Source organism: Melospiza melodia, chromosome 2, assembly GCF_035770615.1.
Source record: "Melospiza melodia melodia isolate bMelMel2 chromosome 2, bMelMel2.pri, whole genome shotgun sequence".
Taxonomy (NCBI): Eukaryota; Metazoa; Chordata; class Aves; order Passeriformes; family Passerellidae; genus Melospiza; species Melospiza melodia.
The window spans coordinates 109,816,415-110,745,377 of NC_086195.1; the positions used below are offsets into that span (position 1 = coordinate 109,816,415).

The 928,963-nt window shown below is 37.9% G+C and overlaps 4 protein-coding genes and 1 non-coding gene across 6 annotated transcripts; 2 read left to right on the forward strand and 3 right to left on the reverse strand.

Moving 5' to 3' along the window:
* The first annotated feature begins 91,093 nt into the window (after nt 1-91,093).
* On the forward strand, nt 91,094-819,048 carry GPC6 (glypican 6). Its single transcript, XM_063149536.1, has 10 exons — nt 91,094-91,487; nt 316,562-316,720; nt 489,367-489,758; nt 618,285-618,450; nt 747,672-747,802; nt 755,768-755,911; nt 760,176-760,205; nt 804,832-804,968; nt 813,852-814,027; nt 814,461-819,048. Exons 1-10 carry the CDS (start codon nt 91,094-91,096, stop codon nt 814,661-814,663), a joined length of 1,932 nt encoding a protein of 643 aa, XP_063005606.1. The 3' UTR covers nt 814,664-819,048.
* A 19,636-nt stretch (nt 819,049-838,684) lies between these two features.
* Nucleotides 838,685-857,072, reverse strand: DCT (dopachrome tautomerase). The gene is made up of 8 exons (XM_063150496.1): nt 856,571-857,072; nt 848,330-848,629; nt 846,824-846,924; nt 845,593-845,759; nt 843,769-843,948; nt 843,529-843,664; nt 841,871-842,072; nt 838,685-839,306 (listed from the first exon to the last, which is right to left on the reverse strand). The coding sequence occupies exons 1-8, from the start codon at nt 856,869-856,871 to the stop codon at nt 839,125-839,127; spliced, it is 1,569 nt and encodes a 522-aa protein (XP_063006566.1). The 5' UTR covers nt 856,872-857,072; the 3' UTR covers nt 838,685-839,124.
* A 10,708-nt stretch (nt 857,073-867,780) lies between these two features.
* Nucleotides 867,781-867,853, reverse strand: TRNAF-GAA (transfer RNA phenylalanine (anticodon GAA)). Its single transcript has one exon. It is a non-coding gene; the product is annotated as a tRNA-Phe (tRNA).
* Nucleotides 867,854-872,417: 4,564 nt separating this feature from the next.
* Nucleotides 872,418-885,912, reverse strand: TGDS (TDP-glucose 4,6-dehydratase). 2 transcript variants are annotated; one of them, XM_063149538.1, is made up of 12 exons: nt 885,821-885,912; nt 884,355-884,421; nt 883,891-883,959; nt 882,159-882,249; nt 881,081-881,223; nt 879,482-879,580; nt 878,595-878,654; nt 876,949-876,992; nt 876,512-876,677; nt 875,894-875,952; nt 873,870-873,967; nt 872,418-873,498 (listed from the first exon to the last, which is right to left on the reverse strand). In XM_063149538.1, exons 1-12 carry the CDS (start codon nt 885,895-885,897, stop codon nt 873,398-873,400), a joined length of 1,074 nt encoding a protein of 357 aa, XP_063005608.1. In that variant the 5' UTR covers nt 885,898-885,912; the 3' UTR covers nt 872,418-873,397. The 2 variants fall into 2 exon arrangements, with proteins under 2 accessions (XP_063005608.1, XP_063005609.1); XM_063149539.1 differs by lacking the exon at nt 885,821-885,912 and adding an exon at nt 884,849-885,026.
* A 479-nt stretch (nt 885,913-886,391) lies between these two features.
* Nucleotides 886,392-912,232, forward strand: GPR180 (G protein-coupled receptor 180). The gene is made up of 9 exons (XM_063149540.1): nt 886,392-886,539; nt 888,976-889,134; nt 892,108-892,302; nt 895,687-895,867; nt 896,077-896,126; nt 899,679-899,836; nt 906,046-906,237; nt 906,582-906,659; nt 908,328-912,232. The coding sequence occupies exons 1-9, from the start codon at nt 886,392-886,394 to the stop codon at nt 908,484-908,486; spliced, it is 1,320 nt and encodes a 439-aa protein (XP_063005610.1). The 3' UTR covers nt 908,487-912,232.
* Nucleotides 912,233-928,963: the final 16,731 nt, after the last annotated feature.

The following is a 928,963-nucleotide window of genomic DNA, read 5'->3' on the forward strand; positions in this document are numbered from 1 at the left end:
ACTGAATTATGATGACATAGTATTTGCAAAATAGATCTTTGTATTTTTTAGTATGTTGTTTCACTAAAGACACACCAGCTTTTTTGGCATGAAATGGAAAATAAGAATTCCAATGTGCATTTTAAACATCTGTCATGGTAGGCAATCACTGGAAGGGAAACATTCTCTAAAAACATGTAAGATGCAAAATTAGAACTCTCAAACTTGTTTCTTTTGAAATAAGATGGTTATAGTTTTGTAATGTTTTCTGTTGCAATCAGTAAAATTCCTCAGTTTTACTGTGCATCAATAACAGGGAAAGGAAAAAGTAAAACAAATGCAGATTTATTTCATTAGGACATGTAATTATGATAGCCCGGTTAATCTAGTACCAGACAGAATGGCTGAAAACGCTGGTACACCAACCAAAGTGAATGATACCTAACTTGGTCATTATAGAAATAACCCCAGCAAAAGCCAAAGAAAAAGTCTTATAAATCTTTATATGTACAGGCTGGATTTTGCCTGGTAACCCAAAATCCTTATGGATCCAGCCCTGACAGGGATCCTCTCACACTGAAACTACCTAAAGTTGAAAAGTTTAAAACAGTTTTGGTTTTATTTTTCAAAATTGTAACATATTTTAAAAAATAAATTAATGTTTTGCTTACAGCATGCTTTTTTTTTTTTTTGTTTATAGTGTCTGACAGTCTTCCCTCAGTCATTTCATTTTCTATTTTGATATTTATAACCACACTCTCACTGTCCTCATCCTTTTATTCCCATTTCTGTCAATCTGCTCTCTACACACATAAGTGCATCATCACCTATTTACACTGAGTGAAATAACCAGCATGGTGGGCCTTGGGCCTGTCAATAATTCATATTGCACAGCAAAAAGGATTTGATAAATACTTGTGATCTCTGTAAATCACCTTGAAAACTGATTATATCTAGGATGATAGAGATCAGAATGACCTGTGAAACTGCATTTGGGGACAGAAAGGGGGAAAGAGTTTTCCTAGTGTGAAGGACAAACCCATATTTTTAAAATTTCCTTTGTAGAAATGTTGTGCAACTTCACCTGGTATGGCTTTTTTCCAATCACTTCCACTAACTAAGATTTTATTACTTCTAAGTTATCTAGTAAAAAAACCCCCAAAAACGAACAAAAATCCTAACCAGCAAACAAACAAGCAAAACCCAACAATGCTATAATACAGAAAATAATTTCAGATGGTTTTTTTCACCTGTGATTTTGTTGCTGTATATGTTCATCTTAATTTTTTCTAGTTGTGTTTGCTTTATTTCACAGAACTTTGACAAGGCTGTATGTAATGAATCAGTGTCTCCTGTTCAATATCGAATGCTTCTGAAAATTGCTTCTTTTCCTTAATTTGTTGAATCCATTAGCTAATTTTCCTAACAGAAATTGATCAGTGTCATGTAGAATGTGCTGAAGACAAAGAATTCTTGAGTGGAATACATACAAGGTACTCCTTTTCCACTGAAACATCAGAAGGTTGTAGCAGACATTCAATGGGAAAAACTCTAAAGAAGCAGAATTAATGGAGGTGTGATCTTTGTGATCTATTATGATCTTCTAAAAACCCAAAAAATTATGTGTTATAAAGTAACAAATGCAGTCAACACTATTGATGGTAATCACAAAAGTAAAGCTAAAAGTTAACTGTGTGATGGGACATTTTTTAAAATTTGCTTCTCTGATTCAAGGTTGAGATAATTTGGCACATGACCCTTGTTATTTGTATCTTAATTACCTCTGCCTATGTTATAGTTATAAAAGCTTTGTTCTACAAAATTTTCATTCAGTTCATCCCCAAATTCCATCTCTTTCAAGCTAACAGTAGCCACATCTACACTACTACAAAAGACATCTTTTCTCTGGTTCCTGAGTCTTGCTTCCTCCAATGCCCAAGCCATACCCCAGACACACATTAGGACAAGTTATTAGAGTGTAAAACCCTTCTCCTGTACTCCCAGTTACACAAAAGTGGACCTTTGGAGCACAGGAGGCATCATCTGTTGAAAGAGTACAGTCCTTGTCTAGGCACAAAGCTTGGGAATGCAACAACAGCAAGGCTGGTGACAGCCACAGAAAGCTAATCACAATGACCATCACTGAAAAAAGCCAAAGGTTTCTTTTTATCTCTGTGCACAAACTTTGAGTCTACTGTAAGAGAAAGTGAGAGCAGGAGCACTTCAGAACTCCAGATTTCATTACCTTTGCTCTGAAAACAAGTAATGGATATAGGGTAGCAAAGAGCAGAAGTCAATCTGTGCTACAATGCAGTCAAAAATGGTAGTCCAAGGGCTGTCTTGGACAAATAATTTAGACTGCTTCAAAAATTTCTGTGGTGTTTCTGCAGTACAGATTTCCCTTGGGAAGGTCTTCCATATGTATAAAAGTGGAAAATATTCAGGTGCTTTTCATCAAGTAAGAAAACATTTAAAAGAGGACATGTTGTATCAATGTCATAACTATAGCCCTAACTTTGCTGTAATGAGATTAGTTGAAAAATAATTGTGTCCAGGCCTAAATTTGTCCTATTCAATGAAGCACAGCTATCATAATTTTTTTTCCTAATGTTTATCTGCTGTTTAACAACAGACGCCAAAACTCTTCTGTTACTTTTTTGTTCTAATACTCTTTTGATTTAATGACATGGCATCCAAGGGTATGGATTATCCCTCAGGTCAGTTGGGGTCAGCTGTCCCAGCCGTTTTCCCATCCATTTTCTTGTGAGCCCCCGGCCTTCTCGCTGGCATGGCTGCATGGGAAGCAGAAAGGGCCATGACTCTGTACAAGCAGTGCTCAGCAACAGCTGGAGCAGAACTGGCTTATCAACACTTTTTTCAACATAAATCCAAAACAAAGCCCCACACAAGCTACTGTGAAGAAAACTGCCTCTTGCCAAATTAGAGCTTCGGAGCCAGCACCAGCACACCACTGCACCGCAGGGACAAATATAATGCTGCATTAGCAGAATACAATTTTTGAGTGTACACCACGCTTAGGGACTGTTGTCATAATCTACCATTAGCTAAGTATTTCAGACTTATTAACTTTGTTAATCTTCAAACCTGGTTAAGGAAACCTAACAAGAGCATCCTTTTAATCTGTTATAACTGATAATCTTGGAGAGTTTTTTATATGTCATTAACATATGTAGATATGTTAGAAAATCCTGACATGAATTTTACAGCAAAAACAATGAAACTAATTGTTTCATTCTTGCTTTTTTTGAAATAATAAAATTATAGCTGAGAATATTAATTCCCCAATTCATAAACTTTTGCTTTCCAACACACCAACCCATATTTTGGAACATGTAAGTATATAAAAACTGAGCTACACTGTCTCAGTATAATGCAATTCTGGGAAGTCATCCAGATTTGGGAATACTGTTTTACTACTAGCACATAAAAAATGGACAGATAACTCATCTCATAGTCAACTAAGAAAAGAATATAACCAAGTAGTTTGAAGATGAGATTTTGTGTTTTATATAAACATTGCAAGAGACTTTCCTATTTCCTTACTAATAGCACCAAAGTTTGTATTCTCTGAAAGACCCTTTTCCATTTACAGTTGATTTATTAATGGGCAATACAGTTCAAACAGCCTTTTATACAGCCAAGATTTCTTCTACACAGATATTAAAATTTGTGGACAGAAGAAGCACAAGACAGAGTGGTGCTGTCCACAGTTTCAAATTTGCCATAGCAAAGCTGCAATTAAACAATGTCTCATTACTTGCAAAATCTTTCCAGTCTAACAGTCTTTCTGCTTCGGTAGTTTACTGATTTCCTCTTCCAGGAATCCAAAGATTATTTGAAAAGAAGGAGACAGACAATTTGTCTTTGCAGGAGGAGTAGATTAGGGAAACAGTTTACAAAGGATGAACTCTGGAAGTGGCCGATTTGAGCGTCTAAAATAATATTGAAAATTGCCTTCCAGTGATGTTTATGTTCTCTGGCTTCAAGAACATGCAGGGCAAGATGATGAGTGTCAGCAAATAAACATGACAACTCCAAGAGGGAGTCATGAAATGGCAGTAAAAACACTTGGCAACAGTAACCAGAAATGCCAGAACTTCCAAATCATAGATTTGTAACAACTGAGGGAGTAGCAAGATAACGAATGTGCAGCCATTCTTTCACACATCTGTAGCAGGTTACTTGGCATGGGAAATAAGCTGCAAGTGAGGTTATCTTGTTATTGAGCATTCTGCCTTTCGAATATTTGTGTTTGTATGATACCCAGAACACAGTCCTACTTTTCAGGTTGCGTTACCATTCATGGAGCTTTTATCAATGAATCACCTTAAATAATATTCTTAGCTTAAATACAATATACAGTGAATGAAAATGGTGCCTTAAAATCTTCTGTTCAGCCCTTAAGCTATTTCTTGCAACTGAAAGGGTCATTTCAAGAGTAAGGTTCATTATTATACAGGAAGACAATAACTTAATCTTCTCAAGTGCAATTTGCTCTGTGGAGATCACCCCTGTCAGAAGACGAAGTGCACCACATGGTTTTTATTATTTTTGCTAGAAATTGAATGATAAAATCCAGACTTTAATCCAGAGAATAAAGTCCTCCAAACCCATTAAGGGACAAAAGTCACAAGCGGTCTATACCTAGGCATTTTGGAACAATATGCTGAACATAATACACATGTGCACACACAAAATTCAAAACTCAGTAATCTCCAATAAAGACAAAACCTAAAGTGTTTTTTGGAGAGTTTAATAGAATAGAAAAGAAAAAAAAGTTGGATGAACTTGATTCAAAACATCATTCATTTCTTGTCACGGAGTTTAAATTAAATTCAAATCAATTTCTGATCTCATCTTCCCATCACATTCTGTGAGGGCATTTTTAACCTGAGGCTAAAATTGATGGAACCAACAATTTGTAGAACAACTTGCGTTACCTTTAAGAAGGCTCATGCATATCAAATCAATCAAAAGATAAAGGTCTGGGGACAGACACAGGAGAAAATGGTAATAAGGCTGTGTATTGTCTATTCTTCAGTAATGTAGTTTTTATGAAACATTTCATCTCCCAGAAATAAATGTCATTTAAAATATTGAAATGACGGACAAGTAATGAGGAACTGTGCCCTGGGAATATGACTAAAGCAAGAGGTGAGATGGGGCAAGACAAAGAGAGGAAGAAAAGAGAAGAGAGGGAGAGAGGAAAGGAAGCGTGGGAAGGGAGGAGTGGAGAAGGAAGAAGAAGGGAAGGAGTAAGAAAGGGAAGGATTCTTTCTAGTTCTGCTTTCTAATTCAGTTTCTAATTCTGCACATTACAGTGTGCATCTAATAATGTTGTTCCATGTATTGTTTGAGACTACAGAAGACACCGACCTCATTAGAGAGGAAAATCAGGAATAAGACATCTGTATGGTGCATTTCAAGGTTAAGAAATCAGTAGCAGATGCTATACAGGATAACATGGATGGAATATCATTTTAGCAATATAATTCAAACTGCAGATATCATAGTCAAATGGGAAGTTAAGAATGCCTGTTACAATTTGAAAGGGACAGATAAAAGCTAAATCCAAAGACTTTATTTCCACATTAATTCCTGAGGAGTTATCTATATACTGCAGCAGCTGTGTATGAATACAGGATCCGGAATCCTATGTTATGAATCATTGAATGTTCTGATAGGCAAGGTAGAGGGGTGACTAATTATATACAAATGCCTTTTTTTTAATTACAAACTTAGAAAACGCATTTCTTAGTGAAAATAGATGTTGTCATGTGGAAGATATTTACATCACTAAAGACAATTTATAGTGAAAGCTACAGTACAGAAGGAAAGCATGACAAGGTATGTGTATCTCAGAAATGCACTGCAGAATCAAATAAAGAAGGTAGTAACTGAACTGAATTTGTTAATGGTAAAGAATATAAGTGACATCCCAGGTGCTATTTTACATCAGGACTCTTCTTTCCTTCTCTCCTCTAAACTTTTCTTTAAAAACATTCATATTTCCATTTCAAGATGCCAAAAAAGGAGTTCCAAACTTTTCTTCTCAAAAGGACTTCAAGATGAAATTACAATAGTCAAGATTTTGAATTTGTGTAGACTAATCAATGTTTCTGAAATAAACAACATTTTTGTGTACTGTGTACTTTCCTCTTCTTCAGGAATGTTGTTTTTGTTAAATAAAATGTTTTTATGTTAAATTTATCTTCCAGAAATGCCATTTACAGTAATAAAATGGTAAATGGGCAGAGAGAAACTGTTCTCTTTAAATGGGCAATATGGCAAATGCAAAAGGGAAAAGATCTCTTTTGGAAATTTGGTTGATTTACAGTGCCTGAGTATCTGACCCAATATAGAAATTTTTGTTTCTTTGATTTTGCATTTACTTTTGCCATGAATAAGAAAACATATGGGAAAAAAATTGGAAGTCACCCAGACTCTTGTTCTCTCCAGATCTTTCTCAGGAATGCAGAAGGAAAAGAGAAAGAAATGGTTTGCTAGAAATAAGGAAATAATTTACAAACAAAAGAGCCAAAACCACCATTCCCATGAAACTCTCCTGCAGAAGTTTGGCCTGGACACAAACTTCTGGGTAATTTGAGATTTAACAATAACTTCAGTAACACAGAAGTAAACATCAAAGTCTACTTGAGGCTATAGTGTTAATCATGCTACCAATCTCATTTATATTTTTCTCTTGAAAAAGCTTTAATGGGAATGAAGTTGTTACATACTAAGAGACATTTTAGGCAAAAAGATTAAATTCAAAATCAGCTGAGCTTACTCAAAATCACAAAAAATGCTTTTCTCTTTTCTGAAAGAAGATGGATTCAATGGGTGTACTCTTCCCAAGTTTTGCAAAGTTTTGCAATAACTAGTGGTAGAGGACAGAAGACAATGTGGCTATGAGCAGAAAGGTCTTACACAGAAAAAACCCACAGTAGAAGCACTGTTCTGGCACAACCTGTAAAACCAAACTCTAAATCAAGTAGAGAGAACTATATTTTGAAAGTACTTAAAATTACCTAATAACTATGAAAAATATGAAAATTTATCTCATTCAGATTTTCAGATTTTACACAGGATTTACCTGAGCTAAATTTGGGGTTCAGCCTCAAAATCAAGACTTAAAGATATGATTTGCAACTGAGTTGCATATTTACTCTTTTCTGTCCAGTAGAACCAGTAGATTTCTTTGCAGGCCATTGGTAAAAATGCTCCTTATTGAATCATTCTTTTTCTGCTTATAAGAATGGGCCAAGGTGATGAAAACTTTATGCAGTTCATTTCATCATCCTAAATTAGGTACTAACATATTCGAAGAGCAGATGTTAATGTGAGCCATGGCTATTCTGATAATCTAACTCATCTGCCTAGGTTTTTCATCAAGTCAATATGGAGAAAAAGTAGCTTTGATGTTTGAATTTTTTGAGTAATCTAAATTAGATTGCTTAAATGAATCATCTGGGCAAACACCTCTAAGACATTAAAATTAAGAAATCCCAGAAGTTTTTAAATCGCAAACTGAAATAACTTTTTTTGGGGAAAAATGTTTGCTTCTTTATGATTGTTAAAGAGATTCTTTCATATTACTTAGGAGTTAAACCATCCGTGAGGGACAAGTTACTCCTTCATCAAGATCTGCATCACGGTTTCTTCTTGATACTGCAAGTCCTTTGTTGTGGGAAATATAGTTATGCTGCTTCAGTGCATGGCATGTAAAGGATACTCCATTAATTCCATTGGTCTACAGACTGCTAGTTATGTCATCACCTAAAAAAAATCTATGCGTGAGTTTACTTGAGCACTTATAATGCCTGCAGCAATGCGAGAATTTTAAAGCAGACCAGGCTATGTCTCAGGGTAGACAGTCAGTGTTGTTACCTAGGGCAGAACCTTCAACCTTCGACTTCAACCTCTGACCTCAGCGCAGTCAGAACCATTTTGCCTGTATGTAGCCTACTGGAATTAATCCATTTGTTAGCAAAGCAACTGACAGTTCAGAATTCTTCTGCTAACCTGGAGTTGCTCTGAAACTTTTTTAAGATTTTCAGCAATTTGCATGAAATCTGATTTGTCTTATTTGCCTTTTGAGAGACTAGAGGCATAAGCCAAAGAGGAGTCAATGTCTCGTTTTGGCCTTATGCTTCTGCAGCTGTTTTCTGTACGTGCTGCAACATGAAAGGGAATAAAATTAAAATCTCCCATGTTTCTCAAAGATTCTTTTTACATGGAAGATGAAATCACACTCACAGAGGTCAGAAAAGATCTCCAGACATCATGTAGTCCAACCAGTTACTCAGAGCATATCCAGCAGGCCATGTCCAGTTGATTTTTAAATATATCTGAAGATGCAGGTTCCACAGTCTCTCTAGGAAGACTGGGACAGTGCTTGACCACCTTTATGGTGTTTTTTCTTACATAGAAAGATTTTATTTCATTTTCTTATCCTATTTTCCAGCTTGTGTATGTTTTCTCTTGCTTTCCATACGCACAGCTGAAAAGTTTGACTCTTGTCTTCTTTAGTTTCCTGCTGAGGTGCTTGTAGGTTTGCCCTGCCTTGTAGGTCTTCCCTAGTTTGTAGGTCTGCCTTCTCCAGGATCAACAATCCCCATTTTTTCTGCATTTCCCCTCATGCTGTATGGATCAACCTACTCAATAATCTTGGTATCTCCCTGACGATGTTACTACAAAATGTCTTCACTTTATGTCTTGGTCTCTTCTGTGTATGTTCTTAATTCAAACAAAAAAATATTCAGTCTTTTAATCTAAGTCTTGGATTGTTTGCCAGGAAGACATTCTGCTCACCACTCCTTCTAACAGAAAAGGGGCTAAGCATGCTTGATTATTATACAATGAGCACATGTCACAGAAACTCTTGAAGAAATTGTCCCACAAAGTATTTTGAAAAATTATGCTGAATTAGTAACTACTTGGAATATTGTATACTTTTATTCTTCTGGTTGTTACATAGATAGAGCAGAATTAATTATTCACTACAAACATACGTATATAAACAACTTTAATTTGAATTTTCCTTTAATTTCATTTCAAGTAAGCTACAATAGCCCAGACTCCTTGGAGCCAAAGTTTAATGAAGTGCTATAGCTTAAGCTAGTTTCATTATTTCTATATTTAGTTTCAGTATTAAACACTGAAGTAATGGGGTTTTTTAATAGCATCATATCTTAACTATTACTAAATAAATTATTTGTACTAGTCTATACAGAATGCAAAACAGAAAACAAATTTTAAAAGTTCCCTTTTACCAATCAGAATTTGTTTTAAGTTCCACATTTCTTAAAATCAAGAGTTCTCCCATTCTGTAAGATTTCTGGATTGTGGATGTTTGGTGTATTTAAGAAGGTATAAGACTTCATAAATTTTAGAATGGAATCATACAATCATAGAATGATTTGTGTTGGGAGAGAACTTAAATAATGTCTGCTTCAAACTCTCTACTATGAGCAGGGACATCTTTGAGCAACGTGGTCTAGTGGAAGGTGTCCCTGACCATGGCAGAATGGCAAAAAGAATGTTAAGGCCACTTCTAATCCAGGCCATTCTGTGATCTCTTGTTCTTGTGATAATTTAAGTGAACCATATACTTACTCAGTTAAAAAATCAGTCTGGTCATCTAGTCTTCCTGTAGGGTTTGCATAACTTTCCTGTGAACAAAATCACAGTTATCCATTACTCCAGAAAAATGCAGCAAGGAATCAAGGCACTTATAAAATAATTTATTCTTTGGGTTTTTTTAAAATCATATCTCAAAATCACAATAATTTGACTCAAAATCATAATAATTTACAGTTTCTGTTTTCGTATTTAACTGACTCTACGTCTGTAACTGTTTCCTCCATTAAAGTAAAATTTAAAAATATAAAACCCCCTACATTTTGGTAAAATCTGCAAGCAGTTCTATATCCCAGGTGATACTGCAATTTGAACAGTGGTTATAATGCAAACCACTAAGTATTGACTCTGAATTAAGTATTGTATGGATAGTGCTAACTATATCATCTATCATATCAGAATATCTGCAAAGAGCTCAAACAACTGTAGAAAATGCAAAAGTTTGATTTAGATCTTAATATTAGCTGAGAGTACAAAGTTTTACTCTTCAGTAATAGGTAATCAAAATGTTTTATCAACAAAACAAAGTATGAAAAAGTTCAACAAAGCTAACAACATTTTTTGCACCTGATTTCTACCACAAACATTTGTATATTTGATTGAGGTTTGTGTAATCTGTAATGGCAAAATTTCTTTTTTCCTACGTTACATTCTTTAGTGGACAGAAACTCAAGGCACTGCCAGGTGATAACTTAGTCATTTTGTGCAAAGGAAATGTCTGTCCAGTCATTTCAGATAGCTCAGCTGAGAAACATCCCGTCTTATTTTGGGCAGATACTCAAAATGCTCCTTCTTTAGCTTGATGATGATTCTTTCCAAGTCTATGCCTGAAGGGAACACAAACCTTATGCTAAGAGAAAATACTGCCTTTGCCTCTTCTGCAGCTCTCTGGACAGAAACAGGGGAGCCTAGAACACTAAAGGTGCATTGGTATGATCTGTAGGCAAGACTTGGCCAAGACAGCTCAAGAGAGTTCAGTTTCTAGAAAATTAATTAGAAAACCACTATGAAATGAAAAAATAAAATATAATCTAAGTTTAGTGTTCTGGCACACAAGCTTGATGAACTTGAATATTAAAGGACAACTCAACTTCTCTTCAAAAAGTTTTTTCAAGAATGTAGTTCATATAGGAAAATAATGCATCTTCAAACTGGCTGATAAGGTCAAAATTAAAAAGCTCTAACTCAAAGACAAGTATTTTACAAGACCAAGAAGTTAAAGAAGGCATAATAAATAATGAAAACATTTAGTCACACAGAAGTTTCAGAGCAGTAATTCTCAGACATGAGTCAGAAATCCCCTGGAGAGAAGCAAACTTAATTTTTTAAGTCACCTGTTTCTTCATCTCAGACTTTGAGAGGACAGGTCATTAAGTACAAAAGGAAGATGTTGCATTGCAGTTATTCCATAGGGATTATATTGCAGCTACTCCCACCAGAGAAACAGCTAAAACTAGTTGCACAGTGCTGAAGTTCAATATTTAAGTGTTGAAGACCTTAGTTAATTGAAGTCAATGAGGAAGGTGAATGCCAAATATTGAGTTAATGGTTCATGGTTGAATATATATATTTAATTAAATAAATCATGCTCTATATATCGTACCTATTAAAACTATGATAACTGTAGCTATGAAGGTGCTTAAATAATTTATATTCATACTGAAATTATAATTTATATATCTAATTACTAATAAAGGATAGCCAAAAATCATTTGATTAATAAAACTGCTTTATTTATGAAAAACTTCTTGTGTCCTTTTCTCTGCCACTCTGTTTCAGACATTTCATGGAATTTCAATGCTCTTTCTTTTATTGACAAATGTATTTTGAGATGAAATAATAAAAAGTAAAGTAATGTATTTAAAATTGCTAGTATTCTATGGACTATTTACTTGACTGTAATATATCTATGCCAACTTTATTTAATATAATGTAAGATTACTTTTTTCATTCTGCAGAAACTGCCATCATATTATTTTCAGGGAAAATATAAGTCAAGAGAGATTAATACTAAGCAGGCAATTTGTAAAAAGTAATTAGACAAAAGAAGTAGTTGTTTGGGTTTTATTGCCATTTCTTTTTCCATGAATATCTGTGTTTTTCAGAGCATTCTATCTTATTACTCAATGTGTTTGCCCTTGCATTTCTCAGTCTTAGAGTGAAGCAAACAAATAGGACTGAAATCTTTTATTTGAGCTGCTGTCATGTGATAGTCTACTGTAGACTGCAAATAGCACTGGTTAAAATCCCACTTTTGTGGGTGGAACAAGAAGGCAGTTTGCAGAATTATCACATAGACATACTCTCTTCCCCTTCCTGGGGTTTGCACAAGACTCTCCAAGTAAACGTCTCTTATTGGAATATTGAAAGCTTGCAAAATAAATCTCTCCGTAACTGAACATAAACTCAAAGTTCATGATTTCAAATTAAATTAATTCAAATTAGTTCTAGGCTAATTAATTCAAATAAATATTAGTGTCTATGGTTTCCAGCTGAACAGGCCTTTTCAAGAATTTGAGCCTTAGTGGCTAGGTTTTGGCAGAAGAGTCAATAATAGAGGCTTGCTTTAATATAATGCAAGCAGTTCATATAACACTGCATCCTTTCATCCATTTTAATCACATACTAATCTCAGTTTTATGATTATATACAACCATATGTGCTGAAACAAGTCTTATTGATTAAAACTTGTTCTATTTACATAAATTCAGTTTCAACTGTAATTCAGAAGTTTTCCTCCTGCAGCTGTTTTCAGAAAACATATATGAAGTTGTCTGACAAATAGCTGATAAGGAAATAGAAAGCCAATACAGAACTATCAATTTGATTGAAATATTAAAACCCATAAAAAATCATTATGGGTTCTTCATACATTTTCCCATTGTGAGTACTGTAAGCATCCAAGAAAACCTATCATTCAATCAAATATTTGAAGACTGTTATAGTTACCTTTCCTCTCCTGGTGTGTTTCCTTCTCTTCAAGTATTAGCAGTTCTTCAATTATTGCAAACAGCGTTCATGGCAATGAGTGATCTGAACCTTTAATTGTAACTCTGACTGCCCTTCTTACAAGCTATCATTGTTACATCTACTGAAAAGGACTTGCAGTTTCATGCAGGATGAGTCTAAGACATTGATTTATCTTTTAAAAGCAAAACTCTAACAATCTAAGGCATTCAAAAGCAGAAATATCAGTGAAGTCTGCCTTTCCTGTCTGGGAAAAAAACAAAAAGGGAGACATCACTCACATTCCTTTTTAGGGCAGACAAGAAGGCAGATTCACTTGAAAACCTGGAATGGCTATGGGCTAAATTCTCCAGGAAACCTTGGTGAGGCACATGAAGAACAAGGTATCAGGAACAATGAGCAAACCATGCCTAAGTGTCTGTTTGTCAGGAGTGGGACCAGTAAAAACTCTGTACCTTGTACGACTCCCCTGCAAACAAGGTGAAAATGCCTGCTTGAGAGTCTTCTGAGGGCTAAGGTGACAGCCAATTGCCTTTTATTCTATGTGAAATAATTTAACTTTCAGTGTAATATCATATGTTGCCATAAGAGAGAGAGAAAACAGAAACCTGATTTTCAATTTTTTTTCTGGTTTGCAAGACCAATAACAACAGAGGTCGTATTTAAGCTGTTTGAGATTGTATATGGGAAGATCCCAATCCCTTATATTGATCACTGCACTGATACAATGAAGTTCTCCCTTTTAAAACCTGCTAAAAGTTCAGGAGCTATTTCAGATTCAGGAACAAAGTCCTATCAAAAACTTTTTCAAGCTAAAAAATGATAAAATATAAAAGCTTGATTTCCCTCTCTTCTTTCCTGAAGTAGATAATAAAGCTGAAAGAAAAGCCTATCTTTTTTCTGCTTCATGTTACTAAGTCCCCTACAATATGCTAGTCTTGATGAAAACCTCTTATGCAGAAACATTTTGTGGAAAAATGCAAAAGAAAGTCCTTTTCATCATCTTTCAAGATAAAGCATGAGTTTGAACTAGAATTAAAATGGAGAAAATTCTTATCTGTGGGCATCATTAACTTCTTGATTTCACCATTAGTCCCTGTACTTTATAGGTTTCAATACAGCAGGAATTCCTGACACATTTTGTCTGATCTTCAGAGCTACTGCAAAAGCAGAAGCAGTGTTTCAGAAAGTTCCACTTTGTTCTGTGAATGAGCCTTTTGAGATAACTTTGGAACAGGTGATCAGAACATGGGACAATTAAATTCTGTTCATTGTATGCCTTGGGTAATTAAAAAAAAAAATTTAAATATTAGTAAGGAAAGACAGTCTTACCTGAGAAGGTATTTTTCTAAAGGACTTTCGGAATAACATCAAATGGGACAATTGGACAATTTGGACATCTGAAGATGTGTCAATACCTCAGCTCATTTCAAGAACCTCCTCACCTCCAGAATTAAGCAATCTAGGAGAAATCTCTTTCATACTTATGCTTTCTAAGGAGCTGTGCTAAAATGTGTATACTTTATGTAATAATTTATCAAATTCTATATAGAATCTGCATAATGCATTAAAGGAAAACACATTTTTAAAATCATATTTAACTCAGCAATGCACTCATGTATAGACCTAATTTTTAAAAAAGTGGCATTACATATAGACATGATCTTCTACCCGTATATTTGATTTTTTGGCACTTTATTCATCTAAGTGCCAAAAATATTTAGTTTGATTATACATTTCAGTGTATTTCAGGTGTCAACAATGTCTTGTAGCAACTCCACTGGTAGGCTTTCCCTTCTGCACATTTTTAGGTTGGAAAATAAAGTTGAATTACTTCATGCAGACAGAACATCTCAAGTTAAACACTAGAGGCAAATTAATATCTGCAGGTTTCCTGTATCTCGTATCTTCCTATGAGGTGTTTCCTGCCTTCAGACTCTGCTTGGTATGTGGTGCTCTGAGCATCTGACACATCCTTCTATGACATTTTCTGAGGCAGTTGAACATCAGCAGCACCTCTTATAGGGACTGCTACCATTCTCATCTCTCCAGGGCCAAGCAGAGCCTCTGGTGCACAGGGAGTCACTGGGGTCCTTGGCCTGACATTGCTCCCATTGTTCCTCCACTCCTCACCAGGCCTTGGTGGCTGTGCTGATACAATTGTCCAAGCAGAATTCAAATTCTAAAGCTTGGGAAATTGCTTGGTCACATTGGAGGAAGAGGGCACTCGGGGTACTGAGGATATTCTTGGGAGGCTTGGGAGCAGGAAGGGCTGGTGCTTCAGCCCTTCAGAGGTAGGAGCAACTCCCATGAAGAAATGTCTAGCTCAATTTAGAAAGGAACTAAAAGGGAAAGGACTGAGGTAAAGTTCTCCGAAGCAAGGGACTCAGGGAATGAGGATGGCTTCCTGGGGCACATGATGAAGGTGACAGAGATTGCCACAGCTGGCCCAGCTGTCTGCAAGGAGCCACTTACCTCTTCTTGACCCCAGACCTCTGTCTGAAAAAGGGAAACAATAATATTGCACTATAATATTTGAAAAATGTAAAATATTTAATAGATACTTGGAAATAATGCTGCTACTGTAACAAAATAAGAAAATGCTTCTAATGGTGAACAGTGTTCCCTTATCTAGGTTGTCAAACCTATTTAGGTCTCAGGTACACTAAGTCCTGTGTCTCCATGTTTGGTTTCCATGTGAAAAACAGCATGAGGCGGTGGGGTTTTGGTTAATATATATGACCACTTAGAATGTCCATGGATTTGGAACTGGGAAGAGGACTCCACAGAGAATTTGCAATGTTCTATTCAGGAGCTTAGAACACTCTTGTACACAGAGTAGGTAATAATATGGGTCAGCTTTGAGCTATTTTGGGGAGAAAGTTTCAGTCACAGTAAGGCTGAGTTCCACAATTTACTTTTTTCCCCCCAGATAGTGCAAAAGAAAGGATAAGAAGCAAGATAACACAAATCTTGAAACACCAAGACTTTCAAAGGAACTATGACAATTGTGATGTGTACTGAGAACACACAGATTTATTTCAATTACTCACTTCTGGTATGTTGAAAGAAAGTATTTCCTGTCAGGAAAGGTCAAACAACTTTTTATTGAGAACTACAGAAGGCAAATACAAAAAAAACCAAAAATTGCCTAGGAAAGTATTGTATCAGAGTGTTCCTCTACTCACAGTAATTAGAAAAGCAGTGCAGGAGCCAAGGAGAAAGCACCTGGTTTTAGGGGGAAAAACAAACAAACAAACAAACAAACAAACAAATGCTTTCTTTTCATAATTAAACAATTAAATAATAATAACTATTCCATTAAAAATATCATGTTACCAGTGGATATTTCCCACAAATTACACTGAGATTTATGAGAAGCAGCTGATGTCTATATTAATATAGCAAATACCAACTCAATGACAGAGAAATTCCTTCTTTGCATCTCGTAGTAGTACTGTATATTGTGACATCTGAAAGAAATATCATAAATGGAATTAGTCACTAACTTTCATGTGAAATTTTTCAATTTAGAAAGCCATGATTTATTGAAACAATCTCTTAGTAAAATTGTCACTGGATTTTCTGGGTAAAAATAAATTTATGACTGTTAAAGTTTTATTGCTTTTTAAAATCTATTTTCTGGTCTTCAGAAGAAAATTACTTTTAATATTAAAACATAAATGAATTTATGAAATGAGAAATAAAAGCCAAAACTGAGAAGAAATGTTTTAGAAATAACTGAAGTAGAATGCTTTGATTAATATTTACAGATGTTTTTCTTTCTTGCACTTTCATTATGACATATTTCTCATATATTCAGCATTTATTTCCAACTCAGAAAAAAGCAGTTTGGTTCTTTAAAAGTGGATAACTAATGTCATTATAGATGCTCTAATATTTTTCCAGATATTTACATGGGGCTAGAATCATTTAAGGAGAGGAGCAGCAGATGAGTACTTGAAAGAGCTCTGCAAGTCTACATTTATGAAACTGAATCCTGCTTTTTGAGACACTGTAAAACAAAATTACTTTATGAACATATGTAAACACCTCTTCACATTCAGCTATGCTACTTCTCCTGACTTTTGTTTGCTTCTTCTCAGAAACCAAGTGCAAAGCTCCACTCTCCTTAAGTGTAATGCTAAATAAGCAAGGGAATTTGCATAAAGATTACCTACTTCTACTCTGATCAAGTTAAAAGAATGTTTCAAGTTAAAAGAATTGTTTTTAAATACTTCATAGTATTGACACCAGGTTTTGATGGGTAGGCCATGCAGATGGAAACTTTAACATCACAGTGTTATCCTTTACAAAGTAAGAGGAAAAATCATCAGGAATTAAGGAGAAAAGCCAAATGCTTCTGAAGAGTGTTGCTCTGAATTTAGAGGTCATATTTATCCATAATTTGATACTATTAAGTATCAAATTTGAATACACAAGGAAATCAACTAGTGGACCTCTCTTTTTTGTTTGTAGGAAGAAAAAGCAGTAAAAATATTTGCACTAAATCAAGTAAAAAAGCCGCATAACAAAAAAAAAAAACTGGCATTTTTGTACTTAGTGGTTTGTGTTCTCATCCTCAGTCCATAAATGTTTTCCTTATGAGTATCTAAAATTAAAATTAGAACAGTTTAAAAAATATTTTATACTTATATCAATGCCTGCTACAAATCAAGACTGCCTGAGACCAATATTCATATTTCAGCAAAGTAGAACAAAGTAGAACAAAACAGAAATACTACATTAACTGTAGAAATTTTTTTTTGTTTTATTTTTAAACCTACTTTGTTTCCAGTAGCTTATCTTTTTAAGGATTTATTTAACCTCAATTTTAACTCTTTCTTGGATATATATGTGTCCCAAATATAGATATGAATGCGCATATTCTGAATCAGCAAAACATCGACTGCCAGTGCAATCACAAAGAGTTAGAAGACTATCCTCACATTAACTGGATCACTCAGGAGAATAATGTAATTGCAGAAACCAGCATTATAATTCCTCAGAGCTAGAGAAAATATGAAAATCATGAACAAAATTTGAAAACCATGAACAAAATATGAAGAATTTGTTAATTTTTTCTTCCCATTCCTCAGAAAAAAAAAATTATGCAGCTTTATTTTTTCTCTTGAACAGTTTGTGAACATCCAGTGAATTATGCACTAAAAAATAAAGTGCATCCTCCACATTTATTTCACTCAAATTAATGATTGCTCGTAACCCAAATCCCGACTTTAATATATATTTATCTTCATTTTACATAGAATAGCAGCTTGATGATGTAGTTTTTAATCTCTTTCATAGGCCAGCCCACAGTTCTGTCTCTCAGCTTTTAGCAGCTTTGGACAACTTTGTAGGGCTTATTTCTCTTGCAAGCTGTACAATGTTTATATATTCAGATACCTTCACTAGTTCAGAACTAATAACAAAATGAAACATGTATTTCCAAACAAATAAACTTTTTTTTTGTAAATGTAATGCCTTTTCAGTCAGAAAAGCAAAGTTCCAAGCCTACTTGCATTTATGACAAGTTTGACAGAAATAAAAATAACAAAAAATCCTGACTGTGTTTAATAAAAGGGTAAATGCTTGAGAATATGCACCAATATATCTATAATGACAAACAAATGCTTCTAAAAATTTACTGGAACTGAAATAACTTGTTGAAGAACTTGAAGGTCAGTTTGAGACCAGGGACTTAGTAAATGAAAGCAGTCACATCGCCCACAGAGTTGCCCTGTCATATGTGGTACGACGCTCCAGCACTCAAACCCTTCTTTTCTAACAGAATGCATCCTTGATTTGTCAGGAATGTGACACACTCTATTAGAAGAGGATACTGGTAAGTGTCTTCACAGAACAAGTTCTGCTGAGCAGCCTGCAGAAGTGTCACATTTTGTTAGAATGGCTGCCCTGTCCTTACATCTCATTATGTGTAGAACACTATACTGGAGGGTATCCCTTAATGAAATTAATGCTGAAAATGAAACCGAACCTGAGACGATTGCATGACAATGACACAATACATCTGCCCATTTTAGAACATGTTACAAGGTGAAGGTACATCTCTCATTATTTCAACTGGCTTCATTGTATTATAAGTGCGTTTGATGTACTTGCAAATCACTTGAAATGGCTGCAGAAGGAATATTTTACTTTTGTTGTTGAATTTTCATAAACATGTTTGAATTTACTATTCTCCTTTCCCTCTCATTTCTCTGTCTTTTTAACCTTCTATTGTGATTTTTTAGACAAAGGCTTCTTGCCTATGCTGGCATGAATAACCTGAGTCTAAAATGAACTCACTGCTACCTCTCACAATATATTAAAAGGTAACAACAGAAAACAAAGGAGAATATAATGCAAAATATAGGAGGCTCCATAATACAGTTCCAGTCACACTAAAGTTGTTCTACCTGAATATTCTACGTGGCTGTTTCAGAGTTTTTAATTCTTGAAAGAAGGATCTGTCACAGAGATCCCTGCTAGATCATATCTGAGGCAATATTCAGGCTGGCTTTAGTTATGTCAGTGGGTTACTAGAGCTCTGGAACAAACCTACCCTCATCAACAACTGCTGCTCTTTGCAGTATTTAGGCAAGGAATTGTCCTCCAGCGCCTTTAATGCAACAGAGCGATCCTGGGGCAGTTCAAGGGAATCCATTAGTTACACGAAATTGGCTGATTTGTACAGTCTTCCTAAATGACAACTCCTAATGCCCTTGGATTAAAACACAGTGCAAAAAGAACCTTTGGTTTGTCTTGAGAGAGAATTTCTTGTGTTCCTGTGAAACCCAAATTCACCCAAATAATGTCCTCTTTCGTCTACCCCACACTCAAGTTGAAAGATTGTAAAGGAGGGGCAAGCATAGAGAAGATTTCCTGTAGAAGATGCAGCATTCAAATGCTAAGCAGAAGAGATTTGCAGCATAAAAGGGATCTTCAGATCACAGTGTAGTGCTTAAAACATTTTGCCAGCCTGTGGACTCCTGGATTATGCTCCGTGTTTTGTGTTCTACATTTAAGAGTCATTGATTTTCAAACACCCATAGTTTAAAGGAGTGCCTCCCATCTGGGTTTGCAGCCATTAGGATAGTTCATAACACTTTGGGGCCTTTAGTTATGAAGAGGGGCAGTGAAGTATTCTGGCACTGTTGTTAAATAACAATATAGGTTCTTTAGGTTTTAAACTTGGATCCTACATGGCTCAGTCCTACTGAGATAATAATTTATGATAGTCATAATCTTTGTTATCATCATGAAATTCATTTCATTTTCCCCTAAGCTCAGCACTCATGATTATAACTTTTATAAAGTAATTTTAGTCAGTGTTCTGCAGGACCTTGATTCACAAGGGCATACAGGGATGGGAAAAAGGATGTAATATAACACATAAAAATTCTAGCTATATTTTCCTTGGTTGTTTAGCTTACTTCATTTTCTACTCAGTCAAGATACGTATTTTACTGGATATTTTCTCTCTCCTTGTCTTACACAACATGGGAGGAAAGTAATTTCACAGTGTACAGCATATTTTCATCTGTTGTTTCTCAGGTAGTGAATGAAGTTATGCATACTTGCCTTGAATAATTCAGTATGCTCCTCACAGTCCTGTAGACAAATCAGAGGAGGTGAAGGAGTCTGCAGAGAGACGTGCAACTGTTGATGAGTTGCTATCATCTGAGCAGAGGTTATGAACAAAACAGAGCCTCTAGTAAACTAAACATGTAAAAATAGTGCAGAAATGCAAGATCTTTCCTATAAAAGCTATACATCAAGGGATTCACAATATGAAAATTTCATGATGCAATTCTCTCAACAGAAATGTCATAAGAGATTAGAAGATAGCACTACAGAAACACTACACTACAAATGTTAGACCAGTGCCCCTCAAGCACAGCCTTTCTTAATCAGAAAGTTAACTACTGTTCTAAAAATACAAAAAACTATCTTGTGCAATGTTGGAAAAATGGTTTTTATCTACATGATATGAAAAAAGTAAAGTTAGCATGGGATGCTCAAATTTTGTTTTTGCATTTTTCCATTTCAATTGTTTCATTGCCTGTATGTGAACACAAACTGCTTAGTGAACCACTTGCTTGGATCCTACAGATCACTGATAATACAGAGACTATGAGCTGAGAAATAGCCTTGGATGTGGCTACTCCTGCACCTCCTTTGATTAGTCCTACTCAGATGAAGTCTCACAAGCGAACCTAGAGGAATTATTCTGGTTTTTGCTAGAGGCTGTCTAATGAAGCAAGGGACCGAGATCAGCGTTCTGCTGAGTTGTTATTGTATACTGCTCATCTTCACACAGATACACAAATACACATGCAGGTGTTTCACGATGTTTTCTCTGGAGGTTTGATGGAAGCTGATCAGTTAAGTAGGTGCTCTTTGTGACTTGGTGCTAAGACATTAATGGTCTCTTTGAAGGTACTAAGGGTTTCAAAGATGTAAAATGCATCCATGTCATATCAAACCTGATCCCATGTTTAGAAGTGCATTTCTGCAACTATGAAATCCTTGATTTTTCTTACAGACTTCATGGAAACTGAACTGTATTCCTATATCAAAGTAAGGAGGACTAGCAAAAAGATTGACATTCATGTGAATTCATAAGTACTGGAAACTAATAATAATTTCATTCTACACTCACTATATTATGAGATGGACTTTTGTACTGTTTAAACCATTGTGCAAGAAATAGCTTGACATGAGGGAAATATTTCCTGTTAAAATCCCCATAGACCTCATTATACAGATGAAGTGATTACAATTCTAAAAAAAGAATGAAAAATTAGTCTGAAAACAAACATGAATATCACATGGGATTTGGCCTCATGTTTTAGGGCTTCTTTTTAATGTTTTTGTTTCATTGTATTTTGACATTTTTGTTAAGTGGGCATCACTAAAAGTTTATTTGTGGTGCCAGAGAAAACTTGGAAAACAGCAGAAGGGATGGGAGAAGTGTTGTAGAACTCAATAAGTTGAACTGATGTTTTGGGAGAAAGTGGATTTTCATATTGCTCTTCGGTGAAACTTTAAATTGGTAATTCTATAAAAAATGATCCTTACTGCAGTCACATTATCAAAATATGAGGGGAAAAAAAACAAAATAAATGTCCTACAGGATTTTCCAAACACAAAACTTGATCTCAGGTGGTAAGGGAAAATTATTTATAAGATTTTTATTTCTGTCTGTGACTTTGGTTATGAAGTCTTGGACGATTGGCTCTAGGTGACCCTGATTGAGCTCAGAGGTTACACAAGATCACCTTCAGAGGCCCCTTGCAACCTCAATATTTCTGTGATTCTGTGGTTGAGAACATTAACCACATTTGTGCTTGACACAAGTCAATGAAGTATAGATTTTTTTATTATTATCATTTCTCTTTAGTTAACTGTAAGGACAATTCAGAGGAAAGTCAAATTTGTGTCATTCACTCTTTTTGCTCCGAAAAATGCGAGTAGCAGGGACATGTAATGGGACTCGTTAGGAAGATGTATTTCAATTCCATAAGAAATGGAGTTTGGTATGACACAAAAAATGTTTTCACCTCAGCAAAATAGTGAAGTATTGTTCAATGAAGTGAAATGACTATGAAGTCCAGAATTTCCCTGTCAAGTTTCCTTGCTTCAAACCCTTATAAGGACTTTTACATAAAGTGATTCCTGAACTGCTGCAATGTAGGAAAGAGAAAAAACAGTCTTACAGTCCCTTCATAAGATCTTTAGAAGGCAACCAAAACCTTCATTTGCCTTCATCTATGTTAGTAGATTAGCAGGTCAAATGGATTCACATACTGTTATCATAATGATTTTTCAAGATTTTTTCATAGTGAATATATTTATATAAATACATGCACAAAGATAAATATATATAAGCATTTAATGACCATGTGAAAAAGGTAAAAACATTTTGACATAAATTATAAACTATGAGAATATTTTGTTCATTTTCAAATGCTTTTTATTCATTTAATTTGAAATTCTGTTTATTATACTGCATTACACTCACTTGTCTATGAATGAACATTTTATTATGCTTAGTCATATCTATATCCAAATGTATTTTATTTCCTATCAACATTAATTGTCTTTAATCAGTATGGAACATCATTACAAATAAAATCAATTTGTATTAACATATTAGGAATATATTCTGTGTAATGCAGTAGCATATTCATGCACAGCATCGCCAGCCTGTTGAAGGAGGTGATTGTCCCAATCTACTTTGCCCTGGTACAGCCGCACCTTGAATATTGTTTTGGGCACCATTATGTTAAAAAGACATTTAGGTCTTGGATAGTGTCCAAAGGAGGGCCATGAGGATGAAGGGCCTGGAGGGGAAGCCATATGAGGAGCAGCTGAGGCCACTTGGTGTTTTCAGCCAGGAGGAGACTGAGGGGAGACCCCATTGCAGTTACAGCTTCCTCATGAGGGGAAGGGAAGGGGCAGACACTGATCTCTTCTCTGTGGTGACCGGTGACAGGGAATGGCCGGGAGCTGTGTCAGGGGAGGTTTGGGTTGGATATTAGAAAAAGGTTCTGCCCCCAGAGGGTGTTTGGGCACTGGAACAGCTCCCCAGGGCAGTGCTCACAGCACCAGCCTGACAGAGCTCAAGAGGTGTTTGGAAAATGCTCTCAGGCACATGGTGTGATTCCTGGGATGCCCTGTGGAGGGCCAGGAGTTGGACTCAATGATACTTGTGGGTCCCTTAGAATTCAGGAGATTCTGTTAGTTATGATATTAACTCCAAAATACAAATATTTAAAGATTTCATGTAAATTCAAACCATATATTTTTAGGGTCGAATTCAGTTGACCAAACAGACTTCAAGTGCCGTTTGAACTTCTTTGGGATAGTCCTCCTAGACACTTTAAAAGCACATGAGCTATCCATAGATCTCATATCAGCTGACCCTGTGTAGATAGCTGAGAGGCATGTGAATACTCAAAATGGTACTTGGTGCCTGTGTACAGGCACTCAAATCTTAACCTAAAGTTATTGTTCACTCAAGCATCTGCCTTTCTATTACACAGGGAGATGGTATCACTTCATCAGTTGGATCATTCTGTAGACTAGTGGCTGTAAAGCAGTTGAAAAGACATTGATGACTGAAAACATTTGAAATACCATACTTTATTCTATTCATCCTTTATGGGACTTCTGTAGACCTTGTGTAAGGTTTGTCAGTGTGTCTGACATATCAAAAGGCACTGAGAGCCTTTGAATGGGCATCTGAATCAAAACTAAAATCTTCTAAAAATACAGTGCTATCTTGGACACTAGCTTGCAAATGGACAACTAAATGCAGGTGTCTAAATCTTTGCAGCATGTCCACATTGAGAGTTATCTTATTTTCTCCATAAAGGTGAACACAAACCAGCTGGTTTAAAATTCAACACATTACATTTAATGTCCCTACAGTGCACAATGCTTGTGTTACTGTTGTGCAGTCATTGGCTAGCAAGTCCCTATGAACTGAAATCAGAGCATCAGCTCACACTACACAAAATCATCCTTAAGACAAAAATTTTAGTAGAATGAAAAAATAAAACATAATCAAAACTGTTATTAAAACCACCTCTTTTGCAGAAAAAAAGCTTCATTTTAATGCAATCTAAATTGAGATACTGTTAATTACAGATCCAAGATTACAAGAACCATTAAACATGGAGACCTTCTCAATTACTTTACAATAAACTTCTCAATCACTTTGCCTAGAACTCCTTATTTATATCTCATGGCATTTGTGCTTAACAACATCTTGTATCTGTTGGATTAAAAGCAAAAATACTTCTTTCCTTTTTTATTTAAAATTATCAAAAAATGAAATTTATTTTATCAATTCATCTTTTTAATTTCTTGTTCAATTTGAAATGGATAGGAAAGTGAATCTTTTATTCATTATGCTAGATAGTCACCACTTTATATGCACCACAACAACTAAAGTACAGTAAGTACCTGCAGCTGTTTTGTAGCAGATGGTTATAGTCAGCATCTGATTTTTTTTAATGCTAGCAAGTGCACAGCACTTGATTCAATGGCCCAATTAAAAAAAAAAACAAAAACCCAAAACCCCACAGACCATTCTAGAAGATACATTTTATCTTTTCTCTTCTTTCTCCTTATAATTGCCCTATAGTTTCATTATATTGCTTCCTCATCTTAGTTAAAATTTTTTGGCATTGATATTTTTCAAGACTCTTGCTTGATAGTTTTTAAATTAGCATTGTATGTGCCTCCTGCAGACATCCTCTCCTCTGAAGGGAACTTATGCTGATATTCTTAAGACTTCATTTCACAGCTTGAAAAAACTTACAGATGTTTCAATCTTGTTTGGAGAAGAGCTGGGAATCTGGAAGATAATAATTATGTTAGATTTTTTTCCAAGCACATTAAAAATTTAAAAATTATCTCTTTTCACTGAAACACTGGGAGATTAGCAAGCTACCTTATTCAGCTTCAACCCCATTCCACTTGGAAGGAAGGTGAGACAGATTATGAGAGGTTGCTCTACAGCCTTCTTAAAAAATAGTCTGTAGTCAGCGGTAGATCAGTAATGAGAATTAAAGCTGATCAAAACTATATTGTCCTCATAACTGATTTTTTAAAAAAAATGTATACACAACTGCCTACAAAATTGTGTGTCTTAATTTTATCTTAGTTTCAACAACATTTTTTATAATAATTTTAAAGATTTCTGAGTTATTCCTCCCTCTCCCATCTAGTAGCTGAACTAACCTAACACAGGGAGAAGTCAAAATAGGGATTCGATTATGGAAGCTGCCATAATAAATTTGAGCTACTTTAAAAGTAGCATAATAAAAGTAGCTACTTTTAAAAAGAGTTGTCTTACTATCACTTGGGAAAATGTGGTGCTTCTTTGAATTGGATTTCTGAGAAAATGTCCTCCAGAGGTCCTTTCCAAGTAAACAATCTTATGAATCTGTGATTCTAAATCCTGTTTTATCTTTCAAGGAGTTTGTGGCTTAATTGAACACAAATCACAAGGGCCCATCCAGGAAATAAAGTAAGGATCAGAGCAAAACAAGATGAATTACATCATGCAATGGTCCTCACATGCAAGTCAGGGAGAAGGATTACAAGGAAAGTGAGCTATAAGACTAATTTGTTCAGCTGGAAAATTATATCAATAACTGTTTCCTGCTTAATTCAGGGCTTATGCACAGTTGAAAGGAGGCCACACTTGAGTGAAAAGTCTTGTGACAGGACTACTGAGAGCTGTCAGGCTTGTTGCTTCACTGAAAATCCACTGAAAGTCAAGCCTACTACTTCCAAATACGTAAGGACCCTGGCAGACACCACTGCATTGGCTGGCCTTAGTACAGGTTTTTAGCACCTTCTTTAGTGTTGTGTGGATTAGAAACTGGGCATAATAAAGGCAGGTTTTTTTTCCCTTTTCTTCATAGCATTCTTTTGTCTTTAATGAAAAGTGGACACTTCAAAAATCCTTCAGACCCAGAAAGTAAGACATAAGCTTAAGTTTAATCTGCCCTTGGAAATTCAAAATATGATGACTGTAATAGAAATATTCTTTTCCTTTAAAGCACCTATCATTTTTATGCTGTTCTAATGTACAGAACATAGTTTACTATCTTGCACAACAATAATAAACCCCATTGATCTGCTTGAGTTATATCTTCCCATCACTGTCTAGTTAAGAGTAAACTAAATCATTTCATTCAGTAGGAGCAGACTTACTTGAACATGGTTCTCTGAAATTGTTATGGGTGCTTGAGTCATAATGATTAGATGACCTACCTACACTCTAATAATGAACAGACTATGGAAAGTAGTACAGCATCTTAAATTGAGGATATAAATCTATTTCTATTACTACTGTCTTCCTCAACACTAATGGAAAGTTCAGTTTTTTATGGCAGCTTAAATAAGAACTGGAAAATGATGGAGCAGGCAGGATTAATTGAATGCCCAGGAGATATGGCTCTTGCTTGTCTACCTGCTCCTGTTGGTCTCCTGGACTCACCTTACAGTACATCTGTGCACTCACCCTGTATTTAAATTGCATATTTGTGGTAGATTTGGATTAAGGTTTTTATGCCTTTTTTGACAAGATTAATTTTCTACAAATATCAGGGCCCATTCTTTTGTTAACATTACATGCTTGTGTGTAAAACTCAAACTTTCCATAAAGAATACTTCCTCACTCTGTAACTGACAAATCTGCAGTCAGACCAAAAGTTTTGTTTCTGAAAAAAAACGTTGTGGTGGTTCTGTGTCCACTACAAAACTGCGTTTCAAACTTTTTCTTTAACCCCTCAGGTGCATAAAGTCTCATCAAAACTTAATTTTCCTATATGTATACTGAATAATATCCCATCTGATGTGCATATAAATTAACTCTGAAGGAAAAGTCCAATTTTTGAAGATTAAAAGAAACAACTATATTCAATGCTTCCAGTTTACTGTTTTATAGAAGCTTTTCTGACTTCCCCCCATCCTCCCCGGGTTAAATTGGCTTTGGTAATAATAAAGGTCTTTGTTGCCTTATTAAACTCTTTTGTTGTAGTATATTGACTTAAGGTTTCACACCAACAGCCAAGGTAAAAGTTAATTACTATTCAGAACCTTTAATTGCAAGCTACAGTTCAAATACTTCAGGACAAGGTAAAGCAAATAACACTTGTCACCTGTAATTACAGCCAGTTTTCACCACCCTGTCTTAAAGGCACTGAGCTGCTGCTTTCTTAAGAGGTCACTGTAGATAAATGACAGAAAAGATAAATGACCAAAAACATCACACTTCTCAAGCATTCAAATTATACTTCACTTTGACAAATCTTTACTTATCTGCAATTATGCTTGTGTTCACCATTAAAATTAAGACCAAAAAAATCTTTTCTATTTTTCTGTTGCTGTGCATTCCACAAAGTCCCAAAATAATTCATTTTTGCTTACTGTGTAATACTCATATACCTCACCAAGGTCTGAGTTTTGGAATAATTTGGTGGTTGTGATTTTGTTTTTAACAAACCGCCGTAAAGATCTAGTGGGTAAAGTACACACTTATAAGAAAAACACACAAGAGAAAAATAAACAGAAAGCTGTATAAAATGAAATGGTCAAAGGGAGACTGGCATAGTTTCTTGAATTCACAGATACTTCTTTTTCTCCTATGCAGCTAATGTGAAAAACATAAGCAAGTAAATGGAAGAAGAAAATTTACATCAAGCTGTTTCTTAATTGAGCTCTAATGGATCCCCTTTGAGACTCAACATAACAGAGAAATTCATATGCATTCTGATTTGCATCTGTGCATTGAATTGGCTCACAGGTGTTTACCTTTGCTGTCTAGCAAAAACAGTTTTTAGTACTGGCTTGCAATCTAAATCTTCCTCTCATCTCTTCTAAGCAACACAGTCCAAAGCTTCAAAAATAAGTTTGTTGATTACTCTCAATGAAAAACATTTCATTTTAATATCTACCTAAGAACTACAGTTTTAAACGGTACTTTGTGAGTTTCCTCAAAAAGTATCTATAATGTATAGGTAAGCTGGATAGTTAAGAGTAGAAAACAGAAAACAAACAAAAAAATCTCTGCTAAACAGTCTCTACCATCAACAACAAATTTAGCTGCTTATTAGTGATTATAAAGTGTCTCTGGCAGAATTGAGTGCGTGGTTTCAAGGCCAGTGTCAAGTGAAATAGAGAACATTGTAAATTCACATTTGCAGTATATTTGTAGCTTTGTTGCATGTGCGTTTCCATTACACACACAGCAATATAAATGGTTCTTGAAATAGATTGATCTGAAAAATGTTCATCCTGCTGAGAGACGAAATACTGCAAAAGGGATAGGTAGAGCTGACATTGCCATTGAAACCACTCTGTGTCTGAAGAGAATACTTTTGTGTGCTGAACTTCCCTCACCAAATGACCACAAACTACACGAACTGGCTGCAGTAATTGGCACCTCCCCATGAGGCTCTGGGTTGGCTTTGTTCAGATCATTTAAGGTACGGTCTGCTAGGACAAGCTCTTAAATGCTGCTGTACATAAAAGGAAACCTACCCAGCTTTTGGACAGGTCAGTGCTTGTTTCCCTGGGTCATTTCCTTCCCTTGAACTTTCACTGGCCCCCACTGCTCAGCTGTCCTGAGAGAGGAGTTAGTTGTAAGCCAGTTTAGAAGGAGTAGCAGGACATACTGACAGCTTTAGAACCAAAATGTCCTCTTCTTATATGAGGTCTTTTGAGTGCCTTTCTTCAAACTTCATCATCTAACTTTATTTTGAGATGATTTATTTATCTGAGATATTCAAATCTATGGTTAATACTTTGTTTGAAAGGAACTAATTTCAGTCAATTAAGTAATTCCAATGAAAGTCTTTTTGATGCAAATACAAATTGAATGTTCCAAAGAATTGTTATACCTAAATTCATTTCATAAACGTAGGACTAACAGTGATTTGGAGTTGTGGAGATCATCAAATTTTTCTGTATATATATAATCTTAAATATGTCATATCTGTAGATTCCTTTGATTTTCTCAAAATTTTCCATTAAAAAAAAGGAATATTGTGCAAAAATTGTATGTACTAAGATTCTTGGGAAAGAACGCACGTGAAAGTTTGGAGAGAAAGGGAATATCTATTTACCTAGGCATTTCAACTGTATCTTTGTTAGAGATGCAGAAGATGCTTACATGTCAAGCAGGAAGTATTTAAGTTATTCAGTTTATTGAAAGAGTTTTATTCTAATGGATTGTCAAAAGCAAATAATAATGTGTTTTAACTGCAGTGGACAACTAGCATATTTTCCTTAGAGGTCTGGAGAGTTCAAGTATTGAATCCCATTAATAGTTTTCATTTAAGTAAAAAGAAAATCACAAAAAATGGAGATGAAAGCCAGAAGTTTGAAACTAAATTATGTGACTGCAAGAATTTTGAGAGCTTGTTTTTAACACAAATAAGTGAAGACGCTGAATGTGTTACTCCCAAGTCCTGGCAGTAATCAAAGTAGAAAGTGTTTCAGGTGCTACTAAGAATGTATTATAATGCCTCTGCCAATTTAATCAGATAAAAGATATCAGATTCAGTGTTTTCTTCATGACTAAAGTACATAAAAAAGACAACTTTCACTTTCAGTAATGTGTGCAGCAAACATGTTTTTAGAGATCTGAAAGTATCTTGTTTCTCTTTCATCTTCCTCACTTTTTATATAGAGACAATCATGCATAAATCATCCAAAGACTTGTACATAGATTAAGAGAATGAAGAGAAAATGCTTGAAAAATAACAGGATTTAGGATGGCAAACTAGTCTCAGACTAGGTCTCAGTTTTTTCATCCTGTGAGTTTCTATGCTTCGCCTTTGCTGTGTGAGACTCTTCAGCGCCCACAGCAGATTAAAGTTTATGTGGTGGTGATTGCACACCAAATGTGGGCAGAGGAGAGATATCCACAAATCTGAGCTGGTGCCTTCAGTGACTGGCTTGGTTACACCGAGTGCTTTGTCAGCAGAGCCCCCAGTGTGCACGCAGAGCATGGCAGCAGAAAGTGCTTTTCTGCCATCATGGGATCGCTAATCCTCTCAATGACATAAACTAAGTATGACAACGACTCTGTCAGCATAAATGTCTCTGCAAAAGGTATTTTTCTAACATAACAGTGTCAGTAAGGGGTGAGATTTTTTCACACCCTCAGCTATGAAAACTCCACTGATTAAAATTTTGAGCGTTATTTTGACAGAGATGGAAGACTAAGAAATCAACCTTAAAATGTCTAAGAACGCTTTCCCCCTTGCATCTGCCCAGAGAAAAAGCTGAGATGGCATGAGCAGGATTTGTGAGCCACAGAAGGATCAAGATGAATTTTTTGTGGGGCTATAAAATAATATGGTTGTGTCACCCTCATTTGAAGATGATGTCAAGGAGTTTGGGGAGAATTAAGTAATTTTTGGGGACTGTAGTGATGTTAATCTGTGATGTAATTATCAAGATACCCCTTTCTGTACCGTGATATACTGGAAAGATGTTTTTAGGGAATTGCCATATAATGTAAGCTCTTTTCCATTGCTTCCTATAGGACATTACTGGGCCAATTGCCATTGTTCTGACTGTCTGTAACAGTAGTACAAACGGAATATATTATGAATAATAAGAATAAATTATTATAATGAATAAGATATTATAATATTTCATATCTTTCCATTCTGAGTTACCAAAAGTGTACTTTATTTTCTACATGACAATATGGGCAAATATTGTGCATTAACCTGCATACAGGTACATAGAAACCTAGACACACTACACACTTCTATATTATATACAGTATATGTGAAGACATATATATATATATATATGTGTGTGTGTATATATATATATGTCTACATCACACCTCAAGATGCTAAGATTTAGATGAATTTTTAGACTAATCTGGGTAAGCATAAAATGCAATTTTTCTGGAAAAACCCTGATGTTCTGCTCCCTAATGTGACAGATTCTGATTCCATTAGAGATAGGAATCAGGTCTGATCCACAAAATTTGTGCATGTCAGTTAGTGAAGTGTTTATTTATAATTACCATTTTATTCAGATATACAGCCTTGTACCAATATATTCAAGAAAGTACAATTTCTTCACAAACAGCTTCTTCTTGAATGCTACATTCAATTTTAAACCTATAAAGTATCCTGATAAGATACAATTGAGAGATATCTCTGCCTAAATAAGGGGCAAACAAGTCCACATGCTGAAGCTAAAATTATGGATTTTATTTAACATTAAATGTGAGGTGGAGAGATAGAAAGAAATATAAAAGTAGTAAAAAAGTAGTATAAAAGGGGTAAGTGGGGAGAAAGACAGAGAGACGGGGGAGCGAAAGAGAAGATGGTTAGCCATTCTTCATCCTGGGCTCCCTGGTAGCAGTGGTCCAAAGGTTGTTCAAAACTTTTCACTATTTATATATTTTTCAAAACAACAGAATTAATGGCCAAACATTTATCTTATTCTATTGGCTGAATTATTCCTTCACTTTTACTGCTCATTCATCCCCATGCTCAATTTTTCTCTTCTTGTGAGTCAGTGGGTTTCTGAGTCAGTGGGTCTGTGCTTGGCAGTCGTGATCTACTCCTGGTGAATTACCTTTTACCCAGCCTGAGCTCTGTGTCTTTACATATCCCTGGAATAATTCTAGCAAAGTTCAAGCATTTTGCCCTCATTGTCTGCAATTACAGTTCACATTTAATGATTCTATTAAAAGGCATTGCTTTACTCATAGCATTCACCCAGATTTTCAATTTTCTGCCTGTTTGCCTTTGACTTTAGGTGCTTTGTATAAACTATTTGTATTTATTTAACTTGGCATGGCTGTTTTATCTGTAATATATATACACTTAATTACTGCAATTAGGTGACTGAACTTATGAACCTGAATGTATCACATAGGTAGTAAGTAATAGATTTTCTGGCTTGAGTGCTTCCTTCTTTATGTATTTTCTTCCAGACTAGGCATATTTATTGCCTGAGTAGCTGTTATAGTCATTGTTATTCTCTTGAGAGTCTTCTGACACAACTGCCACAGGTTAACTCACATGCAGATCTGGTTTCTGATGCCTGTTCACTAAACACACTTCATTTCAGACAGTGTCTAGTAGTATAGAAGTTGTTTTTACATTCAGACCATACAACCACCTGTCCTCTCCTTGCTGCTCCTCTCTGGGTCAATGTCTCTTATATTGCAGGTTACAGAGCTAGAGGTTTTCCAAAGTAGAACAGGAAAGCTCGGTCTTCAAAATACTCTAATTCTTAGGAAACTGCCTTAGGAGAGGAAAGAAGAGACTGAGACTCCTCCAGGGAAAGCTGATATACAAATGTGGAAACGTAGAATCTTCGTGAGTTATTTCAGACACTTAATCATTCTCTAGAGCATGAATAATAGAGAATAGACTAGACTAGACTAAGCTAGAATGGAAGTAGAACAGATTGGGTTGGAAGGAACCTTTAGATCCTCTAATTTAACACCCCTACCATGGTAAGGGACACCTTCCACTAGATTAAGTTGTTCAAAGCCCCATCCAAGCTGGCCTTGATCGCTGCCAGGGATGGGGCATCCACAGCTTCTCTGAGCAATCTGTTCCCGTGCTTCATCACCCTTATACTTAACCTGGGATAAGCCAGTCCTTTCTGCTGGGTGTGGAAGGTCCTTCCTCAGCTGGAGGATTTGCAGCATTCTCCAGAGGAAGCTACATGATCTCTCCCCAGCCTAAAGATGACAGTCTAAATACCAAACCTCTGAGGTCTAAATCATCACCTAGTGACAGATTCCTCATGAATGTGTCTAGTTAGATAAATGAATCTCACCTTTGGCTGATAGAATATACAGTAGACTGTCATTTAATGAGGCACTTAACTGTACTATCCATCCAGCTAAACTAATATATTGTTGTCAAGAAATTATTGCCTTTAACGAAAAAATGTGTGGTCTTGAATAAAATATGTAGAAGTCTTTAGTAAAGTTTTTATTTTACTGCTGCAAATATTCAATGTGTAACTTCTCTTACAATTTTTTTCATGTTTTATTTCTAGATAAAAAATGAGGCTTTTTTAGTTCTCTATACTTAAATAGTGTATTAATTTAAATAATATTGCTTTTATTGGTAATATATATTATGGAGTGCTTATCAGCACTCTTAAATTAGCAAAGGCTTATTACTTACAAATTTCAAATCTTTCTTCAGGGATGTATAGGTGCTTTCTTTTCATTAGGTTTATCAATGATTTTAACATCAATAAAATCTCAAATGAACCAAGATGTACACTAAGTTGCTCTGGCCTGCATTTCAGGTTCAGATTTGAAATTACAGAAAAAGACAACAGGGGCTGACTTAGATATTTTAGAACCTGGGGACAAAAGGAAAAGGGAGGGGCTGTCCTTAGGTCAGCTGCTCCTGTTGTTTGAAGTCTGAGGAAATTCCAGCTACAGCTTTAAAGCTCATGAGCACAAAGAGTATATACTGTGCATTATTCATCCTCAGAAACAGAGCTGAACAAAAGTGCCCTCCTGAAGAGCTCCTCACATGAGAATGCATAATTTATATTTGCACAGCACAGTACAATGCCAGGCAGAGGCTGTGTCCCAGCTGGTTCTGGAATGGAGGCACCTTTGTGCTGTGCCTGTGCCTGCCAGGGGTTACCTTATTGTACTTATGCTGCTTCCAAGGTCTAACGTAGCATAAATCTGCATTCAGAGTATGGCACTGCACTGTGCAGTCAGATTGCATCATTTAGAGCTAGCTGAGGTGTTCATAACTCTGGGTATTACTTCTTCTAAGCTTGTCTTTAAAGCCCTGGAAGCTTGGACTGAAGTCAATTCATCTGGGATACTTGACACCTCTATTGGCTGCAATGACAATGTTATGCCATAGTGTGAGAGTATTGCTGAATGCAATTTCTTCCTAGAAAGTAGAAATGTCAGTTCTGTGGATGGACATTGCTCTCGGTTCCCTAATGTGCCACTTTAAGGAGAACCTTGAAAATCAAGGACTGTTAGTGCAAGTGAGGTTTCCATACTGTGCAATAAGAATTTGAAAAGAAAGCCTTATCTAATAGCTTCCCTATGAATACAATCAAGTAGATTTTTATTTATGCTTCAGTAATTTCACAAGAATATGTAGATTGTTTCTTTTTCATGTGCCTGTAGCTGTAAGATCACCATTCCATCAGCACATTTTTTATTATATTTATTAGACCTTATTAGACTCCATTATCTGTCTGTTCTGACCAGTTACAATGCCAGCCTTGCACGGGTGTTTTGATTTGTATCTTCTAATCACGGTTGTCTAGGTGGTGTCCTTGTTAAAATTTCTGTATGTGAGATACTTTTGTCAGTATTTTCTTGAATTACAACAGTACAATTTCACAATTAACTTTCAATACTCTGTCTCTCATTTCTTATAACAATTACTTAAATAAATATTTCATTTCTCAAGTTAACTGTGGGATTAAGATGTATTTTCATCCTGACAGAGCATTGTTCTCATTCCACTAGTGTTGGAAACATTGTTCATAACTTTTTGCTCCAGCAACTGGAATTTCTATGCATAATCTAAAAATGTGGTACTGATAATCTATGTAATAGATTTTTGCATGCATTGTTTCAGGCAATAAATAGGTTTGGCAGCTATTGAAACCTTTATAAAAGTTTTCCAATTGTTTCTTGGAATGCCATGCAGTATCACTTTTAAATTACTGTTTTTCAGGAACCTGAATCTCTTTCAATATGCCTAAACATCAACAACTACTATCACCTGAGGTTATGTGAAACATGTGCACAGAGCTGACCGACAAATGTGAAGGTGGAGGATGTGTGCAGGCCTGTGCCTCTGGAGTGGCAGCCACAGGCTGGGCATCATGATCCCTGATTAAAAAAATAACATGTCTCAAAGCACCTGAAGCAATCCCTAGCTGCTGTTTTACCATGCACTTAAAATATCTGAATAACTGTAGTTTCAAAACAAGATTTAAGAGCTAAAATCCTTTAAAATTATATAATATTTTTATAATTATATAAAATTATATAAAATTATCTAAATACATTTAAAAGCATTACCATTAAAGAAATTTTATGGCCACTTACCATGAAACACTTCTCTTTATTTTTTTTTCCCTAGGGATTTCATTCAAATATGCAGGGCAATGTGTAGTAGGGTCTTGTGCAAGTATATTCATTGGCCACTTAATGGAAAAATACGCACAGATTATTTTTGCACTAAAAAATGTACACATCTGAAAAAAAAAGTACACACCTTTGAAAATTAGAGATAAGAACTATGTATCAAACAATAACCAAATAAGCCCATGCAACTCTACTTGTTCAGGGACAACTAAGAACAAAATTTTTCATGTAAATGTTAGCTGCAAGTTGATGAGATGTGTTATGGATTAAGTAATTATAATTAACTTTTTCCAACAATTATAAGTCCTCAGAACAACAAAAAAAAATTCTTTACTACAATAAATTCAGTATTTGATCTCGATGTCCTAATTCTGTACTGAATTAAATTTATCGCTCACTTAGCACTTCTTAAATGAACCCTTTATACCTGCAACAATGGTCTGTAATTAAACTATTCCATGATCTCCATTATCTGCCTTACAGAAAGGTTCAGGAGAGTAATTAACACTCCTCACAACAGCAAAAACAGTTATTATTCAACAATAAAATAAGCACATGGAAACAATTGTAAATTAATAGGTTTAGAAATTAATAGGTGTGTAACATGAAGACCAGTAAAAATTAGCAGCTGTTTGAGAATTTACTGTAAAAACACTGCAGTATTTTTACATTTCTAATACCAAAGGTAGACTTAATTAGCAAAGGTGATCCTAATAGCAAATTCAGACCTAATAGAAAAGGGTCTTAAGTAGCTAGGCAAAAACTGCAGACTTAAAATTTAAACACAAAGCTGAATATCTGGTTTGATAGCATTATTCCAGCTGTTTTATTTGTTAATACAAATGAAAATTTTGAATGGCTTCTATTTATATACTGAGATGTATCTCAGTAGTTATGTCAGATTTATAATATTTTTCAACCAGCGTGTAAACAGAAGTGTAGGTAAAACAAATATATCAGAGAGCCCAAATTTTTACTTGACATGTCTAATTTCTATGATAAAATTTAATTTTTCTAGGTTTTTGCATAAGGTCATAGCATTTTTTATCAAAATTGTTTGGGTGAGGTTTTTTGTCTGAGTTCTTTGCTTGGCTTTTCTTAGAGATCTCGTCGAATGAGGGCAGAAGGTAAGCACTGCCTGTGACAGTGGTCACAAGGGTCTTCAGGGTGAAGAGAGAGGCGAGAATGTTGACTCCATGCTCAGAAGGCTTGATTTATTATTTTATGATATATATACTACATTTTAACTATACTAAAAAGAATAGAAGGAAAGTTCTCAGAAGGCTAGCTAAGCTAAGAATAGAAAAGAATGAATAACAAACATCTGGGCCCCAGCAGAGAGCGAGACCCAGCTCTGCCGTGAGTGGTCAGTAAATCCAAACATCCACAGGAGACCAATCGTGGATCCACCCGTTGCATTCCACAGCAGCAGATAACCATTGGTTACACTTTGTTGCCGAAACTTCTCAGCTTCAGCAGGAAAAATCCTAACGAAAGGATTTTAATGAAAAGATGTCTGTGACAACTGCCTACTTACTGTAGTTAAGTGCCCTTCCTGTGCTTTAGTGCTACCCTGAGCTCATTGCCCCTGACATGAACACAAGCCATCGTTTCATTAATGGCCTTATTGGGAAAAGGCCAAGGCTGGCATCACAGGGATGAATCTGCACAGGGGCTCTAGAGCTCCATTCCCTTCTAGAGGTCAGGCTGACTGTGCTCAAAACCAGTGCTGATGTGGTGCAGCTGCCTTATCTTTCTACAAATGACTGGGAGAGGACTTTGGGTGGCAGAAGGAGCTCACGGAGGCCCCGCTGGAGGGCTCTACCCCACGGAACCGAAGCTTCCCCTCTGCTCAGACCCACCTTATATGAAGATCTTCAAGCCACAAAAGTATAAGTAAAATAATAATCAGTTTGTTACAAAGTGAAAAAATACATTTTTTGAAGTTTTTAAAATCAAAGTTCAAAAAGCAAGATAGAAGAATCTGTGTCCAGTCTTTCTCCTTCTTCTTCTTGGCCTCCATCTTCTGCTGTGATCTTAGCACTTTTAGATTAGTTTAGAATAAAAGCTCACTGTCTAACATAAGTGATAAGTATTAAAAAGTTATTGTAAATAATGTACATGTAGTTTTTAGTATAAAAGATAACACCACCCTGAGAATGGCCAGAGTGCCTCTGTCTGACCGGCTGAGTAGACCTCAACCAGCCAAAAGAAAGAATTTTATAGATAAGAAATAATAAACAACCTTAAGAATGAAAACTGAAGAGTTCTGACTCCTTCTTCAACTGCCAAGCTAAGAAAAGAAACTTTCTGATGCATCTCAAAGTCACTCTAACCAGCTAAAGCCCCGAGACACAGTGACTGCAGGGCTAGTCTGACCATGGGGACAATCAGTGGTCCTGCTCTGCTCTTTTTGCTCACATACTGCTGGGCACTCTCCCCCCTAGCAATAGCCCACTGCTCTGTCCACCTTTTTTTGGATTTGGCACAAAATCAGGGAGTATCACACACAGAATCACACAGAATTTCTAGATTGGAAGAGACCTTTAAGATCATCGAGTCCAACCCATGTTCTAATACCTCAACTAGATCATGGCACCAAGAGTGGAGGCACTAACATTCAGAGCAGCCATTATTTCTGCTCTCACTACTCCTCTCCTGGGTTGGGAAGTTTTCCTTGCACAGGTGAAGAAGGGCAAGGGCTTAAATACAGGTCTTGAACAACAAAATGAGGAGTGCTCATTGGACTACCTGGCAGGTAGCTAAATCGCTTGTCCAAAACTGCAGACCACCATTTCTCTCCCTAATGATTTACCAGAACTACTACTTTTTCTTTTTACCCTTTATTAAAGATCTGTACTTGTTTTCACATCTCAGGATAAAACAATCTGTTACTGTTGTTGGTATGTTGTTGTCATCTTCTGGCATTCAAAAATCATTCTGAATCACAAGGTAAAAGCAGCTCTGTTAGTTCTGCTTTTGCCTTCAGTCCTCTTGATTTATGTATTAAAGCTTTCCTATCCAATACTATTTAATTTAACGTTTTCTTGCCTCTTTTTGGTTAGAAGCTCACATTCTTAGGTAATAATACAAAAGTGAGAACATAGGAAATGAAAATAATTGATTTTATGATATCTGGTAAGTCTGAGTAATGCCTTCAAGGATTTTGTTGGTGACATTTTGGAAAAATCCTTTACCCAGAATTATACAATGCTTCCTCATCTCCTCTATGTCATATTGTGTACATTAATTTTATTTTGTATGAAAAAAAGGTTTTAGTTGAAGTACTTCTCTCTCCTACACGCTGGCATTCAGCTCACACAGGGGTTGATATTGTAAATCATTCCATATTTCTCTGAAATAGTTTGAAGCCAAATCAGCTGAGCAGACAATATTTATGTAGACCAGCTGATGATGCTGGTACAAGGGAATTATTTTTGCTTTCAACCTCACCTCAAGCATGAGTTAGCAGCAGCTTTGCCAGTCAAGGCAAATGTCTTAGAATAAGGTGTAAAACTGGCAGTTTGTACAACAAAAGTTGCATTTTAAATGTCTATCTGTAAGCAAGAGAAGACACACATAGAAATTAGATGTGAGATAGGTTCCATTACATTTTTAAGCACACAATGTATCAGTTTTATTTCCCTGGAGCAGTATAAAAAGAAAACATTAAATGGTTTTAAAACTTGGGCAAATATTCTAGATATAATTACTCAACTTTGTGAACACCATTATTATCCATTATGAATATGGTATCCTGAACAAAGCATTCAGTCTCTTTTTGTTGGTTTGGTTTGGATTATTTTTTTTACAAGAAAGGCATACATTTAACACATAGGTTCATGTTGTTCTATTTGTGCTTTTATGAAGAAATAAATAGATAAAAAAATCAATCACAAAGAACTAGGAAAATTAATAGTGTCAACAGCATGTCTCCTACAACATCTAGAAACTTCTTCCTTACTTAAATTTTATTTTAGCAGTAATTTTACTCAGTGTCCTGGGATGCTTTGAGAGATCTGTGTTTGAATGTTCAGGGCAAACAAGAGACTCAGAGGTTCACAACAAGTCCACACATAGTAGGGACAGGACTGAGAACAGAGGAATTCCCCATTATGATTCACAGGTGCACCCATTTCTGCAATGCCCCTGTTACATATGGGGTGTTCTCCGTTGCATAATCCAAAGCATATGAATATCAGGATTATATATAAAATGCTATTTTTTATTTTAATTTATAGAATTTTACTTTTTCCTATTCTGTATTTTAAACTCTATTTGGTTTAAAAGCAAGGTAATACTAATACAGAAGTGCAATTGGGAAATTATGGGAATATTTATTTCATTTGATTAATACTTGAACTCTTTTTCTCCTTAATACAAGTTCAGCCAAAGATTAGGCTCTAATGAGTGCAATCTGATTTAAATATGAATGAGAAAGTTTTTGGCACTGTAACTTTAAAAAATATAATCTGTGTGACCAATATTCCTAATTTTCTTTGATCTCTTTAATTTATTTTTATTACCAGAGAAGTTGCTTTGTTACAATAAAAGAAGTTTAGGGATAATTTAATCTCTTCTTTTACCTGAATATCTGTAATGATTTACTTCCTTGAAAAACAGTGGATGACAGTAGATACAAATGAAAGCCATTAATCTCTGTATAATGCATGCCAAGTTTGGACTGTATCCAGGACATATCTCACTTAATGTACTGGTCAAGACAAAAATCTTTGAAAATTACTTTTACTGACTTTTGAATACAATAAAACAAGAAGCAGCTGTCTCATTTCTACAAGTCACCAGAGAAGATGTGCCTTTCCAAAATCTTTATGCCTAAATTCAGGTTTAAGCTTTATATGTCAATGTCTTTCCACTTTACCCTAATGATCTTGCTATCATAAAAAATGGATAGGTGAACAGTTAACATTAGTAGCAACCAAGATCAAAACATGTATGTCAGATGCAGAAATGTTCATTGTTGCAAATAATCATCATCTGGATGATTTAATTGAGACTCCTCTATTTCCTGCATGCTACACAAGGCTATTGAATAGGCCTGCACCTGAAGAGGGTGTTTGTAGGGAGTTTGGAATTAGGATTTTTCATTTTTCTTCTTGGTTGTTTTGTTTGTTTGCTTTTGACTGGGATGGGCACTTTTTTTTTTTTTTAGATTTAAAAAAAAAAAATTCACTAATTCCTTTAAAACTCTATAGATCAATGTAAGTTATCTGTTGGCAAATATCTCACGTTTATCTTATAGATAACTGATTTTTGTTATCTAATAGATACCTGATTAATTATTAAGGTCCCATGACAAAAATGATCAAGTGTTTCTGACATTAGACATTGCATCTTTGCCTTTGACTTTGTGCATGGACACTCACACTTCCATGTGCTGTTCCACACATGCTTTATGCTGTCTGCCTAAGAACAAATGTGGGAGGGCAATATATGGGCTTTGGTCGAGTGCAGTGCTAATGCAGCTGGACTTCTTTCTTCTGGTGTATGGGGTAGGTCTTTCAAGCTGGGTTAGGTCTGTTTTGTTGGGTTTTGTTTGGTTTTTTCCTTTTTTTTTTTTGGTTTGGTGGGGATTTTGATTCGTGTTTATTTATAAAACTAAAATGGCCGTGGGGTTTTGTTCTTATTCCATTTGAAGCAGTCTAACTTGGACTTACAGCAGAAAATTTATACCTACATGTACTACTTTTCTTTCCTACCTACTGTTTTTTTGCTTTCTCCTTTCAAGTGTACTCCTGACAGCCTTACAGCTGATTTTTCAGTGAGAAAAGGCCATAATGCCTTTCCACAAATTTTTTCCAGGACTCTGATCATTTTTTTGAATGTGAAGTAGTCCCAGAATTTCTGTGAATCAATATGCTTAGTTCCTCCATTAGCGTCACTTATTTCCTAAATTCACTGAAATCTGACCACTTCAAACCAAAAGAATTTGGTAACATTTACAGAACTCATTTTTTATTCATATAATTAATTTAAATTGGATTTTTAAGGTTATTCTCTATTAAATCCTTACAAGGATATCCAGATCAGTATAAACTTAGCACTGTTGATTTCTAATGACTTAACAATGAAATCTGCCAGCTGTCAGAAATTTGAATAGCCAAGGCTATTCAATATTAACACCATTATCAGTTTCATTTGTTCTCCAACACTGTGTTTAGGAAGTTAAATTCCTCTGTAATGATACTGTTCCCAATTCACCATCTGTTGAATGATGATAGGTCTTTAAACACTCACAGCAAAAATTAATATTGAAGTCTTCTATGGTGATTAAAAAATTGCTGTTTTTTGAGACATCAGCCATACTGTTTCATAAACATGTCTTTAGAAAGATAAGAGTGAGAAAACAGCCTAAAACCTTTGAGAAGATTGTAAATAAATCAGACACTGCTGCAGAAAATGTAAATCAGGAAACGCTGGTTAAAAAAGCCAAAAGACACAGCCTAAAAATAAGGAAACTTATTAGGATTGCCCAAAATCCCAGTAACAGAAAAGTACGAATCAAATTCTTGTAACAGCAAGTTGGATACTTCAGCTTAAATATGTTGGAAAGAAAATGAGAGACAGCACACATTCTTAAATTAGCTAAGAGACACTGAGGACCTTCAGGAAGTACTTCAAGGATTATCTGCTTTTGCATTTTCTTGCCTTAGAGTTGCTTTGGTAATATTTTCTTTAACATAATGGTATTTTTTATTTTTAATCCCTGTCAGGCAAAGACCAATTTTTTTGAGATCTGACAACATCATATGGGTAAAGAATGCTGGCTGGGTAAGCAGGGAACTCATTCTCCAGCTGAGGACTGATACACTGCTCAAGGGTCTTTGCCTAATTAATTTCTTTATGTGCTCTCAGGCTTATATGAGATAGGAGGGTTCTAGAGACCTGGCACATCGGCCTCCAGTTACTAAGGATCATTTTGGAATGGGACTTCCCGAATGTCCAAGATGTGGAGGGCTTTTAAATGTTGCTTTGACAGACAAAAGGAGTCTCAAAATGACCGGGATGTACAGAGTTCAATAGACATGAACAGACTCACAAACAAAACAGTAAAATTTCCTTCACTATTTTTTATTCTTTTGTCCTCAAAAGATTGTCCACTATTCTCATATTCTGTGTGCTGATGCTTCTAAGGCAAGTAGGATTCTTGCCTTAGAGGTGTTTCTGATAAAATGTTTAACCGAGGCATCAATGGGAATGAGTGATAAAAGAACATCTATATTTTCAAGAGCTAAATTTTTTGAGATCAAAATTCCTGAAACAAGCTAATTTGTCTTCAAAATATGCATAAAACATAAGCCTGTACTATTTTCAGGATTCACCCTCTGTGTCAGACATAGATTTCCTAACCTGCTGTGATAAAGCAATTACCTCAGGCTTTGAAGTCAGCTATGAGCAACTTTTTAAGGATTCCATAGTCTGGTGGAGACATCTGGCTGGAAAACAAAAATTAGTGCAAATTTATTGCATTAACCTAAGAAATATTTGGACCAACAGTCTCAACAGAACAACTGATATGCTTTGAGACTGAAAATATATTTCAGAAAATAGAATGTCTATAAATACAGTGGTTATTTAGACCCAAAAAATAAATGAAGTTATTTACTTCTTTTGAATTGTCTAAACCACCTTCTATTAGGCAATGATACCACCAAGAATAACTCTTCAGTAAAATGTAAATACTATTTTTTCAATTTGTCTTTTACCTGTTGCATTTGTTCTGACAGATGGAGTTAATTTTCCCCATAGCAGCCCACATCCTGCTGTGCTTTGGAGGGGTAGATGGGAAGGTGTTGGCAGCACACACCGGTGTTTTGGCTCTGGCTGAGCAGAGCTTGCACAGCATCAAGGCTGTACCTCCAACCTCACTCTCTCACTCCAGCAGCCTGGGAGCGGGCAAGATCTTAGGAGGGGACGCAGCCAGGATATCTGATCCCAGCTGGCCAAAGAGTTATTCCATACCATATGGTGTCTGCTCAGCAATAAAAACTAGGAGAAGAGAAATTGGGAAGCAAGGGAGCAGCATTTGCTATTATGACAATTGATTTACAGGACAAATATTATGTGCACAGAAGTCCTACTTCCAGGGAAGTGCCTGGACATTACTTGCTGTTGGGAAGTAGAGAATAAATAGTTTGAGTTTTCTTTGCCTTCACACACAGCCTTTTTTTTTTTCTTTATTTTTCTGCCTTTAACTTGAACCACGAGGTTTTTTTCCATGTTTTCTCCTCCCCTCTGCCCTGATGAGGAAGGCAATGACAGCACAAGTTAGTGGTCCAGCCAAAATCAACATATCACAGTCCCTTTTGGCTCACAAAGAGGGACATGAGGAATTTGAGATAAGGTAGAAGTAAAGGCTGGACTGTGGGTTTTGAAATGGAAGGGTTTTGTGGCAGGGTTTTGGTAGCAGGGTGGTTTCTGTGAGAAGCTGCTTGAAGCTTCCCCTACGTTTAAAAGAACCAACATCAACCAGACAGACCCACTGCCGGCCAAGGCTGAGCCCATCAGAGATGCTGGGATGACAAATCAATGAAGGGGAAAAACCCCTGTGCAATTCAGCCAAAGGAGTGAGAACATGTAAGAGCAATGTTCTGCAGACACCAAGGTCAGAGAAAGAGGTTGGGCAGGAGGTGCTCCAGGTACCTGAGCCGATTCCCCCACAGCCCATGGTGAAGCAGCTGTGCCCCAGCAGCCCATTTCATTATCATACTCTGATTTAATTGACAGTAAATTAAACAAATTTCTCCAAGTAAAGTCTTCTTTGTCTGTGCCAGTAACTGGTGAGTGATCTCTCCCCGTCCTTATCTCAATCCATGAGCTCTGTGTTGTTTCCTTTCCCTTTTCCAGTTGAGAAGGGGAATGATAGAGCTGCTTTGGTGAGCGCCTGGCATCCAGACACCTGAAATTGTTCTTCCTTTGTATTTATTAAAACTAGAACAAATATATTCATAACAACATGAAAATCCCCCTGGTTCAATGATTTTCAGATACACTAGGTGGGATACATTATAAACTTCATTTGGTTTTGTCTAGAAATTACCTAAAAGCAAGATAACACTAATGTGGAAGTTTAATTAAATTACAAGATATTTGGATGAACTCTCTGTGCCTCGCTTATGAAGTTAAGCTTTCATATAGAGCTTAAAATAAATAAACCTCCATTTTCTGAGGGTTAAAACTCACTGAGACAGATTTCACCTTTACTGATTAATTTGATATTTGTAAATTTTTCCAATTTTTCTTTTACATTTCTATTAACATTTTGTCATAATGCTTAAAACAACGAATCTTGATTTCTTTCTTTCAAAGAAAATTAAGAGTCAGATGATGCCATCTGTGGTAGGTAATTTTCATAATCTGCAACTAATTTCTTTTTTGCTAAAAAATATTACAACCTATGCAAAAGCATTAAAAAACTCCCCCAAAATACCAAACTCCCCATAAACCCAAAACAAAACAAAAATGAAACCCACAATTATTTTCTTAATATACTTTTATGAAAAATATACACTTTTATGGAAAGTATGTACAATATATTGTATAAGCAAATAGCAAATACACTTTTATGGAAAACTGAAAGGTTTTCCCATCTTCACTAACTAAGAAATCAACCATTTTGTCTGAGCAAATGTATGGGAAAGATGAGATTGTATATGCAACCTGAAAGATTTCCTCTTTACCTTCAGATTTTAAAACTTCTTCAATCCTTGCTTAATACTAAAAATTTACCCTTTTAACAGTCATTTTCCATATATTTTTAACTTGACCCATTTTTTTTCCCACCATGAATGAATCCTAAAATAAATGTTACTATTTTTTCTTTTAAGTCATCTAACCTATTTCCCTTCTAAAGTTTCTACTGACACTCAGTGATTGTGACAGGACTATACTAGAGCCTTCAAAGAGATTATTTCCTTTGGGTGGTTACCTCTTCAGAAGCAGAATAGCTTAATCTTTAATTTAGTGATTAACTAAAGGTTAAAGGTTGATTTAAAGTCTTGGAGTTGGTTCTATTTCCACCAAAAAAAATGTTCTAAGGAACAATCATTATTAAATTACATGGTTTTCACAGTTTTGATGGAAAGTATTTTTTCTTATGGCAAAAAAATCTAGTAATTTAATTAAACTATAATATTCATAAGGTGCTTGTTAAAAATCTATATTTGGTGTGACATGCCAGTTATGTGATACTGCTATATTGTGTGTGCTTGTTTCTTTCAGATAAAAACTATTCAATGGACTTCTCTAGTGGAACTTTAGATAATCTATTTTTCCTTCAATTTGCATTTACACAGTCTCTGCTGGCAGAGAGAGGAGTTGATATGCAATTAGCTGCTCACTTAGAGCACCTTTGAACTTATCACCTTGCTATCTTAAGGAAAACAACATGATAATAAAAAAGTGTCATTTTCTTCATGCTGTGCATAACTGGTAGTTACAAGAGAGGTGCACAGGCTAACAACTCTGAAAGAATCCTTATTTTCTGAAGTGAATCTGTTGACCTTGAAATATGGTGAACTACTTCTAAAAAGCATTATGAACATTTAAAATAAATGTTAATCACTTCTGAAAAATCTGTGTCTTATTTTTAAGTGACTAATGAGTTTCCTTGAAATTAAAACTTTTAGCTCTCTGTATCTTTAATTTTTAACTGTGTATACTGCATCAGCTTTGGGTCTAAGTGATTCAAATGCTACTACCAGGCTGAAAAATACAATCTAATATAATTTGATCTTTTAAAAGCACTATTCATTTTTAGATTAAAAAGAGTTATGTATTTTCATCAATTGTAGAGGCAGAATATTATAAACTTCTGACATTTGTAAAGTATTCCTCTGATTATTGGGAAGACAAGAAATAAAAAAAAAGTGACAAAGTACTTTGGGGCTAAAGAATTGACACCTGGCTTGAACTAAAACCATAGGTTCTGACTTAGCAGTAATTTTTAATGAGAAATTGTATCTAAGTACTCTGCTTTTAGACTTGACGAAAAAAAAAAAAAAAGAAAAAGAAGATAACCTCGACAAGGAAATGGACTTAAGATGGTTTAGTAATACAAGCTTGCTTACATGGCTAGCATGAAAATCCTTTTGCTAACACAAGAGAGAAGGGAATGGGCTAAGATTGTTGATAGTTTTCCAGTGTAAACTGATTATTTTCCTCCCTTAAATGTTTTTTTCCCTTAATTTCCCTAAATTTGAATGATTCTCTCCAGTAAAAAGTTGGCACCTTTTTACACCAAAAGAATGAAAATGTACAGTGATGATACAAGCAACTTTTACTGTCGGACCAGGAGGTAATATCTCACAGAACAAGAGGTGAAGAGAGAAAAGCTTGAAGTGTATGTAAAGACTGGAATCTGGGGAAGGTTTTTGACAAATCTTACATATTTTACTGTGTGCTCACTTTTGTTAAAAGGCAAGTCTTCAGGGAATATCTCAATAGTGCTAACAAAGTCCTGTCCCTTGTATAATCGATTGAGAGAAAGGCAGGATCCTTCTTTGAACCATCCTCTGTAAGAACCCAACTTTATAGACTAAATTAGCAGCTGAGAAGCCTTTGACTCTCTTCATTGACTACTAAGGAAGAAATGAAGATCAGTGTCTCTAGGCACAAATTAATCCTTAAGAAGACCTTTCCCTTAATTGAGCCGTGACTCTAGAGGATGTCACATCGTGGGATGGTTCTGTGTGACAGCTGGTTCTAGGGACAGAGCTGCAGAGGGAGGGGGCACAGGGAAAAGGTAGCAGGCTGTATCATGGACTGAAAGAAAATTTCAAAATTATGAGAACAGAGTGCTTTGGAACACGGGACTCATTCAAAAGCACAGGAGTTTTCTTGCTTCAAATTGTCAAGCCTTTCTGCTTGTTTATTCCAGTTGTGTAGAGAGAAACAGGACTGTGAGCATATTTTTTCTAAATAACCAGTATTGTACTGAAAAAATACACAGCTTCCACTTCCAGAGGATCCAATCAAATGTAAATTAATTGCATATGCTTATGGCAAATATTTTCAAGACAGCTGATAATCTAAATCTAATTTCTGTTCAACATGATTCTATGAACTTGGAACTGCATTGAGTGTTTTCCTTCACGATTGGAAAGATTGAAAAGCTCTGCTTTGGATGTTGTTTTCTTCTGAGGCAGTTGGAATAAGATGCATTTCTAGTCAGTGATACAGGTATTTGGAGCTGCACTGAATATGCATTCAATCACATAGAGAAATGAAGGCTGCTTTCAGATGGAAGGGATTTTTCTCCAGTGTCACTCAATTCTGCATTTATATGAAAATGCAGGGGTGAATGTATGATGTCTATAAGCAGTCTTAATAATCATTGTCTCTGACACAAAGATTTTTATACATATTTTTTCCTGCTAGTATATCCTGTCAAGACACTCACTAATTACTTTGAGAAAATAAGCATTTCACTAACAGCAAGGTCACTTGCATAGAATTTTTCCCATTTGGTTATATCTATGCTCATGCAGGCAAGTTATAATACATGACAAATTCCCCAGGTCACTGTGTCCATGATTCACCAAAACAGCTGTCCTGTGGAACTCTAGCATTACTGGCAAAATTTGGGAAGTTTTGCTTGCCAGACAGACCCCCTAACCAGATAGGTTATATTCATGTGTCCCACTACATCGGGCTACGGCTTCCAGCCACCTGCTGTGGAAAGCAGAAGCAACATGTCAAGCCTGCAGCAGTCAAGCTTTAAGCTCTTGGTTCTGTATCAGCCAGGACTCCCTGCTGCCCAGAAGTGAGCTTCTCTTTCTGACTGGAAACAGGATTGCATTCCGACATCCTGAAGAGCTCCTATTGCACAGTTTTGCTCGGCTCTATTAGCAAGGTCATTTTGTGCCAACAGAATAAACTCTTGCAATATAAATACATTATATTCTATTGAGAACACATATATAGCTATTTAAACTCTTAATTGCACAGGAAATAATATACTTTACAAAATTATGATCCTGTTGATATCATCTAATAAAATACCAAGTAAATCATACTTCAGTCTTAAGACATGTAAAGAATATAATTAATAGTGCTAAAAGTTAATTACAATTATTTCATTGGTGTAGGACCTCTTGTATTATGCAGCTCTTTATGTTCCTCAATTTATTTATAATAGGATGTTTGCACCTTTACCAGTAGGAGAACATTGTAGTAAGCAACAAAATCATGTTTTTAAAAGGAAAATTTTTTGTCAGGAATACTAAGATAGGCATCATTCTGTTCTAACACAATTCTTTAAATGATGTGTGTGTGTATTTTTGTGTGTGTATGTGGGTCTGTGTGTGTGATTGTGTTATTTAACCCAACAATAAACATATTCTTATAAAGAATCTCAAGGGACAACTTCAGTTATTAGTAATGCTTATATTATATGACAGTGTAGTGAACATTATTAATGTCTCAATTTGACTTGAGTTGATCTGTTAATCTGAGGGTGTAACCATGGATAATACTGGGAAGGCTTGCATGTCAAAAAATAGTCTTTCTCTAAAGAGATAATGCTCATGAGTAACTCACATCAATTAATTGAAATGAAACAATGACATTTTCTCTGTTTATTAATGAGCATTGATTTGTTTAGTGGCTTCAGACATCTAATGCCCAGTTTCTAAGTAATTAAACAGCATTTGAATAAAGGAAATAATTTTTAGACTATGAAAAGAAAAACAATGGACTAAATTCTCTGCATATATTTGCATGGCTGTAACTTGGAAAAAATAAGACAATATAGTTAGGAGTAATGTATACGGAAAGGAGGAATATAATGTGTTATATGATTCTTGGGTATTTTATCAGCTATTGCCCTAAGTCAAAACAAGAGCTGTGAAAATGAACATATTAAAAGTAAAAGTCTGTCCCATTTGTAAATTCCTATGTTAACATTTATGTTAGAGACAATCACTTTATTTCTCAATAATAAATTTTAACAAACTTTAAAAAGGCTATATATCAAAGCTCTTTCTGGACTATCTTTGCTTTTCACTGCAGCCATAAAGCGCACTTTTTAAGAATTTATCAGCAGAAAAGAAAATAAATATAATAAAACCTGAGCATGTCTCAGTGGAGATGAGTAAGTTAAGTTAATACAACAAACATTACACTGAACTAAGCACAAATTGAAGTCTTTGAATGCTGGAAACACTTGAAAATATGCATGAGGCACTTATGAGTCTCCACTGAACTACCTCCATATTTAAATCTCTTTAAGTCCCCATGATAATGGTGGAGTCATGGTCTCCCAAATGCGGGCAGCACCAATTCACACACTAAGGAGAGGTATTTCTCTTTTTCATTCTAGTTGGCACAAAGCTGGGTGGTAACCAACAAATGGCTAACTTACCTAGCATCAAAACCTTACATTATTTTATACTTCAACAAACAAATTCATCAGCATTTATTGGTTGCAGGGTACGTAACTGAGTACTCAAACCCCTATTTGCCAGCTGTATCTCTCATTCCTCATGCAAATTAGTCCTCACATGCATTTCTTTCTTCCATTTGAGTCTGGGGTCCATTTTGAGATGGCAGTCAATAAGTCAGTGGCTGCAAACCCACCCTTCCAAGTTTACCTTTTCCCTAGTTCTGCCCTGCAGTGCCCCACACACTCCTGGTGTCTCACCCAGACATCTTGGGATTGCCTTCACTCTTCCTTAAAACCAAAGATTAGCCGAGCAGTTGTTTTATCATAAGTGCTCATCTATAGCTACTGATTAACAACTAAAAACAACCTGCAAAGTTTGATCCAAACCTTAAGGGGCTCAAATCTTGGGGGCTTAGTATCAGAAATGCTCCCTTTGGTACTGCTGCTGGGTATCAATTCTCATACAATTGAAATCAAAACAATCAGGACTGTTGCTCACCTGAAGATAAACCCCTTGCAAGCAACCATTGCAATGAACATTGAATAGGTCCTTATAAGTGGAGGCAATGAAATGGCACAAATCTCTCTGTTCTCATCTCTGTGATTCAACTCATCCCATATAAGTGTCAAAACCAGAATAATTCTTCCTAAAAGTGTTCAGCTTGAACTTAGACATCCAAAATTAAGAAGTATATATCTTACCCTGTGTGAGTTTGAAACAAATTCTGTTTAGACTGTTCCTCTTGCTGAGTATCCAACAGCAAGGAAGTTTTTTCAGTAGTGAAACATTTTGTCCTAGTGGGTAGGATACATCTCACTTAAGTTTAGACAACCTCAATTGAAGTAGTTTGCAATGCTTACTTAAGAGTTAATAGAGATAAATAGGCATCTTGAATCAGACTCATTGCCTATGAAGACAGTCTGGACAAATAATCAAATGTAGACATCCTAATTCACTTATTTGGATTTGAAATGCATTCCTGATTGCAGATACAATGTTTGCAGCGACAAACAAAGGCATCTCTCTTTTCTTTTTCTCTCTCCTCACAAATTCTTATTCCTCACTATATTATGAAGATACTTTGCAGTCCTATTAAGAGTGATTAAATACTTGCTTAAGTAGATAATCAATGTCTACTGAGACAAATTACCTTATTAAAGAGAAACCTAATTTTAACCATCTCCAAAAATTGGGGCATAGTATAGAATAAAAACCCAGGGCAGCCATCAAGGTCACGGTCAGAATGAAATGCATCAGTTCAAGCATAAGCAGAAATAACTACAAACAAACAGCCCAAGTAAAAGTAAAAAACACAGGCATGGGGGTAATTTATGCCTCAACACAGGCAGAGCAAGACTATGTTTTATGAATCTCTTGCTTAACTTTAAGTGACCTCTTTGCTCTGCAATTAAATTATCCAGAAAGGAAGAACATTTAATTCATTATAAGAGGGAATGAGGTTTTTTTGCTATGCTAATGACAAGGCTTGTACTGAGACATAATCAGTTACTTCAGTTGACTGCTTAAATTCCAAGTATTTTCTTTCTCTCTGACTAATGGAAGTTACATTTTTTTCTTTTTTTATGTCTTCATTCATCATCTGATATGTTTCCTTAATGATGCCAAATTCATATGGCATTTTGCTCCCTCTGGCATACAGGTGGGTCCCAAAGAAAACTTTTTAATGAACCCTATTTTGTGCTTAAAAAGCAAACACCAAATAATGGGTAAGAATTTGTGTACCATGACACTGGACAAATCAAGACATTTTCTTTGTTCATAATCCTTTTGTGCATTAATAATACCTTGATAAAGGCTGGGTGTAGGGACTAACTTGAAAGTCACAGCTGCCCAGACAGTATCTTCCTTGATGCTAGTGGTGCAAAGGAAAGGAGTGGATCACAGAGGATGCACCAGAAATTCAACTCTCAGCTGATCAGCTGGGGGTCGTTGGCAGGTCTGTGCCTCTTAGCCTGTCTGAGCCCCCTCAAAGGATGAGAACTTCTGCAGAGAGAAGATACAAGATCATAGAATTATATAGATTCATACAATCATAGAATCTTGAAAGCAACCTCCAAGAGTGAGTCCAACTGTTAACACTGCCAAGTTTACCCTTAAACACTGTCTCTAAATGCCACATCTCCACATATTTTAAATACCTCCAGGGATGGTGACTTCCCTGGGCAACCTGTTCCAATGCTTGACAAACCTTTCAGAGAAGAAGTTTCTCCTAATATCCAATGTACTTCAGTCCTGGTGCAACCTGGGGCTGTTTCCTCTCATTCTATCACTTGGGAATTGGGAGAAGAGACTGACACCCATATCACTATGACTTCCTTTCAGGCTGTTGTAAAGAGCAATAAGGTCTCTCCTGAGCCTCTTTTCTCCAGGGAGTTTTAGGAATTGATCACAACTCTGCGTTCAGTACCTTAAAATTTCCCTTCCCCAAATTCAGATCTCCTATGCACCTCACAGCCGTCTAACTTCTACATCTGCAAATGGGTGAGGCAGCAAATGAAGAAACAAAAAATCAGGAAAGGTATTTGTGTTTTTCCACCCAAACACAACCTGTGATTCTCATGTCTTTAAAGCTTTCCATAGAGAGTGTTCAGATGCAGCTGGAGAAGGGAACACATCTCCCAGGACCAGATTACATCAGTGCTAAACAACTGGCTTCCATAGGCTACCTGCAAACTGATACTGCTTAAAATTTAGAAATAAGAAGGCTGTTTTTCTTAAGACAAGGGATGGCATTCAAGATCAAAAAATTTAGTCCACAGCTTCCTCACATATTTTGGCATAGATCCCCACAGCCTCTGACACTTTAAAGTGAACTAAGTAAGGCAATGTTACAAAAATACAGCTTCTGTCTCTGATATTTGTATAATCGATGTCATTCTAGAACATAGGTAGAAACTTTTAAAGGCTGACAGATAGAATAGATACAATATTTTGCACCTGTCTGCTGCTTCTACAACTTATTCCTATAGGGAGATGTATCCTACCCATGCCTCCATCTGCAGAACTACCACTTTTACACTGACTTCTGTGATAGATAACTGATAACTGGCAGATCCATTTTCCTTCGATTGCATGTACAGGTGGGACAGAAACTTTTCTGTTGTAGGCTTAATGCTTGGAATAATAATCTTTTATTTGAAGTTTTACAGAATAATATGGCTAGATGTGCACTAGACTACTGATATTTTCTACTCCTTCTCTCTCACACACAGTATCTCCCTAATGTATCTCTTTTTTTGTAGTATATTTCAGTTGTGTTGTTGAGAGGATGCATTCTGTGTCTGCTTTTATTAGGCAGAGGATGGGAGAGGAGGAAAAGACACTATTTCTACAACAAACAGGCGCAGAGAATGATTTTTCATGAAGTTATCAAAAGGAAACCTTTGAACAGATTTTGGTATCATTTATGAGTAAAAGCATGTTGAGCAATAGACAGCTGTGATCTGTTGTCCAACAAGTGAACAAGACGGAGGCAGACGGCAGTGCATTAACTCCGACGCGTTTGTTCCAAGGCGCCCGGTGCCGGCTGCGCTCGCCAGAACCCCCCGGCGTTACCTTCCCTCTCCTTCATTGCCACATGCCACCTAGCGACTCATGGCCGAACCACAGCTCCAAAGCCGTGAGCAGAGAAGCACAGCGTGCCGCGGGGACACCTGCGTGTTTCTGAGCGCTTAAGGACGCGAAACTGGCCACGGAAACAGCGGAATGCAGAGCATGAAGCACAGCTTCACTCTGAGAGAATTTCACTCCCAGACTCCCAAGGACAAAGAAGCAAAACAAAGAATCCGGTGTACCTGAATGACGCAAGTTTTTGTCTTTCAGTACTTCTGGGTGTGGAGCATTAAAACAGAGATAAGGGGATTCAGCCATTAAAATAACAACAACAAAAGCAAGACAGCATATCTGCTAAAACAACAAGGAATAAATTCAATCAATGTCTAAAACTAACAAACGTTCTCTTCTGACTTAGACTTCTTAAACATTTTAGTTAACTTTCTTCTTAATCTCCATCTACTTTAAACACTTAAAATTCATGGTTTTAGTCATATGATTTGTGGGGGTTTGTTTTATTTTTACATTCTCAGAGAACACAAAAAGTGGTGAAGAGCACCTCTTCCTGACTGCAATCTAAGGCCATGTTACAGACATGTTTCACTTTTTGAACTCTTTATCATATTTCTTACAAAGAATAGTGAGAATATGTTTTTTCTTGAGTAAAATTAGAGATGTTTAAATAGTTGTTTTAACACCTTTACCAGTAACAGCAGCCCTGGAAACTCACTTAATGATTTCATTGTAACAGCTTTAAAATCAAAACTCTTGTGCTTGAGCAGGTAGTTCTAAGAAGAGATGCAATGATCTCTGGATTCTTCCTGCTTAGGAAATAAAAAAACCCAAACAAAATAACACTATAGGGTACTAGTGATGCTTATCAAAATACCGTGTCTGCTTTCTCTCAAGTGTATTTTGATTGAACACTGTCTGAGAGGTTCTTCATTACACAGGCAGTCCAGACATTAGAGATTCAGCATGACTTTATGTAATGCAGATCAGAAAGCATTTGATGGCAACTTAATATTTGAAATGCAATGAATAATTCACTATGTGGATCCAGAACACCATTTTCTAACTTGCTACATTAATAAGATTAAACTGCAAAGAATTATCATCTCAAGACAGAGCAGTATACCAGACCAAATCAAAATGACATTTATCATACACGACTGTTAAAAGATCTTGTAAATGAAAACTGCAATATATTCTCCTTTGAGGGCATGTTACTGTGTGACTGGTTACATAATATTATGCCATGTCTGTGTATAATATTTTTTTCATCTGAAAACTCCTGGCCTGCTACCCTAGAAGAAACTTCCCTAATCAGCATCAGGGAAGCTGAGGTCAAAAGAAACAAAGAATCTAAATTATTTCCCTCTTGCCTGATTCACCTGCAACTGTATAATATACTAACCAGCCTGTATTATAACAAGATTTAGAAATTCAAATCTGAAATATGTTTTCCTGCTCTGTGGATTTTTTTAAAGGTTCATACATACCATGACTCCACAGTTTTAATGATACAAGGTATTTCCTTGCAAAGCAGTTGAATGTTTACAAATGTTCCAGGCAGCATTCCACGAACAGCAGCATCCATAACCCTATGTCCTGTCAGGAGCAAGTGTAACTGCATTTTAGAATTTGACCACTTGGTCTTATTTGCACTAGATAGGACCTACCAAAATTCCTTTTGTTACAGTATTTAAGCTCAAGTCTTCCTCATCTATGAAGTCTAAGGTTTACAAATGTACCTAACATGTTATTCTGAGAGTAAATAAAAATTTCTCAAATATCTGAAGAGAAAGCAAGTTTCTAATGCTGAAAACAAACCTGGACTAATGCTACAGACCTAGGCTGGTGCTTTATCAGTATTGACAAAAGAAAGAGTTGGGGAGAAGGAAGTTTTGCGAAAACTTAGGCACTGATGGCAAACATTTAAAATGTTCGTTTAATTCAGAGGCTAAATATTCTCCTACAACTGTTGGTTCTCCTTCAGTCTGTCATGGGTATCAGCCTTGATAAATGGGATGATAGGAGTGATTCATCCTTCCTAATTCTGTGCTCTACAGCTGACCTCAGCCTCTCCTGAGAGTTCCTAGAGTCTGCTGAATTTACTGGCATAACCTATGGTCCATAACTAAAATTTTGAAATAATTTTTTACTGCGACTTAAATATGTTATATATGTGTGTCTCAGTGACGTGATATCAGAGAGGATAATGAGGGCAACAAACACAGCTTTGTGAAGGGAATCTGCCTTTGAAAGGCTGTTTGTTCATTTGGTGTTTAAAAACCATCTGTTTTACAGGAGAAGGCAGCAGCACACAGTGTAATACACCACAGGCTGTCAGTTCTGTATTTACTAGACAAGGACAGTGCCAGTCTAATTTTAATGATAAGCTATTCTTGTTGAAGTTAGACAGAATGGCTTCCTCCAGCTTCTTTGCAGGTGTGGCAGTTTGGAGAAAATCTCCCAGGGTCTGACAAACTAAGAGAGTTGTTAATATCTTCCAGAAACCCCACAGAGAAAAAGAAGGAGAAAGAGGAGAAGGAGAGAGAGGAAGAGAGAGCCTTTCTGCTTTCATTACCAGCTGTGGCAGGAAAATAGGATCCTGAGCTCCTTGAAGCCTATTTACCTAAACATTGGAGAGTTTTTCCATAAACAAACTGTGGCAACTCTTTCTTGGGATCTGTTACTTTTTGGTTCATGGCAGCAGCATTGTGTCTCGCTTAGGCCCTCAGAGGGATGACAGGTAATAATCCCTGTAACAATGTGAAACTGCATGTCAAAGCTATCACTTTATTTGCCTAAAAGGCAAAGTTCAGACCTTTTTACAAATAGGTTAACTGCATGATTCAGGCCACCAATTTTTCCTGAATCCTAAAGAAGAATTGCATATTGTCTACGTTGGAAAGCACAAGAGGCTGGGGACAAAACTCAAGCACTCGCTCACATAATCAAACCACTCTACTAGCTCATTATTCAACTTTCAAACTGTACCAACCAGCTTTTTTCCAAGATTAAACCTGAGCAGGAGGAGGAATGTAGTCAAGTCCCAAAAACATAAGGACAAATCTACACTAGGGTCACTTTCTTCCTCTCTTAAATCCTCCAACACAACCCAAGGACACCTCGCAGTCTCAAACATGCCTGAAAGCCCTTATCCCTTCCCCAAGGCATGCAACCAACACCTTTAGTTTCTCACTAGGACACCACTCTGCATCACAGAGCTGCATCACAGCCCTACATTAATTCAGACACTCCTGGTGGAAACAGAGGTGGGCAGGGCGGACTGTAGGTGTTGACCTCATGTAAACCCTGCCCCTATAGGGCAGTCCAGTCTTCCCTTTCATAACACTACCCATGTCCAGGACATTTAAAACAAATTAATCATGTTGTACTTAAGGAAAATTATCTTGCTTGAGCAACGTTGCAGTTCAGTGATGGAAGTGGAGGAGGCTAAATCGCTTTTCAGCTTCTGGCGTTTAGGGTAGAACTGGCAAGCTCAAAGCAAGTTCTCATGAAGTCTAAAACAGCCTGGGAGCACAAAATACATGATTCATACTGAGTAAACAGCATCAGAGCAGTGTGGCAGTGTGAAGAAGGCACATCCTAAAGATCTAAACTTTGTTCAGGTAGCAAGCAGTCACGAGTTACATAAGACTTGTATGTGAAATTTTACCAGGCTGTGTGCTAAAGAAAGTATGAATTGGAAACGTGTGTTGTATACAATATAAAGAGTGTTAAATTAACTACTTCTAGGCTGACTCATTGTTAATACTCAATGTTATATCACTACTACATATCACTGTACATACACATTAATAATCTAACAGTGAACAAAATAATATATGGCAGTTAAGAACTTTAAATGAAATCAACATAACTCAATGCCATGAATATGAGTGTTTTGTTTTTTAAATACAGTAGTTTAATGCAGTTCAGGCAGAGAAAATTGAACAGTAAAACATGGCAGGGAAATAGTGTATTAATTCTGCATTTACATCTATGATGCTTACTATATCAAAACAGTAGATTTCAAAGCACAGTAAAGGGCTGATATAAACGAACAAGTTGTGGTGCAACAGTTTCACCCATCTCACCTGATTTGTGGCAGTTGCTTGTATAGAGGCTCTTAGCTTATGCTGAAGAAACTCTAGCTAGCTTAGCCTTGTCTCATTAACTTTGTACACAGTAGGAATTTTTTCATGTATCTGAACTTTCCTGTGACACCTAACTTTCAGGTTAATGCACAGCACTGAAATATCACAGCCAGATAGTTACAAAAGCTTACCCAGATTTGAAAACATGGACATTATTTTAACTTATACTGATGGAAAAGAGATGTTTAAGTAGAGGATATAATCAAACCATAAGACAAAGAAAGTGGAAAAAAAAGAAGTGAAAACATGCTGCACATATTTTACTAAACCAAGGGATATCGTGGTAAGAGCAGTGCTCTCTAACACTGTTAAAATTCCTTCACCTTATGAAGCCGTCTTCAAGGAGACAACAGTCTCTTTTTCTATTTTTGGCCAAATTACTGCATGTGAATATTTCTAATATGTGGCACCTTCCTCTTAGTCCCTCAATCAAGATGCAAACCATCTTCAGATCATATTTTGAAAGAATATTTTCTCTGAAATAATCCTTAACTGGTATTTATTAACTACCCAGAGAAGTTTTGAATTTTTGCAACAAATCTAAACTATTAAAACAATGTGATTTAGAACTAAGCAAACTATATTTTAAATATGCAATATTTAAACTACTTCATGTTATGATATAAAAAAAAATTTAGAAGACAGCAGTACTTCAGTGTTACCTCTGTAGAACATTTCTGTAGCTGTTCCTTTAAGTAAAATGGACATGGACCAAATGAAAATATTTATGTCTAAGCAGAACCTCGCAAAAATATTTTATATATGACTAGGAAAGGAAAAATGAGCAGGGCTTGGAAGAATAACAGCAACAAGAGATATCACTATCAGAAATAAAATTAAATGTAGACAGGAACATCAAACAAGAATGTTGTATTATAAATAACCATGTCCCTAACTGAATTCATAAATCAGACTTTACTTATCTTTAATCTCTCTCTTGAGCATTGTAGATGTAGCATCAGCTGCCTAACTACAGCCCTGACTGGCATTTGATCCCTGGGACAGTCTGGTCAGCCTTGAAGCAGTGCATTCTTCCTCGCATTAATCCACGCCCAGGACCAGACTGAGGCTTCATTTCTACTCTAAGCCATATCTCTTCCCAGGCTGCTTTCAAATGACTTTCCCAGTTCACCTCGAGAGAAATTTTGAGGCTGTGCATTGTGCAGGGCTCCTCGGCAATTGTCATGCAGCCAGCGCAGCCCACCCTGGCACCGGCCCATTAAGGCTCCAGTCGTGCCTCCAAGGTCTGCCCCTGTCGGCATTTCATCTTCAGCTCCCACTTCAGCCCAACTGCCTCTGCCAGTGCCATGAGCCTTGAAGGTCACTTGGTCAATAAAAAGATCAAAAGTGAATAATGAAGCCTAAATGCACAAAAAAAATGCAGCAGAAGAAAGCAATACAATTGTATGGCAGGAAATAACTGAGACAACTTTTGCCAGAGAAGTGGTTATAATGTCAGTTATTGCTAATAAATAGACAACTGCCTTTATTACTTACAGATTTCTTATGCATAATGTTTCTTAGCTGTGCTTTCCTTATCCATCAGCAAAAGAAAACAAGTAAACATCTTGATTTAATTTTTATCTCTTGCTTCCATTAACGATCTTTCTTTTTGCCTTGAAAATGGCAGTATTGGCCAAAAATATTCATTCTAAGTTCTCTTGCAAAATCCCTGCTTCTCTGAATTCCTTACATGACTGCCCATTCTTAGCCCAAATATGAACTATTTGTCTTTCAGAGAAACTATATATGTACATTGAATTTTATTTTGTGGTATCCTGAATACCTAGCCATCCATGCATTCAGGCAACCCCCATTAAACTGTACAAAACATCTCTGTTTCTTAACATTGTTAGGAATGTTTGTTTCAAGTTGCCTACGACTGTTAATTATTGCTGAAATACAACTAATTAAAAAATGAATGATAGAAATAAAGGAAAGCTGGTGCACAATAGAACTGAAGAAAAATCAAACCCAAAGATTTGTCTCCTATTGTGTATTACCTATTTTTAAAACGACACTGACATGCCTTCTTTACATTAAAAAAAGGCTTTGGTGCAAAGTTATCTGAACTAATTGCACCACAACTTTAATAATACTACACCTATAAATAACCACATTAAAATTACATTAAATTAAATGCGAAAAAAAGTTCTGATTTATTCGGTCTCTAAGTGGTGAACTGCTATAAAGTCATAGAATAGAAACAATGATTAAGCTAATAAGTAAAATTGAAGTATGGAACGGAGAGAAATATAAGATGAGAGAAAGGATTAAATATCTACATGTAGGTTCCTTAGTTCTTAATTTAAATTCATGTATGCACAGATTTATGACAATGATTGCCCCCAGTATAACAAAAAATCTGAGTGCAAAAGTTATGCACCTCTATCCTATTTTAAACACTCCTCTCTAGTCCTGCCCAATCTGCAAAGTCATTGGAATGAAAGCTGAAGAAATACAAGGAACTCCTGGAGCAGGAGGCCACAAAGGTGCTGAGAGGTCTGGAGCATCTCTCCTATGGGGAGACACTGCTGAATCTGGGCCTGCTTAGTCTAGAGAAGAGAAGACTGAGAGGAAATGTCATCAATGCGCATGAATACCTCAAAGGTGTGCGCCAAGAGGATGGTGCCAGACTCTTTACAGTGGTGCCCAGAGACAGGAAAAGGAGCAATGGCCATGAACTAAAACAGAGGAAGTTTCTCCTCAAGTGAGGAAGAACTTCTTTACACTGAGGGTGGCAGAGCACTGGAACAGGCTGCCAAGGGGGGGTCACAGACACCCTCTCTGAACACAGTCAAAACCCACCTGGATATGTCCCAGTGTATCCTGCTCTAGGTGACCCTGCCTTGGTAGTCTTGGGACTGGTCTAGATGATCTCCAGAGGTCCCTCTCAACCCTAAAAATTTGTGCTTTTGTGATTCTGTGAATGAGGCAACAGAAGGTAATAAATATTAAATCAAAGTGTCAGGTTTTGAGGAATGTTTTCAGCAGAAGTCATATAAAGAGCGTGACATGTCAATGGAAGAATTTCAGAAACAAATGTAAAGAAGAGTGGCAGTTTAGCCATCAAACCTTATAATGTTGTGGATTGAAGAAAAAGGGATATACATCAAGACTTAAAATCTCTTAGTTTTGTCAAACCAAGTGCAAATGAGAAAAAGAGAAACCATAGTAGACACGTACTTCAGCTACATGTATCAAGAAAGAAATCCAGCATCAGGATTCCCCAGTGGATTATCACATTTTATGACACTTGGAGATTATATGACTTTTGGGGATTCTATTTAATCTTATTCTGAAGTTAACTTAGCCATTTCCTTTCCTAAATGAAGATGTACCTGCATTTTGTGTATCTTCCCCATAACAGAAGACAAAGATGCACTTTCCCGGTGCATTTCATTATTATTAACAAATATATTTGTGATCAGTTTGTGGTTAACAAACATATTCAGTGATCAGTTTTCTGCATTTTTTCCTAAAGCAATGTAGTGAAAAAGGCTGCTGGCAATTAAAGTACTTCATCATTAGTAGTTGGTTCTAAATAAATGAGCACAGGAATAAGCTCTTGATGCAACTGAATATTTAGGGATGGACAAACTCAAAGTGAAGTGGAAGAACTGTTTCACAAAGCTACGTGTCCATTAAGGACACTTTGACAGCAAGAATGTGGATATTTGCTAAATATGAAAAATGAATTTTCACTTGTGGCACATTCTGTGCAACAGATGACTTGGTCCTGAAAGACTGAGTATTATGTCAGTGAAAATAAAGCAGACTGTCTATCTGCAGCTATATTCCTATCTTGTTCAAAATATTTTTCTGCCTAAACAAAAGTAGAATTTTTTTTAAATTTTGTTTTATTAGTGGAAAGTCTTGAATTGCTATTTGAGACAACAAGCATCAAGAATATTTGAGCCAAACAAATTGCTATATCAGAGAACTGCAAGAGTTAATCCCATAATGAAAAAGTGTGTATAGGATTAAAGCAAGATTGCACCAAGTTATTTGACAAGTGAACAAGAGTCAACTCCTGCACTTGGAACTCGAGTAATGTATCTTCTGTCTGGGCCTTAACATCCATGACTGCTGAGTGCTCATTCAGAAAATTCACGTCAAAAGACTAATTCAGTCCTCTTACAGTCACTTTTGATGGATGAATAGGTTTCATTCTGACACAGCCATTAAAATCAACTTGGAAAATTTAAAAAAAATAGTGCTTTTGACTGTCATATAGACAGTTCTCTGATAGCTCCAATTCCAATTTGCAAACATCTTTATTGCAGACCTTGAGTTTCCTTGCCATTTTATTTTCAAGATTAATTAACAAACAGACATAATGAATGCATAATTAACAGATGCATTTGCTTTTATGTTACTGTAGATATGAAACTTGAGGAGAAAACCATAAGCTTATTGTAAATGTTATGGAACAAAAGGGTAAGCACATACTTAAATGTCAAAAAATTATTCTCAGTGTGTCTCAAGGCAGTTTTAAATGCCTGGTTTTGTTAATGTGATTAATGTGCTACCTTTGAAAAAATATTCACAGACAAAAAGTCTGGCAATAAATTTGGTTACAAGTATCTAGAAATATTTCTGGTTCTGTTCTTGATTTCCATTATCTATAGTCCCTGACAAAATATTTGCCCTTTAGAAGTTCCAAAATGCAGATTCTGTGGTTTCCTCAGTGTTTAAATTGGGACATTTTCATATTGTAAAGTATATCTCTTAAATGAAAATGAAAGCCCACGCAGTCTGTGTACTAAACAGATGGAAAATGTTTTCCTTCACATCTAGCACTCGCAATTGTACCTTAGCGTGCTTGTGCTGCATTACGGGAGCATTTCACTGAGGGACCATTACAACTGCAGCCTTCTGGACTCTCTACCTGGTGCTTATCTGCCCTACAGTGCAGGTGAAAGCATTTCTGCCATGACCACACAGAAAGGAGCTCTAACAAAAAAGCAAAAAGGGGTACATCTTGTGGAGGGACAGTTTTCCTATTTTTATTTCCTGACGAAAAACGATAATTACATTTTTTGCAATTGCATTGCATTAGTCACTGTTGTTTATCTTCGATCCTAACGCATTTTTGCATAATGCTACCAAGGCTAGCATTCTTATTTTGGTGAAGTAATGCAAAATTTGGGGAACTGTTCCCTGTTTGAATTCAAGATCAGTTTCCAAATTATGCAGTTCATCAGGAAAATTACAGGTTTAAATCTTATCCAACAGTGTGCTTTGAGAAACTCCAAGGTGATAAAGATATATTCTCTTCTATCATGAAGAGTTTCAAGACATTCAAATTTAAACACTTAGCACCAAGAATTTATTTTTCCAAAATGAAATATTTAGACAGTATTCTAAATGAGGGAGATAGAAAATAACATTTCTGAAATAGCAAATTAATATGGTGATACATGACCAATGTCAGTGCTCAGTATTTAATTCGGCAAGGAGTGACACTTTGGAGTAGTCAAAATAATTCACTAATTTAGACTGATTTAAATAAAAAACATTAAAAGATCTATTTTCAGAATGAATTGTTCTGTCTTCAAACCAATATATGTCATATTTTAAATTAAGAGTTTTAACATACTGTTTCCTTTGAATATTTATCTCCATTAAAACCAGAAAGAGCTCAATAACTTGAAAATTAAACTAATGTTCTCATATGACAAAAAGAAAGTGTAGATTAGTCAGATTATCATAGTTATTAGTCAGATTAGCATAGTTAACATGTTTCAAAAAGAAAAGGGAGGAAACACAGCAGTTTGACACATGAGAAATGCATTTCCCAGAGCTATTTGGAGAAAAATTTAGTATGAAACAAACATTTAAAAAATCCTGTCTTATTTATCTTAGATATTATATTTTCACTGTCACAGCACACTGTTGCAATCAGAAAATTTCCATTCACATTTTTTAAATACTGGTAATTGTAAAATTAGTATTTTTATAGTTATATACTTGGACAGAAACCTGATATTTAAAATAATATTTTTAATAATACAGTCCAATTCTAGGATCAAAGATTAAGGCAGACATAACTAAAATAATCCTTCATTTTCTTATTCTTTGCTCTCCCAATAAATATTCTGCTACTGCTACCTCAGAATAAATGTCATTTGGTTACAATGAAGAGAGAAGGACTGCAGGAGCACTAGTCACTAGTATATTATCTACAACTGAAATATTTGCCACAACTGGTTGTGTTGAAAGAGCAGATATTTATCAGCATTTTAGGAGACAAATCCCAACATTAAACAAACTTGAGTACAGGTCTTCATTACAACAAGAAAGGCTTGGCCATGACCTGGGACTGTACATTTACTGTAGACAGGTAATTGGTTATTCCTGGGAGGTGTAATCTGGAAACTTAGAAACACACTATACCTCTGTGTGGCAATTAATTCAGCTAGAGTCTTGTTAAATTGATGTGCTGCTCTTTCCTGAGTACTGCTGATACTGACTGCTTTGAATTTTTCTAAGGAAAAGACAAAGGACCACTTATATTTAACCACCTATGGAAATGAACAGTGTGAAATCATGAAATTAATTGCTGAATTGCTATGTTTCACTTCTTAGATTTCAACAGCACCTTCCCTTGAAGATACCATGAGCTATGTAAGAATTTGTAGCTATCATCAACAGATCTTATTCCCATAAAAGCAGAGCTATTTCCCATTATGATTTCCTCCTGGAAATACTCCCTGCAGGAGGATAAACATATGGTAAATGTGAAAAAGTTAATTGCCTATATATTGGCTGTAAAAGTTAATTAGCTGTATAGTCTTCCATATATTGGTATTTTAACAATTTACCTTCAGATGTCAAAACTGATGCTTTCATTTTCCTGGGTCTGTTACCTCAAAATTAGCTTTCAAGAAAGTTCAATGCAATAAACAGATCTTTCTGTCCAGAGACTGCATGCACCTTACAGAGTAGTTACACTCTTTTTGTCAGTCATCCCAGTGAAAAGAAGTTCATCCTTAGGATTCTTGCCATGTGATTGTGTACAGTCACTCAAAAGCTAACATGAAAAAAATATTTTTTAAGCCAAGTCAGTTGCCTGAAGAAATTGCTTGTCTGGCCATATAACCATAATAGCTCAGGAAAAAAAGGGACAAAAATAGTGTCAGACATCATTTGTGTGGTCCTAATCCGCCAAGAAGCCACATCTTAGTTCTCATATTCTGTTGTTATGACTACCTGCACTCAAGTTTAAATTAGTCTTGTATCCAGGCTTTGAGCAAATGCCAAAACATGGAGTGTGTGAGAGAGAGGAGAGTTTCAGCTCCAAAGACCCCTTAGGACACTGCATCAAAGACCAAACTGAGACAGGCAGGCCACAGCCACATCCACTTTCCCCAGTTCTCATGCTGTCTACTGATACAACACACAGCTAATATCAGGCAGAAAACTATCATTCTTCTTCATTAGAGGCCCAGTAGGACAAACCAGATTTTTGAAATTCTGGATGGCTGAACAGAAACTTTCTGTAGCTCCATGCCCTTTAGTTATGCTACTGGGAAGGGTTGCTTATGCAGGAGGATGTGGATCCTACTGAATATGCCAGATACTTGAAAATGAGATGCTAAATCATCCAACACTGTACCTTCTACTGGGTTTAGGCCCTACCATTGTCCAAGTTTTGATACAAAGTTGGTGCTTTTAAGTTTGGCACCATTCTGAATGTCACACTGATCAAAATTCTGGGCAATGCCAACAAACATTGTCAGGACAGAACTTATAACTTAGCCCTTCATCATCTGTGGCACCTATGTTTTAAACCATTCCTTCATGTCTTTTATGGGCTGCTCCAGCTAGCTGTTTCCAAGACAAAACTGCTGTAGGGACAGATAGAATCAAGAGGTCTGGAAGCAAGACAGTCTGCATCACTTGGCTCTGATGTTCTCTTTAAATATTATAATAACTTATTATAACAGAATAATAATCAATTGTTTCTCTTTTACTTACTGGAGCCTCTGGAAATCTCAGTGAGACCCATGAGATCTTTAATTAGCAAGAAATGGACAGCCTGGAGGAAGCCTGGTAAAATTAGGTCTATAGGAAGGTTCTTTACTTATCTCTCTTTTGGGAAAAGCAAAGGTAGAAAAGGGGACTGCAATGAAAAAAAAGAAATTATTTTTGGATTTACAGTGTTTTTCATGTTAAAACCTTACATTAGTTATGAATTTCATGTACTCATGCAACTTACATGTGGAAGTTCACATTTCCTTTGTGGCTAAGGGCTTAGTCAATGTCAGAACATGCTCCATATCACCACTTACTCCTTTTGATGTCAGCTAACTAATTATTTCAGATGGAATAAAAAACACTGTAAGGTACAAGTTCTTAATTTGGACTTGACCTCAACTTTAATCAAAGGTGAAACTTCATTTGTAATAAAATTCGTTAGAGTTAGTAGGAATTTTCTTCATAATTTCTTCAACGTCATATGTATTTTTTTATATTATTGATAAATGTTTCTGCAGTTCCTTTCCAAATGAAAATATCATCCCATCAGAATCTGAAAACTCAAAGACTGAACATCTTTTCGATTCCATTAGATGCCTTAGTTATCATGAAACTGAGAAAAATAAATGACTATCAGTAAATGACTATCACTGACTACCCATCTCTTAACACCACTGCCTCTAGTCTGACTTAACTGGCTAGCAATTGCATTATGAGTGCTTTCTGCAGATTTTAATTCCTTCTTTCTATGCAGATTATTCCCAAAGAAACAGTAAAATTTTCTAAAGCACGTTAACTGTTTATTTCTGCATATTTGAAACAATTCTCATTAGATCTTATACTCAATTCCAGTAAGCTTTTAAGGAATTTACATAGCCGAGAAAATTTTCCTTTTTTACTGCTCCATTGGCAAATCTGAAGTAGTGTAAAATGATCCTGTGATAGTCAAACAAAGCACTGACCTATTTGTTCCATATTTGCTTGTCCTTGACAAAGACGTGCTGGACTAAAAACAGGTGAGTCAGAAGACAAATCTGGACCAGCATCAACAAAGGCTTATTCTTCTTAAACCAGTATAAGGCAAATTTAATGCCCAGGTGCAAAATAAAGAGTTGGCCACCTCTACAAGCACTTACAGCTGGGCACTACTTTGTCTACATCTGAGGGTTTCACCATCAAGTTGGCTTTGCAGCAGCAGCACTTTAGATTCCTGCAAGAAGATGAAGATCCCTGCAAGCCCGATGAAGAAGCTGTGCATGAAACACATTTTGTACACAGACCTTACCAAAGGCGAATTATTTCCTTAAAAAAATTCTAAGGATGAATATACCCACTAGCTTAGCAAACTGATGTAGGTGATGTCCTCCTTGAAAATAAGGAGTGATAAATCCACATCTTAAAGCTACTATTAAAGCATCAAGAGAGAAACTATTTTCCATTCTATACAATGAGGCTAAGGCAGTATAGAATATAAAGTAGAGGAGGCTGTGGCAGTTGAGGAATATTAAGTTCCAGGGGCCAGAAAACAAGGGATGTTTCTTCACATCTTCACTGTGAGATGATGCTCTGATTTCATTTTATCTGAGCGGGGAATAGACTCCGGGTTTTTTTATTTTATGGTTAAATGGTTTAATTATTTTGTGAGTAAAAGTCTTGAAATTTGGAAAGTGTGTCACTGCTATGTTCTCCTGATCCTTCATCAGCTCACTGGAGTGTTTCAGTCTTCCAACAAGAAGTCTAGCTAGGACCTTTACAAAAAACTGATTAAAAAACTAAACCAAAACAAAAAATCCAACCAACAACCAAAAATGCAAGTCCCTACACGCTGAGATGCTGTATGTAAACAGAAAGCCTCTACCTTTCAGTCAAAGCTACTTGTCCTACAGATGGGCTGAGGGAGCCTGTCTTTCTCTTATTAATTGCTCCTCACAAACACACTTGGAGGAGCCTCCAAAACATGAAAAGCCACAGTGGTTAGATTATCCTGTATTTGTATGCATCAATGTTTCTTTTAAGAAACAGGGGCTGGTTCTATTTTTCCCATGAGTGATGTAAAAGATCTTGCAGGATTGCCAAGTCAATCTGGCAATCTCCAACATGAAGGAAAGCTCTCCTTCTACTGCCTGGATGAAGTCCTCAGGCACTGTCAGCAGCGATTTGTGACTGATGTCAGGATCTCAAGAGAAGATTTTTAGCACCTCACAGGAGAAGATCAATTTTATCAATGTATCCTCAGCTGGTACACATTTACAGAGGGCTACTGAGCCTCATTACCAAATCAGGCAGGTAAACAGGGTAGGAAGCCTCAAGATGATCTAAAAGCCCACTATCAAAAATCTTAGAGGACACTGGACTGGGCAGAATGGGAGAGAGATGCAGATCAGAAATGCTGCCTGAAGAAACCAGAAACTGTGTTGTAAGGGAGTTGTTAGTAAGCATTTATACATTCTTTTGTTTTCCTGGAACATAACTGAAGTTAGTAACATTAGATACAGCTGGTCTAGTGCTTGGACACTTTGACACTTTGAACTTCAGAAAGCTGCCACTGGGCTCTGGGTCTGGTATTTATTTCCATGCCTCTAGGTCCGAGTATAATGGAGCTATTAATTCCTGCTGGTTTTGCACATTATGGATAAAAATGATCTTATTATAAACTGCAATTTTTTTGGCTTAGCTGTCTTTCCAGAGTGGAGGCTAATCTTTGCTTTTGATAGGCTTTCCCTGTTTATACTTCTACATGCTTTGTGAGTTGGACAGTATGACTGTAGAGTACTTGAGTTATTGAAAGGCAGTCAAATACTCTCATCCCAAGTCATCCAGCTGTAAATCTGAAAATATAACTTGTATTTATGTTGAGAAACACTTGCATATTCTTACATCTGAGAGTTTTAATTGCTGTAGTATTATTACTTGCCATGTCGCCTTTTTGACTCCTATTTGTTGTTTTATTGGTAGACAGTAGTGAAATGGTTAGCAGCATTGAACAGAAGTTCCTAATGCTTGCATCCCATAATCACAAAAGGAAACCTATTTAGATGTAATTCTCTTCTTTATTCTCATTTTTCCTATTGTGTCTTTCAAAGCAGCCATGTTTTCCAAAGACATATGTAAATATAATGGTAGTAATATTGATCCCCTGTTCCAAATTCTTCAGTATCATCCTAAGAAATATGTTTAAGTAGGAAAAGATCTCTGCCGCCCCCAATTTGATTTGAGCAGGTAGTCTGGAATCCTTTTGCAGTCCAAAATGGAAAAATAATAACATCTGAAATAGCAACACTTCATGGATGTCTAAATAAAACACTCTTGTTCTATAAATAGAATGTGCACATGCAGACTTCACAAAAAAATAAAGAAAAACATGATTTCAATTCTTGTTAGGTTGACAAACTAAAAATAAGTCACTCTCAAGCTAAAATTGCTTAAGTATTAGTTAGGGGTAAAATCAATGCCAGACTGAGAGTAGCAAAACCCCAGAAACTCAGAACTAATTTGTTTTCCAGAGTTCAGGGAAATGGAAAACTGGAATAAGGTGCACCTTATCATAGGTACAAATTTGTTTTTAATTTTTTTATTATTTTCTTTTTACTGAGATGTGCGACTTTTCCACTCTATATTAAACCTGCTAACTTTAGAAGCTTGCAGAATTATTACAGCATACTAAACTTTTAAAAAAAATTATTAATACTTTTTGAAGTAACTTTTTGGACAGGAAAGGACACTGATACCACTAGGGCTCTATTTGGAAATATAAAACTGTCAGATATAGGAAGGAACAACTTTCTTGCTGGTGTACTTCTTTATCATTCCTTCTATTTATAGCTTGGTGAAAAACTCATTCTATTTGCTCAGAGAAAAATGAAAATAAAATTCTTGAGTTAGATCTATGAGATTACACATTTGACATGAAGGCGGTCAAGCTGTGTTTTGCACTTTTCTTGTTGAAGAGTTTTGGCAGGTCTCACAGTTAGGATCAACAATTTTTCTAAAACCAGCTACTGGCGCTGAGACTGAATTTCACAATTCATTGGGGCCCACTGCTGATGCAAGTTCGTGTGGCTCATTGATTGTTCCCTGCGTTAAACATACTTGGTCACGCTGGTTTTTTCCCAGCCTTCAAATCATGATGGGATGTATTTCCTCCTGTATATTTAATCTTTTTTATTTTATGAGTTATGATGAGTAGGGAATTTGTAAAACTAAAATAATAGACATAAGAAATCTGGAAGATAATTTTGATTTGGAAGGCCAATCATATGGTCATTTCTATTTTCAATAATGTGCCTTAATTTTGAGGTTTTGATTCAAATCTCGAAAGGAATGAAGATTTTGTACTGGTTTTCTCATTTCAGAAGGAGATTCAGTTTATAAGAAGGTCAAGATTCAGCAGCCAAGACCATTACTCTTTACACAATTTAAAGCATATGCATAAAAATTCATAGTTGATTAAAATGTTATCTCCCGGTTTTTCTGCGCTTCCTCCTAAAGGCAATGAATGAGAAAATAAGCTGACAAACTTTTGTGAATATTTCCTGATGAGTTTGTTTTGTTAAACCATAAAATTATTTAAATATAGATATTTTTTTCATGTTTTTCTTTGGAAAGGATGATATTACTACATAGTGAACTCAGAATTCAGATGACTTCTAGCTGCTGCACAGATTTGGTTTATTTTATTTAAAGATCAAATTGTGCTTATCCTTTGGAAGATGGGTATTGTCAAAGAAATTCCAGTTATTCAAAATCAATTCCAAAGAGGAGAAAAAGAAAGATTCAAAATTAGGTTAAGATTACTTTTCTATGTGGTGTATGTACTATCACAGCATATTACTAGAAAAAAAGGATCTAATTTTTTAGTATAGAGTGAATGTTTTTAATGATGTTTTCTGCTTTCTAAAGATAGAATCAAGCTAATCAGCTTGCTGAAGTTTAATTTATAATCTGGTGCTGTCCATTTTGCATATTTGGATACTATTTGCATAAACAATGTAGCTCCTATTATCAGCTTTTCCCAAAAGATTACAAAAATACTAATTAATCCAATTTACATGAGGATAGAGATAGTGACCTGAACATATTTTCTTTTTTTTTTTCTTTTTTTAACCAGAGTAAAAAGCATTTTTCTTTTTTTTTTTTTTTTTAAGATTCACACTTTACCCTTACAGAATTGTGTTCTAATAAGCATTGTTGTTTGAAGTTTTCAAAGACAGGGCTCAATTCCCTCAAAATAGATTATTCTGTGATTATATTCCCTGGATATTGACTGATATGAGGCACCCATTCAGATGAAAATGAAATCTGGAGTCCTGAGCACTCTCAACACTATAAATAGCCTCCTTTTGGTCTTATATTCTCACATGCTCATAAATGAAAAATTTGTGGAACAGGTTAACCCCGCTGCTGTGTTTGCCTTTGAAAACTGAATATCTCTCTCTCTTTTTTTTTTTTAATTTTTTTTTTCTTCTGGATATCTCTATATTCATGTTTTTAAAAAAGGAAGTGCAAGGCTATATTAAAATTTGTGTGAGTGAAAAAGCAGGGTTTGATAGATTTAAATCCCTGGGTGATTGACAGGTACCATCTTTGCATTCAGCATCACTGCAGTCAGTGAGCTGGAGGGTTCCAGAGAGAGTGAAAACAAAGATCATACCCTAAGGATTGCTTCTCCCAGTACTAGCAATAATAACCCTGAATTTTGTCCTCAGGCAGCACACATGAAAACAAAAACAAAAATAAAAAGAAGTACATAAATTATTTACAACTATTAAACATTAAAACAGCAAAGGTTTTTTTTTCAGGGGATTTGATGTGTCAATAAAATAACAAAAAAAGGAATAACAGCCTACTCTTCTGTATTCTCCCATTGGCATCCAAATTGAAGGGAAAATGGCAAGGACAGAATTTCTATAGATTGTCTGTGTGAGGTTACTTGAGTTAAAAATGTGGGTGCAAATTAATATAACTCAATCCTTCTGTTACGTGTGGTGCAACCTTTTCCCATTGGTACACAGGTCACATTGTCTTGAGAGTTTATGGGATCTCTCTCTGCTTTCCCAGGTATAATAGAATGGCTATGTCTGAATAAGTAACTTTTCCTGGTTCTTGGCGATGTCTGCATCTCACAGACATGAAGCAACTGGCAATTTTATCGTGCTGCAGAGATGGAACAGTTGTGCACAGGGCCAAGCTGCATCCAGCACTGTTTGCAGTGGCTCCAGGCATACATCCCTTAGTATGAAGTCTCCTGGTTTTGCCTCTCTGGACAAGATCTCACAGTTCTGTTATTTTTGGGTCAGACCTTCTGTACTGTCTCTTGTACTGCACTGTACATCCTTGTGGTTACTGTGGTGGGCTGGGGCTGGCCCCTGAGATTCTGCAAGGATGCTGGAGCAGACTGATGGGACAACTTTCCTAAAGTCAGCAGAAACAAGATTTTCTACGGATGTGAAAAGAAGGAAAACATGCATGTCTACCTTATCTTTCCTTAAAGGGAACTTATTTTTTTAGACAATGTAATTTTTTGCCCAGTCTAGTTCATATGGCATTCTGGACAATTAAGCATGAATCATCTCAGTCTTTGACTTTTTCCTTGCCTTTAAAAATATCAAAAGTGTTTTTCTGTACAGCTTTTTTCAACCTGCAGTTTAAAATTCCTGTTGCTTTTCTTGAAAACTCTGTGGGTTCTCTCCAACATCATGTACAGAACCATGGCATTTCAGTCTTGGTCCTTCAGAGGTGCTGCACTCTTCTACGTGTTTCTTCTCCCCTTGCTCCAAATTTTCTCAGACTGCTTGCTTTTGGTGGAATTTTTCAGAAGGAAAGTGAGGAGACAAGTTTTCAGCAGGAACAAGTTGCTGAATAAATAGGTATGCTGCATTGTTTCTGACGGACTAATACTCAGAGGGGTAGGACGTGATGGAAGAATGATCAGGTTTTGGCAATTATGTGGCAAATAAACTGATTTTCTAGTTAATAATTTTTCCATGTGGAATTGTGGAATAGCTCCATGTTTATAAAGAAGCAATTATCTTGTCTTATTGGTGTAATTTACTAATGATTTTTCATTTAGTTTAATGTTGAATGAAAAAAGCTAAAATTGCTTTGGTTTAGAATAGAGATCATTTTATTGGAATAAAATTGCAGCATGGATTTGAAGATGTCCTAATATTGGCTTTATTAATAAGCAACGCCTTTTCATGCAGCAGATATATTTTACATTCATCTGTTGTGTAAAGACTTATCTCTGGAGAATTGTCTGAGCTTGCTTATTGGTCTGCCACTTTTCTCGTGTCTGAAGTGGTGTCCTGATTTCAGCCAAGGACAGAGGGAATTTTTTGCAGTACCTGTGAGGGGGCAGAGGCTGGAGATGTGTGGGAATGACTGATACCCTACTGTTATTTGGTATCACCTCATGTCCTTGCCAGAGGCTGGGGAAAGGCACTCTCTCTCCCTTCCAAGAAGAGCATTCCTTCCTGGTGAAGGAAGGGGGGTGAACAGTGGTGGGATAACACTGGTCCTGACTGGAGGGTGCTGTGGCTGTGGTAGGGTTGAGCTCCACACTCTCTCTTTTGCACACATTTGTTATCAATATTGCTGCTGTTACTGTTTGCTTTCCTATCTTATAGCTGTTTCCAGTAAACTCTTCTTATTTCAACCTGTGATCTTTGCATTTTGTGTTTCCAGCAGCAGAGGGAGCAAGTGGTGGCATGGGGAATTTTTTTAGCAGGACTACTAAATTGGAGAACGCCATTCCTAACCCACAAGTACCTCTGTGAAGCTTCAGCCTGGACTACAAGGACAAAAGACCAAAGCATTTGAAGCCAGAATAATGTTAATAGTATATTGTCAAATATGCTATTTGACAACAGGGCAGGGCAGAATAAGGGCAACAGGGCAGAATAAAATTCATCTTCAGTTAGATTAATCTTTTCCTGTTACCTTTTACTGTGGTTCTAGTCATGGCTAAGTTTATTAAAAATTTGATTTTTTGGCCCTTTTCTGCATTATATGCTAAAATAAAGCACCAAAAGGAAGAATCCTACATTTGTCATGACTTTTAAATAATATTATTTGAAAAAAGAAACAACCAACCAAGGAAAAAAACCCAAAACAATGGAAATATCAAACCAAATCACAGTCCCATGACTCCCTTGAGGAACTACGAATGTATTAGTCCTGTAGTTTCAGGTTGGTTTTTCAAAAGCTAAATTATGATGCTTTTTGAGTTTTGTCCTGTTTTGAGCCTTAAGCTGCTGCAAGAGAGTACATAGCAGCCCAGTAACCAAAGCAGGTTAGACCTTCAGTCAGTTCTCTAAAAGTCTCCCTGACAATCCTGATGTTGCCAGACATTCCAGGGAATTTGTCATTACCCATGCTGGTTGGACTGCAAATGCCTCAAGAGCACAAACCCATCAAGCCAGCAAATAATGCTCTGCTTTTGAGTGTGGACAGTGGAGTCACGAGCATCCCTGAGCAGTGGTTGCAAGGAGAATTTCTAGAAGGCTTTGAGATACTGAAGTTCCAAGGATGAAACAGGAACTATGTGTCTGAAAGCCAGAAAAAGTTATTTGAATGAGAAGCATGGTCAAAACTAATAAAACAAGAACAACAGTGTTAATTTCATATTTTATACTGCCTTAATTTTTATTTCATTTGCTCAAAAGAAGAATAAAAGAACAAGTGAGAAAATTCAAATGAATTATATTAAACTTGAAGGCTGTTTAGACCATGAGAAATAATGTACATGTAAACTTTTCAAACACATCTACTAAGTATTTTTCAAGAGAAAAAGACAAAAGCAATACAAAATTAATTTTTTTAGCAGTCTTCTAGTCTAAAAAACATGAGGCACCCATTACTACCTTATTTCCTTATTTGTGTGATAATTTCATGCATGCCCTGTGTGGCTTGTACATATACATTTACTTGGAATTTAGGCAGAAATTGCGTTGTAAACTTGTTGACAAGTTATTTCCTTGGTGTGTGTTTATGACTTGGTGTGTGTTGGGGAGGCTGCAAGAGTGAACCTTAAGCTTTAAAAAAATCATTGGTATGTTTGATTTGCAAAGTTTGAGAGGCTTTATTTGGTGTAAAGAGATGATTTAATAATGTATGTTTGCAATTATAAGCATGAAAAACATAGCTTGGTGTTTCCAGGTTTCCTTTCTGTCTCAATGACAAATAAAGTCCTTGGTTTTACTCATTACAGATCCTGTGTATTTTCACAGAATTTGCATTATGCAAGTAGGTCACCAACAACCTCAAAGTTACTGTGCTGTTTGAATCCTGTTGTGTGAACACAAAATGGAAATTCATTTGAAGAGATGTGATTTCCTAAAGGGATTTGGAAAAAATAATGAAATTATGCCAAAGTTTTGTGCTGTACTGCATCCTTTTTTGATTCTTTCTCTCCCTTACTGAAATAAGCTTGAATGGTCAACATGGTAAATTATCTGAATCAGCTAATATTAAATTTCTGTTAATTAATCTACTTCATAACTTTACCTACTGATTTTATTAAGCTCAGTTCATATTTTTCATTCTTGCTTGATTAACAATTCTATCTCCCCATTTACTAGATGAACTCTGAATCTTCAGTAAAAGGAAGTATTTCAAAGTATCCTGGTTTTATCTTTTAAATCCCCCCAGTCTATTTAACTGAACCCACAACGTATTTTATGTCAATAAGTGATAGTCTTTACAACCTCACAGTACAGTCAAGGATAAAAAGTTACATGGATATGAAATAAATTGATTTGAAATATTGTTCTGTTATGGCAAGAACGAGTTACTGGTGTTTCTCTCAAGGGTTTGCTTCTGTGTGTTTTCTTATGCTACCAATGTATTTTTAGATTATGTACTGCCCAGTGAGTTGTTTTCTGTTATCTTCTTATTACTGACTGAAACACAACAAGTGCTGAGTTAAAATCTTATTATATCAGACTGCATCAGATAAGTGAATAGTGTCTTTGTTGGTTTTTTTACTGATCACATATTTGAACCCAAAATTGTAAGAACAGGATAAAGAAATCCCAGCCTCTAAAGGTATTGAATATTATCTGGAAAAATTGTTGTCTCAAAAATCAGAGAACCTGAAGCTGATCAGGTGGTTCAAGTCTGTCTCTTCTCAGCAGACAAAAGGGAAGTGTTGCTATTTAGGACAATAAGGAGTAGGCGTGGAAAGATGCATAACAAGTTTTCTGATTTGGGATTGCTGATCTCTCTAAAAAATCCTTCCTGTGCATTTTTAATGTACTGATTATCACACTCTTCTTCAGCTGCTGGATTGCATTGCAAAACCATATTTCATAAACTGATCAATATGATAAAATCTGTTTTGTAAAGCATAAGTATTCTATCTTTTGACCTATTTTAACTATTACCTTTAACTCTGGAAAGGTTAGTGTGTCAATATGTGACACATTCTAATAACCTGGTACTGCAAGCTGCAGCCTCTGAGGTTACAGCAGGGACAGATGGTAAATCATCTGAATCAGCTTGGGGGGGAAAGTTTAGGGAGGGAGTGGATCTGTGTCAAGAGGATGCTCCCTTTGCCAAACCACTGAGGGGAGGAGAAGAAAACGTAATACAGAGCTGGGTGGGAAGAGGAATTGTTCCCTCTCCCATTATAAAGGCCACTGGGTGTCATGTTTTGCTGCTGCTTGTCATTTGTTGACAGAAGAGGAGCTCAGACTTGCTGGCTGTGTGTGGAAATCCAGATTACTTTAATTAGGATACATTCTCTTCAGTGGGGCATATGCATGAATCTGCATTTTCATTCAAGTTTTCCGGGGTAGGAAAATGTGATGCAGGGCCACCACCTGCTATCTTCATAGCCCTTTTCCTTGTTCTTACATTGTTGCATTTCCATCACTTCTGTTTTCCAAAGCATGACCGAAGTTTGTTTTGTGACATTATGGAACTGCAGAAAGACATCAGTTGGGAGAGCAACCTACGCTGGTGATCCACAAAGTGGGAAGAGCAGGAAAGTGGATGGGGTAGAAGTAATGAAAACACCTTTGATTAATCTTCACCTTGAGGCAGAGTGAGATATATGATTACATCCTCAGGAAAGATGAAAAAAAGGCATTTAAGAAAGATTTAAATATCTAAAAAGCCATACCTAGCAGAATATGTCCAAATTGTTTAAAATGTACACAGTATGAAGTAAATAAAAACCACCTCTTGTAGAAGCCTTTAAAAAGTGGGACATATCCCCAAACAACCATACTATGTCTGCCACATTAAAGTATGAGAAAGGAAAATGAACCCTTGTTCTGCATTGTCGTTTTCTGTTTCTCCCGGCTGATTTATGACCGGAGATAGCTCAGGGACGCCACTTGTTGGTTTCTTGGCTGTTTAGGTGGCCTGGAAAGGCCCAGGGTGGTCTTGGACAGCCTGGTGCTTCAAAGGACGAGAAGAGACTTCAGATCTTTTCTCGGTCTCGGTGTTTATTAATTGTTTATCTAAAAGATTTTCTTTCGGCCCAACAGAGGTCTGCACAGCAAGCCAGCCATGAGCACACTGCGAGCCCCCGGGGCGGTCACTTATCTTTATACCCGAAGTTACGTGTACAATATTTATAATTTTTCCCCAATACCTTCTACCCTTATTAACCGGTGCACTTCTAGTAATGACCAATCCCAAAGTGCCACCATCACCACAGAAGATGGAGGCCAAGAAGAAGAAGAAGAAGGACAGGACACGCCCCAATTCCTCCATCTTACTTCTTTAGACCCCCCTGTACAGAAATCCTAAACTCTGTGTTTCACACTCTAATTAACTTATCCCTTCACCATTTACCCAGTGAAATCCTCCCATCCTCATACAGGTGTCGTCTCCTGTGTAGGATCAAAGTCCTGCCACCAGACACTTCTGGCAACATTCCAGGACTCCCGAGCCCCCCAAGGGTGGTCTCGGCCACTCTGCACCTCCATCCTGAGGTGCTGAGATCCCACACTGCATAACAATCATTTTGTCATTGAAGAGGCACAAAAACAATTCCAAGAGTTCTCTGCTGCTGGAGTAATGTTTTCGGTCACTGATGCTCTCACCTGCTTGCTGTGAGCATGTCAGAAGGCTTCACTGCATCAGGGAGCAAGAAGGGGTGTACATCCACCCTGATAGAGCACGTGTATATGAGAAATTCTGTTTTCTATCTGTAAAGAGGGCTACTATCACTGGCAGCTTCTGCCACAGCTCAGTTATCTGCAAATAAAGGCTTTAAAAAGGTGAAAGCAGGAAGAGTGTTGCCAATATAAAATTTACATTCTGTGTTTCCTGTATCACAGAGATGGGATGTAACCATTGACACTTGTTCCTGTGTTGGAGCTCTGAATGATTTTTAAGTTGGGATTTGGTGTACTAAACCACCTCAGATGAGTAATAAAATAGAGATGATTTAATACTATGTAATTTGTTGGCTGCTTTAAATAGGTAAATATTTGTCAGTAAAACTGTCCTTTTCCAGCATCTGCAGAAATATGCTGTGACTCAAATGGCATTATTCTACCACCCACAGAAGGTTTTTTCTCAGAGATCACAGAGATTAAGATGATAAAAACATTCTAGTAATAAATATGTCAGAGGAATATTTCTATTGCATGGATGCTAAAAGTTGAATCAAAAGAACATCTACCTTAAGCACTTCTTTTTTTTCTTTGTTTTTTTATGAAGGTCTGTAAAGAAAAGGATTGATTCATCCTGTATAGTATTACTTCTGAGGAATAAATATTTTTCTCCATTTTCCTCCTGTAATCCGAGGTTTTGATCTCTTGCTGTGAATATTCATTTTATATATTTTCAATTGTAATAGTGAAATGAATATTGTTATTAGTCTGTCAACATTTCATTTCATCAGCTTACTTCTTAGTGAGAAGTAGCATCTTGGACGAATTTAAGACAGTTAGTTTTAAAAGGATTTTTTCTTCCTGAAAAGAAAAGCTATTTTTTTAAGCTGACGTTGATTAAACTCTCTACCTTATGTTTTGTGGCATTCACAGAATACCATCTATAAGAAAACCAGAAAAGGAGATAACTCTGATATGAATGAAGGGTGGTCCCCCAGGAGGAATATTAGTTCCACATAGATTACATGCAGTCTTTTCCTTCAAAAGTACAAGATGGGAAAAAAGATACTGGGAGCTTTATACAATGAAAGACTTATCAGTTTGTATTTTGTGGGATGACTTAGGTGAAAATATCTGTCTTCACTCATCAGCTAAAATCACTAACATTCTGGATTTGACCAGTTGGAGATTAAGATGTATTTTGTGACTAAATAGATAAAGTGAAGTGGAAATGTATGGGGTCACATTGTGGGGTTATAGATTATGTCACTAAATTTTGTAAGCAATCATTTAAACTGAGGTCTCTGTCTTCCTCTTTAGATATTTTGTAAGCATCATCCTCTCCTATTGAGCCTAAACATCCTGGTTCCTTTGGAAAGTAACTATCCTGTAAAATTCCCAGGTGTTAATTCTTTAGCCAAGATTTGCTAGCTGCAGAACATCTCAGCCACTGCTAAACTAATACCTTCATAAATATTTCCCTGGTACAGGGCCGACGGTTATTTTACACAGAGATTATTTTTGCAGTGATCTCTGTCAGGAGAGATAGGGTCTGATTAACACTGGTCACCTTTGCCAGCTGGATCTTTAATCACAGACTCTGCAATAAACAGAGAAATGTAATCAATAAAATTGCAGATACTATGAAGAAATATAGGTGGGGACTAAAAGTCTATTGATAAAATCTGGTGATTATTTCTCATCAAGACTTTAGGCTGTTATCTTCTTTGCCTGTAACACTACCTGGAAGAACTGAATAGGCAATTATTAATAAACATTGCACAGAAAAAAACCTAATAGATCCTCTAAGCTATGTTTTTCTAAAATTTACTTTTATTTGCTTGATTTATCTTTTTTCTGTATTTATTTCTTCTGCTTCTTACCATGGGTTCATTTGGTCGACAAATGAGTTATGCACACTACTTTGAAATTTGCACCATTCTTTACTATAACTTTATTGTAACTTAACATTTCAGGTAACCACATAACTTAAGGCCTTTCTAGAAAGTGATCAATTGCTTTCATTTAACAAAGATATTGTATATTTGTTTTGCTTTCCAATTAATAAATAATAATTTTTATCCTGTTATTATACATAAACCTTATATAAAACCACAATTTCCCACAATTTATAAAATCATCCAACTTCCCTATGTTTTCTTAAGCCTAAAATTTCTTTTTCTTCCCACATGTTTTTAAGTCTTTGAGAAAAGAAACACCAATCCCAAACAAGAACAACAACAAAATCAAATAAAACTCCTATGTACTAAATGTGGTAAATGAGATTTTGACTTACAACTCTTTTGTTTCTTTTCATAGAAGTTGCATGCAATGTCAAGGAATTTCAGAGGAAGAAAAATGGATACATGCCTTAAGTTTGACTTCTTTATTAGCCAAAAATTTAGTAATAAATCTCTCTATGCAAAAAAATGCCCAAACTCAAATCATAATTCAAAGTTAATATTACAAATTTAATTTAATGCATCATGTATAGAATACATGTTTGAAAACTCTAAACCTAAAGGACAATTTTAAAGAAGTAATTTTATCATTCAAATCACCCTTGAAACCAAGGAATGGCACCATTTCTCTTGATGATTTTGAACATATTTTCTTCATTTCTTTATCAAATAGAACAAAAATATGATAATTATGTATATAATTTCATAAATTCATGGTAAACTGTCATTCTTTTCTGAAAACAATTTATCATTGATAATCTAAGCTAGCAATTTGAGCATAAACTTCTTAGGCCTGAGCATAGTTTCTAAAGGACAGTTACAGGCATATTTGCAGTATTCATGGCACTATTCATTACTTAGTCATTAATTATCTTTAAAACAATATCCTATATATGTCAATGTTCAGAAACCTGACACTATCTCTGCAGGTGAAAAGCAGAATTCTTTCTTGTGTTATCTGTGCTTGCTTCCACATATACTTTAAAAAATATGAAGTAAGTTGTGGTTTTCAAATTCAGATGATCTGCCACTTTTATGAGATCACATAAACATATTTCTAGAAGCTCTGCAAATGTATTTCAGGGATGAATTCAGGATAACAATGGAGTTAGTGAGTGAAATCTTTCTTACCCACCACAGCAGAAAATGTACACTGCATGGTATTCATCATGCTCATTTTCACTCCAGTAATCGCCCTGTATTTCAAAATGCCAGTGTAACTTTATTACCAATTGACAAAAAAAAAAAAAAAAAAAAGAAAAGAGAAGATCTTGTGGTGGACAGATAGCATAAGGGTATGGAAATGTGCTCTTCAGCTAAATACTTGCATGTGCCTTACACGTCCCCGGTGTTTTGACTTATGTTATTAAGTCTCTTGCTTAATCCCTGCATTTTTGCAAGATGCGCGTGGTTTGGAATTCAAGTGGTGTTCAGACTTGTAGATTACAGATATAATGCAGCGAAGCTCTCCCCTAAGCTTCTCTGACAAGATGGTATGAAGCTTTTAGGTTGCATGCAGATGTAGTCCTTGAGTTGATGCACAGGGGGAAATTACCAGGACAGACAGGATACAGACAAACACAACTTCAGGGGCTCCTCAAAGTTGGTGGCTGCAGCCCTGGGGATAAGGGGCATGACACTTCTTCCCTACCAGAAACAAGGGCTGGACTGGTTTGGAACACTGGTTTCAAATAAACCCTACTTTGGAACACTAGTTTTTTCACTGAAAGAGTGCACAGACTCATTAGGAAGGGGAACGTGCAAGTTCTACTGATAACAAGGAATCTTCGTGCATTTTCCTTCATTTTCATTTTTCACATATTTTGTGTGGTTAGATACAGAAGGTGCATTAGCCCATTCTATACATGTCAATTGTTCTAGTTGTTACTATCCATTGTCTGGCAATTTGTTTTTGCCTGTTATTACTTATCTGAGTTTTCCCTGGCTATTGATCTGGAATTTTTCAGCAGCTGGAGTCATAAGAGTTCAGTAAATCTAAACTGAAATCCACACAAAAGGACCCTGCATGTGGGTGGTTTACGTACACCCAAATGCAATATACTGCACATGGCTAGGCTAACTATGCAACATTTAGCATATTCATTTAAACATATGCAATTTACATACATCTAGTAAATTACAAGCAGGGACAGTATCTGTGAGGAAATCAATTGCCATAGTTCTACTGAGATTAGAGTATTTTGATTTTTTTTTTTTTAACTCATGATTTCTGGAAGAGTTTTGCTTGGTTTTTCAAGCTTTGCTTGTTTGGTTTTTTTTAAACTTTGCATTTAAAAAAAAGATACATGACATAGGAAAAGCATCATAAGATTATTCTGTAACACTTCTCTGGAAATAAAAAATTTACAAAAGGATCTGCATAGTGTACATGCCAAGATACCAAGGCTCACTTAAACTGACATTAAGATATCTGTCGTTTCTAGGGAGGTCTCCAAAGCCACTCTTCACAATTATGAGTTTTATCAGCTGTGTATTTTGCAAATATTTATGGTGGTAGGATTTATACTCATTTTAACTTGAAAGCAAGCAGCAGGAAGCCTTTTTAAGTAGACAGAAGAGAATACTTATTAAGGAAGCATAAGAAGGATATGAGCTAAAGCTTTTATATTGAATCAAGAAGAGTCAAATCACTACCTGTGCACTGAAAGAAAATAGGATCAAATAAAAAAGTCAGGAAAGGAAAAAAAATACAGAAGACTGGATTCTAGGTGTAGACATCACAGCACTGTTCTTCTGCTCAACCTCAAAAAAGTATGCACCAGTTTCAGTCGTTCCAAACCGGTTTCATTGTTCCAGTTTCACAAGCCACAAGAAGGGAGCCATTGCTGTTCATACTTCTGACTCGTATAGGCAACAGCTATCCTATGGAAGAACAAAGAAATATGGACCTGGGTGCCAAGCTCTTTTCAGAAATTTTCAGAATTTTTTTTCTTTGTACAACTTTATTTCTCACCCAGGAATTAGAATATCACATTGAGGACCTAGAGTTATAGAATATTATATGTTACGAGGGACTTCAAAAGTCACCTGGTCCCACCCCTACTGAAAACATCAATACTGAAGGGTAAGAATCCCATTTTTTTTTCCTAACAATAATGGAAAACAATACAAACAGGCTTAATGACTTTCTGCATATTCATCCATCTTCACACACAAAACTCCCACTGGAATTACAGATAACACAGAAAAATCTCTTCTACATTTTTTTTTCTGTTTATTCTTAAGGAATTGACACCTGACTTTCTGACTGCAGAGAAGCTTGTCTTCAAAGATTTGAGGCTGAAAGCAACTCCACAGCAGCAAATTTCCAGGCTCTCTCTTCAGCACCTTCTCTTTACTAGGGAATGAAGAGTGCAACCCTCTTGTCCTCACAAACACACAACCCTAAGACTTTATCAGATAATTGAAGTGTGTTAGTCAATTATCTGTGCCTTGTCAGGTTAGACAAATGGTCTTTCAAAAGTTGCCTGGAGGCAACTGGCCACCTGTGCTGCTGCCTTAGTGCCCACAGGGTCTTTGTTCCCCCAGTGATGCTCCTTAGGCATTGCTGGGGAACAAACCATAAGAAGTACGTAGATTGATGGCTCCTATACAAATATTCCTCCCTTTATCTGCTGGGTTCCCACAATCTCTCTACTGTGTTTTATCTGCTTAGGAACTGATGTATTTTTAAGGGTCACAATTTTGTACTTGCTGCAGAGGAAACTGCAGTGGGAAATCAAAGTGTCCCTTTTATTTTTTCCTTCTTGCTTTCTGCAAATAAACTCTTGCCCTTCCCACTCTTAGCACTTTTTAGAAATCTTAACATTAAGACTCTGAGCTCTGGGAAAAAAAAAAAGGTGGTGATATGGTTATACTAATGATAATTTTGCTGACAGAGGTGAAAATTATCAAAGGAAGATAAGATGTAGCATTTTGATGAAGGGTTCATGTGAGGATAATGAAAATAATCTCCAGAGAAAAAGGCATTCTCCTAAAACCTGTGAGTCTGGAAATAAAAATAAAGCATCTGAGTTCTTTAAAAAATGCACATTTTATAATTACAGCCAGCTACTGTCTGAAGATTGGAGGGAGGCTGAACACAATGTCTAAGTTTCACAGAAGAGTTAAAGGTAATGCTGGGAACTACAAAGCAGTGTTGAAGCAGTACAGGAAAAGCTAGCTGCCACTAAATTAACCAACAAAGAATTGAAGAAGGACAGATCAATACCCATAACTGATTTTTCTGTATCAGAACTGTAAATCAACAGAACTCCCTGAACATGAGCATTGTTAAGAGAATACAAACCTTTTCTTTGTAATATCTGCAAAAATTCTCTGAAGAAAGTGGGGCAAACTTTGCATGATTTTTTTTCTCTTTCTAAGATTGGATTTGCAGCTTGCTGAACAGCAACATAAGGTTATTTTTCTGAACAACTAACCTTAGGAGAAGCGATTCTTTTATTTAATTACATATGTGGGATTTAGTGTCCTGAGGACAGAAAAAAAACCCCAAAAAACTAAGACTTAGACACTGATATTATATAAAACCTTCTGAGTTTTGCCATTTAAAGGTCAAATAGACATGAGCTGTGTTGAATCAAGCTACAAAGTACTTCTGGGACTTAGGAAAGTTTCCCTTCCATGGAATACTACTCAGTAACAAGTCAGAGGGAGCTGAAAAGGAGGGATGATAGGAAAGAACTGTGCTTTCCCATGAAGCAAAACATACCTTCAGAAGGAAGTGACTGTTGAGCTAGGGATCGTGTAGAATACGGTAATTCCTGCGAACTGCCCTGACCGTGGGAAGTGGAAAAAAGGATAGGTTTTGACAACCTCTGTAACACTTGCAGGGTGTAGTTGGTAAACTGGAGGTTTATGAGGGATTTACAAGGCAGGCACATTCAGTGGAGCTCTGCACTGCTTCCTGCTGGAGGTCTGAATTCATTGAAGGCAATTTATGAATTGGTAATTTCCCCAGATCCAAAGATATAAGTATTTACTTTATATTTAGATTATCTTCTGTTCCAGGTATCTAAGATCAAAACCAAATGAAGAATGTAATGTTCGAATGGTTGCTTTGTCTCTGACCAGAGGGTAGAGCTAGCAGGCTGTTTCTTCTCCAACAGTGTCCCAAAGCACATGCCAATGAAAAGTACAGGAAAGGGAAAATTTCTACAGATAATCTCTCATCTTGGCCATTTGGTTGCTGAAGTTATTCCTGAGCCAGAAGTCAGCTGTGTATTTAGCAATTCTTAGGTGATTTTTTTTCCATTGCCTTGTCTAATCTCCCATGGACCCATGTAAATCTGTATTAAACATCCACAGGAGAGACCATAGTAGCAATTCTTTTACATGCTATACAATACTCTATTTTGATTCTGGCATTTTGTGCCCACAGCATGACAACAAGGTGATGACATAATTCCATTTAGAGTACCAAGGAAAGTGAAATTATATTGCTGTGCCTGAGGTGTATCTTCCTTTAATCCTCAGGTTTCTTGCCTGTCTTTACCTAAGGATGTGGCTTTTCTTCTCTCATAGCTTTTCAGAACACGTGTGTGTACAGCAATGAATGCACCATTGCAACCTCCTCCCACCATTCATTTGCTTATATTCCTAAAATATATTTTGGTTTAGAAAACTGAAAAACCCAAGAAGACTGACAAGGTAAGCATGCCAAGAAATAAAATTTACTCTCCAGTAAAACTGCAGCTATTATCATAATGCATATTCCAAGTCAAGTCTAAGATGTCCTGTATTTTTGCTGAATGTATCAGCTTGTGTGACTCGTTAGGCTCCCATTCATTATGGAAATAGACCAGTAAATTACAGCTTTTGCAAATGCAATCATTATAGCTGTAACTTACAAAATATATTAAGCCCTTTGATCTTTGTCAGAGAACATATCATATACTTTTAAACACATTGCTCGGAAATGGTAATTCAGGAACTATAAACCTTACATTCACAGCTTTAATGCGTATATTATGCTGTACATTTATATCAGAAATAATGTCCATATTCTGTCTATTGCAAATTATCGCTTAAAATTTCAGCTGAACTGCAAACTGATAAAATATGAAGGAAAATTGTCCCAAATGAATACCTATGGGTTTTTTGCATTACTCAAGACTGTGATCTAAATAAAGCTAAATTTTTTTCTAGTGATAAGGTGTTGGAAATTGAATATTTGACTCTGTGATTTTTCTTCAGTGTGTTCTCTGTAGTTCAGTATTTTATACATCCAGGTTTAGGCAGATTAAATGACACAACCTTAAATAAGTAGATGGAAAAATTTAAGAAAATTATTACAATGAACAACAGCCCTGGATTGTTTGCTGTAATCCTCACCTGAAAGGAGCAATGGTTCTGCCCAGATATTTTGACTTACCCATTCAGTTTTTGTGCATGAACTTCTACTATTTGTTCACAAAAGGTTTCATAAAATGAGCAGCTAATATAAAAAGTGGCTATTTTCCCAAAATAGCATAGCCTGCAGATTTCAAGAGCAACCACTACTGCTTATTGCTTATAATTAATATGACATCACTGATTACCACTTATAAACCTTTTTTATGGGAGCCTAAGCCTCCTATATTATGCATAACTGAGCATATGGAATCTTAGATCATTTTTTGCCTTCTGTCTCTAAAAATTTTCAGAAGAAAGAAAGCTAATCATATTTCATTATTCTGTGTATGTAGCAGGTCTGTTTTCTTGGCCAGGAATCTGAAAACGTTTTCTAAGAGGACTTACCTAGCAGCTGTGTTGACAATTCTATTTTTTAGTGCAACTTCTAGAGAAAGATGAGTTTTTCACACCTGTGCCTCTGGAGCTCACTTTTTGGAAACAACTGGGCTTTGCATTAATTTTGCAGCAAATACCATTCACTACAAAGAAAAAACCTAAAGTTTCACCTTCTAGCACAGACTGCTAAGGAAGAGCAGTCTGTGCTATACGGAGATAGTTTTACTATGAAAGCTCTGGACAGAACATGAAAAATCAGTTAAAAGGCACCTTTTGATGGTGCAATGTATGCCTTCATTGAACCGCTCTTTGAAAAGCTTTATTGGGACAAACTCATAGCTCAGTTTCCATCAAAGTGTTACCTCATTGCAATTAACCATTTCTGGACCTTTAAAGAACAATATCCACCTAGTGTAGACACTGTAAACCTAAAAAAAAGAACAAGTGCCTTCATATCTGTGCTCATGGTTTTACAGTAAAAGGAGCATGTTCAGATTTCCCTCTGGGTGTACAAAGCCCCGAGTGTGAGTGACTTGGTCCTCAATATCAAGGATGTGTTCTATACTCTAAATACTGCGGCAACCTGTGTGTGGATGGAACTTCTCCTAAAGTTAAGGCAAGATCCTAAAATCCCTCCCACCCTCAGAGCAGCTGCAGTGGTGCAGGGGCTGGTGGTGTGAACAGGGGCCACCATTTGCCTGCAGAAATAGCTGGAATGACAGAGCCACTTCACCAACAGAAATTCTATCAGACATCTGAGAATCTTACTGATTATTTCCTCAACCACTGAAACGTTCATGCTAGAAATCCATTATGTGAAAGCTGCAAATCTAGGGAGTGCATAGGTTCAACGGAGAATGGAGAAGTCAGCTTCTCTTTTTTGTGAAGCTGAGTTATGGAGCATTTTGACATTTGCCAAAGCTTTATTGTCAAGTCAGGTGAAAGATGCTTTTGTCTATGCAGTCCCCTTAATACCCACGACAACAAGGAGAGTTTTTTGATAACACCTGACAATAAATCAGTGTATCTTTCAAAGTAACATTATTTATCCTGTTTCTAAAGGGAAATAACTCAAAAACATGAAAAAAGGAGCAAAAATTCCTTGTACAATCTCAATCTCATGCCTATGTACTACGCACTATAATGTTTAAGATCTATAATCATGTTTTTCCACCATGTCCTTGAATTGTTCAGAGCTCAAGATGATAGCTGCTTTGCAAATGATGCAGCAATTCAATACTTATTTTTTTCCTTATTTTTTAGAGATTTCATAAGTCCTTTACATAAGTCCATGAAACTGTCTCAGCCACATGAGGTGGAGTATTCCAGTGGATGAAGGAAATAAAGCTAGCTGTTGCTCCACTTTCAATTGATGTTTTTATGATAATTGGGGGTGAATGATCAGTTTTAATTCATTTTTTATGGAAGTGTTTGGAAACAAAGGTTAAAAATCATGTCTTCTATATTCTTTGCAGATCTTTAGGATAAACTTTGCAAAAAAATCAGTTGGTAGAACTTGAAATGAATGAACACCTATTTGGAAGAACTTGAGGAAAAAAAAAAGCCCACTTGTGGTAACCGTGGCCAGCAGATGCATTGCAAAGTCTTCATTCTCAGCAGTCATCTATGTTACCACATTGAATGTGTTTGATGAAGGGGGCTCTCCAAGACAGCAAGATTGATTTTCCGTCTCACTGCCAAGTATAAAAACCATTAAAAATTTATTTTTAAGTGCTATTTTATCTTTCCAGAGAAATACAAAAGACACAGAAACTTTCCCTGGTGATCAAAATATTCCATATAACTAAAATAAAATGTTTCATTTTCATGCTTATACAAATGAATTGAGTTGTTGAAAAGTATTCATACCCAAAATTGTTGAAAAGTATTCTTACCCGAAATGTAGGAAAAGCCAGCGTTTTACCCAACAACTCAGCATTCTAAGCTCCTTCACTGATGCACACCAACTCAGGATCAAGTCCATCTCTTCCAGAGAATGCTTTAAGTTGGAAGACACTAATCACCATGTTAAGGAGAAGGAAGGAAAGCTTTGAAACAAAGTTAGAGTTCTTGCCATGAGTTGTGAAACACACCAGTTTTAATGGTTTTATTTCTATGGTTCACCTGGAAAAGGATGGGTATGATGTGGCCACCCCAAACAGCCTCCTAGAGCGAGTCCAGAAATAGGAGAGCTATTAGCTCATGCCTGTGATCTGCCTGGCAGAAGGTGTTATGTTTCTAAGCGATTGCTAAAGCCACTGGCTTAGAGTGCATTCCGACCTGGGCTTTCTTTGGAGCTCTTCCACTTGGTAGAAAATTAATTACATGCATATTGAGAACACACAATGATTCTCCCATGTGATGAGTAGGAGATTTGCTGAAGCCAAAGAAATACCTGTGTGTTTAAACGTGAGCTCCTGGGAGAGTCAGGCATTCCTTACACATTCAGGACTAACTACAACACCACTGGCTGTCTAGGCCACTTGCTTCTGAGGCAGGATTCAAAGGTGGAACTGAGCCTGACTTTCCCATAGCAAGTTTCCCATGTTATATAAAGGTTATATCATGCTGTCATTGTCTTATGTAAAAGTGCTAATTGTACTAACAATGGTATGAATTCAGCTGGTATTGGCAAAAAATGCATGGGTGAACATGCTCCATTTTTTCTTCTGGCAGATTAATATTTTTCTTACAAAACAACTACCTAGAGGCACCCCTAAATTTATCACAGGATCTCTTTTGCTCTTTTACAGTGATTTGTGCACTTCAGAACAGTTTGCTGATTTTCTTATTTGCATATTTGAATCTGTGTCAACTAACTTCCTGTGGGTTGGAGAAATGCTGAAGATTGGATTGTGGGGGAGTGTGTCATGCTCAATATATGGTAAACTAATGCTTGGCTTTGACCACAGCATAGAAGACAGTTGGAGCAATCCTGAAGAACTGAGGTATGTTTAACATTTGTAACACCCTTCTGATCCTCTCTTGGGGTGAACTGAGTCTATCTTCCATGTATCTTGCACACCCTGAGATCTTATAAACATATCTGTCAAAAATTTTCTGCACAGTAAATACACAAACCATGTCTAACTTTTCACTAATACGGGGCACTAACACGTACTAACAGCTTGTCATTTGTAGTGGGCAGGTTAAGACACTGAGCTCTCCATTTTGTAGGTTGTTATAGAGGGGTCCACTTGCATCCTGTCCTCTGGCAGAAGAGGCTGGGTGATAGCACTTGACACTGTTACAACACACCCAAACACTGCTTACCCACTGTGTGCACAAGCCGTGTCAGAGCAGCCTCATTCTGCTGGGGAATGGGAGGGAAAAGGAGAGAGAAGAAGAAGGAATGACAATGTGGGAGAGGTAAAACAGGAAGGGAGACTGGATGAACACAGAACACCAGGTATGACCAGGCTGCGTACACTGGCCCAGACCCAGAACTTACACTGCAGCTAATGTGACACCACAGGAGTGCTGGTACCTAAAAATTTCTGTAAAAATGTGAATTATGTATCTTGAATTATGATATGTCATGATACTGCTCTGTGGCTCCTCACTGATAAGTCAGTCTGCAAGATCATGGTCTTTTATTTCTTCTGTTGGGCCTTCTTCACTTCATCCTGTGTCTGACATCTCTCTCTACACTTTGGACAAGCTATCACACTTCTCTCATAAAAAACCACTGTGATATCTTTTAAAACTGTAAGTTTGGATTTTGCTATCAAATACTTTACAGAATATTTTTCTCTTTCCTTAAACCAAGAACAATTCACCTTGCAGGAATTTTCTTCACTTCCCCCATTCAGTTTTTTGCAGATGCTCATTTGCAGAAAAGAAATTTATGGTTTTGTTCCCCTGCTCTCCTCTCCTAGGTTGGCAGGAATTATCCAGGTCAAGGACTATCATTCTTGTTTTCTCATTCTTTGTGTGATGCACAGAAACATCTTTCCTTTGCTCTTTCCTTTAGAAAATGGACTAATCCTCATTCTAGCTTGTCAGCTCAGGTATTTATGTGTGCAACAAATAATAATGGGGAAAAAGTATTTAAGGGGCCCAGTCTAACCCTGGTACTACACAGAGCAACCTTGCAGAGGAGTAGTACCTTTCTGACGTCTTGCTAGCAGGCAATTTGTAATTTTGGGTTTAGGAGCAGCTGGATTTGTGGTGAGGAGGAAGTTTTCGGGGCTGTGGGTGCTTTTCCTTCCTTCTGCCAGCAAACAGCGATCCACGCCAGGATTTGCTTTCTGCTCCTGTATTCAGTATTTCGGCGATGCAATGTGCAGCACGTTTCTCTGTGTGTGTGTGTGTGTGTGTGTGTGCGTGTGTGCGTGTGTGCGTGTGTGTGTGTGCATGTGCGGCTCTCCCTCGCAGTGTCTTGTCTCCAGGATTTCTCCCTGCCTGGCTCCGGAGGCTGCTCCAGCGCTGCGCGGAGCAGAGGTTTCCCCGGCTCCCGTAAATACAGGCACACGCATCCAGTGCACCACACGCACGCACACCACACACACACACACACACAGAGGCACACAGGCACGCTCCGAGCCGCTGTCCAGTCCATCCCCACGCCGGCTGCTTTCCCCACGTCTCCATACAGCCCGGCAGAGGCGGCAGGCACAGCTCCGCGGCGGATCGCGCTGACGCTGCCCCGGGACTCCGCTCGCAGCAACGCGCCCGCGGTTTTAATCTCCATAAGCTACAGAAGCTACAGACAGATTTTTACCCTCTTTTTTACATTGCCTTTTTTCTTTTTTTTTTCTTTTGGTTGTGGGGATCTGCTTCAGGTTCTGGTTTGGCGTTTTTTTCCTTTTTTTTTTTTTTTTTTCTTTCGGCGTGGGGCGAGCGCTCCGCGTTTGGAGAAGGAGCCGGAGGGACGAGGCTACCGCTCTGCTGCCCCCGCCGTGCGCGCATGTGTGCGTGTGCGCGCCCATCTCCCCCCCGCCTCGCAAAAGTTTGCCTGGGCGGCCGGGGGGCTCCCGGGCCGCCGCCCCCGCAGCCGGGGGGCGCGGCGGAGGCGCGGCGGAGCGGCGGCGGCGGCGGCGGCGCGGGACTTGCGCGCGGCGCGGGAGTTGCGCTCCGCGCCATGCCGGCGGCGCGGGGAGCTGCGCGGCGCTGCGCCCTGGCGGGGCCGCCGCTGCCGGTGCCGCCGCCGCCGCTCCTGCTGCTGCTGCTGCTGCTGGTGGTGCTGCCGGTGCTGCCGGCCGCGGGGACCGAGGGCAAGGCGCGGAGCTGCGGCGAGGTGCGGCAGGCGTACAGCGCCAAGGGCTTCAGCCTGGCCAGCGTGCCCTACCAGGAGATCGCAGGTAAGGACGGGGCCGGGCGCGGCGGGGAGCGGGCAGGGGCGGCGGAGCGGGGCCGGTGCTGCTGCCGCCGCCGCCGGGCTGCGCGCACGCCCCACGGAGCGCGGCCGGGATCGCGGCGCTGTGTGCGCGGAGCGGAGCGGAGCGGCTCTGCCCGCCCGGGTGCAGCCGGGGGCTTCCCGGAGGACCGGGTGTGTGCGTGTAGATAAAGATTAAATGCACAAACTAAGGGGGTGGGGGGTAAGTAAAAAGGGGTGAGAATGACTGGGACGCAGGCAGGCTCAGCCGCGTTTCTGTTCGCTGGCCGAAACTTCTTGAGAGTTGCAGCCGGGCGGCGAGAGGCAGCGGGCAGCTCCGCAGTGGCGGCTGTCCCCGCTGCCGCCCTGTGCCGGGAGAAAACTTTGCCCTCTGCCCGCGGGCACAGGGCGCGATGGAGGCGGCAGCGGAGGAGGAGGGCGAGGAGGGCAGTCCTGCTCCCCCGCGCACCCTCCGCGGCCCCGGCCGGCAGAGTCGCCCCTTGGAGGCGCCGCCGCCGCCGCAGCGCGGATCGAGCAGAGGCACCGGCTGCCGGGGAGAGGCACCCACGCACCCGCACACACAGCCGCCCGGCAGCCTGCAACTTGGCTCTTCCGTCTGTTCAAACATGCCTACAACAGGTTACATCGCAATCCGCCTACGAAGGTGTTGGGAACAGTTTTTTGTTGTAATTCCATTTCCCTGCTTTTCCATACAACCTTATCAGTATTGCATCTTTAAGACTGAATGAATAAAAATACGTTTGGGGCTGGAATTCATTTAGCAATCGGAGAGCGCCACAAAAAGAGAGCTATTATACGTGAAGGTACGAGCCGGGGCTGCTTAAATCGGACTGCTTGAGCCCTCAAAAAAGGTTTATGCTTCGCCGCTGGCACTTAGCTGTTAGGTCCTGCTATTTGTAGAGTGAATTAGATGCTCCTCGGTTTGCTCGCTTCCTCTTGAAAGTTGGAAGCAGTAGATTTATCTTCTTGAGGTGAAAAAATGCCACAGTTATTCACTGTGTAACATTTAGCGCTTTACATGAGGAATGATGAATGTAGAAAATCTCAGGACAGCGAGGCTGTAGTTCACAAAGATACAGGGGAGGTTGTTCCGTGTTGCACCTTCATCCCTCAGGCTTACTGATTCTCTGGTCTTTCTGTGCTTTTTCCTGTAATTTATATTCAGGTTGCTCATCAGTTATATGAAATCATGAAATCTCTCCTGTGAGCCACAGATCCTTTGAATATGCAGTCATGCTTTCCCTTTGCTCTCTGTTACACCAGCTGCTTTCAGACAGAATGGTAGGATATCCTCTGTTACATTAAAAAAAGAAATTCTAGTACATTTCAGACTTCTAATAACTTTGGGTAAACACTTGTTGCTTTCAGCTCACTGAGAAGTTTTATTGTTTGATATATTTTCTGAATGTACAGTGCAAAGTCGAGAGCAAATTTTTAAGTAAGCCCAGCATTTACAAGTTTCTGTTGACATGGATCAGGGCAGAAAGACTCAGAGTAATTAAATATTTAATAGTAGTTCAATCCAAAATTACTCCACAGTTTCCCGCTAAGTTTTATAAGTAAATCTGCTTTTATGATTAAGTACATGATTTATGGGGGTGTGAGTTATTTTTTCTGAGCTTCCTGTTGAAGTAGTTTGATATTTTTGTGGTTTATATTCCTTTTTGCTCGTTGATGTATCAGCTTTTGAGCAGTTCTGTTTGTAGCTGTTCAAATGAGTTGTTGTAAGACTAGGGTTGCTTTAAAGTGTGTTTCTAAGTGTGTTGTTCTTGTACAGTGCTGCAAGGTGGGGTAATAGCTGTTCATACAGCATGGGCTCTTGTTAATGTTAAAGCTCTGTATTTGCTACCTGGTGTGGTGTTGGAAGTGTAGTTAAAGCAGTCCATTTACAGGTTTGAGAAGCTTTCTTCTTTTTTTTTTTTTTTTTTTTTTTTTCTCATTCAGTCTTTTTTCCATCATTCTGACTTGGTTAAGGAAGCAATTTGTTAGTGTTACAGAAGTGTAGTCTATCAAAGGCCTCATGTTTTAAGGAGTTCAAAGAACTTTATTACAGTGTTATTTCTGAACAAACATTGTGTTTTCAAAAGATTTTGCATCAATGTCTTGATAATGTGATGATAAATAGTAATACACTGCGTGCTTTGATTTAACAGTAGTCATGTTTTTTGTTGTAATTTGTTCAAAAGCTATTTTCTAGCTACGACTGTTGAAATGATAAACTGAAGACAGTGTGTATGTACTAAGGCAAAGTGTTTATGTACTGATGTAAAGAGCTGTTTAAATTATAGAGGCTATGGACATAGAGGGATCTCTCTGTTGGATGGAACTGCAATGCAAGAGACTTGTTAGATAACTTCTGTAGCGTTATTTATACTGTCACTCACTTTTGAACAGAGATGGTAGAAGTTACAGATGAAGAAAGTTGTCAGTTTTCGCTCTATAAGGAAGAGTTTTCCTACGGTATTTTGTTGCATGTGAAATATGTTGAAGTTGGCAGTAAAGTGACTAGAGTTGTTCACTGTATTTTTACAACAATGCTAAATTGTTCTATGTGATTGTATAGAACATATCTGTTATCACCCTTCTGTTTCTGACGTCTTGTCTAATAACCACATTCTGGTGCTGTGACCTTCACTGGAGTACAACACATAAAGTTGCTTTCTGACATAGCTTAGCAAAGTAAGTCCTCCATAAAGGAACTTTACCTCAGAACGGGGGGCAGAGGAAGAAAATTTGAAGTATACTTGGTATGCTGCTGTGGGCTTAATTCTGTGCATCAGTCACGTGCAGGGTGAGTAGCTGGAGCTCGCAGTGTGTGCTTGGCTGTCCTTGGCACGGGCTCCTCCCTGAGAGGAGCTGCTCTGGCTACTGTCTGAGTGGAGCGTCCTGTGGGTTAGAAAGAGTTCTGCTGTGAGACTCAGGTTGCCATGACCCAGCATTCATGAGTGTTTGGAGGAAACTTTGCAGGAAATGTGTTGCTCTAGGAAAGTCTGTAAATTTGAAAGTCAACACCCAAGAGAAAAGTCATAGAACATATCTTTTGGCAATACTTGTTTAACTCCAGCCATGCCTTCAGTAACTTACATTGTCTTAGAGGAAGTCATGAAAATGAAATGTCAAAATTGAGGTTGGGTTGTGCCCTTCCCTCAGAATTTTCTGAATGAAGTGAATGTCTGTTTAAAGTAGTGGTTATGTCTGCTTTGTGCCTTTCCACTTCCAAGGTGAAGGATGTGGGGTTTTGTGTGTTGTGGTTTTGCTTGGGATTTGGGTTTTTGTTTCGTTTGGGGGCTTTTTCCTATTTGCTGAACAATAGTTTATTTAGATAAAAACTAGAACTGTTCTGATAAAGCATCCAGCAGTAAAGATGTTGAATTCTAAATGCTTTGTAAGAGGCATGTGAACTTTGTTCTCCTGCACAGATAGATGATGGACGAGGTGAGATTCTGGCAGCACAGTCACCATAGTCAAAGTGAGAAATGAAAGCAGAAGCAAACCCTTCATTTTGAAGGTCAGGAGTCACTTGAAATTGTGCTTTGATGAATAGGCTTTATACTGGCATAATACAGAGGCGTTGACTGAAGCCAGCAAGCATACATAATACAGTTGCTTGTAGCTCCTAAGTGGTAAGAATAACAATGATAACAATAATAATAAGAAGAACAATAATAAATACCTCAGTAGTCATGCATGCAATGGAGCTATTAGTCCATGTCAGATGTCCCCAAGATATTCTTTCGGAATGTTTTGCTTTCGTACTCTAAAATGCAGTAATAGATTGACAGAATAGGGAAAATCCTCCTGACTGAGTCTGTATCCAAGTACTTGTTCATTAATACCTTCTTTTACTGTTTCTCTGCTGCTCTCACTGAGAGCTGTGAGAAGAAAGTGCCTGTAGACCAGGAGGTAGATGGGGATTCACAGACAGACACCTTGTGAGGTTGCCTCAGCAGTATTAAAAAAGAAATAGCCTTGCTAAAATAAATACCATATTCAGTGCAAATTTGTGAAATCTGTTTTGGGCCATTAGACATTAATTCACTCTTGATCTCCATGATGGCAGTGAAGATGGACATGGAATTTCATGTGAACTTTAAACTTCCTTTTTGTTTGAACATTGTTGTAGTTGTATCCTCCACATTGTGTGTGATCCCCTCTCACCTCTGTTTGCAGTTGCAGTAATTGCAGCATCAAGAGTCTCTCTGATCACCTCTCCTTGTGGCCTCCCTTATTTTCCAGTTGTGAGTGCATGGTGCATGCTAATAAATTGACATGTGCATGTGGGTGTTTGGAAGTGCAGCCTTCCTAAGACCTTTCTTTACTGTCACTTCTGTACATATTTATTGGTTTGTATGTGACTGATGCCATTTAGGGGAATGCAACTTATGTATGCCCATCTAAAACCTAAAGGTGATGCTTGTAAGATCGGGGCCTTTGCAAAGAAATAGCATGTTTTTAATGCTTATAAATAATTCAATTTTGAGTGAGAATTTTATATCTCAGCATCTGGAGTTTCCCAGTGTGACTTCATGCTAGAGTAATTTGGAAAGAGGGACTTCAAAATAGAAAAGGCAACGCTTTAATAATGAATGTAATTATGAACTTCAGTGTATAGTCTCTAATCATCTCTTTTATTTCTGTTGTCAGTCTGATTTATAATCAAAAACATGCCTAAAGTACAATATTTTCTACACTTCTAAGTGCTAATGTGTTAAACTGTTCTAAAGCTGTATTAGTACTTGTTTCATCATGTGCTGTTGTGAAATACTCTTGAGATTAGGTGGTGTTCAGACACCAGAGGTCAAGCACTATGTTAAAAGCTCGGGCCATTCTTTTTTATATTACTGCAATAAAGAATATATTCATTTCATTTATATTACCACTTGGCTCTCATAAAAGGTCAGTTTCAGCTGAATGTACAATTACTTGCAAATGGCAAATCTTATAACAAGCGATCAACAATAAAAGCTTTTCTGGGTAATTTGTCTTTAAAACTACTACCTGCCATTTCTTTTGAATGACTTGAGCATCTTGCAGTATCACTTGGAGATCTCTGCCTTATTCCCCACGATACATGTAAGAAAACTGTGCATACTAATCTTCCTTTCTGCTTAGTAAAGTAAAAATGCATAATTACATTAAAATTTCTAGTTGAAATAACAGGCTTGGTGCTTAAAACTCCATTATGGTATCAGAGTATCAGCACTCCCATTACTAGCAAAATGAAATTACTTTTCTAGTGAACTATGACTGTATGCCCCCTTTTGTACCTGGTTAATGGGCGCTCTCTCCCTGTGAAGGGAACCCGCATTCTCTGGTTTTGACTGTTCGTGCTACCAGCCATAATTATTTTAGCAGTTTAAATATGTGTAAAAGAATTAACACTTCTTCAGAAATTCCTAAGAACAGCATATAAAGGTTGGTTTTTAAAGGCAGAGTTGTTATTATGCTAAAGAGAGAGAATACATTATAAGATGCAAAAGGAATTTAAAATGTGTTGCAGATGGCAAGAAAACATATGCTGGTAAAATTCATAGCACTTTATTCCTCTGTATATAAAAATGGCCTAAAAACCTACTGAAATCAGAATTTGCTTTCTTCACTACCTATTGCTCTAGAGCTCCAGCACACATACTGAAAAATGAGCTCCCGTTAATAAGAACATTTCTAGCTGTTGGTGTAGGAGGCTGTCACAAAGACCATCAGCGCTCTCCGACGAGTTTCTTTTGGCTAACGTGACCTTTTCCTTCCAGCAAAGTGGAACAGCAGCACTTTATTCTGTTGAGCAGTTGTGGAACACAGGAGGCACGTGGCATTTGGAGGCAGGTGCTGCCAAAGATGTGCTGGAAGAGTTTCCCTCTGACTGCACAGGTGACAGCAATTTGTGTCCTACTGTGACATCCGCCCAGCAGAGCCAGTCTCTGTGGGCAGAGTCAGGGGTTGTGGGTTGTGCTGGGAGGGTTGCTGTCCCCTCCAGCCACTATGAAACCTGAATGTGCAGGGAGAGGCTCTGCAGCACAACCCCAGCTCTGAGATGGGATGGAGTCCTGGTCCTGATTTTCAGGGTTGGGCACAGGAACTGCTTTCAGTGCACCAGAAAGAAGCAGCCAGGGCTGATACTCCTAATGCAAACAGTAAATTGCTCTCCAGCTCACCTGGCCTGTGAGGTCTTTCACCTTGTGCTTCTAATGGCCTTTTAACAGTGTCTCCAGCTGAGCAGCAGATGTAAAGGGTACTGAGCATCTCTAGCTGTTTTTTTTTCCTCCTGAAAGAAGCATTTCTACAGATGCTTGACAAACAGTGGAGCCTTGAATCTGCTCACTGACCTGTTGGGTTTAAAATACCAGGGCAAACCTCCCCAAAATAAGTGGAAGTGTCGACTGCTTTTAGCAGGTGCTGTGGAGTGGCATTAAATAAGTTTGCTTACAGAGGAACACATAGTATCTCTGTGTGTGCATGTATGTGCATGCACAGGTAAAGTTACAGCTTTTACCTGGAGTGGCTTCAAAGACCCATTTAAGGACTGAAAGAGCTTGATAAGTTGCACGTTACCAGTACAGGTGCTTGCAAACCAGGTTGAAACTTTGTTTTATGGGCCCATCTGACCAACACCTGAATGCAAACATTAGGCACAATAAAAAACAACACAGGACTCACTTCATATATGTCAGAAAGACCAAAGGCTAAGTCAACCATGCTAATCCTACTGCTTGGGAAGTCCAGTTAGTTAAGCTTGATGCTTGATTAAGTGCTAGGTCTTATAACCTGCCTTGTAAGTCAAAAGCTAGACTTCTCTGTTGCCAGAAACAGTTTCTTTGCCAGTCTGTGCAGCTCTTGATGTGTTTATAATGGTAGCAACATACTTATCTGATGTTTTTAGCCCTGTCCCCTGGCTCATGTGTTGAATTTCTAACATGCTAGGGACTGCAGGATCATCTTTTTGGCATTTGTATGAGTTGGCCTTGAAGAGAAAACAGTGCATGGGGTGAGGCTTTCGTATATCTTGGTATCAGATTGTGATGTGCTATAGTGGGAGAATGTATGTAGATACTGCTGTAGCTGGAGAACTGTGGAGGTGTGGGGAAGTACTCCAGACCTGGCAAAATACAGTCTGTAAATGCCTCACTGTGGTTCTCATGTCAAATGGCTGTGGATGGCTTTTGAGTTATTGTTGGTATCCCTTATGACCTTGGAGTTTGTCTTTGAGAACAGTAATTAATACAGGCAACTAAAATGGCTTTCTTAAACAGGATTTATGTTTTGAGAAATGAAGCATAACAGTGGGGAATGGATCTTTATGTGCAGTATCCTACCAAAAGTACGACAGTGGTGCCTGATGGTCAGATGGCCAGGGAGGCTCTTGTCATACCCTGCGTACATTTCCTGTAAGTACTTTTCTGTTCAGGATTCAGGTTTCCCGTCTTCAGGAAATGTTTCTCTGAGATGCTGACCTGAACTGGAAAACTGATCTACTAGCAAATTCACCAAAAACCATCTTGAAGTTGCTCAAGATATTATGTGGAAATACTTGAAGTCATGATGAGAACATGGGGCTGACGATCTTTTGGTGTCCTTCAGGTGTCTTACAATTCTGTTGAAACTGCTAGGGAAAGTTTGTCCATCTTTTCGCATGTGTCACTGAAACACAGCGTGGCAGTAGTATAGTGCTCTTAGCAGTGTAGTTCAGAAGAAACTATTAGCAGCTGAACATTCTTGGCTGTTATCTCCACTTCTGTTCTTGCCTTTTTAACTGCATCACCATCAACTTTACAAGCCATACTAGCAAAGGCGTCTGTTTTCCAAAACTGATGGAGCTGAACACTTGCCTGGGATGAGGAAATGTACTTAGAGGATGTTACTGCCTTAGGGAAACTCTTGTTTGTTATCATGTCAGTGTGTAATAGTTAATGTGGTCAGTTTAGTGGGTGTCTGCTGATTTTATAGCATGTTGAATTTGCAGGTTAGGAGGCAAAGGGATTAGGTTGTTAGACCTCGTGTTTGTGTACTGTTATTTATTGCTGTTTTGATGTTTCAAATATTTTCTACACCTGAGGGTGACCATTCCCAACTCTGTGCACCTTTGACCTTACAGTTGTGCTCACAGTAGCACTGAAATAGAGATGGTTAAAAGCAGTGGCAAAATGCTTCTTTGTATGTCCTAAGTATCCAAGTGTCAGCTGTGAGACTTCAGATGTTGAACAATTTCTAAATGCCTTCCAGTTTCTAAGTAACCTTGTTTTTAAATAAGTGCTTGTGCTTAAGAAGCATAAAGAATGCAGTGACAAATCAAAGGCAAGGACTGATGAACATCAGTGTCCAGTGGCTCAACCTGATCTGTTTTCTGTCTGTTACAGAGGGAAAGGAGCTGTGAATACAAACAGCAACTTCATCTTCTTTAGTTACACAGAATTGATTCACAGAGTAAACACAAAATATGAATATTTAGTTCTCTGATATTAGCTTTTGGCTTTACAACTTTAACATATAAGTTAATACTGCATATAAGCAATTTAGGCTCCTTGGATGAGAATAGATATATATAATTTAATCTGTCAGCACTATCTTTGTTGTAGAGAAATATGGAAAATACCTATTGAACAGTTTCTCAGTCAGGTAATTTTTCCTTTAACCAGTTAGAGTCATTTTAGGTTACAGTACACATATCTGGTCCATTCTTTGCATAGCATGCATGTATTTAAAACTGTTTCCAAAATTTGATGTCAGCTCACAGTAAAACCTTCCTTAATAAAACAGTTTTTATTTTGTGAAGTAGTCTATCCTTGCCTAACAGTCCTGTTGCAAAATAAAACAGGGCGGACAGGTAACACAAATCAAAATTGCAAAGTCATGTTGACTTGACCTAGAGGTTTAGGTGGTTTTGAGCGGAAAATCAAAATCTAATTTAAAAATGAAAGTATTTAAAAGAATGGCACAGTGTATGTTTATTTATTGAATCAGTAACTAGCAGGAATAGTAGTCCTTGATCATTACTATTCCAAGAGATGTTTTTTGTGCTTACTGTGGCCAGGCAATAAGCACTGTTAATGGAATACCTGGAACATAGCTAATATTCACTGATTAAAGACAAACACCTGTCTTTGCCATGTAGCATGGCTGATGAAGTGGGAAGACTTCCAGAAAGGACTTCCTGAAACTGAATGCTGAAACAGTGATTAACTTGTTCTTAAAACTGATCTTCAGAAGTCCTGTACTGTTCTTTAAATGAGAACTCCAAAGCCTCTTTCTTCTTTCACTACTAAGAGAGCATACTAAAAGCTGTGTGTGAATTGATTGTAATCAGATTGGCTCTGAGGCAGTTGCACGCTTCTGTTTTTAGTTTTTTGAGTTAAAGACTCCCCCAAACCTTATTTTTGCCTATCTGCCTCCATTGAATGCAACTGGTGGAGGAATTTGATTGAGAATTAATTGGAGAGGGTTTTTTTACAAAAGTAAATAGAGCAGTAAATGATCAGAATTTAAAATTGCAATTTAATTGTGAGAAGCACTGAAGAAATGCAAGGAAGAAACAGTCCTATCTACAAAGAGGTTCCATTTTACATTTATGTCAGTATTTCTTCATGAGACTTACAAAATCATAATGTCATAGTTATGTACATACTGTTTAAACCTTTCTCTGTTACACAGACATCAAACATAAAACAAATAAATCTGCTGCCTAATTTTTTAGATGTCCCTCTAAAAGATGCCAGCTTCATATCCTGGTGAGATTCAGCAGTAATTGATGGATCGTTTGTGGATGCAACTTTGTACCTTGTTAATTAGCAATTTAGAGTTTGAGTTTGCTTTTAAAGCAACTCCAGCTGGACACTGTAAATCATTGTCTAAAGCATAGTCTATGCTCAGCACAGAAACTGGCCAAACCACAAACTCTTTCCACCTCGTATACCAAAATCTGGTTGCTGGCGAATACTTAAACACATAAATACAGGTCTGTGCTGAAGTAAAGCTTTTTGTATCTGATGAACATATTTAAATTGCTCCTTTCACAACAGACTAATTCTGTCTCTTCAGCCTAGAGGAATACACAATACATTAAAGTATTATGTCCACAGTGTGTGTATATATATATATATATATATATTTATAAACCCCTGTATCCAAACAGCTCCTTACATTCAAAAAGTCTGCTGAGATTGTATCACATTTTGGGCTATATGTAACACTATGGATAACGAGTGGATTACAAATTTGGATTATAAGTGAGGTCCAGTTGTCTTTTTAATAGTTGCATCGTTTTCCTGTCATTGTTAGTTTTTTTTCTTCCTTGAGTGTTCTAGAGTAATTTCCATTTTTCAGTGACAGGATGGTCACTGATGCCATTATCTCCATGCCTAATGGACTTCCGGCTAAATCTGATTTTCCTCCAAAGAGGAAATGCTACAGAAGTTCCCTGTCCTTTTCAACTGCAAGAAGAGCAAAAAGTCAACTTAAGATGAAGCAAATTCTACACTTAAGAATGGATTCATGAGGATTTTATTCTGTAATGCCAAACAAATCTGATATCAGTCCATAAACTTCAGCTGGGTTAAAGAATCATGTGTGTCATTTTGCTATTGATTTATAAACTTTTAGGTTATTTTTATAGTCCTTTCACCATCATTATTACATTTATTGTACAGCACAGACAATAAACCTTTCTAGAAAGAGTAATGGCATTGGAAAATTAGGATCATCATCATTTTAATGGCTGTTACCTAAGTGCTTATCTTTTTGTTCCATTCTGTGGCTTGCCTGATGCTTGGAACTGATCAACTTGTTGCATCCAGTGACTATTCAGACAAGCCATAAGAAAAGGACTGATGTAGCAAAATAAAACTTCTCAAAATAGATATTAAGGTTTCTATATCTTTATGTAAATCCAATATAGAGATATAGAGATACAGAGATACAAAATCTTAATCAGTTGAAATGGGCAAATATGACATGAGCCATTTAAAATTTTCAACAATAAACATTTTGGGAAGTTCGTACTAACAGCTAGCAGCCACGTTTTCTGATTAATACATATTTGTATTTTTGACACACTCATATGAAAGGCAAATTTGTAAACATTACCAATATTTATTCCACAAATATTTGTCTCATTTTTATTTCACCCTGCTGCGATCCGCAAGTGCTAATCATTGGAACCCTTTGGAGCAAAGGAACTTATCAAGTTGCATTAGATAGAACAGGAACAAAATATTCAAACAAATTTTTGTGGAAAAAGTGTCTTGGTTGATCTAATTTTACAAGTGAGCTGCAGGCATGTCTTTCAACAGTGAGGAGTTAATTTGCAAAGGCGAGTTATAGAATATATTCTGAACATTTTCACCGTTCCTTACAGGGAACTTCTCTCTTCTAAATCATTCTTTTCCATTCTGTCCACAACACTTCTTGTTTACGCTACACAGACACATACATACATCCCTATTTCAAAATAAGAAAAAAATAACAGATAATTCAGTTTCTAAAGTTTCTTGGCATTGCTGAAACACTTATTGCTTCCACAAAGAGTTAGGCCATCACTGTTTTTACTGATACAGTTCCTTATTTTAGGCAGCTGCCTGCCTTGCAAGATAATTCCTCATATGGGTGCTTAAGGCTACAGGATACAATGCATAAGGGAAGTTAGAATATTCACTGAATAATCAGCCAGTGAATGTGATGTAGGAGAAAAACCCTGTGTGTGCTGCTTGCTGATGAGTGAGAGAGTTGAGTCCTCCCTCCACCTTTTGAGACATCTTCAAGGCAGTTTTTTGGAAGGATGCATGTGATCCATTGGTTCTTTTTGAAGCAATTCCCCTGTGCATAAATAGTATCACATAATAACCAGAAATAACATGAGAGTGGAGATGGATGTTTAACAATATGCAGGAAGTGATAGGACAAGGGGCAGTGGCTTTAAGGTCAAAGAGGATAGGTTTAGATTAGATGCTGGGGAGAAACTTCTTAGTGTGAGAATGGTGAGGCACTGAAGAATGTTGCCCAGGAGTGTTACCTATGCTCCATCCCTGGAAGTGTTCATGGCCAGGCTATATGGGACTTGGAAGAACCTTGTTTAGTGAAAAGTGCCCCGACCCATGGCAGGGGGTTGGAACTTGGTAATTTTCAAGGTCCCTTCCAACCCAAACAATTCCATGGATCTATGATTCTGTGTTCATTGAGACAGAGAGGATGTTTAGTTTTGTGCCTGTTTTTTAGCACATCACTGTTAACTATTGGAAGGGCACATGATTATTGTTGAAGTTGAGTTTTGGGTAGGCTGTAGTTCCAAAAATGGTTTGATCATTCCTCAAACACGTGCATGAAAACAGAAAACATTATTGGAAGATGTTTTTATTTTCCTGTTCGTGGGAGTGGGTGGTGGTGCAGAACGGTTCCTTCTATACCCTGATGAGGGGTTCAACATTTTGTGTTCTATAAACATATATTTTTAAAGGAATATTTATATTTTAGGAGTAATGCTGTAAAAACAAACAAAAATGTCCCATGAAGGGTCAGCAAGAGAAATCTTGGTGTTGTCTGCTAAAGATGAAGCTGTTCTCCTAAGGTGTTCCATAAAGGTTAAGGTACAGGAGAGAGGTCTTGAACATCCCATGGGTTCTCTCTGTTTCCAGTACAAGTTTTATTTTCTTTATGAGCCTCGATATAAACTTGGTACTGGGAAAAGCTTTAAAACTTTCTCCTGGGGAAATTGTTTGACTTTTGGAACACCTTAGAAGGTTGCAAAGGTATATTGCTGGGCAACAGGCACAAAATAATTTAATATAAAACTGAGCTCTAGGTTGCTGTTGGAAACCACCAAGATAATAAGTCAGTTTTAGAAAAAAACAGGTTCATTATTTTTTAATTGGGCTGCTCATCAAAAATGCAAGAGGTGTTCCAAATATCATGAAGTTTAAAGAAATTAAGTTCTGATGAATTCCACACACATAACATGATTAATCTATCGATTATACACTGCTGACCCTCACAAGCAAGTTCTTCCTCCTTTTCAAATATCTTCTCAGGTGAAAAACAACACAAACATCAATTTAAGCAGTATATAAAAATGAAATGAAGTAAGTACTTAAAATGAAACTTTAACAACATCAAAGGCATATTGGCAAGATTATTTCAGGGAACAGTTAAAATAAATGAGAACAGCTTTCCTTTGTGATTAACACCATTATATTCTCATTCATTTATGACATTATATTAATTCAGGATATTATATTCATTCAAGACTTACACAGCAATTTTCAGAGGAGCAGTGTAACAACAAAATGAGAAAAGCAATAAAAGACACAGAACTAATAATACATTTGATATTGAGAGAAAGGAGGATGCAGAGTGGGTTGGGAAAATTGGGGCATATCTACATTCAGCGTGCTTCAGAACTCAGATGTAGGAAGATGTAGGAACTAAAGAAGCATTTCTTGTGCAGTTACATAGACATAACTGTGACAGAGGAGGTGGATATTTGGTGGAATGCTGATGAGTGGACTTACAAGGCTTTCTCAGATTGGTTTTTTACTTTCACTTTCAGTATAAATTCTCTCCTTGTCGCCATCAATTCCAAAAATAAAACAAGGATAAAAACTCTCTTTCTAAGAATTTTGTAGTCATTTTATAGGGACTTAGTGCTGAACTCAAAAGTGAGTGTGACACTTCTGTCACTTATCTGACTGTGAGAGTGACTAACAACTGCAGCAGTCTTGTGTGATGTCTCTCTGAAAGTCCCTTCCCTTAGTGTCCTGTCTTTCACTTCCTTTGGTCCTTCCCTGAACATCCCCTACGTTCTCAGCATCACTGCATCCCCCCTTTAGCACATCTCAAAGAGCTTGATAGAGTCTCAAAATGCTCTTGCCTCTGCAAACATCCTGTCAGCAGTCCTTCACCTCTGTACACAATTTCCATGTGCACAGCATGCTGGGGGAAGAGTTTCTTTCTTTGACTTCTTTTTTTGTTTCATATCAGATACAACATTTTCGTTAAGAAATCTTTCTTCTTGGGCACTCATGAGTAGCTGACTCAGTGTCCTCTAGTTTTCACTGACTAGGTTACTAGAATTCTTTTACCTTTATTGTTTCTTTGCTCCTTCTCAGGAGTTAGCATTTAATTTGTGTTGCTTTTATTATAAAGATAACTTGACAGTAGATTTCCAACAGTTTCACTCCATGTTACTTTTTCCCAGTTGCTTGATCATTTTGTTGGATTTTTTTTGGTGTATGTCCATGTCCTGGCCCTGCCTGCCCCCCCTCTCCCTTGCCCTCCTGCTTTTTTAAGATTGCTCTTACTATTGTGCTTCTGCAACTTCAGACTGTAATTTTTCCCACCAGTTACTGAAAAGAAGATATCATTTAGTGTGGTCTTCTTATATTTAGGATTTAGCCTCCTTTCAGTGAATTTTCTGTCAGCCTTTTCTTGGAGCACTTTCTGACTAAAGCCTGTCAAGACTGTTGGATTTTAGAAGGGCCAGGACTTCTTTATTTGCCCAGAATTCTATTTTCTATATTATTATTTTTGGAAAATCGTTTTCTTGAAAGTTAGGCCATATGTAAGAAACTCCTAGGGATATGGAGAGGAGTCCAGTGAGTTCAGTCTTTGAGAAGGAACAAAGCAGTGGGGAGAAAAAGTACACAACTTTGCCTCTGCAGAGCTATGTAAAAGTAAAGAAACACAGGCTGAGTTTTGCATTATCTGCTGGAACAAAAGACATAATAACTAAAGTAATATTTTGTAATTTTTATGGTTAAAAACTCTAATTTTACACTTCATCTGTAATTAGTATTTTATTCTTAGACCGTGGAAGTTAAACCCCATGGAATTCCTTTTTAAAAAAGGAAAACCAGTAGCTGTCCATCCATATTCCTGCCACAGCAGAGGTCCCAGGAGTTTTCTGCTAAAATTCTCATGTACTCACAAGAGCTGCAGAGGCATCCTTTGTGAGCCAGCTGATGGGGCATCTGTCTCTGTGAGAGCTTCAGGTAGGAGATAGCAACAGCTTCACAGTGGTCCCCTCGCTCTGCTGTGAGGTGAGTGATTAAAAAATCATGGAATGGTTTTCTGTTAAAAGGCATCACAAAAATCATCTACTTCCAGCCTGCCTTTTCTTGGACTGGGACACCTTCCAGTAGACCACATTGCTCAGAGCCCAAACTAAACTGGCCTTGAAGAGTTGGAGGGATGGGGCAGTCACGGCTTCTCTGGGTGACCTGTTCCACTGTCTCACCACCCTCACAATGAAGAATGTCTTCCTAATGCTAGATTAGATATTTCAGTTTAAAGCCATTCCCCCCTTGTCCTGTTGCTGCATGTCCTTGTAAAAAGTTCCTCTCCAGCTCTTCAGTAGGCTCTCTTTAGGTGCTGGAAGTCTGCTATAGGTTTTCCATGAGGGCTTCTCTTCTTCAGACTGAACAACCCCAAATCTCTCAGCCTGTCTCCACGGGAAGGTGCTCCAGCCCTGTGATTATTGCCATGGCTGTCCTCTGGATGTGCTCCAGCAAATCCATGCCCTTCAGATGAGTCATTTCTGTAATGAGCTTCCCCTGGCATCTCAGGTGGCTGCACTTCAGGCACCAGTGCCTTGCAGCCCTACAAATGATGTGGTGTGGCCCAGGGGGGTCAGGATGCCCTGCCTGACCTGACCTGCACCGAGGAACAGCACCTATTGCCTTGTAGAGTAATTTAGTAGTGTGGAGTAGAAAAAGGTATTGGATTGGTTTGGGTTTGGATGTAGGACATGACTTCAAATAAGGATGTTAGGAATGAGGAGGTTTATTGAACCTTCCTCACTTCTGGAGGAGGGAGAAATATTAATAGCAAACAGCAGTAGAGATGTATTTTTGCTTCTCAATCATCAGCACTTTGGGAAGAATACAGGCAAAGGACAAAACAAGAAAAAGCAGCCGCAAGATAGAAGCGGCGGGGTGTGCTGAAAAGCACTGCCTTTGCCCTTCTGCTGTAGTCAGACAAGTCAAAATCGGAATACAGGAATGAAAAATGCCAGTCCTCTAGACTGAAGCCTGAGAAAATTGCAGTAAATATAAGCTAATTCGAAGCAAAGCACTGCTTATCTACCATTTACCACGATGTTGACTCTTAAGATGAAAAGTGTGATAGTGTATTTGGGGAGTGGAAAATTAATTCTTTTTCATTAGCATGGCAATTTTTAATGTCATTATTTCATAATTACTCCACAAAGTTTAGAGTAGGGACATTTAGCATTGCCAGTAGCTTTTTCATCTTATCGAATAGCACTGAAAAGGAATCAACTTAATGAAATCCAAATACAAAATTAACATGAAATTGCCAAAGATTTGGCTTTTTTGTTTGTTATGTTTTGTTTTGATTTGGTTTATACAGATACACAGGCTTTGAGAAAAAGGTTTTTTAATTAAAAAAAAAATTTTAAAAGGTACAGTTTCAGAGTAATGCATGGAATAAGTTGCTGCTCCCTAACAGTTTGGAACACCAGAGGTAAATGCAACTTTAGCCTGAATCAGGACTGAGGAAGCACATAGTGTGTGGCGCCACAGGGCTCTCTGATATATTTAATGCTGCTTTAATCTCCTTTACTGGCCTGCACATGGCCAACAGGCACAAACTTGATTTGTTGACATTTTTTATGTTAACTGTGCTTTTAGTAGCAGTGAATAAATCCAAAATTAGGAAAGAAACACCAAAACAGGTTTTTTAACAGTGTAAATAAAATGTAATTTAACATAGTAGCATATTGTGACTGTAACCTGATGTAAAAAGTATTACATCAGCAAAATTTTTCATATGCTATATTCTTGGGTTAACATTACATGGTGGTAAGGACTCCAGGACTGAAATTGTGAAATATAAATTGCTCATGATCCTGTATGTAAATAGTGATGGTACTCCTTGCCACTGTTTTTACCCATGGCTAATTTGCATTTATAATCACTATATAAAAACCCCACATGGTCAAGATACAGCTAGTTTAGTAACTCAGGTAGGCAGAACAGCCTGGAGTTTTTTCTTTGGCATCATGCTGTAGAGCAAGAAAATAGTTTATTTAAAAATGAAAAATCCACTTACTTATTCTTTACAGAAAGTTGGTAGTTACCAGTGATGCAGATTCTGGACATAAATGAAACAAATGCACTTAATGAACCAGGTGTGGTGATGAGTGTTGCTTAAAACTTATTTCTTACACTATGACTCATGAGAAGATACTGGTAGAAAAGGTTTACTTTGAACAGAACCAGAGCTGGATGAAAAAACCAGGAGAGAGAAATCTGTGAATTGGGGCTGAGATGCTGGTTTGATAAAACCAGAGATACTTTGTATTTTTGTATGATGCTAGGGACAAGTCAAAGGGATGGATCAAAAAAAAAAAGTGCTTGAAAGCCCATTGGCGATAGGATCAAAAGGAAAGTAAATGGGAAATAAAGAGGAGAGTGAAGGAGAAGAGGTGCTCCATAACAGCGTGCAGCAGCCTGTGGAGGTGAAGGAAATGTCATGTGGCAGCTTCCCTTCAGATGTGAGTCTTTTATCTTTTTTTGCATTTTTTGCACATGAATTCTGTAGAATTTTATTTGCTTTCAAAATTTCACCAGGCACAAGTGGTTGTTGGAGTATTTCTGACAGTATTCCTACTGTTTGAACTTCATAGTTGTCATTAGTTCCTTCAATAAATATTCCCTGCTGTTGCTTTGATTTTCATAATTAGTCATTCTCAATCAAGTACATTTCTCAAGGACTGAAATTGTGAAATATAAATTCTTCATGATCCCATAATGAAGAGACAGTTTTAAAGGTTTTGATTCACAGTATATGTTTCAGCTAAGAAAAGAATGTGACTATGCGAGAAAGAACAAAGAGCCAGGCTCCAAGATACTTCCATTTTAGGATCATTCAGGGAATTTTTTTACATCTTCTTAAGATGTAAAGATATCCAAATACTTGAAAAACTTGGAATAGATTTATGAAAGACAGAAATCTGTATCTTAGGTGCGTGTTTATATATATATGTCCCTCTATCTATCTAGAGATGGTTAAAGCAATGCTGCTAATTTGCTGTCGTTTGTGAAACAATATTTTTTTACTATATATGAGACATCAGAAGGTCTCAGCATATGAAGTTATGTGTGATTCTAGCAAACAAAAAGAAAAGTGAAGTGAAAGGTGTTGTTCTACTCAGAAGTGAAGGCTACATTGCAAGTATTTTATTGCATGCAAATCCAGTAATACATTTACACAGAAATTATGAATATGCAGGTCTCCAAAAGGTGCTAGAAGGATTTTATGAAGGATTTAGATATTAAAATCTTAGAAAGCAGTTTGAGGCAGTGTCTTTTTAAGAACCCCAAGATCTCTGTAAAAACTCCATAAAAATCAGCTCCCCTGTCCCAGGCAGTTGTATTGGCTGTTTTCAGGCAGAAACTCTCTCATGGCGTGCTAGCCATGAGAGAGGAGTGCTGTTCTCCTGTGTACGTTCATTACCCAAAAAGAAGTGTTTGTCATTTTGAATCCAGCTGGATTTAGGCATCTGCTTAATCAGGTTTATGAGCCTGGTATTCTGGTGTGTGGATATCCTGCAGCTTCCCTTGGAAATATATAGATTTCTAGGGTCTTTATGTTTTCTTTTTTCTTGTTATAGTACATGACAAGGAAATAGACAATATGTGTCTATTTTTTTTTAATTTTTTCTGTTGTAGTAAACTTGTATTAAATGGAGAAGGGAAGACTTCTAATTAAGATGTTCTACATCATTCCCTGGAAGCATTCAGGGAACATCCCTGCATTAGCATTTTTGTATGAATTAGGTATATGCTTTTGAAGTAAAGCTCCCCATTGTCTCTGCTTGCTGTGCTTGGATTCAAATTATTAAGTGGTCTTGGAGAGCACAAGATGGACTTTTTGGGGGGTGACCAGACAATGTGCTCCAACCATTTCCAGATAATCAAATTCCTAATCCCAGATCAAAATAAATCCAAACCCTTTAATAAGTATAGTGTGGATGTCAGCTTCTCATCAGCCATGCATTACCCTAAGGAGTTTCTTCCACTGAACTGCTCTGCTTGCTTCTGTAGGTGCAAGCAGGAATTTCTTCAAAGCTTTCTCTCTTTTAGCTACAGGGTGAGTCTGGGTCCTCAGCAGAGAAGTCAGAATCACTCTGCTGCAGGAAGATGCCTAAATTTGAGGCACTCAAAGCTCATATTAGCTGTCTAAAAGTAGGTGATATAAGTACTGTTCATAGTGATTGTACCATAAAATAGAGCAAGGCAGTGCAGGCAGCAGCTGTGCAGCACCTCTTACTTCAATCTCCTCTGGTGAGTTATCCTCCCTTGGGCAGGATGTGATGGGATAGCACCCCATCTGTGCTAATCCAGCTCTTGACTGTTGTCTTAGAGAGATATGATAATATTACCAAAATGATGCACTAGAAAATAGGCAAAATCCTCCTTTTCCTTTTGGAACACACCCTTCCCCACACTTGTATTCAGCTGGTTGTAATCACTGGGTTAGTGCAAAACAAATACTTTGATCTTGTAGTAGGACTACTAAGTAAACCTGCTAAATTATTACTAGCATCTAACTCCCGTTTTCTAGCATGTTCTCTCAAAAGCTGTTTGGTAAATCTTGTCTCATTGTCAGTTAAGATATTGTTTCTCCCTCCCAGAAAACGGAGACATCTCAGTTCATTCAGAGAACACTTTATAAATACCTATTTCTTATGTCAAGACCATAGTAAATCAAGTATGGAATGGTGCAGACTTAAGTCATGTACTTTTTCCATTACTTTCTGATTCTCTCAGCATTTGTAGCACGTATTTCTACTTAAAACACCAAAAAATTCTAGCTTATATCTAAGATCAAGGAAAAAGCAAAAAGACAATATGCTAGCTTACTATTAGAAATTTAGAATTGTGCCATCAAACATTAAAAATCTAGATAATTACAATTGTTGCAGGAGCTTTGTTTGGCTACCTATGAGTAATAATAGTCCTAGAAGTATACTCATGCACAAATCCTCATACAGGATCACTTATTGTACTTAGACAATTAATTATTTTCTCTGTTGTATACTAGACCTCATTCAAATTCTGTTCTGAAGATAAGCTATAAATATTCTCATAGCCTCTTCTCTTACAGCTACTATGTCTAGAAACTTAATTAAATCTTTTTATTTTCATAATCTGTCCTGAGCTATTATTTTCCTTTTACATGTGAGAAAGAAATGCATTTTTAAATATTCAGATGCTCAACTTGTATTGTAAAAGTACTTAGCACTTTGTATTTTCAGAATATCACCGACTGGCTTTAGCTGCAGTCTCCAAGCAGATCTTCTGCGTAACAGGCTCTATTGTGTCTGGTTTTGGACACCAGGAAGTGATTAATGTAAATGGGGAATAATTTGTGAAAGTCTGGCTGAGATACAGGAACCTGTAGGAGGAAGAATGCTACTAAGCAGTTCTCCATGGAAATGCTCTTGCCATGATACTCATGAGATTCTCATTTTTGTAGCTGCAACTCTCATCTCTATTCACTAAGCACTTTCCAAGTTTGGCCAAAAAAAATTAAATAGCTTTTGTCCTACAGTGTGATCACTATCCACTCTTGCTCACACTAAACCTATTCCATCCACCATTGTGATGCAAATACATGCAGGACAGTAGGTATGGGGTTTTTTCTATGAATGTTTCCTTTCCTAACTTTCTTCATTATATTTAAACAAAACTCCTTAGATGCATATCAAAGTTACAGTGCAGGTGAATTTAGACTTTCTTATTGCCATGTCAGCTTTCTGTATAAAATTCACTCTGTATCTGTTTCCCTGTGGTCTTTGTTCTGCCCAAAATACATCTTGGTTCCTTTTAAAAAGTCCTTTTGTATTGTGATGAATTTTCCTGGTCTTCATACAGTAGCAGCTTAATGGTAGTAATATGGACAGGAAATATGATGGCATTAATTGAAAAATGTGAGATTAGATGCACACTGAAGTGTTCTGTGACTTGGTTGATAGGATTGGAGTTTCAAATAATACCCAAAACACCACCACTGGATACAGTATGACTCTCTGGCCCTAGCAAGGTTAGGAGGAACCCTAGAAGGACATTTACAGGGGGGGGAAAACCCCAAGCACCTGGTGTAGAGTTTGATTCTCTTGAGCATTGGACTTGGATTCAGGTCCATAAATTCATGAAGAGGATGGTTTGGGATTTGACTCACAGGTCCTCTTCTCCATGAAGCCTATTCTGCTGCAAGTGTTTGTCACTGAGGGCCCAAGAGACAACTGACAGTGTGAACACAGGGTTTGTATGTGGACTGAACTTGGCAGCAGAAAGACTGGGCAAGGCACGGTTGAAAAACGAATGTTTGGTTTATGTCTGAGCTCTTCTAGAGAGGGGAAAACCACAGTTTGTTCAGATCAAGTGGCAGCTGCTGAAGTACTGCTGTAAGTGTATTCAAGTGCCAGGTTCATATGGGACGCAGACTTATTTTAAACACTCCATGAAAATGAGAACAGTTCTTCAAAGTTGAAAGCTAAAGCGTTCATTTATTTTAAATGTTTCTCTTGGAAAGATTTAGTAGACTAGACTCTTGCTTTACTATTGAGTAGTTTATTATTATTTCTGTTTCCTTCTGAGGGTTTTTTTAGATATTGTACTGCAGAGTTCAGAACTTCCTTGAAAATTCCAAGAGAGGGAGAAGCTTGGCTTATCTCCTTCTCCTTGCTGTCTGGTGATGTTACAGCTGTGATTGAATTACATGAGATGAGCAATTGTCAAGGTTTAGGAGACATACATACCATATTGTGATCCCCCTTCACCTAATACCTTTGATTTAGTACAAAACTCTCCTGTATTACTGATTACCACTTTTCCCATTTCAGATATCTGCTTAGGAAGCTTTTTTCCTATTGTTTTTTCATTTTTTTAAAGTTTTTGTTTTCAGTGTTCTTGGGAACACTTTTCATTATAGTGAAGTTTGCAGCACGGAATGCAGCTTCTATCCATAGTACCGTGACCTTGCACGTACTGTCAGTAACAGGTGTCAGTCACTGGCAACAGATGCTCCTCCTTCATAATTTTACCTATCTCCACAGAAACTGCTAGCTCAGATGGGTTTCCCAGAAGCAGAACTTTCGTGTTGAAGGCTTAATTTCAAATTATAATTCTAAAATGTGTGCGCTGCCCACATCTAATTCCATTTGTGCCTTCCCTGACTGCTGAAAAAATTTCATCTTCTCTCTTCTCCCTCCCCTGTCTTCTGACATAATTGTAGTAGCTGCTGCCCCAGTAGATTTCAAGGAGCATACTGGAGGCAAAAATGCAAACACACAAACAGAGCAAAACAAAATAAAAAACACCCTAATGTGTTTTTCCCTTTAGCTTCCATCCTTAATCCCCATAATCACATACAACTGAATATAGGTAGAGACATCCTGAAAAGGCAGAACTAAATCAGAACTAGATGGTTTACTCCAAGACATACATACAGCAGACAGTATTGCTAAAATAAAATATAAAGCTATCTGGTTTTTTATTTTATTATTTCAAGTTTCTTAACCTATTTAATGTTTTCAAAGATGAAGTTAACTCTTTGTGGTCTTCTCTATACCTTTGCCAGGTATACCATCCTGTTGAAATTGTGCAGATGTTTTGCATTGTAAGGTTACATAGTAAATAATTTTCTCTTTTGTTCATGTTTCTTTCTGCTTAATAATACCCAAAATTATTTATTTTTTAACAGCTATTGGCCATGAAGAGCAGTAATCAAAGGGTTTAGATTGACTGTTAATACTAATGAAAGTCACAGCAGTCCATGACTGTCTGTGGTTAGGACTGTCCTTTCTTGCCCTTTCTTGCATATGCAGTACTTTGCAAGCAGCTACTTTGAATTTCATCTGTAATTTCTTTGCCAAGTGATTGAGTATTGTAAGATCCTCATACAGCTCTTCAAAGGCAGTTTTATTTATTCCTGTTCTGGTTAATTCTTTGCTATCAGACTTTCTCTTCACGTACCATTCTCATTCCTCACCTGGTAAAAAAGAAAGTTCAGTGCCACAAGACCTGAGAGAAGTTCATGGGAATGCTTCCTTCTCTGTTGTGAATAGTGATCATTTAATTCCTAACATGCTTCCTGTCTGCTAGCCAGTTACCAGGTCAGAAATAAATCTTGCCTCACCTCCCAAAATACTCAGGTCTAAGGCTCTTTTAAGTATGCTATCGGAAATAAGGTTTTTGGAAATCCAACTCCTTTTTGCAAATTAGTTGTGTCATATACAAACTTTATTTACTCTTCCAGAGAAGTAGTAACTTGTGAGACAGGACTTATCCTCATGAATTCAACAATTTTCTGTTCATTTGGTTCATTAGGTAAACTTTGTTGGTATATCTGATACAGAGGTTGGGATTGCTCTTTTAGTATTTATTAAATTCTGAGGGAGATTAAAAAGCTGCCTCTCCTACATCTGCAGCCTTCCTTTGACACAGAGCTTGATTTTACTGACAAAACCAGTTGTGTTATGTGCTTTCACATGTTCTAGGCTAGTTTGGAGTGCAGTCCAAGTTATAGAAGGGAGAATCAGAGATGTCTGAAGAATTAGGAAACCATTGTTTTGTGGACTGAGCATTACCATAGGTCTCATTCTTCATTCAGAGGAAAGTTATGTCAAGCAGGAAGCTGAACTCATCTTAATCATGATTAGGCATAGGAAATGCAATTCTTTTTAGGAATGCCACAACCGTGCACTAATCACCATGACAAATAAAGAGAAACATAGTTTGTAGAAGACCAGTGGGAAGGACTTGTTGTAGATACATGGCTTAGCACAGGAGTAGGAGGTGAAATTGCCACCCTGTCTTCCAAGCATGTTCAAAGTAAAGCTTTTTTCCTTAGCATTGCCAATATTAAGTTTAGTCTTAGGGTTGCTTCTTTTATTTCAAACCAGAAAAGCTGAAAACTTGGAGCATTATTCTTATAGACCCATGAAGAGCAGAGTGAGCTTTCCAGAGAAACCACTGTAAGGAGGTTTGTTTGTCTAGAGAAGTATGACCACAGTCTTCAAACATCTTTTTAGAAGCTAGAAGCTTTCACCAAAAAAAATATGGGTTCACATTATTAATTCAGATGAGTACTTGCTATAACTAATTCAAGATTAATTTTCAAAGTAAATCCAAATAGTTTTTTTCCTTTCAGGTAAGCATCAGAGCTTTTGTAACAGCACCATCAATCTGAGGCAGAGGAGTCATGACTTCTATTTGGAGATCAATGGGAATGAATACACAGCTACCAGTGCTGCAATTTACTGTTCTGCTATTGGTCATACCAGGTAGAGGAAAATAGAAATTGTATATTATATAGAAAGTTTGTTTCGAATTTTCATACTAGAGTAGGAACTTGCTTTCCAAGCAAGATAAATCTTTCCAAGCTCATAACTGTGAAAAATTGCTCCACAGTTGATTTATGGACCACAGTGTGATGGAAGGTAGAAGTGTATAACTGTGCTTACTTGGAGATTTCCTTTCTTCAGCAACAAAAGTCCTCAGATAGAATATTCTAGAATTGCTGTGTAGAAATATAGAGATTTATGTTCTGAAGTAGAAGTATTTTCCTTTTTCCTCAGTTCTTTTGTTATTTAGTAACATTGAATTAACTTTGCTGTGAAAGTGCTGATACCACACAAAACTTGAGGGAGTGAGACATGGTATCATTTGTTTGATTTTACCCTCTTCTTGTAGGGACCAATCTGTATCAGTCTTAAGAGGCTTGTCAATTTCTAAGAAAGGGAAATTTCATTGTTTTTTTCTGACTTAAGGTTTCCATACTTTAACCAATTTATTAAAAAAACCTCAGAGGTATGTGAGGCCAATTCAATAGCCCTAAATCACTCTAATTCTTTCTAAGTGTCTGAAATGATGTCACTAAAAGACATATGTAAGTTTCAAATGTATGCAATTTGTATATCTGCTTTCTCTGTTTCTGGGAGAATTTTATGACAGTATCCAACTGTTGTGTGTTTGCTTTGTTGAGGTTTATATTACATGATTGGCAGGTATGGTATTTTTTCCCCTGGATTCCACTTTCCATCCTTACTCAATAATGCAGTATGTTAAGCTGGGGATTTTGTTACCAGCATTAATGGTAATCTGCTTTCAGTGTGTTTTTATGTGGCCACATCTGAAGTGCTGATAAAAAGTTACGAGTTCCACAAGATGAGGACATAAAAGATGCAAAATTCAATCCTCTACCTCCTAGTCTTTTAGCCACAATATTATCTGAATCAAGGACACTATCATTATGTGCCATAAGACCCAGTATTTTTAAAGAGTATTTCCCAAAGTAATTCTGACAGATTTGACAGATGTAATCTTTTTACCTTGTCATCACCTGCCTGGGGTTTTAAAATACTTATGTATGTCATAAGACATAGTAAAATAGCAAAAGGGAGACCCAGCACTGTAGGTACTACCACAACTACCATGGTGATCTGGACTCTAGGTGAGCGTTTCTCAGGACTACTGCAGAAAAAAAAACAGTTAAAAAGCCTACTAGTGATTACTGAGAAGCAATTGCTGTGCCTTAGTACAACAGGTATGTGTCCTAGCCTAACCCAGAAAGGTTTGTCATGAAGGAGTCCAGTTAAGGCAGCTTAAAATAGTCTTGGAGCAAGATGCTGTTTAAGTACTGTATAATTGGTACTTTACTTCACTACATAGTCCTCTATTTTATTTTGTAAATTATTTTATTTTGCTATAAATGCTAAATCCCAAATATACGGAGAACACTGCTAGGTGATTTTGTGGTCCTAAATCTTTTCCTCTAGCACCAACACTGAAATTCATCCTCCTTCCCCAACATTGTGATAGTGCTCCCCCTCTCCCCTTTGACAGTCAGCTGAACGCTCCTTCCCTCTCTGGAGGAAATCTCTCTCCTTGTTTTGTTTTTTTTGTTTGGTTGGTTTTTTTTTTTCCTGTCAGTATTAACACTTCCCCTGCAGTCTCTCCTTTCTTGGGCATCTTTTCTGCCTTCCAGTAAATATAACCTTGATTAGCATCCAGTCAGTTCATTTCCATTTCTCTCAGCTTAGTCCTCAGCAACTTCTTTAATACCAGCTCATGAAAACAGCTAATTGTGCCTTGTTCATAGTCTAAAATAATTCTAAAATCATTCTTCAGGCACTGTGGAACAGTTGCTCTCATATTCCCCATATTTGTGAGAGTAAAAGGGGTCATGGAGTGGGACCACATATCCCTAGTGGGTGGAATCTTCACACTCACCCCCAGTTTGTAGGGTCTTGGGACCACTAGACAGCCCTTGTATAAACACTTTGTATAAACCAAAATATCCTAGCCCTAGTCCTAGCAGCAGGACCACATAACTCTGTGATTAAAAATGCTCTGGACTGGTCACTGAAACTTAGGAATAGATATCTATAGGTTTGTATATGAATATATATATATATACACATATATGTATATACGTGTGTGTGTGTGTGTGTGTGTATGGATCTACATATACCTATATATCTAAGTGTGTGTAGAATCATAGAATCATACCTCTTCTATGAAGACAGGCTGAGCAAATTGGGGTTGTTTAACCTGAAGAGAAGGCTGTGGGAAGATCCTAAAGCAGTGTTCCATTACCTAAAAGGGAGCCACGGGAAAGCTGGAAAGGGACTTTTTACATGTAGTGATAGGGCAAGGGGAGTGGCTTTAAGCTGAAAATAGGTATATTTAGATCATATATCAGAAAGAAATTAATTTCTCTGAAGGTAGTGAGACACTGGAAATGGTTGCCCAGAGAAATTGTGGATGTCTTGTTGCCACCAAAAACTGGAAAACAGACTCTCCAACCAGGCTGCTAGGTCTGACATTACTTTATTCAGTACTGAGGTACATGGGGATCATTCCACCCAATGTGTACACCAGTTGTCTAAAGTTCTAATTACTTATGCATTTTAGCAAACAAAGGAATTTTTTCCCCACTGGAATTAGTATTCACTGCATAAAAATTACAAGTTCTCCTGGTACTTATTATTCTAGCTTCTATTGGTCAATAATTCTCTTAATTCTCATGCTAATTAGTTGGCAGGTTCAGTTTCTCTCTTCCTTTGGGTTGGTGGGTTTCTTGGATCAGTGGTCTGTGGGTTGGTGGTTGCAGATCCCCACTGCCAGAATTACCTTTTACCCACTTGGAGCTGATTTCAGACTAATTTCTTCCTTATTTTGGGATTCCTGCCAAATATCCTTGTTGCCCATAAATTCTCCATTCTTTGTGTCCATTATCAGAGTTGGATCCTTCTTCCTAAACTATGTTGCCCTCCTCCCCCAGCTCTCAGATCACTGGAGCATGTCAGGTCCTAAGCTCTAATTTGTAACACATGGGCATCACTTTGAGGTTGCTTTGTTAGCTGCCGTGGGTTTCATGGACTAAACCTTCTTGTTGCTTAGGTCCCAGCAGTTTCCCCCAGTTCTTTATGGGCTCTTTTTTAAAATAAATACAACTTGTTAGGCAGCACCATCCCTAGGGGTGGATAGAGATTTGTACAATCTGCTCTTGCGAAAGATGTCTCAGTCCATAGCAGGAGGGTCTTTAAGGTTCCATATAACCCAAACCATTCTTATGTGTCTGCCATATATACAACATCAAAAGGTAGTGTTTTCACCTGGGATGCCTCTGGCCACAGATCAGACACATTAGAAAGGACCTCACTCATCAGGCTGAGAAAATAAATGGCTAAAACCCCCTTTTTTAAGGTGAGAAACTTAAGAAACTAAGAAACTCCTCATCCTTTCCTTCTTTCTCCTAATGGAACTTTTTTTACAGAGCAGTCTTCTCTGCCTCTTTCTCTGATGCTGGTTCCTTGCAGTTTTCTTAGCAGGCAGTCAGAGTTCTGTGCTGATTCCTGAAAGCAGCAAAGGGTTTGCTGTGGGATCAAAACTGGCTCTTTCCCAAATTTCTTTAAGGGATGCAGGTGCACTGCTTCACTGACCATTACTGAAACCAAGTTAACTGTGGAGGATGGATCTTCTTCAGTAATGAAATTACCAATTTTCAAGTACATAAATTCTTTGAGAAGAAATGGTTTTTTACCTGCGGTGAACTTGTGAGCAGCAAAGTGCATACCTGAGATAGGGGCTGTGCAGGCAGAGGGAGTGCAGTGATGTGCTGTGCTCTCAGTGCAATGGTGTTTCATACACTGGAGCAGCAGCTGCTGACTGCACAAGAGTGTGAGGTTAAAAACTGAGTGAAATGTATGAGGTCAGGTAATGGGATGGAGATCAGAAAAATTTAATCTAGTTAGACCAGTTGCTTGCTAAAAGGCTGGACAGGATTTCAAATTCTTGAGGGGGTAGGGAGGGTGATGGAAGTTGTACACATCTCAGAATTTTATTAGCTTGTTTTAAATCTTCTGTCTGTCACACAATGGCTCAGCTTTTAAGTATGTTCTATATTTCTGTGCAACGTGCTGGAGAGATTTTCCTCCCCATTGACAAGAAACTGTTGTAAAATGCTTCTTCTTTCTTTCCTGTTTTTTTGCTGTGCTGATTCTTAAAATATCCCATTCTAAAAAAATATATTTTTTATTCCGTGGATGCCCTTGAAGTAGTCCATTGTGGGGCTGGACCCTTTTAAGTGTTTCAGTATGTGTACTGTGTTCTTTCATCAGGAATTTCTTCTTGTTTGTCAGGTCACCCAGCCAGTGTTTCCACTTTAAGAACTAAATAAAATGTCTTTAAAATATAAATTTGCAGAAATGGGACCTAAATACAGAATGATTCATTAATTAAATACAGAATTAAGACTGTGCTTAAGAAGAGCAATCTTTGTTGCCTGTTAAAGCCTCTCTAAAGATTTCATTGCTCTTGCTTTTTGTCAATGCAGACTCTCCCTCTCTGAATTGAAGCTTACCTGCAGATCCTTGATTTGAGTTTGATTACATGGAAGAAATTGTCTCCAAGTAAAAGCTACTGCTGTCCTGAGCTAGAATGTTCTGTTTACTCACTGAAGAAGTGAAAGGATTACTTTACTTTCTCCATAACGTTCTTGTAATGCTTCAGTGGCTGCTTACTTCAGAGTTGTGAATGAAGCAGTGCCTGATGGAGACGTTGTGTGCTTAGTTCATAACAGAACCATTGCTAAGACAATTTGTGAGGATTTTCCTGGGATTAATGGACTTAATAATATGACTTTCATTCACAGAAAAGTGAATTTTGTGCCTTTTTTTTGTATTAAAAATATGACTCAACAGAGGTTCTAAGCATTGGCATAATATGTGGGTTTGAGGTTTCTTTAGGTATTTAGGATTATATATCTTTAGCTTTTATGCACCTTAGGAAAAAAAAAATGTTAAAGCAATTGCAAAATCTCAGACTGGAAAATTAAAAAAAAATAATATAACTTCAAAACCAAGAAATTCTGAAGGTGTAAAAAATTATAAAATGTACATGAATGTAAAAGAAAAATAATCTTGATTAGCTATCAGTACTGCAGGTGTTGTATCTTTCCATATTTTATTTTTGAATATTGATAAGCCATTTAAGCAATTGGGAACCTTCACCTTCAGCCACTGTTTTGTTTCTGTATATTTCTTGGGAGTGGTTCAGTAAATTGGGCCATAAAAATTCACCCATTTTTGTCTGGCAACTCTTCAAAACCAGCAAGTCCACAATCACAAGACTGCACAAGGAAGACCCTTATCACTGAGTCCATCAAGTCAGTGTATGCCATAATAAGCTGCTTGGGAAACCCACCTTGCATCGACTCTGGTTTTATTTAGGTTAGAGAGATGCTGGTGCCATTCAGCTGATTGCAGGAGATGGAGGAGAATTGCATGGTATTGTAAAGGCTTCCATTTCAGCCCGAGGGTCTGTAAATGGCAACGTCAACAGACAAGCAATACTAAAACAAGGCAGAACTAGGCAAACTTCCTTCTCCACCAACAAAAACCATATAGGAACACAGATTTCTCACAAAATTGAAGTGATGATCTAATGGCAGTTTTTGCAACAAGATGTGATAAAACATACCCTAGGTCTACCTTTGGATCCCTTTCAAAACCCTTAGAGAATAGATGGAATTTCAACAGCATTTTCTGTGATTGCTCGCTGTGAGTGGACTGCACTGCTTTTAAATGGAAAAAAACTCTGTTGAAAGCGAAGGAAGCCAACCCACCTTGTCGTTGATCAGCATGGACTTTGATTTATTGATTAAATCAGCCACTTTTATATAACAGTGTTAATTAACTTCATGCATATTGCAAAATTCGAGCTCACGATAGGTTAACAGAGAAAACTCTAACCCCTCCTTTTGTTTACAATACCCGTGGTTGTTTATTGAAAACAGGACCAGCGTTCTCACTGTGATATGAAAAGTTCTCAAAATCTTCATATCTGTTCCCAGAGCAGCTATCTGTTCCCAGAGAGCCCAAGGACAGAATGTTTTGCCTGTTATGGGAAGACTGTCTGAGAATCTTATTGTTTATAGAAAAGGTGTCTGAGAACCTAGTTATTTACAAAATCAAGCCTGGGAACTGAACCAGGCTCTCCACAAAACTCTGTCCCTTCATATACATGTGTAGTTCCTAAAAAAAGAGATGTCTCTATATAAAGAAGTTTCTTGAAAAGGTTTTCAGGTGTGGAGAGGCTTTGAAGGAAATGGCTGATGAGCCATTATGGTGACCTAAAAGCTGTGCTTTCAGGATGGAGTTTTCAAAAACTCTTATTTGGAACCTCCATAAAATCTGTGGGAACAAAAGTAATTATCTTTTGAAAATCTGCCCTAAATATGTGAGGTTTCCATGTGCCATGGGAAAATGTGATTGGGCTGTCTTTTGCCCAAGAAAAGCCTGTGTGACCACTACTGATATGCCCTTACTCTTTCATGGGGCATTTCTGCATTCTGCAAGCAGTGCAGAAATGGAAATTGCCACAGCATCCGAGGACTGTCATAAAATTAAAAATTAGCAATTGAACTCATGTGGAATCAACTCAGTTTTCGGTTGTCTGCTTCTGTCTAACAAGCAAAGCGTGTTACTCCTTCATGAAAATGAATTTCTAATGTAATTGCTTTAATTAAATGGTACTAGATCACTAGCCATATAGAATAAAACCACTGCCATATTAGATATTCAGGGGCATACAGACATTCAGAAGAGCCCTGGGCAAAAGTTGAAGTTGTGGTCTTTTTTGAATTTGTATTTATTATTAGCATCATCACACAAAGCTCACTGTGCCTCCTCAAAATATTGCAAACTATCATTCCTTCTTCCTGAGCCTCATCTCTTGAGGAGCCCTGAGCTGTATTTATGATTATTTTTTTCTGGTTTGGTTGTTTTTATTTGGGGTATTTTTGCTCATTTGTGTTTTTTTTTTTTCTTATTATTTAAATTTCTCAGTATCCTTTTTCTAACTTGAAATGTTGTCATTGCTATAGAGACAGTGGAGTGCATAGTGGAATGGCCACTTTTGCTTGGATTTAATAATATCTGGGAGGACAGTGTGAGATCCATTTATAAATTATAGCAGCTTGAGAATCTTTGTGTATGATAGCTTGGGAAATAGAGCAGATGTATTGCCCAAGTTCAAGAGCACTTGATTAAAATACTATCAAGAGAAACATACTTACTAGAGTGCAGTAACTCTTCGTCAGTGCTTAAATTCCATTTTCCTGACTGCTGGATCCAACTGTTGTCTCTCATTTTCTATATGCATCATAAAAGCTTCATGAATGTGTTGCTGTTTCTCCCAGCTTGATAAAACCAGTGGTCAGTGACACCAGGTTTCATCAATTTCTAGATAATAAATGTATCACACAATGAGAGGAGCAGTCGGTACCTGTTACATAGATTTTGTAGTGGTGGCATCTTCCATCTTTACACTGTGCTTTCTGCTTATCTTTTAACTCCTTCTCATGCTGCTTGAGGTATTTTATCTCCTGCATTACATATTGGGTTTAAAATACTATATTGATAAATATTTAAATATTTTATAAACACAGAAGGCTTTCTAGTTAATATTGTTCTTGCTCTTTCTGCTATTTGACATAGATTATTTGCTCTTTCTAGACTGGAGAACACTCAGACTGAGGAGTAGACACATGGGCTCCAATCCTCAAGTGGGATCCACAAAGTGCAGAGGAGGTTCAGTGGATTTCAGTAAACCTGTTGTTTAATCACGGGGGAATGATGTTGGCTGTGGACTCCACATCAGCACCCATTTCTCACCTACCCTACCTTTCTAAGGTGAAATCAAGTATGCAGCAAGTTAACTACAGTATCCTACAGGCCTCAGTGCCTGTAAAAACCCTGCCTGCAGATCTCTCTTTCAAGTGCCACTGTCAGTGTCACTGCTTTTATTCCCAGCAAATATATATTTTATTCCAAGCCTCCTGTACTTTTCATGACTGCTAATTCTGTCTCTTTTATAATGTTGTTGCATTGTATATTTCTTTGCATAGCTTTTTTAAGGAGGCTGTAAATAAAGTTGCTTTTGCCACCATGAGAAGAATTTTAAAAACCCAAGAAACCAAAACACCCACAAATAAAAGGAAGATTTGGCTACTGAGTGCTGAGCATAGCCACTGATTAATATTTAAATGTCAAGTTAGAAACTTTGTTAGCAGCTCTTTATCTTGTATTGGAGAAAAGTATATATGTATATATATGTTGCAAGGGTGAGAGTGCAAGACAGCAGAGTTGCTTGGGGCAAACAGGAGTGGAGGGCTTTAAACCTTCCTCTGGGATCTGTCTAGTTCCTTATGCTAACCAATTACTGAATACATTCCATAAACAGTTATTGCAGAAGGAACTGGTGCATACTTCTCTCTCACACAGCTGCTCTACCCTCGAAGCTACAGAATCATGCTCTTTTTTTCTTTCTCCTCTTGACTAAGGGAAGGCTGGAGGGAGCTCTTTCCCAGCCAGAATAATGTACAGCCCATTTGTGAAGACACTTTCTGGGGAAATTAGATGTTGCAGATAAAGCTTCAGCTCTCCCACCTCAAAGAAGCAGTGAATCCATTAGACAAGTGTATGCAGAGGACCTGAAAACATCAGATGGATTTTTACCAGTGCTGCCTGAAGGAAAAGAGTGATCCCAAGTACTTTTTTAAAAGGAGTTTCTGCATCTTAGGAAAGTTGCTTTCATATCTCTGTAGTGATCTAGAGAGAGATAGCACTTAAGATATGTATGGGTCTCCTTTGCTAATTGCTGGCTACTTTTGGGCTGCTTCAGCACAGTTCTCTGAGGTTAATTGGATCCTCCATCAGCCTGGATTGAGTATCTACTTCTGTCATAATACAGTGTACAGTGTAAGGAGCTGTGCATCCCATGCCTGATTTCTCTCTCAGGTCACATAGCCTGATGCTTTGCATAACCTGCAGAGTAGTGGGAGACAGGGGCTTGAATTGCAGTTGCCAAAGAAAGGAGCTGAACTGTTATGTCTGAAAATATCCTGAGTATATCCTTGAATCAGAATATATCCACTGAATAAAGATTCTGAAATCTTTTTTCAAATGCTATTTTGGCTGAGATGTATATCCATCCATAGCAAACTTAAATCTTATTGATGATTGGGATACTCTTAGTTATTCTTTATGGATTACACCAAGACAGTCTGCTCTTGTATAATGCCTGCAGACTACAAATTGAAAATAGGCTCAGCTACATTCAGCTACTGAAAAAAATGGGGAACCAACACTTGTGTTAAATTTTAAAAGTGTTGGTTAACACTGTACTTCAGATGTGCTTGATCATGATCCAGTCGTAAAAATATCTAATGAATTCAGTTTTTCGTGGAAGGTAGGCAGGAGATTATGAACTTGATTTTTATGTTTCATTTTAGCTAAATGCTGGCTTCTTTGCATTTGCAAACCTGGAAAATATCTGTGGATGTATTAAAGGGACATTTTAGGCACATAGGAACTTTCAGGTAGTAGAAGTAGATCGCTTGAGTAAACTTTCATCTGAGTTCAGGTCTTGTGGATTACTTTCTTAACTAAAGGCAACTCTCTCTTTTACTGAGGCTGATTTAAGTGCTTGATATCCTTCTTCGCTTCTTTTAGGTTTTTTTTTCCATTTGGAGTGACAGGAATTAACCTTAAAGCATGCCTACAAATGAGTGAATTAATACCCAGACTATGCTAATGGTGTAGCATTTACTGCTGAACTAGGAAGGAGAATTAGGTACCTCAGTGTCTGGCTGTCTGTGATCTGGCAGCAGGCTTAATTGGACAGCAGCAGCTCCTTGAATTAACAAGTCCTGCTGGCAGCATGCACCTGATTCCCAGCATGAGCAGAGGGGATGCAAGGGAAAAGAGATCTGACCCCCCCCCCCCCCAAAAAAAAAAAAAAAAAAAGTTGCTGCAAAAATGAGACAAAATGAAGGTAGTTTTTTTTCCTTCTTTAATTTTTTCCCCCTTGATAATTATTAGGTAGTGATCAAACATGAACTATATTTCTGGAGTTGCTAGCTGAGAAATACTTTCTAGATTTTGAATTTTTTTGGCAGAAAGCTTGGAATTTGTATTTTTCTTGTGAAATCTTGGAACAGAACAGCCTTATTTATAGTAAACACTGACAGAACATTGGATATATAATGAACAATTATGCTACTTTGTGTAACAAATAACTTTTCATACCACTTTTCTAGTCAATGTATGGATTTTGACAGAGTATTTGGTGGTGTTTTTTGGAGTATTTTTCACACAGGCAAAGAGAAATTATGGCATAGATAATTATGCTAGACCATGTCAAACTAATCACTCAAGAGCTGTAAAAATGGTTTTGGTGGGGGAGTCCCTGTTCTTTAACCATTCTGTGTTTCTTTGGCTGTGGAATATAGGAAATGAAAATGATTTTCAGCCTTATGTCATTTTTATCTGCATCAAAAGCTGAATCATTCAATATGTTAGTTAGTTGCAGCTAAATGTGATGCTCATAATCTCCTTCCTGCATCTGTGTTTGTCTATGTGCGTGTGTATGTGTAGGACTTCTGAACCTGGTTAAATTGTAAATGTATTTAAATGTAGGACATAACCTTAAGAGTTGTCCATCCTTATAATATAGAAACTTAAAAAAATCTCTATTTCATCCATTTACTTTTCTCTTTTGTATTTTGGATTTTGTATGCTTTTGGTTTTCATTTAAACAGTTCCTTCTTTTTGTTTAATTTTTTTGCCATCATCAGCCTGGTATCTTGGCTGTCTAGTTAAAAGAGAAAAGGCTTAAAAAAACCAAAAATGAAGAGGACCAGTTTCATATGGATTTATGTCCCTTGGTTAATAATTGAATTATAGAGGTCTACTTTTATCTCTGAGTATGCATATATTCTGGTGATGGTATGCTGGCTGCCACACTTGACAGCAGAAGTGGGCTGATAAGATTGTTAGCGCCCTGCATGTTAATACAAGGATCCTGGTCTCTCTTCTCTCCAGCAGCTGCTGCTTTCAAAATTTATAAGAGTGTAACTATCTTTGAGATTTCTATCTCCTCAGTCACATTTAGTTGAAATCAGGCTACTTAGTTCAGAAATTACAAGGAGAGGACACACAGACTGTGTTATATTGTGGCTCAGTCTTGTTTCCATAGGAAACCAGGCTAAAAACAGCCTGAAAAAAGTCAGCTTTATCTTTTGCTAAAAAAAATCCCCTCCTAGTTTGAATGCTGTAGATCATAAGATAGTTGAGGATACTCAGGAGAAATTACTTTAAGGTAAATTAGTTTTATTGTATACTTAATCACACATCACCTTCTGTCAGAAAGAAGCTTTTCACCTGACCAAGAGTAGCTAGGAGTAATCCGGCTGTGGGGAGCCTTTCCTGCCCAAATCTTTCCATGCTGTCTCCCATGGATGAAGGCTGACATCTTGTTACATGCATCTATGAGGAGGAAAAGTAGATGAAGGAAGGGAGAAGAGGACTGCAGAAAGGTAAAACATTATTTCTGCCCTACCTGCTGTTGAAGACACAGATAAGTCTTTCTTCTTCCTGCACTCTGCCTCTGTTCAAAGCTCCATTTCTCTTCAGGTGTGCAGGGAGTGTTATTAAACTAATTGGAAGTACATGATGAAAGAAATCAAAGGTACAACCTTCGAGTTTTATACTGCAGCAAGAAGAAACCTTGGTTGTAGTATTTGATATGATACATATGTCAAAATAAAAGAAGGAATATTTGCCTAATCCTAAAACCTATCAAAACCCAGCATCCTACAGACATGCATGATTCGGGAAACAGGAACTTATAAGAATAGTTTGACCTCAAAATACAATTACATATAAACCAGTGTTGAATTGTTTAGTAACATGACTTTGGATATCTCACATCATATTTCCAGGAGAAAAAGCTTACCACTGTTTTAATGGTAGAAATGAAACTGAATTAAAAAGCAGTCAAAGTCTATTTGCCAAATACAAATAAATCAATAAATTAGAATAGCTTAACCTGAACACTGCAGAATTTGAAGACTTTTGGCTTGGCAGGATTGTTGGAAACTTGTCTAAGCACTAATTTCTTTTGGTTTTTTTCCTGGATACAACATCTTTTTCCTGGTCAGGTAGTGAATTATGGAGTCTTTGGGGTAAGTATTGGTCACTTAAGTCTCACAAAAATAACATACATTTTATGTCCAGTACATGTAACAGGCAAGCTGTACATAGACCAGCTTACTACCCACAAATACATGCAAACTAAAGGCTTGGTAAACTGAAAGCATCCCTGCATCTTTAGAAATTCAAATAATGATTGTTTATATAGTAATGCATTCAGAAGTATAAAGATCTGAAAATTACCTAGTACATTTAAGTGAAAACACTCTTAAATTGAATACAGCCACAGATAATCCACCTAATTGGCATTGGATGGACTGAATGCAGTTGGGTGTTTGAGGGTTAAGCATCAAGCCTCAAGTGAGTTGCAGTTACCTCAGCTCCTGTAGGCAGTGGAGAGAAAGGGGCATCTCCAGAGTGGCTCATCCTTTGCTGAGTGTGTGACTGGCATGAATGTAGGGAAAAGTGGAAAAGAGAGATAATTTTATACTGAAGGTAGCGAGAATTTTAGAAATTTGTCACTAGTCTTAAAGCAGATGTTTCACCTTTAGAGCTGGAATTCATACATGTGGTGAGTTTTGCTGTGATTTGTCTGCAGTGTGTCACATACAAGCACATTAAGATGTGTTTAGGCAGTGGCATAGGAACTGTGTCAGGTCAGGGTTTTCTTTTTTTCTGTAGTATTTTGCAAATGGACCAAGGTTATGATAAGATGCAGGTAGGATAGATCTTTCTCTCCAGGTTGCTCAGTGATGGTTTGATTGGCTTACTGAGTTCTAAAAAGCCTTTTTCTCTATTATTATTTAATCAAGCTTGGTACTAGCAAATATATTCAATAGCAGTTTTACCATCTGAGGAGCAGACTCTGATTGCTGATTCCCACAGTAACATATCGAAGAGATCAAGTTATGACAGACACCATTTTTATTTCATTGATTGAGGACAGTAATGAGGTCAAAATCATACATCTAAAACTGGTTCATTTAAGCCTCTAATGAGCTGTGTGATATGTAAGCTTTTTCCATGTCTTACAGTATAGACACTGTGCAGTAGGAAAAATGCAGATAAGCAAAACATCTGAAAGAAGTACATAATTTTTAAGGGCTATAGAAATTGTAATGTTTAGAATTTTTTAACCGTTCTAGTAAATCTGTGGTTGATGAAGGACTTGCAGTGCAGTGACACGAGGCTGCAATGTCACGCTGGCTTACAGCCAGAAATGATTTGCCACCATCACCCAAGGAAGGGAAGTGCACTCATGCAAGTGTTTATGGAGCTTGTTGGTGCCCACTGGTCACTCTGTATGGTCAGGGGTGTGCTGTTTGGAGACCTGGGAGGTGCTGATCAGGAAGCAATGCTGTTTAGATTGCAGTCTAATTTAAGATGTGATTAAAGAGGTAGGAGATGCTCCTAGGAGGACAGCTGAGGGCAGGAGGCTTCCAGCGAAACCAGGGAAACAAAGCTGTGAAAACTAACTCTGTGCAGAAGTATCACATGTGTGTTTTTATTCATTCACTTATCTGTGTGCCATTTTTAATTATTTTTTAAACTTTATTGTAAGATTACAGGCCCTTATTTATTTATCCATTAAGAGACAAGTGTATTCATTTACCAAATCAATATTTATATAATTTTTCAGGTATATAATTCAGCTTTTATGGGTTTGTATTCCTTTGGTGTGTAGTTTCTAATGGGTGTTATGCCAGTGATTGCTACTGAACTGAAATACATAAACTTTAGTATATTGCAGTAGAACTGCAGATATGTGTTCCTTCTTAAGAGCTTGTCTTGAAACAAAACCCTTCCCTTGGTTTGGTATCTTGTTTCTTGAATTTATGATGTGTAAAACAGTCTGTGAAATTAATCACAGCTAAAAAAATTGCAGTTCATCTGTATTGTGTAGGCTGAAACCTGCATTTATCCATGCAATGTAACAGCTACCCAGGAAGTCTGGTCTGCTAGTCCCAACATACTAATGGGTTCATTCCAATGTTGCAAATCCCATGAAGAACAAGACCAGAGATTAGTTTTGTTTAGCTCACGGTGTTTTATCTTAAAAGTAAGAAGATACTGAAAGATCAGTATCTTTCCAGTCTTAATAGTTACAATTATTTTTTAAAAAACCCAAACCAAAGCAAAACCAACCACCAAACCCACAGGCTTGAAATTTCTCCAAGTAGTAACACTGTCTATGTCACATCTGCCACTATTTGTTTATAAAATTATTTCACCACAGTATTTTATTCTTTATTCTCTTCCCTTCCTGTCACTTTTTTTCCTCTCTTCTAAGGAGATCTCAATCTCCTTATCCAAACTTTTTTTCTATCAGTTTGACCTGACATTTTTCTTTTTCTCGATAACTCAAATTTATACATTTCTTTAAAATGTGTTTCAGGTAGACATTCTTCAGGTAGACATGTTGTTTTCCTCTCAATGCCAGTTGTTGTGTGAAGAACAAATTTAAAACCATTTAAATTCATGTTGATAAATGAAGGTCAACAACTGTTTCCTTCACCTATTTCTGTTGGATGATGGACTGAAATGCAGAATATATTAACTGTTTCAGCACTGGGTTTCAAAACAATTACATTATGTTGCAATCCTGAAACCTGCTTTTTGCATTAAAAAAAAATTCCATTGAATCAATGCCAAGTTGACTGTATTTAACTCTCTGGAGAGGTCTTCTGAAGGCCTGTCTTGCAGTGTAGAGCCAGGCTGTCACTGCTGTTTGTGTTATACGTGCCTCACTGATTTCTGTGAGACCACAAGGCACTGGAAGATTTCTGTCCTTAGGCAGCATACCAGCCATTATTGCAGGACCATTCTGTTTATTTAAGACTCTTCCTGTGCTTTCTGTGTCCAAGTTACCAGCCTGACCTGCCACAGAGGCCAAACAGAAGCCATCCCCTCTCCTCAGCAGAGCCTGGATACAGGGCAAAAGAAAGGAAGCAGCCAGTACCATTGTGAGAGAAAGCTGCAAGACCAGAAAGAGCCTGGCATTTTTGTGGTGATGTTCTTTCCCCATCACCAATTTTTCTTTGTGAAAACTTGTTAATGTTGTAAGTTCATTTGCCTCTTTATCCTTGGCTCTCCATGTCTGAATGAGGAGAGGAAAAATTATGGCCATTTTGAGCCAAGCTCTCTCCAGGCCTGAGGAGAGGTCCAGGATGATTATGGATGAAGCCGGATGTGTTGGGTATGGATGAAGATAGCCTGAATGTTCCCACATTTGGGGGATCCACCACTTCTCTGGGTAACATGTTTGAGACTTCACCACCTCATTATCAATATATTTTTTTATTTTCTTCCATCTAGTCTGAAGCAACCTCTTTTAATTTAAAACCTTTGCTCCTTGTCCTGTTGTTGCAGGTCCTGTTAATGTCCTGATTAACCACAGTGGCTTTGAACGAGGGCACATTCAGGCACTGAGGGACTTCTTGGAGCATCTAGTTGTCAAATCCATTTCCACAGTGTGTGTCAGGAGAGAAATCTTCCAGAATAGTTTGTGTTTTGTTCAGAGGCAGTAGTGTTTTTCCTAGGGACCACAAAAAGCAGCTTTATTGACACATTTCAGTTTGCTGCTGCTCCAGAGTGTGAAGTGACAAGTTATCTGATGAGACCGGAGAAGAAATTTGTAAAGCTATTGCATAGCAAATCTTTTCTGCCTTTTCTGATCTGATTTCAGTCTGGAATGGAATATTGGAAAAGTTGTTGCATACTTAAACAACAGACCTCAACCAGATATAAGTTTAAAGATTTTTTTTTGTTGAAAATTTATTGCCAAAATTTGAAATTCTTGAAAATAAGGAATGCCATAGAAAATTTTGAGCAATACAAAGGCTGAAATTTCCCATCTCCATTAAATAGCTCCATGAATTTGCTTCTAGCAGTGTCTCTAGAAATAATGAGAAATAACACAGAAGATTAATGACAGTGCCATTATCATAGTGCTGATTATAATTGGATACACATTAGAATAGCTTCACATTGTGAATAGCTGTTCAGATTAGAATTATTATAGGTTTAGAGTTTTTTGAATTTTAAAAACGTTAACCATGCTAGTTAGTTGCTCTGTGTGATATATTTATCATAGGTTTACCAAGACTTTACAGAGAGAAGAGAAAAAAACCACGTTCTTCCTTTATTCAGACTGCTGTTATTTTGTTTTCTGTTTATACACTTATAAAAGTGTCAGAGTAGTATACCAATAAAAAAACCCTTTTGTATCATACATGTCAAAGACATTTGTAAAATCACTGCATGCCGAATCGCACTTAGTAACAATATCTACCAGCTGTAGCCAGATTATTACAAGACTTCTGTTAATGATTAGTTCACTTGCCAGCTCCTTTGAATTTGCTTTTAACATGTGGATATGCACATGTAAATTTGTATTAGTAAAATCTTTCTTGGTTTCTAAGAATTGCTGGAGAGGGACAGAGTAAGAGAGACAGGTGCTCTAATCTTGCACAGTTTGTATTTGAGAGTCACGTGTGTGATCCGGGATATAATTTTTTAATGTATTCAGCACAATACAGGGTAGATGTTTTTTAATAAACATGGAAATGCTTTTCTCAGATGTTTCCTTGCAGAATTTTAATTTAGTTGTTAGTGATTCCCTGAATCCTTTAGAAACCAGTATTTTTTAGCTACCATTAATCTCTACCACTCTGTCTTCAAACTCCTGTTTTCCAAGGGGAGTTCAGAAACACGGCAGAAAGTTTTAACAGCTTTATTGGAAAACTAGTACTAAACAATACCATAAATTTTACCTATCCCCACCAAAGTGATGCTTCTTATGAAAAACTATAATAAACTGGTAATTCTTTAGTGTAAAGACACCATTTTTCTCATGCAAACCTGCTTCTAAATGGAATTACAGTCCTTCAAAACATTTTTGTTAACAGTTTGTTGCTGTTCAGAGAAATATAGGGAATGCATATAAAGAGAATTTTAGACATTGGTAGAACACTGTATTACTAGGTCTTACCTCCTGAGTAAGCGTGTCCAGGATCTACCATAGTAGGAAGATTTTGAGGTCTCTTTTGTAAATATACTGCCATATTTTCAAAATAACAAGCACATTTTGCCCACTTACATTTTTTTTATCCTTCATGCTTACCCCATTGTCATGGCTTAGGAATGGCATTCCAAGACACAAGCTGCTCCTCCCCCACCCTCCTGTGGGAGACCAAAGGCAGAGATTATGGGCTGAGATAAGAGAAATTTACTGGAAGCAGCAATGAGATAAGAAAAAAACCAGTTACTGCAACAATAATATTGCCAAAGTTTACAAGGAGAGGTTGATTTACATGCAGAATTGCTCACCAAGCTGGGGACAATGAAAAATGGTGGACAGGCCCTACATGATCAATTGCAAGCCATGAAGATTCTTCCTTGAGGTGGAAGAGTGCTTTTCTCCTGCTCATGACACAGGATGCTGTCAGATATCACAGTATCTTGGCTGTGCCCAGAGTGCTCCGGGCTCCACCCCATCATGACCCTTCTCCCCGTCCTTGGCTGAAATGAAGACATCCATTCAACCCACGTGCTATCAGGCAAAAGTATTCCAAACAGGATCCATTATGAAAGAGTACAGACTCTTCAATTTGATTTCTGGTCCAGGTACTCGTAGATTTTTTTTTTTCTTTTTCTTCATGATCATGTTGCCATCTCCTAATCTTCTGGGCCAGATTTCATAATGAGCCACCTAAAAGGTGAGCATCCTCTCTAAAACAGTAGCTGAAGTGGAGAGGAAAAGATGGACATCTAGTGTGTGTGATTCATCCCACCTCAGATTTCAGTTTTAGTTCAGTATGAATCATGAGCTAAAGATACTCTCACTAAATGCAGAGAAACCCTTCATGACTGGCTGAGGTTAGACATCTTTTAGATGTCTGAGCTGGAGCAGTTATATATGATGGTCTGTGATCACTTGAACACAAAGACTTTTTCTTGCTTCTCTTGGTCACAAAGAGAGCTTGCTTGTGCAAGGCAATAAACCTGTGTAAAGTGTCCTGCCAAGCAAAGGAGTTATGCAAGAGCCAGAGCATCATAGCCTTTATTCTTGCATCTCTGTTCCCTCTTCACAAAGCCATGCGGCACCAGCAATGCTGGAATTAAGTGTCAGTCTACTGAAAACATTACTGTCGGATTTTGAAATAGCGCACCGCACTTCTAATAAAATAAATTTTTCTGTATATAGAGTTTCTCTCCAAGATTAGTCTTGGGATAAAGTGGTGGATTTAACCTAACATGACAGCCTGCAAAGGGATACATGGGGAGATAGAATGCTGCCATAATTCTGAATAACTGAATTTAATACAAAGAATCTGCATCTAGAACTCTCTCATGGTTTTCACAATTTTAGAAAATTTACAAAAATCAGCCTTACTGATGCCTCACATTGCAGAAACATTTATGAGTTTTCCCTAATGCTTTATATATTATTACCAGTTTTAACATCAGCAGATATCAAATAAGTTACGAATATTTTTTTTAAACTGTTGGAGAGCTCATTTTTGTATTTATAAGCCTGGCAGCTTGTTTAAACAGTGCCAGATGATTAACTAACTTCCCAATTATAATCAGCACTCAATAGTTAAATGCTGATACTAAATTGATAACCAGTTTTGATGTGAAATGACCTTGCAGGTTCTATACATAGAACAGTCTTCTTTGTACTTGATGGTGACATTTTAAAGTATTGCTGTTTTAGAATTTGCTATATTAGAAGCAAGAATTTTTATTTCAATATTGAAGCGTTCATTAGATATAGGAAGAATTTCCTGCAGAAATATAATATTGCAGATAAGATAAGTACTGTTGGATTTGAATAAAGAATATTATTCTTTTGGGCAATATTATGTCTAGGTTATCTAAAAGTTGTACACATACAAAGGAGTACATCTTAAATATCAGTTAGCCTTACAGCAGCTCATGATAATATTACAGCGACCTGAGGAGGTCACTGGGGTGAGAGAAGGATGAGAATCTTGTTTGATGATCAGAAGGCTGGATTTATTGATATATGATATATAATACATTATGACTATACTAAAAAGAATAAGAAGAGAAGTTGCAGAGGCTTGCTAAGCTAAGAATAGAATCAACAAGAATCTATAACAGAGTTCTGTGTCCAGGGACTCTGTCCCCAGCTTGCCCTGTGATTGGCTCTTAATTATAAACATGGAACATGAACCAATCACAGGTGCATCCTATTGCATGTCACAGCAGCTGATAACAATTGTTTACATTCTTCTTCTGGGGCCTTTGCTTCCCAGAAGATGCACAAATCCCAAAGAAAGGATTTCTGTGAAAAAATGTCTGCGACATGATAAGGTAACTTTAGAAATCAGCATTTACAAGAATGAACTTATTTCTTACATAGCAACCAAAAATAAGTCCTATCTAACTTGCAGTAAAAAGAAATAATGATATTCTGATCTTTCCCTTCAATCAGGCAAATGCTGTCATTCCCACATTAAAATGGTCTCTTATCTATACTATTTTCATTTTCCACTAGTTTGGAAATACTTGAAGACAAGCACATAGTTAAAAATACCTTGAATCTTTTGTGCCTGGATGATGGCAGGGGATCAAGACACCAAAGCTTCATGACACTTGCCTTTAAAGCGGGCTGTAGGAAAGGATGATGTCTCTGTAGCCATAGTCATTTTACTTTACTTGTGAAGTAAAGCACACAACCTTAAACCAGGGGCACTCAACCTTTCTAATTAGGCAGACAGTGCTTATTATGGGGCCCTAGGGACTTTGTTAAGAGGCACCCATTAGGTAAACAACATTAGTAGGAACTAGGACAGAAGAAGGCTAAAGAGCTGGAGATGTTCTGATGGCCATAAAACATGGTAAATTTTTGATTCAGTGTTTGCTTAAAGCCCTTTGGAGTAGGTGGTGTCAATTTTAGCTTGAAGTGTGACACCTGAGTAAAGTACTTCTTCTTACTTTCCATCACTTTGCAGGTGCCAGCATCTGCTGCCAGGCATTTTTATGTTGTGTCTTGTACTGTTCACTCATAGAATATCCTGAGCTGGAAGAGACCCACAAGGATCATCACAGTCCAACTCATGGCCTTGCACAAGACCACCCGTAAATCAACAGTGAAAAAAGTCATCAAACATTTTTATTATATGTTAAATATGTTGGCATGAGATTCAGTGTGAGCTTTGTGAGGTTAGTGGGATCTCTATCTTCTGGGCTTTCCTGGCTGTGCTGATCTCATGGTTATAATGTCTTCACTGCTATTGGTACAGGATCACCTGGAATAAAGGTAATGTGAGCATTCCTGTCCCGATTGTAAGGAGAGCAGTGTACACTGCGTACAAATGCTCTGTTCCCAGCCATGGCTTGTAGGGGGATAGGATATAAGAAAATAAAGATAGTGTAGAAAATAATCTTACCCTTAAAGAGTTGCAGCTGGGCCAGTTATCAAAGATTAGGAGCAGGCCTGACTTTACCAGGCCACAGCTGTAACCAATGAGAACCATAGTGCTATAAAAGAGTGGGGTGGCTGGCTGAGGAGGGAACTGGAGTCAGTTGGCTACTTTGTAAAGAAGTAAGAGTGTGTGATCTGAGGAGTAGCCTATGAGAAAACACCAAGAAGGTGTGAAACTTTTGAGATAAGGACACAACAGTATGGAACCCCTGTGATATGATGACAACAGTGGGTCATCAACTTGTCTTTCACTGTAGTGGGGACTGTTGTTTTGGTTGGCAGAGAGATGGTGTTCATAGGCGATGATCAAAAACTTCTGCGGTTTCTGTATGAGAAATTAGCTTTTTTAAATTTTTACACAAGTTTAGAATTTTCTATTTTAACTGACCTTTGCTATGTGCAATTAAAAAGCAGTGCTTGTAGCAGGGTATGTTTTTTTAAATTTCTTTTACAAGTCCTAGTTCTTTTTATGGTTAGAAAAGAGAACTGGTATGTTCTATGTGCTGTTTATCTTTTTTAATTTTTATAATTTTCATCTTAGATCATGTTCATACCCATAATATATATTATTCTGTATTGCTGTTTCATGGAAATATGGGAGTACTTGTACTTGGATTAATCAGCTACTCAGTCATCACTCATAATTATGCACAGTAAAATAACTTCATGCATTTGCTGTTGCTTTATTTTTTTTTTTTTAAATACATTTGAGCCCCGGGGTGAAGCCAGAGCCTCTGTAAAGATATGTTGCATGTCTGTTTAGAAAGAAGAATATTTAATGTCTATTTGGTTTTGGGTGTTTGGTTTTTTGGGTTTTTTTTGGTTTTTTTTTTTTTTTTTTGTTTGTTTTTTTTTTTTAGAGAGAAAAGTGTAAATATAACTGCAGATAGAACCACAAATCTGTTTGCCTAAAAAAGCTGTAGTATTGCATGTTTTGGATAATCCAGAGTGTCTGTCCAGGTGACTGAGAGTATTCTCAAGAGACCTGTTGGAAAAGGTTTAAAATCTAAAAAAAAAAGATTGCTGTATTGATACAGAAAAGCATAGAAACAGCCCTATAAGGGTAAGCACTGGACACCGACATTGGTGAAACTGCAGAGTGCTTGTTTGCACTTCGCTCTAAGTGGATAAGCAGCCAAGTTATTGGAAGTGTGATATGGAACTGAGAGATGTGGAGAAATATAAAACAGTAGGGGTTATTCAGCATTACTTTTGTGGAAGAACATTGCATCACAAAACTCCAGAAGTTTTTTGAAGGAATTAAAGGAGCATGCAGACAAGATTTTTGCGTTATTAGTAATGAACAAAGAGAAGTGTTCTATCACCCACAGGCAGGCCCATGGATATTGCTATGAGCTCTTCCAGAGCTAAGTAACTGAGTGATGAGCTTCACAGATGTGCTTTAAAAAAGGCAGTGTCTTTCACTACTCTGGGCATAGATAAACTGATTAAACAGGACTGTCAATGTACTGAGGTTTGCATCAACAATAACAGAGAGAAATGCAGGAGTAGAGTGGTCTTCATGAAAAAAATTATTTCAGAATAGGTTTTATTTCTAAAAGAATTATATACCAGTTACTTCTGGTAATATAATTCTCATTATTTGGAATGTAAAATGCTTGTATAGGTTGGTGGAGATAACTGTCCAAGGAGTGTTCTCTTCTTTTTTCATATGGTAGTTTACTGGCCATCCATGGTTTCAGATTATTGTGAGATTTAAATATAGCAGGTATTTTTGGTCCTGTAGTCAAAACAGCAGTGGCTTCAGTGTAGCTGAAGAGATTGATGAAGGAGGTCAGAGTTCTTATAGTACAGAGGTTTATGTGCAGGGCTCTTGTACCCTTCTTGTACTTGCGTGTGGGTGTCATGGAGAATGTTGCTGAAATGCCTTCTTCTTCAACTCGTGGCAGAGAAGCTTGTTGAAACAAATCCTTGGTGCCCACAAATACTCTGTTTCTCAGTGTTATGCCCTATGTTATTGTCAAGGTTGGACTTGAAGATCTAGGAGGGCTTTCCCAACCTTAATAATTCTGTAATTATATGATTCTGTGATTATGTCTGTGGTGCTTTATAAAAATAATAAAGCTTCAAATAAGCTGTTCCCCTTCCCCTCAGCCTCTCTGGGGAGAGAGGGACAGAGGCAAGAGACTATAGGTTGAGAACCTTTTTCTGAAAACAAACAGCAATGGGATGAGAAACACGCAGTACCAGCAATAATATTAATAACAAAAATATGCAAGAGAAGGTGCTTTACACACAAAAGGTGTTCACCACCTCCACTTAGTTATGTATGGCCACCAAGACAAAGACAAGGTGGTGTGCGCTCTCCATGGCTTGTGTTCCTCATCCCTGAGCCTGAGACAATAAACAATAATGATGAACAAACCTCCCAAAGGCCAGTTTGTCTATGCTGCACCACCCAATCCTGCAGTATTTGTCTTTCCCCCTCTCCACTCGGCTTGGGCTCTGCCAGGCTTGGGCTTGTCTCCAGCTCTCTCTGTTCCCTGTGTCTGTTTCCTGCGCTGATGCCCAGTGCTCCCCTGGGCTCAGCTGTGTTTGCCACAGAGAGCTGTGTTCTTTCTGACGAAAGTGAGAGGATGGGCAGCAGTGGGAGAAGGATGGAGTCTGCAGGGATGGTCCTGGCAACTCCTTGGAAGAGAATGGAATAAAATAGTGCTGGTTCCAGGGTGTGCTCACCTTTTCTTCCCTCTGAAGCTATACCTCAGGAATGAATGGGTGGTATAGAACAGCAATATAGCCACACCCACACCATTTTAGGCTGTGCCACTTCTCAGCAGGTACAAGCAAAACCAGGGTAGGTCAAATATCATCCCTGATTTGAGATTAATCTTGGCAAACCCGAATGCTTGTCCTTGATTTCCAGTACTCACCTGTAAAGCCTATCTGCATTAACCTTTATTCAAAAGTAGTACTCTTTCCTCATGTGTTTGTTCCTCCAGAACAGTACCTATCAGGAAAAAAATGGTGTTCTTTAAAGTGTCCTTTGCACTTCAAATCATGGTCTTCAAATTCATTACAAGATTTGTAAAATCTTTCATTCCAACATTAACTGCTTCATGGCTTCCTCTTTCTGATCTATTCTTTTTACATTTTTTGTATTTTCTTAGATTGTAGATTTTCGGAATGAAATAATATAAACAAAAGTTATAAATCAGAATATCCTAATAGTGAGATTTTGCTAAAACTTCTATTGCATATAAGGCATAATGGAGGAAAGACCATATTTTCATCAGTTAAGGAAAGGACTGTTGATTGATCTGTTGGCATCAAAGGCCAATATTTTCTTAAATATTCCTTTGTTTTATATGTGTACTTTTATAGTAATAAATAAATACATTCACTTTTGATAATATAAGAGAGAAAAAAGCCAAGGTAAAATTTTAAATTGGCTATTCTATGGTATACTGTCATGAATTAAGTTTCAACAAATCTCTGTGAGTGTTTTTACGTAGGCTTCCTGAAATGTACTCTAGTTATAGGCTGGTTTAGACTTTGCTGGGATTTTTTCTCATAAATACTGCTATTTATAGAAATTGTATTAGTGTATTGCTGTATTTTCATTTACATTTGACTTACTGGATTTACTCAAACTGACTAGGTACTTTGAACAAGTAATTAAACAGAATCCTCTGCTGTGTGCAATTTAAACAAAAAAATGTGAATTATTTCCAATCTTCTTATGTAAATGTGTGCAAGTATTATTTGTCAAAGCATAAATTGCAACTGTGAAAAAATATTTTTAAAAAATATTTCAATCCTGATACTATGTAGTGCGGGGATCAGGTATATATGGGAGAATATATGTCCATTTGTGTCCAGAACCCACGCATTACTGAGGAAACCATGGGCCGCTGTAACTACGTCCAGATATGGACAACACTGGACAAACCAGACCAGTGAAGAGCTTTTTTTATTTTTCTCAGCACATCAGTCTCAGGACATTGTTAGACAATGGAGACAGGATGTTAACAGCTCGCTGATCCACAGGGAATGCCAGGGAAGGTGGGGTAATACAGAATGACATAAAACCATCTCAGCCTAGATTTCAGCCAATCATACATAGAACAACACATATTGACAAGCATTCTATCCAATCTTATAAAACACACGTAATGGTAATTAAAACAAAGACTGGTTCATAGGAGACAAAGAACAGAGCTCTATTCATGCTAACCTTCTAAAGATATACATTAAATAACCTTGTTGCCATCCTTAAGCCAATTCTACAGAGGCCTATTGTTATTTGTCATGTATGCTATGCTGCTTGGGAAACTTTTCTGCTGTATCTGCAATGCTAACAAAACTTCAGTCTGAGGCCTATACTTTTTTAACCATTTCCTAAAAACCCTCTAACTTTATGGATTCCAACAATTCCCCCTCTCTATTTGACCCAGAAGCTTTCATTTTCTTGTCGCTTACTACTTGCGTTTCATAGCTCTATTGCAAAATTTCTGCTTATTATCTGTTGGAGACCTATTTGCGCTAAACTGAGGCATTGCTATATTACAGGACAGCAACTTAATGCTGTGAAGGCCCAATCCTTGAAAGAGAGATATGAATCACGTTTGGCAACAGTCACATGTGAGTCATTGTTCGAAAAACTCTGGTCGATTCCAAGGTCTTAATTCAAAACCTTTGTTCATGTCTATACCTTCGTCTACTGCTTTCGTGGGATTTCGTACACTCTCTGTGTTTCTACTTCCTAACTCCCCTGCTTGTATGACAAAAACTTCTCGGACTGTTTTATTCATCATTTGCTGTACACAACAAAGTATACAAGGTACCACTATCAATATCAGTATTAGAACACCTAATACATAAAAACCTATCTTGCAAAGTTGCCTTAGCCAAGGTGCAAAACTCCATTTTTGAAACAAATCATCCAGCCAGGAACCTCCATCTTCTTTAATTTGGGCTGTCAGATCTTTCAATTTTTGAATGCTTTTGTGAATGGATTCAGAATGATCAGACAAATTCATACAACACAATCCTTCAAATTCCTCACAACCATGCCCTTGTGCCAGTAAAAGAAAATCAATGGCTGCTCTGTTTTGAAGAGTAGCATGTCTAATACTATCAACATCGGTCAACATATCACTGATTGCGGAGGATGTGGCATTAGTTTCTTTGCTCAGCCAACATCCAACTCAATCTAATTGTCTCAATGCCACAGCTGAAGCCAATTGGGGTAAAAATATACCTGCTGAAACCCTTCTGGCGGCATTCCAAGGCATAAAATCACTCTGACAGTTCTCATCATAATGAGGAACAGCTCTTGTTTTCCTTTGTTTCTTTTTCATCACTGCTTTGGCAGTGGGGGCAATTATGGTGAGCATACCAATGCTACAAGGGCCACCTTCAAGGTGAGCTGGAATGCCTTGCCAAGCTCTGTCTCTGCAAATGAACCAATACCCTTTTGGCAATTGCCTTGGATATTGGTCCGTCTCCAGAAACACATCCCAACTGTTTGAAAAATTACACCAAAAACTCAAATTTTTATATGCAAAATAATGAGTAACACTGTACTTTGGGGGATCACCTGTTCGCCAGGCACGAGTCATGAAAGTAAAACAAAAATCCATGGTCAAAGAACCAAGGATTTCCAACTCTTGAGGTTCAGATGCTGCCCTGAGAAGTTTTTTGGACCAAACATTCCAATTTAATGAGGGATTGTTTTCATTGTTAATTCCACCTGGCCTACCATTGGATTGTTTTTTGACCAAAGGCAACTCTTTCACTGGCACAACAACCAGATAGGTTGAGAAAGGCTTTTCTGATTCCGAATTAGACAGACATATAGTATCCGATCTGGCAGCCTTGCTAAGGTTACCCAAACATTCGTTTTCGATTGTTCCACAGGCAAATCTGCACAACAAAAAACAATTAAAATCAAGCAAAACAAGTGTACCATTTGAACTTGCCCCATCTCTTTCATGAACTAAGTTCTGGCAGAATTCTTTCTACACAAAAGCAACAACCTAAACTTTTGCCAAAAAATTAACTCTGTTAAACAAACATTCAACATTCAATTGGCATACTCATAAATAACATTGACACAAAATCAGAGTTCATGGGTTTCACCGATGCACAAAGAACGTCAGGCACAAGAGGCGTCAGGTGAGACCCAGGATCCTTCCATTCGGTCCACGTCTGCGTACTTGCTTCCTCGGTTCTGGGCTCAACAACAGGATCTGGGGTGTGATATGGTTTGACGTTTTTGGCAGGAACCCACTTAATTCCAGCACCTGTGGAGACAGAAGCATACCCTTTCCCCAAATTATTAATCGAAATGAACCCTCCATCTGTCCTGAGTCAGGGTTTCTAATTAGAACAGGAGGATGTTCTCTCAGTTTTGCCTGTGTGTTATTTGAAAAGTGCCTAAAAATTGGTGGATCTGGTTCTGTACTTGAACTGTTTAGAAAATTAAAAACGTACAGAGCCTTATTCAGTCTCATCTGTGGGGTGATCTCCATTCCCCCTCTCTGTTGATCTAATATGCGTTTTAGGGTTTGATGTGTTCTTTCAATGATTGCAAACCCTCTAACTTTATGGATTCCATCATGTAGGTGTTATTGGTTTAAATGATGTTATCTCTGGAAGGTGAATGAGTAGAATGCAGCAAATCTTGTTTCAAGACTGATGCCTTATATTTAAATTTTTGTGGTACTTTCTGTTCAGTCATATCAAACCCAGATTTTTCTTGGTGATTTTACTGATTTTCCAGGAATTTAGATTACATTCTTTGAGAACCAATTATTCTAAAAGTATTGACCCATTGCACTGACCGATCCCATGGTGATCCTTCTACTTATTTTTACCTCAGACTCAATTTGACCTGAACAACACAAAACAGATTTTATAACATGATTAAGAGGAAATTGCATTGGGGAGGGGGAGGATTGTATTATCTGAAGTGGTAGCGGGGTAAATAAATACACTGCTGATACCTCCTGTTAACTTTAACTTCATGATTTGTGTGTTATGGCTTAAAAAAAAAAAAAATCACAAAAAATGCCCCTTAGCAGGGCCAGTTGAAAAAGCCTATAACTGCAAGTTCAGCTCAGTTACTTTCATTGTGAAGTACAGTAACAGTGGCTGTTGGTTGCAGTTAATGCTCTTAGGCAGCCAACACTGACCTGCCAGCATCTCTGTTGGTTTGATGTAAGGTTGAGAGCACAACTGTTATTTCCAGTAACTGGAGGGAAGTTAGAATTCATAATTTCAGTTCCTATGAACTATACAGAAGGACTTTAACCTCTCAAATCCCCTTTGTTTGGTTTGGTTGTATAAAAATAAGATAAACACTGATTTTCTTGAATTGCTTAGAGTTTTTGCAGGTTTTCCTTTTTCCCCAGCTGCAATGAAACACACTCGTTGGAATGGACATTTGACTTGTGCATGGGATTTCAAGCCATCATGCTTAGCAAAATGGTGCCCCAAAATGTAGGACCAGGATGATGTCTTGATGGCTGGTCCTTGAATTTGACGTGGCTTTGGCTTATAGAAGGTAGAGAAGCCCACTAGAGGGCTCACAGTGTTGAAGACACCCAGCTTTCCTTTCAAGTCAACAGCTTTCCTGTTCTTCCCCGCAGGATCTGACTGAGCTGGGAAGGAGCCCGCTAGCATCTGGAATATAGGCGTAGTGAGTACAAGTAGAGAGCTCTTAAAAATGTTTTAAAGAGTACTATTGACTACAAATCTCCAGTACTTTGGTGTGTGTGCCCAGCCTCTGCAGTACCCCTGTATGTTCTGCATGCACTGGTGCATTATGGCATTTTTCCCTTACCAGCAGCAGTTCAGTTTTCTGCTCTGCCTCCTAGCACAGGATTGAAGGTTCAATAAAGACTTTATTCAGCTTCTGAACAGAAATCTGAGTGTGAACCAGAGGTCCTGTCTTCTTATATAGAAAACACACTTTCAGGCAAGCCAGTTAGCACGGCCGGGAGCACTAATTGTGCCGCAATAAAGTTAACACACTGAATATGATTCATTTGGCTCCCATTTGAGATGCCCAGATGCTGGTTTAGCAGGTTATGTGTGTTCTACCTGTCTCAGCTGCACTGGAGTGGTTTGGATTGCTCTAAAACCTTACAACACAGCTCCAGAAGAGGCAGCTAAAGCATTTGCCTTTGGTCAGCTGGGTAACTCCTAGAGTTAGGTAACAAATTTCTAGACATTACGATTAGTAGAGTATCTATTGCAGTATGCAGACAGTTTTTAAGCAATGCTGAAGCAATTTCTTGTCATTTATTTCTACTCCTCTACTCCTGTCTGCCAAGAATAAATTATGCACATGCTTAATTCACAAGTATGTTTGGTATAATTCAGTCTTTGTTTATTATCAAAGCAAAATTGCTGCTTGTACAGTGAGAGGACTGGAGTTCTTTATCCCAGCTATGTGGGCTGTCTTCCCCAAAACCAGGATGAAGATAAGCAGTTCTTTGGAGAAGAACTGCTATCCTATTTCATTCAGGATGGATAAATGCTAAAGAGGTGCCGTGGGTTCATCAGGACTGACAATACCTTAACATCTTTGTATGGTGTATCAACACATTTTGGCCTTCTTGACAAAGAAAGAGTATCTTTTGTAGCCAGAAAAGCCTTACATATCCTTTGAATAACATTATATTGAAGCCAGTATTTGCCACAAAAATTCCAAGTCCCTCTGCTTCCATCTGAAAATTGACATGCAAGTGTTTGGAAAATCTATAGATGTTGATAAGTATCTAAATATTGATATATATAGATATAATCTAATACAGAAAGGCACTTCGCATATCAAAGTAAGACACAAAGAGCCATGATTAGTTTGTTCTGATTTATACTAATGATACTATTTTAATTTTTAATGCTTTTTCTTTGCAAGTGGCTACTTTGTACTTAGAAGGGAGCAAAACTTAAGTATCTTCTAAACGATTTCCACTTGAGAAAGAAAATGATTTCTAAGCTCTGAAAAAAGCATTTGGAAGCATATGAATGAAGAACTAGAATAAAGTCAGGATAATCCTCTGTCCTTTATTATGCTGAAGGTCAGATTAGAGGATCACTGAGATCTTTGTGGCTTTATAATCTATGATTAACATATTAATTTTTAACTGTGTGCTTTGTATCAGTTCTTTGCAACAATGCCCTTTTAAAAAAACCCAACTATTCCACCTAAATTAAACTTATTTAATAAATTTCTTAATTCATTAAATTGTTTCTTTAAACACAGTAAAAGTACTAAAACCTTAACACTTTTACTTCTTTTTATTTTTCTAAATAAAGTGAAAGTCAAGAAGACCGCCATTTAAAGAAATATACTTGAGTAAAAACATTCTGAAAGACTAAGAGAGTTCAGGGTGTCGGGAGTCAAGCTCCAGTCTGCAAAGCACTTCAACATCTGCCTAATTTTAACCTCTTGCTTTTGCTCCACTTGCTCCAAATGAAAACATGTGGCACTTAGGGATAGGTTAGTGATAGGCTTAGCAGTACTGGGTTAACCTTTGGATTCAGTGATCTTAAAGGTGTTTTTCAACTGAAATGATTCTATGACTGTATGACTAATTCTTCAGATGTGTGTTGGGGTTATTGCTTCCATTATGAAGTGCCTGTTCCACTTAAAATCAGTAAATTCTGGTGAAATACAGACATTCTGACAAACTTTGTCATATCTGCCATCACAGAATTCTCTCACAGTTTTGTTTCATTTCTATTGGTCTCCTTTCCTACCACGTCTTATCTTTCTCCCAGTTCTCACAGTACTTCATCCCTTCTGTCTTCACTTCCACTTGCCATACCCTTTTTCCTGAAACTTCATTTTCCTGCTTGCTTGTGGGATAGTTCTGCATGTGTGTACCATTTTGCTCTCTGCAAGACCAGCTCTAAATGTTGACTAAAAACCTGTTGACTAAAAGCTAAACCACTGGATAATGAGCAATAGAGTGAGCAGAATTTATATAAAAATGTAGGTGATTCCAGATGGCTGGATAATTTGAAAAACCACCCCGTGAGTGTCTTAAGACATTATGGTAATGAATAGTTTTTGAGTTTTTTGTGCAAACAAGTTCTGGGTTTTGAGCTGGTGAGCTGTATGGTTGTCACCTGAGATGCTGTTTAGGAATGTGCACAGACAGCAGTGGGGAGGGTGGAAGTGGCATAGAAACAGCGAGAGAGTTGGTCCTGCATGCCTCTACCTTTTGGCAAAATTGCACTTTTACAGTGGTGGTGTTGATTTGTGATTCTTAGCAAGTCTATGTTAGCAGTCCAAAAGTCTGTTCCGGAGTTAAGGTTGCCAAGGGCACTTTCAGCTCCTGTGTTCAATTACTTTAAACTCTCATACAATATAGTAGTGTATTTTCTAACACCAGAAAATGATGTATTAAAGTAATGTTGACTTCAGCTTATGAAGAGCACTTGTAGGTATGCCCCAAAGTAATCTAAGGCTGCCCTCCTGAATAGACAGGTGGTTACTGGGAAAAGCAATAGTTGTACAATAGTACACCTAAACAGCAGTGGAATTACTTGTGTTGTGTGTCAAGTTTTTCAGTTCAGCGTATGCATTGTTTGTTATCCAACTTCCATTCACCGCATTGAGTTCAAATGTACTGAAGAGTGGGGGATTGGTTGACGGAGCTTTTCAGTGTTGTGAATAAATTTGGAAGTCCGAGGCTTCAAGTTATTGCCGCTTAAATATGAGTGTCTGCAAGTGAACTCAGTGGGCAAGGGAGAATTGGACTTGGTTACCTCAGTTTAGGTGTTGAATACTATTTCAGCTGTCCTGCCATATCTGAAACAGAATGTAGGACTAGTGAATGTGACAAGGCCCAGAGGGATGTTGGAGCAGTGGGGCCATGCTTTCCCCTGTGTCTTCAAGAACATCTGGTGCATAATTTTTATCATAAGTTGTAGTTGAGGTAGCCCAGTGATGGGAATCTAATAAATACTAATGAAGCTTACAGGTCTTTGCAGAGCCTGTGTTTATCATCTCCATGCATGTCTTAAGGGTGCCACACAGCTTCTCAAATTATTTTAGATGCTTGTATTGAAGTATTTAATTCTGTCCATAACTGCTTATAGTGGTGGGAACTTGTGCATATTTGGACACCTAAAGGTATATCTATGAAGAACTACGTATGTCTCTGGCATTACTGGCATTACTAAGATTCCATATCACTGATAAAATGAGTGTGTCATGTATTCCATTCCATGGAATGGAAAACAAAGTAGTAACAGGAGTGACTGAGATCTCTGCAATAACATAGAAGGAGATAAAGAAAATATTATTGAGCAAAGAAGTTTGCAAGGGCTGTTTGATGAGTGTTAGATTTACAGGGAAACCATACTTAAGGGAGTCGCTTTCCTTTAGCTTATCCCTAATGCACTCCTCTTGATTTCACACAGTGATTTCTTTCCCCATGTTTTTTCTAAACTGTTCTTCAGCATCTGTAGTGGAATTGTCCTGACCCCATTATTAAAGAGGGCAGAATTGAGGTTAACATTGTTAAATATTCTTTCTTTGATTTTTCTAGAGGCTTCAGGATATTTTCGTTCAAATGTGACATTATCAGGTGACCCTGACTGTGCATGAGCTGGTGGGTTAACTTTAGCCAGAAGTCAGATGCCCACCCTGTTCTCTTGCCACAGAGTCCTTCTCCTGCAGCCTCTCAGATCTACACAGGCCTTGGGATCTACACCCAGTACGGTCAGAAATATTATATTCCTTTTTGTGCTGATGCAGGGAATATCTGTTCTTCCTTTTGTTCCCTGTAGTTGTTTGAAAATGGTTCTGATGGACAGAATTAAACCTTTTTTTGCTTACGCTTTTATGTCTGCTTAGTTTTTCACCTTCCTCTTTTGCGGTGAGCAAGTGGTGTGAGTATGTAGTGTTTGATGAACTAAAGAAAAGAGACAAGGAAAAATCTGAGGGAGATGAGGGGTGACATACTATGTGCAGGAATGGAAGGGAACGGGAAATTGTTGTGACAGGTACATCCCACATGTCCAGACTCACTCTCCTCTTCATCCTGTCCTGTGTTGTGCTGGCCATAACCATATCCCATGAAGCAATTGCTCTCTAGCAATTAGAATAAAAAGGGAAATTTGGGTTTCTTTGCTCTAATCACAGATCAACAAATGATTCTCACAAGAGATGCTGAAATGAAAAAAAGCAAAACGGACAAATAGTATTTCTAAATTTTATCCATTAACAGTGTCTTGTCTGTTTCTTAATATTTGTAGGTTTTTTTCAGCTAGAATTACCAAAAAGCAAAGGCCAGTTTTGATGGGCCGTAGAAACAGAGTATTTTTGAAATTCTACTTCTTCATCATGACAATAACCATATTGGATTTTAAGCCCTGCCTCACAACTTTGTGGGGAGTCCTAAGTCAGGTTCACATTGATAGAAGGGTGTGATGTTGCTTTATCAGTGTGGCAGTGGAAAATTATTATTAATGATCTCTTTTGAAAGTGCTTGTGTATAATTTAGGTGTGTTTCTTTAAAGCGTGTTCCTATATTTATGCAGTTTTTTTGTGGAAGGATTTTGTATTTATATGCAAAGTATCTTTTGAGAAAAAAATAAGACAAATCTGGATTTTTTAAATCGTCTGTTTAAAACTTTAAATTTCAGATTCTTGAATATATATGCAATACTGAGCACTAGAATAGTTCGCTTAGTTTGTTTAATCATCTTCTTTATTGCACTAAGTTGGCTTGCTAAGAACAATAGTTTATGTACATGGGGCAAAAGGGATAAAACCCTTCAATTTTAATCTGGAGGGGAAAAAAACCCCAAACCAACCATGTGAATCCACCTATAGTGTATTTTCTTGTTGTGCCTTAAAAGAAATATTTTCAATTGCATCTTGAAGTAGGGTGTTTCAGCATCAGTAATAGTTATTCATGCCAGGATACAGCCTATGGTCTCAAATGATAACTGGCATTTTCTCCATTCTCTCAAGACATAATACAGAGAACTTTGATCATTTACTTTTCACACAAGCAGGAATTTCCCATCAGTAGCTTTACAAGGTTACCTGTTTATAATCCCTCCTCACTTCTTGAACATAATTTTGCTCTTAATGATAATGCTGAATCTTCTTGTAAGGATTGTCTTCAGCTTTTGTTACAGGGGTTTTAAGTAGGGTAATAAAATCTGGTGATGTGGTCATTGTTGTATACTAAAAGCCTAGAGTACGATGACTTCTGCCAGAAGTAAAATTGGAAGCCTTATCAATGATGATGTTTTGTAAGATAAGATGGGTTTAATTATGTTTTATAAGCACAGATGAGGAAAAAGTGTACTTGTTAACTACCATTTCATTCCATTAATTTGCTACACTTCCTCCAGTGTACTGTATATGTTTCACAGGAAACTCTCCAAAGACAATAGTTTGAAATTAATTATTGTTATGACTTAGGCTTTTTGCTTTTTAAGAAATAGCACTTCAGAGAATCCTTGGACTTTCCAAGAGCACTGCACTGTGAGGCCCTATGATGCAGGGAGGTTTGCAGACTAGTAAAAATGCAGATGGTGCTTTTCCCTGTTTACACACCCTTTAGAAAGAAAAGATCAGTGAAACTATTGCTTAGCATCTGGTTGCTGGTTGTGTCCCATAGGGGTAATTCCTATTACTCCTTGTCAGCAAAGAACTACTTTGTTAAATTTGAATTTTTCTGAATTGGTGAAGCACTTTTTGGTTTACCTATTTTCCTTCCCCCTCCCTGAAAATGCTAGGTTCATTAGCTATTGTTCAGTGAATACCTTTGTTGCCTATTTCATATTCTACGTCGTAAATCTTGCAACAAAAGGTCTAAAATTTTCAGAAAACCTAAATATTTTTAGCAGAGATGAAAGTCTACTAGGAACTAGCAGTAAGTTAAAGCCTTGATTTTTCTTCTTATAATTTGATATGTGGGTTAAATTTTGAACTCTGTCTTCACAAAATATTCCCAGTGTATTAGTTTATAGAGCTCTTCAGATGAACACTCTTTGCCAGAAGTTCAGCTTCTGCTGGCTAAGCAGTATTGGTGGCAAAATAGCAGGAACCCAAGAAGAACTCTTCCCACTTTACTTTAGATGGCTACATCAGAGATGAAGTACCATTCACTGTTGCTCCAGTTGATCTCTGCTGATCTGGTCATCATTAGGATGGGATGCCTTTTTCCCTTCTGTGACAGGAAAAAGTGCCTGTGATTAATTCCTTAAAGGTAGATGTGTATGGCATAAATACTGGGACAGATAAATTCCCATTCCCATTCATGACACTTCATTATTGCTAAATTATATTTTGCATAAATAGAGGCAAATAGACATACCTAACCTATATCTTTGTGCAATTTAGGAAATATTTTTCTTCTTATTAAAAATTCTATTTAAAGATGAGTGCTTCTGAAAATCAGCTTTCATCTTGTTTATGGGAGCATTGATTGAGCTGAGCAGATTCTGCATTTAATGACAGAATAACAAAGTTGTAATATTTTAATTCCAACCTAAGCCTACTTTGTAAAATACTTTAAATATGATTGGAATGCAAAAGTAAGTTATTATTAAGTGAAATGGAAGTGTTTTAGTGACACAGAAGCACTAGGTAGTAAGCAACAGAGTATGGATAGGAAACTAAATCAAGATTCACACTCTTTTCCAGAATACACAAAAGATTACAAGCTCCTGATTTTCAAGAATGCATATATCAAGTTAAATGCAGTATAAATGTAAAAAAAATAGCAAAGTTTATATTACGTGCATCTTCTGAAAACTTATGGCCATGTGTCAAATATATGTGGAGAAAATGACATGTTTAGCTTTGAATATAAAAATTTAATTTTTATTTTAAATCACTTTTCTTTTTCCATATTTTTTGAGATAAAGAAGAGGTTTTTATATGGAATATTTGAAATTAGAATGTTTGAATCAAATGTAACAAATTCTGTGATTGCAGAAGGTAGTAATGATACTCTTCAAACAGGGACTATGAACCACAAACATGTTTCAAGAAAGCTCTTAAGCTTATTGGCAAAGCCATTCATGTAGATACCAGAAAGATCATGTTTTTAAAGTAGGTTTAGTAGACATGTCTAACAATTTGAAATTTCTTCAAGTTGTTGAGTTTAATTTTGTTTTCCAAGTTGACAAATTCCAAGAGCAGCAATTTTCAAAATGTCTTCTGACTAAGTGTGAAGCTATGGTAAAGCCTCATATATCAATAATTAAGAGTTCTTTACAGAATATTTCTAATCTATTGAGAATCATCAGAAACCCTTCTATGGGGAAAAAAGCCTCATAGCTTGTTGCTGATCTTCCTGGCTGTCCAGGATAAACAAGATATGAGCTGAAACCCATGGAAATTACCAGGATTCCCTTGTACCCCAACACCTTGGATTTGGCTTACTGCCTCTTGACTTATCAGAACTAGCTGCATGATTTAATTAAGGTTTATTCAATGGCAAGAGGCTTTTCTGTGCAATGAAGAGGAGGAAGTAGCAGCATTACTTCTTCAGCATGGCCTGCTTTCCTGTCCAAATCATACTGTGCTTTTCATCTTTCAGGAGCTATTTCCAAGCCAAGCAAAATGGTTGTAGTGCTGACGGAGGCATTGCTTTGCTCATCAGACTGGGATGTGTCAGCTTTTGGAAAAAGGAACAGATGAATGTGGAGTCTTACTGACTTTTCTACTTCATTTGAACATTCCTTGGCCTTCTGGTTGCCACATGACAAGCTTCTGGGTTGGGAAGGAGCTTAGGTATCTAAATCAAACCTAACATTATTGGTTCATGTTTGATTATGTCTCTTTTAACTCGCATAATAATACAACAGCACAGGTTGGAAGGGACCTCAAAAGACCATTTGCTGCAATTTTTAGCAGGATCACAGATTGCTCCACTTGATCTCTGTAGACCTGTAATACTGATCCTTATAATGAACACTCCTATTGACTGATTTTTAACTACCACTTGTTGAAAAGACTGAGACTGCTCTCTGGGGCAGCATCAAGGATCTTTTCACAGTCACAGAATCACAGAATAATGATTTTCCACATGAGCATGTCCCAACACAAGTTGGTAGCATTGTACAAGATGGTGTAGCAGCATGTGGCCATGCCACTATCAGTCTGAAGCCTTCATTGGGTCAGTGTGGTGCCCCAGCTGATAAGCTTTAGTTCTGCATTGCTGTTCTCCCCAGGCAGATTGTTGCAGTTGCAGCACTGTGGTGGTAAAACCATTCACCTGGCTTGAACTGGTTATTGCATCTTCCTTGATACTGGTACATTGTCTTTCTCTGTCTGTCCATCTGTCTATCTGCATGTTGTTCTTACTGCTGATGGATGTAATCATCTTCTAAGCCACTATTATTTTTATTAATAATTATGTACTATAAACTGGTAATTTGACATAAATTATAGCATATATAAATGACATAACTAAATTACATAAATTATGACACTCCAGGTCTTTGACAGACCTATATCTAGGATCCAGTTAACATGAGAAACATTTATAGTGCGTCCCAGAGAATTTTTCAGTTGATGTAAAAGACCAGAGAAATATTCATTGCAAACTGAAATTAAAAGACTGGTGCTCTCTGATGGAGAAAAAATTTATAGGGTATTAAATATATGTTTACTTGTAATTTTATTTCTTTATCGTGTCATTAATGAGGATACAAATAAAATTTTCTTCACGCAGTCTGGGATACTGAATAAAAAATGTACCTGCTTAGGGATCATTCTTACCCCTTCTTCCAACATCAATCAAAGGCTAAACATTTTTTATAGAATCAAATGTGCTTCCTAATAATCATTTGCATGTAACTGTTCACTTCTTCAGTTGATTTGTGTGAAGATTCAAACATGGATCTTGTTCATATATGCCCTGTTGATAAATTGGGTTAAGGATTGAAAGGAGCATGTGATCTCATTGGTAAAAGCTTGTTGGTTTTATTAACAGCTGAATACTTCCGCTGCTTCAGATGAATGCTGCCTTAATTCTCAGGCCATTTTACTGAAATGAATAGGCTTTCTTCCTGAAAGAAGATGACAAATATGGTAAAAAGCAGATCTTAATTTTCCCTGATAAGATGAAAATATATCATTTATTTTATACTTATTACTCTAATTCTCCAAATGTTTTGGGAAATAGCAATAAGCCATACATCCTCTAACAGATTTTACTGGAGTGTATATATGCTTTGCATGTATATTTGTGCAATTAGCTTTTGGCAGTGGGCAGTAAAATGGCTATTGCATACTCTCCTTTCCATATGCGTATGAATTTCAGAATTAAATTTAGCTTATTGCAGAGGAAATGTGCTGATCCACTGGCAGAAGAGTGTCATCTATACCAATGACTGTCAGCTCCTCAGCAGAGAAGGGTCAATGGTAGTGCTGGCGTGGTGGCAAGCAGCACCACTTGAGAGGCACAGAAACACTGGCAGGAGAAGAGGCCAGGCAACACAGAAATGGTATTTATTCCCAGAGAGAAAGATAATGGATTTTAGCATGGCTTTTTCATTATTATCTTTTCTCGTCTGAGGTCATGCATGAGAAGAAGAATTAAAACATACTCAACCTGAAGCAAAAGAAAAAGAGAGTCTACTTAGCTGGCACCAATCTGCAAAGGGACTAGAAAACGTCCTAGGACAGAGAAGAGAACGTGCTGGCATGTATGCATCCAGCCTCTGGTAGAATGAAGGTCTCTAGCTCAGTGGCACATATGAGAAGAGATTCACTTTCCCTCATACTGATTTAGCCTATACTGTGTAAGTCTTGACCTTCAAAAGCTTTTAATGCTTTTTTTCTGAATCTACTCCATTCTGTCTTTTGTCAGAGAAAAACATGCCAGTCAAAAGACACCTAATTTATGCAAGTAACTCCTGAAAAACTCTCCTCTCTTAGGAGTTCTCAAGGCACTAACCTTAGCTGCTGCTCCCACTGAATTCATGGAACTATAGTACTCTAAATCCCCCATCATCTTTCTCTCAGAGGAATAGGAAAATGTATCAGTTTTATTTGATGCTGTTCTAATTTTTAAGATACTTCTGTGGAAATTCCACCTTGGACGAAAGCTTACTGCGGTAATAAGCAAATGAAAGAAAGCACACCGGAAATGATGTGCATCTCCAATGAAGGGATAATAGCTTATCCCCATCCACAGGGGAATAATAGTTTATAAAACTTCCATAATAAACTTCGTAGTGATGTTACTTTTAAAATTATGAGTTGAACATTTGTGATGACAGTACTTGCAATATTTGTCAACAGAAATCCTGTTTTGATGCATCCAGACAGGCATGAGGTGGAATGGCTCACGGGATTAGAAATGGGATAAAGAACAGTAAGCTTTGCCTTTGTAATTCAGGAATGTTTTGTTATTAGTACTTCTTACTGGTATCATGTAATTTGGGGTTTCAGCTTATTTGCTGTGGAAGCTATTGTTTGTATCAAATGTTCATACTGCAGCTTGCAAGTTTCTCAGGCAGCTGAGATCATTAAATCACAGAAATCTAAAGCTCAAACTGTCTTGAAGAAATCACCTAATCACCCCTACTGAAAGCAGGATCGAGTACATCCATATGTGACAGATGCTGGTGTATATTCTGTTCCTAAAGTGAGAAAGCTTTTCCTGAGATATCAAACATAAATCTTCTTTGCTGCAATTTAAGATAATCTCTTGATATCTGCCATGGTCACAAGGAACAGATGATCATTTTGTTTTCTACTCCCCTCAAACACCTCTCCCCTTGCTCCTCCCTGCTGCCACTTCCTCTTGGCTGCACCTCATGGGCTTCATTTGGCTTTCCTTCATTAAAATTGCATGTTTTGGTCTTTAGCGTCTTCTTGTTTTCATTTGGGCTCTTCAATTTTTCTAGGCTAACTTGCCCCAAAACAGTGACACTTCTCTGGAAAAGGTCCACCAGTGATAAGTAGAAGACAGTCAATATTTCCAGTGTGTCATATGAAACACTTGTTAGTTAACAAAGCCAAAGTGACCCTGCTTTTGTTCTGCAGCAGTGACACGTACAGCTAGTGATGACTCATACCTTTAGGGAGCCATTTCAAATCCCCAGACCTTTCCTATCATTTGGTGTTATACTTGACACCTTGCCCCTAACCCCCCTTTTCTTTAGTATCACACTTGAGGCTGTGGCAGTAGGCTTCTCAGGCTCACCAGGTTCACGTGGCATTCTGGTTGTCTGGATGATTTTGCAGAGCCTTCCCCAGAGTCAGTGAGCACTGTAAGCCAAGTCTTTGCACCACTGCTGCATTGTCTTGGTTTGGAAAGACAGGAGTCTGCTAAGGAAGGCAGGAGCCTCCCCTGAAATGGAGAATGTAAACCCTCCCAACCCCTCTGAATTGCTATAAATTTTAAATTAAGAGGCTCTCGGGCAAAAATATGGGAGCAGGAAATAACAGTTCTTTAACAGGGAAAGGAAAAAAGTATAAGGGTAAAATAAACAATGCACTACACTATAACAACACTGACAGAGTCAGAACCCAAGCTGACACCCTGTGGGTCAGGGTGTTGGTGGCAGTCCAATTGGAAATGTGGCTGCAGTCCTCCTGAAGTATCAGGTGTGGTTCTGTAGGAGCAAAGAGGACCTGTAGAGAAGGATGTATTCTTCCTCTGAAGATCCAGTGGAAGAAGAGACAGCTGCTGTTCCTCTGGGGAATCCCGTGGAGAAGCCGTGCCGGTGTCTCAAAAACTTCTGGATTATATCTGGGTAGCAGTGCTTGGCTCCTCCCTCTGGGCGGAGCAGCTCACAATGGGATGTTATCAGTCATGCAGTGACACTAATAGTCTGTTATCAGCAATGTCCCCTCCCGAGGGAGGTGTGAATGTGGTCACTCAAAGAGAGAGATAAGGCAAACTGCCCACTTGGCAAAGGTAGTCTGCCATACAGATGGTAATGGAAAACATCTTGCAATCTTCCAACGTGCATGCAGCTGGGTCTAGGGATGGTTGCCCATTGTCCACAGCTCAATGAAGAAACACCAGCAACACTTTTTGTGTTGTTTTTCAACACCTTGTGGTCTGGGGCTACACCCACTTGTACCATGTAAACACTAGATCTGTTTGAGAGGTCCTGTGTTTTCTCCCTGGCTTCCAAGTGCTAGATCTTCTGGCCAAGCAGGGTAGGCTGCTCCTAATAGGTTTGTGTCATATCTGTGAGCCTTGTCTGATCTCTGGAGACTTAACATGTTGGGATACCTGGCCCTATTTAAAACGAATAATATTTGCCGTGAATGGACTTTTGTTTTCTCATGGTGTCAAAATTTACCTGTGTATATAATTTGAGACATTTGGCATGTTTTCTTATTTTCATCAAAAGTAGATAAAGTTGCCTTTGCTCCAGATTTCTTTTCTTACATGTTTTGTTAAGATCAACTGGTAAAGATTTTTCATTATGCCATTAATTTCTTAGAGTCACATTATTTAAAAATAAGTATTATTTGGCCTAGATACTAGAAACACACTTTATGTTTTATCTCCTCATCACTATACAGAAATCATTGTGCACAAAACATTTAAGTACCTTAACTGAATTATTGCTAGACTGCAAGGTCTTATGTACAGAGCAGTCACACAGAAGCAAAAATTGAAATAATTATACAAGATAAATTTTTATTTTTCTGACTTTAACTTTTCTTTACCTTGAAAAAGGATTAAATGCTTTCAGAAGAGATCCTTTCAAACTATGTATCATCCTTGTGTTGTAAAGACAGTCAGCAAAGTTGATAAGGATAATTTTAGAAGTGAAGCTGAGTGGCTCAGTTTTTGCTGCGAAAGAGATGTAACTTCAATAAATGAGAAAATTTATATGTGGCTTGTGGGAAGAACCTTTTGATTTAGTTGAGGCAGTTGTTGCTGATCTTACAGTTTAATTTCTTAATATAAATTGAAACATTTCCAGTAATTACATGTATGTTGATATTAAACCTTTCACTGAAGATAGTAATCACATTGATATAAATACATTGCACAAGGATAGTAAAACTTGAAGTAGCTTATTTTATGTTAATCCAAAATGAATAGCTAGAAATAAGTTGAAAACCACTTATTTTTTCAATGTTATTTGAAATAATAGGGATCGTTTGAACCTTTTTTATCAGTACGGCTCCAGAATACATGCATTAATTTTAAATCCCTTTGACGATGATTACCGCAGGAAATTAGCCTTTATTATTGCATTGGCCTTATGCAGCTGAATAAAGCTTGAAAAAACAAAGATCAAAAAAGAAAAAATGTACTTTTCCTACAACACTTTCACTGCCTTCTCCATTGTTTTTTGATGGAAGTCATTAGTTTACTTCTGGTGAAATTGCTTCCTTCTGACTGAGCTGTGTTGTTAAAGTATGTTTGGGATTAAATGAGCTAGCTATACATTGGGTAGTTACTGCTGAGTCTTAGAAGTTGGATTCTTTTAAATATTTGAATGAGATCCTATTACTGAACGTGAGAAAGCTTTGTCAAATGTTAAGAGTTACCATCCATATCAAGACTTTTTTACTTTCCCAAATCACTTTTGCTTCCAAGAGTTGAAACTCCATGTAAACTAAGAAAAAAAATAGCAGAGGGACATCTGAAGGTAAATTCATACTGTGCTTCTTGGTATGTTCTAAAGTGTGGCTGAATTTTATTTGCAGCGTCTTTACTGTTTCTCCTGAGAAATTTATGTTTACAGACATTTTAAAGCACCTGTACAGCAGACACAAACCAAAATATACTGTTGTCATTTAGCAAATGCTGAGGACCTTTCTACAATGTACTGGGGAAGTATTCATGGAAAAAAAAGAGCGAGAGAGACCAAATGTAGTTCAGTGGACGTTTTCTGGCTGCCTTGGTGGGCTCCAGCCCTGATTTGTATTCTGTGAGCTGTAGTGGAAAAGTGGAACTTATGACTGATTAAGTGGATTAATGTTGCTGTATTCAGAAGTTTCAAAAAATCATTTTGTCTGTGGAGACACTGGATTGCGCAGTCTGGCAGGTGGTGGTGGTGGTAGGGCAGAGAACCCTCTGGGATGCTCCATATTCAGACAGAGTGTTAAACAATATCACAGGCTGTCTTTGGGTTGCTGGGTCCCATCTCATCAGTCATTTGTTTTGACTTCTGTTATTTACTCATTTCCAGTGGTTGGCAAAATCCTTGCAAAATACTGAAAGTGGTACATGTGTGAGGAAAAATTAGCTTCATGTGATGCTTCTTAAAAAAAAATCAGTTATATCATGACCTTGAAGTCCTTTACATTGGTTGTAGTGCAGCAGTAGACATTCAGTTTTACAAAGAAAAAACCCATTTTTTAATTGCAAAGATAGTTGTGCATTTTAGATGTCGGTGCCTCAGTGTTACTTCCTTCATTGTGGTATTATGCCATATAGGTTATTCTTTCTTACTTACTTTGCTTGTGGTTTAGGTAGAAAGTTAAGTTTCTCTTTGCCATAACAGGAATATTTTAATTATGGGCCCTAAACATGTTAGCCCCTGGCAGGTATTGCAATTGGCTGGAAGGAATTTTTGAAGTGTTTAAAGTGAGGTGTTGTGAGTAGATGGGTTTGCAGTATCCCAGTTTCACTTTTAAGCTTGACTCCGAAATATACAAGGTTCAGTGTTTGTGCACAAGGATAAATGTTAGTTTACCTGTTCACAACCATTTGGTGATCTCTGATTCTGGGAGTTTGCCCCTACCTGTAGGACATTCCAGAGAAAACAGACTTTAACCAGTCTGCAATGGAAGGATCTGTCGTAAACTTCAATGCAAAATATTTCAGCTGAGTATAAGGAATAGCAATAATTTAGGCAAAAAGTGTTTTACAGTAAAGAAAAAACTGAACAGGGAGGTGGTGAAATCAACTTCAGTCTATTCCCTGGAGAATTTCAAGTCTGCTTCAAGTCTGCTGACTTGAAGCACTGAGCAATCTCATCCAGTTTTTCCATTAAGTGCTGTTTTCAGCAGGAGCTTGGGACTAATCCCCTCCAGAGGTCCCTCCCAGGCTCTGTCTCTCTGAGGCTCTTTGAAGGCAGCTAGCAGGAAGCCTCTAGAAAATGTAGTTGAAAATATGAAGGGGGTTTGCTCTGACTTTCTTTAACCTGCTTAGGGAGGACATAAAATAATTTATTACATCAAGGAACAGAAAGTGCAGATCATAATAAAACCAATAAATTATAAGAGAACAAACTAGTAGGGCTGATGAGTCAGATCTCATTGCAAATAAATCTAAGAGAAAAACATGTACAAGCGCTGGCAGTTCCCCCCAGAAATTGTATTTAAGGGAGAAGCACAAACCATTTCAATACTTGTGAAGCCTGGGAATCAGCTCCCATAAGCAAGCCGTGACTTCAGTGGCTTTTTTTTTCCTAAGGCCCAGGGGAAAAAAAAAAAAAGAAAAAAACCCAAAAAACCTCTGAAAGTGGAAACTAGGTCAAATTACCAAATTATTGTAGATGAAATAGCCCTAATAGGAAGGCTGACAAAACTGGAAGGGGCAAGACACAAAATTATGCATGACATAAGAAAAAGGACATAAAAGGCCTATGCCATAAAAGGCATAAGTACTAAGAAATTTTATGAAACATTAATAATCAGAGCAAGGTAAATAAAAAAGTTGATATGCTATCAAACGGTGAAGGAAATAAATTGAAAAATGGTATTAAGCCTGAAAAAATGTTCAATATCTTTCTCACTTTTCCTTAATTGGAGCTACTGTGCATTAATGCAACTACTAAGCCTATGAAAGGGCTAAGATGTGAGATTGGAATGCTAAAAGAGCTTCCTGAAGAATATATAGAACAATTACATATTTGAAAACAATCCAGGTTTAATGAAGTTTATTGTACAGTATTTAAGTAACTAGATGAAGCCTTCTCAAGATCCATTAGCAGTTCTCAGTTGTGAAGAATGGAGAAAGTTTCAGAAAATTCAAGAAGAGCTGACTCAGTGCCTGTATTTATAAAGGAGAGGAAGGAAGAGCTGTGGAATTACAGACCCATCAGCATAATTTAAATGTCATAAAAAAAAACCTCCAAACAACTGGAACAAATAAATCAAATTAACTGTAAGCACCTGCAGAACAGGGGGGAGATGAGTTACAGCCAAAATGAATTTATCGAGGAGAAATTGTGTAATACCAGTCCCATGTCCTTTTGTGACAGAATAACAGTTCTTGGGAAGGTGATGAACCAGGAGATGTCATCTGTCTTGATAAATAAATCTTCTGACATTATTTCACATGACATTTTCATAAGAAGGTGTAAAAAAAAAAATTACATTATATTATGTGATCATATAATTAGTAAGGAAGCTGTGCAGAGTGTATTGTTCCCTGTCAAGCTGATATGTGTCCTGTAGGAATATGCCCTCAGTCTTGTAGTATTGCACATTTTTAGTAATGGTATGGACAGCGAAATAAAGACTAATCCAATGAAATTTCTGCTAAAATCAGTGAGAGAGAAGGATAAGCTGAATCAGCAACATGGATGAGAATTCCAAAATGTATAAATTAAAAAAAAAAATCCACTTACACCACAATTCTATGATGATGAAGGCAAGTTCTTATTTTAAGTGAAAAAAATATCCTGATAGAAATATAAATACAAACATGTTTAGAATTGAACTTTCAATGATCTGGGTTTCTCTCTTAATGTCATTAATGTTATCTCCATTATTGCAATGATAACTCTTAAATTCATTTTTTAAAGAAAAGTTTGAAGTAATTGAATACTTTTACAGTACATAATTGATTATGAAGGTAAATAGGGGGAAATTACATATAGGTCCTCCAATGGCCCTAATTTTAATTTATTAGAAGGCATTGTTGAAAGAAAGGTGGAGTTTAAGCTTTTGAATTTTAGCAAAACATAATTTGCCTTTTGCAAAACTTAGAATCCAGTACATTTTCATCCTACCCTCATAAAATTTTGATTTTTAGGTTTTTTTAATCTTTCCCTTGCTCGTCTTGAACAATTATGCCTGGTTTATAGTTGTTGAGTTCAGACTACAGCATCACAATATTTTTAATAACTAACAAAAAAAGTTCAGCTGTCATAATTTTTTCAGTCAAGAGATTTCTAAAATATATTTCTGAGGACTGTTAAGGCCCCAGAAATTTTATCAAATCTTAATAGATACCCTAGAATATCTCTCTGGTGGATGCAAACCCAGATTTTTGGGCATAAATTTTCACCATTAGTAAAAGACTGTAATAATCTATACATCTTTACAGTCTTTTGCTAATTGAATAATTATTATTTCTGTTAAAATGATATTTCTGTATGTGTGGTTATTATAGACTCTATGGTTTACATTTTCCTACTTCTACACATATACTATCATTGCATTTTTTGTCTTATGTTCATACTATAGCCAGCTTGAGCAAAGTATATTTCCAAGAGATATATAAAATACAAAAAGGCAAAGTAAAAATTACATGTTAACCTTACCTGGACTGAAAAAGGTGCATCAAATAAAGTGATACAATTTGTTGGTGCTCTTAAATTTTATTGAGGCTTAGGTAACCTTACTCTAACATGAGTAAACTAAGAAAATTGTCAACCCAAGGATTCTGCAATCTCTGTCAAAATAAATGATAAATTTAGAAAAGAGGCATTCTCTCTGATTCATATTTGTTAGTTAACTACCATCATCTTCTTTGAGAGGAGACAAAGCATTCACTTCTAATTGCTCCATATTTGAAGCCAGGGCAGAGGAAAAAGGGTGAATCAAGGTGCTTCCCTCTTACTTCCTATTCCAGAATGTATGTACATGCAGACAGTTCAGCATTTTTAAAAATCTTTGAGCAGGATGTGCAGAGAACCAGGAAGGGAAACCAAAAGCTCACTGGTACAGTCAAGAAGAATTCTGTCAGGTTAGTGACATTCAGGTTAGATTCTGGAGCCTGGATTTACATCACCCAATTTTAGACATGAAGGTATCACACCTCATTTAAGTCAGGCTGGCCACTGTCTGTAAAAAATCTTTCAAAGGTGCTGTATAGAGACCAGTCACCTCCACACAAATACATAAAAATAATGCTGTTGCTCTACAATAAGAACTTAATCATTGACAGTTCCTTTGGAATTCATTTTAATAAAATTAATCATGAAGTACTCAGTTGGGATTAAAATGGATGAAGTACTTAAAGGATTTCAGTGTTAATTGACCGTTATATTGAAATGTCCCAACATGAATTTGGAGCATGGGAGCATCACAGTAAAGATGACCTGGTTGTAAGTTAGCTGTAGAGCTACAGAGATGCGAGCATGTGATTTAGATCTGGGGACGGTTCCACATCCTTACTGCACAAACTGAAATCCGCGTGTAACGTCCTTTGTGTTTTGCTTTGGAACTTAATTGACATGGCTTGATCAGTTAATGTAGATCTGTTGAAGTCAGAGAGTGCCTGTGCATAAAGAGATGGTGAGTTTGACCAGCAGGAGTGAGACATTTACAGTTAAATTGCCTACATTTTACAGAAGTTATCAACCATGGGCTTTTGAATGTTGCTTTGCTTTGAATAACTTTGTCTTGGAACTAAGCCACATAGGGTCAATATAGATATTTGAACTGTGGAAATTGTCTTTTTGATTCACGATCAGCTTCTTTCATACTGAGCACCTGTCAATGGGCAGTAGATTCAGATCATCTGAAATCAAAAGGAACTGTGGTGGTAGTAGCTGCAAGTGGTTATCTTTAGGGTTGTAGATTGGTTTTATATCTACCTCCTTCTTTTGATTATCTCATTCTCATATCTTAGTGAAAATATCTCTTGGATTGTGAAAATTTAAGGCTTTGTGAGTACAATTTTTCAATTTCTGTTTTGGAAAATCTTCAGTGAAGTTTGAGGTCTTCCTATGAAGTGACACTTTTTACTCTAAGGTAATTCATCTTCTGTCTTTTATGATTTCTAGAAAATTGGGGAATGTATGCAATTGTCTGAATTCTATCTGTTTTTATAGACTAGACAAAGGTAGATATACTTTGTGGAACAGAATACAGAACAAAGATTACTTACCTTAATCTGACTTGCATCTACCACATGTCACAGTGCAGTGCTCTACAGAGGCACCAGCTGGTATCCCAAAATGCATATTAACTGCAACAGCTAAAATAGCCACCATTCCTAACAGAGGTATTAAAAGAGAAATGTGTTTTCCAGAACTGAGGTTGAAAATGGGGGCGGAGGGGGAAATATAAAAATAGTAAACTCCAAAATTCATGCTTGGCAAGTCATTAAGGGGATTTTTGGAGGGTACTAGAGAAGCTAAAAGAAGAGGTTATCAGCTGTTTTGCCCAGAAAACAGAGAGAGATTATAATTGTTTTCTCTCCAGTATTTGAAAGGAAGTCTACAGTTTGTGTGTGAGTAAGAATATATGTGGTGCTCTGTGTTTTGGGGCTGAAGTAATGGAATCTTTTGCAATTTACAAAGTTGGAAAGTAGACCATACCCATAAAGCATCAGTGTTGCTTTGTTTTAAAATATTTTGCCTTTAATTTTGCAATTGTCAATCTTATGTGATTGACAGCTGCGAAGAAACCCGAGCAAAATTCAGCACTTGCAATGTTGTGATTAAAAACAAAATCAGAAGCTTTAGATTGCGCTTTTTAAAAATTTTCTCAGTTATCAAAATCCACAGGCAAAGCAGACTGAGCTGTCCATTTCTTTAAGAGATTAAACAATAAATACAAGTCTAGTCCAGGGTGACTAACTTGAGTTTAGAAATTTTAGACAATTAATTCAGGTCAGGTTTGGCATTCTGTGAAATATTATTTAGGAAAGCAGAGAGCACTATTTATAGTTTTCCAGATTCCCTGCTTTACTCATTTTGCCAAACTCCTTCTCTACTGTAACATGGAGCAATAAATGTTTCAGGTTAGACTTTATGAAGAAATGAAGCGTTAAATTGCATTATGTTTTGTATTATCTCTGTCTGCCACTAAACAATGCAGCATCAAATTGAGCTCATATGTACAACAGCTTTTACTAGAAAAAAACATCAGTTCTGATAAATTCATTCTGTAAATGGCAGGTTTTCTGCCTCATGCAGTCTCAAGTTGTTTTTTGCTGAACTTTGTGAGCGTGTTGCATGGGATTGTGAGCCCAAATTCATTAGTTTTTGAGCTCTGTTAAGACACTTCATTTAGTGCATCAAGCCAGTCAGTACTCCAGTTCCTGAGAGCTGCTTGAGATGGGGAGGGAGGATGCTGTGGTCCTGGTGAATCGTGCTTGCTGTAGCATTCCATTGAATGTCCTCTTATATTATGGGCCCTCACTGCTCATTTGTGCTGTGGGTGGCAAATATATATATATATACACACACACACTCTCAATACAGGCATCAGTGCTGCAGTGCTGACAGCTCCAGTGCTGGATGGCTGGGTGTCTGCTGCAGCCTTCATCTTGGGTCAGTAAAAGGGCTACAACCCACCATATCCTAAGGTATAAGGATAAGGAGATATGTGATTCTGAAAGTCAAAGCAGCTGAGCCAAGAGCAGGAATTTAAAATGCATTAGTTGGGCAATGCCAAGTCCCTGTTTGTTAAATTAAGTGGTCTTTCTTCTGAAGAAACTGGTCTATATCTGTCTGGTTGCATGCACATATGTGTTCAAGATGTATTAAGGATACACTCAATTGGCTTCATGTCCCATCTGGAAAAAAAATATTTACTGTGGAAAAAAAAGGTGTAAGGACCAGGCAGTTCAGTGCTTCCACTAAGCCCCTGCAAATGTCAGAGCAGTCCTGCAGCTGTTGTCTGGAGTTGCTCCTTTATCTGCCCCTAAGCAGGTCAGTCTCCCCAAACTGCAAGAAGAGCAGGATGTACTCTAGGCAAATAAATAAGAGGAGCTGGAATTAAACCCCTGACTGTGATGTACTGTTTAATATACACCCTGTCCATGGTGACTCACAAGTTAGAGATGACCAATTCCAGTCATCGCCGAGTACATTATTCTTCATTACCACCCATGTAAAGATTATTACAGTGTAAGTAAAAAGGAATTCTGGAAAGAAAAAGATGACTGAAACTTAGAATGGTAAGCACAGAGGTTTTTATGTTTCCTTGCTCTGTGACACTTTTCAGTGGCCCTTAGGACACTTTTTCTTCCATTAAGTAAATTGCTTGCAAAAATTTGCTACATCTTTCACCTCTGAAAATGAAGATGCAGGGCTCTGTATCTCAGTTGACAAAAATAAGGACCTTGAAAGCCTTTTCTTGACAAAATCCTTTCAACCTGTGGGAGAGGAAGAGATGAAAATAAATTACATTGGTCTTCTAAGAATTTTCCTTTTCACATGTCTTTCTGCTGGGCATGTAATTTCCACAACTTCTTTATACGTGTTCTAGAAACTTGTATTTTTTTCAGTTATTTCAGAAATTATTGGTAAAGAAGCCTATTAAGAGCAAAAATATTAGCCAGTCATTGTACAGATATTATTAGAAATTAAAAATTGGTTTTTATAAATAAAAACCCTGTAGCAAAATCATGCTCTAGAACCTGCAGTACTTGAGCAAAAACCTCTACTGATGGAAACAGTTTAACTATAAAACAGCTGTGTGCACTGATGGCTGAAGAAATTCCCATTTTAGTGTAATGGCTCATATTGTTGAAAAACTCCACTAAAGATGATGAAAAAAAGAACAGTAAATGTTTTTTTATTATAAAATATGATTAACTTTTCACATGATTGGGCCATATGAAAGAGATGGAAGAGGAAAAGGTAATTTAAAAAATAATTAAAATTGATATTCGCAGAAGGTTTATTACCTTGATTTTTAATAAGGTTTTCTACTAGCTGCTCTACTCCCTGCTGTTCCAGATTTTTCTGTTAGAAATCAGTCACAGATTTTAACAGTAATTCACCTGTCACCAGGAATTTTAATTGTCAGTATAATCATTTATTAAAAACCAGAGGTTGATCTGCCTTCTGCTATGCAGGGTGCATTTCCATAGATTCAAATTAAAGAGATCGTGCAAGCATATCTTATAGAATAGAAATAATACTGCAGGAAGAAAAGCTGCTGTGTATAGATAATTCTCTAGTGCAAGTAATGCTGAAGGTGGAGATACCAGTGAGGGGGTCTAGTACTATGGGCTATGGTATACACTGCCTTGGAGGAACTTCTTTTGTGCCACTGGGGATATCTGAAAAGTCTTTTCACTGGAGGAGACTCTGCACTAAGAAGAAAAGGGACTTTTAGAGAAACTGCCCTGTATCCCAGCTCTGCTCCAGGCAGAAATAGGGCAGGAGCTGGATGGGGACAGCTTCTGCTCTCCTGAAGTAGTTAATCTTTGGGTTTGGGATTTGAAATCCACAATCTGGTCTAAGAGATCGCATGGTTAAATGTATATAGATTGTCACCGATAAAGACTGGAACTGTTATTTTTTGCAGGGTTTGAAAATAAAAAGACCCATAATGAGTAGTAAATCAAGAAAATATGTTCTAGTAAATAAGAATTACTCTTTAATAGTTATAGTAGGTTAATATTTAGCAAATTCTGAATTAGTAAATTTAGTAGTAAATAGTAATTGAAGAGTAAATCAAGATCATTCATCTTTTAGTTTTTTTCTTTATTAATGGGAAAATACTGTTTCACCTTTTCCTATATGAATTAATATTTAAAATATAATTTTAGTATACCAAACCTGCATGTATAAAGGAACTTGAACTCTTAAGTCTTGCTAACACAGGCCATTCTCAACTTTACTTCAGGCACCTGCTTGGGTCACTGTCTCTAGAAGGGTACCTTGCTGTGAGCTCTCTGCCATTAGAGGAGAAAATCACAGCCTGAGATACTTTGAGAAAGACTTGCATATCCATCTTCACTGGCTCTAGAAGGAACTTCAGGTCTTTAATATTCAGACTTAGATGGCTCAGATTTTGTAAATGTTGGTCATTGTAGCCGCATTTGGGACTCTGGACTCTGTGGCTCTGTATGGAAATTTTGTTCTCTACATTTTCCACCTCTTTCCTATAGGTTCTTCTCTGTCGTGACAGGAACCAAAGAAGAGAGAATACAAGAATATATAGGTGAAATCTTATTTTCAAAACTGTGATCTTTGTACACAATGATGACATAATGAAAGCTATGCAAGTATTCTTGAGGGCAGAGTATCTCTTTGCTCACTAATGAATGGAGAAACCAGCATGCACATCCAGCCATACAAAGACTGAGGCTGACTCTGAAGCTTGTTAATTTTTGGAGATTGCTCATCCCTTTTTCATGTTCTCGTTACAGCAGCCTTACACTGGTCTGATTCTGCAAAATCAAGTGGAATCACTGAAGTTAAACTGCATCAGCACAGGTGCAATCCAACACAGTCCTTTGAAATCATACAAAGGTACTTAATTAAAAGAGATAATTTCATATTAAACATGAAAGTTATCAGGCATCATTATTTTGTACCAAGAGTGCCTTATCTTTTAGCATAATTCTCTGTACCTGTGGTGTTATAACTTTCTGTAGAAAAGGCTTCCTTTCATTGTGGACTTGGTGGAGTCCTTTTTAGAACCAGAAGTCTGCGCTGTAATAGAAGGGTGATATTGAATGCAAATGATTAAAGCACTCCTGGCAAGTTCACAAGAAATGTGTATGCAAAGGACAAATAATAACCACCAGTTAGGAGAGCTGTTAAAAACATCTTCCAGCAGGAACCTCTTTTTTGAGGTTTTCTTTCACCAGAGATCCCCCACCTCTAGCAGAGGGGATTATTTAGGCACTAAAATACAACTGCCCTTTGAAATAGAGTAAAACTCATCTGATGTCCTGAATTTACCAAGTTTTGTTTAGCAGGATATTTAAACTGCAGAGTTTAAAACATCCTTTCAGCAGAAGTTTGTGTTAGACTGGCAACATTGATCCCCACATAAAAAATGCTACCCTGCAGTGTGATGTCTGGAGCCTGAAGAATACAGAGTGAGTTCAAAAAGCCACTTCTCTCTTCACCTTTGGACACTAACCATGTTTTCCTCTCTGTTAGTGGTATTAGTGGACATTCGTTTTTGTTGTTGTTTTTTAATTATTTTATGCTTCAATAGATTTGTGTTGCAGTATACACTGAGGACAGGTTCACACACACACTTGGGTGACTTCCAGGAACTCAGAATTCACTTAAGCAACAAAATAATCTAGTTCTGATCAGGAAAACTATTTTATTCATGGAAGTGGTAGTTCGGTAAATTTTAAGAGGCAGCATTTATTAAATCTTCTCCCTTTCATACTCTGGGTTTAAATTAAAACCAAAGGATTCTATAATATGTTTTATTATTTGTATGGAGCATTGCTTCAGTTAAAATTAAAAGGAAATGCCATTAAATTAAGCAGCAGTCTAAGTCATTTTTATATGACTCCTAGCTCTTAATAAAAACATAACTGTTCGTGTAATTCACTATGATGTTGGATAGCAATAAAATGTCTTCCTCATTACAATCAATACCTATGAATAGCAAAGACCTGCAGCGTGCCGTGGCCTTTCTCAACAGGCAGCCTCACTTGGTGGTAAGGAAAATTGCTATCGTCTCATGTGAAACCATTTCAACATCACCCTGAGCAGTCTTTCATTGCCTGTTAACAAGCTGAGCTATTGCCAGGAAGTGTTTAAACTGACAAATGTTGTCAACGCTCTTCCCTTGCAAAGATTAATTTTTTTGGGGTGTGTAGTGTGTTAACATTAGTTTGATTTCTATCAAAACGTATGTTGATTATTTTATCTGAGGAAGCAGTCTGTTAGTTCAGGAGGACACAGAATGTTTCTCAGTAACAACAGGCAGGTATGGGCACACCAGTGATAAGTGGAAGCCCCTGTGTTTGTGTTTAAATTCATCATAAATTCAGGTATAAATTCGGAGCAGATACAAACGTTAGGGGCTGCATTGTGCAGCCCAGCCCTGTGCTCAGTAGTCACAAGTTGTTCTTGCAGTTTACAAGACTTTGCTATTATAGTGGCAACCCACATATATCAAATGTGGTGGAGTGACAAGCGTCTCGTAAAGGCCAGACGTGCTGACATTATACAGGCATTTATAGCCCTGTATGTACTTGCAGCTGCACAGAATGCATACTGATAATTGCATACATAAAACAGGACAAATGAAGGTGCACGGTATTTATAGAGGTTTGGTGTAAGGTGAATGGTCACATAAAGAAATTCAAGAAAAGGATCGTTGCATTACTCTGTGTTCTGGAAAGGAAAAAAATCAATCAAAAACTTGCTAACAGGAGAAAAATGAAACGTAGGCTCTTTGGAAACATACATCAGTTTTATGGTTTCAGAAACTGGGGTTATAATACAGATGCATTCTTTGTGCTGCAAAATCTACCAAATTCCAGAAATGGTCAAGCAGACTTTGCCCATCTGCCTCCCATTTTTGTGGATCTTTTACAGGCAGTTAGAGACAGTAAGAGGCAAAAAGAAATACTGAAGAAGGATGTAGGCTGGTGTGTGCTGCTGTAGGCACCTTCCTTCCTGTTTTATTTTATTGCAACCATAATTTATCACAAGGTAACCCCTTTCAACCCTCATGGCACAAAGCTGTGCTGTGCTTATCCTGCTGCCTCTTTTGCTGAGTGCTCTTCAGGTAGACCCAGTGGATACCTATTATTTTTTGAGTGTCATAGAACTGGTTGTGATTTGGCTTCTAAGTCTTACAGTCAAGATTTTACTTCTAGGTAAATCAAATGGAGTTGGATGTGAAGGGGAGGGATGATGCAATTAATTGTCCAGACATTCTAATTTCAACTGGCTTTCATGAAATAATTAGCAATTTCACAATATCTCTTGATTTTAGCTGGAACAGTTATTAGGCTCTTCAGATAGAATCTTCTATTTTCATGAAATCCAGAAGCAACAAAAAAACCCCCTTGAAATAAAGTAAGGATCTGTCCTTGAGTGTTACTTTTTAATTCTGCTTTCCAATATAAACTTAAGTTATAGCTTTTCTGCAACATGTAGTTAGTGTGTGGGGAAAAGTTACTTTTAAAATATTATATATTTATGCTTTTCTTTATGTTTTTCTTCATGCTCTAAGGAATGGTTGGAATACTACAGTGACTAAAAAGGAAGAAAAATAATTAATTAATAATTTTCTTATGCCAGCTGTGGCTTCAAATCCATATTTCTTGCTACTTTTCTCAAGATACCCAGACCTAGAAATAAGATTTCAGAGTAAGGAAAAAAGCAAAAAGATAAAGAAATACAGAATCTCACAAAGGGGGGGATTGTCTCCTTTTTTTACTTGAAAAATCTCATGGAATCAAAAGGAGGACTAAGCAATGCTCTACAGTGCCCTGAAAAACAGTCCTCCTCTATATCCTGGAGAGGGAGGATTTTGCATCAAAATCAGGCTCATGCTACAGTAAGTCTCAATGCAAGCACTGTATTAGTTGAGACGTGGGGAAAATGAGAGGAGGGAGCAGTCAAAAGGGAAACATACAGGAAACTCCCACTTAATTTAAGACACTTCCAAATAACCAAGTTCCTGAAATAATGTTTGAGACAACTCTGAAATTTCATGCATTCTCATTACATACTGCAAAAAAAAAAAAAAAAAGAAAGGTTTTTCAAGAATCTGTTCCTGATTTTCCCTTTCCACGTCTGCAAAATGTGGCGATTGTGGAATGTACTGCCCTCTAGATCGGGAGACCAAGTTCAATCGAGTGCTGTCACTGCATAATAACAATGTTCTTCTTCATCAAGTGTTTGTTATTTTGTGGGCCATAGGTTTCCTGTTTCCCCAAGCTGTGGGATTTAGCACAGTTCTGAGAATTTTATGCAAGAGCCAGTGGGTATGCTCCTGATACAGAGATATCAGAAGGTTTGACTAGCTATACTTTGTGCAGCTTGTGAGAAAAATTTGGTCATGCATAATTTAATTTCTAGCTCTTTACAGGCAGGACTTGAAAGATACTTTCCAAAATGCCAGGCTGGTTTGTTTTTTGGAAATAAAATATATTTTTGCTAGTTTATAATTTTTTATCTGAAGGTGTAAATGAGAAATGGCCCAAACCAAATGATAAAAAATAATGCCTATGGGTGCACCATGCAGATAGAATGTACAAAGTTAGTATATTCTAAAAAGTTTGCATACCAGTTGGGATGAGACCAATGTTTTTGTCATCTGGTCCTCATGACTGTTTAAGAAAAAATGCAGAAGGCATTTCTATGCAATATACCACAAAACAGTTTGAAAGCAGAAATCTTTTTGTTCATAATTACATAATTGTACTTCTGTTCCAAAATCTGTTTATCCGTACTCTGAAGTTTTGGAGTCTTGCTTGTTATAAGTTCTGGACTTCTAAACTTTACACTTACTTTGAGCAGATTTTAATTTTTGTAGAAGATTCTAAATGCTAAGCAAAAGCATTTTCACTGAGGATTGCATTTGCTGTAAAGGAACAGCAAATGGGTGTTAATACCAGTGAAAATATTTACACATGGAGAATTTTCTTGGGTTTTTTGTTAAGTTTGCATAATGTCTCTGGAACATTTCTCCCCTTATCTTCCTGCACCAATACTGCCAGAGCAGTAGGGATGCTGTATTAGCATTTGCATTGTGTTCATAAAATTATCATCAGATTACTTTTGTTCAAGTAAATCTCATATGATCTTTCTGAATAGTCGAAGAAATGAAATCAGCTGGCTGGCTGCAAAAGGGAGGGATTTGCTGGGAATCAGAGGGTGGCCCTAGCAGAAGAGTAGTGCTAGGGAGTTTGAATGCAGATCAAATACCAATCTCAAAAGTGTGGGGAACATGGACACACACAGAACAGGAGCTTCTGTCTTCTGAGAACTGGACTGAATCTCCATATTGAAGTCTTCTCTGCAAATTGTTTAAGAAATCTGTTTTAGATTTTTTTTTTTTTACTGCATGCAGGTGAAGCTTCATTCATAAAAAAAAGCACCCATTGTAGTTTCAAGTACTTTGTGGTCAGTCTTTGGTTTTTGCTGCTTTATGCATTAATCTGTAAGCAATGTAGCTGTCTAAAAAAGGGATATGCAAAAACTCCTATGGTTTGGAAGCAGATAGCTGAAACAATATACATTTATTTTCCTGCTTCAGTCATTTAGTATTGTTTGGAGAAATAACTCAACAGTGTGATTAAAAGAAAATATATGCACAGTTTAATGTGCGTAACCAAGGTAATGCTGAGGTCTGCTAGGAAGGAAGAGGATTTATTTTGGAGCCTGTTTATAAAAATGTGTATTAATTGGTATCTCAGGATTGTGTCTGAAATTCAGTTTCCTGTTTTGACTTCCAGTTTCACAGAATCTGCCTGTGTGAGAGCTGAATCTCTCAAAAATGCTGACATTAATTTTTAGGCTTTGAATCCAATTTTGAAGGAAGCTTTTACTGCAGGGAGTTGAATTAGGGCCTATAAACTGTACAGTCTGTGATGACACATGGAAAAGATGTGGTAACTTTTTATAATAAGGGCTTGTGTTTTCAAATAGTTGACACTTTTTGAAACTTTATAACTGTAGTTTCTCTTTCAGTTGTCCTCTGAATTTTTGCTGCCCCATGCATACTTTGCCTGGTTAAAAAGAATAATAATTCTGATCTTCTCTTTCCATCTGGAAATATTGAGTGGAAACATAAGGCCATTTTACTCATAGAAAAGTGTCCAGGCTTTCAGAACAGGTTTCAGGGAGAAGTTAAAGTTCCAGCCTTGCACTGACAGTTTGAATTTAGTGCTGTTAAAAGGCATGCTGTCCTGTTGCAGTGCATTTAAGGATGGTTGCAGTAATAAGTTCCAAAATGTCTGCTACTTTTCTGCTCATTTTCATTTAAGGAGTGTTTATCATGACTGAATCAAAATCTTTAGCTTGTGGATCTCAAGCAGACTTTTGCCCTTCCTATAATCTTCTGTTTAGCTCTGATAGTATATGTATTAGTTTAATAATTAGAATACAATCATGAGCAATAGTCATGCTGGAAATACTTGGTGGACTGTGCAACTACATGGCTTCTGAAATCGCTGTCTAAAATCAGAAATTCACATCTAGTGTTTTCAAGGTCAGCCATCTGAAGCAATTACATCATTTTGCATTGATGAAATACTGCATTAATAATATATATATGTTGATGAAGTGTTATTGACAGTCATTGGTAGCTTGCTTTTGCTGCTACTGCTAAAAACTTTGTATTTCTACAGACTTCTCATAGCACAGGTGAAGAGTTTTACATAAAAATTCAGTGATCACATAGCTGCTTGAAAATATGTTAACTAATGATTCAATTGTGTCTCATTTATAAAATATGTGAAGCCTTTTTTTTAAATGAGATTAAATTTTTTTGGGTGGGGGGATTTGTGGAAATGAATTCACAATACTCAGTTCACTAAACATACAGACACGTAAATATAATTTTATTTCAAGCACAAAATAAGTTGTCCACTTGGATGGGTCTTTAAATGACCAAGTCTGGTGGGAGATGACCCTGCCTCTGTGAGGGTGGTTGGAACTGGATGATCTTTAAGGTCCCTTCTAACCCAAACCATTTTATGATTCTGTGATTATCAAACCTGTGATTATAGAAATGCAGCGAACAGATCTTAATCCATCTGTTAAGAAAGAGATCCAAAACCAGCTCCTTGGACTGCTTTGGATTCCCCAGTGTAAAGCTCTGTTTAATAGTCGCTCAAAGACACATCTTCATCCCTCAGCCCCATTGCTGGAAGCTCTGAAGCTGATCTAGGTATTTGCTAAGTAGAGACTTTTTTTGTTGTACTTTGGATATTCTGAAATTGTGTGGAAGAGATAAAGCATTTGTTAACATGTCACAATACCCACTTAGAAATCTGCTAAGCAGTCCTGGATGAAAAGTCCTGGCAAGCATGCCTAGCTCAAATCTGTGTAAATTAAAAATGTTAAAAAAAAGTTGGTTTCCATGCTGTCTATTTTGCATGTTGTAAATGTTTCTAAAAACTGATCAGTAAGTGAAAGAAAAAAAAAAAAATTGTTTTCTGATTTCAGCATTAAAACTGAAAGATGTCTCTACGTCTGTTTACATTACATAGTGGATTATACATTCTATGTGCCATTGAAGTTCCTTTTGAGAGACAATTGCCTCCTAGTAGAAGTGTTAGTTTTATAGCTAATCTTTCTTGAATGTCACTAGGCATCTGGATAGATTTACTCGTTCTCCTTCAGTTCCTCCTGCCTTATTAACTTCTACTTTTGTTAGGACCTAGTTTTACTCTTCCTCCAACTGAAACAGACATTTCCTTAAGGGAGCAAAAATAACTGTGATGAGTGAGGTGGCAATTCCTGTGTTTGATGGTCACCTCTGAGGGAATGAGGTGGGCTCTTGCACTGCCCTCCTGTCTGGTGGCCTGCTGAAAAGTGTCTCCAGCCAATGTCTTCTATGTCCAGTTATGTCATCTCTGAGTCTATGTACTAAGAACTGGTGCAAGCATGCATGGGAAATAATGTGTGTAGTCATTACTGTGTCATGATAGTTCCTAGACCAATGGTAGCTATCCACTTGAGAGGACAAGCAGTTTATATCCTTGTCTATCTCTGCCCTATCTTTTCTAAATATACCATTCTGAATCCCAAAACCCAGTAATGAATCTAAAATCTAAGAGATAGCGCTAAGGTTCATAACACTTGAATGTGTGTCAACACAAAGTGTTGCAGTATGAAAACTGCAGTGTGAATATGTGAATTACCATAATTCAATCTTAAGGTGTCACAAATGTTTAGACATGAAGTGAAGCCATAGTTTAACATTAGTAAGTGAGTGAAGAAGAGGGCTACAGTTGTCTCAACAAGACCAATGAGGGAGAATAATGAGGAATGACAGCACTAAATGCAGTAAGATTCGGCTGGAAAGTGAAAGATTCTGTAATCTTTTGTTTCTACTGTGCCTGTGTGTCTTTTTGCCTTTTCTTCAGCCAGAGATGTAAAGCATGAGGATCCATGTAGTGCACTGTGCAGCCCTGGGGCCCATCTCATGAAGCAGATTAAGGAACCCCATTAGTGCTTGTTTGTCACATCATCCCATTGCTCAGCACTTGAGCCTGATTTAGTCCCTTTCCCTCTTCTGAGCTAGTTTGCAGCTCTGTCAATGAGCTGCACCTAGCTCCTGTGCTAGAGGGCTTTCTCCCCTCTGAGATATGTGCATCACATCAGGTGTCCATAGGCCAGGTGTTGAGTAGGTCATCCCGTGGATATTTATCCAATTTAAAAGTTAGATTGTAAATGTAACTAATTTTTTTTCGAAGAATGCTCTTGTGAACCCATTCCTGAGTAGCAGATGAGATTTTAGTTTGGGTTTGCTGAGGACAATTTGGTTATTACCTGTGGGGATTGCAGTCAAAGATCATGTCTGAATACAAGTTTGGGAAGATTCTTTTTTGTTTTTGCTATGCCAGGAAAGCTGGAAAATGAATGAGCTATCCTAGAACTAGATGGAAACATGATTGCTTTATATTTATACATGAAGAGAGCAAGAAAGGAATACTTCTGGTGATCTGAGGGGGAAAAAGTTCACCAAATTCTTAAAGTTACTTGGAATTCTCATGAATGCCATCAGGTGCCCAAGTTTTTAAATTGCATACCTTAGGAATCCAATAAATCATATTCCAGTAGTGCTTTCCATCTGTACTTTTCACTTTATGCTCTAAATAGAGGAATGAATTTGCACTTAAAGGAAGACTATAAACATTCTGATTGCCTGTAACAGGAGTGATAGATTTTATGTTGTATATCTTGTCAGAGAATTTTCATGGGGACCCTTCCCCTCCACAGTATTTTAGGATTTTATGGATTGATTACTAAAGCTAAAAAAAAATAAATCTGTTTCATGACCATTTCTGCTGCATCTTGCCCCTCTATCAAATTGATAAATGTACTTCAGGACTTCAGTGGAAGGAACTTGGAGATACATGAAAATGGACTGTTCAAACTCTTCCTTCCCTAGTGTAAAGTGTATGCAATTATTTTAATAAATTTTTGGTTTTTACCGTGAAAAGAGTTATGTTATAGAAAGGTGAATAAGCAGATGAAGCAGCACATAAAAGGGATAAAGAAAAAGAAGTTGCACCACAGAAGGGACAGGGTCAGAATCTGAGGGATGCACAGATTGCGTGTTTGGATGGGAAGGGCTACATCTCTTCAAAAGTTTGATGAAATAATCAGCAAAGTGAAGATATATCCTGAGTATAGAGAACCAGACACATCACTTAAGATAAATTATAGGCTTTATATCTGAGGATGGAATTATTCACAGATATAGAGAAAAGAAATAAAGATGTCACAAGCCAGAAAGTAAGAGTTCTCTTTTGAGCCATTATTATATCAAGTCAGCAGTTAAGACCTTCTTGAAATGTATTGGTGTTATGCTAAAGCAAAATTAGAGAAGAAGGAATAAAAGCTAAAAGGAGTGATCCCAAAAACTACAAATTATAAAGAAAAAAACTTGTGCCAGAAGCATTTGAAGATTAGGAGGATGAAAATTAATAATTGATTTTGCTTTTGTCTAAGAAAAGCCATAAACATTCTTTCTGAGAAAGTTGTGTCCATGGAATATATGGACAGTAGTTATGCTGAAGTAGGGAAGCTACAGACACTAAGAGTAATTAGAGAAAAATAAGAACTCAGAGATAACTGTTTGAAAATATTTAAGGTACTGGCATCAGCAAGTGTAGGTGGTTGATTATGACTTGTTTCTGTTGCAGTTTTTATCAAACTGAAATGACTGAGCATTTGGACAGATATGCTGTGCCTAAAGTTACCATGTTGGTCTTTTGTCTTCCAGTGCTGTGAGGAGGACTGAAAAACAGCCTATACAAGTCACAGTTGCCTTCATATAGATATTGCAGCTCCAGGATCCAGAGCAGTATTAGCTACACTACCACTACTACTGTTATTAATAATAATAATAATAGTGATGATGATAGTAACAATAACAAGAACAACTTTGTCAGCAGTAAGAACATGTGAGTGATAGCACTGGATGAATCTGAAGAGACATTTTACTATAATCCTGTACATCTGAGAGCCACCACTGTCAGTTGCTGAAGGAGGGGTAGAAGTTCTAGGGAGCATACAATGGTGTTTGTGTGCTTGCCCAGCCTCAAAGAGTTTATATGTCTTGGGATTTTGTTTTAAGTGTTTTATTAAGATTTCTTAAATTAATTTCTTCTGTGATTTAGGCAGCATTGCATTTCACATTTCAGTGAATTTGATGATGAGCATTTGATGACTGGACAAAACCAGTCATTTTTCTATGGAAATGATAGCTAAAAGTAGAATTTGACATATATTTCACTTGTGGTCCTCCCTAACTTCTTGCAGCCAAGAACTTTCTTTTAAAGATGTTGACCCAGTCCATTTGTCTTTGCAAAATTTCCTTGCATAAAGTATTGTTCTTTTTCACTTACTATGATTTACCATGTTCAGAAAAGGCAGGAAAAACAACAAGATTTGAAAGGGTGACAAAAGATAAGGGTATTGTGGCTTTGTTTTGTGAAAGATGAGAAAGTAAGAGATAGTTCTTAGGGAAAAGATTGTGTCACTGCATGTTCTTTTTTTATATCTTTGTAGCTTTGGACTTTAATAACTGTGGTTACATAGCTAAATACATGTCAGATTTCAAGGATTTGGTCTAAGAATCACTATTTTAGTGTCAGACTTTAAAACCTATTTAAAGCAGTTGAATGATGTAAGACACATCATACTGCTCTGGTCTGGAAATAGAGTGAATCTTTTTTTTAAGAGGTATTTTGACTGTGTTATTTTAAGTAGCTTTAGTTTTAGTTAGTTACTTTTATTTTTTAAAAATCTGTTAACGCTTAAGCTGAGTCATTTCTCAGGAGTGACTTTTCAAGTGTTTTTTTGAAAGCAAGCTCATTACTTTTTCTTAAACCAACTAACTTTCAATTCCATTCTACTGCCTAACATCTGTGATGCATCTAATGTCATTTCTGAGCACATGGTGCTTGAATATTATATAACAGCAATTTTTTCCTTCTATCTCATTTTGGTGGAGTTGATATCTCTCTCTCTCTTTTTTTTTTTTTTTTTTTTTTACAGGGAAGTTTTATGTATTTCATTGGAAGTGTTATATGGTAAAGACTTGGAGAGGTGAAGTGTGTCTTGTGCTTTTGGAACTCTGCTGGGCCATCTTTGCTGAATCATAACAAATATGTATCCAATGCTCCCTAAGTCAGGATATACTGGCAGTCCAAAATCATATCTTAAGAATTGCTTAGGATCTCCTGCACTTTGTCAGTTAATGTTGCAGTGAGCTAAATTTAAAGAAGCTAAGTCTATAAAACCAATCAATCCCTTTTGAGCAAGATGTGACAGAAGGAGCACTAATCCATGGCATTGATAGCAGATAGGCCTGTACTTGAGTGAAGTTACCAAATTCACTTCGGTATTGATAAATCTGGTCACGTTGATACTGAAATGTTTTTGAAGCCATACACTTCCAATTTTGACTTTGTTCCCTCTACTTCAAAGGACTAATATTGCTAATGCAGTTGGAAGTCTGGTTTGGTTTGGTTCAGTTTGGTTTGGTTTGGTATGAACTCTCATAAATACTAATTTGGTCGTGAAATAAGAGGGCTGACTTTAGCTGGGCTATATCCACATATACAACATTTGGCCTAAGTAAGCTGCTACAGGGAATCACTATGTTGAACAGTAAATGTGTTTGAAAAATACCTCTCTCCCACCAACGGTGAGACTGCCAGCTTTAATGTGTTACTGGGAATCAGAATGAGAGACACAAATGTAGTAGGACACAAACAGCTTGAAATGCTATGGGATTCGTTAGTTCTTAAAGAAACAAAAGCCCTCTTTTTGTAATTTCAGTGTAGGAATCTTTATTTTTGATAAAGAGTAATTGTAGATGTAAGGAGAATGTAAATATAGTGGGACTAAGAAAATATATAGGGACTAAAGATTAGTATATGAATAACATGACCTGCTTTATGCGATCATGAAAAATACAAGAGCCACATTCTTCACTCATTTGAATGCAAAACAAGCTATGTTGCTGGAAAAAATACATTGCCAATAGCAGAAATAAAAGTCAGCGCTGCAATGTAGCAGGCGCTGCAAATTCCTGGAGCTGTCGCAAACAAAGGATGGATAGTTTCTACCACATGTATAAGTTACTTGAAGAGCCTCTAGTAAATGTTTGTACATACAAGAATAATGGTATTTGGTTGCATTTATTTCCATGTCTCTTAAGGTCATCCTTTGGAGACACTGAATCATTTTCATTGAGTTCAGTCTGTTTTAGGGTATTTTTATGTTAGCTGCCAGACAACACTTAAAATTAATTTAAGGAAGTTGATAACATTTGGTTGTATTTTATTCACAGAATATGCTTGATTTATAACTAGCTGTTTTATTAACACCATGGCAGTTATAGCCTGCTTGCTTGGAGGGCTCTTGAGTTATATAAAGCAAATTATTTTACTTTGCTATATACAGAATCTGTAAAACTACTAACCTACAATTTGAGGAAATCCTTAATCACTTGGAAACTCCTTATAGGCAGCAGAGAACCTGCCAAAGCCTGTGAAGATTCTTACCACACATGGAAGTTTCTTCCTCAAGGCAGGCAACTTTCCAGTTTTGTGGAATGATCTGAAACTGTAATTCTGGTGGATTTTCTGTTTGCTTATGCCCTTTTTGCATTATTTTATAACCGGCAGGATTATAAACCAGGATGGTCTATAGGAAGGTATTAAGGCCCCTGGCTCATGTTCACAGATATTTTTCAAGATGACTAAAAATGCTTATTTTTTTCCCCTTTACTGCCATACCTAACACTCAGCTTTACTAATGTAAAGTGCTGTTATTTTTAACTTAGAAAATACACAGGGCTGTGAAGACCAGTGGAGTGGGAAGGTTTCCCTTTCTGCTGTTCCCTTCCAGCTGTGAGAGGAGTGCACAGCCAGGATGGTCCCTGCTTCAGCCATTTCCACACATGCCATTTGGAAGCATTCCCCATGCAAGCCTGAGTCCTGGTTTTTAACCCCCTGAAACACTGCTTTTTGGTGCTAAATTCTCAGGCTTTCTCTACTCTACTACTCTGTAATCACGGCTATTATTTGCAGTTCTCTATTTCTTTCATTAAAGAAACTTAGCTTTTCAATACAAAAGAAATCTTCTAAGTGGTGAGTTTAGTTGCTTCTGCAGATTTTCTGAAAAGCATAAAATCACATTATTAAAGTCACCCAGGTGTGAAAGTACTACATATTGCTTGTATTTTTATATCTCCATATTAAAACCGAAGATGAGCTTTGAGAAAATTGTCTGCCACCTTATTGTTCCTGTTGGAAATTGTAGAATGTGGCTTAAATATATGGGTATATATGGATGAAGCACTTAAAACACTGCAAATGGATCTAGACAAGCCAAATTATTTTGTCTTGCAGTCGTAAAAACTATCAAGTGCTATTAAAACCAATGATCTGAAAAAAAACCCCAAAAACCCAGATATGGGTCACGAGATAAGGCAGTGAAATTGTCTTTTGAGGTAACTTAGTTGCATTGTAATTTCCATCAAGAAAATGGAATGATTATTTGATTTCTGCATATTCAGGAGTTGGTAAATAGTTTAACATTTCTTTTCCTAGTGCCATGAAAGAATGAATACCTTTTTCAAAAATACTTTATGCATAGCCTCTTGTATGATTTTTTAAGATTTCTTTTTTCTGTACTAATGCTTACTTAAGAATAAATCAGAGCTTCTAATGAAAAGTGAAGTAGTTCTGCAATGGATTGCATGATAAAATAGTTCTGCAATGGTTTAATAACAAGAATAGAAAAAGAAGTTATTTTATTCTACTCTGAATGTGCTAAGAGAAAAGTCTATTTTTACAATACTGCTTATATTTTTACAATATCTGCATATATTCAGATTATCTGAATATCTAAAACACATATATTTCTGTGAATTGCTTTGTAGTTCAGTACAATTAGATGTTTCAAAATGAAAAGTACTGGTGTAAAATAATTACATAGACATGAGGATAAGCCAACCTCTAGAATTGCCTCAAACATTATGGTGCCTACAATTTATTTTCATGTTTGTGGAGCTGTGAGAGTCGCTGTAGGTTCATTGTTGGCCATGTGCTTAAATGTTGTTTCCAGTATTGCTGCTTTTTGATCTGACATATATAACACAATCTTAAAATCACTGTCAAGATACATTTCTACATGAGGGCACATTTAATACTTTGTGCATACCTTGTGCAGGAGATGGTATTTTCAGTAAGGTATTCAAGAAGGACATGTTTTGCATTGTCACTTGAAATATTCAAGTATCTTGTTTGCTAGTCATATCCTGCTGGAATTGTTTTGCACCCTTTTGTTCTTGGCATCTCAACTATATGCATTATGCAGCTCAGAGACCATAATGCAGCTTTTTGGGTTTTTTAAGTAACTTTGATTTTTTTTTTCTCTATATACACGTCATTTTGTGAGCATATCATAGTTGAATTCCTACAGGTTTTCTTCTCAAGTAATTTTAAAATTACTCAATCCTTTTTATGATCAAAAATATGAGAGACTATGAGAGATACTTGAAAATAATTTATTCCTTAGAAGAATTTTGAAGAAATACTATGAATTAATTTCACATCTGTTAAACATATTGTTCAAATGAGTAGCATGATAAAATCAGATTCATTGCTGACCTTGATGTGTGACTTTTATGTGAAAGGGCAGCAACCTGTCTCATGTGGAAAGCTAAAACAGGAAAGGCTATGCAATAGGGTGATTGAGAAAGGGGCACTATCTGCATGCTTTAGCCCAATGCAAACTTATTTCTGAAATTGGAAAAAAAAAAAAAAAAGTGAAAAAATATAAGTTAGTGTCCTGGCCAGGTTGTTCTCTGGTTCTTCAGTCCATTAACTTGCCTCCCACTACATGAATGAACCCATGGGCAGGGTGGCTTGCCACCTGCAGATCTCTGCCAGAAATGGATCTCAGCCTGCAGGATCCATTACCAGCAGCAGTAGCCTAGCACACTTGTTACTGCTTCCAACCAGAAGCTGTGTGCCCTTTCCAGCTGCTTTGTTTGGAATTACAGGTTTCAAGCTCAGTGCCATCCTCCCTAATTAGGAGGCCCTGAAGATCTTAGCCTGAGGGTTGTTCGAGCAAAAGCTATTCTCCAGCACAAACATATTTTTATCTCCAATACAAGTCTGCTTTCAGGGCCTAACTGCAGTTAGTTATTACAGTCATACACATTTAGCTTTGGGCAAACACTGTGAGCAGCATTTGTATTCAAGACAATAGGCACTCATCAGTGTAAATTCCTGCCTGCTATGCAAGGTGCATCTTTTTGATCTTTTAGAAAGAGCTGGAAAATAGGATGGTATTTGCAAGCGTCTTTCAGCAGAGCAATGTCAATAAAATAATCATGTTGAGGCCAGTGCGTGGAATCGACTTCTTGGAGGGGCCACGAGGATGGTTTTAGGTGCAGGAATGAGTTGTGCAGCTTTTGATTACCTAGTCCAAAACTCATAGATGAGAAATTGTGCAAAGGCTCAACACCTCCAGGATGCATCAGCCTCTCATTTGACATGGCAGATTGAAGGTTTTCCCACTTTTTTTTTTCTGTTTTTTTTTTTTTATTCAGTGTGTATGGAAACATTTTGTACATGCTTTGCCTTCAGCACACTAATAAATACATAAAGGCAAGAATGATATGCAATTGCACTGCTATGTTTGGTGCATGTTAACAAATGGGATGTGTAGTTTAATTTCTTACTAAAGCATTGTTTCACAGGCTGGCTCCCCACTAACACTTCCTGTGCAGAGTTTTGCAAATCTGCAGTGTTTAATGTATGTCTTCAGGTCACTGCTCCCTAGGCACACTACTTCCATAAATACATAGAATTCTTCTTATTATTAATCTATTGCATGTGTTTGTTGTTAACTTGAACACATTTTATTTGTGTTTTTTTGGTTTTGTTTGTTGTTTTTTTTAATACATCTGGAAAAAGCACTATGATGAGTATACATAAATCTTTTCTCCTTCCTAAACATCGCTACTTAGAATGCAGCCTTATTCAAAGTTTATTATTTTGAGAACCCTATAAAGGTGTCAGGATGTTTGTGAAGTACAAATGCAGGTGCTGTACTCAGAGGAATATTGCAGGATTGCCATGGTAAGCTGGTGGTTCATTTAAATCTGGTTTTAATATGAGAGAGAAGTAATCAAGAAGCAGAAATGACAAAGTAATCCAAATGAAAAAACAGGGCAAGGAAAAAAAGAAAAATACTTAATGGAATATATATTATCAGTGCTTCCTTTTTAGAAGGTGAGTGTGTCATATGTAGGAAGAAGAAAGCAGTAGATTGGTGAGTCCACTGCTAGAAATACAAAATACAGGTTTTTCTGATATCAAATTAGGATCTTCAGTTTTAATGACAGGAATCTTCTTTTTTATACCTTATGTAGGAATTTAGCACTGCTTACTTAAGCTGCAGGGAAGCTCTTAAAAATAAACCTTCTTTTATTTTCATGTTATTATATTTCTTGTAATTTTCAGTAAAATATTTTTCAGGAAAAGGCTTCTGTTCAGTGACCATAGAGGAGAGAAGCTGGTGATGATACAAAAGCTGCTGGACATAGATATTTAAAAAGATGAGATCTGATGATTGAGACTGTTTTGTTTTGTTTGTTTGTTTGGTTGGTTTTTTCAGTACAGCATATCTGTTTAGCTATAGGATGTATCCATTTTCTCTTTGAAATTTTCACATGTGAGTTCTGGAATAGAAAAGTTCATATTTTAATTTTGTTCCTATCTGTATTAGGCAAAGATAATGATTTAAAAATAGCAAAACCCAGGAGATATGTAGTTTTACAATGCTTGGAGATTTCAAAGCACAAGACAGTGGCATAAGAACATGTTCAGGTTCGTATCAGATTACACCTAATATTCAGCCAATTCATATATTGAATAAAGTGGATTAGATAGGGTATTGACAACCTAAGGAGGAGTCTAAGCTGGAAGTAACACTGCACAGAATTTTTTCCAGGGCTTCCTGAGCCATAATGGTAGTTTTGTATTGAATTATTCCGAACCAAGCTTTTTTCCCATTAATTTTTTCTGTCAATTTTAAAACATTGTAAGAATTTACAAGTACTTTCTCTCTTTAATTTGCTTTGTGATAAAAATCATGTTTGTTTTCCTTCCTTGCTTTTTCTGGGGTTATTTTTTTTGGTGGTTGGTTGTTTTGGTAGTAAGTCATTCCCTTACTCCCTGTATGGGGAAAAAAGAATGAACAGTCTGTATGTACCTTCTTCAAACTGCTTTGATTTTAAGAGACCTCTATTTTATCTCTCTCCTCCGATTATCTCTCATCCAGCTTGAAGCATCCTTGACTCTTTGGTAGTTCTAGGTACAGAAATATGTTAGTTAAAATTTAATAATCCAGAAAAGCAAAGTTGCATATCTTAAGCAACTGAATTAAAGAGATGTGTTGGCTTTTAGAGTTCTCTCAAGTGTTATTACCTGGTATTGCTCATTGGAAGTTTACTTAATACTGCACTGCTCATTTAAAAAGTGTATACATCTGTGAGTCTGCTCTTTATAGTTCTTCCTAGAAATACAGGTTTGATAATAAGGCACAGCAGATCTCTATGATTCAAATGTGGTCTTTGTGATAATTCAAAATTTAAAAAATATCAAAGAGTCCCTTAACTTTTCTCTTTGACGTGCACGTACCAAATAGGGCAGGATTACCTTACATACACTGAAGTTTATTAACTGACATGGTGTGCTATTAATAGTGACACTTCCAAACTTGATGTTACTGACAGGGGCTTTATTACTTGATTCAATTGTTCAGACTTCATGTTTTGGAAACATTTGTCGGATGGTTCCTGTTAAAGTGTAGATGGAAATTCACAATGGGAGTAGAAGGACTAAAAAGAAAAAGAACTTTATTGGATTTTAAGGTTTGGGGGTTTTTAACAATACAGAGTAAAGCAGAATTAGGGAGATTATGTTTGTTGGCAGATGTCATGCAGGATTTGCCATTTCCCAGTTCCTAGCTTTGTGCTGAATCTTGTTAAACAAATACTACTAAGCTCTCAGTTTCCAAATTTGAGCTGGATTTTAAATACAATGTTTCCTACTCTTTCTGTATATAATCTTACAGTTTTATGGATTCTGTGGAAACACAAACTATGGGAAGGTGAGAAACAGAGTTAGTCATTCCGCAGTTCCCGTCTTGCTGTGATTCCTTACCACAACACATCCTTCTTGGGTGTGCAGTGGGAGAAATGATGTTAGCACTTTCCTCCAGCTCTTTGGAGAATTTAGCAAGTTCCACACCTTCTCTGAATGACTGTGCTTTTATGCTAAGTATTGTGACATGTATAGTGGACAGACTATTTACTTAAAAAACAAAAAAAACCAACCAAGCTTTGGACCATGGCATTCTGTAATACTTCTGTTTGGAATGAAATCACCCAAAAGAACTGGTCTGGGTGGAAATGGGAAACTCTCCTTATTGCAAAAGTCTTTGGTATGGTCATCTTGGACAAGACTCCCCAGACCACTCTTCTGCTGGCTCATGGCACTACTTGGCAACCTCAGTGCATGCATGGTGCATTATCAGGGGCTATCTCAAATGGCAGAGAAAACATCTTCCAGCCATTGCAAAAGAATGTGCTAAAGACTGTCCTACCAGGACATTTCTGTGTCTGCAGCAGGTTCCTACAGGCTGTTTTCATGTGGCTTACCTACAGATGAATGGATTAATTCCCCAGTAGGATCCAACTGGGACACTATACTCAGGACATTAATCAAGACATTTAAGCTCACAAATTGAACAAAGTACCAAAGGAACTGCCTGGGGGAATCTCTACATCCCTTTAAAATTCCTCCATGGAGAGCTCACTTATCTGCAGTTCTTCAGTCACATAATTGATTGTGACAGAAGGTGGCTCGAAGATCAGTCAGTCTCTTAGCTTGAAGACAGTCCCTTGTCTCCAGCCAGTCCATTAGCTCACCTGTGTGCAAGACTGGTCTTGGAAATCCTGAGCTTCTCAGGGAATTCACTGCTGGGTGTGAATGAAGGCACAGCTATGATATCCAGCTGCAACAGTGGACAAACTTGAACTTCGTACTTGGGATTTAACTTCCATAGCTCGTGCCCCTGAGGAACAGGGAAGGTGGCTCAGCAGGAAGGGACATGGAAATGCAGCAGTCAGGGCTTTCTGCTCCTTCAAATCTCCTGCAAACTGTTTCCTAATAGCTGCAACCAAATGGTGGGTCCTTCTGCAAACCTAAAATACTTTCATTTCTTCTATTCTATTCACTAATGTGACAGTGTTTCTATTTTTAGTAGCTGTAAGAAGACTCAATATCCCATCAAAGTCTTTCCTCAGGACTAGCTGGTTTAAGGGAAAATTCTGAATTGCTCTTAATTGTAGAATGGCCATGGTTGAAAGGAACGTTAAAGATCATCTAGTTCCAATCTCCCTGTCATGGAAAGGAACACCTTTACTAATAGTTGCACTGGCATTATTGGAGGTCTATCTTCAGGTTTAGAGGATTAATTATATAATAGCTGGAAGTTCTTTTTGCTAAATGAAGTGAGTTTTGCCCGTTATCTGCCTAGTGGGTGAAGAAACCTGTGAGTATGAGAAACAGCAGTGAAGTCTTTTAGGGCTGTTACATCACTGAGAGCATGTCTCCTTGTTTATCTTGAAAATCAGCTTTGGAATAAAATGCCCATTCTTTATGCTGGTTTTGGCTGGGGTAGAATTATATTTCTTCACAGTAGCACAGATATGGGTCTATGTTTGGGTTTTGTTACTGAGACAGTGTAACAACGAAGTCAACAAAATAACAGTGGTGTATTTTATCTGTTGCTGAGCAGTGCTTACACGGAGCCAAAGCCTTTTCTGCCTCTCACCCCACCCTCACCAGTGAGCAGGCTGGGGGTGTGCGAGGAGCTGGGAAAGCTGACCCCAGCTGACACTGGGGATATTCCACACCATATGGCTCCCACCGTGCTCAGAATGTGTAGTTGTGGGAAGAAGGAGGAAAAGGGGGACATTTGGAGTGATGGCCTTTTCTCATCCTTTTAATCTGCTCCTTGTGATAGAGCCTGGCTTTCCTGGAGATGGCCAAACACCTGCCTGCCCCTGGGAATGGGTGAATGAATTCCTTGGTTTACTTTGTTTCTCTGCATGACTTCTGCTTTACCTGTTAAACTGTCTTTTATCTTAACCCATGAGTTCTCTCAAATTTACCCTTCTAATTCTCTCTCCCATCCTGACATGATGGCAGCATGGGATTTAGTTGCTGACTGGGGTTAAACCACAACATTATTTCAGGCAATTGCCTTCCTACTGAAATTTGACCCACATTTTTTATGGGATTTTATGAAAACCTACAAATTCCCATTTGCTCGAGTTTGCTGCTTAAAATTATGGTTCTTTAACTGTTAGACTGGTGACAAGATGCCGCGCATGGAATATTTGTTATCTCAAAAAATATCTTGCAAGCCTTGTATTCTTCTGGGACTGTGAGCTCCTATTTACTACACTGAGCTTCAGAAACAGGCTTGTAACATGCCACAGCTGAATTATCATCAGACAGGAATGCTGGTTAAGTGCATGCCTTCCTGTCAACAATTTTAGTTGACACAGTAGCTTTTTTAAAATCTGAACAAAATTTAAGTTTAACATAACCTGGAAAGTTGACCTCTTCCTAATTGGCTGATATGCCCGGGAAATGCTGTAGCTTGTATGCCAGAGAAAGAGCACAAAGTCTGCCAATGAATAGAAGCTGATAGGAATTACCACGTTTGCCTAGATTAAGAGTATGTCTCTGTAAGAGTGTGCCTGTTATATATTTAAGCAATTAGCTGTATTCCTAGTCCAAAGGCCTCTATAACTTTGTAAATTTTTTGTTTTGTTTTCCTTTGTGTTGTTTTGTGTGAGCAGTCTCCTTGTAATTTTTTTATTTTTATTTTTAAACAGATGATCCCAGTCTTGCTGCTGTGTCACTAATTAGTTTTGTTGCTGAAGTAGCATGATCTAAGATAAAACATTCTGTACTTGAAACAAGGACCTCTCATATATGCTTCACTATTACTAGGGACTTACTCCTGTACATTTTTAAAACCTGTACAAACCCTTCCCTCAATTGCCAAAGCCTTTTGAATTAGGGCAGAATATATTTACTGGCCTGTGAGGCTTTTTTAATGATTGATTTTCTTGTATAGGCACTTCTAATGACTGGCTGTGTAGCAATATTAAATCTTGGTGGCCCAGTTATGCAACATTTTATACAAAATGCTTCCAGTGTCCTACATTTCCTGACTTGGATAATAACGTCTCATAAGCAGTTTCAAGTTCACAGCCTGCAGCCAGAACTCCTTGCATTCATTTTTTTCTCTCCCCGTCCCCTATTCCATATGGTTGGGGTCCTCATGTGTCAGCCCTCCAACTCGCCACCACGTTTTATCCTGCTGAGGTGCAGCATCTCCTGATTTCTCACTTCTCCTTCCTCCATTCCCACCTTTCTCCCTCTTGGTGTTCCACCACCAAGGTGAGGAGCTCCATGTAAGCATCCTTCCCCCCAGTGCTGTTTAAACCCCTCCCCACCTCTTTTCAGGGGTCTTCTTTTCTCCCCTGTTGGGATGTCCATAAACTCAGATGTACCTCCATACAGCAGCTTTCCCTGATACAGATTCCTGAATTTGCCTCACTTGGGTCATGTGGAAGTCTCCCATTCCCCACGTCCTTAGTGATGGTGGCCATGCAGAGCAGTCTCTCAAGATTCATTCAACAAAAGGATAAAATGTTTCCTTTAGGCAACTCATTCTTTTCTGACACTCTTCCCCTCATTTTTCCACTGGGAAAGGGACGCCAAAGTCTGTGTTAGTGCCTTCTAGTTTTATCTAAGACAATTTTCCTTACTGAACAGAACTTTTTTCTCTAAACAACGATCATTAAAAATATTCCCATTATAGGCACAAAATTTGAGGTATAACATGAATCTGCAAAGTAAGTTCTTAAAAGTAATGAAAATTTTAGAAATATGAGCAAAAGTGAGGGTTTTATTTTCTGTCTGTGTATATGTTGGTTAAGCTGTTTTCACTGAATAAAATCATGAGAGTAATAATATTTGGATGAAATTGCAGTTGTTTTTTATAAAGAAATGGAGGAAATCTGGTCTGGATTGAACAGCCAGAAGAAGACACTGAGTAGATAAAACTGCATAAAGCAGAAATCCATATGGGGTGATAGAAATTGATCTGACACTTATTGCCAGAAACATAAACATGGAGATGCCTCCCACAAACACATCTATGCTCGCAAGTACACCAAAGCAAATATGTCAGCATATAGAACAGAAGAAACTTTGTTTTTTTAATTGATGATAAGGTAGTTGCTCAGAATACAGATTATCCTCAAGTGCAATAAAGACATTTTTTCAACCCTAATCTAATCTTGCATTGATGGCACTGGACAACTGTACTGCCTAATGGCAGCCGCTGCAGAAATGCTGAAGCTGGCAACATCTCACACCAGCTCTGGAGTCATGGGATATGACATACAACTAAGTAATTTAAAAGCAATGCAGCTGAATTTGTATGATGCCACATCCAGACAGTTTTCCTGCTGAGAAATCTTCTATTTTAGGTGTAATGTTACATTTTTGTTAGAACACGTGCACCATGCTGAGCTGCCTCGTGCAGACACAGGAGCTTGGTCAGCATTAGCTTCAGGACCTCAGTGATTTGCAGCGTGGTGGAAGGATGCCCTGTGGAGTCCCTTGTTTATACATTAGAGTGCTTTCTCTGACTCTTCCAAAAAAGATGTGTTTATTGAGTGTGCCACTGAGAAGTCAGTGTGATAATCCTTCCCTTTACTTTTGTGTTTATGATGAATTATAAGTTATCAATATTCTCAACAGTTAATTGCTGTTAAAAGTCTCTGAGTCATCTAAATCTGAAAAGAAACTTATTTCTATTCTCCAGCGGAACATTCATCTTTGCTGAACTGCATTTTGACAGGACCTCTGCAGTATTTTTCACTTTCACAGGACAGTGTCCCACAGGGAGACATCAGCAAGATAAATACTGTGCTGGGAAAAAAATAAAGCTAGATTGTTTCTCTTTATCCTTATATTAACCTTTGCATTTATCTTCTTCCTTCTAATTCTCTAATTCACATTTCTGTGCCTGTCATTAAGCATGCAGTGTACAGAAGCTTGCAACACAGAGAACTGGTATGTGAATTGAGTTGTGCAGAGAGCCAGGCTTTTGTGATGGGACACTGGTTCCTGAAGGACATAGTGATCTGTGCATTGTGTTTGTGTGTAATTCTGCTGTGACTAGACAGATGGGTGGCTGTAAATGAAGTATCTTCCTATTCCCTCTGAGATGTATGTGGTAATGTCCTTCTTTAGATGTTCTGTCATGGCAGTGCACACAATTAGCTACAGAATATTAGTTACTCTGCAGGATGCAAATCAACATCTTTCTGTGAGTGTGGTAAAGGCACAAACCTATCCAGTGCTATCAAGCTTGTATTAGTGATTTGGTTGTTCATCAGCTGAGTCGGGGGAAGAGAGTATAACAAATGGACAGCCCTATGTTTGTTTGTAATGAACCACAATTTAATGTTTTCATCTCCTTGCCCATTTAAATGCAAAAGAGCACATTTCACTTCGCAATATACCACATACACTGATGTACAACTCCAGTGAAATATCAGTTTCTTCCAAAGCTTCTCATTGAGATGTAATAGCATCACAGCAGAGAATGACATTGTGGTTAAACACCAGTAAGGATCTAAGTCAGAAATAAACTCTTCTCTAATGTTCTTTATGTAAAGAGAAATACATTCTCCTGTTAACTTTAATATTTTTTCAATCAGGAAGATTTCTATGAAATTCTTTGTGACCTTAGCTGCACCAATAGGAGTTTGACTGTTAGGAGGTACCTAGGCAGATTGTTTTAATTGAAATATAGCTGAGTTTGATTAAACACCTTAATCTGTTATGTGCATATAAAGAATGACCTGACCTCTGCCAAAGATCATCAACAGACTATGGATCTGTTACTTTGTTAGAGAGGAAGTTTTAACTCATTTATGTTGTTAAATCTGAATCAGAATTCCAATTTGAATGCCCAGGTGCATTGCATTCCTGAGAATTACACTCAACTGGGACTTGGAACCCAGGATACGACCTAATTTTGAAAGCACAGAAGGCCTTTGATGGCCTCTGTAAAATTCCTACTTTCTCACTCATTGTGAAAGTTTAGCAATTCTGTTCACACTTATTTTCATGTGAGCCGTGTTGTGGAAATATCTAGATCACTCTTCTTGCATCAATTCTGTCTTAAACTGTTAAGTCATCTCACATTTCTCAGACAAAATTAAATTAATAACCCTCTGGAGGAGCTAATTCATCTCCTGTTTATTGATTTTAAGGTAGCATAGGGATGACAAAAGTGTCTGAAAGCTTGTTGTATAAATTAGTGTTTATAATCCTTACCTTTGAATGCAGCAAAATCTTTAATGATAGCGGTCTTGTCTTCACACTCAACTTTCTGTTAGCATTTCATGCAACAGAAAAATGTGTTTATCCTTAAAGGCTTTTGGAAGGACTGTGTCACCTGCAATTTTTAAATCATAATACAAGTTTGTAACTTTCTTTGTTCAGACCCTTTTTTCACTGCATGTGGCAGCACCCATAAACAGACCTTCCTCTCACCCACTCCTAGATAAGACTTCAGAATATTTAGTTCTGCTTTAAGCTTTCTCCTGATGTATCATGAATCATGAAAATTTTGCATCCAAATATTGCAACTTATATTAAGCCCTAAAAAAGGACAATATTATGCTGTTAACAATCCACTTTTTTCTTGCTTCTACAAGAACTTGCTGATGAGTCTTGATGATGTTGTAAAAGTAGGAGACAGAAAATAAATTCAGAGTGTTTAAAATGAAAAGGCCTTTGCAAAATTGAATCTTCAGCATGTTATGCCAGGAAGGGTCTTGATCATTTACTCAGTACTTCTGGAAAACCAGAAAACTGCTCTTCATAAGAAAATCAGATAGAGGCCTTTTACAGCAATGCAAGACAAATTTTAAGACACTTCAGGGAGTCTAAGAGTGGATTAAGCAATTCATTTAAAGATCCCTAGTACACTCTCCTTTGTCGTTGGAAATTTTGATTGAGTTACTCCTAGTAGATTAAAGTCACTATGTTTTCTAAGCTTTTCTCTATTTTTTTTTACATTTACTAACAAATCTATCAGAGTTTTGAGGTTTTGGTTGGTTGATTGGTTTGGTCTGTTTGTTTCTTGTATGCCTATTTTGCAGTATACTTGCATTTGTTTTGGAAGAAGATTCTGTTCTGTGATTGTGGAGACAAGTAACCACGTTTTCAGAGGCAAAAGTGTTCTTTGAAATGATGAATTATCTTTTCTTCTACTTATAGTAATATTTGTGGTTGTCCAGTGGGTAAAGAAAGTTTTAACCTTATCCTACTTAGTTACATTCGTGCAACACTGTAAAATTTCGTTTAAGTTCCTTCTAAGATTCTTCAGTCAACAGAGTTCTTGAAAGGGAATAGAGCTCACCCTGGCCCCAAGCTTCTCCCAACATAGATAACACTGCAAGCAGTGAAGCAGTGTATTAACTTAAACCTTACCCATATTTTGTGTTGGATTTTCTTCTCAAAAAAACCAAAAAAATCCCCAAGCCAACAAAACAAAAACAGCAAGAAAAAAAACCCAAAAAACAAAAACAACAAAAAACCCCCAAAAACCAAAAAATGTACATTGAAATCTAAAAATTGCTTCCTTGTGCTATATTTTTTTTCCAGCTCTAGAAAGGTGTTTAAAGCAGAAATGCTGAAACAGAAGAACCTGCAAGAGTTCTCTTAAGGAATGAATTTTCTCTGCTCATAGCAGAAGTGGTTTCTCATGCAGTCTGTGCCGAAACTGATGCAAGTATGGCAAACTCAAATCTACACTAGTACGAGTAGAATATGTAAAGCTCTTGATTACTGCAAGGATCCACTGAATCTAGTCATTTAGTAGCACCTGAGTGTTCATTTTGCATGGGTGAAATCAGTGTGAAACACTACTTTTAAACAAACTGGGTCTATTTCCATTCAGTTTGAAGATGGGTAAATTGCCTCACATAATTTTTAAATATGTTGCTTCTAGTATAGATAGTGTACAGAAGCTTTGTCTAGGCATTACTAACCAGGCTAAAAGTAGCAAGTCATCCAGTGATTCTTCATTTAATTCTTTGAATGCACATAGACTTGGTAGTGAGTGTACCCTGCTGAATTTGTCAGTACAGCCTTCTCATTCATTTCTCTTGCCTGACAGCAACTTTATTCTCTTGCTTGGTCTTTGGCCAACTCAAATTAACTACTTAGACTGAGGCATCTATAACAAGGGTTGTGCCAGATCTGCATAGTATTGGCAAGTTTTTGGAGTCTGCCTTGTGCCCTAGAGGTCTAGCATGTTTAGCTGATTAGGAGTGACTGTTAGGAACCCCATTCCTGATCCCTACAACCATTTGCTCTGGCTGTATTTCAAAGAAAGCTCTTCCTCTGGCAAAAGAAAAGAAAAAAAGAAAAGAAAAAAAAGGTTTCAGTTGGAACAGCCACATGTCTCTTTCTTTGAGTGTCAGTATATTATGAATAGATGTATTTTATAAATAAAAAATCTGTTAAAGAACTATGGCAAGCTCAATTTTGTATCCAGATGACTGACTTACACTGTAGTCATGAAACATGATTTCTGAGCTTTGAAGTTCAAGTTATAGGTCACTTCCATTAGCAAATTCAGAACAAAAGTTTGACTAGCATTGGTTACTTCACAGAAAACTTTTTTAGTTATGACAGGCAGTCTGCTGGTCACTTCATCAGCTCCTCTGATGCTTTTCTACTGATGCCTTTGATAACAGCTAATCCAACAAAGGTTTAAAGCTGTTTTTAAAGTCAGCTTCTCTTTTTCTCAGAAATCACCAGATGCTGCTTTGATCCCCTTTTGCACCTCTTGTCTTTTACTCTTATTTAAAATTACTGTGTCTGTTTTGGAGTTTTTTAAACACGCTGGCATCTGCTCTTTTGTGGTTCATCAGAAAAACCTGCTCACAGTTTTATCTTCTTAAAAATAAATTCCATGTCTCCTACCAGCATTTCCCTTTCTTGATGCGAGAAGCTAGCTAGTAATTAGAGTCCCGAGGATCCTTTGTGTTAGAGGAGAAAATGACAATGAGGTTGAATCTCTCTTTGTACTTCCTTTGTGAAATAAATAGGGTTGTGTCAAAGTGCTGTTCCTGAAGCACAGTATGTAAGATGTGCTTTTATTCACGGATTCCATTCTTCCCCCTGGCTGCTTTGTTGCCTGCTGCCTCTGCTTCACTCTGCATTTTTTTAAAATCATCCTGTCTCAGAGATGGGGCAGGCCTTCAAACCATCCAGAAGAGCTGTTGAAGCACCATGTCCATCTCTGCCAGGCACCTGCCTTTGCTCAGGGAAGTGGCCTGGGTTTATCGTGCCCTGAATCTCCTGTTTCAGCATTCTCCTTCCAAGAACTGCTCAGGGCCTGTCCCAGCTGTCAGGGAAATGGAGCGTTGAGACCAGCTCTCCATTCCCAAATCATTTCACCAAAGCATAACCTACCTGAGAACCTATTTTGGGGTTGGGCAAGATGACCTGCAAAGGTCCCTTCCAACCTCAACTAATCTCTAACTAATTCTGGAATTGTGATCAAGCGCTGTAGAGAAGTGGGAAATGTGGCCCTCAGCTATCCCATAAAAAGTGGAATCAGATACACATCTCCAGACAAAGACCTACTGAAGATCCAATTGCTTTCAGCAAAACACTGCCTTCCTCCTTGTTGACAGCAGTGGAAGTGTCCCAGCTACCTCCCTGTCAGCACTTTGGGTTGTATGTCTCTCCCTTGATCTCCAGGTATAGATGTAGGTATTGGAGCAGTATATGCATGAATTTGGAGGGACATCTGATTTTAAGGGACATGCTTGAAGAATTCCAATTACATTATGAAGCAGTGGACCTAGGAACTGTCTATATTAATTTACATTCTCATCTGGTCCAATGACTAAATAAATAGATCTTCATCCCCTCCTTCATTCCTGAAGTTTTGTCTATTCATTTGTTTTCTTCTTCTGGTATTCTGCACATCTTCTGGTATTAAGAAATTGTCTTAGTTGGTCTGAGTATGGGAACAAAATAGAAAGCAAATACTAAGTAATCTGTAGAATGTTACAATAAAGAATGCTCTATCTTTGATGGACAGTTTAGAGTATAAAATTATATAGTTTAGATGAATATTTGTAGTATTAATTTTTTTTTTCATAAGACCCTATCTTGGTAATTTGAGAATAGAAAGCAGATTGTAAGTTATATAAACGTATTTTGAGGATTTTTCTGTATCTGTATGTAATATTTAAGTCTTGAAAGCAAAGCAAGGAAGAAAGAAATTTTGTTTTGCACTCCTAAGACACTTTTGCTATTTCAAAGCTTTTCCCAGTACTACAGCACTGGAGTATAACCAATATCTTTGTAGTGAAAGCAAGAATATAAAGATGAAGTTACATGTCTGAATCAGGGAGAACAGCAGAATCAACCTGTCTCAAACATCACACATGAGCTCTGTGACCAGCTGCTTACTGGCCGTAGATCTGTGTGTTGAACCCTTTCACAGGCCATTGTAACTTTGCTAAAAGCAACACCTCATCCCTCTGGAAAGTTTTGGTTCTGCAAGCCAAATGAGAACTGAATTTTGATTGAAAATTCTAACTGCTTTCATCTGGAATATCTTCCTTTGAAATGCCAGCCTAATTTATCGTAGAAAAATGGACATCCATGCTTTTATCTTTTGTTGCTTTTAAATACATTTTAAGGACAACTTTCACATGCTACTACCTGAAAGAATGACAAAACCAAAAGCTGCTTCTTCAAATTCCCTTTTGTATCTTCTCCCCAGTCTTTAACTGGTTTTTGTCAGTTGTTCTGTTTCCATGGAGCTGTATGAATTAGTAGATATCTGGGTAGGGAAACAAGAAAAGAGGTACAAAACCAGAGCACGAATCTTATCTGACATTTTCAGAAGAAAAACACTGTGTTTCCTTTCACTATCGGGAGTGTAAAAATGGGCACATCTTGAGTGTTTTGAAAGTTTCAGTTACTGTTCAGGCAGAAGGATCATTACCAGAGCACTTCAACACAGCTCTTTTCTCCCCATTGAATTGTAAGTGCTCAGCAGATTATGGCAGCTGAAACAGGGTCTAGATTTCATCCCTTTTGTTGAGAGCTAAATAGTTCCCTTTCAGGGAAAATAACTATACTTCTCTATATTTGTGATACTTTTATAATCTTTTTGTTGTTGAGGATACTGTGTGTCACACAAGTTTCCTTGTCATTCAGGTATGCTGTAGCATGATCACAGGGGAAGGATCCATCAATCAATCAGTCAATCAATCAATGCATCAATCAATCATTATAAGCCTATGCAGTGACTCATCAGTTAATCACTGTGCTTATTTAATTGCTACCTGCCCCTTGGCAGGTTAGTAAAAATGCCATTGTGGGCCCCATAAATTAAAAATAGTATTGTTCTAATATAACAGCAGTTCTGATTAATCATTCATAAATTCTTATTTATGTGATTATTCTTCTGACTGTTATGTAAATTATATTTAAACCCTAGGATCTATTTTTGGGAAACTTAATGACAAAGAAAGAACTTCAATTGAACCTGAGGTGAATTGAATTTCCAAAGAATAAAGAGACAAATATAAAAGGGACCATGATCCACATCCTATTCTTTTCTTCAAGTCCATGGACCATTACATAGTGAAAAGGTTAACAATTTACCTCTAGAATAGCAAGGTTCAGTTTTTTCTGCTTTAAAAATGCATTTGTTCTCTTCTCAAGTACTTGAAACTACACAAATGACTTTTATGTCCTTATAGCCCTCAAATAATACAGAAACATACACAGAAAGCAAAAGGGTGGGAGTTGTACCCATTAAAAATAATTCAAGACAGAAATACCTAACTAGAGATGACAAAGTAAGACTCTCTGTCTGTACATTTGTGCTTTTCAGTGATTTTCTGCTGATTCTAGTAGGAATTATCTCTTGTAGTAAGGTAGGGCTCTCCCTGCTACCCTGACACTTCCACCTACAGAAGATGCAAAGAAACATAGAGGTATTTTGTTGCTGACACATGTATAAAGGAGATATGCACAATCTCTCTGTATTTCTGGGATTTGGAATAATACCATCTGGAATGCTGGAAGGTACTGGATTTTATGCAGGGTGAAAACTGACCCAGGTCCTCTGTTCATGTGGACAGTGTGGATAATTTCTTCAGCAGTATTAAGGTGCCTTTCAGGCCAGGGCATGTCCCTTGACCCTGAATCCAGATCTGTAATATAACTTTGTCTTCCAATTCCATTCTCCTTTTCATTTATATTCCTCAAGGAAAAACGACCTAAGTTTTCCTAAAAAATGCATCAGTTGCTCAAAGTGGCATGTATTAGTTGCACTCCTTAGCTCTCATTAGTTCCAGGAGAATTGTATCAGAAATCCAGGTTGGTGGAAAGCACAAAGTGCTTTGTAAAAAGTGTTGAAATGACACACACAGTAAAGAAAAATAGCTGCTGGATATAGTGGCCTAAAATGAGTTGAACAAAGGAAGATTTCCATCCATTACTCAAATTTAGTTTTGCCAGCTCTCTCAGAGTGACTATCCACAGTATTTTCACTACATTAAAAGCAGTGAAGACCTGAACCCCAGGAATACACTTCTTCTAAGACCTGGCAAGTACTTTAAGTAATACAGTAAAATTAAATCTCTTCTGTGGAAATTACCGGACCTATAATGGGTACATGATTTTTATGAAGAGACTGCAAAATCTTAACTGCTTTTTCTGCTTTGCTATGATCAATGCATGCTGTTTTTCTTAAGTAAATGAGTAATATAACTATGTTATAGGAAAAAGACCCCAGATTTTCTCTTCTTGATTAAAAGCAGCACCTCACACTTGTTCTGCACTGCTCAAAGTGCAATTGCAGGTCCTTCATACACTCTTCTTTTGAATTAGAATCACTACATCCTTTTCCATTAGCAGCATGAGGATAGTGGGGTATTGGTTTTTCTTTCTATCAGCATTAGAGATAATATGTTCTCTTTTTTCCCAGCTGCAATTTAAAGGAAAAAAAATAGAGATATAATGTAATTACCAGCACTGGAGTCTTGCAAGGATACTGGGCCTTTATTTCCTTGAATTCTTCAGAAAAAGTGTTTTAGGACCACCTAATTGTAAGTAACCAAGACCACAGTTCCATATCTGACATGAAGGACTTTGCCTCTAGCAACACAGAACATCAGTATGGGCATTTCCTCAGAAATTACTCAAAATTTCCCCCTAATGACTAATTTTTTCTGTTGGTGTTGTTAGTTTGGAGGTTTTTTAATAGATTTTGTGATGTATGTAGAGCTTGTCAAAATATCTTAATGACCAACATATGTGCATTTTACAACACACTGTTTTACAGTCAGTAAAACAAGATCAGCCAGTACACATAATCCAGTCCGTACTCCTTACCACCATTAAGGAGTGTACTTACTCCTGGAGTGTGGAAAATTTAGGGCAATATTAATTTCTTTGTTCATGTGAGTTCATGTGATAGAAAGTAGAATGAAAATGGTATTTTAATTGCAAAGAGTTTTAAAGACATTCATGTTTGATAAACAGTTACAAAGTCAACAGAAAAGAACTGTAAGTGAGAAACAAATGTCCTATCACATTATAAAATAAAATGTGTCAGAGACTCTGTTTTAAAGCATACTGAGAAAAGCTATATCCATGCTCCAATGGCAAAGCTGATCAGCATCTACTAATTAAAAAAAAAATCCCGTGAAATTTGAATTTCATTACAAGTTTGGTATAGCAAGCCCTGTTACTCTTGTGCAAAAAGGAGTATTTCAAAGAGGAAGACAATAAAAAAAAACCAAAAACCACAATAATTACCAATAAAAAAAAAAAAAAAACAAAAAAAAAACCCAATAAAAACCAAACAAACCAAACCAACCAAACAAAAAAACCCAGCAAAAAAACCCAAAAAAACCCCAAAGGAAGTGAAAAAGGAAATTGAGTGGGCTTGCGTTCAGAATTCTTTTTATAACGTACATCAAATAGTTGACAAAATAGAATAAATAAAACATGGTTCATGTGTCAGTTCAATGAAATACCTTTGTAAATCCCTGAGATGGTGTGTTTAGGTGGAAGGAAGCTTATATTGTTGCGAAAATCATATACGTTAAAATCTTCCCATTTTTAACTATAAAGAAGTCTCATTTTTACCCACAAAAGGGACCACTGCTAATAGAATATTAATTTCAAAAAGCCTAAAAAATATGTTTATACACATACTAACTAATTAGAGGAAAACACAAAAGTTATTAGAAAGAACGTGTACTTACTTATAATTGATCTCATTGCCCTTAATATGCAGAGGATGTGGTGAAATCAATGATCTGCATGGGTAAATGAAACCAGCATCAACATGCTGACTTCATCAACATGACAGCAAAATCAACATCAGCAAGTCTTAGTGAAAGTTGATTTCTCAGGTTGTTTGCCATTTTAGAAATCATGCAATGTAGGATTTCCTTCTCTAAATTTCCTGTCAAGCTGTTCACTGTATAAAATAGAAAATTCCCAGTTAGTGAATGCCTGGAGAGAAGGAGGTGGGCATCTCCATTATTTTCCTGTGTGAAAATAATGACTGTGCGTGAGGAGGTTCCTTTCTTCATACAAGTAATCCATAATGATTTTAATCCTCTATTTATTCTACTTCCCTAACTATTGACTTCAGCTTAAGTTGGGCTTGGTTTGAGTTTACAGTAAGTCAGCTTCTATACATGTAAGGAAATAATAGCATACTCCTGTGTAATAACCATTTAAAACAGGAGTTCCATCATTTCTGTAAAACTGGTTTAAGACAGCTGTGGTAAGAATATTGTGTCTAATGAGATTAGAGGCTATATGATTGCCTTCAATATCTCTTGAGTTTTTGGCTAGTGCTCAGTGCATTGAGAGCCTGTTTGAAGTGATGTTCAAGTGCAGTAGATATCAGTACCCTTAAAAAATGGTCACATCATCTTTGACTTCAGAATTTAGAAGGATCAGATCCCTAGTTTATACTCAAAGTCCTTTTAAGAAGCTTGCATATATGAAAATGGAACAGAATAAGATAGTATTTCATCTAAATTTAATAGCTATTTTTGGCAGAAAATCACTGCAGCAATATGGTTATCTGGGCAAATTCTTGTCTGTTTGTATAGAATAAATTTAGATTATATTCCTCTTTGTGGGAATGTCAGGCTGAAAGCAGGTCAGAGCATATATTCACCGATGTAATTCTCAAATTTTCAGGATGTATGTAGGTGGCCTCCTATGAGGGTGACCAAAATTTAACAAGCTAATAACAGATGAATAGGAAAAGTGGCATTCAGCAGAAATGCAATTATATGTTGTGTAAAAATTTTAATAATCTCGAAAAAGAAGGCTGACAGCATGATGTTTTAGGGATAGTAATACCAAGTGCCTCCATATGCTTAGTTGAAGTAAGGGTTGTTGTTATTACGACATTGCTGACTTTCAATCAAACCATAACCTAGTTTTGGAGCATTACCACAGTGATGCCCCACAGAGGGATTTAACTGGAATAAAGATATATTAGGCCATTAATTGTTAGTGATTTAGTTGTAGTTGTGAAATATTACTTCACTGGATGAACAAAAGGAAAGGGCAAGTAATGAAAGATGGACTTTGATGAGAGGACCCACCTCCTCATTTAGTCAGCCAAGGGTTGTTATCCCTTTATTACCCTGTAACTTGAGGGCAAGTTCAGTGAACAACTGTGGAGACCATTAGGAGCTGTCATAGAGAATTTATTTGCCTCTGAATAGAAGGTGGGTGCAGTATGGTAGAGCCTGTGTGTTTCAAAGTGGGTAATTCTCCTTTTGCAAGCTTTATAATACTATGTTTATTGTTTCCTAGTACATCTCCCTAGACTGTTTTTTGTTGCCTTTGCTCCTCTTGTCAGGAATAAAATTTATAGAAGTGTGGCCCAGGAGAACCAATCTTATTTTGTGTAGTGACTATGCTAGCAGCCCACAGAGTCTTTCTGGAGACTTGCAGAAAACAGTAAAATCCACATCTCTTCAGAGGCTAAAGATCTGGTGACATTTTTTCTTCATTGCTATAAAATACAGGTAGCTGTGGTAAAATAGACTCTTTCTTCCAGTGTTTTAACTCCAAAGCAAATCTCATAAAAGTTTGTAAAAGTCAATTAGTCAGCTGAGTTGTTACATCCCAGTTTGTCAGTGCAAGCTTCTGACTTTGTAGGAAGCAGTTATTGCTTGTGCATTTCCTGAAGTGTAATAGACATCTTGAACACAAGAGAAAAGCTTGCTCCTTGCTTTGAATAATGCATTAAATGAACTTAGGAGGCATGAGAAGTTAGAAAAGAGACTGACAGCAATACATTCATCCAGTTGTGAATGCAGGAAACATTAATCCTGAAAGAACCAGCGCTGCTCAAAAAAGAGGAAACAAGAATTTTGCTCAGTGTTTGAAGGTAGATATGGGAAGGAGACGACAGGGCTATCCTTTTTTAGGAGACAGTTTATATCGGATGTGAAAGATATCTCTAAGTAAAGACACAATTTCTGAAGCTCATGTCACCAGTACTCTTATGTAATTCACATATCCTGTGGATGTGTTATGTTGCAAGAGTGTTTGTGAAATGTATTTTATTTATTCTAAGTGAAATTAATTCTTGAATTTTGATCTGCTTTATAGGCATGCAATTTCCTTACCAGAAAATGCAAATGCAAATGTCTCAGAGAAAGAAAATTAAAACTCATAGATGAATATGAAAGTATCTGAAAAAAAAAATATCTAGATACAAAGTCAGTGCGTTCAAATGGGCATCTAGGCCTAAGTCTGAGTTGTGTATTTCTCTTGATGCTACTTTGATTACCACTCAGTATTCTAAAAATATGGGATCTTACTGTGACATTGATACTATTTACTCAAATAAATATAAATTGACAGTTGCAGTACATTTGTGTGTATTTATACCATCTAACTCATTCTTCTTATTAATTTATCAGAAGGGGGTGTTTTAAATTAATATTTGTTTATTCACTATAAGGTTTACTCTCAGAATTCAAATACTGCTTTCTTTCCTAAAAGGTGTAGCATTGTTAAAATATTGCTGAATGACTCTCAATTCTCTAAAAACTCTAGCTGAGTAAGTCTCTGCTGGCATTCATCTGAAAAAAAAAAGTTTCCAGATACATGAAATGTTCTTCTTCATGGAAATATTTCCTGCCTAGCAATGCTTGTTATGACATGAACTCTTAATGAGCTTGGTATACCAAATCTTCTAGTCCAGTCAGAAATACACAGTCCCAAGTATTTTTTCATATGTTCAGCTGCATTCAATGAATTAAAAAGATTCTGGCACTAATTTTTTTCTTATTTAATTTATTAAGAAGAAAGAATTAATATGCACTTAATAATTTTATAAGTTCCAAGCCATTATCTCAAATATTTCTTTCAAACACTGGCTTTTAAGGCATACATTTCCATTCTGTTTTTCTTCTACCTTTACTTTCTTCTTTCATCTTCATGGTTTTAAACCATTTCTAGAGGCAGTGGCAGAGGTTCAGAGGTTTCTTGTGATGTTATTGATAGCCTTGAGGGCAGTGTATTGGAACAGCAATAGGAGTTATAGTCAAAGGCAGAATTATAACTATTTTAAAATTTAAATTACTTGATCCTCCAAAGGACAAGCAACAGTCATTTGCTAACCATGAGCTATCAGTGGAAAGGTTATTGTGGTGTTTTTTAATCTATCCCAAACTCTCTGTGGCAAAGAGTTGCCTAAAGGAATCTATGAAGCTGTTATGCTCTGTGCTCAGTTCTGGTGAAGAAGAGCAATTCCTTAGTGAGCAGTGTGCTCACCTGTGGGAAATGATCAAATCAGTAATGGGAGAAGAAAAGAGAAACCCCTGCACATATGATCAGGCATTATCTGACACTCCCAAGTCATCATGAGTATGGTAAAGTAAAGGTAAGCTCAGGCTTACCTTTGCCATACTCATTTGTTCAGCTGTTGTTGTTTGTCGTCTACATCTGCAAGGGTAAATGCACATGTTCCTGAAGCATTCCCAGCTCCTCAGAGGAGGGATGCAGGGTGGTCTGGGCTCCACTGAAGGCCAGTGATGATATTGTGTGAGACACTGCTTGGCTGTGGGGGCTGTCTGAGCCCTGCCTGGTGCCCCATGATCCTGATAGCATTACACTTACTCATGTGTTTATAAGTATGTGTGCATGGGGGAGGCAAAAGCTCTTTTCAGTTTAAAGTACTGTTTTGCATTACAGTGTTTTTATAGCAACATTTGGAAGGTACCATGCTAAAAGCCTGGCAGTCCTCTTGTTCCATATGTTGAGAGTAGAATCCAGTTGCTCATGTGCTACTCTGCACTGTGCATAACCCCTGCTGGAGGCACTGAGTTGCTTTCCTGGTACTTAAATGTTTTAAAGCAAACAGCAGTGGACTGCTGGCAGTCATGCTCATATTTCTCAGGTCAGCTTCTTCTTTACATACATTACATACACTCACTCCCACAGGGTGTGATTAGGGGCAGCAGGAGATGACATTTCCCCAGTGTAAGCAGTGCTGGAGCTGTTGGTGAAACTCATTGCCATCAGAACCAGCTGTTGGGGAAGATGAACAGGAAAGCCTTATAAATATGATTTTCTGGCAAAAGATTTTGAGAATATAGAAACTATAAGCGAGATTGAACTAAGCAACTGGAAAACAACAGTGTGGCCGGCTGAAGGTAATCCCATTTTGATGAAAAAAGACCCTCTGCTTGCAGACCCTCTACTAGCCTGGCAGAAGGGTTCCAAAGAGTAGTTTTTAGGATTTAAAATATAACAGAGTATGGTAATGTAATGATTCTTATAGGCTGTATGTAAATGCTATAAGTTTTGTATATTGTACTAGGTTGGTTAGTGACAATTAGAATATTCAACACAGAAGAAGATTTATTGTAACGGGAACCTCGCGCTCTCTTACCCCTTCTACTCTCTTATGCTTTTGCTCTTTTACCCTCTTACCCTCTTACCCTCTCATCCTCTCTACCCCTCTCTTCTCTCGGGCCTGCTCCGAGCTGTGGCTGGCAGCTCCCAGCAGGGCCCTGCACCCCGGCCCTTTGCAATAAACCACAAGTTCCACGACCTGGCTGCAGAGATCTCTCGTCTCCGTCTGTCCCAACCGTCCTACCCCCCGATGCTCCTACAACCAACAATCACAATTTTCCTACCACAGTGCTATTCCCCTGCTGCTGTCCCTGACCTTTGTTGTGAAACCCTCTGCTCCTGCCCTCACATCTTACGGAGCTGCTGGCACAACAGATGCATTACTTGCACAACTGGTTCCTGCAGCTTCGGTGGAAAAGGATGCCTTGAATGTGTTGGCATTGTCAAACTAATCAAATGCTTCTTTGTGAAGTGATGACATGATACTTGACTCTTAGGCTCTCTGGTGAAGCAAATCAAAGTGTTTCCTCCCTCCAAGGTGAACCCAGGTGCAGTTCAGGAGATTCTTCTTCCTGAGGACAAATCATTCCTCAGCCAGGACCATGCCAGGTTTGGTTCCCTCTGCCCTACACAGTCCTCTACACCATCCCAACGGGCCGTGTACTCTGAAACACGCCATATGTTCTGATGCCAAATCCTTCCTTCCCTCAGCAGCATGCTGTGTACACACCGTTCTGTGCTGACAGATTGCATGACAGCCTTCCTGTTATTTCAGGTATTCAAACTGAAACATCTTAAAGCCCCAACAATTATTTCTAAGAGGCAGAAAGATGGCATGAGCAAGTGGGACTGGGCTGCGGGCTGTCGTACTTCCAGCCCAACCAAGAAGTTTATACACTGCATGGCCTGGGGCACAGGGATGTTTAGCAGAATAGATGTAGTTTTGTTCCCATTTGGCAGATGCAATTAATCTATCTCCTGCAGGATATTTACTTGCACGGTGTAGCTCTGTTAGCAGCATGATGTGAAAAAGTGTATCAGAGGCGGAATAATAGCCTTACAGTGGCTCCTTTTTTTCAGCTGTCCACATTCCAGTGTAGGTGGCCAGTATGAGAAAGATCTTCTTAGACCTCCTCACCTCCTTATATCAGTGGGAAGAAGCAGGGCTTGCAATCAAGACCTGAAAGAATGGCTGCTTTGAAGTCATGCTGCTCACACATTACACCTTTTAACTGCCTGATTTTCACAGAATGGGTTGCTCTTGCATGTCCACAGGGCATACAAGGTCACTTTATGGTGCATCATAGCCCCATAGTGCACTCAGAGGGAAAACCACTCATTAAAAGATGAACACTGCCTGCTTTTTGGCACCTATTACTATCAAGATGTCTGAAATATGCAACGCACATTCTTAATGGGTACCGACAAAGTACTTTAAAGCACATTGATGTTTTAAATGTATATTTAGACTAATGAACAAGATGTAGCTGAAGATTAACCTTTTGAGTCTATCAAATCACTGGTATAGCCCCCACTGCTCCTGAATCCCAGAGTTTTCTTTCTTAATGTTTTATCCATACAGTGATACGTTAGGGAGATAGTGAGGGTACAGCTCTCTATGAAACATCCCAGATTGTAGAGAGAAAGAAGGGTAGTTTAGCTGGGTAAAAAAGAACTTTCATAGTAATGACATAAAGGACAGATAATTCAAATTACGATTTTGACCTCGGCAGTGACTTTGCAAGAATAGCATTGTAGGCCTCCATATTTCATGTGTCTTCCAAATTTTTCAGCTAAAACTTGCTTAGCTGGAGAATGAAGAAACCTTACTCTTCTAGACCTGACAGCCGTACTGGTGCTGCCCCAGCTCTGGTGTTCCAGCTGAGCTCTCTCTGGCAGAAGCCCCCTTAGCAGTAAGAGCACTTTACCACTTACTGCATACCACCCCTATTTACCACCACCCAGCCATGTGCAGCCTTCACCTAAATAAGGGTTTATTTTCTGCAGTTCCAGTAAAAGCTCACTGCAGGATTATGCTCATGCTCTCACTGCACTTGACGGATGGGCATGAGAACAAGAGGTTTTAGTCATGCCTTGAGTAGGACTAGCTGGCTCTGGGAAGGTACAGATAGAAGGGGAGATGATATTGATGGCAAGGCATGATGTGAGCTATCTGTCTGTGATTTTTCTGTCTCTGTGGGAGAGCCTGAGGGCACAATTTGTCCTGGCATGCAACCCACATGCGCACATTTTGTTAGAACAGAGAAAACAGAACTTCGATTGCTTGACGCTAAAAATGGAGAGATAGCCTGTTCAGTCTGAAGTACTGTTAGATGTATCAGTCCAAAGTAAGAGCTCCATGTTAGACTCATTTTGTCTAAACATGGGTGGGGGAAGAATTAGCTCCCCTAATTTCTTTTCCTGGTTGTTGAATGTTCGATTGTTCTTGCAAATTTCTAGACCCTGCTTTATGATACAGTTCACACCTTCCTGTAATGCTATGTGTTTGTAAACCAGGCCATGTTGGAACTTCCAGGCAACAGGTTCTAAATCCTTGGATCACCTGTTGTAAATGCATGATCACCCACCAAGATAACAGTTCAGGTTACTTGGAGATAAGCCTCGAAAATATGTGACTTTATTTTTAGCTTTCTCCTCTATCTATTGTCTTATTAGAACTTTTCATCACACACACCTAGTTTTAGGAATATTTTTGATATTCTCAAATGAAATTATATGCCCTAGGCCTGCTTAGTAATAGCTGACAGAGACAGGCATTTTTAACAGACAGACATTTTGTGCTTAAATGTAAACATTAAATTTTGTGTTTTCTTTATCACTGCAGAGGAAAAATAGCAGTGTTTTTAGAATAGGCGTTATTAAAACGTGCCCTGGGGACTCTCATGCTAAGGCTCGCTGAGGTGGATCATCTGTGCGTTTGAATTCTCAAAGATACAGAAGTAGGAGTCCTGTGACCTAGATGGATCCCTCTGAACATTAGTAAAATAACTCACAATATATGAATAACTGTTTTAACAGCATGGGGCTTTTACATTTTTTGTGATAGTAAAACATGAACATGTTAATTAAGTACCTAAACTCTCATATAAGTATATATGTGGTGTTCTTATCCATTTTTTTTTAAAGCAGGGAATGGGAAGGGCTTCAGCAGTATTGCATTCACTGGATATTTGGGAGTTACATTTACAATATTGATGTTTATTTCGAGTCTCTCACATGCTTAATGAATAGTTTTGCTTTATGCAAATTTTTCTCCTAATCACTTTCCTAATAAAATGCAGAAGATATATGGGGTTTCTTTTCAATCCCATTTGTGGGATTTATCTTGCATCTTTATAAGAACCAAAACAAGCCAGAGAGAAAAGGGCCTCAGAGCATGCAAATTTCATTGCAAGTAAATCCTACTGCAAACAATGTCAATGAAATTGAAACAAAAATCAATATGAAATTTGGATCTTTCAAATTCTTCTCTTGCATTTTGAAAAATTGTGGAAATCTGAAATTGCACTGAAGTTTTATAAAACAGTCTTACCAATACATCTTAATTCCACAAAATACATCTTTTTTAAAACTTACACATGTTGTTTAGTGATAAGTTTAGTGTAATTTCTAGATAAATGTCCTGTTTCAAGCTAGAAGTATTAGGCATTTTGTTCCTGATAGAAATGATCGTTTACTTTGCCAGAAATTGGTGTTTCTCATTTAGTCTCCTATCTTGTGCAAATCTGTGTGAAGTTATTTACAATATTCCATACTTCATTAACTGAAATGATTACCTGCAAGCTTCAACTATTTAGTCAACTTTCTGTTGCAGTACACTAATGAATAGATCTACTTAGCATATTGACATTAACTGTCTCTTTCAGAACAGTCTTTATTAAATACCACAAGATTTTAATTTATCTTTATTTCCTTGATAAGTGACAGTCTCACAAGATTATGATTTTTAATACTCTTTTGCATGCTAGGCCACATTTTGTTTGCATCTTTTTCTAAAAAGAAGCAGGCACTCTACTGTTGACTCTGTAATCTACAGTACAGTATATATTCACTGCAGAGGAATAAGAATTTTTTTCTTTGTGCTGAATAGATAGACAAAAAGGACTTCCATTGAAATAGGGGCCTCAATCCATGATAGTTGCATGAGTCAAAAAATGTGGGTTTGGTTTGGTTTTAGGTTTTTTGCAGCTGTGACCACGAGGACTGCTCTAATTTGTTCCAATGGCCTGTCTCAGGAGCTATGGACGCTTCTCCTTTGTAAGGATGTTGCCCTTATATTCCTTCCATTATTTGTGGCTTTATGGCATAACCAAATCTGTAGTGGATAATCTTTTTACAGAGCTATCTAAGTATCTGATCTGCACTCAGTGATTTGCTGCACTTAAGGTTTTCCCTAGGGATTTCTGTTTCTAAGGATCAGTTCCAGAAAAATGTCTTTAAGAGAGCATACAACTCCTCTCCCACTGTTGAAAACTGACAGGGAAAAAAAAGCCACTGTTCTTGTTAACCATCTCTTTTAGATAAGTATTTCTTCATTTGAATGTCACTTACTGTATTTTCCCAGGTGTATTTAAAAAACTCTCAAACTTACTTTGCCATTAGTTTTATTGTTTGTCTTATTAAATACAGTAATCTGTGACATCCATTTTCTGTGATCTTCATTGCTCTTGATAAATCCATATGTCTACACAGTTTTACTTTCTACTCCAGGGGTCATTAGGAATTTCAGTCAGCACAGTGATTTTAAGGTGAAGGAAATGGGAAGAGAGGTCAGTTGTTTCAGTGCTCAGCAGCAAAATCCTTGTTAAGGGAGGAACAGAGTAAGGTAAAAAAGCATGTGCAGTAGTTGCTGTCATCATACTCCCACCTTTCACTTTTTAAGTTAAGTGTTCATTTCAGATAAAATTTTCTCTCATTGGAACAGAACCTTCTCTTCCAATGGGAGCACCTCTGGATGTATATGCAGTTTGTTATCATTGACTTCTTAATGGTCACTCAAAAGCAGGCATCATCAGAAATCTTTAGATAGAAATTGCAAACTTTTTACCCAAATGATATGGAACTAATGTGTGATTTATTTTACCCAGAGCTCCGTTTTTTGGTTTACATTTTCTATTTAATGTGTCCTAACAGGGATGGATGAAGGGGGGGAACTGCATGAAAAATAACTGGACAGTTTAATATCTTGACCAGTTATTTCTTTCTTTACCTCATGCCACTATATGGCTGATCTGATCTGAGTCATGTGTTGAATTGATGGAAGGAGTTGCTCTAATATTTCTAAGGTGCAGCAGGAGAGGAACCTTAAAACCCACCTGGGATCCCACAGGGATGTATCATATATAGGAAGAGGCAGTAGGTTGAACCTTTCCTACTAACTCTGGTTCAATCTCGTTTGGGGCCTGAATTAGTCAGTAATGGGGCTCCCGTGCCTACGCCTTGCACTTGCTCACTCTGAGAGAACTTGTGGCAGAGCTCCTGCTGACAGGGGCCTTTGTTCTGCTGTCACTGAGATTGAAACCTGCCTATAAATGTGACAAATGTCTCCCAGGCGTCATTCCCCTGGCTTCAATAGAGTTACACAAGGGATGGTTTTGGACATTTTCAGCAGTACTTTGTGATTTTAGTACCTGTGCGCATACAGTTTGGAGCACGTATTTAATCTGCACAATCAATTTGATAGGTGTCCCAGAAAGTTAAGTCATCTTTTGTCAGAGTTATTGCTCTGTATATTCCACGGTTAAGAGACTGTTAAATCATTTTCTCTGAGAGCTTAACATTTTCCAAGTTTGAGACTTTGCTTCTTTCAAGGAAATATAATGTCTAGTCCAGTATTTGTAATTTTTTTTCCTTTTTTAAGCAAATTCTTGAGTAACTAAATAATGCTGTAGTTGGTTTAGGACCTAAGGCAAACACAGTTTATTAGGCCAGAGACCAAAAATGTGAAAGTTCTTTTTTTCTTTGAGTGCTGTATGTCAGGGTATTTGTTAGACTGTTGTCTGATATCCACCAGTCTTGAGACTAAACCCAATTTCCATATCAAGTCCTCTGTATGCAGCAAGAGCCAGGAGAGAGCTAACAATTAAGCAATTAAATGGGTGTTGAGAGTTCCTGTGACTGAGCTTTCTCCTTGCCCTCTCGTAGTTTGCAATATGAATATACTCAATTATTCAATCACGAAAGCTTTTAAGCTAACTGTGTCTGGATACAGTGGGCATTTTTATGTCAATGAAGCCAAGTCTCAGGGTCAGAAATTCTTTCAGTGTCCCCTTCTATCACTGAACAGAGCACTTCCTCAGCTCTGAAAAATAATTTCTGATACTTCTTAGTCTTCCTAAGGGCCGCAGCCAGGCTTGTGACACTCTGGAAATTCAGCCTGATTTATTAATGTAAAGATGACAGGCAGTAAAACAAGGTTCAGCACAGGTTTATTCACTGGTACTTTGCCCTTAAAACATTCAAACATTTGGTAGTATCCTGTATCATTCTGTTGCTGGCCCTTCAATGAGTGTGATGATTGCAGTTTGGGCTTAGGAGACACCACCGAGTCCTTTCTTACCTGGAAGCTGTTGGGCAGCCAGGGCTGCTTGGATTTGCCTTTACAGAAGATATTTGTCTTTATTTCCAGAAGCTTTCAATTTGGGAACACACCAAACAGTCCTAGTCTTAATATTCCCCACACAGCCATCTATATAGCAGATGCTTTTTTGTTGTGGTGTTTGTTTGTCTGGGTTTTTTTTTAATCTTTTCCTTTTCCCCAGGAAGTTTAGTAGGGAAAGAGCAGTAGTAGCTTTTAGGCTATTTTGTAGCCTTTTCATAAACGACCAGTGTGATTTCCAGGGTAGAGAAGGTGCTTAATGTGTTTTCAAGGTTATATGGGCCTGTAGAGTCACAGTGTGCCAACACTGCCGAACTCAGACTCACAAGATACAACACATATGAGGGCAACCTGTGCTGTAACACTTGGTTCTCTTCCTATCAGTGTTACAGCCTCTAAATCATTCTGAGCTAGCTTAAAAGTGGATATACTTCATCCAGGTACAGGTTGTGACAAGTCAAAAAATTTATTGCTTTCAGTGAATTTTTGTTGGAAAACTGCTAAGGAATGGTCCTAGAAGCACGATAAGGCACTTAATGCACCATATGCTTAAGAAGGCAAAGCTGATGGAGCAGAAATAAAAGTTTTGTGACCATTATTAGCAGCAGCAACGCTGACTGTTCATTAGGATTCTCCTGCTCACTGGTACACTGCATGGGAACAGTTTATTTTGTATTCTGGGTTTAATTACCGCATTAGACCTTAGACCTCTCAGCAAATGAAAGCTTCCTGCCATTCTGCCAGCTGATTTGATGGCAGTGATTGTTAACCTTGAAGGCACCTTAAATGACATTTGAATAGTGTTTATGGATTTATGCCGCTCATCGCGCTGTTTTGCTCGCTCTCCATTAAACCAAATGAGACACCTCCAGAAGCCTGTATTGATTCTTGACCACAGATCCTGGCTCTGCAGGATACCAGTCTATTCTTCAGAAAGGTCATGCTCTCTCAGAAGTCTTTTTTTGCAGAAAACACACATTGCACGGCAGCCAAGAGCTACGCAGATGACCACATAACCAAGTTTTAATGAAGGTTACTGTCCTTCTGCTCTTTCTACATCAATAGTGCAGCACCTTTTAAAAATGTATGCATACAGGATTTTTTTCAAATTCAGCTTTATTAGTCTAACAAGTAGCAGACATATTAAACCTGTTGTCATTTTGTACATGCTTCAGTGAGTTCTACATGAATTTTAAGAATAGAAACCTCTCACTTGAATTGAAGCTTTTTTTTCTGTTGCCCTTTAGCTCTGCCAGGCAGCACTTCCTCCTCTGTCTGTAATCTTTTCCTGTTTATGTTCTATTTCTTTGCCCTTGAAAGAAAATACTGGGAGAAGCCACTACTCTGATCACTTTTGACTCACCTTACAAAGCAGAAATGTACCTTTTTAGAATCTTCTGTGCTTTGGAGAGGTTTGAAGGCTTTTCTGCATTAAATGTGCCCTATAGACATTTACATCTAGACTTTCTTTACAATTAGGAGCTCCATGTTCAAATAAGTGGTTTGTGGAACATATTTTACCATACAGAAACACATAAAAGCAAACAAGCAGAAGAAAACAAGAAAACAGACAATAATATTAATGATTAATACCTTCCTGGATTTTTTTTTTTATTTCTCTGTATTCAAACTACAGGCGTTTCGGCTTTGTAGCCTCAGCTTTTTCTTCCTGTAAGAGGCACTGCATCACCCATTCAGACAGCTCCTAATATATCCCATCCAGTATAAATTTAACCTCTCATTTTCACAGAAAGACATGACTTTGAATTCCACTGTAAACTATCCTGCTGATGGACTTTTCAAAACACATTTTTGGTACATTTTTGGCTTTCTAGGCTATACATACCAGTCACAAAAAGAAACCCTTCACTTGTATGACAGATTCTGCTGCAGGTGTCTAGGTAGATGTCAAATCATGTGTCCAGTTCTGCGCCCCTCAAATCAGGAAGGACATTGAGGTGCTGGAGTGGGTCCAGAGAAGGGAAAAAAATCTGGTGAAGAGGGTAAGTCCTGTGAGGAGTGGCTGAGGGAGCTGGGGTTGTTTAGCCTGGAGAAAAGGAGGCTCAGGGGAGACCTTATGACATTCTACAACTGCCTGGTTGTAGCCAGGTGAGGTTCAGCCTCTTCTCCCAGGCAATCAGTGACAGGACAAGAGGACATAGACTCAAGCTGTGCTAGGGGAGGGTTATGTTGGACCTTAGGAAAACTTTATTCACAGAAAGGGTGATTGGGCACTGGAATGGGCTGCCCAGGGAACTGGTGGAGCCATTGTCCTTGAAAGTATTCAAGAAATGACTGGACATGGCACTTAATACCAAGATCTAGTTGGCAAGGGGGTGTTCAATCATAGGTTGGACTCGAAAATCTCAAAGTTCTTTTCCAGCCTAATTGATTCTGTGATTCTGTGGATATGTGATAATACCATTTGCTAAGTTATTTTATAATCCCTTTCCACTACACTAACATAATCTTTCAATATTCTGTCAAAACCAATTTAGTCTCCAAAAGAATATACTAGTCCTTAAATGACTTGTCCCAAATGACTATTGAAGTTGGTGATGCCGGTTTAACTATTTGCAGTTAATGGAATATTATCTAAGAGACTGGGAGTAGATGTTATTACAGGAACATGGTAGACTGATAACTTCCAAAGGCTGATGGGAAATTGACTAATTTTTGGTTACAACTCCAAGAAGAAAAAAAAAAAGTCACTGATTCTTAAAGCAGCAGCCACTGCTGCTTAAAATGGTATCAGAGGAGTAGCAGTTCTCAGGATGTTGAAGTTTGATATTCAGAATGACTGACTGCCAGCTCTTTACTTCTGTCAGTGCTTTTTACCATGCTTTATCAGTATTTTTAATCACTAGATTAATTATAATGCTAAGCAAATTTTGAACCACTATATTTTCTTACGGACGTACTAGTAGGTTTTATACAACTGCAGCAGTGGGCTGCAAGTTGGTCTGCTAAAATTTTCTTAAATCTACTTAAAATTGTTGCTAAAGCAGTATCTTGGAAAAGATCTTCTATTGATAGCAAGGCATGTTTAATGTAACATTTTAGAGTCACTGTAGGCATATTGCAGTTCCCTACTAGCAATCAGGGACCTCTGTGACCTTTTAGTAGTGTTTATCAAGCTTAGTCCTGAAGTTCTGGTGTAAAGCAGCCATCAAGAATGAAGGCAATGAACAGAAGTGTGAGATTGTTGATGCATAAAAAGAAAAATTTGTCTACTAGGCAAAAAGGAAACAGAAAAGCATTTTCTAGAACATGTTCAGGTTAGTTTTGTTATTTTGATGTTGTAGTCAAACAAAGGAACTTAAAAAAAATAGATGCTTCTACTCTGATAACACAAGTTCATGCAGTTTGATGGAACACAAATCAAGAATCTAGAAAGTTTCTAAAGTTATTTTTTTCTTTAAAAAGTTATTCCAAAAGAAATTATTTTTGAACTGCAGCCTTTATATTTTTCATCTGCTATCTGTATAAATATGTGTTCACTTGCTTTGAACCTAATGACATCATTTCCCTATTTATAATAATCTAATGTGATAAGTGTAGTGAATCATGAGTTATATTTCCCCAAGCTCTGGAGTCCTTTGTATGTAAACTGAAGCAGTTGCTGATATAAACAGAATAATCAAAGCTACTAATCTGAACATCAGGCCTGAATTAAGGCCATTAAGTAAAACAATAACATTAGAGAGCTGAACTATAATTTACTTTAAATTAAATTAAGTTGAAAATGTTGTTAGCATTATTATGATGTGAGAAATTAAATACTTCTACCTTCTAGATATGCACAAACGCTGATGAATTTTCCTGACTGTTTTTTATTGTTACTGTTCTAGGGAAAAATGCAGTGCAACACGGGTTTCAAAAAGTACACATTATAAGTAATCCCTGCCTATTAAATAAAATGGTTATAGAAAGATATAAAAAATGGGGAATAGTTATAGATCACAAGTTGCTTAAATTAAATATTTTTAGAGAAAAATGTGATTGTTTTCCTTTTCTACATAGTGCTACTAATTACAGTGTAAAGTTAACCAGATATGGTTAAAAAAGGTCCCAATTTTAAATTTTTTATAAAATTAGTTGATTAGAAAATTCTGAATTTACCTGTGAATGATAATTGAGAAAAAAAATAAAAATAAGTTGGTCATTCTTTCATACTTTGGTAAATTAAAATCTTCTTTCACTTTTAAACCGTAAAAATATAAATTAAGTCATTAAATAATTGTGAAATTTAGAAACATATTTCTCTTTTCTCCAGCAGTTATTATTCTAACCAAGAATTCCAAGCATTTTTCAACCACACTTTTCAGAATTTTCAAGAAACTTTTTGAAAATCTTAAGATTACTCAGATATTTGTGCATGTTCTTTTATACTTTGGGGTACAGGTAACCATCTAAATTTAACATTAGTGACTGGCTATTTGGAAAAAAACAAAGAAGAGAGAAAGAAGTATGATTTATATGTAGAATTCAGAATCAGCTGTTTTGCTTCTAATCTTTCCCAAATTGTCCCTAGGGGTAATGCCAGTGTAGACAACCTTTTCCACCATCACTTCTGTGCTTAGAAAAAACAGTGAGACCCTTTTGTGAAGAGGATTGGTGTTGCATTCACATTGCTGTACAATTATATTTCCTGAGCCTCGTACCTTCTCTCGATGGTCTTCCCATGGCAGATCTTCACAGCAGTGGTGTTGCTGCTTCTCGGTCAGGGCTCCTCTCCAGGCCCTCCCTGACCACCCCGCCCCCTTTTATCTCAGCTACCTCCATGGGCTACAGCTGCTGCCCAATCAAGGACATCACAGCTGCAGCCCATTTACAATGACTAGAACCAGGGCGGGGTCACTAATACAATAGAGAGATCTTCAACTGCCATACATACAATACATAAGTTAACTCAGGCCCCCAGATACACATTCACTCAGCCCCCTACATTTCCCCCTTTACTTTTACTTACTTTACAATTACAATATGTATATCTGTCCCAGCTCCCAGGCTGCCACAGCTCGCAGCTGTCTTTACTTCTCGAGTCCCAGCTCTCTGCTGTCCTTTCTTCTGTCCCAGCTCTCTGGCTGCCACAGCTCGCAGCTGTCCTATCTTCTGTCCCAGCTCTCAGCTGTCCTTTCTTCTGGAGTCCCAGCTCTCTGCTGTCCTATCTTCTGTCCCAGCTCTCTGGCTGCCACAGCTCGCAGCTGTCCTATCTTCTGTCCCAGCTCTCTGGCTGCCACAGCTTGCAGCTGTCCGGGGGATTCCATACCTTCTTTCCTTGGCTGCATGTTCGAATCACGTCGGGGTCACCAGAATGTTGCATTCACATTGCTGTACAATTATATTTCCTGAGCCTCGTACCTTCTCTCGATGGTCTTCCCATGGCAGATCTTCCCAGCAGTGGTGTTGCTGCTTCTCGGTCAGGGCTCCTCTCCAGGCCCTCCCTGACCACCCCGCCCCCTTTTATCTCAGCTACCTCCATGGGCTACAGCTGCTGCCCAATCAAGGACATCACAGCTGCAGCCCATTTACAATGACTAGAACCAGGGCGGGGTCACTAATACAATAGAGAGATCTTCAACTGCCATACATACAATACATAAGTTAACTCAGGCCCCCAGATACACATTCACTCAGCCCCCTACAGATTGGTCCTTCTGCTCAGAATTTGGCCATGATGCAGGGAAAATGTTTATGTGAGCTGGGGACAGAAATCTGTGGAGATCATGTTGAGACAAAGGGACTGTTCAGCTGCAATCACAGCCTGCTTCTGCTTTTCCTGGTTGCACAGTTGTTTGAGGCACCCAGTGGTTTATAAAATTCCTCTGGTGTCTCCTTGACTCTTCATAATCCTTTCCAAAAACATGTGCAGACCCACTTACACTGGAGAGATATTGAGAATTACAAAAATGTCCTTACTCAAAAAAAGCCACCTCTGTCGGTGGCACCTATGATAACACATAGAGGCTTGCACGTGGCTTGGTTAAATGACAAGTTAGATTGACAACAAAGGCACAGATTATTCTTCTGTTGCTACCCCTACTGCAGTCTACATTGAGAATCTGCTTCCAGTGTTACAAATAAAGCTAACATCACCAGATTAAAAGGTACAGATAATACTCAACTGGAAACACTGCACAAATATTCCTGGAAGTGCTGGGTTAGCAGTTAGACTTCATGATTTTGGAGGCCTTTTCCAACCTAAAATTATTATATATTTCTGTGATTCTATAACATAAATGTGGTGATTATATCCTGCCAGCAGATAAAGGCAAATTTGCAGAGTTGGGACAATAGCTCAGTATTAATAAATGCTTTACTTGAATCTCAGTAAGCATGTTTGCTCCTTTGTATAAGGAAGGCAATTATAACCAGTGAAGGAAGCATTGACCTGCAATTATGAAACTACCATGCATTGTATGTAATTAGTAATAAATGTAATAGTTAAAAATATATACATAAGGAAGAAAAAAGAAGGAGTAAAATGGAATAAGTGATGAGAATAATTAATAAAAGTATCTTCTTCTAATAATTAAGTATTTATGTATTGGTTATTACGGTATGAGTTTCTCAGAAGAAACTGAATTTTTCTGGCCAAATAGAAGTTAGTCTTCTGATAAAAAACAAAAAACACCACACCTTATGTCCTTATCTCAAAGAATATTTCATCTATTTATTTATTCTTTGCACTTTTTATCAGTCATTCAGATGAGAGAGGCACACAGGGTCATGATGCTCTGTGCATGCTGTTTCTATACACACCTTGCAGCCCAGAGGCACTGGAGTTTGTGTGCAGCACTTTGCAGTTCTGTAGGTTCAACTGGGGCATTTAGGAAAGCAGCTGGTGACATTTAGGAGGCAGAGTCTTTCTGGGACCAGCAGCTGGACGCCAGGAGGGTTTGCTTCCCTGGGACATGCATCAGACACACGTATGCAAGGAAGTGAACTGAACACTTGCTTAATACTGAAGAAAAAGAGTGACCCTTGAGGTCCAGGAGTGTTCAGCTTGTGGCTGACGCTGCTTTGGGCAGGTGGTTGGGCAAATGTTTGATGTTCCCTTCCAAACTAAATTATCATGGGATTCTATGAAAGGAAGTTAAATTTTGCTTTTGCACTGGTTTCTGATTACAGAATATCTAGGGTGGAGATGTTCTTGAGATTTGGGTATTAACATAGAGTTTGAATTCCTAGGGGAGACTGTCCTTCAAGCCTGCTTGTCTTATTTTAGTACTCATGTTTATGCATAAGTGAAATTAGTGACTCTGAGATTATGCACGAATTCTACATCACTCTTTTCCCCTCTGCTGGGATACTGAAATGAATGGTTTGTGCTTTTCCACTGAGAGCAGAATTATATGTTACAGTCCTTCCAGTCTCTGTTGGCAAGCCCACCCAGGCACTGCAAGAAACACAAGCAAGACCTGCCACTGGTCAGCAGTAATGGTTTCCTCTCACTGCTGCAGAAAGTTATCTCAGATAAACAGCTTGCTAACTCTATTTCTTTTAAGTGCCTGGAGGAGGATTGCCGTCATGCAGCTGAGAAACTTGCTGGAAGGGAGCGACAATATACTAAATTGAACTGTGCTCCTATCGTGAAAATACAGCCAATATGAGCACTCAGATATGCTTAGTTAATTAATCACTGCTTGATGAATGGCATCCTTCTGTTCATTTCTTTTTAGCTGAGCAATAACTTGGTCAAGAGTGGATTGATATTTTAAAACACACACACCTGAATTTTCTAATATCTGTAATTGACTTGTGGCTGAAGTGTAAACTTATTTCTGCTAAAAAAAGAAAAAAATCACTTCATATCACTTCAAATAATTGAGCCAATAAAGGCAGCGAGAACGCTGCAACTGTGAAAAAATGAAACAAAGGGTACTACATTGTGCAAGAGGGCAGTAAAATGTCAGCAGAAACAAATAGTTCATACTTAAGTATTTACAGAGCAGAGGTGTTTCACACTCCTGGTCTTTTCTGATGTCAGCAAGTCTGCCAAGATGTGCACAGAGGGGCTGGGTAGGAATTGCCATGCAGAGATCTCAGGAGGCCAAGAAGATAAGCTGGGTCATTTTAATGCCATGCCTGCTGTCTTCTGAGATTCTTTCTCACCTCTAGAGAATGGTGGGTTATGAAATAAGTAGTTTTCATCACTATTAAAAAAAAACAAATTTCTAAATGATGCTATGGAAATCTGTGTTTAGTAGTTAATTGATTGTATAGGGGGAATACCAAGGGAAAAAATCCCCTCTAAACAACTAGTTGTTATATTTGAGATTATACACCTTAGTGAAATCTTTCTCATAACTCAAGAGAAGAACTTAAAATATTTATTTATTTAAATAGACTCTGCTTTCAAATATTTTGGAGATTAAGATCCCTTTTTACTGAGAATTTTTATTTTCATAATGGTGCCAGAACTCTCTGTCCAGGTTTGTATGGCTTTACTTCTGTGGGGTAGAAGTTTAAGATACAAGTGCAATATGATTCTTTAATAATTTTATTTGCTGTTCTAGGAAATTTTATACAGGGATTTAAGACAGATATATTTATGAATTACATTGCTGTTTGAACACTCTTGCAAAAGTGCAGAAAGTTACATGCCCATTTTAGCAAATGATGACAATTATTATAGACACCTTGTTATTTATCAGACACTTTTGAGCTTATTTTTTTTATTCTAACAAGTAAGCATTCTCATAACTTTGGTGATAAAGAAATATCTTTTATTCATTTGAGAAAAATTGATTTGTTCTGGTGTGCTTCTGGGTTTTGCTATACCATAAAAACATATTGAAATAGAAAGCTATTTAATCACAGATAGTTTGGCTTTGTTACAGATATTATTAATTATCTTTTTGGGATGCTTAATTTAATTTTTTTTTAAATAAGCAGTTTGAGCTCAGTGAAAGAATTCATGAATATGGGTCAAAACTGGTAAGCAGTTTTCCCCAAGACATAAAAAAAAATAAAACCCCCTTATTTTGTAAAGACATCTCAAAGTTCCATATCAAAGTATTTTTAGCCACTAACAAACTAACTAGTTTACTTCATTAAAAATCTTTACACAAAACTTTTTAGGGGAATCAGTTACACCAGATGTTGATTGGAAAAGAAGAATGTAGAAAAGGATTTTAGCTGTGAAATTGAAGACAAAGCTATCATCATACTGCAATGAAAATTAAGCAGTGCTTGTTTTTTCCTAATTTTAGAATCACAATACTTAATACATTGGGCTCTTACTCAGAATGTTCAATTAGCAGATCTCAATGCATCTAGTGAGGATTTAATTGCAATTACATTATTCCATCAAAGACCTCTTAAAATAACCAAGTATTAAAAGCCTAAAAACACGAAAGAAATCAAGGAAATCTCTAATGAGACATTAGGTCTACATCCTGAAGGAATGTTCTGTCTTTTTAAAACCTCCTTTGTCAGTGTCTCCAGGCAAAGGCATGCACATCAAAAAAAAAAAAATCTGTGACCAGACATTTAGTCTTTAAGGCAGTAATCCGAAGTTACATATGTAAAAGTAACTGATGGCCCACATTGCACTGCTGAATATTCTCTCTGTACTAATTTCTAACACTGATTATTCATCTTATTTACCAGTTATGCTTGAAGCTTGCAAATAAAAGCTATTGTTTATCATACTGGTAATACAAGTATTATCCTTGACTGTGAGATCTCTCAGCACACAATGTTGGCAAAGGCATGAGAGCAGAGTGGGTCCAAGAGTACAACACATACAAAATATAGCTGCAGACTTAGAGGAACTTGTAAATTATGGTCCACTGAGAGAAGAGTTTAGTTAAGCAAACCTTATTTCTGTGTATAAATGTTGTTTGTAGACATCTTTCTTCCAGCTGCCTTATGAGGGACAAAAAGTAAAATCATGTCCACTGCTGTCATATTCTGGACTTTGGTAATGTTGAAGACTAGGGAAAATAAACTAATGGGAAAAAAATTATTTAAGCCTTACATTTATTTTTCTTTTAAGCCACACAAAGGCTAATTTACCTTTGTTCTTAAAGCTTTTTCAGAGTCATATCTTTAAGTAATATCAACACTGCACTGTTTAGCTGTTCAGAATAACTCTCTGATGCAATTACACCTCAGTTAGCTAATATATTCTTTTGCTTCACTACAAATAACAAAAAAAAATTTCAAAACAATATCTAGGCAGGGAGTCTTTCACAATACTCTTGAGATACTAGTAGCAACAGTATTTTTTGTGCTTGTTAGAAGCTTCAGCCACCTTCAGAAATCTAACTTGATGATGCCTTTGTTGCTTCATTGTAGTAAAATCTTGGTGGGTTTAAGGTGATAACCTGATTGTAGAGAATTCTGAAAGAAGGTTTATGCAGTCATACAGTTTTCACACTTGTGTCTGAAGCCCAGTTGCTAACTTCCACAAATTTAAAGTATAGCAGAAGTCTCACAGTCAAATTCACAAATATGGGAGGAAATTCAGTGGTAGACAATAAGGAGTAACCCAAAATTTATTACATTGGTGCAGTATTGAAGAGAATTCAGCTTGGCAGTGTCTGGCTGTGCAATTTTGCCAGCTCCACAGCACACCAGTGGGCAGAGAGAAGGTGAAGCTTGCTGTGCTGAAGGAGAAAAATGTTGCATTCTTGTTGTATTTCATAATTCTCAAATCCCATATTGCACCAAGCTGTTCTTCTCTGCCACACAGTCCTTCATGCATCTTCTCAGGGGCTCCTCCTGAGCTCTCGACCCACCCCTATTTATTCCAGTTACTTTCACGAGCCACAGCTGCTGCCCAACTAAGGACTTCACAGCTGTAGCTCGTTTGGAGTAACTCGGACCCACACAGATCTTACAATACATAGATCTTAACAGGGACTCTCTCCATAACAATACATATATTCAGGCCCCCACAGAAAAAGACAGATATTCTGTAGTTCCTTCAGCATGCGAACAACATGTGACTCTGCAGTGCTGTTTTTCCAGAGGTACCACAGAGGTGCACCTGGCTCCAGTATTTTTATGGAGTCTATCCATTGGAGTGTTAGCTATATCATGGGCATAGAACGCTCCCATTGAAGAGTGAAGTGGCAGAAGTTTATTAATTCAGCTGTGGGCGATTCAGAGAGATCAATAGGTTCCTGACCACATAATTGATTGTGGGAGCACCAAAACACTCTGCTCAAATACTTTTTTTGTTACCATCTGCCAATTTTAACAGCTTCTCTGTTCTAACTTCTCTAGTCAACTGAAAGCCTCTTTAAAAATAATGTATAGGTTACAATCTGTAGGTCTTCCACAGGTGATCACCATTTGAAATCAAGAGTAAGGCCAGAAATAAATTTCTTCCAAGTAAAAAAACAAGACTAATGAAGAAATGAGCAAGAAAAGAAAATTCTTTATTTTCCACAATATTTTATATGCAATAAAAACTGTGGTGTGGTTAGGGATTAAACAACCTTCATACCCAAATATATCCGCAATTGTTCTGATAGCTAGTTCATGTCATTCAACAGAAGTAAAAAGCCAGTGAAAAACTGCCTATGCCTCTGTCATTTATTGGAGATCTACCTATTGTGCTATTCATAAGGAAGCTTTATTATTGGTGAAAGAGGTAGTTCCATATTAGGGAGCTCATAGCCCGAAGACTTGGTGTAAAACTGTAATTAAAGTGAATTCTAAATGAAGTTCATTCAGCTTATTTCATACATTATGCCTATGATTGATTTTCACACTTGGGCTAATAGAACAGTTTTCATCAGTCCTGCTATTACATTACTGTTAGAGCATTCTTAGAGATTTTTTTTTCTGATACTAAGGATTTAATAGAATTTCTGAATCTCTTTTGTTGCTTGTAAATTTCACTTTAATTGGATCATGAGATCTCAATATTGAAAATTTAATCTTTTATTCTTTGGAATAGAACTGTTTTTTTTGTATTCCCACCTCCTCAGCTGACTGACCTCAAAAGGGTAATAAATGCTTTCATGATGGTAGATATTTCAAAAATTAAAAATGGCTTAAGTGCAGTCAGATGATTCACTTATGCTTTAAGAAGATTAAAAAAATTCTGTCTTTTTAAGTGAATTTGGAAGTCTGCATGTTTGTATCACAATTTATAATGAGAAGATATTTTGTCATGTTATTTAAGTGAACCCCAGACATTGAACAAATAGTATGTGTTTTTAACAGTTCTCTTGAAAACATGCTTTTTATTCTTTTAATAGCACGGATGAAACTGGTCCATATCAGAGAGATACTAGTTGAAAGAAAAATAAATTATTTCAACTGATTAAAACATTAGCAATGGTACATGAGATGTTATTGGCTCTGAAAAATCAACAGAGCTGACTGATCAATCATGTTTTATTGTCAGGTACATATGGAAGGGGAACCTGCATATTGGTTTACTGAAAAAATAGCAGGAAAAATCCTGCTGTTACATTGCTGTGTTATACGTAGTGTTCTTGTTAGGTGTCAGTCAGTGCTGATGTATTTTAATACAAACCATTAAAAGCAAGAGTTGTCAAAGAGTTGCACAGTAATTTATTCACTGAAATAATGTTGAAATACTATTTTGATTTTTTTTGAAGCATAGGCATCATGAAGCCAAGAGATTTAGAAGTGCTACCTGCAATGTCATCACAATCCAAAGCATAGCTGGAACACCCTGCATGGTGAAAAAACAGTGTCTCCTTTGGAATCACTTGATCTCTGTGGTTTATAAACCATGAAAGCTGAGAAATTGCTGAATGAGAGGGGAATGTGAGTAGGCATTGAAGATAAATTCTTCAAAGGGAATACAGACTATGGACTGGCTTGTCTAAAAAGTACAAATGATCACTGACAAAAAGATTTTCATATACTAAAGCAAAACATTTTTGTGTTTTGCTCTGATGACCCTGGCACAAATAAGAAGTTAAATACAAAACTAAAAAATATCATGGCTCATATGGTAATTTTTGCAAGACCTGAGGATAGGTTCTGGTTTTTTTTCAGATAAGTGGGGAGAAATGGTCTCAGTATGATTTTAAGATGAAGCTATGCAAATGCACTGGGAATATTTTGTATCATGTAAGTTATGTGCCTGGTGCAATAAACTAATAATCAGCTGTACATTTGCCAAAGGAAGTAGCATGACCTTTTCAAAAAGTATTAGGTTCTGCTCCCCAGCTTCTGAATCTCACAAGACCATCTTCATGTGTGTTTGTGAATGGTGTTAGAAGGTGTTTAAAATTACAAAGATGTCGTTTTGAAAAGTAAGGAAAGGAATTTAATCTTTTAATGTAAAAATTTACACCTACATGATGTAATGTGAAAGGAAATAGTGAAAGCAAAAAAGTCAATATATTTTTTTAGTGATTGTATGTCAAAACGAAATCATTTGGGTTCCTTGTCCAAGCTGTTACGTGATACAAGACAGCACAGCAGTTCAATGTGATCAGTAAAAGGGAGAACCTTTATCAGCCAGTTTTTTATTTTCTCTGAGTTCCCCCATAGCCATCTCTCAATTTCCACAGCTGTCTGCATCAGGAAGAGATCTTTGTTCTCTAGCCAAGGGATACAGGGAGCCTTTGTGTGCCCGCTGAGTTTGAGCAGGATGACTGTGTTGCTGGTGCAGAAGTGGCATCTGTGCCCTGTGTGCTTAGTTACAATGACTGCCTTGTGGATGGTTCTTGAAGTCCCTGAAATAAAGTGAATTCCTAATTGCAGCTCAGCAAAGTGCTGATTTCTTATTGGAATGGTCAGTGCTGCATTGCCTGCCTTGAGATGTGTCCTGAGAAGGTGGTAACCCATCAAAGTGCAGTGGATAGAGCAAAGGAGCCACATCTACAGTCCCAGTCATTTGTCCTCCAGGACTGGAGAAAGGGAGATCCCATCGACTTCACTGACAAAAGAGGATGTCAGTGAGAAAGTTAAAGATTAAAACAAAAAAAAATAAATCAAAGAGAGCATCACCACAAACTGAGAAAGGGCTTGCTTTTTGTTGCTCTTATAAACTGTAAAACTGTTTGGCGTAGGCCATTATGGATACCAAAACTGTGCAAGACTGCAAAGGCCAATTTCATTAAAAATCTAATTAGATGTATTCCATCAAGAGTTTCTGAATGCAGAGGTGTCATCCCAGAATTGGGAAACCTGTGTACTGCAGAAACATGAGGGCTGACTGTTACAGGTGGGTCTCTGTGTGCTTACCTGAGCCATATAGTTTGATTTTGGACATTGTTGGAAACAGTTTATAGGGCTAAAGAGAGTGGCTTGTGTTGCTATGCTCAACTGTGTCAAGGTTTTCTCCTGTGTCTTTTGGTTCTTCAGGTGGAAGTGACCTTTGTTACCTGTGTTTGCTTTTTGCTGAATTTAAGAGGGAGCTCCTTATCTACATGATCCAGAAGAAGATACCACAGTAATTATTTAGGAAGAAGGTCAGACCTGAGGGCTGTACTGAAAAGGCTACAGAATTTTGAAACTGTATTTCTTGGTTTTCTCTGGGAACAGAGGGCTGTTGAAATTAGTCAAACGAGATGTCCCTGTGGGTACTTAAATGAGGAGCAGACAGTGGAAAAGCAGCAATTGGTCAGTAACAACTCTAGTATACCCTTGGGCAACAAAAGTGAAAAATCTGCTTTCTGGAAGATATAAAATGTGTTTTAAGAAGAGAAAAGGTAAAGGGACATGAATTTTATAGAACATGGAGCAACTAGCAATCTCTTTCTTGGGACTGAATTTTGGGAAAAGATCTCTCTATATGTCTTTGCTTTAAATCAAGTACCTCAGTTATAATGTGGAAAATACAGGACATCCTTTAACTCAAAATGTCTGTTAACAAACTTTTAAATACATTCATTGTGGTAGCAGTTGAAGATTTAAATAATACTTAAAATTTTATTTAATATTCAGTATTGATTAAAATATAAAAGTGAAATAAGATTAGAGGGAAGGCCAGCTTGCAGTCATAGACCTTTAAAAGTATTTTTTTTCAACCCATCCCAAAAGATGAAAAAAGAGTAAGGCAAAGTACCTTATATTCATGAATTCTGAAGTATTCTGAATAATTATTTGTCAGAACACTATGGGAATAATGTATATGTACCACACACATGAAAATGAAGTGTCTTATTGAGGACCTAATTGCTTTGTATTTTTTCAGTAGAGGACATGTGCAGCTAACTTCAGAAAGGTTGGTAAAAAATCGTTTTCAAAGTTTTCCTCAGTAGTTAGGCATCTAGGTATGTTTTTATAGTTGCTGCTGCAGGACCAAAAAATAATCATAATCCTTTTAAGGCTCTTAAGTATTAGAGTACTTAATCATAAGTACTGTAGAGTATTATTGAGAGTTAAAGAAAGCCTGATATATGTGGAGAGTGATGTGTCAAAAATGGACAAAAATGAGAAAAAGAAACTTTCAGCATAGAATTTTAAAAACATATTTCATGCAATGAGGGTTCCTGAGAAAGTTGGTTCACTAAAAGATGATTACATCAAGCAACAGGATGGATAGATGCAATTAGCCATGGATCAAGGAGACAGTAAGTGAAGGTATATGTGTATTTTCCAGACCACAACAGTAAACATGGAGGGTACCTACTCTAAAAATCATAAACTGAGTCGGGCTGAAACAACTTTAATTTGCTGCCTCATCAGATGAGCTGCTGCTTTGCTTTTAATATTAAGGGGACGTAGCTGTAGCTTGCTTCAGTTAATGCAGATGTTCAGATAAGTTAATATAAGTACAGTGAAGACTTAATGAAATAATAAATTAATGTGCTTTTGAAGTAGTCATATATTGTTGTATTTAAAAGGAAAACATGGATATATAAAGAACAAGAGATTATAATGTAATTTTTATATAATTATACATTTGTATTTGCAATAAACCATTAAAAAAAAAAGCGGGGAGGAAAACAGGTTTCTGAGAATACAAATATAAGCCAGAAAGGCTCTTTGGAAACAATGGTGCCAATCTAGGAGATTTTTAATTTTTAATTTTTTTTTCCTTTGAAAGTCAAAAATGTACATTTGTAATTTAGAAAATAGAGAAAAAGAAAGATGCTCTCAGGCAATGGGTCATAGAACCAAATCCAGCTGTAAAGTACTTGCTATGCTGTCAAGTTTAACTGGTCATTGAAGCAATTTATCTAAGGTTGTTTTCGTGTTTCCATTTTACTTTATTTTGAGTAATACAATTTAAAATCCATCCAGATACTTTTTCCCTGACATCAGAGGAGGAAAGGCTAGGTAAACATTTCATATCCTAGAGGCTGGTATCATAAATTACAGGCTTTAGTAAGGCCCAATAAAACCCTTCATATTCAGACCCTGGTTCTGCATCTTCTTTCTAGCACTGCAATGTTGATGAGTTTGGAAAGTGCCTGCCTGAAAAAAGCATAGAAGTTAGGATATTTGTAATGTCTATTTGTTCTCATATCACATTAAATCCTCTCTTGATATCTCCCCAAACCATGATGTCCAAACTCTGTTTTATGAGGGCTCAGAAGGAGGAAGATGTGTGCTGGGATGCAGAAAATCTCACAGTGTCAATGCCTAAAGTGTGGGTATCATCTTTTGCCTTCTACCTTTGCTTTGGAGTTCTCATCTCTCTTAAATCCTGGCAGATTGGATAATTTAGGTCAAAATGCATTTAGTATTTCAAGGTAGTTAAGGAGGTTTCTTTCCTTTTTCAGCAAGTGTTTGTTCAAATGCTTGTTCAAAAATGTTGTTTTGTGGAAATTATTACCCACAGAACTCCCTTTTTTCCTTTTTTAAAACCCATTGGGAAACCTGACCTCATTCTCTTAGAGTATTTCATATACTAAATTTGTATCTGTATTTTCAGAGTGTTTAATAGCATGAACTGAGCATCACGATCCAATTTTATTTGGTGCTGTAAAAACACAGATGGAAAAAGCAGGTCCCCAAAATCTGCAAAAGACAACTACCAGATGGACAAATTTCAGCTGTGGAATACAAGGAATGAATTAGCCAATGCAAGTTCATCTTGCTGTCAGAGGTTTCAGTGCAGTCTTGGGTTAGACAGTGACTTCAAATAGAAGGTTGTTTCTAATCTGAAAGTGCACTTGGTAGGGTGAGGCCACTGAATCTGGGTGCAATTTCACTCTCAATGATTGTCCATCTGTGCAGTTTTAAGATTTCTTCTTTCTAAGTTTCTGTGGTCTTTCTAAATGTTTAAATGATTTCCCTGCTCAAGTTTTATATTCAGATTACAATGTGTCAAGAATTAGTAGCAAAAAGAAAGCTGCAGGTTGCCTGAGTATTCTGAAGGCAAAATGAGGTAGAAAATTAAAGATATTTATCTCCATTATTCTGTTTTAAACATATTATTAACAAATCCGAAGGTACAAAGAAATTGATAAGTTATTATTCAGACTGTGAGAGCAATATATATTTTAATAGGAAAGTAGCCTAGTGCTTGCATATTGTGATCCTCTCTGCTTTTTTTCTGGAATAAATGAGATTGTAACTGTTCTGTGCACATCCCTGCCCATTCCAAGCAGTTGCTAGATGCTGTGATGTGTTTTCATAGCAGACGGTACCAGTTGCTGCCAGGGGAGAGGTCACTAATAACCAAAGCAGATTTCCAGTGACAAGGAAACATGGATTGCCTCACAAGCTAAAACTATTAATGGCAGTAAGCCGTGAGTTTTTCAAATATCTGTAAATGATAGGTAAATTTTAAAGGAAAAAAGGAGAGATACAGTAAAAATTATATCTGTATATGTTATGTGTGGCATGACATTCTTGTATTCAATGCTGCTTCCCTTGCAAGCTTCCCTCGGTGAAGATCTTGTTATAATTTGGTTGGCAGCTTTTTCTCTGCTTCAGAAGGAAAGCTGTAGACTGTTTCTCTGCTCTTGGAATCTCTCAGTCATGCTTGCTGGGTGGGTTTACAAACATACTTCAGCAGCCAGCACACCAGACTGTTTCCATGTGCTGACTCCTCTGCTCTTCTTGCGGGACCCCCAGAGCCCACAAATGCCTCTGATCCTGCAGGGACCTCAGAGGGAGTTGGGTTTTACCAAGGAGTCTCCAGGACATGAAACCAGGTCTCTCAAATCTGCTCTCTTTTGCTTGCTTATTGGAAAAAGGCTCCCAATATTACCAGTTAGATTGTGCCTGGGCCAGTCTGACCCTCACTGCTGGGCCAAAGGCAGCAACTGCGGTGCATCACCCCAGAGATACCTTGGCTTGCTGGTGGTTGCAGCTGGGCACTGAACAAGTCCAGGCTTGTAAGGGACCCCGTTACCTCAGGAGGATAGCTTCAGGCGATGGTGAAGAGAAAAGGAGATGATTCTGCTGGAGGGTTTAATGTCCAGAGGTTTATTCCATGGTTACAGAGGTCTGAACGTGAGGACCTGCTCCAACAGAACCAAGACCGCATGGTCTGATCACCTTTTTAAGCTCAGGGACAGGGGGAGGGGAGGTACAGGTGAGCCACCAACCAGGTGAGAGGGGCAGGGTCTCAGGGGAAGATGACACCCAGACAGGCCAATGACCTCTGCGCATAGGGGCATCCTTTGAACTTGACCAACCACACGACGCCTTGCTGGAACGTTTAGCCTGATTGACAGGACTCACTCAGCATGGGGGCAAGGGGGAAGGGAGAGAGGTATAGGCACACTTGGGGAAATGACCTGGAAGGCCAAAATGGGACATTACAGCACACTACAACACTTGCTGATTCCTAGTATTAACTCAGTGATTGGTTCCTCAGTAAAAGAAGGATGCCAGTCATGTGGATTAGAAATGCTCTGAGCTCCCTGGGCTCAAAACCACCCACAACTTTTCTGTCTCTCTAAGGTGCATGCTGCCTATAAGGCAGAAACATAAACCATAGTAATAAATAACATGGAAAATATTTCCATGTTTTACCAAAGCATTAGTACTCATTTCTCTTCTTTCAGAGAATTAGAATTTCAGAGAATTGCTTAACCTACTTATTGTCAATTCAGCCATCTCAGCTGGCATCATCTTGTTAGTGTGCATTGCCTGCCCAGCTGCAAACAAGCTTTTTTTGGTCAAAACAGCTATGAGAATAACCCCTGAAAATTGTTTCAGCTCATATTGTACTGATTCAATTACTGCATATTGTGTTTTTAAATGTAATTTGTAAACCTCAGTTGTAATGTTCCATATTAATACTTTAAAAATACTCTAGATGAATTGTTTTTTGTCGAGGAACATTGGACTATCAGGTAATCCTGATGGATTAATGTGTTTGTTATAAGCGTAATGAGGCATATTTTACCTGAGAAGGTTTTAATTAGGAAAGCATCAGAGGTTTGTATAGCACAAAACCATTAATCTGAAAATGAAATCATAACAAAACCATATGAACACACCTCAGCAACCCAAATTTGCTGTAATTACAGAAAATTACATTGTCTGTTTAATACATAAATTGCAAGATAATGAAATTAGGGTCATCTGTTTGAGTAACAGTGATTGCTTTTGGGAAAAAAAAAAAGGACACTGGCACTCACATAATGGAGTGGAAAAGGGTTATGATAAAAGCTTATCGAAGAGTCTCTGCTGGTGCTTGTAAGCTGAAAAAGACAAACATGGTCTTGAAGAATATCTCTAGAAAGACATTAAATCAGAATAATTGTAGAATATACTGCAATGCTCACAGTATGTTAGATTGAAGAAGTTTTGGCAATTCTAAGACAAAGATGTTTTATAAATGGTCTCAAAGCTCATATTCTGAAAATGATTTTGCTTTATTCTAACTTTTTCAGTCATAAAATGTAGAAGAGAAAGGCAAAAATTTTGCTAATGGAAGGAGTGACTTAGTGACAAAAGTAGCTCTGCAAGTAACTGACTTTCAAAGAGAAAGGCTAAATGTGCTAATGATAACAGTTAAAAGTGTGTTTGTTCTGTAAACCCCATATTGTTTACTTATTTAATGAAAATCATGTCTTTGAATATCTAATTAGATTGCAAAATAATTACTGTTAAGTATAACCAAGAGAGTTCAAAAGACCTGAGATGATTTGTAGCTTTTTTTTTTTTTTTTTAATTATCAGGGCTTGACTATTCATTAAATTTTTTCTGTAGCTTCCACACATCTTGTAGAGGTTTTGGAAAAGTTGGTGCATTTTTCTGTGAAGCGTGGATCTTTGAAAAGTAATAAAATATTTTGTCACTTTTGCCAGGTACAGTGACCTAGGTAAGACAAATGATGCAGCAGGGGACCTCATGCAAGGTTTTGGGGCTGACTGTGATTCTGCTGCTGGGCCAGATTCTGAGTCACTATTTCCTTTCTGCACTAGCCCAGCGGTCAGTGCCCAAGTCCAGATGTTTTACAGCTTTAACTTACTGCTAACCTAAGCAGGCTTGTATTTTATTTTGGAGGATAAGAGTAAAATATAGTATCTGTCCCAGTGGACTGGCTATTATCAGCATTGTCTAAACTTGGCAGTTTATTGAAAAGCTTGGCATAAAGCAAAGACTTTTGCTAAGTTTTGACCACATTCAAGACAAATTGTCACTGAAGCTGTGTCAGCAGCTGTAATTCAGCTACACAGTAATGTGCTACATGTTTGAAATTACTAAATCTATAATACTGATTATCAGATTCCTTTTGTAAGTTGTAAAGGGACAGCATAATTAGATACACAGCAAGCAAATCCTTGAAAAGAATGAAAATGTCTTGAAAGGCCTGGGTTTCCTTTCATGTTACAGCAGATTGGTGGATCGCTTTCTCAAAGTAAATTTTGTTCATCAGAAAGAAAAAGAAGCAATTTGGTATCAGAATTCAATCTTTAGACTTAATTTTCCCCACTTTTAAAATGTGTGCGTATAAATATACACACACATATAATATACATTTCTTGCCCACTACATATATATACTTAGACATACTTTCCTAAATCAAAAAGTAAAACCCATTAAGTGGAAGGTGACATGTTTTGAGATTACAAAGGATTGATCAGAAGAAATACAAGCATGATATCAAGAGACATTAAGAACTATTCTAAACTATACAGTCTGGTTCTAAAGACATCACAGCAGCTACACAAACATAATTGTATTAAAATGCCTTGGCACAAAAATGCTATCTCAGCATATTACTTTCTGAAGACCTCTTGCCTTGTAATATTGTTACAGAACTGCCAATGCAGTAAGTTCTTTGAAAAATCATCCTTCAATATTTGTATGCCTCAGTGGTTCATATGCCAAATGAAATTACCATACATGCTGTAACAGAGCAGCAAATATTTTATTCATTGAAATTTTTATGACAGTACTGAACAGTATTTATTTTCAACTGCTAATTTTTTTTGCTTTCCCTTATTCCATTCAAACCAATCACTCAAGCTTATTTAACTTAGATAAAATGAACTAATGGAAAGGAAAGGTAAAATACTTAGGTATCTCTATAAAATTGTACATATGTTTAAAATGTATACATAAACATAGGTATAAAATTACACACATATACAATATATGTAAGATATCTCCACTAAATATGTTGGTCAGCCATGCAAATATTCAATTTCCTGGAACATCATAGCTGCTCTCCAGCTGCCAGTCCAGACAGCCTTGGTGCTCACATTACACCTCTATTGTATCTGTGGCTGGCTCAGGTGATACCCCAGGGCCTCTCAAGCACGACTACACGTCTGTATTTATATTATTTATAATCCAGCATTGGGGTTTGTAAGCTGGAGCTGAATTGCACCCAAGGTGGCAATATTTTGACATACATTATTAGTCTTTATCAGGAGCAGATCTGTGGTCAGGCTTTCTGCCTTGGTCAGAGATAAATATGGTTGATTTGGGGGTGCTCTGTGTTGTTTGTATTGGTTTTTTACATCATAATTTTTCTCACAGTGATAGGCATGATGGAAGAACTTAAGCAGATAAGGAAAAGGAATACAGTTACATCATGCTTGGGAAATCTAAGAAAATTGTCAGGCTGCTAAATTACAGAAATATTGGATGGACACAACTGCTTGGAAAAGGACTGAGATTTCTTGTACATTTTTTCAGGGTGCCTATTTAGGTCTATAACATTTTTAACTGGTTTAGATTATTTCATCCTGATGAGCTTCAACTTTATATATAAGCAGTAAAATTGCTTCAATTTTTCTACAAACCACAGCACCTGAGAGACAGAGATATTCAGCCTCAATATCATGATTTGGGAGGAATTTTGATTCTTCCACACATTAATGAAAATATTTAAGAACTCCAAACAATGCTGAAAATCGATCCAGAATATACAATTGCTACCTCTTTTTTTTTTTTTTGTCTGTTCAGGGAACTCACGGTGATTCATTTCTCCTGAGTACCAAAAAATGGGCCAGCTAAGGTCATACAGGAAAAGTTCAAACAGGTATTGGTAAGGAAGAGAGATAGAAGTGATATTTTAATTATGTGAGTTACCATGTGAATGCAAATTATTAGATTTTCTACAAATTTTTTTCCTTCCTTATAAGAAATTGTTTCAGTTTAGAGACAAGTTTAGGAGAAAAAGACTCTGGAATGAATGTTTCCTCTAAAAAAGGGTTCCAACAATCTCTTTTCACCAATAAGGAATGAATACTAGTGGATAAAAGTGAAAAAAAACCCCAATTGTTTATTGACAGATAGAGTACCCACACAGCATGGGAAAAAGGCAAATAAATGCTAATTATTGAACTGTCAGAACCCTCACACACACATGCCAGAAAAAACCCCAAAATGCCAGGGACAAATGGCTGCTGAAGAGCCCCAAAGCTCCCTCCACACCCACCTTAAAGATGCAGCAACCATTTTTGGGCATAAAGCAGACCATCAGGGCATACACTTTCATTAAATTTCCCCAAGACAGACATGTCATAAGTATTATAAGAAATCTTAAGTGCAGAGAGCTGCTTTAGAACTTCATCACGGGCATGTTTGTCCCTGGTGTGCCTTCGGGACAAAGTGTTAATCAAATGTATTAATGTTTATTGCTGCTTTCATTTTTTCCCTCCTTCTCTCATTTGCGTAAGATGTCTACTGCACACTTATTTAGTCTAGTTCCTCTAGGCTAGTGACACGTTAAAGTCACTACAGAAAGGTAATAAAACATATGGGTTGGCTCTGCATACTATTAAATAAATTGATTTTTTTTTTTCTTTCAAATTAACCAGAGGATATTTATTTCATTATCTTCTGTTAAAAGTTACATAAACAGATAGTCTCAGATCTACAAGATGGTCTGTCCCTTTTTTTCCTTAACTTTCTTTATTACAGTCTAGACTGAAATAAAGTAAATTTATTTGGAAAAAATTCTGTCTTGCTAGATGGTATCTCTCTGTGCCTCATCTTTAAATTAAAAATTTATTTTCTCTTTAGATTAAAAATTTATTTTCTATTCCAGTGTAATTCTAATGTTAACTTTTCCATTAGAAGTAGGATTTTAGGTTAATGTTAAAGCAGACAATACATCATGAATAATTTTAAAGCTGTTGGGTTGTCTTAATCTTGTCCTTAGCAATGAAGGGCTTAGCACAGGTTGTAAAACTTGACTAAGAAGCAGATGGACTCTTCATAAGGCACTGTGCATCATCTTGTGTCATCATGGCCTGAGCTGAATGAAATTGTGAACTACTTCATGGACTGCAAGCCATACAGTTGTATTTTTATTCTTACTCTTCCTTTCAATTCTATTTTCAGCCATCTGGAACTGTGTATAAGTTCATATCCATTCTGAGTTAAAATCTGACAGAAAGCAAGACTCTCCTAGGAGGAAAGTTTTGTGTACAAGGAGCTGTTCCTCAATTAGCCTTCTGTACAGCGGTTTCCTCCGCTAATTCATTAAGGGTTTGCATATGCAAATGTCAGCCTCCTGTAATGTCTACAAAAAAAGCTGTGCACAGGTCAACCAGGGATGCATGCTTAGCCTTTCCTGTCAGTCAAACATGGATAACTGGAATGTCCAGGTGCTTCATGGACACCAGTATTGGTTCATAACCTTTTCACAATGATGTAAGTTTGCCTTCACAACAGTAATTGAAAATATGTCCCAGGAACAATAGCTAAAAAAGAGCTGCAGATAAAAATAGCAACATTTTGGAGTTTCCTCTCAAACCAAAATATTCTCATGTCTTTAATCTTCTTTAAATGCCCTCCCCACTTTCTTCCTTCATGACAGTTTATGAAAGAGAGTCAGACAAGAAAAAAAAGTAAGGAATCAGAAAAAGTCTGTGTTAAAGGTCTTCAAATTGAAACTATTTGTGAATCTACATACAGAAAACTTCATAGCAAACATAAACACAGTCTAAAACACAGAACTGTATAATAGTTAATGTAACTGTAATAGATACTCAGGAGAAAGTCAGGAATTTATGGTCCATTTAAGGTCATTTTAGAGCATACCTTAATTAAAGGGAAGCAGCCAATTAGCTAAACAGCACATTTCTCTGAGCACTCCAGATTTGCCCAGTACACACCAAAATGTGATACTCATCATCATTCAGATTGTTGTCTTTGTTTATATTGTTGTATTCATGGACATGGTTAACAAAAAACTAAGAAAGACATTCTACTGACAAAATTATTTCTGGTTATTTCAGTGAGTAAAATATAATTAACAGGTCCAGCAATCTTTCTAAATGTAAGTATGTTCATATATGCAAAGACTATACATAGTGATTAAACTGCTTTATTTTATAGATAAAGATTATAGAGATTTTATACTAAATACACTAAGGTATTACCATTAGAAGAATGTAATGTGTGGAAAAAATGTCACAGAATGGTTCTGTGTATTATTAATAGTGGAATAAAAATATTCAGAATGACAGGACAAGGGTGAAAGATGGGAAAGCTGTGTGCAGTGTAGTAGGCAAAAAATGTGAGCTTTCGTAAATTTTTTTTTATTTTTTTCCCCTGATATTTTTCATTGAAGAGCAGTTCCAAAATGCCTGAAATATTGTCAAATGTAGCTCACAAGGTCTGAAAGGTTCACCACATGCTATATTTTTACATTATTTCTTGAAGCTTCAGAAAGCACTATGGATGCCTGTAGACAACCATCATTTAGCTCTCCTGGGAGAGTAGCAGGAGTAGATCACATGTAGTCATAATGATGCTTTGTTGCCAAAGGAAAGTACATAGTCTTTACAGTTTCCTGGATCTCAGCAGTAAAAATATCTGTCATGATCTGTGTCAGGCCTTTCACACTATCCTGATTGTTCCAGATGAACTGAGAAGATATTTGGATTTCATACTTTAACCAGGAGAGGCATTTTCAACTTTTTTTGCTAGCATCTTACTGATGTTATTTGTCTGCTCACCTGGGGAAGTTCTCAAGCCTGTCACTCATGAGACTCTACTTGGAAGGCATGATTAGATAGCCCCTAGAAATGAAAGATGTAAACAGTGTCATAAATGATTACTGTCTCTTGAGACATCCTCATTTTGCCAGAAGAGCAGAATGTTGCAGCTGGACAAGTGCAGCCGCATTCTTGATTTCAGCTGTGATGACTTGCAAATATAAGACATAGATAAACACGCTGTGTCCGGGGGGCACATAAATATGACCCAGTGATAATAAGCAGCAAATCTCATTCACTGTATCTCAGAAATAGTTCTTCTTTATAAAAATTCAAGGTGAGATAACAAGTGGCAAAATGCCTGTAGCATGCTTAAGGCTGGTACAGCTTTTTCTGTTTTTTCATTTGCTGGGTATCCTAACAGACACTCAGCAAATAAAAATTTACAGATTTGCTGTGTCTTCAGTCAAAGTTAGTGGTTATATGACCTGTTAGCTCTGATAGTTATTAATAGATACAATCTTTTTCTTTTTTCCCTTCACTTCTCAAAATTGTCACTTAAGTGGAGTACCGTTAGTTTTCTAAAATAATTGTAATTGTTAAAGATAAAGGATAAAGTCCTGGCCAAGAGAGTTATCTGTGTCTGCAGTGTACCTAGGATGTAAATTAGGTGGCTGAGTCTTCCTTTAAGGACAAAAGTACAGACTCTGAAGCAATTCATGGAGCAACGCTAGGTATTAAAAAAAACACATTACTTCTTTTTAGCAGCAAAGCTCAATGAAAAGTTATAGAATGCACCAAATGCACCAAAGAGAAAAATCATCCAAACTTTAGATTTCCTCAGCCTTATCACTCTAGGTGATTTGAAGTGTGGAGTTCTTTTTATCTTAGAGTTTGGTTTTACCCTTGTAGCTCAATGTATTCAGCAGGTTTTCAAGATTTCAGTGTTTCTAGCCAGGCCAAAGATTGTGGTAAGTTCAGCTGTTGTATTCAGCAGCTGAAATGAAATTTTTTTCATACAATCACAGAATGGATTGGAAGGGGCCTTGAAGATCCTGGAGTTCCAACCTCCTTGCTACGGGAAGTGACATCTTCTACTAGATGCAAGGTTGCTCAAGACCCCATCCAGACTAGGTTGACTACTTCCAGAGTTCTGGCATCCACAGCTTCTCTGGGAAACCCCTTTCAGTGCCTCACCCACCCTTACAGTAAAGAATTTCTGCCTGATATCTAATCTAAATCTACTCTCTTTCAGCTTAAAGCCATTTTCCCTTGTCCTTGTAAAAAGACCCTGTCCAGCTTTCCTGTAGGGGCCCTTTAGGAAGTGGAAGGCCACTAAAAGTCTCTGGGGAGGTTTATCTTCTCCTGTGTGATCAGCACCAACTCTCCCAGCCTGTCTTCATAGGACAGGTACTCCAGCCCTCTGATCACCTTTGTGACCTTCTCTGGACTCATTCCAAGAAATCCATGTCTTTCTTGTGTTAGGCAAATTTTGATACAACCCAGATAAAAATGGCAATGCAAGCAAATTTACACTTCTCAATAATATTCCTAGAAAATCTGACATACCAAAATGTTGACCAGGACAGATTCTGAAAACCAGCAGGAAGGACAGTTTTAGAGATAACAGTTTTAGAGAAAGTGTCTTTTGACAAAATAGGAGTAAGAATCAACTCAGCCTTAAACATAATTAACTTAAATCTGTAGGGAAAAAAAGGGGGGGTTCTAGAATTTATTTTGCACTTTCATGATGCATTGAAAAGCTTCAACTTGCTTTCCTGTAGAAATATACCTGAAAAGATGAGCAATAGAATGACAGTGCTGTTCAGATTTTTATAATTTTGGCTTCATAATAAGAGGGAAGAGTGTGAGTGTGTGAATCAGCACATGGAGGTAGCCAAGGCAACCACCAAGCCAGAGCTAAAATGTGAGGAGCAGATTTATTTCATTACCTTGGTAGCAATGCTGGGCAGCAGAGACACATGGGGACACAGGCTCTGTTAGGCTTAGTTCATCCCAGCACCAAGCACTGGGGAGAGGGAGACCTCACTGCCTGCCCCAAGATCACAAAAGGCTTCCACATGTCTATGAGAATGTGTCATTTCTCTACAAGAATTCTGCTCCTCAAAACAGGCAGAGGATATACCACATTAGCATAAAAAACTGAGTTTTCCCACACTGACATTTTTATTTATAGCAATTGTTAGCATTCCCAGCTGCAAGGTTAGTTTCAGTGAGATTATTCCCTTCTCCTTAGCAGTTTTAAACCTTTCCTCTCAACAATGAGGTTGAGCATCACAAAAATTTTGGATTTTCTGGTTTTATGTTTAGAATTGTAGTTGGATTTAACACTTCTGAATTTGATAGATTAATAGATGACACAGTCTTGAGGTTTTTTTTCCAGATCTACCCACCAGTTTAGGAGAGTTCCCACTGCTACTGTTCTGAGCTGCTTTGGGCAAAGATTAGTGATTGGAGTGCTAGTTTGTGAAACTTGAAGCAACCAGAACAATATCAAATTCACCTTTACTTTTTTCCTTAGGGCTTAAACTTCACATCCAGAAGTGGAAGTGGTATTGTCACTCTGCAAGCCTCAGTTATAATGTCACAAGGCCATTTAGTGGTGGGGACTCTATTTCCTAATATCTGGATCTTCTTATGGAAGCTAAAGCTTTATACTGGTTTTCACTCATACACAGAAATAAATGGCCAAACTATTTTTTTGAGTTGAGGACAGATACAAAGAGATCTAAGATCTACACATTTATACTATGCATATAAGTGATCTTGTCAAAGTTACAGATATCAAAAGGTTCCTGGAGTTATAATTTTTGTATATATGAGGGGAAATCACAGTAAATCCCTTACAGTTGTGTATGGAGAGAGAGGTCAAAAAAGACAGCATTATATACAAGAGAACAATTATTCAGGACACCATCAGTGCACAAAAATGAGCAAGGTGAAGCTATTTACACTCTGAAATCAAGTGTAAGTTTTTTACTTGGTAGCTTCCAACCCATCTCTTGAACTGAAATACTCAACAATATTGTGGGTCGCCATTTATTCTGTCTTCCTTTTGTTTTTTATTCTCTACTGAGAACAGAAAAGGACTATGGAACAGTTACTTTCATGACATTGAACAGTTGATTTTTGTTCCTTTTTCTACTGTATTGACCACTATAGTGGTATAAATAAAAATACTCTCCTCTAGAAAAGCCAGAATTTAAGAAAAAAGTAAAGCCCCTTTGTTCAAATGAATGATGAAAATGTCCTTTTTGTCTGGAGATTTTAATGGTAAATCTTCTTTCTCTGTTCTTTGACATTTAGCTGGTAAATTCAATATCTTTCATTAGGAAGAAGGTACTATTTCTGAAGAAGAATGTGACTCTTACTTTCTTTTGCCTTAAGATTTGGCACTAGCATTATTTATACTTTTATCCAATAAAGAGAAGCTTTCTGGAAAGTGATTCATGTTCTGTCTGTTTAAAGAATGCAGTGGCATATACTCCCCTCAGAGGGAAAAAAAAAGAAGGATTTTTAGGCTTTTTTCCTGCCATATCTCTCCTCTTTATATCATTTTAATGGTTTCTTCAGTTTTCATGAAACGGAGGCTTTATTGACTAGTCAGCCTAAAACACAGTGCTAAATATTATATATGAGCTAAATAAGTTGATTGTTATTTTGCCAACTAGATGTCTGAAAAATATGAAACTCCCCATTGTGATCGTCTAAGGAGAAATCTCATTTAGTCTCTGAACAATCTATTGCAATGCTACATTTTGGTTTTGTTTGCATTTATTGCCAGAAGTGAACTGAAGAAGTACAAAAAATATTAGGGGAGAAAAGGCAATATTTTAGGAAAATTAATTTATTGCTTTAATTTAAATAATAGTTCATTACTTCAATTTTTGGGTTTTTTTTTTTAGATGGACTTCCTCCTCCAAAACAGTGGGTTGCAGAGGCAAAATCCATTCTTCCTTTTTATATATGCTGATGGTATAGCAAGAGTTAATATTAGCTGTTTGCCTGCTGTTTTTCTTTTCCAAAAACACCAACAACACCCCTTGAACTTGCTAGTTCCTTGCAAATAGTAAGGAAATAACAGAAATCTCCAGACACACAAGCTAAGTCCAATGCTTGAGTTACCATATTTTTAGATTAACTGTAGTAGTCCTTAGGACAGCAAAGCAAAGGAAAGATTTTCTAGCTAAGGAGCAAAAACTCATGCTAAAAGGCTAAAGACTACTCCTCTAAATGAACTTACTTGCAGATGGAACTTAGGTGTTCCTTGTGTGCAGAAAAGTTTTTTAGGGTCTCCGTGGAAGAGTTACCAGCTGCAGGGTTCCAGTGTTGGTGAAGCTGGGCATTTAGTTTCTGTCTCCAGAATCAGACTACCATTCAACTGAAACAATTTTTTAAAACTTGAACCATTAAGAGAAATGTTTCCTTTTTAGGGAATTAAAATGCACAGTATCAAGTTTTGTATACAACTGAGTTGATTAATCTTTTCTTCAAAGAAAACTGCAAGGATTATATAATCATGTGACTGCAGATGCCAGTGGCTCTAAGGAAAACATTAAATACTATAAACCCACATGAATGGCTGCCCTACAGCAGAGACTGTGAGGCCTGAGTTACTCCAACTCAAAGCAGGAAACATCAATTGAAATAATTTTCTGAGTCAGAACATGCCTTATTCTGCTGAAGAAGGAAAATTCACAACCTTTTTCATTAAAATGGAGGAAAAGAGAAAACATTGTCATCTTATTGCAAAAGTTCCATACCTTCTTGGTGATTTCTTGAGGGTAGCTTCTCACAGCACTAACTCCTTCATCACAGTATAGCCAACAAACTGCAGCTCTCCCCTCCCACTCTTTTGTAGCACTCATCTTCGTTGGACAGAGCTGTGGCCTGTTAAGGACAGGTTTGTTTCTAATCTTTGGTGATTAGTACAGCTGCCACTCCTCAGGTGTGAGATTGCCTTCTGCACTATCTTTATTTTCTTACATTCTGTCCCTCCACGAGAAAAGGCCAAAGTTCACATGAATCCTAGAAGGTTCTTTAGGAAATCACAGAATATTTGAGGTTCAAAGGTGCCACTGGAGACCAACTACAACAACTCCACTTCTCAAACTAAGGTCAGCTACAGTGCATAACTCATGTTGAATTCTGAGGATCTCTGAAAACAGAGACTCCACAAACTCACTGAGTAACATGTGCCAGTGCTTTGTCACCCTCACAGTGACAAAGGCATTCCTAATGTTCAGAGAGAACTCCTATGTTTCACGTTTTTGCCCATTGCCTCTTATCCCATCATTGAGCGCCGCTGAGCAAAACCCGGCTCTCTCCTCTTTACACACTCCCTTCAAGTATTTCCATTCATTGATGAGATCCTCCTGAGCCTTCTCTTCTTCAACAGTCTCATCTCTTGCAGCTTTTACTTACATGAGAGATGCTCCAAAACCTTGGTCATTTTTGTGGCCATTTTTTGGCCTGACAGCTTTCAAGCTGCTAGTTTTTTCCAAGGATGTATGTACAGATAATTGTCAAAGCCACTCTATAAAGCATACCATAAGAGGAGTAAGGCAAATTAGAAATGCCTGCTTTTTCAAGAATCAAACTGTATCTTCATTAAGTTTTTATGTACAGATAGACTTTGCATGCTGTTAACCAGTCTTTTGTCACTTGGAAAGCCAAAAGAATTGCAAAGTGAAATTGGTGAGGGAATCTTTTTGTGTCTGAGAGGAAGCAAAGGAAGAGTTATTAATTCATAAAGAAGGCAGGGCCCAGACTTAGCATCTTTGAAGCTCTTTCAAACTATTTCTTAATTCCTTTTCAAGGAGTTTTGAGTTTTGAAATGAGCTGTGAAGGGTTCATGTATGGAGATGTCTAAGACTCATATAAAGAGTAATGTTCATAGCTTCTTGCATCTTTAAAGGGCCTTTTAAAGCCCTGGTTCTTGCTGAGTGTTTATTTAAAAAGGGCTTAAGATACTACTTTTTCCTGAGGTGACCACACAGGAGAAACACAACGAAGGTCTCAAAAGGTTAAAAAACCAAACTTTACTGGCAAACTTTAGAAGGTCAGGAAGTTTAAAGCAAAATTTAAAGCAAACATTCAGTCAAAACAATGCACTTCACAAAACATTGACTTAGCAAACTCTAACCCATCCAACCTTAAGAAGAAATCAGGAGCAGAAAAGAACAGAAATAGAGAAAGAGAGAAAAGCAAGATACAGCAACTGCCTCTTAGATCCTAGCATGGATAATGGAATCAGTGCTTGATTGTGGAAAATGAAGGATTTTTGGATGAAGCTTAACCAGATGTCTTGATGTCTTCTTGCGAATCCTATGTGTGCCACAAGAATGAACTAGAATGAATGTGTAGTAAAAGCTTTTAAAAACTCAACAGAAAGTACTTTGCTGTTCAAAACACCTTGTTGCAGTGCACTGAATTACTAATGTAAAAAAACAACCCACAATGCACTCGCACATGCACAGGAACTAATTTTCTTTGTCATTCACAGACCATTTGAACCACAGACCATTCCCCATCTTTTTAAAAGAGAAATGGACCAGGTGATGGATCATTTGTAGTAGCAGCTGCTTTGTAACTAAAACTGTACAAAGTGTTCAGATGGAGCTTTCAGGTTACAATTCAGTCAGTGCAAAAGCTGACTTCACAACATCTGGGCCACTGGTTGATTTCCTGCAATAGTAGTGGTGTACATTTGGGGATATGGTTTGTTTTCTTTGCAAATGTTGACACTGTTAAACTAATGATCTGAGCAAACTTAACACATTTATGTGTATGAGTAAATATGCACATGCACATGCATACAACAGATACGTGCAAATCAAACATGCTGTAGTGTTCATAAGGCACTCTAGTCTGCATTTCTTCAAGTGTTTTATCACAGAAATCTTGCTAAAGGAACTTTTGCTGGTGCATGTGAAAAAAAATCAATGTTTCCTCAAACAGCTGTTTCTATGTAAAATACATTAATGTAGTTAATTAGTATTGACCTTTTAGAATATTCATCATGCCACTGCTTTATTATCTTGAAAGTTCACTTTAAAGGAGGTATAGCTGGTCCTGCAGGGAGAGGCTGAAAGAAAACGCAGTTGAGTTTTAATTTTATGCTAAAGGAACTAGTTTCTGCTGGATAGCCTTAATTTGCATCACCATTATACATACCATATTTATTTCGTGCTGCTGTAAACTTTCTTAGACTTTATTATTCTTTAGGTGGTTACTGTAGTAGAACACGAAAGTTGCTTTTACTGAAATTGCTTAATAGTCATACTTCAGCATATTTTCATGCAAAACCAAATGTTTTCATCCAAATAAGCAAAACAATAAAGATTCCTCAAATACCATCACCTGTCCAGTGAAGAATAATCATCAGGGTTTTACTATTAAGGGTCTATTTAATACCTTAGGTGAATACTTTCTCAGGAGTGTTCAGTCACTTTGTATGAAGATGCATAAGGTTATTGTTGTTGCATACTTCAAGTTTCCCTGTTTTCTGTTAATATTTTTCTGGAGCTCTACTGCACAGGCTTCATCTGCTGTTTTAGAAAGAAAATTAACATGATTATCTAATAGTAAGCCTATCAATGATGCAGGTCATAGCCATGGATATTTTTGTTTTCCCCTAAAAAATCTTAAAAATCTTTGATAAACTGTTTCTATATCCAAGTTACAAACAAGAGGAGCAAACAAATGACTTAAAATCTACATGGATTCTTATATACATATTCTTCTTTTTCAGAGTTTTCAGAGTGCTTGCCACTGCATAGGAGGCTTGCATCTTGCAAAATGCTAGTCTGGATTTCTGCAGTTTTAAAATTAGTACTGCTGTATTTGGGTTATTCTGGTGCATCTTGCCTAGCTAGCTGGTGGCACTACTAAATTCTCCAGTTTACTAGTTACTAACTACCAAAGATAGGTTTTAGGGACAGTCACTTCAAAACAGTGGCCATCTCAGCAGGATTAATTCAATAGTTTGATATTTATGTATGGGGTCATGTAGTGAAATAAACACAGTTGTCTTGTTTTTATGTTAGTATCAAGTACATTTGATAATCTCCAAGCTACCATAAAAAATGCATCTGATTTTATGAATGCAATTTTTACACAGGCTGGAGAAGGAATTATTCATAAGTCAAAAGGCTTGTAGTGGGTCACGCAAGTGCAGGAAGCGACAGTGCTCTGCTGCACCAGTGTTTCCATCTCCGCGGCAGCAGCAGGACAAACTTCCTTTGGATGGGAGGGCTGTCTTAATCATCTCTGCCATAAGTCAAAGAGGTAAATAAATGTGGGAATTGGGAAGAAGTGAATGTGTATATAAATCCAGGAGAGCACACAGAGAAGTAGTCTATAAACCCAGTGTGTTTAAGTAGGAACAGATGCTCATTAAGGACATAGAGTGGGAAGGGAGGACAGCAGGATTCCTGAGGCTGCATCTGGGAGCTGGATATACAGAGAAATCTGTTAGATTGGGTGTTCATTCACTCATATAGCTTAAATATAGATTGCTGTAAACATTTGCAACTGTTTTGTATTTTACATTTGCTTTTAAGTTTATTTTTTATTCTACCCTAACTGAGTTAAAGAAAATATTCAGGTGTGTCAAAATGCTTCTGACTACTTTTAAGGGAGAAGGAAGTCTTGAACACAAAGCCTGGACTGCTGGAGACACATTTTATGATAACCTACCTTCGTAACAAGTTATTTTCAGGCTTGACACATAGGCATAACTTGTCCCAGTCTGTAAATTAACATCTCAGAAGCCAGGAAAGGGACTTTCTCTCTCGGAGATAGGTGACATTTGGGAAGGTTCTTCTAATGTGAAATTAATAGAAAGGTCACATGAATGTCCCAAACCGCAAAGGTCCTTACAGTTGTTCACACTTGAAAATAGAAATACAGCCCTTTACAAAATGTGTTTTCAAAACTTACCACAGAGGGGCCACACTTTGCCCCAAGCCTCTGCACGTTGCTGCTCTGCTGTACAAAACCATTTCAGCTGAATCACATGAGAGTAGAAGTGGGCAATTTGGCAGGTAAATGCAAGCATGCATGGAGATACCCATTCCCCTGAACTAGTTTGTTCTGCAGTGTGTGGTTTAGGATCCAGCATCAGGCATCAAATAAAGCAATATAAAAACTCCTAACCTGATTTTGCCACTGCTGTTTTGCTGTTTCTGCTGCTGCCATTCATACTGTCCAAGGATAATTAATCTCTTTGACGAAATGGAAGTGGTTTTTAGGGGGATGCAAATTCAATGCATCTTACTCAGCATTTGTTCTGTCATAAAGGTAAGCAATCTCTGACTGTATGTGAAGACTTTGCACTTCCCATGGGCAGTAAAGAAGTGAATTTTTAGCTAGTGTTGTGCTTCTTTCTGCACCTGATGATTAATGTGCTGGTAAAAACTTCATGCACACTTAATCATTCATAACCAAATATAACTGATTCTGTGCTGCTAAAAGCTTCAGCATTTATAATTAAATGACAACAGTGGAAAGAAACCAGCAAAATCTGGAACTAGACAGTTTGAAAGCTTAATAACAATGTTTAAATCTTTCTCCATATCACACAGTGGTATTTAAGGGCATTTCTTGGTGGGTTTTATAATGAGGGAGGGACAGCTCCTTCACAGTGTTTTCTTGGGTACACTCTGTTTCCTTGACTAGGGATTAGAAAATGGGGCAGTGCAGGAGCTGCCTAAACATCTTTACAGAAATATATATTTCAAAGTTTGTTTGAAGCCATGGGTATGAATTTTCAGCATGTGAGTTTGAAGAAAATGCTCAATAAGACAGCTTCTAGGCTGTGAAGATTGTAATGGGGAGGGGAGGGGCAGTCTTGAGATTCTACCTTCTCATCTAGGAACTGTATTTTACTGAATTATGATGTTTGTTCGTCAGAAATAAATTATTGCCAACATTACAGGACAGTCCTATCAGTTCTTCCTTCAGCTGCCTCGCCTTAAAAGAGAGGGAAATTTAATATCCCAGCATGGGAGAGGGGCCTTCAGACTCTGAAGGACTGGATAGAAGTATGTGCATGTTCTCAGGTCACAGCCTGAGTGCGAGCTCAGGTTAGAAAAAAGACAGTTCATGAGTTTTGGCTAAATTTAGATTGACTTTCCCTTTCTCATAAATTCAAGAATATAGATTCATTATTTTTCAAACTGTTTCTTCCTGTAACTTTTATGATTTAACATAACTTATCAAAAGTTGTTTATCTTAGATAAAAACTGAATATTATCTAAAACATATATATGTATTTAAGGTAATTTGCCTATGGATATAAACTGTTTCCTGAGAATGTTTGGCATTATACTTTTAGTATTTTCATGTAATCCAATAAAAGAAATGAATAAACCCACTTCTAAATTCGTGTATTTAAACAAGCTTTTTACTGTTCCACTCAGTTGGGAAGATGTCAAGCAGTCACAGAAGGGAATAAATTGCAAGATGTTTCCACCTTGTGGGGATATTTTTTTCCATTTTTTTGTGTTCCCCCAAAACAGGTGTAATAGATGGATCAGTGATCTAATTCATTAATTCCCTGAAGCTTGAAAGAGATATCTTAGGGCAAAAGAATGTGGAAGCTATCCAAAGCAATGCAGTATTCAATTATTTATTTGCCTCTGTCCTTAAAAACTGCTCCAGTTCCAGATCTTCCCATTTCTCTTACATAATTAATGGGGGTATAAAATACAGCTCGGAGGAACTTGGCTGAATTTGAAAGCACGTGTACTTTTTGTTCACCATAGAAAGTACATAGGTATATGCACACCAGCTTCTGCTTGTTTGGTCAGCAAATACTTGACCTATGTCATGTGTTTCACTGTGTCCTGGAAGTGAAGACACCTGTTTCACCAAACACATTTGTTGTAATTGCAATTTGCAGGAAAACATCTGCAGAGATGTATAAAATATATGTATAAATTTGCAACTGAGTGTATTTATATCTTATTTTTTTAGGCCTAAAGTGCTATTTTGACTTTGTCATACTGAGATAGACTTCAGAAGGTGACGTATTCCTATCAGTTTAGTCACCATAGGGAATGTTTTGCAAAAGGAACAGAAATCTTCACTCCAAAACACAGAATGGATGATGGCATGTTCTTGGAAAGTAAAAGGTTTATGTATATTCTGTCTAAAGAGAGTGTTGAACCTAAATCTTCCATTTAAGGGGTAGATTCTAAGGTGAGAACAGCCACTGCCTTCATCAGGTGCTTCTTGTCTTCTCTTTCTTGAAAGAAAAAATAAATCAAGAAATCAACTAATTGCCTCTAATGAGATGTGTAAAATCGTTGTGTGTGATTGCAGAAATCCCAAGTTGTTCTTCCCACCAGTTCAAAAATCCACAATAGATTCTAGATCCCATCTCTCTTCTGCTTTTGTTTTTGGTTTTTTTTTTTAAACTTGTCATAATCAACAATCAATAGATGCCTTTTTCCTAGACACTCTCTTTGTCCTTACCAATGGGAAAGCCCAGATCAGAATAGGGTAGCTACAAACTCATACCAGCCGTGCTCTGAACCAACTTGGCATCAGACTTGTACAATTAAAACACTCAAAATTCAGTGGCTAGACTTCTGAAAGCATGTATGTGCCAAAGATGATTTTAAATATCAGGTTTTGTATAGCTGAGGATGCAAATATAACAAATGTCAACTGAGGATATCGCTGTTTGATACCTGTAGAACTTAGGCTCCTAAAGACACAGGGGGACTTTAAAGGCATTGACTTGTGTATCCATTTAGGGCAGGTAATTGTAGATATTTGTTATATTATAATAAAAATAAGCCTGGTGTCAAGTAAGATTTTAAAAAGTATATCAAGGTTTTGAGGGCTTTGGTTTTTAGTTTTTCTGGGCTTTTTTTAAAGTTGATGTTGGAGACAGATAAATGTGATAAAGAATATTTAGAACACTGTTACTATATTAGTCATGGATGTCACATATATTATTACACATACTGAGAAAAAATGTGTGTGTTTATGAAATTAATTAACTGATTTGTAGACTAAGACTTCTCCAAGAAATATAAAAATCTAAGTTATATGGTTGGACACAGAATGCACTTTGTATTTGGATTCCCTGTGTAGTTTTAAGGCAGGTAAAATGCAATAAATATAGCATTTCACTACTGATGAAGTCTTCAGTTTCTGGAAATCACCCATCTCCAGTAGCTGCATACTGACCAGTGCAGCTGGGGACACTTGCATACACTGTTTGCCCCTACAAATATTTTAAAATGCAGTGCTTGTTTTTTTCTTCCATCTAGAACCCTGTGATATAAGAAAATGTGCCCATGGATAAATGCATTCTGTTTCAAAGCATCCCTCTCCCAGGCTTGCTAGACTGATCTGCATAACTCACAAGATTCTCTGCAAGGAGACAAATGCTCTATTGAGGTCACAAGGACTACTGTTTCCTTAAAATTCAGGTCCTGTTTTACACTCTTGATTTACTAATCTGAGCCTTTCAACAGGAGAAAATGGATGCAGAAATCATACTATTAAGTATGGTAAATATAGTAATTTATAGGACTCACGCCTTGCAAGTTTCCTATACAGAGGTTAACAAAATTACTTATTTCTCTGTGTCTGGGGCTGATTTAGTGCTAGAAACACCAAAGCAAATACAGTTTGCCCTTGAAAAGTGCCATGGTTAGGAATGTAAGGCAGTGTCTTTATTTTGAAAACTGCGTGAGCTCTGTGGATAACAGGTTTCTCAATTTGCACACATTAAGTAGACCTTTCATGTTGTTTTGAATGTTTAGTTTACAGTAACCCAGGTCATGACGTGTGACTCTGGGAGCAGAGTAAATGAAAGCACAACTTTTCCTTCCCGTTTGTGAGAAAAGAAAGAGTGGGGAGGAGGGTGCCTTAGCAGCTGTCATTGCCAAAGATTATTTAAAAGCTGTAAAAGCCTTCATTTGCCTTCAGGAGTTGTGACATATGGTCAGAAATGGTTTGAAGATTTATTGTCATCTTTGTTGGATGAGATTCAAAGTGTTCTTTAACAAGGATCTTGTCCCTCATCATCCTTGGAAAAATCCTTCAGAAATTGTAAAGCATATAGAAAGCAGACAGAGCATCAGAGGTTTTAATGATTTTTTTGGTTTTTTTTTCAGAAAAGGGATTAAGCAGGGTTTCCAGATGAAAGAAAGGGATTATTCATGGTAAAAATGAACCTTATTTTTGACTTGCAATCCATTTTCTTAAGTGAGACCATTTCATCGCATGCATTTATGACAGATTGTTCCCTACACAGTTAATTAAAATTTCAGGTGCAAACTGTGCACGCTACATGTCACAAAGCCATCTAGTTGTGATTTGAAAGCATAAAGCTTCTCCATGCAATTACAGCTGTCTATTTTGTCTGGACCTCCCTCCCCCAATAGTTAGCAGATGTGGATTTCACATTTTGAAGGCATGATGAGACCTTTCTGCCCATAAAAGCCTATCAAAACTTGTGAGGCCAAGAAAGCAACAGGAAGGTACCAAATGACAGGCTGCATGATCAAGCAGAGTAAAGGCTAATAGCAAAGGGAAGACAATTGCCTGAGCACAGAAATACTTAGAACCAAAAATAGCCCCAATTGCAGGTCTGCAAATGGTAATGGACAAATCATCTCTAACTTAATTTTCCAGGCTGAAGGTACGTGGAACAGTACTGTGCCTGCTCTCACTCCCACTGCCTGCTGCACCTGTGGGGATTTAGAATAAAGCCTGACACAATGAATATTGAAAGGCACATTGATCTCAAGGTATATGAGGTACCAGTGAGATATGGCAAAGGGCACCTTTCTCATCCCTCTCAAATTTTGCATAAGTCAGACTGATTTAAGCTTTAGCTGAATAAAATCCTCCAATCTTAGCAGGCTTGACAAGAATTTATTGTGTTCTGGCAAGAGAATAACATGGAAACATAATACTCCAATCATATTTTTAAAGGTAACTTCACAGTATGAAGTTATGGTGCTTGCATGGTAGAATTATAGTTACTTTCAGATTCAGTGTCCTTGGCTGTTTTCTGAATAACAATAATATATCACATAAGTGGGAAGTGACTGTTTACATATGTAAAACTTCTCACTGTCTCCTAAATCCAGGATGCTGCCACGTTTTTGCTCACAGTGGGAGGAGGTGAAAGGCACTGTGCAATCCTTTTACACTTTCATCATGTGTGAGGACCATGAGGAAAGTGATCTGGTAGTAGTGGCAGGCAGAGAAGCCGAGTAAATTCATTTTCACTGGGGCTTCTTGGAACACTTGGAAAAATGAAGATCAGTAAGGGGAAGACAGACTCGATCTGACTCTTGGACAGGGAGTTTTATCACTCCTTTGATTGTGTTGCTGTTGTCACTCATCCTTTTCGTAGGAGGGAAGGTGTGACTAACTTCTTGTCAGGCCCTTTGCTGTGTTTCCAGGTAGAGTGAAATCTCAGTCAGAATCACATAAAAATAAAACCACTAGTTTCATTTGCAATCCAGGACAAAAGAAAAAAAAAATTTGAACAAAAAATATTTCATCTAATCTTTTAGGTTCTGGCTACAAAAGTGATGACAAATTAGGTCTATCCAGAGCTGTCCTGTTGCAGGGGGCCATCACATCTCTATATTCAGTTCTCTACCTCAAGGTGTTGCTTCATGCAACATGCCCATGGGAACAAAGGTTGCCCTGTGCCACTCCTAATTCCATTTTTTCCATAGGTGCCTCTGCAGAAAGGAAAATGGTCCATAATTGTCCTGCTTTGGGGTTCTTCTGTGCTTTTACCTGTTTTAGTTTTTCTTCAAGTGCCCCAAACTTTCTAAAGAGCTTCATTCTTCCTGGCAGAAGCTATATTTTCCTGGCAGCAAGACCTTCCTAACCCTGAGACTGTATTTTTTTTAGTATTGATTTGCATAAAGTTGCAGAAATCTATACCAATATAGGGCTTCCCATCTGCTTGCACTATTATCAGGGAGTGGTAGGAATAACACAAATGTTCGAAACAGAGCTGCCAGACCTGCCTGAGATGCTCTCCTCTCTCACACTGGGGCTGCTGCAGTGCAGCAAGTTGAAACCAGGCTCCCAGGCATGGATGCCCCTGTGAAAAACACCCCATCCAAGGGTTCAGACTGACAAATGTGTTACTAGAGGAGCACAAATGCCGTGGGAGTGCCACCATTGAGGAGAATTCAAGCAGTCAAGCAGTATGGGTCCTGTTGTTGTACTCTTGATTGTGCTGGCAGGGAATTCCCTGCTGTCAGAGGCATGGCTATGCCAAATACCCGAGTGGCAAGGCCACTGGAGAGGGCTGTGTTCTAGCGCCCATCTCCACGTCAGAACCATGGGATGGAATTCAGGAAGGAGTACATAGTGACAGAGACGTTTGCTGCAGAGTGGGAGGGGAACCAGCCTTGATAAGGAACAGTATAAATCCTTTTCTTTCCACACCTACATCTTGAATAACTAGGATGAGTTATCCTAGGTGGTAGTGAAGCAGCCTTCACTGCTGCTTTTCTTTGACATCAGAAAGATGAATCAATGCAGGCCCATGTATGGTGCCTCAGAAATTGCTCCAACAGGATATGCCTCACGGTTTCTGAGATGCAGAACTAAGCCCTAACAGCTTTCTGAATCACTTGAGATTTGTTCCTTATTAGTGCTAATTTAAATTTTCGCGAGAACGTTGGTAGCAAGTCTGTCACAGGCAGAAAGTCATCCTTTTTATTTTTAAGGATGGAAGGATTAGACTTGGAAGGAAATCTTAGTCCTTTACATTTGATTTTTACATGAATCACTCAGGTACCACTCCATTATTTAAATTAACCTTGTTGCTACAGTTACACAGATATTCATGCTCTCTCATGGCTTTTAATTCCTAGTCTATCTTCAAACACCTATTTTTGAACACAGAGCCAAGGCATATATATGACCTATACCAGCTCAAATGTATTACTGGGAACTTCTAATAACCTGTCCCATGGATACTTATTGTCTCATTAAATAACTTATGAAAAGGAGTTTGAATTATCCACATTAAATGATAGCTAGGAGACCTGCATAATGAATTTATAAGTTTATCCTAATCAAATGCTGTTTTCCAGATATAATTTCTTGACTGAGCCTTGGGCTAAGGACAGCTCAGTAGGGGTCTAATTATAGTGATGCTTCTAGTATGAGAAATAGTTGCTTTCCCTTATGGGAAAGTTTCTGTAGACTAGTAGGTCAAGATAATGAAGCACTGTTTGTAAGTCTGGAAAACTGCAAGTAATAGCTGCTTTTCTTAGAAGCTGATGTAGATGGTTTTGAGGAAGTTTGTGAAATACTGTGAAATACTTGTCATTGCTTCCAGAAAGTAATTCCAGTGAGTAGGATGTACTTTATTTAATATACTGCATTAGAAATGTCAGCATGCATGAGAATAACAGATCATGTGGGTGAAGGAACTTATTGCTTCTAGGAGAAAATCAATATATAACCATTAAAATAAAGCCTCTTTTCAGTATAATGGGGGACAACATTTTCAAAGAACTGATAATATGCCTACAAAGAATATTCACTCCAAGAATAGGTGCTATAACTGATCTTGCCATTTATGCACCATAAAACCCTTTTGTCTCTTACATTTTGGGTTTACACAGTGAGCTGCAGGTCTGTAAATACAAATGAAAATGGAAAATTCATTGTACCTGTACAAAAATTCTCATTAATTCTATCATTGTGCATACATTTTAAGAATACTAGAGTTAGACTCTCTGAATCTGTGGCATTAGGCATTTTGAAGGAAGCTGCATTATGTGGGCTACAGAACATTGGAACAATCACGCTTTTGACTGAGGCCTTAACTCCTGCACAGCTATTAGCACCTTGCACACCAAGGTCAGGGAAGATTTCCTCTTCTTTCTCTGCTGTGAAGACATGTGGTCTCGGAAGAGGAAAAGGCGAGCAGATCTGTGTTGGAATCCTTAGGTATTGATTTGAGGCAGGGTTCTGCAAATATTTTGCATAGTTTTTGTTGCCACTGCATCTGTTCTGTTTTCAGTTCTAGTTTAGGGAATAGCTTAATATAGTGGTATCAGTGGAGCATTTCTTTCCCATTAAACACTGCCATAATTTGCAGAACAGAATGACGAGTTGATGAGAAAATACTGGTATGTGGTTTTCTAACATCAGCTATAGTTGATTATAGGTTTCTTAAGAAAATTAGGAAGTCAGTCAGAAATTTTGAAACAACAGCATGATCTTCCCAATATGTAAAAAAAGTGTCAGGGAATTTCTTTCCTTACTATTGATTTGGCTCTGAGTCTCCCATATTTTTTCTCACATTCCTTGTCATTGAGAACTATTTCTTACAATAGCTTTTAGATAAGATGTCTGACTCAATACTTCTAATTGTTAGAGAATGTTGGAGTAATGTTGACCTTTGTCTAACAAAACACTGCAAAATTGGACATTTGAGATATATAGGCTTCAGTTTCTTTTGCCTTCTTACCAGTAAGAACTGGAGTGTGTAAAGATAAAAAGGCTGATAGGACACAGGGCCATTAGCAGCTTGGAATGAAGGCTGTTTTCAGATCTCAATATATAACCTGAAGTGAATATGAGGAGAAGAAATGTAAAAATAGGAAACCACATAAATACACTACAAAATATTTTAATATACTTCCAGGATTCCTGTTTTACCGTAGGAGTTCTATGAATGGTCATTTTTGTTTCTGTTTGCTATCAATAAAAAATGTACTTGTAAGAGGCAGACAAAAACCTCGGGAAAAGGAAGGTGGAAACATGGAAAGTGAAGTCACTTATGTTATAGATGAGGATAAAATAAAGAGACACTTGATCTTTGTTTTGGTGTTTTTGATAGTCTTCCTAGGACTTCACTGCACAACTCTGAGGGTTTCTTTGCTGCAAGGTTTAGACCACATGCAATTTTGAAGAATTGATACAGCTCACTCCTCACTGGATTTGAATGCCAGCAAGAGCAGTGGTGACTTAGCATTTGACATTTGAGTTTAAAGAAATTTGAAGGTAATTAGTGTATGTTTTTCTCCTTGGTGCCCAGGCATATCTATGATGAGCTTTGGAGATGCTGAGTTTTGAAGCAAACCCATTTTCCTTCAACAGTATGAAAAACAAACTGATGTGTAGGTCTCTACAGTACAGGCAAGGTATGAGTAACCCTGTCAGATTTACTCTTGCAGCATTCAGCAGACTACTTAAGGAAAGATATTAATTCATTTTTAATGTTAGGAAAATACAGTCATTAAAAAGTAGATAACATAAAATGCCAGAAATGCTTTTAACATTACACGAAGTGCTCTACTTGCCTAAATAGCTTTCTACTTTTGGAGATCTAGATATGCTGTGGTATTAAATATTAAAATAGAGGTTGCTTTTTAAAATGCAGTGTTTCTTATCAGAAAAACAGTTTGAACAAGCAGTGCTGTTGTATAATGCATGATGTTGCTAATAAGAGAGTCTTGGAAAATAATTTTTCATGCTGTAAGACTGACTAGTGTTCTGAATAAGAAAGATTCTTTCTCTGTTCATGTTCCCTTAACATATATATGTAACAATGCTGTCAAGCTGCTGCAATTATAAATTTACAACACAGTTTGAGTCGCATGAGGTCCATTCTGGGCTTTGATCCTATTTTTGTTTATTTACTACTTATCAGCTCTGTTATCCAGCTATACATAACCTTGATTGGAAAGTCATTCTCAATGAGTTGTTATCAGCACTTCAGTGGTGGTTTGTATGAATGCGTTGCAAGGGCTCTGCAGTGTCTGTACTATGTCTGGTGTTATTTAATATTCATGGTATTGATTTGGATGAGACAATAGGAGCAATACTTATTCAGCTTTCCAGTGATACTAACCTGTACACAGTGGAACCTTCAACATGAAAGGAAAAGACTCTGAAATGTGAAAAGAAATGATTGGGGAGAAAATAGGGGGAATATAAATGAAAAGGAAATGTGGGAGAAAGAGCAGTGTAAGTATGGGCTAGGGAAAGGTTGATTATGTACCATTTTAAAGATTTTTTTTATATAATAAAAGTAGCAAAAGTCAAAATGGCATGATATTGGCAAAAAGAATCTCAAATTATATAGTGAGATGGATGCACAGAAGTACTTTTGGAAAGATACATATACATATACATATACGTATACATATACATATACATATACATATACATATACATATACATATACATATACATATACATATACATATACATATACATATACATATACATATACATATACATATATATATATCTCCCTTGTGCTGCGAGGCTGGGAAATTTTGTCCAGACTTGAATACAAGAAAGAGCAATTGGAGATAGACCATACAGAGCAAAAAGAATTATGACACCTCTGATAAAAGGTGAGAGAAACTTATGTTTCTCAGTTAAGAGAATAGTCTTCAAATATATAAAAAAGTATTTAATAAATTCAAATGAGTTCTCAAAGTTTACAAGAGGGAAATCAAATAGGCATTCAGAATCCCAAATTTTCTAATACTAGGGCAATTGAAGCATTGGAATAAGAATTCATGAGCAGATTAGACAAGAATCTTTCAATGAAGGCACAAACTCTGAGAAATGGGAGACAGATGAGAGTGATGTGTTTGGTTCTCAGAGAGAATTCAGTCACAAAGAGCACTTTTTGTCTCCCCCAGATACCATTCTTCTTCTTGCAAAAGACAGTAAGCCACAGTCTCACCTCAGGATGGACTTGGGATGGATTAGAGCGCCCAAACCTTTAACCTCATAAATCGGTGATATTTAAACTTTACTGTGAGTGTTTCATGGTAGAAGTATGTGTTAATTAGAACTAAGTAGTGTAGCCATGTAGGCTTTTTGGGTGGGACTGGGAATTTGTATCCAAATGGAGAGACTAACACACTTTTTAGCTATTCATGTATTCTTTTAAGCAAATTCCCAAGGCACTGTAAAATTTTCAGACCACATAATAAGGCATGTGAAGCAGATGGGAATAATGCATTTGTTACTGTGAAAGTCTATGTGAATTTTTTTTTTTATTTGTGTGGTTTGGTTTGCCTTAGTGACAGCACAGTAAGATGTTTGGAAAAGAAGTACAGTAACATTTTCACTCCACATTAACCAATAAAGGACCACTATTATAGAAAACTGAGAGGCTTCAAATAGCCATATGATAACATGGAGCTAAATGACTTGGGGGGAAGGGACATTAGGCTGAAAGGATCTGATTCTTTTTTTTTTTTTTTTTTTTGCCCTTGACTTGTCACTGACTGAGAGTAAAATTTTTTGCCTAGGCTAATTCTTTAGAAAGTAGTGCAAGGAGTGCATCTCACTGCATGTTTAGCAACATGACCACCCTTGTTCCACTGAATACTTTAGGGAACTATTATTATTTAATAACAAAAACAATGTAAGGCAGAAAAGGAAAGGCTGTAAGGTACAGTACACATGTAGTCTGGTTAAACATGAGGTCTTGCAGTGAAAGACTAGTCCTATTCATCCAGAATCTGGTTTTTGCTTATTCCCTTTAAAATATTAATATTCTTCACTTGCAGTGGTATTCACAGCAACAACAATAAAAAGGAACTGAATAAGAATTTTTTATAATACTGACTCTAGTAGTCTGCCTCTATTTCTTGTGCAATCCAAGTCCTGTTATCTTTCATCTCTTCTAGCATTATAAAAGCATTATAAAACTCTTTTTCTATATCTATTTCAATTGACATGCAAACTTAATGCTTTAACTGCTAACACTGGATATTGTGTGATAGCTCAAAGAAGCCAGACATATTATCCCCAGACCATTTTATACATACAGGTTTGTATTAACGTTTTGCATGCATTTGTGTTCTGAATCAGAAACGTTGATGCAGTAGTTTTATAATGTATTGGTTTTAAAGTTTGTAATTCATAGTAAATATAAACTTTGCAGTGATCCATTACTTGCAGGCATTGTGAGGAAAGAATTGCCTGCACATGAAAGGGATGAAAGCCCATGAGACAATTTTTAGTTAACAAAATTCCCTCAGTAGAATATTCAGGTAGAGTAGCTTTTCTGAATTATTTCAGTGGGCTAAGGCTTCCAACCTAATCAGTTTTCTGATTTAAGTGGCCCTCTTGGGAGCCTATTGTGAGTCAGTAAGGATTTCCAGATAGGACAACATGTAGGAATCAGAAATATTCTGGATTCTGGTGCATTCTTGACCAGTACCTTAGCTGTAAAGCATTAACTAAGGAATTAACTATTCCAGCAGAATATTAAAGCGTATAAGTTTGTATTAACCTTCTGTCAAAAGAATTCTAATTGGATCTGAACTATAATAAAAATAATCATATAAATAACTTGGCTTTTGTATAGCACACAGCATTTGGAGGAGAGAGAAGGAATTCCAGAAGAAAAAATTGCAATTATTCAGTCTGTTTTCTTTTTTTTCTTTCCAAAAATTAGTAATATTGGTACATGGGATGTGGATGAATGGAAAGCCTGAGATCTTTACTAATGCTTGACTGAATATTTACTACTACTAGTACATCAGCACAGGGAGAGCTAATATCCTACCTAGTCCAGTTTTCTGTGGCACCTTCAGGCTGCTCATGATTTTTCATGAAGAAGACAGGGGCTGACCTGCAAGTTCAATTTCAGCCTTTGATTAACCTTTCTGAGCTGAATGAAAACAAAATGGCTGAGGAGCCATATGTTCTCTAAGTAGGTGCATTAACACTGCATTCAATGCAACTGGTAATGAAACAAAAAGGTTTTCAGATCACATTCTTACTAAAGTCTTCAAAAACTGACAGATTTCTTAAGGGAAAATATATATATTTTCTAACATTTTGATACTGCTTTTAAAATTTGGATGGTACTGATACAAGGTTTTTGTACAAAAGGCTCACTGTTTCAGCCATTCATAATTCAAATTGCTCTCAAACTTTTTAATATATAATAAAATTTGTCTCAAGATTAATGTTTACTTTCTGTGATGACCACATACTATAGACTGTTTCAGCTCAGTGCTTTTGCATTCACATCAAGTGCCAGTTGTTTAAGCAGTCTTGTATCTTGCAGTCACCATGAATAACTTTGCACCTTAATTTGAGCAACTATATTTTTAATGTCCCAGCTTCAACTCCCAGCTTCCCTTTAAAGTCAAGGAAGAGGTATTTCCAGAGAGCAATTAATCTCATCCTGAGATAGGTATCTGTGGGAGTCAAACAAATTTCCATCTGGAGAAGTCTAGTTTTCTTCATTGTTGTATGTATCCAAACACCAAATGTGGATATTTAATGCCTAGATGTCCAAAATTAGAGAAGATAAAACTTAGCCCTTTAGACAATCTCTACTGCACTACTGCGCAGAGAAAAGTATTTATTTAACAGAAAAAGCCTTACCTGGAATTTCAACAGTTTTTCTTGTGGCTTCATTACTCATTGGTTTAATTTCTCATGAAATCATACCATTTTCTGAGAAGAACCTGCAGTATTCAACAGCTGAGAAACATGCTGATTTTCTGCTCTGAATTATTGGAAGTCGCTTATTCCCAAGATGATACTGTGTGCCTGTGTTGCTGAAAATTGTTCAGACATTTTTCATGGCCAATTTCCAAAGATGAGAAAGTCATATTTTTGTTTTGTATCAACAAAGGAAGTAGGATTTGATTTTCTACTCTTTCAATTGATAGTCATTTACATATGTGCCAAGAACAGAACTTTAGCAAGTCAAAATAGTTGGCTTTATGCTGCTCAGATCTGTCAAATCTCATGCACTGAACATGAGAGTCCTGCCCTTCTGTTTTGATTATTTTATTGGGCTTCTTTGCCACTACACCTGTACTTTTGCCATGTGGTGCCATGGTCTCTCTCCCACTCCACAAGTCCCTGCACAAATGCTGCACTTCCTGGTCAGGGATCTATTGAACAGCTGCAGATACAAAATGAGTCAATAGAGAAATAAATTATTATAGAGTACCATACTGCTGCCAGAGCATTTCATGTCGCCTAGTTTTGCTTTAAGGGACTGACAAAAAGGCATTTTCCCTTTTTAGAGCCCTGTGTGCAATAGTGTAGATGTTGTGATAACATAGAACATGAATAATTTGCTATAATATTGTAGGAGAAAGCTAAGAAAAATGTACATTTGTCTTTACTGCACAGATGAAAATGGCAACTAAAGGTAGAACAAAGGCTCTAGTGACTCAGATCCAAACAATTTACTGAGATTTTATGGCAATACAGATATAAAAAAAAAATGAAACAAAAGTCTTTGATTCTCTGTGAAACAGCACATTCACAGTGTTTTCTGATATCTAGGTAGCAGTATCTGGCTGAAAGAGGCAATGAGATGTATAAAAATACAGCAAAAAGAAATCGGTTAAGGAAAGAGAAACTGAGAGAAGCCCCTCAATCCAAAGCAAAACTACTGCTTAATCACCCAAGACCCAAAAGCAAAACTGTTCAAAAGAGAAATCAGGGAAGCCACTGCCTATCCCTTTCAAAGGGTGAGATCTACCCACAAGAAACATTTCTTTTCTTCTGTGCATGAAAAAGAAATAAATGGGATGTTCAAATAATGGAAGAATCTGCATATTCATCACTTATATGGAAATGAAATTTGCTATGCAGTCATGATAAGACCTGCATTTCAGTAGCATTGATAAGCGAATGTCAAAGCATACATTTTTAGGAGACAATCTGGTTACTTTGGCAACTCAAGCAGTATTAGTCACTTCTGATAAAGCATCCTTCTTTCATTACCACCTGTGGCCTTTGTCACTCTGTTTCCTAGTAACATCAACTTGTTTTGATAAAAAGTAATTAACATATTCAGTTGTAACAAGACTGTACATAAATTTGATCGTTCTTTATTTTTTCTTTTCAAGACAGCATAATGAAATTTAAAAGTAAGCTTTGTTTCTTTCTCTTTTTTCCTAACCAAGCTGAGCAAATTGCACTAAATTACTGAAGCATCTATATATTGAATCCCATTAAAATAATATAATTAGGTTTAAAAGTGCTAGTTAGTATTGCTGCTTTAGATCAGGGCATATTTGATTAACAAGGAGAAAAAATTGCCTTGAGTTATAATGAAATAAGAAATTATTATTATGTGTCTTTGAAAAAATTGCAACAATTCAGAGATTCAGTAAATATTTTAAAGTCTGTTCAAAATTAAATTTTGAGTGATTTCTGTTGAAAATTACTGTGATTTTGTTAACCACTTTTTCAAGTCCTGATAGTCCTAGGTCATGAAAAACACTAACTTTTAGAAACTTTTTTACAAAAAAATATTGTTCGATTTGATTCAGATGATGGCTCATGTTGACACACAGAAAAAAAAAAATACACATTACTGTGCATATAAGCATGCGCTAGGGATTCTGTTTTAAGATGTGAGGTTCTTTTCTTGCTGGTGAAAAAGTCAAGCCAGAGAAACTATACCTCTGGTGGCAGCAGCAATTCCCTGCATTAAATTAAAGAAGGCTTCAATATATTACAGAATTTTAGAATGGCTGAGGTTGGACAAAGTCCCCAAGGACCATCTAGTCCAACGTGTCTGCTTCCAAACAGTCAACAAGAACGAGTTGCCATGGATGGAGTTCAGCTGGGCTTTGGATAACGTCAAGGTTGGAGTCTCCAGAACCTCTCTGGGCGACTTCTTCCAATCACCCTTTTAGTAAAAGATTTTTTTACGATTTAAATAAAATGTGTCAGTTTTCTTTGCCTCTTGTTCTACAATTGGACACTACTGAAAAGTGTTTGGCTCAGTCTTCTTTACTCCTGTCAAATCCACACTGAGAGGATCACCCTGAACCTTCCTTCTGCCATTAAACAGTGGCTCTCTCAGCCTCTCCTCATATGACAGATGCTCCAGTCCCTTAGTCATCTTTGTGGGCGTTTGCTGTACTCCCTCTTGTGTTTCCATGTTCCTTTTGTACTGGATAACCAGAACTCAACACAGCACACCAGGTGTGGACTTACCAAAGCTCAGCAGAGGGCAAGGTAATTTTCCCTCAACTTGCTGGCAACACTCATAATAATGCTCTGGGAAGCTGTTGGGATTTTTTTTTTTTCTGCAGTGGCACACTACTGGTTCTTGTTCAACTTCTTGTCTGTCAGGTCCTTGTCTGAAAAGCTTCTGGCCAGTCAGCCCAAGTCCATGCTGGTGTGTGGAGTTATTTTTCCCCATATACAGGACTTTTATTTCCCTTTGATGAACTTCATGAGGTTTCTGTTAGTCCATTTCTTCATTCTTTTGAAGTCCCTCTGGATGGCAGCACAACCATCTGGTCTACCAGATAATCATCTTTGCTTCATGTAATCTGCAAATTTCCAAAGGGTGCAGTCTGTCCCATCATCCAGGTCATGTCTTTGCTGAAGTCAAGATAAAATGCTTCACTGTTCTTCCTTCATCCAGAGTTCTAGTACTTTCACTGTAGAAAGTTATTGGTTTGATCAAGCATGCTTTCCCCTCCATAAATCTATCCTGACTATACCCAGTCACCTTCTTGGTCTTCCTGTGTTTAGAAATGGCTTTCAAGATGATTTGCTTTATCACCTGCCCAGATACCCTGGTGATACTGGAAGTTCCCTGGGTCCTCCATCTTCTTCTTCCTGAAGATAAAAATGACATTTGCTTTCTTCCACACCTCAGAAACCCCCCTGTATTGCCCTAACCTTAAAAAGATATTTGAGAGAGTTTTTGAATGGTGGCAGCTATCTCCCTCTGCACTCATGGCTGCATCCCATCCATATAGGAATGGTCTCTGTCCATTCATTTTAAATGTTCCCTGGGTTGATCCTCCTCCACCAACCTTTCATCTTCCTTGTTCCAGTAGGTCTCAGGGTGGGGAATAATGAAGGCTGGTCTTGCCAAGATCACCTTGTCAGGGTTAGGAAGGTGTTGAACACCTCAGCCTTTGCCATGTCCTGTGTCATGAGGTGCCCATTCCCATTTGACAGCAGGCCCACACTTTTTCATTTGCTGTTGATAGACCTCTAGAAGTCCTTGTGGCCTTTCCTGCTCAGATTTGGCATCAGATGGGGTCTTGACTTTGCCAGGAAAATGTGCCTTTACTTGAAAGCAGCTAAAATCTTTAGAAGAAAAAAATTATACAAAATATGTTAGTGTATACGTGGGTGTATATTTATGAGTATTGATGTATGTATATGCCTAGGAACCTGTATATATGTACGTTGGTAAATTCTAGTGACTATTCGAATATTAAAATAAATGTTATCCAATTCCATATATATCACAGATTTCAGAGGGCTAAAAGAGACCCTAAAAATTATTGCAGATAAAAGAACTGAGTTTTGACTGGCCACCACATTTCTGGTGTAGCAAGTACTGCTCCATGTGCTTGAAAGGTGACCTTTTTGCCCTAGAAAAATATAGGTGTCGTGGAGGGACTTACCCATGGAATTGGTTCGAAATTTAGATAGGCATAATTCAATTTGTAATGTGGAAACAGCGACTCAACGACTAATTAGTCAACACCGTATACATTTAGGTACTATATTTATGGAACATGCAAAATAGAGAGTTTGTGTCCCTACATGAGTGTGATTTTGTACTCTAGAGTGCATAAGAATGTTGCTAGTATATATGCCATTGATTATAATCCAATACCACAGGCAAATAGTGCAGAGAGTTGAGAGGTTTCTTTTTTTGTTTTGTATTTTCAGATATATTGAAGGTTTTCAGTTTACCAGTGTTTCATTTTGAGAAAAGTGAGAAAACTTGAATATGTTTATTCATAAAATAAAGCACTCTATTAAAACACTGTCAAAATATTTACCATTTTATGGTATTGCATAATTCCTTTTGAAAGCTGTCATACACATTTGTTTTGCTTTTCCTTTTTTTTTTTTTTTTATAGACTTATTAGCTGCAGTCCTGCACATTGTGATCATGGCATCTTCTGATTGGTGTCTTTTATGAATACTCAATAATTTTATTTGACTGTCCAGAAATTTGTCAGTACATTCCCACTGAGATTGAGCACTTGCTGAATATCAATACTGATTGAGCTGGCATTTTTTGGTCTGTAACTGAATTACCAAAGACTGCAAATATTAAAAAAAAAAGAATCATGTGAATAGTCTACATGAAATTGAGTTTTCTGCTAATTTCTCTGTACTTGGAATGGGGTAGAATAAGAGTTCTTTTTGATACTGCCACTGAATACTGCTCGTTTTTTAAATACAATTTATTGCTACACTTCCATGATAAAATAGTTTTTAGAGGTCTGATTGTGAATTTTTGTGCCTTTGTTCTACTTTTTCTAATTACCCTGGGGAAAAAAAGTCTCTGTATTCTTTGGAAGAATGAAAGGAAACAGGTCATTTTATGTTATAAGAGCAAGGTAATTGCTTGCCATTATCACGTTTATTTCATATTGTTAATAATTGGAAACATAATGGTATTTGTAGTAACTATTAAGTTTCTCACAGAAGAAGACAAAGCCAGAAATATTTTTTCTAACTAGATATTTCTCACTTTGAACTATTGCTACAACTGAACTGCAAAGAAGTGTAATGCAATTTCTGAATTGTGTACAAATGTTACACATTATTTCCATAAAAGGCAACACTGCAATTTTAATTTTTCACAAGCTATTTCCTTCACTCATAAAATATAATGTAAATTTCTAGTCAAAATTTGTTAAAAACAGAAATACTGAAATAGCAAATCAGTCATAAATCTTTCATAACAATACAAAAAATGTATTATGAACTTTTTGTAGCTGAGACTTGATTGTTGTAGCTAGACTTTGAGAAGAGTATGAAGCCTTCATGACCCGAGAAAAGGATTAATTTAATCAAATAAATTGTTCATTAAAAGTTATTGCTAAACACTAGTGACACAATGAAGAATAATTCTTTTTATTCTTCGGGCCAAACTAAATTCAGTGTATTAATATTTGAATTTGAGATTCTGAATTAATTGAGTCATCATTAGGAAGGTTAATGGGGAAAACAATCTAAGACCTTGATCCTGGTAGCTTGTACTTAAAAATAGGTTCTTGAATCGTTTAAACTAGATTCTTCCCAGTCTAAGTCACTACAGGAGAGGTTTGTGAAAATTCAGAGTAATGTTTCAGCAGTGATAAACATGGGAACAACTTCTACAGAGCAATTGAATCCAGAATTTTTATGTTGTGGTTCAAGTATGACTGAGATCAGCAGAGATCCATACTGCCTGTGGAAGTGTTGACTTTGGGCCTGAAACAGTTAGGAATGATTCAAATGCGCACTAACATGTGTTCAAAAATAATATTTTTCTACTCTTTTCTATAACTGAGAGCTATGCTTCAGTTCATCTAATCTCTAATCCATTTAAATTACTAATTTTGTTTAAGTTGTCAGCTCCGTTTATGTAGGTAGGAGAGACAGTCAGGAACTTCTAAAAGCAAATAAGTTATCCCCATTAACTGCAGAGAAACGACAGTGATGGATGCACATATATATATAAATTGGGTAGAAGAGAAGCAAAAGATGCTGTATTGGGTTTGTATGGCCAGTTTTTGGTGGGGGGGGGGCTACAAGGGTGGGTTCTGTGAGAAGCTTCCCCTGTGTCTGGCAGAGCCAATGCCAGCCAGACATATAAAATGGTTACTATCTAACATATAATTATGGTTCAGGACTTATAATTGGAAGCCAAAATCAAACAAACTTGTCAACCTCAAGGAAGCCAATCTCAGGATTGAAAAGACTTTTCCTATTCCTTTAGACTGAGAGATATTTGGGAAATATTTTTCCAACAGCCAGTGTTTTGTGGCAATAAATTCAGGTGCACTTTTAATTCAGAAAATAAGTTACTTGGATAAGGTAGCAACTGCAGCAGTACTTCCCTTTCCAAAGAGTAAGAGGATGGGGGAAGAATTGAATATTTATGTATTTGAGGGGGAATGCTATTATTTTCCATAATTTAATATGTCAAAGTTACTAATTCCTATGTTTATCCGTTTGAAAATGATCATTTCTACGTGTGTTCCTATAGAGGGCTGATTAACTAAACTCATATGTTTCTAAGTCTTATTTCATTAAAAGGAATCCATTCAAATATCACTCTGTGTTGAAGCAGAGATTTGATTTAAAAGCTATGTGTGCTAACAGTGTTCAGGTTTTCAGCAGTAAAAATACCTGTTATCAAAAAAAATCTGCTTTGAAATGTTTTCCTTTCTCAGTAACAAAATTATTTTTTTTTATTGAATTTTTTTTAAATAAATGAAAGTATCTCATGGACAATATTTACATAAGGAGAGCTGAAGTCAGGGATGGCATGAAAATCACAAGAAAACAGCTGAATATAGTTAATGCAGCAACATTGCCTTGAGATTGGGAGGCTGTATTCAGGGGCAGCAGGGCATTAGGAAATCTGAACTATAAGTAGTTGTTTAGAAAGAATGAGGAGTCTGGTAGGTAAACAGATACTCAGCTTTATTCTCCTGTGTTCCTGGGAGTTGGTGTAGTGGAGCAGAGTACTCTGCTGGGATCAAGGAGAGATGACATGGCCACCATCAGTAAGATGAGATGCAGCTGACTTAAGACATTTCCTTTGTAAAGAAATCAGTCTTCCAGGCTAAGAAAATAATTTTGCAAATACTCTGTCACTGCAAGAACACAATGCTCCTGGCTCATCTGTGGGTATGGTCAAACTCTTTGATGGGCAATAAGCTCATTTATCTCTACTGACTGATAAACGGGGAGCACCAGCTTCAGGAGGCCCAAGTGATGAAAAAGAACAAAGAATGATTTTGGATGCCCCATCCCTGGCAGTGTTCAAGGCAGATCGGATGGGGCTTGGAGCAACCTGGTCTAGTGGACAGTGTCCCTGCCTATAGCTAGGAGTTTGGAACAGGACGATCTTTAAGGTCTCTCCCAACCCAAACCACTCAATGATTCTATGAATGAAACAGGAAATAAAAGATGAATAAATTTTTGTTTAGAATTAGGTATATTATTGTTTTTCTACTTCTGGGTTAGGTTCTGCTTTGGAATATTTCTCTACATACTTTTGAAAAACATGCCTAAGGAAAATGCAACCACAAGCGAGAAAGTTTGAATTGCAGTGGAGTGGTGCCAGAACACTGGTTCATGGCTAAATTACTTTCCTTTTTATATAATTTTACTGTTTTTCTTTTCTTGCGATGGCGGTAGAAGGAACTGCCTTAACTTTACATGCTAGCAGAAAGTACTGCTAAAAACCAATAGAAAATGTATACTCTCCTGCTTATATTTCCACAGTTACAGAGTAATGGGAGATGGCAACTGGAAAATTACTGTTTAGACGTGACCTTAAAAGGCTGAAACTTATGAATCTTGTGCTCTTTAACCTCGCTATGATTGACCAAAATAAATTTTAAAAAAAGGTAACAGAAGGCAGATAAAACTAAAGTGATTATCAGTCCTTTCAAATGAAGGGTGATGAAATTAAAATAAACCTAATTAATCTGCATTTTACTTATAGCATTATGTAGCAATAAGAATGCACACAATGATGATCTATAGATAAGATATTACTTTTCAGGAAAGAGTTTCTTAGAGGACAGTTATTAAATCTCTCTTCTCAACAGCTGTTAAAAAGACAAAACCTATGGGATTTTTAAGAATGCCCAGTCAAAAAGAAACATCACTATGCTAGTATCCAAACAAATGTTTTGCCTTCATCTTGAACATTTCATTCAATTCTGCTCATAAACTAAGTGAAAAAACCCAAAAAACCAAGCCACATAAAAAAAAAAAAACAAACTAAAAAACCCCAAAAACAAAACAAACCACCCCAACACCACCAAAAAAACTCAAAACCAAAACAACAAGAAAAATCCACCAAAAAAAAATCCCTAAAGATCTCGTAAGTGTGCAAAGGTTCTTGGAAAAAGATCATTAGAAATACAGACTTCCATGCAACCAGAATTATTAAATAGTGTAAGAGTATTCAACACTGAAAGGAAATGATTGGTTCAGGTCAAAGGAGATGCTGGAGATCTCTGTAACAGATGGAGAAAATAGCCAGGTCATTGTGGGTCATTGTTTTATTGTACAAGGAAAAGTTACTGACATTCAATTAAATTGTTGGGTATAAAGTTGGAGAGAAACACAAGTACATTTCTCACAGCTGGAAAAGTGTTGAAGAAAAGTATCGCTGCACATTTTCCCTGCTCTTATACTTCTCTAGGTAATCTGCTGTTTACTCCAATGGTCTAAGGCTCTGAAGGCTAAGTATCTCATAGTAGCTCATAGACAGCCTCCTGTCCATTTTTGTACTAGTCCTTCCAGGGCAGATTGGCTAAGTCTCTTCCCAGCCCTGTGTCGTGCTCCTGTGGCCCTAGCACACAATTCTTATTTTATGTCTGTGTGCATGCACTTTTTTTTAAAATAAGATTGTCTGAAATATCACAAAGACTGTTTTGTAACCTGCCAGAGCAGGCTCTTCAGGTACTAAGAGAGAATAAGGAGAATATGGGTTGCATGGCATCAGGTATGGACCATACCATAAGGAACACTGTGTCCACTTTTGGGATACCCAGTGCAAAATAGACATTGTCACGTTGACATGTCATCTACCAGGACCCTGAAGCCATCTTCAGAATTGCTGCAGTCGCATGTTGGTGTTGCACCCCAAGATGCACGAGCTTGTTATTTGTCTTTGTTGAATTTCATGGAGTTTATGATGGCCCTTTCTCCATCTCTCTTTCTGACTAGTAGCTCTGACCTCAAGCAATCACAGGTTTCCCCCACATGCCATTTGTTAATGTACTGGAGGTTTGTCATGAGCAATCACTCACATCACTGACAAAGATTCATTCATTCATTCACCTGAGTCATTAGCCTCAGAATCAACTCTTGAGAAACAATGCCCAAAATTGGTTGCCTGCTAGACTTTGAACTATTAGCTTTGATTCTAATTTGCACAGGCAGTTTTTCATCCACTTGCAGTTTATACTTGCAGCCCATCTTTACCTAGTTTGGCTACTAGGAGACTTTGTCAAAAGCTCTACTGAAATAAAAAAAACTTCTTCCAGTGCTTCCTCCTGAGCAGCTCCAGGATCTGCAGAGACTGTTAACTCCTCACAAAAAGCAATCAGGTTGGTCAAGTGCAGTTTGCTCTTTGTAGATCTGTGAGGGCTGCTCACAGTCACGTGTTGTCCTTAATGTGCTTGGAAATGGATCCACTGGGACTTATTCCATAAACTTCACAAGGCTTTCATATTTTCAGATTAAATGTAAATGAAAGTAAAAATTCTCTTCTGAAAACTCTTCTTTCATCCAGGTAGCACTGCTTCAGATTTATTCTAGCTTGTATTCATCTTTTTCTTTTTGTAAATAATGAATTATGCATGGAGTATTCCAGATAAGGTTAAATATTCTTCTTTACAAAGTTGCAGTAATACTTTTCCTCAATTCTGCAAATACCTAGTGTGACAAGTTATATATGCATGCTGTAGCCTTCATTATGAATTTTTCAGTTATCCTCTCTTCCACGAGTAAACCTATTTTGGTCATGTATTTTGCTATTCCTCTCAGTAACATTATTTCCTAATTGTGTTACCTTTCTTCCTAATTCTGTTATTCCTGAAGATTTACATCTCACTCTATAGTGTTCATATATTCCTGTCTTGTTTCTGGAAAAACATTCTTTAGTGTATTTCTGCTCTTATTGCCAAAATCACTATTTAAAATATTCTTAAGGAACTTATGAGTAACTTCCTTCTGGCAAAATATGTAGCTTTCCTCCCTTGAACTAAATTTGTCTTCATCTAAATTATTGTAGTAATAAATGTTAAACATCTTTATATAAACTAACAATTTTTAAAGTGTTACCATATCTAATGCTTAGGGAAGTCAGAAAAAAAATACATCTATATTTTCCACAATGTATTAGTATTTTCTACATAATTTATTTTCTAGATACAAACCCAGTCTGGCATCTATTCTTAGCCCATAAATTTTATCATATTTTTACTTGGAAGCATTCTTTTAAAATATTATTTCTTTCAAAAATCACTCTAAAACATACTTTTTTGATATTCATCCTCAAGGCATATACATTCTTATAAGGCTTTTTTCCTCTTCCTCATAGGTTTTATGATGTTTAGTCCTATGAGACGCTGTGCAAGATACTGATATTTCTTGCTAGATAAGTAAGAACATAACAAAGAAGCAAGATAGAGAATTACAAAGTTTCTTCCTGAAAAAAAACCTGGGATTGGATAGGAGAAGTCACTGGGATTGCTTGTCCTGGTGAACATCAGCAATGGGAGGCAAATCTGCTCACAGTCTACAGACAAGTCAGATCTGTTGGGGAACTTGGCTTGTTTTCACTTACCTTGAGAGGCTGAGAGAACTACTCTAACTTCGTTGAACCTGCCTGATGGATGCCCCTATTTGTCAGAGCCCAGAGGAGGTTTAGGGGATGGAGAGAGTGTGTGAATGTTGAGCTTTTCTTACTGATGCCTGCAGGTGTAGCACAGTCGTGTGCTGTGCTTGTAGCTACACAGATGCTGGGTACAAACTGTGGCTCTACCCAGTACCAAGATAGGACTGGTTTAACTGCCCTCACAGGTGGGATCACAGGGGTGAAGAGAGGTGCTATATTGCAGATCTCAGGTCTGTAGGGATGCCTGACATACCTCACTGAAGATCAACACCTGAAACTTAGCAGGATCTTGAGCCACACTTACCAAACTACCTGCATTACCTGGCATCCCATGGCTGTGGTAGCAAAAAGACAATGGTGCAGGTATACAAGCAATAGCATTTTGTCTTTAATTAATTCTGGATGAGTTTCACCATTTAGTTCAAAAGCTAAGACACATCATTTTGAAGATTTTGATTCTAAAGAACTCACCTGGCATTAAAATATTTACACTTTTATTTTCTGGAATTATTAATCAAGAATAACATGTAAGTGATAATAAACAGAAAATATGTTTGAGAATTGCCTTGACTTCACTTCCCAGATGCCATTTTTACATATAAAGAAATCCTGAAAAAAGATCAAAACATTTCCTTTAGGCTAAAACAATATTATCTTGCTAGCTTTTCTGACAAAATACTAGCTTATCAAATTTACATTCAAACAGTGTTCAGATCAGTGAAGTGGAAGTAAAAGTAACAGGGTTATTGGGTTCTTTTATAATTGTGTGAAAGGAGCAATCACGTCACTTTATGAACAGCAAGTTCTTAGGTCAGGGAGCATTCGGAGACAAGCCATAAAATAAAGAACAATATAGTGAGAATTTCAGTAAAATAGTAGAATCAGCACTTCTTACTCTGTTTAACTGGAAAAGGATGAGGCCTGCCTTGGGAGCTAATGCTTCTTAACAGTATTTGGGCAGAGAGCCAAGAGGAAAATGCATTTCAGAAAGAAAAAGACAGACCAGTAGCTGGCAGGATAGGTAATCATGGCAAGCCACCCTAAAGCACCTAAATCCAGGATTTTAAATTGAGCATGAATGAGACTTTCAAGTCCTTGTGGCTGAAACTGGAAAGCAGTAGTGTATTTATCAGATTATTAGTGAAACAGAAGCTTGAATTTTAGAGATTCACTTACTCTGCAATGAAAAATTGAATTTATGTAAGTAACCTAACTGGTTAAATAGAAGTGTTTTTATAAAAACGCTGGCCTTGATATCCAGTTAGATTTGCATGGGCTTTGCAAGATGTAACAGGAAGATATATTGCTTCAAAGATATGTCCATCCCTGTACAAAGTACAATGCATGAAGGATTCAGAAAATCTAATTTGTCAGCGTGTTCCTGCTTCATTTCATTGTGTAGTTTCTTTATTTGAAATGTATTATAAAGAGCAATCCATTAAAATAGCCTAAGTGTAAATGCAGATTAATAGCCCTTCATCATTTTTTTCCTCAAGTTGTTTTCAACTTTAATCCAAGATTATAAGTGCTTTCATAAAAAGCAGCAAACATAACTCTAGGCATACTTTAGAGATTTTTTTTTCTCAAATGTAACATAATTTTCCAGTTCAAACACATGTGAAGAGCTGTTGGAACAGAAATCTGTGTTCATGCTGCTACTGTAGTAGCAGTAAGTGCTCTTACGATACATAAATAGCAAAGGTAACACCTGAAAACTGCTGGTATTATGAAGAGTGATAATTGAGGAACAAGATAATATTAGAATATTTATTTCCTTTTAAGAAATATTTTCCATTGCTTTTGGCTCCCTAATAGTGTTGGACATTTATTAACTTTGACATCGAGACTAATTTTGGTTCTTTACATTTTGGTCTTTTCAAATAGATTATGTTTTGTTTGCGTTTAATCATATGCCCATAAGCAGCATAAGCAAGAAGAAATCTAAGCATTTCCAGTCTAAATCCATCCTTGGATGCTTTGGATGTTGAAAAGCATTTTAACTTTCATACCTTTCCGTCAACTAACAAGTCCTCCTCATCTGTTGCCCTTTTTAGAAAGAGAGTCTAACATGATTATAGAAGTACACGTTTTTACTGTTTTGATACAGAATATTTACCCCACCTTTCAAAAACAATGCATTTTTAAGATAAGACTTTTTAGGCATTTAGTTTGTATTAGTTTAGCTTAAAACCACGTTATTTTCTTCTACAGCAAAGTCGTAACAGTCCTTCAGTCTGCTACCAACAGTTCTGTTTTCAGGGAGAGATTCAGAAAAATCCTGAATGCCACATATCCTCCAAAGCAGCATGTTACCTCCTTAATACCTCAAACTGCATTGTGTCTTATGCACACTCTCCTTGAAGGAACAGTATCTGGATTTTACCGACTGTGATGTAATTTCTCATTTGGAGAGAGGAAAATAAAATCAGCAGCCAACATTGAAAATTTCACAGCATCTATAATTTTTCTTCTGCGTGAAGGTGGAGTTTTCCTTGTCATTGAAAGTGATCATGCAACCATAGCTGTCACAAAAAAATAGAAATAAATAGGCATATCTGTCATCAGTTGGTCTTCAGAGTTGAAAGATTCACAATACCCTAAATTACTAATGATGTTTTTAAATGTTATTATCGAGTTCTGATTTTAGAACTTGTCCTCTGTTTATTTAAATTCACATCCAAAGATAATGAAAAGTAATGCAAGCAGTGTTTCCTTATTTAATAACTTATTGTGGGTTTATTTTATTCTCTTATGATAGTAATTTTCATACTAAAGTGTATAATCTATTTTCATTTTTTTGCAACTTAGTATCCACCTTACTCAAATCTAAACGCAGGTCCTTTGATTTCGCTCATTTGGGTAAATCTGCACCAGCACAGGCAGAAGCTAACACTCAGCTGTATCAAATACATGGAGTAGATAATCGGGAAAGCAATAAATTTCTTATGGTTTCTCTCAGGAATGGTGCAGGCATTGCACTCTTTGTTTCTTCTACAAGTACCCAGACAAAAAGACTGAGCAAGTACCTAGAAATTTTCAAGTCAGGTACTGACTCTAATGTTAAAATAGATAATTATCCCAGGATTTTTGTCCTTCTGCCCTCACTAAAAACATACTGTGTATTTTCTAGAGAAATATTCTGAAGGATTGACATGATTTTTAAGCATGTTATCCTCATATTCACTTTTATTTGTCTCATGGCTTATAAAGACTAGCAAAGATTTGGACTGTTCTTCATTTTGGGAAAAGTATCAAAAGCTACTAATCCAGATCTTAGTAGAGGTCTTAAGGGATAAATGTACTTATCTCTCCTGATTTGTATCATAAGTATGCTATGGCCTTTCTGCTGAGATCAGCTACTTTACAGGTTCATCTTTCATTATCTTCCTAAGTAAACCATTAGTGAAGCAATTGATTATGAGATTGTATAAACAGCTAAATTTTGAACTTTTTTTGCTACCACTTCAGATGAGCTGTATTATGCTGCTAGAACAATTGTGAAAAAGAGCAGTTTAAACAGGGCTTAACTTTTTACCCACATTATTCAAAAGCAATATCAAAATGAGTTATGTGGCTTTATTGTTAATGTTTCTTTTGCTTTACAATTATTTTAAAGGATATTCAGTAGGCACAGAAATAGCATGCAAAAATATTCATGTATAAACAGTAGAAATTATTTTCACAGCAGTCTTTTGTATGCACCTGTAGGAGAAATAAAACAATACTTTCAGCATGAGAGAAAATTACAAGTATTGCCCATAAACACTTATTTAAACAAAAACTCTCATTTTATAAAATTGTCTCAATATTTTCTAATCATTAGCTTTTCTCCATAGGATTTCCTGTGTATTATAAACTCTGGTGCAGCATAAATGCTTGAATGCTGTCAATATCTGTCTTACAGAAGATATTTTATATATCTTACATGTCTTACATATGTCAAGCTATTCCACAGAACATAGTTTTAGGAGGAGAGAATGATAGAGAATCAACTTTTGGCATTAAATATCCTGTCTGGAATTCAACTCTCAAAACTTTGGGCAATAAACAGACATTAATGATTTCAGCAGTAATTTAGGTAATAGAAGGAGTTAGCTGATGGCAAAGAAATAAAATAGCCTAAGTTAAAGGACTCCATCCTAAAGTGATCATCAAGAATAGATTGCTGATGTAGGTGTTGGCATTGACAATTAACAATGTTTGTACCACTGAATATAGGCGAGATGTATCCAGAATGAATAATATGAGCACCAGAAGAATTTGGATGGGGTTCCCTCAGGCAGAGGTGGAGAACCAAACTTCTCTTTCATCTGGAGTAACTATCCAGTTAAATACTGACAAAGAAGCATCTCTTAAAGCACATATTCACTTTAGTCATTTAAGGGATGTTAGGGCAGGAATACTGAGCTTGTGAGCCCAGCAGTGGCTATCCCTGTGCCAGAAACCTGCCTGCCTGCTTTGCTCAGAGCCTGCAGTCCCAGTGTGCTCAGAATGGGAGGATGGAAACACACCTGTGGGACTTCAGAGCCCTGGGGAAGGCGTGTACTGCTGGTGTTAGGCAGCACTGCTCTCTGGGTTTTGAGGAGCTTAGTTTTCAATCTAGGTATTTCAGAAAGTGGCACCTGAATGCTTATGTCCATTTGGAACACTTATGTCCCCCTGAACTAAATCTGTTCTGGCTCTTTCCTAAATCAAGTGAGCACAAAAAGTCTTTGTTTGACATATTATTTGGGGTGGGATTTTTGCCATACCTTATTGCGTTCCAAAAAGATGATCATAAGAAATTATATTCTTTAGTCCCTATTAAAAAAGAACTGCTTTTATTTTGGTTTGCATTTTTTGTGTGTTTGTTTGTTTGGGCTTTTTTTTTGGGGGGGGAGGGAGGTTGGTGGTATTTTGGTTGTTGTTTCTTTGTTTGCTTCCTGTTGGTTTTTTGTTATTTTGGGCTTTGGGTTGGTTTTTTTTTTTTGGGGGGGGGGGTTGTTTTGTTGGATTTTTTGGTGGTTTTGGGGTTTTTTTTTGTTTGTTTTTGCTTTGGGTTTTTGTGGGGTTTTTTTGTTTTTTGTTTTTTTTTTTTGTTTGTTTTTGGTTTTTTTTTTAAGGAAGTCTATCCAGAGATTGTGAGTGTATTTGAATATGTCTTTAACAAAATATTCAACAGGACAGCTCTTTGCTTTGGTCACTAAAATCAACAATTGTAGTTTAGTCATTGAAATTGTGTTAATATACTTCCTATACTATAGACTTCTGTGTACTTCATGCAGTCACCTTTACGCTCAGAGTTCAGGAAACCTGGATACAAATGGGCTAATTTTGGATGGTGCACTTGAATTAGCCACTTGAAAGTAGGAACACATCAGCCTAATGCTTCTGATTGCACCTCTTATTCTTCAGTCCTCAGTGATGGTTTTGGAGAGGGTCTTGGGAGGCCGGGAGCTGTCACTTAACATTGGTCCCCTGTCTTGACATTTGCAGAATATTGTAACAGCCTCATTTCTTCCCTCAAATCATTTCATACTGAGTATTAAGAAGGATAGCAATTCTCCAGCTAATCCTGATCTCTGACATTAATTTTGTTCTCAGTTGCCAAGCCAAGGACTATTTTCCTTGGCTGCATTTTCTTTAGTCCTAGACCCTAGTAACCAATTACAATAAAAAAATAAGTAGGGGAAGGTGAATGATAAAGAACAAAATAGCACACAGAAAACTAATATCTAGTGGAGCAGTTCAGATGTCAATATTTGGTGCCATTATCTTCTCTCTCAGATCATTAAACAGCTGATGATACTGAAATGGAGCAAAGAACTGCTTTGACAGTATTTTGTCTGCAACTATTATGTTTCCCTTCCTAGACCATTTGCAGGAGCATTGGGTGGATTTCTTTCTTGCCCCAAGGAAAACTTCCTTTACAATTTAATAAACAGCTATTAAATGTCCAATGATTTTCAAACTTTCTGGATATTTATGGGCTGAGTCACTCTACTCAAAGCTTTACAAATGCACAGACATTTGGATGAAAGACAGCTAGCTTTTTTTTCCATTTTCCAGAGGAGACAGTATATAAGAAACAACAAATAAATATTGAATGAAGCATGTGAATTATAACATTAAACTGGGAAATGAGAAAACACTGAAGTAAAATGGTAACAAAGTAACAAGAAAGGTAACCCTCTGCCTATTAACTGCAATAGTACCATAACTAATGGAAACTCAGTCTGTAAAGTTGTGATCTGGTAAACAGAGTAACAACTTAATTTAATATGGGCTTTCAAAAGAAACCTGAGATATGCAAGAAAAAGATATTTGTTAAAGAAGGAGGAAGCACCTGGAAAGAACAATTATGCTGGGAATTTCAGTAAAATGCCAGTACCATTTCAGGCTGGATTTAAAACCAGTGCTGGAGTGCATTTTAGGTATGAAGCAAAGTTTTAGAATATAAGTTTGTACAGTGAAAAAATTATAGGATTCCTGACATGTAAATATGGTGTTGTCATCTAAATTTCTCAAACTGTCAGTGGGACTGCAGTGTTTGTGTCCTTCTCATTCTCATGTGTCCTTCCCATTTTCAGTGAATGAGTACAACTCCATCAAATTCTGCTCATCTCTTCTCTCTGTCCCATGTATCAGAAAATACTAGCTGGTTTGTTTCTAACAGGTCTTTTAGTCTAATGCAAGTTACAGGTGATGCACTAAACATTCTTCTAAGGCTTTGTGAATGTACCGAAATTATGAAATAAGCAAGAAATGAAATAATAATAAATGGACCAACTAGATAAAATTTGGAATAGACAAAATTCCTACCTAAATTCAAAATAACTAAATTAGATGATAAAAGTGCAGTTCCTTGCTTCAGAGCTGGTGAGCTGAAGAGACAAATATCAAGAGTCCCCCCCTCCATAAACCCCAGCTTCCTAGAAGGAACTTCAAAGGTTCATGTTCCCCATTTTCATCCTACAGAGTCCTATACTTATAAAACTGCACATCTAACCTTTTATGATTTCACAATTTGCACAGACAATCTATTCCTGTATTCAAATAGCTTTACTCTTAGAGAATGTTCATATTTCCTAACTACGTTTTACTTGCTGAAGTGTAGCACCGTTATTTCTTTTCTTATCCACTGAGGACATGGAAAGTAGCTTATTTCCTTTTTCCTTATAACTGCTTCCTAATATTGGAGATCATTCTTATATTCCAGCTTCAGTAATTTTTCTTCTATGAACAATAAATCTAGTTGTTTCTGTAGTTTATGATTATTAGACGTCTGGGAGCTGCCCTGTAGGATCTCTCTAAGTGGTCAATTTTTTTTTTTTTTAAATGCAAGGCCCAAAACTAGACTCAGTAGAGATAACAGGCTTTGCCAATCCAAAAGACTTATTCCATGTGGCTTGCAAAAATATTTCTCTTTATATGTCTCAGTATGATAGCCTTTTACCACTCAGCTGGCATTGACAGCTTACTGTCACCTGAGAATTCATTATATGCCTTAGATTTTTCCTTTTACAGCTGCCTCCCTGACACTTGTTTCCCATCTAGGGTTTTTGCAACGTTTTGTTCTTTTTGCCTCACTGGAGAATATTGCATAGGCATTTTTTTTTTTCATAATGAATGCCATCCTGTTTCATTCAGACCACTTTGTCAATCCTTTGGTTTTGTTTTCTAAAACATTTTTTCATTTTGATGCCTGTGAATTCAATAGTTATATTCTCTGCTCTGTCACTATGTTGTCAATTAAGTATGAGGCTATTGATGCAGTGCTGTATCTGTATCTGTTGACTGTCATATACCTTCCAGTCATACAATGAACTATTGATAACTGCTCCCTGAGTGCTGTTCTGAAAGTGATGTTGCAGGGGTCTCAGAATAGTATTGTCTGGAACATTATTTGCTTATCAAAATGTCTCTTGGAGCAATGTCAGAAATATTTTTTAAGGTAATGTATTTTCTGCTTTTTTATAAGGCCTTGTTCTTAGAAGGAAAATTGAATTGGATTTGTTCTTGGTAAATATATCTTGGCTGCTGTTCATCTTTGAGTTATCTTTCAATTTTATAAAATTTTTAATTTCGTCCAGTATTCTTTCAGGTACTGAACATAAGTTGAGTAGTTAGTTATAACTCCTTGTGTCTTCCTTTTGCCACTTTCTAGAGATTAAGCTTGTGCTTGACCTTTTTAAATCTTCTGAAATGTCCTTGTCCTCTCAAAATTCTGAAAGATAACTACAAATGCTTCTGACATTGTTGTAGTCAGTGTTTCATGTTCTCTGAGGCAAAGTTCCTGAGATCCAGTCAATTTGGCAACATCTAATTAAGCCAGATATTCCCTTCTCAGTTCTTTCTCTGTTCTCACCTGATTACTTGTCCCTCTGTTAAAAATGTTTGCTGCCTGCTACATGCCTGGTAAATGCAGGAACCCCTTCTGATTTCTGCAGTGCCGATGAGATAGGCTGGCACTCAGGAAATCAATACAGACTGATCTTCAGTGTTCTTGTATCTCCTTAATCCAAATCTGAGCCCCATGCTTCTCATGCTCAGATAGGACTAATCTCCCTCCAGAGAGCCATCAAAAATTTTTCTAAAAGCCGGCAGAAACTTCCTCAAGGTCTCTGATAAAGCAGCGTTGGTTTCATTTTGTTGAGTTTTTTTTTTTGTTGTTGTTGTTATTAGGTTTTTGGGAATTTTTGGTTGGTTGGGCTTTTTTACTGAAGTTCAGTCACTGAAATGAAGCATGTCTCTACATTTCTAAATTGTCATTAAAGGCAGGAGCAAGACTGTGATTCAAGCACCTCCTTGTAGGTACTCAATCCACCTGCCTAACATAAATACTCAGGTTTTTCTGACACATGCTACAAAATCCAGAACAGGAGAATTTGAGTGTCAGTTCAGTTCAGGTATCTGGTACCAGCTGAGCTGCCCTACTACATCCTGCTTGACTTCAGCTGCAAATTCAGAAGGTCACACATCTCCCCTATATCTTCTCTCTAATTTGATATGCCAGATATTCAGATATGGCAGGCACAACAAAATGTCTCAGATGAAGCCTGGCACCTACATTTAGGGAGCTGATTTCCATACACACACACACACACACATCCACACACACCCCCACCCCCCCTATAGCCTGTAAATTGGGTATCTGATGTACAACTTAAATCCCACTCTAGACTTCATAATAATATAATTATTAGTGGTTGGAAATAATCCTACTTCTCATGAAAAGTTGCTTGCATGTCTTTTCTTCAGAAACTGTTCTGTGATTGTATGTGTTTGATTATTTTCCTGTATTCCTTAGTACTATGGAAATTAAGTAAAACCACCCTGCCCCCAAGCTGTTTCTAAAACTTAATCTTCTTGCTGCTCTTTTGTACACTTAAGTCATAATCCTCTATTTGTGGTGCCTGAACTGGTTGCTGTGGAAATAATTACACTGTTACAAACCTGATTAAGAGTTCAGGTACAGATGCAGGTGGAGAAACAAACAAATTCTTGGAAATAAATATTCTAACTTAACATTAACATCCTTGGTAAGGATTACAATAGTAAAACAAAATGTTTTTAAAAAGGATATCTTTTTCAAATTTCTCCAAGATTTGGGACATTTTTTGCCCCCCCTCCCCCCATAATTTCATATAAGTATCTTTAATAAGATAAAAAGAAACAAAACAGAGAATATTTTTTATACAATGAAAAAAATGTTTCTAATATATATTCTGAAGAGGTAGAAAAAAAATCCCTGAGCTACGGTTGCTGCTGGCATGAATTATTTCTCTCCTCTTGCTGCAGATTAAAACATCCAAAAGTATTTTTCTCTTAATCCCTTTTTTCAGGTTAGTGGCTTTTTCTTTTTCTTTTTTGAGAAACCATATGGTTTTCTTCATGTGTGATAAGCCTAAAATTAATATGAAAAAAATTAAAAAAAGAAAGTAAAACTAGAACACTTGAATAGAAAACTGCAATAGGAGAAAAAAAAATCTTAATTAGCATCCCCACAACACTTTTTACTTTAGGTTAAAATGAATAATGTTGCTCATTCATCATCATATGTATATAATATTGGCAGGCCTATCTCTTGTATGCTGAGAGCACCACTGGATATTCAGTCACAGAGGTTTACACTAAAACACTTTGACAGCTTGCAGACATTTTAACCCAGAGACAAGTATCTCTGTGTGACCACTAATGATTCTGATGCATGGAAAAGCAGCAATTGAGCTGAAGCAGTAAGAGAAGTAGATAAAGCTACTAAATTAGAGCTAGCAATCAGATTCTTGAGAGCATTGCTTACAGTTTCTCTGTAGTAGGTACTCACTAATTGTGAAGCCTGAGATCAGACTCCCAAGAGCATATGATGTATTTGTACTTAAAAAGTAAATCATGTTGATGTCCTCTGCATTACTTTGACTAAATGGGTAAGTCAAGAGGAGATGGAGTCTGAGGTTTTGTTTGATCAGGTGAGCTTAGCAAACAAATGTTGGAGAATTAAAGCTTTCAGTAACAGTCTTTAACACTTAACTGAACTGGCTGATCAAGTGTAATTAACCTATCTTGTGTCATGGGTGGAATCCAGCTTTAAATACACTGCCTCCTCCAGCTGTAAAGGAATGTTACATTTGCTGTTTGAGAAGGAACCGTATTTGTCGGTTTCTCATGTTTCTCTTTGCTGATTTATGCTGATTTATGTCTGGAGATAGTTCAGGGATGTCACTTGTTTGGTTTCTCGGCTGTTTAGGTGGCCTGGAAAGGCTCAGAGTGGCCTTGGACAGCCCGGCGCTTCAAAGGACGAGGAGAGACTTCTGATCTTGTCTCGGTCTTGGTGTTTATTAATTGTTTATCTAAAAGATTTTCTTTCAGCCTGACAGAGGTCTGCACAGCAAGTCAGCCATGGGCACACTCTGCAACCTCCGGGGCGGTCACTTATTTTTATACTCGAAGTTACGTGTACAATATTTATAATTTTTCTCCAATACCTTCTACCCTTATTAACCGGTGCACTTTTAGTAAAGACCAATCCTAAAGTGCCACCATCACCACAGAAGATGGAGGCTAAGAAGAAGAAGAAGAAGGACAGGACACGCCCCAATTCCTCCATCTTACTTCTTTAGACCCCCCTGTACAGAAATCTTAAACCCTGTGTTTTACACCCTAATTAACTTATCTCTTCACCATTCACCCCAGTGAAATCCTCCCATCCTCATACAGGTGTCGTCTCCTGTGTAGGATCAAAGTCCAGCCACCAGACACTTCTGGCAACATTCCAGGACCTCTGAGCCCCCCCAAGGGTGGTCTCGGTCACTCTGCACCTTCATCCTGAGGTGCTGAGATCCCACACGTATTCAGCACACCATTGAACAGTGAAGGAGCCCTTTCCCGACATGGAGGAATTTACATTGCAGTCGGGTTAACTTGTTCCTGTTCCTTTCTTCCTTCCAGTTGTCAGTGTCTTTGCTCCTCTGTACCTCTGTTAGTCTCCTGCTTCTGTGTCAGTACAGCTTCAGCTCCAGCTGTAGGAGATGTTTTGCAGACATGCACAAAGAATGACTCCCAGGGATCCGAGAATACAAAGTGGAACATGAAGGCTGGAAAGAGACAGAATCTAAAAAATGTGGGAGAAAGGGGCTGTTGTGAATCATCTGTGTTTCATCTGTGCAAATTTATATTCTGGACCAGGCATTAAAGACAAACTTCTGAAAATCATAGCAGTTTAAGCTGTGCTAGGCTGCCTCCCCTGTTGCTGGTCACAGCACAAGGCTGTATTTCTAGTCTTAGAGTTTGTGTAGCAGCACCTAATCACTATAAATCTGCATCTTTCAGACTAAGCTGGCTTTAAAAATTTCTCCAAGTTTCTTTGTAAATTACAAGATTGGAAGATTTATTTAAGAGGAACAAACTTTAGCTTTCCTACCAGTGCATATAGCCAATGTAAAATTTCTAATACTCATGGAGCAATAGTGACCAATCTTCTTTCCTCAAATTTCAACAGATTTCTTTCATGAAGTCTGTGTGTAATGGACCAAGGAAGCCAAAATGTGGAACAAATTTCAGCTTATTGACTGCATTGGCAGTCAAGTAATATTGCCACACCTTTATTAGGAGCATGTTTGGCTGTGGAGCACTTACAGAGAAGTAATAATCTGAAGCTCCTTTTAATTTGGAAAGTGTAAAATACTGAATAAGTAGTAGATCTTGATTTCTCAGTTCCTGGTGCAACAACATGAAAAGATGAGGCCAAACCATCACATAGAAATAAATATACATATACATATACATATACATATACATATACATATACATATACATATACATATGCATATGCATATACATATACATATGCATATACATATACATATACATATGCATAGAATTAGTGTGGATAAAATATATTCTTTCTTAAGCTGTATACAAAATTTTCATTCAAGTTTAGGAAATGTTTGGTCGTTGCAACCAGCTTGTTCACATGCCTTAATTGCTCCCTTGGGATCTTGTCTGTAATTTGTAATTGCTGGCCCTGGTTGTCAGTGGTGCCTTTTAAATTTGTGACTTCTAACATAGCCAAGAGAAGATTCATCATTAACTTTCCCATAACTGCTTTCATTTTGATCCTTCTGTTTTTTTTTTTTTTTTTCTTTTTTCTTTCATTTAATTTTATCAAAGTCAAAATGAAACAAAACAGCTCATTATTGGTTAGCAAGAAGTGCAGTCCAGTAAGAGTGGATCTGTAGAGGTCAATAACTGCTGCTGAGGATCTGATATGCATTTTCAGGGTGTTTATTTCACTTGGGCTGTAATGGTTCTGTGGACTGTATTTGTCTTAGATACTTAAGGTAAGGTCTTGAAGTGCATCTTTTCACTTGCTGCAGTTATTTGGAAGGAAATGCAAATTGTGCCTGCTGTCTGATATATGACATAAACCAAAGCATCACATGTGCAGAGACTGCAATATTTTCTTCAAAGTTCTCCTTCCTGGTCCAAATGAAAATGCTAAAGTAGCACACCCAAGGATTCAACATGTATAGAACATCAACAAGGCAAAAATACCTGAGGGGAAAATGTTCTTTTTCTCAGAAGAAAAAAGGTGCCCTGATTGTTGATAAAAGCATAGCAACTCCAAAATGTGTTCAAGGTGCTGTTAAGCTCTGTGTAGAGTCATGCAACAGCACTGAAAAACTTGCTTAGCTCTGTACTTGGTGCAGGGTGTTTTGCTCCTCCTTGAGGATGCTAGGGAATGTTTGCTAGGCACCGCTGGAAAGCCATCTTTCAAGTTATGGTCATTAAGCAAATCATGTAGCTAGGGAACTCTGAATCTCCCAGATCTATTGAAACTGAATTCAGAGTACTCAGCTTGAAAGAGAGAAGGAGTTTGTGATGTACTTGACAAAAATGGTACAGTAATGTGACAAGCATGGAATGACCTGTCCACTGGTTTGATTTGCTGATAGTCTGCAATCTGGGTGCTTTCTGAGCAGGAAATTGCATCTGTGTCAATATGTTCTGCAGACATCTTATTTGTCCAATAACTCCTGAACCCTTATAGAATTTTTCCACTCAAATGAAACATACCAATGAGCCAAATACAGAATATCTGCTTTTTAAAGTCACTGCTTGATTTGATGCTTTCTGCTTTTTACAGCATAGGATATGCCTTCCCTAGCAAGTAGTACAGTGGGATGAAAGTGAATATGTAGAATGAAATTATTCATGCTGATGACCTGATAGCCTACAATATGCATTTGAAGGGATTTTACATCAAGCTAACTGCAGTCTAGTTATATGCACACCTGTTAGTGTTTGACTCATTTTAGGTGAGTATATGGAGTGCATCTTTCAGTTTATTTTCCTTTTGAAGGAATCTATTTAATGTGCATTGAAGCTCTTCTGTAGTGTGAACCAAAGAGGATATTTGGTTCAAGTGCTCTCCAGATCAAAACAAAACACTGATGTGGATTCACATTGCAAGAAGAGTTCCCTGCTCTTCTCTCTGCTATTCCTCGTCTTCCAGATCTGCCTTACAATTTCCTCAGTAATCTCTTTTCCTAGCTGAAGAGCCTTAGTTTTATCAATTTCCTCCTTGTATGAAAATATTCCATTCCTTTTAACATTTTTGTCACCTTCTTAAGTTTATTGTCTCTTTGGGAGCTGAACTGCAAAAGTCAAATCCTTCACCGCTACAAGACCTCTCTGACTGCAGCAGGGTTGAACAAGTGAATTTCTCTGCCCCACTTGTGGGACCCTGGAGTCAGTCCCTGGAAATGAAGGTTTATCCTGTTCTTGTTCCTTAGCTTGGTACCTGATCAGTGTGCAGTGGAAGTATCATTCAAATAGGGGGACAAAGTGGAGGAGAAGTGGAAGGATGCAATCAGGTTACTGGCAATTTGCAGGACTACAGAAGTAGCAAAATGACAAGGGGAAATTCAAGTACGTTAAAGGTAAGGGAAACGGAAAGGAGAGAGCAGGGAGGTCTAAAGATATTTCCTTCAGAATGTTGTAGACAAAACCAGTATTCTTCTGAAAAATATCTGTCAGGTTTACAAAATAGCATCCTGCTTGCACAGTTGATTCTGTTAGGTTTTGCCTATGTTCACTGCTTGCTTTGAGGCAGAGCTGAAGTTGTGGGCAGAGCTCACAGGTCATCCCCACGTGTTGCACATCAGAGAGCTGAGTCACAGAGCTATTTGTATTTTCAGAGAAAAGCAATAAAATCTTCAAACCATACTCCCTTCATAAAAGCCTGACTCAGGTGCAAGCCAAATAGAGTCTGCCCCTTTTTGGAGAGCAAGGGCTGTTCCCCATGACCAGTCCTTTGGATCACTCAGTTTCTGTGTCCTTGGTGCGAGCACTTAGTCCAGGGAACTGGATTTATCTCATCTGAGGTAAAACTCCTGTACCAGATACATCATTGCAGGGGCTGCAGTGCCATCTGTTTTGATTAGCTGATCCTGTTCTGTTGCTCCAGTTTACTTGTCAGCATGTATGTACCCTGCAAAAGCAACTGAGAATTAGCTGGAACGTCCAGTGCATCTAACATTTAGTGCAGAGCTCATTATGGTTTCACAAAGCATATGTGACATTTACTTTCCTTTGTTTGTATACAGCAAAAAAAGTGACTTTTAAAAGAGCATTAGACTCCTGTAAACAGGGTCTGGAAAGGCTCAAAAGCCACATCCTCAAATGTTAAGAAATGTCAGCATTATGGCTGCAGGAGTGCCCAGCAGTCACAGCTGCAAATCAAGTCGATTAGAGTAATATGACAGATATTAAGTGTTAATGCTCTTAAAACTCAGGTGCTGCATAGCTTTAAGAAAAAATGTAGTGTATAGTCTGGATGTTTTTCCTTTCTCTTTAGCAAAGTGCTAATTGCTGTTAGTTCTCTAGCACTTTCAGAGCAAGTCTGGTGTCAGGGAAGTGAGTATATACTGTGGCATAGGCATAAACAGATAGCTCTGTGAGTTTTATCTTCTTGGTCATGGGGTAATCTATACCAAACTGCAATCAGAGAATTTTTGAATTACAGCCAAGCTATTGCAGGAGTGAGAATAGCCCTAAATAAAAACCAAGTTGTGCTGCTGTGATCCTGTCTGCCCTCCTGATGGAATGGTGCACTAATGCTGTGAGGGCACTGCTGCTTGGTCATGGTTTGATGTTCTTCTGCCCCACCAGACACAGACGACACTGGCACTTCCCATCCTGAGCCTGTCATTTCTTTTACAGTGGAAAACCACCTTTTATCATGACTCCCAAAGTTTGCCCTTTGTGCCCATGTTTAAACATGTGATCTTCCTGTGGTATTTGTATTCTAGCTAAGATGACGGGAAGAGAAGAGAGAAACAGACAAGGAGCTGATGTTCTCAGATTCTCTATTATGTCCTGATATTTTTTCCAGCACTGATATTATCTGAATTAACAGTATCATCATGTCACTTTTTCAACCTTTTTACAGATAGGCCGCAGATACTGTGGAATCCTTAATTTTGCCTAGCAGTGAGATTAAGCACAGCAAAGTGAGCCAAGAGTGTTGGCTTGTAGTTCTCCTGTTGTCTGTAATTTGCAATTTGTATTAATGTTCCCAAGATGGACTTGCTGTAGTGGACATAAATTAAAAATATGCACGCACAAATTTATCTAAGTGTTATTTGGGTCTAATGGGATTTTTGGGGGTAGTAAAATGCAGTGTATGTCAGGTGATGAAGGGGCCTTCAATGAGAATTTTTAAACAGGAAAGAGAAACATAATGTGCTTTTTCAGAGACACTTCTAAAAAAGATGTTTAAATTAATCTTTTGTTTATGCAGTTTCAGAACAGAATTACAAATCAAATTGTTCTGAATACTTTTGTAAGTCAATTAGGAGACATCTAAATATTTTTTGTGTGGAGATGGAATTTCTGTGATCTCATTTTAATTTGCCATAGTAAATTGACTCTTTTTATTTGCTTCTGGTTTGCATAATAGTTACTTTTGCTCAAACTGTTATCATGCTCTAAAGGAGGGTTTGCAGATGGTATAAGCACTTTGATTTTTTTCATGACATATTGACTGAAATGCTTTCATAAGGTAGCTTAAAGATAACATTTTGGTAAGCACACTCATGCCAAAGTATCAGGGTGTTTTTTTAAGATGTAAAAATCTTAATTGCTCCTTCACTGTGAATGTTCAGCTATAATAATTTAAAAGAACCCCATATTTTGATTTTGTGTGATTCTTCCCATTTTAATCCCCTATGTGAACAAATTCAACAATCCATATTGAAAGGAAATCAACTTTGTGGGAAAATATATGCTATACCCATTCATCTAACAATACATAATCCAAGTGCCAGACAGTATTGTAGCAAGATGCTACAAGAAATTAACAAGAAATGCTTGGTATGTCAAGAATCATGCACATTTTCTTGTACAACTCTTTTCTATCTTTTGTTTTTTTTTTCTTGATGTTTTTCCTTATTTGTTAAAAAATATCTGATTAAAAAACCTCCTGTAACGTGAAATTCCCATTTAAATCTGCTTTGTTAAAGCGCATGCTTTTTTAATTACATGCCTCTGTTCTTCACAGTCTCCTGACAGTTTGACTTTCACATAAATCTCAAGCCATGCCACCCCAGTTTCATCAATGATGTCAGTCTTAAAGCCCAGCTGCTCTTCTGTCACTTTTGTTGAGTCTTTGCATGCCTCTGCAATGCACTGATTATGTTCCCACTGAAACACATCAAGAACAGCCATCTGCTTATGCAAACAAAACAGGAAAACCTCTCTCATCTTCTTGTCGCTTGAAGCAATCTACTACCACGTCTCTGCTTCCTTGTTTGTGCAAAAAAGTGAATTGAAAAGGAACAAAATATCCCCAAGTTGTTTCCTCAAAGTGTTTTCAAAGCTTGTCCATTCTTGATCCAAACTTTTCATGCTCTGAGTGTGGCCAGTCTGCCTCTCACCAGGGACTGTGCTGGCACTTGAACAGCAATTTATTATTCCCTATACAGTCCCAGAGTGACTCTGTAATTTGTGTGATACTAAATCAATCTCTTCATCTTCACAACAACTGTATATGCAAAAGTTTACCAACACACCCTGGTAGAGGTGATTTTGGCTTGCATTGTTTTTTCTGATACATGCCAATAAAATAAGTCATGTGTTTTAATACTGTAGATAGAATCACCTGTATCTGTGTTTAAAAGATTCTGTATCTCTCTGGTCAGTTTGGTGAAGAATTGCTATTGTCTGAGACTGGAAACCATCCCTAAAGCAGAAAATCAGAAGGTCAAGTTAGGCCCAAATACATTGCTATTCTGGAAAAGAGTGGTACCCCATATGTCAGGAGGTAGACCTCATTGTTTTCAGAAAAGTGACTATGGAACTTTTTTTAAAAGTGTGTGCAGGAAGAAAGAAGTGAGAAAATTTAGATTTGAGGGAGCAGTAGGAGTAGATAGATGTCTTAGAGAAGATCCACAGAGGCTCCAGCCATCCTGCTGCCATAGAGACATCCACAGCTGTCGCCACTTCAGGATACAGAATAGTGCATCCTTAGGGGCAGAGCCCCTCCTTAATGGACACGTGCTCTCTGTCCAAAAGTGGCACACAGAGGAGCAGCATTTGCTGTCACAGCATAAAAAAGTCCATGCAAGAGAGTTATGTGAAGATCAGAAATCCCTGTCTCAAGGGGGCCTGTGGGCAACAGCTGCCTTTTTTTTCCCAACACTTAAAATGGAAAAAATGTACTTGGAATAGTCAGGCTATCATCTTAGATAGACAGCTCAGGTATTTTGTGGGATAGGGCATGGCAAAAGAGAAGAGGGTGAGTGAGGGTATATCCCAATTTCACCTGCTAATAAGAACAAAAGTTCATATGTGATGAAGGAATTATCTCACTGTACAAAAAATACTTTAAAAACAAAATTCAGCATGTAATCAGTGCAAATCTTAGAGTGCCCACTGAAACTATTCTTTTAAAAAAAACAGTGTCGTTTCAAATACATATTTTTATTTTATCTACTTCTCAACATTATTCTTTCTTTCAGTTTCTGTTATTTTATGTAATCAATTATATTACATCTAATTATGTGTCAAGTGTAAGTACAAGTCATCAGAGGAGTAGACCTTTTAATTACAAAATAATTATGAAGTTATTGTGGTGTAAAATTACATTCATCCTCATTAAGAATACCACACAGGGTGTGCATAAGCAAAATTTCTTTTGAATTTCAGTATTTTCATAATTTCAAAATGTCAAGAATAATTAGCCTAAATTATATTTTTCATTTCCTTACATATACAGAATGCTTAAAAAATCTCAACATGACACTGTATAGCAGAGTTTCATTTTGATTTCCTACCAAGCAAAAAAATCCGCATGACACAAGAATCAGAATTTTTTGCTTTTTCAAACTCTTGGGTTTATATAATTTTTTTTAAATGGCTTTCAGGAGAGTCAAGTTTGCAGCAAAATTGAAGTATAGCTAGCACTCAAGATCATGAAATAGTGCCTGGCAGTTATAGCATTTTATTTAGAAAACCAGTGGCCCAGAGCTGCAGTACCCAGTGGAGAGCTGTGTGTCTGTTCTCTCAGCCCTGCTTTGAAATGCAGCCATTGCAGCCACGCTCTGCAATTCTCAGAGCAGCTACAACCAGGGATGTCCTCAGCAGCTTCAAAGAGCAGTTCCAAACCAGCCCACCAGCAGATGGGCTAGCTGACTTGATCTGCAGAGCATCCCAAACCCCTGCACTCACCATTTGTTTTGTTCCTACTGACTCCTATATTTCAGACCATGCTCACAGTTGACAAGAAATTTACAGGAAATGATTTGTGTTGATGAATGTTTCCTACTCTTAATACTTTTTTGCACATCCTTATTACATCTCCATTGTGGTGAATCAAGCAAACTTTTTTTAGTTAAAGATTTGAAAGCAAATTATTTGGGTGGAAATACCCATTTTGTAATACGTATGAATTTTGAAACATTGAGGGTTGTAGCTTTGTTCTAAATGTGGGAGCAGCAGGACTTGAAAGTTTAATGGTGATTACTGCCTTAAAAATCTATAATCTAAGTAATAACTTGAAGGGTTTCAAACTGAAATACAAATGGCCAAAAAAAAAAAAATAGCTGGAATAGTAATATTTTAATTGTTACACTAATTTAGCTGTGATGAAAATCTCAGTTTTTATTGATAGCGATTTTCAGAATAGTAGCCTTCAGCTATCATTTTGAAAGAATATTTTAGTACAAACTTCAAGGAGTAATCTCAGTCTCTGACTCTTTCAGAGGGAGATAACTTGTTTGGCATATTCTGCAAAGAGATAAAGCCCCTCATTAAGGAAAATAAACCAAATTACCATATTGCTATTTCTCTGTAACCCATACAAACCTTTCATATAGGACCTAGGGCAGATTACATTACCATTTGCTGATATGAAGAGAAGAGTTGCTAACAAATTTTTGGTCATTGGAAATTAGGAGATTTTTGGTTTTTTTAATGCATGTTTATGCGAATAAGATGCCTAAAAATGATCGCAATATTACTGTGGCTGAACAACTGTATTTCCAGTTTTTTGTGGCAAAGAATGAGAAATTAAATGTTCAAAAATGCCAAAGGTTCACTGAAAGAAACTGGATAACAATTTGTCCAACACCTGAATGAGGATTTCATGTATGATTACGATTATAATTGTTGTTGTCAAATATTTACTTCAGTAAAAGTAGGTATGTAGGTCAGTGAAAACTGCATGGCAGATTTGATCTAACCTGGGAATCACTCATGCTGTGCAAAAAAGCCCACCAGAGAAATAAAATGAATGAATGAAGAAAAACTATTTTTTCTCTTGCTTGGCAGCCAAATAAAGAAGTACAGTGTTTCTGCATTAAAGTATTGTCTTTGATATATTTCATATTCTGTAGACACTCTACAGTAAAAAATGTACCCTCTCAACAAATGGGTTTTTTCCATTTAAATGGAATCTAGACTAGTTGGGAACCTGCCCTGAAGGTTGCTGGTTAACATAGTGCTAATAAGAAGGGAACAATTTTGAATAACATGTTTTTCTCTTGAGAGAAAAGCTGGTTTTTTTCAGTGATCTCATAAGGGAAGTTTAAAGAACTATGAAAGAGAGAAAAAGTGAAATCAAATTCTTTAAATGAAAAAAAAAAAAAAAAAAAAAACCAAAGCAAAAAGCCTTTAACAAAAGTCTTCACAGTAGTTTGCTGGAGCTGTCAGTTGAGAACAGTAAAAGAAACCAATCATCTGCACTAATTGTTTTGCACTGCTTGAAAAATATATTATTTGGAGGAAAAAAGCCAAAACACACAAAATCAAAATAGTGAAAGATACATCTGGTACCTTGGGAAATTCTTTTTTCTGTAGAAAAAGTTGAAGATAAAGGATGTATTTTTTAATTAGCAAACACTTTTCTTGTTCTATTTTATCTGGGCTCCTTTTTAAATTTAAGGTAATTGAATCTTTCTGAAAAGAACCCAAACCTGAAAGCTTTAATCAGTCTGTTCAAAGGTAAGCCCAATGTCAGTAATGTGAAGCCTGGGTTTTGCTTACTTTAACCTGGCCTTCTGGCAGCTACAGTTGGTGAGATAAAGTGCTTATATAATTCAAATTCTGCAATTTAAGCTGAGTACTAAAATGCTACCAGTAGAATTTTCTTTTGGGTACAGAAAAATGTTCCTGGTAATGAGCAACCAAGACTTTTAAGATATAAATATACTTAATATAATTCAGTTTGTCTCTTGAGTACTTTTGAGTCTATAATACTATTACTCGATCTTTTTGATAGTCAAAATTCTGTTACTTGACTTCTGACAGTATCAGTATGGAAAAATGATTGGCAATGACCTTGAATCTGTCATGGAATTACAATTTTTTCTTTTAGTAATGAATGAAAAGCAAATAAAAGCAAGTATGTTTCAGTGTGCTTATTATTCCCCTGATTAGACCTAAAAATTTTTAATAGTTATAATGAGAAATTGATGATTTGCTGAACTTATTACCTTCTGCAAACAGTGCTTAATAGACCAGTTTTGCTTCAGTTTTCTGGCTCCTTCTACTAGGAAACTTACAGCTTTCAGGCTGCTTTAAAAACCTGGATGGTAGAATGATAGAATGACCAAAAACTTACATTTGAAACTCTACTTTATTTAGAGAATTAGAGAATAGACACATATACATGGTCAAAGACACACCAACACGCTGGCTCACACATATATGTATACATCCATGCTCCCTCCCCTCAAGAAAACACCTATTTCTGTGATCAAAGAGGAATTTAGCTTAAATCTATGATATCATCATCATGTTGAAAACTATAATAAAGGACTGCATGCAAAGGAAATAGAACTTGTAATATCTAGACTGGTTTGGATATTGATGAAAGCAAAATCCCCATTGTGCAGAAGAGCACTTATTGATGGGAAGAGTTAAATGACTGTGCAAATCTATTTCGTTTAGTTCAGCGTCCCCAAAGCAGGAAGATGCATGTAGAGAAACTCTTGGAAAAATTTGAAATAAAGGAAAATCATTACCATTACAATATCTTAAATCCCTGAAATCCATCTGAGGCACTGAGAATTGAGATGTACTGTACAGTTCAAAGATGCTATAAAGTTTGAACACCATTAGCTCAACTTCTGCCAAACACCTCCAAAGCCTAAAATTCCTCCTCTGTTTGTAACTATTAGCGTGGCAGACAATAATGTTCCATAAATAAGGACTGTTCTTTTGCAATGGGGAGTTAGTTGCATAGTACAATATCTTTATTAACTATATTTTTTAAAAGCTGAAAACACTGTGCAGGATCTCTTCATAAACCAGTCCAGGTTATGTATGGAGCTCAGGATGAAAACTAGATGAGAATTTCCTGACTATAAATCAAAACAATAAATCAAGTTGAAGTCTGCTATGTTTGTGTTAGTGGAGAATATACACATCAGAGGTAGAGAACCACCCATGTCAAAATGCATTTAAGACTGCCTGCACATTTCTTTTGGCTTCTCCTTGACCTCTTCATCCCACAAGTGATGTGAGTGTTAAAACAACAATAATTTGATGTTTAATTAACAACAGCAAATATGCAACTTTGTGGAATTCTGAAGAGTGGAGATCAGAGTCGAAAGCTTGCAACTAAACTTCAGTTCTCCAATTCCTGGACCAATGTCCTTTGTTCAAAGCATGAATGAAGCAAATTGGAGAAGCATTAGCTGTCTACAGGTCTAACCAACAAATAGGGAGAGTCCTCTTTTGGAGAGAGACACTGATTCTGCAAGAATAAGGACATCAGTACAGATAGTGATGTTTTTGACAATGCTGCTTCTTCACTATTTTAACTGCTGCTCCTGGCTATTTCACTGCCATTCATAAAAGGCTATGTTTATTTTCTTTATTTGTAACTGCATCTCTGCTGTGATTAAAAAAAATATCTCTGAGTTAATAACTTACACCCTTCAATACCCTGGAAGCAAGAAAGAGAAAGTTGTAGATACCTGATACTTATAGGCAAGTAGAAGGTACTTCTTGGATTTAGCGAGATGTACTGGTTTTGGCTGGAGTAGAGTTAATTTTCATCACCATGGCTGGTATAGGATTTATTTTTGCTGAACAGTGTTGGTAATGTAGAGATGTTTTTGTTATTGCTGAGCAGGGGTTACACAGCCAGGACAGGTGACTCAAACTGACCAAAGGGATATTCCAGACCATAGGACATCATGATCAGTACATAAAGTAGGGAGAAGAACAATTAATGGGAAGCATTTGGAGTGATGGAATTTTGTCTTCCCATGTTACAGGTGATGGCACCCTGCTTTTTTTGGAACAAATAAATTCCTTGTTTTTCTTTGCTTGCCTTCGTGGCTTTTGTTTTCCTATTTAACTGTCTTTATCGCAACCCGTGAGTTCTCTTGCTTTTACCTTCCTCTTGTCTCCCTGGTCCCACTGGTAGTGGAGCAAACAAGCAGCTGTGTGGGGCTTGGATGCTGCCCAGGGTTAAACCGTGACAAGAGGTTATTAAAGTATTTCTCTTGATTAAAAAAATGAGAATTTTGATGGACTAATCTCAACTGGCATGGCCATTATGATCTTCTGGAGAAGAGTATATATCTCATTTTTTTCTGGAAAATATATTTGCTGATTTATAATCAAATAGAAAAGAATCTGAGGGATCTGTTAGAAGTGTAGATGAAGATTAATATGGTAATCATACATGTATATTCTGCAACCTTATGAGAGACCAGGAAGGAAAGCATTGTTCAGATGTAGATCTGAGAGGCGAATTTTCAGTTTGTCGTTTGTTTTTTCCTGCATGTACTTAGAACTGGGTCAGGAAAAGAAAACAGTATTTTACAATTTTTAATAGTTTTTGTTTCTAATGCCTTCATATGAACCTAATGGCACTGTTTACTGGTGAGTTCTATATGCAATACAAAGTGCCAGATAGATGATTCAACTTCTAAGCCTGTGAACATTCTCTTTTACCTGAATAATTAAAGCACAAACCTGAGAGATGTAAAAATGTGCTTTCTATATTTATGCCACATAAAAGGTCACTTTTTTCTTAGTTAACTTTTTTAAGACAATGTAGAAGTGTGCTTTATAAAGAGAAAATACCATATTGCAAAAAAAAGTATTGAATATGTAGGTTCCCAGAGACTGTTTTTGCAGTTAAATAAATATCTTATTCTGTAATAACCAGTGCCACTTCCCAACTTATGTACTAAAAGGTGTAAAATCACAGTTTACTTTATTATCCAAAGAACTTTTTTCCCTCATCCAGTGGAGAGTGTTCAAAACTCTTTTATCAGATATGTCATGATTTCTTTGTAACTAGTAATCAATGATCAGGAACAACACTGTTACACAATACCTTTGGCTAGCATGGATGATATTTTATTTCTTGGCAGAAACAGAGGAAAAGATTTTAGAACATAACTGATAGCTATATAGAAGTAGTTTTAGAATCTGTATATGGATTTTAATTTTAAAATAATGTTGCAGTAATCTTAATATTTGAGAACTTTTTAATGAAAAGTACTAAATATTTGGAAGTTATTTATACAATTAGTCATACATTTTCAGAATATTCTGTAAAAAAAAAGTCCCTCTGTCACTTTGTTGTGTGTCTGTAAAGCTCCATCATCAACCCTCAAATCAAAGTCCTGATCTCTGACACCAGAGGGCCATTGGCTTTTGTTGGGATAGTACAAATTTGTGGATAAGAGCATTTAATTTTCAATCAAGAGCTATGTGCAGACTGCTCTGCACTGATCTCCCATAAGATAGGTTAATATAAAAAAAATACAGTTTTATTTCTATATTTAAACAATATTAACAGTGAGATGTACTTAAAAGCAATGAGGTAGACTCTTAATATATCATCATAGATATTATTTCAAAACAGGCCTTAAATTTAAGTGTTCATGGGGCTGTCTTTTTGTGTAATACTCTCAGTGAACATCTGTAATTTAACATATTTTGCATAAAGTAAGATGAAATTTTTAAGCTTTTTAAAATAAAATAAAATGTTCAATGGAAAAGAAATGGCCATGTACTAATAAATTACAAAATATAAATAATTTCAAATTGTTCAGAAAAGTTGCTGTAAGTTACACTGCAACTCTTATTTTTGATGTTGGGAGTTAGTGCCAAAGTACCATGGACTTTAATGGAAGCAAAGTTGGCGTCACATCTGTTAAGGAAATGCAAGCTAAAATAAATTAAACAATATCAGGAGATCTGACTTGGGAGTAGTGTTGCACCAAGCAGAAGAACTTTTCCTATTAAAAAAAAATCAAATCAAGGCAAACACAAAAATTTTGGGGTTGTGTAACATCAGAGAGGCAGTCTGTAAAACTGTCTTAACTGACTTATTTTGAATTTAAATTTAACAAAATTACTTTTAAAAATTTATTTGTAGTGAACCGTATAGCAGATGAGTCAAGACAAAATATTACTCTCAATTTTTTTACTATCCAAATATAATTTCACATACGTCTCAAGAAAGTTTTTTTATGTTTCCATTGGATTAGCACAGAGTAAATAGCATTTACCTTAAATTTATTTATTTAGGAGGAATGACTTCTTTAGCATTTTCCCACGTGTCTTGCTTTCTTTTCAGCATAGTCATTTATACAATTTATCCTATATTGTCAAAACAGTGAGCACATCCTTCAAGACCAAAACTTAAACATGTCAGAAGAGTGCTCTTTATTGCCACAAAGACGTTTGCCTTATGGTGGTGTCTCTTTTCTTTTTTGTCATCTACTGAATAACCAGGTTTTTGGTCTTCACTGTTTCTTTCTGCAGTGTTAGACGATGAGCCAGCTATGCACCACTGTGTCTAGGAAATGCCAGCAATTTACCCCTGATAGAACTTTCTGTTCTTCTGAGAATATCCAGGTTTGCATGTAAACAGTTATGAACTCAAAGCAGAACATATGTAGGTTTCTCTAAGCTGCCAGTACTTTGCATTTGTAGTGCAAATTTGCTCACATTTGATTTTCGACTTTTGTGATTCTATATTCTTATCATGCCAATATAAATAAATACATGAACAATCACCTAATTCCTGAGGAAGAGCAAATTCTCAGGAAAAAAATTCCTCATTCCTGTGTAACTCTGAAAACAAGTCCTGACTTTTCTGCTAAGCTTCATATCAAGGTTAACACAAATGAAAAATGTTGCCTACCTTCAAGATTTTTACAGAGCTGGTTGTCAAAATGACAACACCAACGTATTTTTTTCTCTGTAGTGACTGAGACATAATTTAGTAGTTAGACAGTAACTGGTGATCTAGCATGATTCCCAGTCCAGGAAAGGAATGTCAAGGAGGCTTTGGGAACTTCCTAAACTGCGTGGGGCTCCCCACAGTACTCTTGCACTACACCTGGGGAGATGCTTTCTCCTAACAGGCAGCACTTTAATGAGTTGGAGTATTTGTTGATTGAGAGTGTTCAAATAGAAAAAATGTAATCGAGTACCTCACAAATTGTATGGGCTCACAAACCATCATGAAATGAATTCATAACCTTCTCAAGTGCTGCATATTCAAGCTGGACAATGTAGGTTTCTTTTTAGATATGTTTTAAGAGAACATAGTCTCACATTAGCTTCCTTGTTGATAGCATGTTTTTTGTTTTAAAATTTTTTTTTAGTGTATTTAAATGCTCCGTTTTTTCCCCCTACCATTTCTTTCTGTCTGAATGCTTAGCAAAGTCCTCCTTCCAGTGAAGGAATTTGCAGTAAATACAAAGTAAATAGACTTTATTGTAATGCATTTAAGTGCCCAAAGGAAGTTATATTGAACAATTATGTGTTTTGGTTTTTTTTTTTATTTTTTATTTGAAAATTAAATATCATTTAAATACATATTTCAAAACACTACAAACAGAAAATATCTTCAACTTTCTTATTTTTTTTAAAATAACTTTGGACCAGTATTAGCTGGTACTTCTTGCACTTGTATTCTTGACAAAAATGCTTTGATATGAATCTTTGCACTTTGCTCTTGGAAGATGCAAGTCCTCATAAGTTTGTTGTTTAAGACACTATTTCCAAAAAAGGCCAATTAATCTTTTACCTAAACACTTCTGAGAATTACCTTAAATTAAATTGAAATCATCCAGGTCCTCTAATGTGTAGCGGATATGAAACTTTAGGTAGACAATATATGAAAACTTCTTTGCCAGTATGATGCACTCTTTTGTTTCAAGGACAGTGAGATAAAACAAAAACAATACAATAATTTTCAACATCAAAACAAGTTTCTGAATATTTATGAGACACATAACATGGATAGAGGTGAGCCCAGTAGACTACCACTTTAATAGACAGCTCATTTTAGTCAGATGTAAAAAAGTTAAAAAAGAATTGAAAGTGTTCAGATCTCCCTATTATTTAAATGTATTGCTTAGAATGAGTTGCAGACCAGTCCCAAGTGGATATACAAACTGTTGGCTGTTTTCTGAAAGAAAAATGGAAACAGTACTATGAGCCAGAAAGGCAGTTTTTCCAAGGTGGCATAAGGAGAAAAATGCATGTGGAAAATATTTGTGCAGAAGGGGTTTCATGAAGTTGCAGATCTTGAAAACTGGTAAGAGAAAAAGGTTTTCAATCTTGCAGATCTTTCAAGTTTTCCGTGAGTCCTGCCAATCATTGTATCTGAAGTCTGTTCTAAAGAATTGAACTGAAGAAACAGACCAGAAAACTCTTTTCTTTCTACTTTCATTAAATATTACTCAGTAAAAAAAAAACAACTTAGTGCACTGAGAAGGAAAATACCTCTTTATTTTTCGCCCATCAGTTCTTGGTTAAACTTAAAAGCATTTTAATTTAGTCTGTGAGTGAGGCATCCTAGGCAGCATTGTCCCCTGAAGGTTTCTGCAGCAACGTAGTACTGGAACCAGGATGACAGCTTGTAAATCTTTGCATCTTGTTAAGACACTGTCCTTACCATGGATTGACAATGAAAATTCCTGTCTTTATTTTAATTTCTTAGAAGCATAAGATTATGATTAAGGAAAAGCAATTTTAGTTTGCAGCAATACTTAAGTGTATTATTTTAAAATACTGTGTGTTGAACTGTAGTGTTTATACCCACAGCTTTTATGAAGACCTAGTTGCTTCAACTGTAATTTAACAGCTCAGTTGCTTGGGGAGTGTGTGGAGATACATTTGAGTTTTTTTGAGTATCTGCCTAAAATTCAGTTTTAATTCATATTTTTAAAATTTCAGCTTGCTACCATTAGGTAACTTAAAATTTCAAAACACTAATTATCCTTGAACTTAGCCCATGTGGCAGATTTCAGTGAGACTGAATAGTCAGTTTTGAAGATTGAAGGCATATGTGTGTAGGACAATATGATTAAGGAAGACTGTATATTAAGATTTTATTGTATTTTTGAAGTTCTGTGCATTTGGTTCTGTTATTGTGGTACAGATCAGATCTAAGTGCAACTGAAGGCACAAGCATCGGTCAGTAACGTCAAAATATCTGAATGAGATTGTTTAAATGAATTCTAAAAATGTGGGATGCTACAGATTACGTCTAGAAAAATATCACCACATTTTTTACTTTTCATTGTTTCAAAAAAGGCTTAATTTTGTATGAAGCGTTATCTGCTAGCTCTTCTTCAATGATTTCACTTCTCTTTTTCACACTCCATATGTCTGGTTTTTCACTCATATGCAGCTATACAAGCTTGCTGTTACCCTCTTTTGGCTGTGTTTTGGCATGGAAAAAAATGCTAATTGACATAACCTCTTAAAAGTTGCTGTAGAAGCAAGGGTTCTGTGGAAAAATACCAATGTATTGATTACATTCACAGCAAAGCTGCGCAACATTGAGCAAAATCTTGAAAGCGTAACTACCTGCTACAGAGTGTTTGTGGATGTGGGTGTTGCAGAGTGAACCTGCAGGAGGGACAACTGTCTTTTTCTGGAGATCTCCAACTCTGAAAAAGCTTCTTTAAGATGCAAACCCTTCATTCTGACACTGGATTGTGTTTCTTAAGCACCGTGTCTGAATCAGGAAGTTCTAGAAGACCAGGATATGTTCTGCTTGCCTGCCTGGCTTAACCAGAAAACTGCTAGCCAAATATACAGTCCCAAAGCATGTGGTATAGTCGAGCTCATACTCACATTACTCTACCTCTTTTGGAGCAGAAGCTGCCTACTTATCCCACACTTCATATTCCTTAACCTTCATTCTTCTGTGCTCCCATAAAAGGGTAACGCTGTGGCATTTATTCAGGTGACATTGTTTCAGTTCAAAGTATCTGAAATAATGTGAGGTTTTGTTCTGTCTAAATAATTAGTGTGATTTGCTTTCATATTCTACTTTAGTTGAGAGCTTATGAAAATTAAAATAGCAATGATATGGTTCTTTCTGGACAAATGTTACATTATTTATACCCTCATTATTAATACACTTTGACTGTCTCTCTCTTTTCATTTCCCTTTCTTTCAGTCCTCATTTCCTTCTCATATTTCAAAAGCACTAGACCTTTTTTTGACAATTTAATTACACTATCCAAAATCAAACTGAGACAATCTAAGGGTTGCAGTCCAATCCTGGATGAGCCTCATAGTTATGCAAACTTATGCATTAAGTGGGTAAGTAAAGAAAATTTTACAAGTTTGACTGCATTTTTTTAGAAGATTGTGGAAACATTCAGACTTGCAGAATGGCAATTTAGGCAGATCAGAAATGAAGATTATATTAGCTTGACTCTGTGAAACAAAATGGGTGAACTTTGTTCATTTCTGTGCTGCAGAAATAAAGCACAAAAACGATCATGCCATGCTACGGGAACATTTAATAAAGTAAGATGTAGTCACCTGGGGAATGTCATGATACCATTGTATTCCTTTGATCCATCCCACTTTCACCGGTGTGGATGTCGTTCCCTGTAGTACTTCTACTTTTCATCTAATTAATCTGTTCTGATGATGCAGCCCCTTGTAAAGGATATTCTGCAACATTCAGAGACCTAAATTTGCTCATAAAATAACTGACACAATTTCGGTTTGATCATTTTGTATTTTGAGTGTGTCTTGTCAAACAAGTCTTAGATGCTATCTCAACTCTGAATGATGTTTCAAATTAGCATTAAATCACTGCTTGCTGCTTCTCATTGCAGTCTGTACTCACTGATCTGCAGCTTGACATGAAGTATGCAGCATCTACCTTTAAAAATGCAGGGAGCTCAGTTCTTATCTTCACTCTAGAATTCTTTCCTGAAGGAGACAGATTGGTTAAAGCTTTAAACTGTTTTTTATTACTTATTTCGTCTTCATAGATCTACTATATTGCAAATCAACTTAGAATTATTGTGGGACCTTACAAGATTCTGTCTCTAGCATATGTGCCTTTATTAAGTCTTTATTATTATATGGCTACCATTTTTTAATCTCTTAAACAGAATTTTATGTTAGTGGTAATAGTAATCATAGTTTCAGATTGTTATAGGGATTTCAGCAGGAAGTTGGTCACACAGGATTTCTAGTTTCTTGCTCTGGAAGCTCTTGAGTATCGCTTGAATGAAGAAGACAGTGAAGGTGCTTAATTTGCTCTTTTCTTACATATCTTAGATATCAATACATTAAGGTTGTCTTGACTGAATTCATCATCTGATTATGAGTAAGTAGTCACACATTTATATGTTGTAATAGGCAAAGGTTGCATCAAGGACTATAATCATTTGATACATGAATCATACTACTTCATTGTATACCAAGTACAACTTTAACTATAACTAAGCAAGCACGTTTGATTCATTTTAGATCAGCTGTGGCCAAATCATGAGTGTGGAGCTCATGATCATACCCAAATTGTCCTGTGTTTTTGTAGCTGTATAAAAGGAAAATCAATAATTAGATAATCAATAAATGATGAGTAATAATGCAATTATACATTTAAACTCCAAATATCAATAAAAAATAATTTTTTCAGCAGCTTGTCCTAATGAATTTTAATGCTGGCAGGTTTTATGGATGAAGGACTTCAGATGTGTAAGTTATCACATAGAGTTTAGTGATACTTTCAGATGCAAAAATTATTGCAGAATTTATTACTGTCATCATCATCATCCTCATTTAAGAGTTTATGTTGGATGTTGTGGGTAGCTTTCATGTTTTAGGAAGTAATGTTATCTTGTGGTAGTTACTTTAAGAGTTGTCAGATACTAGTGAATTATTAAATGACAGCAAGGAGTAGCCTAGATAGCTGTTTTGTGACTTGCTTTTAATTAGTTTTTGTGTAGTTTTAGAACTCTGTCAGAGACTATGCAGCATTAATTTTGTATGACAACTCCATTAAGACAGAATTTAACTTTTGTGTTGGGTTTGCATGGCCAGGTTTTGGCAGCAGGGGTGCTCCAGGGGTGGTTTCTGTGAGAAGCTCCAGCAGCTTCCTCCATGTCCGACAGAGCCAATGGCAGCCGGCTCCAGGACAGCTCTGCAGGCCAAGGGGCAAGTCAGTCAGGAATGGTGGAGGCACCTCTGTGCTACCATTAAACAATGGGGGATAAAAGTTGTGCAGTTGTAATGCCAGAGAATAGCAGAGTGAGAACATGTGCTGGGAAGAACTCTGCAGACACCAAGGTCAGTGCAGAAGGAGGGGCAGGAGGTGCTGCAGGGGCCAGAGCTGAGATTGCCCTGCAGTCTGTGGTGCAGCCCATGGTGAGGCAGCTGGGACCCTGCAGCCCCTGAATGTACATGGGAGTACAGAGATGCACCCTCGGTTCATGGAGGAGACCCATGTGGAAGGCCCAAAAGATGCCCATGGCTGCCCAAAAGAAGGCTGTGAGCCCATGGGAGGTCCATGATGGAGCAGGGTCCTGGCAGGGATCTCTGGACCCATCTCCTTGCACTTCTGGGGTGAGGAGGTAGAGCTGGGAAAGAGGGAGAGGAAGGTGTTTTAAAGATATATTTTATTTCTCATTAGCCTGCTCTGATTTTGTTAGCAATAAATTCAGTTAATATCCCCAAACTGAGTCTGTTTTGCCCATATTGGCAATCAGTGAGTCCTGTCCTTATCTCAACTCATAAACTCTTCCTTGTCCACTTGCAGAGAGGAGTGATAGAGCAGCTTTGGTGGGTGTCTGGCATCCAGCCAGGGTAAATCAACCACAGCTCTAGATACTTTGTAACCATATTGTGAGGAAGGCTAAATCTATTTAAATGTGCTATATAGATTTTAAGAAGCACTCTGTTCTGTGAAAGGGGATTTAGAGTGTTCCTAAAGTGATGTTAAAAGAATGCTAGTAGTAATCTGATTCTCCCTTTAGGACATTAATCTTTTAACAGTAGTATCATCTAAGATTGGCATTGATAATTCAATCACTCAAGTAGTTGAATTTGCATTTGGCAGAAAATGGTTGGAAACATCTGCAACAAGTGCTCAAAACTACTGTTGCAGTTGAGCAACTGCTGTCACTGAATGGATGTAGAAAATAGCCAGAAACTTTAAAAGAATATTCATTAAACACAGTATTCATTAGGCAATTTGTGAGCTGCACCACATTAATTACACTGCTTAGAAATTGCCTTGAAATAGGGACATTTTTCCTTAGAAAACAGTAGACAATAAAAAAAAATTAGAAAAGCTTTGGTATTTTCTGTTTAATCAAGATGTAAAGGATTTCCTTTTCCTTTTTTGCACATGGCTTTTAGTGAAGTTAATAGCACCTGCATTATATTATTTCTCATTATAAACCTATAAATCTCCTTCAGAAACATAAAATGCTGTGAAAGCTGTCAACTGGTAGTATATTGTATTTATTAGGATCATGAATCCCTAATTTGTAATTTAGAAAAGTGCCAGCTCAGTGAAGAGGTTATTTACTGGCAGATGTGTATATTTTGTATATGACTTTTTCATAAACCATTCTGGCTTATTTGCTGATGACTTTTTTTGCAGAATGTGATTTGTTGCCTTATCTCATAAGCCCTCTATGAGCAGACTGATCTTGATATACTTTTTGTCACAGAAGCAGCCAAACCACTCCAGTTTTTCAGAGAATGACTTTCAACAGTTTAACAAGAAGAAAAAAATCTTTTTGTCACTCTGTGCTTTTAATTGCATGTATAGTGTTGTGCAAATGTTCATAACTTGTCCATACTATTTCTAGTTTGATTGTGTAAATCACCACTTCAGAGGAAAGTTCCATCTCCTGGGTCTCCTTATTGCCCATGAATCAAACCATGAAGGAGAAACTTTGCAGGTTGATGTTCAATTGTGACACAGTTCTGCAGTAACTTAAGGCACATGTACAAATCACAGTGAGTGGAGATATTTTAGATGGTTTGCACATTTTACCACATAACTGTTTTTTTTTTCTCCTTGGTAATTGCAGACATTACTTGCTGACATTTACTCTGTGAAGGCTGGGAAAGACAGTTTGATGTTTTTTCATCTGTAGTTTACTAGATGTATTCTTAAACTGAAACTTGTCAGTCATCTTTAATAACTCTATTTGCGATATACAAGGAAAATACAGTATATATTACTTACTTTTGATAATCAATGCAGACAGTGATAAGGAAAAGGATAATGTGAGTTTTATCAGGACATTTTCTATTTTAAATAATTGTAAGGACAGTAAAAGTCAATACTATTGCTGAAAATGTAAACTTTATAGACTTTAGAAATTATTAATAATTAATATTTAAAGAATAATATATTGCCTAGAACTATTTTCTTCTTTACAATTTTTTTGCCAAGGTGAAAAAACCTGAAATATTCCAGGCCCAAGATTTTAAGTATATATAAGTCCAACATAGCGCCAAAAATTGCTGTAATATATTTACTACTGCTGCTGCTGAGCCCAGGGTTGAAATATAGTTCATAGTTTATAAAAAAAAATCCCTAAATATTTTTCTTTCCTAAATATACATGATTCATATTGAAATAATGTGCGTGTTGACCTTTTATTTTGGAGATTTATTCTTGCTGTTTGTGGGGATTTCTATAGATAATCACAGTCACTCCCTATTAGGGGTGTAAATAGGCACCACTTTTGCCCAGATGGCACAATCACAGAGCCCCTTGGCAGGGACACAGGGCTCTATCCAAAGAGGAGGAGAAGGGAAGAAGAGAGTAAAGAAAGGCAAATTCAAGTGTTTTAATCCAAGGCACCCAGGGAAGGCAATGGACCCTTCCACAGGGAATGAGAAATCCTTACATCTACAACTTCAGAGATAATAACAAAACCTGGAATCATCATATCTATATCTGAAATGCTGGCTTGCATGGGTTTATGAATTTTTAGAGCTGTTTTTAACAGTTTTTTGGGATAAGTTGGGCAGTCATTTGACGTTCATACAGACATCCTCAGAGACTTCCTTATGTTTTTGCCTGTCATTACTGTTATACCCTAATTTGGCTCCATCCATGCAGCAGAGGACAGGGAATACTTTATTCTGAGTAGCTTCTGAGAGAAGGAGCTAAGACAGGAATGTACTCAAGGTGATCTGAATTCAGACAGATGCCTCAGAGTCTTATTTGTACTAAAGGCAAAAAGCACAAAGCACTTTGACATAGTGTTTGCTAACTTTCTTTCTGGCTCAATCTGCAATAGATCTGCAAAGAGTTTTCTCCAAGAGACAAGTACTCACTTTGGATAGTATCTGTCCATGTTATGTCAGCCAAAGTATACAGAGTAAATAGTAACAAAGAGTGCCAAATATTCTTTATAGGAAATATCCCATTTAATCATAATGAAGAAGAAGTATTAAGGTTCTTCAAGGCAAATATGATGCCTGTCATATCCTGAAGATGATGTTCTTTCAATAAATATTTTTTTTTAAGTTTGGTTGTTATTTCAGGAGTTTTGGGTTTCTTAAAGTGTGGCTTATAAAATAACCACAAAGTAACGGGAGGCTGGTCACTGCTGTAAGGTGCCAGTCAAAAGCTGTGATTGTACTAAAGAAATAGGCCCCCAAAAAAGGTACATTAAGAAGGTAAAAGGAATTCTCTAAAGAACTGATAGAAAAAGTCTAGCTTATTACTTTATTCTTCTATATTTAAATGCTTTGATTAAATCTGTAAAAGCGCACTGAAGACTTTTAATTTACACAGTCAAAAATGTCCATTCAAAAATGTGATTACATGAGAGAAGACTTCAGACACCTAAAGGGATTTCCTTTCAAGCTGAGCTTTAATCATAAAGGTCAAACCTTTAACATTAAAACACTTGAAGAGCAAGAAACATTCAGTTATTGATTTTGAAGACCCTGACCCTTACTAAGTATCACAGTCCATAGAGGGTACTGATAGAAGTACAATAAAAAAGAAGCTAAAAAGAAATTGCTCTGACTGGTTTTGTGTGTAAATGCAGGGGGGGAAAAGCAAAACAAAATCAAACCAAAACAATAACTCCCACATGAACAAAAAACAAAATGCCCACTCTGTAGGGCTAACAATAGATTAGATCTCAAACACTATTGGGAATAGTGGGAAAGGGAAATTGTTGTGGCTAGCTGCTATCCTCTAAAAAGCTTTCTTTTTCCTTTTGGCAGTGATTACTGTGGCTGGATGATATTATGAAAACATAGTTTCTGTTAATTGGGGTGAGCTTAAAATTTTTTCAGAGCAAACTGTTCTGCTGGAAAATATTGATTGAAAAAACACTATGATGTAGCAAACAGGTTTTTCTATTGCACTGCATTCATTATACTGCCTACATTCTCAAGCTTGCAGCCTCAGCAGTGCAGGATGCACCTGCCCTGTATCCTCCTTCAAGCTGGGAAGCCACTTAAAGTCAAGGACAGTGTCATGCCTGCTCTGCCAGCACCTCTGAAGCACCCCTCTCTAATTCATTGTTAGAATTATAGAATCATTATGTTGGAAAAGACCATGAAGAGGGACCAATTGATAACTCAGCGCTGCCAAGGCCACCAAAATCCATGTCCCTAAGAGCCACACCTGCACACCTTTTAAATATCTCCAGGAATGGCAATTCAAGCATTTCCAGGGACAGCCTGTTACAGGGCTTGACAACTTTCCATGAAGAAAATTTTCCTAATATCCATCTAAACCTACCCTGACACAACTTAAGGCCATTTCCTCTTGTCCTGATACTTGTTACCTAGGAGAAGGTACCAACCAACCTCCACTTTGTTATACCCTCCTTTCAGGCAGTCGTAGAGACTCTATCCTGAGCCTCCTTTTCTGCAGTCTAAACATCCCCAGCTCCCTCAGCCCCTCGTAGGACTTGTGCTTTAGACCTTTCACCAGTTCCATTGCCCTTCTCTGGACATGCTCCAGGATCTCAAAGTCTTTCTTGCAGTGAGGGGCCCAGGACTGGACACAGAACTCAAGGTGTGGCCCCACCAGGGCTGACTACAAGTGGACAATCCATGCCCTGGTCCTGATGGCCGCACTACTGCTGATATAGGCCAGGATGCCATTGGCCTTTTTGGCCATCTGGGCACTCGCTGGCTCATGTTCATCTGACTGTTGACCAGCACCCTCAGGTCCTTTTCCAATGGGCAGCTCTTTGGCCACTCTGCCCCCAGTCTGTAGCAGGGGGTGGGGCTGCTGGGACCCAGGTGCAGGACCTTTGCCTTGTTGGACCTCATGCCATTGGCGTTTCCCATCCATCCAGCCTGTCCAGATCCCACTCTAGAGCAGAAGGATCCTAAAATCAAGCAAAGCAACAGTCCTTTCTGTTGGGATCTTTTTATGAAAATGGGCTAAGAAATTAGCTCAAGCCCTCACCCAAAATTTTTAGGTGCATAAAAGGGGATTTTCCCTTTATGGCTGCAAGCTCCTCTAACCATATGTATCAGTGGCTAGGTTCTTTTTATTGAGGGATATAGCTATAGCCCTTGGATACAGATGGAGAGAGACAGAAACTTGAGAACTTGACCTGAACCAGCAGCTAAGAGAATTTCTGTCTCCTGTAATGTGGAAACCTCAGAGGTTATGAAAATTGGCAAGCTCTAAGACAGTACTGGGCCTGTAACAGGAAAGAAACCATGTAGTCCATGCTCAGGAATCCTTCAAAACTTTCCAAATTCTGCTGAAGAGTGACAGCGCTATTTTCTGAACCACCTTCAGTCCAAACCAATCCCAGGAAACTTTAGCTGCACACATACCAGCTGCCTCCCTCTTCAGAGGGTCCCCATGAGTCCAGCTTGTCTGAAAGAAGGGAGGACTTGGACACCCCCACCCAGGCTCTACAAGGTGTGATAGCAAGTTATTGAAACTGAGAATCTGAAAGCAGCAATGAGCAGGATTTCTAGAATGTCAGGCTTCACTGCTGAACCCTGAGATTCCTAAGGAAATATAATTTATTGAAAATGTTTCAGAATTTCTTGCATAGTCATAAAACATTTGCCTATCCATGGTTTTAATAATATAGAATTTCTGTTTGCATGATACAGTTGACAATATTCAGTGAGAAACCTTTGTTTCATATTGATAATTAGAATCTTTGCAATTCAGAGTATTTTCATGCATGCTTTAACACATGGTTATTTTCAGTTCCATGAAGTTAAATTTGTCACATAAGTGAATCAAAACAGTCTGAAAGTAGTTACGCAATAGGGAATAAAAAAATCCTTCATGAGAGGACTTCCCTCTGGCACAATCTCAGTGAATATCTGTACTGTATTTCTTCCTCCTGTGTCAGCTGGTATCCTCTGTTATTGAAGGAGAGTCATTTCAGCAGTGTTGATTTTCATTGGAGTGGGCAGAAATGGTCTGAATTCCTTACTTGCATAGGATTTACTGTGGGAAGTCATAGGACATCCTTTTCTGCACCTTTAGGAAAGACCTGAATACTTATTTCTGTAGTTCTGAGACTCTCCCACCTGGAAGAGAGGCCACATGCAGAAAAAGGCACCCACATACTGTGGTATCTTCTTCTCCTTGTCTGATCAGGAGGGGCATCTGGGGGAGTTTTTCCATGATCCCTGGAGTCAAGGCTCCCAAAGTCGCTGCAGAGCATGTTCAACTAGAGCCAATGAGCTATGAGGCCAAGCAGTAGATGGTTACCATCATCAGTGATAAATCACCTGATAACTCTCAGGTATTCATGCAGTCATCATTTAGGTCAGGAATTAGCTGATTTTCCTTGTTTCTTCATTGCCACCCTCCAGTTTGTCACGTTTTTCCTGTAGGGGTTTACACCTTCCCATATCAGTAGTTTTCTTCTTGAATCTCCCACAATTCTGTCTGTGCTTTGCTTCCAGAACCTTATTTGGCTGTAGCAGGGACTCTCTCATGTTGTAACAGCAATTGGATCTGCAGAACCAAGCTGGGGACAAGCAAACTTGCACCAAGTTTGGCTCACAGACCACAGAACTCCTGCAAGGGGGTAACTGGACATTAATTTTTGCAGCGTTTGACCTCTCTTGTATTGAGTGATTTCTCTGGCCATTATACCTGTTTATGTATTCTTAGCATGCTTCTCTGGGGGAAAACATAAAAGGAAAAAAATATTTCCCCCCCTCCTTTATTAAGTCACAGATACACAAACTTGGAGAAAGTTTTGCTTCTTGCCTTACGACTTTGGTCACAGTAAGGTTAATACTTAGGAACTGGTAGAGGCATTTTGCTGTTCACAGTGGTTGGCTCCAAACAGAAATTAAAGGACAAATGCCAGCATTTCTGGCCCTAAATTTCATGGGTAGACCTTGAGTCAGTATGATAACAGGACTCTCAGATCTTTACAAATTGTAGCCTCCCTTTTTGTACTGTCTTTTTCCTGAAGTAACTAAGAAAGAGATTAGGCTGAGAAATATTTCAATAAAGAGTTTATGGCAGAGGCACCAAAGTCTTAACCACTGGTTTATCCATTACAGCCTATAACTTATGACCAACTCAACATTATCATGTTTGTCTTCCTGAGCTGTTTCTGTGACTGGCATTGCAGGAAAGCATGTCATTATTAATCAGAAGACAAAAACGTACATTAATCTGCTTAATGGTAGCACAAAAAGGTTTCACTGGGCTGATTGAAGGCATCAATATAAGAGAATAACAGGAGAGCACTTTGATTAATGACTCTTAAACAGTTGTCATTAAGTTTAGTATTTTAGAAACATGGATTTTATGCATTACAATGTAGTGACTAGCAAGGGATCTGCACAGCTTTAAAATACACTTGACAATTCAATCAAATGTCATGACTGTATCCCATTCAGCTTTAACCTTTGATGTATGTATATTAGTAATGGTATTTTAAGGACTGGTTTGGGCAGTACAGCATACTCACTTAGTCCCAGGAAGTTAATCCAGCATGGTCTTCTACTGCAACAGTATTTCAGGGGGTATATGGCCTAAGTGGTGTAAATCTGTCTCTGATACACCACGTGCTACAGTCACATCTTTGTATTTCAGTTTTACATGAAGAATGCTGATTAAAATCTTTATAAATAAATGAATGTGTACAATCTCATCCTGCTATCTTAATCATTAAATTGTTCTGAGGGCTGATTAAATTTAAAGCTTGCCTTGCATTGTGTTTTATGGTCATGGTAAAGAAATGTGCCGCTTGTATTCTACTTCTCACTATAATGCTATATAAGATATTTCTGCTGTTATAGTAGGGAACATAATAAACAGCAAAAATCAATTCAGGGGGAGGGGGAGTTGGCTGCTGTTCCCAGGTGGGAGCATGCTTTGAAATCAGAAAATTGCAGCCATGTAGCCAGTGAGATGATGAAACTGTTGGTGCTGAATCACAGCCTTGCTGTTTGCTTTCCACAAGGCACTGAGCACAAAGCCAGTAATACACTCTCCAAGAGGTAACTAGACATTCCTCTCACAAACTGTGTTATCAAAAAACAATTTGTCTGACTGTGTATGCTTGGAAAATAAAATGATCCTGAGCATTGGAGCAGTGGTACTGCTTCTAGTAGTTTAGTTGGGAATGCTCAAGGGACTTCAGTTCTTTCCTTAGCATCTGTATAGTCTTAGTCTGAACAAGTTTGCCTTGGCCTCGGCTTCGGTAACTTATTACTGAAATCTTCCCAAGGACAACAGGGTCAGGGCTTCTTGTAAATGAATGTTCCCAGTGGGACCTGTAATGAAGAGACTGTTAACTAATTATCAGTCTGTTTGGAAGGCATTCATTTTTTAATTGACCTCAAAGAAATCAAGGAACAAAAGAAATCTGAGCAAAGATGGTTTGAGTTCCGAGGCAAACAACGAGTCAGTTTTATTCCTGGGGTAGTTGTACGGGTTTATTGGAGTCCACAAGACATAAAAGGTTTTCAAGTTCAATATTCCTTTGATTAAAATTAGGAGAGCTGTGTGTGATGGCACGATCTGTGTGTTACAGACAGGTTTCCCTCCCTTCCTCCAGCTGTCATTTTCTGTGCAAATATTGCTCCTGTCATCACTTGTCAGGCCAATATTACAATGGAATTAATTTAAAACATAATCTGTTTCCTTTTAGTTTGAGTAGGAAAGTTCAATCTGTGACTTGAATGTCAGGTGCAGTTTTACAGAGGCTGCTTGCAGGGCTGTTATACCCCACAGAGAAGATAATTACATAGTCAGAAGGAGCCTTAGGACTTTTTGGTTAGAGAACAGGGTTTTGTCCAACAAAGTTATATTTTAATTTGTGCTGTTTGAATTTGAATCTGGGCTGCCTGAAATGCAAAATTATATTTGAATTTTTGCTGCCTGAAATGCTAAAATTCATGTTTATAATTAATTTTTAACCGCTAAAAAAGTTAATGCCGAAAACATGATAGTGCTGTTTGGTTGTTTTTGTTTTTTTTTTTAATTAAAGACGATTATCAGTCAAATTCTTCTACAGCACTGTTTCCTCTTATCAGATGTGTGACAGAATGGTGTAAGTGTATTGGAGAAGTATATCTTTCACTAATAGAAAATTTATAATGTGATCATTAAGAGTTTACTATGCTCCTTAAAAACTTCAAAAAGTAGGCATTCAAAAACATCATCACCCATACTGAAAATGATCCAAATCTCAAAATAGTGGGCAAGGGTTAAAGTTGAATGAGGTTTTTCTTTTAACTCTATTTACCATCGGTTTAAAATAATCTTTTACAATAATAAAAAATACAGAAAATTGGGTGGAAAATGTTAACTTAGAAACAAAGTCAAGTTGTTCCAGTCCCTTATAATTTTGAGAGGTAGGAAGATATGAAGTAACTAATCACAGAACCACAGAAGAGCCCACTTTGAAAGGAATGCTGTCAGATCATCTGGTCTCAGGTACTGAGGGAAAGGGAGCCCCGATGGGGTTAACTCACACCCTGTCCAATCAAATCTTGGAAACCTCCAGCAATGAGGCATCCACCATGTCCCTGGGGAGGTTGTCCCAGTGACTAGACAGTCAGTTCTCACTTTAAGAAATTTCTTTCTTATGCCAAGATGAAACTTCTCCTGGTACAATTTGTATCTTTTGCTGCTTGTCTTCTCCATGTGGGTCCTTGTGAAGAAAGATGCTGCATCCTCTTTGTACCTTCCCTTTAACAACTATAGTACCTTGATTGGATCCCACCTGAGCCTTCTGTTTCTCCAGGGAAAAAAAACCTGACTCTTTTGTCTTTCCTTACACTCCAGTCTTTTGATAATCTTCCTGATGTTCCTTTGGACCCTCTCCAGTCTGCATCTTTCTTGTCTTGTGGGGGCCAGAACGGGGCACGGTTCTCCAGGTGCAGCATGACGAGCACTGAGTATAGTGGGATGATCATGTCTGTGCCTCTGCTAGAAGTGCCCCTGGGGATGCAGCCCAGTATCAGATTTACATCTGCTGCTGCAGGGCATTGTTGTCTCATGTTGGCTGGGTGTCCCCTAGGAGCCCCCATCCTTTTCAGCAAGGCAGCTCCCCAGCCACACAGGTGTCAGCATGTGCTGGGCTCTGTGGCTATTCTGTTCCAGCTGCACTACTTGATATTGTTTTTATTAAAGCTCATGCTGTTAATAAATTCCACTGCTTTCTCCACAAGTGGCTGAATATGAGCAGGTCTGAAGCGAGTATTTCAAGTTTCAAGAGCACAGCTAATGATAAGGCCAAATCACATCAATGTAACCTGCAAGATAAAGAATGTAGAGCTACCTTTTCTTCTTTTAGACTCTGTTGATGCATACAAACTGATCAACTTTGAAAGCACACCTTTAATTTATCCCTTTTATTTAATAATTTTTATTCATTTCTGGATTTATGAAGCAGGGTAGTGACTCTGCTTCTATTCTCCCCATCATACAGTTAGCCCTACCATTCTGTGAACAGACCACTATCAGGGCTTTAAATTTATGATTAGAATAAGAACTATAAAATTTTGACTGCCTGAGAAAGAATTGCTTCCAAAATTGCTAAACTTGCTACATGACCCATAAAAAGTTCTGCCTGATAATAAATATGTTATTTGATAATACTTCCATTTCTAATAATATAACCAAGGTGTTAAGGAAATCTGGTGGTTAAATTGTTGAGGGTAATGTTATATTCCATAGGGTTTACTGATCCTTCAGACTGTATCTTCTGCAAGTATTTACCACTCTCAGATCAGTTCTGGCATTTTGATACGCAGTAAAAGCATTTATTCAGCTTGAGAGCTGTAAGTTGCGATTTTTTAGAGACTTCTGAGTTTTGTAGCACATTTTAAGGACACCAAACAGTAATATATCTGAATATAAAACAAGTGCTTTATAAATTGCTTTATCACACTTCAAAGCAGCATTGCTAGCAGGATTGCCAAATTCAACTGCAAAACTTGCCAATTTGGATCATGTGAAGGCAGGTGTGAGATTACAGCTGTAATAAAACTGAAATTGAATACTGGTAGCTGAATTTGTAGTAGGCAATTGATTTGATTTATATAACATAAGCCACATGAGGAGAGATATGTAGGTCAGCATCTTCAGCTGGAAACAGTGGTTAGAAGAATTGTGGTAGGTGGCTGGAAATATTGAGTTAGTAGCTGTTCAGCCTGGTGCAGTGTAACTACAGTCGTGTCAAACTTGTTTGGGGAGACACCATTTGCAACAAGGAAAAGCTAGGCAGTTATAACCAATGCCACTTGTGCCACAAAAATTGGTGCTAAAATTAGCATAAGAACCTAGACCATATGGAGTTTCCCAAGGCAAGAACTGGTACATTAGTTATGAGCGCATTTTCAGCCTGCAAAATACTTGAGGTGTGTAAATACACAAATTAGTGATTAAACACTTCCTATGGTAATAGAACAATGTTTTACAAATGCAAATAGTAAATGATCCAATTCAAAAAATCAGAGGAAGCACAATCAAATTAGCCTGCAGAGTTATTTTCAATCCAAACAGCCTCTTAGGTCACAAAAGAAGAAAAAAAAAAATCCAAAATAAAGCACACACCTCTTAATTAAAAATATCCAAACTAGCAACAACAACAAAATGAAAAACCAATCAAAAAACCAACCAAACAAAAAACCCCAAAAACACAACCCCTCCCAGCAAAACACAACATAAAAATCCAACAAACAAACCCCCTACTTTAATGCTAAGAAAAGTGTGTCCATTTTTTAAATTTTTTTTTTACAAGGAGTGAACTAATGACTTGGCAATTCTAACATTCATTGGAGGTTTGATAATAACAAGCACAAAATAAGAATCATGCTTTTAAAAAGTAAAAAAAAAGATTAAGCCTACAGAAATTACTTTGTCAGAGCGTTTCCCTTTGCCATTCCCAGGAAAGCACATTAGCTTTTGTCCAAGTTATGAACTTCTGGAAACTGCAAACAGTCGTGGCCAGTATAAACATTGCAGGGCTTATGAGCAAAAATTTCTAAAAGCTTTATTTTTACAAAATTGGCTTGAACATCTTAGGCATACAAAGACTCTGCTGGTGTGAACCAATGAAAAATGCTTTTTCTTTTACTTTATCTGTAGTCTGACCTGATCCTCCAGTGCAGGAAAGAGAAGGAAGCAAAAATCCTGAAACAGAATATGAAAAGTAGCACAATATTTCCATTAGTATTTATTTCTACAGTAATGCAATTCTATGAACAGGGAGAAGAGAATTAGAAATGTGTTTTGAAAAAAAGTTCATTATTGGACAGCAAAGTTTTGTTACGAGGGTGGGTGGGTAGTATAGATGATTTAGAAGAAGACATTTTGTTGGGAGAAAAAGTCAATGAGGTAAGGTAGGAGTTGTGTTGCTGATAAATGTGAGGTTCTACAGTCAAGAGCCTCATGAATGAAAGAATAACCAGTGAACTAAAAGGAGGAAACTTAATGCAAATACATGTAAAAGAGAACAGTGCGCTAGGAATCTGAATGAGTTTGTAGTGGGCAAAGTGAGAAATAATTTTTGTAGCAAAGCAAAACTAAGACTCTAAATAAATCAGAGAAAGAAAAAATTACTATTTCTCCAAAAATGACCATTCAATAGAATTTATTTTGTCATAATACTCAGCATAATATAATGTCTTAAAAGATTTAGACTCATGGGTGTTACTTACTAAGCACATGATGATTACCATTAGGCCAGCTTGTAGCCTGACAATTCTGAGAAACAAACAGAGCCAGACAAAAAAGAATAAGAACTTCAGTTGAAGAGAGGAAAGAAAAGTGCATTTTATAAAAATTTTCGGTTGCAATCACACCAGAGGATATTATCATAATAAAAAGCATAAACTACCACTCTGACTGGAACTGGGAAAGTAGGTGTTTTTAATAAGGAAAAAAAACTGGATTTATTGAGGAAAGGGGGTAGCAGACATTATGGATGGGGTATTTTTTTATTTAATCAAGCACACAGCACTGCTTCTAATGATACAATATTTCAACTTTACTTGTCTTTCTGGCATCTAATAAAAACTCACATTACTGTTACTGAAATAACCTTTATTGTTTCTTATTATGGCACCTTCCTTACCTGTTGAATAGTTGCAGTTTAATGTGACAGAGATGTAGAGGGTAAGGCACACATTAGTCTGCCACTATCTTTTATGTTTGACAGCAGCTGGCTCACCAGTCCCTGTATGTGTTGTTTATGGCTTAGATGTGTGACTTTGAGGATGGAGAGGAATTAATTTCTCGTGGTGGGAGGGTGTAGCAGACTTGGGAAGCAATCCTTACAATATTTTGATGGTCATGGGATATAATTTTTTCCCAGTTTTACACAAAGTTTTATATCGTGGTTCATTTGGACATGACTGGGACTTGTAGGTAGTACTGCCAAACAGTAACTGATAATAATAAAATGATCCTTTCTGAAGATGTATAGCTATGAGCTTTTAAAAAGTCCTGAGACTGCTAAAAGAAAACTCATGGCATTATAATTCATATATTACAAACTCTTGCAGAAAAAACAAATTAAGATGGGGTGAGGAGTCAGGGTTGAGAAATGACTAAATTTCAAGTTAAAAGACTTCATTCGAGAACCAAAACATAAATTCGAATAAGGTGAGGGCAAACTCAAGACAGTGTTTATTCTAAGCATGTGCAAACCTGTTTTTGATGCTGTCTTCAGAATGATGCAGCAGCTAAATGTATTATACCCCTGGGAAGCATAAAACTTAGGGCCTGGTTCTCCTCACTACATAATAAGAATGGTGAAAAGCAGCCTTAAAGTAGGTATAAATTGCATTTTAGTCTTCTTTATGGCTCAGCAGTAGTAGAAAGGAGCCTCAATAGAAATGAGAATCAGGTCCCCAGTATTTATTTAACCCTTGGGGTTTGTATATCATTTTATTAGCACCTTTAAGAGATTTGCAGCGGGATTTTTAATCAGGATTCGGTGTACAGAAAGCTAAATGTTTTCATTGCCTTACAAGTAACTTTAATCATACAGGCAGATCATTCTCTTTATTTCTCAAGAGGAAATGGTAGAATTTTCTGCCTTTGTACAAACCAAGCTAAATGTTTCTGACACCCTTAGTACAGTGTCAATTGGAAATTCACATTTCATGTAATAACAGACCATTTTAATTTCATGAGCTGAAGAATTGGTTTCCACGTGCAAATTGTACTGAAGAAAGCAATATTGTCAGAAGAACTGGCAGAGTGCTTCAAGAGATAAATCTATTGAATTAAATAAGAGACTTTCATTACCTTTTACATTGCATTTCCATATAACATAAGGATTAATTAAACTATTCACTGCTTTCTCCTATTCAGCAGAGCACTTGCTCAGTCTGACAAGAAATGCTGCCCAAGAAAACCCAAACACAATCATTAAAATACACTTAAGAAGAGGGGAAGGAAGGGGAGAAGGGAACAATGTTTTGGTGCACTTGGGCAAGTGGACCTGTCTACAAAAATGTATAATTTCTGTTACTCAGGTTTTGACAACATAGTTTTTGTTTTGCAATTTTTGACAAATCCAGCAGCTTGTAATAGGTCATCTCACTAGATATTTCTCCAGGCGATTTGAATACAAACAGAACACAAGAAATTGTTTTTTTTAAATTTTAAGTATGCCTCAGTAAATGTGGAAGGTTTCTTCAGCATGGGAGAACACTTTTGGTGTGAGGCAATTTTACTTTTTGAAGTATAAAAGCAACTCTGCAAAGTGTGTCTTCTCTCCCCTGCGAGGAATACCCAGCCATAGCAAAGTTGTTGATACAAATTCAAGATGTTTCCTGTCAAGCTCTTTAGGTCAAGCCTTAAAGAGCTCCCTGGGCAGCCCACCAAAACTGAAAACCCTTTTTGTTTGTTTTTTGTTTTTTTGGTTCTGGCACATTTCTATCAGCTTTCAAATATTTCTAATTTCTTCTTTTATTGTGATTCCAGGGGAACATTTGAGAATCTGCCCTCAGGAATATACATGCTGCACCTCAGAAATGGAGGACAAGTTAAGCCAACAGAGCAAACTGGAGTTTGAAAACTTAGTGGAGGAGACAAGTCACTTTGTACGCACGACTTTCGTATCCCGGCACAAGAAGTTTGATGGTAGGCTGAATATAATTTACTTATTTTCAAGGTTATAGGATTTAAAAGCCATAATATCCGTAATAAATTCCAATGCTCTATTGTTTACAATTAGATACCACATTTGCAATTTTCAGTTTTGCTAAGGGTTAAAATACTGCTGGTATGCTTATCAGCCTTGTGAGTATTGCCTTTAATTACAATGACATCAAGAATCAGACTGTTAAGTGCCTGCAGGCTTGGCTAATGTTGAAAAAAGAGATTAGATATGCATAGAGAGGTTTATGATTTTTGTCTCCTAGTTTCAAATGCAAAATATAGGTTTGTAATTATGTTCACTGTTGTAAGATGAACAGTGGATCTCCCATGATTTTTGTTATTGTGGAGCAGGATTTGTGTACTCTGCCTTTTTTTCGCCTTAAGGTTGTTGTTTTTTTCCTGCATGATTTTCTTGTGATGTACAGAGTCTCAAAGAGGGCTTCTGGCTTCCAAACACTGAGGCCTCGAGATGTGTTTGAGAGAGATTATCATGCAAACCACTTAAGCAGTTGATTGAACACATCTTTTCTACCTAGAAAGAACAGAAAAGAACAGTTTGAGGGCTTAATTTCCTTTTGATCAGCCTTTATAAGATCTTTTCAAGATCAAGATTATGGTGTGACAATTTGCTAAGTGTTTGTCTGAACATTAAGCAGTTTTTATGGTTGTGTCCAAGTTTTCAAATATGGTTTTATCTAAATATGAAATCTGTATTTGTGTTGAAAGTGTCACCCTGAGCATTTCTGCATATGTGTAAGTTCAAAAGAGTCTGGCATTAAGAGGCGTAAATCAGCATTGCAAAGAGAATTGCAGAGCTGCATGTAGGTGGAAATCCTGCAAATAGGTGGATGAAGCTGGCTAACCTCAGGTAATGGATCATATGCATACATTCAGGAGAATTGTGGAAGTGTTATCTCTGAACTTGGAAGCTTGCTTCAAAACTCTTCAGTCCCATTCAGAAAGAAGTGAAGATGTCTCTAACTCCTTAGGGTAATTCTGTATTATTATCCAATTAAAGATTTTTTTTTCCTAATATCGATTCTCTCAATGTGACACAGAAGAAAAAATTAATTATAAAAAAAAAGCAATGGAAAAAGTGTAATAAGAAGATGAGCTGGTGGAAAATCTCTAGCAGATCAGATGCTAATGTAATTTAGAGAATGTCCTTGGAAGGTGGGGATGACTGTGCACTGCTCTGAATTATGATGGCTTCCCTTTTTAGTGTAAAAGCATAATTTTTTAAAGTAGTGGATTTAAAAAAAATTAGTTGTTTTCAAAGGATCTTAAAAAAAAAATAAATCTAGAATTTTTGTGTATTATTACAAGATGAGTGTGCAAGCAGAACAGACATTTCAAACCATCTAGAGCATGCACAGGGCTTTTTATTCCTGGAAGGAAACTGGGGTGATCACTGATGTTCAGTGACCATGCAACACAGTGAAAATGCTGGACTCATTGACCACAGAGCTCAGACTTTGCTAAATCTTTGTCAACTTCAAGCCTTTCTGTATTGCATTGAGTTTAAAGACATTACAGCTTTTTCAGTAATCTGAAGTTCTGTGTCTTAATACTGATGGTGAGGTATGGCTTAAAGTTCCTGATTGGGCGTAAATACTCCCGTCTGGGATCTGCTCCACAGAAAATTGGAATAAAAGACTAAGTTGTTTCTTCTATCTTATTATTGATGTTTTAAAGGGAATTTGCAATGTGATGTCTTATCAGAGAGCATTTGAACTTTGTGTATGCTTTCAGAATTTCAATGCTATTTTAAAGCTATTCAAAATTTGATCACTTGTATGGAAAAAATTGCTTCATTCCAGAAGGGCAAAGACATTAATGGAAAAATATATTCATCTAATAGATTTCCAGTGGAAAATCAGCTAGATTTCTTGCAGTTTAAAATGCTATGATGCTTTTCAGTATAAAGAAATAGCTAAGGTTCATGTTTTAACTGTTCAAGCATAACCCATTTTTTTGTTGGTTTTTAATTTGATACTGTGATTGCACAAAGGAATTCTGGTACACGATTCTGCCATTTAATGCTAGTACACCACAAATAGCAAAACAGATACAGCCAATTGTGATGATTTTATGGAAGTTTTGTGCAGTACCTGTATTTGTCAAGAGCAGCATATGTAAGCACTAAAAGAATATATGAATATCTAAGTAACGCTGAGATAGATATCAGTGTTGGTCCCTTGAGGAGTTAATTTCAACTACAGTTGCTGCCAAGCTCTTTTTTTGTTCAGACATTCATACAATTTTGAGAACTCTTGAAAGGACAGCAAAGCAATATCTTGTAGATTTTACTGGGTTTTTTTAATGCTGTACTAGGCGTCTTAGGGTAATACTAAGTTTTGCAACATAAGATTTTTCAGAGGTATGGGATCTCGTTGGAATTTTCATCTGACCTTCATAAGACTTATTTTTCTTAATTTTTTCTGCCCCACAACCATAGAGCTTAGATATGATAACTAAGCATAGATATGATGTTATGATTTCCATTTTGAGAGGCAATTTGAGATCTCTTTTCCTTTTCAGGATTTTTTCTCAGATTCCTATTCATGATCTAATCTAAAAGGCAATTCAATCTGCTGTAACTTGAACGTTGTCTCTTTAGCCTCTGATGAGACAAACATTTTTACACAGAATCACAGAATCTGAGCACGGCTAAGATGTGATGAGGGTGGCTTTATCAACCCTCCTGCTCCAAGCAGGTTCAGCTATCACAGGTTACTGTATGTGCAGCTGTAGTTTTAATATCTCTGTGGATAGAGACTGCACAGCATCTTCGAGCAACTTGTACCAGTGTTTGACCATCTTCACAATAAAGTGTTTTCTTGTGTTTACATGGAATCTCCTGTTTTGTTTTGTTTTGTTTTGTTTTTCTTAGTTTTTACCTACTGCTATCGCTGGGCTATATATCCCCCCACTAGATATTTATGCACATTGATGAGATCCTCTATGCCTTCTCCTCTCTGGGCTGAAGAGTCCCAACTCTCTCTGCCTCTGCTTTTAGATCGGGTAGTCCAGTCCCCTCCTCATCTTACTGCCCCTTGCTTGGATTGCACCACTGTGTCCATATCTCTCTTGTACTGGGGAATGCAGACCTGGGTGTAAATCTCCATGTGTGGCCTTATCAGCGCTGAGCTAAGATGACGATTCCCTTCCCTCTGCTTACTGGCTACCTATATAATTTCTCTGTCAGTTTTATATTTTGTTTCACCTGAAGTGTGGTACTTCCAAATCTATACAAGAAATAAATGTCTGTAATGGTTAAATGCAGTGGCAGCTAAAGATTAAATTTGTAACAGAGAACTTTGGAAATTACTAAACTATTTGGAACCATCTATGATCAGAAAAATTATACCTTTCTTTTAATTGCCTAACAGTTCTTGCATCCTTAAGCCCTTTATAATCTTTCATTTCTTATTCATTTGTACTCCACATTTCTAAAGAGTTGTCACTGTATTGGGACTTTTGACTGCTCCATTCTTCTAGACTCATTTATTCCTCACAGTATATGAAGTTCAAAGATGTCTCAGAATCAAAGATCTGACAATACAATTCTTCCTTCAGTTTCCATGTTCTAGACAAGTGGTGTACATTAGCATAAGTCACTACACAACATAATGCCAGCTGCCAGTTGTTTCTTGGCTGAGCTTTATGGGCAGATGTTTACATCTGTACTGCTATCATCTGCATATTTGTCATTGCATTGACATACTGGATGGTCATTTCAAGGAAAATCAGTATCTGGGATTTCACTAATACATGTGTGAGGATCCACAGAAACTTCTCCTAAGAATCTTACCAAATACATAAAGCCTTGAAATAAAAAAAGGTTCTTATGAAACAAGTGTTTGATGGTCCTGGCAGAGAGTGTTTCAGCAGTGGGACACACATACCCTTCCAAACACTAGGAGGAGAAACAAAAAGCCTTTCCAACAGATAGGAAAAACACAGGAAGTGAAGAATCCTAGCAGATACATTTTTTTTCTTACCTCAAGGCTTTGTGTAAGACTAACCCATATGAGTAGACATTTAATGATCAGCTGTTTCCTATTCCTAACAACAGACAAGTAATCATGCTCCACTTCTTGGACCTCCACTGTATACCTCAAAGCAGCTTAAAATATATTATGCTCCCAGTGTAGCTGTAATAGTATCATCTTATTATCACCAATTCCCTTGCATAGTGACATTGCTGAGCAGCTGTTTCACACACAAGCCAATTTCTTTTAAGTATTGCTCCATCAGCAATTGAAACCAGCCTGGCCGGAAGGTTTTGTCATGAATGTTAATGAGAACACAAGTAGCGGTTCTGTGACATTTTCTGACTAATCCTTTGAATAAGCATAGGGAAAAATATAACAAAGAGTTTTAATTTAAGCTAAGTAGATCAGAACTTGATAAAAGACACACTGTCTCCTCATTCTCATTAAAAATTACACTAGCAGTCTTAGCAGTGGTGTTAAAAATGAAGGAATGTCTAAGAATAGCTGTCATGGACTTGAATGGATATGGATAGCCTTCAGCAGAATGTGTGAGGCATGATGCCTTTTAAGGAAAATAACCTGAATAGCCTGAGGACCAATCTGCAGCTGCATTGATCTATCATACAGTGTCATCATTCCCTGTGCTCCTTTTATTTGCAGTCTAGGAGAACGGTGATCCATACCCATTAGTGCCGCTCATATATATCTTACAGTCATTACCAGCAGTAGTGGTGTAAATTACAGGGCAGCAAAGAAAGTTTCACAGATGATCTCCCATAATAATACCTAAAAGAATAGGTAACATCCCAGACACTCTGTATTCCCTTTTCTTGCACACCTTATGAAAGAACTTGGAGAAAAATAGCAGTTTTGAATCCTTCCTTGATACTAGAGCTGAAAAAAGTATGTTTTTTGAAGTCGGTTTCCAACAATGTTACAACTTTTCAAAGGGATTAACTATTATAGTCAGGTATAGCTGTCTCTAATTAAACCTGGCAAAAAAAAATAGCGTGAGAAGTGAAATAAAGGAGATTCTTGAAGTTGGAATACACTGAAGTTCAGTTTCATGGCCAGTGTAAGTCTCCTGCCCTTTGCTCTCTCCTCCTCCTACTCTTGCTGCCCAGCCTGCCAGCCTACCTTGAGCTATAGCTCATGCCTACAGGCTCACTCACCTCTGTGGATTTCTGCAGAGGACGGGGAATACAGCAACACAGAAGGACACTTGTACACTGATGCTGTTGTGGTCAGCAGATAAAGGATGGGATTCCAGCAGGATATTTTTTAATACTCTGCTTTCCATGCATCCAAAGTGAAAGGGCAGTGTTTCCGCATGAAGATTTTTGGCTTGGTTGTGTGGTTTCTGGAAGCAGGAAGTCATAAAGGACTGCCTTTTCAACAGACCTGTTTGGGAGCCAGGAGGCTTCTCTGGGGTGTGGGAAAGTCAAATAAATAAATACTTACATTATTCTAGTGCTGCCATGCCCAAGGCAGCATGCAGGCTACACCATACCAAAGCTGGATTACCAGATATTTTGGGACTTCCTTCTGGGCAAGATGGTTCTGGTTTGTTTGTTTGTTGGTTGGTTTTACTTTGTTTCTTTTACAATATTTCAGTGTTGCTTTGCAACATGTTTCACATCAAATGCAAAATCCACTGCAGGACAGGTGGATTTTTAAAATCCACAACTACTTGGCTTTAAGAGTGCTAGCAGGGCTACAGTTTACGTATAATTCATCTAGTGGTTTAACACACTGCCTAACTTCTGTGTTTGCCAAAATACATACCTTAGAGCAAATAGAAAGCTTAAAGAAATGCAACATCTGTTGACTTGTAGTATGTAATGGCTTGCAAGTCTTCATTGGACATCTGCTACAAGTTTCTAAGCAGCAAAGAGATTCTTAATAAGAGATGCCATACCTTAAATTTGACAGAAAACACAAATTTGAAAATAAAATATTCTACCCCTGATCCAAATCCTATCAGAGCTGATGATAGCCTAAGAGAAACCTCTATTGCATGCAAACAATTTTAGTCTCTAATCCTGTAAAATTTGCCCTGAGATTACTGTTTATCAATTTCACATATTATGTCAAAATTTGTGAACTACATTAAAGCAATTTTTTCATTCTTTTAATTAACCAAAAGAGGAGAAGTGATAAGCCTACAAAACTTGGATAAGAATGATTTGCCTAGTTATAAGAACAGTTTCCAGTCAGGGATGCTAATTCCTGTCTCCTGGCTAAGTCCAGTGCTGAAAGTCAACATTCTGATATTGTGTGTCTTCCACACACTCCCTGCAGTTGGAAATGCACTTTGAGCATTTGGATGGGCTCTGGTCTTCCTGAGTTTCATTTTCTAAATGCAGCTGGTCAGAAGAACAGTACTATTCTAATCAGCTGCATCAAATTTATGAACCTGCAAAGCAAAGAACAAGCTCTACCCTGAGCTGAAGTAGGTGGATTTCACCCACTCTCACGTAGATCTTGTTGGACAGCATGTTGTGTAGCCAAATCCAAACAGGCTTTTGGGTTCGGAGGGCAGATATATGGTGTTTTTGCCATGCAACAGAAAGCAGAATTTGCCTTGCTGATGGTTAGGTATCCATGATATAAAGTGTTCCTGTAGGTTCCCTCAGTAGTCAGCAGGGAATGAGGGGTGCAAGTCACATTAGTGTAAAGTCTACACTTCAAATAGGTCTGGAAAAATCTTTCCCTGGAGTACATATTTCTCTATATGGATTAGAAAGGGTATTTAGTTATGACATAGATGCCTATACTTTGGACTTACTTATACAATTGTTCAGATAAATTCCACCCCAAGGAACAGAATAAAGGAGTGAAACTTCTGAAATACTTCTGAGGCTCTCTTCGTGGTTTTTCTTTGCCTCTTTTGCAGAAGCCATCCTCTCTTTTTGTTTTGTTTTTGTTTTGGATTCTGTAGGGGAAAAAAACATTTAAAATACTGAGACAGGTAGGCACTATTGAGGTCAGTCATTGTCTTATGCTGGTTGAAAAAAAATACTATCCTGTTGAATTCAAATGGCATTTAATCTTCAGCAAAGCTCTGAACAGTGTATGGTTTTTAATATTTTATGATGAAAATTGTTCTCTAAGTGTCCAATCCTTTAAAATATCAACCCATAAGTGAAATTACTGATTTACAAATACTAAACCCCCTGTGATTAAAGATGCTTCAGATGCATGTGGACCCAGAATAGAATAGTGGACTCAGCCTCAAGTCCATAATACTGATGTCTTCTTGCAATTGTCCAACAGAGACTCTCTTACCCCTGTGTGATTCTTACTCTGATGGTAGCTGCTTATCTGACACACAGCAAGGACAAAACCATGCTGTGAGAATCAAAAATAGCCACTGTTCATAAAACCCAAGCTATGAAAAAATGCTATACATACATGTTGTCAGCACTGGATAATAGGAGCTGTAGCCTTATAATTTCTCATTTGTTGTCCTCAACCCTCATTAAATGCAGAAATACTATTTTTTAGATTAATCTCATGGCTGTTATAAAAAGGCATTGTTATCTTTTTGCTGACCTTCTTTTCCTAATTCTTTTGCCTGTGCATCCAAACAACTGGGAAATTAAAAGGAAACTCAGTGTAACATGAAAAGGTTCCTGTAATACTGAAAAATGATTTAATGACTCTCTGTCCCTGTTTCTCTGCTTACCTAAAAGACTTTCTAGAGTTTATTTTAAATTGTTTCCTTTTTTTTTCCTTTTACTTTTGTTTTATGTTTTATAAGAAAAAGATGGAGGTGGATCTTTTTCTGGGGGCAGTATCTGTGAGGACTGCCACTTTTTCTGGGAGGACAGTCACTTTCAGCAGTGGAATAGGGACAGAAGTGAGCTATATGCCTAAATGCCTGTGTGCCATAGGAATACTTCTAGAGATAACTTAAAAGCGGGCATATGAATGTCCACTTGTGCTGTACTTAGTGGCAACTATGAAAATTTCATATATAAATCGGAGCTACCAGAATTCAGGAAGGAGACAGGGAAGATGTGGCAAAGAGGTATTGCTCCTTAGGTCTTCCTTGCTTGCTTTTCATTAACTCTCATTCTATACCAATGGCTGAGAGGTAAAAATAAACATTTGCTGCCTAGACTCCCAGAGTGTCGTCTTGTCTGTGAGGGTGCTGCTGGAAAGTAGCAGCCCTTGTTCTCTGCATGGACAGCCCTGCTGGGTGCTGCTGAGGGCTGACAGAGCTGGTTAGTGCCACACCATAGTCACCGCCGAGCTGCTGTTAAATGTGACATCGCTGTAAGGAGTGTAGTTTCTGCTGGCCAGGCTACCACAGGTAAAATAAACACAGATCACAAAGGCACAAACCCCATTAGATAATCCATACTGCAGTGTTTCTTGCTTCTTTTACTGTGCATGAATGTTCAGGATTTGTTTCTGAAGACTTGGAATTTAAAACAATGCATGGCATCTATGTTATTGAAATATTCCAGTTTTCCTAAATACCTTCAAACTCTAAATTTCACTGATTCTCCACCATGGAGAATTAGTCTTCATAAAGAATATTTTTCTGAATATTTCTGATATAATTCCCGCTCATTCACTTCTTAAGATTTTTACATGAACAGGAATCTTCAGCTTCAACTTTCCCATCTTTTTAAAGTTATGCTGAAATGCTTTTGCTTAATGTGTTTATTGTCTATGCATCACATGTTTACTCTGGGATACATATATATTGGTTTTTAAGCTTTATCAGAAATAAAGCCTTTAATTTTTTTTGTAGTTGTAACCCATGTGCTTCATGCATTCAGAAGGACACAGCAGTAAAATGTCCAGTGTTTCAGCAGTAGCAGGAGATGAACTAGCACAGGCTGGTGGGGAGGGGGACAGAGAGAGAGGACCAAAAATACTGTGTCATGAGCTATCTGTTAAGCTGTGATCATGTAAAGGACAGTATAGGGCTTATAGGAACAGTCTGAGAGGAGTAACAATGCAGCTTCTGTGGAAGAGTCTTCACACTGGTGGAGAGACAGATGGTGGACACCATTGCTGCTTGAAGTCTGCTTTGAATCTCCCCCAAGACTCTTAATAAAAAGAAAACCAAACCTTAAGGCCTGTAATATATCTTCTTTAATATATGGCAGGTTCTTAATTTAACATTCCTAGGAGAAATTATTTACTGTAAATTGATATTTCTTTTGTGTTACTATAGAAACATCTAGAAGCCATTCACCATTCCTGAGTTAGGAAATCCATCAACTTGCAGCTAAAAGGCTGTCCTTAATCTTGAAGAGCTGTGCTCATAGTGAAAACATTAGAAATATGTAAAGCAGGAAGGAGGGGAAAACAACTCATTCCAGAAATGTAGGACTCCTTCAGTCAATGAAATCTCATCAAGATCATGTCCAGCAAAAGGCAGCAGCAGGTACTTGTTGAATGCTAACATCAGCGAGTGGGCACAAAGTATGTGAATTAATTTTTACCCTGATAAGAGCAACTGGTTTGCACAGGTGCTAAAACTGTGCTGAGGAAATCAATTCTGCTGTTATCTCCTTTTTCCTTTTTCTGACATTGAAGCAGTTTCACAGGGATATGCGACTTAAGGAAGGCATCAATTTATACAAGCTTGTTGTATAAAAGTTGAAACAAAGTTTGGTAGGTGGAAGACAAGGTGATTTCTGTGTGATGTGAACTAGTTTTTGGAGCATGTAAAATCTCTTAAGGGGAAAAAGACAGCAAGCTTTCAAAGCATAACAAGAAAAGAATGCATGTGAATGTATGCAGACTAGGAAATCACTGTAGCTACTAAGACTAAGCAAATATAGACAATCTGAGTTGTTTAATTTTCAAAGGCTGGAAATAATTTTTGGAGAAAACACCGTGTTTCAAGCACCACAAAGCAAGAAGCAATAATTGGAGCTGAAATATGTATTTCATGTCCACAAAATACTATACAGATTTACTTTGGAATTTCAGTAAAATCAAGTATTTTGAAAGATTTCAAATGAATGCTAAAGGTTATTTTCAGCTGAAAAACCTAATATGTTGCAATTAAAAATGAAGAAAAAAATTATTATCAAATATTTTCCAATAGTATATTTTGTGGTACAGTGAAGTTCTGTGAGTTTGTGGAAGAACATCAGCACTGCATTTTTTAATATTTACAAGTTTCTGATGTTAACACTTGGTCAGCTTTACAAGCAAATCTGAAATACTTCCAAGAAAGCAGTGCTTTTTTCAGTGTCTACTGTTGTATGCATCTCCATAACTTTCCTACAAGTAAATAAGAAATTAATTTAATATCTCATTAAATAACTTACAGGGGGAATCTTGTCCCACCTTCTAGAGTGCATAAGGAAGTTTCAGTACAGGCCATTAGCTGAAGATGCAGAGCCTCAGAAATCTCAGGATCATTTTTGGGTTCTACCCAAACACAGCTAGGTGGGATCTGCTGCCTAGTGAGCTACAGCTAGTGGGGAGCTACAGCTTTGAAATTACTCTGCTTCTTACTTCAGTGCCAAGTGACATCCTTTTCCTACATGTAGTCAATATTTGGAATTCAGCTACCTCTTTTCATACCAAAGAATACATGATATGTCGTTTTAAAAGGCCACTGTGTACTTGTAAGCATATTGGTATTCAGCTTCTAAAAGTTGTGATTTATTTATTCACACATTGAATTTTAAGTCTAAATAAAGGCATAGAGGCTGAACCATTCTAGTCTAATTGTATATCAATGAGAAGTTAAATATGAAGTGAACATTAAAGAAATTTAAATTAAGAATTTATACAGCTTAAATTAGAAATTACCCTACAAGAGACTTTTCTACCCCCACATTAGTAGCATCACACTCCTTGAGTAAATATGGGCATATCTTTAATATTTTTATCTGTTTCAGTGTCATGTAATCTCCATACAGATGGGATCACTGGATCAGGACCTGTCTGCATATCCTTGTATAGAAACTTCTTTTTATGCCAAAACAAAATATGATGAGAAAAAGAAATTTTAGAAAATGAAAGAGATGTAGAAAGAAGTTTCCAAATGGCTCATCAGCAATTCTCCTTGTAGCTGGAAGGAAGGTATTACTGGTCTCAGGACTCTGAGTGTACCTGAATTCTCTTTTTCTTTAATTTTACATAATTCTTTGAAAATAAAGAAATTTTACTGTTTGTTCAAAGTAATAATAACCAGTTCTAACAACAGAGCCAGAGAGAAAGTACTATACATGCCAGGATAATATCGTGCTCAACTGTTCAAAGGCACACTAAAAGCACAGTGATTTATTTGGATTTTCTGGCATCTTATATTCCCACATTCTCTTCCTTAATGTGACTGGCTTTTTGAACTGCTTTCTTTCACATGCATGGAAATCCACAGCTACATAAAACTAGAGAAATCCTTGTTCTGTTCTTAGCCCAAGGATAAGCCTGTGCTGGGCCTAAGTATACGCAGGCTTAATGCCAGGACTTTGCATGGAGATCAACTGCATTTTCAGCTAATGCTTGAAATAAAATGCAACAAGCCAAAGCAATGTTGTGCCCACCATTTACAAAAAAAAAGCCCTTTGAAATGAAAGTCCTTATCCTCACCTTCACCTGGGCTGTGCTTGTGATTTATGTAGCTGTGTTGCTGAGAGATGCATTTCTCAAGCGTGATCTGGTTTTCTACTTACGCATCAGTAAGTTACTTGCTGAAACTTTATCACTGTTGCAGTGCTGTGCCTAGGAGGAAATGGTTTTGTTCATCTGCTGCATGGAAGAAGAGCAATGCAGAGGAGGAAGGGAAGTTCAGAGGTGAGAAAAGGACAGATGAGACCTGACTATACTTTTATGGTGGCCTTAGTCCCATGAAAGGATGGGTGAATGTTGAAACCCAAAGGCCACCTCAGCAAAGGTCTCTCACGGAGCAATTCACAGGGCTTTACTGCTCTTGCAGCCTGGGGATTTATTTGTTTAAATTGTCAGGATCTGGTGAATTGTGTAAAGGTATGAGCAGGAGTAGGCGGCTGTTGCCTGAGGATTGTTTACCAGCAGGAGTTGTGGTTGTTATGGAATATTATCTAGGACATAAATCTGCCCCCCTCCTGGCACCTGCTTTTCCTCTTCAGCTCGGAAGAGACTGCAGAATGCAAGTATCTGTAATTAGGCCTTCAAATGCACAGCTTGAAAGGAAACAATCTTAGCACAGCATAAAGACAATAGCACTTCCCTGGTTTGACTAAAATTTCTGAATGTCTTAATCTCCTTAATTTGCATCTCTAATGATGCTTTTTGCAAATTCCCTAAATAGAAACTGTGTTAATATGCAGATTGACAATGCCCTTATTGATACTCTGTATTGTATTTATATATTTTTTTCTATTTTAAGAATAGCCAGGAAAGCTGTAATCCATATTTAATTTTGGAACAGCAGTGATGTGAGAGGCTTTTAGGTAATCTCTGAAATAAAAACATATACAACATTAGAGGGGGAAAGGACAGAACCAGTGACCATTTACAGGGATGATCTGTGCATCCCAAGTGCAGAGGTGTAGTTGTGCAAAACAAGGTATCCCTGGACAGAGGATTTGCAGTTCTCAGTCAGGTGATAATATTGCTTGTGAGTTTGTGCAGTGCGTTTAATTTTACATAAGGAGATAAATATTGATCTTTCATTTTAATTGTTGCATCATTACTAGACCTACAGGTGGTAAGATAATTTTCTGATGGCTAAAGGCTGCACAGATAAAGGGGAAAACTAGTAATCTTGTAACAAGTACATTTTTAGGTCAAAATATTAGAATTAATTTAAAATAAAAAAACTTCCAATGAAAAATTAAAATTACTTTTGCTTTCAAAGATTTATAAGTTACTGCCTGAAGATACTCTTCTTTGAGCTAATGACCTTTGTTTTCCTTGCCTAAACTTGTGTAGAGTTTCTGAAAATTCTATTTAACATCTCCTTTTGCTACTTAGACCTGATATTGTCCCTACTCAAAATTTTGTTCATTAATATGATAAGCATGTGTAGTGTGGTTATAGTTAAACTCCTGTTGTTCAAGACTTGCAGATGCTGAAGCTTAGGGTCAACCACAAGACCACCTTAGTTTTGTGATGTTCATGCATACCAAACTAAGCAACAAACCAACTAAGCTGGCTTAGCTTGTGAAATCAGCAAAAATGTGATGTGGCTCCTTCAGATAAAAGAAAGGGGCAGAAGAGATAAAAAGACAGTGGCGAAATTGGAGGGATCTGTCCATTAGTATGGCAAGTAACTCTTGGAGGTGGGAACAAAACACTGTCAAGGGAGTAACAAAACTAGGAGGTCAAAATTTTGAGAAGCAGGTAATCAATAGGTAGGTGGTTATGTGACATAGAAACAGCAGATTTCAAGCACCCAGGAGAGGGCCAGACACTACTCCCACAATGCCTTAGCACTTAGTCTGTTTAAAAGACTTCATTAGACTACCCAGAAAAACAGCACACTATCAAATTCTCTAATAGACCATCTGTGAACAAGTGCAGCAAGTTCTGCAACAGCTAAAAGGTTTCTTCTCAGCTTCTGTTTGCAAAACATGTGTGAGTTAATGGAGTATCACATTCACATGGTGCATTGACCTGGAGTCTCTTCAGGAAATAGATCTAGGTTTTATGTAGATGCACTGTGCTTTACAATGGGAACAGCCGCATTTTCTAATAAGGCAATAGTGTTATTTGTTATATTTATCATATTTGGTGTGCTATTACTATGCTGTTCCTTCTTGGAGGGCAGTTATCTTTCAAGTAAGTGTCATTTCTCTGTGTTTGCCAGCTTAAGTATCAAGTAAACCAGGGCCAGGGCAGCTCAAAGCTTGGAGTAATGATGCCAGTTTGTGTGACTAGGGGAAAGAAAATATTCTGATTTGTTTCCAAAGAGTTCAGTGTCATTTGGGGAGGAATTTAGAGATCAGTTTAGAAATGTCTAAACTTCCAAAGCCACATTCCTTGTGAAAGCATGCTTCTGAGATTATTCACACAGATAGTGAAGAAACAGAGCTATTTCTGATGCTGCTGTAACTCTATCTGTAATATTTTAACTGTTGAGTATAGAACATGCTTGTGGATTGTCAGGATTTCCTGTCAATGCCTTCATGTCTTCTTTGGTGAGATATGAAGAAAGGATGAAAACAGGTCTAGCAATTATAATTCAGTAGCTAAATAAATGTGGTCTGAAAATTGCTATCCCCTACCTATCCACTATCAAAGAAGACCATTATGACTTTTATATCCATTCTCTGAACAACAGGTTTTCCTTTCAACTCTGCATCCGCTTCAACCTTTCTGAAATTAGACTCAAAACACTTTGCTGAAAAGAAAACTTATAGTCAGATTTTGCAGAGCTGTGCTGCATGGTCATATTTTAACCAAATACATAATTTTCTTTAGTCACATAAGAAGACTTCATACAGATTATTCACAGAAGGATGAATATGCAAAAGATCATTTTCTCAGAATGACGGAGATGGAAATCATAGGTGTTAAATGAGAGCATAAATCACAGATCTCTAAATCTTTGAATGATGTGGATGCTAACTTTCAAACAGTGAAACCTACCCAGATCTTGAAAGATCTTTTGTATTTAAAAGTATCTCAGCCATACTTTTTCACTCCATTTATTTTCATTCTACTATTTATATTTTCTCTTACATTTTCAAAATAATCTAAATCAAGTTTAGTTAATTAAAGTCTTCTAACTTCTCTGTGAAATGAAAAAATTCTTACAATATATATTCTAACAATATATATTGTATATATATATTAATATAATTGGAGAGGTGATGAAGAAACTGAGGCACCTAGAGGCAATCTGACTTGCCTGATGTCACAAAATTTGGTAGTGACAAATTGCAAATGGAACAGTCTGTTTTTCATCTGCATTTTCTCAGGCCTTATACATACCCCACCCCAACCTTCTTGATGTTAATGGCATGAATTTTTTAGAGAAAGATATAGTTTCTCTTAGTTTTCATTGATCCAAGCTTTTGCTGTAAGCAAACACTTTTTTTTCTCTCATAAGTTTGAATTTCTTTCATAGGCACTTTTAATTACTTTTTAGTAAATTCCTTTCAGGTCAGATTTTTGCTGTAGAAATGTCCAGACCTATACACAATATTCAGTGAGTGCACCATGTTGCAATAAAATAGGTTTCTTGTGTACAATATCTTTTACTTTATGAAATGAAACTGATTTTTCTCCATGCTGCAACAGAGTTACACCTTCACATTACATTTAGGTAATTGTCCCAAAGGTATTCTTGTTGAATTTTTTCTCATTAGTCTTTAATGCATTCACTTGCATTTTTCCAGGTAGAACTACTTCACCAGTGACTGCCAGCTTTCATTTTCAGTCATTACAGGCTTTTTGTTTCCCCTCTATATAAGTTGTTGTAACACCTCCCATTCTGAAATAATCTTTACAAATTTAATTACTGTGCTGCTTAGTCCCTCATCCAGGTGATTATTAGATGATTCATTTGCAAAAAAACCCTGTATTCTTTATCTGACACAAGCTCTTTGGGATATACTACTAACATTTCTAATTAGGTTGCTGAAATTCTGCCATAACATCTTCTCATCATTGATCTTTCAAAACAATACTGCTCTCATATCAAATTTCTGCTCCTCAACTTCATGACAGCTTCCCACCAGCTGAAGTGGATCATTGAACCTCAGTTATTTATCAAACAAATCAGGCTTTTTTTTTCAGATCTGTTACCAAATTGCGGTAGACTTGCAGCCTTTTTTAGATTCAGTTCTCATGAAAACATTTAAGGCTGTCTGTCATTAAAAATGTTTCCATGAGTACCATTACTGCATTGACCACTCTGTTTTCTGGTTATTGAAGTGCCTAGTATATATATATCTAAAACAGTAAAAGGCTACTCAAGCTTGATTTCTTCTAACTTTCTCCAAAATGAATAAATAAATGCATTATTTCACTAGGAGTGGCTGGGTTTTGATTTTAGCCAGTGAATTCTGCCCCAGGCATCAAGACACAATTCTGTAGTGAGCTAACTGTAAATTAGGAATATTGAAGTAAGGCATATTTTTCAGCACTTCTTATCTGCCAGGCAGAACCTCCTGACTAGAAGTTCTGTAGGTAAGGACTTCAAATACAGTTTATCTTTTAGAAAATTTGCTCAGTTGACAAATTATATTTACCATATACAGAAGTGGAAAACCAATTTTATATCTAAGAACAGTGAAAAGTTCAGATCAGTGATACCTAATTATTACTCCTCTTAAGATTGTCTTTTTCATAAAGTCAAGAGAGAGCTGCCTTTTAAGCTGGAGAGAGATTTATGCTTCTATCTTCTGGTAGGTGCATGATTTCCAAGATCCGGCTTTGCCCATAAATTTCAGAGGTGGAAGAAGGGTATTGCTTATCAACACATGCACTTAGTAAAGAGATGATTCTGGCATTTATTCTTTCTCCCTCCTCTCCATCTATGACATGTTATTTGTCCTCTAGGAATGTGTTCCCATACCACAAGTACAGAAAAGTGGCAGCAGTTGCTTAATAATATTTTTGGAATTATAAGGACACTATCTGAGAGAACTAACTATTACATTAATTGTTTCGTTAATTTGATATAAACACTTGTGATTACATACTCAGAATGTCCACATACCTATATAAGACAAACAGACAAAGCAGCAAACAAAAATATTTACAGAAAGAATAGAAAAGCAAAAAACCAACCATTTCATCTCCTTAGTGAGACCAGAGGCAAAAGCACAGGTGTACCTAGCAAAGCACAGGTAACCTAGTCTTCTGGTCAGAAATGTTTAAGGAAAATAAATACAAACAGAAATATGGGAAAATGCATGTGTTCTATGTCTTCAACAGATGAAGATGATAGGAAATTTGTTTGCAGATACTAAAAAGACACCTAAACATCCATTTCCTCACTGACACATAAAATACACATTATTAGTTTGCTGGCTGGCCTAGCACCTGCCTGTTACAGCACTTAGCTCTGTTCTCTGAGGACTGATGGGAATCAGGTGTCATTTTCAGCCTTTTCTCTTTAAATGTCTGTGCAGAGAATACAAGGCTAAATGTTTTTCTATTCCTTGTACAGCTTGAAGATGGCTTATTAGTGAAATGATTGATTTATGCTTTGACCTTTAATGTTCGGTTACTGATCTGTTTCTCTTTGCTCTGAAAGACAGAAATGCATGTCTTATAAAGTAGCCCTGACACAATTTCAAAACACGCTATTTTAAATGGAAACAATGATACCTGGTATTTGAAAAGGCTCCATGAAGGATATCTTAATAAAAGTGATGGCATTAACAAAAATACAGCAGTAATTACTTGGGTATACCTTTATGTGACCTGGAAAACTGTCCCAGATGTAAATGTATTGTGTACAGCTCTGCAGTCTTGTAAGCATGAACAGTTGTTATCATTCACAGAAAATTGCAGTAAGAAATTATTTTAATCAGATGTCTTATAACAAATGTTTAGATTGTCTGAATTACTCTAAAAACACTTTCTGTCCTTATTACTGAGTAGTTTCAAGTTAGTTTTATTTAGTTTTAAGGCTTGATTTTAGAAGTAAAAAGACACTCCCAAAAAATGAGATGTGGAGATATTAAAGAATTTAGTATTTCTGTTGCTGCTTGTTAATTTGCAAGTATGATCTTGAGAGTCTTTTGCTGTCCCTAGAAACAGCACTCTGAAAAAAAAAGAAAAAGAATAAAAATCTAGGATGTCCTGAAGTGTAGCAGGTGTTGGCTGTGTCATTTCAACATCAGTTTGGGGTTCAACAGCCTTGCAGGACCGAGATTGTCAGTTTGCAGGTGTTAAATTTAAAAGACTGTGAGGCCAGCTGCATTCAGGCACCACAAGTGCTCACGGCAGGCATTCGAGGGCAAATCATGCTTGAGCAACCTGATTGCCTCTACAGCTAAATGACTGGCTCTGCAGATGAGAAAAGAGCCGTGGAGGTAATATACCTTGACTTTGGTAAGGTTTTTGACACCATCTCCCACAGTGTTCTCATTTGATAGCTGAGGAGACGCTGGCTGCCTAATCTGATTGCTCTGTGAGTAGAAAATCGTCCGGGCTATCAGGCTCAAAGGGCAGTGATCAGTGCCACGGTGGCCAGCAGGCAGCTCCTGAAGAGAGGGTACCCAGCGCACCAGGGGACCAGTGCTGGGGTCTTTACTGTTCATTTGCAGCCTAGGTGGTGACACAGAACAAACTTTACATGGCACAAAGTTAAGGGAAGTGGCTATCCTTAAGAATTTGTACTTTGGTCCAAAGGTTTATTATGGCAAACCTGTCCGTACTTTTCCCAGAAGTTCAAACACTGGCCTATCACTGTCTATTAATTAAGGTATTTATATTGGTTGCTTTTGTTCTCCTTTCCTGATGATTCTCTTTCTTCTTTACATGGGACTTAAATGTTAAAGGTTAGTGTTAAGACACAGTTATTAAAATTATTAGAGAGAAGTCTCTGCCCAAATTAAGGTACAGAAAAGACCATATGCTAAAGTCAATAGTACAGATTTTTTTAAAATGTAAATATGAGGTGGAGAGACAGATGGGGAAAAGGGAGATGAGACCTGAGAAAAATAAAAGGAGTGATAGAGAAACAGATCAAGTAGAAAAGTAAAATCACCACTCCATAAGTTCTGACAACATCCCATTGGTCCTTTTCTAGTCTTCTCAGTGGTTGCAGAATGGGCATGAAGTGATAGAAGGACCGTCCACCCCAGACCAGGTCCATAGGGTTTATGTTATGCTGAGGGAAGGTGGAAAATGTCCCCATGAGTCTTTTGAGCTGTGCTAGATGTTGCAGCCATGTCTTATGTCATTGCAGAGTCCATCATGGCCCATAATACCCCATCAGCTGAGATGAATACCCTCATCCTATATCTGAATGCCCCTTTACTTGGGAGGGGAGGAACCTGGGTCATTACTACAAGCAGTCAAATGTTTGAGTCATTAATCACTAGCAGTCCAGTCTCTCACAGTCACCCTTCTCACCTTTTCCATTTAGCTTAGTTCCTTGGCCTCTGTACCTTTGGTTCCTCTCCTTCTCTCTCCCTTTCTCCCACTCTTTCTCTCTCCCTCTCTCTCTTTCTTTTTTTCTGAATGGGGATCTCAGCCAGTGTGAGGACGGCTTCATCTGAGTAAATTGTCTCAACTCCCTTGATAGTCAGTGGAGAGAAATAGGAACTCTCGGGGTACAGCATATTTCCTAATTTAGAACAAGTTAGATTAATACATCTTACAGTTGTCTCTTTTCCTCTACTGACTGTGCAAGAAATGAAGATGAAGCCTATCAGATGCATGTCACAGGTATCTAAAGTTAGGTACAGTGATATCACAATATATCAGAATGATCACAACCAGAAAGAATGATGTTGCCACTATCCCATGATAATAGAAGCTATTTCTTCTTCATGTTTTAAGGACATGTCATTCCTTCCATGTTCAGAGTCCTCTACGTAAATTTCTGTGCAGGCTTATGTTTTTTCACGTTTTTGTTTTGTTGTGTTTTTTTTTTTTAATTTATGGACACAGAGTATTTCTCTGCTTCTATTTATGCATATATCAGGAGATTTCAGGCCCTAAAATTGCTTCTCATAGTAAAAAAAATTGTTGAAGGATGACAGTACTGGGTATCTCACTGTTGGATTTCCAGATGCAGATTTCACTTAACAGAAAGAGAATAGATTAAATACTAATTTTCTGGCTATTTTCCTACGGTCTTTTATATTCCAGTTAACACATTAGCCTCTGTTATGTTGAATACTATCAATGCTCCCCAGTCTGAGAGATATTTTAATGCATCTGGCTGGTACAAAATGCTTCTGCTGTGTTTTAAGTATAACATTATGCAGCCAATGAGATTTTAATGGCTCTTTATCGCAGCTGGACTCCAGTAATAAGTGCATCAAGACTTCAGACACATTCTCCTTATATGTGACTGAGGACAGTGAAGGAACCCAAATACATGGGACATATAATGAGATTATTTTGATCTACTATAGAATAACCAATGCCATAGCACTATTTTCAAACTCCTCAGATTTAAACTTGGCTCACTTCAGATTTTCATGCAGCAGAAAATTGATATTAGGCTAATTTTATAGATATAGCAGCAAACCTTCAAATTTTTTCTCTCCAAATATTCATGAAATCTCTGATCATTGAGCTTTTTCAATCACAAATGATAATGAAGCCATCTGCTTTAGAGAGGTAAGAGATCATCAGGTATCAGGTTTCCCATTCTTTCAGATTTCATTAAAACTATGATTTAAGAGGAGAAGTTGACCTAGACTTTGTTTATTAATTTGATGACTGACTGGTTTTTATTTTTTTTTTTTTGTAGATGTGTTTTCACCCTTTTAAAATCATCCTTACTGCACAAAATACAGCCCAGATGATTTGCATGCATGTGTGAGCACAAACTTAGGTCTGTTGTGAAATAACATTCAACAAATATGAACACATTTGTCTTTCATTTTCCTTGAAGAGTATGGAATTGAAAAAGTAAACCTAGAGCAATACTTGGCCGGCAAGTTATTGCATGTTTTAGATCATTGAAATAAAAGCCATTTTCAGTGACAGTGTAAACAAAGTTAAATGTGAAAGAGCAACTCTTAGCTCTTTTCACAACATATTTTACAAAACAACCTGATAAAAGCAGTTTTGTTCTACCTTTTATGAATTTCATGTAAGCAAAACATTCAGAGATGATTGCAAGTCACAGAAAATACAGGAAAATCTCTCAAAAAGGAAAATTTCTCATCTCTTTGGGTAAGCAGTAATAACTTTACTTCTAAGACAACACTGTTCTCAATGGCACATTCCCATTTAACTCATTGAGATATAGAACTAAAGGCTACAAGGCTATTTTGCATTTGGCTTCTTGGTAAAAAGTTTGAGTGTGAAAGTAGAAGGAATTTGATGTTGCTGTGGACTAATGCTGGATGCTATACTGGAGGTACTTGATATTTCTCTTTCTCAGAAACAAAGATGCAGGAGTGTATTTGGGATAGCCCCATGTTTTGGATGCTCAGGAAGTGTCTACATTCATATTCATATGACTTAGATTTTCACTAGAAAGAAAAATATCTCTTCACTTGATCCTTTTTGCAGCATGCATATATGAATTTGTGTTTCTATCTTCTGCATAGCAGTGTTGTCTGGAAGAATATTTTCTGGATTTTGTAGCTTGTGTTTTATTTTGTTTCTTTTCCCATGTACTTCTGTGCTTCTGTAAAATGCACAGAATAAGTCTCTTCAATGGTATTTTAATGTTTCTACTTTCAGTCAAATGTGATGCCCCCAAGCAATGCTGGTGGCAAGTATTGCAGAGCTTAAACATTACTGTTGTGGCTTCTCCAGCCCATTCTGTCAGGAACATTCCACTCTTCCTGAACAAGGAAGGGCCCTTTTTTTTTGTAAGGGTGGTCTGCCCTGTGGGAATGGCAGAACAATCCTGCACAAGCCTTGTGCTCCACAAGAGACACTGAATATTTTAAGTCCATACTATAACTGATGATAAGTGAGTATTTCATGAGAGGCAAGGTGGTCAGTCAATGTTTAAAGCACTGCCTTTATGATTTAAGTTAACCAAGCTTCTGCTTCCTTACCACTTTTAAAAGAGCTGGGGTGCTTTCTGTGAATAACACCCCAGTCTGAAGCCTTTTCCCTTCCCTTTCTGACTGTTATATATTGCTGTAGGTAGTTTGACTGGAAGTTAATGCTTAGCCACAGTAAGGTGCTCCTCTGCAGTACACAAAAACAGGAGGGTTAGCATATTTTTGAAAATGGTACTTTAATCTCTTACCTCTGGAAAGCATAATGTAAAAAACATGCTCTGTCCTGGCTGGAGCTATCCATGATCATTGTCCATAGTATGTATGGCATACAGTAGCAGTGTCATTCAGCAACCAATATTATGAAATCTCACAAAAAGTCAAATTCCCTTGAGGTGCCTGCACATCATATTTCCCCATTGTCGCTGCCATCTTTTCTGGAAAAATCCCTTCACTGGGATTTCTTCTCCTGGGAAGATGAGACGCCTCAGAAAAAAATGAAAACAATATTGTCTCATTTGCTTCTCCTGTGTTTTGCTGCTTTGGAATGTGGTTTGGACATTGTTTACCAACTGGTCATTGTTTGATTGTTTTCATGTGAATTGTTTTAACTTAATGCCCGATCATGGTCAAGCTGTGTCGGACTCTGACTAGAGAGTTTTTCATTAAAATCTTGTAAAGACTTCTGTAACTATCCTTTCTCTATTCTTAGTATAGTTTAGTATAGCATTCTTTAATATAATACAATAACATAAAATAATAAATTAACCTTCAAAGAACATGGAGATTCATCTTTCCTTCCTGACATAGGGGGCCCAGAAAATACCACACCCCATCCCTCTACATTACTCATAATCACTAGTGGCATGGAATGTGGGGGAAAATGAGCCAGTTTTTTTGGGAAATCCTTACTTCATTGATTTGGGAATTCGTTCCTGAACAACTGCAAGATTCTGTTAAAGTGACAGAATATTTGCAAGATTATTTGCATTTAGACCCTAAAGTAAAATTCTGTTTTGTTTTTTTAAATGAAAATTTGGATTTAGGAAAATACACTGTAATTAAATTGTCTTGTTATCTGCTGTTTGCTGTTATGCTAAATGGTAATCAAAGTTAATGAAATATGTTTAAACTATTTTATTGAGAAAAATGTTCCCACGGTTAGCTTTTATTCTTTCAGATTCTCAGGGTGTTATTTTCCCTCCAGACTGCACGCACTGAATTACAAAGGGGAAATTCACTCACCTTGCAATAGACATGGGTGCCATTTGAGATGTTTCAGCATTCCCAAGACACATGCAGAGGTTAGGCAAATATGATACAGTCGGAAGGAACAATCTCACATTGTTGAAAACAATAGCATACCTTTATATTTCAGCAACTGATTCATATGCTGAATGTCTGCTTAGGAGCAGCATTTTTTGATAAATATTCTTCATGCCATATGAAATGCCACCAGTTATTCCTCCTGGCCTTCAGATACCTCTTCCAAAGGACATGGTTGAGACAGAGGTCCCATGTAAGCCGCATTAACTCTGTGGGGACAACTTAAATGTGCTAAAAGACTTCAAATGGCACCAGAATCCTCTACATCAATAACTGAAGTGAGGATCAGCTTTTTCAAGTGCAGAGTAAGAGATATGGACTGAAAAACTAGGAATGATGGTTATCTTCAGCACAAATGGAAAAGGCAGTTTCTCTGTGCTCAAATGGCAAAAGAAAGGGCACATCAGCTCAAAACACAGCAGGCAGGGTTTTGAGTGTCCATGGAGTAGTCAGGTGTGCCACGTGGATTTACCAGCACATGGCACACTCAGCACAGCAGGAATGGATTGGTGTATGGAAGGTGTTTTGGATTGGTGAGTATGGAAGGTGTAAAAGTTTCAGCTGATGGCTGCAGAATAATTATACAAATACCAAGGAGTCCGTGCTGAGGAGCCTGCAGTGAATCCGAACTGGAGCTGTCTGAGCTGCATTCAAGAGCTGCAGCATCCAGGGACACTTGTCTGCATGCCTTTCTTCATGTCGTGGAAGATGGAGAGGTGGAAGTTAAATACTACTTTTAAACCTAGAGAGAGTAAAGTATGATCTCAGAGTCCAGAGCTGTGGAGGTCAGGAGAATTAATAACTTAGAGCAATAAGCAGTAGGGATAAGGTGGAGGGAAAGTAATGAGAAGAAGACAAATTGGATATTTTGAAATTTTTTTTCAGTAAATAAAATGGCAATAAAATAAATCTTCTTGAGAAGTTGGGGTTTCTCATCAGTGGGAAGCTAATTCATGCTTGATTATACCTGACATTTTTTCTTCCTGAGTTTTTTTGGGGGGAATTTTTGGTTTTTTTAAGCAGTGTTTATTTTCCTGCTCAGATTGGAAATAATGCATTTTCACTGATGTAAAAGCCAGAATCTGCACATAAATGGCAGTCTTTCAACATCACCACAGGAAAATTTCATTTTCTCAGTGAGGGATGATATTATTACATACACTTAATACTGAATGAAGTATAAACCAGAATATTTTATTTAAATGCAAATTTTGAAAAATGACTGGAAGAGTATCTCTGAGTTCATTTAGTATCACAATGTTGTTATTGGATAAAATGGATAAACACTTCACCAAACAATAATTCAGCTTCTCTCTACATCTATCTTTTAACATAAATTTTTTGAACCAGTCTAAAAGCTAAGCTGCTCAAAACATCTTTATTTATGAGAAGCAATTTTTAAACAGAACATAATTCTGTAAGTCCTTAATTTCATTTTGGATTCTCCTTGAGAAATAAAAGTATGAATTTTTGGTGCCCTTGTTATATGAGATATTTATCAAGGAAATTGACATTGGTATGTCTGCCAGTGTGATGCAAGGACATTGCTTGTCTTAATCCCAATTTCCCTCTAATTGATTATTACTACATATTTTCCTTGTTCTTGGTGCCTGATATTGTTTACTTTATGTGGGAGTTAATACGCTGAGCTAGAAAAGCTTTTTTGTTTGTTTCTTGTTTGATTTTGTGGGGTTTTTCATGCATTTTTATTTAAACAAAGAATAATTTTGACTTGTTGAACCCAAAAGATGACTCATCCAAAAGCAATAAAAAGGTAGTGCTCCACTCTCTTTCTAATTGTCTTTTACTTAAAAAAAAAAAAAAAAGATGCATCAGTAATAGCTTCTGGTATACTAAAATTAAAATAATGTACCAGACTCGTACTCTTTTTTTCTTTCAGTACTTTTTTCAGTACTCACAAAGCTGGTGAAGGGTCTGGAGCACAAAGCTTGTGAGGATTGGCTGAGGGAGCTGGGGGTGTTTAGCCTGGAGAGAAGGGGGCTGGGGAAGAGTCCCTCCCAATCTCTACAACTACCCGAAGAAAGGCTGTAACAAGGTGGGGTGGTCTCTTCTCCCAGGTGACAAGTGACAGGACAGGAAGAAATTACTTCAAGTTGTGTCAGGTATGTTTACATCAGATATTAGAAAACATTTCTTCATGAAAAGGATTGTCATGCCACGTGTCCAGTCTGCCCAGGGAAACACTGGAGTCACTGTCCCTGGAGATATTTATAAGATGTGCAGATGTGGCACTTAGGGACATGGCTTAGTGGTGAGCTTGGCAGTGCTGGGTTGATGGTTGGTCTCTGTTAAGGATCTTTTCCAAGCTAAATGATTCGGTGGTTCTGTTCTTAATTATGACACATATTCAGTGTGCTGCTCACAGTCATACCTAGTGTTTTCTATGTGTCACTTTTAAATTGGGATAATATTTAGTAACTTTATTAAACCCATGACACACCTGGGCTGAAAGAGACTGCTAAGTACTGTCAATGTTTTTTTTTTTTTTTGCTGTCTTTAATGATTCAAGAACCACTTTTTGGTACTAAAAAGAATGAAGTTGCTAAAATTTGATGCTTTACATCTGTAAACAGTAATTAAACATCTGTGAATAAGTGTACATTAACAGACTAGCATCAAATTTAAAAAAATAGAACAATGTCATTAAAGCACAAAGCACAGCGATGCACAACTATAAAATTCTTCATTGTTGTAAAATAACAATAACAAAAACCAGCTGCCTTTCAGAGGGATTAGTGTTTGTTGATGTCATTACAGCTTTCTCACTTTCTCTGTTTTGCAGAGGAATATGATGGTCTCCTCCCTTTAAGTCTTCATCTGGCACCAGTACAGGATCTACCATATGCCAAGTCTCATAAATGCACATCCTTTTAATGTAAAATCAATAAATCACTGGGTCTGCCACCCATTCCTGTGAGCAGACACACAGTTTGTTTAGAAAACAAAGCCTTCAGTAGATGGCTTTGAGAACCTTTGTAATCCTCCATTTCTTTTGAGCTCTTCAAGGATGGGTGGATCAGCATCTGGCTCCATTAGATATATGAGAGGGTCTATTCCTTATGCAAGTAAGATACATAAATATCTCTATCTAAATATTGGACCATGAAGGAAGTTCTATAAAACAAAATAAACCAACCAAACAAACAAAAATATAAAGCTAGACCAACAGTGTCTGTCATAATGAATACTGTGTGACAAATAGTCTTCTTTGTTCTAGCAGTCTTTTGGAGAACTACAGTGTATATATGATTATCTCCTGTTTGTATGTAATTTTTTCCTTTATTCCTTTAGAAAATCTAAATCAGTGGTTGGATCAAATAAAGAATGAATATGTTTAAATAGCAATATTTGCCTGACTATAATTTTCAAGTGTCAGATAATCCTGACACATTACATTTCTCAGAAACCTATTGCAACACAAGGAGCAAGGAGAAGCAAAAGGAAATAATTATGCTGTGAAAAGTTATAAAAATTGTCATTAATGCATCTCTTAGGCCTAAACAGTCTTTTTCCTGAGAATTTGAGTCCAATCTTTTTACAGTAAATAGGAGTCTATGCTTACGTCTTTGAATTATTTCTTGCTATGCAGGTATGGAGAGACAATATTAAGGATACCTGTGCTTAGAAAGGGACCTTTCAAATGCATGGGTTTTGCCTTCAGTTTATTAGGATACCACAGATTAATGTTTGAGCCAACTGTAAGCTGCTAACAGCATCCGTATTATAGAAAGTTCTGCAACTTATCGAAAAACTTCAAGCTTCATAAGCTCTACTTAGTGAGCTCCTGTTCTGTTATAAATTACCAACTCCAGTATTATTGCAAATCCACATAAACTCCCTGGTGATTACAGATTACAGTCACAAATCCAAAAGGTACAGCACAATATACTTTTCTTAGCTAAATTAATTATTTCAGTTCTGGGCAACTCAATACTGAGAACTGAACCACCAGCTGGCTAATATGTACAGTCAAAACATTTAGCAGCAGGTTTTTACATTAGTAACAGCAAGAATCCATTTCACAGAAGACAACAGAGAATAAATGATTCTCATTTTAAGAGTCCTTAAGGCTATAGTGCTTTATCCTCCTTAAATGTTCTGACTAACTAGCACCACATGATGTCATCAAGATTAATTTTATGTAGGTAGTTTCTTCTGCAGAAATACTGTAGAAATGTGTGCAAGACTATGGGAAGTAAGAAAGACGGAGGAGAGCAATTCATGCAAAATAAAATTTTGCAGCTTCATAACCAAGCCTTACAAGTCTTTGTTCTCTTTGGAGTGTGAAGAAATCTCCTTTTTCTAGTTGCTGATGTTGTGATTGTGAGCTGAGAGATGGAAGGAAGTAAATGCTTTCCTGTTCTCAGAAGTTTTCCATAATTTCAGCATAAAGGCTAGACTTTTTTAGAGAGGAATTTGCAAAGAAATTATGCAACTTTTTTTTTGGATGCATACAAGAACCAGTATGTTTAGGAATGTGCAGACTTCATTTTCTATTTAACTGGGCCATCAAAATATTTAGTAGTTGAGTTATGGTGGAACTTTTTGATTTTGTCCCATCCTCACCTCCCTGGAAAAAGCTTTTATCACATGATTTGAGGAAACTACATTAATTTTTAAAAAACCTTCTTTTTTAATGGCACCACCAGTAGTACTTTAGCTATCTGAACTTCCAATTAAGTCAAAGGAGGCACAAATTTATTATATAAGCATCAGTGTCCATTTTCATTGGAAAAGAAACCCTCCAGAGTAATCAAAACTTATCAGAATAGTAGGTATAACACAGGACTGTTCAGAGACATTGATGAGTCTGATTTGTTTCATGTTGGTCTGGTTCATGAGGTCACCAATCCAGGTTTGTTGCAATTGACAGGAATTGGTCCATTAATTGCAGTGGAAAGATAAGACACAGGACATTTTGGAGACCCACATTCTTCTGCTGTGACAGTTTGAGGCTAGGGAGATTACAGTAATGCATTTCAAATGACAGTAGTTGCCTGTGATAAAGAAATTGAACTGAGTACTTGCAATTTAGCCAAAATCATCAGTGGATGCTGTCATTTCTTCAGCTATACAGTGAGATAAACTAAGTAGCTCTCTGGATCCACTGCTTTGCTTGCCTGAGCATAACTTACCTAAACACACATAGAAATATTGGACAGTCATCCACCTGCCTGTGTCAAATTCTGTCTGAGATGGCCTGTGTGTTCCAGGATACATTCTCCGTTATCTCAATGGTTTTAGCAACTGGTTTTCAGCAGCTAAATTGAGACCCATAAACTTCCCAGATCTTCATTTAATATAACAGAAGGCTTCCACATTCCCAGACAATGTCACAGATGAGTTGCGGGTGTTTTGAATTAGACCTTTTATTAGACACTTGCTTTGGTGGCATCTACATGTACATTTTTCCTGTCTAAGGCTAATCTTCGTGTGGGTACCAAGAGATGTATTTAGTGATTTAATTTAATATATTCAGGACTCGATGTTCCCTAAAATTCAGTATAGTCAATGAGGAAAGTAAGATCTTCCAAAGAGAATGAATTTCCGACTAGAAAAATTAAATACATAGATTTTGCATGTTATGCAGGTAACCTGGAGCTAAGATGGGCAGAGTCAGTTGTCCAGTTGGAGTATTTGAAATTCCCTAGATTATCTGCCACATCATCATGGGACTGACAGATACACTGTACAGGTACACTGGAAATCTACAGTATTCTGACATGGTAGCTGGAAGCCAGGCATATCATCTTGAGGGATGTCAAGACATGAGAGACACTAGATAGACTATGTGCAGGCATTCTTTCCTCTTACAGGGACATATTTCCCCTTCCAACCCAAGCCTTTCCATCTGTAAAATTTTGTTGTACCCAGAGAGACACACCAAAGAATGATACACATTAATTATGAGTGTGAAGCAGTTATTTGCTGACTGACACACACAACATATAACTGAGACTAATGAGCTACTAGACTAGACATCAACACGATCCTGCATTGAAATACCCCAGGCTGGATATCCCAGCTGGGTGAACACTCAGCCTTTACATATGGGATAGGCTGATGCTAAGCATTGCTGAGTTACCATTTCTGCTTTTTGCCTTCATAATTTTGATTTGTTGTCCTCTTATTGCAAAAACTCCATACCTTCTTGGTGATTTCTCATGGGCCTCTCCTCACAGCACTGACAAGTTCTTCTTCTTCACAGCACAGCCAACAAACAGCAGCTCACTTCTCAACCAGCTAACCCACTCTTTCATGGTACTCATCTTCATTGGACACAGCTGTGGCCTGTTAAGGACAGGTTTGTTCCTAATCTTTGGTGATTAGTACAGCTGCAACTCCTCAGGGGTGAGACTGCCTTCTGCACTATCTTTATTTTCTTACATTCTATCCCCCCACACTGATTTATACCCTCTTATGTCAGATTTTATTGTTCTCAAGTCCTTCATCAGCTAAACAATTGCTTAGCGATTGGTCAGCTATCTCTAGTTTTGCTTTCCTTCTATTGCATGTTCTAGCTAATGAACCATCAGGCTCCATCAGGCTGGGACAAACCAGTCCTGTCTCATAGAGGGCAGACTGCCTGGGCTCAGGGTCACAGAAGTTAGTACAAGGTCTCCAGGAGAGTTGCCTTTTCCTAGGAAGCTAGCTGGAAGCTAGAAAGAATACCTCACTGCCTGAAATAATGCTGAGTTTTGGCAGCTAGGTACCCTACAGGTCAATATTCCTACGTATGCTAGTTCTTTGATTAGTGCAGTCCCAGACAAAGTTTTAGAACTTTGTCCAGCCTAAAACTTAAATTCTGAAATATTATGTTTGGAAGTCCTAATTTTGGAACAACATTGATAAATTAATTGTACAGTTATGCTTATTGAAAATAGTTGCAGGAATGAATAAAGAAAAAATGTCCTCTTTTGTTTTCTTGAAGAACACTGTATGTATTTTAAAATGAAAACATGTCACAGTGAGAAACACTGACAAAGAAGAAGATGAAAATATTTCTGCGTGACAAAAATGCACAGGCAAATCTAAAAAAAAATGTTCAAAGCAGTATTTTCAGAATGTAACTGGTACTTGACATGGCCAACAATCCTCTAACTATCCATGAAATATCTCTATAGATGTTTTTTTCTGCTTCGTCTGTTGAAAGAAGGGTCTGGGAATAGGTACCAAGTCCCAGTGATTATGATTACATTTTTACTGGGAGTAGCAATAATTAATATTGGTTTATTATTTTATAAACTTGACTGTACAATACCCAAATATATGCATATTAAAATACTAACAAATTAATTTTTTTCCACAATTAACCCACTAGCTATGAAATTGTGGTACATGGATGTATTAAATAAGTGTTTCACAGAAAATTAGAAGAGTCAGAATCTGATGGAAGCATTTATTAAAATATTTTTCTGGCCTACTGTTTGAATACACTGATGGCCTGGTTTTTATTTTCATCACTGGGAGAGGATGTTCTTTAATTCTATGAAGAGCAGAATGGAAATTCATGGAAATTTTGTATTTTGTCATGGTATTTTTGCCAGGATTATTTTTAATGTCATAATGATGTGGATAATATTATGATCTTTTTATTTATATTTTGTTCACCTCCATAGATGCAGAATATGTCATATAGACATCCAGATAGCTTTCAGAGTTGGGGAAATGACAATGCTTGAAGATGTTTTGATTTGTGCAGGGACAGAAACATCGAGGACAGGATGCTGTATTTCTTAAGCATGCACTTTTATCTCACAGGAATCAGTGGGCATTGGAAAGATGATTAAAGTATTGCTTGCATGCATTCCTTGAAGATGAAAGGTGTAGTTCTGGCCTAGTCTGTCCTCTCCTAGTCTAATCACATTTATAGTTTTCCCTCTATTTGGAAGCTGATTAGAAAAATATGTGCGGGGAGGATGTATCAGCTGAACAGTGTATTTTTTTCTGTAAATTTTTAATGAATTTGAAAATTAATAGCTTTAAAATGAAAATTTTGAATTAAATATCCTGAGAAGAATTTGGTTATTTTAAAATGCTTAAAATATTTTTTCTGAGAAACTACAAAGCACAAAATAATCTCAACTTAAAAGAAAAATATATCACTTTATTTTGGTTTATTTTTCTTTTTTTTCTGAGTCAAGTAATTTACTTTGCCTTAAATTCAAAGAATGTTTTTCTTTAGGTAAACCCTATATTTCTCACAAAATAAAGCTGAATCCAGTGCTTACATTTTGCCACTTTTAGCATGCTGAACTAGTTTGCCAATTTGATGGGTCAGTGTTCCAAATATGTCAGGGATTGAATCCCAAAGTCAATTTTCCAGATATTTGGGCAATAAGACATTGGAAGGAAATTCAGAGCTTCTCTGGGAATGGTAAAATAGTCTGAAAATTAGTGTTGCCATTGAATGTAAAATATTTTCGGATATTGAAATGGAAGACAAAGGTGAACACCAAGTGCAGAAAATCATAGTAGATGTTTAGAGCAAGAAAATATGTGAAAGAGTTGGAAAGAGACTGTGAAAGGATACTCTGTCTACCTCAAAACCTACATGGCCAACATTATTCTTACAGCCTTTCAAAGAAAGGAAGCTCAGAGCATTTACTCTCCTTAAACAGATTTGGTGTTTCATGCAAAATTTTTTTATGGGCAAACCCAGACCTTTCATACCAAGCCAAAAATAAATTGTGAGTATGGTGCAAAGGTTACCAGTTAACCAAATAATGGTTGCTCTTCCAGGTACAGCAAAGAACATTATCATGAAAAAATGACCCGATACTAATACAATTTAAAATGCTACACTCCCAGTATGAGTTCATTTGTAAATGTGCCTCTTTTCCCTGGGGTTATTCCCTTCCTCTGCTCCTCTGGTTCTGAGGGCAGTCAGCACTCATCTTCCTCAGGAGTGATATCAGCATTGCAGCTTTGTACTGCAGAAGGCCACTGCTGGTGCTGGGCAATGCTTCCTCCGTGCTCCTGCTTTTTCTTGGGAGGATATTTGCTTGCAAGTTTTCCTAAATCTTCTGTTGAGTTTGCTTGCTTTTTCTTCCTTCACTAGGTCCCAAGATAAATGCATAAGTACTCCTGACCTTTGCTTGTTGTTGCCTTGAACTGAAGTCAGCTTTACCCAGCTCCTGAGACTGAACCCCTGTAGTGACCAGTGACCAAACCATTGGTGATTTATTTGTGAGTCTAGGGCCTGTCTTGTCCTCCTCCTGTATCAGCACCTTCACAGTCTGTGCCACCATCCTGGGCTTGCACCACTCTAAATAATGCTTTATTCTAGAGTCAAAGATACTTTTTTTCTGTGCCATTTACATGTTAAAACCATGGATAATGTTAATTCAGTACAGAATTTACTGCTTGCTGTTACTGTCCTTTAATCACAGGTCTGTGTCTGTGTGTGTGTGTGTGTGTGTATGAGTCAACATTATGATAAATATTTCTGTGCCACCACAGATCTAAAGCTAGCTAGAGATAAACCAAAGCAAGGTCAAGGCTGGAAAGGTAATCCCCTATCAAATAGAATAATGTCACAATCACTTTGCTAAATGAAGAAATTAAAATGTTAATTGTAATCTAATCCCGGGCTTCTCAAAAAACAAGATAAGAGACTGTTGTCCAGTTTTGACTCCTCTAAAGAAGAATTTATCTCATTCTGATATTTTTGATCTCAGGACAGAGATGGGAAAAGATTTTTGAAAATTGCACTAATAAATGTCAAATTAGCAGATGCTCAATGGACAACTAACAGCAAATGTTGGAAAACGCTTTCAGAGATGCAGAGGTCTGTAGATCAAGGCAGTGAAGTCAGATCATGTAGTTAGATTGTTCTAAGGAAGATTTGAAGGAATATAACAATTTAGCACACCACTTATGTAAATATTGAAGATTTGTAGTGTGTCTTCTTTCTCCTTCATATGATTGGATGCAAGTCTGTTACATTATGAATATTCCATATTTTTATTGTCACATGTGATTATATGACATAATAAAATGATGGCCACTTGGCCTCATACAGAAAGCAAAAAACAAAATTGAAAATCTACAGATGTGGAGTGATTTTAAACATATCACATTGGTTTATAGAGAAAAGTTTTTTTCTTTAAAAAAAGGTATAAGTCAAAATGAAAAAAGCAAAGATTTATGCTATTGCACATATGGGATTTTTGTTCCTTTTCCATTGCTTAACTCAAGTTTTTCATTATATAGGTTCATATTTAGACAGTCTCACCTTTGGATAAGAGGAAGAAGAAGGCATGGATTTGATATTGAAGGAAGAAATTTCACAAACATAGAAAGTTTACAAAGTAAAATCCCTTAAGCCATTTCAAAGGGCCATAGTACCTTAAACTCCAAGAAGTTAAATCTTTCTGATAGTTTTGACCTTTTGGTTGTATTTCTCCAGAGTGTTGTCCCACAGTAATTTGTTTTAAGAAGGATAAAGAAAAACAGGAATCTCATGCAGTTCAATAAACACAGGTGTAAAGCCATGTGCCTGGGGAATAACAACACCATGGGCAGGTACAGCTGAGGAAGGACTGGATGGAAACCAACTTTGCAGAAAAGCACCTGGAACCGTAAGACATGAGCACACTGGAGCAAGTCCAGTGAATAGTTACTAAAATGATTTAAAGGCTGGTGCATTTGAGATATGTGAAGAAGCTGAGAGTGCTGGGACAGTTTTGGCATGGAGCAGAGATGGTTGGGTCCAGGGTGAGGATTGTATCAACTTGTACAAAGCTGAAGGGACGGTGCAAAGAGGATGTAGCCAAGTGTGATGGTGTGTTCACAGGGGTCTTGTGTTGAAGGAAGAGATGAGGATCTGACTCCATGTTTCAGAAGGCTTGATTTATTATTTTATGATATATATTACATTAAAACTATACTAAAAGAATAGAAGAAAAAGTTTCCTCAGAAGGCTAGCTAAGCTAAGAATAGAAAGAAAAGAATGATAAAAAAGGCAGCTGTCTTGGACTCTGTCTGAGCCAGTTGGGCTGTGATTGGCCATTAATTAGAAACATCCAAGATGAGCCAATCACAGATCCACCTGTTGCATCCCACAGCAGCAGATAATCAATGTTTACATTTTGTTCCTGAAGCCTCTCAACTTCTCAGGAGGAAAAATCCTAAGGAAAGGATTTTCATGAAAAGATGTCTGCGACAGCCAAGTTCCTCTTAGCAGCAGGACTAGAGGCAATGGGCACAAACTCAAAGAGAAGAGGTTCCCTCTGGGTGTCAGGAAACACTTTTTGTCTGTGAGGGTAACCAAGCACTGTCACTGGGTGCCCATGGATGTGGTAGAGTGTCCATGCCTGGAGACACTTAAAATTTGTCTGGACACAATCATGGGCAACCTGCTCTAGATGGCCCCACTTGAATAGGGAGGTTGGTCTAGCTGAGCTCGAGCAGTCCATTTAAACCTCAGCTATTCTCTGATGCTGTGATCATAGTGCCTTAATGTTGGTGATTTGTACAATTGTCTCTTGTGTCATGAGAGAAAATGGAGTAAAATTTCTGAAGAGTTTTAAAAAGGCTTTTTATTGGAAGTCTTTGCCAACTGTAGACACTTGAATAAAATTTCCACATCACAGCAAGAAACTGGAAAGTATTTTATTATGAAGGAACTTAAAATGTAAAGTACTATTATCTCCACCAATACTTTTTTTTTGGCTGCTGCTTGCTGAAATGTTCTGTGATAGCAAAGGTACAAAATGAAGTTGCTGTAAGAGATCCAGAATTCCAGGTACAGCTGCACGTAGATGGAAGTGTGTCGTTATCTGGTGATCTTTCAGTAGTTAGAAGACTGAGTACAACTTCCATCAGCACTTTCAATCTGGACAAATGGCTTCAGAAAATGCAGTTGTATGGACAGTAATGAAGATTTCTCAGCAGTATTTTGCACTACAATTGTAATTTTGTGCTGTTGTTTTCTATATAGCTGAGATTTTTGTCTGATTAATTTGAATGAAACAGCTGTTGCTGGGTCAGAACAAGCAAAGTCAGAAATTGAACCAGGTCCCTTCCATCACACTGTGAAATACAAGTATTCTCTTTCATCTTATAATTTAAATTCTTGTGAGAAAAGTTCCAGGCAAGCAAGGAATAGATGTACTTCCATAGAAGTACAAAGTAGGTACATTTAACTTTGAATATCATGCAGCAAAAATGCTTTTCAGTGTGTCTTTCAATTCATGCCAATTTGCATTAGAAAAGTGTCTAAGTAGTTAACTTATTTAAATAAGAGCTTTGAAGAGAGGCTCAAAATTCTGCATAAAAGATAGGTATTCAGTAGTGTTTACTGAATTAAAGAAAGTATCTTTCAAGAAGAAAATCTATTTCTTCACATATATGCCTGAAGATTTATTATGGAGACACTATGCTGAATGGTTGAATTTGAGTTGATAATTTACAAAGACAAACAGTATAAAAGTAATTTTTAAAAAGGCTGTATAACTAAGCATGTCAAAAGCAGCCCCGGAAGTATTTGGCTTTATATTTGTACCTGTGTTTATTCGTGGAAATGAAGGTTGCTGAGAAAGCACAAGATTTTAAATTTAGATTTTTAAATATTTTTTAAAAATTATTTTAAAGTTTATTTATTATTTATATGACCACTGTTGAAAGTGTCTCTTTGACACACCAACTTGTATTTCAAAAAGATAACTAGCAGAGCCCCATCACTGTATATTAGATATTTGTGTTAGTGCATCCACTTCAAATCTAAATACTATTTTGAAGAAAAGCTTGCACACTGTGAGTAGTTGATATACACGTTTGATTGTATCCTGTTGACCCCATTTTGATGGGACATTAACTTCCATTATGCAGTTCACTTGTGTTTCACCTGATATGTCAGCTGCAGTCTATAGTAAAGAGTCAAAGCTTCACAGAGTATTCAGATAATATAGCCAAGATTTGCTGGGAGATCAAGAAGAAGTATTTTCTCTGAACCACAAAACAGAATGGTTTTAGTGTAAATAAAGTTGTGCACAGAAGCATGAAATTGAGAAAGTTCTTGAAGCCTCTGGGAATGGAGGGAGCTAGTGCTTCTGCCACATTTGACACCCTTGGTTGGGTGATTTCTCTTCAAAATAGGGTGAAATAGGATAAGAAATCAAGAAGTGTCCATTATGCAGACCCTTTAATTTCTTAGAAGGTTGTAACATTGAGAGCCCGTAAAATGAATGACCCAAGGAAAAACTATTCTCTCAGTAAAATGTTACAGTGATATGAAGTGAGTGTATCAAGAACTTCACTGCAGTTTCGTTTTAGCTGGTAGATGTTTCATTATTTGTTTGGGGTTTTTTTAACAGAATATATTTTATTACTAGCAAAATTCTACATTATTATTACTGCTCTTCTGCTTTAATTCTCTAAGGCAGTGCAAAAGTAGTACTTATAAATTGTTTCACAGAGCTTTGAATGGATTCCTTGTTGACTAGGCGTGTCACTGCAGCTCAGCTAGAGCATGCAAGAAACTAATTAACCTATGTTTTCCAAAAGAGGCAATTTTAGACTGTCTGAACAAAATGTGTCTATTTAAAGTGATACAAGTTAGCAAAGGGGTGGGGTGTTAGTTGGAGAGAGCTCATTCAATTGTAGATTTAATCTCAAGAGGTGTTTGAGGTCCTAACTTGTCGTTCAGAATGGATAACCAAGAATTCTAGATTAATTAATTCATAATAAATGGGAAACTTTGAGATTCTGTTTCTTGTATTTTAATAAATTGAACTTATGTTCTTAATAGTTTTGTTTGGAAATCAGGATAAATGTAAATTTATTTGCTGGCCTTCTCTAGATGCTTTCTGCCTTTGTTTTGGAACATTTCACTTTTTGGCATCTAGCCATGCATGATTTTTGGGGCTTCTAAACTAAAAATTCTGTGATCATGTTGAAAATAAAAATGTAGATGGCTTAATTAAATAACCTATATATAGTCACCTAGTACCTAGGATACCTTTTAAAAGCTTTCAGCTACTACTTCAGAAAAGCACAGTCCCTGGTATAACCCATGACATCTCATGTCTTGACTGTCACAGAACATGCCAAATAACACTAGACATCTTTATTTAGTCACATGAATTGACACCAATGTTGTATTAGACTCGTGGAGAAGGATAGAGTTGCTTATGTACAGGGAATGATATTCTTTGGGTGAGACTTAGTTGCTAACTAGAATGCTCAAATTTAGTTGTGTACTGCGCAGGTGCTTGCAAGCAAGCCAAGTTCTGACTTCTCATCCTAGTCAGGAAACATCTTGCAAATATAGACCATAAATTTCAACAACCTATTTATTAGTATCAAATCAGTGTCCCTACTTGACGTCCCAGAAGGTAGCAGACACTGCTTTGGTAGCTGAACCAGCACCAGGAATTAGCCCTCAAGGCCCTGACTGAGTTGGCTAAGGACACCTTCTGGTTCCTGCACAGAGGTATTGGGTGTTGCTTAAGCCACTGTAGGCTTTCTGGGACATTCTGCCAGATAAAAGACAGCATTCATGTCGCTTCTGGAGTAGCAGCTGGAGGGCAGGTGGGATATGTAACTAAATTTCAAACGGTGCTGAATGTTTAGTTTCAGGCAACTTTATTAAAATTTTCATCCCTGTTGATGATAGTAGGAGCCAGGGCATGTAAGTAAGTGTGGGTACCTTTATGCGAGAGTTGGATTTCATCCTTCATGTCTGGGTTATTTTGCCCTATGAGACTGCCTATCCTGTAGCTGCCAGCCCAAAAGGACATGAATCTCTCAGAGATCTTGCATTGCTTCAATCAGGATCATGCCAATATCTCAGATAAAGGGACATATTGAAGGGCCTCAGACACTTTAGGCAACTGTGAGAAATTTTTAAATATATATGTCAATGAAGTGATAACATTTCAAGAGCTTCACAATCTGAAAGTGACCCTGAATTGAGGTGTAAAGGCAAGTAGTTTGTAAGTAGTAGTAAGTTTGTTAAGACCTCAGGGTATTTAAAAGCAGGAGGAGAAAAAAAAAATAAAATCAGTGTTACATACCTACACTTTAAAAATACCAATTACAGTTCTTAAAAGTGTTATCTTTTCAATAAATTAGATAGATCAGGCATCCCCTAAGTAGAATTTACTAAGATTTTCACAACAAAAATAGGCAAAACATCATACACAATTTATGTGAAATTCACATATTTGTTTACTGTGTAAACAAACCAAGATTCTATTATCCGAGCAATAATCAAATCAAAACACTAAAGACCCAAAAGGAAAGAGACTACTGTTCATTACAGAAATGTTACTATTTTAAAAGTTTAGTGATAATCTGGAGTACTTAAAGAGCACAAGCTGAGGAGTGGAAGGACAGGTAATTGTTTTCCCACCAAATGAGGGGTTCAATGCTGCCAGCTTCACTCTTGGCTGTATTTGCTGTAGCATTCTCTGTCACAGTACTTAAGGATATCTTCAATCTTCTCTGGGAACATATGAGAAATGAACTGTGGCTTTCTTAGAAGGTATTGGAAAGAAAAACACCAGTGGAAGGTATTGGAAAGCCCTGACACCAGTGATTTTTATAGAGAGAAGAAAAGAATTTTTGTTTGAACAAAATGTTGATACCTGTGTATACTATTTAGTGCACACGCTGTTTTTTCATGTTTCCTGATAGAGTTGGGCGTTTATAGTAGCATTGTCAGAGGCATGGTGTCGACTACCTGAGAATAATGTTTTTTCCTAGTCAGAGACTTTAAGAGTTGAAATAGAGTATTTGTGAAAGGAGAAAAAGAAAATCAGATGTTGATATGCGTAAAAATAGATTTGAGTATAAGGACATTTCTTTTTTTTGGGTTCAGAGGTCTATGTCTTTCACTTCACAAATACTTGCTGCCTGTAAGTATTTGTACCTGTCAAGATTCCAAGTCAGCATGAATTCTAACCTCAGATGTTGTTTTCCTTTTACTGCTACTTGGAAGAGTCTATGGTTTCATTACATTCCAGCACAGAGCTATTGGAATGTGTTTATAATCCATCCATTACTCCTAATTTCAAATTGCTGCCTAGTTCTCTGCAGTTAACCTGGCACAAAGTGCCTTAAGTTCTCAATAGTCCCTTCCCTTTGCCATATTTGTGGGCTTTGATTGACTGGCTAGGTGTTTTCCATGCTTCCATGTCCTGTTGGTTTTGTTCCTTTGAGTCTGTCATGATCTCACAGATGGACTCTGTAGTAATGATTTGGACTTGACATCTTTCCCATGTGTCCTGAGGTTTCTGGCACTCAGCATTTGGCTTGGTGCAAAAGCTCCTAAAGTTCCCAGCAGCAGCTCCTTCCATTGTATAGACAGGATTCAGCTATACTTAGCTCCTTATCTGTAGGTGACTTTAGACCCTGAGTGGCATTTGCAATAAACTGCCTGATCGACAAGCTGTGCATCTGTCTTTAGACAAAAAGTATCACTTTTATAATTAGACTACAACTTATTTTCATTCCTTATAGCAAAGTTTTAATTGTAAAAATGAGGAAAAATAAATCCTCTGTTTGACTACGGAGGGACTAAAATAAATCCACAGTGTTTGGCTCTGATCTGATAATTTTCCATTTGTGTTTTGTTTTCATTCCCTTAAATTGGCTCCTTTTAATACTGAATTAATGGGCTGTCTCTCCCTTGGTCCTAATTTCTGCATCAGAAATTCTGTTTCTAATGCCACACATTGTTGTATTTCCAAACTCCTGCTATTCTGGCAGATGTGATTTGATACCATGTGTGAAGGACTTGGATCAAAGTAGACTTTTATTTATAGAAGGCGGGGAGACTATATCCAGTGAGGCACAGAGGCTTATCCTTATTCATTTAGTTTTAGTTAAATAATTATGCTTTGATACACAGTCTTTAAGACTCTTTATTCTTAAGTGGGAATTTAGAAAATCATGCCTAAGCTAATTAAATGTACATTTTCTGCTTTTTCTTTGCCTGTTCTGCTTAGGAAGAACCTATAGCCACAGGAAGAACCTGTGGCTGGAGTCTCATTGTTTGGAGACTTCTTGCTATAGAAAGCCTGACTCCTCTGTCAGCTCACTTTCCACTACAGGGATTCTGAGGAAATAGAAGCATTGATTATACTAAGACTTCTCAATCTCTTTCATAGCAGGGGATGACTAAATAAAAGGGTATGTGAGCACCATGAGATGTCAAAAATGTGTAAGCCCTTCCAGAAGGTTTAACTCTGTGGTGGTGCAAGAGAGCTGCTGCTGAAAAGAGACTGGGGTGTCCTCTGCAAGCTCTGCACTGAGTGCCTTACATCTGTAGGTGCATGGAGATATCTATTGTTGGCTGTAAGGAACTTCAAAATGTCATCTCTAATCTTGCATGATTGTTTTGTTCTGCTCTGTGTTGCTTTGCTTTGAATGGTATTTTTTAAAGCAGTGCCTTAATCTGAATTGCTTTCAAGGTAGAGAGACACAGATGGCTGTGAACTGATCTTGTTAGACTTTGTTAAAATAAAATGACAGATGTACTTTAGAAATTGAATACAGGTGCTGCAAAGAGAAAGTTATTACTTTGTATCTGACTTTGTCTGGAGACAGCTGGTGCTACAACTTTTTGGGTTTTTTGATAATGGGAATTCAGACATTTTATTTCTTTTCATCTGATATGTCACTTTTAAAACATAGTTAAATGACTCTGAAGATGTTATCAACTGTAATAAATAAGAAAGGACTTGATTCTCAGAGTTGCCAACTATTGTAGATTCACAGAATCATAGCACGTTTTAGGTTGGAAGGAACCTGAAATACCATCTAGTTCTACTCACCCTGCCATGGATAGAGACACATTCCATTAGACCAGGTGGTTCAATGCTTCATCCAACTTGACCTTGAAAACTTCCACAACTCCCAGTGATTTCAGTATGTGTTTTGTTGGGTTTTTTAATTTTTTTTTTAATTGAGTACCTCAAACAAATAAAAAATAAAGTATAAGCATTTTGTTCCAAGTATTTTTCTATATTTGCACCTGAATCCAAACATAGTTACGCATAATGCCTATATATCTTTTGCAAAGGAGATTTTTTTTGAATATTGAAATACTGAAAATTAAATCCATCTGTACATCCTTCATGGTACTTCATATCATATCTTCAACTCCCATTTAACTTCTTACCCTGTACGGAGATAACTGCAAATAAATGCCTTTTATTAAATCAATTCAGGAAGATTTTGTGGAACTGTGTGCCCATATATCATCACAATTTAATAAGGAAAAAAAAGAAGAAGAAAATAGATGTCTTTTGTTAGATTGACTGACTTAGCTGAAATGGGGCACTCAAACATGTTTATGTGGGAATAAGAGAAAAGTGAAAAATTAGCTACCAGTTAGAAGCAGTTGTGTTTGGTTGTGTCATTCTGCTAATCAGTAAAGGAATTTGAGAGAAAAGGGTGTATGGCAGTTGATGAAAAAAGGGGAGGTTAATAAAGCAGAGGTGGGAAGATCATTATTCTGCATGGAGCTGACAGAAGCAGGTGGTGAATGCCTGTGTAACATTCAGGGCTAGTTGGCAGGGTGTCACTGGGAAAAATGGAATGTGCAATATCTTTATGCAGTCTATAACTTTTACTGTCCAGTATAAAAATGGGTTTTAGCTTCCAGGCTCATATGTTAAAGGTATTTTATAGATCTCACTTAGAGAAAGAGAGAACAGTGATAGACTGTTTCATGAAAAAATGGTTTCTGATGACAACTGGATGTTTCCATCCTCTACCAGTTGGCTTTTCTCTTTGAGATGTAGCACTCATTTGGTTTCAGCTGTGTGGCTTCTACAATGACATTCTGTGCGGTGACTGAATGTGTTACAATCTGGGATGAATGGCTCTAGGGCAGGTAGCTTTTGATAACTCAAGTGTCCAACTAAGTGTTAGCTTAGAATGTAAGTTGAAAACTTTTACTCCATAGTGGTCTCATGTCATTGATATTTGTTAGTTTTGTGCAATTATCCCTCTGATCCTGTTGCGTAAAGTTAAAAGATGCTTTCTAGTCCAGGAAAGGGAAGAGTGTAGGAAATTTTCTTGCAATGCATGAATCTCTTTTCTGGATCAGTTGGTACAGCTTAATTACTTTTTTAAAAATAGATTTCAGAGAAGAGTGATAGGTAACACTAAAAATGCTCAGTTAAATTTGGTAGGGATTTTTTTCCTGGAAGACGGTAGTAGTATGAGGCTGTATAGAATTAATGTATAACTTAGGTCTGTTCCAAGATACAAACCTGTTTTGCCAGGGAGTACTGGCTGAAGGTCATCTTGTAGTTATTAGAATCATGGAATCATAGAATGGCTTGAGTAAGAAAGGACCTTAAAGATGATCTAGTTCTAATTGCCCTGCCATGATCAAGGATGCTAAATCAGCATCAAAGCCCCATCCAACCTGGCCTTGAACGCCGTCAGGGATGGGGCATCCACAGTTTCTCTGGACAACGTGTTCCAGCTCCTCACCACCCTCACAGGAAAGAATAGCTCCCTGAAACATAATCTCAACATACAAATAAAGCCCTTTGCCTTTGGCCTGTCAGTACATGCCCTTGAAAAAAGTGCCCCTCCATCTGTAGACTCCCTTCAGGTACTGGAAGGCCACCTCAAAGTCTTCTCTTCACCAGGCTGAACAGTCAGCCTTTCCTCATAGGAGAGGTACTCCATCCCTCTGATTAACTTGACGGCCTCCCCTGGACTTGCTCCAACAGTTCCATGTCCTTCTTGTGCTGGGAGCCCAGAGCTGGATGCAGCCCTGCAGGTGGAGTCTCAGCAGAGCAGAGGGGCAGAATCCCTTCCCTGGCCCTGCAGCCCACACTGCTTTGGATAAAGCCCAGGACATGTTTGGCTCTCTGGGCTGTGAGTGCCCATGGCTGGCTCTTGTCCAGCCTCTCAGCCACCAGCACCCCCAAGTCCTTCTTGGCAGGGCTGCTCTGGATCCATTCGTCCCCAGCCTGTGCTGATAGCAGGGGTTGTCCCAATCCAGGTGCAGCACCTTGCCCTTGATCTTGTTAAACCTCCTGAGATTCCCATGGGCCCATTTCTTGACCTTGCCCAAGTCCCACTGGATGGCATCCAGTCCCTAAGGTATGGCAACTGCATTGATCAGTTCAGTGTCCTCTGCAACCTTGCTGAGGGTGCACTTGATCCCTTTGCCTTTGTCATTAATGATTAAATAACGCTGGTGTCAGCATGGACCCTGAGAGACACCACTTGTCACCAGTGTTCATCGAGACTCTGAGCCGTGACTGCCCTCTGAATGTGACTGTCCAACCAATTCCTTACCTAACTGCCCACCAATCAAAGCCACCTCTCTCCAATTTAGAGGGAAGGATGCTGTGGGGAACTGTGTCAAAGGCTTCACAGAAATCCAGGTAAATTACTTCTGTAGCGCTTCCCTTGTCCACTGATGCGATCACTCGATTATAGAAGGTCACTGGCTGGGTTAAGCAGGACTTGCCCTTGGAGAAGCCATGCTGCTGTCTCAAATCACCTCCCTGCCCCTCCATAGCTCCTAGCACAACTTCTGGGAGGATCTGTTTCATGACCTTCTCAAGCACAGAGGTGAGCCTGACAGGTCAATAATTCCCCAAATCCTCCTCTGAGTTCTAATGTTCTAATAAGGCAGTGTTTTCATAAAATCAAATGCTATTACATTTGAGGACCTAATTGTATGTCACTTTTTCTTGGTTTTGTTGATGTGGTTACTGGTACTGTAACTCTGTGCTCCAAGAGAGGCTTACAGGTGTTCAGCTGTGCACTGAAATTTAAGAAATATCGTATTAATGTTGCAGAAAGACCTCAGGGCATATACTTCACTAGTTAAAATGAAGGCATCTGAAATGATCAGTCCTCTTTGAAGCATAGCAGCTTAGTAATCATTAATGCACTAAAGTTTATTTAGAAGTTAGTATACAGAAATTGTAAAATTCTTATTTTGTGTTCTAAATTTTCTTGTATTTTTTAATTTGATTGAAATCAACATCAACTTAAATTTAAAAATTAAATACTCTTTGTGTGAAATGCTGAAAGCTTTGAAATAGTAGTAAAAAATATATTCTGGTTACTGAACTGTCTCTGATAATGATGCTGGCAGCTCTGGGTAAAATAATACTTTTGGGGTAGTGCTATGTCTCACTGGGTGTTTTAATTAACCACTAGAATTAGCAGAGCTCTTTGAAGCGCTGGTAATGCAATGCCTGTATTCATACAGCACAGTAGATAAAAAGATCCCAGAAGTTATCTTCAGTTTTCCACCTAGTAAGTGCTACAGATCAGGAAATACTATAATGGAAGGAAGCTTATCAAAAGCTTGCTATTTTTTCCTTTTTTTTTTTAATTCATGATGATGCATTGGTAGTACCCAAAATCTGTTATTGCTAGACAGAAATAAATGGGTTGTAACTTGCTATTTAGTTTAACTGTACTTTTCAATCCTGATTCATAGCTTTTATGCTGGGAATAATATTTCCAACTAGAATGAGGCAAAAGTTTGCTTTTAAGCCTGTTCATTAGTCACTTTGAATATTCTTTGTTCCAGTTTCTAAAATGATAGCATAAAATCTGTTTCCTGTAAGGTTTGCAAATATAAAAAACTAAATTTTTAGTAATCTCACGCTGTTCTTAGTATGTGTCTTGATTGCGCTGTGCCCAGCAGCTGATGACTTGTTCTTCTTTACAGTTGTTACCTTTCCTATTGCCCACAATTGCTTTGAAGAATTTAAGGGAATGAATATTAGTAACAAAAACATGAGAAGTAGTTTACTTGTTAAAAGTGACAGTTGAAAAACCCACCATTCATCTGAATTCTAAAATTACCAAAATTAATATTTCAATATGACAAATCTACTGTGGTGAAGGTTCTGGAAATTAAGAGAGGCAATGCAGTACTCAAAAGTTATCAAATGAATGAAGAGCTTCAAGGCAAGCTCAAGGAGGTTACAGAGAGATGCCTGTTCAGTAACTACATCTAGTACACTTCAAACTCTGGATTTCTGTAAATGATGAAAGTGGTGATAAAGGCCTGATATAGACCTTTGAAGTGATAATGATAATAACCTTTAAAATGTCATAGATAAATGGCTAGGAAAAAGGCAGGAAAAAAATACCTTGTATTTTTGAGTTTCTTCACTGCATTCTTATATATATATATATATATATATGTAAGATGATGGCTGGGAAAAATTTTCAGCAGTTGAACTGAAGGTCAACAGCACTGATTCATTCATTCTTGTTCCAGAAAAGCTTAGACAACTGGACAGGATTCACACCTTCCCTTCCCCCTTATCTGTTATAGTATGAGTTTAACACTGCATTCTTGCCTAAATAATTTCATTAAAAAACAAGAGATTCTGAAACCAGAGTAGTGTTGCCCATAGCATTGAGATTATGCCAATATCATTATAAAAGTTTATATTGGTGTCTTCATTTGTATAAACACAACTTTTCTTGTGAAGGAAGGTTCCTTAAATTCCTTAATAATGAAGGTCTCCTGAACCTGTGGTTTCAGGACTCACAAGGATACTCCTTCATACGCTTTGATCTGAAGTCCTCTGGAGTTACTGGAAGCCTTTATTGTAATTTCCATTTGCCTCATATGCTGTTATAAGCTCTTGTTTAAAGAAATTAGAGCAAACAGTTATTTTTCATTTTTTCAAGTGTGATGACTGTTGGCAAATTCAGTTTCAATAAAAAGGAAGACTGCTTTGGGAGAAAGATTTGGGAAAGCCGGGTGGACTTAAGTACTGGCAAGGGGAAGTGGGCTTGAACCTTATTATTTTCCTTCTTTAACTCTGCCAGGATCATTTACCCTCTACTGCTCTTGCCTTTCTAGAATATGATACCGTGACCAAAATGCCAAAAGGCTGTATGCATACTGTTCTAGACCATGACTGTTGGCAAATCTCTTTTGCTTTTGTGGAATTTGAAGATTGCTTTGGAGGCAAATGTGTCCTCAGTCATATTTTTCAAAGGGTTTTTCTATTTCTTTTTTACTTCGCCTTTTCCATTTACCTTTTTCTTCCTCAGCTCTGTTATGCAGAGCCAGGAAATTTTCTTTGGTCCATTCATATTTCATTAATTGTGACAGTGTGCCTCAGGAGACTGCATCACTCCAGGTAATTTCATCAGTGTCAAAATGGATGTTAGCCAGTGGCCTTGACACTGCAAGTTAATCTTTTATGAAAGATTTAAACAGACAACAATAAGGTGTGGGGTGGTACCTTTATACTTGACTGAGCAGAATTCAAATGTCAAAAGTATACAGCAGTCTCTGTAGTGGTTTTCAAATTTTATTGAATTTCATTTGCAACAAGAAACGTACTTTGAAAAATCAAAGCTGTACTGGTAATTTTCAATGAGTTGTCAAATATACATTTCAGAATCTCTCTTTCTCTCCTCTTGCTTGGATGTAATGAAATGCCATAAAGTCTGACAGTCACCCGTACATACCAATATATTAAGTGCCTGAAAAGTAAACCCACAAACTTATAATAAAAGTGCTGACTTTTATTTCTGAAAATGCTGTGTAGTAAGCACACAAATGCAGTATTTTATTTATAGAGTAAAAAAGCTTAACTTAATATTTGAAATGTGACAATACTGAAAACAATTCTGAGTCTTTACAGTATTTAGAATGAAATGTCATAAAATATTACTTGGCTTATGTCATTAATACAAAAGACTAAAAGACTTTTACAACTGAGATGCCTTGAGGTGTATTGCTGGAATTTTGTATGCTATTTTCCCCATTTTGTAATAAAAATGCATCCAAAATGTGCCTTACTATGTAGCATTTCAGAATATTTTCAGTAATCTGATTTTTTTGCATATCCTGATAATTCTTCAGAAAAACAGAGACAAGTGATCTCAAGTTGCATAAAAATATCTGAGGTTTTTTGCTACACTTTGGTAATTTTGTTTCTTTTATTAAGTTTGTTTTCTGTAATAATTTCCACAAAGTCCATTTATGATAAATGATCTGGGTGTGCAAATTAGGACTTACACAAGTTTATCTCATTACAGAACGAAACTACAATAATTTTTTTAAGAAACTCACTATACAATAGTTTGCTTCTTTGTAGGCATCAGTAAATGCTGGATGTGCAGCCCTACCTGATTAGGGCTGCAGATGCAAAAAAAAATGTTAATGTAGGTTCAAGATAAGATTTTGTTTAAGAAACAGATGTGGGTTTTCGGTCTCCTTACTAGGTTCTGTTCGTGTAACTTAACATTATATCAAGAACTGTCTAAGATTTAAAATAATAAACTATCAAATAATAGAAAAGCAGTCCAGATAAACATTAGCTATGTTATTTAGACAATTGGCTTCCAGGGGAATCTCAGAAAATGAGACAGAATGGTGACTGGAAGAGCACTTCATCCAAAGTATCATCTTTTGTATCTGCTGTCTTACTTTATGTTTTGCCAACTTGATTTACATACTTAAAAAGAATTTTTCTTTTCATCAGTTTTGATTGTGAGACTAACTTTAATACGGGGTCCCTGTTTTTCATGAGTTAATAAGCCTCCATCTGTTACAACTACTACTGTTACATTAGTTGGTTGCCATGGAAAAATTGTTCACAGTCTGTCTAGGCCTAAAGAGTGATATGTACCCATTGTTCATCTAACAGATCCCTTCTTTTAATCATTACCCATAGCACTCAATAATAAGAGCACTGGCATCTTGTGTTTGAATCTCAGTTTTAGTTATTTACACAGTAATTCTGTAGTCCCCTATTACACCTTCAAGTACAGTTATGCTACACTTATGTCTTTACTTTCATTACTGTAATGTAATCTTTAGATAATTATATCAGTGTTAAGGGGGTCAATGTACAGTAATGACCATCTCTTGTAAAAGAAGGGAGTTTTTCTTTTGATGGTCACAAAACCAGCAAGAGAGCTTTAAAGTATGCCATATCTATTTTTGAAAAGCAGTATGTATTTGTAGTTAATCCTTCCACCAAAGTGACATGTACCAGAAGTGTGCAAGGATACAGAATGTGACAATTCAGACAATTCAGAAACCCATGTCCAGCTCACCCACTGAGCTGTAGAGCCTGTTGACTGACAAATGAGTGACAGCAGTGAACAGAGAGCTTCTGTGTAATCAGGCCGTTGCTGGGGCATTCTTTTCCCTTGTAAGTCTGTTTTACTACTAGATTTGCAAAAGACTGGACAAAAGAAGATGCTATCACAAATCTTTCTTCCTTAGAATTATTTACTTCCAGATGTAGGCAGATGAACATTACTTGTTTGTGTGTGAAATGTGTGCATTTGCAGGCTGTTAGGTCATTTTCTGGGTGAAAGACATCCCAGTTAAACTTTTATCTGTGTAAGTTATATAAAGATGTATTAAAAATTACTTACAAATCATTGAAAACAAGAAAAAAAAAATCATTTCAAATGGTATGGCTATAACCTCTCACTATGAAGCTTCTGAGTCAGGTATTGCTGACGCCATGCAAATCACATTCTGCCTTCCCATGATGAGTTCCAGGCTCATCACAAGACAGCTGTAAAATGAGTTTTGTCTCTCCAATCCTCTCCTTTTGCACATTTCCTATATTGAGCTCTTAAATTTTCATTGTTGTGGTTTTTCCTTTTGACAAACTTATGTGTGAAAATAACACTTTATTCTCTCAGCTACTGCAATTATATTTACAATTTCTATGTATTTTAATGATGGAAAGAAAGACACAGCAAAACAGTGATTTTTCAAAGAATGGGAAAAATGAATGGGTGTTTCACTTGTTTCTAAGGGTGTAGAGAATTTAGTAGCAAGAATGGATATACTTCCACATGTGTTAAACACAAAGTCAGGGGAAGAAAAACCCAAAAACAAGAAAACAAAAAACTTAGAAAGAGAAATTTATCTGCCCAGGCTTGACAACATCCAAAGCATAGGTGTGTAAATATCAGCCAGTTCCCATGGTTTCTTTTAAAGTCAGCAGAGATGAACATTGCAGAGAGTAATTTATCTTACTCTTCTTAGATGCCTTTATTAGCATGAGATTAATTTCCCTTTGTTGTCAATTGTAAAGTGAGACTAGAATGACTTGTTGAGACTTAAAAGCCCAATGTAGAGATGTCTAAACTAGGGCTAACTAATCTGTCTCATAATTTAAAGCAGAAGGTAGTTTTAGACAGTTTAGTCTGAATTTCTACATATTGCATTTCACTCAGTAACTGAAACCACCAACTTCAGCTAAAGCTGACATAAAGCTGAGCCAATATTAAGGCCAGCTTTAGCTCATTTATTGCAAAGGGTCTTGTCATCATGTGCCAATCTGAATTCTAAAACCTGTGTTATAATGTGTGCTTCCACAGGAAATGCATGAGTGAACTCAGCCTTCTATTTTTCTGTCTCAAATCCTGAACTATGGTATAACCTGTCCCCTGTGCAAGTGATCCAGGTTTTTGATTGCAAGTGATGAATGCGGCCACTAACGCCCTCTTTAATTCTAGTTGTTTGTCTTGCCTACCTGTCACATGGTTCTAGATTTGAAATATTTGTTTGAAATCACTGTTCTGCTTCAAACAGCTTTTTGTCCATTGCATATGCAGCAGCTTTGTTCACTCCCAGCCAATACCTTTCAATATCCTCTCAATATAACATTTCCAGGTATTAGGTGTGAAAAAAATCCCTCTGAAAGCTATGGGTTTTAATCTGTCTTTGAGAATCTGGTGCTTGGTGTATCTTAAGTCTCATTTTCTCACCTTCAAAATATTGCAGTATTGAGAATCAGTTGATAACAAATGCAGCAGCTTAAATCCTGTCTTATTCATCTGTCTCATTACATTACACCTGTTAAAAATCTCTGTATTAGCTTTCTGTAAAATTTCTTACAGACATAAAAGTGGCTCTATTTTTCTCCATTACAAATGCTTCCACAATAGTGCTCCGGGTAGGCTGTGGCTCTCTGACCACTTTTTACCACATGGGACTACTTTCCATACAGGCATGTATGCATCAGACTGTTCTTTTAAATGTCCTCATTATCAGCTGGATTTAGTTTTTTGCAGCTGTAACTTTGACTGTAAAGTTAGCCTATGATCCAAATTTAGCAAATTGACAATATCCTGTCTTTCCAGTCATACATTTATGGAAGGTATGCTGGAGGTATGCTGGAGATTTTTAATGAGTTTTCAGCTGTCCAAGTACAAAGTGTCTGCTGTGAAGAAAGCCCTTGAAGTCTGTGATTTTAGTACTGAGAACACCTAAGATTTAATTTATGATGTAATAGTAAGCATTAATCAGACAAAATCACATGCCCTGTTTTGGGTTGGTTCTTAAAACACTTACAGTCTCAGTAAATCATGGGCTTTTTCTGATATCTGAGACAGGAAATTGAAAAGTATTAGTCTGTAGTATTATTGTCTCAAAATATAGAATAATTTAAAATATGCAACAGTTGCAATCTGAAGGTGTTTCCCAGCTGGACAGCTGATGAGCTTCCTATGTCTTTGGTTTTTGGTTTTGTTTTGTTTGTTTGTTTGTTTGTTTGTTTTTGTTTTTAATTTTTTAATTTCCTCTCATTGTCTGTCTTGGTTTTGTACTGGATTGCAAGTATGGCAACATATTTTTTTTCCTATCAAACAAGTTCAGTCAGTTTCTGACTCCTCCTCCAGAGTTTCACCACCAGATTGGGCACAAGCTGCCTGCAGGCATCTATGCAAATCTCAAAGACATTCTGGCTTTGCCTAACTAGGATTTCATGAACTAGATTACTTGCTCTTGTTCAGCCTCCTCTTCATCCTCTTGCTGAGCTTTCACAGAGCAGCATGGTCTTTCCCAGCCTCATCAGCCCTCACTGCCACACGTAGACAAAGGAATGCAGTGGTATTTACAGCCCTTTCACCCCTGGTTGCTATCCCACTTGATAAATATCAACAACTATACACACTTGGAGTCATGGAGTTCATCAGGGCTCAGATTTCTGCCAGACTTGAGCCCTGCAGATGGTATTTATGTGAGTATTTCAGGACACAGAGGGAAACATTTCATGAAAAACATTTCCTCCTCTTTAACCTTTACAGTATTTTAGTTACTGTTTTCCCTTCTTTCCTTTTACTCAAGCTCTGATCTATTTATTCTGACGTAAGATAAGAATTACATCTGTCAAAAAGCAATCACATTAGCAGCCTGTGACATGGAAGGAGAGGGGATTTCCTGTGGCACCTGTGGTAGTAGAAAGAAGACAGCAGCTTTTCCTTCCCCCCGGCAGTGGCTGGGGCACTGGTGGGAAAAGTAGATGAATAGCTATGGAGAAAAAACAGGGATCTACATATGACTAAATCAGAAATACAGATGTTTGAATCTACCAGATCTGTTTACCTTCAGAAGTCTAAGAAATCCAGACAGGCGCATATAAAGTGTCACAAAATCACAAATGTTGAGGGTAAGATGATGGTGGTCAATAACAGGTGGGGGGTAGCAAATAGCATAAATTCAGGAGATAGTTAACAGGAGGTTGGCTGTCTGCTGGTCTAGTTAGTTCTTATTTAGCTGAAATACAAGCAACTGCTACATGTAGGCAGTTATGTTTTCTTTGACACAGCAGTTCCCTTTTTACCTATCAGTGTATTCTGACTTCCTTTTTAACTTAATTCATTTGCTATTTATTTATTAATGCAAAAGTCATTGTGTTTCATGCTAACCAATAAGAATGGTAATACCAAAATATCCATGCAAATATACTTCCAGGTGATTCAGGGAGATTTGCTTATGTTTACAGCTAGTCAATATAAAAATACAAATGAGAGTATAGGTCTGTTTTTAGTTTGTGATATGAATGTTTTACATGTAAATGTGAAAACGCTTTAATAAAACTATAGCTGTGGACATTACTGGATTTTTATTTGGAATTAGGTTTTAGAATACCTAGCATTGGGGAGTGCTAAAGTTAAGGTCTACACACATGAATGATAATATAGCCTTTGCTTTTATGATCATATACATTTTTAACAGAAGCCTTCATTGAATGCCTTGTTCTCTCAGGCTGCATTGAAAAAAATGCTCTCTGTAGGATGTCTGATTCATTTATTTCTGGTTAGAAGATGTGTAACACTAGAGATAGAACTGATGACTGTGAAACTGGATGATACCATTATTAATGCAGCTATGTTAAAAGTAGTATCTCTATAAGTGGAAAAATTAGACAAGCTTTCAGGAAGATATGCCATTTTCCATTCTTAAATTGAAGCAGAAGATTTTAAAGTTGAATACTCCTGTTGAATTTATACCATTTGTACAACTTCTGAGAATATACAATTTCTCAGATATCTCTCAGACCATCTCTGTAGGAAGAGGAGGCCTGCAGAGCAGAGAGCCACAAGAGGTGGTAAACTAGCTGTCTCTTTGGGGAAAGAGAGAAAGAAAGATGAAAGCACGACAGAGTCTGGAGGGAAGCAAAAGGAAATTCCTGGAACCTACTCCTAAATTTCAAAAAGATATCTTTCATCTAAAGTGTGATGTTTCCATCTTTCTGGACACACCATGAAAAATATGGGATCAAATTTGAAGAACTGTTGTGTTTCCAGTTGTAAAGAAACACAATTAGAACTTCTCTCAATGACAATGTTATAAATTACTAAATTAACAAGTCAGGTCTCAAGTGACCAAAACTATTTACCCAAACCTAGTAGGCATCTTATTAAAACTTAATTTTCAAGCTGAAAAATGGCTTGAAAATTAACTAATTGAATCTTATGAATTTCTAGTTATGGAATTTTCATTCACCATATATTCACTATAGGTAACCCACCATGAAAACAGTCTTGAAGAAAATAATTTTACTTTCAATTCAAGCTTTGAATAATGTGTGTTAAATAAGGTATGGGGTCAAACAAACATGAAATAAAGAAAAGAACAAAAAATACTACCTTGAATAGCAATAAATACAATTAAAGATTTAGAGGAAGAAATGTAATGAGTCAAGTAACTAAAATATTCTGATGGATGTTTCAAAGAGGCTATAAAGTTGCATATGCATAGGCAATTTTTCTGACAAACTTCTGAGTGCTTGAATGCATAACTATGACATTCTGCTCACAAAGGGGTGTGCATACTGCAGATTAATAGAATCCTGCATATTTCTAACTTCTTAGAAAACAATCTGCCATCTGATCAGCTATAACTGTGTTGATAATGAATTAGGATCATCAGCATTTTTCCAACCAGTGCCACAAACTGCTTCAGCTTCAGGCAGTAGAGTAAGAAGTAGAGTTAGTAGACTATGCCTCATCTATGTACCAGCTGTATGGATAATGTGACATAAGGAATCCAAAGTATAAAGATAATAATGATATTTGAAGTTCAGTTACAATTTCCTTAAGGAAATGTACCTTACTGGTTAGGGGCCCTTCTCCCCATATAATGTTTTTATGCATTTCACAACTCTTGTCAATCAAAATCAGATACTTCCTTGTGTTTATCCTGTGTCCTGTGATGAACCTTCCTTGTGTTTAAAACCTGGTAGACTAAAAATCTCAGTCTAAAACTCTAATCTTTGACTCCTGATTACAAGTTGTATTAGAATGTTTCTTTCAAAAGTCTTGGAAAACTGGAAATTATTTTACATTATGTTTGGTACTGGCCAATTGTTCTGGGAAATCTCTTCTTCCCTCTTTAATTATATAATCCATCTCTCTCGCCCCTCTTAGTGGGTGAGATAAATGTAGATTCATCAGTATTTTATTTAGGATATTTTATGGAAGGAGAGAAGTCTCTTCCCACTCCCTTTAAATCCAATTTCTATTTCTTTTACATTGCTATATGTAAGCAGGAAATTTGTTAATCCATTTATTATTTTGTGTGCTATGTACCCTGTATGTTGAAATGTAAGTCACAATGCAATGAGAAAGAAACAGAGTTAGTTCAGAGAATTATTAAATATATCAATTTCTTAAAGTAATGTTCAAATCTTTGTCATATATGAGTTTCATCTCCTTCAGTGATCCAGTCTTGATTCAAACAATATTATAAAAAGGGGAAGTAACCAACAGGAACATTGTATTGAAACTTAATAAATAAATAAATAAAGTGACCATTATGTTGCAAATCCGCTCTTAAATATATTGTTATTTATTTCCTTAAGGCAATATAAAGATACTATTTTAAGACTGCTTAACGGACTCCTGAATCAGTCTGTTTCCATCAGCTTAGCAAAGTGCCACAAATCTCTAAAGTTTCTGAACTATGTCACAAGAGAGTTATCTCTGTTCTGGAATAGAGATGTGCTGCTAGCATCAGATGTGTAAGTTTTGGTAGAAAGAGCAGGGGTAACTATTACCTGTTACAGCACACTGTATCTACTAAAGTACCACAGAGCTTAAGCCCACAAAATTCAGTTAAATATCCAATCTGGCCTTTAGGTCTCTCTCTTGGCAATATCTGAGCCTTCAGTAGACCCCAAGACGTCAAATGCAGTGCAAATATTTGTCTAAAAAGCTGGATGTGACACTGTAAGTCTTGTGCAAGACATTAGTTGGATAGAAACACTTGGGAGACTAGGCAGCATGCCAAAGGAAGGAAACTGTGCAATCAGAACTGCATCAAAGGAAGATTTAGATGATATGTGGAAGATTTCATTGTAGCAAATATTGCCTTTTGAAGAAAAGCAGGGGGGAAAAGAAAATCAGGTTCTTTGCCTAGAGAGGGGAAGAGATTCCTTTCAGATCCCAAATTAGCAACCAGTATGATCTTGAATGTTTGGGGGGCATTTATGTGAAGTGTCAAGCATCTTAGTTATGATAAGCCAACAATACTGTATGGAAAAACTCTTCTCCTGGCAGTTGGTGGTAACAGCCACCTAATATTTCCCAAAAGAAGCTGAGGTGGCTTCATGATTCCCTCTGTGTAGCAAGATTCTGCAAATATAAATAAAAAAGGAATATAAGTTGCAGACATGCTAAATCTGCATGTTCTTTCCTGTCCTCCATGTTGCACTCATTTTCACATACCATGATGTTCTGCTGGATGAAATTAGTCTTGTTGGGGATCATAGTTACTCAATAAGAGAGGGAATTTTAAAAATGCTGCTCCAAATATGAAAGTAGCTCTTCAGGGAACTTGTGTGTGATGGACAATTAAGCAAAGAAGGTTACAAATGTGATTTAACACTGCTCTTCAGTACCCTTATGAACCATTCATGTTTTCATTTCATTTCAGAACTGTAAAGTTGGGTAAGCCTGATCAGGTTTCAGGAAGATTTCCAAAACCTTGATATTTATTGCTATGGTCTCTGAATCTAGGTGTAAATGTGCTAGTGTATGTTGGCTCATCCAGACTTTTGACAGTGTCTGGGATTAGTTCAGTTCCTCCTCCTGTGTGTATTCTGGCAATGCCAGCGGGCTGGGCAGCCATATGCTCCTATATTAATTTTGGCAAGGCTAGCATTGCTTCAGTGCAAATTCCACAACACATTCATAACAGAGACCCCACCGATGTCCCAGTGGTGCTGCTGATGACATTACTGTGAAATCCTAGAGGTAAGAAAATAGGGATTTTTTAAATGTTCTTGGAAGGGTGAGTATGGTTTGTTTTGTTTTGTTTTTTGCTAGTTATTTCTTCAGAAAACGAAAACTCAAAATCTTAGTTTTGCCTTTGGATATGAAGCATATGACAAGTCAGTGCAGCTGAAGTTATACCTTGGCTGTCTGAGCCAGTATATGCTAGTAAATTTCCTGGGGTTTAAGATAGAAAAGGCTTAAAGTTTTGCTGCTCATCCTTGTTCCTATTAAAGCTAAACCTCTTCTTTTCCTTAAATACCCTTTCACACAAAATAGGCTTCTGTCCATATGACTTTGCTAGCTGAACTGCGTTAACTGTTCACATAAAATGATACAAATAAATCTGGAAAAATAATTATTTTAACAGTATTTCACTGCTGTCTAAAGAGGTCAGATGGATCAAAATAAAATCTTGATTGATGAAAAACCACTATGTCTGATTCAGAAAGATTCCTTATCAAATAATTATGAAAATTTATACTTTTTGTAAAATAATAATGATTTCTGAAAGCAAGTTATACAGCAGAGTGGGGAAAAAGATAATGGATTAAACTGTTCTTGCAGATTTCTACTTTTACTGAACAATGCTGAACATAAAAACAAATTCAGATTGACTGTGGGAACTGTGGTTTATTACTTGGTCTCTAGGTGTTCATAGAAAGTGTTTAAGGGAGCACTTTGTTTTAAAGGTATTTCATTCTTTGCATAGCTTCTTGCAAGGTAGTTTTTATTTAAATAAGAACTGTCCATTTTATTTTATTGTACATGTAGTTAAGAAAAAGGAACATTTTAATGCCGTATGAAAAATAATGCTACTGAGAAGCTGAACATATACTTGAAGAAACTAGAAAAATCTAGTTACTGAAGCATAACAATTTTACTTCTTGGCTTAGCTTTTACTGGAATGTGGAGAAACCAGCAGCGTGTCTTAAAACGCTGTGGAGCAGTAAGAGATATCTTGGAAGTTACTCTTCTCTGCAGAATGCCACTCTTTGCCAGACTCATATAACGCTAATGTAAACATTTTCCTGGCTACCTGACTCACTTCCTTCTCAGCAATTGAAGGTACAGACTGTAGCAATCAACTTGGTCAGAACGACCACTGTGGAGAAGAGTAGACCATACTCTTTCTGTTGGAAGAAAATATTCAATTGCATGGTTTTGTATCCATGGAAATGAATATTTAAAGAATCTTTCTGAAGTTTCAGGAAGAAAAGAAATCCACACTGTATTTTTAATATGCTCGTAGTTTATTTCTTCAACACAAAACATTTGCTTTTAACTTATGCATAATACCATGCATGGAAATTCACTCATCAGTCCTCTATTGAAGTTGATCCAAATTGCTTAATTTGTAGAACAGCTCGGAGAGGAAAATCTACCTGACATTTGTCTCTGTAAATTAATGCAAGTTTTAGTGTAGTTAGATTAAATCCAGTTTCCATATATGCCTTAGAAACTAAGAGGAACTGTAGAACTGTATTTCCACAAGTGTAAAAATGTCAAAGCAAAAGTGTGCAATCATTCAGAGGAGAAGAATATATTGGTCTGACACCCATGAGAAATATCTGGGGTAAGAATATTCTATTGGCCTTCCTTTTCTGTTAGGATTTAGCACCACAGACTTCCAGCTGACATTTTCTTGTATTTCTTGTATTTTAAGCTCTTGCTATTAAATGGGTATTGGCTCAAAACCTCTTAGGAGTAAAGCTGTGAGAGTCATTGAATCTTCCATTTTGAGCACAACAGCTAGGGAAGTATGTTGAGTCTTGCTATCTTCCTCTATTGCATAACTCCACATTGAGTCATTTTTATTTTCCAGCAAGCAGCAATGACAAGGACTAATGAGAAATTCACCCAGATTTGTGTGCTACGCTGGGTGAATATTTGAAAGAAGAGGCTTTGGAACCAAAACTGCAATGGTCATTTCCTATTAAGCTTGAATTTTGATTTGTATTATGAAGTAAATCTTACCACTGAGCATTGAAAATGAGGTTGCACAGGAAAATATTTGCTAAGATATATGTCTGTTTTCACTAGTACTGAGAGAAAAATGAAGGTAAAACCCATTCTCTGTGGCTGGGTAGCCCTGTCCAATATAAATGAGTCTGCAATTTGCAAAGCCATGACACTGAGGAATAAGGAACTATAAAATGCCTTATCACAAACCAAATGGAGTTCATCTCAGAGAGGACAGACTCCACAGTATTTTGTGACTTTACAGGGTGGAAAGGCAATAGCTAGGTGACAGTTTCTTATCTGTGAGGTTATAGATTCAGAACAGAACAGTACACTCCAAATTGTGCTGAATATCTAGCGTGTAGTTTATGAAGAGTACAATTCCCCGCAGTCAGGTTTCTTGCAAGTCATTTAAGGTTATTGTTCAATTGCCTAATTTCTAATAGTGAAGCAATTTAAAAGGGAGTATATTAGGTGCAACATTCCCTTGACATTTTCTTTCTCCTTGATTCTGTCCTTATAATGCTACTGTTGATTGTTCCTTATCTGACATTTATTTTATTCCCTTTGATAGTTTTATAATTCTGTGAAGAAATTAACAGGTTAACAGGTTACCCCTCTTAGTTTCATGCAGTATTATGTTTTATTAGCAGCACTGCTTATTATTTGGATGAAAGATGTTTATCTTGTTTCCTGCCCAGAAAATAAGTGTTAGTTAAATGATGGAAACCCAGTGGGGGAAGCTAGTCTAATTCTCAAATGTTTATATTAATCTAAACAGGTAAATTTGCTTTACCACAGTGATGCATCCACAGCCTCAAGTCAGGAAGATATGAGACCTTTCTCTAATTAACAATGACCTTAAAAGTCTTTATGTTTAAAAATGGATTAAAGATAATGCACTGCTACACTCAGTAAGACAGATTCCGTTCACGGCAACTCAGAATAAAAATGGGGGTGATACATAATACATTTTTCTTTAGTTGTTTTAATAACAATGAACATAGAGCCTTCAAAACTTAATTGGGAGATCTAGAGGAGCACAAGCACATATTTATTTCCAGCAGCTTGACTAAATACTTTTTTTTTCTTGCTTTAAATGATCTATATGATTCCACATAGACTACCCTGTGAGCTTTCAATTTCAAACAAACAAAACTAAAAACCAAAACCAAACAAAAAACCCCAAAAAAACAAAACCAAAAAACTCCACAACCATTGGTTTTCTGTATTTAATTTTCCTATGGTTTAATCTTAACACTGACTTTTGGAAGTCATAATTTATATATAACTTCCAAACTTCAGAAGGCATAATTGTCTGTTGAAATACTATATGTTCCCAAGCATCTTATGTAGTTTGATTTCTCAAACCTTTTTAAGTCCCTGGAGGTCTTTTTGCTTGTGAGAGCAGTGAAATATCTGTTTTCTTCTATGCACAATAAGGAAGGGGAAGGGGAAAAGGAAGACAAAAGAAATGGAATAGAAGGGGGAAAGGGAAAGGGAATTTTCAAATAAATATATCCCACTATTTTATGTGTTTGGCATCTCATTTCTTTTCCCAAAACTATAAAATATTTGGAAACTCTCCATTCCTTCCATAAAAACTACCATAGGTACCTCTGTGTATTGTATTTTACAATTAAATGGCATCTTGATTCTTAAAATAAAGATTCTAAATATAATTTTGAGGAATGAATGATCAGTATCTGCATCCTTCCGATCTATATATTTTTTATCTATTTAGAAGGATAGGCATTAGCAGTCCCTTTATTGAAAATTTTATTTACTCTCCCTTAATGTATAGAACCCATTGCTCTACTGCACCATAGATGTATTTGAAATTAGCTTTTGAAATGAGCTGCTGTGCTTATTGACTGTAACATACAGATATTCTAGTACTTGAAACCAAGTTCAATAAAATATTTTTTATTTATGTTCTGTTTTCTCTTTTTCTTAATACATAAATACATCACTGAAAAGATTTGTTTTTCTCCAGTCACCCTAAAAGTATAGAAAGTTATGCTTCTTGTGTTTTCAAAAAGGAAGATGAGTTTTTGGAAGATTTATCGAGCAATTTTCTGAGCTCCAACTTCCTGAGAGGTTCAGTTGCTTTTGGTATTTTAGACACGTGGGAGAGCTACCAAGCACATACAGCAGCTTGAAGGAATCTCAGAGTGTCAGAGAGCAGAGAGCCTTCTTTCAACTGGCTCTCTAGTCTGAAACTGTTCAGTCTGCTTTAGTTTCTTACAGCCTGTGCAGAGCAGGATTTTACAGGCACGTGTCTCCTCCATATCTACACTGCATAAATATACCTCGATGTCTGATGGAGAAACAAAATGTTTTCCAGAGACTCTATACTCCTTCTACCTTTAAAAATTCTCAGAATATGTTTCAAACACAGAAAGGTATGATTGGTGATGCATAAATGTGTGGCAGCACCTTTTATACAGCAGTGAAGCTTAGCAGGAGTGAGGGTGTCGGAAGAGGGAACAAAAGCTGGCTGGGATGTAGGCAGGGTGTGGAAAATTTTCACACCTTCTCTTAGAGAAATTTCATTGTTAGAAAAATTTCTTCAAGTGCTGTTAAGCTAAAGAAAGAGTATAAAAGGAAACATGAAGCTGTAACACAGTAATTAAGGAAAGAATCTATAATAAAGGACTCTTAGTGGTGCTTGATGCAAGAATTAACTTTTGTATATTACATAAAAGAGTCGTGGCAGAAAATATAAAAGTCAATAACTAATTCTAACCAGTTTAAAAGAAAAATAAGTTCCCTGAAAGGTTTGCCAAGGATATATGTATATACTGGTGGAAGGAAATGAACAAAGAGTTTTTCTCGAAGTCCAGAGTACAGTATCCATGCAAATTCCATGCAAGAAAGGATAAGAAAGTACTGCAGAGGTACCCACTGCACAGTGTTTCTCACAACCTGGCTCAGACTGATCTTCAGCATGCTGGTTGGCCTGGATCTCCTTGTCTTTTAATGTTCTAATAGCATCAATTAAAGCTCATAAAATTGTCCTTAGGAAATAATAAATAATAGCATCTAATGTATAGGTACCAAAATCCTCTCTTAAGCTGTCATTTTACCATTGTTTTACAGGTAACATTTCCTGGAGCAGTTGACATATCTAAAAACCTATACCTAGAAACATGATTGCTTCTTTTATTTCCTTTTGTGGAAAGGTCTTCAAAAATGTTGAGATCAGGGGATTAAAAAGATAAACAACAACAAGAAAATATAAAAAGTAATTAAGAAATAGTGGAGTTGGACCATAATCCGGCAGTCAGATTTCCATGGCTACATAGATGTCCCTATAGAGATGCTGCTGTACAAATGGCAATTTGTCATGATACAACTGAAAAAGGCATCAGGGTATTTTTTAAATAAAATAAGTTTCTCCCTAATTAGACAAAGTGATTGAATGTAACAAAATGGGTCTTAATGCTGTTGAGATGACCATTACCAAAATTGAACGGAAATAATAAATGAAGATAATTCTATAAAACCTGAAATGTTGCCCCATTCTTTAAATAACTGAAGTCAGTCATACTGTGTATGGGAACAGGCTTAGTTCCTGTAAGAAGAAATTACTGATATTTAAACCAGATTAATTGCAGACTGGTGTACTTAGTAAATTACATTCATTTTGAATCTTATTGTCATCTTTATCTGGTCCCTCAAAGTACCTCTCAATCCACCATGTAGGAAAAAGATATTTTTCCACTGAATTTTGGGGCAAGGGATGTGCTTCTAAACTCCTCTTGCTCAGACAGTAGAGGGGGTTGAGGTCACTGTGGCTTGTGACTTATCTCCAGGGGAGAAAAAGGTATTGCAATAGCAGGAGGGTTTCAGCATGAAGGTTGCTTTGACAAGGAAAAAGCATAGATGGAGAGTTCTCTCAAATTCTTTCCAAGGAGTGGACAAGCAGAAGGGCTATGGTGGGCATCCTAAAAACACAGTTTATTTTTTAAAAACATCTTTTTTTTTGTACTAATAAATTCTGAAATAGCATTTGGATGACTTAGGTGTGACAAGAGTAATGTATTATAAAATGGAGTGTGTGATTCTGCATTGCTCAGTACCTTTTCCTAAACTGGGAGAAAATGAAACAGGAAAAAAAGAAAGGGGAAAAAAAGAGAAATACAAAATAAAGATAAGAAATAACCATGGAATGATCAGTTATCTTTTATCTTAAAACTGCAATTTTATTTGAGGAGTATCTGCTATACTGCAGTTAAATATATTTTTACATTTGCTTAAAATAAACACTAAATGTTGTTCCTGCTAGATGCATCCTTATGTGTAATGACACTGACAAGGATCTTGAGGTCAGCCTTGAAAATTAGTTACCAATGTAGGACTACAGAAGGAGTATTACTTGGTATTCAGCATCAGTGACATTGTGGGCAAAGTATTACATTCAGTTGTGGTGATGATGCTGTAAAAGCTGTTGATGGAGGTGAATTATGATAGGATTTAAAAGAATGGTTAAATTCAGATTTATCTCTCATATTATGAATTTAAAATAGCTCTCTGGTTTAACAAATAGAAAGTGAAGGGTGTCTCATTTTAAGGCTCCAAAAGAATTTGATCCAAATTATTTTGGGCAATAAACAGCTCTGTAATATAGCAGAAGTAAAAATAGCATGTACATGGAAACTGAAACTTTGATAAAAACTCAGTCTAGATAAAGGCAATATATTTTTACATGAAGTCTCTGGGAAAATGTGTTCAGTGATATTGTAGTTACACCATGACTTCAAATTCCAGCCACGACATTTCTCTCAGACACATACAATAACCCTAAGGAATGAAGCCCTTAATTCCTGAATTACTGCATGACTTTTTTATAGCCTGTGTTATGAAAAGACCAGATGACTGTAAGAGTTCCTCCTGGCCTTAAACCTCTGTGAAAGAGGACCGGCTGAAACCTCACTGAAAGGAGAGTTCACAGATTTTGGAACTAACATGGGAATCTAAACCCCATGAGAAAGACAAAAATTCACTTGTATTCACTTATTTCATCCCACATGCCTAAGCTTTTTAATTATAGCCCAAACACATACCAAAAATGACTACCTTTTGCTCATAAGCAGAGCTCAGCAGCTTGTAGTCATCTAATAAAATTTGCTTCTAGATCTGCCTTTATTACTTCTGCTAGCAAAAAACAAAAAAAATTATTCATATTAGTGAGAAAATATCACAATTATCAGATGTCAGATGGATTTGTGGGTTTTTTTGGTTGAATTAAATAATTTCCTGTTGAAAAATTCCTAGAAAGCTGAGCTATTTGAAGGTTTTGTCAGGAAGCTGAAGTTGTCCGGTCAAACTTGAACTTTTCAGAATGTGTTGCTGCTGTGTCTAGCCACAGTTTATATAGGAACAATTACTAATTTTTATTGTGTTGCTCATGATCCATCCAGCATGAATTTAAATACTGTAAATTAGTATTTCTTGCATAAAAAGAGACAAATTCAGTAGTTTATTTTCCTAATTTCTATATTTGAATAAACTAAATAAATACTTAAAGCATTAAGTGAGCCATATGAAGATGAGCTGTAGTTTCTCCAGTAGCAGCAGAAGTGCTGATGTAAACCAGGAAAGAGACTCCCATTTTATGCTAATGAAAATCACCTTGACAACTGAAGAAATCCTTTTATAAAAATAGAATTCATTTACATGTAATTAATCAAAATGTTATTTGAGAAGACCTAAATTCATTTCAAGGAAACATACAAGTGTTATTTCCTCTTTTAAAAGTATGTTTGAAGCATTGTATGAAATGCAAATTTTTTGCTAGTGATGCAGGTTTCAAAACTTCTTTTTTTGTAAGGAAATGAAAAGGCAGTGGGTCTTTTTTGCCAATGATATTTTAAAAATCTTGTTAATTAATAGTTATTTGCTCTCTTATGAAATACTTATAGCGTATTTAATGACAGAACCAGATACACAGGATCTTTCTAAAGATCGTGCTATTCGGGTGAGCATATCTTAAAATAAATTAAAATTGCTATTTATATCCTACAACAGGAATTGCAACCTGTGCCACTTATTTACTTTCTGCAAGGCCACAGTCCACAAGATTGAAAAATCTATTGAAAGTCACATGTGAGTGAACCCACTAGCCTTTAATGTGCAAGAATACTCATCAATTATTTCTTTATCCCTTCTTTGTTCTAGTTTTACCAACTAGGAGTGAGTGCTGTGTGAGAATTGTTATACACAGGATTACCTGTGTCAGTGGCTGAGCCCCTCAGAGTTTGTACTGCTATGTGACAGCCATGCAATGCACAGCCTTCTGTAGTTTTGCAGCTTTGCATGTTCAAAGTAATGTCTGCCCATCCCAGCTTAATTATTTGTGTGTTAATCCAAGAATTTTTCATGAAGCCTAATTAATTTTATGGTTGGATATAGAGCTAGTTGTTTTGTTGTATAAACAAGGCAGGCTTCACAGTGTCAGAAACAGTCTGAGAGTCTAAATCAGGTGTAATATAAACAAATAAGATGAGTCAAGAAAGTGGAACTAAAGCTTATTGGAGAGAATATAATTTCACATTCTCTTTAATGTGTCAAAAGCTTTGTTTTGTCAAAAGAAAGAGCTACATAGCCATCATAAATTGGGCATTCATGGAAGAATAGAAGTTGTTTTATACTCTTTTAGATCAAGCTTCTGCAGTACTTCCCACTGTTTCCCAACAACCCTCTGATCCATAATCAGGTGCAACATAAGAAGAGGATATTGTCTTTGCATTAAGTCACTTAGTAGATTTTTATTTCCACCCATAGAGGTTTTTTTTTGATGATAGACAGGGTCAACAGGTTCTAAAGAAGTGCAAATGAAGGAAAGGGACCTCCCAAGTATAGGAAGCAGAATTTAGGGAAACTGTTTTAAAAGTTTTCCCTTCTGTTCCTACACAACACTAGTGAGCTTTCAACAAAAACTAAACATATAAATATGAAAACTAAATGTAATCATCCATTGCACCTTCACTGAAATGTGGCTATTCCAGCAGCTTCTGTCATCAGTATGAAAAGATTGGCAGGAAATCAGCTGGATACCCCTTTGAGCTCCAACCAAGTATATTTGCAGTTACCAAAGGCTAAATTCCTATATTTGTCTATGATATAAAAGCTGATGCCTTTATATGAAAATGAAAATGAAAATATGTAGTGCAGTTTGATTTAAGCAAGCTTGGCCAGATCTGGGATTGTATTTCACACCTGAAATGAGACGTCCCCCACATCACCATCCTGGTGCTGCTTTCTGCATCTGACAGGTGTTTTATCACAACAGAGGAGCAGCCATACGGCTGAGCACAGAGGTCTGTCTAGCCCAGAATTTGTCTTGACAGTTGCCAGTAATGGATGATTACAAGTGTGGGACAAACAGTGATCACTCACCACCTTGTTTAGGTTTTAGCCCACCACAGAAAATAGCTGTACTGCAGACTAACATACTGCATTTTGACATATTTTAAAGCTAGTTCTTTAGAAACCACAGGTACCACTTCAGCTGTTCTCTTGAGCAGTAGGAATGCTGACAGCAGCTGTACACTGAAACCTGATCTAACCACTGTACATTCCCCTTATTTGGCAAAGTGTTAGCTGCTGGCATTTAGGGACTCCTCATTTCTATTTATTTTTTATATGGTCTTCTTTTGTAAGTGGGACTGAGTAATTTTCCCCCCACAGCTTCTAATGATAAACACCAGCTGTCAACAGTGAATGCAGTGACATGAGAAGCATACAATGATTTTCAAGACAAGGTCAAATGACAGGTAGTTAAATAATGTAGAAAGGATAATCTTCTGAACAAGCAAAAATCTGAGGCTAGGGCAGTTTTTTTTGCAAAATTTGCAATCACCAGATGGCAATGCAGAGGTCAAGCTCCCAGACAGAGTGTATCATGTAGCTGAATAAATAATTTGTGAATTAATGATACTCTATGAAAACTAATTTTTTCTATTGAGATACCTACCTGACCTTGTAATGTTGCTGTTAACACTCTTTAAATTGTTGCCTGAGTTGCTTTATAAGGTACTACTTGAAATCATATGCTGCTACTAAAGTAAAAAATTATATTGTTATACATGTATAAAAGTCAGATGATTTTGAAACCCAAGGCTTTGTTTTCTGTGCTGGTGTGTGTGCTTAAAAGTGTCTTGTGATGGGAACATGACAGAAAGCATATTCTTAAGAATTTAAGCAAAACTTAGCTGCTTCTGGGATTTTATCTGGCCAGTCTAGAGTTTTTCCTTGCATATTCCTTTTTCACTTATGCCTGGCTTCCTGTGTTTCATAGTGTCTCTTGAGAGGTATTCCTTTACATTGTCCAAAAGCCTACATTTAACTGGCTAATAAAATTAGCAAAAAGGTTTTATACTTTAGAGCCTAATTTCAATTTTCCCTTAAGCATGAGGTTCTTTAAATTTCTTTAAATTAAAAGCACCACACTTATAATGCAAAAGTTTAATTGAATTCAGTAAATACATTTTCATTATCCCTTTAGAGCAAAAACAAATTAATGTTTCTCTAAAGTGAACCTCTTATGTATGTTAAAAGACATGCAGCAAAGTGATAATCTAAAATCAGTGTGTAACCATAGAACCCACAGTGAGTTGTCACAGACATAATAATATAACACTAGAAGATTTTTTAATGGAAATGTCAAATACAATTGTAATAATAGGAAGTTAGCTCCCTATGACAATGTAGATATAATTTCATTTTTTGGTTGGGAGCTTAAAAGATTCCTTTCCATTTATATATTATATTTTAATAAAGGAAATTAAAGCATCAATCAAAATCTCTGCTGAAATCATGTTGAAGGTTTTGAGGACCTAGGCAATGTAGGAAAAATCACAGATAAGGCTGCCACAATATCCAGAGATTAAAAGCAGTGAAACAACCCCCAGGAATTGCTTGCCTTCCATGAATTGTCAGTTGATGATGAGAGATGAGGTGATAGGAAAGTGAAATATTTCTTCCCAGTGAGCTGAAGGTGTAATATTGACTTTGAAGGTGCAAAGATAACTTGATTAGACTGAATTTATTCTGAATTTGCTTTCTAGTTTTAAAGAGACAATCTCCCTTTGAGTCAATGGAATACTAGTAAGCAGAACTCATACATTATATTGTTTTCAACATCCAGATCATTCTTCAAAAGTAAGGAAGGATTTACAAATTAGTGCCACTACACTGATTTCAAAGAATACAAAAATTTCTTTGACCACCCTGACAGAGAAGATAGTTTTGAAGATGGGCTTCATAGCTGTCTTACTGTTCAGATAATAATCTTATGACCTTGCTTTTGAAAAGAAAGTGTGACAAAGCGGTGGAATTACTCTCAGTAGCCAAAGAATAAATGATGCTGCATTCTTTCTCTGCAGTCTCTTTGTACTAGCCATATTCCTTCTTTTAGACAGAAAGTGTAGATAAACCATAGGATTCGCATCCAGAAAAACAGGCAAAAAATGAAATTATTGAAATTTTCAAATTATTGAAATCTTGGAACATATAAAAATTGCTGGCTATGAAAGTCAAGTAGTTAGGTAATTTAGAGGAAACTTGTTGCAAAAAGGACATTTTACTCCAATTCTAAAACAAGTCTTTTGCAATACCAATGTTAGTAGCCACAACTTGTTCAAATGAAATTCATTATTATTTTCCTTTTTGTAACGTTCAAATAGGAAGAGCAAGATCCATCTCACTGAAATAACAAGTATGAATTATATTGCAATGTTATATACACCAAGAGAAGCATAGAGGGTGTCATCAGAGTCTAATATTATGATTTCTGGCATTTGAAAATGACCTCTAGTAGTTTAGCATGTGGTATTTTTATGAGCATTGCTAGCTGGAAGCAGATAAAATTTTAAATATATGTCTCTCTCTGCTGAAAAGGTTTGAGACTTTGAATGGGTTTTTACTTTATAATACGTACTTTTTTGTCACTGAACTTGTTCCACAATTCTTTTCAGCTGAAATTTCAAATAACCTGACAGTATAATAATATAGACATACATTCCCATTGCTACTATCAACACTTTTAAACGATCTGCTTATTAGCATAGATTGGAAGTTATTGAAAATCATGTAGTAATGAGAAGGGCGTTTTGTAAGCAATACTTCTCTTGGAATACTTTCCCTTTTATGGTCTTAGCTGCTGGCTGACACAGCTTGTCTGTTGCTGACAATCCTGAGATGGTAAAAAGCAACTGGGACAGGAACAAAGGGGTTCAACTTGTGAATTCTGTATCTTGATTTTCTGATTAGAAGACAGTTTTAAAAAACTATATTTCCTCCACTGTTACATCAAATACATGCAGATCACATTTTAAGATCTAATAGAGGAATCATTATCTAATTATCTAATAAGAAATCATTATCTTCTCATCTATTTATTTATTTTAATTCTATGTCTTCATATCTATTTTCCAACTGAAATTGGCAATGATTATTGAAAAAAGATGAACAGGATACAATTGTAGCCTCATTAGAAGTAAAATTCATAGAGAATTGAATTACTCTGTGCTTTTCCCCCAGTTACACATTTTGATGAACCTTATGGTCCTGAGACCTCAAATGATAGTCCCAAAGAATGAAGTCTTCTATTTAACTACAAAATGCTTATAGTACAGAAGAAAAAAAACACATGTAAAACACAGTGATTGAAATTACTGTCTCTCCTTTGCAGTACCTGCTAAGAGCAGTGAGACGAAGCAAAGGAAGGAAGGTTTAACCCAACATTGCATGTTGCTTAGTGTGGCTGTGGATAGTTAGAGCCTGATGGAATGCTTGCTTTCAGGAGCTGTTAGCTTCTGCAAACCTTCCTTGTATAGAATTGTGGTGAGGGGGACATTTACCTTCAAGTTTGCAAATTAAGATTAATGCGAGAAACATTTTAGCATTAGATTGCCATAGACATCTAATCAAGTAAGTCAGTGGGAAATGATCAAGAAAACATTTTGATCTGAGATGTCAGGAAATTCTTTCTATCTACTGCCTTAAAACTAAACACTGAATATTGTTATAGCCTTTCTGTTGCTCCAAAGCAGACTCTCTAATGCTGCCAATAGTGTCAGTCTTTCTCTCTTGACTCACTATCGGGCGTACGTGACCAGTTTTGAGTGACTACCATCAGTTATAGGAAAAGATTAATCTAAATCTCTGTTGTTCATCAATGTGCACCAATGCATTCTTTTGAATCTTGCATCTTGAAACATAGGAATGGTGTTTTCAAAAGAGTGATTTATATTCATGTATGACACTTTTACTTAAGATACTATTAAAATACTTTATGGCACTGTTTTTAATTATAGAGATTTTTCTCCCAACATTTTTAATAATTTTCCATTTTTAATTTATGATAATGTTCTCATTTGGCTTTCACTAAGATTCTTTCCAGATATATTTTTCTCAAGATTTGTTTTTCCTTTCATGGACCCACACATTAACTTTAGATTTAACGGTTCATTATCATGCTGGAAATTAAAGAAGTAGCCTTCCAATATGGTAGTAGAGGTTTTGCATCTCGTATAAGAAAAACATAAGAGCAAGAAAATGTCTTTACTGTTACATGATGAGTTAAATAGCTATATGAATTCCTGAATGTTTAAAGAATACAGAAAATTAAGGTCCTACTTGCAATACAAAAGATGAATCTACAAAGAGATAATTATCAGTTCAGAAAGACAAAATAACACACAGTTGTGAAATCAGCCTGATTAAAAAGGCTAAGAATAATTAAAATAAAAATAGTAGTTTCCTATAAAAAATGTCACATGAATAGTGAGTAGGTAGGCAAAAGTGTTCATTTCTAGATTTGCTTATTAAATAAAAATACTTTGCAAAATGAAATTTAGGAAGAGAAATATTTTTATGGCTTTTGTTTCTTTTAACTACTCCTTATGCAAATGAAACTGAATAAAAATTTACTTGAAAGCAACAGAAAACCAAAAACAAAGAAACATAAACAAACAAATGAAAACTTTAAAAAATCTAACAATCAAACAGTTTGTAAACAAAATCACAACACCATTTTGTAATCCTGTAATAAAGCAAAGATGAACAAACCTCGTGGCATTGTACTGAAGTTTCAGAGGAATTTTTAGTCCAGGCTAGAATACAGTTAAATATATTCTGGGAATTATGAGGAAAAGCCATTCTTTTACCATTTTCAGAATATGTCTCATAAATGCTCCATTTATGCTGATTTACAGGGTAGGATGTTTCAGGAGCAGCAGTCCTGTCCCACTGACATTTCATCTATCAGAAATGTTTGCACTATGTGGTGGAAGGGATGTGGTTTAGGCTGGATAAAAAATCACACTTTTTCCTATTTCCCACAGAGGAAACTGTACAGTCGATAGTTTCCATCTTCATTTTCTTCTGTGGTGAAATCCTGACTAAAATGTGGCTAGTATTTTACTTTATCTTTCACTCTGGGACTATCTGGAGTGTAGGAGATAGCACGGGAGGAGAAGTATGTAATTTTGTGGTAGTTATGATTCTGTATTTCAAGGTAGTCTTTAAGGAGACATGAAAGGATACAAGGAGGAAGTCTCAACTCATTTCATACACTGAACCCTGTATTCACAATTCTTCAGAAGCAAAAAATTTCTACTGCTTTTCTACCTTCAGCACCAAGTAGCTAAACTGGCTAAAATTTTAACTCACCTCTAACTGAATACAGTTTGGCAAGCTGCCTTTACCTCCTGTGCAGCCACATTTTTTTCTATGGTTTAAGTGTTTTTAGTTGTGCAGAGAGAACATTTATGCACAAAAATATCCTTGTAAAACAGGTAGTGTTCTATTTTTATTCCTTTAAGACATTCTAAATATAAATGCACAAAAAAATGGAAGTAAAAAGGCACAAGAAAATAGAAAGCAAGTTAAAAATAATTTATCAGCAAAGAAGATACTGAGACAGAAAAGGGGAAATTATACTTCTTGTCATACATCACTCTGAATCTTTGGAGAACACTTAGATAATATTTGGATGGGCACTAGCCTAAGAATACAAATATAATTGCTATTAAAATCCATCAGTGTGGGAAGGACTCCACTTCCTTTATATAAGAAATTCTGGTTTAATTTATTAACAGTTTCTGGGGTAATAAGGAAGTAAGAGAAAAGATAATGCTTTTTTTCTTCAGTCAGCATTGTAGTTGAGGAACAGAGCAAACAGAGCAACACACTTTGTTCCTATTGTCATTTGTAAACATGTCATTACTAAGTCTTATACTGTAGTTATTGGTATATCCAAGTAATTAGTGTTAGTATCTCAGAAAATCAGAGCATCCAAGGGTGTTCTAATTAAACAGTTCAAAGAAGATCTGAGGGCACAGATCTAGGACACGGTACAGGTAAAATTTATAATGGAAGCATGTAATCATATGCTTGGGATCCAAAACAAAGTCATCACCATCATGTACATAGATTTCTTTGTCTGATTTTTTTATACGTTCATGCAACTGGTGAAAGCTACATACCTTCCTTGTTGGTTTGAAACAATGAGTTAGTCTGAAACTCAGTCACCACACCTGGTGCATTTATACTGCCCAAAGCAGCGTTTACAGTAAGAACTGCAAACTTTATCTAGGCCACTGTCAGAAAGTGATGAATGAGGTCAGTGGTGATGTAACCCCAGTTCTTTTCCCATGGGTGCAATTGGCTCCCTTGGAAATATTTGCTAGCTGGTTTCAGAATATGCAAGGGTTCCTACCAAATATCTGTAGACTAATAGCTTTTGCAGGGCTTCTGAAATGTTGTATTGTCAACATTGAATTGGGAATATTTGGAAGATTGAAGGCAGCAGTGTACCGTTTTCAAGATGCTATATAGTACTCTATGTCATTAATAAATGTAGGAAGTATTGCTTGTTAATGTATGCACATGTCAAAATTCCCTCTCCTACCAACTTTTAAAACTATCATCTGCAATACAGTAAATCAGAAATTTGATATTTGAATAATTTTAAAGCAGTCTGCTAGCTGCTTCTCATGACTTTTTGAAATACCAACTTTATGCTATACTCAACGGAGGTGTGATAAAAATTGCAAAGAGTAACTGATATAGAAAATTTCCCATAACATTAACTAATGTACATTTTTCTCAGCTGTGAAAAGTAGCAATTAACTAGCCAATCTTATATATGATTTGTGGGTTTCCTTTGGGTAGCTAAAGGCTGTATTTGTGCAGTAGCATAAATGAAGTACAGGCTAATACAAAATGAAGGTTTAGTTTGCATTTTGCCTATAGTCAGACAAGAGTTTAAAAGGGCTTAAAAGTTCAAAAGATTTTAGCACCTTAGGACTTTATTATAATGCTCCTTTGTTGTGTTGATTTCAGATCAGTGTAATTCTCTCAGTGAAATGGGTGTTCATCTGCAGAACAAAACAAGATAAAATACTGTTTTCTCTGAGAAGTCCTATGCTGGAATAATGTATTTTATGTTCATACAATTTAGTTCCACATAAGGTGTCTAAAAAGCATTAGTAGTGTAAATAAAGATATGGAAAATAAGTTATGTTGATCTGTGTTTATGTGTATCAAACACATCTAAATTCTTGTGATAATCAACCTTGTATTTACCCATGAATAGCAATGCTCCCTAACTGTGCTCTACTGCTAGGAATGTTTTTATCATTGCCAAAACCATAGCTTTACAAGAAGAAAACAAATCAGATGATAAAAAATTAATGCATTCATATAGTGGCCCTTTTTCTCCCTACCAAAAGAAATCAAGCACCTGTTAATAGTACTTAGACAAAGAGGAAGAGGGAGAGAAAATGTAATTTCACTGCACTATCCATTAGCAGGAGTTTTTAAATGATCAACAGAAAGATGACAGTATCCTTTGATTTCTTCCATGCCTATGGAGGAAACAAGAGAAATTTAAAGTGAAATCAATATCTCTGTTTATATGGTGATAGTATAGTTTTTTTAAAGGATATACCCTTATCATCTTCATTCAAAATTTAAAAAAAAATCAATGCCAACAAAATCCAATGAAACAAAATAGAGAAATCAAAATAAAAAAAGTGCTGATTTTTAACAGGTCGATGAAGGCAAGAATAAGTTCCTTTAAACTTATCTCAAAAGGCACATGACATTTTAGCTCCTACCCTCTTCTTTGTAAGATTTTTGATATTTAGAAAAGAATTAATCAAGAAGGAAGAGAAGAAAGAAGGCAGACATGACTGAATGGAGGTCTGGGCTAGCTCTGTACTGTGTTTCCAAAGCCCTTCTGGCTGGTTCTGCCAATTAGTGATGTGCACTCTATATCCAGGTAACAGCTGATCTGCAGCAGTCACCAAAAGCCCAAACTCTGGTACTGTTGTGCTCTGTAATGCATAAGGACAAGTATGATTATGTTGTTACCAGTATCAGCAAATTTAGATGTTAACTAAAAAAAAATACAGTGAAATGTTACTTTGAACGGCAAAATAACAACAGGTAAAAGCATCCTTTAGTGAAAATTGCATCTTCCCACTAACTTTTAATAAATTAGGGACCATTGGCACTTTTTGTTGCTGAACTTGCCTTCTGTTGGTCTTATTTTCTTCTGTGAAAATGTAATAACACGCCTCACGCTCTTTTTACAGGGCATTTGTGTGTTCTGGCAATGTAAAAACCCTTCCCACCCCCACACCCAGTAGCATAGGGCTTCACTTCATCGTCCCAACTCTTCAAAATACGGTCCCTGGGAAATGCTTGGCTTAGTTTTCAGCCTCCACTTTTTACACAGTTCTGAGTAGTAGTAAATATTGATGGCAAATAGATTCTCTGTTTACTCTGTAAAAAAAAAAAAGTTCATATTCTCAGTTTATGTTCTGTTTCACCTAAGAGATTGCTCACACCTTTGTGCTGTTTGTATAGGCATATACATATATGCAGTGTACAGTCAGATGGAAAGTACAGAACTGAGAGTCCTTGTTCAGTCAAATGATGCTGAAGAGTAATGGAGAGTCCACTGTTCATGTTCATTTGTATTATAAAAGATCTTAAAATTACACATTCTGGCATCTAGAAAGATTTTTAATTCAATTTTTTTGTTGAAGATGAGACCTCATAATTTCATAATAATTCTTAACATTTTTCCTTCTATTTTAATTTGCCCTTTTGAATGCGTTTCTTTCTTTCTGTACTCAGCCCTTTTGCAGCAATAGTCCCTCGAGTCAGAAAGAACCAACATGACCTTGAACACATATCAAAGCAGATGTAGTAAATTTACATAGCATCATGCAGTTTTTGTTGAAAATATATCACCTAGTGGAAAATGGGGACATACTTATGCCCAGACAACATGAAATGAAGGATAGCTTTGGCCAGAGGTCTTTGACATATTAAACTGTTCTTCATGAGAAATTACAACTTTTGTGCAGCTTTTTTTCCCTCTGAAACTAAAGTCAGTGGGTTGGTGTACCGAAAATGTGGTGCTGAGTGAGATTTATTCACACAAGGAGGAACCATGCAGTTTTTGTAAATCTGTGTGCTATCTGACCTCAGATTTAAAAATCAAGTGATTTAAAGAAGTCCCTTTTCCCAATCACTGCCCCTTTGCCCTTAGTGCAACATGCACACAACAGTATCCAAAATTGTTTTTTGCATTTATTTTAATGTTCTCCTTAATTAAATGCAACTGTGAGCTTGTATTTATTTCCTGATGAGTGAGGACAGCAGCAGCAGACTGACATCATGATGTGTGCTGGTGCATACCAGCTGGGTGATTACAAGCCTTGTGAAATGAGTTGGGATAAACCCTACATATTTTCTGTGTTAACCCCACTACACCACATGCCCTATATACTGTAGTCAGCATCTGGAATCTTTCTGGTGTCAGAAAAATAGGAAGAAAGTCTCTTGTGGCTATGCATGGTATCCCAGAAGTACTTCTAAAATCCAGGTGTGTTTTGAAGGTTCAGGTAGGTTGAGCTGGCTCAAGTCTGTCTGTTATTAGTATTATTAGTAGAAAGTGATCTCCCACTTGGTATGATCCCCATAGTTCTTCTGATGTTTGGAGAGAAGGAGAAAATCTGAAGATCTCACAGGTGGGTGAACAGGATTAGATACAGTTAAATCAATTCAATGAAGAATGCTAGCTTTGACAGAGTGCAGTTGTGTTACATCACTGCAATGCCTCAGCCAGTCAAAAGCACAGTTGACAGAAGATAGCAGAATTAAATATCTACACCAGTTTTTTTTTTTATTTATTTGCTTTGGCTAGAGTGATGAGAAAACAGAAACAGGCAATATTTAGTAGCTGAATTGTCTGCATGCAAAGCTATGGAGTTAAGCACTGACCTTCATTTTGGCTAGCTGTCATTTTTTCCCCTGTGGGCTGACTAGAACTTATCTTTTTGCAAAAGGGAGTGTGGAAACTGCTCTTTACACTTCAGGTCTTAAAAAGTGAAAAGCTGATATATTAATGTTATAGGTCAGTGGAAGCTGTCAAGATTTGTGACAGCCACTACCATTTACAGATGTCTTGCTGTTGTTTTATACTCTATTCCTGAAATAGAAGGCAGCCAAACATAGTAGAGAGCTCAGACTTTCAGTCAGCAGAGTTGTATTTGTTTAGCAAGTACACTGAGCTGTAGCCAGTTATTCCTGAAGGATGTAAAGGAGATAAAATTAGTGTTCTTCTTGAAATAGATTGGTACAGATGTTTCTGTGTTATAGCTACTTTAAAACAGCAAATGCCAAACTCCTTTGACACCAACAATACTTGTTGTTGAAATTCTACATCAAGAAAATTGTGTACTGATGGTAGGAACATGACAAGAGTCTGAGGATTATTAGCATATTTGAACAAATAATTTCTTGTTTGAACATATTTGACTATGATGTGGTGTTTGCCTGGACAGTTTCTGAAGTAGATTAACACAGATAGGGACTTGAAAAATGTGTTTAAAATTTTATGCAGATTAACATTAACAGGCAATTCATAACAGAGAATAAGTTGGTGCTGATTAATCAGGTATGGTCTATATATCAGGCATATGTTTCTTTTAAACATGTAACCCTGCATTCTTTTTTAATCCTGTACTTTAAATGGTTAGTTCTAGCAACAGTATTGGATTGTCTCTATTCTTTAAGGATCTGATCCAATACCCAGTAAAGACTAGGCTGAGACACTAGCAGAAAACTGGCTACCCCCAAGATTCAATTTTTGTAAATAGCATCTGAAGAAATGAACTTGAGTTTATACTCATGGTTTTGAGGGGGAAAAAAAATAAAGTGCTTGGGAATTAAAAAAAAGACGAAAAAAAAAAAAAAAAAGAAAAGGTAATTTGTGTTCTATTTGAATTTTATTACAGAAGAAACTTAGAAATTCCTACCAATTACAGATTTGGTAATTTCACAGAGATATTGGAAACTACTGCTGTTCAGCAGAGTCAAAAACTCTTCATGCTAATTAGTTCCTGGGACAGATCCCTTTTCATGAGTTACTCTTCACATAACAATTTTTCTGGTTTATTTATCTGCCAGCTGCTATTTTTATGATGGTCACAGGCTTCCAAGGAGCTGAACTTCTATGGTAAACTAAGCTGTCATAGAGGCAATATACTTTTATATCTATCTTTTATTTCACCTATGTAATGCAACTTTACCCCTAGCATAAGGATCCTCCACTCTTAACTCCAGAAACGTCTAAGAGAGATTGTGCTGGCCAGAGAGCTGTGACTGGTTTTGACTTAAAAGAGGATGGGTCATTTAGACCAAAATCCTTAGGAGAGACATGAAAAAGGAGCTGATACTTTTCTTATTGCAGGGAATGAATGTGTGAAAAACTCTGAACTTCATTGCTGATAGTGGGGGAGAGGAGGAGGAGAAAGAGGAATTTCAGTATCTTTGTTCATTGATTTCCAGCAGTCAATCATGTGTTCCTTCTCTAGAAACTTAAGTAATCGTGGACTGGTATCTTCTTAAAACTGTGAAATGACAACCCCATGAGCACTTGGTCAACTGCTCCAAAGAGAATGGAATTTAGTCAAATTCTGTCAGACCGAGACCCTTCTTTATCAAGTTTGTGGGCAGAACAACATCAAGGCCAGAGCTTGATGAGTGGTGGACTGGTGAGAAATGGAGGGGATTGGCCATCCTGTGCCACCCTGACCTGGGGGAGAGCAAGGTTGGGCCTTACAGACAGACCAGGACAGCTGAATCAAAGAGAAGCACTTCTTGTCCCTGAGAACGAGTGACATGGACTGCCTCACAGCTATGCTGCCTATGACTTCTCTACCTCCCACACCATGCCCTTCTTGCAAATAAGAGTCCAAAATGGAACCAGAAAGTAGACTAATAACAAAAAGACAATCTGGGTGTCTGATGACATGACTTCCTTCACCTTTTATTTATGCCCTTATGCTGGCCTCAGAGGGACCTTAATGTTTATATGAGCAGCTGCAGCTGGCTCATCTATTCAGGTCTTCTCAGAAGCTCCTCTTCTTCCTAGGTAGTCTCTTTGCCAGTCTCATCACTGGACAGTCATATCCCTACCTCAAGTACTTGGACACATATCAACAGAGAAAGTTTGGCTGTTGCTACCATGACAACTTGACTCCATACCAATTGTGATTTCATTTTGTGAGTCTCCATAGAATCTGGATGTATTTCACCCCCTGTGCTTCTGTGCATACCCATGCTGGTGTGCATTTCCATCTTACATGCACACTTTTGGGTATGGTGTCTTAAGGACTCTCTTTATAGAACCAGAAGTGTACTTCATCCCATAAGAAAACTGGCTAGATTTGGTAACCTACTAAACCTTTCCCATCTCTCTAGCTAAAAAGCAAATCACCATTTTCAGAAGCTACAAGTCTATGTTCACTTCTCTTGAGAGTGGAGACCATGAGCAGCCTTCCTTGTCTTGTAAGGGTTTCTCTATCATCAAAGACAAAATTATTGTAATAAAAGGTCAGGGCAGAACCAGGTGTTACCATTTGAAAGAAATCTTGTTATGTAGCTCTGCCTGCAAAAGGACCTTCTACATCTTCAGTAGCAGCACTAGCGTCATAACCTGCAGCTACACTAATGTAAAGAAAAATTCCTTCCTCTACTACAGCTCTTCTTTTGCTACAGGAAATTAACTTTTAAGCTTTAAACATTGACATTGCACTTTAGTCTTTTGTGTTGCTAACGCACTCACCATATCAAGTGCCATGTACTGTGCTTGGAACAACACATACTCATATTTTCTTCCAGATAGCATCATTGTTCCTGATCTCTCCTCTGTAGCCCAGGACAAAAATGTTACAGTGCAGTGGATTAATCTGCAGGGTTTAGAGCATCTCTTATTTGCACAGCTTTGTAGCCCTGAATGACAGTAAGACCCGCAAGATGTGGCCGAGGTAGAGCTTTTATGGGAAATCACAGCTGCACCCAGAAAACTGGCCAGCACTCTTCCTGCCCGTGGGGTAGTGGTGACATGTAGAGCATTTGGTATAACAAAAGACAGCTGAGTTTCAGAATCTTCCCCCAAAGAGTCATCAGTTTTATGAGGATTTCTGCAACTCAGGGGCTTAAGGAGCACTGTATTACTTTATGAGTATTGTAGCCAATTTGTGCTGGCCAGAAAATCAAAAAACCCAGCAGTTCTCTCCTACTTCCAGCCATACTATTTTCCAGCACTGAGTTCTTGTACCAGGAAAATCTATTGCTCACCAAATATGAACAAGTACAGTTTGCTTGTTTTTTGTTTTTTTTTTTTTTTTCTTGAGAGAACTCATTGAAAATGTACTGAATGTTTTTAGACACACATAATAATGAGTATATGTAGAAATTAATTAAATTATCTTTCTGAATAGGATACTAGCAGATTAAAATATAATTATGAAGTCAAATATAATTTTCAGTATATAGATTAATTTTTAATTGCTAGACTAATTAGAGAAAGACAAGAGACCTTTGAAATCATTTGACTGAACAATTAATCAAATGCAGGGTTTGCATTTTTCCACTCTGGTCCCTGTTCCTTTGCAATTAATACCAGTCTTCCCATAGTCATATAAAGAAGCTTTTGATTTAGTCATTTAGAAGTTTAACTTCTTGAATAAGACCAATGAACCATTGCATTAATATGCTAATTGAAACTGTAAGGGGTCTGGAAATTATGAAAGTCTTAAAATATTTATTGCTGTTTTGCTTTCAGCCAATGCAGGAAGTGAGCACAGAGTCTAAGTTTAAAGATTTGTTTGTGAAAAGATTTTAAAATGGGAAGAACTTTTAACAGTATTACAAAAAACATTTCTGATTTGGATATGTAAACTGCTTGAATATTTTTGACTGAAATAAGGCATTCCCAGGTGGGTATAATTTCATTCCTTTGGGATGTTTTTGCTAATTAAGTCAGCTGAAATGTGGGACAGTGTCATGCAGCAACTCAGACTTTTTTCTCTAACTATGAAAAATAACACAGAATGTTGAGGAATTACATGATCTATTGTAGTGACAGACTTTTCCATCAGTCCATAAATGAAATGCCATGCCTCATGAATGTCACAGGGTACCAACATTATACAAAAGGAGTTATAATTAGTTCACAGAGATAAGTTTGAACATAACATATTTTACAGATATGGGAAAAGTAGCTTCCTTATGAAAATCAGGATTAGATTGAGTTTTGAATTTCTTTTAAAAAGTGAAAATCGGATTCTATTTTCTGATAATAGATTTTCAATAATCTGTGACTTAACAGTAAGTTCTCTTAAATAGCAAATAAATACTTTAAATAGGCACTGTTGGATTCATTTTCATTAAAAGGTACTATTTAAGGTCCCTTAATCTGGTTGCATAATACCATCCCTACAGAACTGTGTCCTGTCTAAACCTGTTTGAAATTGTATATTTAATATACAAGGAGCATGCTTCAGCTCTTGCTGGTTTGTGGGAGGTGGTGCTTTTTTTCAGAGGGAGATACAGGTGTGCTAGTTTTCAGATTATGGAGGGGAAAATTCAAGGGACAGATGTTGACTATGATAAGGAGATGATGATGTATATATGATTAATATATCACTAAGTATGTTTTGGGACAGTTTGTATGACCTCTTTATTCAGATTAAAATCATGTGCTCTAAATAACAGTAGGCTTTTAATTTAATCAGTGTTTGTCTTTATACTGCCAGAACTCAAATGAAAATGTCATGGGCATTTAGTTTGATGGGACCTTGCAGCTACTACATCATTCTTATTACAAACAGTAAATGACTCCATATTTGACCTTTCCAGCTATATCCAGTTACACTGTAGACAGAAAAATTATAGGAGTGTAAATGTGGTCATTATGTGCTTTGATAACACAAATCAAATCCTAGTTTGTGGATATCAATTTCATTGTTATCCTTAAATGCTGTCATTTGTTGTTCACATGAAATCATAGCCCACCCTGATTTCATGAGACTAAATTTAAATGTATATGAAGAATATACTGTTTAACATAAATGTTGCATGTCAATTATGAGTGAAGCCAGGTATCAGAATTTGATATCCTAATACAGATCTCTCATAAACCCAGCAGAAATTCCATGCCTTGGAAATTAATTTCCATGTCTACAAATTAAAGTCTTGACTTTTATTGAAACCCAACCTAAAAATAGATTGCAAATATAAGACTTCATCTTACTTCAAAACACATATAAAATCATGTTGTACATGACAAAATTTTGGGATTTGTGGTTTTTATTCCAAGATCATTCAAAATCTATCTTGACAGGGAAACTGCAGTCAGCTTTTTTATACATTCTGAGAGTTTTATCATGATATATACATAATGCAAGCAAACCCCCTATTTTTAGGGCCTAAACATACTGATAGAGCTCTGATGCTCTAGTAGAAGTCATCTAAGTGTGTCCCTCTGTGACAATGCAGCCTGCTTCTAAAAACCTAAGTGACAGCTTCTGCAGTCTCGTAATGCATCACTACCTTGGATAAATGGAGGTGTCTAAAGGTAAATGCACACTTTTCAATTAAGTCAAATCTAAATTATCTCATAGTTAATCAAAATCCAGGAACATTTCAGTTACCTAACCACAAGATCAAATGCCACATGGGCTGTTCTTTGATACTTGCTCCCACACCAGATATTTCTCCAGGGTGTTTTTATAGATCTTGAACCAAAGTCTCATGTGACTATTCAGGGTATGGCAGGGTTTCTCAAATGGCATTGGAAGCCTGCCTTTATAATGAAGAGAGTGACTCATCTACTTGACTGTGGGAGAAAGAATCCCTAGAAACGCTTTCGAAGCCAATTGCAGGAAAGGATAACATACATGACAAAACTACCCAGGGACCTATGTTCTGGACAAAATTTCAGGAGATATAAACTATATCTTTCGCTTTTTTATCACTGCTTCTAATAGAAAACAAGGTGCCACTGATATAATAATTTGTTTTGCTACCCAAGTTACAGAAAACATGATTCTTAAAAGAATTTACTTCATACTGAGTAGGGTTTTTGCACAGTGGAATTTTTCTTTTTCACCATCAAATTTCTTAAAAAAAAAAAAAAGCGTATGCAAATCACTTTTACTTTATATCTGCTTTCATCTGCATGGCTCTCTTTTGAAACTCTAATGCAGATGAAGAAACATTTCAATCATAATGCACTGTGTGAAATTTCAATAAGAAAAAGAAGTCAAAGGGAATTTAAAATTGGACCACCAATCGTAAGACATTAGCTGCTGAGAATACAAACACAGTGATCACAGAGAGGGAGAATGGGACAAATCACTTCTCTGAGCAAAGAGTTCTCAGAGGTAAAAACAGTAAGGAGGTTTTCTCTGGCCTTTCTGCAGATAAAGATTTTTCTTTTATATATAAAACATGCAATTTTAACATACAATCCATTTTTCAGAAATAGGGTCTTCTGAAATACATCTGGGTTTCCTTTTATCTTGAGATGATGCACAAAGTCACTGTGGGTAAAGGGACTGTCATGACACTGTTTATGCCAGAAGTATAGGAAAAGAGACTAGATCATGAAATGTCTGAATATATTTATAAAGTTTTCAAGAGACCAGAAAATAATAAAGTTCAGGCAGGCTTTAATTATACAATCCTTCTGTGAGCATTGTCAGACTAAATACTACAGTAGGAGGTGGATTTGGGTTTTGGGTTGGTTTTTTGGTTTTTTTTTTTCTTTTTTACTGTAATTTAAAACGAAAAATATATTTAAGAAAATATAAAAGCATGAGTTTATGAATTTCAATTCATTTCTACTTGAAAAAATTGTTTTATGTTATTTATTCAGAGAAAATAGTCTTCCTAATTGCTTCTAAGTTAATAGTAAGTTTGAAGAGTATAGACCCTTCTAAATCTGCTTATATGGATTTCTCTCTTCAAATTAAATTTGGACTTGTATAATTTTGAGAAAACTTCTGAGGTCTTGTCAAAATACAATGGAACAGATGAAAGTTAGATACAGATCTACTAAAAATCATGAATATACTCTCTAAAAAGACAAATACCATATGTTTGTATCAACAGTTTGACCTGAAGCTATCCCTTTTAAAAGTTCTCATTATAACAACATCTTTTATTTTATTACTGTTTACAAAGTTTAGTTTTTCATTTACTGAGGGAAATCTCATAATTTTTTTCCTCCCATGCTTTTCAGTTGTGATAAAAATGAGCATAACTATCTGTCTGTGTTAGTTTAAGAAAATTTAAAGGGATAGACACTCTAAAAGAAGTTACCTCTCTTTAGTTTCAGCCAATCCCTTTTCACCAATAAGGAATGAATACAAGCAGATATAAGTGAAAATAGAATAGTTTCCTGTTGGAACCCTAGATGCTGAGAATTTTAGACTTTCTGTGCTGTCAGACACTGACTCCCAAAAGAACTACATTTGACTTGAAACCATAGGGAAAACTTCCAAAATCAAATGATAGAGCTGAGATTATGGGTGTGTAGTTTGAAGATGCAAAACAGCAATACGCAAATAAAAAGCAGCAAATAATTGTTAGATATAAAACTGCTCAATCCCACGAAGTCCATGGGAACAAAGAGACACAAAATGGCAGAAATACCCTTTCCAAAAAGGCAACCCCCACTGCTGACTGTGTGTAGGGAGACAAAGAGAAAATGGCATCAGAATGAGGGTTAGGTCAGACTTAGCAGAGTCAGGTCTGGCTTTTGCATCCTGCACCCATATAAATGCAGAGTGCATATCTACCTTCATGATGAAGAGCAGATCAGAGTAGCTACTTCTTTCCAGTTGCTCAAACCATTCCCTTTCCCTCTTCTTTGGCATCATCCTATCTGACCCTGTATCCTCCATCAACCCTCCTGCAACAGCTAAGCTTTCTAGAGCTATACTAAGGTTATACCAATTGATGGCCTCATATGTTTCTCTCCCTTTTGGTTAACTTTCTTCAGGCAGATCTTGACTCACAGCAATATGAATTTTCCAGCTAAAGAACTTACAGTTGAAAGTGCATTCTGTGTTTTCCAAGATGAAATAAATATTGGAAAAATAAAAGTAGAGGTCTAGAATGTGCTAGTTTTTAGTTTAGGATTGTAGAAAGATTTGATGTATACAGACTGAATAATCTGAAATATCTGTCTCTTGTAGGTTTTGGTGCAGTGGGCTGTTTTGCTGTGCTTATCATTAATCTGTCTTCTGCCATATAATTAATTATGGAGCAGGGAACTTCAATGTAGAACTGACCTAACTTGTTCCACAACTGGGAGCTATACAGTTGTGCTGGTATAGAACTGAATCCAAACTCATTAAAACTCTTTCTAGACAGCAAAGTTAACTAGGACCTTGCTAATGAATTTAGAGTGCTTTTGGAACTTCAGGTGTTGGGATTTTTTTTTTCTTTTTGAGCTGGTGCTGCACCAACTCCGTGTAATATGTTTCCTTTAAGGATGGTTTATATGCTTCTGTACCATTTAAAAATACAGATATGCTAAAGGAAATGGGATTAATTAAGTGCTCACAAATATGTTTGTCATAGATTAGAATATGAATGCATGATGAAATACTGCTTTAAGAAAAATAAACAGGGTTCCTCTGTTCATTAATTAAGAGGTGCAATGATTTTGGCAGATTTATGAAGCTCTGGAATAACACCCAGATGTGAGAATGTGTATGTGCACCTCTTGTGGGTGAATTCATACAATTGAACAGAGATGTCTAAAGTATAGATAAAAGAGATATCTAAAGTATGGATCTGAGTTAATCATGCTTGCTTCCTCTCAGAATCTGTGCAGAACAACAGAACTTCTCGAGTGTGATTCACTGCATCCTAAAATAATCTTCTAAATCTGACTATGGGATTACACTGCCTGTTTCTCCCCATAAAGCATACAAGAATCCTACAGTGACTAGCACAGATATAAATTACATTGCACATATCTTAGGTCAGAAATCCCATCCTAAGGCACCAAAATAGATTCTCTCTTAGCACATATTATAAGGATCTGAGTTTGCCTGGAAATAATGTGATAATGAATAATCAGTGTGGGCATCAAAACAGCTAATTAACTCTGTAATGATAACATGCCTGCTGTGGGTTTGCCAAAGTGCTTATAAAAATGATAAATTCTTTTAACATTTTCTTAAAATGTATGTTAGGTTTTCTTCAAATTGTAATAAAAAGTTTTCAAAGCAAAATAACTGTACCATGCTGTGTCACTGTGGTACCGCTTTCAAACAATTCAGGTGGGTCAGCTTGAGTGAATCTGAGTGCCTGCAATCATAATAGAATTAATAATAACATAAAAAACTCATTAAAAGGTAGGAAAATTAGAGGAATTGGTTTAAAAATGTTATAAAGCACTGTGTGATTTTTCTATTCCCTGCTATCTGGACTAAAGGATGACTTCTCTGTTAACAAAGATTTCTGGCCATGCTAAGGTAACCTAGGACTAAACCATTTCCTTTTTTCTCCTCACACCTACCTTCCCAGTGTTTAAGTAATTGATTCAGGGATGGGACCATCTTTATGAAGAGCAGAATGTTTTATCAGAAGAGACTGAGAAAGATTGTTTCCAGATCACCTAGTAGTGTTTATGAGTGTATTGATAATTTATTTCCAGTATACAGGATTATCTGATTTGGAGGTATTAGTCCAAATTTATGGAATTCAGGTTACAAATTTAAGTTTAACATGGTTATGTCTAAAAGCCTTTCCCTACTTGCACCCTTATTTTAGAATAAATTGATTTCCTTTTAGATCAATCTATTTGTCTGCAGAGAGTATGAGAAGAGTTTAAGTTACTAGTTTGAAGTGGGTAGCATAAATGTCCCTGTTCACTGGAAATAGCATGCCCAAGGCATAATTTAGGTGCCTTAAGGCATTCAAATGAGTAGGAGTCAGCTCCACGTTCATTTCCATATGTATTATCACTTTCCTCTCCAAACCTGAGTTGGGAAACCTTGAAAATTATGCCAAGAGCAAAGTGATCAGACTTACAGAATTTAGGGTTATAAATTATCCAGAATGAGAGGTGGCGGGGGGGGGGCATGAACTACCCTTTCAGGCAATCGTTTATATTGGAGAGTTTCTTGTGGTTCTCTATTATAGGACGGAGGCTTTATTCTTTCTTTTTCCAGTACTGTGTTCTTTTCAAGCTTATCTACCTACGTTTCACTGTGGGCTGCTTTCCTTTTCTTTTGCTCAGTGTAGTTTACATGATTTCCTGGGATCCTTCTCTATACAGGAAAACATTGCTGTTCTATATACAGTCCAGCAGTGATTATGTGCACTTGAATTCAAATATCTCAACATCTTATATCAGTGTCTGTCATGAGATTCTTTTGGGGTTTTTCTTTATTGTTTTTTTTTTTTGGGGGGGGGGGGGTTGGTGGGGTTTTTGGTTTGTTTTTTGTTTTACAAAAAGCATAACTTGCTGTTTTAGACATTGCTTGTCATACTGGAGAAATTAACACTGAAAATACAGACAAGCTGTCTTCTGGTGATTGTAAATCTCAGGGGCTTGAACTAAAACTGTGATGTGTTTTCATGAACATTGCATAAAGATAATAATGATGACAATGATGATAAAAGATGATAAAAGAGGAGAACAATGATAATGATGATGAAAGAAGCCTTGGGAATAAATGATAGCTAAAAAGATTTTATTCTCTGATGTTAAGTATTCTCTCAACACCCCCTTTTAACATTCTTTCTCATAAATCCTACACACCAGTGTGGGGCAGTGAGGTAAGAGCATTTTTAAAAGGAAAAAGTCTTTGGCTGTAAGTAATAATGTAATAAACAATGACAGAGATTGTGTCTTGTCCAGTCTTAAGATCTAATATTTATATTGCTTAGTGCCCAGGCAAGGAGCGTGTCAGCTGAGTGAATCTTCAGCAGAAATCAATAGCTGCTTTGTATACAGAAGTAAATATAGAAAGGGATACAAATAAATGAAGTGAGTACTAGAACTTATATGGTTTCTGGATGAATTTGCTGTAGTCAGAGCTGACAGTGATGCTAAAGTTTCCTATTACAATCAATGTTTTCAGTAAGTTGGGTCGTTATGAGACAGATAAGGCAGATATTGGCCTTTAAAAAGTTTTATCAAGCTTTTTTATAGCCCTTTCCATGCCTTAAATTCTTGAATTTGAAGTATTACTCTCCTCATGAGGATGAAGATTTTCTTATTTTCTTGTTTTAATAGCATCAAAATTCAGTAAGTGGGAAAATACCTTATTATAGATAACAATCAAAATATGTGCAGTGTTTCCTATGCACTTTCCTACTGAAATACCTAAAAAACCATGAACATTTGATTTCAAAAGAAAAAAAGTAAAAATATTGTTATGAAGAAATTTACAGTGCCAGAATATTTTGCTAGATGCTTTCCTGAAGACATGAAACATAACTTACACACTGAACCAAATTTTCACTTTTTTTATTGAAACCACTTAATATACTTTGCCCCTCCCTTGCACTCTCTCTTTAAATGCCAATCTTCAGTAGATAGATTCTGTAAGCTTATTTAGTTTTGCCTCCATTTCTTCAGGTTCTATCCTTGCAGCTTGAAAGGATGACTTTACGAGTACCATTGTGCATTCCTTCTGCTACTCACACCTTTAGAAACCTTCTCTAATAAAAAGTTTTCATTATTTATTGTAGCTGATATTTCACTGCATAATATCACACTAATAGAAAAGAACAAATAGGAAGATCTCTCTTTCCGTTTGTAGATGGAAATATGAAAATTAAGACTTGCCTTTTGTGTTAAAATAAAGCACCTTACTGCTTCACACAAGCTCCTTTAATTGTAATGTGTGGTAACGTTTGAAGGATGAGAAAACATTTAATCTGGATATGCTATCAAAGGGACTTCACTGATACTGCAAGTGGAAAGGGAAAAATACAGTGAAGTATTAAGAATGCTAAATGTCTTCTGAGAAATCAGCTTACTCATCTAATGATACTTGTGGTTAATTTTGGAAAGAGAAATTAACAAATACCAAATTATTCTGTAAACTGAAGTGGCCCAGAAATAAATGCTTTCTTGTGGATAAATCTCATTCTTTTAATAGGAAGGGAAAACCAGCTCTGCTCATTCTGTGGTGTAGAGATGCCTTTTCTGCCCAGAGTGTTGTGTTTCTCTCATTAACTCTTGTCACTCTTTAGGTATGCACTCTTTAGGTATGCACTAATATCTGCACAAGGGACAGAACATCAGGTCACCTGTTTTCCAAATCTGATTTGTTCTTCTGTTGCTGTTGTGATATCCTGCCTTGGTGGTCATAGTAAATACTGATTTTTGTTAAGAAATGAAGGAAAAATTCAACAAACAGATTATCTTCTTATACCAGCCACAGGCAAGCCAGACTAAAATATGAAGTGTTTTATGGAGCACTAAATTGAAACTGTCTTCACTAAAATACAGTCAAATGACAGTGCACAGGCATGTTTTATTTTTGTTCATTTCCAGTCTGTCAGAAAAAATTGGGGATATCAGTCCTCTTCTCCTTTTGATTATTCCATTATCAAAAGAATGGGGAGTGCCAGAAACATACATGTTGATTTAGTGTTGCACTGATGAAACCATTCTCTGTGTGTGATGTGTCATTTTTCATTGCTTTCTTATCAAGGTGTTTCAGCTGCACCCATCCCAGGTCTGGTAATTGCTTCAGTTGCTTGTGGCAAAGTTATGTCAATGTCAATTGCTAAATAACTTTTGGCTGCTCCATGTTGGATCTGTTAAAAGAGAAAGACGGTGCAGGATGGACTTTTAAATGCTGATGGTGTCATTCTGGATTGCAAATAAAGGCTTTCTTCCAAAGGATGTGACTGCTAGTAAATATATTAAATGTGAAGTGTTAAACATGAAGCCCTGGTAGAATGCTTATTTAGAGTGAAATAATACCTTTATGTTAAAAAGAGCTAAAAAGTCATGTGGGAGTCAGATGACACATCCATAGAATACCCAGCAGAAATCTGAAGGCAAACCCTGTTGCCCATACTAGGTAGAACTCCTGAATTTCAGTGAAAAGTATGTCCCCAGTGAGGACTCAGTGGACCCACAGCGGTCCCCCAAAGGCAGAGATAACGCCCATTTGGGTCCTGCCACAGCCATTCCTGCACTGCTTTGAAATGAGGTGGCCGTGCCATAGGATAGGGCTGTGCATCAGTGGTAATTAGCAGTTACTGGAATGTGGAAGCTTGTTCCTCCTGCTGTGTAGACAGCTGCTGAAACAGATTTAGGAAGACACCACAATTTTTCCTGAAGTCCATTAGGTACAGATTTCAGATTCTTGTATAAGCCATACATTATTTTAAAATCATATATCCAAATTAAAATTTAGAAAGTCAAAAAGCTTAATGTGTCATGTGTCAGGCAAATTAACACAATATGGTATTTCTCTCTTAAAATAGTCATGTTAGTTAAGTATTTAACATACCAAAATACAAAGTCTTATGTGTACTTATAATATATAAGAAAGAGAGAAGCACAACTAACTGGTTTGCTGTGTGACAAGTTTAGAACTAAGTTTACCATCAATTCTCAACTTACATTTTTCAGTGACTTTATGTCAGAAAACCAGCTGAAACATGTTACCAAAAATACCATTTTTGTACTGCTCTGAATTTTTTCATCCTTTTGTCATTTACAAACTGCTACAGCTCAGGTAAGACCAAGCTCTGCTCAACATGATTATGTTTAGGAGCCAAGAAGCTCTGACATGCCAAAAACTGGGGTCCCAAGCTGTTGTGAAAACATGGCAGCAGAGGCAGGTATGGGAAAATCTGTGGGAGAAAAGGCAGAGAAAAAAAAATTAAGGGGCAATATGAAACCAATTTTCAATATCTGGTTTTGCTTACCTGGTGTGCTTTGGAAGTATATTTGGTGCTCTGAAGTCAGAAAGAGTAACAGATTTATGGACATCACCACCACTGGTGTGATCGTCTAGCACCATTCAGTGACTTTGCCTGCTAACTGTTCAGATTTTTTCTATGTTCTGGGTTTGGCATAGCTTAGGACTGAAAGCTGCTCTGATTTTGCTTCAGAGACCCTGACGACCATGAAAGATGAATCACTGAGAGTCCAGGCTGATCGCAAAATAAAAATAATAAACATATAATCCTGCAGAGTGAGCTCCTGTGTGATGAAACCTACAGGGCTTGCTCAATGCCACTCTTCCCTGTTTTTTTCACATCCATTGGGAGACACTACATTTACAAAGCAGCTCTGGTGTCCTTACACTTACTGTGAAATTTGGGACTGGTTAACAATTATGCCCCCCGGCCATCCAGGGTTGGTATGACAACATTGCCTTCTGTGTTTGTGCTTAGCAACCCACTGCTGCTGCACAAAGTGCACACAAATGATCTGATCTCAATTTCCTGGTGACACCAGAAACATATTCTTCCTAATTTCTCCAAAACAGCTAAGTGTCTTCCAGGATCCACTAGTTTTTATGTAAGCCACCTGGAGACTCATTTGGGTTTTTGCTGTTGTTGTAAATTATTATTGCATATATGTGGAGCATATGTTATCCCCTAAAGTAAAATCCGTAGGGCCAGTGAAGATACTGATGTAAAGACATGGGCTGTGTTCAAGAGCCCTGAGTAACGATTCTTTTTTGTGCCCTGTTGACACAAAAAGGAACTGTTCCAACTTTTCCACCCTGGAACAACATTCAGTATCCAGTTGCTGTAAGAAATAGTGCTATTTCCTACTTAGATGATTTATGTATCCAAAATTACCATGAAAAAGGCCAATAGTTTCTGTTGCCAACTTGGCAAAATGTTAATTTAAACTTTAATTACAGGAAGACATTTTAAAATTCCTTTAAAACTTTTTTTAAAATCGTTCTGAATTATAGGCTTGTCATATTCATTCCAGACATGTGGTTTTAAAAAGGATATTCTTCAGTTTTTAACTGAGTAGAAAATAAGTATTTCAGTCTGTCTTCTTTGGCAGGATTTCATTTTTGATTGTTCATTTAGCATTTCTTCTTAAGTCTTCAAAATTCCTCATTTCTGATCCATTAGATGCCTACAGAAACAAAGCGAGCTATGTCAGTTGGATTAATACAATACAATATTTCTTTTTTATTGTGTTAGTTGCTTTCAATTTTTCTTAAATAACTATATTCTTTTAGTGCCAGAGTCCATGAAACTGTACTTTTCAAGTTTAGAGCACTTAATTTTCCCATACATTGACAGTCTATTTGTGTGCTTCAGTGACTTAAAGACTAATTTTGTGTGCTCCATTTTCTTTTGATTGTTTTGATATCTTTTTGTTCACTTAAATCCAGCTAATAGTATTGATTTTTTTTTTAATCAATAGTTTTAGAAGGACACGTTTTTAGTTCTTTGCTTGAATAAACTTTTTTTTTCCTGGTAATTTTTTAATGCCACCTTTACTTCGATGTGCAAAAATTTGTACATGCTCCAAGATGTCTATAAAGATGTTGGAGACCAAGAGAAATGAGATGTAAGTATCTCTTTCTAATCTGCATTTGCTTTTAAGCTAAAGAAGCTGTCAGGACATAATCATATGTTTTGTTTCTTAGACACATTTCAGTCTGCCTTATCAATAGTTTTCCTACAAGCAATGAAAACATTTCAAAATTCAAAAAATGTTGAAAATATTTCATTTTACTTGCTTGTCTTTTACTTAATATGGACTCCTCAGCTCTTCAGAGTGGTTGGTAGCTATTTCTACAGCAGAGGACTGAATTTCCCTTTCCTTTTATTGGTTACCCCCACAGGTCCAATTTGCCATTATCCTGCTTCTGAGAGGGAAGCATTAAAAAAAGTGTAAAATGCTGACAGATGTGGACATTGATGTGCTTTCAATAACCATAACTGAATGAATAAAACTTTGCTCTAAATTAAATATAACCTTCATGTGTAAGATTAATAAATATAATATATTGTTATAACTTTAACACCCTATTTTTAAAAGAGGAGTAGCAAATTTTTAGATATTGTGTAAATTGCACAGGAGAAGACCTTGTAATTGTTCCAAACAGCAAGAAAATTATAGAGAAAAACATATTTTATTCCATATTCTAATGAAGTCTTGAGGATGACTTCCTAGGATTTTAATTATGATTGGAGTCACACATTTCAGCCTTCCTTCAGGATCAGGCAGGAGGGATGTGTGATGAGAGGAATCAATTATGCCAGCGCTGTGGATTTATGCTGCTGTCACAGAAGCCGCATCTACACTGTCAGTTTGAATCATTCAATTTTTCAATCCAGAAACCTGTTCTTCCTGGTTGTTCACACTTCATGCATGCAGAATCGCTCCTGGAATCCCTTTTGGAGAGGACCAGCCCTGTCTGTCTGCAGATAAGCATCAGCAAGGTCTCTCTGCAGGCTGGCCCAGGGAAGGTTCCAGCAGGCCAGGAGGGTTGCCATGCTTTTGGTATACAGCAGTGACTTTCAGCTTCCAGACAACAAATCAAAACCTTGACAAGTACCAAGGAAGCCATTTAGCATGTCCCTTCCATATAGAAATATTAATTTTTAAAGAATTGTAAAAGTACTGCTACAAAGTTTCATACCCTAAAATTAAATTGACCTCAGATAAGTCCTTTATGACAGCTGGTGTCACGCAGTGAGAGAAATGCTGTTCATGGTGTGCTGAGTATCCTGAAAAGGCTTGTGAAATACCTATTACAGCCAAATTATATATAGCCTGGAGATGCATGCAGACTAATTCAGAAAGAGCAGGATGGGCTTGAATCATTCAGGACTCATTTGGTTGGGGGAAGGGTCACTCCCTGGAGCATATCGCAGGAATGACCTGACCCAAATGTGTACATATATCTATATATATGTTTATGCTTATAGACAGAAGGGCAGAGCTTGGTTTTAAAATTCTAGAAATGTGGCAGGCATGAAGAACTGAATGGTTCTTTTTCTTGCAGTAAGACTGAAATATCAGTTTCACGGGCATCTAAAAAATTCATAATAATGTAAATATGACATATAATTTTAGAGAACTTTTAGATGTTTTCCCTTCCACCTGTGATTTTGCTGTTAGTAATGTTCATTTGCTTATCAAAGTTAACAATGAAAGTTTCACAGGTTCATTAATTTGATGATAAACTCATTTTATCTATGAAAGCTGGACCAGAATCAACCCTTAGACAACTAGAGAGAAAATAGCTTCTCTGGAAGTAAGAACATTGGTCTCTCGCTGGATCAAGAATGGCAGGTTTTTGGCAAAACCTTCAAAATTCATGTATAAATATATACTTCTTTTAAACTATGCAGGGCTAACATTAGCCAGTTAATCTTAGCAGACTATTAATAGTGCTCCTTAAATACAGTGCTAAGCAACAGCACTATATATCACCACTGATTACCATAAAACTCCTTTAAAATTCTGTACTAACAATTTAAAAAATATTGAATAGAAAAGATTTTGATTAGAAGGCAAACAATGAGGGGAAGGTTGCATAGACCCTTCCTTGGAACATGTCTAGGACAGTGGCTGCCTTGTTCTTATTGTTGAGGTGATATAATTTTCAAGTGTCACTCTTTTGCTTTATAACTTTATGTTTCTCCACATGTACTTATGTATAGTTTAGTGCCTTGACTTATTTATCTTTAAATCTCACTAGACAGAGCATGAATTCACAAAATAAACATCTTCCTGAGCCAACTAACTATAACATATATACTTATACTAATATAAGTTTTTTGGGGTTTTTTCTGTTTTGCATGTATATGGATGTTTTCTATAGCAAAAAAGATTTAATATATTAAAGTAGTGGATGAGGAGAAACTTGATGTCATAATCCATTTTCACTTTGAAAGAGACTCCAATGAGATCCTACATAAGTGGCTGTTAGCAGTAGGATGTCAAGCATAAGATTCAGAAATAACTTCAGTGATGTCTGACTAGTAATTTAGAAGAAAGATTTCCATACTTGAAGGTGATAAAAAATTATTCAGCCTATGTAAAAAAAAATAAAAAGGGTAGAAACTCTAAGACTGCTGGAAAGATTAAGGAAATGGGATCATGGTTTTGGATAAGTTCACTGCTGAGGAATGCTAGGGAATCTGCTTAAAGAATATGCGAGGTGTTTAACTGGTTCAAACTTAATTGCTCTAGAATTAGGAAAAAGAGGAGACCAAAAGACCTAATAACTTCTGTTGAAGAAATCAGAGAGAATAATGGAATGGGCTACAGCTGATAAAGCTATTAAAATTAAAAATTAAAAAAAAAAAAGAGCTACTCCCTTGAAACATACAAATGAAAGGATTAAAACTTTGCAAAGGGAAGGGAAGAAGTGATAAAGACAGGTAGAATATAGGAATACAGAAATTTTCAGAAACCGTGGATAAGAAACAATTATCTGTTCTCTACTTTAGAAGTCGCAAGCTTAAAAAATAGTAACATTTGGTTGAAGCAAAAAATAAATATTCTCTCAACATAGAAACTATATAGATACATTTTCTTTCAAGTTGTCCCAGGGCAATTGAATTTAGAACTGCAAGAAATGTGTGTATATGCTTGCAGAAATCTTCACACCAGCAGTGGTTTATCCAAATTATTCTTCTCTCTCTCTTTTATTTACCAGCCTGGGAGCTGTAGCAAAGTCTTGTGGTATTCATCATCTTACAAGTAGAAAGAACAGCACAGTTTGGTTGCATGCCACAGAATAAAGGTCATAATCTAATAGGCAGAGATATTTTTTTCCATAAGTGTCCACACAAAAACTTATGTCAGCTTAAAACAATGAACTTTATTTGCAGATAAATGAAAAGTGAAAGAGAACTTAAATTTATCCAACAAATTGTTCATTTTAAATGAGAATGCTTTAACAGTAGATCACCTTTATTCACTGAAATTGCATATGAACTGAAAATTTTCGATATGAGTGGGAAACTGATAAAATTTCCTGCTTCATAGTTACAGTTTTTGTGTCTGTGGATTTAAATATTATTTTCCCCTTCTCTTTCTTTCTTCCCATGTCCACAAAGGAAAAATGCTTGGGCCCACCATCAGTAGATGTGGAATGTTGCAATATTTTCAATCCTTATTTCAATAACTCTTTTTCTCTTAAAAAAATAAATAAATAAAAATAAATAAATAAATAAATAAATAAATAAATAAATAAATAAATAAACAAACCCAAACCCAAATCATGCTTGCTGGTTCCTTGAATAGTCCTTGGGTTTTTAAATCTTAAGAGAAAACCTTAAATATGTACAAGAGCACAGTGTATTAAAAATATATAAAAGAATAAAAGAGGCATTTGCATAAATCTGTATATCAGTTGATATTGATTTTTCTTTATGTTTTCAGAGGGGCTTTAACAGCAATCAGGATTATAAAGAAAAGTCAATAGACAAGTCCCCAGCTTTGCTTTCTGCTGCCTACTTCAATCATGCCTGAGTTGAATTGGTTTCTTATTTCTGTTTAAGGAAAAATTTGCTGGCCTCTGTGTGTTTGGTACAGGAATAAAAGACCTTATTTTGAAAAATTTGAGTTAGGACTTACTTTACAATGAGGTTATTCTGTCCATGAACCCTAAAATATTTATCGCTATAAATACCTTAATCAGGTTATGTTGTAAGTTATTTGCTCCTGTTTCTATTACACATAAACTTGAAAACTGTTGCCATGATTCAATCATTCTTCCTGATGTCATCATTGGGAATCACTATGGATCATGTATGACAATGTACTCATGGAGAAATATGCTCTCCATCATTTATTATTTTTATGGAAGCGTGGACTCACTTTTCTATTAAACACCTTGGAGCCTGAAGGGAAGACCTGGGATTCAGTTTGTCCTGGCAGCCTCAGGACTGTGCATCCTCATCTTTGCTTTCAAAGGTGGCATTTGCCCTCTTTGCTGCTCCTAGACACACACTTGGCACCAGCACAGAGCTCCCCTGCCAGGGCACCCTGCAGCCACCCTGCAGCTGGGTCTCACAGGGCCTCAGCCTGCATTTTCACCACCAGGGTGAAATTCTTCACTTGAAAAAATCATTTTTGTGTGCAGGAATGGACTGCAAGGCTGTAGACCACCTGTAGATGCATTGGAAATTTTTTACCAGGAAGGAGCCTTTTGTGTGCCTTCTTTCTTATCTCTAAAAATGCAACTCTGGGAGCAGAGTCCTTTAGATATTCCATCTAACAATCTTTCTTTCTTTAATTTACTGGGTCAGTCATCTGTATGCACACTACAATACAATTAAGGTTCTTTATATACTCATTGCACAATTAGTTTTCTTTATGCTGTAGGTATTGATGGGTTGGGTACTTTTTTTACTAAAAAGGGCTAGTTTAAGAAAAAAGCCTAATTATTAAAATTTATATTAAAAATGTTAAGCTTAGGCTGTTAATATTCTAATAGCTGAGGCTGAGGTATTTTTGTCTATGAGAATGTATTCAAAAGCATGCAGTAGTTTGCTGCTAGGCTTAAGGTATAAGAGTTTCTGAACAGTCTGTAATGAACATGTAATCCAGGAAAATTACTCATTCTTAAGCATAGGTTCTTTAATACAGTTTTGTAACCTCCTGAATATAGTGAATATACTTAAAAGGACAGAAATCATTATTTCCCAGAGACATAAATGTTTCTCTTGCTGAGACTTGGAAAATTTTAGATAATTGGGGATTAATGGAATAGATAGGAAAGTCATAAACTCTTCTTTTACACACAGCTTAACTCAATGAACATATTTATTAACTACCTGGAATGACTTTGTGGAAAGGACACAGTTTTATAAGTTTAAATTAAGATGACCATTTACCATATGTGTTTGAAACACAGTATTTATAAATATCCTGATTTAGAAAGATATTTCCTCTGAAGAAAACATATGCAAAGGTGCTTAAAGTAAAGCTGACTTGAAGTTCAGTTAGAAGTAACTTAAGTGAAAGCATGCCAGTAAATTCCTCTCTGGTTTAGGGAAGTTTGTACACCTCTACTTTACATTCAAGTATACATGAAGTTTTTTCCTAAAATACGATATGTGAACCATCACATGCCTAAAGCAGGGCCTGCTGTCCATGCCATACAATTTTTTTATGGCCTTATACGTATAAATGAACTATATTTATTTTGCTTTTTTTAGGGACTGACACCATACATGAAAAGGAACTAACTTTCCAAAAAGTGTAAAGCTCTCAGATGAAACTTTCAACAGGGTAACACTAAACTCAGTTCCAAATCATGTTGTGCCATCAGAGGATATTTCATGATTTAAGAAGAGTTTTTCTTTTCCTGACAAAACTTGTTCCATTTCCCTTTCCCATCCTGATGCTTGCCAAATGCTTCATGTTCTATTAGGCAATCGTACAGGAAAGATGTTATTACCTTATGAATTCTGTAGGGTCACTTGATTTTCTTGAATTTTTATACCTGCAAATGTTACTCCCAATATTAGCTGTCCTGAGAGTCATGAAAAAATTTTGATATATATGATGGGACAAGTTAAAGAGACTATTTTTTTTTCATAGACCAGGTTACTAAATAAACGGGTTTTTGAGAAGTGAAAGCTGTACTGATCAAGACAGCATGTTCACAATGTGACATTTTATGGAGCTGGTACCATGTACACTGCCTTTGACTGTGCTCATCAGATGTCTTACCCCTTGGCTGCTGCATCAGTACAGAGTAGAATTTAGGAGGCTTCTGGATCCATTTCTCTTTTGTCATTTCAAACTTGAATTGAATTTAACTATGAATTGTTTTGAAAATAGCAATCAAGACTTCAAGTACGAGGCCGTTATAAAAGGGGGTTGTTAACATTTAGCAGAGAGCATTTAAGGTTTCTCAAGTGCCACTACAAAGTCTTCTAGAAATTGATCTACCCAGTATGGTACCAGCACTATAAAACTAATATATTTAAAAAAAAAATAAATTAGGACATGATTGGGAAGAGTTGAGCAAGTCTGGTGATGGATAGATGACAGACAGACTGGTAGAGAGAGGCGTACACATGTGCATACACATGTGAGCACATGAATTCTGCTAGATGTCCACTTATGCTTTTCATTGTAGCACTTTGTGCACATCTCTCACCCCTTCTCTTTCTGACAGCAGCTTTTGAAGATATTAACTGCATAGAGACTACAGAAGCATCAATATTTCCTGTTAAAAAAAAAAAACAAACAAGCAAACCACCAATTTTTTAAGCTGCTCTTGTCTTGATAATTTGCACTTTATAATTTTTATCGGGACTTAAATTCAAAGGGGACTGTAAAACTGCTCTGTGCAGGTCTATGAAAAATAAAAATGACCCATAATTTTTTATTTACTTTCATATTTTGGATCATGTCTTGTTTCTTCATATTTGAAAACGTGCAACCAGTTGTGTTCCAACTAAAAGATTCTCATTACTATTTGAACCAGAAAAAAATCAAATAAAACCAAATTAAAAAAAAAAAAAAAAAGAAGAAGAATGTTCTCTTTAGGAAGATTTCATTTTAATCAAAAAAGAGCAATAGACAAAAGACATATATAATGTCTTATCAGTTTCAAAATTTTTACAGGGAGTAAAGCAGGAAAACAATTATATCAGCCTTAACTAGTTTCTTCAAAAAACTGAGAAGCGAGGAGACAAAGTATGTATAAAAAATAACAAGGTCTGATCCAAACAATTGCTGCATTTCTAAACATTACAAATGCTAGTGATAGTGCACATGTGGACCTTGTATCGTTTTCAAGTAAAGGGCTTAGTTGCACCCCTCTTTATTATGTGTTGCACATGTGAGACTTTCATAGAAGACATAAATTGATTTGGAGAGTTTGATTAATGTTGGGAGTTGATTCATTGGCTTTGCATATGTTTTCCTAAGTATCTGTGTCTTTTTATTACACTCTATTTCTTCAAGCATCCCATATCTACTTCTTTCTTTAAAAAGTTCCAACTTCTTCCTGCCTCTGTTTTTATTGATTTACCCACCGGATTTACCCAAGTCTCTGCTTTTGACTAGTAGCTGTGTCTGTATTGTACAAAGCATGGCCTTAGGGTGGATGTGAGAACTGGAGCGCTGCTCATTCCTGGCATGGTTCATGCCCCACCACCCAGTGCTTTCTTTGCAAGACAGTGCCCCGGAGCTGTTTGTGGAGGATGCCTGGAGGGCAGTTCCCAGTGCATGGTATGAGAAGGATTGCACCAGTCCTGGCTTTCTGCAGCCTACACAGTCCCACAGCAACACCAGTGGTGTCCCACCTGTCCTCATGCTGCCCTCTGGCACTTGGAAAACAAATCAGAAACGTGGCATGGTTGGGTTAGAAGGGACAGTAGAGATCGTCTGGTTCCAACCCACCTGATGTGGACCAGGACACCTTCCACTTGACAGTCCTCAGATTCATTCTTTGCTATAAAAATGTCACTCTGGATGATGGAACATCAGTGCTTTATCATGTAGTTTGAAATTATAATCCCCACCCCTGCAAATGGCAGTGTAATGTAAAAGGAACAGCAGCAGCCAGATAACAACCAGTAGATGGGTTTATGCAATATGTCAGCTCATGCCATTTGTCTTTAAGGGCAGAGGGCTCTCTGTGACCTTGTTTTATTCAGCAGTGTAGGTATGGCCTCTCTGCGCTCAGTGAAATTAATCCTATTGTGCTGTAACAGCCTAATTTGGATTAGCTGAATTCTGCTGCAGGGGAGGCTATTAGCTGAGTTTAGTTGGGGTCAGTCCCACTCCAGGTGCTCTGGTTCTCTTGCTATATGTTTTTGTGTGGCTTTTGTTTTGTATGGAGGTGGGATTCCTGAAGGCTTTTACACAGTCCTTTACAATAGCTATTTGGATTTCTCCTGATGGGAGAACTGTGCTGTTTCAGAAGTGTTCCTTTGGAAGGTACATTATATACTGAGAGTCTGCTAGTAACTGCTGTATTTCTCTCTTTGTAGAGAAGTTTGCCCTTGCTTGAGAATGGGAAATTCAAAAAGCAAATTTCCAATTGCTCAGTCTCAGGTGTTGAATCTTATCTTATTGGAACAATTGTACAGATAAACCCCTATGGTGTGGTCCCAGGTTCAGCAAACAGCTTAGTTATTAAGGTGAAGCAGTGCTCCTGAGAGATATGCTAATGTCCACCTCATTTTTAACAAACAAAGTTTGAACGGTTTTGCAGTCTGAAGACACACTGGATTAGACTGACTCACACAGGGATGATTAACAGTTGGATCTAGCACTTCAAAGTACAAGGGTCTTTTGAAAAATAATTTAAAATATGATGTTTATGTAGCAGATATAAGCCAAAATGCTAAACATCTTCAGGTTTTGCTATATATCTTTACATACATGTAATATTTTTAACTATATTTTTCTTATTGTACTTTACTTTTGTATATTATGTATATTTTTAAGTATATGACTTAGTAACTAAAATATCCTGTGTTCTTTTCTTAGTCTGAATATTTCAGAATAAATACTGAAAAATATACAGCTTCATGTGAAATTTAAATTATGCAGCAATTTAAAAATTGAAAAGATTTCAATACTGAATCTGGTGCAAAAAGTAAAAGATTTTCTAATACTTGTGCTGTGTCAGTGGTGGTATATAAATCCAGACCAAAACTATTGTAGCAGCTAAAAGACAAGTTTTAAAACTTTTAACATAATGTTATTGTGTGCCTTATTACAGAAAACATAGCTACACTCTAACAAATATTTATAACCAATTCTTAAATAGCATTCTTTTGAGTGGTAAATCTTTAAATATTTTAAAATAATCTTGGCTAAAGGGAATTATGTGACAAATTTCTAATGTCTAATGAAGTAAGACATCCTTCTAGCCTGGAGAAATGACAGCATAAATTGCTGAAGAGAAGCCAAATCTTCAGTTTTATAAAGAGTGGATATAGACTGAACAGTAGTTTCCTAAAAAATGCATAAGGGAATTGATCAGTTTTCGTGTCTGTTTGGTTCTTTTAGACAAGTTGGTCTTTTTCATAAAAAAGAAGTGATGTTTTAATTGTCAAAGCTGCGGAATAACATCAGTCAAAATAAATTGTCTTCCTGCCATGCTCCTGTTTCCAGAAGGCAGCTGAGGAGTTGCACAAGTTTTGTTTTCAACTTCTGCAACTGTTGTACATCAGGTTTATATATCAGTAATGTACATTATCATTTCGGTGTAACAGAGCAACACAAATTTTGTAGGCATGACCTACCATTTCTTCATTCTTTATGGATTTGCTTTAGTGACAGAGGCTTGTCTACAGAAATGTTGCTTTATTGCAGTGGAGAGATAATTTTAAAACTAGCAGATGATGTCAGATCATCGTCTACCAAGAACAGAATACATTCTTCTCATCAATGCAGGTGATGTTTTCATTCATTTATAAATTTTTTTTGCCAATGAGCAGACTGAGATTTCCTAAACTGTGGATCAAACTAACCAGTTTTGGACATGCGCTTTAAATGAAAGGCAATCTCTGCATCTAATTTTTCCCTATATCTTTCCTTAGCACATTCCTCACTGTGTGTATTCTTTTCATGCTAATATGATCTTTTCCTGGGCATTTCTTATTTCTTTATTTTGGTTCCATATGAAAGGGGGCTTGTGGAAAAAGGCTTTAAACCATAAGTGCATTTTCTTCTTTCCTGAAGAAGTATACTACTCCTTAATTTTGTAAATTATTTATCTATGTGCTTAGCTGTGCACTGAACAAACCATCCATTTTATTGATGCACCTTTTAAGAATGTTTAAGAACAGCTCCAATATATTTGCAGAAGGAGTACACAAGTTTCAGAACAATATCTTAATATTGCATGCCTTGGGATGCTGAAAAGGACACCTGAGAGGGGAAAGCAGTTGGCTCCTCCAAGGCGGCAGCCATGTTTTCTCCAGGTTTATTTTATCAAAGGAGAACACTCATGCAGGCAAAGCTTAGAAGAAGCATTTGTAGAAGATCAGTCAATAGCACTAATTGGAATTTAAAAGAATGAACAGATGGTCTTTATGTGACTGGAGGTAGCAGGATAAAAATTAGCTCTTGTTTGCGAAGACAGCTCAGAGTCAAGAAAACACACCTGTTTATTTTTCTGATAACAAAAATATTGTTCATACAATTTTTATTTACAATTATCTTTGCAGTTAAATTACTCTGCAGTGTTTTAGTCCCTTTTGTAATCAGACAGATAATCAGCTTTAAACTACTTAATATTATTCATATAAGTGTTTTTCCCCATGGGTCCAATAACATTATTCATAACATCAGAATAGCAAGGTGATCTTTCCAGTTTCCTTAATCCTATTTACACCATATGGCAAACACAATCTGACTAGAAAGACAACAAATGCTATATCTTTGCAACTGGAAAAGAGTTTTCCAAGCAATAGCAAATGAAATCCCAGTTTTCTCTAGAAGGTATTGATGGTAGATCCTCATATTGCTTAACTTCCTAATGAAAATTCCCCAAAAACAAAAGAATAGGCATTAAATAGCTTTCCTCACCTAAGCCAGTACACAAGTGGCGCTCTGACAAAAAGGTTCACCATGTATCACCCTCTAACTGCCCCTTCCTAAAGGCGTCTGCCGTCGAGGGGTTTGCTGTGGCAAGGCCTCAAACCAGTCTTTGGAATTTGGTGGAAAGCAAGACCCAGTTCCAGGGATTTCTAAGCTCATTTTGAGTTTCATAAACCTGAGAAGTGTGGCTGCAGCATGGCTTTATTTGGAAACAGATTGCTTTGTATGTTCAAATGGCCTTGTGTGCTAAAGTGAGAGAAAACAACTTGACTATACAACAAATACCATAATATTTTACTTCTGACTTTGAAACACAATTTCAAGGAGGAAGATAAAACACCATGAATTTCTGTGTGCCTTGCTGAACTCACTGAAGGTTTTCCTTTGTTGCTTTCACACTTCCAGAAATTTTGAGCCAATTGGAATTGTTACTACAGAGTTTTCTGAAACTGCACTTTCTTACTGAAATTGTTCAGGATATAAAACTCCTCTACTACCTTACTCATGGCTTTTAAGAAATTTCTTCTAGTTCATATTTATTCTATAATTCAATCAGAATTTAACTAAACCATACCTTTTAAATAGATGCAAATCAAAGTTTTCCTGAGCTCTGCATTCTTTTGGCATTGATCTATAAGAGGAAAAATGCACATGTATTGTCCCTCTTTGACTAGGGAACTTCCTTGAATATATTTTTAATCATATTTCCTCGTTAGCCTTTGCATACTTAACTTTGTTCATACTACTCAAGGCATTTTCAAATTTAATAAGCAGCAAGTAATAGTAAGTACTATGTAAAAATAATATAAATTCATAAATAAATTGTATCTTTTAATGGGAGTTGTCTGCTATACTTGATAATAAAATAACATTCTAGTCATTAATGACTAGAATTATATAAGATGACCTCACTTAGCCATATAATTAACAAATTAGGCATTAGAGGATGCTTTTCCTACATATCTTTTACCAGTGTCATGGTCTAACTCCAGCTGTCTAAGTTCTGAGGTCTGATTTACATTTCACTGAATGAAAAAAACCTTGATTCTTAATACAAGTGTTATTTCTAAAACACTGCATATTTTTAAAAAAATTATGAAAACCAAGTACTTTCCAGCTCATTAAGAAAACACTTAAAGCTAATTTATAATTATATCAGTGTCAGTTAACATGGCAAAACTTCATGGTTCTTTGAGTCATTGTTCCCATTTCAAGCTAACAGTTCAGAAATCAGTCAGGAGCAAGTCAGAAATACATATCATGCCTTCAAGACAGGAAATATGTTTGTCACATTATTTATTAAACTTCATTAAGTTACTTATGAGCTTGGGTAGGAAGTTGTAGAAAAAAAAAAGTACACAAAAAACCCCAAAGAGCCAAAAAAAAAAAAAAACCCCACCGAAAAAACCCCCAAAAACCTAGAATTGAACAAAAGTAATTAGAAGACACTTTAGCCCCGCACATGTCCCACAGAGCTTAGCAGTCGGAGAGCAGATCACACTGTGAGTGAATCTCATTTAAGCTTCCTTATCTTGTTTTGGAAATTAGAGAGTGAAAAAATATACCTTGTTAATAGATATCAGACTACATTTCACCCCACTGAAAATTTTCCTTATCATATGCTAAATCTTATTATCCATATGGTTGTCATTTAGGCCGTAGCTAACCCATTTATCGTTTATTGTTCTTTAATTTCATCCATACATAACAGAATTTCAGAAAACTTAATTCTTGTCATCTATCACTACAAGTAACAAGCATAAAATTAACTAAAGAGAACCATAGCTCTGCACAGATGGCCAAGTGCTGTCGGATAATGGTTCACATGTTGGCTTTCATCACCACCTCAATATATATTGCCTCTTCAGTAAAATATAAATACATATGTATAAATACATAAATACTGAAATGCTCTCATCTGCCTGGCATGAAACCTGATTGTACTATCCAGATCAGCTTATTTTTTTTATCCATCGTATTTCTACAGCTCTGCAAAGCACTCAAGTCAGGGATAAAGTTAAGAATTACTCTATGGAATTACACATAGGATAGAGGCAAAATGTACTCAAAAGTGGAAGCTTTCCTTTGAAAGTGTTTGGATCTTAATGTTAAAAATGCCTTAAGTGTTTTATTGAATCAGAACTGCTAGGGAGAAGTTCAGAGAGCAAAGAAGTGATTAGCTCCTCCTTCTAAATTTGATACTGTACCATTTGGCTCTACACAGCAATCGTGATGGCTTGCAGGAATTCTTGACAGATAGATAACCCATCCAGTCAATTTAGTAATTATCATCTCATCCCTCTTTGTTTCACTTATAGCTCATTTTCGAAAATAAGTTTATATTTTCAGTCTCTTTAAATGCTTTTAGCAGTGCTCAAAAGATGTTCTTCAGCAATTGCCCATGGGATTAATATATTCTTTATGTATTATTGCCATGGTAACTTAAGATAACAGGAACAGGGTTTTATGCCATGTTATATCCATCTTAATTTAGTTTAGGACATGTTGTTTTTAGGGTTTTTTATTTCTGAGGGTCAGTTTTCATTTAACAAAATATTAAACAGTCTGTTAAATGAAGATTGAAAAGGCAAATGTCCTTTAATATAATACTGTACTGAAGTCCTTTTCACAGTACATTTGCTTTGATCTTACATTAAAATAAAGGAATCATTTTATTATTATTCCTATTTTTAGCAAAAACTGATATCTCTCGTAAGTGTTCTGTGATGATTTTAAATTTATCCTGAATATCTTGGAAACTTGCTCCTTGACCTTTTTCCTGTGCTATTCATAGTTAATGAAAGTACTAGTCGTGGACAGAGGACTTTTTCTAAGTGAATCCAAACAGCTGAATAGATTGATAGATTTTCAGGAGACATCTTCAGGAGCATCTTTCTTTGCTTCTTTTGAAATTACATTGTTGAAGCAGTTTTCTCTTTCTTATCTGTCTATATTTTGGTTCCCAATTCTACATAGAGTTACTTTTTTTTGTGTGTGTGTGTGTATCTGTGTATCTAAATGAGACTCCCTATTCAACTACTGTTGTTGTATAGTATTTTTGCACAGGTAATGTGATATTCTTCAGAGTCAGGCTTTTTATTGGTTGCTTCATATTTATATCCTTTGGTCAAATATGTATTCACTTCTAAGTAGATTCTACATGAAGTATTGAGATAATTAATAAGCCTTAATAATTGAACCTAAAAGAAATGAAACCAGCAAGTACTACTGTTGGAGATAGTGGCATGCTAGCAAGAGACATTCATTAAAAGATTAGGTTTCATTTTGCTGTTTGCATGTGTTGCCTCGTAAACATCAAGAAATACTATGTCAGACACCATACAGCTTCATCATGAAGCTGTCAGGTGAAAAAGCACGCTTTGCAGTTCCAGTGGTATGCTGGATGGAAGGCATTTCTACAAAATATCAATAGAATATATACTGCAGGGAACAGTTGTGCTGTGTAGAGACAGAATTACATTATAGTCGTCTCCATTAAGTTGTCAGCAGTCACCGATTGATTCCATGAAGTCATTTCCTGTTTGCAAAGGGAGGAATAGCAATCAGCTGCATGATGGATACAACTGAATTTAGTTATACATAAAGTTAACTTATCAGCAGTTAAATGCCGATCGCCATATCTCAAGTACAATTTTAGAATATTTGCATATTTACTTCACAGTGGGGCCAGCTTTCACTGGAAAGCCTTGTCGGGTAGGAAATAAAAAACACTTCATTTTGAAATTCTAAGTGATTTAGAATTTAGGCTGGAATTTTTCAAGAAAGCTAAATGAGTTAAAATTGAAACAATGTTTTAACAAACGGTTTCAAACCTGAGCATTTCTATTTCACTTCTCTTATTGTTCTTATTTCTGTAGGGGGAATACACTTGTCTTTTTTTTTTCCATCTTTGAAATGTTCCTATATGTTTCTTACTCACTACTGTTGTAGAATGCATTGATTTTGGCACATAGTTTCAGGCCTGGGAAAAATAAATGTGGTTTTGGTTGAAGCAGGGAAACATGCAGATAGCACTTTGTAGGAAGTGTTTTCTGTAGCAAGTGATACCTTCATCCATAAAGATACTTCTGGCTTTCCTCATATCCCTTCTCTTACTACTTACATCCTCTTTTCAATTCTTGGTTTCACTGTTTCCTCAACTTGGTGCCTGAAGGGGGCAATGGAAAGGCTTGAATATATTTCTTCTCATTATATGCCCTTTATTTTGTGTTTCCTTCTCATGCTGTATTTGGGGCTAAATGAGGGGCAAAGGAACAGAGCTGATATACAGGCTCACTTTCCTATGGAAAAATGATATCTCATGAGTAGCATTCAAAGCAGGCAAAGGCAGAAGATGAACTTCAATGATCCTTAATGGTCCCTTCCCACTCAGGATATTCCAGGGCATTGAGAGCATGGTAATTACCTGTCCGTGATTGTGGTTTTGGAAAAGTAGAGGAAGGAATTAAGATAATCAAGATAGCTATCAGTGGATGCACTGCATTCACATATTGCATATCTCACAGGTTTGTATATCATGGCAAAGCAAAAATACTAGTACCAAACAGTGGAACAGAATATCAGATATTTTTAGTTTCTTTCCAAGTCATTGCAGTTAGGTCTACTGCCTATGCAGAAAAAAATATCTTCATTAAGCAAAATAATACTTCAACATGGGACTGGAATTGTCAGAAACATAATATTTTGTCACTTTACTTATAATATTTGATTTAGCTATTTCTTGGAAATTCATGTTTTCTTGCTCATGTGCAGGCAGACTGAGAATCTATGTTAACCTTCCTCAGTTTTGTGAAATGTAATTTCTGTTTGTCCTGAGGTTTTGTAAAATCATAGTTAGATGATAATTATTAACTTTTAACCAAGGTGGCATTAAAACATGTGGGGTTACATTTTCTTTGAAGTGCATGCAAACTGACTACAGATGTCTTCCAAAGATCACAGGCTTGAAATCATTTGATTTGACATAATCTATGCCTTTCAAAATGACTGCCTAACTCTTTTCTTTGAAAAAGCCATTATGCCAGAGAAGGCATCTGATGTCTTTTATCATAGAATCTTAAGAGTAATTAGGTTGGAATAAATCCTTAAGATCATTAAGTCCAAAAATCCAGCATTTAGGGTGTGTGATGAAAAGTGGCGGACCTGGATCCTCTTACCTTCATATTCTATGAGAATTTAATTTCATATTTCCCAGGTCTGGAGTAAATTCTTCTTGAATCTGATTCTTGTGTTATCAGAAATGTAACCCATATGGGGCCATGAAGTCAGGTCTCTGGAAGCCTGAGTTGGTAGCACTGAATGCAGATAGCAAGGTTGCCTTTCAGTTCCTGAACCCTCAGAGGAAAGAGCAATGGATGTGTGCAGTGCAGCTCATAATACAGCATGGCATTTCTCCATGGGATCCTTTCACTCTCATAGCTTGTCCTTTTTGGTGCAAGGATTGTGTGAAATACAGTGTTCTTGCACATTTATTGATTATTGTACCATGCAAAGAGACAAAACCAACTTGCTACTGCCTGCTGGAGAGCATTACAAAGGAGGAGACCTCCAAAGTCACCCCCACCTACCCACAGCACCCCCAAACTTTGGCTGGAAATTGAAGATAAAGAATTCCTGAGGAACTATACGTTGTGTCATGCTCATATAGATTAAATCACCTGAGAATTTAGAAGTCAAGAATCTAAGCATCTACTAAATGTACAAAAAAACCCCAAAAACTTCAGAACCCTGTGATTTTGACTGAATGTGGGCAGATCTATGTTAGCAGTAACAGAAATTCCTCACTGGCACAGAGACTATGCAGATTCCACTCCATGTCCCTGCACTAGGCTGGAAGTGGCATCTGTGTTTCCAGTTTCAATTTTTTTTCCAGCTTCTGAAATTATTTCTGCTCTCTATGTTTTATCTTCTAGATCATCTTTTGGGGCCATCCTTACCTGCAGTGCCAACTCTCATTAAGATATATTTACTATAATTTGCAGAAGTAAAACTGTGCCATTAATCCTCCCTAAGAGTGTGACCTCATTTGTATATTGAGGTGCTGCTGCTGGCAGTACCAGTGCTTTCCTCCTGAAGGTGACAAAATGCCTTCAAGATGCTAATGGAGTACAAGTCCCTACACCCCTGCATGATAATGAGATAACTTCATTCTGCAGTATTGATGAAAGAATTTCAGGTGCAGAGGGGCCTGATGATTCTCTCCAAAGGGCATAATATTTTGAGATGTTGTAACTTATAGGGCAAGATTTGAATGAAGGCTTCTATGTAGCACTGATTATTCCTGTCATAAAAAGTTACTACTGTGGCACATATTAGATGTGAGAATGTTTGTTTTCTGCTTTTCCAATCATCTCCTGCAAATTCAAATGTATATCAATATGCTTTGAATTGCCGAAAAATTAAGCCTATTTCTATAATTCTTCTTCAGTCTAACTTAAATGAAATTACATAAATCTTGGTGGCATCTCCATGTGTGGAGATTTGCAAAACCTGGATAAACACTGGATAAAGCCCAGAGCCCAGAACTTTACTGACCTCATGGATCACCTTACTTTGAGTAGGAAATTGGGCTAGACACCACCTGAATCTCCCTGTGTAACAATGTTTTTGTGCTGCTTGCTACTAGAATTTGCATGCATATGACAATTACATACATGTATTACTAGCATAATATTGTGTGTAGGAAATGAATATTTAAAATAGGATTAATGGAGAATGAATTCTATTTATTGTTATATCACTATAATAATAGAACTTCTTTGCCTTATTGTAGAACCTCTCCTGCATTAAATAAGCATATGATTGAAATATAACTAAAATGTTTCCTAATGAAAACATAAAATTGTTATGAAAGCTGAAACTAGAAAATGGCTCAGAAACTATTCAGGGTACCTGTAGTGCATACTTTCAAGTTGATTTAAAAAAGATTAGGAAATGAAAATCAAATTATAATTAATGGATTGCTTCCATAATAGTGGTAAAATATGTTTTATCGGTGAAGTCTCAAGAAGTTATGCATAACATTTTTATAATGAGTGTAGATGAGTTTACATTGGGTATAAATTTATCATTAGCTTGCATCATCCAAACCCTAGAAGCCTAGAGACTGCAGCCTAAATACCATATCCTTTCTGCAGATTAATGCATTAATTGGCACACTGTGTACGTAAGCTGATTTATTTAATGAAGTCTGTGATGTCTCTGTGGATGAGTGCACACATTAAAATATTGCACAACACGCCTAATACTTTTTCTTTCTTTAATTCATAGAACTTTTTTGTGTTAATTCCTGATTATTTTCTGAACTCTTCAAGCTTAAGGCAGAGCTAATCCATTAGAAGGGAAATCCAGGGAACCTCTGGAGTCAAGGCTGTGCTCTCTGTTTCTCAGCCTGACTTGCTCTGTGTCAATAGGGAACTGAGAAGAAACTCTCGTGACACTCTGTGAAGTTTCAGCAGATGAGGATGCTGCCCTTTGTATTTAAAAGATTATTTCACCTCCTGCCTGTATAAGAAAGCTAGCTTAAAAGCTGGCTGTCTGAGGGTGAATAACCAGATCCAGGCTCTTTTTCAAGGTCTTTTCACAGACAGGAAGACAAAGAAAAAGACCTAGTGCCCCCATTTGAATGTATAGTTCACAGTGCAAAACTGCAGCCTGTCAATCTAGTATGAAAATTCTGCCCGTGAAAGTTGCTACAGAAATCAGTACAAAGAGTCTGCCAGTACAGTAGCTCACTCCAGAAAGTAAAATAAAGGAGAAGTTAAAGGAACAAAAATGTGGCACCAGGACAAGCATGTGTTGCCAGTTGCTGTGGCTCGTTACTTGCAAAACTTTATCCAGAATTCAAACTCATTGAGGGATGAATACTTGTATGTAATATCAGCATCTGTTTGTTCTTCAGTGAAGGACTGTAAAGCACAGCATCTAAGAAGATACCAGGGAAAAAAATAGGCTGACTCTGATATATCTCAACTTTATCATCCATCCTCAGTTGTCCAAGTAAAAGCAGAGAGCAGTATCTGATTTTGTTTACACCAAAGAGAGTATATTTAGAAGAGCTAAAAGAGAAAAATAGAATGCAGCACGACTGCCTCCTTTGATTTTACTTACATGAAATATTTATAACTTGCATTCACTTTGTGATTTCCACTCATGTTGAAAGCGTACAACTTAGTACTGATGTGAAATGCATAGATGTTAGCATTTGTCATCTTGTGAACGGACACAGTAACTATCTGAAATCTGACCTGCCGTCTGTTGTCTGCTTACTTAAGTGGAACTGTTGTGGGACAACCCTGCATACAGAAAAATCATTGAAATACTCTAATTTTTAGCGTGTCTTATGTATATTTGATATTTCAATATTACTGAAAGGATTGTAAATACAGTGGATAAGCACGGTCCAGATCATGGCCATAAAGCTGAGGCCAGCTGGAAGCTTCTTTTTCCTAAAGGGAGAGGTTTGGATGCTGTAGCTCCCCCAGACAGAGTGTGCCTTTCTCAGGCAATATACTGACTGCCCAGCTTGGGTACCCTATCCTTTCATTAGATATTCTATGAGTACATCAGGACAATATGGATATTAGTCTGCAAAGAACACGTGCCTGTTTAACACTTAACAGACTTGCAGGGTCAGCTCCAATTAACTTAAACCCTGGTGGCAGCTAGCAAGAAACCTGTGTTGGGGCATTGACCTTGAAGAGGTTGGCTTCACAGCAAGATTTAACAATTTTTTTTTTTCCTCAATGAAGAGCAAGATAACAGGAGGTGAATACAATTAATGACAAAATTAATCTTCAGCACAGATTCTCTTTAATCTTTCTTCTGGCACACCTGCACCAGCCCAACCAAGGTTTTCTCCTACCACCTCTAGTTTTCCTCATTTTCCACACACAGCTCTGGCAACTGTGTCCTTCTGCCTTACCCAGTTTCTCTCTTTTGCCTTCCCCTGCACGTGGAGAGGAGGCACAGTGACTTTCACTGGAAGCCCTCTGGATTTGGAATATGCAGCCTGAGCAGCCTCCTAACTCCTGGTTGTTTGGTAGCTCTTCAGAGAGCAGACCAAGAAAGAGCAACAGGCAACAGAAACCAATGGTCTCCATGCTCCCTCCAGGCAAGGTATTTGGTCTCCCACCTCATACCTGGGGATTAGAGGGTTTTAATAAACCCTCTAATTTATAGAGGGATAAATTAGATATCCCTCTATAGATAGAGATGACTTGAAAAAGTCCCTTCATGGATCTGATGTGGAGACTGTGCAACCACACATAAGGATCCTGTGGTGGTGCATGAATCTCTCTTACTTTTTTTTCTGTAGCAGCCGGCACTTACAGTACAGATCAATAAATTTCAATTAGCTACAGGGGCTTAAAATAACCAGGCTTAAAATCTGTAGAGCAGCTTTTAGCACTTCCCTTTGTAATTTTTTATCTTAAAAAAAAAGCTTTTTTATCTTAAAATTGAAAGTGAAGTAGAAAGTATTAGTATAATACAGTTAAACGAAAATAAAATTCATTTGGTTTCTTTCAATCTTTTTTACTAGTACAATTTTGGTTTAACAAGACACCACTGTGTTCCTGTAGAAAACCAGCATGCAACAAGCAAACTGTTCTTTGCCACCAGCTGGGCTTGGTGGGTGCATTTCTGTTTTCTAATGGGATTAAACTGGAGATCAGACTACACATGGGCTAGGGTGAGGCTTTATGCACAATACTGTCGGGCTTTCTGCTATATCAAATAAAGCTGATGTGAAAGGCATAGCAGTGACATTGCATCTGTGTTTCTGTGAGAAGAGATTATTAGAGGAATAGGAGAAATGATCAAAATCCAGCATTTACTGAGATGGTGGGTGACGTAAACTCAAATCTTTGTTTTCTTGGCTACTGGGATCTTGCATTTATATCCTAGTCATACCACTAACTTTATGGAAATTCTTATGAAAAATTTTAGAATTTAACTTTTGATAATTGATACATGTATTCATTTTGTTCTATTTTCTAGAGCACCAACTTTATAGCTGGGCATCCTGCTCTTCATGAGGTTTCCATAGTTTCATGTGTCTGGCCATCTAGAAACTTTCTAAGGAAATAGGTTTCAGCACAGTGGAGAACTGGTGGGGTGGGGGTTGTGTTTTTTGGGGTTTTTTTTCAGAACAGGAAACATTTCCTCCTCAGGATTTATCTTCTGGGGGATCTTTCTCATTGCTGGATATCCCCCTTGAGTTAGAAAGGCAGAAGCTTAAATAAAGTATAGTAACAACACTGTACTACTTAATGTTTTTTTCCGTTCTTTCCACTTGAAATTATTTCAAAGTTCATGTAAGTTTACCATATGTCTAAGTAAACTGGCATATAGAACAGTGGATCAGATCCTAATCCTTCTGAGTTCTCATCATGATCCTGTAAATTTCAAATAATCCTTTGTTCTTAATGGGTTTTTTTTGAAAACAGAACATAGGCAATAATTTGTTGACATGGAAGGAGTACATTATATTGAGGAAATATCCATATTAGCTGGCAAAACTGACACCAGCAAGTCACATCTCCATTCTAATCTCAGGTCGTGGAGGGAATAAGAGTGATATGGTGTCCTTTCCTATCCTCACCCAAAACCCATTCCTCACATATTTTCAAAGACTGTGTCTATTGATATTTACTGTTGTTGCACAGTTTCCAAAACACTGGTCTCAGTACACTGCTTTTCGTTTTTAATAACCCACAGCTAACTGAATCATCAATCATCAATCAATAATGTTCCCTTATCTTTGCTAAAAACATGCACATTAATGTGTTATTTGTAGTATGGCAAATATGCTCTTTCTGAGATGCTTTGATTTGCCATGCTGGGTGAAGCCCCAGTTGTTTAGAAAACAGTCTCTGCCTCCTATTGCAAAAAAGCCAGTTACACAAAGAACTGCCTGCAATGTGTGGATAGAGGGTCAGTGATCAAGCCAAACTATACTTCAAATTTATGTCTCAGAAACTTTACTATTAATAATTTTTACTGTCAGCTTTTAATATCAAAGAAGAAAGTACAGCACAGTGTTTTAACACACTCCAGAACACTTTATTAAATAGCATGGCAGTATGCTGTTGTAAATTGAGGTCAGGAGGAAGGGTAGCTGTACTTTACAGGCTTAGGAACACAGTATTTTGGTATACTGCTGGGATAAGAGTCTCTTTTCCAAGAGTGTTTGCAGCTGGTAGTGTGCTGTGGCTTAACCCCAGCCTGCACTAAGCCCCTGAGAGCCTCTTGCTCACTCCCCCACCAGTGGGATGGGGGAGACAATCAGAGGGGTCAAAGTGATAAAACTCATGGGGTGAGATAAAGACAGTTTAATAGGTAAAGAAAAAGCTGTGCACAAGCAAAGAAAAACAATGAATTCTTTCACCACTTCGCCTGGACAGGCAGGTGATTGGCCATGTCTAGGAAAGCAGCGTTCCAGCACAGCTCATGGTGAACTGGGAAGGCAAACTCCATACTCCAAACATCCCCCATTTCTTTATTCTTCCCCCAGCTTTATATGCTGAACATGATGTTATATGGTGTGGGATATCCCTTTGGTCGTTTGGGGTCAGCTCTCCCAGCTGTCACCTCTTAAATCCTTATGCACCCTCAGCCTCCTCAAGGGTGGGGTGAGGCGAGAAAAGGCCTTGACTTTGTGCAAACCTTGCTGAGTAATAGCTAAAGCAACCCCTCATTACCAACAGTTTCCAGCACAAATCCAAAACACAGCCCCATACTAGCAACTGTGCAGAAAATACACCCTGTCCCAGTCAAAACCAGTTCACACTGCAATCAACCACTCCAGCTCATTATGACAGCGATAATAAGAATAATAAAAAGAAACCCAAACAAGTAATTATCAGAGATATAGGTAAAAACAATGATTTTGTTTATCTCAAGCAATAAAGGCAGCCAAAAGGGAACCCTGGGACACCTGAGGGAAGAAGCACTAATGCTAATTGGCATGATTTAAAAAGATGACTCTGTTATTGCCAACAGTCTAATTAAGTCATTATCTCCCCAATGTTGAGGCAATCACACCAGTTATAATTTTAATAGATGGTTAACAAGGTATGCCTCAGTGTACAGACATATACACAAGAAGATAGGCTAGAAGAAAGTCAAAACAGCTTTCTAATAAATACATTATATCTACATGTCTATCTTTTTATGAAACACCTTTTCTTAATGTTGTCTGGTGAATGAGCTTCATTCTATTTTATGCAAATATGTAGTAGCAATTTGTCATGAGGCCACAGAAAACCAGCAAGAGAAAACAAAACTCTACTTATCCTTAATTTCACCATTTCTCAAATTAAAAGGTTATTTTTTTGAGGAAAAAAAGTAGTTGTTAAAGGGAAATAGTTTTGTTACTTTTTTCCTCCCTATACTGTATGTTTGCTTTTCAGCAAATGCTGCTATATTAAAGATCTCTTTCTGGTGTTCACCTAGAAATTGTCAAGGCTGTAAGAATTAAAAAGAAGATGTATTTACTCAAAGATTTGCTGCAATGCTTTCCTCACATCTGTTCTGAGTACACTTCCCACTCTGAAAATGTCCTATCAATAGGACAAATAGCATTTTTACTAAGCTGTTTAAGTGTCCTGTAATGTGTTACCCCTGCTCTCACCAGCCTTTCTGCTAAATCATATGTGTTTCAAATGAAGAGTGAAGGAATGGAAAAAAGACTATATATAAAAAACATTTACTGCAACTCAAAATACCCATTGCCATAAGGATAGGCTTCAGGAGAGGAGAGAGCCTTTAACTTTGGTAAGTCTTTGGACTGCACTCTGCTCATACAACACTGTGATGCTGAAAGTAGCAGTAACTTTATTCCCATTAAAGAAGAGAGTTCTGACCTTGAAACAGGATTTTCTTCTTCTTTGCAAGGGTTGTTCTCGTCCTGTGTGACCCTTCTGCTGCATACTTTGCTTGACGTTTGTCAGGTAGGGGACAAATACAGCCCCAATACCACTGATATTCTGCCACCCAAAAAAGAGAGCATTTCATCACGGTTTGTTTGTTTCTTTCCCAAAAATATTGATGCTTTGAAATCAGACTGTCTCTTTGTGTCACTCAAGGAACAAATATCTGAATGACACGAGGAGTAGCCAAAAGCTCCAATGACATGTAGAGATCAGAGGCTCAGTCTTTATTTTGACTCAAGCAAGGTACAAACCAAAATTTATACCAATCTGTTTCCAGATTTTTAGATGTAAAATTCTGAGAGGTCAATTTCAAAAATTCTAAATGGTCTTATTAAACTAGAGAAAAAAAAAAAAAAAAAAAAAAAGTGGTGCCCTCAAAAAGACTGAAGTTTGAAATTACATGTTTAATTCTAATACCCAGTTATTTTTGTTTACCCTTTATTTTGAGCAGAACAACATAAAAATACTAGAGATGAGCTTTTGAAAGACATCTGTTGTTTGCTTAACTGTTAGCTGCCAAGAGATCTAGCAAATTTGATAGAATTAATTCACTTCCATGACATTCTACAATTTATCTCTGGATGGGATAAATGGGCTTTGGAAAATGACACTGCCAGGATTGGATTAGGACAATTAACTTGCATAAGGAGTCAAATCACTCACCTCTACTTTGCTTCACCTCTCCTGATTGCCACAATCCACTGGTAGAAAGATGGAAGTGATAGCCTTTCCAGAGCACAGCAGATGAGTGCTCTTGTAGAGAGAACAGCTTTTGAGGAGTTGGATTTCATGTGGGTCACTCCAGTCACAATTTACTGCTGTCTACTGCTACAGCAATTTGCATAGGGGAGATTTTTATGCAGCTTGTTAAAACAAGTGTAAGGGAATCACTGTCAGACAGGAGACTACACAATGGGAATGTTAACAAGCCAGCAATCTGTCAGTTGCTCTCTTATAAATTTTCCTAGTAATCTTAAAGCATAAACTAGTCATAATGTACTATGTAGAGAATAAACAAATACCGTACTATCCTTTATTCCACACAAAGGCCTCCAGCTCTGGAAGAGAGCACTACTGTAAAAAGGAAGCAGTAAGGCAGAAGCCGTGCCCATGCAGTGATTCTCCATGTCATTGAAAAATTTGCCAGTGTGCTTTGTGGTCCCTTCAAAAGGAGAAGGAGAAGTAGTGAGGACAGGAGGAGAGTTCTGCAGAGTTCTGCGACTGCAAACACTGTCATAAGTCAGGGTTGGATTTCCATGAGGCTCCCAGCTCTAGAAGTGTAAAAAGATGTGGATGAAATAATAGTCATTTTAGCAGGAGTTTTAGAAAAATCCTTATATCCTACATGATTATTTTGAAGGACAAAATTTCCACAAAATTGCACTTCAGAAAACAGTTTTTTCTGGACTCTTATTAAACAATAAAAATACATATTTCCTGGTTTTGATAAGGGGACATACTTTAGCCACTACCTAAAAGATATTAGCATAATACCTTCAAAATATATGGAGGGTTGTATAGGCATGCAATAATTATGCTGCCTTGGAAACTTAGAAATCTGCCTGGCTGCCAACAAATAAGGGTCAGAACAACACACTGTGCTCAAGGATATGTATTTATATATACACATTTGCATTTTAAAGTTGCAAAAATTTTCATACACTTCAAATATCCATAATACACACTTAAAATTGTATTTTTTTACCGTATATAAGGTAATGCAATTTAATTGCTACAGTTAAAATACAGGATTCTTTCTGAAAAAAATCTAGTTATGACAATGACCTACTCCTTAATTTCTTTCTTCTCAGCTGTTGACATCAAGTTACACAAGGGAAGGTTTGGACTGGATGTTAGGAAAAAATTCTTCAAGAGTTGTCAAGCTAGAACAGACTGCCCAGGGAAGGGGTTGAGTCACCATTTCTGGAGGTGTTTAAAGGATATTTGGATGTGGCACTTGCAGACATGGTTTAGTGCTGGACTTGTCAGTCCCTGGTTAAGAGTTGGACTAAATGAACCCAAATTATTTTACTGATATTTCAGTTGTCACCATTTGTACAGTCCCTACAACAGTCAGGGCCCCTATTCTGGAGATGTTTAAGCACCAGGAGAATTTATATAGTTATTCATGGTGATTACAGAAGGTGTGTGCTTAAGAAAGCGCAGTGCAACCATTGCACAACACGCGACCAGGGCACTGCCAGTGGTAAAACAGCAACAAACAAATGGGGCAACAGCCTTGTTTTAATGTACTACATTATGAGATGGGGAAGATAAGCCTGAGTGCAAGTAGATAAACAATCCAATACTCCGCTGGGATGTTGTGCATCAGAGACAGACTGCAGAGCAGATCCTTCGAGATAAGAGTCATCTCATCATATTTCTTGAGTCTCAGCAGAAAATGAAGAGCAGTACATTTAAGCATGCAGATAGATAAGCTGAATTTAGAAGCTGTGTTGAATGTCAGCAAGAAGTGGATAAGGTAGAAATATGAAAGTAGGGAGAACATGATTTTCTGATGTTCTCCATGCACTGAGGCAAAAGAAAATCTTACCCTATGGCTATGTTCACCTGAGAAATGTTATTTATTATGATCAAATGCAGTGCGAAAGCCTGAAAATATCACAGACAAACTGCACCATTTTGGTGTATGGTAGATTAAACCATATATTTAGTAATAAAAATTATTAAACATTTTATTTATACAATTAATTACATCACCATTTATGTGATATGTTTGGGGAAAAAAACCCCTACGAGTTATACTTTGAATTTTCAGCCTTTGAATTTTTAGCTGATATTTGTGATAATACAATAGAACTTCAGAATATTTTAATGGTTTCATGAAATGCAGGGAAAAATGAAATAAGAAAGTAATGACACTTCTTCACATTTTCCGTGTCATTTCCTCCATAAGAAGAAATTTAAGACCATTAGCTGTTAAAGTGACCTGCATATGATAGAATCATTGAATGGTTTGGATTAGGAGGGACCTTAAAGATCTTTTTAGATCATATCCTAGGACCTGATACTTATTTCCAGTAAGACAATGCAGATTATTCTCACATAAAAGGTTAAACATGTGCATAAGTGTTTGCAGTAAAAAAGTATTAAAATGTGCACTTCTTTCACCCTGGTAGCAAACCTTGAAAAAAAATGAGACAGAAAAATTCCATTCTTTAGACCTTGCTGCTTATCTGGCAATTTTTAGCTGTCAGCTCATACAGCCAGTCCGGAGAAACACCATCAAACAAAAGGAGAGAAATCAGCATTATAATTATTTGGAGTATTTCTTATCAAAACTTATAAAATTACAAAGAAACAATGAGGACCGGTGTCTCACTGCTAATACAGGAGTCTGCTCTTCAAGGTTGAATGCACTTTACTCTCAATGATACCAGAAAAAGGATTCTGAATTACTGCCTTTTGCCATAGGTTTGGAGAACAGTTGCTGTGCATCAGCTAACACAGTGTTGACATTTCTGCATGCTAAAGCCTGCAGATAGTGTTTTCAACCCCCTGCCCAACAGAAGTGATCACACAGTCCATTCTCACCTGTAACTAGCAGTTTCCTCATCTTAATTTCCCTCTAAAATTTTTTTGGAATCCCTAAGTCCACTAAGCAAAATATCTTTAATTTTTTATTTCAAAAATAAGTAAATTGATTGAAAAGCATGTGTAGAAACATGAGCTGCAAAAGTTCAGTGCAGATGGCCTCTGATTCTAGTAGGTATGATAGTACTTTATGTAAGTATAAATATTTGCACTGCTTTTGTTATAATCAGATCAGAAATGGAAGATGGATCCTACCTCCTACATTTCTGCCTTTGGAGTTCTCATCTGAAGAATGCCACAACAAAACACAGTCATGTATGTCAGGCTAAAATGTTTGATTTCTTATTTGCTGTGAAGGACCCATCTCTCTTAGTACATTGTTCAGAAAGCATTCCAGCCTTCAAGTGTTTTCCAGATACCTCAGTGTCCTAGTTTTATTGCTTTGTCTGGTCTGGTTTGGCTTTGAAACCAGTCTTATGAAATATTCCTTTTTCCAAATTAAGTTATGACTTTCTCTTTCCACATCTACTTGACAAAAGAAGTTGAGAACATTGGTTGATTTGTCTAATGAAATATCTAGGTAACACTGTGCTGATCTTTCAAAACACACCTTGTGAATCTACATTGCCTGATGAGGTTTGCTTTTTCTTTAGGTGCACTACCTGAGCCACCACAAATACAGGGGCATAACTCGACTGCAGGCACAAACCAGTCTGTGTAAGGCTGTAGGGTCTTAACATAAAAAGACTAAAGCCAGTGCAGCTGGTGGGGATTTTCCTAAGGCATTTACAGCCCTCATCATGCTAATATATTGCAGAACACTTAACAGCTTTATAGGCAGCATACTTGTTAGACACAGAGCAGAAGTCCCCAGTATATGAGAGGATGCCATATAGTTTGTGATAGCAGGAATGGGCTCAGCATCTCACCACTTTTCACACAGCTGTGCCCGCACAAATGAGCAGATACAGCCACTTCAGATTCAAACACCAAGACCCAAGTCTCTTGTGATAAGCTGCCATCATAGAAACCACCTTTCCTTTTAATTAAACACAAAAAAAGAAAAAAATTCTCAACTCTTGCAATTCTGGTATCCTACAGATTTTCTAGAATAAAAAATCCTTTCTACTCCACATTTTTTAGGTAGTAATGCTGATAATCATTACTGTAAAAGGTTAGCTGAGAAGGACAGCAGCATTCACTACTCCAGTTCTGTCTAGTTTCCTAGAAGACTAAATAAATCAAACAGATGCAGAATTGAGAGAAACAGAGCAGAAAATGCAGCATCAGTAGTGAGGGCTGAATTGTGCATCATCGCTTTTGAAAGAAAGACAGGTATTACACACAATCTAGTCAGCTACTCTGACACTTGACAAACTTGTGGTAGTGTCAAACTCTTTGAGATGTTATCATTAGCTGCCTTTCTAGTAGTGATAAGCTTATTGCAACTGAACAAAAATAGAACATTTTGAGAGGCTAAGGCTGGCAGACTCGCAATGAAATGGATTAGAACTCATAATCTGCTATACACGTCTGTTTTGACATTGCTTGTTAACAAAGTGTGACCACTCAGCATGCAGCTGTGGTAGCTGAAAAAGAGATATTTCAGCCATTAGCAAGAAAAAAAACCCACTATGATGAGTGTTTCTAGCCCCCAATTCTATGAAGACAATCCCTACTCCTTTATTATTGTATTGTTTGTCACATCAGTAAGTGACTGAGTTGGTGAACGCAGTTGTACAGAGCTGTGGTCAACTCTTTCTCCCTTCTTGTTTTATTTGCATAGAATTTTACATTGTTTTCCACTACAGTGTTTTTCATGCTGATGGAATACATATTCAGGGTTGCTGGTGTGGCTCTGCAACTGGAAAGGTTTGAAGATGAGAAATATGAAGTAAATATGAAAAGGATTCAGGAAAGCAAGTGAAGTTAGGAACCTAAGTGTCACATTTCAAATAAAGTGGGAGATCTGACTGAGGCAGGGAAAGAGAAGCAATCCTCTATGTACTTTTTTGATTATAATCTGATCAGGTAATTTTTAAGCGTGAGGATGAAGAAGAGTAGTGTTAGATTGGGTAGGAGAAAAGAGAGGAGAAGAAACTTCAGCATGTGGCAGGATCTCAGGGCAATTCTCATTCCTTTACTGTCAGATTATAAAACCTGATGACTAGTGCACTCCCTCCTCCTTTGTTCACTTGTTAGACCCTATATTTTATATAAATTTAAAGTAACTAATTTCATAACTATTTGGTGATAGATGTTAAAAATTTAGCTTGGGTTTCATATTGTAATTGCTAACTGACTTTATAAATTACTTCATGAGAGTAGATGAGTTGGGGATTTTTGTTAGTTTGGACAACTAAAATAATAGTTTTTCAAAAACATGGTCTCCTTTAGTTCTCTGCTGTGAATTTCTCTACAGCTTCATTTGAATAAAGTTAGAGTAGACACCATTTCCTCTGTAGTCTCTCTGAAAGACTGGGAAATAATCCAACCACATGCAAGATAAAACTACTTAACAAAAAAATAAGCCCAAATTTAGCATTATAATTAGGTCAATGTAAAATTGACATAAACCCAGCATAATGACAGCCCCCAGGTATTGGATTCAAGACAGAAAAGTATGCCAACAGAAGAACGCTTGCTAAAACTGAGAGGGGAGAAGACACCTGGAAGAATATTCTGCCTGTACTCCGAAGCACCGAGCCATCAAACCCTGCAAGAGGTCTTGCTGCCCTGACAGGTGAAAAGTCCAGGAAAAATTATTGCCATTATAATCCCTCTGCTGAAAGTAGCAGGGAATTCTCATCAAATAATGTGAGAGAAGTCCCTTTGGTAACTGGAGAGAGGTAGACTGATGGAAAATTTTTAGTTACTTTATATGTTATATATGGAGTTATATGTTACTTTATAACCCACAGGTCCCCAGAGAGGTTATTTGCAAGCAAGTCCAGAGTACTTGCTAAAATGCAGAGAAGGGATAGACTACTATTTGCAGAGAAGAAAAAAGCTATTAGAAACCTGAAAGAGTTATAAAGAAACTATCAGAGGGAGGATTGAAATTGCAGTGTAGAAGAAATCTTTTGTTATTCCACTCCAACTAATAGTGAGAGAGTCTGAAATTGAACATCAACATTCTTTATTTATTTTTTTAAATTATTTGGGCATTTTGAATTCTTGTTTCTATTGCTTGTAAACATTTTATGCAATGGGTCTTGGGTATATATAATACTCCTTGTCATTGGGTTAGTACATATAAAATTATTTTTTAAAAAAAGTCAATTATTTCTGGACAGAATGTTTCATGACCGTTTTAAGAACCTCTTAAGACTAAGAGTCTGCTGGGATTAAATGCAGCTTTTAGCTTTTCCCCAAACACACCCTAGGCCTGTTGTGTTTGAAACCCCAATTGATCAAATTCCTCTCTACCTAAGCCTGAGACTAGCTTAGGAATGCACTTGATCTTTATGCTCTCCTTAATATTATGTCTCCAGCTGCAAGCAGTATTAAATTCCCTTTGTAAAATCAATAATGATAAAGGAAGCATGCAAAGATGCATCATCCATGTTTCACTCCAATGAAGCACCCTGTCCTTCTGTATTTCTGTGCATCACTGCCTTAAATCTCAACAACTTGAAATGCCATGTCATTAAGGTATCAATCTGACTCCTTCTGTTTTATGGAGGCATGTAAGATTTGTGGACAATAAAGAGAAATCTATAAGCAGAGATTCACGGTGAAGTCCAAGGATAAATAAGGATTTCTAAATGTTTTTTTTTAAAGGATTGACTTTGAGGGAGGAAAAATATATCTATTAAAAAAAAAATAAAAATTGAGAAGGCCAAGAGTGAAATATTAAAGAGACATAAATCAGACCATAGAGAAAAAGGTTTATCCTTACAGTAAATAGTAATTCCAAATTTTCTGCTTTTTGAGAAATGAATGAAATAAATGAAATAATTGAATCTCTGACTCACTACAAGGTTTATTACCCCAGTGAACATATAGAAACAGATGTTGGGGAAAAAAGTAAAAATCAGAAATAGCTGATTCATATTTCTCTAAGAGCCACTAGAAAAGCTGTTTATTCTGTGTCCATTAGTGAATGAAATTATAATTATTTTAGCTGTTTTAGTTTGGAAGAGATCACCTCTTTCTGTGACAGTTTTGGTTGGAACAAACCATCACACCAAACAACCTTCTGCTAGAAGATTTATACACTCAGAATTATAACAAAGCAAAGAAAGAGAAAACAAATATGTTTTTCATAGCTTTAGCTTAGCATTGTAGCCTCTGCTTATATCTTCCTTCATAGTGAGGCTGTATTTTTGTACTTGTAAATGCCTCACAATTTTGACAGAATCCTAATGACCATAATGCATAATTTACTTTTCATTAAAGCTTACGTTTCATAAAAACTTTCCAAAGGTGTCAAAAATTTTATTGGATGCTTTTTCAGTGTTATAAATAGATAGATAGCAAACCTCAATATTTTTAATACTTCTGTTATTTCTTTGAGACAATTGCATTGTGTGTGACTGGTGTAGGGCAATACCTTTTCACACATTTCAGTATAAATGCATGCCAGTTGTATTAATGTGTAGTTGCTCACATCTATAATTATATTTCTTTGCTTTTTGTCATTGGTTTGGTTTTGGTGAAGAATGGTATGTTGGTGCTGACTTCATATCATGTGTACCACAACATGCTAGAGACAGAAATAATGTAAAAAATCCTCCAGGATAAAACTATTGTCTCTGTTCAAAACATTGAAAAAATAATCTTTCAAATAGTGCATTTTAGTAGTGTTATGTAATTAATATGTTATGTGTTAGTAATTTATGAACACTTACATATTTGTGAAATATGAAATTATTTTCAGCTGAGCATTGGAAACATCAGAACTGTGTTATCCTGCATCACTTTAGCATCTAAACCAGTATGACAATTTTTAAAAACCAAATAAATATTTTGTGGCATTAAAAATTGCACAGATTTTGTCACTAAGATAAACCAAGACAAATTAAGAGGATCTGACTCTCAATATAATCTGTCCATATTGTTCCATTAATTGAATAAAGTATTAAGCCTTGCAAATTGTGGTGGATTTTAAAAGCTACCCTAAAAAAGCAGTATTATATTGCAAATGGTGACATCTGTCCTTCAGACTTCAATGTGTGTAATCTCTAGTGCCCAAAAACATTTAATTGCATTCAGCTCAGGAAGCCACACATACAAATTCTGTATTGGCTGAAGTGCTTGCTGGATCAAGCCATTGTTTGGCTTGAACTACACATCCAAATATTTGTCATTTTATTGCCAGTTTCTACTAAGATATACCCCAGAAATACTGACGTTATTTACAGGCCACTTGCCATTTTGTCTATTTCACATCTAATCAAGTGTCATTTATGTAAGTTTAAAATATTTTCACTTCTTGAAATTGGATTTTACTTTATGATGTGACTCTGTAGAACCTGATGCAGTGAATAAAATTGTGATATTCGAAGTTAAGATGGCATACATGAGTTTAGTCATAGCATCAGGCTTGGTGTTTGTTCTTGTGAAGGAATAACAGCAATTCTGTTTCCTGACTTGTGTTTGAGTCACTGCTGTGCCTATCAATAGGGAGCTTGTCTAATTATTCTCTGAATTGACATGAGGCTTGGGTTTCCATTATGCAGCTGATAGAAATTCACCACAGCAATATTGTAAAATAGAAGCACTATTTCTAGTAATTAGTTCCAATCAAAGGGTTGTTCCCTAAACTGCATATACCTGCTTCTCACAATCTAGCAGTCCAGTTGCCAAAGGACATAATTCTGTTTGCTTTTTATTTGTTTACCTGGTCCCATCACACTGATACTTGTAAATATTTGTGAATCAATGGATTCCTTGTTTACAAGGTCTTCCACAGGGCTTGAGTGTAAATCTTATGTGATTCTTGGGCAAATTACTGCACATTATGATAAGCATAAAGAATGAGTATTGTTAATTTACACTGCAGTCATCTTACATTCTGTTAGACATTTATTAAAAATCTCACTTGGGTGGTCTTTGAGAAAGTCAAGGTTGTAAGGTCACAGATTTCATGTTCAACAAACCCCACATTAGTTACAAAAGAGAGAGCCTGCAGCTGTGCAAGATCTTGTGATTGGGTTTTTTTGAGGAGATGAGCCATTACAATACAGCATTTGCATTTTGAAACTACATTTTAGCAGTGGTATCTTAAGGTTAATCTGTACAGAAACTGAGTTGTCTTCAGCTAATTTTCATTCAGTGAATGGTCTGACTTGCACTGCTGAAGAATCCTTAATCAAGTATGTGGGGGTCAGGTATATATGGGAAATATATGTCCATTTGTGTCCAGAACCCACGCATTACTGAGGAAACCATGGGCCGCTGTAACTACGTCCAGATATGGACAACACTGGACAAACCAGACCAGTGAAGAGCTTTTTTTATTTTTCTCAGCACATCAGTCTCAGGACATTGTTAGACAATGGAGACAGGATGTTAACAGCTCGCTGATCCACAGGGAATGCCAGGGAAGGTGGGGTAATACAGAATGACATAAAACCACCTCAGTTTAGATTTCAGCCAATCATACATAGAACAACACATATTGACAAGCATTCTATCCAATCTTATAAAACACACGTAATGGTAATTAAAACAAAGACTGGTTCATAGGAGACAAAGAACAGAGCTCTATTCATGCTAACCTTCTAAAGATATACATTAAATAACCTTGTTGCCATCCTTAAGCCAATTCTACAGAGGCCTATTGTTATTTGTCACGTATGCTCTACTGCTTGGGAAACTTTTCTGCTGTATTTGCAATGCTAACAAAACTTCAGTCTGAGGCCTATACTTTTTTAACCATTTCCTAAAAACCCTCTAACTTTATGGATTCCAACAAAGTAGGTTTTGCATTCCAAGTCTTGATGTAAAAAAGAACTGGTCAGGTTTGAAAAGGAATTTTAGATGATTCTCTTCTCCGGACCCAAAATAGGAAGATAAATTATTCCCAGTCTCATCAAGGACTGTGACAATCATTGCTAAGACAGATACTTGCAGTGACACAGTTATTAGGAAATGTTACAGCATGACTGGGCAATGTACCTTTCAAACCTACTACAGAAATTTGTGAATTAATGCTCAAATCAATATAGTAAACTATAATACATTAACTTGTATCTAGTCTTAGTATTTGAGATAGAATTGATCCAGAAATTGTTTTGTGCACATTAAAAGGATATTTATGATGAAGTTTTGTTTGTTTATTTTAGCTGGAAAATTCAATTAATCAAAACAGAAACTCATTGTTGGTTTGTGCCATTATAAAAAGGCTTTTGCTGGCAAAGCCTTCTCTCTCCACAGTGGTCAAAACCAGTAGTGAGAGAGAAACCATATTTCAGTCTCAAGGTGTGTCAAGGGAAATACAGGTTGGATATTAGGAAGAAGTTTTTTACAGAAAGGGTGATAAAGTTCTGGAATGGTCTGCCTGGGGAGGTGGTGGAGTCACCACCCTGGATGTGCTTAAAAATAGACTGGATGTGGCACTCAGTGCCATGGTTTAGTTGAGGTGTTGGGGTGTGGGTTGGACTCTATGATCTTGAAGGTCTCTTCCAACCTAGTGATTCTGTGAATTCTATGTGGAGGATTGTGGTCTCCAACATGAGAAGAGAATGCTATGATGAATTTGGATTTGTTTTTCTAGGTTTTCCTGCTGGAACTGTTCCAGTTCATGTGCCTCATCAGGTATTATTTTTTGAGTCAGAACCATCAATGTCCCAAATAACTCCCCTGTCTATTGAATTTATCCTTAATAAGTTTATCCAGTGTAGAAAATCTTAAAAAATGAATAGACATAATAAATAAGACAGATCCAAATCCAGTAACTTCATCAAATTGAACATCTCTGAATGGGAAAGCAAAACTGGACTTGAGCCAGCCAGAGGCAACAGGAAGCATTGGTATTACTCAGATTGTATTGATGGCTGGAAATGACACATCCTGCAGTCATCAAAGCAGTGATGGCAGTAGGACTGAAGCAGAGAAGTTAACTCATGTGGGGATAACACTGTATGAAACCTGAGATAGCAAAAAATTAAACTCAATTTGACACTGTTCAAAATTAGTTCGCTTAATCAGGATTCCTACGCAATGCCTTTCCAGCCTTCAGCAGAGACTGCTCTAATAAGGATTGCTGGCACGCATGTATTATGCCCCCAACTTTATTTCTCCTCCTTCCTTTCTTAACAGATTGAGGCATTTTTGCTGATACCCATTGATCAAGATTTTTGCTCTGCTCTCAGGCAACAAAATATGAAAGAACTTGAATTTTGGAAATTAAAGCTCGAGGTAATCCACTAAGTGGGTTTAGCAGACTGACTGCTGGATCCTGGCTGAGCTGCTTCCCCAAATAATGACTATAGATTAAATGCCATAATAACAGCTGTCAACAAGCAGTGTGCAAAAGAGGGTTTTTTTGAAGTCACAATTAGTCAACAACCTCTGCTCGCGTCGCGTACCAGAGCCACGTTTGATGTGCCGTCTGCTGCCCTCCCACCCAGCAGTGCCACTGCTCTGGGCACCACACATTTCAAGATGAGTCATGCAGCTCAGCAAAGCATATTCTTCAGCTCTGGAAATGAATAAAAGAAATACCAGCACGCTGGCTACATGGGATGTACTAAAACTAGAGCTTAGTTCAGCAGGAAGCTGATTTCCTTTGCATTTGGGATTGGTGTTGGCAGGAGTTTGGAAGTGACCACTCCATGATAGCTTTGGTCTGTAATTGGCCTTTGATATCCTGACATAGTTGATCTCAGTGGGAATAATTAATCTTTCACCCACTTAGGACATTGACTGTGTAGTTGAGCTTAGAAACATCATCTGGAATTGCTCTGAGTCACAAAAAAATTGGCACAGGGAGAGGTGAAATGAGAAAGGATAGAAGTCTTCTACAGTCATCAATGCAAGACCATGCAGGGAAAGAAAACAGTGCATTCCTCTGCTTTCCTTACAGAGTAGCTGAAAAGTGTTTTCTAAATAAAAGTCTAAAATATTGGGTTGAATAAGATCTAATATATGGAGAAAAAAAATTTATTTGCTCTGTTTAGAATGCAGATGTCTACTACTGAAAAGGGAAACATGATTTTCCTGGCTTAAAAAATGTTAAGAGAGTTGCCTAAAAATAGATTGCCTGGAAGAAGGTTTTAAAAGAAAAACATACAAAACCTGTTACAGCTCCAGTAATGTATTTTCTTGCTGTTGAGTCTCTCTGCATTTAAATACCATCATTTCAAGTTTCTTAAATGACATATAAATCAAGAAATCCAGTATTCTGAGAATGTCTAGTGTGCATGAGGATACACATTTTGACAGTGCAGTAAGCAATATTGATTCAGCCAATTCTCAAGAAGCAAATGCAATAGGAAAAGTCTCCCAAGTGTTGTTTCTTGTGCTCCCCATGTTCCAGTCCTACATAAGAAAATCCATTTGCGGGTGTGGGCGCTACTGTTTGGGCCCCTGTTACATTTCCTCAGGTGCTGTAAGCAGCCAGAGGTGACTAAGAAGGGAAAAGATGTGTTTTTAACATTTAGTTATTGCCAAATCCCAAGGATGAGGCTGCCCACCACCACAGGGAGTGCCAGATCCTTTCGTCTGTCTGAAAATCCTAGCGAGGCTGTGGAAATCAGAGCCACTGTCCTTCAGCCTGGGCAGACCAGGACACACTGTATTGATTGCCTTATGTTAAAATTCTTTTAACTCTTCATAAGCTAGTGGGACTTCCTCACAGATCTGAAAGCAAGAAGAAAAATGGGGGAGGTTGAATAAAGAAAGAGGTCAAATACGTTCTACTCATCTAAAATTTGAATGCATCCAGAAGTCCTCCTTGTACCTATGGGAATTTGGATGGAAATGTAGTCAAAAGTTTTCTAAACCAACCTTCCTGTTGGAGTAAATAGCATTTTCTGTACACAGTTTCAGGAAAAGTATTTTAACAAAGAAAATAAAACTAAATAAAACTAATTTTTTAAAATTAATTATCATTCATCTTAAGCATGAATGACAGAATGGATTTGACTCAGTTCTGTTCTTTATAGATAATACACCATTAAATTGACTTAGAATTGCAGGCTGGTCCTGAACTGAACATTTTTGTTTTGAATTATTTTCAATCTTTGTTCCAAGATAATTTTTCATTTAAATTCCTTTCATTTTTATTAACTGAAATTTAGAGTTATTTTTTAAATTAGATATTATTTTCACCATGAAGTATATTTTTCCTTGATCAAAAATGTATTAAATACTCAGTACAAGTAGATTTTTCATTTTTTGATGTGATTTGTCAGCTAAGCACAAAGGTATTTTTTGCTAAGCTCTAGTCACAAAATATTTAGTGCATCTATTTAGTGCATCCTACAGTAATAGTAAACAAGATTTTTTTTACTTTTTGTACGTTTGGATTCTGAATGCATTAATCTTTATATTTCCAGGAAACTTCCAAGAGCTTAAATGCATGTAAAATACTGTTACAAGAAATAGATATTTTTGTCTTTGGTTTCCCTCATTTAATCATCATGGTCCTTCTAGCTGTACTAGTGCTAACAAATTAACACACACTGAGAGGTTTGCTTTGGGGAGGGTTGTGAGAAGGAGGAAAGGTTTTAGTCTCAGAACTTACACCCACATTTGATTTTTTCAAGTTATTTTAAACAATTAAAAGATTCCTTTCAGGGAAATGTTGAAATGGTTAAACTTTCTTCTAGATTAACTCTTTCAATTTTGCAAGTATGCATAACATATAGGGGTAGTTGCATGGTGGATTTGTGTATCTTGTATGTGAAAGCCTTACAGTCTTCATAAAGTAATAGATAATCATAGCAGGAACAACAGATAACTGAAAAGGTCAACTACTGCAGTAACAATAAAAGAACATACAGAGCTATACAGAATTCATTTATTTCAATTTATATCATGTTCTGTTCTACTTCTGCTTTTCTAAGTTCTGATTAATAGAGTGTTTAAGAAACAGTCTTTTTAAACCCGTCCAATTAAAGAAAGTATTTTGTTGAGAACTCAAGAATCTGGCCAGGTTATCCAGGGTTCAGATGTAGCTCATAAAAATGAAACTCTACCTCTGATTTTTTTTTTAAGTCTTAGCAACATTGATTCTTACCTTTTTGTCTAAGCTTCCTTGGAGATCTTGTTAAAGTTTCACAACTTGTTCCTTCCTCCCTGCTGAGGTTTGTTGTTTCTCTGTGCTTTTAACAAATAAGGTCTTCAAACTTTGAGGTTTGGGATTTCTCTAGGGTATGAATTAAGGAATTCATGCTTCCTTCCAAAATCTTCTCCATGGACTTCTAGCAACTCATTCCTATTGCAGCTTCACATCTTCCATTACTTTAAAAAGCAAAAATTTACTTTTATAGTTGCCCACTATTAAGGTAAAAAATAAAAAGCATGGTAGAAGATGAAAGTAAGAAACCTGGTATGCCCTCTGGCCATGTCAAATCTATTAAGTCTCCATCATAAAACTAATCTTTTGTTATTTTTCTCCTGAAGCAATAGACTGTGATCTCATTGTGTTCTATAAACTAAGAAAAGCCAGGCCAGCCTCCCCAGTTTTTGGATGAATGAAATCCTAAGAACTCATCTGTGCTTAGGATGATGCTGATTAAGTTAGTGCAGAAACAAACAAGATCTAGCTAGAACAGTTTGAATTTACTTTTCACAGCTGTTTATTGCTGCTTCTCTAGGTAATCATTACAGCCCCCGCAGCTGAGGCCCAATAACAGCTTGTGGGAGTCCTCCCACTCTGTTTCAGGGCAAACCAGCTGTATTAACCTGAGCCACTGTGGGAGATGGCTCAGGCTAGCCCAAACGGTGACTCATTAGTGCAGCTCAGTGTGGGGATAATGAGGAGCAACTGTTAGTCCTGAGAGCTAAAGCTCCTACTGCTGCCTTCAAGGAGGGCAATTCATGGTTCTGGAAGCGACACTGCTACCAAAAAGTAAGGGCTGGAAGCAGTCCTTGAACATCTCAGGTTGTACTGGGAGATGTGATTCTTATTCTTAAGAGTTTTGGCCCTATAAACAGGAAAATGAAGACTTCTGTGTAGTTAATAGTGTTAGATGTCATAGTCAGTCATATAGTATAATGCTTTTCTTTTGGTTAAAAGAGTGGACCCTCTCTCTCAACTTCAAAAAAATTAATTGAAAGAGAAAATATTTTTAAGTAAAATTAAAATTTCTTAATTGTTATTACTTTGGTTTTATAAGTGTTTCTCTCCATGTAAATCAAAATTAATGCTGTTTAACAAAAAGAATAAATTGAGCCCCTTTCCTTAAAAACAATTAAAAATAAAAACAATCTGTGGCTAATACTAATTTTTTGATTGAATGTGGACTGAAAAATAGTTAATTTTTTTTGTTGGGAATATGCAACTTTACATAAATGGAAAAATAAATGTTCTTTTTCACAGTACTGCATTCTGCTGTTCAATGCTAGACATAGCATTCACTATCAAAAACATCTACATTGCTAAATAAAAGAGACCCAGGAAATCATCTTGAGTATTCAACTGATGTTGATCCCTACCATTTATTTTTTTAGGGTAATCTTCTGATCTCTTTAGGACCTTTTTAACTTGCTCTCTCTGGTAATCTTAGGTGTTATTACCACAAAACTTAAGAACAGCAACTCTTTATTTTTTTTCTTCCCTCATTAAATGCTGATATTTTAGTATAAGTAACTAACAGAAGCTATGCAGTTTATTAGACTACTTGTGCATCTGTTTGCTAAAGTTCAGCTATGCCCTGTCACACAGTGTCTAATCATCTTTTTTATTGAAGTTTCCTGAAAATCATCTCTTTCTTGTGACATCCATTGCCTCTCTACCTATGAAATTATTACTTACAGAGAGCAAGAAGGTGGAGGTGAAGCTCTTCCTTAGATCATTTGTGTGGAGCCAGGGACAGATGATAGCTCTTTTGACTCTCACAAATGAAGAAGTATATGCAATCTTTGCAGTAATATCATTACTTATTATTTATTATGTGAGGGAGGCCCCACGCCTCTGGCAAATGACAGATTGAGTTGCTGCCAGTACCGTCTTTCCTCTGGCCATTGCTGAAGGGCGCATATTTATTTCCTCCCAGGCTATTTTTGTCACTGCTTCCTATGCAAGGAAAGTAGAAAAAGATATCTGATAAGCCTTTCCCATGTGATCTCAAAGAACACTACAAGGAGGATTTTTTAATTCCATTTATAATGACTGAATTTAGATTTCTTAATTGCTAATTGGTTAATTACTAAACGGCCGTTTAATAATTAAGAAATTGCAATTTGTATGCAATGTGTATGCATCTATATCTGCACACAACTTTGTACATATGTACATTTAGTATATATGTACATATTTGTGTGCAGATATAGATGCATACACATATCAATATCCATGCATTTCTCTGAGAAGTTACATTGACATCAGGGAAATAAATGTTTGATAATAGGTACTGTCCCTTTCCTCCTAAACAATTTTTTAAAAATTTGACAGTAACATGTGGCTAAAGCTGATACTCAATTAATGATGTAGTTTACAGTCTCGGTTTCAACTAAAATTCTGCTAATTTATTTTTGTTTCTCTCAGACTGGGGAGAGGGCCTGTGATACTATGTGGATCATTTTGTTCCTTTATTTTGTGGCACTGATGAACAGCAGCTCCATGATCCACCTGTGTGGAAGGGTTCATACTAATTGTGATTCATAAATGTTATCCTCCGTTGTGCTATTTTAGAGCAATACTCAATCCAGGTAATTACGCTCCGCTGCCTCTGCTGCAAGCAGACACTCCATAAATCCTTCAGCCAAGGTGGGCTTGTCAGGCTGAGAATAATGTGCAGGTCCTCAGAAAGGATTTATATTCAAGGTCCATGTGATAGGTGTGTTTTCCAGTTTTTCATTCCTCAGAACTGATGACAAGCCGAACTATTTGGTTATTCCCTACTGATGCTGCTCCAGTGATGGGATGATCGAAAATCTGTGATTAATTTAGAGTCACTTGTGTGCTAGTACTAGGCAATTTTGACAGCCTTACTTTCAGTATCGATTTCGTGTATAATTTACAAAAGAGAGGCGTACCAGGGACGATGATGCTTTGAAAATTGTTTGCATTCTTCTTGTAGACACACACCTCCCCACCACATCAGAAAAATCCCAGTGATATAAAACACATTTGAATCAAATAGTCTTACCCCTGCTCCCCTGTCTTTCACTGATGACAGATTTAAGTTTAAAAATAAATTAAAACAATCTTTCAGCAGTGTATTAACGAGAGCCTCTCCCAGGAAGTTAGCATACTAGAGGTATTATGATTTTATAAGACCTCACTGTCTCAAAGCCTGAGAGATCAAGGGATGTTTTTTTATACATTCAAACAAAATACTTTTTTGCTCAGCATAACTATGGAAGAACACAATGCCATTTAACAAATCGAACACATTATGGTCATGTTTTAGAAATAGCAATTTTAGCAATCTTTTCTTTCCTAGAAAAAATGTAGTGTTTAATTCAGTTTTCTGCTTTAAAAAGTGCAGTTTCTTTTGAAATCCATGGCATTACTATGTGGGAAAAAGATAAATTAGTATTATATGAGGGTGTATTGTTGGAGCACGTGAAAATTCATCTGGTGGGAATGGAGGATTTTAAAAATTGTAGTAGAGAACACAGGATATAATTTAGATTACACCTTCTATTTGAAAGTACCAGAAAAACAGTGTGAAAGGTTTAGTGAGGCCTGAGGAGAACAGCTTTCAGTAGATGAAAAAAAATAGTCAGTTATAGGAAGGAAATGTTCCTCTCTGGTAATTGTGATAAATGGGATGGGTTAATCTTCCCTGACATTTTCAAAACTGTGAATTTTTTTAAGCAAATAGAAGAGATTAGTGCTGAAAATGAAACTAATTCACTTCTCTTTCTTATTACTGAAATCATCAGGATATGTAATGTATGATAGGTAAGATATGTTAATCACTTTGCAAAATAATTCCCTTTTGGGAAATTTGCTAAAATGTTTTTATTTATTAGTTTGTTTTAATTTTAATAATAAAATTATTTACATTAATCTAGGTAATAATAAAAACAAGAACACCTGTAACATTATGTGAAAAAATGGATGTTGTTTTAACTGAAAATGAAATAAATGTGCTGCTGCTAATATTAAAAACAATTAGCTCATTTTCTGTTCTGATTTGTGCATTTTTTGGATTCTGAAACTGCCCTGTGGGACATGAAAAGAATAAGCTAGTTTGGAGTTCTCTGATTGATTGTTTGTTTCTTTGATTTTTAATTTTTTTTTTGTCATCAGATATTAAGCCAAATATATTAGTACCTATATCCTGCTGTTTTGCTAGTATGCATCAAACAGTATTCCATGTAGTAAAATACACAGTGTCACATGAACAGCAGGTAAATATGCTGCTGAATATACAAAATGAAATCAGAATGCAATCTGCAATTTTGGATGGCTTGATCTGCAATTTTGGATGGCTTGATCTGCAATCAAGCTACCCAAACCCATTGCAGTAGAGATATATTTAATGTGATCTGTAAAGCTGACATTTTCAGCAAGATAAATAGTACATTTTCAGCGAAGGCGTAATATATTAAAAAATATCCATCTCATGGTGGGCTTTTCTTGTGACTGGTTGTGGTGAAATTTTCTTTTACCCATTCTTGACCAAACTGAGGGCATCAGCCAGTTGGCTGATGAGGAGTCTCCTCGGTGAGAAGGACTGCTGCCTACTGCAAAGGCTAAGTTCAAAATATATTGCTGGGGGTAAGGGAAGGTCCCAGATCAGGAGCTAGTGGCTCAGGTGGTAACAGAGGGTTGTGATCATGGCTTTCACTGGTACAACACTTTCTTAACTTCTTTCCTAAGTGTGAATTTCTCTGCTGCTTTCACAAACATGCAGATCTCTGCACGTCCTGCTCTACTCCGTGGTCATGCACACTCACCTCAAGTCCTCTGTGCAGTTTTGGACACCACAATATAAAAAAATATATAAAGTTATTAGAGAGCATCCGAAGGAGGATCTATGAAGATGGTGAACAAAGGAAGCCTTATGAGGAATGTCTATCACTTGGCTCATTACACCTGGAGAAAGTACAGACTGAGGGAAAACCATGTTGTGATCTTCACTGCCCTCACAAGGGGAAGCAGAGGGACAGGAATGAATTGATCTCTTCCCTCTGGTGACCAGTGGTAGAGGACCCAAGGGAATGTCATGAAGCTGTGTCAAGGAAGATCTAGGTTAGATATTAAGAAATGTTTGTGCACTGGAGCAGTGGAAATCAGTCCTGGCATCAAGTCTGACAAAGTTCAAGAATTGTTTGGATAACTCACATGGTATGATTCTTGGGGTTGTCTTGTGCAGGGCCAGGAGCTGGTCTTTGATGATTCTAGTGTCTTTTTCCAATTCAGGATATTTTGTGACTCTATGATCTCAAGTGACCAAGGCTGAGTAGTTTGTCTGTGTGGCACAAAGTGAGCATGGACTCAAATATTGCTCACTTTATTTGAAAATATTAAAACAAAAATTCTTATATTATAGTGGTAAAGAAGGTCCTACTTTATCCTCATTTTGTTGTTCATTATTATGATATCAACTCTGATTCTCTGATCACACCACTATTTGTGGTCTGGCATGGTCACAAAGAAAACACAATATCTCTGCACAATATTGTAAATACTGTGGAAACTTTTCAAAGCACAGATTTATGTTATATTTAGAAGGACTTGACTCTTAGGAATCCTTATTATCTTCATTGATGCACTGGAGCCAAGCATAATTCTAAGTAATCTAGGCATCTTTCCAGAACATGGAAGTCAGAAAACCTTTTCCCTAGACCCCCGCAAAGTCAATGGGGAGAAAGAGATGCACTTCTAGAGATTCAGATTTTATATTTTAGCAGATTGCAGAAACTCCATATTGTACAAGAGCTCTACAGATGTTCTTCATTTAAACTCCTGTAATGTGGGTGCCACTGGTGAATCTAATGCCACTATATAATAATGTATTTTGAACACCCATACTTGTATAATTATGGTAATTGAAATAATTTTTAGGTCTTAACTGAAGGTACTCTCAGTCACACTGAGCATAAGATTTGTTTCAAAATTCTGAAGCAGACATATCTTTATGCCTCACAAATTATACTGGAGAAATGTATATGTGTATCCAGTCAACTAACATATGGTGGCCTTGAAAGTATCACAACTGAGTAGATCACTATCAGAAAGGTCTGTTTAAAAATGCGTACATCAAACTTTTCAGAGCAAGTGACTTAAGCTATCAATGGAATTGTACTTTGTGTTCTAAGAGGGTTCACAGAATTAATGAAGAAATCAGCAACCTGGTTGCTGATTTTCAAGAAAGAGCTTATATTTTTCTAGTTCTATCTAGCAGCTGCCTTTCTTTTTTGTCACAGCATACTTTTGAGTGCTGGGCAGCTGGGTAAGGGATTTGCACAGACATAGGAAAAGGAACCTAAGGGTTATGGCAGCAGTGACCACAACAGCATGAACAGCCCAGGCAGGGAATTTCATTACAATGTAAGTTCATATTTAGTGCTGTTCCAGAATGTTTTTATTTTAGTTATCCTAACACTTTTTTGATATTAAAGCAAAGGAAAGCATGTGGTTTTGCATTTTGTTTCTTTATTTCCTTCCAAGTCTAACCAAAAAAAAAAAAAAAAAAAGGGAAATGGGAAGGACAACATTTAAAGGGAGATAGGACTGACAGGAAGGTTAAGGAGGCTTTTATCTTCAACATGGGTGCAGCAGCCAAAGTATTTAACACATTTACCAGGGTATGCAAGTAGAAGTCCATCTGATGGCCCAATAATGAAATGACATGCAATATTCTGTGATTGCCCTCAATTACCCTATGCAAAGCAAGAATTAATTACTAGCATTGAAAAAATTCACCTTTGTCCCTCATTTCAGGTTCTCATTTATAGTGAGTGTTTCTCAAATGGTATTAATAGAGGTCCAAGTACTTGATAGCTGTGGGTTTTTTCCTTCTTCTTCCTTGTAATGGAGTCAATCCACTTACATGATAACTATAGTCTAATCAATCAGTGGCTGAAGTAAGCATTAAGGTATATACAAAACATTTTAAAAGTGCTGAACCCACCCATGTACTGTTTGGCACTTTGTTGTCCAGAGCTGTAATACACATGATAGTTAATTTGATCCATTCGTTTTGCAGCAAAGACTGCCACCACCAAGTTATGTGAATGTAATGTTATAAATCAACTTGAAGGCTGCATAAAAAAATAAATAAGGCAAATAAAACCAACATAGAGATTTATCACGTTTTGTCTGTTTTCCCTCATTGAATCAAGAGACGAATTTCTAAACGAAAAGCAATGCTAAATGATCATTACGCAAGATTCCCTTTGATTCCCAAGTTGCCAATATAATATAATATTGGTGGAAGGAACTGTCTGCTTGCATGTGATTTTAAACTACATTCTGTCTCTACATATTTAGTAAAAGTCTAGTCATAAATGCAGAGCCAGAACCAGAAATTTAAAGAGAAATTACTCAAAAAATTTTATGAGAATAACATTTCTCCATTTCATATTTATTTTATAATTAGTTTTACTCTTTATTCAGGTCTAATTTAACAGGTAAAAGTGATGCTGTAGTAATAAAAGAGAATGTAATGATACAGAAGAATGGACACTGGCATCTTTATTTAGTTCGTTTATTTGGAAGACGTTTTCTTCCAAATAAAAAAATTTTAGGAGATTTGTATCCATACAATTGCAGATGTTTCTGAGTTACACTAAGAATTTTTTTATGTTCTCTGTTAAAACAGTGAAGTGCATACTAAGACTGTAGACAAGAGCACAAAGAGGAAAGCTAGAAGATGAGAAATCAGTTCCAGAGAGTCGGTAACAGAAATTTCCAGTCCCCAGTGTCAGCTGGAGAGTGCTAGTAGTGAACTGCTGGTGAAGTGAGAACAGCTTCTGAAATCAGTTGTTCAAATTAACCTGCTTGACTTTACTGTGAAAGGTACTGTAAATACTCATTCACTCAGGAAAGTGTAGGAGGAAATTTCAAAAGCTCTCTTTCCTCTTTCACAAAAATCCATGGAAAGAGATCTCTCATCCATGTAGACACTTCTAATGTGTTGGCAGTATCTGAAGTAGTCATTCAAGGTTCCTTTATAGAAAAAGAATAGGCACTTCTAGAGTGCCATTCTCCTCCTTTCTGAGGTAGACAGCTGGCACAAAGTACTTTAATAGCTCTATAAAAGTTCCTACTTCTCACTAACACCAAAAAAAAAATATTCCTGGAAAACCAAATTTGTTGTCGATGTCTACATTGATCTATAGGTAGATGAGATAAATCCCATCTCCATGACTTAAGAGTGCTTCGATCCCATTTGGTGCAAAGTCAAACCAGATATTTTGAGTTATAAGTGGAGATTTAGGAGGCTGATCCTAGCCATTTCTAACATTTCTAACAGTTGGAAGATTTCAGCTGAAAAGAATTTAAAATAAGCTGTTTGCCTTTGCACTGGAGGAGAATGAGATCTGTCACACACCAGCTGCATCTCCCATCAAGAAAGCTGTGTTTTACTGTAACAGGCTGGGTGGGCATCCATGTCAATTTGGCATGTTAACCCAACATGAGTGAATGAGTTCAGGACAGAAAACCAAACACACCTAATCCTGTAAGTGTATTTTTAATTACTTTCTGAATAAATGGTCACAACAAAGGTGCTTCAGCAACACAAAAACAGAATCAGACACCGTCGCAATGAAGACTCCCTAACTGAAGGCTCCCTTCATTTTATGTATATACTGCATTTTGTCTCTTCTTTAGCATTTTTTAGATTAATTTTAGTGAAAGATACCATAAAAGTTTGGATTTTTTCTTTTTCTAAAACCTGTGTATTTTCTTCAAATTCTATCACCACACTTTCTTACATTTCAAGTTAAGGAATTTTTTCAGGATTTTTTTTTCCACTGAAGGGAAATATTATTTTCTTTTCAGAAAAGTAGAAGTATATAAACCCAAAGGATTATAGAAGTCAGGCCACAACTCTGGAGTTGAGGTTCCATTTTCACAGAAAGGAGGATTACAATCCTTCTTTTTCACACATTACGAATTGAAGTTTCCAACCTAAACTGCAGCCGTCGCAGAAAGAGGGTATAGCTGTGGAAGAGGACAAGCTCAGTAGCTGTGCATGGGGGTTTTCTTGTCTCCCCTTGTTTTCTATCTATATTATTATTAAGCTGGTTGGAGACAATATATGACTGTAATTTGTTTTAATGAGCTATGAAATCTGCGGGAGCTGCACTGACCAGCTTCACACTAAAAGCTTTACTGATCTGAGGCGTTTTTAACAGGAACACTGACCCAGAAAAGTAAAAAAATAAACAGAAAGAACCTATATCCTTAGATTTTGTATGCCTGTGGCTGAATATCCCCAACACAGTAAATTGTTATTCTACACAAGAAATCATGGGTCTAAGATTTTTTCCTGACTTGACTTAATAAAGAAAAGCACTGGGCTTGGTGAGTGAGCCAGGCTGGCACACTGGTTGATGTCAGGTTATGTGCAGGAGTAGAGCTAACACAGAGAGAGGAGGTGCCGTGGGTATCTGCAGAGGATCGTGTAAGAACACTGAATGAGCCAAAACCACAGTGCTTTCTCCCTGGGCAATTTGTGGTGTTAAAAGATTCTCTTTAAAGGAGAAAGAGTGAAAGGGGAGAAGTGGGAGAAAAGAGTGAAAGGGGAGCAGCTGCCTATATTCACAAAAGCACGTGGCTTAATGTGGTAGTCAGTGGAAGCATTTCAGTTGCGCTCACCCTAGGAATACAGAAATGCTGAGGTGAGTAGAGACTCTCACTGAAAATCTGGTTATCTTAGAGTCTGAATTACTCCTTTTTTAAAGACAATGTATGCTGGTAAAAGCTAGAGGCTTTGTAGGTTTAGATGATAATTGTTTGTGAATTGTTGGTTATGACATCATTATGGTTCACAGGATAAAGAACAAATTTGAAGCGTGGTCCTGAAAAAGCAGCAAGTATTTATCTGCCCTTCAGGATGAGGCTAAGGTGAAACTGTAAGGAGAAATTAAATGTATTATTACAACACTGTTAATATCTGACCTGTAAATGAATAGGCTTCTACATAGACAACTAGTAAGAATATAAATTGCTGAAAGAATAGATTTGTTTTCCATGGGTTTACAGGAATCTTTATATTCACTGACCCATCCCTAATGACTGTTCAATCTGAACACAAACAGTTAAATGAGTGAAAGTTAACACCAGTAAATTGTGGCCTACATTGATTTTGTGACCTGCATACACAGTAAATTTTTCATATTGAGGCTACCCACAAAGTCTTTTGTTTTCCACTTCTCACATTTCAATTTGAAAAAACCGAGAGAAAGCTTTCAGAATCTCCTTTCAGAATCATCTTTTGGAGGTGACCTTGGACTTGAAAGAGACAGTTAAAACAGGACTTCAAATATCAGAAAATTACATCATTTTTAGGGATCTTTTACTGTTGAGCCTAGTAGCTGAGATGGTGAAAATATAGTATTAAAATGAAAATTGCCTGGGAAATCAGTAATTACTTGGTTTTAAGATTTCTTGGACAATGATTGAGAAAGAAATTAAAAATGCCTTCTCACTAAAAAGTCAGGAACCCTCCAGTTATTTTGCTTTCATAGTCTGTGTGTCATTGACACAAGGGTCCTGTACATAAAGTAAAGGTTTTGATCAGGATGTAGAGAAGAATGAAACAAAAATAGATGTCAAGGCAGAAAGCAAAATTTTGCATAAATGCTTAATTTGTCAAGAGAGGCATTCCATTCAAAATATCAGTCTTTTAGTTTTGTAGTTTGTGAGTAGTATCATCTCCAAGGAATTCCATACAAAGCTTATAGGAGGGCAGGAAGCTTTTTGGTCTTCATATTGCAAATAACCAATTTTAACGCAACTGTTCAGATCCAGCTCTTTTGCTGTTTAAGTTTTAGGAAAACAGCCTGTCATTTTCATTACTGATTTAAGATGAGAGTTTTGACAAAATTACATATTTTCAATATTTTTCAGTCTTCACTTTTCATCATAGAAAACTAGACTTCAAGAATTTGTGCAAAACTAGCGAAAAGGAATAAATAGGACTGAAACTGAATATTGAGTGCATTACCTTTGTGAGAAAACTTTCCTGTTCTGTAAAAACAGGTGATTATTGAGAGAGCACATTTTCATGCACATACACTCTGTTTTGGTGGAAGAGGACAATTGTAGGGCTAGTGTATTAATTAGTTTCTCTTTAGAAGAGGTTGTATAATATAATTTATGGCTTCACTCTCAAAAGTTGGGTTGTTGTCATGAGGTAACTATCACATATCAGATGCAAAATATAATAATAAGGTGAAAACAAGCCAGTGTCATTTAGTTCAGAACTAAACTGAGTACTTTAAATGACTAATAATTGAAAAGAGCGGGAAATTTATTCTATGAGGAAGTTAAAGTCAGCTAGTGAGGAGTAGTATGTGAGCAATCCCAAGGTAAGGAAAAACAAAATTATTTTATCTAGAACACAGGACATTAAAATTTATTTCAGTGTTGGGTTTTTTTTTTTTTTTTTTTCTTAAATCATGCTGCACCTATACTGACATTCTTAGCAAAGTTCAAGTTTTGGTTAGTTCCTCAAAATACTTTCCATTCTGTGAGGGAAATTTTCCACTGAATTAAAGGGAAGAGGCTGCTTGCAGGTATGCAAGTGTTGCATTTGGACTAGATTATCATTTTAGGTCCCTTCCAATTGAAATAGTCTAATCTATTTACTAGAGAATTAATCTTTTTTCTCATGGCCGCATTCCAAGATGCTTGAAACCTGTGACCTGAAATACAGTCTCCATTCCCCAGGAATCAGCTGCTAGCAGGATAATCCCTTCCCTTTACCACTCCCAGTTCTGATGGAAGACTCTTACAGAGCCTTCTCCTTGGCTGCATTTACTGCTTTTTCATTTCCAGATCTATTTATGTCCAGTTGCCACTCTTCCATATTGCACCATCATGGAATTTCAGATTAAATAATTCTTTTCCATCCCTCTCTTAAAGTATACAGCCATATAATGTAAATATACTACTTTCTGCATATATAGTATTTATGTGTAGCATAAAGAACAAAAGTACAGAACTATTTCTTGGTAGTGGGTTTAAAGATTGTATAGTATTTGCATTTTTTCGACTCTGAATCATAGCTAGGAATTAGTTTGCAGCTACCAATCAACTGTTAGCTGGTGAAAGAGTTTGTGGAGCAGGGAATCTCACATGTACTTGTTGTTCATGAATGGCACTTCAAAACTAGCTATTGTGCAGCAACATAGTGTCGCTTTCGTCCTGGTTAACTTCTGAAATGTGTGTCTTCTCGGGCTCTGATATGCCTCTGAGCCATTTGGACTAAGTCCAGGTAAAATATTTTCAATTCAAAAAATCAGCTTCCTGCTCTTGTACACTGCTAGGAAGTACTGAAAGGTGCTCTCATACATGTAAATAACAACAGATCATATGAAAATTACTAACCTGAAATAAAAGATTTCATGTAAACCAAAGTATTAATTTCAATCTTTGCATACAAATGGTGAGAATTCCAGCATTTAGACAGATCTGGTAATAAAGGTATGAAATTCTATAGATTATATCTTTAAATGTAAAAGTCACTAGGTCTTAATTTTATACTAAAAAATTGTCTGAACTTCCATGATGAAAGTGATATTTTAAGAATACAAAGAAGCAAGCAAAATATATCTAGAGCCATTCCAAAAGACAACCAGGAAAAGATGCTGGAGTTTGGTAGCAAACTTTTGAAATACAAAACTGTACTCTTCTGCTGACATTTCCAGTGACTGTACTGCAGGTCAAGAGGGTCTCAGAGGCCTAAGCTCCAAAATGTTGATAAAAATCTTTATACTTATGAAGAACATTTTATGCCTTTTGAATTTTCACAGTACTCTTTTAAACTAGTCCTTTTCTACATGATTTCTTTTTAAAATTGTTGGTAACATATAAAATAAGGAGAGCAAAACAAAGTGATTTTCCCTTGAAGATACCAATCCACTGGTGGAAGTGCATTATGGCATCCTATGCCCATTTATAAAAGATATGAATACTCACAGTCCCCAGATGCAGCATCTTGCAAGGTGGTTTGGGTTGTTTTTTTTTTAACCAAGATCCAGTGAACAGATTTGAGAGCATTTAAGTGTGTGCATTTGAAATTGTGATTCTGAGGTTTTATATGATTTTGCTGCCCTGTTCTTGGAGAAATAGAGCTTCCATCACTTGCACCTTACTTCCTGACCTTCAACTCTTGCACTTCCACACCCCTGAAAACAGCACAGACCAAATCAGAATCACAAAACATAGGTACTCCTCCAGATCACCAAAAGTTGCAGATAATGGTTAATTGTGGAGCATCCCTAGTGCAACCTATAGGATGTGTTCCCCCAAAAGGCTATGGTGATTTCTGCTTCACATCACAGTGCTTCTGCTGTAACTGTTGATAGCTGCAGCCCTTCCCTAGAAAAACCTACCTTCTCCATCACTTTCCTAGAAAAATCTACCTTCTGCACCTTCTTTCGCATGCATAGGTAGAGCTCTGTGTTGCTCAGGCCCTGAGGATACTGGTGTTTCAATACCAGTGGACTGGTGTTTCTCCTCTGGTTGTACAGAGAAATCAGAGAGGGAACCTATGTGTAGGAAGGATGAGGTATAAGAAAGGATTGACATTTCATCTTCCTTTCATTCTTCAACATCATTACTGTGGGAAACGTCTTCCTAACTATGGGGTTCTCATGTAATCTTTAATGGTGTCAGAAATCCCACTTTAACTCCAAATTTTTTATATTCAATCTTCTGGCCTTGGCTCAGTTGTCTCAAAAGACAGATGAATGCTGCCCATTGGGCTTGCCATTGATTAACCTGCTGCTGAGTAAGGTAATTGGGATATGTGTTTTGCATATAATTTACCAGAGGTGTCACTTCTCCCACTGTGAGTAGCTGGATTTTGAATCTCTCCATGAGCCTCCACAAGATCCAGGCTTTAAAAAGCTTCTATTCAGTACAGTCTCTATTTCATAGGGCTGAAGAACAGAAGTGCCCACTATTATGGCAATTTGCCTGCATTTTGAATTTTCTTTAGGGGCTCAGATTTTTTGGGTTGTTTATGAGAAAGGGTAGCTGCTCATACTTGATAGGTGCATTTTAAAGGTAATTATGTTTTAGCCCGAATAACTGATATTATTTTGAAATAAAATGCTAGGAATAAACTTAATTTTTGTTGAGAGGAACCTGACCACACTGTAACCAAAAATTAGTACTTAGCACCCTTTCTTATCTTTCAAAAATGCTTTGCCATGATAAGCATTCAACAGGTATTCTTTAATGTGGATCTTCTTCCTGAGTAAATCAGTCAGTTGTGACTTTGCAGCGTATATTTATTAAGACATGGAAACATTACTAAAATTAATTTTTTCCTCTCTTGCCCACTTTACTGATGAGAATACGAAAATCTCTGTTCACTTGGAGCCATTCTGCTGATTGCTTAGGTATTGCAATGTAGAGGTCATTCAATGTTACTTTTGAAGGTAGATCAAACTATCTTTGGTGCTAGTGGTGGTGACAGTGAAGAACCACTTGTAAGGAAGACAGTACAAAGAAATGCTTCCAGGTAAAACAAATTCCTTTTGTTTTTAAGTGGGTTACCTCTTCAAAGTTCATTTCACTGCTCTTCTTACCCCCTTAAATGTATTTTAAGGAAATTAATATAAAATGAAGAGGCAGACTGAAAAAGGTCACTGCCAAGCACTTTCTGTTATCATGTTCTTTCAGAAGACTTGGTTTGAACCTTGAAAAGAAGAAATACTGCTCTATGCCTTTAACTTTTGATGCTATAGCTGTTTTATAATATTGCCAGCCACATATCAAGAAGGAATATTTAAGTTATTTGAATATTGAATACTCTAGGGCAGACAAACATATTGACAACCAAGGCTGAACCCATTAGATTAATGTACTTAAAATGCTAAATCACATAACAGTAATGTAATAGAAATGGTTGTTACTCACACAGCTCATATCAGTTCTTGTCTATATCAATCATCAAGACTGGATGGGGGTCTGAGCAACCTGGCCCAGTGGAAGGTGTCCCTGAGCACAGGGGAGGGGTTGGACTAGATGATTTTTAAGGTTCCTTCCAATCCAGGCCATTCTATGAATCTATGATTTAATTATTCTTTGATTCTATTACATTTCTTGAAATGTACTTCATTATTTTGTAATTTTGTGCGTGTTGTACTGTATTGAAAATTATATTTTTAAGAAAACATATAATTCTAACCTTATATCTTATCTTGAAGTGGACTCCGAGTGATCTACCACAACTCAAAATTCTATCCCTGTAAGTTCTCAAATCCTTAGAAAGTAGAGTCTGAACAGTTGCAATCAAAGAAATCAGCACTTTTTTTCACAGTAGAGAAGACAGCATCTCTGAATGTGCTGCCATGGGAGCTCATTTCAGGGGTACTTTGTTAGATGGTTTGCTATCAAGTTTGATTGTCATCCAGCATTTCATGTGGGATATGGTGTGCAACTGGGAATCCTTTTTTGCTTCCTATTTCATAGGATTCTAGTATTAATAGCTACTTTGGGGGCTTAGTACCGTTTCACTTCTTTCTGTACATATATTTCAGCAGTACTTAGATTAAAGAAAAAAAAGAGTGTTTTATTGAGTTTTTTTTTGTTTTTTTGGCTTTTTGGCTTAGTATTTTTTCTGGTTTCCCTCACTCAGGAAGTCTTGGTGAAAGGAAGAAACCTGGGATTATCAAAACCAATGCACTCTCAGTGGGCTTAGTTGTACTGAGCATCTGTGCTGTAAAGGTTTGCATGGAGAAATATTTAGGGCTATAGAAAGATGTGTGATAATTTACATATAAATTGATTTTTTTAAAGGAAAAAGTTAGCTTTCAGGAATTCGAAAGAAGAGTCATAATGCAAATCATGTTTTGTTGACTGCTGAAAAAGCTCAAAAATTAAATTGTAAAATATGAAATTTAAAAAAAACTGAAGACATTTGGGAAAACGTGATTACACAAAATATGCAGAAATTAATTGTTAAAACAATAAGCCTTAAGTTTCAGAGCTTTGACAAAAGAGAAGTTCAGTCTTTCGTGCCTGTAAGGTTTCAAAAAATGCGAGGAAAGTGTTCTAATACTGGTGAAATGTGCAGTGAATAGCATTTTATTTTCTGTGAAGTGTTAGGTTTCTTTTTAATAATATATGAAAATGTTTAATACAAGTGTTCTGGATATGGACCCAACTCTAACACAAAGCTTTCTGACCACTTATAGGGATTTGGGGTTTTGTTTGGTTTTGAGTTTGGTTTGGCTTTTAAATTTTATTTTGGTTAGGTTTGTTTTGGGTTCTTTTTGGATGGTTTGGTTTTTTTGTTTGGTTGAGGCTTTTTGTTGTTGTGTTATTATGGTTTGGGGGTGTGTTATTATGGTTTGTTGGTGTTTTTCATCACATATCTTTATATAAGGATGTTGATTATGTTTCTGTAAAATAACATCTTGTGGAGTACCGAAGATTGTTTAGAGGTTATGATATAGAAAAGTGATATCTCAGCAGCAGATCTATGTTCTTTGAGAAATGAAATAAAGAAGTAATATCCAACAGACTAGCAACCCCTTTATTTCCCCTACTGGAGGAACCAATCTTTTCCTAGTCTCACTTTAAGAATCTGTGCCAAATCACATTATCTCTTCCTGAACCACACTGTAGATTTACTATGATTAAAAGAGCTAAGAAATTTTGTCTTACTCAAAAAATCCAGCTAGTCAGGGCTTTAGTGAATATTTTGAAAGATGTTTTAGTATTTTGCAGGTCTTTGTTTCTAGGTTTTAAATTTCCTGTAACTCTTGTTTCTTTTTCTTGGTTTGTTCTTACATGCCACACTGCACTTCCAGTTCTCTCCAGTCTTTTCTCCCACTGTCTGCCTCTCTTCCTCCTTTCTTTTTCTTATCCTTCACAGAAAGCCTTCAGGGTAAGGCTTGATGTCTCTGCATTGTAACTGGAGAACTTGAACAAGCAGCCAAAGTCAGATACTGAAATGGGAGAGTGACTAGGCACATTTTCCTAGGCAATGTCCATGTGAAAAGCCAGCTCTTGCTGCCTTCTGCCACCCACCACCATGTCCTGAGAGGGAGCTCACTGCTCTTTGCTGCTGCTAGCCTGGTTGGAAAATCTGGTTTTTCACATCAATTGCTGGCCAGCAGGTCCCAGAGAAGCACTTCTCTTTTCTATGACAAACCTGATGCCTCACTGAAAGCCGTGCAAGTGTTGCTAAGGATTGATAAAAATAACAACAACCCCCTTCAGGGGTTTTTGGGATAGCTCTGGAGCTGCACTCCCTAGCTGACCCCTTAAAACTTCACAAGTTCTGTTAAGAATATTTTACTAAAAATCTGGGATAGGTCCTCATCCAGTGTGTATACTCCTAAGTCATAAGGGGGGATTGATATTATGCCAAGAGTTAGTGTTGGAGTTGTACATAACAGGGAATTTGCCTAGGATTAGCTACCAGCTCAAACTTTGTAGTGGAAATAGGAAAGCTCATTTTATGCCTACCAGAGCTGCTTGCAATGTGATGCTTTTCAGAGGGTTTGGGAAATCCTTACAAGACAGTGCTGCTAACTTGGGGAAAATTACCTATTTTAAAAGAGATTCACTCAGGAAACATGACACTAGAATTTGCAGAAAAGCATCTCTAACACAGTCCAAATTAAAAACTGAAAAAGAGGTTTTCTGGTGGAGATGATGACTGGATAAAGACAGCCAGCCTGTAAGCAAAATGCAAAATGATTGTTGGTGCTTTCTGAGCCCTACGGTTCTTAGAAAAGCTCCCACTTTTTGATAAATAAAAGGGCTTTTGAAAGAAACCTATGTCATTGTAGTTTTTTGTTGCTAAGACTAACAATTCACCCCACCCCCCCCACCCCCTGCCTTGGAGTACAGTTTACCCCTTTTATTAAGAAGAAGAATCCTAAATATTTACGTTTAGCTTCTGGTTACTGAGTAGGAGAAAAATGGAAAAGAATATTACTATCAGGGCAGGGATGTTATTTCCCCACAGTAGTTTTAAGCATCATTTCAGAAAAATACTGGGCTAAGTATTCTGTCATACTTTCTGTTTTCTAATCTGAACCTGAGATCTGTGTGTTATTATTGTTGTACACATCTAATTTCAAGCAGGACAGCCAAAGTTCCTAGCTACCTGTTCAATTCTCAGTTTTCAATTACACAAGCAGCATGTCATGTTTCCCAGCGTGTAGCCATATAGGTCTTTCTGAACATGACAGGAATGAATACTCACTGAGAATTCTAATCTCAACCACTATGCAGCAGATCTTATTTTCTCTTCCTCCTTCAAAGCTTTGAAGTTTAGAATTGCTATTAAGGATAACAGGTTTGAGTTTTAAATCCTTTAAAATCAGGTCAAGGAACCAACACCTTGTAAAACCAAGATTAAAGAGCAAGTGATAATGTTTAATCCAATTCTGTTAGATTTTACAACAGAAGAAACACATAAGCAGTGGTGCTACATTTTACTCTGAGGCCCAAATTTGTTTGCTGTTCCTTCCTCGAGCTATATTAAAAGTATTAAAGCTTGGCTGCAGTAAATGTTTGTATAGTGCTTAACTTTTAACTTCCTGAAGTATGCTTTATGATTTCTGTCTCTGTAATACATAAGTACTTCATAGACTGGTTGGCTACATTGTTAGAGCTCTCAAATCCTCTCTGAGGCACGCACAGTCTGGTTAGCCCCATTACGCTGATGAGGAAATGAGCATAAAGTTATGTATAGATCTTTTGCAAGCAGACACCTCACTCTGCTGAGCCAACAAACAGCCTCCTCAGCTGGATCTTTAGGGAAAGTCAATGTACTGCAGCACCTTGGCAGCTGCTGAAGCAGAATGCAGACAGACACTGCTTGTCTCTGCTTGCAGGGGGTTGTGCGCTAAGCTGCAGAGAAAATCAAAGTAAGAGCTGGGATTTCAGCACTGGGCACCTACATCTGAGGCTACATGAGTGCCTGATAATCTTTTTCTCTGGTGTTGCGTAAAATGAGACAGGGGTACTTGCTTGCCACGGGCAGCAATAAAAATAGCCATAGAGTACTCAAGGGCAGCAATATGGAGTGCTGCATATAATGGGATTTCCATACCTACATGCATTAAAGGGATGAGTTGTCACCTTTTATGGCCAATACATGCTCTGGAAGTGTACAGAAACATCCTTTTCCTCTCTGGATACTGTGATTTCACTCACATTTTATTATGTATGGTAGCAAGTCGCTACCTTCCCCAAAGATAGTGTCCCAATAGTAATTGAAATAACATATACAATCTCATCATAAAAGGCCTTTCCATAGTTACAGCTTATTTCTGAGACAAAATCACTACTCATCACCATTTCCTTAAATTTTAAGCCACCATTGCTTACATGAGCTGCCTTAGTGCTTCTGGTTTTAACCACCCAGTCAGAGATCTGGGCTTTTTGTTTTCTCATTACAGTACATCAGAGACACTTACTAATGATAAATAGGTACCTGTACCATGCATCAACAAGCTGAAAAAAAATTTAAAGCAGAACATTTGCAAAGGATAAAACATTTCTTATGCTAAGTTTTTACTTTGTGCTATAGAAAAAAAAAGCCCCAACCAAGCCCAAAAACAACCAACCAAACAAATAGGTGTAGAATTCAGGAACTAATAATTCAGGAGCTCTTTTCCTTTTTGTGCATTGGTATTCTGTCTACATTTTAGTTCTTAGTAGCTTTTGTTTCGGGATGTATGTCTTTGGAAGGACCAGATGTTGCATCACAATTGCTGTTGATTTCTCATGGGGTATCACACTGTTGTAAAATACTAATTACACATGTTTTTCACAGTTCCTGAAGCTAAATGATGATTTTTGCTACTGCGACTTCTTTGTTTCTTTCTTTCTTGCATACTGTGGGAACTTCACATTTTCCAGCAAAAATGTACTTGAAATACACAAATTCAGTCACATAGCTGAAAAAAAAGTAAAAGGCTGTTTTCTTGGCTGAGATCCAGTTACCAGCTGGAGCAGGTTAGTTATGCTCACAGAGAACATCTTCTGGTTTGGTCTTATTTCAAAAGACTCTAGTTGCACAGTCAGGCAAGACTGTCCTGCCATGTGAAAGAAGGTGTGGGTATGTGTATTGAAAGAGTATGCCTGATCCAAAATAAAACATCTAAGGTAGATCCCCCTACCCCCACCCAAAATGTAGATAATAATGTCCCCAGACAGACACAAGCTTCCTTCTTCTGGAATCTACTGGCTTATCACAAGTATTAACTCTTAAAAGTAGTGGTGTCTTGGGATGGCTGGGAAAGTGAGATCCCAACCTTACCTGTGAGATATAGAAGAGACCTCTTGAGCATGTTATTAACATGCTAAGGTTTGTCGGAAAGTGTCTTAAGTAAATACTGTATTGCAGGAAAGCTTGAATCTCATATGCAAAGGAGATTACAAAAAGATGGCAGTGCTCAATGCAACCTGACTGAAAAACTAATCAATGCTTGGGCGGAATATTTTATGAAATGGTGAATTTTCTAAAATATACTTTGCCTCAGTTACACCTACAAAAATGTGGAGGTTTTTCTTGTAATTTTTTTTTTTGTCTGTGAACCAAATATGTGAAATGTGTTATGTAAAATAACCACAATTACCAGTGTAAACAAAGTCTGTGTTAACATCATAAGTAATAGGTTAGAAAACTGTCTCTGTTTTAGTTAGAAAACTGGCTTAATTTTATTCTATGAATGTTTCTTCTTGTCATAGGCAAATAATTTATCTTGAAAATAGTTAAAAATATTTACAAGGATAGACAAAATATTTCATCTTTTACAATTTAATGAGTAAAAAATAACCTGCTTTTGTCTACTAAGGGATCACTGTCTTCTCCTAACTCAAGGAAAGGAAACTAGACAGAAAAACAGTCTTTCTTTTATGTGTGCAATATGGTGTTGCCAGTGTTTTCCAACTGTCACAATATTAGTGGGTAAAGATAATTTTTTTAGCCATTTGTAATGGAATATTATGTATAGATAATACTCATCAGTTTTCAGTGTAAATCTAAATACCATAAGTCTTCCATATCTACAGGACAAACTCCCCTTCTTCCTCAGCTTTATTGCCCAGTTGCTTTTATTGGAAATTTTGTGCAGAAAGTCTCTACTCTATTTATTAGAAATAATCTAATTCATAGACAAGTTGAATTAATGGCCTTTTGTTATTATGCCTGTTTTATCCATTATCTTAAATACCTCTATTTTCTCCCTGGTGTTTAACACTCATATGTACTAGAGAGCAATCATATCTGGCCCTGACCCAACCTTCATAATGTTAGGTTAAGCATGACATGCTCTTCCAAAGTCCCTGTGCTTTGACAGGTTCTCTCTTCTTTTGCTTATCCCAATGATCACATGAAAATGACCAATGAACCCCTTGCTGATAATTTTAATTTGTTGTTATATTTCTTCCCAAAGTGTTGAGAAGACAACCATAGATAAATTAAACCCATTCATTGCACATTCCTTTCAATTGACCTTTCTGCCTGTCCTTATTTTAATAGAAAACCAGATTCCCTAACTAGCAAATAACCCCTGCACAATTATGACATTCATAAGCTGTGGTTGTAATCAAATGAACATCAGGAGGCAGCTGTGATTCACCAGCTTGTTGCTGCCTACTGGGACCCTTTTCTCTTTATCAGCCGTCAAACCAGCTACTGCTAGAGCCTTTCACACAAATGTAACTCCAGTACAACAAGTTTCACCTTTTTTTAATCCAGCTCCAGCACAATGATTCCTTGACAGTTTGTCTCCCAAACTGCTATCACCTACTATATTTCCCAGCTACAGGTCAACAAAGTCTGTTTCATGGAAAATCCCGAAACTAATAGTTAGCCTGAAGTTAGAAACAGTGTTTCTGTCCCTTGCAGGGAATGGCTCGTGTCACAAAAGCAGATTTGCTGGTTCATCAAACCAATTAGCACATGCCTACATGCCTTTCCTATCCCCCAGGATTTGCAAAGTGTCCTGTCATCCTGACACATATTTCCAAGACTGTGATTGTCATTTTTTAGAAACATTGACCAGAAGTATGAGTGCCAGAATCAAAGTCTCAATGGTAATGCCATAAAAAGTGCAAACAACTGCCAGAGCTAACATCTTGGTTTGGCTTGAGATTTTGTATTGGTTTGGGTTTTTGGGTCTTTTTCCTTTATAGAAAGGCTTCAGAAGCTTCCATAGTTGAAAACAGCCTCTAATATGCTTGAATGCCCTTGGAAGGGAAAATTTGGGAACACAACTTTGACTCTTAACATCAGACCAAGTTTTATCTGAGCATTCTGGATAGATCAAGTAAATAAAAGGGCTGAAGTCTGACAGGCAATCACAACCTTTGCTTTCAAATAGGAAGAGCAAACACTGAGTGGGATCCACACGGCCATGTACATTGTGGACATCTGCACTGCTCACTCTTGGCATTTTTACAGTCAATTAAGACAAATAGGCACTTCAGGGTGCCATTTCTATGTCTTTAGATTACAATCCACATCTGCATTCTAAGAAGCACTAACTAAATTCACTAACTAAATAGGGTCTCTACTGTGACCAATTTGGATACAGGTATCGGTGCTAACAGCGTATTAAGCTAGGTGATGTGAAACCAATCTTTTAAACAATTAAGTCACAAATCAAACCTTTTCCCAAGCTCACTTTTTACCTTGCATTATAAACACGGACTTGTTGAAATGAATACTACATTATCTGTGCTCCTGTGTCATGAATTGTGACAAAGTAATGGAAATAGGAATTTCATATCAGACAGCAAGCATGTCTTTACTGAACCATGCAGAATTAACACAGGCTTCACCCATCTTTATACCTTGGCCACACAAACACATTTCTTTCCTGTGTGACAGTTTACTGTTGGCTAAATACAAAATCATGGAACAGTTAGGGTTGAAAGGGACCCTAAAGATCATCTGATTCCAACCCCCTTGCCATGGGCAGAGACAGTTTCCACTAAAACAGGTTGTTCTGAGCCCATCCAACCTGCCCTTGAACACTTCCAGGCATGGGGCATCCACAGCTTCTCTGAGCAACATATTCACCACCTTACCGTGAAGAATTTCTTCCTAATATCTTGCCTAAATCTACCCTCTTTATGGGTAAATTCTAACATGAAAGGAAGAGGTAAAGAAAAGTTTGGGCTTTTTTTTTCTAGTTTTAAAAGTAACTAAATATATTTTTACTAGCTTTTACTTCTACTAATTTTATCAGTGTTTTCTTTCTTGTTTACAAGCTGATAATTTTAACCTGGATTCTTTGCAGCTATAATAGATAAGCATATGGGGAAATGCTATTCTCTATCACTCTCCTTAGGTATTTCACCAGACATAGTTTAGAAGTCCTGCATTTGGGAAATAAACACTCAGAACAAAAAAATAAAGGGGAGTCATAAGAGGTTAGGAACTCAGTGAAAATTTAACATTCAGTCACTGACTATAAAGATGTAAAGTACTATTGATGATGATGAATGAAAAAATAAAAGCCAATCTGGAAATAACAAATCAGTCAGAAAATTCTGATGTATTTGTAAAAATAAATATTTTCTTGCCATTTAGACACTTTTGTGGAAAGGAATTAATTTTAAAATTTTGTAGTCTAAACAGTTAGAAGAGGCCTAGAATGCATGTTACTCTATGGTGGTCAGTTTAAGATTTTTACCTCTACTTTTATTTTTTCATGAACAGATATACACTTACAGTTTACAAGTGTGGATTTCAAGGAACAGTAATCTTAAAATATGTTGATGAGTTGTTAATCATTTCTATTTTTACCAATCATAGGTTTATTAATTTCTGAGGTTTCATTAAAAATATCAATAAATATTCTGACTGATGCACAGTTCTGTATTTTTATGCTCACTTACTAAAGATTACCATGGTTAAGTACATTAGTTTATAAAAATGTATAATACTAATTTTAAAAGTTATGTCTCTAACATACACATAAATATCCACACATGTGAGCTTAGCATTGAAGATATACAATAATATTAGGGAGATCAGTAGGATATTATCTGTTTTCCCCAGAGTTTCAGAATCACATAATCTTGTACCACTGACTTTACTGGGGTAGGTTTTATGTTACGAGCCATACTGAGTGGAAAATGAGAAAGAATCAATGCTTTGATTCTGTGATTCTTCACAGTTCATGTTGATTGGCGCCTCTTCCTCAATTCCTGGGTTCCTGGTTTTTATTTATTTGTTTGTAGCACAGGTTTTTGTAGAGGTTATTTTTCCTGTGTGGAAAGGATCAGTCACATGCTTAGTAAAAGAACTAATCATAATTTTTCCTAATTGATGGTGGTTTTCACTGGTGGGATAGTGCTGAGTATAATCTTTCCTTCAAGGTTCCAGAATTACAGCTCCAAAAGAACTGTGTGAATGATATTATTTCTATAATTTAGCATAAACATTGCATTTTATTTTCTAAATGCTTTTCATTTCCCTTTTATTTATGTGCATCTTGAATTATGAACATTTTTAGCAAACTTTCATGGGGAAGAGTGTGCTTTACTCAAAATTAACACTATATGATCCCCCATGGCAGGGGGATTGGAACTAGATGATCTCTAAGGTCTCTTCCAACCGAACCATTCTATGATTCTGTGATTCTCTGTGTGTATGTGAGTTACTATGCTGAGGTGCCCTTTAAACTGAAAAACACACATAATAATTCCATCATTTCATTAAGAGACACGGTGAAGTGAAAGTCTGTCTTGGTAGTTATGTGGAGAATAAATCTTGCCAGGGGTCTGCAATGGTTGCCTTGTGTCCACATGGTGAATTGAAGAGACCATGGGGAGCTTTGGCTCATACTGCTGACCTTGTAGCGCATCTATTAAAGATAACCAAATTCAGGTTGCAGGACTTGATGTGCAAATGAGAAGCAGAATGGAACAGCAAATCAGTAAAAGACCTGACGGCTTTGAAAGGTAGGAAACAGCTCTGGCACTTCAGAGCACCAGCATCTTCCTTTTTCCCTTCTCTGATCTTCCTTTTCCCCCCAAGCCAATCCCCAAGGTGCATAAGAGACAGTCTCCCACATCACATCATTAAAACACACTCAGGAATTTAAAAGCATGTCATTAGCAGTTTCCTGAAATAGTGGATAAAAAATAAAAATCAATTCAAACACCAAGATCAATATGTTTTTAGACAAGGTAGGAAAGAAAAAGGAATGGTTTTCAGGATGGTTTTTGATTTCCTTCAGAAATGGTAGGATAACTTACAACAGTGAAAGTACAGACACAGTTTGTTTCCTGAGCATTTTAAACCTGTGTTTAAAACCCTCTTTAATAATTACTGCTTTGTAGCAGTTACATGTTATTGTAATGAATTTTTGTCATTTTGTAGTTCAGTCTAGGATAAATGTATCATTTGAGGGGCATAAGTTTATCATCAAGTCCCTATTTGTTCATTTGTTTGTTTATTTTCAGAAATTATGAGGTTATTAGTTTAAGACAGATGGTTAGGGTTCTTTGGTTTGGGTTGGGTTTTTTTCTGTTGTTGATAGTATTTGACCAAAGCTTTACCATGTGAGCCTAAGATGATATATTCCTGAAGCACAAGTTTACCAGCAATGAGCATTTTGGCTCTGCATAACTTTTCCAGCATTTGCTCCAATGCCTGTGGCCAAACAAAAAATTGATCTCAGAATATTGTGCTAACAAGAGGCATTGCCAAATGATAAAATATTAATTCTTTTATTTTACATGCAGATATGAGAGAAGCAGCAATTACCGCTACTTTAATTGTTTCATAGATTAGTACAATTATTATGTTATTCATTCCATTTGCAGACTGAATGTAAAAAGTAACATCCACATCATATAGTCAGACAGTTCATTCTAAAGCAAACCTTACCAATGTTAGATATATTAAAGCAATAAACCGAGATTAAACTTTCATAAACTGTAAGAGCTCATTGTTTTGTAAATGGATGTATAACGTGCTTGTAGCTCAAATGAAACTGTAAAACTGACTGGATGCTTTAGTCATTCTGCAAACTTTTGATTTATCTTTTTAATCACTTGTTAGGTTTTTTTTAATGGCAATTAAACACTGGAAATGGCTTCAGCCTTCTTGCTGCATTACTCTTCTCTCATTGAACTGCTGTCATTTCTTTATGATGACAAGCAATTTAAAGGTGCAAAGCCCGTTAAAGTGTGTGTGGCTCCTGCTGCTACAGGTGTTTGTTACTAATGAATGAAGTGATAGCTGTTGTTGGAATGTGAGATTTATCTTCCTTTGTCACTTGTGCAGCAGAGAGGAGGTGAGTTACATTGGAAAAGCTGGTAGGAACAGCTCACAATCACAGAAAGGCTGTAGCTAGACTTTATATCTGTAATACCAGAGTTAATGTTAGGGAATGTTAAATAAAATTTTTTAGCTTGATTGCAATTTTGAACCTTACTGCAGCTACAAATAAAAGAATGCAATACAACAAGTGTTAAGGTACCATTACAGAGATCTGCTAACATTCCAAACAGGAGTTTTAAAAACCCACCACATACTTAGATATACAACATTAAGAAAATTAAATATGATGAATGATACAGACCATAACTGTTCTAAAATAATTGAACATGCTATAAAACTGCTTGCACAGGTACAGTGTCCTAATTGCACAGGTATTGTTATACACATTGCTAGCAGTAGCTATACCTAGAACTGGGAAGCAGTTCCTGGGAATCTCCACTATTTTCTAGTGCAATCATCCTTTTTTTTTGAAGGAGGGAAGAGACTGTTCATGCCTAACAAAAGTTACTAGTAGATTCTTTGCCCCCTCTGTCATGTTATTGCTTCAGGGCTTAGAGGACTAAAGAGTGCTAAGAACGTATTTTGTCATTGAACAAATCTGTTGACTCAAACTGCCATTTTTGTGGTGACTTCTAAGAGTCAAACAGCACCCTAGAGAAAACTACTCTCTGGAAGAAGAAAAGTAACAACAGCAGCAGAATTTCTCTTCTCATTTCCCACTGCCATCCAGCTACATAAAAATAGTGTCTGTCTCTCTACCCAGTCCACACTGAGGAGAGAATTTTAAGCTGGGAATATTTCACTGCTGATAGGAGTGAGTCTTTGATATTTTCACATGCTAAATGCCCACAGTTACTTTTTGTTTCTCCATTTGCTGTTTATGTCAAGTATCTTGTTTCCATTTTTTTAATTGAAGCTTTTGTTGAATTTCACATTCATGTATTTCAAAAGCATTATTTTAATCTATCACGTCGATTACTATCTGTATCCATTAATGATTTTTTCTGCCAAATATAATCTGCCTGGCTCTGCAAAGAAGCATGACCTAAAAAAACCCAGAGAATTTACATCTAGATACCATGGAAGAAGGCAGTAAATCCTGAAAGAACATCAGGTTCAAATTTTGCTTCTTTAGATGACTTTCCATCCACACTTTGCAGCAGTCAGTCTGTGTGTTACTAGGACTGGTATTAATTTTAATAATTTTAGTGTGTGCTGTTTATATAAAATAGAGTGAACAAAGGGCAATTTCAGGGATGAGTCTGAGATTTTGGCTTTCATTTGTTTTTAGCTGCAGACCCTATTTGCATGCAGCTTTTGTGGTATAATTGTTTTTAGTTCTGCTGACATTGTGGCAGGATAGCAGCACAGATAATAACAGATGATGTTTCCTTTTGTGGAAGTTAAGAACTAGCTGATTAATTGTTATTATGTTACACTCTAGAGGAAACATTGTAATTAAACCACAAAAAGCTACATTAACATAATGGTAGGGGTCTGACTTAATCCCACGAAAGCAAGAAAATTCGAAGTTAACGATGGAGAGGGTAATGTTATGTGTTTTAGGCCAAGTGCTGCTCTTTGGAAAAGAGCTTAGTCTGGCTATTTCTGACTCTCGTGGTTGTTTCTCTGTGATTAGGGCAGCTGCATTTAAATCAAATTAAGTCCTTTGACTTTTCATTGTGTGTGCTTGCAGATCAGGCTTTATAAAAAAAGATTATTGAGCAGTCAGCTCAGCAGTTATCTTTGGAACTAGGTCTGATGCTAGATTTCATGCTTCCAGGCAGCTGGTCCTACTTTGAACCAGAGGATGAGCTCCACAGAAATTTTTTTATTAGCAGGTATACTGTATTTCCTGACAGCTTGCCAGACTAGTCTTGGTGATATATTTTATGTGGTATATTTTGATTTGCAGTAAAATTCTATTTCTTTATTTGTAAAAATTGGAAGAAGAAACACCTGGTTTATTTGAATGACTGTTTTTCTGAAAGCTAAAATCTTCCAAGTTTCTATATGCACTCTATTCAAGACGTAATTTAAAATTATTTCCACAGTCACACTTCCCTGTCCTGCTCTATGCACCTTCAGCTTTTTTATCTCTCCCACATAGACTGTCTGAAGATTTCAAAGCCTGTAGCATGCAGACATGCTATCAGCATGAAACACACCAGTAAAAATCCCACAATTAAAAGTTTGAGGCAAGTCAGGGATTAGTCTGGCAGGCTGATCACAGCAACAGCCTCCTCCACCCTGGCCCCTCAGTGATGGAGAGTTACAGTCTGTGCCTGCAGCCTGGGTTCTTGGTTGTCACACTCATCTCCATGGCAGCTGATTGGGAGCCTTGATACTCCTGAAAGGTCTTGATTGGATGCAGTCCCCTTTTGTGTGAGCAATTCAGGTAACACAGAACCTAATTCTCTGTTCTCTAGTCTGTATGATCCTGTGGGAATTTAATAGCCCATTTTGCATCTATTATGGGTAGAAAATTGCATGCAGGTTGATAGAGTTGGTAGTGAAGTGGCAAAGACAGATGATTACCTGAAAAATTCATATCCTCTAACTAAAAGGCTTCAGTCCTCAAGTATGGATTCCACCTTGCATGCCTAAAGATTACTTTTGCATATATTTCCTGAAAACTAATGCCTAACTCCTAGCACTGTGGCAAGAGAAAGAAACACATAAATGCATAAGTTCCTGGATCAATCACAGGGTTCATATGTAGCTGGTTATTTCTGAAATTTTTTAAAACATGTACTATAAAATTAGTTTCAAGAGCTTCCTACTAGAAAGGACAACAATGACAAGTGAACTGTCTCTATGAAAACTTAATGAAAACAGAAACAGTTTTGAAATATTAAGAACTCACTCAATTATGAAATTTAAACATTGTAAATGGACTCCAGAGATATGATTGCAGTTCTAGGAATAGACTTGTTTATGAGCTGTCACAGTTAAAGCATCCAAAATGAGAATACATTTTTCATGTAGTTCTAAGGCTTTAAAAGCAGTAAAAAAAAAATCCTGAACTGTATTTTCCAATTTCCAGATTTCAGAGTTAGTCCAGTACACATTTTAGATGCATATGCCATGAAATCTGTCCTACTTAGTTATCATGCAAACTCATCAGCCACTGCATTTTAAATACAGTGTAGTCATCCTTGTTTTGGGAAACTAAAAGCACACAATCTTACCTCTGAAGGGTTTGTTGTTCTAAACTCTCACCCCTATAACAAATATGCAAGAAGCAAGTTCTGTAGGGAAAAAAAAGCCAGGGTTTAATATTTCTGAGCATTTTTTTTTTTTTAATTCCTAGGTCATACTCTTTTTAAGTGCTGTCCTGGATTGGAGCATAAAAGACCCCTCTGACTTTCTGTGAGCTTTCCCTGGTTCTCTTCATGTGTGCTTATGATGCTTTTTCTCTCCTCTCTCTCTCTCTCTCTCTCTCTCTCTCTCTCTCTCTCTCTCTCTCTCCTGGAGAGAAGTCCAGCTGCTAGCATCTGTGCACACAAACCATCCTCCAAATCCCTGGCTAACTCACTGATGCGCTGTAGTTTGTGTGCAATTTATGCACCTGCAGCTTTAGCTGTCTGGTTTATATGGGCCTTTTAATTATTTTTATCCTTCTCCTAAATGAAGGCCAGACATTATGCTCACTAACTTCAACAATATTTGTTCTCTAAGCAGTCTAGGTCTAATAATTTAATTTTGCTCTATTAAACAACAGTCAATTGGTGTATTTAATAGCAGCAAGTTACAACCATAAAAGTTGCAGGAAATTTCACTTATTTTGCCTTTAGGGGATTCTAATTCCTGTATGTAACACCACAGCTGTCATCTGGAGGAATCTTTTTTTAGCACCTGTAAGAGCCTTATCTTCATTGCCTGTAGATACCTGACTTAAATATTTGATTTGTAAACACTTTTGCATGGTAGGGTTTGACAAGCACATTAAAAATGGTTGCTCACAAGCTACAAATCTCTTAAGTTACAGCTACTGCATATATTGCACAGCTGGCTGTCATGATGCTAGCAAGATTTTTGCTCTTTGATCTAAAAGGAGTTTAAAATTCAAAGTGTTCAAGATGTTTATCAAGATTGTCATTTCTGAAAATGCTAAGAAAAGCTTTCCCACCATGCAAGCACTGCCCTCAGAAGATGAACTTTTAGTAAAGTTGCCAGCTCCATGCTGAATGGGTTCCTTGCTATTTTTGCTTAAGCCAGACCCTTGCCGAACTCTGCCTGTTAGTGCCCACTTAATATGAAATAGCTGGAGCGCTGCACAGAAGCCAGATGCAGAAGGACACAAAAACTGCATTGGCAAATGATCTGTCGAGTGACCCATGAACAAAATCGAGATTGAGTTGCCCTTTGAAATAAACCTATTTGAATTTTATTATCTCTAGAGCACCTTGTGTCTCTAATCTTGTGAAAGGTTAGTATTCCATCCATCAGAGCAAGATTAGAGCTCTGGTTGATGCCTGTGCTTGATGATAACTGAATGCAGCAGTTGGGGCTGGAGGAAGGAGATCCATTACCATCAGCAGTTCAAGGAAAGATTGGGTAAACTTGCTTCATGGTATAGACAATGAACAGTCCAGATCAGGGTAGCAGAAATGAAAGGAGCAGAATATCAGCAAAGATTTAAACCTATTAACACTAATCTAAATGAAACAATATTATATTATTCCCATCCTTTTTTTCTTTCATGTCACAGATTAGCTGACCCAAATGGATGCTGCCTAGTAGGCTACAATGTTCGTCACTTTCTCAATGCATGTCTCAAGAAAAAGCTAAGACTAAAGGAGTAAATGAGACAATAATAAAATAGAAAGTTCCAGGCCCCATAACCCTCATATGCATAGATAGAAGTGAAGGATTCAGATTCTGTGATGTAAAAAAGAAAAAAAAAAATCTGTCTTTATTAATTTAGAAGTTTTTCCTCTCCTACATCTGTTGAAAAAATGATTTCTCTACTTTTATGTCTTTTTAAAGCTCACCTGACATTTTGGAAAAAGCTTTAGTGAACAGGCATCTTTTTTCCATGTCCTTGTTTGCCTGAACTTTCTAAATTTTATATTATGCTCTGAATTATATATGTGATTAAATTAATAACATTGATGACCTTACTTCTTGCATTAAAAAAAGAAATATTATTAAATTCTTCATTTTCCTGTGTCAAGACTAGGCCTATGTATTGCTTCCAGAATATAGAAGTAATTCAAAGGATTAAAATGTGTATATTTTTCTAATCCTTTAGTTCCTCTTGGTGGGTCTGGATTTGTGCCTCTGGCTTTTCTATCCGTGCAGAGCAGACCATGTATTTATGTTCTCACATTTGGCTTTGAAGGATAACAAGAAGCCCTTTGGACCCGATGCCAATGTATCAGCCAGCAGCAAAACAACATGAGACTGAATTTTTTATTTCCTGTCAAACTTCTTAACTTCACAAAGGAAAAAGAAATAGAGGGTAGCTCTGAGATTTTTCAGAGATAGAGGTATGTTAAAGCAGTAGAAATAGTTTCTCTGCAAAGTAGGAACCCATTTACTTCTTAGGTAGTACCCACAGTGAAAGAAATTAAAAACCAAATAAACAAATAAACACCCCCCCCCAAAAAAAAAACCAAAGCAAAGTAAAATAATGCAAAAAAAAAATTACATTTTTAGTAAGTTATGTTGATGTTCAGAAATCACTATGAAAATTACTTTCAGCTAGATGAGGATTACTCAGAGCCTGTGACAGGTATACAAATTTTGATGGCTCCTTAGAATAAATAAAAATATTTAGAGGAGACCAACTTTAAAAACAAAACCAGGTAGTAGAAACAAGAAGAAAAAAAATGCAGATTATTCATGGTATTATGAAATATTTCAGTATGTCTTGATTCCAGAGACAAAAGCTGCTGTTTCTGTGTAATCAATAAAAATATTTTTCAGTATCCTCTACAATTACATTTTCAGCTACTTAATTGAGTTTTACTGTATTAGATGACTTACAGTATAAACTATATCTAATACATGATACTAATTAATGTTCTTAATGAATAAATATGTTTTAGGCAGTATGACACCTATTGCAGTTAGTGTGACATTAAAACACAAAAAAAATTCAATTAAAATGTATTATATATGCACATATTATGGACAAGTCTGAGTGAACATATGGTCTTTGCAAGAGAGAGATGTATGACTGAAAAAATAATGCTTCTTCAGTGAAAATGGAGAATATTTTCTAGATAATGGGTATACAATTTAAGGCTGAACCCTAATATAAAAGTCACCTATTGGAAACACATTTCTAATTACATGGTTTGTAAATGTGGAAGCACTTAAAATCTAAGGCCATCCAGGCTACATAAAATTATAATGTACTTATGAAGTTTATTATTATGGCAGAGAAGCAGGGTAATTAGACTCACCTAACATGTAACATCCCTAACATTTACATTTTTCAGAAGTTATCAGTGTTTTATTGTGAGTTTGAAAGTCCTTCCACAATTATTAATGTCCTCATTAAAGAATGTTGAATGGTGTCTCAATTAGAAAACAGGAAGCGTATTCTCTCTTATGTCCTTTTCAAAGGAATCCTTATTTCTGTTTGAAATATACTGTTTGACCCTTATCCTGTGCAATGGTTGAATGTTTCTCCCAAATGACTAAGCATATATACATTAGGGAAACAAAGAAAGAAGTTATTGGATAAAATGTTTTACAACAATGTCTTAAAATAAGCATTCATTTTGCTTCTGTATTTCACCAGACCACTAAAAACTTTAGTATTTCAGATAATGCAGTAATGGAAGACGTAAAATCACATTATCAAGCAATATCACATATATTTGTATGTGCATTAAATGAAAATGCTAGCCCTAATCCAGTGGGGTTGATATAAAGGACAGGTTCCTGCAGGATGTAAAGGGGAGCCCCCAGTTTAAAGCCCAAGCCAGACTTCTGATCTAAATCCTTCTTTCTCTCCCCATGGAGAGCATAAAGGCAGAGCTGGAGCAAGGCTTCATGCCAAGGTTCCTTGGTTGGATATCTGAAGGGAATCAATGTGGGGCCTGAACACTCAATTTTTGGGACCCTCGTTGTAGCTGTGTGTTCAAGGGTAATGGTTTTGGCAATATTGATAGACTCTGATAAACATTTGGAAAACTTAAGTTGAGCTCTCTTCTTATCACTTTGTTTCCCTCAGTTGCCATTTCTCTGTTTCTCTGGCTTCTCTCCAACTATTATTCTCCTCTCTAATTTTGCTTTCCTGTTTCAGCTGTACTGCCTCATTTGTGCTTATCCTCGCTTATTTTAAGATTTCTGCAGTAGTGTAGTGCAGGAATACAAGTACAGTGCCTTTAGTCACTGCAGGTCTGCCTAGCCCGTTCACTGCCTGCTGCCCAGTAGGACTGATCAGCTTTTCAACTTGTTCTTCAAATCTCATCTCAGAGGGCTGTAATTCTCAGCTGGCAATATTTGTATGAGCAAAGTGGTTAGTGGGGATTTATTCCCAAATGTTCACACCGCAGCGTTACTGTTGTGGCCCAACAAGCTGGAGTAACACCCAAAAATTACACAGGGAACTTGTGTCCAGCAACTGTTCTAGGAACTGGATGAAAAGCCCTTGCCACCAGAAGTGACACAGAGTGTCCACTTCACTTCCAGCTCAGGAGGAAGCATTGGGCAATAATGTGGAAATCATGGCCTATGCCTTCACTTCCCCATCACGCTCTCAGGTAAAATCCATGTAATGTGAGGACTGAGAGGGAGGGATGAGGACTGTATGGCAAAGAAGGCAGACAATAGGGCCTCAAGACTGCAGAGAAGATGGAAGAAGCAGTAAACAGCAGAGGGCCTGGAATTCCAGTGACTTCTGCACAAAAAACACCTACCAACAGAAAAATAAAGACCCTGCACAAAAATCCAGAAATATTTTCTAAAGCTCCTACTTCCCACTGAGCCACCCTATCTCTCACAAAACCACAGGAAGCAGTAAAGTTTGCTTAAGCAGTAATTTGTTTGCTTAGAGACTCAACAACTTGTGGATTCATTGAAATATTCTTGTCAATATGTTCAACAACTTACCAGCACACCAGCAGCAGAAGCATGAAACTTTGGTGTCACTACATGGACATAGCCATTTAGGGGGATACATCACATGCAGCTCAGCAGCTAATAAATGGAAACAATTCCTCAAGTAAACTTGGCCTAGGAGTTTTAAGGCCACTCTTGTGTAGTTCAATCAAATAAAAATTAAGTTATATTGTCTGAAATCGAACATAACCCCAAATATATACCAGTCTTGTAAAGCTGATTTTTCAGTTCATTGTGCTGTATCTTAAATATCAGTTTTCTTCTGACTGGAAAGCTTTCCCACTAGACAGCCTTGCAAGAGAAAAAAAAAACATTCTGTTGAGAAGGCAGGTCAGATAAAAATCAATCATGCAGCATCTTGATCCAGTGAACTGATGTCTGTAGATGAAGATTTGTGTTGGCTTTAAAGCTATTCAAATACTGACTTCATTTTTTAATCCCTGATCTTTGAAACATCCAGGTAGGAAATTTTATTGACTTCACAAACCTCCTTAGGGGACCCAAGGTCTTTCTACCAGCACATGAATGCAGATCCAGAATCTGAAAGACTGTTTTCTTCCAAAAGTAATATGTCTTTTCTTTTAACATGTGTAGCTTATTTGAGGCCAAGTCTGTTATCCTTGACCTTATCCACAATCTAGGATTTTATGCATTGCCTTAAGTCACTGATTGCCCAAATCCGATCTCTAGGACCATTGCTGGTCCTTAACTTGACTTTCATACCGTTGCCTTGGGAAAAAAAGTAAGATCATCCCTCTAATAAACTGAGAACATTTAAGTTAGCTTAATTTGCTGTCATAAAACTAAGTTTGTTGCTTCACTGAAGTTTGATCATGTAGCACAATTTACAAGCAAGAAATTCAATCACATTGGCTTTATGTCAGTAACAAATAGTAATGTGTTCAGTGTCCAAATAGTCAAGAAATAACTGGGAAACCAGCTGGGATTTAATACTGCTTGACCTAAATGGTACCTAGGGTTCCTTTGAGTGTAGGTGCAGAAAAATTGGAAAAACTCAAAAATTGGTAAATTTTCTTGGAGGTAGTTTTATATTTTTTGTTAGTACTGCTAAACCATAACAGAACTTATTAGCTGCATTCAGAGGTGTCTGGAAAAACCATCAACATGACTTCATTACCTCTTAAGCTTCAGACTTTTATACAAAATTGATTTTTATGTACATAATAATTACCATAGGAAGTCAAACTCCAGTCTGCTTTATAGTAGGCTTCTGCTGGTTAGCTCAAATAGAATTGTTTGCAGCTATTTCAGTAGTATCTGTCTCAGGTCAAACACCTAAAGACTTTGGTGGTTTTTATAGAATAAACTAATTTTTTTCTAAATTCTAAAATGAGCCTTCTTCAAAAAGGGGGAAAGGTGAAATGAGATTGAAAGGCAAACAGCAACGGATTTACTGCAGTTACATTATATAAATACAACTGTGCAAATATGCTTTAGCTCTCTGCACTTGCAACTGTGACATGAAAGTAGCTGCAGTTCTAATTTTAAACACATTGTGATGCAGCCAGTTTGACCTGTTTAAACCCCACCTTTATACACTGGGATTCACACCTGCACTTCCTACTGGGTGCTTCACTGAATGCATCTAATCCACTAGATGCTTCAGAAAACACCTCTTTCTTGAAGCTGAGTGAGGCTCAAGACGTTGTTTTCGAATACCTCAATGAAGGTTCTGCACAGTAGACTGTTTTATTTAAAGTGGGAGGAAGAAAACAAAGACACTATGCTAAATGAGGTGAGCAAGCCCTCTTCAGTCCCACCCACGCTTCAACCCAGGCTGAGATTTCTGCCTCCAAAGCCCAGTGTCACTGCTGTCAAATTGTGGCTGATCATCCCAGTATAAATAAAATTCTGTGAAGGTTTCAGTGTTTTCCTCTGGCCAGCCAGAGGCTCCTTCCTCATGCGTGGCTCCTTCCTGCAGTCAGTTCAAGTTGTCTACTCTGAGAACAGATGTGAAGGCGCACAGTGACTTCAGGGCCGCATTCCTCCCCAGCACAACTCCTGTGACCTCTGAGCAGCACAGGAGTGAGTCTGGAGATAGCAAATGCTGCCTCTGGTTCCAGACCTGCTTGTCAAAATGTTGCCTCCTTTTTAAAAAAAAAAAAAAATTGGCTTTTTGACAGAATACATAAATTATCCTGAATTAAATTTTATCTAGACTGTAACAAGGTAATTTGTTGTTAATTTTCCCCTAGGTCTTCTAGCCCACCTTACACTTCTTTGTATTAAGAGTCAACAAACTTTTAATATGTTTAGAAGATGGTAGTAGATTATAGGCAAGGAAGTTTCATGCAAAATTTTAGATGGTAAATCTCTTTAACTGTTGAACTAGGTGTTTAATAGCCTCTAGTGATACATAGAGAAAAATGGTACAGTCTCTATATTTTAAAACAATTGTTGCACTGAGTCCCATAGTTTATATATTGTTAATATTTTCATGAAAGCTTTAAATGTTTTTCAGAAGAAACTGTGGTGACTCATGAATCTTTCATGAGGTGTTATGCATTTTTATGAACATATGATGTAAAATTCATCATTCTGAAATTCACAGATATCCATGAAGTGCTACACGTCTCTCTTTGGTCCTGGATATTCATGACAATACCACTTCTGTAAGCATTTAAATGCCCTTTCATAAATATTCTAGAATGTAATCTTCTGATGCCATGTAACATTTTGCTTACGTTTTATGAGTACTTCATTTGGACATTTTCCACTTGATAATGAAAGCAGAACCTTCAGGGACAGTTATTGGTGTATCTATAAATTATGTGTAAAACTATCTCATTTCTTTGTTTTTATTCCTCACATTTTCTTTTTTTGTTATTGCTCCAAGTTCAATGAGTTCTTTGAGGGCATCTTGGGAATTTCAGGTTTCATATTTATAGCCAAGGATATATTATCAGTGTAAAGTACCACATGCAACAGTATCTAGATTCTAGAGTGCTGTAAAGACTTCAAAAAGTGTATGTAATGTCTAATATTCCCTGTGTGAAACTTATGTGTTTCAGCTAGTTGCAGGAGTGTCTGTATAGAATCAATGGCAGGATGAAATCTTCCTTTCCTGCATACTCAAATGACCTTTTGCAGTGAAAGAACAGTAGATTTAGCATTTGAAGGTTGCACCTGCATCCCCTGAAGTTGTTGATAATCTTCTTATTGATTTTGGTGTTGCAGAATAAAGTCTTATAAGCCTTTATCAATGCATGTAATCAGCTTTGAGTAGATGACAGATCCTTTAACTCTGTATTAATGTTCATTTGTACTACAGATCCTTTGTGCTTTGGCATTAAATAATGCCTTAAATTCTTTGTCAAACTAGATTCCTTTTCTGATAATGGCATTTGATGTATAAAAAGCAGCATAGCTTTTTTTCCTTTTCCCTGCACTGGATGCACCCTGTGCAACCCAACCCATCATAGATGTGTTTGTGTTTCTTTCCCATCCTCACGTCTCTCATTTTAGCTTAGGACAGTCCTGTTTGCATTGTCTCTGTGCTCCACAGTGGGGAGTGGTTAAGGATGAAGCCTCAGTGGTTTCCCTTCCCCATGTCTCATTTTTCTCCCACAATATCCTGACCCATAAGGGAGAAGAAGTCACAAACTCTTGATGGGAGTCAGGGAGAAGACCACAGTGAATTCTGCTGCTAACAGGACTTGCAGCAATCTGAGAAATGGAGGGAATAAAGAGGGAAGAGACTCTCATCTTCATTCACAACCTTTGAGACTGCACTTCTAAAAAATTTAGGCATCCAAAATATCATGATATTTACAGGTCTGGGACAGTCTAGAAAGCCATCCATTGACAGCTAGATAATTTCACACATACCCAAAGCATAACTCAAGTATGTAAATGACCTATTCTGAAATTTGCAATTATAAGGCACATTTAATCATTGGATTTGTATTTCTTGGCTTTAAATGCAATGTATATATATTCAAAATGAGTTTAAAAAGGAGAGCAGTTTTCAAAAAATCTCATCACATTGCAGATTTTGTTTTTTTCTAATGGAAGATGAATTTTTTTTTCCGAATTGTGACTGTTGAGTGTTTTTAAAGGTCAAAGCTATAAGGGAATTTTAAAATTAGTTATTCAGGCTGACTAAAAAGCAATACCAGTGCACTGTTAGCCTTATGCAAGCAATTTGTTTGCTCTTGAATATAAAACAAATGTAATGTCAAAACTGAGGAAGAAAAATCATCTGCTGTAAATATTCTCCTATAGCAATTTTTTTCTCAATCAGGAAGTTAAATTGAGTTCTTGTTGCTGTGTAAGGTTAGTTATTGTTTAAAGAAAGTCTCCAGAAACCTAAAGCAGTTGGAAAATGAAAAGGCATAAAACCCACAGAGGTTAATTTCACTTGAATTTCCTTGAGATAAATCACAACTTTCACTAATTGATGCCATTGTGGAATATCTTTAAAAATAGAGAAAAGAAAATAATAAAGCCTTTGCAACAAAAAATATGAAGATTTCACCAAAACATTTTTGTTTCATTAATGACTTCCTGAAGAATAAAAGACAGACAGAAGCAGGATGCCGGAAAAGGCTGACATTGATATTTATAATATGTATGTATGAATGCAAGTATCTGTAGGTAAAGAACCCCCAAAGACTCTGTCTCTCAAAAAGGATAGTCTGTTTACATGAATTCTAATATTACCTTGCCATCAACCTTATTAGGACTGGAAGTTCAAACATTTGCAATAAAGTTAGGTACACCCAGCCTGCATAGGGTGTAAATACATGCACATCTTCACAGTAAATGGTGGATCGTGGTAGCATGGTAAAGACTGGTAGAATTTACATATCTAGGTCCTTAGAGCTCTTGGAAAAGCAAGGCCCCCACAAGAAGGAGAACAAGGCTATGATGGGGAGCTGTCAGTAGGGCTTGGGTCTTGTTAGTCTATGATGGATGAAATCAGGATGTCACCCTGAGCAGTGTTTTATGTAAAGAGCAATGTAAAATCAGGCATATATCACTGTCCAGAGCTCTGTGCAGCTGGGCTGTTTTTTTCTCAGCTAACAGTGTATCAGGTGCACCATAGTATCTCTTCAGGTCTCAAGTTCTGCTAAAAAGGAAAGCTGTGCAGAATATATGATAATTAAATGAAATTATCTTTTTGGTTTTTTGGTCTTAGAGTTCATGGATATATTTTTGGTTTTAGGAATCAGAAAACAAACTGTTTCTAGCTTTGCACCTTGTCCCACAGTCAGACATTGCTTTTGCTTATTACAGAGGAAAAGAAAATGCAAGGGAACTTATCAGGCTGGGAATGATCATAGAATATCCACTCAAACATAATACAAATTTTTGTCTGTAAAAATTGCCTCTAGGTATTTATCCATAGATTTTGTTAAAAGCAATTATTACATCATTCATGCTGCAATATTATCCCTAATGTTGATCCACTGACTTGCAGTGACAACTAGTTATCACTTTGGAAAGAGACCAGCTCCCATTTTGAATTGCATTATGACACTAGTTTGCCTATGTCAAAATAGCGTGAGAATGTCAGCTTGCAGTTGGCAAAGTACTGTGAGGACTAACAAGACATTATTTTTAATTTGTGAGCTGTTCCTACCTTTCAGTAATGGACTCTAGAAATTCTGCCATTTCAGTTTGTGACTGAATTGTCTTATCATAGCCAAAATATTTTAAAACAATTCAGACTTCATTTGCAGACTGTTACTATCTGTCTTGCATCCTAAGTTTACAAATAATGTTTAAAAATGAAAACTAGTTGAAGTGTGATCCATGGACTAGAAACCCACCCTTTGAGTGTATAGAGAGAATGTCATAGCTTGCAATAGCAATCTTCTCTCCATCTTTTCAGTATCTCAGTGTGCCTTAGACCTTATTTGTTTCAACTACCTCACAGAAGTGATCAGGCTTCCCGAGACCCTCTGGTTAATAAATTAAATGTGTATGAAAACATGCTGGCGACAAAAGACATACATAGGACATATACTGTCATATGAATGAATCATCACTTCAAATTAGGAAAAATTATTTCCAGCATTAACACTGCTCATGACAACCTATTTTGGCAGCAAAAAAAAAAAAATAAAAAAATCACAAGATATATATTTTAAAACACTGCGCAGCTCTGTCTCATATGGATTCTTCTCTCCCACCCTAGTACTTGAGTGCCTTCCAGAAGCACATTAAGCAACATGACTAATGTCTGTCTCATCTTCATTCTTTTACTTGAAGCTGAAAAATTACATTATTTTTCAAAAACTACCTGCAAGTTGATGAAATATCATCTTTGCAATGAACGTAAAATTTTTACATTACTGTGAAGACCATGGCAAAATTCAACCTTTGCAGAAGCACACACTGTTTCTACTGAGGTGAGTGAACAAGTGCTCAGTTATGCCAGGACACAGTTTATATACATAAGCACTGCAAAGCAGACTACCTTCTTGATAAATGGGAGATTTGCAGACTAAAACAGCAAGCAGTTCTTCAAAGCAGCATTCATTTTGCTGGATGGGAGTTGATTGAGAAATTAGCACAACATGGGTGATCTCTTTCTGTCTGGAACTAAAAAGGTATCCAATTTTGCAGTTGCTGTTGATTTATTATTCTGGTCCTGCATGGGGTTACTGATGCAGATAGCTCTCTTAAATGCCTTTTGTGTCAAAGTGTACAAAAGACTAACACTCCAAATTTATAATGGCATAATTTACCTTTAGCAGTAGCTCTCAAAGACTGGAGACCTGTAAGAAGACTAAAAATTAAATAACTGTGCTGCTTAAAGGACATTAGCTTTCCTACATAATAAATATGTATGGCTTCACATTTGGGACTAGCATGAAATTTAAGCTTGTAGAGTTATTGGAAATGTTTATACCACAGTATAAATAAAGATTGTGACCAGCATGGGCCACATTGTGCTGGATGCTGTACAAGCAGAGAATAAATATCTACCCCTCCCTGGAAAGTTTGGTTGGCTTCCAACAAGCTGACTGTGAGACTGCTAAATAATACACCCATACAAAGAAAGAGTAAGCTAATAATCTCAGACAAGATGAGCTGTCAGCAAACCCAGTTAAGCTTTGCTGTGACTGACTTATGCAGTGGCATTATCCTTTAAAATAAAGAGTGGGATTCCCAGTATAGCTATGGATTGTGAGGAGCCAGCATGTGAGTTGTTTATAGCAGCCTCCCAGCATATATAGGCTGTTGTCATTCAATTGCACTGGTGGGAAAGCCTGTCTCCAGCCTTAAAACAAACTTTAATTTGAGCCCCAGGTTCTCTGCCATGTTTTTGCTTTCTGGGTTGTGTGACTAGAGAATTAGATTTATTCAGCAGTGCAGTCAGTGTGCATTATTTCTAGAAGAAGTGCTGAATGTACAAAATAGTAATCATGGTGATTTAGATGTCAAAGACACCACTAGATCAGGGCTAACACTGAAAAACAGCTTTGTTTCACTTTTCTCTTAAACAGAAGCCTATATGTTGTAGACATCAAATTATTACATTTGGCAACAAAATTTTTATTGTGGGGGTTTTTTTTCTACTTTTTTTTTTCCTTTTCCCTACATAAACTATTTGGCAAAAGCATATCCTTTTCTGAATGTAATTTATTTCTTATGAAGAGCTTCAGTTTTAATGAAAATTTAGACATTGATATATTTATTAGACTGTATTTCCCTTTAATAAATGCTTTGATGTAGCATGTTCTCAGTGTTCTGTGTATACATTTCCATAATAATCCCTTTGCAGTTATCTGGGAGATCAAAGGCTGCAGCTCTGCACAACTTCTGCCAGAAATAAGAGATTCTTTTCTTACTGACTCTTTGCAGACTGGTCCACAGTGTTTGGTGGATTCTGTTTTCATCTGATTACAGTTGCAAACCCTCAAATTTAGTGTACATTTTTTCTTACTTAGTCTTAATTTGTGTCCTGTCTTTAGCATTGCAGTGGTTCTACATTTTTATAAGTGACTGTAGCCATAGCAGGCCCTGTGTTAAAGGAGTATTCACATGATGGCATTAGCCAAGAGTGTGAGAAGTCAGCATATCCCCGCAGTTAGCACACACTGATGTGTCTGTGGGCAGTGTCCACAAATTAAGAATCTGGTATCCCAGACCTGGTGTGTGTTGAATCCTGCTTTGCTGCAAATCACTTAATTGCAGCCATTACACATTTTGCCAAAGGTACTGCCATCTCTGCCTTGCTGTCTGCAATGCCTCATTTACAAACCACAGGACTCTTTTCCAAAGTGGTTTAAGAAGGTTGACAGCAAGCCCTGTAAAAAGATGGGATCTTCTGAAAGCCAGGAGATACTATTTTTCCTTTGGTCAGCTGGGTTTAAAGAACTGTTGTACATGCTCAGTGAATTTTTTTGGGAAATCCTAAAAAAAAAAAAAAATTAAAATTAAAAATTTGAATAGAGGAGATTATTAAATATTTGTACTTTATCCCATGGGCCCAATTTCCAGTAAGAATAATTTCCACAAGCCAAAATTTAGAAATTGTTTATGGTTTAGGCCTCAGTAGATAAAATCACGGAAGAAATTGTCTGAAAACCTTTCAAGAAAACCTTAATTCCTGCATCTCCAAAATGAACAACTAACACAGACTGGAATTAGTAGGATGGTTGTAACGTGACTGATGAAGGGTTCTAGCACTGCTCTTCAGTAGAGTAAAAACTTATTGAAGATACTAACATACTGTTACCATTACCTAGACATGTGACACTTTTAAGAAGGATCCTTCTCATTTCCACTCAAGTCACTTTCAAGTTCTCTTCAAGAATATATGCAAATAAGTATTCAGATTTATTTCCATGGTTTGCTTCTACATTGTAAAGGCTTGATCAAAATGGAATCTTAAATTCTAAAATAATTACATTTTCAGTTAAATCATCATATTAGTGACTTTGCTTTTAGCTTAGAAGTTTTAGTGTAAGGGCTGAGGAGGGACAGGGATTACTATGTTAAAATAGTACACGAAGAAGTGGAAAAACCCACACTGTTCTTTTAAATGGGTTTTTCTGCTCAGTGTTATAGGTTTTGCATCTTTCGACCTTGATAGGGAATTCAGTTTACACTCTATTTTTCTTTATTTCTAAATGATGAATTTCACTAGTAAAGTGCTGGGACATCAACCTATTACCACAAATTATGATGAGTTAGGAGTGCAATAAGAAGACCCTTCGTACCTTGCCATTATGGCCACTAACACCTGCTTGTTTTGCCTGCAGAGTTTTTCCGAGAACTCCTGGAGAACGCGGAGCGATCCTTGAACGACATGTTTGTCCGGACGTACGGCATGCTGTACATGCAGAACTCGGAGGTGTTCCAGGACCTCTTCGCCGAGCTGAAGCGGTATTACACGGGAGGCAACGTCAACCTGGAGGAGATGCTCAACGACTTCTGGGCTCGGCTGCTGGAGCGGATGTTCCAGCTCATAAACCCCCAGTACCATTTCAGTGAGGACTACCTGGAGTGTGTGAGCAAGTACACGGACCAGCTGAAGCCCTTTGGAGACGTGCCCAGGAAGCTGAAGGTTCAAGTGACTCGAGCGTTCATTGCTGCCCGCACCTTTGTTCAGGGGCTGACAGTAGGAAGAGAGGTTGCAAACAGAGTATCCAAGGTAATCTGAAAGCGGAATGGGGTTTATTTTTAGCTTGAATTTCTTCTCAACTTGCCAGAGAATCCAGAGAATTGAAACCTGTCTTTGTGCTTTTCTTTTCTTTTTTTTTTTTATCAGTAAAGGAGGTGTGTGTGTGTTTTGTTGGTTTTTATGCCTACCAATACACCCACCTTAAGTTCATAAATAGGGGCAATGGTTGCTTTCAGTTCCTTCTGGGCATATTAAGGCACTACTGACTGGAAAGCATTTCTCTATGCTTAGGACCCAGTGAAATACCAATATACATTAATGTTATAACATGGTAATGATTTTCATTTGTGATTCAAAGCTGGCTACATATATAAAAGATGGGGATTAGATCAGAATTTAAGTGTTTCAAGCAAATTTATTCTGCTGTTCATTAGCAAAGTACAGCCCTCATAGCATTCATTCATCATGCAGCTGGGTGATGGATTTTTTTAAGAAATGTCTAGTCATGTTTCTGATGAGAAAATAGACAAACAGTGACACCTCTGAAGCTTGAGCTTTCCCAAAGGATGGTTTGACTCACATTTATTTTAGGTTTAATTATTTATCTATGCAAATATTTATGACAATTATAATCCTTGAGGGCTTTGCATAATTAAAGAAAAAACCATGCAAAAATAACCCATCTGGGCACCAAAAATGTGCCTCAATGACTTTCTCTCATACAGTATTTCAAAATCAGGTATAATTTTCCTGAATTGGTGTTCCAGCTAGATAGTTGCTCTGTGATCTCACTGTTTCACAGTCCTCATCATGTATTTGGACCTTGAATTCTGAAATACTTCCGTGAGATCCACTGTGAAATGTTCAAATACTCACTTCTGAACAATAAGTGCATGAGTGATTTGGATGCTTGGCCCATACTTTCCCACGTTTACAAGCCTAAGCCACTCCTCCACCTCAAGAGGACTGTCTCATTCGATTCATTTAATCCACAGTCAGAAGGTGAGGTAGAACCTATACATTGTACAGCAGACTGCAACTCAGGCACTCAACAAGATGGGGCTTTTAAACTTTTCTTCTCCTGTATTCTGTGATATTTTACAATTGAAAGTTGAGAAGCCATGGAGCTAAAAATGTAGTCAGGAAGGGAGAGCCTGATTTTATGTCTAGGAGACTGCATGGGAGAAAAAGGTAATTTTGCACTTAAAATTCAGTAGATGAGATATGTGATCCTTGCTGGTCAGCTAGAACCAAAGTCTCTTCCTCCAAGTGCCTTCCTGAGCTTCAGGGTTGCCTTTCTGTGATTTCTGGCACTGTCAGTTCTTGCAGGCTTTCTGAATGGTGGCAGGGTGCCACGGTGAAACCCCAGGCTGCCTAGTCTAGCTGGGGCAGCTTTTTAGCCTCCAAATGTGCAGAGTGCATAAATCTACAGCCCCAGATTTCCTCTGAAGAGAGATGATGTCCTCGTGCGTCAGGTTCTAAGTGAAAGTACGGAGCTCTGATGTCACTGTTGTCTGCAGGCATTAGGTCTTGCTGGATCAGACTGTGGAGCGTACGCTTTGTAATTCATGTAATAGATGCATAATTTGTGAATCCCTCACAGATTAAGGTCTGATTTGTCTGCTGAGATGTCACTTTCCCTGTGTACGTACATGATGTGCAGACTGTGCAGGTGTCTCCTCTGTCACATATCCAGGAAATGTTTTCCTCTCAGCCTCTGGGCTTTGGGTGTATAAGCCGTCTCAAGAAAAGGGTTTATAACAAGATCACTAAATGATCCTATGATCCTATAATGAGAGCTGCTAACTCTGCAATGATACAGTGGGTCTTTTCCTAGTGTCAGTTGAAGATGACAACAGTAGCTCAATAGTGCTTCTGTTGGTTTTTTTTTTCTTTTAACATGAAGGAAACATTTGAAATCATCGTTAAAAGGGTTCAGTGGTGGTGCAAGACACAATAATGTCTTTATAGTGATACTCCATTAGACTACATCTAGAACACTGTGTGCAGGTTTTGGCCCTTCTTGTACAGAAAAGACGCTGATAAACTGAAGCAAGTCCAGTAGAGGCTGCCCTCAGGATCTGGACTGGATTACTTGTCCTTGAGCCTGTGGGACTGGGGCTCCTTCATTCTGGAGAAGAGGCCACTTCAAGGGCAAGTAGCAATTGCTCCTGGTGCCTCTAGGGAGGTCATTAAAGAAATGCAGCAAAGCTCTTTACAGTGGGTCATAGTGTGATATGATGGGCATGAGTTGATGCATTTTCTCTTCTCCTATCACAGCAGGCCCTAATAAAAATCCCACCCCCATCTTTCTTATAAATGCCCTTTAAGTGCTAGAAGCTTGCTAATCAAATCTGCCTGGAGCTTCTCTTCTGCAGGCTGAGCAACCCCAAATCCCTCATGTCTTCACAGGAGAGGTGCTCCAGCCCTCTGACCATTTTTGTGGCCCTCCTCTGGACCCAGTACCACAGGTCCATGTCTTTCCTGTGATGCTGAGGATTCCAGAGCTGGATTTATTAATCCAGGTGGGGGTCTTCTGAGAGCAGAGTACAGGTCACATTTCTTTAGGATCATTATCCTGTGATCCTATTAAAAAATTAATAAAATCAGTATTTTGCTGAAGTGAAGAATATACTTGATTGCAGAACTATATTTGGAATTAAAATCTTAGTGGATTTATTCATACCCACAGCATATGCAAAACAATTTCTGGCCTTAGGGATTTTGTGTTACATGCAGCCTGGTGAGGCAGATATGAAGAGCCCCAAGTGGCACCAAATATTCAAGATTAATAATTGTCCTGTGGATAAGATGTGATTACTCTGAGAATGAATAGTTCATTGCCATTTCATAACTGTAGACTTTTATACTGGTTTATCTACTGTAGAAAATGACAAATCCTTTTCTTTAAGCATAATTTTAAAAGACTACAACCATTTATTAGACTTAGCACATAACTGCAGCCAAAAATGAGACAGGTAAACATCTTTTGTTGCTATTTTGAAAGTCATCCAAATTCAGCACAGATTTCTTTTTCATTGTACTCTAATATTGAGAGATTCTGTGATAAGGATGCCACACCTGGATAAGTCAGGAGAAATTAATAAAGACAGAAAATGAAAGGAAGAACTGTTGCAGTTCTATAAAATCCTTTGTCCATTTTCTGCACTGGCTGGGAACAGAGGGGAATCTTCTACCTGCAACATCACAAGCTTAAAAGATTTTTTGCTTTCTATTTGTGGACCCATTATTTCACCGAACTGCCACTGACATAGAGAAATGTTGAGCCTACACCTTAAACACCATGAGAAAGAGAGTGACTAATGAGAAAGTTGTAACATCTCCTTTGGGCCTTTATTGTCTCATCATCTTCTGGACCATTTCTGTAGAGGGTTGGTGGGTCACGCACGAAGGATTTGTTCCCTCTCTAATGTCAGGGACATATCCTTTCTAATTTTTCCTCAGAGAGATTGTAATGTCTGAAAACAATGCAGTTGGTGTATTCCTTGCAAAGGAGCTACACTTCCTTTATTTTAATGGGGTGTGCACTCAAGCGCATCCCAAGGAGGCAACACATATCACAAACATTTTCCACTTACAATAGGATTTTGCAGTTTAGCAATTTGCTTGTCAGTGAGATTATAATTTAGTAAGTCACACTTAGATAAATGGGGAAGGAGGGTGGTTAGGATGTCTTATTTTTGTAATTTTTTCCAATACTATATTTCAGTTGCAAGCAGACACAGTTGCTTCCACGTGCCTGAAGTTTTATTACACTGTTTTAGTTGAACAGTATTTTCATGATCCCTAAGTCTAATTACAATTTTTAATCTTCAGAGATTTTTAAATCTTTTCATTTCTCATTCTAATGCATTAAATTTCTCAGTGCTCTGTTCCTATGCTGCTTAAATCTCCACTCAGTACAGTATATTTCCACTGGCTTGAATTGACCAGCTTGCTAAATTATATACATATATTCTAGAAAGTTGTATAAGCATATGGGCAAAAAGTAATTATTTCTTAAATTGAGAATATTAACTCTTAATTTAAATCAATTTATTCATTAATATAGAAGAATTCCTAAAATATCTCAAGTTTAAAGGTCCCTGTAAAGATCACTGAGTCCAACTCCCTGCTGCTTGCAGGACTAACTAGAAATAAACCATATGACTAAAGGCTTTATCCAGATGCCCCTTGAGCTCTGACAGTTTTGGTTCCATGACCTCTTTCCTGGGGAGACTGTTCCAGTTGCCAGCCATCCTCTGAGTGAAGAACCTTTTCCTGATGTCCGATCTGAACTTGCCCTGATGCGGGTTCAATATATAATATTCAATATGCAACATCAGAGCTGCCACTTTCGGTATGTCAGAGGTCTGTTTAGTTGATTTTACATCAGTGGCAGTAGTTTAAAGGTCAGTATAGGAGCAGAGCTTCTCATCTGCTATACTTTCTTAAGCTGTGGGTAGTAGATGTTTGTGGATGTTTTGAACAACTGTTTCAGAAATAATTAGTTAAATTTTCTACTACCTGTTTTTTTCAGTACTTTTTTAGGTTCTAAAAAACAGGCTTTTCTATTTTGATACCATTTGGTAAAAAAAATAGTTCTGTTCTTCCCTGTTCCTCTGTAAAAATATAGCATATTAGCCTGTTATCATTATTAAATTTGCTTGTTATCAACTATTTTCTTAGATAAAATAAATAAATAAACTAAACTAAACTAAACTAAAAAATCCCAAGCTTTCCTGACAAACTGTGATTTAGTATCTAATGTTAAGCTGGATAAGCTGCTGAAAATATTTCTGTAGTTACTCTTAGCTGTGATTACCAATAATGTGATAGAAAAGACATATGCATACTTTTCATGTTCATCTTTTACTGTGTCTGAGCTCTGGACACTTTGTGAGAAAATAATGCTGAGATATTCTCTCTGATTCCAAACAAAGCATTTTCAGCTATCACAATAATCCCTTTGAACTGTCACTGAGTGGTTGGGGATGTAAGCAGAAAAACACATGGGGAATTAAAAATTTTTAACAGGAGGGTCCAGGATTTCCAGGCGCATGTGATTCCTGAAATACTTTTCCCATATATATGAACAGCTGAACTACAACAATTATCACTCAATCTGTCCTTGGGAACTGGTTCTGTTTTACACATGCTGTGTTTGGTTCAGAACTCTTTATTATTTAATGAAAAAAAATATCTTCATTGGCTCTTGCACTAAACCTGCCTCACAAGGCCCAGCAAGTAAGTGCAGATTTCTTTTATTTACAGAGATCCAGGGGTTTAGTTATTGTTTCCTAGTTTTGCTTTTCTCTAAGTTTGGCCTTTTTGTGGTTTGTTTTTTTGCCTGAATTTGAGCACTTTCTTCCCATTGTACATTGGGATAAGGACAAGAAGAATTGTTCTGAGTTTGGCTTTGACTTTCACACTTGAAAATTCATGCTACCAGCAACCAAAGTAGTTTTTATACCAGGAGTAAAGTGAAGCTTAGCTCAGGGGCATCATTAAGAGCAGTTAGTGATTTTGTTAGTGGCATAAACATCAAAGATTTGTGACCCAGCCACTAAGAACTTATTTCATTAATGCATTTAAATATTAATTATCATTTATTACAAAATAAAAAGAGGCTGCTACAATACTTCTCTAATTGTATGGCATAGGCTATATATCTCCTTCTTTTTAAACCAATTAAAACCATTCATCCCCTGAATATTATTAAATTATGTTAATATCAGACTTCTTATTAGGAAACTGGTGATATATGAGCAAAGTGAAATAAATTCAGTAATACAATTATATGGTTAAACCCAAGATTAGTAGTGAAAAGCAGTCTCTAGTAATTGCCTGTGATTACTTTACTTGCAGAATGCCAGGCCACTGCTTTTCTAATGTGTTGAATCAATATTCTTACAAACTCTGCTTTTCATGGTTTATAAATAAACATTCAACATTTTGTGAGAGGCATAAATAAAGGCCAATATTGAATGACTCAGTGATTCAGAATGTAATTATTGCAGGGGGGAGGGAATATGACATGGTGATAAGTCAGGTAATTAAAAGCCAAAACAAATTGTACTTTAAGCTTGGAAAATGTGATTTGCAGGGTGTGACAGATAAAGAGCTATGTGTCCTGTATATTTTAGCTTCATTGGCTGAAGAGATTTGGCTTGTTAAAGCCACAGAAGGAAAGGAAATCTAAAAAGACAATGGTATTCAGCAAACTTTAATCCTCAGTTCAAACTGTTGGTTTAGGAACAGCCCAGCTGAGCAAGCAGAGCTCTTATGATTGTATCACTGTCTGTTGTTTTAAGGGTTCTTTCAGTCATTAATTATTTGAATTTTCATTGAGATAACATATATTTACAAGAACTGGATCACCCTGTGACATGAATGGGGCCACATTATTTTTTTCCTCTTTCTTTCCCTTGGTGCTCCTCAGGCAGGGAGCCCAAGGATTATCCAGCCAGGGGAGTTTAAGAGCTGTGATGTGTCTGTGGCACAAAAGCAGGAGTGAATTGTATCCACACTTGAGTTCTTTCTGGGAAGTATCCTTTGAGTTGAGCTTCTTCAGCTGTGCTGAATATCTTTCCTTCTTTTTTGGAAAGAAAAGGCACATAAACTGATCTAGTTAATTGCACACATTTCGTGGAGAAATAAAACAGATGCCTTCCAGATATCCCAGACATACTGCAGGTGCACTGATCTATTTTCCACTTTGTGTGCACTGGAATCATCAGATGTTCCAGAAGAGCAGTTCAGGAGAAAAGGCCTAAAACGAAACAGCAGCTTCAACAAAAGGAGAAAGGCAGTAGGAGGTGTACAAAAGCTGTGGTCTATGTCCTACCTGTGAGAATTGTCAGATATAATCCAGCCTGGCCTCTCCATTTCACAGGTCTTTAAATATCATTCAGCTACCTTGGTATTGAACTTAACAACCCAAGTTTAACTGAGTCGTGTTGCTCAGTAGGACAGCCAGCCTTGCTGAGTATCCCTCTTGGTAGCTCTGCTGTTTGGGTTCATTCCTGCCGTGTGCCACATCACAGCTGAGAATCCAAAGCAGTCCTGTCCTTTTGGATATTTTTGTATCATTCATAAACAGAGATTTTCTGATTGCAGTTCTTTTGCTCAGTTTGTGGTTTGGGTTTTGCTCAATGCCTACTGCCCAGCAAATACCCTTTAGTTCAGCTTTGCATGAAACTTCTAACTATAAATTAAGAACTGTAATGAGACTATTTTAGTTTAACAACATTATTAAACACTGTCATGACCCATTAGAAAATTAACTGTTTTAATCAAGGTTTTGTGCAGGATTGCTGAAATGCACATTTTACAGACAATCCTTCAAAATTCTCACATCAGATGATTTACCACCTACAAAAGATGTTCATATGGCACCTGAAGAAAATATATTAAAAAAAAAGTTAGAACTTTTTCAGAGGCATTCCTGGAAAAAAGGATGTATCCTAATGCATATCATGATATATGGTCAAGTCATGATAAAAATAATGGTGAAGAAACAAATCTCATCTAGGAGCTTGCTGATACCACTATATTTAGAAATTCTGTAATTTATCTTAAAGCAGGTTTTACATTTTTGCTGTTTTAGCACAGGGAAGTGAAAGAAAATTCAGAGGAATCAAATGGAAATAAGAAGGAAAATAAAAAGTTTGTATGTTAACCAATGCAAGGAGATCTAGATCATCTTGCTGACCTTTTAGAATTACTCCTTTTATAGATTGTCTTAATTCTGTTTCAAAGACAACCTATGGAAGCACTGGTTTTCAATCATGATTTGAGAAGAGCAATTAATTTTATTTCTTCTGTGAGCCTGAAGCAGAAAACAAATCCTAATAGCTTATTTGGCCTTCAGGTTTCTATGGAAAACATTAGCCAAGAAACTACCTGATTTACCTAAAATGCATCAGGAATACTAACTGGAATTTAAATTCATATCTGTTAAGTGTTGCAGTCAACAAAGTCATCAGCAAAATAGTAAAGAAATAAAATTTCTTTGAGACTTTCAGATAATTAAGTCTGAAATCAACAATGTGGATCTAAGTTCAATTCTCAGTTATTCAGTGGTTAGTTACAATTCACTTCATTTTCTGATTAAGCTTTGCGTCTCAAAATAGATCTCAGACAAAAAAAAATGATGGTGTGAACATAGAAATACAAAATAAAGAACTTAATTGTCAGGAAAATAATTCTGGTCATCTGAAATTTTAAACTTATCCACATACTCCAGTGTGTGCTTTTTATGGGAGATTTTGTGATGCAAGCTTACTGAGATTTTTCCATAATCTTTTCTGTAAAAGATAAAATGTCACTTTAATTTGGTTCATATGTTTAAGAACACCTTTGCTCTTGCTTCTTGTTCTCTTTTCCTGCTTCTCTTTTGTTTTATTTTTAAGCCCTTAAAAAGATTTGAGTTCTTGAGAAAAAATTACCAGACCAAACTGGGGAAAAAAAGAGATTTGAAGATTGGAGGATTTAGCTGACCTCAGATGAACACCTGCCACCTTTGAATTGCCAAGAGCAGAAATTAAGAATATGAGAGTGAGGATTGTAATGCAACGTGCCTGCTTGTCCTTCATAATGCATTGGCATTCTCTGGCCACTGGTGTAAAAGACTTTGCAGTGGTCCAACACTTCAGTGCAGTTTTAGCCTGCAAACAACTTCCTCATTCTTGAAAGTCTTTTTTTCTTTTAAAACTAGCAGAAATGTTTTGATATTCTGGACTGTCCCAATACTGTGCAAGTCTGACTTATGGCCTTTGATTTTAGAAGGTTTAGCAATTTTCTATGAATACCGCAGCAAATAAATTGCTGGATTTCGTTGGGAAGCACATACAGGCTCTCCACTTTAACCCCCACTTATGTGATCTTCAGTATCAATCAGCAACAGAATTGCATCTACACTTGGCTATTGTGTTCTTCATCCCACAGTCCTTTCATTCATGTTCATGTGTTGGCATTGTCTCTGGATCCAGAAGCGAGTGTGTTTAAGACAAGTGCTGGCAAGCTGACAAAGCTGCGCAGGACTAGTGCACCCTAATTTGCAGTTCCTGAGTCAGCTCTCTGCACACTGAGTAGTTATGCAGAACCATCAGCCGCTCTCTCCACAGAGGAGACACCAACCTCATTGTCCTATTTCAAATGGAGGTTTTATGCATCTAATTGGTAGAGAGAAGCCTGAGCAGACAAAGATACTATCTGAATTTCACAAAAGTAGCCTTAAGTGTTTAAGTACCAGAAAGCGAGAAATGACAAACTGTGTTCTTCTTCCCTCCAGCAATTTGCTGATTCAGGACTACCACCACTCTCTGTAGATGTGATAGAACGGCAAGTCAGCTGTTATCAAACCTGTTTTTCAGACATGTCCCAAAACAAGTGAATGTATAGGGATCTAAGTGCTCAGTCCTCTCTCTCTGGGGAATGCAATAATTGACCTATTTCAGTGTGCAGCATCCAAGCTGCAGTGACTCCCACCAGCTCAGGCCTAGGAGCCATGGAAAATTGTATGGAAAACCTGCTCAGTTCAGCTGCAATCTTCTTCTAGGTGCAAGGTCTTCTATGGGAATTAGATTGGATCTGGCCACAATGCCTTTTATACCTGCCTATTTCCTAGTCAATGAAAGAACTATTAGAGGTATTTACTTGTCTGATTTCTTCAGGCTAAATCTATATTTTGTTGTTGCTGGCTTTACCTGACTATATTAATATTAGAGTCCATTCAATCCATTGTTTATTTGAAACAACAATTTAATTTTATATGTTAGTTTGCAAAGAATAGCATGAATGGGGAAAAAAAACAGTTTTCCTCCAAAGGGAGTGTTAGTTTTGAATTTGCACTGACATTTTCTTTGAATAACTGATGGCTACTTTAACACTTAGCTTGAAATGCAGCAGAGAGACAGCTCACAGCACACTGCTGCCTTTGGTACTCAAGATCTTAACGTAAACTACAAGACAAACTGACACCACATAGGGTATAGGAAGACAGAACAAAAACATGTTGAGAAAGCACCTGGAAACCTACCCATCATGCGTAAGGTGTACTTTTATAGGAAAAATAAGCCATTGTGTATCTTTCATCATTGCACATCTGTTTGTAAGTAATAGTGAACATCTGCTTTTCAAGGACATCGTATAGAAACCAAAACACAAGAAAAACTGCCCTCAGAAACCTTCACACTGGTCCTCAAAACTGAATTTTTTTGCGAGCCCTCTGAATGTTTCCTGGCCATAAGTGCAAGGTTAAAGAAATCTCTTAATACAACATTTTTATTGTTATAGAATTTTTTGTATATCAACATATAAAGCTATGATAGAATATGCCAAGTGGAAATTAATGCAATTCAGTTTTTCACTTAAATCAGAGTTAAAAATTTTATTAGAGAATGTTTGCAGATTTATTTATACCCTGCAGTCTCCAAAGTTAACAGAGGAAGCTGGCTGCCATTCTCTACCACTATGCAAATGCTTATTCTTCCATATGGTTGCAGAAATATATTTAAAAAATTAGGGGTATTAAATAATAATTCATACAATAAATTTTATTCAAAATAAGAAAAGAGGGAGAGGAGTAGGGACCCAGCCAGTGAAATGTTAATAACAAAATGGCTCAACTGTTATCCTGACCCCAAAGAAAGGATCCTATGATCATATCATATTTTCTGTCTGATTCCCTAAAACTGCTTTTGAGAGAAATGTCTTCTACACTTAGACTAGTACTGAAGAACTATGAATATACATTTATTCCTACAAATGCATATTTTATATGTAAAAGTCTATTCTCTATTTAAGATTCAGTGTGTGCCTCCTGCTCTTCCTCCCACTGTCACTCCTTTTGACTGAATCAGTAAAAAGTACCTCAGCCATTGACTTCAATGTGAACTTGATTAGGGTCTGATTGTTCAGATTTATATAAAATCAGGTTGAAAACAAAGGTTTTAAGGCAAAGGTCTTTACAGGGAGATTAAAGAACTTACCGATGGAAACATTGCTGAGCAAATTTGAATAAGAGATTTTCAGTCAGGAAGTGACCATTTAAAGGCACAAGAACAGTACTACATGTAAACATAGATAAAATGTTTACAAACTGTCTGTATGTAATACAATTTGCATAAAGACATCATGAGTGGAATTCCAGACACATGATATTTTAGTTTAGTATACTGTAGAAGTTTAATGCATTTCTGAAGCTTATAACCTTACCTGCCACCAGGAGCATGCCCCAAACAGGGGAGCACAGTGTTTACAAATTCTATTTCAATTCCTGTGGCTGCCAGTGAACTGAAAGTATGCTCAGGTGGCCAAGAAGGCCAGTGGCATCCTGGCTTGTATCAGCAATAGTGTGGCCAGCAGGAGCAGGGCTGTGATTGTCCCCCTGTTCTTGGCACTACTGAGGCCACACCTCAGGTACTGTGTCCAGTTTGGGTTCCTCACTACAAACAGACGCTGAGGAGCTGGAGCATGTCCAGAGAAGGGCAATGGAACTGGTGAAGCCTCTGGAGCACAAGTCCTGTGAGGAGCAGCTGAGAGAACTGGGGTTCTTTAGCTGGAGAAAAGGAGGTTAGGGGAGATCTTACCACTCTCTGCAAAGGAGGCTGTAGCCAGGAGGGGATCAGTCTCTTCTTCCAGGTAAGAAGCAATAGGATGAGCAATCTAAACTTTCCCTCCAGTTGCACAAGGGAAAGTTTAGATTGGACATTAGGAAAAAACTTCTTCTTAATGGAGAGGATTGTCAAGCATTGAGACAGGCTGCCTAGGGAAGTGGTTCAGTCACCATATGTAGATGTGGACCTCAGGCACATGGTTTACTGGTGGATTTGGCAGTGTTAATTTAATGGCTGGAGTCAATGATCTTAAAGATCTTTTCCACCCTAAACTAATTCTATGATTCTATACACACACATACATACACACGAAAAAATAATAAGCTTGACAGATATATTGTATTAATAGTGCTGATGTTGTGAGGTAGACCTTTATTTTTGTCTTTTTGGATCAAAGTTGTAGCATTGTTCACAGCCACACTTTCTTGCTCATTTTTATCAGTGACTAAGGACTCAATTATACTTCACTGTCAGGTTGACATTTTATAAAAACAATGAGAATAAACAAATGCATTAAAACGGAACCATTTTCCACTATTATCTTTTAACCTAAATGTATCTGCAGCATGATGGAAAAAGCCCCAGAAGTAAAATGATTCATAAATGCTTTGAGATACACAAATATAATGCTATGTTTAAAGTTAAAGTGGCAAAAGGACAGAGGTTGAGAAGAATGGAAGTTTTGGCAGATGAAAATGCTTATAAATGAGTTTATTAGCAAGAAAAGCTAAGGGCTTATAATTCAGAGAGTATTATAAGAGTTGAGAAGTTGCTAAGAAACATAAAGCTTCATGGAGTAGAGGAAAGATGTTCTTGGAAGCTAAGATCAAGCTAAGATCAATATTTAATAGCCAGAAATTCATATCACCTACGGTCTGTCGGCACTTACCTGCGGTAACTAAGCTAAAAATAGAGTGACCTGATACTGTTTCTATGATCTCTGCAGAAAATCAGGCATCTCCAGGGGAAAATCACATCTTGTGCAGCTTCAGTCATGTTCTAGAGTGGATGTTCTCTCACCAGCAAAGGAGAGGGAACAGAGAGCCACTAAAGGACATTCAATGCATGGACCAGCCTTTAACTAGCCCAAGGTAAAACTGCCCAATAATGTGAACATCCCATGAAATTAACAAAACTTCCTCTAAATGCAAAGATGGGAGTTGCCTAAGGTGTTTTCTTTCTGTCACAGAAGTCCTAAATTCTTTCCTTACTTTTTTGCACAAATGTAGAAAACACACCTGTGCATTTTACTTGTGATTTTTTTTTAATGGACTTCTATTTCATGTTTTTGAATTACTCTGTAAGTTGGTATTTATTTATCATTATTAGGATTTCATTACAGAAGTCAAGAATAGTGTTCGCACACTTCTTAAAAGCCCAGAAGGTTAGTTTCTGCCTGACATATAGATCCATAGTAGCTTTTCTTACCAAAAAATAATATGATTAAACTCAAAATTATACTTTCTTTTTTAATAAACCCTATTCATCTAAGTGTTCACTGTCTCAGTGATCAGAAGTTAACTTTGCAGATGATGGATAAAGATTGAATAAGGCAGAATCAACCCTAATTTCTTTACATGTAAAATGTGGTGTTTCATAATTAACTTAGAAAATGGGACTGCTGTTGAAATGAAATAGAAAATGTCCTCTTTAATCTGTTGCTCCAGGTGTATGTAGATTATTCATTACTGGAATAAGGAGACTTTGTAACTTAAAGAATAGGTGACACAACAAAAGAGGAGAGGAAGTATATGGTTTACAGAGTTCAGCTGCTATGCATACTTGTGACAGAATTGAAATTTGATTTTCTTAGTAATCATTATAGAAAAGAACTTCTAAACTGGTGACATTAAAACATAACTAGAAATGTAGTAGGCAAAAAACCTACAGCTGTTGGTTTGTACCTTTGGAGACAAGCAATGCCCTATTATAGAACCTTTTTCAGCATTATTATTGACTTACTCTTTTCCAAATATAGGAATCTATGTCCTAGGACATGAGTAATTTTGTTCTAATTTCTGTCAAAAATATTTCCTGATTTTTTGGCATGAGGTAAAGGGAGGCTATTTGTTGACAGCTACAGTTGAGCTGTCCCCTCAACTGAAATGGTGGTCAGAGAGCAATAACAGCAGGAAAAAGTGAAAATCTCACTTCCCCATCTCTTAATTGTGAATGGAGTGGGTCAGAAATAGACTCTGGCATGTATCAGCCATAAAGCAGCCAAGAACTGCCCTTATAAATATTCAAATGGGAGTGTTTGCTGCTGGTAGAAACTGGAAACAGGTGTAATTTTAACTGTTTGTAAGAGCAATTTTTTTCTAAATATAAGATTCTTTAAAACAAATACATACACACACACAAAAAAAATCTGTGCTGATAAATTGCACAGATAAATTAGTTACTTCAATATCAGTACATTTCTGCCTTGGTGTTTTGTCTTTTCCAAACACTTATGCTCTATTTAGCCCGGGAGATTTGCCTTTGAATATTAATCACTTTGAGGAGAGTGGTTGTTTTTCATCCTGGGACCATAATTTCCTTTTGGCGTTATTTTTGCTTGTTTGTTTACTTTGGTTTTGGATTGGGTTTTTTGTTAATTTATTAGGTTTTTTTGTTTGTTTTTATAAGAGTTGATAGATCACTGGGTTTTCCTTTTTTACAGAACATGAAATGAACCTGGCAAAGGAGTTACTGCCTCAGTAAACGTGAGCAGTCATTTTTAGGATCTGCTTGGAAATTTGAATGGGTCTCATCTCAAAGCATGTGGTTCAGCTAAGGAGAGAATTGACTTCAGATTGTTCCATAAATTGTATTCTGGCTTAATCAGAAAGGTGTAAACTGATTTTGTATGACAGAAATCTCTTTTGCCTCAGGTAGGCTGTGGAAGACCGGCCACCATTTCATGGTGTTCAAAAGGGAGCTGTAGTTGGAGGTAACAGCCTACATTAGCTTGGCCTTGCTGTGAGAGGGAAGAATCTGTTTGATCATGTAGTCTTATCTCCACACCTTATCAGTTATCCTGCTTTATAAGGCGGTGGACTAAAAAGCACTCAGAAAATTTTTCATTGGTCTGATAATATTGTATATGTCTGATAATATAGCTTGAGTCATTTATTCAAGGGACTAAAACTTTACATTGCACCAAAACTTACCTTCTGAGCTAGAGATTAATTACACAAATTGAAAGATTTCTTACCTCTTTGTTTGTAGAACCTGTAAAAAAAAATGCATTCCTGTTTCTCTTATACAGATTTTGTGTGCTTTATTCTAGTTTTTGTGCACATTTTTCATCAGAAGAATAAAAAATCTCAGTGATCTTACTAAGCTAAGAAACAAAGACTTGTAGTTGAAAGCCAATCTTGTTGGCTTATTTATTTTTGTTGAGATTTATTTAGAATAACATTTCTTCAAACCTGGAGGCACTTGGGTTGGCCCAGCCAGTCGGGTTCATTAAGCCCAAGTGTATTACCTTATATAACAGAATTTCAGAAGATCCTTGCTTTTGGTGAACCAAGGTACCTTATGTTTGGAGTATGTTTGTCATAGGCTTCTTCAAATGAGCAGTGAGAAGAGTTGAGCATTTCCAAGAAGCAGTTCTCATCTCCAGACACATCGATTAACTTTAGGACATTGCTCTCTTTCTTCACCAACTCTAGCGAAGAGAATAACTCTTCTTTACATTCTTTATCTATATGCATGGCATTAGAAGAGAGAAAATCCAGTCTACTGATATTAATGTGCAATATAGTATTTTGTAGTTGTTCAATTAGAGATTGTTAGGATTTTTAAATTAGAGATTGTTAGGATTTTATCTTAGGTACTTAGACTAAAGCTGCTCCTTCTTAAATGACATAAATACAATTTTTAACGACATTTTAGTAAGCATTTTATTGGTCAGTCATTGTGGAAATTATTCTGAAAGGAGAGCAGACAAAGGTAATGATTTTCTGCAGAAATTGACTGCTTTAAAGGCAACAAGTGTACAGTTTTAATGCAGTTTAGTGTTCTGGTGTATTAATGGAGTTGACTGAATAATAAAAAATAGATTGTTGAATATTTTTGAAGAAAAGTAGTCCAATTTTCCTTTATGTAAATTAGTATTTCTGAAAATGCTCAGTTTTTGAAATTGTAAATGAGTTAATCACCGTATTTATGTGAGTCACCTGCTGTTAGTTGGTCAGCAACTGAAGAATTTTGCTTTTACATGAGATCTAAATACATGGCTACCTAGTCAGGCATAAAATTATCTAATTAAAATACACAGTCTGTAAATAAGTAAATTGTAAACATAATTTCCTAAATTATGGTTGCAAATACTACTGAATAACGAGGATATCAACACAAATAGAAAATTATCAGCATTAGAAAAACCTCCTGAATCCTATAACCGGTAAAACAGGCAATGGTATTTCATCATATATCCTGATTAGGGTTATGACATAGTTTGTATGTGGTTCTAGCCGTGAATATTGTTTAGTAATATATTCTGTGTTTTTATCACAGTCTGTAACTCACATTCTCCCTGTTGCTTCTCCACATACTAGATGACTCAAACAGTAATTAAGTTGCATTTTTAGGTTGTTTTTTTTGGGGGGGGGGGGTTCATTTTGTTTTGGTTTTTGTAGGTTTTTTGTTTTGGTGGGGTTTTTTTGTTTGGTTGTGTTTTTTTTTGTTTGGTTGGTTTTATTAAAGAAAGAACCTGATAACTGAATTAAGTTTAGATGGCTTATTGACTGGAAGCTCAGTTACTCAATCAGCAGTATGGATATAAATCATGTGTAGCAATGCTGCAGGTACATCGTGAAATAGATCAAGACCAGGACATGAGTTCATGCAGTACTACTGCAGTACCTCACTTGTTGATCACATTGGATGTGCTTAGTTTTTATTCATCTTTTTACTGCTGGCTTTTGCTGTGTTTGTGGTGAACCCTGCAATTAGCACAGAGGTCTTTGAGCACTTACATAAAAAGCATAACATTAGCATGAGTGTTAAGTGTCCTGGGAATATAGTTCGTGTCTGTAAACTTAAGAATTTATATTGCTGAGAAGGTTTTTAAAACCCAACTTTAAAGAGTTGTGTAAAAAGTTATATAAGTAAAAAGTTATGTAAGTACATAAAAGGATACATAACTTTGGTTGGCAGAAAAACTCATGACCAATAGGAACTGGAATCATGACTAAGGTGCAAATATTGTATCTACTGAAGCCTTCTTCTGATATAATCAGTCACAGCATAGAAATTTTTTCCCAAGCAAATATGTTCTGTGAATCCTGTGTTCTTTTCCTATAGCACATCAGTGCTTGAGAGAGTTTTCTCCCATAAATATACACGTGTGAGCACTTGAAGATTGTGCCTTTTGCCGGATATGCTGGACGCCAGTGTTCCTCATGGGCTGCTCAGGATGCCTACAGTATGTCACCCTCTGGCAGAGTGAAGTGCCTGAACCCAGCACATCATCCTCTCTTCTGTTCTTCCTGTGTCTCGTTTTGGCTCGGGCGCCTGGCACTGGCGTGCCCATCTCTGAGGAAACAATGTTCCTCCTGCAGATGGGGTGGCCTTGGCAGGGCAGTGAGCTCTCACCACCTCAGCCCGCAGTTGGCTGGCAGCTGTGTCCTGGAAAACTGGCATGGTACCTTGCAAGGGGCACGTTGCCATCCGTAGACAATCAGGCACCTCGGCAGCAGAATGATCACAAATGAATATCAGCTGTTAACGTTCAAGGACTGATTCCAAGTCATTTGGGTTGGCTAGAAGCATGAAGTCTTTATTCTCTTTATTGCTAAATGCAGAAGTCTCTACTGCATACTGCCTGCTGTCTTACCCATAAATAAGTCTAAATTGAAGAGTAATTCTCCATACAGTATTTACAGCACAGATATCTGTGCTCTTTCATAAATACATAGTGATAGGCACTTTTCAGGAATATTTTAAATTGAAAAATCAGAAAATATATTGAACGTTTTTGGCTTTGTATTGTATCTTACCGTTATTCTGAGAAGCAGTCTGTGGTCAGTAATGAATTAGAGTGTTCTCAAAGTTAATAAACAAATGTTGCATACCACTGCTTTACAGAAATAAAGATAGAAGAGAAATGAATGATCTGACTCTTGCCCATAGTCATGAGTGCAGACCATACCTTTCTTAACCAGGAAATCAGATAATGCAATGAAATAATGCAATGAAAAGCATATATAAGGAAAACTTATCTACCATTTAAAATGTGATTTTGATCTGAAAAATGTGTCAGGAGACATTTTGAATTAATTTTTCTTCATAGATTATTTATCATATTTTAACAGATTTCCTAAAATAAAATAGAAAGAGCTTTGAATTAGCAAACCTGAATGTTAAAATAAGTTCAGCTTGGCTCATTTGAAGATTTACTGAGCCAAGGTCCCTACGTAATTCTGTCTTGTCTCCAGCTGAATGGGATATTTTTAAAAAAGATTAGGATGCTACACTGAACAGTTATGGACACCTAAAAGCAAGAATAAAATTGAATTCATTCTCTTTATTTCTGTGCAGTTTGTAGGGCTAAGAAGAGTGAAAAAGACTGCGTTTTGATTTTTCTTTCCAGACACTGAATGCATATAGCTGGCTGGAATGCTAATACCATGATGACATTTTTGCATACTGTATTCTAGACTAGAAATGAATTCTGATTTATCACACAGCTTTTAGGGCAATTTTATTTGACCTTTTCTAAATACTACATCCATTTATCTCTGGGCAGCTGACAAAGTCTCTTTTCCCTGTGACATGGTATTATTTAGAAAATATGAAAGTTGAGGTTGGTTTTAAATTACTGGCTTCACATAGTTTTATTATGAAAAAGGCTAATAAAGTGCCCTCCTCACCTCAATTGTACAATATTGTTGGACCATTTTAATTGTGGGGTTTTTTTCATTGTCTCATTTTTCCCAGGTACTTTTAGCCAAGGTACGTGGATAAATAAAAAGGGATGGAGGAGTGAACCCTGCTTTCAAAGTGGCACAAATTAATTCACATTAACAGGCCTGTCACCATGTGGAATGAATGATGTATCTACACATTTATCCATGAACTAAATTTCTTTAATTTAACAGGGGCAAGTAACCTTGGATCCTGGTGGGGGAAGAAAGGTGGAGGAGGGAATGGTATGTGCCAGTTTTCAGCACCTCTGTGTCCTTGCACAGCAAAATGTTATCAGGATCATCATGTTGAATTTCAGCTGGGCTTTGTGCTGTAACTGCCAGCAGAGCAGCGATACACAATAATCTGGCTGCCAGCTGGGCTGAGAAGACTCACAGCAGGGTGGGCAAGCACAGCAGAGCCCCGTGTGGAAGGACACATCCGAAATGCGGCTCTCATCCAGCCGCCCTCAGGATCTCTGGAGTGCAGTCTCTCCAGCTGCAGGCTTCTCACAAACACGGAGCAAGCAGTATGAAATCTTTGGGCCGTCCAGAAAGCAACATATTTACAAAGGGGAAGGAATATGCCGTCAGCACTTTGCTCACAGTGCATTGTAAGGTTAGGAGAAATCAGGCTTAAAAACCATAGGACTGTAATTTTTTTAAAATAACTGGAATCTCAGTAGGTGGAGGTGTTCAAGTTTATGCCCCTTTGTTTTATAAAGTCAGCCCACATTACTAAGCTCACAAGGTGAACTCGCTGTGAGAATCAGCATTCACTGTTTGCCAAGTTTTCTAGGCCTTTATTTCAGGGAGCAGAGATGGTGCTAATTGCAGGGAGTGGGGCTGTGCATCCAAGGAGATATGGGAGTGATATTGTGTGAAGGTACCTATTCCACATTCTAATGGGAAGGTTAAACATTCTCTGCTCCCATCATGATAAATCCTTGTCTGTCTGAACCACTGAGCTGCTCTTCCAGGAGAGACATCATGCCTATGAATAATTCTGGCAGCATTTTAAAGCAAATTAGAGTATGGCTTTATGGCATTTTCCACACTATCCTCACACAGAAAGGATTATAGATGTCAATTATTTTATCTTTTAAAGAGAGAGATGAGATTCTCTGTATATTTCTTGATCCACTGCATAGATGAAAATGGTGTTATGATGAGTTTACAAGACCTCTAAGGCTGATTAATTGCACATAAAATAGTAGTATGAGAGAATCCTGTTAAGAACAAAGAAACTATAAAATGATCTAGATGCAGCTGCATCTCAGCATTACTTCATATTCTGGCTGTTAAACATCTTGCAAATGCTCTTGACTCCTCTTGAATGCAGTTCTTGTTAACTGTATACTAATCCTATTTGTATTCAGTGGATATGTAAATTTCTTTTTCTAGTTTTTTTTTTTTTTTTTTTTTTTTTAATTTCCCTGGAAAATTTTGCTTGTATACAAGAGATCCTTATGATGTTATCCCTATAAGGAACCAATATATTACACACCGAGAGGCAGGACAATCAATGCAAAACAGTATTATGAATCTCAGGTGAAAGTCTGAGACGATGTTATAGCTTAAAAGGAATAGAATAATCTCTTAATAAACTTATTCTCTGAATATAAGATTCAAGACATATTTTGTTTCTCTAGCCAATGAGCATTCTCTGTTATTTTGTACTTGCTGTTCTGTTACTGTTTGTGACACGTGTCAGTATGTTGACTTTGTACATAAATTCTGACCTGGCAAAAGACCTAAAAACATACTCATCTTTAAATCTGAGATACTAATTCAAAACTAAGAGCATCATTTAAATACTTTTCTAAATCAGGGCCAGACTCTCAAGTAAAATGCAATAGGAATATTGAATTTGCGGAAATAGATTTTTCCTTTTAAAAGTGAATGAGATTTATTACTTTTACACAGTGTTTTTTAAGTGTCACTTAATAGTCACTACTATTTAGCAAAAAAAACTCATAGAAAGAATAAGTATTTTTTCCCACAACCAGTGGTTCATGGCTTTTAGCATGCCAGTGCAAGATGGCATTGTTATCAGAAGAAATGTTAAATAATTAGTGCTCAGACAGTGCTGTCATGCTCATTGTTACAGCAGATTAGTAAGGATTAGAGATAAAATGAATTTATTTTTTATTATATAGATAAAAAGAAAAAATATTACCAAGTCTAAATCCCTCCTATTTTAAACTATAACATTTTTTGGAGGCTAGTGTGCTCAAGAATTGGGACTACTTTAATACTTAGAATAAAATGATTGAAAATATACATGATTGAATTATGTAACCTGATGTTTTGTTAAAAATGAGATTTTTCTAGAGTTTGAGAGAAGCCTGCATCTCTCAAATACAAGGTTTTGCTCTTTGATTGAGGCATGGTTTAGAAATGGTGTTCTCCAATTTATTGCTCCCATGAAAAGCATGGTGCTGCTTTCTCCCTCTCCTTGTCTCCTCTTCCCACTGTGGGCGGCTGGAGAAGAGAATTGGAGGCACAAAAGGTAAATATTATGGGTTGAGATAAGAACAATTTACTGGAAATAGCAATGAGGTAGGAAAACCCCATAACATATAGCTATATAATAGTAACAGCAACAATGCTAATAACAGAAGTGCACAAAAGACTGATTTGGTTCACATGCAAAATGCTCCTCAGAGCCCGACCCAGCTACACTACCCTGACTGGAGAGGCCCCTTCTCCTGGGAAGAGGCTCCCTTCACCCCAGCCCTGCCAATAACATAAGGTGGCGTAGAATAACCTGTGTCATAGCCATGCCCCCTCCTGGCTACTGCAAACAACTAACCCTGTCCCGGTTGGAACCAGGACACATTGCGGTCACAAAAGTAAGGTTCACTTTTGGATATTACACAGATGCCATTAATCCTAAGAGTATTAAAACAGGTAGAGATTTGGGTGGTTTGGTTTGAGACACCACTGAAGTGGATTTCACTGCATACTGAAACTACCTAGGTTCTGAAAATTAGGAAACTGAAGTGCTCATTCTCTGGACATCTGGATCTTCTAATTTCACTGAATTACTGTCTGGTGACAAAGGTGATATTTTTTTTTCCCCAAGACTATGTAAACCTTATTTCAGGAAATTCGAAACTATCTAGAGTACAGCCATGCCTATACTTCTGATCTATTTTTATTTCACTAAGGCTTGCAAGCTGACCTGATACTTTGGGAAGTTCTCTTTCTCCTTGTTTTGAAATTATATGTGTATTTACACCTGACAGTCTCATTGCATTCTTCTCCCAGAACAGTAAGGTAACAGGAGCACCACATTGGGGTGTTTTGAGAACCAGTAGCCTGGTGACTAGAGGGGGAGGTTCTTAGAATAAAGCTAGTTTTGACTGATATGTCCACTCTAACTTCTTCTTTGTTTTGTTTCTCCTACATCAAACCAAGCTAAAAGCATAGAATTCTTATTGATTAATTATGAATTGTTCTAGCTATAAATATCAGTCTGCTGCCCTTAGAAGAACAGAGTTGGACCTCTATAGAGAGAAAACTTATGGCAGCATGGCGATAGTGAAAGAAGCCCAGCTTTTCAAATGATTGTTTGTAAAATACAGAGAAAAACTGAGAAGGAGCATAGGGCACTCCCTTCCTATGTGGAAAGCGCAGAAATTAGAATTCTATTTCTGAAGAATAGCTGTGAGAAACTTTCTGACTCAGAAAGGTTGCTCTAGCTGAAAAAGGATTGAGTACAAACAAACATTAATTGATCATAAAATGGAAGGATAAAAATGCTTAGATATGAATTGGTGTAACTGGGTTGTATTTAGTCCAGTCTGAAAAAGGTTTGAGCACATCCTAGATTGATTTGAAAAAGTGTTCCCAGTTTCTATGTGTCCACAACCCAAGAAAGATACTGAGAGAGGAAAGAAGAATGTCATAATAATATTTAGAAGTAATTAAAATATGTCCCATAGGAAGAGAGTGAAGAGTGAAGTCTATTTCTTTGGGGGAGGAAAAAAGCATAAAAGGTGGTTTAATCATGGATTTTACACGCACAAGTGTGGAACTGCATTTTGATTATTTCTCTTAATTGACTAAGACACATAAAGATCCTCTGGCTGGAAGCTGAAACTACACAAATTCAGGCTCTATTCACTACGCACATTTTTAATTGCAAGAGTAATTATCCATAGAAACAGCTATTCAAAGGCTATGATGGCCTCCCTAGCACTTGAAGTTTTGAATATTAAATTGGATATTTTTTGAAATAGCTTTCTCAAAAAGCTCTGCTGTGTTTTTAACCTAGTTATTTTTTGGCTGTGTTTTGCTAGTCGTGACATCAGATGGCTGCAATGACCCCTTCTGGGTTTAAAATTCTACCAATATAAAGGGAAAGTGAACTTTAATAAGTGAAAACTTAGTCTGATCAAACTAATTTGCTAAATAGCATGGCCCCACTTGGAGCACCTAGATAAGACAGCACAGAATAGGTGCAGTGAGGGAGATTTGTCTTGAAGTAATTTTTGTAGCATTTTGATCCTATACTCAAGGGAACAGAAAGACCCTCAGAGAATAATTTAACATGTAATACAGTAGAAGGCATGTAAGCTGTCTAGACTGCCTGATATTATTATTAATCATAGTACCACATAATGAAAGGGACCTTAAAGATGATGTAGTTTCAACACCCCTGGCATAGGCAAGGACACCTTCTATTAGACCAAGCTGGTCAAAGCTCCATCCAGCCTGGCCTTGAACATTTCCAGGCATTGGGCATCCTCTGAGCAACCAGTACCTCATCACCCTCACAATAAAGAATTTTTTCCTAATATCTAATATAGCCCTAATCTAAAGCCTTTCCCCCTTGTCCCACCACCACTTGCCTGTATGAAAAACGCCTCTTCATATTTGTTTTAAGCCCCATTTAGATACTGGAAAGGCTGCCCTAAGATCTTCCCAGAGTGTTTTCTTCTCCTGTCTGAACAATCCCAACTCTCTCAACTCCATTAATGCTGATAGTCTGTAATTTTATAACATGTTTGTAATTTTGAGCACCTCAGTCCTAGACTACAGACCTCATGTATTTGGTACTATACAAATATGGATTTTTGCTTCACAAACTCTGTGTGTGGAGGTAAAAATCTCCATCTTGCTTTGTCTGCATACCTGTATCAGGACAAACCATGCCTCTTCAAACCAAAGCCTATGCCTCATCTTGTTTCTAATTCAGGGATATTGTTTTCCATCCAGGCTAAGTGGATGGAAACAGCTGTGCCCATGACCCATGAAATAAAAAATCCCTTCCTATTGCTTTTAATTTCATAATGTAAAATAGTTCTTTAGCTCATGGAGAACATAATCTCAAGACCTCATCTCCAGAGTAAGCCTGGTGATAAGATGTAGGGCCTTCCTGTTTACTGAACTGGAGCTGTGGAGCTGTAGTGCAGAGTATAACCTACATTTATGCAGCAGAATACCCTGCTGGGAGTTTCAAAGCATACACAGGTTTGGAAAATGTACTGTATTCTCGAAGAAATCATTAGAACAATAAAAACTTTTTGATTTTGATATAACCTTTGCTTGAATGAAAGAAAAGAACAATAACTCCTCTTACAGTACAGTTAAACCTTTCCAACAGTTCAGCCAAGTGGGAAATATCTTTATCCAAATTCTTCCCTCCTTCAAGGGGGCTGGTTAAAACCCATTTTGTTGGAAAAATCACCTTGATACTTGAGAAACCCCTGTGATATCTGAAGTATACACATTTCTTTTTCAGTGACTCAGTTCTTGCAGTGTTAGGTGCACAAGCTGCGTGCTGGAGTTAAAGAGTAGGATGATTATGGAGTCAACTGATCTAGAAAGATGTCTCCAAGGAAGGCAGATAAGTTTAAAAGATACTTTGAATATGCATTTAGCATTGGTGACTAGTCAAACATAGATATTTGAATCAGACAAACATTATTTATGAATGTCAGATTACAAAAATAATTTGAATTTATGACACTAAGGTTTAAACAAACATCAACCTAAATGTATGTAAGCCTGAAAGTCCTTATGAGCATTTCAATAAATGGTGCCATCCTTGGTACTTCAAAAAACCAGGTCACTTATTTTTGCACCAGTAATGATATAGGAGATTTGAATGAGGCATTTTTTTTTAAATGCATGCATAGGGTATTAAAAAGACTTATGTAAATGGAATTTGCAAATACACAGAACGGTTTCAGTTGGAAGAGACATTAAAGATCATCTAGTTTATTAAAAGTAGATTTAATCCATACTGCAATGTGTGATGCTGTATCAAGTTGTACATCTTGTTGCACTTGCCTGAGAAGCAAACATGTAAAACTTTGTCTCTTTGCTTATCTTTTTCAGCAAAATGTACATCATAAAAAAAGATAATATTTGTATTTTTTGTTGAGAAACAGCAGGAATTTTTTTTAAGTTGAAAGCAAGACAGTGTCAGGGCTCTGTGGGAGACTGTAGACACTGAATTATCATGTATTTGGAAGTACTCAATAATTAGTTGTGTGCAGACTAAAGCGATGACTAAAGCTTTCTTGAATGCTCTAGGTGCAACACCAAGCATAATTTTCAGTCCTCTGCTCATTATAAAAGAGAATAAAGGGTTGAATTATTGAAAAACATGCAGTTGGCTTCAAAACAGTAACTCTTCAATGTATTTAAAATACAAGTATTTGAAATGTCATTAAATATTAGCGAAGTAAAAGACCAGTTGTTCCTTATAGGATGTTTCTTAAGTAATCCACACAGAAAAAGAAGGTAGGAAGAAAGACAAATAGGTAAATATATTAAAGTACTCAGATAATGTAATTTCAGAAAAATTTATGATCATTATATGTTTGTTTATTTTCTTCTGCATTTGTAAGTTTGAAAAGTAGTTCTTCTGAAATAAATGTTAATGTAGGGAAGAGATGTTGGCTGATTTGATGTAAATCTCACCCTGTACTAGTCACAGGACTTGTGGGGGCTTATTTTAAACACCAGCACCTTAAAAAGCAGAATTCCCCTGTGCTGTCACCTTGTCCACTGCAGGACATGGAATCAGTACCAGGTAACCTTTAATACTGGAAGATGTGATTGCAGGGGTCCTTAATGAGGTTCAGGCTGAACTTTCTCATATAACCTTGGGACCCTTCATTCCCAAGCTGTCTCTGGACAGGAGCACTAATTTTGTTTCATTATCCTAATATGTGGCTCTGTTTACATCCTGCTTTTCAGCAAAGGTTCAGCTGTGGGCTCTGGCCCTACCAGGTGGAAATGCATGCAGAGCCAGCAGGGAGGCAGATGGCAGCAGATTCTCTGGGCTGTGGCAAACATTAGTAATTGTCACTTTTCAGCTCAGACCTGCACAGTTTCCTGTTTCCAGATGCCTCTGTTAAAGCACTTGGGCTTGTTGCTGGTTAGTTCTCAGGAGCAGTGTGGGAACAAAACCTTTGCACAGTGAGGCTGAGGTATCAGCCTGGGTGCTGTAAAATTAGCTCCTTTCCAGGCCAGGAGCCTGATGGCACTCTTCCACTCTTCCTCTGCTCTGTGCCTGAGACCTTTCTCTTTAAGCAGTAGTCTCAGATTAAAGAGGCAGATAGCAATTGTCTGCTATGAATGGAAATGCTCCTGTAGCCACGTCCTCTTCTCTGTTGGGAAAAGACAGATAAGAGTTGAGGTCAGAGGAGAGCTGAGACTTGGCATCTACTCTGTGTATTGGAGCTTGACTGGGTGGCAGGTTTGCCTTTGTTGTCTTGTGCCTTGACATTACAACAGGGATTGCTTAAGTGCCCAGCAATTAAATGATGTGCAGTCTTAACAAATTAAGATCTAAGCCCAAACTATGCCCACTGTAAATATACTATACTGTGGTAAATATTATAAAATTATAAATATATGTTAATAATTTTCTTAATTATAACACTGCAACAGTCAGATAACCTTTAGTTCTCAACCAGGGCATTTCTCCCTTCTAACATATTTTTTCCTTGTAACCACCACCCCCTTCCCCTTTTGCTTGCATCCTGTCATGGGAATCTTCTTGGACATGAATCATCTGAGAATATCCTTTTCCTTACCCATTTCATTAGCTGCAGCCCCAGCCTTATCTCCAGCCTGTGTTATTTTATCTGTCACTGTATTGCCTCTTGCCCTTGACTGCAAAAAATTGAAGAGTAGTTTGGAAAATCTCTTTCACACTGTGATTAAGCTGTAATAAAAACATTGTTTTTCCAACATAATGTCCCTTGACACAGAACAATTTATGTTCCTGGAGTGCTTTCTTGCCCTTCCTTCTGTTTCCTTTCTGCCATCCCTCTTTAATTAAAAGACATTTTGCCCTCTGTCCTGTTTGTTTCTTTCCATCTAGCAATTGGTCATTAATACATTTATCCAATTAAATAACAGAGTGGCTTTTATGTCAAGTGGGACATCCTAAAGTCAGCAACAGATTTGCTGACTTCTGTTCTTCCAGTGTCTATACTATTAACATCATCTTTAAGTCAATGTTTCCCTAATCACTTTTTGAATTATGAACATTATTATTTTCCTGTTTTCTACATATATTTTCACTTAGAAAAGTTTGATGTTTTAAGTTCCTTTCTTTTGGACTCCTCAAAAATTAACCTCACTCTGAAGTGCTGGATTCTGCTCTTAGTTTCGAACGTCAGATATCACTTCAGAGTTTAAATCAGTATCACTACTCTGTGCTACAGATGCACTCTCCTCATGCGCTATAGGTTGTTAAGCTTGGTTGAGAAATTAGAAGGAATTGCTATTATCCATAGATAAACTGTGGACTTTGCTTCTCTGAATTTCATCTGGTCAATTGGCAATAGATCCTCTTTCCAGAAAACTAATCCTACTGTCCTCACTGATCATTTTGTACAAGTGTTTTGAGAGGGACTATTCTTCGTGGTTTTCTGAGTTGAAAACCACTGTGCTATTTACTGGTTCCTGTCTGATGCTTTTTTTTAAGGTTAACAAAATTGAAGCTACTTCATTTCAGTCAGAAGAATAGTGAAGATAATCTTTCTTAACTTCAAGATAAAACAATTTTTACAGTATCAGTGTGAAACGTTTTTGGTCTCACTTTATCATTTTTTGCCTTTCTGTGCAAGGAGAAAGGGCAGCTAATGCAGTATTGCTATCCTGTTATTCCTTCCTCCTACAAACCATCTATTTCTACTGGAGGTGGCAGTTAACATTGTTTGTCCCACTTTACCTCGATTAAAGTAGCGGGAGGAAATCATGTGTCCTGGGGAGCTGCTCTTTCTCTATTAAGCGAGAGAGTGGGCTGCACCTGGAGTTATAACATGCTCTCTTTCTTCTGCTTCAAGGTCAGTGAGACTGCCTGATTGATAAATAATGTCTTTGTCCACTGCTGTCATGCAGTTCAAAACACAACTTCTCCGAAGGGATGAAAATCAGGAGCAAATTGAGGCTGCTTTTTTTTTTTTTCATGAGAACAGTAAATTATTATAGTAACATTATATGACCATTTGTTATATTAGAGCTACTTGCAAAGCCGATTGCCTCAACAGGAATGGCAGAATTTGATATATTACTTGTGGAATGGGAAATACATCATGGTCATTACGACTCTGTTGAAACCAACCTCCTAGTAAGTAATAAAAGATACACAATGAAATTATGAAAGGAACATACTCAGGCAAATAATCAGAGAGATAGAGCACCTCTCCTATCAGGAAAGGCTGAGGGAGTTGTGGTTTTTTCAGCCTGGAGATGACAAAGCTCTGAACAGACTTTATTGAGGCTTTTAGGTATTAAAGAGGACTTCTAAGAAAGATAGGGTCAAACATTTCAGTTGGGGCAGTAGAGATAGCATAGGAGGTGATGGTTCTAAAATAAAACTGGTTAGATTCAGAGGAGACAGAAGGAAGTAATTTTTTCTTATGAGGGTGGTGACATGCTGAAACAGGTTTCCCTGCCACCTGGAGGTGATAGATGCCTCATCTCTGGAAACATTCAAGTTCAGGTTGGATGAGGCTCTGAGCAGCCTGTTTTACTTAAAGGTGCCTCTCCTCATTACAGGACAGTTGGACTAGAGGACACCTTCCACTAGACCAGGTTGCTTAAAACCCTATCCAACCTGGCCTTGAACACTTCCAGGCATTGGGCATCCTGAGCTTCTTGGGGCAACCATGTCCATGTCACCTACAATGTTCAACAGACCTGTTCCCAGTACTGACCCCTGTCCTCACTGGTCTCCACCTGGGTATCAAGTCATCCATTAAATCCATGTCTCTCCATTTTAAAGGATGTCGTGCAGAGAAATATCAAATGCTTTACACAAGTCCAGGTAGAAGGTGTCAGTCACTCTTCCATTATCCACCAGTGCTGTAACACTATCCTTGAAATTTGCCATAGAATTTGTCAAACACCATTTGCCCTTGGAGAGGACATGTTGGCTGTCACCAACCTGTCACCTCTGTTTTCGTTGTGCCTTACCATCATTCCAGGGGGTTCTGCTCCTTGAATTTGCCAGGCACAGAATTGAGACTGATTGGCCTGTACTTTTTTCCTTTATAAAAATGGGGTTACGTTTCCTCCTTTCCTGTCAGGGGAACTTCACCAGCATGCCATGACTTCTCAAACCTGGCTAGTGGCTTAGCACCTTCATTACAAGTTCCCTCCAGATCTTTGGATGCATCTCATGAGATCCCATTGACTTGCACACGTTCAGGTTCCTTAGATGATCTCAGCTTGATGTTCTCCTGTGGTGGGCAGTAAATTCTGCCAGTCCCAGCCTTTCAGTTCTCTGAATTGGGTGACGTGGTGAGGGCACATGCCAGTAAAAGAGTAAAGGAAAAATAATTTTTGTGTCTTCAAGGTTTATGTCCACAATGGACAATAAACAACTCCAGTGATGGTTTCTTTTAACATATGTGTATGTCTTTGTCTACTCACTGAATGTCAGACTTCTGCAGTCTGGAGGGGGATCTCACCTACTCAGAAGTAATTTTTTGCAAACTTTATCTATTTTACTTGTTGATTGGATCCTGTGCTATGACATCTGGAACACTAACCCCTGCTATCTTTGGAGTCAGTGCCCATGTGGCATCAAAATTAAGGAAAACAAGCTTATTCATTTACATACTTTGCATATTTATAAACCCACCATTTTTCTGTATCAGTAAAAACTGGGTGCAGAGACAAATGAGCCTGGCTCCATTGATTTTAAAGAACTTGACATGACTGACATTAGCAGAGGTTTTGGCCTGCTGTGTTTAGCTCTGGTTTACACTGAGTCACATAAAGCCAGGAAACATGATGTTGCAAGTGCTTAGAAGTGTTTTAAATCTTCTCTTGAGAAGCTTCTGCACAACAGTGCTAATTTCAAGTCTGTGAAACTTTACAAGCAAAAGAACTGGGATCAAGCAAAAGCAGCACTGGAACTATGAAATAAGCCTGAAAATTATTTCTAGCAGAGAGTATTGGGATGTAGCTAGTAAAAACTGCCACAGGATCTGAAGTTACACTGCCGTGGCCACTGCATAGGTGGAATGGGACCTCCAAGATACATTTCTGCTGGAATATTATTTCTTGATTTATTTTTCGTCTTCCCCTGCAGCTGGAGACTCTCCCTCAGTTTTAATGAAAATAAAAACACAGCTGGGTAGGAACATGATCTCCTGGAAAACAATGAATTCTTCACACTTCATGGAATAGCATAAAAAAAGAGAACCCACAGTAGGGTATCAAAGATTACACAGAGGAGTCAGTGACTGACAGAAATAAAGTAAGGAGCGCTGGCTGAAAACACAAGCTTGGGGAAACACAGTCTCGCAGGGGGTTTTTCTGGGGAATAATGAGGGTGGCTCCAAACACACTTTCCTGGGGAAGGGATGAGGTGAAATGTGTAACTGCAAGCGCACTGATGTGCAGGCTCACGTTGTTCTGGTCACCTGCCAAACCGGGACACCCCTGAAGCCTGTGCTAAGGGATTCAGGAATGGGAGCTGTTGGCAACCAAATAACTGATCCTCATGGACTTTTCTGCAGATGTTTCCCTGTGCATGCATGTGAATGCACGTGTTCATTATATACAAACATGCACACATGTGTCTATTGCTTGTGTGACTGTCAAAGGTTTAACAGTGCTATTAAATAGGTGGAAGTACTCTGTTACTGACATGAGTGATTGATATTAATAGGTTTGAGCATTGTTTTTGAGGACATTATGAACTTGAAATCTCACCTGCATCTCAAAGTATTTTTATTGTTTAAAGGAACATGTTAAGATATGATAACTAAAAGGTAATAGAGCTTGAAATATTTCACCTGTTGTTCTGTTTATTTAGCATGTGTGACAGCATTTCATATATAGTGGGTTTCCCCAGCTACCCAGTGTCACCTTTAGTTGTAGACATCTTGTTCAAAACAAAGAGGAAAATCATTTTCAAGGGGAAAATTTTTGCGTCTTTCTCTCCTTACTACCTGTCCTTGATCAGATTTATTTTAAAACCTGGCTCTAAATGTAAGCATAAAAAAGCTGAAGAAAATTAAATTATTTGCATGCTTCAAAAAATAACATTTCTGTATAAAGTTCTTCTGTATAAAGATCAGGCCCATTGCCAGGGAAATTAATGGACAGATGCAGTCTTTGGAACTACTTTTAACTCATCTCTTGAAACTGATTCAATTTTAATTTGATGATCTCCCTTTAATGGTTCTTACTGTACCGTCAGTGCTAGTTAATATGAATATTCCCTTCTTGGCCAGGAAGTGGTTTCATATAAGGTATTTAGGGGTATCTCAGACCTCATGTCAGATATTATGATACCTGAGAATTTATTATTGCCTTCTTAAATGCAGTAGTCCCTTGAATAAAATCATTGAAGTTTGGAAAAAAAAATGTTGTATTATTTTTCAAATATGTGGCGATATCACAGAAGGAAATAGCACTGTCATTACACATTTAACAATGCAGCTCACATTTCTTTCATTTTTACAGCTGAAAATGAGCCTTTTTCTATGATTATGATATCTTCTGATACTTTTTATGTGACAAAAGGGCATATTTAAATTTTATCCATCATGATTAACTAAAGCCAAGCCTCGGGAAACGCTTGCGTTTGCTAGAGGTGACCTTTAGTTTACACCAGGAGGAAACTGCAGCTTTGGTTCTCTAAGGGTGGATTGCCTTTTGGAAGCAGAGCTGGCTCCATACAGCTGTGTTTAAGATCTGGCTGTGGTAATGGTTCAAAAATGTAGAGGAAAGGAGGCAAGTGATTCTGAGAAGGAAATGGACTGAAGTTTATTTTTTCTTGAAATAGTGTCAGATTTGGCTCTGGTCTGTACCCTCACAACAGAATCCTTATTATACTCTCAGGAATGGTGGTTTTGCTGTCAACTTTCCAGACAGTTTTTCAGCAACATCTCTGGTTAGTTTTTCCTCTTCTTTTTCATTTTTAATGATTCTTTAAAAGAAAAATACTAACATTCCTAGCCGTGTTTAAAATTCTCAGGTCAAAGAATTAGAAGAAATTATTTATTTTATTTTTCCCATAATTATATCCTTTATATTGAATATTTTGGGTCAGTTTAAGCAAAGTCTTCCCCAAATTATGGAATATTACAGTGTTATTTGTAAATGGAGCAATTGAAGTTTATCAACCAATTTGTTTCAAGTGATTGGTTCAAGACTGTGGGAGGAATGACTGTGGAGTAAATGATCTGCATGGAAGAAAGTAATGGGAACAGACTATGAATTACTTTGCCATAAACAGAAAAGCTTTTGTTAATCTCTTCAGAAAACAACAAAAAAGGCAGTCTGTCTACTTTCTATATGGTGTATGTCCTTTTTATTTTGAGATGTAGTTCTCATCTATGAGACTATTTGCCCTCTTGGCATTAGTTAATGTCTCCATTTTGTCTCTGTATTTAAATAATTGACAAATCTCCAGAGATCAGGGTAATTGCAAGTTGAACTTGAACTGCTGCTTCAGCCTGGCTTCAAAATAATATTAGAAAAGTGCAGTGTTTCATTATATAGCAGTCAAACTACTCAGACAAAATATGAATTTTGTGTTCCAGGTTAAGTTTATATAGTAAAAAAAGAAGTAGAAAACAGAAAATATTTTTAATAGTATTTTTATGTAAATGGCACATCTTAAAAGGCTGTTTGCTTCAGCAGATTCAAAATATAATTTATACATTATGTTTGTTTTATAGTATTACGCTGACCACAGCAATAACAGCCCACAGCTGAAGTAAAATGTGTTGTCAAGCAAATAGGGAAAGAGGGAATTAAAGGGAACACCTGTGTCTTGTTGTTAGAAATCATATCCATGCTGAACTTGTAATATCCTAAATAATACAAATTTAGCTAGAAGTAACAAAGCAGATGGAAACACCTGTATATTGTATGGTGTGACAGTTATTGGTAGAGTATCTGGCCCTTGTTTTCCTCTCAGTAAACATTATTTGCATAGTAGTTTTCATCCTTTGCATCCTTAACTCGTGAAAAAAAAAGACATCTGATGAAGACAGAATAGTTTCTATTAGAACATTAGCACAGGAAGACAATCTGGTTCTGATACAAATACACAGGTACAGATGTTCATGCCTAGCATGGACCTACAGTGAACATTCTAGTGGGCATAAATGGAAAATATTCGGACTTTCTTCAATCTACCATCTTCTCACTAAGGGAAAATCTTATGAGAAAGTGTTGCAATGCCAGGGATTGCTGAGATGTCAAACAGCACATCAAATGCAGCCAGGCTGCCACATCCCCATAAGTGAAAGTCAGAGTAATTTAGTTCTCCCTAACATCAAGTGTCGATATGGGAGGCACAGACCATGCAAGCAAGGTGTCCCTTTCTACTCTGCAGGCAAAGGAAGGGGCAGCCATTCAGCTGGGCAGGTATCAGTGTCTGCTTTTTGTGTGTTTTTGTGTGACCTCAACATGTCTGCATCCTCCCTCAACTGCAGTATTGACTAGGCTCCTCTGGCTGCTACGGGAGCTTGGACAGATTTCCCTTACAGACACATAGACATTGAAGCTAAATGTCTGAACCCCCAAGCTGAATCTTACTTTTGTAGCTACTTTACACACAGATTCAGTTCCTAATATGACAACATTTGCAGTATAACACCACCATACCTCTATCTTAACTTTTAAGAGAACCCAGATGTCACCTGGCTATGGTTGGAAAACATTTTTCTTCTGCTAGTCATTTTTGTACCTACACATTTTTTACATTCTTTTTTAATTTCCCCCAGCAAGTTTCCTTGGAGAATATAAAGAAACTGAAAAGCAACAGTAAAAATAGATGATATGCAAAGGGACAAGTCTACAGGACCTTTAAATTAAATTTATGGCTCTTTGTAAAATCAATTTGAGTGAAAATTCTGCAAAGGAGAATTCTTTAAAAGCCTCCTCTCTTTATAAAATACTAAAATAAATCCAGTGCAATACATCTCTTAGATTTTCTTTTTCATCCTTCTAAGATGTATCATAAATATGAATTCTTTTTTTCAGTTGGAAGGTGTTCTGTCAGCAGGCTGAGGTGGTTGGGCACTGGGTACATTGGGCCTGCATATCTCTGAGATGCTACAATGGCAGATGATACACCAACTTTGAGACAGATGAAGTTAACAATATATGGAATTATGATAAAATACTCTTCTGCAAGCGCTTGATGACAGCTATTGTGCTTTTTGGGACAAAACTTTTCCAAGATTATGTGTTTGGAGTGTGAGTCAGTACTGAATTCTTGCCTATATGAACAAGTGAAGCTTTTTAATTGCCCTTCTCCTTCACTCTAGGTGGTTTACACCTTATGCTTCCAAAGAAAATGTTGCCTAATCCAGCTATCCAATTGCAGAACTTCTGACAAAATTTCTTCCTCAGATCATCCATGCAATCCATTATTGCTTCAGCTTTCTGAACTAATTTCTGTAGCTTTTTTGAGTAAGTGTAATGTTTTCACAACTTACTGCTGTTCCTGTAGATACTATATCCTTTTTAAATTGTCCCAGTGTAGTTTTCCCAATGACTTCTTACAGATGAACTACAAAAACTCTCATTCACTTAATTTGATGCTTCCAGTTGCTAGCTGGGGATATCTTTGGCTAAGCACTCTCACTGTTAAGAGATTCTTGTGATGCAAGTAGAACAATCATTGAAATTGCAGAAACAGTAATTTATTTTTCTGTAGCTTTTCCCTTAATTCTGCTCAGTATATTAGTAGGAAAGTCACACACTCCTCTATTCTTTATCCAGCTATTGAGCATGTTATATAATAAAAAAGGAAGCATTCTAATAATGAAATTACATTTCTTAATGCATTATTCACCAATCTCCAGAGTTTTAATGCTATTTTGTATTGCTAAACACTTACTATATTCATTATTTAACACGCAACCAAAATGCAGATAAACCAGGCCATTTTGGTGGTCAATCAGAAGGCAGAGAATATGAATCAGCCAAGGAATGTCTTTTCATATAAAATCTTACTATGCTCTCTCCCCAAATTTTAAGAAACTCTGCAAGGACAAAATCTCTGTTTAGAATAAAACAAAAAAGTCTTGCATCTGTTGTATTCTCTCCCATTTAGCTTCTTCCTCATTTGCAGGGTAGCCATGGCTCTCTCCCACCATTAGGTTCTCTCATCCTCTGCGTTTCCAGGACACTAAGCACTTTCATAGATAGATCTCTTATTTTCTGCATATTTGTTGCTCATACATATCAACAACAGTTGTCAACAGATTCTGCCTGTAAGTCTCTGAATATGTTCTTTAAATCCTTGGTGACAACCAAACTGGTAAAACAATTAAGCAGGAAATCTACAGAAAAGGAAGAAGAATTAAGAGAAAAAATAGTAGTGCTTTCTCTAATCCAGGGAAGGTTACTGTTGGAAAGGGGAAATTTTATGTCTCCAGTGTTTTGTATCACTTGTGTATTGTACAGTCTGTGATTCATACATCACACGGTGCCTAAATAATGACACTATCTGGTAACATTTTTATGCAAACTTAGGGTTTCATCCAGACCCTGTCATGGATGGGCTATGCTCACTTACAGCTTGAATAACCAGTCTTTGTGTTTCAATTAGGGTATAACACTCCTCTAACGAATTCAGTCTTTTAAAGCTTAAATATTTTGAGATGGCCCATGTCCTAGACACTGTGTGGTTTTTTATTTAGTTAAGAACCAAACTTCCAAGATATTTCTTTATTAAATCACTATAAAGCCTAAAATTATTTATACTTGAAAACTCTTTCCATGTGAGATGATATGTTTGAGGCTGTCATGTTCCTTTGTCTTCAGAAAATCTCAGGGCAGAGCGCCATGGCATTCCTGTACCCAGGTCCTTTCTGCCTTAGCTTGTTCCAGCATTATTTCACAGAATCATGAAATATGCTGATTTGGAAGGGATCCATCGGATCATTGAGTCCAATTCCTGGTGCTGCACAGGGCACCCCAGGAATCATACCATGTGCTTGAGAGTATCATCCAAATGCTTCTTGAACTCACACAGGCTTGGTGCTCTGAACATTTCTTTGGGGAGCATGTTACAGTGCTCAGCCGCCTCTTTTCCTGACATCCAGCCTACACTCACCCCAATACTTCATGCCATTTCCTTGAATCTTGTCACTGGTGACAAAACTGAAGAGATCAGGGTCAGCCCTTCCATTTCACTTGATGAGGATGTTGAAGACCACAATGAGTCCTTCTGTCAGTCTCCTCCAGGCTGAGCAGACCAAGTGACCTCAGCTACTCCTCAAATGGCTTCTCCTCCAGACCCTTCACTGTACTTGCTGCCCTCCTTTGGACACTCTCTAATAGCTTAATGTCATTTTTATATTGTGGCACCCAAAACTGCCCCCAGCACTCGAGGTGAGACCACCCCCCAGTGCAGAGCAGAGCAGGACAATCCCCTCCCTTGCCCAGCTGGTGATGCTGTCCCTGATGCCCCCCAGGACACGTTTGTCCCTCCTGGCTGCCAGGGCACTGCTGACTCACATTTGTCTTACCACCAACCAGGACCCCCAGGTCCCTTTCCACAGTGCTGCTCCCCAGCTCTGTTTCTCAGGTCTATACACAAAACCAGGGGTTGCCCCAGCCCAGGTGCAGAACCCAGCACTTGCCCTTGTTAAGTTTTATGCAGTTGGTCACTGCCCAGCTCTCTCATTTGTTGAGGTCTCTCTGCAGGGCCTCTCTGTCCTTGAAGGAGTCAACAGCTCCTCCTAGTACTGCTGTCAGAAAACGCTACTACTTGCTTAGTATCCCTTTGAGTCCTGCACCCAGGTCATTACTAAATATTTTGAAGAGCGCAAATATAGGAACCCCACTAGTGACCGAGTAGTGACAGGTCATCTGTCTGATGTCACCCCATTCACTGTAACCCTTTGTGCCTGACCCCTGAGCCAGCTGCTCCTCACCCATCTCATGGTGTGTTTATCCAGCTGTGTGCTAGACAATGTCCAGTAGGATCCTATGAGACATGAAAAGCTTTGCTGAAGCTGAATCCAAAAAGATTCTATTTACTGGCTTCCCTTGATCATTTGAGTGGGTGATCCTGTCATAGAAGGAAGTTGGGTTCAACAAGCAGGAAGCTGTGCCAGGTGTGACCAATGACTGCGTTGTCCTCCAGGTGTTTTTCAACACCTCCCAGAATAACCTTTTCTATGATTTTACTGGGGACTGAAGTGTGACTCATGGGTCTGTAATTTCCAGGGTCCTCCTTCTTCCCCTTCTTGAAAACTGGGACAGCATTCACCAGCTTCCAGTCAGCTGAGACCTCTCTGGATTCCAAAGACTGCTCAAAAATCATCGAGAAAGGCTTGGCAGTGTCAGCCACCTCTTTTAGAGTTCTCCAGTGAATCCCATCAGACCCCATAGATTTCTAGGGAGATCCAGCTGGGGCAGTAAATCCCACATCAGTTACATCAGATAAACAGTTGAAAAGTTTATCTTTTTTACTGTCATGATCATGCATCCCAGAGCACTTAGACCTGCCTCTGTCATTGGTGTTGAGGGTGGAGGCAAAGAATGCACTAAACACCTCTGTCTTGTCTCTGTCCCTGTTTGCAAGGACACCTCATCCTGCATTGGCCTAATTTTATTTCCACACTGCCTTTCAACATTAATGAATATGAAAAAACCATTTTTTGATATTTTTGTGCCTGTGGTGCTCTGAATTATATTTTATTCCTCTGTGAGTCCTTTTCTGATCTTGGTGAGTTTTCTAAAAACTCGCTGTTTGTTGACCTATGTGTCAGAATGTTGGCTTTCACCTGAAAATATTTTTTAACCTTCGTAATTAATGGGGGAAAATATGTTTTTAACCTTTGTAATTAATTTAACCACAAACTGTGGCTGCTCTAAGACCCAGAGATTCCAAAACTCAAAGAGGAAGACCCCAAAACCCTCTATGTTTTACATTACCCAAATGTAAAACATAGAAAGCTCTTGAACAAAAATGAGCCTGATTTTGGAGGAACTGACCCACAATTGCTGAAGGCTCCTGGTTTTCAAGGCATCAGTGGGAGCACCTGCAGTGCAATTAGCCTACTGCCACTTTTTTTCCCTGTGTGGTGGTACCAGCAGAACCTGCAAATGCTCCACAGGGATTCCTTTAGGTAAGTGTCAATGTATTTCATTTTGCAGGTGAGCTCCAGAGCAAATTGTATTAACAAGGACTCCCAAAATGGATATTTGGGAAGGACAGCATTACAGCATAAAGATGGATATTGCAATGGATATGCTAATACCTAATTAGATAGTCTACTTATAGACATCTCTATAGCACTCATTACCAGAGCAGCTGTGATATGATTTTATCAGCAATCTGAACTTTATCAAATCATTAACTTATGGTATTAGTAATTCCAGAAGAGAACCACAAAATAAATGGCATTGCTGTTATTGTAATGCATGACATAGCACAGTTGCAACTGATAATTAACCATGTGATCAATCCTCATTAAGACTGACACCTGAGTGATTGTCAGCTATGGAGTATTGCAGTTTTAAATAACTCAACACTTAGGACTTCATACTCTGGCTGAAATATAATCTCTTGGGAAGAAGCTTTATAACTGTGAATAACACTCTCTGGGAGGCAAAGTGCACTGCATGGTTACCATGTACCTTGTGATGTAGCTGCAGGTGGGGCATGAAATAACAGGGCCCCTGTTTGGCAATGTCACCTGGAGTAGGTGCCAGAAAAAATGTGTGCTTAGCTGTCTGAAAGAACTCACACAAACCTGGTGGGACTCATGTGTTCCAGAAAACATCTAAAATGTGTCTGACATTGCTATAATTTAGGAAATCTGGAAGGATGTGGATTGGAAAGCACACTTCTTTTCACTTTCTGTCAGCTGCAGTGAAGTTGTGCTTGGCTGTGCTGATGGATAGTGCACTGGACTGGCACTTTAGAAATTCTTGTTAGTACCTACTGGCATCAGGTCTGGAGGGCAGCACTCAGGTAAGGCTGCAATCTGGTGTTTGTTTCTCCAAATCCATCGTGTTGCTATTCAAGAACATTCTTTTCTCCCTCACTGGAGCTGAATTGCATCATTTAAGGTTACAGATTGATCCAGCTTTTGGCTAACATTCCCTGAGTGAAATGTACCACTTCTGAAAGAGTGTTACACTCACAGCAGTAGAAGATGAAACCATTTGCTTATCCACAAAAGTTTCTGTAGAATCACTGTCACCACATTTGCTTGCACATGTATCTAGTCATGGTTTGATGTTTCTTTTTTACACTTGCAAAACACAATGTTTAAAGTGCAGCTTAATGACCCATGACTTGCTGGTCATTCAACTTCAAGTCTACAGCAATCTGCACCTGTATTTTTTTTTTTTGTGAAACAAAAGAAGCTGATTTATTGAACTGAGACCATCAAATAATTTTATGTCTGTTCCCAAACATGCCTTGCCAAATATCAGGAAAGAACTAACCTTGTGAAAGATAAGTTGCCACATTATTTACTGCCTTACTTCAGCAGATCAAATATTTTTCGTGTTGTCCTCTTTGTAGCCTTTCTAAAAAAAGAATCTTAAAAGGACAGCACGATTGTTAGCATATTCATAATCTACCTCCTCCATCAGCTTTTCTTCACTTCATCTTTAATATCTATTCTTTTAATCCAGAAAAAGACTTTCTTTCCTCTCTGCACTCCCTGAAAGATATTAATTCAAAATCACATTAAGGCAAAAGCCCAGGTCACTCAACAGGAATAAAGATATGAATTTCCACTAATCACATTCTCTCTTCCCAGCACTGTTGTTCCCCAGTGAAATGGAAAGAACCAGACATCCCACTGGGTCTTTTATAAAACTGTGCTAACATAACATAATCCCAAAGGCACAGGAAAATGTGATAAAACTTTAAGAAAAAGCCAATGTTTTATCTGTTCATGAGAAACCCATATGTGCCTGTGACACTCATGCTTGAAAATCCTCCTGTCCTTGGAATTTAGCAGACTATCATTTTATCCTCAGTGTCCAATTGAAAAGATTACTTTCTTACACATCTGAGGCTGGCAGAGCTTGTTTTTTTGGTCGACTTTGCAAAAGTGCTGTCATTTGTGAATCTCTATCTCATGCAACAAATGGGGGTCTTGCAAGTCTCTTATTTTTAGTGAGTATTTTGTGAAGGTTCATCAGTTTTAATGAACCAAAGGCAGTCACTGCTCAGTGGATGTTGTGGTTCTTGCAATGATGCTGGCAGGTTTTTGTGACTGGGTGGCATAAACATTCATATTAAAGAAACTCTTAATGGCCCTGAGCCAATAAAATGTTAATAGGAGTTTAGTAGTAAGAGCCAACATTATCTTAGTGATTTGAATAAGCTAATGCAACAATTAATTGTTTTATGAACACAGACTAGAGTAGATTGCTGCATATAGATTGGATTGAAATGCATTCTTCATAGTTAATGTGTTTTGGTTTTTTTTAATTATCAAATTTTTGTGTACATTTCTTGGGAGTGGAGAACATTTCTAGATGCCTATGCAATTTTTATTTTTTTTTGCCTAATATATTTTCAAAGAAAGATCAAAACTACCACATCCCAAATTAAATTTGCAATTACTATTAAAAAACATAAAAGGATGATTTTTATGCTTTTATCACTCAACTAAAAGCTGATCCCTCCTCTGCCCTATGAACACCTATTATCTTTTCAGGTGGAGTAGGTGACTTAAACCATGAAATTTGAAGGAAACAACTTTGAAAAAGAAGGAGGATGGTAGGTTGCCTGAGTGCCAGATTCTTAGTTCCATTCAGATGCCATAAACAAAAAGAAAGAATATTTATGCTCAGGCAGAATACTTCTCACTTTACACTCCTAAAACTAAGACCAGGTTCTGTTGTCATCTTATTTCAAAAGTTCCATACCTTCTCAGTGATTTCTCATGTGCAGCTCCTCACAGCACTGACTCCACTATCTTCACCACCAACAAACTCTATCTCTGCCCTCACCCAGCTAACCCACTCTTTTTTTAGTACTCTTCTTCTTATAGCTGTGGCCTATTAAGGGCAGGCCTGTTCCTAATCTTTGGTGATTAGCACAGCTGCAACTCTTCAGGTGTGAGATTGCCTTCTGCACTATCTTTATTTTCATACATTCTATCCCTCCACAAGGTTCCTCTTCACATTTCGTTTAAAAAACAAAAAAAAAAAAGAAAAACAAAACAGTGAAACTCATCCATTAGCATCACCAGGGACAGAGTATTTTGTTTTTGCAATGAAGTCCAACTCCAAGAAGGCTCATTCCAGGGAGTACCTTGTGATACAGTTATTCCCATTGGCAGGATTAAACAAGGCCCTTAAGGTCACTGGTCTAATACTGTGCTAAATAGTTTATTACTTTGAGTCAAAATTGAGAATGTTTGAGAAACTCTTGAACAGAATACGGGAAAGAAAGTTCTAAAGTTACCTTGCATCCCATGAATGTTCTTCTAAAGATGACTAAGATCACTAAGGAGCACTCTAGAAAAAGTAAGCATCCTAGGGGTGTTTGAGTAGTGATGTGAGGGATGTGCATGGACTCTCAGAACCCTCCACACTGATCAGCTTCAAATTCCCTCCACTTTACAGTTATAATAGGAAATAAGTTCACCATGTAAAGCCACACCTACTGATTGGCCTGTTTCATAGTCTTCACTCTAAAGAGGAAAAATGAATCATCTTGGAGTAAAAATGACAGTTCAGGGTGTGACTTCTCTTTAAAAATGTCGAGACGAAGAAGAAATGCTGCGCACCATTACTTTGTAACAGGCTTCGTGGATTTTTTCTCTTTTGGCATTTGTATTTCTCTTGTTAGTCTGCCATCCATCCCAGGTGCCACTGCAGAAATGAGCAGTTTATGAGTGAGGAAAAAAGAGAAGTTATCATCAGGGAGATAGAACAGAAATCCAAAAATGTGGAATGGAATAAATGGCAACATCTTCTCTTTGTTTACAAGCCAAATTCTAACTTAGGAAATCAACTGCAGCTTGAAAAGATTCCTGCCAGAAATTTTCTGCAATCAAATCAAAATTCAAACCTTGTCTTGGACACCCTGTGATTTTATTGCCACTCATGTGCATCTCAAGTAAGCCACCAGTGTCTAAACATTTCATCCATCAGGCAATTTGTCAGATTCTGAAGATGACGCCATAATTCCAATAGCATATTTTCTGCACTGAGTAATGTTTTCTGCACCTCATTCAGTACTGTCTGTTCTGCATACAAGTAAGCTCTAACATTAGGTGCTTTGGTGAAGTGCTTTTCACCTTATTTGTAAGCAACTTCAGAACAATGGGAGCAGATAGGGGTGAGTAAGGGAAGGAACTTTTGTTTCCAGTAAGTAACAGATGAAAAATGCAATAATCCCCTGGCTTTCTGCAGACAAACAAATTTCCTTTCATGTTCTCTGAATACCACCTTTGAGCAATACTGGTACTGGGACAGGCAAGGCAGACCAGAAGAGCCCAAACAGAAGATAGGAGGGGACAGCCCCTCAAAACTCCATGAAAAGTGTTTTTCCATATGAAGGAGGAATAGATGCATGTTGAACATCATAGAAGTGCTATGTGTTCATTCCTTTAACTGATTCTCATGTTTTCAGTCAGTTGAAATATGGTCTTAAGAGCCATATTTCACAGCTCAACATTCATGGGAAAGCAACATCATTACAGCATATTTTGTAGTATGTTGCAGATATCTTTGGTTTTGGGGGGGGCTATATTGCTCAAATTAGGAACCAAGTTTTAGAAATGCAAGGAGAGTTGTATTAACATGCCTAGTTTTGTAATGAGTTTCTTCCAATACCCCTTTCAAAAGATGCCATCAATCTGAATTACCTCTGTTAAAATGTAAAAATGAAATTATTTAGCCTCACGACTGACCCACAAGATGTGTCTTTGCATTTTATCACGTTTCCAGCAATTTATCCTTCCACCTTGCTGTGAGGCAGTTCTAGGACAGGGCACATCTTCTTCTTTATTCCTTTAAGAAGAGTAAAATTCACAATTGTTTCAGGTTATAGAAGTAAATCAACAAATTTTTCTTTCAGCTGTGGGAATGTTTCCTTGCAAGACTGCAGTAAAAGGAAGTATGTAGTCTTCTAAGTTTACAAAACTGCTTACTGTAATTGAATCTGCCCAGATTATCCTAAGCAAAATTGTTTTCCTATATTCTAATATCAGGAACAATAATTAACTGTGGTTGCTAGGACCATACATATATAAATATATCTATTTATGTATTATCTATATCTATATTTATGATGTTCTAGTGTTATTTAGTTGTTTTAAGATTTAGAACATCCAAATGGTTAGGTATTTCATATGGCACCAGTGGCAGCCATCTAAAAATCTTTTCATTCCTTCAAAAAGTTATGGTAGGTTTTGAAACAAGTCTACTCAAAACTTTACACACGTAAGTAGAAATTAAAATCAAAGTGCTTACAGTAAAGTACAATGTGCAGAGATGAAAAACAAAAGGTTAATCTTGTTTGTTCAATAGAGATTTAAAAAACCTGATGTTCAGTTGACCAAAAATGTTCCAGTTTTGTAAACCTGTATATTTTAACAAAAAACTCCTCTAAGGAATGCACTTTTGTAAATTGTAAATAAAATTATTCATAATGAGAATTAATGTACTATATGTTACTATGGAGACCATTTGAGAATAGAGGCATTAAATTGTAGTTTTCTTTCTTCCAGGAATTGAAACAAGTGCTTATGAAAACCTCAAAAGGGATTAGTTCATCTGTAGTACTTGAAAGAATTATGTAGTAAAAAACATATATCTACAAATTCACAGAATTCACAAAGTAAGAAAATCTTGGTGACAGAATTATGTTTTTGGTGGTGGGGAAAGTAGCTATCTTTTATTTGTCTAGCTAAAACTGATGGATGACATTGTTAATCTACAGAAGTGGAATATTCGGAAACAATTCATAGGGAGAGGTTTGACAATCCAAATAATGCTTATAGGAAATAGTACCCGGGACTATTTTCAAAGCTCATTTATTTGTTGGATATGTATGACTGCTATAAGTACTCCAAGAAATTTCTCTAAATGGATAAAACCTGACAGTTTGGAAGAAAAAAGCAGATATGCAATTTTTAAGGGCTTTCTAAGAAAATAATTTGCATGCTTAGCCTGTCCTTATTCAGTGGCGTAAGAGGTCACAAGTAGCACATTATGTTATTTTACATTTTTGTTTTCTCATTAAGCTTGATAGAGAAATATCCCACTGTTCACTGGGGGAACCAGTAAGTAGTGTAGGGAAGGAATACATACTTGAAACCAGCACATGCTGCTATGAAATGCAAGGGTGTGAGAAGGGAATTTGGAGAAAAAAAAAAAGTACAAAAAGGAAAGAGAAAGTTATAAAAAATGCAAGAGTGAAAGTAAAAGAAAACAAGGAAAAGGAAGATAAAGATGAAGTTTTATTGAAAGCTATTTCAAATCTTCACTTCTGCAATGGTAATTTCTAGTCTTCATTTGATTTTGATTCTTTTTTCAATGGACTTTCTCTGTGCCATTTCTCTTTCCTGCTGTTCAAATAGCTCAGAGATGCCTCTCTCAATTTTTCTTATTATGTTTTCTTTAAATTTGTCATTTCTTCTCTGAAGGAAGATGTGGCTCCTGAGGGTATTTCTTCACTTGTTTTTCAGGATTCTGCTAATGAAAGGGTGGTTTCTTAGGAGCTCTGATAACCAAACCCAACTGTTCCCCTGCCCAATTTTCTACCCGATTTTAAACACTTTAAACTTTCATTCTGGAGGTTTTTCAGGATCTATGTTTCTGTTATTGAGGGTGTGGGACTGTATTTTCTGTTCAGGCCTGTTTAGCATCTTTCCAGTCTTAGTAATTTTGAAGAGGACCTGGGTAAGAGTGCCAACCTTCCTTATTTGAAAGCCACATACTAAAAATTTTAAGCCTGTCTTCTGGTTCAGATATAAAGGCCATGGGCACAGCCCACATGGGGCAGGGAAAACAAATCTCCACAAGGATTTCCAGACTAGAGAGAGGAGTGGTTCTCATCTTGTCCTACCAGAACACTACAATAGGAGCTGAGGATTAGGCAGGGGTTATTTGGGTCCCAGGATGGCTGACCTGAAACACCATCCCCACTTTCTACACGTGGGCATGACTTTATGCAGAAGCACATTGCATAAAAGAAGTATGGGAAAGCATCTTTGTGAGAAGTGGAGAAAACCACATACAAAGGCTTTATATTTTGGCTGAAGGTTCACCATTTAAGATACTCTTTGCTCATTTGGGCTAAAAGTATCAGCTGAGATGAATTGACCTTCAGTCAAACCAAGTCATGTATTTTTGTATATGCTGGAGATCAAGAGTGTGCACTTGTTCACATGGAGTGATAATGACAGCTGAAACTGCAATATAGTTTTTCTTAGATTAAATGTAATTTATTTTGCATTAATTTCAACATTTCCCATGTCATAAATGGAAGCAAATTCATTTTAAGCCAAAAGATACCACTTTAGTTATTTGGGTCATTAAATTTAGTCCTGCAGGTTCTTTGTTTTTAATCTTAAACCGGATGCCTCAGCATTCTTTTGTGAACAAAATGGTAGTCAAGAAGAGAATGAATTGTGAGGTACTTGAGAGGGAAATAACTTGAAACTATCTACTGAAAGCATAGAAAAGGAAATGCAGCACAGTTGACTGCGAGGTACTTAACATTCAAAGCAGAGATGAAAGCATTGTGAATTTAAATTAGCGTAATGACCTACAGAAACTACGTCAAGGTCTCTGGAATTATTCAGCCCTGGCAACCAGAAGGTGAATGCTAGATTTTATTTTATCTAGAGTTCAAATGAAGCCCAAGCACTGGTAGCAGTTATTTCATACTTTGTATGGAGGGAGCATTGTGGAGAACTTTATATATCTGAGTACAGCCTGTTGCAGTATTCCACTTTGTGCTATTGGAAAAATGTGTTGCTCTTCCCTCCTTGTTTTTTGTTCTTTTTTCTTTTTTCCTCTGTAGTTTTCTCTCTTTTCCATTACTCTTTCCTAGAATCATGGAATCAGTCACAGAAAAGCCCACGTTGAAAGGGCCCCCAGCAGATCATTTGGTCCAGAAATCTGTGGGAAAGGGAGCCTAGATGGGATTAATTAGCACCTGGTGCAATCAGATTTTGATTTAACAATGGTGCCTCCAGCACATCCCTGGTGAGGTTTTCCATTGACTGACTCTTCTGAATGTAAAAATTTCTTTATGTGAAAGAAAAATTTCTTTCTTCAGCGTGAAACCTCCTTTTGCAACCTCACGCCTGTTGTCCCATGTCTTCTCCAGGTGGCTCTTTGTGGAGAGAGAGCTTCTGCCCTCTTTGCCCTTTAATGCTAGAAGATTGTGATGAGGTCCTGACTTACATTTCTGTTCTCCATGGAGGAAAGGCCTAATTCGATCAGTCTTTTTTCACAGGGAAGGTTCTGCAGTGCTTTGATGATCTTCATGGCCCTTCTTTGGACCCTCTCTAGTCTCTACACATCTTGAATTGTGGGGATCAGTGTTCCAGGGGTACTCCTCTTTCTTCTTTCCCTTCACTTTTCTTTTTTTTTTACTGAAATAAAGAGCTGTACTTGACTATTTTTGTTTAGTTTTATCTTTTCAGAGGGATAACTCGGACTTTTAAATATCTGAAGATGGATAAATAAGCCATCCCCTCATTATTTCAGCAGTCCACTGAACACTTGTTAAAAAAAAAAAAACAACTTGGGTTTTTCATGTGGGTTCCGAGTCTCTGGAGCCTAGTTCAAAAAGTTTAAATAGATAAGGTTTGCAATGCAGGGAATCAATCTTTTGAAATGTTTTAAAGAGGATGATTTGTCATTTCTTATGGTTTATCGCTGAAGAAATATCAGAGATGTTCTTCTTTAAAATAAAGCAAAATATATCAGGCTGTTATGATAAAATAATTATAATTTCCTGTAAGGCTAAAAAGTGCAAGTTTTGCATTGAAATAAAAAAAAGACGTCTTGGTTGGGAGAAAGTTTAGAGCTTAAATTTGCTTCTTTGACAAGAAGATGTCTGCCTGCACAGCCAGCTTGTAATTAGCAGCATTAAGGGGCACAGTACCCAGACCAGTACATATGAGCTGTTTGGGAATGACATCTACACTATTTGTACATGTGATTAAGTTCTGAATTAGCTGTAATCTCTCAGAGAAAGAAAACCCTAAAATGTCACCATGGACAGTTCAATGAAGACATCTGTTCAATGCACACCTGCAGCCAAAGGAGAAATGTGCTGTGCCTTTTATTTCAGTGGAAGCCTTGCAGATGAGATAATGACAGGAGCAGGCTCGGGGTGCTGAACACCTGCTTGAGAGGTCTTGTCTTTGCTCTGGTAGGAGAGAGGATAGGAGACTATGTGACCCATTGTTTTGTCCCAGGATGGCAATTTCTGTGTTCCCATAATGAAAGGAACAAAACCTTCTGTGAAAGAAAAAGCAAAGAGATCTGCAGATAATAGCCAATTAGTGGTTCAAAGGCTAATTAGCTAAGTTCTCAAATAAAGTTTCGAAGGTGATACAGTCAGCTAAGCTGGGAATTGTAATCAGAGAGGATAATGATGCTCTCTGAACAGCTCAGGAAAGGACAATCAAATAACCTCAGTGATGCTTGAAATGATAAGATAAAGAAATATGCTTAAATAAACATACCAAAAAAATTCCTTAAATCGGTGCTTCTAGGAGTCACTGGTGGAATTTGGACCAAATGAAGGATGTCACTTATTTATTTGACTTAAAAATAACTCATATTCTGTTGCTTATTTCTTAATTGATTAGTTGAGAGAGATTAATCAGCAAACATGGAACATGAGCTATTTTTAATGTAAATATATACAGAGACAGACATGCATGCACACACACTCACATACACAGCTTGCCTGTAGTTATTCTGAAGTTTATTATTTGAGACTGAAGTCTTAAGGCTCAGTTCACCCCTGCATTAATAGCTAGATGATTGGGTAACTTTTAGAGAAATGCTCCACTCAGACAGGAAGGTAACTTGCAGATTGATTTATTGAACTTTTACAGAATCTTACTATTTTAATGACAACATATCTTCTGGAAGGTGTGAATTTGAATGGACAGAGGGTTATTCTGTTTGCAACTGCAAGCATTAAACATCCAGGCAGTTGTTAGAGAAAAGTAGTTATCAATAACTTTGTGTTCTTCCTTCTTTAGCCTCCCAAATTTACAAACTTTTGTCTTTTGCATACTCTTGATTTCTTTCCCTTACATGCAGCCAATATTTGGGTTTTCATATGGTAATCCCCTTTATAAGAAGCAAATAGTGGTATATATAATATTTATGAGGTTTTATAGTCTGGCTCCAAAAGTCACCATGTGAATTAATATCCTCTGTGGTTCAGTGCTACAGCATGAACTACCAAATTGTTAAGATGCTAGCATTCATCAGCTTCCATCAAGCTAATAACCAGAGATAACAAAGAGCTAAATTGCACTCAAACATGCTGAGTGTTTCGCTGAATGGGATTTTTAAAAACTAAGTAATTTCAGAACTTTGGCCACTTTAAAACTTTGCAAAGTTGGATTTGTGAATTTTGTCTTTGTTGCTGTGTTTTGTTATTCACATCATTACTAAGTTCATTCCTTATTAAAGAGTGTGTTATACTGCAGAGTGTGTGGAATCACTATTCCTTCTAACTAAGGAAAAGACTTAGTAACACAGTTACTAAGGACAGAAAAGTCCACCAAGGACAGAAAGTGCTTTTAAGATGTCTTGCATCTTGCCTACACGTCTTTGTGACTGTCAAGAGTAACTCCTAGACTGAGTGTTTTCTTCATGGGTTTTTTATTTATGTATTGGTTTTGGGATTTTGGGTTTTTTGGAGCGTTTTTTGGGTTGGTTTTGTTTTGTTTTGGTTTTTTTTTTGCTGTTGTTTTTTGTCACATTCATTCAAAGATAAGAAAGTATTTGGCATTAGAGAAAACTTACTGCCTGAGCTCTTTGCTTGCAAACTTGACATGCTCAGAAATATATCTATCACTCACAATATGTTCATTTTTTATTTAAAATGCATAGTATGTCTGGTTTGGGATTACTTTCTTGAAATCTGGATTGCCAAAAGTGAAGTTTAGGAAAAAATTAAGGGCTGACTGTCATATCAATGCAGAAATTCTTTCCATAAAATTTTATCCTAGAAATTCCTTGTGAACATAGTAAGTACATATTTAGAAGACATATTGCAATGTGCATCAGCAAAGTTATTCATGTAAGAGAAAGCCTAAGTGCATGTAATGCTTTGCATTCTTTATATGCTGAGAAACCCCCTAACATCTGGTCTGAGCTTTTTAACGCAAATTTTAACACCTGCATAAGTTAAGATGGTTCTAGCCTCATCCAGTAATACTGTAAATTATTTGTTCACTCCTCTTAGAATTACAACAGGTTCACTGAATGTGTAATCTACTTTTCAAGGCCCTGCACAAACTTTTAAAAGTGAATTTGTGCACTCTTGAAGGTGATGCAACTGTGTGCTCGAAGGATGTGCTGTAAAAGGTGCCATTATCCTTCAAAGTTAGATGTATTTTCTTGTCATAAGAAAAAGAGATACATGGCATTTTTAATATGTTGCTCAATTCCAGCGATTTTATGGAGCATTGCAACTGTTTCAGTGTAGTGCTATTTCATTCTGAAATACTGTTTTCTTCTTTATAAATACCCCATTAATAGCCTTTCCACTGCCACCCTCATTTCTGGACCAGTCATAATTACACCTCTCTTACATGGAAGGATTGCAACTATTATTGAGCTATTTATGTCTTTCAAAGCTGTTTCTCTTTCTCTTAGCCAAACATTTAAAACTTCCTACTTTTACATGCATATTTGAGCAAAAATAGGGGAGTAACAACTGTATTTTAAAAGTTTTCTTTTAAAAGGTGTTCTTTTCCCGAGTTTGAACTTAAGCAACTTCACCTGAAAAGCAGACCAGAAACATAAACCTTGAAATGAAAGTCATTATTTAAGCAGCTCAGGGTACAAGGCAAAACTGAAGAATAAAAGACATTGTTTCTGTTTTGATCACTGGACACTGTCTTAAATTTTAGAGACATAGTGTAATACTATCCTAAGTTTAAGGAGCAAAAAATTGCTTGTAATTTAGTTGATGGGATCATGTGTTTTTCAATTTCTATTTAAAAGAAAAAGTAAAGGTAGGATCAAAAATATAACTGCTTTTGATTTTTATTTCAAATAAGACTATAAAGCCTATTGTAAAGCACTATTGGTGCAAAGGAAAATCAAAAAATAAAGATAATAAATAGTATCTTAAGACAGAAGGATATTTGAGTGAAAGGAAGGAGAACAAGATAATTTTTGAATCTTGGTTTTGGAGAAAAATCAATGAGTTGGCTTAGGTCGGGGCCGCATTACATATAGGCCAATGATCTGCATGAGAGAGTATGCAATGAGTTGGATACTTGCTAATAACAGTCTTTAAGGGTTTTTTACTTAATTTGCATGATTTGGCAATTAAAATCCAGAGTTATGCAGATGCAGACACCCTGCCCCTGAGCAGCATGATGCCTATGAAATTTGACCAAGTATGATGTTCATGTGTGAAAATAACTGAAAATAACTGATCTTTTGTGGGTTTTTTATGTAGGGGTTTTGTGGGTTTTTTTGTTTTTTTTTTTTTTAATCTGAAAGAAGAGAAACCATGAAAGGATAGAGAGAATGGCTTTTCTAGGGAAAAAGCTTTCTTGTGTGAATTTTCTGCTTGATGTTACTTGTGCTGTTTGTGACAGTTTAGCTAAAAAAAGGCCACAGAGGATTTTCTCAAACAAGAGAATAAATTTTTTAAAAAGACAGAAAGTGAGAAAGTCATAACAATGACATTTTTATTGAAATAATATTACTCTCTTGCTTCATTATGTCTTATAACTTTGATCCTATGTCTTTAAGGCAAATGGTGCTGTGACTGAAACAATTGTCTTGCAAAGATGTATATAAAATAAATTATATCACCCAGGAATGCCTTAGTCTAAGGAGGAGTTACTATATGCCTAAACAAAAAAACACAAGGAAACAAACAAACAAAAAAAACCAACCCCCTCCCCGCCCCTCCAAAAAAAAAAACCCAAAAAACCAAAAACAACCAAAAAAAAAGGACAGAAAACCAAACCAAGACTCACTTCACATTATTAAAGCAGTCATAGCTATGGAAAATGACAGGGAGAAAAATGAATCATTTATATTCTTGAGCAGGCAGTGGGGCTGTTACCCTACCAAAAGAACAAGAAACCCTTTGGTAAACTTGATGAGGCCATGGTGAAGTCTACAGAAGAAGGCACAGATGACAGTTTGCCACAGACTGTCCTCAGATTCTGCACTCACTGATTTGAGTGGTTTTGATTTCTGTGAATTTATGCTTGACCCATTTCCCAACACTTGTTTCCACATTGGGAAAGAAGAATCAGGTTGAAGAAAGAGCATGTGCCTGGTTTTACATATAAGGATTTCTGACTTGATATCTATTACCTCTTTAGTTAAAGAAGCCAAAGCAAAGTTGTAATAAAATCCTAAGCTTCAGGGAAATAATCCATCACCTACAGAGGCCAGGAAGGAATTTTCCCTTTGCTATGAAGAATATTGCCTTGGGTACACCAGGCATTCTTCGTCTTGCTCAAGAGCACGAAGCATTTCATCATTGCCCGTGGCAGGCAGGGCACTGTGATAGACCAGTTGTCTGATCCAGTCTGACAAATGCTGTGTTCTAGGTTTAATTTATTCAGGTTTAAAGTTTGCTTATGAAGCTGATAGAGGCATAGCAACTAGAGAGACAATATTGTTCAACTTGTCCTGGAGAAACAGTTACAGCTTCAGAACACACAGACTCTAATTAGAGTAAATTACTCCTGATGGAATAAGCAATCTGAGAAAAGGAGGAAGAAAAAGTGAGTGTAATTTCTAATGCCACAGGGAGGTCTTGACTGTACAAAAGCTGTCTTTAAATCTTAGGAGCTTTGCTTTGAAGCAATATCTAATAGTGCAGGGCAAGAAATAAGCCTGATTAACATTTTATTTGTAACTTTAACCACAAAAAATTGCCTTTCAACAATAGCCAAGACTTATCATCTTCAACTGAATTTGACATTTTTTTAAGAAAAAAAGTAAATTGAAGCCAATGAAGTGGCATTAAATAAATTAGGGTGTTCATTCTGTACATTGCTTATCATTTTCTCATTTAAAATATTATGTTTGGAGATTGCCAGATCTAATTAAAGGGGAGGGGTATCCAGTGGCTTAAACAGATTGTGACACATTTATGTTATTCACCAGTTAATATTAATTCATATCACAACAATCTCTGCTGCACTTGAATACAGCAAATCAATCAGCAATATCTACAATGAAGTCTGGGAGAGATCTATTAGGTCTATTGTAAACAATTTACATCTGTAACCCTAAGGCCTTTTTCCAAAGGATTGATTTGAATTCATTGCACAGGATGAGGCAATAATTATGATTTTTTTTTCTGCCCTACAGAATAATTCAATGTAAAGTTTGGATGGGCCACATCTTTTTCTGTTTGGCTTCTCACGGTACCACTACAGCACATAATTGTGAATGGGTTTTTGAAGGGAACAAGGCTTTCTTCTTGTAGTTGATTTAGACTTTGGTTTTCATATTTTTAATATGAAACTGCTCTGCTGTTTGGAATTTTTGTTGTTGTTCAATATCTTTTAGCTCAATTTTGTGGGGAACACAGAAGACAATAAGACAAGGTACACAACAGTGAAGAGAAACAATAACTGTAAGTGGAAGAGAATAATCCCCTCTAAACCTGTAATCAGTATATATCCAAAGGCATAAACTTCATGTGAGCATACTGCTTAGTCTTCGACATGGGCTTTCAGACATTTGAGAAAGAAGAATATAAGAACTTTAAGAATATATTTTGTAGACTTTTGTACACAACTCACTGTCCTGTAATGAAAATTTTAAAAAGCTGAAAAAGTATAGGAGATTGAAATAGGTGGAAAGGAATGGAAATAAAAACTGTGGAGGTGGGTGAGCACTAAGGTATTCATCAATGTGAGGTTTTCTTCCTGGAGGTTGTGTTTTTTCCTTACTGTTTTACAGTTTTCTGGTAATTTTGCTGTCACATGGGGTTTGCTTTCTGTTTTTTTTCAGTAGGCTGGACATGAGTAGCTGATTCCCCTCAGTATTCTCAATTGCCCTGGCTGCCCATGGACATCCATTTCTGTCTGGAGGAGGTGTCTGAAGGCTGAGCGGCAGGAGCAAGAAATCTGGTTTTGCACTCAGTAACAGGCAGCTAGGTACTGATAATAATAGATATGCTTTCTTCTTTAATGTAAATTTCAGGCTTTATGTTTTATTTTCAGCTTTACATATGCATATTAGCATATGAACTTCTCCAGAAACTTCTTTCCTAGGACTCTCTGTGTTTCAGGTCTGCAGTATGCTGACTCTGTTCAAGTCCCCAGAGACTGGTTTGTTTAACCTAATCCTCCCATGCTCAAATATGAACTCTTCTAGCCAGATGTTTAAATCTGTGGCTTGAAACATTTAATAGGACCTTAGAAACTTTTTTTGCCCCAAGTATTAGCATTCCTTTTATTTAAAATTGGTGCCAGGGGGTTTGTTAAAACACTGACTACTTCTGTTTCAAGTCATTAATTATTCAAGTTTCCTCCATCTACTTTATATTTCAGTCTGAAGGAATTCTGACCTATCAATGAATAAAGAGATCACAAAACCCCCCCAAACTGTTGGGATAAACCCAGTATATTTCAGTACTCAGGATTGCAATCCATTCGGAGAAGTGGGTGCAACCATTCCACCTTCCTCCTCCTAAAAAAATTGACAAAGCATACAGCCAGTTAACTGCTGAAATTTAACTTTTTGTTGATAGTGTTTTTCAGCTCTGAATAAATGATGTTCAGAAAGTGCATATGGGAATATGATCATTAGCTTGCATGTGCACAGTGTGTGTATGCTGCCCTAGGGCTGGTGAAACTTCGGTCTGAGTCCCACAACGACACTTTTAAACAAACTTTCCAACAGGTCTCTAGTCTCAATCAACATCCATTTTACTCTTATATCAAGAATTACCAGAATAAATAAGAGCTTGCTCTATTTTCATATATCTTTATTTAAAAGATTTATATGGAGCTGGAAAGCCAATAAAATTGAGTCATTTTGACTTGGTCACGCATTACAGGATTATACCTGCAGACACAGACCAAAGCTGTTTTCTCTAGTTTTAGATTTAACCTGACATATCACTGCCTTGTCAAAAATAGCATCCTAATTTGTCAATATGTGAACTTTCATGCAGTGCTATATGCAAGTGTCTCTGGGCAGACTCTGAGGGTTCAAAGGTTGTATTAATTTCTTAAGGGGAAACAAGTCATATTCAAATGGTTATCCTCAAGTAGTGTGTTTTGCATTGTGAAACAAGGCAGTAATTCTGTATTCTGTCCTTGTCTGTCTCAGCTTGAAGGGAATAAGATTTCTCCTTCTGACACTGCTTCTCTTATCTGCAGATTTTGTAAAACATTTTTTCCTCAGTACATTTTGCCTTTTGCTGCCTGCTCAGTTAAAAAAAGTCAGGCTATGACTGCAAACAGGCAAACCTGACCCAAAATCTTCAAGAATACTGTAAGTGTTATATTGCAGAATACCTCTAGCCTAACTTGAGGCTAAAACTTGGATAAGATGATAGGCACTAACTGTACCAGGGAGAAGGGAGGATACAGAATCTGCAGATAATGGCCCCTGCTTTGACAGTGTTCAGTGCAAAGATTCTTTTTCTCTAGCCCTAGTCCATAGACTGTAGATCTCATTGCAGGCTAATTCACACATTTCCTTCCTGGATCTCTGTACCTTAGGGCATGGAAATATATATCCATTGCAAGCACAATATATGACATTTGCACTATCCTACCCATAAAGGAAGAGAGAGCATACAGAGCAAGTTCAGCTTTAAACTGCAGCATTTAAATGAACACCTGGTGTTATCACTGAATCAGTGATTCTCTCAAGAATTTTAAATGCTCAGACAAGAGGGCTCCTATTTGGGGCTATTTGTAGAACCCTTGAATCATGTATGCTGGAAGTCTCTTACACCAGTCCTCACTTGCAGTTATTCTCTCCAGATCAGATGAGCCCTGGGGTCGAAGTCGAGTGAAAGGAATGTTTTATTCCAACATTTCAGAAAACTAGGAGTTGGATTTTTTTCTGAGTTTGACCTTTCAGAAAAAGGAATTGGCTGTCCTCATTACTGACTGTAGGATTCTCTTAACAGCATGGATGGTTGGGTCAAAAGGTGAGAGATACCGAGGCATACAGAACATAGATGAGAATCAAATATCATCATTGGCTGCTTCTTTCTGTTCTATTGCCTTGAAAAAAGAAATCAGCCATCAGAAAGTCTATACAGTGCACAGAGCTAAAAAATTCTGGAGCTATGCTCTTTATATTAAACTGAGTGTGGGAAATATGTGAGAACAGGGAATCCAGAATCCCTTCATTTGCCATCTTGGACATGGTAGTGTCACCTACTCTATGCTTTAAATAGTTAAGCCATTGCATTGTAGCTGTTAGGGAGGTCCATCACATTCCCAGATGAGTTGAGATTATTTTTTCAATGTGTTCAAGTCAAAATATCTTTTCTTTTCTATTACAAATGCAATCTGGGATTGGGATTACCGTGCAAACTGTCTGGATTGGTTCTTTGAGTAAGGCAAGAAACCCTAAAGGCCGGTGTTAAGCTTGCATTGCATGATGAATGCTGGAGCAGCACGGGTGTAGCTGCACCACACTCTGAGGCAGTCAACCTATGGAAAGGAGAACTTCTTTCAAAGGAAGGCATAATAACATCAATCAGAGAAACACTACTGGGTTTGTTTGTTTTGTTGTCTCTTTTACATATAACTATATATATATATATATATATATATATATATATATATATATAAAATATTGAATGTTATTTAACTTGGGCAGGCTTAGCTATGCAGTTCCGCAAGGGCTGGAGTTGATTCCCCATTGTATTCTCTATATCCTAACTCTGATAAAAGGTTTGGAACAGCTTTTCCATTGTGTTTCCCTCTCTTGGTGTTAGTAGGATTGATTTTTCCTTGCTGTCATTGCATTTCAGACATTCAATGAGCAGCACTAAAAGCAGGGAGAGAAAGAGGACAGTGTCAAAGACATGAATCATTTCCTTCCTATGCCTATGGACAGACAAGGATTCTCCTGATGAGCTGGAAGGTCTAATTACACTGGAGTACAGTGAAAAATATACTCCACTGAGGATACTAGTCCTCTTTGGAAAAAACAATAGAATTTAAGAATTGTCCTTAACACTCTCACACAGAAAAAAATAAATCTTATCATTTAAAACAAGTGGGAATCCATATATTAAAATGTCCCTTCTCTTTCCAATGACAAAGTAACAACTGATGCATTTTTCAGTGGAAGTGGAGAGTTGACAAATCCAGACTGTGGAAGGGACAAGCAGATTTAAAAAAAATCCAGCAGAAATCCTTCTATAACTCCTGTCAGTGAACTATTACTTTACGTTTGTAAGAATCTGTTTATGAAACAACTTATTCTTGTGAACATCGGCACAAGCTTGTGTGATAGTGAATGTACAAAATAGCACAAAGATTAAATAATGATAATACTAGTTCTATATGACTGAAAATCAAGGAACCTTCCATAAAGGCTGCTATTATTTGCACATTTTCACTTGCAAAGCTTAACTCATAGATAACAAAATTAATTGTGCAATACCTAATAGATTTTCAATTTTTAGTTTAGAATTCTCCACTTAAATTGCTGAACAATTTTTTTCTAGATTTGTGTTTTTCCTGTGTTCACCTATGTCTCTGTGCTTTTCAGTCAATCAGATATTTTATTTCTGTCTTAATCATATCATTTCCTATAATCTCTGTATCTTATTTTTCTTTCTCACAGTTTGTCCCAAAAGGAAGTCTTTGCACTGCAGTTTAGTTTGGATGGTCAGTTGTCTTCTCCTGTTGACAAATGTTATTTCTCTCCTCCTGTAGAGGAGATGCTATTTATGCTAAGGATCACTTATCCCCATAACCAGATATTACACAAATCCTAGAGAGATACCAAAGTTTCATTTCCTTCATGAAAGAGCACATGGGAGGATATCAGAATTATTTCTGGTATTAGTCCTAGCCTGTGTATGGTGCTCCTATGGGAAGCTTCTAACAGGCCATCAGTCCATCTATTAAGCCTCATATTTGGTCATGTCAGTGGTGACTTATATGTGTCCAGTAAAGGTTGCCAACCAGAACAGGTTGCCCTGGCTAGAAAAAAAAAAAAAAAAAAAAAAAAAAAAACAAACAAATAAACAAAAATATTTTTAAAAATTTTTAAAAATTACATTATCTCCTTTGAACCAGCACTGGTATGATCAGTGACTAGACTTAGGAGTTTAAAAAAAATATATTTTACAGCACCTTTAAACTACTCAAAAATGTTTCAGAGTGAAAATTTTAATTTTTTTTTTTTTTACTATTGCTCTTTGTCCTAAAAAAGCATAACCTATGAGAAAGAGTAAAGTGACTTAATCTACAAGCAGTATTAGGTTTACAAGATCAGTTGACAGTAAAGAATTTCCACTTATTTTTTGAAGTTTTTCTTTTTGACTATTAAAAATTGAAATGCATTTTGCTTAGAAAACAAACTTGATTCTGAAAATGTGCAGGGTCATTTATTTTCTGGGCACAGTCATTTATTCACTGGGAGCAGTAGTTTTCCAGGTGGTCACTTTTTAATCCAAAAGTGCAAAAGTAAATAAATATTTTATTAGCTTTTTATTTGTCTATTTCACCTACTATGTTTGTGGATATGAGGTGGAGAGTGTTGTTTGTTCAATCTTGAGATGATGGGGCTTTGCAGGGCTCTCTTGTTGGCTGCTAATACTCAATAGTTTGTTGCAGGAGGGACCTAAACTCTTCTTAAAGGTGCACAGCAGAGCAAAAGGCAACAAACCCAGTTGCAACACTGTGCATTTTACTTATGCATTAGAAAATTTTTCCCCATGATGGAGGTCAGCCCCAGAAAAGGTTTTCTTGGGAGGCTATGGAATCTCTGTCCTTAGAAATGTTCAAAAGAACTAAATATTTTTAAAATTATCTCGATTGTGTAATATGTCACCTTTAGTGACCTACCACCTGTATCTTCAGTTCTACAGGCAATATTTTTAGGAGTTTGTTCTACAAGATAGTTAGAGCAGCTGGATTTCAGAGATATAATTTTATTAGTAGAAGTGAGCTAGCAGGTTTTGTTTAGAGGTCCTTGGGAAATTAAATAGTTCATTGATTGCTGACTATCTCCAGCTCACTGTAACTAAACAAGCTGTACAATGTGATTAAATCATACTTTCTATGTATTATTGCCTTTCAGCTTTAAGTACTTAGTTTATAGAAAAGGCAGGGTTTGTAACTTGCCAGCAAAATCAGGAGTCCCAGAGCATGCTGAGCACCTTTGCACATGAGTAGCAGAAGATCTATTGCAGCACAAGGCAGTCGCCTTGTGGGATTTCTCTGGAGCCATCATGGCGATTCTAAGGAATTCCCTGACTCCCTAATTTCATATACAAAAGGAAGAGAGTGCCAGTGGCAAGTCTGCTCTTCATGTGAAACTGAACTGAGTTTAAGAATTGAGATTATTTATTTTTGTAACTTTGACTATTGTCTATTTTTAAACTGTGCTTGAAGTAACCAAGAAGGGTTGGTTTTGTTGTTTTTTTCTGTAATGTCTATAATCCTTATCTCAATCTCCGAGACTCCACACCTGCTTGCACTGGTCAAGCCTTGATGTGAGCTGGCCCCAGTGTGTTTATGCTTGTCCTGTGCAGGTTGCACTGATTCTGCATCAGAACTGAGCACAGGGTGGGGCCATGGCTGTAAAGAAGTCTTGCAAATCCTTCCTCTTCTTTCCCATGCTGTCTGTAAAATCCTGATGTAAGTGGCTCAAACAGAAAATTATGAGATGCTGCAGAGGTGCCTTGGACTTTCCATTGACCAGACCAGATACAGGCATCTACACTGGAGACATCAGAAATGAGGAACAATAAACTGGCACTCTAGGGAAATAAATAGATAAAAGTTTAATCAACCCTAGAAGCAGCAAGCAAATATCACTGTGTCAAGCAGCCTGTTTTGCTCCATAAAGCAAAACTAAAAACAGGTTGGAGGGAGAGGACAGAAGCAGGGAAGAATGGAATTAAAACTATGGGAACAAACAGTACAAAGTAATATCTATCACAAGCTCCACAAAAGAATAAAATGAATAAAAAATAAGCTGGAAGAGGACTCAGATTTATATTTTACAGTGCAAGGAAATATAAGCAGACTGTGGAGCTGTTCTGTACAAAGCTCCACAGCTGTCTCATATATTTTAATCATGCCTCATTTTGGAAAATATTATGTCTTATATCCAAATAAAACGAACATGTTTTTTTAATTAGCTACAATGACTTTAATTGAATGAGAACAGAAAGAACACAAGATGACTGCTGAAATGAATCTGTCAAGTCAAATTTCACTGGTACATTGCCACCAGTGCACTTGAGTTGAAAGGAAGTCTGTAGCTAGGCAGGGGCTGCCCCGAATAACATGGTTTTCACCACCAGGGCAGAAAGCCCTGCAAGGGTCACCACATGTCAGGCAGCTGTGGAGGGGAAAGAGAGCATCACAAGAATTGGTACAAATTGATATGCTCATGTAAAGCAGGCAGAAGCAAAAGTGGCCTTTCAGCTGCACTTTGGTTGTGATCCTGGGAGACTGAGGTCCTGAGTGCCTGTGCCCTGAAGTGAAACTGTAAAAGGCATCCTTGAACATTTAGTCCTTAAGTGTCCTTTCATTTCACTGAGACTCCTTTTCTTGAAATGCTCTTTATGCATTATACATCATCGGTACTATTTTTGTTTAGACACATCAGGAATCATCCCACAGTGATTAAAAATCATTATTCCATTAAGTTTCCTGCACAGAAAAGAATTAATGACTCCATGAATCATAATTAAAGCTTCCACTTCTTTCAGCAAGCAGAAAGCCAGACATTCAACAGACCTTCTTGCTATCTATTTTGGCTGTTCTAATGCTTCATTTTTCATCTTGCTTTCATGCTAACTGAGATCTCCATGCTTTCCCTTCATGTTTGTTTCCCTTACGTGGCTGTGAAGGTTCTTGAGCTGCAGAGTACAACTAGTGAAGGAAAATATGGCTGTATGGATAGGCAAAGTACTTTGGGTATTTTTCTAGTATTTTGCTGAGTGCAAGAGGAGGGTTTTTTCGCAGTTTTGGTTTTTATTATTATTTCATTTTATTAAATATTTAAATGTTAATTTGGAAGATTTTTGAGATTTTTGCTGTATTTTGCCAGATGAATGGGCTGATAATTCTTCTTACTCTTGTCCTGCTGCTTTTCCCCAGCAGCCAGTGTTTTATCAAATACATTTGTCAGCAAGGTCATAGTTATATCTAATGAAAGCATGTGCTACCACCACTTGTGTATGAGCAGGTAACCAGCAGCCTTAAAAAAGTATTCAAGGTTACTGATTTAAAATATTTGCAAGTATTTGTAAATATATCTAAATGAATTAGGAGAAGCATCAACTAAATATTAATCAAAAATTTCTTGAAAATATTTTGAGAGAAATTAGCTGTGGTCCAATGCAGTGCCATGCTTTGAAGTTCAGAGGGAAAAGCAGGTTTATTCAATTTTAAAAAAAGCAAAGTCTTTATCATACCAGTCTAAGGCAAAGCATAATAAATACTAATCTGTATAATCACTTGATTTTCCACAAATCAGATATTCTTGAGAAACAAACTCTTGTAAATTGTTGGCCCTCAGCTATAACCTGTGCAATGATCCTTTCCTCTTACAACCTTCTTTCCTCGCCACTTACTCCTCTGTGTACCTTCTGCATCATTCCACATTTCCTGGTAGCCCTGTGAGTCCAGCTGCCTCAGCCTTCCTTGGGGGAGGCACTGGTGAAATTCAAGCTCTAGTAATGTGACACCCGGCATGATGAAGGCTGTGACTTGCAGGTGCTTGTAAGTAATAGTGCTGTATTTCTGAAATAATAGTAAAATCCCTGGTGCCTGGAACTGATGGACCTGCCCTGCTGAGGCATCAGGATGTTACCTGCTAAAGGTCAACTTGCAACTGGTATGATTGTGTTTTTCAGTTGCAGTGTAGGGATTTTTTCCCCTCAAGCATTATTTACAATGCATGTGTTTATATAATTCGAATTATTATTATTATGGAGTTTTACACAAAATAATTAGCTATAATAAGATTTTGGTGATACTGGCAGAGATGGGGTCTCTTTCTTGAAATATTTCACTCATTTATCTCAATTACCACCTTCTTAGAGCATTTTTTCTCCAGTGTGGCAGATCAAGCCTAGCAGCATTACCCCCTGCTAATTATCTACTTCTTTCTCTTTTTCTTCTTCATATATAAGACATTTGTGGAGTTTTTTCAAACTAGCAACTGAAAGCATTCTGTGAAGATACTTCCCTCTACTGAAGAGAACCTCCCTCATATGCTCTGCTGCTACAAATCCTTTTTCCACATTAATAGCAAAGAAGGAGACTGCTGAAGATCTGTGTTTTAAAGAGTGGTTCTTTCTCACCATTGTTTTAGTTGGTGGTGATGCAGGCTTTTTTCCTGCAGTGCTCTAAGAAGTGAATACAAATTATGTGTGGTCTTTTTCCCAGATGCCCAGTGAATCCAGAGTAACAAACTCACTTTGTCTAGTCAAGCAGGAATTTACAGACCTGCCTTTGTAGCACCATAGTGAGGGCTGTCTGCGTCCCTCGTGATGTCCATAATTCTTCTCTGGTTGAGGAGTTTTACAGAGACATTCAACACAACATCCATAAGTCTTAGCTCCTGAGTGACAAAGCACAAAGAAGGGTTTGATTCACTCACCGTCTGACAATACTTTTTATTGACAAGCTAAACAAGTGTTGCCAACGCAGAGAAGAGATCAAACCACTCCAGTGTCTCAGTGAAGGTACAGTCTGGTCACAATCCTGGGATGTCTGGAATTTTCCCATTTCCATTGGCATCTATTACCATTTTGGTGGAAACCTGACACAAGGTTTGGCCTCTTCATCCACCTTCCTGTTCTCTTCAGAGTTACTAACACTGTTTAGAGTGATATTCAGTGAAAATCTAGTCTCAGCATATTCTATATGTTTAAAAAAGAGAAATCTAAATTTATCAGAGATAAAACCCAGTATTTTATTATGTCAAGTGTGGAAGTTAGCTGCTAGTCAAATATCTTTTCTATCATCTAGAGTTACCTCTCAAAGAACTTTCTTCAGCAATAACTTGAATAAATATTATGAGCTGCCAGTTACAGTTTCTTTTCCTTCAGGACACAAAAATCTAGTGAAGAACTTACCATACATATTCCTATAAGCTGCTATTCTAAAGGGAACAATATACTCTAAATTCTTTGGAAGATACAACAATGGCACAAAATAAAAATTAATAGGAGGACATTGAAAGATTCCCCATCCCCTGCTTTTTCTCCCTCCCCCAGTAAAACTGAACATTTTCTAAGTTTCATCACAGCAGCTTTCAGCAGAGATGATTTCTTGCCCAAAGGCACAGGAAGATTAACCAGCTATATCCAACTGCTCAACCAATAACTCATCAGAAAAGGAGTCTAAAGAGCATATTGTAAGCTTCACAAATGCAATCAGTTTATCAAGGTCAGATAAGGACAAGAGCCTGAAAAGATATGATTCAGGATAAAAACTGAACAGATACTGATACTCTGCAATTAGAAACCAAATGAGGCTACCTGCTGAATCACAGAGGTGAAATACCACATTCTGCAAAAATCCACTGTCAATAGAACATACACAGCCTGAAATCCCTGCTGATGAGGAGAAATTAACTTTGTAGTCAAAAAATGTATTGATGCTTTCCTTTTACAACTATACAGTGGAATTGGAGAGATTAGGAGGGAATTTGCAATGCCTAAATGAAGAGCTTTTATGCACATTTTTTATCACATCAGTGAAATGAAACAGTATGTCTCTGACAATGACCTCTGGTATAATCATCATTAGTGATGGAACAAGATGGCATCTGCTGAGAGGCTGACACCTGACAGGTGAAATATATGTATTTTTTATGAAATTGAGGGCAACATTTTAATGGCAAAAATTCTGCATAGATAAAGTCAGAAAATTAAATTGTTGTACAATCTTGAATATATAAAACTGGGAAAGAAGTAACCTATTGTTCAGAAGATATGAGGCAAGAAGGAAGGACAGGAGAGAAGAAAACATAGAAACAAAAAACTGTGTCATGGTCAATGTGCCATTCAACAACTGTAGAAAAAAACAAACAGGCAAAAGAAAGTTAAAAATATTTCAGATCTTTGCAAATCTTGTTTGTAAAAATCAAGTGCTTTATTTTTGTTATCCCTTTTTAATTTGTAATTCACAAGAACAGATGGCTTGATATGTCCTAAATAAAGGTCCTTATCCTTAGATAATATTTTTGCTGTAGCATTGACTGTCCCTTGGAATAGTTGCAAATGAACATGCAAGCTGTCAATTGCTGTAGTGCTGTGCTCATATATGTGACCTACTAGGATTTCAGGGTTCAAACTGCACTTTACTTACCATCACAAAAAAAAATTAAAATATCCTAAGGAATCTTTCCCTGAGGTTTTTTGCCTTTTTGAGCACATGGGTGTATTGTAGATATGCACGAGAGAAGCTGACTCAACATTTGAATCAACATTGTCTTTCTTCCACCCAGCTGCGTGGGTAACCACCTGTATTCCCCAAAGCGTCTCATGATTTGGCAGAAAAACACACCTACAGTCACCTTTATGTGGTGTCATGAAGGTCTGTTCTTTGGAGATGTGCAACTCTGACACCATCCAGATTGCTGTGAAAGAAACTCCTCTTCAGTCCAGTTAAAATTTGGTTAAAGCTTATAGGGTGTTAGAAAGAAAAGATGAGGTAACTGCTTGCCAGTGCCTCTTACTGTTTCACATTAGAATTGCGTCATAAAAATGTGTATATGGATAAAAACTTACCATCTAAAGACTGGTTTAAAATAGTGTCATTTGTTCTTACTAATTAATCTTGTAGGCCAGCCATCAGTGAGTAGGCATTGAGCATAATCACCACCTTTTTTATTGCTTACCTACTGAGTTTCCTTAGTTTTTTGGAAGCACTGATAGTGACCCTGTGGTTTTCTGTTACAAGCTTGGTCTTTGCATGACACGTTTTCAGTCTCTCAAAGAGAAACTTGCTTCATGAAGCTGTTCTTGAGTGGTCTTCAGCCAGATTGGTGTGTGCATACATTGTGTGTGCAGTACAGTGAGGCTGAGATTAGTCAGAGATTAGTTTGGCAAGTGGTTCTTGAAATCAGAGGCATGGAAGGAAAGTGTTTCCTTTCCTCTATTGTTTGGTTCAGATGCTCAATTTCCTTTCTCTGCCAGTAAAACCTAGGCTATTACAACATTTTCGAAAATAATGCTGTTTTCATTTATATATCAGCTGCAGAAAATTGGATAGTTCTTCATTCAAAAGGAAGTTCTTACAAATACAACATAAAACCATGTGAAATATGTTGTTATTCTGTCATTGAAAATGTATTTGTAGACACAGAAGACAAAATCTGAAATTTGGTTTATACTGCTGAAAGAAAATATTGCCTTAGAAAGAGATCTGCATATGGAATTTAAAAGCCAAAAATTGAGATTCTCTACATCTTTACCAAAAGGTACAGTCATAATGAGAAAAACATTCTTAACTGTAAAGGCTGCATAATTCAGTCAGAGGTTTGAAGATGTACGTCAGCTACATTTTTAAAACCTTCACGCTTCAAAGTACTGGAGCTCTGAAATTTTTCATAGAAGCAAGATTGTTTCAAATACTTGATAACATAAAGTGGTATCAATGAGTAGGTAGATCAGTGAAAATTACCACTGCTGTTAAGTTTTATAGATTCCCATTATTCACTTTCTGACTAAACTTGTTGATTTCTGGAAAAATTCCAATACAATGGTTTCTTGCTCACTGGATTCGAGTAATTGCAAACATGTATGGAAGCTGTTGTAACCTTAGGTAATTTTTTTTTTTTTGTTTTATTTATTTTTGAAAATTCTAGATTTTCTAAGACAAACAAAAATAAAAGTTTGGTTGAATGAAGATCTGGTGCCATGAACAAAATAATAGGAATGTATTAGACCATAAACACCAAAAAACTTTGGAGTAAACACATACTGGTTAGAAATAGCCTAGCTTTAAAAAAGCTGCAAATCTTTGAATGTTTTCTCATCGTCATGTGGACCAACTCTTCAGCCGAACTGTGAGAGGAACGCTGAAGTTTAGCCCTTCATTTGCAACAGGGGCAAAGTTCAGAGTATTTTTCTTTCTTTTAGTATAGATGCAGTTCAGGCAGGGATAAAAGCAAAACAGACATGACAGTTTCAGATAATAATAGAAGTTGATGCTTTGTGCAGTGGACCAATGCTGATATGATGGTACTCAGGTGTCAGACTTGTGCTGTGCTAGGAAAATCACTGCTTCGCAGTTAAAATCATTGCAGTTCTGTACAAAAAAGGGATATAATGAAAAAATAATGTAGGAAACAGCCCCTTAAGTGCTCATAAAATTTGCAGGCACTGCAACAGCTACTGTTCAGTGTGCTGTACACAGCAAGGGTGATTTGGTGTCTGAAATGAATCAGTTCAGGGCAGCTGAAGCAGACCTGGGTGAATTTTGCAGCAGCAGGTGGTCAGATAGTTTTTAAAATAAAATATAGTAATAGCTTAATATAGATATTGTTACATATTCTCTTTCATTGTTACCACTATTTTTGGTAATTAAAGATTTTTTATTGTGCACAACAAGTATTTCATCCCTCTGCCCTATAGCCATTCCTTATATGAAGAGGCAAGGCAGGTAAAAAATATTAGGAGAGGCAGACCAAGGGCATAGAAACAAATAGTGTAGCAATTGAAACCTGTGCTTAAGTTAGTAAAAAAAGTTCTAATACTGGAAAAATTCAGACTCCTTACTCCACTTCCCAGAGACATTATAGTCAAAGCCAACTCATGGAATAACATGGAAAAGGAGAGAAAAATAACCTGAAGCCAGATTTACAGAGATCTTTGTGGTAGGATTTCTGCCTTAATTTGTGCATAAAATTGCTCTTTGTCTATGTTCCACTTCAAGTCAATTGAAGCTCCTTCCAGAGTGTGATTCATTATCTCTTAAAATAGATCTGATAAATTATCTAGAAAGAGAGCCTAAGGTAAGTCGCTCACAATTAGATGTCTAATTTTGAGCAGCTGAATCTCACTTAATGCTGACAGTAAAGTAAGATCAGAGAGTACATGCATGGCAATTGCCTTGTTCTTTCCTGTAACCTCTATCCCACTCTAATGAAACAGCCCTCATGAGAATGATTTTTCCAAGCTGAATTATTCTATAAGGATTAGTTTTAACTTCCTATCTTTTCCTCACTCTTAGCACTTCTATCATCTTCTTCTTGAAATCTTTTCAATCTCTACTCCCAGGTCTATGTTCTTTTCTTATTCTTTTCTTCTTTATTTCCCTTCCAATATAGTAGTTTTAGCTGAAGGTCCTCTAGGGTCTGTAGAGCCTGTCCATTCCCTCCTTCCACTGTGCCATACCTCAGGGTAATCTCATCTAACAGCAATCTAATGTACCATTTCTTTTTCTACTGGGAAGGCATGTAATTTACTATCAATACCAGTCCTGTTTCCTTCCACTCGAGCTAAAACCTTGTTTCTCTGATACCTCCAGGTAAGGACATGATCTGCTCTAAAGTTTACCTGCATTACCCATCTCTGCAGCACCATCTCTCCTTTTAGAAGGTGTTGTATGAACTGCAGATACCAGTCTCTGTTTGCAATTTCTTCCAGAAAAGACTACAGACTACATTCAAATATTTTAGACTAATTGTGCCTTATACCAAATAAACCTCTTTTTCTTGCATTGACATACTTTTATCCGGGCTCCAAGTGTCATGTGTCATCCTTTTTCTGGCCTTGACCAATGCAGTCTTGCTAATATTTTCAGAATGCTGTAAGGATTGGTTTTCCTTTGTTTTTGAGGTTTTTTATATTTCCCTTTGCGGCTGACCATTGGATCTCCCTTTTTATTAAATTAAAATAAGCTTTCTGTTGTCTTCATAGCTTGTCCCCTCTTCTCATCTTTTCAAACAGACAATTGTCTCACAACCAGCATCCATCATTGTTCTTGATCTCGAGTCTTATTAGGAGCATCCTAAAGCAAACCACTTTCATCATTTTACTGAAATGATATCCATAAAGAAACATCAAAATTGTCATCATCTGTGCTATTCATGTGCTACATATTTCTATTGTCAATTATTCTTCCCAATTTTAGTTTCTCCTCTTTTGAATAACAGCTTGTCTCCATTTTCCTATATCATTCAATCTGTATAATTTATTTTCTCCTGGTTTTTTCTCCCAGTCTCTTTTTATTTTTTTTCAGCAGAGTCTTGATTTATAGTTAGTGGTAGTAATATTAATTCAAAGAAGAAAAATAGAGAACAACTGTAGGATTTGGTGTGATATAAATTGATACACTGTTAACAAGGTGGGACTAGAAACTAATTGTAGTTATTTTACATAAAAACTTACAATTACTTACTTTTGATGGCCAAGGAATATTTAAATGATGTTGCAATGCTGTAGTTTCATTTTTCTCAATGAAAAATTCTGTTGAAAAATTTTACTGTCAGGAAGAATATAATAATGAAGAAAGGAGTGTATTCAGATTCATAATCTTGAAAATGAACACGCAAGGTTAATAGTGATCATATGTTCCTTTCAACATCACAAATTTGTCCCAACCCTCATAGCTCCTGAAGTGGCAGCATCCAGTCTGCCTGGTTGATAGTGGATTCAGAATATTATTCTATACAGCTCAGCTGTGTAGTGTTGTGCTATTACAACTTCAATTTTTTCAATTTCTGTGTGCAGTGCTATATAGTGCAGCAAGAACTCCTCCAGTCAAAAAAAAGAGTTATTTCTGAATTACCATTCTTCAATAACAGAATTCAGCAACCATGCTTATTAAATCAAAACTTTGGAAAAGGAAGCATAAACCCAATAGTCCATATAGATGAGAAATATGTTTCTCAATATCTGAATTGCTCAGATGTGAAAATCAGTGCAAGCTATACAATCACTCTTATAATGTGCTTATAAAGGGATTTTCATAACAATGTGATCTTACCAATTGCATGGTTTATTTCTCCAGGATAACAGCACTGACTAATTTCAAATTATTTTTATAGAGTGAAGATATAAATCAGAAAATCTTGCGTCCTGTGAAGCACAGGGAAGGCTTCCATAATTGAAGCTCCTTTACAGCAATGGGCTACTCCATCAAATTAGAGAGGTTTTTTCACTCCCAAAATTTGTAAGGAAGCTGTGAAACTAATTTGAAGTTCTGGCACACAAACCTTTGAGAGCTAGAGACTCTGATCATAGTTTGATCATTTCTTGGAATGGACAAACTCTTTTTCTCTACATCTGATTTAAAAGCATAATTCAACTTCCATTTTTCTTTCTTTTTTCCTACTTTTAAACATCTAGATTTCTACAGACAAGACCTTCTCACTGTATTATCTTTTTGTTAGAATTCCTTTGCCCTCCTATTTTTTTTTTCCCCAGAAATTTTTAGTACCCATGAAAAGCCACTTAGAATTGGAGTCAAGTTGTTGAACAGCAGAATTCAGGGGGCCTTGGAAGAAGGCAAAACAAGCTAATTAATTTATTTGATAAACTGCCTATGAACAATAATTCCAGCACATGCTGACTGAAGGCAGGCAATTCTCCCAATCTAGGCAAAAAGTAACTGATTTAGTCATGGTCTAAATTAAATTTTATAAACTATTTCAGCTCTTTTTTATATATACTACATTTATTCTGTAGGCTTTTTTACATAAACTCATATCTCACAATTAGAATATTGCAATGCCTAATTTAGTACTTTAGAAACAGATGTCATTTAAATAACTCTTGTCATCTCTCTACTGCACTGTTTGGTTAGTTAAATTCTCTGCTATAACCATTTTGCTTGCCCATCTAAAGATCTCTTTGCACTCACCCCTCTCTTAAATCTGAGGATTCCATCAAAAAAACAAACCAGAACCAATCTCCCCCAAAAAAGAAAACAAACCAACAAACAAGCAAACAAAAAACCCAAACAAACTAGCAACAACAAAACCCCACATGTGTGGCTACATAGGAGGAAAACTGAGTTTAAAATTCATGTGCAAAATTAAAGGTTCTCATTGGCGGTCTATGCCCAATGCATGACTCTAGATAACCATTTTCTAACATATCAATTGCTTTGTAGCAATTGCAGCTGCTCAACCACCTAAATGTTCACAATGAGCTAGCACCAACATGCAAAGAACAGTGGGTGTGATAAAGGTCATATTCCTGCAGACACCCTATTCCAGTATTTCCCTCCTGACTTCCCTAGCTCCATTCCTTTAGTTTCCCAGCTGCAGGCTGCTCTGGAAAAGGTACTTGTTGTCCTGAGTATAGTTCTTGTCAATGAGCTGGGAAGATAGCTGAAGCCACAAGCCTTGTGGAACATCAATCCCTAGCAGTAATAGCAGCCTCCTCCAGCCAGGTCTCATAAGCTCCTGGAGGTCTATTACTCACCCAAGCTAGCTCAGCTACCTTTGAAGAAATAAAATCAGCAGGATGGCTTCTGTTGCAGTGTTGGAAACAAAAAGGTTTAATAAAAGACAAAATAACAAATAGAGAAAAACCGAGCCAAATGCAAGAGGTTCTTGCTCCTGGTAAAACACCTCACAAAAGTGATTAGTTTCTTTGTTCTCTTCTTTTTCTAGTCACTTGCCTAGGTGGGACTTTTTGGCCTCTGTCCAATTAGCTATCCTTAAGTTTGAGGTGAAGTCTCCCGGGCCTATAAGATTCATTTTTCACCTAATCGAGGAGAGAAACTTCTGGGCTCCTTTCCTTTTTAAAGGGGACAAAGGATGGTTTTGTCACTCCATCAACAGGGGGCACATTTCTATACCCAGCCCTCTTTTACTTCACACACCAGAGAGCTCTGGTCTCTGCCTTTCTGCCCTTGCTGCAGAGCTGACCAGCTTTGCAGGAACAGGGGAATATTTTCAGGGAGTGTCGTGGTGTCAGGTGGAAATGGGGATAGCAAATGGAGTGTGAAGAACTGCAGGGATAGCAGTTTTGCACTTTTGATGCATAAACAATTTAGGAGGCTTCCCATATACTTTGTGTTTTCCTGCTGCTCTGGGCCTGTGGAACACCAGGATTGTGACCTGTCTTCTGACTGACAGGTTAGCTCATTGCAAACATAACAAGCAAATGTGTTGGGAGGACTATTCCAAGCAAATACAAAAATAGAGTACTTAACTTTGGGGTAGGATGATCACTTCAGAGAAGCTTCAGTTTTAATTAATTCCAATACCCTGAAAGCAAGCAAGAAATCACGAAACATCGACTTTGGTATGTTTTGTGTGTTTAGTTTGCCTGAGTCTTATGCCTGGGGTTTTTAAAGATGCATGGAATTGTTAAACCACAAACCAGGAAAAGCAGTGAAAAAGTAATTCTGAGCAATGGATGTGCTCTGTCCTTTTCTTTCCAAAGAGTTTTATATTGAGAGACCCATACTTGAGTTCTGCAATTTGTATTATAATAGCTAACTACTGCTAGCAACACCAAATATTCAGGGACATTTCTCTGTTTTGTGGACTGGGTTGAGTAGTTTTAAGCTTATATTGTTCATAATTATAGACCAAATGTTGTAGGAAAAAAAAATTAATCAACCAAGCCAAAAGAAAAAACACCCAGTTTTAATTCACACTGATTATTCTTATGAATTCCTATCAGAGTAAATTTTTTTTTCTTTATAACAAAAATGTATTCAAAGTATTTATTTTTTCAATTAATTTAAAATTAAAAAAAAACTGTGCTAAGATGCAGAAGCAACCACAAAATTTAGAATTTTCTAAAGCCTTTTCATAATATACTTAGACTATTGGTACTATTTACTAAGTAACATGCATAGAAATTAAAAACCTATTGAAAATTATTCACAAACATATCTGCTAATGCAAAAGTAACTTCTGGAATTTGCTACAAGCATATAGGAGGCTAATGTAATGTTTCTGCCAGCTATCTTGCCCAGGGATCAAGCAATCACGGGAAGTGAAACCATTTTAAGGAGGAATTATCACAGTTGCTGTACCTTCCATAAGAATAAGGACAACTGTCCCTTTCTGACATTACCCTGCTGGGTGACAGAGTATTATGTGGTCCTGAAATGCTGTGACTATTAAACTCTACAATCCTATTCTTACAGGTCACTGAAAACACTTTGAAATGCTTTTTTATAGCTCAGCTACAGATAAATGAAGCAGAAAATCTGTGTTAGAGACTTGTCAATTAAAGAAGAAAAAACAATCTTTGCTTTTTCTGCCCTTGTTTTGACAGATTTATTCTTATTTCTCTAGTAGAGGATTTTTATTTTTTTTAGAATGTAAAAGACTGAATATGTGGAAATGAAGCCTTCAGTTTTGAACAAGGGAATAGAATTTCTGCATTGTACAAGCATGTGAGATTTGCTAAAATATTTTGTAGTCCTCTCAGTGGTACTGTTTTACCTCTAAATTTTGTTGCCTGATGCATTAAGAAGTAAGGTACATGTGTTCTGTGCAGTTGCTTTGAATCTTTGACATACAAGTAATTTTAAAAATGTACCTTGGGCCAATGTCTATTGGGACGTGCACAGGACTAAACTACAATCCACACATGAACTGCAAAGAAAGAATGCTTGTACGGATAAGACAACCTTCTCCTCTCCTCTCCTCTCCTCTCCTCTCCTCTCCTCTCCTCTCCTCTCCTCTCCTCTCCTCTCCTCTCCTCTCCTCTCCTCTCCTCTCCTCTCCTCTCCTCTCCTCTCCTCTCCTCTCCTCTCCTCTCCTCTCCTCTCCTCAGATTTTTTGTTTCACTAATCCATAGGACATAATAAATTAATTTTAGCAAAGACACTAACAAAACAGGTATTGTTAGTGTAAATCATTCCCATCAACCATACAAGTAGTTCACAGCTCATGTTTTATATTCTCTTATCAGTATGGAAAATCCTTACACTTTCCAGCTTGAGTGCATGGACGTGGACCTTAGGACCTTATGACTGAGGTTGGGGTACAGCTTCCTTCCTGATTTTGAGAATGAATTGAAAATGTTCTGCATGATATGATCTTTACACCAAGTTGACTGGTGTATCAGTTCCCTTTACAGTGAAGAGGATTTTTAGGTCCAAGTTCACTGTTATTGGCCATGTCTAAAAAAGAATATTATTGGAAAGTCTATTCTATTACTTCTAAGTCATATTCTGCTAGATAACACTGCGGTCAGAAGTGCACACGTGAGAAATTTCTTTTTCAAATTAAGGCTTGAGGGACACTAGATACAGTTGGTGCAAGGGCAAGTTTCTGTAGTTTCCTATCTCCTCTCCCTTCTACTGGTTCCTTTGCACCAGTGTAGTAAAACTCTGTCTAAAAGGACACTGTAGACAGAGTCTACAGTGTAAAGAAGAAAAATTATTCCTTGCCATGTCTGATCATGTGTATTTTCTCATATATGTTTGAAGATCCTGTGATACTTGGCAGGATTTAGAGATTAAAATCTCACTAGAGAAGTCTCACTGAAAACATGAAGGACAAGTGACAGATTTTAGTCTGTTTTCAAAAAACTGAAGCTAACTATAGACAGGATTTACACACACAGTTTCCTCTGTTTTCTTTCAAAACTGGAATGACAGACAGAAATCAAGTTTCTTGCGACAGACAACTATCTGTTTCTCCTCACTGCAGCCCGTGTCTATCCCACTGAGGTTATGTGGGTGCATTATCTATACGTATTCTGTATTAAGATATCTGTGTTCTGCATGCTTCTCTATCAAAGAGTGAGGAAATCATTTAATAATATTGCCTAGAGCTTTCCATTTAAATTTTCATTGCATCTGGTAAAGCTGCTAAGTGAACGAGCATTGACTTTCTGAGATAAAAATAAACCCATCGTGCTTTAATTTTTTTTGGCAAAGAACCAGCATTTCATAATTTCATCCTTTTGGTTTGTGATGAGCTATAACTCAACTTTAATGATCTGATTCAGTGAAGTAATAAAATCCCAGCTTCACTTCAGCTTTTTTCTTTATAATAGCCAGATTTATTGGTTCATACATGGTTTTTAACATCTGCAGGTCAGAAACTGTCAAATTGCTTAGACCAAGGTATGTATTTGTTACTTGTGCACCAGTGAACACATAGATTTCTGTTTTAGAATTATCAAAAGACTGATGATTGTATCACTAGTGATGAATGACTCCGTGGTTCTCTGTCAGAACCATGTTTTATTTACTTCTTAGGTACTGTCACCCTTATTTTAGCACAGAAGGAAACAGTTTAATCAGAACCAAAAGGACGAAGAAGTGTTTGAGGAACTGACAGACATTTATACATATGTGAGGAAGGTAAAGGAGATAATACATTGAAAATTATAGCTCAATTGCTATAATTTTCCTAAATTATCCTAAACTGCTTGTTTAGGAAATATTATAGAAATAAGAAAAATGTCTAATATTTGTTAGATTTAAAAAAGATATAAGAAGAAGGCGCAGAATAAACTGATTTACAATCAAAAATGAGAGGGAAAGTGTAGTTGCCAATATTTACTTCCCCTGACTAATTTTTTTTTCCATCAAATTAGGGGTAGACAGGTAGAAGGAAAGGATCATGCCTCTTGTCCTGCTGGCAGTGATTTTCCTAATGAAGCCCAGAAGTCTGCTGGCCATCTTTTCCCTGGGAGCACATTAGTGTTTCATATCCAGCTTGGCCCACAGGACCTTCTTTGCAAAGCTGCTTTCCATCTTTTAGTCCCCAGTGTAACCTGTGTGAGGTTATTACTTCTTACAGGCAGGACTTTGCATGTACCAAGAGGGTGCTCAAACCTGGAACCAGGGAGGCTTCCTAGAGACCAGGTCAATGCCCCAAAGCTGTCAATGGTTGTGAGACATTTGGACAAGGCCTTTAGTAATACACTTTAACTTTTAGTCAGCCTGAGGTGGTCAGGCAGTTGGACTAGGTGATTGTCTCTTCCAATTGAGATGCGGAAACATAGTGGCAGAGGATGAGGAAAAGTCTTCAATAGTAAGATGAGTTGTTCTCAGGGTATCCAGCCCCCTGAGCTGGGAGACAGGGGTGAGGCGCAGAACGATGCCCCCCTAATGCAAGGGAAAATGGTCAGCAACCTGTTACACCACTCTGACACACAAAAGTCTAAGGGGCTGGATGGAATCTGCCCAAGTGCACTGAGGGAGCTGGCAGGAGGATTCACTGGGCTAATTTTCGTCATTTACTGGCAATCCTGACTAATCAGGGAGGCCCCAGTTGACTGGAGGTTACCATGTTAATGTAACACCCATCTACAAGAAAGGCTGTAAGGAGGATCTGGGGATATACTGATTTCCTCTCCAGCAGGAAAAACAGCTTTCCTGGAGCTCTAGAGGCTAAAATTATTTGCTCCTAAACATTTGAAAGTACTATCCAGGGAAGTGGTGGACTCACTGTCCCTGGAAGTATTCAAGAAATGACCAGAAGTGTCACTTAGTGCACTGGTCTAGTTGACATGGTGGCATTCAGTCAAGGGTTGGACTCAATGGTATTCTAAATATTTTCTAACCAAAATTATTCTGTGAATCCATGATCATATGTCAACAGATAAGATCATACTTACATTCCCAAGGAAGAGAATTATGAAAGGAAAAGCTTAATGAAACACATCATAATCATATAGTCAATATAAAGAGGGGCTATGTTGTTTCTGTTCTTCTAATGAAGCAACTCCTGTAATTTCTGCTTCACAATATCCAGTTACTAAAAACATAATAAACATGGGCTGGGTGTTTTTACTTTGACTTGTAAATAACATTTTACCAATGTGGTTGTATGCAGGAGCAAGGACTGGCACCACTGATTGCATTTGATCTTCACATGGTAGAATTAAATACTAAAATCCATTTTCCTGTAGCCAGTGAAAATCATGTATTCAACTCCTACAGTCAGCACCTGCATTTCCAAAATTAGCAAACATTTTGAGATAGCTACACAGATATCAACAAATCATGTGTCTGTCTTTCATTGAGCAGTATTTTATTTTTATCATGCTATTCTTTTCTCTTTTCAGAAACAGAATTTCAAGACAGAAGTCATAAAGACTCCCCATGTGCTGGGTGCAGACACCTGTGCACTTAGGCAGGCATGCATATATGCATTTAACACGCACCACGCACACTGCATACAAATTTTTTTGTCATTCAAATAAGAAACAGAAAAGAACATCAGGAGGGATGTGGTTCAATAATTACCTCTTTTTTTAACACAGCATTAGGCTTTCCCAGAATTTGCTCATGGATAATTCTTATCTACTCTGCAAGTGCATGAGTTCTCCAGTAACTTCCTTCTATGTTTTTGTGCACATAATTCTTTAAATCAGGCAAGAAACAGGCATTTTGGGAGTCCATTTTGGGGTCCATTTAACAGATTCATATTTGAGGAATCAAAGGTTTGTAAGGTTCAATTTCCATTTAAAATTCAAAGTCAGTTTCATTCTTATGAAATAAGTATTGATTTTCTGTGAAGAAATGCTAATCAGAATGCTGCTGAAAAAGAAAAGGAAATTGAGTGTAGAAGAAAGGCACTCTGAAAGAAGATAGGAAATTTAGTGCCTCCTTGTTTTCTGAAGGGAATATTTTTTTTGGAGCTTTAAGCTTGATGTCCAAGATATAAAGCAAAGTCCATGAAAATAAATACTGACTTTTCAGATACTTTTCTTGATATGATGCTTTTTTCATAGCGACATATTTCAAACTACAGGGATTATTACAACTGTTGACATTATGAATGCTTTTATGAGGTTTAAGACCAATCCTTAAATCTAGTCTCCTTTCTCCAGGAGCTTTGCATAAAACCTGGAAAATATCAGGAATTCTTGTTTACTAATTCAAGAAGATATAGGCAATTCACAGAGGTCAGAATGAGAAGGAAGCACTGAGGTCAATGGACACTGGTCCTGGAGTCAAGCTTCCACAGAACTTACATGTTGTGATAGATAAATTCTTGTTCAGCCTCTCCCTTGTAGATAGAGCAGAGCAGAACATTTTTTTTTCAGATTACCTTCCAGAGGTGCCTCCAAATTTCATTTTTTCCTTGACGCTATGGTAATCAATGAAAATAAAACTAGAAGATAGAACCCAGCAGCTTCCAACTCTGCACACCTAGTCTGCATCCCAGCTCCAGGTCAAGTTAAATTTTGGACAATTTTCACTTCTTCCTCCATTTCATAACTTTCCAGTTTCCATTTGTAAAGACCTGGTGAAAGCAACAGTGTGATCCAACAAGTTCCAGCTTGACAGGACCTGGTTTTCTTTAGCAGAGCTAGGTTTGTCTGTTTACTGTTGCCTTAATGTAATGTATTTGAGCTTCTCTAACTAAAAAATATGACTTTCCCAGTGGCTGTAGCTACACAGAGTTTGTAATCACGATCAGCAGCAAGGAAGTTAAAAGACCAGAAAAATGCAAACTGTCACTCCACCTCCCCCGCCACCAGCAGGCTTTATGAATGGTCTTTTATGAATGTTGTTAGCTTTCCAGCTACAAGACATTTTAAATGATGGATGAACAAAGGCATCATCTGTGCAAACACTGGGAAGTTTGAACCCAGAGGAAGGTTCAATAATTAGTCATGCAGAATATTAGTAACGCCCTTTGGTCATATTCCAAGTTCCTCCTGGATTACAGCACAATGTCACAAATCATCAGCTGCTGCAACTGGTATTTTCACAAGGGAAAAGCTTCTGGCGGTAATACTGAACTGAGGAATAATATTTGATGGTTATCTTTCCTAAAAACTGGTAGTGTACAGGGACCCTTTCACTCTACAAGCAGCTTTTTCTAGTTATACTTCTGGAAAATGGACTATTTTTTTAATCATTTTTCCTTTCCAATCCTGTCATCCTTACAGAACTGAATGTGTTCAGCAGTAGAAAAGTGAGACAGTTTTCTACTGTTTATGTCATCAGCATAACTATGAACAGTTAAATATGCAGTGTCCTCTCTGTTATAGCTTCAAGCAAGTACTAAGAAGTTCCTTTCCAAACCCACTGTGGGCCCTAGGCTACATGGAGGGAGGTAAATGAGGGCAGGATTTGAAAGCAATGCTTTGTCTTTCACAGTTGTACCAGAAGGAAGCATTTGCCCAGCAGAAGGGTTTTCAGATTGTATTGTGCATATATGAAACAACACAGTTTACTTTCCAGACTCCTGGAAGGCTTGCAGAACAGATGCACAGAAAAAAATGACATTTTAGTCAGCAAGCTATGAAAATTTGATCTGGAAATCATTGGGGTATAACAGATAACTTTATGCTACCATTTTTTGCAAAAGCACTTTTAAAGTAGGACTGCACTTTAAATCGTTCAGTGTCAAAAAGAACTAGACTGTAGGGACAATATGGAGATAGAGCTTATGTAAAGAGCAATAAAAAAAGTTAAAATGCCTTTCTCTTCTGCTTTAAGGTTCTCCAGCAGATATCACAGTCACTGTTATTGGCAGCAAAGGCCCATATGGTGTTAAAGATACCCATACAGTGCTGCACATTGCTCAAAAAAAAAAAAAATCCTATTCACATAATATTCTACCTTTATACTGGATCATTGTGCACTTAGTATCACTTCAAGATAAAAAAAATGCAGTTTGGGCAGACAGTTTTTAAGTGGAACTCAGTCATGCATCTTTCCTGGATGAATCAAGCTAACTTCAATGTGCACACAGCTGAAACCTCCTGTGATTAAATACTGGGTATGTACAGCAAGGCATTCTGGCTGTGACTTCAATTGTCTGTTTTAAAACACAAGCCTCCTCCAGAAAAAAAATATTTAGTTAGCTAAATAAAGTGCTTGTTGAAAATCCAAAGAAATCATTTGTTGATAAATAAGGTTGCTTATTACCAAGCTAAGATGATTATAGCTATTTTATGAAATTTTAATTACATTATGTGGCTGCTCAAATATTGGTTTTGAACATTAATCAAGTTACTTGGGAAGCATTTCACAGAAGGGAAAATAAAAATGAAATGGCTTATTTACTAATCCCAATGTATTAAGAAAAAAATTCAGTGGGGAAATCATGAAAAAGCCATCAGGGAGAAAGCACTGCCTAAGAGTGTTCACAGTCAATAGAAGTCTGAAACAAATTTTCACTTGAATGCTCCTCCAGTGCTGTCTCAGTAGTATCTCTATGCTCCTGACAACATGGTGTACTTTAAAAGCCACTATAGGTAACTTTGTAGTCTAAAGCATTAAGATTTTTTTACATATTTAGGAAACAATAAGATATTCTCTTGTTACTAGATAAACAAGATATCTACCAATTTTGTTATTCAAAATATAAAGCTTTTTATGGGCTCTGAAAAATCCATAAAAATTCTTCAACAGAAAGAAAGTTTACAGTGAAGAAAAGCGAATATGAGCCTGAATTAATTAGACAGATATGGATTGATGCTGAACTGATGTGACAAGTGCCCATGTTTTGCCACTGCATATGTTTTCTGTCTCAGTGATTTATTTCCTGTGGTAAATTGCACAGGACAGAGATGTCACCTGAAGTCTGCTGAATTATTTCATTTTACATTTTTATTACCCTTTAGAAACATTCCAGATTTGTATTAACATTGGCATCTTGAATAGCAATTCAAGGGCATTATCTGTGCATGCAGTTTTACTAAGTACATATCAGCACTGAGGGTAGCAAAAACCTCCTGGTGATGCTTCATCATAGACATCCACAAACTCACAGCTGTATCCAACAGAGCCCTTTACAGAGAGATTCAGGGGAGCATCTCTTCTGTAATGCATGACCTAACTCTGCTTTTCCCTCATCCACAATTAGAGCGATGTGGAAAAAAAGAAGCCTTTTCCCTTAATTTTCTCCCTTGCAGAAGCTGAATAAAGACCCAGCATATTTCTGCCCTGTCAGCCCAGGAAATGCAGTTCATTGTTTCCTCAGGTCCAGAAGGAAGAGGGAAAGGACAGAAACAAGGCAGCAGATGCTGTTTTGCATTTCTGTCCGGGTGTATGAATAAAACATGCCTTGGGTCTTGAAGCTGGTGCTACAGTGCACATGCTCTTTACTCATCAGGAGCCCCAAAAGCTGTTGCTTCAATCAGTTACCTTCACATCAGACCCTTGGACATCCTTTTCCAGCCAAGGGCTCATTTAGAACCTCTACAGTAGGATACTGTTTGAGCTAAAGGGATGGGATAACATGCAGTCAGAAACACAGCTAGTTACTTTACAGTACTTTGATTTCAGCTTAAAAGAGCAGTGTTTACCTTTCCTGTGTAAATAGCTCTGCAAAGGTGGTTGTGGGTCAACAAAAGTGATGAGAAAATAACCTCAAGGAAAGTGTCATAAATTTCTCACTTGGTAAAATCTAAACTGTACCAAAGTTATTTCCTAATCTCTGTAATTTTATTTCAAACTAGTTGATATTTTAACATAAATCATATGTTTTAATGAAGAAATTATAGGCCTACATTTGACTTTTTGGCAATGAGAATTCCCCATTGTTACAAGCCTTGTTCTCAGGCCCTTTAAATATAATTCAATGATCTTCCCAAAGTATTTCACTTGTATTGTGCAACCCATACCTTATCAAGATACAATATTTCTATGTATTGCTAATAACTTCAATACTAATATCTGATATAATTTGTGGAATTTCTTTTCTCTTTGGACAAGACAGAATTCCTAAGAGAAAAAAAAACAAAATGGAACAATCTGGGGTCTAGATAATGACATAAACTTTGAGTCTGAATATTTTCATTGCAGCAAAGGTTGAGACAAGGTTGAACATGCAAACTTAAGAGACAACCTAGGTATTCTCAGTATGTTTTATATAAATATTAAACCCAGAAATCTCTGACTATTTAATCTCTATGCAAGGGCTGACTGTGAGCTGCTTGTTTATGTAGATCAAAATACTATCCAGATAACTTCTAAATTGATGCCTGTGTCATGTTGCATTTTCATTAAATATCAGCTCAGATTTTTTTTCTACTAATAAAAGTGATGGTATTCAGAATTGAACTTGTGTATCACCAAAGCAAGGTTATGGTCTAAGTGGGGATAGTGTATCTATGAATCTCCAAAGACACACATTCATTTTACTTCTAATTTATACAGTTTGCGTTAAACAGACTTAGTAATCGATGATTCTTTTAGGTCCCATCCAGCTCAGCATATTCTGTGATTCTGTGAAATATTAATCTTTCTTAAGAAAACTTACCTATATTTAATCATACACAAAAATTTTTGTACCCATATGTGTAAGCTTGTCTCCTCCTTGGTGGAGTTATAATTCCCAATATAAAAGTTTTGATTCTGTGAGATCCAGTAAAAAATGTCTCACTTTTGTTGATTTATTTTTAGTCTAAATTGTTTACTTGGATATGTCAAGCAAACTCCACATACTTGCCTGGTTTATTACCATTGAACATTTTGATTGCAGGAGGTGCAAATGTTTTGAGCACTTCTGTGTATGTGTGTTCCAGCTCTTCATATACCTATTTAGACAAAGTGAAGCATGATAAATCTTACAAGGAACAGTAAAATAGATTTACTGAAGACTGCTGAGGGCTATGCAGCATTTCATAACTTTCAAAGACACCATTAGAGATAGTCCTTTTACCATTGCATTTCAGTAGGGTATGTCTTAAATTAACTTTGAATAGATGGACATTGAGGGAAAAGAAAGACCTTCTAAGAAAATTAAATTTTCAATGCAAGGACCATCCAGGTCCAAGGACATTCACATTTTTGTCCTTTGCACTTTTCAAAATTCAATTGAATAAGAATTGAGTAAGAGTATTTTATGTTCAGATAATTATGTAATTATTTTGTTTTATAATACCTTTCATTCTAAAGAATCCCATGAAGCTTCAATATCCCTATAAAGGAACTGGGAGATATTTTGCTGAAGGAGAACTGAATATAGCTGGAGAACAAATAGCTTTCTGCCAAGTCAAAGTTTCAAGATGTAAAACACTTTCTCCAGTCTTATCCTCTCACTAGATTAGTGACCAGCAAATTTATATAAATGAGAAAGAATGATTTGTAATCCATGTACTTTAGCCTACGCCTTTATCATTCCAAATGAAATCCATAATCAGGGAGGAAAGGAAATTGCAACCTCTCCCATTGGAACTATTCCACCTTGGATAAGTAATGAACCCTTTCCTTGAAAAGGCATTTGAGCCTTTACTTTCACAATTCAAGATAACTCTAGGTTCTGAGAGTTAGAATTAATTTATCCTATGTTTTCTCTCCACTAATGAGTGTTTAGCTGAACATATTAACTAGAAAAAGCACCAGCAAGAGAGAGATTGTCAGAGCTGACTGGAAAAGGAATAATCCCTTGCTTTTATTTTACTACAAAACCTCATCTTTGCTCTCAAAATGTCCTTGCTATAATCATTTTATCAGTGTGGTGGGTTAACCCTGGCCCTTAACTCACCACCGACTCAGTCACTCATCCACTAGTCCTCAATCAGAATGGGGACAACAGTTTGAAAGGCAAAAGCAAGAATGCTTTTGGGTCAAGATAAAGACAATTTAATAAGTGATGGAAATATTTAAAAAATACCCAACCAAACATAGAGATTGAAAAGACAATCAATTCCCATGCCACAGGCAAACTGAGGCGTAGCCAATATCTCTGAGGTCAGCGGTCCTGGCTGTGCTCTCTCCCAGCCTCCTGCCTACACCTGGGCTATTTTATGGTGAGGCAACATGAGAAACAAAAAAAGTCTCAATGCTGGGCAGCCACTGCTCAGCTATAGCAGAAACTGGTGTATTATCAACACAGTCTCAAAACCAAAATACAGCACTACATGGGCCGCTGTGAAGAATTTTGGCTTCATCCCAGCCGGACCCAGTATAATCACATAAAGCAAGAGGTCTCAATTTTGATAACTCAGCGTTTCCCAATGGCAAGGTTAGTTTACTGGAAAAAATCCCAAATTTGAGTAAGATCCCCACACATTCTCCAGCAACTTGGTAAGGTCTCAGTCCAATTGAAATTCAGTAGAAAGTAAGCACTTCTGTATTTAAGATACTTCTCTATCTAAAGGTATTTTTAAGTGGTATTCCTTTTTAAGCTATTTTCCAAAATAGTGTGGTGCCTCTGAGATGAAAGAGCTGTGATCCATGGTGACATCCTTCCCAGGCCAGATTTTTATCATTAGGCTAATTAAATACTAACACAACAATAAAAACTAAGATATGTTTTCAAATACTTTTAAATCCTAAAACATAGAGCCAAACAAATTGCTAATCTGAAATAGTGTTTAGCCTGGAAAAGATTCTTGAGATTTTCTCTCAGTTGATTTAGACGTCCTAATACCTGACTGATATATCAAACCTGGACATGTCCATCTCTCTCATTTGGCATTTAGACAGTTTCAGGTACCTGAATTAAGACTTCGAATTCTGATGCAGTATCAGCAAACTGATTTTGCAAAGTGAAATTCAAATTGCTTCCACTTTGTTGTTCCGTGGAGTAGCCTCATTTCCATTTAAGCTGTCTACCCTGAAATACTATTATCTATTTCAACATCTCCTCCAACTTGTTTACTGAGAACAGTCATTGTATTTTCTTGAACTAAATGTCAACAGGAAATGCTTTAAATTGTTTTTGATTAATGTGTGCAACTTTGTTGGCAAAAAGAAACATTGGTACAGTGTGCCTAAAACACTCCATGCTGAGAATATTTTAGCTGAAAATGGAGAAATGCAAAGTGTGAAAGAGATAATATCTAGGAAAAGGGAGACCTGCAAGGACAGAGAGGATTAATCAAAATTCAGATTAAAGACCGTGTTGTCCAATTTACTAATTCCATTCCAAATAGTGTTTCTTGGAAAATGACATTTTTCATCTCTCCATGTATTTTCTCCAATTCTCTGAACAAGACAGTGGAAGGAAAATAAGATTGTAGCTTATGATAAAGCAGAAAAAAATCCAAGACTGTTGTGCCTATTCACATGTTAAAGATTCATATCTGATCCTGCAATTTAGGTGGAATGTGACAGTTATTAGACACCTTATTTCAAGAAAATTGGGGAAAAAAGTTGAACAAAATGGTCCTAATAGCTTTTTATGCTACCCTAAGCTTCTAAACCTCTTCCAAATATCCTATCATGGTGACATCTTATGCCTTCAAATTTGAAGGGGCTGCACTTGCTGCCTTTTGAATTTCCTTGCATGACCTAATGAAAGATAAGGCAGCTACTAGCCCAAAACATTGTAATTATTGGAGTAACAGACACATTTCCAACAGCACTGCTTTATTTGGTCTCTAGAGCAGTAGTCATTCTCCTTGTAGAAAAGAAAGAGAAAATGCTGTTCTTGCTCACTCAGATGGAAAGGGAACTTCTTAATTTAATTTCTTTAGGGAAATGGGATGGATACACACATTATAGCTAAAAAAGAGTAAGCAGCATCAGTGATTCAGTATATGCTTCTGTAATTTATTCCCCTTGTAGTATTTACATTTTAAAGCACCTTCACTTGATGATCCTCAAGGACAGTATGAAGTCTTATCCCTTTAGATATATCTCCTATATTATATTCCTTTGTTGAAAGGACACCAATTTTCTGTGTGAGAATGATTTTTTTTTCAAAATCATAACAGTTTCCAGGTTGAGCTCCTTTACTACACATTTGCATTTGCTTTTGCTATATAGTCATGTGGTGTATATCTTCTGAGAGCAGCTGATCTAAGAAACTTGCTTTTATTTTCTGAAGAAAACATCTTATCAAACCAGGGAAAGCAAAGCCTTTGAAAGAGTTGCTTAGTTTTCTGTAGCATGAAGGAGAATGCCAGGCTATCTGTCACTTCTACCAACTCAAGTGGATCAAACCATTGTGGGCAAGGATTCAATACTTAGCAGGATCACCTTGGCAGGTACTGATTGGAGCTGTTAATACTCCTTTTGCTGAGAAAATCAGTATGAACACATAGAACACAGTATAGGGAGGTAGAAGTTCAAATCGATTGCATGTGGCTGTCTCTACCATTTCAAATGGTTTTATTGCAATTTTAAATTGCAATCAATTTTTTCCACACTCCTTGCTATTTCAGTTTTTATTGTGCTCTTTGTTGTAACTTGTAAGGTGTTTTACATACATTAAAGACCCATTTCCTATAGATCTAATTCATGAATCAATTCGGTATTATGTAGTCAGTTACCAGTGAAACAAGAATTAAAGGGAGCCTTGGCCTATACAATAACAACTTGCTTATGCTTCTTCCAAAATAAGATTTACTATGAAGGTAAAGGATGGTATTTTATTACACTAAAATTTTTATAGAAACAGTGTTTCAGCAGATTTTCCACACAGTAAGGGTTTTCTTTTTTTCCCTACACTCCCATTTTTTCTCTTACAGGCTCTTTAATTTTTCTTATATCACAACTTCACTCATTCTTACAGCTCAGCTCAGGGTTGTCTTCAGTATTTATTGCTATATTTCATATTGTGTGTTAAATGTAAATGTATTTTCTATAAATTCCCAAACCCTGCAAGGGTTTGTTCCAATTATTTATATTCTTGCCTGGACAGTCTTCTTATTTTTTGCAGGACTTACATTTAAATGAGTGATAAAATTATATGAACAGGCTTTCAAAGATGCTAGGCAGACAAAGTTTCTATTGCCTTCAGCAGCAGCTTTGTGCAGGTTCTTCAAAAAATCTCAGTTGGGTCCAACAAGTTTTACTACAAGTTATTAAAAATGTCAGGGCCGCACAGATGTGGTATTTGAATGTTAAGATACTCAAATAGGTGATTCTTGTAGTTTGAGGAGGAGGATGAAGCAGTACCTGTCTTCAGCAGCTACAGTGACCACCAGAAATGAAATGGTGTTTTATTTATGTGAAATTGGAAGCTGGATGGGGGTTTACTGTGTATGTGTAAAATAAGTTAGTGTTATTGATAGACCTATTTTTGACATCTTTTTGTTGTTCATCTTGTTTCTTTCCATTTTGTGGCAACGCTTGACAACCAAAATTGGTTTTACTTCATCCATCCTTCATATCAGAGAAATGAAATAGCAAGTACTGACATGTCCGAGACAAGTTTATCTATGTGATATCACTTCTCTTTCATTTTGATCTGAAGCTTTGTTTTCATTCCACACTCATCTTCACCCTCAATGAAGAGACAGACATAATGCCATAGTTCTGATGACTGCATACAGAAAACTAAGTTCTGTCATCAGTTATGCCTCATCTAGCTCCAATGATGAAACACATTTGAAAACATGATTTGTATTCCATTTTAAAATATGTTTTTTCCAAATGTGTTTCATTTCCAGTGTGCTTACCTAAAGACTACATTTTGATGGGTTTTTTGCTTTGATGTTGGTCTGTTTGTGACAGGTGAATGTTAAAGTTGTAGACTATTGTTGAAGTCACTGTATATATGTGAAGGAATTTTTATATATTTCCTCATATCTATGACTATTTCCTTTTTATACCTAGACTCTTTAGGGCTGAATTTTCAAAACAGAACATGTTTGTGTAGCTGCATGTTTGTGTGCATGTGGCAGAGAGCAAGAGACAGAACCTGACCTACTGTGCATTATCTGACTGATGATAAATACTGCTGAATTTCTCATCAGTGAAGATAATTTCCCTTTAGGACACTAACATTACCACAGTCATAAATATTTTCTGTAGCAACCTTTGCAGAGAATTCAGCAAGAAGAACTGGGGCTTAAGTACCGTTAGGTACCTTAAACAGGCTTAAATTTTGGTATGTGTTCATAGTACATAGATCACAGTATGTGCCTTCAGAGTCAGACTTAAAGGGATGGTTCTTTTTTTGTTTGTTTTTTTTTTTTTTTTAATAATGTGGGGAAAATATTTTAATCTTAATAAAATCATCAGGTGGAGTCCCGAAATTTAAATCACATTATTATCAATCAATATCAGTAGGAAAATGCCTTTGCAATAACTTAAGGTCTTGGGTGGTTTTGGTTTGTTTTTTGGGTTTTTGGGGGGGTTGGGGGGTGAGGGTTCAATAACGTTCAGCTGCATGCTATATGCCCATGTGAGCACATATCTTTATATTTCAATTTATATCCAAGTGAAGGCAAGTACAATTTTTCCACTCCTGTGCCACAGATCACTTGAATACTAGATGAAAGACAGATGGAAAACCTGGCTTATATTTTAGACAATTTTAGCAGAAAACAGTAGCATTTATTTCCTGCTCTATTAGACAAACACCAGGGAAACACAGTAAATATTTAGGCAAAAAAATTGTTAGCCTTGGTCTTGTTCATATCTAAGCCTTTTGTTTAAATCTAAATACAAAGCACAGACATTAAATAGATAAAATATTTACAATTATTGTTTTGTCATTAAACCACTCCTCCTGGGATTTTTGCTTGTGGAAGAGCTCCTTTTTGCTCTACAGGTACATTTCCCAAGTCACTTAAACTATATTTTACCTTCTAAAGGAGGGCAAAAGAATAGATATGAAAGATATACTTTAGTCAGAGAAGGCAGATTCCTGCAGTGCTTCTGGAATTACTTCAAGAGGTGCATTGTGCTAATTTATTATGGATAGTAGGTTGAGTATGTGCTAGAAACAATGCACTATTTTTCACCTAATGACCATTATTTTTTATTATGCTATTTTTAAAAGATCTGGATTGTATAAATGAAAGAAAAATAATTTTAAGTTTCTATCTAAACATGTATTGCTATTCATTCATTACACAATTAAATTTGTTTTAAACAAGACTGATGGAGCTATATTGGTAATCTATATTTCTGCCTCTTCAGTAATAACCTTTTCCTTGTCAATATTTTCATGAATTGCAGTGCAAATGTTTCCTTGAGCTTTACTTTACATTCGAAACTATCATTGACTTTTTTTTGCTAATTTATTCCTTGTCATTTTTAATTTAGAAAATGCTTCAGAAATGTTTGTCTATCACTCTAGAAACACACTGATCAAAATTTTAAATTTTTGGACATTATCTATTGCTTCCAGGATTGGCAAGGAAAAGTAGATTTTCTTAACAGTTTACTTTCAAAGGCAGCAAGAGCTTCCACATACAGAGTAAGGGAAAAGGTAAAAAAAAAATAAAGGTCATCTAGATAAGAACTAGTGCACTAATCATCCTGTAGTCTGTTAGCTCTCTGGAGGACTCCTTAGCAAGGCAGAACTTCTTGTTAAAAATACTTTGAAAAAAATGGAAGCATTCTAATTATTGAAGCCTAATTTCTGCAAGCACCAGGTGTGACAGGCACCATGTGATGAATACCACATCCCATATTTCCAAATGTCATGAGCTCTCATCATACAAAGTTCAAGTAATATCATCTGTGGCTTTAGCTGGTGATAGAAATCCATAAGGGAAATTTTCTAATTGCTACTATCTTGGTGTTTTGATAGCATTGCAAGAATTGCTGTGATAGATAGAGATAGATGATGGATGGATGGATGGATGGATGGATGGATGGATGGATGGATGGATGGATGGATGGATAGATAGATAGATAGATAGATAGATAGATAGATAGATAGATAGATAGATAGATAGATAGATAGATAGATAGATAGATGGATAGATGGATGGATGCAAAGCCACACACGTGTGGAGCGTGTATGTATTTACATTTTTTTATGCTGATGAATTTTATGTTTGGGGAGATGCCTGTTTGCTCTTGGACCATCTCCCTTAACCAGATGGTATCGTTGTGATTGTTGTGACACTTCATTGTTGCTGCCGGCTGATGACTCACCGAAGGAAAATCCCAGCACACCCAGTAGGAGAAAATAAGGCTGCTTGGTGTTCTTTGCTACATCTAATTTTCTAACAGAATTTCGACAGATGTGACAATTTTGCTGAAATGTTGTCAAAATAATAGCAACAAGTTGACAAATCAAATCTGGCTCATGTTCAGTCCCCTGGTATTATACTGGTTCATCTGCAATAACAAGGGAATTTATATCAGTGTCATCCTTGACAACTTGATCATTTTAGATGGCACATTATCAATTTTTCATCCTTCTCTATGCCTTGCATTTTTATTTTTTTTATTTTTGCTGTATGCTACTCTCTCTGGTATTTTTTGCAAATAATTATTACTAAGCAATTCCTGATCCCCAACTGGAAGTAAATAAATACAATAAACAAATCTTAAGCTTAGGAACTTCAAATCTAACATTGAAATGTGAAGGAAACTAAGCTTTAGGAGAGAATTTTCCTATGTTGTGCTCTTAACAAAAGTAAAACTGGGAACAGTAAGACTAAATATACCCAACACATGTACTATTCCACGTTTGAAAAATGCCAAGGAGAGATCTATAGGAATGCAGTCTGGTTATGGCATCTAAAGAAATACAGTAAATAGGCTTTGTGAGAGAAACTGTTTTACTCACTCCACGAATTATTTCTATGTAAAGGTATTTTTTTGTCTCAATTATAAGAATTTTTTTTTGTGAAACTTTGTCCTCTTTTCCCGTAACGGAACTGATTTTAACAAAGATTTTGCTGAAAATCTTTAACAAGGTAAGGCACAGAAACCAAAAGGAAGGATGACTTCTTTGAAGAATAACTGTAACTTTGAAGAATAATGCAGATTCCTACTGTGTCTGAATTGGAACTCAGAGGCACCAAAATTTCACTGTCCACTGCCTGAAAAAGAGACTTACAATACATTCGCTGCTTCTTAGCTTTTTAGCTGTTCTATTTTATAAGGAAGATTAAAAAGTCATTAGGCAGATGCAAAAACACCCTTACTTCATAAAAGTGGTGGTCATGTGGGATTTGAACCTTAGCCTTTCAGCTCTGAAACTGCTCTTCAGTTTCTTCCAATCTCAGCTACTCTGTGTTGTGTTGTACAACTGCTGAATTCTCCAGGTCTTTTTCAGGGTGAAATCAGGAGTCATCAATGCTCTGTGTGAATGTGCAAATTCACAACAGCATGTTTAAATGACTGGAAGTCAATCAAAATCCCCCACATAAAGTACTACTAATTAATCAGTAAGGCATTCCAAAGTATGAAGTGGGATCCAAATACTGGAAATAGAACAGAGCTTTTCTTTCTTTTTTTTTTTTTTCTCCACCTATGTATTAAGATTTCAGGGTAGTGGGTAAAATAATCCAAACACCAGCCTGACCCCTGAAGTGTTGCTTGAATTCCTTGCCCAATGCAATTTACTTTTGAAAAGAGACCCCTGTATTTACAATCTTTTTTTTTTTTTGTTATTGTTTATTTAGTAAAGTCAGTAAGTATTTCTATGTATCCATTCCAGTAAACTATAACAATTCTGCTGTCCATCCAGGTCTCAGTGCAAAAGCATCAAGACCAGAAGTTACACTGGAGGTACATTTGTTGTCACATTCTACAGTCAGGTTCAGGGCTGAATAGCCATTTCTATTTCACAACCACACCAGTAGCCTGTTCTTCAAGGTAATTTGACTGATACAGCTTTTTGCAGCCGTGAAAACTGAATGCAAGCTTTTAGAGAAAACAAAAAGTGAGGTTGACAAATTTGACTGAGGCAAAAAGTAGGCAAAAAGTTAGTGGATTTTAATGCCAGTATTCTGCAGTCCGATGATGTACGGGAATCTGAAAAAAAAATTATAGGTGTGTAGAGAAACTGACATTAGGAGTAAAAATGAGTATGAACTTGTTAATTATGTGGTATAATTTCTGTAAACAAATAAAAAAGCTAGTCCTCTCAGCTGACAATTTATCACTACGTAAAATAACCATTTTATACATAAAATGTAAATGGACATTTAAAACGGATCTGGTACTTGCCTTTCTACAGCACAGGGGATACATCAAAAATATCCTTTACAGTGGTCTGGCGTCTCTAAATATATCTTTAAATTACAGTGTACTATTTTCTGTACAACAACTTCTGATCAACTGAAGTAAATGTTATCATGACTAGATCATGTGATGGCAGTCAGTTAGGAGGCAGCATACTAACAAAATTCAGAGGGGAAAGAAAAGATTAAATTTGGAAAAATTAATCTGAAATACTTATTGTGACCCAAAAAAAGGGTCTTAACTCTTAACATATACAATATCCCTCCCTCTTTTTATGGTATTAATTAGAAAATGGAATTTGAAACATGTCAGACATACTGATTAAAATGTTTGAAATTAAATATTATTATATTTTTTTAAATGCATAAGAACAGGTTTGGGTTAAAATTAGTCTTGAATTTCAGTCAGATCAGACTTTTACCACAGTCTCATATGGCACTGTGTGCAACATTATTATAACAGTCTCTAAGAACTTCCAAAAGCCAAAGGAAGGGCAGGCTCAGCACTGGAGTTTCATGTTCCTGTGTTGTTGCTCACAGTTTGTGCTGTGTTTCACCACTAGCTCTGTGGAGAATCCAGCAATAGCCTGGTGCATTTGGGCATTGAATAAAATTTTCAAAAGTGTTCCACTGAGTTGAAGCCTAATCTCTGAAAATTGGATGAGTTTTAGATTCCCAAATGACTTCAATTTACAATCTTCTGAATGGTTTTGTAGAATTATTCATTGGATATTTTCAAACATTTTTTCCCTTTTTTATTTCTTGTGCATCACCCTCTTGGTCTGTGTAGACAAACATCACAGACAGGCCATTAATAGCAATTTAATAACAATTGCAGTGTGGGTGAAGCCTTGCAGGAGCTCAAGGACTAGAACTACAATTTTGTGGCATTTTGAAAGCTTTAACCAGTATCAGAAACAGAGAAAGATTTATGTGACACTGTGACTCACAGAACCTGCTGTTCTGGTCTCATGAAGCATGGAGAAAAGTCTGTGGTTTTTTCATCTATGATAAAATAAATATTTTTAACATCATTATTTTAAAATCTGCAGGAAATCATCAGGCTTCATTTATAAATTTTCTTTCATTATTCTCTTCAGCAGAAAAGAACAGTTGTTGACTACATTTATAGCTTTTGACTTTTTTTAACTTTGTAATCTTGTATCTTCATCATGATCATAGCCATTTAATTACAAGGCAATGCAAGGGAAATCTTCATAACAGAGGTGGTAGTCTGAGACCAGCTGAGGATGCTTTTTCCCCACATGGTAGAGCTGGGAGGAGGAAAGTGACTGGATCGGATCATGACCTCTCCTCCTCGGGGTGCTGACTGTGTGAAATTAGAAGTCTCCCCTTGTTGGTTAATCCTTGAAGTAACTGTCATTGCTAAGAACAAAGTGAAACAGGTCAAAGCATTGGTGACATGGAGGGGAGAACTTTCACTGACTCCTGATTGACCTCTGGGCCTCACCACAGACGGAGGTTCAAGTCTGACTTGTAGGATTTCCATCTTTTGCTGTGCCTATAACACAAGTTTGCTTTGTAAAGATAACATTTCCCTTAATGGATGCAGCAAAGGGACATATTTGCCAATGCCAGGGGCAGTGAACTTATCTGCCTTTTTCTAGTTCTTTACTAATATGTATTTATGTAGTCAGGGCAGGCAAATCTTTTGAGACTTGCAGACTCATTTGAAGGATAACCGTGTCAGCAGCATCATTGCATCTCAAATTTGAAAATTTGGAAGAAATGCAGATAGAAATGTGTTAAAAGCAAATATGCAAAATGCGGTTTTACATTGACTGAGAACCTGAAATAAAACAAGACTTTAACACAGAATGTTAGTTTTTACAGTTATTACTATTTTCGCTGTACATGAGATATGCCAGACTTCACTGTCCTTATGATTACAATTCCTGGTCCTGTAAAACAGTGAAACAAATTTCAGCTGTTACTCAGTAAAAAAATGAAATACATTAAGGAAAAATAAGTAGGCAGAAGTGTAACAGTAGGGGACATAAAGGAAACAAGGATGCATTGAAATACAGATTAGTCTGTATTTTTTCAAAAGCCTTAACTTCATATTGGAAGTCTTTAAAAAAAGCAGGAAGTCCTAAAAAAAGCATGACTTATTTAAAAATAGCTGCCTTGGTGGCTCAATATTTCTGTGCAAAAGCTCACTCATAAAGCAGAATATCTAAAAAGAGGGGCATCCCAGTTCTACACTTCTTGCATTGGAGGTGTGTGTAAATATGGTGCAGAGAGCTCCGTCATATATTACATTTTCCTTGGTGTTTGTCCTCAAGTGGGAATGTAAGTGCTACCATGGGAGGGCTGCATGATCTGTTTCTTCTGGTTTGGTGTCACCTGAAGCTGTCTGGTACACTTATAACAAAAGGTTATTTAGCTGAGCTGACAGCATTATGCTCTGAGTTCCGGAGTTTATCTTCTAGCTGAAGAGTCCCTGTGGTCAATGGCAAGCTGAATATGAGTCAGCAGTGCCCTGGTAGCCAGGAGGGCCTGAAAAAATCCTGGTATATCTCACCAGAATGATTTCACTAAAGCCATGAACCTTTCCATGCTATCCAGAACATGCTGTGGGTTTCAATGTGTTTCAAACATCATCTTTCTCCTCTTCTGTTATTTCTTTTGCTGCCAAAATGTATTTACTTTTCAGCTGTGTATTAAGGTGACTTGTGTTTGATCTTAAACTGTAATAAAAGCATACGAGAAATTTGTCAGGATGGGACATCAGGTAGAGTTGAGCATGCCAATATTCTGATTTGTTTAAATATACATGTGCCTGGAAAGAGCAAGAGCTATCATTTTAAGTCAATAATGACCTTGTTTGAGTGATCTTTAAGGCAAACCTGGTGCGTTTGTGAAAGCACCATTTCCATCTCTCTGCCTCTTCTTTTTTTTTTTTCCTTTTCTTTCTATTTTTTAATTGACATCTCACAGCAAAAAGTGACTGAAGACTGCTCAGAAACTTCCCAGTGCAAGAGATCCAAAAAACCAGACAGCTGCAGGTGACACCAAATCAGAGGGAACAGCTCATGCAGCACTTGCCTGGTAGCACCTGTGCTCCCTCAAGAGAACAAACACCAGTATTTCCCCAAAACCCCCAGGAAAGGTGCATGATGTGAAACCACGCACTGCTGGCAATCGCCTGCTGGTGCCCAGAGTCAGGACCTGCCACAGATATTCCCCTTTTGCCCTCCCACTGCACGAGCACCACTGTGGGGATGAGTTCTGGCTACGAGGAGCTGCCTCAGGCAGCCCAAACCCGCTCCCTACAGCCAGGGCTGCGCTACTGGGCGTCAGGTTTTGCAAAGACGCAGCTGTTTCCCTTTCCATGCTTGAGCTCGCTCCAGCAGGTAGAGCTAAGCTCCTTGATTCAAGTGTGCGGTGTTGCAAAATTTCCCTCTCTTCTTGGAGGTCATTAGGGGGATAGAATATAAGAAAATAAAGATAGTGTAGAAAGTAATCTTACCCCTAAGGAGCTGCAGCTGGGCCAATTATCAAAGATTAGGAGCAGGCCTGACTTTACCAGGCCACAGCTGTAACCAATGAGAAGCAGAGTGCTATAAAAGAGTGGGGTGGCTGGTTGGAAATGGAACTGCAGTCAGTTGGCTACTTGGTGAAGAAGAGTCAGTGTTCTGAGGTGGTACCCACAAGAAAATACCAAGAACGTATGAAACTTTTGTGCTAAGGAGACAACAGTATGGACTCCCTGTGATAAGATGACAACAGGGATCAGGCCATTCAGGTGGTTTGCAAAGGTCTAGAAATGCCCTTTTTTCCCTTGCAATTTTTTTGGGGAGGTTATAAACTCAGGAAGTAGACTAAGGAAGTTGATTATGATAAAACATTGTTTCAGTGAGGCTGACTGCACAAATAGGCTCAGAATAAGGGAGCCAGGATGTGGCCATCTGGTGTTATGGCTGGTGAAACGTGCTCATGCTGTTGGAGAGGTGTAAACAGCTTGAACAAGTGTCATGTTTTGAAAGTAGCATTTCAAAAGGTTTGTAAAGTGGAGGGAACAAATTTGGATTTCATTTGACATTAACACAGAGGTAACAAAGATCTGGAAAAAGAATAAGCTGCATACTCCAGGATAAAAGTTCTGGCCTTTCACAGCTGGAACCTCTTTAAAGGGGACACAGTCTGCTGTCACACGAAGTTAGGTAAGACATTGGACAAAAATGCTTTGAAAGTTTTTCATCAAAATGCCTCATCCATATACAAGTAATATGCTATGTGAGACAGTGTCACCTGACCTTGTTATATCTTATTCATTCCTAATTAGAAATGAGGCATCCAGATGTGAAAGGTCATTATACTAGTTTCTATGGCACCTATCATGGCATATTTCTGTCACCTAGATTTTTATTAGTAGTGCACTGAACAAGCCCAGAACTTTCTGCCATATGTTTATTGCCATGTTCAAGGACCCGCAGGTAAAAAAAATATTTTGTCTACCCAGATGGTTATTGCTACATTTGGTTTTAAACTTCCACAGCATCTCATAGTGCTAATTGGTTCACACTCTGATGCCAGTTTACAGAGATGTTATTTTTGGTAATAACACCATTGACAGCAATTCCTCTGCAAGAAACATCTCTTTAAGGAATAAAAGAAAAAAAAAAAATAGGGAATTTCCCAGCCAAAAGCAAAGCTTTTTTTTTTTTAATACTGATTCATAGGAAGTGTATTTTAAGTGTACCCTCATTTAAGACTATGAATTTTAGGGTTTGGCTTTTCCTTTTTATTCCCCTTTGTAGCTTTATGAAAAGTCATTTTATCCATGCTTATTGAAGTGCTCAAAAGACATAAAGAAATAAAATTACTAAATGACTACTTTTTAAAAAGTCTTTGTCTTTACACAAGAGCATTTATGTTTTTTTAAAAAACTTTCATTTTGTATTTCAGCATATATGGAATGTCTGGCAGTCATTAATTTTTTTTTTTGTTTTCAGTTATGGAAGGTGACTTCTGATATCCCATTTAGCCTGAAGAGCTTCTTATTTGGCCACTAATACTATTAAAATCAATTGCACCACTTGCTAAAAAAGGCACCATTCCACCTGCATCCAGGGTAACAGAATCTGGCTCAGAACTGATATTGTCAAAATTGATTGATTTTTCTTTTGTCTCAAACCCACTTGAACACCAAAAAAAAAAAAAAAAAAAGGCTTTTCAAAGTTGAGCATCAATACACATTAGCAAGTCAGCAGATTACTTATCCAATGTTAATATTTAGGGTGTTTTATTATGTTCTCCCTTTTCCTCAAAGGAAAGATAGACTCTGTTTTCTGCAGGATTAACATATATCCATCTATTTTTTTCCAAAGTAACATAATATGATTGGTGACCAAATTTTCAGGTAATTTTCAAATATGTCTGCTTCATTTTCTCAGGGTTTCAGTATGCAATAAAATTATGGTGCATATCAATCCTTATTACAGTACAGCAGAGAGCTTTGGCTCAGACATCCAGTCTCTTGCTGTGATAAAGCTTATATGTTACATGAATCATGTATGGCAACAGAAGCCTAAATGAGACTGAAACACATTTCTTTCAGACAGAATGTTCACAGTGTCTGCCCCAGTGGTTTAGCAAGTCCACTGCTGAGTAGTATAAATGACAACATTGCCCTTTTTGCAGCTCAGTCAAATCCAAACAGATTTTCCCAAAGATAGCCACAGATATTTTTCGAATCTCTTCCAGATTTCAGATACCATATGCAAGCAGTAGAAGTATATAAAAGACTGCTTTTGAGGGTCTTTAAATCCCAAAATATGTTTACAGTGCCAAGGGTTGTCTAACCTCAACAGGAAGTCATTTCACTGAATCAGTGATAGGGATGTCATCAACAGATATTTGTGATATTAAGAGTCAAAGAATGTATCAAAGAAAAATTTCTTCTAGATTTTTCTTTCCAAACCAACATACAGCACAATAAGTTGAGAGCACTTGATGGGTGTGTAATTCAATGAACCCATATACATGAAAACCAAGGGGAAAAGGTGATAAAAATCTTGAGGTTATAATTTAAAAATAAAACCAGATGTGATGATAAGGCAGTAACTCTCCAGCATTGGAAATGTCACACAACCTTAACTTGATGACTGTTATATGGAAAATCACCAATTTATTACCCATATGAATTGAAATTTCAAAATATAAAAACTTCAGCATATATTGTGTTGTTAGCTACAAGAGTTGTTAAGCTGTAGGTGAAACCTTGTGGTTTTTCAGTATTTGCTGTCTTCAGGACTGCCTTTCAAGAGAAACTGAACATTGAACATAAATTTTACTTACCACAGATAAAGTTTGATCTGAATGAGTGATTTAACTGAACAGAAGTTTTATTAGCTCTTCAAATAATGAAAATTTTCATGAACATTATGCTATGTAGATAGTCTGAGAGAAATCACATTTTACTACAAACGTGAAAGGTAGTTATTTCTCTGAGCACACACCATTTGCATTAGTGTAATTTCCAAATTTGAGGATTTTTCAAATTTCTTGGTGTTTATTTTAAACTCCTCATGTATTTTTCATAAAACCTGTTTAAGAAATCTCTCAGATGTCTGAAGAACTCCTGTACAAATTTTGAGTTATTGACTACAACAGCTTCAGGGTTTTTTTTCAAATTTATTTTCAAACATCGGTTGGGTTTTCTAAGGACATCAGAACGTTGATCATTCTGACTGAAGTTTTCTTTTGCATTTCCTATTTCCCTTGGTCTTAGGGAGAAAAAAAACATAAAAGGAAATGTGGCTTGAATTTTTACATTACACAGTGGCACCATAAGTATCGCAATTTGTGGAGACTGACACAGTACTTCTGAGTAGCCAATGGGTTATCATCACAGGTCAATTTTTTTGTGGGTAGGATGTGGGTCAGAAGGTTATTATTAAATATTAAAAATGTAAAGGGGAGAGGAATTACTGTCTCATTTATTTGCTTGGAGATTGTGAAACAAATAATGAAGGAAAAAAAGGCTTTTTTTTTTTGCTGTTAGTAAGTGCATCATCTATATAGCCGGTATTTTCTGTGTTGTGGATCAGTTTGGTCTAAGATCAGATGCACACGACAGAATGAAGTCAGAATTTTTTTTTCAAGATATATGGCAGCCTGGATTCACTTAAAAAGGAAAATTTTAGTTCGCCTTCTCTTCTAACTCCATTCATCTTCACTTAAAAGAATGTTCTGTTAGTATTGGACCTGGAACACAGTCAAAATACTGGATTTAGAGGTAAACAGGAGTGCTAGATCTCCATGTCAGCAAATATGTGACTTGAGCCAGGAGAAAATATTTGCTTTAAAACAAGTTTAGCAGCCTCTAAATTATCATGTTTTGTATAAAACATACACATATATGTTTTTTTCTCCCACATTTGAAAGCTGAGACTTAAGAAATAACTTGCTGGCTTTCTTATCACACACCTCCTCAGCAGCATTATAACAATCAGGGTGAGACTGGTTATGTCAAATGGCACAAGGCTCACCATCAGCTAATTCTGCAAAGTTTGTTAGGCTGTATATGGAGACCATTTCCAGAAACTGGCACTGTAAATTTCACTCCTTCCTTTTTTAGGCTCCTTGCTATTAGAAAATAATTAATTTGCTTGGGTTTTCCATGAAGAGTGAGCAGTTCTCAATACCCTAGAAAAATGGGAAGCTGCAGAGCATGTGCAAGACTATCTGCCTCAGTCTAGATTAATTAATTTTTTTTTTCCATATATTCTGCTTTGAGATTCTTGAAGTAACTCTTGTAAAGCTCTGTCCAGAAATTGTATATAATGCCATTTTTGTGGTGTTTTTCCAGAAACAAGTTCTACCGTGGTAGAAATGCTAAAACTAAAGGCAATTAAAATCCTTTCAGTCTTCCATAAATGGGACTAGTACCTACAAAATATTTGGTGGAGGTGAACAAGAAGGCATTTAATGTTGAGAAATATATCAGTGTCTCTGGGCTTTTCATGATTAATTATTGTTAAGTTGTGTTATACATGATCATATTTTAAGTCCAACTCAAAAATGAGACTGCTTTCCTATCTTGCTCCATAACTCCCAGTCAGCTAACCTAAAAGTGCTGGTTTAGTGTTTCTAAATCGCTTCCCATCAAATCCCTACCAGCCTGAAACAAAAAATTGATTGAATACATTATAGGAAATTTAGTATATTCAACAGGTCTGCAGCTGCTCTCTTTGAAAACATTAGCATATGACATAATGCACCTCCTTTCACTCAAGATTTAGCCAAGTTCTGGTTAAAGGTGGTGTCAGGTGGCATAACTGCAGGTATAGGATATTGGATAGCCACTGATATCACCTGAGGTGGCATAATTGCAGGTATAGGATTTTGGAGTCTGGCAAACAGATGAGAAAAGAGAATACAGAAATTGTTACAGGAGTGGAAGGGGAACATATCTTGTAAAATCTTGGCAAATATCTCATTTTCTTTTCTGGTTGCAAACCGTGCAGTAGTTACAGCAGCCATAGTTTTTTGTCCAGGTTTAATGTTGAGAGGTAAGATGGGATGGGAAGGAAGGGTTTCTCTCCTCTCATTTCACAAATGATATTTCATCTCTCTTTGTAAATAAAGTTACCAAGTATTTCAGATCATTTTAGAAGTAGATCGATGGAACTGATTGGCATTTGTTTCATTAGCTCTTGATTATCATTACTAATTGGAAGTCAGGTAAAGAAATTATATTTTAGTGGCAACCACTCATGTTGTCATCATATTGCAGGGGTTCCATACTGTTATCTCCTTATCACAAAAGTTTCATACCTTCTTGGTGTTTTCTCATGGGCAGCTCCCACAAGCACTGACTCTTTCTTCTTCTCACAGCAGCCAACTGACTCCAGATCCCTCCTCACCCAGCCACTCTTTTATAGCACTCTTCCTCTCACTGGTTACAGCTGTGGCCTGGTAAAGTCAGGCCTGCTCCTAATCTTTGACAATTGGCCCAGCTGCAACTCCTTAGGGGTAAGATTACTTTCTACACTATCTTTATTTTCTTATATTCTATCCCCCTACACACTCACACTAGTTCATGTTTGATTGAAAGATGTGTTTGATGAAATTTATCTACTGATTCACAAAAATTTACCAGTGTAGGTTAATTTTTCTCTGTTCCTAAGTACAATAACTTTATTACCCTGTTGGAAGTTGGAAATGCTTGAGGAAGCAAGGAACAGGCCCATTTTTAACCATGGACCAAAACTTCCTGTTGTTCATCTTCACAGAGTAGAAACAGTGTGACTGGCTAAAGTTAGAAGGGTTAAATATACAAAGAAATACCATACGGTTAATGTTCAGCAGTTTTCCCATGGTATACCCTTCTCCTTTTTGCATTTGAAACTGTATGTCACTATCCATTGTTTAATGGATTTGTCTCCTATCCCCAGAATTTGAAATGTTGAACTTTTGAGCTGATGCACAGCAAACTTGAAGGTTTGCAGTATTTATCTAACACTTGGTAATTTCTTTGAGTTTCATTTCAAATATTTGACAAGTACTTCTGTACAATGGTAGATGCTGTGGAACTGGGGCCAAGACTTTAAGGAATAACAATCTTTGACACACTTTATGGGTTATTATTCCTAGTTATATTCCTATCCCATCAGTTTTGATTTAGGACTTCATTAAATATTAAACTGAATGAATTTGCTTTTAAGTTTCTACCCAGTTTAAGTAATAACTGGACCTCATTTTTCTTTCTGTGTTTAAAGTAGCTGAAATACATTTGTATATGCAAATAAATGTCTTTGCAAATGAATGTTTTCTGAAATCCTATGAGCAAGTATTAAAACAGGCATTAGGATCCTAAAGAGGCTGTGGCAATCTTAATTAGTTTTATGGACTGAATCCAATTATTCTTTATTGGAAACCATGCTGCGTAATTCCAGTGCTTGCTCTTGGTAAAGAATTTACTTCAACTATTAAAAAAAAAAGTAAGTACTTGCAAGAGATTATCAAAATATTCATATTCGTTCTACAACTGGAGACCTGCTTGCATGAATGTGATGTCTGTCATTTTGACAGAATGCCAGGGACCTCCAGGACTGAAAACCATGAGCTGTCACAATTTGAGAGGAAGAGCCAGGGTTATAACACTGGGGACAGTCATGCCCTGTATGTCATGCAGACCAACCTGCCGTGGAAGTGCACACTCTGCAGTGGGTCACCTTTTTTGGCTACTCAAGAAGTGTTTTCTCAGCATTTAGGACCTACTGCTCATGTAATTCCAGGTGATACCTCAGTCAAGAGGCCTCCTGATGGCCAGCACTGGGGGCTGAGGCATCAGGAGATCTCCAAAATTGGTAGCACAGGTCACTCACTGCTATTGGGTGTAAAACATGCTGAGGGTAGGAAGGGGTGAGGTTTGTATGAACTCCTGCCATCTGTTGTGTAGCAAAACCAGTGGTTTATATTGAAGTTTTCAGTTGTAATGAAGAAGGTATGATTGCCTGCAATTTAGCAGAGATCTGATCAGCTTTGTTGTCCCTGAGTAGTGAGAATTCAATCTTTTGCTATTCAAATACTAATTTAAAAAAGTTTTCCACTGATTATAGTGATAATAAATTCACTATATCTCTTTTCTTTATGGGGCTGAATGTCTTAACATTTAATTACTGTTAACAAGACCTTTATGGGAAGAATAGAAAATTTCATGCACTGTAATAGCATTAGCATATTAAATGTAACCATCAGGTGGCCCTCTTAGGATTACTGCTTCTGATTGAAGCCTATTCAGCTTTGTCTTCATTGTCATTTAAACTTCATTAAGTATAAAAATTCATTTTTTTTACTCCTTTCCATGGCAGCCTTGCAGTCAAAGTTGTGTAAGCTGACAATTCCTTTGGTTTCATCAGCAGCAATTTAATCTGATTACATTCTGATTTGGAATGGTCTGAAGGGTGAGTTGGATTTTTCAAAAACAAAATATGAATAGAAATGGTTGTTCTATGTGGAAACTAACAAATTAGAAAGTAATAGATGTTTTTCTTTCAATATATTCGTAGAATTTATTTATAGAAGTTTGCCCTTAAGAGTACCATGTTTAATATTGCTTAACTTTTCTTATAATCTGATTCTGTTTTGGAAGGGTAACCCTGATTAGGAAAAGGAAGAAAAATTTTTAAAAGTCATTCTAAAGGTCATAAAGCATGACCATAGTTGAGGTCCTACAGAATCAAAGTATCTGTTACTAAGTAAACATACTTCAACCTTCCAGATACAGTGTAGTAGTGAATTCCATTGCTTCTGTGGTTAAAATAGAAAAAATAGGATGAGAAGTTGTTTCCTTAAGAGCAACATGTAATATTCTCCATGCTGCACTACTGTCAAGAATCTTCTGACCCTTGGAAGAAGAGAACAAAATATCAATAACACTGACCTTTATAACGAGAGGTTACTTTTCAGTTCTTCTGCCACTAATTAGTATCAACATCTAAACATTAATTTGAATTGTTTTAATTGGCAGTTCTAGTATGATTAGCACAAAAAACAGGTGATATTGTCATGCCTAGCTGCTTTGCTATTATTTCTGCCAGTCTCTGATTTGCTTTGCCAAACAACATGCAGGTTTCCTCACCCTGCAATGCAAGCGCAGAAACTCACATTTCAGGTGGCAGAACACATTCCAGTTTAGAGCAGTGAAAAATATACACTTTTTTTTTTAATGTCTGATTTGATTTTCACAGCTCCTGATGTTCCTTTAGGAAGCAGTGAATGATTTGCTTTCAGGAGATGGCAGCTTTGGACCACAAGGCCGTGTTTGTACCAGGGAAGTGTTCATATGGGGCAGTGATGGTGTACCAGCCTGCAGAAGTGTTGTGTGCACAGGCAAAAGGTCTTGGTTTCAGTGTCACAAAAAGAAAGCCCAGGCTGCTGCAACAAGTGTTATTGTTTGATAAAAATAAAGCTTCCTTTTCTTGCCTTCAGTTTTAAATATTTGCTATTTAACTTGGTTCAGTTAGGGTTTGGTTTGGAGTTTTTTTTGCAAAGAAGCCTTTTCTTTCTGGAGTTCAATCTGACTTTGCCATTTATAGCTTTGCACTGTAGGAAAGAAACATTTTTTTTATTCAAGTGTATATATTTTATTTTGCAGAGAGCAGCAGCTGATTATTTTTTTCTTGTGATTCTTATTTAAACTTTTCAGTTGTGTCAGTTTTAGTAAAAAGGACAAAGACTTTGATGGATAAAACAAGTTACGTTAATTGCATAGCTGGTGTTCTATTCCAATAAAATATGGCTAAATAAGAGGGAAACAAAGATTGCCACGAAAACACTGATTTCTTTGATGTGGAAAAGGTAGTGATTGTTATTATATAGTGATTTTACATGACATGCCATCAAAACATCTCAGTTATTTCCCTCTGTACATACTGGCGCCTGTGGCTTCCTGGGCATTCATGAACATCAAAAAGACCTTTTCCAATATTCCAGACTTGTCCCCACGGACTTGGCATGGGCACCATGGTGGATGTGGCATTTCACATTTTCATCATCATCACTTAACTTGGTGAAAGTGAAATTATTTACCTAAAACTAGCAACTAGGATTCTTTTTGCCTAAGCTAAGGGCATTAATCAAAACAGTGATATGATACCCTGGCCCGTGGTCCAACAGCCTGTGTCTTGGTAATACCCAGAGTAACTGGGGATTCATTTTGTCCCTTTTTTCATAGGTAGTCAGTAAAATGCAGTGAGGTGCTTTTGTCTGCAAACAAATGCACACAAATAGCCTCACAATGACAGCAAAGAGAAAAATGTCCCAAAATGCTGCAATCTGCTTGAAAAAACAGTGAAATTTGCTTACCCTCTTTAGGGTAAAAGAGGAAGGAAAGGAGGAATTTGACTATAGAGATCATTCTGGAAACTTCTTTATCTCTGAGCTCCTAAAATGAGGTTACCAATAAATTTTGTTAGTAGAAACTATATATAATGTGTGGTTAATAGTTCAAGGGACATGAAAACCACCATCATAATATTGTCTTCTGAAAGAGCACAGGAAAAAGGTGGAGCAAATTCAGGTAAAATCATTCATGTGTCAGAGGACACTATTATGATAATCAAGTCAATTCTATTACAAAAGTTTCTCAAGGACAGAGTTAAGACTTAGTGAAATGTGTAGGTGGCTTAGCCTGGGAGAAAGCCTGAGAAATAATTAGAGCTAATAGAAAGAAATTGAAAACATAGTCAAAAATTGTTTTCTAAATGTTCATAAGGAAAATGAGCAATCACACAAATAAATTCCCTGGCAAAAATGTTGACATTAAAGCTATTTCATGAACAGTAAAATTATATAAAATATTAATTGTAAAAAATGAACAAGCTAAATGAACATGAGTTTGCTTGCTATGTTAGACAGAAATGTCGAGTGTAAAGAGCTAAATTTCAAGCAGAAAGATGAGTTATTTCATAATTGTCAAAAGGGTATAAAAACTAGGCAAGAAACATAACTGAGAAAAGGTAACTTTGCTCCACACCTTAACTAAAACTTCCTATCTAGCTTTGTACTAACCTTCCAAACATGGTGAGGAATTAACTTCTTCCTGCAGGAGAGTCATGAAGTGGATTGGGACTGAGGAAGAAAAAATATGGATTCTCAAGAACATGGGCTAGATAGTCAATGATTTTTGGTTTTTAACTTCAAAAGTTTTCTTGAAAGAATATATTTTCAATAAATTATCCTATATATATACTGCATAATTTGTAAATAGTAGAAAATAGTAGTACATTTATCTGTGAATCTCTACGAAGAAGGTTGATCTGTTGTTTCTTTTATTCAATTTTATGGTTATTGTAAAAAAACTATGCAGAAACCTCAAAGCAGGAAAGATTCATTTCACCATCCCAGAATTCTTTGCCATTTTATCCCAACAAATTGTGTTGTAAGTCATTTTCAGGTGGTTTCTCCAATAATCTTAGCAAGTGTAATTTCATGCAGTGCAATTCAGACTCACATTCCTATTGTGGAAGAGAGCTCATCAGTCTGTCTTCTTGGACAGAAAGGCAAAACCCTTTAGAATTACTTAGTGTCAGGTATATTTTCTTTGCAGTGCAACATAACTCTTCCCCAGGAATGGAACATACCTTGTGTTTGTTTCCATTTTTGGCTAAGATCAACCAATGCAATTTTAACTAAGCTTTTGTAAGCATTTAGAGAACTACATAGTTACAAATAGTGCCAATGTTAATATCACAGTGAAGTAAATGCTCTGTTTAGCCAGAGAATGAAGGCAGCAGTGAAAGTTTTTATATCTGGGGTATTTTTTCTGGATATTGGCATGGGGAACAGACAGATTCAGCATCCACAATAGGACTTTTCAGGTTGGTTTGCCAGCCAGAACATCATTTAGTGCAAAACATGGTGGTGGTGTGAGGGACAGAACTCACTAACCTGTCTGCTTGTCTCACACTGGCCACCAAACAGCCATCAGAAGGTGTGAGCGCCAGCCAGGATCCTGCAGTGGTGTCTGCATGGGGAAAAGGCTTTGCAGGACCAGGACCATAATATGCCCATTATTAGCCTGCCTTCCCACTGGAGACTGAAAATGAGATAGTATTTGTTTTCTTACCCAAGCCCAAGATGTCAGGGCTGCTTGTAGGAAGATTTTGTTTGCTTCTTGTAGATCAAACAAAAATGAGAAAAAAAGAGGTTGATCACTGGATTAGTCTTTAAAATGGTCAATCTTTGGAGAATTTTGTCAAGCTGATACTTCTCATTTGTTAAGGAGAAGTATCAGCTAAGACATATGTAACTCATAAAAAAGGGAAAGAGAGAGTTCATTCCATATTATTTTCACACTGTTAGCTTATTTTTATTTGCTATAATATTCCTAATTTCATTTAATTACTTCATCTTTTACTCTAAAATCTTCACTTTTAGAGGAAGGATAATAAAATTGTCAAACTTCAGGGTAGAGGACAAGAATAAGAAATTATAGCGAAGGATTTTCATTTTATGTTTCAATATTATTTTTTATTATCATGTGACAGGTATGAAGTTATATGCATTTATTTGAAGATTAATTGCTTTTCATCCAATAGCCTTGTAAAGACACAGCGGGGAAAAAATGAGGTTATGGATCAACCATTCTGCTTTTCTCTTCAAACTAATAATAACATCATGTTATGATGTATGTTGAGTGACTTATCACAGTTATTTCCAGTATTGAATTAAAAAATTAAATTAAAGTTTATGAAAACTGCATTAATATAAGCGAAATGCATGTAAAAAAAATTGAATTCTTTGAAGTTAAGAAAGTTGATTAAGCAGCTTATTTACATAAGGCATTGGCAGGAATGAGGAAATTCTAAAAGGAGTAGGAAAATCATGTAACAAAAGCAAAGACACAAGGTAACTTATCTCTTTAAGAGAAGCTTGGTAGGAGATATTGTGGCATCGGGGATGGATTCAAAATATGAAGAAAGCTGTTCACAATAATTTTGTCATGTGGGTTTAATTTCATTGTGCTCAGGAAAAGAGTTTTCATACACTTGTTTTAGCCATTTGAAAATAATTCTAAAAATGTTTGTAGATTAAGGCCTGGTGCCTAAAGGGTTCACTGCCACCTTAAAACATAAACACCACTAATCTTTCTATGCCTCACACCAAAAGCTCCTTATGTGTGTAACAGATGTGTGCAAACAGCAAGGAAAGAGTAGTCAAAAAGAGCATTTGGAAGTTTTGGTTCCACTGGAGAACCTGAAGGCTTTCCACAGGAGTGCCCTTGGTTTCAGGGACTTGGGTGGGTGAGGGGCGTGGGGTTCTTTAATTTGGACAAAAAGAGAAGAAAGAGGTTCTAGACAAAAACAGCCAACTCCATAGGCCTGCACACACCGCAGCTGTACTACTCATCCTTACAACTCTGGAACAATTTTGCTTCTCTGAAACTACTTATTTCCTTCTTGTGGCATAACCATACTACTGTCACTGATCACTTACCCCCTATATATGCAGGCACTTCTTCTACTGCTCTATTTCTCTCATTTTTCAGGGAATTTTTATGAAATTTGTGGCACCATAAATGGTTGTATGACTCAAAAACATTTTACCCATGTGCATTATAGTAGCCTGTTTTATATTACAGCTCATTGCACTCTAAAAGCATAAAAGCTTTCAAGGCTGTTGATTCTGTTAAAGCTGCATTTGCCTATTGCATTGGACACTGTACACTTAAAGGATAAAACAGCAGAGAATCATTTACACTAAAGCAGTCCTTCTCTAACTTTGTGATACTTCCATGAAGTGTTTTCTTAGCTGTCTAGGGGGGTTTCTATATGTCATTCTTTGTTTTGATTTCCTCACACTTTTAAATGATAGTCCTGTTTTTAATTCTATAGACCAGTCAATGTCTTTTCTAATGGATAAAAACTGCTTACTGGAAAATGTTGGGGTTGTTTGTGTGTTTCCTGTTTTATTATATGAGACTGATGGTCTTAAACACAAATTTGGATTCCTAAGTTTAATTACCTAGATTTCACAGAGATTAAGCAGTGTGTTTCATGCTACTTAGTAGGATTTTTTTAGATGCCTGGTCAGTTTGAAATTAGTAAAAGACTCAACTTTGTTCCAAGTTCAGTTATTTTGTTGGTTGTTTTTTAAACCTTGGTCTACATTCCTATCTCAATTTTCACATAAATTAGGAGTTTCAATTTTATGGATAGCTTGTAATTTTTCATCTGTTCCTCTTAACACCCACCTTGTCCTCATCATTTACAAACGATAATCAGAAAAGCACAAAACTTGGCATCAAGTGTAAAGAAAATCAAATTTAAATTAAATAACACTAGAGGGGAATTGTTATCATGCCAGAACGAAGAAAAACTGGGCCTGTAAAATGAGATGAGCTAAATATATACAGTAGCACCCTCCAGACAAAGTGCAAAATTTGCAAATCCTTTTTCTCCTCTTTGAAATGTAAGTGTATTTCACCTCAACAAAGAGATGTGCCTTTTTATCTTCTTTATTGGGTGTCATATGCATTGTCTAATGTAAATGAAAAATTGTACCATGTGGGCTCAAAATTCCTTTTTCTTTCATGCACATGACATCTCTGCTTCTGAAATCTAATGCAAATAAATCATCATGTCAATGAAAATCAGTAATCTGCACCAAAAAAAAAAAAAAAGAGAAGTGGTGGGGGTGGTGTAGGTGGTTAGAATGTGCATCTTCGTGAGTTTAAGAAATAACAGCACTGCTTATTTCAGTACTCAGGATCTATTCCCATTTGCCTCAAGAGGAACTTCTGCTTCAATTATTTAACTGCGGAGATCTTTTTTAACAGCCTAGGTGAATTTCCAAATGGACCTGGCAGTCTGGCCCTTGAGGCCAGATGATGCCTTCTCTCAAATTCACATGGGTCAGGAATTCATTCTTAGAACCTCTTTGCTGCTTCTGGTGGTTTACATCTTCTGTGAGTGTGAGGACTCCCTGTTACACCTGTAGCATGCAAGTGTTACCAGCAGGGTTGCAGCTCTTTTTCAAAACCTGCATCCCCATCCATTACAGCTGTTTTTGTTCTGCACAGGATGCTTATGAAGATGCAATTTTTGGTATGTGTGTATAGCATAACTGTTATGTTTAATGGCTCGGAAGATATTGTCACTTGGGATTCTAGTACTTACAGTCCTCAGGACTTCTGGGTGGATCAACTCTCAAGCATTTTTCTAATTCTCCTCTTAGCATTTCTCAAATACTTTTTGCATTTGCTTCCAGGTTTCTTATCTCTGAATCAAGAAACATTACTGGATGCTGAAGGTGTGATTTCAATCACATCTGTTTTATTTTCCTGACCCAATGAAGACTGTTGCATCACCACTCTTGCCATTAACTTCTATGTATGTTCAACCTCAAGCTTTCAGCAATAGGTCATGTTAATCCTAGGGACAGGCCTCCCTCAGTACCCTAGTCCATTGACACCAGAGCAAACTTCTGACAATTCCACAGTGAGATCTCAGTCAGGGCAGATTGTTCTGAGCACAATCTGTCTATCTGAACAATCTGTCTGTCTGGGATCTCCCTAAGCACAAATGAAATATTGACTTGTATTAAGAGCTAGCCCTTATGTTTCTTTTTGTTTCTTTTTTTTTTTTTTTTTTTCTTCAGGTGTGAAAAGTCCAGGCTTATTGCTGATCTTATTTGAGCATGGCCATAAAATTCACGCCATAAACCAGACACTGGTTGCTGCATACAAAGTGAGCCAGCTGTGCATTTGGGACACTTCATTGTCTGGCAGTGTTTGCCTTAGGTTTTCTGTCATGGCTTTGCAGCTTTTTTTAATCTGCTGTTGTGATGGGTTAGCCTGCTTATACAGCTACTGTGTTTGCTTCAGAGGGAAACCTCTCCCTAAATAGCTTCCAGGCACTGGAAACTGGATGTCAGCTTGCAGGAGGGCTCTTGCTCTCATAAGGGACCCCTTATGAGGTCTGTAAGCCTCATGAAGAAGCCAGTACAACTGTTTCAGAGCCTGATCTTCAGACCACAAGCAAAAAGGCATTGCAGGAATGAGAGCTTACGAGACAGTGGAAATTAGGCCCTTCCTTAATGTTACCTGAAAAAGGGCCGATTTCCACCATACTGTCTTCAGTGAGTGATTCAGTTTTGTATCTGCAGAATAAGGATAATGGAGATAAGATATGAATTTTAAAATAGAGTTTATGAGGCATAAGTTTTTGTGCTCAATTTCACATATAAGCTCAGATTTAAAATAAAAGCATGTTGCAAAAACTTTTAACTTCCACATATGACAATCAGAAGATTATTGTAGTGAGGTGTCTGTTGTTCATCTTTTTAAAAATATTTTGTTAACTGAAAGTTTATAGCAGAAGAATTATTATATATTTAGAAAAGCTTGTTTGACGTGAAGTCTTTATTGTGAGCATAAATCTTCTCTATAAAACAAAAGTCAAACATCACTGCAGTTTCACAGGTTTTCCTATTATAATTACCTTTTTCTGCTTTTCATGGAGTTAGTGTATACATAACAATGGGGAAATAGGCTCTGGCACCTATCAGAGGTAGAAGAAATGCATTTGAAGGGCAAAATAGCAAGGATTCCTAAGAAACTTTGGTTCAAATGGCCTTTCCACAAGTTTGTTGCTTCTTGCTGAATAGCAGCCACCAGCTGCCCCACATGGCTGACTTCATGAAGAGTTCTAGGAGGGTTTGATTCATTGTTGTGACTTTATTAATACAAAATCATGAACCTGAATTAACCAACCAATTTAGATAAGACCATCTGTTGTCTAATAAGATGTGACTGTAATTTGAATAGTGGTTTTATAATAAGTGTATTACGGGATGAAGGACAAGCAGATATTAGCTCTGTCTCATTAGCTTACAGGAAAAAAAAAAAGCAGTTAGTTTGCCACTGTGGAACAGGGAATATTTTTCTTTGTCCTAGGGCAGTTCTGTGTACAAGTGCACCCCCCTCTCTGTATCTTCTCTACCATACAATAACATCAAAAACTAATAAGAAAATGGGATTCAATGCACCTCCTGGAACGCTCTTGTGATACTTCTTTAGTGGCAACAAATCCATTTGGTACTTGCTTGGTTCTTCATGGTGCTACTGGATACCCTGACTGCTGTGAAGATTAAAATGCTGCTAGATTGCTTTCCAGTTTATTAACATAATGTCAATGTCATCTGGTTTTGCTTTATTTAGTTGCCCTGTCTGGTCTATTACAAGAACGGAATGTCAGCCGAGTACTGAGAAAGCCTGTCCTTTTCTGGATGTCTGGCAATGAGAAAAGGGACAAAGCACATTGTAAGGCTGACTTGTCAACTAAAACTCTCCCTAAAGCTTTCTTATGTTTTTATATGGAGGTTAGATAATGCTGTAGGCTAGATTAAGCTTTACTACTCACCATTATGCTTTTATTGAACCTCTAAAACAATATTATAGAACCATTGTCCAGTTAAGTAACAAGGATAAACCTTTTCTTTGGTCATAAAAACCCAAGCATTAATCCATATGAATGAAGATTAAGACAGAAATAAGTGCAGATTTGTCTGTCACTGATTTTCTAAAAAAAAAAAGAATGTTGTGTATTTGTATAGTTTCTGGTTGAGCTGTTGCTTCCTCTCATATCTGAATGATCTTGAATCCAGGAAAGCAAAACATATAATTAACAAGGAACATAGTACTATGGATTAGAAGGTTGTGTTAAAACACCAGACTGAGTGGTGCAGTCAGCGTGCTGGTCCATTCAGATGGACCTTGACAGGCTTGAGAAGTGGGCCTGTGTGAACTTCATGAAGTTTAATATGGCCAGCTCAAAGGTCCTACACCTGGTCTGGGGCACTCCCAAGCACAAATACAGGCTAGGCAGAGAATGGATCAAGAGCAGCCCTGCTGAGTACAGCACAGAGTGTTTGTGGATAAGATCAACATGAGCCAGCCATGTGCATTCACAGCCCAGAAAGCTGAGCACACTCTGGGCTGTATCACAAGAATAGAATGAAAAATCTTTTCCTAATATCCAACCTAAACCTCCCCTAACAGAGTTTAATGCCATTTCCTGAGGTTCTGTCACTTCTCACCACAGACAAGAGATCAGCAGATAAAGGGAGGTAATTTTCCCCCTCTACTCTGCTCCTGTGAGGCCCCACCTGGAGTACTGTGTCCAGTTTGGGGGGTCCTAACACAGGAAGGATGTGGATCTGCTCAAGCAAGTCCAGAGGAGGGCCAGGTAGATGATCACAGGGCTGGAGCACCTCCCATATGAGAGCAGGCTGAGAGAGTTGAGGTTGCTTACTCCAGAGGAGAGAAGGCTCCAAGAGAACTTAGGGCTGCCTTCCAGAACTGAAAAGGGACTCACAGAAAAGCTGGAAAGGGCCTTTATCCAAGGGCCTGTTATAGCAGAAGGGAATTTGCTTTAAACTGAAAGAGGATAGGTTTAGATTGCACCTAAGGAAGAACTGTAGGGGTGGTGAGTCACTGGAACAGAGAGTTTGCCAGAGAACTTCTGGGTGCAGCATCACTGAAAATGTTCAAGGCAAGCCTGGGTGGGGCTTTAAACAACCCGGTGTAGTGGAAGGTGTCCTGCCCATGGCAGGGACTTTGCAAACAGATGATCCCATCCAAACCAAGCCATTGAAAAAACTCATGAGTTCCTTGAGATGGATATTATGATGTGAAAAATTACATCAACAGGTTTTGCACTTCCATGTTTCACAACATGTAGATACAGAATCATAAAAGAGCAATTAGTACAAAGGTCTCCAATTTCTTTTTGTCTCTATTCTGTTGCTACTGCCTTCAGAGTCTGAATGCTGAGCTTCAGGGACAAAGTTGAGTCTGAACACTAAGGCACCTTTTTGGTAGTCAGCTGGCTATGCCATTGCTTACTCAAAGGCAGAAAACAATCCAGTATCTGAGAGAACAGTTCTGGCATCAGGCTACAGGTGAGCATGAAAAGACGTGCAGGATAAGACCTTCCTTGGATATCAGAACAAGGGCATACTGAGCTTCAAAAGCCAGAGTGATTTTAAGCCTCCAGGAGAGCAAAGAATCTGAAACTGATTCTTTCTATGAAAAGATCCAGTTATTGTATTGACTTTTTCAGAGAGGGCGGACAATGAGTTTTCTGTACAATTTAATGAAGTATCACCAGAGAAGAAATTACATAATATGAAATCTTTAGACAAGATTGAAAGAGCACATTTTTTATTTCCAGAATGGTAAGGATTCATTGCAGCTTCACATTTCCTAACAAACTCTGAAGTGAAAATGATGTCTCTCCTTAAATCCTACTGTATCATTTGAACAGGGAGCTGCTTTATGCTTGCATTCATATGGTTTTTAAAGCTATAAAATAGTATCCACAAAATTTTCTGAAGCATTTCATTTTTTAGAAAATCTGTAAAGAGTTGTAAGGAGTAGGAAGCCTTTTGTATTTGCAAGAGCAGAAGGTCTCAGGCAGCAAATACAAGCTAAGCAAAAGAAATTGTATTACAGGTGCTGATCGTTGACTGGGAGAAGATCAGAAGGTTCTTTGCGCATTAAAAAAATACACATCACCAGCAGGGCCACAAGTTTGAAAGTAATATTGCAGCATGTTAGTCGTGTTCTGTTTATTTTCTCTGTGTCTCTGTATGTTTTTTTCCTAATAGTACTTTTTTGGATTTATGACTGCAATCAAAATGCAGTATTTACTTCCAAGGAATATACAAGGCTTAAAGTAAAAGGAAATTGTTTTTCAGCAAAGGCTGAAAGTTAAACATGTAAGAGTTTCATTTAAAGGTTTTGTGTGGAAGATACTTTTGGGCAAGGCTTGTTACATCTGTTACACCTTTTAAAATGGAATATCATGTTTTGTATATGTGAATTCTGTTGAATACCATTAATCCCAGGAAGCAGCCATTGAAGTCTTTGGAAAGGGGAGGGTAAAAAACCCTTCTATTTTAAAGGGAAGGTTATAGTCGAGGTTAATTCAGAGTGCCATGAAAGTGTGGCTGTGACAAGATTTAGTGACAATGTAAGGCCAAATTAATGCAAGATCAGTGGCCTGACTATTGATTCTTATCATGGGATCCTGCTGAAATGAAGTCATTATTTAATTATACCTTTACTTACACTATAAATGGTTCCTAGAATAGACTGCACTTGATTTTGATGTCTACAGCTCCATCTTCACTTTTCTTTTGTGCCCATAAATAAGTAGAGAATGAATATAAGCACTCCACAAAATTTTCATTTATTGTACTTCACATGCTGTCATTTTCCCAATGTTTCAATTCTTCTGTTCAGAACAGTTTCTGATATTAAATAAATCTGGCTACAGAAGCCTCTGAAAACTGTGAAAGCAAAATTTCTCTAAATTTGTTTTTAAAAAATCAGTGTTTGAATGGTTTTCCTTTTCTTCTTGAGTATTTTAAAATATTTTCTTTCACTATCTCTTGAAGACAACTAAACTTACTGTTCATAATAAAAGAAGTAACTTAACTGGGACCTAGAAGAACCTAGTAATTGCTTTATTGGGACTTAAGATAGAACAGCAAGGCTTTGCTATAGAAATCTATATGGGAAAGCTCAAGCATTCACAGAATAGCAGCAACATTCACTGAACAGTCAAAATTGCACTGTTTTCCTATTTTATATTATTAATTATCAATATCAAATATTTATATTTGATTGATTCTGAATCAGATCTGTTTGGAAAATGTGTGGTAATAAAACTTGTAATTAATTCAGGTTTAATTTGCCTTTTGGACTAAGCCCCACATTTTTATCAAATTACACAGATTTGAAAACCCAGCAATTGAGAAAAATAATTGCAATGGTTCTATGTTAATAGTTGGACTCTTAGACATTTTTTCCAACCTTATGATGCCATGAAAATGTAACTGGTTGTCATTGTAATGCTACTGTTTGAAAAGCAGCATGTAAAAATGGGAAGAATTCACAGGATTATGTTTGTCATTTTTAGAACAGGGAAGTATTTACTTCTGTGCTTGTATAATACAGTGAAAACACAGTCCTGCTCAGAACAAGAATCTTAAATAAATAGTCTTTTTGAGGAAACAAATCTCAGCTCAGTGGAATAAAGTTTCATAAAAAGTTGGTGAGAGATTTAGAATCATAGAATATTGAGTTGAAAGTGACCCACAAGGACACAGCTTGTGGTCTCATACAGGACCACTTCAGGAATCACACCATGTGCCTGAGAGCATTTTCCAAACACCTCTTGAGCTCTGTCAGGCTGGTGCTGTGAGCACTGCCCTGGGGAGCTGTTCCAGTGCCCAAACACCCTCTGGGGGCAGAACCTTTTTCTAATATCCAACCCAAACCTCCCCTGACACAGCTCCCGGCCATTCCCTGTCACCGGTCACCACAGAGAAGAGATCAGTGTCTGCCCCTTCCCTTCCCCTCATGAGGAAGCTGTAACTGCAATGGGGGCTCCCCTCAGTCTCCTCCTGGCTGAAAACACCAAGTGGCCTCAGCTGCTCCTCATGTGGCTTCCCCTCCAGGCCCTTCACCATCTTTGTGACACCTCCTGTGGACACCCTCTAATAGCTCTATATATTTCTTTTATTCTGGTGCCCAAAACTCAGGATTTTCACGAGAGGCTGCACCAACTAAGACTATAGCAGAACAATCTCTTCCCTTGACCAACTGGTAATTACAATTAATCAGATAAAGTGAGCAAAATTAACTTTTTTAGTTTCAATCAAGCAATGAGTAAAATCAATCTGCAGAATTTAATTTGCTTTTCATTGTATCCCATCATATTTAAAAAAGCTTCATATCCACAACTCCTTTTTTCTTTTATACACTGTATTTTTTTTCTTTTAAAATAAAATAATATAAACCTAGACCTTTTATAGATCACAAAAGATAAACATGTAATGAAACAACCCCAGTCTCTGCAAGACTGTGCTGTACTCCAAGTCAGGTATCTAACTCTTACTTAGCTTATATTGTAGACTTTTCTCTTTGGAACATTTTTCTCATTTTTAAACTTCTCTTATGAGAGAGAAAGAGAAAAATCAACTTCTTAGATGAGTAATTAATGAAATAGCTTCCTTTAATAACCATCTCAAGTTGTCACTTGGTATTTAGGCATTCAGAAAATAGACAAATAAAATGCAGTGCATAAGGGGTTTGTTTGCTCGTTCAGTAGCATGTGATTAGCCATTAAATGATAATATAGCAAGATCATTATGTTAAAATCCATAATAGTGAAGAAATTTCTTTTGTCTCTTGTGCACCTATGTTCATAAGTCATGGTGTTAAAATTTTCACATTTTCAACTACTACAGAGGGAATATATAGATTTTAATTGGAATGATAACATGTAAAGCCTTTTGTTAGCGCTTTTCCTCTGAATGAAGAAATCCAGCTATAGTCAAATTTTTCTGGTTCAGCTTGTCTTTCAGTGGCCTTGACAACTGTAGGGTGAGAGAGAGGAGTCAGAAGAGAGGCTGATTCCTGTGCTTCAGATTTCAGTCTTGGCTAAGTGTGTTTTCTTTTGTCTTTTTTTTTTTTTTCATTTCTTGAACTCTTTCTCATTGTAATAGGTGCCCAGCAGTATTTTTGTTCCATCTCTAGCAGCAGCAATGTCACTGATCTCACCATTTTGTGTGTCCACACAGCCAGATAAGAGTATAATAGGTAGAACAAGATATAGGAATGGGAATGAGATATAGGAATGAGATATATGGGTGTAAAGGGCTGATTATAGTAAGAATCCACTTTCTGGAGTCATCTTGTACAAGGGAACATTTTTGCAACATTGTTTTGTACATTTTTGTTCCAACGTTATTTGCCAAAGCTGTCTTTAAAACAGTGCTGATTTCACAGAGGTATTCCTGTTGTCTTCTTCACTGAAGGTGAATAATGTTGCTGCACTGAATAATATTGCATCTCTCCCATCTTGTGAAATACCTTTGTGTTTTGGACACGACAGACTTTCCTTCCTTTTAAAAGGTTTGGAAAGGGGTTGTGGTAGAGTAGCTGACAGTTCATCCATACCGGAGATGATAAGGATGAGACATCATTCTGCAGGCATTATAAATGGATATCTGGCACTGAGAGTGCCTTTATGGTTTGAGAGTGTTTATCCCTGTGGTTCTGGAAACCAGACCACTAGGTGGATTATATTGCTGCACATAAATTGTATTCCAGCATGTTTAATAAATCAGGTGGCTTAATCAAATAAAGACAAATGGCAATGGAACAGCTTAAATACAAATTTACTGCCAGGTAGCCATTAAAAAGCATTAGATATATTTTCCTTTACTGGGTTTTCTGACTTACCCAGCAATAAATTCAGTCATTTTTCACTTAGAGACATGGGTCAAATTGTTATTCAGTCCAATCTGAGTGGTCTTTTGAGGTTCAAGATGAATGGGTTTTTTTTCATCCAGCAAGGACTGACATCTTATTTTACAAGCTGTAGAGCTTCTTTCACTTTCTTAAAGGAGAACTTGGTTTGCTGAGGGAGAATTACACAAATCCTTTCCTTGGTCTAGTTGCAGGTATGTTAAGGGCCAGTGCAGTCAACAGTACAATCAAGACTGCCCTAATTTTTTTTTTTTTTAGAAAGACTGTGATAGTCAGCTGGGAAGAATGACACCAGCAGGGGCAAGGGTAGTTCCAGGTACAAGCCTTCCCCCTTTTGCACTGTCTCTCAGGCTGAAATTTCTGTAGCTCTCCATGGAGAGCATCACTGCAGTGGCTGCATCAGGCCCTCAGTCGAGGGCTGGTATTGTGGCCACTGACTGCATTACCAGATGATCTGTGAAATCATGACAGATCTAGGGTCCACCTAAAAAAAGATGAAAGCCCACAGGGTGGTTTTATGCAGATATCCCATCCTCACACGCAGTCACACTGTGACCACAATAGCTGGAAGCACTGCACTTTTGGGCTGATGCATGGAGTGGATGGAGGAAATGATTGCTCCTTCCCATGTCTTCCAAATCCATTTAATATAAAATCTGTAAGCTGGGGATGTATCAGATAATAAAGCGATAAGAAAAGATGATGCACTTGATCTTAGCCAACAGCTGGGAAGTGTGCATCTGGGACAGGGCTTCAGTGCATTCTGCAGAGCACTTCTGCCCACTGAGGATGATATAGGATCAGCACTTCCAAAGGCTGTTGACAGATCTAAAAGATGACACATAAAAGAATGATTTCTTCACCTGAGAAAGTAAGAACTGTAAATCAATACAATTACAGTAGTTCATAGAGATAACTGAAATTGCTGGGGTTTAAATTACTCTGGCAAAATTTCTGAGCAAAAGAAAATAATTTTAGGCTATATTGTTTACCTTCTTAATATCTTCTTTTATTTTTCTAATTTATAGATCTGCTGCCTCTTAGACACTAGTCAGCCCTACACAAAATGACTTTTCTTGCTCAGTTTTGGGTAAAGGAGAAAGTAATCTAAATAACATCTTACCTGCTGAGAAAATACGAGGAACAGGATATTAAAAATATTTCCATATGGTTGTAGACACTCTTTCTGGTTTGTACATCAACCTAAAATTCAGGGTAAGTTAAATGAAGATTTAATAGCAAATTTCACATACATTCCATCTCTAAATAAAAGAAAAAGTAAATCTGATTGTCAGATATATTTTAATACATTAGGTTTTGATCTACTTCCTGCAGGCATAATGCAAACATTAGGTTTTGATCTACTTCCTGCATAAATAGCAGCTTAAACTTGAAAAATTGTCTTTTATTTGGTACTTGCTTCATTCAAACCGATGCCACAATGTCCTTACTTTCCATTGGAATTATTTCCCAAAAATTACAGTACCCGAAGTATATTATTATAATACGAGGTATCACAAAAGCAATTTGCTGCTGCAGTTCACCCTTCTTCTATCAGGGAAAAGATAATGTGTCTAGTTTTAGTTTTTTCATACATGATTTCAGGTTTTATTATGTTTGTGTGGATCTGAGCATGAAGAAAGAGGAAAGCTGAATCTTTTACACACAAATAGTTTGTTTTAATATGTAGAACATTCTCTGGGAAATTATATACTTAACTTCCTATCATGTAGTCATCCAGTACTAGTACTTTGGACCATGTTTTTCTCTAGTCTGCAACTCAGAGACAAAATTCTGAGAAGAATCCTTGTTCGTAGGAACAAGGATTTATTCTCCTAACTACTCTTGTTTTAATCACCTCCCTGTGTTCCTGTTGTAGTGTCTTGGAAGTAGGACACACAGACACTAGGGAGGATCCCTCTGTTTTTATGTTTTGTGTCTATGGGTAAGGAGTTATGAGGAAGGGATTAAAAGGGAAATAAAAGAAAATAAAATTATGAGAAGAAGATTTACTCTCAGCTATGCAGTTCTAAAAACTGCAAGTGTGATACTCAGCAGAAATGGGAGCACACATCCCATACACAGGTCATTCCAGACCATAGTCATCATCCCAAGGTGCACTTGAGCATCTGCTAAATATTTGTATGGTACTTATATTTACAAATAGCTCTCTGAAAACCTAACAAGAATATTAGAAAGACCATAAGGAGGAAATGTTAACATGGAGCTGTAGGGTGATCTCACATGACTTGGGCCCACGTAATGAAGTGGGCTTTTATGGATCCTATAAATAGGCTGTGAATTATTTTTAAAGTATTGCTCTGCCTCTCTGCTACACTGAATATATTACGAAGACTTTGTAATTGATTATTGGTAGCTAGCAAGGTAACTGACTAGATCCTTGCTGGGATACCTTCAAGATCTGACATCCTTCTTCCCTTTAGAATGCAAAAAAATCATTAAATATTTCTGCATATCTGTAAATATTTCTGTACTTGTATATGATTTGCACAGAATTTGTTATACTGTCCTGTCTGTTGTGGTCCATCTTGTGCTTAATTCACATCATGACATTAAAAAGGAGAATAAGCAAAATATTATATTCTATTCGGTCCCAGAAAATTATCATCTTGCTTTGTACTGGGCTGCAGGATCTTCGGAAAACAGTCCCTCTTTAAAGCAGGCTTCCCATTCCTTAGTGCCTTGGTGACTGTGCTGTACGTAACCTGTCTCTGACACAGTGTGACCTGCCTATTGGGAATAATCAGAGTGAATGTTTGCTTTCAAAACTCAGCAGTCTTTATTTGGTCTTTTGATTTTCATGGAGAAGGACCAAGAACATGGGCAACTTGAAAAATCTTGTTCAATTTCTATGGATATTCCTTAGACTCTTTTCTCCAGGCTAGTAATGAAATTTTACCATTTGAATTTATCTGAAAAATGTTCAATATAGGAATATGATGAGGCTTAACAAGTAGGCAAAGACATCAAACTTGGACTTTCCTGCTTCATTACTCCTACAATTTTATTTTTTTCTCTTGTAAAAATACTCTCCTTTTAGTACTGATCTACCCAGTTCCTACCTTTTGTCACTGTGAATATGCAGCCCAGACAATTCACCAATTACACAGGAAAACAGCTGGAAGGAATCTACAAATCCTTACTTGCTGTTTCTAGGAGATTGCCATTTTCAACTAATTCCGATAGTGATCACCTTACTATTTAGTGACCACCTTAATATAAACTTTAAAGTGTCTTTTCCATCTTGATCCCATGTTTCTTAGAGCAGGAAGGAGCAGGAACAAGTTGGGTCAGTCTGTTGTCGCTTGTCACCTCGAATTATTGCATAACTTGTCATCAACCAAGACTGCCAATATTATGTATGCATTTATTTCTTTCTCATGAGTGTGTTGCTGCTGACACCGCACAAATAAGACATCCCACAGCCCTTTCCCCCACTCTGATTCATGCCCTTTTTATGTCAGTGAAAGAATTCACACATCAGTAGACAGTGAAGGAGAGGTGCTTGTGAGTGCTTGTGAGTGATCAGAGCAGTTTTGCCTTACTTCCTCTCTCTATGAGAGAACTGCTTTTCTTTGCAGGTGCTTTTTTGGTTGGCATGGTGAATCATAGGCAATCAGCAAGAATGCTCTCAGGTATATAGTCTGCATTTCAAACTTCGTGGGTGTTGCAAGTAGGATGACTTTGACCATTCTTCACATCACTTTCTTATCCAGATACTGCTGCACAAAACGTCTAAGTGCACGATTTGATCATTATCTCCTGCCGTGACAGTTCTCTTTCTTTCAGAGCTTTTCCTTTTGCTTATCTGGGGGTTTGATTTCCAGATTATCAAGGACTTCCCTTTCTATTTTTGATTTGTACCTGGGTAATACTTAACCTACTTCTCTACAGCAGTTTTTTTTTTTTCCTCACAGGGAGCACGAATCAGAAAGAAATGAGCCCACTCTCTTTTAAGTGAGAGGCAGTTTAGATTTTTTTGCTCTGAGAAGAAAGCAGAGTAGCTACTTTTTATTAAGAGAGTGTCTTAAAGTTTATGTTCCAGAAGAAATTATGGGGTTTGAAAGCCTAACAGCTGTGAGATTCCTTCTTTGTTTCTGTGTACTGGAAAACTTTTCATCCTCTGGGAGTGGATGGAAGAAATTTTTTCAGAGATTTTTCACTTTAGTGTTGTCCTCAAAATTGTAGGAAAGTAACAGATGGAATCTGCACCTCAAATTCTGTTTAATGTGGGATTACTCTAAAAACAGATGAGAAAGATAAATATTCTTCCACAAAAATTGCAGGGCAGATTTTTCAGCTCAGTGATATCTCATGGGATGTAAATCCTTGTATCCTGGAGTATTTTCTCAGCTTGCATGTTTGTAAGTCAAATAAATTTTCACTCCCACCAAGTTTGTTTGAATTTAATTATGTTTCTGACAGGTAAAACAGGATTTAAGAACACTTTAATATTTATATCTGAGTGTTCAAACATTTTATTTTGTAAAAAAATTCTTTAAAGTGTCATTCAGAAGTGAATCAAGAGATTAAAAAATAAGCTTTACACAAAATATCTTGTGACTGCTGCTTTTCAAGTGGCTTTCTAAATTTAGATTCTCTGTATTCAGATCATCTGATAAGTAATTTTCCTAGTTTCCTAAAAATAGGGGAGACTATTCTTTTTCTCTGTAAATAGAGCTTCAGTCTCACCCAAGTAAACATCTGAACATTTTGTCCTTGCCTTTTTTTTTGCTCTTGACTTCTGTAGGGAAATTGTGAAATCCCACAACTCACCTCTCCAACAGTCACCGATTATTTGATGTTCAACCTCCTGCTGCAATCTCTTCTAGCCACTATTTTCATATGGCCAGTTTCACAATTACATGTTGTGATAACCTAGACAAATTATAGATAAGAGTGATGCCCATAGGCAGTGCTCAAAAATTCTGATGCATAACTTTTAGGGGTTTATATACTTAAAATCCTTTATAAAGGAATTTCTTTATTCTTTGTAATATTGTATGGTTTCTCATCTGCTAAATTTGTGCACCTTCCAGAATGATGCAGGTACTGGAACACAACTGAGATGACAAAATAAGTAAGAAAAATGCCTCAAATTTTAATAGGTACATTAATATTTTTCTTAGAAAGAAAAATAGTTGCCATGTTTCTCATTATTTCAAAGTCATGAATACTGGCAAAGGACATCTCAGTTGGACAAGAACAATGGCTAAAATCTCCTCTTCTTTATTAGCACTGCATGGTTTGTTATCAGGTAGTAAATGTGTCATTTTTTTATTGTTACATTATAAAACTTATCTAGGGTTCAACTATATTGACCTAATTTTTTTCTAATTATTTAATGAACATCTTGTACTATACATTATACATTTGCTATAAAATGTATAATGTATAGTACAAGATGTACTATATGTACATTATGCATTTGCTAGAAAAATATTTTGTGGGATATTAATATATTAAAATTAAAATTACCATGTTTTGTGTCATCGTATTAATAAGATGTACTATCCCAGGATTTTGGGGATTTTGCAGCTGCTTAAAGGGCTGCAGTTTGTTATTTTCAGTTTGATATAATTCAAGCACAATGTCATAGGTACTAGTACAAAGCTGCAGTACTTAAACCAGCTCTTGTAGCTTTCAGTCACCTGGGATGAAACTGTTAAAAGGATAGCTATTTTTGTCTTTAGGAGGGTAGTATTAGACTAGACTTAGCAAATATTCTCAAATTTACCTTCTACAACATAAATTCCTAACTAGGTATGGCTGATGCAATACTTCTATTTTTATATCAGATTATGCTATCTGTGAAAGCAGTGAACTGAGCTTAGCTTCTATGAGCCAGTCTGAAGCAATGAGAAGTACTTCAATAGAGCATTCAAAATCTTATTAATATTTCTATGTAGTTATAATTGGATACATACAGACATAATTTCAGCTGAAATCCACTGAAAAGAACTTTCTTGATACTTTGACTGTTAAATTAAATCAGAAATAACACAGTGTTCATGAAAACAGACAAAATATGGACAAAAAGAAAATTTAATTACTTGGATCCAACAGTGAGCAGGTCTTCTCTGAAGAAAAGAAAGAGTAAAAGGAACAAAACCATCATTACCAGCTAAGCTTTACCTGCTTTTCCCAGTAATAAAAACAAACAACAACAAAAAAATCAATAGGGAGTAATTGTAACATGTGGAGAAGAAAATGTCAAAGATATATGGGAAAAAAATAGTCACTGATTGCACTGAAGTTTAGTCATTGTCCTGAAGTTAATTAAAGATGAAATTAAAGAAAAAGCTCTTAGGATGTGTGATCCAAAGTATTCTAATAATCTTGTGTGCCCTGTAACGTGTGCTTTGTGATATATCTCGGTCTGATCCTGGTTACATCATTGTTATAATGGGTGGTCAGAAATTACAGGTTTTATGCTTAGGAGAAATTTCCTCAGCACTAGCACATTGAATGCAGTTCTTAATTAAAGGTTATTTCTTTTTCCTTTTCTTCTGAAATCACAAGCATGAACAACTAATCCTTATGTCCCCTTTGATCTTTAAATAGAATATTTGATAGTAATGCTAGAATTAAACTGTGAAGAATTTTGGGACAGGAATCCCTAGAATTGTACCATGGAGTTCTCTACAGATTAACTTTCTGGTAAAAGAATGTAAGGAGACTTCTTGAAGTTAGTCAAGACATTCTAATGTTTGCAAGTTAAAACTGTGGCCTGGCCTCATACATAAGCATTTCATTGTGCAGGGATAGTGAAGGGCTTAGAGGGGAAGCCACATGAGGAGCAGCTGAGGCCTCTTGGTGTTTTCAGCCAGGAGGAGACTGAGGGGAGACCCCATTGCAGTTACAGCTTCCTCATGAGGGGAAGGGAAGGGGCAGACACTGATCTCTTCTCTGTGGTGACCGGTGACAGGGAATGGCCGGGAGCTGTGTCAGGGGAGGTTTGGGTTGGATATTAGAAAAAGGTTCTGCCCCCAGAGGGTGTTTGGGCACTGGAACAGCTCCCCAGGGCAGTGCTCACAGCACCAGCCTGACAGAGCTCAAGAAGCTTTTGGACAATGCTCTCAGGTGTGACTCTTGGGAATGGTGCTGTGCAGGGCCAGGAGTTGGACTCAATGATCCTGACAGGCCCTTTCCAACTCAACATATTCTATGATTCTCTGACTCTAGTCTTATATAAACCCTTGAGATAATTAGGCCATGAATAAAATAATGCTTGGGAAAATTATTCATTTTTCTGTCATTAAGTGGATGGACTATACAGAGATTCAAAAATAATTTAAGGATGCCAGTACCTCAGTTTCTCAGACAGTGAGCACCATTCCTTTTCTGGACATACATCAGCTTGCTGAGAGGAAAGCTGGGTGATTTAGCCAACACTTAGGTGTTAGACAATGATTCCTTTCAAAATTCTCTCCACTTACAAACCGTTTACATGGGATTGCAGGAATATACCTCACCGTCATCTTGAACACCAAATGGGAAAGAAGTAGAAATTTCCAGTTTTAATCCAGGAGTTTGAATGTAAATGCATTTGTAAAGCTTGTGAAGAATAAAATCTATATCGTCTTCTCCTTTAAAAAGGCATTTTTAAAGAGTATCTATTTTCATGGCCAATTGGCTAGATTGGCTGGTTCATCCCAGCAGTTTCCCCCACAAGGTCTTCGTGTTAAGGAGTGACTCCGTGGTTTCAAATGGGAGGAGTTCCTTTGGGTGCACAGGAGACGTAGGAAGTATGTGTGTTCCCTGATGTGATCTCAGCAGTGATTCATTTTGCTCATATTTGACACATTTTATTTTATGCCAAGAAATGACAGAGTTTGGACCTAAGTATTGTGTATGGACTTACTCTGTGAGTTTAGGTACATTCAGCATAACTTTGGAAGAACACCCCTACCTTATTACCAGACAACATATACCAACTACTCTGGTAAGAAATCTCCTACAAATAAAAGAGAAACCATGTCTCAACATATTTGATCCTTCTAAAGATGACCAGTTGTTTAATAAGTTTCTCTGATTTTTTGTATCAGAAAAAAAGATTTATATTGGTATACTTGACAAAGTCAAGGATTTTGATTATAAAAACAGGTCAAATACATTACAAAGCAGTCTGCAAATGCAGTGTTACAAGAGAGTAAAATTTCCTGGCTTTTACCCAAATAAGTTCTCTCCTCAATTATTTATATTTGCAAGTTCACCATTGCAAAATCTGTCTTCCAGATGAAATAATATTCCTCCTAGACTTTCTGAAGGGGGAAAACAAGTGTTCAGTAATGAAGCCCTTAAGAATATTGCTTTTGGGGGGTTTTGCATGTATGCAAAAACATGCATTTAGGTAAAGCTGAAGCTGTCAGAAAATGTTACAAAATGCAGTAATGTAACATATCCTGAAGCTACTAGGCTCAATCAAAGCTCAGAAAGGCACTTTTCTGATGTGATGCATTCCACGTACACTTATGCTAAAATGAAGCTGTCCTACTCAGGCAGGGAGACAGCCTGCAGTAGTGAATGACTCCTCTACAGCAGTTTCCCCAGTTATGTCATTCAGTGTGATCCAGCTGATTTATATGATTTACGTATGAACCAGTTATTTCTAGACTTTGAAGTCTATGCTAATTTCTCTGCTGCGATTATTGTAGAGCCAATTGCAGTGTGTTTGAAAAGACAAAAAAAGAAAAAAACCCCAAAGTTGTACCCATGCAAAAATGTTACTTACAGAAAAGAAATATTGAAACTCCTGAGCTGAGAAACACCTCTTCTCAGGAAAAGCAGGTTTTGAGGTTTTGAATTCCTCTGAATGTAATTAATATCTGCTTTTTGGCTGGTCTGCAGAAAAGTACTTAAGTGTGAGAGGCTCTGAATATTATTTTCTTTTAAGATGGAAATGAGAAATGGGCTTTCAAAATGCATTTCATAGCATTTTCCAGCAGCAAGAAGGTGGTTCAAAATCAACTTTGTGATAATCTCCAGATTTCAGGAGTTCATAGCTTTCTGAAATACCGACCCTCTAAGTTGGATTCTTTTTATATTTTGGTTCTTACCAAGATATCAGAAACTTAGACCAAAATTTGACTATTTTTTGCACGAGAGATAAGTTATCTTTTTTGAGGGAAGAAAAAGATCTAACTGTATTCTTTGAAAACAAAGGTACAGAAAAAACAACTGAATCTCAGAGCTGAAATCTGGTTGCTCACTGAAGACTAGGTTCAGAAAAGCAATTTACTGCTGTAATACAGCATTTAACTTTTAGCCTTCAGACTTCTGAAGTAGCTGTGCTATTGGTAATATTTCTCTGAGCCACAGTTTGGATACCTAAAGCCACACCAGTACTGCTAAGTGACAAGTGAATATGGAGCAGGATTGAGAAGGGGACTCATCCCATGCCTCAGTCACAGCTTAATTGTTAGCCCTCTACACAGATGTGTTTTGGACCTCTCCACCTTTCTCCCCCTGCAATGCACTTTAGGCAGGATAGACACTGTCTCCAGAAACCTGCATGAACCTGTCTTGTTGTGGCCCCCTCCCTTCTGTCAACACTGAGCAGAGCATGGTCCAAGCCCTATGAAACCTCCTGTTTCACTTCAAAACACACAACATTATATTTAGCTTCCTCTTACTCCCACTGCCTGCACTACTGACTCCTATTATTCAGAACACTTTGAGCTGAAAAATAACGACCCAAAATAATAATTGTGTATTTTAGTCACTCAGGCACTAAGTGGAACCCAGGGGAGGTGTAGTGCCAATACGATGTGGTAGTATGGGATGTGGCCAGCTTGGAGCAGAAGGTGTGAGCAGTAAGGGAAGTGAATGCAAGCCAGCAGGCACAGCAATTCATCTGTGCTTGCATTTTATGTCACCAGTGTAGCACACTTGGAAACCAAGTTCTGCAACATCCAGCTTGATCAGCAAGGATTTGCTTGTGCTAGTCTTTGTCAGAGGATGACGTAGATAAGTCAGATGCAGATATAAATAACATGACAGAGGCTTCTGTAGAAACCTTCTCCATCTGCTCTTTGCTTTGACCCACCTCTTGGCTGCTTCTCTTAAAAAAGGTATTACTTCACTCCTAACGTAAGCAGAGCACCTTGCTTTCTTGTAAAATGCTGTTAATGATGCCACCATTTTGTCTGATATATTAAGATACTCAGGCAAGATATGATACACCTGGGTCCTGCTCATTCTTTTTGAGTGGCTGGAAGTTATCCTGACTTCTTCACAGGGGAGCATGACCAGAAGTACTCTGTTAAAGGACTTGTGTAATGTGACAAGAATTTAGGATTCACAGGGCCTGTGCAAATAGATACTCTAACTGGCCTTTAGGGTCCCGTCCCAGCAGATCTGGGACATGATCTGGATCTCTGGCAGAGTAAAGCACAATCACTAGTTTCCTCTCAGATTGCTCTTGTTATAAAATAAGGCTCACATAAATATTGATAGTATCTGCTCTCTATAAAGACAAAATAAGAAAGTTAATATGTACTATAAAGACAGGGACTGTCTTCTCTCTTTTAGACCTGTTTTTCAAGAATTAGATTGACAGGAAGTTTTTTTATAAGATGAAGATCTTATAGATATATGTCAGCACAAGTACCAAAGTGGATTTGAGAAGGTATTAATGGGAAAATATGTGGATTCCAGCTGAATTTAGGGGTCAACTAGGTGCTGATAACTTGGTATTGACAAGACTACTGGGACAGGGAAGAAGCATAACTTTAGGCATGAAAAGAACCTAAATGATAAAACTCTCAGTACTCACAAATGAAAATATCTCTGACTTTAAGCAGCAATTTCAATGCAAATTTGAAGATTCTGTTTTTGACCGTAAATATAAGTATTCTGCTTTCTTCCTTCTATGGTTCTAATCTTTTTATAAAAACTGGCCTGTTCTAGGTTTAGAGGTATACAGCACGTTGGATAAGTGACTCTAAAAAGTAGTTCTGAGCAGTGAAAATAATAAAGTCCACCTTTTTTTGAATTTGGATTTTCTGCTGTTCAATGAGGTGTTCAATGAGGAAGTTTCCCCTTGTGCTTTTTCTAACCAATGGGTCATTCATAACATCATTTTCAATGTGGATTCTTTGATATCTGTGAGGAGCTGACCTCATGTTTCACCCTTTTCCTCAATAAAGGCAATAATAGAACCTCTCTCCTCTTTTCCTCTCAACTGTCTGTTTAAAAGAAAAAACATGTAGGATCTTAATATTCTGAGACTTGAAGTGCTCTGTTAAATTTGATTGAAACTGGCTGATGGTTCAAAAGCTATTAGAAAAATTATGGATAAATATACCTTCACACATACCATCAGTGTTCTGCTAGTAAAGTGCAGAAGTTAGTCCCTAGGAAAGCAAAGCAAAAATCCCTTCCGAGCATATTCAGAAGCATGTGCTACATCTCAGAACCATTTTAATTTAAAAATGTCCTGTGTAAAGACTATGTTCCGTATAGTTCTCTAAAAATCAATGATTTAACATCAAAAAGGGAGAAACAAATTCCAAAGAAAAAGAAAAGAAATACAATTTTAGTACAATCCTGATAATACGAGCGACATCAATCAGCTCAGTCTGTACCACTGTAGTGCAAAGTTAGATTCATGCTTTCAGCACAAGTTACCATAATTTGGAAAGATTTAATCCCTTCAAATTCATATCAGTAGAGATGCATTTATTCATAAACCAACAGGCTGAGTGAAAGGAGTGCCATTGCTTTGCAATGTTCTGTCCAGGAATTTTGAAATCGCCGAGGAACCTGCAGCTCTTTGTCATTGCTCTAGATTGTCAGTCCAGCATGAGATACTTGTGCTCCACTGCACCGTGACAAAATGCTCGTGTGAGCAGTACCTAGTGTGCAATTTTAATCCATGTTACAAACTCTGGCCTGAAAATGAATATTTCACTAGTACATATGACTTTTAAAGTCTGAGATTAGAAGAAGAGAAGTTCACATGTGCTGATATGTGCCATGAAATGCATTAGATTGAAATGCATTAGATTGTCTATAATGCTTTTTGTCACTTGAGATGTCAAAAGCATACCAAAGAAAAGAAAAACCCCAAACAAACCCGTCTGATCTCTTTATGAATTTGTCTGAGAAGAAAGAAGGTTATTTTTGTCTGAAAATTGAATGATATCCCTTTGTCATCGTGTAGTTCAGAATAAATTTATTCTGAAACCGTCAAGATTATCCTGGATTTACTGTGCTTTAATAAAGAGGAGATTTTAATCCAGTGCTGGTGTGACTGACAGTTCTAGCTTACATAGGAAGAGTGAGAAGCCTCCTCAGGATCCTCCATGCTAGGATCAGTCAGTAACTACCCAGCTGATTCCCTGGATGTTTTTCCTTCACCTTTCCAGGAGATTTTGTGTGGGAGGGCTGGGGAAGCAAGCACTGCTGTTAGTAGGGGAGTGTTGATTTTTGCATTCCTGAAAGTCGCTGCTGTGCTAAATGAAGATAATTGGCAGGGATTGATTAGCTTTATAGGAGGGTGTTATTAAGGGTTGAGCTCTTTTCTCAAAATGCCCCCTCTGCATTTACTGCTTGTGAGGCATTATCTCAGCCACCCCGAGATTCACAGAACAGGAGATTGATTTCCTCCTCTTTCTTTTTCTTTCCCTGCCTTAAACTCTGCAGGTCAGTCCCACCCCAGGGTGCATCCGGGCGTTAATGAAGATGTTGTACTGCCCTTACTGCAGAGGACTTCCCACTGTGAAACCTTGCAACAACTATTGCCTCAATGTAATGAAGGGCTGCCTAGCAAATCAGGCTGATTTGGATACTGAGTGGAATCTGTTCATAGGTAAGAAGAGTTTCAATATTAGTGCAAGGAAACTCTGGTAATATCAAATTTCTGCAGGGTTCTGTGAGGTTAGAAGACGCTGCTGGTCAATATTCAGAATGGAGCAACTGCAGATGCAGCTTGCTTTGTAATTGAACTTCATGGCTTGCAGTAAGGAATGACTGCTCACCATGCCCTAAGCCAGACACGTTTCACATTTCATATTTCCAAAGGAATGGTGTGGTGTTACAGCTCCTGAGCTGAATTATTACATGCTATTTGAAATGTTGAGAAAGATTTGGTTGAGGATTTGATAACAAGCTTAACCTGGCAGAAATAGTATGTATTACAACTGAAAACCAGGCTCTTGCAAGCTGAGAAGATAATAACATTGTATAACATCCAGTCAACATAAATCACAACAGCTGCAGTTCTTAATTCTGGTAGTACATGGTCAAAAAGCTATAAAAGTTACATATATGAGAAACTACTAATTGCTCATTCTTGCTTAAAATATGCTAATGTCTCCCTTCCAGTGTACTGAACAGAATGTCCCAAACATGCAACCTCATGTTAGAATGGAGCATAGAATATATATTTAAGAAAAACTGCTCCCACAATTTATTCACATAATTCTTCTTTCAAATAGACAAAGAATTAGAAAGAATTGTCCCTTAAAGAGCCATTTATCTGTCCTGTAGCAAAACAAAAAACCAACCAACAAAAAAAAGCCCAAACCCCACAACCAGAAAAAAACCTCCCAGAAGAATAACATATAACAAGAAATATTACTTTTAAGTTGCTTTTGGTGATAGAATAGGATGACAATTAGACAAGGCTGATGATAATATGGAAGGAATGGAACAGCTAGTTAGCCTGGACACTAATGAGTGTCGTAGTCTAGACTGGATTTCGGAAAAATAAATGCAGCTGGAAAAAAATGTGAGAACACTTTCTTTATTGCAGTCGAAGAAAGGAAATTTATTTTCTATTTTTGGAAAGATAAAACATAAGCAATCTCATTCTGCTTAATTTCAAACCCCACTGACCAATGTGACTTTGAAAATTTGACTCTGACTCATTCATGGATTTTTGCTTTACTCAGCAGTGCAAGATGGATAGGGAGAAGAAAACAGGATGAAAAATGAATCAGGGTATGAAAAGTGAAAACGAGCATTGAGCATGCTATAAAAATAGCATGCAAACAACAATATTAAACAAATGATGCTGATACATTTGCCTTCCCAGTCTCTCATGCTGGTTAAAGGAGTTGACATCACAAACAGTACTGTATGGAGGGATACCACTGGGATTACTGGAGTAAAAAAGATAATCTAAACATAATTTAGAAGCTAAGTAGAAGCTAATGAGAAAACAATTCTAACCTGTTAAGGACATTGCAAGCTACTTCCCTTGTCACTGAATGATAAGCAAGTGCTGAAATGTCACTAATTCTGACTTTAAAAAATTAATAATTGGCTTAGGCTTTTGAGAAAAGAAACCCAAAACATTTGAACTAAAATAAACAGCTGAGTTTTTATTAAGACAAGCACCAGTTTAAATCAAAAGCTGGAAGTTAAGGTTTGAGCTGTGAAGAGAAGATTTCCTTTTCTGGTGCTTTAAATTCAGTGAGAGTCCTGGGCATGGTGAGACCTGTTGGAAAGTGTGGAAATGCTTACAGATGCAGACTTTCAGAATCTTTGCTGCAAAGCCCTTGTCTGCATCAATGTCTCTTTGGTTTTGATTGTTCTTGCTCTCAGAAAATAAAAACTGCGTGAAAGCTTGTATGTTATGTTAAAACATAGTGCTAATTTATTAAATACCATGTCAGGCAGGCTACATGCAATTATCCCTGCAGGTCAGTGATGACAAGGCAGGATACAGTACAAAAACATCAAATCATATTTCCTCTTTCTTCTAACTAAACACCTTTCCCTCTGTAACTTTATGGGGAAGAAAATAGAGGAGATATAAAGATTTTCATGTGTTTGGAAAAGGTATTCTGCTTTATCCCATTTTTCAGGCCTCTGACAGCTTTGCTGAAGATGAGGGTCCTTCCTTTATGAAAGACTGAAATGAGGCAAGTTGTCTCTGTCTCTGACAGCTGTCAGAGGCTTTCTAATAACACATGCAATTCCCTTAGTGGTAAACACAACAAAACTTCTACTCACTGAATTAAAACGAACAGCAGCATTTTACAGCACCGCTGAGCTATGAAAGATTGGAAATAACGCATGAGCAGTTTTTATCCCTGTTCCAATACTAGGAACCATGCACTAGTAAAAAAAAGATAATTTTGTGCATTAACAGTCTCTGCCTAGGCAGGAATCCCAAATGTTAGTGCATATTCATACACAACACAGTTTTGCTTAGCTCATAATCTGTGCACTGCAAAAGAGTTTTGCTTAGTTCATAATCTGTGCATTGCAAGGTTGTTTTGATAGAAGTTGGTACTAGGAGAAAACTCTCAGATATGTTTGCCAGTAACTAAGTAAATCCTGTAGTTTGGACTGCATGTCCTGATATTATTCTGTAGTTACAGCAATGGTCCAGCAACAGGCAAGATCTGCACGTGAGGAGGAGCAGAGGAGAGTAAATGAGCTGTTTGACAACAGGATGTGTTGCATGTTTCACCTAGTTTATAAATATAGAAGTCAGGACTGAAATCACATATATATAGCACTAATAAATCTTGCCTCTACTTTCAAAGCTAGGGAGAGTAGGACAACTTCCCCTAAACATCTGGTGCTTTCCAAGATTTTATGGACTGTGAAAATTGGTAGGAGGTGAAACAGCTGCAGCAGCATGAAACATGGCTTATTATACATTTCCTGGTTTGTCACCTTAAAGTGTGTGTCCTTTTTGTGTAACATTTCATTATAGGCTCCTTGTATTTTGTTGCCTATATTACTGCATGATAAAATCCAAATGTTGCATATCTCATTCTAGCAGATCATCTGCAACTCAGAATTTTGCCTGAGAAAGGAAGACAGTGTTTAATATCATATTATAATTGTAACACTGTAATGAAAAAATGCACCTTCCAGGTATTTATATAAAATATTTAAGAGGTATTTAAAAGCAAACCCGCCACACTGACTTTAAAAATGTGTATTTTGCAAAGCTTGCTTCTGATGTTTTGCCTGTCAGTTACCCATCATAATCTCCTTTGCACCAGTCTCAAGTAAAGTTGGCAAATGCAAGATAAAAAGCGTGAGCAGAGGAACTGTACTGCTGAGGAAGGAGATTGCCTCAGGGAGGAGTTGACTGATTCTGTGGAGTGGGGAAAAGGGGATTTTCTCTCTCATGGCCAAACAGATATAGTCAAAATTATTCTTCTCTCCATGGAGCTATACCAATTAACAGCAATAAGAATCAGGCATCCCACTGTTCATTCTGTCACAGAAACAGACGAGATGGAAAAAATTATTCCCACTTACAAAAATTTAAAGCCCCTGTATCTTAGGGAATGGCATCCAATTTTAGCAATACTGTTGTTACTCCTCTTTCTCTTACTAACCTGTATTTAAGTCCCTGTTCCTATCTTGAGATTCTTAGACTTTCCTTAACCTTAGCTTTCCCTATAATTGGTCATTTATTTCCCTTGAAGTGCTCTTTGTCTCGAGCAAAAATATCAGCTGAGGAATGAGCCCACATCAGTGGACACCACACTTTCTCTTGGTATCCTCATTCAGCTTCAGAATCAACTGCTGTAAAAAGATTATTTCTATGGAAGCAAGTGCATCTCATTCTGACAGCTGCCTTAATTACAGGTTCAGGATGGCAAAGTGGCATTACCCATTTGTTTTTTGGAGGATTTCTTTCACAATTAGCCTTAGAGTTAAGTTTCTTCTGTCTTGAGACAAAAACATAGATGATACTAAATCTGAAAATCTAGCAAGATTGTGGGCCAATATGGCAATCCTTATAGAAGTAATTCAGCACAACAGAAGAATAAAAATCCAGGTAATTGTTTTAATGATAGTAATTGCTGTATCTGAGCTTTTTTTGTGGAAATCCAAAGTAATTGATAAATGCTTTGCTGCTATAGTTAGTGATGCAGTGTAATGCCTATGTAGCAGTGTATCAGATGCAATCCATGAAGGTTTGACACTGCATGGCTATTTTTATTTTTTTTTCCCTACAAATTATTCAATGATAAATCAGACTCACCTCAACCATACCCCTACGTTTTATTAGGCAGGAGATTGTGGAAAACACTTCAGAAGTTGTGCAGTAGCAGAGGCTGCCTCCCTGCCTGTGAAAAGGAGCCAAGAGTTTCTGTCCACAGCCACCCTTCTGCTTAGAGGGGGGAACAAGTGGCTTTGCTCTGAGTGTGTTCCATATTTGATAAGCTCTACTGGGTAGCAAGGCACATCAGCATGCAGGGTGTTCATACTGCAGGATTCAAGGCCCTCCTACTGCCTCCATCCTGCCAGGCTTCACCAAAGGAGAAAATCATATCTGCAAGGCTTCAGCAAAAGATACTCCTGACCTTGTTAAAATTATTTCTCTTATTGTCATTACAATGGCTCTGCATTACTAATTAGCATTCTTCTTGTTGTGCTTTAAGAATCCCTTTTTTCTTCCCATCAGTATGACTCAGACACTTACCTTAAGAGTTCTCCTGAGGACGAGTATATCATGCACTTAGAGCAGCTTGGTTATTTTCAGAAAAAGTATGCAACAAAACCTTAACTACTTACTCCTAGTGAAAGTTGTAGTGATGAAAATATGCAATCAACTTCATTTACTGCTTACAAAAGTCCTGGTGTCTGTGCTTTCTCTGTTCCATGTGAAGGATAAACATTTTCTTTTAATGCTTCAAGAGGCTACCCTGATTTGAGTTTTTTAATGGCTTATTACAGGATTAACTGTCTTCAAGATTCACTTTGATTCAGAGAAGAATCAGTGTAATAGTAATCCTTTACTATTTTCTTGTGATTTTTATGAGGTCTCAAAGCAACCTTCTCTTGTCCAGGCTGAACAGCCCCAGCTTACTCAGCCTGTTCTTTTAGGGAAGGTGCTCCAATCTTCTTATGAACTTCATGGTCCTCTGAATTTGCTCCAGTCATTCCATGTTCTCATGCTGGGGACACCAGAGCTGGAGGCAGCACTCCAGGTAGGGTCTCAGAAGAGCAGAGTGCAGGGGCAGAGTCCCTTCCCTCACCCTGCTGGCCAGGCTGCTTCTCATCCAGCCCAGGGTTCCACTGGCTCACGTTGAGGTTTTCATCAACCAGCACCCCCACGTCCCTCCCTGCAGGGCTGCTGTCGGTCACCTCTCCAGCCAGCCTGTAGGTGTGCCTGGCACTGCCACCATCCAGGTGCAGAACCTGGTGCTTGGCCTTGCTGAATTTCATTGAGTTCACGCAGACTTGCTTGTCAAGCTTGTCAAGGCCTCTCTGAGCCCCTGGATGGCACAGCCCTTTCCTCCAGCACGCTGACCACACCACACTGGTGCCAGCTTGGCATTGTCACACACACAAGCTTGGTGTCATCGGCAAACTTGCTGGGCATGCACTCAATCCCACTGTCCCTGTCACCAGCAAAGAAATTGAACAGAATTAGCCCCAGTACTGACCCCTGAGGGACACCACTCATCACTGGGCTCCACGTGAACAATGAGGCATTGACCACAACTCTGTGTGTGGCCATCCAGCCAGTTATTTTTGCACTGAATGGTCCATCCATCTCTCAAATCTGGAGACAAGGATGTCATGCAGAACGGTGTCAAACCCTTTCCATGAGTCCATGCAGATGCTGACAGTTGCTCTGCTCTACCCCCAATGCTGTAGCCTCGTCATAGACGGTTGCCAATTTGTCAGGCAAGGTTTCCCCTTCATAAGGGAACATTGGCTCTCACCAATTACCTCTTTGTTCTCCATGTGATTCAACATCATTTCCAGGAGAATCTGCTCCATCTTTCCCTTTTATTTATCTTTGCATAGCACAGAGCAAAGGCTGTCAGTCTGCTGTAATGCTCAGTAGGCAAAAGTCTTGTTCTGGCTCAATCATGGTAAGTAAGAGCTAAATCAGAGGTTTTATCAAATTTAGTTACCCGGAACTTGAATATCTTTTCTCTACCACCCTCCTCCTTAATCATTATATGAAAGTATACTGTACTGTTTTTTATATGTTAGCCTTTCACAAAGACTCTGGGAGAAAAAAAAAAGTTCTATTGTTTCCTCCATGGAGAGGCACTGCAAAAGATTCCTTCAGCCTTGGGGTGCCATTATGCCAAATTCAGAATTTCTGGTAGAAATTCATCAATTTTGGTTTGATGAGCACAGAATGGACACTTGAATACAAACACTAAAAGTTTGTAATTTGCATCTTGTGCTGATATAAAACCTGATAGAATTCATGGTCAAGACAGCCTAAAACTCAAACCAGAATATAAAGCCGTATTTTCAGTTATTATATGATTTAAGAGTATTTAAAAATTTTGGACTAAAACCGTCTTTCCTTGCTTTCTTTCTGAGCCAAACTTATCATGATGCCTCAAGTGAAACCACCTTTGCCAACTATCAGAATGAAAGTAGGGGAAATTATCTTTACCTAAGATAAAGGTAAAGATAATTTCTGCTTACTTCTTAAAACAACTTGAGCACCTCCAGAGTTTGCAGAGTTTCTCTGTCTCCTCTCTGTACAGACTGTAGAAGCTGTTATACACCAATATCTATTCCCTTAGTTGAAGTGTCAGGGTTTGGTGGATGGCTCAAAGGGTGTGAAGCCACACTGTGATTATATATTAAAAAAATGACAACCCTAGTTCACAATTATTTTTCCCTACTTTAGCTTATTTTTACAAAAACAAGGGACAAGGAGTGGAGTATGATATGTTATACAACTGCAATCTGGTTGATCAGAGGTTAAGAACAAGATTTGCAGATGTAAATCTAATCTTTTTTATGAGAAAAACTTTTCATGTGCTTCAGGCCAATTAGTCTCCATAATGCATAGGTAGCAGCATGAAGGAATTTGTAGTGCTATTAAAAACACAGGCTTAACACCTGCTGACAATTATGTCAGCTCAGGTTAAAGATATGTAATTGTACAAATGAAAAGTGAATTCATCTTGACAATACCTAATTAAAAGTGTTTTACTTTTTAAATTCTCTTGTAAGCAGTAACCTCCATGATCCCATCTTTTCCTCTTGTTTTCCAAAAATAGTATAATCAGTGCCTACAATTTAAATACAATACCAAGATCTGATGGTTTAGAGTACACAGGAGCACCCCTGAAATAAAGGGGACAACACCATTCAGTGTGGTAAATAATGTGCAGAAGAAGAGAACAGTATTTGTTATTTCCCACTGCTTTTCTTACCTCAGAAGTGTAAAGGATAGGCAATCTGGGTGTGTAATTCCTCGGATGGGAATGAATTCAGCCTGAGAGAAGCTCTCTGATGTTGTGGGACTGCCAGCAGAATGCAAAAAGCACCAGCACTTGCCTGCTGCTTAAACTCTACTTACCCTGCCAAATGTCTGTGCTCCCCCTAGGGCAATGTAAATTCTTACAAGCAACTCACAGCATCCATTGCCCTGTGTGTTTGCTTTAGGATGTGTCACTGAAGAAAGAGATTCCCTCCTGTAGGATGATGGGGAATGTGCTCCTGTTACTGGACCAAAAGAGCTGGGAGTCATCTGGCCTGTTCTTAGCAGTGACAGCTCGTTGCTTGGAGGTGCATCCTGGAAGGGGGCTAAGGGGGCTTCACTCAGAGTGACTCCTGAGGACTGCAGCTCCTAAAGAGGGACTGTGGATTTCTGAGAATGCAAATGTTTAGTTGAATGACAGCAGCAAATCTCTTGGGACCGTGAGCTTTGACAGGTCTTGTGGAAATCACATATGGAGATTAACTGTGCCGTCCTCTTTAAGGTACAGAAGATATTAGCGCCCATCACACGTCATCATGTCATACATCAGCTACAAATACAGGAACAAATTCAGCCATTCTAGAATTATGGCATGCAAACACAATTCTCTTAAACTGTATGATTTCTGCGCATGCAGGAAAAAGCTTCTCAAAACTTGAAGTGATATGGAGTCACATATTCAGCATTTTCAGCAGGCCCCATGTTGACTGCAGCACTTAGATGCTACAGCTTCTTTTGAAAATAGCAAGACTGATCAGCATTGTCAAAAAGTTTAAAAGATTTTATAATGAAACCATTGGACTCAAATGATGACTCTTTAGTTCCATTTTCATTCCTTATCTCCAACTCCTTCATATTATTTCACATCAAAGGGAAATGTCTGTCTAGTACACATGAGCACAGTTTGGAAGTTGCAGAGAACAGCAAATTTCTCTCTGTTTAGATTCAGGGGAAGTGCTGGGGAAGCTGTTTTGCCACTGCCATTAAAATGCTATGAATTAACCAAGGGATGTTGCATAAGATATATCTAGAAACAGGAAATATGTTCATTATTTATTGCTCAAATACTCTGTGGTTCTGGGACTATTATTTTGTGCTTTTCCAAGTCCATAGCTATGCCTTCCCAAAGGGCACCTTACTTCCAGGAGAGCAGTAAGCAGCGCTGCTATTTCTGTCCCAGGTTACCATGCATATTAGCACCTCAAAGAGTTTTCAGTGGAGGATTTGATGTCTCAATTAATTGCATTTATGTAGGGCTGAATCCCTGTTCACCTGTTGGGATATCCCTCAGGCACTTCACTGTGCTGATCTCCCTGTTTCACAGGCAAGGGACCAGCTGGGGAATATTGTGCCTCTTACCTGATCAGATTTCCTTTCTGGTTTGGGGGATTTGGGCCAGCAGGCCTCTCTGGCATGTGACTGTGAATGAAGCAAATGAAGCACACACCCAGACTACAGAACTTGGCTGTACTTTTATAGTTCAGTTACCTGAAAGAGCTACCTCCATGCAGTTGTGCTTTTTTATTTTTTTATTTTTTTTAAGGATTACAAATCCAAATGAAGAATATGTGTTTCATTTTACCCAAAGCAGGTGGGACTAAATATCCTTTCAATTGGTTTGAACTTGCTATTTTGGCTGTGCTTACTTGAGGCAATGCTGCATTACACTAGCAAGGGTGAAAATTATGTTATTTCTAAAAACATGTCTTTGGTTAAGTCACTATTTGACTTGGTCAGTATTGATGAACTTGAGATATTCTGAATTCTACTTTTTCAAATACTCCTATTTTTAAGGGAAAAAATAATTGTGCAATAATTAGAATTTTGCCCAAAGGAATACTGATGGCTTTATTTCAGCTTTAGTGGAAATAAAATTTATCTCTCTGTCCATATTTTTGCATTTTTTTCTGTTTGTATTTAGCTCCACTTAAAACCTTAAAATCTGAGGAATGTATTGGTTGCACCACGACCCAATTTTATACATTTAAAGTATTTTATCCTGGAATCTGCATCCATTTTAGAAAACTGCATAAATAAGAAGAAGTTTTCATATGCTGAAAATAAACTTGAAACTATGTAATATCTTGTATTATATGTCTTTTCTGATAAATTGATTTACTAACTATTTCAGATTCTCTAAACTTCATCTTAGAAACAAATGTCAAATTATTCAAATCTCCATTATTCAGGCAAATGTAATTGAGAGATAAATGTAACTCAGAGCAAATTTCTTCTTCAAGTAACTATCAAAATACTTGGTTATATCTGAAAATATTTTGCTGAGTTTATTATACAGTATCACAATGATGTCAAAGCAAAACTGACATTGATTTACTTTGTATTATAATTTTGAACCATTGCTTTATGAGGGCTAATCTGTTTATGTTAATGTCTTAGGTAGCATATTATCCATTTAGAATCACAGATTTCTTTTTGGAATACAGAAATAAAGTAGTGTTGGCAACCAGCCTTAATTTCTCCTTACAAATAAACCCTAATGCTGCAAATGAAAAATACACACACAGATAAACACACACACACAAAAAGTGCTCTTTGACTATAATCATTCTGTCAGATTCCATTGATGAGAAGTCTGGGGGTTTCTTAGTATCAGTTTCTTATGCTTTTTTAGTTCTCGAATTTCAGAGAAAGTTTCAATTTTTCTTGAAAATGAAAAATTAACCCAAAACTCATCTCATTAAAATAATTCAAATGTGTCGACACTCTCAGTCTAAATAATTTAATTTTCTTTACTTTTTGACTGCTTATTCAGGTCTTTTTTGAGCTATGCAAATATTATCCTAAGCTGCCAAAAGCTCTAAACATTATTAACATTGTGCAAAACCTGCTCAACAATCTTGTAATAATATTACATATTATATATATATATATATATATGTATAATATATATCATACATATGCATATATAATACGTAATACTAATACAAGATTAATGTTCTTAATGTAAGCAAAATGTTCTTGTTCCTTAATGTCAACAAAATGTTTTCTTTTTTTCTAATGAAGCCACACAGATATACAAGGGTATTGTTTAGACTCAGTCACTTTACTTGTTTTGGAAAAGCTTTTTAAAGATAAGCTAATAGAAGAAGGTGAAGAGTGTTTGGCTGTGCTATAAATTTCTCATAACCTGGCAAAGAGACTGTGATAAAGATCCCTGGGTAGTAGCCCATATCAGTGCCAAATTTAGTGGAGCAAAAACTTGAAATCATTGGAGAGATTAGAATTTTAGTAAAACAAAAGATTCAGGAAGTAATTATTTCTTTCTGATAAGTGTCCTATGGATTCCCTTCTTGTAATAGGTTAACCCTCAATATTTATTTCTTTGTAAAGAATGTTTTATCAGAAGCAGGAAATACTAGGAGAAACATAGATTTTTTTTCCCTTATCAACAGAAAATCTTACCATTTTTAAAGTCAAGAGAAGTAGTTTGGTGCAGAGTCCTATGCCAGAGCTGGTATGGCCAAAATTCATTGAGCATTTTTGCAAGAGTGGAATCTAAAAGTGTTCTGATGCATTTGGGAAATTTCAATGTGTTTAGAAAGTAATGTGAAAAACTCTGCTCTTATATTTCTTATTTCTCTGTGTTACTCAGTGTCACCTGCCCTGTAATATAACATTCAACATTCCTTAATGTCATTTATATTGCAAGTTAACCTATGGGAGTTTAAATTCCCATAACATGTATTTTTCATTTAGCCACCAGAACTTTCCATGTCAGTAGGAACTCACCTTCATAATATCAGACTTCAATTTGCAGCAGCAAAGAGCCTTTTTATCTGTCTTGCCTTGTTAACTCTTAAAATACATTTATGAAGGAGAAACTAACAGCTTGAAAAATAAAGAATTTTGGTTCTGCTGGATATTTGTTGCTTACCTCAGAAGAGAGTCCAATTTTTCAACTAAATGATGCATCTCACTGAAATGCTAGAAAATGAGATGAAGGTCAGTCTTCACTCTCAGTGTATAGGTTACAACACCATCTTGCACTTAATTCAACTGTGGAATAAGATGAAAATCATCACTAAAACAAATGATGGACCATGGAGAATGGACAATGCAGAAAAGGCAAGAAATTATCCTGAGGATGAGACAATAAAACATAGAGCGCTCACAGGATTCTAGCTTGGATTTCACAAATGAAATCATACAAAAGGTCTTCCAGTGCATTTACCTCTCTTAATAAAACATTTAGAAGCAGATCCACTGGCCTTTAGCTATACTTCAGCTTCCTTATTTTGGTGTATTGATGAAAATAAGGAAATTAAGAGGATATAGACTCTCTACTACAGGAACAACAGTGACAGTTCTGGTCACACACAGCTACAGTTTGGGATTTATGTTTCATTTGTACACTCAAAATATGGGGTTTATGTATTTCTTATGACAAACTAAAAATTAATCCATCATAAATTTTGTCAGTTGAAATTCTGCTAGCATCTGCAGTGCTGAAAGCATACCTTAAATCAGGTTCTCCTCTTTGAACTGAATTTACTACTTGGTTAGCTTTCCATAAAAATTAGAAAATAAAATATTTGTGTTTTCTTTCAAATTTTTCCTGGGAGACTTTCTGTCAGGAAAATATTTCCATGTAATAAATAAGAGATGGCTGCTCCAAGTTACACTGATGGCTATAAAGACATTTCAGTAATACAGAAATCTTCTATTCTAGATATTAATGACTGATATTCTCATTTTAGTATGTTGACTGCACCCAGATAAATCACTTTCAAATTATTAGACAGTTTTGAGGCATCTCATAATATTTAGTTTGCTTTTCCTCTCCATATACTATTAATATATTCTTACAGTATCTTTTAATCTTTCATTGATACAAGTGTATATTTGGTGGCTTGGTTTTTTTCAAATGCAACTGCTAGAAAAATACATACAGAGCCAAGTTCTCCAACTGATGTGTGCTTTGAAGAGTGTAAATATAAATTAATATTTTAAAAATTAAAGAGGCAAAATTATGGTAATATGCAAGTCATTTTAGGAAGCCTCTGAAATTTCCATTCTAATTAAATTTTCTATAAAAGCATAATAAAAAGATTATAAATCACTCTGGTCAAAATCCAGAAGGACAGTGTGGCAGAACTTTAACTGATGCAAATAATTTGCTAATGGAAGTATGTCAGTGAAAACTACATGAAGATCTAATTCCACTTATGCTGAATGTATCAATAAGGAAATAATTCTGAAATTACTTCATTTTGTCAAGCTACTTGTTACTGAGAGATGAGAAAAGCAAGTAGTTCTTTTTCTTTCTGTAAAGCACCTCCAAGCTCCTCATCAAGTCTGTCAGTTTCAAGACGTAGAAGAATTCTCTCTCCTTACAAAACAAAATTTGTTAGTTGGAATATCTGGTTACGTAGGCCATGAATTCTAACGCAGAATTACTGAATAAAGTCCAATGTATAGGGTAAGGGCAGTCTTGTATAATAAGTGAATTCACATTTGTTTGAAACCTGGTGATGTTAAACCCAAGCACAAGTGCAGTCAGAGCTGACGTGGAGATCCCACAGATTCTCTCCCAGTTTGCCTTGTCCAGGCAGAACAGGCTACAGGGCCCAACCAATAGAGAGCTACTCTTTACAGGGAGAGAAGCCATCAAATCCATGTGACTTGCACTCTCTGGAGAATAAACATCTCAGAGGGAAGCAACAGGTTACAAATAGCTTTTTCCAAAGTATTTGACACTGAATTTTCTTTTCATTTCATCTTCTTGTTTGGTCCAAATGGTCCAAATTGTTTCATCTTGTGGCTTTATAGAGCTCTGTAAGTGACAAGAATGCAGTCCTTTCCAGCTATGCAGTTTCATTGGTGGTGTTTGTGGGCTTTTTCACCAGTTTTTTTTACCTCTTACTTTTTTTAGTGTTCTAAATAAATATGCAAAGCATGTTGCACGCAGGATTCATGTAGTATAACTTAATCAGCATTGTAGGAAATGTGTTTCTACTTACCACAATCCATGCCTTATTTTTCTAAAAGCATTCTATTTTATTGTCACTTTCACCTCTGCGGACTTCTGAAACAAATGTTTAAACTGAATAACATTGCATTTGTTATGCAGGAAAATAATAAGCATTTATGAGGAAGAGTAATACATCTTTCAGCTTTTAAGTTGGTCACAAAACCTCTGTGTTACCAGAAGTCTTTCTTGTTCAAATTTTTGAGTGCCTCTCCATAAATCTACATCCAAGTCTGAGAGATCTGGGAATACCATACAAAATAAATAGTTCCATCTAAAATGAGTCTTCATTTATCTCATATGTTATTTTGGTATTCTGGTTCAGTTTATTTGCTGACATCTTTTTCTTGGAAACTGACTCTCAATATATCCCACACAAATGTGCTGAGCTGTTACAAAAGAGACAAAAGAAAGTCAGATCTCTGACTCACTGTGTTTCAGGAGAGGATGTTTTGTGGGTGAAAGAGTAGATTTTCTGAAAAGTTTCCCTCAAGTTCAGAATATTTCTCAAGGTAGACTGCAAGACCTTCAGGCATAAAAGTATTATTCCAAGCATTGAAGATCCCTAATATGAATATGAAAAAACTAATTATCTTTTCCTGTAGACCAAATTGCTTTTCAATCCTTGTAAAAATATAAAGTGCAAAAGAAAAGTAAAAACAGTACTGAATTAGTAGGTACTGGATGTGCAGTTTCTGCTTTTCATTACTTCATACTGAAACTCTATTGAAATTAATAGAATAAATAACTATTATATTGCCATAGAACACCTTGCAGAACAGGATTAGGATTCAAGGCAAATAGGTTAGTTATGAAATATCAATATTTTCAATGGAAAGTGGGTAGCTATTGAAATTCCTTTGAGTCTGAATTCCATAGCTACTCAAAGCTTTGGTTATCTGTCAGACTTCTCTAATTTAAACAGATACAGACAAGAGAAATATTTTGTTTGATTTCAATTGGATGACTGAATATTTCTCTAAAGCATTTAAACAAGCTCACCAAATTAAAAAAATTGTAGGTGATCTCATTCAAGAATGAGAATCTCATTCAAAATAGGAGAATTTATGTAATTTTTTATGAAAAGTAAGAGAAAAGGTGCAGAATTGAATTATTCCACATTATATATACATGGATGTGTTTAATTTATACTTCTTATTTGGTGAATTAAAGGGTTTGAGAGCTGAATGAGCTCCCAGAAGTGCTCTACACAACATTTCAAGTAACAAAATTTTAAAAAGTTAAAATGTTCTTACGTTAAAAAACTGTATTTCAGCGGAGGCAGCAAGCTGATGCTTGAAGAATAGCAGCAGTAGTTTGTTTATTTGGGGGAAATGGAGCGACTGCCTTCATACACTTTAGAGAAGTGCCAAGCATATGAATGGGCACCATCCCAACCTAAACATCTTTGTACAAAAGTATTGTTTGAAAGAAAGAATGAATTGACGCCGCAAGTACTATGTGTCATCTTTTAGTGAAGAGGAAAGAAATGGAGATGGATGGAAAAAAGGCCATCGTAGTTCACAGGATTAACAGGAATCACAATTTTTTCTTTAATTGACCATTGGCCAGTAGAACAGGTTTTATCCTGTTTTTCTCATGTGTAAACTAGATAATTTTCACGGAGTCACCTGGATGATCAGACTGAGTGCTTGGATTTTCACAATATATTTTCTAACTATTGCAGCAAATTGTGGGGTGAATTGCTGTCATTTGGGAATATCATGATGAGCCACACATCCCTTCCTACTATTTGAACCTAAAGTGTAAGATTGTTTGCCTAGTGAGAATAGCACCTTGTTTTATCAACGCATGTCAATTCCCAAAAAAGCTTGCTGAAAAAGACAAGTTTGCATGGGTTGAAAATTCAGGCCACATCAAAAAAAGCTTTAATGCTAAAAGAACAGTAAACACAGATATCAATAGGATGCTTTGCCACATGTTTTTACTGCAATTAAGGTGCAACTTGAGTTTTATTTAGTTTAGGTACTGAAATCTGGTTTACGTCCTAACTACAATATAAAATAATAGCACAGATTTGAACCTAAGCTTGCTCTCTGTATTTCCCTGAGCTCCCAAGTGGGTTCCTGTAACCTGAGTTCACTGATGGTCCAGCCACATCTATTATCTATAAAGCTGGAATGGATATTTCCAAGCAGAATACCATCTTTCCTCTTGCTACAGAGACTGACTTTTTAAAGGAAGGAAACACACAGCAAGAAGAGATGTTGAATAACAATCTTAATCAATTTGATTTCCAATATGTACAATTCCTGCAAATTTAAACTTGAAAAGAGATTAAGTATCACAGTTTGCAGTTTATGTTCTCATAAGCTGCTACTAAGGAATCTCAAAATTCCCAGAATGGTTCAGACTCTGTCTCTATGTCTATGACATTCAATCTGAAAAGGCTTATTCAATTCATACTTTTAAGGCCATAATTTTCCATGTGCACCCAAGAGAACTTATCATGACTATCTGAACTTTCTAATCACTGTGGGTAATTTTGTCTTTAGGAAGCTCTCACCTAAGACAGCTGAATTACTTTTCTTCTCTGCAGAAACTCACTGTGTACATGATATCTGTAGCAGTGATCCAAAAGAGCATAGGAAGCAAACAATGCAGATCTCATGGGGTCTAAGCAGCTGCTGACCAATGAAGATTGCACCCAAGCACTGGAGTAGATGTGCATTTTTACATGCTCTTTATGCAAAATTCTGATTGTTGCCTGAAGTGTGGCTTCATTATTAGGCGACCTAGTGATGCTGCTTCAGAAAACAGTGATGACAGTCTTCCTTGCACTTTCCTGTATTCCAGTCCCTGCGCTGAAGGCCAGAAAGCTGATGTCCATAAAACGACTTATACTTTCTTTTCTACTTTTTCAATAAGTGTGCTTAGCTGAGTTTGTTCTCTGGTTTGTCTCACCCTGTGACCCAGTAGGTACTGGCACCATGGCAAGGGAGGGGATGTGTGGTGAGCTAGGAGACATCAAAAAATAATAAAACCACACCCCTAAAATGCTCTGTGTTCTCAGTGCTTCATATTAGTTATCCTAATTTCACAGTATTCACAGAAGAAGAGACCTTCAAGATCATAGAGTCCAATCCATGCCCTAACACCTCAACTAAACCATGGCACCAAGTGCCACATCCAGTCTTTTCTTAAACACATCCAGGGATGGTGACTCCACCACCTCCCCTGGCAGATCATTCCAGAACTTTGTCATTCTTTCCATGAAAAACTTTTTTCCTAATATCCAACCTATATTTCCCTTGACACAGCTTGAGACTGTGTCCTCTGGTTCTGTCATTTGCTGCCTGGTGAAAGAGACCCACCCCAGCTGACTACAGCCACCTTTCAGGGAGTTGTAGACAGTGATAAGGTTATCTCTCAGTCTCCTTTTCTCCAGGCTAGACAATCCCAGCTCCCTCAGCCGTTCTTTACAGGACTTGTGTTCCAAGCCCCTCACCAGCCTTGTTGCTCTCCTCTGGATGCAAGCCAAAACTCGCCTAGATTTTTACTTTAAAACTTTTAATCCTTTTTCCTCACAACAGCCAGACCCTCCTCAGGGATTCACTAGGATGAGGTGTAGTCATAGCCCAGTTACCTTTTGATAGTCAGGAATCAACACAGTACCTGAAAAGTAACAACTGAGCTCCCTGAGAGGAGACAAGGAGAGCCTGAAAGCCTCCATCTGTGGTTCCTGCTGGGGGAAGGAGCAAGGAGCTGCCATTGCTGTTCCTACTCTCTTGTATGGGAGGGCGACTGGGGCTGGTGCCTTGTTTTCTGCTGAGCATATGGTCTGGCACAGAGTGGGAAAGTGTGACAGAAAACACTTCTAGTCCTGTGAAGGCAGCGTGTGAGCAAGCTACATTTGGGAATCGCTCTCTGGTCACACTTTCACACTTGGCACCCATCCTGCTTAAGCCAGCCCAGGCAGTCCCCATGTGGCAGCCAGCTGTGTTTGTACCACTGTGCCCTGACCGTGGGATCCTCCACGGAAACAAACAGGGACAGCCAGCATGATGGGAATGAGCTGGTGGGAGGAGAGTGTCAGGGAGAGAAAAAGAGCTCCCTAGGGCCAGTGATGTCTATGGAAATATCAGCCAGGTTGTGATTTAAGAGATTAGTTTGATGCTACAGAGATATGAAACTATGGGCAGCTGCCAAGAACAGGTCAGTCACATTTCTGTCCCTGCCACAGGTTTGTGCCATGCCTTTTCCAGCAGCAGAGGGGCAGCCAGCCTGGGGAGAGCTGACTGGGACCAGGACCAGCAGGAAGCTAACCCAGCCACAAAACTAGGATAGGCTTTCTACTGGGATAGGCCTCAGCTACCTGATGTAACTCACATGCCACTATATCAACTTACAGCAGAAAGAAATCATTCAGGACAAGACGTGGAATGCTAATTTCAACTTCATCAGCAGATCTTTAGGTGCATTTTGAAGTAACATCCTTAAGGTGAAGAGTCCTCTTCCAGTCTAAAAGCTGGAAGCTGTCAAAATCAGAGAACTCGTTCCCAGCCACGTGTTCCTTCTCCTTCCAATCTGCTGACCTGCTTCCTAAGCTTTCTTCAGCCTACTAACCTGGTAGAAAATGAACCATGAGGGGAGAGGTTGTTTGAAATTCGCAGCCAGAGCAGCATCCATTCAAGAAGTGGACAACTCAAGTAGAAATGCAAATCCTAACTTTACATGAGATGACTATAGTCACCATTGCTGGAAAGGTGTCTTGTCATTTATTTCTTCTGCATCCCTTTGACCCCATATGGCTGCATATTTGCACTGATTCCTTTGCACTCATTTGAATGCTGATAAGGTGTTTTTCTGAACAGAACCAGTGCCCAAGCATAAAATAATTATGCCTGTCACTTTTCTTTCTGATTGTTTTTTGTTGTTGTTGTTGTTGTTTTAAATGAGTTTTGTTCTCAGTGTGTTCATTGAGTTATCTTGCTTATTTCCCCCTGTGATCACCATCCAAGGTATGGTAGAGCCAAAGTAAAAGCTGTGGGTGCTCATAACAGGGAAGCCAGATGAGGTGTGGGGTAGGAGAGTAAGATGTCCTTCTAACCTTTTACTACCAGGTAGTAAAAGCTCCTACCTGTTGCTCCATCTAAAGAATTTGCTTTTAGTCCTTCATTAGATTATATGCAGCACAATAGTGAAAAACATGCATCTCCTTGGAGAAAATAAACTATCAAATACTTTAAATGTTCACTATATATACCACTTCATTATTCTAGTTTTAATAATTTTTAGATAACTAGTTCACAACTTCCTTTTAAAAAGGAGAAAATTAGTTTTGCATAAATTTCTGCTTTTGCATTTCTGTCATTTGTATTGTTTCATGCTCTAGTGTGAAGAAATTGTGAATTTGTTTCATTTTAATTTTCAACTTATCTCATTAAAGACTTCTCACTATACTGAAAGATGCCAATATGATGTATACTAGATCCTCGTACATGTTATGGACAAAATATTTTAAAGTCTTTCATCAAAATGTCTTAAAGGCCTAACTATGTTTATGAACTGGAAATTGTTAATAAATAGGTAAGAAAAAGAGCAATTAAAATAATGGAAAATGATAACATAAAAAGTTTTCTTCTGTGATATAGAACAGTGGGCTGCTAAGCAGGGATATGTAGGAAAGCTGATAGAGATGGCAAAATCTCTCTTTAAGAAAGCTCCTGCATGAATAACAGTAACAAAATGAAAAGGGGGAAAAAAATCAGATAGCAAAAAGGTATTAGACCATGGTGAAATGTGATGCACAATCAAAGTCTGTGTGGTTCCTTGCAGTAAATGTGTCACTTATTACACAAGGTCAGCTGTAATTGGGATACTGAAATTAATGCCATTTTTAATATATTTTCATTTCATTGTATCAATGAAAAAATAGCAAAGCAGTTGTGAATACAGGTCAACAGTGCAGAAAGCTCTGTGAAATGCAGCTTCAGCCCATCTCAGAACTACAGACAAACCTTTTTCTTTGTGTTTTCGAGGTGTTTTAGCAAGGAATTCAGAACCCTAATAGCAGGTTTGTATGATTGGTGCTGACAGCAAAACTGAGCGAAGGCATTGCTAAAGGAGCTGAAAATGAAAACTATAATTAAATGCACAAGAAAAAAGGTTAGAACTTAGAAAGAAGAAGTCCTCTCCATCTTCCATATTATTACTATTTTGGGTAATTAAATGTTATTTCCTCACAGGTATGCTTTAAACAACTGAGTTGCTGTTTGGATAGATATTAGGGAGGACTAGAACACAATGACAAGAGCCTGTACACGAGGAACTACCATTTTCAATGAAACTTACCCAAGAAAGATAACACTCAATTTCTTGTCAAAGCAGACCATGTGCACTCCTGAGTAGTTACAGTAAAAATCTCTCCACAGATGCTTAAGCAGGAAAAGGGGATTTCCCATGTTCTGTAGGAATGACCTAGACTAGATGCCTTTTTCCCCATACTATTAGCATATTTTCTCTTCACTTTTTAAAGCCAATATTTCAGCCTGATTTTTAATAGGAAAAAATTTAAATATCAAGGTTTCATTGAGCCATACCCCGTATTTAAGAGTTTTCTGTACAACTGAAATGATGCTAGAGCCTTTTAAATTGCAGTAATATTACATTTCATTAATTACAGAGAACTTCCCAATTAGATATTTTAGTTTACAGTGTTCTATGTTACCTCCTAAATAAACATGAGGTCTTCTGTTACCAGAATGTTGAACTGTAGCAGAGTTCTGAGAGAAGAGTGAGCACAAGGAGGATTGTAATTACAGCAGTTATGGAAAAGTAATTTACTAGTTGTGCAAACTGAACAGCTTTGAAAGAGAGTGGATCAACCATAAAAAAAAGTTCAATATTGAAAATAAATATTTTGGGATCTCTGAAATGGTTGTTATGTGGATAAGCAAACTGTAAACATTTTGTCTAAAGTGATATATTTTCATTTTAAAGGCCTTTATAAATATAACTTTGTGATTTTATAAGAAGACTTAAAGATGTCAGAATTATGCATAGATATGCAGATCTGTCATTTCTCATCTGGTATATACTCAGAGCTTACTAAAAAAACAAATAAATACAGCTGAATTGACATGTCTTTGGGGAAAAGAATGAAACCGAAACATTTACATTTTGAAACAGGTGAAATGATAATTCATTTAAAAGGAAATAGGTTAATGCCAAAAGATGCAGTAATTAATCAAATTATCTAGAGAGAAATTTGATCAAAATGTCTCCCAAAATGTAGATGGTTCAGAAGCCAAATTACCGTGTAAACAGTTATGTTTTAGACCAAGAATATTCATACTTAGTTTTTCAATGCTTGGTCAAGAGAACAACAGGGCTTTGTCAGCTGTTTCTGAAGACTCCACAAAATGGGATTAAGGAAAGCCAGACCATGTATCCCACATGAAATTTCTAAACAGTTTTGCCCCTTCACTAAATATCTTACTCAAATTTTAAAGAGTATGTAAACAGGAGGAAAACAATATGCAACTTAAGTGTTTTTATCAAATCATGCCCATTTTTGCAGTGGCAAAAGCCAGGGCCATGCTGTGGGTAGCTGTGCTCTGCCGCACACCTCTGTGCATTCTGCCTCCTGCCAAGGTGCCAGAATATATCTTTGTGCCTTCATCCTTCCTAAGAAAGTCAGAAGTTAGGGAAAAGACCTTTATATCTGCAGTCCATCCCAGATGGAGACGTTGCATAGGCTGGCAGCATCCCCACGGCCTCAGGGACTCTCCAGCATCTCAGGTTTAAGCAATATGCTTGCACTTAAAATGGCAGCATTTAGATCTCCCTTGCCTGTCAAGACAGAGCAGCTCAAAACCTAATGTAATTGAGTGGATAATAATAGCAATATTTCTCTGATCTGATTCCTGAGAATGGATGTTCTGACTATCAGTTATTACCCTCACTTTGTGATTTTACATCCACGTTTGTCTCTGAATAATAGCATCCATTACAGGCGCTGGCCGTATTCCGCAGTCAAATTAAGCCACATGGCAATTGTGTGTTCCATTACTTTGTAGTAAGTCACAGCACTTAATTGCATTTTCACAATACTAAGTCATTACAAGCAAGTCAGAAGCAAATAACAAGGCCTGAATAAGTATTTATAGTCATTCAAGCTTTGAGGACTGTTACGTGAGAAACTGTCACTTATGCTTTGCAGGGAGAAAGTTAAGACTTCTGTCTATGAGTTAAATGCTTGAAAACTAAAGGGCTGGGCCAAAGCCATTATAGAAAATAAACTGCTTCTGTAACAACCCTGCTGCTGTAAATGCTTCTTTTTATATGAAGCATTTGACTTAAATGGATTGCAGTTACTCTTGACAGTATGAAAGAAGGTACCCTAAAACATTTTAAAAAGCTCTTGTATTCCACCTTTAAAGCTTTGGTGTATTAACTTGGCAGAAAATGGCTTATAAGAAAACCTTACTTATATGAATGACAAAGCTGAAGAGGTCTATATGCTGGGGAAAGAATACATCACTTTGCCAGTGGGAAAGAGCACAGGTACCAGCTGGGGCTCATAAAATAAAGACAGAGGATGCAAAAGGATAAAATACCATAACCCTTGGTCTTTTATTTTGTTACAGGTCCAGAAATCTTTCACTCCTGTTTGTAACACATGCTTTTCTGTGAAAAAAAAAAAAAAAAAAAAAAAAAAGGAAAATAAGTAAAAAGCTTACCTATTTCTACCTTGCTAAAAATTCTCATTCAATACATCTGATTTCTTAATTGCTTCTTTCTGTAGCAGTAGGTGTGGAAGTACCAAGCAAGGCTCTGCAGAAATCTATCAGGTATTTGTATGCAGTACTGAGATCCTACTTAATGAGATCTGCAATATAATGTTGCTGGGTTTAACTGGAGTTAGATTCTATACCATAGAAGGTAAAATGCAGTTCCAAAATGTATAGGATGACTCAAAGAATTTATGATTATCTCAGAGTGGAAATTCTTGTGTTGTCTTTAAGGTGTATGTGTCTTATTTAGTTTATTTGCTTTGAACTAACTTAATTCAAATAAAAAACTACTCTACTACAAGAATAGTTTTCTAATTAAACAAATTAAAATATACACCAGGAAGACAAGCCCAGCTCTATAGTAGAAATAAACTTAAGCTATTATGAAAACACATAAGCATAAACAAATATCCTTTCATATCCCAAAATTTTACCATTATGTTTCGAATACCCTCCCTAAGTACTATTTACTTAGGGAGTAAGTAAATATTCCAATTTTTTCCAGGTATTGGGGCTCAACAGGCCAAAGGTATCCATAATAAAGCAGAATTTGAATTTCTCTTGAAGAACCTGAGAAACAATCCCATTATTGGCAGCCTCTTCTAATGTTTAAAGAGTTTTTTATTGATATGTTTCTGTGATGGAAGCAAGTGAAAATGATTGCTACATGTTGCTTTTGTAGACAATGTTTTTGCATAAAATTCTGATGTGTTTTAAGTCAACTGAAAAATAAGACAGTGGAAAATTAGAAGATATTTTCATTTTCTATTTCTTCTTTAAGCGGGAGATTTATTCTGTAAAATCTTATTAGAAGAACCACTAAAATAAAGATAATTTTCATGTTTAATTTGTTGTAGAAAGCACAAACAGTAATATGCCATTGTATCATTTTACATTCGACTTTTTCCAAAACATTTATTTTCTTAACAATGCTGAAATGTGTGTACCAAAAATTGCAGGAAGCTGCTGGAAGGTTAGTTTGAGGGTGACTAAACAAACATTCATTTGTTGGATAAATTATAAGGAATAAATTGAGTCAGGTTATTAGGAGACATATATGAAGGTGAAAAAATTCTGATGAGGTTTAGAGAGGTATAAAGTTGATGAGATGGAAAAATGCAGAATACTCTGGTAAATGCTAGCAGAAAGGGATGAGGACAGACTGTGAATGTTAGTGTAAACTGAAAGAAATACAGTCTGATTCAGATAATAGGAGAAAAACAGAAATCAAATGCAAACAACTTAGCTCAGTGTTGAATAACTTGTCATCATGATGAAGAAATTTTTAAAAGAGTAGCTGTGACTCTGAAGGTCACAGTTCATCTGGGATAAAGGAGCCCACTGCTTTGTTTGGAGTCAACTCTGATTATTTCCATCTTTTGGAGGCTGGACAGGTTACTTCTGCTCCTTCTCCCAGACAGAATTTTTTGAAAAGCAAAAAGTCTGCTGCTGTCTTTTCACATAGGAAATGGCAACCTCCCAGAGCCTGGCAGGCAGGTCAGAGCTCTGCATGGCTCTGAGGGTGAGGAGGAGCAAGGCTGCAAGCCCAGGCTGCCTCCCATCCCAGTCTGGCAAGTCGGTCACACACCTGCAGATGGAAAGGATTTCCAGTCCAGCAACATAGACCATACAGGGTAGAACATGTGAAAAACTCAAAATGTGGATGAAATTAAGGCTTTTACAGAATTTGTGGATGACCTAAGTAAAAAAGTCCATCTGTATACTGAAAACACAATCAGATTAAGAAGCATGAGGGGGATGATACCCAGGTGATGCAGTAAAGAGGCAAATTGGAGGCAGAATAATATTTCTAAGCTATTTATACAGTAAATGTGTGGGGGAAAGATTCTGCTTTCTGATGCAATTATGAGTTATCTTCCTTGACATCGAATTATCTGCTTGTGGAATAAAATTTTTACTCAAAAAATGAATAATAAGAACAGCAGCATTTACAAGATGATTAGAGCACTCCAGAGGCATATAAACAATCAGCCAAAAGCTTTTCTTTCTATAGAGTCAAGGAAGAAGATTTGAGTATAGGAAACTCACACTGGCTGAAAAGAGATTTCTTATACATTTCAGACTTGGTCAAGTTCATAAGAGTCACAAGCAGTTTCCTCAGGGGCTTATTCTCTCTAATGGAATTTTACTGAAGATTGATTACACTACCTTAATAATTAGAAGGTCTTAATAAGCGGTTTACCTTTGATAAATAGAATTGTTAGAAACTACCGTACTCTTGTAGTAAGCTAATAAGGTTGAAGTGTCAAGTTTTAGAATGCATTTTAATCTTGGTGTTACATGGTAATTAAAGGTAATTAATAATCCAGAAATAATCACCAGCAAAAACTCCAATCCCTTTTCCTTGTTTAAGAAATTCTTTACAGAGGCTAGATGAGGAAACGACAGTTTCCCTCATTTTTAATCAGCCACTGGGAGGAGGGAAATGAGCAATAAGACCATGACCAAGGGCTCAACGCTGAAAGCTCTCTGGAGGAGCAGGGAGTGCAGGGAGACCCAGAGGCATCAGGGCCATGGGCTGGATCCACACCCTCCCACATTACAGAGCTGTGGTGCCATGAACCACCTCCACTTCCACAAGGTAGCTGAGCTGCTGCCAGGATGAAAAACCATAGCTGATGTGCAGACTGTGCCACAGACTCTCAGCTTCTTCTCAAGGTGATATATCTGCCTTTCTAATTTTGAAGTAGAAGAAAATGTACATCATCCTGTAGCTGTCTGAAATAAAAGTAGTCCCCTTCCTCACAGCCACACCAGGTCTCTTGTGCAGTTCATAAAGCAGGTGGTCACCTTTTGCAGTAATACAATATGTCTTAAATATTGAGTGAAGAAAGAATCCATTGCAGGGCAGTTAAATATGCTAATTCCCCTCAGTGTCCCAAAGGGATTGATTATGACTCTTAAGTGGGAAAATTTCATTTGCTTTATTTAAAAGCAGATGCAGGACAATCAATGCTAAATTTCCTGATTAACCATAAAAGCCCTGTTTGAATAAGTGATCCTTGGCATTTTAATAGGTTCTGATATAACTACAGTGTGTAAGCAGGGTTTATTAATACCGTAGGACTGGAAGCATAGTGTGATATGGGTAGAAATGATTCCTGTTTTGTAAAAATGTTAATATCCTGTGTAGATGACCTTGCACCTCTTTTCACATATATTTTAGCTCAAGGCACCAAGTGAAATTTATAGCCTGACTGCAAATAACAGTGTGGCAGAAAAAGTAATTTTGATTTGTGAGGAATCAAAGTGGGATTTTATGTCATTATGAACATGGATATATAATTACATGTCTTAAAAGCTAAACCCTGCAACAAAGATAAGGTAGCAAACATAAAAAGCAGTAGACAGCTTTACAGTTTCACTAAATACGTACACTAAATATGTGCATAGTGTAACCCAGACAGAGAGTTCCCTAAATCTTTGGGATTTGTGGGCAAGCAAGGCAACTCACTTTGCAGGTGGAGGGTCACATAAAAACAGTTTCAATAACAACATTTTATTTTAAAAGCTTGCTAAATTTTTTCCCTTCAACGTTGCAGAGATATACTCTGGGTGGCATGACTGAAATACAGCAGCGCACGTTGCTGTAAAAGTTGTTTTGCCACTTGTTTGGGGTGACCTGCATAACTCACAGGTGACATAGTGGCAGTAAAGCCTTTATGGCTCTCTGCTCCATTACTGATTCCAGCCCTATGCTGATACTTGCACTTGTGTGCTCTGTAAAGCACAGGCCTGGCGTGACCTTAACGAGACAAATGCCAGCGGAACTTGACAATGGCAACAAACTTTGAAACAGAAAATCTGCAAACTTCTGTTTCACACTGTAAAGTCAGCTGGAAGAGGAGCTGAGTACAAATAGCTAAGATTAGTCTGGCTCTTGCATGGAGTGAAATGTTTAGGTAGAGTGTCTTAAGTATTTTATCTTCTCTTGCTTCTCCTGCAAACCCTTATGGCATTGCAGATAGAGTACATATGTTAAAAGAAAATATTTCAAATGTTAGCAGTCCTGTTTCCATTCTCACAGCAAAACTGATCCTGGGAAGATGAGGCATTAGAAGTGCTGATCTAAAGCTTGGCTTATGGAAATACTGAGGAGCAAGGATCTTTGATTCTCCATCCCTGCCACAGAAGTAGCTGCAGGAAAAAACTTGCCTTCCCTAGGAAGTGAATCTGTGGTGTGGCAGAGCACATGCAGCCCCATTCTGTCCTTCATAGCACTCCACAGCCTCATTTACCACTAGACTCATTTGAGAACTGGATGGAATTTTTTTTGCTTGTTTTTCTAATCAACCTATGTCAGTTCATTACAACTGAAACGTTTTCTGGGAAGATGCAACTTTGCTTTAAACTTCACCGGCCTGTGTTCTCTCGGGAGCACTACATCAGATATGAGGGACTGCAGTCCATCATTTGTAGAGGCACTTAATAACACTGTGGTTTTGTTCTTTTTCTTTCTTGGTGAAAAGTGACGTGAAGTTTCAGGACAAAACCAATACGTAGTGATGAAATTTTTGAAATAATTAAATTTTACACATTATGAGAAATTGATTTTCTATGCATTTCTAGTTACCTCTCCTCAAATTGTACCAGGAGGAACTGATTAGTAAGGATAGAGTTTTCACAATGAAGTATTTCCTTGCCAATAGCATGATGATGAATGTCCTTCTAAGTGGATGCATCTTTAATTAAAAGTGAATACGTGAAGAAAATAACCATTTCTGGAGGACTTAAAATGGCTTGTTTCAATATTTGTGTGTTTATACCATAAAACACCTTAGCTAGTGCTGTCACTTGTTACTCAGTACATACTTAACAAGACAGGCAATCAGAGGAATGGAGCAGCAGCAATATGTTTCATCAAAGCTATCAAGAAAAATTAAGGAAAAGAAACCTGACTAAAGTAATTGTGCATCTGTCAACACACCACAGTTCCAAAGACTCTGTGCCTTTTATCTTGTACAAATATTGGTAGAATAGCATTTATCATTACTAAAGGGAAAAGAAACACAGCTGATTTGGAAACCTGGAGACCAACAGTGACATAGACTGTAGTAGGGTCTTGTTTTGGCCTTTTCATACTTTCATTTAAGTGTGTGGCTACATTAGGGATCCTTGCTGTCCTACTGGCTCGGTCTTAGTTATTTAGACCGTCAGATTTCAATGCCAGCATGTAATCTAAGTAGAATGTGCTCAACCATGCCACAAAGTCATTTATTTCTTCTTCTGCTAGCATGTGTATGTACTAGTAGTCAGAATCATGTTTTTCAAGAAAATTAAAACAGTAAGGAACTGATAAAGGTAGTCTTCTAGCTTTATGATTTTGTGCATGCCCATATTGCATCTTTGAACTGTGGCATATCTCATGTTCAGTGGGATGTCACATTAGTAGGATTAATGGAAAATAATGCCTTAGCAGAAGTAAAGAATTGCTGTATTTCCTAATTGTCGTTGAATCAGAAATAATAGTGAAATGATTAAGGGCATGCCTTCATCTTAGGAACAGAGTTTTCTTTTCAGAAAAATTATGCAAACATTTTTCATAAAATACATGCTGGCATGCCTCCTCTTCCCTGTTTACTACTTGATGTAATTCCTTTTAAGGTTAGGGACTGTGGTGGGTTAACCTCAGCCAGCAACCAGATCCCCACTCAAACTCTTTCTCACTGCCCCTCCTTTTCAGAACACAGGATAAGCAAAAGTTTGAGGGTCAAGATAAAGACAGGGATATTGCTTATCAATTACTATCATGGGCAAAACTCAAATGTAGAAAATTGATTTAGGTTACTGACAATTAAAATAGGTTTGAAAAGAATCAAAGAGAACATTTAAACAACACATTTCTTCCCCACTTTCCCACATTCAGCTCTACTCCCAAACTCTTCTACTCTCCCCATCCCAGAGGAGCATAGGAGGAGTGGTGAGGGGCTATATTCCATGTAAAAGTTTTGATATCTGTCCATACCTCCCTTTCAAGTGGTTTACCTGCTCCAGTGAGGAATCCTCACGAGCTACAGCCCTTCGAGACAAAGCCTTCTCCAGTGTGGATGTCCCCCATGGGCTGCAGGGAACTTTGCCCCAATGCTCAGAGCACATTCTTCCCAGTCTCCTTTTCTGGCCTTGACCTCTGCAGAGCAGTTTTTCCCTTTGCCTAACTGGCACTTTTAGCCCTCCTTAAATCTGCCTTACCCGAGGTTTCAGCAATCACAGCTGAGGGGTTCAGCTGTGCTCAGCGGTGGGTTGGTTGAAGACAGCTGTGTCTGGCATGGGGAAGCCCCTGGACACTTCCCACAGGAGCCACCACTGTCACCACCAGCAGCACAACCTCAGCACCTACAGCCAATGAAGGTATAAACCTGATGAGTCTGCTTTAGCATGTAGTTTCCCTCTATGTTCTGTATAATCAATGGAGACAGATGGGCATCTCTGAGGAGTAATTCAAGTCTTGGGGAATCACACACCAGTGGTGTGCATGTTTCTCCTTTTTTTCTATAATACTGCAATCATTTCTTTTAAATTGAACAAAGTAGATCTCCAGAGCAGAGTACACAACACCTTCCGAGATCTATTTATCCCTTCTACATATTCAATGAAACCAAAAGAACAAAGAATTATAGACACTGAACTAGTTGACACAAATATACCACTGAGCTACCTTAATCAAACATAATTATATCTTTTTATTTGCTTTAAATTTGCCTAAAGGTGCAATAAAATAAAAACACGTATGCAGTGGGGGGTATTTGTAATACTAGCAGAGATGGCAAGCAGGCTGTAACAAAACCATGTAAGAGTTTTCAAAGCACTGAGCCAGATTAGCATGGATTACCACATTTGTCTGAAAAGCCATGGCAGGAACCATTGTGTTTGGTACATCACCCCTTATTACATTGCTTATTTTTTCAGCAAAGTAAGCATTGCACAAAAATAAAAACACTTTGTTGCATATTGCAGTTTCCCACAAAAGGAAACTGTTAAACAAAATGAGGAGGTCATTGTGTGCAATACTGAAAATACAATAGTGGCATGTTCATATATTACAGTCCAGGTGCTTTTTAATGAGCACACTATGGAGTGCTGTTGTGGTTGAACAGAAGTTTGTATTCACATTTTTTTCTTCTTATTTGAAGAAGAAGCAACTAAATATAAAAACATAAAGGATGTTTAGAAAATTGCAAAATGAGACGTGTCAAGCCACTTGTCATCAGAACGTAAGTTATTCATACCATCTGATTTTTCCCACAATTTTTCATCACAAACTTCTTTCCAGAGGAGAGTCTCATGTTGTTCAGAGTGTGGGAGACAATATGACCAGGGACAGCCTGTAGCAGCCCTGCTTCATTTGCTTTAGCAGTTAAAGAAGGTTCAAAATATATCTTAGCAACTAATTTAAAGGAAAGAAGCATTTTTAATAGGTGTGCTAAGTATGTTAATGTTGCAATAATTGCACTAATTCATAAATTTTGGTGCATCAGAGCTGTTCTGGTAGGATTTAACCAGCCAAGTTCAAATGCAGTAGCTGTGTGTTCGTGTAACAGCAGTAATTTGCATTCAGTAAAGTTGTGTCCAGGCTAATAATCCCAACAAAAAGCATGGTGTGATGCTGAATGAATATTAATATCTAGCATTCAGACTCAAAGTGACCTTAGGGTCCCAGATAAAGAGGCACCAAATGGCAGAAAGCAGTGACAGCAAATAAAAAATTAAGGGTATGTTCTAGGTTGATCCCCTTTTAAGTGTTTCTTTCCATCCCAGTAACTTTATCTGTCTTTTCCCTGTGCAAGGTGCCAGAACAGTGAATCAAGTTCCTGATTTAAAAAAGATTCAGCACCCATGGTTTTGTGGTGAATACAGATTTTAATCTCAGTTTCACCAAGGTCTTTTTTCGCATTCAGCTCTAGAAGCTCACTGAAAAATTTCATTTATCTGCAGGTGGCAATTACCCCATCATCCTGTCCAGACATTCTGTAAACCAGCGTTTTTTTCAGGTTTCTACATTGTGTCTTCAGATCCCAAGTACTTATTTTGATATCTCTACAACAGAAATAAAGAGCATACACAAATTCATCTCACTTTACTAGGACATGAGATATTGTATGTTATCAAAAAACACACAGGATCAATTCATAGAAGAAAACTGGTGGCCATGAAGTAAAAAAATCCCATCACTCCTGTATCAGGAAGTCTCAGAATCAGACATCACTCAAGACTGAAATACTGTCCAGAAAATATTATGATATTTACAGAGACTGTGTATTTATATCACCACAGGCTTTGCCTGTCCTCACAGACTGTCCTGTTGGCTCCCCAAGGTCAGAGACGGGATGCAAGCTTACAGTCTGATCTGAACATCCTTCTGTTCAGCACATTTGAAAGAAATGTATCATGTCAGAACACATGCCTGGCAGTCAGGTGGTCCTAAATTATAACCCTTCATTTACTGCTGAGCCCATATGTTGCCCACAAAGACTTTGTCTCCGTTCCTCCAGCTGTGAAATACATAATGTCATATTGGAGATGAAATGATTGGTCACAGTCCTCCAGGTTCTTGAGTGATGGGCTGAAAAGCTTGTAAAGGCTGACTTATAATTCACAAAAAATATTAAACCACTTCCTGAGTATCTTGAGCAATATCCACTGTGCACATTAGATGAAGCAGGCCTGCTTTGGGAAATGAATGTGTGGGTATGGCATTAAAAATGGTCATACCACATGTGCACAGAGGGCAGCAATAGATTTAAAGTTTTATGTGTTATTTTAATTATAAAATTTTCTGGTTTTCAAGGTTTTGCCTTTGCAGCTTTAATACTTTATAGCATATTCTTAAAAAAGCAGAAAATTAACATGGAATCATGCCTTTAGAGTGTTGCAGAGAGATTTTTGAATCAACACATGTAAATGCAAGGAGAACAACCATTTTTTCCAAGTGTGTAGCATGGGTCAGTACATCACACTTAGGCCAATGGGGTACTTTCATTTATCCTTTTCAGCCATTTGTGTGACAGCTAAAATATGTCTTATATACTGCAGATGCTTGATAATACCTCCTGAATAAGGAAGGAAATGTAAAATTAAATTATGGTATAAGCAAAACTTACACCAGTTTTTTAACTTGAGCAGTAAACAAATATCTTTCTAGCAAGGTCACAAAGCTGGCCTGTATGTTTAAAACTAAGGAAATGTTTTGTTAGATAAGTCTGCTCTTTTCTTTAAACAGAGCCTCTCCAACTAATTTGTCTTCATTCCTTTGGAAGGCTGTAAAGCCTGCTTTCCAGGGCTGCCCATGTTGCAAACCTCCTTTGTATCACTACTAGTGCTCCACTTGCTATCCTATCCAGAATGGTTGCTTTCTCTCTCTTTTTTTTTTTCCTTTCTTGACCTTGCTTACAGGTGTTCTACAACAGTCTCCATGTGCACCTTTCATATCTGTAAAATGTGTAAAATTAATTTCAAATACAATTCTGGAAAGGACCACTGGGTTTTGGAACCACAATCCCTGGCAAACATTTCCTGTCATAGACAGGGAAATTAAGAGCACTGTCCAAGATAAATTCTTGCACTCACTCATATGGAAAAACTGAAGAAAGAAAACCTTTTTGGTGGAAAATTCCCCCATCCTTACTCTGTCTGTAAAACACTCATGGTTTCCTAAGTGACCTGGGAATAAGTTTCTAATATTTAGTTGCTTATATGCAACTATTGTGATAGACCTGTATCTTAATCAAGGTGTGTCCAAAGAATGTTTTCTTCAGTTGCAAATGTCTGTCTAATTACGTCACAGATTAAAATGGGTGTTAAAATGCATTAATCCACTTCCAACTGGAAACAAAGTTTTACTATTGGAGGAAGGAGCCCTGACACTTCTAGATTTTCTGAAAGCAAACCATGTTTCTTAACTTAGAAAAGGGGCTGGCAGCCAAGCACTACTTTCCTTAAACCTTAGTTGTGACCAGTCACGTTATTTTGAAGTGTCAGTGGTCACAAATGTTTTTCTATTGCTGGGAAAAGCAGGAGTACTGGAAACAATAAAAGTGTATTTTGACAAACTGTTGAAATCAAAATCAAAGCTTGGGTAACATTGGTGCCTCACTACTGTAAACTGGGACTTGCTCAAAGCCTCCTACCAACATGGAGAACCTTCTTTAAAAGCACAGGCCAAAATTTTAAAAAGTGCGGCAATGTTTATAGAGTTCCTAGTAACATGAGACCAGCTCATAACACTGGAAAGTGGAGTATTTATTTTTCCAGTAATAATGAACTAACTCTAGCACCAAGAATTGGACTAAAGGGAACTGAGCTCTTAGGTTACTATAATTGCAACACAGTGTAGCTTTGGCAACACTTCTCTTTCCATCCCTGATCCCCTTTCTTTAGTTCTAATACATGTTTATCCTTTCACCTGTAAATTAATCCTTTTCAAAGGCATACTGTTAGCGCTTCATGAATTCTTCCCAGTAGAGCTTTTATTTAATGTAGAAATGCTCATTTTAATTTTTAAAAAGTGAGTTCAGAGATCCAGTATTGCAAGTTGTAAATGGTTTGTCAAACTGAACCCAAACTTATAATTTCCTTTACTGTTCTCAAGATGAAGGAGTTTTAACTGAATTTATTTTACTGCTAGAGTCCTAAAATTTACAGATCAAACACATTTAAAAAAAAAAAAGAGAGAGAGATGCCTTAAGAAATTTTGTGATTCCATTTAGAATGGTGATTTTCATTTATTGGATCCCTAGTTTAATATTAATTTATGTTGTCATTTGATCCCAGCCAGCAGCTAAGCATCCACGTAGCAGCTCATTCCCTTTCCAACAGTGAGACAGGAGAGACAATCAGAAGAGAAAAAGGGAGAAAATTTTGGGGTCAAATTAAAGACAAGTAAAGGAAAGAGGAAAAAATCCACCACAATTGTTGCAATGACAATCAGTCACCACTCCCCACGGGGAGCCTGGTGCCATCCAGTCTCCAAGCTGTGGCCACCACAGCAGACAAGCACACTCAGTTTTATTGCCAGGCACAGTTAACATGGAAATGGATATCCCACTGGCCAGCTCAGATCAGCTGTCCTGGCTGCGTTGCCTCCTGGCCTCTTACCCGCCCCAACCTCCTCAGTGAGGGGCAGACTGAGCACTGGAGAAAGCCTCACATTCTGCACTGTTCAGGCACGGCCAAAACTGTGGTTTGTGGTCAGCACTGTTTCAGTCCCAAATCTGGAATGCAGCATCATAAGGACTGCTACCAAGAAAGTTAACTCCATCCCAGCTAGACCCGGAATATTTATTTACCTAAATAAATTAGAGATATATTTATTACTATTTCCTGATAGCACTTCAGCATTTTAACTCCTACATTGTTTTTTTTTCTTTGAAAAGCTCTCTTTTTCTGAGACTAATTGTAACAGATTATATTACTAATTTGCTTTAAGAGTCACCACAGACTGTACCTGCAGTCCCATCTGCAGCTTCAGCAATGGAAAGGAAATCTGTATGCAGCAATATAAATATTATATTGAATATGCTTTGATTGTATATGATTCCATGTCCATGCATTACTGGCAGAAGTAAAACACACATCTTTAAGAAATTTGGAAAATCATACAATACTTTAAAGGAACGAGACAGCCAAACAACTGGAGGTGGCATTTTTTTCTAGCGCAGGTGCTGTTTAAATTTTTTTACAATTTTGCATTAATTGAGGAAAAGGTGGATACTGGAGCCCTCATGTAAAAATGAAAATTTTTCATATATTTGATGCTGTTCTGGTATGGCAGGTAGAAATGAAAGGAGACCCCAGAAGCATAACAGCAAAAGAGCAAATGCTCAGACAAAGCAGAGCACCAGGAAAGCACAAAGCACTTGAGGGTTTTTAAAGTAACTGAGCAATCCAAACCTGAGGTAGTACAAGATTTTGCAGATGAATGACTGAAGACAAAATTCCATCACAAAGTTTGCTTCTATTACTAGTTGTGATCACTTGCCTCTTTTTCATTTTTTCTTCTAAATTGTGGCAATATTCTCAGCAATAATAAAGAATTCAAGAGGACAAATAGCACTGAATTTTACAAAAGTTGAACCAGTTCATATACAATAAGCTACCCTAGCAGATTTCCAGATGAAGCATTTGAATGGATTTTACTTCATTCGAGAAGGCCTTAGGGAACTGAGAAAACAAGTTAAGGCATTCATTCTCTGAGAACTCAGGAAATCTAGCATAATTTTCTTGCTTCAGGGTTAGTGAAATCATCTAAATCCATCCTTCATAGTGCTTTCAACAGTGCTGTGGCAGATGCCACTTGTCCTTGTCCTTGCAATCAAAGTAAACTCCCATCACATCCATTTGCAATGAATCATGGCATCATAGAACCAGAGACGCTTAGAACATCCTGAACTGAAAGGGACCCACAAGGTCAACAAAGTCCAACTCCTGACCCAGCACAGGTCAGGATCACATCCTAGAATCACACAACGTGCCTGAAAGCATTGTCCAAGTGCTTTTTGAACAGGATTGTTGCTGTGACCACTTCCCTGGGGAGCCTTTTCCAGTGCCCAAAGATGAAAAACCTTTTCCTGATATCCAACCTAAACATCTCCTGGCACAATTTCAGTCCATTCCCTCAGTCCTGTCACTGGTCATCACAGAGGCAAGATCAGTGCCTGCCCCTCCACTCCCCTTGTGAGGAAGATGTAAAGGGCTATGAGGTCTCCCCTTGGTCTTCCAGAAGATCTCTTGATGGGAATGGGATATTACCCCTGAGCCCAGGAAGTGCATTTGCTTGGCTACAGCATTGAGGGTTAACTGTGTTGGCTGTGACACTTGCACAGCTCTCCCAGGTTTCACTTGTGTCAGGTTGGCAGGTTGTCTCTCTGCATTCTGAATTACCTACTCACTTTTGCACGAGTCTTAACATTTTGGAAGCTGTGCAGAGTGAACAGAACAAATGCCCTGCACATGTCAAAGAGAATTAGAAAAGTGTCTCATGTTAAGTATTTTGATGAAATATTAGACACATGTCTCCATTTTTCTTCTTGGTGGAAAACTTCTTTGTAAGTGATAAAAAAAATGGAAGGAAAGGATATGGAAAATTTTTAGTGCATGCAAAAGTACCTCTGAATTATAAGCAATAAGAAAATAACACCTTTTCATGCATAACTCCACAAATATTGTCTGGACTAATCGTGTCTAAAATTGCATTGAATACATTGTAACTTTTAATTCATTTTTAAATCACTGTGACTATAAAAACTTCTTGGACCGTGGCAATTATCCTAAAATGGACACTTTTTTTCTCTAGTGTTTTCCCAGAGGGATTTTGCCATCAAACAGCATGGAGGTACTATAAATTCTTACACATTCTCCCTGGTTTTTAATGGCATTTTAAGCTTTACATAACATAACATAACAGTTTGAATCACAAAGCAAATATAAAGAGGTAAAGAGGTATTTAGAACAGTCCCAGCCTTGCTAAAATATACAAAGAAATGGCCAGATTTTCAACAATACTCTGAAAACAATTTTTAGTAGTCTTTTTAGGATTTGTTGGACATGGGAAATTAAATGACAGGAATTCTAGAGGTGATGAGTTCATAGATGGATGGAAGGGCTGGGCAAATTTTGGTGCTTGCTTAGCTACCAAAGCTTGCATCCAGTACCTATATGGGCAGCCTGATTTTCCAGAAAGACAATCAATATTCAAGGCATCTGTCAGGTCCCTCTGACAGCTTTCAGACAGCTCAGCACTTCTGTGCATCGCAGCTGTGGCATTGGGCAGAGGGGTCCTTCTCTTGTTAGCATCTGTAAATGGCATATGTTTATCCATTCAAGCTTTTCCATTTTCCTGCCCTCCCCTCCAAATTAAGCAATCATTTTCAACTCAGGCTAATAGGATTTTATCTGGGATATAGCACTTAATCAATGTGTAGAATCTGTGTCTCACACCAGAGAGCAAAGGAGGTATCCACTCATTCTTAATCCAAACTCCAGCCTGATGAATGAGCATTTTATAGTGTATTTTATTCTTCTCAGTACCAAATATCAGTGCAGGATGATCATCATGGAACAGAAGAACAGGAGGAACAAAAGGATATGACTGTTGGAGAAAAGGTTTTTTAGAATAGACTTTCTTATAGTGTGGCATGCTTTTGCTATTTAAAACACTATATCAAATTTCTACTTATTAGATAATCATGCAGAATCTCCACTACTTTTTCTTAAAAATGAAATATTAAAAAAAATATTTTTTTTTCATGCTAGAAGCTGCTCCTGTAAATGGAGCTACATCTCATCGGTATATGCATACTACTGCTAAGCTGTGTTTAAAACCAAAGAGGGCTCTGCATACAAGCCTAATTATACCAAGAGCAGTGTCAATGACACCAGAGTAATCTTGAACAGAACACTCACAAAAACCTGGAGGTGTTCTTCTGGGACCTTGGATGGTATTAATAAGGGCTTCATCAAATCAAGAGATCTTATTAAAGAGATGTGCTGTGTATATCTTAATGACAGACTATTTAGGAGCCTATCAGGATCCCAAATGAGAACAGTAATTGCCTTAATGGGATGCTGGCTCTTTCCAGACACAGGACAGTAGCTGTTGGAAGTAATGTCTTTCTCTCTTAGGTTTTTTTACTTTCTGTAATAAAATAAGAAATGCAATTCCTGTTACTATAAAAATAAAAATAATTGATCCTTTAAAGTTTAATCATTACAGGGCTCCATTAAAATATCTGACCTAAACTACTATTTACCTTTGTTATTTAGTCTGAGTTGAGTTTAAATAGAATTTATTGGAGGGTATATACTACCAAATTGGTAGGGGGCAAGGCTATTGCTTCTATTCTGTTTTTAATCATCTTGATTCTCTTAGAAGGACTGTCTTCTGCAGTAAAGAAAATTCCAGTTTTATCCCAGGAGTATAATTTTTTTCCAATTATGTATAGTGTCTGTAGTGAAATTTAGATTATTTCAGGAAATGTCAAATAAACCTGTGCTAGAGAGATACTATATGGATATTTGCAGAAAAGGATCTACAAAGAAGAGGAAGATAATGCTTTTTGAAGTCCAGTTCACTAGTGCAATCTTTTCCTCTGATTTATCATTTGCTGAAGTTATTACAGTTTTCCCAGCATTCAATGAGCTTTAAAAGAAATCCTGTATAATACCATAACTGTGCTTGGGACAGGGGAGGAAAATATCAAAATTACTGTTGTAACAATAAACAAACACTAACTCTTTTAAGACCATGTGTATATAAAATATCTTCACATCTAACCTTTAATTCTGAAAATGTACTGATTTTCCCATTCTTCTTCATTATTTCTGAAGGCCTGAAAATGAGGGAAAAGGGTAGTAGTAGATGAGAACTTGCACTGTTAAGCTGTGTTTTGCTCTAAAGGATCTTCATCAGCTGCTGACAGATGAGAAGACCAAAAAAGTTTCCTTTATATAACCCTTCATAACAGTATAGTATCTGAGATGGAAAAAAAGAGCTGGTTTCAAAATACTTGTGCTAAAGGCTATGTAACTACTAATTCAAAAATGCATGAGGTGAAGATGCAGCATCATTTTAACTGACCTCAGAAATGCCCTCATTTAGTTTAAGCCAAATATTAGAAGTCAAGTAATTCGTTATTTTTCCCCATGTCCATGAAGCTATTGACCTGTGACATGGTTTTTATTAGAACATCGTTTACATTTCATCCTCAAAATTTCATGTAGTCATTACTCATTAAAATATGAAAGAAAAAATGATGATCAGAAGAGCATGTTTTTACTCCAGGTATTGACAAGATGAGGTGAGCTGAGATCCTTTACTCCTAGTCCCAGTGCTGCCAGATTCTGCAAGGAGTCACTGAATTTCTAAGTTCATGAAACAAAGCACAATTCATTTTAAAATAACTTAGGCAGAGGAATGTTCAAAGCCGCAAAGAAAAGTGCCATTTGCTCAAAGTGGTATTACCTCTGCACCGCTGTCCTTGTGGGGAATTCTTGGGCTTACTTCTCACTCTAAGTTGTCACTCAGTCCCAGGAAATAAAAACTGAGACAATAAAACTGTGTGAGATCCCCAGCTTCTTCAGCTTCCTCCTTTACACTGCTAGAGCTCTGCTTCCCTCTTCCCTCATCATTTTTCTCAAGATGCTTTATGGACCGTGTACTTTTTTATCAACTTCTTACTTGATTTCATCAGCTTTACTGTTTTGTTGTGCGGCGTGATGATTTTCTTTTTCTGAAGTCACTGTGCATTTATTTTGAAGCAATGCAGAAAATTGGTGTGAATGATTTTCCTTCACTTTCTCTCAGTTAAGGCATGTGTATATTGATAATGATGGAAAAAGTGGTGGTTGTCTGAGTTGTGGGGTTGGTTGGTTGGTTTGTTCATGGATCTGTTTTTTGGATGCAACAGGTATCTGTGTATTGATGTTGTCACAGCTTTGCTCAAACCTTGTACAGTCAGTAGTGCAGGCAAGGTTACAGGGGGGTGTTTGCATTCAGATAACCTATTGAGCTAAGCACATATTACTTATCTGCAGGCTAACTATGTGTCAGGAGTGCTGACTTGCTTAATCTAAAGACTGTTCTGGAATTTTGTGCTCCTTTGTTTGCTGCACACTCACTGATGGACAGAATGGCGCTGATGGCTATTTACACCTATTTTACTGGTGCTGCTAACCTCACCCTATAAATCTCATGCATCCTTTCACAATCATTAGATACCATACCTAGTTACAATCTCTTGCTAAATCCAGAATTTTCCCATATCAGTCCCTTCCATGGTGAACAGACAGAAGTTATATTCTGGAAGTTACTTTTTATTATTATTATTATTATTTTATTACGGTTTTCAACCAGTGAGTAAATAATTGGATGGATAATTACCAGTAAAATATCCCCAGCTTCTTTCCCTCATCTGACAACAAGGATACAAGAATCAATCATTCTGACACTGAGCAATGATTAATCAAGTCAAAAGAGGAGTCTACCACAGACAAGTCAACAACACACCAAAAATCTGGCTGGAATAGGTTACTAGTACCAGGACAGGTCTATGTTCAGTGCTTCATCAGGCAGAAATGCACAATTCCTTGCCAGAATTACTGTTTCTCCATCTTCCACACTTTGGGGTTTTATGCATTATTTTTACCTGTAGTTTTGGGTGGGGTTATTTTGTTTGGTGAAGGCCACTTTGATTTCACACGACTCACACAGTATCAACAACCATCATTTTTCTCAACAAAAAGCTACCATTAAGAGATTCTGAAAGATGGAAAGGAAAACTTGGTTATATTAATCTGCAAGGTGTTTGGTTCTTCATCTTTATTTTGACCCTCTTAAGAACCACTAGGGCTTTCCTGAAGTACATTTTTGCTTATTTGCAGTGGAGGATACAATTACAGAGCAATTTAGATCTTAGGCAGCAGAAAGATGTTGTGTAAGCAGAAGGCAACGACAGCTGAAGGTTTTTATGCGGTTCTGTAATTCACTAATTAAAAAAGATCATTCTAGCAAACAGAACTGCCTCTTGAGATAATGCTTAATGATCATTTCAGTGACTGGATACCTTTAAACTCTGGTCAAGATTGCTACGGCTCGTAAGATTGCATTCAAGAAGACTGAATGATATAGCACACAAATTAGTTTTAGCTTTCATCAAAGAATTTTGAACTGCTTAGCATATTTATATCTCTTGTATTTACATTTGCTGAAAAAAGTGAATTTATAAGCACTGAAAGCCCAGGCAGCTCTCCTTAACGGTGTATATTGATTTTTACACAACATCAGCTTTACCTCATTAATAATAGAGTCTTTTGACATAATGACTCCTTATAGATACTGTCTGTCATTCTTGTGGGAATCTGCTGTTTTGGAAGATATACCCAGGATTTCTTACAGTGTGACATGCACAATGCCAATGATTGAATCTTATTAAAATCAGCTTTCTAGGGGAGCAACCAGCAAGTTTGGGAAGACTCCTTGCAGTAAATGCCTGGTAGGGTTTGATGAGGTGAAAAAAAGCCTTCTCACAAGCACTCATGAAGATGACTGAACTTTCTTGATGATTTTTGTAGACTCCTCTGTCTCTTGGAGGGGAATTAAGAACAATATGCTGCCTAAATTAAAAACAGCACAATATAATGCCGGTGGCCTTTAATGTACCAAAGCAGCTGTTCTTCTCATCTTCTGGGATACAGTCTGGGGCTCAGCAGCTAATTGCTGATACTGCACCACTACCAGAAGGAGCAGGGGACTTCTGTTTGCTCAGATTATAGAATTGCTATTTAGGACACAATGAACTTTAGCATTGAGGAGCTGAGGATTTCAATGCATCACGGACTGGTAGCTGCTGCCACAGTGGAGCCTCACCACATGCTCTGTCTCAGCAACAGGCCGTGCAGGATGATGCATATAGCAAGCCTCCAGTGAAACAATTGTGGTGTGATTTACACTTCATCAAGGGGGCTGCAAAAAAACAAAACAAGCTTATTAGGCACAATATATGTAGAAATTTGTCAGATCAGAAGTGACTGAAGATAGCTGTTATGGAAATAATATGATACTAATGTAGTTGTTCTTTCTTTTACTGTCAGGATAATTGGAATACTTTAAAGAAAAAGCAATCTCATGGGTATGAAAGCAATGCTCCAATTTTAACACTCTATTATGCCTCATCTATTTTTTTTTCTTTTTCCAGAGCTCCTTATATGTGTGCCTAGAAGGATTGATACAAACTTGGTATTCAGTAAGGAAAGTAGCACATTTCAGATAATTTCCTTTCTAATTAATTTTTTATTAATTTTCATCATAAAGGTTGCCTTACTTCTGCAGTTTTTAAATAAGGGTTCTTCCCATTCATGGAAAAGTAATCTTCATCTTTTGCAAATCTAGCAGCGAGCCTTACCAAAGCTCACAGATTAGGATTCCCAGTGTTTTTCACTCAACCATATGAAATTTAAGTTGCACAAATAACTTCAGTGCAGGGAATATCATTATATCTGATTTTCAGGTGTCTGGCCCCCAGGATGCCACTACCTATACAGAGAATACAGGAAAAGATACATGGAAAAATACTCCTCATCAGCCAATGTGCTAAATGTCTGAATGGCCTGAGATGCCTCTCATTATGGATAGTGCTTCAACATTGCATCAGGTGTGAGATTCCTCCTCCCTCCAATTTACATGGACCATTAATTTCAACAAGATATAAACATCTCAGTATCATTTTTGGATTCAGGCCTAAGTGGAAGAGTGGTTTTTTGTACTGCATGTTTTGCTAGATGTAAAGCAATGGCAGCAGAAAAACTATTTGCCTTTGCGGTTTGGCTTTGGTGGTAATATGGAACTAACATTTGGGTTTGAAGCTCCCATTTGTTCTGGCAGCGCTTTTTTGTTTTTCTTTCCTGTCATATAACTTTAAATCACACTCACTTAGCTTATTCTGCTTTTCTCTTTTCCTTATCCATGTATTCTCCACACAACTATCTAATAAAAAATGCTAATTCCAGGCTTAAGAAAACCAAATTTTGAGTAAAACTTCAGATCTCCTTACTTTCACACAGGCTTTTAATTCATAATTGTTTTACCATTAATAATTTCAACAGAGCTGGAGATTAAATAGAAAAATTATTAATTAAAATGGTATCAAGTATAAATGCATAATGTGCCTTTATAAAATAAAAAGTATGAAATAGGAATGAAATATAATAATTGGAAATTATTCTTGTGTCTGTCATATGAAATTAGTCCATTTTAATAAAGCCAGGACAGAAACAGCAGGAAACATATGTGAAGCAATAAGCAGCAGTAGGAACTTCTACAAAAGTGTAGAAGCACTGTTGGTGCTGCTTTTTGTTTCTCACCTTGCAGATTGCATGTTCTCTGGGGCTGTGATTTCTTAATTGGGTGGGTTATTCTGCTTTTCACCCAAAGATGGAGATGGCTTATTTAAAATGGAGGCTGAAATGAAAAGGGACAGGAGTCTCCCTTATGGCTGCATTTTAGGAGCGTGCAGAGCCTGATTTTCTGTCCTTGTTTTCAGACTGACACTTGACATGTGGGCAAAGCACACTGAAATCCAGTGTGCATGATTTTATACATCTGTGCCTCTTGCTCTGCACAGCTGACCACTCATAGATCAGTGGACATTCAGATCTGGTTTTTGCATGACAGGGTGAGTGATAAAGAGCCCAGATGAAGTAAGAAACCTTGCTTGTGTTCTGCTGCTGGGCTCAGGTACTGTGTTCCCTGTGCTGCCCCAGAGCATCTCTCCCAGGGCCTCCACAGGCCAGAGGCTTTCCAAGGCTGAGGCTTGTGGTTGATGAAGCACAGATTCTCCACTCCTGGCAGAAGCCTCCTTTGTTTTTCCTTCCGTGAATAATTCCTAATTCCCTACTTTGTTGCTCTATCTTGCTGCCCCAAAAAGAAAGTTTGGTGTTGCTTTGTCTTGCTGCCCCAAAAAGAAAATTTTGGTTTTTATCTTTCGTTCCCTTTTATAGAAAATGGGAAGGGGGAAAAATACTTTTCTACTTTTAAATTCCCTTCTTGTCTTCCGTGTAGACAGGGTGATCATTAAGGTTAATGACTCATCATTGTGCATAATCTGGTGAGTGATAAAGAGCTTTTCAGAAAATGACAAAATTCTACATTCCCAGATTGTAATAAAAAAACCACAGAGTTTTTACAGTAGTATTAAACAAATGACTAGATCTCATAACTTGTACATTGGCAGAATCCCAAATCATCAAAGCAAAGAAATTGGAAAGCATTTATCCAAGATAAAAGGATGCAAGTGCTTTCTGCACTTCAGCTCTCCAGGGTATTTTGGGTCACTGGCCATTTCCAGTGTTTCCTGCTGCTTTTTCTAGATGTTCCATCTGTAAAATACCACAAAACATATTTTTTGTGTTGAGCATAAAGCAGTGTAAGTTAACAGAGTATGGCTGGGTGGATTCCCTTTTGTGGCAGGGTGCTGAATATAATTATGTACAGTGAACTTGAACTCAGCATATGTATAAATTAGGAGACTGAAAATTACCTCTGAGATTCAGTTTAAACCTACAGAGTCTTGAGGGACTATACTGAGAAGCACTTGTCAGTCCCAAAACATCTGTAGCAAGGATGCCTGAGCAGAAGGGCAAATTACCATATCTTCTGAGAGTGTGTCTGAGTAGCTGAAGAAGGATAGTGTTAAGAAATGCCTCATAAAACTCAAACTAAACTTGTGTAATCCGTTAATCTTCAGAATTTGCCTTACTTAGGTCACGATGAGCCCTCAATGTGCTGAACAAAAGTTTAGTGATTTTGACTTGAAATTATGTGCCAGTGACCCAAGTCAAACAAATGAAGAAAGGTCTTAGTGAGCAATGTCTGAAGATAAGTAGTTTGGATTCTGCTTAGGATTTGGCAGCTTTCAAAGTTCAGATCCTTTGCTGTTTGGAATAAAATAGAAGGGCTGCCATTTGAGCTTAAAAAAAAAAATCTCATAAGAGAGAACTGCAGGCACTGCAAGACAGTCAGATTGATTGCTTGCACTCATCAGAGACAGGGTGTGGGATGTTTGCCCTGGCTGCTGCTCCAGGGAAATAAGCCAGGAGAAGGGATTGGTGTAACACCCTCGCCAGGGGCTGTCAGTGAGGCAGCTCCTGGTGGGTCTGTGCTGGTCCATGTGTGGGTCAGCCCCACCTGATGCTTCTCTTCACTGGGACTGCCATGTGGAGTACAGGAGACACGGACAAACTGGAGCAAAGGGATGCTGAGATGGTTAAGTGTCTGGAGCAAATCATATGAGGAAAGACTGAGAGAACTCAGACTGTGCAACCTGTAGAAGAGAAAGCTCAGAGGAGAACTCATGTATATAAATCCCTAAAGTGAGGGAAGTTAAGAAATTGGAGCCAGGCTCTTCCCTCTGGTGCCCAGTCATTTTGGAATAGGAAGAAAATAATTTACTATGACACTGGTACTGGTTGTCCAGAGAGGCAGTCTCTATCTATGGAGATCCACTCAAAACTCATCAGGACAAGGTGCTGGTCAGCCTGTTGCAGCTGACCCTGCTCTGAGCCGGTGTTGGACAAGGGCATGTCCAGAGGTGCTTGTCCATCTCAGCAAACCCCTGGGATCCACCTGAGCAATTCCATAGGGAAGCACTCATGACTTCAAACATGGGTCCTCTGCAGGAGGGTGAGCAGCCTGACCCTCTGCAGTGTTATGGACAGGCTTCTGTCAAAGGGCAGAGTAAACATCAGCAGCAAGGAAAGAAAGGTGCACAGGCACATATCCCCCAGGTGCTGCAAGTGCAGCAGTTTCAGCTAAAAAACATGACCTGTGGAGAGATTTTGAGAAAGCACCTGAAAACAGCCCTTCTGCTTCCTAGAGAAAGGCTGTTGCTCTTCACAGAACCAGTCTGTAAATATGTCATGCTAGGAAGAAAGCTGTGAGTTCCTTCTCTCTGCTTCAAATCTCTGCCCCAGTAGAAAAACACTACATGTGTAGGTGTTCTGCACATACACACGTTTTTCAAGTTGTAAAAAGTAAACACACTTTTGTTACAGAAAGAAGGTAATGGTGAAATCTTTAAGAAATTGCTTCTTAGAGAGAGAAATGGCACAGCAGGATCCAGCAAAATCCTAAAAGGAAAATTCAGCAATAAACATTCTGGGCATGAGAGTTATTTAATTTTTAAATTGCTATCACAACTTCTTTGAACAAAAAAAAAGCTTTCATATTTTCAATCATGTTAAATAAATCTTTCCTGTCTCTCATTTATATGTGCTGGAAGTGCCTGGGAGGTTTTTCAAAGATTCCTTATAGATTTACCTGTTCCCTGATAGAAATTTCAGTGATGGGATGCTGAAACCCTTGCCCACACAAGCTGTCACATTGCTAGCCGCAGAGCTATCTGTGTGTCAAAGGCATTGTGCTGAGGTAAAGCTTTGCAGAACAGGGCCTCCTGAGACCCATGAAAAGTGATCCCCTCCAAATGATCTACAGAAAACTCCTTGACAGGCGTGGGGAATGCAGGTTGAGATCAATTCATCACCCATTGTCTCTGCCACAGGGGGAGGACTCCTTACACTTTTTCCCTGCTCCAGCACAAGGTCCCTCCCACAGGAGACAATCCTGCCCAAACCACTCCAACTCATTCATTTGCTCCCCAAATGAGCCTTTGTCCTTCCCCTCTCCTGTATCTGCTTTCTTCATGATTCATCTCTTGCTTCTTGCTGCAAAGGAAATTCTTCTCCCCCCCACTCATTGTGCCCCAGAGCAGGAGCACCCATAACAGCACATTAAAAAGCATTAATAGATGTGTGGCAGTGTCATAAAATAATCCAAACATCATTTGCCTAAAAACTATGAGTAAAATCCTAAAACTACTGGGTGAAAGGAACTTTTCCCTTTGACTTCACCTGAGCCAAAACTGTGGACCAGGTGCTCCCATATCCATTGGTTAGATTCATTACTTGCAGAGAGCCACAACCATTTAAATCCATTAAAAAAAAAAAAAAAAAGAGGGATTGACTATTTTGCAAAAAAAGGATATGGAATACAAAGCTATGACATAATAGAAAATTTTGATGGAATTGCTGTACTTTTAATTGCTCAAGAGGGTTGTTAAACCATTTTGTTTTTATGTGTATTAGTTTTGGAAGTAAGTGTTAAAATAGCCCAGCTTGTGGCACTCTAATTTCTTTATGCTTTTGGTTATGCAGGCCTACATACACAATGCTATTAGGCAATAGATCTCAAGGTGCAACAAAACAACACCTATTTGCACAGGATGCTTTTGCATATAAAAATGCAACATTGCAAAAGGAAAGCAAAAGGATACATTATTTTTGTAAAGTATGTTAAAGCATTTTAGTTTTCTTATAATGAATCATATTTCACTTTGGTTTGTGGATTCTGACTATCATTACTGAATACAGAAATCTTGGAGGTCTATGATTAATATTGACTATTCAAAGCAAAAACAGTCCTGCCTAGAAATAACCCAAATTTAACAAGCAGAAGTTTCTTCCCCGTGCTCTCCAGCTGAAGGGTGAAGTATACTTATATATATACAGGAGTGTACTACAATCTAGCTTTAGTATAAGTAATAATGAAAATGCATACATAGCTAATTACTGTTCTCAGTCTTTGGTTTTGAAGGTTTTTTTCCCTATCAGATAGTGTATCCACATGGAAAACCTTAACCCCCTTTGTACTCAGAAATGATGTTTCATATACTGCTTTTCTACTTACAATAAGTAGACCATTGCAGTGATCTGGCATTTGAATTTGGACGAATTAGGCTAAATAAAAAATATAGCAATTAATCAGAGACTTCCTTAGGAAGCAAAAATTGAGGATAATCAATCTTCAAACATTCTACCTTAGCTTGCAGTTTTCCAGTTTTGTTTAGCAAATGCACTGCAAACCCCTGTTGTGCCTAGCAAATCTGTATTTCCAAAGCTATCTAGCAGAAATCAGACAAAATTTCAAAGATACATGTTTATTTATGCATAATTCAACACCTGTTGAGGCTTCTGAACAGACAGAGGAGTTTTTTTTAGATGTGAGTCGCTTCTAGAGAGAGATGTGTTTCTAGGCTGTATTCCTGAATTCAGTAGGTTCCTACAAATTTGGTACAATTCACTCCATAAATTTCGTTGCAATAAACTTGGGACCATCTTAAATTACATTTGCAAATCCCAACTAGTCTCTGAGTTTCAGAAAGTCACCTTAAAACTAAAAAGACCTGGGGACTGACCTGGCTGTAGAGATATCTTTATTAAACTTTGGACTAGCTTTCTTAAATGAGACTCAAGTATCCAGAATTGCCACAGCTGGCACTTCTGTTCTGCATTGTAGCTTTTACTTAGAAATTGTGTAAACTGAAGCACATATGCAAGAAGAAAACTTCATCATGATGTAAAAATTCATCCAAAGAATGACTTGTGAGACAGAATTTTATGGAAGTGGCTCCAGTGAGAGGAATGGAGGAAATGGCCTTAAGCTGAGACAGTGGGCATTCCAATTAGATATTTGAAAAATATTTTCACTGTTATGGTGGTCAGGCATTGGAACATGTTGCCCAGGGAAGTTGTGGAATCACCATCCCTGGAGATGTTTAAGAGGTGTCTGGGTCCAGCACTGGGTGTTAGATGTTACAGAGGTAGGGCTGGGTTAATGGTTGGCCTTGATGGTCTTGATGTCTCCCAACCTTGGTGATCCTATGATTCTGCAAAATGTTTATGAAATAACTAATTTATATATACCCAGTTACTCAAATATGATTCAGGCTTTACATTTTTGAATTTGCATATTACCCTGTTTCAAACCAGATTTACATTCTAGGACTTGCATTAGATTCCAGAAGAAAAGTGAAATTACTAATGCAGTATTTAACAACCTTAGCCATTCTTTCCTTTAATTAAAGTATCAAGATAGTAATGATTCCCTTTTGAGGCAGCTGTGACCGCAGGTTTTGTTAGCAGTATGTGATTTTGCTGAAATTGAATTGAATCTTTGACAGTAAATAATGACCTTCAGTCAAGAACATTCCAACGTCTTTGCTAATGACGACCTACGACTTATTCCTCATGTTAATTGTTCAATTTAATGCCTTTATTTTCTATGCTCCACAGTTGTCTTTCTTAACTTGTGAGCTATTGTGGTTTTTTTGTGTAAAATATTTTGTGTTGGTTTCTACCACTAGCTTTTACTCTGATATCTGTGAGATGTAGAGTATCAAAAGATATTTGAAGTAAAAGGCACAAAGCAGCAGCACTTCTGTTTTTCTGCTTGGAAAACAATATATCCAAAAGTTGTCTTCACTCATTGTTCATGCCATGCAGTTTAATGTTATAATTCACAGTTATGCATCTAACTGAGAGTGGGGACCCACTGAGTATATATTTATACTTTTGTTTAATGCAAGATATGTCATTGCCACTAAAGCTATTAGTATTTGTCAATGCACAAAGTCATGATTATTCATACTTTTAATGATTTATTCTTCTGTTTTCAATATTTCAATTACTTAGACAATATTCCTCCTATGCAAGTAAATTGTATAAAAAATTCTAAAAATATTTCACATTTTTCTAAAATGCTTCCGAATTTACAGTACAATTAAGTTAGGGGTTTGTACACCACAGGTGATGTAATAAGGAATATAAGGAGTTGTGACAGAGAGCAGGGCAAGGGAGCAGAACTCAAAATAACCACACAGGGAGCTAAACCTATCAGAGCCTGAAGGTATTAGTTCTCTTTTCCTCTGCTGTTGTAGACAAAAAAAAAAAAATTGCCCTTGACCTAAGAAATCACTGGAATTAATTTGCTCAAACTGATTCTTCACAAGAATTTTTTTGGGGGAATCACATGTTCTGATGAAGAAAAACAGTAAAAAAGCCCCAGAGTATTCCACATGGGGTATAAAAGAGAGGAGTAAAGGAGGAAAAATCACCTTCCTTAGCCTGCTAGCCCCACTTTTTATGCAACAGTTTTTTCTGGGCTGCAGGTGGATATTGTGACTCATCCCAATTTTTCACCCACCAGTATGCACAAGTCCTTCTCCAGAGGGCTACTTCTTACACTTTAGTTTGACTCAGAGATCCTTTGTCAGCCCTGCTGATCTTCTGCCTTCCTTTCCTGATTTCCTCCATTTGGGAATTGAGAGTCTGAGAAAAATGTCCTTAAAGAGCTGACAGCTCTGCTCATCTCCTTTATTCTGCAGGCAAATTCCCAGGACAGTTCATCCACTAATTACTTTAACAACTTAAAGCTCAGTCTCCTAAACATCAGAGTTCTAACTCTACACCTGGCCCGTATCCTTCAGGACTGAGATCCCTCAAGGCCAGGCTGCCACCTACCTTAACATTTCTAATTAGCTCAAGCATGTTGGTAAGCAACTTGTTTCTTTCCTCTCCAGTGAAGACTTTATGGGGAAAAGATGATACAATCCAGGGACTGAGAACTGAACCCAAAAAAGCTTATTAAGACATCTGGAAATACTTTCCTGCTTGTATTTTCAACATCTGCCCTGGGCTGTGTTACAATGCACGCTGAAAAGCCTGGTCTCAGAGCTGTGGCACTGCACCCTCCACCACTGGGAGAAGATAGGAGCTGTCCCATGTACCAGGCAGAGAAAAGTGGCACATAGAATGTGTGATTGCATGTTGGATGTTTGCTGCTGAGAGGTGTTTCATAGTCAACCTCCTGCATTGTGTGTTTATCTCAATTTCTCTTCAGCTTTTTCTCATTGGATTACTTTATTATTTTAATACTTCATACCCTCTCTGTATCTGAAGTCCACTTGTATATATTGTCCTCATTGAAAAATGTTTTTAAAAGAAATTAATAACATCAATATTTCTTTCAAAACACTACATATAGTTAGACTGCATGATTTGTCTCTTCCTACCTTCACCAACATTTTCATTATCCTATCCCTTTAGAGAAAGGTGGCCAAGAAGCCCATGTTGACTTCTTCCCCTATTTCTTTGCACTCTGTAGTGTTGAAGTTATTACTATTATTAATTTATTGCATCGTTTTAATTTTTTTTTTTTTTTTGCAGTTACTGGCATTCAAATTAGTGCCATGATAAAATTATTAAAAATAAAAGCTTTTTTTGTTATTCACTGGAATTCAATTATTTTTCCTTTCTTTGGATTACTCATAGTCCTTTAAATTTTCACTTCTGTTTCCATTCAATTGTGGTTTTGCTTTCTGTCATTCAACTTGCAAATCAAATTATGCTTGTGTAAGGATTGGATGGCCAAAAGCCTGATACTTGGACAGGTTCAAAACTGAGAGAACCAGTTCATAGTCCTGTGCTACTGAATATAAATAGAAGAGGCATGCTGACCTTTAAAAAAAAGAATACATTAAGGAATATTTGAGGATATCTTGAAAATTATGAGATGGCCCAAAAAAATTAATTTTCAGAATAAAAGAAATAATAGAATGAGGAATTGATATGTCAGCCTGTACACCAAGATTTGGGCAAGACAAGAGGTAGCAGGCATGGAAAAAATGGACAGTTTTATCACATGAGGAATTAGAGGCCTCTCCTGTTTCACTGACCATGCACATTTTAATTGTATCTCAAAGAATTAACAGAAAATCAGGATATAGCATCTCTAACTCATTTAGATAAATGTCTGACAGAAATCTGCTCTAAAGGGAGTTTTTCCCTCAACTTGCAAACAAAATAAAAACTATGCAATAAATTAATAATAATTACTGCAAACTTTTAAAAGTAACCTTAAACTAAAATCTTCCCCTAAAGAGGACAGATGCTTTCCTTTCATGAGTAGTCACAGTGAGAGGACAAGTGGGTACAAGTTGCACTAGAAGGGGTTTTATCTTCATGTAAGAACAAAATTTTTATACCAAGAACAATCAGTGATTGGAATAACCTTATCAGGGAGATTTTCAAGGCATTTTTGAAGATGGTGCTAGATAATCTCATCTAGGCTCCCCTTCCCATGAAAGGCTGGGCCAGAGGATCTTTCGAGATCCCTTTCAGCCTGTCGTTTGATTCTTGCTTTCTACTTTGTATCTTTCCTTACATAATTAAAACTTTTAAAAACCCACAAATTTTGGCTCACCTTAATGATGTCTTATTCCCTTAAGGGCTCTTCCTGGGATATTGTCAGATCTGGATGGGATATCCATTGACCATTTCAATGCCATTCAGTAGATAGGTGGCGAAGGGAAAAGAGAACCAGGGACTGAGGGTGTGGAACACAGCACGGGGCACACTGGTGTGTAGAGAAATGCCAGAAAGTGACTGACAGACACACTGACATCATTAGTTCTGCTGCGCATGAAACAACTGTTGGTAGCTGATATTTCATAGCAACGTATTGTTGTTGAGTTAAAGAGCTACACAAGAATCTCCTTGTTTGCTTCAAATTATATACAGAATTAATGAGTTGCAAATTGTAAAACAATCCAGCTTCAATAAATACCACCAGCAGCACTAGGTTTACCTACAGAAATGTTCAAAGCAAAATTACTCTGTGAATACAATAAGATTTAGACCAGTTACGCTCCCTAAAATACAAGTACTTAAGGAGAAGCTTACCATGTGTTTAGAATTATCTGTAGTTGCATTTGAGATCAGCGATAAAGTGCATATATTTTCTGGATTGTAGCACTTTAGAGGTTTTCCATTTTATTTTTATAGTGTTAGTGTAAAATTCACCTCTAGCAATTTATAGTAAGGCTCTAAAAATTCAAATAATAGAGTTTCTTTCTATGGCTCTGAGTAGTAATTTAACTATACATTAAAATGTTCACCACAAAGAAGCCAAACATAGCTATTGCTGATGAGTTTAGTAAATTGTATTTGTGCTTCAATGCAATGCTAAATTCCAACTAGTGCATCCTGTTCTAGGATTATCAGTGGTGTTATTTTTAAAAATGGTGCATTTATGCTAACATGTCTACTCATGCACAATATAGGACTTTTTTTCTTCTCTGAAATCCATGGAGAAATGTAATGTTCTGGTAATCTGCAGGTTCTAACTTCTCTGAGCAACCTGGGCCTTTCATAATCTGGTAAGATTCTCCTTCTCTTTCCTCTGGTAACTCTGCACAGAAGCAGAGGTCAGCAAACATTTCCACATGAACGAAATTACTTGCAAGTGCCTCTACTTCACAGAAAGACAGCTATTGCCAGAGAGAAAAACCATCCATCTATCCAGATTTAGCAAGGCAATGGGCAATTTACATCAATGCTCCTTGACTCAGTCCACAAGCCGTCCATCTCATAAAGCTGAGAGGCAAGCAGGCAGTTCCTTGACCTGACTCCATCAGCATTTGCCACGCTCAGTGAGCTGCTCACTGCAGCACCGCCGGAGCCTTGATGCCAGAGAGCCTCTCAGTGAGAGAACACAACTCAGGAAAGTAAACTGTGCTGTACAAAGATCATTTGCTTGGCAAAAATGAGCTACAGAATTGCTACTCTTTTTTTTTTTTTTTTTTAATAGCATCATAGCATCATTTAAGTGCCAGTCTACATTGTAAACATGTACCTCTCTTTAAATTCCACCCAATGTGCCTGAGTGGTACAGACCAAGAGTGTGAGGAAAGATATTGTCAGTGTGAGATCTGCCATGCTTGACAGCCTGGTTTCCACACTGCCTACTTCAGGTGTACTCAGTTTGAAATCAGTCAAGAAAGATGATAATTTAAAAATAGGAATATGAAATAATTGGGAATTGTGAAACCATAGATTTGCTACTTTTTCACTTACAAAAATTACCTCTTTTGTTTGCATTGATAAAAGCGTGATTTTTTTTAAAAATAATGTATTCTTTTCTGCTATTGGTTCATAAGCCACTGGGCTGAAAATGGCACTCTATCTTCTGACTGAAAAGTGAGAAAGAATATTTCTCATAAAGCATGAAAGCATGAATTCTCTTTAAAATACTCAGTTTCCTTCTGTGAAATTTCCAACCATGTGTGATGAACTGATGTGGAAAGAAACTTTTATACTTACTCGTTTGAGGTGATGGGTTTTCAATGCTTTCCTGAATTTCTCCTGAAGAACCCATTGATCAGGTCATTATAATTGAACAGATTATGTCTATATTCTATGCTATATCTTTTAGTGTATTATTACTGAGCAAAGAGGCATGCAGATTAGAAATGTATTTATAGGCACACCTTTATGTCCAGGGGAAAATACTTTTTAATTCTTGTGCAGGCACACAGGGGTTCTTTCTTCTGTAGTTAAATAACTCTATATAAACTACAGGTGAATTATTTTGTCATTACTAATGAATAAGGTTATAAAGACCTCACTGTCCACCTATGGAACAGTCTGTCTTCTATGCTTTTCATCATCCCTGAAATTCAGTTCAGCTTCTACCTGGGAATTTTTCCCTGCAGTATATGATTAGAAAGAACAGTATTCTGTCAAACTGTTATATAAATTCTGTTTCAACTTTATTGGGTGATACCAAACAAGTTCAGAAATATTTAACATCCAGTTTAAACCTTTAAAATTGCTCTCTATGAGTTTGTGTAGTTCTGTAGTTCTCTCCACAGGAATTCTTCAGACATCCCAAGAGCCAGATTAACCCAGGTATTGATAGAAGTCTTCACCTGCCATAGTGTTTAATAGTGCCTCATCAAAATCAGAATGTGTAGTGGGATACTTAGGAGACTATAAAACTTTATGCCCTTAGGATAAAACACTCAATCTATCTTTGACTATACATATTGTGTCCCTTCCTCATCTCAGCTGCCTGATTCCTCCCTGTGAGCAATGTTTTTCTGGTGTTTTTCTTGGAACCATGCTAAGTACAAAATCTAGATTTGAAAAATGCTTTAATTGTACTTCAAATCTAACATCAGTGTTTTTTCCTTTTGTTTATTTTTATTTCACCTCTCCCACACACACTTTATTCTTCATTTCAGAGACTCTCACATATAAGAAACTATGCTGGTTCCTAAAATGCTAGATTCAGCGAAGTGATTTTCACTGAAGTGCTTGTGCCTTCCAGCCCCTACAATAAATGCAAAGTAGAGAGAGGTATGTTCATTTTCTGATGAACAAATACTTCTTAATATAAAATAAAATCACAGAGTGATAAAAAAATGCAAGCTTCATTCTCAATCCTTGGTGAATCAAAGTAGATGTAACTCTTTAACTGTTCTGTAAACAGGGTCTTAGTCTTGAGTTACAACAAATTCCTGTGGCTTTAGTGGATTAAGATCTATGTTAAGGGAGATGTTTATGCCAGCATAGTTCTGTGGGTGTGTAACTACTGTATACATCAGGGTCCTGAGCTGGCTGACTAAATAGACATGGTTTTAAAATCAGGTCCAAAGTGACTTATTCCCTAACTTAAGTGTTAAAATCAGAAGGATCTCCCAGGAGCCCTACCTAAACACCCTCTGTAAAGTTTCTGCTATTGTTTTCCAGGATCTAAGTAACAGATTTGATTTGTCACCTTTTGTAGCATCCTGCACTCTTCTTCCCTGAAGAATATGAAGGATCAGATGTATATCCACATTCCTCATTGCCTGAAATTAAGAGAAGGTTTTCTCTTAGCATCACTGGGACTCAGCCTTTGCTTTAGGCACCCAGATTTAGGAAAATCATTGAAAAATTATTCTGTTTCTCTGCATTGTTGATCCTCTTTTTCACCAGTACTGATTGCAGGCTATTTTAGTGGCATTTCATTACACAGTCAGAAGGACTTTTTATCTAAGAGGCTTTTTTTTGTGTATCTTTTTGTTCCAGAGCAGACAGTGGGAAGATAAAGGGGCTGAATGCTAGCTTGATGTGAATACTCCTGGAAGTCACAACCACCCTTGCCCAAACTGAGACAATGTCCTGGTTTCAGCTGCAATGGAGCTAATTTTCTTCCTAGCAGTCAGTATAGTGCTGTGTTTTCGATTTAGGATTTAAATAATGTTGATAACACAGGGATGTTCTATCTGTTGCTGAGCAGTGCTTATACAGAGTGTAGGATTTGAAAGTTTCCCACCCCACCAGGGAGCAGGCTGGGGGTGCACAGGAAGCTGGGAAGGGTCACAGCCAAGACAGCTGACCCAAACTGGCCAAAGAGATATCCCATATCACTGTCAGCACATAACCTTGGGGAAAGCAGGCCAGTGGAGGGATAGAAGGTAAGAGAATAGTGCAGAAGGCAATCTCATCCCTGAGGAGATGCAGCAGCACTAATCACCAAAGATTAGAGCAGGCCTGCCCTTAACAGGCCACATCTGTGTCCTATAAGAAGACAAGTACTATAAAAGAGTGGGTTAGCTGGGTGAGTTGGAGTTTGTTGGCAGTACTGGTGAGCAAGAAGGGGTCAGTGCTCCAAGGAGCTGCCGATGAGAATTTGCTAAGAAGGTATGGAACTTTTGCAATAAGATAACAATGTAGGCCAGTGGCAGCTGCTCAGGAACAGGCTGGGCATCAGTCAGCAGATGGTGAGTTCTCTTAACATGAATTCTTCTGACAATGCCTTTGCATTGTACATCACTTATTTTGCAGTGTTAGCGTTCATATTATTGTCCCTCATGTTTCTGTCCTATTAAACTGTCATTATCTCAGCCTACAGATTTTACTTTTTGTTGTTGTTGTCCCTGTACTCTGCCCTGCCCTACTTGGGGGCAGAAGTGATTGAGTGGCTGTATGGTGTTTAACCACCCACCCAGTTAAACCAAGATACACAAGCAGCTTTTTTCCAAGAAAAAAAAAAAAAAAAGCTCTTAGAACTTGGGACTGGTATTGATAATGAAGGGGGAAAAAATCCTGAAGGAAAATGTGAATGCATTAACAGAAGAATATATGGAAGGAAGGCTGCAGACTGGAGCTAGACAATACTCTCAAGTGCAAGCTAAAGTGTTTGGACAGTCACAGCAGGTAAGAAGCCTGGTGAAGAAGTTGCTATTATGGTTCCTACTAGTTTTTCTTTGTGAAATCATTACATAGGACTTGCTTCATACTTTTTTTTGCTCCTTTTCCAACTGAAATGTTGGGCTGACATCTTTTCTATTTATACTTTTTTATTTATTTATTTACAAGTGGATGAGCAGCTCTTCTTTTTTTTAAATTCATTTTCCCAGTTACGTGAATATCTGGACAGAATGCAAGGGACAAGGTTTAATTGGATCACATCATTGCTATTTAATTAATTTGCAGTCTGTCAAGCAATGAATTTTCCAGTGCACTTCCTTTCTGACTGGCCTCCAGCTGGTGGAGCTCATCTGTCTGCTCACAGCCCACTGCCCTGTGTCCTTTCACAGCTAGCCTGCTCTGAAGCCACCTTGCCTTATTTCCAATTTTAAGGTTAACAGACTGCGGAAAGACGATTATATCAGACAATGAGAACTCATCTCCTTTCTTGCCGTCTTTAGGGGATGTGTTATCCCAAATCCACTGCTGTCAGCTCACAAAGTGTCTCATACTGAAGGCCTCTCAGACTTGGGTGATGACCTTGAGCTCCCCTATGGCTCATTATAGCTTGTGGCTTCTGCTGTCTCGTACTGTATAGATTTAGAGATTTATAATAGGGCATTTGGAAGGGTTGTGATGTTGTGGTTTGGAAGGTAAATGGAGTTGATGTTATATTACAGCATTATCTTAATCAGGGCTGGGGGAGCACAGGACAACAGGAAAGGATTCAGTGGCCTGAGAAATACTTTTCCAGATGAACACACCTCTATCAGATAAATGCCTATCATGAGCAATAATACAGCCAGGACAACAGGGATCTCAATTTAAGTTACCACAGTTTAGCTGCTCTTCAGAGCTTATTATAGAGTGATGTAATGGAAAAATCTATTTTTTATTATAAAAAACTGTTGCAACCACTAAAACGCACTGTGACCAGTAATATCCCTTAGGATAATAAATACATCATTGTACAGAATAATGAGAGACTTGTTAGAGTGTTTCTTCTGCTTTGATATCCTCATGCTTTTTTAAGTGTAATTTATAAAATGCAGAGGTTTGCACAGGGAAGGTCCTATCACTCAACATAAAAGATGCCTTAATTCAGTCAAATGTCTCTGTGTCAGCTCAGAGCTTCTGGTCTTCTATAGCTGAATCACAAGAACACAGAATCATAAAATAATATCCATACATAAATTGGTACAAATAGTAGTTGCAATGGTTGGAGTGTTTTCTACTGACTTTGGTAATTATGCTCAAAAAATAGAACATTGGACTTAATGATTAGTTAATACTAAATATCATTCCTAGTTTTCACCTTTGGAAAGCAGAAATTATTCACTTTGTCAGATACAAAACTATGCTACCTCAGAAATCCCTTGGCTGATATGTTCCTAGCAAAAGCTGCATTATTCCAGATGTTACAGAACATATGTGTATATGCACAGTGCAGCAGAGAAGATTTGTACAATATGCCACAAATTACCAGTGAAGACTTAAAATGCTATTGCAGGATATCCTTTGAACTTTCTGATTTCATCATTAAATTGTTTTAAGTGTCTTCCAGGAATTTTTTTTTAATACAAAATCAACCCAGATTATTTTTGGGGGTTTATGTATGTACCTCAATGCTTGACAAATAGCTCTTTTTTTTTAAATTTATAAATGCCACTAGAAATGTTAAGATTCAACTGTATTGTAACAGGCTTCACTCACATATTGCAAGTGAACACAGAAACAATAAACAGGGCTCTGCTTCTTGTCTCTATGTGTTCATGGCAGCACTTAGATTAATGTTTTTGGAGGTGGTGATTTGGCACAAGAATTTTGGGGTATTTGATTACCTACAAGCCTACATATGTGTAATTCTGCAGTCCTGACATTTTTTGCTAGATTTCCATGCCATTCACTGTCTGTTTTTAGCACAACTCTGCAGACACCTATATATTAAGGGAACTTCCCACTCTGACCATTCAGGGGCTCCCCACCAGTCACACTCCCCAGGGCCAGACTTCCACAGCTGGGAATGAAGCCCCTTCCCAGCAGGCAGCTCCAGTGACCTGATGGGAGCCCAGCTTGGCTCCCTGCTCACCCCACTCACACAGTCAGACCAGGTTTCCATGTTGTCTCAGATGTCTCATTCCATTTATTCCTGGCACAATACCACAGACACCGCCCGAGCTGGTGGCTCCAAGGAGGAACCTTGAACAAAGGACCCCCTGGTGGTCTTTTATCCCCTCCAAGTCCAAGCACACACAACTCTCATTCATCTTCCCGAGTTTTTGGCTGCTGCTGTGTCTCTCAGTGTCCATTCACCTGGCTGGCAGCACCCATCTTCCCGCCCTTTGTTATCCCAAAGGTTGGCATCTCCCAGCTTCTTGTCTCAGGCTCCCACCCAGAACTCAACCTGCATCTCAATGTGCAGCTTGCAAGCCCAGCTACCTGCACCCGATAAATTCCTCAACATATAAGCCCTTTTCCCTAGGGATCAACAAGTAATTAAAATAGTGCCTGAAAGCTGCATCTTCAAACAAGGCAGTAGAAATTTTTCATACACCAGTCAGTCACCCTTTCCCCACACCCAGCCATAACAGATGTATTTCTAATCTGGAAAAGCCCAATTTCCTCTAGCATCTTCTCATTTTCTCTGTCCTTGCCAATCGACTCCCAATGACAACAACTGCCTTGTTCCCAAGTCACAGTAGGAAGTTCAGGTTTAAGATCTCTTATCTGCTCCCAAGAGTGAACTAGATGAAAATAGTTTCCTAAACTTACAAAAGCTTTATCATTTCTTAAAAAAAGAACTCCTTTTTTTTCTTACTTGTTCTTTCAGAAAACAGGCATTCATCCTATAAGATGCAGCATAGATAAATTGGAATATATATGAAAATGTTTTTAAAAACCATAACCCTATTCCATGTGTTTATGTAGATGAGGAAAAAAATCCATATGTCTAAGTGCAAATGTTTTCTACTTTTCTTATTATGTAGGTTATTTAAATAGTTTGTGAGCCTATTCCTTGAAAATTAGCAAATGAAATACAGACTGTATTTCTGAATCTGATTTTGATCCTATATTTACAGTCAAGAAGTGAATCCACTGAAGTCAGTGAAGAGCCACAAGAAGTGTAGATGAAATCAATTCCTTTTGGTCACCAGTTCTCTACATTCACTTTATAATTAGTTAATGCTAAAATGCATCAGTTTATCTGCACAAGAAAAACTTTTAATTTGATAAAAGCTGTTGTCACCTTATTGTAGGGGTTCCATACTGTTGTCTCCTTATCACAAAAGTTTCATACCTTCTTGGTGTTTTCTCATGGGCTTCTCCTCAGAGCACTCTTTCTTCTCCACAAAACAGCCACCCCACTCTTTTATAGCACTCTTCTTCTCATTGGCTACAGCTGTGGCCTGGTAAAGTCAGGCCTGCTCCTAATCTTTGATAATTAGCCCAGCTGCAACTCCTTAGGGGTAAGATTACTTTCTATACTACCTTTATTTTCTTATATTCTATCCCCCCCACAAAAGGGACTCTTCATGAATTATATCTGGAAATGTTTAATATCTCTTTTTGTCTGAATGTAGAAGTAAATCTTCATATAAAGTTTAGCCCATCTGAGTTGAATTGCTGCTTGAAGTCCCAGAGTGAAACATGTTATTCTATGAACATGAACTTGAAAGTTTTCCCTGACTACAGCATATATTGACAGCTACTGTGCATTGTATTGGCCACTATCCAAACATTTTAATGCATACATTTAAGGCTTTTTTCTGTCTAAGAGTATAAAAATTTCTCTAAATTAATTTTTGTGGACCAGAGTCTACATTATGTTACGTATAGAATCTGACTTTCTTAAAGCAGCTACTTTTACTGACATATGAGAGAAATAGGCTTAATTTAGATAATTAAATAAGTCACATTTCAAATATGTTTACTGGCCATTAGGACAAATTTCCTTGGACTGGGTACATTTACAAAATAGAGATTTTTTTGCCAGGCGAATCCAAGAAACATCTCGTTTACTGGTCGAGAAAAAACCAGCATCAAAATTATTTGTATTAAATATAGAACAAGTAAGATCCAGTTAATATGACTTGGTGACCATTCTCTGATGACCAAAAAACCAGTATTTTGTGTGTGTGTGGTGTTACTCGGGACCGTTGAGTGCAGGGCCATGAGTTGGATTTCAGTGGTTCCTGTGCATTCATTCCAACTCAGGATATTTTGTGAGTCTGTAATTCTAATAGAGTAGTAACATGCAAACAAGTCACAATTCTAGTCTGAACCCAGTTGTTGCAGAAAGCTGAGTTCAAATCATGCAAGATGATTTGAAAATTGTCCACTGAAGCTGAAGAGGTCAATAAGAAATGCTCTGAAATTTGATTCTTAGCAGATTGTTCTAGATTTAGATCTGCTGTGCAAATATAATTTAAAGACTGTTGTGTTATTAATCTTCAAGTAAAGCTAACTTTCTACAGGTTTTAAGAAAGCTTCTTAGTAATGACAGAATTTTGGAGTACTAAACATAAGGCAGATAAAAAAGGTGTGAATTTACAAACAGGCTTTTCAAATGATGCCAAACAAAATGCCCTAATAAATGATACAAACCATGGAACTGCTCCAGCATCAGCCAGAGCCACTGGGAACATTTCCATTCAATTTAGGGGGTATTGGAATCGAGCTCATTTGCAATTTAGGAGCAATATTAGACAGTAGCAATGTTAAATGAGTCAAGGCAGTTAACCAAATTCAACTAAACAAGTCAGACCCATTGGATGATTAAAAAATTCAGCAGCAAGCAAACAAAGAAACCATTGAAATAGATGTGATTGCTGACCTCACTGGGCCTTTCTTTTTATGTGAAACTTTTATTTCATTCACATCTCAAAATCCTTTAAAAGTCACATTTTATTTGGGAAACTAATTGGACTAGCTAATTCTTCCTTACAGATACTTTTCGGGGTTTCTTTCACTTTCTAATTCTGATGAAAACATGCAGTATGAAATGCTTGGCCTGACCTGCTCTTTCCTTGTCTAGAACATTATATGTTATATGGCAATAAGTTGTCTTTCTTCCTACATGATTAAGTAGCATAATTTGAGATACTTAGAGGTCATGACACATTACTGGAAAGATTAAAATGTAATATTATTCATTAATATAAAAGCTATAAAAATTATCTTAGTTTTACTCTTGTTTTTGACCAAAACTATAAATCATAATATTTTGGCAGAGCTAGCATAGCTATACTAATTTAATTATTAATCACTGTGTTTCAATTATCCTTGTGAAGAGTGATATGTAACAAAAAAGTGTTTCCTTTCCATGAAGGACAGAATGGTGTTAGAGCCTAACAACTTCATTCTTGTGACTAATCAATTCTATGAAAATTTATAGACCTAATGTAATAAAAGATCAAAGGTAAGAAAAAAGATCATAAACTAATGAAACTAATAATATTACCAAAGTATTAAGGCAATCAATTACTAAAGAGACATAAAGGTTAACTGCCCGTGAAATGAACATACTAATTCAGTATTATTATATGATGTACTCACAATTTGTTTCTAAATTTACTTCAGTAGCTCAGGAGAAAATTTACTTACTCTTACTTGTGTCACATTAGAAATATTCACCTTCAGTTCAGATCTATGGTAAGCAGATACACTGGTGATTGTGACAGCACCTTCTGTCAGGATACAATTTTGTCCATATTGCTACCTCAAGCTGAGCTGCTTCCCAATCCCTTTGATATCCAGGCAGCCAAACTCAATTTTCTTTTAATTAGGTACCTAACTTTGTGTGAGGTGGACACAGGCCCAAGCTCTAAAAGCTTCCAACACCTCCCCGTATGAGCCACGTTCCCAGATATTTGATCACCTTCCACACAGCAGCAAACAGACTGAGATAGTTGTAAATAAAAAAAAAAAAAAAAAAGTGTCCTTAAGTAAACTTATCCTCCTGCATGAAAACTGAAATCACTTACAGTACTATTCTCCCACGTTAATTTTTTTCCTGCTTGGGACAAGAACAATGACACATTTGAGTGCCCAAGTCTAGTTTTGTTCATTTTCACTGGAGATGCTGTGTCACCAACATCTTTTCATAGAAGTCCTTTCTTTAGGATTTTTCCTTCTGGGAAGCTGAGGCCCCAGAAAAAGAATGTAAACAATGCTGCTGTAGAATGCAACAGGTGCACCTGTGATTGGCCCATATTAGATGTGTACAATTAAGGGCCAATCAGAGACCGAGCTCTCTCTGGGACAGAATCAGAGAGAGTTCCTTTGTTATTTCTTCCTTTTCTACTCTTAGCTTAGCTAGCTTCTGAAAACTTTCTCTCTATTCCTTTTAGTATAGTCATAATGTAATATATATCATAAAATAATTAATCAAGCCTTCTGAACATGAAGTCAACATTCTCTCTCTTCACCCTGCAACCCTTGCGAGCCCTGTAACAATGCTGTTATCTCAGGTTTCTGAAGATTGATTCAAAGACAGGCAACGACCACATATAGTAAAACTGAAAAGCAGAAATTGTAATCTATCCTTGTCAAATTAATGAGGTATTGAAAGAAAGATAAGAACTGTGTCTGGTTGCCTTCCCAGCATTACCCAGACAAGGACCTCAAGAGGTCTTGCCCAGCCTCCTGATCTAAGCATGGCCAGATTGACTTGGGCTGTAAAGGGCTCTCATATGTGTGCAATATTCCAAACATTTCTGTCTGTTGAATACACTTTAGCTGTGAATCCTTTCCTTAAAAAAGAAATGTGTCATAAAATTAGTATGTTCTGGATCCATAAAGAAAATAAGTGGTGTGCATTATTATGTAGGTACATGGATAGATAAATACATTCATGCGTGCTAAATCAATGCATCAGATTTTAAATCTGATCCATAGTCCACTGCTCTTATCCTGCAGCCTGGCACTGCACAAGTTTCTCTGCTGAGGATGATATATGGCTGTCACTGCTGCTTGAAGGAAAAGAGTCTGTGCAGGGCAGGTGGATACACATTTAATGGACCATGGCAGATGAAAGGATGCAAAAAGGTAGGAACAGTTGCTAAGTTCAGTGTGAAAGGCAAGACTGTTATCCCTGACCAAGGAAAATGTTCAGCCGCCGCACCTTCTCTGTTATCTGAGGGTCATTTAGCTGGGCACTTAAGAAAATTAAGGCTTCCTGCATCTGTTTTCCCCAAAGATCTATGGTGCTACATTTTTTTATAGCTTGGATCCAATCTTTTTTATCTCAAATACATCTCAAAAATGAGATAAATACTGCCAAGGATGGTGATTAGAGAGGACCCAAGTGACTAGTGTACCTTTGCCATATAATAAACTAAATTATTGCTTTGGCTTGCCAGTGTTTTTTTAGGTACTTGAGAAATAGAAAACCAATGAGTGCTTGTGTCTTGGGGCTGAGCAGAGCAAAAATAGTACAGATTAGTGACAACTCTGGGAAGCCCATAATTGCAAGTGGACTCAGTTTTTGAGTACCGCCCATTAACAGCAGCGCACATAGGTACTGCTGGTTTCATTTGCTGTTCCATTACAAGCAGTGGCCAAGAGATGCACCTCCCAATGGCCACAGGTCTGGCAGCACCACCATTTTGATTGTTTTTCTCTCACTCTACATCTCACATATTACTACCAATTTCCAGCCTGCACTAGCTTTCCTGTTTCCATTCTTTGTCTGACCCCTGTCCCTCCAAAGCAAATGGAGCTAATTCCTATCTCCCTCAGGTGATGTTTGTTCAGCATTTCTTCTTTTCCTTCTCTCTCTTCTTATTGAGAAGAATTGGAAACTAGCTCATGTCTTGGTTCATCCACCACTTTGCTTCCTGATGTGGGAGTATTTTCTCACTCAGGTGAGAACATTTGCTCAGCTGAGGGGAGAGACTCAGCACATCCCTGCACTGTTCCTGCAGTTTAATGGCAGGGCACTTGCCCCAGAGGGAAGTTACACCTCACCAGCTCCCTGCTGTCAAAAATCACTCAATTTAAATCCTGTCATGAGATAGCTCCACTACTACAAGCTATTTATCACCCCTTCAGTGTCATTTTGTTTCCTGTGGCGATTGCCACAGAAGATGTTTCTGCCTTCACTTCTCTCCCTCCCCAGCTCTCATTATTCATTTGGTCCAAACCACATCCCTGGACTGCCCTACTTGATCAGGAAAAGAAAAAAAGGCCAAAAAGATGTGGTTTGTGAAGAGGAGTACGTAAAATAAGGACAATCTAGTTTCTGGCAGGAGCCAGCATCTTTTCAGCCTGCGTCTCTCACGCTGCTGCCTGAGCTGCACTAATGCCTGCATAACTCCCTTCCTACTAAGTGTACAAATAACAGGTCTTTGAAAGCTGATATAGCACGATTTGCTAGATATCATGTTCACCCATTTGCCTCCCTACAGGTCATTATTTGAAAATAGATATGCAAATCTGACAATTATACCATTTCCCAGTTACAATAGGAGGAGATCAGAACTGGGTCTTTGCTCTCTACACCTTTTACATCCTCACCTACCACAGAACTTTGCAGAGGATTCTCTCCTGCAAGTACACAGAGGACAGTGGGGATGCTTTTCCTCAAAATCTCTTGCAAATTTATTTTTCATGACTGAACTACATAATTTTTACTGTACCAGTAGACCTGCTAGAGCCAAAGTCAACTCAATTAGTACATTTCATCAGAGATTGTGTTTCCAATGCAACAGCTCCTAGGTCTGGTAGTTTTTCCCATTATCCTTGTTCCTGCAGCAGAGACAGGTGGATTGCACAGGCACAGATGTCTGGCATCTGGCTTTAAATGTGCTCGTCTATTCACTTCTGAGCAAGCAATGCATCCCAATGAATTGGCTTCAAAAAGAGCAACTCTAAACAGAAAGATTGACATTTCCTCCCATTTCATACTGCCACTGCCTACTGCAGAGCTCGCTGATCTGTGCCTAACACCAAGGAGTTGGCACTGGCAGGTTCAAACTGGTGGAGTTTGGAGCTACAGCCTACTGAGACAGAAAAGCAGTGAGTCTCTTCAAGTTCCACAATTCAGCAAAAACAGAATAAGTTAATGCCAGAAGAATAGATCCTTTGAAAAGAAGCATCTTTTCAGCCCTCACCTAATAAATCTCTGATATAATCTGGCATTTGGCCTCTGAAAGATTGTCAGCAGTCTTCTTGGGTTAGCTGTGAAAATTGCATATTTTTTCCAGTAACTTAGGGGGTTGGTTGTTTGGGCAGTTTTAGGTACTGCCTTTTCATTTGAATTCAGTTGGTTCTATAAAAAGCCTGAAATCATTTTTTTCAACAGGCTTTTGACCTGTTCAATCAAAAAGACCTTGAATGACAAGAAAAAGCTTGCTCAAAATGAAGGTATTTCTACTGTCATTGAAGTGTCTCAGAGGGAGAAAAATAAAACTTACCCATATCTTTTCTGTTTGTTTACTCCACACAGTTTTTAAAGTGTCCAGTGGGGCTATTCTCTAAGAAGGTATGGCATAGGCCTTTTGTAGACATTTAATAAAAAATGCACAAAGGGGTCTACTTAATTTCTGTCTGATAAAAAAGGCCTAGTTGCTTTAATAGTGAAGAACAAGTGCAAAACCAGAAGCGATAGCTCATTCATGATGGTCAGCAGGTATTAGTTTACACTTTATAGCAGGATTTTTTTAATCAAACAAGTGAGGAAAATGTCTAATGCAGTTCCTTCTGAAGAGCAAACTAATACAAGATGGTAGTTTCAGGTATCACTGGCAAAGTTAATTAACTTCACGGGTCAGTCACTGTGCATTTCCCACATACCTTGTAAGAAGCAACTCAGACTAATTATGTGGAAAAGAGCATAGGCACGGGCACTGCAGTTGCACAGTGTTTAAGAGAACCTTACCTTAGAGGGGGTGCCTAGCACCTTTGACAGCAACTGCAGAGCCAGCCAATGGTCTGACTTCTGCTCTAGTGCAGGAACTTTTGGGGACAACAAATATCCCAAAGGGAAAAGCTCTGACCTTTAATTAACCCACTGTTTGACTGGCAGACTCTAGTTTCTTCATCCTATGCCTCAGAGCTGAAGAAAGGCTATGACCGCCTAGGGGAGGATTCATCTACTTCAATTTCTTCAGCCATCCAAAACTTGGATATTTAATCCAAGGTGTCCACCTGGGATGCCTTCACAGTAAATGGAGATAGATGGGTGAGTGAGACTACTGAGATGGATCTGCTGCTTGCTCCTCTGCTCCATTCTTCATGTTTTTGTAGATGATGGTGTTTTCATACCAGACACAATTTCAGACTATTAACGTTAATCTTTCCAGAAAGAGTAAACAGTTTAATATGCACAACATCAAATGGACAGTTGTTATGACCAAGATTCTTTTTTTAGTATTGCAATATACAATTTCCCTAAAAAAATCTTCCTCAATATTCTTTGCTGTTGGAGCCAGGGAAGCTTTATGTGACAGCTCTGTTCTGTATTTTCCCATAATAAGAACAGTTTACGCATGCCAACATTCTAATGAAGAAAATGGTAGGAATCCAAAGTGTCCATAAAACCATCTGTGCATGTGCTGTCAATCTGGACTATACTGTATGTGCACAGATCTGCTCATGCCTGAAAGTCCCAAATGAAATCAGTCTCCATGTGGGCTGCTATGAGATATCTGCACTGAATTCAAAGTGTCCAGGTTGTGTTTGATTTGGTACACAGAGAACATGGATATAGTTTGGGTGAATAGAGTGATTACTAATTTTAAATTGCTAGATAACCAGACACCCAGTGCGCTGCACAGTCACAAGCCTGGTAGTTTGTTGCTAACAATCATCAGGTGGTACATTATTTCTAAGTGTAGTAAAACTGACAGTAAACATGAAAGATAAATTTCTATCATCAAATGATAAGATTGTTTGAGTACAAAAAACCGTGAAGAGCCAGCACTTTGCTGAAAAAAATATGGTCCTGCAAAAAAAAGATTCAGCTGTATACTGAAAGTGTGTCTGGTCTGTGAAGGGCTGCAAGGAATGATTTGAAGGATAGACACACTGAACCTTGGTGGACTTTTATGAATCCAAGTGGAATAAATTCACAACATGATCCACGAGGAATAAAAATCTGAGTGAAGTTGAGGTGCCAAGTAGGCACAGAAAATGAAATCTACATATATGCTGACATTTTGCAAAAAAAAAAAAAAATTACTTCCTGTTAGGTCAGTTCAAATCCAGCGTATCAAAACCAAAGGCCACTTCTTAACCCTGCATGAAATACACAGTGCCCAAGTCAGTACATGACCTTCTTTACCAAATAAACCGATTTTAGTAAGTAACACCTCTTCAATTCATAGAAGTGATGACTTGTCCTAAAACAATTACTCCAAATTGCTCAGTGGTCACTGCTGGGATTCACCATTTGACTGCAGCCACCTGAGACAATTTGTTATTGAAAAGGGAAGCTAAGGATACTCATGCAGTGCAGTTCAGCATGCTAGCCTGCTGTCTGCCCAACATGTCACATGGAGCAGGTCAGGAGTGCAAAGCAGATGGCATGGGCAGCTACAATGGACTGCACCTCTGCACTCAACAGATGGCATCAACAGTATACCAGAAAATCATTGGTGTCCTTGTGGACCTGGGAGCACATCAGGACTGGTTTCAAGTGAAGCACCAGTTAAACTTTTCTGAAAATTCATTCTGAGATCATCTCATTGTGATTTGTGGGAGGGAGTGAAAATAGAGATAATAAATAGAGTAATGAGAAATTAAATAAATGCAAATTATTTTATAAAAACATGGTGTTCTAATTACAAAGATTTTAATTGCAAGTGTTGGTAATAAGAAAAATAATTAGTGGTGGAATTATGCCTGAGGATAGCAGTCAGAAGTTATCTCATGATGCTATCTGTTCACAAGACAAGACTTAGGATAAGTGTTGGATGCTCAGTGCTTTTCTGCTTTCCATGCTTTGTGAGGTGTTAAAACAGCCATATTTGCAGTCAGACCATCTAACATCTACAGACGCAATTTCATATGCAGATCAAGATGATAAAGATACAATCCCTGCCTCAATAAATATAAGATCTACATTCCAGTTAAGTAGGAAGTAGAAGGGTGTGATGCTTTGTGTGCTTGGTAAATTCCTTGAAATTACTTTTTGGGCACACTATTATCTGCACAACAAATTCCTGAAATACATTCTCGTAGAGATATGCTCACAGCTCCTCCCATTGAAAGAAGTTTGGTAGGATGTGTGGGTGGTCTTGGTAAAGGAAATTTGGATGCTTGCATTGTAAACGCTGTACAGATATTTTATTTAGGTTTTTAAGTTCTTGTGGCAGTTTTTCTTGGTGACAAAGTGCTCACAAGTCACTTAACAAAGTGACAACGTAGGCTCACATTGAACCAATGTATGAACAACTCTACCAGGAAAAATTTATCAGCAGAGAGTCAAATATCTGCTTTTCACTGAAAATTTTTAGGGGTGAATTCACCACAAGACTGTGATGGCCTTTGGTTCTCACTGCAGCAAAGCCAGTGAGAGCAGCTGCACACATGAGCCTTACAGGGAATCTTGGAGTCATGACTCTGTTCTTGGAAGTCTATGTTGTTCTCTCACTCTGGGACCAGTTTCAGGTGGATAATATCAGTGTGGGATAGCAGCAGAGCGGGGTTTTTTATAAATACTAAGACTAGGAAATAAGTAATAAGAGTAAAAACAAGTATATCTTTCCTACAGCCTGGAAAAATTTTGCAGTACTCTAATCAAGGATCCAAAAGAAAAATATAGATTTTTGTGCTTGATGCAGACATCTGTGAATATGGGGTATCCTCAGTCCTTGTGACATTGGGACATTGGGACATGTCACACTGGTCACTACAATAACACTTTTAACACTAAGGCAGTTAAAACTTGCAAGTGAGGTTGTTACCAGTGGCCTAGTGTTCAAAGGGGAAAGCAGAGTGGTCATCTGCTGGTTTTATTACCCCCTGGTCTTGTTTTTCTCTGAAGTTCACTCTGAAATGCAGGGCACATCACCAGGTTTATGATTTTTACAACATCTGCCTTGACAAAAATATGACTGAAATGAGAATAATATGGACGTGGTGCCAGAACAGTAAGAACAGTAATAATAATGGCCTCTCTGTTCATTATGATCATCATTTTATTCTCACTATTACATCAAACAGTATAATTTATTGCAGTAATATGGCCTGGCTATGAGTGATTATATAAATACATATGTTATCTTTTTCAGGGGTTTTACATATTCATGCTTTCCTGATGAAAATATATTATTTACCAACAAGGAGAAGGTCTTAGATGAGAATAAAAGCAAATTTATTCTCTTTGGCAGCTATCCATTTCAGATCCAAGCAGGGGATGAGAAATGCATGCAAATGTGACAGCTGCCTGTTGATACTAGAATTCCTATGGATCATCTATTAAAGCAGCACTTTGTTATCATCTTCTGCATTCTGATCCTGAACTGTGTGAATTTACACTTCATAACAGATGAATATAACTTTAAAATATATCCAGCTGCTAAAGACAGAAAATAATCCCTCAGGTAATGCATCTCAAATATTCAGAGCAGAAAGAACCAAGGTTGATTTACCATCTAAATAGACTTTAAAACACTGAATTCTTAATGTTATTTCTTAGAGTTTGGGGACATTTCTTTCTATAAAGAAAGTCAGCAGTTGAAAAAAAAATTAAGTATGTAACTGGAATATATCTTCATGTAGCAATTTCTGCTTGGTCTCCATTTCACAAGAGATGGACCCAATCTTGAGGATATTTGAGCATCCAAGTTATTCTATTCAATGTCAAACTGTCTGCAGTACTCAGTGATTTTACTCATATATGTCAGAAGCAAGAATTTTCACTTGATCAAGAACTTTAGGATCAAAGTATCTAAATTGCAAAACACCTTATTGTACTAACTAGAGATTTTTACTTTGTCTTTTGGAAGAAGTCAGTTCTGCTATTGCTTTTTAGACCATAATTTTGCAAATTCATTTTCCATCTAAGAAAATAAATTTAAATTTTAGCTTTGCAGAGCCTTTATTTATTGTGTGATCATTGTCATGAAAAATTGGTACATGGTGACTTCAGTAAAAATTCATGTTAATGCAGTATGTATTCTAGGCTCTTCAATTATACGAAGCATTAAATTTCTTGGGCACATAGTGTCTGGCATCCAAAAGGCAGATTCTAAATATTTTGAAAGTTATTTAGAATCTAGTTCTACCTGACACAAATGTATCAATTTATTATAAGTAATATTTGGAAGGCTGCTGTAACACAGTTCTAAATTAAAAGAAAACTACCAATGATAAAACTATTCAGCAAGCTTATAAGTAAATATTGAGCTTAAACCGAAACGAATATTTTATATAAATGTGACTGCTGAATTTTGCTTTTTTCTTGATAAATTTCACACTTACATCTGTCACTCTAGCAAAGCATGAGTGACATGCTGTATTGTTCCTAAAAGAAAATTGTTAGTCAAAGTTTTTTTGTTTTGTTTTGTTTGTTTGTTTGTTTTAATTGTTAATCCTGAGGATAAAATTGTGAACTTCTTGCAAATCATACAGCTTTGCTGCACTCATAATTTTTAGGCATACTCATCCAACTTTAACCTGACCAAGCTCTCATTGTTGGGAATTGTAAAGTGCTCACTGCAGCAGAGCTGTGCTGGCCCTGTGAACAATTGAGGTATCACCCGAGAGCTGTTCTCCACTGAGAAAGAGCAGTGTCCAAGTGATGAAAAGAAAAGAAATCAGCTGGTTTAATAGTTGACCTGAAGCATTTCTTGAGGGCCTGGTAATAAGAGAAGAAAGGGATGTGGCCCATATGTTAATCAGCTAATACCTTTCTGCTAGTTCCGCTGATTGCACAGGATCCCAGAGTGATCAGAGGGGGGTGAGTGACAGTGCTGCTCCCTGGGCACCTGATCCCTGCAGAGCATCCAGAGGCAGGCAGCATGGCTGGGACAGCCAGTTTGGCTTTCCAGGGAGATCAGAATCCTTCTTGGCTCCCACAGGCACTGAGGGAAGGTTTAGCACATTTTTTTGCGCTATTGTAAAGTTGAACCGAAGTGTTTACAGTGACAGTCATGTTTCCAGTAGTGCTCCCTGCTCTGTTTTCAGTTACAAACCCTCTCTCTTACAGTATTCCTGACAAATTGTTTGTTGGTGATAAATATGTTCCCTAACGACTTCCTAAACACTGGAAAGGGAACAGTGACAGTAGCAATTTGCAAGAAAAAAAGAATGTCATAGACATCAATTGATATCTCTTTGGTTTTGAGCACTCAAAGGTACTTCCAACTGCAGCTTTCATCAGCCCTCCTTTTTGGTCTGCAATTTCCCATAATTTATTGACTTAGTTTAAAATAATAAAAAAATCTCATAAGATATAAGAACATTAGAACATTATTGATTGTGTTGAGATTAAATGGAATTTAGCAAATACAAGAATCTGAAAAAATGGCACTCTACAATGCTTTCTCATTAAAGATGTCATGGAGTTTTTTGAGAACCTTGCATAATGCTGAAAAAATAAAACTATGACGTGCTGAACACTAGTTTTAAATATTGATATTCACATAAACTGAACTTTGCTGATTTATAGTCATGCCATTAGGATTTTTTTTATGTAATTACACAACTGCAAATATTAGAAAATTAAAAAACACAGAAAAAATGTTCTGCCATAAATGCTTATATAGGCCATTATACTATTTAAAATGCATCTGCATTTAAAATGAAGTAGACTGCTCCCAAAAGAGAAAAGCTATATATCCTTTCCCTTCTATTTTAGGCCAGTGCTGCTGTTCATTCTAAGACTTCTTCTATAGGGGACAGATGTTGGGAAAGGAAAAATAATATTCTCGCCTACAGAGAAATGTAGAGAAAACACAAATACATTTCATTTAAACCGTGTCTTTTAGGACCTTTTCCCTTATTCTAGCTGTGTATTTACACCCTAACTGTGCAGATCAGGAGGAAAAATAATATTCCCTTTCTGCTGCTTTGCTCTTAGCGAAGGAGAAGTCTCTCCAGGTGACAGAGCAGGTCCTTAGCCTTGGATGGTCAAAACTGGGATGTGCCATAGCATATCCTGCCCTGTGGCTCTTGCTTGAGTGACAAGCCCCAGATTGCTTCATCTGGAAGTTAGCCTTCTCCCTTTTTATCATTCACCCTGGCTCTGGTCTTCCTCCCACAGTATCAGTAATAATTTTAAAGCTTCTTAGAGATCTTCGATAAATACATGATGCATCCAAGTGCCAAGAAACTGTCCCTAAGTGAGTTCAGTGAAAGGATTTGATGATGAATAAGAACACTTTCAATTTACATTGACATTTTGAGATGTATCATTTAGCCATCTTTAATAATTTTAAAATAGCCCTTGCAGAGCTTTGAAATAATTTTTTAATTAAAGTGTCATGTTACATCAAGTCAAATGCCTCCATAAGTTTAATTCCAGTTTACCATCTTCACTGATCTTATGATTCGTGAAGAAAATATTTAAATTTCATCTCCATAAATGATCTGACTGAAAAACTATAGTTCCATCTTTTAGTTCTTTATTTACTAGGTCTAGAGCAGCCACAATTATTTTCTCTGAAGCATTTCTCAAACTACCTTTCTTTGTATGTTTCATCTTACTTAAAAACGCCTTAAATTTATATAGAAGTGTCCGTTTCTGAATTGCTTCTCTACTTCTTTCCCCTTTTCCTTTATTATCCTTTTTATAGCCTTATTTATTTTATATTTCTAGTTCAAATGTTTTTAATTTCTCAATAAAATTTTAATTTGAAGTATCTATAAAATTAGGCAAAATGTGCTGTAGCATTGTGATTATTAAACATCAATTGTGAAAACTGCAAATATTTTATAGTTAGAAGTTGGAAAAGCAAAATTTCAACTTTTCAGATTAGTTGTGACCCTTTAATCAGTATACACAAGCAATTGTAGAGATATAATTGCTCTGAAGAATATTAAAACAAGTCTTTACCAGAACAGAAAATAAATTATGTGTGCACTGTATACTTTTGCACAGGAGAAAGCTGAGTTATATGGACTCTTACTAGTGCAACAAAACCTTTTCATTGCCAAAAATGCACAGACTTGAAAGACATATCTGGATTTACATTTGGCATCAAGTTTGAAAAATTGCAGCTCTTCAAGTAAATTATCGCCAGCTTTGTAATCTATGATGTGCTGCTTTTTACCTTCTTGGACAGAGATCATAACTGAAGTTATGCCTTGAGGCACCTGAATTTTAAATCTAGAGATTAATATACTGCAGCAAGGACTATTTTTTTTTTAATGTAATATCATCTATGTTTAAGTTATAGCTGTCATTAGCAGCACTAGGAGCTTGATTTTCACACTGAAAATAGAAGAAATCATGTGGTTTTGGTTCTGACTGTGTGCAAATAGAAAAGACTAAATTATTAGTAGGTAATGAATGTCACTAGGAAGAGAAAAAAACCCAAAACTTTCTTGCATCCTAATTAATTTTGCACTTAAACCAGTGTATTGATTTCCCTGCTGTTTTGGTGTTTCATTTTAGTGCTACAAAACCTTGACTTAAAACGTCTCGTGTACAACAACATAAACCTTTAAACTTTAGAGCTGTCTGTGGGTATGCTGAAGCAATGCGAGAACCTGTACTGTCCAGCCACCTGAACACTGTCAGGTGAATTAAAATTTCAAAGCAGGGCTAAGTTTCAGCATTTCATTAAATGAATTCCCTATCACTGTCATTTCCAGGTGACTTACCTGCACCAGCTTTGGCATTCCACGTTTTGCAAAGATGTCAGGTCAGGATTTGTCATAGCACTTCCAAGGAAGAAAAAGATGTTATTTGAGAAGTGGCATATGAAATTTCAGGGGACATTACAATCAAATACACAAGTCAAATCAGCTTAGCATAGGAAAGCAGCTCTGTTAGTATTTGTAAAGTGGTTGCCTATCATTCAGAGCAGATTTTTAGAAGGTATCTTAGAAGATAGGACTACAGACAGAGTGAAGAAATGCTCTTTCAAATTCACTGTTTAAACTGCAGATAAAAGATCACCTGCCAATGTCAGCTCAAAAAAAAATTCTTAATATATGCTTAGGTATTCCAGTAATAAGAAGAAAATTTTGAAGATTGTGTTCTCTTCTACTAAAGCATAAGGAAATTACTTTTAGGACATGAAACACACAGAAATAAAAACAATATTAAGAGGCAAAATTAATCTTATTGTTAGTTTTACCAATATGCCTCTTAACATACAAAGGCTAGGCAAATATGTTTCTCTCCCTTTCATATAAATTGTGAATTTTCTTTACCTAAGTCTTAAAAGGCACATTTATAGACCAGATTTAGTGCCCATATTCTGAAATTGCTTTGTCCCCCTACTGTATGTTGTATTGCAGACCCCTAAGGGGAAAATCTAACAATTCAAGGCATACTGTGGGTGCTTCCAGTGGGCAGTCCAGACCTTGGCTTTGCTGAATGGTTTTCCAGAGTGCCTGTTTCTCTGACAAGATAACTCTATTCCCTCCATTGACTGCTCCTCCAGCTTACAAAAATGCTCCATCACTGGAAGTGTTCAAGGCCAGGTTGGATGGGGCTCTGAGCAAGCTGGTCTAGTCGAAAATGTCCCTGCCCATGGCAGGGAGGTTGGAACTAGATGATTTTTGAGGTTTCTTCCAACACAAACTGTTCAATGATTCTACAATTCTAAAATCAATGTAAAGGCCGGGGAGGGCTTGTATTTTCAAACATTTTTATCTGCAAATTATTTCCTGACAACTGATTCTGCTCAGAGTGGGGAACAGATGACAGACTGCAGAGATGCTCTTCAGACACCCTGGGGCTTCTCCCTAAGGAATCTAACTGACACTCCAGTGTTGAAAGATAATTTAAAAACATGTTGGGAGATGAGGAGAGAGGATACAAGCTGAGAAATGGGTGGGAAAGAGAATATTGATGATTTTCCTTGATCTGAGTTGCACAACTATCACAGCCCAGCATGAGCTGATTGCTTTAATGGAATTTGAGCATCTTTGCTTGTGTACAGGTGCTGTGGTAGCATATTGCATAGACACAACTTTAGTGCTGGCTGCAGACTTTCCTAAAGCAGGGATTTTAGAGGCACAGGCCTAATAGCATTGAGAAAAGAGAGTTCTTTGGCTAATCAGCAGATATCCTCTTGTGGACACCTTGCTACCACTGGGTTAATTAGAAAACAGCTGGCACTGACTGGGGAGAAGAGGGAGGTACTGGGTGGTAGAGTTTGCTGAATCCCTATTATGCCTTATTATCTTTCTCTAACCTTTTAGCCTTAATTGCCATTTTAGGAACTTAATGAGATGCATGTTTTCAGAGCTATACCCCTAAAGTGGTAGGAAATGGGTTTGCTTGGGTAAGTGTGTTTAATCCTCTGGGGTTTTCCTTTGAACTATTCAATTTAATTGGATTACACCGGGGGTCTGACTGGGTGTGAAGAGGGCCCTCTTCACAAGCCCTTGATTGCTTCATATTGTGTTCATCCTTTTTTACTTCAACCCAGTGAGTTGTAAAATGTGACAAACTGTGTATCTTTGGACTTAGCAAAATGTAAAGTTTGCAACTAGGGCAGGTTATGCTGATTTCTAAAGGAAGACATTTAAAGAGAAATATGGATACATACAGTATCTACATTAACTGAAGTATCTGACAGGAGTTTAGTTTTTTGAGCTTGTGAACTGAGTCATCACATTCCCTGGTGCCTAGAACAACCATTTCATAGCAAGGATATGTGGAAAAGATGAGCAGAGTAAGAATAAGATCAAGAGTTTCTGGGTTTAGAGCTAGAAAGGACTAGAGCAGCAGAAAAAGGGGGAAGATGCTGAGGAAAGATCTTAATAGATACCAAGCCATGCAGAAACTTGCAACTCCCTGTCAGTGTGATGGTCAAAGAGGTGCTCTGCTGGGGAGGAAGCCTGAAGAGGTAAAGAATAAAACCTTCTAGAAATAAATACAACTGTATACCAGAAGAAACATTATGTGGACCACAAATTCACGCCAAAAATTCCTGCAGGTTACATGGCCATTAGTCTAACTCACTTGCAATTATAAGAGATATAAATGCTTTAGAACATGGCACAGAAACAGCTGCACTGAGAATATAAATGGAGTGAGCTAATGTGGTGTGGACAGACGATACATCCAGATTTTGTGAGCAGGATTTCAAGGAGGATGTCACACATGTGTATACTGCTTTCTTCCCTCTTCTCCTCCCAGAGTTACCCCACTTTCCTGGGGGAGGTCACTGCATGAATAGCCATAGTTGCACACGTGCAGGCCCAGTCCTACTGCAGAAATTACTAAAGGGAAATAAAGACAACAAGGCTGTCACTGAAAAGCACAAATAGTAATATTTTACTACAGGAATGGATTGGGGCTTGTAATGAAGAGACTACAAGATTTCAAATCGTTCTTAATATTTTCTGAAATTCAGTTCAATGCTGTTGCAAAGTAAAGTTGGCCATGAAGTTTCAGGTGAACTGTTTTGAAGTTACTGCATCATTAACTGTGAGGTTAAAACTGATGTCTGTGGGAATAAGGCAATCCAATTTATCTCAGAATCTGTAGGTATTGGTGGATAAAAAGTAATCTGAAGAAAAATGCAATAGGATAATTTTTCAATAAACAGAACCATTTTCTGGAGACACAGTCATAAGTATGATTGAGATATGAAATTAGAAAATAGTCAGTCTCTTTAAATCTTTTCCAGTCTTCAAAGATGTAATGGGTGAAAGAACTGACAACTGGGTGGTTGAAGTGCATTAGCCTGAAATAACAGCAGGAAGGAGCTGAACAGCAAGAACAGTATGCTTGTGGAACCCATCTGCTTTGAGCAAGGGAAAGTTGCTTAAATGAGGAGGCAGAAACAAATATGAAGGCAGAAAACTGTGGGGTTTTGTTGGTTTTTTTTCTCTACCTGTGTATAACTAGATGATCTCTGAGGTCCCTTCCAGCCCAAATCATTCCATGCTTCTATGATAAAATTGCACAGAAGCATCAAATGTTTGGATTTACCTACTGATATGGTGGTATAAGTGACTGCAATTTAAACATTCATTATTTTAAAGCCCTACAATACTCCAGAATATTCCTGAAAATTTTTAATTTTGCCTGTACATGGCAATAACAATGACATTGTCATTATGACAAAGACTTTTGGGTTCATGCAAATAAACAAGGCATGTGATAAAATTAGTTAAAGATTGATCAGATGAATGATGGGAAAGTCTACAAAGGATTGGTATAAAAAACTGAAATAAATTAGGAAGTCAAAGGAGGATGAGAGGAGAAAAATTTCATGCAAGTGTCATTTGGAACAAAGAGCAGATTTTGAATAACCATGTAAGACAAATTTTAAAAATCTCCAACAACTAGAAATATTTTAAGGGAGATATGGTTGTAATATTTTTGTTAATAAATTGCAAACATACTTTATGTTTGAAAATGTCACAGTAGAAGTAATTTATTAGATTTTCAAATGAAACCAAAGGGAAAAAAAAATAAAAGCTAGACAAATTCATAGTTGTCATTTGAAAAAACCTGTAGCAATATATAGGACTTGTAAACACTACATTATCTAAAGCAAATTGTAAAAGTTATGAATTAGTACATTCAGGCTCATTGCATAAGATAAATAAATCAAGAGATGTTTAATTCTGTGGTTAAAGCACAGCACTATACTGTATATGCAGTAGGGAAAAAGGAAGAATTTAGAAGAAAAAAATCAATCTTTGGCTAGGTCTGTGTGTGGTAAATATAAAAGGATTGCAGAAGTGCAAGGGCTCTTTGCCATTGTGTTCATAACCTAATTAGGGTGGTAATTAGGACACAGGTAAAACCACAAAAGGAAAAAAAAAAAGAAGGATGTTAAATTTCAAAGAGTGAGTTTCAGAAGAATGTAAAAGCACAGGATGAAATCAAGCAGGATAAATCAATAGAGATAAAGGACACAGAGGGAAATGGAAAACATTCAAAGATAAATTAATGTATGCCCAAGGGTTGTGCATGTAATCTAGCTAAAAATACACCAGAAATAAAGAAGGCTAATGTTGATGAGCAAAGAAGCGCAAACCTGAAAATATACACTCTGGCAATAGCCAAGGGACTCTATGAAATGAATATAGCTGAAAAACAAAAGGTCAGAGATGAAGCTGATAGCACACTCAACAAATTTTAAGAGTTCATTTTCCATTAAAAATTTTAAGAGTTCATTTTTTCAGGGGAAAAAAAACCTCTGAAATTTGGAATTAATGAGAAGATAAAGAACAAATTAATCACTGGGAGAGATATATTAAGTGCAAGAAGCTGAAAGAAGGAACAAAAACTGCCAAAGATGTTTTGGGTTCAAAGCAGAAATTTTCATGCTAGAGGACTGCAACTCTGATATTTGCTGTTTACAATACTTTGTCAGCATACTGCCAGGGATTCTATGAATCCTAAAATTAGTTCTAAATTTCTCTTTTAAATTTAAGCCATTTAAGCAGCCAGTTTGTGGGTAGATTTATAGGTAGCAGGTACATTATTAGGAGATTGACCTCTTGCAATTATTGATTTCTATCCTGGTTTTTGGCCCAACATCCTCATAAAAATAACAGTAGAAAATTACAGTTAACACAAAGCTTCAGAGTTTCGCTGCATATATGTTTTCTATGTAACTTTTACTAACATCAGAAGCTGTGAAAGCTCAAAGTCTTCCAAAGTTTCAACCTAGAAAAAGGAGTAAAACTAAAGGAGGAAAATTTAAAATAAATTTCAAGAAGTGCCAGATTTTCCAGAACTGGAATTCAGAACAGGGTATAGTTATGTCTCTCTCTGGTAATGACCATGGCCAAAACCAAACCTGTCTGGTTTAAGTTTTTCATGGAGGCCTCCTAATGTCCAAATTTCCCTGACAGCTCCATTTCTTCTTCCCCCAAGGGAACATCTGCACTGAGAAGACCAAATAGGATCACAGCTTACGCACTTACTGAGATGCCTAAAGGAGTGGGAGGTTAAATCAGATCTAAAGATAGTTTTATTACCATAATTACAAAAAACAATTGCTCTCTATACAGAATAATGAAATGAGAAAATCTAATGACTAACTGCCTGAATTACGTTGATAAATGCACTACAATATAGTGGGTGGAATGGATCCAGTGAGATAGCTGGTTGAAAATGAGTAATTGATAATCATTTTACACCAGTAGTTCTCACTTGCTACAGCCCATAAACTGTCTTTCTGTAATTTTCACAGGTATATGACCTTCTTTTTTTTTTATATATTTTTAAACCAAGTAAGAAAATATCTTGGCTTGACAGAAATTCTGTTCATCCCTGATAAAAAGTAATTAAAAAGCTAAAGTACAGGGCAAGAAAAATTTATGTTCCAGGAAGGAAGAGCTCAGAAATCTCCCTAGCAGCAGGAAGAAGGAGAGGGAATCAAGTTTATGTTTTCATTTTGAGTGTGTTACTCTTGGTCCTTTCTTTACCATTTTGTGTTAATGCATCCAAAAAATCAGATTTATTCTCACATCTGAAAAACACCCCAAATTAAACCTACTAAACTATCTAATAAAAACTAGAAAAAAAACAAGGTGTAAATAAAGGCTCTTTAGAAAACACTTCCCAAGTGTCAAAATAATCTAAAAGAACTATTTATACCAACTTAAATTAAGAGCTCCAGATTCAGACAACCTAAATGTCTAGGATGTAAGTGTCTGCATATATATATGTCTGAATTTTGAGCTGAATCGAGGTTTTATCATGGGATTAAACTAACCCTGTATCCTTAAAAAGAAAAAGAGGCTACTTTAATCACTTACATTAGGTGAGATGAACTCTTCTTTAGCAGTGCCTGTCTTTCTCTATGGACTAAGAAAGGGGAAGGATGGGGAAAGGATGACAAAAAAATATAGATTTTGTCAGAGGTATCTCAGCTGTACATTTTTTGAGACAACATACTCAGGTCAAATTCTTCGTGACAAGCAAGTGTCCAGACCCACTGACTAAGCAACCATGGTTCATTTTGGAGTTTGTAATGGTTCCTAGTAGCCACGCAACACTTTTCCCTTCACCATAAGATTTGTGTTATCCCCTCTAAGCTTAACATTTCTCACAAAATCTGACAGGTAAAAACCTGAAGCACATGGTTGAGGAGTTCATGCTTGGCTCTCTCCCAAGTACCACTGATGTGTCAGAGATTTGAATCCTGACCTCACTGTTCAGTTCTTTCAAAATGTGTCAGCAAGCACCAATGTTTCCTTTAAAGTGTATGCTGGTATAAAACAGAACAGTAGTAAATTATTTGACTTTTAGTAGAGTCAACACACCTCTGATGACATAAACAATCAATGTTTTCCCTTTCTTTGAGCTGTGCTGCTCAGAGAAGAAATAGCATTATTCACAGTCACAAGAAGTAGCAATCAGAAACTGAGTGGGATTCATATAGTGCAATGAAAAATAAAACTGTACCCTGAGGTGTACAAGTGGAAATATTTTCACTAGGAAAAATTAAATAAAATAAGGAAAGAAATGCAGTTTGTCATCAGGACAAAGGGTCCAAAATGGAATATGTAGAGAATGGCTGAATATGTTCCAGCTCTAAGAATTAGAGTTACAAAAATCAGGCCTGGAAGAGAGTAAGAAAATGCTTTTGTTGTCAGTCTTGGTACTTGGATGACATTGGCCAACAGCTGAGCACTCACCCAGTCACTCATGGAAAGAGAATTGGAAGGAAAGCCGAAAAACTGGAGGGGAGCTAAAAACAGTTTAATAGGGGAAGCAAAGCTGCATGTGAAGCAATGCAAATTAAGTTAGTCATTCCCTGCTTCCCACCAGGAGAAAGACGGTTGGTCATTTCCAGGAAAGCCAACCCTCAGCACAGGTAGTGGTTACTTGTGAAGACAAAAGCCAACTCTGTGAATGTCTCTTTCCTCCCATTTCCTTGAGCTTTTATTGCTGAGTGTTACCTTACAGGGCCTGAAATGCCTTTCTGGTCAGTTGGGGTTTGATGTCCCAGCTGTGTCCCATCCCAGCCCTTGCCCACTCCAGCCCCCTCGCTGAGGAGGCAGCACGAGAAACTGGGAAAGACCAAATGCCATGCAGGCACTGCTCAGCAATAGCCTAACACTGGTGTGTTATCAGCACTGTTTCACTCTCAAATCCAAACAAATCACCATATGGGCCACTCCAAGGAACATTAACTTCATCCCAGCCAGAACCAACCAGTACATTATCTCAGAAACAAGAATAAGGAAAGAAAATAGAAATTTAAGTTGGAGGATAATGGCACAATATTTCTTTCTGGGACTTAAAGACTTTGCAAAATTAGAGCAATGAGATTCTGGAATTCCACTTCATTCAAATAGGGAGGAAAAAATTAATTGCTTTTAAAATTATGCAGCCTCATAATTTTATTAAAAGCTTTATATCATAAGAGACTTGTAATACCATTTCTCAGTGACCCACATCTCTTCCAGTCTATTGTTGCTTGTTGTTTGAAGAAGTTTTTAAGAAAATATATTTACATTAATAAGCTGCTTTTACTCCCTTTTAATTCCCAATTACCTGCACAGTCTGCAGGTAATTTGGAATTAACTAAGCTATTTTATATCTATTTTCTCTGACACTGATAGCTGTTTAGCTGAGGTAGCACAGATAGGAATGGCCTGGGAAGAGCCACCCATCAAGAAAAGTAAAATATTCTATCAGCATGTGCTGGGCTCCCTACTGCTGAAGACTGCCTCTAATTTAAAATATTTTAAGTGTATGTGCAATGACTGCAGGTCAGATATAACCAAAGGCAAAAGAGCAAAGGAACTTCCTTCCCAGCCATAGTGTGACCAAAGCCCTCTTCCAGGAGCTGAGGATAAGCAGCATGCAGCAAGAAGCTCCTTGAGATTGCACACCCAGGCACATCTCCCCACTGACCCCAAAGTGGAGATGGAAACACTTCTTTAATCTTCTGAAATGTGCAATTTGTCTCCAGTCATTCTACACAACTTCATTCTATGCACTCAATCTATTTACAGTAGTTCAAATAGGCTAAAGCAATTTAGAGTCTCTGTGGAAGATGGAAATTCCTATTCCTTATTGCAGAGAGAAACACTTCTAAACTACCCCCCAAGCTCTCTCAGAGCCTTCTCATTCCTCCCCATTTTTTCAATGGGAGGTAGTTAAGGACATAATTTATAAGTTGTTCCAATGGGTTATCACGCTGTTTTTAAGAGGATATTTGGAGGAAGAGAAATCTGTAGGGCAGCCTTGTGATTGAAACCTGACAGCCAAACTGAACAAACTACACACATGGAAGAGGGTTTTTTTCATATTTGTCATGTTCTTATATTTTTAGAAAGCAAAATTCAACAATAAAACTTTACAAAGTAAAAAAGGTTATATAGCTCTTCATCCTCTTGTTTTTGAGAGCTGAATTCAGGTGAGGTGGGAATTTCCTATGAAGTCTGTCTTCTGTTGAAGGACTGCATTAACATGCCTCAGATAAAGTTTACCACTGCTTTCTTAGAAAAGATCGCTGTAATGACAGGAGAAAATATATTACTACCACATTCACAAACAGAAAAGAAGATTGTCCGTCCGATTGAAAATGAATACAACAATCTTTTCCCTGAGATTCTCTTCTGGATGATAAACACTCACAAAAAATATCTGGGGAAAAACCAAAAAGCTCTCTGAATTAATTGGAATTATTTTCCCCTAGCAGCTTTCCCTGTATAAATACTCTTCTCCTCTAAAGTGCTACACATCTTCATAGCTTTCGAAAACCTTTGCTGAAAGAATAAGAGGTTCTGGAATTTATGGCCTGGCTCTCTTCTAGAGATGTTGGTACTCCCTTTGCAGTGCAGAAAGGCTGGCCAGCGCTTCAGACAAGCAAATCCTTCTCTTCACCAGGAGTACCTTTAGCAGATATTCACTTTGATGTTCCTAGTTCTTCACAGTCAGCATGAGGATTATGTGCTGAGAAGGGATAAATCAGTTTTTGTTGATAGCTGGAAGAAAAAGACTGAAAAATCAGTCATAAATAAGTTTCTCATAAGGAAAACCCCTTAATTTAATTTTGGGTTTTCCCTGAATTTCCTTTAATCTAGAACAGATAATTCCATAAACCTGAATTCATCAGGTGTGGATAATGCTCCTGGAAGTCTCTTCTTTGCAGTAGGATGCGTCAGTTTCAAGGGGTATAAGTTTTACTCCACGAGAAAGTAAAGATATACCCACAAGAAGGACAAAGGAAAAAGCCTTCTATTTATATAATGAACAAATGCATAAGAAAGTTTTCCAAAAAATTTTTTGAAAAATAAGGGATCATCTTAGAGAGGAATTTTCTAAGGTCACAAATGTCATACAAAGAGAATGAATGTCATGCAGCACATTTGAGATCTCAGATCTCTCAAGATATATGTAGAGAGATCAATGTTGCAGAAATACCTAAAATTCAACATTACAGTTTAATTCAAGATTCTCAAAGCTTCTTGTTTCTCTGGATGCATAGGATAGATACTCCAGCCTCTGTTACAGTAAACTAACATTTAAATTAATGTCAGACTTTGTTTCACATAAACTTTCTCCTTCACATATGTCATTTACCTTTTTCAGCACTCATGTAGGACCCATCATTCAGTGACTGAATTTTGCAAACCTAGTTTTGAATAAACTGGTGTTTTTTAATGCTTTCTCAACATTTCAGTGCACCAAAGATTCTATCAGAAAACTGACAACATTAGAAAAATGAGGTATGAGAAGTCTCCCAGCACAAATGTTCAAGAATTAACATACAGCTGTTGATGTGGAGTTTGATAAAAGAGTTTCATGCAGTAAGATGTAACCTTTAAGATTCTTTTCAAGTAGATGCATTTAATAATTTAGTTTGTCTTTTGTTCTTGTACTCCTAAATGGGCAGTAATGCTCATTGGCAGTCAGCAAGCAGCAGGTTGTATTCCACTTTCTCTGGGTCTGCTCTGGCATGACCCATTTATCTCCAGAAACAGTATAAATTAAAGACCCCCTGTCAATGCTTCTCTTCAAAAACATTTTAAACTTATTTTCAAAAACTAACAGTATAATTTAGAGATATTTTAATGTCTCTTGAGCAGCCCTCAAATACATAATGGGGGTAGAGGAATGCAGACTGCCCTCTGTGGAGCCAGGGATGAGGCGGCTCCCTTTGTAGACTCCAGACCAGTAATGGCCAGTTCCCCTGAAGCCAGATATTTTATGCAATCATCCTCAAGTTACCCCTGTGCTAGACAGCTATTCCTAGGCAAGAAATATCACTGCCCATTGCACTAAGTCTGGATGCCTTTGGTCTGTGGTAACAAGCAGCCTCCATTAAATTCCTTGGCACAATTTGTCTGACAGGGTCCGCAGATTTTTTCCCAATTTGCAGGAAAGCATAAAGGAAACCTTTGAGGTAGCCCTTACTGTGCTGGCTGGTCCCACTCACTGCTATTTCAATGTCCCAGAAACTGGAAATTTGGAGTTTTTACTCAGAAAAAGCATTTCTTCCCCAAACATTAGTTAAGTTTCCCCAAAACCCAGCTTTATTTCAGAAAAGAATTTATCAGCTGACCACAAGTCAGGGGGATGAGGATACCTGAGATATACAAAATAATTGAACAATAAAAGAGAGTCAGTATCATGTCTGGTGTAGCCAACAAGGCAGGTCGGCCACAGCTGACTTTAGCAGAGCCCTTCGGGTGTCTCTGTCCCAGATTCCCACTCCAGCAGTGTGTACCAACCAGTTCAGCCATGGCACTGGATCCATACTGGCTCTGTACAACAGTTCCACTTCTCCATTTTAGCAATAATCCCTTGGACCAGGAGCACTGCTGGAAAGCAGCACAGAGGCATGGATAAATAAAACTCTATGAGCTATAATGCAGTGCCCATCAAACTCTATCTCCTCTCCAAGTCAGCCGTGCCAGGCTTGGACCAGCTCCATGCAGAGATGTTTGGTTGACTTTGCATGGTGCAGGGAGGCCAAGTGATTTTAGTTTAGGCTCTGTAAACTGGTTCTGGGCCAACTTGACCCTGCAAACTGTAAAGCCACCGTCCCACAGCACTCTATAGTAGTATATAATTCTTGACAGAGCAGAGTTGTCTCTACAAGGAGCCAGCTCAGTGTCCCTGCATCTGCAGTTCAGCTAACCCACAACTTGCAAACCACTCACAAATAGCTGAGAGTTGATGGAGTAGAATTCATTTCACCCATGTAAATTCTCATTAATCTGCAATTTCTAAGAAGGAAACTGGGGGAAGGGAGGATAAAGGACATTTTACTGAAGTGAATCCAAGTGAGACATTAAGAAAGTCATTACATTAAATTGCAGGAATAATACATGAAGCAGGATGGTTTTGGAAATTAAACAAGCCTCTGCTCTCATAGGCCATGGTATGAATTATATCTGGTCATTTTCTGTGTGGCTTCTTGGGTTGGGATAAGTGGAAGAAACTTGCTACAAGAACTGGAACAAAATGGATTCTTTATCACAACTGTCAAACCAAAAACAATCTGGCCAAATGCTGCCACTTATTTAACAACCGAAGTTCTGAAAATAATTCTAGGATTTATTATTGAACAGCCTTCTCTGCTCAGCAGAGCTGCTTTACACAATCACTCACTTATGTAATTTCTATGTGTGTATGAAAACAACCATTCACTCCTCAGTGGTCCCATTTATTCTCAACAGTGTATTTAAGTGCTTTGCAATGTCCTTCATCTCAGAGCAGGGAACTCACAGTACCCACTGGCAATCCCTACTTGGTGTGGCATAACTAGCCAGCTGCTTTTTAAGAGGTGGTGGTTGGGCAACTGTTCTCAAAAACAGCCAATAAATGACAGTGTAATTCCTGTTTCTGTGGGAATATAGCATCAGAATTTTAAAAATTATCTCATATGTGTCAAACAAAAGACAATAAAAAACAGAAGAGAACTTCTGTGATGTTAACATGTAGAATAGGGTTGACTGGAAAGGCAAAGCTGTTAATTATAAATAAGGAAAAAAAAATGCTTAGGTTCCCTGATCCTTTATGAGAAATGGCTCAGTTGCTAAGAATATATCTGACATTTCATAGGACCTTGGTCTGTTAATTCAGCATAAAAGGCAACAAATGTGTTATTTATACATAAAAGCATCCAAATGGCAACACCTTTGTGCCCTAAATAAATTTTGGAGAAACTAAAGAAAACAAATATATTCCTCTACTCATTTTTTCATGCCAGTTAAAAATTTCAGTGCTAAAAAGAAGTGATGAAGTTGCAACATTCAACTGCACTAAATTCCTGGACAGTATCCATTCTACCAACAAGCCAGTCTTACCAAGGGGGAGAGGAATTGCATGTATTCTTATGTGAAGGTGTTGTCCTCTGAAAATGCCAATAAAAAGGAAAAAACAAAAGTAGAGCTTTGCCAATACATATGGTGTGACTTTGAAGAGCAGCCTTCAAAGTTTATTTTTGATGTGTCTGCAGTACAGATTACTCATGTTAAAGTAAATCAAATCCTTAAGAGATCCCCTAAAAATAAATTACTGATTTATGTTCCAATATTTCTCTTTTCAATGAAGTCAATGATCAGACTTGTTTGTTGGCAGAAGATAATCTAAGCATATTTATGAAGAAAAAATATGGGTATTTTAGAAATAGCTACAGAACTACAGATACCTGTCTTGGTCTCTTTGAAGGGATGAAACCTCCTGCTGTGGATTATTTGTGGGGCACTCATTTTCCTCTCTTTCCCGGAGGAAGTCTGCTGACATAGGGCTTGAGTGCTAATGAGTTCCTGCAATTCCCATCACTGGTATAACAGATGCAAAATCCCACCCGAGTCAAACATTTGGCTACAGCAGGAGCAGGAAGAAGCATCTGGGTTTTGGCAAATGAAGCACTGCTCAGCATTTCAGTGCAGGGGGTGAAAAAAAACCCAGTGAAACCTTAGCCCAAGGTACACTTTCATATTCAGCATTAATGTACAAAAGATGCAGTTATTTTAAAGCAATAATGAGCAAAAGCACGTACCTTAAGAAATATCACTCAATGCAATGAAAATCCTCTTTTTTATGCATGCTGACACTAAAAGCAAAACCTTTGGATTCAGTGTACAAGACACAAGCATGATGCATCCTTGTGTCTAGACAATACTGCTACTGACTGGGAATATTTCTGTGAAAACAAACAAAATTAGATGAAGGGGTGATAAGAAAAAGCCATCTTGACTCATCAGACAATTATTTTTCAGAAAGAGTGTGACAACCAGGAAAGGACCGTTTTTAACCTAGCAGTTCCTCTAGCAAAGGTGTCCTGACATTCATATGAGCTCTGGGAAATGTATCATTTATATATAGCTCTTAGCACTTTTTCACTCACTGGCAATACTGTTACTGATATCCTGATGATATGGAAGAACAGAACACCATGCCACCTTGATTTACTATAAATTCAGCTCTGATGAATTGCTTTACTACCATATGACACCTTACAACACAATGCTTGTGTTGGAGTTTTACTTGATCAGAAAAAGAACTTGAAAGGAGACATATGAAGGCAAGTGTCTTTAAAAGAGTTCTTTGGCTTGCATTACAGGAAAGGATTTAAAAATAAATCTGTGGTTGTAGCCTTAATATTTGATTTGTAAGAACTTCTGCTGAGTTCTTGACTAGTTTTGCTAAACCTCTGTTGAGTTCAGTTGCTGCAACTTTTTTCCAAATTCCTTTGGGATTTTGAGTTCCTACTGGTTCAAACAGAAACTTGTGTGATTCTCAGCTCAGACTGGATATTCATTTTGTAATTTACTCTCCACTTGCTGGTGATCCTGTGCAGCACAGAATGCTTTGTAATATTCACAGCACTCATGTTCCTGTTTAAGGGGGTCACAGGCTCAGGCATAGGCAGGACTGCTCTGCTCTGCCTCATCACCATAAAGCTGTAACCACTCAAACTGCTTCCTGTGAGCTGAAAGGAGAGGGGGATGATGCACATGGACACCCACCACTATTTGGTGTCCTTATTTAACTCTTCTGAAGGGGGCAGTTACAAGGTTCAGTTGTCTTAATGAGGGCCAGATCCTTTCGGTTTGATTTGTTTCCTGGTGATATTACCCACCCTAGAACATCCATGCCTAACTGCCCTAATTTTCCCTTCCAAATATATGGTAGAAGGCAATGAACCATTCTACCACAGAGGATGAAGATATAACTGTATCTGTACCCACTAGCTTGGCTACGGCTCTGATGATATTGCAAAAACATTTTCTGCTACTGAATTTTATATATATATATATATATATATAGCTTTTGCAGCATTTTCCCAACCCTATTCTGACTATTTGGCATCATTTGGAATCCCCCATAACATATATAATAGAAAGTGCATGATTGTGTGTCTCATCCTTTTATTTTTCCAGCAATATAGACTTGTGAGTGAGTACAGGTGGCAGTTCAAGGGCATGCAGTATTACAATGCAAAAGGGGGGGAATGAGAAATGAAATTTCATTAGTTAATTAATTCAGTCAGTGGTTTTATGTTTGCAGTGTCTGTAATTTCTTTGAAGCTGTTCCAGATAGGCAGCTATACCACAATTCCTCATTCTTTCCTGTTCTTTCACTTGCAATGCATTCTTCTGTGAAATAAAGATCAAATATAGCTACAGCAGTAGGTTTAGAACTGAGCTGGGGACATCAGGCTCTCTCTGCCTGAACTCCTAGCTATCACTAGCTACTTATCAATTAGGCATAATTGAGTACCCATAACACCCATTATTTTAGCAAAATGATCTAAAAAAGAACTGTAGCATCTCTTGCCCTCGGGTTTCTTTAAGGGAATTTTTTGTCTTTTTTGTCTCTTTTTCCTTTAATGAGTAGAACTGAAAAAAGCTAATTCTATCATTACATTGAATCAAATTAAGTAACTTAATAAACTATGCCAAGGAAGTACTAACAGATTGTTGGGGTTTTGTAGATTCTTTTGTATATTTTGTGTTGGAGTTTTATATTTTCTTTCTCATGTTGAATGCTGCCTATCAAATGAAGGTCTGCAGAGTATTGTTGCTAACAGAAGTCTTATCGCTGTTTCACCATATTTTGCAATGTTTGCAGCTGCAGCAGACTTTTCACTTGAACAGATGTCCCAGACAGGCTATTCAGGACTCAGTTGGACTTGGCCCATAAGCAACCTGAGCTACTTTTGAAGTAGTATCTGTTGTATCTCAAATTAGCCCTAATGACCTCTAGATGCCCCTTCAACTCCAACCAATATGAGGACTAACATCCCAGTAACTCGTGAATTAATAAATTTCTTCTGGAATTTTGGTTCATTAAATCTCTTAGATTTGAGGAAAAGACGGGTTATTCAGGATGTTTCTGAGACATCCCATGGTTGGGTGTGTTTCAGTTTTATGGTTTTGTACAATGTGATCTGTGGGCTGTAACTTTTAGTGCTTCAAGGCAAGATGCTGTCAAGAGAGACTTGGAAATCTCTCTATCTTACCTGTTCCTTTGTGTAGCTCTTTCAAATATGTAATTTGTGGCCTTTTCTACTCCTTAAACTTTGTTTTAAGAAGAGGAATTAATCAAATTAAATGTAGATTACTACATCTCTGAACTGGGCACATTAGGCTTATTTTTAATATTTATATTATAATATAGATAATTCTGGTAAAGATGGCTAAAATAAGTCAAATGAATTGTGCTTGTTTCTCTCAAATGACAGCAGACACTGCCTAGATTAAGAGTTTAGCCCACCTGTAAACATCTATATTACAGGTTCCTGAAGGTGAGACAGATTCCATCTAAGATTCTGGTTAATGGTTAGAATCATGCACCTTGAGAGAATATGTATTCTGTGGGCATTTCTAAGCCCTATTGCTTAGGTTTTTTGTAACTGTCAGGGTGATTCATTTTTAGTTCAGGAAGTCTTTGGTCAGAGGCCATAGCAAACCATGTCCAGGAGTAATTTTGCTAGAAAATTCTATTTTCCATTCCCTCCACTGCTGCATATGGACTGTTGTATTTTTTGGGGAAAGGACTTGATTTAGAGGTACTGAAAACTGCATTCACTACTGAGGAAAGAATTATATGTTTGGTGGTGGTCATTTAAAGGAAAAAGTATTCTGCATTCCAGGCTTCTGATGAAGTTTTCAACTGGAATTCAGGAAAATATTCTCTTTTGACCACTTTATTGGTTACATCTGCTATGTAGAAAAGTAAGTTGTCAAGGTATGGATTGTCTCATCACCATACACATAATCACAAGATTTCTTATGAGAATCTTAATGTGGTAGAGAAGGACTTAGAAACTGGCTGTCTCCCAAAATGCTACCGTCTCTGGCTTGGTTTTGATCACACATTCAGATCCACAGTCTTTTCCACTATCAGCCTTAGACAGTAGTTGTAATTTCTATAAATGTGAATCCAGTCAAACTCCTAAAAGCAGGAAAGCTGAGAGTGTAGCTCAAGTCTTGCTGTCTTTTGGGGAGATGGAAGGAATACTTAGCTCATCTGGATAGAGTTGTTCCTTCATTTTAGCTTTGCTCCCCTTTTGGATTTCATTATGTCCCTCTTCTATTTCTTTGCTTCTTACATGGAGCCAGAACTGAAGCAGTCTAAATTCTTCACTGTAAAATTGAATAAATGAAAATTTCCTTGCTTCAGATTTTCTTATATTACTGAAAATTGAACCCAGATAAATCAAAATAAATTTATCTACTGTCTCAGTAAGGGTTTAGTTTGAAAATCAGTGCAACAGTACACAGATGGAAGAAGAAAATAAAATTACTCCTTTCACTCATCTCAATATTAAAAAGAAAAATTTGTGTGATGCCTCTGTTTAGGAATGCAGAATGAAACAAAACAGCTGTCTGCCTTACTGGAAACTGAATCCACTGAGTGTTAGAATGCTCTAATGTTTGTCTCCCTTCCTTTCAGTTGCTCACCAATTTTATGTTTGTCACCAAGAAACATGTAAACAGCAGAAAAGAAACATTTCTTTTAGAATTTTCAATGCTAGATAAATTTGCATTTACTTCACTTCTTAACTTTTTGTCTCGCTTCAGTTTTCTCTGTTGTGACAGTAACAGCAGTAACATTAATACATAATTAGATGGGTAGGAATGTGCTCAAAGTCAATAGCTTGTAATAGCTCCTTTGGAGCCATGGTAAAGTATCTCCTATAGCAAATACATGGTTATGGACTTGTTAAAACAGACATTAGTTATCCAGTAGTCCATTATGGCTCCTTGTAGTCTACCATTTGAGTAGCTCTATATTTAGAGTCATATTGATCAGTAATTAAGAGATAGCATGGTGGCAAAATAGAAATATATAGTACATAATCTTAAAGAAATAATTTATAAAAATGGTAGAATCATCAGGAACTGGCAAACATCTTTTGTACTATGTTAGTTTTCATATAGAATCCAATGTACTCAATAAAATTATAACTGATTTTGTGAGATTCCCTTGTGTAGGCTAAGAATCTTACTTCATCCAGAATTAATTTTTAAAACAGATCTATCAAAACTAGGAAGGAGTCAGGCAGGTCACCATCATGTATGCAGTCTTCATCTCATTGTAAAAATTAACAGTAGTGAATATAAGCACTGGTAAAGGGAATTCAGCTGCTTTTAATTTTATTCATCTGGAGCTTTCCCGTCTCACATTAGTCTATAATACCATACAGGTGAGTTTATCCAATTTTCTATTTTACAACTATACTCGCTGAAATACAATTATAATAATCAACTAGTTACAAATGGTTAAGTCTCTATTAGAATGTGCCTTGAAAAGATGTTCAGGCATGATAATCTTTTAGACTATTTGAAATGCCACAGTAGTACTAATCCCTTAAGGTTTTCCCGTGATACTCAGGATATTGGGACACAATTACATATAAACGCAGAAAGAACAGCTATTCCTTACTTGTTTTACATTTCCCTGCACAAGGGGACTGCAATATTATTACTTGTGTTGTATGTAATGAAATTGTTTAATTCACAATAGCTCTTGCAAATGTGAAGATCTAGTTACCATGCTTGTACTAACTGAGCAAAAGAGAGATGTTCTGCTATGAACCTGTTCTTCTAATTGTTCCAATCCCTGCATTAACATTAATTAGCAAATTTGTCTTTAAGTCTCTCCCACATGAGGCGTGTTCACTCAGGGCTGGGTCAGTAGGGAATTTAATTAATTTATCAGCAAATTGGATTTTTCACCTGGTGTCCTTGCTTTGGCTTTCTTTTGGTTGTTTGTTTGTTTTTTGTTTTTTTTTTTTGTTGGTGGGGGTATTTTTACCCAGAAACTTTTGATGGTTTATAAAACTATAGGGTTTTTTTCATGTGCAATTCTCTGATACAGAGGTTGTTAATGGAAAGATATTGACTAGAAATGCTGCATTTGTCAAGAGTACCAAATGAGAGGCACTGTCTGCCTCACTGGTAATTTGTAAGCAGGTAGTTCTGCTGTAGTAAACTTTTTCCCATGCAGACTTTCAGTCCAGTGGGAATATTACTTTACAGTAAACCTGCCAATAGCTGGATGTAGAAATGGCTGATATTTATGGCTAAAGCAGAAAGGGTATCAGTGTGTGAGAATTCAATTCAGCAAGGCTAATCTCAAATGCAATTAATGTTCACGTTCTTTATGTGCCCCTATGGTAGACCATTTGCCCAAGGAATTTATTGGAAGTGATACATTTAATTAAACTTCTTGAAACACTTGGGCAATGATATCATTTATGTGATAAGGCACCGCTTTTGGAAAATGGAAAGAGGAACAGAACAATTGTTATATACAATCTATACTGCTTTACATTTAACACAGGGTGGGTGGGCTCATGGACACTGCATGACAAGTGCTGCTCAGAAAAGGTGATTCCCTCAGGTTCTACCAAATTCTAAATAAAAGTCAGCAATGTTTTGATCTTGTGTCCATTTTGATTTAGCTTTATGTACTGTGTGAAAGAAAAGGAAATTTGCTGAACTGCTTGTAGGAAAAAAAAATGTGGCTTTCTGTATTTCATTGTAATTATAACTTTACTAGTATGAAAGCAAATTTTCTGCCTACCTATCGTCTATTCTTTAACTTGTTAAGCACAAAGTTGTAGCCATAACATAACCAGTGCCAGGGATGATCATGGAGCAGATTGTCCTAAATGCTGTCACACAGCACATGCAGAATGACCAGGGGGTCAGGCCCAGCCAGCATGGATATGTGAAAGGCAGGTCCTGCTTAACCAACCTGATCACCTTCTGTGGCAAGGTGAGCCACTGAGTGGATGAGGGAAAAGCTGTGCATGTCATCTACCCAGACTTTGGTAGAGCCTTTGACACAGTCTCCCACAGCATTGTCCTGGGGAAACTGGCTGTTCATGGCTTCAAAGGGTACATTGTTCACTGGGCTGAAAAATGGCTGTGCGACCAGGCCCAAAGAGTGGTGGTGACTGGAGTGACATCCAGCTGGTGGCCAGAGGTGTTCCCTGGGGCTCAGTATTGGGGCCAGCCCTGTTTAATACCCTTGGTGTCTATCTGGATGAGGGGGATCAATGGCACCTTCAGTCAGTTTGGTGATGGCCCCAGGTGGGAGTGCCCAGCTTCTAGAGGGCAGGCAGGCTCTGCAGAGGGATCTGGACACACAGGATCAATGACTCAAGCCAATTGTATGAGGTTCACTGCCCTTGAATCACAACAACTCCATGTTGCCCTATAGGCTTGGGGAAGAGTGGCTGGGAAGCTGCCTGGCAGAAAATGACCTCAAGTGTTGGTCAACAGTGGCCAACCATGAGCCAGTGTGTGCCCTGGAGGCCAAGAAGGCCAATGGCATCCTGGCCTGTACCAGCAACCGTGTGGCCAGTGGGACCAGGGCAGTGATCCTCCCTCTGTACTCAGCACTGGTGAGGTCACATCCCTGAGTCCTGTGTCCAGTTTTGGATCACTCGCTAGAAGGACATTGAGGTGCCTGGAGGATGCCCTGAGAAGGCAATAAAGCTGCTGAAGTGTCTGAAGCACAAGTCCTGTGAGGAGTGGCTGAGGGAGCTGGAGGTGTTTAAGATCAAGAAAAGAAGGCTGAAGGAGAACCTTGTCACCCTCTACAACTACCTGAAAGGAGGGTGCAGTGAGGTGAGGGTCAGACTCTTCTGCCAGGTTACAAGTGACAGGAGAGAGAAAACGGCCTAAAGATATTAGGAAAAAATTCTTCACTGAAAGGGTTGTCAGGCATGGAGACAGGCAGCTGTGGGAACTGGTAGAGTCACCATCCCCGGCAAAAATTCAGTATTTAAAGTACATGTAGATGTGGCACTCAGGGACATGGTTTAGTGGTGGACTTGCCAGTGCTGAGTATACAGTTTAATTTGAGCTCTTGGAGAGATTTTCAGATCTAAATGATTCCACAGAACTTCAATTAAAGAGAGACTCTGTCTTGCTACCAAGCCATTTGATGTTAAAATGTGTGCGGTTGCACAAATAAATACTCATAGAAAGTATAAATACAAATAAATACTTATAGAAAGCATAAATACTCATAGAAAGAATTCTCATAGAAATTTTATTTTGTGTAGTTTTCTTGTGCTTTTTTTTGGATAAATTTAGTCCGTACTAGCTTACTCTACGCTGATTCTGCTCAAGTCTGATATTCTAAAGTAAATTATACAATACAATAAATTATTGTCAGTGTTTGTCTTTAATGTGTCTGTTTTCACAGAGTCCTAAGAGCTCAGCACTACAATGAAATTTGTGAAGGCTGGATGGGAAATTCACAAAATTTCATTTACGAGCTGTATATCTAAGGAATTCAGGAGATTTTTAACCCACATGGCCTGAGTTTTGGCTCCCACTGTAAAGAGGCTCCCACTGTAAAATTACTCTTTACAGAAGAGATGATAAAAATAGATATGTAGGTGCACCTCTGAAGGGAAAGAGAGGAAAGAGGAATTTTGATTAATTGTTTGCATGGACCTTATAGATCATTAATTATTTCAGAATTTTTCTACAATGACCCACGTATATGAGGTGGAAAATCTCTGTTGAGATGGCTAGGAAATTTTGCTCTGAGCCTATATATATAGGCTAACCCCTAATATCAATTCAATTCATATTTCAATATACTACCTTCACAATTAAAATTTCTTCTGAACTCTCATAAAATAAAAAAAAAACTGAAAACATAAAATTACAAACAAAACCATTATTGATGACATTCATGAGCAGATTTCCAATTGAGGCAGTGAATTCTGCAGTGACACCAGTGTTCCAGACATATCTTTTCAGGACATATCCTTTCAGGGAATGAAAGCATAAGAATTGTGATATGTTGGTCTTTTTTTTTTTTTTTAATAGAAGCATTTAATTAGATTTTTCAAATGCAGATGAAGATACAGTCCTAAAATATTAATTGTGAGAACTATAAAAAAGCTTAATCTCCTGCATAAATGTAATTATTGCCCCCCATCTTGTATGCATTTGTTTGTATTTCATTCAAAGATGTATAAAATGTCAAATATTTGCATTAAGAACATTGCTGATTTTTCACATATATGCATTCATATGTATCAGAAAAAAATATATATGGAGTATTTAATGCTTTTAAATCAGAGTAGGCAATGCTTTTTCTAGGGTGCTCTAAAGTGAAATTTTATACTAAGCATGGGAAACCCTTCAAATGTCAACTGCTGAACATGCACTGTCTCTTCAAGTCTGTCCAGGCTCAGATGGAGAAGAAGGTAGATGGTTCTTGAATAATATGAAAGCATTCTCTTCTTTTGCCCATGTACTTTCACTGTTTCCATCATACAAAATACCGTGGAGATCTTACTTGTGTTTTAGAAATGCCATATTTCTCCTGAAACTAAACACAGGTTACAGTTGGGGTTACTCTTGTCTGTAGGGAAATAAGCATAGAGAAAATTTTCATCTTTGAGAAAATCTCCTAATACTTGATTGGAAAAAAGAAAACAATAAGGGATGGGATTAAAGAGACAATAACAAATGAGAATATGTGTGCTAATTGCATCCCAGCATGAGTCCATGCATTTTACCAGGTGTGAGCGTGCCAGTCAGAATTCAATCTGCAGGGCTTCACTGACAATAAGTTTGTAAGGTAACCTTCTGTCTGGTTAGTTAGACTGTCTGTTCATCATGGAGAAATGATGAATGATAAATTCAAATGGAAGATTTCAGACACGCAGATAGGGCCTGCTGAAATTACTTTAACAGGATTTGTTAAAGTAATTACTTCAGTATTACTTAAATCTATACAAAATCCTGAAAATTTTCAAAGTATAACATTCAATCAGCCAAATTTACAATTCCTTCTTTTTGCTGGAAACAGATCATAGGCTGGACCTCTTCTACTAGGACCACCCTTGGACCTTTTTTGTTGCATTTCTAGCCCAAGTGTGACTCAGAGATATTTAAGACCCCCAAACATTTCACAAATTCTCTGTGATTTATGCAAACATAGGACACAAAAAAATTATCTTTCACTGACTTGATGAAGACTTTTCATTTAATATAGGGCCTTGGAAGGACAAGGATAATTACAGTCTTCTACTATGGTACTCTGGGAGGGCTGTTTAAAGTTACTTGTTCAATTTGTATAGTCAGTGAAATGATAAAAGAGTGCTTTATTACACAAAAGAGACAAGTCTGAAAAGTTTTATTGTCTTTTCTTTTTTTCTTAGATAAATACAGATACATCTCACTGCCTCTTAAAAATTCATGCAAAGACAATAACCCTTACTTATTGGAGACTTTTAATGAAGCTTAGCATTTTGCTTCTGTGGTGAAACGTAGAAGCATAATTATCCTGCCATTGTAGAAAGAGCATAACTCACCAAGTGGGAGAAATTCAGATATTACCCAGAAATAAGAGCATCCACGAAAGGAAAAGTATTGGTAAAATTATCCTAGTAAATATCACCAGAATGACAAGACATCCTGCCATGGAAGCAGGAGGCAGGAGTCTCATTTTCAAGGGAGTAACCTGATAATATGGAGATAAGTCTGATTCAAGCCTTGACTCATGTACTCCTGAGCACAGTCCAGCTGAGACCAGGATCCAAACACTGCCCTTGGTGATGGCCTCTGCTTGGAGGGTGGAACATCACATACAAGACTAATGACTAGTTCTTCAAACCAGAATGAGAAACAGCTATTGTGAGAATTAAATTGTACTGATAGATAAACTCAAGGAACATAATTTTATATTCTGACTTTTCTGCAGCTGAATGCTAAGAACAAGTAGATAAATGCTCAGTTTAAGTAAATAAATATGGTAATGTGAACCATTAGAGTCTGAGCAGCTTGGGTGGTAAATCATTCTCAGTTAATCATAATTGTGTCTGTTACCACTGAGCATCATTTAATGGTATTTTAAGGTTTCATTTTATATGAATAATAAATAGAAATTTAGGATACACGTGCATCTTGAAAAAAATTGAACTTTGAAATCTCTTTGCTACTTTTTTATTACATGGCAATTTTGGAGTAGAATCTCTAAAGCAGACCTAAACTTTTTTTTTTTTTTAAGCAGATATAAGTATCAAAGGTGCTCATCACTGCTATTGTTTGTCCAATTTCAGGCAATCAAAATAGTTGCTACCTGTTCCTCCAGTCAGATCAAGGGCTGGGACGCTGGTCACCTTGGCTGTGTCAGGCATCCCCCTTGTTCCTCCTCCCCATGTAAGCAGGCTGAACCTCTTTTGTGTTTAATCATTGCTGCACTCTCCTGTGCTCTCAGATCAGCCGAGAGCTGGCAGTGTGCTGAGCACTGACACCTGAAAATCAAGGGGTTTCCAGCCTAAATGGCCTGCCTGTTCTCATGGCTGTACTGTCCCTAGGAGGCAGAGGGCACACATGGTGGGAATGAGTGGCACTGAAACCAAAATCAGTTTGAACTGAAGACTCCTGTAACTGGAGAGAAAGCGGTGTATCTCACTCCTGCTGAATATCACTCCTGCAGAATGGATGATCACTTAAATTTACATGGAAGAGGTGAGCCTGCATACGCTGTTTTTATCAGACCCAGACAATTTGGTGGTTTGTTCTTCTCCAGTGCAGTCTCAAGTTGGTGTTGCAGGAGTGGTGAGACAAGCACTGGACAAAGGAAATCTTAAGGTGTAATATAAGGTAGCATATCACTTGCAAAGCAATCTCTCAGCATCTAATTGAGGAAAATATGATTTCATATGCCATGAGAAGTTATTTATTCAAATTGATGGTACTCTTGCTGTGACTGGGATTATTTAGAGCACTCAGGCTAACTGTCCCTAGATTTACATACCAAAGAGAACCAAATATAGTTGCGTTTTTGTCACCTTTTCATGTTCAAGAATGACCCCAAAAAATGAGATGTGTTTTCCAATATCATCTGAAAATAAATCCCGAGTGACAGCCATACATTTCCTGAACAAGTCTGTCACCTCCCTGCTCTGAACTCAGATAACACCACCTTTTCAGAGTATAAACAGACAGTGCTAAGAGTTCTTCCACACAGGAGAAAGTCTTTGGGATAATATGTAGTTAAATAAAACATCAACAGTATAAAATATGAAACCACATTGAAGATGTGATGTGTTTTATGAAACATATAATTCACCACACAGGCAGCAAAATGCTTTAGCTACAAACTGCTCACATAAATTGGCTCTGGGGTCTATAATGCTGGCAAAAAAAAAAAAAAAAAAAAATAATTGCACTGTGTCTCTGCACACTTTATTCTAAAGAAGATATTTATTCAGAAGCCTGGAAGTTATCACTCAGCTTTGCATCTAAGCTGAAATACTACCTTAGTTAAATACTCTGTAAAGCTTGGGCTTCCCAATCTTGAAAAAGCTTCAGTAAAACTAAATATGATACAGAACAGAGTAAAGAGAAAAAGGAATTCTTCCATGCTAGGGATCACTCTGTGGACCAACACATTTCATCTTGGAATAGAAACATCTCCAGGGAGATACTGCAGTGACCTATAAAACCCCAAGAAGCAAGGGGAACATGCACAGAGAAATTATTTCTGTCTCTCATAGTACAAGAGGTGATAAACATCTGATTAAATCAACAGATAGCAGATTGCAAATCAGCAGAAGTGTGCTTGTCCACACGTGTCATGGCTGAGCCCCAGACCTCAGTGCCAGATGGTGGTGTGGTTCCCAGAGTTTATATGAGTTTAGAAAAGAGGTTAAGCAGACACATTAAAGTAAAATCAGATAAGGGCTTTGAAATAAAAAGATGCTCCTCACTATGTGCCTGACCTGCTCTTCCATGCTTTCCTTGCCATCTGCTGCTCCTCACTGTCAGAGCTTATTAAATTATGTAAACCTTTGTCTGACCTGATAGAGCCATTTACAGCTCCTAAAACTATATTAGCATCCACAAAACTTAAACCACCTGCTTATTGTATTTAATGCTACGTAAATCAGTGTAGCAATTATGTATGTGTCATATACAGTGCAAAGCAATATTTTTGTATCAGCTTTCACTTGCATGAAACTTGGTAACTCTCCTCCATTATATCCCATCCCATTTTCTATATTGATATTATTTCAATAAAAGTGATTTCTTCCACTGATAATAGTGGGAGACAACAATGTAAATCGTTGTGTCCAGGTATAGAATAGGCCCCCACAGCCTATTCCTTTGAAGAATAATATGGCACTACCAAACTGTGAAGTAAACCTATAAAATATTAATTATGGATTGATTTAGTCCAGCTGGAATTCAGCATTAAGGGTTTCACTTAGTGTTGCCTAGATTTTCTAAATTATGTCAGAAAGGCAGTGTAGGAAGTCACAAATAGAGATGAGGAATGTGTTTTAACTCTTCATCTCTAGAAATCTGAGGTCAAAATCCCATTTTCCCATGCAGACATGAGAGTGGTGTCAGCCTGTGCTCTTGTGAATGTTGGTGTGGAGCATAAAACCACTGCACAGCAGGGGTAGAAGTGAAGAGTGAAGTCTGCTGCGGGTCAAGAGTGCAGGGCACTGAGGAGAGCTTTTAAATTATCTGTTTTATGAGTTGTTCTCAAATTAGTCTGAAAACTGAGAGGTCTCCTAAGTGACGAAAAGTGAAGCAAAATACCAGCTTTGTCAGCATCCCCTGTTGTTATACTGGACAATTTCCAAAGCTATTAAGCAGTACAGAACTTCATATATTTCTGTTTCTTGTTTCTTTCCAGTACTTTGCGTCATGAAATGGACATCCGTGTCAGTATTACATCATAGTTTCATTAGCAACTGTTGAAATAAATTAAAGCCCCAAGTCCTGTTTTTTAGGTATTTGGCTGAAATACCTCTTGGAGAATAGACGTCCTCCCTTGTTCTCTCTAAGGACTTTCTCGGTAGTTTCAGTGGCACACAGACACACTGGGCAGCTGCACAGCAGCTTCACCTCGTGGATCAGCCCTTCAACAAATCCAGACCACGCTGTTGCAAACAGATGGCTCAGACCTTTTCTCATCCAGACTGGGGACCTGTGACAATGCACCATGACCCTCATTTGACCACATCTTTGATTTCCTTTCCACGTAAACCAGGGAATAGAAGGGCGACAAATGCAATCCTGAGGTTTGTCCTGCTGTGCAGACATGGGATGCAAGCCCAAACTTACAGAAGCCAGATACAAAACCTAGGAAACATTTTGATTTCATGTCAGGCTTATTCTTCAGTCATAAAAATTAAAAGTCTGAGGAGTTTTGAATGGCATGTCTCTGAAAAGGAGCCAGGAGGCACAAGCATACATGACCTTCATTTTCATGGGCACCAGGAATGACAGACCTGTTATTTTTTCATACTATTATGCAAGTTAAACAGGATTGTTTGTTTGTTTGTTTTGCTTGGGGTTGTCTGTTTTGTTTTGTTTTGTTTATTTGGCAATGTTTTTATACCTATGTAAGGACCACATCATTCTTGTCAGTATAAATTTAATCATATTGGATAGGATTTAGGCTAAGTAAGGAAAGACACTAAATCTCACATTCTGAAATTTTTATGTTCATTTTGCATATTTTGTTCTTTGCTAGTTTATAATTTTACTGCATATCTAAAACATTTGGGTTTCTAATATCGACAATATTTTCTAAATTTGGGTTTGTTGGGTTTTTTTTGTACAGTAGAAAAAAGCTGTAAAAAAACAGATCAGATTTACAGCCAGTGGATGAAAGATTAGTACCTCTGTCCATTCCTCAGCTAAATTTCCTGTATTGTCTTTAAAACCTTGTCACAGTCAAAAAGACCAGATTTATAAAACAATTAAGGCATTTGCTTTTAAAAAGGGAAGATTTGGTGAGGAGTTTGTGGAACCAAGTTGTTTCAAGTGTTCCTGTAGGAAAGCAAGCTCTGTAACAACAAAGAATATACCTGAGTCTGCAATTTTTAAGATGACCATATTTCATCTGCCTTTTAACATGACCTCTGCAAACAAAATATGAAAGAGGAGGTGTCCCAGCTGGCCAAGCATGTTGACATTGAAATGTGAATTATTTCCTCAAAGAAAACATACTTATGTAAAAGTTTTGTTTTGCCAGGCTATTGATGACATTTATTGGGCATTTAACTTTCAATTACCTAGATGCTATTAAAATCAAATTTGTTTTCTTCTCTTCTCCTATAATTAATATGAGTGTCCTCTGAATGTAACAGCTACCTTCCAGTCAAATGTGAAGAAGGCAATAATTGAGACAGGTAGCTTCAATAGTAGTAGTCTAAGACTTTTTAAATGTTTATGATTTAGTTGACAGTTTAAGAGACAGGGAAACAAGATTTAAAAAGAAAAAAACCTAACAATTTTTCAAGTTCTAATGTACAAATACTCTGCTTCAGTTTTGCCATTTATAAAAAGAATATTTGAAAAAGCTTTTAAGCACATGTCAAGTAAGAAATATCTGATTGTGTTGTTATTATTATTTTAATATATTTGAGTCTATAGAGTTTGTCCTGCAACCTAGGATGTTGTTGGGTTTTTTAAATCATAGAAAAAATAATGTGGAAGGAAGCTATAGGAGCAATAAGTTTTAAATGTATTATATGCAATGAATTTTTTAATCTTGGTTTTTGATTTGTTTTTGTTATGAACTTCCCATTAAAAGAAACAAAGGACAGCTTAAAAGACATTTGGTAATTAAAAAGCTGTACTCAGTGTCATCATTTATCTTTTGGTTTTGCTTATCTTGCTCTTATAAAATGCATACTGTTATGTTACTTAACATTTGTAGTGGAAGGATTTTTAAATAGCTTTTGATAATTAAACTGCAAGATAAACAAAACATATTATTTTAGGTAATAGTTTCTAATCTCATAAAACAAGCAGGGGCTGCAGGATAAAGAACATTCTCGTTTACTTTTGAGTTTTTTTAATATATTTTATGAGTTATCTTTGATTGTCTGGCATACAACCCAGAATCACAAAATAAATAAAAATAGTCCTGTGTGGTTAATTGTGATCTATAGATAACAATCTCTTGACTTTTATTGCACACGTATATTATCCAGAAATGAAACACCAGCTTTCTGGAAAACAACAGAAGTTTAGCTATTTGTTTCAACAGAGGCAGATTTAATTCTGGAGGTATATCTACAGTTGCAGCTGCTTTGTTTGTGATATAAGTGTATACACGTTAGAGCACTCGCCCTGAAATTGTTTTCTGTTCTTGCTTCACTACTTCTCACAGTCAGAAGTGACTCCCATCAAATCTCTCCTTGGAATTGTTTCCTTGTTTTCACACCCTAGGACACCCCATCCAATCTATCTTAACTACTCATTAGATCCATAACCAATATTAATGGTCTCTTTTCACATAGCCTGCCTGGAACTGTCGTAAGAACTTTCTACTTTTCAGCCATGCAGAACAGCCCTTTGCTTCACCTCCTTTTACCATGTTTCTGATATTAGTTCAAAACTTGTCTCTTCTCCTGCGCTCTTGGTGTTATCCCATTGTGCTTCTTGTCATTTTGACATTTTATAAGCGATCATTGATGCCAAAGAAAGTGCTCCTATTTACTATTGTAAATTCAACATTATTTTTTCAAGTAAAGTTGGCCTATCCTTTTCACAAAGTGCTGGTTCTAACAAGAAGTCCTTGCAAGCTTCTTTTCAATAAGAAAGAACTTTTTAAAGTGTATTTCAAAGTGAAAGAGTCAAAACCATTCACATGCAAATATTTCAGTAGAAAAATGTGATTACATGCATATAAAAATTTCTATTTTTGCTTAGGAGTGAGTACACAGAGAGGAACTAGAGCCAAGCAGTTCAAATAAGTTTGTGCAGAAGGACTTCAAACAGCATCATTTTAGAGACAGAAAAATATCTCTAGTGCAGGCAGATTCCTTTGGATGGATAGACCAGCTTTATTTCAAATTAGTCGCTTTTTTTATAGAGGACTGACTACTCCATTCATCCTTCAAAAACCTCTTTCATAAGAAAATGTTTAGTTTAGACCTCAATTTAAATTATAACAGGAACCAGCAAAATTTCTCCCTTTTTATTTGGTTGCATTCCAACTAAAATAAAATAAGTTTCCAACCTAGGTGTTGTACATGCACACAAACATGTCACCGATTCCCATCACATCATCCAATATAAATCTGCATTTACAATCTCCATCCTAGAAGTCAGTGCTGTGAGTCTCTAAATATGTTGTCATTGGCATTAAGATTAACAACAGGATTTCTTCCAGCAGTGGTAGCCCCAGAGAGCTTGTAAAGCATTTTTTAATGACACAAAAATCCATATTTTGCAGAAAAATAGCCCTGTTTTTAAAAATTTTATACACTTCCAGCTTATAAGAGTCTGAGAACCACTAGTGCAATGTATTCAAACAACCAGCATGAAATTAATCAGATTCAAACATTGCAAACACTACTTTTTTTTTCTCTTAAAAAGCAAATTTAAAGTGCTTGCAGATTACTTTTTCATCAGAAAGACTTTAATTACAAAACAAAAAATGAAAATAATAGCATATAACCACCTATTTTAAAGATTAAAATTTTAAGTTGAAAAACTACATCTGCTGAAGACTCCAAAAGAAAGCTTGCAGCGAGATTAAAGTGTGATCTCAGCTGTTTGACAGGTGTATGGCCAGTACTGTTATAAATTGTTAAGAGCTCATGTGAATCAAATTCTGAAATTGCATCATATATATTTTTAAAATCTGAACTGAGTCTTGATACATATTGAACAAAGGGTTTTGGCAATGTACACTTTGCCAGCTCAATAAATAGCTCCAAAAACAAACAAATAACATTAGTTCCCTCATTTTAGGAGAAGTTACAGTGATAGGATCCCATACATATTTCCCCATGAAAGGAAAAACCAGTGTCAGCATGAAAAGCCCCCCAAGAGTTCAGAAACTATTCCATACAAAATTTTAAAAGGATAAAAATAATTTTATTCAGCTCCTAATGCTATGCTCAAAGCAGTCCTTTGAAAAGGTTGTTTGCATTTGTCTCTTTGCTGAAATAAGGGCTTGCTGAGAAGCTATTTGTGGAAAATAATAATCATCCTTTCCCTTTATCAGTGCATGTCGTTGATGAACTTCTACGTAGGCAGTTGATGGAAAATTCAAATTTAAGTAACATTTGAGTTGACCATGAAATAAATACTGACTTAATTTATTATATCCATGATTTCTTGTTACTTGCCCTATGTTCAGAGGGCACTGATGTTCACTGTCTCACAGCGAATTGTTCAAATTCTCCAGGTCTTTAAGAGAATATCCAGCTGGTATCGTACAGAAATTAGAGAGACTAAGGTACCTTCAGGGTAGCTCCTCAGACTAGAACCAACAAACTGATACACTTACTGTTTATGAGGAAAAGAAACAGGTCTTTGATCATTTTTTATTTAAATGCCAGGAGTTTAAATGTTGCCTTCCAAGCCTCCCTCATTCTTTGACAGAAGATCAACAGATCTGCACTCCAAAGATTCACCAATTTGAAAGACCTTTAAATATGCAGAATAAAAGGTCACCATCTCTTGATGAACAGGCTGAAGAAGAGAGAGTGTCCGTTTCAGCCAATATTTATTTTCTTAGATCATGTATAAACACCATTTGGCTTCACATTGTTTTCTTACTGCAAGGTTTCCCTGGTTAACTACAGTTGTCATCCTAGAACAATAATTATGATTTAGGCTTTGTGTAGGTAGCTCACTTCAGTACGTGGAGGTAAATCCTACAGCTTTGAGTGCCTTCTTTGATGTTAATAGAATTATTTTATGAGCATAAGTTAGGGAATAATATGATCCATTCTGTTTCATCTTCTGCCTTTTTAAGTGGATAGCAACTTTACCAGACCATCTGTTTTCCATAAAATATTTATATGTACATAAGAGAGGGAGAGAGAGGAAGAGAGAGAAGAAGAGGGAGAGGGAGGGAAATAGGACACCACAGAAACAGAAGAGTATCTGAGGACAGCTTTAAAAATGCAGTACGTGTAAAACTTTTTTGATAAAACATAAGTATGAATTAAAAGTAAGATGTGAAACCCTCTGAAAAGGGTTTTATGATCATCAATATGTGCTAAAGGGAGTTCTAGTTCATGAGTTTTTTCTTTTGAAAGGAGAAGAATCTCACTAGTAATATTGATCTGTTGTGCCCAAAAGAAAAGTTGGTAGGCAAATCAAACATATTCTTTTTTTTTTAATTATCATGTCTGCTCAAAATAATTAATTGATTAAAGGGAGTTCAAAAGCAAAGCTTCCACCAGTCACTAAGGAAGTTGAACTCCATTGCAACTTGCACCCAAACTTTAGGTATTGATTTAGCTCCAGGCATAAACAGTTATATTCCTGATTTAGATGGTGAAAAATGTGATTCTGAAAACATCCCAGGAGAAATCTTGCCAGACTGGTTATGGTATCTGGGTTTAGGCAGGCAGAGATCTCCTTCCAGAGGCCTCTGCTGACACACCTCACCTTTGACTGAAGATCAAAGCCCGTGCACGGAATGTTCATTCTGTGTCAGCCAGGAGTGTGGACCAATAGAAGGAGCTTTGCAAAGCAAACCAGCTGGTGCCGAGGGCCTGACCTTCACATTCAGAGCATGCACATTTCAAAGTTGTGTCCTCAGCACCAGTGTCCAGTGATGCTGGGAATGCAGGGAATGTCATCCTGAAGTACATCTTCCCCTACTGCTGCCTCTCAGAGGGATCCAGTTTGTGTATCCCTGAGCCCACCCTGCAAAGTGAACCAAACTGAGGACAGGCAAGGAATGTTCTTAAATGGAGTCATCTTGATCTGCACCAAAATGCCAGAATAAATGTACCCACTGAATTTGAACTGTTTCACTGGACAGCAACATTTTCTGTTCAAACTGGATACCTAACTTAGGATGGCATTTCATGTATGTATTCAAAACTGAAATTGTTGCAGTTTAATATTCAAATACTAAAAAGAGCTAAAGAGGTTTGGCTTCTAACTTTTTTTTTCCTAGAATATAATCTTATGTATTTTTGTAGCATTTTTCATATACCTTTATTTCATTGCCTAAGAAAAGGAGTATGAAAATTGCATGTAGTAAGTATGATCAAACAAAATTGCCTTCAGTCAGCAATGGAACAATTTCCATGCCCATTTTACAGCAACTGAAAAGAATAACAAAGTTTGCTGCTGCACATTCTAGAGCTTTGTTCTTGGGTACCTTGGATATAGCCCTTACAGCCCTTACCAGCTATCTCTCCTCTATATTTCAGTATGGAGCAAATTTAAGATTCTTCAAAGGACTACTGGAGCGAGTTTATGTATTTTTTTAGAAATTGTCTCCTACAATTTGCACCCATTTTGAAAAGAAGCCTCCTTGTACTATATTCTCTTGCAACCCTTCAATTTTTCTAGTCAAAGCCTCTGCTTCTTACATCCTCCTTCAAAACCAATCACTCTAATAACATATCCAAGCAAGGCCAATTTTACTCTTACAAGGTAATCATATGTCATATTTGTTCTCATGATGGGGACAACAACAAAAAAAGCAGAGGCTTCATCTCTTTCAAAGAGTTTTGGGAAGCAGCTGAATCTGTAGCAGAAAAGCAAGGTGGGACATAAAGAATTAGTTTGCGACATTTTTTTCCTTATTCTCATACTAGCCCATGTTTAAGTAACAGATCATAGAAGCAGAGAAAAAGGAAGGGAGTTAAAACTGAAGTTATTGGGAACCCAGTGTCTTCAGCTCTTCCACAAAAACAGGGTTTCACTTGACAATTTGCTTAACAGATTAGCCTAAAGAGATCATTTGACAGAGGAAAATCAAGAAGGCAGCTGAATTACTGCTTGCCACTGCCTTGCTGAGCAGCCCATTCTCACAGCAGTCTCACTGCACTTCTAATTAGCTTACTTAGCTTCAGTAGGCATAGCACTTGGTTTATCTGTACAGCCAAGCATAGGTGCAGAATGATGGCCCTAAAATAAAAGGAAAACAACCCCACAAAGTCATTGGTGTCAGTGACTTTTTAATACACATACTGATTTAGTCCAGTTTTAAACCCATGTACTTCAGTTCAGTGCCTAAGTTTGAGCAGGATAAATCAAAGCAGAAGAGAAAGGCAGAGATAAAACGGGAGGAGGAAGAGGTGTAACAGGTTTGGACTCAGCAGGGATGTGCAGGGAGGCACTGCATGTCAGCCATCCTGGAATGGGGACCTGCAGAGGCTGCCCACAACCTCTCCATGCTGGGTGGTGGGTGATGGCCCCAGGGCCACTCTGAGCTACAGCCTCACACAATAAAGGGTCACTCCAGTCACGTGGGAACCTGGGCTCGAGGAACATGAGGAGCACTAAGAAATTCCTGAGCACTTGCTGGGGAAGGGCTGGGCTCTCACTGCACCTGGTGAGTCACTCAGGAGAGTCACAGTTACAGCTCACAGCCCTCATGCACAGAGAGGAGGCCACAAAGAGATGTCCGACTTTATGCACAACATTTCCCACTGCCAACAGAAAGCCAATTGCTTTTCCAGTCAGGGGGGTGTCAACAGTCAGAGGTAGCTAATGCCCAGGGCTCCTGCCTTTTGCATGCCCCTCTGGAGCTTGGCTCCTAGGGTGATACATCAAAGAGAAACATCCAGCAGCAGCTTTACTGTCCTAAGACTCTAATTCTCATTTCATGGCTAAAGAAACCAACTTACTCTGTGCCTACACCAACACAGCCTTGGAGGAAAATTGATATTTATATATTACTAGTGACTTTAAAGTACAAATAGAATAAATCTCCTATTATCGATGAACCAGTTTGAAATTTGTGTTGGTTACACAGTTTTACTTTGGACTTCACAGAACAGAATCATTTAGGTTGGAAAATATAATTATCAAGTTCAACTCTTGATTCCCATTGTACATGGATCACAATTCCAGTTCCTGCATGCATTGTCTTCTCCCTGCAGTTGGGAAAGTGTTGCAGAGTAAGCATTTAATTCATTTTGATCAAAGTCTGCACTTTGTATCTTCAATCAAAGTGAAAGTACTTATCCAGATGCAGTGTTCAGTAATCAGTAGGGATAATGCACAAGCAATCCATCAGCGCTTGAAGCTGCTCTCTATGAGCCCTCTCATGGCCCTAAATTGTTTTTCATGGGCAGAATTGATGCATTACACTTTGTCCCCAACTTTTCTAAAAAATAATGTAGTAATTTCTGGAATTATTCCAATATACCAGACCTGTACCTCATTTTGAATCAAGGTTGTAGTGTATATTTAGGGTTCTAATATTCTATCACATAAAACAACCTCTGCACCCCCTCTGCAGCCTTGGTGGGAGACAAATGCACACCCATCTGTCCAAGGTTCTGCATGCCCTGACTCACATCAGAGCTCAGCCATAAAGGCTGTCATTGCTCAGATCACCCCTTATATTGCAGTGGGTTTTTTTTACACTGAAAATGCACTGAAGGGGAAAAAATGCAGAACTCTACATTCTGTAAACCTCTGTGAGCAGGAGAAGTTGGGTGAGGACTTCTCCCTTTCCTGCCAGTATGGCTATTAATTAACATCCATAATGACTTAAAGGCTTCATTTTTACACACACTTGGACATGGTCTCTTGAGAGCTATACATTGGGCAGGAGAGTGTTATTCAGCTCCCAACTGGACTCTAACAAAATGGTTGGCAAAAATAGCCCTAATGGCAAATCAGTTTGTTAAAAAAAAAAAAAAATTAACCAGATGCATCACATATAGGAAGCCTGCTTTATTAGAAAAGCCTTAGAGAGCTGGATTTGCTCGGCCTTAAGAAAAGAAGGTAGAGGAGGCCTTGTCACCACGTTCCAATATTTATGGGATGGTTATTCCCATTTTACAAAAAGTTGTGTGGAAAGGACAAGGAATAATGGGTACAAATTTCTCCTGGGGAAATTCTAAGTGAACACAAGAGTAGAGTTTTTCACAGTGAGAACAATCAGCTGTAGGAAAAATCTCCCCAGGGAAGTGGTGTATTTCCCAACACTGGACATTTTTAAGATTCACCTGGATAGGATGCTGGGCCATCTGGTTTAGATTGTGCTACTGCTGAGAAAGGCTAGACCTGACCATTCTTGAGGTCTCTGTCATATGATTCTAGGATTTCATCTCCATTTTACAGCTTTAACAATTTGAATGTGGATGTGCTTCGTTCTGTGGGACTCTGCTTTATGCGTGCAGGACTGGGTTCATTAATACACAAAAACATGCAGATATATGCACGTTTGCTAGGATGCACATTAATCTCACATGGATTATTTGGCTCAGCCCTGGCCTGCAAGACTACCCACATGGAGATTTTAATGCGAGTGCAGCTTTTGCTTGTTCTCAGGATCAGGAAACTCATGATCTCCCAGCTCTAGGCAGGGGGTTGACAAGATATGGCTTCTCCATTATGAGAAAGGGAGTATTCTGCCATGCAGCTGGAGAGATTTCCCACTGCCCCATCCTGTAATGTGTGGAACTAGAGCAGATTATTGCTCCATTTTGCAAATTATGAAGCTGAAATCATTAAATAATTCATCTCGTTATTTTCTGTAGTGTTTTCCCTTTTCTGTGGGTAGTAGTTGTAAATCATAATAATGTACAAGCCAAAAGCACATTTGCAAAATTCTTGAATTATCCAGGGATGAAAACCCATCTCTCTGCTCTGTTTCTTTGCTGGACTCATGTGCTGGTCAGTTTTAAGCAGCATAAATAATCAGATCCTGTAAACACACAAAATATGCCAATTACATTTAAGGTGGATAAATCTGTCTCATCCTGTCCATCATCTCTTATAAATTTAACAAAATAATGGAATATAATATTTTCTCCATTAAATAAATCCCAGACAAACTGCGAACAGCAAAAAAAAAAAGTCACTAAGTGGCTTTTCGAACCTGTATTTTTACAGAGCTGGAAGTTTCTGTGAAAATTCATAAAATGTACTGTAGCTTTTGAGTTTATTTGCTGTAGCTTAGTACTAGCAATTAGCAAACAATTCCTGGGTTTTGCAGCCAAATATTCATTTGTGTGTCTAAAGGGTTTATTTACTTGCACTTTCAATTCTAAAATTTCTATGCATGTGTTGGCAGATGTACATGTGTGTGCACACAAGTATGTAAATAGTTGTACCCATATAAAGCACAGCCCTACAAAATACAGGTGTATCTACATCCAACTGGGTAAAACTCCAATCTTCTTTACAGAATTACTGTAAACAGTCAAATCCTGAGTTATCTAAATGATGAAAATATATCTCACCAAAGTCAATATAAAGAAGAAATTATTTTATCAACCTTCACTGTGCATTTTAAGTAACAGATGAATCAAAGCAGATTTTGCAATTTAATTCTTTGATCTTTTTCTTTAAAACAAATTATGACAGCTGAAGACAGGATCTCATACATGTGCCATTAATAGTGCATTATGGACAGCATGAAACATGAAATAAGAAAATCATTAAAACAAAGGTGTTAAGTTTTTAAAACTGTTACAAGACAAATGGATCATTACTTGGGGAAAGCCCTCTGTTCTGCAGTTCTGTGCTGCAGGATTCATCAGCTCTGGCTAGAGAGATGCTTTACTTAGCAGCTGCAAGACATTTATCCCCATAACACAACCCTAATCCATGTCCTCTGCAGTTCTCTGCAGTAGAGAGAACTCATTTTGCAGTAGATCCTTGGCTCCTTTGCTGATATTACTGGCAAGAATGGAATAACTTTTCTGGGAGATGAAGCTGATACCTGGTTCTCTGTGCGGCCCTCCCTCCCTCTCCTGGATGAACTTTTCTCTTGGTTTATGTGCAACAGACAAAGATTTGCTATCCACATGCCTTGTGGTGCCCTGTAGAGAGGTATTTTATAGAAAACTTAAGGACTGAAAGACACCTGTCTTTTGCTGTGAAAACAAACACTTTCACCCAGTAATTCAGTAGCCTCGGATATGTGGACTCATAGGCCTCTTTCCCATCTGAAAAAAAAAGGTGTCTATTTATTCTCTTGCCTCAGATAACCTCTTGTTAAGCAAAATGTCTTTCTGATGACCTCATCCAATTTGCACATAATATCTGGTGGGAAATGGAATGTGAAGGAAATTGCTATTAATTTTGAAACAAAATTAAATGCACTGTAAACCTTTCAGTAATACTTAGGAGTTTTTTCAGTGCTTGACCCAAGAGCTGAAAATGCAATTGCCATCAGACACTTTTCTCTTCCCTAAACAAGTGTGCACTGCTTGCTGCAGGAAACCAGTAGGAAGAGACAAGGTGCTGTATACTTCAGACTGGGCTATGATTATCTTATTTCCCATGCCATCAAGCAGTACTTTGGGTAAGATAGAATTGGAGATTTACACTGTGGACTTTTGAGAGAAAGGAAAAAAAAGCAAAGCACACAAAGACCCATGTTTTCAGGTTTTTTTATTAATTACTTATCTAAGAGTTCAGGGACAATGTGAGGAAGTGATTTGTATAAACTGGAGAGCTGAGTGTAAAATAATGAAGCTGAATGTGAGCAAGGGTATTTTATCTGATTCTCAAGAACATGCACAACACAGTGCAATCTCTTTGGTAAGCAAATCATGAAACTACTAATCAAGGAGTATGCCCTAATGGCAAAGGGATAAATAACTGCATAATGGCAGTATTTATCTAAGAAATTAGATTCTTTCAAACAGCATGAAGCTCTACAAAGCAATCACACATCAGAAACCCTTAGATGTATCATTAGTGACAATAAAGATAAAAAATCCATCTTTAACTGAACAACAACACCAAAAAAAGTTCAGAATAAATACGTCTTTAATGGCCTGTGTCTCCATGAATAAATAATTGTTTTGTTCTTTAATGTGGACAGGACAGAGATTCCTCCAGTCATCCCCATGGTGCAGAATATCTTTTTTTTAGTTATCTAGAAGAAACCATCAAACTACTATCACAACCTGCTCACCATTTTCTCAAGCAAATGAAGTTAGGGAGCTGAAAAGAACATAAGTTAGTACATAACTCGTTTTGCCCTTTCTAATCAGCATTTATTGTTATATTTTCCTGCTTCTTCAGAAAATAAAAAGAACTAAAAATCATTGACTGTTTAAACCAAGAAAGATTTATGGGCACATTTTTGCTTTAAAAACAAATAATTTTTACATTCAGCATTCACTGAAAGGCATATATTTTTCTTAACATAACAAGATGTAATTTTACTGATATTTTCTTTTTAAATTGTTCTGTGGTGGCCTTCAAAACTTCCTAAACATTTTCAAAGCACACAGTGGTTACTGTAGAAAAACAGAAGTCTGAGAATAGCAGATGAGCAGAAGGGCCCAGCTGAGGAGAAACAGGCTAGAACTTTTTCTTGGAACTGTTTTCAGAGTGTCCTCGTGCCATTCTGTCAACCCTTTGCTGTGGCTCCTGTTTTGCAGCTGGTTCACATTGCCATAACAGTTCTGGCTTTGGCTGCTGTTTCCAGCCCCATGGCAATGCTCTGTGTTGGAGCTTCAGCCCAGCAGCCTCTCTCCAGCATGCTGTTCCCACTACATCCTTCTGGAAATGTTTCTCCTCACAGCACACACATCCTTTTCCAGGGCTGTGCTTGGTGCTACAGAGGAATTCAGTAGCATCCACATGGTCAGAGCCTTCCAACCCACGGCTGCTGTGTGCACCCATGGCCCAGGCCTGCAGGCACCTCTTCCTGCAAACCCTGGGCTGGTGGGAGCCCCCTGAGGACCTGACAGAGATGGCAGCACCACTCTGAGCACAGTAAAAGCCACTCTAATGCAAGCTGCCTTTTGTAAGGCAAGCTTCTTCCCATTCCCATCATCTTTTTGTCTGCTCTGCAGCAGATCACATCATGCTAAAAAGGAATCTGAGATTGTTTCCAACCACCTCTGCCCCTCCCTGAATCTGTCCCTCTACTCCATGGGGACCAGGGCTGGCACAGAGCAGAATAAAGTTTTGTCCGCAGTGGTGTAGAGGAGAGTAAGCCCTTTTTTCAGTTGACTTAAATGGGGTTTATGCCTGTATCCTGAGCTGAGCAGCACAGTTGGCTTGTCTTCTGACACTGCTTTCTCATTTCTGAACTCTCTTGGAAGTTATCCTCCTCCATGCATATCCAAGTCTTCTTTTTCACTACACAATGTAGATATCCAGACTGCTTCATGCATCCAGGATAAAGAAGCACAGGAGAAAGTGCCTGAGGAGGCACAAGAACACTCCTGTGTTCCTTGCAGTTCCTTCAGGCAGCTATCCAGAAGTATAGGATCGCGTTGTGACTGCAATCTTTATCCTCATTTCAAAGAACAGCTTTTATTAACATAAGAGAGTTTTCAGTTCTACTGAACCATTTACACTAAAAGGAAACCACAAGTATGAGTTATAGTGAGTTATAAGCATCTGGCATGCCTCTTTTTTTTTTTTTTTTTTTTTTTTTTTTTTTGGTAACTGGCAACTTAGCTCACAGCAAATGTATTTCCAGCCCTTGATTAGATATTCCAGCATTCCAACACAAATGAAGGAAGGAAAAGATTTGTAGTAAGAGGCATAGTAGAGGTATGGAAATGTTTCATATTCTTTCTTTGCCAGACCCTTTTCCATTTTAAATTAGTGAGATTCATTCTTATCAAACAAAACAGGGCTGTCTTTTCATATATTGTCTTTTTTACATCTAAGTTACTGATGTTTTTAGTAAAATTTTTCTGTCTCACTTCCGTCAAGAAACTGTGGTGTTGGACATGTGACAAGGCTGAACAAACTCATCTGAACCACAGACACAATAATTTGTTCATTAATGGGAACTCCTCTACAGATGTTTGTGTAAACAACATTAAGCACACAAATATTTGCAGAAAAAATAAACAAATAAAAAAAGTTGAGCAATAAAGTTAGGGCAAGGGGTAAGTTGAATTTATTGTCTATTATGTTTCCATAGAGAGAGAGAGAGAAATGTTTGAAATAATCAAAGTAAATATTTCTATTCCATGGTTTGAGTAAATATCACCAAAAGGACAGGATTTTTCTAGCTCTATTTGTGCAACTCACTTTTGAAATGGGAAGTTGTCTAACTTGCTTTTCCAAAAGAAAATATAATAGAATAATAGAATGGTTTGTTTTGGAAGGGACCTTAAAGACCACTTAGTTCCACCTCCCACTTAACCAGAGTGCTCAGGGCCCTATCCAACCTGCTCATGAACACTTCCAGGAATGGAACATCCACAGCTCCTCTGACCAACATGTTCCAGTGCCTCACTACCCTTGTTTCCTAATAGGAAAAATTCCTTCCTAATTTCTGTTCTAAACCAACATTTGTTCAGTTCAAAGCCATAACCCCTTGTCCAGTCATGACATCCTCTTGTGAACATTTCCTCTCCAGCTTTCTTGCAGGCCCCTTTGGATACTGGAAAGCTGTTCTAAGGTCCAACTGTAAACTTCTTTTCTCCAAGATGAACCTCAGCTTCACAGTGTGGTGGTGTTCACAGGGATCCCAGGATGAGGGAAGAGACGAGAATGTTGACTCCATGTCTCAGAAGGCTGATTTATTATTTTATGATTTTATTATGTGAAAAGAAAATGATATTTTAAAACTACACTAAAGAATAGAAGGAAGGATTTCATCAGAAGGCCAGCAAGGAATAGAAAGGAATGATAATAAAATCTTCTGTCTTACCAGAGAGTTCAAGACAGCTGGACTGTGATTTGCCATTATTAAAAACAACCACATGAGACCAATCAAAGATGCACCTCTTGCATTCCACAGCAGCAGATAATCATTGTTTACATTTTGTTTCTGAGGCCTTTCAGCTTCTCAGGAGAAAAGATCCTAGTAAAAGGATTTTTCATAAAATATGTCTGTTCTGGACCCACCCCACCAGGCCCAGGCCTTCCTTATGCTGGGAGCCCCAGATTTGGATGCAGAGCTCCAGGCTGGGTCTCACAAGGGCAGAGACCCCACCTGAGGCTGGGATATGTAAATGGTATCTGCCTGCTTTGGGTGAAAAGATGTTTCTAGGCTGATGTAAGTATTATAAAAGCTTTTTGGTTTTCCTTCCTGATTGGTAGACAGACATAAAACTACCAAGTTAATCATCATTATTTATATTGTCAGCTCTTATCTTTCTGTATAGAGCATGTGGGAAATGGTGAGGACAAAAAATACATCTTAAATTTTCCTTTAACTGAAGCAGAACACACTTGACTTTGAAGGCCTTTTTTAGTTACTGAATATCAGCAATGTTAAGTGTCTGTGAAAAGATTTCCCTGGAGAGCAGATAGAATCCAGTGTACAGTGCAGCATATATCACTGTCAGATGATGTCATTTTTCCTTTTTTTTTCTTGAAAAATATGACACATGTAAACAGGATTTTAAGTAAGCAGTCATTTCTGTATCAACTTTTAGAAGAGTGTTTGCTGTTCTTTTTTTTCTGTCTTCTCACATTTTTTTCTCTTCTGAGACCATATAAAACAATTTGCTCCATATATACTGTCCAATTCCATTTGATAAACATACAAACATTACTTTTTTTTAACCCATATTTTGAACAGAGCCAAAACTGGCATGGCTTATTTTGTTTAATAGGAACAAAATCATCAACTTCATTACCATCTAGTCCTTTCATGCCAAAACATGCTCATTTCTGTACAGTAATGTCCACAGACAACAGTACAGAAATGGGAATAATAGTTATTTCCTTCCATACACTCAGCCAACTGGAAAAAACTGAATATTTTCATAAAAATATGAGAACAGGAATGAAGAGTCTTCTCCAAAACAAATTGTTGAAAAGATGCTTTTTGGCTTTATCAGGCCTTGGGTCATGTCCTATTTTCAGCAAATACAAGTATTAGTAATAAACTTAATGTCTTCTTTAAAATGTATAGCATTGAGAGGTTACGTATTTGGGTTTGCACTGTCACATTCAGAAAATCTGAACTCAGTGATATTTCTTTACAACAATAAACTGTGGGTATAGCAGCATAGGACAGAGCCTAACATTTCTTCCTTAACATGCTACTGGATCTGCATCCTGTTCTTGCTTATGTCTGGTAGGACCAAGAAGAAATGCAATGAAATCAGTGTTCATGTCCCAGGGCTAGAGCTGGGTTAGTGATAGCAGAATTTCATCAGCATTTGTTATTCTAGTAAGAAGAGGAGCTGGGTTCAGTGGATGCACACAAAGATTGGGAATTTCATGAAGGCTGGTCTCCGGCACAGACCAGTGGCAGAGGAGGAGATCAGCTGGAAAAGGAGGGTGAGGCAGAGCAGTGCAGAGGCTGGAATGCACAAAGTTGCTTTAGCCAGGCAGCTCCCAAAGAGGGGATGCATTATGAAAAAGTTCACAGCAAACTTAACCGCTAAATAAACTGGGAGGATGGAATATCTCTCCAGAGGTCTCCAGTGCTGACTACATCTTCACATTTGGTGTTCAGGGAGCCAGGGAGGACTGTTCTACTAAGTGCTTAGAATGGAAAGAACAGGTTAAAACTCAAAGTTATAGAAAGTCCATCCCAAAACATCCCTATACCTCCCTAGATTTCGTAGTCCATTTTTATGGCATACAGCAGTCTTATGGGGAAATAGAGTTAATTCATATTCATAAATCCCCATTGGATGAAACTGGAACTGTTGGAGGAATTTTTTGTTCCTGATTTTTTCTTTTGGGAAATATTCATTTTAGATAATCAAAAATTTTAGAGGGACAATTAATACAATGGTTCCCTGGCTACTGGCCTGGAAGCCTCAGTAGTGTACAGCCAGACAGCAATCTTTCTGTGGAAAATGTTCCATTTTTTAATTTTTCACCCTCTATATTAAAGGCTTTTTTTTTCCCTGCTGTGAAAGTTTTAGTGGGAACAGACATTTTATTTTCTGCAAAACACTGTTGTGCATTATTATTAATATTTATGTTGATTACAGCACATCAGACAAGTTGCCTCATTATGAACATTAACTTTTTATAGTATTTCGACCTTCCCTAGACTGAACAAAAATTTTTACTCTTGATCTCCCAGTCATCTAAAAGATCAGGACACAGATAACTTGGAAGAATTAAGAAGCTCGAGTGTAGGATTTTTACAATGTTGCCCCTATTCTATTGATTAGTTCTGTTTCATCCCAATATTATAGTTAGTGCAGCTAGGCAAACATAGAGAAATTGCTCTTTCCTTTCAAGAGGAATGTCAAAACAATAAATAGATAAGTCATGCCAACAGCATTGATTTGTGACAGCCTTGATGTATGCAATCATTTGGGATTCAAACATTTATCAGTGGGGGAAAAAAACCCACTGTTTTCACTTGCTGCCTTGAGACTTGCTGGGAGAAAATGCTATTAGGCATCTCAAAATTCTCTGTATAGTGGCAGGCTTTTAAATGCAATGAGATATCCGCAGTACATTTCCATATTAATCAATAAAATGAAAGGCAAAAATCAATTTTGTCTGTGCAACTGTGTGTGACACCTCCCTGAGAGCTGCTCCATTGGGATGGATTCATGCCAGCAAAGATGGTCATAGGCTGATTGTTTATTTATGGCAAGGAAAGGCATAAAGTCATCTTACTGACAAAGTAGCAGGAAAGATGTTACCCGTAGGATGTCTATTCAAAAGCCTGGAACTGGTACCTGGGAAGTATGTACTTCAGACTTTAATAGCAACTGTGGCTTCCCACATGAAACACAGGCAATGATTTTCTTTGATTCAGAGGAAATAAAGGTTGAATTTACCAAAGAAACTGAGGATCATCCAGTTATGCTCTGAAAAGACAACACAGAGGAATTTGCCGTATATACTTAGAATTAACAAATTATCATTATTGTAACTTCAAGAAACTAATAAAATGTGATCCACTAGTTTTGTATTCCACATCTCTTTTCCTGTACTGGAATAAGCACTGAACCTCAAGAAACCCCCATGCCACCCACAATTTGGCTTGCCACTGTTGCATCCTCTGGTAATTCTTCTGATTCAGGACTGTGTGATGTTAGATTATGGTTTGTGTCACATTTTAAAGCTTTCATTTACCACTTCTGCAATGCACTATCTATGATGTTATTTTATTGTAGATTTATTTGCAACTATAAACCTATTTTATTTGATGGTCTCTTCCTTCTCTAGATATTCTCCAAATATTCAGTGTGAGGTTTTCTGATGATTACTAAGACAATGTTATGGTAGCATAAACTGAAAAGCTTGGTCATGAGTGACAATGATCATCTCAAAACCCTTCATTGCCCAAAATATATTAGGAATTTTTTTTTTGTTTTCTTATAATCATCAGTTGATTCTATTTTATTGCTCAGTCATTCAGTATCATGAGGTCCTTCTCTGATTTTCTAGGTCAGTCTTCATATTTACTCTCCTGAACAGTAACACTAGTGTCCATTTTCACCTTACTGTTTACCCCCAATCCCATTTTATTAAAAAGATAACAACAAGAAAGTCTTGGGTTGGGGTCCTGCGAATCTGTTAAAAATGTCTCTGGAGCAAAAGTTATCTCCAAAATTTTGAACATCTAGCTGGTCATCCACTGGACCCTTTTAACTCAAAAAATGGCTAAAAATTCATTGATAATGCAGCACTGAAGATGCATTACATCTAGTGCCATACAGACACTGTGAAGCAGAAAAAATTATTCAGAGAAAAGAAAAAAACAGAACGATGACCAATGTCCTTCCATAAGGCAGAAAACTACCAATAGAACATCAGTCTGATAGGTTTAAACTGGATTTTTGCAGAAGACATTAAAGTCATAGATACCACCACACTAAGTAATAGAAAGATTATGAAAGGTGGAGAAAAACTTTTTGCAAGATCATTAAGTGTCAGGACAAGGGGAAGTGGCTTCAAACTGAGAGGAAGTAGGTTTAGATTAGATATTAGGAAAAAAATTCTTTACTGTGAGGGTGGTGAGGCACTGGAACAGTTTGCCCAAAGAAATGGTTGATGCTCCATGTCTGGCAGTGTTCAAGGCCAGGCTGGATTGGGCTCTGAGCAACCTGGTCAAGTGAAAGATGTCCCTGCCCAAGTCAAGGGGTTGGAATTTCATTATTTTTAAGGTCATTTCCAATCCAATCCATGCTATGATAAGATGCTAAGGCAAGATACTGTTAAAGGGTGAAGTTATTCTTGCAATAACTAAAAGTTTTTTTAAACAAACTTTTTATAAAAGTAAAATATGCGTCAATTCTCCAGAAGAGATAATGGACAGATCATTAATTATGTGTTAAAAAAGGTACCATAAATTCTGCCAAAGGTTGGGAAAATCTCTACTGCACAAAATTTGGAATTAAAAGTGGGAAAGAAAATAAAAAAGAGTGTAGAAATTATATTCACTGTAAATTCTGAATATAAGGAGACATTTGAAAAATGTGTCAGGACTGACATGGGAAATATGAATTATAAATCAGTTGCGATGAAGGGGATAAGGAAATCAGATACATCAAGGGAATCAAGGAAGTTTTCTGAGTCAGAAATATGGAACAAAAAGGACCTCTGAAAAACAACATTAATGAGATCCAACTCTAAAAGTTTAATTAGTTCTAGGCACCACAATATTAGAGAATTCTTTTAAAGGAAATAAAGAAAACAGGAATAGACCTGAGGAAATCACTTGTGAAAACAGAATAAGAAAATTAACATGGAAAATATGACCAAGCACAAACTAAAAGATATGATAAATATCTACATATATCTGAGAGATTTAACAAAGAAGAAATAAGCAAACATTCTATAGGAAGCAGCTTATTAGAAACAGTTGAGTTAAATTAAGCAGCAAAAAAAAATACACCACATAGCTGGACAAATACTCTGATAGTGATGTACGGCAGACAGTGAAATAGCTTTCATAAAAAAAGTCAGAAGAATATAGCAAAGCTATTTTAAATTTTTTCTGCACAGAGCTCTAGGGATTTTATACCTAGGAATTTATATCTAGGGTTGTAACTCTGCATGGGCTTTGGAATGGTTGACAAGATCTTTGAGGTTCTAATGTCTTTGACTGTATAAAGATAATGCAAACTATATACCCAGGAGATTTTCACTAACAAGGATACTTTTAAATGTAGTAGGAAATTTCAGGCTATGATTTGTTCTTTTCAACCATTTCAGCCTAGCTCATCAAGAAAGAGTCAGAAAGATGGACTTTTTTCAGTGGGTCAAACTCCACTTATCTTAAAAGAATTATGCACACTAGTCAATGTTAATACAAATTTAAATTAACTATGGAAGGTAGCATACAGGCATCAATGGGGGTTCTCTTATTTACTAACATTTCCTCTGACAGACCATTTAAACCTCTCTTGGCATATGGAAAAAGCAACAAGACAAAGGTTTTAGAAATGTATTAATTTTTATTAATTGATGCGTGTCAAACATTTAGACATAGTGTTAGCTAAAATTCCAGTTCAGAAGAATGTCTCACATTCAGCTACGAAAGATAGTGGAAGAATAAGAGTAGTAGACCAAGATGACCATTTTGCCTAGTCTTTGCCATTTTATTTTTGCATACATGACCAAAAATAAGACATCATCTAATAACAGTGTATAAACTATTTAGAATTCCTCAAAGTTATAGAAAGACATAGAAGAAGAATAATTTTATATAGCCATTTTTTTTCAATACAAGGAAGAAAAACATATGGTATGTGAAATACTCGAAAAAATCAGTTCACCCAACAAAACTCATTTTGTTTCTATCAGATGCAAAAAGATGACAATTGTGTGTCAATAACTCTTCATACATCTATTGCAATTTCTTCAGCTGCTCTGCCTAAGAGACAGTTAGATACAATCCCAACAGGAATAATAAAGTATCCTTTTCGTTTATTCATACTGATGACAATTCTTTTTTTCCTTTTATTTTGAAGGAAGAGTAAGTGATACTACCATGAACCGACATGGCTATGTAGCTGATCAGAAATATCAAAACCCACATTTTAATTCTTAAATCTGTACATTCTGGTAATTAAAACACAGATAATCAATAACTAGATCTGATACTTTACACTCATTTATAAAGTTTGCCTTTTAATTAGCTGGTAATTAACCTGGCAGGGACAATTCTGGATTCCAGTCCCTCCTGAAAGAACTTAGGACATAATTTCATTACATCATCCTTCAGACATTAGCCCTTCAAGCATAAGCCAGAAAACTGCATTCACCCCTTCTTGACTATGTGCCTTAAATACCAATCTTTCTGTCCAGAATAGCTAAGTATTCCACAGAAACAGCTTTAAAAGGAGAGCTATTGGGCACTTTAGAATAGCAGAGGTGGTTAAGGTGTTTTTCCAGCAGGTGAAATTTTGAGGCTACTCACAGCAGAAAATTAAATTGAAATGGAGTTTTCCATGTCTTGGTTGTACTGTGTACAGTTAGACACCTTCAGGAGTGCATCCTTCTGCACTACTCCTTTGAAGAACTCCAGGTTCAAGGATGATGTGCAGAAATTATAGGCTCAGAAGGGATAAGAGGGTGAATGGATCTCTGTCAGACTGCCCCTGCGGCAGTTCATTTGGGAGCTGCATGCAGCCCCCTTTGCTCACACACACACACACACACACACACACACAGACACACACATCTTGAACCAACTCCCCAGAACCATAGCCCATAGCCTGGACCTCAGGACTGTCCAGACTCTGCACCCAGACTAAACCAAGTGTCCAGCAGAAACCTCAGGTCTTACCTGCTGCTGGTCTCCTACTCACAGGAACATTGGCTTGAACCTTGCTAGCTGCATTTTACACACACACACACACACACACACACACACAAAATATTCTGCACAACCATGCTGTTCTTCTCAACCAGAAAATGGTTAAGAGTTTAATAAAAGAATAGAGTTTAATAAAGATATAGAGCAGACTGCAGTGATCAAGCCTCTGACAAGTTTGCTGACCAGCAGTTTTTCCAGATGGCCTCTTTCATATGCCCTCTTCCACCTGTTTTCCCATGTTTGTTCCTTAGCTCACTTTAATCCATCTTTCTTTGCCCTTGTTTTCTCCCCGTAAACAACCCACCCCAGACATGTTTTCATGAACAAAACGCTCCCTGTTTTGTTCAGGGTCAGATTTGTAAGCTGAGAATTTTCACCTACAGAAAAATCTTACCCCACATCCAGCAGCTTCTCATGCAAGGACTGACAAGTCATTTGCCTGCATTTCTCCAGAGAGAAGCTTAACTGGTTATTGTTAACTGAATAGCCAAATAAAAATATTGAATTCCCTCTCCACAAGCGCAGCATGAATTTTAAGAGAAGTGCCTTCTCCCATGAAACAAAAGAAAACAGAAAACAAAAATGAACAAACAAAAACAACAACAAAAAAAAAACCACCACAAAACCACAAAAAATAAAATAAAGCTGAATGTAGAAAATTATAATGTTATTATTCCATAGTATGGAGTGTATGTGAAGCTTAATGATATTCAGACAGGGAATCTGTAATGTCTCAGTTTAGCCTCATCAGGATAGAATAATATAGAATACTAATATGAATAATAATTTGAAAAAGGGACTGTGGACCCTAAGGAAAACAGCAGTTTTGGCATCTATGTCATGCCTTATTCTGTTTTCCTGAGAAGAGTTCTTATCACCTCCCTTAAATGTGAGGTAGAGATTTATTTTCCACTTCTTGAATTTTTTTAGTAAATCATAATCTAGCAGTAAAAGTTTTGGCAGATTATTACAGGGATCTATTTCCACTGATATTATATTTGTAAAAAGTCAATATGTACCCATATTTCACTTTTCAATTTTTAGTTTTTAATTTGTTTCATTAGTTTACCATCTAATGCTCTAAAGATTTTATGACCACTATTTATATTTAGTGTCATGATGGAAAACTCACCGAGTTTTACCTACACAATACAATAAATAGCAAATATAATCCAGACTCCTGCCTCCCCTTGCCCTTGGTCAGAAGGTTGGGAAGCTACCAAATGATCCCTGTCTTGCAGCCCAGCATATCAACAATTATATCCTATCCCAAAAGTCATTGCCACTCTCAAGGTCACAGTCAACTGCAACAGGTTTCTCACTCTGCTTACGACTATTTCATCTGCAATCCATGGTCCTGTCCTTAGACAAATCCTTTCAAGTTTCATAAATAAAAACCTACTTTTGTTCACCAGCAGCTTTGGGAACAAGCACTTTGCAGTTCTCCATAACTAAGTGTAAGACCACATACCTAGAAGAAAAATAGAGAACTCTAAATGGTGAATTTAAAATAAGATCTTCCTCCTTTTTTTCCCCAAAATAAAATATACCTTTCAGTTTTGTGAAGGACATGCAATTTAGTATTTTACCATTCTTTGTTTCCATGAAGAAACAACATTTATAGACTACATCCATAGATTCTCTCTTGGATTCCCCTGGGGGAAGCTCAGCCACTGCTGGAATCTCACTGATAATTTTGAAGTAGAAGAGCAACAATGTGCATGAAAGGAAAAACTGATGTTACCGCCAAATTAACAGAGACCCTAAAAATGCCTTTCCTTATCAGCCTCCCAAATTATCCCTATCAGAGCCTCTTTGCATTTTCTGGATGCTAGAAAGAGGGCAAGAAAAAGGAGGCACTGATGGTTCTTGCCAGAACTTTGTATTTCAGCCTAGTTTAGAGGGGGTTATAACTTGTCAGAAGTCTCATACATCAGTTTCATTTTCCCCGCTCCTTTCATTTCAATCTGGAGTTCACTAGGAAGTTTTCTGGGAAACTGCCCTGAAAGAAATATAACACAAACAGGAACACATCAGTTTTGGTATCAGGATTATAGGAGGGTGGCTTGATGCTTTTATAAGGAAACAGAAGCAGATTCTTGTCTATTTGTATTGTTAGTCTATCCATTATTTTGCCTGTAGATTCCTAGGGCTCATAAATATTTCCATATCTTGAAATTCACACCTGGTCTTCTGAATGTTTAAGTTATACAGTAAATTACTTAGCATGATGACCAGTTATCTCCTGTGTTTCTCATTAAAATGGCACCTATAAAACCTAAAAAAACAACCCTATAAAGCAAACCAAAAATTTCTTCAGGATCTCTTTCTTAAGTACTGCTTAAAATGAAACAAGGTCCTTCTAAAAGCCACTGACAAATACCTGTGCTTTCTGTTGATATGGAAAAGAGAATATAAAGAAGTTAGGGAGCTGCTGTGCTCAGCTGGCAGAGACATGTTGGGGGCCCTTGGAGCACACCCTAGGCCTTCAGTAGCCTTTGGGGGGTTAGTGCATCAGGAGGGTCCCCACTCCTGTTTTCAGCATGCAGGAGAGGCTGAGAGCAGCAGCACTGGTGGTGATCCAGGGGTGCCGTATGCTCTGCACTTTCTCTGGGCCATTGGTGAGCCTGTGTCCTCCAGTGAGCAATTAGTCACATCTATTGTTTCCAAGTCCCTGACAAACCCACAGCACAGGAATGACTTATCTAAACCGAGCTCCTGATCCACTCACCCCAGCTGGCAGCCAGATGCCAGCTTTTTACCAGATGCTGTAGTACATAAAGAACACATACTGAACCTAAGAAGGCAGATTTGGAAAAATCAAGAACATACAATACAGTCCAAGTATATTAACAACATAAAAAATAGGTGAGTCAATAACCCAGTTTTCAGATTTTTTATAGCACAAACAATAATTAAGTTCCCAATATCTACTATTTGAGGTGACTGAGAAATTACTAAGCCCACTCAGATTTACACTGAACTCAGCTAGGCTTTTGTCCAATTCAAGGGTGTGTTCTTGAGAATTAGGATTTCAAGACTAATTCAAAGCATCTAGATTTTTTCAACTTCATATTGAAACCTTTCCAGTTTCTCAGGTAATAATATTCACAACATTTTTAGAAGGAAAAAAAAAAGGTTTGGGACAGCATTGTTGTGTTTGGAGATACACGATTAGAGATTTGAAGAGCTGCAGTCAGGTGAGGACCATTACAATGTTTTGACTGTCCTGTCATAAATCTCAGCTTATTACATTTCATCTGATTTTCACTGTATTCAACCTAACAGCTTCCTTTTCACTCAATTGCACAGGATAGCTGGTATGTATGTGCTCATATGGAACTGCACAAGTGAATAATAAAGTTTATCACTGTAGTGAGAGTTAGGATTGGCAAAAAAGAGAACTCAGCCTAATGATCTGAGGAAATATTTTCCAAGAGAGCAATTCACCTTAAACACTGTACAGCGATTCTTCCTAGAAATCAATGTTATAGATGAAAAATCCAGTTTTAATTTAAATCTGAGGCCTACCTCAAAAAATTTATAGTATCAAGCTAGTTAGATACAGAAGTGAGTTTGTTTCCAAGGAGCCTGAACATTCACTAATAACATTCAAAAATAAAACTACCTTGTTCTTCCTGGCTTCTCTCAGTCTGTGGCTGTGAGGTATCATCTGGATATGTTTGATTTAGTCAGGAACAGCCATGGTGGTTAGAAAAAGGGTAGAAGGAAGAGGCCAGTCAAACAGAGGGTAAGAAAATAATTTTGGCATTCATAGAAATGCCACTTGTTCATCCTCTTTTGCTAGACTGAGCTTGTAGTACTCCTACCAGAAGGAGACAAGAATAACCCGGCAGCCCGGTCACTGCTAAGTCAGCCATTGCCCCACAAAGCTGCTGGAACTGAAATAAAAATGAGTCCTCAAACATTAATTAAATTTCCATTTCTGCAAGAACTCATCTGAACTGTGCAATTGTCCAAGACTTCTAGTCTGAGCTGATCCCTAAACTGAGCATTAACTGGAAGCACAACTTGTGTCAGTCTCAGAAATAATGTTGAAGGAGGAACCTGTTTTACTTCAGCCCTTCAAGCAACTCTTTTCAGAGAATTTAATCCATTTCTCAGACTCTTCAAATATATTCCTGTATAGGCCTCTACTTCAGCATTAGTCCTATCTCATATCCTAACCCCCAAACAAAAACACAAACTGTTGATATAAATGTGTACCTGTCATCAATAAACGCATGGATATTTCAAATTCTATTTTTCCCTTAACCCTTTGCTCCCCAGGCATATCTTTAAGATATAATTAAATAAAAGATCACAAGGCTCTAATATCAAGTGTCACTGTTGGCTCATAGTCTCTCACTGCTCCACATACTTAAGTTAGGAATAGCCACCTGGAGTGGTCCAGATTCATTCCAAGCCAGAGAAGGAGACAGAAATTAAAGAATATGGACACACAGGGATTTACTGTTTTATTATTCTCTCGCCTTTTGTTTTCTTTCATTTTCTCTTACTTTCTTCCTTTCCTTTATGTAGAGCAATAGTTTACATCTATAGCCCATGTGACTGAAACATAAACTTTACTCTAACCTAACTTGAACCCTGGCTCTTGAAAGTATCATCAGACCTATAACATACCATATCAAAGAAAGAACTCAACATAACAAAAAGCTCACCTTTGGCAGCCAGGAATTACCCATATTCCTCAGCCTTTGCCCTCTTCCTTAACAATGACTAATAGATAGATGATATCGGTTATAGATATAGATATAGATATAGATTAGATATAGGTATATAGATATAGATATAGATATAGATATAGATATAGATATAGATATAGATATAGATATAGATATAGATATAGATGATGCAGATATATATAGATATATATATAGATATAGATTAGATATATATAGATATAGATATATTAGATATAGATAGATTATATAGATATAGATTATATAGATACAGATATATATATATACATATATGTATATATAAAGACTAAGTCTATGAATAGGCTTAAGGTTCAGAAAATAGAAGTTGATTACCTAAAGGTTATCTTTCCATAGATACAAAATGTTTAAGCCAGGAACAGGTTTTTAGTTTGCATCTCCTAGAGCTATTCATTTTGGAGTTGAAGGCATTTTCTTTGAGGAAAGGCTGTTCTTAAATTAAAACTGTGGTTCTTGTTTAGTTAAAGGTGATGCACTTTTCTGCCACATAGCTGAGATTTCACTTCAAGGTTTAATTCAGAACTCTTGCCCCATGCCATCAGAAGAAGCAGCAGGTAGGCTGGAGCCACCACCCATTCCCACAGGAGATCTCCAGCAATTATGTATTTACAGAACTCTGCTTCAGCACAGTCCCTGAACACATACTAGGGCTTAGCACTAGACTTTTCCAACCTTCCAGTTGCCAAAATAAAGTAGATTCATATAAAGAGGCACCTGTCCTTAGCTTAAAATGTAGTCTCCTCCTACCAAAAAAAACCCAAACCAAACCAAACCAAACCAAAACCAAAAAAAAAACTCCCCACAAAAAAAAAAAAAAACCAAAAAAAAAAAAAAAAAAAAAAAAAAAACAAAGAAACACAAATACTTTTGACTGTTTTACACAGTAACCCTAATCTTAACCCTATTCCTGAAGTCAACTACCAAAATTCAGCCACCAAGACCTGTGCCCTAACCAGCCCTGGTACTCATCGTGGCACCTAGGATTTAAGCTGATCACATTGTTCACAAAGTACTAAATCATAAATGTTTTATTCAAGTCATTCTGAACATGAGGAAGAAAATACTTCATAGGAGTCCGCATTTACAAATTCTCTTTGTTTTGTTTTGGTGTTTTTGCATTTGAAAAACTGCAAACTTATTGCTGTAATCTCTAAGTGTGTGTGCGTGTGTGTATGGATGTGTGTGTCTTTGTGTGCATGAAAACTGTTTTCTCTATCAGAGGTAGTTGCTATTTTCACCAATTCCCACTGGAAAGGCTATAAACTACAGAATTTTAAAATAAGGTGCAGGCAAAATAACACCTCTGCTTGAAACCAATTTCCTATCATCTGTGCATTTCTCACAGTTAGCAACAAGTGCTATACACCTCACTCCAAATAACTGGCATTACACTCTTTCCAGCCTAAAAGTACTGTGAATTATTAGATGCAAATTTGCAGAAGTGTTTTGGTGCTACATGCCAAGCAATTCCAGTTTCAGTGGGATTTCTGGGTATGCACTGACAGCATATAAACAACTTTATGTAGTCCTTGGGTGAGGCTGCGCATGGAGGTGTTTGTCTAAACTGCTGGAGTGAGACACCAGCCCCTTTTTCCCATACCTCCACACACTTGTGCTTTTATGGGGAAGGAGAAGATGTCCACATCTTGGAACAAACCTCTGTGATTTGCAGCCAAGTGTAAAGCTAACAAGCACTGCAGTCAGATCTATGGGGAGCTCCATGCCTTCTCCACACAGCTGCTGTGGGACTGGTGCTTAAAACAGCAAAGCAGGCATGGGTTTGTTTCAGAAGGAAGTCTGCTTGGTACTTTCTGGAGCTTAAGTCTGGCATATAAAGAAGAAAGCATCTGAAGGTTTTTGTTTATTGTGTTAAGGTTACAAGCTAATTAGTTGCTGAAAACTTTAAATCAAACATGGGAGACAAGGATCCTGTTCAGATGCTGTTCAAAGGATGTACTGTAAATCCAGTTTATCACATGGCTATTGCCACATAAATTATGATAAATTTGTGTCTGTGTATAGACAAATATATGTGATTCATGGCAAAACCTTTTTTATTGCCACGAATTTCTCTTCAATTGCTTTTTTTCACTCGTTAATGAACATCAAAAGATTAAATTATTTTGTAGAGAGGCTCTAACAGAAGTTAGGCAAACTTTTTTGGTTTAATACAAAGCATGCAAACAATATATTGTTCAGTTCAAAGCCATGAACTTTTGTCCAGTCATTATATCCTCTTACATACAACTTACAGCCATGTTTTGAAAATGTAGCAAGGCAAACATGGTTTATACCTATATACTATGGCAGAAATCCAATATTCATCTGCTGTTCATATTGCAAGAAAATGAGATCATTAAGGTCAGAAAGAACAGCTGCTTTAATTATAACACCCCAATAGATCATATCAAAATTTTCATCATCTCACACAAATTCTAAGAACATACCCCAAGGATTCATCCTGCTTTTTCTTGGGAAGGAGATTTCATAAGTACACTCCAAAGCACTGGCTGCTTCAAGAAGCTGTGTAAAATAATTTTACCCCAAGCTTGATTATGCTATGGCAACTAATATTTATCTAACTTTTAAAGTCTTTATTCCTCTTTCTGTGGTGGCAGCAGTAGGGGAAGATATTTTTGAGAGCTGGGAAGCTGCCCTGCAGGCTTCACAGTGCTGCTGCCACCCATGCCCCCAGACTCCTGCTGAGGAGAGCTCAGTGTCCACACCTACAGCTGGCAGTGCTGCTCTGCCTGAGGACCCCAAAGGTATCCCTTCTTTAAGGGAATGGCTGCTTTGTGTTTTAACAGATGCTATGCTTCTGGTAGCGGAGAGATTAGAGGGACCATTCAACATTGAATCAGTCATGGATCCTATTGATGTCAAGATTTCTGAAGCCATCATGAACATGCAAGAGAACAGCATGCAGGTGTCAGCAAAGGTACTGTGTCAGTCGTGCCTTCTCTGTTATTGAATGTCACAAGTGGGGGGAAAAACATCTCCACCATTTTTTCTGTCTAGACTTTAAGAAGAATTGTCCAGACCACCAGAAATTACTTTTGCTTGTTCAACAGTTCACCAGACTGGCTTTGAATTCCTTGTTAAACTAGTTAAACAAGCTTGAATTTTTCAAAACGAAGTGGAAGGGAGAAAGCTACCATTTATTAAACTTCAAAGTAATAGCTGTAAGAGATTTAAGGAAAATAGAGTGTTCTGAAAGCCAGTTGTAACTCTGTAAGCATTATCCTGCAGAGTATACTTGGTAACTTCCACTCGTGTCTCATCTGTGGTTCTCCATATTAACTTCCAAACACATTTTGATTTATCTAGGTCAGACTGAGCACAATGTGTTTGAGGTGAATACACAAAATGTTCCATTTGACCTCCTTTAATAGCCACTCTAGGGAAATACTGCATTGGCTGGTCTCTGATTACCAGACCTCAGTTTGATAGAGTTTTGTCTGGATTCTGACACAAAGATAAACAGAGCTAATGATACCGGCTGCCTCCTTTCCATTTTTAATGTGTGTGTGTACACACAGGTCACCACCACCTCTGAACCCCCTGTTAATAAGATCCTTCAAATTCAGTAGCAGGTGCTGTTGAGCCAATAGTCAACAATTAATGGCTTTGACTTAATATTCATCATTGCACTGTGGCTGAAATTCTAAAGTCAACAGTTCGCCAAGCTTTCTGCATCAGGAGCTTCTACCTCCCATTTAACTCCCAGCAGTCAGTCAGGTGCTGGCCAGACTGCCATCTAAGTCAGTGATTTTCCATTGCTTGGAAGGAAGCTGCTGTAGCTGGGAAAAAAAAAAAAAAGAAGTGGGGACAAAAAGCAGGAGCCTGAGGTTTACATTCTTCCTGTCAACCCAAAATTAGATGTTTTTTATGGCCCCAGAGCTGCAGGTTGCTAAGAGTTTCCTTCAATATGCCTTTTGCTTTCAACCTACATGAAGTTCCTCGGATTTTAAAAGCAGTCTACATCCTGCAGGATGAGACTTTATTCTGGCACCAGTCATCAAGGTGTTTAACAGCCAAATTCTCTCAAATATTTTGGGAATTAAAGGTCAGCTTCAGCAAACTCAGCTCTTACCTCAAAAAAGAAACAAAAAATATTTTCACTTAAAACTCACCCCAGGCGTATTTTGTTTTCCCTTTTACTTCTGACTTTTTCCTTTTTACTTTTGACATTTTCCTTTTTACTGTTTTCACAGTTTTTCCAATTCACATTATTTTCCATTAGCTGGAAAGCTGCATCCCCTGCCAGAGTCCAATGATGTTTTGGCATGAGCTCGTCTCACTATTTGTTCATAGCAGAGCAGACTGTTTCTCCTGTCCCTCACAAATATTTTATTTGCTCTAAAGATTAATAGCAATGTCATTTACAATGCAATAGTTTTTCCTCTAAGAGAAACCTTAGATAATATTTTTTTTTAATCTTGTAGAACAGAAAAGAAATTATATCAGCAAAATTTATTTCATTATCTTTTCATAGATAACAGAGCTGTCTATCCTTGAGGGACCTTTGTATGTTCTCTATAGACCATTATTCTTGTGAAATGTGATTTCCTTGATCTCCTGGGTTACAGCCATCTTTTTTCATGTAGCATGGAAATGCTTTACCCTTTTATAAAAAGGCAAAGGCTTGGGGTATAGTGCTGTCCTCTTCTATGCCAGGTCAAACTTGCAAAGATGATATACAAGCAGACTTTGATCCATCTTCTGTCATCTAATTTTTCCCCCTTATACCAATTGACCACTTAGAGCTCCAGGGGAAATGACAGACACCTCACCAGATGTACTGGGGTGCATGGAATGCAACTGCAGAGCTAATGTGGGAGAAAAGCCACTCTCATCAATTAATCTGAGGTACCACTCAGAAAGCTTCAAGCAGGGTGTTGGAATCATGATCTTTTCTATTTTCTCATTCTTCAGACAATTTTTTACCTTTTATTCGACTGTACTTACTGAAAAATGTGGTGACTAGGAATCATAGCTATTTTCCCCCAAGCCAGCCAGTGCCTTTTTACAGTGGAAAAATGATGATGCACTAATAATGTTATGCCTGCAACACCCACATACACAAAGACTGTTTTTCACCACTGACATGCAGCCTTTTCTATCTAAAAACCTGGTTGAGTCTGGGAGAAGACTCTATGCTGTATTCAGTAGATATTTCTGCCATGTTATATCATGTTGTTTTTTCTTTTAAAAGCAGTGGAAAATATGAAAATAAAAGATTTCTTCCTCAAGGAGCTCTCACTTACTTCATCCTCTTTGTAGGCAGAAGACCCATTTATTTAATCCAAAATCCAGCACTCCTGTGTCATATAGTGATATAAAATTGCCCTATTCAAGAAGCCCAAAAAAAAGCCAATGACTTAACAATTAATCAGTGCAGAAAGTCAAGGCTTATTGCTTGAGTTCACTCTTTGTCTTTCATTTCCTTAGAAGACACAAACCCTCTGTCTTCCTCTTTTGATAGCTGCACATCAATAGTGAGACAGAGAATTAAAGAGATACCACATGTACCTCTTCTATCTTTGTCCTGCTGACCAAGGACATTCAGACTCAGACACATTCCAGTACCTCTCACTGCATAAAATGGAGCATCTCTGTTCCTAGGCCATTAACTTTGCTTGTTTGTGTGATGATTACAGTCAATTCTTCTAGCCCAGTTCACATTAAGCATGCGCTAGTATTACATTAAAGTCCTCCAATTCATGCTGAGGCTGCAATCTTTCTCTGTTTTCTTGGTATTTCTCAGCAGTTTATATTCAGCACTGGCTGTCCAGGAAGTCTGACCACAAACCTCTAGGCTTCCTGGCTGCTCACCTTGCACACCTGTCATGTCCTTTAATGACAGCCACACAAGGTCCTTATTTTGCCTCAGGGAAAGTCCCATTCCTGACAGCTGTGACAACTGGAGATGCTTGTCAAAAAAGAGCAATGGTATAGAAAGTCACACCCCAAGGCCCAAGGCCTTTCTCCTGGAAGGATCAATGTGCTCTGAATATGCCCAAACTTTCCCTACTCCAAGAGAAGACAAGGACTGCTGATCATCAAAACCAGTTTCCATAGATTCATCATCTAACACCTGCAGCCATTCTTACAGAGCTCCTTCCACAAACCACAGCACAGAGAGTGCAAAACAATCAGCCTGGGCTGCCTGAGATGCTTCCCAAGACATCAGCACCTTTTAGGAATAGGCCTTGCAGGCTGGGTCTGCCCAGATTAATGCTCCCTGAAGGTTGCCTCTGGCAGAAGTCATGGCGCAGTAGATTTACCTTGGATTTCTGCTTATAATAGCTGAGACAGGATGTCCTCTTTATTGAAATCTCTTTGTAATTCCTCCAGTGACACCTTTTTGGTATTTGAACAACATAGTGCCAAATTCAGCACTCAGCAACATGTTGATTATTTCTCAGGCAAAATTTTTACATTTTGTGCATTGCTTCCCAAGGTTCAGCTCATATACAAGACATAGTCATAGCATACATTTACCTTATTGTCATTCTCATTCTCCCTGAGGTAATTCAGGTAGTCATATTCAGAGTCATAACATATAAATACTCATTTCAATCTTGGCCAAAACAAGCATGTTTTGAGAGCCTTCACAATCTTCCCACAAGGCTGTCAGTACCAACACCTTCAGTTCCTGCTTCAAGTCAAAAAGTAAATGCTACATCTGTTCCATTTTAAAAACATGAATGTTTACTAGTTGATACCTGCAGAGATTGCTCATTCCCAAGCGGAGGAAAACAAAAAACAGCACAAAAGATGTTATAACATCCAATTCTTTTCACAATGGAGAAATTTCCTAATCTGGTTGCATCAACATAATCATGTCTCTATTGCTGCTCAAAACACAACATACTGAACTATTTTCTGCAACAGTCTAGTCCTATACAAGTATGTTAGACTGCTGGAAGAGTAATTTGGCTGCCATGACAATATTTTTCCACTTTCATATAGTCTATCCCATAACTGTGTTCCTCCTTAGTAAGTCTTAAATCTGCTTTTATCTGAGTTGATGGATGTGCCATTTTAACCTATAAATATATGTTCCTTCTCAGCAATTACTTCAGCTAAATGGATGAATGAGCTCCATGACATAGCAGACTACCTATGCATTATTTATAAGGAGGATATCTTCACAGAACTACATCCAAGGTTCTTCTTAAAATAGTCCACAAGTTTCATACTAAGAAAACCTCTTCATTTATCTGTATTCTTTCCAGAGCTTTGTGCAGGAAAAATATAATGGCATTTCAGGTAAAAAAATCAATGCTATTCTATTTGAAGAGTCAATGGAGCAGAATCATATAGAGACACTCAACTGGAAACACTGAGCACTACCACATGGCTAAATAACAGTATGACCCAAGGCTTCATAGAGAACAAAATCCATCTTCTGCAAAAATTCAAAACTTCAAATTCTCCTGGGAAAAGGGCTTTTTTTTCTCCAGTATCTACATCCTAGTCCTGAAGTAGGTACTTCCATCTAGCCAGCTCAAGAGATGTAATTCTTCAGTGGCTCTGTTGACTTGCTCTCACGGCTTGGTTCATATCCCTGACCACAGAGATTTGGTCCATTTGAGCTTTAACAGCAGTTCACTGGGGAATGGTTTCGTGTTATAAAATCTTAACAGGTCTCTCAGATATCCCAGAACATCCCAAATGACTGTAGGTGCGGATGAGAGAGAAACAAAAGGAAGCTTTTGATCTCCCCTATCTTAGATGTATAGCTTAAATGTAGACACATATATGATGACAACTAAAGTTAGCGTTCTTAATTTCAAATGGAATCTATTCTCTAAATTCAAATGAAATGGACTGCACCAATTTTTTTAGAGAGTGTGTTTATGCTACCAATTCACATCATGTGTAATGAAACACCTGAATATATTCCCAGAAATTGTTCAATACCTCTCAATAGCATTGTAAAGAAAGTATTTCATGTGCTTCTTCTTAGGAAGCATTTTTTAATATTAGTTATAATCTTTACATTTTGTGTTCTGTCAATACCAGGATGCAAATTTTAAAATGTCTCTTTTGCACTCAAAATTCAGTTACTGAATATTGTATCCTTACTGCATTTCTGTTAGGTCATTTAGAAAGCAAGATATTTCTTTTTCTGTCATGTAAATATTACTGTCTAGTTTCCATCTCTTTTATTGTCTGACTGTATGTAAATTTGTTTGTATAAAACCACTTGCTGAAACTATTTGTATGAAGATAAATACCACAAAGTCTCTGCTGGGTTCTTTTCAGTACATCATAAGAAACATGTTATATTAATTATGTAGACTTGCAGTTGCACCACATGGCCATACAAGTAGCTTAACAATCACACACTGGGACTTTTAAGGAGACATTCCCTCACTTTCCTTTCTCCTGAGAATCTGGTTGTATGTTTTGTATAATTGTCACTTGCTTCGTAGGCAAATACCCAGTTGCTTAATTGAGTAAATGGGACTTTATAGATATATAAATAAACAATTATGTTTTCAGTGCTGAAAGAAACTTAACCAAACTTTTGTAAGTATAATTCATGCTCTTAACGTATAGATTTCACTCTTTAAATTGTCATACACAATCATGTACAAATCTTGAATATTAATCTTAGTTGAATTTTCTTCATAGAAGAAAAATAAGATTCTTTCCTGATGAAAAGTTTAGAGCTTTACAAGCTAAAATCTTTTTTCTTGGTTGATAAAATTAATTTACTGTCCAATAGCCCTCAGGACTAGAGAGGCTTGAAACTCTTAAAACAGATATTCTCAAACCAGACCAAACAGTATTCCGCTCATAAATTAAAAATCCCAATGGCCATACAACAGCTGACTTGCTGGACTTTAAGCCAAAGCAGACCTGATGACTGGACATACATTTAGTATTAATCAGCTTCTTTCAGCAAACTTTGAATCATTTGGGGCCTCTAAATTAACACCAGGAAGCCTAACTGAGAGCCAATTTAATGTATCCTGATAGAAACAGAAATTGCACCAAGGACTTGGGTCACTCTTTCACGGGGTGCAATCCTTCAGGCACAGCCTGCTCCATGTGGGTCCCTTCACAGGATCCCAAGTCCTGCCAGCAAACCTGCTCCAGGGGGGGCTCCTCTCTGCACAGGTCTGCAGGACCTGCCCCAGCACAGGCCCCAGCACAGGCCCAGCACAGGCCCAGCACAGGCCCCAGCACAGGCCCCAGCACAGGCCCAGCACAGGCCCCAGCACAGGCCCCAGCACAGGCCCCAGCACAGGCCTCCCACGGGGCCACAGCCTCCTCCCAGGCACCCCCTGCCCTGCTGTGGGCGTCCTCCATGGGCTGGGGGTGGATCTCTGTGTCCCCAGGGACCTCCATGGGCTGGGGGTGGATCTCTGTGTCCCCAGGGCCCTCCATGGGCCGGGGGTGGGTCTCTGTGTCCCCAGGGACCTCCATGGGCTGGGGGTGGATCTCTGTGTCCCCAGGGCCCTCCATGGGCTGCAGGGTCCCAGCTGCCTCACCACGGGCTGGCTGCACCAGGGGCTGCAGGGGAATCTCAGCTCTGGCACCTGCAGCACCTCCTGCCCCTCATCTGCACTGACCTTGGTGTCTTCAGGGCTGCTCCTCTCACGTGTTCTCTCCCTGCTCTTCCCCTGGCCACAATTTCATCTGCACAATGACTTTCTTTTCCTTCTTAACAATGTTATCACAGAGACTTTACTGTCATTTCTGACCGGCCCAGCCTTGGCCTGCAGAGCTGTCCTGGAGCCGGCTGCCATTGGCTCTGTCAGACATGGAGGAAGCTGCTGGAGCTTCTCACAGAAACCACCCCTGGAGTCCCCTCACTACCAAAATCTGGCCACAGGAACCAACGTAGCCACAGAAAAAGGAGTAATTTGGTCCTACAACCAAAACACAGCATTTGCACAGTTTTCACCCCCACAAAGCTCATTCAAACAGTCTGTGTATGGCATTAGACTTTTGTACAACATATCGTAGGAGAAATTCTGGCATTCAATTCTTTTTCTTTTGAATGGAGGCAAAATGTTGAAACAGTCACAAAACCAGAAGGGTGACTCTAAAACTGAAAAAGTTGGTGTGAAGGCAAACACTAGGATTCTACTTCATGAGAGCACTTGATAATTTTAAGTCAGTGGATTTTCTACCTTTTTTCGGATGTGCAGCTTGTGTGAAAATGCCTCTGGGAAATATGCTTGATATCCAGTAGCCTTCTGTGTCCTTTAGTACCTACAAGATACACAACATTGAAACTTTTTTCCAGATGGAAGTATATGAAAAATTTCATAACTGCGATTATTTTCTATACCCAGAAAACAAACACACTAGCACAAAATAATTATCCCTGTTGCCCACTCAGTCTGCCTCACCCTTCTAGGGAGAGATTGGGAGGGAATAGGAAAGTTATCCAAGTTACAAAACTATTTTATCATTGACCTTTTCTTTAAGACTACAAATAAGATTGCAAGGTGCAAAGAGCTGTAGGTGGGGATTATGGATGACCTGTGATTCTGGGTAAATACTGCATTTTAACAAAACTGAAAAGGGTTATCAACTATGTCCTGCCACAAAGGACAACCTTTTGTGTATTTTTCTTCCTGGAAAGACAGCAATTAAGATGCTTTCAGATGTTAATTTCTCATAATAATCACCTTCTTAAATTAATGGGGTTTTAAGGTCCCTATATGTTTCCATACCTTCACCAAGTGATTAATAATGCTAAATTATTAACCTGAGTTTTAATGCAGGCCAAGCACTCAATTCAGTAGTATAAAAACGTCAATCAAATCTTGTTTTGAGTATACAAAAAAATAATAAAGAGGCTACAAAATACCAGCGTTCCTTTCTTTTATGATTCTCATTTAGCTAACATATAACAAAGAATGTCTTTTTTCAGGTTTTCCAAGGATGTGGCCAACCAAAACCAGCACCTGCCCTGAGATCTTCCCGTTCTGTCCCTGAAAACTTCAATACCCGATTTAGACCATATATCCCAGAGGAGAGACCTACAACTGCTGCTGGCACAAGCTTGGATAGGCTGGTAAGGCAAAATATATTCAATTTTCAGATTAGTACAAAAGGCTTGGCTATATACTAGAAGGTGGTCATCTCTTGATTTAATAATTTTATAATCACTCTTTATAGTTTCTTTGCCAGCTGTTCCAGCATTCAGTAAAGCTTTATTTCCTCCACTGGAAATGGTATAAAATTTCATTGTAGGAGAGCAGTATGGCTCAGGTTTTATGTATTAGACTTGTTAGAAGAGAATAAAGTCTTTCCTACCGGCCAGAAACCACATAAGCCTTTGCAGGTACTTTGCAGTATAAATTATGTATCAAAAGTGATCTACAACAATATTTTATATTTTTTTATCTTATTAAAAATGTTACGTATTAAGGCCATATTTATCACCTAGTTCTTTAACTTACACCCTTCCAAAGGCACCTCAATTGTTTCACTTCTTTACTTAATTGTAAAATTACCACTGCTTTATTTCCATCCATCTCAACAATTGACTTTAATCAGCTAAAACTTCAGTGATCATTAATCTTGCTTTACTTATTCAATCATTTTGGGAAAACAATACTTCAACATAAGATTATTTTCTTTACTACCAATCATCAGATTCACATTTGAGACTTCAATGTTCCTGCTATTTATACATCTATAGATTTATAGAGGGATAATTGGTACACCTGTTAGTACCATCCCAGCAATCATCTGTAGGTAAAACCGATGAGCAAAACTGGAGAGCTTCTGATTTAACAAAGGCTGTATCACATGTCCTCAGCTAATTTCTGCACACTTGCAGAGCACTGGTCTGTCTTGCTAAAGAGAGTACCCAAATTTACCAATGCAGATGAGGACCCAGGTATCTTCTTGATGCCATCATTCATCAAATTCATGGGCTGTCACAGGGGTTTTTCACAGTGCCAAGTCCTTCCAATCACTTCTGTCTATGTTGTACTCTATGTACTCTATACTGTCAATTTTCATGGCAACCCAATAGGAAAATAACATGGCATTTCTAATCAAGACTTGGGACTATCCTGCAGAAAAAAGCAACATTTGTTAGTTCTCTGCACTTCTGGAAATACTGTAGCCTGGTTATCCTAAAAGGAGAAGCAGAGAGAGAAGATGGTTACATCCATTGTAGATCCAACCACAGCAGGATCATAGTGCAGTGCAACATCTCAGGCTAAAAATCTGACTAGCAATACTCAATCTATATTAGATGGGATCTTAATTTTACCCTTTCACTTTAGATTCAGAGAACTAGTCCTTCTGCACTGCTCGGAGCAGAGGCCTGGATCTTAATGTAGGATTGGCCAAGGTGAAGTGAAAGGTCAACAAAGCCTTTAGGTTTCAATCATGCTTTGTCAAATCTAAAGGTTGCAAACAGCTGAAATGGGAGGAGGAGCATAAAGAGGAAGAGGCTGGAAGCACAGCTCAGCTTGGATTAGTCTGATGATGTAAAAATAGTTCAAGCATTTTTGTAATGAAAAAGGAAGGTTAAAGATGTATTACAGATTGACATAAGAAGGATACTTCTGAACACATTAATATCCTTTTTAAAATACTAACTTGCAAAATACTGAACAGCACACTGAATAAAGCAGAGATGTGTCCTATGCTGCCAGCCTTTAAAGGCTGAAAATAATGAAAGTTGCCAATACAGATAATTCTTTATGACTTCCAGACTTTGAAAGGGGGACTTATCTCCATATGATTTAACTAGTCTTGTTCATGCATTATTTCAGGAAAAAAAACCAAGGAGTTTAGTTTTGCTGCCGTTCATTTAAAAAATGTTCAAATCAAATTCCTATTTCCTGTTCTTGCTGATAGTATCCAAAATAATTACTATTTATTGTCTGTTAATGATGAATTTTGGTATCAAATCCATCTTCAAATGGCAGTGATGAATGTGCTGTCTCCTTCTGGGCTGGGACCAACCATCTCTCAGTTCAGAGATGGCTGCTGATCTCAGTGGAGCTAGGAAAGGTAGTTTATGTGGATTAGAGCAGACGGCCTTATTTCAGAGCTGTAATCCCTTAGCAGCTCTCAGGAAAGGTCACTGCCTGCTTCTCACACCATCTTGGGTAATTTTATCCAGAAGGATATAAATGCTGCACTCCTGCCTCACAGAAACACCATTTAACCTGTGTTGGACCCTCAGCTTTCCATGTGCTGAATCATTCCCTGAATGACGTATCTGTCTTCATTAACTGTAGCCAGGGCTTGGAGGACCAGCTTCATTTGGATACTCCTATTCCTTGCACGGACAACAGGGTGTAAGGAGGATCCCATGCACAGCAGTTTTCTCCTCTACCCACTGATCATTTTCTGTTGCTTACTTCATATAAATACACTGCAATATTAGTATTTTGTTGGTATTTTCAAACACTTAAAGACCATTTTGATTGTTATAGGTATAAGAAACAAGTCTTTTCTTGTGATTCAGAAGACTGTTCAGTGTTACATTAATGCTTTTAGAAGTCTGTTCTGGAGTGTGTATTCATTAAACACTGTCAGACCACTTGACTTTAAACTGTCAACATAAAGTCCAAACATACAGTTACAAAAACCTCAAAAGAAGTGGCAAACCATTCTGCTTTCATCTGTCTTTGACAGCAGAAGAAACCAAGTTTAGAAAATATTTCCTCTGCACCTCAATGTTATACAAACATGCAGCATAACTGAATTGAATTCTGTTTTAGTCCTGCTCTTATCCCCACTTATAAGCTTAATTCCGTTGGGCATATTTTATCAGGTAGGTTGCACAAAGCAGCCCTCATAAGAAGCCTACACTGAAACCACCTGGTGCTCAGCCCATCTGAGAAAGTGCTCCTTCCTCCTTGCCTGAGCTCATGCTATTAACCCAGCTATTCCATTTCAAAAGGAGGGAAAGTGATTTCTCTGTGTTATTGTCACAGCTGTAACAAGTAAGCCTTAACAAATAAGAAATAGATCAAAATTAATTTTAAGAAATGTGAAAAAATCGAAATATCCCCCAAAAGCTGTGATATATGTGGTTTTAAAGCATCTGATGTATTTAGGAAGCAATGTAGAGCTTGAGAGACTTTTCTAAGCGTGGATGAAAAGCACCATCTGAGACATCCTAGAGTATCTGAAATATGGGACCAGCAGGAGACTCAAGGAGACCAGTACACTTCTGGAGCAGCAGAGGGGAGCTGGCTTGACTGTTCTACAAAAGCTCAAGCAGTTCAAGACATGCTCAGACAATTCAATGACATCTTCACGGCACTGGGCCTAAAAGTCAGGCTCTTTCAGAAGCCAATGGAGAGAGACACACATCTTTGGAGAGTGATTCACCCCATCTGTCACAGACCTCTCTCAAAGACTGAGAAATAAAAGACTCAGTTGGAATATGCACATGTAGATAGACAAGACTGAAATACCTTGAAGTATTTAAGTAATCTAACTGAGCTGGAAGATAGAACAGTAATTTGAGATGCTTATGCTCCCCTGGATTGGCATCTGAAGTCTGGACAGAACACCCTAGAGAATGTTCACTATGAGGCATCCAAGTGGGAGAGCAGAACTGAGCCCCAGCTGTTCTCTGCAAGTTGCACCCTATGAAATTCAGCTACATAAATATAGTTACCTAATGCTCTTTGAGATGCCTGTGCTCTCCAAGATGTCCAAAGGTGAAAGCAAGGTTACAGGAGACCAGGTTGGAAGTTAAATGGAATATCTCAGAGGTGCTAAATTGACTTGCTCTGCCTGCATTTCAATAACTGTATTCCACCTTATACTGGCTGTAAGAGAAGCAAAAATGAGGACTTTTCTGATTCAGTATAAAAATCCATAGAGCAGATACTTAGAACCAACTACCTTAATTTGAGTCCAGATGACTGTCATTTTGACTGTTAACAGAGAGAAATAAAGGCCTTAGTTCAGTTATCTAAGCATGGGTTTAGGCAACTGATCTGAGATCATGTATTTCTAAAGCACAATTCATCTCCTCCTAAAGTATACATTTAAACAGCTCAGAGAAATCTTTCCTTATCCCTCTACTAAAAAGTGCCAGAAAGTGATGATCTTAGTCCAGGCATCTAGCAAGTACACCTGAAGATCAGTAAATTTTTTTAATTGCCAAAAATTACATAATTTTAATGCCTGATTCTGTAGAGCATGATCTCAAGTTTCTCGTTTAAAATCAACTGCTTATAGAGACTCGTTATCTTCTCTGTGGTTGCCTGTTTGGTATAACCTGTGGTTTATTTTGTTTTGTTCTGTTTTGTTTTTCTGTTCCCTGAATCTGTTTCCCTCTTGCTTCCCAGAGGACTATCTGGAGGACAATGCAACATGGTGTAAGCTTTGGTATTCTTATTCTTCACTTCATTCCCATTTGTCTTTGTACAGTGATGGACAAAACACTTGTTTAAGTTTCATCTTCACCATCTTTACTTTGTGTGTGTGTCTTGTAGGCTCAAGTACTAGCAGTTCTTTCTGTAATTTTGCATTCTAATTTCATTTTGCCAAGTGCCCAGAGCTGCTGCTGCCTTCCAATATTTTTCTCTCACCTCAAGGATGATGCCTCATCCCCAGAAAGGAGCGATGTATTCCTCCAGTGAACTAAAAACTGGTGTAAGCATCCCCATAGTCTCAAACCCCACAAGGGCATGTAGAGCAATGCAGACACTGCAGTAGCATTCAGCTCTGAGTCCTGTGCTTGGAGCAATGGAAATGAGCTCCCAGGCCTTCCTGGGCTCTCCCTGAAAATGCCCCTGTCTTGCTGGCCAATCTCCTTATGCTTTACAGCTTCATAAGGTTTTGTGGCTGTTAGAGGTCCCTGGTTCCAAACAGAAAAACCTTCCTCGGCAGAGCTCATTCAGCACAGCCCAAGGGGAAGGCACAGATTTGCATTTAGCATGGACTTAATAGTCCAGCTTCTTAGCAGGACTAATTAGTCTACAGAGAGCACCATGCTGATACAGCCATGCTGCTTCCTGTGTTTGAGCTGCCCCCAGTCCCTCTGTATCCACCACATCCCTGTACAGCAGTGCTGTCTTAATTCAGCTGGAATTTCTCCCGAGAACATACTGCAGCCTGACCTGGCTGGACGTGTATAAAATATTTCTGCATTTTCTTTCAGGAGGACACAGAAGTTTTCTTGATTTTTCACCAGGGAGCTGATGCACTCTTAAACATATAATGCATAATGCACATGCATACTGTGGAGACAGGCAACTGAGAAATTGGCCGTGGCATTCATGGGTGATTTGCATTCACACACAGTACAGTGGCTGCATAGATTAGTGGATGAGCATGCGCCCCATCTGAGAAAGAACACCTTCTATGCTCTTTACCCTGGGGAGGGGAATATACTGTGTCACACTTTGTGAGAAAATGTCCTTTTAGAGTCCCTTCTGATTTCCTTAAAGTAAAAGCAGATAAAGTCTCAATTTCCATGAGGAAGATACCCTGAACTACCCTTTTTAGGAATAAATTCCAATGTACTTTAAGTCTCTTTTTAACTTTTTTATTCCACTGTGCTATAATTTTTGTTACAGTGAAAAAATGTGATGGTAATCTAACAAATCAGTTGTGAGCAACCTTTTGCCACTGCTCCAAAACTACATGAAATAGAAAATACTACTTAAAAATATATAATCTGCTTTGCATTTTAACTATAAAAGACTGAAAGTAACAAGACTGTAGACAAATCAGACAATGATCTGAATTGGCCAAGGAATCCTCCAGGGCATTCCTAAAAGTGAAGATTTCATTTCAGTTTTGTTAGACTCTGTTTGGTCCACAGTCTTGAACTGTTAAATATAGTTATATATTATAAATATAATTAAATATGCCATGATAGCACAATTTTCCTGGGATAGGACGTTTAGCCTCAAGAGTTTCTTTCCTCAAAAGACAATAGAATAAAATCCAGAAGGTATGAATCTTAAAGGGTTTAAAGTTCTGAGATTAATTTTCCATGTATCTTCTGCATACTGAAGCCATGAGATACAAACAGTGAGCCTGTACAATACATCATAACTCTGGAGTTTTGGGTCACACTCTTAAGGCTGAAGATGACAGGCTTGCACAAGTGTTTTGGAAGCCTACTGACTTCCCACAGGCTACTACCCCAAAACCCTTATATGCTGTGCTGTCGGATTTGATAACCATGTGTGATGTTAATCAGCAGATGATTCCTGAAGTGTACAGCTCCTCCAGTTTTACATTTTGCTTGTTTAGACAGAGTCCTGTTTCTTTTTAGCTGTTTGGATGCAATATGCAAAATGAATAAATGTGTTTTACCACATTCATTGTGGTCATTTGCTGTTAGATTTAGGCTTTGATTGGTTCTCCAAAATAAGTGTTTGCTTAGTATCAAGTTTTGCCTCGTCTCAGTTTCTGTCTCGCACCAATATCTAAGTTTAAGTCTGTGCGATCATTTTTTCCCTCGTGGTTAATACCAGTTCCAGGTGGCAAAGGTGGATGAATGATGGTGGCTGTCAGAACCCTCCTGGGAGACCTGACAGAGTCCTGTTTTTAAAAATGGTGATATTATTCCTTCCCCCAGGTGAATGGCTGTGCGTGCTGCTGTATCCGACGCATTGCATTCCCAACGTGCGTGAGGTGGTTGCTGAGACAGAGCTTTGTTACAGTGGTTGCCTCTGTCTTCAGGTGGAATGGGTCTGCCTGCTGCTCAGACCCTGACCAGCATGGGCAAGGAAAGGCCATCCCCAACAGTGACAGGAACCACAAATGTCTACATTAATTACTTATCAAAGAAAATGCACTAATCTTGACTGCTGTGCAGTTTCTACCTTGCCTGAAGAGTGATGTCTCATGGAACATGGTGCTTGCATTATCATCTTCTAAAATGGACTTTTTAGTACTAGTTAAAATTCCTTTACCTGATGGGTGTGAGCACTCTTTGGGGGTCATCATCTCATTTCCAGGAAAGTCATAGGGCTGTGAATGGTACTATGGATCACTGTTAGAGAGGTGGGCAATAAAAAATCAGCAGATAGAATCTACTCCTAATCACCAGACTTTCAGCAAACAGTAAGATGAAGAAATGGCACAGTTATGGGTCTTCACTTGGTGTACATTGAAAAACTATGTGATTGCTGAACTTGGTGTTAGGGTAAAGAAAAGTAAGCTATCTAGGCTAAAGTTTGCACATCTCTACCATACCAAACCAGATTAACATGAAGTGGGATTTATTTGTCCTAGCTTTTCATGTTTCTAGTGTTACAATTGAAGTCTGAGCTATTGCTTCATTCCTTTACTAATAGTAGAGATGGTACCTCCAGAGCTTGCTACAAATACTCATTTGAAGACAAGAATCTGAATTACCTCCTTCTCCTCACTGAGGATGAATAAAATCTGGATGATTAATTCAGAGATCCAGTTTGTAGATGTCTAAATGTGACCATAAATCTTGGGGTTGGAGCTAGGCTCTATGAATCAGATGTGCCCAAAGGAAATTTTGGGCTATAAGATATATTGATACATAGTTCTTATCATACTGCTAATCATAGTCATTGCCATGGTATCATCAGGTACCTAGAAGGATAGCTAGACTCAAATGAAAATTGTCAATTTAAAGGCTACACAACTTCTATTCAATTTCACCTTGTAAATCTGAATTGAAATCTACTTCCTTCCATTTGATTTTTAGCTTCTACTCAAAAAATACATGGGATTTTTTCCAATATACAGAAAGTTTTTTATATTACCAGCCTCTGGAAGAATAATCTGAGCAGGAAGTACATTTGCACTGCTCTTTCAGCTGGAAGACAGATCACATTTCATTTCACGTGTCTGTGCATGAATCTGTGCAGAAGGAAAAGTCAATTCTTAATGTTCTTGCTCATGATAAAGAAAGATAGTAACTTTATATATATCTTCTGCATTTCATGTTTCGATATCATATTAGGAAAAAAAATATGGTTTAAAAATTAGTGGCAGGGCTTGTGTCCCCACTTGCAGTGCATAAACCATGCTCATTTAGATGCTTCCAAGAAATATCACTGTAGCAGCAACAACTGCCTGCCTCCCTGGAAGGTGCTACACTGCACTGAATTCTTGCATTGCTAAGATGAGTGCAGCCAACCAGTTCTAAGTTTTCATAAAAAATGGATTTGTATATCATCTGTTCATCTACCACTAGAGAATTAGAGGGTCCTTTTTTGAGCAAGCAACTACAGAATATAAAATGTCTTTCCGCAACAAAGTCAGTTGTGTACAAATGTAGATACCAATAGAGGAATTAAAACTTTGGTAATTTCTAAATTAGTTGCAAATAGTGAATCTCACTCTCCAAAGAAAAACATATTTCATGCGTTGCTGGCAATGAGTGTTCTCCAGCCTTTGCAGATTATTTTATTTCGTTAGACTGCAGCACTTGGAAATATTGTGAACTCATAACAGGAGTGTGCAGTGCTGGACTCCATTCAGAACAAATAGGTTACAGCAGACTGAAACTGATTTCCCAAAGTAAACATCTCATATGTTTTTCTTTGATGGCAATAGACAGAAAATGGCGCTTAATGGACTTTTATGTGTATTACAGTGACTAAAGAGAAGTAAAATACAAGAAATAAGAAGGTTTATCTTCATTACAAGTGATGACCCTTTTGTGACCCTTCTTTAGTCAAACCTGAATCTTTTACATTAGGAAAGACTGCCTGTATTTTTTTTTTCTGCTCTTATCATCCTTCAATATTTGCCATCCCTCAATCATATCAATGTATCAGTTTAGCTTGTTGGGATAGAAATACAGAATGCTTCTATAATGCAGAGCTGCGCGTAAACAGTAAATCTTGAGTGGGTAGTTACAGATGTTTGATGGGAAAGCCAAGATGACTAATAATTCTGGGGAAGGGAAAAGCGTGGGTTCATCGCATAAAATTGTATCCATCATTAATAGAGGAAAAGCCTAACACTGTTCATCTCTGAGCAAACCCAACAGCATTTTCTGGATCCTAGGTCTGGGTGTAGACCCTAGCAACCTCACAGGTCCACATGAGGGCAAAATGAGTAGCTAGATATTATTAATTCACATACTTAGTCAACATGGAAAATGGGAGAATAACTGCAAAACACTTCAAAAGATCCTGTTCTGGACGCTGCCAAGTACTGAGGTACACAATAACAAAAAACTCCTCCTACGGGATTAGGTTTGAGTAGTATGGACTCCTTGCACAGCTGGTTAAGAAAACCAGAGGGTATTTTCAGAGGGTAACCAGGTATTTTCAGAGGGTAACTCCCAGCCTAATGTAGATATCTGCCAAAAATTGCATGCATAGCTCTGTGGAAGTGCCATGTTCCTCCATCAGCTATGAAGAACCTCAGGCTTGACAAGATATTTAGGTTGTGGAGGGCTAAAACTGAGATAATCTAACTCCTTCTGAGCAGTCAATACCTGACTCCTCCCCAAACAGGCCTACCAAAGTGAAAGTCACTAAGACTATCAGAATTAAGGACTTAGATGTGGTCAACTGGGGACTCAGTAGAAGCTCACGATTTCACCCTGTTCCAGTGGCTTTGTGATCTGGTGGCAGCAATCATAAATTACCATCGTGTACATGTCTTTTTGATTTTCTTGAGTCTTGCTGCTTCTGTACTGAATGTGTGTCATGTAAATGTTATTTCTGGTACAAAGAAATGGAATTCACTCTGTCTGATTCTGTGTCTCTAATACAAGGGCTCTGTGGATCTGGATTTGTTCATCTTCCGTGGTAGCAGTGGAGAGCTAGTCGAGGGGTTCAGTAACAGGCAGAAACCATTGGCTGAAACACAAGTGTCATGCCCTGAACTATCTAGGCATCTGCAAAGAGCTAAGAGATGTGATAAAGGCCTTAAAGAAGTTCTTCCATCTTCTAGATGCACCAGAGGATTACAACATGGCGTTAAATTCATTTGTATCTAGATTAAATGAGGGAGCTGGGAGCTGCTCATAAGATCTTAAATTAGAACAAAATGAGACAGCTGGAAACTTGAATCACTGTCTAGATGCCACTACCTGAGAAGTCACAGCCTTTCCAGGGAGAAACTTCACGTGAGGGTCTCAGGTATGGTGCAGGACCTATTTGACATCAGCTCTGGAAGAGAGGGGAGGTTTCCAAAGCAGTGGATATTGTTCTGCAGGCAGCTGAACCTCACTCCAGGTCTCCACCATCTGTGGTGTGTTCTTAGACACCCAGCTGACCTGTCAACACCCATACTGATGGATTTCAATTCAGGCAAGACTAAAGCACTGCCAGATCCTGATGGACAGCTGACATTACTGTTCATTTGTATGGGAGCAAACCACACTGCTGATACTCAACCAGCTCTTAACAGTCCCTGGGATAATTGCCTTTGCTTTAAAGTGCTGAGACTTTTCCTCTCTTATTATATATTTGGACAGCATAAATACTAAGTAGGAACGCAAATGAAAACAGACCAGAATGAAAGTTGTTTTTCTCTTGAAGCATTCAAGGCCATAAAAATATCCAGTACATAATAATAACTATGTTACCTAAGTAACTGCAAGAGAAAGTAAAGTAAAAAGCTAATTGCTTAAAGTGCATTGTGTTTTTAATATAATGTACCTACAGTGCTCCTATATTAAAGTGTGATATATATGGAGAAATAACAGGAATTTGAGTAATGTATTTCTTCTGCTGAAAAAAGCATCAGTCATTTAGAGGAAAAAAGTCACTGCATAATAAATGAACCTGTGAAAAAATTCCTTTTCTGTGATCTCACAATGAATGCTAATGGGCTTTAAAAATCAGAGAACTAATAGTATTAGAAATAATTTTTACATTTACAAATCAGGGAACATTTGTAATATTAGAAATAATTTGTACATTAAAATCTTTTCAACTCTTATTCCCTCATCCAGACAAAATCCAGTTGACGAAATGGGGGTATCTAACCCCAGAGCCAGACAGATAATGTATCCTTTGGTGTCAGCTGAGAGAAATAGGCACTTTCAGGGCACAGTTGATCTGAGCTACTTTAAAAATCTTTGTTGGATTAAGTAACACTTGTACTCTTCAGTTCCTGCCTCCCACCATTGTCTGCAGAAGAAGAGTTTGTAGCTCAGACGAACAATGACATCATGTCAGATGAATTTCATTCACAGATTCTTCTTTCTGGAGCTCATGGTCTGGATAGACTAGGAAATTACTATGGTACACCTTGGTAGTATTTCTACTTGATTTGGTTTGGCAACAAGGGGGTCACACTGTGCTCAGCGTTGAACACATATTAAAACTCAGTTCCTGTCTTGACCACCTTAATGAGCTCTATCTTCAAAACTTTTCTTTTGAAGTCAAAAATGCAGGATTCCCAGGCATTGCTCATTGCCTCTGTATGTTTTTTTTAACCATTCACTTGCACCATGGGAATGGAGTGATCCAGAAAAAAAATCAGCTGTTTCTGTAAAGTGTGATATTCCTAATACCCAAGTTAACAAAATATGAACTGTAACCTGTTTGCCTCACAAGAGAAAGAGGGGAAAGTGTACATAGTCTTCCCCTTGTCACTTATGCTCAGGCAATCTCCAGGTGCAGAGCAGTAGAGATGGAATACAGTCCAGGGTGAAGACTCCCAGAGACTGGGAATATCCTCCTATTTGTCAGGTACAGAGCATTTTCACACGTAGTGATGGGACTGGAAAACCATGGCTGTTTTTAACTGCAACCCAACCCATGTGTCCCAGAATATAATGCTTACATAGCTGGGAAAGAAAAGAGGACAGCGCCTGTCTCAATCCCATCCAGATTCTTATTCTCAGTCCAGCTTTAGTTCTCCTAGGTAAAAACTTTCATTGTTAAATGGAAAATGGATAACTCAGCTCTTTTCTGTCTGCAGAGAGAGGCCTAGATTCATCATACTTTTATCAAGTCACCCCTTGCTTGATAAAAATCAATGTGGCAAAACCGGATCCCTTAAAAGTCTCTTTTATCATGAAATCAGCCGGATATAGACATACAGGGGAAAGATGGATTGGAGAAAAAGTACTGCCTATAAAACATGCAGCTCACTTGGGAATGTCACTAGCTGAAAATTGACTCGGTAATGTTCTGGGACAAAACCTCTGGAATTCTCAAGCTAGTTGTGGAAGTACTTTTAAGAAATCCTATTTTCCACAGGTTGTAATGTTGATTTATTTCTGTGCTAAAATGTGAAATAATATGGCTGGCAAACACGCTTTCAGAAATCTAGAAAATAGTTAGTGATATATAGGGACATATTCTTCAATGTCATTTGTTCCTTAATGTGTCCCCATGGCAAAGGCACCATAATCACTTCAAGGCCACTCATTCTCATGCTATAACACTCTCTCTACTCTCAGCCATTCACTTAATCAGAGACAAAACAGAGATTAGAAGAGCATCATTGTAAAAGGAAGATCTGAGCAAGACATTTATAACCACGCAAAATTTAACTCTGGCCTCCTAGACTAGGGTGACCAAAGCCAGACTCTCACTACAGGATATGAGCCACCCTCTAGAGGTACTCAGGGGATGCTAAGGACACAAGCCTGTTGCTGAATTTTGCATCCAGGAAAGAGCCCACACTCTGGAAGCTCTTCAAAAAATGCAAGTGAACTTATCAGGCTTTCAGGAAGGGCTTTGATGCTGCATGGTGATCACACAGCTGACTTTACATGCACACCTCAATTTTTTTTACCCCCATTTGGAACACTAGAGTGTCTGCTGCTTAGAACCTCTGAATTTGTTTTGTACTTTTTCAGGTAGCCATTCCCTAAAGGAATTGGAAACTGGGAATCCTTTTACACTATTAGTAGTGACACATAGCAAGATTAACATTAAGGTTCTCTTTAGGATTTATTGCACTTCTGGATGCAATGTTTTCTGATTTTTATACCTTACTTCTCTAGCTGTTGGCTTGCTGAAGTGTGTTCTAACAAAGAAAGCAATATTCACACTATGATCCAGACCAATGACTAATTTCCAGCAAGGAGTCCAAGGCTCCAACTTTATTTGCACCATTTAATTTTAATGGATTAAAATGCATAGTTGGGGTAAAAGAGCAATGATAAGAACATACCTGTTAATTCTTGCTGCAGTGGTGGAAGTTGCCATAGTAACTTATCAGGATTAGTTAATCAAGCTTTGCCTGTTATCAGAAACCAGGTGGAGCAAAGACTCCAAACTGTGGATCTTTAGGCAGCTATTAAAAGTCAGATTGATGTTCAGCTAGAGGTAAATAGGGCAAGGGTGCAAGGGTCTCTCAGATAGAAATTGTAGGCATAATATGTTGCTATAAAGGAATTACAGAGAAAAATGGACTTATGAGGCACAGCAAGATGTGTCTTAAATTTCTATTCATAATATTCAAATATTATTCTGGTTCAGAAAGTATGTTCATTTAAATAAGGTTCTGATATTCCATATGGTTTACTCCATCCCTTATATGACTACTGTCATATTTACTTAGTCACAGCTATTTGTCTTCTCCACTCAGTCTTCCAGGGGGAGCCCAGCAAAAGAAAATCAAATTGTCCTAGTCATCTTTCATATGTCATCATTTATAACCTGAAGGAACCTACCTGTTTTCCTTTTACAGTACCTTCCTATGCCTGGGGTGTCATTTGTGAAGGAGAAAAGCAGTATGATTTTCATGGGCCAGTGTGGGGAGCAAAACTTGTTTCATGGACTATGACAACAGAGAAAGATGCTGCATTTTCCACCAAGGGTGCACTGGAGAGAGGAGGGGGATACTAGGGAGAAGCCTGTTTCTCCATGTGTGAACGTGCAGGCTGAGAGGTTCAAGATGGCCAGGAATTTGGCTGGTACATGAGCACTAAAACTCTCGAGACCTTTGCTTGGAAACACAAAGTGTGCTCTCCTCTCCTGTTCCCAGCAGCCAAAGAGGGCACACAGTAAAGTTTTTACTTTTTCCCTGTACGTATAATTTTTAATTTGCCTGTAGGCTTCACATATGAAAGGCCATCACATGGGCAGCACAAGACAGTGTTTAGTGCCCTGCACCTGCTGGTCTGTACCATAAGGGATGGCAGCAGAAGCACTGCAGCCTGGTAAACATATCCCACAATTTTAAGTGTGGAACATGCTATGCTGGCTGCTAGCAGGGCAGCAAGCTGTTAACCTGCACTGCAAATTCAGGGGAGGGAGGCCAAAATCATGAGCCTTGTGTAGGCTTATCAGTAGAGAAGAAAAGCCAAGAGGTGCTTTTCACCAACACAGTCACCAGCTTTTAGCCTTTGGGGTGCATAGTAAGACAGCTTGAGATAACTTCACTCTTCATCAGAAGAGGTACTAGTCCTGAAAGGATCCACAGGCATCAGATGAATTTGAATTTCAACAAGCTAATCAGAAAACCCAAGGTTAGCCTTGCTTGGGAACCTTGGGAACCTTGGGAACCTGCTGTTTTATCCCTGTGAGTCCACTTGTTACTAAGCATCCATCTAGTTTCCATGAAGAGCACTCATCTGCACATTTTCCTTTTGATAGTTTGCCAGGTTTTTCTAAGTAGGTAAATAAATGAGATAAAAATTGCTAAAACCACCTTGAAAGGAAGTTTAAACACCACAGAGATTTGCATAGTAAATTTCTTAAAGGGCTGGAAGCCATCTGTGGGATGATGTGAGGCAAGTTATATCTTCTAAAAATAATTGAACCCAAGAAGCATAAGAGCAAAAAAGGGGGATGGGTAATCCTGTTCAGATAAAATGAAAAGTAATTTTACCTTTTCTCCCATACCTCATTGAATTAAACCATTTTGCGCATTGAAAAAATCATGCTGCTTTTTTCTTATTCATTTTTATGGATACAATTGTTTTTAGGATTCCTGACAAGAGGAGTCTATTATCTAAGAGTTGTACAAACATACAGCTTTGGCACCAAGAACTTGAGTCAGAAATTAATTCAGATGCCAACCACCCCAACCCTTGGCTATCAAACCACATTTCCTTTGAAAACAGGCAGGGGATATGAGTAAGGCAGACAGTTCTTTTTTGTTTCCTGTTTATCTGGGGTTGGTCAGGACTAGAAACAAATAAGCAAATAAAGGAAGTAAAGCAAGCTCCTGACGTAGTCTGCTATCTGAGGTTGAAGTAGAATTGCAGCTATATTTTACAGCTTTCAAAGGTTCAGAAACATGAAATACTCTGGTTTTGGGGTGGTTCTTTAAAGTTCAGCTTTAAAAAATTATTATCACTTGGTATCTCCTTGCTTTGGTGCATAGCACTGCAGAAGCTGGAACACATCTGTAGGTCCACAGAGTCCAAGCTAGAATCCTGGAGAATGTCACTGGCATTTAGAGACCAGCTGCAGGATTGCTCTGAGAGCAGTCCACTGATTGCTCTGTTACTTTTCACCTTTCCGGTTCTTCTTGATTTCTGCTGTTTTTCAGATTGCCTTCTTGCATATTGTAATTCTTAAAAAAATTGTTGTCAGAATGGTAAAGTTCCCCTGGATTTAATGATTTAAGGCTCCTTCAGGGAATTTATTAGTGGCTTGGGGTTTGGGTTTGTTTTATTTTTGGTAACTCTTGTGACAGAGATTTCTTTTCCTCTGTAACCTACAGTGGATTCTAACCCTTTGGCTTTTCCATCACAGGATGCAGTCATGCATACAGTAGCTGAGTTATAAATTCAGCTTCACAAGCTGTTGTACTGTAGAATAAAATAAGACAGGCAAAGCACCTGTAAGAAACAAAACTTGTTTAGATGTAGGTGGCTTTGATCAGCAAATGTGGCAAGGGCATGAGGAAAATAAATAGGTTTGTCTTAAAATAGGACATAGTTTAAAGTCATTCCCAGTGTGAAAGTATTCTCTTTGCGCAGCTGAAACATAAATAATGTAAGATCAATGTTAGATGTTGGCTGGTCTATTCTGAAAACGAGACTGTAGAAAATGTGCAAAATAACCACCACCAATAAGTTTGCTTTGCTGTATGCCTCAAGACAGAGAAATTGAAAGAACATGTAGAACTAGGCATGAGTTGATGGAGAAATTAAACCACAAAATGACAGGAAGACAGAAGATGTAATGACCAGCATAGGCTGGTTTGACTGGTTGTTTGAATTAAAATGATTACATATGCAGCCTCAGGAAATAAAAGCTCCCATTCCATTCAACACAGTTTATAAAGTTTTGCTCCAGTAATGAAAAATGGAAATTAGCCTCTCTAATGAATTATAGCAATTATCTCTCTGCTGGGGCATGGCAACTCAGAATCCACTTGTATTCCCCCAAGAAAAGAAGCACCGTGTGCTGTTATTCACCACACACCTTGAGAAATTCAACAACATTTTCTTGTTATTGTTTTTCTGAAGCACAAGGCTTCTCAGCTGCCAGCTTATGGTGCTTCTGGGTTTCACACCATGAGTAGCCTTCACTTACACAGGCACTCTCTGTGTATGAGCAGCAGGCTGGCAGAGAATTAGGTTGATTTCTTACACTGCTACATGGCAGTAACTTTTCCATGAGTTGTGAATCTGGTTAAAATAAAATCCAAGTTGTTTCTCGTTTATGGACCTTAGCTGATTTATGCAAAAGGAAAACGGTGCAAATCATATTTTAAATAAATGAATTTATTTTCTGTGCCACCTGTCATGGAAGAAAATCAATGCTGGTATTTCTTTGTTAGTAGAACTTTAGCTAGATTTCCTGATTGGCATAAGTGATGCACTAAAAGTACTATGATTAAATCCAACTGCGCTTTATTTTACCATACATGTAGATTTTCTCATACACAAAATGTTTACATTCAGGCCAGCTCAAATACATTTTTGTCTAAAACCATTGTCTAAAAATTGGGGATTTTGCCCAGGAAATTGTATTGAATTGAGCAAAAAAGTGAACTATTATGGGTAAATAACATTTATTCCAAGTTAGAAAGTGTGTCATCTCTTGGACATTTTTTTCCAAAGAAAAAGCATATTCAATGTGTCCTCTCCTATAGAATTAAGTTGATGTCTACTTAAATCAATAAAAACTGAAATATTTTTTACTGTGAGATCACTATTGAGAGATTTATACAAGCTGTTCATTGGCATCACAGCTAGGCTGGAGCATTATTTTTAGGAAAGATATTAGGTTAAATCCAAGGCATTGGGAGCATCTGGAAAGTCTTTATCTGAATGTTTTCACGTGATAAAAGCACAGATATATTTGTATCATATAAGGACAACATATGTTCATATAACTGAGTTTTTCAGAACTTGCAGACCAAAAACTTCACAGTCTAAACAGAGATGTTTTGACCACCCAGAAAAGAAATTTTTTAACATCCAGTGCCTGTACCTCTATTCAACTGAGAACAACCTCTGCAATTAATTGCTTAAAATGAACGGAGTCTGTTTTCTCTCTTTCTTTTGACAGTGACAGATTCTTTGCATCATGAACAGCCCTAGCTATAAATCTCACTTAAGGCCAAAGCTGTGCATCATCTCATTGTCAGTGCTCAGCCACCACACGCCGCACTCGCAGGCTGCGAGCTCGAGTCTCAGAATTCACAGTCTTTGATAAAAACTGCACCAGGAGCTGCTGCCTTGACACACCAGGATAACCCTGGGTTCTGGAGGCAGCAGGTGCCATCCTTCAGGGTGAGTGTTCCCAGGGTGGCTGGGGGAGCCTGTGGCCACCAGCTAAGCAAGAGGCTTACAAATGCTGGGGAGCAAAACAGAACAAGCAGGAGAGTTTTGTGCCTCCGGAGTTTGCACAGCACTTTGTGCTGCAAAACAGGGAGCGCTGGGAACAGTGAGACTGGCTAATTTCCAGTACACTTCCATGATACTTTATTGCAATGAAAATAGACCAGAACAGTGTAGGAGAGGGGAAGAAGCCTGAGGTTTCATCTGAGGAAAGCAGAGTCTTTCTGTGACAAGACTTCATCCTGTGGCTGCTGTTTTAGCCCTGTGGGTCCACTTGTTATTACTGTCCATGAGTAACCTATTGGCAAATTGCCATCTCTTTCAGGTCTTTCTTTTTTTTTTTTCTCCTCTCTTTATGCAAAATCTTTAATGGTTTATGATCTCTCAGTGAGATATCACTGCTCTTTTCCCTCCCGTTTTGAACTTTACAAGTAAAAATGTGTTACAGGTCAGCTCTGTGCTCGGCAGTAACACAGCCTAGAAAGTCAGAAGCCAGCTCTGGGTGAGCTGGTGTAACCCTGCCACTCACCATGCCACAGCATGGGAAGCTGCCAGCTCACTGGAAGCAATAAAGATATTTTAGCACCATTCTGCAGCTCTTGACCTGCCTCTCCACAGGACTAATTCATTCAATTGACATGTAGCCTGCCATCCATCCACCAGGTCTATAACCAGCCTGGCTGGGGTGACCTCAAGGATCTCTGACTGGTATGATGTAGCTGTGCTCCTTGTCCATCCTTTTTCCCATCCAATCCCCTCCAAATAAGGGCTTTCTGTGTAATTTTTTTCTCATTTATAGCTTTTGTGTCTCCTAGGGGAGCATACTTGATGCTGATGATGTTTTCTGTTAGACAGCACTGCTGTAGCCAAGTGTGTATTGTGCAGGGCCTGGTTTTGGTGTGTCCAGCTTGATGTGTGAATTGTAAATTACCTTAGCTAACTTGTCCATGGTATGGATATCACCAACAGGGCAGCTCTTTCTATAGACTGAGATGGAATAACAGAGCTCCTGACTCAGAAAGATCCCAGTAGAAATGTAATGAGCCAAGAATGTGGAAAAGCATGGTGTTAAATCTGTCCAAGCTTGGTGGCCTCATGAAAACTGTTTCTCAGCATGATACCCAGCCTACAGCAATTCCCAAACCATGTCAAAAAGTTGGTCTGGAGAGCTGGCCCATGCCAAAACTGTTCCTGTGATTGATCTCACACTCTGTCTGTATGGACATTCAATCTTCAGTGTCTCCAGGGATGTTCCTGGCACTCTTAACTTACTGAAGAAAAAGCTACTAGGCTTGGCCCCAGAATGTAGCAGTGGTAAAGAGTTTTATTTGAACCCTCAAAGAACCAGTGATTCTTTCTCTGTTCTGTAATTCTTTTCCTTAATAAAATAAAAACAAAAACAAAGAAGCAAGTAAAAAATATCCAACAAAACAACCATCTGTACATGAAGGCAGTGACCAGAGACCTCAGTCCACAGATGCAGGGAAATGGGGAGAGGGCAGAAATGAATTCTCTAGTGGAGATAGTGTAGGATTCAGTAGAAAATAAAATTGCTGAGGGACAAAAATGCAGATATCTGGTGATTTGAAAAATCATATTTAGCCCAGTTGTACAAAAGGACTGAAGAGCATGCAGTAGGTCATCAGACAATGAGTGAGAAAAGTAAATGTGAGCTTGTGAAAGTATGGAAAAATTTTCCCCCAAGGTAAGGTAGACAACTAAGAGCTTTGACTGCTAAAATAATAAATAAAATTAAATTATTTCTGAAAAGATAGCTCAATTATGTAAATCAAAATACCATTGACATGGAAGAGAGAATAAAATTACAATATTAAGCATATAAAATTAGCAACACAAAAGGGTTATTGGCAGAGGCTGATTTGACTTTAAAATATATACTAGAAATTACTGTTCTACTAAAAATTACTTCAGGAAAAGAAGTATGGCAACAGTTTGACACCATATCTTTTAAGCATAGAGCTGCTTAGTCAGAATTCCTATATAGAACTTATGGTTCAAGATCAGTCTTGTGGAAAATGCAAAAATCTTGTTCAGCTGCCTATAAAAAAACCCAAAACATGAGAACAATGCTGTGAAGACAACAGTTTGCAGATGACAACTCAGAACATCTCTGTCTGCTCTTGTTTTTCACAAAGATCAGCTCTGTAATCTAGCTTAGTAATGCATCCCTGTTATTTTAAGTGACAACATACAGCATCCCAATTTAAATTCTTCCTTTCAAAACATGGAGAAAATATATATTAAAAACCTCTAGAATGGAGACAGATTTTTCAAGATGTATAAGCACTTCCTGTCATTTCAAAAAGAAGTATCTGGACTGACTAGCTGGCTTATTGATGTCAGCAAATAGAGGGAATCACCATTTTTCCAAGCAACTGTGTTCCTCTATGTAACCATGTGTTCCTGTGCAACTCTGTGAAAACCAGTTATAGATCTTGTAGAATTCAGTGTTTATGTTGGTCAAATTCAATATGAGCTTTGCAGGTAGCACAGATTGGTCCCATAATATATATTTGACAGCATAGGACAGCCCAAGAGAGTGAGCGAAATCACCTATGATTTTTGTCCATTTAGATAAAATATATTTTGATAGAGCCAGATACAAGGTCATGTGTATGGGAGCAATGACTACCTGCCAGACCTAAAAATTGTGAGACTATCTTGCAAAAGAAAGGCTTAAGAAGCCTAAGGAGATAGCAGGAAAAAGCAAGAAATGTCCTGCTGCTGTTGCAAGAAAGGTTAGCCATCACACACCAATCATGAGGTGTAACTGAGGATTTATGTCTTTTTCTGAATATGGAACTGATCACTGAACAAACCAATGCTGGGTGTGATCAAGGGCAACCAAAGGTCACTCATTCTGATGGCTGATTCATCAGCCGATGGTGGCTGATTCATTTCCCATCACAGTTTTGGTCCTCACCAATAAATATCCTCCAAGACATGGACATAGCTTGAAGGATATCGGGAACCACTCCCCAAAGCCAGCAGATGAGGCACAAAGTCCAACTGCCTTTGGCCCCCCAATCCAGCATATTTTTCCTACTCCATTTTATCATCTGCTATCCCAGTATTACCCTCAGAATACTTTGCCCAGATCCTTGGCACTCCTCAGTGTATGTAACACACAGGCATTGGGAAACCCGGCCCCCAGTGCTGTGTAAAACAGATGCAGGCATTCTGCCACATGCATCAGGGCCAAACTCTTGAGATCTTTTCTAGAAAGAGTCATATTCTCCCTCTGTCATTTTCTAGCCTTTTTTTCATCTCTAGAAAAATCCAGGGCAAAGAGAGAAAGGTCTTTTGCAAGAGGTTAAGACTGTGTTCTTTCTGTAACATCAACAAATCCAGGGTGTTAATTCAGAAAAGAAGAAATATTCCTTCCAGCAGATTGGATAAAATTTGGAATAGATCTTGATAAAAGGCTCACTGCTAGTATAATAGTACAGCAAACCCCAAAGCAACATGTAATGCATTCTTGGCATGGCATTCAGCTTAGTAAGCAGTGAGGCTGTGGTTATATTCCATGCTTACTCTATTTTTCAAGTGAATTCTATATTTCACTCTAAATAGAGTACACTACAATAATCCAAATCTTGAGCTGACAAAAAGGTATGTGACAAGTTCTTTTAAGGTGGAGAGGTTGTTTGCCTTTACAGGCAAAGATGGCTATATTATTTGGGGCTGTAATTGCAAGCTAGGCATGCAAGAGATTCTTAAGGTCTTAACTCACACCCGAATGGCCACCTGCCACCTCCCAGAGCACAGTCACACTCCTTCAGTTTTGATGCTGATCTAATATTTGATCAGCATCTCACCTGAACTTTGCAGTTCGCCCAAGTTGTCTCAGGTGATGTGTAACACATCTGCAGGCAGCTAATCGTCTTCAGCAGCCCTGCCCATGGGGGTGCTCTGTTAGTGAGCTCGTTGCACCAGCTGGAGCCAATGGGACAGATATGGAAAGTTTCATCAACATGCTGTGTGCAGCCACCAACTCCCCCAGTCCCGTTTTGAGCTAGCTCAGTTGTTTCTTTATTGTGCCTGTAATGCAATTCATTCAGAGCAGGAAATAATCCCCAAGTTAGAAATAAAGTGCTTGACTTTCACGTTTCAAGGGAGGGCTGCTAATTAGCTAAAAATCTAACACCATTTTATTTATATAGAAAGCAAATTTGATTTTGAAACCACTGAGAAGCAATAACCACAGAACTTTATGATGTCACTACTAAAGAGATGTTTTTTCTGGCTTTATTTATGACCTAATTTTATACAAAGCGCCTGCAGTGTTGTGGGCATATAGGAATACCAACTAAGTGCAGGGAAATCAGAGGCCATTTGAAAAAGTCATTTGCTCAGTGATCCCCATGGGCTGATTCCAGTAGAGGATTCAGGTACTTGTAAATTATGTCACAGAAACACCAAACTTTCAAGCCTTCAAGCAGCTGGATCCTGGTGATGAGGCAAGGAGGAGAAAAAAATAGGAGGCAAAGCCTAAGAAACTTAGAATTATGATTTAAAATATGTGCACTGAGTAAGTGGTGAAAGTGCATTGACAGGTGACCTGATCTGGCCAAAGGACTATTGTGTACCACAGAACATCATGTTCAGTATGTAGAACAGGGGGAGTTGGCTGGAAGGGTCTGATCCCTGCTCAGGGATGAGGTGGGCATGGGTCAGTGGGTGGTGCACAATTGCACTGTACATCACCCATTTCTCTTGAGTTTTATTTCTCTCTTTCCTTTTCCTTTTCATCATCATCATTTTTTAAATTACTATTGTTATTGTTGTTCACATATTAAACTGTTCTTATTTCAAACCATGGGCTTTACCTTTTCCCAATTTTCTCTCCCATCCTACCAGGAGAAGGGCAGAGGGGAGGTGAGCAAGCAGCTGCATGGTACCTCATTGCCAGCTGGGATTAAATCATGGCAGTAGCCAAATTGCCTTCAGAGGGGAGAAATATACATTTGAGTCCACTTGTTTCCATTTGAAAACAAGTGCCACCTTGCCATAGGAACTCCACAGCTCAGTATATAATAAATACTAACAATGGCTATAAATATATCAACAGTGGTTCAACCACTGCTTTGCAGAGTGGGGTACATACCCACTGTGCCCACATTTCTAGCTGGCTAGGTTCAGGGGCCCCACCTTCCACAGTGCGGATTTCAGGGTGGCCTTTGAGACACATCTGGCTTTGCTGAGCTGTGTACTCCAACCAGTCCATCTCTCTCTCGCTTTCTGGAGTGCTACACTTTGTAATGCTACACTAGAAACAGCCACACCAGCTCTCACCCAGATGCCTGTAAAAGCTCTTCTGGGGTGACTATGCCTCTTTTCAAGCAGGTCTTGAATTATTTCTTAATTTAGAAAAAGAGGGAGAGCAATTCTTTACGTGGGCAGATTTTGATAGGACAAAAGAGAACGGGATTTAATTAAAAGAGGAAAAATTTAGATTGGATATTAAGAAGTAATTCTTCACTGTGAGGGTGATGAAACGCTGGAAGAGGTTGCAAAGAGAAGCTGTTGACATCCCATCCCCGGAAGTGTCCAAGGCCAGGGTGGATGGGGCTTTGTGCAACCTGGTCTCGTGGAAGGTGTCCCTGCCAAAAGCTGGTTGGAACAAAATGATCTTTAACCTGTCAACCCAAACCACTCCGTGATTCTCTGATTCCATTATTCCTGGATAGCTGTACTAAGTAATAGAAGAGAGATTAGTATCTTGGTGAAGATTACTCTCCCTCACACCATAACTCCAAGCCCAGGACCCCCTTTCCATTCAGCTATTAGCAGCAGAAGGGATGTAAATGTAAAACATACAGCTCTGCAGGGTGGTTGTACCATATCTCACAACTTATTTTGGCTATCAGCCAAATGATAATGACAGGTTATCAGTCTGTAGGTCACACAGGCTCCATGGAATCAGCTTTCCTCTGTGTAAAAGTCAAACAGAGAACAGAGAACCTCTGGGAAGAGAGATAAATTTCTCAAAAGTAAATTTCCCTTACAAGAGATGTAAATTTCTCTTCCAAGTACAGCATGCTTGGAACCATGCAAAACTGTCTCTTGATTTTTTTAAGGGTTTACTGCTTAAACCATTTTGGTCATTTGGAGCCTAAAAAGTAAACACTGTCTCCAAACACTTCTCTTCTGGAAAGATGTAAAATCCCTTGTCTCAGGAGGGAGAACAAGTCATCACCTTATATCCACTCAAGGCAATGTTCAAAAGTTTTATTCATATATACATCAGCTTAAATCTCAGCTTCAAGTGGTATGACCCAGCTGCAAAAGCTGCCAACTCCCAGATGTTTTTTGTCTCCAGCTGTATACTTATCTCTCAGAAGACTACCCTGGGTCAGGGGATGGCAGAGATTATCCATATTTCTTTCCTACATCCAAAGCAATAATTTTAAAGCTGCACAGTCTTTCTCACAAGCCCTTGTCTGAGTCTTGTCTAGGTCATATATTACTACTCCCTATGAAAACTGCAGAGTCTTACTAGATTGACTATAAAATATCTTCAGGTTGCTGCAGGTTTTTGATTTGTTGCACAGTACTAGATGAAAATCCTCTCAGCTAAATATGAATGAAGACTCCAGGTTTATATAGCAGCCTTGCAAGAAGAGAAGGTCATCATAACTCTGTCTTCTGAAAAGAAAATGAGGGCTAAAGGAGTGTAATTAAGAATTTTTTCTCCATGTAGAAAGTAATCTCTGTATTCAAAGTGTTTGAGGGAGTGATGGGAACCACTGACACTTACCACACATTCTGTCTTGACAAGTATTTGGGGTGGTGCCAGCAGTAATTTTTAAATTTTTAAAAATATATTTGACACCAGCTGATAGAAAAGGTCCATTATTAGTGCTTTAAGAGAAAGGGAATGGACTGCAAATCATTTATCATTGTAAACCTGACAGAGGCTCTGTGATCTTCATTTTGAGGATTTGTCATCAGAACCAAGCACAATGCTTAATGCTGTGAAAAACACCAAGCAACGTGTGGAGATCCATCATGCCAGTAACATACACAGGTAACTGGGCCAAAGTTACTCCTTCCCAGACAGGCTGGCAGCACGTTTCAGGAGAGGCAGGAGGACTCCCATCAGCTGCATCTGCCCCATGCAGAGGGCAGAGTGTTTTGGGAGGCTTCTGCCTGAGCTGCTCCTCAGGACACATGGCATCAAGGCTTCTGCATGGCATGACCGACTTCTTCTACCAGAGATATTTTTGTTCCCAGTTCTTTACCCCCTCCTTGTTCTAACACTGCACTTACACAGACAGACAATCTCAGATACATCACAGAAGAATAAATATTGCCGATTTGAGCTGGATTTATTTTTTATAGCTGCTGTCACCAGCTGTGTTTGCTATACAATCTGCTGGCCACAACCACTGCCCTGCTGAGATAGCTCTGCTCACCAACCTCCCCACAGGGCTTCAGTTCTTCTAGAATGGAATAATTTGCAACAGGATTTTCATATAAGCTTTGCAACAAAAGAGAAATTTCCCTTGCCCCTCTTAGCAAAAATAAAAAAGCAGCAAACTGTGCACACTTCTAGCAAGGACAGTCTCATCCTACTGGTTAATGCAGGGTATGGCAGATATTAGGGTGCATTTTTCTTGGCCTGACTGCCAATGTTTCTAGATGCATGGGCTGTGGCTGTCTTTCATCCCCTAAATACCTCAATTGTCACAAAAGTACTAACACACCTTGTCTTGTCCAGTTAGAAGCCCACAGACACACTAACACTGCTCAGAGAACTCTCTCCAATCCCTGCAAGAAATGCTGCCCACTCGTTCTCTTCACTCTTCCCAGGCCTCCAAGAAGTAGCTTACACGGAGAATAGAAAATTGTCAACTTTTCATGTCTGTAAAGCACCTGGCTATAGAATTTTCCAGAAAATGTTACTGACACACATGAAATTTATTTCATTCACATATGGAGTTAAAACATAGAGAATAAATAATTTTTTTATTTCTTTTCAAATTTAATTTCTAGTTACAGAAGACAACATGATGATTATTACAGTATTATTATTCCCATGTCAAAGAAGATTAAAGCATGATATGACTCCAGCAGCACCTATAAACACAGTGCACTCCTTCCATACCATATTTTTTATCATCACCATGGCTACATAGAGTCTTTAATGGTTATTCATCTTTTTTTGTGTACTGAACCTCCTTTTTCTCAGAATTCCTTCAGAATTTTGCCCAAAAAAAATTGTCAAAACATTTCTGAGATATACTTTTCCTGTGTTTTCATTCCATAGTAAGTATGGGAGATAAACTCCCTGTGTTTTCATTCCATAGTAAGTATGCTTGCATCAAATTTTAGAAAGAAATATCAGGTAATATCTATTCTTTTAATTTTTGAATGGCCATTTTAGGTTTCCACACAGGGGGAGTGTGGTCTTTCCTCTAAAAGAATATAAGGGAACTATATCCTTCACATCTGGTCCTGTGATCAATTCTATCCAATATTCTTCTCCACAGAAACAAAGAGAGGAGTCTATTTTATATTTCAGACACTAAGTACTTTAACTGTTTGAGATTATGACTCAGCACTAAGTAATTCTTCTGTTAGGTTAGGAAGTTTAGTTTGGAGCTCTTGTCCTCAAAGGTACATATTTTTAGATAGATATAAATTTGTGTAACATCTACACATGTATCGGCTGGTGCTTGTGGCCCGCCTGTATTCCTAAGACTTGGAATTGGTTTAATATCTAAAAGAGTTGTTGTAAGGACCATGAGCAATCAACAAACAGATTATTTCAAACTTTTCCTTCATGGTAAGTGAAAAGTGTGCAAAACTCTAAAAGGTATTGGAGAAAAGCTTAATCCTTGGACACTATGCATATATTAACCTCTACAAAGACTTTGATCAAACCCTTAAATGTCATCAACCCACTTTCTGTTTCTTCCGGGCCATATAACATCACACACATCAAGAAAATTGACCTTTATTGTTTGCAGGCATGCCCGAGGATATTTACATCATCCCCACACAGCCCAGAAATACCAGTCTCTGTTCCTCACAAGATCTAAATAACTCACAGTGCATGGAAAGCAGAATTGCACACCCATACAATAATCTAGATCAAAAGGGACTCCTGGAGTTCATCTGGTTCACCCCTGCCACCTCCTCATCACATCCTCATTTGGTTCAAAGCAGAGAGAACTTCAAAGATGGTTCTATCTCCAAGTCAGATCAGGTTGCTCAGGGCCTTGCCTGCATCAGGTGAATAAATCTGTTGCTACCAGGATAGAGAACCCAATTGGTTGGACATGTGAAAGAGCACAAATTCCCCACAGCAGCATTTCAATATCTAGCACAAGCAGCTTCCCCACCTCGTCCATCTGAGACAACATAGTCGCGGACAAAAGCAAAACCAAAACACCCCCTTCAGTTTCACGCTGAAGCCAGTGCTTTGATATCAGTACATGCTCTAGAAACACCCCTCAGTGATGCCCATGCTGCCTGCAGAGAACAGCAGCTGGAAATCTCCAAAGGCATTTTCTCCACAGGGTATGAGTGGAAGCTCTGAATTTTGATTATTCTGTTCCTTTTTTCAGAGGTAGGAGTGTCTACCCATGAACCCCTCAGTAGACAGCACAAGCAAGATGTGTCAGATTTTGCTCAGGGGGCATCAGACACAGCACACCTTTGTAATGATGGCCAGGTCAATAAATATCTGCATCCTCAGGGGTTTCCATACTGCTGAGGGCTCTGAGAAAAAATAATGGAAGAAAACAGCTGTTTCCTCCATTGTGTAGCTCTAAACCATCTTGCCTACAAAGTGCCTGACCCTTCAGTGGGTTCTCTGGGATCCCAAAATACACCTTCTCTGCTTCCAAACAGAAATGCAAGGGAGCCAATTCTCATTCACATTGTTTTGTCTTAAAACAAAAGGAACAAGAAACATGCTTCACTCACTGCTCTCAGGAGATGATTCTGCTGTCACTCTCCCCTGCCCAGCAGGCACTGCTGGGACACATCTCCCATGGGCAAGCGCATTTGCACCCCTTTGTGCTGAGCAAAATGCACACAGAGGTAACACATGTCAAAGACCTTCAATTACTGAACGCCTAACTTTCCTCTCAGTGCACCACATGATTGAGTCCTAATTGAGCATCACATTCCTCCTGGATGCAAAAGCAAACCATTATGGACAAATGAGTCAAAAAGCCAAAATAAAAATCAGTCAGATAGCTCAAGCACGCCTGACAGAGCTATTTAAAGGATTCTGACCATTAGCTATCACTTCGATTATATCACTTTTCATGCTGACATGAAAGGTGGCAGAGGAGCTATTTTCTCAGTCTCTTGCTTCTTCACAAAAGGAGACAAGCATCAGGCAAAAAATATTCAGAAAAAAATGTTAGCTGTCTTTGTTACCATTTCATCTTCACCTGACTCTTATGTTATTGTCTGGGGTGGGGATAACAGCCAAATACTATTTTTAGGGCTTTCAAATAGTCTGAATATGAAAAAGATATGCCTACATATGGATGACTACACTGGTTTTTAATACTTGATCCCCATATATATTTTGCTGGTGCAACAAAAAGACCCAGGTATTTATATATATATGTATTTATATATACATATATATATATGGCATCTTTTCAATATTTATGTTTCATGGGTTTATGTACAGTTGTCTGTACATAAGACACACAAGACTGTGAGCATCATAAGTTTACTTCCTCTCCTGTTTTCCAAAAAAATTGCTGTGTTTTAAACCAATGATTACCTTTGTAGTTCAAAGCCTAGTTTTATGAAAAGTTAGGGAATGCAATTTGAGGCTGGCTTTGCTTGAAATTAAACCATTCCTCAGAGTATCTTGTTATCTGTCTTTCTTCACATACATACACACACACAAAATTTCTCACAGCAATGCCTTTCCTTATAATTAAAAGGAGGGCAAATACAAATAATAAGTCTCTCACATGTCCAACAAAAATGGGTTCTCTATCCAATGAGCAATCCATTCAATGACTGCTGGTTTCACTGCCATAGGAAAGAGGGGAGTTGCCATACAAACCTCCAACTAATTTTAACTGCAAGGTAATCAGGGGGCTGGAGCACATGGCACACAAGGAAAGGAGAGAAGCATTGTTCAGGCTGAAGAAGTGGAAGCAAAGACAAAATCTTATTGCTGCCTTCAACTACCTCATGAAAGGTTAGTAAGAATATGGAGCTATATTGCAGTTACATGGCTAAAGAATGAGAAGCAGTGGACACAAGCAACAGTACAGGAAAATTCAATTAGACTTTATGATTTTTTTTTTTTTTTTTTTTTTTTTTTTTTTTTGGTGTAGTGAAAGTGACTGAGTATCAGAACAGACTGTTGAGAAACATGTGATACCTCCCTCTTTGGAGATATTCAAAACCTGTTGTAGGCAAGGCCCTGAGCACCTTGATCTGACTGGGAGATAGAACCATCTTTGAAGTTCTTCCTGCTTGGACCAAATGGGGGTGTGAAGAGGAGGTGGCAGGGGTGAACCAGATGAACTCCAGGAGTCCCTTTTGATCTAGATTATTGTATGGGTGTGCAATTCTGCTTTCCATGCACTGTGAGTTATTTAGATCTTGTGAGGAACAGAGACTGGTATTTCTGGGCTGTGTGTGGGTGATATAAATATCCTCGGGCATGCCTGCAAACAATAAAGGTCAATTCTTGTGGTGTGTGTGATGTTATATGGCCCGGAAGAAACAGAAAGCGGGTTGATGACATTTAAGGGTTTGATCAAAGTCTTTGTAGAGGTTAATATATGCATAGTGTCCAAGGATTAAGCTTTGCTCCAATGCCTTTTAGAGATTTTAAAACCAAATCACTTCCCTCTTTTGACTCTTGGCTGAACCTCCTCTTTTACTGAGGTTATGTCCTTTTTCTCTCTCAATTTATATTCTTTCTTTTCTTCTCAAAAAATGAGATATTAAAGTCTTCATTTTCTAAAATTAAATGTTTACCCTTTTTCTAATTTACCTCATCAGTACTGCTCAATGTAAACACCAGCAATACAACTTGAATGACAGTTTTGCGGCTCTGTGTATCTATCTGTTCATTAGGACATGGCCCAGTGCCAATAGCAATCTGTCAGTGAATTTTGAATCAGATCTTGTAGAGCTAGATGCAAAAAGAGTGGACACACTGAGTGAGCCCAGAGCTGAATCCAAATCTTTGAGTCAGGCATTAGCATTACTTATGTCTGGGGACAGATTTGTACCTCACTGTGAGATGTGACACAAGTTCCAGAACTTATACTAAGAGTCTGCAAGCTTGGTCTCAGAAACATATAAAAACATTCCATTTAGAATTGTTTCAGTAATTTGTTTCTAAGGAAGAAAAATTACCCATGGGAAAGCAAACTTTAGCAGTGATTTGTTGACTGAAAATATCTGGGAGCCACTAGCTAGAAATAGCCAGTCATTGCTTAGGGCAGGTGAATATTTTAGATCTTGACTTCCTTGATATATTTGGTGTTTTACCCATCAGCACCAGGAAGCACCTCTACATATAACCTGGATCATAAATTTATGTATGTTCACCATAGCATCACCTTGAACCACTAGCAGAGGTTGTCTTCCAAAATGGACCTCAAATGTGCCAAAGCTCATTATGACAGCATTCACCGGCACATGGAAAGCCCAGGTTTAGTTACTTTCCCTGGCTGATGAGATTGCAACCTCCCATCTTCCTAGAAAGGGGCTTATCCATCACCTGTCATCCATCCTAATACAAGAACATCCTCCTTGATGAACTCTCCAGCACAAGGAAATGCGTTGAGATGCCTTGGGATAAAATGTGGGACTGTGAATGAGCCTGGCTGTGAAATTCAGTGATTAGGAATCTCCCATACCTCCCAGTTAGTTAGCATTTAAGGTGACTTATCCTCCCTTCAGTTTCCAGCTGTTCTTTGGTTGTTGGTCTCTGTGCCGACAGCTTGGTTTGCACTTGATGTAAGAGTTTGAGCACTTGAACAATCCTTGGAAGCAGATTTCATATACTTTACTGTCACCTCTTTACATGAAGTATGGACAAATACAGCACAGCAAGAGTGAGGAGTGACGAATTCAAGTTTCTTTTGCTGTTTATCAGTGGAACACTGATTGTTTCAGTGTTGTAATTAAAGAATATTAAACCTTGCCAATAAAGTTTCTTATTTGTTAGGGTTTGGAAGGCGGATGAAATACATTACTAAAGTGTGAATGCATCATCGGTGTTGTCTATTCTATTAGAACTAATGATAGGCAGAAAAGATACAAAAATGCAGCATAAAAATTATATTGCCAGTTTTTGACAAACTGTAGCTTTATGGTACCTGTCATTTTGGAATGCCTTCAGTTCTGAGGAACACTAAGATGAGGTCATTTAGATATTATTGGCTCTGCCATTATGGCATCAGTCATCAGTATTTAATGCATTTAGCCCTCCGTGAGGAGCTTTGAACTATAAATGGCATTCTGTAAAAAGGACAGCCTGCTGTTTTATAACAGTGACACCAGATGTGTGGTCCCTTCCTGTGGCTGCCTGTACTGCCACAGGAACTTCTGTGGGTCTCATGGTGCTTGGAACAGCACTTTCATTGAAGACAATGAAACTATACCCATATTAGAATATAGCAAGCATCTTTATATTTGCCTATATATTTGAACTCATTCTAGCTAGATTGGGCTGTCTTTTCTGGAGTGATTTTAATGGAGTTCGGAATCAGTGAGCAAATGAACAAACTCTTGTTCCAGGTAAACAGGAGGTGCAGAATACATATTATTGCAAGACACCACATTCCTTTACCAGAGCCCACAATTAGGCTAATAACACTACACTCAGCTTTCTCTGCAAATGGCCTTGTTTTTCAGCAGGGCTGAGCACTGACTGTTACAATGATTTTGCAGGAAGCCTCTGCTCATTCATCCCAAGCGTGCAAATGTGGACATAGCACATTAACTCAGACACCCTTTTAAAACAAACCTGGGCATAATGTTCACAAATCAAACTGAACATAGAAAAAGAAATCTAGAGCCTAACATTAAGTTCAGTGAGGTCAATATAAAAATTTCCATTCATTTTCTTAGGTTTTGGTTGAGTCACAATGAAGATTCAGTAGGTGTTCAGAGCATGAAGTCACAGTTTTGAATTTCTTGTGGTCTAAGTGTAAACCCTGAAGTACAAATAAAAATGCTAAATACATTCAGTTCACAGAGATAGCCTTTCCACTAGCCACTCACCACTAGCCTTTCCAACTTAAAACATACCAGCAATTAAGTTTTCATCCCAATTTGCCTTAAATAAGCATGATATTGTTACCATTTACAATTTCCAACTCTCTGTGAACTTCATAGTTCCAGCTTTCCTACTTGCGTCCATCCATAGTCTGTACCCAGCCTGCAGACCATGTCTTCTGAGTTACTGGCAAAGAAGCACTTCCCAGATGCTCATCAGTGTCAGGCAAGCATGAGATACATAGGTATCAAATATTTGAACATTTAGAATGCCGCTAACTTTTTCACTGTGAGAGCTCAATGCATTTGCTTACATGTGGTACCTACTGCCATTTGAAATTATGTAGATCATGTGAGACACCTGCATGTGGCACAAGGTAGGTGTCACAGCAGGGCTTCTGTGTGATAGCAATCATGCACCCTTCTGAAACTACAGCTGACATCCAGGTGGTGTTCTCTGGGGCATCTCCAACAGCAATGGCAACTGGATCACATCCAGTTTTTGGGCAACTGGATCACATCCACCAAGATAGGCAAAGGAGTTTCCATATGTATTGCAAATATCAACCTGGGCTGCCTATAAGGGTACATTGATGCCACTAGAGAACAGGCTAGGATATGATCCTGGCATTTTGAGGCTCTGCAGTGTAAACTGTGCCTTGATTACACTGATGAGGACTCATTTCCACAGAAGCAAACTGCCTGCACCCACAGACCAAACCCCTTGGTCCTGGACCTCCTGTGGGTCATGCATTGTGTTGCTGTAGTCTAAGAAAATACTGATTGTGTGTATGTGTCTTCAAACAATCTGAAATAACGGGAGAGCTGTGTGTGATCCATCCATGTGGCAGCACTGAACTGAGCATATGTGTCACTGCATCCTTGAACGTGGCAGGAAAGATGCATGGCTGTGCAAGAGAAGGCAAAGCCTGCCAGGATAGCATTAGAGAGCTGTACAGAGCACAGGGTATCATAAATATGCAGTCTCATGTGCAACTGCCTGCTGGGAGCCATCTCTGGAATGAAGTCTCCACCAAGCCAGGGCAGGACATTGCAATGGAGAAAGCATTTGGGGTGATGGAGCACAGTTCCAGGGAACATGTTAACCATTTAGCACCATGAACTGCCTGAGGTCTCATGTTTGAGCCATTTCTTATTTTTATGAAGTAATGTAGATCTATCTTCAGTGGCTACTGGTTAGTATTATTGATACTAGGGTTAAAAATGTATGCTTATACAAACATACGTACATTTGTAACTTTTTAACTATAAGAGAAATATCAATTAGAGTGTGCTTGAAATTTTGGTATAATTTTATCCTGGACTGTGTCCAAGTTCAATAGGAGGACTGAGGTGAGCAATTCTGCTCAGTCTTCCTGAAACTTAGCATGCCAACTCCCTTAGCACACCATATAAAGCACCATGTTCAACAGCACTCCTGCCTAAGGTGTGTGAGACTGGTGTACTCATTGATGTAACCTACATCTCATGGAGAGTAGATGGTCTATGGATAATGTGTATGCCCCTCAAAAACTAGAGCCAGTGAGAATTAAGCACTTAATACTGGCTAAAATCTGTTCCTGGCTCCAATAAAGCTAATCTAAATGAGCATTATGATGCACTACTACTTTAATTTTCAGCAGCCTTCCTGTTGTGGGAGTGAGAGTGCTCTGGGGAAGCAAATCATCAGGACATTGATTTAATATCAGTTTTGATTTAAGTTTCTTGCAATGCAGTGGGTTATGCTGATTCTCAGCCTGCCTGTGTTGTTATTTGGATTCTGGATAAACAAAGCAGTGTTCATTAGAAAGACATTAGTACTTTTGCTTTGACTTCTCAGGGGAGGAGGAAGGAGGAATATGCCTTACATTTGCTGTCATTTTTAAAATTTTAAACACTGAAAATCGTAGGTAATTTATATCTGATATATTTCCATATCAGCTCAAAATACACTTCATGAATATCACTGCTGGTAGAGGAGCCAGGCTTTCATATGGCTTTGCTGCTCATAAACAAGTTTTCTTTTCACAAGTGAATACACAGATCATTTTGTGACTGCTGTACTGCAAGCTTCCCACAAACCTGAGTATTTGTGCCTTTCACAGTACCATTACTTTTCTATGTGAGGCATCTCATCCACATATGTCTGCAGGATGTCAGTATCCATTGTGAATATTTTGGTTGTTATGAGGAAATATCTCTTGGGTTTTCCAGGAAGCTTTAATCCCCAAGTATGGATTACTACTATTTTTTTGAAAAGTACTTTTTGATTTCTGAGGTAAACACCTAGGAATCATCTGTCTGCTGAGAAAAAGCAGCTTAGCTTGTCATCCCTAAGGACAACCAGAGCTATCTGCTCCCAGTATTGTATTGGGAAAATTATGTTTATGGTGAAAATAACATTGGTCTGAGCTGTAATGCAAGCTACCACTCATCATATTCAAGCTAGACCAGGTCTTGGTGTTTGGAGTCAAATTAATTTAAGGAGGAATGATTTTAGCATGCTGTGAATTTAGTCTGCACAAAATAATTTTGTTCTCCATTGCATAGTATTACACATATCCACTGTACATTTATCAAAATGAAATTTTAATTCTACTCCTAGAGTTATCAGGCACATCTTTCTTTCTTTATTTGAATTTATTTACAGTTTGCCTCCTGGACTCACTTGAGCTGGTCCTGTGCATTATTTGCCCCATCCCTAGTATTGTAACACCTTGTTTCTCTTTTTGCTAAGATTACTCTGTGGATTTTTTTATAAATCTGTGCTATCCTTATGGGAGGTTGTTCAATCTGGTTTTTTCTGGATTTTTTTCTTAATGTTTTCTACTTACTGCATTGCTTTTGAATTTCAGAGAAAAATAAAGATCCTAGCACTGATACCTGACTGTTGTCTGATTCAGACGGAAAAATTAAATCATCTACAAAGCATCCCAAGAATCTGAATCCAACCTAGGCAGCATCTAGCTTGTCAAGCCTTTAAAAAATATTGAAGCATTGAACTTTCATTGGACTTTGTTTTGCAGTGAAGATGTTTCTCAGAAAGTCATTCAGATGTAGCAACTGTGACCAACCAAGTATTTTGGAAAAGCAGTTAACAGAAAAATCACCAAGATTATGCTACTGTGAAATTCTTGTTCAATCATTTTTTCATTATTACAGCATGATCATCCAATGGATTGGTATGAAAAGAGACAGAAAATGTATCTTGTGCACTAAGGTTTGTGTTGCTCCTGGAAGAGTTTAAAAGTAGGATTTTCAGTGCCTGTAGCTTCCAGCCATATTCAAGGGCACCTTGGTTTAACTGTAAGCAGTGCCCCAGTGTATAGTCATAGGGTTATTTCTGTTCTTTGGGGAGAAAATCAGGCTGCAAATGCACACATCCTTCATGGCAGAATATCTGTCTAGAGAGAGGAAAGCAGATATATGTATAAGGGTAAAAATCCCAAATTTAGCCTCTAATAGGTGTGATAATTATTTTCAGGAAAAAGTGATAAGATGCAGTTTAAATCCATTGGGCACATTGTTCCAATGAATGTGCAGTGTATTTATTAGGGTACTCAAAGGATTTATAGCTGCTCCAAAGACGTACATCTGCTCTATGACTACAGGCAACTTCAGTTTCTAGGGAAAGTTTCTTGAAACTTTTTTTAATATGCTTTAACCTCTTGCATGCTGACTTAACATACCTAAAAGTGGGTTGCCTCACACAGCCTTCACAGGACAAGGCTAAACAATAGCATCCATCTGCTCTGATGCTCACACCGGGCATCTAACACCTCTGCCTTGGCACCATCTCCAAATATACACCTCCCAAAACTTTTGTAATTCCTGGTTTCTGGGAGAGGAAATCGGGGAATGAAGACTGGATGGAAGGATAGTTTTTCCTGTAGTATCTGATTTAGATTACTTCAGCATGGAGTAGCAGTTAAGTACAGGGGAGTATATGAATATGTACACATATGGAATGATCTGCTGCTCCTAAAAAATGGGTATGCTTGGCAAAACAGCCCAACAGAAGCCCATGTGTACATTGCACAGCCCTACATGCTTTAACCCAGCACATCTCCTGCCCTTTAGCTGTGCTCACACTGGCAGGTCTGTAGTGTGGGGCCAAGGAAGAGTCTCTTAAGCCACCTCTCATGCCTGCAGGGGTTCACTCTTGTCTCCCCTCAGGTGTTCACAGACCAAAGCTGGAGCTATCACATCCCTGGGAGCTGGTCACCAGATCACAACCTCCTGGTTACCCCAGCCACACAGGACAGGCGGAGTCAACTGAGACAGCAGAAGAAGGAGATACTGTGCTGCACAAAGGAAGAAGAAAATTAGATAGAGATAAAATTGAAAAATTGAAAGGGAAAAATTATCCCAGTAAAATAAGAAGTAATGAATTTTTCATTATATTCCAGTGCAAGTCATTACCACTGTGACAAAAAAAATTTTGAACCTCATCGCCCCTTCTCATAGCTGCTGAATAACTTACCCTCCTCATATGTGCCCATTTGTGGCTCAGGATGTGAACCAGAGAGAATGAAATTGCTTGCTTGATATTTAGAGCAGGGCAGTCAACAACTGTTTGCTCTGCTGGCACATGACCCATAGGTCAGGCACAGATGGATGTTGCCATCCAGAGTGCTGACTCAGGGAGAGCAGGAATGCCAAATGAATGAGCAATCATTGTGGTATTTTGTTTAGCATGGAAAACTCAATTAGAATTCTGTACTTCTCCTGCTTCTTGTTCTTCCTTGTGGCAATCTTTTTACACAACAGCAAGATGTTAACAGTGCAGAATAAAAGGCATGCTAATAAGTATAATTTCCCTTTTATTTTTTCCCCTGAACACCGCATTTGCTTCATGTTCTTTATTCCGTTGTACATAGCAATTAAATAAAGAAAAACTGGTGCTGGGATGTTTCTTTCTACAGGGATTTTAAATTTTTCAAGCCACTCCTCTCTGAGCATTTGTACATTTGAAAGCAATTGTACATTTGCTCCCTTTCCTCCACAAACACCAGGTCCCCTCAAGGAAATTGCTGTTCTTGTATGCAAAGATGTAAGAGCAGTGAATAGCAGTGGAACAGTCTGTCTAAAACCCATTTTCATCTGTTTCTTTCCTTTTTTATCCCAAGTGTTATCTTATTCATTATAAAATATTTCTGTTCCTCTATTATATTTTCTCCTTTTCTTATTTTTTTTTCAAATTCCCTGTGTCTACACAGGGTAGATGTGGCTTTGATGGACAGATGATATATGATAGTTTGAGACACATTTGACAGAACATGACTTTGGCCTGCATAAATTACTGTCAGGAAATTTTCAAGGAAGTACTGAAATAAATTTGCAGTGACTCAAAAATGTGTTATAAATTATAAGATAATCCCCACCACGGAATGATTTGATGCCTTAAAACAATTAAGTGAGTTTTTTACTTTAGGTGAATCCTCATAATTTTTCCTTATAGTTTAACTTCTCAAACTGCTCTGAACCCTTTGAGGAAAATATTTTAGAAGGGAAATTTCCCCTCTCCCTTGCCAAAAATCATATTTCTTTTCTGTCAAGCTTGTGTCTCTGCTCTCACAGGTAGTTCAGAGATGGCAAGGTTTGGCCTTTCCTCACATACTTGTATCAACTCCTACAGAGGGTAACTAGGATCCTTCTACATTGTGTCACTATCTTCCTGACCCTTTCCTACTCCAAGTCACCAAATCCCAGTTTTTCAAATGACATTCTTGAAATACTCCAATTAAGAGGATAAGAAGTGAGAGTTTGTGAAGCTCAAAATCCTTATGGGATCTTGAAAATCTTCTTCAGGCAGTGGCCTATATTTTATGCATTTGGTATCAATGGTAGCTTTGACTCAGTGAGAGTAATCTCTTCTGTCTGCTGAAGAGCTCCTGACTGGAAAATAACTAAAATAGACAGAAAATGTGAATGTTTCTATTATTATCTTTAGCTCCCTTTTGACACTACACTTTGTGAGGGTGTATATTCTTTTTTTCTATTTTGACTTTTTTCTACACTGTGAAGAACTCCGGAGTTATTTTTATAGACAAAATTGCAAATTTTCTAGATTTTTAACTCTCGGTCCTCTGAAACTGCTTTTCTTAAAATCTGCAGTCTTCACTCTTGTAGTAAAATAAATCAAATTTTCCAGTTTTTGTCACTATTACTAAACTTCCCGAAACATGAATTTCAAAGCTTCTAGATTTTGGAGGCAAATAAACTGCAGCACTTGTTACTTTTATAATGTCATTATTTTTATGATAGACACTGACCATGATCCCCAAATGCCTGGTGTGGCTGAAAAGCACCAGCAGACAAAGGTGGGGTAGTTACTTTGAAAAAAAGCCAAAGAAATAACCAGTGCACAGCTGCCTCCACCATGACGGGGCTGGCACAGGAGCTGGGCTGCTTTTAAGCTCCTGTGTGCGAGGAGCAAGCATCGATCTTCTGTCCAACTCCTTGCTTCCATCAGGAGCAGAAACTGGCAGGAGGCTGCCTGCCAGCTCCAGGCAGCTCTGCAGCTCAGCTGTACCTGTTTGTTCTCAGAGACAGTGGGAAAAACAGGCAGGATTGCCTGGGTTTCCAGGGAAGAATGAGATGAGAATATTTTACTGCTCTTTGTGAAGTGACTCACTAGATATCCATTGCAAACTGATTGCTTTGAGTCCTGTAGCTTTCCTTTCACCACCCACCCTGCCCTCACAGCCCACAGCAGAAGATGCAGAACAGATGCATTCCCATTTTCCATTTGTATTTGGAAATATCCCAGTGACAGCATCCTTGTCCTGGCAGAACCACACAGCTTGACTTCCCCCTACAGCCTCTGTGATGCTGGGGCCTCTTGTATATGCACTAAAGGGAGGGGAAGGTAGAGGCACAGAAAGAAGGTCTGTACATGTGGAAAGGAGGAAAAAACCTACCAAAATCAAGTTTACATACACAGACGCACATCTTCTTCTTGACTCGGGTCTCCTCCCTTGGCAGCATCCAGAAAGTGTGTCCCCCTCAGCAGTGTGGTGACAGAGTTCCCAGATGCCAGCAGCATGCTCGTGGTGGCAGGGAAGCCTGCCCAAGAGCCACAACAGATACTCAAGCAGTAGCACCAAGCCTAGTTGCATGCTGTGTTTACCTGATTGATTTAAATATAGCTTGAATTGTGCTATATTATCGCTGCTGTTAGGTAGATGTGTTGGGAGAAGTGGAGAGACTTTTTACCGGATGCAGAATTCAAGAAAGAAAAATAGAGTTTTCATTGTAAGGAAGGTACTTGGAGATGTAGGGGAATGTTTTGCTTATCCAGTGACTCTCTGATTTCAAGTAATTTGCTTGGTATATGATTATTTTTCATCTATATGGGGTCTTCCTTTTCTTCTCTTCATTTTTCTATTTGGAATAAAAACTCTTTGGGACAGAGAGCTCATTCAAATTCACACAGTATGCCTCAAGTGCTGGAAACTGTGCTCATTCTTATCCATCAGTGTTTGCTCTTTAAATTGTCCAGATTAGATTTCACAAATGGTTTTTGCAGTGTATTGAATTTATGGCAGAGGTGAGCTGTGCACCTTGAATTCGTACTGCTCACCAAGTCACAGGGCTCAGACTGAGGACTCCAGAAATACATATCTGCTTCAAAGAGAACCAAAGAAGGGGTCCATTTCCTGATTCAGGATTAGATTGAGCACCAATTTTGAAAGGATATCTAAATTCATGACTTTGCACCCAGCAGTGGCAGAAAACCGGGAATTGATTAGTCTCATAAGAGTTTTGCTGCTTTAGGATAAAATCTTATGAGAACACCCCATTACTTTGCTATACTTCAATCTGTACTTAAATTTTGTCCCTCTTTTGGAGTGATTCTTGAACACCAGCAGCAGCTGGACCCACACCCAACCTCTCCATCTCCTGTCTGCATCTGCCTGGCTCCCTGGCAGCCCTGAGGAGCTGTGTGCAGTCGTTCTGTGAGGATCCACTAATTGGGGTACTTAACCCTATCGTGAAAGGACAAGGGAGTGCAAGGCCACCTCAGCTCCCCTGCTCAGTGGGAAGGCAGTGACAGCCATTAGTGCATTGACACAGCAGATTGACACTACCAGGCTCTCTCTGACTCCGATTGTTTTCCCGATAAGCACTTTCCCTGCTGAGCCCACTCGCCCTGCTAGAAATGTCTTTTTACATAACTTTGTGTCCCTGAAAACATTACCTTTTTCATTCTCAATATTTTGTGATTTTCACTTAGATGTTTTAACAATTTATATTGCATGTGACTTAACACAAATTTGTTGATATCTTTCTCATCCCTAAAACAACTCTGAAAATGAAATTGTGGCATTTTCCTTGGAGAGTCTAGAAAGAAAATTTGGCAGAAAAATACAAAACTACAATGAGCAATTGCAATATCACAAAGCCTCTATGCTGACTTTTATTTTTTTCCTATCTGTATATATTCACCACTTGTAATAATGTGGATTTGTATGTATTTGGATTAAAATAATCCAGAAGGAATATATCCAGGCCTTTGAAAGCAAGCTCCAGCTTGCTGGTTGCCAGCAAGAGAATGACTGGCAACCAGAAGTGTTAGGGGAGGGAAATCTAGGAGGCATTAATTTTGGATGAAATAAATTGTGATGTTGGAACAAGCAGGAGTTTGCATTATACGGCTGGCTGTAAGTTTGGGGTGTTCCCACAGAACAATAATAATGGGAATATTATTAATCTATATTATGATGTGGAGAAGAGCACTCTACTGTTCTAATGCCTTGCTCTCTTCAGCTGCTCTCCCTCAGGCTGGGTCTGTGGGACCTGGGGATAAGAGGGCCTGAAAAGTTTGGCTTTGAATCACTGAGAGTCCTCTGAGAACTTCTTCAGTTTGGAAAGCAAAGGAGCTATGTCAAGAAGTAACTACTAGAAGAAGTGAAGTTAAATGTAAGGCTACTTCAAGTATGAAGTACAATTATCCTTGCTCTGTTATGAAAGGATATATCCCAGCTCTGGCTGCCCTTTGAAATCGTACACTTCTCACGGCTCTTAGGAGGCTTCAACTATTTTTCTGCTGTGACACATGCAGTTCCTTTTAAACTCTTGAATTTTAAGAGAAGAAACAGACACTTCAGGTACCAGATGAACATTTCCAGTACAAACGAAAGTCTATGTAAGCTTGAAATACTCTATTAGTAATTGTTTACATTAGTTATTAACATTTTTGCTTGGAGAGATGAAGGACTGTTCAGAAAGAATCCGTGCTTAACGGCTTAGCCTTGCCACAGAAAAGCTTCTGGCATTTTATCTTTAAGATTCCAACATATTTCTGTTGCTACTTTAATACTTATCTGCAATAAAAAGCTGATTCCTCCGAGTGCTTTGGATTTGCTCGAATCAGATTTATAGACCAGCTTTTTAGTGCTGCTCCTAGGTATTGCAGGGAAGAAGAAAGCTGCTTCAGGTCCTACAGATTTCCATTTGAGGGTACTGATGCTTCCAGTACCTTCTACCTTCCAAAAGCAATATTTTTATTTACTATGAATCAAAGTGTAGAGTTTAAATGGAAATTATGGAAAGGAATTTAAGTGGAATTTATGGAAAGGAGGACACATTTATGGAAAGGACATTTGGGCCAGGTTGCTCCACCATTGGACAGACTTCTGCCCTTCACCTCTCCCCAGCCAAAATGAATGTTGAATGTGGCAAGAGTTTTGTGTCAGACTCTACCTGCCTGTAAGCAAAAATGTCAGTGCTTTATTAAAATAGAAAGGTCCATTTGATGATGTGAGACAACGTTGCTGTCTCTGCAGGCTGAAGGTAGGATCCCCAGGTGAGGGATAAGACACAGAAAGGCAGCAATGCCAAAGGCACATGCCTGTTTGCTTGTACTCTTTTGGAGCACCAGGCTGTCAGCTCTGAGCAGTGACTGTCCAGCCCCTGCATGAGCAATGGCACCTGCAGCCAGCAAACCTGAGATGTGACACCAGCATTTCTGGGCCATAGATGGCAAGGAGGCCTCCGTGAGATAATGTCAGCTCTCATGCAGACCTGCAAATTATTTTCCTGAAAAACATGCAGTAGGCAACCTGGATTGTTTTAAAATGCCTGTTTCAGGTCAAAGCTCAATGAAATAAAATTCAGCTAGGTCGTCCACGACAGCACCCTGGGCGGTCACATATAAATCACAAGTTGCAGGAGACTTGCCCGGATCACTGCAGGTGTCTCAAATGGCACTAGAAACTTGAGTGAGTCTGTGTTTGGTTTCTGGGGATTGTGACATGAATGTAGATACATAAGTGTAGGAGTATTAGTGTGGAAGCTGAACGCACCCTAACTCTCTGAACTTATATGTGTGTTATTTCTGAGAATTCGGCAAGGTTAATAGCCTTCCTTTACTGTTATTAAAGGCCTTAACTTATTTTTTGTCAGAGAGGTGATAGTTCTCAGAGAACATGACAGCAAAAACTCCTTTCATTTTACTTTTAAATGCTCTGATGAGAAAAGTCTTGCTTTGTAAAGTCACCTGGCTCATTTGTTTTATTTCACAAATTACCCAGGCGCCCATTTGTGCTTCATAACTGGGATTCTGCATTAGTTCTTGATTAGAAGAGCTGTCATCTGCTTTTCTGCAGATTCAGAAGCATGAATCATGAGCAGGCAGTTATTGGTAAAGCTCCGAACCATTTCAAGTCACAAAGTCAGGGGGGAAAAAAAGTGATGGAAAACAAAAAGCGTTTGTTGAGCAAGAAGACCTGGGTGAAATTTTCAGAACTTCTCTGCCCTGAGAAAGTATCAATAACCATAAAATTTCACAGCCCCCTTTTTAGAACCGCAGCCTTAATGTTTTGTAGGGAAAATAAAGCTTTGGTTAACCTTGGCAGTGGCAGACCTCATTAAAATAACAGCCTGTCACTTTCGAGTTTAAAATAACAGGGTTGTCAGTTTTATATTCAGCGGAACAATCTACGGTCTTATTCTCTGGGAAACACAGCGGGTGTGCTGAGGGGGGCTGGCAGCAGCATCAACACTGAGCAACACTGCCATCTCGAGGGCCCCCCAAACCCAGGGTGCTGCCTGGCAGCTGGGGCTGCGCGATGCTCAGGTCCTGCTGAGTCCATGTGGCACACATGCCTCACTTTTTAAAAAGCTGGAAATGATCCGCTGTCAAGTGCATGGTGGTTTGGCAACTGCTTGGCATTTAAGTTTATTTTGTGTGAGAAAGTATGGAAATGTATAATATATGAAAAGAAAAATTTCCATATAGAGCAAATAAAGTTCTGCCTCGCTTGTTTTATAATCGAAGCAAGTTACCCTCACTGAGGTACCTAGTGTGCATTGAAATTTGGGGCACCTAATGAGCCATTCTAAACAAAACTATGTGCCTAAGCTCTCTATATCTAATCAGTGGAGAAATGAAGGTTCCTTTAATAAAATATCTGAGAGAGATCCTCTTTAGCTAAATAGCTGGGTGAGATAGAGGGAGCCCAGTTCGGTTGCTTATACATAAATGGCTAGTGCCTCCAAGATATCTATAGGAAGATGAGAGAAATAACAAAACACACACAGGAGACACATCTTTCTTGGGGGACAGTCCCTAAATCTTAGTTAACTGCTTTTCATTAAGCCCATTTTTCAATGAAAATTGTGTCAGTTAAAATACCCAGCTGTCCTATACTATACTGCTTATGACATGCGATCCTTGCCCTGACTGTGGGACACAGGTGCAGCAGACATATAAACATAACAACTTGGTTAGAAACAGTATATAATATGTGCTTGCTGGCCTAGTCCTTTTAAACAAATTGTTGGCTGTTAGTCAAAATGCTTTCAGGTTAAATCCCTAATGGACATAAATCGATGTATGAAAGTCTGGCGCAGTTTTCTGCTGGATGGCAGAACACAAATCAAATGGTGGTGAACTGTCTGTTCTTCCTACCTGGCCATGCCCATGATGAAGGGCATGCCTCTCACAATTCCACATGCAGCTCAGGTACTCAAGCACCATATCCACAAATCCATTATCCAGCTGCCCACCATTATACAAGCTCTACATTATTTTTAATAAAGACTGCAAGGGTGCTGAGTGTGTGGCTGGGTGTCTTAGACACTTCTAGGGCAAAGCAAGCAGCAGGCAAACAAAAAGCTTGTCTGGTTTTTCACTGGAAAATAATGCAGAATGAAGAAGTGGCATTAGTTAAATGCTGCCTGTGAATGAAAGGGCAAAGGAGTCTGACTAAAGAGACTGAACAGACACAAACATGGCTCATGATGGCTGCTTTCATGTCTGTTCTCTGAAACAAAATGTCAGACCTCTTTCCACTTGCTGTCTGTAGCTGTTCTGTCAGTGTGACATGCTGTTAGAATATACTTTACATACACGGCCTGAAGCCCCTGAAATTTCAGCACCTCATCCCAAGCAGCCACTCCAAACATCTGCCAAGTGTCTTTGCTGCCACATACAACCCACAGACAACATCTGGGGTGGCACTCTGGTACTCCAGAGAGGCAACTTCCAGGGAACAACCAGAAACATTTGTACATTTTTCCAGGTCATAAAGATTTAATTCACAATGGATGTTGCATCAAGATGTCTCTGAGCATCCACAGGCAGAAGGTGTTGACAGAAAGGCAAGCTGAATATTCTGCTTTCTCTTCAAAAGGAAAATCTTTCCGAATTGCAGAATAAACAAGGAAAAAATGCAATTCAAAAACATCAGGAAGAAGAAAGAGAGGTTAATGGGAAACATTTCTTCTTAACATAAAGACTCCATATTATTTTATTTCATTTATTGCATTAAACCTACATCAGGTTTGTGTGCATTTCACCATCTTTGAACATGATTTTAGCATCTTCTGATAGTCCTTTATCTTTGAAAGTAGGAATTATATGGGTGGGTATGATAAATCTGGAAGGAATACGAGATGGTCTTGACAGGGGAAGATTTGGCAGAGCAGAATGAAAAGAAAAAAAAAAGGAATTTACTTTTTAAAAATTATTTTAGGGACTCCACATTTAAAATTTGCTTTTTGTCCCCAATTGCTTTTGAGCATAGTTTATCACACTGCCAAAGAAGCATTCTTCCATCAGAAATTAAGTCAAAGTGATTCCACTGGCAATTGTCTGCCTCATTCACAAGCAAGGGTCTTTCTGCAATCTTTCATGCCTTATGAAACTGATATTCAGCACATTTTTATTTTTACATGGTATATTCAAAACTTACTTTGAATCTTCATTTTATCCAAATGCCCTGAAATAAAGCAGGGAGTGTAGGGTCTGATTCCTACTGAAGTGATGGACTTGCTTTTAGCTCACTTCATGACTTTGGCGTGCAAGGTGAGTAAAGACAGAAACATGGGTCAGCTTTATTTACCTTATAGCTGAGCCCATGCTGATAGGCCTGGAACTGAGCTCATGGGTGCCTTTCCAAGTTCTGCTGAGGAATTACATGACATACGTGACTGACTTGGTTGCATAAGTCAGTGGCAGAAATATGAAATAAACTGCATTTCTCAGTGTAGGGTGTGTAGCTAGACCATTCCTGTAACTCTGGATATTAGTTTCTCCTTGAAAATTATGCAAATACTTAACTTTTCTCACTTACACATTAATGCCTTTCTTCTGTTAGCAATTATAGGTCAAGACAAAGCTATTTTAATATCCATTTTTTTATGTTCTGAATAAATTAAAATTTTAACTTTTTGCGTGTTTCTTGCTGTATCTTTTTTTCTTATGAGGAAGTATTGTGATTCAGAACAAGTTTCATACCTCCAAAGTAGCTGAAAAAAGGGTATTTCAATATAATATCAGGGCTATGTCAGGAAGATAACTAGGGAAAATCAGGCTAGCTACAGCCAAAGATATCCAGTTGTCTTAATCCCTATAAATCTCTGCTAGAGCAAGTGGAAAGAAAATATGTAAAATATTAAAACCACATATGTCTCATATTTAAATGTTTCCACAGAAGTCTAACCAAGCTTGAAAGGTAATCTTTAATTCAAAGAATAGGAAATACCAAGGAATCATTTACAAGGCCACAGGTCACCAGGGAATACAGTAGTCTGACTTCATAAATCACAAGCAAGCAATGCTAACTGAGTCTTTAGTGGGTTCTATCTCATTTTCAAGGGTCTGTACATCTGTTGCGTAGTTTTTAAATGTTGGTGACGATCAAAACAATGTACAGAGAATTTCTGTGGTCATGCTTGACAAGATCCCAGAACTGAAACCTCTGAAATCCACAGGCAAAAGTTTAACATGTCATGGGCAGCATTGCATCTCTTAATTCTATTCTGCATTTAAAGTTACATTATGGTAATCCAAGGTCATTGCCTGCCCAAATATTCATCTCACAGATTAATACCAGGCCATCAGGCTACTCCCTAAAAGAGGAGGTGAATCAATCAGTGTTCAGAATTCCTCTAGCAAAGCCATCAGACACCACACTGCACTTCCAGAAAGTTTCAGGATGAGGTTTGAGGAACAAGTTAGACAGATGTGCAAACTCCAGTGCTAAAAACTGAGGATTAACAGAGGTCTGGTCAGATAGCAGGAGAGGACAAGACTCCAGAGACTGAGTCCACACAAGCTGTGTAAAGCTGCATGGTGAAATAAAGCAATATGAAAGTATGAGGTGGGAGATAGCTGTGAAGAGAAACATCTGAAGGACATAAAAAAATTTAAAATGCACCTGAATCGAAGGCATCTTGAGAGGCTGTAAATGGTAACATTTCCCTAAGCTGTAGTAATTTTTACTATTGCTGCCTTTTGTGAGTCATGTAAATGTCTGCTTCCCCCCAGGCTCTAAAATGGGAATAACACCTCAGAAGGATGCCTTTAATTAGTTGCCACTTACCAATGATCCTGAGTAAAGTAAGACCATCTTGCTTTATCAGGTGTACCTCCTTAATACAAATTAAAAAGAAAATCCATTAGGAAGTTTAGTGATTTGTTATCTAATATAGAGTATGCAGACACCATTTAATATCTTCAGAAGAGACTGGGGAATGGGAGTCCTCATTTTGATTTTCAAGGAATATCTGGAGAGCATGTGCAGCATGTGAGCTGTGAGACTCTCTCTCCATCCTTTTACTGGTTCCATGAAGAGCTTCTGCTCCGAATTACGGCCCTTACAAGGGTCAGGGGGAAAATCACTTTCCAATAGGTGTTGAATCACTTGTTGAAAGCAGAAGTCTGCAAGTCCTAGAGCCCCAGCTCTAATTGAATATGGGCAAAATATGGATGTAACTCCAAGCACATGAGTTTTGAATAGCTTTACATAACTTCCAGCAAGCTATGAAGTTACTTCTCTGAAAGGTAATTACTCACAACCAATATCAATCAGATTACTCGTAAATAGTCAGCCAGGCACAAGCAATAATAAGAAAATCTATCCCTTTGACTTTCATGTTTAGCAAACTCATATTAATGGATCCTCCACACTTTAATCTTTATTCCTTATGCTTCCTATAAAATTCCTCTATTCTCACTGTGTCCTAGCAGGAATTTACACACCATGAACAATGGGCAGTTTAACTGAGTTGATTGTGCTGGTTAACTGTCCCAGTAGGGACCTTGGGGCTTTTACCCTCAGCATGGGCAGAAAGGGAAGAAGAGAGATTTCTATCTCCCCAAAAACCCTGGTCCTATGGACCAAAGATATCAGAAAGGGCAGGCACCCTGAGACCATCTCCACTTCTGCCAAAGCCTTGCTCATAGCCTGTAAACTGGAATTTATTTTTTGGCTTGACAGGGCTCCCCTATTGAGACTTTAAAGGCTTGCAAATGCCACTAGTATCTCATGTGAAAACAAAGCAACTAGGGCTTGGCAAGGGTTGTGGAGGAGATTTATAAGGTGTCTATCATGGCAAGAAACACTGTCAACAACCCATAGAGAAAAATACTGTCCTACTTATCTTTTGTGGATGAAAATTCAAACAGTGCTTCTGAAATAACATCCTCAGCTGTTTCTATCTCCTGACTTATAAAGTGACATTCTGCAGAGTTTAAGCATGGCACAGCAGCATAGGCCATTTGTGAGGAGAGCTATCATGTCCTGAGAAAAAAAGATAAAAGAGATAAATAGCCGAGTACAATATTGTACCTCAACAAGCTAAAAGACAATCTCAAAACTGAATGGAGGAATGGAGAGCTTTTATTTCTTGGTTTTTTAAAGAACAAAGCTTAGTGATTTCCTTTAAAAGCTATTCTACAAGCTCCCCTAAATCCTATTACAACTTAATGTGAAATGCATCTGTTTCCATAAGACCCACAGTGTCGGCATTCATCCTTTGTAGTCTGTCCTTTGTTGTTTTTGCTATCTATTCTTGTCGATTTCCCCACTCTAGTATACCATACACAAAACAAGAACGGATAAAATTTTAGTCAGAGCATTTATTTATTAAGTTGATGCTGGAAAATCAGTTTGTTCCTGCTTGCCACCTGAATCATGCCAAATTAAATTATTGTTCAAGGAATTCATAAGGTAAAGAAACTGTTTCAATACTGTCCCAACATTTCTTGCATGTGGATTCTGTATTCAGCTACAGATATTTAGCTACACATAATAGCAGGGATGAATACAGCCTCTGCATGACTTCTCACTGTAACTGAGATCCAAATGTACTGCAATGTATTCAGCCCATGTATCTTAAATCAGTTCAACATCAGCTCAGCACTGCACCATTTTTTAGAACCTGCACATGTAGCTGCCTATATAATATTTTTCTAAGACATGACCAAGCTGGTGGGTTTATCTGATGTACACTATTTAACTGAATTCACATTCAGCAGACTGTGAGGCATATTAATTCTTAAAAAGGTGTGTATTTAGAAAATCTTAGATAAATGGAAAATAGGAAGCACAAGATGTAATATGCTTTTATTAATGTCTTGCCTGTGAAAAAAGGTGACTTTGATTATTTGTATGTTCTGAACTCAAATGCTGGGTGTCTTGTTTTTAAACACGAGGAAATTAAGTTTTAGCACCTTTAGCTTTTTTTAACCTTCACCATCATCACCATTACAAATTTATACAATGTATTGTTTAACATTATAATTAGCGTGGCTGATGTTTTTTAATCTGTTTTCCCTCTCGTTGTCTCTTAATCAGGTAACAGACATTAAAGAAAAGCTAAAGCTCTCTAAAAAGTTCTGGTCAGCCCTGCCCTACACAATCTGCAAGGATGAGCGGGTGACAGCGGGTCCGTCCGTCGAGGAGGACTGCTGGAATGGCCACAGCAAGGCGAGGTGAGGGGGACCCCTCTCCACCCCACCCGGCCCTGATCCCCACCTGGCCTGAAGCATTCATGAAACTGGGGTCTTTCACAAAACTGCTTATGAGGGTGAAACAGAAATGGGGAGAATAAGTCACTGTCCACACGCTCCTTGTAGCCAAGATTACTTATTGTCAAAATGCCATTAAAGCCAGAGTGTGAGTCTGGGTAAATGTGCACAGAGGGTCAGCATGTGAAGGCAGAAAATGTGCATTGGTTCAGCTCCAGAAGGATAATTTATACTGAGATTTCAAAGAGCTCTTTAGGTCCATTTAGCATCCCTGTGTTGGGACTGACAGCTTGTGAAGAAATTGCACTCTCGGGATACCATACTGGGATGAAATAGAAATTGGAATTTCAGCTCTGCTTGCTATTGGCTGGCAAAGCTTAGGGCTATTTACTGGGGGGGAGGCAAAAAATGAAAAATCACCTCCAGAGAATAAATGTAGCACTCCTACTTATCTTGTGTAGAAGATTTGACCTTATGTTACTTCTTCAGAGGTAACTGTGATCATCTGCCCATGTTTGTGATGAGTATTCTGTGAGTTTTAATTTTGAAGTTTACTTGGCCCTGGCTGCAGCAGAGCAGGAGCCAGCAGATGAGCAGGTGTCTCCAAAAGTCCCAGTGTGGATTCATCAGCTGACAGAGAAGAGGATGTGATTATCCCTGCTGAGAGGGGGAGGAATTGGCTCGGGGACCATGCCAGGGGCATGGTTTCAGGTGTGCAGCAGTATCCTGTGCTTCTGGGTAAACATGGGGAGTGGAGAGGTTTGAGTGTCTGGTGACAGCTGAATCTCGAGAGAAGTGACACATTCTGGCAGTCAGGGACTGGAATCTTTATTTTCCTTTTGTCTGAAGATACATATGAAGACAGAATATAAAAATTAGCCAAAAAGAAAAAACAACCTACCAATTAAACAATATAAAAAATGAGACAAGCATGTAAAATATAAAAATGGTGAAAGTAAGACAACATAGGAAAAAAACTTAGAAAAGTGCTCAGTGTCATTTTAGACAGATGTATGAATGGATAGATGAATAAATAGATTGCACCCACCTCACCATCTCATCATCTGATCATTTTGACAAGGAGCTCAGTTTACAGGAGGATGTTTCACACTGAATGCACACCATTTTTTCCTTGCCTTACTACATAGCCTTCAAAGGAATTCATTTTGCAGACAGGAGGGGGCTGTTTGGGGTACTGCTAGCCCTTTGAATCCACTTATGGATGCATGTGAACAAATCTGTCCAAAAGCATGAGCCACTGCTTAGGTGCTAAATCCTAGATCCAGAGAAAGCCCCTGGGGATTCAGAGAAGTACTAGGAGGAGTGTCTGGCTATTACAGGACTCATCATAAAGGAACAGTGTGAAAAGAGAAACAAAAATGCCTGGTTTCTCTTTTTCTATTTTATCCTTTCTTTATGAGCTTTGAAAGACATGAGCTCAGGCCTGTGCACTGCCAGCAGTTAAGCAGAGTTTCAAGGCGTGCCAGCTAAATGCCATGAGCCACATCAGGGTGCATGCATCAGTAAGAGATATATGCTACTCTTTCTACAAAAGAGCAGCCAAATCCCTTAATATCTATCTATTCCTCCTGGTTTCCATGCTTAACCTAGTGTCTGCACCACATCTGGCAAATACTTGGCAGCTCTCTTCTGCTCCTGCACTGAAGGGTTTGGCACAGCTTCCACGTTTGTTGGGAGTTAAGGAGGTACATTTTATGCATGCAGTTTTTCACCCTTCTTTTGCAGAATTTATCTTATGAGAAGCCTGAGTTTCTTCAATATGCCTTCTGAGATTAATGTTCTGGAGAGAGAAGAGCAGTCCTCTGTTAATAATCTCCTTGGTAATTGAACACAGATGTTTCACTGGATGTAGAGTGACAGCTTCAAAATATCACCTGAAGATACCATTTCAGCAAGTCCAGCCACTGCTCTCCTGCCCAGTTTCTGTTTAATATCCATTCTCAAAGAAAATGCATAGTCATAGTCTTAGTAACAGAATTCAATAAATGCTTCAGGTGGAGGCAATAGTAATAAATCAGAGAAACACCACAGAATGCCATGGCTGGATATGAAATAGTATTAAAAACAATATTGAAAATAAATAACTCTAAATGCAAAATCACCTCTTGGCCAGTGGACAAATACTTTTACTGCAGCAGAAAAAAAAAGTTTCCTTGATCAGACTGATTAGTATCTGATATCAAATACTAGCTCACAAGAACAAGCATAGCAAAATCTGGCCAGTATTCATATATATATATACACATATATATATATATCTGTGTTCACAGTGTCAGCTGTCACAAGCACCCCTGTGCTATATGACGAGCTGCATGTTGAATTCCAGAGAATATGACAAAAACCTGTGAAAAAAAGGAAACTTAGCCACCTCCTGTCTTCCTAGACATTAAGGCAGTAAGAAGACAACATGGTGTTGGCTACCATTGGGAAAGGAAATTATTGCTGGGGTTTTAATCGAATCCTGTTTTAGAATGAAGAATTAGAAACTTTGAATTGCCAGATAGACATTATGCCTTATGCTTCATTTTACACATCACCTTTTGATGCTGCTTTTACAGGGGAAAAGAGTTACAAACCTGAGATCACAGAGAATGAGAGCTTGGCTTTCTCCTCAGAGAGGCATTACACCAAGGTCATTTGTGGTTATTACACTCCCTAAATATCACTTTGCTGCCATGATTAATTTACAGTGACACCAGGTCACCAGCTGAAGGTCGCCAATTCACAAGTAATCATGGTGTTACAGAGCCATCCATTTGGTGTTCTGGAAGGGTGCACTTGGCTCATTGCTGATCCTGTACAAATAATGGTTTTAATCAGGTCACATCACGTAGAAACTAGTGCTGTGGAAATGGGAAAATATTTATTAGATGGATGAATCTCTTTTTTTTTGAAAAATCCATATTAAAGGTAATAATAATAGCTACTTCAGACAGAGTGCCTTTTAGAGAGATGCCCAGCAGGATTTCTCCATCATATTTGTATTCACAAAAGAACATGAACATAATTTTTTGTTTAAAGAATTAACATCTTCTACCAGATGTGCAGAGACAGATTTCTGAAAGCTATTTAGGATCTAAAAAACAACATTAAGATCAAACTTTGAAAATTTACCTCCCTCCCTACATGCAATTAAACTCTTAACAACAGCTGATGGCAACTTCACTAATAGGTATTTTTCAGAATCAATATATTTTCCCAAGAATTATGGAAAATCAGGCTTTAGGACTTAAACCAAGTCCAAGGTGTTAATCTTTGAATATATGACTTTTACTGAAGTAAGAACAGCAACCAAATCCAGAACCCTCTGGTGCTCAGGAGAATAACCTTGAATTGCTCCAGCCAACTCAGCCAGCTCATTCCAATCAAAGCATCTGAGAGATTGTGCTCATGCACTATCGTCCTGGTGCTCATGCTCACCAGGGCTGTAGAATTATTAATATGTCTCAGCTCTGAAAAGCTGTAATCCATGGAATAGATGAGACCTGCATTCCTTTCCACAAAGAAGCTATCACTCCTCCAAACAGAAGAAGAAATAGAATTATATATGAGACAGAAAAATAAAACAAACAGAAAAACATAGAGAAAGGTAAGGAATAAAAGGGAAAATAAACACTATAATTTTCAATATCTAGCTCAAAACCTCAAGGTATGTCACCAAAGCAAACAAAGGATAGAGTCTCAGCTGTCCTGACATTCTTTACTTCTCCTGCCACACATGTGGAAGTGTCTACTTCTGTGGCAGAGAGCTTTTAATTTCTGGTGAAATTCAGTGGGAAGACTCACCAGATCAGTGTTTGCCCTGAGGAAGTTGCTCACTGCTGTCCAGCAAAGCTTGCAGTGACAATGAGTTGAGTGTGCTTTAGCGGGATGGAGGCACAGATGACTGTTTAGCACCACTAGTGAAAGGGGGAATAAACTACTTCTCACCAAGTGTGAAAACTGCTTATTCTTAATTGATGCTCTAATTTATTTTTGTATCCTAAAAAAAACTAGCAGTGAGGATTTTCTCCCTCTCCTTGTGTCTGCTCAAGCTTTTCTCCAAGATGGAGGGGAAAAAACAAACTGAAAATATCCTTTGGGGATTACCTCCTGAGCAAACAGAATCAGATGAGGTGAACTAGTTAGCCAAACAAGCCAATTTTCCACTGCACTTATCTTTCTGGACCAGATGTGACTGACTAAACCCAGCCCAGCCTGAGTAAGCCTGTGCTGTATTTTGTATTCTGTTGCCTACAATTCTGTGCACCTGGAATAACTCCAGCACTGCCTAGGTGGCATGCCCCAGTTGTACTGCAAGCAGCTGCTGTGGCAGCAAAGTATGGAGAATGTTGCCCTTAAAGACAGATTCTTTTTAATAATCAGAGGAGTCCTCCTTTCTTTTTTTTCTTTTATTTTGTTTGGGGGGGTGGGGTGTCAACTCTACATGCTTTATATATGTGATTGATTCATCAATAATTTTTAGACTTGAAAAGGAAGCAGACACCATGGAACATTAACAGGTTATTAAAAAAATAAAAGAGGGGGGAAAGAGAAGTGGTTTCAAATAGGCTTTGTGGTACTTGGCCATGATGTGCCAAAAGACATCTCTGCTGCGTCTGCTGAGACAAGCAAGAACTGTGGAACGGCTAAGAGGAACAGAAAGCATTAATATTTTAGAAAACAACATAAATTACACTAAAATCCTGACATAGCTGAGCAAGGAGCAAACACCACAAAACAAACAGTATTGTTCAGCTTCTCTATACTCAGAGGGCTAAGAAACCTTGCTTCTCTTTTTTTTTTCTTTTTTTTTTCTTTTTTTTGCTTTGCAAGGAGGATGGAAAGAACAGACACTGATTCAGGTTGGCACTTCTCTTCATTTATAATGGGCATACAGTTCCTGTAATGGCCAAGCCTACAAAGAGATCATTAAGGAGAGCAGAAGCAGCAGCAAAGCTTAAAATTCACAAGGGTGTCTCAACTTACGGAACTGCAGCAAAAGCAGCTGTGTTCAACAACTTTGCCCAGCCAGCAACAAATCTTCTGTCAAATCATGGTCCCAAGACATGGCTTCCTATTCGGTGTGACTTAACCCTACCCCACACACATCAAAATGTTTTTGTCAGAACATGTGTTGGGCTGCCTCTCCGAGGCTGCCACTCAGCCCACTCACCTTGGGCTGCCTGTTCTCATATCTGCATCAGTCCTTTAAAGAAAGGAAAGCTATTTGAAGCTATTTCATTCAATAGAGGCTTTTCTGTCTTTCCTCTCCCCCTGCAAAGAAGCAGGTGAACTAGTTGAGTGTTGAGGGCAGAATCCAGCTACACATTCAAACGTGTAAATTCAGATACTTCAATATGGGTGACACAATAAGGGATATGCTGCCCAAGCAGTTGTAGTATCACTGGAGATTCTTTGGGCTGTCTGGGATGAGTGTGACACAGCACACTGCCTCCCCTCTGGACCAGAGCCCGGGCTAAAACTGCTTGAACATTTCTAAAAGCACCAATGTTAACATGCCTGAAAAGACCCCCAGAATCCTGTCAGTGTACTAAAAGAGGCAATTTTCCACTGCCTGAACACACCTACTGCTATGTGAGATGGTCTAAGTAGTCATGGCACCTTCATGGAACTGGGAAATTAGACCCTGGACCTAGTGGATATTCAAACCCTACTGGAGTGGCATCATGACACCAAGCAGCCCACATCCTAGTGACTAAAGTGGAATTCAAGACTCCATCCAGCTGCCTTAAGAAAAACACACACTATTAGATGCCCCAGATGTCCAGGACCTCCCCCTAAAGCCTGCAGATATGATCCAGAAAGCCTCACCTTTCAGAGCTCACCTTTCAGAGCTAGTGACAAGAAGAGGAGGAATAACGAAGAGCATTCAAATGGCACCAGCTGTCTATGTTTATGCAAGGAAATCCCAGCAGATGAAACATAATGAACTAGTCATTTGGCCAAAGGCTCATGGGACTCCAACAGCTGTCCCTGCTCCACTGATGAATAAACTCCTGACTAGCTGTGACTGGATGTGGTGGTGGCTAGATCTGGTGAGAGTGGGACTCTGCTTATGCCCAGATACTTGCATTTGAATACACAAGATTTGTGTAAACCTAAAGAATAATTTTCAGCCTTTCTAACTCTTTTGCTATTATGTCCTAAATGCCAAGGGAATTTAAGCATCCAGCTAACTCTTAGGCAGTGTTAAGACCATGGATTTCTTGTGACCTACACCAAGTATGTGTCCCTTACACACCTAAGTGAGGTACACTTGCCAGGAATGCTTTGGTGGTCACCAAATCCTGGGCAGATAAAGCACGGTGTGTAGCAGTTTGACAAAATCATTGAATGGGCTGCCCCATGTAAAGTTAGACAATCCTGAGAAGGACATGAGATGCACACTAGTCACAGTGCAAAATACAAACCTCCATGAAATGCACACACCAGAGCACTCTCTAATTGCTTTAAGTCAGCACATTCTTCCTTTATTATTGATGGTAAGACAAAATGAAATCAGAAAGAAATCAGTCAAAGAAAGCCTGTGAGCTGCCCTTCAGAGCTATCCTTAGGTTCTCATGGACAGCTTGCAATAAAGGGCTGCTAACCTTTCATAAACAAGGAAATCAATCCACATGAATATTTAGCAATTTCAGATCACTTGTAGCTGCTAACAGCTATGGCCATTGTCATGGACAGGATACAGAGCAAGGCAATCATCCTGTCTGAGCCAGTAGTTCAATCCTTACATTCTTGCTTTTTTAATCAACTGCACCTTGAAATTGCTGATTTACTACTAGGCTGAGTAATTTATCTACAGCAGCCCTTTCATTGGTAGAGACGTGTGACAGATGGAGATGCTGTTCCTTTGCAGTCCAAAGCATCCCTGCCTGCCAAGGTCTCCATCCTACTGCCTCCAGGCAGCTCTGCAGAATTATTTCCTATTCTGTCTTTAGTGATTCATAACACCATGGCCTGCAGTCTTCCATACTGGGGGAGGTAGCTCTGTGTTCTCACCACAGTAAAGCTGACTGAAGGAGTCTGGATGGGATCCCCACAGCAATGTTATTTCTCATCATGGTGCCAGTGAAACAGCAGGATATGCAGCTTGAGGCTGGGTATTTTGGCAATCATATTTGGTTCTTTGATTTCACACATTCCCAGGATTATTCTCATGTATGCCTTCAAAGGCCACTGGTGGCAAGTGAGTCTCATCTTGCAGAGTGAGGACCCATCACACTGAGACTGAGCCCTTCCTTGGTGCAGCACAGTGTGGTTGTCGAGTGAGGCTCCACTCCAGAAGCAATGCAGAGCTTATTTTCCCTTCACCATGACTTCAACAAAGTCCTTTCATCTCCCTTACTTTCACCTTTTTTTTCCAGAGATATTTGTTTTTCCAGACCAATATGAGCAATGCTGTCATCAACGCCAGACTTCAGTGCTGGTAGAGAATTGGGCATGCACAAGTGAGAGTGATGTGAAATTCTCTCAAACTATATTTGGTACCAAGCATCACAAAAGTTTGTCTTTAGTAGGCTAGACTGTGCTATCATTACTTATTGTCTGAGCACACAAGCACACAAGGACTCCCACAAACATCAGTAGGACAGGCTGGTATGCAAACTAATTACAAAATAGACCATATCCTTATAAAGAATGTAAACAAAGGATAGATCTGCCCCAAATCCCTTGCAGCCTAAATATGAGACAAAGATAGTAGGAAAGACAGACAAGAGAGGAGGGAAGCTGTGATGCACTATTTTCTCAGGGTGCCATGCCAGCATAGAGAAATAATGTCGACCTTTTTTCAGCCTGGCAGCTGTAAAATGCACTGATAATTTTTGACAGAAATTCGAAGCAGGAAAAAATGTAGCTTTGCAAAAGCCTACAAGGAGAGCTTCCTGAGGACAAAGAACAGCAGGGGACAAAGAGTGCATCTTTAACAAAGGATAATGGAGATTTTTACTGTAGGATGATTGGAGGCACGGGCTGCTTTTTGTAGGGGAAAGATGTGCAAAAGCACACTTGCTGCTTGCAAGCAGCCTAAGACTGCATTATTCAAGGTCAGAGAAAGGAATGCTGCAGTAATCAAGAAATTCTAAGGTAAGAGCCTGAATAAAAGATTCAGATTTGTGGATGGATAGGAAATGCCATACCCTAAATGTTATGCACGAAGTACATGAGACATGAAAGCATAGCCTGGTTTAAAGGAATAATGACCAAATCAAAGAGAATACTGGAGTTTGGTAAAATTATAATGCTTTTTATGGGCCTGGATGTCATGTAGGCTGGAGATGTTGTTCATGGTGGTCTGCAAAAGAGATGCAAAGAAGAATTGGAGAAGAAAATTAAGTGCTCTTTTAAACTAGAGCCATAATACCTCAAGATAGGCTTCTAAATTTTCTCAGAACAACAAATATGCTATATACAACAAAGGACTTCATATTTTTTAAGCAGAAAGAAATAAAAACAGAAGAATGCACTGTTAGATGCTTAATTTAGTGTGCAGCCATTCATGTCAGCAGAGGATATGAATATGTGGTGACTTAATGCTGGCTTGCGAACCTTTTCCATAGTTCGCACAGTCATTGCTCTTGCTGGGGAGTATATGGAGAGTTAGGAGGTTGAAAAACCTAAATCCTTTCTCCACATGCTCCCCATGCAGCTGTGCTACTAAACAGATCCTTTGGAGTCAGTAAAATTAAAAACTATATTTTTAAAGCAGTTTTAATGGATCTGTTTAAGAACTGCACATTGAATTTCTTAGCACATCATTTACTGCACAGTGTTTTATTTCTGGAATTACTGTGCCTCACACTAATCTTTCATTCTGCTGCCTAGATACTTGCCTGAGATTATGAACGATGGCTTGACCAACCAGATCAACAACCCAGAAGTAGATGTGGACATCACAAGGCCAGACACCTTCATTCGACAGCAAATCATGGCCTTGCGTGTCATGACTAACAAACTGAAGAACGCGTACAATGGGAATGATGTCAACTTCCAGGACACGAGTAAGAAACCATTAGCTGTCATTACATAGCTGTAATTTTGGAACCCATTTATAAATTGGCTCCGCTGCAATGACTTTGTGGTCTTTGTGCTCTGCGCTGCTGACAACATAAAAAGTCTTTTTCTGTTCCATGAAATTCCAGTTATATAATTGTTTCTTTTGCTTCTCTTGCTTATCTCCATGTTTAATACATCCAGACACTGAAGGCTTTCCATAATGCCAGCAGTCTGATCCTTTTTCAGAAGAGCACTTAATCACCTAATTAAGTCACAGTGGGTTTCATTTGGAAGCTTTACTGAGTGAAATGTAGCACCACCAACACTTCCTCATTCCCAATGTGTTCATCCCCGCTGGGGTGCCAAGTGGAAGGGAGCAAAGGGATGAAAGCTGTAAGCTGTATCACTCACGCTGATTCCCTCCCTCCTTTGTGCCAGGTGACGAAAGCAGCGGCTCAGGCAGCGGGAGCGGCTGCACAGATGACATCTGCCCCACCGAGTTTGACTTTGTCACCACCGAAGCGCCGCCTGTCGACTCGGACAGGAGGGAGGTGGAGGCTTCAGCCACACAGCCTGGCTGCTCACTGCAGACATTGCTCCTCATCTTCCTCAGCCTCCTACTGCAGAGACAGTGGAGATAATCCTGGATCTAGTCAGAGAAACTGTGTTTTAGCTACAGAAACAGCCTACTTTCTTCTTTTCTTATACTCTTGGACAATGGACCATGCCACAAACACTTGCAGTTTTCTACAAGATGGCAGTTATTGCAACCTGCTTCCCATTTTAGTTTTCCCAAAGAGTACCAGGTGCCAGACTGAACTGCTTCCTGCTTTTTTCAGATATCTCTGAAGACAATATCCACTCTTGAGAGAATTCTTTCTCAATTCTTTATTACAGGAGACTTTCTGAGCTTCATTTCCTTTTATGCTGCAAAAGGGAAAAAAGATCTTACAGTATGTGTTTTTCCCCAGTGAGAAAAAAGACGGGGGAAGAAACCAAGAAAGTTTTCTTTCTGAATCAAGCCTGACTCAAGGCTGCTGCATTTCAACAGAATATCAACAAAACAAAAAAAAAAAAAAAAAAGACAAGAAAGGAACAAAAAAAAATGCAACCGTTCTTCACTGACAGCCAGGTTTCCTAGAGGAACTTCTGTAGGGTGATTCAGGTCATCAGAATGATCACTGTTATAGGGAGGAAGGCTGGATTTTTTTTTTCCCCAACACTAAAAAAGTATGTCTCAGCAGTGAATGTCTTGCACTCCATCTTCCAACCACATCAGATTGGTATGAAGGTAGAGAAGCTGAAAAATAAGTTTATCTTTTAGTATGGTAGTAGCTCCACTAGCTTCAGAATGTCATGTTACAGTTGCTTAGGATTTGAATCTTAATGCCCAGTAAAAATAGGAGTAGTAGCACGATTTCACCTAGTTTCTTTTAGGATTTATCCATGTTATAGAATTGTCACAGTTTTCCACTTAGCTCACTCCTGTGAGCTCACCAGCCATGATGGTAATGTTAAACAACTCTCTTGACCCCTCACGGGTTCAGACAGAAAATAATCTCTTGTGATGTAATCTTTTTCCTTTTGTTGCTGTTCTGACATCGATTAGAACTTTTTGCTACTATGTCCATTACCCTACCAAGACAGCAATTCTCTAACAGACTAACAGCAACCGGATCAATAGCGTGTTTCACACCTAACTACATCCTTCATATCAGTTAATTTCAGTGTCACAAGAATTTCTTCTACAAAATTTCAGATCAAGCAAGTATATAGTACTAACATGGAGATTTCTTTCACTTTTTTAGTCTTAGTATGATCATCTATTTTTATATATATAAATATATATAAATCACAGATTTTAACTTCTTAATTACGAGCTCAGGGTTGACACTTCTTTATAAGGAAAAAAAATGTTGGTCAACCAACTTTTCTTTTTTTGCTGCTCTGAAAAGTAACCCTTTAATGACTGGTGAGCATGAAAATCAAAGAAGAGAATTTTTTACATATCCAGTTGTCCATTTCCTAACAAGTTTGCAGGTTGGTGAAGAAAACCTCTCTCATATGTGTGTATTTGGTGGAGAGGGCAGGGGGGAGCATGTGAGTTTGTATGATAAGGCTAGAGAAGGACATGGATGTTAATTGTGATGGTAATTGTACTTCAGATTCTTCAAGGATACATTGCTTTAATAATCATTGTCTAAATGGTTATGGTCTGGGATAGAGTTTGCCTAATTTGCATCTGGTCATAAAACCCAAGATGGAAGCTGTTTAAATCCCGGACAAATGTGTGTCAACAATTAGACATCAAAATCTTCCTTGTTTTATCAACCGCAGACAAAGGATTTTTGGGGCAATTCTGCATGGTGTTGAAATGATGGTGTTTGCCATAAATTTATTTCCTGATTCTTACGTTGACTTTGGAAGTGGTGTACACAAATTGTGGTAACACTGTAAAGCCAGCCAACCACATTCCAATTTAGCAGCAGAGCAGGTAGATCATATCCATTGCAATTGCTTTTTCTTGTCAAATTATAATTAGCTATCGATTTAGGCATGAAATTAAAATAGAAAACACACAGCACGTTAGAATAAAGTATACTTAAGCACTTTTACCAAAAAAAGTATTTACAATCTATTTATATAGTATGTCTAATAGCAAAAAGCATAAGTTTTGAGCCACTTGTATTCAATTCCTTTTTTTCCCCATTTATTTACTTTGAAACATAATGATAGATAGCATCATAGAATCATGGAATCATGGAATGGTCTGAGTTGGAAGGGACCTTAAAGATCATCTAGTTCCATCCCCCCTGCCATGGCAGGGATGCCATTCACCAGATAAAGTTGCTCAGGGCCCCATCCAGCCTGGCCCTGACAGGTGGTCTGTGGGCCCAGATTAGTATGTCACTGTCTAAGGGTGCAGATCACACAGGTCTTACATGGCCATAGCAATGCTTCCCACTTCTCCAAATGTTCCCCTGGAGCAGGTCTTCTGATAGAGCATTTACTGTGTCCAGGAAGTTTAAGCCAATTCTCATAGGCTTTTTCTTTTGCCCTGGTACAGCTGGTATCAAGCAGAAGGTATTTGCTTTTAATTTTTTTCCTGAACTTGCACATGCAGTTTTCTACAAGGAGAACCCTTTAAACATCTCCCCTGATCTATCTCTTTCTACCTATCTCCACATCCTCTCTACATCCTCAGCAACTTTGTTTCAGGAGAAGTTAAGTTTGATTTTGATTTTCTGGTTGTGTGTTTATTCAGTGGTAACTGATTCTATATCCATCTGATTATTCTGGATCTGAAAGCTTATTGATAGGCAAAAGTGCCCAAGCCATCTGATGCAAGTCCTCTGCTGTACTTGCTCCGCTCTGCTAGTGAAGGAGCTGATGGACTCATCAGGTTTTTGTGTTGGCCTTGGCACACGTGTAGGTGATCTGCTGGTGCAGCCAAGGTGTGTGTCCAGGGTGCTCTCATCTATTTGCAGACTTCTGTGGATTTTGGACAAGGAGTAAGTTGAATGCTTTTGGACAAGCAGTAAGAAAGCACTCCCTTCAGGGCTTCACTGAAGGTGCTCATCACTGGAGGAGCTTGCCCTGCTCCTATTGAACTGGATGTTATAAACTGCCACTCAAACAACACACTAGCCTAATCTTTGCCAAAATGTGATTCTTGCCAGAGTTCTGCCAGAAATTTTTGTCTTCCGTATTATTTCTCCTCTTATTTTGCTACTATGCATGATGACATTTTGTCAGGAGATGGAGATGCCTTTGCGTTAAGTTACAGTGTATACATTTCTTTAATAGTCCCTAAAGGTTGAATACACTCTTCATACATTGCATTTTTCTGAGATTAAGAGAGCTATTAAATCTCCAGAGAAAATTAAATTGGGAATGAAGGAGAGAAAAGAAAAAGCATTCATGTTCACAACTGTGAGAATCTACATAATTTCCAATTATTCTGTTTGGACATCCTTTGCATCCAATAGCTCTTCTTCTGAGGTAATTTTTTGGTGTGCCACAATTTAAATATTTCTCTTCTGTTAGCAGCAGATAAAATAAGAAATTATAAAGAAGACAATTACATATTCAAGAAAAAGGAACTAAGTCCTAAGGAAATGTCCTTTGATTGTGTAAGCCCTCTATGCTGCACAGTCCAGAAGTTCTTCATATGTAATGTTCTTTTAAAGTGGAGGCTAATAAAAAATTAAATGCAATTAATTACATAACCATTGCTGTAGACCCCTATGAGGTTTTATCTTTTCAATATTAACTGAATTGTTTTTGCATCATACCCAAATTTTTCATGTTCATTGTACTGCAGATTTTTCTATTGATGACTCAGTACATAGTACTGTAAATGCAGTGCAGACTACCTGGACTCTGGCCAAATTTAGGCATTTCAAAAAAAGACAGTCAGAAAAAATTGAAAAAAGAGAATAGAGATTTCCTGCAAAAGAGGAAGAGGAAAGGAAACTGTGCCTCGGTGTTCTGGTAAAGGTTGATCTATCCCAGTTCCCTTAGAGGCATCATAGACCTCTGTCCATGGAAAGCTCTGAAAATCTGAGTCTCAGATGCACAAATCATCCCAGTTCTGTGGAACTTTTAGTAAGAATGATCCCCACAGATGTGTGAACCAGTTTGAGCTGCTTCCATGCAAAATGGCTTTACAGTGCATGTGACTGCGTGCTGGCACAGATTGCTCAGAGAGGCTGTGGAGTCTCCCTCAAGGGAGATATTCAGGAACCATCTGGACACAATCCTGTGCCATGTGCTCTAGGGTGACCCTGCTTGAGAAGGGAGGTTGGACCAGATGACCCCCTGTGGTCTCTTCCAACCTGACCCATTCTGAGATTCTGTGATTCTATGAGCTGGAGCTGTTCTTGGGAGGTGGACTCTGTGCAGTGTCTCAGCAGGCAGCAGTTGCCTTCAGTTTACTAACTGATTCTGAATCATTATCAAATGTAACTATACTTATTCACTGAAACTTTTATTATTTCAACATAAAAATAAATTACAGCACTGATGCATGTTGTGTTTTTTGTTTTTAATTTGCTTCCAAAAATAACCCATTAGAACTGGATACAGAAAATTTTAGAACAATTATGCAGGTTTCTATAGATTTCATTATGGGTATTTAGAAGAAATCCACATTTCAAAGACCACAGGATACAGAAAATTTTAGAACAATTATGCAGGTTTCTATAGATTTCATTATGGGTATTTAGAAGAAATCCACATTTCAAAGACCACAAAACTATATTTACTATATTAACCCACAAACGTTCAAACCTGCTAGAGGAGAATGGATAGAGTTAACAACAGTGGAATGTTACATAAAATTGAAAAAAACATAATTTTAAAGGGCAATTCAGCAGTCAAAGGCTAAGTCTTAGTGTCAGTACTGACATTATGTTGTCAAAACCTAAAAGACTCAGCAATGCCTACTTTCAAGAAAAATAGGGCAGGTGATGCACTGAACATGCAATGTTTTCATTACAACTACTCAGAGGGACTGTGAGGATCATATTAATATGTGTAATTATGACCCTTTTTGGATAAGATAATGATAAAGACCAGAGAACCATGGTAACAGGGTGTGTGAAGCATAAATGTTATGATAGTGACAATTTTCTCCTCTGTTAAACAGTGTAGGAGATACAATGGAGAATGAAAAGCTTTGATTTTTAAAATAAAGTTCCAACATCAGACAAGAGTGATGGTCTCAAATTAATTTAGTCTGAACATTTTGCAACAATCTGTCCAATTCAAATCTGCTGACCAAACAACCAATCACCTGAGGGTAATTTGCCAATGTAACATGAAGTGCTCACTTACAGGATCTACTTCGTTTTTCTACTAAGCTGAGTATATAGTTGATTCTGATTGTGCATCATATGAGGTCATAACCAGACTTGTGCATTGCACCTGTGTGAAATCCTGGTGCCATGACAAAGCAAATGGGAGCTTTGTCATTAACAAGAATTTTGACTACAATCAGGGAGAAAAAAATTTGTCCCTTTTTTTCTGGAACCTGTTCGTATGTGGTTTATTTCTGACTCTTAATAAAACAACAACACAGTCCATAAAAGAAGTGATGTTAGCATTGTTACCTGCAAGTTTTCAAACTTTACTCCAAAGCAGTTACAGTCATTCTGCCTGGTTCCCCCACAGTCAAAGGTCTCTGGACTTTACGGGAGTTCAAGAAAGTCATATGTGTTTGTCCATAGCTTAAAGTCTACACAGTTAAATCAAATAATTTCAAGAAGCTGAGTCAGTATTTCAGCCAGCTCTTATTTCACCTCCATATATAATTATATAGCATTGATCATTAACAATATAGCACACATGAAAGGCTTTTGTCTCACACTGATGAAAAAAACCTTCTTCCTTTTCCTGCTTTATTCTGCCACCAAGAAATCTGTGTGGTTTAATACTTAAAGCAGTTGGCAGCATCTGGTGTGTAGTTTGTTTATTAAATTCAGAACAGCTGTATTACTAAGAGGAGTTGTCTTTTTCCTAAGAGGGAATAGGGAAAGAGTGTGTCCATTTATCATTAGCAAAAAAGATGTAAAGAATGTTGACTATTTATCTTAGATATATCGGAGGTCCATCTGTCAGCATTTCTGAAGATGTTTTAAAGTCAAATTTGCAGGGAAGACAAATCTACTCCCACTAAAACATAAATCAGTATGATTTTCTTCCATGAAAATAATGCAGAATATGTGGCTTTCAGTTCCAAGCATTGAGGAAGTTAGAAAGAAATTTGATTTCTCCAAAGTGGGAGGCTACAACTCTCCTTCTCTCACCTCCTGCAGCTCTTTTGTAGCTCTCCAGGGATCTCCTGAGCCCCCACACAGATTGTCTGAGGCAGGGAGCCTCCTGGGTAAGCAAGTTGTCCCGGCCAACAATGGAGTTTGTTTTTCCAAGACGAATAGAAAGACACCTGAGGAATGAGTCAGGGCAGAGTGACTTCAACAGTGAGACCCAGCAGATATATATGACTGTGGGGGATTAACAATAAAACCAGGTGAGGGACAGCTGGAGCTGCTCACACCTGTCCGGCTCTTCTTTTCAACCTACTGCCTGTGAATTTTCAGTGTAGACTGATTATAACTATCTACTCATGGACATAGCAAAGGCATAAATATTGCTTCTCAAGTCATCAGTGCTTTGGTAGTCTGCTGCAAAGTTTCTCTCTTCTCATTTTCCTGGTAGACTGTCTAATTCTGTATCTTTCAGAGTCTGAGGAAGAGCCTACTACCTAAAACAGATTTCTGTGTGTCAATAGTCCAGTCTTCATTTGTAAAAAGTTTTATTTAGGCACAAAAGTTGTTCACATGTCTCATAAAAATTACTCAGTTTCACTGTGCATCTAATGAGTTTTCTTGTCCAGCCTGAAAATGGCACTCAGAGGAGGCTTTGGAGTAAGTCCAAACTCCATTAATCCTCTACGTTTCTTAGAGGTCTCCCAAGTTCCACTAAATACCCCAAATACCAGGTTACACGTGGACAGTGCTCCTTTTCATCCCTCCTCTCCTCACTCCTCACCTCAAAGTATCATCCTGACCTTGAAAACCTTTCAAAATAAATACTTCATCATTTCAGCCAGTACATTAAAAAAAAAAAAAACTTTTGCTTTCGTGTTTCCTGATGATAAATAATTCTAACTAATGCTTCCTGTATGCCACATGTCCTATCTGTCTCCAGTGTTAGCTATGACAATTTTCTTCTCCAGGCTGAACTGTCTTTTCTGTCATTTTTAGCTCACTGGATTTTCTATCTCACTTCACCAGATTTCTGTGTCTTTGGTAGCAACTACAGCTTCTATTTTCAGACAGAGGAAGTATCAACGGGGAGATTTGGTTAACTTATTTGGGAGGTTTCTATTGTGCTTTAACAAACCCCACCCTTAGCTTTTATTCTCTATACTAAGCATGCTTGTGTGGATATATGTTCTGGATTATCTGACATAAATCCTGCTGACTCTTTTTTCCATCTATAATTAGAGATTATAGATTATATTTTTTGGTTATTCATTCAGCTGTGGCAAAATTCCACTTCCTTCTTATAACTATAGCCTGAAATTTCTGTTTTGTTATTATCTGGTATGCTGATGAGCTAGGAGGCCAATGCCAAAGAACTTGTGGATTTTCTATAGCAAGGTAAACTGAATGGGCAACAGCTTCTGCAAACAATTCATATTGCTTCTGTAATTGATTCTTGGGTATTTTTTATTTCATTTTATTTTATTTTAATGTTGTGGGGTTCATTTCATTTACTTCACACATTGACTACATATACATTGTACACATGTAGTGTTACTATAGATAAATTTTTCAGTCCTGAGATCACAGAGAAGATTTTTAAGCAGTTTGTTGATCTTAGGGGTTTTTTTTAAGAGCTACAGAGTGATGATCAGTCTCAAAAATTTGCCCAAAGAGTAGTCAGAGGTCTTCAGATTTCAGCTTCATGCTATTAGTTGAGTTTGAGGCTTCAATAATATTTTGTAAATAATTTGTGAATATGTGTGTACTTGAGGGGGGAGAAGGGAGCATTTGCATCTCTGAAATATTCTGATGCATCTTTTCAACTTCTGCCTAATCTGAACACAAATCTGCAAATGAGGAATTCGCATTCAGATGTTCAGGGAAGTCAAACTAAATCAATTGATGGACATTTATATACAGACTCCCCCCAGGTTACTTTTTCTTGCTGATGAGCAACATCATTTAATTTCCACTAGCAATTTTGTTACATTTCTCAAATTCAAAGAAAGGGTATTGTTTATGTAGCTCAGATTTCTTGGTTTGGGTATCAATTGACATTTATACATGTTTGTTAAACTTTTATGACTCCAGACATATGAACATTGCTTGAAAGCATGCAAATTATTAGCTCTGGTTTTTATGCTATATTTCTAGACTAGTATTTAACATAGCTAAATGAGAATTTATAGGGATGATATATGAATGCAAATCAAGTTTAGAATAAAATTAGTTTTAGAAATGAGGTTGGGTTGAAAAGATATTATTAAACTTTAAACCTGTTTTTCTACTGATCTGGTTCTAACATTTCAACTTAATCTGGCACAACAAAAACCCAAAACGAGTTTATAGCTCATACCTAAAACTAAATAGTAGCTTCAAATTTGGGGGTTTCCAATCAAAATGAAATTAAAGAAAAATCCCAAGTTCTCCCATCTCCAAGCACTACTTACAAAGACAGAATATTTAGCAGCATATGGCAGTGTATGTGTGTATATATAGCAGTATATCAAGGCAGGGTTTGAACTTTTAAGGGAAAGATTCTTTATGGCTTTGTAACTTCAGAGAACTATTGTACCACAGAAATAGAAATAGAAAAATATAAACAATTGTTTTGATACATTTGTGAAATAGGTTTCACAGAACCTGATATTTTTGGTGCAAAATGCCTTAAATCACTTTATGTAGGGCTAACTCAATTTATTTCTGTATATAGCCTTTTATAGTAAACACTTTGGATGCAACACTAGACTTTTCTTTCCACTGCAATGATAAACAGCCTTATGATTACTAACTATAACAGAGAGACAATGAAAGCTCTGCTTTACTAGCTGTGAATGCCCTTTCAGTCCACTTGTAGACTGAGAGCTTGGAAGCAAGAAGTGGTGACAGTGCCAAGAGCACCAAAACATTCTTGGTGGGCAATGCCTACCTTCTCTCAGTCCTTCACAACTGACTCTTTTATCTCTCATGCCACCTGTCCTCATGAAAATCAGCTGTGACTTAGAGCCTCAGACCATCCCACCAAGCACTTCAGGGAGCACCTTGTCTTTGTAGATCTCTAGTCAGTCAGCAGAGATGGGCACCTCCACACCTGGGAAAGGGCTTACCTCCCTTCCCAGCACAGGCTGCCTGGGATGACAAGGTTTGTCGTGGAGAAATCTCACTTAAGTGCCTGGAGGTAGATGCCACTAGTGAGACAAGAGGTCCAAACTTCACCCAGACCTTCTCTGTGCTTCTTGTTTTTTTGTTGGCCCAATGATGCCTCTTCTTCACCCCAGGGCTGGAGTGAGTTGCCTGGAGAGGAATTCCACCTGGGGAAGTCACAGTACAATGACTTTGTTTCTGGGCCAAACCAACCCTGGTGTAACCAGACACACAACCAACATGCATTTGTTGTTCTGAATGCTGCCTGATACTGCCGTGTTTGTATTCTTACTTATAAGACATTGGAACCAGTCAAATATCCTAGATTCAAACAGGAAAGGAAACTACCTTCAATGCACATATGCAAAAGGAATGGAACTCAAACAGGTCTTTTCTGAAATACCAGATGTCTTTGCAAGGCTGGTAAAGGCAGTGCACAGGGCTAAAGCCAGCTCAGACAGTTAGCAAAGATTATGATACACATAGCCAAAGGACAGGAAGAAAATTAATGCAGTGCCTCAAAGAGTGGGGAACTGAGATAAAAACACCCTTTGGGTTGAATCATTAATGCACTTAGTTGTTTGTCAGTCTCAGCCCTTACTGCATCAGTGAAAGGAAAACACACATCTAAGAGGTCAGTAGAGAAAGCAAGGTTAATACCCACAGGTTAATGCTGACAAACCACTAACACACCTCTTAAAAAATAGCTGAGTGGTATGACAGAAATAACTCATTAAAAGCTGAACAATAATTAAGCACACTTCATCTGTATCCCACTCTATCTCTTGAGAATCCAAATGAGGAAATTATTTTTCCTTCCCCAGAATACTTCTTGGGTATTTGGTACTTGAAATGTGGCAGAAACCAAAATCCCTAGCTGTGAATCACCCATTTCAGTCCAATATTCTAGGCCTCCTGCTCTTGTTTTCCTTTTGCATTTCTGAGAAAGGCATATGCACATAGTGCATATGAGGATGCACATTTATGTATGCATATACACACATATATGTATCTCTACAAATACAACCACAGACCAATAAATTTCAAGCACATATGGTATAAGAGAGTATTCGAAAGGCTCCTTTTACCACAATACTTCACAAAAACTTAATGAGAAGAATCCCAGACAGGGAGCTGTGCTTTAAATATGTTTGTACCTTGTGTCTCTATAAGTGTTGATGAAATTTTCTGAAATAACTGGAAAAGACTGAGCCTGCAGAACTTAATTTGGCAACATCTGCTGCTACTAGTAAGGAAGAGATAAAACCCAGAATTTTCCGGATAAAAACAGCAACCTAGATGGTAGTTGGGGGCTTTACTGATACAAATTCCATTATTCCTTGGTTTCTATTTGTTCACACAAAAACACCCTGTAGAAGCTTACCAAGCTTATCAGAACCCCTACTTCCTTCCTTTCAGGCTTCAATAATTGTTAAACTATGACTTTTCTATATTTATGGAAGTATGTTCTTTAAAAATTAGTTGGGTAAAATACTGGTGATAAAAACCATCATCCTAGTTGGTGGGGTTTTTTTAAAAAGTGAATTCATAATGCATGGAAAGTGGCTCTTACTTCTAATGATATCATCTGCCCCCCCTTAACTGAATTACAACTTTATAATCATATTGCCACTGTCCATCACCCAAGAATGACATGACACAATACCCAACGGATTACCCCTACAGCAATTGGGTCTTTTTCATTTCTTTCTTCTCCACATACTTTCCTCTAGGAAGTTTTGATTAGTAGAAATGCATTCAGATTTCCCTGTGGATAAAGAGAAGGGAAGTGTTTGACATTTTCCAGGCAATCTCAGACCGTGCTGCTCAGCCCATTGCTTTTCCATTTCCCCTCGAGTCTTTACTAAGTCCAGTGCACAACAGCTAATGTGCTTTTCACAAAACAATGATCAGTAATGTAAATACCATTTCTTCCCTCAAGATTTATAATGAATTCTGTGTTTCTTAAGTTGTTTCTCTCATAGTTTTTCATGTCAAAGATGATATTTGGAAATCATAGAACAGTTAAAACATAAACCGCTGTGTTTCTGTTCATTAGTGAGCAAAGTTTGACTGCAGGGATATTTTCTTGGCAGGGTTGTATTAACAGTCACTTACATGCATATATACTTATATATGTAGAGCTGCACCTGCTTTTTTCATATACCTTTAAATTACTACCAGATAATGAATGTCCTTCTATTAAACTCATTTTCTGTATTGCATCTTCCTGAAATATAGAAGGCCTTGCTGCTCAGCCGAGGCAATTTTGCCTGGTGCAATATTATGTTAGTAGACTAAGGCATTTGAAAAAGTCATACATTTTATTTTCTGAATCAATACTTCTTTTGCTGCCTACTGAAAAGTCCTTTTTTCGTGTTTATAACACACCTGAGAGCTGGAATAGGATTGTAATATTCAGTAACAGACTGAAACAATACTTAGCATTCTTAATGATTAATTTTATTTGCCCTGCTTTTTGCCTGCAAACATTATCCACATAATGCTTTTCAGACAGATTTTACCTTGTTAGTTTCCCTGCTTCATAGTATACATATATTAATGAATATGTATTTCCATTGGTGACAATGTAAGGCAAGTTATTTCTCTCATAGTGTTATTCTATTGTTTATTCATGTGCATATTTTAAATTTGCAATGGCTTGTTGGAAAGTCTAATTGATTGTCACTGACTACCAGCCAGAGTTTTCTTTTATTAAGACACCATTACATAAAATTCTGATCATTACATGAGAATTCACTTCTGATTGTTAGATCTAAATTATATTCTTTTCAAAATCACAGCAAACTCCTTATTAATGAATCTCCACTAAAACATTTTGTTAAAAATGTCAGAAGACACAGTTTTTCCAATTGTCTTCATAATAAGAAATAAATAGATTTTCCGAGTTAAACAAGAAGATATATTGATCTTTATATGAATCTTGCCATAATTGGCAAAGCATTAAAATACAGAACTCACAATTCACTGTGTGCAGAGAGAGGAGTAGCTCAGCTAGAAAATACCAGATTGCTCATGAGTGAAGTCTTATTGATGCAACACACAAAGTCTCTTGCAGACCATCTACTATAGGTATCCTATAGGTACTATAACTATAGGTATCTATAGTTTTCTATAGGTACTATAACTACTGTGAGATGTAGTAGAGGGAGTCAAACTCTCTGCTTCCCAGTGCCATGAGCTTTCAACTGTCAACACAATCAACAAACAGAAACAGGGAAACACATTCTTTCCACCTGCTGTAACTACATATACTGTAAGTTGCTCTGACTTTTCTCTGTTGATGATGAAGGGTATTCTTGGTCTGGCATCAGAGCATAACAAGCTCTGTGACTGATTCATTGCCATCTTCAGCTTAGAAACCTTTCAATACATGCACAATGCCATAGGAGGTGGTTAGCACTCAGCCCATTAATCCAAGTATTAAGCTATAGGTGACCAGAAGTAGTTATTTTTGGTGAGGTAACTAAGTGTATGGATTAAGACTTCCCAATGTAAGTCATTTAAATTCAAAGTTTAGAAGTGTTCCAGCAACCTGGACAATGTAATTTATGCTGTGTGAGGACTATGCAATGGAGGATCAGAAACACCTTCCCCAGCCTCTCTGGTCCTCCTCCCAGTGAAGCTAGTGAGAGTTTGCCATTGGCTCCAGTACCAGGAAAAGCACATCTAACAAGTTTGATACTAACCATTTACATCTGTGTTTATATCCTCAGCATCTATCTCTCAGACAACACTGGTGACACTTACTAGTGTCATAATTACAACAGAAATAAAGTGTGGGACTATCTTTTACACTGTTACTTAATATTCAGTACTGTATGTATGTATCTACTTGACACCTCAGTGAAGACTTTGACATGCCTTATTCATTCTAGTTATTTTTATGGTATTGGTTTTGTTAGATTGCTTTCCCATATAAAGAATAAAACTATAACTGTTCTGACTTAAAATTGTCCAATTCATTTTTATCCAAGTTTTGTTAAATCTAAATCATGTTCATCAGTTCTTCTCATTCCCATCACCCTTCACTCACACTAGGGAGGCAATGTATATTGGTGGTTTAAAAACAGGTATTTGATATTCTCTGATGGACTACAATAAATATCTGAAGTAAAATCCTGTCTCATGTCTTGTGGTTTCTTGTCTGCAAAATGAAAAGTGCTCTCTGCTGACCAGCAGTGTTAATCCTATGATTGTCAGCTTTTGGAGAATCATGAGGTTAAATGAATCTTTAAAATAACTTATGAGGACTTCATTCTACAGCATTCCTTTTTCAGCTGCATTTATGTTCCAGTCATATTCCCCTAAAATCTGTCAGAAAAGTGAGAAATATCATGGAAGTGTCCAAAGTCATGACATCTAAGGATAAATCTCAGGCAGGAGTCCTTTACTTACTCTTTTGCAAAAGGTAAGATCTTTATATATCTACACATAAAATACTTCTAAAAATTATACTTGATTATTATTTTTACTTACTGATTAGTTGTAGTTCTAAGTCAATTATATTAGGAGTTAATGTAATGGCATTATTTTATTGAGATAGTTCAATAGTTGAACACCGTTTTGTTTTTTTTTTTTGGTATTAGACTGCCCATGATCCAAGAGTCTTAAAATTTAAATCAATCTTGGTGTCTAAGAAATGTGAGATTTGGAAAGTTAAAAGTCTCTTTCTCCTTTTTAGTTTGGCTTGTTCTAATTCATTCAGTGGAGTCTAAGATTTCATACTAGGTTTTCAAACTGTCAGTGCAGCCTCTTTAAAATTCTTCGGTTGATCAGGTTTCAAGTTTAAGGGGTTTGTTCAGATGCCTACATATTGCTTGAAACAGTATTAAACTTACATATTAAACCTACATATTAAACTTGAAACAGTTTAAGTTAGCCAAGGCATCTGCCCAGACCCAGCAGACATGACAGGACCTGCAGAGCCCCGCATCCTTCCAGGCTGGCAATTAGTTGTCCAGATGGGATGGTCTCATGAACCTTGAATGAAACTAAAGGCCTATGTTTAAGCAAGAGAACCAATTTCCTAAATTCAGATGAGCTGAATCCCACTCTAACCTGATAAAAACCTAGACTTGGGCAAACTAAATCTCACCCTAAGAAAGGGTTTAGTTGCTTAAATAGAGGCAATGTTGCCATTCTGGGTATGGCAGGGTTTGGTTCAGCTGCCTGTGTTTACATCTTCTAGTCCCACTGCCTTGGAATTTCTAGGATCTATTGAAGAGCACTGGACACTTTTGTGAGGTTCATTGAGTCATAGCTTGCATTCAGGATATGTGTGTAGCTGGCAAATGCACAGAGCAGCAGGAAATCCGTGGCTGCCTGGGATAGCAGCTGGAGCCAGTGCAGGGCACGCCGAGCATCTCCAGTGGCGCTGCGGCGCCTGCCTCTGGTACCCACACCAGCTCTCCAAGACAGGGGAAGCCTGACACCTTCTGGGCGTGTCTATTATTGAACTGAGAGAAACCAGCTCATTTCAAAAATGATTCTGTGAAGAAATTGTTTGGGTAAGTTTGGGAAATGTACTCCTTTCTTTAGAGTGGACCGCTGTGTTTCCCATCCTAAACCAAAAACTTGCAATTTCAAGAAGGAAAAAAAAATGCTTTATGGTGTTCAGCCTCTAAAGGCTGAAGAATGGTTTCCAGCTTCTAATTTTGTAGCATTCTTTAGCTTATTAACACAAAACAAACCTTACTGTGCATGTTTCCTGACAAGGTTAAAACAATCGCTTGTCATAGAAGAGTTTAGTGACATCAACAATTTAAAATTCTAGTGCTTTGAAGAGACATTACCTGAAGCAGTGCATAGAGTCTTCTGTGAATCATGGAAAATCTATCTGACAATTAATAATTTCTTTTAATTGTTATTCCTTTCCTGTGCATCTATGAGAAGATTCTGTTAATTAATAGTGCTTTGCTTTAAATCCTGCTGGAACAGAATGAAAATGTGAATTGCCAGGGATTTGATTCTGTTAGGGGTCAAAAATTTACCTGCCTATTCAAACAGCACTGAATCCTTTAGTCTAGAAATGCTATCACAACTATTTTCTCTGCCAAACTTCTGATACTTGTTTCATGACTGTATGAAATATTGCAAGTCTATTTTGATTCTTTTGTCTCATCAGAATGCAAATAAAATTCAAAGAGAATGGAATGCGAGAAAGTATTTTTAAAAATGAAAATACAACCATCAAACTGTTTGAAAACAACAGATGCTTTTATTTGAATGTCAAGTAAAGGTTCTGGTCGGTTCTATTACAATTTAGAGATGATATTTGAACACCAGCCTTAGCACTGAAATTATAGTGATGTATTAAATTCTGAGGCTTTGCTGAATTTATTAGCAAATTTATCTCCTGGTGTAATACACTATTGAACCTAATATTACATTTGGATCTTTGGAATGCATATACATTTACCTGGATGTCTGGGTAGTGTTTATGGCAAACATTCATAAATCCAAACTGTTGAAGCTAATCCAGGGAAAACTGTGGCCTATGGAAATGTTTTCTGATGCATTGTTAAGCTCAGGCATACTAGAGAGGCATCAGATAGAGATTCACAGCTAATATAAAGAATGTGCAGGTGTTGAGTTCCTGCAATATAAGGTAAATGCAGAATACCTCCCCTGGGATTTGGATCTGCATGAAGAATGAAGTTGTCTTATAAAGAGAGGGATGATGGCCATTTTTGAGCAGCTTGTGTGATGGAGGATGCTCACTTCTGCCATTAGCTTCACCTGTCCAAGCCCAGCCCATGGAAGGGAGCAGAGGGCAGGGCAGCCCAAGCAGGCGGGAGCTCTGGGGACAGGGCAGTGAGGGAGCATGAGGGAGCAGAGGGGCTTGGAGAAGAGACCAGCCTACTGCAAGGAGACATCTTTGATACTTATAGTTACTTCAAATAAATTATTTTATGAGATAAGGAGTGTGGGAGAAAGAGGAGAGTAAAATTAAAGAAGTCTGAGAGCTACCGAATAATGGAATTAAGAGGAAAGATTTGAGGTGAGTATCAGTAAAAATATCCTTAAAATGAAACAGATAAAAATGCCTAGTCTGGCTCCTGATTTTAATTTTTGTGATGAAGTTTCTCTTTTTTCTGGTTAATGATTTTCTTCAATAATGCATTTATTTAGTTTTGATAGAGATATTAATTAATTCAAAACAATCAATAAAATTATAAATAGAGGAACTTTTCACACACTCTTTATTAGACATTTAAAACTTTTTTCTTTCAACGGTAGCCCTGACTATACTTAAAACAGCAGAGTATACACAATACAAATGGTTGTTACATGGGACAACTATTTGTGCCACCCAATTTATGAGGCTTCTTTAAAATACAGCCTAGGTTTAAGCATCATTCTACTTTCCCCCACTGGAATGAATATTAATGGATAAGTTAGAGGAAGGTGAAATAGATATTTCTGACAAGCAAGGCAGAAAGAGCCAAACGGACAAGGCAAGCAATGTGGAAGAGAGGAGGGAGACTGGAGAAGCCTCTAGAGGAACAAACAGAAGTGAAATCTCTGGGCACCTCTCAGCAGAAAACAGAACTGGGGCAATCCTGCACTGCAATGCAAATATGCTGGAAATTCAGATTGGATTTTTTCTTTCCCCAGCTGTTGTTCCCTGAAATATTTGAGGGACTCCTCCCTGAAACAATTGCAAAGATCCCAAACCATGCCACAGGCACAACTGAAAACTAAGGCATTCTGTTCCAGGGCAAGCAGCTCCACTACACATTCCATGAAATGTGGAAGGAAAAAAGTCTGACATTCCCTGGCTGCAAATTGAATTTACTGACACTTTTCAGGCAAAGGCAATATTCCAAGTAGTCATTTTGTTGCTCAATAAATTCCCATTGCCATTCACTTTGCTGTGTAAACCCTGCCCCTTCCTTGTGTCCAAATGAAATAAATCATGGGATATTAGAGAAAAGAAGAGAAAGCAATTTTGTGAAGTGCTACTAGAGATGTGTTTTCCAGATAAAAACCATACCAATATTGAGAGACTGACAGCAACTAAAGCAAAAATGAGCATGAGACAGGCTGTTGTGATGAGCTGACACAAATTCATCTGTCTGAATAACACAATTAAGTATACATCACAAAAACACAACTAGCAATCCCCAGACCAAGCTAAAAATTTAGATATAGGTAAGACTGAAACGAAAAGTACCATTTTTTCCCTCCCTTCTCAATTTTAAGTAGAAATATACCTTTTATCTTTATGTTTGTCTGTCCTAGCACAGCCACCAGGGTATACTTTTTTCTTACCAGCAGATACACATAGTGTAAATGAGCCATGAGCTCTGTAATCTCTCTCTATATGTGTCATGTCCCTGAGCAAATATTTTTATTTGGGGGGTTGACTTAAAAACAAAAAATTCCATATTAAAACAAATGCTTTTTTTTTTCCACATTAAAACAAATACTTTTGCAAAATCAACTTATCCTAAGATTACATGTGGAAAATGTTGGAGGAAAACAAGGGCTTTTCCTCCTGTTAAAAAATCCAGCTTCTTCTTTCCTCAGGAAGGATTGTGCTTTGCCTTCACAAGTGGTGTTTTTCAAAGCCCTGAGCTGAATTCTAAATCCGTGGGGTTTGGCAGGTGCACACACATCTGCAGGGGCAGCAGCCTTGCTGCAGCTCACCCGGGCTCTGTCCCCAGCCTTGGGGAGCACGTGTGGCCGCCTTGGGATGTGACACGCATCCCAACAGCCCTGGAGCTGCTCTCAGTGCAGCTGTTGGTTCACAGCTGTATTTGTTTTGGTTCAGGGCAAATTTTGGAGTGAACTTTTAAAGGGGCTTTTTTAGGAAAGCAGATTCAATTGGTCCCTCCCCTTAACTGGTCTGGGAGAAAATACTTCTTTGGAGAAAAGTGGAAAAAAATTGTTTATTAAACAATATAATCTAAACAAACAATAAAACTCTTTGCTGCTCTAAAAGAGATGACAAACTCAGAAAATCTCTTGTTTGAGTTGCAGTTCAGCTCACTCAGTCTCTGATCAGTCCCTCCGGTGCTGGAAATGTCACAGGCCAGGCCCGGCCTGGTGGGCCACAGGTGCAGCTGCCGGTGCTCTACTGGCGTTCAGTCCAGAGCAGGTTTAAACAGGTCCAAAGTAAAGGAGAAAAAACCAATACCACAGTCCAGGGAACTTTGCCTCAGCTAGCTAAAACTAACCAAAAGCAAAGGAGAGCTCTGTCCCACTGTCCATCCGCAGGCAGCACAGTCCAGGACCAGGAGTGTGGAGGAGTGAGAGCAGTGTCTGAAAACAAACTGTGCGCTTCTTCTCTCCCCCCTTCACTCTCTGGAACACGTCTTAAAGGTGCAAAACTTATTATTCAGCATAAACAGAACAAGAAAATTGGGGATAAAAGTATCATATAGTCAACCTAGGACTACAGCTCTGCCAGACAGCTCTGCCAAGGGCACCAGTGAGAGCACAACGTGCCGGCAGGAGAGCGCCTGCCAACCATGAACCCAGCTGTTGAAGTCAGTCCCAAGTTGATTTGATATGCCTCTGCAAGGGCTGAGCACAGTGGCTCTCCTGGCAATGCTCTGGCTGTCCTGGCAGTGCCCTGGCTCTCCTGGAATGCCCTGGCCCTGCATAGCCCACTGCAGCACCACGGGAAGAAGCAACTCTCCGGCAAGGTCCCTCCATCCTCAGCAGCTACTGACCACAGGATGGCAGCATGAAAGAGAGTGAAAAAAGTTGCCCATACAAACTGGGCTGGAGTTTGGAAGTCTCTGGTAAAAATGAAAAATAAACCCAGTGAAGAAGGTTTAATAAGCACTTCAGGCTCTATTTGAAATTGGTGGCACCTAGACCCAACAAAGCCAGTCACCAGCCTCATTGCTGACAAGAACAGCTTCTGAGCATTTAACATGTTTAGCAGCTTTTCATTTCACTCAAGCAGAGGAGGCAACTGTGAAACTCTTATAGATACTTGAACAATAATGCCTCCACATAAATATGAAGCCACTGAAAGATGCTTTCAAGCAGAAGGCATGCAAGGGGGAAAAATGAAAGAAATCTCAGGAGACCTTCTTCTAAGTCAGAAATTTTTTAAAAATCTGGTAAGAGACAGAATAGACCAAACGGATGGCAGGGAAACAGGCCTGGAAGCAGCCTGGATGCAGCAATGAAATTGCCAGTGAAGGAAGCTGCAAGGGAGAATTTGTTGCTTTACCAAACATTTAAGCATTTGTCTCCCAGTCATAAATCCACATAACACAACTCCCCATTTTCAGAACAGACAGCTGAGCTCTCTGCTACACAGTCGCAGAAAATCAGGAGCCACAGAAGGAGATCCATGACAGGCAAAACAATGGTGCTGGAAATAATCTTTTTAATCTAATCTGTGAGAAAGCCTGAGGACAGAGATAAGGCTAGAGATTCCATGACTGCTTCCTTTCTTCAGGCACTTGGAAGTGCTGCCAAGGGCAATAGCTGCAGTCCACCCATACTTTCTTTCCCACCTGCTTGTTGAAGATGCTCCAGGGTTCATCAGTTTGTCAAGAGGCTAGAGAGAACAAGGCAGTGAGGGAGGAGATACAAACAGGGATGGATTATGTGATGTGGAAGAGACCTCACTGCTTATTTGGTCTCTACTGAAAAGCTTGGTGTGTTGAGGTTTCTCACTCTCGCAGTCAGATTTACCAACTTTGTCACTATCCTTCAAAACCTATCTGTCCTGGCCCAAGGACAAATGAGACCTTTGAAGTGGGAACACGTGGCAATAGTAACATCATCACAAGTACAGACAGGATTTGTGAAGAAAATCAGGACCTGCTGATTCTGCAGTTTGGTGAATACCTGGAGCTTTCTTTTCATATTTCATCCATACCCTGTTGGTCATGGAGCATGGTTTTGGATTCATACAGTGCAATGGTTTATATGTTATCCTAATTTGTGCAGAGGTACTTTTGTTATCCATGAAAGAGAAGATGAATGCCCCTTCACAAGAAGAAGCTGGTGTGTAAAAAATATGCACAGTACTGGTACCACTTTGTCTGGCCAGCCAGGTCTTGGAAAGCCTAGTTTCAGTAAAAAGCCCTGGATAATGAATATCTGCTGTCTCTCAGCTGCAGGAGCACTGAAGCAGAGCAGGATCATAGACACAGTTTTGCTCATAACCTGACTCAGTGCAGGCACCTGTGTGCAGGGTACATCACTGGCTGCATGCACTGCACAACAGGGCATAGCCAGTATTTCAGGAAAAAAATTTCCTTCCTGGTAGCTATCAGCCTACATGCCTAGTTCTGTAAGTGTGTACTTTCCCTACTAAATTTAACTGATAGTCTTTCAATCTGCTTCTTTTCCTTCTCTTTTCTGCCATCACAAGCATAGGCATGTTGAAAAATTAAAATTAAAATTTTACAGTAATAGTCATGAGACATGGTAGCTTTACGTCACTTCTTTCCTAAATCAGGACAAAATTGGAACAAATTCCATTTCAAGCATTTAGTTAAACAGACAGGAACGAGATTTAGTTTCATTCAGAAAACAGGGTCTCACTAATTCCTTAAGAATATTTCCATGAAAATAATTTTCACAAAAGCACAGGCCACGACTGACAGAGATGATGTGGCTTTCATCAGTTCACTGCAGTGTCAAAATTGCGGCACCTGATCTACTGAGTGGCTCAGAAAGAGGCATTAGCTGCCCACAAATCCAGTTCACCCAGATGAGAGAGCAATTAACTAGTGACCAGAGAGCATTCAACTCCTCAGAAAGATGATCCACTCAAAAGCCCTACGTACAAAGCTGAAAGCTGCATGGGTCTAGCTAACAAAAAAGGCTAAGGGATGGTTTTGAGTACTTCTCCAGAGCTCAAACATCTCATTTATAGCTCCTGTGTGCATTTTCTCAGAAGAAAGCAGCAATTCAGAAGGAATTATTTTAGAGGGGGCAGGGGTGATGATGATTACACCCATCTCAGCTTGAAGCCATTCAGCAGTGCACCTCCCATCTGTTAGCTAAGTGCCTTGAGTAAAAAGCACACAAAGACAGATGTGCTGATCCTTCATCTTTGCTCCCTGGGCTGGACTGGGTGGCTGTGTAATCAGGAATGTGAAGGGGAAATGTGAAGGGCAGAGGTGGTCCATGGGCACCAGCTGAGGTTATGCTTTGCACTGATTTGTAGGATGAAAATCCCAGGGTGTACTGGGCTCCGTGGAAATTTGGGATACTATGTTTTCAGCATTCTTCCCATCAGTTTAGGCATCTGTGGGAGCTTTTGAGCATCCGTCTTCATCCCAACCCAGCAGCCTCAGGACAACCTAGAGACGGTAGATATTTAGTAACACCTGCATAAAACAGCAACAAAAAATGCATACTGTGTTGTTTGGGATGAATGGAATATCAAAACATGTGAAACCGACCTTTATAGTCAGACTTGTTGCAGGATTTCCTCCATCTGTTCTTTGAAGTGCCCATGCTTGGTTTCCTTTCTTTTTAAGCATTTCATACAAAGATGGCCTGTGTGTCTTTCCTTCACCAAAGACACAACTTTTCTTGGTTGCTAGCACAATACTGTACTTTTTTAAAAGGGAGGAAAAGAGCTTTCGGGTGTCACCAGTAATATTCCAGTAAGCCACGAGAGGGCAGGTTGTGCTCTCGATACAGCTGCAGATTTTTATACGCAGCTGTAAAGTCCCCTCACATTTTTAAAGCCCTAATTACCAAACTAAGCTCCAGTCGGTGAAAGGAGGAATGTATGGATCTTTGATCCTAGGAATTGTTATGTGCATAGCATCAATCTAATGGTTTCATTGCTCTTCTTCTGGAAAGGAAAACACCTTTCCACTCAGTTTACTTGTGAGACAGGAACAACTCTCCTTTGCTTTACCCACAGGCTCTTAGGCAAAATGTGTTTTAACAAGTTAGCTGCTGTGCTACATTTTTTACATTTCTCCCTCTTTCTTTCCTTCCTCTACCCCACGGCCACTGTCACATGCCCATAACCAGGGCAGTTTGCAAAGCAAATCCTTGGGGCAACAGCATCCAAACTTCCAAGGTGATGAAGCTAGCTGGGCACCCTGTGAGCCCAAGGAAAATTCTCACCCACCCTTGGAAACAGAAGTCTAGAGTGCCTCGTAAATTTTGGCATCCAGATCCCACAAAGGACAAAAATGTGTCCATCTCCATCCAACAGTCATCTCTCTAACTTAGTGTTTAGCATGAACTGGTGCATTTCTAGGTTGTCCAGCTTGGAGAAGAGAAGGCTCCAGGGAGACCTTGCTGCAGCCTTTCAATACTCAAATGGGGCTTACAAGAAAAACGGATACAAATTTTTTTAATGGGACTTTTTGCAATAGGTCAAGGGGTAATGGTTTCAAACTAAAAGAGGGTCGATTTAGACTGGACACAAGGAATACATTTATTACAATGAGGATGGTGAAACACTGTCAGAGTTTGCCCAGAGAGGTGGTGGATGCCCCATCCCTGCGAACATTCAAGATCAGGTTAAATAGGACTCTGAGCAAACTAAAGATGTTCCTGCTCACTGCAGAGGAGCTGGACTAGAGGATCTGGACCCAAAGTGTTCTGGGATTCTGTATGAACACCCTTGTAGTGCTGGAAAACAGCTGACAGCTCCCTGAGAAAGGCACAGGGAGATCTCAGACCTAGTTACCTTCTGACACACATCAGGGTCAGCTAATGCAACTTGTGTGTAAGCTAGATCTCCGGAGACCTCATCTGTTGTCTTCAGCATCAGATAACACCAGTTTCTAAATAATAAAACCCCCAAAAGGCAGCCTGAGTTGGGAAACAATGTACTGAGATGTGCTGCTGTACAAAAAGTGGCATCTTGGACATAATCAAGGAACAAGTGCACTGGGATACAAAACAGCAGAAATGGCAGCAGACTGCTGTCCATCTCATGGAGCAAAGGCTATCTGAGCCTGTGATCAGCAAATCACAACTTTGTTTGACCCAAAAGTCTGCATTTTAGAGGTAAGTTTTGTGAGTTACACATATTCAAAGCTAAGTATATGTGAAAACCATCTTCTTTCTAGCCCACATAGGTAGTATTTAGCAGGCCTAAAAGGAATGCCAGGAAATGTTACTAACTGAATTTTTTTATTAAAGGCTAAAAAAACAAAGGTTTTATAAGACTCACGACTCCACAATAAACAAAGTCTGAATACTCCATTAATGAATATATCAAGCACCAAAGCTGACAGGATCTGTTCAAGATGTCATTTCTATGTAAAAAGACCTGTTCCAAGATAAAACTGGAGAACCACACAAATGGGCTTCAAATCTCTGTCTAAACAAAGAAGTATATAGGGAATGTATAAAGGAATAGGATGTGATCTAGCAACTGCCACATCCAAACCTGATTCCCCATCTGCACACCTGAGTAATGCAAGCCATCTTAGTCTTGTTACTTTGAGTCCTGCATCCTAGACTTTGGAAATTTGGAAGTTTATGTCTAGATTCATAGAACAGTGCATCAGAGACAAAAAAGGTAAGCCCCACTATCAACTTCTGTCCAAGGTCCCTAAGACAGAGGTAAAACACAAGTGTATATCTAGGTGTCAGGGAACTCCTGATCTTAAATGTTAGGAGTTGGAGTTTTGGAGTCTACCTATTGCTGTCATCAACTTTATTGGAAATAACATACAGAATTTATCATGTTTCTGAAGTAAACTGTAACCAGGGAGTTACTATAGTATTTTGTCAAATGAAACATTTTGAACCTTAAAACAAGACTATGTTATTCAGAATATTTATTGATAACTGTAAAATAATGTATTATTCAAATATAAATGTAGAATTATTAACTTTCAGCACATCCTAATGCTGCTAAATGAAATCAAGGACACGTTGAGGTGAAAAATTATCTTGGTTATTCAAGTCAGTTTTCTCCTATTTGGATTCTCAACTGTCTTGATCTAAATCTCCAGAGGATGATTTACAAGTGTCACACACTCCAGATAACATTTAGTAATGAGAAAAAATCCAGCCTGACTTGGGCCTTTCTCATATGTACCCAGAGACTTCATGCATTAGAATTCACAAGATAACGGGAAAAACCTGAATGAGAACAATTTAGTCAGCTGCCAGAGGAGTGTGTGATAAAGTCTCAGCTAAGATACCAGTAAGGCAATCAAGGTCGCTTCCTACAAGAGCAAGCAAAGAAAGAGAGGGCACTAGGCTTCTCCCATGTACTTCTTGGGGCTGAAGCTCACATTCATCAGGGGTTCAAAACCTCTTCTGTGCCTTCGGTGCTGGAAAAGCACAAGCAGCAAAACAAGCACAGCCAGAGCTACCAGTGCTCCTCCAATTGTGGATGCAACCATGACAGCCCGTGCTTGGGTTTCGTCAAGGGAACCTGGAAATATGAAACAACTGAAGTGAGGACTGCACATAATTCAATTTTGCAAATTACACAGAAGACATAATAATTCCTACATGCTGATAATTACAATTACTTATGCAGCTTAGTGACCTGCTGGCCACAGGCAAAATTCAAAGCACACCACATAACTGAGACACATACCAGAGCTGGAGATGCTTCCTGCCAGAGAAGTCTACAGCTCAATTTAAACTTCAACAATTTGTACAAATTTAACTGTTGGGAATGACAAGACAAAAAGACCTTTCTTTCATCTAATTTGGCCAAAATTATGAATGAACTAAGCAATTCTTTCTATTGTGACATTTCAAGACAGCTGCTTCTAAGCTATTTTGGTCAACAGAAAGCCCTCAAATTTTCCTGAAGACCACAAAGCAGCCTACTGTCAAACTTTTAACTGAAACCACTACTTAGTGTGCTTCTGCTGACAAGCTCCAGATTGCATCTGCTGATTTTGAACCACTTCTGAAGAACCATTATCTTCAAAGATAATATTGCTTATTCCTATAATAACATTGCTCCACTTGACTAAATGTTTGTGTTTTCATCTGTGCTTTCAGAAGTAAAAATTGTCTTCCCTCCTTTTCTGAAGAATGCTACATATACTGAGATGGCAATAGTCACATTTGATGAAACAATCACAAAAAAAAAAAAACTCTGAAGAGGACTGCACATACTTCAAAGTTGTCTAGTTAAAAGTTGTCTAGATATATGGGTTAGAGGAGACAGATGGCTAAGGGAGATGTCACACTGACTATAAAAGCAACTAAAAGCTAAAAGTCTTGTGCCCCAATCTGCAGTCTTCAAAAAAGTTGAGTGCAATCATTCCAAAAATTAGTAAAGTCCCAAAATGAATTGGTTACTGCTTTATCACCTTTCAAATAAGAACCAGCAATGTATAAATATATGTTTATTTCCAATGTGATTACCTGAAGTACAATTAACAAGTCATTCTTTTAGCCGAAAGAGAAGGATTTGGATATAAAAGCTGTATTGTCTGAACATAGGCCTTGCAGACAGGGATAGAGCTAAAAATTTATTTAGGTGTGAGTCAGAAGCCACAAAGTCACAAGCTACTCTTTTTCCTCTCTGGGTGCCTCATGCCAAAGGGGCATCCACATTTGCAAAGCAGGGGAGGAGGACAGTAATACAAAGGGAGGAAAACTTTAACTCCATAAGAGGGAAAGTTTGAATTTTCAGGTAAAATCCTGGGGACGCCCCTGAGAAAAGCACCACAGAAGCAGCTAGCTTGCCTCCACAAATCAGGGCTCCCCTGCATGAATGCAGCCTGAGGGCAAGGGTTTCAATCTTTTGCAGTCTATAGACCTTTAAGCAGTCTCCACAGATTATAAACAGAGATGTATGGTAAGCATTTAGAAGAAATTCCTGCCCACACAGGTTAGATAAGCACCTTATGCCCCTCAAAGTAATACTGAAATGGAGAAAGAAATTACTCTGATTTAATCTTTGGAAAAGCAGCTGAAGCATGATTTTCATGCATATCGTACTCTTCTGCCTTTTACAAATATTTTAATATCTTGTTGCAAAATTTGGATTTTCTGCATAAATACTTTGCTTTCTTGCTATTTTGTCTCTGTCTCTGCTGATTTATGTCAAGGGTAATTACAAATGAATAGACAAATACTAAGGAAGATCCCAGCTATGGACATGGAAAATCTTTAAAATTGGAGGTTTACAAAAAAAACCAAAAAGCACCCAGGTACATCTCTCCAGGTAGCCAAATATTAATGTTGGGAAGTGAGCAGGTGAATAGACCGGTGTGTTTTGTGAAAAGTTCTGTCCTACGGTGACGTTATGATGCTTGTATCCCCATTCATGTGTTCTGTTTGTGCTGGATATTACGTTCCGTGCCTTCAAGACTGGCTCTGAAGAGTGAGAGTTCTATTTTGGTTTTGTTATCAGCCACTCTCCCACGGTTGGTGGGACACACAGACGGGGCAGTACATAATGCGGCTTTTCTTGGCTTTTCGCTTTGCTCTTGTTCTTGCTTCTGCTTTGCTCCTGCTTTGCTCTTGCTCTTTGCTTCTGCTCATTAGTTAGTTTAGCTAAGCAGTCCAAATTTTCCCCTGGACTGTTTTTTCCTTTCCCTTTTTGGAACCACTTGAACCTGTTTGGGACTGGGACCTGGAAACACCGAGAGTTTGCACCTTGTGGCTGCAGCAGCTGCCCCAGGACCGGAGGGATTGATAACAGAGCGACCACCCCCAAGAGAGACTTTCTGAATCTGTCATCTCCTCCAGAGCGGTGAAAGAGTGGTGTCATCCGGTGTTGTTCATTTTGTGTGCTGGGGGTGCTGAGCCTGTTAAATAAACGGGTTCTTTCCACTTCTCTCCGAGGAATCTTTCCCGAACTGGTTGGGGGAGGAGCTGTGTGAGTTTGCTTTCTGGAGGGGCCCCCTTTGGAAATTCTCTACCAAATTTGCCCTAAACCAGGACAGGTTCCTCATTTGATATATGCCTGTGCCATGGCAAATGTGAGCTGCCTCATCACTTGGTCAGGAGCAGCATCCTGGGACATACCTGGCAGGTCGATGGCGTAGGTGTAGCCGAGCTGCTCCGCAGTTTGGAAGAGCTCGTCGTTGGTCACCGGAGGGAAAAACGGGACCATGTTATACAGCCGGTTGTGCCCGATGGGGGCCAGCTCCTCGGGCCAAGCGTTGTCAGGGGGCTTGAAACGCTTCATCCACTCATCAAAGATGGCATCAGTAAAGGAGTGGAGAACCTGCAAATCCAGGCGTGGGCACACGCATTTATTAAGCTCTTTTGGAAATCAACCACCTTTAAAACACGCAACAAACACACGAGGTGGCTGGAGCTTTTGAAAGAGAGAGAAGAGGGTAATCTGGTTTATGGGATTCACAGAATGGGAAATCAGGAAAGCTCATGAGAACACTAAACTGATCTTCTGCATGGGACCTTTTGCTTTATACACACTTGGTGCTGCTTGTTCACAGTAAGACCTTTCACCAGACAGTTTAACACCAGCTGACAGCAAATGGGCAGGTTAATCACCACAGGTGAGGAGCCACTGAGCTCATTCAGGTGAATGTGCCTTTCAAAATTATTTTAATCCTTCTCATCTCTGAACAAGTATGGAAAGTTGCACGAAATTTGACTCCATCATGCTCATTTTAGAGCATGTGCCACCAACTCCACAGCTCCAGGGGCCCATGGCTTTGATCAGGTGAGTTTATAGTTCTAAAACTAACTAAGACAGGAAAGTTGTTTCAGACAACTATTACAAATGTCTGAATCTAATTTCTGATGTGCTCATGTTGTTTAATTACAATCCTGGAAAGAAGTTGGAAAATATCCTATAGAAAATCTATAGAAAATAATCTTTTGTACAAAATTACAGCATAGTGAAATGAATTTCACTGAGTAAGAAAAAATCTAATGCAGGAATTAAAGAATTATTAAGGAAACAATCTGAAGGACCACTATAAAAGTATGTGGAGTAATTTCTCAAAAAAAAAAAGTTGAGAACTTAAAAAAAAGGTAAGAAAGAAATGTATCTACATAATATTTAGGTATAATATATAAAGAATTTATATATGTAATGTAAACACTGTGGTTTAATCTAACAAAGAGGAGAATAAATTTGCATGAATTTTCCATGGGAGAAAGATGTATAAACAGAGTTAACTACTGGCTTTTGCACAATGGTGTTTATGCTGCTCATGGCAGTGCAGCACTATTTCAATGCACCGCTGAAATAATATTCTACTTCCCAAGATACCCTGACATTAGATGGACTTCCTTTTAGCTTGTAAATTTTAAAACAAAGAAACATACCATCAATCTACTGCTTTAAAATAACTATCCCCACTTTCACCTTACCCTGTTGCTGTAAAATAAGGTTTTATTGTTGTGTGATATAAGCCATGAGATTTAGATACTACCTAATGAAATTATTCAAGGCAGCATGACTTGGAATAGCAGCTCTTCTTCCTAGAATATTATTTTATATTTTACAAATTTACCCTGAGATCTTTTTTCTTTTTAATTCAACATTTATGCAGGTGTGGCAGTGTTCAATAAAAGATAAAGGATTCCTCCTTTTCTATTTAAAGAACTATTTCTTAGGGAATTCACTTTATTCATTCTGCAAATCTCTTGTGAGAGAGGTGCCTTTGAGCCTCAGCCATTGTCAATCACTCTGGGGGTAAAAGACATACCACAAAGATGGGATCATTGGCAGCTGCGTGAGGGAGAGCACTGGTCCCATTCAGGAAAGAGTGAACCAAGTTATGAAGGCTCAGCATCGGCGAGTCGAGGGCTCCATCTGGTTTATCAAAGCCCTCCAGCGCATTCCTGTGGATGGGTAAAAGCACCATCAATAACCACGTTTTGCTGACAAATGTGCTCATAAAGAGCGCCAATGACCCAGCCAGCTCTAGAGGAGCCGAAGGACAAACCTGAAACTGAAACTGGAATTGCGGAAAAAGGGGGGTCTGTCGAACTCCTGCAGGGAAAGGCACCTCCTGACATCTTCCACGGTGGGCAGCTGCTCGCTGGAGCCGCGGGGCGGCCTCCGCCGCAGGGGCCCCTCATCAGTGCCATTGCACAGCGTGACCAGGCGGTTGTAGTCATCCAAACTGAGCGTGGAACAGGCAGAAGCACAAGGCAGGAGAAGGTGAGCCTGTTTGTTGGCTTTTTCTCATGCAGTACAAAGAGGTCTCAGCTATACATGAGGGAACAGAGGTTTGGGACAGACACCTCCTGGGGCAGCTCAGTTCACCTCCCACAGCCTGGGAGATGAATTTATAGCAGGACTGTCACCATTGCAGGCTTTCTGTGGCCCTGCATCCTCTGTGGACCATCAGTCATTTAGACCAAGATTTACCAGGTTCATTGTCCACAGAGGATGCTTTAGAAAAAGCATTAGAAAAGCTTTAGAAAAAGCAAGCACAACTCCCGTCGTGCCTTGTCCCCCCCACCAAGGGCTTTGGAAGAATTTTTTGTCAGGCAATGTAAAACAGAGTTTTCAATTTTGAATTGACAAACTTTCACTCCTGATTATAAACTATTTTTTTTTAACTCTTAACAAAAAGGAAAAAATGAAGGGAAATGTGAGGTCAGAAAATGCAAGAAATGACAGAAAACAGATTTTTCACTTGCCATCCCTCATCCACTTTAGAAGAAAAGCAAGAGCAATGCATTGCATCCTCTTTTTTCAGGGCCTTCAACAACAACCTGCTGATGCAGAGGTTATCCAGTAACTAATGGGGAGTAAACACTTTAAACCAGGGACAGAAAGAGGGAAGAAGCAAAACAGTGTAACACTGGTGAAACAAAAAAATAGGTCTATTCAGTGTGAAATGAAACAGCATTTTCAGAAAGTTTTGAAGTAAACAAAAGTTCTTCTCAGTTTAAACTTGGTGAGACAAAAGTTTAGTCACTTCAAGTTTTCAAGGAAAAATCCAAAGCCCTATTTATCTTTGAGGAAAAAGTATGGGAAAGACTTAAAGCCAGCTGGTACCTAAAGCTGGAATTTCAAATAGCTCTTTAGGTATCCAGAAAAAGAGACTATTTTGAAAAATCCTGAGCTTTTGGTACCTCTGTCTGACTAACTGCACACTGCCCCTGAGCTGAGAGAAGAATGATGTATGGGTATTGTAACCAACAGCATTTCATGTCACAGCACCCTGATCCTGCATCTGAATCCCCTGTCAAAGCCCTGCTCTCACACGAGTCAGCACATTCCCACAGGGAGCTGGCAGCAACTCTGGCTGGCTCTGTGCTGTTTTTCATGTGAAATCTCAGATATTTCAAAGTCAATCCCCAAACTGCATTAAATATATCAGGGTTAAAGCCTCATCCAAAACAAGGTAGCAGACTTTGCAGCTATCTCTAGCTTCCTGTATGCCAAAACAATTTTGTTTTTCTGCTGCTGAGATCAGGTGGGTGTACGTTATAGAGAAACTACACACAGGCATTTCTTTTTTAGAAAGATACTTGCCAATTGGGAAACTCTTCAGACTTTGGCAGCCATAAATTGGCTAAATCAACTAAAATTCTGTACTAGAAGAGTCATCTTTAAAAAATACAGTTCCACAATATGAGAAAGTTTACACAGAACTATCTACACATAAACTGATGGCAATTTCCAGTTTTAAAGAAGATGATCTTGGCTCCTTTCCCATCACTCACTCAAACAGAGAGAGAGCAGCCCATGCTGTCGATGCTGAATGACAGCAAGGTTTTGTCCACATGTGAGCTTGCCCTGGGTGCCCTCCTACCTGTTACAAACTACTTGCCACCGGGAGAACCTGGAGCTCAGGTTGATCAAGCCCGGGTTGTCGGGCCGCGGTGCCCCGAAGAGCTGGTCCGTGCAGATGTCACACTCATTCCTGCCTGTGGCGAAATTCCAGTAGGGCAGCGCAAAGGACTCGTTGCCCATCAGGCGCTGCAATGGACAGAAATGCATTAGGTTGGAATCAGCTCCAAAGGGAAGAGAAAGAAAGGGACTCCTTCAAGCTCTTTGACTGGACATTTCACTGAATATTCAGCTTTTCGTTCTGCATTGCAACTACCTGCGTTTCACAGTGCCGCTCCAACTCCTTCCAAAAGATTGTGGCATTAAATCAGTCTAAGCAGAGACACTGTCACTAGTTTCCCTACTGTGAGACTGCACTTCTTTTGGCCATGTTAGGCTTTCTGCCAACTCAGAGACCAAGCAGGAGAGCAGGAGCAGAAATGAATTGAGCCTTGAGCAAGTAAGAGGCTTTAAGTGATGTAAGTGGGTAATGGGTAAAATTGTGCATGTGGTTGGCTTTCATTCCAGAAAACTGGCCCTGGGGAGGAATCTGAACTCGTGTTAATAGGGGAGTACAGTGCATTTGATTGTGCTTGCTTGCCAGATACAATTTCACACAAGCAAGATCCTGCAGCTATTTTGATAAGCAACCATTTTCATTAGAGATCTGTAAGGCTGAAACACAACACTGCCAATATAGAAGTCATGCAAATGGAAATGAGTCTGTGCTTCTGCAACTGACTCTCAGGCACGTTAATATATATTTGTTTAAAAGGCATATTGCTAAATATATATATGTATTAAATGTATGTTATGTCACATTTAAAGAAAGTAATATTTAGAGCTGGTTTCAAAGAAATGGCATCTTCAATATCAACAATATTTGCTACCAAGTTTTACATGAAGGTGTTTCTTCAATTTTATTAATAAATCCTGTTACTTCACATCTTCTATCCTCTCTTGTGGAGATGAAGGGGAAAAAAATCTCCAATATAACACATCACTGTTTGTGGTGAGAAACCATTCAGCCCTCAGCACTCAGAAAGCACTAATTTCACTTAAAACAAAACAAAACAAATGATCAATGAGCAAATACTCCTGGGAGTTTGGGTGAGAAACTATCCTAGGAGGTAGCTTACCCTTGGCTGGCTCAACAAAGTGACAGAGCAAAAGGGAGAAGCTGTGCAAGGAAAAGGAAAGGCTGTTCAACTAACCTGCAGTTCCCTCTCCAGCCACAGCAAGTGGTACCTATGCCAAGTAACAAAGGCAGGTCCTTGGTGGGAGAAATCAATACCTTTGAAGGGGCGGCCAGGACCTACAAAGGGAAGATAAAAATAGCATTTAGGCATCAAACAAGGCTGGAGAGAAAGACAGCACTTCCTTCCAGCCTGGAGTGGAGTTAAACAAGAACCTTCAGCTCTGCATCTTTAAAAAGAGTGAACACATCAGAAGCTACATCACATAAGCTTACTTGGGACAAGTGAAACAAACTCCTCTGTGGATATTTGCTTCAATGCTTATCAAAACTTCACATTCCCTAAAAAGCTGGATATTGTGAAGATTTCTTCTCACGTTGGTGGATTTTGATTTTTAAAAGCCATTTTACTTTCTAAAACCCTATCTCCTTGCTAATCTGTGCATTACCTCATTCTCTTGCTCAGCTGCAAGACTTACACCATGTAAACTTACACCATACATCTATCAAGAGAACCTCAGCATTTTCCATGCCAATAGTAATCCTGAATCCTTTGCCAAATTTCTTCAAATTCTGCTTGTTATTTCTTGCATAGCGCTTTTGCTGGGTGAGAAGTGAGAGGCTTCAAACCACATATGGATTTGTTTATCACTGTAGAAACCTTCAGCCCATATATGCATTTATATGCACCATTGCAGCAGCACTAGAAGTTTCCCCTTTCCCTTTCCACATCTCTGTCCTGTCCCCTGAAGAGCCTTTGCTCCTGCTAGGCCAGAGGCTGCCTCCTTCAGCCCCGCAAAAGTGAGCTGTGTCAGAGGGGCAAACTGGATGATACCCACTGCAGTCACCCTTCAGCAAGGAGATAGATATGGGCTGCTCAGCTTGCACATGGGACTGCCAGGTAGAAAAGCCATACTGATTGGTGCACCTCCTACAAGTAGGCTTTGTGAAATGGGGCTGGTATAGGTACTTCTGTCTAGAAAAGCAGTGAGGCCTAGGAATCTGAATTTGGGAGCAAGCATGGGGTTAGATACCCAAACCTCTAAGCTAGGTTTTGAAAGGTTACTGCGGTTAGTCAGGGAAATCCCACCCTTGGTGGGGACTTGGTGACTTGCTGAAAGCCACAGAAAGCATTAGCACTCTGGTCCTAAAAATCTCTGCATGGCCTGTGCCTTCACCACTGCAGACCCCCTTTCCTACCTTGTCCTATGGATTGGGAACATCTTTTTGAAGTCAGTCGCTGCCTGACCACACTTCAGTTCACTCAGGTAAAGACTCTGCATTGCTCCCTGTCAGACTGAAGATGCACCAGGAGTGCAACTTGTGTGCTCCAGCTGCCAGGGGGTGTGGGGACCAGACCATGGCAGGTCCAAAGGACACCTCCCTTGAGTACTGATGGCCACCAGCTTCTCACCACCAAATTTCACTCCACAGCTCACTGCCTACTACTGGAACCCTTGTTCAGCAGTGGCATTTTCACCCTTTTCTTTACCTACAGAGCCCATTGGAAAAGAAAAGCACTCACCCAAGAGCGTGTCTCTGACTGAGTAGTAATGAAGCCAGACAAAGTAGTTATAGATACTGCAGTTGGCAATCTGTGGTTCATCTCCACTTGGACCAAGCAGACTTCTCCAGTGCTGAGTCGCAATGACATAGTCCGGGTGAATGGTTGTCTTGGCACGGTCTAGAGCATCAAAGAACTGCTCTCTCTCCTCTGCTGTCAGGGAGTGGATGTCCTTCCTGACAACTGCTGGCTTCCTCCTGTTGCATTCGGGGCCGGTCCAGCCAAACTTGCATTCACCACAGTTGTACCCACCAAAGTTTCCTGGATCGAGAGGGAACAATCAGTCATGACATTATGAATCAGGGAAAACTAGCAGTGCAATGTAGAAGAATGATGAATTAGTGCTCTTCTTCCCCAGAGATGCCAGTTCCTGGAAAGGACAGCAGCCGAGCAGACTTGTGGCTTTGCCAATTGACTAACCAGAATGATGACTGGCTCGATTCCCAGAGCCACAGCAGAGCCAAGAATCACAGTCAGCCAGTTGGGGAAGTGCTGGGTAATGGGCTTGACGCCCTGAGGTGCTCAGAGCTCTGCAAAGCCCTCAGGCACGTGAGGACTCTGGCTGAACAGAGAGCTGAGCAATTGAGGTTAAGCTGGTGATGAAGTGCTTTGCTCGACTGGCTTTCAAGCACTCCTCTACTTCCAGGATCAAACCCAAAACAGGGTCAGTTCACATGGATCCTTAAGCACAGAAAAAAAATCCCTAAACAAAACAGTTCTATTAAGAACAGAACTTATGTGAAACTAGTGCCTCTTAACAGTGTATCTGGGGCCCAGCACAAACCAAGAAAAGCACCAGAGCTGCTGCTGGTCACGCTTTAAGCATTATTAAATAGTGGTGTAATAACAGCCTGTGAAGCACTGCAGTACTGTCATTCCCTGCTGGCATCACTCCTAAGGCAAGTAATCAGGCCTGCTCTAGGATATTAGCTCAGACTCTCTGATGAGATGGGAGAGCCCAGGAAAGCAGAGCTTGCTTTAAGTGTGGCCTTTTGCAAGCTGTGGCAGACAGCTGGCAGCAGCAGGAAGGCCCTACTGGATCTTGCTCCCCGGTTTCTGGGGGAGCCAGGGAATAACCAGCCGTTCCTGCAGTACACACCTGCCCCCTGCCTGTGCGCTGGCAGGCTGCAGCACTGTGGGACACGGGGCACTCCTGCCAGGGACAGGGGGGAGCAGATGGCAACAGGGATCTCCACACTGCTATCAAAAATCTGCACTGACTCCTTAACCTGTTCTCAACCTCCCCCCCAACTCCCCACACACTCATTCCACAACAACCATGACAACTGTTTTCCAAAATGCCACAGAATCTCACTGCTCACCACACATATTGGTGCTGGACTAACATGGGGATGAGGAAGTGACCTATGAAATGTTCCCAGATGGGCAGATGTCTTCAGGCTGTAGGCATAAGCCTATGACCAGAAGAGCAATTAACATTAAAGCAAGATTTCAGATTGTTGGGGGCTACAGGTCTTATTATCAAATTCAAGATTACAAGGGCTGTTACCAACAGGGCTCTGAAGCTTATGTCTGACTTTTAGGGTAAGAGCTGCTGAAATGTAAACATCTGTGGCAGACTCCTGTGAGACCTGCCAAGAATATGTGGGGGTTCTTACTGCAGAGTTTGGACCAAATGTAAGTTGGTTATGGTTGCTTCAGAGCCCCTGAGATCTCTAAGTTTACATGAAGCTGAGGATCAGTGCTCAGTTTGGGGACCACAAGCATGAAGGCTCCAATGAGATTTTGGATCATGCACATCCCAATGGCGTCCCATGAGGGCATTCTACAGATATATGGCTTACATTTTGTCATGAAGCAAGCAGAAGCAGCTGGATTCAGCTGCCATATTCCAACTGTGAGGGAAGGCACCCAAAGCCAGGGGTCTGCACTGGCTAAAGGGGATGAAGATGTACACCAGAAAAAGCAAGTAGGTTACAGTTATGTGAAACAAAGCAGATTGTGTGGATCATATGGATATGGGCGGGTGAGCAACATGGAAGATTTATTTGATCACAGTATCCTCAGGGTCCCATCAGAACAGCACAATTACTGCTATCAACTCAGTGTACTCCACTATCTGTGCCTTGTTCATTCTTCATGACTCAGCCTAACTATTACATAGCTAGTCCCATCACATACTCCAGCCTGAACTGACCAGATGACAAATATCAAGAATATCTTGCAACATTGCCGAATTAGGCCATGTGTACTGCTCAAGTTCCAATCATGGACCACGAACTTTTGGAAAGTACCTGTTGGCCCCCTCACACTCAGGTACAATTCAATCCTTAAAAGGAGGAAAAAGCAGGAATTAACCATGAAAAGATCTGTCAATAACCCCTTTTGAGACTTGCAGTTTATTCCTCCAGTCATTTAAGGGATGCCTGTACTCACAATGCTGGATAAGCAACATATTGAAATACATCACTAACAGAACCAGAGGCAGTGCAGGACCAGGTTTGTGCTGTCTGGGTTGGTACCAGAACAAGACACTCTCAGTGACTTGTTGAGGCTCTGATGGTGCCTATTCCTCTCTCAGGAAGGGCCCTTTGAATCTGCAGGTCTTGATGCCTGAAATAATTTTATCAGACAATATCTGTATTTTAGGTATACTCTATGAACCTCCTCAGGCTCTGACAAGAAATTTGCAAAAGCTTGTAATGATGAATTATCTTCATGGGAAGATAATTTTTTCCAAAGCTTTTTTCCAACTGTATCTGGAGCCAGGTGGGCCAATGACTTGTCACCTGTTTCCCTTGGGCAGGTGCTAATTATACCCAATTGATGCTCTGCAGGATTTTCTCCCTTAACCATCCTATCTGTGAAGGAATCCAAGGGTTCCATTCTTTCCATCACTTCCTCAGTCACTTTTCAATGGGACATGAGCTTTTACTAAGTGAGGATAACTGCAGTGGAGATTTGCAAACAGGAGACAATTTCCAGGCAAAGTGGTATTTCACACTGCAATATTTCTGCCAATTGTGTTGAACAATTTTGTCACGTCCTCAGGTCTATTTGGCAATGTTCCATTGTCAGAAACACACAAAACCACAAAACTTCATCATATCAAAACTTGCTTTTTGTCATTTTCTTTCAACATGCTCCATGCATCACAGGACTGCCGCTATGCAGCAGCTGAAATGGCAAGAAAATGATGGAGGTCTGTGGGATTTCCCATAATTCAAAGAGAAATTACTGCAGTAATCAGACCCAGCTTTTTTATGACCCACCCAAACCATTTTTTCAACATTTATTTCTAAAGCTCTCCCAGGCCACTGAACTGGAAATTATGCATTACTGTTTCCAGAAAGTTCACTCACTGCCATGTGCACTTCCCACATGACAGCATTGTGAAATGCTGGTCTCTTACAATTTAACTTCCCTGTCTGCTATGCTAGTGATGGTGGACTCCAATGGTACAGCTCTACAAGAGCAGGGAAAATAGCCTCCTGATAGCAGGATATAGTGCTCAGTAGATATTTTCAGTAAGGCAGTGAGACCCTTTCAAGATCCTTTTGCACACAGGAACTCTAGGAACATGCAAGGATTCATGCCTTAGCATCTTTTCACCTTCGGTGATTAACACATAGGAACTCAGTGCACAACCCTCCTGAAGCTCTGCCAGGGACAAAGGGACAACAGAGATTCTTATCATCTCTTGTGGTTTCCAGAGAATATAGCCTGGGAGGTCATTCTGGTACACAGGAAGGAGATCTTATCAATGTTGGATGCTCCCAGCTTGTTCCACTGTTTCCAGGAATGTCCACTGTCAAAATATCATCTGTGTGTTCTCCATTAACCCTTATGTCTGGAGATAGGATCACATGCCTGGAGAGCTGCCTTCTTCTGTACCCAATCTCAGCAACACTTAAAGTGCACTTTCTCAGTCAAGACTGTTTCTGTAGGCACTATGGCCATGCTACTTCTCCCAGTGGGTCAATCCATGGGCATGGCATTGACAAAAATACACTTCTTATGTATGACCTGACACTCGCTATGTGCTCTCATACACATCACTGTTGTATGCTAACACCAGTCACGACACACCACTGTTGCTGTATCTCAAGCCTGGGGGTTGCCTGAGCTCATGGATTTTCTGCTTCATAACATATGGCTGGCCTTAAGTCACCAAGCATAACACAAATTAATAACTCCATCAACTCAGTGTAATTTTTTTCAGTAAAAATGCACCCACTCAACACTTACCATCTTCTGCCTTGTTTTAATGCACCAAGATGACACCCTCTTCAGAGGGTGCCATGCCTCTTCCTTCTCTAGAGACCAGTTTTTATGCCCATCATTTATGGGATGGGGAGAAAGGACTCCCTTTCAGACTTCTTTAGCTATTGCACTGAAACAGGAGTAACATTAGATTTGAAACACCTGCATACTGCAATTTCTCAAGGCTGGGATCAGGACTGCTACCATGTGGGACAAATGGTTAGCTCTTTTCTCCTTTCTAGCTCTTCATTTGGGCACTCTCACAGGCTGTATGAAGTGGAAGATCTGTACCTACACTGGATTTAATAGGGTCATCAAGGCATGGCTATAATTTAGTACTACCCCACAGGCACATTACTCTACAACAAATAAATTAAATGTATTTTATAACTACTTCAAAAGCCCAATTTTTACCTCATGGGTTAGCCATCATATCAGCTACACAGCTTAACTGATAATTTGATTACAGCTAAAGAATAGATGTAAATCATCTGTCCCCAGCTTGAATGTATTGCACAGGAATTCAAAAGGATTTTTTTTTTTTTCTCAAAAAGTTTCTATTAAAAATAGAGTAATGTTCAGCACATGCCCATATGTAAACCTTAGAAAGTGGAAGCAGGAAAAAAAAATTATAATTATGTTTAATTCCTCAGTGAACTCAAACTACGTCATTGTTTAATCACAGTCACAATCTGTACTAGCCACCACATGACTGACTGCAGTGGTTTTTCACAATGGTCTTCTGTACTGAGTTTTTAAAATGCTATACCAGATCTGTATATCTATCTACTGCTATCCCAGCAGTACAATGTTATCGTTTAGAACTCAAAATAGCATTTAATTCCCAAGTCTTCTAAAATAGTTTTCTTCTAAACTAAATTTAACTATCTCACTGAAACACTGCTTTGTTGTGTTAACACCTACAAGTCCCAAAATTCAAGGTTGGACTCACGTATCCATCCCTTGGTCTAATTGAACACGTACACCTTCTTGAAAACAAATGAGCACATTCCCCTTCACACGTACTGCACACTGTCAGGATCTGTCAGGTCATTTCAGTTTAAGAATTTATATAGATTGAATAATATGAGGGGCACCCAAACCAATTGTAGAACACATTCAATGTATTCAAAACTGAAATTAGTCAAGAACTAAAAATTCTTTGCTACCTTCCAACTACATTCATGCCATAACCCCATATCTTTTTACAGAGATTATATTTTTGCTGCAAACAACACATGGAAGGAAACGTGCAGCATCCTGATGACAAACCTGCAATTGCTTGTTGACCATGGCCCAGGGCACAAAAAGTGGGAAGCAAAGCTGGAGCTTTGTTTTGTTCTAATCCTGTTCTATTTGTCCTCAATTAAAGAAAAACTCATGCATATTATCTGCTGAAGCCTAAAAATGGGGGGGGGAAATTCTGATCCCATTATAGCCATTCGTCTACATTTGTGTTTGGGATCTTCTTTTTTCTTTTTGGTTTGTTAGGCTGTTTGGGAGGAAGGGGGGTCCATAAATATTCAGTACCCAGACCTGGATAAATTTGATGCTAAGGTATTTTTCCTCAGTGAACAACTTCAACAGATGGAAAAATTTTCTGTTTCTTTTCTACTTAGACACTAAGATTTTAGCAAAAAGCAAAATTTATTGTGAAAACTCCAGAATCCCACCATTGGAAAATCTCAGCCCCTGTTCCTTACCATTCCTCCAGTTTCCTTACCATATAGCCATCAGCTATGTGACAAGTTCAGTTGGCACTGTTTAACCAAATAATCAGCTACATGGTTGTAGGATTTCCCATAGCTGATCATTCTAAACTATAAAGATGGAACACAGCAGTTTAATTGGTTAAAGTGCTAGAAAGAGCCTTGGTGGGGTTGGAGTTTGCACAATCCAGGAACCATTCCAGGCAGGCAGTTTGCAGCTTGGAAGATAAGACACCGTAATAGCAGAGATATGTGCTGTTCCATGCCCCTTTGAATGGGCATATTTAATTCCTGTTACCCCATGTTACCCAGCATTATGTTACACAGGCAGCATAGCTCTGGATGCCTTATAAATACCACATCATGCCACTTACAGCTGGTGTGCAGACAACCAACCAGTTTATTAAACTAAGTGGAAAAAAAACACAAAAACCCCCTAATAGACTAGGAGACATGATCACCAGCATTGTAAAAGCATCAGACCTAATTCAAATCCCACACAGCTGTGAACTTCTTAGCATTCCCCCAGAAATGTTTTGTGTACAGCATCAAGCAGAGTACAGCCCAGGAAAACTTTCTGAAAATCACACTTAAGGATACATTTCACTTGCTGTTTTATCACTGGTATATTTAGATTTTTTTTAAAACTGCAAGGAGAAAGAGGAATCCAAGGGATTTAAGGAGCCAAGGGGAGTAGCCAGCTCAGAAGAAGCAAAGCTGAAGGAAAGGACACTACATTCTGCTCACATAACTTGGAATCCAGTCCTGCAAATATCAAATACCAGTGCTTATCTCTACCTGGACAAGCAAATTAATGTCTGCCTGTGCAGAGCATGTCTGCCTCCAATGCTCTTCAATTTACTCCCAGATTTTGATGCTTTAATGAATTTAACTGAGTAAATATTGATGTATGCCAATGTGCTCCAGTGTTCTTGTGACCCAGGATCTGTGTCTGTATGTGACACCTGACTTAAGTTTTGGAGGTATATAAGAACCTTTTAAAAAAAAATGTGCATCCACATTTCTTTTTTTTTGCAAACCATCTTGAAAAGTCCTTTTGCACAAGCATTTGAAATCCAGTCAAAGAAAGAGATAAAAATTGATGTACACTATTAAGTCTGTTGTTATTATTTTGAGGAGTTTTGGTAACACCATGTATCAATTTAAGTCATCTGCCACTACCTTTCTGTTTCCAGTTGATAACTGCACTGGAAAATTTAACCTCTTTGGCTGAAGTTCTCTGCAGTGCTGCCTTCCCAGATTGATCTGGGCTTTCTTGGTAGTGTGAGCTGAGCTATACATTTCAGATAAAACAATTCAGCTCGGTCTAAGAATCAGGCTGATGCAGAGCAGTTTATTCTTCTCATGTTAGAAAATTCAAACAACTTGATGTTTTCAACAAGAAATCCCAAGTTTCATTTGAAATGTGCCTAGAAAGAGATTTCAGTGCCTGGGATGTGCCTTTTGTCCTACTAGTGGTGCCATCTCCTGCCCGCCCTGCACAGAAGTCTGGGCTGAGGTGCAGTTCCTGCTCATTTTAACCCCTCTTCAGCCAGGGCTGCTGCTGAGAAAAGGTCCTGTCACCTTATTGTGCCCTGAGCTCGCCTTCCTGCTCACTGCCTCCTGCCAGCATTAGGGAAGTGGTTTCATTAGAATCTTATCCCTTTGGCCAGGGTGGCCTTCAAGCACATCTCCTCCCAGATCCATTTCACCTCAAGCATTCCGTGAGAAGTAGCAGCTGGAGATGAGGAGGAAAAGGATGGTATGGCCTCTTTGGTGGTTGCACAGACACATTTTGGATCAGTGGAAGACATAAATTTAGTTAACAAACCTGGAAACACCCTAGCCTGACATGGGGAGACTTTTAGAGCACAGGGCTATGTCATGCTACAAAGTACTCGTCCACGTGGAATAAAGCTTCACACAATGCACGGTGATCCAGGTTCAGTGCACTGTGAGCAGCAGTGATAGAGGTTTGAAAGCAGCACTGAAGGGTCCAAAACCCTGTGGAGAAAGGGGATTGCTGGCTACAGGGACAGCTCCATGGGCAAAGAGGAAAACACAAAATGTTCACAGGAGAGAAAATACTTCTTTGACCCTGATGCTCTGAAGAAGTACTAACAGTATCATGAATATGGAAGAACTTTTCAGATAATAGTAATATTTGAAGCCTTCTTGATGCCTTATACCACCAGGAATGTCTCTGGCCTTTGGAGCAAGGTTAGCAGACCCCTCCATCCCCACCCCCTCCCCCCAGCACCCATCTCACCTGTGCAGTGACAGCTCCGGTTGAAGAACTTGAGGGGCCACCGTTCACGGTCATCCACATTTTGGAGAGTGTAGGGGCCACTCCAGGGCTGAGTGTCTGCCTGCACCCCCTCACACTGTCCCCTGCCCTGCAGGGACCCGCAGATATTGCCTGGCTCTGTCCCCAGGGGCGGGCAGCAGCGTTTCAGGCGAAGGGCTTCCACCGTCATGCAGGCACGGGGAAACTGTGCCTGTGCCTGTGGGGGACAGCAGCAGCTCAGGTAGCCCAGCCCAGCCCAGAAAAGCAACCTCAGGGCTCCCATTACTGCTGCCTGCAGGCTGTGCCTCCCTGCTGGACCCGGCTGCAAAGAGCAGGGAGATGTGGGACAACTGTGGGACAACCTGGCCTCACCACAGCTCCATGCCCCAGCCAACCAGGATAATAACCCTTGATGCTGAGGATGCTGGTGCTGGGTGTTTGTTTAATCCCAGCCTCTAATTGCCTCAAATGCAGCTCAAAAACGGGTGCTTTGACTCTGTGGTGCCTGCCCAGCAGCCACAGCTTTGAGCAGGGTTTATATAGAGGTTGGGAGAAGCCCTCATTAGAGGGATTAGCACGGCACAAATCCTCGTGTTTTGCACATGACATCAAGGGCAGAAAAAAATGCCAGTGTGAAAGCAAGGTTCTGGCAGCTTGTCAGGAGAGTGAATGCCTCAGATTTATTTCTCCAAGTCTTTTATGAGCTTTGAGAAATTGATGGTCTTGTTTTAGCTGAGGTGGCTGGAGAAACACATTTATTCTTTTAATCAAAACCCTGTAAACAGATGATAAATAAAAGAGGAAACCTCTTCTCTTTTAGTTCATTCACTGCAAGATAATACTTTCCATTAAAGCAGTAGCAGTGGAAAACTAACTGGAAGCACAGAGGACAGAGATGCACCATTAACAAAAATTAATAAATGTGGTTAATTTGTGGTAGATTTGGGATGGAGATTCCACCTGCCAACTGCTGAACTTCAGCACTTGCACTAAAAACATCTGAGTGGCAAGTGTGGAAGGGTTTGCTTCCAAATAGCCTTTTTGCACGCAAAATTAATTATTTAATTGTTTTAAAGAGTGAATGGTCCTTATTTGCTCTCTAATCCTTTCCCCATCATTACACCAGAGGTTGTTGTAGAGGTGGTCTGGCTGTTAGACTTTCAACACTGTCACAGCTGAGCATTTATTACCCACCTGGCAGCAGCCAGTCTCTGAGATCAATACACACACCAGACATGCACTTAAGAGGTTCTGTCCAGTACACTGACAAAAATATCCTTAAAAAGCTCCTAGTGTGCAACAGTTCTTGCCCTCAATGCAACTCCTACAGCAATAAAATTAATAAACAAAAATAAAGTAGCGATAAGTGATTCTGTGAGTCTGAAGCAATAGCTATTAGTTCAGGTACACCATAGTAAATGAAAACTGGCAACTCCCCCTGCTTCACTGAAAGCTTTCACTACCTTCCCCCTCCACCTTCCCCAGCTCTGTTGTTTAGGCATTTTTAGAAGCATATATAATGAAAAAAGCCATGGTTGTTGTGTCCATGGTATTCAATACTTCCATGGATGTTCAACCATTCTGCCACAAGAAGTTTTTCATCAATGCAGCAAATTATTGTAGCTAAAGAGTTCATCCACACCATGAACACTGTCATCAGCACTTTTAGGTTCTCAGATCTTTTTGTATCAAAAACTTATTGTTTGACAGACAAACTGAAATATGATTCTACCTCATTTATGGAGGCATAAAGCATATTAGCAATACCATGTATTCTGAAATGGGTTTCAACCCCTCACTTTGGATTCAATTTACCTGGAATTGGCTTTTGTCTGCTGCTCCTGACACAACATGTGAAAAAGACAGAAAGTGTGAATAGTTGCTGAAAAAATATGTTGAAGAAGCCCAGGAGTTATAAACGGAAGAACTGGCTCAAAAACCCTCTGAAAAACACTCCTCCCCATCCTACTCAGCACCCAAATGCATCTCTCTGCTGTGTGAAGGATGTCTTTGAATCTTTCAGATAATGTATTGTACCAAAGTTACCCACATAATATCTGAAAGCAATTAAAGTGAACGCTCACTTATCAGCATCACCAAAACAAACTCAAAATATACAGATAACATTCAGCGAACCAATCCAACCCCTGAGCTGGTGGGTCTGTATGCAAAATATGTGTCCAAGCAGACATTTAATCAAAGCTGGCTCAATTCAGACACTAATAGGAATGTTTCTACAGCTATTTGAAACTCTGTATGAGACAGAAAGAGTAAGCGCAGAGAAAGGTGAGGTACTGAGGCAGGCAACATAATGTAAGGCAAGAAATGGGTTTCTAATGCAGTACATGAGGAAGGAGAAATCTGCTGTTTTCAGAGAAGTTGTAGTGTGAAAAAGGAACAGCAGGTAGAGGATGACATGGAAATTACTTCGTGTGCAGGGAAAATAAAACTGAGAGTAGAAGAGTGGCACATGTGCAGATTTTATTATGATTACTTTCCTCCATCACAACCACCTAATTTTTCAACACTGGAAGCACACTACAGCATGCAGTCCTGGCATAGATGTAGCAGTAGTCTCTTGCCCTCAGTAATGCATTAGCATTTTAGGAGTGCCTTCCCTGGCTGAGGGGGAACACCCAGCCAGGTGGAGGAGGAAGCGCAGATCCCACATCCTGGCGTCACTGCGCCGCCAGCAATGGTGGTTTTCTGCTGCTGCATGACACGCCATGAGGAACACACTGAACAAAATTACAAAAAGACAGTTGTATTTCTATTAATCACTGGAAAACAGCAGGCACTGTCCATTCTTTAGTGTGTCACTACTGAGAAGTTCCTCTGTTTTTGCCACGCAATCACACTTAAATAAAGGAGCTGTTGTTGGGGCTGCACAGAATCAGCACTATACCAGTTTACAAATTAGTAACCTGAATGACTTTCTATTTACTACAGAGTTTCACTATGTCTTGAAAAATGGGTCGTTCTGTGTGTTGGTACTACTGCCCTGAACCATCAAAGGACTTTTCAGGCCGCAAATCTGAGCATATGAACCATGCCAATTATCCAAGCTGTGATTGCGCCGCCTCATCCACAAGCACTGGCCTTGCATGCCACAGTTTGGCAGATAGGGAGCTACAGGAGTGGTTTCTGTGAGAAGCTTCTAGAAATTTCCTCCATGTCCAAGAGAGCCAAAGCCAGCTGGCTCCAAGATGGGCCCACCACTGGCCAAGGCTGAGCCCATCAGTGAAGGTGGCAGCACTTTCGGGATAGCAGATTTAAAAGGGGGAAAGAAATTACTGCATAATGGCAACTGCAGACAGAGAGAGAAGAGAAAATATGTGAGAGGGACAGCCCTGCAAACACCAAGGTCAGTGCAGAAGGAGGGGAAGGAGGTGCTGCAGGTACAAGAGCAGATACTCCCCTGCAGCCCCTGGTGCAGCCCATGGTGAGGCAGCTGGGACCCTGCAGCCCATGGAGGTCTACAGGGGACCAGAGACCCACCAGCAGCCGGGGAGAGCTCCACACCAGAGCAGGTGGATGCCTGAAGGAGGCTGTGATCCTTTGGGAAGTAGGCTGCTGGCAGGGCCTGTGCAGAGAGGAGGCTGTGCTGTAGCAGGGCTGCTGGCAGGACCTGTGCAGAGAGGAGGCTGTGCTGTAGCAGGGCTGCTGGCAGGACCTGTGAGCCTGCAGGGACCCACACTGGAGCAGTCTGTTCCTGCATGGCTGCACCTGTGGGAAGGACTCATACAGGAGAAATTCATGGAGGACTGTCTCCTGTGGGAGCACCCCGGACAGAAGCAGGGGTACACTGTGAAAAGTCCTCCTGCTGAGGAGGAAGGAACAGAGGAGACATGATAGAGTAACCACAGCTCCCATTCATTGTTTCCCTGCCCTGCTGGTGGAGAGAAGGTAGAGAAATTGGAGTGATGTCAAGCCCAGGAAGGGGGAGATAAGAGGGGAAGGTGTTTTCAAGATTTTTTTTATTTCTCATTGCTCCAATCTGATTTGACTGGTAATAAATTATACTAATTTCCCTGAGTCTGTTGTGCCCATGATAGTAATTGCTGAATGATCCCTCCCTGCCCTTATCTCAACCACAAGCCTTTTTCTATCCCGCTGAGGAGGGCAGTGACAGAGTGGTTTTGGAGGGTGTCTGGCATCCAGCGAGGGTCAACCCAGCACATCACACACCTGAGCTACTGGATAAGGCTGGCACACCTGAAACTGTGTTCAATTTTTAATTACATTATTTAGGATTTACTCTGAAAGTACAGGAAAGCAGTATTTCAGCTACCTTGTAGTTTGGATTCATGCATAGGGTGACCCCCCACAGAAAACTTCTCAGCCTGTCATCAAAGAAGTATATCCATATGCCAACACCTTTCTGGGACAAATACTGTCCATATTTTTGTGGCAAGAGAGGGAATAAAGAAAAAGAATACTCAAAACTACATGCAAAGAAATCACTAAACACAATTCACACAAGTAATACAGAATTCCTGAGTAGTAAGTAGGCAGCAAGTTCGCTTTTTTTTTTTTTCCCTCAATGATACTATTGTTTCTCAGGCTCCTTCTACTGTACTCAAGCACAGATTAGTATCAAGCCAGAAAAGTATTTGGCCTTTGGAATTTTGGAAAGAATTTTGGTCAAAATAAAACATTCTACATGTAAACTGACGTGGAAACCAGTATATCAACAGAAGAATAAATAAATTACAAAATAATTCATAATGACTCTAGAGATAACAAGAAGAAAGTTCTAGAGATAAGAAGAAAGATCATTTTATAAGGAAAACTGTAGAAGAGGTTTTCAGACACCTGTTCATGTTCTAGGTTTCCCCAGTCTCCTAGCAAATTGATGTCTTCGGGATCTCTCAACAAAAGCTACTGCCCTGTCACCACCTTATCCTTTGTCTCCCTGCCCAGTATGTAAGAGAATGAGGCCAAAGTCTGGGAATGTCAGAGCAGCTCTGAAGATCTCATGATCCTGCCATTGCCCAGAAAGCCTCTTCACATGAACAGTCTCATCATCTCCTAGATTCTCATATTTAAGATATTTATCCAGTCATTTTCTAATGCATGGAATTATTTTCCTGAAAACCAATTTATATGCTACAACATGTTCACATGTTAGAAGAGAAGAGCAACTCAAAGAAGAACAATATGCATGAGAGGTCTACGTTTAGACAGAGGAATTCCCCCCAGATTCTTCACGGATTCCTCACCAGGCCTTGTGGTCCAGCTGAACTTGCCTCCCAGAAGTCTGGAGCTGACTGCAGCGGGAATTCCTCATTATTTAAAGACACACACTGTTCCAAAGCTCTGAATTTGCTGGCACTTTGCTTCTCCTCTCCCCAAGGACACCTGCCAGCTGAAGCATGTACCCTGCACAACTTGCATAGGAAAGCCCTACACTCATAAACTGCTTTGGTACAACACATGCCTGTGTCAACTCTGCCAGATCTCTCCACAGATTTAAATAAACATTATTTGCAGACACATTTTTACACTTTTAAGTCAGGTGTTGCCTTACTGTGGTTTTATTCATTTCTCTCTGAGATAATGATTGAGCACACTTCCATTTCTTTTGTAAGGTCTTTCTTTCATCTTACTCCCTCATTCAAGACATCTGAGAAACTTCTTCAGTGATCATGACTATCATCATTTGGTTTATGGGACTCAGTACTCTGTCACTCAGTACTCTGTTCCTAACTAAACAAGCACACTTTTTCCAGTGCCCATATTATGGATATGAGCTTAAGCCATTTATAATTTAGATAAACACAATGCTGACTGGCAGACCAAATTGCTGCTGTGGTGACCAGCTACCCAAAGGCAGTTTTATCTTCAGAATTATTTCATCAGAGTCTACTCTGGGCTTACTATAAAGGCAGTCATAGAATATAAAGTATGATTCACTTAAGAAAGCCAGAATCTGGAAGGTAAGAGAACTAAATCTCAGTTACCCTGATGTTCACCAGTACTCTATGAAGGAAAGAAGCACCTCCAGGGAACAGCACACCCCATTCTCAGACAGGCATCTTGGCAAGGTCTTCTGTCCTAATTTCTCTACCTTGGTCTTAAAAGGAGGTGAGCGTGACTAGTTTGACTTCAGAGAGGCACTGAAATTCTAAATGTCACTGATAACAAATGAATGTCACTAAATGGCTGTGGTAGGGGAGGGCCTGATCTACATAGGGCAGATTTACACCAGTTTACAAAATGTGAAGTGAAATAGGTAGGACAGACAATTGTCTCAACAATTCAGCTATGCAACAAATTGTCCCTGTCACAGGGGAAGAAATATGAAGAAAGAAATCCAGATCTGACTGTGTACCACATTTTTAAAAGCTAAAAGATAGGACAAGTATTTGAAATAATATCTGAAATTATATTGTGACAGTGTAGTTTAGTTTGGAACCTTACATTCAACTTTCCAGAGCCTGACCCAGAAGACATTCTTCTCTCACAATTTTTATTCAAAATACTAATGCTACTACTTAACCCAACAGAGAATATAAAATGGAATAAAATATATTCATCCTTCATGTCATGTGGTCTAAATTCCAAGAACATTGTGAACAAAGTAATGAATGCTCCCTTGCTTTAAGCAAGAGGATGTATATACATTTAAACAAAAAAATATAATGTTCCCCTGGGGTCCTCTGAGACATAAAGACAGCATTGATGATCATAGCAAGACTGAAGGCTAAGTTTTAGGTGTCCCAAATTTGCCTTGGTAACTGTACCATAAATTCAATAGTTCTAAATATAATGGAATAAGAGTCCTGTATTACTAGAAAAACATAAAATAGGAACTCTGGAATGAATCACTGAGAAAAAAAAAAAATTAAAAAGGAGGAGGGAAAAACAAAACCAATCACAGCCCAAAACTCCCAAGGAATGGGATCAAATGAGGTTCCTGAGCAGAACTCAAACAAGATAAAGCTCTCCTAAACTGCTCACTCACAGGGGGACAGGGGAAATAAAAGACTTGAATGCAAACTATTGGATTCTAGAAATGCATCATCAGCTGAAATTTTTTGTTGCCTTTTTAACTGCATTTATTTCCCAGAAAATTGAAAAGCACCATTCTAGCTCTTCTAGGATCAGAAACCAAATAGACTACAACTAAGATTTGTCATTAAAAATATAGAAAGCTAAATGTGGCTCCTGACTCATGTTTTCTAAACCCCTTGTACCTGTCACACTACGTAACTAAATAAGATTTACCAGATGTCTGTAAAGCGTGAAGAAGACAAAGTCAGAATTCTTTCAGTCAAGAGACAGAAACAAACCTTTTCTAGCAAAGAAACCAAATTTTTAATCCAAAGAGAAGGAAATTTTACTGCTGATAAGTAGACAAGACAGTAACAAATATCAAGAGCAGAAATTCCTTCAGGGACAAGGAGGAGACTTTTCAATTATGTAGATGTGCAGCTCTACAGGAGGACATGGAGGAAAAGGAGGAGCATTTCACACAAGGAACACCTGAACTTGAGCCTATGGACAACACCAGGCACAGCAACTTTGTCCCACCTCTGTCAGAAATTCCAGAGGTATTTCACAGTAAAGCTTTGAGCTTCTCCATTATTTGTCATGTTCCATGACTGCAGCAGAGCCAGGAGGTGGGGTGTGCCTCTCTCTGATCCTCTCCTTCTGCCCCAGTTTTCATTCACTTGAGGCAGGAGCCAAGGATGGCCACGGAAAAAGCACAGAAACCAAATCCGCCAGATTTTGAATCTTTGCCTAAGGCTGAAAACACATGAAAGGTTTTTTTCCTCTGAATCCCTGCCAGGTATTAACTTCAGTATTAGGTGGACATTTAAAAAAGCAAATGGGAGTATATCTGTAGAAGAAGAGAGGCTCCCCAGTTGCAGAGAAGGAACTTTTTGAGCTAAATCATAAAGGCCTAGTTAGACAGCCTGTATTTGTGTCTTAGCAGGGGGTTCATCTTGAGGGAAGAAGCTGATAGAAAAATAAATGGAAATGTTTGCTGGCAAGAAGAGGCCTACAGTGCAGCAAAAAAAGATTGTGTAAAGAAGGTACAGCTGAATGAAAAAATGCCTGAATATTCTGTGACAAGCAACAAAGCAGCAACACTTGAGGTTATTTTCACAGAACCTGCCAAACCACATTAGAAATCTGCATCCAGCCCGCAAAATCAAATAGACAGGAGTTTAAAAGTTACAGAATTGAGGTTATCTCTTAATTTTATCCTCTTCTTTCACATAAGACTTCAGGCCTTACTCAGTGTGTGCAACCTAAATCCCACACCAAACAAAAAATGAGATTTTCTTCTCACTCTCCCCATGGCTACCACCATTAGTATGTCGGTGCTCCACAAAATTTCTGTTTAACATCACAAAAGCTCTGAGATTGGAGTTGCCATTACAAGTAATATTATCTTTATCAATAGAATTTTCAGATACTAACATACACATATTTGCCATAGATCCTTGTGCCTGGGTACTCCTGCTAAAAATCAGGCCCTTTGAGGGGTGAGGTGAGACCCAATCCCTTCCTGGCCCTTGAGGAACTCAGAAGCAGAGGGAACCAAACCTCTAGAGCAGCATTGGGGGTTATAGCCAGACCACATCTGCAGGAAATTAATACCTCCCTATCTCTTCCCCAAAACACTACAAAAGTCTTTGATGAATAATTGAACACTTTTGGCCAAAAAAAAAGCTACTTAACATTTCCTTCCATCCCTGAGTACTCAAGTGTGCAGTCTTAATGTTATTTCAAATCCTTAAAAAACCTTTAGGAAAAATACTAATATAAGCAGTTATATTACCCCTTGTCTGTCTTATCATAAGGATCTAAGTAACACTACCCTTGCTTTGCACTAATTAGATATTAATCTGCAGTGAGTGTTCCTTGTATTGGACAAGTAATTCAACACCGGTGCTTGCTGTGATGCTGTGATTAGAAAAGGACCAGTGACACCTTCTCATGAAGAGATGAGAGATGCTGAACAGAGAAGTAAGGGAGATGCTTTGCTGCTGTGTTTTGCACTGGTGACATCAATATTGAAAGTCTTTTTTCTGTGTATTGTTCTGGTGTCAGTATATTAAAAAGGTCACAAAAAATTACCTGAAAGCAGGAGAAAATGTCTTAAAGACAGAAAGAATTTAATTTCTTTAGCTTACCCATACAAAGGTGGGTGCTGACTTGACAGTTTTGTAATGACCAAATGCCAGGTACCAAGAAAGATCTCTGATTTAGCAGAGAAAAGGTTTAACAAAGGGCTGGTCCAGATTAAAGGTATATATTTGAAAAAATTGCAACAAATTACCAAAGACAACCAATGAAATGTCCACTTCTTCATGTCTTCAAATCAAAACCAGACACCCTCCTTAAAAATATGCTTCAGAAAATCCAAATTCTTTTTTCTCAATTTACATATAAAGAAAGGATCAGGAAGAAACAGATGAACAGTACAGACTAGGCAGACTAGGTGACATTAATCACCAGCTTTCCTGACCTCAAAGCTATTCAACTGGCTTTGTGAAAAACTCCAATCCCTTGTTTTTAAAATTTTAAAAGTTTAATAGTAATAAAATGGTTATAAAAATAGTAGCATAATTAGAGTTATAAAAATTTGGACAATTAGGATTTAGGACAATAGGAGACAATAAGAACAAAGAGTTATGGACAGTCTGGGTACCTCTTTCTGGGCAAAACATGCTCGAAAAAGGACACACGTTAACAGAGGATTAACCCTTAAAAACAACAGCCTGTTGCATATTCATACACTTCCTACATGATGCATAAATTCCGTTCAAAGGATTCTGTCTGGTCAGTGTCAACTTTTTCCTCTGAATCCTAACGGCGTCTTCAGGGCTGAGCGAGGCAGGAAGAACTTCGTTTCTTCCGATAAGGGAGCAATAAATTCTTTTTCTCCGAAAGATTTAGGTGTCCTGTGGCTGCTATCTGGTGCGAGTACCTCACTCCTCTCTTTACAAAAATATCCCACATCCATAGTTTCTGTTTTTACTACACAAGTTACATTTTAACTGCAAAATTACATTTACCGTACTATTAAAATGTTAATACAGCACTACTAATCAATACAACATAATACATATTGTGAAAAACGCCAATCACTTGTTTTTAACATTTTAAAAGTTTAAGACTAATAAAATGGTTATAAAAATAGTAATACAATTAGAGTAATAATAATTTGGACAATTTGAATTAGGACAATATGAGACAATAGAAACAAAGAGTTACAGATGTCCGGGCAGCATAAGCCCGAAAAAGGACACACGAAAAAGGACACACGTTAACAGAGGATTAACCCTTAAAGTCAATAGTCTGTTGCATATTCATACATCTCATACATGATGCATAAATTCCGTTCAAACACAGGATTCTGTCCTGTCAGTGTCACCTTCCTCTTAATCCTAACGGCGTCTTCAGGGCTGAGCCAGGTGGGAAGAAGCTCGTTTCTTCTGATAATGAAGCAATAAATTATTCTTCTCCGAAAGATTTAGGTGTCCTGCGGCCGCTATCTGGTGCGAGTAACTCATTCCTTTCTTTACAAAAATATCCCACATCCATAGTTTCTATTTTAACTACACAAGTTACATTTTAACTGCAAAACTACATTTACCGTACTATTAAAATGTTAATACAGCACTACTAATCAATACAACATAACACATATAGTAAATATCTGCGTAGAGGCGTATATTATGCACTTTTCACACTTTTTGTGAAGTAAAATAGTTTCAGCCATCTATTGAGAGTAGAGGAGCAGCGAGGTCCGGGAAGTTTTGAGCTGCGCTACGGATTTTGGCAAGAAGCAACCTCTGATCGTTCTGTCTCTGTCCCCTCGAGCCGCCCTTTCCCCCTCGGTCCCTTCCCTCCCGTTCGGCCCGCTCCTCACGCACAGTTTCACTTTCTCTTCTCTCGTCCCTGCCCCCCTTGAGAAGGGCGGAGAGGGAGAGGGAATGAAGCTCGCTGCTTTCATTTATTCCACCCTAAATAAAAAGCTTAAACTAAGAGGAGCTGAAAAGGGACACGGGAAGGCAGGGCACTGCCTTCCGGCGCTGTAGGAACGATCCCGCAGGGGAGTTCCCAGGCGCTGCCCAAGCCCCGGGGCGCTCGGAGCCCGCGGGCCGGGCCGGCAGCGGGATCCGCCCGCCCGCCGCCTCCCGGGAGGGCGAGGGACAGGAGGAAAAAGGTTCTGCCGAAACCCGGGATCGAACCAGGGACCTTTAGATCTTCAGTCTAACGCTCTCCCAACTGAGCTATTTCGGCGGCCGTGTTCCCCCTTCTGCGGTGCGACACCACTAATCTGTCCCTCCACACCCGTCGCCCGGCGGTTCTCAGTTTATAGTCTAAATCGAGTGGTTGTTATTAGCCACAAACGAGTCAATGACGGGTCCCCGCAAACAAAATTATGCCACCAGCCAAAGACAAATCAGTAGTAACACAAAATTATGCAAATACAGACATCTATGCACAACACATGTACAGACATCTATGCACAACACACACATTAGAATGAAGGTGTTTTGGCAGCGGCTCCATGGATTGTTACGGCAGGTAACAGGAACTAGAACATTATGTAGGACTCAGGAGCATTAAATTGGCAGCATTTTACTTTCAGTTTTCAGGGATTTTATTTTAAAGCCTGACAAAATGTGTGCAGAGATGATGGTGTCACAAAAAGACGTGAACAGGAAGGGCACCTGCACCTTCTTGTGTCCACTGGAGAAGCTCCCTGTGTCCACATAAATCACAAATCCTGACTAAGTAGTGTAAGAAGAAAAAATAGTTCACATTCACATTGTTGATTAGGCATTGATTTCAACAGGCAACTGGTAGCACACTCCTGTGGCTACAGGGAAAAGGTGGAGGATGCATCAGAGTGCCCATGTTAGTGCCTGAGGTGGGCACTGACATCTTAAATTTGAGCTGATTTGCACAGCCCATGGTTTAGGAAAAGCCACCTGTGAGGGCATATCCTACTCACACTTCCTGCACACTGTGAGGGGAGAGAGGCTGCCTTGCAAAATTGTCCACTGCTGCTCCCTCCTGTTAGTAAAAACACCAAGACTCTCTTCCATAGTACTAGAGGAATTTAACAAATCCCTCCTTTTTCAAGGGGGGAAGAAGCAGCCTCAGCCCAAGCCAGCTATGTGAATATTTGGTAACATAAATCCCCCTGTTTCCTTTTATTTTCAGAGTGTATTTTTCCTCAGATTGTCCCACATTTGTGGGTTCTTCAGGAGCTGATACGTTTCCAGGAGTCAAATACCTGTTTTCAGAAGTACAAAGGCTGAGGACTGAGCCAGCAGTTTAGTGACTGAAAACAAAAACTCTTCACAAATAAATTCAGTTAGGGAGAGGTTAAAAAAATCCACCCACACTTGTGCTTAAGAGGTGTGTGAACAACATACTGATACAAAATCTCATCTTCTCATGATTTCCCATTGCCACTGGCAATGATTGTTTTGCAGAGAAATGATGAACATAATCCCTTAACAAGACTGTCTCCTACTGATGCAGCTAACACAATCTGTGATCTCTGGTGCAGATAAACTCCAAATGTGTCACGGCATGCACAGAAGTCAAAGCACTATTGACTTAAGAGTTTTCATACATTACCACAACAATCAGAGCTACTAGGGAGTAATGGGTTATTCTGATTCTTATTTTTAGAAATCTCTGTTTTGCCAGGTGAAATGGAAGTGACAATGGGAATAAAACCAAAAACTAAAGGTAATGCGAAACAAAATTAAATAAAAGAGAAGGACAATTCAGTCTCAGACATAGCATATTTAATGCAAGAGTCAGCTTTTCCCCTAACAGAATTTGGTGAGGGTTTTTGTATTAAAAGTTCCTCCTTGTGTAGAAAGATATTTGCAGTTTGTGCCTGTCTAATGGGCATAAGAACACACTTTCAGCAAAATGGAGTATTCTGAGTCAAAAAAACCCCCACAAACCAACAAAAAAAACCCCCACATTTTTCACCCACAGTCTTTCTCTACATCAAAGAAAGTAGAGGGTGGACAACAAAAGGTATTTACTAGTCCATCATTTTAGGAGAGTGCAAACAAGCCTAAACCACAGCTGACACCCCCTAATGCAAGCAGCACACAAATTTAAGCAAGTGCTGAGGTCAGACCAGAGAAAGCCTTGGAGAAAGAGCTCTCTTTGTTGCATAAAGTGGAGCTGATACACACACACCACAAATGCCCCACAGGCCACAGCTGGCAGGGTGAGCTGTGGCTGCCCCATCCCTGGCAGTGCTCAAGGCCAGGTTGGACAGGGCTCTGTGTCCCTGCACATGGCAGGGGGCTTGAACCAGGTGATCTTCAAGGTGCTTTCCTGGCTGAATCACTCTGATTCTGTGAGTGCAGACGGCCCTGCCTCAGCTGCCCACTTCAGTGTCTTCCTGTTGTATTTTCTGAGACCCCCGTGGCAGGAAGGAATGATGAATCTGATTCCATGTTCTCAGAAGGCTAATTTATTATTTTATGATACTATATTACATTAAAGAATACTATACTAAACTATACTAAAGAATACAGAAAGGATGCAGACAGAAGGCTAGAAAGATACTAATGAATCTCCTGACTCTCTCTCGAGTCTGACACAGCTTGGCCCCAATTGGCCAATGGGTGAAAACACTCACACCAGAAACCAATGAAACAACCACCTGCTGGTAAACAATCTCCAAACACATTCCAAAGCAGCAAAACACAGCAGAAGCAAATCAGATAATTATTATAATAATTGTTTTCATTTTTCTCTGAGGCTTCTTAGCTTCCCAGGAGCAAGATCCTGGGCAAAGAGATTTTTCCAGAAAATATGACAGTGATATCTTCCAAATCCTTTCACTTGCTGCTGGCAAGGGATGCACTGAATGGCAGCTGTGGCACACCAAGACAGTGAGGTGCAATCTTGGTTTTCCCCAATGCACAAGGGATTTCAGGAGCTGCTTCCCAAAGATCTGATCCAATTCAGAACAGTAATCCCAAAAAGAGATGCAAACCACCCAAGTTCCTGATAGAACCTGAATCCAAACCTCTGCCCAAGTCCAGCCCTTCCCCCTTAGAAAGTTTTAGCAGTTAAGTGACATACACATTTACTCCATTTTTCTTACTGGTGTAGCCTCACTTTGCTCTGACACAAGGTTGAAAGAGTAGACTGAAAGGTTACAGTGTTCACAGTATTTTACATCACTACCTCTGCCTTCTGCAGAAATGCTTCCCTGCAAAATCAGTGAGAAACAAAACCTGAAAGCATCACACTTCTCCACACTGACAGTTCACTAGCTGATCCTTTGTCCTTTTCTTCCTACAGAAGCCAGAAGGCTAATGGCAAGATAAGCTGTTTTCTACACCAGAAAATACATTTCCTTGTGAAAGAAATGCTCCTACCAGATCACTCAGCTGCAAAGAAAATCTGCTGTACATCAAAGTAGCTCAAAGCAAAAGCCTCCTACATTTCTTAAATACATACATTTCAATATTTTAAAATGTGCATTTATTTATATGTATACAAGTAATAACACTAAGACAAAAATCCCAAACACTTGGATGAATTAAATCTTCAAAAACATTTAAATAAACTAGAACAGCTGTCACTAAAAAATTAATAGATCCTATTGAAAATCCACCCCAGGTAATACAACTTTTTTGGATAGTCATACAAATATCAATGCTTGCATCTTCAGCATCTATACATTAAGAACAACTTTCAAAAGTTCTGTTCAATAAACTAATCACTCCCTACTGCTTCCTTCTGTGTATTTCTGATAGCACCATTTTTAGTGTTCCAAGATACTGTAGCTATTTTCAAAGGTTTAAACTATTTTTAAACTAAGGCTTATACATGTTTAAAATAGTAAGATTTTAGTTATCTGTAATCTCTATTCTTAATAACAGAGTACTGGCAACACAGCCAGTAGTCCAGTATAAGGAGATGTGAAAGACTCATATTTTCATACAACCCACTCAAAGCAACTGTCACAGCAATGACAAATACAGCTAAGACAGATCTTTCCAGCACTTTATCTATTTCTGGTACTGACTTGTACAAAATACAGAACAGTAAGATGGATATTGTAAGGAAGGATGCACTTTGTAAGGAATCAAGAAAAGTACAAAAATTAAGGAAATCTTTGAATTTAGTCAGCAGTGTGCATTTTGACAATGACATTTCAGTGATTCATCCATAGAAGCACATCTGGTAAGCCAAGTATGCAACAGATCATTACATATGAAATCCTGTAACTTCCATCTGTCCCAAATGGAGGCTTTTACTTCCAAATCAAGCATCAGTAACTGCCACACAATTCTACTATCATTATCCCACTGTGTCACAGTAAACTCACCTCCAATAACAGGCCCCTAGACCCTAAAACCCATACTTGGCACTGCAGTAAGCCTAGAAACTTCCTGGTTAGCCTTCTTTTAGAGTGACTCTTGCCAGCCACAAGTGGCACTTTACCAACAGCACCGTGCAGCACAAGATGTGTGATGAAGTTGGGAACACTTGTGTTTCAGGAGCTATCTCCCAGTTTCTGAGGCCCTTTAGGAGTCACAGCTTTTTCTGAGTACCCACAGCATCCCAGTCCTGTGCCACCTGCAGCTCTGCCCAGGGGCCACACACGATCAGGGACTGGCCAATTACAGAAGCTGAGAACAGGGGTCCTTTTTATGTTTGCCAGATCACCCCAAAGACAAAAAAGTGAAGGTAATTTTTTCAGGATAGAGGAAGAGCTAAAAAATTTATATTTTTTTTTTTAAACCCACCATGTACTTTTTCAGCATGTTCTTCTTAATTAAGAGAAACCAGTCACACCGTAATATTTATTATTAAATCAACTGTGAACAAGATTCATTGACAGATTTCTAGAATTACAGAGTTTTTTTCCAACTTTTATATTAAAACTCAAATACTGTTTTATCTTTAAAATCTTTATTATAGAAAAAATGCTGATACACTGCATTGATTAAGGTCTGTCAACCCACAATTCACAGAAAAAGAAGAGTTTTAAAAAACTTCCTCCATAAGCAGCCTTCATATCACAGGAAGTAAGATCGTTGGAATGTTAACTGTGTTCCAGTATTTCAAGTTTGTTACAATTACAGCTAAGAAAAAGGAGTTAACATGTAATAGACAGTAATACAGTCAAAGGAGCACAAAGTTTAAGGAAATACTTCTGGAAATCTCAGGAGAGCACCTACTACTTCTTGACATCATTCCCCCCCTTAAAGGGGCATTTAAAGTTATAGTGTAGGTAAGTGTAATCAGTCAACTACAAAAGCTAAAAGTGCACCAGCAGAGAAATGGACGGAACCATACAGATGCTGTGTCCAGCTTTTGTCAATTTATAGTCTCAAAAAAATAGGTAATTTCTCCCCTTGATTAAAAATAAAACCCAATTCTTCAAAGTGACAAAAATTATATATATTACACTGTAAAAACAAACTAATACAGATGAATAATTCCAGTACTAAAACAAATTTAACTCCAAGTCTCAAAAGCTGCAATCACAGTTAATTATTCTTAATAAGGCAGATTTTACTTCAGTACATTAGTTTATAACATTATAAATATTCTTCACTCCATACAGTTTTTTAAAATCAATACTTAATGAGGACAGAGTATTGCACCGAAAGCTGAAACTAAGAGGTTCAACCTATAAAGTGCTGAAACCATTCCAAAGCTGTGCCACACTGTGGTTCTTTACTGAATACATGAAGAGTCCAGTGTGGCCACTTGATTGCAGGCTTTGAAGAAAAGACCATATGAGGTAGAAGAAACTCCTTCAGGTTCTGTGCCAGGCTATGGACCACTGAGCTGGGCAAATGGGTCTGTCACAGGAAAGGGCTCCAAAGCTTTCTCTGAGTTTTTCCAGTTGTGGAAATTGTCTCTGTACCATTCAACTAATATGGGAAGAATGTTGATGAGTCAAGCTGACCACAGATAACAGGGAAATCCAAATATTCCACAGATATATGACTAACAACATGCTAATTGTTCTTTATGGAAGACTTTAGCCCATAATATTACAAAAAATCTAGTTTAAACTTTGTACGTTCTTTATGCAAGACTTATTCTAGCACTAAAATGTGATTATCTTTTTTCTTTTATGTCATGCAAATCCACTATTTAGAAAGCAGCCAATTTTATGTAAAATTCAAGTGTTACATTCAATCTCTTGAGCTTCTCATTAATTAAGCTATATATCCATTTCCCCCTTTTCCCTCTCCCTCCTCCCATCACTCCTACATCAGTGTAAAAGTCACAGTCTTACTTGTTTTCATTATTCCTTCTTTCCAAGGCACTTTGGGTCTCCAGCCTAAGTTGTGCATTTTTTCTGAACTCATTGGATATCTGAGGTCATTTGTAGGCCTGATGAAATATAAAATGCACACAGAAAACAACCTGATTATATTGCTTCCTTAATTAGACATGCAGTACCTCACACTGTCTTCCAAGGAATATTAGATATGCTTCAATTTTGAAAATTCCCACCAACATAAACAGGTTGCATTGCCTTCAAAAAATACGTGGCAGCTGAGTGCAGCTACAACAACACAATTCAGTTTGTACAGTCAACTACTCGAAATTGACTAGAATAAATATTAATTAGTATTTTACTGGCACAAAAACGAACACAAAAATCACTGCCAACGCATTTGTGCAAATCAGTGCATTTGCAACATAGAGCCAGCATTTTCTAATATTAGCATTCACGTTTTTTATCCTGAAAACCCAGAAATTTACACATACTTCAGATTTAAAACACACAGGCTTCCAAAGGGGCATCATTACAGTGGCTCATTAACTACATCAACTTAGTAATACTGAATATGTAGAGTCCCAAGCTGCAAGATTCAACACAGAAAGATACATCTGATAATTAAGCATGGCAGAACTTTTCACTTCCATAGTCTGGCAGATAGGTAGCCCAGTCTAGCATCCTGCACTATTGGCATTGGCATATTGAATAGTCAAGGTACATGTGCAGGCACAAACCAAGCACTTATCACTGTTACTGTAACATGCTAATCTGAAGCAGAAGCAGAATTAATTTTTCCATAGCAAGTAACCCCCATGACCTTTAAGTCACTTATTATAGAATTATATAGTAATATATTTGGTATATGAACAATTTTTGATAAGATCTCAACACTACTGAAACACATACTCCTACGTGGTTAGTTTCCCAAGCCCATTTATGTTTAAACAGGACATGGTTCATACACACAAAAAAATATCTCAAAGTGAAATACACTGAGAACTCCTAAACACTCACATCATGTGAGCCAAAGGCAATTTGATCAAAGTCCTGTAATACATTGAGATAGGATTCTGAAGAACATTTCCTTTTAAAAACAAAAGCCAGCACATTTTTAAAGACACTTCAGTTGCCATGATAACAATCTAAATGAGATCAGAAAGTGAGAATTCTAAAGGCCATAATACTTAACTGCTATCAGTAGACACATCATTTCTAATCACTCTGGAGAGAGTGATATCTAAAGTAAGCAGAGATTCATTGTTGCTGCAGAAAAGAAATGGATATAAAAGAGCAGAGACAAACCAAGCCTGAAATTAAGGACGGAAACACACAGCAAAAGCATATCTATAAAAGCTACCCATTTTTCCACTGCCCTAACTTTGGTACCTTAGAGCTTTACATCTACTTTTGAGATAGCAGCTTCAGCTTAAGATAGAAATCTAAAGTTAACAACACTCCACAGGCACATATTTCTGCCTGTGGAGACTGAGTCTTACTACAAAGTACATCTAGGTCTGAATTAGTCACATTCATGCCAAAATACTAAAGCTAGGCAACAGACGATGGTATTGATCTCACTCAGTGAATGCTGAATAAAAAGTACACTGAATAAACTGTCCAAGCTACAGTGAAGGAAAGATTTAGTTGTTCTATAAAACTTTTCCTCTTCCCAGAGCAGACTTCAGTAATGACAAGTATGAGAATGTTTGAAGACAGAGATTAGCATTACATGCTCCCCTTCAAGACATTCATTCTGACCTACAGATCCAAACAATAAATGAAAGTCCTGTTTTCTATAGAGAACCCTGATCATAGATATCAAATCCACTAGCAAAAAAAAAGGAAAAAAAAAAGAAAAAAAAAAGAGAAAAAAAACTTAAGGAAGCAAAACAGCTCTTACTCCCTCAAAAGTGTTCCCTCCTTTAAAGCAGAAACACTTCCACAAAAAAGTTTTGGTTAAGGGTCTCAGAAAACCTGCAGGACAAAACTACCTGCATGTGCAGCCCATCCTGCACATCCTCCACATTTCTCACCTGTCTTTGACATAATCCATCCAGTGTTCCATTTCAGACTCTGAACTGGTCTTCTTTATCTGTCAAGAAGAAAAACAAGTATCACTCCCATACATCTTGGGCTATCTAAACATATATTTAAAAATCAAGTTTTTTTCTTAACAAACTTAAATCTTATTTAAAACCTCCACCAAACAAAAAAATATAAACCACAAACAGAAATGGACTTTTGTATACTGAGTCTTCAAACCACCAAAATTATCAAAATTATCTAGAACTTCTCCAACCTATCTCCTTCATCCAGAGCACTGCCAGACCATCATAATCAAACTGTTAGATTTTAATAGTGCCACATTCTCAGACTAAAATTAAAGCAGTCAGCATGGAAAAAAATGGTAATCATGATGCCAGCCAGGATATGTCCCAGTCAGGATAACTGACACAGCAGCCCAGCACAGGATAGCCCATACTGCAAACTTACACAGTCCAGCTGCCACAGAAAAGGTAGCACATCATTCTGCTGCAAGGATCTTCCAACAGCCACAAGTCTAAGCTCCTTCAGAGCTACAGAAGGTCTGTGTAATTATTTATATGTGCAATGAAAACCAGTAAAGAAAAGCATCAGAACTCTTTACTCACTAAATGAATTAGCTCCTTAGCAAGCTGGGCAATGGACATCTCAAAGTTAGTTCCAATGTTATAAATTTCACCTGGTTTCCCCTCCTTCAGGACAGTAAGGAATGCTTCTACTACATCAGTTGCATAAAGGAAATTCCTTCTCTGAAGTCCAGAACCATGAATACAGCTTAAGACAAGAAAAAGACAAAAAAAGTATTTTAGTTCTCAAATAGACACATTCCATTTACTGGACTGTTTTTAGCAGTTTTGCTGTTAGATGGGTGCCTGAAGGTACCTTAAGTAGCTGACATGCAAACAATCCTTTACTTTAAGGAAATTCTGCTATTAAGTGATTCAGAACTTTGTTATGTAATTATCATTTTACAAACAAGCACATATTCATAACTGCAATTACAGTTTTATAGCAGAAATGCTACCAAAAAATGTGAGTTACCTACCATTTTCTGTTCTGTTGCAACAAAGATATAAACTTTGGAATAACCTAAGGAATTAAACAACAACAACAAAATAATTACTCCACTATTTTAGAAGCTGTTATTCTACAAAGAATAAGGAACTTCAATGGTTATGAAGCATTAAGTATTTTAATAAGATCCTTTAAATACTTCTAAGTTTTATTAAATTTAATGAAAGAATATATCAAGCCTAGAAACTGCAAGGATTTTGGTTTGTAAGAGTACATGTCTTTACTGTATTATAAGCCTTATCTTTCTGGTTGTTACAAATGTAACAATTTTTCAAAAATAAAAGAAGTTTCCATTACTTTTGCACATGGCAGTGAATCACAATCTAACTAGAAATAATATTATCAACAGTTCAGAACAAGGTTTAAACATCCACCGAATTTCAGTAATTTTAGAAACAAAAAGTTGTAGAAGTAGTTAAATTTGGAAGAGAATCAACAGAGAATTTTAAGATTACACAGATAAACACGGATCCAGTGACAGTGTGCTCACTGCACAAAGATTTACATTATGTTCATCTAAAAGCTTAGATCCGTTCATAATGCCCCAGATACTTCAGAACAGTTACCCCAACAATTAAAGTCCTTAAACTGAAGCCACCAGAAAACTACTCAAATTACTTAAATTTAACTTCCTGCTCTAAAGACAGGAGCAAAATACTAGATAAAAGGTTCATGTAGCCTAGTGCTGTGTTTTTAGCAGTAACTACAATTTGCTATGCAAAGAATAAATATAAGTCAAAAGCCAGCAAATACATCCCCTAATATACCCCAACAATCATGCAACCTGTAGCAAGACACAGATCAATGAAAAATGTACTGTAAAAGCCATTCTTATCCACCTGCAATAATGTATGTGAAAATAAATGTATTTTCAAAAAAAAAAAAAAAAAAAAAAAAAAAACACAAAAGGTAAAAAGCAATTTAAAAACAGCTCCATAGAACTGTAAAACATAGCTACATTTTCCACCAGTTCCAAACTCCAAAGAGTACTTGTGATGATTACTTTCATTTCAACAGTGTATTTCCATTCACTAACCAAGCAGATTCAGGTACTGACTTAAAAAGGCAACTCCTTCTCACAAATAACTGTTTTAAATAGTCACCTTGCAAGGTCTGTATGAACACAGGCAAAAACAAGTCACTTCACACTACTTCTCACTTTATATATGAATGCTATAGCTCCATCTTACTTATTTTCTGTGCAGGCTGGAACATCCCTTTCTATACCAGACATTGAATTCTCAGTTTACTTTTTGAAATGTTTCCCTTAGTTCTTGAACACTCACAATTACAAAACATGACGTGAGTTAATGTAATTTGTAGGGGAACTCTGTCAAAGTATCCTTTGAAAAACAGAAAAATTACAAAACAAAGTTGCTGTCATAAAATTCATTTAAACTATAAGTCTCTAATTGAAGTTAGACCAAAAAATATGTGTTCAGGGTAAGACACATTAGTGCACGCTCAAAATATATAATCACATTAATTGCAAGAGTGCTTTTTTCAAAGCACTCTTCCACACACTTTTTCATCCCATGCACATGAGAAAAAAGTAACATCACTGCAACCCTGATTTCTGGTGCAGTGAAGCTCAGAGTAAAGCACAGTTTAACTTACCTTTTCTGGATACTGATGTGGTCCATAAACATTACTGCTCCGTGTGATGACAACTGGGAACTGGAGAGCATTAAACATACAGGTGATTACATAAGAAAGCATACACCAGTACAAATCTGTACCTTCCTGCTGATCAACAAACAAACCAACAGACGCACACAAAAATCTGCATGCCCTTACAAATGTTACTGAATTAAGCTCTCGGTATTTCAGCCTTCTCAGCCTGTCAGGAGCACCACCAGTGACAAATGTTTGAAATCTCTCTAGCTCTGAAGCACTGCAGGACATGGCATATGTGTTTCTGATTGACTGAAGACTGGCTTACTCTTACTTATGCCAATATGTTTCACAGGTCATTAACATCCTGTTCTTGTTCACTTTATAGCAAAAACATCATATATCAAGAACAGAAGTCTAAAGTATCCAAAATGTGGATAAATGTGTTTGCTTAAACAAATCTGACTAGCAGGGATTTTTCCTGGCTTTTTTTTTTTTTTTTTTTGCTTTAACCATAAGCCTAGTCTTGATGCAATTTGAATTACGCATGTTCTACTTCTATGTAACACTTTTGTATTCCTGCAAGCTTAGCATGGATTTTTTAAATTCCTAATGTTCTCTTCGACCATTTTATCAAAGCACATTTTTAGATATTACAGTTCAGATTTAAAAAACAAAACTTAAAAACATTTGATTTGTCCCCACTGTCTTGCAGTGTATCTTCATAACTTATTGAGGGAGATTCTCTAACACATCCAAACTACAAGACTAACAATGAGGAAAGAGGTGCCACTGTGAGGACTGTACTGATTTTTCTTTTATACTCTTACATACAAAATACAGACACTAAATTACAGGCTTCAATGTTTTTGAAGCTTCCATGGACTTACTTGGTACCTTTCCCAGTAAGACTGAACAAAACACTCTGCAGCTGCTTTAGAGGAGGCATAGGGATTGGTTGGACGTTTTGGTGAGGATTCATCAAATTCCTACAATGAAAAGAAAAATTTGCATTGCTCAATTTCTTTTCCCCAGATAAGCCTTAAAGTTACAAAAGAAATAAAAATCCATAAATATCCAAGCATATCAGCCTAACAAAGTCCCCTTACAACAGAAGACCATAACAAAAGACAGTCTATTTACTGAACATAGGAGACAGACAGAGTACCAGCAGTAATATTTTTATACTTGTAACAGAGTTACCTCACAGCAGCAGGTCCTCAGATTTTTATCTTATTAAATAATTACTGTTGCTAGAGAGGCTTAATATTTTTCAGGTTCATATTGCCTCAGAGAGCAATTAGGCCCCCATTAGCAAATTCACCATTCAGCCCTAAATAAAAGAGGTCTTTTCTTAAATTTTTGTGTAACTTCATTTCTGTAAAAAATGTAGAATTGCAACCCAAAAGCTTCCAAAGCAAGGCTTCAACAATTCTGACCAGTTCCAGAACAGGTATCTTCCAGACTATCCTGACACTTTAATCTACTTCTCACTTGAAGAGAGAAAAAAACAAACCCAAAGAAGGAGGATACTAGCCAAGGTGTGATTGGTAACAATCACCTTAACGTGATTAAAACACTCACTGTTCTTGTCTGACCTTTGCCTCTGAAATTAAATGGCCTTCCTCCCCTCAAAAAAAAACTCCACAAGAACTTCTAGCGTGACTCACAAAGAGAAGAAAAAAAGAGATTAAAGTTCTCTTTTCAATGCCCAGAGACAGAAAAATTTCACTTGAAGATATCAGCCAAGCCATGGGTCTACACACAAGAAAATATCATCCTTAGGTATCACAAAAGCCTACAGATGGAAGCTGTGTTGAAGGAAATTATAAAGAGATTGTGTTAATGAGAAAGTGCATAGAACTCTTCTGATGTACATTAATATTTCCAGGGACTATGGCAAAAGGCTCCTTGACTTTATTTATGCCTTTAAAAAGATGAACATGCATAATTTGCCTTTTTACTGAGCTAAATTATATTTCCTGAATTAAGGTCAGGTATAAATTCTCAAAAATCAAAGATGTGCACACAACAACAAGAAACATCTGAATATTTATTACAGTAATAGGGGAATTGTTTTCTATTTGAACTGTCACTGCCTACACCTCTGTTAATATCTTAGCTAGAATATAAAGCAGTTCCCCACCTGTTAAGCTGTGCACATTACTGAAGTCTCATGAATGCTCCAGGATAAAACCTGTACAATACACTCCTCTGATACTATCTCTGAGTAGTGACACCATTCATGACCCAAATCTCACAATAAACACTCAACATAAAACAAGCTATGAAAAAAACAAAAAAACCAAAACCAAAACCACCAAAAAAACCAAACAAAACAGGGCAATTTTGATATCCAGCTTTCTAGAAGCTACCAGTGCTTACTTAAAGTCAAACATTTACAGAGGCCAAGGAAAGTTAGACTCAACTTTGTTTTCACTATTAAAAGCAGGTAAACTAGAAAAATCCTCATGTATTTTTGAACTCACCTCATCAGTGCTACCTCCATATACTTCATCTGTACTAACATAGACAAATTTCTCCACATTGGCTTCATGTGCAGCAGCAACCAGCACGTTGGTGCCATAAACATTCACGTAGGTGAATTCCAGGGCATGCCAAAATGAAAGATCTACATTAAAAAATACAGACAATTCTGATTAAATTTACCAGACAAGGGCTATAAATTAAATTTAGCAAGACAGGGCTATAGGTTCCACTTGAAGGCTGCAATATAGACCTGTCAGACAGCAAGGTCCTTATTAAATGAAGGCACCTCCTGCACTTACTTGAAGACAAAAATCCTTGTTCTCAACAAGAGGCTGGAATCATGGATTTTTTAAATCTAAGTACAGTAAGAAAAGTGTCATTCAAAGACAGCTGCAAGATGCAGTAATATGACCAATGACTAATAACTCATCAGCAGCTGCTTTGATTCTCCCAACTGTTCCCTGACCTAATGACTTTGTGCCTAACAAATGTGACAATTTCAAGAAGTATTTTCCTGGAGAATTCTTTGAGGATTTCTTCTCATGATGGATGGAGTATGGTAGGGATTGTTCTTACTAACAGTGATACTGAAAAGCAGCCATCTGAAATATGCACTTTATAATTCATTCTCTCTTTTTAGCATGGAGACAAGATTCCAGTGGGATTTATACCTAATCCTTCAGCTTTCACACTGTTTCTTCATGTGACATAGGAGCCAATTAAGTAAAAACTTCAAACTATGTACAAAGCCCCTCTCCACTGTCCTTATGACTCCCTCAGTACACTGTCAGCAACATTCTGTCAGTCTAGACAGAATTTAAAAAGGTAATGCAGACAAAAAGGTACGTTACCATTGATGTGCAATGAAAACAAGACAACAGTTAGACTAAGAACTTTTTGAATCAAGGCTGTGAATCCCTCTGAGTTAAAAAGGACACCAGATGTTCAGTCATGTGATTTGTAGACACAAACTGGATCCTTGATTTATATGAAGGGAAAAGACAAAAGGTATACTGGCATATATTTGGAGCAGGTATAGCCATGGAAAACAGTACCAAAACATGCAGCAATGCTCACCTACATGTGTTTGGGCTGCAAAATGAAGCACTATATCTATTTTCTCAGTTTCAAAGAGCTGCTTTATAAAATCAGGTTCACAAATATCCCCCTAAACAGGAACGAAAAAAAAAGGCAAATTAATTTGATAGAAAATAGTCAGCTTCCCTTTATACCAAGTGTCACATAAGAAACCATTACAAAGGGAACACAGGATACAAACAGCACCATCAACTGAGCTCTGGGCCACTTATCAATGCCATGTCTAAAATAAGACCATACATAAAATTTCACCCATTTTTTTAAAAATCCTAAATGAAACTTATTTCAGAATTTATATTACTATTAACATTAGAAACAGCCATGTGTCAAAAATACACACAACAAAAGTACAGCGTGGAGCTCTAACACTGAGGCTGAAATTCCAAGTTCCCAGAGCAAGTAAGAGTTCCCAGCCTGGCAAGCTGGCAGGGACATCTACTGGTACTGCAAAAGGAGAAGCAGATTCCCACTAAGGGGGATTAGATTATGTCTTGCAAGGGCTTTGCTGTTTGCTGTTTATTTGGGTGATTGATTTTTTAATTGCGATATTTTTTAAGAGACATTATTTTGAACTAAATGGCTAGTTACTGAATTGTTTTTAAATTAAATTCAAGCTTAGTACATGTATGCTGAACAGCAACAGAAATTGTGATTAAAACATATCTTTTATACAGTCTCTGAGGCAAATTTTCTAAACTTACTGTTCTACTTTCCAAAACAGACTTCCTTTCTACAGTACCACTAGAGAATACATCCTTCCTTCTGTCTCCTAAGGTCAGGATCAATGTCACAGTTCTAATTATAAGGGTTGCACATTACAAATTATCTTTTCCAGCACATTTTCTCCTGTCAGTGTAAACTGCTTGGTTGCATACTGGATGTTAAGCTGTGATCAACTGTCGCTAAAAGCCAAAACCAGAAACAAACAACCCAAACCACAAAAAAAAAAAAAGGCAACACAGTGGAAAGTTGGAATTATTTATATTGATGTAAGTTTTGTGACAAGAGATTCCTACAGTTGTTCAAAAGTAGTATAGCCACATCATTCCTAGTTACTGCCCCCCCTGCTTCACACAGGGATCTGCTGTTTAAAGGATATCTTGTAGAACTCCATGCTCTCCCCAGCAATTAAATGTTAATATCTACTCAGGTAACAAGGCTTTTATGCTGCATTCATACATTTCATATTGCTGGAAACAATCAAAGACCTTAGGAAAATAACAAAAAAGCCACTTTGGTCATGTTGAAACTGCACACACGTGCATGTCTACATAGAGGCTGTGCCTTTCCTCTCATGCAACTTTTATCCCAAAAGCTCAGATATAATCCCATACTGAAACAAAGAGGTGGTGCCAAAAACATAAACTGCCACGGGCATCACCAGCAGGTCAGGGCAAGTTCAGCCTCACCTGAATCTAAGGAAAAAGGCAAGTTGACATCTACTACATCTGAGAAAGGTGCTGTTTCAGCAAACTGAGCTATAAGCATTTCTCAGATGTCCTGCAACCTTGGGCAGACCCCAAGACAGAGAGATGAGCATCAGCACTGCCTGTTGTAGGCAGGAGGAACATCGGCACACAAGCCCAGCAAACCCAAATATTGATCTGAACAATAAATCAAAATCCATCTCCTGTCTGAAGACAAAACTGTGGAAGCAGTACACCAGAAACCTGTAAAAAGTCACTTTTTGTGGAAGGGAAGGCTCTATCACCTGGATAAACTTGTAGTTTTCCTTCCCCGAGACAGTTTCAAGATTCTTCAAGCTTGCACAGTAGTCGAGCTAAAGAGAAATACCACACAACATCAGTGAGTGGACTTCATGGAAGCAAAAAGGCTACTCAAACCTAACCTAACCACTGGAAAGTCTAAGAATAAAGTAAAAACTTATTTTAAAAAAATCTACTTCACAAGCAGATGTGAAGCTTTAAAAGCACAAATCTCCAAAAGATATCCTAACTGCAAAAATTCTTAAACAGATGCTTAGAGCTTGAAAAGTTTTGTTCTTTGTCTGAACACTAGTTGACTTTTTTTTTTTTTTTGCACAGGAACAAATGGAAAATCAAACAAAAATTAGTAACTAACAATAAGCCATATACATTTCAACATATTATAAACTGCATTATAAATCACTTAAAACAGTTATCCATATCAAGAAAGAAAACAAGGTATTATTACCTTATCCAGATTTATAATCAGATAGTTTGGATAGTTTTTCACAAGAGAGACGACTACATGTGAAGCACTGCAGGACAGAAGAAAAACATATTTTACAATTATATACTTGGCTTTAAGGTAATGAAGAGATGACAAATTCCAAATAAATTCAGCAATATCAAAAGTTTTAGGGGAAGAAGAAGATATATTCAAGACAAATGGAAGAAAAATTCAAAGATATTTTAACACATCAATATTATTCTTATATTCTATACATTATCCTAATTTTCTATATGTAAGGTTAAGAAACTAAAAATCAGAACAAAAGTTCATCCTATAATGAAAGAAACCAGCACTGCCCACAGTCACATAAAAAAAAATAAAAAAAAACTGTTATAGGCTATATTCAGTTGCCACTGTAAAATATTTTTGCAATCTAAAGCTTATATATTGGTTATCAGGGAGAACCAAGCAGTCAGCACTCCTAACCCACGACAGTGACTGCCATCACTCACGTCTCTGACACTGCTGCTAGGTGCGACAACCAGGTGGCACTGCCCCTTTGGCACGGTCTTGTGCACATGAAACTCATTCTGAGAGTTCAGGTTAGTTCAGCGTTTTTCACACACAGAAATTTAACCCTCTCACAGCTTCCACACACGGAGGGGCTCAAGCTCAATTCGGGCCAGAGCCTTCTCTGACTCGAACTGAGCCCACAGCACTGGGGGTTGATACGGGAAACAGCAGCTGGCTCGAAGCCCTGCCACCTTTAACCCAAAGAATCCATTGGGCTGGAAAAGACCCGAGATCACCGAGTCCAACTTACGACCAAACACAAGGGTTAACCCCTTGTTAACCAGACCACGGCATTAAGGCCCATGTCCAATCGTTTCCTGAACACCTGCAGGGACAACGACTCCTGACCTCCCTGGGCAGCCCATCCCAATATCTAATCATCTTTTCTATGAATAAATTCTTTCTGGCGTCCACCCTAAACCTCCGCAGGCGCAGCTCAGACTGTGTACTCTCGTCCTGTCATTTGCTGCCTAGGACATGAGGCTCAACCCCACCTCGCTACAACCTTCTTTCAGGGAGCTGAAGAGACGATAAGGTTGTTTCGCCTGAGGCTCCAGGCAGAACAAGCCCAGCTCCCTCAGCCGCTCCTCACAAGGTTTGTGCTCCAGGCCCTTCTCCGGCAGCTCCGCTGCCTTCCTTTGGGCAGCCGAAGCCGAGCATGCACTGCCAGCGCCGGGCGGTCCCTCCATCTCCTGGCCGGCCGCAGGGAAGGCGGACGGGGCTCCCAGCTCGCCCCCCGGCATTCACCACCTCCGAACCCAGACACGGGCGAGCCACCAGCGGCCCCTGAGTGAGCGCGGCCCGAGCCAGCGGCGCCGAGGAACCGGCCCGGGATGGACAAAGGGCGGCAGCACCCCGGCCCGCCAGGTCTCGCCGGCGGCCCCCCGCTCCGGCCCCGCGGGCTCACTCACATGAAACCGGCGCCGCCCGTCACCAGGACCCGCTTCTCGAACGGCGGCGGCGCCGCGGGGCCCGCCCGCCCCGACATCGTCCGCGCTTTACGGCACCGGCCCCTCGCTCCCTGTCCCCCACGGCTGCGCGTCAGCGGCACGGGCCCGGGGGCTTCACGGGCAGAGCCGCAGCGCCTGCAAGAGCCTCACTGAATGATCGCCTTCCTCGCTCCCCGCGCGGCCCCAAGAGCGGAGCTGTCACCGTCTCGGAGGCCACCAACAGCGGGGGCGGCGCAGCGTGTGAAAAGGGCCAATATCCGCATTCATATATAAAAGTGCCACCTCCGCATTCAGCGGCAACCGGTGGCCGTCTCTTTTACGACTCTGGCTCTTTCAACTTACGGCCGGACCTGGCAACGGGACACGTTGCCGCAGGGGCGGGGCCTGGCGCTCGGTCTCGCCCCCAGGGGCGGGCGCGCTCCCTCATTGGCTCTCTCGCCGCTCGCGCCTAAGGCGGCGGGGGGCGTCACGTGACGCGGCGGGGCCGCGCGGGAGGGGGGCCCGAGGATCCCGGCGTCCGGCGGCTCCGGGGATGCGGTGGCGGCTGCTGTGGCTGCTCAGCGCCGCCGCCGCCGGCTGCTGCTGGGGCCTCGCCGCGGGCAAGACTCTGCGGGGCGGCTTCACCAGCTCCGCCGCCCGCCGGGAGCCGTGGCGGCCCGTGGCGCACTTCCAGTTCCACGGTGGGTGCCCCGAGGGCGGGAGAGCGGGGCAGCGGCGGCTGTGTCGCCCTGGAGCGGGGCCGCGGCGGCTGTGTCGCCCTGGAGCGGGGCCGCGGGGAGCGGGGCGGCTCTCAGGAGCCGTTGGGGCGCGGGGGGACCGGGGGCGGCCGGAGGGACCGCGGGGTGCGGAGCGGGGTCAGCCCTGCAGCTCTCCGCCCTTCCCTGCTTCTCGCACTCTCCCTCCCTCTTTTCCCCCTTCTCTCTCCGCCCCTACGGGACGTGCAGCAGGTCCGATCCGCTGCCCGGGCAGCGCCGCAGCGGGGCCGGGGGTCCCGGCCGGCAGCAGGACGTGGCCGGAGGCGGCGGGGCGGCCCCGGGCGCAGCAGTTGGCAGCGACCTCTCCGCGCTGTGGCTCTCGGAGCGGAGCAGAGCAGAGCAGCACCGTGCCTCCCTTCGGGTCCCCGGGCCGTGCGGACACTCCCGGCCGGCTGTCCCGGAGAGCAGGGGTGCTCTCGCTGCCACACGCATCGCTCCTTCCCCCTGGGAACTCCCCCAAATGGCAGCGGTGCTTCACCGTGTCGCTGTGTGGTCTTGGTGACACCGCGCATCAGGATGTCAAATTCTCACCTGGTTGTTCCCAATGGCTTTTCTTTCCCGTGTTAAAAACTCCTTATTAGTAATAATTTCTGGCTGTTAGTCGGTAATTACTTAGTAATAATTCCTGACCGCTATCCTGCTGAAAGAACCCTAGCAGTGGCCCGCTGTGCTTGCTGGAGAAGTTTTCCTTTACAGATAGAGATGTGTGCAGCCATGACAAGTGCCATGTCCAGCCGGGCTGTGCTGGTCAGCCTGCCTTTCCTTTGTGCTCAGCACTTCAGTTGCTTAGGCTGTGTTTTTCTTTCCCATTGAGCTTCGTGGCAGAGCAGTTCTGCACATGCTTCACAATCTAACGGGAAACAGGAGAACGTGACATAAGCAAAACAGAGTTGGAGCATGACCTTCCAGTGAATGAGGAATGATGGATAGGGTGGAGGTAGCTTATGAAGTGACTTGAAAGCAGTTAATTAGCGCTGCCCTAGAAGTTAACTGTACAAGTGCTCTAAATAGATCTGAAGGAAAAAAGTGCACTGTTCAAATCTGAGAAAAGACTGTCAAAATTGAAGATGAGTGGTGTAGGTGATCATGTGTAATTGTATAAATTGATGTTGCATATTTGCATAGAAATACTTCTCTTCCTGTGTGAATACCAGCAACTGTTTTGGGTTTTAGTGAAGCCTTCTTTAGAACCTTCTGTTAATATTTCAAAATGTTAGTTAAACTGTAGTTCATATAACATTTATTGACTTTTCTTCACTAAATTCTACCTTTTAATTTAGGAGACTCCTAGGTTAAAAAAGTCTATGACTCTAGTCTTCTTGACTAGAAGATTAGTCTTCTTTCATATTTTAGTATATGAAAGAAAATATGAAAACAAGTTTGAGGGTTGTGGAATTACTCAGGCAAGATAAATTTTGTCAAATGAACTAGTTCTAAAAGGACTAAAATATTTCTGTGTCTCAAGATGCAGCCTGCAGTGTCAGGACAAGGGGGAATGGTTTCAGACTGAAAAAACAAGTATGTTTAGATTAGATATTAGGAAAAAATATTAACAGTGAGGGTGGTGGGGCACTGGAACAGGTTGCCTAGGGATGTTGTGGATGCCCCATCCCTGGAAGTTTTTAAAGACAGGCTGGATGGGGCTTTGTGCAACCTGATCTAGTGGAAAGTGTCCCTGTCCACAGCAGGGAGGCTGGAAACTAAGTAGTCTTTAAAGTCCCTTCCAACCCAAGCCATTCTGCCATTCTCTAATTCTACAGGTAGACTGACGTATTAGACAACATTTGAAGTTTGATTTTCTTTGCATCAATTTGACATCGATCTTTCATCTATAATTAAGTATTTTAGCTCTAATCCATCCATAATGTGAAAGTCCATTCACATAAGTTCTTCTGGTGTTGGACTTAAGAGCTACCCTGTGATGCTCATAGTCATGCCACAGAGATCATAAAATACTAGACTTTGAACAAGGTATTGAGACTATTGAGGCACTGTCTTTAACTTGAAAATAATAAAATTTGGGGTGGGAGGGAGGAAGGGAAAAAACATTATCTGGAAGTCTGTTTTTAAAAGAGGGGGGAGTGAAGGCTGTTTGCAGTAGTGAAGGTTAATGACACTTATGCTGTAGTTAAGGTTTGTTTAAGGACCATCACAGACAATTGTATGTTCACTGGTTTCTTAACGAGAGACATAGAAATTGTCTCTGAAAGACCATAAATACTTCTAGCAGGAAGTAGAGGTAAAAAATTAAGGATAATATGAAGGTGTGTTGCAGCTAAGTACAAGGCAAATCTGTGCCACACTGTTTGCTTGTAACTGACATCAAGACAGAATAGTTGATTTTGTTTTTTAAATATTAAGGTGACCATGCTGTTCTGTGTGTCAGAATCAAGAACGTAGCAGTAGCCGTGGCAAAAGCAGCTAGACTTCTCCTCTTTCAAGCACAGGAATGGCAGAAGCTGGAGAACAGTGCCCAAGACCACAGCTGTACAGAGAAGTTCTCTAAAGCTCAGCTGACAAGTGAGTTACTGAGGGTTTTTTTCTCCTTACAGCGTTACTGTGTATTTAGAACTCTGTTATCTGTGTGTTTAGAATATTCATTTCAGTGAATTTGGACTTTGCATCAACTAGGACTTTGGTCTTTTACAATTAAAAATACAACAAGGAAATAAAATTTCTTTCTTTGTATCACTTCAGAAGAATTTGTTTGCAAGTTATGATTTAATGTGCTGCTGGAAAATGAAATCCATGACAAACAATGACTTTAGTGGAAACAGCCAAACTTTATGACCAGTTCCAGTTCATGCTTTCACATGTTCACAACTCGGAAAGGGTACATACTTGGCTGAAGTTTTCATTTAGTCACTCAGTACAGAGAATTTTTGTTAGCTCTGCTTGGAGTAAATGTCTTTCTTTTTGTTTGTTTTTTATTTTAATATCAATTTTTCTGTAAAATAGATTATCTTGGGTATGAGAGAGAATTTACAAAGAATAGCCTTGTACTAAGAAACTGAAGAGCTAAAGAAGCTGAATGTTTGGGAAGTCAGATGTGTGACTTGTTTGAGTTTGAATTGTGACTTTCATTGCAGTGGAATGAAAAACAAACTAGAGGCAAAGTGATGGAACCTGCTGCAGTTGCCTCTAAACTTCTGAAGCAAATGCTTGTAAGGTGGGAGCGTGTAGGCCAAGTACAAAGTAAAAGGGTAATTTTGTACCTGTCAACCTTCTCTTTCACTACCTCATGATAAATCTTTTTTCTCTACAAAAATTAATCTGCATCATGCCACCTTACTTTATAGCTTTCCTCTATTATAGCTTAATGCTATTTCACCCTTTACTTTTACAACTTATTTGTTACTGAATCTCACATTCAACAGTTTTTAATGTTTGAGCTAAGAGTTATATCAGTATAGAATACGTAGATTGTATTTTTGCCTCTTGTTTACAAAGGAACGTTTCCCACTTGTCAGGAGGCTCCCATTCTCCAGTTCCATGGAAATGGCATTTTTCAAAGCGGAGAAAACAAAAATAAAAGTATATTTTCATGATAGCACAAATTTGTCATGCTTCAGTGTATAAAACATGCTAGAAAAATTTTAATACAGTATTAAAAATGAACTAATCAGGATAAAGCTTAACTTGAGTATCCATCTAAATGTGAAAGAGCAGTAAAACACTGAAGCATTGAGTTATGTAACTGGAAGACAGACTAAAATAATTTTTGCACCATTTTTTTAGCATAATGGTATTTAAAGCATAAATTTTCCTCTAAGAAGTTAAATTAGTATTAGATGCTTCATTCTAATGTATTTAAAAGAGAAGCTGTAGTCACTTAAAATACATTTCCTTTGTGTAGTCAGAATCCCAAGAGTAACAGATTGATCATTTGTCTTAATGAAACCTTACACAGAGGTCACTTGTAGGGATGTGTTTTCCTTACCCTTCATCAGAGCTGCACAAGAGTGCTGCTGGAATAACTGGCAGTTGGTCTGTCATTCCTGACTTGTCCCAGCAGTGTACTCAGTGTTTTCTGCTCCGTTAGGAGTTGTGTGACCACAGGGTGAGTTGGATTTTTTTGCTGATCTTGGGCAAAATCAGTTGCTTTTCTGCCTCTGAGTCTGCTTACAGATTTGAGAGGGAACTGATTAAACACACTCTGTGTGATCCCTTACTCTTGGTACAAATAACATTGTGAGAACTCAGCTGAGAGGTGACACGGGGAGTAAAGCCACTCCTGTCAGCCCCAGTTTGCCTCTCATTTGGATTAAGCACCATATGCAATACTGGTTTGTATGTCATCCAAATCTATACCTCATGACAGTTGCTGCAAGGACACATACACTGCAATTCTTCCTGGATTCTGATGTTGCTTAGTTCATACCTTAAGAGAACAGAAAATTACTTCTTGCCGTTGAAACACGTTTATTGGAATGACATTGAAGTTTTTCACAGGTGGGCTTCAAGTTAGAAACTTGTTCTAAATTTTGTCTACAAAATATTTAAGGAAAATGAGGTTGTATGTTTGCAGCTCTTATTTAAAAAGGCCTTTCACAAAAGAAAACATGTTTTGTGGATTTTTTATTAAATTTTTCTTCATCCTTAGCCATTGTCATCTTTATCTATTAAGGTGAATTATTCTGTTATTGTTATTTCTCCTGCAGAGAAATGATTGCACTGATTAGCACTCAGGTTCAGTAGCCAATATGACAGTGCTTTTGTTTCTTGCAATTTCAGCCAAACATAGGGAGCCGCAGATTTCATTTGCATCAAGAGTTTCTTTTGAAGAGACTCTGCTTGGTTAACTGTTGTTTTTAGGCAATAATAGTGATGAGATAGCAAGAAGATGAAACATGAGTATCTTATGTAGTAATTTTTAAATGTAATCTGATTTGAAATATGCAGTTTAATTACACAATGGTTTCACATCTCAACTGTCAATTGAAATTCAGTATATGACAGTCTGGGTAAGATACTGTGAAATAATACTGATTTGCACCTTTAAAGCATGCATGGTGTTGTTTACTGAGCTCACATGCAGTTGTTCCTGTTTGGTGCTCTAAATATCTTCGAAAGCAAAGTCAAATAAATTTCAAAAAGGTATTTTTCATGCTGCAGAAGTACCTGGTGGGTAGTACAGAACAGCTAATCCTGTCAATACAGAACTAGAGGATGGAAATGTGCTAAGCAAAGGACATAGTTTGCACTTTCTGGCTTTTAGAAGGAGGGAGCCCTCCCAGCAGAGCTGAAAGTTGGGGTGCAATGTCCTCCCCAACTCTTGCCCACACCTACTTGAAACAAAAGCTGAAGTTGGAGGTCTGATCTCTGGTGTTATGGATAGCTTTCAAAACTCAGTATGTCTTCTACTCTGTGTAGTTTATAACCCGTATATGATGCTGTGGATTTAAGTTTTCTCATCATTCAAACATGTGTTTTCTAAAACCAAACTAATCAAGTATTTACTCCTATTTTTGTTTTTTGTGCTTTCTTCCAAAGTGACTGTGAACCACACAGAGCAAAATCTGACAGTGTCCCAGATTCCTTATCCGGAAACATGGTATGTGTTTTATGTAGACAAGTTTACCTGCGAAGAGAATTATTCTGAATCCGAGGATATTCAGTTTGAAATGATCTTACTAAACCCAGATGCAGAAGGGAATCCATTAGATCACTTTAGCGCAGGGGAATCTGGTAAGATTTTTTTTCTTAAAATTAGATTTGTAAGTTAAGGATCTGATAATTCAAATCAGTGCTTACTGTGCTTGGAAGAGTATGGGGAATGGATAGCAGAGCCTCTTATATTTCGTATTCTGGTTTTGTACAAAGAGTAAACTTGAGTTCATTTTCTGTCATCACAGAAAAATCCTTTCCTTTCCCTGGGCTGACTTTCCAAAGCTTGCCTAACTAGAAGTGTAGATGCACAAGGAAAGTCAGTGTTAAAATCCTTGCTGACAGGTATTTTGAACATTTTGAAATTGTAATCTTCCACTTGAATGTAAACTTAATACCTGATTTTAATTAATTAGTGGAATTCTTTAAATGTGTGAAACTTGATTCTGTGCAAGAGGAGTACATGTATGATAAAACATTTTGCCAGTACAATTTCAGTTCAGTGTTTAGATCTTTATCTTAGTCACAGGCTGTATATTAGCTTTGTCAGGCCTGATTTTGTTATAATTAAGAAACGTAATTTTAAATCTTTAAGCTTCCAAAGAAAAACTCAAGAGAGCAGCTAAAGAAATGCCTGTATAAAATTGTATACTTTGGGCAATCCAGCTTAATGTATTCTTGGTTGCAGTGAGTAGCATCACTGCTCTCTGAGGTGCTGAGGCCTCATCAACATGTCACTCACCGGGGTCTGTTGTGAGGAAAGGGCTCTGAAGGCTTAGTCTGCCTTCCTATACAGAATGAGCCTGAGTATACCAAGGATGAGCCTAACACCTGAATATACCAAGGATGAGCCTAATTTCTGTGCTGGAATCAAATGTCCTGCTGTCACTCATGACCTCAAGAGAATATAGAGGCAACAAAGGCAGCTCCATTTTTGAAAGAAAAAATACTCACTGGAATATTTAGCAGAATCTGCAAGAAAGTAGCACATTAATAATCTGGATTTCAAGGCTCATAATCAGACTTAACCTCTCTATTTAACTTCTTAAGTTCTATAAACTTGCTAGTTTTTTTTTTTTTTTTGGTGATTTTGGCTTTCAGAAGTGAATTCTAGGTTAATTTACTTAGTCTCAAAGAGGAATGATAGCTAAAGGAGTAATTGCTAAATCAAGGGACAAAGCAGCTACATGGCATCATATGGCCCAATAAAGGGATGTAGAGACCTCCTACATCACAGAGGCACCTCAGCTCTGTATTAATTTTGTAGGAACACTGAGCACTGGGAAGCAGAACTCTAAACAGCTTATGTGCTGAATAAGAAGGTGTGTAAATGTGCTGGATGTATGTATTTAGGTCTTACAAGAAGGAAGCAAGGTGAGCTGTACATGCCATGTCTTTCAGAGTTAGTTGCAGAAGAACACTTCTGTTAATTTAGAATTAAAACCTGCATTGTTGCCATGAATCCTGAAGCTATGTGCACTGGTCTACTTTCAAAGAGCTGAGGAGCATTTAATCTGTCTTTCTCTTTTTTAATTTAATTTAATGCATCTCTGGGAAATAGTCTTTGCCATTTTTCCATAGAAACTTAGAATGAGATGGTATCAGAGAGAAGATCCAGCTTCGTTTCTTGCATATTTCATGCAGGCAACTAAAAATTACGTAGCTGCAGAAGGTTTTAGTTAGGTCTTCCTTCATTTGAATTACTTTAGGCTGTGGCCTGGCACAGAACATCTCAAAAATTAAATTAATAATAAGGAAAGCATGAGAGAGAACTTAAGGCTTGTGATTAAGACATTTGCCTTCAGAGATGAGGGGGCCTGACTTCTGATCCCTGGCAAATAGTCCTATTTTATATGGTAGGGTCTTCTACATAAGACATTGTGTCAGTGGAATCCAGGGTTTCTAAAGGCAGATGAACAGGTAGCATTTTGAAGAGCTTTGAAGTAAGATATTTCATGTAATATTTTACTTTATCTGTCAGCTAAGTTCCTCAAAAGTCAGGAAACTTAGAGGAGATAGGTTGAAAATTGTATTTTTTATTGTGGATTTTTAGTGCAGCTTTCTCCTAACCCCTTCTGGTCTCAAACCAATAATCTACACTCTGTCTATGGTTGGAAGGAGTGTTCTATCATAAATGCTTAGTCTTTGTTAAAAGCTAGTTGATTTTCCTTAAGAGTTTTCCAAGGCCTCTCACTCATCATGGTGAGAAATAACTTTTACTTATGCAGTTGTTGCCAACTTCAGTGGGTATCTTTTGAAGCAGCAAGAAAGATTTGATCTATACCACATACTTTTGTCATTGATAAATCATGCTAATGTATTGGTGTACAAAAGAAGCAGTGACCTGGAATTTTTAATCCTCTTCATTACCTTATGCTCTTTTTCTCCCATTTTCCAGTGTGTATGTCCGAAATGCTTTGTTTCAGTCACAGAAGCTATAATGCTAGCTACTATTCAGAAGTCATCCAGTTCTAATATTTTTCACCTCAGATATTGAAATTTGTATACTTGCTCTTCCCAGTCTCTGGAAGGAGCTGGCTGGGAGCATTTACCAGTTATTTTGCTGCTGGAGAAAAAGCTTTTTTTAGAATCTGATTCTATGGGCACTACTAAATTTCATGGAAGGTTGGAGAATAAAAGCAAGTTTTCTATGAGAAGTGTTTGTTTACCTGTTTTTGCTTGTTTCTCACTGGCTGTGACCCTTTGGGAGCTCCCAATTGGGTTGCAAAGCTTACTGACAATAGAAAAGGTTTCCAGGATCCAGGTCTTAAAGGAAGTATTTTACCAGACTACTGCCAGACTGAAAATTAGGGGACTTCGGTTTTATAAATAATCTAAAAAAATTGGGGATTTTTTTTTTTTAGACAAGTGCAAAAAATGTATGCTAGGAACGAATTACTGTTTTCTGTGCTACTTTTCTTTATCTCTAAGTTTTCAGTCATGATCAGCTGTGCTTCTTAAGCTGCTTTATGTGGAGGAAGGGTGACACCCAGTGGTTAAAAAGATTTAATAGACGTCTGTTTGGGGTTTCTCTCACCTCAGATGGTGCCTTTAGAGAATCAAACAAACAAGCAAAAAGAGCTAAAAATGAGTCCTTTAATAAATATGTTACGTACTGATTAAATGAACTACAGTTGTTTTGTGTGTATCAAGAAACTGTGCATTTTATACAAGTCTGGTAATTGCTGCAAACCTCTCTGCTCAGAAAAGGTATTGTTGGTTAAAAACACTTTGTCAGATCAAATAATAATCAGTTCTTTGATAACATTCACTGTTTTTCTTGTATAAAATCGACTAGGATTTAGACCTTTTACGTGTACTATAATTTTTGGGTAACAGTTGTTAAGTATTTCCCAATGATTGTATTAAAGGAAACCCGCTATATTGGGGGTTTTTTTAGTTTTTATTCCTAGTAGCAATGTTTCTTTGTAAAACTAAGCTGTATTTCTTTTTTTTTCCCCACAGGATTACATGAATTCTTTTTCCTGCTTGTCCTTGCATACTTCATAACTGCATGCATATATGCACAATCCCTGTGGCAAACAATTAGGAAGCGTGGACCTATGCATGGTGTATTAAAGGTGTTGACAATTGCATTACTGTTGCAGGCTGGTTCAGCATTTGCCAACTACCTGCATTTCTCAAGGTACCTTTGATCCTTTTCTGCTTTCAGTCTTTAGACTTTAAGAACAATGTGTTGTAAAGATCAGTACATGATTTGTGTGGGAGGAGAGATTGTGGCAAAATACAGGACTGACTTTTTGAACTGTATCATTGTCTAAATCTACTTGTGAGAGAGAACACCCATTTAAGACACACCCACTTAAAAATGCAATCTTTCTGTTCTTGTTTCAGTTATTCCAGAGATGGGATAGGAGCTCCTTTTATGGGAAGTCTGGCAGAATGTGAGTCTGTCCTCTGTTTCTTACATATTCCTACCCATGAATCTGTATAATACATAGCAAATGCTCTGATATATAAATACTATGATATTGGGTCACATAGTTTGATTTTCAAATAAAATACTAAAAATTGCTCCTTCAGAAAAAAACATGTTTTATGTGTTTACAATAACTGTATTTGAAGTTGCACATCTGTGATATTGTTTAGGATTTTTCAAAGGGCTTTTTATCTCTAGTTTCCTTGCTACAAACACTTAAAAGACATGAATATCACCTGAACAGGTTTTTCAATACATTGAAGAGTTTGGGGAGTTAGATCTAGAAAGCCAAGCTTTTTAGGAAACTTAATCATATTTTATAGAATTTGTCATTTCACTGACAAATTTAACAATTATTAAATGGAAAAGTATTTTACACAAAGCACAAATTTTGTGATTAGCATGATGCAAAAAATGCTTATGTGAAGGTTTGATGCTAACAAAGCATTTTTCTCCACTTTGTATAGATATTCCAAGTTCTTACTGGAACTAAATTCCTGTAGCATACCTTTCCAAAATGCACTAACTTAATCTTGTTCCATTCTTCATTCTCCATTGTTGTTGGATAGTTTGGGGTTTTTTTCCTGCAGTTCATCTTTGAAGAACTGGGGGTTCATTCCAAGCAAATACATTTCCTTTTGGCTGGCTTGAAGCACCCCAAGAAAGCAGTACTGCAGTAGTGTGATAGTGTTGGGTAGTAACAGCCTATAGAGATAAATATTCCCCTTTGTGGAGTTCATTTAGAAGGCTGCAGTTGGAATTATCAGCCTCTTGATGGCACCTGGCACCACAATAATTGCCTCTTTCTTGTTTTAACCATTTGAGCTGGCAGCTCCTTGCAGCCACTCCAGCAGCTGTGTAATTGAACATTCCTTCTCATCTCATGAAATGAAATAAAATGGAGAATATGGAGGTAGTCATAACTCCACCCCATTGTTAACTATCCAGCCAGAGCTTGAGAGAGAATAGCTTCATGTTAGATTTCTTTTTTCTTTTTGTATATGTGTTGTAGTCAAAAAGCCCACTTTTACTTATTAAGATTATAATGAATATTATTTTTTAATCAGTAGCTGAATTTCTTAAATTCAGCTAGGGAAGTTTTTACTTTCTTACTGTCTCTGAAGTTGGTGGTTTCCAAAAGAGTAAGAGAGCAGAAGTAATAGAAATGTGGAAAGCTTCAGTGGCAATTACAGTTCTGAAGAATGACTGATGGCAAATAGTATAGTTTGAAGGGGAAAGATGATACCATTTTTCCTATATGGCAGAAAAATTTGAGTTAAAAAAAAATGTTAAAATTTCTATTAATTGCAGTGTGGCCAGAATATCTTTCTAAAAACCTGTTTAGATACCATGTCAGGCAATTATTCTTTTCCTAGTATGATGTAGTCTTTGCCACGTGTAAAGAGCTGATCCTCTGTCTAATTAACCATCTAACCCAATCTCATAAATCACACAAATAACGCTGGCACTCAGAAGCATTGCAAGTGCTGTCCTTTTAACTTTTGGTAAAAATAAAATGTGAAGAGTCAAAGACCATTATTGTGTCTGTTGAAGAGTCAAAAAAGGTGAACTGTGGTGAAATCAGACAATTGGTATCAGCTCAGTAACGTGACTTTACACTAACATTGAATATTGTGAGTTCATTTCATCTTTAAAATTTTTCTCACCCTTTTTCTTTCTAGCAAAATGTCTAGGATGTCAAAGATTAAAGCTGGTTGTGGCTTTTTGCCTTACACAAATTTATGTGGGAATCCACTTGAATTGTTACCACACTGAAGCAGAGCAGTAGCTTTATCCATGATATGATGGAGAGATGATGTCTGGCTATAAAAGGGCAGCTTATCTTAAGGAATGACAGAAAAGAAAATGCTCCCTAGAACACACAGAATTATTCAGTCCTTTTTCTAGTTAAGATTTGTGACATTGATTTGGCATGCCTTTGGTTCATGTAACAATTCTTTTTCTAGTGAGTACTGTCTCTCAATTAGATAACATTGGAAAATAACTCCATGATCATTTTTTTTTTTGCCCAAAATCAGTGCTGGTTGATTTTATTAAAGAATTTCCAATTTTGTATTTACTAAAAGCTCTTGACAGATCTTAAATAGCAAAGGTGTCTTAAAACATTAAGAAGCATTTAAGCATGTAAACTCTGAGAATGCCAAGCATATTCCAGGAATTACATTCTGAAGTCTGATTTATACTCTTTATTTTGCTAGTATTGCTGGATGTCAGGGAAATATTGTAGATTATCTTCTTTTGATACGCTTCCCTTGTATCCATATTAATTTCTGTACAGTGGCAACATTTCCTGTGCCAATATTTTTAGTGAATATTTATCTTTTTTAATACAGTCCAGTTGTATAAAAGTAGAGCTTTGCTTTTTATGTGACAGAAATACTATTCTTGTACCTGATAGTGTAAGTGAAAATTACAAATAAGGAACAAATTTAATTGAACTAAAATATTAATGAAGCAAAAAAGAAAGCATTGCTGTGTGTAGTGCCCCATCTCTAGTTTCTGAACCAAATTTACAGTATACATAGTGTAAGAATCTATTTTTCTTCTACGTCTCTGCTATGCCAGTACAATGAGTCAGATCCCAACACCATCTTTAAAATTGTTCATTAAGTCAAAAACTTACTAGGTCTAAGGCTAACAATTACCCAGAAAGAAATCTTCAGGTTTTTCTACTGTCAGTAGTGCTCAGCAAGCCTACAAATAAAGGCTTTAATATATCCTAGCTTAAAGTTTTCTTTATTCTGATGCAGCTTTAAACACAAGTTTGAGACACTGATTAAGAGTGTAACTTTATGGAGTATGTGTTAATTGTTCCCAAACAGAGGTAAAAATGGACATAGCAAAATGAGGCAAAGGTACTTTGCATTTAATAAAATGAAATACAGACAAGCTGTTGATCTAAATGAAGTTTGTGTTAAGGTTATTCATTATATTTTCCCCTTTAAGTATCTCAGAGTGGAATTTGTCCTAAATATTTGGGCTTTCTTCTGGAAGGTACTACATCCTCAAGACAAAGTGCAATTAATTCAAAGTACAATGTAACTATCTGATTTTTGAACAAAAGTTCTTCAGAGTGAAGAAAGGAGTTCATTTCATCATGTTGCATATTTGCACTATGATTAACATACATATGATTTTAGTTCTTTAGCATTTATAAGTCTATTTATGCAGATGGACTCCTGAGCCCAGACTGCTCTGACACAAGAGTGGGATTTGGAAAGACATGGCACTGTGCCCATGTTCTTGCAAATCTGCAGCATAACTGCAGGAAAGCTGATAGTAATCTTTTTGGTCACTGAAAACTCCACAAAATAGCCACATTTTGTGGCAAAGCAACCCCATCTAATCTAACTCATCAAAATTAAAAGGTGATACAGAGGCCTAAGCATCCATCATTCGTTCGTGGGCATATAAAACATTTCTCTTTGATATAGGAAAAAAAACCAAAACTTTATTTTTGTTGTAATTTTATTCATTTTCCTTTTGTTTTCAATAGTGTGTGACATAATCTCACAGATACAGATGCTGTACTTATTGTTGAGTCTGTGCATGGGTTGGACAATAGGCAGAATGAAGAAATCTCATGGCAGACCTCTTCAGTGGGATTCCAGTCCAGCGTCTACCGGCATTGCTGTAGTAGTTGTTGTTACACAGGTTTGCATTTCATATTCATTCTTACACTGAAGTATACAGCTGCTATTAAGTATGACAGAACTGTGAACCAAATAATTTCAATATTTTAATTTTATGAGGGAAGGAGGGAGTATCAAGACTGGAAAAAAGCCCACAGCATAATGTGCACCCAGTATGTCTAATAGGTAACACCACCTTCTCTTTACTTTAACAATTTAAGATGTAGCTCCACAGTATGTTTTTGTCTAGCAGTAAAACCACTTAAGAAGTTCCCACAGTTTCCCAAACTCCTGATTGTGCCAATTGTTTGGCAGTAGCATTGTACTGTGAACCAGATTAGTGGAATAACCTAAGCTGAAAAAAAAAGTAAAAAAAAATTTGCACAGTCATTTTATTGATCTGATTTATAATGTGGTCTTTTAAATAGTTGTAATCAGTACAGCTGGAGCATTGTGAACTACATTATGCAGGTTGACAACCAGCAGCATGGGAGGAAGGACAAGAAAAGCTGCTGTGACAAAGTCTTTGTCATGAAAACATGGAAATCATCAGTGCCCTCCTTTTGGAAGCACTCAAATAGAACGTCTAATGGTCCTTTCAATCAATATAAGGAAGGGAATTCTTGAAAGGTTCATGTGCAGGATTGGTCTTGCAAATATACAAATGGTCTGACACATAATTTCATTCAAATATTTTCCATTAGTATAAATTAGAAAGTTAAGTAAACCAGTAACTTAAAAGTAAATTGTAATGGAAATCATTCAACCCTGGTGGTGCCTTTTGTAAACAAATTTTTTAAAATCACATCATAAAGACGAGAATCTGAAAACCATTGAGAAAGAGAAGAGAAGGGAGAAACTGGAGACAGTAATGAGGAAGAGATTATACTGAAGATTTTTGTGCCATTTGGGTAGTATCTGTAATTAGTGCTGCTTCTAAACTAAATAAGTGGACTTCTAGAACATTAGGAATAGCTGGGAGCTGGCGTTTCTTGCTAATTAAGAATATAAACCAAAGGCTGTTAAGGTCAGTGGGACTGTTGAAATTTAAAGATGGGTGTCAAAGTAAGGTGGAATGAACCTATCCAGCACCAGAAATTTTACATGCTGGTAGTAAAGAAGACTTCTAAAGTATTTAATTTCATTCATGCCTCTGCACTTGTGCATATGTATGGGTATGTTAGTACTCTGCTGTTTGAGACTGGAAACTTTTTTATTGTTGTTTCCCTTTACTATACCTAGAAAAGACAGTATAATCAGCTTGATCTAATTTTGGTTGTTACTTACGGTAAAAGTGGGGCAGGCATCTTACATGTGAGCCACTTCCCCAAAGACTGGTCCATTAGACATCTTTTGGTTCTTGGAGCAGCACTGGAACTGCATTAGCACACAGTTGTCTGTCTTACTTTTCACAAGTAAGGCACAGCTCCACCACATCTCCTTCTGTACCATTGGGAGAGTCAGGTTTGGCAGGAGTCTTGTAGGAACATAATCTGGATATTGGAATATGTCATTGCCTAAGTGGTTTTGCACCTCCATATCAGTGTCTACTGTCTCCAGCAAAATTTCCCTCACACCAAGAGTATCCCTTCTGGAGAGGATATTTTCCATCTCATTGTTCAGTACATACAAAATACACCTTCTGTCAGATTTGTTCTCCTAATTACAGAGTGCAGCTATTGGGCTCAGGGAAACAGGATTTAGACAGTTTTTCACTGGTCTGTCTAGATTGACATGGATGTTTGACCTGCTATAAACACTCAATTGGCCCTTTTAATGGCTAAAACCTTGGAATAACCTTCTTCCTGTTCTGATCTTTCCCAGAGATTCTTATGGGAGAACCAGCTTCCTCTTATGCCAGAGATTGGGCAAACTTCATGTGGATAATCAGAGATGTTCTGAGGGCTTGCTGTCGAAGCTGCTGGAAACTATGTGCATTAACCTAATGCAGCAGATAGAGCTTGCACTGTGTTAGTTTTACAGACATTCTCCCATACCTGTCCTCATCTTATCTTCAGGAAAGTCAAGAAAGTGGGCAGCCTGAGAAAACATGTTGTTCTTCAACTTAAATGCAGTTTTGACTAGCAAGCTATCTAAGCCTGTTTGCCTACTACTAGTTCAAATTGCTCAGCAGATTTTCAGGGGTTTTTCTCCTCTTGGTACTGATGCTATGGATGTTTTTCTTATTGTTCTCTCAGAAGCACTAGCAATTTCCTGGGCTATGTTCATGGGTTGCCTTCAATGTCAGGTGGACACAGCCTCCTAATCAGCAAATGTCTTGTGGTCTTTGCAGCTGCAAAGAGGTAACATCTCAAAGGAGGGACAAGTCTGCCATTTAGCGTCTCCCTTTGCCTTAACTTGTTCTTTATTTCAGCCACAGAATAAAAGATTCCCAGGCTGCTGTGCATTCATTAAAAATTCCACTTTCTGCTGCTGAATCACAAACCTTGTACAGAACTTCATTGATGGCAGGCCCTTGCCATCACATAGACCTGAGCAGTTTCAACTTTCAAGGCTGATCAGACTGTAGGCAGTGATTCTGGAAAGATAGCTGATTGCTCTGAACCTGATCAAAATGGCATAGAATCTTACTGCATTAGACATCACCCTACACAGGGGTTCTTAGGTGTGCTCAGAATGAGCTCTGCCTCTGACCTTAGATCTAAACCATTTTTTGCTGTACTGCATTGCATGACATCAGATAACTCAGTACTAGATATGGTTGGGAACAGCTAGTTTGCCTTGCTCCTCCTTCTAATTTCCCTTTTGCTTCCCCCTTCCCCTTGCCTCTCAGGGGTGATCTGTCCCATGAGAACCTGGAGATTGATACCTTATCTTGGCTTGTCATAAAGTCAGTGTTGGCATCGTGGAGGGAAGGAGGAGTTCTACCATAATAGTTTTCTCATGACATGAAGGAAGAGTTCTTCATATGGATGTGGAGGTTCTGCTTGTATATCTGGAACATCAGGATGATATCCATGGCCACCATTCCTCTAGTATTTGAAGAGAAGGCCAGTACTGGACAGTAGTTGGTGTCCCCTGTGAGCCAGGATAGGTCAGGATTATATACAGGTAAAGTCAGGCATTTTGGACAGTGTGTTATGTAAACAAGGAGATGGTCATTCTGTTCCATCTTATGAAGAAGCAGTGACTTTAATGTTGGACATAGCATAGTGTGAGTCAGCTCTTTAGCTTCCTCTCTGATCCAGTTCTTTTGTCTACAGCCTAAGCACAGTTGTTCTTCTGGATAACAATTAGAATTGCCCCCCCTGATTTCTTCTCAGAGCTCAAACGTAATTCTGCTCACTACCAACAAAAGATGTCTCTGATATCTACTTCAGCTGGTTGATGTCTGGTGCTTTTAAGTTTGTTCCTGCTATTGCAGCTAAGTGAGCTCATACTTGCCTTTCTGTGGTCAAGGTAAGGGACCTTAGGATTCCTTGACCTTGATTTCTCAAATTTTTATTTTTTTTTTTTTATTTCACAACCAAAGAGATTTTAACTTCAACATCATACTTGTCTATGAAGGTTTTTCTTCATTGAAAACAGATTGTGTAGTCCGTTTTTACCTAGAAACACTTGAAAGCACAGTTTTCTATAGGATCCTGCTTTTCCCAGGTGAGTGAGAACAGCCCCAGCTCATAGAAAAGGCAATGATACATTTACTTTGTCCAAGTTTACACTGTGTTGCACTGACAGTTCCACCTCTGCCTCTAACACCTCTGCCTTCTGCTTATTTTGGAATAATCTAATGAAGCTGAAGGAAACTGGACTTCTGTGATCTCACATTCCTGTCACCATACACAGCCTTTGATCAACTGATGTTGTGTTGTTTACACTCTTTAAAGGGCTGGTCCAGAACACACTCTGCTCTCAGACACTATTATCCTATGAGGACTTGGGCTTTGTTCTCATGATCCCTTTACTCCAGCTCTTTGTCATCTTCCCATGAAAGTGCCTTTTTTCTTTGCTGTTACCCTTGGTGTAGACTAAGGAAAATTCAGGCCTTCATGAGCTCTAGCTTTTAAGGTAAGGTAGGTTCTAGTGATATTTTCTTAGAGCAGTATCACAGTTCTGTCTCTCATCAGCCTGTATGGCTTCCCCCCAGATGCTTGAGTCAGGAAGATTCTACACATAAGTTCAGGGAGCCTTTTATTTTCTCAAGCAGAATATGTACAGTCCAGGGAAGTTAAATATTTTGGCTCTTCCCAAATATAAATATCAAAAGGGAAAATGTTCACAAAACTGCGGTGATTCTGTAACTGGTAGAACCGTTGTTCATTGTCTAAGCATGTTCTAACTGGACTGAAATAACTTCTGTGATAGGAATTCATCAATTTCATGCCAAAACTAGTGCTGCAGACGCAACGTTACCAAACACTGTGCTGTATCTCAGGGATTCAGGAGCAGTTTAGTCTTACTTCAGTCTTACCCTTTGACAGAATTCTCAGTCAAGTAACTTGATCATTTGAAGATGTTTGCTTGAATTCACACTTTTTCTGATCATTATGGTGAGAACATTTAAAGCCTGTTGGTCAGATTGTGTGCCAGTAGTCAGTGATGTTGAAGACATGCATGCTTTATGTCTCTCCCTCTCCCATCCTTCCATTTTCCATCCAGATGGTTGAGGAGTGACTGAAGTGAGAGCAGCTGTGAAATGACAGGGCTGTGTCCCCCTTAGGTAAGGGAGGGGGGAAGGAGGAGAGTACTGTGAGGATATTCTAAGCACAAATTATTCTAATACTCAACTGATGAGACTCAAGGCCACCCACCTTTGGAAGGCTCAGGTGGATTACACATTTTTTGAAAAGTTAATATTAGGAACCTTTTTGTCTTTATGTAGTGAGAAAGCCTTTAAATGTGTTCAGAAAGGAATTTGACTAATTTATATTTCTAAATTGAGCTATACAATGTCTGCTTCTGAAGACCTTCAGAGCTACTTCACTCATCAAATTTGCCTACCTTTCTTTAGAAAACCTGCTTTATTACGCACCTGAAGCCTCAGTGCAAGTTAGATATGTGCAGTAGGTGGACTGGATTCCAGTGTATATTCAAGTTTTAAAATGTCATTCAGCTGCTACATGATGCTCCAAGAGTCTAAACTTTATACATTAATTAGCAATTCACAATGTTAACACAATGTTAGCATTCCCAAAGTCCTGAAAAGGTGTTCTTCAGCAAGACACATTTTTTTAATGCATCTGTTTGGGGTCTTCTTCACAACGAAGATCCAGAAACTGGGTGCTTGTTACTCTGTTTTTCCTTGGAGAATATCAATATTGTTTCTCATAGTGCTCCCAGAAAACTGGATTCCCCAGCAGATGGATACAATGCTGGGAGTTAAGAAGGAGGTAGGTTACTATCTTTTATGTAGTTATCTGTTGGCTGGAGTGCTCGGCCAGATGTTGGAATGGCATTTGGAGCCTGTGGCACTCCCTTTCCTAGACCCTAGGAGGTTTCTGAGCCAGGTGTTTGCAGAGTCAGGCTCACTCACAGTTTCTGACCTAGCTGCTGCTGAATTCTTTTCTCCACAATGGCACAGCTTCAATAGAAGGGGTGGAGAGTGGCCCACCCAAGAACACCCTATAGCCTGGCAGTTGCAGCACTCTCCAAGGAGGTGGGAGATGTGAATTGGATATCCTTTAGGCAAAGAAGGGAATTGTGGGAGATCCAAGTTCAACCTGGGTGAATGCTTGAGCCTTAAGGCTATTGTATAAAAGGGGCAGCAGCACCACCCTCTTACTTCCCCATCTTTGAAAAGAAAAGTGAATCCTGTTAGGATTTTGAAAGAAAAGGCGTAGTCGCCTGCCTTTGAAACAAGCTTTACAGGTTGTGGATCACAAGTGAAAGGAGACACCTCCCTGTAGCTCTGTGAAATCATTTCAGTGGTCTTCCTGCAGAGTAGGATGAGTGTGCAGGTGATTATTTCACATGTTTTTCTAAGGTGCTACATTCCCTCTATCCGCATTAGAGGAAACTTTAACTTGTCCAGCTTTCTAAAAGTTACAGAATACGAGAAGTGAGACTGTTCCTGCCAGTTGCAGTTGGAGTAATAGGTCACAGCAAAAAGCATTTCAGACTAGGGTTTGTTGGATTTTTTTGCTTAGGATGGCAGTCCCTAACAAGTAGACTGGAGCATTAGCAGATAACTTAATGTGTGATGGGAAGGTTAGTTGAGAGTTAATGTAAGCTGGCTTACTCTAAGTGCACTTTGCTGTTGTTCTTTTTCAGAGCTTCTTGTTAATTTGGGAGCAGTTTGAAGATACAAATCACCACAGCTACCATTCACACCATGGCTTGGCGAGCGGGCTGCTCATTGGCCTCAGAGTCTGCCTAGCTCTGTCCCTGGCTGCTGGGCTGTACCAGATTATCACAGTGGAGAGAAGCACACTGAAAAGGGAGTTCTACATCACCTTTGCCAAAGTATGGCTTACATCAAGCAAACTGATCCCTTTGTCTGTAAATACAAGTGGCATGCAGTTGACTGAAGCACTAAACTTTTTCCCTCCATAAGAAAGTGTCTGACTTGATTATATTGCACCCTGTCATCATACTCTGAAGCAGGCATTTTAATTTGACAAGGAGTATAGAGCTTTTTAAAACAGAAATCCCACCTTTCATTGTGTGGTTTTCGTTATGTTGATTGAAAATTAAACAATGGGTTCATAAAATAGACAGAAATGTAAATGTAGTTCCTGTAACTGTCATCTCTTTCTTCTAAGCTGGCATGTAGTCATTTTACAGCTTACACTCATCTTCTTTTTTAGGCCTGCATTCTCTGGTTTCTGTGCCACCCATGTCTTGCAACCATTGCTGTAATATTCAGAGAATATCAAAGAGAAAAGGTATGTACAGGCAAGATAAAAGAGATGAAATTTGAATAGTAGTTGTTCCTCATGTTTAATGTTTGTTAGCAAACTCATGCTCTTAGGCTGTTAATCCTGTGACCCCAAAGCAACTTGAAAAGTCTTAGTCACACAGCTCTCATTGATGCTAATGTGAGTCATATTTTACAAAGGCATACAGGGCTCAAATCATCTAAGGGTAATCATTTCTGGGTTAAGGGAGGGAGAGGGGGAGATTGTTAAGTCAAAGGAAAATGTGGAGGGGGTGTTTTGTTTTATTGTTTGCTTGTTTGCTTTTAATTAAAAACACCTTGGAGATTCTTTTAACAAAGGGAGTAGAAAGATAAATCAGTGGATTTTTTTTTTTGTTGTTTGCTCTTTAGTCTTCATCCTTTAAAAGCTTTATGTGGCTAAATAGGTCAGGGAACCTGTAGCTGAACTGTATTCTTTAGATCAAGAAGTCTGTCCAAATATGTTGTTTGGTTTGTAAGCTCTAAGCAGTTAAAAACAAAGGTGGACTCGCTCAGTTTCTCGGTTGCTTAAATGTGTTGGGAAGTGGAGAATTCTGTGTGTGCAGCCTGCCATGTTCAGATGAAGTGCACCACTGTTCTCAGGTGATTGACTACCTCCTTCCAGCATAGGGTTTGCTTCTTTTCTTTATGCTTATAACCATCTGTGCATTTGTATGCAAATATATTCAGAAAATGAGCTTTTATTTGTGTAGAGGATATGTAAGGGAAAGAAAAAGGTTTTATTAAATATAAATGATAAATTAAATTTGGTGTTTGATTTACAAAAAAAAAAAAAAGGAAATCTAGGCAGAAAAAAATTGATTCCTCTTGATTCCTCTAGAGTTACTAATGAAGAGACTTTTTGTTTTCCTTGATGAAAACATCCTCAGGGCAGGAGGACAGTCTCCAGAGGTACCAGTAAAGTGGTATTTTTGCAGTATTTTGAGCTTACTAAAGGAAGACTGCAATTGCTCTGCTCTTGTGTTTGAGCAACTTTAACCATTATGTGCAGCTGCAGTTCCTACACTGTGATAATTCAGCTGTGTTCTTCAAATGCACCTCAATACAATACAATGCACAGTCAATAAATACCATACTTATTTAAGAAAAACATGCATTTTAAAGGATTGCCTGCACATAAACTGAAGACTTGTACCTTCTCAGAAACAAGTTACACCTTTAGGCATTTGATAAATACAGCCTTACACAGCTTTTGCAGATGAAGAGACTTGAACTGAAAGAGATCTGGCTAAGTGAGACTGACAAATCACTATCCTCAGCTCCATGATTTTGCTAGTGCAAAGTGTTTCCAAGCTTTCTCCCCCCCCCCAGCCTGTTTGTTGTAAGAATAGAATATCTAAACATCACCTCTGCTTGTGAAACTGCATGGGTGGTGAATTGCAAGTCTGAAATTCCCCAGAACAGAGACTGCCAGAAGGGTTATGTGACTTGCCCAGGGCTATCTACTGATTTAAAAACACCCAGGTGTGAGAGTCTGATTCCTGGACTTAAAATGCATGTTTAAATCTTTTGTAACTGCAGCAGTGTTAAAGGGTTTAAAGTTAAACCTCGAGCACTCATGCTGATAGAAATTTATTGTGGCTTGCCTAGTGAGAGTTTTTTTCACTTACTATTTCTTTCTCTTTTTTGTCTCTAGATTATTACCATAGGAGTTATCCTCTGTCAGTGCATCTCCATGGTTATCCTCTACAGACTTTTTCTATCTCATAGTCTATATTGGGAAGTATCTTCACTGTCATCAGTGACATTGCCACTAACAATATCCTCTGGACATAAAAATCGACATCACTTCTGAGATGTTTAGAAAGAATACATTACGTAATAAATGTGCAATAATGACTTGAATATGCAGGTATTTTTGTCACAAGTGTATGATACATTGGTTTCACTGGAAAACTGAGTGATAATATCAAAGCATTTCACAGACCTTTGGTCTGACAAGATTCCTAGATTAATGTGTTTAAAAATATTGTGGAGTTGAATACTGAAGAGTATTGAAAAATATTGAAGAGTTTTATAGATAATATTTAACAAGGGGTGCTGAGTTGTATCACAGAAGAGTACAATGAATCTTTTCTCTCCCATTCAAGGACGCCAAAAATGCCATTACTTTGTGTCAGTACTAGGTTTGAAGGTCTTATAAAATGGAGTTCCTAAAACATCTACGTGCTCAAACAAGTTTAAAATAGGCCAGTTGTGAAATTGGTGTGATGCATAACGATGAGTAAAAGGTTTTTTTTTGTTTTCATGCTTTAGAGAAAATGCATTTTATGTATCAGTGTAAAAGACAGGGAAAGAAAGGAGGGAGAATCATCTAGAAAACATATGTAAAATGTTCACAACTGACTGCAAGAAACCTTCCTTTATCATAGGTGTAAAAAAAAAGCCTTTTTTTGCATCTAATGTTCATACTGGTTAAAATCCTAATGGGAATGTAAATAGGGTTTATGTCTTCCCTTTTTTAAAAAAAAAGTAAATGTAACTAAAAATTCCTTCCAGTAATCAAGGTCTGAACAGTTTTTGAGGCTTGGAATACATAGCAACATAAAGGTAATTAAAACAGCAGCCTTGCATCTTTTAAAGCAGAAAAAAAAGGCAAAGAAAATGGAATGGGTGATGTGGTACTAGAATTTTAATCCTGATATAATTCATTTCTGTTACATTGAGGATTCAATCATAATTAAGCCATATACACAGATTAAATTAACAGAAGCATTTCAAATAAATGTTGGTTTCAGTCATCAACTACCCATGAATTCCTGCCCAAGGATACTTAATCAGGATTAAATTTTCTATGAATAATTGAAAAACAAAATACTCACTGGATTTGTTATAATCCATGTTGGCACTGGGTTCTAAGTAGTTGCCATCTTCCATCCATTGTAATAAAGCCATTCTACTTTGTGATGCCCTAGCATCCAGAAAGCCAGTGTAAATATATACTTTATTGAAGTGCCTATTTATAGAGTATGATTAAATCATGCTGACACTTTTTTCTTTCATAATAAGAACATACCTATTGCCATTGTGAGTGAAATTTTTCATTTTGGATTTAGCTTAGTTTAAACTTCATACATGTGTGTTTCTTCACAAAATGGATTTTATTTTCTAGTAAATCAGTGTTTGCTTCTTCTTAACAGTGTGCATTTGATTATGTCTCTGTGAAAATGTGAAGACACTGGTTCTATCTTTAAAATAGCCCTAAGTTTTCCATTTATCTTTGCCTCATTTGTGAGCATAGTTGAAACATAAGTCTGTTCCATTTTAGTTTGGAGGCAAAACTAGATATTTGCCTTTGACTAAGGCAAAATGGCAACATGACAGAGTTGCTCATTAAATCATCTCCTTTCTTATTGTTTGTAATTCAGATCAAGAATGGCAGGTTGAGGCTGGAAAAGATGAGATATTATGATTTCACACCATCTTTAGAATGATTAAAAGATTAATTATTACATTCCTCTGATAACCACACAAAAATATTATTGGTTAAAACTTCAGTCTTTATTTCCTTGCTTATCTCTGTACTTTTCATCTTCTCAAGAAAAAAGCATCCTGGTTTTGATAAGTCTCCAATAATGTAGTAAAAGAGTTCTATCTGTCCTCATGTATAAGACTTCAAATTCACACATAAAATAGAATTTTCCGATAGACGCAAGTACTGCTTTACAGTTTATGATCCATCATGATAAAAGTTTTAATCTATGCAAAAAAACCTCTATGTGACTTTCAGAAGAGGCACTCCATTTGTTTTGTTTTCCAGAAGTACTGTCTTACTTCCTGTAGTTCTTCTGACTTGGCTTGGTCAGTATTATGATGCCATTTACCTTATTTTCACTTTATAGATACACCCCATAACAAATCATGGTTCATTAGTGTAGGCATGAAACATAAGGTGGTGTCTTTTGCATCTTTCCCACATTGCCCCATAGGTCAACAGTTTCTTAGTTTGGCTTTGGTTCCAGTTACTTGGAAATAAATTTTAATTTTGCTATTAATGTACTGTAGCAATGAAGTATCACTTTCTCAGGGGAAGTGACACAAAGGGTCTCTTTAAATAATATTAAATTTATTATTAAATAATAAATGCACGCTGTAGCAGTGTGTCACTATGACTGCAGTAATATTCAGTTAATTTGGTGCAGGGTATCTTGGGGAAGTAGGAAATCTTCAAGTATGACTAATGGACAAAGCTTCATACTTAACCTGTAGTCTGTGTTGTAGTTTACTGCCTCTTATCATGCCTGAGGAGTGGTTCAAGTATGTAAAAGTCTCTCTCTTCTTTCTAACTTACATCTCCTGGGAGAATAGCTGATAAAACCTTGCTTTTTTCATGCTTATCCACCCTGTTACCCATTCTATCAATTTGATTTCATAACTTCATCTTGAAAAAAATAGCTTCCAGCCTTCTTCCAGTTGTCCTCAATCTGAGCATCCCAGCTTGAAAACTGTATTTCTAAAGTGTGCTTTCTGTCACCGAAAAGAACCCCCTCATTTTCTGTCACACACTGAGGCTTCTGTGTGCATCAGCTGGTGCTGTGCCCTACATCAGGACTGCACTAGGTAACAGCAGGGGACAGAAGCACTCCTCCAGTGCCCCCATAGCCCCAGTGTGTACGAGGTGTGAAAGCTGCCACACACCTGGGGAATGTTCAGGAAGGGCTTCAGCAGTTCCAGGCTCCCTGACACCTCACTGCTGCACGGGGCTGAAGCAGGGTCCCCCTGAAGGCAGCACTGCCCCTGCTGACCATGGTGAGCAGCGCTCTTGAGGTCAGAGCACAGCATCTCCCCTGAGAGATTCCGTGCAGTTCTGTTTTAAATAAAGCTGGGGTTCTGTGTCTGCTCATTCTATGGCCTGTGTGTTTCAGTGCTTGCACAATAGGAGGGTGTATTGACAAGACTGCAAACTGAAGTTGGTTGTGCTCTGAAGAAATCCACTTCTCTGTGTGAGAGGGCATCACTTGGCCAGCCATCACCATTTCTGCAGATGCCAGTTGGTGTCAGCTGTGATTTACTGGCTGGGAGGGAGGATCTCAGTGCAGTAGACAAAAGGGTGAGATCACCAACTCGATCTACAAGCCCCCCACAAGCTCTCAGGAGGGATCTTCCTGCCTTGCTTCTCACCAGCCGTGGAGACTGGAGCAGTTCTGGGGCTCATCACAAGTCTCCTCAGCTATTCACTCCCCTTCCACACAGACTGTGTTTATTGTATATTTATTTAAAGTGCTTCAGGTAGGAAAATGAATATTTACAATTAAGTATATGTAAATGGAAGTGGAAAGACTTGATTGGAAAAATACCAAGTTTCTAATACATATTACAATACTAAGACCTCCCACACAAGATAAACGTTTATAGCCAGATCTAAATGAATATTTCTTTCTGATTCCTGTGCCAGTGGAAAGCCATGGAAGTATCAAGATCTTTTTGTTTGCATCTCAGTCCTCTACAGAACTGGAAGAATGCTTTATTTGATTTGGTTTTAGTTTATTCTGTGCAATGTCCTGCCTCTAATTGATAGAATAAAGGTATGGAGCTGGCTAACACTGCTATTAGGCTGTACCTTTTAACTCTTTGTGTGACTATGCAATGTACAAAGAGCAGATTCTCTTTGCAGATGTCAAACATTAAAAAAACTATTGAGCTGGTTTTCAAAGGATCCTTCTCTAACTGCACTGATCTGACCAGGCTGTGGTTTTCCACTCAACACTAAGTTCTGATTCCAGTTTTCCTTAAACCATTATTTTCTGCAAATCTATTTCCTGCCTTGTGAATTCTCTCTCCCACTGTGCTCCCGCTGCCCTCCCCTCTCCCCCTCTCTCATACATATGATTTTGAGTGTAATGGGTGTCATTTCTCTCTCTATCTCTCCATCTGTTCCCACGATCAACGCTCACAGTCCAGCCCCTGCTTTGCATGTAGTGTGTGTGTGTATCCTCTTTATCCCTGGCCTGTTTTGATTTCGCGCTTTTCCTGTCTCTCCTTTGCCCTCTGTGCCATCTTTCTAGTCTCCATTGCCATCAGAGACCTCAGGGTGTGGTTTGACATTGCAGCTAATTTGGGCTGTTAGCTGTTAAAAATAGTGTCCCTGTTCCCCTGGCTGCACACTGCTCTCGCTTCCCTTGAACTGACACCGGCTGTCACCTCGCAGTTTGAGTGAGGAATCGAGGAGTTAAACTGGTTAACAATTCAGCCTTTAGCAGCAGCCAAAGAAAAAACAATTTGGTTCTCAGTGGTTTTAGCTCAGCAAACCAGATTCAACAAACTTTGTTGAGTGCTGGTGACACTGTTGGAGATGGGGTCAGAAAGGCACATTGAAGAGAGGCCAGAAGCCCTTTAGAAGTCTGGCTGCAAGGTTGGTCAGTCTTTCACAAGCTGTCAGCCTTTTAATTCCTCCATCTCTCTTCTCTAGGTCTCCCGCTGCATTTTGCATGCTGAGGGTTGGACTGTCCCTGCCCTTGACCGCTGTCTTTCAACAGGAGTGTGTCATTAGGGACAGAGGGGTTCCAGCAAAAAGAAAACTATTCAGCTGCTTTAAAGTATTTTAATTTGAATTGAAGTGTGCCTTTGCAGCCTTAAAAAGGAGCTGTGATAACAGACACGACTGGAGTGGGTGCCATTTTTTTCAGCAGGTGGTAACACTGTGGAAGAAGGCAACCCAGGATGCCACATGGCTTTTCACAAGGTCTGCCTGTGGGTAAGGAGAGACTCAATCTAAACATCTGCGACCCAAAGAGCAAAGGTTTCCAGCAGCGGGTGCTCTGGAAGGTTGTCTTTATTTTCAGCTGGGATGTGTGATTTCAGAAGGCTCTGGTGGGATGGGGAGGATCTGTCTTACCCTGTGGTCAAGTGCTCCTGAGTTTGTCCAACTTGGTGAACAAGTTTGGCTTCTAATGCTCCTGCAACAACCCCCTCCCAAAAAATGAATGACTGGAATCCGAAAACAAGGTATCTCAGTAATCTCTCCTTCTTTAATACAGTAGCCACAACTGAAAGAGTGTACCTTGTTAGTGTATACTTTTTTTTGCTTAGTTTCTCACCCTTCCAGCCTCTTAAAACAATGGCATTATTTTCAAATCAAATTTTATAAAATGAACATTGGAGTTGTTAAGAAGAGATCAAAATTTACATAAGACTTCTATGTAACCTATTACCTATGAAAATTTACTTCAGGCTGAAACATGTTTTCCAAAGCTTACAGCATACAAAACAAATGGGGTTTTAAAATTTCTTTACTTATGATTACCTTAAATTGTGTTTTCTAAAAGGGAAGGGGAAAAAAAACCTTGGAACCTTACCAGTTTAATTTGCATTTTGGCTCTGATGTAACTCAAAATAGATTAGATTAAAAAAGGAAATTTGGCAAGTGATTACTCAATTACATGATTTTACTGCTTTGGTATTTTGAAAATAAAAATGAACAGATCTGTTTTACTTTGAAAAGCGCCTGGTGCACGTGTGCTGTAACCACTTTTCAGAAACCATATGGAAGGTTCCCTACGCTGCATATGGCAATGCAATACCAGAGCTCAGATATGTATTCCTGTGATAGACTACACAGGATTCAGTTGCATCAGGGATATTAATGTCTACATTCAGATAGTGCTGTATGGAAGCTCAGCAGGGTAAATGACTGGTGTAAAACATGGCAAGTTCCCAGTGACAGGGCTGCATTGCTCCTTTTCCATAGAAAGGAACTAAAATTGCTCGGGGCTAGTGCCAGGCCAGGAAGTTCAGAGGAATTTCGGGAAGGGTTACAATTACTATATTGCAAGATAGGAAAGGTGAGCAGCATCAATAGATACTCCAAAACATTTCATCATCTAGAGCTATGGTAGCTGCTCATCTCTAGCCTTCATGCCAAGGGTAGGAAGCCTCTGCTGACCCCTAGAAGACCAAGCAAGTGGTGACAAACTCCCTAGAGTAACAAAGCATTGATCCTCCACATGGTGTGGGATGGGGTAGTACTGTGCCTTAAACTGGCTATCATCAGGATTATCTGTAATTCCCATCACCCTCTTTTCATCAGCAAACTGGTAGGAGAAGATGGACCATCTGTCACTCCATCACTGATGTGTCCCCTTGGAGTCCCTAGGGCTGTTTGTGGCTTTTCAGGTCTCTGAGAAATACAACACTTTTGCCAATGTTTATTTGGTGCCATGATCTGATCACTTGCCTGTCCTGTCTGTAGAGCTGCTTGGGTCCCTGAAAGCTCCTCCACATGCATGTGTGCAGCTGTCCCCTCAGTGCAAACATTACTGTGTGTCTGTTCCTTCACACAAAAGGCAGCATCCCTGGTGAGGGATTCCGCCAAAATAACCACAACTTCAAATGACAGAAACCTTACTTAGTGCCATCACTGCCCTGACAAACTGTGGCTCTTCCACTTGATTTCAGTGAGGATTAAGACCTTCAGAACACTAATCTTGATGTAGAATTGATGATACAGACCCAAAATCCTGACACACGAAGAGCAGAATATGCTGGGAAGTTAGAAATGAATAAATTTCTTATGAAAGCGTGGTGTGGAATGGAGGTGGTGGGCTACAGGATTTCACTGGACTACTGAGCCTGTGAACCTTCAGCAAAGCAGCCCTGTCTGAAGAGGGGTCACTACCTAGATGCCCCTCGCACAAAGAGCTGTTGCAGAAGGACAAGCAGGGATACCCACCTCAATGTATTTAAAGAGTTACATGGCATGTGAGACTTGGTTGTCCTCTACATCTTGGTTTCATCTTTCTGCCTCTCACAAGTAACTAGATTTGAGTACCATATACGTGATATTTAACAGACCTGTTTCTGAGAAATCTGTGAGATGGATCTTTGCTGTCTGAAATAAAGCACTTCTCAAGACCCTGGATTTTCCTCATATCTTCACTTTTCTCCTGTTTAAATGTGAAGCAATGGCCTTCATGACCCTTCACGGCTGTGCAATTGCCACCGATGGCATTGCTACAGGAGGCTTGTTGCTGCTTCTCAAGAATTGAATATGGTTGGTTTTTCCCTGCTTCCTACCTTTGTGGGGGCAAGTGATGAGCTCAAACCTGGTCTCCAATCCCTCCAGGTCAGCAACACTGTCAATAGCCTGAGTCATCCCAGCCCTGACAGTGGACAAAGCACAAAGCCTTTAACTCAAGGGCAGGAGAGGAGCTGAGAGCTGCCATCAGCCCCAAGTATTTCCAAGGGGGGAACGGCCATGCGCTTAGCAGAAGGGTTGGTAACCTTCAAAGAAAAAGAAAAGCAAGCTTTTTCTGCTACTGAGCTTGAGATATGTAGACAGTGAGTTTCAGTTTCTTATCTCTGAGGTCAGTTACAGACCAGAATGTGCAGCGGTGTGCATGTGAGCAGATGTCACTGTTGTGACTTTATAAGTTCTGTGCTGGGGGAAGCAGCAAACCTAGGGCTTCTGTTCTGGAGATGAAAATAGGATGATAGAACCAGGGCAGGAAGAAACTGCTTCCCGGTCACCATATCCTGGTGGAATTGTTGCAATTCATGTATTATTCAAAGTCTAGATTTCATGGCCAAGTCTTAAATTAACCTTGGAGTTATCTGGAAAGTCTCTTCTTCCCTGTCGAGTACGAGGCTTTCCCAAGCAAACGCCCTCACTCCTCACACTCCTCATCCCCAGTCACGGCTGTTGCTGTTCCAGAGGGAAAGAAATGCGAGCTGAAAAGCCGCCTTAGAAGTCTCTCCAGGTTAATTCCACAGAGCACGGCTGTGGTCGTGCAGGGCCCGTGAGCACCCACACCTCTCCTCAGCGTCGGCTCTGCAGCTACGGCTTCCCCCGGTGAGGCAGAAAGCCCCCGCCAAAGGAAGCCTCTCTGCCGGCTGCGGGCGCAGGCCCCGGGGCAAGGCGGGAGCGTGGCGGGCCGAGCCAAGCCGAGCCGGGCCGAGCCGAGCCGGGCCGAGCCGAGCCGAGCCGAGCCGGGCCGAGCCGAGCCGAGCCGAGCCGAGCCGAGCCGAGCCGAGCCGAGCCGGGCCGAGCCGAGCCGAGCCGAGTCATGCCGAGCCGAGCCGAGCCGAGCCGGGCCGAGCCGAGCCGAGCCGGGCCGAGCCGAGCCGGGCCGAGCCGAGCCGAGCCGAGCCGAGCCGAGCCGAGCCGAGCCGAGCCGAGCCGAGCCGAGTCATGCCGAGCCGAGCCGAGCCGAGCCGAGCCGAGCCGAGCCGAGCCGAGCCGAGCCGAGCCGAGTCATGCCGAGTCGAGCCGAGCCGGGCCAGGCCGGGCGGCGCCGCCAGGGGGGGCCCTTGGTCCGCGGCCGCAGCCCCGGGGAAGCGGCATCGAGCGGCCCCGGCCCCGGCGGGACACGGCACGGCACGGCACGGCCGGGCTGGGCGAGCAGCCGGCCCGGCGTCCGCTCCTCCGCTTCGGGGGCCAGGGATGATTTATGATTCATCTCTCTTCTTATTCTCTTTTTTTTTTCTTTTTTCTCTTTTTTCCCCCCAGCCTACGATTATTTCTGTGCACCTGACCCGCTATTTCACAAGCTCGGGAAACCCCAGAGCGCGGCTGCTGACACCGAGTGAGGGGGAGAGGATGTGAGCAGAGAAGTTTAGGGAGATAAGTGTGAAAGAGGGAAAAATAAAACACCGCCAACAAAAACAACAAACAAAACGAGTCTTTAGAAAAATCCTGAATGTCTGAACGTGTGTGTGTGTGTGTGCGTGTGTATGTGTGGTGCGTGTTTTCCTTCCTGCCAAAGCAGGATGTCAAATACTGTCCTTTTCCCCTCTTTTTTAAAGCAGGCTGAAAGGAAAATTCTTCACAGAATCTTAAAGAACTTTTTGACACAACAGCTGCAAAATCTATTTTCTAAACAAAGATTTATACATATTTATACGAGCTTAATCCAGATTTTTTTTTTTAATAAATCATTCTCAGAACTGCAGAGGTAAACTATATGTAAATACCTCAAGTAATAGGCTTGTAGTGCAAATCACATCATTTTATCTTCAATTTTGCATTCGTTTTTCTGGCTTAAAGGTGCATCAGAGATATGCATTTTAGCATATTCAGAACACGGGGCGTGAAATTAAATGTTTGACAGAGTGAGAAAAATATACAGACTTTGGAGATGCCTTAAAAATAGTAATTTATGCAGATCTAGAGGAGTGAAATCATTTGCAATGGAGTGACCCTCTCTCCAGGAATTTTTTGCTCAGTGTTCTTCTCTAATCTCCTGCTGTATCTTCATTTTTCATTGAACTAGCCAGTTTTCTGCGAAGCAGTCTTGTAGATAAGGGAAGTGCTAAAAGAAGAAGAAAGAAGAAGCTCAGTGGGTCCGTTTCCATTGCACTTTTACCCAAGGCAATGGGCAGAATTTAACGGATTCCTTCCAACATATGTTTTTGCCAGATAAGTAAACAGTGTGTGTCGGAAATGAAAAAGCATTTGCAATTTAATGACATTACAGCTCTCAGCTTAGGCTGGCGTGCTGCGAGGCGAAAAGCAGAAAGAGAGAGGAGAGTAGAAAGAGAAAAAGAACAAAGTTCATCTTCCCTTTTGTGCATTTTTATCAAGGAAAATATTACTTCTTTCCCCCTCTTGTTCTCTTTTCTTTTTCTCTTTGCTTTTTTGTCTCACTCATCTACATTTTTTTCTTTTCTCTCCTTTTGTCTCCTCTGTTCACTTTTACCTTTTTCTTCCACTGCCACCGACTCGTTTCCTTTCACCACCCCCCCCCTTTCCATTGTGTCGCCTTATTCATCTATTTGGCCCATTCAGTTTTTACCTATAAGGAGCTGTTTATCCAACAATGTATCTTTTTTTTTTTTTTTTTTTTTTCCCTTCCGCCGTGTCGTACTCCCTGCGCTACAGCTCACAGTCAACAGGATTGTTGGAGGGATTATAACGTTTCATTTCAAAGCGCGACAAATCTGCTCGCCTTCCCTCTGTCCCCGCTCTCCCCTCTCCCGCCGGCGCCCTCGGGGCCGGGATCGCCCGCTCGTCCCCTCGGCAGAGCCGCTGTGGGCAGCCCCGGGAGGGGCAGCGGGGCCGGGCCGGGCCGGGCCGGGCCGGGCCGGGCCGGGCAGGGCAGGGCAGGGCAGGGAGAGCCCCCGCTCCCGCTCCCGCTCCCGCTCCCGCTCCCTCCCGCTCCCGCTCCCTCCCGCTCCCTCCCGCTCCCGCTCCCGCTCCGTCGGACGCGGCCGCGCCTCATCCCCCGCTCTGCCCAGCCATGAGGGCGCTGAGCGCTGCAAAGCCAGGGGATCCCAACCCAGGCTTCCCCTGCAGCTCGGGAGTAATTGAAAAATACCTCCAGTCAGTGGCAAGTCCTGTCTTATAGCACGTATCAGAAACGATGTAAAAACAAAAAAAAAAAAAAAAACAAAAAAAACAAAAAAAACAAAAAAAAAAAAGAAGAAGAAAAAGAAAAAGAAAAAAAACCACCAAAACAACCAAATCCAAAAACTGCCTGTCTAAAGATCCATGCATGGGTTGGTTTGGGGTTGTGTTAGGTTCGTTGGGGTTTGGTTTTTTTTTTGTTTCCATTTTCCTTTTTTTTTTTTTTTTTTTTTTTTTACCATGAAATTACATCTTCCACATCTCCCAGATCCGGTACTTGGTGAGTAAAAAGGGAAATCTGTTTGGACATAAGGAGGTAAAGTAGCTAGAGGTGGTAATTTAATCATCCGAGGATATATTTCAATGTTTTTTCTGGTCTTCTAGGCATTAGCACTTTAAATTCATTATGTCTGTTTGACAGATATATGCAGCCTTAAGGATCTAAAAATGAAATCCAAGAAGTATAGCCTGCTAGAGGACATATATTGAAGTTAAGAGATTAAAACGGTCTAACCATTGCAAACAGAATGGAACATCTCGCATTTCTCATTCCTTATAAGCATGACTATTTTGCAGATGTTAAATACGGTCTGCTCTAATTATGAAGGAGGGGAGGGGGGGGACCCGCTCAAGAGCCGAGGCTTTCTAACTTTTACATTGATGAAGTGGATATTAGAAAGACAATATTAGCTCCTGTGCTGTGTCTCGGGCTCGGGAAGTTTTACATGGGGGATTTTCTCTATCAATAATTTAATAAGGAGGGTGCAGCAGCAGGAGCAGCAGCCTCTCCTACATGCTTTAAAGACTCAAGAATCGTGCATGAATTTCCTATAAGGCAAATAACAAAAGAGCCAAATGAGAAGAGCGGGTCTTTTTTCTGTCTAACTGGGACACTGAGGACTCTGTGTCATTACAGTAATTTAGCAATGTTAATGATCTGTAATATTAATACATCATACTTGAAAATGGGGAAGAGTTGTCATAATTAAATGCATTAAGCCACAATTAAAAAGTCATCTAAGCAGTTGTAAAGATACCAGCGACGATAAAGCTGTTCATTACGCTGTGAACCTCTCTGCCCATGGAAGCTCTCCGTGGCAGGGCTGGCGCAGCAGCCGCGCAGGAAGGAAGGAAGGCGGTGGGGCGCGCAGCCCCATCAGCACACGGCCCACGGAGGCGGGGGGCGAGGGGGCTGGACCAGCGAGCCCTTTCCCGGCCCTGCCTCGGTTCTGCGGGAACGGGGGAAGGGAGGGAGGGAGCGCAGGAGCCTCATCCCAGACATTCGTGTCCACACACACCCCTTTTGAAAGCGTGTCCCCAGAGGCACTGAATCGCGCATTCCGGCCGCGAAGCCGGTGCGAGGCTCAGGATAAGCCCGGAGCAGGCGGCCCCTGCCGCGGACACGGGCGCTGTACCCGGGCCCTCCGCCGCCACCCTCGGCATCTCCCGGCTGCGCTGAGCTCCGGAGCCCCGGCACCGAGCTCCGAACGGCGCGGCTGAGCGCTCCACCTGCGGGGCTCTCCCGTGCCTTGCCCTGCCAGCCGCCCGGGAATCGGCGCTCCCTGCTGCGGGGAGCCGGGCCGACACTTGGGGCTGCGGATGAGCAGACACACGCTGATTCTGTGCGCTGGGAAACCTGTCTCTTGTGCTGCCCAGGTGCTGCCAGCCATCCCACGGGGGCAACACCCCCACGCATTTATTTCCTCGTATAACTCGTGAGAGCATCATCCCCAAACTAGTTTGTGTGAAAATCTCATCCCCAGCTTCTTCTGTCAGAATGATCCAACTCTAAAACAATCCATTTTAAAAAAATCACATTCTACCAGATCACTGCTGGTAGTCAGAGTGTTTCTTCTTCCATCTCTGTCAGATTTTCCATCTCGTGGATATCTCTTGATTTTCAGGCTGGTTTTGTAATGGAGAAGAGGTTGCACTCTCTGACTAGGGCTCTCCGGTGGTCCCCTCCTGAAAACGGCTCATCTCTTTGGACAAATTCAGGAAAATCTGGCTGAGGGAAGATGGTCTCACAGCCCTTTATTATGGAAATGGGTAGTTGGGTAAAGAAGGAAAACCCAGTCTGGCGATTCCAGAGGGAAAGACTAACACCAGCTCAATCCTACGAATCAGACATAGAGGTGAATCTTCCAGTTCAAGGAAGTTTTCGACAGATCTTGAACATAGTTCCAAAAATCAGGCCTATTTCCAGCCATAATCCACAACTCCATGCAAATGTAGGCTTGCCCAGGGGAGATACAGCACATGGACACTGGCATCTCCATGGAGTCCTGAGAGAGTGCTGCATATTGCAACTGCTTAACCTTTCCCTCCTCTGTTGATATCAGTGATGAATATGATCACCAAAAATAAGAGGGAATATAATTAATGACAAATAAACGGGTAGGAGTAAAGACTATTAAGTAAAAGCAACACAATTTACTCAATCTTCAGATATGGCATTTTGGTAATATCAACAATTTTGTATTTTGTTCTGTATTGCTGTTAATTCAAACACCCTACAAATGCACAAGATCAAGATCTTGGTTTGATATTTACATTTACATCGATATATTAATGAAAATAATTTACATACATAACAATTTACATATATATGTCCAACTTTCATATATGATGGAGTGTAATTCCTTGGAAGCCTTTGACTTTCATGGGAATGTTGCTTCTTTGAATGACAGAATGATGATGAGAAAGTCTTCATTTGGATTTGTAAAAAATCTTCAGGTAGGAAATAGATTTATCTTGAAGATAAAATGCAGGTGAAATGACAATGTCAAAGTGATGGAACTTCAGCTTTTGTGAGTATGGATTTGTTAAAGGGCTGAAGGGAGCTTTATCTCCTCTTCCTCTCCTGCATCCATTGATACTGTACATCCAAACTCTGTGGGAGGGTCACAGCTGTCATGGTTCCCTATTCAGTGGATCAATTTCTCTTCTGTGTTGGTCCATCAGAAGAATGTCATGCAACCTCATCTTCCTCAAAGTCTCGTGGCTTTCCTAAGTTTGCTTAAAGCCCATGCTTGACCCCAGCCAGAGGCAAGATAACCTTGGACTTGAGCTCGCACTTATGTCTATTGTTAGAATTCCTTCAAAACACTCAAAATAATCTTAAGTCAGGAAGGAGCTGTTACCTTTGGAAATGGGAATGGACCTTCAGTGGTCTGAGGCCAACACTGTGTCTCAGATCCCTATTTGTGGTCTGTTTGTCTAAACATGGCACAAGCATGTTTCATAATGTATCTCAATGCAGAAGAATAGTGTCCCACAAAGCTTTTGTCATGTCCTGGAGAAGACTTTTTCCACAGTGAAATCCTGGAAAATACCTTCCCTGGCATTCAGCCCAGAAAATATTAATCTGAACCCAGGCTCCCTAACTTTATGATCATCCCACTGTCTGTTGCAGGGTTGGGACTCTGAGCCCAAGCTCTAGGGCCATGCCTTGGGGTCCATGGTCCTGGGCTTGTGTGGGTGGAGAAAATGTCTCACAGCCACCTGTTCTGGGAGCTTCCATGGATGCCTGGGGACAGTGCCTTGAAGAAGCCATTAAAGAATAGCATTTACCTCATCAACTGTAAGATGCAAGGTGCGTTTTTTTTATTTGGAAACATTACATTTTGGTGTTCGAAATGGAATTTATTTCTCTAAAAATGTCCAGGATGAGGAAAAATATTTTTTACTGAGATGAAAGTTATGTATAATTATATATAAAATGAATTGTGTTCATGCTTGAATCTATGTTTATTTTAAGTCTTGACAAATGAAAACTGTGCTCTTCAGCTGGCTCTGCTGGGCATGCAACTTGAGGTACTTTCCTGGCTCTGGAGAGTGAACAAGCCTGGTGAGTGATACAAGGCCCATGCAAAGAGGATGAGGAAATAATCACTTGTATCACAATGAGCAGCCACCCAACCCACCAACTGCCTTGATTCTGTTATGTTTTGCTGGTGCAATTGGAGAAGTCAATTTTCAGGAGAGAATAGGAGGAGCACACTGTACAGCTGACCTCACAGGATGCTCCTTACCTGAGAACTGGGCAAAGCTTGAGAGGGAAGCTGAATCAATGAGCCATAAGGATGTTACCAAAAGTACTGGAAAGACAGAGGCTCCTATAGCAACACTGTAGTTAAAGGTGCTGCAAGATACACAATTGTCAAAGCTACCAAAACAGCTGTGTTGGAACTGTTGAGAGTTGTGTGGAGCAAAGGGGTGCAGAGAAGGAAAGCACAGAGTAGGTGAGCACATGGGTCAAGGAGACCTCTGCACTGTTACACAGTGGTAGAGGGAAAATAGATAAATTATATTTAGGAAGGAAGCTACGTTAATCTAAATTATATAGAACTTAAAACTGGTTTGAAGGACAGTAAGGGAAGGCCAAGATTCAGAGATGTTGGTAGGAATATTAATCAAGGGAGGACAGTAGAAGAAAACGCTCAGAGCCTGAGAAAGCAGGAGCTTGCTCTGAGCTAGGCTGAAATAATGCTGGTATGTTAAAAACAGCATAAGATATTTTGAAAACAAGTACAAAGACAGAATCTGAGTGAAGAGTGATATTCCATGCTGTCACAGTGAAGTTGATAGATGAAGCCATCTTCTCTGGAGTCACCAGGGAAGGGATAGGTAAAGGAAAGAGGGTAAAAGAGGCCAGTCTAAAAAGCCTGAAAGAAACAAAGCCTGGAGAGTGTGGCTGCAGGTGTCAGAGGCAGCTGAGACTCTGGAAAGGATGAGAAAAAGCCGTGGGCCATAAATTGAACGGGCTGGATGTAAAACCTTCAGAGAGCAGGCGCAGGTGGCGTGTCCCAGGGAGGAGGTTGGTTGGAATATCTGCTGCCATCAACAGGAGGGATTCAGCAAGGTGGGATATTATCTCATGTAGCAGCTGTAACTAGCACTAGTTTGGTACTAGATGTTCAGCTCTATCAGAGCTTTGCGGTCTGTTCCCAGGGGACAGGCATGTTTGTAGGAAGTATAATAACAGTTGACTAAGGCAGACTTGCTCTGAGGTTATCATTACTTCTCCATAGCTGATCATAAATAAATATTTCAGCAGAAGCCTTAACTCCCCTTCTAGAAAAGTAGCACAAAAGAAATGAATGTTTTCTTTGAAGTGTGAGTTTTGGAAACTGACCACAATTTCATCAGTCATCATTTGGAAGCAATACCTTCAAAAAGAGTGCCTCATAAAAAGTAAGCTTTCCCTAAAACCTCACAATCTTATACCTGAGCCCTTCAAAAATGAGAGATCTTTTTCTTCCTCAAAGGCTGAAGGTGAAATATTCTGCTCATTTACAAATAACTTGCCTTGGGTACATCTTATTTGGTGTCATATAAATTGTTAGTCAGGATTCCAGAGAAAATAAATGGGGAGAGGAGGGGGGGAAGGAAATTTTTCTCCAGCAATTGTTTCTAGTAGTAATCTTTAAATAATTTGTCCTAGTTGGTCATCCAGGAGCCACATTTGTCATTAGTCCATGTCAGAAAAAGACCATTCTCAAGAATACTTATGAGATGTAAATGAAAGACTAAATTTTCATTTAATCCAGTACCCTATCAACTTTTCACTTTATTAATCAGTAAGGAACTTCTACATGAACTTAAAAAAATGTTCCTAAAAGTGATCCAGGTGCAACTTCAAGAAGGAGCATGTTTTCATCAGGATTTATGACACTCTGAAGAGTTTGGAGCCCAGAAATAAATTAATTTATCTCAAGGCATCAACAGAAAGAAAAAAAAAAAAAAAAAAAAAAAAAAAAAAAAAAAAAAAAAAAAAAAGAAGAAGAAGAAGAAGTTGGGTAAAAGCCTGGTCTTGGTAAAATCTCTGGTAGAGATGTCATTTTCCTTAGTGTAGTCTGGATTTGCCCCATTCTCTTTTATCTGTGACCATTATAAACCTGATGCAGTTGCTTTCTGACTACTTTTACAATTGGAAATTTTCAAGCGTATTTAAATTGCTGAGGTTATGTTCAAAATACAGTAAAATATTGAAATTAACATTGCCCTTTTTTAGTCATTTTTTCTGGATGTGACAATAGATTTTGATTTGTGCAAGTATGCGTGAATAGGCATTGTTTACATAAATGTTTTGGTCAATATTGGCCAGCAATACTGGTTCCTGGACTATTCAAATGCTGGCTTGCTAATTGTTAAATTATGCTGATGATGAGATGCAGGAGCAAGTATAATTTATCCTGTATGCAGAATATTCAGGCCATAAAAACAAATTTCAAACATACCTTTATTCTTCGGTAATTACAGTAACAAGGTCAAGAAAGGCCCGTGAAGGAATGACCATAGCCAAACCACCAGCCAGACTTGGGCAATTAACAGCAGGTGTTAATGAAACCTTCTTGCCCAGCGATACTCGAGAACGTGCATTCAAGAAAGTGGCTCACAGAAGGAAAGGCGGGGGCCAAAACTGCTGATGGAGTCCGCAGCGGGTGTGCAAAGGAGGCTCCTGAGAAGCAGATGCCTCTAATGCCCATTTCCTGCAGCTAGGTTGTAGCTAGGCGTCTTTTGGAGGCTCAGCATCAGAGCCTGAAATCACTCGTTTGACCCAGATCTGAAGTATCCCCCGGAGTTCTGCACTCTGAACAATACCTGTGTTTTAACCCATAACTAACTAATAAGAGAAATGGAAACAAAGCAGCCGCGGAGAGAACCCCAGAACTGCTGCAGCAGGGATGCCTTAAATTCACTTTTCTCCATCTCTGATCTTTTCCATCTCCTGTCGCTAGATCTCACCCTCCAGCTCACCAAGTGAGGAAGACCCTCACCTCCACTGCCCCACGGCCAGGTGGAGCAGAGGGCAGGCAGTAGCTGGAAATCCTCCCTACTATGGCATGGCCAGGAGCTGGACACCCGTCTCCTGGGTGAAAGCTACTCTGCCAAGCAGGAGAGAAGTTGGGAAACATACGGGGCAGGGGGAACACTGGGACTTGCCTAATTTAGCGTCCTAGGCGCTTGTAGGCAGGCTGGAGGTTGACAGTGCAGAGATCAGGTCTGTGAGGAGCCCCAAGGAGCCACGACCAGGGTGCCACAGCAGAGACTTTCCTGACCTGCTCCCACGGTTTTAGGCTGCCACATTGACTTTGGCTATTAAAAATCTTCAACAGCTTCCACAGGGGAAATCCCAAAGTTGTGTGCCCTCCTTTACAAGGCTGGGTTAGGGTGTTGCTATTTGGTTTTTTTCTTTTTATTTCTGAGAAAATAAACCAAGCCCATCCGAGCTGCAGCCCCTGAGGATTCTCCGGTTGCAGTCGGGGCAGCGCGGCGCCCCCGAGGCGGGGCGGGGGTCACGGCCAAGGCGGAACCCCGAGACACTGAATGCACTCCTGAGACCCCCAGCCGACCCCACAGCGATCAGCAAAGACCCACAGATCTCTGTCCTCGGCTTCCCCCGACGGCCCCCGAAATTCCTGGGTCTGCACGGTCTGTGGCCGGGGCCGGGGCTGGCACGGAGGCCGCGGGAGGCAGGTGGGGAGCCGGAGGGACGGTGACAGAGCCTCGGACGTCTCGGGGGATGCACGGACACCTCGGGGGGGATGCACGGACACCTCGGGGATACACGGACACCTCGGGGGGTGCACGGACACCTCGGGGATACACGGACACCTCGGGGGGGATGCACGGCCACTTCGGGGTGTGCACGGACACCTCGGGGGATGCACGGCCACTTCGGGGGGTGCACGAACACCTCGGGGGATGCACGGCCACTTCGGGGGGTGCACGGCAGCCTCGGGGGGATGCACGGCAGCCTCGGGGGGTGCACGGCAGCCTCGGGGGGTGCACGGCCGTCTCGGGGCTCCCCGCAGGCGCTGCGGGAGGCCGGGGCGTGGGGGGTTGTGCATCCCCCCGAGGTGGGAGCAGCAGCACGGGGAGTGGGTAGGGTGACACCGACCATACGCTTGTACTCAGGCTGCCACAGCGCGGGCAGCTGCTCTGACAGAGTGGGGGAAGGCTGGAGGCTGGGGCCGGGGCAGTCCGGCTGCAAAGTCACTCAGTGCGGGAGACCGACCCGCAGCCGCCCCTTCGCTGCCCAAGGGGGATGCGCCCCGCGCTGCCGTGCTGTGCCACCTGCTCCGGGGCCAGCGATGCCGCGAACAGCGGCCAGGGACGCGGTGCGGCCGCCGAGCCGTGTCCAGCCCCGGCGGGGCGGGCCCGTGTCCCCCCGGGGCGCTCGCCCGGCAGGCGGGGCGGATGCGGAGAGATCCACGTTTGTATCCCAGCCCAACCCCGGCGCTGGCCCCAACCTGCGGAATGGGATCGCGTGGGATTTCCTCAGCAGGTGTGAAAGGGACGGCCAAGGAGGGATAACTCCCTCCTGGTAATGGGGACCTTTCCCAAGGTTATCCCGCTGAGGGCTGTCAGCGCCTCCTCATGCTGAAATGTTACAACGTAGGAAGGAACGGGGTCGGCGCTAACGATTAACTCCCAAAGTATGCTGAAAATGCAGTGACACTTGTCTTTAGAAGGGCTTGGTTTTGTCTGCGGTGCTAATTGATTTCTGTTCAGGCTGATCCCTCTTAAAACATGAACAGATTTAATGGTTCTTACTCCCGAGCTCTATGCTATTGAGATAATTTCGGTTATTAAGACGCATTAATAAACAGTTAATAGACACCCTTTTTCTCCCCGAGAGGTAAGCTCTTCATCAGTCCGAAATAAACGAGCAGCTTCTACCGATGCTCTGCCGCACTCGGGATCAGCAGCTCCAGCCCACGCTCCCCAAAAATGCCCTGCAGCTAAGGAAGCGCAGGTGGCTCGTCCCACAGAGCCCGGCAAGTCCTGCTGCAGCGTCGCACGGCAGAAAGAAGGGCTGCAACATCAAAACAAAGGGTCGGTGACTAACTCCGTCTCTGACTCTGCCGATGAGAAAATAGCTCCCAACAAGTGCACCGAGCCCGGCTTCAGCCCCAGAGCAAAAGAGGGCGAGTCAAATTCCTCGAGTCAAAATCAGGGATATGCTAGAAAGCCTCCTCGCTGTTAAGGCCAGGGGGATGAATTCCTACTGTAGGGAACGTGAATGAGAGCTGAGTTAGATAACTTGTCATTTTTCTGGCTCCAACCTGCGCTCCCGCCTCCTCCCCCTCCACCCCTCCAAAAAAAAAAAAAAAAAAAAAAAAAAAAGGCTTATAAGAATTTGCTCTGGCCTTCCTTTACTTTTTCTCTGGTAAGGCTCATATTTCATTTCTGGCAGCCAGAGAAATCTTAATAAAAAGAACGTGTAGAAGCATTTCCAGGGGAATAATTTGATCAGGAATTATTGCTGGCTTTGGAATTAGTCCTAAAACTTATTAAAAGTTGAACAATCCTAGCCCAGACTCTTCCAGGGATCGTTTTCCAGCGATAATAGCCTTCGCCCCACCACCTTTTCCCCCCTGCTGCTCCGCGTGGATCCCATCGATAGCAGTGGGGCCGGCGTTGTTTTACCCTTCCGATGTGTTTGATGGTATTTAGCAGGCTGATGCCATTTTGCCCCGCTAGCAGCAGCCCCCAGGTTCCCTCCCTTTTATCTCGTTGTGGCGGGGGCCCAAGGCTCCCGTGAGCAGGTGGGAGCCGCCGCTCCCTCCGGGACTGCCGCCGCCATCCGCACTGCTCGGGGCAGCGCTCGCCCCCAGCGGCCCCGGGCCGGCCTCGCCCCCCGACGGGGACCCCGCACCCCGGATTGGGGCGCTGGAGCTGCGGATGAAGGGCTGCGCTGCGGCTGCTCCCCGGCCGGTGCCCATGGTGGGGCTGCGAGGAGGCTGAGGCGGATCCGCCCGTGGGGGCCGCAGAGCAGCGCTGTGCCAGGGTGCGCGCTTCGCCAGCACCTTCGGGATCTCAAAAGTTCAGCCGTAAATGGCTAATTACTTTTTGTTGTACGGAGGAGAGAAAAGGGAAATGCTGGATTGGAATTGACATTCCGGTAATATATTTCCGTGAGAAGAGTTTTAAGATGTCCTCTGTAATTTCCCATAAGAAATCTGGTTATACTGGTTGATTTC

Coding starts and splice junctions, on each gene's coding strand:
- GPR180 (XM_063149540.1), top strand. CDS start 886,392: ATGCGGTGGCGGCTGCTGTGGCTGCTCAGCGCCGCCGCCGCCGGCTGC. Junction 886,540..888,975: donor GGCGCACTTCCAGTTCCACG/GTGGGTGCCCCG, acceptor TTAAATATTAAG/GTGACCATGCTGTTCTGTGT. Junction 895,868..896,076: donor AACTACCTGCATTTCTCAAG/GTACCTTTGATC, acceptor TTCTTGTTTCAG/TTATTCCAGAGATGGGATAG.
- DCT (XM_063150496.1), bottom strand. CDS start 856,871: ATGGGAGCCCTGAGGTTGCTTTTCTGGGCTGGGCTGGGCTACCTGAGC. Junction 845,760..846,823: donor GGCTGGAGAGGGAACTGCAG/GTTAGTTGAACA, acceptor TGTCCATTGCAG/CGCCTGATGGGCAACGAGTC. Junction 843,665..843,768: donor AATTCCAGTTTCAGTTTCAG/GTTTGTCCTTCG, acceptor ACCCATCCACAG/GAATGCGCTGGAGGGCTTTG.
- GPC6 (XM_063149536.1), top strand. CDS start 91,094: ATGTGTGCGTGTGCGCGCCCATCTCCCCCCCGCCTCGCAAAAGTTTGC. Junction 760,206..804,831: donor GGAGGACAATGCAACATGGT/GTAAGCTTTGGT, acceptor TCTCTTAATCAG/GTAACAGACATTAAAGAAAA. Junction 814,028..814,460: donor TGTCAACTTCCAGGACACGA/GTAAGAAACCAT, acceptor CCTTTGTGCCAG/GTGACGAAAGCAGCGGCTCA.
- TGDS (XM_063149538.1), bottom strand. CDS start 885,897: ATGTCGGGGCGGGCGGGCCCCGCGGCGCCGCCGCCGTTCGAGAAGCGG. Junction 882,250..883,890: donor AAAACTACAAGTTTATCCAG/GTGATAGAGCCT, acceptor GTTCCTGTTTAG/GGGGATATTTGTGAACCTGA. Junction 876,678..876,948: donor TTGCAACAGAACAGAAAATG/GTAGGTAACTCA, acceptor TCTTGTCTTAAG/CTGTATTCATGGTTCTGGAC.